This window comes from Triturus cristatus, chromosome 2_2 (genome assembly GCF_964204655.1).
Source record: "Triturus cristatus chromosome 2_2, aTriCri1.1, whole genome shotgun sequence".
NCBI lineage: Eukaryota > Metazoa > Chordata > Amphibia > Caudata > Salamandridae > Triturus > Triturus cristatus.
Window position 1 is genome coordinate 98,588,485 of NC_140582.1, and position 1,153,433 is coordinate 99,741,917.

Below are 1,153,433 nucleotides of genomic sequence, written 5' to 3' on the forward strand. Positions count from 1 at the left end.
AAACGGTGACCCGTGACCTGTCGAACTTTCGCCAGATGGTCAGAAATGGAATTTTTTTTATATTACATTTTTTTACCTGTAAATGAGTATTGCATGTGAAGTATCACTTTTGGAACTGAAATAAGTGTGTTTAGAGTCATTTTAATGCCTGAAATTGGTTGAAATATAAGCTTCTGAGTAGGAGAAAAAGTCTGTAAATTGGCAATTTTGGTCACATGACGATTTAAAAAGTAGTTATTCAACATGAGGCACAATCCACATGACATTTTGAATCAATTTTTCTACAGTCCAAAAAATCAATTTTCTGTTGAAAAACGATGACCCGTGGCCTGTCGAACTTTCTCCAGATGGTCAAAAATGGTAAGTTTTTTAATGTTTAATGTTTTGACTGTAAATGACTATTGCATGTGAATTATCACTTTTGGAACTAAAATAAGTGTGTTTAGAGTCATTTTAATGCCTGAAATTGTTCGAAATAGAAGCTTCTGAGTAGGAGAAAAAGTCTGTAAATTGGCAATTTTGGTCACATTGAGGCTTTAAAAAGTAGTTATTCAACATGAGGCACAATCCACATGACATTTTGAATCAATATTTCCACAGTCCAAAAAATCAATTTTCTGATGAAAAACGATGACCCGTGACCTGTCGAACTTTCGCCAGATGGTCAGAAGTGGAAATTTTTTATTATTTAATTTTTTGACTGTAAATGACTATTGCATGTGAATTATTACTTTTGGATCTAAAATAACTGTGTATAGAGTCATTTTAATGCCTGAAATTGGTCAAAATAGAAGCTTCTGAGTAGGAGAAAAAGTCTGTAAATTGGCAATTTTGTTCACATTGAGGATTTAAAAAGTAGTTATTAAACATGAGGCACAATCCAAATGACATTTTGAATCAATTTTTCTACAGTCCAAAAAACTCAATTTTCTGTTGAAAAACGATGACCCGTGACATGTCGAACTTTCTCCAGAAGGTCAGAAATGGTAATTTTTTAATGTTTAATTTTGTGACTGTAAATGACTATTGCATGTGAATTATCACTTTTGGAACTAAAATAAGTGTGTTTAGAGTCATTTTAATGCCTGAAATTGGTCGAAATAGAAGCTTCTGAGTAGGAGAAAAAGTCTGTAAATTGGCAATTTTGGTCACATTGAGGATTCAAAAAGTAGTTATTAAACATGAGGCACAATCCAAATGACATTTTGAATCAATTTTTCTACAGTCCAAAAAATCAATTTTCTGATGAAAAGCGATGTTCTGTGACCTGTCGAACTTCCTCCAGATGGTCAGAAATGGTAAGTTTTTTTATATTTAATTTTTTGACTGTAAATGACTATTGCATGTGAAGTATCACTTTTGGAACTGAAATACGTGTGTTTAGAGTCATTTTAATGCCTGAAATTGGGTGAAATAGAAGCTTCTGAGTTGGAGAAAAAGTCTATAAAAATGGCAATTTTGGTCACATTGAGGCTTTAAACAGAAGTTACTCAACATGAGGCACAATCCAAATGACATTTTAAATACATTTTTCTACAGTCCAAAAAATCAATTTTCTGATGAAAAACGATGGCCCGTGACCTGTCGAACTTTCGCCAGATGGTCAGAAATGGAAATTTTTTTATATTGAATTTTTTGACTGTAAATGACTATTGCATGTGAATTAGAACTCTTGGAACTGAAATAAATGTGTTTAGAGTCATTTTAATGCCTGAAATTGGTCGAAATAGAAGCTTCTGAGTAGGAGAAAAAGTCTATAAAAATGGCAATTTTGGTCACATTGAGGCTTTAAACAGTAGTTATTCAACATGAGGCACAATCCAAATGACATTTTAAATCAATTTTTCTAAACTCCAAAAAATCAATTTTCTGATGAAAAACGATGACCCGTGACCTGTCGAACTTTCGCCAGATGGTCGGAAATGGAATTTTTTTTATATTACACTTTTTTACCTGTAAATGAGTATTGCATGTGAAGTATCACTTATGGAACTGAAATAAGTGTGTTTAGAGTCATTTTAATGCCTGAAATTGGTTGAAATAGAAGCTTCTGAGTAGGAGAAAAAGTCTGTAAATTGGCAATTTTGGTCACATTGAGGGTTTAAAAAGTAGTTATTCAACATGAGGCACAATCCACATGACATTTTGAATCAATATTTCCACAGTCCAAAAAATCAATTTTCTGATGAAAAACGATGACCCGTGACCTGTCGAACTTTCGCCAGATGGTCAGAAGTGGAAATTTTTTATTATTTAATTTTTTGACTGTAAATGACTATTGCATGTGAATTATTACTTTTGGATCTAAAATAACTGTGTATAGAGTCATATTAATGCCTGAAATTGGTCGAAATAGAAGCTTCTGAGTAGGAGATAAAGTCTGTAAATTGGCAATTTTGGTCACATTGACGATTTAAAAAGTAGTTATTCAACATGAGGCACAATCCACATGACATTTTGAATCAATTTTTCTACAGTCCAAAAAATCAATTTTCTGATGAAAAACGATGTTCCGTGACCTGTCGAACTTCCTCCAGATGGTCAGAAATGGTAATTTTTTAAAAATATTTTAAGTTTTTTGACTGTAAATGTATATTGCATGTGAATTATCACTTTTGGAACTAAAATAGGTGTGTTTAGAGTCATTTTAATGCCTGAAATTGGTTGAAATAGAAGCTTCTGAGTTGGAGAAAAAGTATGTAAATTGGCAATTGACCTGTCGAACTTCCTCCAGATGGTCAGAAATGGTAATTTTTTTAATATTTTAAGTTTTTTGACTGTAAATGACTATTGCATGTGAAGTATCAATTTTGGAACTGAAATGAGTGTGTTTAGAGTCATTTTAATGCCTGAAATTGGTTGAAATAGGAGCTTCTGAGTAGGAGAAAAAGTCTGTAAATTGGCAATTTTGGTCACATTGACGATTTAAAAAGTAGTTTTTCAACATGAGGCACAATCCACATGACATTTTGAATCAATTTTTCTACAGTCCAAAAAATCAATTTTCTGATGAAAAACGATGTTCCGTGACCTGTCGAACTTCCTCCAGATGGTCAGAAATGGTAATTTTTTTAATATTTTAAGTTTTTTGACTGTAAATGTCTATTGCATGTGAAGTATCAATTTTGGAACTAAAATAAGTGTGTTTAGAGTCATTTTAATGCCTGAAATTGGTCGAAATAGATGCTTCTGAGTAGGAGAAAAAGTCTGTAAATTGGCAATTTTGTTCACATTGAGGATTTAAAAAGTAGTTATTAAACATGAGGCACAATCCAAATGACATTTTGAATCAATTTTTCTACAGTCCAAAAAACTCAATTTTCTGTTGAAAAACGATGACCCGTGACATGTCAAACTTTCTCCAGAAGGTCAGAAATGGTAATTTTTTAATGTTTAATTTTGTGACTGTAAATGACTATTGCATGTGAATTATCACTTTTGGAACTGAAATAAGTGTGTTTAGAGTCATTTTAATGCCTGAAATTGGTCGAAATAGAAGCTTCTGAGTAGGAGAAAAAGTCTGTAAATTGGAAATTTTGGTCACATTGAGGATTCAAAAAGTAGTTATTAAACATGAGGCACAGCCCAAATGACATTTTGAATCAATTTTTCTACAGTCCAAAAAATCAATTTTCTGATGAAAAGCGATGTTCCGTGACCTGTCGAACTTCCTCCAGATGGTCAGAAATTGTAATTTTTTTATATTTAATTTTTTGACTGTAAATGACTATTGCATGTGAAGTATCACTTTTGGAACTGAAATATGTGTGTTTAGAGTCATTTTAATGCCTGAAATTGGTTGAAATAGAAGCTTCTGAGTTGGAGAAAAAGTCTATAAAAATGGCAATTATGGTCACATTGAGGATTTAAAAAGTAGTTATTAAACATGAGGCACAATCCAAATGACATTTTGAATCAATTTTTCTACAGTCCAAAAAACTCAATTTTCTGTTGAAAAACGATGACCCGTGACATGTCGAACTTTCTCCAGAAGGTCAGAAATGGTAATTTTTTAATGTCTAATTTTGTGACTGTAAATGATTATTGCATGTGAATTATCACTTTTGGAACTAAAATAAGTGTGTTTAGAGTCCTTTTAATGCCTGAAATTGGTTGAAATAGAAGCTTCTGAGTAGGAGAAAAAGTCTGTAAATTGGCAATTTTGGTCACATTGACGATCTAAAAAGTAGTTATTCAACATGAGGCACAATCCACATGACATTTTGAATCAATTTTTCTACAGTCAAAAAAATCAATTTTCTGTTGAAAAACGATGACCCGTGGCCTGTCGAACTTTCTCCAGATGGTCAGAAATGGTAAGTTTTTTAATGTTTAATTTTTTGACTGTAAATGACTATTGCATGTGAATTATTACTTTTGGATCTAAAATAACTGTGTATAGTGTCATTTTAATGCCTGAAATTGGTCGAAATAGAAGCTTCTGAGTAGGAGAAAACGTCTGTAAATTGGCAATTTTGTTCACATTGAGGATTTAAAAAGTAGTTATTAAACATGAGGCACAATCCAAATGACATTTTGAATCAATTTTTCTACAGTCCAAAAAACTTAATTTTCTGATGAAAAGCGATGTTCCGTGACCTGTCGAACTTCCTCCAGATGGTCAGAAATGGTAATTTTTTTATATTTAATTTTTTGAGTGTAAATGACTATTGCATGTGAAGTATCACTTTTGGAACTGAAATACGTGTGTTTAGAGTCATTTTAATGCCTGAAATTGGGTGAAATAGAAGCTTCTGAGTTGGAGAAAAAGTCTATAAAAATGGCAATTTTGGTCACATTGAGGCTTTAAACAGAAGTTACTCAACATGAGGCACAATCCAAATGACATTTTAAATACATTTTTCTACAGTCCAAAAAATCAATTTTCTGATGAAAAACGATGGCCCGTGACCTGTCGAACTTTCGCCAGATGGTCAGAAATGGAAATGTTTTGATATTGAATTTTTTGACTGTAAATGACTATTGCATGTGAATTAGAACTCTTGGAACTGAAATAAGTGTGTTTAGAGTCATTTTAATGCCTGAAATTGGTCGAAATAGAAGCTTCTGAGTAGGAGAAAAAGTCTATAGAAATGGCAATTTTGGTCACTTTGAGGCTTTAAACAGTAGTTATTCAACATGAGGCACAATCCAAATGACATTTTAAATCAATTTTTCCACACTCCAAAATATCAATTTTCTGATGAAAAACGGTGACCCGTGACCTGTCGAACTTTCGCCAGATGGTCAGAAATGGAATTTTTTTTATATTACATTTTTTTACCTGTAAATGAGTATTGCATGTGAAGTATCACTTTTGGAACTGAAATAAGTGTGTTTAGAGTCATTTTAATGCCTGAAATTGGTTGAAATATAAGCTTCTGAGTAGGAGAAAAAGTCTGTAAATTGGCAATTTTGGTCACATGACGATTTAAAAAGTAGTTATTCAACATGAGGCACAATCCACATGACATTTTGAATCAATTTTTCTACAGTCCAAAAAATCAATTTTCTGTTGAAAAATGATGACCCGTGGCCTGTCGAACTTTCTCCAGATGGTCAAAAATGGTAAGTTTTTTAATGTTTAAAGTTTTGACTGTAAATGACTATTGCATGTGAATTATCACTTTTGGAACTAAAATAAGTGTGTTTAGAGTCATTTTAATGCCTGAAATTGTTCGAAATAGAAGCTTCTGAGTAGGAGAAAAAGTCTGTAAATTGGCAATTTTGGTCACATTGAGGCTTTAAAAAGTAGTTATTCAACATGAGGCACAATCCACATGACATTTTGAATCAATATTTCCACAGTCCAAAAAATCAATTTTCTGATGAAAAACGATGACCCGTGACCTGTCGAACTTTCGCCAGATGGTCAGAAGTGGAAATTTTTTATTATTTAATTTTTTGACTGTAAATGACTATTGCATGTGAATTATTACTTTTGGATCTAAAATAACTGTGTATAGAGTCATTTTAATGCCTGAAATTGGTCAAAATAGAAGCTTCTGAGTAGGAGAAAAAGTCTGTAAATTGGCAATTTTGTTCACATTGAGGATTTAAAAAGTAGTTATTAAACATGAGGCACAATCCAAATGACATTTTGAATCAATTTTTCTACAGTCCAAAAAACTCAATTTTCTGTTGAAAAACGATGACCCGTGACATGTCGAACTTTCTCCAGAAGGTCAGAAATGGTAATTTTTTAATGTTTAATTTTGTGACTGTAAATGACTATTACATGTGAATTATCACTTTTGGAACTAAAATAAGTGTGTTTAGAGTCATTTTAATGCCTGAAATTGGTCGAAATAGAAGCTTCTGAGTAGGAGAAAAAGTCTGTAAATTGGCAATTTTGGTCACATTGAGGATTCAAAAAGTAGTTATTAAACATGAGGCACAATCCAAATGACATTTTGAATCAATTTTTCTACAGTCCAAAAAATCAATTTTCTGATGAAAAGCGATGTTCTGTGACCTGTCGAACTTCCTCCAGATGGTCAGAAATGGTAAGTTTTTTTATATTTAATTTTTTGACTGTAAATGACTATTGCATGTGAAGTATCACTTTTGGAACTGAAATACGTGTGTTTAGAGTCATTTTAATGCCTGAAATTGGGTGAAATAGAAGCTTCTGAGTTGGAGAAAAAGTCTATAAAAATGGCAATTTTGGTCACATTGAGGCTTTAAACAGAAGTTACTCAACATGAGGCACAATCCAAATGACATTTTAAATACATTTTTCTACAGTCCAAAAAATCAATTTTCTGATGAAAAACGATGGCCCGTGACCTGTCGAACTTTCGCCAGATGGTCAGAAATGGAAATTTTTTTATATTGAATTTTTTGACTGTAAATGACTATTGCATGTGAATTAGAACTCTTGGAACTGAAATAAATGTGTTTAGAGTCATTTTAATGCCTGAAATTGGTCGAAATAGAAGCTTCTGAGTAGGAGAAAAAGTCTATAAAAATGGCAATTTTGGTCACATTGAGGCTTTAAACAGTAGTTATTCAACATGAGGCACAATCCAAATGACATTTTAAATCAATTTTTCTAAACTCCAAAAAATCAATTTTCTGATGAAAAACGATGACCCGTGACCTGTCGAACTTTCGCCAGATGGTCGGAAATGGAATTTTTTTTATATTACACTTTTTTACCTGTAAATGAGTATTGCATGTGAAGTATCACTTTTGGAACTGAAATAAGTGTGTTTAGAGTCATTTTAATGCCTGAAATTGGTTGAAATAGAAGCTTCTGAGTAGGAGAAAAAGTCTGTAAATTGGCAATTTTGGTCACATTGAGGGTTTAAAAAGTAGTTATTCAACATGAGGCACAATCCACATGACATTTTGAATCAATATTTCCACAGTCCAAAAAATCAATTTTCTGATGAAAAACGATGACCCGTGACCTGTCGAACTTTCGCCAGATGGTCAGAAGTGGAAATTTTTTATTATTTAATTTTTTGACTGTAAATGACTATTGCATGTGAATTATTACTTTTGGATCTAAAATAACTGTGTATAGAGTCATTTTAATGCCTGAAATTGGTCAAAATAGAAGCTTCTGAGTAGGAGAAAAAGTCTGTAAATTGGCAATTTTGGTCACATTGACGATTTAAAAAGTAGTTATTCAACATGAGGCACAATCCACATGACATTTTGAATCAACTTTTCTACAGTCCAAAAAATCAATTTTCTGATGAAAAACGATGTTCCGTGACCTGTCGAACTTCCTCCAGATGGTTAGAAATGGTAATTTTTTAAAATATTTTAAGTTTTTTGACTGTAAATGTCTATTGCATGTGAATTATCACTTTTGGAACTAAAATAGGTGTGTTTAGAGTCATTTTAATGCCTGAAATTGGTTGAAATAGAAGCTTCTGAGTTGGAGAAAAAGTCTGTAAATTGGCAATTGACCTGTCGAACTTCCTCCAGATGGTCAGAAATGGTAATTTTTTTAATATTTTAAGTTTTTTGACTGTAAATGACTATTGCATGTGAAGTATCAATTTTGGAACTGAAATGAGTGTGTTTAGAGTCATTTTAATGCCTGAAATTGGTTGAAATAGGAGCTTCTGAGTAGGAGAAAAAGTCTGTAAATTGGCAATTTTGGTCACATTGACGATTTAAAAAGTAGTTTTTCAACATGAGGCACAATCCACATGACATTTTGAATCAATTTTTCTACAGTCCAAAAAATCAATTTTCTGATGAAAAACGATGTTCCGTGACCTGTCGAACTTCCTCCAGATGGTCAGAAATGGTAATTTTTTTAATATTTTAAGTTTTTTGACTGTAAATGTCTATTGCATGTGAAGTATCAATTTTGGAACTAAAATAAGTGTGTTTAGAGTCATTTTAATGCCTGAAATTGGTCGAAATAGATGCTTCTGAGTAGGAGAAAAAGTCTGTAAATTGGCAATTTTGTTCACATTGAGGATTTAAAAAGTAGTTATTAAACATGAGGCACAATCCAAATGACATTTTGAATCAATTTTTCTACAGTCCAAAAAACTCAATTTTCTGTTGAAAAACGATGACCCGTGACATGTCAAACTTTCTCCGGAAGGTCAGAAATGGTAATTTTTTAATGTTTAATTTTGTGACTGTAAATGACTATTGCATGTGAATTATCACTTTTGGAACTGAAATAAGTGTGTTTAGAGTCATTTTAATGCCTGAAATTGGTCGAAATAGAAGCTTCTGAGTAGGAGAAAAAGTCTGTAAATTGGAAATTTTGGTCACATTGAGGATTCAAAAAGTAGTTATTAAACATGAGGCACAGCCCAAATGACATTTTGAATCAATTTTTCTACAGCCCAAAAAATCAATTTTCTGATGAAAAGCGATGTTCGGTGACCTGTCGAACTTCCTCCAGATGGTCAGAAATTGTAATTTTTTTATATTTAATTTTTTGACTGTAAATGACTATTGCATGTGAAGTATCACTTTTGGAACTGAAATATGTGTGTTTAGAGTCATTTTAATGCCTGAAATTGGTTGAAATAGAAGCTTCTGAGTTGGAGAAAAAGTCTATAAAAATGGCAATTTTGGTCACATTGAGGATTTAAAAAGTAGTTATTAAACATGAGGCACAATCCAAATGACATTTTGAATCAATTTTTCTACAGTCCAAAAAACTCAATTTTCTGTTGAAAAACGATGACCCGTGACATGTCGAACTTTCTCCAGAAGGTCAGAAATGGTAATTTTTTAATGTTTAATTTTGTGACTGTAAATGACTATTGCATGTGAATTATTACTTTTGGATCTAAAATAACTGTGTATAGTGTAATTTTAATGCCTGAAATTGGTCGAAATAGAAGCTTCTGAGTAGGAGAAAACGTCTGTAAATTGGCAATTTTGTTCACATTGAGGATTTAAAAAGTAGTTAATAAACATGAGGCACAATCCAAATAACATTTTGAATCAATTTTTCTACAGTCCAAAAAACCTAATTTTCTGATGAAAGGCGATGTTCCGTGACCTGTCGAACTTCCTCCAGATGGTCGGAAATGGTAATTTTTTTATATTTAATTTTTTGAGTGTAAATGACTATTGCATGTGAAGTATCACTTTTGGAACTGAAATACGTGTGTTTAGAGTCATTTTAATGCCTGAAATTGGGTGAAATAGAAGCTTCTGAGTTGGAGAAAAAGTCTATAAAAATGGCAATTTTGGTCACATTGAGGCTTTAAACAGAAGTTACTCAACATGAGGCACAATCCAAATGACATTTTAAATACATTTTTCTACAGTCCAAAAAATCAATTTTCTGATGAAAAACGATGGCCCGTGACCTGTCGAACTTTCGCCAGATGGTCAGAAATGGAAATGTTTTGATATTGAATTTTTTGACTGTAAATGACTATTGCATGTGAATTAGAACTCTTGGAACTGAAATAAGTGTGTTTAGAGTCATTTTAATGCCTGAAATTGGTCGAAATAGAAGCTTCTGAGTAGGAGAAAAAGTCTATAGAAATGGCAATTTTGGTCACTTTGAGGCTGTAAACAGTAGTTATTCAACATGAGGCACAATCCAAATGACATTTTAAATAAATTTTTCTACACTCCAAAATATCAATTTTCTGATGAAAAACGATGACCCGTGACCTGTCGAACTTTCGCCAGATGGTCAGAAATGGAATTTTTTTTATATTACATTTTTTACCTGTAAATGAGTATTGCATGTGAAGTATCACTTTTGGAACTGAAATAAGTGTGTTTAGAGTCATTTTAATGCCTGAAATTTGTTGAAATAGAAGCTTCTGAGTAGGAGAAAAAGTCTGTAAATTGGCAATTTTGGTCACATGACAATTTAAAAAGTAGTTATTCAACATGAGGCACAATCCACATGACATTTTGAATCAATTTTTCTACAGTCCAAAAAATCAATTTTCTGTTGAAAAACGATGACCCGTGGCCTGTCGAACTTTCTCCAGATGGTCAAAAATGGTAAGTTTTTTAATGTTTAATGTTTTGACTGTAAATGACTATTGCATGTGAATTATCACTTTTGGAACTAAAATAAGTGTGTTTAGAGTCATTTTAATGCCTGAAATTGTTCGAAATAGAAGCTTCTGAGTAGGAGAAAAAGTCTGTAAATTGGCAATTTTGGTCACATTGAGGCTTTAAAAAGTAGTTATTCAACATGAGGCACAATCCACATGACATTTTGAATCAATATTTCCACAGTCCAAAAAATCAATTTTCTGATGAAAAACGATGACCCGTGACCTGTCGAACTTTCGCCAGATGGTCAGAAGTGGAAATTTTTTATTATTTAATTTTTTGACTGTAAATGACTATTGCATGTGAATTATTACTTTTGGATCTAAAATAACTGTGTATAGAGTCATTTTAATGCCTGAAATTGGTCAAAATAGAAGCTTCTGAGTAGGAGAAAAAGTCTGTAAATTGGCAATTTTGTTCACATTGAGGATTTAAAAAGTAGTTATTAAACATGAGGCACAATCCAAATGACATTTTGAATCAATTTTTCTACAGTCCAAAAAACTCAATTTTCTGTTGAAAAACGATGACCCGTGACATGTCGAACTTTCTCCAGAAGGTCAGAAATGGTAATTTTTTAATGTTTAATTTTGTGACTGTAAATGACTATTGCATGTGAATTATCACTTTTGGAACTAAAATAAGTGTGTTTAGAGTCATTTTAATGCCTGAAATTTGTCGAAATAGAAGCTTCTGAGTAGGAGAAAAAGTCTGTAAATTGGCAATGTTGGTCACATTGAGGATTCAAAAAGTAGTTATTAAACATGAGGCACAATCCAAATGACATTTTGAATCAATTTTTCTACAGTCCAAAAAATCAATTTTCTGATGAAAAGCGATGTTCTGTGACCTGTCGAACTTCCTCCAGATGGTCAGAAATGGTAAGTTTTTTTATATTTAATTTTTTGACTGTAAATGACTATTGCATGTGAAGTATCACTTTTGGAACTGAAATTCGTGTGTTTAGAGTCATTTTAATGCCTGAAATTGGGTGAAATAGAAGCTTCTGAGTTGGAGAAAAAGTCTATAAAAATGGCAATTTTGGTCACATTGAGGCTTTAAACAGAAGTTACTCAACATGAGGCACAATCCAAATGACATTTTAAATACATTTTTCTACAGTCCAAAAAATCAATTTTCTGATGAAAAACGATGGCCCGTGACCTGTCGAACTTTCGCCAGATGGTCAGAAATGGAAATTTTTTTATATTGAATTTTTTGACTGTAAATGACTATTGCATGTGAATTAGAACTCTTGGAACTGAAATAAGTGTGTTTAGAGTCATTTTAATGCCTGAAATTGGTCGAAATAGAAGCTTCTGAGTAGGAGAAAAAGTCTATAAAAATGGCAATTTTGGTCACATTGAGGCTTTAAACAGTAGTTATTCAACATGAGGCACAATCCAAATGACATTTTAAATCAATTTTTCTAAACTCCAAAAAATCAATTTTCTGATGAAAAACGATGACCCGTGACCTGTCGAACTTTCGCCAGATGGTCGGAAATGGAATTTTTTTTATATTACACTTTTTTACCTGTAAATGAGTATTGCATGTGAAGTATCACTTTTGGAACTGAAATAAGTGTGTTTAGAGTCATTTTAATGCCTGAAATTGGTTGAAATAGAAGCTTCTGAGTAGGAGAAAAAGTCTGTAAATTGGCAATTTTGGTCACATTGAGGGTTTAAAAAGTAGTTATTCAACATGAGGCACAATCCACATGACATTTTGAATCAATATTTCCACAGTCCAAAAAATCAATTTTCTGATGAAAAACGATGACCCGTGACCTGTCGAACTTTCGCCAGATGGTCAGAAGTGGAAATGTTTTATTATTTAATTTTTTGACTGTAAATGACTATTGCATGTGAATTATTACTTTTGGATCTAAAATAACTGTGTATAGAGTCATTTTAATGCCTGAAATTGGTCAAAATAGAAGCTTCTGAGTAGGAGAAAAAGTCTGTAAATTGGCAATTTTGGTCACATTGACGATTTAAAAAGTAGTTATTCAACATGAGGCACAATCCACATGACATTTTGAATCAACTTTTCTACAGTCCAAAAAATCAATTTTCTGATGAAAAACGATGTTCCGTGACCTGTCGAACTTCCTCCAGATGGTTAGAAATGGTAATTTTTTAAAATATTTTAAGTTTTTTGACTGTAAATGTCTATTGCATGTGAATTATCACTTTTGGAACTAAAATAGGTGTGTTTAGAGTCATTTTAATGCCTGAAATTGGTTGAAATAGAAGCTTCTGAGTTGGAGAAAAAGTCTGTAAATTGGCAATTGACCTGTCGAACTTCCTCCAGATGGTCAGAAATGGTAATTTTTTTAATATTTTAAGTTTTTTGACTGTAAATGACTATTGCATGTGAAGTATCAATTTTGGAACTGAAATGAGTGTGTTTAGAGTCATTTTAATGCCTGAAATTAGTTGAAATAGGAGCTTCTGAGTAGGAGAAAAAGTCTGTAAATTGGCAATTTTGGTCACATTGACGATTTAAAAAGTAGTTTTTCAACATGAGGCACAATCCACATGACATTTTGAATCAATTTTTCTACAGTCCAAAAAACTCAATTTTCTGTTGAAAAACGATGACCCGTGACATGTCAAACTTTCTCCGGAAGGTCAGAAATGGTAATTTTTTAATGTTTAATTTTGTGACTGTAAATGACTATTGCATGTGAATTATCACTTTTGGAACTGAAATAAGTGTGTTTAGAGTCATTTTAATGCCTGAAATTGGTCGAAATAGAAGCTTCTGAGAAGGAGAAAAAGTCTGTAAATTGGAAATTTTGGTCACATTGAGGATTCAAAAAGTAGTTATTAAACATGAGGCACAGCCCAAATGACATTTTGAATCAATTTTTCTACAGTCCAAAAAATCAATTTTCTGATGAAAAGCGATGTTCCGTGACCTGTCGAGCTTCCTCCAGATGGTCAGAAATTGTAATTTTTTTATATTTAATTTTTTGACTGTAAATGACTATTGCATGTGAAGTATCACTTTTGGAACTGAAATATGTGTGTTTAGAGTCATTTTAATGCCTGAAATTGGTTGAAATAGAAGCTTCTGAGTTGGATAAAAAGTCTATAAAAATGGCAATTTTGGTCACATTGAGGATTTAAAAAGTAGTTATTAAACATGAGGCACAATCCAAATGACATTTTGAATCAATTTTTCTACAGTCCAAAAAACTCAATTTTCTGTTGAAAAACGATGACCCGTGACATGTCGAACTTTCTCCAGAAGGTCTGAAATGGTAGTTTTTTAATGTTTAATTTTGTGACTGTAAATGATTATTGCATGTGAATTATCACTTTTGGAACTAAAATAAGTGTGTTTAGAGTCATTTTAATGCCTGAAATTGGTTGAAATAGAAGCTTCTGAGTAGGAGAAAAAGTCTGTAAATTGGCAATTTTGGTCACATTGACGATTTAAAAAGTAGTTATTCAACATGAGGCACAATCCACATGACATTTTGAATCAACTTTTCTACAGTCCAAAAAATCAATTTTCTGATGAAAAACGATGTTCCGTGACCTGTCGAACTTCCTCCAGATGGTTAGAAATGGTAATTTTTTAAAATATTTTAAGATTTTTGACTGTAAATGTCTATTGCATGTGAATTATCACTTTTGGAACTAAAATAGGTGTGTTTAGAGTCATTTTAATGCCTGAAATTGGTTGAAATAGAAGCTTCTGAGTTGGAGAAAAAGTCTGTAAATTGGCAATTGACCTGTCGAACTTCCTCCAGATGGTCAGAAATGGTAATTTTTTTAATATTTTAAGTTTTTTGACTGTAAATGACTATTGCATGTGAAGTATCAATTTTGGAACTGAAATGAGTGTGTTTAGAGTCATTTTAATGCCTGAAATTGGTTGAAATAGAAGCTTCTGAGTAGGAGAAAAAGTCTGTAAATTGGCAATTTTGGTCACATTGAGGGTTTAAAAAGTAGTTATTCAACATGAGGCACAATCCACATGACATTTTGAATCAATATTTCCACAGTCCAAAAAATCAATTTTCTGATGAAAAACGATGACCCGTGACCTGTCGAACTTTCGCCAGATGGTCAGAAGTGGAAATGTTTTATTATTTAATTTTTTGACTGTAAATGACTATTGCATGTGAATTATTACTTTTGGATCTAAAATAACTGTGTATAGAGTCATTTTAATGCCTGAAATTGGTCAAAATAGAAGCTTCTGAGTAGGAGAAAAAGTCTGTAAATTGGCAATTTTGGTCACATTGACGATTTAAAAAGTAGTTATTCAACATGAGGCACAATCCACATGACATTTTGAATCAACTTTTCTACAGTCCAAAAAATCAATTTTCTGATGAAAAACGATGTTCCGTGACCTGTCGAACTTCCTCCAGATGGTTAGAAATGGTAATTTTTTTAAATATTTTAAGTTTTTTGACTGTAAATGTCTATTGCATGTGAATTATCACTTTTGGAACTAAAATAGGTGTGTTTAGAGTCATTTTAATGCCTGAAATTGGTTGAAATAGAAGCTTCTGAGTTTGAGAAAAAGTCTGTAAATTGGCAATTGACCTGTCGAACTTCCTCCAGATGGTCAGAAATGGTAATTTTTTTAATATTTTAAGTTTTTTGACTGTAAATGACTATTGCATGTGAAGTATCAATTTTGGAACTGAAATGAGTGTGTTTAGAGTCATTTTAATGCCTGAAATTGGTTGAAATAGGAGCTTCTGAGTAGGAGAAAAAGTCTGTAAATTGGCAATTTTGGTCACATTGACGATTTAAAAAGTAGTTTTTCAACATGAGGCACAATCCACATGACATTTTGAATCAATTTTTCTACAGTCCAAAAAACTCAATTTTCTGTTGAAAAACGATGACCCGTGACATGTCAAACTTTCTCCGGAAGGTCAGAAATGGTAATTTTTTAATGTTTAATTTTGTGACTGTAAATGACTATTGCATGTGAATTATCACTTTTGGAACTGAAATAAGTGTGTTTAGAGTCATTTTAATGCCTGAAATTGGTCGAAATAGAAGCTTCTGAGTAGGAGAAAAAGTCTGTAAATTGGAAATTTTGGTCACATTGAGGATTCAAAAAGTAGTTATTAAACATGAGGCACAGCCCAAATGACATTTTGAATCAATTTTTCTACAGTCCAAAAAATCAATTTTCTGATGAAAAGCGATGTTCCGTGACCTGTCGAGCTTCCTCCAGATGGTCAGAAATTGTAATTTTTTTATATTTAATTTTTTGACTGTAAATGACTATTGCATGTGAAGTATCACTTTTGGAACTGAAATATGTGTGTTTAGAGTCATTTTAATGCCTGAAATTGGTTGAAATAGAAGCTTCTGAGTTGGAGAAAAAGTCTATAAAAATGGCAATTTTGGTCACATTGAGGATTTAAAAAGTAGTTATTAAACATGAGGCACAATCCAAATGACATTTTGAATCAATTTTTCTACAGTCCAAAAAACTCAATTTTCTGTTGAAAAACGATGACCCGTGACATGTCGAACTTTCTCCAGAAGGTCTGAAATGGTAATTTTTTAATGTTTAATTTTGTGACTGTAAATGATTATTGCATGTGAATTATCACTTTTGGAACTAAAATAAGTGTGTTTAGAGTCATTTTAATGCCTGAAATTGTTCGAAATAGAAGCTTCTGAGTAGGAGAAAAAGTCTGTAAATTGGCAATTTTGGTCACATTGAGGCTTTAAAAAGTAGTTATTCAACATGAGGCACAATCCACATGACATTTTGAATCAATATTTCCACAGTCCAAAAAATCAATTTTCTGATGAAAAACGATGACCCGTGACCTGTCGAACTTTCGCCAGATGGTCAGAAGTGGAAATTTTTTATTATTTAATTTTTTGACTGTAAATGACTATTGCATGTGAATTATTACTTTTGGATCTAAAATAACTGTGTATAGAGTCATTTTAATGCCTGAAATTGGTCAAAATAGAAGCTTCTGAGTAGGAGAAAAAGTCTGTAAATTGGCAATTTTGTTCACATTGAGGATTTAAAAAGTAGTTATTAAACATGAGGCACAATCCAAATGACATTTTGAATCAATTTTTCTACAGTCCAAAAAACTCAATTTTCTGTTGAAAAACGATGACCCGTGACATGTCGAACTTTCTCCAGAAGGTCAGAAATGGTAATTTTTTAATGTTTAATTTTGTGACTGTAAATGACTATTGCATGTGAATTATCACTTTTGGAACTAAAATAAGTGTGTTTAGAGTCATTTTAATGCCTGAAATTGGTCGAAATAGAAGCTTCTGAGTAGGAGAAAAAGTCTGTAAATTGGCAATTTTGGTCACATTGAGGATTCAAAAAGTAGTTATTAAACATGAGGCACAATCCAAATGACATTTTGAATCAATTTTTCTACAGTCCAAAAAATCAATTTTCTGATGAAAAGCGATGTTCTGTGACCTGTCGAACTTCCTCCAGATGGTCAGAAATGGTAAGTTTTTTTATATTTAATTTTTTGACTGTAAATGACTATTGCATGTGAAGTATCACTTTTGGAACTGAAATACGTGTGTTTAGAGTCATTTTAATGCCTGAAATTGGGTGAAATAGAAGCTTCTGAGTTGGAGAAAAAGTCTATAAAAATGGCAATTTTGGTCACATTGAGGCTTTAAACAGAAGTTACTCAACATGAGGCACAATCCAAATGACATTTTAAATACATTTTTCTACAGTCCAAAAAATCAATTTTCTGATGAAAAACGATGGCCCGTGACCTGTCGAACTTTCGCCAGATGGTCAGAAATGGAAATTTTTTTATATTGAATTTTTTGACTGTAAATGACTATTGCATGTGAATTAGAACTCTTGGAACTGAAATAAATGTGTTTAGAGTCATTTTAATGCCTGAAATTGGTCGAAATAGAAGCTTCTGAGTAGGAGAAAAAGTCTATAAAAATGGCAATTTTGGTCACATTGAGGCTTTAAACAGTAGTTATTCAACATGAGGCACAATCCAAATGACATTTTAAATCAATTTTTCTAAACTCCAAAAAATCAATTTTCTGATGAAAAACGATGACCCGTGACCTGTCGAACTTTCGCCAGATGGTCGGAAATAGAATTTTTTTTATATTACACTTTTTTACCTGTAAATGAGTATTGCATGTGAAGTATCACTTATGGAACTGAAATAAGTGTGTTTAGAGTCATTTTAATGCCTGAAATTGGTTGAAATAGAAGCTTCTGAGTAGGAGAAAAAGTCTGTAAATTGGCAATTTTGGTCACATTGAGGGTTTAAAAAGTAGTTATTCAACATGAGGCACAATCCACATGACATTTTGAATCAATATTTCCACAGTCCAAAAAATCAATTTTCTGATGAAAAACGATGACCCGTGACCTGTCGAACTTTCGCCAGATGGTCAGAAGTGGAAATTTTTTATTATTTAATTTTTTGACTGTAAATGACTATTGCATGTGAATTATTACTTTTGGATCTAAAATAACTGTGTATAGAGTCATATTAATGCCTGAAATTGGTCGAAATAGAAGCTTCTGAGTAGGAGATAAAGTCTGTAAATTGGCAATTTTGGTCACATTGACGATTTAAAAAGTAGTTATTCAACATGAGGCACAATCCACATGACATTTTGAATCAATTTTTCTACAGTCCAAAAAATCAATTTTCTGATGAAAAACGATGTTCCGTGACCTGTCGAACTTCCTCCAGATGGTCAGAAATGGTAATTTTTTTAAATATTTTAAGTTTTTTGACTGTAAATGTATATTGCATGTGAATTATCACTTTTGGAACTAAAATAGGTGTGTTTAGAGTCATTTTAATGCCTGAAATTGGTTGAAATAGAAGCTTCTGAGTTGGAGAAAAAGTATGTAAATTGGCAATTGACCTGTCGAACTTCCTCCAGATGGTCAGAAATGGTAATTTTTTAAATATTTTAAGTTTTTTGACTGTAAATGACTATTGCATGTGAAGTATCAATTTTGGAACTGAAATGAGTGTGTTTAGAGTCATTTTAATGCCTGAAATTGGTTGAAATAGGAGCTTCTGAGTAGGAGAAAAAGTCTGTAAATTGGCAATTTTGGTCACATTGACGATTTAAAAAGTAGTTTTTCAACATGAGGCACAATCCACATGACATTTTGAATCAATTTTTCTACAGTCCAAAAAATCAATTTTCTGATGAAAAACGATGTTCCGTGACCTGTCGAACTTCCTCCAGATGGTCAGAAATGGTAATTTTTTAAATATTTTAAGTTTTTTGACTGTAAATGTCTATTGCATGTGAAGTATCAATTTTGGAACTAAAATAAGTGTGTTTAGAGTCATTTTAATGCCTGAAATTGGTCGAAATAGATGCTTCTGAGTAGGAGAAAAAGTCTGTAAATTGGCAATTTTGTTCACATTGAGGATTTAAAAAGTAGTTATTAAACATGAGGCACAATCCAAATGACATTTTGAATCAATTTTTCTACAGTCCAAAAAACTCAATTTTCTGTTGAAAAACGATGACCCGTGACATGTCAAACTTTCTCCAGAAGGTCAGAAATGGTAATTTTTTAATGTTTAATTTTGTGACTGTAAATGACTATTGCATGTGAATTATCACTTTTGGAACTGAAATAAGTGTGTTTAGAGTCATTTTAATGCCTGAAATTGGTCGAAATAGAAGCTTCTGAGTAGGAGAAAAAGTCTGTAAATTGGAAATTTTGGTCACATTGAGGATTCAAAAAGTAGTTATTAAACATGAGGCACAGCCCAAATGACATTTTGAATCAATTTTTCTACAGTCCAAAAAATCAATTTTCTGATGAAAAGCGATGTTCCGTGACCTGTCGAACTTCCTCCAGATGGTCAGAAATTGTAATTTTTTTATATTTAATTTTTTGACTGTAAATGACTATTGCATGTGAAGTATCACTTTTGGAACTGAAATATGTGTGTTTAGAGTCATTTTAATGCCTGAAATTGGTTGAAATAGAAGCTTCTGAGTTGGAGAAAAAGTCTATAAAAATGGCAATTATGGTCACATTGAGGATTTAAAAAGTAGTTATTAAACATGAGGCACAATCCAAATGACATTTTGAATCAATTTTTCTACAGTCCAAAAAACTCAATTTTCTGTTGAAAAACGATGACCCGTGACATGTCGAACTTTCTCCAGAAGGTCAGAAATGGTAATTTTTTAATGTTTAATTTTGTGACTGTAAATGATTATTGCATGTGAATTATCACTTTTGGAACTAAAATAAGTGTGTTTAGAGTCCTTTTAATGCCTGAAATTGGTTGAAATAGAAGCTTCTGAGTAGGAGAAAAAGTCTGTAAATTGGCAATTTTGGTCACATTGACGATTTAAAAAGTAGTTATTCAACATGAGGCACAATCCACATGACATTTTGAATCAATTTTTCTACAGTCAAAAAAATCAATTTTCTGTCGAAAAACGATGACCCGTGGCCTGTCGAACTTTCTCCAGATGGTCAGAAATGGTAAGTTTTTTAATGTTTAATTTTTTGACTGTAAATGACTATTGCATGTGAATTATTACTTTTGGATCTAAAATAACTGTGTATAGTGTCATTTTAATGCCTGAAATTGGTCGAAATAGAAGCTTCTGAGTAGGAGAAAACGTCTGTAAATTGGCAATTTTGTTCACATTGAGGATTTAAAAAGTAGTTATTAAACATGAGGCACAATCCAAATGACATTTTGAATCAATTTTTCTACAGTCCAAAAAACTTAATTTTCTGATGAAAAGCGATGTTCCGTGACCTGTCGAACTTCCTCCAGATGGTCAGAAATGGTAATTTTTTTATATTTAATTTTTTGAGTGTAAATGACTATTGCATGTGAAGTATCACTTTTGGAACTGAAATACGTGTGTTTAGAGTCATTTTAATGCCTGAAATTGGGTGAAATAGAAGCTTCTGAGTTGGAGAAAAAGTCTATAAAAATGGCAATTTTGGTCACATTGAGGCTTTAAACAGAAGTTACTCAACATGAGGCACAATCCAAATGACATTTTAAATACATTTTTCTACAGTCCAAAAAATCAATTTTCTGATGAAAAACGATGGCCCGTGACCTGTCGAACTTTTGCCAGATGGTCAGAAATGGAAATGTTTTGATATTGAATTTTTTGACTGTAAATGACTATTGCATGTGAATTAGAACTCTTGGAACTGAAATAAGTGTGTTTAGAGTCATTTTAATGCCTGAAATTGGTCGAAATAGAAGCTTCTGAGTAGGAGAAAAAGTCTATAGAAATGGCAATTTTGGTCACTTTGAGGCTTTAAACAGTAGTTATTCAACATGAGGCACAATCCAAATGACATTTTAAATCAATTTTTCTACACTCCAAAATATCAATTTTCTGATGAAAAACGGTGACCCGTGACCTGTCGAACTTTCGCCAGATGGTCAGAAATGGAATTTTTTTTATATTACATTTTTTTACCTGTAAATGAGTATTGCATGTGAAGTATCACTTTTGGAACTGAAATAAGTGTGTTTAGAGTCATTTTAATGCCTGAAATTGGTTGAAATATAAGCTTCTGAGTAGGAGAAAAAGTCTGTAAATTGGCAATTTTGGTCACATGACGATTTAAAAAGTAGTTATTCAACATGAGGCACAATCCACATGACATTTTGAATCAATTTTTCTACAGTCCAAAAAATCAATTTTCTGTTGAAAAACGATGACCCGTGGCCTGTCGAACTTTCTCCAGATGGTCAAAAATGGTAAGTTTTTTAATGTTTAATGTTTTGACTGTAAATGACTATTGCATGTGAATTATCACTTTTGGAACTAAAATAAGTGTGTTTAGAGTCATTTTAATGCCTGAAATTGTTCGAAATAGAAGCTTCTGAGTAGGAGAAAAAGTCTGTAAATTGGCAATTTTGGTCACATTGAGGCTTTAAAAAGTAGTTATTCAACATGAGGCACAATCCACATGACATTTTGAATCAATATTTCCACAGTCCAAAAAATCAATTTTCTGATGAAAAACGATGACCCGTGACCTGTCGAACTTTCGCCAGATGGTCAGAAGTGGAAATTTTTTATTATTTAATTTTTTGACTGTAAATGACTATTGCATGTGAATTATTACTTTTGGATCTAAAATAACTGTGTATAGAGTCATTTTAATGCCTGAAATTGGTCAAAATAGAAGCTTCTGAGTAGGAGAAAAAGTCTGTAAATTGGCAATTTTGTTCACATTGAGGATTTAAAAAGTAGTTATTAAACATGAGGCACAATCCAAATGACATTTTGAATCAATTTTTCTACAGTCCAAAAAACTCAATTTTCTGTTGAAAAACGATGACCCGTGACATGTCGAACTTTCTCCAGAAGGTCAGAAATGGTAATTTTTTAATGTTTAATTTTGTGACTGTAAATGACTATTGCATGTGAATTATCACTTTTGGAACTAAAATAAGTGTGTTTAGAGTCATTTTAATGCCTGAAATTGGTCGAAATAGAAGCTTCTGAGTAGGAGAAAAAGTCTGTAAATTGGCAATTTTGGTCACATTGAGGATTCAAAAAGTAGTTATTAAACATGAGGCACAATCCAAATGACATTTTGAATCAATTTTTCTACAGTCCAAAAAATCAATTTTCTGATGAAAAGCGATGTTCTGTGACCTGTCGAACTTCCTCCAGATGGTCAGAAATGGTAAGTTTTTTTATATTTAATTTTTTGACTGTAAATGACTATTGCATGTGAAGTATCACTTTTGGAACTGAAATACGTGTGTTTAGAGTCATTTTAATGCCTGAAATTGGGTGAAATAGAAGCTTCTGAGTTGGAGAAAAAGTCTATAAAAATGGCAATTTTGGTCACATTGAGGCTTTAAACAGAAGTTACTCAACATGAGGCACAATCCAAATGACATTTTAAATACATTTTTCTACAGTCCAAAAAATCAATTTTCTGATGAAAAACGATGGCCCGTGACCTGTCGAACTTTCGCCAGATGGTCAGAAATGGAAATTTTTTTATATTGAATTTTTTGACTGTAAATGACTATTGCATGTGAATTAGAACTCTTGGAACTGAAATAAATGTGTTTAGAGTCATTTTAATGCCTGAAATTGGTCGAAATAGAAGCTTCTGAGTAGGAGAAAAAGTCTATAAAAATGGCAATTTTGGTCACATTGAGGCTTTAAACAGTAGGTATTCAACATGAGGCACAATCCAAATGACATTTTAAATCAATTTTTCTAAACTCCAAAAAATCAATTTTCTGATGAAAAACGATGACCCGTGACCTGTCGAACTTTCACCAGATGGTCGGAAATGGAATTTTTTTTATATTACACTTTTTTACCTGTAAATGAGTATTGCATGTGAAGTATCACTTATGGAACTGAAATAAGTGTGTTTAGAGTCATTTTAATGCCTGAAATTGGTTGAAATAGAAGCTTCTGAGTAGGAGAAAAAGTCTGTAAATTGGCAATTTTGGTCACATTGAGGGTTTAAAAAGTAGTTATTCAACATGAGGCACAATCCACATGACATTTTGAATCAATATTTCCACAGTCCAAAAAATCAATTTTCTGATGAAAAACGATGACCCGTGACCTGTCGAACTTTCGCCAGATGGTCAGAAGTGGAAATTTTTTATTATTTAATTTTTTGACTGTAAATGACTATTGCATGTGAATTATTACTTTTGGATCTAAAATAACTGTGTATAGAGTCATATTAATGCCTGAAATTGGTCGAAATAGAAGCTTCTGAGTAGGAGATAAAGTCTGTAAATTGGCAATTTTGGTCACATTGACGATTTAAAAAGTAGTTATTCAACATGAGGCACAATCCACATGACATTTTGAATCAATTTTTCTACAGTCCAAAAAATCAATTTTCTGATGAAAAACGATGTTCCGTGACCTGTCGAACTTCCTCCAGATGGTCAGAAATGGTAATTTTTTTAAATATTTTAAGTTTTTTGACTGTAAATGTATATTGCATGTGAATTATCACTTTTGGAACTAAAATAGGTGTGTTTAGAGTCATTTTAATGCCTGAAATTGGTTGAAATAGAAGCTTCTGAGTTGGAGAAAAAGTATGTAAATTGGCAATTGACCTGTCGAACTTCCTCCAGATGGTCAGAAATGGTAATTTTTTTAATATTTTAAGTTTTTTGACTGTAAATGACTATTGCATGTGAAGTATCAATTTTGGAACTGAAATGAGTGTGTTTAGAGTCATTTTAATGCCTGAAATTGGTTGAAATAGGAGCTTCTGAGTAGGAGAAAAAGTCTGTAAATTGGCAATTTTGGTCACATTGACGATTTAAAAAGTAGTTTTTCAACATGAGGCACAATCCACATGACATTTTGAATCAATTTTTCTACAGTCCAAAAAATCAATTTTCTGATGAAAAACGATGTTCCGTGACCTGTCGAACTTCCTCCAGATGGTCAGAAATGGTAATTTTTTTAATATTTTAAGTTTTTTGACTGTAAATGTCTATTGCATGTGAAGTATCAATTTTGGAACTAAAATAAGTGTGTTTAGAGTCATTTTAATGCCTGAAATTGGTCGAAATAGATGCTTCTGAGTAGGAGAAAAAGTCTGTAAATTGGCAATTTTGTTCACATTGAGGATTTAAAAAGTAGTTATTAAACATGAGGCACAATCCAAATGACATTTTGAATCAATTTTTCTACAGTCCAAAAAACTCAATTTTCTGTTGAAAAACGATGACCCGTGACATGTCAAACTTTCTCCAGAAGGTCAGAAATGGTAATTTTTTAATGTTTAATTTTGTGACTGTAAATGACTATTGCATGTGAATTATCACTTTTGGACCTGAAATAAGTGTGTTTAGAGTCATTTTAATGCCTGAAATTGGTCGAAATAGAAGCTTCTGAGTAGGAGAAAAAGTCTGTAAATTGGAAATTTTGGTCACATTGAGGATTCAAAAAGTAGTTATTAAACATGAGGCACAGCCCAAATGACATTTTGAATCAATTTTTCTACAGTCCAAAAAATCAATTTTCTGATGAAAAGCGATGTTCCGTGACCTGTCGAACTTCCTCCAGATGGTCAGAAATTGTAATTTTTTTATATTTAATTTTTTGACTGTAAATGACTATTGCATGTGAAGTATCACTTTTGGAACTGAAATATGTGTGTTTAGAGTCATTTTAATGCCTGAAATTGGTTGAAATAGAAGCTTCTGAGTTGGAGAAAAAGTCTATAAAAATGGCAATTATGGTCACATTGAGGATTTAAAAAGTAGTTATTAAACATGAGGCACAATCCAAATGACATTTTGAATCAATTTTTCTACAGTCCAAAAAACTCAATTTTCTGTTGAAAAACGATGACCCGTGACATGTCGAACTTTCTCCAGAAGGTCAGAAATGGTAATTTTTTAATGTTTAATTTTGTGACTGTAAATGATTATTGCATGTGAATTATCACTTTTGGAACTAAAATAAGTGTGTTTAGAGTCCTTTTAATGCCTGAAATTGGTTGAAATAGAAGCTTCTGAGTAGGAGAAAAAGTCTGTAAATTGGCAATTTTGGTCACATTGACGATTTAAAAAGTAGTTATTCAACATGAGGCACAATCCACATGACATTTTGAATCAATTTTTCTACAGTCAAAAAAATCAATTTTCTGTTGAAAAACGATGACCCGTGGCCTGTCGAACTTTCTCCAGATGGTCAGAAATGGTAAGTTTTTTAATGTTTAATTTTTTGACTGTAAATGACTATTGCATGTGAATTATTACTTTTGGATCTAAAATAACTGTGTATAGTGTCATTTTAATGCCTGAAATTGGTCGAAATAGAAGCTTCTGAGTAGGAGAAAACGTCTGTAAATTGGCAATTTTGTTCACATTGAGGATTTAAAAAGTAGTTATTAAACATGAGGCACAATCCAAATGACATTTTGAATCAATTTTTCTACAGTCCAAAAAACTTAATTTTCTGATGAAAAGCGATGTTCCGTGACCTGTCGAACTTCCTCTAGATGGTCAGAAATGGTAATTTTTTTATATTTAATTTTTTGAGTGTAAATGACTATTGCATGTGAAGTATCACTTTTGGAACTGAAATACGTGTGTTTAGAGTCATTTTAATGCCTGAAATTGGGTGAAATAGAAGCTTCTGAGTTGGAGAAAAAGTCTATAAAAATGGCAATTTTGGTCACATTGAGGCTTTAAACAGAAGTTACTCAACATGAGGCACAATCCAAATGACATTTTAAATACATTTTTCTACAGTCCAAAAAATCAATTTTCTGATGAAAAACGATGGCCCGTGACCTGTCGAACTTTCGCCAGATGGTCAGAAATGGAAATGTTTTGATATTGAATTTTTTGACTGTAAATGACTATTGCATGTGAATTAGAACTCTTGGAACTGAAATAAGTGTGTTTAGAGTCATTTTAATGCCTGAAATTGGTCGAAATAGAAGCTTCTGAGTAGGAGAAAAAGTCTATAGAAATGGCAATTTTGGTCACTTTGAGGCTTTAAACAATAGTTATTCAACATGAGGCACAATCCAAATGACATTTTAAATCAATTTTTCCACACTCCAAAATATCAATTTTCTGATGAAAAACGGTGACCCGTGACCTGTCGAACTTTCGCCAGATGGTCAGAAATGGAATTTTTTTTATATTACATTTTTTTACCTGCAAATGAGTATTGCATGTGAAGTATCACTTTTGGAACTGAAATAAGTGTGTTTAGAGTCATTTTAATGCCTGAAATTGGTTGAAATATAAGCTTCTGAGTAGGAGAAAAAGTCTGTAAATTGGCAATTTTGGTCACATGACGATTTAAAAAGTAGTTATTCAACATGAGGCACAATCCACATGACATTTTGAATCAATTTTTCTACAGTCCAAAAAATCAATTTTCTGTTGAAAAACTATGACCCGTGGCCTGTCGAACTTTCTCCAGATGGTCAAAAATGGTAAGTTTTTTAATGTTTAATGTTTTGACTGTAAATGACTATTGCATGTGAATTATCACTTTTGGAACTAAAATAAGTGTGTTTAGAGTCATTTTAATGCCTGAAATTGTTCGAAATAGAAGCTTCTGAGTAGGAGAAAAAGTCTGTAAATTGGCAATTTTGGTCACATTGAGGCTTTAAAAAGTAGTTATTCAACATGAGGCACAATCCACATGACATTTTGAATCAATATTTCCACAGTCCAAAAAATCAATTTTCTGATGAAAAACGATGACCCGTGACCTGTCGAACTTTCGCCAGATGGTCAGAAGTGGAAATTTTTTATTATTTAATTTTTTGACTGTAAATGACTATTGCATGTGAATTATTACTTTTGGATCTAAAATAACTGTGTATAGAGTCATTTTAATGCCTGAAATTGGTCAAAATAGAAGCTTCTGAGTAGGAGAAAAAGTCTGTAAATTGGCAATTTTGTTCACATTGAGGATTTAAAAAGTAGTTATTAAACATGAGGCACAATCCAAATGACATTTTGAATCAATTTTTCTACAGTCCAAAAAACTCAATTTTCTGTTGAAAAACGATGACCCGTGACATGTCGAACTTTCTCCAGAAGGTCAGAAATGGTAATTTTTTAATGTTTAATTTTGTGACTGTAAATGACTATTGCATGTGAATTATCACTTTTGGAACTAAAATAAGTGTGTTTAGAGTCATTTTAATGCCTGAAATTGGTCGAAATAGAAGCTTCTGAGTAGGAGAAAAAGTCTGTAAATTGGCAATTTTGGTCACATTGAGGATTCAAAAAGTAGTTATTAAACATGAGGCACAATCCAAATGACATTTTGAATCAATTTTTCTACAGTCCAAAAAATCAATTTTCTGATGAAAAGCGATGTTCTGTGACCTGTCGAACTTCCTCCAGATGGTCAGAAATGGTAAGTTTTTTTATATTTAATTTTTTGACTGTAAATGACTATTGCATGTGAAGTATCACTTTTGGAACTGAAATACGTGTGTTTAGAGTCATTTTAATGCCTGAAATTGGGTGAAATAGAAGCTTCTGAGTTGGAGAAAAAGTCTATAAAAATGGCAATTTTGGTCACATTGAGGCTTTAAACAGAAGTTACTCAACATGAGGCACAATCCAAATGACATTTTAAATACATTTTTCTACAGTCCAAAAAATCAATTTTCTGATGAAAAACGATGGCCCGTGACCTGTCGAACTTTCGCCAGATGGTCAGAAATGGAAATTTTTTTATATTGAATTTTTTGACTGTAAATGACTATTGCATGTGAATTAGAACTCTTGGAACTGAAATAAGTGTGTTTAGAGTCATTTTAATGCCTGAAATTGGTCGAAATAGAAGCTTCTGAGTAGGAGAAAAAGTCTATAAAAATGGCAATTTTGGTCACATTGAGGCTTTAAACAGTAGTTATTCAACATGAGGCACAATCCAAATGACATTTTAAATCAATTTTTCTAAACTCCAAAAAATCAATTTTCTGATGAAAAACGATGACCCGTGACCTGTCGAACTTTCGCCAGATGGTCGGAAATGGAATTTTTTTTATATTACACTTTTTTACCTGTAAATGAGTATTGCATGTGAAGTATCACTTTTGGAACTGAAATAAGTGTGTTTAGAGTCATTTTAATGCCTGAAATTGGTTGAAATAGAAGCTTCTGAGTAGGAGAAAAAGTCTGTAAATTGGCAATTTTGGTCACATTGAGGGTTTAAAAAGTAGTTATTCAACATGAGGCACAATCCACATGACATTTTGAATCAATATTTCCACAGTCCAAAAAATCAATTTTCTGATGAAAAACGATGACCCGTGACCTGTCGAACTTTCGCCAGATGGTCAGAAGTGGAAATTTTTTATTATTTAATTTTTTGACTGTAAATGACTATTGCATGTGAATTATTACTTTTGGATCTCAAATAACTGTGTATAGAGTCATTTTAATGCCTGAAATTGGTCAAAATAGAAGCTTCTGAGTAGGAGAAAAAGTCTGTAAATTGGCAATTTTGGTCACATTGACGATTTAAAAAGTAGTTATTCAACATGAGGCACAATCCACATGACATTTTGAATCAACTTTTCTACAGTCCAAAAAATCAATTTTCTGATGAAAAACGATGTTCCGTGACCTGTCGAACTTCCTCCAGATGGTTAGAAATGGTAATTTTTTTAAATATTTTAAGTTTTTTGACTGTAAATGTCTATTGCATGTGAATTATCACTTTTGGAACTAAAATAGGTGTGTTTAGAGTCATTTTAATGCCTGAAATTGGTTGAAATAGAAGCTTCTGAGTTGGAGAAAAAGTCTGTAAATTGGCAATTGACCTGTCGAACTTCCTCCAGATGGTCAGAAATGGTAATTTTTTAAATATTTTAAGTTTTTTGACTGTAAATGACTATTGCATGTGAAGTATCAATTTTGGAACTGAAATGAGTGTGTTTAGAGTCATTTTAATGCCTGAAATTGGTTGAAATAGGAGCTTCTGAGTAGGAGAAAAAGTCTGTAAATTGGCAATTTTGGTCACATTGACGATTTAAAAAGTAGTTTTTCAACATGAGGCACAATCCACATGACATTTTGAATCAATTTTTCTACAGTCCAAAAAATCAATTTTCTGATGAAAAACGATGTTCCGTGACCTGTCGAACTTCCTCCAGATGGTCAGAAATGGTAATTTTTTTAATATTTTAAGTTTTTTGACTGTAAATGTCTATTGCATGTGAAATATCAATTTTGGAACTAAAATAAGTGTGTTTAGAGACATTTTAATGCCTGAAATTGGTCGAAATAGATGCTTCTGAGTAGGAGAAAAAGTCTGTAAATTGGCAATTTTGTTCACATTGAGGATTTAAAAAGTAGTTATTAAACATGAGGCACAATCCAAATGACATTTTGAATCAATTTTTCTACAGTCCAAAAAACTCAATTTTCTGTTGAAAAACGATGACCCGTGACATGTCAAACTTTCTCCGGAAGGTCAGAAATGGTAATTTTTTAATGTTTAATTTTGTGACTGTAAATGACTATTGCATGTGAATTATCACTTTTGGAACTGAAATAAGTGTGTTTAGAGTCATTTTAATGCCTGAAATTGGTCGAAATAGAAGCTTCTGAGTAGGAGAAAAAGTCTGTAAATTGGAAATTTTGGTCACATTGAGGATTCAAAAATTAGTTATTAAACATGAGGCACAGCCCAAATGACATTTTGAATCAATTTTTCTACAGTCCAAAAAATCAATTTTCTGATGAAAAGCGATGTTCCGTGACCTGTCGAACTTCCTCCAGATGGTCAGAAATTGTAATTTTTTTATATTTAATTTTTTGACTGTAAATGACTATTGCATGTGAAGTATCACTTTTGGAACTGAAATATGTGTGTTTAGAGTCATTTTAATGCCTGAAATTGGTTGAAATAGAAGCTTCTGAGTTGGAGAAAAAGTCTATAAAAATGGCAATTTTGGTCACATTGAGGATTTAAAAAGTAGTTATTAAACATGAGGCACAATCCAAATGACATTTTGAATCAATTTTTCTACAGTCCAAAAAACTCAATTTTCTGTTGAAAAACGATGACCCGTGACATGTCGAACTTTCTCCAGAAGGTCTGAAATGGCAATTTTTTAATGTTTAATTTTGTGACTGTAAATGATTATTGCATGTGAATTATCACTTTTGGAACTAAAATAAGTGTGTTTAGAGTCATTTTAATGCCTGAAATTGGTTGAAATAGAAGCTTCTGAGTAGGAGAAAAAGTCTGTAAATTGGCAATTTTGGTCACATTGACGATTTAAAAAGTAGTTATTCAACATGAGGCACAATCCACATGACATTTTGAATCAATTTTTCTACAGTCAAAAAAATCAATTTTCTGTTGAAAAACGATGACCCGTGACCTGTCGAACTTCCTCCAGATGGTCAGAAATGGTAATTTTTTTATATTTAATTTTTTGAGTGTAAATGACTATTGCATGTGAAGTATCACTTTTGGAACTGAAATACGTGTGTTTAGAGTCATTTTAATGCCTGAAATTGGGTGAAATAGAAGCTTCTGAGTTGGAGAAAAAGTCTATAAAAATGGCAATTTTGGTCACATTGAGGCTTTAAACAGAAGTTACTCAACATGAGGCACAATCCAAATGACATTTTAAATACATTTTTCTACAGTCCAAAAAATCAATTTTCTGATGAAAAACGATGGCCCGTGACCTGTCGAACTTTCGCCAGATGGTCAGAAATGGAAATGTTTTGATATTGAATTTTTTGACTGTTAATGACTATTGCATGTGAATTAGAACTCTTGGAACTGAAATAAGTGTGTTTAGAGTCATTTTAATGCCTGAAATTGGTCGAAATAGAAGCTTCTGAGTAGGAGAAAAAGTCTATAGAAATGGCAATTTTGGTCACTTTGAGGCTTTAAACAGTAGTTATTCAACATGAGGCACAATCCAAATGACATTTTAAATCAATTTTTCTACACTCCAAAATATCAATTTTCTGATGAAAAACGGTGACCCGTGACCTGTCGAACTTTCGCCAGATGGTCAGAAATGGAATTTTTTTTATATTACATTTTTTTACCTGTAAATGAGTATTGCATGTGAAGTATCACTTTTGGAACTGAAATAAGTGTGTTTAGAGTCATTTTAATGCCTGAAATTGGTTGAAATAGAAGCTTCTGAGTAGGAGAAAAAGTCTGTAAATTGGCAATTTTGGTCACATGACGATTTAAAAAGTAGTTATTCAACATGAGGCACAATCCACATGACATTTTGAATCAATTTTTCTACAGTCCAAAAAATCAATTTTCTGTTGAAAAACGATGACCTGTGGCCTGTCGAACTTTCTCCAGATGGTCAGAAATGGTAAGTTTTTTGATGTTTAATTTTTTGACTGTAAATGACTATTGCATGTGAATTATCACTTTTGGAACTAAAATAAGTGTGTTTAGAGTCATTTTAATGCCTGAAATTCGTCGAAATAGAAGCTTCTGAGTAGGAGAAAAAGTCTGTAAATTGGCAATTTTGGTCACATTGACGATTTAAAAAGTAGTTATTCAACATGAGGCACAATCCACATGACATTTTGAATCAATTTTTCTACAGTCCAAAAAATCAATTTTCTGTTGAAAAACGATGACCCAGGACCTGTCGAACTTTCTCCAGATGGTCAGAAATGGTAATTTTTTTATGTTAAAGTTTTTTGACGGTAAATGACTATTGCATGTGAATTAGAACTCTTGGAACTGAAATAAGTGTGTTTAGAGTCATTTTAATGCCTGAAATTGGTCGAAATAGAAGCTTCTGAGTAGGAGAAAAAGTCTATAAAAATTGCAATTTTGGTCACATTGAGGCGTTAAACAGTAGTTATTCAACATGAGGCACAATACAAATGACATTTTAAATCAATTTTTCTACAGTCCAAAAAATCTATTTTCTGATGAAAAACGATGACCCGTGACCTGTCGAACTTTCGCCAGATGGTCAGAAGTGAAAATTTTTTAATATTTAATTTTTTGACTGTAAATGACTATTGCATGTGAAGTATCACTTTTGGAACTAAAATAAGTGTGTTTAGAGTCATTTTAATGCCTGAAATTGGGTGAAATAGAAGCTTCTGAGTTGGAGTAAAAGTCTATAAAAATGGCAATTTTGGTCACATTGAGGCTTTAAACAGAAGTTACTCAACATGAGGCACAATCCAAATGACATTTTAAATACATTTTTCTACAGTCCAAAAAATCAATTTTCTGATGAAAAACGATGGCCCGTGACCTGTCGAACTTTCGCCAGATGGTCAGAAATGGAAATTTTTTGATATTGAATTTTTTGACTGTAAATGACTATTGCATGTGAATTAGAACTCTTGGAACTGAAATAAGTGTGTTTAGAGTCATTTTAATGCCTGAAATTGGTCGAAATAGAAGCTTCTGAGTAGGAGAAAAAGTCTATAAAAATGGCAATTTTGGTCACATTGAGGCTTTAAACAGTAGTTATTCAACATGAGGCACAATCCAAATGACATTTTGAATCAATTTTTCTACACTCCAAAAAATCAATTTTCTGATGAAAAACGATGACCCGTGACCTGTCGAACTTTCGCCAGATGGTCAGAAATGGAATTTTTTTTATATTACATCTTTTTTACCTGTAAATGAGTATTGCATGTGAAGTATCACTTTTGGAACTGAAATAAGTGTGTTTAGAGTCATTTTAATGCCTGAAATTGGTTGAAATAGAAGCTTCTGAGTAACCCCGGGCGTAGCACTACGCTTCGCCCACGTAGTGTACGTAGCGCTGCCTGCTTCGCACTTTCCGAAGTAGGCGAAGCAGGGCAGCGCTACGCACACGCCGAGGGCGAAGCGTAGCTGCTTGCCACCCGCCACCCACCTCCCGCCCGCCCTTCTTTTAAATATATGAGCAATGAAAAATAAAGTAAAGTAAGTCGACTTACCCGTAAGCGCGGCGTCTCCGGGGCTCCCTCTTTCAGTTTCTAATTTCTTCTGGCAAATGCGCATGCGCGGACACCCGCGCATGCGCATTTCTCGCGAGAAATGCGCATGCGCGGGCGTCCGCGCATGCGCATTTGCCAGAAGAAATTAGAAACTGAAAGAGGGAGCCCCGGAGACGCCGCGCTTACGGGTAAGTCGACTTACTTTACTTTATTTTTCATTGCTTATAATATTTAAAAGAATGGCGGGTGGGAGGTGGGTGGCACGTAGTGGGGCTACGCGAAGCGCGTAGTGTGCGTAGATTTGGGCACACTACGTGCTGCTTCACATAGCCCCACTACGCCCACTACGCCCACCCTTACTTCTGAGTAGGAGAAAAAGTCTGTAAATTGGCAATTTTGGTCACATTGATGAATTAAAAAGTAGTTATTCAACATGAGGCACAATCCACATGACATTTTGAATCAATTTTTCTACAGTCCAAAAAATCAATTTTCTGTTGAAAAACGATGTTCCTTGACCTGTCGAACTTCCTCCAGATGGTCAGAAATGGTAATTTTTTTAATATTTTAAGTTTTTTGACTGTAAATGTCTATTGCATGTGAATTATCACTTTTGGAACTAAAATAGGTGTGTTTAGAGTCATTTTAATGCCTGAAATTGGTTGAAATAGAAGCTTCTGAGTTGGAGAAAAAGTCTGTAAATTGGTAATTTTGGTCACATTGAGGATTTAAAAAGTAGTTATTAAACATGAGGCACAATCCAAATGACACTTTGAATCAATTTCTCTACAGTCCAAAAAATCAATTTTCTGATTAAAAACGATGTTCCGTGACCTGTCGAACTTCCTCCAGATGGTCAGAAATGGTAATTTTTTAAATATTTTAAGTTTTTTGACTGTAAATGACTATTGCATGTGAAGTATCAATTTTGGAACTGAAATGAGTGTGTTTAGAGTCATTTTAATGCCTGAAATTGGTTAAAATAGGAGCTTCTGAGTAGGAGAAAAAGTCTGTAAATTGGCAATTTTGGTCACATTGACGATTTAAAAAGTAGTTATTCAACATGAGGCACAATCCAAATGACATTTTGAATCAATTTTTCTACAGTCCAAAAAATCAATTTTCTGATGAAAATCGATGTTCCTTGACCTGTCGAACTTCCTCCAGATGGTCAGAAATGGTAATTTTTTTAATATTTTAAGTTTTTTGACTGTAAATGTCTATTGCATGTGAATTATCACTTTTGGAACTAAAATAGGTGTGTTTAGAGTCATTTTAATGCCTTAAATTGGTCAAAATAGAAGCTTCTGAGTAGGAGAAAAAGTCTATAAATTGGCAATTTTGGTCACATTGAGGATTTAAAAAGTAGTTATTAAACATGAGGCACAATCCAAATAACATATTGTGATACAATTTTTCTACAGTCCAAAAAATCAATTTTCTGATGAAAAACGATGACCCGTGACCTGTCGAACTTTCGCCAGATGGTCAGAAATGGAAATTTTTTAATATTTAATTTTTTGACTGTAAATAACTATTGCATGTGAAGTATCAATTTTGGAACTAAAATAAGTGTGTTTAGAGTCATTTTAATGCCTGAAATTGGTCGAAATAGATGCTTCTGAGTAGGAGAAAAAGTCTGTAAATTGGCAATTTTGTTCACATTGAGGATTTAAAAAGTAGTTATTAAACATGAGGCACAATCCAAATGACATTTTGAATCAATTTTTCTACAGTCCAAAAAATTAATTTTCTGATGAAAAGCGATGTTCCGTGACCTGTCGAACTTCCTCCAGATGGTCAGAAATTGTAATTTTTTTATTTTTAATTTTTTGACTGTAAATGACTATTGCATGTGAAGTATCACTTTTGGAACTGAAATACGTGTGTTTAGAGTCATTTTAATGCCTGAAATTGGTTGAAATAGAAGCTTCTGAGTTGGAGAAAAAGTCTATAAAAATGGCAATTTTGGTCACATTGAGGCTTTAAATAGAAGTTACTCAACATGAGGCACAATCCAAATGACATTTTAAATACATTTTTCTACAGTCCAAAAAATCAATTTTCTGATGAAAAACGATGGCCCGTGACATGTCGAACTTTCGCCGGATGGTCAGAAATGGAAATGTTTTAATATTTAATTTTTTGACTGTAAATAACTATTGCATGTGAAGTATCAATTTTGGAACTAAAATAAGTGTGTTTAGAGTCATTTTAATGCCTGAAATTGGTCGAAATAGAAGCTTCTGAGTAGGAGAAAAAGTCTATAAAAATGGCAATTTTGGTCACTTTGAGGCTTTAAACAGTAGTTATTCAACATGAGGCACAATCCAAATGACATTTTAAATCAATTTTTCTACACTCCAAAATATCAATTTTCTGATGAAAAACGATGACCTGTGACCTGTCGAACTTTCGCCAGATGGTCAGAAATTGAATTTTTTTTATATTACATTTTTTTACCTGTAAATGAGTATTGCATGTGAAGTATCACTTTTGGAACTGAAATAAGTGTGTTTAGAGTCATTTTAATGCCTGAAATTGGTTGAAATAGAAGCTTCTGAGTAGAAGAAAAAGTCTGTAAATTGGCAATTTTGGTCACATTGAGGATTTAAAAAGTAGTTATTAAACATGAGGCACAATCCAAATGACATTTTGAATCAATTTTTCTACAGTCCAAAAAATCAATTTTCTGATGAAAAACGATGTTCCGTGACCTGTCAAACTTCCTCCAGATGGTCAAAAATTGTAATTTTTTTAATATTTAATTTTTTGACTGTAAATGACTATTGTATGTGAAGTATCAATTTTGGAACTGAAATAAGTGTGTTTAGAGTCATTTTAATGCCTGAAATTGGTTGAAATAGAAGCTTCTGAGTAGGAGAAAAAGTCTGTAAATTGGCAATTTTGGTCACATTGACGATTTAAAAAGTAGTTATTCAACATGAGGCACAATCCACATGACATTTTGAATCAATTTTTCTACAGTCAAAAAAATCAATTTTCTGTTGAAAAACGATGACCCGTGGCCTGTCGAACTTTCGCCAGATGGTCAGAAATGGACATTATTTAATGTTAAATTTTTTGACGGTAAATGACTATTGCATGTGAATTAGAACTCTTGGAACTGAAATAAGTGTGTTTAGAGTCATTTTAATGCCTGAAATTGGTCGAAATAGAAGCTTCTGAGTAGGAGAAAAAGTCTATAAAAATGGCAATTTTGGTCACATTGGGGCTTTAAACAGTAGTTATTCAACATGAGGCACAATCCAAATGACATTTTAAATCAATTTTTCTACAGTCCACAAAATCAATTTTCTGATGAAAAACGATGGCCCATGACCTGTCGAACTTTCGCCAGATGGTCAGAAATGGAAATTTTTTGATATTGAATTTTTTGACTGTAAATGACTATTGCATGTGAATTAGAACTCTTGGAACTGAAATAAGTGTGTTTAGAGTCATTTTAATGCCTGAAATTGGTCGAAATAGAAGCTTCTGAGTAGGAGAAAAAGTCTATAAAAATGGCAATTTTGGTCACATTGAGGCTTTAAACAGTAGTTATTCAACATGAGGCACAATCCAAATGACATTTTAAATCAATTTTTCTACACTCCAAAATATCAATTTTCTGATGAAAAACGATGACCCGTGACCTGTCGAACTTTCGCCAGATGGTCAGAAATGGAATTTTTTTATATTACATTTTTTTACATGTAAATGAGTATTGCATGTGAAGTATCACTTTTGGAACTGAAATAAGTGTGTTTAGAGTCATTTTAATGCCTGAAATTGGTTGAAATAGAAGCTTCTGAGTAGGAGAAAAAGTATGTAAATTGGCAATTTTGGTCACATTGACGATTTAAAAAGTAGTTATTCAACATGAGGCACAATCCACATGACATTTTGAATCAATTTTTCTACAGTCCAAAAAATCAATTTTCTGATGAAAAACGATGTTCCGTGACCTGTCGAACTTCCTCCAGATGGTCAGAAATGGTAATTTTTTAAATATTTAAAGTTTTTTGACTGTAAATGTCTATTGCATGTGAATTATCACTTTTGGAACTAAAATAGGTGTGTTTAGAGTCATTTTCATGCCTGAAATTGGTTGAAATAGAAGCTTCTGAGTTGGAGAAAAAGTCTGTAAATTGGCAATTTTGGTCACATTGAGGATTTAAAAAGTAGTTATTAAACATGAGGCAAAATCCAAATGACATTTTGAATCAATTTTTCTACAGTCCAAAAAATCAATTTTCTGATTAAAAACGATGTTCCGTGACCTGTCGAACTTCCTCCAGATGGTCAGAAATGGTAATTTTTTTAATATTTTAAGTTTTTTGACTGTAAATGACTATTGCATGTGAATTAGAACTCTTGGAACTGAAATAAGTGTGTTTAGAGTCATTTTAATGCCTGAAATTGGTCGAAATAGAAGCTTCTGAGTAGGAGAAAAAGTCTATAAAAATGGCAATTTTGGTCACATTGAGGCTTTAAACAGTAGTTATTCAACATGAGGCACAATCCAAATGACATTTTAAATCAATTTTTCTACACTCCAAAATATCAATTTTCTGATGAAAAACGATGACCCGTGACCTGTCGAACTTTCGCCAGATGGTCAGAAATGGAATTTTTTTATATTACATTTTTTTACATGTAAATGAGTATTGCATGTGAAGTATCACTTTTGGAACTGAAATAAGTGTGTTTAGAGTCATTTTAATGCCTGAAATTGGTTGAAATAGAAGCTTCTGAGTAGGAGAAAAAGTATGTAAATTGGCAATTTTGGTCACATTGACGATTTAAAAAGTAGTTATTCAACATGAGGCACAATCCACATGACATTTTGAATCAATTTTTCTACAGTCCAAAAAATCAATTTTCTGATGAAAAACGATGTTCCGTGACCTGTCGAACTTCCTCCAGATGGTCAGAAATGGTAATTTTTTAAATATTTAAAGTTTTTTGACTGTAAATGTCTATTGCATGTGAATTATCACTTTTGGAACTAAAATAGGTGTGTTTAGAGTCATTTTAATGCCTGAAATTGGTTGAAATAGAAGCTTCTGAGTTGGAGAAAAAGTCTGTAAATTGGCAATTTTGGTCACATTGAGGATTTAAAAAGTAGTTATTAAACATGAGGCAAAATCCAAATGACATTTTGAATCAATTTTTCTACAGTCCAAAAAATCAATTTTCTGATTAAAAACGATGTTCCGTGACCTGTCGAACTTCCTCCAGATGGTCAGAAATGGTAATTTTTTTAATATTTTAAGTTTTTTGACTGTAAATGACTATTGCATGTGAATTAGAACTCTTGGAACTGAAATAAGTGTGTTTAGAGTCATTTTAATGCCTGAAATTGGTCGAAATAGAAGCTTCTGAGTAGGAGAAAAAGTCTATAAAAATGGCAATTTTGGTCACATTGAGGCTTTAAACAGTAGTTATTCAACATGAGGCACAATCCAAATGACATTTTAAATCAATTTTTCTACACTCCAAAATATCAATTTTCTGATGAAAAACGATGACCCGTGACCTGTCGAACTTTCGCCAGATGGTCAGAAATGGAATTTTTTTATATTACATTTTTTTACATGTAAATGAGTATTGCATGTGAAGTATCACTTTTGGAACTGAAATAAGTGTGTTTAGAGTCATTTTAATGCCTGAAATTGGTTGAAATAGAAGCTTCTGAGTAGGAGAAAAAGTATGTAAATTGGCAATTTTGGTCACATTGACGATTTAAAAAGTAGTTATTCAACATGAGGCACAATCCACATGACATTTTGAATCAATTTTTCTACAGTCCAAAAAATCAATTTTCTGATGAAAAACGATGTTCCGTGACCTGTCGAACTTCCTCCAGATGGTCAGAAATGGTAATTTTTTAAATATTTAAAGTTTTTTGACTGTAAATGTCTATTGCATGTGAATTATCACTTTTGGAACTAAAATAGGTGTGTTTAGAGTCATTTTAATGCCTGAAATTGGTTGAAATAGAAGCTTCTGAGTTGGAGAAAAAGTCTGTAAATTGGCAATTTTGGTCACATTGAGGATTTAAAAAGTAGTTATTAAACATGAGGCAAAATCCAAATGACATTTTGAATCAATTTTTCTACAGTCCAAAAAATCAATTTTCTGATTAAAAACGATGTTCCGTGACCTGTCGAACTTCCTCCAGATGGTCAGAAATGGTAATTTTTTTAATATTTTAAGTTTTTTGACTGTAAATGACTATTGCATGTGAATTAGAACTCTTGGAACTGAAATAAGTGTGTTTAGAGTCATTTTAATGCCTGAAATTGGTCGAAATAGAAGCTTCTGAGTAGGAGAAAAAGTCTATAAAAATGGCAATTTTGGTCACATTGAGGCTTTAAACAGTAGTTATTCAACATGAGGCACAATCCAAATGACATTTTAAATCAATTTTTCTACACTCCAAAATATCAATTTTCTGATGAAAAACGATGACCCGTGACCTGTCGAACTTTCGCCAGATGGTCAGAAATGGAATTTTTTTATATTACATTTTTTTACATGTAAATGAGTATTGCATGTGAAGTATCACTTTTGGAACTGAAATAAGTGTGTTTAGAGTCATTTTAATGCCTGAAATTGGTTGAAATAGAAGCTTCTGAGTAGGAGAAAAAGTATGTAAATTGGCAATTTTGGTCACATTGACGATTTAAAAAGTAGTTATTCAACATGAGGCACAATCCACATGACATTTTGAATCAATTTTTCTACAGTCCAAAAAATCAATTTTCTGATGAAAAACGATGTTCCGTGACCTGTCGAACTTCCTCCAGATGGTCAGAAATGGTAATTTTTTTAATATTTAAAGTTTTTTGACTGTAAATGTCTATTGCATGTGAATTATCACTTTTGGAACTAAAATAGGTGTGTTTAGAGTCATTTTAATGCCTGAAATTGGTTGAAATAGAAGTTTCTGAGTTGGAGAAAAAGTCTGTAAATTGGCAATTTTGGTCACATTGAGGATTTAAAAAGTAGTTATTAAACATGAGGCAAAATCCAAATGACATTTTGAATCAATTTTTCTACAGTCCAAAAAATCAATTTTCTGATTAAAAACGATGTTCCGTGACCTGTCGAACTTCCTCCAGATGGTCAGAAATGGTAATTTTTTTAATATTTTAAGTTTTTTGACTGTAAATGACTATTGCATGTGAATTAGAACTCTTGGAACTGAAATAAGTGTGTTTAGAGTCATTTTAATGCCTGAAATTGGTCGAAATAGAAGCTTCTGAGTAGGAGAAAAAGTCTATAAAAATGGCAATTTTGGTCACATTGAGGCTTTAAACAGTAGTTATTCAACATGAGGCACAATCCAAATGACATTTTAAATCAATTTTTCTACACTCCAAAATATCAATTTTCTGATGAAAAACGATGACCCGTGACCTGTCGAACTTTCGCCAGATGGTCAGAAATGGAATTTTTTTATATTACATTTTTTTACATGTAAATGAGTATTGCATGTGAAGTATCACTTTTGGAACTGAAATAAGTGTGTTTAGAGTCATTTTAATGCCTGAAATTGGTCGAAATAGAAGCTTCTGAGTAGGAGAAAAAGTCTATAAAAATGGCAATTTTGGTCACTTTGAGGCTTTAAACAGTAGTTATTCAACATGAGGCACAATCCAAATGACATTTTAAATCAATTTTTCTACACTCCAAAATATCAATTTTCTGATGAAAAACGATGACCTGTGACCTGTCGAACTTTCGCCAGATGGTCAGAAATTGAATTTTTTTTATATTACATTTTTTTACCTGTAAATGAGTATTGCATGTGAAGTATCACTTTTGGAACTGAAATAAGTGTGTTTAGAGTCATTTTAATGCCTGAAATTGGTTGAAATAGAAGCTTCTGAGTAGAAGAAAAAGTCTGTAAATTGGCAATTTTGGTCACATTGAGGATTTAAAAAGTAGTTATTAAACATGAGGCACAATCCAAATGACATTTTGAATCAATTTTTCTACAGTCCAAAAAATCAATTTTCTGATGAAAAACGATGTTCCGTGACCTGTCAAACTTCCTCCAGATGGTCAAAAATTGTAATTTTTTTAATATTTAATTTTTTGACTGTAAATGACTATTGTATGTGAAGTATCAATTTTGGAACTGAAATAAGTGTGTTTAGAGTCATTTTAATGCCTGAAATTGGTTGAAATAGAAGCTTCTGAGTAGGAGAAAAAGTCTGTAAATTGGCAATTTTGGTCACATTGACGATTTAAAAAGTAGTTATTCAACATGAGGCACAATCCACATGACATTTTGAATCAATTTTTCTACAGTCAAAAAAATCAATTTTCTGTTGAAAAACGATGACCCGTGGCCTGTCGAACTTTCGCCAGATGGTCAGAAATGGACATTATTTAATGTTAAATTTTTTGACGGTAAATGACTATTGCATGTGAATTAGAACTCTTGGAACTGAAATAAGTGTGTTTAGAGTCATTTTAATGCCTGAAATTGGTCGAAATAGAAGCTTCTGAGTAGGAGAAAAAGTCTATAAAAATGGCAATTTTGGTCACATTGGGGCTTTAAACAGTAGTTATTCAACATGAGGCACAATCCAAATGACATTTTAAATCAATTTTTCTACAGTCCACAAAATCAATTTTCTGATGAAAAACGATGTTCCGTGACCTGTCGAACTTCCTCCAGATGGTCAGAAATGGTAATTTTTTAAATATTTAAAGTTTTTTGACTGTAAATGTCTATTGCATGTGAATTATCACTTTTGGAACTAAAATAGGTGTGTTTAGAGTCATTTTAATGCCTGAAATTGGTTGAAATAGAAGCTTCTGAGTTGGAGAAAAAGTCTGTAAATTGGCAATTTTGGTCACATTGAGGATTTAAAAAGTAGTTATTAAACATGAGGCAAAATCCAAATGACATTTTGAATCAATTTTTCTACAGTCCAAAAAATCAATTTTCTGATGAAAAACGATGTTCCGTGACCTGTCGAACTTCCTCCAGATGGTCAGAAATGGTAATTTTTTAAATATTTAAAGTTTTTTGACTGTAAATGTCTATTGCATGTGAATTATCACTTTTGGAACTAAAATAGGTGTGTTTAGAGTCATTTTAATGCCTGAAATTGGTTGAAATAGAAGCTTCTGAGTTGGAGAAAAAGTCTGTAAATTGGCAATTTTGGTCACATTGACGATTTAAAAAGTAGTTATTCAACATGAGGCACAATCCACATGACATTTTGAATCAATTTTTCTACAGTCAAAAAAATCAATTTTCTGTTGAAAAACGATGACCCGTGGCCTGTCGAACTTTCGCCAGATGGTCAGAAATGGACATTATTTAATGTTAAATTTTTTGACGGTAAATGACTATTGCATGTGAATTAGAACTCTTGGAACTGAAATAAGTGTGTTTAGAGTCATTTTAATGCCTGAAATTGGTCGAAATAGAAGCTTCTGAGTTGGAGAAAAAGTCTGTAAATTGGCAATTTTGGTCACATTGACGATTTAAAAAGTAGTTATTCAACATGAGGCACAATCCACATGACATTTTGAATCAATTTTTCTACAGTCCAAAAAATCAATTTTCTGATGAAAAACGATGTTCCGTGACCTGTCGAACTTCCTCCAGATGGTCAGAAATGGTAATTTTTTAAATATTTAAAGTTTTTTGACTGTAAATGTCTATTGCATGTGAATTATCACTTTTGGAACTAAAATAGGTGTGTTTAGAGTCATTTTAATGCCTGAAATTGGTTGAAATAGAAGCTTCTGAGTTGGAGAAAAAGTCTGTAAATTGGCAATTTTGGTCACATTGAGGATTTAAAAAGTAGTTATTAAACATGAGGCAAAATCCAAATGACATTTTGAATCAATTTTTCTACAGTCCAAAAAATCAATTTTCTGATTAAAAACGATGTTCCGTGACCTGTCGAACTTCCTCCAGATGGTCAGAAATGGTAATTTTTTTAATATTTTAAGTTTTTTGACTGTAAATGACTATTGCATGTGAATTAGAACTCTTGGAACTGAAATAAGTGTGTTTAGAGTCATTTTAATGCCTGAAATTGGTCGAAATAGAAGCTTCTGAGTAGGAGAAAAAGTCTATAAAAATGGCAATTTTGGTCACATTGAGGCTTTAAACAGTAGTTATTCAACATGAGGCACAATCCAAATGACATTTTAAATCAATTTTTCTACACTCCAAAATATCAATTTTCTGATGAAAAACGATGACCCGTGACCTGTCGAACTTTCGCCAGATGGTCAGAAATGGAATTTTTTTATATTACATTTTTTTACATGTAAATGAGTATTGCATGTGAAGTATCACTTTTGGAACTGAAATAAGTGTGTTTAGAGTCATTTTAATGCCTGAAATTGGTTGAAATAGAAGCTTCTGAGTAGGAGAAAAAGTATGTAAATTGGCAATTTTGGTCACATTGACGATTTAAAAAGTAGTTATTCAACATGAGGCACAATCCACATGACATTTTGAATCAATTTTTCTACAGTCCAAAAAATCAATTTTCTGATGAAAAACGATGTTCCGTGACCTGTCGAACTTCCTCCAGATGGTCAGAAATGGTAATTTTTTAAATATTTAAAGTTTTTTGACTGTAAATGTCTATTGCATGTGAATTATCACTTTTGGAACTAAAATAGGTGTGTTTAGAGTCATTTTAATGCCTGAAATTGGTTGAAATAGAAGCTTCTGAGTTGGAGAAAAAGTCTGTAAATTGGCAATTTTGGTCACATTGAGGATTTAAAAAGTAGTTATTAAACATGAGGCAAAATCCAAATGACATTTTGAATCAATTTTTCTACAGTCCAAAAAATCAATTTTCTGATTAAAAACGATGTTCCGTGACCTGTCGAACTTCCTCCAGATGGTCAGAAATGGTAATTTTTTTAATATTTTAAGTTTTTTGACTGTAAATGACTATTGCATGTGAATTAGAACTCTTGGAACTTAAATAAGTGTGTTTAGAGTCATTTTAATGCCTGAAATTGGTCGAAATAGAAGCTTCTGAGTAGGAGAAAAAGTCTATAAAAATGGCAATTTTGGTCACATTGAGGCTTTAAACAGTAGTTATTCAACATGAGGCACAATCCAAATGACATTTTAAATCAATTTTTCTACACTCCAAAATATCAATTTTCTGATGAAAAACGATGACCCGTGACCTGTCGAACTTTCGCCAGATGGTCAGAAATGGAATTTTTTTATATTACATTTTTTTACATGTAAATGAGTATTGCATGTGAAGTATCACTTTTGGAACTGAAATAAGTGTGTTTAGAGTCATTTTAATGCCTGAAATTGGTCGAAATAGAAGCTTCTGAGTAGGAGAAAAAGTCTATAAAAATGGCAATTTTGGTCACTTTGAGGCTTTAAACAGTAGTTATTCAACATGAGGCACAATCCAAATGACATTTTAAATCAATTTTTCTACACTCCAAAATATCAATTTTCTGATGAAAAACGATGACCTGTGACCTGTCGAACTTTCGCCAGATGGTCAGAAATTGAATTTTTTTTATATTACATTTTTTTACCTGTAAATGAGTATTGCATGTGAAGTATCACTTTTGGAACTGAAATAAGTGTGTTTAGAGTCATTTTAATGCCTGAAATTGGTTGAAATAGAAGCTTCTGAGTAGAAGAAAAAGTCTGTAAATTGGCAATTTTGGTCACATTGAGGATTTAAAAAGTAGTTATTAAACATGAGGCACAATCCAAATGACATTTTGAATCAATTTTTCTACAGTCCAAAAAATCAATTTTCTGATGAAAAACGATGTTCCGTGACCTGTCAAACTTCCTCCAGATGGTCAAAAATTGTAATTTTTTTAATATTTAATTTTTTGACTGTAAATGACTATTGTATGTGAAGTATCAATTTTGGAACTGAAATAAGTGTGTTTAGAGTCATTTTAATGCCTGAAATTGGTTGAAATAGAAGCTTCTGAGTAGGAGAAAAAGTCTGTAAATTGGCAATTTTGGTCACATTGACGATTTAAAAAGTAGTTATTCAACATGAGGCACAATCCACATGACATTTTGAATCAATTTTTCTACAGTCAAAAAAATCAATTTTCTGTTGAAAAACGATGACCCGTGGCCTGTCGAACTTTCGCCAGATGGTCAGAAATGGACATTATTTAATGTTAAATTTTTTGACGGTAAATGACTATTGCATGTGAATTAGAACTCTTGGAACTGAAATAAGTGTGTTTAGAGTCATTTTAATGCCTGAAATTGGTCGAAATAGAAGCTTCTGAGTAGGAGAAAAAGTCTATAAAAATGGCAATTTTGGTCACATTGGGGCTTTAAACAGTAGTTATTCAACATGAGGCACAATCCAAATGACATTTTAAATCAATTTTTCTACAGTCCACAAAATCAATTTTCTGATGAAAAACGATGGCCCATGACCTGTCGAACTTTCGCCAGATGGTCAGAAATGGAAATTTTTTGATATTGAATTTTTTGACTGTAAATGACTATTGCATGTGAATTAGAACTCTTGGAACTGAAATAAGTGTGTTTAGAGTCATTTTAATGCCTGAAATTGGTCGAAATAGAAGCTTCTGAGTAGGAGAAAAAGTCTATAAAAATGGCAATTTTGGTCACATTGGGGCTTTAAACAGTAGTTATTCAACATGAGGCACAATCCAAATGACATTTTAAATCAATTTTTCTACACTCCAAAATATCAATTTTCTGATGAAAAACGATGACCCGTGACCTGTCGAACTTTCGCCAGATGGTCAGAAATGGAATTTTTTTATATTACATTTTTTTACATGTAAATGAGTATTGCATGTGAAGTATCACTTTTGGAACTGAAATAAGTGTGTTTAGAGTCGTTTTAATGCCTGAAATTGGTTGAAATAGAAGCTTCTGAGTAGGAGAAAAAGTATGTAAATTGGCAATTTTGGTCACATTGACGATTTAAAAAGTAGTTATTCAACATGAGGCACAATCCACATGACATTTTGAATCAATTTTTCTACAGTCCAAAAAATCAATTTTCTGATGAAAAACGATGTTCCGTGACCTGTCGAACTTCCTCCAGATGGTCAGAAATGGTAATTTTTTAAATATTTAAAGTTTTTTGACTGTAAATGTCTATTGCATGTGAATTATCACTTTTGGAACTAAAATAGGTGTGTTTAGAGTCATTTTAATGCCTGAAATTGGTTGAAATAGAAGCTTCTGAGTTGGAGAAAAAGTCTGTAAATTGGCAATTTTGGTCACATTGAGGATTTAAAAAGTAGTTATTAAACATGAGGCAAAATCCAAATGACATTTTGAATCAATTTTTCTACAGTCCAAAAAATCAATTTTCTGATTAAAAACGATGTTCCGTGACCTGTCGAACTTCCTCCAGATGGTCAGAAATGGTAATTTTTTTAATATTTTAAGTTTTTTGACTGTAAATGACTATTGCATGTGAATTAGAACTCTTGGAACTGAAATAAGTGTGTTTAGAGTCATTTTAATGCCTGAAATTGGTCGAAATAGAAGCTTCTGAGTAGGAGAAAAAGTCTATAAAAATGGCAATTTTGGTCACATTGAGGCTTTAAACAGTAGTTATTCAACATGAGGCACAATCCAAATGACATTTTAAATCAATTTTTCTACACTCCAAAATATCAATTTTCTGATGAAAAACGATGACCCGTGACCTGTCGAACTTTCGCCAGATGGTCAGAAATGGAATTTTTTTATATTACATTTTTTTACATGTAAATGAGTATTGCATGTGAAGTATCACTTTTGGAACTGAAATAAGTGTGTTTAGAGTCATTTTAATGCCTGAAATTGGTTGAAATAGAAGCTTCTGAGTAGGAGAAAAAGTATGTAAATTGGCAATTTTGGTCACATTGACGATTTAAAAAGTAGTTATTCAACATGAGGCACAATCCACATGACATTTTGAATCAATTTTTCTACAGTCCAAAAAATCAATTTTCTGATGAAAAACGATGTTCCGTGACCTGTCGAACTTCCTCCAGATGGTCAGAAATGGTAATTTTTTAAATATTTAAAGTTTTTTGACTGTAAATGTCTATTGCATGTGAATTATCACTTTTGGAACTAAAATAGGTGTGTTTAGAGTCATTTTAATGCCTGAAATTGGTTGAAATAGAAGCTTCTGAGTTGGAGAAAAAGTCTGTAAATTGGCAATTTTGGTCACATTGAGGATTTAAAAAGTAGTTATTAAACATGAGGCAAAATCCAAATGACATTTTGAATCAATTTTTCTACAGTCCAAAAAATCAATTTTCTGATTAAAAACGATGTTCCGTGACCTGTCGAACTTCCTCCAGATGGTCAGAAATGGTAATTTTTTTAATATTTTAAGTTTTTTGACTGTAAATGACTATTGCATGTGAATTAGAACTCTTGGAACTGAAATAAGTGTGTTTAGAGTCATTTTAATGCCTGAAATTGGTCGAAATAGAAGCTTCTGAGTAGGAGAAAAAGTCTATAAAAATGGCAATTTTGGTCACATTGAGGCTTTAAACAGTAGTTATTCAACATGAGGCACAATCCAAATGACATTTTAAATCAATTTTTCTACACTCCAAAATATCAATTTTCTGATGAAAAACGATGACCCGTGACCTGTCGAACTTTCGCCAGATGATCAGAAATGGAATTTTTTTATATTACATTTTTTTACATGTAAATGAGTATTGCATGTGAAGTATCACTTTTGGAACTGAAACAAGTGTGTTTAGAGTCATTTTAATGCCTGAAATTGGTTGAAATAGAAGCTTCTGAGTAGGAGAAAAAGTATGTAAATTGGCAATTTTGGTCACATTGACGATTTAAAAAGTAGTTATTCAACATGAGGCACAATCCACATGACATTTTGAATCAATTTTTCTACAGTCCAAAAAATCAATTTTCTGATGAAAAACGATGTTCCGTGACCTGTCGAACTTCCTCCAGATGGTCAGAAATGGTAATTTTTTAAATATTTAAAGTTTTTTGACTGTAAATGTCTATTGCATGTGAATTATCACTTTTGGAACTAAAATAGGTGTGTTTAGAGTCATTTTAATGCCTGAAATTGGTTGAAATAGAAGCTTCTGAGTTGGAGAAAAAGTCTGTAAATTGGCAATTTTGGTCACATTGAGGATTTAAAAAGTAGTTATTAAACATGAGGCAAAATCCAAATGACATTTTGAATCAATTTTTCTACAGTCCAAAAAATCAATTTTCTGATTAAAAACGATGTTCCGTGACCTGTCGAACTTCCTCCAGATGGTCAGAAATGGTAATTTTTTTAATATTTTAAGTTTTTTGACTGTAAATGTCTATTGCATGTGAATTATCACTTTTGGAACTAAAATAGGTGTGTTTAGAGTCATTTTAATGCCTGAAATTGGTTGAAATAGAAGCTTCTGAGTAGGAGAAAAAGTCTGTAAATTGGCAATTGTGGTCACATTGACGATTTAAAAAGTAGTTATTCAACATGAGGCACAATCCACATGACATTTTGAATCAATTTTTCTACAGTCCAAAAAATCAATTTTCTGATGAAAAACGATGTTCCGTGACCTGTCGAACTTCCTCCAGATGGTCAGAAATGGTAATTTTTAAAATATTTTAAGTTTTTTGACTGTAAATGTCTATTGCATGTGAATTATCACTTTTGGAACTAAAATAGGTGTGTTTAGAGTCATTTTAATGCCTGAAATTGGTCAAAATAGAAGCTTCTGAGTAGGAGAAAAAGTCTGTAAATTGGCAATTTTGGTCACATTGAGGATTTAAAAAGTAGTTATTAAACATGAGGCACAATCCAAATGACATTTTGAATCAATTTTTCTACAGTCCAAAAAATCAATTTTCTGATGAAAAACGATGTTCCGTGACCTGTCGAACTTCCTCCAGATGGTCAGAAATGGTAATTTTTTAAATATTTTAAGATTTTTGACTGTAAATGTCTATTGCATGTGAATTATCACTTTTGGAACTAAAATAGGTGTGTTTAGAGTCATTTTAATGCCTGAAATTGGTTGAAATAGAAGCTTCTGAGTTGGAGAAAAAGTCTGTAAATTGGCAATTTTGGTCACATTGAGGCTTTAAAAAGTAGTTATTAAACATGAGGCAAAATCCAAATGACATTTTGAATCAATTTTTCTACAGTCCAAAAAAATCAATTTTCTGATTAAAAATGATGTTCCGTGACCTGTCGAACTTCCTCCATATGGTCAGAAATGGTAATTTTTTTAATATTTTAAGTTTTTTGACTGTAAATGTCTATTGCATGTGAATTATCACTTTTGGAACTAAAATAGGTGTGTTTAGAGTCATTTTAATGCCTGAAATTGGTTGAAATAGAAGCTTCTGAGTAGGAGAAAAAGTCTGTAAATTGGCAATTGTGGTCACATTGACGATTTAAAAAGTAGTTATTCAACATGAGGCACAATCCACATGACATTTTGAATCAATTTTTCTACAGTCCAAAAAATCAATTTTCTGATGAAAAACGATGTTCCGTGACCTGTCGAACTTCCTCCAGATGGTCAGAAATGGTAATTTTTAAAATATTTTAAGTTATTTGACTGTAAATGTCTATTGCATGTGAATTATCACTTTTGGAACTAAAATAGGTGTGTTTAGAGTCATTTTAATGCCTGAAATTGGTCAAAATAGAAGCTTCTGAGTAGGAGAAAAAGTCTGTAAATTGGCAATTTTGGTCACATTGAGGATTTAAAAAGTAGTTATTAAACATGAGGCAAAATCCAAATGACATTTTGAATCAATTTTTCTACAGTCCAAAAAAATCAATTTTCTGATTAAAAATGATGTTCCGTGACCTGTCGAACTTCCTCCATATGGTCAGAAATGGTAATTTTTTTAATATTTTAAGTTTTTGGACTGTAAATGACTATTGCATGTGAAGTATCAATTTTGGAACTGAAATGAGTGTGTTTAGAGACATTTTAATGCCTGAAATTGGTTGAAATAGAAGCTTCTGAGTAGGAGAAAAAGTCTGTAAATTGGCAATTTTGGTCACATTGACGATTTAAAAAGTAGTTATTCAACATGAGGCACAATCCACATGACATTTTGAATCAATTTTTCTACAGTCCAAAAAATCAATTTTCTGATGAAAAACGATGTTCCGTGACCTGTCGAACTTCCTCCAGATGGTCAGAAATGGTAATTTTTTAAATATTTTAAGTTTTTTGACTGTAAATGTCTATTGCATGTGAATTATCACTTTTGGAACTAAAATAGGTGTGTTTAGAGTCATTTTAATGCCTGAAATTGGTCAAAATAGAAGCTTCTGAGTAGGAGAAAAAGTCTGTAAATTGGCAATTTTGGTCACATTGAGGATTTAAAAAGTAGTTATTAAACATGAGGCACAATCCAAATGACATTTTGAATCAATTTTTCTACAGTCCAAAAAACTCAATTTTCTGTTGAAAAACGATGACCCGTGACATGTCGAACTTTCTCCAGAAGGTCAGAAATGGTAATTTTTTAATGTTTAATTTTGTGACTGTAAATGACTATTGCATGTGAATTATCACTTTTGGAACTAAAATAAGTGTGTTTAGAGTCATTTTAATGCCTGAAATTGGTCGAAATAGAAGCTTCTGAGTAGGAGAAAAAGTCTGTAAATTGGAAATTTTGGTCACATTGAGGATTCAAAAAGTAGTTATTAAACATGAGGCACAATCCAAATGACATTTTGAATCAATTTTTCTACAGTCCAAAAAATAAATTTTCTGATGAAAAGCGATGTTCCGTGACCTGTCGAACTTCCTCCAGATGGTCAGAAATTGTAATTTTTTTATATTTAATTTTTTGACTGTAAATGACTATTGCATGTGAAGTATCACTTTTGGAACTGAAATACGTGTGTTTAGAGTCATTTTAATGCCTGAAATTGGTTGAAATAGAAGCTTCTGAGTTGGAGAAAAAGTCTATAAAAATGGCAATTTTGGTCACATTGGGGCTTTAAAAAGTAGTTATTCAACATGAGGCACAATCCAAATGACATTTTGAATCAATTTTTCTACAGTCCAAAAAACTCAATTTTCTGCTGAAAAACGATGACCCGTGACATGTCGAACTTTCTCCAGAAGGTCAGAAATGGTAATTTTTTAATGTTTAATTTTGTGACTGTAAATGATTATTGCATGTGAATTATCACTTTTGGAACTAAAATAAGTGTGTTTAGAGTCATTTTAATGCCTGAAATTGGTTGAAATATAAGCTTCTGAGTAGGAGAAAAAGTCTGTAAATTGGCAATTTTGGTCACATGACGATTTAAAAAGTAGTTATTCAACATGAGGCACAATCCACATGACATTTTGAATCAATTTTTCTACAGTCAAAAAAATCAATTTTCTGTTGAAAAACGATGACCCGTGGCCTGTCAAACTTTCTCCAGATGGTCAGAAATGGTAAGTTTTTTAATGTTTAATTTTTTGACTGTAACTGACTATTGCATGTGAATTATCATTTTTGGAACTAAAATAAGTGTGTTTAGAGTCATTTTAATGCCTGAAATTGGTCGAAATAGAAGCTTCTGAGTAGGAGAAAAAGTCTGTAAGTTGGCAATTTTGGTTACATTGAGGCTTTAAAAATTAGTTATTCAACATGAGGCACAATCCAAATGACATTTTGAATCAATATTTCTACAGTCCAAAAAATCAATTTTCTGATGAAAAACGATGACCCGTGACCTGTCGAACTTCCTCCAGATGGTCAGAAATTGTAATTTTTTTATATTTAATTTTTTGACTGTAAATGACTATTGCATGTGAAGTATCACTTTTGGAACTGAAATACGTGTGTTTAGAGTCATTTTAATGCCTGAAATTGGGTGAAATAGAAGCTTCTGAGTTGGAGAAAAAGTCTATAAAAATGGCAATTTTGGTCACATTGAGGCTTTAAACAGAAGTTACTCAACATGAGGCACAATCCAAATGACATTTTAAATACATTTTTCTACAGTCCAAAAAATCAATTTTCTGATGAAAAACGATGGCCCGTGACCTGTCGAACTTTCGCCAGATGGTCAGAAATGGAAATTTTTTTATATTGAATTTTTTGACTGTAAATGTCTATTGCATGTGGATTAGAACTCTTGGAACTGAAATAAGTGTGTTTAGAGTCATTTTAATGCCTGAAATTGGTCGAAATAAAAGCTTCTGAGTAGGAGAAAAAGTCTATAAAAATGGCAATTTTGGTCACATTGGGGCTTTAAACAGTAGTTATTAAACATGAGGCACAATCCAAATGACATTTTGAATCAATTTTTCTACAGTCCAAAAAATCAATTTTCTGATGAAAAACGATGTTCCGTGACCTGTCGAACTTCCTCCAGATGGTCAGAAAGGGTAATTTTTTTAATATTTTAAGATTTTTGACTGTAAACGTCTATTGCATGTGAATTATCACTTTTGGAACTAAAATAGGTGTGTTTAGAGTCATTTTAATGCCTGAAATTGGTTGAAATAGAAGCTTCTGAGTTGGAGAAAAAGTCTGTAAATTGGCAATTTTGGTCACATTGAGGATTTAAAAAGTAGTTATTAAACATGAGGCAAAATCCAAATGACATTTTGAATCAATTTTTCTACAGTCCAAAAAATAAATTTTCTGATTAAAAATGATGTTCCGTGACCTGTCGAACTTCCTCCATATGGTCAGAAATGGTAATTTTTTTAATATTTTAAGTTTTTTGACTGTAAATGACTATTGCATGTGAAGTATCAATTTTGGAACTGAAATGAGTGTGTTTAGAGTCATTTTAATGCCTGAAATTGGTTGAAATAGAAGCTTCTGAGTAGGAGAAAAAGTCTGTAAATTGGCAATTTTGGTCACATTGACGATTTAAAAAGTAGTTATTCAACATGAGGCACAATCCACATGACATTTTGAATCAATTTTTCTACAGTCCAAAAAATCAATTTTCTGATGAAAAACGATGTTCCTTGACCTGTCGAACTTCCTCCAGATGGTCAGAAATGGTAATTTTTTTAATATTTTAAGTTTTTTTACTGTAAATGTCTATTGCATGTGAATTATCACTTTTGGAACTAAAATAGGTGTGTTTAGAGTCATTTTAATGCCTGAAATTGGTCAAAATAGAAGCTTCTGAGTAGGAGAAAAAGTCTGTAAATTGGCAATTTTGGTCACATTGAGGATTTAAAAAGTAGTTATTAAACATGAGGCACAATCCAAATGACATTTTGAATCAATTTTTCTACAGTCCAAAAAACTCAATTTTCTGTTGAAAAACGATGACCCGTGACATGTCGAACTTTCTCCAGAAGGTCAGAAGTGGTAATTTTTTAATGTTTAATTTTGTGACTGTAAATGACTATTGCATGTGAATTATCACTTTTGGAACTAAAATAAGTGTGTTTAGAGTCATTTTAATGCCTGAAATTGGTCGAAATAGAAGCTTCTGAGTAGGAGAAAAAGTCTGTAAATTGGAAATTTTGGTCACATTGAGGATTCAAAAAGTAGTTATTAAACATGAGGCACAATCCAAATGACATTTTGAATCAATTTTTCTACAGTCCAAAAAATCAATTTTCTGATGAAAAGCGATGTTCCGTGACCTGTCGAACTTCCTCCAGATGGTCAGAAATTGTAATTTTTTTATATTTAATTTTTTGACTGTAAATGACTATTGCATGTGAAGTATCACTTTTGGAACTGAAATACGTGTGTTTAGAGTCATTTTAATGCCTGAAATTGGTTGAAATAGAAGCTTCTGAGTTGGAGAAAAAGTCTATAAAAATGGCAATTTTGGTCACATTGAGGCTTTAAATAGAAGTTACTCAACATGAGGCACAATCCAAATGACATTTTAAATACATTTTTCTACAGTCCAAAAAATCAATTTTCTGATGAAAAACGATGGCCCGTGACATGTCGAACTTTCGCCAGATGGTCAGAAATGGAAAATTTTTTATATTTAAGTTTTTGGAATGTAAATAACTATTGCATGTGAAGTATCAATTTTGGAACTAAAATAAGTGTGTTTAGAGTCATTTTAATGCCTGAAATTGGTCGAAATAGAAGCTTCTGAGTAGGAGAAAAAGTCTGTAAATTGGCAATTTTGTTCACATTGAGGATTTAAAAAGTAGTTATTAAACATGAGGCACAATCCAAATGACATTTTGAATCAATTTTTCTACAGTCCAAAAAACTCAATTTTCTGTTGAAAAACGATGACCCGTGACATGTCGAACTTTCTCCAGAAGGTCAGAAATGGTAATTTTTTAATGTTTAATTTTGTGACTGTAAATGATTATTGCATGTGAATTATCACTTTTGGAACTAAAATAAGTGTGTTTAGAGTCATTTTAATGCCTGAAATTGGTTGAAATAGAAGCTTCTGAGTAGGAGAAAAAGTCTGTAAATTGGCAATTTTGGTCACATTGACGATTTAAAAAGTAGTTATTCAACATGAGGCACAATCCACATGACATTTTGAATCAATTTTTCTACAGTCAAAAAAATCAATTTTCTGTTGAAAAACGATGACCCGTGGCCTGTCGAACTTTCTCCAGATGGTCAGAAATGGTAAGTTTTTTAATGTTTAATTTTTTGACTGTAACTGACTATTGCATGTGAATTATCATTTTTGGAACTAAAATAAGTGTGTTTAGAGTCATTTTAATGCCTGAAATTGGTCGAAATAGAAGCTTCTGAGTATGAGAAAAAGTCTGTAAGTTGGCAATTTTGGTTACATTGAGGCTTTAAAAATTAGTTATTCAACATGAGGCACAATCCAAATGACATTTTGAATCAATATTTCTACAGTCCAAAAAATCAATTTTCTGATGAAAAACGATGACCCGTGACCTGTCGAACTTTCGCCAGATGGTCAGAAATGGAAATTTTTTAATGTTAAATTTTTTGACGGTAAATGACTATTGCATGTGAATTAGAACTCTTGGAACTGAAATAAGTGTGTTTAGAGTCATTTTAATGCCTGAAATTGGTCGAAATAAAAGCTTCTGAGTATGAGAAAAAGTCTATAAAAATGGCAATTTTGGTCACATTGGGGCTTTAAACAGTAGTTATTCAACATGAGGCACAATTCAAATGACATTTTAAATCAATTTTTCTACAGTCCAAAAAATCAATTTTCTGTTGAAAAACGATGACCCATGACATGTCGAACTTTCGCCAGATGGTCAGAAGTGAAAAATGTTTAATATTTAATTTTTTGACTGTAAATGACTATTGCATGTGAAGTATCACTTTTGGAACTAAAATAAGTGTGTTTAGAGTCATTTTAATGCCTGAAATTGGTCAAAATAGAAGCTTCTGAGTAGGAGAAAAAGTCTGTAAATTGGCAATTTTGTTCACATTGAGGATTTAAAAGGTACTTATTAAACATGAAGCACAATCCAAATGACATTTTGAATCAATTTTTCTACAGTCCAAAAAATCTATTTTCTGATGAAAAACGATGACCCGTGACCTGTTGAATTTTCGCCAGATGGTCAGAAATTGAATTTTTTTTATATTACATTTTTTACCTGTAAATGAGTATTGCATGTGAAGTATCACTTTTGGAACTGAAATAAGTGTGTTTAGAGTCATTTTAATGCCTGAAATTGGTTGAAATAGAAGCTTCTGAGTAGGAGAAAAAGTCTGTAAATTGGCAATTTTGGTCACATGACGATTTAAAAAGTAGTTATTCAACATGAGGCACAATCCACATGACATTTTGAATCAATTTTTCTACAGTCCAAAAAATCAATTTTCTGTTGAAAAACGATGACCCGTGGCCTGTCGAACTTTCTCCAGATGGTCAGAAATGGAAAGTTTTTTAATGTTTAATGTTTTGACTGTAAATGACTATTGCATGTGAATTATCACTTTTGGAACTAAAATAAGTGTGTTTAGAGTCATTTTAATGCCTGAAATTGTTCGAAATAGAAGCTTCTGAGTAGGAGAAAAAGTCTGTAAATTGGCAATTTTGGTCACATTGAGGCTTTAAAAAGTAGTTATTCAACATGAGGCACAATCCACATGACATTTTGAATCAATTTTTCTACAGTCCAAAAAATCAATTTTCTGTTGAAAAACGATGACCCGTGACATGTCGAACTTTCGCCAGATGGTCAGAAATTGAATTTTTTTTATATTACATTTTTTACCTGTAAATGAGTATTGCATGTGAAGTATCACTTTTGGAACTGAAATAAGTGTGTTTAGAGTCATTTTAATGCCTGAAATTGGTTGAAATAGAAGCTTCTGAGTAGGAGAAAAAGTCTGTAAATTGGCAATTTTGGTCACATGACGATTTAAAAAGTAGTTATTCAACATGAGGCACAATCCACATGACATTTTGAATCAATTTTTCTACAGTCCAAAAAATCAATTTTCTGTTGAAAAACGATGACCCGTGGCCTGTCGAACTTTCTCCAGATGGTCAGAAATGGTAAGTTTTTTAATGTTTAATGTTTTGACTGTAAATGACTATTGCATGTGAATTATCACTTTTGGAACTAAAATAAGTGTGTTTAGAGTCATTTTAATGCCTGAAATTGTTCGAAATAGAAGCTTCTGAGTAGGAGAAAAAAGGTGCCGATCACGATCCTGCAAAAACCGGGTACGAACCGTCGGACGGAGCATAATCTCCGCCCGACGCGTACCCGGTCGTCAAATTTTACAAACAAGGAATTACGATTCGCACGGGTACACCATTACCGTACGAATCGTAAAAAAGCCCGACCGAACAAAAAACACCTACCAATGCGATCCGGGAAAGCGCCGACCTGACGTCGGGACGCACGCAGCCAGCCATTCACGACCCAGGAATCACGATTCGCACCGACGTCACCCCGCACGGTCAATATTTTGCGGCAGCCAAAAACTGCCGGGAAATCAGGACGACGCGAACAAGGACCACCAGTACGCGACGGACAGACGACGCCGCGAACAAGGAGGACCAGTACGTGACGGACAGACATGGACCCGAACCTACGAGTCATCCCTGCCCTCATAGCAGTCCACCTCCTCTACAGGTTACGACGCAGACGCCGCAGAAGGTCAGAATAACTAAGGGAGGGGGGAAAGTGGGGTGGGGTGGGGGTGGCACGACCAGGGCAGGCCACAAAACAACCACATGAGTGACACACTACACATGGCCTGGACATACCTGACTCCCATGCCCTGGTCACCACGAGGGGGTGGGGGCGTGTCCTGATAAGCCAGCGACCGCCACAACGGAAGTCCGTCACCACGCGAACCGGCAACACAACCAGACAGGTACGTCCCGTACCCACGCCTGAAGAGCGTGGGTACGAGTCGGACCACGCCCACACACGTCACCCCAACAATGGCGGGACGGGTCGCACCCACGTGGCAAAGGCCTGGGTACGGGCCGCACAAACATCACATAGCATGGGGACGGATATGTACGGACCCTACCCCCACCCTGTATGCAAGGAGCGTACCCCCCACCCCAACAGTGCAAGTACGACAAGTACCCCCACCCGCATATGCAAGGAGCGTACCCCCCATGCCAACAGTGTAAGAACGACCCGTACCCCCACCCGCGGACGTACGGAGCGTACCCCCCATGCCAACAGTGTAAGTACGACTCGAACCCCCACCCACGAATGCAAGGAGCGTACCCCCCAGCCCAACAGTGTAAGTACGACCCGTACCCCCACCCGCGTATGCATGGAGCGTACCCCCCATGCCAACAGTGTAAGTACGACTCGAACCCCCACCCACGAATGCAAGGAGCGTACCCCCCAGCCCAACAGTGTAAGTACGACCCGTACCCCCACCCGCGAATGCAAGGAGCGTACCCCCCATGCCAACAGTGTAAGAACGACCCGTACCCCCACCCGCGGACGTACGGAGCGTACCCCCCATGCCAACAGTGTAAGTACGACTCGAACCCCCACCCACTAATGCAAGGAGCGTACCCCCCAGCCCAACAGTGTAAGTACGACCCGTACCCCCACCCGCGAATGCAAGGAGCGTACCCCCCATGCCAACAGTGTAAGAACGACCCGTACCCCCACCCGCGGACGTACGGAGCGTACCCCCCATGCCAACAGTGTAAGTACGACTCGAACCCCCACCCACGAATGCAAGGAGCGTACCCCCCAGCCCAACAGTGTAAGTACGACCCGTACCCCCACACGCGTATGCATGGAGCGTACCCCCCATGCCAACAGTGTAAGAACGACCCGTACCCCCACCCGCGGACGGACGGAGCGTACCCCCCATGCCAACAGTGTAAGTACGACTCGAACCCCCACCCACTAATGCAAGGAGCGTACCCCCCAGCCCAACAGTGTAAGTACGACCCGTACCCCCACCCGCGAATGCAAGGAGCGTACCCCCCTGCCCAACAGTGTAAGTACGACCCGTACCCCCACCCGCGAATGCAAGGAGCGTACCCCCCATGCCAACAGTGTAAGAACGACCCGTACCCCCACCCGTGGACGTACGGAGCGTACCCCCAGCCCAACAGTGTAAGTACGACCCGTACCCCCACCCGCGAATGCAAGGAGCGTACCCCCCTGCCCAACAGTGTAAGTACGACCCGTACCCACACCCGCGGACGTACGGAGCGTACCCCCACCACACCAGTGTCAGTAGACTCGTACCCTCACCTCGAATGCATTGTGCGTACCCCCACCGTGTATGTGCCAAGCGCACACATCCAGAAATCGGAGGTGTGTGTGCAGAGTCCACCCAGCAGTGCCCTGAGACAGGAGTGGTGGGTGTGGAGTCCTCCCAGCAGTGCCCTAAGACAGGAGGGGTGGGTGCAGAGTCCTCCCAGCAGTGCCCTGAGACAGGAGGGGTGGGTGCCTATCACTCCCAGCAGTGCCCAGAGACAGGAGGGGTGTGTGCAGAGTCCTCCCAGCAGTGCCCTGAGACAGGAGGGGTGGGTGTGGAGTCCTCCCAGCAGTGCCCTGACACAGGAGGGGTGGGTGCAGAGTCCTCCCAGCAGTGCCCAGACACAGGAGGGGTGGGTGCAGAGTCCTCCCAGCAGTGCCCAGACACAGGAGGAGTGGGTGCAGAGTCCTCCCAGCAGTGCCCAGACACAGGAGGGGTGGGTGCAGAGTCCTCCCAGCAGTGCCCAGACACAGGAGGGGTGGGTGCAGAGTCCTCCCAGCAGTGCCCAGACACAGGAGGGGTGGGTGTGGAGTCCTCCCAGCAGTGCCCTGAGACTGGAGGGGTGTAACACATGTGTGTGAGGCCAGAATTATCCACATGCATACTGGCTACAAGGGAACATGTCCCCATGAACTCATGTCAACAGACTCCACACACAAGTACAGTGATCACCAAGGATGCCACGATTGTCGCAGGTGGAGACATGGCCCTGCATGCATGGCCAAAGTAGAAGGGCTCCGTCACACACACAGCTCATGTAGACACAGCTCTGCGCTAAACATTGGGAACACCCTGCAGGGAAGAAAGCTGGGTACACAGAGGAAGGAATACACCCTTGGACAAGTGCACCATGCAGTAACTGCCTACATGAACAAAGAAAGTTAGCCAACACCTTGTGATGGCACACAGATCACAGGGTCCCACCAATGAGCAGTACACTACTACATATCCCACACACCCAAACCCTTACACACCACCCAAAACCATGTAGCAGCCCCACCAACACCAATACCAGCATAGCAGTAGTGTGATAATGAAAACAAAATTAAGCTTTATTCAGCAGGAGCACAATGTCCGTGGATGGCAGGCAGTTCAATCTTCACAAAGCCCATAGGGCAGTCAATGATTCTCAGCTGGATGGGGGACACAGTGGGATGCGTGTCCCCTACCTTGCCTGCACAGTCAAATGGCATCGTCTTCCACACTGGTGAGGGCATCAGGGGGGGGGGGAGCAACAGGCACCGCAGGGACATCAGGGCAAAGGGGCGGCGTTGTGGGTGCAGGGATGGAGGAGTCCACCACAGGGGGTGGGTCAGTGCCAAAGGCGGAGGCCAGGATGGCACTACACACCTTTGCAAGGTCCTCCAGGGAGTCCCCTGCACCCGAAGGGACCTCAGGCCCCAAGGAGAGGGGGGGTCAGAGGGATGGGTCGCAGCGCCACCGGGGGAGGGTGGAGACAGGGGGGGAGACTCAACCACCCTGACCGGGGACCTCCGTGACCGCTTGCGTGGTGGTGTAACTGTGGGGCTCAGGGACAGAGCGGCCATGAAGGAGTCCTTGGGGGAGATGTGGCCAGGAGAGCTGAGGGGAGGGGATTTGGAGGGAGTGGACTGGGTGGAATGCGGACTCCCACTATGGCTGCGTGTCACACGTTTGCCCCCCGACACAGTGGGTGTGCCTACCTCACCCTGTGTGTGCGTGTCAGGAGGAGTGCGGTGGACCTTCCCTGCTGGTGTGGTGCCCGTGTCCGTTGATGTGGGTGCATGCCGACGTCTGGGTGTACGTGTGACAGGCATGGGAGTGGGAAGTGTGGATGGGGCAGGGGTAGGTGGGGGGAGGTCGCGCTGCAGGAGACCCACTGCTGCAGTCAGTGTGGAGTCGATGGACCTCAGCAAGTTGCGTTGGTCAGCCTGCGATGAATGAATGCCCTCCAAGAAAGCCTCGATGTTGGTGAGGGTTTTGCCGTGGGCATGGAGGACATTAAGGATCGCAGCCTGACCAACCTGCAGTTGCCGCTGGATGTCCACAGACTCTGCATTGGCGGCAGCAGTGGAGACAGGGGCAGGGGGCGCGGTGCCTGGCAGGAAGGAGACATGCTGTGACCGGGCACGCTGGGAAGGGACACGAGCAAGTGGGAGGCGGCTGGTGGAAACTGAGGGGGCGGTGCGAGGTGTTGTTCCGCTGTCAGCTGCTGGTGCAGCCTCCGCCCACTCGGCGACATCGTCCCCGGACCTGTCAGCTTCGTAGTCTGATGTGCCAGTCGACAGGTCCTCGGCCACACTCTCCTCCGCCTCTGTCCCACTCGATGTGCCAGACCCGATGTCACGGCTGGCACTGGTGCTCGGTCCCTCCGCCTGGTCTGTGTCCATGTCTCCCTCTGTGTCCCCCGACGATGCTGTGGGCAGGGTGGAGAGACAGAAATTATTCAGACACCTGTACACATCTGTCACATGAGTCCAATCTACATAGGTAACATTGCATGGCCTGAAAAGGAAGATCCCTAACATCTACTGAACAGGGTACCGATGTAGGGCATGAAACACACAGTTGGTTGAGCCACCATGCCACTGAAATACCATGGAGAGCATGAGACAATAGCTAAACACAGGAACAGGAGTCTGACATAGCACCCAGGTCCTGGGGACAATCCAGCACTGCATCTGCACCACACAGCGTTGGCGAAAATACCGATGACCAGGGACCATATCCATGAACTTGAGACACATGCTGCATAGGTAATGCTGAAAACATGCACAACATGACTCGGTCACTGCACATTGCGTGTGTGTCCAGGCACATCACACACTGCCCAGACCCAGCAAGTGGTAATCAGGATTTAACACATAGGCATTGCCCGCCCCAACAAGACCCTACACGAGGCAAATTGTGGAGACACAGGTGGCACCAACATCTCATGGTCTGGGTGATACACACAGGGGCAGGCAAAAAGCAAGATTGGACGCCAAACAGCCAAGGTGCGCCTGTACAAATAATGAGGTACCAGTGCCCATCCTCAGATGAGTATAACAAGACACACAGGCACTGGCAACTGTGAGTATGAAGAAGGACAATCAGGTCAGGCTGCACAGTGGACACCTGTACAAATTAGCACGTCTATATACATGGTGACAGGGGACAATGGCACAGAGCACAACTTACGCTGTAGACACTGACAGTGGCCACGTTCATGATGACACATACACCACTGAGGAAAAGGTGCCCCAGGGGACAGTAGTGGGCACGCAACTACATGCTACTGAATGGTAATGACAGCAACACACGTCACCATCCCTGCACTATGTGTATCGCACAGTCATGCACATCATGTCACAGGCCACTACATAGGACATGCGCGCTGTAAGGCATGACACATGAGAGACCAACTCCCATGTCTGGAGTCAGCATCAGTGTCAACTGACATGGAACCCACATGCAGTGAACTTGACAGTGCACAGGCAAGGTCCCACAACCTGTTACACACCACCCCCACACATGATGCTACAGACATTGTTCCCGTGGACAAAGCGCCAGCCTACATTACCCTGTGAAGGAGTGACTACACACAGACCAGGGAACACATTGCAAGGAGGGGAAGGGTAGCAGGGGCACAGCGCTATACTGGGGCAAACAGGATCTGCACAGCACCTTTAAACCCTGCCAGTGGATTCATGCTACTGTGCCCTTACAAATGCCGGTGACACACAACAAACACACATGTACCTACCCCCTTCCGGCTGCTGCATCGCCTGTAAGCGCCTCTCAAGGTCTGGAAAGACCACCGGCAGCACACGCCTGTGGAGGTGGCTCAGACGGCGGCGGCCGCGGTTCTTGTGGCTCTCAGGTGAGTCCCCCAGCAGGAGCCGTGCAATCCTCCCCGTCCAGCACCGGATATCCTGCCAGCGTTTCCTCACCTGGGCCAGGCGCCGCCTCCGACCATCCACACCCCTCACGGCACTGACGGCGGTCAGCCAGATCTGCTCCTTGGCAGTGGCGCCTACCTGTGAGGAGGAACAAGTGACACCACATCAATACACCAGCCACATGTCACAGAGAGACATATGGGTACAAATTAGCTGGTAACAACAAGGCATGTCATGCAGCCAACGCATTGCACCTTTGTCATAGGGACATCATCCCCTGGTGAGGGGAAAAGCACTACGTGCCACAGTGGGTACACAGGTGGAATGATGGCAATGTCACAATCAATGATCTAGGCTCACACTGTGCATCACACCCACCCCTCCTGGCTCAGGGCACTGCTGTGAGGACTCCACACCCACCCCTCCTGTCTCAGGGCAATGCTGGGAGGACTCTGCACACACCCCTCCTGTCTCAGGGCACTGCTGGGAGGACTCTGCACCCACCCCTCCTGTCTCAGGGCACTGCTGGGAGTGATGGGCACCCACCCCACCTGTCTCAGGGCACTGCTGTGAGGACTCCACACCCACCCCTCCTGGCTCAGGGCACTGCTGTGAGGACTCCACACCCACCCCTCCTGTCTCAGGGCAATGCTGGGAGGACTCTGCACACACCCCTCCTGTCTCAGGGCACTGCTGGGAGGACTCTGCACCCACCCCTCCTGTCTCAGGGCACTGCTGGGAGACATCAGGCACCCCCCCCCTGGGACCCCCCCGACAGTACATGGCATGTGTGTTACACCTGGACGCAATGGCAGAAGTCACAGTCACCACATAGGGACAGTCTGTGGCAGTGGCCTATGCACTCACCTGATAACCTGGTCGCCCATACAGCATGGAGTACTGTGGGAGGATCACATCCAGCAGAGCCATGTTCTCCTCCAGGGTGAATGGCTGTGTCCTCTCCACAGCCCTTGACATGGTTCCAGGGAATCAGTAGCAGCAGCTGGGTCGACGAATGCAAAGATGTGCAGGCAAGTGCTCCCTCATGGGACCTGGCTGCCTTATATGTGCCCTTCTGCCCAGTCTCATGCACAGGAGTACAGAGAGATTGGTCACTCACATTTGCATCCTATGTTTCCACCAATCCCTTCAAACCTAGCAGTCTGTGGGTTCTCTATCGGTTTCATTCTCCTGCATGATGTCAGCCCCACAAACACATTGCAACAAAGTAGACAAATCCCAACTGACTTCTGCTGTGCACCTTCCAGAACAATTTCGAATTTTGAACTTGGTCTCCATGACAACCAGCATGCATGTAGGCCTTAATACTTGTCCCCTATGTAATTTGGAGCATCACACACAGGTACGGTGCGTGTGGGGGCCCTAGGGCACCCCAAATGCATGGCAACGGCCCGTACATGCATGCCTACGCTCTCCATCACTTTTGGTCTGCACGCGTATGCGTACCCGTAGTGGTACGGACCGAACACTCGCATCTATGCTCACTATCACTACGGGTCTGCACGCGTATGCGTACCCGTAGTGATAGTGAGCGTAGATGCGAGTGTACGGTCCGTACCACTACGAGTACGCATACGCGTGCAGACCCATAGTGATAGAGAGCGTAGATGCGAGTGTACGGCCCTATCACTATGGGTCTGCACGCGTATGCGTACCCGTAGTGGTACGGACCGAACACTCGCATCTACGCTCACTATCACTACGGGTACGCATACGCGTGCAGACCCATAGTGATAGTGAGCGTAGATGCGAGTGTACGGTCCGTACCACTACGGGTACGCATACGCGTGCAGACCCATAGTGATAGTGAGCGTAGATGCGAGTGTACGGTCCGTAACACTACGGGTACGCATACGCGTGCAGAGCCATAGTGATAGTGAGCGTAGATGCGAGTGTACGGTCCGTACCACTACGGGTACGCATACGCGTGCAGACCCATAGTGATAGTGAGCGTAGATGCGAGTGTACGGTCCGTACCACTACGGGTACGCATACGCGTGCAGACCCATAGTGATAGTGAGCGTAGATGCGAGTGTACGGTCCGTACCACTACGGGTACGCATACGCGTGCAGACCCATAGTGATAGGGCCGTACACTCGCATCTACGCTCTCTATCACTATGGGTCTGCACGCGTATGCGTACTCGTAGTGGTACGGACCGTACACTCGCATCTACGCTCGCCATCACGATGGGTACACATACGGCAGCACTCCCACAGTGATTTGGGAACATGCACAGGCCCTCTCAGCAGCAGTACGGCGGATTTTACACATCACTGTGGTGATAGGCGACACACATGTCGGAATAGGGCGGACATACTTGTCCATGGATGGACATACTTGTCCAGGAATGGACACCAAGGCATCGTCTGTGCATTACCACATGTGTGGGGCACAGGTGTCACAGGCTGTGATGTGGAACATGCCTCCTGAGTGGAGAAGGCACCAGATGTATGATGAGATGTGTACATGTGTACTGTGTGAGGGTGCAATGTGTGCCAGGCATGCCCTTGACTCCTTTGACATGTGTGCATGTGGGACTGCGCACTTGGGGTGAGCGTCACTGGCATGGCACGGACACCAACACACGGAAGTGTCCCATGATGCCCGGTACAGGGGTCATGACACATGACTCATCACTACCCACAGTGCACAATGTGACTATGCCATATATGTGTCCGGGATTTACATCGGGTTGATGTTGTAGCACCCTCAAAAGCTGCAGCCGTTGCAGCAACCAACATGTGGCTGTGTGTAGATTGTCATTGCACACTGTTCCCAACACCATGCCACATGTGTTACCGGATGTGAGGTGCACATGTATGCAAGGGACACGGAGTAGCGTGACAAGGCCATGTCAGCAAACTCACAAGGAATGTGTGGGGAGTCATGACATGTGCACCTTCATGGCAAGGTGTTTGGGCTGGACTAGTGTAATGTCATGTGACCTGTGGCTCAAGTGTTCCGCTGCCAGTCTCTGCAATCAGCATCACACTTCTGCTGATGTGTGGGTGTATGTCACTCCTGTCTTGCGTCGGGCAGTGCACTTGCACTGGGACACAGCTATTTTCATGGCGTGGCATGGGGAGGTTCTCAATCACCGTGTGTAGCTGGGTCTTGGAAGGAGTGTCACCTTGCATCCATACGTGTCCTGGGCATGTAGCACATGCCTGACTCCCTATGTGGCATGTGTGTATTGCCAGATTTACATGTGCTCAGTAGACATGAGTTGTTCTCGTAGTGCACTCACTCTTCCTTGTCACTTCCAAATTACTGCAGAGCGCCTCCTGTTGCCCGAAGAATTCCAGACTTGGCCACCATGCAGGAGAATGACACGATCCGGCTCTACCGCTTCACCCAACCGTTGATTCTGGAGCTGACGGCGAGACTGGCACCACACCTGCAACCGCAGCACAGGTATCCTACGGCACTGACACCCCAGCTGAAGGTAATGGCTGCCCTACATTTCCTTGCCACGGGTACCTTCCAATATACCATAGCTCATGTTGGTGGCATGTCCCAGAGCATGTTCAGCGGTGTGCTGCATGATTTCTTGGAGGCCATGTTGATTCACCTGGATGACTTCATCAAGTTCCCAACCCCTGAACAGATGACTGAGGTCAAGCGTGGTTTCTATGCCCTGGGAGGGATGCCCCATGTCATTGGGTCCATAGATGGGACACATGTAGGTTTGGTACCACCACACGCACGGGAGGTGGCGTACCGCAATCGGAAGCACTACCACTCCATCAATGCCCTTGTGGTGTGTCTGTCCAACATGGTGATTTCACATGTCTGTGCTCGTTTTCCAGGATCAGCACACGATGCCTACATCATGAGGCGTAGCGGGATGCCTGATATGATGATGCAGCTGCGCAACGAACGGGCATGTGTTGTTGGTGGGTACAGTCTGTCTGTCCTGTATTCTGTTTGGCCGAGCAGCACTACCGCTTCGCCAGTTCTAACGATATCCATGTGCTTTCCATTTAGGGGACGCTGGCTATCCCAACATGCCTTGGCTGCTGACACCTCTCCGCAACCCCATCACGCCGGCCCAGCTCCGCTACAACACCGCCCATGGCCGGACAAGGCGAGTGATAGAGAGGACGTTTGGCATGCTGAAGAGCCGATTCAGGTGCCTCCACAAGACCGGAGGCGCACTCCCATATGCCCCGGCGAAGGTCTGCAAGATCTTCATGGTCTGCTGCATGCTGCACAACATGGCAGTTGAAAGAGCTGTGCCCCTCATCCTGGATCAAGATGACGAGGACCATCCACCCGTGGAGGACGAAGGGCTTGGCAATGGGGCTAGTGATGTGGAGGATGTGGAGCCGCAAGAGGACATCCGGACTCGGCTCATACGCGACTTCTTTGCTTAGTGGTGAGTACCAGGGTCTGAGTGTGCACGCATTGGTCCCCGTGTGGCATGCGTTGTGATGTGTGTCTCCACCTGCATGTATGGCACGTGGGTCAGAGGTGTGTGTGGGTGTGTCACTGGAGTGATGGTGGCAGTGATGGTAGTATTTCCCCAGGCATAATTGTGACCTAGCATGTTGTCATACATACATGTGTCGAGTAAATGCACATGCAAGTGGCTGTGCTTTTTGTGGCTGACTTCTTGTGTGTCTCTCTTCCCCAGGTACCTGTGCATGCCGTCTTCTGGTTGCATTGTTGTGGCACTGCTATTCATCATGGACATGGCATCGTGGGCTGACTCAGCGTTACAGGCACGGACACGTTTGGAAGTCTCCATGGGGTAAGGGATGCATCTGGGGTGTATTGGGTGTGGCAGTTGTTCACGATGTGTGCACACTGCCCCGGTCGGGGTTTTGGTCCTCTGCAGACATGTGGCATCCCCATGGGACACGACATGCAGCTGGGTACACCTGAATAGATGGGCTGCCTGGTTGTCAGTCATCAGTGATGGGATAGTGGATTGTGATGAAGGCATCAATGTGTGTGACACTGCCCTCGGACACATACGGTTAACATTGTCTTGACATGGCGTGGGACTTCCACATCAGCGGATGTATGGTGTATGGCAGTCTCTCCGTGAGCAGCTGTGGGTATTTAGCTGTTATCCGACACTTGTGTGCCAGTTCCATGGCTATCACGCATTTGTGCTGCAGAAGGGGGGTGCCAGTGTTGGAGCCACATGTTACTCCACATGATGTGTTCATGTGTACTTCAAGTTGCCTCTGCAATCCCAAACACATGACTATTAAAGGTGTCCCTATGCCTCCAAGGTGCCTCTTCTCAGTCAATGCTGGTGTGTTGGCACGGTGCATCCTGCATGTCTGGCATGGTATTCCCTGATTGTGGCTATGTGTCAATGTGTCGAGTGGCAAGATGCAAGCTGTGTGTGTGTGCTGAGACTGTGTAATGGGCATGATGTCCATGACTGTGTGGGTATTGTGACATGTGCCATCCCCATGCATCCAACGTTGTCCATGACCCCATTCTCTGCATCCACCGGACTCAGGCTTGCAGGACATGGTTCTGCCACCTGTCTACACGTACCTGGGTGCCCCCCAGGACACGGGCCAGGATCCCTGACCTCTGCGCATGACTGTTGCTGTACTCAATGTGTCTGTCAGCACGGTTGTTCGGCCACCCCCTCAGCTGGTTCTGACCATCACGGGTGTGTATGGTGCTCCATGTCTGTCTTGCCTAGAAAACTGTGACCCATGTGTCCTGTGCCAGACTCAGGCCCCAGGGTGTGGATGGTTGAAGTGAACAGATGACTCAGGCATGTTTAGACTGTACAAGACACATGTTAGGTAATAATGCTACCAGCAGGCATCTACTCTTAATAGTGTGATTTATTATTGGGGGGGGGGGGGCAAGTGAGGGCCTTTCCGGGATTAGGGAATCCAAAGTTCTGTAGGGGAGTTGGTGTCCTTGCCATTGGAAATCCTCAGAGTCCATGCCACAGTCTTTGTCAACATTGGTCAGCCAGTGACCAGCAGGGCCATGTGGCAGAGAATGTCTCTTGATGCTGTGATGCTGTTGCTCCAGTGGGCCAGGTGCCAGGCCAGGTGTCCTGGGAGATGGTGATGTAGCAGCCACCCTCACGGTCCTTTCCGTGGACGACCCGGCTTCCTGCGGGGAACCTCAGCAGCAGGCCGTGACGACGTCTGGGATGCTCCGTCGGATGTTTCCTCCTCCTCCTCATGATCCCTCCCTGTGGGTGGTGATGTTCTCCGCCTTCTGGCACAGGGAGGGTCGGCCATGGTGTCGGCCATCCGACGGAGTTCAGCGTGAATCCCCTGGGACGCCGTCACTTGCTGAGCCTGTCTGTCCTCCATCCTCCGTTGGTGTAGCTGTAGACAGGCTATTAGCTCCGCATGTTGCTGGGCCTGCTGGACCTTGATCCCCTCGAGGACGGACACAACCTGGGCCATGCCCGTGGTGTCCTGCCGGTATGAGTCCAGGATGTTACGGACATGGGAAAATACCGGATCCCCAGCCAACTGGTCAGGCTCGCGCCTCCGCCGTCCTCCACTCCCACCACCCCTGCCCACTTGCGTCTGGCCTGCACTTGTGGGCACATGGGGTCTCCGGGACCCCTGAGGGGTGGCATTGGCGTTGTCGCCTGCCTCCTCCTGGGTGCCCGGGACACCGTGTCCCTCCTGGCGAGCCTGGCTGCATTGTGGTGTTGGGGCAGGGATCCTGGGTGTCTCCTGGGATGTGGCAGGAGTGGGGGTGGTGGTTGGCACGGTTGTACCTGACGCAGGTGCTGCAGGTGGTTGGACACCAGAGGGGCCAGGTCGGTCGGGGTCGTCCGCAGAGTGGTGAGAGTGGTCGCTGCCGGTGGGATCGGTCTCCTGCAGATCCGGGTCCTGTGAGTGTTCCCCCCCAGTGTTGGGGGGTGCAGCACGACGTTGACCTGTGTGTGAGAGAGACAATGTTAATTTTGATCCATGCAACATCCATGTTTCATCCGTTACAAAGTTGGCACATTTCCTCTTGGAATTAGGATCTGTCTTGCATTCCACTCACAGTGCACTTGTGCATGTGTGTGTCCCTTGGGCACCAATTTGGCCCCTTTAACTATGTGTGGCACAGTCTTACTTGCTGCGTCAAGTGTGACTGCAGTCAGCAGTGGAGTGTGCATGTGTGCCGAGCTATGCATTTGCGCCTTCCTTGTAGCACTGTACATGTGCACATGGAGTGGATCCACACACTCATATGATGCAGGTGGCTGTCCTTGTGCTCGTGTACAGGTTGTAACATGGCCCTGCGTTTTGCCATGATGAAGAGGGGGGGTTCTGGCACTGGCCACCCTTGTCTACATGCACGCAGTCCACCTGCTGACGAGCAGACATTCCCACACACCAAAGGACTGATTTGCTCTCCCTGTGTCTCCCTCCTTCTCTGTCCCCCTCTCCCTCCCTCTCTGTCCCCCTCTCCCTCCCTCTGTGTGTCAGCCTCCTCCCTGTGTCCATCTTCCTGTGTCTCCCTCTCTCTCTGTCCCCCTCTCCCTCCCTCTCTGTCCCCCTCTCCCTCCCTCTGTGTCCCCCTCTCCCTCCCTCCGTGTGTCACCCTCTGTCACCTTGGCCCAGCTTCCTGGGCACACACTGTTAGCAGATCTTTGAGTGGCCCTTGGCCTGTTGATGTGAGTTTGTTTCTGATCTCCAGGCACCCATTTTGTCTGCTGTGTGTCTGTGCGCTGCTGCTGTGGTGGTGTGTGCTGCCACTCTTTCACACTGTTGGCTGTTCATTGGCTGCTGGCATGTGCAAAACAGTGCCTTCACCCCCATGTGTTGATGCAAGGCGTCCGCCATTTGCTGGCAAGTCATTCCTGTGTTGGGACACAGTGTTTGTCTGGCTGTGACCTAGGCCATATGGGCAGAGGGCATTGTTGTCTGCTTTGGAGTCGCACTATGTGATTCTTGGTGCCCAGCCTCCCGCCATCCGGGTTACCGTGTCATGTGTTGTTGTCTTCTGTGGCCTGTGACTTGACATTGTCCAGCTGGGTGCATGGGGCATGGTGGCAGCAGTGGCATGTGCCTGCTCATGGAGTGTGGTTGAGTAATGCGATGGCTTGTGGTGGTTGCGTGCCTGTTATTAATTTTGGTTGTGGTTGCAGTTCCCCCCATGTGAGGTGCGTTGTTTGTGTACTCACCCGGGTCTCGGAGTCCTTCTACTCCTTCAACTGCCTCCACCGGCAGTATGGCCATCACCCTCTCCTCCCAGGGATGGTACTGTACGGCTCTGCGGGAGGGCCCTCCTCCGGTGGCGTTGGCCTGGTCGTGTTCCTCCTGCCTCTTGGCTCTGACCCTCCTCCGCAGATCGTACCACCTGTTCTGGCAATCCTGCTTGGTCCTCCTGGTGTCCGCAACAGCATTCACAGCATCGACGATGGTCTGCCACATGGCTGTTTTGGCTGCCTGGCTGGTGCTTCTGACCAATGTTCCAAAGATCTGTGGCTCGACTCTGAGGATTTGATCAACAAGGACCTCCAACTCTCGGTGACTGAACTTTGGATTCTTGGTAGTGGGCATGGTGAGGGGTGTGGGTGGGGATGGTGTGGGTGTGGGGGGGGTGTGGATGTTGGGGGGGGGTGTGGATGGTTGTGTGTGTGTGTGAATGTGATGAGAGGGTGTTTGTGAGGGTGGTCGTGTGAAGGTGTGCAAGTGTAAGGTGTGGTGTAGCTTGTAGTCTGGTTCTGTGGTGTCTGGCAGCAGTGAGTCTGTTGCAAAGGCTCATGGTTTGTGTGTGTGGGCCCTTTTTATTGGTCCATGGGTGGGTGTGGCAGTTTTTGAATTTTGGGTGGGTGTGTTATAAGGAGTGGTGGTGTATTGGGCCTCTGTTTGTTTTTGGCAGTTGCAGGTCAGTGATTGTGTTATTTAAGTGGTTGTTGGCCATGTTTAGTGGCTGTGTGCCTTTCGAATGGTGTATTCTTGTGTTGTTTTATTTTGTCCTGGTTGTGTACGTGCGTTTTGAGCGTGTGTACGGTGTGTACATGGGCCATTTGGTTGTACGATTTTGTCCTTGTGTGTGGCTTTGTAAGACTCGTACATGCGGTTGTGATGTTGGGGCATGGGGTGTGCTCCGTACTTAGGAGGTTGTGTTGGGGGTGCGCCAGGAACGTACTGGGGTGGGGGTACGACTGGAACGTACTGGGGTGTGGGTAGACGGGGCTATGACACGTCCTGGGGTGGGGGTACGACTCGAACGTACTGGGGTGTAGGTTCACGGTGGTACGACACGTCCAGGGGTGGGGGGTGTACATTGACGGTGGTACGACACGTCCAGGGGTGGGGGTACGACTGGAACGTACTGGGGTGTAGGTACACGGGGGGTACGACACGTCCAGGGGTGGGGGGTGTACATTGACGGTGGTACGACACGTACTGGGGTGGGGGGGTGTACATTGACGGTGGTACGACACGTACTGGGGTGGGGGTACGACTGGAACGTACTGGGGTGTAGGTTCACGGTGGTACGACACGTCCAGGGGTGGGGGTACGACTGGAACGTACTGGGGTGTAGGTACACGGGGGGTACGACACGTCCAGGGGTGGGGGGTGTACATTGACGGTGGTACGACACGTACTGGGGTGGGGGGGTGTACATTGACGGTGGTACGACACGTACTGGGGTGGGGGTACGACTGGAACGTACTGGGGTGTAGGTTCACGGTGGTACGACACGTCCAGGGGTGGGGGTACGACTGGAACGTACTGGGGTGTGGGTACACGGGGGGTACGACACGTCCAGGGGTGGGGGGTGTACATTGACGGTGGTACGACACGTACTGGGGTGGGGGGGTGTACATTGACGGTGGTACGACACGTACTGGGGTGGGGGTACGACTGGAACGTACTGGGGTGTAGGTTCACGGTGGTACGACACGTCCAGGGGTGGGGGTACGACTGGAACGTACTGGGGTGTGGGTACACGGGGGGTACGACACGTCCAGGGGTGGGGGGTGTACATTGACGGTGGTACGACACGTACTGGGGTGGGGGGGTGTACATTGACGGTGGTACGACACGTACTGGGGTGGGGGTACGACTGGAACGTACTGGGGTGTAGGTTCACGGTGGTACGACACGTCCAGGGGTGGGGGTACGACTGGAACGTACTGGGGTGTGGGTACACGGGGGTACGACACGTCCAGGGGTGGGGGGTGTACATTGACGGTGGTACGACACGTACTGGGGTGGGGGGGTGTACATTGACGGTGGTACGACACGTACTGGGGTGGGGGTACGACTGGAACGTACTGGGGTGTAGGTTCACGGTGGTACGACACGTCCAGGGGTGGGGGTACGACTGGAACGTACTGGGGTGTGGGTACACGGGGGGTACGACACGTCCAGGGGTGGGGGGTGTACATTGACGGTGGTACGACACGTACTGGGGTGGGGGGGTGTACATTGACGGTGGTACGACACGTACTGGGGTGGGGGTACGACTGGAACGTACTGGGGTGTAGGTTCACGGTGGTACGACACGTCCAGGGGTGGGGGTACGACTGGAACGTACTGGGGTGTGGGTACACGGGGGGTACGACACGTACAGGGGTGGGGGTGTACATTGACGGTGGTACGACACGTACTGGGGTGGGGGGGTGTACATTGACGGTGGTACGACACGTACTGGGGTGGGGGTACGACTGGAACGTACTGGGGTGTAGGTTCACGGTGGTACGACACGTCCAGGGGTGGGGGTACGACTGGAACGTACTGGGGTGTGGGTACACAGGGGTACGACACGTACAGGGGTGGGGGGTGTACATTGACGGTGGTACGACACGTACTGGGGTGGGGGTACGACTCGAACGTACTGGGGTGTACCTAGACGGGTGGGGGTATACATACACGGGGGGTACGTGTCGGACGTACGGGGGCTGGGGGGAGTGTTGGGCGCGTATGCGGGCACATGTCTCCATGGTTGCTATAGGTGTTCGGTGCGGACGGTGTTTTTTCCATACGGTTGTACGCTCGGACGCACGGGATGGATCGTGATTCCTCGGTCGGACTTGGATTTTCACGTTTGTAAGGTAAATCGTCCGAGGACGTGTCGGACACATTTTCCGACCCGAGGACGTGTGGGGAATGATTCCCAGTGCGGTTCGTATGGACTTTTTACCATGCGAATCGTGATTGCCAGTTCATACGGCACTTGTACGATTCGTACGGTAAAAAGTCCCGATACGAGTCGCACGGGGGAATTTTTTACCGGATTGTGATCGGCACCAAAGTCTGTAAATTGGCAATTTTGGTCACATTGAGGCTTTAAAAAGTAGTTATTCAACATGAGGCACAATCCACATGACATTTTGAATCAATATTTCCACAGTCCAAAAAATCAATTTTCTGATGAAAAACGATGACCCGTGACCTGTCGAACTTTCGCCAGATGGTCAGAAGTGGAAATTTTTTATTATTTAATTTTTTGACTGTAAATGACTATTGGATGTGAATTATTACTTTTGGATCTAAAAAAACTGTGTATAGACTCATTTTAATGCCTGAAATTGGTCGAAATAGAAGCTTCTGAGTAGGAGAAAAAGTCTGTAAATTGGCAATTTTGGTCACATTGACGATTTAAAATGTAGTTATTCGACATGAGGCACAATCCACATGACATTTTGAATCAATTTTTCTACAGTCAAAAAAATCAATTTTCTGTTGAAAAACGATGACCCGTGGCCTGTCGAACTTTCTCCAGATGGTCAGAAATGGTAAGTTTTTTAATGTTTAATTTTTTGACTGTAACTGACTATTGCATGTGAATTATCATTTTTGGAACTAAAATAAGTGTGTTTAGAGTCATTTTAATGCCTGAAATTGGTCGAAATAGAAGCTTCTGAGTAGGAGAAAAAGTCTGTAAGTTGGCAATTTTGGTTACACTGAGGCTTTAAAAATTAGTTATTCAACATGAGGCACAATCCAAATGACATTTTGAATCAATATTTCTACAGTCCAAAAAATCAATTTTCTGATGAAAAACGATGACCCGTGACCTGTCGAACTTCCTCCAGATGGTCAGAAATTGTAATTTTTTTATATTTAATTTTTTGACTGTAAATGACTATTGCATGTGAAGTATCACTTTTGGAACTGAAATACGTGTGTTTAGAGTCATTTTAATGCCTGAAATTGGGTGAAATAGAAGCTTCTGAGTTGGAGAAAAAGTCTATAAAAATGGCAATTTTGGTCACATTGAGGCTTTAAACAGAAGTTACTCAACATGAGGCACAATCCAAATGACATTTTAAATACATTTTTCTACAGTCCAAAAAATAAATTTTCTGATGAAAAACGATGGCCCGTGACCTGTCGAACTTTCGCCAGATGGTCAGAAATGGAAATTTTTTTATATTGAATTTTTTGACTGTAAATGACTATTGCATGTGAATTAGAACTCTTGGAACTGAAATAAGTGTGTTTAGAGTCATTTTAATACCTGAAATTGGTCGAAATAAAAGCTTCTGAGTAGGAGAAAAAGTCTATAAAAATGGCAATTTTGGTCACATTGGGGCTTTAAACAGTAGTTATTAAACATGAGGCACAATCCAAATGACATTTTGAATCAATTTTTCTACAGTCCAAAAAATCAATTTTCTGATGAAAAACGATGTTCCGTGACCTGTCGAACTTCCTCCAGATGGTCAGAAAGGGTAATTTTTTTAATATTTTAAGATTTTTGACTGTAAACGTCTATTGCATGTGAATTATCACTTTTGGAACTAAAATAGGTGTGTTTAGAGTCATTTTAATGCCTGAAATTGGTTGAAATAGAAGCTTCTGAGTTGGAGAAAAAGTCTGTAAATTGGCAATTTTGGTCACATTGAGGATTTAAAAAGTAGTTATTAAACATGAGGCAAAATCCAAATGACATTTTGAATCAATTTTTCTACAGTCCAAAAAATAAATTTTCTGATTAAAAATGATGTTCCGTGACCTGTCGAACTTCCTCCATATGGTCAGAAATGGTAATTTTTTTAATATTTTAAGTTTTTTGACTGTAAATGACTATTGCATGTGAAGTATCAATTTTGGAACTGAAATGAGTGTGTTTAGAGTCATTTTAATGCCTGAAATTGGTTGAAATAGAAGCTTCTGAGTAGGAGAAAAAGTCTGTAAATTGGCAATTTTGGTCACATTGACGATTTAAAAAGTAGTTATTCAACATGAGGCACAATCCACATGACATTTTGAATCAATTTTTCTACAGTCCAAAAAATCAATTTTCTGATGAAAAACGATGTTCCTTGACCTGTCGAACTTCCTCCAGATGGTCAGAAATGGTAATTTTTTTAATATTTTAAGTTTTTTTACTGTAAATGTCTATTGCATGTGAATTATCACTTTTGGAACTAAAATAGGTGTGTTTAGAGTCATTTTAATGCCTGAAATTGGTCAAAATAGAAGCTTCTGAGTAGGAGAAAAAGTCTGTAAATTGGCAATTTTGGTCACATTGAGGATTTAAAAAGTAGTTATTAAACATGAGGCACAATCCAAATGACATTTTGAATCAATTTTTCTACAGTCCAAAAAACTCAATTTTCTGTTGAAAAACGATGACCCGTGACATGTCGAACTTTCTCCAGAAGGTCAGAAATGGTAATTTTTTAATGTTTAATTTTGTGACTGTAAATGACTATTGCATGTGAATTATCACTTTTGGAACTAAAATAAGTGTGTTTAGAGTCATTTTAATGCCTGAAATTGGTCGAAATAGAAGCTTCTGAGTAGGAGAAAAAGTCTGTAAATTGGAAATTTTGGTCACATTGAGGATTCAAAAAGTAGTTATTAAACATGAGGCACAATCCAAATGACATTTTGAATCAATTTTTCTACAGTCCAAAAAATCAATTTTCTGATGAAAAGCGATGTTCCGTGACCTGTCGAACTTCCTCCAGATGGTCAGAAATTGTAATTTTTTTATATTTAATTTTTTGACTGTAAATGACTATTGCATGTGAAGTATCACTTTTGGAACTGAAATACGTGTGTTTAGAGTCATTTTAATGCCTGAAATTGGTTGAAATAGAAGCTTCTGAGTTGGAGAAAAAGTCTATAAAAATGGCAATTTTGGTCACATTGAGGCTTTAAATAGAAGTTACTCAACATGAGGCACAATCCAAATGACATTTTAAATACATTTTTCTACAGTCCAAAAAATCAATTTTCTGATGAAAAACGATGGCCCGTGACATGTCGAACTTTCGCCAGATGGTCAGAAATGGAAATTTTTTTATATTTAAGTTTTTGACTGTAAATGACTATTGCATGTGAATTAGAACTCTTGGAACTGAAATAAGTGTGTTTAGAGTCATTTTAATACCTGAAATTCGTCGAAATAAAAGCTTCTGAGTAGGAGAAAAAGTCTATAAAAATGGCAATTTTGGTCACATTGGGGCTTTAAACAGTAGTTATTAAACATGAGGCACAATCCAAATGACATTTTGAATCAATTTTTCTACAGTCCAAAAAATCAATTTTCTGATGAAAAACGATGTTCCGTGACCTGTCGAACTTCCTCCAGATGGTCAGAAAGGGTAATTTTTTAAATATTTTAAGATTTTTGACTGTAAACGTCTATTGCATGTGAATTATCACTTTTGGAACTAAAATAGGTGTGTTTAGAGTCATTTTAATGCCTGAAATTGGTTGAAATAGAAGCTTCTGAGTTGGAGAAAAAGTCTGTAAATTGGCAATTTTGGTCACATTGAGGATTTAAAAAGTAGTTATTAAACATGAGGCAAAATCCAAATGACATTTTGAATCAATTTTTCTACAGTCCAAAAAATAAATTTTCTGATTAAAAATGACGTTCCGTGACCTGTCGAACTTCCTCCATATGGTCAGAAATGGTAATTTTTTTAATATTTTAAGTTTTTTGACTGTAAATGACTATTGCATGTGAAGTATCAATTTTGGAACTGAAATGAGTGTGTTTAGAGTCATTTTAATGCCTGAAATTGGTTGAAATAGAAGCTTCTGAGTAGGAGAAAAAGTCTGTAAATTGGCAATTTTGGTCACATTGACGATTTAAAAAGTAGTTATTCAACATGAGGCACAATCCACATGACATTTTGAATCAATTTTTCTACAGTCAAAAAAATCAATTTTCTGTTGAAAAACGATGACCCGTGGCCTGTCGAACTTTCTCCAGATGGTCAGAAATGGTAAGTTTTTTAATGTTTAATTTTTTGACTGTAACTGACTATTGCATGTGAATTATCATTTTTGGAACTAAAATAAGTGTGTTTAGAGTCATTTTAATGCCTGAAATTGGTCAAAATAGAAGCTTCTGAGTATGAGAAAAAGTCTGTAAGTTGGCAATTTTGGTTACATTGAGGCTTTAAAAATTAGTTATTCAACATGAGGCACAATCCAAATGACATTTTGAATCAATATTTCTACAGTCCAAAAAATCAATTTTCTGATGAAAAACGATGACCCGTGACCTGTCGAACTTTCGCCAGATGGTCAGAAATGGAAATTTTTTAATGTTAAATTTTTTGACGGTAAATGACTATTGCATGTGAATTAGAACTCTTGGAACTGAAATAAGTGTGTTTAGAGTGATTTTAATGCCTGAAATTGGTCGAAATAAAAGCTTCTGAGTAGGAGAAAAAGTCTATAAAAATGGCAATTTTGGTCACATTGGGGCTTTAAACAGTAGTTATTCAACATGAGGCACAATCCAAATGACATTTTAAATCAATTTTTCTATAGTCCAAAAAATCAATTTTCTGTTGAAAAACGATGACCCATGACATGTCGAACTTTCGCCAGATGGTCAGAAGTGAAAATTTTTTAATATTTAAGTTTTTTGACTGTAAATGACTATTGCATGTGAAGTATCACTTTTGGAACTAAAATAAGTGTGTTTAGAGTCATTTTAATGCCTGAAATTGGTCAAAATAGAAGCTTCTGAGTAGGAGAAAAAGTCTGTAAATTGGCAATTTTGTTCACATTGAGGATTTAAAAGGTACTTATTAAACATGAAGCACAATCCAAATGACATTTTGAATCAATTTTTCTACAGTCCAAAAAATCTATTTTCTGATGAAAAACGATGACCCGTGACCTGTTGAATTTTCGCCAGATGGTCAGAAATTGAATTTTTTTTATATTACATTTTTTACCTGTAAATGAGTATTGCATGTGAAGTATCACTTTTGGAACTGAAATAAGTGTGTTTAGAGTCATTTTAATGCCTGAAATTGGTTGAAATAGAAGCTTCTGAGTAGGAGAAAAAGTCTGTAAATTGGCAATTTTGGTCACATGACGATTTAAAAAGTAGTTATTCAACATGAGGCACAATCCACTTGACATTTTGAATCAATTTTTCTACAGTCCAAAAAATCAATTTTCTGTTGAAAAACGATGACCCGTGGCCTGTCGAACTTTCTCCAGATGGTCAGAAATGGAAAGTTTTTTAATGTTTAATGTTTTGACTATAAATGACTATTGCATGTGAATTATCACTTTTGGAACTAAAATAAGTGTGTTTAGAGTCATTTTAATGCCTGAAATTGTTCGAAATAGAAGCTTCTGAGTAGGAGAAAAAGTCTGTAAATTGGCAATTTTGGTCACATTGAGGCTTTAAAAAGTAGTTATTCAACATGAGGCACAATCCACATGACATTTTGAATCAATATTTCCACAGTCCAAAAAATCAATTTTCTGATGAAAAACGATGACCCGTGACCTGTCGAACTTTCGCCAGATGGTCAGAAGTGGAAATTTTTTATTATTTAATTTTTTGACTGTAAATGACTATTGGATGTGAATTATTACTTTTAGATCTAAAAAAACTGTGTATAGAGTCATTTTAATGCCTGAAATTGGTCGAAATAGAAGCTTCTGAGTAGGAGAAAAAGTCTGTAAATTGGCAATTTTGGTCACATTGACGATTTAAAAAGTAGTTATTCAACATGAGGCACAATCCACATGACATTTTGAATCAATTTTTCTACAGTCAAAAAAATCAATTTTCTGTTGAAAAACGATGACCCGTGGCCTGTCGAACTTTCTCCAGATGGTCAGAAATGGTAAGTTTTTTAATGTTTAATTTTTTGACTGTAACTGACTATTGCATGTGAATTATCATTTTTGGAACTAAAATAAGTGTGTTTAGAGTCATTTTAATGCCTGAAATTGGTCGAAATAGAAGCTTCTGAGTAGGAGAAAAAGTCTGTAAGTTGGCAATTTTGGTTACATTGAGGCTTTAAAAATTAGTTATTCAACATGAGGCACAATCCAAATGACATTTTGAATCAATATTTCTACAGTCCAAAAAATCAATTTTCTGATGAAAAACGATGAACCGTGACCTGTCGAACTTTTGCCAGATGGTCAGAAATGGAAATTTTTTAATGTTACATTTTTTGACGGTAAATGACTATTGCATGTGAATTAGAACTCTTGGAACTGAAATAAGTGTGTTTAGAGTCATTTTAATGCCTGAAATTGGTCGAAATAAAAGCTTCTGAGTAGGAGAAAAAGTCTATAAAAATGGCAATTTTGGTCACATTGGGGCTTTAAACAGTAGTTATTAAACATGAGGCACAATCCAAATGACATTTTGAATCAATTTTTCTACTGTCCAAAAAATCAATTTTCTGATGAAAAACGATGTTCCGTGACCTGTCGAACTTCCTCCAGATGGTCAGAAAGGGTAATTTTTTAAATATTTTAAGATTTTTGACTGTAAACGTCTATTGCATGTGAATTATCACTTTTGGAACTAAAATAGGTGTGTTTAGAGTCATTTTAATGCCTGAAATTGGTTGAAATAGAAGCTTCTGAGTTGGAGAAAAAGTCTGTAAATTGGCAATTTTGGTCACATTGAGGATTTAAAAAGTAGTTATTAAACATGAGGCAAAATCCAAATGACATTTTGAATCAATTTTTCTACAGTCCAAAAAATAAATTTTCTGATTAAAAATGATGTTCCGTGACCTGTCGAACTTCCTCCATATGGTCAGAAATGGTAATTTTTTTAATATTTTAAGTTTTTTGACTGTAAATGACTATTGCATGTGAAGTATCAATTTTGGAACTGAAATGAGTGTGTTTAGAGTCATTTTAATGCCTGAAATTGGTTGAAATAGAAGCTTCTGAGTAGGAGAAAAAGTCTGTAAATTGGCAATTTTGGTCACATTGACGATTTAAAAAGTAGTTATTCAACATGAGGCACAATCCACATGACATTTTGAATCAATTTTTCTACAGTCCAAAAAATCAATTTTCTGATGAAAAACGATGTTCCTTGACCTGTCGAACTTCCTCCAGATGGTCAGAAATGGTAATTTTTTAAATATTTTAAGTTTTTTGACTGTAAATGTCTATTGCATGTGAATTATCACTTTTGGAACTAAAATAGGTGTGTTTAGAGTCATTTTAATGCCTGAAATTGGTCAAAATAGAAGCTTCTGAGTAGGAGAAAAAGTCTGTAAATTAGCAATTTTGGTCACATTGAGGATTTAAAAAGTAGTTATTAAACATGAGGCACAATCCAAATGACATTTTGAATCAATTTTTCTACAGTCCAAAAAACTCAATTTTCTGTTGAAAAACGATGACCCGTGACATGTCGAACTTTCTCCAGAAGGTCAGAAATGGTAATTTTTTAATGTTTAATTTTGTGACTGTAAATGACTATTGCATGTGAATTATCACTTTTGGAACTAAAATAAGTGTGTTTAGAGTCATTTTAATGCCTGAAATTGGTCGAAATAGAAGCTTCTGAGTAGGAGAAAAAGTCTGTAAATTGGAAATTTTGGTCACATTGAGGATTCAAAAAGTAGTTATTAAACATGAGGCACAATCCAAATGACATTTTGAATCAATTTTTCTACAGTCCAAAAAATCAATTTTCTGATGAAAAGCGATGTTCCGTGACCTGTCGAACTTCCTCCAGATGGTCAGAAATTGTAATTTTTTTATATTTAATTTTTTGACTGTAAATGACTATTGCATGTGAAGTATCACTTTTGGAACTAAAATAGGTGTGTTTAGAGTCATTTTAATGCCTGAAATTGGTTGAAATAGAAGCTTCTGAGTTGGAGAAAAAGTCTGTAAATTGGCAATTTTGGTCACATTGAGGATTTAAAAAGTAGTTATTAAACATGAGGCAAAATCCAAATGACATTTTGAATCAATTTTTCTACAGTCCAAAAAATAAATTTTCTGATTAAAAATGACGTTCCGTGACCTGTCGAACTTCCTCCATATGGTCAGAAATGGTAATTTTTTTAATATTTTAAGTTTTTTGACTGTAAATGACTATTGCATGTGAAGTATCAATTTTGGAACTGAAATGAGTGTGTTTAGAGTCATTTTAATGCCTGAAATTGGTTGAAATAGAAGCTTCTGAGTAGGAGAAAAAGTCTGTAAATTGGCAATTTTGGTCACATTGACGATTTAAAAAGTAGTTATTCAACATGAGGCACAATCCACATGACATTTTGAATCAATTTTTCTACAGTCAAAAAAATCAATTTTCTGTTGAAAAACGATGACCCGTGGCCTGTCGAACTTTCTCCAGATGGTCAGAAATGGTAAGTTTTTTAATGTTTAATTTTTTGACTGTAACTGACTATTGCATGTGAATTATCATTTTTGGAACTAAAATAAGTGTGTTTAGAGTCATTTTAATGCCTGAAATTGGTCAAAATAGAAGCTTCTGAGTATGAGAAAAAGTCTGTAAGTTGGCAATTTTGGTTACATTGAGGCTTTAAAAATTAGTTATTCAACATGAGGCACAATCCAAATGACATTTTGAATCAATATTTCTACAGTCCAAAAAATCAATTTTCTGATGAAAAACGATGACCCGTGACCTGTCGAACTTTCGCCAGATGGTCAGAAATGGAAATTTTTTAATGTTAAATTTTTTGACGGTAAATGACTATTGCATGTGAATTAGAACTCTTGGAACTGAAATAAGTGTGTTTAGAGTGATTTTAATGCCTGAAATTGGTCGAAATAAAAGCTTCTGAGTAGGAGAAAAAGTCTATAAAAATGGCAATTTTGGTCACATTGGGGCTTTAAACAGTAGTTATTCAACATGAGGCACAATCCAAATGACATTTTAAATCAATTTTTCTATAGTCCAAAAAATCAATTTTCTGTTGAAAAACGATGACCCATGACATGTCGAACTTTCGCCAGATGGTCAGAAGTGAAAATTTTTTAATATTTAAGTTTTTTGACTGTAAATGACTATTGCATGTGAAGTATCACTTTTGGAACTAAAATAAGTGTGTTTAGAGTCATTTTAATGCCTGAAATTGGTCAAAATAGAAGCTTCTGAGTAGGAGAAAAAGTCTGTAAATTGGCAATTTTGTTCACATTGAGGATTTAAAAGGTACTTATTAAACATGAAGCACAATCCAAATGACATTTTGAATCAATTTTTCTACAGTCCAAAAAATCTATTTTCTGATGAAAAACGATGACCCGTGACCTGTTGAATTTTCGCCAGATGGTCAGAAATTGAATTTTTTTTATATTACATTTTTTACCTGTAAATGAGTATTGCATGTGAAGTATCACTTTTGGAACTGAAATAAGTGTGTTTAGAGTCATTTTAATGCCTGAAATTGGTTGAAATAGAAGCTTCTGAGTAGGAGAAAAAGTCTGTAAATTGGCAATTTTGGTCACATGACGATTTAAAAAGTAGTTATTCAACATGAGGCACAATCCACTTGACATTTTGAATCAATTTTTCTACAGTCCAAAAAATCAATTTTCTGTTGAAAAACGATGACCCGTGGCCTGTCGAACTTTCTCCAGATGGTCAGAAATGGAAAGTTTTTTAATGTTTAATGTTTTGACTATAAATGACTATTGCATGTGAATTATCACTTTTGGAACTAAAATAAGTGTGTTAAGAGTCATTTTAATGCCTGAAATTGTTCGAAATAGAAGCTTCTGAGTAGGAGAAAAAGTCTGTAAATTGGCAATTTTGGTCACATTGAGGCTTTAAAAAGTAGTTATTCAACATGAGGCACAATCCACATGACATTTTGAATCAATATTTCCACAGTCCAAAAAATCAATTTTCTGATGAAAAACGATGACCCGTGACCTGTCGAACTTTCGCCAGATGGTCAGAAGTGGAAATTTTTTATTATTTAATTTTTTGACTGTAAATGACTATTGGATGTGAATTATTACTTTTGGATCTAAAAAAACTGTGTATAGAGTCATTTTAATGCCTGAAATTGGTCGAAATAGAAGCTTCTGAGTAGGAGAAAAAGTCTGTAAATTGGCAATTTTGGTCACATTGACGATTTAAAAAGTAGTTATTCAACATGAGGCACAATCCACATGACATTTTGAATCAATTTTTCTACAGTCAAAAAAATCAATTTTCTGTTGAAAAACGATGACCCGTGGCCTGTCGAACTTTCTCCAGATGGTCAGAAATGGTAAGTTTTTTAATGTTTAATTTTTTGACTGTAACTGACTATTGCATGTGAATTATCATTTTTGGAACTAAAATAAGTGTGTTTAGAGTCATTTTAATGCCTGAAATTGGTCGAAATAGAAGCTTCTGAGTAGGAGAAAAAGTCTGTAAGTTGGCAATTTTGGTTACATTGAGGCTTTAAAAATTAGTTATTCAACATGAGGCACAATCCAAATGACATTTTGAATCAATATTTCTACAGTCCAAAAAATCAATTTTCTGATGAAAAACGATGAACCGTGACCTGTCGAACTTTTGCCAGATGGTCAGAAATGGAAATTTTTTAATGTTACATTTTTTGACGGTAAATGACTATTGCATGTGAATTAGAACTCTTGGAACTGAAATAAGTGTGTTTAGAGTCATTTTAATGCCTGAAATTGGTCGAAATAAAAGCTTCTGAGTAGGAGAAAAAGTCTATAAAAATGGCAATTTTGGTCACATTGGGGCTTTTAACAGTAGTTATTAAACATGAGGCACAATCCAAATGACATTTTGAATCAATTTTTCTACAGTCCAAAAAATCAATTTTCTGATGAAAAACGATGTTCCGTGACCTGTCGAACTTCCTCCAGATGGTCAGAAAGGGTAATTTTTTAAATATTTTAAGATTTTTGACTGTAAACGTCTATTGCATGTGAATTATCACTTTTGGAACTAAAATAGGTGTGTTTAGAGTCATTTTAATGCCTGAAATTGGTTGAAATAGAAGCTTCTGAGTTGGAGAAAAAGTCTGTAAATTGGCAATTTTGGTCACATTGAGGATTTAAAAAGTAGTTATTAAACATGAGGCAAAATCCAAATGACATTTTGAATCAATTTTTCTACAGTCCAAAAAATAAATTTTCTGATTAAAAATGATGTTCCGTGACCTGTCGAACTTCCTCCATATGGTCAGAAATGGTAATTTTTTTAATATTTTAAGTTTTTTGACTGTAAATGACTATTGCATGTGAAGTATCAATTTTGGAACTGAAATGAGTGTGTTTAGAGTCATTTTAATGCCTGAAATTGGTTGAAATAGAAGCTTCTGAGTAGGAGAAAAAGTCTGTAAATTGGCAATTTTGGTCACATTGACGATTTAAAAAGTAGTTATTCAACATGAGGCACAATCCACATGACATTTTGAATCAATTTTTCTACAGTCCAAAAAATCAATTTTCTGATGAAAAACGATGTTCCTTGACCTGTCGAACTTCCTCCAGATGGTCAGAAATGGTAATTTTTTAAATATTTTAAGTTTTTTGACTGTAAATGTCTATTGCATGTGAATTATCACTTTTGGAACTAAAATAGGTGTGTTTAGAGTCATTTTAATGCCTGAAATTGGTCAAAATAGAAGCTTCTGAGTAGGAGAAAAAGTCTGTAAATTGGCAATTTTGGTCACATTGAGGATTTAAAAAGTAGTTATTAAACATGAGGCACAATCCAAATGACATTTTGAATCAATTTTTCTACAGTCCAAAAAACTCAATTTTCTGTTGAAAAACGATGACCCGTGACATGTCGAACTTTCTCCAGAAGGTCAGAAATGGTAATTTTTTAATGTTTAATTTTGTGACTGTAAATGACTATTGCATGTGAATTATCACTTTTGGAACTAAAATAAGTGTGTTTAGAGTCATTTTAATGCCTGAAATTGGTCGAAATAGAAGCTTCTGAGTAGGAGAAAAAGTCTGTAAATTGGAAATTTTGGTCACATTGAGGATTCAAAAAGTAGTTATTAAACATGAGGCACAATCCAAATGACATTTTGAATCAATTTTTCTACAGTCCAAAAAATCAATTTTCTGATGAAAAGCGATGTTCCGTGACCTGTCGAACTTCCTCCAGATGGTCAGAAATTGTAATTTTTTTATATTTAATTTTTTGACTGTAAATGACTATTGCATGTGAAGTATCACTTTTGGAACTGAAATACGTGTGTTTAGAGTCATTTTAATGCCTGAAATTGGTTGAAATAGAAGCTTCTGAGTTGGAGAAAAAGTCTATAAAAATGGCAATTTTGGTCACATTGAGGCTTTAAATAGAAGTTACTCAACATGAGGCACAATCCAAATGACATTTTAAATACATTTTTCTACAGTCCAAAAAATCAATTTTCTGATGAAAAACGATGGCCCGTGACATGTCGAACTTTCGCCAGATGGTCAGAAATGGAAATTTTTTTATATTTAATTTTTTGACTGTAAATAACTATTGCATGTGAAGTATCAATTTTGGAACTAAAATAAGTGTGTTTAGAGTCATTTTAATGCCTGAAATTGGTTGAAATAGAAGCTTCTGAGTAGGAGAAAAAGTCTGTAAATTGGCAATTTTGGTCACATTGACGATTTAAAAAGTAGTTATTCAACATGAGGCACAATCCAAATGACATTTTGAATCAATTTTTCTACAGTCCAAAAAACTCAATTTTCTGCTGAAAAACGATGACCCGTGACATGTCGAACTTTCTCCAGAAGGTCAGAAATGGTAATTTTTTAATGTTTAATTTTTTGACTGTAAATGATTATTGCATGTGAATTATCACTTTTGGAACTAAAATAAGTGTGTTTAGAGTCATTTTAATGGCTGAAATTGGTTGAAATAGAAGCTTCTGAGTAGGAGAAAAAGTCTGTAAATTGGCAATTTTGGTCACATTGACGATTTAAAAAGTAGTTATTCAACATGAGGCACAATCCACATGACATTTTGAATCAATTTTTCTACAGTCGAAAAAATCAATTTTCTGTTGAAAAACGATGACCCGTGGCCTGTCGAACTTTCTCCAGATGGTCAGAAATGGTAAGTTTTTTAATGTTTCATTTTTTGACTGTGACTGACTATTGCATGTGAATTATCATTTTTGGAACTAAAATAAGTGTGTTTAGAGTCATTTTAATGCCTGAAATTGGTCGAAATAGAAGCTTCTGAGTATGAGAAAAAGTCTGTAAGTTGGCAATTTTGGTTACATTAAGGCTTTAAAAATTAGTTATTCAACATGAGGCACAATCCAAATGACATTTTGAATCAATATTTCTACAGTCCAAAAAATCAATTTTCTGATGAAAAACGATGACCCGTGACCTGTCGAACTTTCGCCAGATGGTCAGAAATGGAAATTTTTTAATGTTAAATTTTTTGACGGTAAATGACTATTGCATGTGAATTAGAACTCTTGGAACTGAAATAAGTGTGTTTAGAGTCATTTTAATGCCTGAAATTGGTCGAAATAAAAGCTTCTGAGTAGGAGAAAAAGTCTATAAAAATGGCAATTTTGGTCACATTGGGGCTTTAAACAGTAGTTATTCAACATGAGGCACAATCCAAATGACATTTTAAATCAATTTTTCTACAGTCCAAAAAATCAATTTTCTGTTGAAAAACGATGACCCGTGACATGTCGAACTTTCGCCAGATGGTCAGAAATTGAATTTTTTTTATATTACATTTTTTACCCGTAAATGAGTATTGCATGTGAAGTATCACTTTTGGAACTGAAATAAGTGTGTTTAGAGTCATTTTAATGCCTGAAATTGGTTGAAATAGAAGCTTCTGAGTAGGAGAAAAAGTCTGTAAATTGGCAATTTTGGTCTCATGACGATTTAAAAAGTAGTTATTCAACATGAGGCACAATCCACATGACATTTTGAATCAATTTTTCTACAGTCCAAAAAATCAATTTTCTGTTGAAAAACGATGACCCGTGGCCTGTCGAACTTTCTCCAGATGGTCAGAAATGGTAAGTTTTTTAATGTTTAATGTTTTGACTGTAAATGACTATTGCATGTGAATTATCACTTTTGGAACTAAAATAAGTGTGTTTAGAGTCATTTTAATGCCTGAAATTGTTCGAAATAGAAGCTTCTGAGTAGGAGAAAAAGTCTGTAAATTGGCAATTTTGGTCACATTGAGGCTTTAAAAAGTAGTTATTCAACATGAGGCACAATCCACATGACATTTTGAATCAATATTTCCACAGTCCAAAAAATCAATTTTCTGATGAAAAACGATGACCCGTGACCTGTCGAACTTTCGCCAGATGGTCAGAAGTGGAAATTTTTTATTATTTAATTTTTTGACTGTAGATGACTATTGGATGTGAATTATTACTTTTGGATCTAAAAAAACTGTGTATAGACTCATTTTAATGCCTGAAATTGGTCGAAATAGAAGCTTCTGAGTAGGAGAAAAAGTCTGTAAATTGGCAATTTTGGTCACATTGACGATTTAAAAAGTAGTTATTCGACATGAGGCACAATCCACATGACATTTTGAATCAATTTTTCTACAGTCAAAAAAATCAATTTTCTGTTGAAAAACGATGACCCGTGGCCTGTCGAACTTTCTCCAGATGGTCAGAAATGGTAAGTTTTTTAATGTTTAATTTTTTGACTGTAACTGACTATTGCATGTGAATTATCATTTTTGGAACTAAAATAAGTGTGTTTAGAGTCATTTTAATGCCTGAAATTGGTCGAAATAGAAGCTTCTGAGTAGGAGAAAAAGTCTGTAAGTTGGCAATTTTGGTTACATTGAGGCTTTAAAAATTAGTTATTCAACATGAGGCACAATCCAAATGACATTTTGAATCAATATTTCTACAGTCCCAAAAATCAATTTTCTGATGAAAAACGATGACCCGTGACCTGTCGAACTTTCGCCAGATGGTCAGAAATGGAAATTTTTTAATGTTAAATTTTTTGACGGTAAATGACTATTGCATGTGAATTAGAACTCTTGGAACTGAAATAAGTGTGTTTAGAGTCATTTTAATGCCTGAAATTGGTCGAAATAAAAGCTTCTGAGTAGGAGAAAAAGTCTATAAAAATGGCAATTTTGGTCACATTGGGGCTTTAAATAGTAGTAGTTATTAAACATGAGGCACAATCCAAATGACATTTTGAATCAATTTTTCTACAGTCCAAAAAATCAATTTTCTGATGAAAAACGATGTTCTGTGACCTGTCGAACTTCCTCCAGATGGTCAGAAAGGGTAATTTTTTTAATATTTTAAGATTTTTGACTGTAAACGTCTATTGCATGTGAATTATCACTTTTGGAACTAAAATAGGTGTGTTTAGAGTCATTTTAATGCCTGAAATTGGTTGAAATAGAAGCTTCTGAGTTGGAGAAAAAGTCTGTAAATTGGCAATTTTGGTCACATTGAGGATTTAAAAAGTAGTTATTAAACATGAGGCAAAATCCAAATGACATTTTGAATCAATTTTTCTACAGTCCAAAAAATAAATTTTCTGATTAAAAATGATGTTCCGTGACCTGTCGAACTTCCTCCATATGGTCAGAAATGGTAATTTTTTTAATATTTTAAGTTTTTTGACTGTAAATGACTATTGCATGTGAAGTATCAATTTTGGAACTGAAATGAGTGTGTTTAGAGTCATTTTAATGCCTGAAATTGGTTGAAATAGAAGCTTCTGAGTAGGAGAAAAAGTCTGTAAATTGGCAATTTTGGTCACATTGACGATTTAAAAAGTAGTTATTCAACATGAGGCACAATCCACATGACATTTTGAATCAATTTTTCTACAGTCCAAAAAATCAATTTTCTGATGAAAAACGATGTTCCTTGACCTGTCGAACTTCCTCCAGATGGTCAGAAATGGTAATTTTTTTAATATTTTAAGTTTTTTTACTGTAAATGTCTATTGCATGTGAATTATCACTTTTGGAACTAAAATAGGTGTGTTTAGAGTCATTTTAATGCCTGAAATTGGTCAAAATAGAAGCTTCTGAGTAGGAGAAAAAGTCTGTAAATTGGCAATTTTGGTCACATTGAGGATTTAAAAAGTAGTTATTAAACATGAGGCACAATCCAAATGACATTTTGAATCAATTTTTCTACAGTCCAAAAAACTCAATTTTCTGTTGAAAAACGATGACCCGTGACATGTCGAACTTTCTCCAGAAGGTCAGAAATGGTAATTTTTTAATGTTTAATTTTGTGACTGTAAATGACTATTGCATGTGAATTATCACTTTTGGAACTAAAATAAGTGTGTTTAGAGTCATTTTAATGCCTGAAATTGGTCGAAATAGAAGCTTCTGAGTAGGAGAAAAAGTCTGTAAATTGGAAATTTTGGTCACATTGAGGATTCAAAAAGTAGTTATTAAACATGAGGCACAATCCAAATGACATTTTGAATCAATTTTCTACAGTCCAAAAAATCAAATTTCTGATGAAAAGCGATGTTCCGTGACCTGTCGAACTTCCTCCAGATGGTCAGAAATTGTAATTTTTTTATATTTAATTTTTTGACTGTAAATGACTATTGCATGTGAAGTATCACTTTTGGAACTGAAATACGTGTGTTTAGAGTCATTTTAATGCCTGAAATTGGTTGAAATAGAAGCTTCTGAGTTGGAGAAAAAGTCTATAAAAATGGCAATTTTGGTCACATTGAGGCTTTAAATAGAAGTTACTCAACATGAGGCACAATCCAAATGACATTTTAAATACATTTTTCTACAGTCCAAAAAATCAATTTTCTGATGAAAAACGATGGCCCGTGACATGTCGAACTTTCGCCAGATGGTCAGAAATGGAATTTTTTTTATATTTAAGTTTTTGGAATGTAAATAACTATTGCATGTGAAGTATCAATTTTGGAACTAAAATAAGTGTGTTTAGAGTCATTTTAATGCCTGAAATTGGTCGAAATAGAAGCTTCTGAGTAGGAGAAAAAGTCTGTAAATTGGCAATTTTGTTCACATTGAGGATTTAAAAAGTAGTTATTAAACATGAGGCACAATCCAAATGACATTTTGAATCAATTTTTCTACAGTCCAAAAAACTCAATTTTCTGTTGAAAAACGATGACCCGTGACATGTCGAACTTTCTCCAGAAGGTCAGAAATGGTAATTTTTTAATGTTTAATTTTGTGACTGTAAATGATTATTGCATGTGAATTATCACTTTTGGAACTAAAATAAGTGTGTTTAGAGTCATTTTAATGCCTGAAATTGGTTGAAATAGAAGCTTCTGAGTAGGAGAAAAAGTCTGTAAATTGGCAATTTTGGTCACATTGACGATTTAAAAAGTAGTTATTCAACATGAGGCACAATCCACATGACATTTTGAATCAATTTTTCTACAGTCAAAAAAATCAATTTTCTGTTGAAAAACGATGACCCGTGGCCTGTCGAACTTTCTCCAGATGGTCAGAAATGGTAAGTTTTTTAATGTTTAATTTTTTGACTGTAACTGACTATTGCATGTGAATTATCATTTTTGGAACTAAAATAAGTGTGTTTAGAGTCATTTTAATGCCTGAAATTGGTCGAAATAGAAGCTTCTGAGTATGAGAAAAAGTCTGTAAGTTGGCAATTTTGGTTACATTGAGGCTTTAAAAATTAGTTATTCAACATGAGGCACAATCCAAATGACATTTTAAATCAATTTTTCTACAGTCCAAAAAATCAATTTTCTGTTGAAAAACGATGACCCGTGACATGTCGAACTTTCGCCAGATGGTCAGAAGTGAAAAATTTTTAATATTTAATTTTTTGACTGTAAATGACTATTGCATGTGAAGTATCACTTTTGGAACTAAAATAAGTGTGTTTAGAGTCATTTTAATGCCTGAAATTGGTCAAAATAGAAGCTTCTGAGTAGGAGAACAAGTCTGTAAATTGGCAATTTTGTTCACATTGAGGATTTAAAAGGTACTTATTAAACATGAAGCACAATCCAAATGACATTTTGAATCAATTTTTCTACAGTCCAAAAAATCTATTTTCTGATGAAAAACGATGACCCGTGACCTGTTGAATTTTCGCCAGATGGTCAGAAATTGAATTTTTTTTATATTACATTTTTTACCTGTAAATGAGTATTGCATGTGAAGTATCACTTTTGGAACTGAAATAAGTGTGTTTAGAGTCATTTTAATGCCTGAAATTGGTTGAAATAGAAGCTTCTGAGTAGGAGAAAAAGTCTGTAAATTGGCAATTTTGGTCACATGACGATTTAAAAAGTAGTTATTCAACATGAGGCACAATCCACATGACATTTTGAATCAATTTTTCTACAGTCCAAAAAATCAATTTTCTGTTGAAAAACGATGACCCGTGGCCTGTCGAACTTTCTCCAGATGGTCAGAAATGGAAAGTTTTTTAATGTTTAATGTTTTGACTGTAAATGACTATTGCATGTGAATTATCACTTTTGGAACTAAAATAAGTGTGTTTAGAGTCATTTTAATGCCTGAAATTGTTCGAAATAGAAGCTTCTGAGTAGGAGAAAAAGTCTGTAAATTGGCAATTTTGGTCACATTGAGGCTTTAAAAAGTAGTTATTCAACATGAGGCACAATCCACATGACATTTTGAATCAATATTTCCACAGTCCAAAAAATCAATTTTCTGATGAAAAACGATGACCCGTGACCTGTCGAACTTTCGCCAGATGGTCAGAAGTGGAAATTTTTTATTATTTAATTTTTTGACTGTAAATGACTATTGGATGTGAATTATTACTTTTGGATCTAAAAAAACTGTGTATAGAGTCATTTTAATGCCTGAAATTGGTCGAAATAGAAGCTTCTGAGTAGGAGAAAAAGTCTGTAAATTGGCAATTTTGGTCACATTGACGATTTAAAAAGTAGTTATTCAACATGAGGCACAATCCACATGACATTTTGAATCAATTTTTCTACAGTCAAAAAAATCAATTTTCTGTTGAAAAACGATGACCCGTGGCCTGTCGAACTTTCTCCAGATGGTCAGAAATGGTAAGTTTTTTAATGTTTAATTTTTTGACTGTAACTGACTATTGCATGTGAATTATCATTTTTGGAACTAAAATTAGTGTGTTTAGAGTCATTTTAATGCCTGAAATTGGTCGAAATAGAAGCTTCTGAGTAGGAGAAAAAGTCTGTAAGTTGGCAATTTTGGTTACATTGAGGCTTTAAAAATTAGTTATTCAACATGAGGCACAATCCAAATGACATTTTGAATCAATATTTCTACAGTCCAAAAAATCAATTTTCTGATGAAAAACGATGACCCGTGACCTGTCGAACTTTCGCCAGATGGTCAGAAATGGAAATTTTTTAATGTTAAATTTTTTGACGGTAAATGACTATTGCATGTGAATTAGAACTCTTGGAACTGAAATAAGTGTGTTTAGAGTCATTTTAATGCCTGAAATTGGTCGAAATAAAAGCTTCTGAGTAGGAGAAAAAGTCTATAAAAATGGCAATTTTGGTCACATTGGGGCTTTAAACAGTAGTTATTAAACATGAGGCACAATCCAAATGACATTTTGAATCAATTTTTCTACAGTCCAAAAAATCAATTTTCTGATGAAAAACGATGTTCCGTGACCTGTCGAACTTCCTCCAGATGGTCAGAAAGGGTAATTATTTAAATATTTTAAGATTTTTGACTGTAAATGTCTATTGCATGTGAATTATCACTTTTGGAACTAAAATAGTTGTGTTTAGAGTCATTTTAATGCCTGAAATTGGTTGAAATAGAAGCTTCTGAGTTGGAGAAAAAGTCTGTAAATTGGCAATTTTGGTCACATTGAGGATTTAAAAAGTAGTTATTAAACATGAGGCAAAATCCAAATGACATTTTGAATCAATTTTTCTACAGTCCAAAAAATCAATTTTCTGATTAAAAATGATGTTCCGTGACCTGTCGAACTTCCTCCATATGGTCAGAAATGGTAATTTTTTAAATATTTTAAGTTTTTTGACTGCAAATGACTATTGCATGTGAAGTATCAATTTTGGAACTGAAATGAGTGTGTTTAGAGTCATTTTAATGCCTGAAATTGGTTGAAATAGAAGCTTCTGAGTAGGAGAAAAAGTCTGTAAATTGGCAATTTTGGTCACATTGACGATTTAAAAAGTAGTTATTCAACATGAGGCACAATCCACATGACATTTTGAATCAATTTTTCTACAGTCCAAAAAATCAATTTTCTGATGAAAAACGATGTTCCTTGACCTGTCGAACTTCCTCCAGATGGTCAGAAATGGTAATTTTTAAAATATTTTAAGTTTTTTGACTGTAAATGTCTATTGCATATGAATTATCACTTTTGGAACTAAAATAGGTGTGTTTAGAGTCATTTTAATGCCTGAAATTGGTCAAAATAGAAGCTTCTGAGTAGGAGAAAAAGTCTGTAAATTGGCCATTTTGGTCACATTGAGGATTTAAAAAGTAGTTATTAAACATGAGGCACAATCCAAATGACATTTTGAATCAATTTTTCTACAGTCCAAAAAACTCAATTTTCTGTTGAAAAACGATGACCCGTGACATGTCGAACTTTCTCCAGAAGGTCAGAAATGGTAATTTTTTAATGTTTAATTTTGTGACTGTAAATGACTATTGCATGTGAATTATCACTTTTGGAACTAAAATAAGTGTGTTTAGAGTCATTTTAATGCCTGAAATTGGTCGAAATAGAAGCTTCTGAGTAGGAGAAAAAGTCTGTAAATTGGAAATTTTGGTCACATTGAGGATTCAAAAAGTAGTTATTAAACATGAGGCACAATCCAAATGACATTTTGAATCAATTTTTCTACAGTCCAAAAAATCAATTTTCTGATGAAAAGCGATGACCCGTGACCTGTTGAATTTTCGCCAGATGGTCAGAAATTGAATTTTTTTTATATTACATTTTTTACCTGTAAATGAGTATTGCATGTGAAGTATCACTTTTGGAACTGAAATAAGTGTGTTTAGAGTCATTTTAATGCCTGAAATTGGTCAAAATAGAAGCTTCTGAGTAGGAGAACAAGTCTGTAAATTGGCAATTTTGTTCACATTGAGGATTTAAAAGGTACTTATTAAACATGAAGCACAATCCAAATGACATTTTGAATCAATTTTTCTACAGTCCAAAAAATCTATTTTCTGATGAAAAACGATGACCCGTGACCTGTTGAATTTTCGCCAGATGGTCAGAAATTGAATTTTTTTTATATTACATTTTTTACCTGTAAATGAGTATTGCATGTGAAGTATCACTTTTGGAACTGAAATAAGTGTGTTTAGAGTCATTTTAATGCCTGAAATTGGTTGAAATAGAAGCTTCTGAGTAGGAGAAAAAGTCTGTAAATTGGCAATTTTGGTCACATGACGATTTAAAAAGTAGTTATTCAACATGAGGCACAATCCACATGACATTTTGAATCAATTTTTCTACAGTCCAAAAAATCAATTTTCTGTTGAAAAACGATGACCCGTGGCCTGTCGAACTTTCTCCAGATGGTCAGAAATGGAAAGTTTTTTAATGTTTAATGTTTTGACTGTAAATGACTATTGCATGTGAATTATCACTTTTGGAACTAAAATAAGTGTGTTTAGAGTCATTTTAATGCCTGAAATTGTTCGAAATAGAAGCTTCTGAGTAGGAGAAAAAGTCTGTAAATTGGCAATTTTGGTCACATTGAGGCTTTAAAAAGTAGTTATTCAACATGAGGCACAATCCACATGACATTTTGAATCAATATTTCCACAGTCCAAAAAATCAATTTTCTGATGAAAAACGATGACCCGTGACCTGTCGAACTTTCGCCAGATGGTCAGAAGTGGAAATTTTTTATTATTTAATTTTTTGACTGTAAATGACTATTGGATGTGAATTATTACTTTTGGATCTAAAAAAACTGTGTATAGAGTCATTTTAATGCCTGAAATTGGTCGAAATAGAAGCTTCTGAGTAGGAGAAAAAGTCTGTAAATTGGCAATTTTGGTCACATTGACGATTTAAAAAGTAGTTATTCAACATGAGGCACAATCCACATGACATTTTGAATCAATTTTTCTACAGTCAAAAAAATCAATTTTCTGTTGAAAAACGATGACCCGTGGCCTGTCGAACTTTCTCCAGATGGTCAGAAATGGTAAGTTTTTTAATGTTTAATTTTTTGACTGTAACTGACTATTGCATGTGAATTATCATTTTTGGAACTAAAATTAGTGTGTTTAGAGTCATTTTAATGCCTGAAATTGGTCGAAATAGAAGCTTCTGAGTAGGAGAAAAAGTCTGTAAGTTGGCAATTTTGGTTACATTGAGGCTTTAAAAATTAGTTATTCAACATGAGGCACAATCCAAATGACATTTTGAATCAATATTTCTACAGTCCAAAAAATCAATTTTCTGATGAAAAACGATGACCCGTGACCTGTCGAACTTTCGCCAGATGGTCAGAAATGGAAATTTTTTAATGTTAAATTTTTTGACGGTAAATGACTATTGCATGTGAATTAGAACTCTTGGAACTGAAATAAGTGTGTTTAGAGTCATTTTAATGCCTGAAATTGGTCGAAATAAAAGCTTCTGAGTAGGAGAAAAAGTCTATAAAAATGGCAATTTTGGTCACATTGGGGCTTTAAACAGTAGTTATTAAACATGAGGCACAATCCAAATGACATTTTGAATCAATTTTTCTACAGTCCAAAAAATCAATTTTCTGATGAAAAACGATGTTCCGTGACCTGTCGAACTTCCTCCAGATGGTCAGAAAGGGTAATTATTTAAATATTTTAAGATTTTTGACTGTAAATGTCTATTGCATGTGAATTATCACTTTTGGAACTAAAATAGTTGTGTTTAGAGTCATTTTAATGCCTGAAATTGGTTGAAATAGAAGCTTCTGAGTTGGAGAAAAAGTCTGTAAATTGGCAATTTTGGTCACATTGAGGATTTAAAAAGTAGTTATTAAACATGAGGCAAAATCCAAATGACATTTTGAATCAATTTTTCTACAGTCCAAAAAATCAATTTTCTGATTAAAAATGATGTTCCGTGACCTGTCGAACTTCCTCCATATGGTCAGAAATGGTAATTTTTTAAATATTTTAAGTTTTTTGACTGCAAATGACTATTGCATGTGAAGTATCAATTTTGGAACTGAAATGAGTGTGTTTAGAGTCATTTTAATGCCTGAAATTGGTTGAAATAGAAGCTTCTGAGTAGGAGAAAAAGTCTGTAAATTGGCAATTTTGGTCACATTGACGATTTAAAAAGTAGTTATTCAACATGAGGCACAATCCACATGACATTTTGAATCAATTTTTCTACAGTCCAAAAAATCAATTTTCTGATGAAAAACGATGTTCCTTGACCTGTCGAACTTCCTCCAGATGGTCAGAAATGGTAATTTTTAAAATATTTTAAGTTTTTTGACTGTAAATGTCTATTGCATATGAATTATCACTTTTGGAACTAAAATAGGTGTGTTTAGAGTCATTTTAATGCCTGAAATTGGTCAAAATAGAAGCTTCTGAGTAGGAGAAAAAGTCTGTAAATTGGCCATTTTGGTCACATTGAGGATTTAAAAAGTAGTTATTAAACATGAGGCACAATCCAAATGACATTTTGAATCAATTTTTCTACAGTCCAAAAAACTCAATTTTCTGTTGAAAAACGATGACCCGTGACATGTCGAACTTTCTCCAGAAGGTCAGAAATGGTAATTTTTTAATGTTTAATTTTGTGACTGTAAATGACTATTGCATGTGAATTATCACTTTTGGAACTAAAATAAGTGTGTTTAGAGTCATTTTAATGCCTGAAATTGGTCGAAATAGAAGCTTCTGAGTAGGAGAAAAAGTCTGTAAATTGGAAATTTTGGTCACATTGAGGATTCAAAAAGTAGTTATTAAACATGAGGCACAATCCAAATGACATTTTGAATCAATTTTTCTACAGTCCAAAAAATCAATTTTCTGATGAAAAGCGATGTTCCGTGACCTGTCGAACTTCCTCCAGATGGTCAGAAATTGTAATTTTTTTATATTTAATTTTTTGACTGTAAATGACTATTGCATGTGAAGTATCACTTTTGGAACTGAAATACGTGTGTTTAGAGTCATTTTAATGCCTGAAATTGGTTGAAATAGAAGCTTCTGAGTTGGAGAAAAAGTCTATAAAAATGGCAATTTTGGTCACATTGAGGCTTTAAATAGAAGTTACTCAACATGAGGCACAATCCAAATGACATTTTAAATACATTTTTCTACAGTCCAAAAAATCAATTTTCTGATGAAAAACGATGGCCCGTGACATGTCGAACTTTCGCCAGATGGTCAGAAATGGAAATTTTTTTATATTTAAGTTTTTTGACTGTAAATAACTATTGCATGTGAAGTATCAATTTTGGAACTAAAATAAGTGTGTTTAGAGTCATTTTAATGCCTGAAATTGGTCGAAATAGAAGCTTCTGAGTAGGAGAAAAAGTCTGTAAATTGGCAATTTTGTTCACATTGAGGATTTAAAAAGTAGTTATTAAACATGAGGCACAATCCAAATGACATTTTGAATCAATTTTTCTACAGTCCAAAAAACTCAATTTTCTGTTGAAAAACGATGACCCGTGACATGTCGAACTTTCTCCAGAAGGTCAGAAATGGTAATTTTTTAATGTTTAATTTTGTGACTGTAAATGATTATTGCATGTGAATTATCACTTTTGGAACTAAAATAAGTGTGTTTAGAGTCATTTTAATGCCTGAAATTGGTTGAAATAGAAGCTTCTGAGTAGGAGAAAAAGTCTGTAAATTGGCAATTTTGGTCACATTGACGATTTAAAAAGTAGTTATTCAACATGAGGCAAAATCCACATGACATTTTGAATCAATTTTTCCACAGTCAAAAAAATCAATTTTCTGTTGAAAAACGATGACCCGTGGCCTGTCGAACTTTCTCCAGATGGTCAGAAATGGTAAGTTTTTTAATGTTTAATTTTTTGACTGTAACTGACTATTGCATGTGAATTATCATTTTTGGAACTAAAATAAGTGTGTTTAGAGTCATTTTAATGCCTGAAATTGGTCGAAATAGAAGCTTCTGAGTAGGAGAAAAAGTCTGTAAGTTGGCAATTTTGGTTACATTGAGGCTTTAAAAATTCGTTATTCAATATGAGGCACAATCCAAATGACATTTTGAATCAATATTTCTACAGTCCAAAAAATCAATTTTCTGATGAAAAACGATGACCCGTGACCTGTCGAACTTTCGCCAGATGGTCAGAAATGGAAATTTTTTAATGTTAAATTTTTTGACGGTAAATGACTATTGCATGTGAATTAGAACTCTTGGAACTGAAATAGGTGTGTTTAGAGTCATTTTAATGCCTGAAATTGGTCGAAATAAAAGCTTCTCAGTAGGAGAAAAAGTCTATAAAAATGGCAATTTTGGTCACATTGGGGCTTTAAACAGTAGTTATTCAACATGAGGCACAATCCAAATGACGTTTTAAATCAATTTTTCTACAGTCCAAAAAATCAATTTTCTGTTGAAAAACGATGACCCGTGACATGTCGAACTTTTGCCAGATGGTCAGAAGTGAAAAATTTTTAATATTTAATTTTTTGACTGTAAATGACTATTGCATGTGAAGTATCACTTTTGGAACTAAAATAAGTGTGTTTAGAGTCATTTTAATGCCTGAAATTGGTCAAAATAGAAGCTTCTGAGTAGGAGAAAAAGTCTGTAAATTGGCAATTTTGTTCACATTGAGGATTTAAAAGGTACTTATTAAACATGAGGCACAATCCAAATGACATTTTGAATCAATTTTTCTACAGTCCAAAAAATCTATTTTCTGATGAAAAACGATGACCCGTGACCTGTTGAATTTTCGCCAGATGGTCAGAAATTGAATTTTTTTTATATTACATTTTTTACCTGTAAATGAGTATTGCATGTGAAGTATCACTTTTGGAACTGAAATAAGTGTGTTTAGAGTCATTTTAATGCCTGAAATTGGTTGAAATAGAAGCTTCTGAGTAGGAGAAAAAGTCTGTAAATTGGCAATTTTGGTCACATGACGATTTAAAAAGTAGTTATTCAACATAAGGCACAATCCACATGACATTTTGAATCAATTTTTCTACAGTCCAAAAAATCAATTTTCTGTTGAAAAACGATGACCCGTGGCCTGTCGAACTTTCTCCAGATGGTCAGAAATGGTAAGTTTTTTAATGTTTAATGTTTTGACTGTAAATGACTATTGCATGTGAATTATCACTTTTGGACCTAAAATAAGTGTGTTTAGAGTCATTTTAATGCCTGAAATTGTTCGAAATAGAAGCTTCTGAGTAGGAGAAAAAGTCTGTAAATTGGCAATTTTGGTCACATTGAGGCTTTAAAAAGTAGTTATTCAACATGAGGCACAATCCACATGACATTTTGAATCAATATTTCCACAGTCCAAAAAATCAATTTTCTGATGAAAAACGATGACCCGTGACCTGTCGAACTTTCGCCAGATGGTCAGAAGTGGACATTTTTTATTATTTAATTTTTTGACTGTAAATGACGATTGCATGTGAATTATTACTTTTGGATCTAAAATAACTGTGTATAGAGTCATTTTAATGCCTGAAATTGGTCGAAATAGAAGCTTCTGAGTAGGAGAAAAAGTCTGTAAATTGGCAATTTTGGTCACATTGAGGATTTAAAAAGTAGTTATTAAACATGAGGCACAATCCAAATGACATTTTGAATCAATTTTTCTACAGTCCAAAAAACTCAATTTTCTGTTGAAAAACGATGACCCGTGACATGTCGAACTTTCTCCAGAAGGTCAGAAATGGTAATATTTTAATGTTTAATTTTGTGACTGTAAATGACTATTGCATGTGAATTATCACTTTTGGAACTAAAATAAGTGTGTTTAGAGTCATTTTAATGCCTGAAATTGGTCGAAATAGAAGCTTCTGAGTAGGAGAAAAAGTCTGTAAATTGGCAATTTTGGTCACATTGACGATTTAAAAAGTAGTTATTCAACATGAGGCACAATCCACATGACATTTTGAATCAATTTTTCTACAGTCAAAAAAATCAATTTTCTGTTGAAAAACGATGACCCGTGGCCTGTCGAACTTTCTCCAGATGGTCAGAAATGATAAGTTTTTTAATGTTTAATTTTTTGACTGTAACTGACTATTGCATGTGAATTATCATTTTTGGAACTAAAATAAGTGTGTTTAGAGTCATTTTAATGCCTGAAATTGGTCGAAATAGAAGCTTCTGAGTAGGAGAAAAAGTCTGTAAGTTGGCAATTTTGGTTACATTGAGGCTTTAAAAATTAGTTATTCAACATGAGGCACAATCCAAATGACATTTTGAATCAATATTTCTACAGTCCAAAAAATCAATTTTCTGATGAAAAACGATGACCCGTGACCTGTCGAACTTTCGCCAGATGGTCAGAAATGGAAATTTTTTAATGTTAAATTTTTTGACGGTAAATGACTATTGCATGTGAATTAGAACTCTTGGAACTGAAATAAGTGTGTTTAGAGTCATTTTAATGCCTGAAATTGGTCGAAATAAAAGCTTCTGAGTAGGAGAAAAAGTCTATAAAAATGGCAATTTTGGTCACATTGGGGCTTTAAACAGTAGTTATTAAACATGAGGCACAATCCAAATGACATTTTGAATCAATTTTTCTACAGTCCAAAAAATCAATTTTCTGATGAAAAACGATGTTCCGTGACCTGTCGAACTTCCTCCAGATGGTCAGAAAGGGTAATTATTTAAATATTTTAAGATTTTTGACTGTAAATGTCTATTGCATGTGAATTATCACTTTTGGAACTAAAATAGTTGTGTTTAGAGTCATTTTAATGCCTGAAATTGGTTGAAATAGAAGCTTCTGAGTTGGAGAAAAAGTCTGTAAATTGGCAATTTTGGTCACATTGAGGATTTAAAAAGTAGTTATTAAACATGAGGCAAAATCCAAATGACATTTTGAATCAATTTTTCTACAGTCCAAAAAATCAATTTTCTGATTAAAAATGATGTTCCGTGACCTGTCGAACTTCCTCCATATGGTCAGAAATGGTAATTTTTTTAATATTTTAAGTTTTTTGACTGCAAATGACTATTGCATGTGAAGTATCAATTTTGGAACTGAAATGAGTGTGTTTAGAGTCATTTTAATGCCTGAAATTGGTTGAAATAGAAGCTTCTGAGTAGGAGAAAAAGTCTGTAAATTGGCAATTTTGGTCACATTGACGATTTAAAAAGTAGTTATTCAACATGAGGCACAATCCACATGACATTTTGAATCAATTTTTCTACAGTCCAAAAAATCAATTTTCTGATGAAAAACGATGTTCCTTGACCTGTCGAACTTCCTCCAGATGGTCAGAAATGGTAATTTTTAAAATATTTTAAGTTTTTTGACTGTAAATGTCTATTGCATATGAATTATCACTTTTGGAACTAAAATAGGTGTGTTTAGAGTCATTTTAATGCCTGAAATTGGTCAAAATAGAAGCTTCTGAGTAGGAGAAAAAGTCTGTAAATTGGCCATTTTGGTCACATTGAGGATTTAAAAAGTAGTTATTAAACATGAGGCACAATCCAAATGACATTTTGAATCAATTTTTCTACAGTCCAAAAAACTCAATTTTCTGTTGAAAAACGATGACCCGTGACATGTCGAACTTTCTCCAGAAGGTCAGAAATGGTAATTTTTTAATGTTTAATTTTGTGACTGTAAATGACTATTGCATGTGAATTATCACTTTTGGAACTAAAATAAGTGTGTTTAGAGTCATTTTAATGCCTGAAATTGGTCGAAATAGAAGCTTCTGAGTAGGAGAAAAAGTCTGTAAATTGGAAATTTTGGTCACATTGAGGATTCAAAAAGTAGTTATTAAACATGAGGCACAATCCAAATGACATTTTGAATCAATTTTTCTACAGTCCAAAAAAATCAATTTTCTGATGAAAAGCGATGTTCCGTGACCTGTCGAACTTCCTCCAGATGGTCAGAAATTGTAATTTTTTTATGTTTAATTTTTTGACTGTAAATGACTATTGCATGTGAAGTATCACTTTTGGAACTGAAATACGTGTGTTTAGAGTCATTTTAATGCCTGAAATTGGTTGAAATAGAAGCTTCTGAGTTGGAGAAAAAGTCTATAAAAATGGCAATTTTGGTCACATTGAGGCTTTAAATAGAAGTTACTCAACATGAGGCACAATCCAAATGACATTTTAAATACATTTTTCTACAGTCCAAAAAATCAATTTTCTGATGAAAAACGATGGCCCGTGACATGTCGAACTTTCGCCAGATGGTCAGAAATGGAAATTTTTTTATATTTAAGTTTTTTGACTGTAAATAACTATTGCATGTGAAGTATCAATTTTGGAACTAAAATAAGTGTGTTTAGAGTCATTTTAATGCCTGAAATTGGTCGAAATAGAAGCTTCTGAGTAGGACAAAAAGTCTGTAAATTGGCAATTTTGTTCACATTGAGGATTTAAAAAGTAGTTATTAAACATGAGGCACAATCCAAATGACATTTTGAATCAATTTTTCTACAGTCCAAAAAACTCAATTTTCTGTTGAAAAACGATGACCCGTGACATGTCGAACTTTCTCCAGAAGGTCAGAAATGGTAATTTTTTAATGTTTAATTTTGTGACTGTAAATGATTATTGCATGTGAATTATCACTTTTGGAACTAAAATAAGTGTGTTTAGAGTCATTTTAATGCCTGAAATTGGTTGAAATAGAAGCTTCTGAGTAGGAGAAAAAGTCTGTAAATTGGCAATTTTGGTCACATTGACGATTTAAAAAGTAGTTATTCAACATGAGGCAAAATCCACATGACATTTTGAATCAATTTTTCCACAGTCAAAAAAATCAATTTTCTGTTGAAAAACGATGACCCGTGGCCTGTCGAACTTTCTCCAGATGGTCAGAAATGGTAAGTTTTTTAATGTTTAATTTTTTGACTGTAACTGACTATTGCATGTGAATTATCATTTTTGGAACTAAAATAAGTGTGTTTAGAGTCATTTTAATGCCTGAAATTGGTCGAAATAGAAGCTTCTGAGTAGGAGAAAAAGTCTGTAAGTTGGCAATTTTGGTTACATTGAGGCTTTAAAAATTCGTTATTCAACATGAGGCACAATCCAAATGACATTTTGAATCAATATTTCTACAGTCCAAAAAATCAATTTTCTGATGAAAAACGATGACCCGTGACCTGTCGAACTTTCGCCAGATGGTCAGAAATGGAAATTTTTTAATGTTAAATTTTTTGACGGTAAATGACTATTGCATGTGAATTAGAACTCTTGGAACTGAAATAGGTGTGTTTAGAGTCATTTTAATGCCTGAAATTGGTCGAAATAAAAGCTTCTCAGTAGGAGAAAAAGTCTATAAAAATGGCAATTTTGGTCACATTGGGGCTTTAAACAGTAGTTATTCAACATGAGGCACAATCCAAATGAAGTTTTAAATCAATTTTTCTACAGTCCAAAAAATCAATTTTCTGTTGAAAAACGATGACCCGTGACATGTCGAACTTTTGCCAGATGGTCAGAAGTGAAAATTTTTTAATATTTAATTTTTTGACTGTAAATGACTATTGCATGTGAAGTATCACTTTTGGAACTAAAATAAGTGTGTTTAGAGTCATTTTAATGCCTGAAATTGGTCAAAATAGAAGCTTCTGAGTAGGAGAAAAAGTCTGTAAATTGGCAATTTTGTTCACATTGAGGATTTAAAAGGTACTTATTAAACATGAGGCACAATCCAAATGACATTTTGAATCAATTTTTCTACAGTCCAAAAAATCTATTTTCTGATGAAAAACGATGACCCGTGACCTGTTGAATTTTCGCCAGATGGTCAGAAATTGAATTTTTTTTATATTACATTTTTTACCTGTAAATGAGTATTGCATGTGAAGTATCACTTTTGGAACTGAAATAAGTGTGTTTAGAGTCATTTTAATGCCTGAAATTGGTTGAAATAGAAGCTTCTGAGTAGGAGAAAAAGTCTGTAAATTGGCAATTTTGGTCACATGACGATTTAAAAAGTAGTTATTCAACATAAGGCACAATCCACATGACATTTTGAATCAATTTTTCTACAGTCCAAAAAATCAATTTTCTGTTGAAAAACGATGACCCGTGGCCTGTCGAACTTTCTCCAGATGGTCAGAAATGGTAAGTTTTTTAATGTTTAATGTTTTGACTGTAAATGACTATTGCATGTGAATTATCACTTTTGGACCTAAAATAAGTGTGTTTAGAGTAGGGGTGGGCGGAATTTGCGTAATTGCGTTACGCAAATCTCCGCGAAACGGTAAAAAATCTCCGCGAACACGCAGAAATTCCGCGAACACGCGGAATTGCTTGTTCGCGATGCTTTTTTCCTGTTCACAATCGCTGTTTGCGTGCTCGGGGAGAAATATCTCGCGAACACGCATTGTGAGAACGCGAACAAGCAAAAATTTCGCGAAATCGCGGAAAGCAGACTTTTGAGCAATTTCGCGTTCTCCGCGGAACGCGAAATTACGCGAATTCCGCAAATTCCGCGAGCGGAATGGAATTTACCGCCCAGGCCTAGTTTAGAGTCATTTTAATGCCTGAAATTGTTCGAAATAGAAGCTTCTGAGTAGGAGAAAAAGTCTGTAAATTGGCAATTTTGGTCACATTGAGGCTTTAAAAAGTAGTTATTCAACATGAGGCACAATCCACATGACATTTTGAATCAATATTTCCACAGTCCAAAAAATCAATTTTCTGATGAAAAACGATGACCCGTGACCTGTCGAACTTTCGCCAGATGGTCAGAAGTGGACATTTTTTATTATTTAATTTTTTGACTGTAAATGACGATTGCATGTGAATTATTACTTTTGGATCTAAAATAACTGTGTATAGAGTCATTTTAATGCCTGAAATTGGTCGAAATAGAAGCTTCTGAGTAGGAGAAAAAGTCTGTAAATTGGCAATTTTGGTCACATTGAGGATTTAAAAAGTAGTTATTAAACATGAGGCACAATCCAAATCACATTTTGAATCAATTTTTCTACAGTCCAAAAAACTCAATTTTCTGTTGAAAAACGATGACCCGTGACATGTCGAACTTTCTCCAGAAGGTCAGAAATGGTAATATTTTAATGTTTAATTTTGTGACTGTAAATGACTATTGCATGTGAATTATCACTTTTGGAACTAAAATAAGTGTGTTTAGAGTCATTTTAATGCCTGAAATTGGTCGAAATAGAAGCTTCTGAGTAGGAGAAAAAGTCTGTAAATTGGCAATTTTGGTCACATTGAGGATTCAAAAAGTAGTTATTAAACATGAGGCACAATCCAAATGACATTTTGAATCAATTTTTCTACAGTCCAAAAAATCAATTTTCTGATGAAAAGCGATGTTCCGTGACCTGTCGAACTTCCTCCAGATGGTCAGAAATGGTAATTTTTTTATATTTAATTTTTTGACTGTAAATGACTATTGCATGTGAAGTATCACTTTTGGAACTGAAATACGTGTGTTTAGAGTCATTTTAATGCCTGAAATTGGGTGAAATAGAAGCTTCTGAGTTGGAGAAAAAGTCTATAAAAATGGCAATTTTGGTCACATTGAGGCTTTAAACAGAAGTTACTCAACATGAGGCACAATCCAAATGACATTTTAAATACATTTTTCTACAGTCCAAAAAATCAATTTTCTGATGAAAAACGATGACCCGTGACCTGTCGAACTTTCGCCAGATGGTCAGAAATGGAAATTATTTGATATTGAATTTTTTGACTGTAAATGACTATTGCATGTGAATTAGAACTCTTGGAACTGAAATAAGTGTGTTTAGAGTCATTTTAATGCCTGAAATTGGTCGAAATAGAAGCTTCTGAGTAGGAGAAAAAGTCTATAAAAATGGCAATTTTGGTCACATTGAGGCTTTAAACAGTAGTTATTCAACATGAGGCACAATCCAAATGACATTTTAAATCAATTTTTCTACACTCCAAAAAATCAATTTTCTGATGAAAAACGATGACCCGTGACCTGTCGAACTTTCGCCAGATGGTCAGAAATGGATTTTTTTTTATATTACATTTTTTTACCTGTAAATGAGTATTGCATGTGAAGTATCACTTTTGGAACTGAAATAAGTGTGTTTCGAGTCATTTTAATGCCTGTAATTTGTTGAAATAGAAGCTTCCGAGTAGGAGAAAAAGTCTGTAAATTGGCAATTTTGGTCACATTGACGATTTAAAAAGTAGTTATTCAACATGAGGCACAATCCACATGACATTTTGAGTCAATTTTTCTACAGTCCAAAAAATCAATTTTCTGATGAAAAACGATGTTCCGTGAACTGTCGAACTTCCTCCAGATGGTCAGAAATGGTAATTTTTAAAATATTTCAAGTTTTTTGACTGTAAATGTCTATTGCATGTGAATTATCACTTTTGGAACTAAAATAGGTGTGTTTAGAGTCATTTTAATGCCTGAAATTGGTCAAAATAGAAGCTTCTGAGTAGGAGAAAAAGTCTGTAAATTGGCAATTTTGGTCACATTGAGGATTTAAAAAGTAGTTATTAAACATGAGGCACAATCCAAATGACATTTTGAATCAATTTTTCTACAGTCCAAAAAATCAATTTTCTGATGAAAAGCGATGTTCCGTGACCTGTCGAACTTCCTCCAGATGGTCAGAAATGGTAATTTTTTTATATTTAATTTTTTGACTGTAAATGACTATTGCATGTGAAGTATCACTTTTGGAACTGAAATACGTGTGTTTAGAGTCATTTTAATGCCTGAAATTGGGTGAAATAGAAGCTTCTGAGTTGGAGAAAAAGTCTATAAAAATGGCAATTTTGGTCACATTGAGGCTTTAAACAGAAGTTACTCAACATGAGGCACAATCCAAATGACATTTTAAATACATTTTTCTACAGTCCAAAAAATCAATTTTCTGATGAAAAACGATGACCCGTGACCTGTCGAACTTTCGCCAGATGGTCAGAAATGGAAATTATTTGATATTGAATTTTTTGACTGTAAATGACTATTGCATGTGAATTAGAACTCTTGGAACTGAAATAAGTGTGTTTAGAGTCATTTTAATGCCTGAAATTGGTCGAAATAGAAGCTTCTGAGTAGGAGAAAAAGTCTATAAAAATGGCAATTTTGGTCACATTGAGGCTTTAAACAGTAGTTATTCAACATGAGGCACAATCCAAATGACATTTTAAATCAATTTTTCTACACTCCAAAAAATCAATTTTCTGATGAAAACCGATGACCCGTGACCTGTCGAACTTTCGCCAGATGGTCAGAAATGGAATTTTTTTTATATTACATTTTTTTACCTGTAAATGAGTATTGCATGTGAAGTATCACTTTTGGAACTGAAATAAGTGTGTTTCGAGTCATTTTAATGCCTGTAATTTGTTGAAATAGAAGCTTCCGAGTAGGAGAAAAAGTCTGTAAATTGGCAATTTTGGTCACATTGACGATTTAAAAAGTAGTTATTCAACATGAGGCACAATCCACATGACATTTTGAGTCAATTTTTCTACAGTCCAAAAAATCAATTTTCTGTTGAAAAACGATGACCCGTGGCCTGTCGAACTTTCTCCAGATGGTCAGAAATGGTAAGTTTTTTAATGTTTAATGTTTTGACTGTAAATGACTATTGCATGTGAATTATCACTTTTGGACCTAAAATAAGTGTGTTTAGAGTCATTTTAATGCCTGAAATTGTTCGAAATAGAAGCTTCTGAGTAGGAGAAAAAGTCTGTAAATTGGCAATTTTGGTCACATTGAGGCTTTAAAAAGTAGTTATTCAACATGAGGCACAATCCACATGACATTTTGAATCAATATTTCCACAGTCCAAAAAATCAATTTTCTGATGAAAAACGATGACCCGTGACCTGTCGAACTTTCGCCAGATGGTTAGAAGTGGACATTTTTTATTATTTAATTTTTTGACTGTAAATGACGATTGCATGTGAATTATTACTTTTGGATCTAAAATAACTGTGTATAGAGTCATTTTAATGCCTGAAATTGGTCGAAATAGAAGCTTCTGAGTAGGAGAAAAAGTCTGTAAATTGGCAATTTTGGTCACATTGAGGATTTAAAAAGTAGTTATTAAACATGAGGCACAATCCAAATGACATTTTGAATCAATTTTTCTACAGTCCAAAAAACTCAATTTTCTGTTGAAAAACGATGACCCGTGACATGTCGAACTTTCTCCAGAAGGTCAGAAATGGTAATATTTTAATGTTTAATTTTGTGACTGTAAATGACTATTGCATGTGAATTATCACTTTTGGAACTAAAATAAGTGTGTTTAGAGTCATTTTAATGCCTGAAATTGGTCGAAATAGAAGCTTCTGAGTAGGAGAAAAAGTCTGTAAATTGGCAATTTTGGTCACATTGAGGATTCAAAAAGTAGTTATTAAACATGAGGCACAATCCAAATGACATTTTGAATCAATTTTTCTACAGTCCAAAAAATCAATTTTCTGATGAAAGGCGATGTTCCGTGACCTGTCGAACTTCCTCCAGATGGTCAGAAATGGTAATTTTTTTATATTTAATTTTTTGACTGTAAATGACTATTGCATGTGAAGTATCACTTTTGGAACTGAAATACGTGTGTTTAGAGTCATTTTAATGCCTGAAATTGGGTGAAATAGAAGCTTCTGAGTTGGAGAAAAAGTCTATAAAAATGGCAATTTTGGTCACATTGAGGCTTTAAACAGAAGTTACTCAACATGAGGCACAATCCAAATGACATTTTAAATACATTTTTCTACAGTCCAAAAAATCAATTTTCTGATGAAAAACGATGACCCGTGACCTGTCGAACTTTCGCCAGATATTCAGAAATGGAAATTATTTGATATTGAATTTTTTGACTGTAAATGACTATTGCATGTGAATTAGAACTCTTGGAACTGAAATAAGTGTGTTTAGAGTCATTTTAATGCCTGAAATTGGTCGAAATAGAAGCTTCTGAGTAGGAGAAAAAGTCTATAAAAATGGCAATTTTGGTCACATTGAGGCTTTAAACAGTAGTTATTCAACATGAGGCACAATCCAAATGACATTTTAAATCAATTTTTCTACACTCCAAAAAATCAATTTTCTGATGAAAAACGATGACCCGTGACCTGTCGAACTTTCGCCAGATGGTCAGAAATGGAATTTTTTTTATATTACATTTTTTTACCTGTAAATGAGTATTGCATGTGAAGTATCACTTTTGGAACTGAAATAAGTGTGTTTCGAGTCATTTTAATGCCTGTAATTTGTTGAAATAGAAGCTTCCGAGTAGGAGAAAAAGTCTGTAAATTGGCAATTTTGGTCACATTGACGATTTAAAAAGTAGTTATTCAACATGAGGCACAATCCACATGACATTTTGAGTCAATTTTTCTACAGTCCAAAAAATCAATTTTCTGATGAAAAACGATGTTCCGTGAACTGTCGAACTTCCTCCAGATGGTCAGAAATGGTAATTTTTAAAATATTTCAAGTTTTTTGACTGTAAATGTCTATTGCATGTGAATTATCACTTTTGGAACTAAAATAGGTGTGTTTAGAGTCATTTTAATGCCTGAAATTGGTCAAAATAGAAGCTTCTGAGTAGGAGAAAAAGTCTGTAAATTGGCAATTTTGGTCACATTGAGGATTTAAAAAGTAGTTATTAAACATGAGGCACAATCCAAATGACATATTGAATCAATTTTTCTACAGTCCAAAAAATCAATTTTCTGATGAAAAACGATGTTCCGTGACCTGTCGAACTTCCTCCAGATGGTCAGAAATGGTAATTTTTTTAATATTTTAAGTTTTTGGACTGTAAATGTCTATTGCATGTGAATTATCACTTTTGGAACTAAAATAGGTGTGTTTAGAGTCATTTTAATGCCTGAAATTGGTTGAAATAGAAGCTTCTGAGTAGGAGAAAAAGTCTGTAAATTGGCAATTTTGGTCACATTGACGATTTAAAAAGTAGTTATTCAACATGAGGCACAATCCACATGACATTTTGAATCAATTTTTCTACAGTCCAAAAAATCAATTTTCTGATGAAAAACGATGACCCGTGACCTGTCGAACTTTCGCCAGATGGTCAGAAATGGAAATTTTTTAAAATTTAATTTTTTGACAGTAAATAACTATTGCATGTGAAGTATCAATTTTGGAACTAAAATAAGTGTGTTTAGAGTCATTTTAATGCCTGAAATTGGTCGAAATAGAAGCTTCTGAGGAGAAAAAGTCTGTAAATTGGCAATTTTGTTCACATTGAGGATTTAAAAAGTAGTTATTAAACATGAGGCACAATCCAAATGACATTTTGAATTTATTTTTCTACAGTCCAAAAAACTCAATTTTCTGTTGAAAAACGATGACCCGTGACATGTCGAATTTTCTCCAGACGGTCAGAAATGGTAATTTTTTAATGTTTAATTTTGTGACTGTAAATGATTATTGCATGTGAATTATCACTTTTGGAACTAAAATAAGTGTGTTTAGAGTCATTTTAATGCCTGAAATTGGTCGAAATAGAAGCTTCTGAGTAGGAGAAAAAGTCTGTAAATTGGCAATTTTGGTCACATTGAGGATTTAAAAAGTAGTTATTAAACATGAGGCACAATCCAAATGACATTTTGAATCAATTTTTTTGCAGTCCAAAAAACTCAATTTTCTGTTGAAAAACGATGACCCGTGACATGTCGAACTTTCTCCAGACGGTCAGAAATGGTAATTTTTTAATGTTTAATTTTGTGACTGTAAATGATTATTGCATGTGAATTATCACTTTTGGAACTAAAATAAGTGTGTTTAGAGTAGGACTGGGCGGCAAATTCCGTTCCGCTCGCGGAATTTGCGGAATTTGCGTAATTTCGCGTTCCGCGGAGAACGCGAAATTGCTCAAAAGTCTGCTTTCCGCGATTTCGCGAAATTTTTGCTTGTTCGCCTTCTCAAATTGCATGTTTGCGAGATAATTCTCCTCGAGCACGCAAACAGCAATTGCGAACAGGAAAAAAGCATCGCGAACAAGCAATTCCGCGTGTTCGCGGAATTTCTGCGTGTTCGCGGAGATTTTTTACCGTTTCGCGGAGATTTGCGTAACGCGATTACGCAAATTCCGCCCACCCCTAGTTTAGAGTCATTTTAATGCCTGAAATTGGTCGAAATAGAAGCTTCTGAGTAGGAGAAAAAGTCTGTGAATTGGCAATTTTGGTCACATTGAGGATTCAAAAAGTAGTTATTAAACATGAGGCACAATCCAAATGACATTTTGAATCAATTTTTCTACAGTCAAAAAAATCAATTTTCTGTTGGAAAACGATGACCCGTGGCCTGTCGAACTTTCTCCAGATGGTCAGAAATGGTAATTTTTTAATGTTTAATTTTGTGACTGTAAATGATTATTGCATGTGAATTATCACTTTTGGAACTAAAATAAGTGTGTTTAGAGTCATTTTAATGCCTGAAATTGGTCGAAATAGAAGCTTCTGAGTAGGAGAAAAAGTCTGTAAATTGGCAATTTTGGTCACATTGAGGATTCAAAAAGTAGTTATTAAACATGAGGCACAATCCAAATGACATTTTGAATCAATTTTTCTACAGTCAAAAAAATCAATTTTCTGTTGGAAAACGATGACCCGTGGCCTGTCGAACTTTCTCCAGATGGTCAGAAATGGTAAGTTTTTTAATGTTTAATTTTTTGACTGTAACTGACTATTGCATGTGAATTATCATTTTTGGAACTAAAATAAGTGTGTTTAGAGTCATTTCAATGCCTGAAATTGGTCGAAATAGAAGCTTCTGAGTAGGAGAAAAAGTCTGTAAGTTGGCAATTTTGGTTACATTGAGGCTTTAAAAATTAGTTATTCAACATGAGGCACAATCCACATGACATTTTGAATCAATATTTCTACAGTCCAAACAATCAATTTTCTGATGAAAAACGATGACCCGTGACCTGTCGAACTTTCGCCAGATGGTCAGAAATGGAAGTTTTTTAATGTTAAATTTTTTGACGGTAAATGACTATTGCATGTGAATTAGAACTCTTGGAACTGAAATAAGTGTGTTTAGAGTCATTTTAATGCCTGAAATTGGTCGAAATAGAAGCTTCTGAGTAGGAGAAAAAGTCTATAAAAATGGCAATTTTGGTCACATTGGGGCTTTAAACAGTAGTTATTCAACATGAGGCACAATCCAAATGACATTTTAAATCAATTTTTCTACAGTCCAAAAAATCTATTTTCTGTTGAAAAACGATGACCCATGACATGTCGAACTTTCTCCAGATGGTCAGAAATTGTAATTTTTTAATGTTTAATTTTTTGACTGTAAATGACTATTGCATGTGAATTATCACTTTTGGAACTAAAATAAGTGTGTTTAGAGTCATTTTAATGCCTGAAAAGTGTCGAAATAGAAGCTTCTGAGTAGGAGAAAAGGTCTGTAAATTGGCAATTTTGGTCACATTGAGGATTCAAAAAGTAGTTATTAAACATGAGGCACAATCCAAATGACATTTTGAATCAATTTTTCTACAGTCCAAAAAATCAATTTTCTGATGAAAAGCGATGTTCCGTGACCTGTCGAACTTCCTCCAGATGGTCAGAAATTGTAATTTTTTTATATTTAATTTTTTGACTGTAAATGACTATTGCATGTGAAGTATCACTTTTGGAACTGAAATACGTGTGTTTAGAGTCATTTTAATGCCTGAAATTGGTTGAAATAGAAGCTTCTGAGTTGGAGAAAAAGGCTATAAAAATGGCAATTTTGGTCACATTGAGGCTTTAAATAGAAGTTACTCAACATGAGGCACAATCCAAATGACATTTTAAATACATTTTTCTACAGTCCAAAAAATCAATTTTCTGATGAAAAACGATGGCCCGTGACATGTCGAACTTTCGCCAGATGGTCAGAAATGGAAATTTTTTAATATTTAATTTTTGGACTGTAAATAACTATTGCATGTGAAGTATCAATTTTGAAACTAAAATAAGTGTGTTTAGAGTCATTTTAATGCCTGAAATTGGTCGAAATAGAAGCTTCTGAGTAGGAGAACAAGTCTGTAAATTGGCAATTTTGTTCACATTGAGGATTTAAAAAGTAGTTATTAAACATGAGGCACAATCCAAATGACATTTTGAATCAATTTTTTTACAGTCCAAAAAACTCAATTTTCTGTTGAAAAACGATGACCCGTGACATGTCGAACTTTCTCCAGACGGTCAGAAATGGTAATTTTTTAATGTTTAATTTTGTGACTGTAAATGATTATTGCATGTGAATTATCACTTTTGGAACTAAAATAAGTGTGTTTAGAGTCATTTTAATGCCTGAAATTGGTCGAAATAGAAGCTTCTGAGTAGGAGAAAAAGTCTGTAAATTGGCAATTTTGGTCACATTGAGGATTCAAAAAGTAGTTATTAAACATGAGGCACAATCCAAATGACATTTTGAATCAATTTTTCTATAGTCAAAAAAATCAATTTTCTGTTGGAAAACGATGACCCGTGGCCTGTCGAACTTTCTCCAGATGGTCAGAAATGGTAAGTTTTTTAATGTTTAATTTTTTGACTGTAACTGACTATTGCATGTGAATTATCATTTTTGGAACTAAAATAAGTGTGTTTAGAGTCATTTTAATGCCTGAAATTGGTCGAAATAGAAGCTTCTGAGTAGGAGAAAAAGTCTGTAAGTTGGCAATTTTGGTTACATTGAGGCTTTAAAAATTAGTTATTCAACATGAGGCACAATCCACATGACATTTTGAATCAATATTTCTACAGTCCAAACAATCAATTTTCTGATGAAAAACGATGACCCGTGACCTGTCGAACTTTCGCCAGATGGTCAGAAATGGAAGTTTTTTAATGTTAAATTTTTTGACGGTAAATGACTATTGCATGTGAATTAGAACTCTTGGAACTGAAATAAGTGTGTTTAGAGTCATTTTAATGCCTGAAATTGGTCGAAATAGAAGCTTCTGAGTAGGAGAAAAAGTCTATAAAAATGGCAATTTTGGTCACATTGGGGCTTTAAACAGTAGTTATTCAACATGAGGCACAATCCAAATGACATTTTAAATCAATTTTTCTACAGTCCAAAAAATCAATTTTCTGTTGAAAAACGATGACCCGTGACATGTCGAACTTTCTCCAGATGGTCAGAAATTGTAATTTTTTAAGGTGTAATTTTTTGACTGTAAATGACTATTGCATGTGAATTATCACTTTTGGAACTAAAATAAGTGTGTTTAGAGTCATTTTAATGCCTGAAATTTGTCGAAATAGAAGCTTCTGAGTAGGAGAAAAAGTCTGTAAATTGGCAATTTTGGTCACATTGAGGATTCAAAAAGTAGTTATTAAACATGAGGCACAATCCAAATGACATTTTGAATCAATTTTTCTACAGTCCAAAAAATCAATTTTCTGATGAAAAGCGATGTTCCGTGACCTGTCGAACTTCCTCCAGATGGTCAGAAATTGTAATTTTTTTATATTTAATTTTTTGACTGTAAATGACTATTGCATGTGAAGTATCACTTTTGGAACTGAAATACGTGTGTTTAGAGTCATTTTAATGCCTGAAATTGGTTGAAATAGAAGCTTCTGAGTTGGAGAAAAAGGCTATAAAAATGGCAATTTTGGTCACATTGAGGCTTTAAATAGAAGTTACTCAACATGAGGCACAATCCAAATGACATTTTGAATAAATTTTTCTACAGTCCAAAAAATCAATTTTCTGTTGAAAAACGATGACCCGTGGCCTGTTGAACTTTCTCCAGATGGTCAGAAATGGTAAGTTTTTTAATGTTTAATGTTTTGACTGTAAATGACTATTGCATGTGAAGTATCAATTTTGAAACTAAAATAAGTTTGTTTAGAGTCATTTTAATGCCTGAAATTGGTCGAAATAGAAGCTTCTGAGTAGGAGAACAAGTCTGTAAATTGGCAATTTTGTTCACATTGAGGATTTAAAAAGTAGTTATTAAACATGAGGCACAATCCAAATGACATTTTGAATCAATTTTTTTACAGTCCAAAAAACTCAATTTTCTGTTGAAAAACGATGACCCGTGACATGTCGAACTTTCTCCAGATGGTCAGAAATGGTAATTTTTTAATGTTTAATTTTGTGACTGTAAATGATTATTGCATGTGAATTATCACTTTTGGAACTAAAATAAGTGTGTTTAGAGTCATTTTAATGCCTGAAATTGGTCGAAATAGAAGCTTCTGAGTAGGAGAAAAAGTCTGTAAATTGGCAATTTTGGTCACATTGAGGATTCAAAAAGTAGTTATTAAACATGAGGCACAATCCAAATGACATTTTGAATCAATTTTTCTACAGTCAAAAAAATCAATTTTCTGTTGGAAAACGATGACCCGTGGCCTTTCGAACTTTCTCCAGATGGTCAGAAATGGTAAGTTTTTTAATGTTTAATTTTTTGACTGTAACTGACTATTGCATGTGAATTATCATTTTTGGAACTAAAATAAGTGTGTTTAGAGTCATTTTAATGCCTGAAATTGGTTGAAATAGAAGCTTCTGAGTAGGAGAAAAAGTCTGTAAGTTGGCAATTTTGGTTACATTGAGGCTTTAAAAATTAGTTATTCAACATGAGGCACAATCCACATGACATTTTGAATCAATATTTCTACAGTCCAAAAAATCAATTTTCTGATGAAAAACGATGACCCGTGACCTGTCGAACTTTCGCCAGATGGTCAGAAATGGAAGTTTTTTAATGTTAAATTTTTTGACGGTAAATGACTATTGCATGTGAATTAGAACTCTTGGAACTGAAATAAGTGTGTTTAGAGTCATTTTAATGCCTGAAATTGGTCGAAATAGAAGCTTCTGAGTAGGAGAAAAAGTCTATAAAAATGGCAATTTTGGTCACATTGGGGCTTTAAACAGTAGTTATTCAACATGAGGCACAATCCAAATGACATTTTAAATCAATTTTTCTACAGTCCAAAAAATCAATTTTCTGTTGAAAAACGATGACCCGTGACATGTCGAACTTTCTCCAGATGGTCAGAAATTGTAATTTTTTAATGTTTAATTTGATGACTGTAAATGACTATTGCATGTGAATTATCACTTTTGGAACTAAAATAAGTGTGTTTAGAGTCATTTTAATGCCTGAAATTGGTTGAAATAGAAGCTTCTGAGTAGGAGAAAAAGTCTGTAAATTGGCAATTTTGGTCACATTGAGGATTCAAAAAGTAGTTATTAAACATGAGGCACAATCCAAATGACATTTTGAATCAATTTTTCTACAGTCCAAAAAATCAATTTTCTGATGAAAAGCGATGTTCCGTGACCTGTCGAACTTCCTCCAGATGGTCAGAAATTGTAATTTTTTTATATTTAATTTTTTGACTGTAAATGACTATTGCATGTGAAGTATCACTTTTGGAACTGAAATACGTGTGTTTAGAGTCATTTTAATGCCTGAAATTGGTTGAAATAGAAGCTTCTGAGTTGGAGAAAAAGTCTATAAAAATGGCAATTTTGGTCACATTGCGGCTTTAAATAGAAGTTACTCAACATGAGGCACAATCCAAATGACATTTTAAATACATTTTTCTACAGTCCAAAAAATCAATTTTCTGATGAAAAACGATGGCCCGTGACATGTCGAACTTTCGCCAGATGGTCAGAAATGGAAATTTTTTAATATTTAATTTTTTGACTGTAAATAACTATTGCATGTGAAGTATAAATTTTGAAACTAAAATAAGTGTGTTTAGAGTCATTTTAATGCCTGAAATTGGTCGAAATAGAAGCTTCTGAGTAGGAGAACAAGTCTGTAAATTGGCAATTTTGTTCACATTGAGGATTTAAAAAGTAGTTATTAAACATGAGGCACAATCCAAATGACATTTTGAATCAAGTTTTTTTACAGTCCAAAAAACTCAATTTTCTGTTGAAAAACGATGACCCGTGACATGTCGAACTTTCTCCAGATGGTCAGAAATGGTAATTTTTTAATGTTTAATTTTGTGACTGTAAATGATTATTGCATGTGAATTATCACTTTTGGAACTAAAATAAGTGTGTTTAGAGTCATTTTAATGCCTGAAATTGGTCGAAATAGAAGCTTCTGAGTAGGAGAAAAAGTCTGTAAATTGGCAATTTTGGTCACATTGACGATTTAAAAAGTAGTTTTTCAACATGAGGCACAATCCACATGACATTTTGAATCAATTTTTCTACAGTCCAAAAAATCAATTTTCTGATGAAAAACGATGTTCCGTGACCTGTCGAACTTCCTCCAGATGGTCAGAAATGGTAATTTTTTTAATATTTTAAGTTTTATGACTGTAAATGTCTATTGCATGTGAAGTATCAATTTTGGAACTAAAATAAGTGTGTTTAGAGTCATTTTAATGCCTGAAATTGGTCGAAATAGAAGCTTCTGAGTAAGAGAAAAAGTCTGTAAATTGGCAATTTTGGTCACATTGAGGATTCAAAAAGTAGTTATTAAACATGAGGCACAATCCAAATGACATTTTGAATCAATTTTTCTATAGTCAAAAAAATCAATTTTCTGTTGGAAAACGATGACCCGTGGCCTGTCGAACTTTCTCCAGATGGTCAGAAATGGTAAGTTTTTTAATGTTTAATTTTTTGACTGTAACTGACTATTGCATGTGAATTATCATTTTTGGAACTAAAATAAGTGTGTTTAGAGTCATTTTAATGCCTGAAATTGGTCGAAATAGAAGCTTCTGAGTAGGAGAAAAAGTCTGTAAGTTGGCAATTTTGGTTACATTGAGGCTTTAAAAATTAGTTATTCAACATGAGGCACAATCCACATGACATTTTGAATCAATATTTCTACAGTCCAAACAATCAATTTTCTGATGAAAAACGATGACCCGTGACCTGTCGAACTTTCGCCAGATGGTCAGAAATGGAAGTTTTTTAATGTTAAATTTTTTGACAGTAAATGACTATTGCATGTGAATTAGAACTCTTGGAACTGAAATAAGTGTGTTTAGAGTCATTTTAAAGCCTGAAATTGGTCGAAATAGAAGCTTCTGAGTAGGAGAAAAAGTCTATAAAAATGGCAATTTTGGTCACATTGGGGCTTTAAACAGTAGTTATTCAACATGAGGCACAATCCAAATGACATTTTAAATCAATTTTTCTACAGTCCAAAAAATCAATTTTCTGTTGAAAAACGATGACCCGTGACATGTCGAACTTTCTCCAGATGGTCAGAAATTGTAATTTTTTAATGTTTAATTTTTTGACTGTAAATGACTATTGCATGTGAATTATCACTTTTGGAACTAAAATAAGTGTGTTTAGAGTCATTTTAATGCCTGAAATTTGTCGAAATAGAAGCTTCTGAGTAGGAGAAAAAGTCTGTAAATTGGCAATTTTGGTCACATTGAGGATTCAAAAAGTAGTTATTAAACATGAGGCACAATCCAAATGACATTTTGAATCAATTTTTCTACAGTCCAAAAAATCAATTTTCTGATGAAAAGCGATGTTCCGTGACCTGTCGAACTTCCTCCAGATGGTCAGAAATTGTAATTTTTTTATATTTAATTTTTTGACTGTAAATGACTATTGCATGTGAAGTATCACTTTTGGAACTGAAATGCGTGTGTTTAGAGTCATTTTAATGCCTGAAATTGGTTGAAATAGAAGCTTCTGAGTTGGAGAAAAAGGCTATAAAAATGGCAATTTTGGTCACATTGAGGCTTTAAATAGAAGTTACTCAACATGAGGCACAATCCAAATGACATTTTAAATACATTTTTCTACAGTCCAAAAAATCAATTTTCTGATGAAAAACGATGGCCCGTGACAAGTCGAACTTTCGCCAGATGGTCAGAAATGGAAATTTTTTAATATTTAATTTTTGGACTGTAAATAACTATTGCATGTGAAGTATCAATTTTGAAACTAAAATAAGTGTGTTTAGAGTCATTTTAATGCCTGAAATTGGTCGAAATAGAAGCTTCTGAGTAGGAGAACAAGTCTGTAAATTGGCAATTTTGTTCACATTGAGGATTTAAAAAGTAGTTATTAAACATGAGGCACAATCCAAATGACATTTTGAATCAATTTTTTTACAGTCCAAAAAACTCAATTTTCTGTTGAAAAACGATGACCCGTGACATGTCGAACTTTCTCCAGATGGTCAGAAATGGTAATTTTTTAATGTTTAATTTTGTGACTGTAAATGATTATTGCATGTGAATTATCACTTTTGGAACTAAAATAAGTGTGTTTAGAGTCATTTTAATGCCTGAAATTGGTCGAAATAGAAGCTTCTGAGTAGGAGAAAAAGTCTGTAAATTGGCAATTTTGGTCACATTGAGGAGTCAAAAAGTAGTTATTAAACATGAGGCACAATCCAAATGACATTTTGAATCAATTTTTCTATAGTCAAAAAAATCAATTTTCTGTTGGAAAACGATGACCCGTGGCCTGTCGAACTTTCTCCAGATGGTCAGAAATGGTAAGTTTTTTAATGTTTAATTTTTTGACTGTAACTGACTATTGCATGTGAATTATCATTTTTGGAACTAAAATAAGTGTGTTTAGAGTCATTTTAATGCCTGAAATTGGTCGAAATAGAAGCTTCTGAGTAGGAGAAAAAGTCTGTAAGTTGGCAATTTTGGTTACATTGAGGCTTTAAAAATTAGTTATTCAACATGAGGCACAATCCACATGACATTTTGAATCAATATTTCTACAGTCCAAACAATCAATTTTCTGATGAAAAACGATGACCCGTGACCTGTCGAACTTTCGCCAGATGGTCAGAAATGGAAGTTTTTTAATGTTAAATTTTTTGACGGTAAATGACTATTGCATGTGAATTAGAACTCTTGGAACTGAAATAAGTGTGTTTAGAGTCATTTTAATGCCTGAAATTGGTCGAAATAGAAGCTTCTGAGTAGGAGAAAAAGTCTATAAAAATGGCAATTTTGGTCACATTGGGGCTTTAAACAGTAGTTATTCAACATGAGGCACAATCCAAATGACATTTTAAATCAATTTTTCTACAGTCCAAAAAATCAATTTTCTGTTGAAAAACGATGACCCGTGACATGTCGAACTTTCTCCAGATGGTCAGAAATTGTAATTTTTTAAGGTGTAATTTTTTGACTGTAAATGACTATTGCATGTGAATTATCACTTTTGGAACTAAAATAAGTGTGTTTAGAGTCATTTTAATGCCTGAAATTTGTCGAAATAGAAGCTTCTGAGTAGGAGAAAAAGTCTGTAAATTGGCAATTTTGGTCACATTGAGGATTCAAAAAGTAGTTATTAAACATGAGGCACAATCCAAATGACATTTTGAATCAATTTTTCTACAGTCCAAAAAATCAATTTTCTGATGAAAAGCGATGTTCCGTGACCTGTCGAACTTCCTCCAGATGGTCAGAAATTGTAATTTTTTTATATTTAATTTTTTGACTGTAAATGACTATTGCATGTGAAGTATCACTTTTGGAACTGAAATACGTGTGTTTAGAGTCATTTTAATGCCTGAAATTGGTTGAAATAGAAGCTTCTGAGTTGGAGAAAAAGGCTATAAAAATGGCAATTTTGGTCACATTGAGGCTTTAAATAGAAGTTACTCAACATGAGGCACAATCCAAATGACATTTTGAATCAATTTTTCTACAGTCCAAAAAATCAATTTTCTGTTGAAAAACGATGACCCGTGGCCTGTTGAACTTTCTCCAGATGGTCAGAAATGGTAAGTTTTTTAATGTTTAATGTTTTGACTGTAAATGACTATTGCATGTGAAGTATCAATTTTGAAACTAAAATAAGTTTGTTTAGAGTCATTTTAATGCCTGAAATTGGTCGAAATAGAAGCTTCTGAGTAGGAGAACAAGTCTGTAAATTGGCAATTTTGTTCACATTGAGGATTTAAAAAGTAGTTATTAAACATGAGGCACAATCCAAATGACATTTTGAATCAATTTTTTTACAGTCCAAAAAACTCAATTTTCTGTTGAAAAACGATGACCCGTGACATGTCGAACTTTCTCCAGATGGTCAGAAATGGTAATTTTTTAATGTTTAATTTTGTGACTGTAAATGATTATTGCATGTGAATTATCACTTTTGGAACTAAAATAAGTGTGTTTAGAGTCATTTTAATGCCTGAAATTGGTCGAAATAGAAGCTTCTGAGTAGGAGAAAAAGTCTGTAAATTGGCAATTTTGGTCACATTGAGGATTCAAAAAGTAGTTATTAAACATGAGGCACAATCCAAATGACATTTTGAATCAATTTTTCTACAGTCAAAAAAATCAATTTTCTGTTGGAAAACGATGACCCGTGGCCTTTCGAACTTTCTCCAGATGGTCAGAAATGGTAAGTTTTTTAATGTTTAATTTTTTGACTGTAACTGACTATTGCATGTGAATTATCATTTTTGGAACTAAAATAAGTGTGTTTAGAGTCATTTTAATGCCTGAAATTGGTTGAAATAGAAGCTTCTGAGTAGGAGAAAAAGTCTGTAAGTTGGCAATTTTGGTTACATTGAGGCTTTAAAAATTAGTTATTCAACATGAGGCACAATCCACATGACATTTTGAATCAATATTTCTACAGTCCAAAAAATCAATTTTCTGATGAAAAACGATGACCCGTGACCTGTCGAACTTTCGCCAGATGGTCAGAAATGGAAGTTTTTTAATGTTAAATTTTTTGACGGTAAATGACTATTGCATGTGAATTAGAACTCTTGGAACTGAAATAAGTGTGTTTAGAGTCATTTTAATGCCTGAAATTGGTCGAAATAGAAGCTTCTGAGTAGGAGAAAAAGTCTATAAAAATGGCAATTTTGGTCACATTGGGGCTTTAAACAGTAGTTATTCAACATGAGGCACAATCCAAATGACATTTTAAATCAATTTTTCTACAGTCCAAAAAATCAATTTTCTGTTGAAAAACGATGACCCGTGACATGTCGAACTTTCTCCAGATGGTCAGAAATTGTAATTTTTTAATGTTTAATTTGATGACTGTAAATGACTATTGCATGTGAATTATCACTTTTGGAACTAAAATAAGTGTGTTTAGAGTCATTTTAATGCCTGAAATTGGTTGAAATAGAAGCTTCTGAGTAGGAGAAAAAGTCTGTAAATTGGCAATTTTGGTCACATTGAGGATTCAAAAAGTAGTTATTAAACATGAGGCACAATCCAAATGACATTTTGAATCAATTTTTCTACAGTCCAAAAAATCAATTTTCTGATGAAAAGCGATGTTCCGTGACCTGTCGAACTTCCTCCAGATGGTCAGAAATTGTAATTTTTTTATATTTAATTTTTTGACTGTAAATGACTATTGCATGTGAAGTATCACTTTTGGAACTGAAATACGTGTGTTTAGAGTCATTTTAATGCCTGAAATTGGTTGAAATAGAAGCTTCTGAGTTGGAGAAAAAGTCTATAAAAATGGCAATTTTGGTCACATTGCGGCTTTAAATAGAAGTTACTCAACATGAGGCACAATCCAAATGACATTTTAAATACATTTTTCTACAGTCCAAAAAATCAATTTTCTGATGAAAAACGATGGCCCGTGACATGTCGAACTTTCGCCAGATGGTCAGAAATGGAAATTTTTTAATATTTAATTTTTTGACTGTAAATAACTATTGCATGTGAAGTATAAATTTTGAAACTAAAATAAGTGTGTTTAGAGTCATTTTAATGCCTGAAATTGGTCGAAATAGAAGCTTCTGAGTAGGAGAACAAGTCTGTAAATTGGCAATTTTGTTCACATTGAGGATTTAAAAAGTAGTTATTAAACATGAGGCACAATCCAAATGACATTTTGAATCAAGTTTTTTTACAGTCCAAAAAACTCAATTTTCTGTTGAAAAACGATGACCCGTGACATGTCGAACTTTCTCCAGATGGTCAGAAATGGTAATTTTTTAATGTTTAATTTTGTGACTGTAAATGATTATTGCATGTGAATTATCACTTTTGGAACTAAAATAAGTGTGTTTAGAGTCATTTTAATGCCTGAAATTGGTCGAAATAGAAGCTTCTGAGTAGGAGAAAAAGTCTGTAAATTGGCAATTTTGGTCACATTGACGATTTAAAAAGTAGTTTTTCAACATGAGGCACAATCCACATGACATTTTGAATCAATTTTTCTACAGTCCAAAAAATCAATTTTCTGATGAAAAACGATGTTCCGTGACCTGTCGAACTTCCTCCAGATGGTCAGAAATGGTAATTTTTTTAATATTTTAAGTTTTATGACTGTAAATGTCTATTGCATGTGAAGTATCAATTTTGGAACTAAAATAAGTGTGTTTAGAGTCATTTTAATGCCTGAAATTGGTCGAAATAGAAGCTTCTGAGTAAGAGAAAAAGTCTGTAAATTGGCAATTTTGGTCACATTGAGGATTCAAAAAGTAGTTATTAAACATGAGGCACAATCCAAATGACATTTTGAATCAATTTTTCTATAGTCAAAAAAATCAATTTTCTGTTGGAAAACGATGACCCGTGGCCTGTCGAACTTTCTCCAGATGGTCAGAAATGGTAAGTTTTTTAATGTTTAATTTTTTGACTGTAACTGACTATTGCATGTGAATTATCATTTTTGGAACTAAAATAAGTGTGTTTAGAGTCATTTTAATGCCTGAAATTGGTCGAAATAGAAGCTTCTGAGTAGGAGAAAAAGTCTGTAAGTTGGCAATTTTGGTTACATTGAGGCTTTAAAAATTAGTTATTCAACATGAGGCACAATCCACATGACATTTTGAATCAATATTTCTACAGTCCAAACAATCAATTTTCTGATGAAAAACGATGACCCGTGACCTGTCGAACTTTCGCCAGATGGTCAGAAATGGAAATTTTTTAATGTTAAATTTTTTGACGGTAAATGACTATTGCATGTGAATTAGAACTCTTGGAACTGAAATAAGTGTGTTTAGAGTCATTTTAATGCCTGAAATTGGTCGAAATAGAAGCTTCTGAGTAGGAGAAAAAGTCTATAAAAATGGCAATTTTGGTCACATTGGGGCTTTAAACAGTAGTTATTCAACATGAGGTACAATCCACATGACATTTTGAATCAATATTTCTACAGTCCAAAAAATCAATTTTCTGATGAAAAACGATGACCCGTGACTTGTCGAACTTTCGCCAGATGGTCAGAAATGGAAGTTTTTTAATGTTAAATTTTTTGATGGTAAATGACTATTGCATGTGAATTAGAACTCTTGGAACTGAAATAAGTGTGTTTAGAGTCATTTTAATGCCTGAAATTGGTCGAAATAGAAGCTTCTGAGTAGGAGAAAAAGTCTGTAAAGGGGCAATTTTGTTCACATTGAGGATTTAAAAAGTAGTTATTAAACATGAGGCACAATCCACATGACATTTTGAATCAATTTTTCTACAGTCCAATTAATCAATTTTCTGATGAAAAACGATGTTCCGTGACCTGTCGAACTTCCTCCAGATGGTCAGAAATTGTAATTTTTTTATATTTAATTTTTTGACTGTAAATGACTATTGCATGTGAAGTATCACTTTTGGAACTGAAATGCGTGTGTTTAGAGTCATTTTAATGCCTGAAATTGGTCGAAATAGAAGCTTCTGAGTAGGAGAAAAAGTCTGTAAATTGGCAATTTTGGTCACATCGAGGATTCAAAAAGTAGTTATTAAACATGAGGCACAATCCAAATGACATTTTGAATCAATTTTTCTACAGTCCAAAAAATCAATTTTCTGATGAAAAGCGATGTTCCGTGACCTGTCGAACTTCCTCCAGATGGTCAGAAATTGTAATTTTTTTATATTTAATTTTTTGACTGTAAATGACTATTGCATGTGAAGTATCACTTTTGGAACTGAAATACGTGTGTTTAGAGTCATTTTAATGCCTGAAATTGGTTGAAATAGAAGCTTCTGAGTTGGAGAAAAAGTCTATAAAAATGGCAATTTTGGTCACATTGAGGCTTTAAATAGAAGTTACTCAACATGAGGCACAATCCAAATGACATTTTAAATACATTTTTCTACAGTCCAAAAAATCAATTTTCTGATGAAAAACGATGGCCCGTGACATGTCGAACTTTCGCCAGATGGTCAGAAATGGAAATTTTTTAATATTTAATTTTTTGACTGTAAATAACTATTGCATGTGAAGTATCAATTTTGAAACTAAAATAAGTGTGTTTAGAGTCATTTTAATGCCTGAAATTGGTCGAAATAGAAGCTTCTGAGTAGGAGAACAAGTCTGTAAATTGGCAATTTTGTTCACATTGAGGATTTAAAAAGTAGTTATTAAACATGAGGCACAATCCAAATGACATTTTGAATCAATTTTTTTACAGTCCCAAAAACTCAATTTTCTGTTGAAAAACGATGACCCGTGAAATGTCGAACTTTCTCCAGATGGTCAGAAATGGTAATTTTTTAATGTTTAATTTTGTGACTGTAAATGATTATTGCATGTGAATTATCACTTTTGGAACTAAAATAAGTGTGTTTAGAGTCATTTTAATGCCTGAAATTGGTCGAAATAGAAGCTTCTGAGTAGGAGAAAAAGTCTGTAAATTGGCAATTTTGGTCACATTGAGGATTCAAAAAGTAGTTATTAAACATGAGGCACAATCCACATGACATTTTGAATCAATATTTCTACAGTCCAAAAAATCAATTTTCTGATGAAAAACGATGACCCGTGACCTGTCGAACTTTCGCCAGATGGTCAGAAATGGAAGTTTTTTAATGTTAAATTTTTTGACGGTAAATGACTATTGCATGTGAATTAGAACTCTTGGAACTGAAATAAGTGTGTTTAGAGTCATTTTAATGCCTGAAATTGGTCGAAATAGAAGCTTCTGAGTAGGAGAAAAAGTCTATAAAAATGGCAATTTTGGTCACATTGGGGCTTTAAACAGTAGTTATTCAACATGAGGCACAATCCAAATGACATTTTAAATCAATTTTTCTACAGTCCAAAAAATCAATTTTCTGTTGAAAAACGATGACCCGTGACATGTCGAACTTTCTCCAGATGGTCAGAAATTTTAATTTTTTAATGTTTAATTTTTTGACTGTAAATGACTATTGCATGTGAATTATCACTTTTGGAACTAAAATAAGTGTGTTTAGAGTCATTTTAATGCCTGAAATTGGTCGAAATAGAAGCTTCTGAGTAGGAGAAAAAGTCTGTAAATTGGCAATTTTGGTCACATTGAGGATTCAAAAAGTAGTTATTAAACATGAGGCACAATCCAAATGACATTTTGAATCAATTTTTCTACAGTCCAAAAAATCAATTTTCTGATGAAAAGCGATGTTCCGTGACCTGTCGAACTTCCTCCAGATGGTCAGAAATTGTAATTTTTTTATATTTAATTTTTTGACTGTAAATGACTATTGCATGTGAAGTATCACTTTTGGAACTGAAATACGTGTGTTTAGAGTCATTTTAATGCCTGAAATTGGTTGAAATAGAAGCTTCTGAGTTGGAGCAAAAGTCTATAAAAATGGCAATTTTGGTCACATTGAGGCTTTAAATAGAAGTTACTCAACATGAGGCACAATCCAAATGACATTTTAAATACATTTTTCTACAGTCCAAAAAATCAATTTTCTGATGAAAAACGATGGCCCGTGACATGTTGAACTTTCGCCAGATGGTCAGAAATGGAAATTTTTTAATATTTAATTTTTTGACTGTAAATAACTATTGCATGTGAAGTATCAATTTTGAAACTAAAATAAGTGTTTTTAGAGTCATTTTAATGCCTGAAATTGGTCGAAATAGAAGCTTCTGAGTAGGAGAACAAGTCTGTAAATTGGCAATTTTGTTCACATTGAGGATTTAAAAAGTAGTTATTAAACATGAGGCACAATCCAAATGACATTTTGAATCAATTTTTTTACAGTCCAAAAAACTCAATTTTCTGTTGAAAAACGATGACCCGTGACATGGCGAACTTTCTCCAGACGGTCAGAAATGGTAATTTTTTAATGTTTAATTTTGTGACTGTAAATGAATATTGCATGTGAATTATCACTTTTGGAACTAAAATAAGTGTGTTTAGAGTCATTTTAATGCCTGAAATTGGTCGAAATAGAAGCTTCTGAGTAGGAGAAAAAGTCTGTAAATTGGCAATTTTGGTCACATTGAGGATTCAAAAAGTAGTTATTAAACATGAGGCACAATCCAAATGACATTTTGAATCAATTTTTCTACAGTCAAAAAAATCAATTTTCTGTTGGAAAACGATGACCCGTGGCCTGTCGAACTTTCTCCAGATGGTCAGAAATGGTAAGTTTTTTAATGTTTAATTTTTTGACTGTAACTGACTATTGCATGTGAATTATCATTTTTGGAACTAAAATAAGTGTGTTTAGAGTCATTTTAATGCCTGAAATTGGTCGAAATAGAAGCTTCTGAGTAGAAGAAAAAGTCTGTAAGTTGGCAATTTTGGTTACATTGAAGCTTTAAAAATTAGTTATTCAACATGAGGCACAATCCACATGACATTTTGAATCAATATTTCTACAGTCCAAAAAATCAATTTTCTGATGAAAAACGATGACCCGTGACCTGTCGAACTTTCGCCAGATGGTCAGAAATGGAAGTTTTTTAATGTTAAATTTTTTGACGGTAAATGACTATTGCATGTGAATTAGAACTCTTGGAACTGAAATAAGTGTGTTTAGAGTAATTTTAATGCCTGAAATTGGTCGAAATAGAAGCTTCTGAGTAGGAGAAAAAGTCTATAAAAATGGCAATTTTGGTCACATTGGGGCTTTAAACAGTAGTTATTCAACATGAGGCACAATCCAAATGACATTTTAAATCAATTTTTCTACAGTCCAAAAAATCAATTTTCTGTTGAAAAACGATGACCCGTGACATGTCGAACTTTCTCCAGATGGTCAGAAATTGTAATTTTTTAATGTTTAATTAATTTTTTGACTGTAAATGACTATTGCATGTGAATTATCACTTTTGGAACTAAAATAACTGTGTTTAGAGTCATTTTAATGCCTGAAATTGGTCGAAATAGAAGCTTCTGAGTAGGAGAAAAAGTCTGTAAATTGGCAATTTTGGTCACATTGAGGATTTAAAAAGTATCTATTAATCATGAGGCACAATCCAAATGACATTTTAAATAAATTTTGCTACAGTCCAAAAAATCAATTTTCTGATGAAAAACGATGACCCGTGACCTGTTGAATTTTCGCCAGATGGTCAGAAATTGAATTTTTTTTATATTACAGTTTTTACCTGTAAATGAGTATTGCATGTGAAGTATCACTTTTGGAACTGAAATAAGTGTGTTTAGAGTCATTTTAATGCCTGAAATTGGTTGAAATAGAAGCTTCTGAGTAGGAGAAAAAGTCTGTAAATTGGCAATTTTGGTCACATGACGATTTAAAAAGTAGTTATTCAACATGAGGCACAATCCACATGACATTTTGAATCAATTTTTCTACAGTCCAAAAAATCAATTTTCTGTTGAAAAACGAGGACCCGTGGCCTGTCGAACTTTCTCCAGATGGTCAGAAATGGTAAGTTTTTTAATGTTTAATTTTTTGACTGTAAATGACTATTGCATGTGAATTCTCACTTTTGGAACTAAAATAAGTGTGTTTAGAGTCATTTTAATGCCTGAAATTGGTCGAAATAGAAGCTTCTGAGTAGGAGAAAAAGTCTATAAATTTGCAATTTTGGTCACATTGACGATTTAAAAAGTAGTTATTCAACATGAGGCACAATCCACATGACATTTTGAATCAATTTTTCTACAGTCCAAAAAATCAATTTTCTGTTGAAAAACGATGACCCATGACCTGTCGAACTTTCTCCAGATGGTCAGAAATGGTAATTTTTTAATGTTTAAGTTTTCTTACTATAAATTACTATTGCATGTGAATTGTCACTTTTGGAACTAAAATAAGTGTGTTTAGAGTCATTTTAATGCCTGAAATTGGTCGAAATAGAAGCTTCTGAGTAGGAGAAAAAGTCTGTAAATTGGCAATTTTGGTTACATTCAGGCTTTAAAAAGTAGTTATTCAACATGAGGCACAATCCACATGACATTCTGAATCAATATTTCCACAGTCCAAAAAATCAATTTTCTGATGAAAAACGATGACCCGTGACCTGTCGAACTTTCGCCAGATGGTCAGAAATGGTAAGTTTTTTAATGTTTAATTTTTTGACTGTAAATGACTATTGCATGTGAATTATCACTTTTGGAACTAAAATAAGTGTGTTTAAAGTCATTTTAATGCCTGAAATTGGTCGAAATAGAAGCTTCTGAGTAGGAGAAAAAGTCTATAAAAATTGCAATTTTGGTCACATTGACGATTTAAAAAGTAGTTATTCAACATGAGGCACAATCCACATGACATTTTGAATCAATTTTTCTACAGTCCAAAAAATCAATTTTCTGATGAAAAACGATGACCCGTGACCTGTCGAACTTTCTCCAGATGGTCAGAAATGGTAATTTTTTAATGTTTAAGTTTTTTTACTATAAATTACTATTGCATGTGAATTGTCACTTTTGGAACTAAAATAAGTGTGTTTAGAGTCATTTTAATGCCTGAAATTGGTCGAAATAGAAGCTTCTGAGTAGGAGAAAAAGTCTGTAAATTGGCAATTTTTGTTACATTCAGGCTTTAAAAAGTAGTTATTCAACATGAGGCACAATCCACATGACATTCTGAATCAATATTTCCACAGTCCAAAAAATCAATTTTCTGATGAAAAACGATGACCCGTGACCTGTCGAACTTTCGCCAGAAGGTCAGAAATGGAAATTTTTTAATGTTAAATTTTTTGACAGTAAATGACTATTGCATGTGAATTAGAACTCTTGGAACTGAAATAAGTGTGTTTAGAGTCATTTTAATGCCTGAAATTGGTCGAAATAGAAGCTTCTGAGTAGGAGAAAAAGTCTATAAAAATTGCAATTTTGGTCACATTGAGGCTTTAAACAGTAGTTATTCAACATGAGGCACAATCCAAATGACATTTTAAATCAGTTTTTCTACAGTCCAAAAAATCAATTTTCTGATGAAAAACGATGACCTGTGACCTGTCGAACTTTCGCCAGATGGTCAGAAATGGAAATTTTTTAATACTTACTTTTTGACTGTAAATAACTATTGCATGTGAAGTATCAATTTTGGAACTAAAATAAGTGTGTTTAGAGTCATTTTAATGCCTGAAATTGGTCGAAATAGAAGCTTCTGAGGAGAAATAGTCTGTAAATTGGCAATTTTGTTCACATTGAGGATTTAAAAAGTAGTTATTAAACATGAGGCACAATCCAAATGACATTTTGAATTTATTTTTCTACAGTCCAAAAAACTCAATTTTCTGTTGAAAAACGATGACCCGTGACATGTCGAACTTTCTCCAGAAGGTCACAAATGGTAATTTTTTAATGTTTAATTTTGTGACTGTAAATGACTATTGCATGTGAATTATCACTTTTGGAACTAAAATAAGTGTGTTTAGAGTCATTTTAATGCCTGAAATTGGTCGAAATAGAAGCTTCTGAGTAGGAGAAAAAGTCTGTAATTTGGCAATTTTGTTCACATTGAGGATTTAAAAAGTAGTTATTAAACATGAGGCACAATCCAAATGACATTTTGAATCAATTTTTCTACAGTCCAAAAAACTCAATTTTCTGTTGAAAAACGATGACCCGTGACATGTCGAACTTCCTCCAGATGGTCAGAAATTGTAATTTCTTTATATTTAATTTTTTGACTGTAAATGACTATTGCATGTGAAGTATCACTTTTGGAACTGAAATACGTGTGTTTAGAGTCATTTTAATGCCTGAAATTGGTTGAAATAGAAGCTTCTGAGTTGGAGAAAAAGTCTATAAAAATGGCAATTTTGGTCACATTGAGGCTTTAAATAGAAGTTACTCAACATGAGGCACAATCCAAATGACATTTTAAATACATTTTTCTACAGTCCAAAAAATCAATTTTCCGATGAAAAACGATGGCCCGTGACATGTCGAACTTTCGCCAGATGGTCAGAAATGGAAATTTTTTAATATTTAATTTTTTGACTGTAAATAACTATTGCATGTGAAGTATCAATTTTGAAACTAAAATAAGTGTGTTTAGAGTCATTTTAATGCCTGAAATTGGTCGAAATAGAAGCTTCTGAGTAGGAGAAAAAGTCTGTAAATTGGCAATTTTGGTCACATTGAGGATTCCAAAAGTAGTTATTAAACATGAGGCACAATCCACATGACATTTTGAATCAATTTTTCTACAGTCAAAAAAATCAATTTTCTGTTGGAAAACGATGACCCGTGGCCTGTCGAACTTTCTCCAGATGGTCAGAAATGGTAAGTTTTTTAATGTTTAATTTTTTGACTGTAACTGACTATTGCATGTGAATTATCATTTTTGGAACTAAAATAAGTGTGTTTAGAGTCATTTTAATGCCTGAAATTGGTCGAAATAGAAGCTTCTGAGTAGGAGAAAAAGTCTGTAAGTTGGCAATTTTGGTTTAATTGAGGCTTTAAAAATTAGTTATTCAACATGAGGCACAATCCACATGACATTTTGAATCAATATTTCTACAGTCCAAAAAATCAATTTTCTGATGAAAAACGATGACCCGTGACCTGTCGAACTTTCGCCAGATGGTCAGAAATGGAAGTTTTTTAATGTTAAATTTTTTGACGGTAAATTACTATTGCATGTGAATTAGAACTCTTGGAACTGAAATAAGTGTGTTTAGAGTCATTTTAATGCCTGAAATTGGTCGAAATAGAAGCTTCTGAGTAGGAGAAAAAGTCTATAAAAATGGCAATTTTGGTCACATTGGGGCTTTAAACAGTAGTTATTCAACATGAGGCACAATCCAAATGACATTTTAAATCAATTTTTCTACAGTCCAAAAAATCAATTTTCTGTTAAAAAACGATGACCCGTGACATGTCGAACTTTCTCCAGATGGTCAGAAATTGTAATTTTTTAATGTTTAATTTTTTGACTGTAAATGACTATTGCATGTGAATTATCACTTTTGGAACTAAAATAACTGTGTTTAGAGTCATTTTAATGCCTGAAATTGGTCGAAATAGAAGCTTCTGAGTAGGAGAAAAAGTCTGTAAATTGGCAATTTTGGTCACATTGAGGATTTAAAAAGTATCTATTTATCATGAGGCACAATCCAAATGACATTTTAAATAAATTTTGCTACAGTCCAAAAAATCAATTTTCTGATGAAAAACGATGACCCGTGACCTGGAATGGAATTTTTTTTATATTACAGTTTTTACCTGTAAATGAGTATTGCATGTGAAGTATCACTTTTGGAACTGAAATAAGTGTGTTTAGAGTCATTTTAATGCCTGAAATTGGTTGAAATAGAAGCTTCTGAGTAGGTGAAAAAGTCTGTAAATTTGCAATTTTGGTCACATGACGATTTAAAAAGTAGTTATTCAACATGAGGCACAATCCACATGACATTTTTAATCAATTTTTCTACAGTCCAAAAAATCAATTTTCTGTTGAAAAACGAGGACCCGTGGCCTGTCGAACTTTCTCCAGATGGTCAGAAATGGTAAGTTTTTTAATGTTTAATTTTTTGACTGTAAATGACTATTGCATGTGAATTATCACTTTTGGAACTAAAATAAGTGTGTTTAGAGTCATTTTAATGCCTGAAATTGGTCGAAATAGAAGCTTCTGAGTAGGTGAAAAAGTCTGTAAATTTGCAATTTTGGTCACATTGACGATTTAAAAAGTAGTTATTCAACATGAGGCACAATCCACATGACATTTTGAATCAATTTTTCTACAGTCCAAAAAATCAATTTTCTGTTGAAAAACGATGACCCATGACCTGTCGAACTTTCTCCAGATGGTCAGAAATGGTAATTTTTTAATGTTTAAGTTTTTTTACTATAAATTACTATTGCATGTGAATTGTCACTTTTGGAACTAAAATAAGTGTGTTTAGAGTCATTTTAATGCCTGAAATTGGTCGAAATAGAAGCTTCTGAGTAGGAGAAAAAGTCTGTAAATTGGCAATTTTGGTTACATTGAGGCTTTAAAAAGTAGTTATTCAACATGAGGCACAATCCACATGACATTCTGAATCAATATTTCCACAGTCCAAAAAATCAATTTTCTGATGAAAAACGATGACCCGTGACCTGTCGAACTTTCGCCAGAAGGTCAGAAATGGAAATTTTTTAATGTTAAATTTTTTGACAGTAAATGACTATTGCATGTGAATTAGAACTCTTGGAACTGAAATAAGTGTGTTTAGAGTCATTTTAATGCCTGAAATTGGTCGAAATAGAAGCTTCTGAGTAGGAGAAAAAGTCTATAAAAATTGCAATTTTGGTCACATTGAGGCTTTAAACAGTAGTTATTCAACATGAGGCACAATCCAAATGACATTTTAAATCAGTTTTTCTACAGTCCAAAAAATCAATTTTCTGATGAAAAACGATGACCCGTGACCTGTCGAACTTTCGCCAGATGGTCAGAAGTGAACATTTTTTATTATTTAATTTTTTGACTGTAAATGACTATTGCATCTGAAGTATCACTTTTGGAACTAAAATAAGTGTGTTTAGAGTCATTTTAATGCCTGAAATTGGTCATAATAGAAGCTTCTGAGTAGGAGAAAAAGTCTGTAAATTGGCAATTTTGTTCACATTGAGGATTTAAAAGGTACTTATTAAACATGAGGCACAATCCAAATGACATTTTGAATCAATTTTTCTACAGTCCAAAAAATCTATTTTCTGATGAAAAACGATGACCCGTGACCTGTTGAATTTTCTCCAGATGGTCAGAAATTGAATTTTTTTTATATTACATTTTTTACCTGTAAATGAGTATTGCATGTGAAGTATCACTTTTGGAACTGAAATAAGTGTGTTTAGAGTCATTTTAATGCCTGAAATTGGTTGAAATAGAAGCTTCTGAGTAGGAGAAAAAGTCTATAAATTGGCAATTTTGGTCACATGACGATTTAAAAAGTAGTTATTCAACATGAGGCACAATCCACATGACATTTTGAATCAATTTTTATACAGTCCAAAAAATCAATTTTCTGTTGAAAAACGATGACCCGTGGCCTGTCGAACTTTCGCCAGATGGTCAGAAGTGGAAATTTTTTATTATTTAATTTTTTGACTGTAAATGACTATTGCATGTGAATTATTACTTTTGGATCTAAAATAACTGTGTATAGAGTCATTTTAATGCCTGAAATTGGTCAAAATAGAAGCTTCTGAGTAGGAGAAAAAGTCTGTAAATTGGCAATTTTGGTCACATTGAGGATTTAAAAAGTAGTTATTAAACATGAGGCACAATCCAAATGACATTTTGAATCAATTTTTCTACTGTCCAAAAAATCAATTTTCTGATGAAAAACGATGACCCGTGACCTGTCGAACTTTCGCCAGATGGTCAGAAATGGAAAGTTTTTAATACTTAATTTTTGACTGTAAATAACTATTGCATGTGAAGTATCAATTTTGGAACTAAAATAAGTGTGTTTAGAGTCATTTTAATGCCTGAAATTGGTCGAAATAGAAGCTTCTGAGTAGGAGAAAAAGTCTGTAAATTGGCAATTTTGGTCACATTGAGGATTCAAAAAGTAGTTATTAAACATGAGGGACAATCCAAATGACATTTTGAATCAATTTTTCTACAGTCCAAAAAACTCAATTTTCTGTTGAAAAACGATGACCCGTGACATGTCGAACTTTCTCCAGAAGGTCAGAAATGGTAATTTTTTAATGTTTAATTTTGTGACTGTAAATAACTATTGCATGTGAATTATCACTTGTGGAACTAAAATAAGTGTGTTTAGAGTCATTTTAATGCCTGAAATTGGTCGAAATAGAAGCTTCTGAGTAGGAGAAAAAGTCTGTAAATTGGCAATTTTGGTCACATTGAGGATTCAAAAAGTAGTTATTAAACATGAGGCACAATCCAAATGACATTTTGAATCAATTTTTCTACAGTCCAAAAAATCAATTTTCTGATGAAAAGCGATGTTCCGTGACCTGTCGAACTTCCTCTAGATGGTCAGAAATGGTAATTTTTTTATATTTAATTTTTTGACTGTAAATGACTATTGCATGTGAATTAGAACTCTTGGAACTGAAATAAGTGTGTTTAGAGTCATTTTAATGCCTGAAATTGGTCGAAATAGAAGCTTCTGAGTAGGAGAAAAAGTCTATAAAAATTGCAATTTTGGTCACATTGAGGCTTTAAACAGTAGTTATTCAACATGAGGCACAATCCAAATGACATTTTAAATCAGTTTTTCTACAGTCCAAAAAATCAATTTTCTGATGAAAAACGATGACCCGTGACCTGTCGAACTTTCGCCAGATGGTCAGAAGTGAACATTTTTTATTATTTAATTTTTTGACTGTAAATGACTATTGCATCTGAAGTATCACTTTTGGAACTAAAATAAGTGTGTTTAGAGTCATTTTAATGCCTGAAATTGGTCATAATAGAAGCTTCTGAGTAGGAGAAAAAGTCTGTAAATTGGCAATTTTGTTCACATTGAGGATTTAAAAGGTACTTATTAAACATGAGGCACAATCCAAATGACATTTTGAATCAATTTTTCTACAGTCCAAAAAATCTATTTTCTGATGAAAAACGATGACCCGTGACCTGTTGAATTTTCTCCAGATGGTCAGAAATTGAATTTTTTTTATATTACATTTTTTACCTGTAAATGAGTATTGCATGTGAAGTATCACTTTTGGAACTGAAATAAGTGTGTTTAGAGTCATTTTAATGCCTGAAATTGGTTGAAATAGAAGCTTCTGAGTAGGAGAAAAAGTCTATAAATTGGCAATTTTGGTCACATGACGATTTAAAAAGTAGTTATTCAACATGAGGCACAATCCACATGACATTTTGAATCAATTTTTATACAGTCCAAAAAATCAATTTTCTGTTGAAAAACGATGACCCGTGGCCTGTCGAACTTTCGCCAGATGGTCAGAAGTGGAAATTTTTTATTATTTAATTTTTTGACTGTAAATGACTATTGCATGTGAATTATTACTTTTGGATCTAAAATAACTGTGTATAGAGTCATTTTAATGCCTGAAATTGGTCAAAATAGAAGCTTCTGAGTAGGAGAAAAAGTCTGTAAATTGGCAATTTTGGTCACATTGAGGATTTAAAAAGTAGTTATTAAACATGAGGCACAATCCAAATGACATTTTGAATCAATTTTTCTACTGTCCAAAAAATCAATTTTCTGATGAAAAACGATGACCCGTGACCTGTCGAACTTTCGCCAGATGGTCAGAAATGGAAAGTTTTTAATACTTAATTTTTGACTGTAAATAACTATTGCATGTGAAGTATCAATTTTGGAACTAAAATAAGTGTGTTTAGAGTCATTTTAATGCCTGAAATTGGTCGAAATAGAAGCTTCTGAGTAGGAGAAAAAGTCTGTAAATTGGCAATTTTGGTCACATTGAGGATTCAAAAAGTAGTTATTAAACATGAGGGACAATCCAAATGACATTTTGAATCAATTTTTCTACAGTCCAAAAAACTCAATTTTCTGTTGAAAAACGATGACCCGTGACATGTCGAACTTTCTCCAGAAGGTCAGAAATGGTAATTTTTTAATGTTTAATTTTGTGACTGTAAATAACTATTGCATGTGAATTATCACTTGTGGAACTAAAATAAGTGTGTTTAGAGTCATTTTAATGCCTGAAATTGGTCGAAATAGAAGCTTCTGAGTAGGAGAAAAAGTCTGTAAATTGGCAATTTTGGTCACATTGAGGATTCAAAAAGTAGTTATTAAACATGAGGCACAATCCAAATGACATTTTGAATCAATTTTTCTACAGTCCAAAAAATCAATTTTCTGATGAAAAGCGATGTTCCGTGACCTGTCGAACTTCCTCTAGATGGTCAGAAATGGTAATTTTTTTATATTTAATTTTTTGACTGTAAATGACTATTGCATGTGAATTAGAACTCTTGGAACTGAAATAAGTGTGTTTAGAGTCATTTTAATGCCTGAAATTGGTCGAAATAGAAGCTTCTGAGTAGGAGAAAAAGTCTATAAAAATGGCAATTTTGGTCACATTGAGGCTTTAAACAGTAGTTATTCAACATGAGGCACAATCCAAATGACATTTTAAATCAATTTTTCTACACTCCAAAAAATCAATTTTCTGATGAGAAACGATGACCCGTGACCTGTCGAACTTTCGCCAGATGGTCAGAAATTGAATTTTTTTTATATTACATTTTTTTACCTGTAAATGAGTATTGCATGTGAAGTATCACTTTTGGAACTGAAATAAGTGTGTTTAGAGTCATTTTAATGCCTGAAATTGTTTGAAATAGAAGCTTCTGAGTAGGAGAAAAAGTCTGTAAATTGGCAATTTTTTTCACATTGAGGATTTAAAAAGTAGTTATTAAACATGAGGCACAATCCAAATGACATTTTGAATCAATTTTTCTACAGTCGAAAAAACTCCATTTTCTGTTGAAAAACGATGACCCGTGACATGTCGAACTTTCTCCAGAAGGTCAGAAATGGTAATTTTTTAATGTTTAATTTTGTGAATGTAAATGACTATTGCATGTGAATTATCACTTTTGGAACTAAAATAAGTGTGTTTAGAGTCATTTTAATGCCTGAAATTGGTCGAAATAGAAGCTTCTGAGTAGGAGAAAAAGTCTGTAAATTGGCAATTTTGGTCACATGACAATTTAAAAAGTAGTTATTCAACATGAGGCACAATCCACATGACATTTTGAATCAATTTTTCTACAGTCCAAAAAATCAATTTTCTGTTGAAAAACGATGACCCGTGGCCTGTCGAACTTTCTCCAGATGGTCAGAAATGGTAAGTTTTTTAATGTTTAATGTTTTGACTGTAAATGACTATTGCATGTGAATTATCACTTTTGGAAGTAAAATAAGTGTGTTTAGAGTCATTTTAATGCCTGAAATTGGTCGAAATAGAAGCTTCTGAGTAGGAGAAAAAGTCTGTAAATTGGCAATTTTGGTCACATTGAGGCTTTAAAAAGTAGTTATTCAACATGAGGCACAATCCACATGACATTTTGAATCAATATTTGCACAGTCCAAAAAATCAATTTTCTGTTGAAAAACGAGGACCCGTGGCCTGTCGAACTTTCTCCAGATGGTCAGAAATGGTAAGTTTTTTAATGTTTAATTTTTTGACTGTAAATGACTATTGCATGTGAATTATCACTATTGGAACTAAAATACGTGTGTTTAGAGTCATTTTAATGCTTGAAATTGGTCGAAATAGAAGCTTCTGAGTAGGAGAAAAAGTCTGTAAATTGGCAATTTTGGTCACATTGAGGATTCAAAAAGTAGTTATTAAACATGAGGCACAATCCAAATGACATTTTGAATCAATTTTTTTACAGTCCAAAAAATCAATTTTCTGATGAAAAGCGATGTTCCGTGACCTGTCGAACTTCCTCCAGATGGTCAGAAATGGTAATTTTTTTATATTTAAGTTTTTTGACTGTAAATGACTATTGCATGTGAAGTAGCACTTTTGGAACTGAAATACGTGTGTTTAGAGTCATTTTTATGCCTGAAATTGGTTGAAATAGAAGCTTTTGAGTTGGAGAAAAAGTCTATAAAAATGGCAATTTTGGTCACATTGAGGCTTTAAACAGAAGTTACTCAACATGAGGCACAATCCTAATGACATTTTAAATACATTTTTCTACAGTCCAAAAAGTCAATTTTCTGATGAAAAGCGATGACCCGTGACCTGTCGAACTTTCGCCAGATGGTCAGAAATGGAAATTTTTTGATATTGAATTTTTTGACTGTAAATGACTATTGCATCTGAATTAGAACTCTTGGAACTGAAATAAGTGTGTTTAGAGTCATTTTAATGCCTGAAATTGGTCGAAATAGAAGCTTCTGAGTAGGAGAAAAAGTCTATAAAAATGGCAATTTTGGTCACATTGAGGCTTTAAACAGTAGTTATTCAACATGAGGCACAATCCAAATGACATTTTAAATCAATTTTTCTACACTCCAAAAAATCAATTTTCTGATGAAAAACGATGACCCGTGACCTGTCGAACTTTCGCCAGATGGTCAGAAATGGATTTTTTTTTATATTACATTTTTTTACCTGTAAATGAGTATTGCATGTGAAGTATCACTTTTGGAACTGAAATAAGTGTGTTTAGAGCCATTTTAATGCCTGAAATTGGTTGAAATAGAAGCTTCTGAGTTGGAGAAAAAGTCTGTAAATTGGCAATTTTGGTCACATTGAGGATTTAAAAAGTAGTTATTCAACATAAGGCACAATCCACATGACATTTTGAATCAATTTTTCTACAGTCCAAAAAATCAATTTTCTGTTGAAAAACGATGACCCGTGACCTGTCGAACTTTCTCCAGATGGTCAAAAATTGTAATTTTTTTAATATTTAATTTTTTGACTGTAAATGACTATTGCATGTGAAGTATCAATTTTGGAACTGAAATAAGTGTGTTTAGAGTCATTTTAATGCCTGAAATTGGTTGAAATAGAAGCTTCTGAGTTGGAGAAAAAGTCTATAAAAATTGCAATTTTTTGTCACATTGAGGCTTTAAACAGAAGTTACTCAACATGAGGCACAATCCAAATGACATTTTAAATACATTTTTCTACAGTCCAAAAAATCTATTTTCTGATGAAAAACGATGGCCCGTGACCTGTCAAACTTTCGCCAGATGGTCAGAAATGGAAATTTTTTGATATTGAATTTTATGACTGTAAATGACTATTGCATGTGAATTAGAACTCTTGGAACCGAAATAAGTGTGTTTAGAGTCATTTTAATGCCTGAAATTGGTCGAAATTAAGCTTCTGAGTAGGAGAAAAAGTCTATAAATTGGCAATTTTGGTCACATGACGATTTAAAAAGTAGTTATTCAACATGAGGCACAATCCACATGACATTTTGAATCAATTTTTCTACAGTCAAAAAAATCAATTTTCTGTTGAAAAACGATGACCCGTGGCCTGTCGAACTTTCTCTAGATGGTCAGAAATGGTAAGTTTTTTAATGTTAAATTTTTTGACGGTAAATGACTATTGCATGTGAATTAGAACTCTTGGAACGGAAATAAGTGTGTCTAGAGTCATTTTAATGCCTGAAATTGGTCGAAATAGAAGCTTCTGAGTAGAAGAAAAAGTCTATAAAAATGGCAATTTTGGTCACATTGGGGCTTTAAACAGTAGTTATTCAACATGAGGCACAATCCAAATGACATTTTAAATCAATTTTTCTACAGTCCAAAAAATCAATTTTCTGTTGAAAAACGATGACCCGTGACATGTCGAACTTTCTCCAGATGGTCAGAAATGGTAATTTTTTAATGTTTAATTTTTTGACTGTAAATGACTATTGCATGTGAATTATCACTTTTGGAACTAAAATAACTGTGTTTAGAGTCATTTTAATGCCTGAAATTGGTCGAAATAGAAGCTTCTGAGTAGGAGAAAAAGTCTGTAAATTGGCAATTTTGGTCACATTGAGGATTTAAAAAGTAGTTATTAATCATGAGGCACAATCCAAATGACATTTTAAATAAATTTTTCTACAGTCCAAAAAATAAATTTTCTGATGAAAAACGATGACCCGTGACCTGTTGAATTTTTGCCAGATGGTCAGAAATGGATTTTTTTTTTTATATTACAGTTTTTACCTGTAAATGAGTATTGTATGTGAAGTATCACTTTTGGAACTGAAATAAGTGTGTTTAGAGTCATTTTAATGCCTGAAATTGGTTGAAATATAAGCTTCTGAGTAGGAGAAAAAGTCTGTAAATTGGCAATTTTGGTCACATTGAGGCTTTAAACAGAAGTTACTCAACATGAGGCACAATCCAAATGACATTTTAAATACATTTTTCTACAGTCCAAAAAATCAATTTTCTGATGAAAAACGATGGCCCGTGACCTGTCGAACTTTCGCCAGATGGTCAGAAATGGAAATTTTTTGATATTGAATTTTTTGACTGTAAATGACTATTGCATCTGAATTAGAACTCTTGGAACTGAAATAAGTGTGTTTAGAGTCATTTTAATGCCTGAAATTGGTCGAAATAGAAGCTTCTGAGTAGGAGAAAAAGTCTATAAAAATGGCAATTTTGGTCACATTGAGGCTTTAAACAGTAGTTATTCAACATGAGGCACAATCCAAATGACATTTTAAATCAATTTTTCTACAGTCCAAAAAATCAATTTTCTGATGAAAAACGATGACCCGTGACATGTCGAACTTTCTCCAGATGGTCAGAAATGGTAATTTTTTAATGTTTACGTTTTTTGACTGTAAATGACTATTGCATGTGAATTATCACTTTTGGAACTAAAATAACTGTGTTTAGAGTCATTTTAATGCCTGAAATTGGTTGAAATAGAAGCTTCTGAGTAGGAGAAAAAGTCTGTAAATTGGCAATTTTGGTCACATTGAGGATTTAAAAAGTAGTTATTCAACATGAGGCACAATCCACATGACATTTTGAATCAATTTTTCTACAGTCCAAAAAATCAATTTTCTGATGAAAAACGATGACCTGTGACCTGTTGAACTTTCGCCAGATGGTCAGAAATTGATTTTTTTTTATATTACATTTTTTTACCTGTAAATGAGTATTGCATGTGAAGTATCACTTTTGGAACTGAAATAAGTGTGTTTAGAGTCATTTTAATGCCTGAAATTGGTTGAAATAGAAGCTTCTGAGTAGGAGAAAAAGTCTGTAAATTGGCAATTTTGGTCACATTGAGGATTTAAAAAGTAGTTATTCAACATGAGGCACAATCCACGTCACATTTTGAATCAATTTTTCTACAGTCAAAAAAATCAATTGTCTGTTGAAAAACGATGACCCGTGGCCTTTCGAACTTTCTCCAGATGGTCAGAAATGGTAAGTTTTTTAATGTTTAATTTTTTGACTGTAACTGACTATTGCATGTGAATTATCATTTTTGGAACTAAAATAAGTGTGTTTAGAGTCATTTTAATGCCTGAAATTGGTCGAAATAGAAGCTTCTGAGTAAGAGAAAAAGTCTGTAAGTTGGCAATTTTGGTTACATTGAGGCTTTAAATATTAGTTATTCAACATGAGGCACAATCCACATGACATTTTGAATCAATATTTCTACAGTCCAAAAAATCAATTTTCTGATGAAAAACGATAACCCGTGACCTGTCGAACTTTTGCCAGATGGTCAGAAATAAAAAATTTTTAATGTTACCTTTTTTGACGGTAAATGACTATTGCATGTGAATTAGAACTCTTGGAACTGAAAAAGTGTGTTTAGAGTCATTTTAATGCCTGAAATTGGTCGAAATAGAAGCTTCTGAGTAGGAGAAAAAGTCTATAAAAATGGCAATTTTGGTCACATTGGGGCTTTAAACAGTAGTTATTCAACATGAGGCACAATCCAAATGACATTTTAAATCAATTTTTCTACAGTCCAAAAAATCAATTTTCTGTTGAAAAACGATGACCCGTGACATGTCGAACTTTCTCCAGATGGTCAGAAATGGTAATTTTTTAATGTTTAAGTTTTTTGACTGTAAATGACTATTGCATGTGAATTATCACTTTTGGAACTAAAATAACTGTGTTTAGAGTCATTTTAATGCCTGAAATTGGTCGAAATAGAAGCTTCTGAGTAGGAGAAAAAGTCTGTAAATTGGCAATTTTGGTCACATTGAGGATTTAAAAAGTAGTTATTAAACATGAGGCACAATCCAAATGACATTTTAAAGAAATTTTTCTACAGTCCAAAAAATCAATTTTCTGATGAAAAACGATGACCCGTGACCTGTTGAATTTTTGCCACATGGTCAGAAATGGAATTTTTTTTATATTACAGTTTTTACCTGTAAATGAGTATTGCATGTGAAGTATCACTTTTGGAACTGAAATAAGTGTGTTTAGAGTAATTTTAATGCCTGAAATTGGTTGAAATAGAAGCTTCTGAGTAGGAGAAAAAGTCTGCAAATTGGCAATTTTGGTCACATGACGATTTAAAAAGTAGTTATTCAACATGAGGCACAATCCACATGACATTTTGAATCAATTTTTCTATAGTCCAAAAAATCAATTTTCTGTTGAAAAACGATGACCCGTGGCCTGTCGAATTTTCTCCAGATGGTCAGAAATGATAAGTTTTTTTATGTTAAATTTTTTGACGGTAAATGACTATTGCATGTGAATTAGAACTCTTGGAACGGAAATAAGTGTGTCTAGAGTCATTTTAATGCCTGAAATTGGTCGAAATAGAAGCTTCTGAGTAGAAGAAAAAGTCTATAAAAATGGCAATTTTGGTCACATTGGGGCTTTAAACAGTAGTTATTCAACATGAGGCACAATCCAAATGACATTTTAAATCAATTTTTCTACAGCCCAAAAAATCAATTTTCTGTTGAAAAACGATGACCCGTGACATGTCGAACTTTCTCCAGATGGTCAGAAATGGTAATTTTTTAATGTTTAATTTTTTGACTGTAAATGACTATTGCATGTGAATTATCACTTTTGGAACTAAAATAACTGTGTTTAGAGTCATTTTAATGCCTGAAATTGGTCGAAATAGAAGCTTCTGAGTAGGAGAAAAAGTCTGTAAATTGGCAATTTTGGTCACATTGAGGATTTAAAAAGTAGTTATTAATCATGAGGCACAATCCAAATGACATTTTAAATAAATTTTTCTACAGTCCAAAAAATAAATTTTCTGATGAAAAACGATGACCCGTGACCTGTTGAATTTTTGCCAGATGGTCAGAAATGGATTTTTTTTTTTATATTACAGTTTTTACCTGTAAATGAGTATTGTATGTGAAGTATCACTTTTGGAACTGAAATAAGTGTGTTTAGAGTCATTTTAATGCCTGAAATTGGTTGAAATATAAGCTTCTGAGTAGGAGAAAAAGTCTGTAAATTGGCAATTTTGGTCACATTGAGGCTTTAAACAGAAGTTACTCAACATGAGGCACAATCCAAATGACATTTTAAATACATTTTTCTACAGTCCAAAAAATCAATTTTCTGATGAAAAACGATGGCCCGTGACCTGTCGAACTTTCGCCAGATGGTCAGAAATGGAAATTTTTTGATATTGAATTTTTTGACTGTAAATGACTATTGCATCTGAATTAGAACTCTTGGAACTGAAATAAGTGTGTTTAGAGTCATTTTAATGCCTGAAATTGGTCGAAATAGAAGCTTCTGAGTAGGAGAAAAAGTCTATAAAAATGGCAATTTTGGTCACATTGAGGCTTTAAACAGTAGTTATTCAACATGAGGCACAATCCAAATGACATTTTAAATCAATTTTTCTACAGTCCAAAAAATCAATTTTCTGATGAAAAACGATGACCCGTGACATGTCGAACTTTCTCCAGATGGTCAGAAATGGTAATTTTTTAATGTTTACGTTTTTTGACTGTAAATGACTATTGCATGTGAATTATCACTTTTGGAACTAAAATAACTGTGTTTAGAGTCATTTTAATGCCTGAAATTGGTTGAAATAGAAGCTTCTGAGTAGGAGAAAAAGTCTGTAAATTGGCAATTTTGGTCACATTGAGGATTTAAAAAGTAGTTATTCAACATGAGGCACAATCCACATGACATTTTGAATCAATTTTTCTACAGTCCAAAAAATCAATTTTCTGATGAAAAACGATGACCTGTGACCTGTTGAACTTTCGCCAGATGGTCAGAAATTGATTTTTTTTTATATTACATTTTTTTACCTGTAAATGAGTATTGCATGTGAAGTATCACTTTTGGAACTGAAATAAGTGTGTTTAGAGTCATTTTAATGCCTGAAATTGGTTGAAATAGAAGCTTCTGAGTAGGAGAAAAAGTCTGTAAATTGGCAATTTTGGTCACATTGAGGATTTAAAAAGTAGTTATTCAACATGAGGCACAATCCACGTCACATTTTGAATCAATTTTTCTACAGTCAAAAAAATCAATTGTCTGTTGAAAAACGATGACCCGTGGCCTTTCGAACTTTCTCCAGATGGTCAGAAATGGTAAGTTTTTTAATGTTTAATTTTTTGACTGTAACTGACTATTGCATGTGAATTATCATTTTTGGAACTAAAATAAGTGTGTTTAGAGTCATTTTAATGCCTGAAATTGGTCGAAATAGAAGCTTCTGAGTAAGAGAAAAAGTCTGTAAGTTGGCAATTTTGGTTACATTGAGGCTTTAAATATTAGTTATTCAACATGAGGCACAATCCACATGACATTTTGAATCAATATTTCTACAGTCCAAAAAATCAATTTTCTGATGAAAAACGATAACCCGTGACCTGTCGAACTTTTGCCAGATGGTCAGAAATAAAAAATTTTTAATGTTACCTTTTTTGACGGTAAATGACTATTGCATGTGAATTAGAACTCTTGGAACTGAAAAAGTGTGTTTAGAGTCATTTTAATGCCTGAAATTGGTCGAAATAGAAGCTTCTGAGTAGGAGAAAAAGTCTATAAAAATGGCAATTTTGGTCACATTGGGGCTTTAAACAGTAGTTATTCAACATGAGGCACAATCCAAATGACATTTTAAATCAATTTTTCTACAGTCCAAAAAATCAATTTTCTGTTGAAAAACGATGACCCGTGACATGTCGAACTTTCTCCAGATGGTCAGAAATGGTAATTTTTTAATGTTTAAGTTTTTTGACTGTAAATGACTATTGCATGTGAATTATCACTTTTGGAACTAAAATAACTGTGTTTAGAGTCATTTTAATGCCTGAAATTGGTCGAAATAGAAGCTTCTGAGTAGGAGAAAAAGTCTGTAAATTGGCAATTTTGGTCACATTGAGGATTTAAAAAGTAGTTATTAAACATGAGGCACAATCCAAATGACATTTTAAAGAAATTTTTCTACAGTCCAAAAAATCAATTTTCTGATGAAAAACGATGACCCGTGACCTGTTGAATTTTTGCCACATGGTCAGAAATGGAATTTTTTTTATATTACAGTTTTTACCTGTAAATGAGTATTGCATGTGAAGTATCACTTTTGGAACTGAAATAAGTGTGTTTAGAGTAATTTTAATGCCTGAAATTGGTTGAAATAGAAGCTTCTGAGTAGGAGAAAAAGTCTGCAAATTGGCAATTTTGGTCACATGACGATTTAAAAAGTAGTTATTCAACATGAGGCACAATCCACATGACATTTTGAATCAATTTTTCTATAGTCCAAAAAATCAATTTTCTGTTGAAAAACGATGACCCGTGGCCTGTCGAATTTTCTCCAGATGGTCAGAAATGATAAGTTTTTTTATGTTAAATTTTTTGACGGTAAATGACTATTGCATGTGAATTAGAACTCTTGGAACGGAAATAAGTGTGTCTAGAGTCATTTTAATGCCTGAAATTGGTCGAAATAGAAGCTTCTGAGTAGAAGAAAAAGTCTATAAAAATGGCAATTTTGGTCACATTGGGGCTTTAAACAGTAGTTATTCAACATGAGGCACAATCCAAATGACATTTTAAATCAATTTTTCTACAGCCCAAAAAATCAATTTTCTGTTGAAAAACGATGACCCGTGACATGTCGAACTTTCTCCAGATGGTCAGAAATGGTAATTTTTTAATGTTTAATTTTTTGACTGTAAATGACTATTGCATGTGAATTATCACTTTTGGAACTAAAATAACTGTGTTTAGAGTCATTTTAATGCCTGAAATTGGTCGAAATAGAAGCTTCTGAGTAGGAGAAAAAGTCTGTAAATTGGCAATTTTGGTCACATTGAGGATTTAAAAAGTAGTTATTAATCATGAGGCACAATCCAAATGACATTTTAAATAAATTTTTCTACAGTCCAAAAAATAAATTTTCTGATGAAAAACGATGACCCGTGACCTGTTGAATTTTTGCCAGATGGTCAGAAATGGATTTTTTTTTTTATATTACAGTTTTTACCTGTAAATGAGTATTGTATGTGAAGTATCACTTTTGGAACTGAAATAAGTGTGTTTAGAGTCATTTTAATGCCTGAAATTGGTTGAAATATAAGCTTCTGAGTAGGAGAAAAAGTCTGTAAATTGGCAATTTTGGTCACATTGAGGCTTTAAACAGAAGTTACTCAACATGAGGCACAATCCAAATGACATTTTAAATACATTTTTCTACAGTCCAAAAAATCAATTTTCTGATGAAAAACGATGGCCCGTGACCTGTCGAACTTTCGCCAGATGGTCAGAAATGGAAATTTTTTGATATTGAATTTTTTGACTGTAAATGACTATTGCATCTGAATTAGAACTCTTGGAACTGAAATAAGTGTGTTTAGAGTCATTTTAATGCCTGAAATTGGTCGAAATAGAAGCTTCTGAGTAGGAGAAAAAGTCTATAAAAATGGCAATTTTGGTCACATTGAGGCTTTAAACAGTAGTTATTCAACATGAGGCACAATCCAAATGACATTTTAAATCAATTTTTCTACAGTCCAAAAAATCAATTTTCTGATGAAAAACGATGACCCGTGACATGTCGAACTTTCTCCAGATGGTCAGAAATGGTAATTTTTTAATGTTTACGTTTTTTGACTGTAAATGACTATTGCATGTGAATTATCACTTTTGGAACTAAAATAACTGTGTTTAGAGTCATTTTAATGCCTGAAATTGGTTGAAATAGAAGCTTCTGAGTAGGAGAAAAAGTCTGTAAATTGGCAATTTTGGTCACATTGAGGATTTAAAAAGTAGTTATTCAACATGAGGCACAATCCACATGACATTTTGAATCAATTTTTCTACAGTCCAAAAAATCAATTTTCTGATGAAAAACGATGACCTGTGACCTGTTGAACTTTCGCCAGATGGTCAGAAATTGATTTTTTTTTATATTACATTTTTTTACCTGTAAATGAGTATTGCATGTGAAGTATCACTTTTGGAACTGAAATAAGTGTGTTTAGAGTCATTTTAATGCCTGAAATTGGTTGAAATAGAAGCTTCTGAGTAGGAGAAAAAGTCTGTAAATTGGCAATTTTGGTCACATTGAGGATTTAAAAAGTAGTTATTCAACATGAGGCACAATCCACGTCACATTTTGAATCAATTTTTCTACAGTCAAAAAAATCAATTGTCTGTTGAAAAACGATGACCCGTGGCCTTTCGAACTTTCTCCAGATGGTCAGAAATGGTAAGTTTTTTAATGTTTAATTTTTTGACTGTAACTGACTATTGCATGTGAATTATCATTTTTGGAACTAAAATAAGTGTGTTTAGAGTCATTTTAATGCCTGAAATTGGTCGAAATAGAAGCTTCTGAGTAAGAGAAAAAGTCTGTAAGTTGGCAATTTTGGTTACATTGAGGCTTTAAATATTAGTTATTCAACATGAGGCACAATCCACATGACATTTTGAATCAATATTTCTACAGTCCAAAAAATCAATTTTCTGATGAAAAACGATAACCCGTGACCTGTCGAACTTTTGCCAGATGGTCAGAAATAAAAAATTTTTAATGTTACCTTTTTTGACGGTAAATGACTATTGCATGTGAATTAGAACTCTTGGAACTGAAAAAGTGTGTTTAGAGTCATTTTAATGCCTGAAATTGGTCGAAATAGAAGCTTCTGAGTAGGAGAAAAAGTCTATAAAAATGGCAATTTTGGTCACATTGGGGCTTTAAACAGTAGTTATTCAACATGAGGCACAATCCAAATGACATTTTAAATCAATTTTTCTACAGTCCAAAAAATCAATTTTCTGTTGAAAAACGATGACCCGTGACATGTCGAACTTTCTCCAGATGGTCAGAAATGGTAATTTTTTAATGTTTAAGTTTTTTGACTGTAAATGACTATTGCATGTGAATTATCACTTTTGGAACTAAAATAACTGTGTTTAGAGTCATTTTAATGCCTGAAATTGGTCGAAATAGAAGCTTCTGAGTAGGAGAAAAAGTCTGTAAATTGGCAATTTTGGTCACATTGAGGATTTAAAAAGTAGTTATTAAACATGAGGCACAATCCAAATGACATTTTAAAGAAATTTTTCTACAGTCCAAAAAATCAATTTTCTGATGAAAAACGATGACCCGTGACCTGTTGAATTTTTGCCACATGGTCAGAAATGGAATTTTTTTTATATTACAGTTTTTACCTGTAAATGAGTATTGCATGTGAAGTATTTCTTTTGGAACTGAAATAAGTGTGTTTAGAGTAATTTTAATGCCTGAAATTGGTTGAAATAGAAGCTTCTGAGTAGGAGAAAAAGTCTGCAAATTGGCAATTTTGGTCACATGACGATTTAAAAAGTAGTTATTCAACATGAGGCACAATCCACATGACATTTTGAATCAATTTTTCTATAGTCCAAAAAATCAATTTTCTGTTGAAAAACGATGACCCGTGGCCTGTCGAATTTTCTCCAGATGGTCAGAAATGATAAGTTTTTTTATGTTAAATTTTTTGACGGTAAATGACTATTGCATGTGAATTAGAACTCTTGGAACGGAAATAAGTGTGTCTAGAGTCATTTTAATGCCTGAAATTGGTCGAAATAGAAGCTTCTGAGTAGAAGAAAAAGTCTATAAAAATGGCAATTTTGGTCACATTGGGGCTTTAAACAGTAGTTATTCAACATGAGGCACAATCCAAATGACATTTTAAATCAATTTTTCTACAGCCCAAAAAATCAATTTTCTGTTGAAAAACGATGACCCGTGACATGTCGAACTTTCTCCAGATGGTCAGAAATGGTAATTTTTTAATGTTTAATTTTTTGACTGTAAATGACTATTGCATGTGAATTATCACTTTTGGAACTAAAATAACTGTGTTTAGAGTCATTTTAATGCCTGAAATTGGTCGAAATAGAAGCTTCTGAGTAGGAGAAAAAGTCTGTAAATTGGCAATTTTGGTCACATTGAGGATTTAAAAAGTAGTTATTAATCATGAGGCACAATCCAAATGACATTTTAAATAAATTTTTCTACAGTCCAAAAAATAAATTTTCTGATGAAAAACGATGACACGTGACCTGTTGAATTTTTGCCAGATGGTCAGAAATGGATTTTTTTTTTTATATTACAGTTTTTACCTGTAAATGAGTATTGTATGTGAAGTATCACTTTTGGAACTGAAATAAGTGTGTTTAGAGTCATTTTAATGCCTGAAATTGGTTGAAATATAAGCTTCTGAGTAGGAGAAAAAGTCTGTAAATTGGCAATTTTGGTCACATTGAGGCTTTAAACAGAAGTTACTCAACATGAGGCACAATCCAAATGACATTTTAAATGCATTTTTCTACAGTCCAAAAAATCAATTTTCTGATGAAAAACGATGGCCCGTGACCTGTCGAACTTTCGCCAGATGGTCAGAAATGGAAATTTTTTGATATTGAATTTTTTGACTGTAAATGACTATTGCATCTGAATTAGAACTCTTGGAACTGAAATAAGTGTGTTTAGAGTCATTTTAATGCCTGAAATTGGTCGAAATAGAAGCTTCTGAGTAGGAGAAAAAGTCTATAAAAATGGCAATTTTGGTCACATTGAGGCTTTAAACAGTAGTTATTCAACATGAGGCACAATCCAAATGACATTTTAAATCAATTTTTCTACAGTCCAAAAAATCAATTTTCTGATGAAAAACGATGACCCGTGACATGTCGAACTTTCTCCAGATGGTCAGAAATGGTAATTTTTTAATGTTTACGTTTTTTGACTGTAAATGACTATTGCATGTGAATTATCACTTTTGGAACTAAAATAACTGTGTTTAGAGTCATTTTAATGCCTGAAATTGGTTGAAATAGAAGCTTCTGAGTAGGAGAAAAAGTCTGTAAATTGGCAATTTTGGTCACATTGAGGATTTAAAAAGTAGTTATTCAACATGAGGCACAATCCACATGACATTTTGAATCAATTTTTCTACAGTCCAAAAAATCAATTTTCTGATGAAAAACGATGACCTGTGACCTGTTGAACTTTCGCCAGATGGTCAGAAATTGATTTTTTTTTATATTACATTTTTTTACCTGTAAATGAGTATTGCATGTGAAGTATCACTTTTGGAACTGAAATAAGTGTGTTTAGAGTCATTTTAATGCCTGAAATTGGTTGAAATAGAAGCTTCTGAGTAGGAGAAAAAGTCTGTAAATTGGCAATTTTGGTCACATTGAGGATTTAAAAAGTAGTTATTCAACATGAGGCACAATCCACGTCACATTTTGAATCAATTTTTCTACAGTCAAAAAAATCAATTGTCTGTTGAAAAACGATGACCCGTGGCCTTTCGAACTTTCTCCAGATGGTCAGAAATGGTAAGTTTTTTAATGTTTAATTTTTTGACTGTAACTGACTATTGCATGTGAATTATCATTTTTGGAACTAAAATAAGTGTGTTTAGAGTCATTTTAATGCCTGAAATTGGTCGAAATAGAAGCTTCTGAGTAAGAGAAAAAGTCTGTAAGTTGGCAATTTTGGTTACATTGAGGCTTTAAATATTAGTTATTCAACATGAGGCACAATCCACATGACATTTTGAATCAATATTTCTACAGTCCAAAAAATCAATTTTCTGATGAAAAACGATAACCCGTGACCTGTCGAACTTTTGCCAGATGGTCAGAAATAAAAAATTTTTAATGTTACCTTTTTTGACGGTAAATGACTATTGCATGTGAATTAGAACTCTTGGAACTGAAAAAGTGTGTTTAGAGTCATTTTAATGCCTGAAATTGGTCGAAATAGAAGCTTCTGAGTAGGAGAAAAAGTCTATAAAAATGGCAATTTTGGTCACATTGGGGCTTTAAACAGTAGTTATTCAACATGAGGCACAATCCAAATGACATTTTAAATCAATTTTTCTACAGTCCAAAAAATCAATTTTCTGTTGAAAAACGATGACCCGTGACATGTCGAACTTTCTCCAGATGGTCAGAAATGGTAATTTTTTAATGTTTAAGTTTTTTGACTGTAAATGACTATTGCATGTGAATTATCACTTTTGGAACTAAAATAACTGTGTTTAGAGTCATTTTAATGCCTGAAATTGGTCGAAATAGAAGCTTCTGAGTAGGAGAAAAAGTCTGTAAATTGGCAATTTTGGTCACATTGAGGATTTAAAAAGTAGTTATTAAACATGAGGCACAATCCAAATGACATTTTAAAGAAATTTTTCTACAGTCCAAAAAATCAATTTTCTGATGAAAAACGATGACCCGTGACCTGTTGAATTTTTGCCACATGGTCAGAAATGGAATTTTTTTTATATTACAGTTTTTACCTGTAAATGAGTATTGCATTTGAAGTATCACTTTTGGAACTGAAATAAGTGTGTTTAGAGTAATTTTAATGCCTGAAATTGGTTGAAATAGAAGCTTCTGAGTAGGAGAAAAAGTCTGCAAATTGGCAATTTTGGTCACATGACGATTTAAAAAGTAGTTATTCAACATGAGGCACAATCCACATGACATTTTGAATCAATTTTTCTATAGTCCAAAAAATCAATTTTCTGTTGAAAAACGATGACCCGTGGCCTGTCGAATTTTCTCCAGATGGTCAGAAATGATAAGTTTTTTTATGTTAAATTTTTTGACGGTAAATGACTATTGCATGTGAATTAGAACTCTTGGAACTGAAATAAGTGTGTTTAGAGTCATTTTAATGCCTGAAATTGGTCGAAATAGAAGCTTCTGAGTAGGAGAAAAAGTCTATAAAAATTGCAATTTTGGTCACATTGAGGCTTTAAACAGTAGTTATTCAACATGAGGCACAATCCAAATGACATTTTAAATCAGTTTTTCTACAGTCCAAAAAATCAATTTTCTGATGAAAAACGATGACCCGTGACCTGTCGAACTTTCGCCAGATGGTCAGAAGTGAAAATTTTTTATTATTTAATTTTTTGACTGTAAATGACTATTGCATCTGAAGTATCACTTTTGGAACTAAAATAAGTGTGTTTAGAGTCATTTTAATGCCTGAAATTGGTCAAAATAGAAGCTTCTGAGTAGGAGAAAAAGTCTGTAAATTGGCAATTTTGTTCACATTGAGGATTTAAAAGGTACTTATTAAACATGAGGCACAATCCAAATGACATTTTGAATCAATTTTTCTACAGTCCAAAAAATCTATTTTCTGATGAAAAACGATGACCCGTGACCTGTTGAATTTTCTCCAGATGGTCAGAAATTGAATTTTTTTTATATTACATTTTTTACCTGTAAATGAGTATTGCATGTGAAGTATCACTTTTGGAACTGAAATAAGTGTGTTTAGAGTCATTTTAATGCCTGAAATTGGTCGAAATAGAAGCTTCTGAGTAGGAGAAAAAGTCTATAAAAATTGCAATTTTGGTCACATTGAGGCTTTAAACAGTAGTTATTCAACATGAGGCACAATCCAAATGACATTTTAAATCAGTTTTTCTACAGTCCAAAAAATCAATTTTCTGATGAAAAACGATGACCCGTGACCTGTCGAACTTTCGCCAGATGGTCAGAAGTGAAAATTTTTTATTATTTAATTTTTTGACTGTAAATGACTATTGCATCTGAAGTATCACTTTTGGAACTAAAATAAGTGTGTTTAGAGTCATTTTAATGCCTGAAATTGGTCAAAATAGAAGCTTCTGAGTAGGAGAAAAAGTCTGTAAATTGGCAATTTTGGTCACATTGAGGATTTAAAAAGTAGTTATTAAACATGAGGCACAATCCAAATGACATTTTGAATCAATTTTTCTACTGTCCAAAAAATCAATTTTCTGATGAAAAACGATGACCCGTGACCTGTCGAACTTTCGCCAGATGGTCAGAAATGGAAATTTTTTAATACTTAATTTTTGACTGTAAATAACTATTGCATGTGAAGTATCAATTTTGGAACTAAAATAAGTGTGTTTAGAGTCATTTTAATGCCTGAAATTGGTCGAAATAGAAGCTTCTGAGTAGGAGAAAAAGTCTGTAAATTGGCAATTTTGGTCACATTGAGGATTCAAAAAGTAGTTATTAAACATGAGGGACAATCCAAATGACATTTTGAATCAATTTTTCTACAGTCCAAAAAACTCAATTTTCTGTTGAAAAACGATGACCCGTGACATGTCGAACTTTCTCCAGAAGGTCAGAAATGGTAATTTTTTAATGTTTAATTTTGTGACTGTAAATAACTATTGCATGTGAATTATCACTTGTGGAACTAAAATAAGTGTGTTTAGAGTCATTTTAATGCCTGAAATTGGTCGAAATAGAAGCTTCTGAGTAGGAGAAAAAGTCTGTAAATTGGCAATTTTGGTCACATTGAGGATTCAAAAAGTAGTTATTAAACATGAGGCACAATCCAAATGACATTTTGAATCAATTTTTCTACAGTCCAAAAAATCAATTTTCTGATGAAAAGCGATGTTCCGTGACCTGTCGAACTTCCTCTAGATGGTCAGAAATGGTAATTTTTTTATATTTAATTTTTTGACTGTAAATGACTATTGCATGTGAATTAGAACTCTTGGAACTGAAATAAGTGTGTTTAGAGTCATTTTAATGCCTGAAATTGGTCGAAATAGAAGCTTCTGAGTAGGAGAAAAAGTCTATAAAAATGGCAATTTTGGTCACATTGAGGCTTTAAACAGTAGTTATTCAACATGAGGCACAATCCAAATGACATTTTAAATCAATTTTTCTACACTCCAAAAAATCAATTTTCTGATGAGAAACGATGACCCGTGACCTGTCGAACTTTCGCCAGATGGTCAGAAATTGAATTTTTTTTATATTACATTTTTTTACCTGTAAATGAGTATTGCATGTGAAGTATCACTTTTGGAACTGAAATAAGTGTGTTTAGAGTCATTTTAATGCCTGAAATTGTTTGAAATAGAAGCTTCTGAGTAGGAGAAAAAGTCTGTAAATTGGCAATTTTTTTCACATTGAGGATTTAAAAAGTAGTTATTAAACATGAGGCACAATCCAAATGACATTTTGAATCAATTTTTCTACAGTCGAAAAAACTCCATTTTCTGTTGAAAAACGATGACCCGTGACATGTCGAACTTTCTCCAGAAGGTCAGAAATGGTAATTTTTTAATGTTTAATTTTGTGACTGTAAATGACTATTGCATGTGAATTATCACTTTTGGAACTAAAATAAGTGTGTTTAGAGTCATTTTAATGCCTGAAATTGGTCGAAATAGAAGCTTCTGAGTAGGAGAAAAAGTCTGTAAATTGGCAATTTTGGTCACATTGAGGCTTTAAAAAGTAGTTATTCAACATGAGGCACAATCCACATGACATTTTGAATCAATATTTGCACAGTCCAAAAAATCAATTTTCTGTTGAAAAACGAGGACCCGTGGCCTGCCGAACTTTCTCCAGATGGTCAGAAATGGTAAGTTTTTTAATGTTTAATTTTTTGACTGTAAATGACTATTGCATGTGAATTATCACTATTGGAACTAAAATACGTGTGTTTAGAGTCATTTTAATGCTTGAAATTGGTCGAAATAGAAGCTTCTGAGTAGGAGAAAAAGTCTGTAAATTGGCAATTTTGGTCACATTGAGGATTCAAAAAGTAGTTATTAAACATGAGGCACAATCCAAATGACATTTTGAATCAATTTTTTTACAGTCCAAAAAATCAATTTTCTGATGAAAAGCGATGTTCCGTGACCTGTCGAACTTCCTCCAGATGGTCAGAAATGGTAATTTTTTTATATTTAAGTTTTTTGACTGTAAATGACTATTGCATGTGAAGTAGCACTTTTGGAACTGAAATACGTGTGTTTAGAGTCATTTTTATGCCTGAAATTGGTTGAAATAGAAGCTTTTGAGTTGGAGAAAAAGTCTATAAAAATGGCAATTTTGGTCACATTGAGGCTTTAAACAGAAGTTACTCAACATGAGGCACAATCCAAATGACATTTTAAATACATTTTTCTACAGTCCAAAAAGTCAATTTTCTGATGAAAAGCGATGACCCGTGACCTGTCGAACTTTCGCCAGATGGTCAGAAATGGAAATTTTTTGATATTGAATTTTTTGACTGTAAATGACTATTGCATCTGAATTAGAACTCTTGGAACTGAAATAAGTGTGTTTAGAGTCATTTTAATGCCTGAAATTGGTCGAAATAGAAGCTTTTGAGTTGGAGAAAAAGTCTATAAAAATGGCAATTTTTTTCACATTGAGGATTTAAAAAGTAGTTATTAAACATGAGGAACAATCCAAATGACATTTTGAATCAATTTTTCTACAGTCCAAAAAACTCAATTTTCTGTTGAAAAACGATGACCCGTGACCTGTCGAACTTTCGCCAGATGGTCAGAAATGGATTTTTTTTTATATTACATTTTTTTACCTGTAAATGAGTATTGCATGTGAAGTATCACTTTTGGAACTGAAATAAGTGTGTTTAGAGCCATTTTAATGCCTGAAATTGGTTGAAATAGAAGCTTCTGAGTTGGAGAAAAAGTCTGTGAATTGGCAATTTTGGTCACATTGAGGATTTAAAAAGTAGTTATTCAACATAAGGCACAATCCACATGACATTTTGAATCAATTTTTCTACAGTCCAAAAAATCAATTTTCTGTTGAAAAACGATGACCCGTGACCTGTCGAACTTTCTCCAGATGGTCAAAAATTGTAATTTTTTTAATATTTAATTTTTTGACTGTAAATGACTATTGCATGTGAAGTATCAATTTTGGAACTGAAATAAGTGTGTTTAGAGTCATTTTAATGCCTGAAATTGGTTGAAATAGAAGCTTCTGAGTTGGAGAAAAAGTCTATAAAAATTGCAATTTTTTGTCACATTGAGGCTTTAAACAGAAGTTACTCAACATGAGGCACAATCCAAATGACATTTTAAATACATTTTTCTACAGTCCAAAAAATCTATTTTCTGATGAAAAACGATGGCCCGTGACCTGTCAAACTTTCGCCAGGTGGTCAGAAATGGAAATTTTTTGATATTGAATTTTATGACTGTAAATGACTATTGCATGTGAATTAGAACTCTTGGAACCGAAATAAGTGTGTTTAGAGTCATTTTAATGCCTGAAATTGGTCGAAATTAAGCTTCTGAGTAGGAGAAAAAGTCTATAAATTGGCAATTTTGGTCACATGACGATTTAAAAAGTAGTTATTCAACATGAGGCACAATCCACATGACATTTTGAATCAATTTTTCTACAGTCAAAAAAATCAATTTTCTGTTGAAAAACGATGACCCGTGGCCTGTCGAACTTTCTCTAGATGGTCAGAAATGGTAAGTTTTTTAATGTTAAATTTTTTGACGGTAAATGACTATTGCATGTGAATTAGAACTCTTGGAACGGAAATAAGTGTGTCTAGAGTCATTTTAATGCCTGAAATTGGTCGAAATAGAAGCTTCTGAGTAGAAGAAAAAGTCTATAAAAATGGCAATTTTGGTCACATTGGGGCTTTAAACAGTAGTTATTCAACATGAGGCACAATCCAAATGACATTTTAAATCAATTTTTCTACAGTCCAAAAAATCAATTTTCTGTTGAAAAACGATGACCCGTGACATGTCGAACTTTCTCCAGATGGTCAGAAATGGTAATTTTTTAATGTTTAATTTTTTGACTGTAAATGACTATTGCATGTGAATTATCACTTTTGGAACTAAAATATCTGTGTTTAGAGTCATTTTAATGCCTTAAATTGGTCGAAATAGAAGCTTCTGAGTAGGAGAAAAAGTCTGTAAATTGGCAATTTTGGTCACATTGAGGATTTAAAAAGTAGTTATTAATCATGAGGCACAATCCAAATGACATTTTAAATAAATTTTTCTACAGTCCAAAAAATAAATTTTCTGATGAAAAACGATGACCCGTGACCTGTTGAATTTTTGCCAGATGGTCAGAAATGGATTTTTTTTTTATATTACAGTTTTTACCTGTAAATGAGTATTGTATGTGAAGTATCACTTTTGGAACTGAAATAAGTGTGTTTAGAGTCATTTTAATGCCTGAAATTGGTTGAAATATAAGCTTCTGAGTAGGAGAAAAAGTCTGTAAATTGGCAATTTTGGTCACATTGAGGCTTTAAACAGAAGTTACTCAACATGAGGCACAATCCAAATGACATTTTAAATACATTTTTCTACAGTCCAAAAAATCAATTTTCTGATGAAAAACGATGGCCCGTGACCTGTCGAACTTTCGCCAGATGGTCAGAAATGGAAATTTTTTGATATTGAATTTTTTGACTGTAAATGACTATTGCATCTGAATTAGAACTCTTGGAACTGAAATAAGTGTGTTTAGAGTCATTTTAATGCCTGAAATTGGTCGAAATAGAAGCTTCTGAGTAGGAGAAAAAGTCTATAAAAATGGCAATTTTGGTCACATTGAGGCTTTAAACAGTAGTTATTCAACATGAGGCACAATCCAAATGACATTTTAAATCAATTTTTCTACAGTCCAAAAAATCAATTTTCTGATGAAAAACGATGACCCGTGACATGTCGAACTTTCTCCAGATGGTCAGAAATGGTAATTTTTTAATGTTTACGTTTTTTGACTGTAAATGACTATTGCATGTGAATTATCACTTTTGGAACTAAAATAACTGTGTTTAGAGTCATTTTAATGCCTGAAATTGGTCGAAATAGAAGCTTCTGAGTAGGAGAAAAAGTCTATAAAAATGGCAATTTTGGTCACATTGAGGCTTTAAACAGTAGTTATTCAACATGAGGCACAATCCAAATGACATTTTAAATCAATTTTTCTACACTCCAAAAAATCAATTTTCTGATGAAAAACGATGACCCGTGACCTGTCGAACTTTCGCCAGATGGTCAGAAATTGATTTTTTTTTATATTACATTTTTTTACCTGTAAATGAGTATTGCATGTGAAGTATCACTTTTGGAACTGAAATAAGTGTGTTTAGAGTCATTTTAATGCCTGAAATTGGTTGAAATAGAAGCTTCTGAGTAGGAGAAAAAGTCTGTAAATTGGCAATTTTGGTCACATTGAGGATTTAAAAAGTAGTTATTCAACATGAGGCACAATCCACATGACATTTTGAATCAATTTTTCTACAGTCCAAAAAATCAATTTTCTGATGAAAAACGATGACCTGTGACCTGTTGAACTTTCGCCAGATGGTCAGAAATTGATTTTTTTTTATATTACATTTTTTTACCTGTAAATGAGTATTGCATGTGAAGTATCACTTTTGGAACTGAAATAAGTGTGTTTAGAGTCATTTTAATGCCTGAAATTGGTTGAAATAGAAGCTTCTGAGTAGGAGAAAAAGTCTGTAAATTGGCAATTTTGGTCACATTGAGGATTTAAAAAGTAGTTATTCAACATGAGGCACAATCCACGTCACATTTTGAATCAATTTTTCTACAGTCAAAAAAATCAATTGTCTGTTGAAAAACGATGACCCGTGGCCTTTCGAACTTTCTCCAGATGGTCAGAAATGGTAAGTTTTTTAATGTTTAATTTTTTGACTGTAACTGACTATTGCATGTGAATTATCATTTTTGGAACTAAAATAAGTGTGTTTAGAGTCATTTTAATGCCTGAAATTGGTCGAAATAGAAGCTTCTGAGTAAGAGAAAAAGTCTGTAAGTTGGCAATTTTGGTTACATTGAGGCTTTAAATATTAGTTATTCAACATGAGGCACAATCCACATGACATTTTGAATCAATATTTCTACAGTCCAAAAAATCAATTTTCTGATGAAAAACGATAACCCGTGACCTGTCGAACTTTTGCCAGATGGTCAGAAATAAAAAATTTTTAATGTTACCTTTTTTGACGGTAAATGACTATTGCATGTGAATTAGAACTCTTGGAACTGAAAAAGTGTGTTTAGAGTCATTTTAATGCCTGAAATTGGTCGAAATAGAAGCTTCTGAGTAGGAGAAAAAGTCTATAAAAATGGCAATTTTGGTCACATTGGGGCTTTAAACAGTAGTTATTCAACATGAGGCACAATCCAAATGACATTTTAAATCAATTTTTCTACAGTCCAAAAAATCAATTTTCTGTTAAAAAACGATGACCCGTGACATGTCGAACTTTCTCCAGATGGTCAGAAATGGTAATTTTTTAATGTTTAAGTTTTTTGACTGTAAATGACTATTGCATGTGAATTATCACTTTTGGAACTAAAATAACTGTGTTTAGAGTCATTTTAATGCCTGAAATTGGTCGAAATAGAAGCTTCTGAGTAGGAGAAAAAGTCTGTAAATTGGCAATTTTGGTCACATTGAGGATTTAAAAAGTAGTTATTAAACATGAGGCACAATCCAAATGACATTTTAAAGAAATTTTTCTACAGTCCAAAAAATCAATTTTCTGATGAAAAACGATGACCCGTGACCTGTTGAATTTTTGCCACATGGTGAGAAATGGAATTTTTTTTATATTACAGTTTTTACCTGTAAATGAGTATTGCATGTGAAGTATCACTTTTGGAACTGAAATAAGTGTGTTTAGAGTAATTTTAATGCCTAAAATTGGTTGAAATAGAAGCTTCTGAGTAGGAGAAAAAGTCTGCAAATTGGCAATTTTGGTCACATGACGATTTAAAAAGTAGTTATTCAACATGAGGCACAATCCACATGACATTTTGAATCAATTTTTCTATAGTCCAAAAAATCAATTTTCTGTTGAAAAACGATGACCCGTGGCCTGTCGAATTTTCTCCAGATGGTCAGAAATGATAAGTTTTTTAATGTTAAATTTTTTGACGGTAAATGACTATTGCATGTGAATTAGAACTCTTGGAACTGAAATAAGTGTGTTTAGAGTCATTTTAATGCCTGAAATTGGTCGAAATAGAAGCTTCTGAGTAGGAGAAAAAGTCTATAAAAATTGCAATTTTGGTCACATTGAGGCTTTAAACAGTAGTTATTCAACATGAGGCACAATCCAAATGACATTTTAAATCAGTTTTTCTACAGTCCAAAAAATCAATTTTCTGATGAAAAACGATGACCCGTGACCTGTCGAACTTTCGCCAGATGGTCAGAAGTGAAATTTTTTTATTATTTAATTTTTTGACTGTAAATGACTATTGCATCTGAAGTATCACTTTTGGAACTAAAATAAGTGTGTTTAGAGTCATTTTAATGCCTGAAATTGGTCAAAATAGAAGCTTCTGAGTAGGAGAAAAAGTCTGTAAATTGGCAATTTTGTTCACATTGAGGATTTAAAAGGTCCTTATTAAACATGAGGCACAATCCAAATGACATTTTGAATCAATTTTTCTACAGTCCAAAAAATCTATTTTCTGATGAAAAACGATGACCCGTGACCTGTTGAATTTTCTCCAGATGGTCAGAAATTGAATTTTTTTTATATTACATTTTTTACCTGTAAATGAGTATTGCATGTGAAGTATCACTTTTGGATCTGAAATAAGTGTGTTTAGAGTCATTTTAATGCCTGAAATTGGTTGAAATAGAAGCTTCTGAGTAGGAGAAAAAGTCTATAAATTGGCAATTTTGGTCACATGACGATTTAAAAAGTAGTTATTCAACATGAGGCACAATCCACATGACATTTTGAATCAATTTTTCTACAGTCCAAAAAATCAATTTTCTGTTGAAAAACGATGACCCGTGGCCTGTCGAACTTTCACCAGATGGTCAGCAGTGGAAATTTTTTATTATTTAATTTTTTGACTGTAAATGACAATTGCATGTGAATTATTACTTTTGGATCTAAAATAACTGTGTATAGAGTCATTTTAATGCCTGAAATTGGTCAAAATAGAAGCTTCTGAGTAGGAGAAAAAGTCTGTAAATTGGCAATTTTGGTCACATTGAGGATTTAAAAAGTAGTTATTAAACATGCGGCACAATCCAAATGACATTTTGAATCAATTTTTCTACTGTCCAAAAAATCAATTTTCTGATGAAAAACGATGACCCGTGACCTGTCGAACTTTCGCCAGATGGTCAGAAATGGAAATTTTTTAATACTTACTTTTTGACTGTAAATAACTATTGCATGTGAAGTATCAATTTTGGAACTAAAATAAGTGTGTTTAGAGTCATTTTAATGCCTGAAATTGGTCGAAATAGAAGCTTCTGAGTAGGAGAAAAAGTCTGTAAATTGGCAATTTTGGTCACATTGAGGATTCAAAAAGTAGTTATTAAACATGAGGCACAATCCAAATGACATTTTGAATCGATTTTTCTACAGTCCAAAAAACTCAATTTTCTGTTGAAAAACGATGACCCGTGACATGTCGAACTTTCTCCAGAAGGTCAGATATTGTAATTTTTTAATGTTTAATTTTGTGACTGTAAATGACTATTGCATGTGAATTATCACTTTTGGAACTAAAATAAGTGTGTTTAGAGTCATTTTAATGCCTGAAATTGGTCGAAATAGAAGCTTCTGAGTAGGAGAAAAAGTCTGTAAATTGGCAATTTTGGTCACATTGAGGATTCAAAAAGTAGTTATTAAACATGAGGCACAATCCAAATGACATTTTGAATCAATTTTTCTACAGTCCAAAAAATAAATTTTCTGATGAAAAGCGATGTTCCGTGACCTGTCGATCTTCCTCTAGATGGTCAGAAATGGTAATTTTTTTATATTTAATTTTTTGACTGTAAATGACTATTGCATGTGAAGTATCACTTTTGGAACTGAAATCCGTGTGTTTAGAGTCATTTTAATGCCTGAAATTGGTTGAAATAGAAGCTTCTGAGTTGGAGAAAAAGTCTATAAAAATGGCAATTTTGGTCACATTGAGGCTTTAAACAGAAGTTACTCAACATGAGGCACAATCCAAATGACATTTTAAATACATTTTTCTACAGTCCAAAAAATCAATTTTCTGATGAAAAACGATGGCCCGTGACCTGTCGAACTTTCGCCAGATGGTCAGAATTGGAAATTTTTTGATATTGAATTTTTTGACTGTAAATGACTATTGCATGTGAATTAGAACTCTTGGAACTGAAATAAGTGTGTTTAGAGTCATTTTAATGCCTGAAATTGGTCGAAATAGAAGCTTCTGAGTAGGAGAAAAAGTCTATAAAAATGGCAATTTTGGTCACATTGAGGCTTTAAACAGAAGTTACTCAACATGAGGCACAATCCAAATGACATTTTAAATACATTTTTCTACAGTCCAAAAAATCAATTTTCTGATGAAAAACGATGGCCCGTGACCTGTCGAACTTTCGCCAGATGGTCAGAAATGGAAATTTTTTGATATTGAATTTTTTGACTGTAAATGACTATTGCATGTGAATTAGAACTCTTGGAACTGAAATAAGTGTGTTTAGAGTCATTTTAATGCCTGAAATTGGTCGAAATAGAAGCTTCTGAGTAGGAGAAAAAGTCTATAAAAATGGCAATTTTGGTCACATTGAGGCTTTAAACAGTAGGTTTTCAACATGAGGCACAATCCAAATGACATTTTAAATCAATTTTTCTACACTCCAAAAAATCAATTTTCTGATGAGAAACGATGACCCGTGACCTGTCGAACTTTCGCCAGATGGTCAGAAATTGAATTTTTTTTATATTACATTTTTTTACCTGTAAATGAGTATTGCATGTGAAGTATCACTTTTGGAACTGAAATAAGTGTGTTTAGAGTCATTTTAATGCCTGAAATTGTTTGAAATAGAAGCTTCTGAGTAGGAGAAAAAGTCTGTAAATTGGCAATTTTTTTCACATTGAGGATTTAAAAAGTAGTTATTAAACATGAGGAACAATCCAAATGACATTTTGAATCAATTTTTCTACAGTCCAAAAAACTCCATTTTCTGTTGAAAAACGATGACCCGTGACCTGTCGAACTTTCGCCAGATGGTCAGAAATTGAATTTTTTTTATATTACATTTTTTTACCTGTAAATGAGTATTGCATGTGAAGTATCACTTTTGGAACTGAAATAAGTGTGTTTAGAGTCATTTTAATGCCTGAAATTGGTCAAAATAGAAGCTTCTGAGTAGGAGAAAAAGTCTGTAAATTGGCAATTTTGGTCACATGACAATTTAAAAAGTAGTTATTCAACATGAGGCACAATCCACATGACATTTTGAATCAATTTTTCTACAGTCCAAAAAATCAATTTTCTGTTGAAAAACGATGACCCGTGGCCTGTCGAACTTTCTCCAGATGGTCAGAAATGGTAAGTTTTTTAATGTTTAATGTTTTGACTGTAAATGACTATTGCATGTGAATTATCACTTTTGGAAGTAAAATAAGTGTGTTTAGAGTCATTTTAATGCCTGAAATTGGTCGAAATAGAAGCTTCTGAGTAGAAGAAAAAGTCTATAAAAATGGCAATTTTGGTCACATTGGGGCTTTAAACAGTAGTTATTCAACATGAGGCACAATCCAAATGACATTTTAAATCAATTTTTCTACAGTCCAAAAAATCAATTTTCTGTTGAAAAACGATGACCCGTGACATGTCGAACTTTCTCCAGATGGTCAGAAATGGTAATTTTTTAATGTTTAATTTTTTGACTGTAAATGACTATTGCATGTGAATTATCACTTTTGGAACTAAAATAACTGTGTTTAGAGTCATTTTAATGCCTGAAATTGGTCGAAATAGAAGCTTCTGAGTAGGAGAAAAAGTCTGTAAATTGGCAATTTTGGTCACATTGAGGATTTAAAAAGTAGTTATTAATCATGAGGCACAATCCAAATGACATTTTAAATAAATTTTTCTACAGTCCAAAAAATAAATTTTCTGATGAAAAACGATGACCCGTGACCTGTTGAATTTTTGCTAGATGGTCAGAAATGGATTTTTTTTTTATATTACAGTTTTTACCTGTAAATGAGTATTGTATGTGAAGTATCACTTTTGGAACTGAAATAAGTGTGTTTAGAGTCATTTTAATGCCTGAAATTGGTTGAAATATAAGCTTCTGAGTAGGAGAAAAAGTCTGTAAATTGGCAATTTTGGTCACATTGAGGCTTTAAACAGAAGTTACTCAACATGAGGCACAATCCAAATGACATTTTAAATACATTTTTCTACAGTCCAAAAAATCAATTTTCTGATGAAAAACGATGGCCCGTGACCTGTCGAACTTTCGCCAGATGGTCAGAAATGGAAATTTTTTGATATTGAATTTTTTGACTGTAAATGACTATTGCATCTGAATTAGAACTCTTGGAACTGAAATAAGTGTGTTTAGAGTCATTTTAATGCCTGAAATTGGTCGAAATAGAAGCTTCTGAGTAGGAGAAAAAGTCTATAAAAATGGCAATTTTGGTCACATTGAGGCTTTAAACAGTAGTTATTCAACATGAGGCACAATCCAAATGACATTTTAAATCAATTTTTCTACAGTCCAAAAAATCAATTTTCTGATGAAAAACGATGACCCGTGACATGTCGAACTTTCTCCAGATGGTCAGAAATGGTAATTTTTTAATGTTTACGTTTTTTGACTGTAAATGACTATTGCATGTGAATTATCACTTTTGGAACTAAAATAACTGTGTTTAGAGTCATTTTAATGCCTGAAATTGGTCGAAATAGAAGCTTCTGAGTAGGAGAAAAAGTCTATAAAAATGGCAATTTTGGTCACATTGAGGCTTTAAACAGTAGTTATTCAACATGAGGCACAATCCAAATGACATTTTAAAGAAATTTTTCTACAGTCCAAAAAATCAATTTTCTGATGAAAAACGATGACCCGTGACCTGTCGAACTTTCGCCAGATGGTCAGAAATTGATTTTTTTTTATATTACATTTTTTTACCTGTAAATGAGTATTGCATGTGAAGTATCACTTTTGGAACTGAAATAAGTGTGTTTAGAGTCATTTTAATGCCTGAAATTGGTTGAAATAGAAGCTTCTGAGTAGGAGAAAAAGTCTGTAAATTGGCAATTTTGGTCACATTGAGGATTTAAAAAGTAGTTATTCAACATGAGGCACAATCCACATGACATTTTGAATCAATTTTTCTACAGTCCAAAAAATCAATTTTCTGATGAAAAACGATGACCTGTGACCTGTTGAACTTTCGCCAGATGGTCAGAAATTGATTTTTTTTTATATTACATTTTTTTACCTGTAAATGAGTATTGCATGTGAAGTATCACTTTTGGAACTGAAATAAGTGTGTTTAGAGTCATTTTAATGCCTGAAATTGGTTGAAATAGAAGCTTCTGAGTAGGAGAAAAAGTCTGTAAATTGGCAATTTTGGTCACATTGAGGATTTAAAAAGTAGTTATTCAACATGAGGCACAATCCACGTCACATTTTGAATCAATTTTTCTACAGTCAAAAAAATCAATTGTCTGTTGAAAAACGATGACCCGTGGCCTTTCGAACTTTCTCCAGATGGTCAGAAATGGTAAGTTTTTTAATGTTTAATTTTTTGACTGTAACTGACTATTGCATGTGAATTATCATTTTTGGAACTAAAATAAGTGTGTTTAGAGTCATTTTAATGCCTGAAATTGGTCGAAATAGAAGCTTCTGAGTAAGAGAAAAAGTCTGTAAGTTGGCAATTTTGGTTACATTGAGGCTTTAAATATTAGTTATTCAACATGAGGCACAATCCACATGACATTTTGAATCAATATTTCTACAGTCCAAAAAATCAATTTTCTGATGAAAAACGATAACCCGTGACCTGTCGAACTTTTGCCAGATGGTCAGAAATAAAAATTTTTTAATGTTACCTTTTTTGACGGTAAATGACTATTGCATGTGAATTAGAACTCTTGGAACTGAAAAAGTGTGTTTAGAGTCATTTTAATGCCTGAAATTGGTCGAAATAGAAGCTTCTGAGTAGGAGAAAAAGTCTATAAAAATGGCAATTTTGGTCACATTGGGGCTTTAAACAGTAGTTATTCAACATGAGGCACAATCCAAATGACATTTTAAATCAATTTTTCTACAGTCCAAAAAATCAATTTTCTGTTGAAAAACGATGACCCGTGACATGTCGAACTTTCTCCAGATGGTCAGAAATGGTAATTTTTTAATGTTTAAGTTTTTTGACTGTAAATGACTATTGCATGTGAATTATCACTTTTGGAACTGAAATAACTGTGTTTAGAGTCATTTTAATGCCTGAAATTGGTCGAAATAGAAGCTTCTGAGTAGGAGAAAAAGTCTGTAAATTGGCAATTTTGGTCACATTGAGGATTTAAAAAGTAGTTATTCAACATGAGGCACAATCCACATGACATTTTGAATCAATTTTTCTACAGTCCAAAAAATCAATTTTCTGATGAAAAACGATGACCTGTGACCTGTCGAACTTTCGCCAGATGGTCAGAAATTGATTTTTTTTTATATTACATTTTTTTACCTGTAAATGAGTATTGCATGTGAAGTATCACTTTTGGAACTGAAATAAGTGTGTTTAGAGTCATTTTAATGCCTGAAATTGGTTGAAATAGAAGCTTCTGAGTAGGAGAAAAAGTCTGTAAATTGGCAATTTTGGTCACATTGAGGATTTAAAAAGTAGTTATTCAACATGAGGCACAATCCACGTCACATTTTGAATCAATTTTTCTACAGTCAAAAAAATCAATTGTCTGTTGAAAAACGATGACCCGTGGCCTTTCGAACTTTCTCCAGATGGTCAGAAATGGTAAGTTTTTTAATGTTTAATTTTTTGACTGTAACTGACTATTGCATGTGAATTATCATTTTTGGAACTAAAATAAGTGTGTTTAGAGTCATTTTAATGCCTGAAATTGGTCGAAATAGAAGCTTCTGAGTAAGAGAAAAAGTCTGTAAGTTGGCAATTTTGGTTACATTGAGGCTTTAAATATTAGTTATTCAACATGAGGCACAATCCACATGACATTTTGAATCAATATTTCTACAGTCCAAAAAATCAATTTTCTGATGAAAAACGATAACCCGTGACCTGTCGAACTTTTGCCAGATGGTCAGAAATAAATTTTTTTTAATGTTACCTTTTTTGACGGTAAATGACTATTGCATGTGAATTAGAACTCTTGGAACTGAAAAAGTGTGTTTAGAGTCATTTTAATGCCTGAAATTGGTCGAAATAGAAGCTTCTGAGTAGGAGAAAAAGTCTATAAAAATGGCAATTTTGGTCACATTGGGGCTTTAAACAGTAGTTATTCAACATGAGGCACAATCCAAATGACATTTTAAATCAATTTTTCTACAGTCCAAAAAATCAATTTTCTGTTGAAAAACGATGACCCGTGACATGTCGAACTTTCTCCAGATGGTCAGAAATGGTAATTTTTTAATGTTTAAGTTTTTTGACTGTAAATGACTATTGCATGTGAATTATCACTTTTGGAACTAAAATAACTGTGTTTAGAGTCATTTTAATGCCTGAAATTGGTCGAAATAGAAGCTTCTGAGTAGGAGAAAAAGTCTGTAAATTGGCAATTTTGGTCACATTGAGGATTTAAAAAGTAGTTATTAAACATGAGGCACAATCCAAATGACATTTTAAAGAAATTTTTCTACAGTCCAAAAAATCAATTTTCTGATGAAAAACGATGACCCGTGACCTGTTGAATTTTTGCCACATGGTCAGAAATGGAATTTTTTTTATATTACAGTTTTTACCTGTAAATGAGTATTGCATGTGAAGTATCACTTTTGGAACTGAAATAAGTGTGTTTAGAGTAATTTTAATGCCTGAAATTGGTTGAAATAGAAGCTTCTGAGTAGGAGAAAAAGTCTGCAAATTGGCAATTTTGGTCACATGACGATTTAAAAAGTAGTTATTCAACATGAGGCACAATCCACATGACATTTTGAATCAATTTTTCTATAGTCCAAAAAATCAATTTTCTGTTGAAAAACGATGACCCGTGGCCTGTCGAATTTTCTCCAGATGGTCAGAAATGATAAGTTTTTTAATGTTAAATTTTTTGACGGTAAATGACTATTGCATGTGAATTAGAACTCTTGGAACTGAAATAAGTGTGTTTAGAGTCATTTTAATGCCTGAAATTGGTCGAAATAGAAGCTTCTGAGTAGGAGAAAAAGTCTATAAAAATTGCAATTTTGGTCACATTGAGGCTTTAAACAGTAGTTATTCAACATGAGGCACAATCCAAATGACATTTTAAATCAGTTTTTCTACAGTCCAAAAAATCAATTTTCTGATGAAAAACGATGACCCGTGACCTGTCGAACTTTCGCCAGATGGTCAGAAGTGAAAATTTTTTATTATTTAATTTTTTGACTGTAAATGACTATTGCATCTGAAGTATCACTTTTGGAACTAAAATAAGTGTGTTTAGAGTCATTTTAATGCCTGAAATTGGTCAAAATAGAAGCTTCTGAGTAGGAGAAAAAGTCTGTAAATTGGCAATTTTGTTCACATTGAGGATTTAAAAGGTACTTATTAAACATGAGGCACAATCCAAATGACATTTTGAATCAATTTTTCTACAGTCCAAAAAATCTATTTTCTGATGAAAAACGATGACCCGTGACCTGTTGAATTTTCTCCAGATGGTCAGAAATTGAATTTTTTTTATATTACATTTTTTACCTGTAAATGAGTATTGCATGTATAGTATCACTTTTGGAACTGAAATAAGTGTGTTTAGAGTCATTTTAATGCCTGAAATTGGTTGAAATAGAAGCTTCTGAGTAGGAGAAAAAGTCTATAAATTGGCAATTTTGGTCACATGACGATTTAAAAAGTAGTTATTCAACATGAGGCACAATCCACATGACATTTTGAATCAATTTTTCTACAGTCCAAAAAATCAATTTTCTGTTGAAAAACGATGACCCGTGGCCTGTCGAACTTTCACCAGATGGTCAGAAGTGGAAATTTTTTATTATTTAATTTTTTGACTGTAAATGACAATTGCATGTGAATTATTACTTTTGGATCTAAAATAACTGTGTATAGAGTCATTTTAATGCCTGAAATTGGTCAAAATAGAAGCTTCTGAGTATGAGAAAAAGTCTGTAAATTGGCAATTTTGGTCACATTGAGGATTTAAAAAGTAGTTATTAAACATGAGGCACAATCCAAATGACATTTTGAATCAATTTTTCTACTGTCCAAAAAATCAATTTTCTGATGAAAAACGATGACCCGTGACCTGTCGAACTTTCGCCAGATGGTCAGAAATGGAAATTTTTTAATACTTACTTTTTGACTGTAAATAACTATTGCATGTGAAGTATCAATTTTGGAACTAAAATAAGTGTGTTTAGAGTCATTTTAATGCCTGAAATTGGTCGAAATAGAAGCTTCTGAGTAGGAGAAAAAGTCTGTAAATTGGCAATTTTGGTCACATTGAGGATTCAAAAAGTAGTTATTAAACATGAGGCACAATCCAAATGACATTTTGAATCGATTTTTCTACAGTCCAAAAAACTCAATTTTCTGTTGAAAAACGATGACCCGTGACATGTCGAACTTTCTCCAGAAGGTCAGATATTGTAATTTTTTAATGTTTAATTTTGTGACTGTAAATGACTATTGCATGTGAATTATCACTTTTGGAACTAAAATAAGTGTGTTTAGAGTCATTTTAATGCCTGAAATTGGTCGAAATAGAAGCTTCTGAGTAGGAGAAAAAGTCTGTAAATTGGCAATTTTGGTCACATTGAGGATTCAAAAATTAGTTATTAAACATGAGGCACAATCCAAATGACATTTTGAATCAATTTTTCTACAGTCCAAAAAATAAATTTTCTGATGAAAAGCGATGTTCCGTGACCTGTCGATCTTCCTCTAGATGGTCAGAAATGGTAATTTTTTTATATTTAATTTTTTGACTGTAAATGACTATTGCATGTGAAGTATCACTTTTGGAACTGAAATCCGTGTGTTTAGAGTCATTTTAATGCCTGAAATTGGTTGAAATAGAAGCTTCTGAGTTGGAGAAAAAGTCTATAAAAATGGCAATTTTGGTCACATTGAGGCTTTAAACAGAAGTTACTCAACATGAGGCACAATCCAAATGACATTTTAAATACATTTTTCTACAGTCCAAAAAATCAATTTTCTGATGAAAAACGATGGCCCGTGACCTGTCGAACTTTTGCCAGATGGTCAGAAATGGAAATTTTTTGATATTGAATTTTTTGACTGTAAATGACTATTGCATGTGAATTAGAACTCTTGGAACTGAAATAAGTGTGTTTAGAGTCATTTTAATGCCTGAAATTGGTCGAAATAGAAGCTTCTGAGTAGGAGAAAAAGTCTATAAAAATGGCAATTTTGGTCACATTGAGGCTTTAAACAGTAGGTTTTCAACATGAGGCACAATCCAAATGACATTTTAAATCAATTTTTCTACACTCCAAAAAATCAATTTTCTGATGAGAAACGATGACCCGTGACCTGTCGAACTTTCGCCAGATGGTCAGAAATTGAATTTTTTTTATATTACATTTTTTTACCTGTAAATGAGTATTGCATGTGAAGTATCACTTTTGGAACTGAAATAAGTGTGTTTAGAGTCATTTTAATGCCTGAAATTGTTTGAAATAGAAGCTTCTGAGTAGGAGAAAAAGTCTGTAAATTGGCAATTTTTTTCACATTGAGGATTTAAAAAGTAGTTATTAAACATGAGGAACAATCCAAATGACATTTTGAATCAATTTTTTTACAGTCCAAAAAACTCCATTTTCTGTTGAAAAACGATGACCCGTGACCTGTCGAACTTTCGCCAGATGGTCAGAAATTGAATTTTTTTTATATTACATTTTTTTACCTGTAAATGAGTATTGCATGTGAAGTATCACTTTTGGAACTGAAATAAGTGTGTTTAGAGTCATTTTAATGCCTGAAATTGGTCGAAATAGAAGCTTCTGAGTAGGAGAAAAAGTCTGTAAATTGGCAATTTTGGTCACATGACAATTTAAAAAGTAGTTATTCAACATGAGGCACAATCCACATGACATTTTGAATCAATTTTTCTACAGTCCAAAAAATCAATTTTCTGTTGAAAAACGATGACCCGTGGCCTGTCGAACTTTCTCCAGATGGTCAAAAATGGTAAGTTTTTTAATGTTTAATGTTTTGACTGTAAATGACTATTGCATGTGAATTATCACTTTTGGAAGTAAAATAAGTGTGTTTAGAGTCATTTTAATGCCTGAAATTGGTCGAAATAGAAGCTTCTGAGTAGGAGAAAAAGTCTGTAAATTGGCAATTTTGGTCACATTGAGGCTTTAAAATGTAGTTATTCGACATGAGGCACAATCCACATGACATTTTGAATCAATTTTTCTACAGTCAAAAAAATCAATTTTCTGTTGAAAAACGATGACCCGTGGCCTGTCGAACTTTCTCCAGATGGTCAGAAATGGTAAGTTTTTTAATGTTTAATTTTTTGACTGTAACTGACTATTGCATGTGAATTATCATTTTTGGAACTAAAATAAGTGTGTTTAGAGTCATTTTAATGCCTGAAATTGGTCGAAATAGAAGCTTCTGAGTAGGAGAAAAAGTCTGTAAGTTGGCAATTTTGGTTACATTGAGGCTTTAAAAATTAGTTATTCAACATGAGGCACAATCCAAATGACATTTTGAATCAATATTTGCACAGTCCAAAAAATCAATTTTCTGTTGAAAAACGAGGACCCGTGGCCTGTCGAACTTTCTCCAGATGGTCAGAAATGGTAAGTTTTTTAATGTTTAATTTTTTGACTGTAAATGACTATTGCATGTGAATTATCACTTTTGGAACTAAAATAAGTGTGTTTAGAGTCATTTTAATGCTTGAAATTGGTCGAAATAGAAGCTTCTGAGTAGGAGAAAAAGTCTGTAAATTGGCAATTTTGGTCACATTGAGGATTCAAAAAGTAGTTATTAAACATGAGGCACAATCCAAATGACATTTTGAATCAATTTTTCTACAGTCCAAAAAATCAGTTTTCTGATGAAAAGCGATGTTCCGTGACCTGTCGAACTTCCTCCAGATGGTCAGAAATGGTAATTTTTTTATATTTAAGTTTTTTGACTGTAAATGACTATTGCATGTGAAGTAGCACTTTTGGAACTGAAATACGTGTGTTTAGAGTCATTTTTATGCCTGAAATTGGTTGAAATAGAAGCTTCTGAGTTGGAGAAAAAGTCTATAAAAATGGCAATTTTGGTCACATTGAGGCTTTAAACAGAAGTTACTCAACATGAGGCACAATCCAAATGACATTTTAAATACATTTTTCTACAGTCCAAAAAATCAATTTTCTGATGAAAAGCGATGACCCGTGACCTGTCGAACTTTCGCCAGATGGTCAGAAATGGAAATTTTTTGATATTGAATTTTTTGACTGTAAATGACTATTGCATCTGAATTAGAACTCTTGGAACAGAAATAAGTGTGTTTAGAGTCATTTTAATGCCTGAAATTGGTCGAAATAGAAGCTTCTGAGTAGGAGAAAAAGTCTATAAAAATGGCAATTTTGGTCACATTGAGGCTTTAAACAGTAGTTATTCAACATGAGGCACAATCCAAATGACATTTTAAATCAATTTTTCTACACTCCAAAAAATCAATTTTCTGATGAAAAAGGATGACCCGTGACCTGTCGAACTTTCGCCAGATGGTCAGAAATGGAATTTTTTTTATATTACATTTTTTTACCTGTAAATGAGTATTGCATGTGATGTATCACTTTTGGAACTGAAATAAGTGTGTTTAGAGTCATTTTAATGCCTGAAATTGGTTGAAATAGAAGCTTCTGAGTTGGAGAAAAAGTCTGTAAATTGGCAATTTTGGTCACATTGAGGATTTAAAAAGTAGTTATTCAACATGAGGCACAATCCACTTGACATTTTGAATCAATTTTTCTACAGTCCAAAAAATCAATTTTCTGTTGAAAAACGATGACCCGTGACCTGTCGAACTTTCTCCAGATGGTCAAAAATTGTAATTTTTTTAATATTTAATTTTTTGACTGTAAATGACTATTGCATGTGAAGTATCAATTTTGGAACTGAAATAAGTGTGTTTAGAGTCATTTTAATGCCTGAAATTGGTTGAAATAGAAGCTTCTGAGTTGGAGAAAAAGTGTATAAAAATGGCAATTTTGGTCACATTGAGGCTTTAAACAGAAGTTACTCAACATGAGGCACAATCCAAATGACATTTTAAATACATTTTTCTACAGTCCAAAAAATCTATTTTCTGATGAAAAACGATGGCCCGTGACCTGTCGAACTTTCGCCAGATGGTCAGAAATGGAAATTTTTTGATATTGAATTTTTTGACTGTAAATGACTATTGCATGTGAATTAGAACTCTTGGAACCGAAATAAGTGTGTTTAGAGTCATTTTAATGCCTGAAATTGGTCGAAATAGAAGCTTCTGAGTAGGAGAAAAAGTCTATAAATTGGCAATTTTGGTCACATGACGATTTAAAAAGTAGTTATTCAACATGAGGCACAATCCACATGACATTTTGAATCAATTTTTCTACAGTCAAAAAAATCAATTTTCTGTTGAAAAACGATGACCCGTGGCCTGTCGAACTTTCTCTAGATGGTCAGAAATGGTAAGTTTTTTAATGTTAAATTTTTTGACGGTAAATGACTATTGCATGTGAATTAGAACTCTTGGAACGGAAATAAGTGTGTTTAGAGTCATTTTAATGCCTGAAATTGGTCGAAATAGAAGCTTCTGAGTAGAAGAAAAAGTCTATAAAAATGGCAATTTTGGTCACATTGGGGCTTTAAACAGTAGTTATTCAACATGAGGCACAATCCAAATGACATTTTAAATCAATTTTTCTACAGTCCAAAAAATCAATTTTCTGTTGAAAAACGATGACCCGTGACATGTCTAACTTTCTCCAGATGGTCAGAAATGGTAATTTTTTAATGTTTAATTTTTTGACTGTAAATGACTATTGCATGTGAATTATCACTTTTGGAACTAAAATAACTGTGTTTAGAGTCATTTTAATGCCTGAAATTGGTCGAAATAGAAGCTTCTGAGTAGGAGAAAAAGTCTGTAAATTGGCAATTTTGGTCACATTGAGGATTTAAAAAGTAGTTATTAATCATGAGGCACAATCCAAATGACATTTTAAATAAATTTTTCTACAGTCCAAAAAATCAATTTTCTGATGAAAAACGATGACCCGTGACCTGTTGAATTTTTGCCAGATGGTCAGAAATGGATTTTTTCTTTATATTACAGTTTTTACCTGTAAATGAGTATTGCATGTGAAGTATCACTTTTGGAACTGAAATAAGTGTGTTTAGAGTCATTTTAATGCCTGAAATTGGTTGAAATAGAAGCTTCTGAGTAGGAGAAAAAGTCTGTAAATTGGCAATTTTGGTCACATGACGATTTAAAAAGTAGTTATTCAACATGAGGCACAATCCACATGACATTTTGAATCAATTTTTCTACAGTCCAAAAAATCAATTTTCTGTTGAAAAACGATGACCCGTGGCCTGTCGAACTTTCTCCAGATGGTCAGAAATGGTAAGTTTTTAATGTTAAATTTTTTGACGGTAAATGACTATTGCATGTGAATTAGAACTCTTGGAACTGAAATAAGTGTGTTTATAGTCATTTTAATGCCTGAAATTGGTCGAAATAGAAGCTTCTGAGTAGGAGAAAAGTTCTATAAATTGGCAATTTTGGTCACATGACGATTTAAAAAGTAGTTATTCAACATGAGGCACAATCCACATGACATTTTGAATCAATTTTTCTACAGTCCAAAAAATCAATTTTCTGTTGAAAAACAATGAGCCGTGGCCTGTCGAACTTTCGCCAGATGGTCAGAAGTGGAAATTTTTTAATATTTATTTTTTTGACTGTAAATGACTATTACATGTGAATTATTACTTTTGGATCTAAAATACCTGTGTATAGAGTCATTTTAATGCCTGAAATTGTTCAAAATAGAAGCTTCTGTGTTGGAGAAAAAGTCTGTAAATTGGCAATTTTGGTCACATTGAGGATTTAAAAAGTAGTTATTAATCATGAGGCACAATCCAAACGACATTTTAAATAAATTTTTCTACAGTCCAAAAAATCTATTTTCTGATGAAAAATGATGACCCGTGACCTGTTGAATTTTTGCCAGATGGTCAGAAATGGAATTTTTTTTATATAACAGTTTTTACCTGTAAATGAGTATTGCATGTGAAGTATCACTTTTGGAACTGAAATAAGTGTGTTTAGAGTCATTTTAATGCCTGAAATTGGTTGAAATAGAAGCTTCTGAGTAGGAGAAAAAGTCTGTAAATTGGCAATTTTGGTCACATGACGATTTAAAAAGTAGTTATTCAACATGAGGCACAATCCACATGACATTTTGAATCAATTTTTCTACAGTCCAAAAAATCAATTTTCTGTTGAAAAACGATGACCCGTGGCCTGTCGAACTTTCTCCAGATGGTCAGAAATGGTAAGTTTTTTAATGTTAAATTTTTTGATGGTAAATGACTATTGCATGTGAATTAGAACTCTTGGAACTGAAATAAGTGTGTTTAGAGTCATTTTAATGCCTGAAATTGGTCGAAATAGAAGCTTCTGAGTAGGAGAAAAAGTCTATAAATTGGCAATTTTGGCCACATGACGATTTAAAAAGTAGTTATTCAACATGAGGCACAATCCACATGACATTTTGAATCAATTTTTCTACAGTCCAAAAAATCAATTTTCTGTTGAAAAACGATGACCCGTGGCCTGTCGAACTTTCGCCAGATGGTCAGAAGTGGAAATTTTTTATTATTCATTTTTTTGACTGTAAATGACTATTGCATGTGAATTATTACTTTTGGATCTAAAATAACTGTGTATAGAGTCATTTTAATGCCTGAAATTGGTCAAAATAGAAGCTTCCGAGTAGGAGAAAAAGTCTGTAAATTGGCAATTTTGGTCACATTGAGAATTTAAAAAGTAATTATTAAACATGAGGCACAATCCAAATGACATTTTGAATCAATTTTTCTACAGTCCAAAAAATCAATTTTCTGATGAAAAACGATGACCCGTGACCTGTCGAACTTTCGCCAGATGGTCAGAAATGGAAAATTTTTAATATTTAATTTTTTGACTGTAAATGACTATTGCATGTGAAGTATCAATATTGGAACTGAAATAAGTGTGTTTAGAGTCATTTTAATGCCTGAAATTGGTTGAAATAGAAGCTTCTGAGTAGGAGAAAAAGTCTATAAAAATGGCAATTTTGGTCACATTGAGGCTTTAAACAGAAGTTACTCAACATGAGGCACAATCCAAATGACATTTTAAATACATTTTTCTACAGTCCAAAAAATCAATTTTCTGATGAAAAACGATGGCCCGTGACCTGTCGAACTTTCGCCAGATGGTCAGAAATGGAAATTTTTTGATATTGAATTTTTTGACTGTAAATGACTATTGCATCTGAATTAGAACTCTTGGAACTGAAATAAGTGTGTTTAGAGTCATTTTAATGCCTGAAATTGGTCGAAATAGAAGCTTCTGAGTAGGAGAAAAAGTCTATAAAAATGGCAATTTTGGTCACATTGAGGCTTTAAACAGTAGTTATTCAACATGAGGCACAATCCAAATGACATTTGAAATCAATTTTTCTACACTCCAAAAAATCAATTTTCTGATGAAAAACGATGACCCGTGACCTGTTGAACTTTCGCCAGATGGTCAGAAATTGATTTTTTTTTATATTACATTTTTTTACCTGTAAATGAGTATTGCATGTGAAGTATCACTTTTGGAACTGAAATAAGTGTGTTTAGAGTCATTTTAATGCCTGAAATTGGTTGAAATAGAAGCTTCTGAGTAGGAGAAAAAGTCTGTAAATTGGCAATTTTGGTCACATTGAGGATTTAAAAAGTAGTTATTCAACATAAGGCACAATCCACATGACATTTTGAATCAATTTTTCTATAGTCCAAAAAATCAATTTTCTGTTGAAAAACGATGACCCGTGGCCTGTCGAATTTTCTCCAGATGGTCAGAAATGATATGTTTTTTAATGTTAAATTTTTTGACGGTAAATGACTATTGCATGTGAATTAGAACTCTTGGAACTGAAATAAGTGTGTTTAGAGTCATTTTAATGCCTGAAATTGGTCGAAATAGAAGCTTCTGAGTAGGAGAAAAAGTCTATAAAAATTGCAATTTTGGTCACATTGAGGCTTTAAACAGTAGTTATTCAACATGAGGCACAATCCAAATGACATTTTAAATCAGTTTTTCTACAGTCCAAAAAATCAATTTTCTGATGAAAAACGATGACCCGTGACCTGTCGAACTTTCGCCAGATGGTCAGAAGTGAAAATTTTTTATTATTTAATTTTTTGACTGTAAATGACTATTGCATCTGAAGTATCACTTTTGGAACTAAAATAAGTGTGTTTAGAGTCATTTTAATGCCTGAAATTGGTCAAAATAGAAGCTTCTGAGTGGGAGAAAAAGTCTGTAAATTGGCAATTTTGTTCACATTGAGGATTTAAAAGGTACTTATTAAACATTAGGCACAATCCAAATGACATTTTGAATCAATTTTTCTACAGTCCAAAAAATCTATTTTCTGATGAAAAACGATGACCCGTGACCTGTTGAATTTTCTCCAGATGGTCAGAAATTGAATTTTTTTTATATTACATTTTTTACCTGTAAATGAGTATTGCATGTGAAGTATCACTTTTGGAACTGAAATAAGTGTGTTTAGAGTCATTTTAATGCCTGAAATTGGTTGAAATAGAAGCTTCTGAGTAGGAGAAAAAGTCTATAAATTGGCAATTTTGGTCACATGACGATTTAAAAAGTAGTTATTCAACATGAGGCACAATCCACATGACATTTTGAATCAATTTTTCTACAGTCCAAAAAATCAATTTTCTGTTGAAAAACGATGACCCGTGGCCTGTCGAACTTTCACCAGATGGTCAGAAGTGGAAATTTTTTATTATTTAATTTTTTGACTGTAAATGACAATTGCATGTGAATTATTACTTTTGGATCTAAAATAACTGTGTATAGAGTCATTTTAATGCCTGAAATTGGTCAAAATAGAAGCTTCTGAGTAGGAGAAAAAGTCTGTAAATTGGCAATTTTGGTCACATTGAGGATTTAAAAAGTAGTTATTAAACATGAGGCACAATCCAAATGACATTTTGAATCAATTTTTCTACTGTCCAAAAAATCAATTTTCTGATGAAAAACGATGACCCGTGACCTGTCGAACTTTCGCCAGATGGTCAGAAATGGAAATTTTTTAATACTTACTTTTTGACTGTAAATAACTATTGCATGTGAAGTATCAATTTTGGAACTAAAATAAGTGTGTTTAGAGTCATTTTAATGCCTGAAATTGGTGGAAATAGAAGCTTCTGAGTAGGAGAAAAAGTCTGTAAATTGGCAATTTTGGTCACATTGAGGATTCAAAAAGTAGTTATTAAACATGAGGCACAATCCAAATGACATTTTGAATCGATTTTTCTACAGTCCAAAAAACTCAATTTTCTGTTGAAAAACGATGACCCGTGACATGTCGAACTTTCTCCAGAAGGTCAGATATTGTAATTTTTTAATGTTTAATTTTGTGACTGTAAATGACTATTGCATGTGAATTATCACTTTTGGAACTAAAATAAGTGTGTTTAGAGTCATTTTAATGCCTGAAATTGGTCGAAATAGAAGCTTCTGAGTAGGAGAAAAAGTCTGTAAATTGGCAATTTTGGTCACATTGAGGATTCAAAAAGTAGTTATTAAACATGAGGCACAATCCAAATGACATTTTGAATCAATTTTTCTACAGTCCAAAAAATAAATTTTCTGATGAAAAGCGATGTTCCGTGACCTGTCGATCTTCCTCTAGATGGTCAGAAATGGTAATTTTTTTATATTTAATTTTTTGACTGTAAATGACTATTGCATGTGAAGTATCACTTTTGGAACTGAAATCCGTGTGTTTAGAGTCATTTTAATGCCTGAAATTGGTTGAAATAGAAGCTTCTGAGTTGGAGAAAAAGTCTATAAAAATGGCAATTTTGGTCACATTGAGGCTTTAAACAGAAGTTACTCAACATGAGGCACAATCCAAATGACATTTTAAATACATTTTTCTACAGTCCAAAAAATCAATTTTCTGATGAAAAACGATGGCCCGTGACCTGTCGAACTTTCGCCAGATGGTCAGAAATGGAAATTTTTTGATATTGAATTTTTTGACTGTAAATGACTATTGCATGTGAATTAGAACTCTTGGAACTGAAATAAGTGTGTTTAGAGTCATTTTAATGCCTGAAATTGGTCGAAATAGAAGCTTCTGAGTAGGAGAAAAAGTCTATAAAAATGGCAATTTTGGTCACATTGAGGCTTTAAACAGAAGTTACTCAACATGAGGCACAATCCAAATGACATTTTAAATACATTTTTCTACAGTCCAAAAAATCAATTTTCTGATGAAAAACGATGGCCCGTGACCTGTCGAACTTTCGCCAGATGGTCAGAAATGGAAATTTTTTGATATTGAATTTTTTGACTGTAAATGACTATTGCATGTGAATTAGAACTCTTGGAACTGAAATAAGTGTGTTTAGAGTCATTTTAATGCCTGAAATTGGTCGAAATAGAAGCTTCTGAGTAGGAGAAAAAGTCTATAAAAATGGCAATTTTGGTCACATTGAGGCTTTAAACAGTAGGTTTTCAACATGAGGCACAATCCAAATGACATTTTAAATCAATTTTTCTACACTCCAAAAAATCAATTTTCTGATGAGAAACGATGACCCGTGACCTGTCGAACTTTCGCCAGATGGTCAGAAATTGAATTTTTTTTATATTATATTTTTTTACCTGTAAATGAGTATTGCATGTGAAGTATCACTTTTGGAACTGAAATAAGTGTGTTTAGAGTCATTTTAATGCCTGAAATTGTTTGAAATAGAAGCTTCTGAGTAGGAGAAAAAGTCTGTAAATTGGCAATTTTTTTCACATTGAGGATTTAAAAAGTAGTTATTAAGCATGAGGAACAATCCAAATGACATTTTGAATCAATTTTTCTACAGTCCAAAAAACTCAATTTTCTGTTGAAAAACGATGACCCGTGACCTGTCGAACTTTCGCCAGATGGTCAGAAATTGAATTTTTTTTATATTACATTTTTTTACCTGTAAATGAGTATTGCATGTGAAGTATCACTTTTGGAACTGAAATAAGTGTGTTTAGAGTCATTTTAATGCCTGAAATTGGTCGAAATAGAAGCTTCTGAGTAGGAGAAAAAGTCTGTAAATTGGCAATTTTGGTCACATGACAATTTAAAAAGTAGTTATTCAACATGAGGCACAATCCACATGACATTTTGAATCAATTTTTCTACAGTCCAAAAAATCAATTTTCTGTTGAAAAACGATGACCCGTGGCCTGTCGAACTTTCTCCAGATGGTCAGAAATGGTAAGTTTTTTAATGTTTAATGTTTTGACTGTAAATGACTATTGCATGTGAATTATCACTTTTGGAAGTAAAATAAGTGTGTTTAGAGTCATTTTAATGCCTGAAATTGGTCGAAATAGAAGCTTCTGAGTAGAAGAAAAAGTCTATAAAAATGGCAATTTTGGTCACATTGGGGCTTTAAACAGTAGTTATTCAACATGAGGCACAATCCAAATGACATTTTAAATCAATTTTTCTACAGTCCAAAAAATCAATTTTCTGTTGAAAAACGATGACCCGTGACATGTCGAACTTTCTCCAGATGGTCAGAAATGGTAATTTTTTAATGTTTAATTTTTTGACTGTAAATGACTATTGCATGTGAATTATCACTTTTGGAACTAAAATAACTGTGTTTAGAGTCATTTTAATGCCTGAAATTGGTCGAAATAGAAGCTTCTGAGTAGGAGAAAAAGTCTGTAAATTGGCAATTTTGGTCACATTGAGGATTTAAAAAGTAGTTATTAATCATGAGGCACAATCCAAATGACATTTTAAATAAATTTTTCTACAGTCCAAAAAATAAATTTTCTGATGAAAAACGATGACCCGTGACCTGTTGAATTTTTGCCAGATGGTCAGAAATGGATTTTTTTTTTATATTACAGTTTTTACCTGTAAATGAGTATTGTATGTGAAGTATCACTTTTGGAACTGAAATAAGTGTGTTTAGAGTCATTTTAATGCCTGAAATTGGTTGAAATATAAGCTTCTGAGTAGGAGAAAAAGTCTGTAAATTGGCAATTTTGGTCACATTGAGGCTTTAAACAGAAGTTACTCAACATGAGGCACAATCCAAATGACATTTTAAATACATTTTTCTACAGTCCAAAAAATCAATTTTCTGATGAAAAACGATGGCCCGTGACCTGTCGAACTTTCGCCAGATGGTCAGAAATGGAAATTTTTTGATATTGAATTTTTTGACTGTAAATGACTATTGCATCTGAATTAGAACTCTTGGAACTGAAATAAGTGTGTTTAGAGTCATTTTAATGCCTGAAATTGGTCGAAATAGAAGCTTCTGAGTAGGAGAAAAAGTCTATAAAAATGGCAATTTTGGTCACATTGAGGCTTTAAACAGTAGTTATTCAACATGAGGCACAATCCAAATGACATTTTAAATCAATTTTTCTACAGTCCAAAAAATCAATTTTCTGATGAAAAACGATGACCCGTGACATGTCGAACTTTCTCCAGATGGTCAGAAATGGTAATTTTTTAATGTTTACGTTTTTTGACTGTAAATGACTATTGCATGTGAATTATCACTTTTGGAACTAAAATAACTGTGTTTAGAGTCATTTTAATGCCTGAAATTGGTCGAAATAGAAGCTTCTGAGTAGGAGAAAAAGTCTATAAAAATGGCAATTTTGGTCACATTGAGGCTTTAAACAGTAGTTATTCAACATGAGGCACAATCCAAATGACATTTTAAATCAATTTTTCTACACTCCAAAAAATCAATTTTCTGATGAAAAACGATGACCCGTGACCTGTCGAACTTTCGCCAGATGGTCAGAAATTGATTTTTTTTATATTACATTTTTTTACCTGTAAATGAGTATTGCATGTGAAGTATCACTTTTGGAACTGAAATAAGTGTGTTTAGAGTCATTTTAATGCCTGAAATTGGTTGAAATAGAAGCTTCTGAGTAGGAGAAAAAGTCTGTAAATTGGCAATTTTGGTCACATTGAGGATTTAAAAAGTAGTTATTCAACATGAGGCACAATCCACATGACATTTTGAATCAATTTTTCTACAGTCCAAAAAATCAATTTTCTGATGAAAAACGATGACCTGTGACCTGTTGAACTTTCGCCAGATGGTCAGAAATTGATTTTTTTTTATATTACATTTTTTTACGTGTAAATGAGTATTGCATGTGAAGTATCACTTTTGGAACTGAAATAAGTGTGTTTAGAGTCATTTTAATGCCTGAAATTGGTTGAAATAGAAGCTTCTGAGTAGGAGAAAAAGTCTGTAAATTGGCAATTTTGGTCACATTGAGGATTTAAAAAGTAGTTATTCAACATGAGGCACAATCCACGTCACATTTTGAATCAATTTTTCTACAGTCAAAAAAATCAATTGTCTGTTGAAAAACGATGACCCGTGGCCTTTCGAACTTTCTCCAGATGGTCAGAAATGGTAAGTTTTTTAATGTTTAATTTTTTGACTGTAACTGACTATTGCATGTGAATTATCATTTTTGGAACTAAAATAAGTGTGTTTAGAGTCATTTTAATGCCTGAAATTGGTCGAAATAGAAGCTTCTGAGTAAGAGAAAAAGTCTGTAAATTGGCAATTTTGGTCACATTGAGGATTTAAATATTAGTTATTCAACATGAGGCACAATCCACATGACATTTTGAATCAATATTTCTACAGTCCAAAAAATCAATTTTCTGATGAAAAACGATAACCCGTGACCTGTCGAACTTTTGCCAGATGGTCAGAAATAAAAAAATTTTAATGTTACCTTTTTTGACGGTAAATGACTATTGCATGTGAATTAGAACTCTTGGAACTGAAAAAGTGTGTTTAGAGTCATTTTAATGCCTGAAATTGGTCGAAATAGAAGCTTCTGAGTAGGAGAAAAAGTCTATAAAAATGGCAATTTTGGTCACATTGGGGCTTTAAACAGTAGTTATTCAACATGAGGCACAATCCAAATGACATTTTAAATCAATTTTTCTACAGTCCAAAAAATCAATTTTCTGTTGAAAAACGATGACCCGTGACATGTCGAACTTTCTCCAGATGGTCAGAAATGGTAATTTTTTAATGTTTAAGTTTTTTGACTGTAAATGACTATTGCATGTGAATTATCACTTTTGGAACTAAAATAACTGTGTTTAGAGTCATTTTAATGCCTGAAATTGGTCGAAATAGAAGCTTCTGAGTAGGAGAAAAAGTCTGTAAATTGGCAATTTTGGTCACATTGAGGATTTAAAAAGTAGTTATTAAACATGAGGCACAATCCAAATGACATTTTAAAGAAATTTTTCTACAGTCCAAAAAATCAATTTTCTGATGAAAAACGATGACCCGTGACCTGTTGAATTTTTGCCACATGGTCAGAAATGGAATTTTTTTTATATTACAGTTTTTACCTGTAAATGAGTATTGCATGTGAAGTATCACTTTTGGAACTGAAATAAGTGTGTTTAGAGTAATTTTAATGCCTGAAATTGGTTGAAATAGAAGCTTCTGAGTAGGAGAAAAAGTCTGCAAATTGGCAATTTTGGTCACATGACGATTTAAAAAGTAGTTATTCAACATGAGGCACAATCCACATGACATTTTGAATCAATTTTTCTATAGTCCAAAAAATCAATTTTCTGTTGAAAAACGATGACCCGTGGCCTGTCGAATTTTCTCCAGATGGTCAGAAATGATAAGTTTTTTAATGTTAAATTTTTTGACGGTAAATGACTATTGCATGTGAATTAGAACTCTTGGAACTGAAATAAGTGTGTTTAGAGTCATTTTAATGCCTGAAATTGGTCGAAATAGAAGCTTCTGAGTAGGAGAAAAAGTCTATAAAAATTGCAATTTTGGTCACATTGAGGCTTTAAACAGTAGTTATTCAACATGAGGCACAATCCAAATGACATTTTAAATCAGTTTTTCTACAGTCCAAAAAATCAATTTTCTGATGAAAAACGATGACCCGTGACCTGTCGAACTTTCGCCAGATGGTCAGAAGTGAAAATTTTTTATTATTTAATTTTTTGACTGTAAATGACTATTGCATCTGAAGTATCACTTTTGGAACTAAAATAAGTGTGTTTAGAGTCATTTTAATGCCTGAAATTGGTCAAAATAGAAGCTTCTGAGTAGGAGAAAAAGTCTGTAAATTGGCAATTTTGTTCACATTGAGGATTTAAAAGGTACTTATTAAACATGAGGCACAATCCAAATGACATTTTGAATCAATTTTTCTACAGTCCAAAAAATCTATTTTCTGATGAAAAACGATGACCCGTGACCTGTTGAATTTTCTCCAGATGGTCAGAAATTGAATTTTTTTTATATTACATTTTTTACCTGTAAATGAGTATTGCATGTGAAGTATCACTTTTGGAACTGAAATAAGTGTGTTTAGAGTCATTTTAATGCCTGAAATTGGTTGAAATAGAAGCTTCTGAGTAGGAGAAAAAGTCTATAAATTGGCAATTTTGGTCACATGACGATTTAAAAAGTAGTTATTCAACATGAGGCACAATCCACATGACATTTTGAATCAATTTTTCTACAGTCCAAAAAATCAATTTTCTGTTGAAAAACGATGACCCGTGGCCTGTCGAACTTTCACCAGATGGTCAGAAGTGGAAATTTTTTATTATTTAATTTTTTGACTGTAAATAACAATTGCATGTGAATTATTACTTTTGGATCTAAAATAACTGTGTATAGAGTCATTTTAATGCCTGAAATTGGTCAAAATAGAAGCTTCTGAGTAGGAGAAAAAGTCTGTAAATTGGCAATTTTGGTCACATTGAGGATTTAAAAAGTAGTTATTAAACATGAGGCACAATCCAAATGACATTTTGAATCAATTTTTCTACTGTCCAAAAAATCAATTTTCTGATGAAAAACGATGACCCGTGACCTGTCGAACTTTCGCCAGATGGTCAGAAATGGAAATTTTTTAATACTTACTTTTTGACTGTAAATAACTATTGCATGTGAAGTATCAATTTTGGAACTAAAATAAGTGTGTTTAGAGTCATTTTAATGCCTGAAATTGGTCGAAATAGAAGCTTCTGAGTAGGAGAAAAAGTCTGTAAATTGGCAATTTTGGTCACATTGAGGATTCAAAAAGTAGTTATTAAACATGAGGCACAATCCAAATGACATTTTGAATCGATTTTTCTACAGTCCAAAAAACTCAATTTTCTGTTGAAAAACGATGACCCGTGACATGTCGAACTTTCTCCAGAAGGTCAGATATTGTAATTTTTTAATGTTTAATTTTGTGACTGTAAATGACTATTGCATGTGAATTATCACTTTTGGAACTAAAATAAGTGTGTTTAGAGTCATTTTAATGCCTGAAATTGGTCGAAATAGAAGCTTCTGAGTAGGAGAAAAAGTCTGTAAATTGGCAATTTTGGTCACATTGAGGATTCAAAAAGTAGTTATTAAACATGAGGCACAATCCAAATGACATTTTGAATCAATTTTTCTACAGTCCAAAAAATAAATTTTCTGATGAAAAGCGATGTTCCGTGACCTGTCGATCTTCCTCTAGATGGTCAGAAATGGTAATTTTTTTATATTTAATTTTTTGACTGTAAATGACTATTGCATGTGAAGTATCACTTTTGGAACTGAAATCCGTGTGTTTAGAGTCATTTTAATGCCTGAAATTGGTTGAAATAGAAGCTTCTGAGTTGGAGAAAAAGTCTATAAAAATGGCAATTTTGGTCACATTGAGGCTTTAAACAGAAGTTACTCAACATGAGGCACAATCCAAATGACATTTTAAATACATTTTTCTACAGTCCAAAAAATCAATTTTCTGATGAAAAACGATGGCCCGTGACCTGTCGAACTTTCGCCAGATGGTCAGAAATGGAAATTTTTTGATATTGAATTTTTTGACTGTAAATGACTATTGCATGTGAATTAGAACTCTTGGAACTGAAATAAGTGTGTTTAGAGTCATTTTAATGCCTGAAATTGGTCGAAATAGAAGCTTCTGAGTAGGAGAAAAAGTCTATAAAAATGGCAATTTTGGTCACATTGAGGCTTTAAACAGAAGTTACTCAACATGAGGCACAATCCAAATGACATTTTAAATACATTTTTCTACAGTCCAAAAAATCAATTTTCTGATGAAAAACGATGGCCCGTGACCTGTCGAACTTTCGCCAGATGGTCAGAAATGGAAATTTTTTGATATTGAATTTTTTGACTGTAAATGACTATTGCATGTGAATTAGAACTCTTGGAACTGAAATAAGTGTGTTTAGAGTCATTTTAATGCCTGAAATTGGTTGAAATAGAAGCTTCTGAGTAGGAGAAAAAGTCTATAAAAATGGCAATTTTGGTCACATTGAGGCTTTAAACAGTAGGTTTTCAACATGAGGCACAATCCAAATGACATTTTAAATCAATTTTTCTACACTCCAAAAAATCAATTTTCTGATGAGAAACGATGACCCGTGACCTGTCGAACTTTCGCCAGATGGTCAGAAATTGAATTTTTTTTATATTACATTTTTTTACCTGTAAATGAGTATTGCATGTGAAGTATCACTTTTGGAACTGAAATAAGTGTGTTTAGAGTCATTTTAATGCCTGAAATTGTTTGAAATAGAAGCTTCTGAGTAGGAGAAAAAGTCTGTAAATTGGCAATTTTTTTCACATTGAGGATTTAAAAAGTAGTTATTAAACATGAGGAACAATCCAAATGACATTTTGAATCAATTTTTCTACAGTCCAAAAAACTCGATTTTCTGTTGAAAAACGATGACCCGTGACCTGTTGAACTTTCGCCAGATGGTCAGAAATTGAATTTTTTTTATATTACATTTTTTTACCTGTAAATGAGTATTGCATGTGAAGTATCACTTTTGGAACTGAAATAAGTGTGTTTAGAGTCATTTTAATGCCTGAAATTGGTCGAAATAGAAGCTTCTGAGTAGGAGAAAAAGTCTGTAAATTGGCAATTTTGGTCACATGACAATTTAAAAAGTAGTTATTCAACATGAGGCACAATCCACATGACATTTTGAATCAATTTTTCTACAGTCCAAAAAATCAATTTTCTGTTGAAAAACGATGACCCGTGGCCTGTCGAACTTTCTCCAGATGGTCAGAAATGGTAAGTTTTTTAATGTTTAATGTTTTGACTGTAAATGACTATTGCATGTGAATTATCACTTTTGGAAGTAAAATAAGTGTGTTTAGAGTCATTTTAATGCCTGAAATTGGTCGAAATAGAAGCTTCTGAGTAGGAGAAAAAGTCTGTAAATTGGCAATTTTGGTCACATTGAGGCTTTAAAATGTAGTTATTCGACATGAGGCACAATCCACATGACATTTTGAATCAATTTTTCTACAGTCAAAAAAATCAATTTTCTGTTGAAAAACGATGACCCGTGGCCTGTCGAACTTTCTCCAGATGGTCAGAAATGGTAAGTTTTTTAATGTTTAATTTTTTGACTGTAACTGACTATTGCATGTGAATTATCATTTTTGGAACTAAAATAAGTGTGTTTAGAGTCATTTTAATGCCTGAAATTGGTCGAAATAGAAGCTTCTGAGTAGGAGAAAAAGTCTGTAAGTTGGCAATTTTGGTTACATTGAGGCTTTAAAAATTAGTTATTCAACATGAGGCACAATCCAAATGACATTTTGAATCAATATTTGCACAGTCCAAAAAATCAATTTTCTGTTGAAAAACGAGGACCCGTGGCCTGTCGAACTTTCTCCAGATGGTCAGAAATGGTAAGTTTTTTAATGTTTAATTTTTTGACTGTAAATGACTATTGCATGTGAATTATCACTTTTGGAACTAAAATAAGTGTGTTTAGAGTCATTTTAATGCTTGAAATTGGTCGAAATAGAAGCTTCTGAGTAGGAGAAAAAGTCTGTAAATTGGCAATTTTGGTCACATTGAGGATTCAAAAAGTAGTTATTAAACATGAGGCACAATCCAAATGACATTTTGAATCAATTTTTCTACAGTCCAAAAAATCAGTTTTCTGATGAAAAGCGATGTTCCGTGACCTGTCGAACTTCCTCCAGATGGTCAGAAATGGTAATTTTTTTATATTTAAGTTTTTTGACTGTAAATGACTATTGCATGTGAAGTAGCACTTTTGGAACTGAAATACGTGTGTTTAGAGTCATTTTTATGCCTGAAATTGGTTGAAATAGAAGCTTCTGAGTTGGAGAAAAAGTCTATAAAAATGGCAATTTTGGTCACATTGAGGCTTTAAACAGAAGTTACTCAACATGAGGCACAATCCAAATGACATTTTAAATACATTTTTCTACAGTCCAAAAAATCAATTTTCTGATGAAAAGCGATGACCCGTGACCTGTCGAACTTTCGCCAGATGGTCAGAAATGGAAATTTTTTGATATTGAATTTTTTGACTGTAAATGACTATTGCATCTGAATTAGAACTCTTGGAACAGAAATAAGTGTGTTTAGAGTCATTTTAATGCCTGAAATTGGTCGAAATAGAAGCTTCTGAGTAGGAGAAAAAGTCTATAAAAATGGCAATTTTGGTCACATTGAGGCTTTAAACAGTAGTTATTCAACATGAGGCACAATCCAAATGACATTTTAAATCAATTTTTCTACACTCCAAAAAATCAATTTTCTGATGAAAAAGGATGACCCGTGACCTGTCGAACTTTCGCCAGATGGTCAGAAATGGAATTTTTTTTATATTACATTTTTTTACCTGTAAATGAGTATTGCATGTGATGTATCACTTTTGGAACTGAAATAAGTGTGTTTAGAGTCATTTTAATGCCTGAAATTGGTTGAAATAGAAGCTTCTGAGTTGGAGAAAAAGTCTGTAAATTGGCAATTTTGGTCACATTGAGGATTTAAAAAGTAGTTATTCAACATGAGGCACAATCCACTTGACATTTTGAATCAATTTTTCTACAGTCCAAAAAATCAATTTTCTGTTGAAAAACGATGACCCGTGACCTGTCGAACTTTCTCCAGATGGTCAAAAATTGTAATTTTTTTAATATTTAATTTTTTGACTGTAAATGACTATTGCATGTGAAGTATCAATTTTGGAACTGAAATAAGTGTGTTTAGAGTCATTTTAATGCCTGAAATTGGTTGAAATAGAAGCTTCTGAGTTGGAGAAAAAGTGTATAAAAATGGCAATTTTGGTCACATTGAGGCTTTAAACAGAAGTTACTCAACATGAGGCACAATCCAAATGACATTTTAAATACATTTTTCTACAGTCCAAAAAATCAATTTTCTGATGAAAAACGATGGCCCGTGACCTGTCGAACTTTCGCCAGATGGTCAGAAATGGAAATTTTTTGATATTGAATTTTTTGACTGTAAATGACTATTGCATGTGAATTAGAACTCTTGGAACCGAAATAAGTGTGTTTAGAGTCATTTTAATGCCTGAAATTGGTCGAAATAGAAGCTTCTGAGTAGGAGAAAAAGTCTATAAATTGGCAATTTTGGTCACATGACGATTTAAAAAGTAGTTATTCAACATGAGGCACAATCCACATGACATTTTGAATCAATTTTTCTACAGTCAAAAAAATCAATTTTCTGTTGAAAAACGATGACCCGTGGCCTGTCGAACTTTCTCTAGATGGTCAGAAATGGTAAGTTTTTTAATGTTAAATTTTTTGACGGTAAATGACTATTGCATGTGAATTAGAACTCTTGGAACGGAAATAAGTGTGTTTAGAGTCATTTTAATGCCTGAAATTGGTCGAAATAGAAGCTTCTGAGTAGAAGAAAAAGTCTATAAAAATGGCAATTTTGGTCACATTGGGGCTTTAAACAGTAGTTATTCAACATGAGGCACAATCCAAATGACATTTTAAATCAATTTTTCTACAGTCCAAAAAATCAATTTTCTGTTGAAAAACGATGACCCGTGACATGTCTAACTTTCTCCAGATGGTCAGAAATGGTAATTTTTTAATGTTTAATTTTTTGACTGTAAATGACTATTGCATGTGAATTATCACTTTTGGAACTAAAATAACTGTGTTTAGAGTCATTTTAATGCCTGAAATTGGTCGAAATAGAAGCTTCTGAGTAGGAGAAAAAGTCTGTAAATTGGCAATTTTGGTCACATTGAGGATTTAAAAAGTAGTTATTAATCATGAGGCACAATCCAAATGACATTTTAAATAAATTTTTCTACAGTCCAAAAAATCAATTTTCTGATGAAAAACGATGACCCGTGACCTGTTGAATTTTTGCCAGATGGTCAGAAATGGATTTTTTTTTTATATTACAGTTTTTACCTGTAAATGAGTATTGCATGTGAAGTATCACTTTTGGAACTGAAATAAGTGTGTTTAGAGTCATTTTAATGCCTGAAATTGGTTGAAATAGAAGCTTCTGAGTAGGAGAAAAAGTCTGTAAATTGGCAATTTTGGTCACATGACGATTTAAAAAGTAGTTATTCAACATGAGGCACAATCCACATGACATTTTGAATCAATTTTTCTACAGTCCAAAAAATAAATTTTCTGTTGAAAAACGATGACCCGTGGCCTGTCGAACTTTCTCCAGATGGTCAGAAATGGTAAGTTTTTAATGTTAAATTTTTTGACGGTAAATGACTATTGCATGTGAATTAGAACTCTTGGAACTGAAATAAGTGTGTTTAGAGTCATTTTAATGCCTGAAATTAGTCGAAATAGAAGCTTCTGAGTAGGAGAAAAGTTCTATAAATTGGCAATTTTGGTCACATGACGATTTAAAAAGTAGTTATTCAACATGAGGCACAATCCACATGACATTTTGAATCAATTTTTCTACAGTCCAAAAAATCAATTTTCTGTTGAAAAACAATGACCCGTGGCCTGTCGAACTTTCGCCAGATGGTCAGAAGTGGAAATTTTTTAATATTTATTTTTTTGACTGTAAATGACTATTACATGTGAATTATTACTTTTGGATCTAAAATAACTGTGTATAGAGTCATTTTAATGCCTGAAATTGTTCAAAATAGAAGCTTCTGTGTTGGAGAAAAAGTCTGTAAATTGGCAATTTTGGTCACATTGAGGATTTAAAAAGTAGTTATTAATCATGAGGCACAATCCAAACGACATTTTAAATAAATTTTTCTACAGTCCAAAAAATCTATTTTCTGATGAAAAATGATGACCCGTGACCTGTTGAATTTTTGCCAGATGGTCAGAAATGGAATTTTTTTTATATAACAGTTTTTACCTGTAAATGAGTATTGCATGTGAAGTATCACTTTTGGAACTGAAATAAGTGTGTTTAGAGTCATTTTAATGCCTGAAATTGGTTGAAATAGAAGCTTCTGAGTAGGAGAAAAAGTCTGTAAATTGGCAATTTTGGTCACATGACGATTTAAAAAGTAGTTATTCAACATGAGGCACAATCCACATGACATTTTGAATCAATTTTTCTACAGTCCAAAAAATCAATTTTCTGTTGAAAAACGATGACCCGTGGCCTGTCGAACTTTCTCCAGATGGTCAGAAATGGTAAGTTTTTTAATGTTACATTTTTTGATGGTAAATGACTATTGCATGTGAATTAGAACTCTTGGAACTGAAATAAGTGTGTTTAGAGTCATTTTAATGCCTGAAATTGGTCGAAATAGAAGCTTCTGAGTAGGAGAAAAAGTCTATAAATTGGCAATTTTGGCCACATGACGATTTAAAAAGTAGTTATTCAACATGAGGCACAATCCACATGACATTTTGAATCAATTTTTCTACAGTCCAAAAAATCAATTTTCTGTTGAAAAACGATGACCCGTGGCCTGTCGAACTTTCGCCAGATGGTCAGAAGTGGAAATTTTTTATTATTCATTTTTTTGACTGTAAATGACTATTGCATGTGAATTATTACTTTTGGATCTAAAATAACTGTGTATAGAGTCATTTTAATGCCTGAAATTGGTCAAAATAGAAGCTTCCGAGTAGGAGAAAAAGTCTGTAAATTGGCAATTTTGGTCACATTGAGAATTTAAAAAGTAATTATTAAACATGAGGCACAATCCAAATGACATTTTGAATCAATTTTTCTACAGTCCAAAAAATCAATTTTCTGATGAAAAACGATGACCCGTGACCTGTCGAACTTTCGCCAGATGGTCAGAAATGGAAAATTTTTAATATTTAATTTTTTGACTGTAAATGACTATTGCATGTGAAGTATCAATATTGGAACTGAAATAAGTGTGTTTAGAGTCATTTTAATGCCTGAAATTGGTTGAAATAGAAGCTTCTGAGTAGGAGAAAAAGTCTATAAAAATGGCAATTTTGGTCACATTGAGGCTTTAAACAGAAGTTACTCAACATGAGGCACAATCCAAATGACATTTTAAATACATTTTTCTACAGTCCAAAAAATCAATTTTCTGATGAAAAACGATGGCCCGTGACCTGTCGAACTTTCGCCAGATGGTCAGAAATGGAAATTTTTTGATATTGAATTTTTTGACTGTAAATGACTATTGCATCTGAATTAGAACTCTTGGAACTGAAATAAGTGTGTTTAGAGTCATTTTAATGCCTGAAATTGGTCGAAATAGAAGCTTCTGAGTAGGAGAAAAAGTCTATAAAAATGGCAATTTTGGTCACATTGAGGCTTTAAACAGTAGTTATTCAACATGAGGCACAATCCAAATGACATTTGAAATCAATTTTTCTACACTCCAAAAAATCAATTTTCTGATGAAAAACGATGACCCGTGACCTGTTGAACTTTCGCCAGATGGTCAGAAATTGATTTTTTTTTATATTACATTTTTTTACCTGTAAATGAGTATTGCATGTGAAGTATCACTTTTGGAACTGAAATAAGTGTGTTTAGAGTCATTTTAATGCCTGAAATTGGTTGAAATAGAAGCTTCTGAGTAGGAGAAAAAGTCTGTAAATTGGCAATTTTGGTCACATTGAGGATTTAAAAAGTAGTTATTCAACATGAGGCACAATCCACATGACATTTTGAATCAATTTTTCTACAGTCCAAAAAATCAATTTTCTGTTGAAAAACGATGACCCGTGACCTGTCGAACTTTCTCCAGATGGTCAAAAATTGTAATTTTTTTAATATTTAATTTTTTGACTGTAAATGACTATTGCATGTGAAGTATCAATTTTGGAACTGAAATAAGTGTGTTTAGAGTCATTTTAATGCCTGAAATTGGTTGAAATAGAAGCTTCTGAGTAGGAGAAAAAGTCTGTAAATTGGCAATTTTGGTCACATTGACGATTTAAAAAGTAGTTATTCAACATGAGGCACAATCCACGTCACATTTTGAATCAATTTTTCTACAGTCAAAAAAATAAATTTTCTGTTGAAAAACGATGACCCGTGGCCTTTCGAACTTTCTCCAGATGGTCAGAAATGGTAAGTTTTTTAATGTTTAATTTTTTGACTGTAACTGACTATTGCATGTGAATTATCATTTTTGGAACTAAAATAAGTGTGTTTAGAGTCATTTTAATGCCTGAAATTGGTCGAAATAGAAGCTTCTGAGTATGAGAAAAAGTCTGTAAGTTGGCAATTTTGGTTACATTGAGGCTTTAAATATTAGTTATTCAACATGAGGCACAATCCACATGACATTTTGAATCAATATTTCTACAGTCCAAAAAATCAATTTTCTGATGAAAAACGATGACCCGTGACCTGTCGAACTTTTGCCAGATGGTCAGAAATGGAAATTTTTTAATGTTACCTTTTTTGACGGTAAATGACTATTGCATGTGAATTAGAACTCTTGGAACTGAAAAAGTGTGTTTAGAGTCATTTTAATGCCTGAAATTGGTCGAAATAGAAGCTTCTGAGTAGGAGAAAAAGTCTATAAAAATGGCAATTTTGGTCACATTGGGGCTTTAAACAGTAGTTATTCAACATGAGGCACAATCCAAATGACATTTTAAATCAATTTTTCTACAGTCCAAAAAATCAATTTTCTGTTGAAAAACGATGACCCGTGACATGTCGAACTTTCTCCAGATGGTCAGAAATGGTAATTTTTTAATGTTTAAGTTTTTTGACTGTAAATGACTATTGCATGTGAATTATCACTTTTGGAACTAAAATAACTGTGTTTAGAGTCATTTTAATGCCTGAAATTGGTCGAAATAGAAGCTTCTGAGTAGGAGAAAAAGTCTATAAAAATGGCAATTTTGGTCACATTGAGGCTTTAAACAGTAGTTATTCAACATGAGGCACAATCCAAATGACATTTTAAATCAATTTTTCTACACTCCAAAAAATCAATTTTCTGATGAAAAACGATGACCCGTGACCTGTCGAACTTTTGCCAGATGGTCAGAAATGGAATTTTTTTTATATTACATTTTTTTACCTGTAAATGAGTATTGCATGTGAAGTATCACTTTTGGAACTGAAATAAGTGTGTTTAGAGCCATTTTAATGCCTGAAATTGGTTGAAATAGAAGCTTCTGAGTTGGAGAAAAAGTCTGTAAATTGGCAATTTTGGTCACATTGAGGATTTAAAAAGTAGTTATTCAACATAAGGCACAATCCACATGACATTTTGAATCAATTTTTCTACAGTCCAAAAAATCAATTTTCCTTTGAAAAATGATGACCCGTGACCTGTCGAACTTTCTCCAGATGGTCAAAAATTGTAATTTTTTTAATATTTAATTTTTTGACTGTAAATGACTATTGCATGTGAAGTATCAATTTTGGAACTGAAATAAGTGTGTTTAGAGTCATTTTAATGCCTGAAATTGGTTGAAATAGAAGCTTCTGAGTTGGAGAAAAAGTCTATAAAAATGGCAATTTTTTGTCACATTGAGGCTTTAAACAGAAGTTACTCAACATGAGGCACAATCCAAATGACATTTTAAATACATTTTTCTACAGTCCAAAAAATCTATTTTCTGATGAAAAACGATGGCCCGTGACCTGTCAAACTTTCGCCATATGGTCAGAAATGGAAATTTTTTGATATTGAATTTTTTGACTGTAAATGACTATTGCATGTGAATTAGAACTCTTAGAACCGAAATAAGTGTGTTTAGAGTCATTTTAATGCCTGAAATTGGTCGAAATTAAGCTTCTGAGTAGGAGAAAAAGTCTATAAATTGGCAATTTTGGTCACATGACGATTTAAAAAGTAGTTATTCAACATGAGGCACAATCCACATGACATTTTGAATCAATTTTTCTACAGTCAAAAAAATCTATTTTCTGTTGAAAAACGATGACCCGTGGCCTGTCGAACTTTCTCTAGATGGTCAGAAATGGTAAGTTTTTTAATGGTAAATTTTTTGACGGTAAATGACTATTGCATGTGAATTAGAACTCTTGGAACGGAAATAAGTGTGTCTAGAGTCATTTTAATGCCTGAAATTGGTCGAAATAGAAGCTTCTGAGTAGAAGAAAAAGTCTATAAAAATGGCAATTTTGGTCACATTGGGGCTTTAAACAGTAGTTATTCAACATGAGGCACAATCCAAATGACATTTTAAATCAATTTTTCTACAGTCCAAAAAATCTATTTTCTGTTGAAAAACGATGACCCGTGACATGTCGAACTTTCTCCAGATGGTCAGAAATGGTAATTTTTTAATGTTTAATTTTTTGACTGTAAATGACTATTGCATGTGAATTATCACTTTTGGAACTAAAATAACTGTGTTTATAGAGTCATTTTAATGCCTGAAATTGGTCGAAATAGAAGCATCTGAGTAGGAGAAAAAGTCTGTAAATTGGCAATTTTGGTCACATTGAGGATTTAAAAAGTAGTTATTAATCATGAGGCACAATCCAAATGACATTTTAAATAAATTTTTCTACAGTCCAAAAAATAAATTTTCTGATGAAAAACGATGACCCGTGACCTGTTGAATTTTTGCCAGATGGTCAGAAATGGATTTTTTTTTTATATTACAGTTTTTACCTGTAAATGAGTATTGCATGTGAAGTATCACTTTTGGAACTGAAATAAGTGTGTTTAGAGTCATTTTAATGCCTGAAATTGGTTGAAATATAAGCTTCTGAGTAGGAGAAAAAGTCTGTAAATTGGCAATTTTGGTCACATTGAGGCTTTAAACAGAAGTTACTCAACATGAGGCACAATCCAAATGACATTTTAAATACATTTTTCTACAGTCCAAAAAATCAATTTTCTGATGAAAAACGATGGCCCGTGACCTGTCGAACTTTCGCCAGATGGTCAGAAATGGAAATTTTTTGATATTGAATTTTTTGACTGTAAATGACTATTGCATCTGAATTAGAACTCTTGGAACTGAAATAAGTGTGTTTAGAGTCATTTTAATGCCTGAAATTAGTCGAAATAGAAGCTTCTGAGTAGGAGAAAAAGTCTATAAAAATGGCAATTTTGGTCACATTGGGGCTTTAAACAGTAGTTATTCAACATGAGGCACAATCCAAATGACATTTTAAACCAATTTTTCTACAGTCCAAAAAATCAATTTTCTGTTGAAAAACGATGACCCGTGACATGTCGAACTTTCTCCAGATGGTCAGAAATGGTAATTTTTTAATGTTTAATTTTTTGACTGTAAATGACTATTGCATGTGAATTATCACTTTTGGAACTAAAATAACTGTGTTTAGAGTCATTTTAATGCCTGAAATTGGTCGAAATAGAAGCTTCTGAGTAGGAGAAAAAGTCTGTAAATTGGCAATTTTGTTCACATTGAGGATTTAAAAAGTAGTTATTAATCATGAGGCACAATCCAAATGACATTTTAAATAAATTTTTCTACAGTCCAAAAAATCAATTTTCTGATGAAAAACGATGACCCGTGACCTGTTGAATTTTTGCCAGATGGTCAGAAATGGATTTTTTTTTATATTACAGTTTTTACCTGTAAATGAGTATTGCATGTGAAGTATCACTTTTGGAACTGAAATAAGTGTGTTTAGAGTCATTTTAATGCCTGAAATTGGTTGAAATAGAAGCTTCTGAGTAGGAGAAAAAGTCTGTAAATTGGCAATTTTGGTCACATGACGATTTAAAAAGTAGTTATTCAACATGAGGCACAATCCACATGACATTTTGAATCAATTTTTCTATAGTCCAAAAAATCAATTTTCTGTTGAAAAACGATGACCCGTGGCCTGTCGAACTTTCTCCAGATGGTCAGAAATGGTAAGTTTTTTAATGTTAAATTTTTTGACGGTAAATGACTATTGCATGTGAATTAGAACTCTTGGAACTGAAATAGGTGTGTTTAGAGTCATTTTAATGCCTGAAATTGGTCGAAATAGAAGCTTCTGAGTAGGAGAAAAAGTCTGTAAATTGGCAATTTTGGTCACATTGAGGATTTAAAAAGTAGTTATTAATCATGAGGCACAATCCAAATGACATTTTGAATCAATTTTTCTACAGTCCAAAAAATCTATTTTCTGATGAAAAACGATGACCCGTGACCTGTCGAACTTTCGCCAGATGGTCAGAAATGGAAAATTTTTAATATTTAATTTTTTGACTGTAAATGACTATTGCATGTGAAGTATCAATATTGGAACTGAAATAAGTGTGTTTAGAGTCATTTTAATGCCTGAAATTGGTTGAAATAGAAGCTTCTGAGTAGGAGAAAAAGTCTATAAAAATGGCAATTTTGGTCACATTGAGGCTTTAAACAGAAGTTACTCAACATGAGGCACAATCCAAATGACATTTTAAATACATTTTTCTACAGTCCAAAAAATCAATTTTCTGATGAAAAACGATGGCCCGTGACCTGTCGAACTTTCGCCAGATGGTCAGAAATGGAAATTTTTTGATATTGAATTTTTTGACTGTAAATGACTATTGCATCTGAATTAGAACTCTTGGAACTGAAATAAGTGTGTTTAGAGTCATTTTAATGCCTGAAATTAGTCGAAATAGAAGCTTCTGAGTAGGAGAAAAAGTCTATAAAAATGGCAATTTTGGTCACATTGGGGCTTTAAACAGTAGTTATTCAACATGAGGCACAATCCAAATGACATTTTAAATCAATTTTTCTACAGTCCAAAAAATCAATTTTCTGTTGAAAAACGATGACCCGTGACATGTCGAACTTTCTCCAGATGGTCAGAAATGGTAATTTTTTAATGTTTAATTTTTTGACTGTAAATGACTATTGCATGTGAATTATCACTTTTGGAACTAAAATAACTGTGTTTAGAGTCATTTTAATGCCTGAAATTGGTCGAAATAGAAGCTTCTGAGTAGGAGAAAAAGTCTGTAAATTGGCAATTTTGTTCACATTGAGGATTTAAAAAGTAGTTATTAATCATGAGGCACAATCCAAATGACATTTTAAATAAATTTTTCTACAGTCCAAAAAATCAATTTTCTGATGAAAAACGATGACCCGTGACCTGTTGAATTTTTGCCAGATGGTCAGAAATGGATTTTTTTTTATATTACAGTTTTTACCTGTAAATGAGTATTGCATGTGAAGTATCACTTTTGGAACTGAAATAAGTGTGTTAGAGTCATTTTAATGCCTGAAATTGGTTGAAATAGAAGCTTCTGAGTAGGAGAAAAAGTCTGTAAATTGGCAATTTTGGTCACATGACGATTTAAAAAGTAGTTATTCAACATGAGGCACAATCCACATGACATTTTGAATCAATTTTTCTATAGTCCAAAAAATCAATTTTCTGTTGAAAAACGATGACCCGTGGCCTGTCGAACTTTCTCCAGATGGTCAGAAATGGTAAGTTTTTTAATGTTAAATTTTTTGACGGTAAATGACTATTGCATGTGAATTAGAACTCTTGGAACTGAAATAGGTGTGTTTAGAGTCATTTTAATGCCTGAAATTGGTCGAAATAGAAGCTTCTGAGTAGGAGAAAAAGTCTGTAAATTGGCAATTTTGGTCACATTGAGGATTTAAAAAGTAGTTATTAATCATGAGGCACAATCCAAATGACATTTTGAATCAATTTTTCTACAGTCCAAAAAATCTATTTTCTGATGAAAAACGATGACCCGTGACCTGTCGAACTTTCGCCAGATGGTCAGAAATGGAAAATTTTTAATATTTAATTTTTTGACTGTAAATGACTATTGCATGTGAAGTATCAATATTGGAACTGAAATAAGTGTGTTTAGAGTCATTTTAATGCCTGAAATTGGTTGAAATAGAAGCTTCTGAGTAGGAGAAAAAGTCTAGAAAAATGGCAATTTTGGTCACATTGAGGCTTTAAACAGAAGTTACTCAACATGAGGCACAATCCAAATGACATTTTAAATACATTTTTCTACAGTCCAAAAAATCAATTTTCTGATGAAAAACGATGGCCCGTGACCTGTTGAACTTTCGCCAGATGGTCAGAAATGGAAATTTTTTGATATTACATTTTTTTACCTGTAAATGAGTATTGCATGTGAAGTATCACTTTTGGAACTGAAATACGTGTGTTTAGAGTCATTTTAATGCCTGAAATTGGTTGAAATAGAAGCTTCTGAGTAGGAGAAAAAGTCTGTAAATTGGCAATTTTGGTCACATTGAGGATTTAAAAAGTAGTTATTCAACATGAGGCACAATCCACATGACATTTTGAATCAATTTTTCTACAGTCCAAAAAATCAATTTTCTGTTGAAAAACGATGACCCGTGACCTGTCGAACTTTCTCCAGATGGTCAAAAATTGTAATTTTTTTAATATTTAATTTTTTGACTGTAAATGACTATTGCATGTGAAGTATCAATTTTGGAACTGAAATAAGTGTGTTTAGAGTCATTTTAATGCCTGAAATTGGTTGAAATAGAAGCTTCTGAGTAGGAGAAAAAGTCTGTAAATTGGCAATTTTGGTCACATTGACGATTTAAAAAGTAGTTATTCAACATGAGGCACAATCCACGTCACATTTTGAATCAATTTTTCTACAGTCAAAAAAATAAATTTTCTGTTGAAAAACGATGACCCGTGGCCTTTCGAACTTTCTCCAGATGGTCAGAAATGGTAAGTTTTTTAATGTTTAATTTTTTGACTGTAACTGACTATTGCATGTGAATTATCATTTTTGGAACTAAAATAAGTGTGTTTAGAGTCATTTTAATGCCTGAAATTGGTCGAAATAGAAGCTTCTGAGTATGAGAAAAAGTCTGTAAGTTGGCAATTTTGGTTACATTGAGGCTTTAAATATTAGTTATTCAACATGAGGCACAATCCACATGACATTTTGAATCAATATTTCTACAGTCCAAAAAATCAATTTTCTGATGAAAAACGATGACCCGTGACCTGTCGAACTTTTGCCAGATGGTCAGAAATGGAAATTTTTTAATGTTACCTTTTTTGACGGTAAATGACTATTGCATGTGAATTAGAACTCTTGGAACTGAAAAAGTGTGTTTAGAGTCATTTTAATGCCTGAAATTGGTCGAAATAGAAGCTTCTGAGTAGGAGAAAAAGTCTATAAAAATGGCAATTTTGGTCACATTGGGGCTTTAAACAGTAGTTATTCAACATGAGGCACAATCCAAATGACATTTTAAATCAATTTTTCTACAGTCCAAAAAATCAATTTTCTGTTGAAAAACGATGACCCGTGGCCTGTCGAACTTTCTCCAGATGGTCAGAAATGGTAAGTTTTTTAATGTTAAATTTTTTGACGGTAAATGACTATTGCATGTGAATTAGAACTCTTGGAACTGAAATAGGTGTGTTTAGAGTCATTTTAATGCCTGAAATTGGTCGAAATAGAAGCTTCTGAGTAGGAGAAAAAGTCTGTAAATTGGCAATTTTGGTCACATTGAGGATTTAAAAAGTAGTTATTAATCATGAGGCACAATCCAAATGACATTTTGAATCAATTTTTCTACAGTCCAAAAAATCTATTTTCTGATGAAAAACGATGACCCGTGACCTGTCGAACTTTCGCCAGATGGTCAGAAATGGAAAATTTTTAATATTTAATTTTTTGACTGTAAATGACTATTGCATGTGAAGTATCAATATTGGAACTGAAATAAGTGTGTTTAGAGTCATTTTAATGCCTGAAATTGGTTGAAATAGAAGCTTCTGAGTAGGAGAAAAAGTCTATAAAAATGGCAATTTTGGTCACATTGAGGCTTTAAACAGAAGTTACTCAACATGAGGCACAATCCAAATGACATTTTAAATACATTTTTCTACAGTCCAAAAAATCAATTTTCTGATGAAAAACGATGGCCCGTGACCTGTCGAACTTTCGCCAGATGGTCAGAAATGGAAATTTTTTGATATTTAATTTTTTGACTGTAAATGACTATTGCATCTGAAATCGAACTCTTGGAACTGAAATAAGTGTGTTTAGAGTCATTTTAATGCCTGAAATTGGTCGAAATAGAAGCTTCTGAGTAGGAGAAAAAGTCTATAAAAATGGCAATTTTGGTCACATTGAGGCTTTAAACAGTAGTTATTCAACATGAGGCACAATCCAAATGACATTTGAAATCAATTTTTCTACACTCCAAAAAATCAATTTTCTGATGAAAAACGATGACCCGTGACCTGTTGAACTTTCGCCAGATGGTCAGAAATTGATTTTTTTTTATATTACATTTTTTTACCTGTAAATGAGTATTGCATGTGAAGTATCACTTTTGGAACTGAAATAAGTGTGTTTAGAGTCATTTTAATGCCTGAAATTGGTTGAAATAGAAGCTTCTGAGTAGGAGAAAAAGACTGTAAATTGGCAATTTTGGTCACATTGAGGATTTAAAAAGTAGTTATTCAACATGAGGCACAATCCACATGACATTTTGAATCAATTTTTCTACAGTCCAAAAAATCAATTTTCTGTTGAAAAACGATGACCCGTGACCTGTCGAACTTTCTCCAGATGGTCAAAAATTGTAATTTTTTTAATATTTAATTTTTTGGCTGTAAATGACTATTGCATGTGAAGTATCAATTTTGGAACTGAAATAAGTGTGTTTAGAGTCATTTTAATGCCTGAAATTGGTTGAAATAGAAGCTTCTGAGTAGGAGAAAAAGTCTGTAAATTGGCAATTTTGGTCACATTGACGATTTAAAAAGTAGTTATTCAACATGAGGCACAATCCACGTCACATTTTGAATCAATTTTTCTACAGTCAAAAAAATAAATTTTCTGTTGAAAAACGATGACCCGTGGCCTTTCGAACTTTCTCCAGATGGTCAGAAATGGTAAGTTTTTTAATGTTTAATTTTTTGACTGTAACTGACTATTGCATGTGAATTATCATTTTTGGAACTAAAATAAGTGTGTTTAGAGTCATTTTAATGCCTGAAATTGGTCGAAATAGAAGCTTCTGAGTATGAGAAAAAGTCTGTAAGTTGGCAATTTTGGTTACATTGAGGCTTTAAATATTAGTTATTCAACATGAGGCACAATCCACATGACATTTTGAATCAATATTTCTACAGTCCAAAAAATCAATTTTCTGATGAAAAACGATGACCCGTGACCTGTCGAACTTTTGCCAGATGGTCAGAAATGGAAATTTTTTAATGTTACCTTTTTTGACGGTAAATGACTATTGCATGTGAATTATCACTTTTGGAACTAAAATAACTGTGTTTAGAGTCATTTTAATGCCTGAAATTGGTCGAAATAGAAGCTTCTGAGTAGGAGAAAAAGTCTATAAAAATGGCAATTTTGGTCACATTGAGGCTTTAAACAGTAGTTATTCAACATGAGGCACAATCCAAATGACATTTTAAATCAATTTTTCTACACTCCAAAAAATCAATTTTCTGATGAAAAACGATGACCCGTGACCTGTCGAACTTTCGCCAGATGGTCAGAAATGGAATTTTTTTTATATTACATTTTTTTACCTGTAAATGAGTATTGCATGTGAAGTATCACTTTTGGAACTGAAATAAGTGTGTTTAGAGCCATTTTAATGCCTGATATTGGTTGAAATAGAAGCTTCTGAGTTGGAGAAAAAGTCTGTAAATTGGCAATTTTGGTCACATTGAGGATTTAAAAAGTAGTTATTCAACATAAGGCACAATCCACATGACATTTTGAATCAATTTTTCTACAGTCCAAAAAATCAATTTTCCTTTGAAAAATGATGACCCGTGACCTGTCGAACTTTCTCCAGATGGTCAAAAATTGTAATTTTTTTAATATTTAAGTTTTTTGACTGTAAATGACTATTGCATGTGAAGTATCAATTTTGGAACTGAAATAAGTGTGTTTAGAGTCATTTTAATGCCTGAAATTGGTTGAAATAGAAGCTTCTGAGTTGGAGAAAAAGTCTATAAAAATGGCAATTTTTTGTCACATTGAGGCTTTAAACAGAAGTTACTCAACATGAGGCACAATCCAAATGACATTTTAAATACATTTTTCTACAGTCCAAAAAATCTATTTACTGATGAAAAACGATGGCCCGTGACCTGTCAAACTTTCGCCAGATGGTCAGAAATGGAAATTTTTTGATATTGAATTTTTTGACTGTAAATGACTATTGCATCTGAATTAGAACTCTTGGAACTGAAATAAGTGTGTTTAGAGTCATTTTAATGCCTGAAATTAGTCGAAATAGAAGCTTCTGAGTAGGAGAAAAAGTCTATAAAAATGGCAATTTTGGTCACATTGGGGCTTTAAACAGTAGTTATTCAACATGAGGAACAATCCAAATGACATTTTAAATCAATTTTTCTACAGTCCAAAAAATCAATTTTCTGTTGAAAAACGATGACCCGTGACATGTCGAACTTTCTCCAGATGGTCAGAAATGGTAATTTTTTAATGTTTAATTTTTTGACTGTAAATGACTATTGCATGTGAATTATCACTTTTGGAACTAAAATAACTGTGTTTAGAGTCATTTTAATGCCTGAAATTGGTCGAAATAGAAGCTTCTGAGTAGGAGAAAAAGTCTGTAAATTGGCAATTTTGTTCACATTGAGGATTTAAAAAGTAGTTATTAATCATGAGGCACAATCCAAATGACATTTTAAATAAATTTTTCTACAGTCCAAAAAATCAATTTTCTGATGAAAAACGATGACCCGTGACCTGTTGAATTTTTGCCAGATGGTCAGAAATGGAATTTTTTTTATATTACAGTTTTTACCTGTAAATGAGTTTAGCATGTGAAGTATCACTTTTGGAACTGAAATAAGTGTGTTTAGAGTCATTTTAATGCCTGAAATTGGTTGAAATAGAAGCTTCTGAGTAGGAGAAAAAGTCTGTAAATTGGCAATTTTGGTCACATGACGATTTAAAAAGTAGTTATTCAACATGAGGCACAATCCACATGACATTTTGAATCAATTTTTCTATAGTCCAAAAAATCAATTTTCTGTTGAAAAACGATGACCCGTGGCCTGTCGAACTTTCTCCAGATGGTCAGAAATGGTAAGTTTTTTAATGTTAAATTTTTTGACGGTAAATGACTATTGCATGTGAATTAGAACTCTTGGAACTGAAATAAGTGTGTTTAGAGTCATTTTAATGCCTGAAATTGGTCGAAATAGAAGCTTCTGAGTAGGAGAAAAAGTCTGTAAATTGGCAATTTTGGTCACATTGAGGATTTAAAAAGTAGTTATTAATCATGAGGCACAATCCAAATGACATTTTGAATCAATTTTTCTACAGTCCAAAAAATCTATTTTCTGATGAAAAACGATGACCCGTGACCTGTCGAACTTTCGCCAGATGGTCAGAAATGGAAAAATTTTAATATTTAATTTTTTGACTGTAAATGACTATTGCATGTGAAGTATCAATATTGGAACTGAAATAAGTGTGTTTAGAGTCATTTTAATGCCTGAAATTGGTTGAAATAGAAGCTTCTGAGTAGGAGAAAAAGTCTATAAAAATGGCAATTTTGGTCACATTGAGGCTTTAAACAGAAGTTACTCAACATGAGGCACAATCCAAATGACATTTTAAATACATTTTTCTACAGTCCAAAAAATCAATTTTCTGATGAAAAACGATGACCCGTGACCTGTTGAATTTTTGCCAGATGGTCAGAAATGGATTTTTTTTTTATATTACAGTTTTTACCTGTAAATGAGTATTGCATGTGAAGTATCACTTTTGGAACTGAAATAAGTGTGTTTAGAGTCATTTTAATGCCTGAAATTGGTTGAAATATAAGCTTCTGAGTAGGAGAAAAAGTCTGTAAATTGGCAATTTTGGTCACATTGAGGCTTTAAACAGAAGTTACTCAACATGAGGCACAATCCAAATGACATTTTAAATACATTTTTCTACAGTCCAAAAAATCAATTTTCTGATGAAAAACGATGGCCCGTGACCTGTCGAACTTTCGCCAGATGGTCAGAAATGGAAATTTTTTGATATTGAATTTTTTGACTGTAAATGACTATTGCATCTGAATTAGAACTCTTGGAACTGAAATAAGTGTGTTTAGAGTCATTTTAATGCCTGAAATTAGTCGAAATAGAAGCTTCTGAGTAGGAGAAAAAGTCTATAAAAATGGCAATTTTGGTCACATTGGGGCTTTAAACAGTAGTTATTCAACATGAGGCACAATCCAAATGACATTTTAAATCAATTTTTCTACAGTCCAAAAAATCAATTTTCTGTTGAAAAACGATGACCCGTGACATGTCAAACTTTCTCCAGATGGTCAGAAATGGTAATTTTTTAATGTTTAATTTTTTGACTGTAAATGACTATTGCATGTGAATTATCACTTTTGGAACTAAAATAACTGTGTTTAGAGTCATTTTAATGCCTGAAATTGGTCGAAATAGAAGCTTCTGAGTAGGAGAAAAAGTCTGTAAATTGGCAATTTTGTTCACATTGAGGATTTAAAAAGTAGTTATTAATCATGAGGCACAATCCAAATGACATTTTAAATAAATTTTTCTACAGTCCAAAAAATCAATTTTCTGATGAAAAACGATGACCCGTGACCTGTTGAATTTTTGCCAGATGGTCAGAAATGGAATTTTTTTTATATTACAGTTTTTACCTGTAAATGAGTATTGCATGTGAAGTATCACTTTTGGAACTGAAATAAGTGTGTTTAGAGTCATTTTAATGCCTGAAATTGGTTGAAATAGAAGCTTCTGAGTAGGAGAAAAAGTCTGTAAATTGGCAATTTTGGTCACATGACGATTTAAAAAGTAGTTATTCAACATGAGGCACAATCCACATGACATTTTGAATCAATTTTTCTATAGTCCAAAAAATCTATTTTCTGATGAAAAACGATGACCCGTGACCTGTCGAACTTTCTCCAGATGGTCAGAAATGGTAAGTTTTTTAATGTTAAATTTTTTGACGGTAAATGACTATTGCATGTGAATTAGAACTCTTGGAACTGAAATAAGTGTGTTTAGAGTCATTTTAATGCCTGAAATTGGTCGAAATAGAAGCTTCTGAGTAGGAGAAAAAGTCTGTAAATTGGCAATTTTGGTCACATTGAGGATTTAAAAAGTAGTTATTCAACATGAGGCACAATCCAAATGACATTTTGAATCATTTTTTCTACAGTCCAAAAAATCTATTTTCTGATGAAAAACGATGACCCGTGACCTGTCGAACTTTCGCCAGATGGTCAGAAATGGAAATTTTTTAATATTTAATTTTTTGACTGCAAATAACTATTGCATGTGAAGTATCAATTTTGGAACTAAAATAAGTGTGTTTAGAGTCATTTTAATGCCTGAAATTGGTCGAAATAGAAGCTTCTGAGTAGGAGAAAAAGTCTGTAAATTGGCAATTTTGGTCACATTGAGGATTTAAAAAGTAGTTATTCAACATGAGGCACAATCCAAATGACATTTTGAATCATTTTTTCTACAGTCCAAAAAATCTATTTTCTGTTGAAAAACAATGACCCGTGACATGTCGAACTTTCTCCAGAAGGTCAGAAATGGTAATTTTTTAATGTTTAATTTTGTGACTGTAAATGACTATTGCATGTGAATTATCACTTTTGGAACTAAAATAAGTGTGTTTAGAGTCATTTTAATGCCTGAAATTGGTCGAACTAGAAGCTTCTGAGTAGGAGAAAAAGTCCGTAAATTGGCAATTTTGGTCACATTGAGGCTTTAAACAGAAGTTACTCAACATGAGGCACAATCCAAATGACATTTTAAATACATTTTTCTACAGTCCAAAAAATCAATTTTCTGATGAAAAACGATGGCCCGTGACCTGTCGAACTTTCGCCAGATGGTCAGAATTGGAAATTTTTTGATATTGAATTTTTTGACTGTAAATGACTATTGCATGTGAATTAGAACTCTTGGAACTGAAATAAGTGTGTTTAGAGTCATTTTAATGCCTGAAATTGTTTGAAATAGAAGCTTCTGAGTAGGAGAAAAAGTCTGTAAATTGGCAATTTTGGTCACATTGAGGCTTTAAAAAGTAGTTATTCAACATGAGGCACAATCCACATGACATTTTGAATCAATATTTGCACAGTCCAAAAAATCAATTTTCTGTTGAAAAACGAGGACCCGTGGCCTGTCGAACTTTCTCCAGATGGTCAGAAATGGTAAGTTTTTTAATGTTTAATTTTTTGACTGTAAATGACTATTGCATGTGAATTATCACTTTTGGAACTAAAATAAGTGTGTTTAGAGTCATTTTAATGCCTGAAATTGGTCGAAATAGAAGCTTCTGAGTAGGAGAAAAAGTCTGTAAATTGGCAATTTTGGTCACATTGAGGCTTTAAAAAGTAGTTATTCAACATGAGGCACAATCCACATGACATTTTGAATCAATATTTGCACAGTCCAAAAAATCAATTTTCTGTTGAAAAACGAGGACCCGTGGCCTGTCGAACTTTCTCCAGATGGTCAGAAATGGTAAGTTTTTTAATGTTTAATTTTTTGACTGTAAATGACTATTGCATGTGAATTATCACTTTTGGAACTAAAATAAGTGTGTTTAGAGTCATTTTAATGCCTGAAATTGGTCGAAATAGAAGCTTCTGAGTAGGAGAAAAAGTCTGTAAATTGGCAATTTTGGTCACATTGAGGATTTAAAAAGTAGTTATTCAACATGAGGCACAATCCAAATGACATTTTGAATCATTTTTTCTACAGTCCAAAAAATCTATTTTCTGATGAAAAACGATGACCCGTGACCTGTCGAACTTTCGCCAGATGGTCAGAAATGGAAATTTTTTAATATTTAATTTTTTGACTGCAAATAACTATTGCATGTGAAGTATCAATTTTGGAACTAAAATAAGTGTGTTTAGAGTCATTTTAATGCCTGAAATTGGTCGAAATAGAAGCTTCTGAGTAGGAGAAAAAGTCTGTAAATTGGCAGTTTTGTTCACATTGAGGATTTAAAAAGTAGTTATTAAACATGAGGCACAATCCAAATGACATTTTGAATCAATTTTTCTACAGTCCAAAAAACTCAATTTTCTGTTGAAAAACAATGACCCGTGACATGTCGAACTTTCTCCAGAAGGTCAGAAATGGTAATTTTTTAATGTTTAATTTTGTGACTGTAAATGACTATTGCATGTGAATTATCACTTTTGGAACTAAAATAAGTGTGTTTAGAGTCATTTTAATGCCTGAAATTGGTCGAACTAGAAGCTTCTGAGTAGGAGAAAAAGTCCGTAAATTGGCAATTTTGGTCACATTGAGGCTTTAAACAGAAGTTACTCAACATGAGGCACAATCCAAATGACATTTTAAATACATTTTTCTACAGTCCAAAAAATCAATTTTCTGATGAAAAACGATGGCCCGTGACCTGTCGAACTTTCGCCAGATGGTCAGAATTGGAAATTTTTTGATATTGAATTTTTTGACTGTAAATGACTATTGCATGTGAATTAGAACTCTTGGAACTGAAATAAGTGTGTTTAGAGTCATTTTAATGCCTGAAATTGTTTGAAATAGAAGCTTCTGAGTAGGAGAAAAAGTCTGTAAATTGGCAATTTTGGTCACATTGAGGCTTTAAAAAGTAGTTATTCAACATGAGGCACAATCCACATGACATTTTGAATCAATATTTGCACAGTCCAAAAAATCAATTTTCTGTTGAAAAACGAGGACCCGTGGCCTGTCGAACTTTCTCCAGATGGTCAGAAATGGTAAGTTTTTTAATGTTTAATTTTTTGACTGTAAATGACTATTGCATGTGAATTATCACTTTTGGAACTAAAATAAGTGTGTTTAGAGTCATTTTAATGCCTGAAATTGGTCGAAATAGAAGCTTCTGAGTAGGAGAAAAAGTCTGTAAATTGGCAATTTTGGTCACATTGAGGATTCAAAAAGTAGTTATTAAACATGAGGCACAATCCAAATGACATTTTGAATAAATTTTTCTACAGTCCAAAAAATCTATTTTCTGATTAAAAGCGATGTTCCGTGACCTGTCGAACTTCCTCCAGATGGTCAGAAATGGTAATTTTTTTATATTTAATTTTTTGACTGTAAATGACTATTGCATGTGAAGTAGCACTTTTGGAACTGAAATACGTGTGTTTAGAGTCATTTTTATGCCTGAAATTGGTTGAAATAGAAGCTTCTGAGTTGGAGAAAAAGTCTATAAAAATGGCAATTTTGGTCACATTGAGGCTTTAAACAGAAGTTACTCAACATGAGGCACAATCCAAATGACATTTTAAATACATTTTTCTACAGTCCAAAAAATCAATTTTGTGATGAAAAACGATGGCCCATGACCTGTCGAACTTTCGCCAGATGGTCAGAAATGGAAATTTTTTGATATTGAATTTTTTGACTGTAAATGACTATTGCATCTGAATTAGAACTCTTGGAACTGAAATAAGTGTGTTTAGAGTCATTTTAATGCCTGAAATTGGTCGAAATATAAGCTTCTGAGTAGGAGAAAAAGTCTATAAAAATGGCAATTTTGGTCACATTGAGGCTTTAAACAGTAGTTATTCAACATGAGGCACAATCCAAATGACATTTTAAATCAATTTTTCTACACTCCAAAAAATCAATTTTCTGATGAAAAACGATGACCCGTGACCTGTCGAACTTTCGCCAGATGGTCAGAAATTGAATTTTTTTAATATTTAATTTTTTAACTGTAAATGACTATTGCATGTGAAGTATCAATTTTGGAACTGAAATAAGTGTGTTTAGAGTCATTTTAATGCCTGAAATTGGTTGAAATAGAAGCTTCTGAGTTGGAGAAAAAGTCTGTAAATTAGCAATTTTGGTCACATTGAGGATTTAAAAAGTAGTTATTCAACATGAGGCACAATCCACATGGCATTTTGAATCAATTTTTCTACAGTCCAAAAAATCAATTTTCTGTTGAAAAACGATGACCCGTGACCTGTCGAACTTTCTCCAGATGGTCAAAAATTGTAATTTTTTTAATATTTAATTTTTTGACTGTAAATGACTATTGCATGTGAAGTATCAATTTTGGAACTGAACTAAGTGTGTTTAGAGTCATTGTAATGCCTGAAATTGGTTGAAATAGAAGCTTCTGAGTAGGAGAAAAAGTCTGTAAATTGGCAATTTGGGTCACATTGACGATTTAAAAAGTAGTTATTCAACATGAGGCACAATCCACATGACATTTTGAATCAATTTTTCTACAGTCAAAAAAATCTATTTTCTGTTGAAAAACGATGACCCGTGGCCTTTCGAACTTTCTCCAGATGGTCAGAAGTGGAAATTTTTTAATATTTATTTTTTTGACTGTAAATGACTATTACATGTGAATTATTACTTTTGGATCTAAAATAACTGTGTATAGAGTCATTTTAATGCCTGAAATTGTTCAAAATAGAAGCTTCTGTGTTGGAGAAAAAGTCTGTAAATTGGCAATTTTGGTCACATTGAGGATTTAAAAAGTAGTTATTAATCATGAGGCACAATCCAAACGACATTTTAAATAAATTTTTCTACAGTCCAAAAAATCTATTTTCTGATGAAAAATGATGACCTGTGACCTGTTGAATTTTTGCCAGATGGTCAGAAATGGAATTTTTTTTATATAACAGTTTTTACCTGTAAATGAGTATTGCATGTGAAGTATCACTTTTGGAACTGAAATAAGTGTGTTTAGAGTCATTTTAATGCCTGAAATTGGTTGAAATAGAAGCTTCTGAGTAGGAGAAAAAGTCTGTAAATTGGCAATTTTGGTCACATGACGATTTAAAAAGTAGTTATTCAACATGAGGCACAATCCACATGACATTTTGAATCAATTTTTCTACAGTCCAAAAAATCAATTTTCTGTTGAAAAACGATGACCCGTGGCCTGTCGAACTTTCTCCAGATGGTCAGAAATGGTAAGTTTTTTAATGTTAAATTTTTTGATGGTAAATGACTATTGCATGTGAATTAGAACTCTTGGAACTGAAATAAGTGTGTTTAGAGTCATTTTAATGCCTGAAATTGGTCGAAATAGAAGCTTCTGAGTAGGAGAAAAAGTCTATAAATTGGCAATTTTGGCCACATGACGATTTAAAACGTAGTTATTCAACATGAGGCACAATCCACATGACATTTTGAATCAATTTTTCTACAGTCCAAAAAATCAATTTTCTGTTGAAAAACGATGACCCGTGGCCTGTCGAACTTTCGCCAGATGGTCAGAAGTGGAAATTTTTTATTATTCATTTTTTTGACTGTAAATGACTATTGCATGTGAATTATTACTTTTGGATCTAAAATAACTGTGTATAGAGTCATTTTAATGCCTGAAATTGGTCAAAATAGAAGCTTCCGAGTAGGAGAAAAAGTCTGTAAATTGGCAATTTTGGTCACATTGAGAATTTAAAAAGTAATTATTAAACATGAGGCACAATCCAAATGACATTTTGAATCAATTTTTCTACAGTCCAAAAAATCAATTTTCTGATGAAAAACGATGACCCGTGACCTGTCGAACTTTCTCCAGATGGTCAAAAATTGTAATTTTTTTAATATTTAATTTTTTGACTGTAAATGACTATTGCATGTGAAGTATCAATTTTGGAACTGAAATAAGTGTGTTTAGAGTCATTTTAATGCCTGAAATTGGTTGAAATAGAAGCTTCTGAGTTGGAGAAAAAGTCTATAAAAATGGCAATTTTTTGTCACATTGAGGCTTTAAACAGAAGTTACTCAACATGAGGCACAATCCAAATGACATTTTAAATACATTTTTCTACAGTCCAAAAAATCTATTTTCTGATGAAAAACGATGGCCCGTGACCTGTCAAACTTTCGCCAGATGGTCAGAAATGGAAATTTTTTGATATTGAATTTTTTGACTGTAAATGACTATTGCATGTGAATTAGAACTCTTGGAACCGAAATAAGTGTGTTTAGAGTCATTTTAATGCCTGAAATTGGTCGAAATTAAGCTTCTGAGTAGGAGAAAAAGTCTATAAATTGGCAATTTTGGTCACATGACGATTTAAAAAGTAGTTATTCAACATGAGGCACAATCCACATGACATTTTGAATCAATTTTTCTACAGTCAAAAAAATCAATTTTCTGTTGAAAAACGATGACCCGTGGCCTGTCGAACTTTCTCTAGATGGTCAGAAATGGTAAGTTTTTTAATGTTAAATTTTTTGACGGTAAATGACTATTGCATGTGAATTAGAACTCTTGGAACGGAAATAAGTGTGTCTAGAGTCATTTTAATGCCTGAAATTGGTCGAAATAGAAGCTTCTGAGTAGGAGAAAAAGTCTGTAAATTGGCAATTTTGGTCACATTGAGGATTTAAAAAGTAGTTATTAATCATGAGGCACAATCCAAATGACATTTTAAATAAATTTTTCTACAGTCCAAAAAATAAATTTTCTGATGAAAAACGATGACCCGTGACCTGTTGAATTTTTGCCAGACGGTCAGAAATGGATTTTTTTTTTATATTACAGTTTTTACCTGTAAATGAGTATTGCATGTGAAGTATCACTTTTGGAACTGAAATAAGTGTGTTTAGAGTCATTTTAATGCCTGAAATTGGTTGAAATATAAGCTTCTGAGTAGGAGAAAAAGTCTGTAAATTGGCAATTTTGGTCACATTGAGGCTTTAAACAGAAGTTACTCAACATGAGGCACAATCCAAATGACATTTTAAATACATTTTTCTACAGTCCAAAAAATCAATTTTCTGATGAAAAACGATGGCCCGTGACCTGTCGAACTTTCGCCAGATGGTCAGAAATGGAAATTTTTTGATATTGAATTTTTTGACTGTAAATGACTATTGCATCTGAATTAGAACTCTTGGAACTGAAATAAGTGTGTTTAGAGTCATTTTAATGCCTGAAATTGGTCGAAATAGAAGCTTCTGAGTAGGAGAAAAAGTCTGTAAATTGGCAATTTTGTTCACATTGAGGATTTAAAAAGTAGTTATTAATCATGAGGCACAATCCAAATGACATTTTAAATAAATTTTTCTACAGTCCAAAAAATCAATTTTCTGATGAAAAACGATGACCCGTGACCTGTTGAATTTTTGCCAGATGGTCAGAAATGGAATTTTTTTTATATTACAGTTTTTACCTGTAAATGAGTATTGCATGTGAAGTATCACTTTTGGAACTGAAATAAGTGTGTTTAGAGTCATTTTAATGCCTGAAATTGGTTGAAATAGAAGCTTCTGAGTAGGAGAAAAAGTCTGTAAATTGGCAATTTTGGTCACATGACGATTTAAAAAGTAGTTATTCAACATGAGGCACAATCCACATGACATTTTGAATCAATTTTTCTATAGTCCAAAAAATCAATTTTCTGTTGAAAAACGATGACCCGTGGCCTGTCGAACTTTCTCCAGATGGTCAGAAATGGTAAGTTTTTTAATGTTAAATTTTTTGACTGTAAATGACTATTGCATGTGAAGTATCAATTTTGGAACTGAAATAAGTGTTTTTAGAGTCATTTTAATGCCTGAAATTGGTTGAAATAGAAGCTTCTGAGTTGGAGAAAAAGTCTATAAAAATGGCAATTTTTTGTCACATTGAGGCTTTAAACAGAAGTTACTCAACATGAGGCACAATCCAAATGACATTTTAAATACATTTTTCTACAGTCCAAAAAATCTATTTTCTGATGAAAAACGATGGCCCGTGACCTGTCAAACTTTCGCCAGATGGTCAGAAATGGAAATTTTTTGATATTGAATTTTTTGACTGTAAATGACTATTGCATGTGAATTAGAACTCTTGGAACCGAAATAAGTGTGTTTAGAGTCATTTTAATGCCTGAAATTGGTCGAAATTAAGCTTCTGAGTAGGAGAAAAAGTCTATAAATTGGCAATTTTGGTCACATGACGATTTAAAAAGTAGTTATTCAACATGAGGCACAATCCACATGACATTTTGAATCAATTTTTCTACAGTCAAAAAAATCAATTTTCTGTTGAAAAACGATGACCCGTGGCCTGTCGAACTTTCTCTAGATGGTCAGAAATGGTAAGTTTTTTAATGTTAAATTTTTTGACGGTAAATGACTATTGCATGTGAATTAGAACTCTTGGAACGGAAATAAGTGTGTCTAGAGTCATTTTAATGCCTGAAATTGGTCGAAATAGAAGCTTCTGAGTAGAAGAAAAAGTCTATAAAAATGGCAATTTTGGTCACATTGGGGCTTTAAACAGTAGTTATTCAAGATGAGGCACAATCCAAATGACATTTTAAATCAATTTTTCTACAGTCCAAAAAATCTATTTTCTGTTGAAAAACGATGACCCGTGACATGTCGAACTTTCTCCAGATGGTCAGAAATGGTAATTTTTGAATGTTTAATTTTTTGACTGTAAATGACTATTGCATGTGAATTATCACTTTTGGAACTAAAATAACTGTGTTTAGAGTCATTTTAATGCCTGAAATTGGTCGAAATAGAAGCTTCTGAGTAGGAGAAAAAGTCTGTAAATTGGCAATTTTGGTCACATTGAGGATTTAAAAAGTAGTTATTAATCATGAGGCACAATCCAAATGACATTTTAAATAAATTTTTCTACAGTCCAAAAAATAAATTTTCTGATGAAAAACGATGACCCGTGACCTGTTGAATTTTTGCCAGATGGTCAGAAATGGATTTTTTTTTTATATTACAGTTTTTACCTGTAAATGAGTATTGCATGTGAAGTATCACTTTTGGAACTGAAATAAGTGTGTTTAGAGTCATTTTAATGCCTGAAATTGGTTGAAATATAAGCTTCTGAGTAGGAGAAAAAGTCTGTAAATTGGCAATTTTGGTCACATTGAGGCTTTAAACAGAAGTTACTCAACATGAGGCACAATCCAAATGACATTTTAAATACATTTTTCTACAGTCCAAAAAATCAATTTTCTGATGAAAAACGATGGCCCGTGACCTGTCGAACTTTCGCCAGATGGTCAGAAATGGAAATTTTTTGATATTGAATTTTTTGACTGTAAATGACTATTGCATCTGAATTAGAACTCTTGGAACTGAAATAAGTGTGTTTAGAGTCATTTTAATGCCTGAAATTGGTCGAAATAGAAGCTTCTGAGTAGGAGAAAAAGTCTGTAAATTGGCAATTTTGTTCACATTGAGGATTTAAAAAGTAGTTATTAATCATGAGGCACAATCCAAATGACATTTTAAATAAATTTTTCTACAGTCCAAAAAATCAATTTTCTGATGAAAAACGATGACCCGTGACCTGTTGAATTTTTGCCAGATGGTCAGAAATGGAATTTTTTTTATATTACAGTTTTTACCTGTAAATGAGTATTGCATGTGAAGTATCACTTTTGGAACTGAAATAAGTGTGTTTAGAGTCATTTTAATGCCTGAAATTGGTTGAAATAGAAGCTTCTGAGTAGGAGAAAAAGTCTGTAAATTGGCAATTTTGGTCACATGACGATTTAAAAAGTAGTTATTCAACATGAGGCACAATCCACATGACATTTTGAATCAATTTTTCTATAGTCCAAAAAATCAATTTTCTGTTGAAAAACGATGACCCGTGGCCTGTCGAACTTTCTCCAGATGGTCAGAAATGGTAAGTTTTTTAATGTTAAATTTTTTGACGGTAAATGACTATTGCATGTGAATTAGAACTCTTGGAACTGAAATAAGTGTGTTTAGAGTCATTTTAATGCCTGAAATTGGTCGAAATAGAAGCTTCTGAGTAGGAGAAAAAGTCTATAAAAATTGCAATTTTGGTCACATTGAGGCTTTAAACAGTAGTTATTCAACATGAGGCACAATCCAAATGACATTTGAAATCAATTTTTCTACACTCCAAAAAATCAATTTTCTGATGAAAAACGATGACCCGTGACCTGTTGAACTTTCGCCAGATGGTCAGAAATTGATTTTTTTTTATATTACATTTTTTTACCTGTAAATGAGTATTGCATGTGAAGTATCACTTTTGGAACTGAAATAAGTGTGTTTAGAGTCATTTTAATGCCTGAAATTGGTTGAAATAGAAGCTTCTGAGTAGGAGAAAAAGTCTGTAAATTGGCAATTTTGGTCACATTGAGGATTTAAAAAGTAGTTATTCAACATGAGGCACAATCCACATGACATTTTGAATCAATTTTTCTACAGTCCAAAAAATCAATTTTCTGTTGAAAAACGATGACCCGTGACCTGTCAAACTTTCTCCAGATGGTCAAAAATTGTAATTTTTTTAATATTTAATTTTTTGACTGTAAATGACTATTGCATGTGAAGTATCAATTTTGGAACTGAAATAAGTGTGTTTAGAGTCATTTTAATGCCTGAAATTGGTTGAAATAGAAGCTTCTGAGTAGGAGAAAAAGTCTGTAAATTGGCAATTTTGGTCACATTGACGATTTAAAAAGTAGTTATTCAACATGAGGCACAATCCACGTCACATTTTGAATCAATTTTTCTACAGTCAAAAAAATAAATTTTCTGTTGAAAAACGATGACCCGTGGCCTTTCGAACTTTCTCCAGATGGTCAGAAATGGTAAGTTTTTTAATGTTTAATTTTTTGACTGTAACTGACTATTGCATGTGAATTATCATTTTTGGAACTAAAATAAGTGTGTTTAGAGTCATTTTAATGCCTGAAATTGGTCGAAATAGAAGCTTCTGAGTAGGAGAAACAGTCTGTAAGTTGGCAATTTTGGTTACATTGAGGCTTTAAATATTAGTTATTCAACATGAGGCACAATCCACATGACATTTTGAATCAATATTTCTACAGTCCAAAAAATCAATTTTCTGATGAAAAACGATGACCCGTGACCTGTCGAACTTTTGCCAGATGGTCAGAAATGGAAATTTTTTAATGTTACCTTTTTTGACGGTAAATGACTATTGCATGTGAATTAGAACTCTTGGAACTGAAAAAGTGTGTTTAGAGTCATTTTAATGCCTGAAATTGGTCGAAATAGAAGCTTCTGAGTAGGAGAAAAAGTCTATAAAAATGGCAATTTTGGTCACATTGGGGCTTTAAACAGTAGTTATTCAACATGAGGCACAATCCAAATGACATTTTAAATCAATTTTTCTACAGTCCAAAAAATCAATTTTCTGTTGAAAAACGATGACCCGTGACATGTCGAACTTTCTCCAGATGGTCAGAAATGGTAATTTTTTAATGTTTAAGTTTTTTGACTGTAAATGACTATTGCATGTGAATTATCACTTTTGGAACTAAAATAACTGTGTTTAGAGTCATTTTAATGCCTGAAATTGGTCGAAATAGAAGCTTCTGAGTAGGAGAAAAAGTCTATAAAAATGGCAATTTTGGTCACATTGAGGCTTTAAACAGTAGTTATTCAACATGAGGCACAATCCAAATGACATTTTAAATCAATTTTTCTACACTCCAAAAAATCAATTTTCTGATGAAAAACGATGACCCGTGACCTGTCGAACTTTCGCCAGATGGTCAGAAATGGAATTTTTTTTATATTACATTTTTTTACCTGTAAATGAGTATTGCATGTGAAGTATCACTTTTGGAACTGAAATAAGTGTGTTTAGAGCCATTTTAATGCCTGAAATTGGTTGAAATAGAAGCTTCTGAGTTGGAGAAAAAGTCTGTAAATTGGCAATTTTGGTCACATTGAGGATTTAAAAAGTAGTTATTCAACATAAGGCACAATCCACATGACATTTTGAATCAATTTTTCTACAGTCCAAAAAATCAATTTTCTGTTGAAAAATGATGACCCGTGACCTGTCGAACTTTCTCCAGATGGTCAAAAATTGTAATTTTTTTAATATTTAATTTTTTGACTGTAAATGACTATTGCATGTGAAGTATTAATTTTGGAACTGAAATAAGTGTGTTTAGAGTCATTTTAATGCCTGAAATTGGTTGAAATAGAAGCTTCTGAGTTGGAGAAAAAGTCTATAAAAATGGCAATTTTTTGTCACATTGAGGCTTTAAACAGAAGTTACTCAACATGAGGCACAATCCAAATGACATTTTAAATACATTTTTCTACAGTCCAAAAAATCTATTTTCTGATGAAAAACGATGGCCCGTGACCTGTCAAACTTTCGCCAGATGGTCAGAAATGGAAATTTTTTGATATTGAATTTTTTGACTGTAAATGACTATTGCATGTGAATTAGAACTCTTGGAACCGAAATAAGTGTGTTTAGAGTCATTTTAATGCCTGAAATTGGTCGAAATTAAGCTTCTGAGTAGGAGAAAAAGTCTATAAATTGGCAATTTTGGTCACATGACGATTTAAAAAGTAGTTATTCAACATGAGGCACAATCCACATGACATTTTGAATCAATTTTTCTACAGTCAAAAAAATCAATTTTCTGTTGAAAAACGATGACCCGTGGCCTGTCGAACTTTCTCTAGATGGTCAGAAATGGTAAGTTTTTTAATGTTAAATTTTTTGACGGTAAATGACTATTGCATGTGAATTAGAACTCTTGGAACGGAAATAAGTGTGTCTAGAGTCATTTTAATGCCTGAAATTGGTCGAAATAGAAGCTTCTGAGTAGAAGAAAAAGTCTATAAAAATGGCAATTTTGGTCACATTGGGGCTTTAAACAGTAGTTATTCAACATGAGGCACAATCCAAATGACATTTTAAATCAATTTTTCTACAGTCCAAAAAATCTATTTTCTGTTGAAAAACGATGACCCGCGTGACATGTCGAACTTTCTCCAGATGGTCAGAAATGGTAATTTTTTAATGTTTAATTTTTTGACTGTAAATGACTATTGCATGTGAATTATCACTTTTGGAACTAAAATAACTGTGTTTAGAGTCATTTTAATGCCTGAAATTGGTCGAAATAGAAGCTTCTGAGTAGGAGAAAAAGTCTGTAAATTGGCAATTTTGGTCACATTGAGGATTTAAAAAGTAGTTATTAATCATGAGGCACAATCCAAATGACATTTTAAATAAATTTTTCTACAGTCCAAAAAATAAATTTTCTGATGAAAAACGATGACCCGTGACCTGTTGAATTTTTGCCAGATGGTCAGAAATGGATTTTTTTTTATATTACAGTTTTTACCTGTAAATGAGTATTGCATGTGAAGTATCACTTTTGGAACTGAAATAAGTGTGTTTAGAGTCATTTTAATGCCTGAAATTGGTTGAAATATAAGCTTCTGAGTAGGAGAAAAAGTCTGTAAATTGGCAATTTTGGTCACATTGAGGCTTTAAACAGAAGTTACTCAACATGAGGCACAATCCAAATGACATTTTAAATACATTTTTCTACAGTCCAAAAAATCAATTTTCTGATGAAAAACGATGGCCCGTGACCTGTCAAACTTTCGCCAGATGGTCAGAAATGGAAATTTTTTGATATTGAATTTTTTGACTGTAAATGACTATTGCATCTGAATTAGAACTCTTGGAACTGAAATAAGTGTGTTTAGAGTCATTTTAATGCCTGAAATTGGTCGAAATAGAAGCTTCTGAGTAGGAGAAAAAGTCTGTAAATTGGCAATTTTGTTCACATTGAGGATTTAAAAAGTAGTTATTAATCATGAGGCACAATCCAAATGACATTTTAAATAAATTTTTCTACAGTCCAAAAAATCAATTTTCTGATGAAAAACGATGACCCGTGACCTGTTGAATTTTTGCCAGATGGTCAGAAATGGAATTTTTTTTATATTACAGTTTTTACCTGTAAATGAGTATTGCATGTGAAGTATCACTTTTGGAACTGAAATAAGTGTGTTTAGAGTCATTTTAATGCCTGAAATTGGTTGAAATAGAAGCTTCTGAGTAGGAGAAAAAGTCTGTAAATTGGCAATTTTGGTCACATGACGATTTAAAAAGTAGTTATTCAACATGAGGCACAATCCACATGACATTTTGAATCAATTTTTCTATAGTCCAAAAAATCAATTTTCTGTTGAAAAACGATGACCCGTGGCCTGTCGAACTTTCTCCAGATGGTCAGAAATGGTAAGTTTTTTAATGTTAAATTTTTTGACGGTAAATGACTATTGCATGTGAATTAGAACTCTTGGAACTGAAATAAGTGTGTTTAGAGTCATTTTAATGCCTGAAATTGGTCGAAATAGTAGCTTCTGAGTAGGAGAAAAAGTCTGTAAATTGGCAATTTTGGTCACATTGAGGATTTAAAAAGTAGTTATTAATCATGAGGCACAATCCAAATGACATTTTGAATCATTTTTTCTACAGTCCAAAAAATCTATTTTCTGATGAAAAACGATGACCCGTGACCTGTCGAACTTTCGCCAGATGGTCAGAAATGGAAATTTTTTAATATTTAATTTTTTGACTGCAAATAACTATTGCATGTGAAGTATCAATTTTGGAACTAAAATAAGTGTGTTTAGAGTCATTTTAATGCCTGAAATTGGTCGAAATAGAAGCTTCTGAGTAGGAGAAAAAGTCTGTAAATTGGCAGTTTTGTTCACATTGAGGATTTAAAAAGTAGTTATTAAACATGAGGCACAATCCAAATGACATTTTGAATCAATTTTTCTACAGTCCAAAAAACTCAATTTTCTGTTGAAAAACAATGACCCGTGACATGTCGAACTTTCTCCAGAAGGTCAGAAATGGTAATTTTTTAATGTTTAATTTTGTGACTGTAAATGACTATTGCATGTGAATTATCACTTTTGGAACTAAAATAAGTGTGTTTAGAGTCATTTTAATGCCTGAAATTGGTCGAACTAGAAGCTTCTGAGTAGGAGAAAAAGTCCGTAAATTGGCAATTTTGGTCACATTGAGGCTTTAAACAGAAGTTACTCAACATGAGGCACAATCCAAATGACATTTTAAATACATTTTTCTACAGTCCAAAAAATCAATTTTCTGATGAAAAACGATGGCCCGTGACCTGTCGAACTTTCGCCAGATGGTCAGAATTGGAAATTTTTTGATATTGAATTTTTTGACTGTAAATGACTATTGCATGTGAATTAGAACTCTTGGAACTGAAATAAGTGTGTTTAGAGTCATTTTAATGCCTGAAATTGTTTGAAATAGAAGCTTCTGAGTAGGAGAAAAAGTCTGTAAATTGGCAATTTTGGTCACATTGAGGCTTTAAAAAGTAGTTATTCAACATGAGGCACAATCCACATGACATTTTGAATCAATATTTGCACAGTCCAAAAAATCAATTTTCTGTTGAAAAACGAGGACCCGTGGCCTGTCGAACTTTCTCCAGATGGTCAGAAATGGTAAGTTTTTTAATGTTTAATTTTTTGACTGTAAATGACTATTGCATGTGAATTATCACTTTTGGAACTAAAATAAGTGTGTTTAGAGTCATTTTAATGCCTGAAATTGGTCGAAATAGAAGCTTCTGAGTAGGAGAAAAAGTCTGTAAATTGGCAATTTTGGTCACATTGAGGATTCAAAAAGTAGTTATTAAACATGAGGCACAATCCAAATGACATTTTGAATAAATTTTTCTACAGTCCAAAAAATCAATTTTCTGATGAAAAGCGATGTTCCGTGACCTGTCGAACTTCCTCCAGATGGTCAGAAATGGTAATTTTTTTATATTTAATTTTTTGACTGTAAATGACTATTGCATGTGAAGTAGCACTTTTGGAACTGAAATACGTGTGTTTAGAGTCATTTTTATGCCTGAAATTGGTTGAAATAGAAGCTTCTGAGTTGGAGAAAAAGTCTATAAAAATGGCAATTTTGGTCACATTGAGGCTTTAAACAGAAGTTACTCAACATGAGGCACAATCCAAATGACATTTTAAATACATTTTTCTACAGTCCAAAAAATCAATTTTCTGATGAAAAACGATGGCCCATGACCTGTCGAACTTTCGCCAGATGGTCAGAAATGGAAATTTTTTGATATTGAATTTTTTGACTGTAAATGACTATTGCATCTGAATTAGAACTCTTGGAACTGAAATAAGTGTGTTTAGAGTCATTTTAATGCCTGAAATTGGTCGAAATATAAGCTTCTGAGTAGGAGAAAAAGTCTATAAAAATGGCAATTTTGGTCACATTGAGGCTTTAAACAGTAGTTTTTCAACATGAGGCACAATCCAAATGACATTTTAAATCAATTTTTCTACACTCCAAAAAATCAATTTTCTGATGAAAAACGATGACCCGTGACCTGTCGAACTTTCGCCAGATGGTCAGAAATTGAATTTTTTTAATATTTAATTTTTTAACTGTAAATGACTATTGCATGTGAAGTATCAATTTTGGAACTGAAATAAGTGTGTTTAGAGTCATTTTAATGCCTGAAATTGGTTGAAATAGAAGCTTCTGAGTTGGAGAAAAAGTCTGTAAATTAGCAATTTTGGTCACATTGAGGATTTAAAAAGTAGTTATTCAACATGAGGCACAATCCACATGGCATTTTGAATCAATTTTTCTACAGTCCAAAAAATCAATTTTCTGTTGAAAAACGATGACCCGTGGCCTTTCGAACTTTCTCCAGATGGTCAGAAGTGGAAATTTTTTAATATTTATTTTTTTGACTGTAAATGACTATTACATGTGAATTATTACTTTTGGATCTAAAATAACTGTGTATAGAGTCATTTTAATGCCTGAAATTGTTCAAAATAGAAGCTTCTGTGTTGGAGAAAAAGTCTGTAAATTGGCAATTTTGGTCACATTGAGGATTTAAAAAGTAGTTATTAATCATGAGGCACAATCCAAACGACATTTTAAATAAATTTTTCTACAGTCCAAAAAATCTATTTTCTGATGAAAAATGATGACCTGTGACCTGTTGAATTTTTGCCAGATGGTCAGAAATGGAATTTTTTTTATATAACAGTTTTTACCTGTAAATGAGTATTGCATGTGAAGTATCACTTTTGGAACTGAAATAAGTGTGTTTAGAGTCATTTTAATGCCTGAAATTGGTTGAAATAGAAGCTTCTGAGTAGGAGAAAAAGTCTGTAAATTGGCAATTTTGGTCACATGACGATTTAAAAAGTAGTTATTCAACATGAGGCACAATCCACATGACATTTTGAATCAATTTTTCTACAGTCCAAAAAATCAATTTTCTGTTGAAAAACGATGACCCGTGGCCTGTCGAACTTTCTCCAGATGGTCAGAAATGGTAAGTTTTTTAATGTTAAATTTTTTGATGGTAAATGACTATTGCATGTGAATTAGAACTCTTGGAACTGAAATAAGTGTGTTTAGAGTCATTTTAATGCCTGAAATTGGTCGAAATAGAAGCTTCTGAGTAGGAGAAAAAGTCTATAAATTGGCAATTTTGGCCACATGACGATTTAAAACGTAGTTATTCAACATGAGGCACAATCCACATGACATTTTGAATCAATTTTTCTACAGTCCAAAAAATCAATTTTCTGTTGAAAAACGATGACCCGTGGCCTGTCGAACTTTCGCCAGATGGTCAGAAGTGGAAATTTTTTATTATTCATTTTTTTGACTGTAAATGACTATTGCATGTGAATTATTACTTTTGGATCTAAAATAACTGTGTATAGAGTCATTTTAATGCCTGAAATTGGTCAAAATAGAAGCTTCCGAGTAGGAGAAAAAGTCTGTAAATTGGCAATTTTGGTCACATTGAGAATTTAAAAAGTAATTATTAAACATGAGGCACAATCCAAATGACATTTTGAATCAATTTTTCTACAGTCCAAAAAATCAATTTTCTGATGAAAAACGATGACCCGTGACCTGTCGAACTTTCGCCAGATGGTCAGAAATGGAAAATTTTTAATATTTAATTTTTTGACTGTAAATGACTATTGCATGTGAAGTATCAATATTGGAACTGAAATAAGTGTGTTTAGAGTCATTTTAATGCCTGAAATTGGTTGAAATAGAAGCTTCTGAGTAGGAGAAAAAGTCTATAAAAATGGCAATTTTGGTCACATTGAGGCTTTAAACAGAAGTTACTCAACATGAGGCACAATCCAAATGACATTTTAAATACATTTTTCTACAGTCCAAAAAATCAATTTTCTGATGAAAAACGATGGCCCGTGACCTGTCGAACTTTCGCCAGATGGTCAGAAATGGAAATTTTTTGATATTGAATTTTTTGACTGTAAATGACTATTGCATCTGAATTAGAACTCTTGGAACTGAAATAAGTGTGTTTAGAGTCATTTTAATGCCTGAAATTGGTCGAAATAGAAGCTTCTGAGTAGGAGAAAAAGTCTATAAAAATGGCAATTTTGGTCACATTGAGGCTTTAAACAGTAGTTATTCAACATGAGGCACAATCCAAATGACATTTGAAATCAATTTTTCTACACTCCAAAAAATCAATTTTCTGATGAAAAACGATGACCCGTGACCTGTTGAACTTTCGCCAGATGGTCAGAAATTGATTTTTTTTTATATTACATTTTTTTACCTGTAAATGAGTATTGCATGTGAAGTATCACTTTTGGAACTGAAATAAGTGTGTTTAGAGTCATTTTAATGCCTGAAATTGGTTGAAATAGAAGCTTCTGAGTAGGAGAAAAAGTCTGTAAATTGGCAATTTTGGTCACATTGAGGATTTAAAAAGTAGTTATTCAACATGAGGCACAATCCACATGACATTTTGAATCAATTTTTCTACAGTCCAAAAAATCAATTTTCTGTTGAAAAACGATGACCCGTGACCTGTCGAACTTTCTCCAGATGGTCAAAAATTGTAATTTTTTTAATATTTAATTTTTTGACTGTAAATGACTATTGCATGTGAAGTATCAATTTTGGAACTGAAATAAGTGTGTTTAGAGTCATTTTAATGCCTGAAATTGGTTGAAATAGAAGCTTCTGAGTAGGAGAAAAAGTCTGTAAATTGGCAATTTTGGTCACATTGACGATTTAAAAAGTAGTTATTCAACATGAGGCACAATCCACGTCACATTTTGAATCAATTTTTCTACAGTCAAAAAAATAAATTTTCTGTTGAAAAACGATGACCCGTGGCCTTTCGAACTTTCTCCAGATGGTCAGAAATGGTAAGTTATTTAATGTTTAATTTTTTGACTGTAACTGACTATTGCATGTGAATTATCATTTTTGGAACTAAAATAAGTGTGTTTAGAGTCATTTTAATGCCTGAAATTGGTCGAAATAGAAGCTTCTGAGTAGGAGAAAAAGTCTGTAAGTTGGCAATTTTGGTTACATTGAGGCTTTAAATATTAGTTATTCAACATGAGGCACAATCCACATGACATTTTGAATCAATATTTCTACAGTCCAAAAAATCAATTTTCTGATGAAAAACGATGACCCGTGACCTGTCGAACTTTTGCCAGATGGTCAGAAATGGAAATTTTTTAATGTTACCTTTTTTGACGGTAAATGACTATTGCATGTGAATTAGAACTCTTGGAACTGAAAAAGTGTGTTTAGAGTCATTTTAATGCCTGAAATTGGTCGAAATAGAAGCTTCTGAGTAGGAGAAAAAGTCTATAAAAATGGCAATTTTGGTCACATTGGGGCTTTAAACAGTAGTTATTCAACATGAGGCACAATCCAAATGACATTTTAAATCAATTTTTCTACAGTCCAAAAAAATCAATTTTCTGTTGAAAAACGATGACCCGTGACATGTCGAACTTTCTCCAGATGGTCAGAAATGGTAATTTTTTAATGTTTAAGTTTTTTGACTGTAAATGACTATTGCATGTGAATTATCACTTTTGGAACTAAAATAACTGTGTTTAGAGTCATTTTAATGCCTGAAATTGGTCGAAATAGAAGCTTCTGAGTAGGAGAAAAAGTCTATAAAAATGGCAATTTTGGTCACATTGAGGCTTTAAACAGTAGTTATTCAACATGAGGCACAATCCAAATGACATTTTAAATCAATTTTTCTACACTCCAAAAAATCAATTTTCTGATGAAAAACGATGACCCGTGACCTGTCGAACTTTCGCCAGATGGTCAGAAATGGATTTTTTTTTATATTACATTTTTTTACCTGTAAATGAGTATTGCATGTGAAGTATCACTTTTGGAACTGAAATAGGTGTGTTTAGAGCCATTTTAATGCCTGAAATTGGTTGAAATAGAAGCTTCTGAGTTGGAGAAAAAGTCTGTAAATTGGCAATTTTGGTCACATTGAGGATTTAAAAAGTAGTTATTCAACATAAGGCACAATCCACATGACATTTTGAATCAATTTTTCTACAGTCCAAAAAATCAATTTTCTGTTGAAAAATGATGACCCGTGACCTGTCGAACTTTCTCCAGATGGTCAAAAATTGTAATTTTTTTAATATTTAATTTTTTGACTGTAAATGACTATTGCATGTGAAGTATCAATTTTGGAACTGAAATAAGTGTGTTTAGAGTCATTTTAATGCCTGAAATTGGTTGAAATAGAAGCTTCTGAGTTGGAGAAAAAGTCTATAAAAATGGCAATTTTTTGTCACATTGAGGCTTTAAACAGAAGTTACTCAACATGAGGCACAATCCAAATGACATTTTAAATACATTTTTCTACAGTCCAAAAAATCTATTTTCTGATGAAAAACGATGGCCCGTGACCTGTCAAACTTTCGCCAGATGGTCAGAAATGGAAATTTTTTGATATTGAATTTTTTGACTGTAAATGACTATTGCATGTGAATTAGAACTCTTGGAACCGAAATAAGTGTGTTTAGAGTCATTTTAATGCCTGAAATTGGTCGAAATTAAGCTTCTGAGTAGGAGAAAAAGTCTATAAATTGGCAATTTTGGTCACATGACGATTTAAAAAGTAGTTATTCAACATGAGGCACAATCCACATGACATTTTGAATCAATTTTTCTACAGTCAAAAAAATCAATTTTCTGTTGAAAAACGATGACCCGTGGCCTGTCGAACTTTCTCTAGATGGTCAGAAATGGTAAGTTTTTTAATGTTAAATTTTTTGACGGTAAATGACTATTGCATGTGAATTAGAACTCTTGGAACGGAAATAAGTGTGTCTAGAGTCATTTTAATGCCTGAAATTGGTCGAAATAGAAGCTTCTGAGTAGAAGAAAAAGTCTATAAAAATGGCAATTTTGGTCACATTGGGGCTTTAAACAGTAGTTATTCAACATGAGGCACAATCCAAATGACATTTTAAATCAATTTTTCTACAGTCCAAAAAATCTATTTTCTGTTGAAAAACGATGACCCGTGACATGTCGAACTTTCTCCAGATGGTCAGAAATGGTAATTTTTTAATGTTTAAGTTTTTTGACTGTAAATGACTATTGCATGTGAATTATCACTTTTGGAACTAAAATAACTGTGTTTAGAGTCATTTTAATGCCTGAAATTGGTCGAAATAGAAGCTTCTGAGTAGGAGAAAAAATCTATAAAAATGGCAATTTTGGTCACATTGAGGCTTTAAACAGTAGTTATTCAACATGAGGCACAATCCAAATGACATTTTAAATCAATTTTTCTACACTCCAAAAAATCAATTTTCTGATGAAAAACGATGACCCGTGACCTGTCGAACTTTCGCCAGATGGTCAGAAATGGAATTTTTTTTATATTACATTTTTTTACCTGTAAATGAGTATTGCATGTGAAGTATCACTTTTGGAACTGAAATAAGTGTGTTTAGAGCCATTTTAATGCCTGAAATTGGTTGAAATAGAAGCTTCTGAGTTGGAGAAAAAGTCTGTAAATTGGCAATTTTGGTCACATTGAGGATTTAAAAAGTAGTTATTCAACATAAGGCACAATCCACATGACATTTTGAATCAATTTTTCTACAGTCCAAAAAATCAATTTTCTGTTGAAAAATGATGACCCGTGACCTGTCGAACTTTCTCCAGATGGTCAAAAATTGTAATTTTTTTAATATTTAATTTTTTGACTGTAAATGACTATTGCATGTGAAGTATCAATTTTGGAACTGAAATAAGTGTGTTTAGAGTCATTTTAATGCCTGAAATTGGTTGAAATAGAAGCTTCTGAGTTGGAGAAAAAGTCTATAAAAATGGCAATTTTTTGTCACATTGAGGCTTTAAACAGAAGTTACTCAACATGAGGCACAATCCAAATGACATTTTAAATACATTTTTCTACAGTCCAAAAAATCTATTTTCTGATGAAAAACGATGGCCCGTGACCTGTCAAACTTTCGCCAGATGGTCAGAAATGGAAATTTTTTGATATTGAATTTTTTGACTGTAAATGACTATTGCATGTGAATTAGAACTCTTGGAACCGAAATAAGTGTGTTTAGAGTCATTTTAATGCCTGAAATTGGTCGAAATTAAGCTTCTGAGTAGGAGAAAAAGTCTATAAATTGGCAATTTTGGTCACATGACGATTTAAAAAGTAGTTATTCAACATGAGGCACAATCCACATGACATTTTGAATCAATTTTTCTACAGTCAAAAAAATCAATTTTCTGTTGAAAAACGATGACCCGTGGCCTGTCGAACTTTCTCTAGATGGTCAGAAATGGTAAGTTTTTTAATGTTAAATTTTTTGACGGTAAATGACTATTGCATGTGAATTAGAACTCTTGGAACTGAAATAAGTGTGTTTAGAGTCATTTTAATGCCTGAAATTGGTCGAAATAGAAGCTTCTGAGTAGGAGAAAAAGTCTATAAAAATGGCAATTTTGGTCACATTGGGGCTTTAAACAGTAGTTATTCAACATGAGGTACAATCCAAATGACATTTTAAATCAATTTTTCTACAGTCCAAAAAATCAATTTTCTGTTGAAAAACGATGACCCGTGACATGTCGAACTTTCTCCAGATGGTCAGAAATGGTAATTTTTTAATGTTTAATTTTTTGACTGTAAATGACTATTGCATGTGAAGTATCAATTTTGGAACTGAAATAAGTGTGTTTAGAGTCATTTTAATGCCTGAAATTGGTTGAAATAGAAGCTTCTGAGTAGGAGAAAAAGTCTGTAAATTGGCAATTTTGGTCACATTGAGGATTTAAAAAGTAGTTATTAATCATGAGGCACAATCCAAATGACATTTTAAATAAATTTTTCTACAGTCCAAAAAATCAATTTTCTGATGAAAAACGATGGCCCGTGACCTGTCAAACTTTCGCCAGATGGTCAGAAATGGAAATTTTTTGATATTGAATTTTTTGACTGTAAATGACTATTGCATCTGAATTAGAACTCTTGGAACTGAAATAAGTGTGTTTAGAGTCATTTTAATGCCTGAAATTGGTCGAAATAGAAGCTTCTGAGTAGGAGAAAAAGTCTGTAAATTGGCAATTTTGTTCACATTGAGGATTTAAAAAGTAGTTATTAATCATGAGGCACAATCCAAATGACATTTTAAATAAATTTTTCTACAGTCCAAAAAATCAATTTTCTGATGAAAAACGATGACCCGTGACCTGTTGAATTTTTGCCAGATGGTCAGAAATGGAATTTTTTTTATATTACAGTTTTTACCTGTAAATGAGTATTGCATGTGAAGTATCACTTTTGGAACTGAAATAAGTGTGTTTAGAGTCATTTTAATGCCTGAAATTGGTTGAAATAGAAGCTTCTGAGTAGGAGAAAAAGTCTGTAAATTGGCAATTTTGGTCACATGACGATTTAAAAAGTAGTTATTCAACATGAGGCACAATCCACATGACATTTTGAATCAATTTTTCTATAGTCCAAAAAATCAATTTTCTGTTGAAAAACGATGACCCGTGGCCTGTCGAACTTTCTCCAGATGGTCAGAAATGGTAAGTTTTTTAATGTTAAATTTGCTGACGGTAAATGACTATTGCATGTGAATTAGAACTCTTGGAACTGAAATAAGTGTGTTTAGAGTCATTTTAATGCCTGAAATTGGTCGAAATAGTAGCTTCTGAGTAGGAGAAAAAGTCTGTAAATTGGCAATTTTGGTCACATTGAGGATTTAAAAAGTAGTTATTAATCATGAGGCACAATCCAAATGACATTTTGAATCAATTTTTCTACAGTCCAAAAAATCTATGTTGTGATGAAAAACGATGACCCGTGACCTGTCGAACTTTCGCCAGATGGTCAGAAATGGAAATTTTTTAATATTTAATTTTTTGACTGCAAATAACTATTGCATGTGAAGTATCAATTTTGGAACTAAAATAAGTGTGTTTAGAGTCATTTTAATGCCTGAAATTGGTCGAAATAGAAGCTTCTGAGTAGGAGAAAAAGTCTGTAAATTGGCAGTTTTGTTCACATTGAGGATTTAAAAAGTAGTTATTAAACATGAGGCACAATCCAAATGACATTTTGAATCAATTTTTCTACAGTCCAAAAAACTCAATTTTCTGTTGAAAAACAATGACCCGTGACATGTCGAACTTTCTCCAGAAGGTCAGAAATGGTAATTTTTTAATGTTTAATTTTGTGACTCTAAATGACTATTGCATGTGAATTATCACTTTTGGAACTAAAATAAGTGTGTTTAGAGTCATTTTAATGCCTGAAATTGGTCAAACTAGAAGCTTCTGAGTAGGAGAAAAAGTCCGTAAATTGGCAATTTTGGTCACATTGAGGCTTTAAACAGAAGTTACTCAACATGAGGCACAATCCAAATGACATTTTAAATACATTTTTCTACAGTCCAAAAAATCAATTTTCTGATGAAAAACGATGGCCCGTGACCTGTCGAACTTTCGCCAGATGGTCAGAATTGGAAATTTTTTGATATTGAATTTTTTGACTGTAAATGACTATTGCATGTGAATTAGAACTCTTGGAACTGAAATAAGTGTGTTTAGAGTCATTTTAATGCCTGAAATTGTTTGAAATAGAAGCTTCTGAGTAGGAGAAAAAGTCTGTAAATTGGCAATTTTGGTCACATTGAGGCTTTAAAAAGTAGTTATTCAACATGAGGCACAATTCACATGACATTTTGAATCAATATTTGCACAGTCCAAAAAATCAATTTTCTGTTGAAAAACGAGGACCCGTGGCCTGTCGAACTTTCTCCAGATAGTCAGAAATGGTAAGTTTTTTAATGTTTAATTTTTTGACTGTAAATGACTATTGCATGTGAATTATCACTTTTGGAACTAAAATAAGTGTGTTTAGAGTCATTTTAATGCCTGAAATTGGTCGAAATAGAAGCTTCTGAGTAGGAGAAAAAGTCTGTAAATTGGCAATTTTGGTCACATTGAGGATTCAAAAAGTAGTTATTAAACATGAGGCACAATCCAAATGACATTTTGAATAAATTTTTCTACAGTCCAAAAAATCAATTTTCTGATGAAAAGCGATGTTCCGTGACCTGTCGAACTTCCTCCAGATGGTCAGAAATGGTAATTTTTTTATATTTAATTTTTTGACTGTAAATGACTATTGCATGTGAAGTAGCACTTTTGGAACTGAAATACGTGTGTTTAGAGTCATTTTTATGCCTGAAATTGGTTGAAATAGAAGCTTCTGAGTTGGAGAAAAAGTCTATAAAAATGGCAATTTTGGTCACATTGAGGCTTTAAACAGAAGTTACTCAACATGAGGCACAATCCAAATGACATTTTAAATACATTTTTCTACAGTCCAAAAAATCAATTTTCTGATGAAAAACGATGGCCCATGACCTGTCGAACTTTCGCCAGATGGTCAGAAATGGAAATTTTTTGATATTGAATTTTTTGACTGTAAATGACTATTGCATCTGAATTAGAACTCTTGGAACTGAAATAAGTGTGTTTAGAGTCATTTTAATGCCTGAAATTGGTCGAAATATAAGCTTCTGAGTAGGAGAAAAAGTCTATAAAAATGGCAATTTTGGTCACATTGAGGCTTTAAACAGTAGTTATTCAACATGAGGCACAATCCAAATGACATTTTAAATCAATTTTTCTACACTCCAAAAAATCAATTTTCTGATGAAAAACGATGACCCGTGACCTGTCGAACTTTCGCCAGATGGTCAGAAATTGAAGTTTTTTTAATATTTAATTTTTTAACTGTAAATGACTATTGCATGTGAAGTATCAATTTTGGAACTGAAATAAGTGTGTTTAGAGTCATTGTAATGCCTGAAATTGGTTGAAATAGAAGCTTCTGAGTAGGAGAAAAAGTCTGTAAATTGGCAATTTTGGTCACATTGACGATTTAAAAAGTAGTTATTCAACATGAGGCACAATCCACATGACATTTTGAATCAATTTTTCTACAGTCAAAAAAATCTATTTTCTGTTGAAAAACGATGACCCGTGGCCTTTCGAACTTTCTCCAGATGGTCAGAAGTGGAAATTTTTTAATATTTATTTTTTTGACTGTAAATGACTATTACATGTGAATTATTACTTTTGGATCTAAAATAACTGTGTATAGAGTCATTTTAATGCCTGAAATTGTTCAAAATAGAAGCTTCTGTGTTGGAGAAAAAGTCTGTAAATTGGCAATTTTGGTCACATTGAGGATTTAAAAAGTAGTTATTAATCATGAGGCACAATCCAAACGACATTTTAAATAAATTTTTCTACAGTCCAAAAAATCTATTTTCTGATGAAAAATGATGACCTGTGACCTGTTGAATTTTTGCCAGATGGTCAGAAATGGAATTTTTTTTATATAACAGTTTTTACCTGTAAATGAGTATTGCATGTGAAGTATCACTTTTGGAACTGAAATAAGTGTGTTTAGAGTCATTTTAATGCCTGAAATTGGTTGAAATAGAAGCTTCTGAGTAGGAGAAAAAGTCTGTAAATTGGCAATTTTGGTCACATGACGATTTAAAAAGTAGTTATTCAACATGAGGCACAATCCACATGACATTTTGAATCAATTTTTCTACAGTCCAAAAAATCAATTTTCTGTTGAAAAACGATGACCCGTGGCCTGTCGAACTTTCTCCAGATGGTCAGAAATGGTAAGTTTTTTAATGTTAAATTTTTTGATGGTAAATGACTATTGCATGTGAATTAGAACTCTTGGAACTGAAATAAGTGTGTTTAGAGTCATTTTAATGCCTGAAATTGGTCGAAATAGAAGCTTCTGAGTAGGAGAAAAAGTCTATAAATTGGCAATTTTGGCCACATGACGATTTAAAACGTAGTTATTCAACATGAGGCACAATCCACATGACATTTTGAATCAATTTTTCTACAGTCCAAAAAATCAATTTTCTGTTGAAAAACGATGACCCGTGGCCTGTCGAACTTTCGCCAGATGGTCAGAAGTGGAAATTTTTTATTATTCATTTTTTTGACTGTAAATGACTATTGCATGTGAATTATTACTTTTGGATCTAAAATAACTGTGTATAGAGTCATTTTAATGCCTGAAATTGGTCAAAATAGAAGCTTCCGAGTAGGAGAAAAAGTCTGTAAATTGGCAATTTTGGTCACATTGAGAATTTAAAAAGTAATTATTAAACATGAGGCACAATCCAAATGACATTTTGAATCAATTTTTCTACAGTCCAAAAAATCAATTTTCTGATGAAAAACGATGACCCGTGACCTGTCGAACTTTCGCCAGATGGTCAGAAATGGAAAATTTTTAATATTTAATTTTTTGACTGTAAATGACTATTGCATGTGAAGTATCAATATTGGAACTGAAATAAGTGTGTTTAGAGTCATTTTAATGCCTGAAATTGGTTGAAATAGAAGCTTCTGAGTAGGAGAAAAAGTCTATAAAAATGGCAATTTTGGTCACATTGAGGCTTTAAACAGAAGTTACTCAACATGAGGCACAATCCAAATGACATTTTAAATACATTTTTCTACAGTCCAAAAAATCAATTTTCTGATGAAAAACGATGGCCCGTGACCTGTCGAACTTTCGCCAGATGGTCAGAAATGGAAATTTTTTGATATTGAATTTTTTGACTGTAAATGACTATTGCATCTGAATTAGAACTCTTGGAACTGAAATAAGTGTGTTTAGAGTCATTTTAATGCCTGAAATTGGTCGAAATAGAAGCTTCTGAGTAGGAGAAAAAGTCTATAAAAATGGCAATTTTGGTCACATTGAGGCTTTAAACAGTAGTTATTCAACATGAGGCACAATCCAAATGACATTTGAAATCAATTTTTCTACACTCCAAAAAATCAATTTTCTGATGAAAAACGATGACCCGTGACCTGTTGAACTTTCGCCAGATGGTCAGAAATTGATTTTTTTTTATATTACATTTTTTTACCTGTAAATGAGTATTGCATGTGAAGTATCACTTTTGGAACTGAAATAAGTGTGTTTAGAGTCATTTTAATGCCTGAAATTGGTTGAAATAAAAGCTTCTGTGTAGGAGAAAAAGTCTGTAAATTGGCAATTTTGGTCACATTGAGGATTTAAAAAGTAGTTATTCAACATGAGGCACAATCCACATGACATTTTGAATCAATTTTTCTACAGTCCAAAAAATCAATTTTCTGTTGAAAAACGATGACCCGTGACCTGTCGAACTTTCTCCAGATGGTCAAAAATTGTAATTTTTTTAATATTTAATTTTTTGACTGTAAATGACTATTGCATGTGAAGTATCAATTTTGGAACTGAAATAAGTGTGTTTAGAGTCATTTTAATGCCTGAAATTGGTTGAAATAGAAGCTTCTGAGTAGGAGAAAAAGTCTGTAAATTGGCAATTTTGGTCACATTGACGATTTAAAAAGTAGTTATTCAACATGAGGCACAATCCACGTCACATTTTGAATCAATTTTTCTACAGTCAAAAAAAAAAAATTTCTGTTGAAAAACGATGACCCGTGGCCTTTCGAACTTTCTCCAGATTGTCAGAAATGGTAAGTTTTTTAATGTTTAATTTTTTGACTGTAACTGACTATTGCATGTGAATTATCATTTTTGGAACTAAAATAAGTGTGTTTAGAGTCATTTTAATGCCTGAAATTGGTCGAAATAGAAGCTTCTGAGTAGGAGAAAAAGTCTGTAAGTTGGCAATTTTGGTTACATTGAGGCTTTAAATATTAGTTATTCAACATGAGGCACAATCCACATGACATTTTGAATCAATATTTCTACAGTCCAAAAAATCAATTTTCTGATGAAAAACGATGACCCGTGACCTGTCGAACTTTTGCCAGATGGTCAGAAATGGAAATTTTTTAATGTTACCTTTTTTGACGGTAAATGACTATTGCATGTGAATTAGAACTCTTGGAACTGAAAAAGTGTGTTTAGAGTCATTTTAATGCCTGAAATTGGTCGAAATAGAAGCTTCTGAGTAGGAGAAAAAGTCTATAAAAATGGCAATTTTGGTCACATTGGGGCTTTAAACAGTAGTTATTCAACATGAGGCACAATCCAAATGACAATTTAAATCAATTTTTCTACAGTCCAAAAAATCAATTTTCTGTTGAAAAACGATGACCCGTGACATGTCGAACTTTCTCCAGATGGTCAGAAATGGTAATTTTTTAATGTTTAAGTTTTTTGACTGTAAATGACTATTGCATGTGAATTATCACTTTTGGAACTAAAATAACTGTGTTTAGAGTCATTTTAATGCCTGAAATTGGTCGAAATAGAAGCTTCTGAGTAGGAGAAAAAGTCTATAAAAATGGCAATTTTGGTCACGTTGAGGCTTTAAACAGTAGTTATTCAACATGAGGCACAATCCAAATGACATTTTAAATCAATTTTTCTACACTCCAAAAAATCAATTTTCTGATGAAAAACGATGACCCGTGACCTGTCGAACTTTCGCCAGATGGTCAGAAATGGAATTTTTTTTATATTACATTTTTTTACCTGTAAATGAGTATTGCATGTGAAGTATCACTTTTGGAACTGAAATAAGTGTGTTTAGAGCCATTTTAATGCCTGAAATTGGTTGAAATAGAAGCTTCTGAGTTGGAGAAAAAGTCTGTAAATTGGCAATTTTGGTCACATTGAGGATTTAAAAAGTAGTTATTCAACATAAGGCACAATCCACATGACATTTTGAATCAATTTTTCTACAGTCCAAAAAATCAATTTTCTGTTGAAAAATGATGACCCGTGACCTGTCGAACTTTCTCCAGATGGTCAAAAATTGTAATTTTTTTAATATTTAATTTTTTGACTGTAAATGACTATTGCATGTGAAGTATCAATTTTGGAACTGAAATAAGTGTGTTTAGAGTCATTTTAATGCCTGAAATTGGTTGAAATAGAAGCTTCTGAGTTGGAGAAAAAGTCTATAAAAATGGCAATTTTTTGTCACATTGAGGCTTTAAACAGAAGTTACTCAACATGAGGCACAATCCAAATGACATTTTAAATACATTTTTCTACAGTCCAAAAAATCTATTTTCTGATGAAAAACGATGGCCCGTGACCTGTCAAACTTTCGCCAGATGGTCAGAAATGGAAATTTTTTGATATTGAATTTTTTGACTGTAAATGACTATTGCATGTGAATTAGAACTCTTGGAACCGAAATAAGTGTGTTTAGAGTCATTTTAATGCCTGAAATTGGTCGAAATTAAGCTTCTGAGTAGGAGAAAAAGTCTATAAATTGGCAATTTTGGTCACATGACGATTTAAAAAGTAGTTATTCAACATGAGGCACAATCCACATGACATTTTGAATCAATTTTTCTACAGTCAAAAAAATCAATTTTCTGTTGAAAAACGATGACCCGTGGCCTGTCGAACTTTCTCTAGATGGTCAGAAATGGTAAGTTTTTTAATGTTAAATTTTTTGACGGTAAATGACTATTGCATGTGAATTAGAACTCTTGGAACGGAAATAAGTGTGTCTAGAGTCATTTTAATGCCTGAAATTGGTCGAAATAGAAGCTTCTGAGTAGAAGAAAAAGTCTATAAAAATGGCAATTTTGGTCACATTGGGGCTTTAAACAGTAGTTATTCAAGATGAGGCACAATCCAAATGACATTTTAAATCAATTTTTCTACAGTCCAAAAAATCTATTTTCTGTTGAAAAACGATGACCCGTGACATGTCGAACTTTCTCCAGATGGTCAGAAATGGTAATTTTTTAATGTTTAATTTTTTGACTGTAAATGACTATTGCATGTGAATTATCACTTTTGGAACTAAAATAACTGTGTTTAGAGTCATTTTAATGCCTGAAATTGGTCGAAATAGAAGCTTCTGAGTAGGAGAAAAAGTCTGTAAATTGGCAATTTTGGTCACATTGAGGATTTAAAAAGTAGTTATTAATCATGAGGCACAATCCAAATGACATTTTAAATAAATTTTTCTACAGTCCAAAAAATAAATTTTCTGATGAAAAACGATGACCCGTGACCTGTTGAATTTTTGCCAGATGGTCAGAAATGGATTTTTTTTTTATATTACAGTTTTTACCTGTAAATGAGTATTGCATGTGAAGTATCACTTTTGGAACTGAAATAAGTGTGTTTAGAGTCATTTTAATGCCTGAAATTGGTTGAAATATAAGCTTCTGAGTAGGAGAAAAAGTCTGTAAATTGGCAATTTTGGTCACATTGAGGCTTTAAACAGAAGTTACTCAACATGAGGCACAATCCAAATGACATTTTAAATACATTTTTCTACAGTCCAAAAAATCAATTTTCTGATGAAAAACGATGGCCCGTGACCTGTCGAACTTTCGCCAGATGGTCAGAAATGGAAATTTTTTGATATTGAATTTTTTGACTGTAAATGACTATTGCATCTGAATTAGAACTCTTGGAACTGAAATAAGTGTGTTTAGAGTCATTTTAATGCCTGAAATTGGTCGAAATAGAAGCTTCTGAGTAGGAGAAAAAGTCTGTAAATTGGCAATTTTGTTCACATTGAGGATTTAAAAAGTAGTTATTAATCATGAGGCACAATCCAAATGACATTTTAAATACATTTTTCTACAGTCCAAAAAATCAATTTTCTGATGAAAAACGATGACCCGTGACCTGTTGAATTTTTGCCAGATGGTCAGAAATGGAATTTTTTTTATATTACAGTTTTTACCTGTAAATGAGTATTGCATGTGAAGTATCACTTTTGGAACTGAAATAAGTGTGTTTAGAGTCATTTTAATGCCTGAAATTGGTTGAAATAGAAGCTTCTGAGTAGGAGAAAAAGTCTGTAAATTGGCAATTTTGGTCACATGACGATTTAAAAAGTAGTTATTCAACATGAGGCACAATCCACATGACATTTTGAATCAATTTTTCTATAGTCCAAAAAATCAATTTTCTGTTGAAAAACGATGACCCGTGGCCTGTCGAACTTTCTCCAGATGTTCAGAAATGGTAAGTTTTTTAATGTTAAATTTTTTGACGGTAAATGACTATTGCATGTGAATTAGAACTCTTGGAACTGAAATAAGTGTGTTTAGAGTCATTTTAATGCCTGAAATTGGTCGAAATAGAAGCTTCTGAGTAGGAGAAAAAGTCTATAAAAATTGCAATTTTGGTCACATTGAGGCTTTAAACAGTAGTTATTCAACATGAGGCACAATCAAAATGACATTTGAAATCAATTTTTCTACACTCCAAAAAATCAATTTTCTGATGAAAAACGATGACCCGTGACCTGTTGAACTTTCGCCAGATGGTCAGAAATTGATTTTTTTTTATATTACATTTTTTTACCTGTAAATGAGTATTGCATGTGAAGTATCACTTTTGGAACTGAAATAAGTGTGTTTAGAGTCATTTTAATGCCTGAAATTGGTTGAAATAGAAGCTTCTGAGTAGGAGAAAAAGTCTGTAAATTGGCAATTTTGGTCACATTGAGGATTTAAAAAGTAGTTATTCAACATGAGGCACAATCCACATGACATTTTGAATCAATTTTTCTACAGTCCAAAAAATCAATTTTCTGTTGAAAAACGATGACCCGTGACCTGTCGAACTTTCTCCAGATGGTCAAAAATTGTAATTTTTTTAATATTTAATTTTTTGACTGTAAATGACTATTGCATGTGAAGTATCAATTTTGGAACTGAAATAAGTGTGTTTAGAGTCATTTTAATGCCTGAAATTGGTTGAAATAGAAGCTTCTGAGTAGGAGAAAAAGTCTGTAAATTGGCAATTTTGGTCACATTGACGATTTAAAAAGTAGTTATTCAACATGAGGCACAATCCACGTCACATTTTGAATCAATTTTTCTACAGTCAAAAAAATAAATTTTCTGTTGAAAAACGATGACCCGTGGCCTTTCGAACTTTCTCCAGATGGTCAGAAATGGTAAGTTTTTTAATGTTTAATTTTTTGACTGTAACTGACTATTGCATGTGAATTATCATTTTTGGAACTAAAATAAGTGTGTTTAGAGTCATTTTAATGCCTGAAATTGGTCGAAATAGAAGCTTCTGAGTAGGAGAAAAAGTCTATAAGTTGGCAATTTTGGTTACATTGAGGCTTTAAATATTAGTTATTCAACATGAGGCACAATCCACATGACATTTTGAATCAATATTTCTACAGTCCAAAAAATCAATTTTCTGATGAAAAACGATGACCCGTGACCTGTCGAACTTTTGCCAGATGGTCAGAAATGGAAATTTTTTAATGTTACCTTTTTTGACGGTAAATGACTATTGCATGTGAATTAGAACTCTTGGAACTGAAAAAGTGTGTTTAGAGTCATTTTAATGCCTGAAATTGGTCGAAATAGAAGCTTCTGAGTAGGAGAAAAAGTCTATAAAAATGGCAATTTTGGTCACATTGGGGCTTTAAACAGTAGTTATTCAACATGAGGCACAATCCAAATGACATTTTAAATCAATTTTTCTACAGTCCAAAAAATCAATTTTCTGTTGAAAAACGATGACCCGTGACATGTCGAACTTTCTCCAGATGGTCAGAAATGGTAATTTTTTAATGTTTAAGTTTTTTGACTGTAAATGACTATTGCATGTGAATTATCACTTTTGGAACTAAAATAACTGTGTTTAGAGTCATTTTAATGCCTGAAATTGGTCGAAATAGAAGCTTCTGAGTAGGAGAAAAAGTCTATAAAAATGGCAATTTTGGTCACATTGAGGCTTTAAACAGTAGTTATTCAACATGAGGCACAATCCAAATGACATTTTAAATCAATTTTTCTACACTCCAAAAAATCAATTTTCTGATGAAAAACGATGACCCGTGACCTGTCGAACTTTCGCCAGATGGTCAGAAATGGAATTTTTTTTATATTACATTTTTTTACCTGTAAATGAGTATTGCATGTGAAGTATCACTTTTGGAACTGAAATAAGTGTGTTTAGAGCCATTTTAATGCCTGAAATTGGTTGAAATAGAAGCTTCTGAGTTGGAGAAAAAGTCTGTAAATTGGCAATTTTGGTCACATTGAGGATTTAAAAAGTAGTTATTCAACATAAGGCACAATCCACATGACATTTTGAATCAATTTTTCTACAGTCCAAAAAATCAATTTTCCTTTGAAAAATGATGACCCGTGACCTGTCGAACTTTCTCCAGATGGTCAAAAATTGTAATTTTTTTAATATTTAATTTTTTGACTGTAAATGACTATTGCATGTGAAGTATCAATTTTGGAACTGAAATAAGTGTGTTTAGAGTCATTTTAATGCCTGAAATTGGTTGAAATAGAAGCTTCTGAGTTGGAGAAAAAGTCTATAAAAATGGCAATTTTTTGTCACATTGAGGCTTTAAACAGAAGTTACTCAACATGAGGCACAATCCAAATGACATTTTAAATACATTTTTCTACAGTCCAAAAAATCTATTTTCTGATGAAAAACGATGGCCCGTGACCTGTCAAACTTTCGCCAGATGGTCAGAAATGGAAATTTTTTGATATTGAATTTTTTGACTGTAAATGACTATTGCATGTGAATTAGAACTCTTGGAACCGAAATAAGTGTGTTTAGAGTCATTTTAATGCCTGAAATTGGTCGAAATTAAGCTTCTGAGTAGGAGAAAAAGTCTATAAATTGGCAATTTTGGTCACATGACAATTTAAAAAGTAGTTATTCAACATGAGGCACAATCCACATGACATTTTGAATCAATTTTTCTACTGTCAAAAAAATCAATTTTCTGTTGAAAAACGATGACCCGTGGCCTGTCGAACTTTCTCTAGATGGTCAGAAATGGTAAGTTTTTTAATGTTAAATTTTTTGACGGTAAATGACTATTGCATGTGAATTAGAACTCTTGGAACGGAAATAAGTGTGTCTAGAGTCATTTTAATGCCTGAAATTGGTCGAAATAGAAGCTTCTGAGTAGAAGAAAAAGTCTATAAAAATGGCAATTTTGGTCACATTGGGGCTTTAAACAGTAGTTATTCAACATGAGGCACAATCCAAATGACATTTTAAATCAATTTTTCTACAGTCCAAAAAATCTATTTTCTGTTGAAAAACGATGACCCGTGACATGTCGAACTTTCTCCAGATGGTCAGAAATGGTAATTTTTTAATGTTTAATTTTTTGACTGTAAATGACTATTGCATGTGAATTATCACTTTTGGAACTAAAATAACTGTGTTTAGAGTCATTTTAATGCCTGAAATTGGTCGAAATAGAAGCTTCTGAGTAGGAGAAAAAGTCTGTAAATTGGCAATTTTGGTCACATTGAGGATTTAAAAAGTAGTTATTAATCATGAGGCACAATCCAAATGACATTTTAAATAAATTTTTCTACAGTCCAAAAAATAAATTTTCTGATGAAAAACGATGACCCGTGACCTGTTGAATTTTTGCCAGATGGTCAGAAATGGATTTTTTTTTTATATTACAGTTTTTACCTGTAAATGAGTATTGCATGTGAAGTATCACTTTTGGAACTGAAATAAGTGTGTTTAGAGTCATTTTAATGCCTGAAATTGGTTGAAATATAAGCTTCTGAGTAGGAGAAAAAGTCTGTAAATTGGCAATTTTGGTCACATTGAGGCTTTAAACAGAAGTTACTCAACATGAGGCACAATCCAAATGACATTTTAAATACATTTTTCTACAGTCCAAAAAATCAATTTTCTGATGAAAAACGATGGCCCGTGACCTGTCAAACTTTCGCCAGATGGTCAGAAATGGAAATTTTTTGATATTGAATTTTTTGACTGTAAATGACTATTGCATCTGAATTAGAACTCTTGGAACTGAAATAAGTGTGTTTAGAGTCATTTTAATGCCTGAAATTGGTCGAAATAGAAGCTTCTGAGTAGGAGAAAAAGTCTGTAAATTGGCAATTTTGTTCACATTGAGGATTTAAAAAGTAGTTATTAATCATGAGGCACAATCCAAATGACATTTTAAATAAATTTTTCTACAGTCCAAAAAATCAATTTTCTGATGAAAAACGATGACCCGTGACCTGTTGAATTTTTGCCAGATGGTCAGAAATGGAATTTTTTTTATATTACAGTTTTTACCTGTAAATGAGTATTGCATGTGAAGTATCACTTTTGGAACTGAAATAAGTGTGTTTAGAGTCATTTTAATGCCTGAAATTGGTTGAAATAGAAGCTTCTGAGTAGGAGAAAAAGTCTGTAAATTGGCAATTTTGGTCACATGACGATTTAAAAAGTAGTTATTCAACATGAGGCACAATCCACATGACATTTTGAATCAATTTTTCTATAGTCCAAAAAATAAATTTTCTGATGAAAAACGATGACCCGTGACCTGTTGAATTTTTGCCAGATGGTCAGAAATGGATTTTTTTTTTATATTACAGTTTTTACCTGTAAATGAGTATTGCATGTGAAGTATCACTTTTGGAACTGAAATAAGTGTGTTTAGAGTCATTTTAATGCCTGAAATTGGTTGAAATATAAGCTTCTGAGTAGGAGAAAAAGTCTGTAAATTGGCAATTTTGGTCACATTGAGGCTTTAAACAGAAGTTACTCAACATGAGGCACAATCCAAATGACATTTTAAATACATTTTTCTACAGTCCAAAAAATCAATTTTCTGATGAAAAACGATGGCCCGTGACCTGTCAAACTTTCGCCAGATGGTCAGAAATGGAAATTTTTTGATATTGAATTTTTTGACTGTAAATGACTATTGCATCTGAATTAGAACTCTTGGAACTGAAATAAGTGTGTTTAGAGTCATTTTAATGCCTGAAATTGGTCGAAATAGAAGCTTCTGAGTAGGAGAAAAAGTCTGTAAATTGGCAATTTTGTTCACATTGAGGATTTAAAAAGTAGTTATTAATCATGAGGCACAATCCAAATGACATTTTAAATAAATTTTTCTACAGTCCAAAAAATCAATTTTCTGATGAAAAACGATGACCCGTGACCTGTTGAATTTTTGCCAGATGGTCAGAAATGGAATTTTTTTTATATTACAGTTTTTACCTGTAAATGAGTATTGCATGTGAAGTATCACTTTTGGAACTGAAATAAGTGTGTTTAGAGTCATTTTAATGCCTGAAATTGGTTGAAATAGAAGCTTCTGAGTAGGAGAAAAAGTCTGTAAATTGGCAATTTTGGTCACATGACGATTTAAAAAGTAGTTATTCAACATGAGGCACAATCCACATGACATTTTGAATCAATTTTTCTATAGTCCAAAAAATCAATTTTCTGTTGAAAAACGATGACCCGTGGCCTGTCGAACTTTCTCCAGATGGTCAGAAATGGTAAGTTTTTTAATGTTAAATTTTTTGACGGTAAATGACTATTGCATGTGAATTAGAACTCTTGGAACTGAAATAAGTGTGTTTAGAGTCATTTTAATGCCTGAAATTGGTCGAAATAGTAGCTTCTGAGTAGGAGAAAAAGTCTGTAAATTGGCAATTTTGGTCACATTGAGGATTTAAAAAGTAGTTATTAATCATGAGGCACAATCCAAATGACATTTTGAATCAATTTTTCTACAGTCCAAAAAATCTATTTTCTGATGAAAAACGATGACCCGTGACCTGTCGAACTTTCGCCAGATGGTCAGAAATGGAAATTTTTTAATATTTAATTTTTTGACTGCAAATAACTATTGCATGTGAAGTATCAATTTTGGAACTAAAATAAGTGTGTTTAGAGTCATTTTAATGCCTGAAATTGGTCGAAATAGAAGCTTCTGAGTAGGAGAAAAAGTCTGTAAATTGGCAGTTTTGTTCACATTGAGGATTTAAAAAGTAGTTATTAAACATGAGGCACAATCCAAATGACATTTTGAATCAATTTTTCTACAGTCCAAAAAACTCAATTTTCTGTTGAAAAACAATGACCCGTGACATGTCGAACTTTCTCCAGAAGGTCAGAAATGGTAATTTTTTAATGTTTAATTTTGTGACTCTAAATGACTATTGCATGTGAATTATCACTTTTGGAACTAAAATAAGTGTGTTTAGAGTCATTTTAATGCCTGAAATTGGTCGAACTAGAAGCTTCTGAGTAGGAGAAAAAGTCCGTAAATTGGCAATTTTGGTCACATTGAGGCTTTAAACAGAAGTTACTCAACATGAGGCACAATCCAAATGACATTTTAAATACATTTTTCTACAGTCCAAAAAATCAATTTTCTGATGAAAAACGATGGCCCGTGACCTGTCGAACTTTCGCCAGATGGTCAGAATTGGAAATTTTTTGATATTGAATTTTTTGACTGTAAATGACTATTGCATGTGAATTAGAACTCTTGGAACTGAAATAAGTGTGTTTAGAGTCATTTTAATGCCTGAAATTGTTTGAAATAGAAGCTTCTGAGTAGGAGAAAAAGTCTGTAAATTGGCAATTTTGGTCACATTGAGGCTTTAAAAAGTAGTTATTCAACATGAGGCACAATCCACATGACATTTTGAATCAATATTTGCACAGTCCAAAAAATCAATTTTCTGTTGAAAAACGAGGACCCGTGGCCTGTCGAACTTTCTCCAGATAGTCAGAAATGGTAAGTTTTTTAATGTTTAATTTTTTGACTGTAAATGACTATTGCATGTGAATTATCACTTTTGGAACTAAAATAAGTGTGTTTAGAGTCATTTTAATGCCTGAAATTGGTCGAAATAGAAGCTTCTGAGTAGGAGAAAAAGTCTGTAAATTGGCAATTTTGGTCACATTGAGGATTCAAAAAGTAGTTATTAAACATGAGGCACAATCCAAATGACATTTTGAATAAATTTTTCTACAGTCCAAAAAATCAATTTTCTGATGAAAAGCGATGTTCCGTGACCTGTCGAACTTCCTCCAGATGGTCAGAAATGGTAATTTTTTTATATTTAATTTTTTGACTGTAAATGACTATTGCATGTGAAGTAGCACTTTTGGAACTGAAATACGTGTGTTTAGAGTCATTTTTATGCCTGAAATTGGTTGAAATAGAAGCTTCTGAGTTGGAGAAAAAGTCTATAAAAATGGCAATTTTGGTCACATTGAGGCTTTAAACAGAAGTTACTCAACATGAGGCACAATCCAAATGACATTTTAAATACATTTTTCTACAGTCCAAAAAATCAATTTTCTGATGAAAAACGATGGCCCATGACCTGTCGAACTTTCGCCAGATGGTCAGAAATGGAAATTTTTTGATATTGAATTTTTTGACTGTAAATGACTATTGCATCTGAATTAGAACTCTTGGAACTGAAATAAGTGTGTTTAGAGTCATTTTAATGCCTGAAATTGGTCGAAATATAAGCTTCTGAGTAGGAGAAAAAGTCTATAAAAATGGCAATTTTGGTCACATTGAGGCTTTAAACAGTAGTTATTCAACATGAGGCACAATCCAAATGACATTTTAAATCAATTTTTCTACACTCCAAAAAATCAATTTTCTGATGAAAAACGATGACCCGTGACCTGTCGAACTTTCGCCAGATGGTCAGAAATTGAATTTTTTTAATATTTAATTTTTTAACTGTAAATGACTATTGCATGTGAAGTATCAATTTTGGAACTGAAATAAGTGTGTTTAGAGTCATTTTAATGCCTGAAATTGGTTGAAATAGAAGCTTCTGAGTTGGAGAAAAAGTCTGTAAATTGGCAATTTTGGTCACATTGAGGATTTAAAAAGTAGTTATTCAACATGAGGCACAATCCACATGGCATTTTGAATCAATTTTTCTACAGTCCAAAAAATCAATTTTCTGTTGAAAAACGATGACCCGTGACCTGTCGAACTTTCTCCAGATGGTCAAAAATTGTAATTTTTTTAATATTTATTTTTTTGACTGTAAATGACTATTGCATGTGAAGTATCAATTTTGGAACTGAAATAAGTGTGTTTAGAGTCATTGTAATGCCTGAAATTGGTTGAAATAGAAGCTTCTGAGTAGGAGAAAAAGTCTGTAAATTGGCAATTTTGGTCACATTGACGATTTAAAAAGTAGTTATTCAACATGAGGCACAATCCACATGACATTTTGAATCAATTTTTCTACAGTCAAAAAAATCTATTTTCTGTTGAAAAACGATGACCCGTGGCCTTTCGAACTTTCTCCAGATGGTCAGAAGTGGAAATTTTTTAATATTTATTTTTTTGACTGTAAATGACTATTACATGTGAATTATTACTTTTGGATCTAAAATAACTGTGTATAGAGTCATTTTAATGCCTGAAATTGTTCAAAATAGAAGCTTCTGTGTTGGAGAAAAAGTCTGTAAATTGGCAATTTTGGTCACATTGAGGATTTAAAAAGTAGTTATTAATCATGAGGCACAATCCAAACGACATTTTAAATAAATTTTTCTACAGTCCAAAAAATCTATTTTCTGATGAAAAATGATGACCTGTGACCTGTTGAATTTTTGCCAGATGGTCAGAAATGGAATTTTTTTTATATAACAGTTTTTACCTGTAAATGAGTATTGCATGTGAAGTATCACTTTTGGAACTGAAATAAGTGTGTTTAGAGTCATTTTAATGCCTGAAATTGGTTGAAATAGAAGCTTCTGAGTAGGAGAAAAAGTCTGTAAATTGGCAATTTTGGTCACATGACGATTTAAAAAGTAGTTATTCAACATGAGGCACAATCCACATGACATTTTGAATCAATTTTTCTACAGTCCAAAAAATCAATTTTCTGTTGAAAAACGATGACCCGTGGCCTGTCGAACTTTCTCCAGATGGTCAGAAATGGTAAGTTTTTTAATGTTAAATTTTTTGATGGTAAATGACTATTGCATGTGAATTAGAACTCTTGGAACTGAAATAAGTGTGTTTAGAGTCATTTTAATGCCTGAAATTGGTCGAAATAGAAGCTTCTGAGTAGGAGAAAAAGTCTATAAATTGGCAATTTTGGCCACATGACGATTTAAAACGTAGTTATTCAACATGAGGCACAATCCACATGACATTTTGAATCAATTTTTCTACAGTCCAAAAAATCAATTTTCTGTTGAAAAACGATGACCCGTGGCCTGTCGAACTTTCGCCAGATGGTCAGAAGTGGAAATTTTTTATTATTCATTTTTTTGACTGTAAATGACTATTGCATGTGAATTATTACTTTTGGATCTAAAATAACTGTGTATAGAGTCATTTTAATGCCTGAAATTGGTCAAAATAGAAGCTTCCGAGTAGGAGAAAAAGTCTGTAAATTGGCAATTTTGGTCACATTGAGAATTTAAAAAGTAATTATTAAACATGAGGCACAATCCAAATGACATTTTGAATCAATTTTTCTACAGTCCAAAAAATCAATTTTCTGATGAAAAACGATGACCCGTGACCTGTCGAACTTTCGCCAGATGGTCAGAAATGGAAAATTTTTAATATTTAATTTTTTGACTGTAAATGACTATTGCATGTGAAGTATCAATATTGGAACTGAAATAAGTGTGTTTAGAGTCATTTTAATGCCTGAAATTGGTTGAAATAGAAGCTTCTGAGTAGGAGAAAAAGTCTATAAAAATGGCAATTTTGGTCACATTGAGGCTTTAAACAGAAGTTACTCAACATGAGGCACAATCCAAATGACATTTTAAATACATTTTTCTACAGTCCAAAAAATCAATTTTCTGATGAAAAACGATGGCCCGTGACCTGTCGAACTTTCGCCAGATGGTCAGAAATGGAAATTTTTTGATATTGAATTTTTTGACTGTAAATGACTATTGCATCTGAATTAGAACTCTTGGAACTGAAATAAGTGTGTTTAGAGTCATTTTAATGCCTGAAATTGGTCGAAATAGAAGCTTCTGAGTAGGAGAAAAAGTCTATAAAAATGGCAATTTTGGTCACATTGAGGCTTTAAACAGTAGTTATTCAACATGAGGCACAATCCAAATGACATTTGAAATCAATTTTTCTACACTCCAAAAAATCAATTTTCTGATGAAAAACGATGACCCGTGACCTGTTGAACTTTCGCCAGATGGTCAGAAATTGATTTTTTTTTATATTACATTTTTTTACCTGTAAATGAGTATTGCATGTGAAGTATCACTTTTGGAACTGAAATAAGTGTGTTTAGAGTCATTTTAATGCCTGAAATTGGTTGAAATAGAAGCTTCTGAGTAGGAGAAAAAGTCTGTAAATTGGCAATTTTGGTCACATTGAGGATTTAAAAAGTAGTTATTCAACATGAGGCACAATCCACATGACATTTTGAATCAATTTTTCTACAGTCCAAAAAATCAATTTTCTGTTGAAAAACGATGACCCGTGACCTGTCGAACTTTCTCCAGATGGTCAAAAATTGTAATTTTTTTAATATTTAATTTTTTGACTGTAAATGACTATTGCATGTGAAGTATCAATTTTGGAACTGAAATAAGTGTGTTTAGAGTCATTTTAATGCCTGAAATTGGTTGAAATAGAAGCTTCTGAGTAGGAGAAAAAGTCTGTAAATTGGCAATTTTGGTCACATTGACGATTTAAAAAGTAGTTATTCAACATGAGGCACAATCCACGTCACATTTTGAATCAATTTTTCTACAGTCAAAAAAATAAATTTTCTGTTGAAAAACGATGACCCGTGGCCTTTCGAACTTTCTCCAGATGGTCAGAAATGGTAAGTTTTTTAATGTTTAATTTTTTGACTGTAACTGACTATTGCATGTGAATTATCATTTTTGGAACTAAAATAAGTGTGTTTAGAGTCATTTTAATGCCTGAAATTGGTCGAAATAGAAGCTTCTGAGTAGGAGAAAAAGTCTGTAAGTTGGCAATTTTGGTTACATTGAGGCTTTAAATATTAGTTATTCAACATGAGGCACAATCCACATGACATTTTGAATCAATATTTCTACAGTCCAAAAAATCAATTTTCTGATGAAAAACGATGACCCGTGACCTGTCGAACTTTTGCCAGATGGTCAGAAATGGAAATTTTTTAATGTTACCTTTTTTGACGGTAAATGACTATTGCATGTGAATTAGAACTCTTGGAACTGAAAAAGTGTGTTTAGAGTCATTTTAATGCCTGAAATTGGTCGAAATAGAAGCTTCTGAGTAGGAGAAAAAGTCTATAAAAATGGCAATTTTGGTCACATTGGGGCTTTAAACAGTAGTTATTCAACATGAGGCACAATCCAAATGACATTTTAAATCAATTTTTCTACAGTCCAAAAAATCAATTTTCTGTTGAAAAACGATGACCCGTGACATGTCGAACTTTCTCCAGATGGTCAGAAATGGTAATTTTTTAATGTTTAAGTTTTTTGACTGTAAATGACTATTGCATGTGAATTATCACTTTTGGAACTAAAATAACTGTGTTTAGAGTCATTTTAATGCCTGAAATTGGTCGAAATAGAAGCTTCTGAGTAGGAGAAAAAGTCTATAAAAATGGCAATTTTGGTCACATTGAGGCTTTAAACAGTAGTTATTCAACATGAGGCACAATCCAAATGACATTTTAAATCAATTTTTCTACACTCCAAAAAATCAATTTTCTGATGAAAAACGATGACCCGTGACCTGTCGAACTTTCGCCAGATGGTCAGAAATGGAATTTTTTTTATATTACATTTTTTTACCTGTAAATGAGTATTGCATGTGAAGTATCACTTTTGGAACTGAAATAAGTGTGTTTAGAGCCATTTTAATGCCTGAAATTGGTTGAAATAGAAGCTTCTGAGTTGGAGAAAAAGTCTGTAAATTGGCAATTTTGGTCACATTGAGGATTTAAAAAGTAGTTATTCAACATAAGGCACAATCCACATGACATTTTGAATCAATTTTTCTACAGTCCAAAAAATCAATTTTCTGTTGAAAAATGATGACCCGTGACCTGTCGAACTTTCTCCAGATGGTCAAAAATTGTAATTTTTTTAATATTTAATTTTTTGACTGTAAATGACTATTGCATGTGAAGTATCAATTTTGGAACTGAAATAAGTGTGTTTAGAGTCATTTTAATGCCTGAAATTGGTTGAAATAGAAGCTTCTGAGTTGGAGAAAAAGTCTATAAAAATGGCAATTTTTTGTCACATTGAGGCTTTAAACAGAAGTTACTCAACATGAGGCACAATCCAAATGACATTTTAAATACATTTTTCTACAGTCCAAAAAATCTATTTTCTGATGAAAAACGATGGCCCGTGACCTGTCAAACTTTCGCCAGATGGTCAGAAATGGAAATTTTTTGATATTGAATTTTTTGACTGTAAATGACTATTGCATGTGAATTAGAACTCTTGGAACCGAAATAAGTGTGTTTAGAGTCATTTTAATGCCTGAAATTGGTCGAAATTAAGCTTCTGAGTAGGAGAAAAAGTCTATAAATTGGCAATTTTGGTCACATGACGATTTAAAAAGTAGTTATTCAACATGAGGCACAATCCACATGACATTTTGAATCAATTTTTCTACAGTCAAAAAAATCAATTTTCTGTTGAAAAACGATGACCCGTGGCCTGTCGAACTTTCTCTAGATGGTCAGAAATGGTAAGTTTTTTAATGTTACATTTTTTGACGGTAAATGACTATTGCATGTGAATTAGAACTCTTGGAACGGAAATAAGTGTGTCTAGAGTCATTTTAATGCCTGAAATTGGTCGAAATAGAAGCTTCTGAGTAGAAGAAAAAGTCTATAAAAATGGCAATTTTGGTCACATTGGGGCTTTAAACAGTAGTTATTCAAGATGAGGCACAATCCAAATGACATTTTAAATCAATTTTTCTACAGTCCAAAAAATCTATTTTCTGTTGAAAAACGATGACCCGTGACATGTCAAACTTTCTCCAGATGGTCAGAAATGGTAATTTTTTAATGTTTAATTTTTTGACTGTAAATGACTATTGCATGTGAATTATCACTTTTGGAACTAAAATAACTGTGTTTAGAGTCATTTTAATGCCTGAAATTGGTCGAAATAGAAGCTTCTGAGTAGGAGAAAAAGTCTGTAAATTGGCAATTTTGGTCACATTGAGGATTTAAAAAGTAGTTATTAATCATGAGGCACAATCCAAATGACATTTTAAATAAATTTTTCTACAGTCCAAAAAATAAATTTTCTGATGAAAAACGATGACCCGTGACCTGTTGAATTTTTGCCAGATGGTCAGAAATGGATTTTTTTTTATATTACAGTTTTTACCTGTAAATGAGTATTGCATGTGAAGTATCACTTTTGGAACTGAAATAAGTGTGTTTAGAGTCATTTTAATGCCTGAAATTGGTTGAAATATAAGCTTCTGAGTAGGAGAAAAAGTCTGTAAATTGGCAATTTTGGTCACATTGAGGCTTTAAACAGAAGTTACTCAACATGAGGCACAATCCAAATGACATTTTAAATACATTTTTCTACAGTCCAAAAAATCAATTTTCTGATGAAAAACGATGGCCCGTGACCTGTCGAACTTTCGCCAGATGGTCAGAAATGGAAATTTTTTGATATTGAATTTTTTGACTGTAAATGACTATTGCATCTGAATTAGAACTCTTGGAACTGAAATAAGTGTGTTTAGAGTCATTTTAATGCCTGAAATTGGTCGAAATAGAAGCTTCTGAGTAGGAGAAAAAGTCTGTAAATTGGCAATTTTGTTCACATTGAGGATTTAAAAAGTAGTTATTAATCATGAGGCACAATCCAAATGACATTTTAAATAAATTTTTCTACAGTCCAAAAAATCAATTTTCTGATGAAAAACGATGACCCGTGACCTGTTGAATTTTTGCCAGATGGTCAGAAATGGAATTTTTTTTATATTACAGTTTTTACCTGTAAATGAGTATTGCATGTGAAGTATCACTTTTGGAACTGAAATAAGTGTGTTTACAGTCATTTTAATGCCCGAAATTGGTTGAAATAGAAGCTTCTGAGTAGGAGAAAAAGTCTGTAAATTGGCAATTTTGGTCACATGACGATTTAAAAAGTAGTTATTCAACATGAGGCACAATCCACATGACATTTTGAATCAATTTTTCTATAGTCCAAAAAATCAATTTTCTGTTGAAAAACGATGACCCGTGGCCTGTCGAACTTTCTCCAGATGGTCAGAAATGGTAAGTTTTTTAATGTTAAATTTTTTGACGGTAAATGACTATTGCATGTGAATTAGAACTCTTGGAACTGAAATAAGTGTGTTTAGAGTCATTTTAATGCCTGAAATTGGTCGAAATAGAAGCTTCTGAGTAGGAGAAAAAGTCTATAAAAATGGCAATTTTGGTCACATTGGGGCTTTAAACAGTAGTTATTCAACATGAGGCACAATCCAAATGACATTTTAAATCAATTTTTCTACAGTCCAAAAAATCAATTTTTTGTTGAAAAACGATGACCCGTGGCCTGTCGAACTTTCTCCAGATGGTCAGAAATGGTAAGTTTTTTAATGTTTAATTTTTTGACTGTAAATGACTATTGCATGTGAAGTATCAATTTTGGAACTGAAATAAGTGTGTTTAGAGTCATTTTAATGCCTGAAATTGGTTGAAATAGAAGCTTCTGAGTTGGAGAAAAAGTCTGTAAATTGGCAATTTTGGTCACATTGAGGATTTCAAAAGTAGTTATTCAACATGAGGCAAAATCCACATGACATTTTGAATCAATTTTTCTACAGTCCAAAAAATCAATTTTCTGTTGAAAAACGATGACCCGTGACCTGTCGAACTTTCTCCAGATGGTCAAAAATTGTAATTTTTTTAATATTTAATTTTTTGACTGTAAATGACTATTGCATGTGAAGTATCAATTTTGGAACTGAAATAAGTGTTTTTAGAGTCATTTTAATGCCTGAAATTGGTTGAAATAGAAGTTTCTGAGTAGGAGAAAAAGTCTGTAAATTGGCAATTTTGGTCACATTGACGATTTAAAAAGTAGTTATTCAACATGAGGCACAATCCACGTCACATTTTGAATCAATTTTTCTACAGTCAAAAAAATAAATTTTCTGTTGAAAAACGATGACCCGTGGCCTTTCGAACTTTCTCCAGATGGTCAGAAATGGTAAGTTTTTTAATGTTTAATTTTTTGACTGTAACTGACTATTGCATGTGAATTATCATTTTTGGAACTAAAATAAGTGTGTTTAGAGTCATTTTAATGCCTGAAATTGGTCGAAATAGAAGCTTCTGAGTAGGAGAAAAAGTCTATAAGTTGGCAATTTTGGTTACATTGAGGCTTTAAATATTAGTTATTCAACATGAGGCACAATCCACATGACATTTTGAATCAATATTTCTACAGTCCAAAAAATCAATTTTCTGATGAAAAACGATGACCCGTGACCTGTCGAACTTTTGCCAGATGGTCAGAAATGGAAATTTTTTAATGTTACCTTTTTTGACGGTAAATGACTATTGCATGTGAATTAGAACTCTTGGAACTGAAAAAGTGTGTTTAGAGTCATTTTAATGCCTGAAATTGGTCGAAATAGAAGCTTCTGAGTAGGAGAAAAAGTCTATAAAAATGGCAATTTTGGTCACATTGGGGCTTTAAACAGTAGTTATTCAACATGAGGCACAATCCAAATGACATTTTAAATCAATTTTTCTACAGTCGAAAAAATCAATTTTCTGTTGAAAAACGATGACCCGTGACATGTCGAACTTTCTCCAGATGGTCAGAAATGGTAATTTTTTAATGTTTAAGTTTTTTGACTGTAAATGACTATTGCATGTGAATTATCACTTTTGGAACTAAAATAACTGTGTTTAGAGTCATTTTAATGCCTGAAATTGGTCAAAATAGAAGCTTCTGAGTAGGAGAAAAAGTCTATAAAAATGGCAATTTTGGTCACATTGAGGCTTTAAACAGTAGTTATTCAACATGAGGCACAATCCAAATGACATTTTAAATCAATTTTTCTACACTCCAAAAAATCAATTTTCTGATGAAAAACGATGACCCGTGACCTGTCGAACTTTCGCCAGATGGTCAGAAATGGAATTTTTTTTATATTACATTTTTTTACCTGTAAATGAGTATTGCATGTGAAGTATCACTTTTGGAACTGAAATAAGTGTGTTTAGAGCCATTTTAATGCCTGAAATTGGTTGAAATAGAAGCTTCTGAGTTGGAGAAAAAGTCTGTAAATTGGCAATTTTGGTCACATTGAGGATTTAAAAAGTAGTTTTTCAACATAAGGCACAATCCACATGACATTTTGAATCAATTTTTCTACAGTCCAAAAAATCAATTTTCTGTTGAAAAATGATGACCCGTGACCTGTCGAACTTTCTCCAGATGGTCAAAAATTGTAATTTTTTTAATATTTAATTTTTTGACTGTAAATGACTATTGCATGTGAAGTATCAATTTTGGAACTGAAATAAGTGTGTTTAGAGTCATTTTAATGCCTGAAATTGGTTGAAATAGAAGCTTCTGAGTTGGAGAAAAAGTCTATAAAAATGGCAATTTTTTGTCACATTGAGGCTTTAAACAGAAGTTACTCAACATGAGGCACAATCCAAATGACATTTTAAATACATTTTTCTACAGTCCAAAAAATCTATTTTCTGATGAAAAACGATGGCCCGTGACCTGTCAAACTTTCGCCAGATGGTCAGAAATGGAAATTTTTTGATATTGAATTTTTTGACTGTAAATGACTATTGCATGTGAATTAGAACTCTTGGAACCGAAATAAGTGTGTTAAGAGTCATTTTAATGCCTGAAATTGGTCGAAATTAAGCTTCTGAGTAGGAGAAAAAGTCTATAAATTGGCAATTTTGGTCACATGACGATTTAAAAAGTAGTTATTCAACATGAGGCACAATCCACATGACATTTTGAATCAATTTTTCTACAGTCAAAAAAATCAATTTTCTGTTGAAAAACGATGACCCGTGGCCTGTCGAACTTTCTCTAGATGGTCAGAAATGGTAAGTTTTTTAATGTTAAATTTTTTGACGGTAAATGACTATTGCATGTGAATTAGAACTCTTGGAACGGAAATAAGTGTGTCTAGAGTCATTTTAATGCCTGAAATTGGTCGAAATAGAAGCTTCTGAGTAGAAGAAAAAGTCTATAAAAATGGCAATTTTGGTCACATTGGGGCTTTAAACAGTAGTTATTCAACATGAGGCACAATCCAAATGACATTTTAAATCAATTTTTCTACAGTCCAAAAAATCTATTTTCTGTTGAAAAACGATGACCCGTGACATGTCGAACTTTCTCCAGATGGTCAGAAATGGTAATTTTTTAATGTTTAATTTTTTGACTGTAAATGACTATTGCATGTGAATTATCACTTTTGGAACTAAAATAACTGTGTTTAGAGTCATTTTAATGCCTGAAATTGGTCGAAATAGAAGCTTCTGAGTAGGAGAAAAAGTCTGTAAATTGGCAATTTTGGTCACATTGAGGATTTAAAAAGTAGTTATTAATCATGAGGCACAATCCAAATGACATTTTAAATAAATTTTTCTACAGTCCAAAAAATAAATTTTCTGATGAAAAACGATGACCCGTGACCTGTTGAATTTTTGCCAGATGGTCAGAAATGGATTTTTTTTTTATATTACAGTTTTTACCTGTAAATGAGTATTGCATGTGAAGTATCACTTTTGGAACTGAAATAAGTGTGTTTAGAGTCATTTTAATGCCTGAAATTGGTTGAAATATAAGCTTCTGAGTAGGAGAAAAAGTCTGTAAATTGGCAATTTTGGTCACATTGAGGCTTTAAACAGAAGTTACTCAACATGAGGCACAATCCAAATGACATTTTAAATACATTTTTCTACAGTCCAAAAAATCAATTTTCTGATGAAAAACGATGGCCCGTGACCTGTCAAACTTTCGCCAGATGGTCAGAAATGGAAATTTTTTGATATTGAATTTTTTGACTGTAAATGACTATTGCATCTGAATTAGAACTCTTGGAACTGAAATAAGTGTGTTTAGAGTCATTTTAATGCCTGAAATTGGTCGAAATAGAAGCTTCTGAGTAGGAGAAAAAGTCTGTAAATTGGCAATTTTGGTCACATGACGATTTAAAAAGTAGTTATTCAACATGAGGCACAATCCACATGACATTTTGAATCAATTTTTCTATAGTCCAAAAAATCAATTTTCTGTTGAAAAACGATGACCCGTGGCCTGTCGAACTTTCTCCAGATGGTCAGAATTGGAATTTTTTTTATATTACAGTTTTTACCTGTAAATGAGTATTGCATGTGAAGTATCACTTTTGGAACTGAAATAAGTGTGTTTAGAGTCATTTTAATGCCTGAAATTGGTTGAAATAGAAGCTTCTGAGTAGGAGAAAAAGTCTGTAAATTGGCAATTTTGGTCACATGACGATTTAAAAAGTAGTTATTCAACATGAGGCACAATCCACATGACATTTTGAATCAATTTTTCTATAGTCCAAAAAATCAATTTTCTGTTGAAAAACGATGACCCGTGACCTGTCGAACTTTCGCCAGATGGTCAGAAATGGAAATTTTTTAATATTTAATTTTTTGACTGCAAATAACTATTGCATGTGAAGTATCAATTTTGGAACTAAAATAAGTGTGTTTAGAGTCATTTTAATGCCTGAAATTGGTCGAAATAGAAGCTTCTGAGTAGGAGAAAAAGTCTGTAAATTGGCAGTTTTGTTCACATTGAGGATTTAAAAAGTAGTTATTAAACATGAGGCACAATCCAAATGACATTTTGAATCAATTTTTCTACAGTCAAAAAACTCAATTTTCTGTTGAAAAACAATGACCCGTGACATGTCGAACTTTCTCCAGAAGGTCAGAAATGGTAATTTTTTAATGTTTAATTTTGTGACTCTAAATGACTATTGCATGTGAATTATCACTTTTGGAACTAAAATAAGTGTGTTTAGAGTCATTTTAATGCCTGAAATTGGTCGAACTAGAAGCTTCTGAGTAGGAGAAAAAGTCCGTAAATTGGCAATTTTGGTCACATTGAGGCTTTAAACAGAAGTTACTCAACATGAGGCACAATCCAAATGACATTTTAAATACATTTTTCTACAGTCCAAAAAATCAATTTTCTGATGAAAAACGATGGCCCGTGACCTGTCGAACTTTCGCCAGATGGTCAGAATTGGAAATTTTTTGATATTGAATTTTTTGACTGTAAATGACTATTGCATGTGAATTAGAACTCTTGGAACTGAAATAAGTGTGTTTAGAGTCATTTTAATGCCTGAAATTGTTTGAAATAGAAGCTTCTGAGTAGGAGAAAAAGTCTGTAAATTGGCAATTTTGGTCACATTGAGGCTTTAAAAAGTAGTTATTCAACATGAGGCACAATCCACATGACATTTTGAATCAATATTTGCACAGTCCAAAAAATCAATTTTCTGTTGAAAAACGAGGACCCGTGGCCTGTCGAACTTTCTCCAGATAGTCAGAAATGGTAAGTTTTTTAATGTTTAATTTTTTGACTGTAAATGACTATTGCATGTGAATTTTCACTTTTGGAACTAAAATAAGTGTGTTTAGAGTCATTTTAATGCCTGAAATTGGTCGAAATAGAAGCTTCTGAGTAGGAGAAAAAGTCTGTAAATTGGCAATTTTGGTCACATTGAGGATTCAAAAAGTAGTTATTAAACATGAGGCACAATCCAAATGACATTTTGAATAAATTTTTCTACAGTCCAAAAAATCAATTTTCTGATGAAAAGCGATGTTCCGTGACCTGTCGAACTTCCTCCAGATGGTCAGAAATGGTAATTTTTTTATATTTAATTTTTTGACTGTAAATGACTATTGCATGTGAAGTAGCACTTTTGGAACTGAAATACGTGTGTTTAGAGTCATTTTTATGCCTGAAATTGGTTGAAATAGAAGCTTCTGAGTTGGAGAAAAAGTCTATAAAAATGGCAATTTTGGTCACATTGAGGCTTTAAACAGAAGTTACTCAACATGAGGCACAATGCAAATGACATTTTAAATACATTTTTCTACAGTCCAAAAAATCAATTTTCTGATGAAAAACGATGGCCCATGACCTGTCGAACTTTCGCCAGATGGTCAGAAATGGAAATTTTTTGATATTGAATTTTTTGACTGTAAATGACTATTGCATCTGAATTAGAACTCTTGGAACTGAAATAAGTGTGTTTAGAGTCATTTTAATGCCTGAAATTGGTCGAAATATAAGCTTCTGAGTAGGAGAAAAAGTCTATAAAAATGGCAATTTTGGTCACATTGAGGTTTTAAACAGTTGTTATTCAACATGAGGCACAATCCAAATGACATTTTAAATCAATTTTTCTACACTCCAAAAAATCAATTTTCTGATGAAAAACGATGACCCGTGACCTGTCGAACTTTCGCCAGATGGTCAGAAATTGAATTTTTTTAATATTTAATTTTTTAACTGTAAATGACTATTGCATGTGAAGTATCAATTTTGGAACTGAAATAAGTGTGTTTAGAGTCATTTTAATGCCTGAAATTGGTTGAAATAGAAGCTTCTGAGTTGGAGAAAAAGTCTGTAAATTGGCAATTTTGGTCACATTGAGGATTTAAAAAGTAGTTATTCAACATGAGGCACAATCCACATGGCATTTTGAATCAATTTTTCTACAGTCCAAGAAATCAATTTTCTGTTGAAAAACGATGACCCGTGACCTGTCGAACTTTCTCCAGATGGTCAAAAATTGTAATTTTTTTAATATTTAATTTTTTGACTGTAAATGACTATTGCATGTGAAGTATCAATTTTGGAACTGAAATAAGTGTGTTTAGAGTCATTGTAATGCCTGAAATTGGTTGAAATAGAAGCTTCTGAGTAGGAGAAAAAGTCTGTAAATTGGCAATTTTGTTCACATTGACGATTTAAAAAGTAGTTATTCAACATGAGGCACAATCCACATGACATTTTGAATCAATTTTTCTACAGTCAAAAAAATCTATTTTCTGTTGAAAAACGATGACCCGTGGCCTTTCGAACTTTCTCCAGATGGTCAGAAGTGGAAATTTTTTAATATTTATTTTTTTGACTGTAAATGACTATTACATGTGAATTATTACTTTTGGATCTAAAATAACTGTGTATAGAGTCATTTTAATGCCTGAAATTGTTCAAAATAGAAGCTTCTGTGTTGGAGAAAAAGTCTGTAAATTGGCAATTTTGGTCACATTGAGGATTTAAAAAGTAGTTATTAATCATGAGGCACAATCCAAACGACATTTTAAATAAATTTTTCTACAGTCCAAAAAATCTATTTTCTGATGAAAAATGATGACCTGTGACCTGTTGAATTTTTGCCAGATGGTCAGAAATGGAATTTTTTTTATATAACAGTTTTTACCTGTAAATGAGTATTGCATGTGAAGTATCACTTTTGGAACTGAAATAAGTGTGTTTAGAGTCATTTTAATGCCTGAAATTGGTTGAAATAGAAGCTTCTGAGTAGGAGAAAAAGTCTGTAAATTGGCAATTTTGGTCACATGACGATTTAAAAAGTAGTTATTCAACATGAGGCACAATCCACATGACATTTTGAATCAATTTTTCTACAGTCCAAAAAATCAATTTTCTGTTGAAAAACGATGACCCGTGGCCTGTCGAACTTTCTCCAGATGGTCAGAAATGGTAAGTTATTTAATGTTAAATTTTTTGATGGTAAATGACTATTGCATGTGAATTAGAACTCTTGGAACTGAAATAAGTGTGTTTAGAGTCATTTTAATGCCTGAAATTGGTCGAAATAGAAGCTTCTGAGTAGGAGAAAAAGTCTATAAATTGGCAATTTTGGCCACATGACGATTTAAAACGTAGTTATTCAACATGAGGCACAATCCACATGACATTTTGAATCAATTTTTCTACAGTCCAAAAAATCAATTTTCTGTTGAAAAACGATGACCCGTGGCCTGTCGAACTTTCGCCAGATGGTCAGAAGTGGAAATTTTTTATTATTCATTTTTTTGACTGTAAATGACTATTGCATGTGAATTATTACTTTTGGATCTAAAATAACTGTGTATAGAGTCATTTTAATGCCTGAAATTGGTCAAAATAGAAGCTTCCGAGTAGGAGAAAAAGTCTGTAAATTGGCAATTTTGGTCACATTGAGAATTTAAAAAGTAATTATTAAACATGAGGCACAATCCAAATGACATTTTGAATCAATTTTTCTACAGTCCAAAAAATCAATTTTCTGATGAAAAACGATGACCCGTGACCTGTCGAACTTTCGCCAGATGGTCAGAAATGGAAAATTTTGTAATATTTAATTTTTCGACTGTAAATGACTATTGCATGTGAAGTATCAATATTGGAACTGAAATAAGTGTGTTTAGAGTCATTTTAATGCCTGAAATTGGTTGAAATAGAAGCTTCTGAGTAGGAGAAAAAGTCTATAAAAATGGCAATTTTGGTCACATTGAGGCTTTAAACAGAAGTTACTCAACATGAGGCACAATCCAAATGACATTTTAAATACATTTTTCTACAGTCCAAAAAATCAATTTTCTGATGAAAAACGATGGCCCGTGACCTGTCGAACTTTCGCCAGATGGTCAGAAATGGAAATTTTTTGATATTGAATTTTTTTACTGTAAATGACTATTGCATCTGAATTAAACTCTTGGAACTGAAATAAGTGTGTTTAGAGTCATTTTAATGCCTGAAATTGGTCGAAATAGAAGCTTCTGAGTAGGAGAAAAAGTCTATAAAAATGGCAATTTTGGTCACTTTGAGGCTTTAAACAGTAGTTATTCAACATGAGGCACAATCCAAATGACATTTGAAATCAATTTTTCTACACTCCAAAAAATCAATTTTCTGATGAAAAACGATGACCCGTGACCTGTTGAACTTTCGCCAGATGGTCAGAAATTGATTTTTTTTTATATTACATTTTTTTACCTGTAAATGAGTATTGCATGTGAAGTATCACTTTTGGAACTGAAATAAGTGTGTTTAGAGTCATTTTAATGCCTGAAATTGGTTGAAATAGAAGCTTCTGAGTAGGAGAAAAAGTCTGTAAATTGGCAATTTTGGTCACATTGAGGATTTAAAAAGTAGTTATTCAACATGAGGCACAATCCACATGACATTTTGAATCAATTTTTCTACAGTCCAAAAAATCAATTTTCTGTTGAAAAACGATGACCCGTGACCTGTCGAACTTTCTCCAGATGGTCAAAAATTGTAATTTTTTTAATATTTAATTTTTTGACTGTAAATGACTATTGCATGTGAAGTATCAATTTTGGAACTGAAATAAGTGTGTTTAGAGTCATTTTAATGCCTGAAATTGGTTGAAATAGAAGCTTCTGAGTAGGAGAAAAAGTCTGTAAATTGGCAATTTTGGTCACATTGACGATTTAAAAAGTAGTTATTCAACATGAGGCACAATCCACGTCACATTTTGAATCAATTTTTCTACAGTCCAAAAAATCAATTTTCTGTTGAAAAACGATGACCCGTGGCCTGTCGAACTTTCTAAAGATGGTCAGAAATGGTAAGTTTTTTAATGTTTAATTTTTTGACTGTAACTGACTATTGCATGTGAATTATCATTTTTGGAACTAAAATAAGTGTGTTTAGAGTCATTTTAATGCCTGAAGTTGGTCGAAATAGAAGCTTCTGAGTAGGAGAAAAAGTCTGTAAGTTGGCAATTTTGGTTACATTGAGGCTTTAAAAATTAGTTATTCAACATGAGGCACAATCCACATGACATTTTGAATCAATATTTCTACAGTCCAAAAAATCAATTTTCTGATGAAAAACGATGACCCGTGACCTGTCGAACTTTCGCCAGATGGGCAGAAATGGAAATTTTTTAATGTTACATTTTTTGACGGTAAATGACTATTGCATGTGAATTAGAACTCTTGGAACTGAAATAAGTGTGTTTAGAGTCATTTTAATGCCTGAAATTGGTCGAAATAGAAGCTTCTGAGTAGGAGAAAAAGTCTATAAAAATGGCAATTTTGGTCACATTGGGGCTTTAAACAGTAGTTATTCAACATGAGGCACAATCCAAATGACATTTTAAATCAATTTTTCTACAGTCCAAAAAATCAATTTTCTGTTGAAAAACGATGACCCGTGGCCTGTCGAACTTTCTCCAGATGGTCAGAAATGGTAAGTTCTTTAATGTTTAATGTTTTGACTGTAAATGACTATTGCATGTGAATTATCACTTTTGGAACTAAAATAAGTGTGTTTAGAGTCATTTTAATGCCTGAAATTGGTCGAAATAGAAGCTTCTGAGTAGGAGAAAAAGTCTGTAAATTGGCAATTTTGGTCACATTGACGATTTAAAAAGTAGTTATTCAACATGAGGCACAATCCACATGACATTTTAAATCAATTTTTCTACAGTCAAAAAAATCAATTTTCTGTTGAAAAACGAGGACCCGTGGCCTGTCGAACTTTCTCCAGATGGTCAGATATGGTAAGTTTTTTAATGTTTAATTTTTTGACTGTAAATGACTATTGCATGTGAATGATCACTTTTGGAACTAAAATAAGTGTGTTTAGAGTCATTTTAATGCCTGAAATTGGTCGAAATAGAAGCTTCTGAGTAGGAGAAAAAGTCTGTAAATTGGCAATTTTGGTCACATTGAGGATTCAAAAAGTAGTTATTAAACATGAGGCACAATCCAAATGACATTTTGAATAAATTTTTCTACAGTCCAAATAATCAATTTTCTGATGAAAAGCGATGTTCCATGACCTGTCGAACTTCCTCCAGATGGTCAGAAATGGTAATTTTTTTATATTTAATTTTTTGACTGTAAATGACTATTGCATGTGAAGTAGCACTTTTGGAACTGAAATACGTGTGTTTAGATTCATTTTTATGCCTGAAATTGGTTGAAATAGAAGCTTCTGAGTTGGAGAAAAAGTCTATAAAAATGGCAATTTTGGTCACATTGAGGCTTTAAACAGAAGTTACTCAACATGAGGCACAATCCAAATGACATTTTAAATACATTTTTCTACAGTCCAAAAAATCTATTTTCTGATGTAAAACGATGGCCCGTGACCTGTCGAACTTTCGCCAGATGGTCAGAAATGGAAATTTTTTGATATTGAATTTTTTTATTGTAAATGACTATTGCATCTGAATTAGAACTCTTGGAACTGAAATAAGTGTGTTTAGAGTCATTTTAATGCCTGAAATTGGTCGAAATAGAAGCTTCTGAGTAGGAGAAAAAGTCTATAAAAATGGCAATTTTGGTCACATTGAGGCTTTAAACAGTAGTTATTCAACATGAGGCACAATCCAAATGACATTTTAAATCAATTTTTCTACACTCCAAAAAATCAATTTTCTGATGAAAAACGATGACCCGTGACCTGTCGAACTTTCGCCAGATGGGCAGAAATGGAAATTTTTTAATGTTACATTTTTTGACGGTAAATGACTATTGCATGTGAATTAGAACTCTTGGAACTGAAATAAGTGTGTTTAGAGTCATTTTAATGCCTGAAATTGGTCGAAATAGAAGCTTCTGAGTAGGAGAAAAAGTCTATAAAAATGGCAATTTTGGTCACATTGGGGCTTTAAACAGTAGTTATTCAACATGAGGCACAATCCAAATGACATTTTAAATCAATTTTTCTACAGTCCAAAAAATCAATTTTTTGTTGAAAAACGATGACCCGTGGCCTGTCGAACTTTCTCCAGATGGTCAGAAATGGTAAGTTTTTTAATGTTTAATTTTTTGACTGTAAATGACTATTGCATGTGAAGTATCAATTTTGGAACTGAAATAAGTGTGTTTAGAGTCATTTTAATGCCTGAAATTGGTTGAAATAGAAGCTTCTGAGTTGGAGAAAAAGTCTGTAAATTGGCAATTTTGGTCACATTGAGGATTTCAAAAGTAGTTATTCAACATGAGGCAAAATCCACATGACATTTTGAATCAATTTTTCTACAGTCCAAAAAATCAATTTTCTGTTGAAAAACGATGACCCGTGACCTGTCGAACTTTCTCCAGATGGTCAAAAATTGTAATTTTTTTAATATTTAATTTTTTGACTGTAAATGACTATTGCATGTGAAGTATCAATTTTGGAACTGAAATAAGTGTGTTTAGAGTCATTTTAATGCCTGCAATTGGTTGAAATAGAAGCTTCTGAGTAGGAGAAAAAGTCTGTAAATTGGCAATTTTGGTCACATTGACGATTTAAAAAGTAGTTATTCAACATGAGGCACAATCCACATGACATTTTGAATCAATTTTTCTACAGTCAAAAAAATCAATTTTCTGTTGAAAAACGATGACCCGTGGCCTGTCGAACTTTCTCCAGATGGTCAGGAATGGTAAGTTTTTTAATGTTTAATTTTTTGACTGTAACTGACTATTGCATGTGAATTATCATTTTTGGAACTAATATAAGTGTGTTTAGAGTCATTTTAATGCCTGAAGTTGGTCGAAATAGAAGCTTCTGAGTAGGAGAAAAAGTCTGTAAGTTGGCAATTTTGGTTACATTGAGTCTTTAAAAATTAGTTATTCAACATGAGGCACAATCCACATGACATTTTGAATCAATTTTTCTACAGTCAAAAAAATCAATTTTCTTTTGAAAAACGATGACCCGTGGCCTGTCCAACTTTCTCCAGATGGTCAGAAATGGTAAGTTTTTTAATGTTAAATTTTTTGACGGTAAATGACTATTGCATGTGAATTAGAACTCTTGGAACTGAAATAAGTGTGTTTAGAGTCCTTTTAATGCCTGAAATTGGTCGAAGTAGAAGCTTCTGAGTAGGAGAAAAAGTCTATAAAAATGGCAATTTTGGTCACATTGGGGCTTTAAACAGTAGTTATTCAACATGAGGCACAATCCAAATGACATTTTAAATCAATTTTTCTACAGTCCAAAAAATTAATTTTCTGTTGAAAAACGATGACCCGTGGCCTGTCGAACTTTCTCCAGATGGTCAGAAATGGTAAGTTTTTTAATGTTAAATTTTTTGACGGTAAATGATTATTGCATGTGAATTAGAACTCTTGGAACTGAAATAAGTGTGTTTAGAGTCATTTTAATGCCTGAAATTGTTCGAAATAGAAGCTTCTGAGTAGGAGAAAAAGTCTGTAAATTGGCAATTTTGGTCACATTGACGATTTAAAAAGTAGTTATTCAACATGAGGCACAATCCACATGACATTTTGAATCAATTTTTCTACAGTCAAAAAAATCAATTTTCTGTTGAAAAACGATGACCCGTGGCCTGTCGAACTTTCTCCAGATGGTCAGAAATGGTAAGTTTTTTAATGTTTAATTTTTTGACTGTAACTGACTATTGCATGTGAATTATCATTTTTGGAACTAAAATAAGTGTGTTTAGAGTCATTTTAATGCCTGAAGTTGGTCGAAATAGAAGCTTCTGAGTAGGAGAAAAAGTCTGTAAGTTGGCAATTTTGGTTACATTGAGGCTTTAAAAATTAGTTATTCAACATGAGGCACAATCCACATGACATTTTGAATCAATATTTCTACAGTCCAAAAAATCAATTTTCTGATGAAAAACGATGACCCGTGACCTGTCGAACTTTCGCCAGATGGGCAGAAATGGAAATTTTTTAATGTTACATTTTTTGACGGTAAATGACTATTGCATGTGAATTAGAACTCTTGGAACTGAAATAAGTGTGTTTAGAGTCATTTTAATGCCTGAAATTGGTCGAAATAGAAGCTTCTGAGTAGGAGAAAAAGTCTATAAAAATGGCAATTTTGGTCACATTGGGGCTTTAAACAGTAGTTATTCAACATGAGGCACAATCCAAATGACATTTTAAATCAATTTTTCTACAGTCCAAAAAATCAATTTTCTGTTGAAAAACGATGACCCGTGGCCTGTCGAACTTTCTAAAGATGGTCAGAAATGGTAAGTTTTTTAATGTTTAATTTTTTGACTGTAACTGACTATTGCATGTGAATTATCATTTTTGGAACTAAAATAAGTGTGTTTAGAGTCATTTTAATGCCTGAAGTTGGTCGAAATAGAAGCTTCTGAGTAGGAGAAAAAGTCTGTAAGTTGGCAATTTTGGTTACATTGAGGCTTTAAAAATTAGTTATTCAACATGAGGCACAATCCACATGACATTTTAAATCAATATTTCTACAGTCCAAAAAATCAATTTTCTGTTGAAAAACGAGGACCCGTGGCCTGTCGAACTTTCTCCAGATGGTCAGATATGGTAAGTTTTTTAATGTTTAATTTTTTGACTGTAAATGACTATTGCATGTGAATGATCACTTTTGGAACTAAAATAAGTGTGTTTAGAGTCATTTTAATGCCTGAAATTGGTCGAAATAGAAGCTTCTGAGTAGGAGAAAAAGTCTGTAAATTGGCAATTTTGGTCACATTGAGGATTCAAAAAGTAGTTATTAAACATGAGGCACAATCCAAATGACATTTTGAATAAATTTTTCTACAGTCCAAATAATCAATTTTCTGATGAAAAGCGATGTTCCATGACCTGTCGAACTTCCTCCAGATGGTCAGAAATGGTAATTTTTTTATATTTAATTTTTTGACTGTAAATGACTATTGCATGTGAAGTAGCACTTTTGGAACTGAAATACGTGTGTTTAGATTCATTTTTATGCCTGAAATTGGTTGAAATAGAAGCTTCTGAGTTGGAGAAAAAGTCTATAAAAATGGCAATTTTGGTCACATTGAGGCTTTAAACAGAAGTTACTCAACATGAGGCACAATCCAAATGACATTTTAAATACATTTTTCTACAGTCCAAAAAATCAATTTTCTGATGTAAAACGATGGCCCGTGACCTGTCGAACTTTCGCCAGATGGTCAGAAATGGAAATTTTTTGATATTGAATTTTTTTACTGTAAATGACTATTGCATCTGAATTAGAACTCTTGGAACTGAAATAAGTGTGTTTAGAGTCATTTTAATGCCTGAAATTGGTCGAAATAGAAGCTTCTGAGTAGGAGAAAAAGTCTATAAAAATGGCAATTTTGGTCACATTGAGGCTTTAAACAGTAGTTATTCAACATGAGGCACAATCCAAATGGCATTTTAAATCAATTTTTCTACACTCCAAAAAATCAATTTTCTGATGAAAAACGATGACCCGTGACCTGTCGAACTTTCGCCAGATGGTCAGAAATGGAATTTTTTTAATATTTAATTTTTTGAATGTAAATGACTATTGCATGTGAAGTATCAATTTTGGAACTGAAATAAGTGTGTTTAGAGTCATTTTAATGCCTGAAATTGGTTGAAATAGAAGCTTCTGAGTTGGAGAAAAAGTCTGTAAATTGGCAATTTTGGTCACATTGAGGATTTAAAAAGTAGTTATTCAACATGAGGCACAATCCACATGACATTTTGAATCAATTTTTCTACAGTCCAAAAAATCAATTTTCTGTTGAAAAACGATGACCCGTGACCTGTCGAACTTTCTCCAGATGGTCAAAAATTGTAATTTTTTTAATATTTAATTTTTTGACTGTAAATGACTATTGCATGTGAAGTATCAATTTTGGAACTGAAATAAGTGTGTTTAGAGTCATTTTAATGCCTGAAATTGGTTGAAATAGAAGCTTCTGAGTAGGAGAAAAAGTCTGTAAATTGGCAATTTTGGTCACATTGACGATTTAAAAAGTAGTTATTCAACATGAGGCACAATCCACATGACATTTTGAATCAATTTTTCTACAGTCAAAAAAAATCAATTTTCTGTTGAAAAACGAGGACCCGTGGCCTGTCGAACTTTCTCCAGATGGTCAGATATGGTAAGTTTTTTAATGTTTAATTTTTTGACTGTAAATGACTATTGCATGTGAATGATCACTTTTGGAACTAAAATAAGTGTGTTTAGAGTCATTTTAATGCCTGAAATTGGTCGAAATAGAAGCTTCTGAGTAGGAGAAAAAGTCTGTAAATTGGCAATTTTGGTCACATTGAGGATTCAAAAAGTAGTTATTAAACATGAGGCACAATCCAAATGACATTTTGAATAAATTTTTCTACAGTCCAAATAATCAATTTTCTGATGAAAAGCGATGTTCCATGACCTGTCGAACTTCCTCCAGATGGTCAGAAATGGTAATTTTTTTATATTTAATTTTTTGACTGTAAATGACTATTGCATGTGAAGTAGCACTTTTGGAACTGAAATACGTGTGTTTAGATTCATTTTTATGCCTGAAATTGGTTGAAATAGAAGCTTCTGAGTTGGAGAAAAAGTCTATAAAAATGGCAATTTTGGTCACATTGAGGCTTTAAACAGAAGTTACTCAACATGAGGCACAATCCAAATGACATTTTAAATACATTTTTCTACAGTCCAAAAAATCAATTTTCTGATGTAAAACGATGGCCCGTGACCTGTCGAACTTTCGCCAGATGGTCAGAAATGGAAATTTTTTGATATTGAATTTTTTTACTGTAAATGACTATTGCATCTGAATTAGAACTCTTGGAACTGAAATAAGTGTGTTTAGAGTCATTTTAATGCCTGAAATTGGTCGAAATAGAAGCTTCTGAGTAGGAGAAAAAGTCTATAAAAATGGCAATTTTGGTCACATTGAGGCTTTAAACAGTAGTTATTCAACATGAGGCACAATCCAAATGACATTTTAAATCAATTTTTCTACACTCCAAAAAATCAATTTTCTGATGAAAAACGATGACCCGTGACCTGTCGAACTTTCGCCAGATGGTCAGAAATGGAATTTTTTTAATATTTAATTTTTTGAATGTAAATGACTATTGCATGTGAAGTATCAATTTTGGAACTGAAATAAGTGTGTTTAGAGTCATTTTAATGCCTGAAATTGGTTGAAATAGAAGCTTCTGAGTTGGAGAAAAAGTCTGTAAATTGGCAATTTTGGTCACATTGAGGATTTAAAAAGTAGTTATTCAACATGAGGCACAATCCACATGACATTTTGAATCAATTTTTCTACAGTCCAAAAAATCAATTTTCTGTTGAAAAACGATGACCCGTGACCTGTCGAACTTTCTCCAGATGGTCAAAAATTGTAATTTTTTTAATATTTAATTTTTTGACTGTAAATGACTATTGCATGTGAAGTATCAATTTTGGAACTGAAATAAGTGTGTTTAGAGTCATTTTAATGCCTGAAATTGGTTGAAATAGAAGCTTCTGAGTAGGAGAAAAAGTCTGTAAATTGGCAATTTTGGTCACATTGACGATTTAAAAAGTAGTTATTCAACATGAGGCACAATCCACATGACATTTTGAATCAATTTTTCTACAGTCAAAAAAATCAATTTTCTGTTGAAAAACGATGACCCGTGGCCTGTCGAACTTTCTCCAGATGGTCAGAAATGGTAAGTTTTTTAATGTTTAATTTTTTGACTGTAACTGACTATTGCATGTGAATTATCATTTTTGGAACTAAAATAAGTGTGTTTAGAGTCATTTTAATGCCTGAAGTTGGTCGAAATAGAAGCTTCTGAGTAGGAGAGAAAGTCTGTAAGTTGGCAATTTTGGTTACATTGAGGCTTTAAAAATTAGTTATTCAACATGAGGCACAATCCACATGACATTTTGAATCAATTTTTCTACAGTCAAAAAAATCAATTTTCTTTTGAAAAACGATGACCCGTGGCCTGTCGAACTTTCTCCAGATGGTCAGAAATGGTAAGTTTTTTAATGTTAAATTTTTTGACGGTAAATGACTATTGCATGTGAATTAGAACTCTTGGAACTGAAATAAGTGTGTTTAGAGTCCTTTTAATGCCTGAAATTGGTCGAAGTAGAAGCTTCTGAGTAGGAGAAAAAGTCTATAAAAATGGCAATTTTGGTCACATTGGGGCTTTAAACAGTAGTTATTCAACATGAGGCACAATCCAAATGACATTTTAAATCAATTTTTCTACAGTCCAAAAATTCAATTTTCTGTTGAAAAACGATGACCCGTGACATGTCGAACTTTCTCCAGATGGTCAGAAATGGTAATTTTTTAATGTTTAATTTTTTGACTGTAAATGACTATTGCATGTGAATTATCACTTTTGGAACTACAATAACTGTGTTTAGAGTCATTTTAATGCCTGAAATTGGTCGAAATAGAAGCTTCTGAGTAGGAGAAAAAGTCTGTAAATTGGCAATTTTGGTCACATTGAGGATTTAAAAAGTAGTTATTAATCATGAGGCACAATCCAAATGACATTTTAAATAAATTTTTCTACAGTCCAAAAAATCAATTTTCTGATGAAAAACGATGACCCGTGACCTGTTGAATTTTTGCCAGATGGTCAGAAATGGATTTTTTTTTTATATTACAGTTTTTACCTGTAAATGAGTATTGCATGTGAAGTATCACTTTTGGAACTGAAATAAGTGTGTTTAGAGTCATTTTAATGCCTGAAATTGGTTGAAATAGAAGCTTCTGAGTAGGAGAAAAAGTCTGTAAATTGGCAATTTTGGTCACATGACGATTTAAAAAGTAGTTATTCAACATGAGGCACAATCCACATGACATTTTGAATCAATTTTTCTACAGTCCAAAAAATCAATTTTCTGTTGAAAAACGATGACCCGTGGCCTGTCGAACTTTCTCCAGATGGTCAGAAATGGTAAGTTTTTTAATGTTAAATTTTTTGACGGTAAATGACTATTGCATGTGAATTAGAACTCTTGGAACTGAAATAAGTGTGTTTAGAGTCATTTTAATGCCTGAAATTGGTCGAAATAGAAGCTTCTGAGTAGGAGAAAAAGTCTGTAAATTGGCAATTTTGGTCACATTGACGATTTAAAAAGTAGTTATTCAACATGAGGCACAATCCACATGACATTTTGAATCAATTTTTCTACAGTGAAAAAAATCAATTTTCTGTTGAAAAACGATGAACCGTGGCCTGTCGAACTTTCTCCAGATGGTCAGAAATGGTAAGTTTTTTAATGTTTAATTTTTTGACTGTAACTGGCTATTGCATGTGAATTATCATTTTTGGAACTAAAATAAGTGTGTTTAGAGTCATTTTAATGCCTGAAGTTGGTCGAAATAGAAGCTTCTGAGTAGGCGAAAAAGTCTGTAAGTTGGCAATTTTGGTTACATTGAGGCTTTAAAAATTAGTTATTCAACATGAGGCACAATCCACATGACATTTTGAATCAATATTTCTACAGTCCAAAAAATCAATTTTCTGATGAAAAACGATGACCCGTGACCTGTCGAACTTTCGCCAGATGGGCAGAAATGGAAATTTTTTAATGTTACATTTTTTGACGGTAAATGACTATTGCATGTGAATTAGAACTCTTGGAACTGAAATAAGTGTGTTTAGAGTCATTTTAATGCCTGAAATTGGTCGAAATAGAAGCTTCTGAGTAGGAGAAAAAGTCTATAAAAATGGCAATTTTGGTCACATTGGGGCTTTAAACAGTAGTTATTCAACATGAGGCACAATCCAAATGACATTTTAAATCAATTTTTCTACTGTCCAAAAAATCAATTTTTTGTTGAAAAACGATGACCCGTGGCCTGTCGAACTTTCTCCAGATGGTCAGAAATGGTAAGTTTTTTAATGTTTAATTTTTTGACTGTAAATGACTATTGCATGTGAAGTATCAATTTTGGAACTGAAATAAGTGTGTTTAGAGTCATTTTAATGCCTGAAATTGGTTGAAATAGAAGCTTCTGAGTTGGAGAAAAAGTCTGTAAATTGGCAATTTTGGTCACATTGAGGATTTAAAAAGTAGTTATTCAACATGAGGCAAAATCCACATGACATTTTGAATCAATTTTTCTACAGTCCAAAAAATCAATTTTCTGTTGAAAAACGATGACCCGTGACCTGTCGAACTTTCTCCAGATGGTCAAAAATTGTAATTTTTTTAATATTTAATTTTTTGACTGTAAATGACTATTGCATGTGAAGTATCAATTTTGGAACTGAAATAAGTGTGTTTAGAGTCATTTTAATGCCTGCAATTGGTTGAAATAGAAGCTTCTGAGTAGGAGAAAAAGTCTGTAAATTGGCAATTTTGGTCACATTGACGATTTAAAAAGTAGTTATTCAACATGAGGCACAATCCACATGACATTTTGAATCAATTTTTCTACAGTCAAAAAAATCAATTTTCTGTTGAAAAACGATGACCCGTGGCCTGTCGAACTTTCTCCAGATGGTCAGGAATGGTAAGTTTTTTAATGTTTAATTTTTTGACTGTAACTGACTATTGCATGTGAATTATCATTTTTGGAACTAATATAAGTGTGTTTAGAGTCATTTTAATGCCTGAAGTTGGTCGAAATAGAAGCTTCTGAGTAGGAGAAAAAGTCTATAAAAATGGCAATTTTGGTCACATTGGGGCTTTAAACAGTAGTTATTCAACATGAGGCACAATCCAAATGACATTTTAAATCAATTTTTCTACAGTCCAAAAAATCAATTTTCTGTTGAAAAACGATGACCCGTGGCCTGTCGAACTTTCTCCAGATGGTCAGAAATGGTAAGTTCTTTAATGTTTAATGTTTTGACTGTAAATGACTATTGCATGTGAATTATCACTTTTGGAACTAAAATAAGTGTGTTTAGAGTCATTTTAATGCCTGAAATTGGTTGAAATAGAAGCTTCTGAGTTGGAGAAAAAGTCTGTAAATTGGCAATTTTGGTCACATTGAGGATTTAAAAAGTAGTTATTCAACATGAGGCAAAATCCACATGACATTTTGAATCAATTTTTCTACAGTCCAAAAAATCAATTTTCTGTTGAAAAACGATGACCCGTGACCTGTCGAACTTTCTCCAGATGGTCAAAAATTGTAATTTTTTTAATATTTAATTTTTTGACTGTAAATGACTATTGCATGTGAAGTATCAATTTTGGAACTGAAATAAGTGTGTTTAGAGTCATTTTAATGCCTGCAATTGGTTGAAATAAAAGCTTCTGAGTAGGAGAAAAAGTCTGTAAATTGGCAATTTTGGTCACATTGACGATTTAAAAAGTAGTTATTCAACATGAGGCACAATCCACATGACATTTTGAATCAATTTTTCTACAGTCAAAAAAATCAATTTTCTGTTGAAAAACGATGACCCGTGGCCTGTCGAACTTTCTCCAGATGGTCAGGAATGGTAAGTTTTTTAATGTTTAATTTTTTGACTGTAACTGACTATTGCATGTGAATTATCATTTTTGGAACTAATATAAGTGTGTTTAGAGTCATTTTAATGCCTGAAGTTGGTCGAAATAGAAGCTTCTGAGTAGGAGAAAAAGTCTGTAAGTTGGCAATTTTGGTTACATTGAGGCTTTAAAAATTAGTTATTCAACATGAGGCACAATCCACATGACATTTTGAATCAATTTTTCTACAGTCAAAAAAATCAATTTTCTTTTGAAAAACGATGACCCGTGGCCTGTTGAACTTTCTCCAGATGGTCAGAAATGGTAAGTTTTTTAATGTTAAATTTTTTGACGGTAAATGACTATTGCATGTGAATTAGAACTCTTGGAACTGAAATAAGTGTGTTTAGAGTCCTTTTAATGCCTGAAATTGGTCGAAGTAGAAGCTTCTGAGTAGGAGAAAAAGTCTATAAAAATGGCAATTTTGGTCACATTGGGGCTTTAAACAGTAGTTATTCAACATGAGGCACAATCCAAATGACATTTTAAATCAATTTTTCTACAGTCCAAAAAATTAATTTTCTGTTGAAAAACGATGACCCGTGGCCTGTCGAACTTTCTCCAGATGGTCAGAAATGGTAAGTTTTTTAATGTTAAATTTTTTTGACGGTAAATGATTATTGCATGTGAATTAGAACTCTTGGAACTGAAATAAGTGTGTTTAGAGTCATTTTAATGCCTGAAATTGTTCGAAATAGAAGCTTCTGAGTAGGAGAAAAAGTCTGTAAATTGGCAATTTTGGTCACATTGACGATTTAAAAAGTAGTTATTCAACATGAGGCACAATCCACATGACATTTTGAATCAATTTTTCTACAGTCAAAAAAATCAATTTTCTGTTGAAAAACGATGACCCGTGGCCTGTCGAACTTTCTCCAGATGGTCAGAAATGGTAAGTTTTTTAATGTTTAATTTTTTGACTGTAACTGACTATTGCATGTGAATTATCATTTTTGGAACTAAAATAAGTGTGTTTAGAGTCATTTTAATGCCTGAAGTTGGTCGAAATAGAAGCTTCTGAGTAGGAGAAAAAGTCTGTAAGTTGGCAATTTTGGTTACATTGAGGCTTTAAAAATTAGTTATTCAACATGAGGCACAATCCACATGACATTTTGAATCAATATTTCTACAGTCCAAAAAATCAATTTTCTGATGAAAAACGATGACCCGTGACCTGTCGAACTTTCGCCAGATGGGCAGAAATGGAAATTTTTTAATGTTAAATTTTTTGACGGTAAATGACTATTGCATGTGAATTAGAACTCTTGGAACTGAAATAAGTGTGTTTAGAGTCATTTTAATGCCTGAAATTGGTCGAAATAGAAGCTTCTGAGTATGAGAAAAAGTCTATAAAAATGGCAATTTTGGTCACATTGGGGCTTTAAACAGTAGTTATTCAACATGAGGCACAATCCAAATGACATTTTAAATCAATTTTTCTACAGTCCAAAAAATCAATTTTCTGTTGAAAAACGATGACCCGTGGCCTGTCGAACTTTCTCCAGATGGTCAGAAATGGTAAGTTCTTTAATGTTTAATGTTTTGACTGTAAATGACTATTGCATGTGAATTATCACTTTTGGAACTAAAATAAGTGTGTTTAGAGTCATTTTAATGCCTGAAATTGGTTGAAATAGAAGCTTCTGAGTTGGAGAAAAAGTCTGTAAATTGGCAATTTTGGTCACATTGAGGATTTAAAAAGTAGTTATTCAACATGAGGCAAAATCCACATGACATTTTGAATCAATTTTTCTACAGTCCAAAAAATCAATTTTCTGTTGAAAAACGATGACCCGTGACCTGTCGAACTTTCTCCAGATGGTCAAAAATTGTAATTTTTTTAATATTTAATTTTTTGACTGTAAATGACTATTGCATGTGAAGTATCAATTTTGGAACTGAAATAAGTGTGTTTAGAGTCATTTTAATGCCTGCAATTGGTTGAAATAGAAGCATCTGAGTAGGAGAAAAAGTCTGTAAATTGGCAATTTTGGTCACATTGACGATTTAAAAAGTAGTTATTCAACATGAGGCACAATCCACATAACATTTTGAATCAATTTTTCTACAGTCAAAAAAATCAATTTTCTGTTGAAAAACGATGACCCGTGGTCTGTCGAACTTTCTCCAGATGGTCAGGAATGGTAAGTTTTTTAATGTTTAATTTTTTGACTGTAACTGACTATTGCATGTGAATTATCATTTTTGGAACTAATATAAGTGTGTTTAGAGTCATTTTAATGCCTGAAGTTGGTCGAAATAGAAGCTTCTGAGTAGGAGAAAAAGTCTGTAAGTTGGCAATTTTGGTTACATTGAGGCTTTAAAAATTAGTTATTCAACATGAGGCACAATCCACATGACATTTTGAATCAATTTTTCTACAGTCAAAAAAATCAATTTTCTTTTGAAAAACGATGACCCGTGGCCTGTCGAACTTTCTCCAGATGGTCAGAAATGGTAAGTTTTTTAATGTTAAATTTTTTGACGGTAAATGACTATTGCATGTGAATTAGAACTCTTGGAACTGAAATAAGTGTGTTTAGAGTCCTTTTAATGCCTGAAATTGGTCGAAGTAGAAGCTTCTGAGTAGGAGAAAAAGTCTATAAAAATGGCAATTTTGGTCACATTGGGGCTTTAAACAGTAGTTATTCAACATGAGGCACAATCCAAATGACATTTTAAATCAATTTTTCTACAGTCCAAAAAATTAATTTTCTGTTGAAAAACGATGACCCGTGGCCTGTCGAACTTTCTCCAGATGGTCAGAAATGGTAAGTTTTTTAATGTTAAATTTTTTGACGGTAAATGATTATTGCATGTGAATTAGAACTCTTGGAACTGAAATAAGTGTGTTTAGAGTCATTTTAATGCCTGAAATTGTTCGAAATAGAAGCTTCTGAGTAGGAGAAAAAGTCTGTAAATTGGCAATTTTGGTCACATTGACGATTTAAAAAGTAGTTATTCAACATGAGGCACAATCCACATGACATTTTGAATCAATTTTTCTACAGTCAAAAAAATCAATTTTCTGTTGAAAAACGATGACCCGTGGCCTGTTGAACTTTCTCCAGATGGTCAGAAATGGTAAGTTTTTTAATGTTTAATTTTTTGACTGTAACTGACTATTGCATGTGAATTATCATTTTTGGAACTAAAATAAGTGTGTTTAGAGTCATTTTAATGCCTGAAGTTGGTCGAAATAGAAGCTTCTGAGTAGGAGAAAAAGTCTGTAAATTGGCAATTTTGGTCACATTGAGGCTTTAAAAATTAGTTATTCAACATGAGGCACAATCCACATGACATTTTGAATCAATATTTCTACAGTCCAAAAAATCAATTTTCTGATGAAAAACGATGACCCGTGACCTGTCGAACTTTCGCCAGATGGGCAGAAATGGAAATTTTTTAATGTTAAATTTTTTGACGGTAAATGACTATTGCATGTGAATTAGAACTCTTGGAACTGAAATAAGTGTGTTTAGAGTCATTTTAATGCCTGAAATTGGTCGAAATAGAAGCTTCTGAGTAGGAGAAAAAGTCTATAAAAATGGCAATTTTGGTCACATTGGGGCTTTAAACAGTAGTTATTCAACATGAGGCACAATCCAAATGACATTTTAAATCAATTTTTCTACAGTCCAAAAAATCAATTTTCTGTTGAAAAACGATGACCCGTGGCCTGTCGAACTTTCTAAAGATGGTCAGAAATGGTAAGTTTTTTAATGTTAAATTTTTTGACGGTAAATGATTATTGCATGTGAATTAGAACTCTTGGAACTGAAATAAGTGTGTTTAGAGTCATTTTAATGCCTGAAATTGTTCGAAATAGAAGCTTCTGAGTAGGAGAAAAAGTCTGTAAATTGGCAATTTTGGTCACATTGACGATTTAAAAAGTAGTTATTCAACATGAGGCACAATCCACATGACATTTTGAATCAATTTTTCTACAGTCAAAAAAATCAATTTTCTGTTGAAAAACGATGACCCGTGGCCTGTTGAACTTTCTCCAGATGGTCAGAAATGGTAAGTTTTTTAATGTTTAATTTTTTGACTGTAACTGACTATTGCATGTGAATTATCATTTTTGGAACTAAAATAAGTGTGTTTAGAGTCATTTTAATGCCTGAAGTTGGTCGAAATAGAAGCTTCTGAGTAGGAGAAAAAGTCTGTAAATTGGCAATTTTGGTCACATTGAGGCTTTAAAAATTAGTTATTCAACATGAGGCACAATCCACATGACATTTTGAATCAATATTTCTACAGTCCAAAAAATCAATTTTCTGATGAAAAACGATGACCCGTGACCTGTCGAACTTTCGCCAGATGGGCAGAAATGGAAATTTTTTAATGTTAAATTTTTTGACGGTAAATGACTATTGCATGTGAATTAGAACTCTTGGAACTGAAATAAGTGTGTTTAGAGTCATTTTAATGCCTGAAATTGGTCGAAATAGAAGCTTCTGAGTAGGAGAAAAAGTCTATAAAAATGGCAATTTTGGTCACATTGGGGCTTTAAACAGTAGTTATTCAACATGAGGCACAATCCAAATGACATTTTAAATCAATTTTTCTACAGTCCAAAAAATCAATTTTCTGTTGAAAAACGATGACCCGTGGCCTGTCGAACTTTCTAAAGATGGTCAGAAATGGTAAGTTTTTTAATGTTTAATTTTTTGACTGTAACTGACTATTGCATGTGAATTATCATTTTTGGAACTAAAATAAGTGTGTTTAGAGTCATTTTAATGCCTGAAGTTGGTCGAAATAGAAGCTTCTGAGTAGGAGAAAAAGTCTGTAAGTTGGCAATTTTGGTTACATTGAGGCTTTAAAAATTAGTTATTCAACATGAGGCACAATCCACATGACATTTTGAATCAATATTTCTACAGTCCAAAAAATCAATTTTCTGATGAAAAACGATGACCCGTGACCTGTCGAACTTTCGCCAGATGGGCAGAAATGGAAATTTTTTAATGTTAAATTTTTTGACGGTAAATGACTATTGCATGTGAATTAGAACTCTTGGAACTGAAATAAGTGTGTTTAGAGTCATTTTAATGCCTGAAATTGGTCGAAATAGAAGCTTCTGAGTAGGAGAAAAAGTCTATAAAAATGGCAATTTTGGTCACATTGGGGCTTTAAACAGTAGTTATTCAACATGAGGCACAATCCAAATGACATTTTAAATCAATTTTTCTACAGTCCAAAAAATCAATTTTCTGTTGAAAAACGATGACCCGTGGCCTGTCGAACTTTCTCCAGATGGTCAGAAATGGTAAGTTCTTTAATGTTTAATGTTTTGACTGTAAATGTGAATTATCACTTTTGGAACTAAAATAAGTGTGTTTAGAGTCATTTTAATGCCTGAAATTGGTCGAAATAGAAGCTTCTGAGTAGGAGAAAAGTCTGTAAATTGGCAATTTTGGTCACATTGACGATTTAAAAAGTAGTTATTCAACATGAGGCACAATCCACATGACATTTTGAATCAATTTTTCTACAGTCAAAAAAATCAATTTTCTGTTGAAAAACGAGGACCCGTGGCCTGTCGAACTTTCTCCAGATGGTCAGAAATGGTAAGTTTTTTAATGTTTAATTTTTTGACTGTAAATGACTATTGCATGTGAATGATCACTTTTGGAACTAAAATAAGTGTGTTTAGAGTCATTTTAATGCCTGAAATTGGTCGAAATAGAAGCTTCTGAGTAGGAGAAAAAGTCTGTAAATTGGAAATTTTGGTCACATTGAGGATTCAAAACGTAGTTATTAAACATGAGGCACAATCCAAATGACATTTTGAATAAATTTTTCTACAGTCCAAATAATCAATTTTCTGATGAAAAGCGATGTTCCGTGACCTGTCGAACTTCCTCCAGATGGTCAGAAATGGTAATTTTTTTATATTTAATTTTTTGACTGTAAATGACTATTGCATGTGAAGTAGCACTTTTGGAACTGAAATACGTGTGTTTAGATTCATTTTTATGCCTGAAATTGGTTGAAATAGAAGCTTCTGAGTTGGAGAAAAAGTCTATAAAAATGGCAATTTTGGTCACATTGAGGCTTTAAACAGAAGTTACTCAACATGAGGCACAATCCAAATGACATTTTAAATACATTTTTCTACAGTCCAAAAAATCAATTTTCTGATGAAAAACGATGGCCCGTGACCTGTCGAACTTTCGCCAGATGGTCAGAAATGGAATTTTTTTAATATTTAATTTTTTGACTGTAAATGACTATTGCATGTGAAGTATCAATTTTGGAACTGAAATAAGTGTGTTTAGAGTCATTTTAATGCCTGAAATTGGTTGAAATAGAAGCTTCTGAGTTGGAGAAAAAGTCTGTAAATTGGCAATTTTGGTCACATTGAGGATTTAAAAAGTAGTTATTCAACATGAGGCACAATCCACATGACATTTTGAATCAATTTTTCTACAGTCCAAAAAATCAATTTTCTGTTGAAAAACGATGACCCGTGACCTGTCGAACTTTCTCCAGATGGTCAAAAATTGTAATTTTTTTAATATTTAATTTTTTGACTGTAAATGACTATTGCATGTGAAGTATCAATTTTGGAACTGAAATAAGTGTGTTTAGAGTCATTTTAATGCCTGAAATTGGTTGAAATAGAAGCTTCTGAGTAGGAGAAAAAGTCTGTAAATTGGCAATTTTGGTCACATTGAGGATTTAAAAAGTAGTTATTCAACATGAGGCACAATCCACATGACATTTTGAATCAATGTTTCTACAGTCAAAAAAATCAATTTTCTGTTGAAAAACGATGACCCGTGGCCTGTCGAACTTTCTCCAGATGGTCAGAAATGGTAAGTTTTTTAATGTTTAATTTTTTGACTGTAACTGACTATTGCATGTGAATTATCGTTTTTGGAACTAAAATAAGTGTGTTTAGAGTCATTTTAATGCCTGAAGTTGGTCGAAATAGAAGCTTCTGAGTAGGAGAAAAAGTCTGTAAGTTGGCAATTTTGGTTACATTGAGGCTTTAAAAATTAGTTATTCAACATGAGGCACAATCCACATGACATTTTGAATCAATATTTCTACAGTCCAAAAAATAAATTTTCTGATGAAAAACGATGACCCGTGACCTGTCGATTTTTCGCCAGATGGTCAGAAATGGAAATGTTTTTAATGTTAAATTTTTTGACGGTAAATGACTATTGCATGTGAATTAGAAATCTTGGAACTGAAATAAGTGTGTTTAGAGTCATTTTAATGCCTGAAATTAGTCGAAATAGAAGCTTCTGAGTAGGAGAAAAAGTCTATAAAAATGGCAATTTTGGTCACATTGGGGCTTTAAACAGTAGTTATTCAACATGAGGCACAATCCAAATGACATTTTAAATCAATTTTTCTACAGTCCAAAAAATCAATTTTCTGTTGAAAAACGATGACCCGTGACATGTCAAACTTTCTCCAGATGGTCAGAAATGGTAATTTTTTAATGTTTAATTTTTTGACTGTAAATGACTATTGCATGTGAATTATCACTTTTGGAACTAAAATAACCGTGTTTAGAGTCATTTTAATGCCTGAAATTGGTCGAAATAGAAGCTTCTGAGTAGGAGAAAAAGTCTGTAAATTGGCAATTTTGTTCACATTGAGGATTTAAAAAGTAGTTATTAATCATGAGGCACAATCCAAATGACATTTTAAATAAATTTTTCTACAGTCCAAAAAATCAATTTTCTGATGAAAAACGATGACCCGTGACCTGTTGAATTTTTGCCAGATGGTCAGAAATGGATTTTTTTTTATATTACAGTTTTTACCTGTAAATGAGTATTGCATGTGAATTATCATTTTTGGAACTAATATAAGTGTGTTTAGAGTCATTTTAATGCCTGAAGTTGGTCGAAATAGAAGCTTCTGAGTAGGAGAAAAAGTCTGTAAGTTGGCAATTTTGGTTACATTGAGGCTTTAAAAATTAGTTATTCAACATGAGGCACAATCCACATGACATTTTGAATCAATTTTTCTACAGTCAAAAAAATCAATTTTCTTTTGAAAAACGATGACCCGTGGCCTGTCGAACTTTCTCCAGATGGTCAGAAATGGTAAGTTTTTTAATGTTAAATTTTTTGACGGTAAATGACTATTGCATGTGAATTAGAACTCTTGGAACTGAAATAAGTGTGTTTAGAGTCCTTTTAATGCCTGAAATTGGTCGAAGTAGAAGCTTCTGAGTAGGAGAAAAAGTCTATAAAAATGGCAATTTTGGTCACATTGGGGCTTTAAACAGTAGTTATTCAACATGAGGCACAATCCAAATGACATTTTAAATCAATTTTTCTACAGTCCAAAAAATTAATTTTCTGTTGAAAAACGATGACCCGTGGCCTGTCGAACTTTCTCCAGATGGTCAGAAATGGTAAGTTTTTTAATGTTAAATTTTTTGACGGTAAATGACTATTGCATGTGTATTAAAACTCTTGGAACTGAAATAAGTGTGTTTAGAGTCATTTTAATGCCTGAAATTGTTCGAAATAGAAGCTTCTGAGTAGGAGAAAAAGTCTGTAAATTGGCAATTTTGGTCACATTGACGATTTAAAAAGTAGTTATTCAACATGAGGCACAATCCACATGACATTTTGAATCAATTTTTCTACAGTCAAAAAAATCAATTTTCTGTTGAAAAACGATGACCCGTGGCCTGTCGAACTTTCTCCAGATGGTCAGAAATGGTAAGATTTTTAATGTTTAATTTTTTGACTGTAACTGACTATTGCATGTGAATTATCATTTTTGGAACTAAAATAAGTGTGTTTAGAGTCATTTTAATGCCTGAAGTTGGTCGAAATAGAAGCTTCTGAGTAGGAGAAAAAGTCTGTAAGTTGGCAATTTTGGTTACATTGAGGCTTTAAAAATTAGTTATTCAACATGAGGCACAATCCACATGACATTTTGAATCAATATTTCTACAGTCCAAAAAATCAATTTTCTGATGAAAAACGATGACCCGTGACCTGTCGAACTTTCGCCAGATGGGCAGAAATGGAAATTTTTTAATGTTAAATTTTTTGACGGTAAATGACTATTGCATGTGAATTAGAACTCTTGGAACTGAAATAAGTGTGTTTAGAGTCATTTTAATGCCTGAAATTGGTCGAAATAGAAGCTTCTGAGTAGGAGAAAAAGTCTATAAAAATGGCAATTTTGGTCACATTGGGGCTTTAAACAGTAGTTATTCAACATGAGGCACAATCCAAATGACATTTTAAATCAATTTTTCTACAGTCCAAAAAATCAATTTTCTGTTGAAAAACGATGACCCGTGGCCTGTCGAACTTTCTAAAGATGGTCAGAAATGGTAAGTTTTTTAATGTTTAATTTTTTGACTGTAACTGACTATTGCATGTGAATTATCATTTTTGGAACTAAAATAAGTGTGTTTAGAGTCATTTTAATGCCTGAAGTTGGTCGAAATAGAAGCTTCTGAGTAGGAGAAAAAGTCTGTAAGTTGGCAATTTTGGTTACATTGAGGCTTTAAAAATTAGTTATTCAACATGAGGCACAATCCACATGACATTTTGAATCAATATTTCTACAGTCCAAAAAATCAATTTTCTGATGAAAAACGATGACCCGTGACCTGTCGAACTTTCGCCAGATGGGCAGAAATGCAAATTTTTTAATGTTAAATTTTTTGACGGTAAATGACTATTGCATGTGAATTAGAACTCTTGGAACTGAAATAAGTGTGTTTAGAGTCATTTTAATGCCTGAAATTGGTCGAAATAGAAGCTTCTGAGTAGGAGAAAAAGTCTATAAAAATGTCAATTTTGGTCACATTGGGGCTTTAAACAGTAGTTATTCAACATGAGGCACAATCCAAATGACATTTTAAATCAATTTTTCTACAGTCCAAAAAATCAATTTTCTGTTGAAAAACGATGACCCGTGGCCTGTCGAACTTTCTCCAGATGGTCAGAAATGGTAAGTTCTTTAATGTTTAATGTTTTGACTGTAAATGACTATTGCATGTGAATTATCACTTTTGGAACTAAAATAAGTGTGTTTAGAGTCATTTTAATGCCTGAAATTGGTCGAAATAGAAGCTTCTGAGTAGGAGAAAAGTCTGTAAATTGGCAATTTTGGTCACATTGACGATTTAAAAAGTAGTTATTCAACATGAGGCACAATCCACATGACATTTTGAATCAATTTTTCTACAGTCAAAAAAATCAATTTTCTGTTGAAAAACGAGGACCCGTGGCCTGTCGAACTTTCTCCAGATGGTCAGAAATGGTAAGTTTTTTAATGTTTAATTTTTTGACTGTAAATGACTATTGCATGTGAATGATCACTTTTGGAACTAAAATAAGTGTGTTTAGAGTCATTTTAATGCCTGAAATTGGTCGAAATAGAAGCTTCTGTGTAGGAGAAAAAGTCTGTAAATTGGCAATTTTGGTCACATTGAGGATTCAAAAAGTAGTTATTAAACATGAGGCACAATCCAAATGACATTTTGAATACATTTTTCTACAGTCCAAATAATCAATTTTCTGATGAAAAGCGATGTTCCGTGACCTGTCGAACTTCCTCCATATGGTCAGAAATGGTAATTTTTTTATATTTAATTTTTTGACTGTAAATGACTATTGCATGTGAAGTAGCACTTTTGGAACTGAAATACGTGTGTTTAGATTCATTTTTATGCCTGAAATTGGTTGAAATAGAAGCTTCTGAGTTGGAGAAAAAGTCTATAAAAATGGCAATTTTGGTCACATTGAGGCTTTAAACAGAAGTTACTCAACATGAGGCACAATCCAAATGACATTTTAAATACATTTTTCTACAGTCCAAAAAATCAATTTTCTGATGAAAAACGATGGCCCGTGACCTGTCGAACTTTCGCCAGATGGTCAGAAATGGAATTTTTTTAATATTTAATTTTTTGACTGTAAATGACTATTGCATGTGAAGTATCAATTTTGGAACTGAAATAAGTGTGTTTAGAGTCATTTTAATGCCTGAAATTGGTTGAAATAGAAGCTTCTGAGTTGGAGAAAAAGTCTGTAAATTGGCAATTTTGGTCACATTGAGGATTTAAAAAGTAGTTATTCAACATGAGGCACAATCCACATGACATTTTGAATCAATTTTTCTACAGTCCAAAAAATCAATTTTCTGTTGAAAAACGATGACCCGTGACCTGTCGAACTTTCTCCAGATGGTCAAAAATTTTAATTTTTTTAATATTTAATTTTTTGACTGTAAATGACTATTGCATGTGAAGTATCAATTTTGGAACTGAAATAAGTGTGTTTAGAGTCATTTTAATGCCTGAAATTGGTCGAAATAGAAGCTTCTGAGTAGGAGAAAAAGTCTATAAAAATGGCAATTTTGGTCACATTGGGGCTTTAAACAGTAGTTATTCAACATGAGGCACAATCCAAATGACATTTTAAATCAATTTTTCTACAGTCCAAAAAATCAATTTTCTGTTGAAAAACGATGACCCGTGGCCTGTCGAACTTTCTAAAGATGGTCAGAAATGGTAAGTTTTTTAATGTTTAATTTTTTGACTGTAACTGACTATTGCATGTGAATTATCATTTTTGGAACTAAAATAAGTGTGTTTAGAGTCATTTTAATGCCTGAAGTTGGTCGAAATAGAAGCTTCTGAGTAGGAGAAAAAGTCTGTAAGTTGGCAATTTTGGTTACATTGAGGCTTTAAAAATTAGTTATTCAACATGAGGCACAATCCACATGACATTTTGAATCAATATTTCTACAGTCCAAAAAATCAATTTTCTGATGAAAAACGATGACCCGTGACCTGTCGAACTTTCGCCAGATGGGCAGAAATGGAAATTTTTTAATGTTAAATTTTTTGACGGTAAATGACTATTGCATGTGAATTAGAACTCTTGGAACTGAAATAAGTGTGTTTAGAGTCATTTTAATGCCTGAAATTGGTCGAAATAGAAGCTTCTGAGTAGGAGAAAAAGTCTATAAAAATGGCAATTTTGGTCACATTGGGGCTTTAAACAGTAGTTATTCAACATGAGGCACAATCCAAATGACATTTTAAATCAATTTTTCTACAGTCCAAAAAATCAATTTTCTGTTGAAAAACGATGACCCGTGGCCTGTCGAACTTTCTCCAGATGGTCAGAAATGGTAAGTTCTTTAATGTTTAATGTTTTGACTGTAAATGTGAATTATCACTTTTGGAACTAAAATAAGTGTGTTTAGAGTCATTTTAATGCCTGAAATTGGTCGAAATAGAAGCTTCTGAGTAGGAGAAAAGTCTGTAAATTGGCAATTTTGGTCACATTGACGATTTAAAAAGTAGTTATTCAACATGAGGCACAATCCACATGACATTTTGAATCAATTTTTCTACAGTCAAAAAAATCAATTTTCTGTTGAAAAACGAGGACCCGTGGCCTGTCGAACTTTCTCCAGATGGTCAGAAATGGTAAGTTTTTTAATGTTTAATTTTTTGACTGTAAATGACTATTGCATGTGAATGATCACTTTTGGAACTAAAATAAGTGTGTTTAGAGTCATTTTAATGCCTGAAATTGGTCGAAATAGAAGCTTCTGAGTAGGAGAAAAAGTCTGTAAATTGGAAATTTTGGTCACATTGAGGATTCAAAACGTAGTTATTAAACATGAGGCACAATCCAAATGACATTTTGAATAAATTTTTCTACAGTCCAAATAATCAATTTTCTGATGAAAAGCGATGTTCCGTGACCTGTCGAACTTCCTCCAGATGGTCAGAAATGGTAATTTTTTTATATTTAATTTTTTGACTGTAAATGACTATTGCATGTGAAGTAGCACTTTTGGAACTGAAATACGTGTGTTTAGATTCATTTTTATGCCTGAAATTGGTTGAAATAGAAGCTTCTGAGTTGGAGAAAAAGTCTATAAAAATGGCAATTTTGGTCACATTGAGGCTTTAAACAGAAGTTACTCAACATGAGGCACAATCCAAATGACATTTTAAATACATTTTTCTACAGTCCAAAAAATCAATTTTCTGATGAAAAACGATGGCCCGTGACCTGTCGAACTTTCGCCAGATGGTCAGAAATGGAATTTTTTTAATATTTAATTTTTTGACTGTAAATGACTATTGCATGTGAAGTATCAATTTTGGAACTGAAATAAGTGTGTTTAGAGTCATTTTAATGCCTGAAATTGGTTGAAATAGAAGCTTCTGAGTTGGAGAAAAAGTCTGTAAATTGGCAATTTTGGTCACATTGAGGATTTAAAAAGTAGTTATTCAACATGAGGCACAATCCACATGACATTTTGAATCAATTTTTCTACAGTCCAAAAAATCAATTTTCTGTTGAAAAACGATGACCCGTGACCTGTCGAACTTTCTCCAGATGGTCAAAAATTGTAATTTTTTTAATATTTAATTTTTTGACTGTAAATGACTATTGCATGTGAAGTATCAATTTTGGAACTGAAATAAGTGTGTTTAGAGTCATTTTAATGCCTGAAATTGGTTGAAATAGAAGCTTCTGAGTAGGAGAAAAAGTCTGTAAATTGGCAATTTTGGTCACATTGAGGATTTAAAAAGTAGTTATTCAACATGAGGCACAATCCACATGACATTTTGAATCAATGTTTCTACAGTCAAAAAAATCAATTTTCTGTTGAAAAACGATGACCCGTGGCCTGTCGAACTTTCTCCAGATGGTCAGAAATGGTAAGTTTTTTAATGTTTAATTTTTTGACTGTAACTGACTATTGCATGTGAATTATCGTTTTTGGAACTAAAATAAGTGTGTTTAGAGTCATTTTAATGCCTGAAGTTGGTCGAAATAGAAGCTTCTGAGTAGGAGAAAAAGTCTGTAAGTTGGCAATTTTGGTTACATTGAGGCTTTAAAAATTAGTTATTCAACATGAGGCACAATCCACATGACATTTTGAATCAATATTTCTACAGTCCAAAAAATAAATTTTCTGATGAAAAACGATGACCCGTGACCTGTCGATTTTTCGCCAGATGGTCAGAAATGGAAATGTTTTTAATGTTAAATTTTTTGACGGTAAATGACTATTGCATGTGAATTAGAAATCTTGGAACTGAAATAAGTGTGTTTAGAGTCATTTTAATGCCTGAAATTAGTCGAAATAGAAGCTTCTGAGTAGGAGAAAAAGTCTATAAAAATGGCAATTTTGGTCACATTGGGGCTTTAAACAGTAGTTATTCAACATGAGGCACAATCCAAATGACATTTTAAATCAATTTTTCTACAGTCCAAAAAATCAATTTTCTGTTGAAAAACGATGACCCGTGACATGTCAAACTTTCTCCAGATGGTCAGAAATGGTAATTTTTTAATGTTTAATTTTTTGACTGTAAATGACTATTGCATGTGAATTATCACTTTTGGAACTAAAATAACCGTGTTTAGAGTCATTTTAATGCCTGAAATTGGTCGAAATAGAAGCTTCTGAGTAGGAGAAAAAGTCTGTAAATTGGCAATTTTGTTCACATTGAGGATTTAAAAAGTAGTTATTAATCATGAGGCACAATCCAAATGACATTTTAAATAAATTTTTCTACAGTCCAAAAAATCAATTTTCTGATGAAAAACGATGACCCGTGACCTGTTGAATTTTTGCCAGATGGTCAGAAATGGATTTTTTTTTATATTACAGTTTTTACCTGTAAATGAGTATTGCATGTGAATTATCATTTTTGGAACTAATATAAGTGTGTTTAGAGTCATTTTAATGCCTGAAGTTGGTCGAAATAGAAGCTTCTGAGTAGGAGAAAAAGTCTGTAAGTTGGCAATTTTGGTTACATTGAGGCTTTAAAAATTAGTTATTCAACATGAGGCACAATCCACATGACATTTTGAATCAATTTTTCTACAGTCAAAAAAATCAATTTTCTTTTGAAAAACGATGACCCGTGGCCTGTCGAACTTTCTCCAGATGGTCAGAAATGGTAAGTTTTTTAATGTTAAATTTTTTGACGGTAAATGACTATTGCATGTGAATTAGAACTCTTGGAACTGAAATAAGTGTGTTTAGAGTCCTTTTAATGCCTGAAATTGGTCGAAGTAGAAGCTTCTGAGTAGGAGAAAAAGTCTATAAAAATGGCAATTTTGGTCACATTGGGGCTTTAAACAGTAGTTATTCAACATGAGGCACAATCCAAATGACATTTTAAATCAATTTTTCTACAGTCCAAAAAATTAATTTTCTGTTGAAAAACGATGACCCGTGGCCTGTCGAACTTTCTCCAGATGGTCAGAAATGGTAAGTTTTTTAATGTTAAATTTTTTGACGGTAAATGACTATTGCATGTGTATTAAAACTCTTGGAACTGAAATAAGTGTGTTTAGAGTCATTTTAATGCCTGAAATTGTTCGAAATAGAAGCTTCTGAGTAGGAGAAAAAGTCTGTAAATTGGCAATTTTGGTCACATTGACGATTTAAAAAGTAGTTATTCAACATGAGGCACAATCCACATGACATTTTGAATCAATTTTTCTACAGTCAAAAAAATCAATTTTCTGTTGAAAAACGATGACCCGTGGCCTGTCGAACTTTCTCCAGATGGTCAGAAATGGTAAGATTTTTAATGTTTAATTTTTTGACTGTAACTGACTATTGCATGTGAATTATCATTTTTGGAACTAAAATAAGTGTGTTTAGAGTCATTTTAATGCCTGAAGTTGGTCGAAATAGAAGCTTCTGAGTAGGAGAAAAAGTCTGTAAGTTGGCAATTTTGGTTACATTGAGGCTTTAAAAATTAGTTATTCAACATGAGGCACAATCCACATGACATTTTGAATCAATATTTCTACAGTCCAAAAAATCAATTTTCTGATGAAAAACGATGACCCGTGACCTGTCGAACTTTCGCCAGATGGGCAGAAATGGAAATTTTTTAATGTTAAATTTTTTGACGGTAAATGACTATTGCATGTGAATTAGAACTCTTGGAACTGAAATAAGTGTGTTTAGAGTCATTTTAATGCCTGAAATTGGTCGAAATAGAAGCTTCTGAGTAGGAGAAAAAGTCTATAAAAATGGCAATTTTGGTCACATTGGGGCTTTAAACAGTAGTTATTCAACATGAGGCACAATCCAAATGACATTTTAAATCAATTTTTCTACAGTCCAAAAAATCAATTTTCTGTTGAAAAACGATGACCCGTGGCCTGTCGAACTTTCTAAAGATGGTCAGAAATGGTAAGTTTTTTAATGTTTAATTTTTTGACTGTAACTGACTATTGCATGTGAATTATCATTTTTGGAACTAAAATAAGTGTGTTTAGAGTCATTTTAATGCCTGAAGTTGGTCGAAATAGAAGCTTCTGAGTAGGAGAAAAAGTCTGTAAGTTGGCAATTTTGGTTACATTGAGGCTTTAAAAATTAGTTATTCAACATGAGGCACAATCCACATGACATTTTGAATCAATATTTCTACAGTCCAAAAAATCAATTTTCTGATGAAAAACGATGACCCGTGACCTGTCGAACTTTCGCCAGATGGGCAGAAATGCAAATTTTTTAATGTTAAATTTTTTGACGGTAAATGACTATTGCATGTGAATTAGAACTCTTGGAACTGAAATAAGTGTGTTTAGAGTCATTTTAATGCCTGAAATTGGTCGAAATAGAAGCTTCTGAGTAGGAGAAAAAGTCTATAAAAATGTCAATTTTGGTCACATTGGGGCTTTAAACAGTAGTTATTCAACATGAGGCACAATCCAAATGACATTTTAAATCAATTTTTCTACAGTCCAAAAAATCAATTTTCTGTTGAAAAACGATGACCCGTGGCCTGTCGAACTTTCTCCAGATGGTCAGAAATGGTAAGTTCTTTAATGTTTAATGTTTTGACTGTAAATGACTATTGCATGTGAATTATCACTTTTGGAACTAAAATAAGTGTGTTTAGAGTCATTTTAATGCCTGAAATTGGTCGAAATAGAAGCTTCTGAGTAGGAGAAAAGTCTGTAAATTGGCAATTTTGGTCACATTGACGATTTAAAAAGTAGTTATTCAACATGAGGCACAATCCACATGACATTTTGAATCAATTTTTCTACAGTCAAAAAAATCAATTTTCTGTTGAAAAACGAGGACCCGTGGCCTGTCGAACTTTCTCCAGATGGTCAGAAATGGTAAGTTTTTTAATGTTTAATTTTTTGACTGTAAATGACTATTGCATGTGAATGATCACTTTTGGAACTAAAATAAGTGTGTTTAGAGTCATTTTAATGCCTGAAATTGGTCGAAATAGAAGCTTCTGTGTAGGAGAAAAAGTCTGTAAATTGGCAATTTTGGTCACATTGAGGATTCAAAAAGTAGTTATTAAACATGAGGCACAATCCAAATGACATTTTGAATACATTTTTCTACAGTCCAAATAATCAATTTTCTGATGAAAAGCGATGTTCCGTGACCTGTCGAACTTCCTCCATATGGTCAGAAATGGTAATTTTTTTATATTTAATTTTTTGACTGTAAATGACTATTGCATGTGAAGTAGCACTTTTGGAACTGAAATACGTGTGTTTAGATTCATTTTTATGCCTGAAATTGGTTGAAATAGAAGCTTCTGAGTTGGAGAAAAAGTCTATAAAAATGGCAATTTTGGTCACATTGAGGCTTTAAACAGAAGTTACTCAACATGAGGCACAATCCAAATGACATTTTAAATACATTTTTCTACAGTCCAAAAAATCAATTTTCTGATGAAAAACGATGGCCCGTGACCTGTCGAACTTTCGCCAGATGGTCAGAAATGGAATTTTTTTAATATTTAATTTTTTGACTGTAAATGACTATTGCATGTGAAGTATCAATTTTGGAACTGAAATAAGTGTGTTTAGAGTCATTTTAATGCCTGAAATTGGTTGAAATAGAAGCTTCTGAGTTGGAGAAAAAGTCTGTAAATTGGCAATTTTGGTCACATTGAGGATTTAAAAAGTAGTTATTCAACATGAGGCACAATCCACATGACATTTTGAATCAATTTTTCTACAGTCCAAAAAATCAATTTTCTGTTGAAAAACGATGACCCGTGACCTGTCGAACTTTCTCCAGATGGTCAAAAATTTTAATTTTTTTAATATTTAATTTTTTGACTGTAAATGACTATTGCATGTGAAGTATCAATTTTGGAACTGAAATAAGTGTGTTTAGAGTCATTTTAATGCCTGAAATTGGTTGAAATAGAAGCTTCTGAGTAGGAGAAAAAGTCTGTAAATTGGCAATTTTGGTCACATTGAGGATTTAAAAAGTAGTTATTCAACATGAGGCACAATCCACATGACATTTTGAATCAATTTTTCTACAATCAAAAAAATCAATTTTCTGTTGAAAAACGATGACCCGTGGCCTGTTGAACTTTCTCCAGATGGTCAGAAATGGTAAGTTTTTTAATGTTTAATTTTTTGACTGTAAATGACTATTGCATGTGAATGATCACTTTTGGAACTAAAATAAGTGTGTTTAGAGTCATTTTAATGCCTGAAATTGGTCGAAATAGAAGCTTCTGTGTAGGAGAAAAAGTCTGTAAATTGGCAATTTTGGTCACATTGAGGATTCAAAAAGTAGTTATTAAACATGAGGCACAATCCAAATGACATTTTGAATACATTTTTCTACAGTCCAAATAATCAATTTTCTGATGAAAAGCGATGTTCCGTGACCTGTCGAACTTCCTCCAGATGGTCAGAAATGGTAATTTTTTTATATTTAATTTTTTGACTGTAAATGACTATTGCATGTGAAGTAGCACTTTTGGAACTGAAATACGTGTGTTTAGATTCATTTTTATGCCTGAAATTGGTTGAAATAGAAGCTTCTGAGTTGGAGAAAAAGTCTATAAAAATGGCAATTTTGGTCACATTGAGGCTTTAAACAGAAGTTACTCAACATGAGGCACAATCCAAATGACATTTTAAATACATTTTTCTACAGTCCAAAAAATCAATTTTCTGATGAAAAACGATGGCCCGTGACCTGTCGAACTTTCGCCAGATGGTCAGAAATGGAATTTTTTTAATATTTAATTTTTTGACTGTAAATGACTATTGCATGTGAAGTATCAATTTTGGAACTGAAATAAGTGTGTTTAGAGTCATTTTAATGCCTGAAATTGGTTGAAATAGAAGCTTCTGAGTTGGAGAAAAAGTCTGTAAATTGGCAATTTTGGTCACATTGAGGATTTAAAAAGTAGTTATTCAACATGAGGCACAATCCACATGACATTTTGAATCAATTTTTCTACAGTCCAAAAAATCAATTTTCTGTTGAAAAACGATGACCCGTGACCTGTCGAACTTTCTCCAGATGGTCAAAAATTGTAATTTTTTTAATATTTAATTTTTTGACTGTAAATGACTATTGCATGTGAAGTATCAATTTTGGAACTGAAATAAGTGTGTTTAGAGTCATTTTAATGCCTGAAATTGGTTGAAATAGAAGCTTCTGAGTAGGAGAAAAAGTCTGTAAATTGGCAATTTTGGTCACATTGAGGATTTAAAAAGTAGTTATTCAACATGAGGCACAATCCACATGACATTTTGAATCAATGTTTCTACAGTCAAAAAAATCAATTTTCTGTTGAAAAACGATGACCCGTGGCCTGTCGAACTTTCTCCAGATGGTCAGAAATGGTAAGTTTTTTAATGTTTAATTTTTTGACTGTAACTGACTATTGCATGTGAATTATCGTTTTTGGAACTAAAATAAGTGTGTTTAGAGTCATTTTAATGCCTGAAGTTGGTCGAAATAGAAGCTTCTGAGTAGGAGAAAAAGTCTGTAAGTTGGCAATTTTGGTTACATTGAGGCTTTAAAAATTAGTTATTCAACATGAGGCACAATCCACATGACATTTTGAATCAATATTTCTACAGTCCAAAAAATCAATTTTCTGATGAAAAACGATGACCCGTGACCTGTCGATTTTTCGCCAGATGGTCAGAAATGGAAACTTTTTAATGTTAAATTTTTTGACGGTAAATGACTATTGCATGTGAATTAGAAATCTTGGAACTGAAATAAGTGTGTTTAGAGTCATTTTAATGCCTGAAATTAGTCGAAATAGAAGCTTCTGAGTAGGAGAAAAAGTCTATAAAAATGGCAATTTTGGTCACATTGGGGCTTTAAACAGTAGTTATTCAACATGAGGCACAATCCAAATGACATTTTAAATCAATTTTTCTACAGTCCAAAAAATCAATTTTCTGTTGAAAAACGATGACCCGTGACATGTCAAACTTTCTCCAGATGGTCAGAAATGGTAATTTTTTAATGTTTAATTTTTTGACTGTAAATGACTATTGCATGTGAATTATCACTTTTGGAACTAAAATAACCGTGTTTAGAGTCATTTTAATGCCTGAAATTGGTCGAAATAGAAGCTTCTGAGTAGGAGAAAAAGTCTGTAAATTGGCAATTTTGTTCACATTGAGGATTTAAAAAGTAGTTATTAATCATGAGGCACAATCCAAATGACATTTTAAATACATTTTTCTACAGTCCAAAAAATCAATTTTCTGATGAAAAACGATGACCCGTGACCTGTTGAATTTTTGCCAGATGGTCAGAAATGGATTTTTTTTTATATTACAGTTTTTACCTGTAAATGAGTATTGCATGTGAATTATCATTTTTGGAACTAATATAAGTGTGTTTAGAGTCATTTTAATGCCTGAAGTTGGTCGAAATAGAAGCTTCTGAGTAGGAGAAAAAGTCTGTAAGTTGGCAATTTTGGTTACATTGAGGCTTTAAAAATTAGTTATTCAACATGAGGCACAATCCACATGACATTTTGAATCAATTTTTCTACAGTCAAAAAAATCAATTTTCTTTTGAAAAACGATGACCCGTGGCCTGTCGAACTTTCTCCAGATGGTCAGAAATGGTAAGTTTTTTAATGTTAAATTTTTTGACGGTAAATGACTATTGCATGTGAATTAGAACTCTTGGAACTAAAATAAGTGTGTTTAGAGTCCTTTTAATGCCTGAAATTGGTCGAAGTAGAAGCTTCTGAGTAGGAGAAAAAGTCTATAAAAATGGCAATTTTGGTCACATTGGGGCTTTAAACAGTAGTTATTCAACATGAGGCACAATCCAAATGACATTTTAAATCAATTTTTCTACAGTCCAAAAAATTAATTTTCTGTTGAAAAACGATGACCCGTGGCCTGTCGAACTTTCTCCAGATGGTCAGAAATGGTAAGTTTTTTAATGTTAAATTTTTTGACGGTAAATGACTATTGCATGTGAATTATCATTTTTGGAACTAAAATAAGTGTGTTTAGAGTCATTTTAATGCCTGAAGTTGGTCGAAATAGAAGCTTCTGAGTAGGAGAAAAAGTCTGTAAGTTGGCAATTTTGGTTACATTGAGGCTTTAAAAATTAGTTATTCAACATGAGGCACAATCCACATGACATTTTGAATCAATATTTCTACAGTCCAAAAAATCAATTTTCTGATGAAAAACGATGACCCGTGACCTGTCGAACTTTCGCCAGATGGGCAGAAATGGAAATTTTTTAATGTTAAATTTTTTGACGGTAAATGACTATTGCATGTGAATTAGAACTCTTGGAACTGAAATAAGTGTGTTTAGAGTCATTTTAATGCCTGAAATTGGTCGAAATAGAAGCTTCTGAGTAGGAGAAAAAGTCTATAAAAATGGCAATTTTGGTCACATTGGGGCTTTAAACAGTAGTTATTCAACATGAGGCACAATCCAAATGACATTTTAAATCAATTTTTCTACAGTCCAAAAAATCAATTTTCTGTTGAAAAACGATGACCCGTGGCCTGTCGAACTTTCTCCAGATGGTCAGAAATGGTAAGTTCTTTAATGTTTAATGTTTTGACTGTAAATGACTATTGCATGTGAATTATCACTTTTGGAACTAAAATAAGTGTGTTTAGAGTCATTTTAATGCCTGAAATTGGTCGAAATAGAAGCTTCTGAGTAGGAGAAAAGTCTGTAAATTGGCAATTTTGGTCACATTGACGATTTAAAAAGTAGTTATTCAACATGAGGCACAATCCACATGACATTTTGAATCAATTTTTCTACAGTCAAAAAAATCAATTTTCTGTTGAAAAACGAGGACCCGTGGCCTGTCGAACTTTCTCCAGATGGTCAGAAATGGTAAGTTTTTTAATGTTTAATTTTTTGACTGTAAATGACTATTGCATGTGAATGATCACTTTTGGAACTAAAATAAGTGTGTTTAGAGTCATTTTAATGCCTGAAATTGGTCGAAATAGAAGCTTCTGTGTAGGAGAAAAAGTCTGTAAATTGGCAATTTTGGTCACATTGAGGATTCAAAAAGTAGTTATTAAACATGAGGCACAATCCAAATGACATTTTGTTTTTTTTTTTTTTTTTTTTTTTTTTTTTTTGAAACCGTTTATTGCATCCATAAAAAGGTTACAGGTATGGGCCTACAACCGCACGGCCGGCCGCTAAAGCATCACAAATATAGTACATACAGACAGTAAAGGTCTCTCAGCGGTGTACAGTAGAAACACAGGAGTAATCAACGGTGGAGGCCTCACGGCGTCCTGCCACAGAGTACGGTTTCATTTTAAGGACTAACAACATCAACAAAAAACCACAACCGCAAGGCAACCCGAGATTCAAGATGACAACACTTGCTCCATAGTGGGGGATCCAGACTGGCAGGAAAGATCTGAAGAGGGGGATGGGAGGAGATCAAGGACTGGGGGGCCGCGTGCCCGCGGCCGAGCAAGAGGGTCCAGCTAGGGAGACGGAGCAGGCGAGGCAGCCGGCAGCTGTGGTGGCTCACAAATGCCCCCACGGTAGGCGTTCCAGGGGCCCCAGATTTTCACCCACGCCCCAGGCTTACCCCTCGCCACATACACCACCCTTTCACGGAACATACACCAATCCATGTGCTCTTTCCAGGCCGACACCGCGGGGGGCCTCTGGGATCCCCACAATTGAGCAATATCACGTTTCGCTATCATGTATCCCAGAGTCACCCACCGCGTCTGCGGAACCGAGTAGTCATTCGGTTCCCATACATTCAACAAGCACCTCCTCGCTTCGGGCAGCAGCGCTACACGCGTGACCACACGCAGGACCTCATGCACACCACGCCAGAATCGCTCCACCTTCGGGCACTCCCACAGTATATGCATAAAAGTCGCCAACGCACCACAGCCACGCTTACACAGGCCGTCCACGGCAAAACCCATACGTAGAAGCCTCGGCCCCGTCACGTAGACCCGGTGAAGAATCTTGAGCTGGACGAAACGAAGGCGAGCCGGGATGGCCACCTCTTTCGGAGAGGCCACCGCGGACATCCAATCCTCGTCGTCCAGCTCCAGCCCGTCGGCCACCCAAGCCTCGCGTAGACTAGTTAACAGGCACGATCTATCATTAATCAGCTTCTTGTATATGAGGGAGATCGTGCTGTCCGGGACATGGCCATCCAGCACTCTGTCCTCCAGGGGGGAAGACTCCGGAATGGATGCAACATCCGGGAAGACGGAGCCCAGCGCATGGCGTACCTGCAGGTACCGAAAGTACTCACTGCCCTGCAGCTGGAACTCCGCCTGCAGCGTCTCAAAAGTTTTGAATCCCCCCCTCGTCCAGAGATCCCCCACTGTGCTGATTCCGATCGTGTCCCACTTCTCGAAGCCCTTCGATGTCCACAGGGAGCCCAGTCTCTCAGAGGCATACAGTGGAGACGCCCGGGTCAAACGGTCCTTCCACCCCATAGCTGCATTAGCCGCGTGCCAAACCCGCACCATTACACGCGTCGGTCCCGTCAGACGGGAGTCAGGCGCGCCAGAGTACAGCGCTCGATTGTAATCGCCACCGGGCAGGAGCATCTTGTCCATCTCGAATGCCGGGTTCAGGGCGGGCCCGTACAGGCCATGATTAATTGCAGCTAGCTGGGAGGCCCAGTAATACCGTTTAATGTCCGGGAGGGCGACCCCTCCATCGTACCACGGGAGCGTCAGTTTAGCCAGAGCAATACGCGGCCTCCCGTCCCAGAACAGGCGCCGCTGAAGGCCCTCCACCTCACGAAAGTAGCGTGCCGGGACCATATCCATAGTGTTCTGGAGGGCGTAGAGGAAGCGCGGCAAGGACATCATTTTAAACAAGGCCGCTCGACCGAGCGGCGAGAGCGGGAGACGCCGCCAGCGCACCACATCCGCCTTCAAACGCTGGAGAGGGGGCAGCAGATTCCGCTCATAGCGGGCCTCCGGGTCAAGAGTGATATATATACCCAAGTACCGGAAACCCTGGGAGGCAATCTGGATCGGGCAGTCCCGCGGCAGGACCGGAGCCTCCCCGGAAAGCACGTAGACGCAGGATTTCGCCCAGTTAATGACTAGGCCTGAGTTGCGACCGAAGGAGCGCAAAACATCAACTAGGACGATCAGGGACTTGCGCGGGGAGGCGAGATACAAAAGGATATCGTCCGCGTAGAGGGACACGCGGTCCTCGTGCTCGGGGGTCCAGCGGAGACCACGGATGGAAGGGTGCCACCGCAGCCACTCCGCCAGGGGCTCCAGGGCCAGGGCGAACAGAAGAGGCGACAGGGGACAACCCTGTCGCGTGCCCCGCCCCAGCGCGAACGGGGTCGACACACGCCCGTTCACCACCACCTGCGCCATCGGGCCCGAATATAGTAATTTGACCCAGCTAATGAAACCCGGGCCGAACCCAAACTTCGCGAGCATCGCCCAGAGATATGGCCATTCGAGCGTATCAAACGCCATGGTGGCGTCCAAGGACGCCAAGATGGCTGGCTCCCGCACAAATGGGACACGCGCAAGCACGCCGTGCAAGCGCCGTAAATTAAGAGCCGTGTTGCGGTGTGGGATAAAGCCCGATTGGTCTTGATGGACCAAATCGCCCACCACGCCAACCAACCGGTTAGCCAACACCTTGGCGAGGATTTTGGGCTCCGCGTTCAAAAGCGAAATCGGCCGATAGGATGTGACCCGTTCACGGGGCTTCCCCTCCTTGTGGATTACCACAATTGTGGCCAGACGCTGGTCCGGCGGGAGGGAGCCCTGCGAGTGGGCCGCGAGGAACATCGCACGCAGGTGGGGTGCCAGCACATCCGGGCGTAACTTATATAGCTCAATGGGAATGCCATTGGGGCCCATGGCCTTGCCGGATGAAATCGAGCGAATAGCCGAGGCAATTTCGTCCGAGGTGGGAGGGACGTCCAGCGAATCTCTGTCTTCCGCCGTAAGGGAGGGGAGTGCAATATCCCGAAGCAGGGCACGGGAGTCCGCCTCCGAACAGGGAGAAGCAGGGGAGTAGACTCCGCGGAAATAATCCGCGAAACAGGAGACAATGGCTTCCGGCTCCGTGGCACACGCACCATCCACACTCTCAATCAAAGGCACCACTCGGCTCGCTCTCTCTCTCTTATCCAACCACGCAATCAATTTACCGGCCTTATCACCCACATCATACAAGCGCCCCTGCTGCTCTCTACCAAGGCCCCTGGCCGCCTCCGTGACAAGGGCCCGGTAGGCCGCCTGCTTTAACTGCAGAACATGTAACTTGGCGTCTGTTACCCCGTTCCCCAGGTCACCCTCCAATTCCGCAATCTCGGCCTCCACCCGGGTCACCTCCTCCCGCTCACGCCGCCGGGCACTGGCAATAAAGGAGAGGGCCTCCCCTCTAAGAACCACTTTGAAAGCCTCCCATAGGGAGATGGCAGATGGGACCGACCCCACATTCTCCTCAAAATAGCGCTGCAAGGATGTGATCAAGTCGGCACGAATGGTGGGGTCGCGCAGATACCAGGCGTTAATCGGGGCCACCCTGCCATCCCCCCTCGGGAAGACATCGAAATGCAACAACAATGGGGAGTGGTCTGAAATACCCCGTGCCAGATGGCGCACCTCTCCCACCCTCCCCGCATGGGCCGCTGGGACAAGGATGTAATCGAGCCGCGAAAGACTACCATGGGCCCCCGAGTGGAAGGTGTATTGTTGCAATACGGGATGCTTTAGGCGCCAACAGTCCACCAGGCCCAGTGTGTCTAAAAGGCCAGGCAGCCACGCCTGTGCCCGGGGGAGGTCCCTAGGGGGATGGCGATCCATAGATCCAGAAACAACCGCATTAAAGTCCCCTCCAACCACCAATAGGCCACTCGGAAGTTCCAGAAGGAGGCGCCCCAGGTCCGCAAATGTAGTGGCCTGTAGCCCAGGCGGGACGTACACCGACACAAAACTGAACACTCTACCCTCCATACGTCCCGCCAGAGCAGTGTAACGTCCCCTCTCATCGTGGTGCACCTCATCAATCTCCAACGGGAGCGAGTTCCTAACCATAATACCCACCCCCCGCGAGCCTGAGGTGAAGCCAGAGTGGGCCGCCAAACGATATCCCCTCCGATTCATTGCATGAAAGGTGTTACCTATAAGGTGCGTCTCTTGCAGAAAGACAACATCTGGGGAAATACGTTTTAAATACTGCAGGACCACACCACGCTTAATCCTATCCCCCAGGCCGTTAACATTCCATGACAACACAGTCAAGTCCCTACCCCCCATCATACGTCGAAACAATCGGTCGTCCCCCACCGAGCAGTCTAAAGACAACAAAACAGTTGCAGGATTGCCTTGCGGTACGAACAAACAACACACCCCCCCCACCCCCCGGTCCCAACAAAACTCCCCCCTCCCTGCACCCCTGCATGAGCCCAGACAGCCCCCCCAAAGTGCAGTGTGCCTGTCGCCCCATAGCTAAATACTAACTAGTCCCCCAGAGGAGGAGGGAAGCCCCCAGCAGACCCCACATGACCTCCATGGGAGGGGAACCTACAGAAGCAGTATGTGGTGAAGGAACAATGTCCCGAGTAAGGCAATACAGTCACCCCTCAATTCTGATCCAGCGGGCCCTCCTCGCCAGCTGCGTTCCCCCCACCCCCCCGGCCCCGATCCCCAGGCAAGGTGTCCAACCAGTCCCCAGCCGCCTCGGGCCGGTCGAAGAAGTGCGTGCGACCATCCACCTCCACCCGCAGCTTAGCCGGGAAGAGCATTGAGTACTTAAGATTTAGGTCCCTTAAACGACGTTTGATGCCAATAAAGCTCTGCCGCTGCTTCTGGACCGCCGGGGTAAAGTCTGGGTAGAAGTTTACGTCCATGTTGTCCAACCTGACCGGTCCCTGTTGCCTGGAGGTCTGGAGGATGGCATCTCGGTCCCGAAAATTAAAGATTCGGGCAATAAGGGGCCGCGGCGGGGCACCGGTCTTAGGGCGGCCCCCGGGGACCCGGTGGGCACGTTCCACCGCAAAAAACTTACTCAGCCCCCGGGGCTGGAGATGGGTCAGGATCAAGTCTTCCACGAAGAGATCCGCCGCCTCCGCCTCACGTCCCTCCGGCACACCAATAATGCGGATATTATTCCTCCGGGCGCGACCCTCGGAATCCTCCAGTCGCCGGTCCATCAGGGCGCTCGCCTGGCCAAGCCGGCGCACCTCCTTCTGGAGGGCCACCACGTCAGTCGTGAGGCTCGTTGTGGTGTGGGTCAGGGAATCGACTCGGTCGTTCGTCTTTGACAAGTCCGCCCTCACCAGGCCCACATCCACCAGGACCGAGTCAATTTTTTGCGACAAGGTATCAAAACGCTGGTCCACTGAGGCCTTCAGTTCAGCGATGGCGCCCATGACGTCCCGGAGGGTTAGATCCACTGGATGGGCAGGTGTCTCCGTCGGTCCCACCGGGGATGACCGCGTTGTCTCCGGAGAACCCTTTTGGAGCGTGTAGCGATCCATACTATTGGCCTGGTGCGCCGTGCCACGGCGGGTCGTCTTCACCTTCGCCCGGTCGCCATCTTGTTTGGTGGCCATGCTGGCCCTTCCACCGTCGTGCCAAGATCTCCAAACGGGCCGTCACACCAGATCACGGGTGTCAAGGGGGCGACCACAGAGCCGCGGGTCGACCCACCGCCGGTGGGCCAGCTGGGCACCTGGACAAGGCCACACCACCGCACCCCGCTCCGCAGCCCGACCTCGCCAGAGAGCAAGGAGGGCGCAAAGGCGAAAGTGAAAGTGCGGGGTGCGCGAGTCGCCCAGCCCCGCTCGCCGCTGTTATTCACCTTGTCCCCGGATCGCGCCACTACTCCAATCCGGGGGGCCGGCGAGGAGAAGGCCGCAACCTTCAGTCGATGTTCCCACCGGTGTTCGGGGTCCGATTCGAGCCCAAAAAACGGGTAGTGCCTCAGCTCGGGTTCCCCGACACAGTCCCCTTAACAAGGACAGGATATTTCCAGGATTTATTCAGGAGGTCGCGGAGGTCCTCGGGAGCCTCGCACCTACGCGGCCATCTTGGTTGCGCGCTAGGCTCCTCCCCCCAAATGACATTTTGAATACATTTTTCTACAGTCCAAATAATCAATTTTCTGATGAAAAGCGATGTTCCGTGACCTGTCGAACTTCCTCCAGATGGTCAGAAATGGTAATTTTTTTATATTTAATTTTTTGACTGTAAATGACTATTGCATGTGAAGTAGCACTTTTGGAACTGAAATACGTGTGTTTAGATTCATTTTTATGCCTGAAATTGGTTGAAATAGAAGCTTCTGAGTTGGAGAAAAAGTCTATAAAAATGGCAATTTTGGTCACATTGAGGCTTTAAACAGAAGTTACTCAACATGAGGCACAATCCAAATGACATTTTAAATACATTTTTCTACAGTCCAAAAAATCAATTTTCTGATGAAAAACGATGGCCCGTGACCTGTCGAACTTTCACCAGATGGTCAGAAATGGAAATTTTTTAATATTTAATTTTTTGACTGTAAATGACTATTGCATGTGAAGTATCAATTTTGGAACTGAAATAAGTGTGTTTAGAGTCATTTTAATGCCTGAAATTGGTTGAAATAGAAGCTTCTGAGTTGGAGAAAAAGTCTGTAAATTGGCAATTTTGGTCACATTGAGGATTTAAAAAGTAGTTATTCAACATGAGGCACAATCCACATGACATTTTGAATCAATTTTTCTACAGTCCAAAAAATCAATTTTCTGTTGAAAAACGATGACCCGTGACCTGTCGAACTTTCTCCAGATGGTCAAAAATTGTAATTTTTTTAATATTTAATTTTTTGACTGTAAATGACTATTGCATGTGAAGTATCAATTTTGGAACTGAAATAAGTGTGTTTAGAGTCATTTTAATGCCTGAAATTGGTTGAAATAGAAGCTTCTGAGTAGGAGAAAAAGTCTGTAAATTGGCAATTTTGGTCACATTGAGGATTTAAAAAGTAGTTATTCAACATGAGGCACAATCCACATGACATTTTGAATCAATTTTTCTACAATCAAAAAAATCAATTTTCTGTTGAAAAACGATGACCCGTGGCCTGTTGAACTTTCTCCAGATGGTCAGAAATGGTAAGTTTTTTAATGTTTAATTTTTTGACTGTAACTGACTATTGCATGTGAATTATCATTTTTGGAACTAAAATAAGTGTGTTTAGAGTCATTTTAATGCCTGAAGTTGGTCGAAATAGAAGCTTCTGAGTAGGAGAAAAAGTCTGTAAGTTGGCAATTTTGGTTACATTGAGGCTTTAAAAATTAGTTATTCAACATGAGGCACAATCCACATGACATTTTGAATCAATATTTCTACAGTCCAAAAAATCAATTTTCTGATGAAAAACGATGACCCGTGACCTGTCGAACTTTCGCCAGATGGTCAGAAATGGAAATTTTTTAATGTTAAATTTTTTGACGGTAAATGACTATTGCATGTGAATTAGAAATCTTGGAACTGAAATAAGTGTGTTTAGAGTCATTTTAATGCCTGAAATTAGTCGAAATAGAAGCTTCTGAGTAGGAGAAAAAGTCTATAAAAATGGCAATTTTGGTCACATTGGGGCTTTAAACAGTAGTTACTCAACATGAGGCACAATCCAAATGACATTTTAAATCAATTTTTCTACAGTCCAAAAAATCAATTTTCTGTTGAAAAACGATGACCCGTGACATGTCGAACTTTCTCCAGATGGTCAGAAATGGTAATTTTTTAATGTTTAATTTTTTGACTGTAAATGACTATTGCATGTGAATTATCACTTTTGGAACTAAAATAACTGTGTTTAGAGTCATTTTAATGCCTGAAATTGGTCGAAATAGAAGCTTCTGAGTAGGAGAAAAAGTCTGTAAATTGGCAATTTTGTTCACATTGAGGATTTAAAAATTAGTTATTAATCATGAGGCACAATCCAAATGACATTTTAAATAAATTTTTCTACAGTCCAAAAAATCAATTTTCTGATGAAAAACGATGACCCGTGACCTGTTGAATTTTTGCCAGATGGTCAGAAATGGATTTTTTTTTATATTACAGTTTTTACCTGTAAATGAGTATTGCATGTGAAGTATCACTTTTGGAACTGAAATAAGTGTGTTTAGAGTCATTTTAATGCCTGAAATTGGTTGAAATAGAAGCTTCTGAGTAGGAGAAAAAGTCTGTAAATTGGCAATTTTGGTCACATGACGATTTAAAAAGTAGTTATTCAACATGAGGCACAATCCACATGACATTTTGAATCAATTTTTCTACAGTCCAAAAAATCAATTTTCTGTTGAAAAACGATGACCCGTGGCCTGTCGAACTTTCTCCAGATGGTCAGAAATGGTAAGTTTTTTAATGTTAAATTTTTTGACGGTAAATGACTATTGCATGTGAATTAGAACTCTTGGAACTGAAATAAGTGTGTTTAGAGTTATTTTAATGCCTGAAATTGGTCGAAATAGAAGCTTCTGAGTAGTAGAAAAAGTCTATAAAAATGGCAATTTTGGTCATATTGGGGCTTTAAACAGTAGTTATTCAACATGAGGCACAATCCAAATGACATTTTAAATCAATTTTTCTACAGTCCAAAAAATCAATTTTCTGTTGAAAAACGATGACCCGTGACATGTCGAACTTTCTCCAGATGGTCAGAAATTGTAATTTTTTAATGTGTAATTTTTTGACTGTAAATTACTATTGCATGTGAATTATCACTTTTGGAACTAAAATAACTGTGTTTAGAGTCATTTTAATGCCTGAAATTGGTCAAAATAGAAGCTTCTGAGTAGGAGAAAAAGTCTGTAAATTGGCAATTTTGGTCACATTGAGGATTTAAAAAGTAGTTATTAATCATGATGCACAATCCAAATGACATTTTAAATAAATTTTTCTACAGTCCAAAAAATCAATTTTCTGATGAAAAACGATGACCCGTGACCTGTTGAATTTTTGCCAGATGGTCAGAAATGGATTTTTTTTTATATTACAGTTTTTACCTGTAAATGAGTATTGCATGTGAAGTATCACTTTTGGAACTGAAATAAGTGTGTTTAGAGTCATTTTAATGCCTGAAATTGGTTGAAATAGAAGCTTCTGAGTAGGAGAAAAAGTCTGTAAATTGGCAATTTTGGTCACATGACGATTTAAAAAGTAGTTATTCAACATGAGGCACAATCCAAATGACATTTTGAATCAATTTTTCTACAGTCCAAAAAATCAATTTTCTGTTGAAAAACGATGACCCGTGGCCTGTCGAACTTTCTCCAGATGGTCAGAAATGGTAAGTTTTTTAATGTTAAATTTTTTGACGGTAAATGACTATTGCATGTGAATTAGAACTCTTGGAACTGAAATAAGTGTGTTTAGAGTCATTTTAATGCCTGAAATTGGTCGAAATAGAAGCTTCTGAGTAGGAGAAAAAGTCTGTAAATTGGCAATTTTGGTCACATTGACGATTTAAAAAGTAGTTATTCAACATGAGGCACAATCCACATGATATTTTGAATCAATTTTTCTACAGTCAAAAAAATCAATTTTCTGTTGAAAAACGATGACCCGTGGCCTGTCGAACTTTCTCCCGATGGTCAGAAATGGTAAGTTTTTTAATGTTTAATTTTTTGACTGTATCTGACTATTGCATGTGAATTATCATTTTTGGAACTAAAATAAGTGTGTTTAGAGTCATTTTAATGCCTGAAGTTGGTCGAAATAGAAGCTTCTGAGTAGGAGAAAAAGTCTGTAAGTTGGCAATTTTGGTTACATTGAGGCTTTAAAAATTAGTTATTCAACATGAGGCACAATCCACATGACATTTTGAATCAATATTTCTACAGTCCAAAAAATCAATTTTCTGATGAAAAACTATGACCCGTGACCTGTCGAACGTTCGCCAGATGGTCAGAAATGGAAATCTTTTAATGTTAAATTTTTTGACGGTAAATGACTATTGCATGTGAATTAGAACTCTTGGAACTGAAATAAGTGTGTTTAGAGTCATTTTAATGCCTGAAATTGGTCGAAATAGAAGCTTCTGAGTAGGAGAAAAAGTCTATAAAAATGGCAATTTTGGTCACATTGGGGCTTTAAACAGTAGTTATTCAACATGAGGCACAATCCAAATGACATTTTAAATCAATTTTTCTACAGTCCAAAAAATCAATTTTCTGTTGAAAAACGATGACCCGTGACATGTCGAACTTTCTCCAGATGGTCAGAAATGGTAATTTTTTAATGTTTAATTTTTTGACTGTAAATGACTATTGCATGTGAATTATCACTTTTGGAACTAAATAACTGTGTTTAGAGTCATTTTAATGCCTGAAATTGGTCGAAATAGAAGCTTCTGAGTAGGAGAAAAAGTCTGTAAATTGGCAATTTTGGTCACATTGAGGATTTAAAAAGTAGTTATTAATCATGAGGCACAATCTTAATGACATTTTAAATAAATTTTTCTACAGTCCAAAAAATCAATTTTCTGATGAAAAACGATGACCCGTGACGTGTTGAATTTTTGCCAGATGGTCAGAAATGGAATTTTTTTTATATTACAGTTTTTACCTGTAAATGAGTATTGCATGTGAAGTATCACTTTTGGAAGTGAAATAAGTGTGTTTAGAGTCATTTTAATGCCTGAAATTGGTTGAAATAGAAGCTTCTGAGTAGGAGAAAAAGTCTGTAAATTGGCAATTTTGGTCACATGACGATTTAAAAAGTAGTTATTCAACATGAGGCACAATCCACATGACATTTTGAATCAATTTTTCTACAGTCCAAAAAATCAATTTTCTGTTGAAAAACGATGACCCGTGGCCTGTCGAACTTTCTCCAGATGGTCAGAAATGGTAAGTTTTTTAATGTTAAATTTTTTGACGGTAAATGACTATTGCATGTGAATTAGAATTCTTGGAACTGAAATAAGTGTGTTTAGAGTCATTTTAATGCCTGAAATTGGTCGAAATAGAAGCTTCTGAGTAGGAGAAAAAGTCTATAAAAATGGCAATTTTGGTCACATTGGGGCTTTAAACAGTAGTTATTCAACATGAGGCACAATCCAAATTACATTTTAAATCAATTTTTCTACGGTCCAAAAAATCAATTTTCTGTTGAAAAACGATGACCCGTGACCTGTCGAACTTTCGCCAGATGGACAGAAGTGAAAAATGTTTAATATTAAATTTTTTGACTGTAAATGACTATTGCATGTGAAGTATCACTTTTGGAACTAAAATAAGTGTGTTTAGAGTCATTTTAATGCCTGAAATTGGTCAAAATAGAAGCTTCTGAGTAGGAGAAAAAGTCTGTAAATTGGCAATTTTGTTCACATTGAGGATTTAAAAGGTACTTATTAAACATGAGGCACAATCTAAATGACATTTTGAATCAATTTTTCTACAGTCCAAAACATCTATTTTCTGATGAAAAACGATGACCCGTGACCTGTTGAATTTTCTCCAGATAGTCAGAAATTGAAATTTTTTTTATATTACATTTTTTACCTGTAAATGAGTATTGCATGTGAAGTATCACTTTTGGAACTGAAATAAGTGTGTTTAGAGTCATTTTAATGCCTAAAATTGGTTGAAATAGAAGCTTCTGAGTAGGAGAAAAAGTCTGTAAATTGGCAATTTTGGTCACATGACGATTTAAAAAGTAGTTATTCAACATGAGGCACAATCCACATGACATTTTGAATCAAATTTTCTACAGTCCAAAAAATCAATTTTCTGATGAAAAACGGTGACCCGTGACCTGTCGAACTTTCTCCAGATGGTCAGAAATGGTAAGTTTTTTAATGTTTAATGTTTTGACTGTAAATGACTATTGCATGTGAATTATCACTTTTGGAACTAAAATAAGTGTGTTTAGAGTCATTTTAATGCCTGAAATTGTTCGAAATAGAAGCTTCTGAGTAGGAGAAAAAGTCTGTAAATTGGCAATTTTGGTCACATTGAGGCTTTAAAAAGTAGTTATTCAACATGAGGCACAATCCACATGACATTTTGAATCAATATTTCCACAGTCCAAAAAATCAATTTTCTGTTGAAAAACGATGACCCGTGACCTGTCGAACTTTCGCCAGATGGTCAGAAATGGAAATTTTTTAATGTTTAAGTTTTTTGACTGTAACTGACTATTGCATGTGAATTATCACTTTTGGAACTAAAATAACTGTGTTTAGAGTCATTTTAATGCCTGAAATTGGTCGAAATAGAAGCTTCTGAGTAGGAGAAAAAGTCTGTAAATTGGAAATTTTGTTCACATTGAGGATTTAAAAAGTAGTTATTAATCATGAGGCACAATCCAAATGACATTTTAAATAAATTTTTCTACAGTCCAAAAAATCAATTTTCTAATGAAAAACGATGACCCGTGACCTGTTGAATTTTTGCCAGATGGTCAGAAATGGATTTTTTTTTATATTACAGTTTTTACCTGTAAATGAGTATTGCATGTGAAGTATCACTTTTGGAACTGAAATAAGTGTGTTTAGAGTCATTTTAATGCCTGAAATTGGTTGAAATAGAAGCTTCTGAGTAGGAGAAAAAGTCTGTAAATTGGCAATTTTGGTCACATGACGATTTAAAAAGTAGTTATTCAACATGAGGCACAATCCACATGACATTTTGAATCAATTTTTCTACAGTCCAAAAAATCAATTTTCTGTTGAAAAACGATGACCCGTGGCCTGTCGAACTTTCTCCAGATGGTCAGAAATGGTAAGTTTTTTAATGTTAAATTTTTTGACTGTAAATGACTATTGCATGTGAATTAGAACTCTTGGAACTGAAATAAGTGTGTTTAGAGTTATTTTAATGCCTGAAATTGGTCGAAATAGAAGCTTCTGAGTAGTAGAAAAAGTCTATAAAAATGGCAATTTTGGTCATATTGGGGCTTTAAACAGTAGTTATTCAACATGAGGCACAATCCAAATGACATTTTAAATCAATTTTTCTACAGTCCAAAAAATCAATTTTCTGTTGAAAAACGATGACCCGTGACATGTCGAACTTTCTCCAGATGGTCAGAAATGGTAATTTTTTAATGTTTAATTTTTTGACTGTAAATGACTATTGCATGTGAATTATCACTTTTGGAACTAAAATAACTGTGTTTAGAGTCATTTTAATGCCTGAAATTGGTCGAAATAGAAGCTTCTGAGTAGGAGAAAAAGTCCGTAAATTGGCAATTTTGGTCACATTGAGGATTTAAAAAGTAGTTATTAATCATGAGGCACAATCTTAATGACATTTTAAATACATTTTTCTACAGTCCAAAAAATCAATTTTCTGATGAAAAACGATGACCCGTGACGTGTTGAATTTTTGCCAGATGGTCAGAAATTGAATTTTTTTTATATTACAGTTTTTACCTGTAAATGAGTATTGCATGTGAAGTATCACTTTTGGAAGTGAAATAAGTGTGTTTAGAGTCATTTTAATGCCTGAAATTGGTTGAAATAGAAGCTTCTGAGTAGGAGAAAAAGTCTGTAAATTGGCAATTTTGGTCACATGACGATTTAAAAAGTAGTTATTCAACATGAGGCACAATCCACATGACATTTTGAATCAATTTTTCTACAGTCCAAAAAATCAATTTTCTGTTGAAAAACGATGACCCGTGGCCTGTCGAACTTTCTCCCGATGGTCAGAAATGGTAAGTTTTTTAATGTTAAATTTTTTGACGGTAAATGACTATTGCATGTGAATTAGAAATCTTGGAACTGAAATAAGTGTGTTTAGAGTCATTTTAATGCCTGAAATTGGTCGAAATAGAAGCTTCTGAGTAGGAGAAAAAGTCTATAAAAATGGCAATTTTGGTCACATTGGGGATTTAAAAAGTAGTTATTCATCATGAGGCACAATCCAAATGGCATTTTAAATAAATTTTGCTACAGTCCAAAAAATCAATTTTCTGATGAAAAACGATGACCCGTGACCTGTTGAATTTTTGCCAGATGGTCAGAAATGGATTTTTTTTTATATTACAGTTTTTACCTGTAAATGAGTATTGCATGTGAAGTATCACTTTTGGAACTGAAATAAGTGTGTTTAGAGTCATTTTAATGCCTGAAATTGGTTGAAATAGAAGCTTCTGAGTAGGAGAAAAAGTCTGTAAATTGGCAATTTTGGTCACATGACGATTTAAAAAGTAGTTATTCAACATGAGGCACAATCCACATGACATTTTGAATCAATTTTTCTACATTCCAAAAAATCAATTTTCTGTTGAAAAACGATGACCCGTGGCCTGTCGAACTTTCTCCAGATGGTCAGAAATGGTAAGTTTTTTAATGTTAAATTTTTTGACGGTAAATGACTATTGCATGTGAATTAGAACTCTTGGAACTGAAATAAGTGTGTTTAGAGTTATTTTAATGCCTGAAATTGGTCGAAATAGAAGCTTCTGAGTAGTAGAAAAAGTCTATAAAAATGGCAATTTTGGTCATATTGGGGCTTTAAACAGTAGTTATTCAACATGAGGCACAATCCAAATGACATTTTAAATCAATTTTTCTACAGTCCAAAAAATCAATTTTCTGTTGAAAAACGATGACCCGTGACATGTCGAACTTTCTCCAGATGGTCAGAAATTGTAATTTTTTAATGTTTAATTTTTTGACTGTAAATTACTATTGCATGTGAATTATCACTTTTGGAACTAAAATAACTGTGTTTAGAGTCATTTTAATGCCTGAAATTGGTCGAAATAGAAGCTTCTGAGTAGGAGAAAAAGTCTGTAAATTGGCAAATTTGGTCACATTGAGGATTTAAAAAGTAGTTATTAATCATGAGGCACAATCCAAATGACATTTTAAATAAATTTTTCTACAGTCCAAAAAATCAATTTTCTGATGAAAAACGATGACCCGTGACCTGTTGAATTTTTGCCAGATGGTCAGAAATGGAATTTTTTTTTAATTTACAGTTTTTACCTGTAAATGAGTATTGCATGTGAAGTATCACTTTTGGAAGTGAAATAAGTGTGTTTAGAGTCATTTTAATGCCTGAAATTGGTTGAAATAGAAGCTTCTGAGTAGGAGAAAAAGTCTGTAAATTGGCAATTTTGGTCACATGACGATTTAAAAAGTAGTTATTCAACATGAGGCACAATCCACATGACATTTTGAATCAATTTTTCTACAGTCCAAAAAATCAATTTTCTGTTGAAAAACGATGACCCGTGGCCTGTCGAACTTTCTCCAGATGGTCAGAAATGGTAAGTTTTTTAATGTTAAATTTTTTGACGGTAAATGACTATTGCATGTGAATTAGAACTCTTGGAACTGAAATAAGTGTGTTTAGAGTCATTTTAATGCCTGAAATTGGTCGAAATAGAAGCTTCTGAGTAGGAGAAAAAGTCTGTAAATTGGCAATTTTGGTCACATTGACGATTTAAAAAGTAGTTATTCAACATGAGGCACAATCCACATGCTATTTTGAATCAATTTTTCTACAGTCAAAAAAATCAATTTTCTATTGAAAAACGATGACCCGTGGCCTGTCGAACTTTCTCCCGATGGTCAGAAATGGTAAGTTTTTTAATGTTTAATTTTTTGACTGTAACTGACTATTGCATGTGAATTATCATTTTTGGAACTAAAATAAGTGTGTTTAGAGTCATTTTAATGCCTGAAGTTGGTCGAAATAGAAGCTTCTGAGTAGGAGAAAAAGTCTGTAAGTTGGCAATTTTGGTTACATTGAGGCTTTAAAAATTAGTTATTCAACATGAGGCACAATCCACATGACATTTTGAATCAATATTTCTACAGTCCAAAAAATCAATTTTCTGATGAAAAACGATGACCCGTGACCTGTCGAACGTTCGCCAGATGGTCAGAAATGGTAAGTTTTTTAATGTTTAATTTTTTGACTGTAAATGACTATTGCATGTGAATTATCACTTTTGGAACTAAAATAAGTGTGTTTAGAGTCATTTTAATGCCTGAAATTGGTCAAAATAGAAGCTTCTGAGTAGGAGAAAAAGTCTATAAAAATGGCAATTTTGGTCACATTGGGGCTTTAAACAGTAGTTATTCAACATGAGGCACAATCCAAATGACATTTTAAATCAATTTTTCTACAGTCCAAAAAATCAATTTTCTGTTGAAAAACGATGACCCGTGACATGTGGAACTTTCTCCAGATGGTCAAAAATGGTAATTTTTTAATGTTTAATTTTTTGACTGTAAATGACTATTGCATGTGAATTATCACTTTTGGAACTAAAATAACTGTGTTTAGAGTCATTTTAATGCCTGAAATTGGTCGAAATAGAAGCCTCTGAGTAGGAGAAAAAGTCTGTAAATTGGCAATTTTGTTCACATTGAGGATTTAAAAAGTAGTTATTAATCATGAGGCACAATCTAAATGACATTTTAAATAAATTTTTCTACAGTCCAAAAAATCAATTTTCTGATGAAAAACGATGACCCGTGACCTATTGAATTTTTGCCAGATGGTCAGAAATGGAATTTTTTTTATATTACAGTTTTTACCTGTAAATGAGTATTGCATGTGAAGTATCACTTTTGGAAGTGAAATAAGTGTGTTTAGAGTCATTTTAATGCCTGAAATTGGTTGAAATAGAAGCTTCTGAGTAGGAGAAAAAGTCTGTAAATTGGTAATTTTGGTCACATGACGATTTAAAAAGTAGTTATTCAACATGAGGCACAATCCACATGACATTTTGAATCAATTTTTCTACAGTCCAAAAAATCAATTTTCTGTTGAAAAACGATGACCCGTGGCCTGTCGAACTTTCTCCAGATGGTCAGAAATGGTAAGTTTTTTAATGTTAAATTTTTTGACGGTAAATGACTATTGCATGTGAATTAGAACTCTTGGAACTGAAATAAGTGTGTTTAGAGTCATTTTAATGCCTGAAATTGTTCGAAATAGAAGCTTCTGAGTAGGAGAAAAAGTCTATAAAAATGGCAATTTTGGTCACATTGGGGCTTTAAACAGTAGTTATTCAACATGAGGCACAATCCAAATTACATTTTAAATCAATTTTTCTACGGTCCAAAAAATCAATTTTCTGTTGAAAAACGATGACCCGTGGCATGTCGAACTTTCTCCAGATGGTCAGAAATTGTAATTTTTTAATGTTTAATTTTTTGACTGTAAATGACTATTGCATGTGAATTATCACTTTTGGAACTAACTGTGTTTAGAGTCATTTTAATGCCTGAAATTGGTCGAAATAGAAGCTTCTGAGTAGGAGAAAAAGTCTATAGAAATTGCAATTTTGGTCACATTGAGGCTTTAAACAGTAGTTATTCAACATGAGGCACAATCCAAATGACATTTTAAATCAATTTTTCTACAGTCCAAAAAATCAATTTTCTGATGAAAAACGATGACCCGTGACCTGTCGAACTTTCGCCAGATGGACAGAAGTGAAAAATGTTTAATATTAAATTTTTTGACTGTAAATGACTATTGCATGTGAAGTATCACTTTTGGAACTAAAATAAGTGTGTTTAGAGTCATTTTAATGCCTGAAATTGGTCAAAATAGAAGCTTCTGAGTAGGAGAAAAAGTCTGTAAATTGGCAATTTTGTTCACATTGAGGATTTAAAAGGTACTTATTAAACATGAGGCACAATCTAAATGACATTTTGAATCAATTTTTCTACAGTCCAAAAAATCTATTTTCTGATGAAAAACGATGACCCGTGACCTGTTGAATTTTCTCCAGATAGTCAGAAATTGAAATTTTTTTTATATTACATTTTTTACCTGTAAATGAGTATTGCATGTGAAGTATCACTTTTGGAACAGAAATAAGTGTGTTTAGAGTCATTTTAATGCCTAAAATTGGTTGAAATAGAAGCTTCTGAGTAGGAGAAAAAGTCTGTAAATTGGCAATTTTGGTCACATGACGATTTAAAAAGTAGTTATTCAACATGAGGCACAATCCACATGACATTTTGAATCAAATTTTCTACAGTCCAAAAAATCAATTTTCTGATGAAAAACGGTGACCCGTGACCTGTCGAACTTTCTCCAGATGGTCAGAAATGGTAAGTTTTTTAATGTTTAATGTTTTGACTGTAAATGACTATTGCATGTGAATTATCACTTTTGGAACTAAAATAAGTGTGTTTAGAGTCATTTTAATGCCTGAAATTGTTCGAAATAGAAGCTCCTGAGTAGGAGAAAAAGTCTGTAAATTGGCAATTTTGGTCACATTGAGGCTTTAAAAAGTAGTTATATTCAACATGAGGCACAATCCACATGACATTTTGAATCAAATTTTCTACAGTCCAAAAAATCAATTTTCTGATGAAAAACGATGACCCGTGACCTGTCGAACTTTCGCCAGATGGTCAGAAATGGAAATTTTTTAATATTTAATTTTTTGACTGTAAATAACTATTGCATGTGAAGTATCAATTTTGGAACTAAAATAAGTGTGTTTAGAGTCATTTTAATGCCTGAAATTGGTTGAAATAGAAGCTTCTGAGTAAGAGAAAAAGTCTGTAAATTGGCAATTTTGGTCACATTGACGATTTAAAAAGTAGTTATTCAACATGAGGCACAATCCACATGACATTTTGAATCAATTTTTCTACAGTCAAAAAAATCAATTTTCTGTTGAAAAACGATGACCCGTGGCCTGTCGAACTTTCTCCAGATGGTCAGAAATGGTAAGTTTTTTAATGTTTAATTTTTTGACTGTAACTGACTATTGCATGTGAATTATCATTTTTGGAACTAAAATAAGTGTGTTTAGAGTCATTTTAATGCCTGAAGTTGGTCGAAATAGAAGCTTCTGAGTAGGAGAAAAAGTCTGTAAGTTGGCAATTTTGGTTACATTGAGGCTTTAAAAATTAGTTATTCAACATGAGGCACAATCCACATGACATTTTGAATCAATATTTCTACAGTCCAAAAAATCAATTTTCTGATGAAAAACGATGACCCGTGACCTGTCGAACTTTCGCCAGATGGTCAGAAATGGAAATTTTTTAATGTTTAATTTTTTGACTGTAAATGACTATTGCATGTGAATTATCACTTTTGGAACTAAAATAACTGTGTTTAGAGTCATTTTAATGCCTGAAATTGGTCGAAATAGAAGCTTCTGAGTAGGAGAAAAAGTCTGTAAATTGGCAATTTTGTTCACATTGAGGATTTAAAAAGTAGTTATTAATCATGAGGCACAATCCAAATGACATTTTAAAAAAATTTTTCTACAGTCCAAAAAATCAATTTTCTGATGAAAAACGATGACCCGTGACCTGTTGAATTTTTGCCAGATGGTCAGAAATGGATTTTTTTTTATATTACAGTTTTTACCTGTAAATGAGTATTGCATGTGAAGTATCACTTTTGGAACTGAAATAAGTGTGTTTAGAGTCATTTTAATGCCTGAAATTGGTTGAAATAGAAGCTTCTGAGTAGGAGAAAAAGTCTGTAAATTGGCAATTTTGGTCACATGACGATTTAAAAAGTAGTTATTCAACATGAGGCACAATCCACATGACATTTTGAATCAATTTTTCTACAGTCCAAAAAATCAATTTTCTGTTGAAAAACGATGACCCGTGGCCTGTCGAACTTTCTCCAGATGGTCAGAAATGGTAAGTTTTTTAATGTTAAATTTTTTGACGGTAAATGACTATTGCATGTGAATTAGAACTCTTGGAACTGAAATAAGTGTGTTTAGAGTTATTTTAATGCCTGAAATTGGTCGAAATAGAAGCTTCTGAGTAGTAGAAAAAGTCTATAAAAATGGCAATTTTGGTCATATTGGGGCTTTAAACAGTAGTTATTCAACATGAGGCACAATCCAAATGACATTTTAAATCAATTTTTCTACAGTCCAAAAAATCAATTTTCTGTTGAAAAACGATGACCCGTGACATGTCGAACTTTCTCCAGATGGTCAGAAATGGTAATTTTTTAATGTTTAATTTTTTGACTGTAAATGACTATTGCATGTGAATTATCACTTTTGGAACTAAAATAACTGTGTTTAGAGTCATTTTAATGCCTGAAATTGGTCGAAATAGAAGCTTCTGAGTAGGAGAAAAAGTCTGTAAATTGGCAATTTTGGTCACATTGAGGATTTAAAAAGTAGTTATTAATCATGAGGCACAATCTTAATGACATTTTAAATAAATTTTTCTACAGTCCAAAAAATCAATTTTCTGATGAAAAACGATGACCCGTGACGTGTTGAATTTTTGCCAGATGGTCAGAAATTGAATTTTTTTTATATTACAGTTTTTACCTGTAAATGAGTACTGCATGTGAAGTATCACTTTTGGAAGTGAAATAAGTGTGTTTAGAGTCATTTTAATGCCTGAAATTGGTTGAAATAGAAGCTTCTGAGTAGGAGAAAAAGTCTGTAAATTGGCAATTTTGGTCACATGACGATTTAAAAAGTAGTTATTCAACATGAGGCACAATCCACATGACATTTTGAATCAATTTTTCTACAGTCCAAAATATCAATTTTCTGTTGAAAAACGATGACCCGTGGCCTGTCGAACTTTCTCCAGATGGTCAGAAATGGTAAGTTTTTTAATGTTAAATTTTTTGACAGTAAATGACTATTGCATGTGAATTAGAACTCTTGGAACTGAAATAAGTGTGTTTAGAGTTATTTTAATGCCTGAAATTGGTCGAAATAGACGCTTCTGAGTAGTAGAAAAAGTCTATAAAAATGGCAATTTTGGTCATATTGGGGCTTTAAACAGTTGTTATTCAACATGAGGCACAATCCAAATGACATTTTAAATCAATTTTTCTACAGTCCAAAAAATCAATTTTCTGTTGAAAAACGATGACCCGTGATATGTCGAACTTTCTCCAGATGGTCAGAAATTGTAATTTTTTAATGTTTAATTTTTTGACTGTAAATTACTATTGCATGTGAATTATCACTTTTGGAACTAAAATAACTGTGTTTAGAGTCATTTTAATGCCTGAAATTGGTCGAAATAGAAGCTTCTGAGTAGGAGAAAAAGTCTGTAAATTGGCAATTTTGGTCACATTGAGGATTTAAAAAGTAGTTATTAATCATGAGGCACAATCTTAATGACATTTTAAATAAATTTTTCTACAGTCCAAAAAATCAATTTTCTGATGAAAAACGATGACCCGTGACCTGTTGAATTTTTGCCAGATGGTCAGAAATTGAATTTTTTTTATATTACAGTTTTTACCTGTAAATGAGTATTGCATGTGAAGTATCACTTTTGGAAGTGAAATAAGTGTGTTTAGAGTCATTTTAATGCCTGAAATTGGTTGAAATAGAAGCTTCTGAGTAGGAGAAAAAGTCTGTAAATTGGCAATTTTGGTCACATGACGATTTAAAAAGTAGTTATTCAACATGAGGCACAATCCACATGACATTTTGAATCAATTTTTCTACAGTCCAAAAAATCAATTTTCTGTTGAAAAACGATGACCCGTGGCCTGTCGAACTTTCTCCAGATGGTCAGAAATGGTAAGTTTTTTAATGTTAAATTTTTTGACGGTAAATGACTATTGCATGTGAATTAGAACTCTTGGAACTGAAATAAGTGTGTTTAGATTCATTTTAATGCCTGAAATTGGTCGAAATAGAAGCTTCTGAGTAGGAGAAAAAGTCTGTAAGTTGGCAATTTTGGTTACATTGAGGCTTTAAAAATTAGTTATTCAACATGAGGCACAATCCACATGACATTTTGAATCAATATTTCTACAGTCCAAAAAATCAATTTTCTGATGAAAAACGATGACCCGTGACCTGTCGAACTTTCGCCAGATGGTCAGAAATGGAAATTTTTTAATGTTTAATTTTTTGACTGTAAATGACTATTGCATGTGAATTATCACTTTTGGAACTAAAATAACTGTGTTTAGAGTCATTTTAATGCCTGAAATTGGTCGAAATAGAAGCTTCTGAGTAGGAGAAAAAGTCTGTAAATTGGCAATTTTGTTCACATTGAGGATTTAAAAAGTAGTTATTAATCATGAGGCACAATCCAAATGACATTTTAAATAAATTTTTCTACAGTCCAAAAAATCAATTTTCTGATGAAAAACGATGACCCGTGACCTGTTGAATTTTTGCCAGATGGTCAGAAATGGATTTTTTTTTATATTACAGTTTTTACCTGTAAATGAGTATTGCATGTGAAGTATCACTTTTGGAACTGAAATAAGTGTGTTTAGAGTCATTTTAATGCCTGAAATTGGTTGAAATAGAAGCTTCTGAGTAGGAGAAAAAGTCTGTAAATTGGCAATTTTGGTCACATGACGATTTAAAAAGTAGTTATTCAACATGAGGCACAATCCACATGACATTTTGAATCAATTTTTCTACAGTCCAAAAAATCAATTTTCTGTTGAAAAACGATGACCCGTGGCCTGTCGAACTTTCTCCAGATGGTCAGAAATGGTAAGTTTTTTAATGTTAAATTTTTTGACGGTAAATGACTATTGCATGTGAATTAGAACTCTTGGAACTGAAATAAGTGTGTTTAGAGTTATTTTAATGCCTGAAATTGGTCGAAATAGAAGCTTCTGAGTAGTAGAAAAAGTCTATAAAAATGGCAATTTTGGTCATATTGGGGCTTTAAACAGTAGTTATTCAACATGAGGCACAATCCAAATGACATTTTAAATCAATTTTTCTACAGTCCAAAAAATCAATTTTCTGTTGAAAAACGATGACCCGTGACATGTCGAACTTTCTCCAGATGGTCAGAAATGGTAATTTTTTAATGTTTAATTTTTTGACTGTAAATGACTATTGCATGTGAATTATCACTTTTGGAACTAAAATAACTGTGTTTAGAGTCATTTTAATGCCTGAAATTGGTCGAAATAGAAGCTTCTGAGTAGGAGAAAAAGTCTGTAAATTGGCAATTTTGGTCACATTGAGGATTTAAAAAGTAGTTATTAATCATGAGGCACAATCTTAATGACATTTTAAATAAATTTTTCTACAGTCCAAAAAATCAATTTTCTGATGAAAAACGATGACCCGTGACGTGTTGAATTTTTGCCAGATGGTCAGAAATTGAATTTTTTTTATATTACAGTTTTTACCTGTAAATGAGTACTGCATGTGAAGTATCACTTTTGGAAGTGAAATAAGTGTGTTTAGAGTCATTTTAATGCCTGAAATTGGTTGAAATAGAAGCTTCTGAGTAGGAGAAAAAGTCTGTAAATTGGCAATTTTGGTCACATGACGATTTAAAAAGTAGTTATTCAACATGAGGCACAATCCACATGACATTTTGAATCAATTTTTCTACAGTCCAAAATATCAATTTTCTGTTGAAAAACGATGACCCGTGGCCTGTCGAACTTTCTCCAGATGGTCAGAAATGGTAAGTTTTTTAATGTTAAATTTTTTGACAGTAAATGACTATTGCATGTGAATTAGAACTCTTGGAACTGAAATAAGTGTGTTTAGAGTTATTTTAATGCCTGAAATTGGTCGAAATAGAAGCTTCTGAGTAGTAGAAAAAGTCTATAAAAATGGCAATTTTGGTCATATTGGGGCTTTAAACAGTTGTTATTCAACATGAGGCACAATCCAAATGACATTTTAAATCAATTTTTCTACAGTCCAAAAAATCAATTTTCTGTTGAAAAACGATGACCCGTGATATGTCGAACTTTCTCCAGATGGTCAGAAATTGTAATTTTTTAATGTTTAATTTTTTGACTGTAAATTACTATTGCATGTGAATTATCACTTTTGGAACTAAAATAACTGTGTTTAGAGTCATTTTAATGCCTGAAATTGGTCGAAATAGAAGCTTCTGAGTAGGAGAAAAAGTCTGTAAATTGGCAATTTTGGTCACATTGAGGATTTAAAAAGTAGTTATTAATCATGAGGCACAATCTTAATGACATTTTAAATAAATTTTTCTACAGTCCAAAAAATCAATTTTCTGATGAAAAACGATGACCCGTGACCTGTTGAATTTTTGCCAGATGGTCAGAAATTGAATTTTTTTTATATTACAGTTTTTACCTGTAAATGAGTATTGCATGTGAAGTATCACTTTTGGAAGTGAAATAAGTGTGTTTAGAGTCATTTTAATGCCTGAAATTGGTTGAAATAGAAGCTTCTGAGTAGGAGAAAAAGTCTGTAAATTGGCAATTTTGGTCACATGACGATTTAAAAAGTAGTTATTCAACATGAGGCACAATCCACATGACATTTTGAATCAATTTTTCTACAGTCCAAAAAATCAATTTTCTGTTGAAAAACGATGACCCGTGGCCTGTCGAACTTTCTCCAGATGGTCAGAAATGGTAAGTTTTTTAATGTTAAATTTTTTGACGGTAAATGACTATTGCATGTGAATTAGAACTCTTGGAACTGAAATAAGTGTGTTTAGATTCATTTTAATGCCTGAAATTGGTCGAAATAGAAGCTTCTGAGTAGGAGAAAAAGTCTGTAAATTGGCAATTTTGGTCACATTGACGATTTAAAAAGTAATTATTCAACATGAGGCACAATCCACATGATATTTTGAATCAATTTTTCTACAGTCCAAAAAATCAATTTTCTGTTGAAAAACGATGACCCGTGGCCTGTCGAACTTTCTCCCGATGGTCAGAAATGGTAAGTTTTTTAATGTTTAATTTTTTGACTGTAACTGACTATTGCATGTGAATTATCATTTTTGGAACTAAAATAAGTGTGTTTAGAGTCATTTTAATGCCTGAAGTTGGTCGAAATAGAAGCTTCTGAGTAGGAGAAAAAGTCTGTAAGTTGGCAATTTTGGTTACATTGAGGCTTTAAAAATTATTTATTCAACATGAGGCACAATCCACATGACATTTTGAATCAATATTTCTACAGTCCAAAAAATCAATTTTCTGATGAAAAACGATGACCCGTGACCTGTCGAACGTTCGCCAGATGGTCAGAAATGGAAATTTTTTAATGTTAAATTTTTTGACGGTAAATGACTATTGCATGTGAATTATCACTTTTGGAACTAAAATAACTGTGTTTAGAGTCATTTTAATGCCTGAAATTGGTCGAAATAGAAGCTTCTGAGTAGGAGAAAAAGTCTGTAAATTGGCAATTTTGGTCACATTGAGGATTTAAAAAGTAGTTATTAATCATGAGGCACAATCTTAATGACATTTTAAATAAATTTTTCTACAGTCCAAAAAATCAATTTTCTGATGAAAAACGATGACCCGTGACCTGTTGAATTTTTGCCAGATGGTCAGAAATTGAATTTTTTTTATATTACAGTTTTTACCTGTAAATGAGTATTGCATGTGAAGTATCACTTTTGGAAGTGAAATAAGTGTGTTTAGAGTCATTTTAATGCCTGAAATTGGTTGAAATAGAAGCTTCTGAGTAGGAGAAAAAGTCTGTAAATTGGCAATTTTGGTCACATGACGATTTAAAAAGTAGTTATTCAACATGAGGCACAATCCACATGACATTTTGAATCAATTTTTCTACAGTCCAAAAAATCAATTTTCTGTTGAAAAACGATGACCCGTGGCCTGTCGAACTTTCTCCAGATGGTCAGAAATGGTAAGTTTTTTAATGTTAAATTTTTTGACGGTAAATGACTATTGCATGTGAATTAGAACTCTTGGAACTGAAATAAGTGTGTTTAGATTCATTTTAATGCCTGAAATTGGTCGAAATAGAAGCTTCTGAGTAGGAGAAAAAGTCTGTAAATTGGCAATTTTGGTCACATTGACGATTTAAAAAGTAATTATTCAACATGAGGCACAATCCACATGATATTTTGAATCAATTTTTCTACAGTCCAAAAAATCAATTTTCTGTTGAAAAACGATGACCCGTGGCCTGTCGAACTTTCTCCCGATGGTCAGAAATGGTAAGTTTTTTAATGTTTAATTTTTTGACTGTAACTGACTATTGCATGTGAATTATCATTTTTGGAACTAAAATAAGTGTGTTTAGAGTCATTTTAATGCCTGAAGTTGGTCGAAATAGAAGCTTCTGAGTAGGAGAAAAAGTCTGTAAGTTGGCAATTTTGGTTACATTGAGGCTTTAAAAATTAGTTATTCAACATGAGGCACAATCCACATGACATTTTGAATCAATATTTCTACAGTCCAAAAAATCAATTTTCTGATGAAAAACGATGACCCGTGACCTGTCGAACGTTCGCCAGATGGTCAGAAATGGAAATTTTTTAATGTTAAATTTTTTGACGGTAAATGACTATTGCATGTGAATTATCACTTTTGGAACTAAAATAACTGTGTTTAGAGTCATTTTAATGCCTGAAATTGGTCAAAATAGAAGCTTCTGAGTAGGAAAAAAAGTCTATAAAAATGGCAATTTTGGTCACATTGGGGCTTTAAACAGTAGTTATTCAACATGAGGCACAATCCAAATGACATTTTAAATCAATTTTTCTACAGTCCAAAAAATCAATTTTCTGTTGAAAAACGATGACCCGTGACATGTCGAACTTTCTCCAGATGGTCAGAAATGGTAATTTTTTAATGTTTAATTTTTTGACTGTAAATGACTATTGAATGTGAATTATCACTTTTGGAACTAAAATAACTGTGTTTAGAGTCATTTTAATGCCTGAAATTGGTCGAAATAGAAGCTTCTGAGTAGGAGAAAAAGTCTGTAAATTGGCAATTTTGGTCACATTGAGGATTTAAAAAGTAGTTATTATTCATGAGGCACAATCTTAATGACATTTTAAATAAATTTTTCTACAGTCCAAAAAATCAATTTTCTGATGAAAAACGATGACCCGTGACGTGTTGAATTTTTGCCAGATGGTCAGAAATGGAATTTTTTTTATATTACAGTTTTTACCTGTAAATGAGTATTGCATGTGAAGTATCACTTTTGGAAGTGAAATAAGTGTGTTTAGAGTCATTTTAATGCCTGAAATTGGTTGAAATAGAAGCTTCTGAGTAGGAGAAAAAGTCTGTAAATTGGCAATTTTGGTCACATGACGATTTAAAAAGTAGTTATTCAACATGAGGCACAATCCACATGACATTTTGAATCAATATTTCTACAGTCCAAAAAATCAATTTTCTGTTGAAAAACGATGACCCGTGGCCTGTCGAACTTTCTCCAGATGGTCAGAAATGGTAAGTTTTTTAATGTTACATTTTTTGACGGTAAATGACTATTGCATGTGAATTAGAACTCTTGGAACTGAAATAAGTGTGTTTAGAGTCATTTTAATGCCTGAAATTGTTCGAAATAGAAGCTTCTGAGTAGGAGAAAAAGTCTATAAAAATGGCAATTTTGGTCACATTGGGGCTTTAAACAGTAGTTATTCAACATGAGGCACAATCCAAATTACATTTTCAATCAATTTTTCTACAGTCCAAAAAATCAATTTTCTGATGAAAAACGATGACCCGTGACCTGTTGAATTTTCGCCAGATGGTCAGAAATGGAATTTTTTTTATATTACAGTTTTTACCTGTAAATGAGTATTGCATGTGAAGTATCACTTTTGGAACTGAAATAAGTGTGTTTAGAGTCATTTTAATGCCTGAAATTGGTTGAAATAGAAGCTTCTGAGTAGGAGAAAAAGTCTGTAAATTGGCAATTTTGGTCACATTGACGATTTAAAAAGTAGTTATTCAACATGAGGCACAATCCACATGACATTTTGAATCAATTTTTCTACAGTCAAAAAAATCAATTTTCTGTTGAAAAACGATGACCCGTGGCCTGCCGAACTTTCTCCAGATGGTCAGAAATGATAAGTTTTTTAATGTTTAATTTTTTGACTGTAACTGACTATTGCATGTGAATTATCATTTTTTGAACTAAAATAAGTGTGTTTAGAGTCATTTTAATGCCTGAAATTGGTCGAAATAGAAGCTTCTGAGTAGGAGAAAAAGTCTGTAAGTTGGCAATTTTGGTTACATTGAGGCTTTAAAAATTAGTTATTCAACATGAAGCACAATCCACATGACATTTTGAATCAATATTTCTACAGTCCAATAAATCAATTTTCTGATGAAAAACGATGACCCGTGACCTGTCGAACTTTCGCCAGATGGTCAGAAATGGAAATTTTTTAATGTTAAATTTTTTGACGGTAAATGACTATTGCATGTGAATTAGAACTCTTAGAACTGAAATAAGTGTGTTTAGAGTCATTTTAATGCCTGAAATTGGTCGAAATAGAAGCTTCTGAGTAGGAGAAAAAGTCTATAAAAATGGCAATTTTGGTCACATTGGGGCTTTAAACAGTAGTTATTCAACATGAGGTACAATCCAAATGACATTTTAAATCAATTTTTCTACAGTCCAAAAAATCAATTTTCTGTTGAAAAACGATGACCCGTGACATGTCGAACTTTCTCCAGATGGTCAGAAATGGTAATTTTTTAATGTTTAATTTTTTGACTGTAAATGACTATTGCATGTGAAGTATCAATTTTGGAACTGAAATAAGTGTGTTTAGAGTCATTTTAATGCCTGAAATTGGTTGAAATAGAAGCTTCTGAGTAGGAGAAAAAGTCTGTAAATTGGCAATTTTGGTCACATTGAGGATTTAAAAAGTAGTTATTAATCATGAGGCACAATCCAAATGACATTTTAAATAAATTTTTCTACAGTCCAAAAAATCAATTTTCTGATGAAAAACGATGACCCGTGACCTGTTGAATTTTCGCCAGATGGTCAGAAATGGAATTTTTTTTATATTACAGTTTTTACCTGTAAATGAGTATTGCATGTGAAGTATCACTTTTGGAACTGAAATAAGTGTGTTTAGAGTCATTTTAATGCCTGAAATTGGTTGAAATAGAAGCTTCTGAGTTGGAGAAAAAGTCTGTAAATTGGCAATTTTGGTCACATTGAGGATTTAAAAAGTAGTTATTCAACATGAGGCACAATCCACATGACATTTTGAATCAATTTTTCTACAGTCCAAAAAATCAATTTTCTGTTGAAAAACGATGACCCGTGACCTGTCGAACTTTCTCCAGATGGTCAGAAATGGTAATTTTTTAATGTTTAATTTTTTTACTGTAAATTACTATTGCATGTGAATTATCACTTTTGGAACTAAAATAAGTGTGTTTAGAGTCATTTTAATGCCTGATATTGTTCGAAATAGAAGCTTCTGAGTAGGAGAAAAAGTCTGTAAATTGGCAATTTTGGTCACATTGAGGATTTAAAAAGTAGTTATTAAACATGAGGCACAATCCAAATGACATTTTGAATACATTTTTCTACAGTCCAAAAAATCAATTTTCTGATGAAAAACGATGTTCCGTGACCTGTCAAACTTCCTCCAGATGGTCAAAAATTGTAATTTTTTTAATATTTAATTTTTTGACTGTAAATGACTATTGCATGTGAAGTATCAATTTTGGAACTGAAATAAGTGTGTTTAGAGTCATTTTAATGCCTGAAATTGGTTGTAATAGAAGCTTCTGAGTAGGAGAAAAAGTCTGTAAATTGGCAATTTTGGTCACATTGACGATTTAAAAAGTAGTTATTCAACATGAGGCACAATCCACATGACATTTTGAATCAATTTTTCTACAGTCCAAAAAATCAATTTTCTGTTGAAAAACGATGACTCGTGGCCTGTCGAACTTTCTCCAGATGGTCAGAAATGGTAAGTTTTTTAATGTTTAATTTTTTGACTGTAAATGACTATTGCATGTGAAATATCACTTTTGGAACTAAAATAAGTGTGTTTAGAGTCATTTTAATGCCTGAAATTGGTCGAAATAGAAGCTTCTGAGTAGGAGAAAAAGTCTGTAAATTGGCAATTTTGGTCACATTGACGATTTAAAAAGTAGTTATTCAACATGAGGCACAATCCACATGACATTTTGAATCAATTTTTCTACAGTCCAAAAAATCAATTTTCTTTTGAAAAATGATGACTCGTGGCCTGTCGAACTTTCTCCAGATGGTCAGAAATGGTAAGTTTTTTAATGTTTAATTTTTTGACTGTAAATGACTATTGCATGTGAATTATCACTTTTGGAACTAAAATAAGTGTGTTTAGAGTCATTTTAATGCCTGAAATTGGTCGAAATAGAAGCTTCTGAGTAGGAGAAAAAGTCTATAAAAATTGCAATTTTGGTCACATTGAGGCTTTAAACAGTAGTTATTCAACATGAGGCACAATCCAAATGACATTTTAAATCAATTTTTCTACAGTCCAAAAAATCAATTTTCTGATGAAAAACGATGACCCGTGACCTGTCGAACTTTCGCCAGATGGACAGAAGTGAAAAATGTTTAATAATAAATTTTTTGACTGTAAATGACTATTGCATGTGAAGTATCACTTTTGGAACTAAAATAAGTGTGTTTAGAGTCATTGTAATGCCTGAAATCGGTCAAAATAGAAGCTTCTGAGTAGGAGAAAAAGTCTGTAAATTGGCAATTTTGTTCACCTTGAGGATTTAAAAGGTACTTATTAAACATGAGGCACAATCTAAATGACATTTTGAATCAATTTTTCTACAGTCCAAAAAATCTATTTTCTGATGAAAAACGATGACCCGTGACCTGTTGAATTTTCTCCAGATAGTCAGAAATTGAAATTTTTTTTATATTACATTTTTTACCTGTAAATGAGTATTGCATGTGAAGTATCACTTTTGGAACTGAAATAAGTGTGTTTAGAGTCATTTTAATGCCTAAAATTGGTTGAAATAGAAGCTTCTGAGTAGGAGAAAAAGTCTGTAAATTGGCAATTTTGGTCACATGACGATTTAAAAAGTAGTTATTCAACATGAGGCACAATCCACATGACATTTTGAATCAAATTTTCTACAGTCCAAAAAATCAATTTTCTGATGAAAAACGGTGACCCGTGACCTGTCGAACTTTCTCCAGATGGTCAGAAATGGTAAGTTTTTTAATGTTTAATGTTTTGACTGTAAATGACTATTGCATGTGAATTATCACTTTTGGAACTAAAATAAGTGTGTTTAGAGTCATTTTAATGCCTGAAATTGTTCGAAATAGAAGCTTCTGAGTAGGAGAAAAAGTCTGTAAATTGGCAATTTTGGTCACATTGAGGCTTTAAAAAGTAGTTATTCAACATGAGGCACAATCCACATGACATTTTGAATCAATATTTCCACAGTCCAAAAAATCAATTTTTTGATGAAAAACGATGACCTGTGACCTGTCGAACTTTCACCAGATGGTCAGAAATGGAAATTTTTTAATATTTAATTTTTTGACTGTAAATAACTATTGCATGTGAAGTATCAATTTTGGAACTAAAATAAGTGTGTTTAGAGTCATTTTAATGCCTGAAATTGGTTGAAATAGAAGCTTCTGAGTAGGAGAAAAAGTCTGTAAATTGGCAATTTTGGTCACATTGACGATTTAAAAAGTAGTTATTCAACATGAGGCACAATCCACATGACATTTTGAATCAATTTTTCTACAGTCAAAAAAATCAATTTTCTGTTGAAAAATGATGACCCGTGGCCTGGTGAACTTTCTCCAGATGGTCAGAAATGGTAAGTTTTTTAATGTTTAATTTTTTGACTGTAACTGACTATTGCATGTGAATTATCATTTTTGGAACTAAAATAAGTGTGTTTAGAGTCATTTTAATGCCTGAAGTTGGTCGAAATAGAAGCTTCTGAGTAGGAGAAAAAGTCTGTAAGTTGGCAATTTTGGTTACATTGAGGCTTTAAAAATTAGTTATTCAACATGAGGCACAATCCACATGACATTTTGAATCAATATTTCTACAGTCCAAAAAATCAATTTTCTGATGAAAAACGATGACCCGTGACCTGTCGAACTTTCGCCAGATGGTCAGAAATGGAAATTTTTTAATGTTTAATTTTTTGACTGTAAATGACTATTGCATGTGAATTATCACTTTTGGAACTAAAATAACTGTGTTTAGAGTCATTTTAATGCCTGAAATTGGTCGAAATAGAAGCTTCTGAGTAGGAGACAAAAGTCTGTAAATTGGCAATTTTGTTCACATTGAGGATTTAAAAAGTAGTTATTAATCATGAGGCACAATCCAAATGACATTTTAAATAAATTTTTCTACAGTCCAAAAAATCAATTTTCTGATGAAAAACGATGACCCGTGACCTGTTGAATTTTTGCCAGATGGTCAGAAATGGATTTTTTTTTATATTACAGTTTTTACCTGTAAATGAGTATTGCATGTGAAGTATCACTTTTGGAACTGAAATAAGTGTGTTTAGAGTCATTTTAATGCCTGAAATTGGTTGAAATAGAAGCTTCTGAGTAGGAGAAAAAGTCTGTAAATTGGCAATTTTGGTCACATGACGATTTAAAAAGTAGTTATTCAACATGAGGCACAATCCACATGACATTTTGAATCAATTTTTCTACAGTCCAAAAAATCAATTTTCTGTTGAAAAACGATGACCCGTGGCCTGTCGAACTTTCTCCAGATGGTCAGAAATGGTAAGTTTTTTAATGTTAAATTTTTTGACGGTAAATGACTATTGCATGTGAATTAGAACTCTTGGAACTGAAATAAGTGTGTTTAGAGTTATTTTAATGCCTGAAATTGGTCGAAATAGAAGCTTCTGAGTAGTAGAAAAAGTCTATAAAAATGGCAATTTTGGTCATATTGGGGCTTTAAACAGTAGTTATTCAACATGAGGCACAATCCAAATGACATTTTAAATCAATTTTTCTACAGTCCAAAAAATCAATTTTCTGTTGAAAAACGATGACCCGTGACATGTCGAACTTTCTCCAGATGGTCAGAAATGGTAATTTTTTAATGTTTAATTTTTTGACTGTAAATGACTATTGCATGTGAATTATCACTTTTGGAACTAAAATAACTGTGTTTAGAGTCATTTTAATGCCTGAAATTGGTCGAAATAGAAGCTTCTGAGTAGGAGAAAAAGTCTGTAAATTGGCAATTTTGGTCACATTGAGGATTTAAAAAGTAGTTATTAATCATGAGGCACAATCTTAATGACATTTTAAATAAATTTTTCTACAGTCCAAAAAATCAATTTTCTGATGAAAAACGATGACCCGTGACGTGTTGAATTTTTGCCAGATGGTCAGAAATTGAATTTTTTTTATATTACAGTTTTTACCTGTAAATGAGTACTGCATGTGAAGTATCACTTTTGGAAGTGAAATAAGTGTGTTTAGAGTCATTTTAATGCCTGAAATTGGTTGAAATAGAAGCTTCTGAGTAGGAGAAAAAGTCTGTAAATTGGCAATTTTGGTCACATGACGATTTAAAAAGTAGTTATTCAACATGAGGCACAATCCACATGACATTTTGAATCAATTTTTCTACAGTCCAAAATATCAATTTTCTGTTGAAAAACGATGACCCGTGGCCTGTCGAACTTTCTCCAGATGGTCAGAAATGGTAAGTTTTTTAATGTTAAATTTTTTGACAGTAAATGACTATTGCATGTGAATTAGAACTCTTGGAACTGAAATAAGTGTGTTTAGAGTTATTTTAATGCCTGAAATTGGTCGAAATAGAAGCTTCTGAGTAGTAGAAAAAGTCTATAAAAATGGCAATTTTGGTCATATTGGGGCTTTAAACAGTTGTTATTCAACATGAGGCACAATCCAAATGACATTTTAAATCAATTTTTCTACAGTCCAAAAAATCAATTTTCTGTTGAAAAACGATGACCCGTGATATGTCGAACTTTCTCCAGATGGTCAGAAATTGTAATTTTTTAATGTTTAATTTTTTGACTGTAAATTACTATTGCATGTGAATTATCACTTTTGGAACTAAAATAACTGTGTTTAGAGTCATTTTAATGCCTGAAATTGGTCGAAATAGAAGCTTCTGAGTAGGAGAAAAAGTCTGTAAATTGGCAATTTTGGTCACATTGAGGATTTAAAAAGTAGTTATTAATCATGAGGCACAATCTTAATGACATTTTAAATAAATTTTTCTACAGTCCAAAAAATCAATTTTCTGATGAAAAACGATGACCCGTGACCTGTTGAATTTTTGCCAGATGGTCAGAAATTGAATTTTTTTTATATTACAGTTTTTACCTGTAAATGAGTATTGCATGTGAAGTATCACTTTTGGAAGTGAAATAAGTGTGTTTAGAGTCATTTTAATGCCTGAAATTGGTTGAAATAGAAGCTTCTGAGTAGGAGAAAAAGTCTGTAAATTGGCAATTTTGGTCACATGACGATTTAAAAAGTAGTTATTCAACATGAGGCACAATCCACATGACATTTTGAATCAATTTTTCTACAGTCCAAAAAATCAATTTTCTGTTGAAAAACGATGACCCGTGGCCTGTCGAACTTTCTCCAGATGGTCAGAAATGGTAAGTTTTTTAATGTTAAATTTTTTGACGGTAAATGACTATTGCATGTGAATTAGAACTCTTGGAACTGAAATAAGTGTGTTTAGATTCATTTTAATGCCTGAAATTGGTCGAAATAGAAGCTTCTGAGTAGGAGAAAAAGTCTGTAAATTGGCAATTTTGGTCACATTGACGATTTAAAAAGTAATTATTCAACATGAGGCACAATCCACATGATATTTTGAATCAATTTTTCTACAGTCCAAAAAATCAATTTTCTGTTGAAAAACGATGACCCGTGGCCTGTCGAACTTTCTCCCGATGGTCAGAAATGGTAAGTTTTTTAATGTTTAATTTTTTGACTGTAACTGACTATTGCATGTGAATTATCATTTTTGGAACTAAAATAAGTGTGTTTAGAGTCATTTTAATGCCTGAAGTTGGTCGAAATAGAAGCTTCTGAGTAGGAGAAAAAGTCTGTAAGTTGGCAATTTTGGTTACATTGAGGCTTTAAAAATTAGTTATTCAACATGAGGCACAATCCACATGACATTTTGAATCAATATTTCTACAGTCCAAAAAATCAATTTTCTGATGAAAAACGATGACCCGTGACCTGTCGAACGTTCGCCAGATGGTCAGAAATGGAAATTTTTTAATGTTAAATTTTTTGACGGTAAATGACTATTGCATGTGAATTATCACTTTTGGAACTAAAATAACTGTGTTTAGAGTCATTTTAATGCCTGAAATTGGTCGAAATAGAAGCTTCTGAGTAGGAGAAAAAGTCTGTAAATTGGCAATTTTGGTCACATTGAGGATTTAAAAAGTAGTTATTAATCATGAGGCACAATCTTAATGACATTTTAAATAAATTTTTCTACAGTCCAAAAAATCAATTTTCTGATGAAAAACGATGACCCGTGACCTGTTGAATTTTTGCCAGATGGTCAGAAATTGAATTTTTTTTATATTACAGTTTTTACCTGTAAATGAGTATTGCATGTGAAGTATCACTTTTGGAAGTGAAATAAGTGTGTTTAGAGTCATTTTAATGCCTGAAATTGGTTGAAATAGAAGCTTCTGAGTAGGAGAAAAAGTCTGTAAATTGGCAATTTTGGTCACATGACGATTTAAAAAGTAGTTATTCAACATGAGGCACAATCCACATGACATTTTGAATCAATTTTTCTACAGTCCAAAAAATCAATTTTCTGTTGAAAAACGATGACCCGTGGCCTGTCGAACTTTCTCCAGATGGTCAGAAATGGTAAGTTTTTTAATGTTAAATTTTTTGACGGTAAATGACTATTGCATGTGAATTAGAACTCTTGGAACTGAAATAAGTGTGTTTAGATTCATTTTAATGCCTGAAATTGGTCGAAATAGAAGCTTCTGAGTAGGAGAAAAAGTCTGTAAATTGGCAATTTTGGTCACATTGACGATTTAAAAAGTAATTATTCAACATGAGGCACAATCCACATGATATTTTGAATCAATTTTTCTACAGTCCAAAAAATCAATTTTCTGTTGAAAAACGATGACCCGTGGCCTGTCGAACTTTCTCCCGATGGTCAGAAATGGTAAGTTTTTTAATGTTTAATTTTTTGACTGTAACTGACTATTGCATGTGAATTATCATTTTTGGAACTAAAATAAGTGTGTTTAGAGTCATTTTAATGCCTGAAGTTGGTCGAAATAGAAGCTTCTGAGTAGGAGAAAAAGTCTGTAAGTTGGCAATTTTGGTTACATTGAGGCTTTAAAAATTAGTTATTCAACATGAGGCACAATCCACATGACATTTTGAATCAATATTTCTACAGTCCAAAAAATCAATTTTCTGATGAAAAACGATGACCCGTGACCTGTCGAACGTTCGCCAGATGGTCAGAAATGGAAATTTTTTAATGTTAAATTTTTTGACGGTAAATGACTATTGCATGTGAATTATCACTTTTGGAACTAAAATAACTGTGTTTAGAGTCATTTTAATGCCTGAAATTGGTCAAAATAGAAGCTTCTGAGTAGGAAAAAAAGTCTATAAAAATGGCAATTTTGGTCACATTGGGGCTTTAAACAGTAGTTATTCAACATGAGGCACAATCCAAATGACATTTTAAATCAATTTTTCTACAGTCCAAAAAATCAATTTTCTGTTGAAAAACGATGACCCGTGACATGTCGAACTTTCTCCAGATGGTCAGAAATGGTAATTTTTTAATGTTTAATTTTTTGACTGTAAATGACTATTGAATGTGAATTATCACTTTTGGAACTAAAATAACTGTGTTTAGAGTCATTTTAATGCCTGAAATTGGTCGAAATAGAAGCTTCTGAGTAGGAGAAAAAGTCTGTAAATTGGCAATTTTGGTCACATTGAGGATTTAAAAAGTAGTTATTATTCATGAGGCACAATCTTAATGACATTTTAAATAAATTTTTCTACAGTCCAAAAAATCAATTTTCTGATGAAAAACGATGACCCGTGACGTGTTGAATTTTTGCCAGATGGTCAGAAATGGAATTTTTTTTATATTACAGTTTTTACCTGTAAATGAGTATTGCATGTGAAGTATCACTTTTGGAAGTGAAATAAGTGTGTTTAGAGTCATTTTAATGCCTGAAATTGGTTGAAATAGAAGCTTCTGAGTAGGAGAAAAAGTCTGTAAATTGGCAATTTTGGTCACATGACGATTTAAAAAGTAGTTATTCAACATGAGGCACAATCCACATGACATTTTGAATCAATATTTCTACAGTCCAAAAAATCAATTTTCTGTTGAAAAACGATGACCCGTGGCCTGTCGAACTTTCTCCAGATGGTCAGAAATGGTAAGTTTTTTAATGTTACATTTTTTGACGGTAAATGACTATTGCATGTGAATTAGAACTCTTGGAACTGAAATAAGTGTGTTTAGAGTCATTTTAATGCCTGAAATTGTTCGAAATAGAAGCTTCTGAGTAGGAGAAAAAGTCTATAAAAATGGCAATTTTGGTCACATTGGGGCTTTAAACAGTAGTTATTCAACATGAGGCACAATCCAAATTACATTTTCAATCAATTTTTCTACAGTCCAAAAAATCAATTTTCTGATGAAAAACGATGACCCGTGACCTGTTGAATTTTCGCCAGATGGTCAGAAATGGAATTTTTTTTATATTACAGTTTTTACCTGTAAATGAGTATTGCATGTGAAGTATCACTTTTGGAACTGAAATAAGTGTGTTTAGAGTCATTTTAATGCCTGAAATTGGTTGAAATAGAAGCTTCTGAGTAGGAGAAAAAGTCTGTAAATTGGCAATTTTGGTCACATTGACGATTTAAAAAGTAGTTATTCAACATGAGGCACAATCCACATGACATTTTGAATCAATTTTTCTACAGTCAAAAAAATCAATTTTCTGTTGAAAAACGATGACCCGTGGCCTGCCGAACTTTCTCCAGATGGTCAGAAATGATAAGTTTTTTAATGTTTAATTTTTTGACTGTAACTGACTATTGCATGTGAATTATCATTTTTTGAACTAAAATAAGTGTGTTTAGAGTCATTTTAATGCCTGAAATTGGTCGAAATAGAAGCTTCTGAGTAGGAGAAAAAGTCTGTAAGTTGGCAATTTTGGTTACATTGAGGCTTTAAAAATTAGTTATTCAACATGAAGCACAATCCACATGACATTTTTAATCAATATTTCTACAGTCCAATAAATCAATTTTCTGATGAAAAACGATGACCCGTGACCTGTCGAACTTTCGCCAGATGGTCAGAAATGGAAATTTTTTAATGTTAAATTTTTTGACGGTAAATGACTATTGCATGTGAATTAGAACTCTTAGAACTGAAATAAGTGTGTTTAGAGTCATTTTAATGCCTGAAATTGGTCGAAATAGAAGCTTCTGAGTAGGAGAAAAAGTCTATAAAAATGGCAATTTTGGTCACATTGGGGCTTTAAACAGTAGTTATTCAACATGAGGTACAATCCAAATGACATTTTAAATCAATTTTTCTACAGTCCAAAAAATCAATTTTCTGTTGAAAAACGATGACCCGTGACATGTCGAACTTTCTCCAGATGGTCAGAAATGGTAATTTTTTAATGTTTAATTTTTTGACTGTAAATGACTATTGCATGTGAAGTATCAATTTTGGAACTGAAATAAGTGTGTTTAGAGTCATTTTAATGCCTGAAATTGGTTGAAATAGAAGCTTCTGAGTAGGAGAAAAAGTCTGTAAATTGGCAATTTTGGTCACATTGAGGATTTAAAAAGTAGTTATTAATCATGAGGCACAATCCAAATGACATTTTAAATAAATTTTTCTACAGTCCAAAAAATCAATTTTCTGATGAAAAACGATGACCCGTGACCTGTTGAATTTTCGCCAGATGGTCAGAAATGGAATTTTTTTTATATTACAGTTTTTACCTGTAAATGAGTATTGCATGTGAAGTATCACTTTTGGAACTGAAATAAGTGTGTTTAGAGTCATTTTAATGCCTGAAATTGGTTGAAATAGAAGCTTCTGAGTTGGAGAAAAAGTCTGTAAATTGGCAATTTTGGTCACATTGAGGATTTAAAAAGTAGTTATTAAACATGAGGCACAATCCAAATGACATTTTGAATACATTTTTCTACAGTCCAAAAAATCAATTTTCTGATGAAAAACGATGTTCCGTGACCTGTCAAACTTCCTCCAGATGGTCAAAAATTGTAATTTTTTTAATATTTAATTTTTTGACTGTAAATGACTATTGCATGTGAAGTATCAATTTTGGAACTGAAATAAGTGTGTTTAGAGTCATTTTAATGCCTGAAATTGGTTGTAATAGAAGCTTCTGAGTAGGAGAAAAAGTCTGTAAATTGGCAATTTTGGTCACATTGACGATTTAAAAAGTAGTTATTCAACATGAGGCACAATCCACATGACATTTTGAATCAATTTTTCTACAGTCCAAAAAATCAATTTTCTGTTGAAAAACGATGACTCGTGGCCTGTCGAACTTTCTCCAGATGGTCAGAAATGGTAAGTTTTTTAATGTTTAATTTTTTGACTGTAAATGACTATTGCATGTGAAATATCACTTTTGGAACTAAAATAAGTGTGTTTAGAGTCATTTTAATGCCTGAAATTGGTCGAAATAGAAGCTTCTGAGTAGGAGAAAAAGTCTGTAAATTGGCAATTTTGGTCACATTGACGATTTAAAAAGTAGTTATTCAACATGAGGCACAATCCACATGACATTTTGAATCAATTTTTCTACAGTCCAAAAAATCAATTTTCTGTTGAAAAACGATGACTCGTGGCCTGTCGAACTTTCTCCAGATGGTCAGAAATGGTAAGTTTTTTAATGTTTAATTTTTTGACTGTAAATGACTATTGCATGTGAATTATCACTTTTGGAACTAAAATAAGTGTGTTTAGAGTCATTTTAATGCCTGAAATTGGTCGAAATAGAAGCTTCTGAGTAGGAGAAAAAGTCTGTAAATTGGCAATTTTGGTTACATTGAGGCTTTAAAAAGTAGTTATTCAACATGAGGCACAATCCACATGACATTTTGAATCAATATTTCCACAGTCCAAAAAATCAATTTTCTGATGAAAAACGATGACCCGTGACCTGTCGAACTTTCGCCAGAAGGTCAGAAATGGAAATTTTTTAATGTTAAATTTTTTGACGGTAAATGACTATTGCATGTGAATTAGAACTATTGGAACTGAAATAAGTGTGTTTAGAGTCATTTTAATGCCTGAAATTGGTCGAAATAGAAGCTTCTGAGTAGGAGAAAAAGTCTATAAAAATTGCAATTTTGGTCACATTGAGCCTTTAAACAGAAGTTATTCAACATGAGGCACAATCCAAATTACATTTTAAATCAATTTTTCTACAGTCCAAAAAATCAATTTTCTGTTGAAAAACGATGACCCGTGACATGTCGAACTTTCTCCAGATGGTCAGAAATGGTAATTTTTTAATGTTTAATTTTTTGACTGTAAATGACTATTGAATGTGAATTATCACTTTTGGAACTAAAATAACTGTGTTTAGAGTCATTTTAATGCCTGAAATTGGTCGAAATAGAAGCTTCTGAGTAGGAGAAAAAGTCTGTAAATTGGCAATTTTGGTCACATTGAGGATTTAAAAAGTAGTTATTAATCATGAGGCACAATCCAAATGACATTTTAAATAAATTTTTCTACAATCCAAAAAATCAATTTTCTGATGAAAAACGATGACCCGTGACCTGTTGAATTTTCGCCAGATGGTCAGAAATTGAATTTTTTTTATATTACAGTTTTTACCTGTAAATGAGTATTGCATGTGAAGTATCACTTTTGGAACTGAAATAAGTGTGTTTAGAGTCATTTTAATGCCTGAAATTGGTTGAAATAGAAGCTTCTGAGTAGGAGAAAAAGTCTGTAAATTGGCAATTTTGGTCACATTGACGATTTAAAAAGTAGTTATTCAACATGAGGCACAATCCACATGACATTTTGAATCAATTTTTCTACAGTCAAAAAAATCAATTTTCTGTTGAAAAACAATGACCCGCAGCCTGTCGAACTTTCTCCAGATGGTCAGAAATGATAAGTTTTTTAATGTTTAATTTTTTGACTGTAACTGACTATTGCATGTGAATTATCATTTTTGGAACTAAAATAAGTTTGTTTAGAGTCATTTTAATGCCTGAAATTGGTCGAAATAGAAGCTTCTGAGTAGGAGAAAAAGTCTGTAAGTTGGCAATTTTGGTTACATTGAGGCTTTAAAAATTAGTTATTCAACATGAAGCACAATCCACATGACATTTTGAATCAATATTTCTACAGTCCAATAAATCAATTTTCTGATGAAAAACGATGACCCGTGACCTGTCGAACTTTCGCCAGATGGTCAGAAATGGAAATCTTTTAATGTTAAATTTTTTGACGGTAAATGACTATTGCATGTGAATTAGAACTCTTGGAACTGAAATAAGTGTGTTTAGAGTCATTTTAATGCCTGAAATTGGTCGAAATAGAAGCTTCTGAGTAGGAGAAAAAGTCTATAAAAATGGCAATTTTGGTCACATTGGGGCTTTAAACAGTAGTTATTCAACATGAGGTACAATCCAAATGACATTTTAAATCAATTTTTCTACAGTCCAAAAAATCAATTTTCTGTTGAAAAACGATGACCCGTGACATGTCGAACTTTCTCCAGATGGTCAGAAATGGTAATTTTTTAATGTTTAATTTTTTGACTGTAAATGACTATTGCATGTGAAGTATCAATTTTGGAACTGAAATAAGTGTGTTTAGAGTCATTTTAATGCCTGAAATTGGTTGAAATAGAAGCTTCTGAGTAGGAGAAAAAGTCTGTAAATTGGCAATTTTGGTCACATTGAGGATTTAAAAAGTAGTTATTAATCATGAGGCACAATCCAAATGACATTTTAAATAAATTTTTCTACAGTCCAAAAAATCAATTTTCTGATGAAAAACGATGACCCGTGACCTGTTGAATTTTCGCCAGATGGTCAGAAATTGAATTTTTTTTATATTACAGTTTTTACCTGTAAATGAGTATTGCATGTGAAGTATCAATTTTGGAACTGAAATAAGTGTGTTTAGAGTCATTTTAATGCCTCAAATTGGTTGAAATAGAAGCTTCTGAGTTGGAGAAAAAGTCTGTAAATTGGCAATTTTGGTCACATTGAGGATTTAAAAAGTAGTTATTCAACATGAGGCACAATCCACATGACATTTTGAATCAATTTTTCTACAGTCAAAAAATCAATTTTCTGTTGAAAAACGATGACCCGTGACCTGTCGAACTTTTTCCAAATGGTCAGAAATGGTAATTTTTTAATGTTTAAGTTTTTTTACTGTAAATTACTATTGCATGTGAATTATCACTTTTGGAACTAAAATAAGTGTGTTTAGAGTCATTTTAATGCCTGATATTGTTCGAAATAGAAGCTTCTGAGTAGGAGAAAAAGTCTGTAAATTGGCAATTTTGGTCACATTGAGGATTTAAAAAGTAGTTATTAAACATGAGGCACAATCCAAATGACATTTTGAATAAATTTTTCTACAGTCCAAAAAATCAATTTTCTGATGAAAAACGATGTTCCGTGACCTGTCAAACTTCCTCCAGATGGTCAAAAATTGTAATTTTTTTAATATTTAATTTTTTGACTGTAAATGACTATTGCATGTGAAGTATAAATTTTGGAACTGAAATAAGTGTGTTTAGAGTCATTTTAATGCCTGAAATTGGTTGAAATAGAAGCTTCTGAGTAGGAGAAAAAGTCTGTAAATTGGCAATTTTGGTCACATTGACGATTTAAAAAGTAGTTATTCAACATGAGGCACAATCCACATGACATTTTGAATCAATTTTTCTACAGTCCAAAAAATCAATTTTCTGTTGAAAAACGATGACCCGTGACCTGTCGAACTTTCTCCAGATGGTCAGAAATGGTAATTTTTTAATGTTTAAGTTTTTTTACTATAAATTACTATTGCATGTGAATTGTCACTTTTGGAACTAAAATAAGTGTGTTTAGAGTCATTTTAATGCCTGAAATTGGTCGAAATAGAAGCTTCTGAGTAGGAGAAAAAGTCTGTAAATTGGCAATTTTGGTCACATTGAGGATTTAAAAAGTAGTTATTAATCATGAGGCACAATCCAAATGACATTTTAAATAAATTTTTCTACAATCCAAAAAATCAATTTTCTGATGAAAAACGATGACCCGTGACCTGTTGAATTTTCGCCAGATGGTCAGAAATTGAATTTTTTTTATATTACAGTTTTTACCTGTAAATGAGTATTGCATGTGAAGTATCACTTTTGGAACTGAAATAAGTGTGTTTAGAGTCATTTTAATGCCTGAAATTGGTTGAAATAGAAGCTTCTGAGTAGGAGAAAAAGTCTGTAAATTGGCAATTTTGGTCACATTGACGATTTAAAAAGTAGTTATTCAACATGAGGCACAATCCACATGACATTTTGAATCAATTTTTCTACAGTCAAAAAAATCAATTTTCTGTTGAAAAACAATGACCCGCGGCCTGTCGAACTTTCTCCAGATGGTCAGAAATGATAAGTTTTTTAATGTTTAATTTTTTGACTGTAACTGACTATTGCATGTGAATTATCATTTTTGGAACTAAAATAAGTTTGTTTAGAGTCATTTTAATGCCTGAAATTGGTCGAAATAGAAGCTTCTGAGTAGGAGAAAAAGTCTGTAAGTTGGCAATTTTGGTTACATTGAGGCTTTAAAAATTAGTTATTCAACATGAAGCACAATCCACATGACATTTTGAATCAATATTTCTACAGTCCAATAAATCAATTTTCTGATGAAAAACGATGACCCGTGACCTGTCGAACTTTCGCCAGATGGTCAGAAATGGAAATCTTTTAATGTTAAATTTTTTGACGGTAAATGACTATTGCATGTGAATTAGAACTCTTGGAACTGAAATAAGTGTGTTTAGAGTCATTTTAATGCCTGAAATTGGTCGAAATAGAAGCTTCTGAGTAGGAGAAAAAGTCTATAAAAATGGCAATTTTGGTCACATTGGGGCTTTAAACAGTAGTTATTCAACATGAGGTACAATCCAAATGACATTTTAAATCAATTTTTCTACAGTCCAAAAAATCAATTTTCTGTTGAAAAACGATGACCCGTGACATGTCGAACTTTCTCCAGATGGTCAGAAATGGTAATTTTTTAATGTTTAATTTTTTGACTGTAAATGACTATTGCATGTGAAGTATCAATTTTGGAACTGAAATAAGTGTGTTTAGAGTCATTTTAATGCCTGAAATTGGTTGAAATAGAAGCTTCTGAGTAGGAGAAAAAGTCTGTAAATTGGCAATTTTGGTCACATTGAGGATTTAAAAAGTAGTTATTAATCATGAGGCACAATCCAAATGACATTTTAAATAAATTTTTCTACAGTCCAAAAAATCAATTTTCTGATGAAAAACGATGACCCGTGACCTGTTGAATTTTCGCCAGATGGTCAGAAATTGAATTTTTTTTATATTACAGTTTTTACCTGTAAATGAGTATTGCATGTGAAGTATCAATTTTGGAACTGAAATAAGTGTGTTTAGAGTCATTTTAATGCCTCAAATTGGTTGAAATAGAAGCTTCTGAGTTGGAGAAAAAGTCTGTAAATTGGCAATTTTGGTCACATTGAGGATTTAAAAAGTAGTTATTCAACATGAGGCACAATCCACATGACATTTTGAATCAATTTTTCTACAGTCAAAAAATCAATTTTCTGTTGAAAAACGATGACCCGTGACCTGTCGAACTTTTTCCAAATGGTCAGAAATGGTAATTTTTTAATGTTTAAGTTTTTTTACTGTAAATTACTATTGCATGTGAATTATCACTTTTGGAACTAAAATAAGTGTGTTTAGAGTCATTTTAATGCCTGATATTGTTCGAAATAGAAGCTTCTGAGTAGGAGAAAAAGTCTGTAAATTGGCAATTTTGGTCACATTGAGGATTTACAAAGTAGTTATTAAACATGAGGCACAATCCAAATGACATTTTGAATAAATTTTTCTACAGTCCAAAAAATCAATTTTCTGATGAAAAACGATGTTCCGTGACCTGTCAAACTTCCTCCAGATGGTCAAAAATTGTAATTTTTTTAATATTTAATTTTTTGACTGTAAATGACTATTGCATGTGAAGTATAAATTTTGGAACTGAAATAAGTGTGTTTAGAGTCATTTTAATGCCTGAAATTGGTTGAAATAGAAGCTTCTGAGTAGGAGAAAAAGTCTGTAAATTGGCAATTTTGGTCACATTGACGATTTAAAAAGTAGTTATTCAACATGAGGCACAATCCACATGACATTTTGAATCAATTTTTCTACAGTCCAAAAAATCAATTTTCTGTTGAAAAACGATGACCCGTGACCTGTCGAACTTTCTCCAGATGGTCAGAAATGGTAATTTTTTAATGTTTAAGTTTTTTTACTATAAATTACTATTGCATGTGAATTGTCACTTTTGGAACTAAAATAAGTGTGTTTAGAGTCATTTTAATGCCTGAAATTGGTCGAAATAGAAGCTTCTGAGTAGGAGAAAAAGTCTGTAAATTGGCAATTTTGGTTACATTGAGGCTTTAAAAAGTAGTTATTCAACATGAGGCACAATCCACATGACATTTTGAATCAATATTTCCACAGTCCAAAAAATCAATTTTCTGATGAAAAACGATGACCCGTGACCTGTCGAACTTTCGCCAGAAGGTCAGAAATGGAAATTTTTTAATGTTACATTTTTTGACGGTAAATGACTATTGCATGCGAATTAGAACTCTTGGAACTGAAATAAGTGTGTTTAGAGTCATTTTAATGCCTGATATTGGTCGAAATAGAAGCTTCTGAGTAGGAGAAAAAGTCTATAAAAATTGCAATTTTGGTCACATTGAGGCTTTAAACAGAAGTTATTCAACATGAGGCACAATCCAAATGACATTTTAAATCAATTTTTCTACAGTCCAAAAAATCAATTTTCTGTTGAAAAACGATGACCCGTGACATGTCGAACTTTCTCCAGATGGTCAGAAATGGTAATTTTTTAATGTTTAATTTTTTGACTGTAAATGACTATTGCATGTGAATTATCACTTTTGGAACTAAAATAACTGTGTTTAGAGTCATTTTAATGCCTGAAATTGGTCGAAATAGAAGCTTCTGAGTAGGAGAAAAAGTCTGTAAATTGGCAATTTTGGTCACATTGAGGATTTAAAAAGTAGTTATTAATCATGAGGCACAATCCAAATGACATTTTAAATAAATTTTTCTACAATCCAAAAAATCAATTTTCTGATGAAAAACGATGACCCGTGACCTGTTGAATTTTCGCCAGATGGTCAGAAATGGAATTTTTTTTATATTACAGTTTTTACCTGTAAATGAGTATTGCATGTGAAGTATCACTTTTGGAACTGAAATAAGTGTGTTTAGAGTCATTTTAATGCCTGAAATTGGTTGAAATAGAAGCTTCTGAGTAGGAGAAAAAGTCTGTAAATTGGCAATTTTGGTCACATTGACGATTTAAAAAGCAGTTATTCAACATGAGGCACAATCCACATGACATTTTGAATCAATTTTTCTACAGTCCAAAAAATCTATTTTCTGTTGAAAAACGATGACCCGTGGCCTGTCGAACTTTCTCCAGATGGTCAGAAATGATAAGTTTTTTAATGTTTAATTTTTTGACTGTAACTGACTATTGCATGTGAATTATCATTTTTGGAACTAAAATAAGTGTGTTTAGAGTCATTTTAATGCCTGAAATTGGTCGAAATAGAAGCTTCTGAGTAGGAGAAAAAGTCTGTAAGTTGGCAATTTTGGTTACATTGAGGCTTTAAAAATTAGTTATTCAACATGAAGCACAATCCACATGACATTTTGAATCAATATTTTTACAGTCCAATAAATCAATTTTCTGATGAAAAACGATGACCCGTGACCTGTCGAACTTTCGCCAGATGGTCAGAAATGGAAATCTTTTAATGTTAAATTTTTTGACGGTAAATGACTATTGCATGTGAATTAGAACTCTTGGAACTGAAATAAGTGTGTTTAGAGTCATTTTAATGCCTGAAATTGGTCGAAATAGAAGCTTCTGAGTAGGAGAAAAAGTCTATAAAAATGGCAATTTTGGTCACATTGGGGCTTTAAACAGTAGTTATTCAACATGAGGTACAATCCAAATGACATTTTAAATCAATTTTTCTACAGTCCAAAAAATCAATTTTCTGTTGAAAAACGATGACCCGTGACATGTCGAACTTTCTCCAGATGGTCAGAAATGGTAATTTTTTAATGTTTAATTTTTTGACTGTAAATGACTATTGCATGTGAAGTATCAATTTTGGAACTGAAATAAGTGTGTTTAGAGTCATTTTAATGCCTGAAATTGGTTGAAATAGAAGCTTCTGAGTAGGAGAAAAAGTCTGTAAATTGTCAATTTTGGTCACATTGAGGATTTAAAAAGTAGTTATTAATCATGAGGCACAATCCAAATGACATTTTAAATAAATTTTTCTACAGTCCAAAAAATCAATTTTCTGATGAAAAACGATGACCCGTGACCTGTTGAATTTTCGCCAGATGGTCAGAAATTGAATTTTTTTTATATTACAGTTTTTACCTGTAAATGAGTATTGCATGTGAAGTATCAATTTTGGAACTGAAATAAGTGTGTTTAGAGTCATTTTAATGCCTCAAATTGGTTGAAATAGAAGCTTCTGAGTTGGAGAAAAAGTCTGTAAATTGGCAATTTTGGTCACATTGAGGATTTAAAAAGTAGTTATTCAACATGAGGCACAATCCACATGACATTTTGAATCAATTTTTCTACAGTCAAAAAATCAATTTTCTGTTGAAAAACGATGACCCGTGACCTGTCGAACTTTTTCCAAATGGTCAGAAATGGTAATTTTTTAATGTTTAAGTTTTTTTACTGTAAATTACTATTGCATGTGAATTATCACTTTTGGAACTAAAATAAGTGTGTTTAGAGTCATTTTAATGCCTGATATTGTTCGAAATAGAAGCTTCTGAGTAGGAGAAAAAGTCTGTAAATTGGCAATTTTGGTCACATTGAGGATTTACAAAGTAGTTATTAAACATGAGGCACAATCCAAATGACATTTTGAATAAATTTTTCTACAGTCCAAAAAATCAATTTTCTGATGAAAAACGATGTTCCGTGACCTGTCAAACTTCCTCCAGATGGTCAAAAATTGTAATTTTTTTAATATTTAATTTTTTGACTGTAAATGACTATTGCATGTGAAGTATAAATTTTGGAACTGAAATAAGTGTGTTTAGAGTCATTTTAATGCCTGAAATTGGTTGAAATAGAAGCTTCTGAGTAGGAGAAAAAGTCTGTAAATTGGCAATTTTGGTCACATTGACGATTTAAAAAGTAGTTATTCAACATGAGGCACAATCCACATGACATTTTGAATCAATTTTTCTACAGTCCAAAAAATCAATTTTCTGTTGAAAAACGATGACCCGTGACCTGTCGAACTTTCTCCAGATGGTCAGAAATGGTAATTTTTTAATGTTTAAGTTTTTTTACTATAAATTACTATTGCATGTGAATTGTCACTTTTGGAACTAAAATAAGTGTGTTTAGAGTCATTTTAATGCCTGAAATTGGTCGAAATAGAAGCTTCTGAGTAGGAGAAAAAGTCTGTAAATTGGCAATTTTGGTTACATTGAGGCTTTAAAAAGTAGTTATTCAACATGAGGCACAATCCACATGACATTTTGAATCAATATTTCCACAGTCCAAAAAATCAATTTTCTGATGAAAAACGATGACCCGTGACCTGTCGAACTTTCGCCAGAAGGTCAGAAATGGAAATTTTTTAATGTTACATTTTTTGACGGTAAATGACTATTGCATGCGAATTAGAACTCTTGGAACTGAAATAAGTGTGTTTAGAGTCATTTTAATGCCTGATATTGGTCGAAATAGAAGCTTCTGAGTAGGAGAAAAAGTCTATAAAAATTGCAATTTTGGTCACATTGAGGCTTTAAACAGAACTTATTCAACATGAGGCACAATCCAAATGACATTTTAAATCAATTTTTCTACAGTCCAAAAAATCAATTTTCTGTTGAAAAACGATGACCCGTGACATGTCGAACTTTCTCCAGATGGTCAGAAATGGTAATTTTTTAATGTTTAATTTTTTGACTGTAAATGACTATTGCATGTGAATTATCACTTTTGGAACTAAAATAACTGTGTTTAGAGTCATTTTAATGCCTGAAATTGGTCGAAATAGAAGCTTCTGAGTAGGAGAAAAAGTCTGTAAATTGGCAATTTTGGTCACATTGAGGATTTAAAAAGTAGTTATTAATCATGAGGCACAATCCAAATGACATTTTAAATAAATTTTTCTACAATCCAAAAAATCAATTTTCTGATGAAAAACGATGACCCGTGACCTGTTGAATTTTCGCCAGATGGTCAGAAATGGAATTTTTTTTATATTACAGTTTTTACCTGTAAATGAGTATTGCATGTGAAGTATCACTTTTGGAACTGAAATAAGTGTGTTTAGAGTCATTTTAATGCCTGAAATTGGTTGAAATAGAAGCTTCTGAGTAGGAGAAAAAGTCTGTAAATTGGCAATTTTGGTCACATTGACGATTTAAAAAGCAGTTATTCAACATGAGGCACAATCCACATGACATTTTGAATCAATTTTTCTACAGTCCAAAAAATCTATTTTCTGTTGAAAAACGATGACCCGTGGCCTGTCGAACTTTCTCCAGATGGTCAGAAATGATAAGTTTTTTAATGTTTAATTTTTTGACTGTAACTGACTATTGCATGTGAATTATCATTTTTGGAACTAAAATAAGTGTGTTTAGAGTCATTTTAATGCCTGAAATTGGTCGAAATAGAAGCTTCTGAGTAGGAGAAAAAGTCTGTAAGTTGGCAATTTTGGTTACATTGAGGCTTTAAAAATTAGTTATTCAACATGAAGCACAATCCACATGACATTTTGAATCAATATTTTTACAGTCCAATAAATCAATTTTCTGATGAAAAACGATGACCCGTGACCTGTCGAACTTTCGCCAGATGGTCAGAAATGGAAATCTTTTAATGTTAAATTTTTTGACGGTAAATGACTATTGCATGTGAATTAGAACTCTTGGAACTGAAATAAGTGTGTTTAGAGTCATTTTAATGCCTGAAATTGGTCGAAATAGAAGCTTCTGAGTAGGAGAAAAAGTCTATAAAAATGGCAATTTTGGTCACATTGGGGCTTTAAACAGTAGTTATTCAACATGAGGTACAATCCAAATGACATTTTAAATCAATTTTTCTACAGTCCAAAAAATCAATTTTCTGTTGAAAAACGATGACCCGTGACATGTCGAACTTTCTCCAGATGGTCAGAAATGGTAATTTTTTAATGTTTAATTTTTTGACTGTAAATGACTATTGCATGTGAAGTATCAATTTTGGAACTGAAATAAGTGTGTTTAGAGTCATTTTAATGCCTGAAATTGGTTGAAATAGAAGCTTCTGAGTAGGAGAAAAAGTCTGTAAATTGTCAATTTTGGTCACATTGAGGATTTAAAAAGTAGTTATTAATCATGAGGCACAATCCAAATGACATTTTAAATAAATTTTTCTACAGTCCAAAAAATCAATTTTCTGATGAAAAACGATGACCCGTGACCTGTTGAATTTTCGCCAGATGGTCAGAAATTGAATTTTTTTTATATTACAGTTTTTACCTGTAAATGAGTATTGCATGTGAAGTATCAATTTTGGAACTGAAATAAGTGTGTTTAGAGTCATTTTAATGCCTCAAATTGGTTGAAATAGAAGCTTCTGAGTAGGAGAAAAAGTCTATAAAAATTGCAATTTTGGTCACATTGAGGCTTTAAACAGAAGTTATTCAACATGAGGCACAATCCAAATGACATTTTAAATCAATTTTTCTACAGTCCAAAAAATCAATTTTCTGTTGAAAAACGATGACCCGTGACATGTCGAACTTTCTCCAGATGGTCAGAAATGGTAATTTTTTAATGTTTAATTTTTTGACTGTAAATGACTATTGCATGTGAAGTATCAATTTTGGAACTGAAATACGTGTGTTTACAGTCATTTTAATGCCTGAAATTGGTTGAAATAGAAGCTTCTGAGTAGGAGAAAAAGTCTGTAAATTGGCAATTTTGTTCACATTGAGGATTTAAAAAGTAGTTTTTAATCATGAGGCACAATCCAAATGACATTTTAAATACATTTTCTACAGTCCAAAAAATCAATTTTCTGATGAAAAACGATGACCCGTGACCTGTTGAATTTTCGCCAGATGGTCAGAAATGGAATTTTTTTATATTACAGTTTTTACCTGTAAATGAGTATTGCATGTGAAGTATCACTTTTGGAACTGAAATAAGTGTGTTTAGAGTCATTTTAATGCCTGAAATTGGTTGAAATAGAAGCTTCTGAGTAGGAGAAAAAGTCTGTAAATTGGCAATTTTGGTCAAATGACGATTTAAAAAGTAGTTATTCAACATGAGGCACAATCCACATGACATTTTGAATCAATTTTTCTACAGTCCAAAAAATCAATTTTCTGTTGAAAAACGATGACCTGTGGCCTGTCGAACTTTCTCCAGATGGTCAGAAATGGTAAGTTTTATAATGTTTAATTTTTTGACTGTAAATGACTATTGCATGTGAATTATCACTTTTGGAACTAAAATAAGTGTGTTTAGAGTCATTTTAATGCCTGAAATTGGTCGAAATAAAAGCTTCTGAGTAGGAGAAAAAGTCTGTAAATTGGCAATTTTGGTCACATTGACGATTTAAAAAGTAGTTATTCAACATGAGGCACAATCCACATGACATTTTGAATCAATTTTTCTACAGTCCAAAAAATCAATTTTCTGTTGAAGAACGATGACCCATGACCTGTCGAACTTTCTCCAGATGGTCAGAAATGGTAATTTTTTAATGTTTAAGTTTTTTTACAATAAATTACTATTGCATGTGAATTGTCACTTTTGGAACTAAAATAAGTGTGTTTAGAGTCATTTTAATGCCTGAAATTGGTCGAAATAGAAGCTTCTGAGTAGGAGAAAAAATCTGTAAATTGGCAATTTTGGTTACATTGAGGCTTTAAAAAGTAGTTATTCAACATGAGGCACAATCCACGTGACATTTTGAATCAATATTTCCACAGTCCAAAAAATCAATTTTCTGATGAAAAACGATGACCCGTGACCTGTTGAATTTTCGCCAGATGGTCAGAAATGGAATTTTTTTTATATTACAGTTTTTACCTGTAAATGAGTATTGCATGTGAAGTATCACTTTTGGAACTGAAATAATTGTGTTTAGAGTCATTTTAATGCCTGAAATTGGTTGAAATAGAAGCTTCTGAGTAGGAGAAAAAGTCTGTAAATTGGCAATTTTGGTCACATTGACGATTTAAAAAGTAGTTATTCAACATGAGGCACAATCCACATGACATTTTGAATCAATTTTTCTACAGTCCAAAAAATCTATTTTCTGTTGAAAAACGATGACCCGTGGCCTGTCGAACTTTCTCCAGATGGTCAGAAATGATAAGTTTTTTAATGTTTAATTTTTTGACTGTAACTGACTATTGCATGTGAATTATCATTTTTGGAACTAAAATAAGTTTGTTTAGAGTCATTTTAATGCCTGAAATTGGTCGAAATAGAAGCTTCTGAGTAGGAGAAAAAGTCTGTAAGTTGGCAATTTTGGTTACATTGAGGCTTTAAAAATTAGTTATTCAACATGAAGCACAATCCACATGACATTTTGAATCAATATTTCTACAGTCCAATAAATCAATTTTCTGATGAAAAACGATGACCCGTGACCTGTCGAACTTTCGCCAGATGGTCAGAAATGGAAATTTTTTAATGTTAAATTTTTTGACGGTAAATGACTATTGCATGTGAATTAGAACTCTTGGAACTGAAATAAGTGTGTTTAGAGTCATTTTAATGCCTGAAATTGGTCGAAATAGAAGCTTCTGAGTAGGAGAAAAAGTCTATAAAAATGGCAATTTTGGTCACATTGGGGCTTTAAACAGTAGTTATTCAACATGAGGTACAATCCAAATGACATTTTAAATCAATTTTTCTACAGTCCAAAAAATCAATTTTCTGTTGAAAAACAATGACCCGTGACATGTCGAACTTTCTCCAGATGGTCAGAAATGGTAATTTTTTAATGTTTAATTTTTTGACTGTAAATGACTATTGCATGTGAAGTATCAATTTTGGAACTGAAATAAGTGTGTTTAGAGTCATTTTATTGCCTGAAATTGGTTGAAATAGAAGCTTCTGAGTAGGAGAAAAAGTCTGTAAATTGGCAATTTTGGTCACATTGAGGATTTAAAAAGTAGTTATTAATCATGAGGCACAATCCAAATGACATTTTAAATAAATTTTTCTACAGTCCAAAAAATCAATTTTCTGATGAAAAACGATGACCCGTGACCTGTCGAACTTTCTCCAGATGGTCAGAAATGGTGATTTTTTAATTTTTAAGTTTTTTTACTGTAAATTACTATTGCATGTGAATTATCACTTTTGGAACTAAAATAAGTGTGTTTAGAGTCATTTTAATGCCTGATATTGTTCGAAATAGAAGCTTCTGAGTAGGAGAAAAAGTCTGTAAATTGGCAATTTTGGTCACATTGAGGATTTAAAAAGTAGGTATTAAACATGAGGCACAATCCAAATGACATTTTGAATAAATTTTTCTACAGTCCAAAAAATCAATTTTCTGATGAAAAACGATGTTCCGTGACCTGTCAAACTTCCTCCAGATGGTCAAAAATTGTAATTTTTTTAATATTTAATTTTTTGACTGTAAATGACTATTGCATGTGAAGTATAAATTTTGGAACTGAAATAAGTGTGTTTAGAGTCATTTTAATGCCTGAAATTGGTTGAAATAGAAGCTTCTGAGTAGGAGAAAAAGTCTGTAAATTGGCAATTTTGGTCACATTGACGATTTAAAAAGTAGTTATTCAACATGAGGCACAATCCACATGACATTTTGAATCAATTTTTCTACAGTCCAAAAAATCAATTTTCTGTTGAAAAACGATGACCCGTGACCTGTCGAACTTTCTCCAGATGGTCAGAAATGGTAATTTTTTAATGTTTAAGTTTTTTTACTATAAATTACTATTGCATGTGAATTGTCACTTTTGGAACTAAAATAAGTGTGTTTAGAGTCATTTTAATGCCTGAAATTGGTCGAAATAGAAGCTTCTGAGTAGGAGAAAAAGTCTGTAAATTGGCAATTTTGGTTACATTGAGGCTTTAAAAAGTAGTTATTCAACATGAGGCACAATCCACATGACATTTTGAATCAATATTTCCACAGTCCAAAAAATCAATTTTCTGATGAAAAACGATGACCCGTGACCTGTCGAACTTTCGCCAGAAGGTCAGAAATGGAAATTTTTTAATGTTACATTTTTTGACGGTAAATGACTATTGCATGTGAATTAGAACTCTTGGAACTGAAATAAGTGTGTTTAGAGTCATTTTAAAGCCTGATATTGGTCGAAATAGAAGCTTCTGAGTAGGAGAAAAAGTCTATAAAAATTGCAATTTTGGTCACATTGAGGCTTTAAACAGAAGTTATTCAACATGAGGCACAATCCAAATGACATTTTAAATCAATTTTTCTACAGTCCAAAAAATCAATTTTCTGTTGAAAAACGATGACCCGTGACATGTCGAACTTTCTCCAGATGGTCAGAAATGGTAATTTTTTAATGTTTAATTTTTTGACTGTAAATGACTATTGCATGTGAATTATCACTTTTGGAACTAAAATAACTGTGTTTAGAGTCATTTTAATGCCTGAAATTGGTCGAAATAGAAGCTTCTGAGTAGGAGAAAAAGTCTGTAAATTGGCAATTTTGGTCACATTGAGGATTTAAAAAGTAGTTATTAATCATGAGGCACAATCCAAATGACATTTTAAATAAATTTTTCTACAGTCCAAAAAATCAATTTTCTGATGAAAAACCATGACCCGTGACCTGTTGAATTTTCGCCAGATGGTCAGAAATGGATTTTTTTTTATATTACAGTTTTTACCTGTAAATGAGTATTGCATGTGAAGTATCACTTTTGGAACTGAAATAAGTGTGTTTAGAGTCATTTTAATGCCTGGAATTGGTTGAAATAGAAGCTTCTGAGTAGGAGAAAAAGTCTGTAAATTGGCAATTTTGGTCACATTGACGATTTAAAAAGCAGTTATTCAACATGAGGCACAATCCACATGACATTTTGAATCAATTTTTCTACAGTCCAAAAAATCAATTTTCTGTTGAAAAACGATGACCCGTGGCCTGTCGAACTTTCTCCAGATGGTCAGAAATGATAAGTTTTTTAATGTTTAATTTTTTGACTGTAACTGACTATTGCATGTGAATTATCATTTTTGGAACTAAAATAAGTGTGTTTAGAGTCATTTTAATGCCTGAAATTGGTCGAAATAGAAGCTTCTGAGTAGGAGAAAAAGTCTGTAAGTTGGCAATTTTGGTTACATTGAGGCTTTAAAAATTAGTTATTCAACATGAAGCACAATCCACATGACATTTTGAATCAATATTTCTACAGTCCAATAAATCAATTTTCTGATGAAAAACGATGACCCGTGACCTGTCGAACTTTCGCCAGATGGTCAGAAATGGAAATTTTTTAATGTTAAATTTTTTGACGGTAAATGACTATTGCATGTGAATTAGAACTCTTGGAACTGAAATAAGTGTGTTTAGAGTCATTTTAATGCCTGAAATTGGTCGAAATAGAAGCTTCTGAGTAGGAGAAAAAGTCTATAAAAATGGCAATTTTGGTCACATTGGGGCTTTAAACAGTAGTTATTCAACATGAGGTACAATCCAAATGACATTTTAAATCAATTTTTCTACAGTCCAAAAAATCAATTTTCTGTTGAAAAACGATGACCCGTGACATGTCGAACTTTCTCCAGATGGTCAGAAATGGTAATTTTTTAATGTTTAATTTTTTGACTGTAAATGACTATTGCATGTGAAGTATCAATTTTGGAACTGAAATAAGTGTGTTTAGAGTCATTTTATTGCCTGAAATTGGTTGAAATAGAAGCTTCTGAGTAGGAGAAAAAGTCTGTAAATTGGCAATTTTGTTCACATTGAGGATTTAAAAAGTAGTTTTTAATCATGAGGCACAATCCAAATGACATTTTAAATAAATTTTTCTACAGTCCAAAAAATCAACTTTCTGATGAAAAACGATGACCCGTGACCTGTTGAATTTTCGCCAGATGGTCAGAAATGGAATTTTTTTATATTACAGTTTTTACCTGTAAATGAGTATTGCATGTGAAGTATCACTTTTGGAACTGAAATAAGTGTGTTTAGAGTCATTTTAATGCCTGAAATTGGTTGAAATAGAAGCTTCTGAGTAGGAGAAAAAGTCTGTAAATTGGCAATTTTGGTCAAATGACGATTTAAAAAGTAGTTATTCAACATGAGGCACAATCCACATGACATTTTGAATCAATTTTTCTACAGTCCAAAAAATCAATTTTCTGTTGAAAAACGATGATCTGTGGCCTGTCGAACTTTCTCCAGATGGTCAGAAATGGTAAGTTTTATAATGTTTAATTTTTTGACTGTAAATGACTATTGCATGTGAATTATCACTTTTGGAACTAAAATAAGTGTGTTTAGAGTCATTTTAATGCCTGAAATTGGTCGAAATAGAAGCTTCTGAGTAGGAGAAAAAGTCTGTAAATTGGCAATTTTGGTCACATTGACGATTTAAAAAGTAGTTATTCAACATGAGGCACAATCCACATGACATTTTGAATCAATTTTTCTAAAGTCCAAAAAATCAATTTTCTGTTGAAGAACGATGACCCATGACCTGTCGAACTTTCTCCAGATGGTCAGAAATGGTAATTTTTTAATGTTTAAGTTTTTTTACAATAAATTACTATTGCATGTGAATTGTCACTTTTGGAACTAAAATAAGTGTGTTTAGAGTCATTTTAATGCCTGAAATTGGTCGAAATAGAAGCTTCTGAGTAGGAGAAAAAGTCTGTAAATTGGCAATTTTGGTTACATTGAGGCTTTAAAAAGTAGTTATTCAAAATGAGGCACAATCCACGTGACATTTTGAATCAATATTTCCACAGTCCAAAAAATCAATTTTCTGATGAAAAACGATGACCCGTGACCTGTTGAACTTTCGCCAGAAGGTCAGAAATGGTAATTTTTTAATGTTACATTTTTTGACGGTAAATGACTATTGCATGTGAATTAGAACTCTTGGAACTGAAATAAGTGTGTTTAGAGTCATTTTAATGCCTGAAATTGGTTGAAATAGAAGCTTCTGAGTAGGAGAAAAAGTCTGTAAATTGGCAATTTTGGTCACATGACGATTTAAAAAGTAGTTATTCAACATGAGGCACAATCCACATGACATTTTGAATCAATTTTTCTACAGTCCAAAAAATCAATTTTCTGTTGAAAAACGATGACCCGTGGCCTGTCGAACTTTCTCCAGATGGTCAGAAATGGTAAGTTTTTTAATGTTTAATTTTTTGACTGTAAATGACTATTGCATGTGAATTATCACTTTTGGAACTAAAATATGTGTGTTTAGAGTCATTTTAATGCCTGAAATTGGTCGAAATAGAAGCTTCTGAGTAGGAGAAAAAGTCTGTAAATTGGCAATTTTGTTCACATTGAGGATTTAAAAGGTACTTATTAAACATGAGGCACAATCCAAATGACATTTTGAATCAATTTTTCTACAGTCCAAAAAATCTATTTTCTGATGAAAAACGATGACCCGTGACCTGTTGAATTTTCGCCAGATGGTCAGAAATTGAATTTTTTATATATTACATTTTTTACCTGTAAATGAGTATTGCATGTGAAGTATCACTTTTGGAACTGAAATAAGTGTGTTTAGAGTCATTTTAATGCCTGAAATTGGTTGAAATAGAAGCTTCTGAGTAGGAGAAAAAGTCTGTAAATTGGCAATTTGGTCACATGACGATCTAAAAAGTAGTTATTCAACATGAGGCACAATCCACATGACATTTTGAATCAATTTTTCTACAGTCCAAAAAATCAATTTACTGTTGAAAAACGATGACCCGTGGCCTGTCGAACTTTCTCCAGATGGTCAGAAATGGTAAGTTTTTTAATGTTTAATGTTTTGACTGTAAATGACTATTGCATGTGAATTATCACTTTTGGAACTAAAATAGGTGTGTTTAGAGTCATTTTAATGCCTGAAATTGGTCGAAATAGAAGCTTCTGAGTAGGAGAAAAAGTCTGTAAATTGGCAATTTTGATCACATTGAGGATTCAAAAAGTAGTTATTAAACATGAGGCACAATCCAAATGACATTTTGAATCAATTTTTCTACAGTCCAAAAAATCAATTTTCTGATGAAAAGCGATGTTCCGTGACCTGTCGAACTTCCTCCAGATGGTCAGAAATGGTAATTTTTTTATATTTAATTTTTTGACTGTAAATGACTATTGCATGTGAAGTATCAATTTTGGAATTGAAATAAGTGTGTTTAGAGTCATTTTAATGCCTGAAATTGGTTGAAATAGAAGCTTCTGAGTAGGAGAAAAAGTCTGTAAATTGGCAATTTTGGTCACATTGACGATTTAAAAAGTAGTTATTCAACATGAGGCACAATCCACATGACATTTTGAAGCAATTTTTCTACAGTCCAAAAAATCAATTTTCTGTTGAAAAACGATGACCCGTGGCCTGTCGAACTTTCTCCAGATGGTCAGAAATGGTAAGTTTTTTAATGTTTAATTTTTTGACTGTAAATGACTATTGCATGTGAATTATCACTTTTGGAACCAAAATAAGTGTGTTTAGAGTCATTTTAATGCCTGAAATTGGTCGAAATAGAAGCTTCTGAGTAGGAGAAAAAGTCTGTAAATTGGCAATTTTGGTCACATTGACGATTTAAAAAGTAGTTATTCAACATGAGGCACAATCCACATGACATTTTGAATCAATTTTTCTACAGTCCAAAAAATCAATTTTCTGTTGAAAAACGATGACCCATGACCTGTCGAACTTTCTCCAGATGGTCAGAAATGGTAATTTTTTAATGTTTAAGTTTTTTTACTATAAATTACTATTGCATGTGAATTGTCACTTTTGGAACTAAAATAAGTGTGTTTAGAGTCATTTTAATGCCTGAAATTGGTCGAAATAGAAGCTTCTGAGTAGGAGAAAAAGTCTGTAAATTGGCAATTTTGGTTACATTGAGGCTTTAAAAAGTAGTTATTCAACATGAGGCACAATCCACATGACATTTTGAATCAATATTTACACAGTCCAAAAAATCAATTTTCTGATGAAAAACGATGACCCGTGACCTGTCGAACTTTCGCCAGAAGGTCAGAAATGGAAATTTTTTAATGTTACATTTTTTGACGGTAAATGACTATTGCATGTGAATTAGAACTCTTGGAACTGAAATAAATGTGTTTAGAGTCATTTTAATGCCTGAAATTGGTCGAAATAGAAGCTTCTGAGTAGGAGAAAAAGTCTATAAAAATTGCAATTTTGGTCACATTGAGGCTTTAAACAGAAGTTATTCAACATGAGGCACAATCCAAATGACATTTTAAATCAATTTTTCTACAGTCCAAAAAATCAATTTTCTGTTGAAAAACGATGACCCGTGACATGTCGAACTTTCTCCAGATGGTCAGAAATGGTAATTTTTTAATGTTTAATTTTTTGACTGTAAATGACTATTGCATGTGAATTATCACTTTTGGAACTAAAATAACTGTGTTTAGAGTCATTTTAATGCCTGAAATTGGTCGAAATAGAAGCTTCTGAGTAGGAGAAAAAGTCTGTAAATTGGCAATTTTGGTCACATTGAGGATTTAAAAAGTAGTTATTAATCATGAGGCACAATCCAAATGACATTTTAAATAAATTTTTCTACAGTCCAAAAAATCAATTTTCTGATGAAAAACGATGACCCGTGACCTGTTGAATTTTCGCCAGATGGTCAGAAATGGAATTTTTTTTATATTACAGTTTTTACCTGTAAATGAGTATTGCATGTGAAGTATCACTTTTGGAACTGAAATAAGTGTGTTTAGAGTCATTTTAATGCCTGAAATTGGTTGAAATAGAAGCTTCTGAGTATGAGAAAAAGTCTGTAAATTGGCAATTTTGGTCACATGACGATTTAAAAAGTAGTTATTCAACATGAGGCACAATCCACATGACATTTTGAATCAATTTTTCTACAGTCCAAAAAATCAATTTTCTGTTGAAAAACGATGACCCGTGGCCTGTCGAACTTTCTCCAGATGGTCAGAAATGGTAAGTTTTTTAATGTTTAATTTTTTGACTGTAAATGACTATTGCATGTGAATTATCACTTTTGGAACTAAAATAAGTGTGTTTAGAGTCATTTTAATGCCTGATATTGTTCGAAATAGAAGCTTCTGAGTAGGAGAAAAAGTCTGTAAATTGGCAATTTTGGTCACATTGAGGATTCAAAAAGTAGTTATTAAACATGAGGCACAATCCAAATGACATTTTGAATCAATTTTTCTACAGTCCAAAAAATCAATTTTCTGATGAAAAGCGATGTTCCGTGACCTGTCGAACTTTCGCCAGATGGTCAGAAATGGAAATTTATTAATGTTACATTTTTTGACGGTAAATGACTATTGCATGTGAATTAGAACTCTTGGAACTGAAATAAATGTGTTTAGAGTCATTTTAATGCCTGAAATTGGTCGAAATAGAAGCTACTGAGTAGGAGAAAAAGTCTATAAAAATTGCAATTTTGGTCACATTGAGGCTTTAAACAGAAGTTATTCAACATGAGGCACAATCCAAATGACATTTTAAATCAATTTTTCTACAGTCCAAAAAATCAATTTACTGTTGAAAAACGATGACCCGTGGCCTGTCGAACTTTCTCCAGATGGTCAGAAATGGTAAGTTTTTTAATGTTTAATGTTTTGACTGTAAATGACTATTGCATGTGAATTATCACTTTTGGAACTAAAATAAGTGTGTTTAGAGTCATTTTAATGCCTGAAATTGGTCGAAATAGAAGCTTCTGAGTAGGAGAAAAAGTCTGTAAATTGGCAATTTTGGTCACATTGAGGATTCAAAAAGTAGTTATTAAACATGAGGCACAATCCAAATGACATTTTGAATCAATTTTTCTACAGTCCAAAAAATCAATTTTCTGATGAAAAGCGATGTTCCGTGACCTGTCGAACTTTCGCCAGAAGGTCAGAAATGGAAATTTTTTAATGTTAAATTTTTTGACGGTAAATGACTATTGCATGTGAATTAGAACTCTTGGAACTGAAATAAGTGTGTTTAGAGTCATTTTAATGCCTGAAATTGGTCGAAATAGAAGCTTCTGAGTAGGAGAAAAAGTCTATAAAAATGGCAATTTTGGTCACATTGGGGCTTTAAACAGTAGTTATTCAACATGAGGTACAATCCAAATGACATTTTAAATCAATTTTTCTACAGTCCAAAAAATCAATTTTCTGTTAAAAAACGATGACCCGTGACATGTCGAACTTTCTCCAGATGGTCAGAAATGGTAATTTTTTAATGTTTAATTTTTTGACTGTAAATGACTATTGCATGTGAAGTATCAATTTTGGAACTGAAATAATTGTGTTTAGAGTCATTTTAATGCCTGAAATTGGTTGAAATAGAAGCTTCTGAGTAGGAGAAAAAGTCTGTAAATTGGCAATTTTGGTCACATTGAGGATTTAAAAAGTAGTTATTAATCATGAGGCACAATCCAAATGACATTTTAAATAAATTTTTCTACAGTCCAAAAAATCAATTTTCTGATGAAAAACGATGACCTGTTGAATTTTCGCCAGATGGTCAGAAATGGAATTTTTTTTATATTACAGTTTTTACCTGTAAATGAGTATTGCATGTGAAGTATCACTTTTGGAACTGAAATAAGTGTGTTTAGAGTCATTTTAATGCCTGAAATTGGTTGAAATAGAAGCTTCTGAGTAGGAGAAAAAGTCTGTAAATTGGCATTTTGGTCAAATGACGATTTAAAAAGTAGTTATTCAACATGAGGCACAATCCACATGACATTTTGAATCAATTTTTCTACAGTCCAAAAAATCTATTTTCTGTTGAAAAACGATTACCCGTGACATGTCGAACTTTCTCCAGAAGGTCAGAAATGGTAATTTTTTAATGTTTAATTTTGTGACTGTAAATGACCATTGCATGTGAAGTATCACTTTTGGAACTGAAACACGTGTGTTTAGAGTCATTTTAATGCCTGAAATTGGTCGAAATAGAAGCTTCTGAGTAGGAGAAAAAGTCTATAAAAATGGCAATTTTGGTCACGTTGAGGCTTTAAACAGTAGTTATTCAACATGAGGCACAATCCAAATGACATTTTGAATCAATTTTTCTACAGTCCAAAAAACTCAATTTTCTTTTGAAAAACGATGACCCGTGACATGTCGAACTTTCTCCAGAAGGTCAGAAATGGTAATTTTTTAATGTTTAATTTTGTGACTGTAAATGACCATTGCATGTGAAGTATCACTTTTGGAACTGAAACACGTGTGTTTAGAGTCATTTTAATGCCTGAAATTGGTCGAAATAGAAGCTTCTGAGTAGGAGAAAAAGTCTATAAAAATGGCAATTTTGGTCACGTTGAGGCTTTAAACAGTAGTTATTCAACATGAGGCACAATCCAAATGACATTTTAAATCAATTTTTCTACACTCCAAAAAATCAATTTTCTGATGAAAAACGATGACCCGTGACCTGTCGAACTTTCGCCAGATGGTCAGAAATGGAATTTTTTTTATATTACATTTTTTTACCTGTAAATGAGTTTTGCATGTGAAGTATCACTTTTGGAACTGAAATAAGTGTGTTTTGAGTCATTTTAATGCCTGAAATTGGTTGAACTAGAAGCTTCTGAGTAGGAGAAAAAGTCTGTAAATTGGCAATTTTGGTCACATTGAGGATTTAAAAAGTAGTTATTAAACATGAGGCACAATCCAAATAACATTTTGAATCAATTTTTCTACAGTCCAAAAAATCAATTTTCTGATGAAAAACGATGACCCGTGACCTGTCGAACTTTCTCCAGATGGTCAGAAATGGTAAGTTTTTAATGTTAAATTTTTTGACGGTAAATGACTATTGCATGTGAATTAGAACTCTTGGAACTGAAATAAGTGTGTTTAGAGTCATTTTAATGCCTGAAATTGGTCAAAATAGAAGCTTCTGAGTAGGAGAAAAAGTCTATAAAAATGGCAATTTTGGTCACATTGGGGCTTTAAACAGTAGTTATTCAACATGAGGTACAATCCAAATGACATTTTAAATCAATTTTTCTACAGTCCAAAAAATCAATTTTCTGTTAAAAAACGATGACCCGTGACATGTCGAACTTTCTCCAGATGGTCAGAAATGGTAATTTTTTAATGTTTAATTTTTTGACTGTAAATTACTATTGCATGTGAAGTATCAATTTTGGAACTGAAATAATTGTGTTTAGAGTCATTTTAATGCCTGAAATTGGTTGAAATAGAAGCTTCTGAGTAGGAGAAAAAGTCTGTAAATTGGCAATTTTGGTCACATTGAGGATTTAAAAAGTAGTTATTAATCATGAGGCACAATCCAAATGACATTTTAAATAAATTTTTCTACAGTCCAAAAAATCAATTTTCTGATGAAAAACGATGACCTGTTGAATTTTCGCCAGATGGTCAGAAATGGAATTTTTTTTATATTACAGTTTTTACCTGTAAATGAGTATTGCATGTGAAGTATCACTTTTGGAACTGAAATACGTGTGTTTAGAGTCATTTTAATGCCTGAAATTGGTTGAAATAGAAGCTTCTGAGTAGGAGAAAAAGTCTGTAAATTGGCATTTTGGTCAAATGACGATTTAAAAAGTAGTTATTCAACATGAGGCACAATCCACATGACATTTTGAATCAATTTTTCTACAGTCCAAAAAATCTATTTTCTGTTGAAAAACGATTACCCGTGACCTGTCGAACTTTCGCCAGAAGGTCAGAAATGGTAATTTTTTAATGTTACATTTTTTGACGGTAAATGACTATTGCATGTGAATTAGAACTCTTGGAACTGAAATAAGTGTGTTTAGAGTCATTTTAATGCCTGAAATTGGTTGAAATAGAAGCTTCTGAGTAGGAGAAAAAGTCTGTAAATTGGCAATTTTGGTCACATGACGATTTAAAAAGTAGTTATTCAACATGAGGCACAATCCACATGACATTTTGAATCAATTTTTCTACAGTCCAAAAAATCAATTTTCTGTTGAAAAACGATGACCCGTGGCCTGTCGAACTTTCTCCAGATGGTCAGAAATGGTACGTTTTTTAATGTTTAATTTTTTGACTGTAAATGACTATTGCATGTGAATTATCACTTTTGGAACTAAAATATGTGTGTTTAGAGTCATTTTAATGCCTGAAATTGGTCGAAATAGAAGCTTCTGAGTAGGAGAAAAAGTCTGTAAATTGGCAATTTTGGTCACATTGAGGATTCAAAAAGTAGTTATTAAACATGAGGCACAATCCAAATGACATTTTGAATCAATTTTTCTACAGTCCAAAAAATCAATTTTCTGATGAAAAGCGATGTTCCGTGACCTGTCGAACTTTCGCCAGATGGTCAGAAATGGAAATTTATTAATGTTACATTTTTTGACGGTAAATGACTATTGCATGTGAATTAGAACTCTTGGAACTGAAATAAATGTGTTTAGAGTCATTTTAATGCCTGAAATTGGTCGAAATAGAAGCTACTGAGTAGGAGAAAAAGTCTATAAAAATTGCAATTTTGGTCACATTGAGGCTTTAAACAGAAGTTATTCAACATGAGGCACAATCCAAATGACATTTTAAATCAATTTTTCTACAGTCCAAAAAATCAATTTACTGTTGAAAAACGATGACCCGTGGCCTGTCGAACTTTCTCCAGATGGTCAGAAATGGTAAGTTTTTTAATGTTTAATGTTTTGACTGTAAATGACTATTGCATGTGAATTATCACTTTTGGAACTAAAATAAGTGTGTTTAGAGTCATTTTAATGCCTGAAATTGGTCGAAATAGAAGCTTCTGAGTAGGAGAAAAAGTCTGTAAATTGGCAATTTTGGTCACATTGAGGATTCAAAAAGTAGTTATTAAACATGAGGCACAATCCAAATGACATTTTGAATCAATTTTTCTACAGTCCAAAAAATCAATTTTCTGATGAAAAGCGATGTTCCGTGACCTGTCGAACTTTCGCCAGAAGGTCAGAAATGGAAATTTTTTAATGTTAAATTTTTTGACGGTAAATGACTATTGCATGTGAATTAGAACTCTTGGAACTGAAATAAGTGTGTTTAGAGTCATTTTAATGCCTGAAATTGGTCGAAATAGAAGCTTCTGAGTAGGAGAAAAAGTCTATAAAAATGGCAATTTTGGTCACATTGGGGCTTTAAACAGTAGTTATTCAACATGAGGTACAATCCAAATGACATTTTAAATCAATTTTTCTACAGTCCAAAAAATCAATTTTCTGTTAAAAAACGATGACCCGTGACATGTCGAACTTTCTCCAGATGGTCAGAAATGGTAATTTTTTAATGTTTAATTTTTTGACTGTAAATGACTATTGCATGTGAAGTATCAATTTTGGAACTGAAATAATTGTGTTTAGAGTCATTTTAATGCCTGAAATTGGTTGAAATAGAAGCTTCTGAGTAGGAGAAAAAGTCTGTAAATTGGCAATTTTGGTCACATTGAGGATTTAAAAAGTAGTTATTAATCATGAGGCACAATCCAAATGACATTTTAAATAAATTTTTCTACAGTCCAAAAAATCAATTTTCTGATGAAAAACGATGACCTGTTGAATTTTCGCCAGATGGTCAGAAATGGATTTTTTTTTATATTACAGTTTTTACCTGTAAATGAGTATTGCATGTGAAGTATCACTTTTGGAACTGAAATAAGTGTGTTTAGAGTCATTTTAATGCCTGAAATTGGTTGAAATAGAAGCTTCTGAGTAGGAGAAAAAGTCTGTAAATTGGCATTTTGGTCAAATGACGATTTAAAAAGTAGTTATTCAACATGAGGCACAATCCACATGACATTTTGAATCAATTTTTCTACAGTCCAAAAAATCTATTTTCTGTTGAAAAACGATTACCCGTGACCTGTCGAACTTTCGCCAGAAGGTCAGAAATGGTAATTTTTTAATGTTACATTTTTTGACGGTAAATGACTATTGCATGTGAATTAGAACTCTTGGAACTGAAATAAGTGTGTTTAGAGTCATTTTAATGCCTGAAATTGGTTGAAATAGAAGCTTCTGAGTAGGAGAAAAAGTCTGTAAATTGGCAATTTTGGTCACATGACGATTTAAAAAGTAGTTATTCAACATGAGGCACAATCCACATGACATTTTGAATCAATTTTTCTACAGTCCAAAAAATCAATTTTCTGTTGAAAAACGATGACACGTGGCCTGTCGAACTTTCTCCAGATGGTCAGAAATGGTAAGTTTTTTAATGTTTAATGTTTTGACTGTAAATGACTATTGCATGTGAATTATCACTTTTGGAACTAAAATAAGTGTGTTTAGAGTCATTTTAATGCCTGAAATTGGTCGAAATAGAAGCTTCTGAGTAGGAGAAAAAGTCTGTAAATTGGCAATTTTGGTCACATTGAGGATTCAAAAAGTAGTTATTAAACATGAGGCACAATCCAAATGACATTTTGAATCAATTTTTCTACAGTCCAAAAAATCAATTTTCTGATGAAAAGCGATGTTCCGTGACCTGTCGAACTTCCTCCAGATGGTCAGAAATGGTAATTTTTTTATATTTAATTTTTTGACTGTAAATGACTATTGCATGTGAAGTATCACTTTTGGAACTGAATTACGTGTGTTTAGAGTCATTTTAATGCCTGAAATTGGTTGAAATAGAAGCTACTGAGTTGGAGAAAAAGTCTATAAAAATGGCAATTTTGGTCACATTGAGGCTTTAAACAGAAGTTACTCAACATGAGGCACAATCCAAATGACATTTTAAATACATTTTTCTACAGTCCAAAAAATCAATTTTCTGATGAAAAACGATGGCCCGTGACCTGTCGAACTTTCGCCAGATGGTCAGAAATGGAAATTTTTTTATATTGAATTTTTTGACTATAAATGACTATTGCATGTGAATTAGAACTCTTGGAACTGAAATAAGTGTGTTTAGAGTCATTTTAATGCCTGAAATCGGTCGAAATAGAAGCTTCTGAGTAGGAGAAAAAGTCTATAAAAATGGCAATTTTGGTCACGTTGAGGCTTTAAACAGTAGTTATTCAACATGAGGCACAATCCAAATGACATTTTAAATCAATTTTTCTACACTCCAAAAAATCAATTTTCTGTTGAAAAACGATGATCCGTGACATGTCGAACTTTCTCCAGATGGTCAGAAATGGTAATTTTTTAATGTTTAAGTTTTTTGACTGTAAATGACTATTGCATGTGAATTATCACTTTTGGAACTAAAATAACTGTGTTTAGAGTCATTTTAATGCCTGAAATTGGTCGAAATAGAAGCTTCTGAGTAGGAGAAAAAGTCTGTAAATTGGCAATTTTGGTCACATTGAGGATTTAAAAAGTAGTTATTAATCATGAGGCACAATCCAAATGACATTTTAAATAAATTTTTCTACACTCCAAAAAATCAATTTTCTGATGAAAAACGATGACCCGTGACCTGTCGAACTTTCGCCAGATGGTCAGAAATGGAATTTTTTTTATATTACATTTTTTTACCTGTAAATGAGTTTTGCATGTGAAGTATCACTTTTGGAACTGAAATAAGTGTGTTTTGAGTCATTTTAATGCCTGAAATTGGTTGAACTAGAAGCTTCTGAGTAGGAGAAAAAGTCTGTAAATTGGCAATTTTGGTCACATTGAGGATTTAAAAAGTAGTTATTAAACATGAGGCACAATCCAAATAACATTTTGAATCAATTTTTCTACAGTCCAAAAAATCAATTTTCTGATGAAAAACGATGACCCGTGACCTGTCGAACTTTCTCCAGATGGTCAGAAATGGTAAGTTTTTAATGTTAAATTTTTTGACGGTAAATGACTATTGCATGTGAATTAGAACTCTTGGAACTGAAATAAGTGTGTTTAGAGTCATTTTAATGCCTGAAATTGGTCAAAATAGAAGCTTCTGAGTAGGAGAAAAAGTCTATAAAAATGGCAATTTTGGTCACATTGGGGCTTTAAACAGTAGTTATTCAACATGAGGTACAATCCAAATGACATTTTAAATCAATTTTTCTACAGTCCAAAAAATCAATTTTCTGTTAAAAAACGATGACCCGTGACATGTCGAACTTTCTCCAGATGGTCAGAAATGGTAATTTTTTAATGTTTAATTTTTTGACTGTAAATTACTATTGCATGTGAAGTATCAATTTTGGAACTGAAATAATTGTGTTTAGAGTCATTTTAATGCCTGAAATTGGTTGAAATAGAAGCTTCTGAGTAGGAGAAAAAGTCTGTAAATTGGCAATTTTGGTCACATTGAGGATTTAAAAAGTAGTTATTAATCATGAGGCACAATCCAAATGACATTTTAAATAAATTTTTCTACAGTCCAAAAAATCAATTTTCTGATGAAAAACGATGACCTGTTGAATTTTCGCCAGATGGTCAGAAATGGAATTTTTTTTATATTACAGTTTTTACCTGTAAATGAGTATTGCATGTGAAGTATCACTTTTGGAACTGAAATAAGTGTGTTTAGAGTCATTTTAATGCCTGAAATTGGTTGAAATAGAAGCTTCTGAGTAGGAGAAAAAGTCTGTAAATTGGCATTTTGGTCAAATGACGATTTAAAAAGTAGTTATTCAACATGAGGCACAATCCACATGACATTTTGAATCAATTTTTCTACAGTCCAAAAAATCTATTTTCTGTTGAAAAACGATTACCCGTGACCTGTCGAACTTTCGCCAGAAGGTCAGAAATGGTAATTTTTTAATGTTACATTTTTTGACGGTAAATGACTATTGCATGTGAATTAGAACTCTTGGAACTGAAATAAGTGTGTTTAGAGTCATTTTAATGCCTGAAATTGGTTGAAATAGAAGCTTCTGAGTAGGAGAAAAAGTCTGTAAATTGGCAATTTTGGTCACATGACGATTTAAAAAGTAGTTATTCAACATGAGGCACAATCCACATGACATTTTGAATCAATTTTTCTACAGTCCAAAAAATCAATTTTCTGTTGAAAAACGATGACCCGTGGCCTGTCGAACTTTCTCCAGATGGTCAGAAATGGTACGTTTTTTAATGTTTAATTTTTTGACTGTAAATGACTATTGCATGTGAATTATCACTTTTGGAACTAAAATATGTGTGTTTAGAGTCATTTTAATGCCTGAAATTGGTCGAAATAGAAGCTTCTGAGTAGGAGAAAAAGTCTGTAAATTGGCAATTTTGGTCACATTGAGGATTCAAAAAGTAGTTATTAAACATGAGGCACAATCCAAATGACATTTTGAATCAATTTTTCTACAGTCCAAAAAATCAATTTTCTGATGAAAAGCGATGTTCCGTGACCTGTCGAACTTTCGCCAGATGGTCAGAAATGGAAATTTATTAATGTTACATTTTTTGACGGTAAATGACTATTGCATGTGAATTAGAACTCTTGGAACTGAAATAAATGTGTTTAGAGTCATTTTAATGCCTGAAATTGGTCGAAATAGAAGCTACTGAGTAGGAGAAAAAGTCTATAAAAATTGCAATTTTGGTCACATTGAGGCTTTAAACAGAAGTTATTCAACATGAGGCACAATCCAAATGACATTTTAAATCAATTTTTCTACAGTCCAAAAAATCAATTTACTGTTGAAAAACGATGACCCGTGGCCTGTCGAACTTTCTCCAGATGGTCAGAAATGGTAAGTTTTTTAATGTTTAATGTTTTGACTGTAAATGACTATTGCATGTGAATTATCACTTTTGGAACTAAAATAAGTGTGTTTAGAGTCATTTTAATGCCTGAAATTGGTCGAAATAGAAGCTTCTGAGTAGGAGAAAAAGTCTGTAAATTGGCAATTTTGGTCACATTGAGGATTCAAAAAGTAGTTATTAAACATGAGGCACAATCCAAATGACATTTTGAATCAATTTTTCTACAGTCCAAAAAATCAATTTTCTGATGAAAAGCGATGTTCCGTGACCTGTCGAACTTTCGCCAGAAGGTCAGAAATGGAAATTTTTTAATGTTAAATTTTTTGACGGTAAATGACTATTGCATGTGAATTAGAACTCTTGGAACTGAAATAAGTGTGTTTAGAGTCATTTTAATGCCTGAAATTGGTCGAAATAGAAGCTTCTGAGTAGGAGAAAAAGTCTATAAAAATGGCAATTTTGGTCACATTGGGGCTTTAAACAGTAGTTATTCAACATGAGGTACAATCCAAATGACATTTTAAATCAATTTTTCTACAGTCCAAAAAATCAATTTTCTGTTAAAAAACGATGACCCGTGACATGTCGAACTTTCTCCAGATGGTCAGAAATGGTAATTTTTTAATGTTTAATTTTTTGACTGTAAATGACTATTGCATGTGAAGTATCAATTTTGGAACTGAAATAATTGTGTTTAGAGTCATTTTAATGCCTGAAATTGGTTGAAATAGAAGCTTCTGAGTAGGAGAAAAAGTCTGTAAATTGGCAATTTTGGTCACATTGAGGATTTAAAAAGTAGTTATTAATCATGAGGCACAATCCAAATGACATTTTAAATAAATTTTTCTACAGTCCAAAAAATCAATTTTCTGATGAAAAACGATGACCTGTTGAATTTTCGCCAGATGGTCAGAAATTGAATTTTTTTTATATTACAGTTTTTACCTGTAAATGAGTATTGCATGTGAAGTATCACTTTTGGAACTGAAATAAGTGTGTTTAGAGTCATTTTAATGCCTGAAATTGGTTGAAATAGAAGCTTCTGAGTAGGAGAAAAAGTCTGTAAATTGGCATTTTGGTCAAATGACGATTTAAAAAGTAGTTATTCAACATGAGGCACAATCCACATGACATTTTGAATCAATTTTTCTACAGTCCAAAAAATCTATTTTCTGTTGAAAAACGATTACCCGTGACCTGTCGAACTTTCGCCAGAAGGTCAGAAATGGTAATTTTTTAATGTTACATTTTTTGACGGTAAATGACTATTGCATGTGAATTAGAACTCTTGGAACTGAAATAAGTGTGTTTAGAGTCATTTTAATGCCTGAAATTGGTTGAAATAGAAGCTTCTGAGTAGGAGAAAAAGTCTGTAAATTGGCAATTTTGGTCACATGACGATTTAAAAAGTAGTTATTCAACATGAGGCACAATCCACATGACATTTTGAATCAATTTTTCTACAGTCCAAAAAATCAATTTTCTGTTGAAAAACGATGACACGTGGCCTGTCGAACTTTCTCCAGATGGTCAGAAATGGTAAGTTTTTTAATGTTTAATGTTTTGACTGTAAATGACTATTGCATGTGAATTATCACTTTTGGAACTAAAATAAGTGTGTTTAGAGTCATTTTAATGCCTGAAATTGGTCGAAATAGAAGCTTCTGAGTAGGAGAAAAAGTCTGTAAATTGGCAATTTTGGTCACATTGAGGATTCAAAAAGTAGTTATTAAACATGAGGCACAATCCAAATGACATTTTGAATCAATTTTTCTACAGTCCAAAAAATCAATTTTCTGATGAAAAGCGATGTTCCGTGACCTGTCGAACTTCCTCCAGATGGTCAGAAATGGTAATTTTTTTATATTTAATTTTTTGACTGTAAATGACTATTGCATGTGAAGTATCACTTTTGGAACTGAATTACGTGTGTTTAGAGTCATTTTAATGCCTGAAATTGGTTGAAATAGAAGCTACTGAGTTGGAGAAAAAGTCTATAAAAATGGCAATTTTGGTCACATTGAGGCTTTAAACAGAAGTTACTCAACATGAGGCACAATCCAAATGACATTTTAAATACATTTTTCTACAGTCCAAAAAATCAATTTTCTGATGAAAAACGATGGCCCGTGACCTGTCGAACTTTCGCCAGATGGTCAGAAATGGAAATTTTTTTATATTGAATTTTTTGACTATAAATGACTATTGCATGTGAATTAGAACTCTTGGAACTGAAATAAGTGTGTTTAGAGTCATTTTAATGCCTGAAATCGGTCGAAATAGAAGCTTCTGAGTAGGAGAAAAAGTCTATAAAAATGGCAATTTTGGTCACGTTGAGGCTTTAAACAGTAGTTATTCAACATGAGGCACAATCCAAATGACATTTTAAATCAATTTTTCTACACTCCAAAAAATCAATTTTCTGTTGAAAAACGATGATCCGTGACATGTCGAACTTTCTCCAGATGGTCAGAAATGGTAATTTTTTAATGTTTAAGTTTTTTGACTGTAAATGACTATTGCATGTGAATTATCACTTTTGGAACTAAAATAACTGTGTTTAGAGTCATTTTAATGCCTGAAATTGGTCGAAATAGAAGCTTCTGAGTAGGAGAAAAAGTCTGTAAATTGGCAATTTTGGTCACATTGAGGATTTAAAAAGTAGTTATTAATCATGAGGCACAATCCAAATGACATTTTAAATAAATTTTTCTACAGTCCAAAAAATCAATTTTCTGATGAAAAACGATGACCCGTGACCTGTTGAATTTTCGCCAGATGGTCAGAAATTGAATTTTTTTTATATTACAGTTTTTACCTGTAAATGAGTATTGCATGTGAAGTATCAATTTTGGAACTGAAATAAGTGTGTTTAGAGTCATTTTAATGCCTGAAATTGGTTGAAATAGAAGCTTCTGAGTTGGAGAAAAAGTCTGTAAATTGGCAATTTTGGTCACATTGAGGATTTAAAAAGTAGTTATTCAACATGAGGCACAATCCACATGACATTTTGAATCAATTTTTCTACAGTCAAAAAATCAATTTTCTGTTGAAAAACGATGACCCGTGACCTGTCGAACTTTCTCCAGATGGTCAGAAATGGTAATTTTTTAATGTTTAAGTTTTTTTACTGTAAATTACTATTGCATGTGAATTATCACTTTTGGAACTAAAATAAGTGTGTTTAGAGTCATTTTAATGCCTGATATTGTTCGAAATAGAAGCTTCTGAGTAGGAGAAAAAGTCTGTAAATTGGCAATTTTGGTCACATTGAGGATTTAAAAAGTAGTTATTAAACATGAGGCACAATCCAAATGACATTTTGAATAAATTTTTCTACAGTCCAAAAAATCAATTTTCTGATGAAAAACGATGTTCCGTGACCTGTCAAACTTCCTCCAGATGGTCAAAAATTTTAATTTTTTTAATATTTAATTTTTTGACTGTAAATGACTATTGCATGTGAAGTATCACTTTTGGAACTGAAATAAGTGTGTTTAGAGTCATTTTAATGCCTGAAATTGGTTGAAATAGAAGCTTCTGAGTAGGAGAAAAAGTCTGTAAATTGGCAATTTTGGTCACATTGAGGATTTAAAAAGTAGTTATTAATCATGAGGCACAATCCAAATGACATTTTAAATAAATTTTTCTACAGTCCAAAAAATCAATTTTCTGATGAAAAACGATGACCCGTGACCTGTTGAATTTTCGCCAGATGGTCAGAAATTGAATTTTTTTTATATTACAGTTTTTACCTGTAAATGAGTATTGCATGTGAAGTATCACTTTTGGAACTGAAATAAGTGTGTTTAGAGTCATTTTAATGCCTGAAATTGGTTGAAATAGAAGCTTCTGAGTAGGAGAAAAAGTCTGTAAATTGGCTATTTTGGTCACATGACGATTTAAAAAGTAGTTATTCAACATGAGGCACAATCCACATGACATTTTGAATCAATTTTTCTACAGTCCAAAAAATCAATTTTCTGTTGAAAAACGATGACCCGTGGCCTGTCGAACTTTCTCCAGATGGTCAGAAATGGTAAGTTTTTTAATGTTTCATTTTTTGACTGTAAATGACTATTGCATGTGAATTATCACTTTTGGAACTAAAATATGTGTGTTTAGAGTCATTTTAATGCCTGAAATTGGTCGAAATAGAAGCTTCTGAGTAGGAGAAAAAGTCTGTAAATTGGCAATTTTGGTCACATTGACGATTTAAAAAGTAGTTATTCAACATGAGGCACAATCCACATGACATTTTGAATCAATTTTTCTACAGTCCAAAAAATCAATTTTCTGTTGAAAAACAATGACCCATGACCTGTCGAACTTTCTCCAGATGGTCAGAAATGGTAATTTTTTAATGTTTAAGTTTTTTTACTATAAATTACTATTGCATGTGAATTGTCACTTTTGGAACTAAAATAAGTGTGTTTAGAGTCATTTTAATGCCTGAAATTGGTCGAAATAGAAGCTTCTGAGTAGGAGAAAAAGTCTGTAAATTGGCAATTTTGGTTACATTGAGGCTTTAAAAAGTAGTTATTCAACATGAGGCACAATCCACATGACATTTTGAATCAATATTTCCACAGTCCAAAAAATCAATTTTCTGATGAAAAACGATGACCCGTGACCTGTCGAACTTTCGCCAGAAGGTCAGAAATGGAAATTTTTTAATGTTACATTTTTTGACGGTAAATGACTATTGCATGTGAATTGGAACTCTTGGAACTGAAATAAGTGTGTTTAGAGTCATTTTAATGCCTGAAATTTGTCGAAATAGAAGCTTCTGAGTAGGAGAAAAAGTCTATAAAAATTGCAATTTTGGTCACATTGAGGCTTTAAACAGTAGTTATTCAACATTAGGCACAATCCAAATGACATTTTGAATCAATTTTTCTACAGTCCAAAAAATCAATTTACTGTTGAAAAACGATGACCCGTGGCCTGTCGAACTTTCTCCAGATGGTCACAAATGGTAAGTTTTTTAATGTTTAATGTTTTGACTATAAATGACTATTGCATGTGAATTAGAACTCTTGGAACTGAAATAAGTGTGTTTAGAGTCATTTTAATGCCTGAAATTGGTCGAAATAGAAGCTTCTGAATAGGAGAAAAAGTCTATAAAAATGGCAATTTTGGTCACGTTGAGGCTTTAAACAGTAGTTATTCAACATGAGGCACAATCCAAATGACATTTTAAATCAATTTTTCTACACTCCAAAAAATCAATTTTCTGATGAAAAACGATGACCCGTGACCTGTCGAACTTTCGCCAGATGGTCAGAAATGGAATTTTTTTTATATTACATTTTTTACCTGTAAATGAGTTTTGCATGTGAAGTATCACTTTTGGAACTGAAATAAGTGTGTTTTGAGTCATTTTAATGCCTGAAATTGGTTGAACTAGAAGCTTCTGAGTAGGAGAAAAAGTCTGTAAATTGGCAATTTTGGTCACATTGAGGATTTAGAAAGTAGTTATTAAACATGAGGCACAATCCAAATAACATTTTGAATCAATTTTTCTACAGTCCAAAAAATCAATTTTCTGATGAAAAACGATGACCCGTGACCTGTCGAACTTTCGCCAGATGGTCAGAAATGGAAATTTTTTAATATTTAATTTTTTGACTGTAAATAACTATTGCATGTGAAGTATCAATTTTGGAACTAAAATACGTGTGTTTAGAGTCATTTTAATGCCTGAAATTGGTCGAAATAGAAGCTTCTGAGTAGGAGAAAAAGTCTGTAAATTGGCAATTTTGTTCACATTGAGGATTTAAAAAGTAGTTATTAAACATGAGGCACAATCCAAATGACATTTTGAATCAATTTTTCTACAGTCCAAAAAACTCAATTTTCTGTTGAAAAACGATGACCCGTGACATGTCGAACTTTCTCCAGAAGGTCAGAAATGGTAATTTTTTAATGTTTAATTTTGTGACTGTAAATGACTATTGCATGTGAATTAGAACTCTTGGAACTGAAATAAGTGTGTTTAGAGTCATTTTAATGCCTGAAATTTGTCAAAATAGAAGCTTCTGAGTAGGAGAAAAAGTCTATAAAAATTGCAATTTTGGTCACATTGAGGCTTTAAACAGTAGTTATTCAACATGAGGCACAATCCAAATGACATTTTGAATCAATTTTTCTACAGTCCAAAAAATCAATTTACTGTTGAAAAACGATGACCCGTGGCCTGTCGAACTTTCGCCAGATGGTCAGAAATGGAATTTTTTTTATATTACATTTTTTTACCTGTAAATGAGTTTTGCATGTGAAGTATCACTTTTGGAACTGAAATAAGTGTGTTTAGAGTCATTTTAATGCCTGAAATTGGTTGAAATAGAAGCTTCTGAGTAGGAGAAAAAGTCTGTAAATTGGCAATTTTGGTCACATTGAGGATTTAAAAAGTAGTTATTAAACATGAGGCACAATCCAAATGACATTTTGAATCAATTTTTCTACAGTCCAAAAAATCAATTTTCTGATGAAAAACGATGACCCGTGACCTGTCGAACTTTCGCCAGATGGTCAGAAATGGATTTTTTTTAATATTTAATTTTTTGACTGTAAATAACTATTGCATGTGAAGTATCAATTTTGGAACTAAAATACATACGTGTGTTTAGAGTCATTTTAATGCCTGAAATTGGTCGAAATAGAAGCTTCTGAGTAGGAGAAAAAGTCTGTAAATTGGCAATTTTGTTCACATTGAGGATTTAAAAAGTAGTTATTAAACATGAGGCACAATCCAAATGACATTTTGAATCAATTTTTCTACAGTCCAAAAAACTCAATTTTCTTTTGAAAAACGATGACCCGTGACATGTCGAACTTTCTCCAGAAGGTCAGAAATGGTAATTTTTTAATGTTTAATTTTGTGACTGTAAATTACTATTGCATGTGAATTATCACTTTTGGAACTAAAATAAGTGTGTTTAGAGTCATTTTAATGCCTGAAATTGGTCGAAATAGAAGCTTCTGAGTAGGAGAAAAAGTCTGTAAATTGGCAATTTTGGTCACATTGAGGATTCAAAAAGTAGTTATTAAACATGAGGCACAATCCAAATGACATTTTGAATCAATTTTTCTACAGTCCAAAAAATCTATTTTCTGATCAAAAGCGATGTTCCGAGGAGCCAAGATGGCGACCGGGACGGCAGCGTAGATTCCCGGCTCCGTGAACCTCCGCATCCCGCACGGATATCCTGCATGAGATCCTTATTCTGCGCTACGCGATCGTGTTTGTAAACGAAAGTGGCAACCGATCGTGTGATCCTGAGGTTTCTGCCAGCAGTACCGCCGGAGAAATCAGCGATTGAACTTTGCGGCCCGTGCGGTCCCGAAGCCGGGACCTCGAGTGGACGCCTTGGCCGGGCGGCAGTTTAACAACAGCGGCCTGTGGTGACTGGGTGGAGTCGGTCCGCCGGAGTGTTGCTCCCCTCGGCCTGCATTTTGCTGTGGTCGCTCCCCCCCTGCTGAGCGCTGCGGACCGAGGACCTGCCCGGGTGTGCGATTCTCGGATTCTGTGGTGTTTGCCCCTGCCTTTGACTGTGAGCTGGCCGGACGCCGTCCCTGGTTCGCCCTGATCCTTGCGGGCTGCTCCCGGCTTTTTGCGGGAGCGGGTCCGTGGCGGAGACGACTATTGCCCGTGACCGCGCAACGGTTGCATCTGTTCCTCCCCCAGGATCCTTGTCTTCAGCGACGTGGACCTTGAGGCGTTGGTCCCGGGGTCCTGGCCCCAATACGAGTCGGGCCTTCCCAGCGGCCATTTTTTCACTATGCAGCCTACCATCCTGTCCGCTGGGACGCAGCGGGACTGGGGGGGTGTGACGGTCGGGAGTGTGGCAGAGCGATCGGAGAGAGCTGCCCTGGGGTACGGCGACCTCCTGGAGGCCCTTGGTGCCCTTCATTACTCCTTGGCTCATGGCGCCGGGGTCCTGGGGAGGAAGCTAGATGGTGTGGTATCAGCGTTGGGACAGTGGCGGCATGCTGGTCCACCAGTACACAGTGGCTTTCCACACTGCACACAGGAGGAAGATGTTGCGGCCCCCCCCGCGATTAGTGTACAGCCGGACACTCCGGACAGTATGCTACCGTGTGGTCGGCTAACTGTGGGCTTGATCTGCTCCGGAGGTATTGGACCTGAGCGGAAGATGGAGGCCTTGTCCCGTGCGCGGTCTCTGGCGGCCCAGGGACGATTCTGGCAGCGTGTGTCTCATTCGACTGCTTCAGCCTGTCTGGACCTTGTGTGCAGTGTAAATCCTGGGGCAGCACTGGAAAAGACGCCCCCCCATGAAGCGGTCCGTGCTGATGCTCAGGGACTTCCACCCCACCTGTGTGCGTCGCTTCCCGACTGTTTTTGGACACTCCTGTACCTTGGGACATCGGACATGGTGTTGGGTCGAGGGGCAGGCATGGGCAGAATTGCAAAGAGCGGTCAAGGCTGAGGCTGATCCTTCGGGAGTGGTCACCTAGTAGACAGGCGGACTCATGGTTGCGTGCTCTCATGGTTATTCGCATAGTTGGTGCATAATGCTCCCCACTCCCTCCCTCCTTTTTTTGATATGATCAACTTGGTGCTGCTAATTGTTTGCCGTGGGGAGACTTCACCGTGCGGGAGGGAGAAGCCGGGGGTATGTTTTGAAGGCCCTCCTCCAGTTTTATTACATTTCTTCCGCCCCCCCGTCTGGGGGGGGCTCTTTCTTACTCCTTTTTTCCCTGTCTCTTCTATATTTCGGGTCTAGTTCCAGGGCGACAGGCACACTGCTGGGGGGTGGGGCCATACTCATTCGCAGAGGTGCAGGGTGGGGGGATGGGGGAGGGGACTCTTTAGTCTTTATCTCTTTTTCCATGGCCTCCTTTTTCTTCTCTGTTTCTTTTTGCTTGTTTTTCTGGGATCAGCGCGGTACACCTCTCTTATCGTGAATCGCTTGCTCTTAATGTGTGCCACAGTTTCCGGGGGGCTCGCTGGGCTTTAGGTACGGGGACCTGTAGGCGCAACTATCTTTGATATTTCTCCCTATCCGTACTTTCCCGTGTCTGCGCCATTGATTCAATGTATTGCTGCTTGCTGCTTGCGTCTCTTATCCTGGCCCTTATCGCTGTTGGGAAACTGTTTGGCACCTGATCCTACTGTTTTGTTTTATCATAAAATGAAAAACCTTTTCTCTCCTGGTGTCCTACCTGAGCGGCTCCTTGGCCGGACTATACTGTATTGTAGACTTTGCTCTCCGAGGTGCCGCCTGTGTTTACACGTGCTTTTATTGTTCTGATTGCTTAGCGGCCGGCCCCGGGGGGTTGTAGGCCCATACGTGTAAATGATTGAAACGTCAATAAAGGTTTTTCAAAAAAAAAAAAAAAAAAGCGATGTTCCGTGACCTGTCGAACTTCCTCCAGATGGTCAGAAATAGTAATTTTTTTATATTTAATTTTTTGACTGTAAATGACCATTGCATGTGAAGTATCACTTTTGGAACTGAAACACGTGTGTTTAGAGTCATTTTAATGCCTGAAATTGGTCGAAATAGAAGCTTCTGAGTAGGAGAAAAAGTCTATAAAAATGGCAATTTTGGTCACGTTGAGGCTTTAAACAGTAGTTATTCAACATGAGGCACAATCCAAATGACATTTTAAATCAATTTTTCTACACTCCAAAAAATCAATTTTCTGATGAAAAACTTTCGCCAGATGGTCAGAAATGGAATTTTTTTTATATTACATTTTTTTACCTGTAAATGAGTTTTGCATGTGAAGTATCACTTTTGGAACTGAAATAAGTGTGTTTTGAGTCATTTTAATGCCTGAAATTGGTTGAACTAGAAGCTTCTGAGTAGGAGAAAAAGTCTGTAAATTGGCAATTTTGGTCACATTGAGGATTTAAAAAGTAGTTATTAAACATGAGGCACAATCCAAATAACATTTTGAATCAATTTTTCTACAGTCCAAAAAATCAATTTTCTGATGAAAAACGATGACCCGTGACCTGTCGAACTTTCGCCAGATGGTCAGAAATGGAAATTTTTTAATATTTAATTTTTTGACTGTAAATAACTATTGCATGTGAAGTATCAATTTTGGAACTAAAATACGTGTGTTTAGAGTCATTTTAATGCCTGAAATTGGTCGAAATAGAAGCTTCTGAGTAGGAGAAAAAGTCTGTAAATTGGCAATTTTGTTCACATTGAGGATTTAAAAAGTAGTTATTAAACATGAGGCACAATCCAAATGACATTTTGAATCAATTTTTCTACAGTCCAAAAAACTCAATTTTCTGTTGAAAAACGATGACCCGTGACATGTCGAATTTTCTCCAGAAGGTCAGAAATGGTAATTTTTTAATGTTTAATTTTGTGACTGTAAATGACTATTGCATGTGAATTAGAACTCTTGGAACTGAAATAAGTGTGTTTAGAGTCATTTTAATGCCTGAAATTTGTCGAAATAGAAGCTTCTGAGTAGGAGAAAAAGTCTATAAAAATTGCAATTTTGGTCACATTGAGGCTTTAAACAGTAGTTATTCAACATGAGGCACAATCCAAATGACATTTTGAATCAATTTTTCTACAGTCCAAAAAATCAATTTACTGTTGAAAAACGATGACCCGTGGCCTGTCGAACTTTCGCCAGATGGTCAGAAATGGAATTTTTTTTATATTACATTTTTTTACCTGTAAATGAGTTTTGCATGTGAAGTATCACTTTTGGAACTGAAATAAGTGTGTTTAGAGTCATTTTAATGCCTGAAATTACTTCGAAATAGAAGCTTCTGAGTAGGAGAAAAAGTCTGTAAATTGGCAATTTTGGTCACATTGAGGATTTAAAAAGTAGTTATTAAACATGAGGCACAATCCAAATGACATTTTGAATCAATTTTTCTACAGTCCAAAAAATCAATTTTCTGATGAAAAACGATGACCCGTGACCTGTCGAACTTTCGCCAGATGGTCAGAAATGGAATTTTTTTAATATTTAATTTTTTGACTGTAAATAACTATTGCATGTGAAGTATCAATTTTGGAACTAAAATACATACGTGTGTTTAGAGTCATTTTAATGCCTGAAATTGGTCGAAATAGAAGCTTCTGAGTAGGAGAAAAAGTCTGTAAATTGGCAATTTTGTTCACATTGAGGATTTAAAAAGTAGTTATTCAACATGAGGCACAATCCACATGACATTTTGAATCAATTTTTCTACAGTCCAAAAAATCAATTTTCTGTTGAAAAACGATGACCCGTGGCCTGTCGAACTTTCTCCAGATGGTCAGAAATGGTAAGTTTTTAATGTTAAATTTTTTGACGGTAAATGACTATTGCATGTGAATTAGAACTCTTGGAACTGAAATAAGTGTGTTTAGAGTCATTTTAATGCCTGAAATTGGTCGAAATAGAAGCTTCTGAGTAGGAGAAAAAGTCTATAAAAATGGCAATTTTGGTCACATTGGGGCTTTAAACAGTACTTATTCAACATGAGGTACAATCCAAATGACATTTTAAATCAATTTTTCTACAGTCCAAAAAATCAATTTTCTGTTAAAAAACGATGACCCGTGACATGTCGAACTTTCTCCAGATGGTCAGAAATGGTAATTTTTTAATGTTTAATTTTTTGACTGTAAATGACTATTGCATGTGAAGTATCAATTTTGGAACTGAAATAATTGTGTTTAGAGTCATTTTAATGCCTGAAATTGGTTGAAATAGAAGCTTCTGAGTAGGAGAAAAAGTCTGTAAATTGGCAATTTTGGTCACATTGAGGATTTAAAAAGTAGTTATTAATCATGAGGCACAATCCAAATGACATTTTAAATAAATTTTTCTACAGTCCAAAAAATCAATTTTCTGATGAAAAACGATGACCTGTTGAATTTTCGCCAGATGGTCAGAAATGGAATTTTTTTTATATTACAGTTTTTACCTGTAAATGAGTATTGCATGTGAAGTATCACTTTTGGAACTGAAATAAGTGTGTTTAGAGTCATTTTAATGCCTGAAATTGGTTGAAATAGAAGCTTCTGAGTAGGAGAAAAAGTCTGTAAATTGGCATTTTGGTCAAATGACAATTTAAAAAGTAGTTATTCAACATGAGGCACAATCCACATGACATTTTGAATCAATTTTTCTACAGTCCAAAAAATCTATTTTCTGTTGAAAAACGATTACCCGTGACCTGTCGAACTTTCGCCAGAAGGTCAGAAATGGTAATTTTTTAATGTTACATTTTTTGACGGTAAATGACTATTGCATGTGAATTAGAACTCTTGGAACTGAAATAAGTGTGTTTAGAGTCATTTTAATGCCTGAAATTGGTTGAAATAGAAGCTTCTGAGTAGGAGAAATAGTCTGTAAATTGGCAATTTTGGTCACATGACGATTTAAAAAGTAGTTATTCAACATGAGGCACAATCCACATGACATTTTGAATCAATTTTTCTACAGTCCAAAAAATCAATTTTCTGTTGAAAAACGATGACACGTGGCCTGTCGAACTTTCTCCAGATGGTCAGAAATGGTAAGTTTTTTAATGTTTAATGTTTTGACTGTAAATGACTATTGCATGTGAATTATCACTTTTGGAACTAAAATAAGTGTGTTTAGAGTCATTTTAATGCCTGAAATTGGTCGAAATAGAAGCTTCTGAGTAGGAGAAAAAGTCTGTAAATTGGCAATTTTGGTCACATTGAGGATTCAAAAAGTAGTTATTAAACATGAGGCACAATCCAAATGACATTTTGAATCAATTTTTCTACAGTCCAAAAAATCAATTTTCTGATGAAAAGCGATGTTCCGTGACCTGTCGAACTTCCTCCAGATGGTCAGAAATGGTAATTTTTTTATATTTAATTTTTTGACTGTAAATGACTATTGCATGTGAAGTATCACTTTTGGAACTGAATTACGTGTGTTTAGAGTCATTTTAATGCCTGACATTGGTTGAAATAGAAGCTACTGAGTTGGAGAAAAAGTCTATAAAAATGGCAATTTTGGTCACATTGAGGCTTTAAACAGAAGTTACTCAACATGAGGCACAATCCAAATGACATTTTAAATACATTTTTCTACAGTCCAAAAAATCAATTTTCTGATGAAAAACGATGGCCCGTGACCTGTCGAACTTTCGCCAGATGGTCAGAAATGGAAATTTTTTTATATTGAATTTTTTGACTATAAATGACTATTGCATGTGAATTAGAACTCTTGGAACTGAAATAAGTGTGTTTAGAGTCATTTTAATGCCTGAAATCGGTCGAAATAGAAGCTTCTGAGTAGGAGAAAAAGTCTATAAAAATGGCAATTTTGGTCACGTTGAGGCTTTAAACAGTAGTTATTCAACATGAGGCACAATCCAAATGACATTTTAAATCAATTTTTCTACACTCCAAAAAATCAATTTTCTGTTGAAAAACGATGATCCGTGACATGTCGAACTTTCTCCAGATGGTCAGAAATGGTAATTTTTTAATGTTTAAGTTTTTTGACTGTAAATGACTATTGCATGTGAATTATCACTTTTGGAACTAAAATAACTGTGTTTAGAGTCATTTTAATGCCTGAAATTGGTCGAAATAGAAGCTTCTGAGTAGGAGAAAAAGTCTGTAAATTGGCAATTTTGGTCACATTGAGGATTTAAAAAGTAGTTATTAATCATGAGGCACAATCCAAATGACATTTTAAATAAATTTTTCTACAGTCCAAAAAATCAATTTTCTGATGAAAAACGATGACCCGTGACCTGTTGAATTTTCGCCAGATGGTCAGAAATTGAATTTTTTTTATATTACAGTTTTTACCTGTAAATGAGTATTGCATGTGAAGTATCAATTTTGGAACTGAAATAAGTGTGTTTAGAGTCATTTTAATGCCTGAAATTGGTTGAAATAGAAGCTTCTGAGTTGGAGAAAAAGTCTGTAAATTGGCAATTTTGGTCACATTGAGGATTTAAAAAGTAGTTATTCAACATGAGGCACAATCCACATGACATTTTGAATCAATTTTTCTACAGTCAAAAAATCAATTTTCTGTTGAAAAACGATGACCCGTGACCTGTCGAACTTTCTCCAGATGGTCAGAAATGGTAATTTTTTAATGTTTAAGTTTTTTTACTGTAAATTACTATTGCATGTGAATTATCACTTTTGGAACTAAAATAAGTGTGTTTAGAGTCATTTTAATGCCTGATATTGTTCGAAATAGAAGCTTCTGAGTAGGAGAAAAAGTCTGTAAATTGGCAATTTTGGTCACATTGAGGATTTAAAAAGTAGTTATTAAACATGAGGCACAATCCAAATGACATTTTGAATAAATTTTTCTACAGTCCAAAAAATCAATTTTCTGATGAAAAACGATGTTCCGTGACCTGTCAAACTTCCTCCAGATGGTCAAAAATTGTAATTTTTTTAATATTTAATTTTTTGACTGTAAATGACTATTGCATGTGAAGTATCACTTTTGGAACTGAAATAAGTGTGTTTAGAGTCATTTTAATGCCTGAAATTGGTTGAAATAGAAGCTTCTGAGTAGGAGAAAAAGTCTGTAAATTGGCAATTTTGGTCACATTGAGGATTTAAAAAGTAGTTATTAATCATGAGGCACAATCCAAATGACATTTTAAATACATTTTTCTACAGTCCAAAAAATCAATTTTCTGATGAAAAACGATGACCCGTGACCTGTTGAATTTTCGCCAGATGGTCAGAAATTGAATTTTTTTTATATTACAGTTTTTACCTGTAAATGAGTATTGCATGTGAAGTATCACTTTTGGAACTGAAATAAGTGTGTTTAGAGTCATTTTAATGCCTGAAATTGGTTGAAATAGAAGCTTCTGAGTAGGAGAAAAAGTCTGTAAATTGGCAATTTTGGTCACATGACGATTTAAAAAGTAGTTATTCAACATGAGGCACAATCCACATGACATTTTGAATCAATTTTTCTACAGTCCAAAAAATCAATTTTCTGTTGAAAAACGATGACCCGTGGCCTGTCGAACTTTCTCCAGATGGTCAGAAATGGTAAGTTTTTTAATGTTTCATTTTTTGACTGTAAATGACTATTGCATGTGAATTATCACTTTTGGAACTAAAATATGTGTGTTTAGAGTCATTTTAATGCCTGAAATTGGTCGAAATAGAAGCTTCTGAGTAGGAGAAAAAGTCTGTAAATTGGCAATTTTGGTCACATTGACGATTTAAAAAGTAGTTATTCAACATGAGGCACAATCCACATGACATCTTGAATCAATTTTTCTACAGTCCAAAAAATCAATTTTCTGTTGAAAAACAATGACCCATGACCTGTCGAACTTTCTCCAGATGGTCAGAAATGGTAATTTTTTAATGTTTAAGTTTTTTTACTATAAATTACTATTGCATGTGAATTGTCACTTTTGGAACTAAAATAAGTGTGTTTAGAGTCATTTTAATGCCTGAAATTGGTCGAAATAGAAGCTTCTGAGTAGGAGAAAAAGTCTGTAAATTGGCAATTTTGGTTACATTGAGGCTTTAAAAAGTAGTTATTCAACATGAGGCACAATCCACATGACATTTTGAATCAATATTTCCACAGTCCAAAAAATCAATTTTCTGATGAAAAACGATGACCCGTGACCTGTCGAACTTTCGCCAGAAGGTCAGAAATGGAAATTTTTTAATGTTACATTTTTTGACGGTAAATGACTATTGCATGTGAATTGGAACTCTTGGAACTGAAATAAGTGTGTTTAGAGTCATTTTAATGCCTGAAATTTGTCGAAATAGAAGCTTCTGAGTAGGAGAAAAAGTCTATAAAAATTGCAATTTTGGTCACATTGAGGCTTTAAACAGTAGTTATTCAACATGAGGCACAATCCAAATGACATTTTGAATCAATTTTTCTACAGTCCAAAAAATCAATTTACTGTTGAAAAACGATGACCCGTGGCCTGTCGAACTTTCTCCAGATGGTCACAAATGGTAAGTTTTTTAATGTTTAATGTTTTGACTATAAATGACTATTGCATGTGAATTAGAACTCTTGGAACTGAAATAAGTGTGTTTAGAGTCATTTTAATGCCTGAAATTGGTCGAAATAGAAGCTTCTGAGTAGGAGAAAAAGTCTATAAAAATGGCAATTTTGGTCACGTTGAGGCTTTAAACAGTAGTTATTCAACATGAGGCACAATCCAAATGACATTTTAAATCAATTTTTCTACACTCCAAAAAATCAATTTTCTGATGAAAAACGATGACCCGTGACCTGTCGAACTTTCGCCAGATGGTCAGAAATGGAATTTTTTTTATATTACATTTTTTACCTGTAAATGAGTTTTGCATGTGAAGTATCACTTTTGGAACTGAAATAAGTGTGTTTTGAGTCATTTTAATGCCTGAAATTGGTTGAACTAGAAGCTTCTGAGTAGGAGAAAAAGTCTGTAAATTGGCAATTTTGGTCACATTGAGGATTTAAAAAGTAGTTATTAAACATGAGGCACAATCCAAATAACATTTTGAATCAATTTTTCTACAGTCCAAAAAATCAATTTTCTGATGAAAAACGATGACCCGTGACCTGTCGAACTTTCGCCAGATGGTCAGAAATGGAAATTTTTTAATATTTAATTTTTTGACTGTAAATAACTATTGCATGTGAAGTATCAATTTTGGAACTAAAATACGTGTGTTTAGAGTCATTTTAATGCCTGAAATTGGTCGAAATAGAAGCTTCTGAGTAGGAGAAAAAGTCTGTAAATTGGCAATTTTGTTCACATTGAGGATTTAAAAAGTAGTTATTAAACATGAGGCACAATCCAAATGACATTTTGAATCAATTTTTCTACAGTCCAAAAAACTCAATTTTCTGTTGAAAAACGATGACCCGTGACATGTCGAACTTTCTCCAGAAGGTCAGAAATGGTAATTTTTTAATGTTTAATTTTGTGACTGTAAATGACTATTGCATGTGAATTAGAACTCTTGGAACTGAAATAAGTGTGTTTAGAGTCATTTTAATGCCTGAAATTTGTCAAAATAGAAGCTTCTGAGTAGGAGAAAAAGTCTATAAAAATTGCAATTTTGGTCACATTGAGGCTTTAAACAGTAGTTATTCAACATGAGGCACAATCCAAATGACATTTTGAATCAATTTTTCTACAGTCCAAAAAATCAATTTACTGTTGAAAAACGATGACCCGTGGCCTGTCGAACTTTCGCCAGATGGTCAGAAATGGAATTTTTTTTATATTACATTTTTTTACCTGTAAATGAGTTTTGCATGTGAAGTATCACTTTTGGAACTGAAATAAGTGTGTTTAGAGTCATTTTAATGCCTGAAATTGGTTGAAATAGAAGCTTCTGAGTAGGAGAAAAAGTCTGTAAATTGGCAATTTTGGTCACATTGAGGATTTAAAAAGTAGTTATTAAACATGAGGCACAATCCAAATGACATTTTGAATCAATTTTTCTACAGTCCAAAAAATCAATTTTCTGATGAAAAACGATGACCCGTGACCTGTCGAACTTTCGCCAGATGGTCAGAAATGGATTTTTTTTAATATTTAATTTTTTGACTGTAAATAACTATTGCATGTGAAGTATCAATTTTGGAACTAAAATACATACGTGTGTTTAGAGTCATTTTAATGCCTGAAATTGGTCGAAATAGAAGCTTCTGAGTAGGAGAAAAAGTCTGTAAATTGGCAATTTTGTTCACATTGAGGATTTAAAAAGTAGTTATTAAACATGAGGCACAATCCAAATGACATTTTGAATCAATTTTTCTACAGTCCAAAAAACTCAATTTTCTTTTGAAAAACGATGACCCGTGACATGTCGAACTTTCTCCAGAAGGTCAGAAATGGTAATTTTTTAATGTTTAATTTTGTGACTGTAAATGACCATTGCATGTGAAGTATCACTTTTGGAACTGAAACACGTGTGTTTAGAGTCATTTTAATGCCTGAAATTGGTCGAAATAGAAGCTTCTGAGTAGGAGAAAAAGTCTATAAAAATGGCAATTTTGGTCACGTTGAGGCTTTAAACAGTAGTTATTCAACATGAGGCACAATCCAAATGACATTTTAAATCAATTTTTCTACACTCCAAAAAATCAATTTTCTGATGAAAAACGATGACCCGTGACCTGTCGAACTTTCGCCAGATGGTCAGAAATGGAATTTTTTTTATATTACATTTTTTTACCTGTAAATGAGTTTTGCATGTGAAGTATCACTTTTGGAACTGAAATAAGTGTGTTTTGAGTCATTTTAATGCCTGAAATTGGTTGAACTAGAAGCTTCTGAGTAGGAGAAAAAGTCTGTAAATTGGCAATTTTGGTCACATTGAGGATTTAAAAAGTAGTTATTAAACATGAGGCACAATCCAAATAACATTTTGAATCAATTTTTCTACAGTCCAAAAAATCAATTTTCTGATGAAAAACGATGACCCGTGACCTGTCGAACTTTCTCCAGATGGTCAGAAATGGTAAGTTTTTAATGTTAAATTTTTTGACGGTAAATGACTATTGCATGTGAATTAGAACTCTTGGAACTGAAATAAGTGTGTTTAGAGTCATTTTAATGCCTGAAATTGGTCAAAATAGAAGCTTCTGAGTAGGAGAAAAAGTCTATAAAAATGGCAATTTTGGTCACATTGGGGCTTTAAACAGTAGTTATTCAACATGAGGTACAATCCAAATGACATTTTAAATCAATTTTTCTACAGTCCAAAAAATCAATTTTCTGTTAAAAAACGATGACCCGTGACATGTCGAACTTTCTCCAGATGGTCAGAAATGGTAATTTTTTAATGTTTAATTTTTTGACTGTAAATTACTATTGCATGTGAAGTATCAATTTTGGAACTGAAATAATTGTGTTTAGAGTCATTTTAATGCCTGAAATTGGTTGAAATAGAAGCTTCTGAGTAGGAGAAAAAGTCTGTAAATTGGCAATTTTGGTCACATTGAGGATTTAAAAAGTAGTTATTAATCATGAGGCACAATCCAAATGACATTTTAAATAAATTTTTCTACAGTCCAAAAAATCAATTTTCTGATGAAAAACGATGACCTGTTGAATTTTCGCCAGATGGTCAGAAATGGAATTTTTTTTATATTACAGTTTTTACCTGTAAATGAGTATTGCATGTGAAGTATCACTTTTGGAACTGAAATAAGTGTGTTTAGAGTCATTTTAATGCCTGAAATTGGTTGAAATAGAAGCTTCTGAGTAGGAGAAAAAGTCTGTAAATTGGCATTTTGGTCAAATGACGATTTAAAAAGTAGTTATTCAACATGAGGCACAATCCACATGACATTTTGAATCAATTTTTCTACAGTCCAAAAAATCTATTTTCTGTTGAAAAACGATTACCCGTGACCTGTCGAACTTTCGCCAGAAGGTCAGAAATGGTAATTTTTTAATGTTACATTTTTTGACGGTAAATGACTATTGCATGTGAATTAGAACTCTTGGAACTGAAATAAGTGTGTTTAGAGTCATTTTAATGCCTGAAATTGGTTGAAATAGAAGCTTCTGAGTAGGAGAAAAAGTCTGTAAATTGGCAATTTTGGTCACATGACGATTTAAAAAGTAGTTATTCAACATGAGGCACAATCCACATGACATTTTGAATCAATTTTTCTACAGTCCAAAAAATCAATTTTCTGTTGAAAAACGATGACACGTGGCCTGTCGAACTTTCTCCAGATGGTCAGAAATGGTAAGTTTTTTAATGTTTAATGTTTTGACTGTAAATGACTATTGCATGTGAATTATCACTTTTGGAACTAAAATAAGTGTGTTTAGAGTCATTTTAATGCCTGAAATTGGTCGAAATAGAAGCTTCTGAGTAGGAGAAAAAGTCTGTAAATTGGCAATTTTGGTCACATTGAGGATTCAAAAAGTAGTTATTAAACATGAGGCACAATCCAAATGACATTTTGAATCAATTTTTCTACAGTCCAAAAAATCAATTTTCTGATGAAAAGCGATGTTCCGTGACCTGTCGAACTTCCTCCAGATGGTCAGAAATGGTAATTTTTTTATATTTAATTTTTTGACTGTAAATGACTATTGCATGTGAAGTATCACTTTTGGAACTGAATTACGTGTGTTTAGAGTCATTTTAATGCCTGAAATTGGTTGAAATAGAAGCTACTGAGTTGGAGAAAAAGTCTATAAAAATGGCAATTTTGGTCACATTGAGGCTTTAAACAGAAGTTACTCAACATGAGGCACAATCCAAATGACATTTTAAATACATTTTTCTACAGTCCAAAAAATCAATTTTCTGAGGAAAAACGATGGCCCGTGACCTGTCGAACTTTCGCCAGATGGTCAGAAATGGAAATTTTTTTATATTGAATTTTTTGACTATAAATGACTATTGCATGTGAATTAGAACTCTTGGAACTGAAATAAGTGTGTTTAGAGTCATTTTAATGCCTGAAATCGGTCGCAATAGAAGCTTCTGAGTAGGAGAAAAAGTCTATAAAAATGGCAATTTTGGTCACGTTGAGGCTTTAAACAGTAGTTATTCAACATGAGGCACAATCCAAATGACATTTTAAATCAATTTTTCTACACTCCAAAAAATCAATTTTCTGTTGAAAAACGATGATCCGTGACATGTCGAACTTTCTCCAGATGGTCAGAAATGGTAATTTTTTAATGTTTAAGTTTTTTGACTGTAAATGACTATTGCATGTGAATTATCACTTTTGGAACTAAAATAACTGTGTTTAGAGTCATTTTAATGCCTGAAATTGGTCGAAATAGAAGCTTCTGAGTAGGAGAAAAAGTCTGTAAATTGGCAATTTTGGTCACATTGAGGATTTAAAAAGTAGTTATTAATCATGAGGCACAATCCAAATGACATTTTAAATAAATTTTTCTACAGTCCAAAAAATCAATTTTCTGATGAAAAACGATGACCCGTGACCTGTTGAATTTTCGCCAGATGGTCAGAAATTGAATTTTTTTTATATTACAGTTTTTACCTGTAAATGAGTATTGCATGTGAAGTATCAATTTTGGAACTGAAATAAGTGTGTTTAGAGTCATTTTAATGCCTGAAATTGGTTGAAATAGAAGCTTCTGAGTTGGAGAAAAAGTCTGTAAATTGGCAATTTTGGTCACATTGAGGATTTAAAAAGTAGTTATTCTACATGAGGCACAATCCACATGACATTTTAAATCAATTTTTCTACAGTCCAAAAATCAATTTTCTGATGAAAAACGATGACCCGTGACCTGTCGAACTTTCTCCAGATGGTCAGAAATGGTAAGTTTTTAATGTTAAATTTTTTGACGGTAAATGACTATTGCATGTGAATTAGAACTCTTGGAACTGAAATAAGTGTGTTTAGAGTCATTTTAATGCCTGAAATTGGTTGAAATAGAAGCTTCTGAGTAGGAGAAAAAGTCTGTAAATTGGCAATTTTGGTCACATGACGATTTAAAAATTAGTTATTCAACATGAGGCACAATCCACATGACATTTCGAATCAATTTTTCTACAGTCCAAAAAATCAATTTTCTGTTGAAAAACGATGACCCGTGGCCTGTCGGACTTTCTCCAGATGGTCAGAAATGGTAAGTTTTTTAATGTTTCATTTTTTGACTGTAAATGACTATTGCATGTGAATTATCACTTTTGGAACTAAAATATGTGTGTTTAGAGTCATTTTAATGCCTGAAATTGGTCGAAATAGAAGCTTCTGAGTAGGAGAAAAAGTCTGTAAATTGGCAATTTTGGTCACATTGACGATTTAAAAAGTAGTTATTCAACATGAGGCACAATCCACATGACATTTTGAATCAATTTTTCTACAGTCCAAAAAATCAATTTTCTGTTGAAAAACAATGACCCATGACCTGTCGAACTTTCTCCAGATGGTCAGAAATGGTAATTTTTTAATGTTTAAGTTTTTTTACTATAAATTACTATTGCATGTGAATTGTCACTTTTGGAACTAAAATAAGTGTGTTTAGAGTCATTTTAATGCCTGAAATTGGTCGAAATAGAAGCTTCTGAGTAGGAGAAAAAGTCTGTAAATTGGCAATTTTGGTTACATTGAGGCTTTAAAAAGTAGTTATTCAACATGAGGCACAATCCACATGACATTTTGAATCAATATTTCCACAGTCCAAAAAATCAATTTTCTGATGAAAAACGATGACCCGTGACCTGTCGAACTTTCGCCAGAAGGTCAGAAATGGAAATTTTTTAATGTTACATTTTTTGACGGTAAATGACTATTGCATGTGAATTGGAACTCTTGGAACTGAAATAAGTGTGTTTAGAGTCATTTTAATGCCTGAAATTTGTCGAAATAGAAGCTTCTGAGTAGGAGAAAAAGTCTATAAAAATTGCAATTTTGGTCACATTGAGGCTTTAAACAGTAGTTATTCAACATGAGGCACAATCCAAATGACATTTTGAATCAATTTTTCTACAGTCCAAAAAATCAATTTACTGTTGAAAAACGATGACCCGTGGCCTGTCGAACTTTCTCCAGATGGTCACAAATGGTAAGTTTTTTAATGTTTAATGTTTTGACTATAAATGACTATTGCATGTGAATTAGAACTCTTGGAACTGAAATAAGTGTGTTTAGAGTCATTTTAATGCCTGAAATTGGTCGAAATAGAAGCTTCTGAGTAGGAGAAAAAGTCTATAAAAATGGCAATTTTGGTCACGTTGAGGCTTTAAACAGTAGTTATTCAACATGAGGCACAATCCAAATGACATTTTAAATCAATTTTTCTACACTCCAAAAAATCAATTTTCTGATGAAAAACGATGACCCGTGACCTGTCGAACTTTCGCCAGATGGTCAGAAATGGAATTTTTTTTATATTACATTTTTTACCTGTAAATGAGTTTTGCATGTGAAGTATCACTTTTGGAACTGAAATAAGTGTGTTTTGAGTCATTTTAATGCCTGAAATTGGTTGAACTAGAAGCTTCTGAGTAGGAGAAAAAGTCTGTAAATTGGCAATTTTGGTCACATTGAGGATTTAAAAAGTAGTTATTAAACATGAGGCACAATCCAAATAACATTTTGAATCAATTTTTCTACAGTCCAAAAAATCAATTTTCTGATGAAAAACGATGACCCGTGACCTGTCGAACTTTCGCCAGATGGTCAGAAATGGAAATTTTTTAATATTTAATTTTTTGACTGTAAATAACTATTGCATGTGAAGTATCAATTTTGGAACTAAAATACGTGTGTTTAGAGTCATTTTAATGCCTGAAATTGGTCGAAATAGAAGCTTCTGAGTAGGAGAAAAAGTCTGTAAATTGGCAATTTTGTTCACATTGAGGATTTAAAAAGTAGTTATTAAACATGAGGCACAATCCAAATGACATTTTGAATCAATTTTTCTACAGTCCAAAAAACTCAATTTTCTGTTGAAAAACGATGACCCGTGACATGTCGAACTTTCTCCAGAAGGTCAGAAATGGTAATTTTTTAATGTTTAATTTTGTGACTGTAAATGACTATTGCATGTGAATTAGAACTCTTGGAACTGAAATAAGTGTGTTTAGAGTCATTTTAATGCCTGAAATTTGTCAAAATAGAAGCTTCTGAGTAGGAGAAAAAGTCTATAAAAATTGCAATTTTGGTCACATTGAGGCTTTAAACAGTAGTTATTCAACATGAGGCACAATCCAAATGACATTTTGAATCAATGTTTCTACAGTCCAAAAAATCAATTTACTGTTGAAAAACGATGACCCGTGGCCTGTCGAACTTTCGCCAGATGGTCAGAAATGGAATTTTTTTTATATTACATTTTTTTACCTGTAAATGAGTTTTGCATGTGAAGTATCACTTTTGGAACTGAAATAAGTGTGTTTAGAGTCATTTTAATGCCTGAAATTGGTTGAAATAGAAGCTTCTGAGTAGGAGAAAAAGTCTGTAAATTGGCAATTTTGGTCACATTGAGGATTTAAAAAGTAGTTATTAAACATGAGGCACAATCCAAATGACATTTTGAATCAATTTTTCTACAGTCCAAAAAATCAATTTTCTGATGAAAAACGATGACCCGTGACCTGTCGAACTTTCGCCAGATGGTCAGAAATGGATTTTTTTTAATATTTAATTTTTTGACTGTAAATAACTATTGCATGTGAAGTATCAATTTTGGAACTAAAATACATACGTGTGTTTAGAGTCATTTTAATGCCTGAAATTGGTCGAAATAGAAGCTTCTGAGTAGGAGAAAAAGTCTGTAAATTGGCAATTTTGTTCACATTGAGGATTTAAAAAGTAGTTATTAAACATGAGGCACAATCCAAATGACATTTTGAATCAATTTTTCTACAGTCCAAAAAACTCAATTTTCTTTTGAAAAACGATGACCCGTGACATGTCGAACTTTCTCCAGAAGGTCAGAAATGGTAATTTTTTAATGTTTAATTTTGTGACTGTAAATTACTATTGCATGTGAATTATCACTTTTGGAACTAAAATAAGTGTGTTTAGAGTCATTTTAATGCCTGAAATTGGTCGAAATAGAAGCTTCTGAGTAGGAGAAAAAGTCTGTAAATTGGCAATTTTGGTCACATTGAGGATTCAAAAAGTAATTATTAAACATGAGGCACAATCCAAATGACATTTTGAATCAATTTTTCTACAGTCCAAAAAATCTATTTTCTGATCAAAAGCGATGTTCCGTGACCTGTCGAACTTCCTCCAGATGGTCAGAAATAGTAATTTTTTTATATTTAATTTTTTGACTGTAAATGACCATTGCATGTGAAGTATCACTTTTGGAACTGAAACACGTGTGTTTAGAGTCATTTTAATGCCTGAAATTGGTCGAAATAGAAGCTTCTGAGTAGGAGAAAAAGTCTATAAAAATGGCAATTTTGGTCACGTTGAGGCTTTAAACAGTAGTTATTCAACATGAGGCACAATCCAAATGACATTTTAAATCAATTTTTCTACACTCCAAAAAATCAATTTTCTGATGAAAAACGATGACCCGTGACCTGTCGAACTTTCGCCAGATGGTCAGAAATGGAATTTTTTTTATATTACATTTTTTTACCTGTAAATGAGTTTTGCATGTGAAGTATCACTTTTGGAACTGAAATAAGTGTGTTTTGACTCATTTTAATGCCTGAAATTGGTTGAACTAGAAGCTTCTGAGTAGGAGAAAAAGTCTGTAAATTGGCAATTTTGGTCACATTGAGGATTTAAAAAGTAGTTATTAAACATGAGGCACAATCCAAATAACATTTTGAATCAATTTTTCTACAGTCCAAAAAATCAATTTTCTGATGAAAAACGATGACCCGTGACCTGTCGAACTTTCGCCAGATGGTCAGAAATGGAAATTTTTTAATATTTAATTTTTTGACTGTAAATAACTATTGCATGTGAAGTATCAATTTTGGAACTAAAATACGTGTGTTTAGAGTCATTTTAATGCCTGAAATTGGTCGAAATAGAAGCTTCTGAGTAGGAGAAAAAGTCTGTAAATTGGCAATTTTGTTCACATTGAGGATTTAAAAAGTAGTTATTAAACATGAGGCACAATCCAAATGACATTTTGAATCAATTTTTCTACAGTCCAAAAAACTCAATTTTCTGTTGAAAAACGATGACCCGTGACATGTCGAATTTTCTCCAGAAGGTCAGAAATGGTAATTTTTTAATGTTTAATTTTGTGACTGTAAATGACTATTGCATGTGAATTAGAACTCTTGGAACTGAAATAAGTGTGTTTAGAGTCATTTTAATGCCTGAAATTTGTCGAAATAGAAGCTTCTGAGTAGGAGAAAAAGTCTATAAAAATTGCAATTTTGGTCACATTGAGGCTTTAAACAGTAGTTATTCAACATGAGGCACAATCCAAATGACATTTTGAATCAATTTTTCTACAGTCCAAAAAATCAATTTACTGTTGAAAAACGATGACCCGTGGCCTGTCGAACTTTCGCCAGATGGTCAGAAATGGAATTTTTTTTATATTACATTTTTTTACCTGTAAATGAGTTTTGCATGTGAAGTATCACTTTTGGAACTGAAATAAGTGTGTTTAGAGTCATTTTAATGCCTGAAATTGGTTGAAATAGAAGCTTCTGAGTAGGAGAAAAAGTCTGTAAATTGGCAATTTTGGTCACATTGAGGATTTAAAAAGTAGTTATTAAACATGAGGCACAATCCAAATGACATTTTGAATCAATTTTTCTACAGTCCAAAAAATCAATTTTCTGATGAAAAACGATGACCCGTGACCTGTCGAACTTTCGCCAGATGGTCAGAAATGGAATTTTTTTAATATTTAATTTTTTGACTGTAAATAACTATTGCATGTGAAGTATCAATTTTGGAACTAAAATACATACGTGTGTTTAGAGTCATTTTAATGCCTGAAATTGGTCGAAATAGAAGCTTCTGAGTAGGAGAAAAAGTCTGTAAATTGGCAATTTTGTTCACATTGAGGATTTAAAAAGTAGTTATTAAACATGAGGCACAATCCAAATGACATTTTGAATCAATTTTTCTACAGTCCAAAAAACTCAATTTTCTGTTGAAAAATGATGACCCGTGACATGTCGAACTTTCTCCATCAGGTCAGAAATGGTAATTTTTTAATGATTAATTTTGTGACTGTAAATTACTATTGCATGTGAATTATCACTTTTGGAACTAAAATAAGTGTGTTTAGAGTCATTTTAATGCCTGAAATTGGTCGAAATAGAAGCTTCTGAGTAGGAGAAAAAGTCTGTAAAGTGGCAATTTTGGTCACATTGAGGATTCAAAAAGTAGTTATTAAACATGAGGCACAATCCAAATGACATTTTGAATCAATTTTTCTACAGTCCAAAAAATCAATTTTCTGATCAAAAGCGATGTTCCGTGACCTGTCGAACTTCCTCCAGATGGTCAGAAATAGTAATTTTTTTATATTTAATTTTGTGACTGTAAATGACTATTGCATGTGAAGTATCACTTTTGGAACTGAAACACGTGTGTTTAGAGGCATTTTAATGCCTGAAATTGGTTGAAATAGAAGCTTCTGAGTTGGAGAAAAAGTCTATAAAAATGGCAATTTTGGTCACATTGAGGCTTTAAACAGAAGTTACTCAACATGAGGCACAATCCAAATGACATTTTAAATACATTTTTCTACAGTCCAAAAAATCAATTTTCTGATGAAAAACGATGGCCTGTGACCTGTCGAACTTTCGCCAGATGGTCAGAAATGGAATTTTTTTTATATTACAGTTTTTACCTGTAAATGAGTATTGCATGTGAAGTATCACTTTTGGAACTGAAATAAGTGTGTTTAGAGTCATTTTAATGCCTGAAATTGGTTGAAATAGAAGCTTCTGAGTAGGAGAAAAAGTCTGTAAATTGGCAATTTTGGTCACATGACGATTTAAAAAGTAGTTATTCAACATGAGGCACAATCCACATGACATTTTGAATCAATTTTTCTACAGTCCAAAAAATCAATTTTCTGTTGAAAAACGATGACCCGTGGCCTGTCGAACTTTCTCCAGATGGTCAGAAATGGTTTAATGTTTAATTTTTTGACTGTAAATGACTATTGCATGTGAATTATCACTTTTGGAACTAAAATATGTGTGTTTAGAGTCATTTTAATGCCTGAAATTGGTCGAAATAGAAGCTTCTGAGTAGGAGAAAAAGTCTGTAAATTGGCAATTTTGTTCACATTGAGGATTTAAAAGGTACTTATTAAACATGAGGCACAATCCAAATGACATTTTGAATCAATTTTTCTACAGTCCAAAAAATCTATTTTCTGATGAAAAACGATGACCCGTGACCTGTTGAATTTTCGCCAGATGGTCAGAAATTGAATTTTTTATATATTACATTTTTTACCTGTAAATGAGTATTGCATGTGAAGTATCACTTTTGGAACTGAAATAAGTGTGTTTAGAGTCATTTTAATGCCTGAAATTGGTTGAAATAGAAGCTTCTGAGTAGGAGAAAAAGTCTGTAAATTGGCAATTTTGGTCACATGTTGATTTAAAAAGGAGTTATTCAACATGAGGCACAATCCACATGACATTTTGAATCAATTTTTCTACAGTCAAAAAATCAATTTTCTGTTGAAAAACGATGACCCGTGACCTGTCGAACTTTCTCCAGATGGTCAGAAATGGTAAGTTTTTTAATGTTTAATGTTTTGACTGTAAATGACTATAGCATGTGAAGTATCAATTTTGGAACTGAAATAAGTGTGTTTAGAGACATTTTAATGCCTGAAATTGGTTGAAATAGAAGCTTCTGAGTTGGAGAAAAAGTCTGTAAATTGGCAATTTTGGTCACATTGAGGATTTAAAAAGTAGTTATTCAACATGAGGCACAATCCACATGACATTTTGAATCAATTTTTCTACAGTCAAAAAATCAATTTTCTGTTGAAAAACGATGACCCGTGACCTGTCGAACTTTCTCCAGATGGTCAGAAATGGTAATTTTTTAATGTTTAAGTTTTTTTACTGTAAATTACTATTGCATGTGAATTATCACTTTTGGAACTAAAATAAGTGTGTTTAGAGTCATTTTAATGCCTGATATTGTTCGAAATAGAAGCTTCTGAGTAGGAGAAAAAGTCTGTAAATTGGCAATTTTAGTCACATTGAAGATTTAAAAAGTAGTTATTAAACATGAGGCACAATCCAAATGACATTTTGAATAAATTTTTCTACAGTCCAAAAAATCAATTTTCTGATGAAAAACGATGTTCCGTGACCTGTCAAACTTCCTCCAGATGGTCAAAAATTGTAATTTTTTTAATATTTAATTTTTTGACTGTAAATGACTATTGCATGTGAAGTATCACTTTTGGAACTGAAATAAGTGTGTTTAGAGTCATTTTAATGCCTGAAATTGGTTGAAATAGAAGCTTCTGAGTAGGAGAAAAAGTCTGTAAATTGGCAATTTTGGTCACATTGAGGATTTAAAAAGTAGTTATTAATCATGAGGCACAATCCAAATGACATTTTAAATAAATTTTTCTACAGTCCAAAAAATCAATTTTCTGATGAAAAACGATGACCCGTGACCTGTTGAATTTTCGCCAGATGGTCAGAAATTGAATTTTTTTTATATTACAGTTTTTACCTGTAAATGAGTATTGCATGTGAAGTATCACTTTTGGAACTGAAATAAGTGTGTTTAGAGTCATTTTAATGCCTGAAATTGGTTGAAATAGAAGCTTCTGAGTAGGAGAAAAAGTCTGTAAATTGGCAATTTTGGTCACATGACGATTTAAAAAGTAGTTATTCAACATGAGGCACAATCCACATGACATTTTGAATCAATTTTTCTACAGTCCAAAAAATCAATTTTCTGTTGAAAAACGATGACCCGTGGCCTGTCGAACTTTCTCCAGATGGTCAGAAATTGTAAGTTTTTTAATGTTTAATTTTTTGACTGTAAATGACTATTGCATGTGAATTATCACTTTTGGAACTAAAATATGTGTGTTTAGAGTCATTTTAATGCCTGAAATTGGTCGAAATAGAAGCTTCTGAGTAGGAGAAAAAGTCTGTAAATTGGCAATTTTGGTCACATTGACGATTTAAAAAGTAGTTATTCAACATGAGGCACAATCCACATGACATTTTGAATCAATTTTTCTACAGTCCAAAAAATCAATTTTCTGTTGAAAAACAATGACCCGTGACCTGTCGAACTTTCGCCAGAAGGTCAGAAATGGAAATGTTTTAATGTTACATTTTTTGACGGTAAATGACTATTGCATGTGAATTGGAACTCTTGGAACTGAAATAAGTGTGTTTAGAGTCATTTTAATGCCTGAAATTGGTCGAAATAGAAGCTTCTGAGTAGGAGAAAAAGTCTATAAAAATGGCAATTTTGGTCACGTTGAGGCTTTAAACAGTAGTTATTCAACATGAGGCACAATCCAAATGACATTTTAAATCAATTTTTCTACACTCCAAAAAATCAATTTTCTGATGAAAAACGATGACCCGTGACCTGTCGAACTTTCGCCAGATGGTCAGAAATGGAATTTTTTTTATATTACATTTTTTTACCTGTAAATGAGTTTTGCATGTGAAGTATCACTTTTGGAACTGAAATAAGTGTGTTTTGAGTCATTTTAATGCCTGAAATTGGTTGAACTAGAAGCTTCTGAGTAGGAGAAAAAGTCTGTAAATTGGCAATTTTGGTCACATTGAGGATTTAAAAAGTAGTTATTAAACATGAGGCACAATCCAAATAACATTTTGAATCAATTTTTCTACAGTCCAAAAAATCAATTTTCTGATGAAAAACGATGACCCGTGACCTGTCGAACTTTCGCCAGATGGTCAGAAATGGAAATTTTTTAATATTTAATTTTTTGACTGTAAATAACTATTGCATGTGAAGTATCAATTTTGGAACTAAAATACGTGTGTTTAGAGTCATTTTAATGCCTGAAATTGGTCGAAATAGAAGCTTCTGAGTAGGAGAAAAAGTCTGTAAATTGGCAATTTTGTTCACATTGAGGATTTAAAAAGTAGTTATTAAACATGAGGCACAATCCAAATGACATTTTGAATCAATTTTTCTACAGTCCAAAAAACTCAATTTTCTGTTGAAAAACGATGACCCGTGACATGTCGAACTTTCTCCAGAAGGTCAGAAATGGTAATTTTTTAATGTTTAATTTTGTGACTGTAAATGACTATTGCATGTGAATTAGAACTCTTGGAACTGAAATAAGTGTGTTTAGAGTCATTTCAATGCCTGAAATTTGTCAAAATAGAAGCTTCTGAGTAGGAGAAAAAGTCTATAAAAATTGCAATTTTGGTCACATTGAGGCTTTAAACAGTAGTTATTCAACATGAGGCACAATCCAAATGACATTTTGAATCAATTTTTCTACAGTCCAAAAAATCAATTTACTGTTGAAAAACGATGACCCGTGGCCTGTCGAACTTTCTCCAGATGGTCACAAATAGTAAGTTTTTTAATGTTTAATGTTTTGACTATAAATGACTATTGCATGTGAATTAGAACTCTTGGAACTGAAATAAGTGTGTTTAGAGTCATTTTAATGCCTGAAATTGGTCGAAATAGAAGCTTCTGAGTAGGAGAAAAAGTCTATAAAAATGGCAATTTTGGTCACGTTGAGGCTTTAAACAGTAGTTATTCAACATGAGGCACAATCCAAATGACATTTTAAATCAATTTTTCTACACTCCAAAAAATCAATTTTCTGATGAAAAACGATGACCCGTGACCTGTCGAACTTTCGCCAGATGGTCAGAAATGGAATTTTTTTTATATTACATTTTTTTACCTGTAAATGAGTTTTGCATGTGAAGTATCACTTTTGGAACTGAAATAAGTGTGTTTTGAGTCATTTTAATGCCTGAAATTGGTTGAACTAGAAGCTTCTGAGTAGGAGAAAAAGTCTGTAAATTGGCAATTTTGGTCACATTGAGGATTTAAAAAGTAGTTATTAAACATGAGGCACAATCCAAATAACATTTTGAATCAATTTTTCTACAGTCCAAAAAATCAATTTTCTGATGAAAAACGATGACCCGTGACCTGTCGAACTTTCGCCAGATGGTCAGAAATGGAAATTTTTTAATATTTAATTTTTTGACTGTAAATAACTATTGCATGTGAAGTATCAATTTTGGAACTAAAATACGTGTGTTTAGAGTCATTTTAATGCCTGAAATTGGTCGAAATAGAAGCTTCTGAGTAGGAGAAAAAGTCTGTAAATTGGCAATTTTGTTCACATTGAGGATTTAAAAAGTAGTTATTAAACATGAGGCACAATCCAAATGACATTTTGAATCAATTTTTCTACAGTCCAAAAAACTCAATTTTCTGTTGAAAAACGATGACCCGTGACATGTCGAACTTTCTCCAGAAGGTCAGAAATGGTAATTTTTTAATGTTTAATTTTGTGACTGTAAATGACTATTGCATGTGAATTAGAACTCTTGGAACTGAAATAAGTGTGTTTAGAGTCATTTTAATGCCTGAAATTTGTCAAAATAGAAGCTTCTGAGTAGGAGAAAAAGTCTATAAAAATTGCAATTTTGGTCACATTGAGGCTTTAAACAGTAGTTATTCAACATGAGGCACAATCCAAATGACATTTTGAATCAATTTTTCTACAGTCCAAAAAATCAATTTACTGTTGAAAAACGATGACCCGTGGCCTGTCGAACTTTCGCCAGATGGTCAGAAATGGAATTTTTTTTATATTACATTTTTTTACCTGTAAATGAGTTTTGCATGTGAAGTATCACTTTTGGAACTGAAATAAGTGTGTTTAGAGTCATTTTAATGCCTGAAATTGGTTGAAATAGAAGCTTCTGAGTAGGAGAAAAAGTCTGTAAATTGGCAATTTTGGTCACATTGAGGATTTAAAAAGTAGTTATTAAACATGAGGCACAATCCAAATGACATTTTGAATCAATTTTTCTACAGTCCAAAAAATCAATTTTCTGATGAAAAACGATGACCCGTGACCTGTCGAACTTTCGCCAGATGGTCAGAAATGGATTTTTTTTAATATTTAATTTTTTGACTGTAAATAACTATTGCATGTGAAGTATCAATTTTGGAACTAAAATACATACGTGTGTTTAGAGTCATTTTAATGCCTGAAATTGGTCGAAATAGAAGCTTCTGAGTAGGAGAAAAAGTCTGTAAATTGGCAATTTTGTTCACATTGAGGATTTAAAAAGTAGTTATTAAACATGAGGCACAATCCAAATGACATTTTGAATCAATTTTTCTACAGTCCAAAAAACTCAATTTTCTTTTGAAAAACGATGACCCGTGACATGTCGAACTTTCTCCAGAAGGTCAGAAATGGTAATTTTTTAATGTTTAATTTTGTGACTGTAAATTACTATTGCATGTGAATTATCACTTTTGGAACTAAAATAAGTGTGTTTAGAGTCATTTTAATGCCTGAAATTGGTCGAAATAGAAGCTTCTGAGTAGGAGAAAAAGTCTGTAAATTGGCAATTTTGGTCACATTGAGGATTCAAAAAGTAGTTATTAAACATGAGGCACAATCCAAATGACATTTTGAATCAATTTTTCTACAGTCCAAAAAATCAATTTTCTGATCAAAAGCGATGTTCCGTGACCTGTCGAACTTCCTCCAGATGGTCAGAAATAGTAATTTTTTTATATTTAATTTTTTGACTGTAAATGACTATTGCATGTGAAGTATCACTTTTGGAACTGAAACACGTGTGTTTAGAGTCATTTTAATGCCTGAAATTGGTCGAAATAGAAGCTTCTGAGTAGGAGAAAAAGTCTATAAAAATGGCAATTTTGGTCACGTTGAGGCTTTAAACAGTAGTTATTCAACATGAGGCACAATCCAAATGACATTTTAAATCAATTTTTCTACACTCCAAAAAATCAATTTTCTGATGAAAAACGATGACCCGTGACCTGTCGAACTTTCGCCAGATGGTCAGAAATGGAATTTTTTTTATATTACATTTTTTTACCTGTAAATGAGTTTTGCATGTGAAGTATCACTTTTGGAACTGAAATAAGTGTGTTTTGAGTCATTTTAATGCCTGAAATTGGTTGAACTAGAAGCTTCTGAGTAGGAGAAAAAGTCTGTAAATTGGCAATTTTGGTCACATTGAGGATTTAAAAAGTAGTTATTAAACATGAGGCACAATCCAAATAACATTTTGAATCAATTTTTCTACAGTCCAAAAAATCAATTTTCTGATGAAAAACGATGACCCGTGACCTGTCGAACTTTCGCCAGATGGTCAGAAATGGAATTTTTTTAATGTTTAATTTTGTGACTGTAAATGACTATTGCATGTGAATTAGAACTCTTGGAACTGAAATAAGTGTGTTTAGAGTCATTTTAATGCCTGAAATTTGTCGAAATAGAAGCTTCTGAGTAGGAGAAAAAGTCTATAAAAATTGCAATTTTGGTCACATTGAGGCTTTAAACAGTAGTTATTCAACATGAGGCACAATCCAAATGACATTTTGAATCAATTTTTCTACAGTCCAAAAAATCAATTTACTGTTGAAAAACGATGACCCGTGGCCTGTCGAACTTTCGCCAGATGGTCAGAAATGGAATTTTTTTTATATTACATTTTTTTACCTGTAAATGAGTTTTGCATGTGAAGTATCACTTTTGGAACTGAAATAAGTGTGTTTAGAGTCATTTTAATGCCTGAAATTGGTTGAAATAGAAGCTTCTGAGTAGGAGAAAAAGTCTGTAAATTGGCAATTTTGGTCACATTGAGGATTTAAAAAGTAGTTATTAAACATGAGGCACAATCCAAATGACATTTTGAATCAATTTTTCTACAGTCCAAAAAATCAATTTTCTGATGAAAAACGATGACCCGTGACCTGTCGAACTTTCGCCAGATGGTCAGAAATGGATTTTTTTTAATATTTAATTTTTTGACTGTAAATAACTATTGCATGTGAAGTATCAATTTTGGAACTAAAATACATACGTGTGTTTAGAGTCATTTTAATGCCTGAAATTGGTCGAAATAGAAGCTTCTGAGTAGGAGAAAAAGTCTGTAAATTGGCAATTTTGTTCACATTGAGGATTTAAAAAGTAGTTATTAAACATGAGGCACAATCCAAATGACATTTTGAATCAATTTTTCTACAGTCCAAAAAACTCAATTTTCTTTTGAAAAACGATGACCCGTGACATGTCGAACTTTCTCCAGAAGGTCAGAAATGGTAATTTTTTAATGTTTAATTTTGTGACTGTAAATTACTATTGCATGTGAATTATCACTTTTGGAACTAAAATAAGTGTGTTTAGAGTCATTTTAATGCCTGAAATTGGTCGAAATAGAAGCTTCTGAGTAGGAGAAAAAGTCTGTAAATTGGCAATTTTGGTCACATTGAGGATTCAAAAAGTAGTTATTAAACATGAGGCACAATCCAAATGACATTTTGAATCAATTTTTCTACAGTCCAAAAAATCAATTTTCTGATCAAAAGCGATGTTCCGTGACCTGTCGAACTTCCTCCAGATGGTCAGAAATAGTAATTTTTTTATATTTAATTTTTTGACTGTAAATGACTATTGCATGTGAAGTATCACTTTTGGAACTGAAACACGTGTGTTTAGAGTCATTTTAATGCCTGAAATTGGTCGAAATAGAAGCTTCTGAGTAGGAGAAAAAGTCTATAAAAATGGCAATTTTGGTCACGTTGAGGCTTTAAACAGTAGTTATTCAACATGAGGCACAATCCAAATGACATTTTAAATCAATTTTTCTACACTCCAAAAAATCAATTTTCTGATGAAAAACGATGACCCGTGACCTGTCGAACTTTCGCCAGATGGTCAGAAATGGAATTTTTTTTATATTACATTTTTTTACCTGTAAATGAGTTTTGCATGTGAAGTATCACTTTTGGAACTGAAATAAGTGTGTTTTGAGTCATTTTAATGCCTGAAATTGGTTGAACTAGAAGCTTCTGAGTAGGAGAAAAAGTCTGTAAATTGGCAATTTTGGTCACATTGAGGATTTAAAAAGTAGTTATTAAACATGAGGCACAATCCAAATAACATTTTGAATCAATTTTTCTACAGTCCAAAAAATCAATTTTCTGATGAAAAACGATGACCCGTGACCTGTCGAACTTTCGCCAGATGGTCAGAAATGGAATTTTTTTAATGTTTAATTTTGTGACTGTAAATGACTATTGCATGTGAATTAGAACTCTTGGAACTGAAATAAGTGTGTTTAGAGTCATTTTAATGCCTGAAATTTGTCGAAATAGAAGCTTCTGAGTAGGAGAAAAAGTCTATAAAAATTGCAATTTTGGTCACATTGAGGCTTTAAACAGTAGTTATTCAACATGAGGCACAATCCAAATGACATTTTGAATCAATTTTTCTACAGTCCAAAAAATCAATTTACTGTTGAAAAACGATGACCCGTGGCCTGTCGAACTTTCGCCAGATGGTCAGAAATGGAATTTTTTTTATATTACATTTTTTTACCTGTAAATGAGTTTTGCATGTGAAGTATCACTTTTGGAACTGAAATAAGTGTGTTTAGAGTCATTTTAATGCCTGAAATTGGTTGAAATAGAAGCTTCTGAGTAGGAGAAAAAGTCTGTAAATTGGCAATTTTGGTCACATTGAGGATTTAAAAAGTAGGTATTAAACATGAGGCACAATCCAAATGACATTTTGAATCAATTTTTCTACAGTCCAAAAAATCAATTTTCTGATGAAAAACGATGACCCGTGACCTGTCGAACTTTCGCCAGATGGTCAGAAATGGAATTTTTTTAATATTTAATTTTTTGACTGTAAATAACTATTGCATGTGAAGTATCAATTTTGGAACTAAAATACATACGTGTGTTTAGAGTCATTTTAATGCCTGAAATTGGTCGAAATAGAAGCTTCTGAGTAGGAGAAAAAGTCTGTAAATTGGCAATTTTGTTCACATTGAGGATTTAAAAAGTAGTTATTAAACATGAGGCACAATCCAAAAGACATTTTGAATCAATTTTTCTACAGTCCAAAAAACTCAATTTTCTGTTGAAAAACGATGACCCGTGACATGTCGAACTTTCTCCAGAAGGTCAGAAATGGTAATTTTTTAATGATTAATTTTGTGACTGTAAATTACTATTGCATGTGAATTATCACTTTTGGAACTAAAATAAGTGTGTTTAGAGTCATTTTAATGCCTGAAATTGGTCGAAATAGAAGCTTCTGAGTAGGAGAAAAAGTCTGTAAATTGGCAATTTTGGTCACATTGAGGATTCAAAAAGTAGTTATTAAACATGAGGCACAATCCAAATGACATTTTGAATCAATTTTTCTACAGTCCAAAAAATCAATTTTCTGATCAAAAGCGATGTTCCGTGACCTGTCGAACTTCCTCCAGATGGTCAGAAATAGTAATTTTTTTATATTTAATTTTTTGACTGTAAATGACTATTGCATGTGAAGTATCACTTTTGGAACTGAAACACGTGTGTTTAGAGGCATTTTAATGCCTGAAATTGGTTGAAATAGAAGCTTCTGAGTTGGAGAAAAAGTCTATAAAAATGGCAATTTTGGTCACATTGAGGCTTTAAACAGAAGTTACTCAACATGAGGCACAATCCAAATGACATTTTAAATACATTTTTCTACAGTCCAAAAAATCAATTTTCTGATGAAAAACGATGGCCTGTGACCTGTCGAACTTTCGCCAGATGGTCAGAAATGGAAATTTTTTGATATTGAATTTTTTGACTGTAAATGACTATTGCATGTGAATTAGAACTCTTGGAACTGAAATAATTGTGTTTAGAGTCATTTTAATGCCTGAAATTGGTCGAAATAGAAGCTTCTGAGTAGGAGAAAAAGTCTATAAAAATGGCAATTTTGGTCACATTGAGGCTTTAAACAGTAGTTATTCAACATGAGGCAAAATCCAAATGACATTTTAAATCAGTTTTTCTACACTCCAAAAAATCAATTTTCTGATGAAAAACGATGACCCGTGACCTGTCGAACTTTCGCCAGATGGTCAGAAATGGAATTTTTTTTATATTACATTTTTTGACCTGTAAATGAGTATTGCATGTGAAGTATCACTTTTGGAACTGAAATAAGTGTGTTTAGAGTCATTTTAATGCCTGAAATTGGTCAAAATAGAAGCTTCTGAGTAGGAGAAAAAGTCTGTAAATTGGCAATTTTGGTCACATTGACAATTTAAAAAGTAGTTATTCAACATGAGGCACAATCCACATGACATTTTGAATCAATTTTTCTACAGTCCAAAAAATCAATTTTCTGATGAAAAACGATGTTCCGTGACCTGTTGAACTTTCTCCAGATGGTCAGAAATGGTAATTTTTTAATGTTTAATTTTTTGACTGTAAATGACTATTGCATGTGAATTATCACTTTTGGAACTAAAATAACTGTGTTTAGAGTCATTTTAATGCCTGAAATTGGTCGAAATAGAAGCTTCTGAGTAGGAGAAAAAGTCTGTAAATTGGCAATTTTGGTCACATTGAGGATTTAAAAAGTAGTTATTAATCATGAGGCACAATCCAAATGACATTTTAAATAAATTTTTCTACAGTCCAAAAAATCAATTTTCTGATGAAAAACGATGACCCGTGACCTGTTGAATTTTCGCCAGATGGTCAGAAATTGAATTTTTTATATATTACATTTTTTACCTGTAAATGAGTATTGCATGTGAAGTATCACTTTTGGAACTGAAATAAGTGTGTTTAGAGTCATTTTAATGCCTGAAATTGGTTGAAATAGAAGCTTCTGAGTAGGAGAAAAAGTCTGTAAATTGGCAATTTTGGTCACATGTTGATTTAAAAAGGAGTTATTCAACATGAGGCACAATCCACATGACATTTTGAATCAATTTTTCTACAGTCCAAAAAATCAATTTACTGTTGAAAAACGATGGCCCGTGGCCTGTCGAACTTTCTCCAGATGGTCAGAAATGGTAAGTTTTTTAATGTTTAATGTTTTGACTGTAAATGACTATTGCATGTGAATTATCACTTTTGGAACTAAAATAAGTGTGTTTAGAGTCATTTTAATGCCTGAAATTGGTCGAAATAGAAGCTTCTGAGTAGGAGAAAAAGTCTGTAAATTGGCAATTTTGGTCACATTGAGGATTTAAAAAGTAGTTATTAATCATGAGGCACAATCCAAATGACATTTTAAATAAATTTTTCTACAGTCCAAAAAATCAATTTTCTGATGAAAAACGATGACCCGTGACCTGTTGAATTTTCGCCAGATGGTCAGAAATGGAATTTTTTTTATATTACAGTTTTTACCTGTAAATGAGTATTGCATGTGAAGTATCACTTTTGGAACTGAAATAAGTGTGTTTAGAGTCATTTTAATGCCTGAAATTGGTTGAAATAGAAGCTTCTGAGTAGGAGAAAAAGTCTGTAAATTGGCAATTTTGGTCACATTGAGGATTTAAAAAGTAGTTATTAAACATGAGGCACAATCCAAATGACATTTTGAATCAATTTTTCTACAGTCCAAAAAATCAATTTTCTGATGAAAAACGATGACCCGTGACCTGTCGAACTTTCGCCAGATGGTCAGAAATGGAATTTTTTTAATATTTAATTTTTTGACTGTAAATAACTATTGCATGTGAAGTATCAATTTTGGAACTAAAATACATACGTGTGTTTAGAGTCATTTTAATGCCTGAAATTGGTCGAAATAGAAGCTTCTGAGTAGGAGAAAAAGTCTGTAAATTGGCAATTTTGTTCACATTGAGGATTTAAAAAGTAGTTATTAAACATGAGGCACAATCCAAATGACATTTTGAATCAATTTTTCTACAGTCCAAAAAACTCAATTTTCTGTTGAAAAACGATGACCCGTGACATGTCGAACTTTCTCCAGAAGGTCAGAAATGGTAATTTTTTAATGATTAATTTTGTGACTGTAAATTACTATTGCATGTGAATTATCACTTTTGGAACTAAAATAAGTGTGTTTAGAGTCATTTTAATGCCTGAAATTGGTCGAAATAGAAGCTTCTGAGTAGGAGAAAAAGTCTGTAAATTGGCAATTTTGGTCACATTGAGGATTCAAAAAGTAGTTATTAAACATGAGGCACAATCCAAATGACATTTTGAATCAATTTTTCTACAGTCCAAAAAATCAATTTTCTGATCAAAAGCGATGTTCCGTGACCTGTCGAACTTCCTCCAGATGGTCAGAAATAGTAATTTCTTTATATTTAATTTTTTGACTGTAAATGACTATTGCATGTGAAGTATCACTTTTGGAACTGAAACACGTGTGTTTAGAGGCATTTTAATGCCTGAAATTGGTTGAAATAGAAGCTTCTGAGTTGGAGAAAAAGTCTATAAAAATGGCAATTTTGGTCACATTGAGGCTTTAAACAGAAGTTACTCAACATGAGGCACAATCCAAATGACATTTTAAATACATTTTTCTACAGTCCAAAAAATCAATTTTCTGATGAAAAACGATGGCCTGTGACCTGTCGAACTTTCGCCAGATGGTCAGAAATGGAAATTTTTTGATATTGAATTTTTTGACTGTAAATGACAATTGCATGTGAATTAGAACTCTTGGAACTGAAATAATTGTGTTTAGAGTCATTTTAATGCCTGAAATTGGTCGAAATAGAAGCTTCTGAGTAGGAGAAAAAGTCTATAAAAATGGCAATTTTGGTCACATTGAGGCTTTAAACAGTAGTTATTCAACATGAGGCAAAATCCAAATGACATTTTAAATCAGTTTTTCTACACTCCAAAAAATCAATTTTCTGATGAAAAACGATGACCCGTGACCTGTCGAACTTTCGCCAGATGGTCAGAAATGGAATTTTTTTTATATTACATTTTTTGACCTGTAAATGAGTATTGCATGTGAAGTATCACTTTTGGAACTGAAATAAGTGTGTTTAGAGTCATTTTAATGCCTGAAATTGGTCAAAATAGAAGCTTCTGAGTAGGAGAAAAAGTCTGTAAATTGGCAATTTTGGTCACATTGACGATTTAAAAAGTAGTTATTCAACATGAGGCACAATCCACATGACATTTTGAATCAATTTTTCTACAGTCCAAAAAATCAATTTTCTGATGAAAAACGATGTTCCGTGACCTGTCGAACTTTCTCCAGATGGTCAGAAATGGTAATTTTTTAATGTTTAATTTTTTGACTGTAAATGACTATTGCATGTGAATTATCACTTTTGGAACTAAAATAACTGTGTTTAGAGTCATTTTAATGCCTGAAATTGGTCGAAATAGAAGCTTCTGAGTAGGAGAAAAAGTCTGTAAATTGGCAATTTTGGTCACATTGAGGATTTAAAAAGTAGTTATTAATCATGAGGCACAATCCAAATGACATTTTAAATAAATTTTTCTACAGTCCAAAAAATCAATTTTCTGATGAAAAACGATGACCCGTGACCTGTTGAATTTTCGCCAGATGGTCAGAAATGGAATTTTTTTTATATTACAGTTTTTACCTGTAAATGAGTATTGCATGTGAAGTATCACTTTTGGAACTGAAATAAGTGTGTTTAGAGTCATTTTAATGCCTGAAATTGGTTGAAATAGAAGCTTCTGAGTAGGAGAAAAAGTCTGTAAATTGGCAATTTTGGTCACATGACGATTTAAAAAGTAGTTATTCAACATGAGGCACAATCCACATGACATTTTGAATCAATTTTTCTACAGTCCAAAAAATCAATTTTCTGTTGAAAAACGATGACCCGTGGCCTGTCGAACTTTCTCCAGATGGTCAGAAATGGTTTAATGTTTAATTTTTTGACTGTAAATGACTATTGCATGTGAATTATCACTTTTGGAACTAAAATATGTGTGTTTAGAGTCATTTTAATGCCTGAAATTGGTCGAAATAGAAGCTTCTGAGTAGGAGAAAAAGTCTGTAAATTGGCAATTTTGTTCACATTGAGGATTTAAAAGGTACTTATTAAACATGAGGCACAATCCAAATGACATTTTGAATCAATTTTTCTACAGTCCAAAAAATCTATTTTCTGATGAAAAACGATGACCCGTGACCTGTTGAATTTTCGCCAGATGGTCAGAAATGGAATTTTTTATATATTACATTTTTTACCTGTAAATGAGTATTGCATGTGAAGTATCACTTTTGGAACTGAAATAAGTGTGTTTAGAGTCATTTTAATGCCTGAAATTGGTTGAAATAGAAGCTTCTGAGTAGGAGAAAAAGTCTGTAAATTGGCAATTTTGGTCACATGTTGATTTAAAAAGGAGTTATTCAACATGAGGCACAATCCACATGACATTTTGAATCAATTTTTCTACAGTCCAAAAAATCTATTTTCTGTTGAAAAACGATTACCCGTGACCTGTCCAACTTTCGCCAGAAGGTCAGAAATGGTAATTTTTTAATGTTACATTTTTTGACGGTAAATGACTATTGCATGTGAATTAGAACTCTTGGAACTGAAATAAGTGTGTTTAGAGTCATTTTAATGCCTGAAATTGGTTGAAATAGAAGCTTCTGAGTAGGAGAAAAAGTCTGTAAATTGGCAATTTTGGTCACATGACGATTTAAAAAGTAGTTATTCAACATGAGGCACAATCCACATGACATTTTGAATCAATTTTTCTACAGTCCAAAAAATCAATTTTCTGTTGAAAAACGATGACACGTGGCCTGTCGAACTTTCTCCAGATGGTCAGAAATGGTAAGTTTTTTAATGTTTAATGTTTTGACTGTAAATGACTATTGCATGTGAATTATCACTTTTGGAACTAAAATAAGTGTGTTTAGAGTCATTTTAATGCCTGAAATTGGTCGAAATAGAAGCTTCTGAGTAGGAGAAAAAGTCTGTAAATTGGCAATTTTGGTCACATTGAGGATTCAAAAAGTAGTTATTAAACATGAGGCACAATCCAAATGACATTTTGAATCAATTTTTCTACAGTCCAAAAAATCAATTTTCTGATGAAAAGCGATGTTCCGTGACCTGTCGAACTTTCGCCAGATGGTCAGAAATGGAAATTTTTTAATGTTACATTTTTTTACGGTAAATGACTATTGCATGTGAATTAGAACTCTTGGAACTGAAATGAATGTGTTTAGAGTCATTTTAATGCCTGAAATTGGTCGAAATAGAAGCTACTGAGTAGGAGAAAAAGTCTATAAAAATGGCAATTTTGGTCACATTGAGGCTTTAAACAGAAGTTATTCAACATGAGGCACAATCCAAATGACATTTTAAATCAATTTTTCTACAGTCCAAAAAATCAATTTACTGTTGAAAAACGATGACCCGTGGCCTGTCGAACTTTCTCCAGATGGTCAGAAATGGTAAGTTTTTTAATGTTTAATGTTTTGACTGTAAATGACTATAGCATGTGAAGTATCAATTTTGGAACTGAAATAAGTGTGTTTAGAGACATTTTAATGCCTGAAATTGGTCGAAATAGAAGCTTCTGAGTAGGAGAAAAAGTCTGTAAATTGGCAATTTTATTCACATTGAGGATTTAAAAAGTAGTTATTAAACATGAGGCACAATCCAAATGACATTTTGAATCAATTTTTCTACAGTCCAAAAAACTCAATTTTCTGTTGAAAAACGATGACCCGTGACATGTCGAATTTTCTCCAGAAGGTCAGAAATGGTAATTTTTTAATGTTTAATTTTGTGACTGTAAATGACTATTGCATGTGAATTAGAACTCTTGGAACTGAAATAAGTGTGTTTAGAGTCATTTTAATGCCTGAAATTTGTCGAAATAGAAGCTTCTGAGTAGGAGAAAAAGTCTATAAAAATTGCAATTTTGGTCACATTGAGGCTTTAAACAGTAGTTATTCAACATGAGGCACAATCCAAATGACATTTTGAATCAATTTTTCTACAGTCCAAAAAATCAATTTACTGTTGAAAAACGATGACCCGTGGCCTGTCGAACTTTCGCCAGATGGTCAGAAATGGAATTTTTTTTATATTACATTTTTTTACCTGTAAATGAGTTTTGCATGTGAAGTATCACTTTTGGAACTGAAATAAGTGTGTTTAGAGTCATTTTAATGCCTGAAATTGGTTGAAATAGAAGCTTCTGAGTAGGAGAAAAAGTCTGTAAATTGGCAATTTTGGTCACATTGAGGATTTAAAAAGTAGTTATTAAACATGAGGCACAATCCAAATGACATTTTGAATCAATTTTTCTACAGTCCAAAAAATCAATTTTCTGATGAAAAACGATGACCCGTGACCTGTCGAACTTTCGCCAGATGGTCAGAAATGGAATTTTTTTAATGTTTAATTTTGTGACTGTAAATGACTATTGCATGTGAATTAGAACTCTTGGAACTGAAATAAGTGTGTTTAGAGTCATTTTAATGCCTGAAATTTGTCGAAATAGAAGCTTCTGAGTAGGAGAAAAAGTCTATAAAAATTGCAATTTTGGTCACATTGAGGCTTTAAACAGTAGTTATTCAACATGAGGCACAATCCAAATGACATTTTGAATCAATTTTTCTACAGTCCAAAAAATCAATTTACTGTTGAAAAACGATGACCCGTGGCCTGTCGAACTTTCGCCAGATGGTCAGAAATGGAATTTTTTTTATATTACATTTTTTTACCTGTAAATGAGTTTTGCATGTGAAGTATCACTTTTGGAACTGAAATAAGTGTGTTTAGAGTCATTTTAATGCCTGAAATTGGTTGAAATAGAAGCTTCTGAGTAGGAGAAAAAGTCTGTAAATTGGCAATTTTGGTCACATTGAGGATTTAAAAAGTAGTTATTAAACATGAGGCACAATCCAAATGACATTTTGAATCAATTTTTCTACAGTCCAAAAAATCAATTTTCTGATGAAAAACGATGACCCGTGACCTGTCGAACTTTCGCCAGATGGTCAGAAATGGAATTTTTTTAATATTTAATTTTTTTACTGTAAATAACTATTGCATGTGAAGTATCAATTTTGGAACTAAAATACATACGTGTGTTTAGAGTCATTTTAATGCCTGAAATTGGTCGAAATAGAAGCTTCTGAGTAGGAGAAAAAGTCTGTAAATTGGCAATTTTGTTCACATTGAGGATTTAAAAAGTAGTTATTAAACATGAGGCACAATCCAAATGACATTTTGAATCAATTTTTCTACAGTCCAAAAAACTCAATTTTCTGTTGAAAAACGATGACCCGTGACATGTCGAACTTTCTCCAGAAGGTCAGAAATGGTAATTTTTTAATGATTAATTTTGTGACTGTAAATTACTATTGCATGTGAATTATCACTTTTGGAACTAAAATAAGTGTGTTTAGAGTCATTTTAATGCCTGAAATTGGTCGAAATAGAAGCTTCTGAGTAGGAGAAAAAGTCTGTAAATTGGCAATTTTGGTCACATTGAGGATTCAAAAAGTAGTTATTAAACATGAGGCACAATCCAAATGACATTTTGAATCAATTTTTCTACAGTCCAAAAAATCAATTTTCTGATCAAAAGCGATGTTCCGTGACCTGTCGAACTTCCTCCAGATGGTCAGAAATAGTAATTTTTTTATATTTAATTTTTTGACTGTAAATGACTATTGCATGTGAAGTATCACTTTTGGAACTGAAACACGTGTGTTTAGAGGCATTTTAATGCCTGAAATTGGTTGAAATAGAAGCTTCTGAGTTGGAGAAAAAGTCTATAAAAATGGCAATTTTGGTCACATTGAGGCTTTAAACAGAAGTTACTCAACATGAGGCACAATCCAAATGACATTTTAAATACATTTTTCTACAGTCCAAAAAATCAATTTTCTGATGAAAAACGATGGCCTGTGACCTGTCGAACTTTCGCCAGATGGTCAGAAATGGAAATTTTTTTATATTGAATTTTTTGACTGTAAATGACTATTGCATGTGAATTAGAACTCTTGGAACTGAAATAATTGTGTTTAGAGTCATTTTAATGCCTGAAATTGGTCGAAATAGAAGCTTCTGAGTAGGAGAAAAAGTCTATAAAAATGGCAATTTTGGTCACATTGAGGCTTTAAACAGTAGTTATTCAACATGAGGCAAAATCCAAATGACATTTTAAATCAGTTTTTCTACACTCCAAAAAATCAATTTTCTGATGAAAAACGATGACCCGTGACCTGTCGAACTTTCGCCAGATGGTCAGAAATGGAATTTTTTTTATATTACATTTTTTGACCTGTAAATGAGTATTGCATGTGAAGTATCACTTTTGGAACTGAAATAAGTGTGTTTAGAGTCATTTTAATGCCTGAAATTGGTCAAAATAGAAGCTTCTGAGTAGGAGAAAAAGTCTGTAAATTGGCAATTTTGGTCACATTGACGATTTAAAAAGTAGTTATTCAACATGAGGCACAATCCACATGACATTTTGAATCAATTTTTCTACAGTCCAAAAAATCAATTTTCTGATGAAAAACGATGTTCCGTGACCTGTCGAACTTTCTCCAGATGGTCAGAAATGGTAATTTTTTAATGTTTAATTTTTTGACTGTAAATGACTATTGCATGTGAATTATCACTTTTGGAACTAAAATAACTGTGTTTAGAGTCATTTTAATGCCTTAAATTGGTCGAAATAGAAGCTTCTGAGTAGGAGAAAAAGTCTGTAAATTGGCAATTTTGGTCACATTGAGGATTTAAAAAGTAGTTATTAATCATGAGGCACAATCCAAATGACATTTTAAATAAATTTTTCTACAGTCCAAAAAATCAATTTTCTGATGAAAAACGATGACCCGTGACCTGTTGAATTTTCGCCAGATGGTCAGAAATGGAATTTTTTTTATATTACAGTTTTTACCTGTAAATGAGTATTGCATGTGAAGTATCACTTTTGGAACTGAAATAAGTGTGTTTAGAGTCATTTTAATGCCTGAAATTGGTTGAAATAGAAGCTTCTGAGTAGGAGAAAAAGTCTGTAAATTGGCAATTTTGGTCACATGACGATTTAAAAAGTAGTTATTAAACATGAGGCACAATCCAAATGACATTTTGAATCAATTTTTCTACAGTTCAAAAAACTCAATTTTCTGTTGAAAAACGATGACCCGTGACATGTCGAACTTTCTCCAGAAGGTCAGAAATGGTAATTTTTTAATGTTTAATTTTGTGACTGTAAATGACTATTGCATGTGAATTAGAACTCTTGGAACTGAAATAAGTGTGTTTAGAGTCATTTTAATGCCTGAAATTTGTCAAAATAGAAGCTTCTGAGTAGGAGAAAAAGTCTATAAAAATTGCAATTTTGGTCACATTGAGGCTTTAAACAGTAGTTATTCAACATGAGGCACAATCCAAATGACATTTTGAATCAATTTTTCTACAGTCCAAAAAATCAATTTACTGTTGAAAAACGATGACCCGTGGCCTGTCGAACTTTCGCCAGATGGTCAGAAATGGAATTTTTTTTATATTACATTTTTTTACCTGTAAATGAGTTTTGCATGTGAAGTATCACTTTTGGAACTGAAATAAGTGTGTTTAGAGTCATTTTAATGCCTGAAATTGGTTGAAATAGAAGCTTCTGAGAAGGAGAAAAAGTCTGTAAATTGGCAATTTTGGTCACATTGAGGATTTAAAAAGTAGTTATTAAACATGAGGCACAATCCAAATGACATTTTGAATCAATTTTTCTACAGTCCAAAAAATCAATTTTCTGATGAAAAACGATGACCCGTGACCTGTCGAACTTTCGCCAGATGGTCAGAAATGGATTTTTTTTAATATTTAATTTTTTGACTGTAAATAACTATTGCATGTGAAGTATCAATTTTGGAACTAAAATACATACGTGTGTTTAGAGTCATTTTAATGCCTGAAATTGGTCGAAATAGAAGCTTCTGAGTAGGAGAAAAAGTCTGTAAATTGGCAATTTTGTTCACATTGAGGATTTAAAAAGTAGTTATTAAACATGAGGCACAATCCAAATGACATTTTGAATCAATTTTTCTACAGTCCAAAAAACTCAATTTTCTTTTGAAAAACGATGACCCGTGACATGTCGAACTTTCTCCAGAAGGTCAGAAATGGTAATTTTTTAATGTTTAATTTTGTGACTGTAAATTACTATTGCATGTGAATTATCACTTTTGGAACTAAAATAAGTGTGTTTAGAGTCATTTTAATGCCTGAAATTGGTCGAAATAGAAGCTTCTGAGTAGGAGAAAAAGTCTGTAAATTGGCAATTTTGGTCACATTGAGGATTCAAAAAGTAGTTATTAAACATGAGGCACAATCCAAATGACATTTTGAATCAATTTTTCTACAGTCCAAAAAATCAATTTTCTGATCAAAAGCGATGTTCCGTGACCTGTCGAACTTCCTCCAGATGGTCAGAAATAGTAATTTTTTTATATTTAATTTTTTGACTGTAAATGACTATTGCATGTGAAGTATCACTTTTGGAACTGAAACACGTGTGTTTAGAGTCATTTTAATGCCTGAAATTGGTCGAAATAGAAGCTTCTGAGTAGGAGAAAAAGTCTGTAAATTGGCAATTTTGTTCACATTGAGGATTTAAAAAGTAGTTATTAAACATGAGGCACAATCCAAATGACATTTTGAATCAATTTTTCTACAGTCCAAAAAACTCAATTTTCTGTTGAAAAACGATGACCACATGTCGAATTTTCTCCAGAAGGTCAGAAATGGTAATTTTTTAATGTTTAATTTTGTGACTGTAAATGACTATTGCATGTGAATTAGAACTCTTGGAAGTGAAATAAGTGTGTTTAGAGTCATTTTAATGCCTGAAATTTGTCGAAATAGAAGCTTCTGAGTAGGAGAAAAAGTCTATAAAAATTGCAATTTTGGTCACATTGAGGCTTTAAACAGTAGTTATTCAACATGAGGCACAATCCAAATGACATTTTGAATCAATTTTTCTACAGTCCAAAAAATCAATTTACTGTTGAAAAACGATGACCCGTGGCCTGTCGAACTTTCGCCAGATGGTCAGAAATGGAATTTTTTTTATATTACATTTTTTTACCTGTAAATGAGTTTTGCATGTGAAGTATCACTTTTGGAACTGAAATAAGTGTGTTTAGAGTCATTTTAATGCCTGAAATTGGTCAAAATAGAAGCTTCTGAGTAGGAGAAAAAGTCTGTAAATTGGCAATTTTGGTCACATTGACGATTTAAAAAGTAGTTATTCAACATGAGGCACAATCCACATGACATTTTGAATCAATTTTTCTACAGTCCAAAAAATCAATTTTCTGATGAAAAACGATGTTCCGTGACCTGTCGAACTTTCTCCAGATGGTCAGAAATGGTAATTTTTTAATGTTTAATTTTTTGACTGTAAATGACTATTGCATGTGAATTATCACTTTTGGAACTAAAATAACTGTGTTTAGAGTCATTTTAATGCCTGAAATTGGTCGAAATAGAAGCTTCTGAGTAGGAGAAAAAGTCTGTAAATTGGCAATTTTGGTCACATTGAGGATTTAAAAAGTAGTTATTAATCATGAGGCACAATCCAAATGACATTTTAAATAAATTTTTCTACAGTCCAAAAAATCAATTTTCTGATGAAAAACGATGACCCGTGACCTGTTGAATTTTCGCCAGATGGTCAGAAATGGAATTTTTTTTATATTACAGTTTTTACCTGTAAATGAGTATTGCATGTGAAGTATCACTTTTGGAACTGAAATAAGTGTGTTTAGAGTCATTTTAATGCCTGAAATTGGTTGAAATAGAAGCTTCTGAGTAGGAGAAAAAGTCTGTAAATTGGCAATTTTGGTCACATGACGATTTAAAAAGTAGTTATTCAACATGAGGCACAATCCACATGACATTTTGAATCAATTTTTCTACAGTCCAAAAAATCAATTTTCTGTTGAAAAACGATGACCCGTGGCCTGTCGAACTTTCTCCAGATGGTCAGAAATGGTTTAATGTTTAATTTTTTGACTGTAAATGACTATTGCATGTGAATTATCACTTTTGGAACTAAAATATGTGTGTTTAGAGTCATTTTAATGCCTGAAATTGGTCGAAATAGAAGCTTCTGAGTAGGAGAAAAAGTCTGTAAATTGGCAATTTTGTTCACATTGAGGATTTAAAAGGTACTTATTAAACATGAGGCACAATCCAAATGACATTTTGAATCAATTTTTCTACAGTCCAAAAAATCTATTTTCTGATGAAAAACGATGACCCGTGACCTGTTGAATTTTCGCCAGATGGTCAGAAATGGAATTTTTTATATATTACATTTTTTACCTGTAAATGAGTATTGCATGTGAAGTATCACTTTTGGAACTGAAATAAGTGTGTTTAGAGTCATTTTAATGCCTGAAATTGGTTGAAATAGAAGCTTCTGAGTAGGAGAAAAAGTCTGTAAATTGGCAATTTTGGTCACATGTTGATTTAAAAAGGAGTTATTCAACATGAGGCACAATCCACATGACATTTTGAATCAATTTTTCTACAGTCCAAAAAATCTATTTTCTGTTGAAAAACGATTACCCGTGACCTGTCCAACTTTCGCCAGAAGGTCAGAAATGGTAATTTTTTAATGTTACATTTTTTGACGGTAAATGACTATTGCATGTGAATTAGAACTCTTGGAACTGAAATAAGTGTGTTTAGAGTCATTTTAATGCCTGAAATTGGTTGAAATAGAAGCTTCTGAGTAGGAGAAAAAGTCTGTAAATTGGCAATTTTGGTCACATGACGATTTAAAAAGTAGTTATTCAACATGAGGCACAATCCACATGACATTTTGAATCAATTTTTCTACAGTCCAAAAAATCAATTTTCTGTTGAAAAACGATGACACGTGGCCTGTCGAACTTTCTCCAGATGGTCAGAAATGGTAAGTTTTTTAATGTTTAATGTTTTGACTGTAAATGACTATTGCATGTGAATTATCACTTTTGGAACTAAAATAAGTGTGTTTAGAGTCATTTTAATGCCTGAAATTGGTCGAAATAGAAGCTTCTGAGTAGGAGAAAAAGTCTGTAAATTGGCAATTTTGGTCACATTGAGGATTCAAAAAGTAGTTATTAAACATGAGGCACAATCCAAATGACATTTTGAATCAATTTTTCTACAGTCCAAAAAATCAATTTTCTGATGAAAAGCGATGTTCCGTGACCTGTCGAACTTTCGCCAGATGGTCAGAAATGGAAATTTTTTAATGTTACATTTTTTTACGGTAAATGACTATTGCATGTGAATTAGAACTCTTGGAACTGAAATGAATGTGTTTAGAGTCATTTTAATGCCTGAAATTGGTCGAAATAGAAGCTACTGAGTAGGAGAAAAAGTCTATAAAAATGGCAATTTTGGTCACATTGAGGCTTTAAACAGAAGTTATTCAACATGAGGCACAATCCAAATGACATTTTAAATCAATTTTTCTACAGTCCAAAAAATCAATTTACTGTTGAAAAACGATGACCCGTGGCCTGTCGAACTTTCTCCAGATGGTCAGAAATGGTAAGTTTTTTAATGTTTAATGTTTTGACTGTAAATGACTATAGCATGTGAAGTATCAATTTTGGAACTGAAATAAGTGTGTTTAGAGACATTTTAATGCCTGAAATTGGTCGAAATAGAAGCTTCTGAGTAGGAGAAAAAGTCTGTAAATTGGCAATTTTATTCACATTGAGGATTTAAAAAGTAGTTATTAAACATGAGGCACAATCCAAATGACATTTTGAATCAATTTTTCTACAGTCCAAAAAACTCAATTTTCTGTTGAAAAACGATGACCCGTGACATGTCGAATTTTCTCCAGAAGGTCAGAAATGGTAATTTTTTAATGTTTAATTTTGTGACTGTAAATGACTATTGCATGTGAATTAGAACTCTTGGAACTGAAATAAGTGTGTTTAGAGTCATTTTAATGCCTGAAATTTGTCGAAATAGAAGCTTCTGAGTAGGAGAAAAAGTCTATAAAAATTGCAATTTTGGTCACATTGAGGCTTTAAACAGTAGTTATTCAACATGAGGCACAATCCAAATGACATTTTGAATCAATTTTTCTACAGTCCAAAAAATCAATTTACTGTTGAAAAACGATGACCCGTGGCCTGTCGAACTTTCGCCAGATGGTCAGAAATGGAATTTTTTTTATATTACATTTTTTTACCTGTAAATGAGTTTTGCATGTGAAGTATCACTTTTGGAACTGAAATAAGTGTGTTTAGAGTCATTTTAATGCCTGAAATTGGTTGAAATAGAAGCTTCTGAGTAGGAGAAAAAGTCTGTAAATTGGCAATTTTGGTCACATTGAGGATTTAAAAAGTAGTTATTAAACATGAGGCACAATCCAAATGACATTTTGAATCAATTTTTCTACAGTCCAAAAAATCAATTTTCTGATGAAAAACGATGACCCGTGACCTGTCGAACTTTCGCCAGATGGTCAGAAATGGAATTTTTTTAATGTTTAATTTTGTGACTGTAAATGACTATTGCATGTGAATTAGAACTCTTGGAACTGAAATAAGTGTGTTTAGAGTCATTTTAATGCCTGAAATTTGTCGAAATAGAAGCTTCTGAGTAGGAGAAAAAGTCTATAAAAATTGCAATTTTGGTCACATTGAGGCTTTAAACAGTAGTTATTCAACATGAGGCACAATCCAAATGACATTTTGAATCAATTTTTCTACAGTCCAAAAAATCAATTTACTGTTGAAAAACGATGACCCGTGGCCTGTCGAACTTTCGCCAGATGGTCAGAAATGGAATTTTTTTTATATTACATTTTTTTACCTGTAAATGAGTTTTGCATGTGAAGTATCACTTTTGGAACTGAAATAAGTGTGTTTAGAGTCATTTTAATGCCTGAAATTGGTTGAAATAGAAGCTTCTGAGTAGGAGAAAAAGTCTGTAAATTGGCAATTTTGGTCACATTGAGGATTTAAAAAGTAGTTATTAAACATGAGGCACAATCCAAATGACATTTTGAATCAATTTTTCTACAGTCCAAAAAATCAATTTTCTGATGAAAAACGATGACCCGTGACCTGTCGAACTTTCGCCAGATGGTCAGAAATGGAATTTTTTTAATATTTAATTTTTTTACTGTAAATAACTATTGCATGTGAAGTATCAATTTTGGAACTAAAATACATACGTGTGTTTAGAGTCATTTTAATGCCTGAAATTGGTCGAAATAGAAGCTTCTGAGTAGGAGAAAAAGTCTGTAAATTGGCAATTTTGTTCACATTGAGGATTTAAAAAGTAGTTATTAAACATGAGGCACAATCCAAATGACATTTTGAATCAATTTTTCTACAGTCCAAAAAACTCAATTTTCTGTTGAAAAACGATGACCCGTGACATGTCGAACTTTCTCCAGAAGGTCAGAAATGGTAATTTTTTAATGATTAATTTTGTGACTGTAAATTACTATTGCATGTGAATTATCACTTTTGGAACTAAAATAAGTGTGTTTAGAGTCATTTTAATGCCTGAAATTGGTCGAAATAGAAGCTTCTGAGTAGGAGAAAAAGTCTGTAAATTGGCAATTTTGGTCACATTGAGGATTCAAAAAGTAGTTATTAAACATGAGGCACAATCCAAATGACATTTTGAATCAATTTTTCTACAGTCCAAAAAATCAATTTTCTGATCAAAAGCGATGTTCCGTGACCTGTCGAACTTCCTCCAGATGGTCAGAAATAGTAATTTTTTTATATTTAATTTTTTGACTGTAAATGACTATTGCATGTGAAGTATCACTTTTGGAACTGAAACACGTGTGTTTAGAGGCATTTTAATGCCTGAAATTGGTTGAAATAGAAGCTTCTGAGTTGGAGAAAAAGTCTATAAAAATGGCAATTTTGGTCACATTGAGGCTTTAAACAGAAGTTACTCAACATGAGGCACAATCCAAATGACATTTTAAATACATTTTTCTACAGTCCAAAAAATCAATTTTCTGATGAAAAACGATGGCCTGTGACCTGTCGAACTTTCGCCAGATGGTCAGAAATGGAAATTTTTTTATATTGAATTTTTTGACTGTAAATGACTATTGCATGTGAATTAGAACTCTTGGAACTGAAATAATTGTGTTTAGAGTCATTTTAATGCCTGAAATTGGTCGAAATAGAAGCTTCTGAGTAGGAGAAAAAGTCTATAAAAATGGCAATTTTGGTCACATTGAGGCTTTAAACAGTAGTTATTCAACATGAGGCAAAATCCAAATGACATTTTAAATCAGTTTTTCTACACTCCAAAAAATCAATTTTCTGATGAAAAACGATGACCCGTGACCTGTCGAACTTTCGCCAGATGGTCAGAAATGGAATTTTTTTTATATTACATTTTTTGACCTGTAAATGAGTATTGCATGTGAAGTATCACTTTTGGAACTGAAATAAGTGTGTTTAGAGTCATTTTAATGCCTGAAATTGGTCAAAATAGAAGCTTCTGAGTAGGAGAAAAAGTCTGTAAATTGGCAATTTTGGTCACATTGACGATTTAAAAAGTAGTTATTCAACATGAGGCACAATCCACATGACATTTTGAATCAATTTTTCTACAGTCCAAAAAATCAATTTTCTGATGAAAAACGATGTTCCGTGACCTGTCGAACTTTCTCCAGATGGTCAGAAATGGTAATTTTTTAATGTTTAATTTTTTGACTGTAAATGACTATTGCATGTGAATTATCACTTTTGGAACTAAAATAACTGTGTTTAGAGTCATTTTAATGCCTTAAATTGGTCGAAATAGAAGCTTCTGAGTAGGAGAAAAAGTCTGTAAATTGGCAATTTTGGTCACATTGAGGATTTAAAAAGTAGTTATTAATCATGAGGCACAATCCAAATGACATTTTAAATAAATTTTTCTACAGTCCAAAAAATCAATTTTCTGATGAAAAACGATGACCCGTGACCTGTTGAATTTTCGCCAGATGGTCAGAAATGGAATTTTTTTTATATTACAGTTTTTACCTGTAAATGAGTATTGCATGTGAAGTATCACTTTTGGAACTGAAATAAGTGTGTTTAGAGTCATTTTAATGCCTGAAATTGGTTGAAATAGAAGCTTCTGAGTAGGAGAAAAAGTCTGTAAATTGGCAATTTTGGTCACATGACGATTTAAAAAGTAGTTATTAAACATGAGGCACAATCCAAATGACATTTTGAATCAATTTTTCTACAGTTCAAAAAACTCAATTTTCTGTTGAAAAACGATGACCCGTGACATGTCGAACTTTCTCCAGAAGGTCAGAAATGGTAATTTTTTAATGTTTAATTTTGTGACTGTAAATGACTATTGCATGTGAATTAGAACTCTTGGAACTGAAATAAGTGTGTTTAGAGTCATTTTAATGCCTGAAATTTGTCAAAATAGAAGCTTCTGAGTAGGAGAAAAAGTCTATAAAAATTGCAATTTTGGTCACATTGAGGCTTTAAACAGTAGTTATTCAACATGAGGCACAATCCAAATGACATTTTGAATCAATTTTTCTACAGTCCAAAAAATCAATTTACTGTTGAAAAACGATGACCCGTGGCCTGTCGAACTTTCGCCAGATGGTCAGAAATGGAATTTTTTTTATATTACATTTTTTTACCTGTAAATGAGTTTTGCATGTGAAGTATCACTTTTGGAACTGAAATAAGTGTGTTTAGAGTCATTTTAATGCCTGAAATTGGTTGAAATAGAAGCTTCTGAGAAGGAGAAAAAGTCTGTAAATTGGCAATTTTGGTCACATTGAGGATTTAAAAAGTAGTTATTAAACATGAGGCACAATCCAAATGACATTTTGAATCAATTTTTCTACAGTCCAAAAAATCAATTTTCTGATGAAAAACGATGACCCGTGACCTGTCGAACTTTCGCCAGATGGTCAGAAATGGATTTTTTTTAATATTTAATTTTTTGACTGTAAATAACTATTGCATGTGAAGTATCAATTTTGGAACTAAAATACATACGTGTGTTTAGAGTCATTTTAATGCCTGAAATTGGTCGAAATAGAAGCTTCTGAGTAGGAGAAAAAGTCTGTAAATTGGCAATTTTGTTCACATTGAGGATTTAAAAAGTAGTTATTAAACATGAGGCACAATCCAAATGACATTTTGAATCAATTTTTCTACAGTCCAAAAAACTCAATTTTCTTTTGAAAAACGATGACCCGTGACATGTCGAACTTTCTCCAGAAGGTCAGAAATGGTAATTTTTTAATGTTTAATTTTGTGACTGTAAATTACTATTGCATGTGAATTATCACTTTTGGAACTAAAATAAGTGTGTTTAGAGTCATTTTAATGCCTGAAATTGGTCGAAATAGAAGCTTCTGAGTAGGAGAAAAAGTCTGTAAATTGGCAATTTTGGTCACATTGAGGATTCAAAAAGTAGTTATTAAACATGAGGCACAATCCAAATGACATTTTGAATCAATTTTTCTACAGTCCAAAAAATCAATTTTCTGATCAAAAGCGATGTTCCGTGACCTGTCGAACTTCCTCCAGATGGTCAGAAATAGTAATTTTTTTATATTTAATTTTTTGACTGTAAATGACTATTGCATGTGAAGTATCACTTTTGGAACTGAAACACGTGTGTTTAGAGTCATTTTAATGCCTGAAATTGGTCGAAATAGAAGCTTCTGAGTAGGAGAAAAAGTCTGTAAATTGGCAATTTTGTTCACATTGAGGATTTAAAAAGTAGTTATTAAACATGAGGCACAATCCAAATGACATTTTGAATCAATTTTTCTACAGTCCAAAAAACTCAATTTTCTGTTGAAAAACGATGACCACATGTCGAATTTTCTCCAGAAGGTCAGAAATGGTAATTTTTTAATGTTTAATTTTGTGACTGTAAATGACTATTGCATGTGAATTAGAACTCTTGGAAGTGAAATAAGTGTGTTTAGAGTCATTTTAATGCCTGAAATTTGTCGAAATAGAAGCTTCTGAGTAGGAGAAAAAGTCTATAAAAATTGCAATTTTGGTCACATTGAGGCTTTAAACAGTAGTTATTCAACATGAGGCACAATCCAAATGACATTTTGAATCAATTTTTCTACAGTCCAAAAAATCAATTTACTGTTGAAAAACGATGACCCGTGGCCTGTCGAACTTTCGCCAGATGGTCAGAAATGGAATTTTTTTTATATTACATTTTTTTACCTGTAAATGAGTTTTGCATGTGAAGTATCACTTTTGGAACTGAAATAAGTGTGTTTAGAGTCATTTTAATGCCTGAAATTGGTTGAAATAGAAGCTTCTGAGTAGGAGAAAAAGTCTGTAAATTGGCAATTTTGGTCACATTGAGGATTTAAAAAGTAGGTATTAAACATGAGGCACAATCCAAATGACATTTTGAATCAATTTTTCTACAGTCCAAAAAATCAATTTTCTGATGAAAAACGATGACCCGTGACCTGTCGAACTTTCGCCAGATGGTCAGAAATGGAATTTTTTTAATATTTAATTTTTTGACTGTAAATAACTATTGCATGTGAAGTATCAATTTTGGAACTAAAATACATACGTGTGTTTAGAGTCATTTTAATGCCTGAAATTGGTCGAAATAGAAGCTTCTGAGTAGGAGAAAAAGTCTGTAAATTGGCAATTTTGTTCACATTGAGGATTTAAAAAGTAGTTATTAAACATGAGGCACAATCCAAAAGACATTTTGAATCAATTTTTCTACAGTCCAAAAAACTCAATTTTCTGTTGAAAAACGATGACCCGTGACATGTCGAACTTTCTCCAGAAGGTCAGAAATGGTAATTTTTTAATGATTAATTTTGTGACTGTAAATTACTATTGCATGTGAATTATCACTTTTGGAACTAAAATAAGTGTGTTTAGAGTCATTTTAATGCCTGAAATTGGTCGAAATAGAAGCTTCTGAGTAGGAGAAAAAGTCTGTAAATTGGCAATTTTGGTCACATTGAGGATTCAAAAAGTAGTTATTAAACATGAGGCACAATCCAAATGACATTTTGAATCAATTTTTCTACAGTCCAAAAAATCAATTTTCTGATCAAAAGCGATGTTCCGTGACCTGTCGAACTTCCTCCAGATGGTCAGAAATAGTAATTTTTTTATATTTAATTTTTTGACTGTAAATGACTATTGCATGTGAAGTATCACTTTTGGAACTGAAACACGTGTGTTTAGAGGCATTTTAATGCCTGAAATTGGTTGAAATAGAAGCTTCTGAGTTGGAGAAAAAGTCTATAAAAATGGCAATTTTGGTCACATTGAGGCTTTAAACAGAAGTTACTCAACATGAGGCACAATCCAAATGACATTTTAAATACATTTTTCTACAGTCCAAAAAATCAATTTTCTGATGAAAAACGATGGCCTGTGACCTGTCGAACTTTCGCCAGATGGTCAGAAATGGAAATTTTTTGATATTGAATTTTTTGACTGTAAATGACTATTGCATGTGAATTAGAACTCTTGGAACTGAAATAATTGTGTTTAGAGTCATTTTAATGCCTGAAATAGGTCGAAATAGAAGCTTCTGAGTAGGAGAAAAAGTCTATAAAAATGGCAATTTTGGTCACATGACGATTTAAAAAGTAGTTATTCAACATGAGGCACAATCCACATGACATTTTGAATCAATTTTTCTACAGTCCAAAAAATCAATTTTCTGATGAAAAACGATGTTCCGTGACCTGTCGAACTTTCTCCAGATGGTCAGAAATGGTAATTTTTTAATGTTTAATTTTTTGACTGTAAATGACTATTGCATGTGAATTATCACTTTTGGAACTAAAATAACTGTGTTTAGAGTCATTTTAATGCCTGAAATTGGTCGAAATAGAAGCTTCTGAGTAGGAGAAAAAGTCTGTAAATTGGCAATTTTGGTCACATTGAGGATTTAAAAAGTAGTTATTAATCATGAGGCACAATCCAAATGACATTTTAAATAAATTTTTCTACAGTCCAAAAAATCAATTTTCTGATGAAAAACGATGACCCGTGACCTGTTGAATTTTCGCCAGATGGTCAGAAATGGAATTTTTTTTATATTACAGTTTTTACCTGTAAATGACTATTGCATGTGAATTATCACTTTTGGAACTAAAATAAGTGTGTTTAGAGTCATTTTAATGCCTGAAATTGGTCGAAATAGAAGCTTCTGAGTAGGAGAAAAAGTCTGTAAATTGGCAATTTTGGTCACATTGAGGATTCAAAAAGTAGTTATTAAACATGAGGCACAATCCAAATGACATTTTGAATCAATTTTTCTACAGTCCAAAAAATCAATTTTCTGATGAAAAGCGATGTTCCGTGACCTGTCGAACTTTCGCCAGATGGTCAGAAATGGAAATTTTTTAATGTTACATTTTTTGACGGTAAATGACTATTGCATGTGAATTAGAACTCTTGGAACTGAAATGAATGTGTTTAGAGTCATTTTAATGCCTGAAATTGGTCGAAATAGAAGCTACTGAGTAGGAGAAAAAGTCTATAAAAATTGCAATTTTGGTCACATTGAGGCTTTAAACAGAAGTTATTCAACATGAGGCACAATCCAAATGACATTTTAAATCAATTTTTCTACAGTCCAAAAAATCAATTTACTGTTGTAAAACGATGACCCGTGGCCTGTCGAACTTTCTCCAGATGGTCAGAAATGGTAAGTTTTTTAATGTTTAATGTTTTGACTGTAAATGACTATTGCATGTGAATTATCACTTTTGGAACTAAAATAAGTGTGTTTAGAGTCATTTTAATGCCTGAAATTGGTCGAAATAGAAGCTTCTGAGTAGGAGAAAAAGGCTGTAAATTGGCAATTTTGGTCACATTGAGGATTCAAAAAGTAGTTATTAAACATGAGGCACAATCCAAATGACATTTTGAATCAATTTTTCTACAGTCCAAAAAATCAATTTTCTGAGGAAAAGCGATGTTCCGTGACCTGTCGAACTTTCGCCAGATGGTCAGAAATGGAAATTTTTTAATGTTAAATTTTTTGACGGTAAATGACTATTGCATGTGAATTAGAACTCTTGGAACTGAAATAAGTGTGTTTAGAGTCATTTTAATGCCTGAAATTGGTCGAAATAGAAGCTTCTGAGTAGGAGAAAAAGTCTATAAAAATGGCAATTTTGGTCACATTGGGGCTTTAAACAGTAGTTATTCAACATGAGGTACAATCCAAATGACATTTTAAATCAATTTTTCTACAGTCCAAAAAATCAATTTTCTGTTAAAAAACGATGACCCGTGACATGTCGAACTTTCTCCAGATGGTCAGAAATGGTAATTTTTTAATGTTTAATTTTTTGACTGTAAATGACTATTGCATGTGAAGTGTCAATTTTGGAACTGAAACACGTGTGTTTAGAGTCATTTTAATGCCTGAAATTGGTCGAAATAGAAGCTTCTGAGTAGGAGAAAAAGTCTGTAAAATGGCAATTGTGGTCCCATTGAGGATTTAAAAAGTAGTTATTAATCATGAGGCACAATCCAAATGACATTTTAAATAAATTTTTCTACAGTCCAAAAAATCAATTTTCTGATGAAAAACGATGACCCGTGACATGTCGAACTTTCTCCAGATGGTCAGAAATGGTAATTTTTTAATGTTTAAGTTTTTTGACTGTAAATGACTATTGCATGTGAATTATCACTTTTGGAACTAAAATAACTGTGTTTAGAGTCATTTTAATGCCTGAAATTGGTCGAAATAGAAGCTTCTGAGTAGGAGAAAAAGTCTGTAAATTGGCAATTTTGGTCACATTGAGGATTTAAAAAGTAGTTATTAATCATGAGGCACAATCCAAATGACATTTTAAATAAATTTTTCTACAGTCCAAAAAATCAATTTTCTGATGAAAAACAATGACCCGTGACCTGTTGAATTTTCGCCAGATGGTCAGAAATTGAATTTTTTTTATATTACAGTTTTTACCTGTAAATGAGTATTGCATGTGAAGTATCACTTTTGGAACTGAAATAAGTGTGTTTAGAGTCATTTTAATGCCTGAAATTGGTTGAAATAGAAGCTTCTGAGTAGGAGAAAAAGTCTGTAAATTGGCAATTTTGGTCACATGACGATTTAAAAAGTAGTTATTCAACATGAGGCACAATCCACATGACATTTTGAATCAATTTTTCTACAGTCCAAAAAATCAATTTTCTGTTGAAAAACGATGACCCGTGGCCTGTCGAACTTTCTCCAGATGGTCAGAAATGGTAAGTTTTTTAATGTTTAATTTTTTGACTGTAAATGACTATTGCATGTGAATTATCACTTTTGAAACTAAAATATGTGTGTTTAGAGTCATTTTAATGCCTGAAATTGGTCGAAATAGAAGCTTCTGAGTAGGAGAAAAAGTCTGTAAATTGGCAATTTTGGTCACATTGACGATTTAAAAAGTAGTTATTCAACATGAGGCACAATCCACATGACATTTTGAATCAATTTTTCTACAGTCCAAAAAATCAATTTTCTGTTGAAAAACAATGACCCATGACCTGTCGAACTTTCTCCAGATGGTCAGAAATGGTAATTTTTTAATGTTTAAGTTTTTTTACTATAAATTACTATTGCATGTGAATTGTCACTTTTGGAACTAAAATAAGTGTGTTTAGAGTCATTTTAATGCCTGAAATTGGTCGAAATAGAAGCTTCTGAGTAGGAGAAAAAGTCTGTAAATTGGCAATTTTGGTTACATTGAGGCTTTAAAAAGTAGTTATTCAACATGAGGCACAATCCACATGACATTTTGAATCAATATTTCCACAGTCCAAAAAATCAATTTTCTGATGAAAAACGATGACCCGTGACCTGTCGAACTTTCGCCAGAAGGTCAGAAATGGAAATTTTTTAATGTTACATTTTTTGACGGTAAATGACTATTGCATGTGAATTGGAACTCTTGGAACTGAAATAAGTGTGTTTATAGTCATTTTAATGCCTGAAATTTGTCGAAATAGAAGCTTCTGAGTAGGAGAAAAAGTCTATAAAAATTGCAATTTTGGTCACATTGAGGCTTTAAACAGTAGTTATTCAACATGAGGCACAATCCAAATGACATTTTGAATCAATTTTTCTACAGTCCAAAAAATCAATTTACTGTTGAAAAACGATGACCCGTGGCCTGTCGAACTTTCTCCAGATGGTCAGAAATGGTAAGTTTTTTAATGTTTAATGTTTTGACTATAAATGACTATTGCATGTGAATTAGAACTCTTGGAACTGAAATAAGTGTGTTTAGAGTCATTTTAATGCCTGAAATTGGTCGAAATAGAAGCTTCTGAGTAGGAGAAAAAGTCTATAAAAATGGCAATTTTGGTCACGTTGAGGCTTTAAACAGTAGTTATTCAACATGAGGCACAATCCAAATGACATTTTAAATCAATTTTTCTACACTCCAAAAAATCAATTTTCTGATGAAAAACGATGACCCGTGACCTGTCGAACTTTCGCCAGATGGCCAGAAATGGAATTTTTTTTATATTACATTTTTTTACCTGTAAATGAGTTTTGCATGTGAAGTATCACTTTTGGAACTGAAATAAGTGTGTTTTGAGTCATTTTAATGCTTGAAATTGGTTGAACTAGAAGCTTCTGAGTAGGAGAAAAAGTCTGTAAATTGGCAATTTTGGTCACATTGAGGATTTAAAAAGTAGTTATTAAACATGAGGCACAATCCAAATAACATTTTGAATCAATTTTTCTACAGTCCAAAAAATCAATTTTCTGATGAAAAACGATGACCCGTGACATGTCGAACTTTCTCCAGAAGGTCAGAAATGGTAATTTTTTAATGTTTAATTTTGTGACTGTAAATTACTATTGCATGTGAATTATCACTTTTGGAACTAAAATAAGTGTGTTTAGAGTCATTTTAATGCCTGAAATTGGTCGAAATAGAAGCTTCTGAGTAGGAGAAAAAGTCTATAAATTGGCAATTTTGGTCACATTGAGGATTCAAAAAGTAGTTATTAAACATGAGGCACAATCCAAATGACATTTTGAATCAATTTTTCTACAGTCCAAAAAATCAATTTTCTGATCAAAAGCGATGTTCCGTGACCTGTCGAACTTCCTCCAGATGGTCAGAAATAGTAATTTTTTTATATTTAATTTTTTGACTGTAAATGACTATTGCATGTGAAGTATCACTTTTGGAACTGAAACACGTGTGTTTAGAGTCATTTTAATGCCTGAAATTGGTCGAAATAGAAGCTTCTGAGTAGGAGAAAAAGTCTATAAAAATGGCAATTTTGGTCACGTTGAGGCTTTAAACAGTAGTTATTCAACATGAGGCACAATCCAAATGACATTTTAAATCAATTTTTCTACACTCCAAAAAATCAATTTTCTGATGAAAAACGATGACCCGTGACATGTCGAACTTTCTCCAGATGGTCAGAAATGGTAATTTTTTAATGTTTAAGTTTTTTGACTGTAAATGACTATTGCATGTGAATTATCACTTTTGGAACTAAAATAACTGTGTTTAGAGTCATTTTAATGCCTGAAATTGGTCGAAATAGAAGCTTCTGAGTAGGAGAAAAAGTCTGTAAATTGGCAATTTTGGTCACATTGAGGATTTAAAAAGTAGTTATTAATCATGAGGCACAATCCAAATGACATTTTAAATAAATTTTTCTACAGTCCAAAAAATCAATTTTCTGATGAAAAACGATGACCCGTGACCTGTTGAATTTTCGCCAGATGGTCAGAAATTGAATTTTTTTTATATTACAGTTTTTACCTGTAAATGAGTATTGCATGTGAAGTATCACTTTTGGAACTGAAATAAGTGTGTTTAGAGTCATTTTAATGCCTGAAATTGGTTGAAATAGAAGCTTCTGAGTAGGAGAAAAAGTCTGTAAATTGGCAATTTTGGTCACATGACGATTTAAAAAGTAGTTATTCAACATGAGGCATAATCCACATAACATTTTGAATCAATTTTTCTACAGTCCAAAAAATCAATTTTCTGTTGAAAAACGATGACCCGTGGCCTGTCGAACTTTCTCCAGATGGTCAGAAATGGTAAGTTTTTTAATGTTTAATTTTTTGACTGTAAATGACTATTGCATGTGAATTATCACTTTTGGAACTAAAATATGTGTGTTTAGGGTCATTTTAATGCCTGAAATTGGTCGAAATAGAAGCTTCTGAGTAGGAGAAAAAGTCTGTAAATTGGCAATTTTGGTCACATTGACGATTTAAAAAGTAGTTATTCAACATGAGGCACAATCCACATGACATTTTGAATCAATTTTTCTACAGTCCAAAAAATCAATTTTCTGTTGAAAAACAATGACCCATGACCTGTCGAACTTTCTCCAGATGGTCAGAAATGGTAATTTTTTAATGTTTAAGTTTTTTTACTATAAATTACTATTGCATGTGAATTGTCACTTTTGGAACTAAAATAAGTGTGTTTAGAGTCATTTTAATGCCTGAAATTGGTCGAAATAGAAGCTTCTGAGTAGGAGAAAAAGTCTGTAAATTGGCAATTTTGGTTACATTGAGGCTTTAAAAAGTAGTTATTCAACATGAGGCACAATCCAAATGACATTTTTTTTTTTTTTTTTTTTTTTAAAAACCTTTATTTGTGCATATTACAAGAACAAATACGGGCCTACAACCACCAGGCCGGCCACAATACGGTTAAGCACTGAGACAAACATTACATCCCCTGTACATCAATGGTTAAGATTAGCAACGATTCAGGAGTTATAGACTGGAGAGACCCTCGACACCAGGGGAAGGAGAAGTGAAGGTTAATTTTAAGGTTTTCAAAATAATTTTATCAAGGAAAAAGTCAGTAGAGGATAGAACCAAGGAGATTCGAGTCCGCAAGATGGCTTCACCACACGGGAGAGCAGCAGCATCATTAAAACGGCCATAGAAAATCGCAGACAGTGAGGCGATGCAGTTATATAACAGGATAGTCACATGAGTAAATACGCACCCCTCCAAAGCCGCCCCCACTCAATCCACCCCACACCCGGACCCCGAATCGAAACAAGTATAGCGCAGAGACATAAAAGAAAAAGGCCCATAGAACTAAAGAAACAGTAAATTACCCCCCCACCCTACACCAATGCGGAGGCTACGGCCTGCCCCCCCCCAGCATAGTGCCTGTCGCCCAATGAACCCGAAATATAGACAAGAGAGAAAGTAGGACTAGAGTAAAGAAAATAATGTTTAATGTTTTGACTATAAATGACTATTGCATGTGAATTAGAACTCTTGGAACTGAAATAAGTGTGTTTAGAGTCATTTTAATGCCTGAAATTGGTCGAAATAGAAGCTTCTGAGTAGGAGAAAAAGTCTATAAAAATGGCAATTTTGGTCACGTTGAGGCTTTAAACAGTAGTTATTCAACATGAGGCACAATCCAAATGACATTTTAAATCAATTTTTCTACACTCCAAAAAATCAATTTTCTGATGAAAAACGATGACCCGTGACCTGTCGAACTTTCGCCAGATGGTCAGAAATGGAATTTTTTTTATATTACATTTTTTTACCTGTAAATGAGTTTTGCATGTGAAGTATCACTTTTGGAACTGAAATAAGTGTGTTTTGAGTCATTTTAATGCTTGAAATTGGTTGAACTAGAAGCTTCTGAGTAGGAGAAAAAGTCTGTAAATTGGCAATTTTGGTCACATTGAGGATTTAAAAAGTAGTTATTAAACATGAGGCACAATCCAAATAACATTTTGAATCAATTTTTCTACAGTCCAAAAAATCAATTTTCTGATGAAAAACGATGACCCGTGACATGTCGAACTTTCTCCAGAAGGTCAGAAATGGTAATTTTTTAATGTTTAATTTTGTGACTGTAAATTACTATTGCATGTGAATTATCACTTTTGGAACTAAAATAAGTGTGTTTAGAGTCATTTTAATGCCTGAAATTGGTCGAAATAGAAGCTTCTGAGTAGGAGAAAAAGTCTATAAATTGGCAATTTTGGTCACATTGAGGATTCAAAAAGTAGTTATTAAACATGAGGCACAATCCAAATGACATTTTGAATCAATTTTTCTACAGTCCAAAAAATCAATTTTCTGATCAAAAGCGATGTTCCGTGACCTGTCGAACTTCCTCCAGATGGTCAGAAATAGTAATTTTTTTATATTTAATTTTTTGACTGTAAATGACTATTGCATGTGAAGTATCACTTTTGGAACTGAAACACGTGTGTTTAGAGTCATTTTAATGCCTGAAATTGGTCGAAATAGAAGCTTCTGAGTAGGAGAAAAAGTCTATAAAAATGGCAATTTTGGTCACGTTGAGGCTTTAAACAGTAGTTATTCAACATGAGGCACAATCCAAATGACATTTTAAATCAATTTTTCTACACTCCAAAAAATCAATTTTCTGATGAAAAACGATGACCCGTGACATGTCGAACTTTCTCCAGATGGTCAGAAATGGTAATTTTTTAATGTTTAAGTTTTTTGACTGTAAATGACTATTGCATGTGAATTATCACTTTTGGAACTAAAATAACTGTGTTTAGAGTCATTTTAATGCCTGAAATTGGTCGAAATAGAAGCTTCTGAGTAGGAGAAAAAGTCTGTAAATTGGCAATTTTCGTCACATTGAGGATTTAAAAAGTAGTTATTAATCATGAGGCACAATCCAAATGACATTTTAAATACATTTTTCTACAGTCCAAAAAATCAATTTTCTGATGAAAAACGATGACCCGTGACCTGTTGAATTTTCGCCAGATGGTCAGAAATTGAATTTTTTTTATATTACAGTTTTTACCTGTAAATGAGTATTGCATGTGAAGTATCACTTTTGGAACTGAAATAAGTGTGTTTAGAGTCATTTTAATGCCTGAAATTGGTTGAAATAGAAGCTTCTGAGTAGGAGAAAAAGTCTGTAAATTGGCAATTTTGGTCACATGACGATTTAAAAAGTAGTTATTCAACATGAGGCACAATCCACATAACATTTTGAATCAATTTTTCTACAGTCCAAAAAATCAATTTTCTGTTGAAAAACGATGACCCGTGGCCTGTCGAACTTTCTCCAGATGGTCAGAAATGGTAAGTTTTTTAATGTTTAATTTTTTGACTGTAAATGACTATTGCATGTGAATTATCACTTTTGGAACTAAAATATGTGTGTTTAGGGTCATTTTAATGCCTGAAATTGGTCGAAATAGAAGCTTCTGAGTAGGAGAAAAAGTCTGTAAATTGGCAATTTTGGTCACATTGACGATTTAAAAAGTAGTTATTCAACATGAGGCACAATCCACATGACATTTTGAATCAATTTTTCTACAGTCCAAAAAATCAATTTTCTGTTGAAAAACAATGACCCATGACCTGTCGAACTTTCTCCAGATGGTCAGAAATGGTAATTTTTTAATGTTTAAGTTTTTTTACTATAAATTACTATTGCATGTGAATTGTCACTTTTGGAACTAAAATAAGTGTGTTTAGAGTCATTTTAATGCCTGAAATTGGTCGAAATAGAAGCTTCTGAGTAGGAGAAAAAGTCTGTAAATTGGCAATTTTGGTTACATTGAGGCTTTAAAAAGTAGTTATTCAACATGAGGCACAATCCACATGACATTTTGAATCAATATTTCCACAGTCCAAAAAATCAATTTTCTGATGAAAAACGATGACCCGTGACCTGTCGAACTTTCGCCAGAAGGTCAGAAATGGAAATTTTTTAATGTTACATTTTTTGACGGTAAATGACTATTGCATGTGAATTGGAACTCTTGGAACTGAAATAAGTGTGTTTAGAGTCATTTTAATGCCTGAAATTTGTCGAAATAGAAGCTTCTGAGTAGGAGAAAAAGTCTATAAAAATTGCAATTTTGGTCACATTGAGGCTTTAAACAGTAGTTATTCAACATGAGGCACAATCCAAATGACATTTTTTTTTTTTTTTTTTTTTTTAAAAACCTTTATTTGTGCATATTACAAGAACAAATACGGGCCTACAACCACCAGGCCGGCCACAATACGGTTAAGCACTGAGACAAACATTACATCCCCTGTGCATCAATGGTTAAGATTAGCAACGATTCAGGAGTTATAGACTGGAGAGACCCTCGACACCAGGGGAAGGAGAAGTGAAGGTTAATTTTAAGGTTTTCAAAATAATTTTATCAAGGAAAAAGTCAGTAGAGGATAGAACCAAGGAGATTCGAGTCCGCAAGATGGCTTCACCACACGGGAGAGCAGCAGCATCATTAAAACGGCCATAGAAAATCGCAGACAGTGAGGCGATGCAGTTATATAACAGGATAGTCACATGAGTAAATACGCACCCCTCCAAAGCCGCCCCCACTCAATCCACCCCACACCCGGACCCCGAATCAAAACAAGTATAGCGCAGAGACATAAAAGAAAAAGGCCCATAGAACTAAAGAAACAGTAAATTACCCCCCCACCCTACACCAATGCGGAGGCTACGGCCTGCCCCCCCCCAGCATAGTGCCTGTCGCCCAATGAACCCGAAATATAGACAAGAGAGAAAGTAGGACTAGAGTAAAGAAAATAGGAAAACAAAGAAGAAGGCGGGGAGGAGCCCACGTAACCTCGGAGCGCCCGAAACCACCGGCCAGCTACGCCGCCACACACTGAGAGCCCACTACACCCAAAAGAGGTCGTGTGGAGATAACGTGTCATAACAATTTAAATGAAGGCAGACAAATCGCGACGAGTGCGCACAACAGATGCAAACAGTTCCAGTCCCAGTTCAGCCCATCCGTGAAACCATGGTGATAGAAATCAATCTAGCCCTGGCCCGATCGCGGGCTTAAGATTAGACCAGCCCCCACATGAAGGCCCCGCATCCCGTGCAGACAAAGACAATATGGCCGCTTGGGAGAAGATGGAGAAGTATAGTCACAAAATGGCCGCCGATCATCTGTTGAGGTCCCCTTGTGCACCATATAAAATCCAGACCTGGCATGTAAAGTACAGGAGTTCCACATAAAAGAGGCCGTAGGCCACCGTGAACGGTTCCTCGAGGACGTCAGGTGTCGCTCAGCTGGATACTCTTGCGGACGCGATGAGGCAGGCAACAACAAAGCAGGCAGCAATGGACAGGGAAACAAAGTATCCGCAATTGAGCAGGAGATCGATTGATCCTGGGTGCCGGGAAAGCCAGATGCAGACACCAGTGTAGCACGGTTATACACAGTCGTTGCGTCCCCGCAAGAGGACAGAAGCACTGGCAGACCCACGTCTTGTTGATAACAACCGGGGCGCTCACGACCCGCAGCCGACAGTATGGAGTCAAACCGCTCACTCAGCGTTTGCAAGCCAACACACAATTGCAGACGAAGGTCCCGCAGGGCAGCCAGAACGGAGCCGCATGTCGGCGGAAGCTGCGCCCCCACATCGGCAGCAATCCGGGACGGCACTGTGGAGCTGGAGTCTGGTAGAGGGAGGGCGAAGCGGGCAGCGGGCGAGACCGGAGCATCACCCCCCAGCAGCGAGCAGGCAATCAACGCCATGTTTTACCGCTGAACGGTACAGTGGCCAGGGGGGGGTCGTAACAAGGAGGCAATTCCCCTCAGGTCTGCGCCGCAACAGGTGAAAGCCAACAGTCGCTTCCCCTCCCTCGGACTCTCTTTGCAGCCGACTAGGCAATAGAAGAAGGGGGTCTGCAGCCTTCCACAGCGCGGTCCACAGAGCGGGGCAGGAGACCCGCCACACCGGGGCTTACCCTATAGCTCCAGCCCGTCAGGTGCAAGGTGCAGGAGGTGTCCGGGCATCTCTCCCCCGGCTCATCCGGCGACAGTCCGTGGTGTGAGGCGGGATCGGGGCCGCGGGGCTCAGGTTTGCGCCGGCGGGTCCAGTAACTGCGGAGCTTCCAGGGGGCCGGCCAAGGCCACAGTAGAGCAGGGGTCCAGTGCGGAGAACAAAGGCACCAAGAACTCCGGCATCCGGGCGGGCTCAGACTCTGGGAAAGCGGCGGCGCGGTCAGCGCGTCTTCGCAAACGTTGCACCTCGAGAATCAGCGAGGATAGGAATCAGGATGATAGTCCGAGGCCAAGGGCCGACGGAGCCGGGCGCCCAGGCGTCTGCTCCGGTCGCCATCTTGGCTCCTCCCCCCCAATGACATTTTGAATCAATTTTTCTACAGTCCAAAAAATCAATTTACTGTTGAAAAACGATGACCCGTGGCCTGTCGAACTTTCTCCAGATGGTCAGAAATGGTAAGTTTTTTAATGTTTAATGTTTTGACTATAAATGACTATTGCATGTGAATTAGAACTCTTGGAACTGAAATAAGTGTGTTTAGAGTCATTTTAATGCCTGAAATTGGTCGAAATAGAAGCTTCTGAGTAGGAGAAAAAGTCTATAAAAATGGCAATTTTGGTCACGTTGAGGCTTTAAACAGTAGTTATTCAACATGAGGCACAATCCAAATGACATTTTAAATCAATTTTTCTACACTCCAAAAAATCAATTTTCTGATGAAAAACGATGACCCGTGACCTGTCGAACTTTCGCCAGATGGTCAGAAATGGAATTTTTTTTATATTACATTTTTTTACCTGTAAATGAGTTTTGCATGTGAAGTATCACTTTTGGAACTGAAATAAGTGTGTTTTGAGTCATTTTAATGCCTGAAATTGGTTGAACTAGAAGCTTCTGAGTAGGAGAAAAAGTCTGTAAATTGGCAATTTTGGTCACATTGAGGATTTAAAAAGTAGTTATTAAACATGAGGCACTATCCAAATAACATTTTGAATCAATTTTTCTACAGTCCAAAAAATCAATTTTCTGATGAAAAACGATGACCCGTGACCTGTCGAACTTTCGCCAGATGGTCAGAAATGGAAATTTTTTAATATTTAATTTTTTGACTGTAAATAACTATTGCATGTGAAGTATCAATTTTGGAACTAAAATACGTGTGTTTAGAGTCATTTTAATGCCTGAAATTGGTCGAAATAGAAGCTTCTGAGTAGGAGAAAAAGTCTGTAAATTGGCAATTTTGTTCACATTGAGGATTTAAAAAGTAGTTATTAGACATGAGGCACAATCCAAATGACATTTTGAATCAATTTTTCTACAGTCCAAAAAACTCAATTTTCTGTTGAAAAACGATGACCCGTGACATGTCGAACTTTCTCCAGAAGGTCAGAAATGGTAATTTTTTAATGTTTAATTTTGTGACTGTAAATGACTATTGCATGTGAATTAGAACTCTTGGAACTGAAATAAGTGTGTTTAGAGTCATTTCAATGCCTGAAATTTGTCAAAATAGAAGCTTCTGAGTAGGAGAAAAAGTCTATAAAAATTGCAATTTTGGTCACATTGAGGCTTTAAACAGTAGTTATTCAACATGAGGCACAATCCAAATGACATTTTGAATCAATTTTTCTACAGTCCAAAAAATCAATTTACTGTTGAAAAACGATGACCCGTGGCCTGTCGAACTTTCGCCAGATGGTCAGAAATGGAATTTTTTTTATATTACATTTTTTTACCTGTAAATGAGTTTTGCATGTGAAGTATCACTTTTGGAACTGAAATAAGTGTGTTTAGAGTCATTTTAATGCCTGAAATTGGTTGAAATAGAAGCTTCTGAGTAGGAGAAAAAGTCTGTAAATTGGCAATTTTGGTCACATTGAGGATTTAAAAAGTAGTTATTAAACATGAGGCACAATCCAAATGACATTTTGAATCAATTTTTCTACAGTCCAAAAAATCAATTTTCTGATGAAAAACGATGACCCGTGACCTGTCGAACTTTCGCCAGATGGTCAGAAATGGAATTTTTTTAATATTTAATTTTTTGACTGTACATAACTATTGCATGTGAAGTATCAATTTTGGAACTAAAATACATACGTGTGTTTAGAGTCATTTTAATGCCTGAAATTGGTCGAAATAGAAGCTTCTGAGTAGGAGAAAAAGTCTGTAAATTGACAATTTTGTTCACATTGAGGATTTAAAAAGTAGTTATTAAACATGAGGCACAATCCAAATGACATTTTGAATCAATTTTTCTACAGTCCAAAAAACTCAATTTTCTGTTGAAAAACGATGACCCGTGACATGTCGAACTTTCTCCAGAAGGTCAGAAATGGTAATTTTTTAATGTTTAATTTTGTGACTGTAAATTACTATTGCATGTGAATTATCACTTTTGGAACTAAAATAAGTGTGTTTAGAGTCATTTTAATGCCTGAAATTGGTCGAAATAGAAGCTTCTGAGTAGGAGAAAAAGTCTGTAAATTGGCAATTTTGGTCACATTGAGGATTCAAAAAGTAGTTATTAAACATGAGGCACAATCCAAATGACATTTTGAATCAATTTTTCTACAGTCCAAAAAATCAATTTTCTGATCAAAAGCGATGTTCCGTGACCTGTCGAACTTCCTCCAGATGGTCAGAAATAGTAATTTTTTTATATTTAATTTTTTGACTGTAAATGACTATTGCATGTGAAGTATCACTTTTGGAACTGAAACACGTGTGTTTAGAGTCATTTTAATGCCTGAAATTGGTCGAAATAGAAGCTTCTGAGTAGGAGAAAAAGTCTATAAAAATGGCAATTTTGGTCACGTTGAGGCTTTAAACAGTAGTTATTCAACATGAGGCACAATCCAAATGACATTTTAAATCAATTTTTCTACACTCCAAAAAATCAATTTTCTGATGAAAAACGATGACCCGTGACCTGTCGAACTTTCGCCAGATGGTCAGAAATGGAATTTTTTTTATATTACATTTTTTTTCCTGTAAATGAGTTTTGCATGTGAAGTATCACTTTTGGAACTGAAATAAGTGTGTTTAGAGTCATTTTAATGCCTGAAATTGGTTGAAATAGAAGCTTCTGAGTAGGAGAAAAAGTCTGTAAATTGGCAATTTTGGTCACATTGAGGATTTAAAAAGTAGTTATTAAACATGAGGCACAATCCAAATGACATTTTGAATTAATTTTTCTACAGTCCAAAAAATCAATTTTCTGATGAAAAACGATGACCCGTGACCTGTCGAACTTTCGCCAGATGGTCAGAAATGGAATTTTTTTTATATTACATTTTTTTACCTGTAAATGAGTTTTGCATGTGAAGTATCACTTTTGGAACTGAAATAAGTGTGTTTAGAGTCATTTTAATGCCTGAAATTGGTTGAAATAGAAGCTTCTGAGAAGGAGAAAAAGTCTGTAAATTGGCAATTTTGGTCACATTGAGGATTTAAAAAGTAGTTATTAAACATGAGGCACAATCCAAATGACATTTTGAATCAATTTTTCTACAGTCCAAAAAATCAATTTTCTGATGAAAAACGATGACCCGTGACCTGTCGAACTTTCGCCAGATGGTCAGAAATGGATTTTTTTTAATATTTAATTTTTTGACTGTAAATAACTATTGCATGTGAAGTATCAATTTTGGAACTAAAATACATACGTGTGTTTAGAGTCATTTTAATGCCTGAAATTGGTCGAAATAGAAGCTTCTGAGTAGGAGAAAAAGTCTGTAAATTGGCAATTTTGTTCACATTGAGGATTTAAAAAGTAGTTATTAAACATGAGGCACAATCCAAATGACATTTTGAATCAATTTTTCTACAGTCCAAAAAACTCAATTTTCTTTTGAAAAACGATGACCCGTGACATGTCGAACTTTCTCCAGAAGGTCAGAAATGGTAATTTTTTAATGTTTAATTTTGTGACTGTAAATTACTATTGCATGTGAATTATCACTTTTGGAACTAAAATAAGTGTGTTTAGAGTCATTTTAATGCCTGAAATTGGTCGAAATAGAAGCTTCTGAGTAGGAGAAAAAGTCTGTAAATTGGCAATTTTGGTCACATTGAGGATTCAAAAAGTAGTTATTAAACATGAGGCACAATCCAAATGACATTTTGAATCAATTTTTCTACAGTCCAAAAAATCAATTTTCTGATCAAAAGCGATGTTCCGTGACCTGTCGAACTTCCTCCAGATGGTCAGAAATAGTAATTTTTTTATATTTAATTTTTTGACTGTAAATGACTATTGCATGTGAAGTATCACTTTTGGAACTGAAACACGTGTGTTTAGAGTCATTTTAATGCCTGAAATTGGTCGAAATAGAAGCTTCTGAGTAGGAGAAAAAGTCTGTAAATTGGCAATTTTGTTCACATTGAGGATTTAAAAAGTAGTTATTAAACATGAGGCACAATCCAAATGACATTTTGAATCAATTTTTCTACAGTCCAAAAAACTCAATTTTCTGTTGAAAAACGATGACCCGTGACATGTCGAACTTTCTCCAGAAGGTCAGAAATGGTAATTTTTTAATGTTTAATTTTGTGACTGTAAATGACTATTGCATGTGAATTAGAACTCTTGGAACTGAAATAAGTGTGTTTAGAGTCATTTCAATGCCTGAAATTTGTCAAAATAGAAGCTTCTGAGTAGGAGAAAAAGTCTATAAAAATTGCAATTTTGGTCACATTGAGGCTTTAAACAGTAGTTATTCAACATGAGGCACAATCCAAATGACATTTTGAATCAATTTTTCTACAGTCCAAAAAATCAATTTACTGTTGAAAAACGATGACCCGTGGCCTGTCGAACTTTCGCCAGATGGTCAGAAATGGAATTTTTTTTATATTACATTTTTTTACCTGTAAATGAGTTTTGCATGTGAAGTATCACTTTTGGAACTGAAATAAGTGTGTTTAGAGTCATTTTAATGCCTGAAATTGGTTGAAATAGAAGCTTCTGAGTAGGAGAAAAAGTCTGTAAATTGGCAATTTTGGTCACATTGAGGATTTAAAAAGTAGTTATTAAACATGAGGCACAATCCAAATGACATTTTGAATCAATTTTTCTACAGTCCAAAAAATCAATTTTCTGATGAAAAACGATGACCCGTGACCTGTCGAACTTTCGCCAGATGGTCAGAAATGGAATTTTTTTAATATTTAATTTTTTGACTGTACATAACTATTGCATGTGAAGTATCAATTTTGGAACTAAAATACATACGTGTGTTTAGAGTCATTTTAATGCCTGAAATTGGTCGAAATAGAAGCTTCTGAGTAGGAGAAAAAGTCTGTAAATTGACAATTTTGTTCACATTGAGGATTTAAAAAGTAGTTATTAAACATGAGGCACAATCCAAATGACATTTTGAATCAATTTTTCTACAGTCCAAAAAACTCAATTTTCTGTTGAAAAACGATGACCCGTGACATGTCGAACTTTCTCCAGAAGGTCAGAAATGGTAATTTTTTAATGTTTAATTTTGTGACTGTAAATTACTATTGCATGTGAATTATCACTTTTGGAACTAAAATAAGTGTGTTTAGAGTCATTTTAATGCCTGAAATTGGTCGAAATAGAAGCTTCTGAGTAGGAGAAAAAGTCTGTAAATTGGCAATTTTGGTCACATTGAGGATTCAAAAAGTAGTTATTAAACATGAGGCACAATCCAAATGACATTTTGAATCAATTTTTCTACAGTCCAAAAAATCAATTTTCTGATCAAAAGCGATGTTCCGTGACCTGTCGAACTTCCTCCAGATGGTCAGAAATAGTAATTTTTTTATATTTAATTTTTTGACTGTAAATGACTATTGCATGTGAAGTATCACTTTTGGAACTGAAACACGTGTGTTTAGAGTCATTTTAATGCCTGAAATTGGTCGAAATAGAAGCTTCTGAGTAGGAGAAAAAGTCTATAAAAATGGCAATTTTGGTCACGTTGAGGCTTTAAACAGTAGTTATTCAACATGAGGCACAATCCAAATGACATTTTAAATCAATTTTTCTACACTCCAAAAAATCAATTTTCTGATGAAAAACGATGACCCGTGACCTGTCGAACTTTCGCCAGATGGTCAGAAATGGAATTTTTTTTATATTACATTTTTTTTCCTGTAAATGAGTTTTGCATGTGAAGTATCACTTTTGGAACTGAAATAAGTGTGTTTAGAGTCATTTTAATGCCTGAAATTGGTTGAAATAGAAGCTTATGAGTAGGAGAAAAAGTCTGTAAATTGGCAATTTTGGTCACATTGAGGATTTAAAAAGTAGTTATTAAACATGAGGCACAATCCAAATGACATTTTGAATTAATTTTTCTACAGTCCAAAAAATCAATTTTCTGATGAAAAACGATGACCCGTGACCTGTCGAACTTTCGCCAGATGGTCAGAAATGGAATTTTTTTTATATTACATTTTTTTACCTGTAAATGAGTTTTGCATGTGAAGTATCACTTTTGGAACTGAAATAAGTGTGTTTAGAGTCATTTTAATGCCTGAAATTGGTTGAAATAGAAGCTTCTGAGTAGGAGAAAAAGTCTGTAAATTGGCAATTTTGGTCACATTGAGGATTTAAAAAGTAGTTATTAAACATGAGGCACAATCCAAATGACATTTTGAATCAATTTTTCTACAGTCCAAAAAATCAATTTTCTGATGAAAAACGATGACCCGTGACCTGTCGAACTTTCGCCAGATGGTCAGAAATGGAATTTTTTTAATATTTAATTTTTTGACTGTAAATAACTATTGCATGTGAAGTATCAATTTTGGAACTAAAATACATACGTGTGTTTAGAGTCATTTTAATGCCTGAAATTGGTCGAAATAGAAGCTTCTGAGTAGGAGAAAAAGTCTGTAAATTGGCAATTTTGTTCACATTGAGGATTTAAAAAGTAGTTATTAAACATGAGGCACAATCCAAATGACATTTTGAATCAATTTTTCTACAGTCCAAAAAACTCAATTTTCTGTTGAAAAACGATGACCCGTGACATGTCGAACTTTCTCCAGAAGGTCAGAAATGGTAATTTTTTAATGTTTAATTTTGTGACTGTAAATTACTATTGCATGTGAATTATCACTTTTGGAACTAAAATAAGTGTGTTTAGAGTAATTTTAATGCCTGAAATTGGTCGAAATAGAAGCTTCTGAGTAGGAGAAAAAGTCTGTAAATTGGCAATTTTGGTCACATTGAGGATTCAAAAAGTAGTTATTAAACATGAGGCACAATCCAAATGACATTTTGAATCAATTTTTCTACAGTCCAAAAAATCAATTTTCTGATGAAAAACGATGACCCGTGACCTGTCGAACTTTCGCCAGATGGTCAGAAATGGAATTTTTTTAATATTTAATTTTTTGACTGTAAATAACTATTGCATGTGAAGTATCAATTTTGGAACTAAAATACATACGTGTGTTTAGAGTCATTTTAATGCCTGAAATTGGTCGAAATAGAAGCTTCTGAGTAGGAGAAAAAGTCTGTAAATTGGCAATTTTGTTCACATTGAGGATTTAAAAAGTAGTTATTAAACATGAGGCACAATCCAAATGACATTTTGAATCAATTTTTCTACAGTCCAAAAAACTCAATTTTCTGTTGAAAAACGATGACCCGTGACATGTCGAACTTTCTCCAGAAGGTCAGAAATGGTAATTTTTTAATGTTTAATTTTGTGACTGTAAATTACTATTGCATGTGAATTATCACTTTTGGAACTAAAATAAGTGTGTTTAGAGTAATTTTAATGCCTGAAATTGGTCGAAATAGAAGCTTCTGAGTAGGAGAAAAAGTCTGTAAATTGGCAATTTTGGTCACATTGAGGATTCAAAAAGTAGTTATTAAACATGAGGCACAATCCAAATGACATTTTGAATCAATTTTTCTACAGTCCAAAAAATCAATTTTCTGATCAAAAGCGATGTTCCGTGACCTGTCGAACTTCCTCCAGATGGTCAGAAATAGTAATTTTTTTATATTTAATTTTTTGACTGTAAATGACTATTGCATGTGAAGTATCACTTTTGGAACTGAAACACGTGTGTTTAGAGGCATTTTAATGCCTGAAATTGGTTGAAATAGAAGCTTCTGAGTTGGAGAAAAAGTCTATAAAAATGGCAATTTTGGTCACATTGAGGCTTTAAACAGAAGTTACTCAACATGAGGCACAATCCAAATGACATTTTAAATACATTTTTCTACAGTCCAAAAAATCAATTTTCTGATGAAAAACGATGGCCTGTGACCTGTCGAACTTTCGCCAGATGGTCAGAAATGGAAATTTTTTGATATTGAATTTTTTGACTGTAAATGACTATTGCATGTGAATTAGAACTCTTGGAACTGAAATAATTGTGTTTAGAGTCATTTTAATGCCTGAAATTGGTCGAAATAGAAGCTTCTGAGTAGGAGAAAAAGTCTATAAAAATGGCAATTTTGGTCACATTGAGGCTTTAAACAGTAGTTATTCAACATGAGGCAAAATCCAAATGACATTTTAAATCAGTTTTTCTACACTCCCAAAAATTAATTTTCTGATGAAAAACGATGACCCGTGACCTGTCGAACTTTCGCCAGATGGTCAGAAATGGAATTTTTTTTATAATACATTTTTTTACCTGTAAATGAGTATTGCATGTGAAGTATCACTTTTGGAACTGAAATAAGTGTGTTTAGAGTCATTTTAATGCCTGAAATTGATTGAAATAGAAGCTTCTGAGTAGGAGAAAAAGTCTGTAAATTGGCAATTTTGGTCACATTGACGATTTAAAAAGTAGTTATTCAACATGAGGCACAATCCACATGACATTTTGAATCAATTTTTCTACAGTCCAAAAAATCAATTTTCTGATGAAAAACGATGTTCCGTGACCTGTCGAACTTCCTCCAGATGGTCAGAAATGGTAATTTTTTTAATATTTTAAGTTTTTTGACTGTAAATGTCTATTGCATGTGAAGTATCACTTTTGGAACTGAAATACGTGTGTTTAGAGTCATTTTAATGCCTGAAATTGGTTGAAATAGAAGCTTCTGAGTAGGAGAAAAAGTCTGTAAAGTGGCAATTTTGGTCACATTGAGGATTTAAAAAGTAGTTATTAAACATGAGGCACAATCCAAATGACATTTTGAATCAATTTTTCTACAGTCCAAAAAATCAATTTTCCGATGAAAAACGATGACCCGTGACCTGTCGAACTTTCGCCAGATGGTCAGAAATGGAAATTTTTTAATATTTAATTTTTTGACTGTAAATAACTATTGCTTGTGAAGTATCAATTTTGGAAATAAAATACGTGTGTTTAGAGTCATTTTAATGCCTGAAATTGGTAGAAATAGAAGCTTCTGAGTAGGAGAAAAAGTCTGTAAATTGGCAATTTTGTTCACATTGAGGATTTAAAAAGTAGTTATTAAACATGAGGCACAATCCAAATGACATTTTGAATCAATTTTTCTACAGTCCAAAAAACTCAATTTTCTGTTGAAAAACGATGACCCGTGACATGTCGAACTTTCTCCAGAAGGTCAGAAATGGTAATTTTTTAATGTTTAATTTTGTGACTGTAAATTACTATTGCATGTGAATTATCACTTTTGGAACTAAAATAAGTGTGTTTAGAGTCATTTTAATGCCTGAAATTGGTCGAAATAGAAGCTTCTGAGTAGGAGAAAAAGTCTGTAAATTGGCAATTTTGGTCACATTGAGGATTCAAAAAGTAGTTATTAAACATGAGGCACAATCCAAATGACATTTTGAATCAATTTTTCTACAGTCCAAAAAATCAATTTTCTGATGAAAAGCGATGTTCCGTGACCTGTCGAACTTCCTCCAGATGGTCAGAAATGGTAATTTTTTTATATATAATTTTTTGACTGTAAATGACTATTGCATGTGAAGTATCACTTTTGGAACTGAAATACGTGGGTTTAGAGGCATTTTAATGCCTGAAATTGGTTGAAATAGAAGCTTCTGAGTTGGAGAAAAAGTCTATAAAAATGGCAATTTTGGTCACATTGAGGCTTTAAACAGAAGTTACTCAACATGAGGCACAATCCAAATGACATTTTAAATACATTTTTCTACAGTCCAAAAAATCAATTTTCTGATGAAAAACGATGGCCTGTGACCTGTCGAACTTTCGCCAGATGGTCAGAAATGGACATTTTTTGATATTGAATTTTTTGACTGTAAATGACTATTGCATGTGAATTAGAACTCTTGGAACTGAAATAATTGTGTTTAGAGTCATTTTAATGCCTGAAATTGGTCGAAATAGAAGCTTCTGAGTAGGAGAAAAAGTCTGTAAATTGGCAATTTTGTTCACATTGAGGATTTAAAAAGTAGTTATTAAACATGAGGCACAATCCAAATGACATTTTGAATCAATTTTTCTACAGTCCAAAAAACTCAATTTTCTGTTGAAAAACGATGACCCGTGACATGTCGAACTTTCTCCAGAAGGTCAGAAATGGTAATTTTTTAATGTTTAATTTTGTGACTGTAAATTACTATTGCATGTGAATTATCACTTTTGGAACTAAAATAAGTGTGTTTAGAGTCATTTTAATGCCTGAAATTGGTCGAAATAGAAGCTTCTGAGTAGGAGAAAAAGTCTGTAAATTGGCAATTTTGGTCACATTGAGGATTCAAAAAGTAGTTATTAAACATGAGGCACAATCCAAATGACATTTTGAATCAATTTTTCTACAGTCCAAAAAATCAATTTTCTGATGAAAAGCGATGTTCCGTGACCTGTCGAACTTCCTCCAGATGGTCAGAAATGGTAATTTTTTTATATATAATTTTTTGACTGTAAATGACTATTGCATGTGAAGTATCACTTTTGGAACTGAAATACGTGTGTTTAGAGGCATTTTAATGCCTGAAATTGGTTGAAATAGAAGCTTCTGAGTTGGAGAAAAAGTCTATAAAAATGGCAATTTTGGTCACATTGAGGCTTTAAACAGTAGTTATTCAACATGAGGCAAAATCCAAATGACATTTTAAATCAATTTTTCTACACTCCAAAAAATTAATTTTCTGATGAAAAACGATGACCCGTGACCTGTCGAACTTTCGCCAGATGGTCAGAAATGGAATTTTTTTTATATTACATTTTTTTACCTGTAAATGAGTATTGCATGTGAAGTATCACTTTTGGAACTGAAATAAGTGTGTTTAGAGTCATTTTAATGCCTAAAATTGATTGAAATAGAAGCTTCTGAGTAGGAGAAAAAGTCTGTAAATTGGCAATTTTGGTCACATTGACGATTTAAAAAGTAGTTATTCAACATGAGGCACAATCCACATGACATTTTGAATCAATTTTTCTACAGTCCAAAAAATCAATTTTCTGATGAAAAACGATGTTCCGTGACCTGTCGAACTTCCTCCAGATGGTCAGAAATGGTAATTTTTTTAATATTTTAAGTTTTTTGACTGTAAATGTCTATTGCATGTGAAGTATCACTTTTGGAACTGAAATACGTGTGTTTAGAGTCATTTTAATGCCTGAAATTGGTTGAAATAGAAGCTTCTGAGTAGGAGAAAAAGTCTGTAAAGTGGCAATTTTGGTCACATTGAGGATTTAAAAAGTAGTTATTAAACATGAGGCACAATCCAAATGACATTTTGAATCAATTTTTCTACAGTCCAAAAAACTCAATTTTCTGTTGAAAAACGATGACCCGTGACATGTCGAACTTTCTCCAGAAGGTCAGAAATGGTAATTTTTTAATGTTTAATTTTGTGACTGTAAATTACTATTGCATGTGAATTATCACTTTTGGAACTAAAATAAGTGTGTTTAGAGTCATTTTAATGCCTGAAATTGGTCGAAATAGAAGCTTCTGAGTAGGAGAAAAAGTCTGTAAATTGGCAATTTTGGTCACATTGAGGATTCAAAAAGTAGTTATTAAACATGAGGCACAATCCAAATGACATTTTGAATCAATTTTTCTACAGTCCAAAAAATCAATTTTCTGATGAAAAGCGATGTTCCGTGACCTGTCGAACTTCCTCCAGATGGTCAGAAATGGTAATTTTTTTATATATAATTTTTTGACTGTAAATGACTATTGCATGTGAAGTATCACTTTTGGAACTGAAATACGTGTGTTTAGAGGCATTTTAATGCCTGAAATTGGTTGAAATAGAAGCTTCTGAGTTGGAGAAAAAGTCTATAAAAATGGCAATTTTGGTCACATTGAGGCTTTAAACAGAAGTTACTCAACATGAGGCACAATCCAAATGACATTTTAAATACATTTTTCTACAGTCCAAAAAATCAATTTTCTGATGAAAAACGATGGCCTGTGACCTGTCGAACTTTCGCCAGATGGTCAGAAATGGACATTTTTTGATATTGAATTTTTTGACTGTAAATGACTATTGCATGTGAATTAGAACTCTTGGAACTGAAATAATTGTGTTTAGAGTCATTTTAATGCCTGAAATTGGTCGAAATAGAAGCTTCTGAGTAGGAGAAAAAGTCTGTAAATTGGCAATTTTGTTCACATTGAGGATTTAAAAAGTAGTTATTAAACATGAGGCACAATCCAAATGACATTTTGAATCAATTTTTCTACAGTCCAAAAAACTCAATTTTCTGTTGAAAAACGATGACCCGTGACATGTCGAACTTTCTCCAGAAGGTCAGAAATGGTAATTTTTTAATGTTTAATTTTGTGACTGTAAATTACTATTGCATGTGAATTATCACTTTTGGAACTAAAATAAGTGTGTTTAGAGTCATTTTAATGCCTGAAATTGGTCGAAATAGAAGCTTCTGAGTAGGAGAAAAAGTCTGTAAATTGGCAATTTTGGTCACATTGAGGATTCAAAAAGTAGTTATTAAACATGAGGCACAATCCAAATGACATTTTGAATCAATTTTTCTACAGTCCAAAAAATCAATTTTCTGATGAAAAGCGATGTTCCGTGACCTGTCGAACTTCCTCCAGATGGTCAGAAATGGTAATTTTTTTATATATAATTTTTTGACTGTAAATGACTATTGCATGTGAAGTATCACTTTTGGAACTGAAATACGTGTGTTTAGAGGCATTTTAATGCCTGAAATTGGTTGAAATAGAAGCTTCTGAGTTGGAGAAAAAGTCTATAAAAATGGCAATTTTGGTCACATTGAGGCTTTAAACAGTAGTTATTCAACATGAGGCAAAATCCAAATGACATTTTAAATCAATTTTTCTACACTGCAAAAAATCAATTTTCTGATGAAAAACGATGACCCGTGACCTGTCGAACTTTCGCCAGATGGTCAGAAATGGAATTTTTTTTATATTACATTTTTTTACCTGTAAATGAGTATTGCATGTGAAGTATCACTTTTGGAACTGAAATACGTGTGTTTAGAGTCATTTTAATGCCTGAAATTGATTGAAATAGAAGCTTCTGAGTAGGAGAAAAAGTCTGTAAATTGGCAATTTTGGTCACATTGACGATTTAAAAAGTAGTTATTCAACATGAGGCACAATCCACATGACATTTTGAATCAATTTTTCTACAGTCCAAAAAATCAATTTTCTGATGAAAAACGATGTTCCGTGACCTGTCGAAATTCCTCCAGATGGTCAGAAATGGTAATTTTTTAAATATTTTAAGTTTTTTGACTGTAAATGTCTATTGCATGTGAATTATCACTTTTGGGACTAAAATAGGTGTGTTTAGAGTCATTTTAATGCCTGAAATTGGTCAAAATAGAAGCTTCTGAGTAGGAGAAAAAGTCTATAAAAATGGCAATTTTGGTCACGTTGAGGCTTTAAACAGTAGTTATTCAACATGAGGCACAATCCAAATGACATTTTAAATCAATTTTTATACACTCCAAAAAATCAATTTTCTGATGAAAAACGATGACCCGTGACCTGTCGAACTTTCGCCAGATGGTCAGAAATGGAATTTTTTTTATATTACATTTTTTTCCTGTAAATGAGTTTTGCATGTGAAGTATCACTTTTGGAACTGAAATAAGTGTGTTTAGAGTCATTTTAATGCCTGAAATTGGTTGAAATAGAAGCTTCTGAGTAGGAGAAAAAGTCTGTAAATTGGCAATTTTGTTCACATTGAGGATTTAAAAAGTAGTTATTAAACATGAGGCACAATCCAAATGACATTTTGAATCAATTTTTCTACAGTCCAAAATACTCAATTTTCTGTTGAAAAACGATGACCCGTGACATGTCGAACTTTCTCCAGAAGGTCAGAAATGGTAATTTTTTAGTGTTTAATTTTGTGACTGTAAATTACTATTGCATGTGAATTATCACTTTTGGAACTAAAATAAGTGTGTTTAGAGTCATTTTAATGCCTGAAATTGGTCGAAATAGAAGCTTCTGAGTAGGAGAAAAAGTCTGTAAATTGGCAATTTTGGTCACATTGAGGATTCAAAAAGTAGTTATTAAACATGAGGCACAATCCAAATGACATTTTGAATCAATTTTTCTACAGTCCAAAAAATCAATTTTCTGATGAAAAGCGATGTTCCGTGACCTGTCGAACTTCCTCCAGATGGTCAGAAATAGTAATTTTTTTATATTTAAATTTTTGACTATAAATGACTATTGCATGTGAAGTATCACTTTTGGAACTGAAATACGTGTGTTTAGAGGCATTTTAATGCCTGAAATTGGTTGAAATAGAAGCTTCTGAGTTGGAGAAAAAGTCTATAAAAATGGCAATTTTGGTCACATTGAGGCTTTAAACAGAAGTTACTCAACATGAGGCACAATCCAAATGACATTTTAAATACATTTTTCTACAGTCCAAAAAATCAATTTTCTGATGAAAAACGATGGCCTGTGACCTGTCGAACTTTCGCCAGATGGTCAGAAATGGAAATTTTTTGATATTGAATTTTTTGACTGTAAATGACTATTGCATGTGAATTAGAACTCTTGGAACTGAAATAATTGTGTTTAGAGTCATTTTAATGCCTGAAATTGGTCGAAATAGAAGCTTCTGAGTAGGAGAAAAAGTCTATAAAAATGGCAATTTTGGTCACATTGAGGCTTTAAACAGTAGTTATTCAACATGAGGCAAAATCCAAATGACATTTGAAATCAATTTTTCTACACTCCAAAAAATCAATTTTCTGATGAAAAACGATGACCCGTGACCTGTCGAACTTTCGCCAGATGGTCAGAAATGGAATTTTTTTTATATTACATTTTTTTACCTGTAAATGAGTATTGCATGTGAAGTATCACTTTTGGAACTGAAATAAGTGTGTTTAGAGTCATTTTAATGCCTGAAATTGGTTGAAATAGAAGCTTCTGAGTAGGAGAAAAAGTCTGTAAATTGGCAATTTTGGTCACATTGACGATTTAAAAAGTAGTTATTCAACATGAGGCACAATCCACATGACATTTTGAATCAATTTTTCTACAGTCCAAAAAATCAATTTTCTGATGAAAAACGATGTTCCGTGACCTGTCGAACTTCCTCCAGATGGTCAGAAATGGTAATTTTTTAAATATTTTAAGTTTTTTGACTGTAAATGTCTATTGCATGTGAATTATCACTTTTGGAACTAAAATAGGTGTGTTTAGAGTCATTTTAATGCCTGAAATTGGTCAAAATAGAAGCTTCTGAGTAGGAGAAAAAGTCTGTAAATTGGCAATTTTGGTCACATTGAGGCTTTAAAAAGTAGTTATTCAACATGAGGCACAATCCACATGACATTTTGAATCAATATTTCCACATTCCAAAAAATCAATTTTCTGATGAAAAACGATGACCCGTGACCTGTCGAACTTTCGACAGATGGTCAGAAGTGGAAATTTTTTATTATTTAATTTTTTGACTGTAAATGACTATTGCATGTGAATTATTACTTTTGGATCTAAAATAACTGTGTATAGAGTCATATTAATGCCTGAAATTGGTCAAAATAGAAGCTTCTGAGTAGGAGAAAAAGTCTGTGAATTGGCAATTTTGGTCACATTGAGGATTTAAAAAGTAGTTATTAAACATGAGGCACAATCCAAATGACATTTTGAATCAATTTTTCTACAGTCCAAAAAATCAATTTTCTGATGAAAAACGATGACCCGTGACCTGTCAAACTTTCGCCAGATGGTCAGAAATGGAAATTTTTTAATATCTAATTTTTTGACTGTAAATAACTATTGCATGTGAAGTATCAATTTTGGAACTAAAATAAGTGTGTTTAGAGTCATTTTAATGCCTGAAATTGGTCGAAATAGAAGCTTCTGAGTAGGAGAAAAAGTCTGTAAATTGGCAACTTTGGTCACATTGAGGATTCAAAAAGTAGTTATTAAACATGAGGCACAATCCAAATGACATTTTGAATCAATTTTTCTACAGTCCAAAAAATCAATTTTCTGATGAAAAGCGATGTTCCGTGACCTGTCGAACTTCCTCCAGATGGTCAGAAATGGTAATTTTTTTATATTTAATTTTTTGACTGTACATGACTATTGCATGTGAAGTATCACTTTTGGAACTGAAATACGTGTGTTTAGAGTCATTTTAATGCCTGAAATTGGTTGAAATAGAAGCTTCTGAGTTGGAGAAAAAGTCTATAAAAATGGCAATTTTGGTCACATTGAGGCTTTAAACAGAAGTTACTCAACATGAGGCACAATCCAAATGACATTTTAAATACATTTTTCTACAGTCCAAAAAATCAATTTTCTGATGAAAAACGATGGCCCGTGACCTGTCGAACTTTCGCCAGATGGTCAGAAATGGAAATTTTTTGATATTGAATTTTTTGACTGTAAATGACTATTGCATGTGAATTAGAACTCTTGGAACTGAAATAAGTGTGTTTAGAGTCATTTTAATGCCTGAAATTGGTCGAAATAGAAGCTTCTGAGTAGGAGAAAAAGTCTATAAAAATGGCAATTTTGGTCACATTGAGGCTTTAAACAGTAGTTATTCAACATGAGGCACAATCCAAATGACATTTTAAATCAATTTTTCTACACTCCAAAAAATCAATTTTCTGATGAAAAACGATGCGTAACCTGTCGAACTTTCGCCAGATGGTCAGAAAAGGATTTTTTTTTATATTACATTTTTTTACCTGTAAATGAGTATTGCATGTGAAGTATCACTTTTGGAACTGAAATACGTGTGTTTAGAGTCACTTTAATGCCTGAAATTGGTTGAAATAGAAGCTTCTGAGTAGGAGAAAAAGTCTGTAAAGTGGCAATTTTGGTCACATTGAGAATTTAAAAAGTAGTTGTTAAACATGAGGCACAATCCAAATGACATTTTGAATCAATTTTTCTACAGTCCAAAAAATCAATTTTCCGATGAAAAACGATGACCCATGACCTGTCGAACTTTCGCCAGATGGTCAGAAATGGAAATTTTTTAATATTTCATTTTTTGACTGTAAATAACTATTGCATGTGAAGTATCAATTTTGGAACTAAAATACGTGTGTTTAGAGTCATTTTAATGCCTGAAATTTGTCGAAATAGAAGCTTCTGAGTAGGAGAAAAAGTCTGTAAATTGGCAATTTTGTTCACATTGAGGATTTAAAAAGTAGTTATTAAACATGAGGCACAATCCAAATGACATTTTGAATCAATTTTTCTACAGTCCAAAAAACTCAATTTTCTGTTGAAAAACGATGACCCGTGACATGTCGAACTTTCTCCAGAAGGTCAGAAATGGTAATTTTTTAATGTTTAATTTTGTGACTGTAAATTACTATTGCATGTGAATTATCACTTTTGGAACTAAAATAAGTGTGTTTAGAGTCATTTTAATGCCTGAAATTGGTCGAAATAGAAGCTTCTGAGTAGGAGAAAAAGTCTGTAAATTGGCAATTTTGGTCACATTGAGGATTCAAAAAGTAGTTATTAAACATGAGGCACAATCCAAATGACATTTTGAATCAATTTTTCTACAGTCCAAAAAATCAAATTTCTGATGAAAAGCGATGTTCCGTGACCTGTCGAACTTCCTCCAGATGGTCAGAAATGGTAATTTTTTTATATATAATTTTTTGACTGTAAATGACTATTGCATGTGAAGTATCACTTTTGGAACTGAAATACGTGTGTTTAGAGGCATTTTAATGCCTGAAATTGGTTAAAATAGAAGCTTCTGAGTTGGAGAAAAAGTCTATAAAAATGGCAATTTTGGTCACATTGAGGCTTTAAACAGTAGTTATTCAACATGAGGCAAAATCCAAATGACATTTTAAATCAATTTTTCTACACTCCAAAAAATTAATTTTCTGATGAAAAACGATGACCCGTGACCTGTCGAACTTTCGCCAGATGGTCAGAAATGGAATTTTTTTTATATTACATTTTTTTACCTGTAAATGAGTATTGCATGTGAAGTATCACTTTTGGAACTGAAATAAGTGTGTTTAGAGTCATTTTAATGCCTAAAATTGATTGAAATAGAAGCTTCTGAGTAGGAGAAAAAGTCTGTAAATTGGCAATTTTGGTCACATTGACGATTTAAAAAGTAGTTATTCAACATGAGGCACAATCCACATGACATTTTGAATCAATTTTTCTACAGTCCAAAAAATCAATTTTCTGATGAAAAACGATGTTCCGTGACCTGTCGAACTTCCTCCAGATGGTCAGAAATGGTAATTTTTTTAATATTTTAACTTTTTTGACTGTAAATGTCTATTGCATGTGAAGTATCACTTTTGGAACTGAAATACGTGTGTTTAGAGTCATTTTAATGCCTGAAATTGGTTGAAATAGAAGCTTCTGAGTAGGAGAAAAAGTCTGTAAAGTGGCAATTTTGGTCACATTGAGGATTTAAAAAGTAGTTATTAAACATGAGGCACAATCCAAATGACATTTTGAATCAATTTTTCTACAGTCCAAAAAACTCAATTTTCTGTTGAAAAACGATGACCCGTGACATGTCGAACTTTCTCCAGAAGGTCAGAAATGGTAATTTTTTAATGTTTAATTTTGTGACTGTAAATTACTATTGCATGTGAATTATCACTTTTGGAACTAAAATAAGTGTGTTTAGAGTCATTTTAATGCCTGAAATTGGTCGAAATAGAAGCTTCTGAGTAGGAGAAAAAGTCTGTAAATTGGCAATTTTGGTCACATTGAGGATTCAAAAAGTAGTTATTAAACATGAGGCACAATCCAAATGACATTTTGAATCAATTTTTCTACAGTCCAAAAAATCAATTTTCTGATGAAAAGCGATGTTCCGTGACCTGTCGAACTTCCTCCAGATGGTCAGAAATGGTAATTTTTTTATATATAATTTTTTGACTGTAAATGACTATTGCATGTGAAGTATCACTTTTGGAACTGAAATACGTGTGTTTAGAGGCATTTTAATGCCTGAAATTGGTTGAAATAGAAGCTTCTGAGTTGGAGAAAAAGTCTATAAAAATGGCAATTTTGGTCACATTGAGGCTTTAAACAGAAGTTACTCAACATGAGGCACAATCCAAATGACATTTTAAATACATTTTTCTACAGTCCAAAAAATCAATTTTCTGATGAAAAACGATGGCCTGTGACCTGTCGAACTTTCGCCAGATGGTCAGAAATGGACATTTTTTGATATTGAATTTTTTGACTGTAAATGACTATTGCATGTGAATTAGAACTCTTGGAACTGAAATAATTGTGTTTAGAGTCATTTTAATGCCTGAAATTGGTCGAAATAGAAGCTTCTGAGTAGGAGAAAAAGTCTGTAAATTGGCAATTTTGTTCACATTGAGGATTTAAAAAGTAGTTATTAAACATGAGGCACAATCCAAATGACATTTTGAATCAATTTTTCTACAGTCCAAAAAACTCAATTTTCTGTTGAAAAACGATGACCCGTGACATGTCGAACTTTCTCCAGAAGGTCAGAAATGGTAATTTTTTAATGTTTAATTTTGTGACTGTAAATTACTATTGCATGTGAATTATCACTTTTGGAACTAAAATAAGTGTGTTTAGAGTCATTTTAATGCCTGAAATTGGTCGAAATAGAAGCTTCTGAGTAGGAGAAAAAGTCTGTAAATTGGCAATTTTGGTCACATTGAGGATTCAAAAAGTAGTTATTAAACATGAGGCACAATCCAAATGACATTTTGAATCAATTTTTCTACAGTCCAAAAAATCAATTTTCTGATGAAAAGCGATGTTCCGTGACCTGTCGAACTTCCTCCAGATGGTCAGAAATGGTAATTTTTTTATATATAATTTTTTGACTGTAAATGACTATTGCATGTGAAGTATCACTTTTGGAACTGAAATACGTGTGTTTAGAGGCATTTTAATGCCTGAAATTGGTTGAAATATAAGCTTCTGAGTTGGAGAAAAAGTCTATAAAAATGGCAATTTTGGTCACATTGAGGCTTTAAACAGTAGTTATTCAACATGAGGCAAAATCCAAATGACATTTTAAATCAATTTTTCTACACTGCAAAAAATCAATTTTCTGATGAAAAACGATGACCCGTGACCTGTCGAACTTTCGCCAGATGGTCAGAAATGGAATTTTTTTTATATTACATTTTTTTACCTGTAAATGAGTATTGCATGTGAAGTATCACTTTTGGAACTGAAATAAGTGTGTTTAGAGTCATTTTAATGCCTGAAATTGATTGAAATAGAAGCTTCTGAGTAGGAGAAAAAGTCTGTAAATTGGCAATTTTGGTCACATTGACGATTTAAAAAGTAGTTATTCAACATGAGGCACAATCCACATGACATTTTGAATCAATTTTTCTACAGTCCAAAAAATCAATTTTCTGATGAAAAACGATGTTCCGTGACCTGTCGAAATTCCTCCAGATGGTCAGAAATGGTAATTTTTTAAATATTTTAAGTTTTTTGACTGTAAATGTCTATTGCATGTGAATTATCACTTTTGGGACTAAAATAGGTGTGTTTAGAGTCATTTTAATGCCTGAAATTGGTCAAAATAGAAGCTTCTGAGTAGGAGAAAAAGTCTATAAAAATGGCAATTTTGGTCACGTTGAGGCTTTAAACAGTAGTTATTCAACATGAGGCACAATCCAAATGACATTTTAAATCAATTTTTATACACTCCAAAAAATCAATTTTCTGATGAAAAACGATGACCCGTGACCTGTCGAACTTTCGCCAGATGGTCAGAAATGGAATTTTTTTTATATTACATTTTTTTCCTGTAAATGAGTTTTGCATGTGAAGTATCACTTTTGGAACTGAAATAAGTGTGTTTAGAGTCATTTTAATGCCTGAAATTGGTTGAAATAGAAGCTTCTGAGTAGGAGAAAAAGTCTGTAAATTGGCAATTTTGTTCACATTGAGGATTTAAAAAGTAGTTATTAAACATGAGGCACAATCCAAATGACATTTTGAATCAATTTTTCTACAGTCCAAAATACTCAATTTTCTGTTGAAAAACGATGACCCGTGACATGTCGAACTTTCTCCAGAAGGTCAGAAATGGTAATTTTTTAGTGTTTAATTTTGTGACTGTAAATTACTATTGCATGTGAATTATCACTTTTGGAACTAAAATAAGTGTGTTTAGAGTCATTTTAATGCCTGAAATTGGTCGAAATAGAAGCTTCTGAGTAGGAGAAAAAGTCTGTAAATTGGCAATTTTGGTCACATTGAGGATTCAAAAAGTAGTTATTAAACATGAGGCACAATCCAAATGACATTTTGAATCAATTTTTCTACAGTCCAAAAAATCAATTTTCTGATGAAAAGCGATGTTCCGTGACCTGTCGAACTTCCTCCAGATGGTCAGAAATAGTAATTTTTTTATATTTAAATTTTTGACTATAAATGACTATTGCATGTGAAGTATCACTTTTGGAACTGAAATACGTGTGTTTAGAGGCATTTTAATGCCTGAAATTGGTTGAAATAGAAGCTTCTGAGTTGGAGAAAAAGTCTATAAAAATGGCAATTTTGGTCACATTGAGGCTTTAAACAGAAGTTACTCAACATGAGGCACAATCCAAATGACATTTTAAATACATTTTTCTACAGTCCAAAAAATCAATTTTCTGATGAAAAACAATGGCCTGTGACCTGTCGAACTTTCGCCAGATGGTCAGAAATGGAAATTTTTTGATATTGAATTTTTTGACTGTAAATGACTATTGCATGTGAATTAGAACTCTTGGAACTGAAATAATTGTGTTTAGAGTCATTTTAATGCCTGAAATTGGTCGAAATAGAAGCTTCTGAGTAGGAGAAAAAGTCTATAAAAATGGCAATTTTGGTCACATTGAGGCTTTAAACAGTAGTTATTCAACATGAGGCAAAATCCAAATGACATTTGAAATCAATTTTTCTACACTCCAAAAAATCAATTTTCTGATGAAAAACGATGACCCGTGACCTGTCGAACTTTCGCCAGATGGTCAGAAATGGAATTTTTTTTATATTACATTTTTTTACCTGTAAATGAGTATTGCATGTGAAGTATCACTTTTGGAACTGAAATAAGTGTGTTTAGAGTCATTTTAATGCCTGAAATTGGTTGAAATAGAAGCTTCTGAGTAGGAGAAAAAGTCTGTAAATTGGCAATTTTGGTCACATTGACGATTTAAAAAGTAGTTATTCAACATGAGGCACAATCCACATGACATTTTGAATCAATTTTTCTACAGTCCAAAAAATCAATTTTCTGATGAAAAACGATGTTCCGTGACCTGTCGAACTTCCTCCAGATGGTCAGAAATGGTAATTTTTTAAATATTTTAAGTTTTTTGACTGTAAATGTCTATTGCATGTGAATTATCACTTTTGGAACTAAAATAGGTGTGTTTAGAGTCATTTTAATGCCTGAAATTGGTCAAAATAGAAGCTTCTGAGTAGGAGAAAAAGTCTGTAAATTGGCAATTTTGGTCACATTGAGGCTTTAAAAAGTAGTTATTCAACATGAGGCACAATCCACATGACATTTTGAATCAATATTTCCACATTCCAAAAAATCAATTTTCTGATGAAAAACGATGACCCGTGACCTGTCGAACTTTCGACAGATGGTCAGAAGTGGAAATTTTTTATTATTTAATTTTTTGACTGTAAATGACTATTGCATGTGAATTATTACTTTTGGATCTAAAATAACTGTGTATAGAGTCATATTAATGCCTGAAATTGGTCAAAATAGAAGCTTCTGAGTAGGAGAAAAAGTCTGTGAATTGGCAATTTTGGTCACATTGAGGATTTAAAAAGTAGTTATTAAACATGAGGCACAATCCAAATGACATTTTGAATCAATTTTTCTACAGTCCAAAAAATCAATTTTCTGATGAAAAACGATGACCCGTGACCTGTCAAACTTTCGCCAGATGGTCAGAAATGAAAATTTTTTAATATCAAATTTTTTGACTGTAAATAACTATTGCATGTGAAGTATCAATTTTGGAACTAAAATAAGTGTGTTTAGAGTCATTTTAATGCCTGAAATTGGTCGAAATAGAAGCTTCTGAGTAGGAGAAAAAGTCTGTAAATTGGCAACTTTGGTCACATTGAGGATTCAAAAAGTAGTTATTAAACATGAGGCACAATCCAAATGACATTTTGAATCAATTTTTCTACAGTCCAAAAAATCAATTTTCTGATGAAAAGCGATGTTCCGTGACCTGTCGAACTTCCTCCAGATGGTCAGAAATGGTAATTTTTTTATATTTAATTTTTTGACTGTACATGACTATTGCATGTGAAGTATCACTTTTGGAACTGAAATACGTGTGTTTAGAGTCATTTTAATGCCTGAAATTGGTTGAAATAGAAGCTTCTGAGTTGGAGAAAAAGTCTATAAAAATGGCAATTTTGGTCACATTGAGGCTTTAAACAGAAGTTACTCAACATGAGGCACAATCCAAATGACATTTTAAATACATTTTTCTACAGTCCAAAAAATCAATTTTCTGATGAAAAACGATGGCCCGTGACCTGTCGAACTTTCGCCAGATGGTCAGAAATGGAAATTTTTTGATATTGAATTTTTTGACTGTAAATGACTATTGCATGTGAATTAGAACTCTTGGAACTGAAATAAGTGTGTTTAGAGTCATTTTAATGCCTGAAATTGGTCGAAATAGAAGCTTCTGAGTAGGAGAAAAAGTCTATAAAAATGGCAATTTTGGTCACATTGAGGCTTTAAACAGTAGTTATTCAACATGAGGCACAATCCAAATGACATTTTAAATCAATTTTTCTACACTCCAAAAAATCAATTTTCTGATGAAAAACGATGCGTAACCTGTCGAACTTTCGCCAGATGGTCAGAAAAGGATTTTTTTTTATATTACATTTTTTTACCTGTAAATGAGTATTGCATGTGAAGTATCACTTTTGGAACTGAAATACGTGTGTTTAGAGTCACTTTAATGCCTGAAATTGGTTGAAATAGAAGCTTCTGAGTAGGAGAAAAAGTCTGTAAAGTGGCAATTTTGGTCACATTGAGGATTTAAAAAGTAGTTGTTAAACATGAGGCACAATCCAAATGACATTTTGAATCAATTTTTCTACAGTCCAAAAAATCAATTTTCCGATGAAAAACGATGACCCATGACCTGTCGAACTTTCGCCAGATGGTCAGAAATGGAAATTTTTTAATATTTCATTTTTTGACTGTAAATAACTATTGCATGTGAAGTATCAATTTTGGAACTAAAATACGTGTGTTTAGAGTCATTTTAATGCCTGAAATTGGTCGAAATAGAAGCTTCTGAGTAGGAGAAAAAGTCTGTAAATTGGCAATTTTGTTCACATTGAGGATTTAAAAAGTAGTTATTAAACACGAGGCACAATCCAAATGACATTTTGAATCAATTTTTCTACAGTCCAAAAAACTCAATTTTCTGTTGAAAAACGATGACCCGTGACATGTCGAACTTTCTCCAGAAGGTCAGAAATGGTAATTTTTTAATGTTTAATTTTGTGACTGTAAATTACTATTGCATGTGAATTATCACTTTTGGAACTAAAATAAGTGTGTTTAGAGTCATTTTAATGCCTGAAATTGGTCGAAATAGAAGCTTCTGAGTAGGAGAAAAAGTCTGTAAATTGGCAATTTTGGTCACATTGAGGATTCAAAAAGTAGTTATTAAACATGAGGCACAATCCAAATGACATTTTGAATCAATTTTTCTACAGTCCAAAAAATCAATTTTCTGATGAAAAGCGATGTTCCGTGACCTGTCGAACTTCCTCCAGATGGTCAGAAATGGTAATTTTTTTATATATAATTTTTTGACTGTAAATGACTATTGCATGTGAAGTATCACTTTTGGAACTGAAATACGTGTGTTTAGAGGCATTTTAATGCCTGAAATTGGTTGAAATAGAAGCTTCTGAGTTGGAGAAAAAGTCTATAAAAATGGCAATTTTGGTCACATTGAGGCTTTAAACAGAAGTTACTCAACATGAGGCACAATCCAAATGACATTTTAAATACATTTTTCTACAGTCCAAAAAATCAATTTTCTGATGAAAAACGATGGCCTGTGACCTGTCGAACTTTCGCCAGATGGTCAGAAATGGACATTTTTTGATATTGAATTTTTTGACTGTAAATGACTATTGCATGTGAATTAGAACTCTTGGAACTGAAATGATTGTGTTTAGAGTCATTTTAATGCCTGAAATTGGTCGAAATAGAAGCTTCTGAGTAGGAGAAAAAGTCTGTAAATTGGCAATTTTGTTCACATTGAGGATTTAAAAAGTAGTTATTAAACATGAGGCACAATCCAAATGACATTTTGAATCAATTTTTCTACAGTCCAAAAAACTCAATTTTCTGTTGAAAAACGATGACCCGTGACATGTCGAACTTTCTCCAGAAGGTCAGAAATGGTAATTTTTTAATGTTTAATTTTGTGACTGTAAATTACTATTGCATGTGAATTATCACTTTTGGAACTAAAATAAGTGTGTTTAGAGTCATTTTAATGCCTGAAATTGGTCGAAATAGAAGCTTCTGAGTAGGAGAAAAAGTCTGTAAATTGGCAATTTTGGTCACATTGAGGATTCAAAAAGTAGTTATTAAACATGAGGCACAATCCAAATGACATTTTGAATCAATTTTTCTACAGTCCAAAAAATCAATTTTCTGATGAAAAGCGATGTTCCGTGACCTGTCGAACTTCCTCCAGATGGTCAGAAATGGTAATTTTTTTATATATATTTTTTGACTGTAAATGACTATTGCATGTGAAGTATCACTTTTGGAACTGAAATACGTGTGTTTAGAGGCATTTTAATGCCTGAAATTGGTTGAAATATAAGCTTCTGAGTTGGAGAAAAAGTCTATAAAAATGTCAATTTTGGTCACATTGAGGCTTTAAACAGTAGTTATTCAACATGAGGCAAAATCCAAATGACATTTTAAATCAATTTTTCTACACTCCAAAAAATCAATTTTCTGATGAAAAACGATGACCCGTTACCTGTCGAACTTTCGCCAGATGGTCAGAAATGGAATTTTTTTTATATTACATTTTTTTACCTGGAAATGAGTATTGCATGTGAAGTATCACTTTTGGAACTGAAATAAGTGTGTTTAGAGTCATTTTAATGCCTGAAATTGATTGAAATAGAAGCTTCTGAGTAGGAGAAAAAGTCTGTAAATTGGCAATTTTGGTCACATTGACGATTTAAAAAGTAGTTATTCAACATGAGGCACAATCCACATGACATTTTGAATCAATTTTTCTACAGTCCAAAAAATCAATTTTCTGATGAAAAACGATGTTCCGTGACCTGTCGAAATTCCTCCAGATGGTCAGAAATGGTAATTTTTTTAATATTTTAAGTTTTTTGACTGTAAATGTCTATTGCATGTGAATTATCACTTTTGGGACTAAAATAGGTGTGTTTAGAGTCATTTTAATGCCTGAAATTGGTCAAAATAGAAGCTTCTGAGTAGGAGAAAAAGTCTATAAAAATGGCAATTTTGGTCACGTTGAGGCTTTAAACAGTAGTTATTCAACATGAGGCACAATCCAAATGACATTTTAAATCAATTTTTATACACTCCAAAAAATCAATTTTCTGATGAAAAACGATGACCCGTGACCTGTCGAACTTTCGCCAGATGGTCAGAAATGGAATTTTTTTTATATTACATTTTTTTCCTGTAAATGAGTTTTGCATGTGAAGTATCACTTTTGGAACTGAAATAAGTGTGTTTAGAGTCATTTTAATGCCTGAAATTGGTTGAAATAGAAGCTTCTGAGTAGGAGAAAAAGTCTGTAAATTGGCAATTTTGTTCACATTGAGGATTTAAAAAGTAGTTATTAAACATGAGGCACAATCCAAATGACATTTTGAATCAATTTTTCTACAGTCCAAAATACTCAATTTTCTGTTGAAAAACGATGACCCGTGACATGTCGAACTTTCTCCAGAAGGTCAGAAATGGTAATTTTTTAGTGTTTAATTTTGTGACTGTAAATTACTATTGCATGTGAATTATCACTTTTGGAACTAAAATAAGTGTGTTTAGAGTCATTTTAATGCCTGAAATTGGTCGAAATAGAAGCTTCTGAGTAGGAGAAAAAGTCTGTAAATTGGCAATTTTGGTCACATTGAGGATTCAAAAAGTAGTTATTAAACATGAGGCACAATCCAAATGACATTTTGAATCAATTTTTCTACAGTCCAAAAAATCAATTTTCTGATGAAAAGCGATGTTCCGTGACCTGTCGAACTTCCTCCAGATGGTCAGAAATAGTAATTTTTTTATATTTAAATTTTTGACTATAAATGACTATTGCATGTGAAGTATCACTTTTGGAACTGAAATACGTGTGTTTAGAGGCATTTTAATGCCTGAAATTGGTTGAAATAGAAGCTTCTGAGTTGGAGAAAAAGTCTATAAAAATGGCAATTTTGGTCACATTGAGGCTTTAAACAGAAGTTACTCAACATGAGGCACAATCCAAATGACATTTTAAATACATTTTTCTACAGTCCAAAAAATCAATTTTCTGATGAAAAACGATGGCCTGTGACCTGTCGAACTTTCGCCAGATGGTCAGAAATGGAAATTTTTTGATATTGAATTTTTTGACTGTAAATGACTATTGCATGTGAATTAGAACTCTTGGAACTGAAATAATTGTGTTTAGAGTCATTTTAATGCCTGAAATTGGTCGAAATAGAAGCTTCTGGGTAGGAGAAAAAGTCTATAAAAATGGCAATTTTGGTCACATTGAGGCTTTAAACAGTAGTTATTCAACATGAGGCAAAATCCAAATGACATTTGAAATCAATTTTTCTACACTCCAATAAATCAATTTTCTGATGAAAAACGATGACCCGTGACCTGTCGAACTTTCGCCAGATGGTCAGAAATGGAATTTTTTTTATATTACATTTTTTTACCTGTAAATGAGTATTGCATGTGAAGTATCACTTTTGGAACTGAAATAAGTGTGTTTAGAGTCATTTTAATGCCTGAAATTGGTTGAAATAGAAGCTTCTGAGTAGGAGAAAAAGTCTGTAAATTGGCAATTTTGGTCACATTGACGATTTAAAAAGTAGTTATTCAACATGAGGCACAATCCACATGACATTTTGAATCAATTTTTCTACAGTCCAAAAAATCAATTTTCTGATGAAAAACGATGTTCCGTGACCTGTCGAACTTCCTCCAGATGGTCAGAAATGGTAATTTTTTAAATATTTTAAGTTTTTTGACTGTAAATGTCTATTGCATGTGAATTATCACTTTTGGAACTAAAATAGGTGTGTTTAGAGTCATTTTAATGCCTGAAATTGGTCAAAATAGAAGCTTCTGAGTAGGAGAAAAAGTCTGTAAATTGGCAATTTTGGTCACATTGAGGCTTTAAAAAGTAGTTATTCAACATGAGGCACAATCCACATGACATTTTGAATCAATATTTCCACATTCCAAAAAATCAATTTTCTGATGAAAAACGATGACCCGTGACCTGTCGAACTTTCGACAGATGGTCAGAAGTGGAAATTTTTTATTATTTAATTTTTTGACTGTAAATGACTATTGCATGTGAATTATTACTTTTGGATCTAAAATAACTGTGTATAGAGTCATATTAATGCCTGAAATTGGTCGAAATAGAAGCTTCTGAGTAGGAGAAAAAGTCTGTAAATTGGCAACTTTGGTCACATTGAGGATTCAAAAAGTAGTTATTAAACATGAGGCACAATCCAAATGACATTTTGAATCAATTTTTCTACAGTCCAAAAAATCAATTTTCTGATGAAAAGCGATGTTCCGTGACCTGTCGAACTTCCTCCAGATGGTCAGAAATGGTAATTTTTTTATATTTAATTTTTTGACTGTAAATGACTATTGCATGTGAAGTATCACTTTTGGAACTGAAATATGTGTGTTTAGAGTCATTTTAATGCCTGAAATTGATTGAAATAGAAGCTTCTGAGTTGGAGAAAAAGTCTATAAAAATGGCAATTTTGGTCACATTGAGGCTTTAAACAGAAGTTACTCAACATGAGGCACAATCCAAATGACATTTTAAATACATTTTTCTACAGTCCAAAAAATCAATTTTCTGATGAAAAATGATGGCCCGTGACCTGCCGAACTTTCGCCAGATGGTCAGAAATGGAAATTTTTTGATATTGAATTTCTTGACTGTAAATGACTATTGCATGTGAATTAGAACTCTTGGAACTGAAATAAGTGTGTTTAGAGTCATTTTAATGCCTGAAATTGGTCGAAATAGAAGCTTCTGAGTAGGAGAAAAAGTCTATAAAAATGGCAATTTTGGTCACATTGAGGCTTTAAACAGTAGTTATTCAACATGAGGCACAATCCAAATGACATTTTAAATCAATTTTTCTACACTCCAAAAAATCAATTTTCTGATGAAAAACGATGCGTAACCTGTCGAACTTTCGCCAGATGGTCAGAAAAGGATTTTTTTTTATATTACATTTTTTTACCTGTAAATGAGTATTGCATGTGAAGTATCACTTTTGGAACTGAAATACGTGTGTTTAGAGTCATTTTAATGCCTGAAATTGGTTGAAATAGAAGCTTCTGAGTAGGAGAAAAAGTCTGTAAGTGGCAATTTTGGTCACATTGAGGATTTAAAAAGTAGTTGTTAAACATGAGGCACAATCCAAATGACATTTTGAATCAATTTTTCTACAGTCCAAAAAATCAATTTTCCGATGAAAAACGATGACCCGTGACCTGTCGAACTTTCGCCAGATGGTCAGAAATGGAAATTTTTTAATATTTCATTTTTTGACTGTAAATAACTATTGCATGTGAAGTATCAATTTTGGAACTAAAATACGTGTGTTTAGAGTCATTTTAATACCTGAAATTGGTCGAAATAGAAGCTTCTGAGTAGGAGAAAAAGTCTGTAAATTGGCAATTTTGTTCACATTGAGGATTTAAAAAGTAGTTATTAAACATGAGGCACAATCCAAATGACATTTTGAATCAATTTTTCTACAGTCCAAAAAACTCAATTTTCTGTTGAAAAACGATGACCCGTGACATGTCGAACTTTCTCCAGAAGGTCAGAAATGGTAATTTTTTAATGTTTAATTTTGTGACTGTAAATTACTAGTGCATGTGAATTATCACTTTTGGAACTAAAATAAGTGTGTTTAGAGTCATTTTAATGCCTGAAATTGGTCGAAATAGAAGCTTCTGAGTAGGAGAAAAAGTCTGTAAATTGGCAATTTTGGTCACATTGAGGATTCAAAAAGTAGTTATTAAACATGAGGCACAATCCAAATGACATTTTGAATCAATTTTTCTACAGTCCAAAAAATCAATTTTCTGATGAAAAGCGATGTTCCGTGACCTGTCGAACTTCCTCCAGATGGTCAGAAATGGTAATTTTTTTATATATAATTTTTTGACTGTAAATGACTATTGCATGTGAAGTATCACTTTTGGAACTGAAATACGTGTTTTTAGAGGCATTTTAATGCCTGAAATTGGTTGAAATAGAAGCTTCTGAGTTGGAGAAAAAGTCTATAAAAATGGCAATTTTGGTCACATTGAGGCTTTAAACAGAAGTTACTCAACATGAGGCACAATCCAAATGACATTTTAAATACATTTTTCTACAGTCCAAAAAATCAATTTTCTGATGAAAAACGATGGCCTGTGACCTGTCGAACTTTCGCCAGATGGTCAGAAATGGACATTTTTTTATATTGAATTTTTTGACTGTAAATGACTATTGCATGTGAATTAGAACTCTTGGAACTGAAATAATTGTGTTTAGAGTCATTTTAATGCCTGAAATTGGTCGAAATAGAAGCTTCTGAGTAGGAGAAAAAGTCTGTAAATTGGCAATTTTGTTCACATTGAGGATTTAAAAAGTAGTTATTAAACATGAGGCACAATCCAAATGACATTTAGAATCAATTTTTCTACAGTCCAAAAAACTCAATTTTCTGTTGAAAAACGATGACCCGTGACATGTCGAACTTTCTCCAGAAGGTCAGAAATGGTAATTTTTTAATGTTTAATTTTGTGACTGTAAATTACTATTGCATGTGAATTATCACTTTTGGAACTAAAATAAGTGTGTTTAGAGTCATTTTAATGCCTGAAATTGGTCGAAATAGAAGCTTCTGAGTAGGAGAAAAAGTCTGTAAATTGGCAATTTTGGTCACATTGAGGATTCAAAAAGTAGTTATTAAACATGAGGCACAATCCAAATGACATTTTGAATCAATTTTTCTACAGTCCAAAAAATCAATTTTCTGATGAAAAGCGATGTTCCGTGACCTGTCGAACTTCCTCCAGATGGTCAGAAATGGTAATTTTTTTATATATAATTTTTTGACTGTAAATGACTATTGCATGTGAAGTATCACTTTTGGAACTGAAATACGTGTGTTTAGAGGCATTTTAATGCCTGAAATTGGTTGAAATAGAAGCTTCTGAGTTGGAGAAAAAGTCTATAAAAATGGCAATTTTGGTCACATTGAGGCTTTAAACAGTAGTTATTCAACATGAGGCAAAATCCAAATGACATTTTAAATCAATTTTTCTACACTCTAAAAAATTAATTTTCTGATGAAAAACGATGACCCGTGACCTGTCGAACTTTCGCCAGATGGTCAGAAATGGAATTTTTTTTATATTACATTTTTTTACCTGTAAATGAGTATTGCATGTGAAGTATCACTTTTGGAACTGAAATAAGTGTGTTTAGAGTCATTTTAATGCCTGAAATTGATTGAAATAGAAGCTTCTGAGTAGGAGAAAAAGTCTGTAAATTGGCAATTTTGGTCACATTGACGATTTAAAAAGTAGTTATTCAACATGAGGCACAATCCACATGACATTTTGAATCAATTTTTCTACAGTCCAAAAAATCAATTTTCTGATGAAAAACGATGTTCCGTGACCTGTCGAACTTCCTCCAGATGGTCAGAAATGGTAATTTTTTAAATATTTTAAGTTTTTTTACTGTAAATGTCTATTGCATGTGAAGTATCACTTTTGGAACTGAAATACGTGTGTTTAGAGTCATTTTAATGCCTGAAATTGGTTGAAATAGAAGCTTCTGAGTAGGAGAAAAAGTCTGTAAAGTGGCAATTTTGGTCACATTGAGGATTTAAAAAGTAGTTATTAAACATGAGGCACAATCCAAATGACATTTTGAATCAATTTTTCTACAGTCCAAAAAATCAATTTTCCGATGAAAAACGATGACCCGTGACCTGTCGAACTTTCGCCAGATGGTCAGAAATGGAAATTTTTTAATATTTAATTTTTTGACTGTAAATAACTATTGCTTTTGAAGTATCAATTTTGGAAATAAAATACGTGTGTTTAGAGTCATTTTAATGCCTGAAATTGGTAGAAATAGAAGCTTCTGAGTAGGAGAAAAAGTCTGTAAATTGGCAATTTTGTTCACATTGAGGATTTAAAAAGTAGTTATTAAACATGAGGCACAATCCAAATGACATTTTGAATCAATTTTTCTACAGTCCAAAAAACTCAATTTTCTGTTGAAAAACGATGACCCGTGACATGTCGAACTTTCTCCAGAAGGTCAGAAATGGTAATTTTTTAATGTTTAATTTTGTGACTGTAAATTACTATTGCATGTGAATTATCACTTTTGGAACTAAAATAAGTGTGTTTAGAGTCATTTTAATGCCTGAAATTGGTCGAAATAGAAGCTTCTGAGTAGGAGAAAAAGTCTGTAAATTGGCAATTTTGGTCACATTGATGATTCAAAAAGTAGTTATTAAACATGAGGCACAATCCAAATGACATTTTGAATCAATTTTTCTACAGTCCAAAAAATCAATTTTCTGATGAAAAGCGATGTTCCGTGACCTGTCGAACTTCCTCCAGATGGTCAGAAATGGTAATTTTTTTATATATAATTTTTTGACTGTAAATGACTATTGCATGTGAAGTATCACTTTTGGAACTGAAATACGTGTGTTTAGAGGCATTTTAATGCCTGAAATTGGTTGAAATAGAAGCTTCTGAGTTGGAGAAAAAGTCTATAAAAATGGCAATTTTGGTCACATTGAGGCTTTAAACAGAAGTTACTCAACATGAGGCACAATCCAAATGACATTTTAAATACATTTTTCTACAGTCCAAAAAATCAATTTTCTGATGAAAAACGATGGCCTGTGACCTGTCGAACTTTCGCCAGATGGTCAGAAATGGACATTTTTTGATATTGAATTTTTTGACTGTAAATGACTATTGCATGTGAATTAGAACTCTTGGAACTGAAATAATTGTGTTTAGAGTCATTTTAATGCCTGAAATTGGTCGAAATAGAAGCTTCTGAGTAGGAGAAAAAGTCTGTAAATTGGCAATTTTGTTCACATTGAGGATTTAAAAAGTAGGTATTAAACATGAGGCACAATCCAAATGACATTTTGAATCAATTTTTCTACAGTCCAAAAAACTCAATTTTCTGTTGAAAAACGATGACCCGTGACATGTCGAACTTTCTCCAGAAGGTCAGAAATGGTAATTTTTTTAATGTTTAATTTTGTGACTGTAAATTACTATTGCATGTGAATTATCACTTTTGGAACTAAAATAAGTGTGTTTAGAGTCATTTTAATGCCTGAAATTGGTCGAAATAGAAGCTTCTGAGTAGGAGAAAAAGTCTGTAAATTGGCAATTTTGGTCACATTGATGATTCAAAAAGTAGTTATTAAACATGAGGCACAATCCAAATGACATTTTGAATCAATTTTTCTACAGTCCAAAAAATCAATTTTCTGATGAAAAGCGATGTTCCGTGACCTGTCGAACTTCCTCCAGATGGTCAGAAATGGTAATTTTTTTATATATAATTTTTTGACTGTAAATGACTATTGCATGTGAAGTATCACTTTTGGAACTGAAATACGTGTGTTTAGAGGCATTTTAATGCCTGAAATTGGTTGAAATAGAAGCTTCTGAGTTGGAGAAAAAGTCTATAAAAATGGCAATTTTGGTCACATTGAGGCTTTAAACAGAAGTTACTCAACATGAGGCACAATCCAAATGACATTTTAAATACATTTTTCTACAGTCCAAAAAATCAATTTTCTGATGAAAAACGATGACCCGTGACATGTCGAACTTTCTCCAGAAGGTCAGAAATGGTAATTTTTTTAATGTTTAATTTTGTGACTGTAAATGACTATTGCATGTGAAGTATCACTTTTGGAACTGAAATACGTGTGTTTAGAGGCATTTTAATGCCTGAAATTGGTTGAAATAGAAGCTTCTGAGTTGGAGAAAAAGTCTATAAAAATGGCAATTTTGGTCACATTGAGGCTTTAAACAGTAGTTATTCAACATGAGGCAAAATCCAAATGACATTTTAAATCAATTTTTCTACACTCCAAAAAATAAATTTTCTGATGAAAAACGATGACCCGTGACCTGTCGAACTTTCGCCAGATGGTCAGAAATGGAATTTTTTTTATATTACATGTTTTTTACCTGTAAATGAGTATTGCATGTGAAGTATCACTTTTGGAACTGAAATAAGTGTGTTTAGAGTCATTTTAATGCCTGAAATTGATTGAAATAGAAGCTTCTGAGTAGGAGAAAAAGTCTGTAAATTGGCAATTTTGGTCACATTGACGATTTAAAAAGTAGTTATTCAACATGAGGCACAATCCACATGACATTTTGAATCAATTTTTCTACAGTCCAAAAAATCAATTTTCTGATGAAAAACGATGTTCCGTGACCTGTCGAACTTCCTCCAGATGGTCAGAAATGGTAATTTTTTAAATATTTTAAGTTTTTTGACTGTAAATGTCTATTGCATGTGAATTATCACTTTTGGAACTAAAATAGGTGTGTTTAGAGTCATTTTAATGCCTGAAATTGGTCAAAATAGAAGCTTCTGAGTAGGAGAAAAAGTCTGTAAATTGGCAATTTTGGTCACATTGAGGATTTAAAAAGTAGTTATTAAGCATGAGGCACAATCCAAATGACATTTTGAATCAATTTTTTTACAGTCCAAAAACTCAATTTTCTGGTGAAAAACGATGTTCCGTGACCTGTCGAACTTCCTCCAGATGGTCAGAAATGGTAATTTTTTAAATATTTTAAGTTTTTTGACTGTAAATGTCTATTGCATGTGAATTATCACTTTTGGAACTAAAATAGGTGTGTTTAGAGTCATTTTAATGCCTGAAATTGGTCAAAATAGAAGCTTCTGAGTAGGAGAAAAAGTCTGTAAATTGGCAATTTTGGTCACATTGAGGCTTTAAAAAGTAGTTATTCAACATGAGGCACAATCCACATGACATTTTGAATCAATATTTCCACAGTCCAAAAAATCAATTTTCTGATGAAAAACGATGACCCGTGACCTGTCGAACTTTCGACAGATGGTCAGAAGTGGAAATTTTTTGATATTGAATTTTTTGACTGTAAATGACTATTGCATGTGAATTAGAACTCTTGGAACTGAAATAAGTGTGTTTAGAGTCATTTTAATGCCTGAAATTGGTCGAAATAGAAGCTTCTGAGTAGGAGAAAAAGTCTATAAAAATGGCAATTTTGGTCACATTGAGGCTTTAAACAGTAGTTATTCAACATGAGGCACAATCCAAATGACATTTTGAATCAATTTTTCTACAGTCCAAAAAATCAATTTTCTGATGAAAAACGATGACCCGTGACCTGTCGAACTTTCGCCAGATGGTCAGAAATGGAAATTTTTTAATATTTAATTTTTTGACTGTAAATAACTATTGCATGTGAAGTATCAATTTTGGAACTGAAATACGTGTGTTTAGTGTCATTTTAATGCCTGAAATTGGTTGAAATAGAAGCTTCTGAGTAGGAGAAAAAGTCTGTAAAGGGGCAATTTTGTTCACATTGAGGATTTAAAAAGTAGTTATTAAACATGAGGCACAATCCACATGACATTTTGAATCAATTTTTCTACAGTCCAATTAATCAATTTTCTGATGAAAAACGATGTTCCGTGACCTGTCGAACTTCCTCCAGATGGTCAGAAATGGTAATTTTTTAAATATTTTAAGTTTTTTGACTGTAAATGTCTATTGCATGTGAATTATCACTTTTGGAACTAAAATAGGTGTGTTTAGAGTCATTTTAATGCCTGAAATTGGTCAAAATAGAAGCTTCTGAGTAGGAGAAAAAGTCTGTAAATTGGCAATTTTGGTCACATTGAGTATTTAAAAAGTAGTTATTAAACATGAGGTACAATCGAAATGACATTTTGAATCAATTTTTCTTCAGTCCAAAAAATCAATTTTCTGATGAAAATCGATGTTCCGTAACCTGTCGAACTTCCTCCAGATGGTCAGAAATGGTAATTTTTTTAATATTTTAAGTTTTTTGACTGTAAATGACTATTGCATGTGAAGTATCAATTTTGGAACTGAAATGAGTGTGTTTAGAGTCATTTTAATGCCTGAAATTGGTTGAAATAGAAGCTTCTGAGTAGGAGAAAAAGTCTGTAAATTGGCAATTTTGGTCACATTGACGATTTAAAAAGTAGTTATTCAACATGAGGCACAATCCACATGACATTTTGAATCAATTTTTCTACAGTCCAAAAAATTAATTTTCTGATGAAAAACGATGTTCCGTGACCTGTCGAACTTCCTCCAGATGGTCAGAAATGGTAATTTTTTTAATATTTTAAGTTTTTTGACTGTAAATGTCTATTGCATGTGAATTATCACTTTTGGAACTAAAATAGGTGTGTTTAGAGTCATTTTAATGCCTGAAATTGGTCAAAATAGAAGCTTCTGAGTAGGAGAAAAAGTCTGTAAATTGGCAATTTTGGTCACATTGAGGATTTAAAAAGTAGTTATTAAACATGAGGCACACTCCAAATGACATTTTGAATCAATTTTTCTACAGTCCAAAAAACTCAATTTTCTGGTGAAAAACGATGACCCGTGACATGTCGAACTTTCTCCAGAAGGTCAGAAATGGTAATTTTTTTATGTTTAATTTTGTGACTGTAAATGACTATTGCATGTGAATTATCACTTTTGGAACTAAAATAAGTGTGTTTAGAGTCATTTTAATGCCTGAAATTGGTCGAAATAGAAGCTTCTGAGTAGGAGAAAAAGTCTGTAAATTGGCAATTTTGGTCACATTGAGGATTCAAAAAGTAGTTATTAAACATGAGGCACAATCCAAATGACATTTTGAATCAATTTTTCTACAGTCCAAAAAATCAATTTTCTGATGAAAAGCGATGTTCCGTGACCTGTCGAACTTCCTCCAGATGGTCAGAAATTGTAATTTTTTTATATTTAATTTTTTGACTGTAAATGACTATTGCATGTGAAGTATAACTTTTGAAACTGAAATACGTGTGTTTAGAGTCATTTTAATGCCTGAAATTAGTTGAAATAGAAGCTTCTGAGTTGGAGAAAAAGTCTATAAAAATGGCAATTTTGGTCACATTGAGGCTTTAAATAGAAGTTACTCAACATGAGGCACAATCCAAATGACATTTTAAATACATTTTTCTACAGTCCAAAAAATCAATTTTCTGATGAAAAACGATGGCCCGTGACATGTTGAACTTTCGCCAGATGGTCAGAAATGGAAATTTTTTAATATTTAATTTTTTGACTGTAAATAACTATTGCATGTGAAGTATCAATTTTGGAACTAAAATAAGTGTGTTGAGAGTCATTTTAATGCCTGAAATTGGTCAAAATAGAAGCTTCTGAGTAGGAGAAAAAGTCTGTAAATTGGCAATTTTGTTCACATTGAGGATTTAAAAAGTAGTTATTCAACATGAGGCACAATCCAAATGACATTTTGAATCAATTTTTCTAAAGTCAAAAAAACTCAATTTTCTGTTGAAAAACGATGACCCGTGACATGTTGAACTTTCTCCAGAAGGTCAGAAATGGTAATTTTTTAATGTTTAATTTTGTGACTGTAAATGATTATTGCATGTGAATTATCACTTTTGGAACTAAAATAAGTGTGTTTAGAGTCATTTTAATGCCTGAAATTGGTCGAAATAGAAGCTTCTGAGTAGGAGAAAAAGTCTGTAAATTGGCAATTTTGTTCACATGACGATTTAAAAAGTAGTTATTCAACATGAGGCACAATCCACATGACATTTTGAATCAATTTTTCTACAGTCCAAAAAATCAATTTTCTGATGAAAAGCGATGTTCCGTGACCTGTGGAACTTCCTCCAGATGGTCAGAAATGGTAATTTTTTTATATTTAATTTTATGACTGTAAGTGACTATTGCATGTGAAGTATCACTTTTGGAACTGAAATACGTGTGTTTAGAGTCATTTTAATGCCTGAAATTGGTTAAAATAGAAGCTTCTGAGTTGAAGAAAAAGTCTATAAAAATGGCAATTTTGGTCACATTGAGGCTTTAAACAGAAGTTACTCAACATGAGGCACAATCCAAATGACATTTTAAATCAATTTTTCTACACTCCAAAAAATCAATTTTCTGATGAAAAACGATGACCCGTGACCTGTCGAACTTTCGCCAGATGGTCAGAAATGGAAGTTTTTTTTATATTACATTTTTTTACCTGTAAATGAGTATTGCATGTGAAGTATCACTTTTGGAACTGAAATAAGTGTGTTTACTTTAGAGTCATTTTAATGCCTGAAATTGGTTGAAATAGAAGCTTCTGAGTTGGAGAAAAAGTCTGTACATTGGCAATTTTGGCCACATTGAGGATTTAAAAAGTAGTTATTAAACATGAGGCACAATCCAAATGACATTTTGAATCAATTTTTCTACAGTCCAAAAAATCAATTTTCTGATTAAAAACGATGTTCCGTGACCTGTCGAACTTCCTCCAGATGGTCAGAAATGGTAATTTTTTAAATATTTTAAGTTTTTTGACTGTAAATGTCTATTGCATGTGAATTATCACTTTTGGAACTAAAATAGGTGTGTTTAGAGTCATTTTAATACCTGAAATTGGTCAAAATAGAAGCTTCTGAGTAGGAGAAAAAGTCTGTAAATTGGCAATTTTGTTCACATTGAGGATTTAAAAGGTAGTTATTAAACATGAGGCACAATCCAAATGACATTTTGAATCAATTTTTCTTCAGTCCAAAAAATCAATTTTCTGATGAAAAGCGATGTTCCGTGACCTGTCGAACTTTCTCCAGATGGTCAGAAATGGTAATTTTTTTATATTTAATTTTTTGACTGTAAATGACTATTGCATGTGAAGTATCACTTTTGGAACTGAAATAAGTGTGTTTAGAGTCATTTTATTGCCTGAGATTGGTCAAAATAGAAGCTTCTGAGAAGGAGAAAAAGTCTATAAAAATGGCAATTTTGGTCACATTGAGGCTTTAAACAGTAGTTATTCAACATGAGGCACAATCCAAATGACATTTTAAATCAATTTTTCTACACTCCAAAAAATCAATTTTCTGATGAAAAACGATGACCCGTGACCTGTCGAACTTTCGCCAGATGGTCAGAAATGGAAGTTTTTTTTATATTACATTTTTTTACCTGTAAATGAGTATTGCATGTGAAGTATCACTTTTGGAACTGAAATAAGTGTGTTTAGAGTCATTTTCTAAGCTTCTGAGTTGGAGAAAAAGTCTGTAAATTGGCAATTTTGGTCACATTGAGGATTTAAAAAGTAGTTATTAACCACGAGGCACAATCCAAATGACATTTTGAATCAATTTTTCTACAGTCCAAAAAATCAATTTTCTGATTAAAAACGATGTTCCGTGACTTGTCGAACTTCCTCCAGATGGTCAGAAATGGTAATTTTTTTAATATTTTAAGTTTTTTGACTGTAAATGACTATTGCATGTGAAGTATCAATTTTGGAACTGAAATAACTGTGTTTAGAGTCATTTTAATGCCTGAAATTGGTTGAAATAGAAGCTTCTGAGTAGGAGAAAAAGTCTGTAAATTGGCAATTTTGGTCACATTGACGATTTAAAAAGTAGTTATTCAACATGAGGCACAATCCACATGACATTTTGAATCAATTTTTCTACAGTCCAAAAAATCAATTTTCTGATGAAAAACGATGTTCCGTGACCTGTCGAACTTCCTCCAGATGGTCAGAAATGGTAATTTTTTAAATATTTTAAGTTTTTTGACTGTAAATGTCTATTGCATGTGAATTATCACTTTTGGAACTAAAATAGGTGTGTTTAGAGTCATTTTAATGCCTGAAATTGGTCAAAATAGAAGCTTCTGAGTAGGAGAAAAAGTCTGTAAATTGGCAATTTTGTTCACATTGAGGATTTAACAGGTAGTTATTAAACATGAGGCACAATCCAAATGACATTTTGAATCAATTTTTCTACAGTCCAAAAAATCAATTTTCTGTTGAAAAACGATGACCCGTGGCCTGTCGAACTTTCTCCAGATGGTCAGAAATGGTAAGTTTTTTAATGTTTAATGTTTTGACTGTAAATGACTATTGCATGTGAATTATCACTTTTGGAACTAAAATAAGTGTGTTTAGAGTCATTTTAATGCCTGAAATTGGTCGAAATAGAAGCTTCTGAGTAGGAGAAAAAGTCTGTAAATTGGCAATTTTGGTCACATTTAGGCTTTAAAAAGTAGTTATTCAACATGAGGCACAATCGACATAACATTTTGAATCAATATTTCCACAGTCCAAAAAATCAATTTTCTGATGAAAAACGATGACCCGTGACCTGTCGAACTTCCTCCAGATGGTCAGAAATGGTAATTTTTTTTATATTTTAAGTTTTTTGACTGTAAATGACTATTGCATGTGAAGTATCAATTTTGGAACTGAAATAAGTGTGTTTAGAGTCATTTTAATGCCTGAAATTGGTTGAAATAGAAGCTTCTGAGTAGGAGAAAAAGTCTGTAAATTGGCAATTTTGGTCACATTGACAATTTAAAAAGTAGTTATTCAACATGAGGCACAATCCACATGACATTTTGAATCAATTTTTCTACAGTCCAAAAAATCAATTTTCTGATGAAAAACGATGTTCCGTGACATGTCGAACTTCCTCCAGATGGTCAGAAATGGTAATTTTTTAAATATTTTAAGTTTTTTGAATGTAAATGTCTATTGCATGTGAATTATCACTTTTGGAACTAAAATAGGTGTGTTTAGAGTCATTTTAATGCCTGAAATTGGTCAAAATAGAAGCTTCTGAGTAGGAGAAAAAGTCTGTAAATTGGCAATTTTGTTCACATTGAGGATTTAAAAGGTAGTTATAAAACATGAGGCACAATCCAAATGACATTTTGAATCAATTTTTCTACAGTCCAAAAAATCAATTTTCTGATGAAAAACGATGACCCGTGACCTGTTGAATTTTCGCCAGATGGTCAGAAATTGAATTTTTTTTATATTACATTTTTTACCTGTAAATGAGTATTGCATGTGAAGTATCACTTTTGGAACTGAAATAAGTGTGTTTACAGTCATTTTAATGCCTGAAATTGGTTGAAATAGAAGCTTCTGAGTAGGAGAAAAAGTCTGTAAATTGGCAATTTTGGTCCCATGACGATTTAAAAAGTAGTTATTCAACATGAGGCACAATCCACATGACATTTTGAATCAATTTTTCTACAGTCCAAAAAATCAATTTTCTGTTGAAAAACGATGACCCGTGGCCTGTCGAACTTTCTCCAGATGGTCAGAAATGGTAAGTTTTTTAATGTTTAATGTTTTGACTGTAAATGACTATTGCATGTGAATTATCACTTTTGGAACTAAAATAAGTGTGTTTAGAGTCATTTTAATGCCTGAAATTGGTCGAAATAGAAGCTTCTGAGTAGGAGAAAAAGTCTGTAAATTGGCAATTTTGGTCACATTGAGGCTTTAAAAAGTAGTTATTCAACATGAGGCACAATCGACATGACATTTTGAATCAATTTTTCTACAGTCCAAAAAACTCAATTTTCTGATGAAAAACGATGACCCGTGACATGTTGAACTTTCTCCAGAAGGTCAGAAATGGTAATTTTTTAATGTTTAATTTTGTGACTGTAAATGACTATTGCATGTGAATTATCACTTTTGGAACTAAAATAAGTGTGTTTAGAGTCATTTTAATGCCTGAAATTGGTCGAAATAGAAGCTTCTGAGTAGGAGAAAAAGTCTGTAAATTGGCAATTTTGGTCACATTGAGGATTCAAAAAGTAGTTATTAAACATGAGGCACAATCCAAATGACATTTTGAATCAATTTTTCTACAGTCCAAAAAATCAATTTTCTGATGAAAAGCGATGTTCCGTGACCTGTCGAACTTCCTCCAGATGGTCAGAAATGGTAATTTTTTTATATTTAATTTTTTGACTGTAAATGACTATTGCATGTGAAGTATCACTTTTGGAACTGAAATACGTGTGTTTAGAGTCATTTTAATGCCTGAAATTAGTTGAAATAGAAGCTTCTGAGTTGGAGAAAAAGTCTATAAAAATGGCAATTTTGGTCACATTGAGGCTTTAAACAGAAGTTACTCAACATGAGGCACAATCCAAATGACATTTTAAATACATTTTTCTACAGTCCAAAAAATAAATTTTCTGATGAAAAACGATGGCCCGTGACCTGTCGAACTTTCGCCAGATGGTCAGAAATGGAAATTTTTTGATATTGAATTTTTTGACTGTAAATGACTATTGCATGTGAATTAGAACTCTTGGAACTGAAATAAGTGTGTTTAGAGTCATTTTAATGCCTGAAATTGGTCGAAATAGAAGCTTCTGAGTAGGAGAAAAAGTCGATAAAAATGGCAATTTTGGTCACATTGAGTCTTTAAACAGTAGTTATTCAACATGAGGCACAATCCAAATGACATTTTAAATCAATTTTTCTACACTCCAAAAAATCAATTTTCTGATGAAAAACGATGACCCGTGACCTGTCGAACTTTCGCCAGATGGTCAGAAATGGAATTTTTTTTATATTACATTTTTTTACCTGTAAATGAGTATTGCATGTGAAGTATCACTTTTGGAACTGAAATAAGTGTGTTTACAGTCATTTTAATGCCTGAAATTGGTTGAAATAGAAGCTTCTGAGTAGGAGAAAAAGTCTGTAAATTGGCAATTTTGGTCCCATGACGATTTAAAAAGTAGTTATTCAACATGAGGCACAATCCACATGACATTTTGAATCAATTTTTCTACAGTCCAAAAAATCAATTTTCTGATGAAAAGCGATGTTCCGTGACCTGTCGAACTTCCTCCAGATGGTCAGAAATGGTAATTTTTTTATATTTAATTTTTTGACTGTAAATGACTATTGCATGTGAAGTATCACTTTTGGAACTGAAATACGTGTGTTTAGAGTCATTTTAATGCCTGAAATTGGTCGAAATAGAAGCTTCTGAGTAGGAGAAAAAGTCGATAAAAATGGCAATTTTGGTCACATTGAGTCTTTAAACAGTAGTTATTCAACATGAGGCACAATCCAAATGACATTTTAAATCAATTTTTCTACACTCCAAAAAATCAATTTTCTGATGAAAAACGATGACCCGTGACCTGTCGAACTTTCGCCAGATGGTCAGAAATGGAATTTTTTTTATATTACATTTTTTTACCTGTAAATGAGTATTGCATGTGAAGTATCACTTTTGGAACTGAAATACGTGTGTTTAGAGTCATTTTAATGCCTGAAATTGGTTGAAATAGAAGCTTCTGAGTTGGAGAAAAAGTCTGTAAATTGGCAATTTTGGTCACATTGAGGATTTAAAAAGTAGTTATTAAACATGAGGCACAATCCAAATGACATTTTGAATCAATTTTTCTACAGTCCAAAAAATCAATTTTCTGTTGAAAAACGATGTTCCGTGACCTGTCGAACTTCCTCCAGATGGTCAGAAATGGTAATTTTTTTAATTTTTCAAGTTTTTTGACTGTAAATGACTATTGCATGTGAAGTATCAATTTTGGAACTAAAATAAGTGTGTTTAGAGTCATTTTAATGCCTGAAATTGGTCGAAATAGAAGCTTCTGAGTAGGAGAAAAATTCAGTAAATTGGCAATTTTGGTCACATTGAGGATTTAAAAAGTAGTTATTAAACATGAGGCACAATCCAAATGACATTTTGAATCAATTTTTCTACAGTCCAAAAAATCAATTTTCTGATGAAAAACGATGTTCCGTGACCTGTCGAACTTCCTCCAGATGGTCAGAAATGGTAATTTTTTAATATTTAATTTTTTGACTGTAAATGACTATTGCATGTGAAGTATCACTTTTGGAACTGAGAACGTGTGTTCTACTACTCTTCAAAACTACGTCAAACACATAGAAACACTAAACTACCAAAACAACATCTAACTACACAAGAAACAAACATAGAGGGGCCGATTCCGATCTCGCTCGGAAGGGCACCGAACACTATCCGGTTGGAAAAAGTACAAGCCGTCCGCGTGTTTTCCACCTGACTCGTACAGCCATACGAGCGAGCAAGTACGATGCGAGCAACGTGAAATTCACCGACCAAGTCGTTTCTGGGTCCGAACAGTGCTGTACGTCTCGTCCGTAAGTGAACTGTGCCGTGTAATGGATGCGATTTATGACCAAGCCAGAACGATGCACGCGTTGGACAGCCGGTGCGACCTGAAGTTTCCGGCTCGCAAAATGTCCGGGAAGTTGCCTTTGGGGGTCCGCGTCGGACCCCCTGTCACCCGCAGCCTTACGACTCAGACACAGGGGTAGATCCAAGGGTCTCCCCAACACAGGCATGTACAGTGCGGATGGCACCGATGCGTACCCACTGTAGGGGGCACCCATGTGTGAGACGTACCAATTCAGTCAATGGGAGCCCATGTACGTGTCGTACGACCGGCTCCCATTGACTTCTATGGGAGTCCGACCGAACCGAGTCCGGCAGCATTCGGCCGCATCGTACTCGCTCGGTCGGACTGCAGGACTCTGGCTCGGTTGGAAAACACTCCGGATCCGGTTCGGTCAGAGAGCTTTCCGAGCAAGATCGGAATCGGCCCCTTAATGCCCTAACAAATCTACCTACACTACTACTACCTCGCTTCTACCCTAAAACTACCTTAAAAGTAAATTAAATCAAACTTACTTTAACCGAACAAAACACAGCTACCAACTGCAAGGTTCCATCTTCCAAAATGAGCTAGAAACAAAACAGATAGACAGAAAAGTGAGGAAATGAAAAAATGGCTGCGCAATAAAAATGAAAAAAGACTGACTCCCTATAGACAACAATAGAGAAATAATTAACAAATCAAAAAAATTCAATGTATATTTGAATAAACTAATGGAAAATGCTAAATAATGTAAAGATTTTAAATATATAAAAATGTAAACAATTTCAAAACTATGAAAAAAAAACAATTTATAAAAATGTACCATTTTGTTGCAAAATTAATTTACCTCAGACATTTTCAAGAATTTGTCAAAAAACAGAAAAAAGAAAAAGAAAAAAATATTATAAATGACAATATTTTTTTCTCTATCAAGAACAAAGGGAGAGCTAGGGACAACAAGGGGGGGGTTGTGTCCGTATCCCCTGGAATTAGATAAGCTTTGTCAAAAGAGGACACGCCCAGTGTGGTATGGTACGGTCAAATGAAACAAATGTTTGGGAACCCACCAAGTGGGTTAAAAGACCCCTCACACACCAACCTGGTTGGTGTCATGCTTCATCATCGGGGCCCCAACTGGGTGGCCGAGTGCCTCCCGGTTGTGCTGCGACGCCTGGCTACAGCGGAGCTGGTGTAGTGCAAAAGTGTGATGTGGTGAAAATTTAAAAAATACCGCTGAGAATCCTTACCATTGCAAAATTTATTATTGGCGGCTCAGGGTATTGGTTAAAAGGATATGTGGTGCAACTAAATGGAGAAGTAATTATCTATTAGTTGACTAAGTGGTGGGTCTACATGTTTCAGCTCTCTAGTAAAAGTAATGAGGAGCTTTCATCAGGACCAGTGAGAAGTGAGTGGCAAAAGGTGTAGTGCCACGTGGTGAAAAAAATAAAAATGGGGTTACCTACACACTCGCTAAGGTGTGTGGAACGCGGTGTCAACACATTAGCGGACACTTGGCGCAAACCTGTGGAAGGAAAAACAAGACAGCACACAATACACATTTGACATTGGTGCACTGGATGGCAGGCGACATACAGGTAGTGTTTATTGTGCCGTGAAATATCAAACCTGTCTTCAATGAGCGTACCGTAAGTGACACACATACCTATGAAGTGTATCATGCTGCGATGCCGAGGAGCGGAGGCAAGACCATTAGGAGTGCTAGATGATGCGTAAAACCGTTCTGTGGACGAAGGGTGGGCGTGTCCTCTTTTGACTAATATTTTTTTCTCCTCATAAATATTGAATTCTAAATTTCTGTTAAATTTATTACAATATCAAAACTTTACATTTTCAAAATGAAAGGAATAAATGTACTAATACTTAAAACATTTTAAAAACAAAAACAATAAAAAATAAGATATAAATAAATATAAAAATAATTTTCCTATCATATTTTCATTTAAATATTTTTTTTAATTAAAAAAAATATTTATAATATATTTTATACAATTTGCATTAAAATATTTACACCCAAAAAACCCTTCAAAATATAAAAAAAATTACATTTCCAATTTCAAAATATTTTTTTTTTAGCTCTTTCAATAATTCTTTTTAATAAAATTTATTGTAAATCAACATTCATAAACTACTCCCCACTCTTATCCCTTATAAACCCAACACCCCGCTCCTAAAAATAAATGAAAATACTATAAAAACAATAATTTTAACATTAAAAAATAAATATAAACATATAAAATAACTACTACCAAAATAATAAAAAAATTAAACAAAAACAAAAAAATTACTCAGTCGATATTATTTAAAACAATATTTTTGCCATCGATATTTTCAAAATTGATATTTCTACATTAAAAAAAATCTATTTTTAACAACGAAAAAACGTACCTCGATATTTTACACCATCGATATTCTTGACTCAATATTCATGCAACTCAATATTTCCACATTGATATTCTGTCTCTACACCATCAAAACCAACTGCCTGAATACCTTGACATTCATTTTTAAAGTTTTAAAGATATTTTATTGAACTCAAGCAAGGGGTGCATTAATTGAAATACATCTGAATACAACATTAGAAAAAGAAGAAAAGAAAAAGAAAAAAGCAAGATCAATAAAATAGGAATAACGAGCAGGGGAGAGGGTTGCAGGACTTAAGTACAAATTAAATAACATTACATATTTGTCTGATTGCAAGTGTCAAAAAAGCAGGAAAATATGAATCAAAGAGCAATAGTTAGATAAGAAGAACATTGCAATTAAAAATTTAATCAGGGGGTTTAAGAACTTCTTGAGTTACAGGGGAAAGTGCAGAAGATCGTTTGGCAGAGTCATCTAAAACTGAGTAATTGGTGTCCAGAGTTGTTGCCGTTTTAAAATAAGACACAGGATGCATATAGGCGGTATGTAATCTATGATTGTAACAGACTGCTTAGTGATTTCTTGAAAAGCAACTGCCAACAAAAGGTTTGATATTTGCACATCAAATGAAACATCTGCCCACACATTAGAAACGCTTCCTAAGAAAACATTTGAAATAGAATAAGGAGAATTTCAAGAAAATGTGAGAGCGATTTGATCCCAAACTTGCTGCCAGAAAGTACAGACATAGGGACAGGTAAAGTGGAAAGTTTACAGTCACCATGTTGGGCAGAGCATGTCCAGCATGTGTCTGCAGTGTCTGAGTGGAACCTATGGAGAAGAACAGGTGTTGTTACAAGTCTATTATAAACAAAAAAAAGTGTTTGTGTAGTATTAGCTGCTCGATTTTGATCCAAAGCTGTTTCCATGTAGAAATATCAATAAACAATGAAAGAGTGATTCCGAATGATTGGTTTGAACAAGGCAAAAGGAGTGAAATATGTGTTTCCAAAGAATCCTCACTCACCAACCTAGTTGGTGACATGCTTCATCACAGGGTTCCCACCCGACGGGCCGGATGCCTCTTGGGTGTGCTACGATGCCTGATTACAGCGGAGCAGTTTTTTTTTGAATGAGTGAAAGTGAGTGAACAGTAACACTGTGAATATTAAAATTGCCTGTACTTACCCAGAATAATTGTAATATTGGAAAAGTAAGGCAAGATTAAAAAAGGTGATGGATGTCTTAACTGGCTTAATTGACTAATGGCATCCCATGTGTGAATCAGTGGTTGTGGCGGGTCAACATGTTTCAGCCTCAATACGCAAATTTGCGAGGCTTTCGTCAGGACCAGGAATGCCACGGAGGGTATGCACACTCTAAGGTGCACCCTTTCCTGTGACAGTTAATACCGCAAACTTACAATTATGTACCCGCAGCATAATGTGAAAGAAAATGAACTATTGGCTGTAGCATGATCCTACCCCATGGATCCAAACGGGGGGTGTTGACCTATAGTCACACATAATCCAAGACCACACACCCTCTCAGCACCTAGTTTAGACCCAATGAAGGACCCTGTGGATCAATCCATGTAGAAATAGGCAAGGAACTTGAAGATCATTCTACAGATGACTTAGGACGATCACTCAGGGGCCGATTCTGATTTCGGCCGCAAAACGTACCGACCGACACGGATCTGGAACGGAGACCGACCGACATGGACTGGCGCTGTACGACCCATGCAGTACTATGCAACGCATGTGAATTCCAACCGACACATACGGAATACAAGCCGTACGACCGAGCCATAGGGAAAATAGTGAACCGGCTGGAAAACCGACGCGATTTTCACCGACCGACACGAACCCGGAATAAACCCGACCGACCCGTACCCCCGATGTACGATTAGCGCAGCACGATGCAATGCGTGTAAAACCAGACCGACTTGCACGGAGACCAAGAAGCACGACTGTCACACACAGACAACCCGGCACACAAGCAATAGAGACTGCCGCGAACGACGCGTATGCGAAACTCATCGAAAAAGATCACGCCCTGAGTCAGTGCACCGGCAGTGGCCCTCCTGCCAAACCAGTGTACTTCAGGACCTGGGAGGAAAAGGTGCGGGACATCCTACCACCAGAGAGCATCCATGGCCTAACACACATCCCAAAGCCTGGCGAGTACACAAACAACATACCCAAGATTGTGTGGCAAGGGGACAGTGAAACCATGCACCCCAAGCAAAGCTACAGTAACCAAAGATGTGTATGCCAGTCAGACACACACAATACCTGCCATCTCATAGTGACTGGGACTGTGTCATGACATGCACCAACCTACAAACAAATAGATCATGCCAGTGGCACTAAGCCAAATAGACCCTGCCGGACAGTTTGCCACCACAAACACACCACCTCACAGTGCAGCTGACTGTCAGGAAGGAATAGTGGGGATGCAGGTGAAGTGAGTGTAGCCAAATGCATGATGGGGCCTGTAGTCACAGATAATGCACACCCTCCTGATTGGCCCATCAAGACCTCTCTGAAACATGCCCACATCACAGGAAGTGGAAAATGACTGACAAGATAGCTGACACTGGGTCCTGCTGTGGGGAGCACACGGCCCTGCTAGGGCTTGTGTGCAAATCAGAAGCAGGACACCACTGACTGACATCCTGAAAGACAACTTGCACGCCCTACAATGGAAGCACGTTTCATGATGGGAAGGAGGACTGACAGCCCTGACCATGCTACTCAGCATGGGGAGACACCCCCCAACACAAACTCCACACAACTCACCGAGTACAATGCATTGACACACACCTCATTGAAATATCAGCAAAAGATACCCCGTACTGGGAGCTGCTGTGTGAAGCACAGGGGCTCACTTGGGACTTGTAGCCAAACAAACACCAGGATGTCACAGTCAGCTATCTAGCCAAGAGTATGATGGGAGTGGCAGTCACAGACAACCTAAACCCACCCACATGGCCCAGCAAGACCAAACTGAACCATACTTGCCTCACAGGGAGTGGCAAGGGACTGACAAGATGTCTGACACTGGGCTCTGTTGTGGGGAGCACAAGGCCATGCTGGGAAATGGCCAAAAACAATATCAAACTCTGTCTGTGACAAGCTGGGAAAAAGCAATGTACAGGCAGGCATCTGTTTGAAAAGTAGAAAATGTCATATTTGTGAACCAACGATGCATGTAGAAACATAAATCACATTGTGTCTCTCTTCCAAACACAGGTGGTGCTGGGCACCCAGCACCAAATGACGAGGATACCCAGTCCCAGACTCTGGTGGACACTGAGCTCTCTGGTCTGACTCTCTCACTGTCCTCTTCGGATGACGACGACCAACCTGGCCCCTCCGGTGTGAGCCATCATGCAGCACCAGCAGCATCAACATCTGCCCCCCTTTGTGCCCACGCCTCCAGCATCTGGACACCGACAGGGCACCCCCGCCAACACAGACAGACCAAGGACAATCAACACCCATAGCACAGGGACACAGGACCCCCCGGAAGCTACAGCCAACACCACCGGCAACACCACCCAAGGGGTCCCAGTGTCACCTGTGCGTACCGCTGCTGGTCCTGCCCGCGTGGAGAGGGGTGCTGGGAGGGGTGGGAGGCACAGGGCACGCCTTGCAGAGGGGTCTGGACTGCATGATGACCCCCAACTGGCACGCATCTTAGATGCGTACCAGGATAGCACCGGAGGATTTGGCCAGGTAGTGGGGATCCTCAAGGACATGCAACACGAGCAGGTCGCCCACCATGCCCGCATAGAGGCCAAGTGGGATGACATCACTGAGGTGCATCGTGACATACTACAATACCTCCGCCAGATCAACACCAACCTGTCCTCAGATGTGGGAAGACAGACAACGCACATAACAAAGCGTAGCACAGGTTCATTACACATCAGCAACACGCTTATTCCACACTAGTTGCACGGTAGTTCTACGTAACAGTGGACACACGCTCACAATGTGTTGGAGAATGGAAGTCCAGGGATGGGTGGTACATCAGTTGATGGGAATTGTCAACTTCCACACTGGTACTGGCTTCTGGGTGTTGGGGGTCAGAGTTGACCACACAACAGGCAAAGTACCCTGGGAAGGACAGACAAGATACAGTCAAAAGCACAGAAGAACAGGAGAGAAATGCAATACACATGCACAAAACATGTTGCAAAACACCTACACAAACACTAGTTAGCAGTACTACCCTATTGTGGAGTACACACCACCTGAATGGACACATCACAGCACACATCCAGTCAAGTGGCACACAGACACACTCAGACTGCAACAGAGCTGGCTCAACACATTCCAGACTACCTCCATACATTCACATAGCAACCCTGGAAACTCACGTTCAGGTGAAGAAGTTGTTGATGAACTGGGAGCAGACGTCACCATCATCTTCATCATCACTGGCATCTTGGCCCAGGCCGGGATCCTCCACAGGTGCCGGACGTTGGTCGTCGTCATCGTCATCCTGGATGAGAGGCACCTCCTTCCGCACCGCCATGTTGTGTAGCATGCAGCAGACAAGGATTATTTTGCACACCTTTGCAGGCTCATATGGGAGGGCACCTCCGGTCTTCTCCAGGCAGCGAAAGCGGCTTTTCAGGAGGCTGAATGTCCGCTCAATCACCCTCCTGCTCCGACCATGTGCCTCATTGTAGCGCAGCTCGGCTGGTGTCACAGAGTTCCTGAGGGGTGTCAGCAACCATGGCATGTTGGGGTATCCAGAGTCACCTACACACTCAAAAACGAATAAGTAGCTGAGTTTTGTAGGAGTGCGGAATACAACAGTGACAAACACACACAATGAGAAACAGTCAGTCCACACCGACAAGCCAGGCACGCTGAGCTGGCATCTGTGACATCAGCGTTGCGTTGCGACTACTCCTCATAATGTAGGCATCGTGCGCCGAACCAGGGAACCGTGCACACACATGTGTGATCGACATGTCAGCAAGACAGACCACCAGAGCATTGACTGAATGATAGTGCTTCCTGTTCTGGTATGCCCGCTCATGTGCCTGTGGTGGTATCAGGGCAACATGTGTCCCATCAATAGATCCGATGACGTTCGGCATCCTCCCCAGTGTATAAAAGGCATCCTTAATTTCAGGGAGTTCATCTGGGCTTGAAAACTTGATATACAGGTCAAGGAATTGCAACATCCCCTCCAAGACATCGCGTAGCACCCGACTAAACATCGTTTGCGACATACCACCAGCAGTAGCCATAGTGTACTGAAAGGTACCGGTAGCAAAGAAGTGCAGGGCTGCCATCACCTTCACCTCTGGGGTCAGTGTTGTAGGGTATGTCCGGCCAGGTAGCAGATGTGGCGCCAACTGCTCCGCCAACTCCTCAATCAGTGGCCTTGTGAAGCGGTACCGTCTGATGCAGTCGCGTTCCTGCATGGTTGCAAGGTCTGGGAACGGACGATGGACAGCTGGTGCCCTGCAGTACAGAGATGCACAAAGGAAGATTGTCAGTACATCCACCCATGTTGCCATGACCACGATCACTATCACATGCTAGTTCATGACATTACACAATGTACTGAGGTGTGTGCTGTTGAGCATGGACACATATGTCACCTACAAGACCACCACCTCACATCTCAATTCTACATGTCCAGATGAGTCCCATGTAGTGCAATGGCCAATCATCTGGCTGTGTCACCCAACCTATGTGCTGCTGCAACATTAAAAAAACACACCCCAGTGACAATTGAGGCCTCATGTCTCCCATTGACTGAATGATAGTGCTTCCTGTTCTGGTATGCCCGCTCATGTGCCTGTGGTGGTATCAGGGCAACATGTGTCCCATCAATAGATCCGATGACGTTCGGCATCCTCCCCAGTGTATAAAAGGCATCCTTAATTTCAGGGAGTTCATCTGGGCTTGAAAACTTGATATACAGGTCAAGGAATTGCAACATCCCCTCCAAGACATCGCGTAGCACCCGACTAAACATCGTTTGCGACATACCACCAGCAGTAGCCATAGTGTACTGAAAGGTACCGGTAGCAAAGAAGTGCAGGGCTGCCATCACCTTCACCTCTGTGGTCAGTGTTGTAGGGTATGTCCGGCCAGGTAGCAGATGTGGCGCCAACTGCTCCGCCAACTCCTCAATCAGTGGCCTTGTGAAGCGGTACCGTCTGATGCAGTCGCGTTCCTGCATGGTTGCAAGGTCTGGGAACGGACGATGGACAGCTGGTGCCCTGCAGTACAGAGATGCACAAAGGAAGATTGTCAGTACATCCACCCATGTTGCCATGACCACGATCACTATCACATGCTAGTTCATGACATTACACAATGTACTGAGGTGTGTGCTGTTGAGCATGGACACATATGTCACCTACAAGACCACCACCTCACATCTCAATTCTACATGTCCAGATGAGTCCCATGTAGTGCAATGGCCAATCATCTGGCTGTGTCACCCAACCTATGTGCTGCTGCAACATTAAAAAAACACACCCCAGTGACAATTGAGGCCTCATGTCTCCCAGGCATCACAGATCTTTGCCATACAAAAACCCAGGCTCCCTGTATTGCCACATCAACACAGCAATGGACATGGCGTAGCAGGTACACACCACAAGGCAAGCGTAAGTCCCACAGGTAGTGGTCACTGTTGTTCCTGCCGGCCCTACATGTACTTCTCTTAGACACACACCCCATCAAGGTTGATGCATATACCACATGGATGTGGAGACTGTCACCCATTGGTAACATGTGATCAGACACATCTGAGACACAACATGCACACAGACTGTGGATGCACATCAGTATTGTGGCTACAGGTCTCACTGTGACGTACATGCCATCACCCCCAGGACTCAGGGTGTATGTGACATGTCCTAAACATATCCAACCAGACACAGTGGCCTTGACTCATGCCCATTACTGTACAATTGCACATCACAGTGGTAATGTGCACAACACACAAAGGATTCTGCCCCCATGTACACGTGCACAGCCTGGGAGTGGCTGCACAAAGTGCCAGCCAAAAAAACTGCTGTGGCCCCCCCAAACACCCAGGGAATGCAGCCTTACATGCCATGGGACACTGTGTGGCCAATGCTATAGTGTGGCAGGTGTGCGCAGGTGTCCATGGCCAGTATATGTGTGCTGCATCCGTATAATAGTCACACTAATGAGGTCCGGAGCGGGTGACAATGCGTACGCATTGCACGGGTCATGTCCGAGCCGTGCGTACGCTTTGGCATTGAATGCAATGAGGTCCGACGCTGGTGACAATGCGTATGCATTGCATGGGTCATGTCCGAGCCGTGCGTACACTTTGGCATTGAATGCAATGAGGTCCGACGCGGGTGACAATGCGTACGCATTGCACAGGTCATGTCCGAGCCGTGCGTACGCTTTGACATTGAATGCAATGAGGTCCAACGCGGGTGACAATGCATATGCATTGCATGGGTCATGTCCGAGCCGTGCATACACTTTGGCATTGAATGCAATGAGGTCCGACGCGGGTGACAATGCGTACGCATTGCACGGGTCATGTCCGAGCCGTGCGTACGCTTTGACATTGAATGCAATGAGGTCCAACGCGGGTGACAATGCATATGCATTGCATGGGTCATGTCCGAGCCGTGCGTACACTTTGGCATTGAATGCAATGAGGTCCGACGCGGGTGACAATGCGTACACATTGCACGGGTCATGTCCGAGCCGTGCGTACGCTTTGGCATTGAATGCAATGAGGTCTGACGCGGGTGACTATCATGCATACGCATTGCACGGGTCATGTCTGAGCCGTGCGTATGCTTTGGCATTGAATGCAATGAGGTCCGACGCAGGTGACAATGTGTACGCATTGCATGGGTCATGTCCGAGCCGTGCGTACGCTTTGGCATTGAATGCAATGAGGTTCGACGCGGGTGACTATCATGCATACGTGTCGGACAGGCATGGTCCGAGACAGGTGTACACCTTGGCCATTGAATCGTATGGAGACGGGTGCATGTGTACATTCAAAATACGCGTTGTACAGTCAGTTGAACGAGCCATGTGCACCCATTGACTCTGGACTGTCATGGAGACGGATGCGGATTCAAAAGCTGTACGAGTTGTGCACTGGAAATTCAGTTGGATGCCTACAACAATGTTGCAATTTCAAGTGTTCCATGAAGGTGAAGATTTGAACGATGCGGAAGGCGTGTATGAGTCGTACTTTTAAATGGATTGGCCAGGTTCATAGATTGCAACCATGTTGGACCTATCACTTGGGACACATGGCACAGAGTCTGCCTCTGCAGCACAGATACAAGGCTGGCTAGCCCCCATGGAGCTCACTTGCCTGCACCACATGCTACTGGACCACATCCCTGCTACCACTGCTGCTGTCTATGCATCCTCTGGCTCCTGCTATGGCACGTACTCTGGAGAGGGCCCCAGCCTTCACTGAGGAGGAGAACCAGGCCCTGCTGGACGGGCTCCTTCCAGAGTAAAGAAAGCTCTATGGGAAGCCAGGGGAGCAGGTGAGTGTGCAGTCCACTGCCTTCCTAATTATGCATGTTGTCTGACAAGCACTACTAGCAGTGTGTACACCAGTGGCAAGCAGTCTCAATGACTGCTTTCATCCCCCAAAGTGTGTAGGTCCATGCAATGAATAGTTTACCTGCTGCTAAAGTGCGTTATTGCAAGCTCAAACTATCCAGGCATTGTTAACATGCCAGACATGCATGTGCTTTTGCAATCCCCATGGTTGCACTACCTGTGTAATTTATTTCCCTATGTGATGATGACATGTCTATCCAAATGTGTGCTGCAGCAATCTGGGGCATGTGTGTTAATGTACTTTTCACTTTGTCCTCCTCACAGGTTGATGCCCACCAGAAGCAGGAGATCTGGCTGACCATCGCCCGGGCTGTTCGTTCTGTGGTGGTCTACAAGCGCCGGATCTGCAACTTCCAGAAGAGGTGGCAGGACCTTCAGGGCTGGACCCGGAGGATAGCTAGAGTCCAGCTGAAGCTGTCACCTCCACGCAGGAGGGGTGGACACCGGACCCTGACTCCCCACATGCTCCGTATCCTGGCGGTGGTCTTCCCGGACCTGGATAGGCAGCTGAAGGCCAGACAGCAGCAGGGAGAGTGTGAGTCCATGTCTGATCTGTGTACTATGTCTGACATGCAAATAGAAGTATTTTGTCCTGCTCACACTTCCACGTTACGTAGCTCTTGTAGTCCCAAACTCAGGTCCCTCATTTGTGTGATGCACCTTCCTCATCTGTTCCACAGGTGTGGCCCCTCCAATCTGTTGCTAATGTCACTAGGGCACTGTGTCCCTGCAGTCAGCTATGTTTCAGGTACCGGTCAGCATCAGTTCCCGTGATTCTGTTGTGTGCTTCATGGGTGGGTCAATTGTTTACACAATGCCTGAGATCTGACATGTGATCTGTGTGTGCCCTTGAGATGTGTCCCAATTGCTGGTCTGACTCGCAACATGTGGCTGGGGTATTCAAAACAAACCCATGCAGCAGGGGACTCCAATTTAGGAGTCTCAGGAGTATGTATAGCAAGTATGTCTCACTTGCTTAGCCACCTGACTACTATCCAGGGCCAAACACTGTTCCACTTAGTCCTGGCCAGTCATGCCCCCTCAAGGGCATTTACAAACACTCTGTAATCCCACTCCTGTGTATGAAATTGCAGGTTGTGCTCAGTGACATGTGCCCTCAGGTGTCTGCCTCTGTGTCATCAGGGTGTGGCTTGTTGCTACGTACAACTGGGGTGTCCATGATTCAGAGGGTCAGCATGACATCTGCGATGTGACTGTGAGAGACAAGACCTGTGTGACATATAGGTGTGTGATCATCTGACAACGCACAATGGTGTATGCAACTGTGTCCTTCATGCAGCTGGGTTACATGCATGGCAGACTGTGATGTGTTAATGTACAGGGATTTGTATTTGCTGACACTCATATGTCTGATTTGCATGATGGTCTTCTGGGTCCTGGATATGTTGTTTGCATGGGATGGGCAAGTGCGACGGTCATCTGCTGAGTTTGTTTTACCCAAGAGCTAGGATTGTGAGTCAGTGCATATTGTTGTTGTCTGGATGCCCTGCCCCTGTGACAGAAGACAGTGTTGAAAGACTTTCAGGGCGTACCAGTGCCATGGCATTTAACTTGCTATGAGTGAGCCTGCATTGTGTTCAAGTGTGCACCATGCACCACATTGTGGCATTGACCATCAGGAAAGGAGTACATCATAGTGTGAGTTGCTGGCATGCATCACAAGCATGTGGAATATGTCTTCTGCTCATCCCTTCACCCGGACACCTGTACTGAGTCAGTAGCAAGAGATGTGCTGTGTGTATAGTGACATACTCCTACATGTTCACTTGCATGTACAACTGATGTGTGGGTGGTGCATGTTGGCACATTGGGGTGTTAGCATCCAACATGCAATGGACATATGTGTGAAAGTCAAGGAGAGATATGTGTGCCATGGTTGATGTTGAGAATGACAATTGTCTTATCCTAAACAGTGTTGGCACTTTGAGCTGTGTTCAGCTGATAATGCCAGGGCTTGCCGTGTGATGTGATGTACTCACTGTAGTGTGTGCAGTCGGTGCAGGTGACTGATGTAGTTCTCTTACTTCCTATTCCTATCCAGATACATCCACGGCCACAGGAGGGGACTGCTCCACGGACCAGGAGGAGTCACAGAGCCTTACAGGGACAGAAGGAGAGGAGTCGGGTGGACCCAGTGGCACGGAGGGTGAGTTGAGCCTCACAGAGGAGTCGTCAGCACCATCTCCCCCAGCTGAGGGCCACAGCAGCACTGAGGATGACTCCCTTGTGGAGGCGGGTGTCAGCAGCCGTCAAACCCCAGCTAGTGAGGCTGTCCCCACCCCTCCACCGCCACCACCACCACCACCACCCCCCTCCCATCAGCTCCCATCCCAGAGGTCCCTGTGGGCTCCCGTGTTTGTGAGCATGTCTCCTTCGTGCCAGGCACTGCACCCCCTGCCCCTGTGTCCCCTGCTGCCCTGAGTGAGGAGTCTGTGAACTTACTTCGATAGATCCATGTAGGGCAGACGTCGATGCTGAAGGTCCTCCATGCACACACAGGTCTTTTGACACAACTGGTGTCATTCATGGAGGGCATTTCCTCAGGCATGTCTGCCCTACAGAGTACCAATCAGTCCGTGGCCTCCTCCCTGATGGCAGCAGTGTCCCTCCTCCAACAGTCCCGCACCCCTCCTACCCCTAGCACCCTACCTGTCCCAAGCACAGAAACCCCAAAACCAAGGTCTAGACGTGCACACAAGCAAGCGCAGGGGACTGATTCCACACTCACAGGGGCTGGTTTGCTGACACACACACAGTCATCTACAACCACTCCACAGTCCTCCAAGACCTCTCCCTCCCAGCCCCCTTCCCTTGCCTCACCTGCAACCCCATCCCCCCAGAAGGTCTTCCTCTGTGACCTTGGCCTCTTCCCCACCGACCCTGCAGATCCAGATTACAAGGGGAAGAGGAAGTCCCCACACACAGAAGGGAGTGCCCCTCACACACGGACACCCTCCCCCAGGTGCAGTCAGACCGAGACGCCCACCCGCAAGTCCCCCCGGCACCAGAAGAGCAAGACCCCCCGCCACCACGCAGATCCAAGGCAAAGTCTCCGTCCTCCATCCCCCAGGCCACCACTCCAAAGGTTCCCCCGCCACTCCCTGCCCAGGGTTCACCCACACACAGATACACCATCCCCAAAATGCTAAGGCCATCCCCCTAGCACTTGCTCCTCCACACCTGGTCAGACAGTTGTTGCTACTGATGTGGGGACCGTGTCCCCCCCTGCCCTGCCGACCTCACCTGTCCCCATTCCACTCCCATGGATGTAGGCACTGCTTTGGAGTCCATGACCACCCCGTCTGACTTGGGCACTGCAGTGGTGAGCCAATCCACTCCATCCGACCTGCCCACTGGAGTTGTGCCAGCACCCACCCCATCTGACTTGTGCCCCACAGTTGTGACAGCACCCACCACTTCAGTCAGCACCACTGTGGTTGCAAGTGTCTCGCCTACATCCACCACCTCTTCACTGCCTCCTTCTGCTGCGCCCTGATCCTGTCCCTGCGGTGCCTGGCCTGCCCTCATGTATGCCCCTCTGAGGGGATGACCCCGGTCCTTAGCAGTGCAGGCAAGCAAGGTGTGACAGTTGTCACTCTAGTTCACTCCTTGGCATTTGGACATAGACTGGCCATTGGCCTTTTGTTTGCACAGACGTTTAGATTTTCATATACTGAATTTGTCACTCTAGTTCACTTCTTGGCATTTGGACATTTGGACATGGACTGGCCATTGGCCTTTTCTTAGAACAGACGTTTCACTTTTAATATGCTGAATAAAGCTTTTTACTTTATCCCTGTGAACTTGATTTAGCTGTACATTATGTTGATGTTGTTTTACATGCCCTTGCACCAGTAATGCTTGGTTTACAATGTTGAATACTGATGTGTTGATGTGAGGTACTCCCTGTGGTCCATGAGATATGTGTCCTATTCTGGTGGGTATCCATGTCATCCTTTGCAGCTACCTGAGTGTGTCAGGATCAACTATGTGTGTACATCTCTCTGTGAGCATTTCATTGGCATGGTCACATCTGTGGCTTCCACCCCTGCACATATGATGTGCTTCCCATTGTCCAATTTGTCACTTCCACATACTTTGTGCTCATCAACACTGGACCTACAGGTGTGGGCATCATTGTAATAGGAGCAACTGGGGCCTCTGTGCAACTTGCTAGACATATGTTTTGGGTATGTGCAGATGACTTAGGGGAGACTCCCGTACCCAGGCTGTTGTGACCAGAGCCTTCATTGTGATGGCTGACTGACCAAGTGTTCTGCAGACATGAGTGGGACTTGCGGTGAATATGTTTGGCACAGCTGGGCTCCCACAGGAGTTGTGTCCCCTCAAGTAAGTGTGTTGTCCAACGACATGGCCTGGGCCCATGGTGTGTGTTGTATGAGTATGTGTGTGTGCCACATCCCTGTTCATACACAGAGAGTGTTCCCTTGATATGTTCCTGTTGTTGATGCTTGCTGAGTGGTACTGGGTTCATCCCACTACTTTTCCAATGGGCTATCAGATGTGTGGGTGCATGACACACTACTGTTAATTGGTGTATCATCATTGGCATTTGTCAGTTCTGAGTGGTGATGATGTTGTGAGACACAGATGGGACACAGTCAGGGTTCCTCAGGGCACTTGTTTGTTCGCAATATCATGTAGTTGTTCCTAGGTGGTAGTTTTCAGTGATTGATACATTTGTATGTGTGTGTTACTGATCCCACTTGTCGGGTTCACGGCTGCGATGCTGGCAGGTGTCAACATGTGTGCCTTGTGTTTCTCCTTGGCCTCCGCATTGTCCTGGGACTGTGGCAGGGATTCTGAAGGTTACCTGAGCTCTGAGGTCATGGCCATGTCCCGCACACTGTGCAGTATGTCTGGCATTACTCAGGGTTGTAAACTGTCCTTGTGTGATGTGTCTGTGCACCTTAGTTCATCCCAACATTCCTGTGTTTGTCATGGGTGCATGTGCAATGTCACCTGTCCATGTGGGCTTCACAGATACACATTGTTGCAGTTCAGGGTGTGTGGTGTTGAGGGTGGACTGATGTGAATGTTTGCATGGATGGTCCCCTAGCTCCTGTTAGTCCATGGATGAGGGGCCATGGTGAGTGATTTGTGTTTGTGTATGTGTGATGTACGTTTGTGGCACAGGACACATGTCTGGGTTTCCCAGTTTGTACAACATTTGCCTTTGTCATCACAGTGGAGGTGTCATGCATGCTTGTGTCACCCCACTGTCTGGTCCCTGGGGGTAGTGGTGTTGTGTGTCAGTCTCTTGCTGCGTTAGTTGGTGTTCATTCCAGCTTGTTTCACATGTGTCTGTTGTGCTCCCTCTCATCTCCCAATGGCTGATTGCCCACTGAGGGTGTCCCAATGACGGTTTACTTTTGTATGGCACTCTGTCCGCATCTGTGTCACTGTGGTTCAGCCCCCCTCATGTGTTGTGTAGTTGCCTGGGGATACTGTGACACACACACACATGTTGTGTCCGATGTGCAGTGTGAGTTTGCCTGTTTGTGTTTGTGCATCTGCACCAGTGCATTGGTATTGCTGTTGTGGGCCTTTGTCTGGATGCTATTTCTGTGATTTTGCATGCTGTCCCTGTGAGTCATTTCACATCATTGTGCACATTCATCCTGGTTGTTGGGTGCCATTGCTGGCATGGAATGTGAGTTTGTGAGCTGACACCTACAGTCTACACATGGTGTTTTGATTGGTGTGTCTATTTTTGAGATGTGTGCATGCTTGGTGATGGTCACTTTTGCTGTTGTGTCATTGTACGCTGTATGCATTGTCAGCCCCCATGTGTGGTGCTTGTCTGCACATGGCCGAGAGTGTGTTATGTTTTCACAGCACTGTTAGCCTCATCACATCTCTGTGTGTATGGGACACAACCACTAGTTTGCCCCAGACTTGTTTGATGTGTTGGGAGCAGGGATCATACATGCTGTTTGTTATTTGCAGATTTGACCATGTTGACACCTACCTTTTGGTCACTGTGATGAGGGGGTTTCGTCCCCATCACCACAATGCTCCACATTTGCTACATTTAGTGAGCCCCCACTTAACTTCTGTTCTACACAGTGAGGGGGTGTTCTTTTTACATTGCCACAGTGCTATGGTGATGCTTGCCTTGTGTATGTCACACTCATGTGTTGGTCGCACATGTGCTGTTACTTACATTGTATGCTCGTATCCATAATCACTGTTGTGGCATTTGTCACAGACTACACACTGTTGACATGATGTTAGGGAGGATGTATTTTGCGGACATACCTGATGTTGGAGTATGCTGGATGTGTTGCGCTTCACCCATCCTATGGCTGGGGGTGGCAGGGGTGATGGGCAACAGGTCCCCTATGACTGGGGGTGGCAGGGATGATGGGCAACAGGTCCCCTGTGAGTGGGGGTGGCAGGGGTGATGGGCAACATAAGCCCTATGGCTGGGGGTGGCAGGGGTGATGGGCAACAGGTCCCCTGTGAGTGGGAGTGGCAGGGGTGATGGGCAACATAAGCCCTATGGCTGGGGGTGGCAGGGGTGATGGGCAACATCAGCCCTATGGCTGGGGGTGGCAGGGGTGATGGGCAACAGGTCAGGGGTGATGGGCAGCAGGTCCCCTGTGAGTGGGGGTGGCAGGGGTGATGGGCAACATCAGCCCTATGGCTGGGGGTGGCAGGGGTGATGGGCAACAGGTCCCCTGTGAGTGGGGGTGGCAGGGGTGATGGGCAACAGGTCCCCTGTGAGTGGGGGTGGCAGGGGTGATGGGCAACATAAGCCCTATGGCTGGGGGTGGCAGGGGTGGTGGGCAACATAAGCCCTATGGCTGGGGGTGGCAGGGGTGATGGACAACAGGTCCCCTGTGAGTGGAGGTGGCAGGGGTGATGGGCAAAATCAGCCCTATGGCTGGGGGTGGCAGGGGTGATGGGCAACATCAGCCCTATGGCTGGGGGTGTCAGGGGTGATGGGCAACAGGTCCACTGTGAGTGGGGGTGGCAGGGGTGATGGGCAACATAAGCCCTATGGCTGGGGGTGGCAGGGGTGGTGGGCAACATAAGCCCTATGGCTGGGGGTGGCAGGGGTGATGGGCAACAGGTCCACTGTGAGTGGGTGTGGCAGGGGTGATGGGCAACATCAGCCCTATGGCTGGGGATGGCAGGGGTGATGGGCAACAGGTCCCCTGTGAGTGGGGGTGGCAGGGGTGATGGGCAACATCAGCCCTATGGCTGGGGGTGGCAGGGGTGATGGGCAACAGGTCCCCTGTGAGTGGCAGTGGCAGTAGTGATGGGCAACAGATCCACTATGGGTGGGGGTGTTTGTGGTGCTGGCCATGCAACCCCTATGGTGGGCTGTTGTTAGTGGCCAGGATGTGGATCCCCTGTGTGTGTGTGCCAGTTTGCAGGTACGTGTCATTTGTTTGTGTTGTAGGTGTCTAACTTACCGCCTGCGCTGTCGGCGTCGGTCCCTGATCCGGTCATAGATGTAGAGTACTGGTATGACCTGTGCGATGGGATTCATGATGTGTTCGTGCCGTACACGCTGATTGTTGCTCCGTCTCGTACCCGCTGCAAGCTGGTCCGTCTCGTAGCCGTGTATTGATTTGTGGCGCGAATTGTAGCTGATATGCTTGTTTTCCGGATGCTGTGACGTCCCGTGCTTGACGACCCGTCCGGCGCGTAGGAAGTACGCATCGTACTTGTCATGCCGGAAACTGCTATGGATACTGCTTCTGGGCGACTCGGTTCATCTTTAGAAGTTACGGCTCGGACGGAGAATGGGGCTTGATTTGGCAGTTATGTGCATCGTACTTCCTCTACAGGACGGACCGGCTCCCGGTATGTGTCAGTCGCACGTAAGGCTACGGACAGATGTCCGACCGACCATCGGAATTGGCCCCTCAATGTACATTGGAGGAATGAATAAATGGAGGAGGCTTTTGGATTTGTGTATAACAGGTTGGTCAGATTAATGGGGGATGGTGAGATGGGGGGCAATGAACTGAAAAAAGTGAATGATTGAGAAATTATATTTAGGAGAAGCATACATTTATGAGGAGAAGTAGATGATAAACCAAACATTGTTGAAGCTACTGAGAAAGAAAGAAAATATTCATTTTTGTATAATTGTTTGAGCGAAAGTAGCCCTTTAACTCTCCAAGATGGCCAATAGAGAGGTATATTATTTAGTTCTATAAAACGATTGTGCCAGACTTCAGACTTCAAAAAAAGTGTCCAAATTCATAGGGTGGCCTGGGATAACAATTTTCCTGGAGTGCCTCATGTTTATACTTTTATGGAGATTTATTATTCAAGGGTTGGTCCACCATTGATGCCGGCACCAACTGTGCAAAGAGCACACTACTACTATGGGACTAATTTGTTGGTGAACACACACACATTCCAAATTCCTCAATATGAAACCGACACAATCAGTGGCCTTGTGAAGCGGTACCGTCTGATGCAGTCGGGTTCCTGCATGGTTGCAAGGTCTGGGAACGGACGATGGACAGCTGGTGCCCTGCAGTACAGAGATGCACAAAGGAAGATTGTCAGTACATCCACCCATGTTGCCATGACCACGATCACTATCACATGCTAGTTCATGACATTACACAATGTATTGAGGTGTGTGCTGTTGAGCATGGACACATATGTCACCTACAAGACCACCACCTCACATCCCAATTCTACATGTCCAGATGAGTCCCATGTAGTGCAATGGCCAATCATCTGGCTGTGTCACCCAACCTATGTGCTGCTGCAACATTAAAAAAACACACCCCAGTGACAATTGAGGCCTCATGTCTCCCAGGCATCACAGATCTTTGCCATACAAAAACCCAGGCTCCCTGTATTGCCACATCAACACAGCAATGGACATGGCGTAGCAGGTACACACCACAAGGCAAGCGTAAGTCCCACAGGTAGTGGCCACTGTTGTTCCTGCCGGCCCTACATGTACTTCTCTTAGACACACACCCCATCAAGGTTGATGCATATACCACATGGATGTGGAGACTGTCACCCATTGGTAACATGTGATCAGACACATCTGAGACACAACATGCACACAGACTGTGGATGCACATCAGTATTGTGGCTACAGGTCTCACTGTGACGTACATGCCATCACCCCCAGGACTCAGGGTGTATGTGACATGTCCTAAACATATCCAACCTGACACAGTGGCCTTGACTCATGCCCATTACTGTACAATTGCACATCACAGTGGTAATGTGCACAACACACAAAGGATTCTGCCCCCATGTACACGTGCACAGCCTGGGAGTGGCTGCACAAAGTGCCAGCCAAAAAAACTGCTGTGGCCCCCCCAAGCACCCAGGGAATGCAGCCTTACATGCCATGGGACACTGTGTGGCCAATGCTATAGTGTGGCAGGTGTGCGCAGGTGTCCATGGCCAGTATATGTGTGCTGCATCCGTATAATAGTCACACTAATGAGGTCCGGAGCGGGTGACAATGCGTACGCATTGCACGGGTCATGTCCGAGCCGTGCGTACGCTTTGGCATTGAATGCAATGAGGTCCGACGCTGGTGACAATGCGTATGCATTGCATGGGTCATGTCCGAGCCGTGCGTACACTTTGGCATTGAATGCAATGAGGTCCGACGCGGGTGACAATGCGTACGCATTGCACGGGTCATGTCCAAGCCGTGCGTACGCTTTGACATTGAATGCAATGAGGTCCAACGCGGGTGACAATGCATATGCATTGCATGGGTCATGTCCGAGCCGTGCGTACACTTTGGCATTGAATGCAATGAGGTCCGACGCGGGTGACAATGCGTACGCATTGCACGGGTCATGTCCGAGCCGTGCGTACGCTTTGACATTGAATGCAATGAGGTCCAACGCGGGTGACAATGCATATGCATTGCATGGGTCATGTCCGAGCCGTGCGTACACTTTGGCATTGAATGCAATGAGGTCCGACGCGGGTGACAATGCGTACACATTGCACGGGTCATGTCCGAGCCGTGCGTACGCTTTGGGATTGAATGCAATGAGGTCTGACGCGGGTGACTATCATGCATACGCATTGCACGGGTCATGTCTGAGCCGTGCGTATGCTTTGGCATTGAATGCAATGAGGTCCGACGCAGGTGACAATGTGTACGCATTGCATGGGTAATGTCCGAGCCGTGTGTACGCTTTGGCATTGAATGCAATGAGGTTCGACGCGGGTGACTATCATGCATACGTGTCGGACAGGCATGGTCCGAGACAGGTGTACACCTTGACCATTGAATCGTATGGAGACGGGTGCATGTGTACATTCAAAATACGCGTTGTACAGTCAGTTGAACGAGCCATGTGCACCCATTGACTCTGGACTGTCATGGAGACGGATGCGGATTCAAAAGCTGTACGAGTTGTGCACTGGAAATTCAGTTGGATGCCTACAACAATGTTGCAATTTCAAGTGTTCCATGAAGGTGAAGATTTGAACGATGCGGAAGGCGTGTATGAGTCGTACTTTTAAATGGATTGGCCAGATTCATAGATTGCAACCATGTTGGACCTATCACTTGGGACACATGGCACAGAGTCTGCCTCTGCAGCACAGATACAAGGCTGGCTAGCCCCCATGGAGCTCACTTGCCTGCACCACATGCTACTGGACCACATCCCTGCTACCACTGCTGCTGTCTATGCATCCTCTGGCTCCTGCTATGGCACGTACTCTGGAAAGGGCCCCAGCCTTCACTGAGGAGGAGAACCAGGCCCTGCTGGACGGGCTCCTTCCAGAGTAAAGAAAGCTCTATGGGAAGCCAGGGGAGCAGGTGAGTGTGCAGTCCACTGCCTTCCTAATTATGCATGTTGTCTGACAAGCACTACTAGCAGTGTGTACACCAGTGGCAAGCAGTCTCAATGACTGCTTTCATCCCCCAAAGTGTGTAGGTACATGCAATGAATAGTTTACCTGCTGCTAAAGTGCGTTATTGCAAGCTCAAACTATCCAGGCATTGTTAACATGCCAGACATGCATGTGCTTTTGCAATCCCCATGGTTGCACTACCTGTGTAATTTATTTCCCTATGTGATGATGACATGTCTATCCAAATGTGTGCTGCAGCAATCTGGGGCATGTGTGTTAATGTACTTTTCACTTTGTCCTCCTCACAGGTTGATGCCCACCAGAAGCAGGAGATCTGGCTGACCATCGCCCGGGCTGTTCGTTCTGTGGTGGTCTACAAGCGCCGGATCTGCAACTTCCAGAAGAGGTGGCAGGACCTTCAGGGCTGGACCCGGAGGATAGCTAGAGTCCAGCTGAAGCTGTCACCTCCACGCAGGAGGGGTGGACACCGGACTCTGACTCCCCACATGCTCCGTATCCTGGCGGTGGTCTTCCCGGACCTGGATAGGCAGCTGAAGGCCAGACAGCAGCAGGGAGAGGGTGAGTCCATGTCTGATCTGTGTACTATGTCTGACATGCAAATAGAAGTATATTGTCCTGCTCACACTTCCACGTTACGTAGCTCTTGTAGTCCCAAACTCAGGTCCCTCATTTGTGTGATGCACCTTCCTCATCTGTTCCACAGGTGTGGCCCCTCCAATCTGTTGCTTATGTCACTAGGGCAATGTGTCCCTGCAGTCAGCTATGCTTCAGGTACCGGTCAGCATCAGTTCCCGTGATTCTGTTGTGTGCTTCATGGGTGGGTCAATTGTTTACACAATGCCTGAGATCTGACATGTGATCTGTGTGTGCCCTTGAGATGTGTCCCAATTGCTGGTCTGACTCGCAACATGTGGCTGGGGTATTCAAAACAAACCCATGCAGCAGGGGACTCCAATTTAGGAGTCTCAGGAGTATGTATAGCAAGTATGTCTCACTTGCTTAGCCACCTGACTACTATCCAGGGCCAAACACTGTTCCACTTAGTCCTGGCCAGTCATGTCCCCTCAAGGGCATTTACAAACACTCTGTAATCCCACTCCTGTGTATGAAATTGCAGGTTGTGCTCAGTGACATGTGCCCTCAGGTGTCTGCCTCTGTGTCATCAGGGTGTGGCTTGTTGCTACGTACAACTGGGGTGTCCATGATTCAGAGGGTCAGCATGACATCTGCGATGTGACTGTGAGAGACAAGACCTGTGTGACATATAGGTGTGTGATCATCTGACAGCGCACAATGGTGTATGCAACTGTGTCCTTCATGCAGCTGGGTTACATGCATGGCAGACTGTGATGTGTTAATGTACAGGGATTTGTATTTGCTGACACTCATATGTCTGATTTGCATGATGGTCTTCTGGGTCCTGGATATGTTGTTTGCATGGGATGGGCAAGTGCGACGGTCATCTGCTGAGTTTGTTTTACCCAAGAGCTAGGATTGTGAGTCAGTGCATATTGTTGTTGTCTGGATGCCCTGCCCCTGTGACAGAAGACAGTGTTGAAAGACTTTCAGGGCATACCAGTGCCATGGCATTTAACTTGCTATGAGTGAGCCTGCATTGTGTTCAAGTGTGCACCATGCACCACATTGTGGCATTGACCATCAGGAAAGGAGTACATCATAGTGTGAGTTGCTGGCATGCATCACAAGCATGTGGAATATGTCTTCTGCTCATCCCTTCACCCGGACACCTGTACTGAGTCAGTAGCAAGAGATGTGCTGTGTGTATAGTGACATACTCCTACATGTTCACTTGCATGTACAACTGATGTGTGGGTGGTGCATGTTGGCACATTGGGGTGTTAGCATCCAACATGCAATGGACATATGTGTGAAAGTCAAGGAGAGATATGTGTGCCATGGTTGATGTTGAGAATGACAATTGTCTTATCCTAAACAGTGTTGGCACTTTGAGCTGTGTTCAGCTGATAATGCCAGGGCTTGCCCTGTGATGTGATGTACTCACTGTAGTGTGTGCAGTCGGTGCAGGTGACTGATGTAGTTCTCTTACTTCCTATTCCTATCCAGATACATCCACGGCCACAGGAGGGGACTGCTCCACGGACCAGGAGGAGTCACAGAGCCTTACAGGGACAGAAGGAGAGGAGTCGGGTGGACCCAGTGGCACGGAGGGCGAGTTGAGCCTCACAGAGGAGTCGTCAGCACCATCTCCCCCAGCTGAGGGCCACAGCAGCACTGAGGATGACTCCCTTGTGGAGGCGGGTGTCAGCAGCCGTCAAACCCCAGCTAGTGAGGCTGTCTCCACCCCTCCACCGCCACCACCACCACCACCACCCCCCTCCCATCAGCTCCCATCCCAGAGGTCCCTGTGGGCTCCCGTGTTTGTGAGCATGTCTCCTTCGTGCCAGGCACTGCACCCCCTGCCCCTGTGTCCCCTGCTGCCCTGAGTGAGGAGTCTGTGAACTTACTTCGATAGATCCATGTAGGGCAGACGTCGATGCTGAAGGTCCTCCATGCACACACAGGTCTTTTGACACAACTGGTGTCATTCATGGAGGGCATTTCCTCAGGCATGTCTGCCCTACAGAGTACCAATCAGTCCGTGGCCTCCTCCCTGATGGCAGCAGTGTCCCTCCTCCAACAGTCCCGCACCCCTCCTACCCCTAGCACCCTACCTGTCCCAAGCACAGAAACCCCAAAACCAAGGTCTAGACGTGCACACAAGCAAGCGCAGGGGACTGATTCCACACTCACAGGGGCTGGTTTGCTGACACACACACAGTCATCCACAACCACTCCACAGTCCTCCAAGACCTCTCCCTCCCAGCCCCTTCCCTTGCCTCACCTGCAACCCCATCCCCCCAGAAGGTCTTCCTCTGTGACCTTGGCCTCTTCCCCACCGACCCTGCAGATCCAGATTACAAGGGGAAGAGGAAGTCCCCACACACAGAAGGGAGTGCCCCTCACACCCGGACACCCTCCCCCAGGTGCAGTCAGACCGAGACGCCCACCCGCAAGTCCCCCCGGCACCAGAAGAGCAAGACCCCCCGCCACCACGCAGATCCAAGGCAAAGTCTCCGTCCTCCATCCCCCAGGCCACCACTCCAAAGGTTCCCCCGCCACTCCCTGCCCAGGGTTCACCCACACACAGATACACCATCCCCAAAATGCTAAGGCCATCCCCCCTAGCACTTGCTCCTCCACACCTGGTCAGACAGTTGATGCTACTGATGTGGGGACCGTGTCCCCCCTGCCCTGCCGACCTCACCTGTCCCCATTCCACTCCCATGGATGTAGGCACTGCTTTGGAGTCCATGACCACCCCGTCTGACTTGGGCACTGCAGTGGTGAGCCAATCCACTCCATCCGACCTGCCCACTGGAGTTGTGCCAGCACCCACCCCATCTGACTTGTGCCCCACAGTTGTGACAGCACCCACCACTTCAGTCAGCACCACTGTGGTTGCAAGTGTCTTGCCTACATCCACCACCTCTTCACTGCCTCCTTCTGCTGCGCCCTGATCCTGTCCCTGCGGTGCCTGGCCTGCCCTCATGTATGCCCCTCTGAGGGGATGACCCCGGTCCTTAGCAGTGCAGGCAAGCAAGGTGTGACAGTTGTCACTCTAGTTCACTCCTTGGCATTTGGACATAGACTGGCCATTGGCCTTTTGTTTGCACAGACGTTTAGATTTTCATATACTGAATTTGTCACTCTAGTTCACTTCTTGGCATTTGGACATTTGGACATGGACTGGCCATTGGCCTTTTCTTAGAACAGACGTTTCACTTTTAATATGCTGAATAAAGCTTTTTACTTTATCCCTGTGAACTTGATTTAGCTGTACATTATGTTGATGTTGTTTTACATGCCCTTGCACCAGTAATGCTTGGTTTACAATGTTGAATACTGATGTGTTGATGTGAGGTACTCCCTGTGGTCCATGAGATATGTGTCCTATTCTGGTGGGTATCCATGTCATCCTTTGCAGCTACCTGAGTGTGTCAGGATCAACTATGTGTGTACATCTCTCTGTGAGCATTTCATTGGCATGGTCACATCTGTGGCTTCCACCCCTGCACATATGATGTGCTTCCCATTGTCCAATTTGTCACTTCCACATACTTTGTGCTCATCAACACTGGACCTACAGGTGTGGGCATCATTGTAATAGGAGCAACTGGGGCCTCTGTGCAACTTGCTAGACATATGTTTTGGGTATGTGCAGATGACTTAGGGGAGACTCCCGTACCCAGGCTGTTGTGACCAGAGCCTTCATTGTGATGGCTGACTGACCAAGTGTTCTGCAGACATGAGTGGGACTTGCGGTGAATATGTTTGGCACAGCTGGGCTCCCACAGGAGTTGTGTCCCCTCAAGTAAGTGTGTTGTCCAACGACATGGCCTGGGCCCATGGTGTGTGTTGTATGAGTATGTGTGTGTGCCACATCCCTGTTCATACACAGAGAGTGTTCCCTTGATATGTTCCTGTTGTTGATGCTTGCTGAGTGGTACTGGGTTCATCCCACTACTTTTCCAATGGGCTATCAGATGTGTGGGTGCATGACACACTACTGTTAATTGGTGTATCATCATTGGCATTTGTCAGTTCTGAGTGGTGATGATGTTGTGAGACACAGATGGGACACAGTCAGGGTTCCTCAAGGCACTTGTTTGTTCGCAATATCATGTAGTTGTTCCTAGGTGGTAGTTTTCAGTGATTGAGACATTTGTATGTGTGTGTTACTGATCCCACTTGTCGGGTTCACGGCTGCGATGCTGGCAGGTGTCAACATGTGTGCCTTGTGTTTCTCCTTGGCCTCCGCATTGTCCTGGGACTGTGGCAGGGATTCTGAAGGTTACCTGAGCTCTGAGGTCATGGCCATGTCCCGCACACTGTGCAGTATGTCTGGCATTACTCAGGGTTGTAAACTGTCCTTGTGTGATGTGTCTGTGCACCTTAGTTCATCCCAACATTCCTGTGTTTGTCATGGGTGCATGTGCAATGTCACCTGTCCATGTGGGCTTCACAGATACACATTGTTGCAGTTCAGGGTGTGTGGTGTTGAGGGTGGACTGATGTGAATGTTTGCATGGATGGTCCCCTAGCTCCTGTTAGTCCATGGATGAGGGCCCATGGTGAGTGATTTGTGTTTGTGTATGTGTGATGTACGTTTTTGGCACAGGACACATGTCTGGGTTTCCCAGTTTGTACGACATTTGCCTTTGTCATCACAGTGGAGGTGTCATGCATGCTTGTGTCACCCCACTGTCTGGTCCCTGGGGGTAGTGGTGTTGTGTGTCAGTCTCTTGCTGCGTTAGTTGGTGTTCATTCCAGCTTGTTTCACATGTGTCTGTTGTGCTCCCTCTCATCTCCCAATGCCTGATTGCCCACTGAGGGTGTCCCAATGACGGTTTACTTTTGTATGGCACTCTGTCCGCATCTGTGTCACTGTGGTTCAGCCCCCCTCATGTGTTGTGTAGTTGCCTGGGGATACTGTGACACACACACACATGTTGTGTCCGATGTGCAGTGTGAGTTTGCCTGTTTGTGTTTGTGCATCTGCACCAGTGCATTGGTATTGCTGTTGTGGGCCTTTGTCTGGATGCTGTTTCTGTGATTTTGCATGCTGTCCCTGTGAGTCATTTCACATCATTGTGCACATTCATCCTGGTTGTTGGGTGCCATTGCTGGCATGGAATGTGAGTTTGTGAGCTGACACCTACAGTCTACACATGGTGTTTTGATTGGTGTGTCTATTTTTGAGATGTGTGCATGCTTGGTGATGGTCACTTTTGCTGTTGTGTCATTGTACGCTGTATGCATTGTCAGCCCCCACGTGTGGTGCTTGTCTGCACATGGCCGAGAGTGTGTTATGTTTTCACAGCACTGTTAGCCTCACCACATCTCTGTGTGTATGGGACACAACCACTAGTTTGCCCCAGACTTGTTTGATGTGTTGGGAGCAGGGATCATACATGCTGTTTGTTATTTGCAGATTTGACCATGTTGACACCTACCTTTTGGTCACTGTGATGAGGGGGTTTCGTCCCCATCACCACAATGCTCCACATTTGCTACATTTAGTGAGCCCCCACTTAACTTCTGTTCTACACAGTGAGGGGGTGTTCTTTTTACATTGCCACAGTGCTATGGTGATGCTTGCCTTGTGTATGTCACACTCATGTGTTGGTCGCACATGTGCTGTTACTTACATTGTATGCTCGTATCCATAATCACTGTTGTGGCATTTGTCACAGACTACACACTGTTGACATGATGTTAGGGAGGATGTATTTTGCGGACATACCTGATGTTGGAGTATGCTGGATGTGTTGCGCTTCACCCATCCTATGGCTGGGGGTGGCAGGGGTGATGGGCAACAGGTCCCCTATGACTGGGGGTGGCAGGGATGATGGGCAACAGGTCCCCTGTGAGTGGGGGTGGCAGGGGTGATGGGCAACATAAGCCCTATGGCTGGGGGTGGCAGGGGTGATGGGCAACAGGTCCCCTGTGAGTGGGAGTGGCAGGGGTGATGGGCAACATAAGCCCTATGGCTGGGGGTGGCAGGGGTGATGGGCAACATCAGCCCTATGGCTGGGGGTGGCAGGGGTGATGGGCAACAGGTCAGGGGTGATGGGCAGCAGGTCCCCTGTGAGTGGGGGTGGCAGGGGTGATGGGCAACATCAGCCCTATGGCTGGGGGTGGCAGGGGTGATGGGCAACAGGTCCCCTGTGAGTGGGGTTGGCAGGGGTGATGGGCAACAGGTCCCCTGTGAGTGGGGGTGGCAGGGGTGATGGGCAACATAAGCCCTATGGCTGGGGGTGGCAGGGGTGGTGGGCAACATAAGCCCTATGGCTGGGGGTGGCAGGGGTGATGGGCAACAGGTCCACTGTGAGTGGGGGTGGCAGGGGTGATGGGCAACATCAGCCCTATGGCTGGGGGTGGCAGGGGTGGTGGGCAACATAAACCCTATGGCTGGGGGTGGCAGGGGTGATGGGCAACAGGTCCACTGTGAGTGGGGGTGGCAGGGGTGATGGGCAACAGGTCCCCTGTGAGTGGAGGTGGCAGGGGTGATGGGCAAAATCAGCCCTATGGCTGGGGGTGGCAGGGGTGATGGGCAACATCAGCCCTATGGCTGGGGGTGTCAGGGGTGATGGGCAACAGGTCCACTGTGAGTGGGGGTGGCAGGGGTGATGGGCAACATAAGCCCTATGGCTGGGGGTGGCAGGGGTGGTGGGCAACATAAGCCCTATGGCTGGGGGTGGGAGGGGTGATGGGCAACAGGTCCACTGTGAGTGGGTGTGGCAGGGGTGATGGGCAACATCAGCCCTATGGCTGGGGATGGCAGGGGTGATGGGCAACAGGTCCCCTGTGAGTGGGGGTGGCAGGGGTGATGGGCAACATCAGCCCAATGGCTGGGGGTGGCAGGGGTGATGGTCAACAGGTCCCCTGTGAGTGGCAGTGGCAGTAGTGATGGGCAAAAGATCCACTATGGGTGGGGGTGTTTGTGGTGCTGGCCATGCAACACCTATGGTGGGCTGTTGTTAGTGGCCAGGATGTGGATCCCCTGTGTGTGTGTGCCAGTTTGCAGGTACGTGTCATTTGTTTGTGTTGTAGGTGTCTAACTTACCGCCTGCGCTGTCGGCGTCGGTCCCTGATCCGGTCATAGATGTAGAGTACTGGTATGACCTGTGCGATGGGATTCATGATGTGTTCGTGCCGTACACGCTGATTGTTGCTCCGTCTCGTACCCGCTGCAAGCTGGTCCGTCTCGTAGCCGTGTATTGATTTGTGGCGCGAATTGTAGCTGATATGCTTGTTTTCCGGATGCTGTGACGTCCCGTGCTTGACGACCCGTCCGGCGCGTAGGAAGTACGCATCGTACTTGTCATGCCGGAAACTGCTATGGATACTGCTTCTGGGCGACTCGGTTCATCTTTAGGAGTTACGGCTCGGACGGAGAATGGGGCTTGATTCACAGCCTACATGTCGGTTGTGTTTTTGGCAGTTATGCGCATCGTACTTCCTCTACAGGACGGACCGGCTCCCGGTATGTGTCAGTCGCACGTAAGGCTACAGACAGATGTCCGACCGACCATCGGAATTGGCCCCTCAATGTGCATTGGAGGAATGAATAAATGGAGGAGGCTTTTGGATTTGTGTATAACAGGTTGGTCAGATTAATGGGGGATGGTGAGATGGGGGGCAATGAACTGAAAAAAGTGAATGATTGAGAAATTATATTTAGGAGAAGCATACATTTATGAGGAGAAGTAGATGATAAACCAAACATTGTTGAAGCTACTGAGAAAGAAAGAAAATAATCATTTTTGTATAATTGTTTGAGCGAAAGTAGCCCTTTAACTCTCCAAGATGGCCAATAGAGAGGTATATTATTTAGTTCTATAAAACGATTGTGCCAGACTTCAGACTTCAAAAAAAGTGTCCAAATTCATAGGGTGGCCTGGGATAACAATTTTCCTGGAGTGCCTCGTGTTTATACTTTTATGGAGATTTATTATTCAAGGGTTGGTCCACCATTGATGCCGGCACCAACTGTGCAAAGAGCACACTACTACTATGGGACTAATTTGTTGGTGAACACACACACACACACACACATTCCAAATTCCTCAATATGAAACCCACACAGATGCTGGATTTTCAATTCGTTCTGTGTTTATTTTTCCGCTGTTACGCATTTTCGCATTTCTGCCTTGCTCACACAGCAAGCGTCTTTCGCATTGTCCCATTAAAATATCAGAACAACAGGTCACATGATTTTATCATTTCACAACCATGGAAAACAGACTCACCCCCCATCCCTCGTGTTGAGAGACCTTTACAATTTACAAATTCATCAAAACATTTGTAGTATTAGTCACAATGGTGACATTTTCAGGTGCTTGTTTTCCACTGATAATTAATCAAACAGGATTATATCATAAATTGTTTACTGATCTCATGACATCTTCAAAAAGGGGGAATCAGAGTTAGATTTAGTGTTGTGTCAGTGCCTCACTTGGCAAATAAAGTGCATGTGCTTAATCATAAATATTATCAAGTGCAAGTTCTCTCAGGTTTATCACCTATAAGTAAAAACCATGCGGATGTGTGCTTACAATGATTGTTTCTTTCCGAGTTAATTTGTAGGGGATTAAAGTGCCGGTGCAATTATTTACAATTACTCCCTTTCTTCAAGTGACAAAATGTTGGTTATTATATCTTCGCTATACCACTAACAAATGCAAATCTCCATCTCTTTGAGTCATTATGCAGTAGTTTGCACATTTGATCATTGTTAGAAATGGGGGTCTCTAGTTGGCAAGGGCTTGCACCTTTGTCCAAGTAGGGACCCTTCTTCCTAGTCAAGATAAGGAAGTTACACTCCTAAAATAACCCCTGCTCACCCCCTTGGTAGCTTGGCATGAGCAGTCAGGCTTATCTTAGAGGCAGTGTGTAAAGCATTTGCACATAACCAACAGTATTACAGTGTAAGCACTACAAAAGGACACCACACCAGTTTAGAAAAATCCAATATTTTTATATACTTAAGACAAGAACAAAAATGATAAAAATCCACAATACAGTATTAAGAAATCTTCAGTTATCACACTAACCTTGAAAAGCAGTTCCTTGAAGTCGACAGCTCTCTCTGAGGCTATCATGGCATCGTGAACAAACAAATCCAAACAGTTCCTGCTGACTGCGGCATCATGGGCCAGCTACGGTGTTAGGAAGACCCGCAAAACAGTACCTTTAGCAATGCAGGGCGTCGGCGACCTCTCGTTGTGCTTCCGAAAGCACAGCGTCTGCAGGCATCAGTTCCGGAGGTCGGTGCAGGAGTCGTCAGGCCCTTGAAGTCACACGCATTGCAGATCAAACTCCTCGCGGTTGAACTCAAGAGCGCTGGCATCGGCAGGCGTCGGGTGCTGCGGTGCGAAGTGAAGCAGTGCAGCGTGCAATGCCCTCAGGTCATGGTGCGAGCAGCGGCTCGGTGGCGGCGTCAGATGGTGTCGTCGGTGAGACGAGGGTCGTGGTGGGAAGTGATGCGGTGTTCATCACGGTGCTGGCAGGTCACGGTACAAGCAGCGGCGTCGTTGTTGCTGAAGCGTTATCGTCGGCTGATGAACTGGAGTCTATGGCGCCGGCATCGGTTGGCCAAGGCTGTGGTGCGGGATGTGGGCGGTGCGTTGTGTAACCTTACGAGCAGTGCCCTCGAACCATGTTGCAAGCAGCGGCATCGATTTCGGCATGGAGCGTCGTCATCGGGGATACCAAGGCGGCGTCATGAAGCGAGGCGATGTGGAGTGCGGTGCCCTCAGGTCACGGTGCGAGCAGCGGCTGGGTGGCAGCGTCAGCAAGCGTCGTCGGTGAGACCAGGGTCGCGGTGCGGTGTTGCAGCCGTGCCCTCTGCGGTGCTTTCAGGACATGGAGTCTACAGCGGCGTCGTAGATGGCATCGGGTTGCTTTTTCTTCTGTTGCAGCACAAAACAAACAGTTCCCAGTGCTGAGGGCAGGAGAGCTTGAAGTCTTTGCTGTTCCTGAGACTTCTTGAACAGGGGGCAAGCTCTACCTCAAGCCTTTGGAGAAACTCACAAAAGTAGATTAGAGAAAGTTCAGTCCAGTCCTTTCACTGCCCAAGACAGAAGCAGCCACTGCCGGCCAACACAGCAAAGCACACAGCAAAGTGGTAGTTCATCCGCACAGCTTCTTCAGCTCTTCTTCTTGGCAGTCTTCTTGGTCCAAATGAGTTCTAAATTTCAGGGGTCTGGGCGCCAATATGTATACCACACAATCCTTTGTCCTCTCAGGAAGATAGTGTCTGTGACCAGCCATAACCAGTTCTGCCCTCTCTGGTGTGGCTCCCTGGCAGGAGGTGGAGACGGCATTGTCAGGCAGACCAGGCCCATTCAGGTGAAAGGAAATCTCCTCCCCATACTCTAAATGCAGCCCAGGTCTATTCAGCCCTTTCCTGACCCACCTAGACTATCTGGAGCCTCTGCTGCTCCCCAGCCCGTCATCCAAAACCCAGAGAGTCAATCCACAACCCAGCAGAGGCCTGCTGGATGGCTGAGCAAGTAAATACCTCCTAAAGTGGTATTTTCAAACACAGAATGTAAAAATCACCTTCACTAAAAGATGTAGATTCTGAGTTCAGGCATACTAAACTTTATTTTCCTACCCAGTTCCCAGGGCCAGTTATGTTTATAAGATATTATAAACAAACTCCCCATTCTGTCCTATGGGGAACAGGTAGCCTTGCAATAGTGAAAAACGAAATTGGCAGTAATTCACTATCAGGACATGCCACACACACCAAGGCATGTCATACCTTTCACATACACTGCACCCTGCCCACCGGGTTACTTTGGGCCTACCTTAGCAGTTCTGAAATGTGAGGAAAGGGAATGGTTAGGCCTGGTAAGTGGGTACACTTGACAAGTCAACATGCCTGTCCCAGACTGCACTCAGGATCTGCTGTGGCAGGCCAGAGGTACATTTAAGGGTTGTTTGTGTGGGTGGCAAAATCCAGTGCTACAGCCGACTAACAGCATTTGATTTACAGGCCCTGGCACATTCAGTGCACTTTACTAAGGACTGACTCATAAATCAAATACGCCAATCACGGGAACTCCAAACCATAACACATTTTACCACAGGAGTAATTGCACTTTACCACTGATTAGCAGAGAAAAGTGTGCATAAACACTAAGCCAGCAAAAACAGAGTCAAAACCAGGAGGTCAGAAAGCATAAACTCAGGGGAAACACGCCTAAAGATGCCAAGTCTAACAATCATACTTAATAAACAACTTGCTAGGTTCTCTCATACACTCGGTTCTCTCATACACTCGTGAGAGAAACAGACGAATGATGAAATCGTATAAATACGGGTTGCATTTACTCCAATGCCTCATATTCTTATATCATCCCTGGCATTATACATAAACACAATATGAAAAAATGTGCATACATAAAATTACAAAGTTAAAATTAAATACTTCTGTAGCAAACAATGATTCCCAAAAGGCTTGATTTTCAAACTCATCGTATCTTCTTATAACCTGTAATTCCTTACTGTCATTAAAAACTCTAAGGGGGTCATTAGTAAAAGTCCGCCCACCCGCCATACTCCCGGGAAATGGGACCGCTCGCAATGCTTGCGGCGGTCCTGCACCCACAATTAGGATGCCCCTGCCACACTGGCGGGCGCATCCCGCATTTGTAACATTGCGGCGGGCGGTGCTGAAAGCACCGCCCGCCGCAATGCCACACAAACAAGTTGTGCCTTTCAATACACAACGTGACAGGCACCGCGCGGTGCCTGCAACGTTGTACATTGAAATGCAGGGGGGTACCATAGGTACCCCCATGTGCACCCCCCAACCCCCAGAATCCCTGGGGGCCCGCTACGGGCCCCCAATGTCGAAGACCGCATGCCTTTCCGTGGCGGCGTTGCGGAAAGGCATGTCCCAGCCTGCATACTAATATGGATGGCGGTGTCTACCAGACACCGCCAGCATATTAACAGCTTTTCTGCCCGGTAGGCAATCGGGCGGATTGCCTACCGGAGGACGGTCTTTCCGTGCGCCGGGGTCCCCCCGCCATAGTAACATGGCAGGGGGACCCCGGCATGTGGGCGGGCACAAATTTCGGGCAGATCGCCAACGCCATGCGGGCGGTGGCGATCTGCCCGACATGCTAATGAGCCCCTTAGTATGGATACCTCTAGGATCCTAATTGTACATGTAGGTCCTCTTCTGAATTCAGACCTGATGGAATTTTAGTTTTGAACAGCAGTACTTATCTGGACTCTAACTGTTGTAGTTTGTGCTCACGATTGCCTCCCCTTCTCATTTTTGCTACTTGATCTATTGCAAAATACATTAGATCATTTACACTTCCCTTATGTACTTCATTAATGTGTCTGGCAACAGGGTCGTTTTTATCATTATTCTTGACCGCCCTCAAGTACTGTGATATTCCTACATGCACCATGTGAATAGTGCTACCCACATACATTTTGGGACATGTACATTGCAAAATGCGTACCTCAAATTCACTTCTACAGTTCAAGAAACTTCTGATGTTCAATCTTGCAGGCCTTACATTTTAGGCATTTCTAAAAACGGGGACTTGCTTTCAGCCATCCCTCAGTTTTTCCAATCTCTGAACTGCTATTCACCAAATCCTGTCTCATTGACCTTGCTTTTTTAAAAGTGATTAGTGGTCTGCGGGGAATCACAGTGTTTAATATGGGGTCTCATTTCACAAGTGCTTACTCTCACAGTCTCTCACCCTGGTATTGTAAGCACTGTACCCAGTGATCATATGTATTTCCGCATTGTTTCTCCTGCTGTCTGCTCCTTTTGACTCATTGGGTTGGAGTACCACCTTCCTCCTGATCCCATTCACTTTACACAGTGCTTGATCTAGTACTCGTGTGTTATAGCCTCTCTGGGCGAATCTCTCTGTAAAGCTTTCCTGGGCTTCTGTCACTCTGTCATCTCACTGCAATTTATTTTCATTCTGAGGTGCTCAGCGCAAGGGATGCTGTTTTTTCATTTCTGAGGGTGAAATCTTCGGGCATGCATGATGGCGTTGCCTGCCGTAGGCTGTCAGTATGTACAAGTATGTAGTATGTTATATTTTACATATACTTCTAGGTCAAGGAAGGAGACTCTTGTCCTACTTATTGTGTCAGTAAATCTAAGGTTCAATGAGTTGTTATTCAATTTCAGAACAAACTGTTTAGCTGATTCCCTCATCCCTTCCCATACCAGAAAGAGATCATCGATAAATCACATACAAGGCACTGTACCAGTCCACTACCTCAAACTTGTCTCCGCAACTCCCCTCAAGGACACCGACATCTCTTTGACTTACGCATACCCGAACTTGCTCCTACTGCTCTGTACAAACCATCTCTATTACTGTTTCTGCTACCTGATGAAACTTGTTAAAAATGTCTGAATACTCTATCTGCTCTGTTTTATTGATAGTATTATTCTTACTCTGCCACCTGCCTAAACCTGTTAAAAATGTTTGATACAACATGCTTTGATACGTTCTTTGATCCACTTTTTAAAAATGTGTATTCTTACTCTGCTTGTTTGTAAAGCGCTCCGATACCCCATTTTGGGTCTTGTTCTCGCTATAGAAAACTCTAAACATGAATAAATAAATAAAATCCATACGAAAACATTCTCTTTCCACTCCCTGGCATGTGTGACTCTGAGCACTTGCTTCTCCCACCAGCCCATATGCAAATGATATATATATATATATATATATATATTCACTTAAAAAACCATAGGTTTCACACACGTTATAGTTAGGAATTAGCATTTAAAAAACCTTGCAAATTCACTGAAAAAACCATAGGTTTCACACACGTTATAGTTAGAAATTAGCATTTAAAAAACCTTGTAAATTCACTGAAAAAACCATAGGTTTCACACATGTTATAGTTAGCTGGACATTTCACTCGTACAAAACCATTGAAATTCCCCCGTTATAGTTAGTTCAGCTAACTATAACTCGCGCGCCCGCAATCCACTGCTGATGACGTCACATATTACATCACTCATGACATGGTCAGTGACATCACTCATGACATCACTGATGACATCTCAAATGACATCACTGGTGACATCACTGATGACATCATCCTTGTGTAAGAGTGGCAGACCTCCTCTTATCCTAAAATAAACTCTGATACACACATTGAAAAATACAAACTACAGTTTTGAAATCTATAGAGATACAAATACCAGTTAGAACAACCTATTCAGTAATTCCAAAATCTACATACGCATCCACTCATTCATCAACACTGTTAGATCTGGGGGTCTCTAGTTGGCAGGGTAGGTACCACTGTCCAAGTAGGGACCCTTGCTTCTAGTCAGGGAAAGGGGGATACACTGTTAAGATAACCCCTGCTCACCCTCTAGGTAGCTTGGCCTGAGCAGTCTAGGCTATCAAAGGCAATGTGTAAAGTATTTGTACCAACACTCACAGTAACACAGTGAAAACACCACAGATTTACTCCACACCAGTTTTAGAAAAATAAGGTATCTTTACTAAAAACTTCACAAGACCAAATACTACAGACAAACCAACATATAATTCAAAAGGTTACTTTAAAGATAGTTCAAGAGTTTGCAGAAAGTACTCCAGGATGTAAAAGTCAGTGTCCTGCAAAATGCGACTCTCAATGCACAGAATGCGACACTCTCGTGCCCAACAGTACCTGTAGTTGCGATAAGGTTCCCAAAAGCTATAACAAGGAAGATGGCAAAGGCGATGCGATACTCCTGAGATCCTGGGGAGGCTTTGCAGCAGCCCTGCTTCACGCAGCAGAGGAGGATGCGCCGGCTCCGATCTGTAAGGGGAGGATGCGATGACTTTGGCTTTCGTTGCGTAGGTTTCTTAGGGGGAAGCTTCACGCACAGGTTCGATGTGACACGCTTCAATGTGGCACGATGCGCGGCGCAGCATTGTCTTCTGGCGCCGCAACTCTCGATGCGCCACGGAACGGGACTCTGCGTCGACGCACACGATGACTGGAGACTTTCACGCACCGGCAGTGGTGCGGCTCGCAAACTGGTTCTGCGACGACCCTTGCAATGTCAGGAATCTTCACGCTTCGGGACGATGCTCGACGCACTCGGCGATGCAGGGACCCTGCGTGTTGCGATGGTGCCGCGATGAAATTTTCCACACACTCTCGTTCTTGCGACACGCAATCGGATGATGCGTTGGGTACCAGTTACTCTTTTCACGCTTCTGCTTCCCAGCTCCCAAAACACAGCAAAACGACCTCCTGAGGCCCCAAGACTGGGCAAGCACTCCAAGGCAGGTCAGAACTCCCTCAGCAGAGTTCCAGGGGAACTGGTGGTGAAGTCCTTTTGTTCCTGGGACTTCTTAACAGGGAGCCAGCTCTTCTCAGGCCCTTGGAGATCAGAATCAAAAGAAGGGGACACAGCAAAGTCCTTCTCCTCTCCTTGGCAGCAAAGCAAAACAGCAAGCAGGCAGTCTTCTCCTCTTCAGTCCTTTTCAGCTTTCTCCTTGGCAGAGGTTTCTTCTTAGTTCCAAAGTGATCTAAAGTTTAGGTGTCTGGGGTCCTCTTCTTATACCCCTCCAAGTCTTTGTCTCTCTTTGTTCCAGTGGGGGGATTCCCCTGCTCAAACCGGTTCCTGGGTGTGCTCTGCTCTGGAGCACCTGGTTCCTTTCAGAGTGAGGGGCACGGTCGTTAGACGCTCAGCAGGAGGTGGAGCCTTCTTTGTGCCAGCAGAGGCAGAGTCCTCAGCCTGGCCAGCAGGGGGTGGAGCCAGCTTTGTGTTTGGCAGGGACAGCCCTATTCAAACCCAGGGACTACTCCTCCCACCCATCTAAAGCAGATCTCCCTATTCACCCTGCTGCTGACTCATCCAGGCTCCTGGAGCCACCTGGCCCATCACATGACACCCTTCAGCCAACCAGCACACAGGCACACAGGAAGGTTAAACAGGAGAATAGCTACTTTCTAAAAAGTGCTATTCTCACACAGTGAATTTAAAAACCATCTTGCTAAAAAGATGTATAATTAAATTCTGAACACAGAGATACCAAACTTGGATTTTCTATCTTGCCCTTATGGGAAAATAGGCATGTAAACAGCCTTCCCCATTCTATCCTATGGGCAAGATAGCCTCTCAGCAGTGAAAAACGAAAATGGCTGTAATTCACTACCAGGGCATGTTACACACCTCAGTACATGCCCTACCTTTCAGATACACTGCACCCAGCCCAGGGGGGTACCTAGGGCCACCATAGGGATGCCTTACATGTACAGAAAGGGAAGGATAAGGCCTGGTCAGTGGGTGCACTGGCCAGGTCGACATGGCAGTCCTGGACTGCACATAGGCACTGCAAGCAGGCCTAAGACATCATTTTAGCGCTACTCCTGTGGGTGGCACAATCAGTGCTGCAGCCCACTAGTAGCATTTGAATCACCAGCCCTGGCACACGCAGTGCACTTTACTAGGGTCTAACAGGTGAAACAAATATACCAATCATGGATAACCAATCAATACAACAATTTACCAAGGGAGCACTTGCACTTTGACACTGATCAGCAGTGGCAAAGTGCCCAAAGCATCTAAACCAGCAAAATCGAAATCCAGCATAGCATCAAAAATACAGGAGGTAGAGGCAAACAGTCAGGGGTAACCACGCCAAAGATGCCAGGTTTAACACGTGTCCCCTCCAGCTGAAAGTGGGGAGAACTACCCACCCTCTTGGGAGTTCTCATCGCTAAGGCGGAAAAACCTGGACAGACCATCAGCGTTGGCGTGTTCTGTACCGGGGCGGTGTTCCACCGTAAAGTCCATCCCCTGTAGGGAAATGGACCACCTCAACAGCTTAGGATTCTCACCCCTCATCTGCATCAACCATCTGAGGGGCCTGTGGTCCGTCTGAACCCGGAAGTGAGTCCCAAACAAGTAGGGCCTCAGCTTCTTCAGCGCCCAGACCACTCCATGCTCAGAAGCGTCTGTCTGCACTATGAACTCCTTGGAGAAGTCAGGCGCCTTGAGTACAGGTGCTGTACACATGGCCTCCTTCAGGGCATCAAAAGCTTCTTGGCAGGCACTGGTCCAAATCACTTTCTTCGGTAACTTCTTGGAAGTTAGTTCTGTCAAGGGAGCAACAATGGTGCCATACCCCTTGACAAAACGGCGATAGTACCCCGTGAGTCCTAAGAAGGCTCTCACCGCTGTCTGGGTTTTGGGGGGTTCCCAAGCCCGGATGGTATCTATCTTGGCTTGTAGGGGCGCCACCTGGCCGCTTCCTACCTGGTGTCCCAAATACACCACCGAACCCTGCCCTATCTGGCACTTACTGGCCTTGATAGTGAGGCCTGCACTATGCAGAGCCTTCAACACTGCGCAGAGGTGTTGCAAGTGTTCTTCCCAAGTGGAACTGAACACAGCAATGTCATCCAGATATGCGGCGCTGAATTGCTCCAGCCCAGACAGTACCTGGTTGACCAGTCTCTGGAATGTGGCAGGGGCGTTCTTCAACCCAAAGGGCATGACACGGAACTGGAAGTGCCCCTCTGGAGTTGAAAACGCAGACCTCTCCTTGGCCCCATCAGTTAAGGCAATCTGCCAGTACCCAGAAGTTAAATCAAACGTACTGAGGTAGTTGGCAGCTCCCAACCGATCCACGAGCTCATCAGCTCTGGGGATGGGGTGTGCGTCAGTATTCGTGACAGCATTGAGCCCACGGTAGTCCACACAAAACCTAAGTTCTGGAGTGGCACCTGGCGCAGCAGCTTTCGGTACAAGTACCACTGGGCTAGCCCAGGGGCTGCTGGAGGGCTCAATCACCCCTAGCTCCAACATCTTAGAAACCTCCTTCTTGATGCTGGCCCTGACCTTGTCAGCCACCCGGTAAAACTTCTGTTTCACAGGCATGCTATCTCCCGTGTCCACGTCATGGACACACCAGTTGGTGATACCGGGGGTCAGGGAGAACAGAGATGCAAACTGACCCAGCACATGGCGACAGTCCCTCTGCTGTTCTGGGGTCAGGGTGGGCGAGAGGACCACTCCATCCACTGACCCATCTTGCTCCTTAGCTGCCAGGAGGTCAGGAAGAGGATCGCTATCCTCCTCCATCCCTGCATCTGTAGCCAGTAGCATTGTTATTTCAGACCTCTCAAAATGGGGTTTGAGGCGGTTCACGTGTAGGACCCTCATGGGGTTCCTGGGAGATCGCAAGTTGACCAGGTAGGTCACCTCACTCTTGCGCTCCACCACCTCATATGGCCCAGTCCACTTGTCCTTTAGCGCGCAAGGCTCTACTGGCGCCATCACCCACACCATCTGCCCAGGTTGAAATTCCATCAGAGTGGTATGCTGGTCATACCACCTCTTCATCTCATCCTGGCTGGCTTCCAGGTTCGCCTGAGCGAGGGCCCGGAAGCGCTGTGTCTGGTTGCGGATGGCCAGCACATAGCTGAACACATCCTGAGGGGTTTTCCCCGGGGATTTCTCCCAACCCCCTTCACTAGACTGAGAGGTCCTCTAACAGGGTGCCCGTACAAAAGCTCAAAGGGACTGAACCCTAGAGACTTTTGTGGTACCTCCCTGTAGGCAAATAATAGGCATGGCAAAAAGACGTCCCACTTCCGTCTCATGGGCTCTGTCAGCCCCATGATCATGCCTTTCAGGGTCCGGTTGAACCTTTCAACCACCCCATTTCCTTGAGGGTGGTAAGGAGTGGTGAACTTATAAGTTACCCCACACTCCTCCCACAGAGACTTCATATACCTGGAGATGAAGTTGGTACCCCGGTCAGATACCACCTCTTTGGGGAAACCCACACGGGAAAAGATCCCCATCAACGCACGGCCCACCACCGTGGCTGTGGTTGTCCTGAGAGGGATAGCCTCTGGGTACCGGGTGGCATGATCCACCAGGACCAGGATGAACCTGTTGCCTAAGGCGGTCCTGGGGTCCAGTGGCCCCACAATATCTATCCCCACCCGCTCGAAAGGGGTGCTCACTACAGGAAAAGGCTGGAGAGGGCCTTTGCATTTTCCTCCAGCCTTGCCACTTGCCTGGCAAGTCTGGCATGATTTACAAAAGGAAGCGACGTCCGTCTTCATCCCGGGCCAGTAAAAGTGGGTGGCAAGCCTTTGTCGGGTCTTGTCCTGCCCGAGATGTCCTGCAAGCGGCACATCGTGAGCCAGACCCAGTAGGAAGTCTCTGAACCCTGCGGGTACCACCAGGGTACGTGATCCACTGGGCTCAGCAAACCTAGGCTCACTGTACAACAAGTCATTCTCCCAGTAGAGAAAAAAGTTCTTCGGATCAGCACCTGCTGCCTGGTCTGCAGCCTGGTGCCGCAGACCTTCAAGAGTAGGGCATGTCTTCTGCGCACGGCAGAACTCCTCTCTGGAGGGACCACCCTCTTGCTGCCAATGGGTCAGCTCAGGTATGTCTCCCAGCTCAGCGACCTGTTCCCCTGTAGGCTCCAGGGCATCCCCCGTAGGTTCTGCTCCTTCCTGGACCGTGGGAACAGCGGGGGTGGACGCACCATGCCCCTTGCCCTTCCTCTTTCTGGCAGGGACCTGGGCCACTGTTTCAGGCTCCAGGTCTGCTTCACAACCCTGTCTGGCTGCCATGGACCGGGCGGTCACACAGACCCACTCAGGCAAACCCAACATCTCCAAATGAGCCTGGCGTTCCACCTCCTTCCACGTGGAACTCTCCAGGTCATTACCTAGCAGACAGTCTACTGGCATGGATGGACTCACAACAACTTTGAGAGGACCTGAGACCCCCTCCCACTCAAAGGGAACATGTGCTACCTTGCAAAGGCGCACAGAGTTGTCAGCTGACACTACTGGGTGAAGTACGTCTGGAATGATCAGCTCCTCAGGGACCCACTGACACCTGACCATAGTCACACTGGCTCCAGTGTCCCTGAGAGCCTCCACCGTCCTCCCATTGATGGTCACCCACTGCCTGTACTTCTTAGTGTTATCAGGGACAGGGGTTTCCTGGACCATCTCTGTGTCTCCTAAAGAGACAAGGGACATAACTGCTAAACCCTCCAAATCACTAGAAATTAAATCCCCCCCAAAAGCTACACTAGCTATACCCGGTGTTGGAGCACCAGTGGGTGCCTGGGATTTCTTGGGACACACAGGAAACTTGTGACCCAATTCCTGACAGTGATAACACTTAATGGGACCCTTGTTATCCGACCTGCCCTTAGGGGGCCAGGTTGGTTTGGGTTTTGACTTGGGGGGCTGGGACTGGTTACCCTGGGAACTATTTTGGGGCCCTTGTGAGAACTCCTTTTGGTTACCCTTGTCCCCCCCACTCTTCTGCTGGGGACCCTGCCCACCTTTGGCAATGGTACCCACAATTCCTCTGTGGACCCTGGTACTGGTCCAGCGGTCCGCCTCCTTAGCAAGCTCAATGGGGTCCGTCAACTTGCTATCTAAAAGATGCTGGCGCAGCTCTGGAACACATAGACTACTCAAGTGCTCCCAACTAATTAAATGTAACAACCCCTTATAATCAGTTACCTTGCTGCCCTTCATCCAACCTTCCAGTGCCCGTGAGTACAGATTCACACACTCCATCCAAGTCTCAGACTCTTTCTTCTTGGAATTTCTAAACTGCAGTCTATACTGCTCTGGAGTAAGTCCATACCTGAGACATAGGGCCTCCTTCATATTGGGATAGGTCATGGCACCTGCTAATTCTAAGGGCTCTAGAGCACTCCTCCCAGAAGCCTCAAAATGTTTCCACAGGCCCGCCCCCCAATGCTGTTCAGGCACACCATTCATTCTTAATGCTATCTCATACGATGTAAACCAGGCATAGATATCTTCACTCCTATTGTAATTCTGTACTAAATCTTTGGGGATATATACTTTACCCCCCTGCACTGGCTGTGCGCTGCCACCATTTGAACCGGACTCCACCTGCTTGGCCTTGATGTCCAGTTCTCTCATGCTCACTTCATGAGCCAGAAGCAATTTCTTCTCCTCCAAGGCACGGGCATTCTTGCTCTCCTCCGCCGCCTTGTCTACTTCTGATTGCTTCATTTTCATTTTCATAATTTCCAATTCATGGTTTCTCACCCTTTGATTCTCCTCCAACTCCTCTGGAGTGAGCCCCCTACTGGAATGGGAGCTGCCAGCCCTTGAGACTGGTCTGCCCACAGGCAGATCTTGGGGAACAAAACCATCCTCTTCATTTGCATCACTTTCCTCTTGGGCCTCCCACCAGGCCTTCAGGACTCTTTGTAGCACATCCTTTCTAGCTCCGCTTTTAAAAGAGCAACCACGGTCTTTGCAGAATTGCTTGAGATCTTCAACTTTGTATGAATATAAATCCGCAATGGAAAACTCCAATTCTGCCCTCTCACTTGTTGCCACCTGAGACATGATGCTCTTGAAGAGTTACTCAAAAATAGAATCAAAAATAATACAGTATGTGGTTGTCTATTGGTCTGCACTCCTAGTGATGTACACCAATTACTGTGGGTCAAGTACAAATACAAGTTCAATCCTCACCGCTGACCACCAATGTTAGATCTGGGGGTCTCTAGTTGGCAGGGTAGGTACCACTGTCCAAGTAGGGACCCTTGCTTCTAGTCAGGGAAAGGGGGATACACTGTTAAGATAACCCCTGCTCACCCTCTAGGTAGCTTGGCCTGAGCAGTCTAGGCTATCAAAGGCAATGTGTAAAGTATTTGTACCAACACTCACAGTAACACAGTGAAAACACCACAGATTTACTCCACACCAGTTTTAGAAAAATAAGGTATCTTTACTAAAAACTTCACAAGACCAAATACTACAGACAAACCAACATATAATTCAAAAGGTTACTTTAAAGATAGTTCAAGAGTTTGCAGAAAGTACTCCAGGATGTAAAAGTCAGTGTCCTGCAAAATGCGACTCTCAATGCACAGAATGCGACACTCTCGTGCCCAACAGTACCTGTAGTTGCGATAAGGTTCCCAAAAGCTATAACAAGGAAGATGGCAAAGGCGATGCGATACTCCTGAGATCCTGGGGAGGCTTTGCAGCAGCCCTGCTTCACGCAGCAGAGGTGGATGCGCCGGCTCCGATCTGTAAGGGGAGGATGAGATAACTTTGGCTTTCGTTGCGTAGGTTTCTTAGGGGGAAGCTTCACGCACAGGTTCGATGCGACACGCTTCAATGTGGCACGATGCGCGGCGCAGCGTTGTCTTCCGGCGCCGCAACTCTCGATGCGCCACGGAACGGGACTCTGCGTCGACGCACACGATGACTGGAGACTTTCACGCAGCGGCAGTGGTGCGGCTCGCAAACTGGTTCTGCGACAACCCTTGCAATGTCAGGAATCTTCACGCTTCGGGACGATGCTCGACGCACTCGCCGATGCAGGGACCCTGCGTGTTGCGATGGTGCCGCGATGAAATTTTCCACACACTCTTGTTCTTGCGACACGCAATCGGATGATGCGTTGGGTACCAGTTACTCTTTTCACGCTTCTGCTTCCCAGCTCCCAAAACACAGCAAAACGACCTCCTGAGGCCCCAAGACTGGTCAAGCACTCCAAGGCAGGTCAGAACTCCCTCAGCAGAGTTCCAGGGGAGCTGGTGGTGAAGTCCTTTTGTTCCTGGGACTTCTTAACAGGGAGCCAGCTCTTCTCAGGCCCTTGGAGATCAGAATCAAAAGAAGGGGACACAGCAAAGTCCTTCTCCTCTCCTTGGCAGCAAAGCAAAACAGCAAGCAGGCAGTCTTCTCCTCTTCAGTCCTTTTCAGCTTTCTCCTTGGCAGAGGTTTCTTCTTAGTTCCAAAGTGATCTAAAGTTTAGGTGTCTGGGGTCCTCTTCTTATACCCCTCCAAGTCTTTGTCTCTCTTTGTTCCAGTGGGGGGATTCCCCTGCTCAAACCGGTTCCTGGGTGTGCTCTGCTCTGGAGCACCTGGTTCCTTTCAGAGTGAGGGGCACGGTCGTTAGACGCTCAGCAGGAGGTGGAGCCTTCTTTGTGCCAGCAGAGGCAGAGTCCTCAGCCTGGCCAGCAGGGGGTGGAGCCAGCTTTGTGTTTGGCAGGGACAGCCCTATTGAAACCCAGGGACTACTCCTCCCACCCATCTAAAGCAGATCTCCCTATTCACCCTGCTGCTGACTCATCCAGGCTCCTGGAGCCACCTGGCCCATCACATGACACCCTTCAGCCAACCAGCACACAGGCACACAGGAAGGTTAAACAGGAGAATAGCTACTTTCTAAAAAGTGCTATTCTCACACAGTGAATTTAAAAACCATCTTGCTAAAAAGATGTATAATTAAATTCTGAAAACAGAGATACCAAACTTGGATTTTCTATCTTGCCCTTATGGGAAGATAGGCATGTAAACAGCCTTCCCCATTCTATCCTATGGGCAAGATAGCCTCTCAGCAGTGAAAAACGAAAATGGCTGTAATTCACTACCAGGGCATGTTACACACCTCAGTACATGCCCTACCTTTCAGATACACTGCACCCAGCCCAGGGGGGTACCTAGGGCCACCATAGGGATGCCTTACATGTACAGAAAGGGAAGGATAAGGCCTGGTCAGTGGGTGCACTGGCCAGGTCGACATGGCAGTCCTGGACTGCACATAGGCACTGCAAGCAGGCCTAAGACATCATTTTAGCGCTACTCCTGTGGGTGGCACAATCAGTGCTGCAGCCCACTAGTAGCATTTGAATCACCAGCCCTGGCACACGCAGTGCACTTTACTAGGGGCTAACAGGTGAAACAAATATACCAATCATGGATAACCAATCAATACAACAATTTACCAAGGGAGCACTTGCACTTTGACACTGATCAGCAGTGGCAAAGTGCCCAAAGCATCTAAACCAGCAAAATCGAAATCCAGCATAGCATCAAAAATACAGGAGGTAGAGGCAAACAGTCAGGGGTAACCACGCCAAAGATGCCAGGTCTAACAAACACTTATATATAGTCACTCATACATGTACTCAGTCATCATATCTACTCATACACCTATACATCCTGTTACACACCTACACTCATACATAGAGTTACTCACACACATACTCACACATGCAAATAAACATCCATTTATAATAATATTCCACTTAACAATCTAGAAAGCCAGATCGATAAACTTATGCAGAGTGTTAACACCTTTAAGACCCAGAAAAAAGATGAACTGGTTCTGATCTGGTTGGGCGATTTCAATTGTACTGTCTGCCCACACGGTTCTAAAGGCATTTGCGGCCTTGGCAAACATAAGGATGATAACCCAACCCACTTCGTCCACTCTAAACTGGGAAACACTCTCAACAATATGCTTTTTCATTTTAATCTGTCTTATATTAATGAATTATGCATCCCAAATGTTCCTTTTCAGCCAACTTTTCATGGGCGGGGATGCAACTCAATTATTGATTTTACCCTTATATCTTCAATCAATGAAGGGTTAGTATTATATATCGGGGGAATTTCAATGGTTTTGTACGAGTGAAATGTCCAGCTAACTATAACATGTGTGAAACCTATGGTTTTTTCAGTGAATTTGCAAGGTTTTTTAAATGCTAATTCCTAACTATAACGAGTGAAACCTATGGTTTTTTCAGTGAATTTGCAAGGTTTTTTAAAAGCTAATTCCTAACTATAACGTTTGTGAAACCTATGGTTTTTTTGAGTGAATTTGCAAGGTTTTTTAAATGCTAATTTATGAATGTATTATTATATTTTTTAAATATTTATTTTACAGTAAGCTACCTATGTATATAGTTATAGATTGACTGTAACCTGTAATATGGAATGGCTCTGCTCTTTTTTTTGTTTTTTTTTGGATATAGTTGAACAGCATAGTTAATTTCTTCTATAAATTTTTAAACATTTTTTTTTGGGGGGTTTTTGACCATGCGTGCACCATGCTTGCACCGTGCTTGCATGGTGCTTGCACCGTCACCGTGCGCGAACGGTACGCGCACGGATCCGTACGTGCTCCGTGTGCGCATGCGTACGTGCTTCGTACGCAGGTGCTCAGTACGCGCATGCGCGCGTGCTCCATATGCGCATGCGCGCGTTCTCTGTACGTGCGTGCTCCGTACGCACATGTGCGCGTGCTTCGTACGCGCGTGCTCCATACGCGTATGTACGCATTCTCCGTACGCGCATGTGCGCGTGCTCAGTACGCGCATGCGCGTGTGCTTTGTCCGTGCGTGCTCCGTACGCGCATGCGCGCGTGCTTACTGTGCGCGTAAGGTGCGCGCACGGAGCACGCACGGCGAGTCATGTGATTTAAAAACGACACTTTTTATTGGTTCATAGTAGTTTCAGTTTCAGAATCTTCCAACACCACACCCAGGCAAGTCATGTGATTAAGAAATACCACTTTTCATTGGTTCATAGTAGTTTCAGTTCCAGAATCTTCCAACACCGCACCCAGGCAAGTCATGTGATTAAAAAACAACACTTTTCATGGGTTCATAGTAGTTTCAGTTCCAGATTTTTCCAACACCACACCCACTCCCCTCATTATTTCTTCTGATTCCCTGGGAGAAGGAGCTGAACTGTTTTTGTGATACAATGGCAGAGCAGCAGTCTACTTCTGGGAGTGAGCAGGATACCCTTGTGAGGCAGAGACAGAGGAAACAGAAAGATTCTTTTATTTGGCAATATTTTACATTTCCAGAGGGACAGAAGAAGGTGAATGCACCAAAAGTCACCTGCAAACTTTGTCAACATGTCTTATCAAGAGGGGATCCTAAAAAGAAGTACTCTTTTAGTATCCACACTATGATCAGGCACGTTAGGGATGTTCATCCTGTGACTTTTGCTCGAGCTACTAGAGAAAATGCTCCAGCAGCTCAGCCGAGCACATCCGCAGCAGCTCAGCCGAGCACATCATTGGCAGCTCAGCCGAGCACTTCTTCTGCTGTGGTAGCTTCACCTGCTTCAGTTCCTCTGGATACACAACCTCTGTTTGAGAATGTGCATATAAGGTGCAAGTCGTGTCATGCTTTCATTGCTTATGGGCACACCAGCCTTTCCCTAATAAATGGCAGGATAGAGCATCACACGTGTGGCAGCTTTTAAATATTGTCATCGTTTTTTTCCTCTGTCCCTCCATTAACACAACGGCTCTTTTTAGAGCCACCTAATATCCAAAAACTTTCATTTTTTTAAATTCTATTTTACGTTTTTTTTCCACCGTGCGCGCATCCGTGCGCGCACCGTGCGCGCACCCGGCGATTTTTTGAAAAAAAATTAAATGTTTTTTTCACCCTTCGAGCTCCTTCATGGACCCCCTGGCGAAGGCTAGGGGGTCAGGAACTCTCTACCCTGTCCCCTTTTCACGTTCTCCTTTCTTTTACATATTTCAACCCTTTCCAAATGATTCCTACCCCCAACATGATTTCTGCCTGCTAGCATAGCAACAGATCATGGAACACTGGTGTGAGCAGACAGATCAGAAGTTCAGCACACTATTTTTTTCATCCAAAGAGCAAGAGTGCTTGACTTTTCAAACCTAACAGCAAATGCAAAGTAATGTTCTGTGTAAACACATTTTTCTGAACCAATACAAAACATGCTTTTAATAATGTAAACATACAGCCTAGTTTTTAGTGTTGAGTGCTCTTAAACAGTCAATGAGTTCTTTTTATTTAAAAAAAGTATATAAGCCTCCATTTTACAACTATCTTTCATTTTATATTGCCATTCTACTGAAAGACACCTTCTGAGTGCATCCAGGTCTCCTCCTCACTCCCTAAAGTACACTGCTGTTCTGCGATTTTCAAGTAAAATTGATAGCTGTTCAGCTCCTTGTCCCAGGAAATAAGAAGAAATAGTGAGGGGAGTGGCTGTGGTGTTTGAAGATTCTGGAAGAGAAACTACTATGAACCAATGCTTCTGAGTGCATCCAGGTCTCCTCCTCACTCCCTGAAGTAGACAGGTGTTCTGCCATTTTCAACTAAAATTGATACCTGTTCAGCTCCTTGTCCCACGAAATAAGAAGAAATAGTGAGGGGAGTGGCAAGGCATTTATAGAGGAGACGGTGTGCATTTCACAGATGAAGGGAACAGAGTCTTCCTCTTGAACTTTAGACTCTCCATCGGTACTTACTTATAGGTACCAATAAACACTCAATTAACACAACGGCTCTTTTTACAGCCAACCAACATCCAAACACTTAAACTTGATTTTTATTTATATTTTTTTAATGATTTTTTTGTCGCATCTCTATGCTTTCTCTGCGCTGGTGCACAAACTGCAGCCATGCGCCGGCGCAGGCTCCCTTGCACCATGGTGCAAGGATGCCTGCGTGGTGGGGAGATTGTTCTTGTGCAGGAAGGGACACCTTCCTGCACAAAAACAATCACAAGAGGCTTTTTCCTGTTTCAATGCGTGCTGTAGCATGCAGCACGCACTGAAAGAAGAAAAAAAGAGGAGAAATTAAAACATTTCTCCTCGTTGTGCCTCGCTACGCCACCTCTAGGGTGGCGTAGCATTCACACGCATCTCCAGAGTTATGATTTCTCGTAAATCTGGAGATGTGTCTAGTTCTATGGGTGTTGCATGGCAACACCCACAACAACACCAATGGAACGCCCCTTCAACGCACAGTGCTGCGTGTGAAGTGGCTGTATTTACGAAGAGAGGAAAAGTCACGCAGGGTGGCTTTTCTTCTCCTTGTAAATATGGAGGAGCCCCCTGCGCCATCAATACGTCATCAAAATTGACGTAGTGGTGGCGCAGGGGGCTTAAAAATCTGCCCCAGAGATGTTAAGGAAATTAAGGGTAAGACAGAGAAAGGGAGAGACAGAAACAGAGACAGAGCAAGGAACTGAGAAGGAGTAAGGCAGGTAGAATGACTGACACATATGGAGTCAGGGAGAGAAACATGGTTGAAAAAATAGTGATGGAGGCAGTAAACTTAGGGGAGTAGTAGAGAAGGAGTGAGAGAGCTACGAAAGAGCAGTAAAGCAAGAAGAGAGAGGGAAGAGGAATGAGAAAAGCAGAGTGAGGAGAAGTGAAGAAAAGGGAACTTGAAAGTGAAGGGGTGAGAAATACAGATATTTTAAACTTACCTGACCAACAAAATAACTTAATTAGAAATAAATGGTTGTTTTTAATTGCAAGAAAAATAGATTCAATTTCCTAAATTTTCTTTCTAGATCTGAAAAAAAAGAAAAAAGTATTAATAATCAACAATACATTTTAGAAAACAATATATATATTTTCATATTTTACAAAGTAATTTTTTGCCCTTTTTTTGCTGTTTTCAGAATATATTGAATTTCACTGAAAATTGTGATATCAATTGTATTCATCACTTAACAGCGGGCAAAAAAATAAACAATCTGAAAGATTGTTTAAAAAAGCCCTGAATCTATCCTTAGTAAAACATACCTTGATAGAAATGTAACATATATATTAAAAATACCTTCTAAGGACAATAACTATTTGCAATAAATAACGTCTGTAAATCTTGTTGCTTAAGCACATACACCAAAATAATATCTGTCAAAGAAGTCCACAATTGTTACATTTACCTTTCCATGAGGCCAGATGGTAATTTTTAAATCCTTTTTAAGTGAAATATCCAATCTTAATCCTTTAAAATTGAAATAATGGTTTCTTCAGATGCTGGAATTTGTATCTAAAATTTTGGTTTTAGAAAAATTAAGTAACAATTTGTTAAATCATAAGGCAAACGTTGCTTGAAAATCAATTGAGAATCATTACACAGTGTCTATCCTTTTTCACATTTTAGATAAACTGTGTAATGACCAGAAGTTATAGAAGGTCCATCATGGAAAATTATTGCAACTGCAACAAAAGTCTTTCCTGATATTGATAATTGATTTCCTACAAACTTCTTTATTAAAGTGTCCAATTTTGTTCCATCAGCTCTACAACGTTGCATCATTAAAATTACATACCGTCCATATTTCTTTAAAAATAACGTTGATAACATTTCTGATTTACATTGAGAACATTCCATGTTGTGATTTGCATCTTTAACTAATTTACTAAAAGTCACTGATTTACTCTCTGGTAATGTTAAATATATGAACCTTTCAGAATCAACATTACTGCTGCATGTGTTCAGACAGTTTTCACAAGAATGTTCCCATTTATAAGAGACACCAAACATATTTTCTATGTCTACCCCTTCATCTTCCAGTACCTTAAGCATATACATTAAGAATTCCTGTGCATCTTGCTGGACATTTTGTGTAAACTGTGTACATCCAGAACATACATCTAAAAGATTTCTAACATCAGAAGCACTTTCTATTTTAGTTTTATCATTACTCAGCTTCTCATAAAGGAAACTCAGCAGAGAACAGAATCTTTTTTCATGATTTAGTATTATCTGCTCTTGCAAACTTTCAAGGTAAAATACAACATTCAGCACTACATTAGCGTAGCAGTTGACACCAGAGCTATTTTCAAAATGACAACCAACAACCTCTTCAACATTGTCCTTTTTCTTTTTGCTTGGAATCACATCACTCTCTGTTTGTTTTCTCTTCTGTACATCCTCATTACAGATATTCTCAATTCTCCTTTTCCGACAAACAACACGTTTTTCAAACACAGGATACTGACCTAAATGAGGAGCATAGCTTCTTCTTAATCTATTATACTCCTTTACACAGTTTGCATCAGCACTAACTTTTGAGTCATCAAAGTCTATCATGAATAAACCAGATATTTTTTTCACGCGTGACAAAGCAACATAAGCCATACCTTCTTTAAACACACTAGATCCACTGTTTACAAAAGCACTATCTACAGTTAATCCTTGACATTTGTGAATAGTTACAGCATATGCTAGAGAAAACGGAAACTGCTTCCTACGTACATATAAGTCTTTCACAAGCAAAAAACGAACTGAACAACGACTAATGTCTTTAACCTCTTCAATCTGATCAAATTTTATTTTTAAAAATTCAATTCCATCTTTTTTCTGGTATTTAACAAAACCCACAACTTTACCCATAGCTCCATTCACTAAACCTTTTTCTACATCCAAATTACGTCTTAAAATTACTCGACAGTTCATACATACATAAAGATTCTTTTCTAAACCAGCTGTTTTCGAAATGTTTTTCTCAAGAGAATCCAATTTAGTTGTCAATTTGCTTGTCAATATAATAGTTATTCCTTCATGCTGTATTTTATCCACAGCTTTCAGTTTTATAATCTCTTCATTTTCCAATTTCAAAAGTTCTTGATTGAATATAGAGCATTCATGTAGTGTTGGCATTAAGCAGATTACTGTATTTTTTTCAGCAATTTTCTTGTATATTTTCTCTGGAACTATTTGTTCTGTTGGAAACAAATTACATAGCAATCGACTATGTAAAGATTTTCTGCCATGTTCTGTGAGTAGTCCAATTCTGATATCTTTGAGTATACTTGCATAATCCTCATCATCTGCTTGCCTCATATTGGTAATGAGTTCTTTGTACTCAAAGTATGTCCAAATATTCACATTACCTATACTTCCTAACAACTTTTTCGTGTCTTCATGTGTAAGAGTATGGAATACTGGTTTTCCTTTAACTGGAGTGAGCTGCAAAAGATCCCCAAAAACTATAACATGTTTTCCACCAAATAACACGTCATAGTCTGTCTTTAGAATTTGCTGCATTCTTAAATGCACAAAGGCAAGCATTAAGTTTGATACCATGCTCACCTCCTCAATAATGAGTACTTTCATTTTCTTCAATACTCATGAAACTTCGAAACATGCTTCTCCTGTTAGCTTGTGGTATTGTATTTTGTTTTCATGCTCTACTGGTAACATTAGCAAATGATGTAAGGTAACTCCTTTTATGTTATACGCTGCTAACCCAGTTGGAGCAGTAACAACACAAGTCAAAGTTGAATCCGTTTTGTTCTGTAGGTAGCTTCTAATAACTTTAATTAAGAAACGTTTTCCAGTTCCAGCTTGTCCACTCACATACATTCTGATTGGTTCAAATTATGTGCATGAGCACTCTTTATTTACATGTAGTAATCCGTGTTCAATTTTTTTTCTGACTTCCTCATAAATTTGTTGTTGTTCATCATTCAGTTGTTGTTCCAAATTTGGTAACTTTATTAAATCTTCCTGAGCTTGATTCATAGCTGTTTCCACTTCAGTCATGGCTATTGCAGCTTCATTTTCTACGATTGGTTGTCCTAGAGGATCTTGACTGAACGTCCCAGAACTTTGACTTTATTGAGAACAGTCTCTTGCTACTTCAGCTGCAATTGTCGCTTCTTGTTCAATTTCTTCATTTAACATTTGTACATAAGTTGTGAAAGTACTGCATTCTATGCTATCTTTGCATGCATTAAAGGAATCTTCATAGCTTTGAAAATCTCCAAGTAATTCATCCTCTGAACGCCATGGTTTAAACAGCTGTAAAAGTGCTAAGTAGTAAAATTCCTTTTTGTCAGTAGTGTCGCAACTCAGCTTCCTATGATTAATCAAACTTCCTTTTGTTTGTTTCACCAAACATCCTTCCTCACCAATGACTTTATATTTTCCATTGTTGATGTCTTCTGTGGCATTCCGTTTAAAAATGTAGTTCTGCAGCACTTCATAGAGACACATGTTCTCAAGATGATGACTTCTTTGTGGGTAATATGTGTCCAACATGTTTGTTCTTAAAATGTCTGTACTTTCTGGTTCGTACTCAGCTAAATATTCAATTTCTCGAATAGATTTCAGTACCCGATTTTGCATTCCTGCAAGGCCTAAACTTACCCAAATTATTCTTCTGGATTTCGAGTACAGACTTGCAGATAATAACCTATCTGAGCATTCGTATGACCCAATTTCTCGATGCGATAACATCTTTAAACTGAAACTGTATAGCTTTTTACTGACAGTCTTCTCGTGAGAAATCTCTTCCCACATTTCTTTCAATTCCGTTTTCTCAGATTTAGTGATGTAAGATGTGACATACCGAGCAACAGCAATAGAATTGTCAGCTACATATTGAATATCCATGTTAGCATTCCACATGGATAAAATGACTGGGTTGTAGTCATTTATGTATTTCGACTCTTCTTTTCTTCTTAGGTTGTAGGTATTTTTCGGCGATTTTCTTGTAATAGTATGTCGCAAAGCTGACATAAAACTGTTTACTCTTCCTTTTGAAAGAACAGGTCGTGGAAATCCAAAACGACATTTTGTGTAGAATTTATCATTACTCTTGTACTTTCGTCAACAGTATTTTCTACACCAATGACTTTGGAAACGTAAAACTTGCTCTTTTAAGTTTTTTTCTTCTGTGCTTTTAGGTATAGCACATGTTGCATATTCTTCAATGAAAGATAAAACTGCTTCATCAGCATCTGTTCCAAATTTTGGGGCATCTTTGATCCACAACAGCATATGAATATGAGGAGCACCTCTTGCTTGGTACTCTTTTCTCCAAAAGAAATCCACAACTTCTCCAAGAGGTGGATTTTTTTTATTGCAGATGAAGGACATCATAGCCTCAAATCTATGATTGAAATATCTGCAAACATTACCGGATGCAATTAGCACAATTCTCCTGCTGTCTTGTATTGGATGTTTTCAATGTTTGAATTTGTGTCTCGAAGAAAATCCAGTAAATCATCCCAAGCGTACTCAGCACAGCTTAGGGTAAGGAACCATGTAGGAGTTCCTATATTTTGTAACATACATTTCAATTCTCCATGGCGTCGGTACCAATATTCATTAGTCCCACGCTGACAAGCCATGAGATTAATCAATTGAGATTCCAAATGATCATCTCGCTGTTGCACTTTGTTCATAAAATCCTTTGCAGACACATTATGTAGGTGTACTCCAGTTTTTAAAATGTGATTTACTGCATAAGATAGTGCAGACAAGTCACTTTCAAATAAAAGATGGAACAAATAAGGAATACTTTGACGAAATCTTGGATCTTCTGCATATAATCTTGTAGTACGATACTCAGAAGCAGGAATCTGTACTGGACGTTCATCGTATCGTCCACCTTTTCCTGTAGGAAACAGCGGGGGAAAACAACGAGCTTCCAAGCTCTCCTCCCATACACTCACGGGAGTTCCTTTTGCTTTTTTCATCTGAAAGAGATCAATAGTGTTTCCCATAACTTCTTTAGAATGAAGAGGATGTATGCTGAAATGTTCATACATTTCTTCTTCTTTGGACTTATCCACTTTTTCAATTTGCCCAGTTGGTATTCCTGTGTCTGCTAGTAATTCTTCTTCATCTTCATCCATATAAATTGATTCATACCATTTATTATTTCTTTTCAAATATAAATTTGCTCTTTGTACTTTTCGTACATCTACCAGCTCCTGCCAAATTTTCTTATTCTTTGTAGGTACACCATTAACCAGAATAACTAATGGTTCAGTTTCCAAACTATCTGCATCAATTGTTTCAATATTCTTTTTCAAATCCAATGGCAAATAGACAACTCTTCCTTTTAAACCTCTTTGTAAATCTGAAGGAGGTAATTTTCCTGTTTTGGGCTCCATACGTACTATAGTCTGAAATGGATGGACACATTGAATGAGTATAGACTCATACGTATTTAAATCAGAAAGTTCTGCAGGAATATCAACCAGTTCTAAATTATTATGTACAGCTCTAGCTGGCATTCTATTTTCTTCTAACTTGTTATAACAGTATTTACAAATACGCTGATCTTCACCCAAATCAAAATAATTTTCCAGAAATATATCTGTAGCAAAATCCTTCCACTTATAATTATCTTCGTTTTGACTTTTTTTTATAGAGATCAACATTCCTAGTTTGAATTTTATAATGGCTTCTCCGGCAACAAATACAAGTAATATTTGGTCTTTCATTAGAGATGATAGTAAATGTTGTCATTTCATCTTCAAAATTTTTACTAATAGTGAGTTCTACATTCTCTTCCACATTTTTCTCAATAACTGTGTCAATTCCTGCACTTTCTTGTTCTGGACCAAAGTAACAAAACTGAATATCATCAGTAACCTTCACTACATCTGATACAGATCCACGGAACAGAGCATTATTCAACTCATTTAACTTTAGTGCTGGACTTTTAGCAAAATACAATCTTCTCACAAACTTTCTCATTTCAGTATGATGTACTGCCAGCATCCTAAAATGGTGAAAAACACTTTGACAAACTTTCCTAGAAAGACAAGCCAGAGAACGTCCTTGCAAACCAGTATTCTTTCTCACTCTGCATGGATCTAGTCTTTGAAGCATCTTAATCTTCTGTTTAACGCTTTTTTTACTATATTCTCTTAGAAAGTCACGTAATTTATCAATAGATTCCTGTCGCACAGTACAAATACTACTACAATTCCAAGTGTACCCTGGAGCTTTAGGACATCTCCCCATAACCTCATCAGCTAACACTTCTTCTTCATTTCTTGGAACCATTTTCTCCTTTTCCATTACACAACCATCTTTAACTTCATAAGCTCGACCATTGGTGTCAACTGCATGCAGCAAACTATTACTTTGAAGATAACTCTCTTCATTAAAAAATGGTTCAGTACTTGAACTATGCTTCCATTCTCCTAAGAACACTTTACAAAAGTTATTTTTTTCACTACTCTTTTCCTTTTGCTTTGTGACTTCATTGCATTTACTAATTTATCTAATGTACGCATCCTGTTCAAAGTTAAAATGAATAGTTTTCTTTTTAATTCCAAAGCCTTTTCAACCATTGATTCAATATGTTTCTTTTTCTTATAAAATTTGGCTTTCTTCTTATATTTTTTCAAATCCTTTAGCAAATTTAACATCACTCTTCTCTGAAACATTTTTCTACGAATGTTTTTAAAATCTATTTTTCGTTTTAAGTCATTCTTTCTTACTTCTGATTCTACATTAGCATTTAGTATTTTCTGTCGACTGTGTTGTTGTTTTGTACTTGAAACACTATTTGCAGTGGATATATTTTTAACATTTTTTCTTTGTTTGAGGATATTCTTTAAAAAATTCTTAGTCTGCTTACCAGAAGACTTTTTCTTTTTTCCAACATGAGGTTCTTCAACTAATTTTTTTTGTCCAGTTGTCTTCAAATATAGATGTTGTTGCTGTTCTTTTCTCTTGCTTGACTTTATAGGCATCTTTAATTTATTTCAGTGTTGTTCAGCAATACCTGAAAGAAACTAAAAAAAAAATACCTTTATGTAATTTAAATATATTTTTTTTGAGCTTTTCAAATCCTATCATTTGAGCTGTCCCTTTCCTACGACTGCAAGTCTTACAGAACAACAGCAACACAAATTAAATCTCTGACATCAATTCCTGTGTGCACACAGACTCATGGTGTGATTCTAGGCAGAAAACGATATATGATTGGCAATTTCAAAACACATTTACTACTGTGGTACAGTAAGTGATAATTACTGTAACAGCCTGACACATTTTCCTTATAGTTTAGAGAGGCAGAAAAGACCACATGTCCTAACAGCTACTTGAGACCATCAGCATGTGGAACCTGTGTGAGTGATTAGACTAGAGCAAAATAAATAAGCCTTGGTGACGTTGAATGTGTTAGCGTTACACACTGCTATCTTCAATAGCACACAGTGCTGAATAGAAAGCATGGGAGTGCAGGAGAAGCAGCTGCCTGTGTGCTAAGAGTGTATTTCAGAAGAGTGTGTATTGTCAGGTGCAATAGAGATCTGCATGGACGCTTGCACAACTGCATGAAGACTGCAGAGATGTATGTAAGAGTACATGTGTGGTAAGGGTTAATTGGAGTTTTGAACATGTAAAAACTACCTCACCCATTGCAGGAGTGGAAGGAAAATCTACCATGTTGATTTCAAATGTGTTCGCATTTGCCTCTCATTTGTGAGATGGTGATTTCTACTGAATGCCAACCATCACAGTTGAAGAAAACCAGCTGCCCCTTTCCTGCAAGTGCAAGTCTTACAGAAAAACAGCAACACAAATGAAATCTCTGACAACAATTCCTGTGTGCACACAGACTCATGGTGTGATTCGAGGCAGAAAACGATATATGATTGGCAATTTCAAAACACATTTACTACTGTGGTACAGTAAGTGATAATTACTGTAACAGCCTGACACATTTTCCTTGTAGTTTAGAGAGGCAGAAAAGAGCACATGTCCTAACAGCTACTTGACACCATCAGCATGTGTTACCTGGGTGAGTGATTAGACTAGAGCAAAGGAAATTAGCCTTGGTGACGTTGAATGTGTTAGCGTTACACACTGCTATCTGAAATACCACACAGTGCTGAATAGTAAGCATGGGAGTGTAGGAGAAGCTACTGCCTGTGTGCTAAGAGTGTGTCTCTGGAGACTGTGTATTGTCAGGTGCAAGAGAGATCTGCATGGACGCTTGCACAACTGCATGAAGTCTGCAGAGATGTATGTAAAAGTACATGTGTGGTAAGGGTTAATTGGAGTTTTGAACATGTAAAAACTACCTCACCCGTTGCAGGAGTGGAAGAAAAATCTACCATGTTGATTTCAAATGTGTTAGCATTTGCCTCTCATTTGTGAGATAGTGATTTCTACTGAATGCTAACCATCACAGTTGAAGAAAACCAGCTGCCCCTTTCCTGCAAGTGCACGTCTTACAGAAAAACAGCAACTCAAATGAAATCTCTGAGATCAATTCCTGTGAGCACACAGACTCATGGTGTGATTCTAGGCAGAAAACGATATATGATTGGCAATTTCAAAACACATTTACTACTGTGGTACAGTAAGTGATAATTACTTTAACAGCCTGACACATTTTCCTTATAGTTTAGAGAGGCAGAAAAGAGCACATGTCCTAACAGCTACTTGAGACCATCAGCATGTGCAACCTGGGTGAGTGATTAGACTAGAGCAAAATAAATAAGCCTTGGTGATGTTGAATGTGTTAGCGTTACACACTGCTATCTTCAATAGCACACAGTGCTGAATAGAAAGCATGGGAGTGCAGGAGAAACAGCTGCCTGTGTGCTAAGAGTGTATTTCAGGAGACTGTGTATTGTCAGGTGCAAGAGAGATCTGCATGAACGCTTGCACAACTGCATGAAGTCTGCAGTGATGTATGTATCAGTACATGTGTGGTAAGGGTTAATTTGAGTTTTGAACATGTAAAAACGACCTCACCCATTGCAGGAGTGGAAGTAAAATCTACCATGTTGATTTCAAATGTGTTAGCATTTGCCTCTCATTTGTGAGATAGTGATTTCTACTGAATGCTAACCATCACAGTTGAAGAAAACCAGCTGCCCCTTTCCTGCAAGTGCAAGTCTTACAGAAAAACAGCAACACAAATTAAATCTCTGAGAACAATTCCTGTGTGCAGACAGACTCTGTGTGTGATTCTAGGCACAAAACAGTATTCCTGGGTAATACCATAACACCTTAAATTATAGTGAAGACATACTCCATAATATCTTACAAGTTCAAGGCAGTTAAATATCTTCCTTAACATAAAATGTAAAACACGACTTTAAAAGTGGAAGGAAAATGTACCATGCAAATTTCAAATGTGTTAGCATTTGCCTCTCATTTGTGAGATAGTGATTTCTACTGGATGCTAACCATCACAGTTCAAGAAAACAAGCTGCCCCTTTCCTGCGAGTGCAAGTCTTACAGAAAAACAGCAACTCAAATTAAATCTCTGAGATCAATTCCTGTGAGCACACAGACTCATGGTGTGATTCTATGCAGAAAACGATATATGATTGGCAATTTCAAAACACATTTACTACTGTGATACAGTAAGTGATAATTACTGTAACAGCCTGACACATTTCCCTTATAGTTTAGAGAGGCAGAAAAGACCACATGTCCTAACAGCTACTTGAGACCATCAGCATGTAGAACCTGTGTGAGTGATTAGACTAGAGCAAAATAAATAAGCCTTGGTGACGTTGAATGTGTTAGCGTTACACACTGCTATCTGAAATACCACACAGTGCTGAATAGTAAGCATGGGAGTGTAGGAGAAGCTACTGCCTGTGTGCTAAGAGTGTGTCTCTGGAGACTGTGTATTGTCAGGTGCAAGAGAGATCTGCATGAACGCTTGCACAACTGCATGAAGTCTGCAGAAATGTATGTAAGTGTACATGTATGGTAAGGGTTAATTGGAGTTTTGAACATGTAAAAACTACCTCACCCATTGCACGAGTGGAAGGAAAATCTACTGTGTTGATTTCAAATGTGTTAGCATTTGCCTCTCATTTGTGAGATAGTGATTTCTACTGAATGCTAACCATCACAGTTGAAGAAAACCAGCTGCCCCTTTCCTGCAAGTGCACGTCTTACAGAAAAACAGCAACTCAAATGAAATCTCTGAGATCAATTCCTGTGAGCACACAGACTCATGGTGTGATTCTAGGCAGAAAACGATATATGATTGGCAATTTCAAAACACATTTACTACTGTGGTACAGTAAGTGATAATTACTGTAACAGCCTGACACATTTTCCTTATAGTTTAGAGAGGCAGAAAAGAGCACATGTCCTAACAGCTACTTGAGACCATCAGCATGTGCAACCTGGGTGAGTGATTAGACTAGAGCAAAATAAATAAGCCTTGGTGATGTTGAATGTGTTAGCGTTACACACTGCTATCTTCAATAGCACACAGTGCTGAATAGAAAGCATGGGAGTGCAGGAGAAACAGCTGCCTGTGTGCTAAGAGTGTATTTCAGGAGACTGTGTATTGTCAGGTGCAAGAGAGATCTGCATGAACGCTTGCACAACTGCATGAAGTCTGCAGTGATGTATGTATCAGTACATGTGTGGTAAGGGTTAATTTGAGTTTTGAACATGTAAAAACGACCTCACCCATTGCAGGAGTGGAAGTAAAATCTACCATGTTGATTTCAAATGGGTTAGCATTTGCCTCTCATTTGTGAGATAGTGATTTCTACTGAATGCTAACCATCACAGTTGAAGAAAACCAGCTGCCCCTTTCCTGCAAGTGCAAGTCTTACAGAAAAACAGCAACACAAATTAAATCTCTGAGAACAATTCCTGTGTGCAGACAGACTCTGTGTGTGATTCTAGGCACAAAACAGTATTCCTGGGTAATACCATAACACCTTAAATTATAGTGAAGACATACTCCATAATATCTTACAAGTTCAAGGTAGTTAAATATCTTCCTTAACATATAATGTAAAACACGACTTTAAAAGTGGAAGGAAAATGTACCATGCAAATTTCAAATGTGTTAGCATTTGCCTCTCATTTGTGAGTTAGTGATTTCTACTGGATGCTAACCATCACAGTTCAAGAAAACAAGCTGCCCCTTTCCTGCGAGTGCAAGTCTTACAGAAAAACAGCAACTCAAATTAAATCTCTGAGATCAATTCCTGTGAGCACACAGACTCATGGTGTGATTCTATGCAGAAAACGATATATGATTGGCAATTTCAAAACACATTTACTACTGTGATACAGTAAGTGATAATTACTGTAACAGCCTGACACATACCCCTTATAGTTTAGAGAGACAGAAAAGACCACATGTCCTAACAGCTACTTGAGACCATCAGCATGTGGAACCTGTGTGAGTGATTAGACTAGAGCAAAGGAAATGAGCCTTGGTGACGTTGAATGTGTTAGCGTTACACACTGCTATCTTCAATAGCACACAGTGCTGAATAGAAAGCATGGGAGTGCAGGAGAAACAGCTGCCTGTGTGCTAAGAGTGTATTTCAGGAGACTGTGTATTGTCAGGTGCAAGAGAGATCTGCATGGACGCTTGCACAACTGCATGAAGTCTGCAGAGATGTATGTAAGAGTACATGTGTGGTAAGGGTTAATTGGAGTTTTGAACATGTAAAAACTACCTCACCCATTGCAGGAGTGGAAGGAAAATCTACCATGTTGATTTCAAATGTGTTAGCAATTGCCTCTCCTTTGTGAGATAGTGATTTCTACTGAATGCTAACCATCACAGTTGAAGAAAACCAGCTGCCCCTTTCCTGCAAGTGGAAGTCTTACAGAAAAACAGCAACACAAATTAAATCTCTGAGAACAATTCCTGTGTGCAGACAGACTCATGGTGTGATTCTAGGCACAAACCAGTATTCCTGGGTAATACCATAACACCTTAAATTATGGTGAAGACATACTCCATAATATCTTACAAGTTCAAGGCAGTTAAATATCTTCCTTAACATAAAATGTAAAACACAACTTTAAAAGTGGAAGGAAAATGTACCATGCAAATTTCAAATGTGTTAGCATTTGCCTCTCATTTGTGAGATAGTGATTTCTGCTGAATGCTAACCATCACAGTTCAAGAAAACAAGCTTCCCCTTTCCTGCGAGTGCAAGTCTTACAGAACAAGACCAACACTTATTAACCCCTTCAGTGCCCGCCCCTTTCCCCGCCCTGTGCCGGCCGTTGTATTAGCGGGCGGGGTCTATGACGAGCTGGACTCGTCATGGGCACAGCGCCACCGCGGCCCATGACGAGTCCAGCTCGTCATGGGCACTGAAGGGGTTAAATCTCTGACAACAATTCCTGTGTGCAGACAGACTCATGGTGTGATTCTAGGCACAAAACAGTATTCCTGGGAAATACCACAACACCTTAAATTATGGTGAAGACATACTCCATAATATCTTACAAGTTCAAGGCAGTTAAACATCTTCCTTAACATAAAATGTAAAACACAACTTTAAAAGTGGAAGGAAAATGTGCCATGCTAATTTCAAATGTGTTAGCATTTGCCTCTCATTTGTGAGATAGTGATTTCTGCTGAATGCTAACCATCACAGTTCAAGAAAATAAGCTGCCCCTTTCCTGCGACTGCAAGTCTTACAGAACAACAGCAACACAAATTAAAGCTCTGGCAACAAATCCTGTGTGCAGACAGACTCATGGTGTGATTCTAGGCACAAAACAGTATTCCTGGGTGATACCAGTACACCTTAACTTATGGTGAAGACATACTCCATAATATCTAACAAGTTCAAGGCAGTTAAATATCTTCAAAAACATAAAATGTAAAACACAACTTTCAAAGAAGAATCAAATTTCTATTATTTATATCAAAATACACCACATACATCCCCTCTCAAATTCATAACTCACCTTTAAAATTAGTTAGTTGAGAAAGAAATGTGGCACTCACACAGCAGATTAGCAGAGCCAGAATCTCTGAGCTGTACTCCTCTCACCAGAACCAGTAAATGGCAACGTTTCCCTCTCTTTTTTCACACATATACATGTTAACTTCAAATCACATTGCTTCCCACATTTTTTCAAATGGAAACACACATTTCAACACGACTTCTACCTCCTAGCATAGCAACAGGTCATGGAACACTGGTGTGAGCAGAGAGGTCAGAAGTTCAGCACACAATGTTTCGAATACAAAGAGCAAGAGTGCTTGACTTTTCAAACGTAACAGCAAATCCAAAGTAATGTTCTGTGGGTACACATTTTTCTGAACCAATACAAAACATGCTTTTAAAAATGTAAACATACAGCCTAGTTTTTAGTGTAGAATGGTTTGAAACAGCCAATGAGTTCTTTTTATTTAAAAAAAAGTATGTAAGCCTCCATTTTACAACTATCTTTCATTTCATATTACCATTCTACTGAAAGACACCTTCTGAGTGCATTCAGATCTCCTTGGAAGATGTTCACAGTGTGGATTGTAGGTCATAGCGATGTCTTCTTGAGTGAAAATTATACAGAACAAAGAGGTATTGTGAAAGACCTTGCTTTGCCAAATGTAGACATTAAATGGATTGGTCAGAGAGGGTTAAAGTGGCACCAATTAATGCCTTATAATTGTCTTTTCAAAACTAATGGGGCGCTCCGCTCAGCTCCTACCCTGAAAGTCTCGGGGTGATTCGTCAAGCAGGGGCTGAGAAAAAAGGGGGGTCCCAAAACGCGTTTTCCCCATGCATTTTCCCATAGGACCTTTAGTCGAAGGTACAGCCCGAACGGCTGAACAGAATTACTTGAAATTTGGCAAAGAGGGAGTCCTCAGGTCAGGCATGTTCCTTTTGCATATATGGTGTCAATCTGTTCAGTAGTTCCTGAGAAAATCAAAAGTAAAATCACATATATATCTGGACGGAGCCTAACCACACATCTCATCGTGAGATCTGATTGGCTGTCAGCACTTCATCCAAGAAGTGTTGGCAGCCATCTTGGGACCAATATACATGATAGCACCTCATTACAAAGCATTGCAGTTAATAGAAGGTTTTAAGACTTTATTTACATTAAAAATCATTTGTTGATGGTGCCATACCCATTTTAGGAATTGTGGTGTGTTGTAAGGTGATTTTACCATGTGAAAAAGCCTTCTGCTGTGATATCATGAATCATGTTTGAGAGAAAACTATTTTCTCATGCTTTTCCCACAGAGGTTTGGAAGGTGATCTATAAGCTAAACTGAGAGCATATTTTCTGTAAATTCACATTATCTTTCTCAGTCATGTGAGAATGAAGTCTGACATTCTCAGTAAACCATGTACATCCAACAAGGGCAGAGACTGTCAGTTGATTCCTTTGTGTTCTACTGCAGCTTCCCAGAGTGTTCTAAAGAACAACTAGAGCGCTAACAGTCCTACTTATGACAAACGTATGGCACACCTGAAGCCATCTTGGTTGGAATAAAGTGGTAACTCTTAAAACATTTAATTTAAAAAGGAACAAAATGAGGGGGTTCATTTTGCCATAGAAAGTATGATTAGTGCTGCAGAAAGAATAATTAGGGCACATTTTGAGTGACTTCTCAAATCCTCTTCTATTTCATTAAACAATTCTGACATGCAGACTGAAACATGCACATTCAATACCAGCAGCAGACTTCCCTGGTGAGCAGTAGCTTTACTACAGTGATCTAATAAGCAACTAGAGTGCTAACATTCTGAATTTATGGCAAATGTGTGACACATCTGAATGCCTTCTCGATGGAATCAAAGTAAAAAACTGAAAGTATTTCCTACTGAGGAGACTGTAGTAAATGAGGAAATTAGGAAACATCATAACAAATAAGTCTCCTAAAATGGCCACCAGAGACAAAAGAGCCCAAATGTAGCCCAAATATCACCCAGATGTAGCCCAAGTATAGCCCGATGACAGAATGTCCCAGAGTGTTCTAACGAACAACTAGAGCGCTAACAGTCTTACTTATAACAAAAGTATGGCACACCTGAAGCCATCTTGATTGGAATAAAGTGGTAACACTTAAAACATTTAATTTACAAAGGAACAAAATGAGGGGGTTCATTTTGCCATAGAAATTATAATTAGTGCTGCAGAAAGAAAAATTAGGGCACATTTTGACTTCTCAAATCCTCTTCTATTTCATAAAATAATTCTGACATGCAGACTGAAACATACACTTTGAATACCAGCAGCAGACTTCCCTGGTGAGCAGTAGCTTTACTACAGTGATCTAATGAGCAACTAGAGTGCTAACTAGGGGTGGGCGGAATTTGCGGAATTAACCTTCGCAAATTATCACGAGAATGTTTAAAATTATCGCAAACAAGCAGAAATATCGCAAAGATGCGGAAGTTTTTTTCCGGCATGTTCGCGAGATTTTCTGCATGGTTGCGGGTCGCCAACTTACCCATGTGGTTGCTTGCGGGCGCGGCCATCTTGTTTTGAGTTGTTCTCGCGGTGCATGATCGCGAGAAGAAAGACGTGATCGCGCGACGCATGACGTCACTGCGGGCGCGAACTGTCGCGAGACAGCGCAAATGGCTAAAAACAATACAACATCTCATGGAGAACGCGACCGGATCAAGAAAACTTGTCGGCGAACGCAGGGATTCAGGTAAGGCGATCGCGCGCGCGCGAGAATGTATCATTTTACAGCGCGAGCAAGAAACAAATTATCGCCAAGCTGCGGAAACCGGAATTTTTGACATTTTCGCGCTCTCCGCGGAACGCAAAAATGTCAAATTATCGCAATTTCCGCGAACGGAACGAAATTTTTGCCCAGGCCTAGTGCTAACATTCAGAGTTTATGGCAAATGTGTGACATATCTGAATGCCTTCTTGATGGAACCAAAGTAAAAAACTGAAAGTATTTCCTACTGAGGAGACTGCAGTAAATGAGGAAATTAGGAAACTTCATAACAAATAAATCTCCCAAGATGGCCACCAGAGACAAAAGAGCCCAAATGTAGCCCAAATATCACCCAGATGTAGCCCAAGTATAGCCCAATGACAGAATGTCCCAGAGTGTTCTAAGGAATAACTAGAGCGCTAACAGTCTTACTTATGACAAACGTATGGCACACCTGAAGCCATCTTGATTGGAATAAAGTGGTAACACTTAAAACATTTAATTTACAAAGGAACAAAATGAGGGGGTTCATTTTGCCATAGAAATTATAATTAGTGCTGCAGAAAGAAAACTTAGGGCACATTTTGACTTCTCAAATCCTCTTCTATTTCATAAAAATATTCTGACATGCAGACTGAAACATGCACCTTGAATACCAGCAGCAGACTTCCCTGGTGAGCAGTAGCTTTACTACAGTGATCTAATGAGCAACTAGAGTGCTAACATTCAGAATTTATGGCAAATGTGTGACACATCTGAATGCCTTCTTGATGGAACCAAAGTAAAAAACTGAAAGTATTTCCTACTGAGGAGACTGCAGTAAATGAGGAAATTAGGAAACTTCATAACAAATAAATCTCCCAAGATGGCCACCAGAGACAAAAGAGCCCCAAATGTAGCATAAATATCACCCAGATGTAGCCCAAGTATAGGAGACTGCAGTAAATGAGGATATTAGGAAACTTCATAACAAATAAATCTCCCAAGATGGCCACCAGAGACAAAAGAGCCCCAAATGTAGCATAAATATCACCCAGATGTAGCCCAAGTATAGCCCAATGACAGAATGTCCCAGAGTGTTCTAACGAACAACTAGAGCGCTAACAGTCTTACTTATAACAAAAGTATGGCACACCTGAAGCCATCTTGATTGGAATAAAGTGGTAACACTTAAAACATTTAATTTACAAAGGAACAAAATGAGGAGGTCATTTTTCCATAGATATTATGATTAGTTCTGCAGAAAGAAAAATGAGGGCACATTTTGACTTCGCAAATCCTCTTCTATTTCATAAAAAAATTCTGACATGCAGACTGAAACATGCACTTTGAATACCAGCAGCAGACTTCCCTGGTGAGCAGTAGTTTTACTACAGTGATCTAATGAGCAACTAGAGTGCTAACATTCAGAATTTATGGCAAATGTGTGACACATCTGAATGCCTTCTTGATGAAACCAAAATAAAAAACTGAAAGTATTCCCAATGAGGAGACTGCAGTAAATGAGGAAATTAGGAAAATTCATAACAAATAAATCTCCCAAGATGGCCACCAGAGACAAAAGAGCCCAAAAGTAGCCCAAATATCACCCAGATGTAGCCCAAGTATAGCCCAATGACAGAAGTGTGCAAAACACTTATTTTTTGTGTATTTGCAGTTTTATATAGTGCAGACTTGTCAGGTATTGGAGTGCTTTACATGAGCATTGGTTACATCACACAACATCAAATTCATTTTGGTTGTAGACATGGGGAGATTAAGTGATTTGACCAGAATCACAGAATGTTGAGCTGAAGCAGAAACTCCAACCTGGTTCCCCAGTTGCAAAGCCTGCAGCTCTGGAAGTAACACCACATCCTCTCCCCTAGGTGCAACATTTAATCAAGTGGTCAACTGGATAAAAAAACATAAAGATTACAAATAATTTAAAAGTTCTTTGTCGCTATTTGAAAACTCAGAAAATATGTCCTCATTTTAGTTTTTGAGAGCACTAACCATAATTCTCGGGTAGGTATTACAGTTTTGATTACATCAAGATGACGTCAGGCGTTCCACACTTTTGTAATAAATATAGAATGTTAGCAATCTAGTTGTTCATTGGGATACTGTTGAGAGGCAGAGGCCAGGGGCACGGACTCTGAAAATTGAAGGCAGGTAGGAGAGTGCAGATGCAACAATTTGACCACACTGGGCAGGCAGGAAGGGCAGTGGCAGCACAACAGACTATGAAGGGCAGTGGAAAGGGAGGCTGTGGCAATATAATAGACCATTGTGGGCAGAAGGAAGAGGCAGTGGTAGTACAACCATACATGCCAACAGACCAGTTTCAGCCAGGAAACGTCCAATGTTTTTAAGCTCAAATGGGCTTTATTTGATCTGTCTCCTATCTACAATCTCCTCTTTTTCAATGTAACTCAAAGGGGAAAATCAATACCCCAGTTTTATTTCAAAATCTCCCTCTTACCAAGTTCAAAATGTTCGCAAGTATGGTACATTGGATCATGGTAGGCAGGAGGAATTGGGGTAGGGACATGGACTCGGATAACAGAGGACAGGAGGGACATGAAGAAGTGCACCAAACTGACCCCACAGGGCAGGCATCAGGGTTTGCAGCAGCACAATACACCACACAGCGCATGCAGCACAACAATCCATAGAAAGCAATAGGGAGGGGACAGGACCATGCACATGGACAACAGAGAACAGAGGGGAAAGAGGCAATGGTAGCTAGCTGACCATAATGGACAGACAGGAGAGAAAGCTGCAGCATAATAGACCATAAAGGGCAGGAGGGATGGATCAGGGGCATTACAATGGAACAGACAAGCCAGGAGGGAGGAAATAGGGGTCTGCACATGGAAACAGAGGGCTGGGGGCAAGGGGGCAGGGCAGGAGCAGCAAGATGACCATGGAGGTCAGGCAGGATGGGCACTAGAAACAAGACACACCATCGAGAGCAACAATGAGACTATGATGGCATACACACAGACCATGGAGAGAAGGTGGGAGGGGGTCAGGGGCAGCTAGCTGACCACACAGGGAAGGTGGGAGGGGCCATGGCAGCACAGAAGACAATGCATGGCAAGCAGGAGGGTTAGTGGCAGCACAATGGCTATGATGGGCAAGAAGGAGGGTGCAGGGGCATGCACAAAGGACCATGGAGGATAGAAGGGAGGGTCAGGACCTGGGCACAGACAAGAGAGTTCAGGGGAAGGGGCCTCACAACAGACCGCGCGGGGCAGGCAGGAGGAGCAGTTGCAGCACAACAGACCAGGGAGGGCAGAAGGGTGTGGCAGTAAAATGGACCATGGAGGACAGGAGGAAGGGGATAGGGGCATGGCATGTGGACAGGCAGTGTGGAGGTGGCAGGGACAGGTTACAGTCATCTGACAATGCTAGGCAGGTGGGAGGGGAGTGGCAGCTCAACAGAACACTCAGAGTAGATAGGAGTGGCAGGTCCATGGAACATGGTGGGCAAAAAGGATGGAGCAGGGGCATGCACAAAGACATCGGAGAGCAGGGGAAAGGAGAATAGGGGCAGCAAGCTAAGCACAGAGGCTAAGCAGGAGGTCAATGATGGGCCATAGAATTGGGCAATGGAGGGCAGGAGGAGTGGACTGGTACATCATGCTAAATGGAGGGCAGTGGCAGCACATCAGACCATGCATGGCAGGAGGGAGGAGGCTAGTCCATGGATTCAGACAACAGAGGATAGGGAGGAGGTGGATGGGGCAGCAGGCTAACTGTTCAGAGAAGGTGGGTATTAGGAACTTTATTGTTTTTAAAATGTGTGTCTGTGCGAACTACTTAAAATATGAACAAGTATGCAGCATAATCTCACTTTTATTCAGGAAGAAGAGGACGTTTGTGACTGTGACTCCGGGCTCACTTGGCAGAAACACCCCCTGACCCTCCACCCCCCATCGCAAAATGTAATGCCCGTGAAAAGGGTAGGTGGATGCAGTGTTATATAGAACATAGCCCTGAGAGCACGATTGAAAATGAAAACTAGATATAGTATATGGTATAAACTATGCACCAAAAAGTGTGATATAAGATGAACCAGGGCGTGAAATATAATATGCAATACATTGTGCGCAATGACAGATTCATTGGAGAGCGCGAGATAGCACAGGCACTAGTGCGTGCTATGCGATATGCGCCTTGGAGTGTAATATGCACAGGGCAGTGTTGTGTAACCTAACTAGTCTCTAAAGTTGTAATATAAAATATGTGCTGGGGAGTGTAACGTTGCATATGCACTGTGACAAAGATATGGATCCCAGATTGTAATATGTATGGCATAGCGCTGTGCGTTATAACATAGGCATCGAGGAAGGCACGTTAGATGGGGCAATATAACCCGTGCGAAGGCAAGTGTGGCATGACATATTCACGGCGTGGTGTTACAGTGCACATGGGCTAGAGAGTGTCATAGCATACGCACTAGCTGGTGGAATACAACACAGAGGTGTCAGGCACTCGGCGGGCACTGGTGGGTGTAACACAGCATTGGGCTCAGCCAGGAGCACGCTGTGACTCTCAAGTGAGGTTTGTCTCCTTTCCAGAGAGTAAAATAAAAAGTATTACACATCCGGCGGTGGATGTGTGTTTTATTAAGCGTGCGGGGGGGTTTCTTGCATAGTTTGGTCGAATTTTTGTAGAATCCCCTTTGAATGGCTTGGTGTGCGTGTATATTAAATGTGCCCGTCAATAGCTACCCATGTTTGTATAAATAAACAACAAGGGTGTCTACTTGGAGAGTACCCACCGGCGGGGGCGCCGGGATTAGGCACGGTAGGGCGTCAGACACGTCAGAGCTTCACTAGCGGTGTAAATACATTCCATGTGGATTCATTCTATGCATAGTCGCCTTTTAATGAATATCACGCAAATCGTCATGGTGATAGGTACATACGGTTTGTCCAGCATGTCCTAGGTTTTTCTATAAATATATATTTTTTTAAATAATAAAAAACAAAGGCCAGCCCCGGGGGATGGGGTCCCCGGGGCCATAAGTGGCCTGAGGAGGGGGGCAACGCAGCCCCCTCCTAAAGAATTAAAAAAAAAACAAAGGCCATGACCCGGGGGTTGGGGTCCCTGGGGCCGATTAATGCCTTGGGAGGGCCAAATTTATTTTTTTCACCAAAAAAAATAGGGTGCAGGCCCTGGGGGATGGGGTCCCCAGGGCCAGTAAATTAGAAAAAGAAGGGGGGCCACACAGCCCTCCTTCTTAAAAAAATAAAATAAATAAAAGACCGGCATCGGGCTGGAGGCCACGCCCCCTCCTTGCAGCACTCTGCAAACGCGCCCCCTGGCCAGTTGTAAGTTGGGGAATTAATTCCCCTTCAATACTGAGGGTCCCTGAGGGCCAACTAGCCCAACAGGTATCTCCAGTATGCGCCAGTGAACTGCGTTGCAGACAGGTGTTCTGAGGCCATGCCCCTTTTTACACCTCTATGCAACGCAGCTCTGTGGCGCTTCCTGGAGGTACCTAGTGGGCCAGTTTGACCCTAGGGACCCTTAGGATTCAAGGGAACTTAATCCCTCAACTTAGAACGGCCACAGGGCGCGTTTACACAGTGGTGAAGGGAGGGGATGGGGCCTGAGGTGACGTGTGCAAACACGCCCTGTGGCGCGTTTTAAGTTGGGGAAATAATTCCCTTTCAATCCTGAGGGACCCTGGGGGCCAACTAGCCCACCAGGTGCTTCCAGTAAGCGCCACTGCTCTGCGTTGCAGAGAGGTGGTGCAGGCCGTGCCCCTTTTCACACCTCTCTGCAATGGCGCTTACTGGAGGTACCTAGTGGGCTAGTTGGACCCTAGGGACCCTCAGGATTCAAATTAACTTAATCTCCCAACTTAAAACGGCCACAGGGCGTGTTTACACAGTGGTGAAGGGAGGGGACGGGGCCTGAGTTAAAGAGTGCAAACAAGCCCTGTGGCGCATTTTAAGTTGGGGAAATAATTCCCCTTCAATCCGGAGGGACCCTGGGGGCCAACTAGCCCACCAGGTGCTTCCAGTAAGCACCACTGCGCTGCGTTGCAGAGAGGTGGTCTAGGCCGTGCCCCTTTTTACTTCTCTCTGCAACGCAGCTCTGTGGCATTTACTGGAGGTACCTAGTGGTCTAGTTGGACCCTAGGGACCCTCAGGATTCAAGGGGACTTAATCTCCCAACTTAAAACGGCCACAGGGCGTGTTTACACAGTGGGGAAGTGAGGGGACGGGGCCTGTTGTGCGTTTTAAGAGGTAGTTTTATTCCCCTGCCCTATTATATAATAGGGGCTTACAGAGGAGGTCATGCTGATCACAGGGGGACCCCAACGCATAGTGTTCCCTAGTGTATGTAGGCATTTTCACTGTATTCTGAGTGTCTTTTAGCATAGCACTGGCTCTAGGACTGGTTAGTCAGACTCAGTTACCACCAGTATCCGTCTGAAAAAGTTGAGGGTACAGGATTATTTTTGCAACAAGGCTTCTTTCTGCTCTTCTGTTTGTTCTTTCTGCACGTTATCCTTCATCCTGCACTTTTATTCGTCTTTGAGGACTTCTGTTTCTTCTTTCTGCATTTCATTTTTTTCTTTCAGTGCGTTTTTTCTTCTTTCTTCACATGTCCTATCTCTGTAGGCATAGTTAGAAATTAGCATTTAAAAAACCTTTGAAATTCACTGAAAAAACCATAGGTTTCAGGCACGTTATAGTTAGGAATTAGCATTTAAAAAACCTTAGAAATTCACTGAAAAAAACCATAGGTTTCAGGGGCGTTATAGTTAGCTGGACTTTTCACTCGTACAAAACCATTGAAATTCCCCCGTTATAGTTAGTTCAGCTGACTAGAACTTGCGCGCCCGCAATGCACTGCTGATGACGTCACATATTACATCACTCATGACATGGTCAGTGACATCACTCATGACATCACTGATGACATCTCAAATGACATCACTGATGACATCATCCTTGTGATAGAGTGGCAGACCTCCTCTCCCCCTAATATAACCTTTGATACGCACATTCAAAAATAGAAACTAAAATTTTCAAAACAATGGACATACCAATATCAGTTACAACAACCTATTCAGTAATTCTAAGATCCACATACACATCCACTCATTCACCATTAGTCCTATACAGTCACTCATACATGTACTCACTCATCATATGTACTCATACACCTATACATCTTGTTACACAACGCCATTCATCAATAGAGTTACTCACACACATAGTCACTCATGCTAATAAAGAATCAAACATCCATTTACTTGCATATACAGTCATACACACACCGCCACACTTACTTCTACAGAAACTTACACATACTTAGTCTTTTAAACAATCACTTATAGAAACACATACTTATTCATACAGGAACTCTTTCAATCTCTCACTCTCACATATACTCACTTATATACACCAATAGTCACATATACTAGTTTAAAATATATGTAGTTACTCATAAAGACACTATTGAGACAGCCATTCACTCACTAACACACCCATGCACACACTCATCCACCCATACAGTCCTGCACACATGCTGTCTTCAAAACATACAAACAGTGAGTCAATCTTTCATGCACCTATGCACTACGTAATACCCACCACCGAACCATACAGACACTCAGACACTCATACTGATACTCAAAAAAACAACTAATAACCTATATAGACACTCATGTAGCTACTCACCAACCCATGCAGCCACTTATACACAAAGTGAGAGACTGATACAGATATTTACATATTTAAACATTACTCACTAAGCCATGTATTCACTAAGATACACTTAATCAGTCAGTTATACAATCAATTTTTCAAAAACAAATCATCCATTTAGACACTTATATACCCATTTATTCTTCCATCGACCTTGAGATATACATATATAAAACATATGTAATTTTCAGAAAAACACACATTCACTGGATGATGTCATCAGTGATGTCATCAGTGATGTCATTTGAGATGTCATCAGTGATGTCATGAGTGATGTCACTGACCATGTCATAAGTGATTGCGGGCGCGCGAGTTATAGTTAGCTGAACTAACTATAACGGGAGAATTTCAATGGTTTTGTACGAGTGAAAAGTCCAGCTAACTATAACGCCCCTGAAACCTATGGTTTTTTGAGTGAATGTATATATATATTGGATAGATACATAGATAAATACTTCTGTAATGCATGGCAATATATGATTAGGCTTTCACATCTTCAAAGCACACAAAACTAATGTATAGACTATTGTGAACATGTATTGGTAAATGCATTAGGTTTCACCTATGTTATTATTTATAAGCTGCTTTTTGTTGAAAGACATGTTTGTACCTCTTGAGGGAGCAACAGAGGAGTCGCCAGGGACATAGTCAACAAGGAGCTACTTTATGCCCACTCTAAGGGGTTAACGTGAGTATTAAAGCTGCTGTAGCAATAATACAGGACACTAAAGTAAGAAGCAGCAGCGGGTGCATTGATTTGTCCCACTGGGTGCATATCTGAGTCCCTGGTGGAGCCTGCAGTGATTTGTACTACATAACAAGATATTTTACCATACTAGGTCTTGAGGTTTAACAATAATTTTAAAAGACCTGTCTATTGTCGCCTGAGGGGCAATTTTCAGCCTCAGTCAATCTATCAAGGTTTGTCCTAAGTACATAGGAGTTGCTCGATTGCTTCTCTAAATATCATATAGTTGGGAATAAAAAAACATTTTACTTAAACTTTTTCACACTCTCATGATGTCCATGATTGCCACTATCATCTCAGGCAATTTTCAGTAATGCATAGCGGCTACCCAAGTGTACAAATGCAGTCTGCCCACAATAGATCAACCCACTGATAAACAATTCAAGAGCCAATTCAGAACAAACAGAAAACAAAGTCTCTGGTAATGGAAGAGGGTAAACGAGATGAAGGCTTCTGGGAGCGAAAAGGAAGGTGGACGGAAGGGACGTAATAGAGGAAAGAAAGGGATGCAAAATAAGGCAATTGATGGGAGTTTAGTTTGATGTATGGATCAGTAAAGGAGGCTGGAAAAGTAAGGACAATGGGAAGTAAGGCTGCTGGAGTGAAACTAAGGAGCAAGGTAGTAAAAGACTAGGACAGGGGTCCATGAAAACAGACGGGCTCGAGGAAGACGATGGCTGTACGGGAATGGTAGGCTATGGAGGAAGGTGAAAATAGATGGGTTTGAACGAAGGGTGGTGATATGTGAAGAAAGGGATAGTGGAGAGGAGCGGGGACTATACTTGTTGTGGGAATTAAGCATTGTACTCACCTTGGTTCCTGAAGAAGGCCATAACTCAGCTGAACAGCTGCCCATGCCTCCTTTCTTTGCCATCCTCACACAGCTCTTAGCTCCCTGATGTAACATTTAGAGCTGCACCCTGACACTTCCAAGGCACACGGTTTAAAGGAGCAACCCCACTGTGCTTGGAAAAGTGCTACAGGCAATGCCCGCTTATACAGTGACAGCTAAAGGTGGAAGCGCTGGGTTAAAAGAAGAATAAAATGTTGCCCCATAAAAGAAGGATAAGTAACTGCCCCATGCCTCCTTTCTTCCCCACCTTTACACAGCTGTTAGCTCCCTGATGTAATGTGTAGAGCTGCACCCATGGCACTTCCAAGGCACACGGTTTAAAGGAGTGACCCTGCCATGTTTGGAAAAGTGTGGCAGGCCACGCCCACTTATACAGAGATGGCTAAAGGCGGAGGGGGGGATAAGAAAAGAATAAAATTTGCCCCATAAAAGAAGGATAAAAAGCTGCCCCATGCCTCCTTTCTTCGCCACATTAATGCAACTGTTAGCTCCCTGATGTAACATTTAGAGCTGCATGCCCGGCGCCTTCAAGGCACACGGTTTAAAGGAGGGACCCCGCTGTGCTTGGAAAAGTGTGGCAGGCCACGCCCACTTATGCAGAAATGGCTAAAGGCAGAAGCATGGGGACAAAAGAAGGATACAAATGTGTTTAGACACTCAGCCAAACAGCGCATGTATAAACAAAGAACAGCCATGCACAAAGGAAGAGCGAACACTCGGCTCATTGTTGCTTGGATTCTACAGCACTGCATATCAGAATAAACATAAAAAATGTTAGCTGATTATCATGAGCAGAGTAGCATCTTTGTTTAGCAAGCATATCGCAGGTGCTGTGCAGGCAAGAAAAGCATAAAAAAGTTTCACAAGTGGATGAAAATAGCACTTGGGCCTCAGGAGACTGATAAGAGAAGCACATGTGGAGCAACAGGCTACAGTCAATTCAAAATGGAGGAAAAGTAAGGGACAAACATGCACCTCAATGAAAAGTGAGAAGTGATACAAGTCCCTCCTAAGACTTAAATTGAAGCAATAGATTTCACAAGCACAGCGCACGCACTCTGCAGGTGAAACCTAAAAACCAAACAAACAGTAAAGAGGACGTCCTGCAGAAGGGAACATTGACTGCTGGAAGAATACATGTGCTGCTGGAAGAGATTGCACACTGCTGGAAGAGAGTGCACCCTACTAGGAGAGTGCGCACTGCTGGAAAAGAAAAGCACAGTCCTGCAGGAGAGCACACACTGCTAGAAGAGAGTACACTGCTAGAAGAAAGTGCACACAGCTAGAATAGAAAAGAGTGGTGCTGCAAAAAAGCACAACCTGCTAGAAGAGAGAAAGCGCTGCTAGAAAAGGAGTGTGCACTGCCAGAAAAGCGCAGTGCTGGACAAGAGGACACACTGCTAGAAGAGAGCACACTGCTAGAAGAGAGTATGCACAGCCAGAACAGAAAAGACAGGAGCTGCAAAAGAGCACTTACTGCTAGAAGGGGGAAAGCACTGCGAGAAAAGAAGTGCATATTGCCAGATAAGCACAGTGCTGGAAGAGAGCACGCACTGCGAGAAGAGAGTATACTGCTAAAAGACAGTTTGCACAGCTTAAACAGAAAAGAGAGGGGCTACAAAATAGTTCACAGTGCTAGAAGAGAGTGCGCACAGATATAAAAGAAGTGCACAAAGCTAGGATAGTGCACGCTGCCAGAAAAGAATAGTGCTGCAAGAGAGCGCACACTGCTAGAAAAGAGTACACTGCTAGAAGAGAGTGTGCACAGCTAGAACAGAAAAGATAGGTGCTGCAAAAGAGCACTCACTGCTAGAAGAAAGTAAGCACTGCAAGAAAAGAAGTGCGCACTGCCAGGAAAGCCCAGTGCTCCAAGAGAGCTTGCACTGCTACAAGAGAGTGTGAACAGCTAGAACAGCAAAGAAGTGCTGAAAAAAAGCAAATACTGCTAGAAAAGAGTGAGCACAGCTAGAAAAAAGTGAACACTGCTAGGGGAGTGCGCACTGCCAGAAAAGCATAGTGCTGCAAGAGAGCATGCACTGCTAGAAGAGATTAGATACAGCTAACACAGAAAAGAGGTGCTGCAAGAGAGCACACACTGCTAGAAGAGAGTGCCCACAGCTAGAAAAGAAAAGCACAGTGCTGCAAGTGAGAACGCACCACTGGAAGAGAGTTCACACTGGTGGAAGATAGTACTTACTGGTGTAAGAGATAATACACCACTGGAAGAGAATGCACTCTGAAAGAAGAGAGAATGCACTGCTTGAAGAAAGGACACAGCACTAGAAGAGAGGATGGTCTATTAAAAGGCAAGGCACTGTGCTGCTAGAAGGCTACACTGCTAGAAGGGAGCATACGCTGCTTTAATGGAATGCACACTGCTAGAAGGGAGCACACTGTTCAAAGAGAGGATGAACTGCTTGAAGGGAGCGCACACTGCTATAAGGGAGGATGCACTGCTGGCAGGGAGGACACACTGCTCGACTAGAGAGCGGACCACTGGAAGAGAGAACTTACAGCTGGAAGAGAGTGTTCACAGCTGGAAGAGAGAACACACAGCTGGGCGTGAGCTCCTTGAACAGGCTGCACACTTTGCTGCACAGATCACTTTCCTGGAGATGAAAGGTATATTTAACTGACATATTTAGGCCTATTAATTTCTAGTGCATTCCAATGCCTAATCGTCTCCCATGAGTGGCTGCAGAGTGCCATGGGTCTCCAAGCGGGAGAGAGCCTGGGTCTGGGTGGAAGACAGAAAAACTGTAGAGAGGTAAGCACATGATATGCGCTTGACAAATGTACAGCCCAGGTGGTGCAGCAGAAGATCTTAACCAAGCCAAAGCCTGCCCACGTAAGCTTACTCACCAGCACGGGTACCATTAGTAGCAATTTCAACTGGCCTCTACACTGGGCTCCAACTCCCTTGTACAGACTCTCCGGGCCCGAAATGTGTGTAACTCAGAGTCGCTCAGTCAACAAGTACTGAAGTGGTCGCCTGCTTGTGGCCTGGTGGCGAGGATGGGGTGAAATTGATGATGAAAGCACTCAGGTGGGTCCCTGCTTGAGCCCTGGTGGCACTAGATAGTGTGTGCTTCATCCGGAATGCGGAGAAGGAATAAAAGGCACGTTGAAGGATCTCCACGGAGATAATAATAGGTCAATGAGCCCACGGCACCTGAATAGTATTCTACAGCCATTAGAAACCAATGAAAATTAAGTGGCAAGCACAGGAACCAATGAAAAACAAGGGGCCAGGATGTAAACTCCTTTTAAGATGTATACTGACTATGATAGATTTCACATGCACAGGCGAAACCTAAAAAGGACTAATCGGTGTGCGCCCAGAAAGTAACCCTTATGTACAGCTAAAGACCCAGAAAATTTTGAAGCTTTACATGTCACATACAGATGTCGCTGTTGTGTAAATGGACAGAGGCTCGAACACACCTGTGTACTGCACCACTATTTTTAGGAAGATTTATCGGTTAGTCTCTTTTTTTCCTTTAATTGTCAACTGAAGGATGGGCCATTTCTGCATCCTGGGCTCTCATCCTGTGGCCTGTGCTCGCAAGTTTACCTGGAGGATTGTTTATTTCATGCAATTATGTCAACATTATTCATGTTTTGTCAACAGTTTCTTCGTATATTTGCTGCCACTTTGTAGCTTGAAATTCAGGCTGTATAATTTGAGGACATATGTGATGCTTGGCAAGAAATGCTATTTGTAGTAAAATCACATTGCCTGATGGCACTTTGCCTCCATTTTAATTTGGCAAACCCAAGATATTGTTTTGGTCAAACAAACACACAAAATAAACTAATAAGTGCTTCTATTCATTTCATGTCCCACAGCTTCTCTGAGTCAGTCATCATTTCTTTCACCAAGGATACAGTGGAGAATGTTGAGCGTTGTATTATGCATTACATCATGGAACACTGAGGGTGGAATGTGTAATGTGTTCTAGGACAGTTAGTTACTGGCTGGTGGTCTTGTAGGGTTGATGCAGCGGTAATTTCACGGTAATTTCTGAATGCAAAACCTCATTACCTCCAAATTACCGCTGTAAAGGTGCTGGACCCTTGCCACTATATATTACCTTCAGGAGACTTTACATAAACATGAAAAATCAAAAATGCATTTAATATTTAAGCCAATAAAGAGAGTTGTGAGTATTTTAAAGGGTTTTATTTTCTTAGTTAAAAGTGAAGTTTTTCTGACCCTTTATTCATTAGTCAAATATCAATCAGGTTACAGAATTTGGAAATTAGGAAAAATAGCATTAATACAGAACATATTACAGTCTGTATATAAGCATCACATTTAGAAAAGAAAATGTGGTGCAAAATGTCAGTCAAAACTCTTAAAGAGTTTCTAGTTTCTAAGAAAAGAGTGAGTCTTGCAAGGCTAATCAATAATTAATAATGGCAAAAATCTCCCATAAAGAGAAATAAATGCATAGGACAAATACATTTTTTCAAAAGCTGTTAGTCAAAGCATGAAATTTAAAGTTTAGCACCTAAAATCTAAACCTGTTCTGATCCTCTCAGCTCTCTCTGTGCTGTTCATCTGTCTCTCTGTCTCAGGAGCTCAAAAATAGCCCCCACAGACGCAGCCCCTCCTTCTCAAAGGCTTCCAGTTATTTGACTACTGTCCTGCCTGGCGTTCATGAAAAAATGAGCAAAAAGCCACCCCTCCCACTTTTAAGCCATATTTCAAGCAAAGGTCCACGTGCTTGGTCCTCATAGCTGGTCCAATCAGAACTTCAAGACACATCGTCTCCCCATGGGCTGACTGGATACGTCATTAATCAGGCGTGTTCCTCATTAAATGACTTCACATCCTTTTACATTTTAAAACAATTACATTTTCTGTAACAAAAAGTATTGTTTATGATGAAACAGAAAAATACATTTTATAAGAAAAATGTGTGCTCTGCAGTTTCTCTTCACTCCACTGTTTAAACAGGCTACAAAAAAACAAAAACAAATATGCAACATAGTGAAGGTCAAAGAGATGGAAACAGGAGTCCGTGATTTATTAACAAAGCCCTTTCATTGAAAGGTGGTAGGGAAGAGGAGCACATTCCATTCTAATCTTCAAGGGCAAAAACTGCAGTAAGCTGAGTCCACTAAAGCAAACTGAAATCACGTGGTTTTTTACAGTGCAAAAACACATTTCAGTACATTTCCACTCTTGCAAAAATACATGTTAATTCAGTACAATTATATGCTATTTTGAAAGTACAAATATATGTTCTAATTTAATGTTCATTCTATAGTGAGATTACATATTGATTAATCACATTTAAACATGGCTGTTAAGCATGTTTTTTTTTTTTACATGAAAGCACTTTTAAACTGAAAGCATTCTGACCAGGCCTTATTTCATATTTTCACTTGTAGATACCAAAAGTGTTACCCTTTAAAAGAATCTGATTCATGTTTTCACTTTTCATGCACCCAAATCTGCCACTTAAAAAGAATACATTTGACCAGGCCTTATGTCATGTGTCTGAAGCACAAAAATAAAGCAATGCCTGACTCCAGATGAAGTCTGAGCTACATCAATCCTCCCTTTTGATGATATCAAATCATGATACCTCAAATGATTTGTAAATCATCACACTTATTTAATTTCACAGGTTACATTTTATTGCAAAAGCTGAGCATATAACAATGTTACTTCTATTTCTAAGGCAAACACAAATCTGTAATCAGATCATATATAGCCAAGCTCAAGTTTAGTGCAGAGTTCTGTAAGTAGCTTCTTGGAAAAGTTAGTCTTTTCTAAAAAAAAAAAGTAACTAAAATAATAAAAGGAGAATTCAACAGGACAGTTTCTGCATTCCTTTGCTCTTTGTCATCAGATGGCCATCACTATGGCTCATACAGTGTGGCATTCTGTACTTTTCCCATGCAAATTTGACCACTTAGGTGCTGAGAGACTCTGACAGAGCACCATCAATTCTTTGCACTTTTCTTTTTCAACCCCAGCCTTTCACTTTTATTTTCACTTTGATCAGATTCAGATGTTTCACCACAGCATCACTCAGATCAAAGTCGTTGCACCATCCATTATGCATATTTTGTGTAGCAGCTGCAATTTGGTGAGAAACTGCACGCTCTACATCAAACAGACCTACACAGCAATGGCTTGTGTTTTCATCAGTACTTTTCACAAGTGCATTTGCATGTAAATACTCAAGCCACATTGGTGGTGCTGAAACACAGTCTTTTGCAAAGTGTAACTCTGTACTGTCTTTGTGTTGCTTTATTATGCTTGAAACTTCAGGCAGATAGCTACAATCCAATCCTTGTTCAATCTGTGGTTCTGCACACATCATCCTTGAGACCTCATTATGATCTGATTTCAGAGAAACTGGCAATCTATCCCTGGGCATCAGCTTTTGCAATAACACATTTGAGACTAACAGGATACAATATTTTGCACCTGAATTAGCATTTCTCTTTCCCAGGACAACAGTGACTACCAAATGAGAAATTATATTGCATGTTATGGTAAGAGCAATCAATTTCGAATTTTGGGCTGAGGTAACTACTGAAAGCCATGAAGCCTTGACAACATAATGTACAGGAAGCACAGCATGTGCTGCTTTTAATGTGTCATTGTTACCTTTCAAATATGGGCCATCTGCAAAATGGTTGGGCTGAATCAGACGTTCATCATTAAAGTCTAACTTTGGTTTCAGGCAGAAATTCAAGACATTTAAACATTTAGGTTTTGTTTGATCACAATGGAAAAAGAAGACTAGAGGAGCACTCCTAATTTTATTACCTAATCAATGTTTTTAATAATTAAAGTTAACAAATTTTATCCTAGCGTGCTGCAGGGGCTGGCACGCTGTCTGGTCATACCAGTACTAAAACGAAATATTGCAAGTTGTTGAAAACTTGACCTCTGCGCACCATAGCTGTAAGGCTGTTGCTACTAACTATTGTTAATTCTACACCAAATTCCCATTAACCTGATGGATCATCAAAAAAACACATCAAAAAGTTGTTTCACTTTTAATCCACCATTGAATCTGTGCCCTCTTCTATATTGGAGACGGATTATGGTAACCCCAGAATTAAGCCATTATGCGGCGGCACTGACGGACGTTATTAAATTCGACCGTTTCCATACTATCCCATGGCTAAGGGAGCTCCGGGGACTCCTTATAAAATTGAACTTGAATCATCTATGGGACACCAAAGACGTAACCTGCTTTCCTACGAAGGCAAAGCTGAAAGATCTATATTGGGAAATGGTATATCTTACAATGTTTAGTGACGGCACAAGCACAAGCCTAACATCTCGCTTCTTAGACATAAAAATGTACCCTTCTTGCGAAATTTTTTGGGATATTATTGAAAAACCCTATGATAGAAAACTTTATTTTCAATTTCGCATAGGTACACTCCCGGTGAATGCGTTTAAGAAGCACTGGTCCCCAGCATGGGATGAACATTGCCACCACTGTAATGAACAAATTGAGCACATTTCCCATCTTTTGTTCTGTTGCCCATTGTACTCGTCCCCCAGACGTAAATGGTTAAAACCTGTGTGCTCTAGTTTGGGAACCCGCAGCCAATCCGTAGCCCTAAGGATACTTGAAACAGATTGTTCCATATTGCTTGTGGTTGGGGTAGCAAAATTTCTGGCTTGGTCATGGTTAATTCGTACTCGTTCACTTATGGCAATTGCATCGTAATGAAATTATGTATATTCCTAATCTTGCACTTTGCCATATGGATTATTGTATTTTATTTATAGAAAAATCTATATTTTAAGAAATCTGATAAATTGAAGTACTTGTATTCTTATTATGTATTTATTCGACATTTCATGTTTAATATGTATTTTTAGAAGTATTTTTTATATGTAGTATTTATTGTATTAGGGATAGGGGAATGCTTTTATGACAAATGTCGAATAAAGCTTTAAAACCGAAAACTGTGCAAAATCATACAAAATACAAAATGCATTCATATATATTTGTTCATATATTGAAGAGATCTTGTTGTTGCTCTTGAAGAAAACTTTCTTCTCTACTTTGATTATGCCCAATGCATTTCGGGACAATGTGGCCCTTCTTCAGGGGCTTGATTCTCTAAAAAAACATACATATGATATTTACACTCTAATATGCACGGAAGCAATTAAAAAATTACTAACAGACATAGATACCAGTGATACATAACTGTGACCAAAAAATGAATACACATATTTTATTGATGTTACACTGACCCCACAGCTTGTTAAACATTGTTGTTACATTCTGAATCAAGCGCAAAAACGCAAGAAAAGGTGTTCTCAGGGATACTGCCACCAAAAACAAACACAAACCCAAGTGAGGATTAAACACCAGAAAACGAAACATACAAACCACTCACGAGGACAGTCTCATTTGGCGAGCTACCACACATAAGTTCCGATAAAAAGAATTTAAATGAGTCCTAAACACTGTGCTGATATTAAATCATGACACCGTAAAACAAGCCCACAACCATGCTTGTGCTCAAAACTGACCTTACAAAATGCTGCCGTCAAACTGGAGATTAATTCGCTTTACTCAAAACCAAATACCTGCAAAAGTAATACCAAAAAGTTGTTCGCCCCATATAGAAATCACAACGATTCGCTCCTCCAAATCCAAACGCCATCTCAATCCTAATATTCTTACCTTTTCAAAACTTTACACCGCCCAAGTATATCTGCGTCTCAAACGATCTCATCAACTTCTCAAACAATCTCATCGATACCATCCTACGTCGGAAACCATTATACCGCAAGTTCCGTAACGTCTCCTAATACGTAACTAACATGGAAATCGACATAGGACTACGACAGTTTGATCACAACCAATTTCATTTGCTGGCAGTAAGCTAAATACATTTGAATTTAGACATTTCTTGGTCACAGTATTTTACCAAAACAACTCCACAAAGGAAGCAACCATTACAATAATTGGAAATTCCATTATTATAAACTCACTCTTTTTATGACTGACATCTACCACAGCTACTAAATTAAGTCAGCTGGGCATTTCTGTGACGTTGGGGTCAAGGGTCATTGGGAAATACGTCACGGACCTTTGAACACATTCATGTTTTTGAACAGGCACTGAGAGAGCCCTCCCTCTCACTGCAATTTGGTGTATTTTCTTTTAAATAAACTTTCATTCTTAGTGCTTGGGCGCGACACTTTTTCTCTCTCAACTATAGGAATGCTTTTGTGTTATTGTTGTCCAATGGAAGCGGATCAGACACATCCTTGTGTGTCAGCCTCAGTAAAGGCTTAGCCACTAGGGAAAGGTTTGATAACCGCTCTCTACAGCAGCTAACCATTCCCAAAAACATCTTGACTTCTTTCTGAATTTGAGGTGGATTCATCTGGTGAATTATTTCCACTCTCTCTGGTGACACCTTTCTAGCTCCCTTTCCAATTATGGGGCCGATTCCGATCCTGTAAAACCCGGGTACGAATGGTCGTACGGAGCGTATTCTCCATGCGACTCGTACCCGGGGAATGCACCTTACAAACCAGCAAGTACGATTCGTACAGAAATACCATTTCCGTACGAATCGTACAAAACACCGTACGGCTAACAATTACCTACTATTCTGATCCTGGACAGCGCGTACGCGACGTCCGGATGGAGTCAGGCAGCGTTCTACGGACCAGCAAGTACGATTCGTGCCTACGTCACTCCGCACGGCTTATTTTTTACGACTGCCAAAAACTGCCGGGATATCAAGGACGACGCGAAGAAGGAGCACCGGTACGCGACGGAGAGCCATGGACCCCATCCTATGTGTCATCCCGGCCCTCCTAGCCTACGACCTGGTGCACAGAGTCACACGCAGACGCCGCAGAAGGTCAGACCAACACCCAGGGGCAAGGGGGGGGGCAGGAAACATAACCCCCACCCAAGTAAAAATGTAAATATGTCCTGTACATACATTACCTCCAGGGTCTGGTCACTTCGGGGGGGGCGTGTCCACCAATCCCTACGTACCGTCACAACGGAAGTGGACGTGGACGCTTACCCATCACCACGACAATGGTGGTACAGGCCGTACCCACACTGTGGGGGCGTGGGTACGGCCCATACCACCATTGTAGTGGTGATGTAGGGGTACGCACCGTACCCACGCCCCCAGAGTGTGGGTACGGGTCGTACCAACATTGGGGTGCTGATGTAGGGGTACGCGCCGTACCCACGCCCCCAGAGCGTGGGTACGGGCCGTACCACAATTGGAGTGCTGATGGAGGGGTACACACCGTACCCACGCCCTCAGAGTGTGGGTATGGTTCGTATCATCATTGGAGTGCTGATGGAGGGGTACGCGCCGTACCCACGCCCTCAGAGCGTGGGTACGGCCCGTACCACCATTGGAGTAGTGATGGAGGGGTACACGCCGTACCCACGCCCTCAGAGCATGGGTACGGCCCGTACCACCATTGAAGTGTTGATGGAGGGGTGAGCGTGGTACGGACCGTAGACACGCCCCCACAGCATGGGCACGGCTCGTACACCCTATGAATGTGGGGGTACGGTCCGTCCCACCCGTACCCCTACGGCACCAGTACAGAATGGATACAAGGCGTACACATGCCACAAATGTAGGCTTAGGGCCTGGTGCAGCATATAACCAGTATATTGGGGTGTGTGTATGCACAGGACAGCACTGTACTGCACCAAGGGGGCGGGTGGGTGGGTGGCTGCAGAGGACTCCCAGCAGTGGACAGAGACATGGGGGTGGGTGCAGAGGACTCCCAGCAGTGGACAGAGACATGGGGGTGGGTGCCCAGGACTCCCAGCAGTGGACAGAGACATGGGGGTGGGTGCAGAGGAATACCAGCAGTGGACAGAGGCATGGGGGTGGGTGCCCAGGACTCCCAGCAGTGGACAGAGACATGTGAGGGATGGGTGCAGAGGACTCCCAGCAGTGGACAGAGACATGGGGGTGGGTGCAGAGGACTCCCAGCAGTGGACAGAGACATGTGAGGGGTGGGTGCCTATCACTCCCAGCAGTGCCCAGACATATGAGGGGTGGGTGCCTATCACTCCCAGCAGTGCCCAGACATATGAGGGGTGGGTGCATATCACTCCCAGCAGGGCCCAGACATATGAGGGGTGGGTGCCTATCACTCCCAGCAGTGCCCAGACATATGAGGGGTGGGTGCATATCACTCCCAGCAGTGGACAGACATATGAGGGGTGGGTGCCTATCACTCCCAGCAGTGCCCAGACATATGAGGGGTGGGTGCCTATCACTCCCAGCAGTGCCCAGACATATGAGGGGTGGGCGCCTATCACTCCCAGCAGTGCCCAGACACATGAGGGGTGGGTGCATATCACTCCCAGCAGTGCCCAGACATATGAGGGGTGGGTGCCTATCACTCCCAGCAGTGCCCAGACATATGAGGGGTGGGTGCATATCACTCCCAGCAGTGGACAGACATATGAGGTGTGGGTGCATATCACTCCCAGCAGTGCCCAGACATATGAGGGGTGGGTGCCTATCACTCCCAGCAGTGCCCAGACATATGAGGGGTGGGTGCCTATCACTCCCAGCAGTGCCCAGACATATGAGGGGTGGGTGCCTATCACTCCCAGCAGTGCCCAGACATATGTGGGGTAGGTGCCTATCACTCCCAGCAGTGCCCAGACATATGAGGGGTGGGTGCATATCACTCCCAGCAGTGCCCAGACATATGAGGGGTGGGTGCCCAGGACTCCCAGCAGTGGACAGACATATGAGGGGTGGGTGCCCAGGACTCCCAGCAGTGGACAGAGACATGGGGGTGGGTGCAGAGGAATACCAGCAGTGGACAGAGACATGGGGGTGGGTGCCCCGGACTCCCAGCAATGGACAGAGACATGGGGGTGGGTGCAGAGGACTCCCAGCAGTGTACAGAGACATGGGGGTGGGTGCAGAGGACTCCCAGCAGTGGACAGAGGCATGGGGGTGGGTGCATATCACTCCCAGCAGTGGACAGAGACATATGAGGGGTGGGTGCATCATCCTCAGATGACCACAACTCCATGGGTTCATGAACGCATCCCCAATGTGCGACTATGTTGAGAGTGCCATATCAACACATCACTGACAGCAGTGTCCCACACCCATGAGGATGGATGTCTTTCCCCCACTGCATGACACACCACATGTGGGTGTGAGAACAAATGACACATGCATACCCATCCCTGGCGGATGCAGCACAATACACACACTGAGATCATGTCACAAGACTGTATCGTTATGTGAAAGCCCACTAAACCAAGAGAGCCAAAGGGAACACACACTGTCACGCACATTCCAGGACAGATAGGAATGTACAGGTGCTGGCACAGCCACCAAGTTGTTGTCTCCCATGGAAGGAATAGGGTGGACTTCCCACAGATACAATGCCCACAATTGTCAGTCAGGTGACCAAATACCCTGCAGAACAAGTACCATATGTGTACTAGGCTGGGAGTACACACATGCATAGTGCGGAAAAGGGACAATTTCCACATGGAGGCATGGCAACATACTCCATACACAAGTACAGTGACTACCAAGGATGGCACAGACGATGCAGCCGGAGACATTGCTGAGCAGGCATGGAGATAGTTGAAGGGATCCGTCAGCCACCAAGGAAATGTAGACACAGGTCAGCACAACAATTGTGCAACTCCCTGCAGGGACAGGGAAGATGTCAGGTGCCACAGAGGAAGGAACACTCCTTGGGACAATGTCTCCAAACACAAAGAGCATACACGACCAAAGAATCTTTGCAGAGACCTTGTGATGGCACGCAGATACCAGGCTCCACCCCATGAGCACCAGACTACAACATTTCCCAGACACCTAACACATGATCACCACCACAACTCATGGAGCATCAGCACCAACATCAATACCTGAAAAGCAATCGTGTTCAAAGGAAAAACAAAATGCTTTATTCAGCATGAAAATAAAAGGTATGAAAGGCTACTATTTACAAAGGCCATAGGCCAGTCCTGAAGCAAAGTCCGGGGGGGGACACATGTCCACACGTCTCCCCTAGCTTGCCTGCACATTCGAAACCTCTGGTTCATCGACTGGGGTGGGGGCATCCTGTGGGGAAGGACCAGGCACCGCAGGGACAGGAGGGGGAAGGGTAGGTGTTGTGGGTGCAGGGACGGACGACTCCACCACAGGGGGTGGGGCAGCGGCAAAGGTGGTGGTTTGGATGGCGCTGCACACGGTTGCAAGTTCTTCCAGCGTCTCCCCTGCACCCGAAGGAACCACAGGCCCCAAGGAGGGGGGGGTTGGAGGGATGGGTTGCAGCGCTACTGGGGGAGGTGGTGGACAGGGGGGGGACTCAACTCCCCTACCCGTGGAGTGCCTTGCCCGTTTGTGCGATGGTGAACCAGTGGGCTGAGGCCCAGCACAGCCAAGTAGGTCTCCTTCCCTGACTGTGGGGCAGGGGAGCTGAGGGGAGTGACATTGGAGGGACTGGGGAGTGAGGCATGCGGACTCCGACTGTGGCTGCGTGTCTGCCTGTGTGCCCTAGACCCAGTGGGTGTGCCTACTTCCCCCTGAGTGTACGTGACAGGAGGTGTGAGCTTGCCCTTCCCTGTTGGTGTGCTGGCTGTGTCTGGTGTGGTGCCTGCCTGGGAATGTGTGTGTGTGCTTGGGACAGGCATGGGAGTGGGAAGTGTAAATGGTGCAGGGGTAGGTGGGGGGACGCAGCGCTGCAGGAGACTCACTGCTGCCGTAAGTGACGAGTCCATGGACCTCAACAACGTCCGTTGGTCAGACATCGCTGATGACATGCCCTCCATGTACGACACCACCTGTGTCAGCAGTCTGGTGTGGCCATGGAGGACAGTCAGGATCCATGTCTGCCCAACCTGCAACTGCCGCTGAATGTCCACAGACTCGGCAGTGAGGGCAGCAGGGTGGACAGGGGCAGGGGGTGCGGTGCCTGGCACGAAGAAGACACGTTGTTGCCCTACACGGACAGAAGGGACCGGAGCAACTGGGAGGGTGGTGATGGGAATGGAGGGGGCGGTGACAGTTGTAGTGCTGCTGCCAGCTGTTGGAGCAGCCTTCGCCCCCTCAGGGAGTTCAGCCTCGTACCCGTCAGCGTCGTAGTTGGCGTTGGTACCACCCAGGTCCTCCGCCGCACTCCCCTCGCCCTCCGTGCCACTTGATGCTGCCGACTCGCCAGGAGTGGTGGCACTGGTGCTGGATCCCTCCTCCACGTCCGTGCAGGTGTCTCCCTCGGTGTTCCCCGATGATGCTGTGGGCAAGGTGAAAAGACAGGAAATAATCAGTCACCTGTGTACATCTGACACATGAGTCCAAACAAAATAGGTCACAGTGCATATCATGAAATGCATCATGAGTAACATCTATATTACTCCGCACATATGTAAGCCCTGCACTCCCCAGTTGGTTCACCCACCATGCCACCTTAAATAATGACAATCAGGACACAACAGCAAATAACTGGATATCCATTTATACAGAGAAGCTAGTGTCTGTGAACAGTGGAGCACAGCCAGACTATGAAGGCATGCCACCTCTTGGTCACTGTGAATGAAACAGTATTTGTGCACCCAATGACAAATGACATACGCCAATGCTGAAGGGGTCCCCACACTCATAGACCTGTGAGTACTTTAGAAAACACCAAAGAAATACTTTCTGATCCATTGAGAATCACAAAACTTTACACAATTGACATGTTTGGAATGTGTGAATGTGCCACTTGTGGAACAGAACACACATGTGCATGAATATCAGAAGTCACACAAGGAGGTGCACACAAAACTACATTTACACAGTCATTGAATGAGCTGCCAGCCTAATGCCAAGAAGCCATTGTTAAGAAGAAATGTGGAATCAGGAAGAACATATACATGGCACCACGGTGGTCCGGATGACTTGACACCGGTAAGTTGGCATCAGCAACAACCAAGGACTAACCCAAATGCCAACACACTGTGGGAACATGGATATGTATAATTCAAAAACAAATTTATGACAGGACTGTGCCTTTGTTTGAAATGTGCCAGCGTGTTCCCCCAAAGTGTAAGGGTGGTTTCTTGTGCACTTCCTTGGGAGACATCTGTCATGCAGGCACATTATTGTCCTTCACAAAAATTAAAGGGAAGCATATAAACTATTGGGACATGTTGACAAGTGTAGTGAGTGCCAAGGTACAAGACTACCTGCATAACAACTTAAAACATGCCACCTGTCACATGGCCATCCGTACCATGATGGCACAGTTGGCAACAAATCTGACACACTACCTGTCATGTGGATTGGCACACATGTCCAGACAGAGGAAAATGCATTAGTTAATTGCCCTGAAATAGTGTTGGAATAAGGAGCACCTGCACTGAGGAGACACCCTGATGGGAACGAAGAATGTCCACACAGATGTCAGCACACACAGACCAAACTACATAGCATCTGGAGCACACACCGGTGCCAATAATGGATGAGAAGGAAACATGTCTTTTAAATTTTGACACATGCTGCAAAGCACAAACATGACACCCTGCACAACATGCCTGGGTCACTGCATGTTGAGTGTCTGTCCAGACAATTATCACACACAGGTCAGACCTGGCAAGGAGACATAAGGTTTGGACATGTATGCCTTTCCTGCACAAAACCCCCATACATGAGACAATGTGATTGAGACAGAGCAAGTAGTTACACCTCTTAATCTATGTTTACTAAAAGGGGAATCAAGAACTCCTAAATGTACTCAACATCACCTTGTGAGGCTGACCACACATATTTATGACAAACAACCATCAACTGATAGTTGTACATAGACACACAGGCACTGCCCAGTGTGAGTAGGCACAAGCCTAATGGGGTCACCCTGTACAGTGGACACATGTTGCACACTTTACGTAAATACAAATTAGGGCAGGGAACAATGCCACAGAGGCCAAACTATGCTGAACACACAGAGACTGGCCACAGTGTGTGATGCCACACATGAGTCCTAGGATAAGGTGTCTCAGGGGACAGTAGTGGGCACACTGCTCCATGGTCCTGGAATGATCTGACTGTAACAGGAGCAACCGTCCCGGCCCTATGCATATCTCCCACTCATGCACAAGTCTGAGGCCACTACATTGGTCATGCATGCTGAAAGTGTGTGTATTTTAAACCTCCCACTCCTATGTGGACCCTCAGGACAGTGCCAACAATTATGGACCCCCAAATGAGTGGACAGGACAGGGAACAGGCAAGGTACCAACACATGTCACAGACCACCCCCACACATGATGCAGAAAGCATTGTGCACCTTGATGACCTTGCAGCCTAGATGACCATGTGCAATAGTGATTACACACAGACCAGGGAACACATGTCAAGGAGGGGAAGGGAGGAAGAACAGCAACGGTGAACAGGATATGCACTGCACATATAAACCCTGGCAGTGTATCCATGCGACTGAGCACTTCCAAAAGCTGGTGACACACAACAAACACACATGTACCTACCCCCTTACTGCTGCTACTTCTCCTGTAACCGCCTATCCATGTCAGGGAAGACCACCGCCAGGACACGCTTCATTTGGTGGGTCAGGCGCCGGCGCCCGCCGTGTTTGCGTGCAGGTGAGTCCCCCAGCAGGACCCGGGCGATCCTCCTGGTCCAGCACCGGATGTCCTGCCAGCGTTTCCTCACCTGGGCCAGGCGCCGACTGCGACCCTCCACGGAGATCACGGCCCTGACGGCCCGCTTCCATATCTTCCCCTTCTCGTAGGCGGTTACCTGTGAGGATGACAAAGTGAGAATAGATCACTACACCTGCTCCATGTCACAGAGACACACATTAGAACATCTTTGATTTGTTGAACAGGGCATAGTATGCTGCAAACTAATATCACCTTTGTCATAGGGACATTGGCCTCTGTGTAAGCCCCAATGCACTACATGGCATTGAAAGTACACAGGTGCCATGAGGGGTGTGACACACTCCCTGATCATGGCACACACTCTACATCACTAGCAACACAAGGCTGATGGACAGCACCTCCAAGCAGTCACATGCCCCAGGCCACTGACCCAACCTCAGCAGAGTACACAGACACACACAGGCAGAGATCATTCACCTGCCAGTGGCAACAGCGGATAAAAACCTCACTCTGCACATGTGCCACTTGCCTGGGGGTGTCACAGGCGTGGGGCTAGCCCACCAAGTCAGACACACAGCACGGCTTCCTTCTCACATCAGATGGGTAGAGCAGTTGCCTCCTCCATGCATCTGTGGTGCAACACTCCACATAGACACTCACCCACATGACAAGGAACATTCACACACATCAATGTCCAGGGGGCGTACACATCATTTGGACACTCTCACCACAGCTCCACTCAACTCACACACATCTGTGGGTACAGTCACCTGTCACACCGGGGTGAACACAGAATCACCTCAGGACTATAGAACAAGAATGCCCAAGAGGGGTAGCCATGCTGAATGTGCCATGCACCATGCAGTGAATGTCACAGTAAGCACAATGCAAGTGAGGAGTGCACACATGAACCACATCATGCTCTGCATGACAGACATAAGCCATTCCCCCCACCCTGGGACCCACTCTAAACAACATTGCATGTCTGTCACACCTGGACACAATGCCAAAAGTGACAGTCACAAAAAAGGGGCACTGTCAAAGCTAGTGGAGTCAGCACTCACCTGCTCCCCTGGTCTCCCATACAGGCTGGGGTACTGTGGGAGGATGACGTCCAGCAACGCCTCATTCTCCTCCTGGGTGAAAGGCTGGGCCCTCTCCACAGTCCGCGACATGGTGCCAGAGGAATCACAAGCAGCAGCAGTGGTGTTGAATCAAAGGTTGTGCAGGCAAGTGCCCTCTCATGGGTTCTGGCTGACTTATATCTACCTTGCTGGGCTATTTCATTTACAGGAGTACAGAGTGATTGGTCAGACTCATTTGCATCCTACGTTTCCTCCAATCCCTTTGAACATACACCAGTGACAGCATTAGCATTTTTTCAAATTAGCTGCATCATGTCAAGTCAACAACCACTTTGCAACAATGTATAATGTGGCCAACTGCTTTTTCCAGGCCACATGATGGAAAAATTTGATCTTGGAACTGGGTATTCATGACAACCAGCATGCATTTAGGCCCTAATATTTGTCCCTTATGTGTCCCCATTGTAATTTTCAAATCCCCACACAGGTACGGTGCGTTTCACACGTACCCCTAGGGCACCACTACTCTAGTGATACGGGCCGTACACGCGTGTGTAGGGGTCATATCGCTATGGTAGTGTTGCCGTAGGCATACGCCATAGTGATACGGGCCGTACACGCGTGTGTAGGGGTCATATCCCTATGGTAGTGTAGCCGTAGGCGTACGCCATAGTGATATGACCCCTACACACGCGTGTACGACCCGTATCACTATGGCATACGCCTACGGCAACACTACCATAGTGATACGACCCCAACACACGCGTGTACGGCCCGTATCACTATGGCGTACGCCTACAGCTACACTACCATATGGATACGACCCCTACACAGGTGTGTACGGCCCGTATCACTATGGCGTACGCCTACGGCTACACTACCATAGGGATACGACCCCTAAACACGCGTGTACGGCCCGTATCACTATGGCGTACGCCTACGGCTACACTACCATAGGGATACGACCCCTACACACGCGTGTACGGCTCGTATCACTATGGCGTACGCCTACGGCTACACTACCATAGGGATACGACCCCTACACACGCGTGTACGGCTCGTATCACTATGGCGTACGCCTACGGCTACACTACCATAGGGATACGACCCCTAAACACGCGTGTACGGCTCGTATCACTATGGCGTACGCCTACGGCTACACTACCATAGGGATACGACCCCTACACACGCGTGTATGGCTCATATCACTATGGCGTATGCCTACGGCTACACTACCATAGGGATATGACCCCTACACACGCGTGTACGGCTCGTATCACTATGGCGTATGCCTACGGCTACACTACCATAGGGATACGACCCCTACACACGCGTGTACGGCTCGTATCACTATGGCGTACGCCTACGGCTACACTACCATATGGATACGACCCCTACACACGCGTGTACGGCTCGTATCACTATGGCGTACGCCTACGGCTACACTACCATAGGGATACGACCCCTAAACACGCGTGTGCGGCTCGTATCACTATGGCGTACGCCTACGGCTACACTACCATAGGGATACGACCCCTACACATGCGTGTACGGCTCGTATCACTATGGCATATGCCTAGGCTACACTACCATAGGGATACGACCCCTACACACGCGTGTACGGCCCGTATCACTATGGCGTACGCCTACGGCAACACTACCATAGGGATAGGACCAGTGTGTACACGTACGTGTACTATGGTAGTACACGTACGTGTACACACTGCTCGTACACCTACGTGTGTACGGTCCGTACACACACGCGTACTCCTACCCAACCCCAATATAGTGATACGACCGCACACATGCCCTCAGAGCGTGTGTACGGTGCGTTTCACAGCTTGCACTGGTGATAGGAGGCGCACAGGAAAGGAATGGAGGTGTCATACTCACACAAGGCTGGACATCAAGTCATTGTCAGTGCAGTCCTACATGTTTAGGGCCTAGGTGTGTCAGGCAGTGATGTGGCACATGTCTCCTCATGTTTTAACCCAATAGATGTGTGATGACCTGTGTACACATGTCATGTGTGATGGGGCACTATGTGGCACACTTCCCCTTCACACCTTTTACATGTGTGCATGTAGTACAAACTTGTCAAGCACTGCATCACTGGCATGGCACAGTCACCAACACCCGCAACTGTCCCCTGATGCCAGGTACACGGCTAATGACACCTGACATCTAACTACCAGCGTGCCACGATGTGACTATGTCATGTGTGTGTCATGTGTTCACACGTAAGGTGTGTCTGTATGCATCGAACATGGACTTGCGAGCTGAGGACATATCTGCGTAGTCTCAATGTATGTGTGATCAGTTTTGACATGTACCCCTTCATGGCAAGGTGTGTGGTCTGTCCTTTTTCAATGACATGTGACCTGTGCGTCTAGCTTGCCGCCAGCTGTCTGTATGAGATAACATCCTTCTAATGCACATATGTGGATGTATGTCACTCCTGTAATGTGTCTGGCTGTTCACTTACACTGGCCCACAGCCAGTTTCATGGCATGTCATGTGGACCTTGAGAATCCCCGTTTGTAGCTGGCTCTTGGTAGGAGCATCACCTGGCTGGCATACGTGTCCAGGATGTATTGCACAGACCAGACTCTGTATGTAGCATATGTGTATTAGCTGTTGAACATGTGCTCAGTTCATTGACATTGGTGTTGTAATGTACTCACTCTTCGTTATCCCTTCCAAATTTCTGCAGGGCACCGCCTCTCCCCCGACCAATGCCAGACTTGGGTGCTCTGAGGGAACGTGACTGCATAAGACACTACCGCATCTCACAACAGTTGATTGAGAACTTGACCGCAAAGCTGGCATCACACCTCCAACCGCTACACAGGTATCCTACTGCGCTGACCCCCAAGATGAAGGTGATGGCAGCCCTACATTTTTTTGCCACCGGTACGTTTCAATTCACCATAGCTGATGTAGGTGGCATGTCCCAGACCATGTTCAGCCGTGTCCTGCATGATGTTTTAGAAGCCATGTTGGTTCACCTGGATGAATTCATACATTTTCCAACTCGTGAGCAGTTGACAGGTGTCAAGGGTGAGTTCTATGCCCTGGGAGGGATGCCCCATGTAATTGGGTCTATTGATGGGACACATGTGGCTTTGGTACCACCACAGGCACAGGAGGTAGCCTATCAAAACCGAAAACATTATCACTCCATTAATGCCCTTGTGGTGTGTCTACCTAACATGCTGATTTCCCATGTCTGTGCACGTTTTCCAGGGTCAGCACACGATGCCTACATCATGAGGCATAGCAGGGTGCCAGAAAGGACCGAGCATGTCTTGTTGGTGGGTATACTTTGTTTGTCCTGTATTTAGTGGTATCTTTGTATACTACGGCATCTCCTGACCCACTTATTTGCATGTTGTTTCCATGTAGGGGACTCTGGGTATCCCAACATGCCATGGCTGATGACGCCTCTCCGCAACCCCAGAACAGCTGCAGATCACCGTTACAACAATGCCCATGGGCAGACCAGGCGAGTGATTGAGAGGACATTTGGCCTCCTGAAGAGCTGATTTCGGTGCCTCCACAAGACAGGCGGCTCCCTCCCATATGCACCGGTGAAGGTCTGCAAAATCTTCCTTGTGTGCTGCATGCTGCACAACATGGCAGTGGAGAAAGCTGTGCCACTCATCCTGGATCCGGATGAGCAGGAACATCCACCCGTGGAGGATGAAGGGCTTGGTCACGAGGCAAGTGATGAGGAGGAGGAGGAGGACATCCGGAGTCAGCTCATACACAATTTCTTCTCATGATGGTGAGTCCCTGGGTCTGAGTGTGCACGCTTGGAGCCTTGTGTGGCATGTGTTGCAATTTGTGTGTCCAGCTGCATGTATGCTAAGTGACTTAGAGGTGTGTTCTGATGTGTCACTCGAGTGATGATGTAATTCCACTAATTTTAGCAGAGACACTCAAATTTTCAACTAGCATGGTGACAACCTTATACATGTAGAGTAACTGACCATGCATGCGGATGACCATCTTGTAGCTGACTTCTTGTGTGTCTCTCATCTCCTGGTAGTTGCGCATGCTGTCTGCTCGTGGCATCGTTGGGCTCCTGCTATTCCTCATGAGTATTGCAACGTGTGCTGAATCAGCGTTACATGCACAGACATGGTGAAAAGTCTCCTTTGGGTAAGGATTGCAGCACAGCATTTTGGGTGTGGTAGTTGTTTTGAATGTGTGTGCACTGGTCCTGTGCATGTTTTGTTACTATGCATACATGTCGACTCACCATGGGGCGCATGACATGTAGCATGACTCACATGAATTGATAGTCACACTTGGTGACAGTCATCTGTAATGGGATTGTGGATTGTGATGAAGGCATCAATGTGTGTGAAACTTCCCTCGGACACATACGGGATGCTACGGGTTGACATAGTGTGGCACATCCCCATAAGAGGCTCAATGGGGAATAGCAGCCTCTCCGTGTGCAGCAGGGGGTGTTTGGCTCACCCCGTCACTTGTGTGCCAGTTCAATGGATTTACAGCATCTGTGGTGCTAAGGGGGGGCCAGTGTAGGTCCCACATGTTAATCCACATGACCTGTGCATCTGTTCATATTGATGCATTTGCCTAGGTGTGAGCCTGAATAATAAAGGTGTTCCTCACCATCCAAGGTGCCTCATCTCTGTCGATGCAGGTCTCTTGCCACTGTGCATGCGGCATCTCTGGCATAGTTGTCAGAGATTGTGCATATGAGTGTATGTGTAGATTAGCAACATGCATGCTATTCTCCACGGATTGGATTCTCTATTGTGCATGAAGTCCATGGCTGTGAATGTATTTTGGCATCTCTGTCTCCACAACAGGCACTCAACACCTGCTGAGGGTGTGTTTCCTGTGCGCAGCTCGGCCTTCATTTTCCTGATTCGGTGTCAGTCATCTTTGGTGATTGTGCATCCACTGTCTCTGTGTGTGCCATGGTAAACCGGACACTCCTTCCTTTACATACACCTGTTGCAGTTGTCCTTTCTGACATCCTTGTCTTTGTGTGCAACTTGTGGCATGGTTTCAAGGACATGCCGCCTGCTGCTGCAGGCCCTGCAGCAAGGGCACACAAAGTTTCCGGATTTGGCAACACACACGCCTCTAAGATGCTCCTCCCTTCCTCCCTCCACCCATTCATTTGGGTGTCAACAGCTTGTCTGTGACACAGTTGCGGCCACGCGGTGCCAAAGGCTGGACGGTCTGCACATACAACGTACACATTGCACGACCCTCATGTCCTTGCATGACCCACATCACATTACAGCATGATGTTGCAGCCACCCTCCAAGCAATGTCCATTCGAAAAATCTACAGCCTGCACTCAGGCATACACTAAGCACACACACAACACCTTTGCATGATGAGTGTGCAACTCCAACTGCCTACACAGCGCTACCACGCCTACCAGGCCCTGTCACACCAACCAGGTCAAGTCCCTCCTACTCTCCACCGGCTCTGTACCCCAGCAAGGCCATAGGAGTGGGACTCAAGGCCTCTGCATGTAGTATGGTGTCGTTGTCTGGCACATGGCACAGGTATCATCTCTGAAGCGTGTCAATCTACAATGTGTCCATGATCCCCCTCTACACCATCACATGTGCACAGCACCTCATCATCATCTTGTGTGCCATTGACACCCAGGTGCTCCTCACCCTCACCAAAGACGCAGACCTTGCCAGTTCTCATATTCAATAATGCATGAGATCCATTGGTGGATGGCTGAACATCAGCCACCTGAGGCTGGACTTGTACAGTACTGAGGTCATCATCTGCGGATTGTCCCCTTACAGCTGGCTCAACTGCTTGTGTCCCACCCGCAAGAGCCCTGCACAAGCACCCAGTGGCCACGCACACAAGCTGGTGTGCATCTTGGATTGCTCGCTCACATTTGCCATGCTAATCACCAGCATCTGTGCCTCAGGCTGCAACAACCTCTGCATTATGCACATGATCCCCAGATCGATCCACTCCAAGGCAAGACAGACCATCCCCCAGGTCCACGACGACATCAATGTCAAATACTGCCCTTCCCTTTACGGAGCAAGTACATTAAAACTCCCAGGAAACTTGTCCACATCCAGGGTGCATCTGCACAGCTCAGCTTCAACATCCGGCGCCCCAGCCACATCACCGTCCAGCAGAGATGGCTGCAATGGATCACTGTCTGCTGCAGGATGACCTTCACACTCCACACCCACACTCAGGAGGCAGGCCACGACCCCGACCCCAAACCAACCTTGTACCACTGTCATCCAAGACCCCATTAGGCCATCTCCGTGCATCCAACCTTGCCCTGGCCACCATTCTTCACATCCACCTTACTCCAGCATGCAGGACATAGTTCTCCCACCTGGCCAAACATACCTGGGACTCCCTCCCCGGGAAACTCCACATGAGCCCTGACCTCTGCGCCTTAATGATACTCTTCCAAATAGGTCTGTCCGCACAGTATTGCAAGCCCCCCCTCAGCAGGTTGAGCCCATCACGGGTGAGTATTGTGCTCCATGTCTGTATTGAATGATACATTGTGACCCATCTGTGTCCTGTGCCAGACTCAGATCCCAGGGTATGGATGGGTGGAGTTAGTTCAACACTCAGGCATAGTTTGACATTTACACACACAGGTGTTGTGGACTAATGCAAAATCACTGCAACATCTCATGACTTAAATAAAATTTTATTTGCGGTGGGGTACGTGTTTTGGTAGATAAAATGAGGTGATCGCCGGGTGCCTAGAATCCAAAGTTCACAGGGGAAGATGGGATCCTTTGCATTGGAAGTCATCAGAGTCCAGACCACAGTGTTGGTCATCATTGGTCAGACTGTGACCAGCAAGTCCATGTGGCAGAGAATGTCATTGAATGAGGTGCTGCTGTTGCGCCAGAGGGCCAGGTGCCAGGCCAGGTGACCTGGGAGATGTGGATGGTCCGCTGACTCTCACGGTCTTTTCCGTGGACGACCCACCTTCCTGGGGGGACCCTCAGATGCAGGCCTTGACGATGCTTGTGATGCTCCGTCGGACGAATCCTCCTCCTCCTCCCTCCCTGTGGCTGGTGGTGGTCTTCGCCTGATGGCACAGGGAGGGTTGCCCATGTTGTCGGCGATCCGACGGAGTGAACGGCTCATGTCTGTTTGCACCGCCAGGAGCTCAGCCAGTCTTGCCTCCATCCGTCCTTGGTGTTGTTGTTGACTGGCATGTTGCTCGGCCTGCAGGTTCTTCATCTCGTCGAGGGTCCCCTTGATGTCTGTGAGGGTGTCCACTACCTGGCTGATGCTCCTGGTGTCACGCCGGTGTGTGTCCAGGATGTGGTGTATGTGTGACATACCGGTTCCCTCAGCTGGCTGGTCAGTTTCTCGCCTCTGCCTGCCTCCACTCCCACCACCCCTGCCCACACGAGCCGGGCCTGCCGTTGTGGGCACATCTGGTCTACGGGACCCCTGAGGGATGGCATTTGCGGTGTTGTCTGCCTCCTCCTGGGTGCCCGGAGAACCTTGTCCCTCCTGGTCAGACAGGGTCTGTTGTTCAGTGCGAGCAGGGTTCCTGGGTGTTTCCTGGGATGTGGCAGGAATGGGGGTGGTGGTTAGCACAGAAGTACCTGAAGCAGGTGCTGCAGGGGCTTGGGCACCAGAGGGGCCAGGTTGGTCGGGGTCATCCACGGAGTGGTGAGAGTCGTCGCTGCCGGTGGGATCATCTTCACGCCGAGCCTGGGCCTGTGATTGTTCCCCCCCAGTGTTGGGGGGAGATCCATGACATTGCCCTGTGTGTGAGAGAGAGACAATGTTAATGGTGTTTCATGCGACATCCATGTTTCATACATATTCAAGTTGCCACAGTTCCTCCAGGTAGTTGGATTTCCTAGCATTCCTCTCAATGTCCACTTGTGGATGGGTATGTTGTGGGGGACAGATTGATATGTTCTCCTGAGTCTTTGACCTGTCTAATTTATGCTAGGATGCTTATTTGGCTATGGATTGGTCTTGTTGTGTCACATGTCCATTGTGGGAGTGGCTTAATCTGTTGCCTGCCCCGGGGGGGGTGCTTGTGTAAGGGGTGGGGGTGTGTGACCGGGCATGCTGTTGGGTGTAGTGTGATTTGGCATTGGGTCTCCCAGGTGATGTGTCTGTCCCCTCATGGTGCATGCTGGCATGACAGTGAGTGTGAGTTCCTGTGCTAGGTATGTGAGCATGTGGAGTTGGTGTTTGAGTGTACAGTGGTCACAGGAGGGCCTTGTGCTGTCTACAGCAGGGCCAAGTGTCAGCTACCTTGTCAGTACTTGGCCAGTCCCTGTGCATTGAACATGGTGCATGGGTATGTCCCTAGGCCATATGGGCTGAGGGCATTGGTGTCTGCTTCTGAGTTGCACAATGTGTTTTGTGAGGCTCACCCTCCCAGCATCGCGGACATCCAGTCTTGGGTTTGTGTTTCGTGTAGCCTGTGACTTGGCATGGCCTTGCTTTGTGAATGTGGCATGGACCCGTTATTGGCATGTGCGTGGTTTTTGAGTGTGGTTGTGTCCGGTGAGGGCTTTGGGGTAGTTGCATGCATTAGTTGTAGTTGGGGTGTGGATGCGGTTCCCCCCATGATACGTCAGTTGTTTGTGTACTCACCAGGCTCTGCGACTCCTTAAAGTCCTTGTACTCCCAACGGCGGAAGCGTGGCCATCACCTTCTCCTCCCAGGGATGGTAATGTACCGGTCTGCGGGGCAGCCCACCTCCAGTGATGTTACTCTGGGCATGTTCTTCGTTCATTTTGCGCTTGACTGCCCTGCGCAGATCGTACCACCTGGCTTGGCATTCATGCCTGGTCCTTCTGATGGGCGCAACAGCATTGACCCGATCGACGATCCTCTGCCACATGGCTGATTTCTCAGCTATGCTGGTCTGTCTGACCAATGTTCCAAAGAGCTGTGGCTCGACTCTGATGACTTTGTTGACAAGGATGTCCAGCTCCTCCCTTGTGAAATTTGGATTCTTGTCTGTGGGCATGGTGTGGGGTGTGGGTGTGGATGGTTGTGGGTGTGTGGGTGTGGATGTGATGGTGTGGGTGTGAATGTGATGAGGGGGTGTTTGTGAAGGTGGTTGTGTGAAGGTGTGTAAGTTTAAGGTGTAGTTGAGGTGTTAGTAAGGTGCAGTTGTTTGTCTGTGGGGTCTGGCAGCACTGGGTCTGTTGCAAAAGCTCATGGTTTGTGAGTGTGGGCCCTTTTTATTGGTCCATTTGTGGGTGTGGCTGGGTTTGAAATTTTGGTGGGTGTGTTATAAGAGGTGGTTGTGAGTTTGGGCCTCTGTTTGCCTTTTTGGATGTGCCAGGTCAGTGTTTTCGTATTTTATCCTGTAGACGTGTTTTGTGGTGTTGTGCAAGTCGAATTGACCCTCCTTGTGCTGTTTTACAGTGTCCTGGTTCTGTACGAGTCGTTTTAGCATATGTAAGGTGCGTACATACGCGATGTTGTTGTACAGTGCTCACATATGCAATGTTGTTGTACGGTTCGTACGTACGCGATGCTGGGGTACGGTGGTGGGGTACGGTGCGTCCAAGTACGGGGCTGGGGTACGGTGTTGGGGTACGGTGCGTACAAGTACGGTGCTTTTGTACTGGCCTGGGGTACGGTGCGTACGGGCACTGGCATGGTGTACGGGCCTGGGGTACGGTGCGTACAGGCACAGGGCAGGGGTACGGTGTTGGGGTACGGTGCGTACAGGCACGGGCATGGTGTACGGGCCTGGGGTACGGTGTGTACAGGCATGGGGCTGGGGTACGGTGTTGAGGTACAGTGTGTACAGGCACGGGCATGGTGTACCGGCCTGGGGTATGGTGCGTACAGGCACAACCATGGTGTACGGGCCTGGGGTACGGTGTGTACAGGCATGGGCATGGTGTATGGGCCTGGGGTACGGTACGTACAGGCACGGGAATGGTGTACGGGCCTGGGGTACGGTGCATACAGGCACGGGGCTGGGGTACGGTGCTGGGGTACGGTGCGTACAGGCACGGGCATGGTGTACGGGCCTGGGGTACGGTGCGTACAGGCACGGGCATGGTGTACGGGCCTGGGGTACGGTGCGTACAGGCACGGGGCTGGGGTACGGTGCTGGGGTACAGTGCGTACAGGCACGGGGCTGGTGTACAGGCCTGGGGTACGGTGTGTACAGGTACGGGGTTGTGGTACGGAGGTGGGGTACGGCACGTACACGTAGGGGGCTGGGCTACAGTGTGGACATGGGGGATACGGTGCTGACATACGGGGGTACGGTGCTGACATATGCGCGGGGGAGGGGGGGCTGTGCGACTCGTATGCGGGCACAAGTATAGCCGTGTACATGAGTGGTTCAGCGTTCGCTCCGTACGGACCATTTTACATGAGGTTGTATATTCGGACGGACGGTACAGATTGTATTTGTGCGCTCGGACTTCTGTTTTACGATTTGCACGTGAAACTGTCCGGATCCCTCTCGTAACATTTTCCCGACGCGACTCGTAATATTTTTTAACATCCGAATCGTACTTTGCCGGTTGTAGGGCACTTGTACGACTCGTACGTAAAAAAATACGGATACGAGTCGTACGCATAATTTTTTTAACTGATCGAAATCGGCACCTATGTGTCCCAGACGTTCATTTTCTTTTTGACAGTACTCCTGACTATTCTCATGCAATGGCACTGTGACATGAACTTGACAAAAATCAATAACAGTAAGCCATTCTTCGGCACATAGAATGTGAAAAAATATATGGGCTGGATTGGTACCACAGGACAACATGGAAAAGTTATGCTATTAATCTCATGCACTAATCCGTTCTTTTCATTTAGTGTCTGTGAACCTATGTTCAGAAAGTTACATAAACTTCCAATCAATTCCATGAAAAATCTTTTACCCAGTTTATCTCTAATTACTGGTAACATTTCTGCAAATGATGGTGTTCTTGAATACATGTCATCTGATTCTAATTTGAATAAGACATGCTCTGCACATTTTATTAATCTAACATCTTTCTCTGTGAACTCCCTTACTTCTGTGTTTATTATTTCTTTCAAATCAGAAGGTAATTTTTCAACTGTCTTTTCTGAAAACAATGCTACAGCTGTGTCTTGTTGGACCATTTTAAAATGTACATCCTCATCAGGAATCTGAAAATTAACATTATCTGGTGTACAGTAATCTGTGCTGTTAGATTTGCAAAACAATTGTTTTCCTGTCAGGCCTGAGTCACAAACAATAAATTGGTAACTTTCCTCAAATGGGCCTATTTGTGGTGCAAATTCTTCTAAAATTGGGTTTGTAATTTCCTTGTTTAAAATTCCTACAACTAGGGGTCCGATACCGATCCGGGTCGGAAGGGCACCGAACGCGATCCGGCCGGAAAAACTACGAGCCGTACGTGTGTTTTCCGGCCGACTCGTACAGCTGTACGAGTGAGCAAGTACGATGTGAGCTACATGAAATTCACCGACCGAGTCGTTTCCGGGTCCGAACCGCTCTGTACGTTTCGGTCGTAAGCTAACCGTGGCGTGCAATGGATGCGATTCACGACCGAGCCAGTACGATGCACGCGTCAGACAGCCTGTGCGAGCTGGAGTGTCCGGCTCGCAAATCGTCCGGGTGGTTGCCTTTGAGGGTCCGCATCGGACCCCCTGTCACCCACAGCCCTATGACTCAGACACAGGGGTCTCCCCAACACAGGCATGTACGGTACGGATGGCACCGACGCGTACCCACTGTAGGGGGCGCACTTGTCCACGATGTACCCATTCAGTCAATGGGAGCCCATGTACGCGTCGTACGACCGGCTCCCATTGACTTCAATGGGAGACCGACCGAACCGAGACCGGCAGCATACGTCCGCATCGTACTCGCTCCGTCGGACTGCAGGACTCCGGCTCGGTCGGAAAACACTCCGAATCCGGCTCGGTCGGAGTGCTTTCCGACCCGAATCGGAATCGGCCCCTAAGTGTCGACCTTCCACTGCTTTCACAATGGATTTGGTAAATTCAGAATTGTTAGGGTTAAAACTCTCAATTTCCAATACAGCAACCTGTTGAACTGGGTTCTGATTTTGTTTCTGGAAATAACTCACATTTGTTCTGGACAACTTATTTAAATTCATTTTAGCATTTTCCATATTTTGTGGGACCATTTGGGCTTGAAAAGCTCCTGCCATTGGTACCTGTTTCTGAAATGACATTTGCATATGCTTGGCTGACACATCTTGCACCTGCATTTCTCTCTGTATTTGCACATTTCCAACTGCTACATAACGTTTAAATTTAAATTTCTTCTTCCAATGCTCAAATCTGTTATAAAGATGGCAAAAGAATACTTTTTCCAGCAGTGCAACATCCATACCCGAATTTGCACAAAGCAAAACACCTTTACTTCCATCCTGTGTTCTTTTAATCTGTACCCAATCAACATCCTTTGCTGGCACTCTGCCCTTCAAGAAAGTAATCACTGCTACGTTTTTCTCCATAACAACAGAAAATAATGGTACATTCATGCAAACCCTTTTCATTGTCTCCTCACCTGGCCTTTGCACAACAACTTTAGATTCAAACCACAATTCAGTCTGCATTGCAATGTCAAAGAACATTTCCAAAGTAATGCACAACTCCTTTAAAATTTCAATAAATCCATCAATTTCTGGGTACCACAGCATTAGTTTGTCTCTCAATTGTGGGAATGTGTTCAGAAATGCTGCAAGTTCACCTTTATTCCGTGGCACATGCACTTCTCCCACCTTTTCTCTCAATGAGTAAGAAAAAGCTTCTCCCTCATTCTGTTTATTATTTTCCTCAAATAGATCTGGTAGTTTCTGTTTCTTATCCATTTTCCTTGCTAGGTCTGGTGGTTTCTTTTTCTTCTCATGTTTTCTTGCTCACTTGTTTCCTAATTTCTCAAACCCATTGCATTTAAAAATATATTTCATTTCTGCAATGTGCAATTGCATTATTGAAGAACACATTGTCTCATTTGCCTCATCATTCATATGTACCCTAAAACTTTTCTGAAATGGAAAGCTTCCTGAAACATCAATTTCATATTTTTGAGCCAAATCTATCAGTATATCATGTGTAGTTACTGCACATGTAGCTGATCCTTACTCAGGGAAATTAATTATTTTTCCTGTCACTGGTTCACATTTTCATGATTTAAACTACAGGGACTGTTAATTTCTTCATGTTCAAATGTTGAATTTAAAACACTAAGCTGTTTCTCTTTTTCAGGGTCTGGGTTAATTTGATCCCCCATGCTTTCTATCTTTTTAATTACTGCTGCTTCCTCAAAGCAGGTCTGAAAAATCCCATCTTCAAATATATTCATTTTACTCTCGGCTGCAGATGTTGTAAATACCATTTTCCCCCACCTTCCAGTGCTTGTACTGTCTGGGATAATTTCTGTTCAATAATCTGTGAATTCTGAGTTTCTGAAATAAACCCTGCCATAATCACTCCTTCTGCAGCTATTTGAACCTTTTGAGTAGGGACCATATTAATTGGGACAGTCACAATTTTTCTAGGCACGGCCTGTGCATCTGCAGTTTGTGATATTTTGACTGAATCAGTCAGTCAGTCAGTCAACAATAGCTTTATTCGGTTAATAATTAAAACCATCAAAGCATACAGAAAATTTCATTTGCAAAAAGTTACATATAAAGATAATTAACAAGGAAAATTCAGACAATGCAAAATACACAAATATACATAAAAATATGTTTACACAAATAATTGGCGAAAGTGTTAAAAGGTATAAAACAGGCCAGAATTTAAAAGACTATTTCATGATTTCAAAAGAAAGAAGATAAAAAAAGGCCTGGTCTCGGACTCTCAAACATTATAAAAAGAATCAAGCTAAAATATATTAAACTACATTCGGTTTCTACTTCTAATCGCCCCTGAAAGATAACTGGCAACTCCAAAACAAACAAAGGGAGAGCCAAGCATTTGCAGAAATACCAAGGCGGGCCTTACTTGGTCAAAGTGACAGTTCTTAAAAATTGGGCAAATAAATTTCTTACGTAACAGAGTGTAAAATTTGCAGCAAAAAATCATATGCAGTGTATTTTGTACGGAGGCGTTATCACATGGACAGGGGCCCAAAGTGCCCTCTTTAAAAAAGCCCTTCGGGTGTGCTAGGAGCCAGGGTAACATGTCATGTTTAAACCTAATCAGTAAAAACAAATGAAAAGGGTTATTAATATAAGTCAGGTATGGCTGCATCTCACTGCCCATACTTAACATGACAAATCTCCTAACAGACGGTTTACACACTTCCTCGCCTTCTCTCTGCAACTTGCCCTGCACATGAACTGAGACTTCAAGTCTTTTATTTTCGATTTGGACAGCTCACAAGGTCTCTCAAATAATTCTAGGCAGCCAAGAGTCTCCATCTTAGATTTAATATATCGTAGCCAGGGAATGCACATGGCTTTGTCAAGGACCAGACAATCTTGTATAATGAGCTGGTTTAGGGTTGGTGGGTGCTGCGCCCAAACCCTTAGCCAACCCATTAAAGGGGCAACGGCAATCTGGTCCACTAGGTATTCAGCCCCCAGATCTTCATGAATGTTAAAAATTGAAGTAGAAACAGGCAATGACAAAAGTTTCCGGAAAAAGGCATTCTCAATTGGTTGAATCTCCACTGCGGATGCATAGCCCCAGACCTCACTACCGTACAGGGCCATAGGCACGCACTTAGCGTTGTATATTTTCAAAATCGCGGGCAAGGGCTTGCATCCCAACCGTTTTGCAAAACCCAACAACGCTCCAGTTGCCCTGGCGAGGATATTCTGTTTCAGCGCGCGTTGCGCGACCCATGAACCTCGGTCATCAAAAGTGACCCCCAAATATGGAAAGGTCTGGACTTTTGTTAGCACCTGCTTGTTGCAGAAGAATTTAACCTTTTTTGCAGCACCATCTCCTATAGTCATAGAATGAGATTTCTTAAAATTTATTACTAAGTCCAAAGAGACCATAAAATCATTAAAACCATTTAAAAGGGCTTGAAGGCCTTTAGCAGTTCTAGCCAATAAGACCGTGTCATCCGCATACAGCAACGCGGGAATCAACTTAGTACCTACTCTTGGGATGTCTTTACAAGAAGAAGACTGAATCAGTCATATTTGAAGCAGTAACACCTGGAGGTATCACTGTCAGTGCTGAATCAACAGGTAGGGGGTCAATCTGAAATGTCTGCACAGTTCTCTCAATCTGTGTTTCTCTCTGTTCAACAGAAGCAGTAGCCACTGTAGTACTTACTGGTACACTATTTTCAGTATTTTTAATGGGAACCACATAAAGTGGCGGACACTCAATTAACAATGCATCCATTATTTCATCCCCTGAATTATTATTTATTTGAAGCTTTTTATTATCATTAATTCCCTTCTCCTGCATCTGGTGCTTTCCTTTTCATCCTCACTCACTTTGTCTCTTGCTGTCTTTTCCCATATGCTTAAGGCCTCAAATTGTGCAGCTCTAGATGGTGTCTTTATTTCACATAACACTTCCCCTAATTTGTCAATAACTTGCAATTCAAAAGTGCCATCTTTTGGAAACCTCAAAGGACCCTCTTTTTCAGTAATCTTGCACCATTGGTGAACCCACATATATGAATTTTGTACCATATTGGTAAACATAAAATGCACAGGTGTTCCTTCAGGAGCATCACCAATTAAAAGCACATTTTTCACTTTACCTCCCAATAGTTTCTTTAAACCTTCAAACATTTTGATTCCTGCAATAGTTCAATGCAATTTCTTTTCTTCAAGGCAGTCAGTTTCAATTTCAGTCAGTTTAACTCCTACTTCTGACCCTCTCAACTGCAATATTTTTCTGAGTTTTTTTAAATCAAAATTCTGTTATTAACAACATAAAAACATTTGCTACTCTGTCTGTTCCACTAAACAAAGGATCCGGCAATCTCCTTCTTGCATCACCTTCCAGTACTGCTTTGCCAGTCCTCAGGTTCTGAGAATTGGAATCAGGAATCAGGACTTGGACATTTATCTAACTTGGGCAATCATTTTACTTCCCTCCTAAGGTCAATGATCCATTAGTTGAATAGTTGATGGTGATATTAATAATCCTTAATCACCATACTAATCTACAATGACCATCCTCTTGCTACCAGAAACTGATGCAGCGGTAATTTCATGGTAATTTCTGAATGCAAAACCTCATTACCTCCAATTTACCGCTGTAAAGGTACTGGACCCTTGCCACTGTATATTACCTTCAGGAGACTTTACATAAACATAAAAAATCAAAAATGCATTTAATATTTAAGCCAATAAAGAGAGTTGTGAGTATTTTAAAGGGTTTAATTTTCTTAGTTAAAAGTGAAGTTTTTCTGACCCTTTTTTCATTAGTCAAATATCAATCAGGTTACAGAATTTGGAAATTAGGGAAAATAGCATTAATACAAAACATATTACAGTCTGCATATAAGCATCACATGCAGAAAAGAAAATGTGGCGCAAAATGTCAGTCAAAACTCTTAAAGAGTTTCTTAGAAAAGAGTGAGCCTTGCAAGGCTAATCAATAATTAATAATGGCAAAAATCTCCCATAAAGAGAAATAAATGCATAGGACAAATACCTCTTTTCAAAAGCAGTTAGTCAAAGCATGAAATTTAAAGTTTAGCACCTAAAATCTTAACCTGTTCTGATCCTCTCAGCTCTCTATGTGCTGTTCATCTGTCTCTCTGTCTCAGGAGCTGCAAAAGTAGCCCCTCCTTCTCTCTCTATGGCTTCTGGTTACTTGACTACTGTCCTGCCTGGCGTTCATGAAAAAATTAGCAAAAAGCCACCCCTCCCACTCGTAACCATATTTCAAGCAAAAGTCCACGTGCTTGGTCCTCATAGCTGGTCCAATCAGAACTTCAAGAATCATCGTCTCCCCATGGGCTGACTGGATACGTCATTAATCAGGCGTGTTCCTCATTACATGACTTCACATCCTTTTACATTTTAAAACAATTACATTTTTTGAAACAAAAAGTATTATTTATGAGGAAACAGAAAAATACATTTTATAAGAAAAATGTGTGCTCTGCAGTTTCTCTTCACTCCACTGTTTAAACAGGCTACAAAAAAATAAATATATATGCAACATAGTGAAGGTCGAAGAGATGGAAACAGGAGGGCGTGATTTATTAACAAAGTCCTTTCATTGAAGGTTGGTAGGGAATTGGAGCACATTCCATTCTAATCTTCAAGGGCAAAAACTGCAGTAAGCTGAGTCCACTAAAGCAAACTGAAATCACATGGTTTTCTACAGTGCAAAAACACATTTCAGCACATTTCTACTCTTGCAAAAATACATGTTAATTCAGTACAATTATGTGCTATTTTGAAAATACAAATATATTTTCTAAATTAATGTGCATTCTATAGTGAGATTACATATTGATTAATCACATTTAAACATGGCTGTTTAGCATGTTTCTTTTTACATAAAAGCACTTTTAAACTGAAAGCATTCTGACCAGGCCCTATTTCATATTTTCACTTGTAGGTACCAACAGTGTTACCCTTTAAAAGCACCTGGTTCATGTTTTCACTTTTCATGCACCAAAATCTGCCACTTAAAAAGAATACATTTGACCAGGCCTTATGTCATGTTTTCATTTTACTTGCGCAAAAATCTGCGGCATTTTAAATGCAGTCTGTCTAAAGCACAAAAATAAAGCAATACCTGACTCCAGATGAAATCTGAGCTACATCAGGGTTGACTGCTTGTGTTCATGAACACATTCTTCAAACCAACATGCTTGTATCAGGACTCTTATTGACAGGAGTCTCATCCGATACATTGACAAAAAACTCCAGACTTATTTGGTGGGTTTCGCATGGCTCCCAATGAAAGGTCAGACTTTTCTCCTGCAGCCTCTGTAAATTGGAACAAAGTCATGCATGGTGTTGTAACTCTATTCAGGAATACCTTTAAATTTTATCTATAAGACTGAGGATAATGAGGAGGTTTACCAGGACTTCACAGATGCCTCTGAAACGCATCAGCCACTGATCAAACGCCAAGAACCTAAATAGAATGCACCTACATAGCCCAACTGGGGAGGCAAATGGGGCGAGGTATCTGGGTTATCACTAAGTACCTTCATATACCAACAGCGTATTGGAGCACTCCCTATATCAGCTAAAGTTGTGATTCCACTGTGGCAGATTGTTTCGCTTCCAGTTGCCAGAACTGAAAGGGGGGATTATAGTGTGCAAAATGTGCAAATATTTAACCTTAGACTACATGGTTTCTGGACCTTCGATAGTCATAAAACGTATCATGCATTTTAGAAGGAAATGGGTACTTCAAACCAGTATGTAACGGCATCCATATTTGTTTATAAAATATCTCCATAAATATATCAGTGCATCCTTTGTCACACATATGTGAAAAATGATACAATGCCATATATATGAATACATGGTTATGTTTACATAGAATGACAAGAAGAATGAAAGGAACAAGACAATATTAAAAGAATTAGAAAAAGGAAGGAAAGTTGGAAAGCTAATGAAAGAAAAAAAAGATACAGGAGCAGTTTTGGGCCAAATTCCTTTCATGCTGTAACTGTCAATGTTTTTGCAAACTTTTGTCAGGGGAGCAATTGTTGCTGACTTTTATTTGAAGGATGGGATTGCTCATTTTGCTCCATTACTTGGCGCCATTTTACAGCAAAATGGCTATAAGTGATTGGCATTTTATTTTCCTGGCTACTCCCTTGCCCTTACGTGGCAGGGACTATTGAGGCAAATGGTGCTTTTTGGGACCAAAAAATAGTTTTGCTTTTAGGCAATGTGTGTTTTAGATTAAGGAGAGTCCATCAGCTTCCATAACAATACAGTTTAGCAAAATCCATGACAAAATGTACAAAAAATATTGATGAGGCCATAAGGCTGGTGATCAACGTCTGACCTATTGGAGTTGCCAGTGTTTGTTCTGTACTTGAATACGTTCAAAAGACAGGAAGCTAGTATAAAACCTTTTGTGAATATGGCTAGTGTTTTAATACGTTTTCAATTGATGACCAACAGGCCGTCAAGTACCCTTACGCCCTCTTAATTTATCAGAACATTTTGGCATATTACGTTATAGACAGATTGCATTGCAGCACAGATTCTCGTGCTCACCTTCAAATTGCACCATTATTTTGAGAAAGAGTTTATGATAATTTGTTTTTAGTTTGTTACACAAAGGATGTGGCTTTACTGCATCCTGCTCATTCATCCTGTGATCTTCCCTCACAGTTCACCCTTGAGGATTGTTTTTTGGGCATATGCCAGCATCATTCATGTATTGCCAACAGTCTCTTCTTGTATGTGTTTGCCACGTTTGCAGCTTGAAATTCAAGGCTAGACGGCTATTTGTGCACCAGTGCAGTGTAAGAGGACAGAAATGCGCCATATATTTTAGATACAGTGCATTCCTGCCCTTTTCTTTTGATGCAGGGCAGCGCGGCAAATTGACGTGCTGTGCTGTCCTGCATCAAATTGTTGTTAATAAGGCCCGAGTATTTTATTTTCACTGCATTAATCAGAATCACTACCAGCTCTGTTTTATTTAGTCAACCTGTAACTCCATGTTTTGTGTACAAGAAGGGTCTGGTCTTTTCACACCACAGTCACTCAGACCTCTGCTTCAGCAAATCGTACGGTTTTTCAGTTCTCATTATTAGGTTTACTATGATTGACCAGTGGTAGTGGACTATGTCGATAAACCCGTGACACTGCACTAGGCCTTAGCGGTGAACCCCTCTACATTCGCGGGGTATGTGGAATTTTCTGCACTCCACGCAACTTGCAGAGTGCAGAAAACTCTGCTTCGCGTAGCGCAGTAGAGTATTTTCCCCGCTCGCGGTCGCAAACTGTAAGTTCGCGAGCGCGAGCTACCGCTTGGGTAGAATTTCTACCCGAGCAGCAGGAGACCTGCTACCAGTGCTAATGAAAGTTCACACTGCACTCCACCATTTGCAGAGCTCCGCGTACTTTTTTTGTCACTTCGCGGAGTCCCGCGTAGCATAACTCTGCGAACTAAGACCAGGCCTGCACTACACCGTGTTTTGAGGCACTTGTACTGATTCTATGTCCTTCGACTCTGGAGGTCAATCATTACTTCTTCCACCAAGGAATCTGTGGAGACTGTGGAGTGTTCTGGGGTGCATTGCACAATGGAACATTGAGGGTGGGCGTGTGGTTTATTTTAGGTTTGTCAGTTACTGGCTGTCTGGCTCGTAGGAAGGTCTGCTTGTGTTTATCAATAAATTCTTCAGACCGGCCTGCTTGTGTCAAAAGTCTCACCCGATCCACCTGACCCGATCCACAGGAAAGAACCCTAGACTTGTGTGGTCGGCCTTTTTCCCTGTGGTCTCTGTAATGTCATGCATGATATTGTATTTCTGTTCAAGAATACAATAAAATGCAGTCTCTACCATCGAGAATGGTGAGGAGATTTACCAGGATCTCACAGGTGCACGATTAAAACACCTCGATCACTGATCAGACTCTGAAAACCTCCATAGGTTGCAAGTACATAGACCAGCTGGGCAGGCAAATAGTGTGAGGTGTCTGGATTCTTTATAGAAATCCAGCTGGCAATAGCTGGCATTCAGGTCTCGCTTAAAGAGCTCTAACTTTCCTTCCACCTTCCCTGCCAGTCCAGTTCATTACTTCCCTGCTTCTCTCCAGCTCATTCCTTTTTTTAAAACTTTCCCTCCACCTCATTCCTCCTTTGCTTGGTGCACCCCTGTGCTTGGCCTATTGGCTTTGCAAGTGTTTATGTTCTAATCTTATGTAATAGTTTTATTTTTCATTTTCCTCCAATGTTTTAGCTTATTAACCTAGCCTGAGTTTCCTGATGCTCAAAGAGAAACCAATAGCTGGCGTAAGCTTAATGTTGACGCTTCGTCAGTGATTCTCTCAATTGTTTTCTTCACTTGCTGCTGCAATTAATAAACAAATTTAAACCTAAAGAAGACCAAACATTTAGGGGGATATGTACAATGAAGCGGCAGAGTGTCTCGTTAACCCCAGGGGATTAACGACATACCCCGCCACTTCGGAAAAGCAAGGCTGCACCACATTTACGAGAATGTGGTACAGCCTTGGGTTCCCCCCTGCGATGGCACTAAGTTTCACAACTTAGCGCCAATTCAGGCACCCTTGCACCAGAGTGCAAGGGTGTCTGTGTGCAGGGGAGGATTGGTTATGTGTAGGAAGGTGACCCTTCCTGCACATAAACAATCCTAAAATGCCATTTTGTAACTTTCATGTGTGCTGCTTCAAGCAGCACACATGAAAGTTACAAAATGGCATTTTTTAAAAAGGTTTGTTTATGTAAAGGAAGGGACACCTTCCTGTATGTAAACAATCCATGGCATTTTGCTTTTTCCATATGTGCTGCACAACGGAGCACACATGTTAAAAACCAATGGTGAGGAGAAATAATGGATTTCCCCTCGTTTTGCCAACTTAAGACCAGGATTTTCCTGGTCTTAATTTTGGCGCTGCCTCCTATGAACGCCACCCTTGTACATAGGGGGCAGCGTCAAATACAATGGGTGTTGCGGTGGAACGCCCACCACAACACCCACTGCACGGCCCTTTCACGCTAAACATAGCGTGAAAGGGAGCCTTATGGACAAGGCAGCGTTAAGCCACGTTAAGTGGCGTAATGCTGCCTTGTACATAAAGCAAGGCCCCTATCGCCACAGGAACGTCACAAAAAGTGACATTCCCGGTGCGATAGGGGCTTGTACATATGCCCCTCAGTTTGTCAGTCGCAAGCACGACCTCCATGGGTGCGGTTAAAAGCAAATGTGCCACAGGGGAGCCACCACCTATTGGTGCATTAAAGAGTTTGGTAACACACCAAACATGTCTTCCACTCATCGCCACTCCTATGAGGAAGCCGTTTATCATTGTGCATGGCCACCGGGATGCAGAGAGCCACGCGCTCAGTGAGACACCCACACTCGCTTACAACTGTAACAGCTGTTATCTGAATGTGTCTTGCCTCGCTCCGCAATCACATGATGTGTCATTGAACGGCATCTGGACCGTATGCCAGGCATGTGGAGTAGGGTGGAGGTAGGTCAGCAGCGGCAATTCATATCAAGATATGATTCTGACGTGAAATGACGAAAGCAGCTAATCAATCTCTGCTGGTAAGATGCCATTGACTGACCTGGGGGATAAGATGTTGTAGATATGAAAATGCCCTGTTTGTGAAATGAACTTACGCTGCTGTGTGGACACAAAACCTTGCTGAAGAGCTCTAACTCTGCTTGGAGCCTGGTGCAAATCGCATGATAGCAAGTGATGCGCTGAGAGTGCCTAGCTTGTCATGTCATATCAAATCGTAGTGTAATCAGAAGACATGTTTATTAGCAGGATCTTCAATTATGGAGAGAGTCAGATCTGAGAAGCATTTGATGAAGGGCTGTCAGACGAATTGCCTGTCACATGATATGGCCATTACAAAAAATGGGGTAACCCTAAATTGGTCATGGACCTGGGTACAGTATAATACCAAAAACAGTGGTCCTAGACCCTTTTTAGAAGACATAAATCAACTCCCTGTTGGGATGTATTTAGTAACAATTTTTATGAGCATACTCAGGCGCAACGCACCTGCTCATAGTATTGAATACCTTATTCAAAAATGGAAAAGACGTGCAATGACCCATAACTCAATTCACCATGCATTTTATTCTTATGTCATTGGTGTGCGGTTCAAGAGCATTTTTTAAAAATAATGTACATTTATCATTAAATATAGAAGGTTGCTCCAGGTGGAACGTGCATAAAGAGTGGTGCTCAAGTGTAGAGAGATGTGAAAAGAACTTCAGAGTAGTGACATAGGAAAACAGAACATTAATAATTTTAGATACATGGACCGGTTGTAATTCATCGTGGAGTTGCCTGAGGTGGAATGTGATGTGGGTTCTTCGGGGAAGGCCAAGGATGAATATGCGGCGTTATGTATCACCTGAAGTCTCTGTAGGAGGTGTACAGTAGGGGTGGGCGGAATTTGCGTAATCGCGTTATGCAAATCTCCGCGAAACGGTAAAAAATCTCCGCGAACATGCAGAAATTCCGCGAACACGCGGAATTGCATGTTCGCGATGCTTTTTTCCTGTTCACAGTTGCTGTTTGCGTGCTCGGGAGAAATAGCTCGCGAACACGCATTTTGAGAATGCGAACAAGAAAACATTTTGCGAAGTCGCGGAAAGCAGAATTTTGGGCAATTTTGCGTTCTCCGCGGAACGAGAAATTACCGAAATTCCGCAAATTCCGCGAGCGGAACGGAATTTGCTGCCCAGGCCTAGTGTACAGAAATTCCTATGTAGAGGGTGTTGCCGTTGTCCATTTGGGTGGTTATGAGGTCCTGTGTTATGGTGCATCTCATGTGTAGGGGTAGCCACTTACAGATTTTACGTAGCATGGGCAGAGTGAGGAAGCAGAGAGACGAGACGGCGTTGATCTGTGATTTCATGGTGTGCTTGTTTTCAATGATGATTCCACGGTTTCTGGCATGGTCGTATGTTGTGGGTGCGGGACCTAGGTCTGATGACCACCAAGAGTTGCACCACATGTTGCTGCTGTTGCAGAAGATCAGTACTTCCATCTTGCCTGTGTTCGGCTGTAGGCAGTTGCTCTTCATCCAGTCGGCGACGCTTGTCATACATCTATAAAAAATGGTTGTGATGGTGGTGGGGTTTTCAGTGAGTGAGAGGATGAGTTGAATGTCATCTGAGGTATGAAATTATGTTGGGACTGTGGGAACTGACGATGTTGGCCTGCAGGGTCCTATATGCATTGAAAAGCGTGGGGCTGGGGGCTGAGGAATGAGCCCTAGGGTGCACCAAAGGTGATCTCCTTGGGTTTTGGAGTTGAAAGGTGGGAGGTGCATCCTCCGGGTTCTTCCAGTGAGGAAGGAGGTGATCCATCTGAGTGTGTCCCCTTGGATGTGATTGCGGTGGAGTTTTTTGAACAGCGTGTGGTAGGATATGGTGTTGAAGGCTGCCAAGAGGTTCAGGAGGATCATAGCTGCTGTTTGTCCTTGTTCAAGGAGGGTTTGGATGTCGTTGGTGGCTGTGATCAGGGTGGCGTTTGTAATGTGATTGCTGCTGAAGCCTGATTGGGAGGCATCGAGTAGCTGGTTTTTCTCCAAGTGTGTAATGAGTTGCTTGTTGATGATCTTTTCTAGTGCCTTTGTTGGTAATGGGAGCAGGGACATTGGCGGGCAGTTTCAAATTTTTTAGGGTGAGGGTTTTTTGAGTAGTGGTCTGAATTCGGTGTGTTTCCAGGCATCTGGAAATGTTGCAGTGGTGATAGAGGTGTTGAGCAGGGTGGTGAGTTTGTGGCTGAATCTTAGGTTTCTGAGGTTGAAGATGTTGTATGGGCATGGGTCTGTGGGAGCTCCCGAGTGGATTGATTTCATGGTGGAGGTGGTGTCCTGGATGGACAGGAGGTTCCAGGTGGTCAGTCTGTCGTTCTTGTCAGTTGCGGTGGTGGTGTAGAGGAAGTCCGTAGTGTGGGTTGGGGTTCAAAGTTTCTGTGTGGGTTGGGGTCTGAAATTTCTGTATATGGTTGAGATCTTGTCATAGAAGAAGTTAGGGAGTTTTTCGCACAGCTCCTGTGAGGGTGCGATATTGTTTTCGCTGGCAGCCGGGTTGGAGAATTCCTTAACGCTGTTGAAAAGCTCCTTGGTGTTGTTGGTGCTGGTTTTGTTGCCCTCAGCAGGTGCTGGTAGAGGTTGAGGGAGTTCTTAAAGGCTGCCCTGTCACAGGTGTCTTTGCTGGTGTGCCATTTCCTCTCCAGCTGTTTGCTGTCTTGTTTCACTGTTCAGAATTCTTAGGTATATCAGCTTGCCTTTTTGAGGTATGTTCTCTGGAAGTTGCTCTTGATGGGGAAAATGCTGTCGGTGCAACTGGTGATCAATGCATTTAAGTTCTTCACTTCCTGTTGGAGGTTGGTGGCGGTGGCAGGGTTGGAGATGTTGAGGACATCCATCCAGCTGTTCTCTGACATCTTGTTCCACCTCCGGTAGGGGGCACTGGTTGTCGTAGGGTGGTGGTGAGGGGGCTAGAGATGCTGAAGTGGATGATGGAGTGATTTGACCATGTGAGTTCTGTGACGTGGCTGTATTTGACGTGGTTGCTGTAGGTAAAATTTGGGTCCAGTGTGTGTCCTAATGTGTGTGTAGGGTCGTGGATGATCAGGATTAATCCAAGGCTGCCATACTGTTGAGGCGGTGTGGAGTGTTGTTGTCGTTGGGGTAGTTGATGTGGAAATTTAAATAGCCGACAAAGATGTAGTCCTTGGAGTCTAAGGCTAGGGGTGGAGCTAATTCTGCAATGGTGTTACAGAAGCTTGATCGTGTGCCTGGGGGATTGGTATATGAAGTGCCTCTGATGGTTGTCTTGTCATCCATGTGAAGCTTGAAGTTGAGATGATTCATGGTGGTGTTGTAGGTGGTGATGATGCTCTGTATGGTCTCTTTGTGGATGATGGCTGTTCCTCCTCCCGACTTGTTGGTGTGGTCCTGGTGACAGATTTTATATCCATCGGGGATTGATGTGGCAGTGTCTGGGGTGGCTGTGGATTTGAGGCAGGTGTAGGTGAGGAAGACATTGACGAGTGCAAGGGTGGCGATGAGTTCTCATAATTCGGTGGAATGCATGCATAGTGAGCTTGTGTTGAGAAGGGTACATGTAAGTTGAAATTGAAGATATGCAGAAACTTAGAAACTTAGAAACTGGCATGCATGATGGTTTGGGTACAATTAGAAGACGTGTCCTGGCATGGTAAGCATTGCAGGCTCTCCCAAAGCCAGAAAAAAGTAAGATGAGCCTGGGGACATAGCCTGGCTGAAGCCTAAAGCAACGTTACTGGCAATTGTTTCCTGTCTGTGTTATCAGTCCAGTGTTACCACAACCGTAAAAAACAGGTGGAGATACCCATGATTGGGCAGAGCTAAATTTCGTGCAGTAATTACTCGTAATGAGGTACTCGGGGTTTGTCAAGGCAGGTATTGTAGTGCTGTTGGTACAGGATTTATTACACAGTTATTCAACCTGGTGTCCTTCCTGAAAATCTGATTTAAAGCTTTGGTCAATTGGGGTAGTTACTTCAGTGAGTAAGCATAGGAAAAACACGTCACACTGGGATGCCATCACTATTTGGGACTTCTTATGATCTCAAGTCCCACTGAAAGCAATTACTGAGGCAGGGGGTGAAGTCAATTTTTATGCTGGCCATGAGTCTCCTATGCGTTGACCCATTTGGAAATCATAAACCTGGTTTTGAAAGTCTAGCATTTAGAGCATTGATGCGGTTAAGTTTACGTTTGTTAAGCCCAAAAATACATTCTTTGGGACAGCATATATTTCAGAGTTAATGCTATGTTTATAATCAAATACCTGTAATTCCCAGTATTTAGGTGAGAAATCCCCATAGGGTTACATAGGTGGAGAAATAAAGGAAGTGTCTAATACTTCCTCATATGTTCTCCTCTCTCCAGCCCTTACTGTGCGAGACAGCCCCACCCCAGACAGACAGATATCACACTATTTATTTTTTGCTTCTACAACTATTATGGCGCACAAAAGGGCTCCTTCTCTTCCCAACTCCTTGTCACTTTCTGCCTCAGATGAGGTAGGATCGTTGCTATTGTTTACTATAAAATGTTGTTTTTTATCTATAATGGACAGCACCGAGGACCCACTCGGACATCCTGCCTGGACCGCTACCTGGAGCAAGGAGCCGAGATTCGCTCGGACTGCCCTAATATGGAGATCACGCACGCGGCTCCGCTCTGATTCCTGTCCACTTGACCTAGAAGGCTTCAACTCAATAATTACCGGTCCCAGCAGCCATTGTGTTTACTACAGCTGTCTTTGACACGTATCAGGCCCTCTAGAAGCTACTCTAATGACTGACGCAATTCGCCTTGGACCCTCCGGTTCACCGGTTTTTGCTTTATGTATACAGGCATGTCACCATAATGTCCTGAAGATGATCCCACTATTTATTTTAGGGATCGAAACGTTGTTGACAAAATGTACACCATATACATTGACTATAATGCAATGTTGAACTTGTAATGATGTATCCACAGTATTCTGTCTTTTGTATTTATATCAAACCTAAATGCAGACACGTTTTCCTTGCCTGAACCCTTCACTTAATGTTGTTTGTTTATGTTAGTAGGACGCAGGCTGTGTCCCACTTGGAATCTTTTTCCTTTCTTTGTGTTATAAGTTCATTGTGTATTAAAAACCTGTCCGGCTGGACAGAGAATGTAGGTTTGGGTCTATATTAATTTGTACCTTATCTGACTGTCTAGGGACCATTGTCTTTAGAAATATTAACGCACCCAAAGTCCCTGACCAATTGCATATTGGGTTTCCTTGTGTTTTGTAACAATAGGTTACATCATAGCAAATGGATGGATGGAGTCAAACGTAGAGTCAAGGGCATAAGAGAATGCCCCTCCCCCCAGGTTTCTGTGTCTTGGAGGCAGCCACCTCAGCCCATACATAACACGTTTTAATGAGTGCTGAAGGTATGCAGCGGTATGGAATGAGAAACAGTTAAACACTCGGGACAGTAGCTCTGTTTTCCAGAGCAGGCAGAAACAGAATTGCAATACTGTGAAATAACTGTTTCTGGTAGGCAGAGGTCCAGCAAAATAGTGCCCCATGTCTCTAACTGTCTATGACGGTGAGATAGTAGAGCAGAGCCGGGGGCTAACAACACCCCAGTGTGAGGCAGCGCACCCCCCCCTTCTTCACTGGGACCCTCACCGGCAAAGGTTTACAGCTATTGCTTAGCGGGGCTGATAAAATAGGCAGACCTGGAAAGAACCTATTAATTGCTTCTTGCAGCCTATCCTGAGAAGTGAAAGGTAAAGATGTGTCCAGTAAATCTCCAAAAGGACAAAATGTGTGTCATCAGCAGAGCAGATTTACTTTCAGTTTCATTGATTATACTCATGTATAAGTACCCATGCAGGTCCCGTGGCCTGAACAGTGAAGACAACAGGTACATCTAATGGTAGTGCGTGTCACCTGGCCTAATCCATGTTATGGAGCTGACACTAAGTGCTAGTGAACCTAGAATATTCTACTGTATTGTTTAGTCATCAATTATAGTTAGTCATTATGTTGAATAGTGACTGACCTCAGCATGTTATTGATAAAAAGAACAGAACAGGTAAAAAGTAGGAAACACAACACAATACAAATGCCACTTTAATTTATAAACATGGTGAAAAGTTTATTGAGCCAAATCGACAAAAATCTGAGGTGGTGAACTGAAGATAGCACAAAGCGCCAACTGCAGGTATCTGGTCATGCTAGACTAGGTCACTTTCATAGTCAAAAGATAAGCCATTCACACCTCCCAGCTGGCTGCCAGGTGACAGTTGGGAATTAACTCTGAAAGGCCTACGAGGCTTTAGGCAAGAAAATGCAAACTTTCTAAAAGTTGCATTTTAAGAATAGTAATTTAAAATTCGACTTCAGCATTAAATTGGATTTTGAATTCCTATTATTTTGAGTCTTTGGATCATGTTTCTAACTATTCCTAAACTGAAGTTATGCATTACAAAGTGTTATAATACAATCCAGTGCTTTTCTATGGGAATGCCAGCCTGGCCATAGTGAAAAAAACGACTTTGGAATTTATTCACTGCCAGAGCATGTAAAACTGTGCACCCCGCGCTATTGGTATGAAGGGCATACCTTAGGTGTGACCTATAAGTATTAAAAGTGTGATTTTTATCTGGTCGAAATGACAGTGCTAAAGCGGCCAAGCTATTCTGCTGTGGAAGGTCCAGCGTTAAGTTTTTAATGGTCACTTTAATGTTTGCACAATAAGTGCTGCAGTCCACTAGTGACATTTAACAGTCAGTCCAAGGCTACACAATGTACCATGTATTAGAGGCTTACAGGTAGGTTAACTATGCCATTAAGGGAATAGCCAATTGTATACATAATTTAGGGGATAGAACACATGCCTGGGGACTGGTTAGCAGGGCCCCGGTAAAACAGAAACATAAAAATGAAAAACGGGCAGCAACAGTCCAAATATATATATATAGTCACTGAAAAAAAAATAGGTTTCAGAGATGTTATAGTTAGAAATTAGCATTTAAAAAACCTTAGAAATTCACAGAAAAAAACATAGGTTTCAGGGGTGTTAGAGTTAGCTGGCCATTTCACTCGTACAAAACCATAGAAATTCCTCCGTTATAGTTAGTTCTGCTAACTATAACTCGCGCGCCCGCAATGCACTGCTGATGATGTCACATATTGCATCATTCATGACATGGTCAGTGACATCACTGATGACATCACTAATTACATCTCAAATTACATCACTGATTACATCATCCAGTGAATGTGGTTTAGTTTGAAATTTAAATACGTATTATATATATACCAATCTGTATTGAAGATTGAGCGGATATATAACTGTCTGGATGGAGGATTTAGTAGCTGTCTGACTGTCTGTTTAAGTGAGTAATTAAAAGTGTCTCACTTAATACATGAATTAGTAACTAAACTATGTGAATGTGTGCAGCACTGTCTCTGTTGTTCTATAACATGATGCATCAGTTGGTCACTAACTACATGAGTGCGTATATTAGTTATTGATTAGTTGGGTGAGTATTTGTATGGGACACTGAGTTTGTGTGTGGTTGGATGGGGTGTGTCTAACTCTATGCATAGATGTGTGAATGATTGATTGACTAGGTGTATAGGTTTAAGAGTGCATGTGGAAACAGTTGTTTGGGTGACTGAGTGTATGTATTTGTGTGTTGGTGAGCAAATATATGTTTTAGTTGTAAATCTTCAACAAAGTAAAAAAATAAAAGGCATTGTATGTGAGAGTTGGTGTATATAAATAAGTATGTGTAAGAGTCAGTGATTGTGAGACTAACTATATGAATGAGTGTATAATTGTAATGGTGATTGTTTAACATATTAACTATGAGTTACTATGTGTTTGAATAAATGAGGTGTTGTTGGATAATTGTGTAAGTGAGTAAATGTAGGTGTGATTAATTTTTATCATGAGTGAGTAGGATGAATGCATAACCGACTAAGATGACTGCTGATGTGTCAATGTCTATATATGTGTATAAGTGCATTTGATAGTGTTCTATTAATTAGTGACTTCATGTATAAATGATTCTGTTGTTGAATGGGTAGTTGTGTGTGTAGACTTAGGAATCAGTGAGTGGGTATGTAGTAACTGGTATTGGTATGTCAATGGTCTCAAATATGGTACTATGTATTTTACAGTGAGTTATGAAAGGTTATACTAGTGTATGATGAGGTGTATCAGATTGTCACGTGGATGATGTCATCAGTGATGTAATTTGAGATGTCATCAGTGATGTCATCAGTGATGTCACTAACCATGTCATGAATGATGCAATATGTGACATCATCAGCAGTGCATTGCGGGCGCGTGAGTTATAGTTAGCAGAACTAACTATAACGGAGGAATTTCTATGGTTTTGTATGAGTGAAATGTCCAGCTAACTATAACACCCCTGAAACCTATGTTTTTTTCTGTGTATTTCTAAGGTTTTTTAAATGCTAATTTCTAACTATAACATCTCTGAAATCTATGGTTTTTCTGTGAATTTCAAAGCTTTTTTAAATGCTAATTTCTAACTATAACTTCTCTGAAACCTATGTTTTTTTCAGTGAATTTCAAAGGTTTTTTAAATGCAAATTTTTCAGTGTGATAGTAGTTATACCTATTTTTGTACTGATTTTCTACAGTTTTTTAACTGTTTATTTATAAATATTTTATTCATTAAATAACATTATATATTTTTCTGAAAATTGCACAGAAAAAATCAAAACAAAAATCAAACTGAAATATTGATTAATGTTCTTGTTTCATTTTTTATTTTAGTACATTTATATTATTTTCTTTAAAAAAAAAAGAAATTCCAATTTTTTTTCGGAGTCGCGCACTCAAAGCGTACTCATCACGGTGGGTGCGCGCATTCTAGCTGCCATTTTAGAAAAGTCGTGAAGGATCAGCGTACGGTGTGCGACGGCTGCATGTTTTTCAGTTACATCATATACATTTAATATTACGTGATGTGCGCGATTGGTATGCGACCAGTCCGCGATTCCTGCTCCCACGCATTCGCGACACATGCACATTACAGTACGAGATGCTTGCGCGGTTGCGGGTCCCACGTGACGTCATATACTGGGGCGCGCTGGGTGAGCGGCTCCCGCAAAAAAAAATTATGTTCCAAAATGATATGTATGTGTCTTTAATATACATATTAGGGCAAGATATTATCTAAGATATTCATAAAAATAATATATTTCTACTTATAATAAACTTATATTATTTTAAAATATATTTGCGCCAAGTCGGGTGCATGCATCGTGAGTGCAGAGAACGAGGTCAGCAGAGCTGCTTTAGAGGGAGAGAACCAGGTCAGCAGAACTGCTTTAGAGCCATAGAACCAGGTCAGCAGAGCTGCTCTAGAGGCCGAGAACCAGGTCAGCAGAGCTGCTGTAGAGCCAGAGAAACCAGGTCAGCAGAACCGCTTTAGAGGGAGAGAACCAGGTCAGCAGAACTGCTTTAGAGCCAGAGAACCAGGTCAGCAGAGCTGCTCTAGAGCCTGAGAACCAGGTCAGCAGAGCTGCTTTAGAGCCATAGAACCAGGTCAGCAGAGCTGCTCTAGAGGCAGAGAACCAGGTCAGCAGAACTGCTTTAGAGCCAGAGAACCAGGTAAGCAGAGCTCTTTAGAGGAAGAGAACCAGGTCAGCAGAGCTGCTTTAGAGCCAGAGAACAAGGTCAGCAGAACTGCTCTAGAGCCAGAGAACCAGGTCAGCAGATATGCTTTAGAGCCAAAGAACCAGGTCAGCAGAGCTGCTCTAGAGACAGAGACCCAGGTCAGCAGAGCTGCTCTAGAGGCCGAGAACCAGGTCAGCAGAGCTGCTGTAGAGCCAGAGAGCCAGGTCAGCAGAACTGCTTTAGAGCCAGAGAGCCAGGTCAGCAGAGCTGCTCTAGAGCCAGAGAACCAGGTCAGCAGAGCTGTTGTAGAGCCAGACACCCAGGTCAGCAGAGCTGCCCTAGAGCCTAAGAACTAGGTCAGCAGAGCTGCTCTAGAGCCAGAGCACCAGGTCAGCAGAGCTGCTGTAGAGCCAGAGAAACCAGGTCAGCAGAGCTGCTTTAGAGCCAGAGAACCAGGTCAGCAGAGCTGCTCTAGAGCCAGAGAACCAAGTCAGCAGAGCTGCTTTAGAGCCATAGAACCAGGCCAGCAGAGCTGTTTTAGAGCCAGAGAACCAGGTCAGCAGAGCTGCTCTAGAGCCTAAGAACCAGGTCAGCAGAGCTGCTCTAGAGCCAGAGAACCAGGTCAGCAGAGCTGCTGTAGAGCCAGTGAAACCAGGTCAGTAGAGCTGCTTTAGAGGGGGAGAACCAGGTCAGAAGAGCTGCTCTAGAGCCTGAGAACCATGTCAGCAGAACTGCTTTAGAGCCATAGGATCAGGTCAGCAGAGCTGCTTTAGAGCCAGAGAACCAGGTCAGCAGAGCTGTTGTAGAGCCAGAGAACCAGATCAGCAGAGCTGCTCTGTAGCCTAAGAACTAGGTCAGCAGAGCTGCTCTAGAGCCAGAGAACCAGGTCAGCAGACCTGCTGTAGAGCCAGAGAAACCAGGTCAGCAGAGCTGCTTTAAAGGGAGAGAACCAGGTCAGCAGAGCTGCTTTAGAGCCAGAGAACCAGGTCAGCAGAGCTTCTCTAGCTGACACTTACTGACACTGACTGATTTCTTTCGGCTTTTTTCTTTTTTTGAAATCTTACCGCCATTTTTTGGCTTCTCTGCACGAATGTGCGGCGGTGTCCGCGGAAGGTGCGGAGGGAGCTTCTGACCCCTGGGTGTGCCTGTTAACCGACGCGAGGGATTTTGTGGGTTTCTTTTTTACATTTGGCGGCTCGGAGTGCCTTGTGGCCGGGATTGCGCTTGGGATCGGGTGAGCCATGTCGGCTTCTACGCTCGGCTTTCGGTGCTCGGCGTCTCGGCACTCGGCAGCTAGGATTGTGGAAGCGGTGGTGGCGGTTGGAGGAGAGGTGGTTCCTAGCAGATGGCCAGAGGCCGCTGCAGGCATTGCCCTGAGAAGAGGTTGTGCAGCAAGGGTCGGCGAGCGAAAAGGATTAGCGCCAGCCCATTTTTTGCTTGTTTCCCTAAATTTTTCCAGGAACAAAGGGCCACACGAGGCAAGGAAGGACGAAAACTGAAGTGCACAGAGGAGCTTGAATTAAATGTATGGCCAACTTCAATGACTCCGCTAAGGAGAAGGGGGAGAGACTGGGGGCGAAAATTGAACTGTGAGCGTGGTGTGGAAAGTAAGGAGAAACAGGACGGGGGTTTATACACTAAAGAGAAAATTAATAGGTACACTCTTAGAAGTAGGGATATTTGGGGAGCAAACAAACTTTCCCCTGAATTACTTGAACCCCCGGAAAGAGAGCTGCCACAGTTAGAGGTCACAGAGGCACAGCAGAAACTGGAAACAGTAAAATCTTTTAATACTGCATTAAAATCAAAGTCAAAAGTCAATTCAATAAACACCCCACCTGAAAAAGAACGTAAAAAAATTGCAAAAAATAAATCCGGAAGCCTCCGAATTACTCCATCACTAAGGTCATATTTTAAAGTTCAGGCTACTCAGTCGCCTATAAACGAACTAAATCAGACACCTGAACAGATTTTAGATCTAGTAGTGTCTGAGAATAGCACTTTGAGTACATTTTCACTACAACCTCTAAATAAAAACAATAGAGGGATAAGATTGGAAATGGATTCAATACCCTTACAAAACAGATATGAAGTACTGACACAAGAGCTGAATGTTATTACGAACGATGGATTACCCTCCGCTTCTTTACTATCTTCAGAAGATATTGATTCAGTAGGAAAGGGGGCTTTATCTAAAGAATCAAATTCTTTAGGTACTTTAAAACCAACATGTGATAAGGAATCTATTTCTTCTACGGAGGGATTACTAGCAACGCTGCTTACAGAGATAAGGGACAAGTTTGCAGTCACTGAAAATAATCAACTAAAAATACATACAGTTTGTGAGGCTCTCGAACTCAAAATTAATGCAATATCTGACAGAGTCGGAGCAATGGAATTGGCGTTTGATGATCTATTAAAACGGGTAGATAAAAACACCCAGGAAATTTGGGCTCTGAAGGGGGATGATAAAATCCTAAAAGAGAAACTGGAAAGCTTGGAAAATGCCGCAAGAAGGAACAATATTAGACTCTTAAATGTGCCGGAAAATTAATAGGTACACTCTTAGAAGTAGGGATATTTGGGGAGCAAACAAACTTTCCCCTGAATTACTTGAACCCCCGGAAAGAGAGCTGCCACAGTTAGAGGTCACAGAGGCACAGCAGAAACTGGAAACAGTAAAATCTTTTAATACTGCATTAAAATCAAAGTCAAAAGTCAATTCAATAAACACCCCACCTGAAAAAGAACGTAAAAAAATTGCAAAAAATAAATCCGGAAGCCTCCGAATTACTCCATCACTAAGGTCATATTTTAAAGTTCAGGCCACTCAGTCGCCTATAAACGAACTAAATCAGACACCTGAACAGATTTTAGATCTAGTAGTGTCTGAGAATAGCACTTTGAGTACATTTTCACTACAACCTCTAAATAAAAACAATAGAGGGATAAAAGCGGAAATGGATTCAATACCCTTACAAAACAGATATGAAGTACTGACACAAGAGCTGAATGTTATTACGAACGATGGATTACCCTCCGCTTCTTTACTATCTTCAGAAGATATTGATTCAGTAGGAAAGGGGGCTTTATCTAAAGAATCAAATTCTTTAGGTACTTTAAAACCAACATGTGATAAGGAATCTATTTCTTCTACGGAGGGATTACTAGCAACACTGCTTACAGAGATAAGGGACAAGTTTGCAGTCACTGAAAATAATCAACTAAAAATACATACAGTTTGTGAGGCTCTCGAACTCAAAATTAATGCAATATCTGACAGAGTCGGAGCAATGGAATTGGCGTTTGATGATCTATTAAAACGGGTAGATAAAAACACCCAGGAAATTTGGGCTCTGAAGGCGGATGATAAAATCCTAAAAGAGAAACTGGAAAGCTTGGAAAATGCCGCAAGAAGGAACAATATTAGACTCTTAAATGTGCCGGAAAATTAATAGGTACACTCTTAGAAGTAGGGATATTTGGGGAGCAAACAAACTTTCCCCTGAATTACTTGAACCCCCGGAAAGAGAGCTGCCACAGTTAGAGGTCACAGAGGCACAGCAGAAACTGGAAACAGTAAAATCTTTTAATACTGCATTAAAATCAAAGTCAAAAGTCAATTCAATAAACACCCCACCTGAAAAAGAACGTAAAAAAATTGCAAAAAATAAATCCGGAAGCCTCCGAATTACTCCATCACTAAGGTCATATTTTAAAGTTCAGGCCACTCAGTCGCCTATAAACGAACTAAATCAGACACCTGAACAGATTTTAGATCTAGTAGTGTCTGAGAATAGCACTTTGAGTACATTTTCACTACAACCTCTAAATAAAAACAATAGAGGGATAAGATTGGAAATGGATTCAATACCCTTACAAAACAGATATGAAGTACTGACACAAGAGCTGAATGTTATTACGAACGATGGATTACCCTCCGCTTCTTTACTATCTTCAGAAGATATTGATTCAGTAGGAAAGGGGGCTTTATCTAAAGAATCAAATTCTTTAGGTACTTTAAAACCAACATGTGATAAGGAATCTATTTCTTCTACGGAGGGATTACTAGCAACGCTGCTTACAGAGATAAGGGACAAGTTTGCAGTCACTGAAAATAATCAACTAAAAATACATACAGTTTGTGAGGCTCTCGAACTCAAAATTAATGCAATATCTGACAGAGTCGGAGCAATGGAATTGGCGTTTGATGATCTATTAAAACGGGTAGATAAAAACACCCAGGAAATTTGGGCTCTGAAGGGGGATGATAAAATCCTAAAAGAGAAACTGGAAAGCTTGGAAAATGCCGCAAGAAGGAACAATATTAGACTCTTAAATGTGCCGGAAAATTAATAGGTACACTCTTAGAAGTAGGGATATTTGGGGAGCAAACAAACTTTCCCCTGAATTACTTGAACCCCCGGAAAGAGAGCTGCCACAGTTAGAGGTCACAGAGGCACAGCAGAAACTGGAAACAGTAAAATCTTTTAATACTGCATTAAAATCAAAGTCAAAAGTCAATTCAATAAACACCCCACCTGAAAAAGAACGTAAAAAAATTGCAAAAAATAAATCCGGAAGCCTCCGAATTACTCCATCACTAAGGTCATATTTTAAAGTTCAGGCCACTCAGTCGCCTATAAACGAACTAAATCAGACACCTGAACAGATTTTAGATCTAGTAGTGTCTGAGAATAGCACTTTGAGTACATTTTCACTACAACCTCTAAATAAAAACAATAGAGGGATAAAAGCGGAAATGGATTCAATACCCTTACAAAACAGATATGAAGTACTGACACAAGAGCTGAATGTTATTACGAACGATGGATTACCCTCCGCTTCTTTACTATCTTCAGAAGATATTGATTCAGTAGGAAAGGGGGCTTTATCTAAAGAATCAAATTCTTTAGGTACTTTAAAACCAACATGTGATAAGGAATCTATTTCTTCTACGGAGGGATTACTAGCAACACTGCTTACAGAGATAAGGGACAAGTTTGCAGTCACTGAAAATAATCAACTAAAAATACATACAGTTTGTGAGGCTCTCGAACTCAAAATTAATGCAATATCTGACAGAGTCGGAGCAATGGAATTGGCGTTTGATGATCTATTAAAACGGGTAGATAAAAACACCCAGGAAATTTGGGCTCTGAAGGCGGATGATAAAATCCTAAAAGAGAAACTGGAAAGCTTGGAAAATGCCGCAAGAAGGAACAATATTAGACTCTTAAATGTGCCGGAAAATTAATAGGTACACTCTTAGAAGTAGGGATATTTGGGGAGCAAACAAACTTTCCCCTGAATTACTTGAACCCCCGGAAAGAGAGCTGCCACAGTTAGAGGTCACAGAGGCACAGCAGAAACTGGAAACAGTAAAATCTTTTAATACTGCATTAAAATCAAAGTCAAAAGTCAATTCAATAAACACCCCACCTGAAAAAGAACGTAAAAAAATTGCAAAAAATAAATCCGGAAGCCTCCGAATTACTCCATCACTAAGGTCATATTTTAAAGTTCAGGCCACTCAGTCGCCTATAAACGAACTAAATCAGACACCTGAACAGATTTTAGATCTAGTAGTGTCTGAGAATAGCACTTTGAGTACATTTTCACTACAACCTCTAAATAAAAACAATAGAGGGATAAGATTGGAAATGGATTCAATACCCTTACAAAACAGATATGAAGTACTGACACAAGAGCTGAATGTTATTACGAACGATGGATTACCCTCCGCTTCTTTACTATCTTCAGAAGATATTGATTCAGTAGGAAAGGGGGCTTTATCTAAAGAATCAAATTCTTTAGGTACTTTAAAACCAACATGTGATAAGGAATCTATTTCTTCTACGGAGGGATTACTAGCAACGCTGCTTACAGAGATAAGGGACAAGTTTGCAGTCACTGAAAATAATCAACTAAAAATACATACAGTTTGTGAGGCTCTCGAACTCAAAATTAATGCAATATCTGACAGAGTCGGAGCAATGGAATTGGCGTTTGATGATCTATTAAAACGGGTAGATAAAAACACCCAGGAAATTTGGGCTCTGAAGGGGGATGATAAAATCCTAAAAGAGAAACTGGAAAGCTTGGAAAATGCCGCAAGAAGGAACAATATTAGACTCTTAAATGTGCCGGAAAATTAATAGGTACACTCTTAGAAGTAGGGATATTTGGGGAGCAAACAAACTTTCCCCTGAATTACTTGAACCCCCGGAAAGAGAGCTGCCACAGTTAGAGGTCACAGAGGCACAGCAGAAACTGGAAACAGTAAAATCTTTTAATACTGCATTAAAATCAAAGTCAAAAGTCAATTCAATAAACACCCCACCTGAAAAAGAACGTAAAAAAATTGCAAAAAATAAATCCGGAAGCCTCCGAATTACTCCATCACTAAGGTCATATTTTAAAGTTCAGGCCACTCAGTCGCCTATAAACGAACTAAATCAGACACCTGAACAGATTTTAGATCTAGTAGTGTCTGAGAATAGCACTTTGAGTACATTTTCACTACAACCTCTAAATAAAAACAATAGAGGGATAAAAGCGGAAATGGATTCAATACCCTTACAAAACAGATATGAAGTACTGACACAAGAGCTGAATGTTATTACGAACGATGGATTACCCTCCGCTTCTTTACTATCTTCAGAAGATATTGATTCAGTAGGAAAGGGGGCTTTATCTAAAGAATCAAATTCTTTAGGTACTTTAAAACCAACATGTGATAAGGAATCTATTTCTTCTACGGAGGGATTACTAGCAACACTGCTTACAGAGATAAGGGACAAGTTTGCAGTCACTGAAAATAATCAACTAAAAATACATACAGTTTGTGAGGCTCTCGAACTCAAAATTAATGCAATATCTGACAGAGTCGGAGCAATGGAATTGGCGTTTGATGATCTATTAAAACGGGTAGATAAAAACACCCAGGAAATTTGGGCTCTGAAGGCGGATGATAAAATCCTAAAAGAGAAACTGGAAAGCTTGGAAAATGCCGCAAGAAGGAACAATATTAGACTCTTAAATGTGCCGGAAAATTAATAGGTACACTCTTAGAAGTAGGGATATTTGGGGAGCAAACAAACTTTCCCCTGAATTACTTGAACCCCCGGAAAGAGAGCTGCCACAGTTAGAGGTCACAGAGGCACAGCAGAAACTGGAAACAGTAAAATCTTTTAATACTGCATTAAAATCAAAGTCAAAAGTCAATTCAATAAACACCCCACCTGAAAAAGAACGTAAAAAAATTGCAAAAAATAAATCCGGAAGCCTCCGAATTACTCCATCACTAAGGTCATATTTTAAAGTTCAGGCCACTCAGTCGCCTATAAACGAACTAAATCAGACACCTGAACAGATTTTAGATCTAGTAGTGTCTGAGAATAGCACTTTGAGTACATTTTCACTACAACCTCTAAATAAAAACAATAGAGGGATAAGATTGGAAATGGATTCAATACCCTTACAAAACAGATATGAAGTACTGACACAAGAGCTGAATGTTATTACGAACGATGGATTACCCTCCGCTTCTTTACTATCTTCAGAAGATATTGATTCAGTAGGAAAGGGGGCTTTATCTAAAGAATCAAATTCTTTAGGTACTTTAAAACCAACATGTGATAAGGAATCTATTTCTTCTACGGAGGGATTACTAGCAACGCTGCTTACAGAGATAAGGGACAAGTTTGCAGTCACTGAAAATAATCAACTAAAAATACATACAGTTTGTGAGGCTCTCGAACTCAAAATTAATGCAATATCTGACAGAGTCGGAGCAATGGAATTGGCGTTTGATGATCTATTAAAACGGGTAGATAAAAACACCCAGGAAATTTGGGCTCTGAAGGGGGATGATAAAATCCTAAAAGAGAAACTGGAAAGCTTGGAAAATGCCGCAAGAAGGAACAATATTAGACTCTTAAATGTGCCGGAAAATTAATAGGTACACTCTTAGAAGTAGGGATATTTGGGGAGCAAACAAACTTTCCCCTGAATTACTTGAACCCCCGGAAAGAGAGCTGCCACAGTTAGAGGTCACAGAGGCACAGCAGAAACTGGAAACAGTAAAATCTTTTAATACTGCATTAAAATCAAAGTCAAAAGTCAATTCAATAAACACCCCACCTGAAAAAGAACGTAAAAAAATTGCAAAAAATAAATCCGGAAGCCTCCGAATTACTCCATCACTAAGGTCATATTTTAAAGTTCAGGCCACTCAGTCGCCTATAAACGAACTAAATCAGACACCTGAACAGATTTTAGATCTAGTAGTGTCTGAGAATAGCACTTTGAGTACATTTTCACTACAACCTCTAAATAAAAACAATAGAGGGATAAGATTGGAAATGGATTCAATACCCTTACAAAACAGATATGAAGTACTGACACAAGAGCTGAATGTTATTACGAACGATGGATTACCCTCCGCTTCTTTACTATCTTCAGAAGATATTGATTCAGTAGGAAAGGGGGCTTTATCTAAAGAATCAAATTCTTTAGGTACTTTAAAACCAACATGTGATAAGGAATCTATTTCTTCTACGGAGGGATTACTAGCAACGCTGCTTACAGAGATAAGGGACAAGTTTGCAGTCACTGAAAATAATCAACTAAAAATACATACAGTTTGTGAGGCTCTCGAACTCAAAATTAATGCAATATCTGACAGAGTCGGAGCAATGGAATTGGCGTTTGATGATCTATTAAAACGGGTAGATAAAAACACCCAGGAAATTTGGGCTCTGAAGGGGGATGATAAAATCCTAAAAGAGAAACTGGAAAGCTTGGAAAATGCCGCAAGAAGGAACAATATTAGACTCTTAAATGTGCCGGAAGATGTAGAAGGGGATGATTTAAAGTCATTTAATATTAATCTCCTGATAGAAACCTATACAGACATTGATAAAAAAGACACTAGAAGACGACATACAGAGAGTTCATCGAGATCCGTTTCTCAAAAAAACGGGGAAGAAAAACCCTAGAAAGATCCTGGTTAGCTTTAAATCATATACTTTAAAGGAAAAGATCTTTGCTGGAGGTTTAAAAGCGGGGGTCTATAAAAAGGCCGATTGGACTTTTCGTATTAGATCTGATATATCTCACTATACTCAGGAAAAGCAGTGGGAATTGGGGAAAGTAATGCAAGAACTAAAAAGCTTAGGCGCTACAGCCAAGTTACGCTTTCCTGCCTCGCTTAAAGTAATGTGGGATAACAAAATGTTTAACTTTAAAGACCCAGAAGAAGCGAACGCCCTGGTAAATCAAATAAAGAGCTCAGCATCCAAATACAATTTCCAAGATATAGCCTGGTCAGAGACAGAGCCTAAAAAGTTTAGAGGAATACCTCTAATAGTAGTAAAGGAGGTTTCCCCAGGGGGTGGGGGGATGGGTTTCACCTGAAATGTAGTAAAGAAGTATTTTTATCACAACACTGGGTGAGGGAAGTTCTCATTTAACAAAGTTATCCTAAAACATTTTGGGCCTTTTTCCTTACACAACATTTACAATTATTTCAACAATATATGGCTGAAAATGAAAGAGAAAAAGACCTGGAAATCATGTCATGGAACGTGAATGGATTGAGGGTCTCTCCAAGAAGAAAAAGGGTATTAGAATATTTAAGACTATCCAAATGTAAGATTTTCCTTATTCAAGAATTTCATCTACTCAAAGAAGAATGGTTAACGATTTTAAAACATCAGAAATGGATTGAATATTGTATTTGCACAACCCAATCTTGTACTACAAAGGGAGTAGCCATTTTGATAAAAAAAATGCATTTGCCATGTTGGGTGAGTGCATAGTTGATCCATTGGGGAGGTGGGCAATTGCTAAATTGAAAATCAATGGAGTCTGGATGATGTTTGTAAGTTATTACGGACCAAATCTGGACAATCCAGCCTCATTATATACTCTACTTCTTCACCTAACGGATGTTAATGGTTCCATAGTGCTAGGAGGTGACTTTAATTTGGTTTTGGACCCTAGTCAGGATTCTACTTCACGTAGAGTAGCCTGTAACACACAAACAATGAGAGCAGCCATAAGACAACTAATGTCAGATATAGGGCTAATAGATATCTGGAGAGAGATGGCTAGTAAGTTCAAAATAACTGGTGGGAAATTTACGTTTCATAATAAAAAATGTGGACATCGCTCAAGAATTGATTTTTTTTTAGTGAGTGCAGTGATGAGTAGAAACTCTATCCAAGTTAGGTCATGTCCCTGAACATATGTCAGACCACTCGGCTGTCATCTTAAAAATAGCTATGTATAATGCAGAAACATCACGGAGGTGGACGATTAATCGAGCATTATTACTGGAAGGCAATATAATCGAAAAATTAAAAATAGAAATTCAAGAGTTTTTCAACATCAACATTAAATCTGCCACAATTGAAATAGTGTGGGACACTTTTAAGGCCTTCCTGAGGGGTTCATTAATAGCTATTTCATGTTCACAGGCGAGGAAAACACATGAAGAGACAAAAAAGCTAGAAAATTAGATATGTAGATTGCAGGAAAGTCTTGAAAGGGAACAAGGAAATTTAAATATCCTAGGAAGTTTAACTACCGCAAAACATAAACTCACTGATTATTTAGAAACCATAATAAAAAAAAATGGGATGCCAGTAAATTGGCACACCATGAATACGGGGAGGGGTGTGGCAAGCTTCTCGCTTGGAAGAAAAAAACCGATCAAACGAGAAATTGGATAATGGATCTTAGATGTGTATATACCGTAAAGATAATTTCAGATGAAATCGAAATTGAGGAAGCTTTTGTACAATTTAAAAAAAAATTATATACAGAAGAGAAGATAATCGATGAATATCTCATGGATGAGTTTCTATCAGATGTGGCCCTTCCCTCGCTTCAATCAAAAGAAAAAGAACAAATAAATTGCCCTATCACTATGGAAGGAATAACTCAGGCTATTAGTTCTTTAGAAAAGGGAAAAGCAGCAGGTCCCGATTCCATCCCGAATGAAATTTATAGTATATTTAAAGAAGAATTGACACCTATTCTTCTGCAACTATTTAATTCTTCTTTTGTAGAAGACCACCCCCCCCCCTGCATCATGGGAAGAAGCAACTATTTCAATTCTTTTAAAACCAAAAAAAAATCCTCGACAATGCGAGTCATATAGGCCTATCTCTCTATTAAATTGCGATCACAAGATTTATCCACAGATCATCACTAAACGTTTGGATAAAGTGATGGGGCCGCTTATACACCCAGATCAAAAAGGGTTCATGAAAGGGAGACAGCTTAATTAATTAATTCAAGACATCATTGGAGCTATAGACATGGCCCAGATATATAAGACCCCCTTGGCAGTGATGACATTCGATGCAGCCAAGGCTTTTGACCGGGTTAATTGGGTATTCCTGTTCAAAGTTATACAAAGTTTTGATTTGGGGGAAACATGTCTGGCAGCAATAAAAGCTATTTATAATAACCCCTCAGCAAGAATTCTGGTCAACGGGAAATTAACTAGATCGATACAAATTAGAAGAGGGACTAGACAAGGCTGCCCCCTTTCCCCGTTGCTCTTTAATATTCATATCGAACCGTTGGTCTGTAGATTAAGAGCTAGTCAGAATAATATTCCCTTTGAGTGTAATGGATGGGAAAAAAAATCGGGCTATATGCAGATGATCTTGTCATCTTCTCTGGTGATCTGGAAACATCAGATACAGGAATTTGGTCAGAGATAGAACATTTTGGAAAAGTCTCAGGATACCTTCTTAATCAACAAAAGACAGAGCTAATGATATGGAATACAGAATTTGAAAGTATCTATACAAAAAAAGAAATTAGATACTTGGGGATTCAGATAGTCCAAAATATCGATAAAATAGCACAGGTTAATTTTGAGAAGGTAACAAAGGAAGTGAGATCTCAACTACAAACATGGGGAGCATTGTTGCTCTCCTTTTTGGGTAACTCCAATTTAATAAAAATGTCAATTCTTCCTAAATTTACCTTTTTATTTAATACCATCCCTCTAGAGTTCCCAAACGTTTGGTTTAAGAAAGTGCAGGGCCTTTTTTCGAGTTTTATATGGGGAAATAGGAGCCCGAGAATAGCTCTAAATAAACTCAGAAAAAGAAAAGAATATGGAGGAATTGGAACTCCTGATTTGTATTTGTATTTGTGTGCATTCCAATTAAAAAACTTCCGGCAATTAATGATGGAAAGTTCCAAGTTTTCTCCCCTTTATAAAGCTCTGATCTTTGACTTTTCCAATCAAGCCGGGCACTTTCTTCTAAAATTTGGTCACCCAAAATTTTTTCAAAAGGTCAACCTGAAGATTTTGTTATCAGCAATAAAACTTTGGTCCCAGGTAAGACGACTTTTAAAAATCCCATATTATAATGAGATCACACCAATATGGGACTCTCCTGGGATACCATTGTGCCTACAAGATGCCCTTGCAGCTCCTCTGAAGAGCTGCGGTATCATTGTATGGGGACAACTTCTAATAGAGGCAGAATTGATTACCTGGCCTCATCTATTGGCGATCTGTGGAAATCAGGTCTCAAAGTTTAAATATTATCAACTGCTGAGCTGGAAAAAATCTTCGGGAAATGAGCTGAAAGGGAACTCTAACTTAGCACTAAGGATAGTTTCTCGGCAAACAAAAACGAAAGAAGTGGCAGAGTGGTACTGGTTACTTGTCCAAAATGGGGAAGAAGAACAGGCCTCATGCATGGAGACATGGAAGAAGGATCTGCCGGATGAAGATCTTGAAAATATTGCGCAAGTATCGATGTCTTCACTATGGTCTTGTGTAAATGCTGCCCCTTTAAAAAAGAATCACCTTTTTACAGTTCACAAGGCCTATTGGATCCCCCAGAAATTATCAAAAATGGGAAACCGAGAAATCAAGAAGTGCCCTTAATGTGGAGAAGATAGAGCAAATGAGGTCCACATGTTTTGGAGTTGTCCGGTAATACATGTATACTGGAAAAATGTGGGTAAGACCATATCAAATATTATGGGGGTGGATATAAATTTGACAACTTTGTCGGTAATTTTTGGGCTACCACCTAGGGAGATTGATGGGTGGATATTAAATTAAAGTTATAAAGCTCTGTTTTTTACTTTGATATTACTAGCCCGAAGGGAGCTTTGTATTAAATGGATTTTGCCATGCCCACCCACAGAAGAAGATTGGATTCACTCCATTCAGAGGATATCCTCTTTAGATCAATCCGGTAAATCCACTGGAAAGTCAAAATATTGGGAAATTTGGGATAAGTGGGTGCAGTTAGGCTCGAGTCATATATAGTCATATATAGTGTTTTATGAAATAAGCTCTTGCTCCTCCACTATGCCTTTTAGAACTTGATGAGTGGAGGATAAAAAGGTTATGGTGTTATTTGTTATTATTTATATATATATAAGTATATTTTAGATTGTTGGGTCCAATGATTAAAAATATGCCTTGGATAGAGTCCCAGGATGGGATTGTCTCTCCCCACTAAAAAGAGAGAAACAGTGATCTCTCAAGATTTCAAGATTAAGGTTTGGGACCAATTCAGGTAGTAGAAGGAGCGGCTCTGGAGATACGTGGTAACCCCCTCTCCTTTGGGAGTGTGACCAGGCCGGTAACAATTTGCCTTTGAAAGCCTGAAAGGGTCAGAGAAATCTTTTCTTGATTTCAGAGCATATTTTTGTTAAATGAGGAAAAAAGAAAAAAAAAGATTGTTAGCGCTCTAGTTGTGCTTTAGAACACTCTGGGACATTCTGTCATTGGGCTATACTAGGCCTACATCTGGGTGATATTTGTGCTACATTTGGGCTCTTTTGTCTCTGGTGGCCATCTTGGGAGACTTATTTGTTATGAAGTTTCCTAATTTCCTCATTTACTACAGTCTCCTCAGTAGGAATACTTTCAGTTTTTTACTTTGATTCCATCAAGAAGGCATTCAGATGTGTCACACATTTGCCATAAATTCAGAATTTTAGCACTCTAGTTGCTCATTAGATCACTGTAATAAAGCTACTGCTCATCAGGGTATGTCTGCTGCTGGTATTGAAAGTGCATGTTTCAGTCTGCATGTCAGAATCTTTTAATGAAATAGAAGAGGATTTGGGAAGTCACTCAAAATGTGCCCTAATTTTTCTTTCTGCAGCAATAATCATACTTTCTATGGCAAAATGAACCCCCTCATTTTGTTCCTTTTTAAATTAAATGTTTTAAGAGTTACCACTTTATTCCAATCAAGATGGCTTCAGGTGTGCCATACGTTTGTCATAAGTAGGACTGTTAGGCTCTAGTTGTTCTTTGGAACACTCTGGGAAGCTGCAGTAGAACACAAAGGAATCAACTGACTGTCTCTGCCCTTGTTGGATGTACATGTTTTACTGAGAATGTCAGGCTTCATTGTCACAGGACTGAGAAAGATATTGTGAATTTACAGAAAATATGCTCTCAGTTTAGCTTATAGATCACCTTTCAAACCTCTGTGGGAAAAGCATGAGAAAATAGTTTTCTCTCAAACATGATTCATGATATCCCAGCAGAAGGCTTTTTCATATGGTAAAATCACCTTAGAACATACCACAATTCCTTAAATGAGTATGGCACCATCAACAAATGATTTATAATGTAACTAAAGTCTTAAAACTTTCCATTAACTGCAATGCTTTTTAATGAGGTGCTATCATGTATATTGGTCCCAAGATGGCTGCCAACACTTCTTGGATGAAGTGCTGACAGCCAATCAGATCTCACAATGAGATGTGTGGTTAGGCTCCGCCCAGATATATATGTGATTTTACTTTTGATTTTCTCAGGAACTACTGAACAGATTGAAACCATTTAAGCAAAAGGCACGAGTCTAAACAGAGGACTACCTCTTTGCCAAATTTGGCGTAATTCTATTCAGCAGTTCGGGCTGTAGCTGCGGCAAAAGGTCCTATGGGAAAGTGCATGGGGGAAACACGTTTTGGGACCCCCCTTTTTTCTCAGGCCCCGCTACACGAATCATCCCAAAACTTTCAGGATAGGAGCGGAACGGAGTTGGCCAAAAGTTTTGAAAAGTTCGCGAAGATTTGTCAACGGGCGCCAAAGTTATTCCAAATAGAATGGTGCGGATTTCCTATGGAAAATAGGTCCTAACTATAACTACCTACTGGTGACTGAAACATGCATTTTAATACCAGCAGCAGACTTCCGTGTTGAGCAGTAGCTTTACTACAGTGATCTAGTCAACAACTAGAGTGCTAACATTCAGAATTTATGGCAAATGTGTGACATATCTGAATACCTTCTTGATGGAATCAAAGTAAAAAACTGAAAGCATTTCCTACTGAGGAGACTGCAGTAAATGAGAAAATTAGGAAACTTCATAACAAATAAATCTCCCAAGATATCCACCAGAGACAAAAGTGCCCAAATGCAGCACAAATATCACCCAGATGTAGCCCACATGTAGCCCAATGACAGAAGTGTGCAAAACACTTATTTTTTGTGTTTTTGCAATTTTATATAGTGCAGACTTGTCAGGTATTAGAGTGCTTTACATGAGCATTGGTTACATCACACAAGATCAAATCCATTTTGGTTATATTTGTATTTGAGATGTCATCAGTGATGTCATCAGTGATGTCACTGACCATGTCATGAGTGATGTAATATGTGACGTCATCAGCAGTGCATTGCGGGCGCGCGAATTATAGTTAGCTGAACTAACTATAACGGGGGAATTTCAATGGTTTTGCACGAATGAAAAGTCCAGCTAACTATAACGCCCCTGAAACCTATGGTTTTTTCAGTGAGTTTTTAAGGTTTTTTAAATGCTAATTCCTAACTATAACGTGCCTGAAACTTATGGTTTTTTCAGTGAATATATATATATATATATAGAGAGAGAGAGAGAGAGAGAGATAGAGAGAGAGAGAGAGTGCATGTGTGTGTGTGTGTGTGTTTTTTGGTTGGTGATGATGCAAAAAGAGGTCTTTCCTTACACCCATTATTGAATCACCACTTCCCAGTTTCAGCTCTGTGTGTTCTTGCCCTCTGGTGAGTTTGTGCACACCTGTGCTAGGCTAGGTCTGGGTGTGGCTTGCGACCAGGGCAGCTGTCCTCCTCCTCTTCTGCAGAACTGCTCCAGGAACACGCAGTGCCCAGCGTGCTTGTGCCCCTTGTTGCAACACATGAGGAAGCAAGTGGCTCTCAGAGGGTGGTGAGGTGACACCCATGGTGTGGTCATGTTCCCTCCCTGTTGCAACACACAACAAACCAAGAAGTAAGTGACATTTGGGTTGAGGCGGCGCTTTGGGAGCAGGAGCCTGGTGCTTGCAATTCAACTTTTCTCCAATTAGTTGCCATCAAGCCAGTAAGACAGCTGCAAGTCTGCACCCTAAGCCTCCTCAGGCCACCAGACAGCCTTCAGTGCAACCAGGTTGCAGTTGTAAATATCTGTATGTATCAACTGCACAGAGATGCAAGAGTGAGTTGTCAGAGACACTCTCGAGAGACGCACCGACCTTTGCTCCTGATGCTGCTCTTATCTAATCTCTCGCCCTAACATTTTTTTTCTTGCAGATATATATAGCGTGAACTTGACCCGAAGGTATTGGAGCGCTTTACATGAGCACCAGTTACATACACAATGACACATTCAATTTTTTTTTTTTTTTGGTAGGCCCTGGGAGATGAAGTGATTTGCCCAGAATCACAGGATGTGGACGATACCCCGAGGCTCGAACCTTGGTTTCCAACACCAAAGGCGGCAGCTCTAGCTATCAATCCACTTTCTCTCCATTCAACAATACGCCTCATTAACTTTTGAACCCAGTAACTACGTTCACCACAACTCTGTGTGCAACAACTAATATGTGGTCAGGAAGAAAAAATTGCAACCTCATCTAGTAGCAAAGGGCAGTAAGGCAAAAACCCTTTGCGAGACCCAGTCTTTAATTTCACTAATTGCACGAAAAATCTAGAAACATTCAACAGTTTGACTTTCTAAAAGACACAGTTAGTGCTATTTTTACCATCACAGAGGACTGAAACATCCTCCCAGCCTTCATCTCTCCGACCATTAACACTAATAGCTTTAACAAGGAATTAAGTACCAATATTGGGCCTAGTAACGAGGTCATGGATGCAGCAACGAAACCAGGTTTGGTAGATAGTAATGAGCCCTCCTGGGGGCCGATATCCAACCTCTAGTTACTTTAATTAAAGTCCCTGTCATCTCAACTTGCTCCCAGCCAGTGGCAATGCAGCGCGCGCAGGGTAAATTGTTTTATTTATTTAATTACTTACCTTACTCCAGTCCGTCGTATGTCAGACTCTACTACCCCCCACCCTGCCCCTCCCCCACCACTCCTCACCGCCCCGCAGCACTCCCTCGCTGAGCCGTCACTACTTCCAGCCCACCAATGCTGCATTCATTGCCTAGTCTATGCCTACAAAACGGCAGCAAGTAAGAGCCCAGGAACAAACAGCAGTGAGAAACACCACAACTATGGCAAAGCTTTTCTTCAGAAGCTCTCAATTGACACTGGGAGCCCAGACACACCAGTCTAATAAAAAGGACATCCAAATGGACTTACTTAATGTCATGGCAAAGTCGGTTGCAGGTATCAACCAAAAGTTATCTGATTTAAGCAACCTTATAACTGGGCGCAACATTATGCAGCTGCAACTTATATAGACTACACTTGTGCGCCCCCCTCCCCCGATTAACAAATTTGAAACAATCCAGAATGTCCTGTCCACTTAAATAGTAGATGTAAAATCAAACAGGGAGGTTTCCTGCCATAAAAATCTCTAAAGCCCATTAGGAGAACCATTCCAAGAGCAAGGCAGCACCAGAGTCCCAAGTAACCCAACTAAGGTGAAACTAGGGGTAGAGGATCACTGCCAACCTTCAATGACACCAGAAGTGGCACGCACCCTCATTACAAACAGAAGTAAAAACAGCACATGGGAGGGCACCACTTGCACCTTTCAACTCTTTCCCCCATGACAACCAGTAAAACTCATGACAAAAAAACAGGAAAAAGCTACAAAACGCCAGAAATAAATCAAGAAACTGTCTAGTAACTATCACCTGCAGCAGCAATAGCAACATGATTGATAAGGCAAAAAAGCTAAAATAAATTCCATGCAAGTGCAAAATCAAAGCAGCAGGGCACGGTATCAAAAAGGGATTTTTATCCGGTTTTCGAAAATCATTCAGGCACTCCAACTGAAAGTAACATCCCTTTGAGGTGCGTGAGACCTCCATTCTAGACCAGATACTGGGTCTTTTAACTAAAAGCCCCTGCCCAGGCCCTAGCAACCTGGTCATTTCTAAAAGAGATCACCCCCCCCCCCCCATGACCCCACTGTTACCAGTAGGGACAGACAAGAAGCCTGTCGATCTGAACAGATTATACAATTACCTCAAAAGACAACGAAACTCAAGACTAGAGAACCCTCACTGTTAGAGCAGCACACTTCAACTGCAATGAATCCTCTAGAATGATCACTTGACTCTCCCCAACCCAGAGAGGACCTTGCGAGTCCTGTTCTGGACAGTCTTGGTCAAGCGTGTGTCTGCGCCAACAAAAAACAACTGATCTTCACCCCAGAATTTCAGTCCAGAGGAAGATACGACACTCTTAATTGCGGTAACAACATGAAACTTTTGCAAGCAATTTCATCTCTAAATATGACCTCGGTAGACATTGAATCAATCAGATTCCTTCCACCCAGGGACAACAACTGGAAAGAGTCCACCTTCATGATATAATGCCAGCCAGGGAAGTCCTTCAGGAGAAAAGAGTACTTTGCTGGCTGGGGAACTAAGATAAGCAAACCCCTTTCAACAGCCAACCCAACACTGTTCGTCTGTCAGCGGGAGCCCTCCCGGAAGTGGGATTCGGAAATCAACAAACAAACACACTCTGTCCTCAGAAAACCTAGTGGTAGAACTGCACCACCCTTGCCTTCCCTTCTGCTGGGGCAAAAAATATCCTCACCAAAGGGCAAGTTTAGTTCCATTAAACTAAACTGAGGTTGGCTGGCAGGCATAACATTCGAGTAGATTTCATAAGTTCCAACATTTTTCTAACGTTTGTTGCTACAGTGCATGGTGCCAAAACTGAATGATTCTTTCACTTTGCTTCTAGCAAAGGGGATCAGCAGTTATGAAAATTGCTTCACACAGTGTCCAGCACAACTCCAAACACGTGGAAAAATATAACTTTTTAATTAGGAAGCTGCGACCAACAACCTGCAGTAGTAGGAGAAAAAACTTCTAGGTAGGGTTGGGGCTTAAGGATTTTACATTCACCTAGAATTATCCATGCATGGGATCTGGGTAAAAGGATCTCTTTGGGTATATTCACAAGAACGTGTGCTAAACATCTCCACAAAATGTTAACGCAACTTTACACATCGTAGCCTATCGCGGGTAAATAATCCCATGTTAACGTGGAATTCACAACATGGCGGTAGCATGCGATAGTCTGCCGAAAACGCGGCCAATGTCCGCGATACAACCACCCCGACGGAGATAAAAACACAAACCACAACACCAGAAAACGTGCGATGAGCCCATTCGCGATAAGCACCGCCAGGCCCGCGAAACACATGGCAGGCGGGAATAAGCACAACAAAAGCCTGAAAACGAAAGACAAACTAAACAGAAAACAACAGCCAACCACAATGGAGGCAACACGAGCCAGCAGACAACCCCACCAGCCCCATTGGCAACAAAACATTGTACATGGCAGGCCATCTTGGACAAGGTGAATGCAGCCTGAGAGCGGAGGAAGATAATGGCAGAAAACCAGAACTTCCGGAATGATGCGAAAGGCACAAACAAGCAGAAACACCCCAACAACAAGAAGGTAGCAATGCACACCGGAGGTGGGAGTCCAGCGCCACACCAGGAGCTGGATGACATGAAAGAAATGGTGTCCACCACATCAGTCTGGAGATGGTGGCAGGACTCGGGACTGGAAACTGCACAAAACAACACACAACGGCAACAGGGAGAGGAACCAGCAGGTACTGGGGGGACGGCGGGAGATGGGCACAATGGCACACATGCACAATGAAGCACAGCACAACTGCAGGCAAACCATGCCCAAGAGTAACAACACCAACCAGGAGCACAAGTCACACAACCCGGCAATATCACACCACTGAACAAGCACAGATGTAAAAGCCACACCGCCTGAAAGGGTGGGCCAAATCAGAGCTGAAGGGACATCTCACACACAATGCAGCACACACACAGAGGAATCAGAGCACCCAAACATCAAACACAATGTGGTACAAACACCAACTTGTGCACAACCAAACACAGGACACAAGTGCACGCGCCTTTGGCCGGCAAACGGCCATATGCATTTGGCAAAGCACAAAACAAGGACATGATAATGCACAAGTACAAACACACAGTCCTGATGGGGTAGCAATGCACATATGGCAGGGAGTCAGAGAGTGTGTGACACACATATTGGCATGCAAATCAAGACACTGCACAGTTGGAGACAAGTGAAAGTGCGGAAACTTTATCAACAAGTGCGTGTCAGTACGGCCAAGAGAAGTGCCACGATATGCAGATAAATGCAGCATCATGTCTGAATGAGGAACGTAGTAAAGCGCCCATGTCCACCTCGGGGGAGTCCCTCACCAACACAAGTCATTGCCAACCCGCGTTGGTTGTCTGCGCTTGGGTCATGAGTCCTGGCCAATGCAGCCATGTCCACTGTCGTCTTGGGACATGTGACCAGATTCATAACATGCAACCATGTGTCGGGACACGTGCAATGGGTCACATCCAGTTGTGGCTGCAGGTACCTTGTCACTCATCCATGAACGCGAGTGCAGCTGCGTAGGCCAACATCTCTAATGAGCGATCGTCATCCACCAGATCTGACATGTCGTCGATGTAATCCATCAGCTGACCCGGACAGATGTGCTGACTCTAACCACTGGACCCAATGTGCACCAAAGCCCAATCGGGTAGTGGCTCAATGTGCTCACTGCACACGATGACTCGTGCAATCTCCCAGGTCCAGTTTCCAGCCTGCATGCCAAACATCCATGCATGCTATAAATGGGCATCCCGGTGACACTCCTGGTCGTGGGCCAACAGGGGCGCACACACACGTCGTAATCCAGGTCAGCTACCGTTATGTTGGAGAGGCAGACATCCATGGACCACTCGAATATGCACGAGCGACAATGCAACACAGGCTGCACGCAGGTGACGTTCGCAAGGCGGAAGCTCAGCCGGTAACTAATCCGCAGCACTGCCAATGGCAGTGCCCCCAGTACATGCAGCAGACGTGCACGGTACAGGTCCACGTGACTGGAGGCGAGCATGTGTGTGGGATAGTCTGCCATTGCATCAGTGGCTCTGCTTGAAGCGCACTGGCTTGCCCTGCGCCAGTCCTGTGGATGAAATGGCACAGCTCTGTGCAATGAGCAGTGTCTGTGTGCAACGGGTGCAGGCCTGGGGTGGGGTGGGAGTACGTGTGAAGGCCATTTCATGCACCCCAACTACGACCAAGGACTTCTGCGTGTGGGATGTGTACACATTGGTCTAACGTCGGGCAGTGCGTAGTGTGGGAGTCGCAAGCAAATGCTATCGTATCTGTCAGGGGGTGCTGGCCACATGCAAGTTCCTGCTCGGAGCTGCAGATGTGCTACCGCCTGATAGTTCAGACAAAGGACCTTTCATTCCTACAGTAACTTCACCAGCTGCAAGCATACAAGAGATGTACAGAGGCTGGTCGAGGATGTGGTGGGACGTCTGCTACCCTGGGTACCATGGATGATATGCCCAGCACATGGCAAATGAGCGGACTCACTGTGTGTCACATTGCCACACAGCTGCTCTTCCCTGCCACGAGCCCCCACACTTGTGTGCGCTGCACGGTTGCATTACGTGCACTCCTACGGGACACCATTCTAATGCCTGTACGCGCATGTCCAGCGCCATGCAAACAACACCGTGACGCTGGCCTGCGAAGGTGTGCGCCCACTTGGGTGTAGGCCAATGGCCTGGACAGGGCAGACACAGGTGTACAGCCCATGGCTGGCTGTGATCGCGCTGCAAATGAGGCCAGGCAACTGATTCATGCATCCACAGGACTGATACACATAACACTTGGCATGCATGTGCCAAGACCCCGAGCGGTCTTGCGCTGCTACATGTCCCCGTACCTGGAGGCCCGCTCTCCTGGTGCATGCCACATTGCAACATCGAGTACTGTGGCCCTGGTGGCGACAACACCCCAAAACAGAGACACACTTACCGCACTTCCTGCCCAGGGCCAGGTCCGAGCCACGTCCTGCTGCCCCTGCCGAACCAGCACACGCAGCTTGTGCATGCAGGGGGGTAGGTGCGGGGTTACATGTCCAGGGTCACTGCCAACGCTGAGGTGACATGGCAACGCTCGCTGAAGACAGCACACTGTGATGTTGCAGGGCCCGTGCCCATCATGCTGACACAATGAACACACAGACACACTTGCTCAGATGGTGTGAATGGCTACGGGCACGTGCGCACGGCCACATTTATTAGCAGGCACACTTACCGAGTGACACATGTGTGTGGGGTGTGTGCATACCAGCCGGCAAGGGCTGCCTGGTGCTGTCAGAAATCGACAACAGTGTACATTATAAAGGACACAACCATTCAACCATAAAGGCCCCATGACTTGTGCGGCACAGAGTTAGTAGCCCCGGATGCACAGCATCCTGCACGGTCCTGCCGCCACGGGCCGCTGACTTGCGGGGCACTGGGGCAGGGTCACGAGTGCAGAGCAGGTTCCCGAGATGACAAGGGGCCTTGTCTCGGAGTGTCTCAGTGGACAGTGTAAGGTGTACCCCCAGGGCAGGATGCAGAGGGCAGGCCCACGCTGAAACAGTCACTATGGTGGAGATGAATGGAACAGATACATGTCGGATACCAAGTCCGGTCCAGCCAGATGAAGATGCAGAAAACCACCAGGCCATGGGTTGACGCCACCAAGGTCCAACCAGATGGTGCCCATGATTCATTGTGCACAGAGTTAGTGGCACCAGTGCTGGCAGGGGATGCCGCCTGCGATGAGGCATGTGCAATGGTGTGGATTCCTCCACATCTTACCCAAGACACAGTTCCACATGTGTGACCTACTGGACCGCAGTGTAGGCCTGAGGCAGCGTCAGCACGGACCATTCACCGAGTGTCACCAGCATAGGTTGGGTGGCCCTACCGGCCTGCCTAGTTCAGGTTCAGTGGCACCACGAGACGCGTACTTGCAATGAACAGGGTTGATGGCACCAGGCCAGTTGTTGATAGTGTTCGGTCACCTCCGTGACTCTGATCCGGCTTTCATCCGGACTGAGCTGCATCTTCCTTTTACTCCTCTCCGTTCGTTCACTGGTGTTGATTCTGCCATTTGTGATACATGACTAGGTGCTGGATGTAAGACCTACTGGTCCGCAGGGTAGTTCTGGTCCCTCATCCACATGTCGCTGGCTTGTGTTGAACAGGGTTAGTGGCACCACGTGTTGCCGGCTTGCGTTGAAGAGGGTTAGTGGCACCACGTGTCGCAGGCCTACCATATGGAACTATGCCTCACTGATCGAAGGGAGTCTGGTGCTGTGGCCGCTGCCCCGGCTGTGGGGTCACTGCCATTCAGGACTAACGACACAGTTTCACATGTGGGACCTACTGGGCCGAAGAGGACGCCGGTGGAGTATGTAAATGAGGAAGGAGTAATGTGGGCCAGCGGCGGGGGCCAGCGATGGTCTGCGGAGGCTGCAGTGGTTGCAGGACTGGTGCTTGGAGCTTGCACCGGCACGTGGTGGGCCCTTTTTGACACACGCCGGTGTAGGCAGGTGAGCGGAGCCTCGTTGGTGTGCTGGGGCAGGCATGACGGGTCCGGAACCAGCGTCCCGGGGTTCAGCAGGCGCACATTGACGCAGGCCCCGCCACGCTCGGCGCAGGGCTCGTGGCAGGCTGAGAGGCGCCATCCTGGCAGATGGGTTGTCCATTCCCAATAAGGACCACTACCAGTGTGACGGGCTTTTTGCTCACACCCCTACGAAGGCCAGGCGTACGCAGGTCCAAGTCACTACACACGCGCATGCAGGGGGGGACGTAACATGCAATATTTCCGCGTTCTACCCCACAGCCTGTGGGGATATGGTAGCGTCCACTGGCCAATACACTCCGTGCACCAGCAGTTGATCTCCACATGGCCATTTCTGTGGTTTGCACACTGTGGTCTGTCCGGCACCACCACGCCACACCTGGTATTGGGTAGGTTCACATTCCTTAGTCACTTTCTGCTCTCGCACATGCCTGCTCCATGGCTCTCCTCACATCCTGCTATTGTGTGTCTGTGGTGCCATGTCATGGCTGGGTTGTGGGCATGGCAAGGCCGGATCCAAATGGAGTCTTGTTGTGTCGGTTGGCATGTTGTGCGTCATGTTGAATGTAGTTGTGCTGCGTGCCCATTGGCAGTGTCATGAGTTGCATGACTGTGGGTCTTCCGGTGTGGCTCTTGGCTGGGCTCCCTTTTATGCTGCAGGTAGCCATCCTGCTTAACACCAGCAAAAGGCAGGTGTTAATTCCCTGCTGCTACCGTGGCTTATCGCCTGTTTTTGATTCGCATCGCAGATCTGGCAGTTCGTTGTGAAAGTGGTGTTGTGATTTTTCCGTGTTTTTTGCACGGGAGTGCCTACTCTGCATCTCCTTAGGGTTAGTTGGTGGTGTCCACCGTGGAGATAAATTGTGGGGCAGTTATCACGGGAATACTAGCGTAGTCTGCAGTTTGCACCAGCTTGTGAATGGGGTGTTAAATCTATCTCCACTTTTGATGTGTTAAGGTGGTGATAAATCGGAGATAAGTCCATTTGAATATCCCCCTTTGCGGCATATCAGCAAGGACCGGCGATAATTATCACGAAGCGCACTTAGAGCGAGGATAATTATCGCCGGCCAACTCTGAATTTTATCGCTGAGATAGCGTGCTATCAGCAACGCTTATCTCCAAAACGATAAAATTCAGAGCGCAAGCTGCCAACTGTGCGATTATCGCTCGAAATCCAGCGATAATCGCACAACTTTTGGTGATAGCTTGCTGATAGGGCTACACATACTTAGCCATGATATCCACCTTCTATAGGATATCATGGCTAAGTCAGTTTCAAAGCAGGCGTAAGGAAAGTAGCGATAGCAGAGGTTATCGCTACTTTTCTTGTCGCTATGCTGCTTTGCGTGAGGCTTGATAATGAAGAGAAATGTTGCTTAGGGACATTTCTCCCGTTATTCTGGGGAGGAACACCCACTTTGCATTTCATTAGAGATGCAAAGCTGGTCGTTAAGAGAAAGTGTGAAGAAGCATGTATTCACGCGTTAGCGTGTCCTTGCTAATAGGGCGTTAAAATTATCGCCGTTTTTCATCCGAAAACGGACGCAAAAGCGGCGATAATTTTTTATCGCCTCGTTGATAATATGCCCCTTTGTCTTTTAGCATAGAGGTTTTTTCAAGACACCTTCAATTGCTTTTTTGAATGATTGTGGGGGCAGAGAGCTTTCCCACAACGGACGGATGCCTGGCCTAAGTAATGCCAAGTGGGTGAATTTTTATTTGTGTGTACTTCATTCTTCCTGGCATAGTTGGTCATCTGTCAGTGACTTAATTCTCTTCCATACTTTGATGTAGGCCCCTTTTCTCTCAGTTGTTTGGTTTAATAACCCAAACTCTAGTCTTATCTGAGCCAGTGAGGTATTGTGCGGTAGTCAGAAGAGAGACCTAAATATATTTGTAATGGTCGTATTTGTTGTGGCCGCGTCCCTGTCTCGTAGGGACTCGCATCCGTATGAGATACACATTGGAAGTTTACTGCTATCACCTTTAGGATGGGTAAGTAATTCTGGCCTCCTAAGGATCTCTGTAAGATGTGAAATGCGAGGAGAAGGTTGTTTTCTTTCCTCTGCTGGTCCTGCTTAAGTTGCATAAAAGAGCCCTTGTCATCAAATAACAAGCTAAGTTATCTGTAGGTTTTAAGCAACCCCAATTTGAGTCCTTGCAGGTACCAATTATGATGTTCCTGCTTTCTATTTCTCACTTCTATCACTTAGTTTTTTTCCCTTTTATTGACATCCTGTTGGCATAGGAATAGTGGAACGACTTATCGATGAGTCGCTGCAGGCCGATCTTTGTTTGGCTCAGTAATATTGATGGAGCGGGTAGTACAACATTTTGTATACCCCCCCCAATTTGCATGTGAATACTAATAAGAATAATTAATTAATTATAACCATATTAATGTTGGATGTGAAGTATTAGCCAACCCTATTAATAAATGAATTACACGTGGGATTTGCATTTGCATGGCCAATAAAATTTGTGAACTAAAATATGTACGCATACTAATATTAGAAAATTAGAATATTGCATGTTATATGTTGCTTTTGTGACGTAAATTGTAAGTTGCATTAAATAGTGAGTATAAACGCTTTGAATGTTGCTATTATGCTAGATAATTACATACACATAGGGGAATTAGTGAGGGTTTAACATTTTATTAGCCATTTCCATGTTTTAATTACGTTTTGTGTTTTTTTTGCTTAAGTGGACCATTCTGGCCTGCACAAGATGGCCACCCCGTTGATACGACGATACTCCACGAGGTTCTGGGTGAAGAGCGCCTGCACAAGAAAAGACAGCAGTGGCCTTCTTTTGACCTTAGCCAAACTGTACCCACCAAGGAAGTACCGGGAAAGATGCCAACCCGGCAGACAAAGGACATTCTTTAAAACCGGAACCAGCAAGTGTGATGACTTAATGGACTAGACTATGTGAGAACTTTACCGGACGACCCCAGATCAGCCAATCAGAACAGTCTAAAATTCATTCTTGTTACATTTTGACATTGAAATCACTATAAATTATGGTAGAATAGTGAGTTGAGTGCTTTTTGGGGCTTGCTCGCTCGCTCTTTTGTTTTCCTGACATTATGCTGTCGAAGAGGACGGTGACGCTGCTGGACAGCTGTTTTCCTGAATCTTTGACAGACTGAATGGCGACTTGACTTTGACGAATTAGAGATCTTCAACGATTTGACTGACTTAGAGGACGACAATTAGCCAGATTAGGTAAATATGATGATCTGTGACTTGACTAATGATTTATTAAAGGTTTGCATTAATTAGATAAAATGTATTAATGATTACATACAAATGAGTTGAGTTGTTTATTCATAGGGGAAAGTTTAAATTTTAAATGTGAGTTAGAGAATTGTATCACCTCACCCATTCCAACTAAATTAGATCCATCGTTAAGTGGAAGGAATATTTAGGAGTTCAGGTATAAGATGTGTTGAATTGAAAATACTTGAGATATATTTTCCGTTATTTCAGAAGATATTCCTTTCACTTCAGCGTTTGGAACATTCTTCTCTCAGAAAGGGCAGACCAATGATGTGTGAATGTTGGTGTTATGGGCCCCACCAGTGAATGTAGTGATTGAATGTGTTAGTGAAGTACTTGGTCTGTGACGAAGAGAGAAATTTGGATTCCAAGTTGCATCAGTTTTTCTGGTAGCAAGATGATGGTTTTATTGTTTTGGTTTGGTGATTATTGCTTGTACATTGGTTATTGATTATTGGTTATTGATTGGTATTGATTTATGTACTAACACTCTATGTTGAGTCGCGTCGAGTTCTATGTTGTTTGCACGGCTTCTGGGATGTAGGAAGTCAGAAGTTTGTGGCAGTTCCGTAGTAGAGCAGAGGTAAGCGCTGCTCTCAGGAAAGACGGAATTGTTGTTGCCCTGTAGGTACACAGGGTAAACGTGTAACGATTGGAATTGCACAACCCATTGTCTGGGTTCGATTCGGTAGCATCGTCGCGTGTTGCCATTAGAGAGACATTTTCTGTGTGAGAGAAGTGTGTATGATAGCAAAGGTTACCTGTGAAATTTTGGTCTTAGGTACCAGGAGGCCAGAAGGTACTCTGACAACGCTTATCACTGGAAAGGTAGCAGGTATACTCTGAGCTCGCTAGAAGGACAGAGTAGAGGGAAGTGCTACTTTGTTAACGAGTGTCATAATTCTGTAGTAGGACAGACTGTTCGCTGTTCTCGGGAAAGACAAAATTCTGTGGGAATGAACTACATTTTTCTGTGTGGAAGTGTGTGTATGAAAAGGCATTCCAATTAATTGCGAAACTCTGGTTTTATTTCTCAGGAGCATTGGGTCTCCAACTAGGTGTCTTAATTCTAGAGAAACGGTTAGTTGATGCTTGTTAGAAGGGTAAAGTAGAGGGATGTGCTACTTTATCAACGGAAGTAACGATTCTGTAGTAGGGCAGAGGTAAGCGCTGCTCTCGGGAAAGACAGAATTCTTGTGGGAAAGGTCTTTTGCTATTCTTTGGTTAGCGAAGTGGACAATGATGGTGTTTTTGTGTTGTTACTAACTGATTTGTAAATTTGAAACAAAACTTACAGAGTGAAGTTTGTAAAGGAGGGGTAGACAGGAGCAGGAGCTGCAGCAGCGGTTGCTGATGTCAGAAGGACCGCGCTGGGATTGGCCAGTTAGCCAGAGACGTAGACGCTCTGGATTGGTGCGTTAGTGTACGCCGCACTAGGAGTGGAGAATTACAGAGTGACGTAGACACTCCCGATTGGTGCGTTAGTGTAAGTCGCGCTGGGATTGGAGAACTACAGAGGTGACGTAAACGCTCCGGATTGGTGCGTTAGTGTGAGTCACGCTACGATTGGATAGAATAGCAGTACAGTTGTAAGGAGAGACTAGCGATACACAGAAGACAAGAAAATGTATTACGATCCCCCAGAAAAGGAGAAAAAGTAATGGTTTGGAAAAATCAAGAAGTGGTTTAAAAAGGACAAACCGATTCTGACAAGGGAAGGACAGTTACTTCCTCCACCGAAAACCCCTGCATCCTTTATGGTGGCGAAATATGGGTATCATACATGTATTTGGTTAGAAAATTGGGTAAAATACACGAGGGATGACGGAGTCTTGGCTTTCCCAGAACATAGTTCATTTAATTTGGCAGTTCTGAGAAACTTGAGAGAGAAAATGATGAATTTAGAACCAAGACCTAGACCGACACAATTTGAGGCATTGACAGAATGGGAAGATGAGATGCATGATCGAGAAAGACAGAGGAGTGGCGGAAGATATAGGTATATGTTTGGTCGACAGTATGGACATGAAAATCATGATGATTGGATGAGAAGGTGGTGGAATGCTAGTATGACTGAAGGATTGTTTCCTGTAAGAACTGCAGAGGATAATGGAGGACGAAAATGTACAGAGAAAAGACATAACGTAGGGTCAAGAGGATATGGAGTGAATGAATCAGAGGATGATGTTCTTGATGATATGTTTTATCAAAACCACCACCGTATCGACCAGAACCAGAAATATTAACACCAAGTGTCCCAATGAAAGAAGCATTACGAATTATTAAGACAGAACCAATGTCGCAAGATTTAGAAAAGAGTAACTCCATTAGAGAGGTAGAAAAGAAGTCAGAGAGTAGAGTAAATGGTGAAAATTCAGCAGAATTAGCAAAGACAACCTTAGAACTAACAGAGAAAATAAGGGAATTGACTAAAAATTTGGAAGCTGTAACTGTTCCAGTGACGATAGGTCCAGTAATGCCTATTTTCGATAAACAAAAAGATAGCGACCATTGTTTGACAGTTCCTTATATAAGCCATAAACAGGTTGAACAGCCAAAACTGAGCCAAAATGAAAATCCTTGGAGACAGACAATAAGTGTGATTGAACCAAGTGTTTCGAGCAATCCGTTTATAAGCCAGAATTTCACTGAGAAGAGTATAACGACAGTGGAGTCAAATTTAGAGACCCAAAAGACTCCAGAATAAGGTAATGTAGAGAAGCCAGTAGGCCCATCTACAGAAGAATTAAGTGAATGGTTGAGAAGCTTGCAGAGAAAAGACAAACAATCCCAATCAATAGATGTGGCCAAGTTACGAATGGTACTGGAAGAACTAATAGTAGGAACTATCCCCACAGAGAAATTAAAAACTTACCAAGATGAAGAATTACTATTCTTGTGCAAAGGTGTGACATGGAGAGCAAAAAACCTACATGAACGACTAGAAGAAGTAGCGAATGAAATGGGAATAGATATTAAAAAGGTAAAGGCTTTGCAAAAACCCTATAGAATTGATTTCACTGAAAAAGATATTGAAAATCTGAATACCACAGGACGGATAGGTCAGATTAAGGAAATAATTATCTTATTGAGAAAATGGGGAGATGTGGATAAATGGAGAAGCAGGTGGTATAGGAAACAAGATGATGCCTCAGAAAAGACCTTTGCAGCATTCCTTGTAAGAGAAAAAGAAAAGGTAGTGACAGAATGCCCTATGAGAGAGATTCCAGGAGGAGGATACGTACATGTCCCATGGACAAGACAGGATATTTTGTCTTTTACAAATGATTTCCCTCGACTGCGCGAAAAGCCTGTCGAGTGGTACAGGCAGGTGGATAGATTTGTAAAATTGTCAAAAGTATTATGGATTGATCTGAATAGTCTATTTGACATAATAGTACCAGCAGATTTATGGACAGACTGCAAACTTATGATAAACTGGCCAACTCAAGAATACCCTAGGGACCCTAAAACAGGGGAGCTCCAGACCCCGAAGTAATGAAGAAATATGAGCAGGTTATGGCATTTCTGAAAAACAAGGTACCTCCTAAAGAAACAGATTGGGTGAAAATTGACCGAACACACCAAGAAAGTAAAGAGTTGGTGCATGCATATTATGAAAGTCTAATATTAGCTTTTAAACAGTTCAGTGGAGATGAAAATCTGAGCGAAAAGGATTTGAGTCATTTTGTATACAGATTTGTATATGGTCTACGTCCGGAGATTAGTGAAATGATAAAACAACATACTGTAGATTGGCAAAATAATAAAATAGATGAAGTATTGAGACATGCCAAATATTTCAGTGATGAGATTGAAGCAAAACAGCGAAAATTGAAAGAAAAGGCTATGTGGGCACAAGTAAAGGTAGCAGAAAGACAGGAAGCCCAATTGGCAAATAACGCAGGGACAAGACAGAAATTTGGTCCTGGAAAAGGGAAAGGAAACTTTAATATAGAGGAAGCTAAAAAGAAATTCCCATCTCATAATTGCGGTAGAATAGGGCATTGGAAATCCGAGTGTAAATTTCCCCCAAGTACTAACAGTCATTGAATCCACAGATGCAGAATGAGGTGAGTGGTCAACCGCAGCGGCAGCAGCAGGTTGTTACACAGCAGAATCAGGTGCCAAAACCGCCTTTTCCACAGAGCAGGAACTCTCAGAAGTATAGTAGCGAAACAGGATTCTACGATGAAGAACAGGTAAATAAGCAACCTCGCGCTAGCGCTGTCTTGCAGTATTGGCTACAACGCGATGAAAGTGACTCAGAAGAAAGCTATTGACGGTGCCGAAGGGAGGAAGAAGAGTGCGTACTTGGCGCAACTCTAGAAGTAGACCAGACAGGCCCATTTGTAGATGGGCAGGTTAATAATGAAAATATTACTTTCCTAGTCGATACTGGTGCTACTCGATCAACTGTTAGATCAGCTGATGTTAAGAATCTTCCTCTCTCGGATGAAACAATCCAAGTAGTTGGTGTATCCAACAGACAGATTAAAACTTACCTAACAGAACTAGTAAAGGTGAACATAGGGAAATTTTCGGAAATGCACCGCTTTGTCGTGTGCGATACCAGTCCTGTGAATTTATTAGGTAGGGATTTGTTGTGCAAGATGAATTGCACTATATTTTGTACGCCAGATGGAATAGCATTTGAAACCCCAGATGATGATGTGTTGTATAAAATGACAATGGCAAACAGGGAGAACGAGGTTACTGAAACCTATGCTGTATTTAACCCTGATGAATTACCCAAAGAATTAAAACAGCCTGTAAAAGCGGAAGTTTGGGACTTCACTGGAGAAGATGTGGGATTAATGAGAAATGTAGATCCAGTAAAAATAACAGTAAAGGAAGGAGTAAGCTATCCAAATGTCCCTCAATATAAATTGACACCTGAAATAATTGAAGGAGTAACTCCTGTGAATGAGAAAATGATTAGACAAGGAATTTTGAGAGAAATAATGAGTAGTCCATGTAACTCACCAACAATGGGACTGAAAAAGCCTAATGGGAAGTTCAGGATTGTTCAAGATTTGAGAACGATAAACAAAATTGTTGTGTCATGTTGTCCCATTGTACCAAATCCATCTGTGATTTTATATCAGATTCCCCATGATGCAGAATGGTATACAGTAATTGATTTATGCCATGCTTTCTTTTCCATCCCATTGCACCATGACAGTCAGCAAATTTTTGCATTTCATTTCGGCGAGACTATTTTGGCTTGGTGCCGAATTCCACAGGGGTATACAGAAAGCCCCTCAATATTTAATCAGCTATTGAAAAAGTCTTTGGAAAGTCTAGAAATGCCTGAAAATTCAGTGTTAGTTCAATACATCGACGACCTTCTTGTGGCGTCGAAAACCCGTGAAGCTTGTGAGGTAGACACCATAGCACTACTGAATCATTTGGCAGATGGAGGACTGAAGGTGTCAACATCAAAATTACAGTTTTTTAAGAAGTAAGTACAGTATTTAGGACATAACTTTGAGAAGGGAATGAGAAAAATAGTGATAGACAGAATCAGAATCATAAAAGGAATGAGAACACCCATGACCCAAAGAGAGGTGAGAATGTTTCTGGGAATGGTTGGATATTGTCGTCAGTGGATCAGTAATTTTTCTTTGATTGCAAAAACTTTGGTGCAACTGACGAGAAGTGATGTGAAAGATCCCATCAAATTGAACAAGGAAGAATTGGCAGCATTTAAACGATTGAGAGATGGATTGTGTGAAGCACCTGCATTAGGTATGACTGATTATGAGAAAGAATTTGAGTTGTATTGCAGTGAGAGAAATGGATGTGCACTCTCTGTGTTGATACAGAAGCATGGAAAACTGAGGAGACCAATTGCATATTTTTCATCAATGCTGGACCCAGTAGCTGTAGCCCTACCTGGGTGTTTGAAAGCAGTAGCTGCTACATGCCGAAGTTTGGAGCAGAGTGAAGGGATTGTGATGGGATATCCTGTGAAAGTGTTTGTACCTCATTACGTGGCGATCCTTTTAACAAGGAGTCGTACTCAGTATATGACACATAGTCGGCTGACTAAGTATGAAAAGGTCATATTAGGTGCAACCAATGTAAGTCTTGTGAGATGTTTGAATGTGAATCCTTCAACATTGTTGCCTGACGCTGAGAATGTGGAAGTCAGAGATGAAGCAGATCATGACTGTCTGGATGTACTTGATTTTTGCACAAAACCACGACCAGATATTAAAGATGTACCTTTGCCAGAAAGTGATTTTGTGATGTTTGTTGCTGGATCTTGTTTGAGAACAGAAGGAGTGTTGAGTGCAGCATATACAGTATGTACGGTTGCAGCAGTGATGGAAGCATCCTATCTGAAAGGAGTAAAATCGGCCCAAGTAGCAGAGCTTGTGGCTCTGACTAGAGCGTGCAAGATTGGGAAAAGTGTGAGAGTAACTGTGATAACCGACAGCCAGTACGGCTTTGGAGTCGTCCACGACTTCGGCCAGTTATGGCTGCAGAGAGGATTCTTAACCTCAAGTGGAACTCCCATTAAGAATGCTTAAGTGGTTGGAAAGTTGCTTGAGGCGATACAGCTGCCTAGGCAATTGACTGTTGTTAAGTGTGCTGCTCACAGTCATAGTGGTGATTATATCGCTACAGGAAACCAGTATGCAAATGACATGGCACAATACTGTGCACAAAATCAGAATTCTATTAATCGGGCTAAGGAACGGGAAATAATTTCTTGCTCTTTGATGTTTACTAACACTGTGGGAACATGGGAAGAAGTAAGACAGTTGCAGGAAGAAGCAGGAGATGAGGAAAAGAAACAGTGGGTAAAAGCAGGATGTGCACCAAGAGAGAAAGATCATGTGTGGGTTTATCGAAATGGAAGACCAGTTATGCCTGATAGCATGATGTCTACCATGGCACGGATGTATCATGGCCAGGGACACATAGGGAGAGACGCTATGATCAGGTCATTTAAGCAGACCTGGTACAATGCAAAGTTCAGACTTGTAGCAGAAAGTCTTTGTCAAAGATGCCTAATATGTCAGCAATACAATCCTGGGAGAAAGACAGTAGTGAGTCTAGGAACAATAGGCAGAGAAGGAGGGCCTTTTAACAGAATGCAGGTGGATTTTATTGAGATGCCTCCCTGTAACAGACTGAGTTATGTTTTGGTTATGGTCTGTCTATTCTCCAGATGGGTGGAAGCATTTCCAACCAGGAGAAATGATGGGATGACAGTGGCAAAGTTACTTTTGAGAGAATTTATCCCTAGATTTGGGTTTCCAGTGACAATTGAATCAGACCGTGGAGGACACTTTCATAATGAGATCATAAAATTGATTTGTGAAGCATTGAATGTACAACAGAAACTACATTGTGCCTACCGACCAGAGGCTTCTGGTGTGGTGGAACAGATGAATGGTACTATCAAAAACAGGATAGGGAAAATGTTTTTAGCCACAGGTATGAAATGGCCTGATGTCTTGCCTCTGGTACTCATGACTATTAGATCAATTCCAGACAGAATTACAGTGTTAAGCCCCCATCAAATCATCATGGGGCGCGCCATGAGACATGTGTTTATACCAGTCAACAAGCTGATGACTATAACTGATGACATGGTGTTGGAATACTGTAAAAACCTGGCTGACGCAGTTCATTCTGTGTTTCATCAGGTTGGAGCGGATGCCACCACCCTTGAAAAGAAGCCAGCCCATGATCTGAGCCCAGGGGACTGGGTAAGGATAAAGGTCCACAGAAGAAGAAACTGTCTGGTTCCAAGGTGGGGCAAACCCAGACAAGTCATTCTAACCATGACAACAGCTGTAAAGTGTGCTGGATTGAAAAACTGGATCCATGCAAGTCATACATTGAGAATTCCAAATCCAGTGGACAGCACAGAAAAATAATATTTTGATGAATCAGAATCAAGTACTGAGTCAGATGACGGAGAGTCAAAAACAAGAGAAAACTCCGAAAGGGGGGAAACAGAACCAAGCCTAACATTAGTCCCCAGGAGTGGCTCTCTGAGAAGAAGATTGCAGATTTCTGATACCAGTTCAGATTCCGGAAACGAACAGGGAACGCAATGTTCCAGGAAAGAACAAGGGAAGAACAAAGAGAAAAACAGTGAAGGGACACTTAAAGAAATTAGTGAAAAGGAAGTGCCAAGTGAAAGACTGAGAGAAATTCCACCTGAAATAACCAATTTAATACAACAAGGGACAGGTACAGAGAGAGATGGACAGATGTTTGCGGAAGACCCCAAGGAGGCGTAGGGAATAGCAACATCCAGTTAGTTGAAGGGACAAGTAGTCAGCAGGAAGATTGCGTGTCGGAGATTCGAGGAGGGATAGAAGTAGAGAAAACAAAACAAGTGGTGGAAAAAGGAATTGTCGAGAGTAAAAAGCAAGTTGAAATAGAATCTGAGGAAAGTGAAGATGAAATACCTGAAGGGCGAGTTCTAAGAAAAAGAGCTTGGAGAACTGAAAAGAACAACAAAGGAAGTAAATTGAAAAGAGTTGCAAGGGACGACGTTTGGCCGAAGAAAATAAAGAAATTGAGATATTGATTTACACGAGTGAATTCACCGAGGGCTGAGCAGGTGAATGAAGTAACTAGTCAGGAAAAATCAAAAGAAGGAGAAATAGTCGTGATTGAAGAAAACAAGAGAACAAGGAAACCTAACCAGAAGTACATATCGCCAGAATGGATGTATGTGGCCCTGCCTGAAGTGAAAGAAGAGGCAGATAGCCAAGGAAATCCAGAGGTGGCTGTACCAGAAGTGGTTGAGGAAGACAAGGAAGCGGAAATCCTGAGAGTTATCTTGTCCGATATTGGAGAAGAAACGGATGTTCAGGACATTCTGTATACAGATCGGGAAAGAAAAGTGAAGAATGATGAAATGTCAAACTGAATGAGTCAAGAAAATTATTGAAAAAGACAAAACAAACACAAAAACTGGTAGAACCAAATAGGTGCTTAGAGCCTTGGGTTAGAAAACTAGTTGTGAAGTAGAAGAGGCTAAGTCAAAAGACACGGTCCATTTTAGCAAAGATAGCTAACATAGATAGTAGCAAAGGTAGATGTACATTCATGAAGAGGTGGTGTAAAATGTGTTGCTGTTGTACAGGATTATTAATGCTTTTGTGGAGCATACTTGCTCTTCTGATTTCTTATAAGGTTACTGTAGATACACTAGAAGGTCATGGTGAGAACAAAACTAATGTAGGAAAGATTCCAAAGGTAGTACCGACTGTAATAGATAAAAATTATATACATAAAGATCGATCTATAACTGATTTTTCTAACAATGTGTTTTCAAAATTATTGTATGAATATGTAAAGACAATGGACGTAAGGGACTGCTACGTTTTCATGCAGTTACCTGCCTCTGTTTCAGAAGGAGTGACTTATCATCACCTTCCAGTAACATATGGAATAACATGTAGTGTACTAGCTAGTTTATTTTATCAAACAGGAAAATTAGAATATTATTTTTCAGATGTAGATAGCATTTTTGCGCAAGTGCCTGCCATTAATAAACTAAACAAGGTAAAACCTGCTAAGGTATTAGGGGAATTTTTCTTAGAAACTGAAGAACTAACATTAGAATATATATTTAAGAAAAATTTGACATGCAGTTTAAAGAAAGAGGAAAAGACATTTTTAGATATGGTTGAAGAAAGGAGACTGAAAATGCAAAGAAAGGCATCTGAAGGAAAGGTGGAGAAAACAGTCTGGGATGTAGGAATGGAAAAACATTTGAAAGGTGAAGCTAGTCCAACTATGGCTTTAGATTGGCCCCAGAAAGGGAAATTGTGTATTAGAAGGAATCAAACTGCATATGATAATTATTTTGTAGGTAATAGTGAGTGCCATGATACATACCGAATCATGGGTGGATGGGGATTTAAAGGTGGAAAGGATCCAGTCTTCCATGGATTATATTTTATTTGTGGGAACAGGGCATATTACCGTTTGCCAAACCATTGGCATGGCACATGTTACGTAGGCCTGGTTTTTCCGAAGATGTTTCATATGGATAGAGGAGAAGATGGTGTACATAGTTTAAGCAATCATTTAGTACGTAGTAAGAGAGAATCTTGGACAGAACTTGTGGGTGATATTTTTGGAGCATTGATACCAGCAGTGGGAATATCTCTGAATGCAAACAAAATCAGAAAATTATCAACAGTAGTGGATCGCTTGCCAACAAGCACCGCTGGAGGATTCTTATTAGTTAATACTGAAATGGTTGCCATGCGTGCTATGGTAATGCAAAATCGGCTTGCCCTTGATATATTATTGGCAAAAGAGGGTGGAGTCTGTGGAATGTTGAAAGTTCAACATTGTTGTACTTACATTCCGGACGAAAGTAAAGATCTGAAAATTTATATTAGAAATATTACAGAATTGCATGACGAAATTGCACAACTGGAGGTTGAAGGTGTTTGGGAAAGGATTGGAAAGAAAATATCAGCTATCAAAGATTTCATAGTAAAGCTAGGTAGTACATTTTTAGGTAAAATGAGGGATAAAAATTAGATTTCCCGTGCACAAGTGGTATTGAACCTATGTTATGTTAGCATGATGCATCTATATGTATACTTTCATGTCTTTTGCTAGGAAGAAACCCTCCTTTCCCTCCATGTAAATCTGCCTCCAGACGAATAGGCCAAGAACCATACCAACACCATTTTCTTAACATGTGCTGATCACGTGCTGATCACATGCTGTTTTCAAGCTTCCTGTTCATCTGAGTTATTGGTAGCAGCTGAAGGTATCCTGTTTACTTTACTGTTTTAGACTCAAGGTTGCATCTGGCTTTGGGAGTGATTAGAGCACAAAAGGTAATTGAAAGGGGTGTAGCTAGGAAAAGAGCACCCCCTGTGACTTGATGATACCCTTGATGTACAAAAAGTACTAATGAAAAGTAAATATGGACAGATCAAAAGTTCAGTTTAAGAAAAAAAATGTGTGCATTTGGAATTTGCATGTTGTTCCCATCTGGGGTTGTTTTTTATTTGGTGGCTCAGTGAGCCAACGTGCCTGGTGCAGAGGTTTGTGTTTAACATCATGGTTGTAGGTCCAAATTTTAGCTGGACCTGCTGAGACTTTCATCCATTTGAGGTTGATAAAATGAGTACCATTGCGTGGGGTAGTAACAAACATCTGTTCTATGCTGGTATGTTATGTTATTATGTTCTGTGAATTATTCACAGTAAGTGTTTTCATAATTTGAGGATAGAAATAAGTTGCGGCCCCTAAAAGGAGACAGTATATAAAAATAAAGTAAGAAAAAGTGTATTTTTAAATAGGGTTAATTATTGAAGGTTAGAAAGAATTATGAAGGCTTTTTGTCTTTGACAGCTTCAGAGTGAGGAGAAGGTGGGGGCTAAAGAGCGCAGAATGCGATGCAGAAATTGAAGGCAGATTTTGACCTTGTAGTCTGTAAGGTGGGGGCTAGAAATAGGAGCGAGTAAACCAGGAGGTGAAATCATTGCTTAGAAAGCTTCTCAGACATTGAAATGTGTAATGCTTGCAGCAGGAGAGCCTTGGAAAGAGGTGGGGGCCAGGAGTGCTTGCAGTGGCTGGCTAAAAGCCCAGAAAGTTCCGTGCTGAGGTGCTATTTTTAGCTTTTCTGATAAGATAGGACAGCAGAGAATCGAAACTTACGGAGCCCTGTCTGTTCCCATATTTTTCAAGACAAATTAAAAAAGGGTGCTGAGAAGGAAAAGATACATTCGTATTTCTGTTTTTGAAAAATAATGTCCACGTAGTTGCCTTCATTTAACAAATGTGGCATTATCCTTAGACAAAAAGTAAGATGAAGCTCTTTCTTATAATTTTGTGGGCTACATGCCTAGGTAAAAACGATTAGCAAATTAAGATTCATTTTTCACAGGAGGAATTGTGGTGCAAGGGAACACAGAGTGTCTGTAAAAATGTTTTCCTTTTAGACAGTCAAAATTAAGGTGGCTTAACATGCTTACATGTTTTAGTCATTGCAAAATTAACAAGATGGTTGCAGTTAAGTACCACTATTTTCTATTTTTGTGCTTTGTTAATGTGTGTTATGTGTGTCTTCTGATTAAAAGTTACAGTTGATATTTTTGGTGTGTTATGTGAAGTGTTTTTCTTTTGTGTGTTGTGTTTTTTTCTTTTCTTTGCTTCTGCCCTCAGATCCTTCATGGATTGTTCTGGGTGGTTCTAGGGCTGGCAAGACTACAGTTGGACACGTGAGTTGGTTTGATGAAGACGTCATAGTTGTGAAAGGATAATGGTGAAATGAGCGCTCTGAATGGCTATAGGCAGGAAATCAGGGTGAGAGAAGTCTAGAACAAACTGAGAATGTTACAGTAGGTGCAGAGGAGTAGTGAAAAAGCAGGTGTCAACAGCAAACGCAACAGCGATGGTCCATATCACGAGGCGGTGGAACGAGTGTTCCATATGTACCTGTGGGACCTAATCAATGTGCCAATTGCAACAAGGAGGGTGCTGTCAGCTGTGTGTTGAAACAGATGTGTTTTTGCATAACTTCCTTGGAAAGAAATGTTTGTGTTTATTTTTGTGCATTGTGTCTTTCTATGAATTGTTCCTGCTGGTCCTGTGTGTCAGAAGCGACACAGTAAGTTATGTTGACAGCCGGTTGACAGCCGGTCACCACTTTGGTGACCTGCTGTCAAAGAGGGGAATAAGGAAATGGAATATTATTTTTGAGCCTGACAAATTAAGCAGACAAGAATATTAGTTGTTGGGTTGCAGGTTCATTGTGCATGAGGTGCATGCCATAGTGTTGTGCGTCACCGCTCATTTACATATTATATTGAAATTTGTCTCTGCTTTCTGTGCTTGGTATACAGCAAGTATACCTGATGGCTTAGCATGTGTGTTTTTATTTTATGCACGTTTTTGTTTTTGCGTTGTTTTTACGCTTTTGCTTTTAATACTATTACAAGCTCCCCTGTGCTGTGAGGGGATGGTCATGACGATGCCCATCGCTACGCAACTGTTGGTTGGACTTGTTCTGGTTACTAAATTTCACAGATATGATATTTCATGCTGTGAACATGACAGACAACACTTCACCAGTGCATGTCTATTTGGCCATAATGGTATTGAAAAATAAACAAAAGAGATATACAGGATTAAAGGTGTGTCACCTGCAGTTAGTCATGTTACTGCTCCTTCCTTTAAGGGACGAGCAGCCTGGATTGATGTTCCCTGATTGGACCCTAAGGATGAACTATAAATCTGTGGCTCTTGCTAAAGGTGACCTAACTTTCCTTATGATATTGCACTTCTACATGTATTCATAAGAGACACCAAGAGTTTCTTATTTGCTGTCCTGAGTAGCAGGACTGTGATTTTAAGTGGGTATAGTGGCCCCTCCGGACAGGTAACTAGGGAAAGGATAAATTGTAGATCAGACACCAGAGACCTGAGAATTATTAGACTAGGGTGACAGGTATTCTCAGTGATCACGAGGAGACATTGTTTAGCCTGTGTATTGCATAGTGCACTTGATGCACAATTATTAAAGGGAGGTATCTGCATGCCCTGATAATTTGTATCATGCGTTTCCCCTTTTGAGGTGTTCTGGATAAAGAATGTAGAGACACACAGATGTAGTAATTTAAGAGATGTTTATCCCATTAGATAATGTTGCTATGTGTGTGAGGTACAGTCAGGATACAGCCCCTGGGGAAGACCCGCCTGCAGGGGATATAAATTACCCTCATTTCACCAGGGTCTCCCCCAGTGGGCTTGTACCCGATATCATCCCAGCCTGCCTTTTCACAGATGAATGTTCTCTGTGCCCATCAGAAAATCATGAAAAGAATATATGTAAATCTATAAGGGACTGGTCTATCTGTAAAACTGGTGGATTCCCCTCCTTTATATCTGTCCGACCTCATGAGCACTTTCCTTTTTCACACTCCCCTTGGAGCAACCTTTTTCTCTGTTTGGAAGCATTTAATATGGTGATCTGTTCCAAAAGTCTCTTAATTTTCTCTGGTCTGTATCATACCCTGTTCTCCTCAGACTTTGAGCTTTCTTTAATAGGCACCTACTCTGAAATTGATTCTGTGCTTGACTTCACCTCAGAGTGCTACTTTGAAGATAAGGCCGAGCTACCAGTGGCTCCCGAGCTACTCGTTGGAGACCCCTGGACTAGAAGTACTGCCTTTGCCCTTGCATCCTATGAGAGTGACTGTGCATTCTAAACCAGAGTTGTCCCATGGCTTCTGGCCACTCCCTTGAAGATTGCAGGCCACCTGCCTGCAGTCCTATTGTTAAATACAATGAATTATTTTTGTACTAATTTAAAGGAAACTAACAACTGTGTCACGTTCTTATATCACCAGGTTCTGCAGGATCTTCCAGAGTAAAAGGAAGAGTCATAATAACCTGCAGAACGATGATTAAGATGAGTCCTAATTCCCATCAGTGTCAGCTACATATGAAGGGCGGATGTCTTGGACCTACAGTCCCAGCACCCAGAAAGTAGCAAGGCTGGACAGCGATCGCCAGTGCACCAGCAATGGCATCTCCAAAGCATCGTGCTTGCTCCACCAGACGGCATTGGACATCAGAGAAGAAGAAGGGGCTGGCTCCCTGTTTGCCACAGAACCAGAATTTCAATGCAAAAGAGCGGAAGAGAAGGATCCCTGTTGTTGACGGCAGGGCTGGTTGGAGGATCTTCAGTTTTTCTATCTGTCATGTGCTGGTAACCTCTGACAGAGCGTAGTACGTTGAGTCCCTTGGCCTAGGTTTGGCCACCCCCCCCCCCCCCTTTTTCCTTTGCTCCAATGGGAAGGCAGTGCACTGGAGGATCCGAGATTGGCAAAAGGCACTACATTGTGGTACCCATGTTGAAAGGAACAATAAAATAAAAGAGCAGCCCGAGTGTCCTCTGACACTGAACAACGAGTGTTGGAGTCTGAGGGTGTAGCTGAACCTGAAACTTTATTGCTTTTTCCTGTTTAAGCAGTACTTGGGTCTGCACGATATGATCTGTGCCCAGGACCAACGAAAAGCACATCTGTAGTGCCTGCCACAAGAGGAGAGATACTGGTGCACTGCATTGAGACATTGAGACTTTCGAGTGAGCTGTGAGTGTTTGCCAGGAGGGCACTCCAACAGTTATTAAGAAGCACTATTTTCATGGAAAGGCCTGGATCGAGAGGCCCAGCGTGGAAGAAGACAATGGAAGCAGATTTGATGGACGATAGAAGCCTACCAAAGAGGCTTAGAACGGACTTTGGGCAAAGTTGCACAAGTGATTCCAGTGCAATTGTATAAAATAGGTGTTAAAGATGTTCTCATTCGACTGAATTGCCATGGAAGAGGAATGGCCTCTAGTAGCTCCGCCCCTAGCATCCAAAATGATCCCCCAGAAGTGAATTTGTGTGACCGTTCTTACTGTTCTGCTGGCACTGTTTTAGAGTAGTGTTCTGTTTAGTAGGAATGCATCAAGTCCGTACTATGATAAAGAGTATCTCCATTTCACCTGAGAGCATTGATAAGGATCGCCACTGTTTTACCTGAGTATATCTATGACACGTTTGATTCCGCACAAGGACGGACACAGATGGAGTGATGATAGTATCTACTAGCTGTAGGGCCCATGGATTGCTACCCATTCTGATTAGCAAAAGATGATCTGGTTTTGTCCCTATTCTTGCTATATGTGAGTAGGTTAAGAGGCCTAGTTATGGTGGTATGTATTTATTACACTCTAAGTTAAGTAATTTAGGTTATAAAGATGTCCTGGAGTACAGTGCATTTCATTAGAGTTAGATCCTGAAAGAAGGACGGAGAAAAGGGTATCGTGCATCTAAGTGCTTGCCTGAATGTAATGAGGGAAGCATGAATGTTTCCTGGCTAGATAAGAAAATGAAGTGTAGGGTTTCCAGTGGTTCAACATCACTCAGTACTTCAGGTCTTTACATGAGCAGAGTGTTTCCCATGAGAAAAGTCATACCCATCCTAGTAGTGGATACAGCAACCCTGTTCTGTGCAGAAGGGGTTGGGAGTATTTCTGTAGGAAGAAGTCATGATAAATAGCCCATCCTTGTTCATACACCCTGAATGCATATTGTCTGAAATGCCCATGTTGATGTCACGTTTTCAGTAGATTGTTCAGGTTGTGCTATGTTTAATTCCTCCTACCCTCAGTTTATTTAGCCTCATCCAAGTATCATACTTGTCAATTCTTCTGTTGGGAGTCATCATGCATGTAAATGGCGAAGAGCCAGACATCAAGAAAATGTCTTAAAGAAACGAGAATAGAAAATGGAAAGACTACAGAACAGTCATTACCAGCATCTGAAAGGGTTAGAGAGATTTAGACAGGGACAGCAAGCTACATCCTCTGTTTAGGTCGGTCAGCTCTACAGAGAGAAGTACACTAAAGTAAAAGAGTGTTGGTGTTATGACACAAGTCATTAGGGGGGGAACTGATAGAGCGCGTTCCACACTCTATTTGTATAGGTGCCTCATATTCATGATCTTCAGGCATCTACCTTTAATCATAACAGGTATGCAGTGTTTTTGTGTAATAGCGTGTGTATTCAGTTGAATCAATTAGACATATATAATGCGAAATGTCATTATTTGAATATGTATCCGGATATCTGCATATAATCAAGCAGAACAATATTATTTCATACATGTCATCCAACAGTATAAGTTGACCTAGGCCTTCGGCCTCAATTAGTATTTTCCTCATGAAATCTCCTTGGTTTTCAGTGAAATAATTAATTAAATGAATAATGATTTTGTGCAAGGTAATTGTGATCTCACCCCTCTGCAGGCAATGAAACTGATAGCGAGATATTTGAAGACTGAACTGCTTTAGTTAGCTACATCATGCTAAAAGGGCCCATCTGAGGGATAAAAATTAGATTTCCCGTGCACAAGTGGTATTGAACCTATGTTATGTTAGTATGATGCATCTATATGTATACTTTCATGTCTTTTGCTAGGAAGAAACCCTCCTTTCCCTCCATGTAAATCTGCCTCCAGACGAATAGGCCAAGAACCATACCAACGCCATTTTCTTAACATGTGATGATCACGTGCTGATCACGTGCTGTTTTCAAGCTCCCTGTTCATCTGAGTTATTGGTAGCAGCTGAAGGTATCCTGTTTACTTTACTGTTTTAGACTCAAGGTTGCATCTGGCTTTGGGAGTGATTAGAGCATTCCTGAAGGCGCCGCCTCTTCTTTCCCAAGCACAGAGACGAAAGGGAGTCACCCCTCCTGCCCTCCCCAGTAATAGATAGCTGTGCCTTCGTTCTTATCCAAGCTGTGCCATATATGGTCCTTTCCTGGAGCTCCAGGGCCAACTGGTGTTTTTCCATTCACTGTATTATATGTGTCGAACTGAAAAGTATATAACCTCATGTTTGAATATGAGCCAGCAGTCTTCTTTGCGCACCTGATGGGTGAGGTTCAGAGAGGCTCCTCTATAGAGTATTTTGCTTAATAAATGAATGAACCTTCTTCACTGCCAGCTGACTGATTATTGGTAATGGTATTGGGACTATTAGTAAGTATAGTCCTTTAGTTTATTTTTTTTGGTACTTCAAAAATATTATTTCCTTTAACCCCTTCGCTGCTAGGCCTTTTCCCCTCCTGTGCTAAGCCTTTTTTGGGCTATTTTGGTTAGTGCGCGCTTAGGCCTCTGTAACTTTTTGACCACATTAGGTATCCACGCCAAATTTGCATCCTTTTCTTCCAACATCTTGGGGATTCTAAAGGTACCCAGGGTTTGTGGATTCTCCTAGAGGGTTCCCAGAAATTAGTCAAAATACAGCAATTTCTTTTTTTTTTGTGAAAAATGGGAAAAACGGGCTGCAAATGAAAGCTTCTGGGTTTTTCTCTGCAAATGGTATCAAAAAAGGGTTTGTGGGGCTGAAATCCCCATTTCTCCAGCTTTTAGGGAATGACAGAATTTTGACCAACATTTTTTACACAGTTTTGGCATTTTTCTGGGACATACCCTATTTTTGCTATTTTTTGTGCTTTCAACCTCCTTCCAGTTAACGGTAGAAATGGGCACAAAAACAATAATGGATCCTGGAAAGCTATACATTTTTAAAAAGTAGACAAAATTCTGAATTCAGCAAGGGGTCATTTGTGTAGATCCATCAAGGTTTCTTTATAGAAATTTACAGGTAAATATAGAAAAAATTAAAAATTTGTTGAAAAAAGCAGCCTTTTGAGTCAACGTTTTCACCTGTAACTTCTTCGAATTATGACATCTCTTTGAAAGCAATGTACCGTTACATCCGGTAGACCTTCCTGGTTGTGGGGACATATAGGACTTGTAGGTTCACCAAGAGCCCAACGAACCCAGAGTAGAAAACTGAGCAGCATTTTGTAATGTGTTTTTTTTTTGGTCCGGGTATATAGCAATTATTGTGGGAAAATGTATACATGGAAAAATCGGTATGAAAGTCACCTATGTATTTCTGAAATGGGAACAAATTACAGAGTTTAGAAACAGTGCATATTTGCACATTTTCGAAATTGGGAATACTCATATTTGCATGACAATTATTGGTCATTTTTCAAAATGACTTTTTTTTTACACAATGTCTTTCATTTGGAAGGGAGAAATGCATCAAAAATCAATAGGTAATAACAGTTGCTTTACAAATTTGAACTACCCTAAGTCTCCCGATAAAAATGGTACCTCACTTGTGTGGGTAGGCATAGTGCCCACGACAGGAAGTGGCTCAAAACCTAAGGTGAACGCACCACATTTTCACACTGAAAATTTACACTTTATTTGCGAAGAGTCTAGCTGTAGTTTTTGAACCCTAGCCCTGCCGGCACCTAGGGAAACCTAGCAAACCTATACATTTTTGAAAACTAGACACCCAGGGGAATCCAGGATGGGGTGACTTGCCTGCCTCCCACCATGGTCTGTTACCCAGAATCCCTTGCAAACGTAAAAAATGGACAAAAAAACACATTTTCCCCACATTTCTGTGATGGAAAGTTCTGGAATCTGCGTGGATCCACAAATTTCCACCCACCCCGCGTTCCCCAAAGTCCTACGAGAAAAATGGTACCTCACTTGTGCGGGTCGGCCTAGTGCCCGCAACAGGAAACGGCGCAAAACGCAACGTGGTTTTGCAGTGAAAAATGACCCTTTTTTTGGCAAAGTGACTAGCTGTAGATTTTGAACCCTAGCCCTGCCAGCACCTAGGGAAAACTAGCAAACCTATACATTTTTGAAAACTAGACACCCAGGGGAATCCAGGATGGGGTGACTTGACTGCCTCCCACCATGGTCTGTTACCCAGAATCCCTTGCAAACGTAACAAATTGACAAAAAAAACACATTTTCCCCACATTTCTGTGATGCAAAGTTCTGGAATCTGCGTGGATCCACAAATTTCCACCCACCCCGCGTTCCCCAAAGTCCTACGAGAAAAATGGTACCTCACTTGTGCGGGTCGGCATAGTGCCCGCGACAGGAAACGGTGCAAAACGCAACGTGGTTTTGCAGTGAAAAATGACCCTTTTTTTGGCAAAGTGACTAGCTGTAGATTTTGAACCCTAGCCCTGCCGGCACCTAGGGAAGCCTAGCAAACCTATACATTTTTGAAAACTAGACACCCAGGGGAATCCAGGATGGGGTGACTTGACTGCCTCCCACCATGGTCTGTTACCCAGAATCCCTTGCAAACGTTAAAAATTGACAAAAAAAACACATTTTCCCCACATTTCTGTGATGGAAAGTTCTGGAATCTGCGTGGATCCACAAATTTCTACCCACCCCGCGTTCCCCAAAGTCCTACGAGAAAAATGGTACCTCACTTGTGCGGGTCGGCCTAGTGCCCGCGACAGGAAACGGCGCAAAACGCAACGTGGTTTTGCAGTGAAAAATGACCCTTTTTTTGGCAAAGTGACTAGCTGTAGATTTTGAACCCTAGCCCTGCCGGCACCTAGGGAAACCTAGCAAACCTATACATTTTTGAAAACTAGACACCCAGGGGAATCCAGGATGGGGTGACTTGACTGCCTCCCACCATGGTCTGTTACCCAGAATCCCTTGCAAACGTAAAAAATTGACAAAAAAAACACATTTTCCCCACATTTCTGTGATGGAAAGTTCTGGATTCTGCGTGGATCCACAAATTTCCACCCACCCCGCGTTCCCCAAAGTCCTACGAGAAAAATGGTACCTCACTTGTGCGGGTCGGCCTAGTGCCCGCGACAGGAAACGGCGCAAAACGCAACGTGGTTTTGCAGTGAAAAATGACCCTTTTTTTGGCAAAGTGACTAGCTGTAGATTTTGAACCCTAGCCCTGCCGGCACCTAGGGAAACCTAGCAAACCTATACATTTTTGAAAACTAGACACCCAGGGGAATCCAGGATGGGGTGACTTGACTGCCTCCCACCATGGTCTGTTACCCAGAATCCCTTGCAAACGTAAAAAATTGACAAAAAAACACATTTTCCCCACATTTCTGTGAAGGAAAGTTCTGGAATCTGCGTGGATCCACAAATTTCCACCCACCCCGCGTTCCCCAAAGTCCTACGAGAAAAATGGTACCTCACTTGTGCGGGTCGGCTTAGTGCCCGCGACAGGAAACGGCGCAAAACGCAACGTGGTTTTGCAGCGAAAAATGACCCTTTTTTTGGCAAAGTGACTAGCTGTAGATTTTGAACCCTAGCCCTGCCGGCACCTAGGGAAACCTAGCAAACCTATACATTTTTGAAAACTAGACACCCAGGGGAATCCAGGATGGGGTGACTTGACTGCCTCCCACCATGGTCTGTTACCCAGAATCCCTTGCAAACGTAAAAAATTGACAAAAAAAACACATTTTCCCCACATTTCTGTGATGGAAAGTTCTGGACTCTGCGTGGATCCACAAATTTCCACCCACCCCGCGTTCCCCAAAGTCCTACGAGAAAAATGGTACCTCACTTGTGCGGGTCGGCCTAGTGCCCGCGACAGGAAACGGCGCAAAACGCAACGTGGTTTTGCAGCGAAAAATGACCCTTTTTTTGGCAAAGTGACTAGCTGTAGATTTTGAACCCTAGCCCTGCCGGCACCTAGGGAAACCTAGCAAACCTATACATTTTTGAAAACTAGGCACCCAGGGGAATCCAGGATGGGGTGACTTGACTGTCTCCCACCATGGTCTGTTACCCAGAATCCCTTGCAAACGTAAAAAATTGACAAAAAAAACACATTTTCCCCACATTTCTGTGAAGGAAAGTTCTGGAATCTGCGTGGATCCACAGATTTCCACCCACCCCGCGTTCCCCAAAGTCCTAAGAGAAAAATGGTACCTCACTTGTGCGGGTCGGCCTAGTGCCCGCAACAGGAAACGGCGCAAAACGCAACGTGGTTTTGCAGTGAAAAATGACCCTTTTTTTGGCAAAGTGACTAGCTGTAGATTTTGTACCCTAGCCCTGCCGGCACCTAGGGAAACCTAGCAAACCTATACATTTTTGAAAACTAGACACCCAGGGGAATCCAGGATGGGGTGACTTGACTGCCTCCCACCATGGTCTGTTACCCAGAATCCCTTGCAAACGTAAAAAATTGACAAAAAAAACACATTTTCCCCACATTTCTGTGATGGAAAGTTCTGGAATCTGCGTGGATCCACAAATATCCACCCACCCCGCGTTCCCCAAAGTCCTACGAGAAAAATGGTACCTCACTTGTGCGGGTCGGCCTAGTGCCCGCGACAGGAAACGGCGCAAAACGCAACGTGGTTTTGCAGTGAAAAATGACCCTTTTTTTGGCAAAGTGACTAGCTGTAGATTTTGAACCCTAGCCCTGCCGGCACCTAGGGAAACCTAGCAAACCTATACATTTTTGAAAACTAGACACCCAGGGGAATCTAGGATGGGGTGACTTGACTGCCTCCCACCATGGTCTGTTACCCAAAATCCCTTGCAAACGTAAAAAATTGACAAAAAAAACACATTTTCCCCACATTTCTGTGATGGAAAGTTCTGGAATCTGCGTGGATCCACAAATTTCCACCCACCCCGCGTTCCCCAAAGTCCTACGAGAAAAATGGTACCTCACTTGTGCGGGTCGGCCTAGTGCCCGCGACAGGAAACGGCGCAAAACGCAACGTGGTTTTGCAGCGAAAAATGACCCTTTTTTTGGCAAAGTGACTAGCTGTAGATTTTGAACCCTAGCCCTGCCGGCACCTAGGGAAACCTAGCAAACCTATACATTTTTGAAAACTAGACACCCAGGGGAATCCAGGATGGGGTGACTTGACTGCCTCCCACCATGGTCTGTTACCCAGAATCCCTTGCAAACGTAAAAAATTGACAAAAAAAACACATTTTCCCCACATTTCTGTGATGGAAAGTTCTGGAATCTGCGTGGATCCACAAATTTCCACCCACCCCGCGTTCCCCAAAGTCCTACGAGAAAAATGGTACCTCACTTGTGCGGGTCGGCCTAGTGCCCGCGACAGGAAACGGCGCAAAACGCAACGTGGTTTTGCAGCGAAAAATGACCCTTTTTTTGGCAAAGTGACTAGCTGTAGATTTTGAACCCTAGCCCTGCCGGCACCTAGGGAAACCTAGCAAACCTATACATTTTTGAAAACTAGACACCCAGGGGAATCCAGGATGGGGTGACTTGACTGCCTCCCACCATGGTCTGTTACCCAGAATCCCTTGCAAACGTAAAAAATTGACAAAAAAAACACATTTTCCCCACATTTCTGTGATGGAAAGTTCTGGAATCTGCGTGGATCCACAACTTTCCACCCACCCCGCGTTCCCCAAAGTCCTACGAGAAAAATGGTACCTCACTTGTGCGGGTCGGCCTAGTGCCCGCGACAGGAAACGGCGCAAAACGCAACGTGGTTTTGCAGTGAAAAATGACCCTTTTTTTGGCAAAGTGACTAGCTGTAGATTTTGAACCCTAGCCCTGCCGGCACCTAGGGAAACCTAGCAAACCTATACATTTTTGAAAACTAGACACCCAGGGGAATCCAGGATGGGGTGACTTGACTGCCTCCCACCATGGTCTGTTACCCAGAATCCCTTGCAAACGTAAAAAATTGACAAAAAAAACACATTTTCCCCACATTTCTGTGATGGAAAGTTCTGGACTCTGCGTGGATCCACAAATTTCCACCCACCCCGCGTTCCCCAAAGTCCTACGAGAAAAATGGTACCTCACTTGTGCGGGTCGGCCTAGTGCCCGCGACAGGAAACGGCGCAAAACGCAACGTGGTTTTGCAGCGAAAAATGACCCTTTTTTTGGCAAAGTGACTAGCTGTAGATTTTGAACCCTAGCCCTGCCGGCACCTAGGGAAACCTAGCAAACCTATACATTTTTGAAAACTAGGCACCCAGGGGAATCCAGGATGGGGTGACTTGACTGCCTCCCACCATGGTCTGTTACCCAGAATCCCTTGCAAACGTAAAAAATTGACAAAAAAAACACATTTTCCCCACATTTCTGTGATGGAAAGTTCTGGAATCTGCGTGGATCCACAAATTTCCACCCACCCCGCGTTCCCCAAAGTCCTACGAGAAAAATGGTACCTCACTTGTGCGGGTCGGCCTAGTGCCCGCGACAGGAAACGGCGCAAAACGCAACGTGGTTTTGCAGTGAAAAATGACCCTTTTTTTGGCAAAGTGACTAGCTGTAGATTTTGAACCCTAGCCCTGCCGGCACCTAGGGAAACCTAGCAAACCTATACATTTTTGAAAACTAGACACCCAGGGGAATCCAGGATGGGGTGACTTGACTGCCTCCCACCATGGTCTGTTACCCAGAATCCCTTGCAAACGTAAAAAATTGACAAACAAAACACATTTTACCCACATTTCTGTGATGGAAAGTTCTGGAATCTGCGTGGATCCACAAATTTCCACCCACCCCGCGTTCCCCAAAGTCCTACGAGAAAAATGGTACCTCACTTGTGCGGGTCGGCCTAGTGCCCGCGACAGGAAACGGCGCAAAACGCAACGTGGTTTTGCAGTGAAAAATGACCCTTTTTTTGGCAAAGTGACTAGCTGTAGATTTTGAACCCTAGCCCTGCCGGCACCTAGGGAAACCTAGCAAACCTATACATTTTTGAAAACTAGACACCCAGGGGAATCTAGGATGGGGTGACTTGACTGCCTCCCACCATGGTCTGTTACCCAGAATCCCTTGCAAACGTAAAAAATTGACAAAAAAAACACATTTTCCCCACATTTCTGTGATGGAAAGTTCTGGAATCTGCGTGGATCCACAAATTTCCACCCACCCCGCGTTCCCCAAAGTCCTACGAGAAAAATGGTACCTCACTTGTGCGGGTCGGCCTAGTGCCCGCAACAGGAAACGGCGCAAAACGCAACGTGGTTTTGCAGTGAAAAATGACCCTTTTTTTGGCAAAGTGACTAGCTGTAGATTTTGTACCCTAGCCCTGCCGGCACCTAGGGAAACCTAGCAAACCTATACATTTTTGAAAACTAGACACCCAAGGGAATCCAGGATGGGGTGACTTGACTGCCTCCCACCATGGTCTGTTACCCAGAATCCCTTGCAAACGTAAAAAATTGACAAAAAAAACACATTTTCCCCACATTTCTGTGATGGAAAGTTCTGGAATCTGCGTGGATCCACAAATATCCACCCACCCCGCGTTCCCCAAAGTCCTACGAGAAAAATGGTACCTCACTTGTGCGGGTCGGCCTAGTGCCCGCGACAGGAAACGGCGCAAAACGCAACGTGGTTTTGCAGTGAAAAATGACCCTTTTTTTGGCAAAGTGACTAGCTGTAGATTTTGAACCCTAGCCCTGCCGGCACCTAGGGAAACCTAGCAAACCTATACATTTTTGAAAACTAGACACCCAGGGGAATCTAGGATGGGGTGACTTGACTGCCTCCCACCATGGTCTGTTACCCAGAATCCCTTGCAAACGTAAAAAATTGACAAAAAAAACACATTTTCCCCACATTTCTGTGATGGAAAGTTCTGGAATCTGCGTGGATCCACAAATTTCCACCCACCCCGCGTTCCCCAAAGTCCTACGAGAAAAATGGTACCTCACTTGTGCGGGTCGGCCTAGTGCCCGCAACAGGAAACGGCGCAAAACGCAACGTGGTTTTGCAGTGAAAAATGACCCTTTTTTTGGCAAAGTGACTAGCTGTAGATTTTGTACCCTAGCCCTGCCGGCACCTAGGGAAACCTAGCAAACCTATACATTTTTGAAAACTAGACACCCAAGGGAATCCAGGATGGGGTGACTTGACTGCCTCCCACCATGGTCTGTTACCCAGAATCCCTTGCAAACGTAAAAAATTGACAAAAAAAACACATTTTCCCCACATTTCTGTGATGGAAAGTTCTGGAATCTGCGTGGATCCACAAATATCCACCCACCCCGCGTTCCCCAAAGTCCTACGAGAAAAATGGTACCTCACTTGTGCGGGTCGGCCTAGTGCCCGCGACAGGAAACGGCGCAAAACGCAACGTGGTTTTGCAGTGAAAAATGACCCTTTTTTTGGCAAAGTGACTAGCTGTAGATTTTGAACCCTAGCCCTGCCGGCACCTAGGGAAACCTAGCAAACCTATACATTTTTGAAAACTAGACACCCAGGGGAATCTAGGATGGGGTGACTTGACTGCCTCCCACCATGGTCTGTTACCCAGAATCCCTTGCAAACGTAAAAAATTGACAACAAAAACACATTTTCCCCACATTTCTGTGATGGAAAGTTCTGGAATCTGCGTGGATCCACAAATTTCCACCCACCCCGCGTTCCCCAAAGTCCTACGAGAAAAATGGTACCTCACTTGTGCGGGTCGGCCTAGTGCCCGCGACAGGAAACGGCGCAAAACGCAACGTGGTTTTGCAGCGAAAAATGACCCTTTTTTTGGCAAAGTGACTAGCTGTAGATTTTGAACCCTAGCCCTGCCGGCACCTAGGGAAACCTAGCAAACCTATACATTTTTGAAAACTAGACACCCAGGGGAATCCACGATGGGGTGACTTGACTGCCTCCCACCATGGTCTGTTACCCAGAATCCCTTGCAAACGTAAAAAATTGACAAAAAAACACATTTTCCCCACATTTCTGTGATGGAAAGTTCTGGAATCTGCGTGGATCCACAAATTTCGACCCACCCCGTGTTCCCCAAAGTCCTACGAGAAAAATGGTACCTCACTTGTGCGGGTCGGCCTAGTGCCCGCGACAGGAAACGGCGCAAAACGCAACGTGGTTTTGCAGTGAAAAATGACCCTTTTTTTGGCAAAGTGACTAGCTGTAGATTTTGTACCCTAGCCCTGCCGGCACCTAGGGAAACCTAGCAAACCTATACATTTTTGAAAACTAGACACCCAAGGGAATCCAGGATGGGGTGACTTGACTGCCTCCCACCATGGTCTGTTACCCAGAATCCCTTGCAAACGTAAAAAATTGACAAAAAAATCACATTTTCCCCACATTTCTGTGATGGAAAGTTCTGGAATCTGCGTGGATCCACAAATTTCCACCCACCCCGCGTTCCCCAAAGTCCTACGAGAAAAATGGTACCTCACTTGTGCGGGTCGGCCTAGTGCCCGCGACAGGAAACGGCGCAAAACGCAACGTGGTTTTGCAGTGAAAAATGACCCTTTTTTTGGCAAAGTGACTAGCTGTAGATTTTGTACCCTAGCCCTGCCGGCACCTAGGGAAACCTAGCAAACCTATACATTTTTGAAAACTAGACACCCAAGGGAATCCAGGATGGGGTGACTTGACTGCCTCCCACCATGGTCTGTTACCCAGAATCCCTTGCAAACGTAAAAAATTGACAAAAAAAACACATTTTCCCCACATTTCTGTGATGGAAAGTTCTGGAATCTGCGTGGATGCACAAATTTCCACCCACCCCGCGTTCCCCAAAGTCCTACGAGAAAAATGGTACCTCACTTGTGCGGGTCGGCCTAGTGCCCGCGACAGGAAACGGCGCAAAACGCAACGTGGTTTTGCAGTGAAAAATGACCCTTTTTTTGGCAAAGTGACTAGCTGTAGATTTTGAACCCTAGCCCTGCCGGCACCTAGGGAAACCTAGCAAACCTATACATTTTTGAAAACTAGACACCCAGGGGAATCCAGGATGGGGTGACTTGACTGCCTCCCACCATGGTCTGTTACCCAGAATCCCTTGCAAACGTAAAAAATTGACAAAAAAAACACATTTTCCCCACATTTCTGTGAAGGAAAGTTCTGGAATCTGCGTGGATCCACAAATTTCCACCCACCCCGCGTTCCCCAAAGTCCTACGAGAAAAATGGTACCTCACTTGTGCGGGTCGGCTTAGTGCCCGCGACAGGAAACGGCGCAAAACGCAACGTGGTTTTGCAGCGAAAAATGACCCTTTTTTTGGCAAAGTGACTAGCTGTAGATTTTGAACCCTAGCCCTGCCGGCACCTAGGGAAACCTAGCAAACCTATACCTTTTTGAAAACTAGACACCCAGGGGAATCCAGGATGGGGTGACTTGACTGCCTCCCACCATGGTCTGTTACCCAGAATCCCTTGCACACATAAAAAATTGACTAAAAAAACACATTTTCCCCACATTTCTGTGATGGAAAGTTCTGGAATCTGCGTGGATCCACAAATTTCCACCCACCCGCGTTCCCCAAAGTCCTACGAGAAAAATGGTACCTCACTTGTGCGGGTCGGCCTAGTGCCCGCGACAGGAAACGGCGCAAAACGCAACGTGGTTTTGCAGCGAAAAATGACCCTTTTTTTGGCAAAGTGACTAGCTGTAGATTTTGAACCCTAGCCCTGCCGGCACCTAGGGAAACCTAGCAAACCTATACATTTTTGAAAACTAGACACCCAGGGGAATCCAGGATGGGGTGACTTGACTGCCTCCCACCATGGTCTGTTACCCAGAATCCCTTGCAAACGTAAAAAATTGACAAAAAAAACACATTTTCCCCACATTTCTGTGATGGAAAGTTCTGGAATCTGCGTGGATCCACAACTTTCCACCCACCCCGCGTTCCCCAAAGTCCTACGAGAAAAATGGTACCTCACTTGTGCGGGTCGGCCTAGTGCCCGCGACAGGAAACGGCGCAAAACGCAACGTGGTTTTGCAGCGAAAAATGACCCTTTTTTTGGCAAAGTGACTAGCTGTAGATTTTGAACCCTAGCCCTGCCGGCACCTAGGGAAACCTAGCAAACCTATACATTTTTGAAAACTAGACACCCAGGGGAATCCAGGATGGGGTGACTTGACTGCCTCCCACCATGGTCTGTTACCCAGAATCCCTTGCAAACGTAAAAAATTGACAAAAAAAACACATTTTCCCCACATTTCTGTGATGGAAAGTTCTGGACTCTGCGTGGAACCACAAATTTCCACCCACCCCGCGTTCCCCAAAGTCCTACGAGAAAAATGGTACCTCACTTGTGCGGGTCGGCCTAGTGCCCGCGACAGGAAACGGCGCAAAACGCAACGTGGTTTTGCAGCGAAAAATGACCCTTTTTTTGGCAAAGTGACTAGCTGTAGATTTTGAACCCTAGCCCTGCCGGCACCTAGGGAAACCTAGCAAACCTATACATTTTTGAAAACTAGGCACCCAGGGAAATCCAGGATGGGGTGACTTGACTGCCTCCCACCATGTTCTGTTACCCAGAATCCCTTGCAAACGTAAAAAATTGACAAAAAAAACACATTTTCCCCATATTTCTGTGATGGAAAGTTCTGGAATCTGCGTGGATCCACAAATTTCCACCCACCCCGCGTTCCCCAAAGTCCTACGAGAAAAATGGTACCTCACTTGTGCGGGTCGGCCTAGTGCCCGCGACAGGAAACGGCGCAAAACGCAACGTGGTTTTGCAGTGAAAAATGACCCTTTTTTTGGCAAAGTGACTAGCTGTAGATTTTGTACCCTAGCCCTGCCGGCACCTAGGGAAACCTAGCAAACCTATACATTTTTGAAAACTAGACACCCAGGGGAATCCAGGATGGGGTGACTTGACTGCCTCCCACCATGGTCTGTTACCCAGAATCCCTTGCAAACGTAAAAAATTGACAAAAAAAACACATTTTACCCACATTTCTGTGATGGAAAGTTCTGGAATCTGCGTGGATCCACAAATTTCCACCCACCCCGCGTTCCCCAAAGTCCTACGAGAAAAATGGTACCTCACTTGTGCGGGTCGGCCTAGTGCCCGCGACAGGAAACGGCGCAAAACGCAACGTGGTTTTGCAGTGAAAAATGACCCTTTTTTTGGCAAAGTGACTAGCTGTAGATTTTGAACCCTAGCCCTGCGGGCACCTAGGGAAACCTAGCAAACCTATACATTTTTGAAAACTAGACACCCAGGGGAATCTAGGATGGGGTGACTTGACTGCCTCCCACCATGGTCTGTTACCCAGAATCCCTTGCAAACGTAAAAAATTGACAAAAAAAACACATTTTCCCCACATTTCTGTGATGGAAAGTTCTGGAATCTGCGTGGATCCACAAATTTCCACCCACCCCGCGTTCCCCAAAGTCCTACGAGAAAAATGGTACCTCACTTGTGCGGGTCGGCCTAGTGCCCGCGACAGGAAACGGCGCAAAACGCAACGTGGTTTTGCAGCGAAAAATGACCCTTTTTTTGGCAAAGTGACTAGCTGTAGATTTTGAACCCTAGCCCTGCCGGCACCTAGGGAAACCTAGCAAACCTATACATTTTTGAAAACTAGACACCCAGGGGAATCCAGGATGGGGTGACTTGACTGCCTCCCACCATGGTCTGTTACCCAGAATCCCTTGCAAACGTAAAAAATTGACAAAAAAAACACATTTTCCCCACATTTCTGTGATGGAAAGTTCTGGAATCTGCGTGGATCCACAAATTTCCACCCACCCCGCGTTCCCCAAAGTCTTACGAGAAAAATGGTACCTCACTTGTGCGGGTCGGCCTAGTGCCCGCGACAGGAAACGGCGCAAAACGCAACGTGGTTTTGCAGTGAAAAATGACCCTTTTTTTGGCAAAGTGACTAGCTGTAGATTTTGTACCCTAGCCCTGCCGGCACCTAGGGAAACCTAGCAAACCTATACATTTTTGAAAACTAGACACCCAAGGGAATCCAGGATGGGGTGACTTGACTGCCTCCCACCATGGTCTGTTACCCAGAATCCCTTGCAAACGTTAAAAATTGACCAAAAAAACACATTTTCCCCACATTTCTGTGATGGAAAGTTCTGGAATCTGCGTGGATCCACAAATTTCCACCCAGCCCGCGTTCCCCAAAGTCCTACGAGAAAAATGGTACCTCACTTGTGCGGGTCGGCCTAGTGCCCGCGACAGGAAACGGCGCAAAACGCAACGTGGTTTTGCAGTGAAAAATGACCCTTTTTTTGGCAAAGTGACTAGCTGTAGATTTTGAACCCTAGCCCTGCCGGCACCTAGGGAAACCTAGCAAACCTATACATTTTTGAAAACTAGACACCCAGGGGAATCTAGGATGGGGTGACTTGACTGCCTCCCACCATGGTCTGTTACCCAGAATCCCTTGCAAACATAAAAAATTGACAAAAAAAACACATTTTCCCCACATTTCTGTGATGGAAAGTTCTGGAATCTGCGTGGATCCACGAATTTCCACCCACCCCGCGTTCCCCAAAGTCCTACGAGAAAAATGGTACCTCACTTGTGCGGGTCGGCATAGTGCCCGCGACAGGAAACGGCGCAAAACACAACGTGGTTTTGCAGTGAAAAATGACCCTTTTTTTGGCAAAGTGACTAGCTGTAGATTTTGTACCCTAGCCCTGCCGGCACCTAGGGAAACCTAGCAAACCTATACATTTTTGAAAACTAGACACCCAGGGGAATCCAGGATGGGGTGACTTGACTGCCTCCCACCATGGTCTGTTACCCAGAATCCCTTGCAAACGTAAAAAATTGACAAAAAAAACACATTTTCCCCACATTTCTGTGATGGAAAGTTCTGGAATCTGCGTGCATCCACAAATTTCAAACCCACCCCGCGTTCCCCAAAGTCCTACGAGAAAAATGGTACCTCACTTGTGCGGGTCGGCCTAGTGCCCGCGACAGGAAACGGCGCAAAACGCAACGTGGTGTTGCAGCGAAAAATTACCCTTTTTTTGGCAAACTGACTAGTTGTAGATTTTGAACCCTAGCCCTGCCGGCACCTAGGGAAACCTAGCAAACCTATACATTTTTGAAAACTAGACACCCAGGGGAATCCAGGATGGGGTGACTTGACTGCCTCCCACCATGGTCTGTTACCCAGAATCCCTTGCAAACGTAAAAAATTGACAAAAAAAACAAATTTTCCCCACATTTCTGTGATGGAAAGTTCTGGAATCTGCGTGGATCCACAAATTTCCACCCACCCCGCGTTCCCCAAAGTCATACGAGAAAAATGGTACCTCACTTGTGCGGGTCGGCCTAGTGCCCGCGACAGGAAACGGCGCAAAACGCAACGTGCTTTTGCAGCGAAAAATGACCCTTTTTTTGGCAAAGTGACTAGCTGTAGATTTTGAACCCTAGCCCTGCCGGCACCTAGGGAAACCTACCAAACCCACGCATTTCTGAAAACTAGACACCCGGCGGCTTCCAGGGAGGTATGGCTTGCGTGGATCCCCCAACGTTTCCTTACCCAGAATCCCCTGCAAACCTCAGTTTTTGCTCAAAAAATCACTTTTTTCACACATTTTGGGGTGGGAAAGTAGTGGCATCACCGGGCTCACACAAATTTACCACCACCCAGCATTCCCCCAGGTCTCCCGGTAAAAATGGTGCCTCACTTGTGTGGGAGGCCCAAGTACCCGCGGCAGGCAAGGGCCCAAAACGTAGTGAGGTGACATCAAAATGGCCTATCGCAAAACCACCTGGTTTTGCAAGGGGGGTCACTTTGGTTTTTGGCCCGGTGCTCGGCGGCCATCTAGGGAAACCTACCAAACACACACATTTCTGAAAACTAGACACCCGGCGGCTTCCAGGGAGGTATGGCTTGCGTGGATCCCCCAACGTTTCCTTACCCAGAATCCCCTGCAAACCTCAGTTTTAGCTCAAAAAATCACTTTTTTCACACATTTTGGGGTGGGAAAGTAGTGGCATCACCGGGCTCACACAAATTTACCACCACCCAGCGTTCCCCCAGGTCTCCTGGTAAAAATGGTGCCTCACTTGTGTGGGAGGCCCAAGTACCCGCGGCAGGCAAGGGCCCAAAACGTAGTGAGGTGACATCAAAATGGCCTATCGCCAAACCACCTGGTTTTGCAAGGGGGGTCACTTTGGTTTTTGGCCCGGTGCGCGGCGGCCATCTAGGGAAACCTACCAAACCCACGCATTTCTGAAAACTAGACACCCGGCGGCTTCCAGCGAGGTATGGCTTGCGTGGATCCCCCAACGTTTCCTTACCCAGAATCCCCTGCAAACCTCAGTTTTTGCTCAAAAAATCACTTTTTTCACACATTTTGGGGTGGGAAAGTAGTGGCATCACCGGGCTCACACAAATTTACCACCACCCAGCGTTCTCCCAGGTCTCCCGGTAAAAATGGTGCCTCACTTGTGTGGGAGGCCCAAGTACCCGCGGCAGGCAAGGGCCCAAAACGTAGTGAGGCGACATCAAAATGGCCTATCGCCAAACCACCTGGTTTTGCAAGGGGGGTCACTTTGGTTTTTGGCCCGGTGCGCGGCGGCCATCTAGGGAAACCTACCAAACCCACACATTTCTGAAAACTAGACACCCGGCGGCTTCCAGGGAGGTATGGCTTGCGTGGATCCCCCAACGTTTCCTTACCCAGAATCCCCTGCAAACCTCAATTTTTGCTCAAAAAATCACTTTTTTCACACATTTTGGGGTGGGAAAGTAGTGGCATCACCGGGCTCACACAAATTTACCACCACCCAGCGTTCCCCCAGGTCTCCCGGTAAAAATGGTGCCTCACTTGTGTGGGAGGCCCAAGTACCAGCGGCAGGCAAGGGCCCAAAACGTAGTGAGGCGACATCAAAATGGCCTATCGCCAAACCACCTGGTTTTGCAAGGGGGGTCACTTTGGTTTTTGGCCCGGTGCGCGGCGGCCATCTAGGGAAACCTACCAAACCCATGCATTTCTGAAAACTAGACACCCGGCAGCTTCCAGGAAGGTATGGCTTGCGTGGATCCCCCAACGTTTCCTTACCCAGAATCCCCTGCAAACCTCAATTTTTGCTCAAAAAATCACTTTTTTCACACATTTTGGGGTGGGAAAGTAGTGGCATCACCGGGCTCACACAAATTTACCACCACCCAGCGTTCCCCCAGGTCTCCCGGTAAAAATGGTGCCTCACTTGTGTGGGAGGCCCAAGTACCCGCGGCAGGCAAGGGCCCAAAACGTAGTGAGGCGACATCAAAATGGCCTATCGCCAAACCACCTGGTTTTGCAAGGGGGGTCACTTTGGTTTTTGGCCCGGTGCGCGGCGACCATCTAGGGAAACCTACCAAACCCATGCATTTCTGAAAACTAGACACCCGGCGGCTTCCAGGGAGGTATGGCTTGCGTGGATCCCCCAACGTTTCCTTACCCAGAATCCCCTGCAAACCTCAATTTTTGCTCAAAAAATCACTTTTTTCACACATTTTGGGGTGGGAAAGTAGTGGCATCACCGTGCTCACACAAATTTACCACCACCCAGCGTTCCCCCAGGTCTCCCGGTAAAAATGGTGCCTCACTTGTGTGGGAGGCCCAAGTACCCGCGGCAGGCAAGGGCCCAAAACGTAGTGAGGCGACATCAAAATGGCCTATCGCCAAACCACCTGGTTTTGCAAGGGGGGTCACTTTGGTTTTTGGCCCGGTGTGCGGCGGCCATCTAGGGAAACCTACCAAACCCACGCATTTCTGAAAACTAGACACCCGGCGGCTTCCAGGGAGGTATGGCTTGCGTGGATCCCCCAACGTTTCCTTACCCAGAATCCCCTGCAAACCTCAATTTTTGCTCAAAAAATCACTTTTTTCACACATTTTGGGGTGGGAAAGTAGTGGCATCACCGGGCTCACACAAATTTACCACCACCCAGCATTCCCCCAGGTCTCCCGGTAAAAATGGTGCCTCACTTGTGTGGGAGGCCCAAGTACCCGCGGCAGGCAAGGACAACAAACGTAGTGAGGCGACATCAAAATGGCCTATCGCCAAACCACCTGGTTTTGCAAGGGGGGTCACTTTGGTTTTTGGCCCGGTGCGCGGCGGCCATCTAGGGAAACCTACCAAACCCATGCATTTCTGAAAACTAGACACCCAGCGGCTTCCAGGGAGGTATGGCTTGCGTGGATCCCCCAACGTTTCCTTACCCAGAATCCCCTGCAAACCTCAATGTTTGCTCAAAAAATCACTTTTTTCACACATTTTGGGGTGGGAAAGTAGTGGCATCACCGGGCTCACACAAATTTACCACCACCCAGCGTTCCCCCAGGTCTCCCGGTAAAAATGGTGCCTCACTTGTGTGGGAGGCCCAAGTACCCGCGGCAGGCAAGGACAACAAACGTAGTGAGGCGACATCAAAATGGCCTATCGCCAAACCACCTGGTTTTGCAAGGGGGGTCACTTTGGTTTTTGGCCCGGTGCGCGGCGGCCATCTAGGGAAACCTAGCAAACCCACGCATTTCTGAAAACTAGACACCCGGCGGCTTCCAGGGAGGTATGGCTTGCGTGGATCCCCCAACGTTTCCTTACCCAGAATCCCCTGCAAACCTCAATTTTTGCTCAAAAAATCACTTTTTTCACACATTTTGGGGTGGGAAAGTAGTGGCATCACCGGGCTCACACAAATTTACCACCACCCAGCGTTCCCCCAGGTCTCCCGGTAAAAATGGTGCCTCACTTGTGTGGGAGGCCCAAGTACCCGTGGCAGGCAAGGACAACAAACGTAGTGAGGCGACATCAACATTGCCTATCCCAAATGTCGCCTCACTACGTTTGTTGTCCTTGCCTGCCGCGGGTACTTGGGCCTCCCACACAAGTGAGGCACCATTTTTACCGGGAGACCTGGGGGAACGCTGGGTGGTGGTAAATTTGTGTGAGCCCGGTGATGCCACCACTTTCCCACCCCAAAATGTGTGAAAAAAGTGATTTTTTGGGCAAAAATTGAGGTTTGCAGGGTATTCTGGGTAAGGAAACGTTGGGGGATCCACGCAAGCCATACCTCCCTGGAAGCCGCCGGGTGTCTAGTTTTCAGAAATGCGTGGGTTTGCTAGGTTTCCCTAGATGGCCGCCGTGCACCGGGCCAAAAACCAAAGTGACCCCCCTTGCAAAACCAGGTGGTTTGGCGATAGGCCATTTTGATGTCGCCTCACTACGTTTGTTGTCCTTGCCTGCCGCGGGTACTTGGGCCTCCCACACAAGTGAGGCACCATTTTTACCGGGAGACCTGGGGGAATGCTGGGTGGTGGTAAATTTGTGTGAGCCCGGTGATGCCACTACTTTCCCACCCCAAAATGTGTGAAAAAAGTGATTTTTTGGGCAAAAATTGAGGTTTGCAGGGGATTCTGGGTAAGGAAACGTTGGGGGATCCACGCAAGCCATACCTCCCTGGAAGCCGACGGGTGTCTAGTTTTCAGAAATGCGTGGGTTTGCTAGGTTTCCCTAGATGGCCGCCACGCACCGGGCCAAAAACCAAAGTGACCCCCCTTGCAAAACCAGGTGGTTTGGCGATAGGCCATTTTGATGTCGCCTCACTACGTTTTGGGCCCTTGCCTGCCGCGGGTACTTGGGCCTCCCACACAAGTGAGGCCCCATTTTTACCGGGAGACCTGGGGGAACGCTGGGTGGTGGTAAATTTGTGTGAGCCCGGTGATGCCACTACTTTCCCACCCCAAAATGTGTGAAAAAAGTGATTTTTTGGGCAAAAATTGAGGTTTGCAGGGGATTCTGGGTAAGGAAACGTTGGGGGATCCACGCAAGCCATACCTCCCTGGAAGCCGCCGGGTGTCTAATTTTCAGAAATGCATGGGTTTGCTAGGTTTCCCTAGATTGCCGCCGCACACCGGGCCAAAAACCAAAGTGACCCCCCTTGCAAAACCAGGTGGTTTGGCGATAGGCCATTTTGATGTCGCCTCACTAAGTTTGTGGTCCTTGCCTGCCGCGGGTACTTGGGCCTCCCACACAAGTGAGGCACCATTTTTACCGGGAGACCTGGGGGAACGCTGGGTGGTGGTAAATTTGTGTGAGCCCGGTGATGCCACTACTTTCCCACCCCAAAATGTGTGAAAAAAGTGATTTTTTGGGCAAAAATTAAGGTTTGCAGGGGATTCTGGGTAAGGAAACGTTGGGGGATCCACGCAAGCCATACCTCCCTGGAAGCCGCCGGGTGTCTAGTTTTCAGAAATGCATGGGTTTGCTAGGTTTCCCTAGATGGCCGCCGCGCACCGGGCCAAAAACCAAAGTTACCCCCCTTGCAAAACCAGGTGGTTTGGCGATAGGCCATTTTGATGTCGCCTCACTACGTTTGTTGTCCTTGCCTGCCGCGGGTACTTGGGCCTCCCACACAATTGAGGTACCATTTTTACCGGGAGACCTGGGGGAACGCTGGGTGGTGGTAAATTTGTGTGAGCCCGGTGATGCCACTACTTTCCCACCCCAAAATGTGTTAAAAAAGTGATTTTTTGAGCAAACATTGAGGTTTGCAGGGGATTCTGGGTAAGGAAACGTTGGGGGATCCACGCAAGCCATACCTCCCTGGAAGTCGCCGGGTGTCTAGTTTTCAGAAATGCGTGGGTTTGCTAGGTTTCCCTAGATGGCCGCCGCGCACCGGGCCAAAAACCAAAGTGACCCCCCTTGCAAAACCAGGTGGTTTGGCGATAGGCCATTTTGATGTCGCCTCACTACGTTTGTTGTCCTTGCCTGCCGCGGGTACTTGGGCCTCCCACACAAGTGAGGTACCATTTTTACCGGGAGACCTGGGGGAACGCTGGGTGGTGGTAAATTTGTGTGAGCCTGGTGATGCCACTACTTTCCCACCCCAAAATGTGTTAAAAAAGTGATTTTTTGAGCAAACATTGAGGTTTGCAGGGGATTCTGGGTAAGGAAACGTTGGGGGATCCACGCAAGCCATACCTCCCTCGAAGCCGCCGGGTGTCTAGTTTTCAGAAATGCGTGGGTTTGGTAGGTTTCCCTAGATGGCCGCCGCGCACCGGGCCAAAAACCAAAGTGACCCCCCTTGCAAAACCAGGTGGTTTGGCGATAGGCCATTTTGATGTCGCCTCACTACGTTTGTTGTCCTTGCCTGCCGCGGGTACTTGGGCCTCCCACACAAGTGAGGCACCATTTTTACCGGGAGACCTGGGGAACGCTGGGTGGTGGTAAATTTGTGTGAGCCCGGTGATGCCACTACTTTCCCACCCCAAAATGTGTGAAAAAAGTGATTTTTTGAGCAAAAATTGAGGTTTGCAGGGGATTCTGGGTAAGGAAACGTTGGGGGATCCACGCAAGCCATACCTCCCTGGAAGCCGCCGGGTGTCTAGTTTTCAGAAATGCGTTGGTTTGCTAGGTTTCCCTAGATGGACGCCGCGCACCGGGCCAAAAACCAAAGTGACCCCCCTTGCAAAACCAGGTGGTTTGGCGATAGGCCATTTTGATGTCGCCTCACTACGTTTGTTGTCCTTGCCTGCCGCGGGTACTTGGGCCTCCCACACAAGTGAGGCACCCTTTTTACCGGGAGACCTGGGGGAACGCTGGGTGGTGGTAAATTTGTGTGAGCCCGGTGATGCCACTACTTTCCCACCCCAAAATGTGTGAAAAAAGTGATTTTTTGAGCAAAAATTGAGGTTTGCAGGGGATTCTGGGTAAGGAAACGTTGGGGGATCCACGCAAGCCATACCTCCATGGAAGCCGCCGGGTGTCTAGTTTTCAGAAATGTATGGGTTTGCTAGGTTTCCCTAGATGGCCGCCGCGCACCGGGCCAAAAACCAAAGTGACCCCCCTTGCAAAACCAGGTGGTTTGGCGATAGGCCATTTTGATGTCGCCTCACTACGTTTGTTGTCCTTGCCTGCCGCGGGTACTTGGGCCTCCCACACAAGTGAGGCACCATTTTTACCGGGAGACCTGGGGGAACGCTGGGTGGTGGTAAATTTGTGTGAGCCCGGTGATGCCACTACTTTCCCACCCCAAAATGTGTGAAAAAAGTGATTTTTTGAGCAAAAATTGAGGTTTGCATGGGATTCTGGGTAAGGAAACGTTGGGGGATCCACGCAAGCCATACCTCCCTGGAAGCCTCCGCGTGTCTAGTTTTCAGAAATGCGTGGGTTTGGTAGGTTTCCCTAGATGGCCGCCACGCACCGGGCCAAAAACCAAAGTGACCCCCCTTGCAAAACCAGGTGGTTTGGCGATAGGCCATTTTGATGTCGCCTCACTACGTTTTGGGCCCTTGCCTGCCGCGGGTACTTGGACCTCCCACACAAGTGAGGCACCATTTTTACCAGGAGACCTGGGGGAACGCTGGGTGGTGGTAAATTTGTGTGAGCCCGGTGATGCCACTACTTTCCCACCCCAAAATGTGTGAAAAAAGTGATTTTTTGAGCAAAAATTGAGGTTTACAGGGGATTCTGGGTAAGGAAACGTTGGGGGATCCACGCAAGCCATACCTCCCTGGAACACGCCGGGTGTCTAGTTTTCAGAAATGCGTGGGTTTGGTAGGTTTCCCTAGATGGCCGCCACGCACCGGGCCAAAAACCAAAGTGACCCCCCTTGCAAAACCAGGTGGTTTGGCGATAGGCCATTTTGATGTCGCCTCACTACGTTTTGGGCCCTTGCCTGCCGCGGGTACTTGGGCCTCCCACACAAGTGAGGCATCATTTTTACCAGGAGACCTGGGGGAACGCTGGGTGGTGGTAAATTTGTGTGAGCCCGGTGATGCCACTACTTTCCCACCCCAAAATGTGTGAAAAAAGTGATTTTTTGAGCAAAAATTGAGGTTTGCAGGGGATTCTGGGTAAGGAAACGTTGGGGGATCCACGCAAGCCATACCTCCCTGGAAGCCGCCGGGTGTCTAGTTTTCAGAAATGCATGGGTTTGCTAGGTTTCCCTAGATGGCCGCCGCGCACCGGGCCAAAAACCAAAGTGACCCCCCTTGCAAAACCAGGTGGTTTGGCGATAGGCCATTTTGATGTCGCCTCACTACGTTTGTTGTCCTTGCCTGCCGCGGGTACTTGGGCCTCCCACACAAGTGAGGCACCATTTTTACCGGGAAACCTGGGGGAACGCTGGGTGGTGGTAAATTTGTGTGAGCCCGGTGATGCCACTACTTTCCCACCCCAAAATGTGTGAAAAAAGTGATTTTTTGGGCAAAAATTGAGGTTTGCAGGGGATTCTGGGTAAGGAAACGTTGGGGGATCCACGCAAGCCATACCTCCCTGGAAGCCGCCGGGTGTCTAGTTTTCAGAAATGCGTGGGTTTGGAAGGTTTCCCTAGATGGCCGCCGAGCCCTGGGCAAAAAACCAAAGTAACCCCCTTGCAAAACCAGATTAACTATTGTTACTACAGCGTGAGAATTTAGGAATAATACTGTAAAGAAAATGTGGCAGACAGTTTGAGGTTTACAGGACAATGGGGATAAAAAATATTTTTCAATTCACTAGAGAGACATCACCATGAACTCCCAAGGGTTTTCGACAATATCTACAGTTGGTGGGTTATTCTTACATGGAAAGTGTACCTTGGCAGAGAAACTAAAGACAAAGATTCCTGCACAACCATCTATTCCTCAAACACACACACATACTGGTTGGATTTGGCATGAGGGCGAGTCATGGTTCAGTGTATTAAATTTTATTAACAAGAGATTTCACAAAAATGAAATGCACTGTCAATAATTAAATTCACAAAAAACCAAACCAATGACTCGCAGCTCGTGAGCTGTAAAGCCACGTCAAGGCACCAACCACTTTACAGGCCATTCACACACCTTTCATACGTGATACAAACAAGAACATTCGCACCACCAGGTACAAAAGCAACACAGTACAAAAATCACCAAAAAGGGACAAGGTACACCCTGCTTCAGAAAGACAAATATTACTGCACAGCCATCTAACCAGCAAGCACACACACATACTGGTTGGATTTGGCACGAGGGTGAGTGATGGTTCAGTAGATAAAATTGTATTAGCAAGTGATTTCACAAAACATGAAATGCACTGGTAATAATTGAAAGGGTGAGAAACTGAACCATTGACTCACAGCTCGTGAGCTGTAAAGCCACGACAAGGCACCAACCTCTTTACAGGCCATTCATACACCTTTCATACGTGTGAGACATACAAAACCATTCACACCGCCAGCCACAGGCCCATCACATAACAAAACTCACACCAGCACACAGCGCCATTCAAGGGCCCATCACTTTCACACGCCCACAATCCAGACACAGCAACTACACAGGCTGAAGGATTGCGTGGAGTGGCACTCAGCTAGCATTATGTGTAGTGACCATCAGAAAGTCACTACTCACACACAGCCAGCCAAGCACCAGTCGACACACACCGCTAGCCAAACGCCAGTCCACGCACACCGCTAGCCAAGCGCCAGTCCAGGCACACCGCCATCCAATCGCCAGTCCAGGCACACCGGCAGCCAATCGCCAATCCACCTACACCGCCAGCCAAGCTCCAGTCCACGGACACCACCAGCCAAGCACCAGTCCGCACACACCACCAGTCCACGCACACCGCCAGCCAAGTACCAGTCCATGCACACCGCCAGCCAAGCACCATTCCACGCACACCGCCAGCCAAGCTCCAGTCCACGCACACCACCAGACAAGCTCCAGTCCACGGACACCACCAGCCAAGCTCCAGTCCACGGACACCACCAGCCAAACACCAGTCCGCACACACCACCAGTCCACACACACCGCCAGCCAAGTACCAATCCACGCACACCGCCAGCCAAGCACCATTCCACGCACACTGCCAGCAAAGCACCATTCCACGCACACCGTCAGCCAAGCACCATTCCACGCACACCACCAGCCACGCACCAGTCCACGCACACCGCCAGTCCATGCACACCGCCAGTCCACGCACACCGTCAGCCAAGCACCATTCCACGCACACCACCAACCAAGTGCCAGTCCACACACACCAACAGCCAAGCGCAAGCCTACACACACCGCCATCACATTTTGGATTTTTTTAGAAAAAAAAAAAACACAAACAAATTGCAAATAGATACAGATCTTCTAACAGAAAATCAGCAACTAAATACATTGCACTAACACCAACCTTGAAACAGAATCATATTTTCCAAAGAATACAGACCAGGCAGTTCACTTTACCACTCATGAATGTTCCCAGAAATTTTTACGCGTGTGGTACGCTCTGAAACAAGCAGGGAGACACAGTGCAGGATGAGAGGGACAATCGGGGCAGTACATACGACTCTCCTTCCGCAAACCTCTTCGCCAACAGACTCTACATCTCCTACTGGGAAAATCTTTTGCGGGTGTGGGAGGAATGTGATCTGGAAAGTGGCGTTCTTTCAATCTAGCAACATCCTCCACCAGTCCAACTCTAGGAACACTTGCCTGTTCCACTACAACAAGGCTGCCTATTACAGACTCCTGAAACTTAGCAAAAGTCATCTTTGACTCAGGGCAAGAATCCTGGAACACAACAAAAGCATTAAACATTGCCAAGTGGAAAAGATGGATAGCCAACTTCTTGTACCAAATGTAAGCCTTACGAAGAGCAGCGTAAGGTTCCAACCTCTGATCTACTCTGTCAACACCACCCATGTGCCTAGTATAGTCTAAAATGCACACAGGTTTGCGTACTTCAGCGACCTGACCCCAAACAGTCACAGGTGCAGTGCTTTCATCATGGATGGAAGTCAGCATGTAGACATCTCTCCTGTCTGTAAACTTCACAGCAAGAAGCTCCTGGCAACGCAACTCACTGCACTGTCCCCGCACAAGCTTTTGACAAACAAGTTCTTTCGGAAAACCTTTACGGTTACAGCGGATTGTGCCACAAGCAAAAGTGTCCACTTTGGCCAATTCCCTGAACAACCGCACACCAGTGTAGAAGTTATCTACATATAAATGGTGGCCTTTGTTAAAAAATCCTCTACCAAGTTCCCAAACAATTTTCTCAGTCACTCCAAAAGTGGACGGACAACCAGGGAGGTTAAACCTAGATTCCTTACCGGTGTACACCCTGAAATTAGAGACATATCCAGTCCTACTGTCACACAGCATATACAGCTTTATTCCATAGCGTGCCCTCTTACTAGGAATGTATTGCCTAAAAACCAAGCGGCCCTTGAACAACACCAAAGACTCATCCACTGCAATTTCTCTACCAGGGGCATAAATCTCAGAAAATCGATCAACAAAGTGATCAAGGACAGGCCTAATCTTAAAAAGACGGTCACAATCAGGGTGATCTCGTGGCAACGCTAAACCATTATCAACAAAGTGCATCATCCGAAGCAGAAGCAAATACCTGTCACGACTCATGACTGCCGGAAAAATAGACGTTGCCATCAAGGGACTGCTAGACCAATATGAAGCCAATGATGGCTTCCTTAGCAAGCCCATCAAAAAAGTTAAACCCAAGAACTTCTTCATCTCTTCAACATTTGTGGGAGTCCACCGGGTAGCTCTAGAGTGTGGCTTAAGACTGGCACTGTTGGCCCTCAAAAACTGTTCGGCATACAAATTAGTCTGCTCAACAATCTCTGCCAAAAACACATCGTCCATAAACAACTGAAAAAAATTTACAGGCAAAAAGTTCTCAGTATTCACTCTAGACCCTGGAACACCAGTAAACTCTGGAAATTCTGGCTGCACCATGCCAGGGGCAACCCAGAGGTCATCACTTTCAACGGGAAGACTTGCAGCCCCAACCTGCAGCCCAGATGCCTCTTGCCGCACTACACCAACGGGAAGGCTTGCAGCCCCAGCCTGCAGCCCAGATGCCTCTTGCCGCACTACACCAACGGGAAGCCTTGCAGCCCCAGCCTGCAGCCCAGATGTCTCTTGCCGCACTACACCAACGGGAAGCCTTGCATCCGCAGGCTGCAGCCCAGATGCCTCTTGCCGCACTATCGGCACATCAGTCTCCTCCTCTAACACAGGCACTTCATCCGCACTAAGAGTAGCTTCATCATCCGATGACCCCATACGGAGAGAAAACTCACTGCCAGAATCGTCCCCTGCCTCCTCTCCCTCAGAAGCAGAGTCAGTCTCTGACCCAATATCAGAGGAAGACTCAAACAGCAAACCAACAACCTGCTGAGCAGTCATCCTGCGGCTAGCCATTATACTTACTAAGATAGAAGACTGCACAAACAAGTCAACAACAACCAACAATGTGCAAACCAAGTAAGTAAAGAAATGTGTACCTTTTATCACAAAGATCAATGTACTCAAAAACTATACAATCCAATTACAAGAGACAGCTGCACTCACCAGAAACAAACTCTGCAGTGACACAGCAAAGACCAACGATATCAAACTAGAAAGAAGAAAAAAAAACAAATTACTCACAAGACAACAAAATACACATCGAGCACCAATGCAAAAAGTTTTTGACACTCAAAAACCAAACATACTGCTATTATTACACCATTTGCAAAAAAAAAACAGGCAGAGAAATCAAACACATTTACATTGTACAAAAAAACAGTCTCTTACCAAACTACACAAACAGCAGAACCACCAGTACCAAAACGTCAACGTGAAAAGAAGAAAAGCCTTCACCTAGAACAAAAAAGTAAACAAAAAAAAAACATTACAATTGGAAATCACAAAAAATATAACAATAAACATTATAACATGCCATGTCACTACCCAAATGGTCAATCGGGTTGTGTGCCAGGTGGGGCAGAAAACAGCAGGAAAAAAAAGGCTACTCAGTCCCGGGGCGGGTGAGCCAAATACATATAACAAATTGCACCCTGGAAGCGAGGGGTCACTTCTATTTCTAATTGAACTAATTCCCTGGTGTCTAGTGGGCTTTTCTGCCCCCAATGGGAGCAGAAACGGCAAAAAAATAAAACCGGTCTGCCCCCAGAGGGGGCAGAAAAGTCTTCAAAAAATGTAGGGGCCCAAGGAAGCGACCCTTGCCCAAGGGGTCGCTTCCTACAATAATATTTATATCCCTGGTGTCTAGTGGGCTTTTCTGCCCCCCCCCTAGGAGCAGAAACGGACAGAAAGACGACCAATCTGCCCCCAGGGGGGGGAGAAAAGTCTTCTAAATAATTAGGCCGCAAAGGAAGCGACCCTTGCCCAAGGGGTCGCTTCCTACATAAAGAAAAAGACATCCCTGGTGTCTAGTGGGCTTTTCTGCCCCCCCTGGGGGCAGAAACGGGCAGAAAGACGACCGATCTGCCCCCAGGGGGGGCAGAAAAGTCTTCTAATTATTTTGCCACCCTAGGAAGTGACCCTTGCCCAAGGGGTCACTTCCTACATAACATAAAAGACATCCCTGGTGTCTAGTGGGCTTTTCTGCCCCCCCTGGGGGCATAAACGGGCAGAAAGAAGACCGATATGCCCCCAGAGGGGGCAGAAAAGTCTTTGAATTATTTTGCCCCCCAAGGAAGCGACCCTTGCCCAAGGGTTCGCTTCCTACATAACGAAATAGACATCCCTGGTGTCTAGTGGGCTTTTCTGCCCCCCCTGGGGGCATAAACGGGCAGAAAGAAGACCGATCTGCCCCCAGGGGGGGCAGAAAAGACTTCGAAAAATTTTGCCCCCAAGGAAGCGACCCTTGCCTAAGGGGTCGCTTCCCAAATTCAAAAAAACAAATCCCTGGTGTCTAGTGGGGCATCCCTTCTCCACGATCGCGACGCTGTGCGCGATCGTGGAGCAGGAATGCCCTGTATTGAGACATCGGGGGAGAGGAAATACTCTTTCCTCTCCCCCGATGCCTCAATACAAAAGAAATCACCCCCGCGGCCCCCACCGGACAAGGGAACCTACCTGTTGCTGCCTTGGACGCGCTGGAAGAAATGGATTCCAGCGCGTCCAACGCTTCCTGATGATGCCGGCGCGCGCTGTGCGCGCTGACGTCATCAGAAAGCGTGGGGGGGCTCGGGGGTGGCAGCGGAAGCTCTTCCGCTGCCACCCCCGTAAAGGGGGGCAAGATCGATGCGCACGGGGGGGAGCGCCAGCGCTTCCCCCAGGGGCTGTCCTCATGACGGGACGGTTCCGTCATGAGCACAGCCCAACCGATGCTCATGACGGAACCGTTCCGTCATGAGCATCGAAGGGGTTAACATGTGTAATTTTCATAGTACTAGCAATTAGATTAGGATGTATTTGTTGTAAAAAGAATAAAAATAAGTAAATGTTAAAAGGAGAAAATTTAAGGAGAAGAGGTAAGAAACAAGAAAGAGAATTTGATGAGATAGAATTGGAAGAGTTCAAAGAGAGTATGTATGAATCAGCAAAAAGAGAAGAAACAGGGGAAACTGAATTATGAGTAAAAGCAAGAAATTATTTTGAAGTTCCGTAAAGAAATACAAAATTTTGATGTTGTGGTGATATAATCACGAAAGGGGGGATTGATGGAGCAGGTAGTAAAAATTTTTGTATACCCCCCCCCAATTTGCATGTGCATACTAATAAGAATAATTAAGTAATTATAACCATATTAATGTTTGATGTAAAGTATTAACCAACCCTATTAATAAATGAATTACACGTGGGATTTGCATTTGCATGACCAATAAAATTTGTGAACTAAAATATGTATGCATACTAATATTAGAAAATTTGAATATTGCATGTTATATGTTGCTTTTGTGACGTAAATTGTAAGTTGCATTAAATAGTGAGTATAAACGCTTTGAATGTTGCTATTATGCTAGATAATTACATACACATAGGGGAATTAGTGAGGGTTTAACATTTTATTAGCCATTTCAATGTTTTAATTACTTTTTGTGTTTGTTTTGCTTAAGTTGACCATTCTGGCCTGCACAAGATGGCCACCCCGTTGACACGACGATACTCCACGAGGTTCTGGGTGAAGTGCGCCTGCGCAAGAAAAGACAGCAGTGGCCTTCTTTTGACCCTAGCCAAACTGTACCCACCAAGGACGTACCGGGGAAGATGCCAACCCGGCAGACAAAGGAGTTTCTTTAAACTCGGAACCAGCAAGTGTGATGACTTAATGGACTATATGTGAGAACTTTACCGGACGACCCCAGATCAGCCAATCAGAACAGTCTAAAACTCGTTCTTGTTACATTTTGACATTGAAATCACTATAAATTATGGTAGAATAGTGAGTTGAGTGCTTTTTGGGGCTTGCTCGCTCGCTCTTTTGTTTTCATGACGTTATACTGATGGAGAGGACGGTGACGCTGCTGGACAGCTGTTTTCCTGAATCTTTGACAGACTGAATGGCGACTTGACTTTGGCGAATTAGAGATCTTCTACGATTTGACTGACTTAGAGGACGACAATTAGCCAGATTAGGTAAATATGATGATCTGTGACTTGACTAATGATTTATTAAAGGTTTGCATTAATTAGATAACATTTATTAATGATTACATACAAATGAGTTGAGTTGTTTATTCATAGGGGAATGTTTAAATTTTAAATGTCAGTTAGAGAATTGTATCACCTCACCCATTCCAACTAAATTAGATCCATCATTAAGTAGAAGGAATATTTAGGAGTTCAGGTATAAGATGTGTTGAATTGCAAATACTTGAGATATATTTTCTGTTAGTTCAGAAGATATTCCTTTCACGTCAGCGTTTGGAACATTCTTCTCTCAGAAAGGGCAGACCAATGATGTGTGAATGTTGGTGTTATGGGCCCCACCAGTGAATGTATTGATTGAATGTGTTAGTGAAGTATTTGGTCTGTGACGAAGAGAGAAATTTGGATTCCACGCTGCATCAATATCACATCATCTACTTATAAGAGGTTCAAGATGTGCATACCACATAGTCTTGAAGGGTATGCATTTACTTTGTACAAGGCCGTGGTTAAGTCGGCCAGGAAAAGATTTAACAAGTATGGTGCCAACACATCCTTGTTTTAAGCCCTGGGTGATATCAATTTTCCTAGACAGGCAGGAGCCATCACCTATTCCACAATTGCCCAAGTGTCCGAGTATGGCACCTGTATTGCATTCTGGAGGTGAACAGGGATACCTCAGTGGGCCAGTTTTTGCCAGAGGAGATTACGCTGCACACAATTGAAAGCAGATTTAAAATCTACGAAGCAGAGGTAAATTGGTAGCTTGTTCAGCTTCTGTTAGTCTATAATGACAGACAATGATAGGGGGTTAGTTGCCATGCCTGCTCCGTGTACAAACTCAGATTGATTAGGGGGGACAATTTGTTTTACTTCTACCCAGAGCTGTAATTCATTTAGAAGAAGACCTGCGAAGTGCTTAGCCTCGATGTTTAACAGTGTAATAAGACTGTAGTTTTCTGGGCAGTGGAGATTGCCCCTTTTAACAAGCATTTGCAATGCAAATTGGTCTCACATTTGCTTGAGTTTGAGCTACTAGAGTTATAAATGAAAATGTATTTTATTGAGCTTGTGACATGCTGGCTTGTCTCGGATTTTGTGTGAGGCATGTGCTGTGGCATTGCTGCTCTGGAAGACACCGTCTGACAACTTGGAAATAACTTGTATATCAAGCACCAGAAATAAATAATCTGTCAAATAAATACGGCATTATATGGAGGTGGCAGGTGTGTTCTTGGGTAGGGGGAGGTTGCAATGAAAGACAAGGAGGGGTTGCACGATGGGTCTGGGTATATTAGCGGAGGGGTTGTGGAATGTGGGAGCAGGTGAGTAAATTGTAAGGATCAGTGGGCAGGGGGGACCAAAGGGGCAGGAGGTTATCTGGAAGGGGAGGGGCAAGATGTGCAGTCAGTGTTCAAACTGTGTCTATTCAAGGCTCAATGTGATTGCTCTGGAGACGTAATCTGCCACTGGAACGCTTAGGATCAAAATGAATATGCGCAGTGACAGTGCAAGACTATGGTGCCGATCACGATCCAGTAAAAAATCCCCCCGTGCGACTCGTATCGGGTCTTTTTACCGTACGAATCGTACAAGTGCCGTACGAACTGGCAATCACGATTCGCATGGTAAAAAGTCCATACGAACCGCACTGGGAATCATTCCCCACACGTCCTCGGGTCGGAAAATGTGTCCGACACGTCCTCGGACGATTTACCGTACAAACGTGAAAATCCAAGTCCGACCGAGGAATCACGATCCATCCCGTGCGTCCGAGGTTACAACCGTATGGGAAAAACACCGTCCGCACCGAACTCCTACAGCAACCATGGAGACATGTGCCCGCATACGCGCCCAACACTCCCCCCAGCCCCCGTACGTCCGACACGTACCCCCCGTATATGTATACCCCCACCCGTCTAGGTACACCCCAGTACGTTCCAGTCGAACCCCCACCCCAGTACGTGTCATAGCCCCGTGTACCTACACCCCAGTACGTTCCAGTCGTACCCCCACCCCAGTACGTGTCGTACCACCGTCAATGTACACCCCCCCACCCCAGTACGTGTCGTACCACCGTCAATGTACACCCCCCCACCCCAGTACGTGTTGTACCACCGTCCATGGACACCCCCCCCCCCTGTACGTGTCGTACCCCCCGTGTACCTACACCCCAGTACGTGCGAGCCACACCCCCACCCCAGGACGTGTCATAGCCCCGTCCACCCACACCCCAGTACGTTCCAGTCGTACCCCCACCCCAGTACGTGTCGTACCACCGTCAATGTACACCCCCCCACCCCTGTACGTGTCGTACCACCGTCTATGTACACCCCAGTACGTTCCAGTCGTACCCCCACCCCAGTACGTTCGAGCCCCACCCCCACCCCAGTACGTGTCATACCCCCGTGTACCTACACCCCAGTACGTTCCAGTCGTACCCCCACCCCAGTACGTTCGAGCCCCACCCCCACACCAGTACGTGTCATACCCCCGTGTACCTACACCCCAGTACGTTCCAGTCGTACCCCCACCCCAGTACGTTCGAGCCCCACCCCCACCCCAGTACGTGTCATACCCCCGTGTACCTACACCCCAGTACGTTCCAGTCGTACCCCCACCCCTGGACGTGTCGTACCACCGTGAACCTACACCCCAGTACGTTCGAGCCACACCCCCACCCCAGTACGTGTCATAGCCCCGTCCACCCACACCCCAGTACGTTCCAGTCGTACCCCCACCCCAGTACGTGTCGTACCACCGTCAATGTACACCCCCCCACCCCAGTACGTGTCGTACCCCCCCGTGTACCTACACCCCAGTACGTTCGAGCCCCACCCCCACCCCAGGACGTGTCATAGCCCCGTCCACCCACACCCCAGTACGTTCCAGTCGTACCCCCACCCCAGTACGTGTCGTACCACCGTCAATGTACACCCCCCCACCCCAGTACGTGTCGTACCCCCCGTGTACCTACACCCCAGTACGTTCGAGTCGTACCCCCACCCCAGTACGTGTCGTACCACCGTCAATGTACACCCTCCCACCCCAGTACGTGTCGTACCACCGTCAATGTACACCCCCCACCCCTGTACGTGTCGTACCACCGTCCATGTACACCCCAGTACGTTCCAGTCGTACCCCCACCCCAGTACGTGTCGTACCACCGTCAATGTACACCCCCCCACCCCAGTACGTGTCGTACCCCCCGTGTACCTACACCCCAGTACGTGCGAGCCACACCCCCACCCCAGGACGTGTCATAGCCCCGTCCACCCACACCCCAGTACGTTCCAGTCGTACCCCCACCCCAGTACGTGTCGTACCACCGTCAATGTACACCCCCCCACCCCAGTACGTGTCGTACCACCGTCAATGTACACCCCCCCACCCCAGTACGTGTTGTACCACCGTCCATGGACACCCCCCCCCTGTACGTGTCGTACCCCCCGTGTACCTACACCCCAGTACGTGCGAGCCACACCCCCACCCCAGGACGTGTCATAGCCCCGTCCACCCACACCCCAGTACGTTCCAGTCGTACCCCCACCCCAGTACGTGTCGTACCCCCCCGTGTACCTACACCCCAGTACGTGCGAGCCACACCACCACCCCAGGACGTGTCATAGCCCCGTCTACCCACACCCCAGTACGTTCCTGTTGTACCCCCACCCCAGTACGTTCCTGGCGCACCCCCAACACAACCGCCTAAGTACGGAGCGCACCCCATGCCCCAACATCACAACCGCATGTACGAGTCGTACAAAGCCACACACAAGGACCAAATCGTACAACCAAATGGCCCATGTACACACCGTACACACGCTCAAAACGCACGTACACAACAAGGACAAAACAAAACAACTCAACAATACACCATTCGAAAGGCACACAGCCACTAAACATGGCCAACAACCACTAAAATAACACAATCACTGACCTGCAACTGTCAAAAACAAACAGAGGCCCAATACACCACCACTCCTTATAACACACCCACCCAAAATTCAAACACTGCCACACCCACCCATGGACCAATGAAAAGGGCCCACACACACAAACCATGAGCCTTTGCAACAGACCCACTGCTGCCAGACACCACAGAACCAGACTACAAGCGACACCACATCTTACACTTGCACACCTTCACACGACCACCCTCACAAACACCCTCTCATCACATTCACACACACACAACCATCCACACCCCCCCCCAACATCCACACACCCCCCACACCCACACCATCCCCACCCACACCCCTCACCATGCCCACTACCAAGAATCCAAAGTTCAGTCACCGAGAGTTGGAGGTCCTTGTTGATCAAATCCTCAGAGTCGAGCCACAGATCTTTGGAACATTGGTCAGAAGCACCAGCCAGGCAGCCAAAACAGCCATGTGGCAGACCATCGTCGATGCTGTGAATGCTGTTGCGGACACCAGGAGGACCAAGCAGGATTGCCAGAACAGGTGGTACGATCTGCGGAGGAGGGTCAGAGCCAAGAGACAGGAGGAACACGACCAGGCCAACGCCACCGGAGGAGGGCCCTCCCGCAGAGCCGTACAGTACCATCCCTGGGAGGAGAGGGTGATGGCCATACTGCCGGTGGAGGCAGTTGAAGGAGTAGAAGGACTCCGAGACCCGGGTGAGTACACAAACAACGCACCTCACATGGGGGGAACTGCAACCACAACCAAAATTAATAACAGGCACGCAACCACCACAAGCCATCGCATTACTCAACCACACTCCATGAGCAGGCACATGCCACTGCTGCCACCATGCCCCATGCACCCAGCTGGACAATGTCAAGTCACAGGCCACAGAAGACAACAACACATGACACGGTAACCCGGATGGCGGGAGGCTGGGCACCAAGAATCACATAGTGCGACTCCAAAGCAGACAACAATGCCCTCTGCCCATATGGCCTAGGTCACAGCCAGACAAACACTGTGTCCCAACACAGGAATGACTTGCCAGCAAATGGCGGACGCCTTGCATCAACACATGGGGGTGAAGGCACTGTTTTGCACATGCCAGCAGCTAATGAACAGCCAACAGTGTGAAAGAGTGGCAGCACACACCACCACAGCAGCAGCGCACAGACACACAGCAGACAAAATGGGTGCCTGGAGATCAGAAACAAACTCACATCAACAGGCCAAGGGCCACTCAAAGATCTGCTAACAGTGTGTGCCCAGGAAGCTGGGCCAAGGTGACAGAGGGTGACACACGGAGGGAGGGAGAGGGGGACAGAGAGGGAGGGAGAGGGGGACAGAGAGGGAGGGAGACACAGGAAGATGGACAGAGGGAGGAGGCTGACACACAGAGGGAGGGAGAGGGGGACAGAGAGGGAGGGAGAGGGGGACACAGAGGGAGGGAGAGGGGGACTGAGAGGGAGGGAGACGGACAGAGGGAGGAGGCTGACACACAGAGGGAGGGAGAGGGGGACAGAGAGGGAGGGAGAGGGGGACACAGAGGGAGGGAGAGGGGGACTGAGAGGGAGGGAGATGGACAGAGGGAGGAGGCTGACACACAGAGGGAGGGAGAGGGGGACAGAGAGGGAGGGAGAGGGGGACACAGAGGGAGGGAGAGGGGGACAGAGAGGGAGAGAGACACAGGAAGATGGACACAGGGAGGAGGCTGACACACAGAGGGAGGGAGAGGGGGACAGAGAGGGAGGGAGAGGGGGACAGAGAGGGAGGGAGACACAGGAAGATGGACAGAGGGAGGAGGCTGACACACAGAGGGAGGGAGAGGGGGACAGAGAGGGAGGGAGAGGGGGACACAGAGGGAGGGAGAGGGGGACTGAGAGGGAGGGAGAGGGGGACACAGAGGGAGGGAGAGGGGGACTGAGAGGGAGGGAGACGGACAGAGGGAGGAGGCTGACACACAGAGGGAGGGAGAGGGGGACAGAGAGGGAGGGAGAGGGGGACACAGAGGGAGGGAGAGGGGGACAGAGAGGGAGGGAGACACAGGAAGATGGACACAGGGAGGAGGCTGACACACAGAGGGAGGGAGAGGGGGACAGAGAGGGAGGGAGAGGGGGACAGAGAAGGAGGGAGACACAGGGAGAGCAAATCAGTCCTGTGGTGTGTGGGAATGTCTGCTCGTCAGCAGGTGGACTGCGTGCATGTAGACAAGGGTGGCCAGTGCCAGAACCCCCCCTCTTCATCATGGCAAAACGCAGGGCCATGTTACAACCTGTACACGAGCACAAGGACAGCCACCTGCATCATATAAGTGTGTGGATCCACTCCATGTGCACATGTACAGTGCTACAAGGAAGGCGCAAATGCATAGCTCGGCACACATGCACACTCCACTGCTGACTGCAGTCACACTTGACGCAGCAAGTAAGACTGTGCCACACATAGTTAAAGGGGCCAAATTGGTGCCCAAGGGACACACACATGCACAAGTGCACTGTGAGTGGAATGCAAGACAGATCCTAATTCCAAGAGGAAATGTGCCAACTTTGTAACGGATGAAACATGGATATTGCATGGATCAAAATTAACATTGTCTCTCTCACACACAGGTCAACGTCGTGCTGCACCCCCCAACACTGGGGGGGAACACTCACAGGACCCGGATCTGCAGGAGACCGATCCCACCGGCAGCGACCACTCTCACCACTCTGCGGACGAGCCCGACCGACCTGGCCCCTCTGGTGTCCAACCACCTGCAGCACCTGCGTCAGGTACAACCGTGCCAACCACCACCCCCACTCCTGCCACATCCCAGGAGACACCCAGGATCCCTGCCCCAACACCACAATGCAGCCAGGCTCGCCAGGAGGGACACGGTGTCCCGGGCACCCAGGAGGAGGCAGGCGACAACGCCAATGCCACCCCTCAGGGGTCCCGGAGACCCGATGTGCCCACAAGTGCAGGCCAGACGCAAGTGGGCAGGGGTGGTGGGAGTGGAGGACGGCGGAGGCGCGAGCCTGACCAGTTGGCTGGGGATCCGGTATTTTCCCATGTCCGTAACATCCTGGACTCATACCGGCAGGACACCACGGGCATGGCCCAGGTTGTGTCCGTCCTCGAGGGGATCAAGGTCCAGCAGGCCCAGCAACATGCGGAGCTAATAGCCTGTCTACAGCTACACCAACGGAGGATGGAGGACAGACAGGCTCAGCAAGTGACGGCGTCCCAGGGGATTCACGCTGAACTCCGTCGGATGGCCGACACCATGGCCGACCCTCCCTGTGCCAGAAGGCGGAGAACATCACCACCCACAGGGAGGGATCATGAGGAGGAGGAGGAAACATCCGACGGAGCATCCCAGACGTCGTCACGGCCTGCTGCTGAGGTTCCCCGCAGGAAGCCGGGTCGTCCACGGAAAGGACCGTGAGGGTGGCTGCTACATCACCATCTCCCAGGACACCTGGCCTGGCACCTGGCCCACTGGAGCAACAGCATCACAGCATCAAGAGACATTCTCTGCCACATGGCCCTGCTGGTCACTGGCTGACCAATGTTGACAAAGACTGTGGCATGGACTCTGAGGATTTCCAATGGCAAGGACACCAACTCCCCTACTGAACTTTGGATTCCCTAATCCCGGAAAGCCCCTCACTTTGCCCCCCCCCCCCCCCCCAATAATAAATCACACTGTTAAGAGTAGATGCCTGCTGGTAGCATTATTACCTAACATGTGTCTTGTACAGTCTAAACATGCCTGAGTCATCTGTTCACTTCAACCATCCACACCCTGGGGCCTGAGTCTGGCACAGGACACATGGGTCACAGTTTTCTAGGCAAGACAGACATGGAGCACCATACACACCCGTGATGGTCAGAACCAGCTGAGGGGGTGGCCGAACAACCGTGCTGACAGACACATTGAGTACAGCAACAGTCATGCGCAGAGGTCAGGGATCCTGGCCCGTGTCCTGGGGGGCACCCAGGTACGTGTAGACAGGTGGCAGAACCATGTCCTGCAAGCTTGAGTCCGGTGGATGCAGAGAATGGGGTCATGGACAACGTTGGATGCATGGGGATGGCACATGTCACAATACCCACACAGTCATGGACATCATGCCCAATACACAGTCTCAGCACACACACACAGCTTGCATCTTGCTCTCGACACATTGACACATAGCCACAATCAGGGAATACCATGCCAGACATGCAGGATGCACCGTGCCAACACACCAGCATTGACTGAGAAGAGGCACCTTGGAGGCATAGGGACACCTTTAATAGTCATGTTTTTGGGATTGCAGAGGCAACTTGAAGTACACATGAACACATCATGTGGAGTAACATGTGGCTCCAACACTGGCACCCCCCTTCTGCAGCACAAATGCGTGATAGCCATGGAACTGGTACACAAGTGTCGGCTAACAGCTAAATACCCACAGCTGCTCACGGAGAGACTGCCATACACCATACATCCGCTGATGTGGAAGTCCCACGCCATGTCAAGACAATGTTAACCGTATGTGTCCGAGGGCAGTGTCACACACATTGATGCCTTCATCACAATCCACTATCCCATCACTGATGACTGACAACCAGGCAGCCCATCTATTCAGGTGTACCCAGCTGCATGTCGTGTCCCATGGGGATGCCACATGTCTGCAGAGGAACCAAACCCCGACCGGGGCAGTGTGCACACATCGTGAACAACTGCCACACCCAATACACCCCAGATGCATCCCTTACCCCATGGAGACTTCCAAACGTGTCCGTGCCTGTAACGCTGAGTCAGCCCACTATGCCATGTCCATGAGGAATAGCAGTGCCACAACAATGCAACCAGAAGACGGCATGCGCAGGTACCTGGGGAAGAGAGACACACAAGAAGTCAGCCACAAAAAGCACAGCCACTTGCATGTGCATTGACTCGACACATGTATGGATGACAACATGCTAGGTCACAATTATGAGTGGGGAAATACTACCATCACTGCCACCATCACTCCAGTGACACACCCACACACACCTCTGACTCACGTGCCATACATGCAGGTGGAGACACGCATCACAACACATGCCACACGGGGACCAAGGCGTGCACACTCAGACACTGGTACTCACCACTAAGCAAAGAAGTCGCGTATGAGCCGAGTCCGGATGTCCTCTTGCGGCTCCGCATCCTCCACATCACTAGCCCCATTGCCAAGCCCTTCGTCCTCCACGGGTGGATGGTCCTCGTCATGTTGATTCAGGATGAGTGGCACAGCTCTTTCAACTGCCATGTTGTGCAGCATGCAGCAGACCATGAAGATCTTGCAGACCTTCGCCGGGGCATAAGGGAGTGCACCGCCGGTCTTGTGGAGGCACCTGAATCGGCTCTTCAGCATGCCAAACGTCCTCTCTATCACTCGCCTTGTCCGGCCATGGGCGGTGTTGTAGCGGAGCTGGGCCGGCGTGATGGGGTTGCGGAGAGGTGTCAGCAGCCAAGGCATGTTGGGATAGCCAGCGTCCCCTAAATGGAAAGCACATGGATATCGTTAGAACTGGCGAAGCGGTAGTGCTGCTCGGCCAAACAGAATACAGGACAGACAGACTGTACCCACCAACAACACATGCCCGTTCGTTGCGCAGCTGCATCATCATATCAGGCATCCCGCTACGCCTCATGATGTAGGCATCGTGTGCTGATCCTGGAAAACGAGCACAGACATGTGAAATCACCATGTTGGACAGACACACCACAAGGGCATTGATGGAGTGGTAGTGCTTCCGATTGCGGTACGCCACCTCCCGTGCGTGTGGTGGTACCAAACCTACATGTGTCCCATCTATGGACCCAATGACATGGGGCATCCCTCCCAGGGCATAGAAACCACGCTTGACCTCAGTCATCTGTTCAGGGGTTGGGAACTTGATGAAGTCATCCAGGTGATTCAACATGGCCTCCAAGAAATCATGCAGCACACCGCTGAACATGCTCTGGGACATGCCACCAACATGAGCTATGGTATTTTGGAAGGTACCCGTGGCAAGGAAATGTAGGGCAGCCATTACCTTCAGCTGGGGTGTCAGTGCCGTAGGATACCTGTGCTGCGGTTGCAGGTGTGGTGCCAGTCTCGCCGTCAGCTCCAGAATCAACGGTTGGGTGAAGCGGTAGAGCCGGATCCTGTCATTCTCCTGCATGGTGGCCAAGTCTGGAATTCTTCGGGCAACAGGAGGCGCTCTGCAGTAATTTGGAAGTGACAAGGAAGAGTGAGTGCACTACGAGAACAACTCATGTCTACTGAGCACATGTAAATCTGGCAATACACACATGCCACATAGGGAGTCAGGCATGTGCTACATGCCCAGGACACGTATGGATGCAAGGTGACACTCCTTCCAAGACCCAGCTACACACGGTGATTGAGAACCTCCCCATGCCACGCCATGGAAATAGCTGTGTCCCAGTGCAAGTGCACTGCCCGACGCAAGACAGGAGTGACATACACCCACACATCAGCAGAAGTGTGATGCCGATTGCAGAGACTGGCAGCGGAACACTTGAGCCACAGGTCACATGACATTACACTAGTCCAGCCCACACACCTTGCCATGAAGGTGCACATGTCATGACTCCCCACACATTCCTTGTGAGTTTGCTGACATGGCCTTGTCACGCTACTCCGTGTCCCTTGCATACATGTGCACCTCACATCCGATGACACATGTGGCATGGTGTTGGGAACAGTGTGCAATGACAATCTACACACAGCCACATGTTGGTTGCTGCAACGGCTGCAGCTTTTGAGGGTGCTACAACATCAACCTGATGTAAATCCCGGACACATATATGGCATAGTCACATTGTGCACTGTGGGTAGTGATAAGTCATGTGTCATGACCCCTGTACCGGGCATCATGGGACACTTCCGTGTGTTGGTGTCCGTGCCATGCCAGTGACGCTCACCCCAAGTGCGCAGTCCCACATGCACACATGTCAAAGGAGTCAAGGGCATGCCTGGCACACATTGCACCCTCACACAGTACACATGTACACATCTCATCATACATCTGGTGCCTTCTCCACTCAGGAGGCATGTTCCACATCACAGCCTGTGACACCTGTGCCCCACACATGTGGTAATGCACAGACGATGCCTTGATGTCCATTCCTGGACAAGTATGTCCATCCATGGACAAGTATGTCCGCCCTATTCCTACATGTGTGTCGCCTATCACCACAGTGATGTGTAAAATCCGCCGTACTGCTGCTGAGAGGGCCTGTGCATGTTCCCAAATCACTGTGGGAGTGCTGCCGTATGTGTACCCATCGTGATGGCGAGCGTAGATGCGAGTGTACGGTCCGTACCACTACGAGTACGCATACGCGTGCAGACCCATAGTGATAGAGAGCGTAGATGCGAGTGTACGGTCCGTACCACTACGGGTACGCATACGCGTGCAGACCCATAGTGGTAGAGAGCGTAGATGCGAGTGTACGGTCCGTACCACTACGGGTACGCATACGCGTGCAGACCAAAAGTGATGGAGAGCGTAGGCATGCATGTACGGGCCGTTGCCATGCATTTGGGGTGCCCTAGGGCCCCCACACGCACCGTACCTGTGTGTGATGCTCCAAATTACATAGGGGACAAGTATTAAGGCCTACATGCATGCTGGTTGTCATGGAGACCAAGTTCAAAATTCGAAATAGTTCTGGAAGGTGCACAGCAGAAGTCAGTTGGGATTTGTCTACTTTGTTGCAATGTGTTTGTGGGGCTGACATCATGCAGGAGAATGAAACCGATCGAGAACCCACAGACTGTGAGTGACCAATCTCTCTGTACTCCTGTGCATGAGACTGGGCAGAAGGGCACATATAAGGCAGCCAGGTCCCATGAGGGAGCACTTGCCTGCACATCTTTGCATTTGTCGACCCAGCTGCTGCTACTGATTCCCTGGAACCATGTCAAGGGCTGTGGAGAGGACACAGCCATTCACCCTGGAGGAGAACATGGCTCTGCTGGATGTGATCCTCCCACAGTACTCCATGCTGTATGGGCGACCAGGTTATCAGGTGAGTGCATAGGCCACTGCCACAGACTGTCCCTATGTGGTGACTGTGACTTCTGCCATTGCGTCCATGTGTAACACACATGCCATGTACTGTCGGGGGGGTCCCAGGGGGGGGGGTGCCTGATGTCTCCCAGCAGTGCCCTGAGACAGGAGGGGTGGGGGCCTATCACTCACAGCAGTGCCCTGAGCCAGGAGGGGTGTGTGCAGAGTCCTCCCAGCATTGCCCTGAGACAGGAGGGGTGGGTGCAGAGTCCTCCCAGCAGTGCCCTGAGACAGGAGGGGTGGGTGCAGAGTCCTCCCAGCAGTGCTCTGAGACAGGTGGGGTGGGTGCCCATCACTCCCAGCAGTGCCCTGAGACAGGAGGGGTGGGTGCAGAGTCTTCCCAGCAGTGCCCTGAGCCAGGAGGGGTGGGTGTGGAGTCCTCCCAGCAGTGCCCTGAGACAGGAGGGGTGTGTGCAGAGTCCTCCCAGCAGTGCCCTGAGACAGGAGGGGTGGGTGTGGAGTCCTCCCAGCAGTGCCCTGAGCCAGGAGGGGTGGGTGTGATGCACAGTGTGAGCCTTGATCATTGATTGTGACATTGCCATCATTCCACCTGTGTACCCACTGTGGCACGTAGTGCTTTTTCCCTCACCAGGGGATGATGTCCCTATGACAAAGGTGCAATGCGTTGGCTGCATGACATGCCTTGTTGTAACCAGCTAATTTGTACCCATATGTCACTCTGTGACATGTGGCTGGTGTATTGATGTGGTGTCACTTGTTCCTCCTCACAGGTAGGCGCCACTGCCAAGGAGCAGATCTGGCTGACCGCCGTCAGTGCCGTGAGGGGTGTGGATGGTCGGAGGCGGAGCCTGCCCCAGGTGAGGAAACGCTGGCAGGATATCCGGTGCTGGACGCGGAGGATTGCACGGCTCCTGCTGGGGGACTCACCTGAGAGCCACAAGAACCGCGGCCGCCGCCGTCTGAGCCACCTCCACAGGCGTGTGCTGCCGGTGGTCTTTCCAGACCTGGAGAGGCGCTTACAGGCGATGCAGCAGCCGAAAGGGGGTAGGTACATGTGTGTTTGGTGTGTGTCACCGCCATTTGTAAGGGCACAGTAGCATGAATCCACTGGCAGGGTTTAAAGGTGCTGTGCAGATCCTGTTTGCCCCAGTATAGCGCTGTGCCCCTGCCACCCTTCCCCTCCTTGCAATGTGTTCCCTGGTCTGTGTGTAGTCACTCCTTCACAGGGTAATGTAGGCTGGCGCTTTGTCCACAGAAACAATGTCTGTAGCATCATGTGTGGGGGTGGTGTGTAACAGGTTGTGGGACCTTGCCTGTGCACTGTCAAGTTCACTGCATGTGGGTTCCATGTCAGTTGGCACTGATGCTGACTCCAGACATGGGAGTTGGTCTCTCATGTGTCATGCCTTACAGCGCGCATGTCCTATGTAGTGGCCTGTGACATGATGTGCATGAGTGTGCGATACACATAGTGCAGGGATGGTGACGTGTGTTGCAGTCATTACCATTCAGTAGCATGTAGTTGCGTGCCCACTACTGTCCCCTGGGGCACCTTTTCCTCAGTGGTGTATGTGTCATCATAAACGTGGCCACTGTCAGTGTCTACAGCGTAAGTTGTGCTCTGTGCCATTGTCCCCTGTCACCATGTATATAGACGTGCTAATTTGTACAGGTGTCCACTGTGCAGCCTGACCTGATTGTCCTTCTTCATACTCACAGTTGCCAGTGCCTGTGTGTCTTGTTATACTCATCTGAGGATGGGCACTGGTACCTCATTATTTGTACAGGCGCACCTTGGCTGTTTGGCGTCCAATCTTGCTTTTTGCCTGCCCCTGTGTGTATCACCCAGACTATGAGATGTTGGTGCCACCTGTGTCTCAACAATTTGCCTCGTGTAGGGTCTTGTTGGGGCGGGCAATGCCTATGTGTTAAATCCTGATTACCACTTGCTGGGTCTGGGCAGTGTGTGATGTGCCTGGACACACACGCAATGTGCAGTGACCGAGTCATGTTGTGCATGTTTTCAGCATTACCTATGCAGCATGTGTCTCAAGTTCATGGATATGGTCCCTGGTCATCGGTATTTTCGCCAACGCTGTGTGGTGCAGATGCAGTGCTGGATTGTCCCCAGGGCCTGGGTGCTATGTCAGACTCCTTTTCCTGTGTTTAGCTATTGTCTCATGCTCTCCATGGTATTTCAGTGGCATGGTGGCTCAACCAACTGTGTGTTTCATGCCCTACATCGGTACCCTGTTCAGTAGATGTTAGGGATCTTCCTTTTCAGGCCATGCAATGTTACCTATCTAGATTGGACTCATGTGACAGATGTGTACGGGTGTCTGAATAATTTCTGTCTCTCCACCCTGCCCACAGCATCATCGGGGGACACAGAGGGAGACATGGACACAGACCAGGCGGAGGGACCGAGCACCAGTGCCAGCCGTGACATCGGGTCTGGCACATCGAGTGGGACAGAGGCGGAGGAGAGTGTGGCCGAGGACCTGTCGACTGGCACATCAGACTACGAAGCTGACAGGTCCGGGGACGATGTCTCCGAGTGGGCGGAGGCTGCACCAGCAGCTGACAGCGGAACAACACCTCGCACCGCCCCCTCAGTTTCCACCAGCCGCCTCCCACTTGCTCGTGTCCCTTCCCAGCGTGCCCGGTCACAGCATGTCTCCTTCCTGCCAGGCACCGCACCCCCTGCCCCTGTCTCCACTGCTGCCGCCAATGCAGAGTCTGTGGACATCCAGCGGCAACTGCAGGTTGGTCAGGCTGCGATCCTTAATGTCCTCCATGCCCACGGCAAAACCCTCACCAACATCGAGGCTTTCTTGGAGGGCATTCATTCATCGCAGGCTGACCAACGCAACTTGCTGAGGTCCATCGACTCCACACTGACTGCAGCAGTGGGTCTCCTGCAGCGCGACCTCCCCCCACCTACCCCTGCCCCATCCACACTTCCCACTCCCATGCCTGTCACACGTACACCCAGACGTCGGCATGCACCCACATCAACGGACACGGGCACCACACCAGCAGGGAAGGTCCACCGCACTCCTCCTGACACGCACACACAGGGTGAGGTAGGCACACCCACTGGGTCGGGGGGCAAACGTGTGACACGCAGCCATAGTGGGAGTCCGCATTCCACCCAGTCCACTCCCTCCAAATCCCCTCCCCTCAGCTCTCCTGGCCACATCTCCCCCAAGGACTCCTTCATGGCCGCTCTGTCCCTGAGCCCCACAGTTACACCACCACGCAAGCGGTCAAGGAGGTCCCCGGTCAGGGTGGTTGAGTCTCCCCCCCTGTCTCCACCCTCCCCCGGTGGCGCTGCGACCCATCCCTCTGACCCCCCCCCCTCCTTGGGGCCTGAGGTCCCTTCGGGTGCAGGGGACTCCCTGGAGGACCTTGCAAAGGTGTGTAGTGCCATCCTGGCCTCCGCCTTTGGCACTGACCCACCCCCTGTGGTGGAGTCCTCCATCCCTGCACCCACAACGCCGCCCCTTTGCCCTGATGTCCCTGCGGTGCCTGTTGCTCCCCCCCCCCTGATGCCCTCACCAGTGTGGAAGACGATGCCATTTGACTGTGCAGGCAAGGTAGGGGACACGCATCCCACTGTGTCCCCATCCAGCTGAGAATCATTGACTGCCCTATGGGCTTTGTGAAGATTGAACTGCCTGCGATCCACGGACATTGTGCTCCTGCTGAATAAAGCTTAATTTTGTTTTCATTATCACACTACTGCTATGCTGGTATTGGTGTTGGTGGGGCTGCTACATGGTTTTGGGTGGTGTGTAAGGGTTTGGGTGTGTGGGATATGTAGTAGTGTACTGCTCATTGGTGGGACCCTGTGATCTGTGTGCCATCACAAGGTGTTGGCTAACTTTCTTTGTTCATGTAGGCAGTTACTGCATGGTGCACTTGTCCCAGGGTGTATTCCTTCCTCTGTGTACCCAGCTTTCTTCCCTGCAGGGTGTTCCCAATGTTTAGCGCAGAGCTGTGTCTACATGAGCTGTGTGTGTGACGGAGCCCTTCTACTTTGGCCATGCATGCAGGGCCATGTCTCCACCTGCGACAATCGTGGCATCCTTGGTGATCACTGTACTTGTGTGTGGAGTCTGTTGACATGAGTTCATGGGGACTTGTTCCCTTGTAGCCAGTATGCATGTGGATAATTCTGGCCTCACACACATGTGTTACACCCCTCCAGTCTCAGGGCACTGCTGGGAGTGATGGGCACCCACCCCTCCTGTCTCAGGGCACTGCTGGGAGGACTCTGCACACACCCCTCCTGTCTCTGGGCACTGCTGGGAGTGATAGGCACCCACCCTTCCTGTCTCAGGGCACTGCTGGGAGGACTCTGCACCCACCCCTCCTGTCTCAGGGCACTGCTGGGAGGACTCCACACCCACCCCTCCTGTGTCAGGGCACTGCTGGGAGGACTCCACACCCACCCCTCCTGTCTCCGGGCACTGCTGGGAGTGATAGGCACCCACCCCTCCTGTGTCAGGGCACTGCTGGGAGGACTCTGCACCCACCCCTCCTGTCTCAGGGCACTGCTGGGAGGACTCCACACCCACCCCTCCTGTCTCAGGGCACTGCTGGGAGGACTCTGCACACACCCCTCCTGTCTCTGGGCACTGCTGGGAGTGATAGGCACCCACCCCTCCTGTCTCAGGGCACTGCTGGGAGGACTCTGCACCCACCCCTCCTGTCTCAGGGCACTGCTGGGAGGACTCCACACCCACCCCTCCTGTGTCAGGGCACTGCTGGGTGGACTCTGCACACACACCTCCGATTTCTGGATATGTGCGCTTGGCACATACACGGTGGGGGTACGCACAATGCATTCGAGGTGAGGGTACGAGTCTACTGACACTGGTGTGGTGGGGGTACGCTCCGTACGTCCGCGGGTGGGGGTACGGGTCGTACTTACACTGTTGGGGTGGGGGTACGCTCCTTGCATTCGCGGGTGGGGGTACGGGTCGTACTGACACTGTTGGCATGGGGGGTACGCTCCTTGCATACGCGGGTGAGGGTACGGGTCGTACTGACACTGTTGGGGTGGGGGTACGCTCCGTACGTCCGCGGGTGGGGGTACGGGTCGTTCTTACACTGTTGGCATGGGGGGTACGCTCCGTACGTCCGCGGGTGGGGGTACGGGTCGTTCTTACACTGTTGGCATGGGGGGTACGCTCCTTGCATACGCGGGTGGGGGTACGGGTCGTACTTGCACTGTTGGGCTGGGGGGTACGCTCCTTGCATTCGCGGGTGGGGGTACGGGTCGTACTTACACTGTTGGGCTGGGGGGTACGCTCCTTGCATTCGTGGGTGGGGGTTCGAGTCGTACTTACACTGTTGGCATGGGGGTACGCTCCATGCATACGCGGGTGAGGGTACGGGTCGAACTTACACTGTTGGGCTGGGGGTATGCTCCGTACGTCCGCGGGTGGGGGTACGGGTCGTACTGACACTGTTGGCATGGGGGGTACGCTCCTTGCATACGCGGGTGAGGGTACGGGTCGTACTGACACTGTTGGGGTGGGGGTACGCTCCTTGCATGCGCGGGTGGGGGTACGGGTCGTACTTACACTGTTGGGCTGGGGGGTACGCTCCTTGCATTCGCGGGTGGGGGTACGGGTCGTACTTACACTGTTGGGCTGGGGGGTACGCTCCTTGCATTCGTGGGTGGGGGTTCGAGTCGTACTTACACTGTTGGCATGGGGGGTACGCTGCATGCATACGCGGGTGAGGGTACGGGTCGAACTTACACTGTTGGGGTGGGGGTACGCTCCATGCATACGCGGGTGGGGGTACGGGTCGTACTTTCACTGTTGGGGTGGGGGTACGCTCCATGCATACGCGGGTGGGGGTTCGAGTCGTACTTACACTGTTGGCATGGGGGGTACGCTCCTTGCATTCGTGGGTGGGGGTTCGAGTCGTACTTACACTGTTGGCATGGGGGGTACGCTCCATGCATACGCGGGTGGGGGTACGGGTCGTACTTACACTGTTGGGCTGGGGGGTACGCTCCTTGCATTCGTGGGTGGGGGTTCGAGTCGTACTTACACTGTTGGCATGGGGGGTACGCTCCATGCATACGCGGGTGAGGGTACGGGTCGAACTTACACTGTTGGGGTGGGGGTACGCTCCATGCATACGCGGGTGGGGGTACGGGTCGTACTTTCACTGTTGGGGTGGGGGTACGCTCCATGCATACGCGGGTGGGGGTTCGAGTCGTACTTACACTGTTGGCATGGGGGGTACGCTCCTTGCATTCGTGGGTGGGGGTTCGAGTCGTACTTACACTGTTGGCATGGGGGTACGCTCCATGCATACGCGGGTGGGGTACGGGTCGTACTTACACTGTTGGGCTGAGGGGTACGCTCCTTGCATTCGTGGGTGGGGGTTCGAGTCGTACTTACACTGTTGGCATGGGGGGTACGCTCCATGCATACGCGGGTGGGGGTACGGGTCGTACTTTCACTGTTGGGGTGGGGGTACGCTCCATGCATACGCGGGTGGGGGTTCGAGTCGTACTTACACTGTTGGCATGGGGGGTACGCTCCTTGCATTCGTGGGTGGGGGTTCGAGTCGTACTTACACTGTTGGCATGGGGGGTACGCTCCATGCATACGCGGGTGGGGGTACGGGTCGTACTTACACTGTTGGGCTGGGGGGTACGCTCCTTGCATTCGTGGGTGGGGGTTCGAGTCGTACTTACACTGTTGGCATGGGGGGTACGCTCCATGCATACGCGGGTGAGGGTACGGGTCGAACTTACACTGTTGGGGTGGGGGTACGCTCCATGCATACGCGGGTGGGGGTACGGGTCGTACTTTCACTGTTGGGGCGGGGGTACGCTCCATGCATACGCGGGTGGGGGTTCGAGTCGTACTTACACTGTTGGCATGGGGGGTACGCTCCTTGCATTCGTGGGTGGGGGTTCAAGTCGTACTTACACTGTTGGCATGGGGGGTACGCTCCATGCATACGCGGGTGGGGGTACGGGTCGTACTTACACTGTTGGGCTGGGGGGTACGCTCCTTGCATTCGTGGGTGGGGGTTCGAGTCGTACTTACACTGTTGGCATGGGGGGTACGCTCCATGCATACGCGGGTGAGGGTACGGGTCGAACTTACACTGTTGGGCTGGGGGTACGCTCCGTACGTCCGCGGGTGGGGGTACGGGTCGTACTGACACTGTTGGCATGGGGGGTACGCTCCTTGCATACGCGGGTGAGGGTACGGGTCGTACTGACACTGTTGGGGTGGGGGTACGCTCCTTGCATGTGCGGGTGGGGGTACGGGTCGTACTTACACTGTTGGGCTGGGGGGTACGCTCCTTGCATTCGCGGGTGGGGGTACGGGTCGTACTTACACTGTTGGGCTTGGGGGTACGCTCCTTGCATTCGTGGGTGGGGGTTCGAGTCGTACTTACACTGTTGGCATGGGGGGTACGCTCCTTGCATTCGTGGGTGGGGGTTCGAGTCGAACTTACACTGTTGGCATGGGGGGTACGCTCCATGCATACGCGGGTGGGGGTACGGGTCGTACTTACACTGTTGGGCTGGGGGGTATGCTCCTTGCATTCGTGGGTGGGGGTTCGAGTTGTACTTACACTGTTGGCATGGGGGGTACGCTGCATGCATACGCGGGTGAGGGTACAGGTCGAACTTACACTGTTGGGGTGGGGGGTACACTCCTTGCATACGGGGTGGGGGTAGGGTCCATACATATCCGTCCCCACGCTATGTGATGTTTGTGCGGCCCGTACCCAGGCCTTTGCCACGTGGGTGCGATCCGTCCCGCCATTGTTGGGGTGACGTGGCGAACTCCTACAGCAACCATGGAGACATGTGCCCGCATACGCGCCCAACCCTCCCCCCAGCCCCCGTACGTCCGACACGTACCCCCCGTATATGTATACCCCCACCCGTCTAGGTACACCCCAGTACGTTCCAGTCGAACCCCCACCCCAGTACGTGTCATAGCCCCGTGTACCTACACCCCAGTACGTTCCAGTCGTACCCCCACCCCAGTACGTGTCGTACCACCGTCAATGTACACCCCCCCACCCCAGTACATGTCGTACCACCGTCAATGTACACCCCCCCACCCCAGTACGTGTTGTACCACCGTCCATGGACACCCCCCCCCTGTACGTGTCGTACCCCCCGTGTACCTACACCCCAGTACGTGCGAGCCACACCCCCACCCCAGGACGTGTCATAGCCCCGTCCACCCACACCCCAGTACGTTCCAGTCGTACCCCCACCCCAGTACGTGTCGTACCACCGTCAATGTACACCCCCCCACCCCTGTACGTGTCGTACCACCGTCTATGTACACCCCAGTACGTTCCAGTCGTACCCCCACCCCAGTACGTTCGAGCCCCACCCCCACCCCAGTACGTGTCATACCCCCGTGTACCTACACCCCAGTACGTTCCAGTCGTACCCCCACCCCAGTACGTTCGAGCCCCACCCCCACCCCAGTACGTGTCATACCCCCGTGTACCTACACCCCAGTACGTTCCAGTCGTACCCCCACCCCAGTACGTTCGAGCCCCACCCCCACCCCAGTACGTGTCATACCCCCGTGTACCTACACCCCAGTACGTTCCAGTTGTACCCCCACCCCTGGACGTGTCGTACCACCGTGAACCTACACCCCAGTACGTTCGAGCCACACCCCCACCCCAGTACGTGTCATAGCCCCGTCCACCCACACCCCAGTACGTTCCAGTCGTACCCCCACCCCAGTACGTGTCGTACCACCGTCAATGTACACCCCCCCACCCCAGTACGTGTCGTACCCCCCCGTGTACCTACACCCCAGTACGTTCGAGCCCCACCCCCACCCCAGGACGTGTCATAGCCCCGTCCACCCACACCCCAGTACGTTCCAGTCGTACCCCCACCCCAGTACGTGTCGTACCACCGTCAATGTACACCCCCCCACCCCAGTACGTGTCGTACCCCCCGTGTACCTACACCCCAGTACGTTCGAGTCGTACCCCCACCCCAGTACGTGTCGTACCACCGTCAATGTACACCCCCCCACCCCAGTACGTGTCGTACCACCGTCAATGTACACCCCCCACCCCTGTACGTGTCGTACCACCGTCCATGTACACCCCAGTACGTTCCAGTCGTACCCCCACCCCAGTACGTGTCGTACCACCGTCAATGTACACCCCCCCACCCCAGTACGTGTCGTACCCCCCGTGTACCTACACCCCAGTACGTGCGAGCCACACCCCCACCCCAGGACGTGTCATAGCCCCGTCCACCCACACCCCAGTACGTTCCAGTCGTACCCCCACCCCAGTACGTGTCGTACCACCGTCAATGTACACCCCCCCACCCCAGTACGTGTCGTACCACCGTCAATGTACACCCCCCCACCCCAGTACGTGTTGTACCACCGTCCATGGACACCCCCCCCCTGTACGTGTCGTACCCCCCGTGTACCTACACCCCAGTACGTGCGAGCCACACCCCCACCCCAGGACGTGTCATAGCCCCGTCCACCCACACCCCAGTACGTTCCAGTCGTACCCCCACCCCAGTACGTGTCGTACCCCCCCGTGTACCTACACCCCAGTACGTGCGAGCCACACCACCACCCCAGGACGTGTCATAGCCCCGTCTACCCACACCCCAGTACGTTCCTGTTGTACCCCCACCCCAGTACGTTCCTGGCGCACCCCCAACACAACCGCCTAAGTACGGAGCGCACCCCATGCCCCAACATCACAACCGCATGTACGAGTCGTACAAAGCCACACACAAGGACCAAATCGTACAACCAAATGGCCCATGTACACACCGTACACACGCTCAAAACGCACGTACACAACAAGGACAAAACAAAACAACTCAACAATACACCATTCGAAAGGCACACAGCCACTAAACATGGCCAACAACCACTAAAATAACACAATCACTGACCTGCAACTGTCAAAAACAAACAGAGGCCCAATACACCACCACTCCTTATAACACACCCACCCAAAATTCAAACACTGCCACACCCACCCATGGACCAATGAAAAGGGCCCACACACACAAACCATGAGCCTTTGCAACAGACCCACTGCTGCCAGACACCACAGAACCAGACTACAAGCGACACCACATCTTACACTTGCACACCTTCACACGACCACCCTCACAAACACCCTCTCATCACATTCACACACACACAACCATCCACACCCCCCCCCCAACATCCACACACCCCCCACACCCACACCATCCCCACCCACACCCCTCACCATGCCCACTACCAAGAATCCAAAGTTCAGTCACCGAGAGTTGGAGGTCCTTGTTGATCAAATCCTCAGAGTCGAGCCACAGATCTTTGGAACATTGGTCAGAAGCACCAGCCAGGCAGCCAAAACAGCCATGTGGCAGACCATCGTCGATGCTGTGAATGCTGTTGCGGACACCAGGAGGACCAAGCAGGATTGCCAGAACAGGTGGTACGATCTGCGGAGGAGGGTCAGAGCCAAGAGACAGGAGGAACACGACCAGGCCAACGCCACCGGAGGAGGGCCCTCCCGCAGAGCCGTACAGTACCATCCCTGGGAGGAGAGGGTGATGGCCATACTGCCGGTGGAGGCAGTTGAAGGAGTAGAAGGACTCCGAGACCCGGGTGAGTACACAAACAACGCACCTCACATGGGGGGAACTGCAACCACAACCAAAATTAATAACAGGCACGCAACCACCACAAGCCATCGCATTACTCAACCACACTCCATGAGCAGGCACATGCCACTGCTGCCACCATGCCCCATGCACCCAGCTGGACAATGTCAAGTCACAGGCCACAGAAGACAACAACACATGACACGGTAACCCGGATGGCGGGAGGCTGGGCACCAAGAATCACATAGTGCGACTCCAAAGCAGACAACAATGCCCTCTGCCCATATGGCCTAGGTCACAGCCAGACAAACACTGTGTCCCAACACAGGAATGACTTGCCAGCAAATGGCGGACGCCTTGCATCAACACATGGGGGTGAAGGCACTGTTTTGCACATGCCAGCAGCTAATGAACAGCCAACAGTGTGAAAGAGTGGCAGCACACACCACCACAGCAGCAGCGCACAGACACACAGCAGACAAAATGGGTGCCTGGAGATCAGAAACAAACTCACATCAACAGGCCAAGGGCCACTCAAAGATCTGCTAACAGTGTGTGCCCAGGAAGCTGGGCCAAGGTGACAGAGGGTGACACACGGAGGGAGGGAGAGGGGGACAGAGAGGGAGGGAGAGGGGGACAGAGAGGGAGGGAGACACAGGAAGATGGACAGAGGGAGGAGGCTGACACACAGAGGGAGGGAGAGGGGGACAGAGAGGGAGGGAGAGGGGGACACAGAGGGAGGGAGAGGGGGACTGAGAGGGAGGGAGACGGACAGAGGGAGGAGGCTGACACACAGAGGGAGGGAGAGGGGGACAGAGAGGGAGGGAGAGGGGGACACAGAGGGAGGGAGAGGGGGACTGAGAGGGAGGGAGACGGACAGAGGGAGGAGGCTGACACACAGAGGGAGGGAGAGGGGGACAGAGAGGGAGGGAGAGGGGGACACAGAGGGAGGGAGAGGGGGACAGAGAGGGAGGGAGACACAGGAAGATGGACACAGGGAGGAGGCTGACACACAGAGGGAGGGAGAGGGGGACAGAGAGGGAGGGAGAGGGGGACAGAGAGGGAGGGAGACACAGGAAGATGGACAGAGGGAGGAGGCTGACACACAGAGGGAGGGAGAGGGGGACAGAGAGGGAGGGAGAGGGGGACACAGAGGGAGGGAGAGGGGGACTGAGAGGGAGGGAGAGGGGGACACAGAGGGAGGGAGAGGGGGACTGAGAGGGAGGGAGACGGACAGAGGGAGGAGGCTGACACACAGAGGGAGGGAGAGGGGGACAGAGAGGGAGGGAGAGGGGGACACAGAGGGAGGGAGAGGGGGACAGAGAGGGAGGGAGACACAGGAAGATGGACACAGGGAGGAGGCTGACACACAGAGGGAGGGAGAGGGGGACAGAGAGGGAGGGAGAGGGGGACAGAGAAGGAGGGAGACACAGGGAGAGCAAATCAGTCCTGTGGTGTGTGGGAATGTCTGCTCGTCAGCAGGTGGACTGCGTGCATGTAGACAAGGGTGGCCAGTGCCAGAACCCCCCCTCTTCATCATGGCAAAACGCAGGGCCATGTTACAACCTGTACACGAGCACAAGGACAGCCACCTGCATCATATAAGTGTGTGGATCCACTCCATGTGCACATGTACAGTGCTACAAGGAAGGCGCAAATGCATAGCTCGGCACACATGCACACTCCACTGCTGACTGCAGTCACACTTGACGCAGCAAGTAAGACTGTGCCACACATAGTTAAAGGGGCCAAATTGGTGCCCAAGGGACACACACATGCACAAGTGCACTGTGAGTGGAATGCAAGACAGATCCTAATTCCAAGAGGAAATGTGCCAACTTTGTAACGGATGAAACATGGATGTTGCATGGATCAAAATTAACATTGTCTCTCTCACACACAGGTCAACGTCGTGCTGCACCCCCCAACACTGGGGGGGAACACTCACAGGACCCGGATCTGCAGGAGACCGATCCCACCGGCAGCGACCACTCTCACCACTCTGCGGACGAGCCCGACCGACCTGGCCCCTCTGGTGTCCAACCACCTGCAGCACCTGCGTCAGGTACAACCGTGCCAACCACCACCCCCACTCCTGCCACATCCCAGGAGACACCCAGGATCCCTGCCCCAACACCACAATGCAGCCTGGCTCGCCAGGAGGGACACGGTGTCCCGGGCACCCAGGAGGAGGCAGGCGACAACGCCAATGCCACCCCTCAGGGGTCCCGGAGACCCGATGTGCCCACAAGTGCAGGCCAGACGCAAGTGGGCAGGGGTGGTGGGAGTGGAGGACGGCGGAGGCGCGAGCCTGACCAGTTGGCTGGGGATCCGGTATTTTCCCATGTCCGTAACATCCTGGACTCATACCGGCAGGACACCACGGGCATGGCCCAGGTTGTGTCCGTCCTCGAGGGGATCAAGGTCCAGCAGGCCCAGCAACATGCGGAGCTAATAGCCTGTCTACAGCTACACCAACGGAGGATGGAGGACAGACAGGCTCAGCAAGTGACGGCGTCCCAGTGGATTCACGCTGAACTCCGTCGGATGGCCGACACCATGGCCGACCCTCCCTGTGCCAGAAGGCGGAGAACATCACCACCCACAGGGAGGGATCATGAGGAGGAGGAGGAAACATCCGACGGAGCATCCCAGACGTCGTCACGGCCTGCTGCTGAGGTTCCCCGCAGGAAGCCGGGTCGTCCACGGAAAGGACCGTGAGGGTGGCTGCTACATCACCATCTCCCAGGACACCTGGCCTGGCACCTGGCCCACTGGAGCAACAGCATCACAGCATCAAGAGACATTCTCTGCCACATGGCCCTGCTGGTCACTGGCTGACCAATGTTGACAAAGACTGTGGCATGGACTCTGAGGATTTCCAATGGCAAGGACACCAACTCCCCTACTGAACTTTGGATTCCCTAATCCCGGAAAGCCCCTCACTTTGCCCCCCCCCCCCCCCAATAATAAATCACACTATTAAGAGTAGATGCCTGCTGGTAGCATTATTACCTAACATGTGTCTTGTACAGTCTAAACATGCCTGAGTCATCTGTTCACTTCAACCATCCACACCCTGGGGCCTGAGTCTGGCACAGGACACATGGGTCACAGTTTTCTAGGCAAGACAGACATGGAGCACCATACACACCCGTGATGGTCAGGACCAGCTGAGGGGGTGGCCGAACAACCGTGCTGACAGACACATTGAGTACAGCAACAGTCATGCGCAGAGGTCAGGGATCCTGGCCCGTGTCCTGGGGGGCACCCAGGTACGTGTAGACAGGTGGCAGAACCATGTCCTGCAAGCTTGAGTCCGGTGGATGCAGAGAATGGGGTCATGGACAACGTTGGATGCATGGGGATGGCACATGTCACAATACCAACACAGTCATGGACATCATGCCCAATACACAGTCTCAGCACACACACACAGCTTGCATCTTGCCACTCGACACATTGACACATAGCCACAATCAGGGAATACCATGCCAGACATGCAGGATGCACCGTGCCAACACACCAGCATTGACTGCGAAGAGGCACCTTGGAGGCATAGGGACACCTTTAATAGTCATGTTTTTGGGATTGCAGAGGCAACTTGAAGTACACATGAACACATCATGTGGAGTAACATGTGGCTCCAACACTGGCACCCCCCTTCTGCAGCACAAATGCGTGATAGCCATGGAACTGGCACACAAGTGTCGGCTAACAGCTAAATACCCACAGCTGCTCACGGAGAGACTGCCATACACCATACATCCGCTGATGTGGAAGTCCCACGCCATGTCAAGACAATGTTAACCGTATGTGTCCGAGGGCAGTGTCACACACATTGATGCCTTCATCACAATCCACTATCCCATCACTGATGACTGACAAACAGGCAGCCCATCTATTCAGGTGTACCCAGCTGCATGTCGTGTCCCATGGGGATGCCACATGTCTGCAGAGGAACCAAACCCCGACCGGGCAGTGTGCACACATCGTGAACAACTGCCACACCCAATACACCCCAGATGCATCCCTTACCCCATGGAGACTTCCAAACGTGTCCGTGCCTGTAACGCTGAGTCAGCCCACTATGCCATGTCCATGAGGAATAGCAGTGCCACAACAATGCAACCAGAAGACGGCATGCGCAGGTACCTGGGGAAGAGAGACACACAAGAAGTCAGCCACAAAAAGCACAGCCACTTGCATGTGCATTGACTCGACACATGTATGGATGACAACATGCTAGGTCACAATTATGAGTGGGGAAATACTACCATCACTGCCACCATCACTCCAGTGACACACCCACACACACCTCTGACTCACGTGCCATACATGCAGGTGGAGACACGCATCACAACACATGCCACACGGGGACCAAGGCGTGCACACTCAGACACTGGTACTCACCACTAAGCAAAGAAGTCGCGTATGAGCCGAGTCCGGATGTCCTCTTGCGGCTCCGCATCCTCCACATCACTAGCCCCATTGCCAAGCCCTTCGTCCTCCACGGGTGGATGGTCCTCGTCATGTTGATTCAGGATGAGTGGCACAGCTCTTTCAACTGCCATGTTGTGCAGCATGCAGCAGACCATGAAGATCTTGCAGACCTTCGCCGGGGCATAAGGGAGTGCACCGCCGGTCTTGTGGAGGCACCTGAATCGGCTCTTCAGCATGCCAAACGTCCTCTCTATCACTCGCCTTGTCCGGCCATGGGCGGTGTTGTAGCGGAGCTGGGCCGGCGTGATGGGGTTGCGGAGAGGTGTCAGCAGCCAAGGCATGTTGGGATAGCCAGCGTCCCCTAAATGGAAAGCACATGGATATCGTTAGAACTGGCGAAGCGGTAGTGCTGCTCGGCCAAACAGAATACAGGACAGACAGACTGTACCCACCAACAACACATGCCCGTTCGTTGCGCAGCTGCATCATCATATCAGGCATCCCGCTACGCCTCATGATGTAGGCATCGTGTGCTGATCCTGGAAAACGAGCACAGACATGTGAAATCACCATGTTGGACAGACACACCACAAGGGCATTGATGGAGTGGTAATGCTTCCGATTGCGGTACGCCACCTCCCGTGCGTGTGGTGGTACCAAACCTACATGTGTCCCATCTATGGACCCAATGACATGGGGCATCCCTCCCAGGGCATAGAAACCACGCTTGACCTCAGTCATCTGTTCAGGGGTTGGGAACTTGATGAAGTCATCCAGGTGATTCAACATGGCCTCCAAGAAATCATGCAGCACACCGCTGAACATGCTCTGGGACATGCCACCAACATGAGCTATGGTATTTTGGAAGGTACCCGTGGCAAGGAAATGTAGGGCAGCCATTACCTTCAGCTGGGGTGTCAGTGCCGTAGGATACCTGTGCTGCGGTTGCAGGTGTGGTGCCAGTCTCGCCGTCAGCTCCAGAATCAACGGTTGGGTGAAGCGGTAGAGCCGGATCCTGTCATTCTCCTGCATGGTGGCCAAGTCTGGAATTCTTCGGGCAACAGGAGGCGCTCTGCAGTAATTTGGAAGTGACAAGGAAGAGTGAGTGCACTACGAGAACAACTCATGTCTACTGAGCACATGTAAATCTGGCAATACACACATGCCACATAGGGAGTCAGGCATGTGCTACATGCCCAGGACACGTATGGATGCAAGGTGACACTCCTTCCAAGACCCAGCTACACACGGTGATTGAGAACCTCCCCATGCCACGCCATGGAAATAGCTGTGTCCCAGTGCAAATGCACTGCCCGACGCAAGACAGGAGTGACATACACCCACACATCAGCAGAAGTGTGATGCCGATTGCAGAGACTGGCAGCGGAACACTTGAGCCACAGGTCACATGACATTACACTAGTCCAGCCCACACACCTTGCCATGAAGGTGCACATGTCATGACTCCCCACACATTCCTTGTGAGTTTGCTGACATGGCCTTGTCACGCTACTCCGTGTCCCTTGCATACATGTGCACCTCACATCCGATGACACATGTGGCATGGTGTTGGGAACAGTGTGCAATGACAATCTACACACAGCCACATGTTGGTTGCTGCAACGGCTGCAGCTTTTGAGGGTGCTACAACATCAACCTGATGTAAATCCCGGACACATATATGGCATAGTCACATTGTGCACTGTGGGTAGTGATAAGTCATGTGTCATGACCCCTGTACCGGGCATCATGGGACACTTCCGTGTGTTGGTGTCCGTGCCATGCCAGTGACGCTCACCCCAAGTGCGCAGTCCCACATGCACACATGTCAAAGGAGTCAAGGGCATGCCTGGCACACATTGCACCCTCACACAGTACACATGTACACATCTCATCATACATCTGGTGCCTTCTCCACTCAGGAGGCATGTTCCACATCACAGCCTGTGACACCTGTGCCCCACACATGTGGTAATGCACAGACGATGCCTTGATGTCCATTCCTGGACAAGTATGTCCATCCATGGACAAGTATGTCCGCCCTATTCCTACATGTGTGTCGCCTATCACCACAGTGATGTGTAAAATCCGCCGTACTGCTGCTGAGAGGGCCTGTGCATGTTCCCAAATCACTGTGGGAGTGCTGCCGTATGTGTACCCATCGTGATGGCGAGCGTAGATGCGAGTGTACGGTCCGTACCACTACGAGTACGCATACGCGTGCAGACCCATAGTGATAGAGAGCGTAGATGCGAGTGTACGGCCCTATCACTATGGGTCTGCACGCGTATGCGTACCCGTAGTGGTACGGACCGTACACTCGCATCTACGCTCTCTATCACTATGGGTCTGCACGCGTATGCGTACCAGTAGTGGTACGGACCGTACACTCGCATCTACGCTCTCTATCACTATGGGTCTGCACGCGTATGCGTACCAGTAGTGGTACGGACCGTACACTCGCATCTACGCTCTCTATCACTATGGGTCTGCACGCGTATGCGTACCAGTAGTGGTACGGACCGTACACTCGCATCTACGCTCACTATCACTATGGGTCTGCACGCGTATGCGTACCTGTAGTGGTACGGACCGTACACTCGCATCTACGCTCTCTATCACTATGGGTCTGCACGCGTATGCGTACCCGTAGTGGTACGGACCGTACACTCGCATCTACGCTCTCTATCACTATGGGTCTGCACGCGTATGCGTACCCGTAGTGGTACGGACCGTACACTCGCATCTACGCTCTCTATCACTATGGGTCTGCACGCGTATGCGTACCCGTAGTGGTACGGACCGTACACTCGCATCTACGCTCTCCATCACTATGGGTCTGCACGCGTATGCGTACTCGTAGTGATAGTGAGCGTAGATGCGAGTGTTCGGTCCGTACCACTACGGGTACGCATACGCGTGCAGACCCATAGTGATAGAGAGCGTAGATGCGAGTGTACGGTCCGTACCACTACGGGTACGCATACGCGTGCAGACCCATAGTGATAGAGAGCGTAGATGCGAGTGTACGGTCCGTACCACTACGGGTACGCATACGCGTGCAGACCCATAGTGGTAGAGAGCGTAGATGCGAGTGTACGGTCCGTACCACTACGGGTACGCATACGCGTGCAGACCAAAAGTGATGGAGAGCGTAGGCATGCATGTACGGGCCGTTGCCATGCATTTGGGGTGCCCTAGGGCCCCCACACGCACCGTACCTGTGTGTGATGCTCCAAATTACATAGGGGACAAGTATCAAGGCCTACATGCATGCTGGTTGTCATGGAGACCAAGTTCAAAATTCGAAATAGTTCTGGAAGGTGCACAGCAGAAGTCAGTTGGGATTTGTCTACTTTGTTGCAATGTGTTTGTGGGGCTGACATCATGCAGGAGAATGAAACCGATCGAGAACCCACAGACTGCTAGGTTTGAAGGGATTGGTGGAAACATAGGATGCAAATGTGAGTGACCAATCTCTCTGTACTCCTGTGCATGAGACTGGGCAGAAGGGCACATATAAGGCAGCCAGGTCCCATGAGGGAGCACTTGCCTGCACATCTTTGCATTTGTCGACCCAGCTGCTGCTACTGATTCCCTGGAACCATGTCAAGGGCTGTGGAGAGGACACAGCCATTCACCCTGGAGGAGAACATGGCTCTGCTGGATGTGATCCTCCCACAGTACTCCATGCTGTATGGGCGACCAGGTTATCAGGTGAGTGCATAGGCCACTGCCACAGACTGTCCCTATGTGGTGACTGTGACTTCTGCCATTGCGTCCATGTGTAACACACATGCCATGTACTGTCGGGGGGGTCCCAGGGGGGGGGTGCCTGATGTCTCCCAGCAGTGCCCTGAGACAGGAGGGGTGGGGGCCTATCACTCACAGCAGTGCCCTGAGCCAGGAGGGGTGTGTGCAGAGTCCTCCCAGCATTGCCCTGAGACAGGAGGGGTGGGTGCAGATTCCTCCCAGCAGTGCCCTGAGACAGGAGGGGTGGGTGCAGAGTCCTCCCAGCAGTGCCCTGAGACAGGTGGGGTGGGTGCCCATCACTCCCAGCAGTGCCCTGAGACAGGAGGGGTGGGTGCAGAGTCCTCCCAGCAGTGCCCTGAGCCAGGAGGGGTGGGTGTGGAGTCCTCCCAGCAGTGCCCTGAGACAGGAGGGGTGTGTGCAGAGTCCTCCCAGCAGTGCCCTGAGACAGGAGGGGTGGGTGTGGAGTCCTCCCAGCAGTGCCCTGAGCCAGGAGGGGTGGGTGTGATGCACAGTGTGAGCCTTGATCATTGATTGTGACATTGCCATCATTCCACCTGTGTACCCACTGTGGCACGTAGTGCTTTTTCCCTCACCAGGGGATGATGTCCCTATGACAAAGGTGCAATGCGTTGGCTGCATGACATGCCTTGTTGTAACCAGCTAATTTGTACCCATATGTCACTCTGTGACATGTGGCTGGTGTATTGATGTGGTGTCACTTGTTCCTCCTCACAGGTAGGCGCCACTGCCAAGGAGCAGATCTGGCTGACCGCCGTCAGTGCCGTGAGGGGTGTGGATGGTCGGAGGCGGAGCCTGCCCCAGGTGAGGAAACGCTGGCAGGATATCCGGTGCTGGACGCGGAGGATTGCACGGCTCCTGCTGGGGGACTCACCTGAGAGCCACAAGAACCGCGGCCGCCGCCGTCTGAGCCACCTCCACAGGCGTGTGCTGCCGGTGGTCTTTCCAGACCTGGAGAGGCGCTTACAGGCGATGCAGCAGCCGGAAGGGGGTAGGTACATGTGTGTTTGGTGTGTGTCACCGCCATTTGTAAGGGCACAGTAGCATGAATCCACTGGCAGGGTTTAAAGGTGCTGTGCAGATCCTGTTTGCCCCAGTATAGCGCTGTGCCCCTGCCACCCTTCCCCTCCTTGCAATGTGTTCCCTGGTCTGTGTGTAGTCACTCCTTCACAGGGTAATGTAGGCTGGCGCTTTGTCCACGGGAACAATGTCTGTAGCATCATGTGTGGGGGTGGTGTGTAACAGGTTGTGGGACCTTGCCTGTGCACTGTCAAGTTCACTGCATGTGGGTTCCATGTCAGTTGGCACTGATGCTGACTCCAGACATGGGAGTTGGTCTCTCATGTGTCATGCCTTACAGCGCGCATGTCCTATGTAGTGGCCTGTGACATGATGTGCATGAGTGTGCGATACACATAGTGCAGGGATGGTGACGTGTGTTGCAGTCATTACCATTCAGTAGCATGTAGTTGCGTGCCCACTACTGTCCCCTGGGGCACCTTTTCCTCAGTGGTGTATGTGTCATCATAAACGTGGCCACTGTCAGTGTCTACAGCGTAAGTTGTGCTCTGTGCCATTGTCCCCTGTCACCATGTATATAGACGTGCTAATTTGTACAGGTGTCCACTGTGCAGCCTGACCTGATTGTCCTTCTTCATACTCATAGTTGCCAGTGCCTGTGTGTCTTGTTATACTCATCTGAGGATGGGCACTGGTACCTCATTATTTGTACAGGCGCACCTTGGCTGTTTGGCGTCCAATCTTGCTTTTTGCCTGCCCCTGTGTGTATCACCCAGACTATGAGATGTTGGTGCCACCTGTGTCTCAACAATTTGCCTCGTGTAGGGTCTTGTTGGGGCGGGCAATGCCTATGTGTTAAATCCTGATTACCACTTGCTGGGTCTGGGCAGTGTGTGATGTGCCTGGACACACACGCAATGTGCAGTGACCGAGTCATGTTGTGCATGTTTTCAGCATTACCTATGCAGCATGTGTCTCAAGTTCATGGATATGGTCCCTGGTCATCGGTATTTTCGCCAACGCTGTGTGGTGCAGATGCAGTGCTGGATTGTCCCCAGGGCCTGGGTGCTATGTCAGACTCCTTTTCCTGTGTTTAGCTATTGTCTCATGCTCTCCATGGTATTTCAGTGGCATGGTGGCTCAACCAACTGGGTGTTTCATGCCCTACATCGGTACCCTGTTCAGTAGATGTTAGGGATCTTCCTTTTCAGGCCATGCAATGTTACCTATCTAGATTGGACTCATGTGACAGATGTGTACGGGTGTCTGAATAATTTCTGTCTCTCCACCCTGCCCACAGCATCATCGGGGGACACAGAGGGAGACATGGACACAGACCAGGCGGAGGGACCGAGCACCAGTGCCAGCCGTGACATCGGGTCTGGCACATCGAGTGGGACAGAGGCGGAGGAGAGTGTGGCCGAGGACCTGTCGACTGGCACATCAGACTACGAAGCTGACAGGTCCGGGGACGATGTCTCCGAGTGGGCGGAGGCTGCACCAGCAGCTGACAGCGGAACAACACCTCGCACCGCCCCCTCAGTTTCCACCAGCCGCCTCCCACTTGCTCGTGTCCCTTCCCAGCGTGCCCGGTCACAGCATGTCTCCTTCCTGCCAGGCACCGCACCCCCTGCCCCTGTCTCCACTGCTGCCGCCAATGTAGAGTCTGTGGACATCCAGCGGCAACTGCAGGTTGGTCAGGCTGCGATCCTTAATGTCCTCCATGCCCACGGCAAAACCCTCACCAACATCGAGGCTTTCTTGGAGGGCATTCATTCATCGCAGGCTGACCAACGCAACTTGCTGAGGTCCATCGACTCCACACTGACTGCAGCAGTGGGTCTCCTGCAGCGCGACCTCCCCCCACCTACCCCTGCCCCATCCACACTTCCCACTCCCATGCCTGTCACACGTACACCCAGACGTCGGCATGCACCCACATCAACGGACACGGGCACCACACCAGCAGGGAAGGTCCACCGCACTCCTCCTGACACGCACACACAGGGTGAGGTAGGCACACCCACTGGGTCGGGGGGCAAACGTGTAACATGCAGCCATAGTGGGAGTCCGCATTCCACCCAGTCCACTCCCTCCAAATCCCCTCCCCTCAGCTCTCCTGGCCACATCTCCCCCAAGGACTCCTTCATGGCCGCTCTGTCCCTGAGCCCCACAGTTACACCACCACGCAAGCGGTCAAGGAGGTCCCCGGTCAGGGTGGTTGAGTCTCCCCCCCTGTCTCCACCCTCCCCCGGTGGCGCTGCGACCCATCCCTCTGACCCCCCCCCCTCCTTGGGGCCTGAGGTCCCTTCGGGTGCAGGGGACTCCCTGGAGGACCTTGCAAAGGTGTGTAGTGCCATCCTGGCCTCCGCCTTTGGCACTGACCCACCCCCTGTGGTGGAGTCCTCCATCCCTGCACCCACAACGCCGCCCCTTTGCCCTGATGTCCCTGCGGTGCCTGTTGCTCCCCCCCCCCCTGATGCCCTCACCAGTGTGGAAGACGATGCCATTTGACTGTGCAGGCAAGGTAGGGGACACGCATCCCACTGTGTCCCCCATCCAGCTGAGAATCATTGACTGCCCTATGGGCTTTGTGAAGATTGAACTGCCTGCGATCCACGGACATTGTGCTCCTGCTGAATAAAGCTTAATTTTGTTTTCATTATCACACTACTGCTATGCTGGTATTGGTGTTGGTGGGGCTGCTACATGGTTTTGGGTGGTGTGTAAGGGTTTGGGTGTGTGGGATATGTAGTAGTGTACTGCTCATTGGTGGGACCCTGTGATCTGTGTGCCATCACAAGGTGTTGGCTAACTTTCTTTGTTCATGTAGGCAGTTACTGCATGGTGCACTTGTCCCAGGGTGTATTCCTTCCTCTGTGTACCCAGCTTTCTTCCCTGCAGGGTGTTCCCAATGTTTAGCGCAGAGCTGTGTCTACATGAGCTGTGTGTGTGACGGAGCCCTTCTACTTTGGCCATGCATGCAGGGCCATGTCTCCACCTGCGACAATCGTGGCATCCTTGGTGATCACTGTACTTGTGTGTGGAGTCTGTTGACATGAGTTCATGGGGACTTGTTCCCTTGTAGCCAGTATGCATGTGGATAATTCTGGCCTCACACACATGTGTTACACCCCTCCAGTCTCAGGGCACTGCTGGGAGTGATGGGCACCCACCCCTCCTGTCTCAGGGCACTGCTGGGAGGACTCTGCACACACCCCTCCTGTCTCTGGGCACTGCTGGGAGTGATAGGCACCCACCCCTCCTGTCTCAGGGCACTGCTGGGAGGACTCTGCACCCACCCCTCCTGTCTCAGGGCACTGCTGGGAGGACTCCACACCCACCCCTCCTGTGTCAGGGCACTGCTGGGAGGACTCCACACCCACCCCTCCTGTCTCCGGGCACTGCTGGGAGTGATAGGCACCCACCCCTCCTGTGTCAGGGCACTGCTGGGAGGACTCTGCACCCACCCCTCCTGTCTCAGGGCACTGCTGGGAGGACTCCACACCCACCCCTCCTGTCTCAGGGCACTGCTGGGAGGACTCTGCACACACCCCTCCTGTCTCTGGGCACTGCTGGGAGTGATAGGCACCCACCCCTCCTGTCTCAGGGCACTGCTGGGAGGACTCTGCACCCACCCCTCCTGTCTCAGGGCACTGCTGGGAGGACTCCACACCCACCCCTCCTGTGTCAGGGCACTGCTGGGTGGACTCTGCACACACACCTCCGATTTCTGGATATGTGCGCTTGGCACATACACGGTGGGGATACGCACAATGCATTCGAGGTGAGGGTACGAGTCTACTGACACTGGTGTGGTGGGGGTACGCTCCGTACGTCCGCGGGTGGGGGTACGGGTCGTACTTACACTGTTGGGGTGGGGGTACGCTCCTTGCATTCGCGGGTGGGGGTACGGGTCGTACTGACACTGTTGGCATGGGGGGTACGCTCCTTGCATACGCGGGTGAGGGTACGGGTCGTACTGACACTGTTGGGGTGGGGGTACGCTCCGTACGTCCGCGGGTGGGGGTACGGGTCGTTCTTACACTGTTGGCATGGGGGGTACGCTCCGTACGTCCGCGGGTGGGGGTACGGGTCGTTCTTACACTGTTGGCATGGGGGGTACGCTCCTTGCATACGCGGGTGGGGGTACGGGTCGTACTTGCACTGTTGGGCTGGGGGGTACGCTCCTTGCATTCGCGGGTGGGGGTACGGGTCGTACTTACACTGTTGGGCTGGGGGGTACGCTCCTTGCATTCGTGGGTGGGGGTTCGAGTCGTACTTACACTGTTGGCATGGGGGGTACGCTCCATGCATACGCGGGTGAGGGTACGGGTCGAACTTACACTGTTGGGCTGGGGGTACGCTCCGTACGTCCGCGGGTGGGGGTACGGGTCGTACTGACACTGTTGGCATGGGGGGTACGCTCCTTGCATACGCGGGTGAGGGTACGGGTCGTACTGACACTGTTGGGGTGGGGGTACGCTCCTTGCATGCGCGGGTGGGGGTACGGGTCGTACTTACACTGTTGGGCTGGGGGGTACGCTCCTTGCATTCGCGGGTGGGGGTACGGGTCGTACTTACACTGTTGGGCTGGGGGGTACGCTCCTTGCATTCGTGGGTGGGGGTTCGAGTCGTACTTACACTGTTGGCATGGGGGGTACGCTGCATGCATACGCGGGTGAGGGTACGGGTCGAACTTACACTGTTGGGGTGGGGGTACGCTCCATGCATACGCGGGTGGGGGTACGGGTCGTACTTTCACTGTTGGGGTGGGGGTACGCTCCATGCATACGCGGGTGGGGGTTCGAGTCGTACTTACACTGTTGGCATGGGGGGTACGCTCCTTGCATTCGTGGGTGGGGGTTCGAGTCGTACTTACACTGTTGGCATGGGGGGTACGCTCCATGCATACGCGGGTGGGGGTACGGGTCGTACTTACACTGTTGGGCTGGGGGGTACGCTCCTTGCATTCGTGGGTGGGGGTTCGAGTCGTACTTACACTGTTGGCATGGGGGGTACGCTCCATGCATACGCGGGTGAGGGTACGGGTCGAACTTACACTGTTGGGGTGGGGGTACGCTCCATGCATACGCGGGTGGGGGTACGGGTCGTACTTTCACTGTTGGGGTGGGGGTACGCTCCATGCATACGCGGGTGGGGGTTCGAGTCGTACTTACACTGTTGGCATGGGGGGTACGCTCCTTGCATTCGTGGGTGGGGGTTCGAGTCGTACTTACACTGTTGGCATGGGGGGTACGCTCCATGCATACGCGGGTGGGGGTACGGGTCGTACTTACACTGTTGGGCTGGGGGGTACGCTCCTTGCATTCGTGGGTGGGGGTTCGAGTCGTACTTACACTGTTGGCATGGGGGGTACGCTCCATGCATACGCGGGTGAGGGTACGGGTCGAACTTACACTTTTGGGCTGGGGGTACGCTCCGTACGTCCGCGGGTGGGGGTACGGGTCGTACTGACACTGTTGGCATGGGGGGTACGCTCCTTGCATACGCGGGTGAGGGTACGGGTCGTACTGACACTGTTGGGGTGGGGGTACGCTCCTTGCATGCGCGGGTGGGGGTACGGGTCGTACTTACACTGTTGGGCTGGGGGGTACGCTCCTTGCATTTGCGGGTGGGGGTACGGGTCGTACTTACACTGTTGGGCTGGGGGGTACGCTCCTTGCATTCGTGGGTGGGGGTTCGAGTCGTACTTACACTGTTGGCATGGGGGGTACGCTCCTTGCATTCGTGGGTGGGGGTTCGAGTCGAAATTACACTGTTGGCATGGGGGGTACGCTCCATGCATACGCGGGTGGGGGTACGGGTCGTACTTACTCTGTTGGGCTGGGGGGTACGCTCCTTGCATTCGTGGGTGGGGGTTCGAGTCGTACTTACACTGTTGGCATGGGGGGTACGCTGCATGCATACGCGGGTGAGGGTACGGGTCGAACTTACACTGTTGGGGTGGGGGGTACACTCCTTGCATACGGGGTGGGGGTAGGGTCCATACATATCCGTCCCCACGCTATGTGATGTTTGTGCGGCCCGTACCCAGGCCTTTGCCACGTGGGTGCGATCCGTCCCGCCATTGTTGGGGTGACGTGTGTGGGCGTGGTCCGACTCGTACCCACGCTCTTCAGGCGTGGGTACGGGACGTACCTGTCTGGTTGTGTTGCCGGTTCGCGTGGTGACGGACTTCCGTTGTGGCGGTCGCTGGCTTATCAGGACACGCCCCCACCCCCTCGTGGTGACCAGGGCATGGGAGTCAGGTATGTCCAGGCCATGTGTGGTGTGTGACTTATGTGGTTGTTTTGTGGCCTGCCCTGGTCGTGCCACCCCCACCCCACCCCACTTTCCCCCCTCCCTTAGTTATTCTGACCTTCTGCGGCGTCTGCGTCGTAACCTGTAGAGGAGGTGGACTGCTATGAGGGCAGGGATGACTCGTAGGTTCGGGTCCATGTCTGTCCGTCGCGTACTGGTCCTCCTTGTTCGCGGCGTCGTCTGTCCGTCGCGTACTGGTGGTCCTTGTTCGCGTCGTCCTGATTTCCCGGCAGTTTTTGGCTGCCGCAAAATATTCACCGTGCGGGGTGACGTCGGTGCGAATCGTGATTCCTGGGTCGTGAATGGCTGGCTGCGTGCGTCCCGACGTCAGGTCGGCGCTTTCCCGGATCGCATTGGTAAGTGTTTTTTGTTCGGTCGGGCTTTTTTACGAATCGTACGGTAATGGTGTACCCGTGCGAATCGTAATTCCTTGTTTGTAAAAATTGACGACCGGGTACGCGTCGGGCGGAGATTATGCTCCGTCCGACGGTTCGTACCCGGTTTTTGCCGGATCGTGATCGGCACCTATATGTTTCCCCGAATATCAAGTGACAATTTATCGCCACAAATAAAGAACAAAAACAAACAATTACGAGCACGTTAAGGTCGCTTAGATAATGTTTGAATTCTATGAAGTTAAACGTGAGTAATACAGAAACTGATTCTAGGCGTGTGCTCACGAGATAGTACAGAAGACACAACAGAAGTGCCACACCATGTGCATAGCGCCTAGAAGATATAGCTGTGCCCACCAGGCGCAATGCATAATGGTTAACACAGGACTATGCTCTGTGCCCAATACCACTCCCCATTCTTAGATCTTGTGGAAAAATAAGCTCAGCCGGGAGCCACGCTTTCAAGTTAGGTGCAATGTACTCATTCTCGCAGAGCAACATATTGAAACAATGTTGAAAACATGCAGTGAGAGGGTTGTAAGGGCCACACTTTGAAAAAGAGATCAACGGAAACGCACTCGCTTTACCGTGTTTTCTACTGCCATGATGATTCGGATAACATAAACGACGCTTTATAGATAATCAATAAGTGGAGAGTATATTTAAACACCGCCGTCTCCGATCACATATTTTCTCCTCTTCAAGCTTCCGCTTTGCTTTTTCGATTGCGACTCAATTTGACTTCAAAACACTGAGCTGTGGACATTCCCTCGCATCTCCTGGAGGGGGCGCTCGTGCTCAGCAGCAGAGCCCTACTTTTGGAATTTCTGAACGCCATTGTACTCGCAGTGCAGGGTCGCATCGTGTTCTGCACTGCTTTGAGATGCTATGATGAGTGTCAAGAATTCGTATTCCTTTAGCTGGGTCAGCTGCGAAGAAGAACCTGGGGGAGTATGAAGTCACTGTAGCAACAAAACAGGAACACAAATCAGCGTGTCGACAAACTTCCTACTGGCGTTTAAGATGGAAGTGTGTGATCAAAAATACAGTGCCACGCATCTCAAGCATGGGTATGAAGACGTGCACGATGGAGATGCAATGCCCAGCTGGCTGGCGATTTGAAGAAGCTTTTTACCGTACTTGTGGATTACCACTATATTATCTGTTGCACTGGTATTTTCCCGGCTTCTCGACTTTCTTGGAACATTCTCAAGAGAAAGGGGGTGCATTTAGCTGCTGTAAGTTGGTATAGTTCAAAAGGTGGGCATTGGGGCTTTCAGCCTTTCCCAAGTTCAGTGCGGTTCTGATGAAGGAGGTCCCTCTTAGTCGGCATAAGATGCAGCATACAGAGTTCTGGCAACAGCTCCCTCGCCTCCTCAATCGTGGTCTTGGAGGATGAGGTGTATAGTAGTGCGTAGTAGGCCACAAAGGCCTCCGCTATGCCCTGTCTGTCTCTGATACAGACCCCCTCCTCATTCAGCACTTCAAACACCCATCACGACGCGGCTTCTCTTCTATCTAGCCATGCCTGGAGCTTGCCCGCTCTCTCACCCACCTCATAGAGGCAGTGTTGAGTTGCGCGGCATCTGGCCCTGGCTGCTTCGGCCGTGACATCTTTGTATTCTTTTTCTCTAAAAGTCTAAGCCCTGTCGCAGCGTGTCAAAATCACCTGATGCCAATTGGGCTTTCAATTCCTGGATTTCCCATTCCAGGGTTTCTAACCTGGCCTATTTTGTATTCTTGTATCTTGCAATCAAGGAGATACCTTGGGCCCGTACAACAATTTTATACATCTCCCATGGTACCTGCGCCGAGTCTACCGTCCCCTCATTATCTGCAAAATAGTGGTCAGTGACCACCTGTAGGCCTATGTGAAATGCGAATATGGGGTACCTTGAAATACCAGGCATTAGGAGCCACCAAGCGTCCCTGGTTTCGCCAGTCCAGTCCATATGTTGCACACACTGGGGAGTGATCAGCAATACCCCTAGCAAGGTGATGGACATCACTAAAGTGAGGAGGTTGATGGGCCAAAGCAAATATAAAATCTATACAGGACAAACTACTGTGAGCACCCAAATGAAAGGTGTATTGCCGGGCAGTGGGGTTGAGGGCTCCAAGCGGGGCACATTACAAATGGTCTCCCAATAACAATTCCCTCTCAGGGAGCCGAAGTAGTAGTGCTCCCAGATCCGAAAACATTAGGGTGTGAAGCATTGGGAGTATGTAGAGTGAGATTTTGTTAAATAGTTGGCCCTCCCAATATCCTGTGACTGCTACCTATCGCCCATGAATGTCATGTGTGATGTGTTGTATGATGATGGGAAATGATTTACAAAGGAGAATGCCCACCCCTCTAGAGCCCCGCTTGTAGCCTGCATTAGCCACCATCTTGTAACCCCACTTATCCATTGGGCAGTAAATCGTCCCCTGGAGGTGCATCTCCTGTAGGAACACTACATCAGGACAGTGTCATTTCAGATACTGCAGGACCAACCGTCTCTTAATTTTATCCTCACCGATTCACATTGCAGGAGAGGATTTTAAAGCTTGGCGTCAGTAGTGTTGCAGTCATATGGTATTAACAAGCATGCCTTGGCGGAACTATGACATCCAACCAGCTACACACTCTTGTTTCTTATCAGGAACTATAAAAACAGGACCCAGATCGGATTGGGGGTCCCCACCCCCCCTTGATGTTGGCCCATTTTTGTGTCCATGCGGGCCTGATTGTCTACCAACTGATTGCCATAGTGCTGAACCTCACTGTTTTGGACTTTTACTGTTGCATTGCGTGCAATTGGTGGTTAACCATCCTAAATGTTTGTGCTGCAGACGCTGAACCTGCAGCATTGATGCCTCAAGTCCACCAAGGTCCGCCTGTTGTTCGGCAGTCACCTAAGTCCCAGAAGCCTGCAATGTGTGACGGCGCGTATGGACATGCAGAGTGCAGCGATGCTTTCGGGACCTAATGACAGGCTGTAGGGTTGGAATGGGTGGCTGTATGGCCTCCTCTCTCTCTACTGATGGTGGCTGTGGGAAGAACGACCCAGTGCTGGAGTGGCCATGAGATGTAGTGGGTACACTCTCAAACACTACAGTTTCAGTTTCTACTTCCTCCAGCCTTGAGTGTTCTTCACCCTCATCATGTCTTTCCCATGTGCATCTAATTGGATAATGGAGATACCATTAATATTTTAAGTGTGAAATGCATGCTCTCATTAGTTGTACAAAACATATTCTACAAATTTCTGACACTGATTACACTGTTTCTGTCTATGACTACAATTCCAATAATGCACCATGTGGGATATTTTGGACATGGAATAATCTCATCCAGGTATGTCTGTTTAAGTTTGTTTTACATGCATGTGGACACCAGGAACAAGCCCAGAAATGTTGCCATAATTAAAGTTTTGCACTTACTTCGTAAGGATACATACACAAACATGTCCAGGTTGGCAAATCCTATGATAGCCTCTGGCTCCAGGGTGGCCTCCACCATTGCCTACAGTATCGTGGGTGGTGGTACAGTGGAGGTTCCGTCTCCTGTGGCACAGGACTCGCTCAGGCATGTTGCGACCTTTTCCTTTGTGTGGGAATGGAGGTCGTACCCCCTCCTGCGAATCTCTCTTTGACAGAGCGCTGTGCCCCCTCCCCCAGCATTAACCTTCTGCTGCATCCCCTTGCACATCTTGTGCTTCAGTCACTCAGGAAAGTTCATGGATGCCAGGCCAAACAGGAGGTCTTGGTTGTAAGAATCTCCAGGTCGTGCTCTGAAAACTTCAGTTTTCACTTACTACCCCCGCCTCCTACTCCTGCTCCTAGCTGGCCATTCCCAGGGGCCGATTCACAGAACAAAATGACAAAATTCTAAACTTACTACCTTTGGTATTCACAGAAGGCATTTAGTAGTAGTAAAGTTAGGATTTTGTCTTAAGTTTGACTTAAGACAAACTTAGGACAGGCTTAAGACAGACTTAAGACAGATTTAAGACAAAATCCTAACTTGACTACTACTAAATGCCTTCTGTGAATACCAAAAGTAGTAAGTTTAGGATTTTGTTTCAGATTAGTTCTGTGAATCGGGCCCCTAGTGTTGAGTGACTGGTGTTTCGGGTCCTCCATTCACGGCCTGTGCTCTGCAGATCTCATGCCTCTCTTCACCTCCGTTCCTGGCTGCTGAGATCCTGAACTTCCTGTTCCAGGGGTTATCTCCCTGATCCAGGAAGCAGATTCACTATTTTTTTATGCAGGTGCTATTTGTGACCACATTCGCAATTTGTTGACCGAATAAGTAGTTGCAAATTGCGATTTCCTATTGAGTGATGCAAATTGTTTCTGAATCACAAATTCTGGACGGCCAGCAACCGAAATCTCTTAGCAATTTAGAGATTTGCTAATTGCGAATCGCTAAAATTCACAATTAGAAAAGCGCTAAATGGATTTTTCGTATATCTGGCCCTGAGTCCTGGAAATCCAGATACAGACCTCACTGTCACAGGATGTTATAGCCCCCAAGAGGTATTTCACTTGCAGTTGGGCACTGAGGTCTATTAACCAGTGAGGGAACATTCCTGTCCCAACAATCATATAACTCTCCATACCTCTTAATGTGTAAAGTCAATGCTAAGAAGGAGAAACGGCTTAATATCCACCCATTCCCACTACATAGAAGAATCTAAAATCTTTGACGAAGACTGCTGTTTCTTTTGGCTATTTGTATTGTCACTGCCTTTGGTAGAAACAGCTTTCAGTGTGGGCAGCATTGTATCCGGAGCGTGATGCAGAGGGTGTGGCACTCAGAATGGGGCTTCCCTGCTCTTTCTTTTTGCGTTCCCCATGGCAGCAGAGAGTATGCACAGACTGCCTGTCTGCCAGGGCCTTGCTGCAATTTCCAGCTGATTTGGTTCTACAGAAGACATGCAGGTGTGCAAGGCTAGTCTGGTCTGTTATCAGCAGCGTTTTCAACTAGCAGTGATTGCTCTTTTGTTACTTTACTTCCCTTTGGTTGTGTTGTTTGGACTTTTACAAAATACATGTTATGTTTTTGTGACTGCCAAGAGGGAATGGATTATCTTGGTCCCAGCAGTTGCTCTCTCTGCCTCAGGCTTTAAGGTCTCTTTAGTTGGGAATGTTATGGCCACCAGTCCCCAAAACAGATTCTTCAAAAAGTGTCATTTGTGCTCACTGGACAGAAGCCTTTCATTTGGTAAGAAAAGGAGAGTGAATAAGGCCAAGCTCTACTACAGGCATGATTACTCTAGTATGTTCAACAGGAAGGTAGCAGTCATTCCTCCAGAGTCTGTTCCTTCTGTGCCTGTTCACTCCCTACTGTTCCTGTTCCTATTGCCCTCAATGCAAAGGTCTTTAAACTGGTGACACAATTAATTTAGTTTTTATAAGCATTTTCCTAGCCTGCTCCAACCTTTACCCAGATGTCTACTTGTGGAACGTGTTCCTGACTTCGAACAGTGTGCATGGGATGAGGATGACACCCTCATGGCGATGCCCACTGATGATAAACTTTCCATTGAATCACAGACCTAAAGTTTGTTTTTGTGTGTTCAGTACATTTTATTGATTTTATAATGAAAGCAGTATAGAGAAAGTGAGGAGGGAGAAGAAAAAGATTCAATATCCAATATCTGACAGTTGCCCAGGGAATGCAATAATGTGGCCTTTACAGCTAGAGATGATAAAGGCATGAAATAACAATAGGCATGAGTCCAGTACACAAGAAGGAACAGAAGCAGTTGGTACCTGGTTATGTAGATCAAATACGACTGGGTGAAATGAACACAGGCCTAAAGCTTTAACAGGAGATACTTGATGAGGCGATGGTGCATTTGAGAGAAAGCACTGGAATATACAGTTCTGTCCGTTCTATCTACACCAGAGTACTTTGGACAGATTAAAATGATTGGCTACAACAACTCCATTGTGAACATGGAACTTCCTTTCCAACGGGATTCCAAAAATAGATCGACAAAATACTCATGCAGGAATGGAGTCTTCGAAAGCTTTTTGCATTGCTGCTAGGCTAAGATGTACTTTTCTAGCATGTTGATTGGGAATTCACAGCTGGTATTATGATGGACTGTCCTCTAGCCTCTCACAGATGTGGTGTCCTTATCTGATGCTGTGAACAAAATGGTTGATTATTTCCTGAAGAGGGACCATGATGTTGCTACCTTTTATCCACCTCCACCTATTCTTGATGAAGACAAGAACTGTATTGCCATCATGAATCATATTCTTTTAGTGTCAGTCATTGTTGTAAATGCCCTAAACTCTCTTCTCCAGAGTCAGATTCCATGTACATTTCTGTGATTCCTGTTCAGTGGTCCATGCTCAAAGAATTTTGTGAAACAGTCTGCAAAGGATTTAAAATGATAATTCCATTTCATCTCAGGCTGCCCTAAAGCATGGTGATGTCCACTCCTAAGTATCTGCCTCTTTGACCAGTCTTGCCTAGGATCTATTTTGTCGGAGACAGGGAAAGGGTTTGTGGCTCAGGATGCTCATTCTGGGGCTTTAGCCATCCCATCATCACAATATGACTATTCCTTAATATTTGCGGCTTTGGCTTCTCCCTTTCTATTTCCTCGCCCTGTAGTAGTGGGCCGATTGTAGTTTTCAACAGCTCCTAGGAGCAAGGTGCCATGATGAAGGTCTTTCTATCCTGGCTTTGCTGAAGCACCCTCCTCTATTGTTTTGCCTAACTCCTTACCCAAAGTGCACCTTGAAGCTCAATGTCCTGCATAAGGGCATTCAAGATTTGTTACACAAGGTGGAGGTCATTGTTCCGGTTCCAGACGTGAAACAGGGACCTTGGAGAAACTTGATTTTGTATCTCATCCTGTAGCCATGTATCGACTTCCAGCCAATCATCAACCATATGGGGGCAAATGTGTTTGTCAGGTCACTCCTTTAGAGGATGGACCTGTTTTGGGGTATAATTTCTCAAGAGTTTGCCTGGGGACTTTATGACTTTTATTGCCATGAGGAAAGTGTATATCCACATTCCCATTTTGTCTGTGTACCAACCGCTTCTGAGCCTGCTGTCACAGTTGACCATTACCAGTTCCACAACCACGCTTTTGACCCCAAGTCTGCTGCACAGGCTTCCACAAAGGTAGTGATTTTTCATGGGGAAGGCATTTATGTCCAGGCATACTTAGACAACTGGTTAGCTTTTCACTCTCACAACAGGTATCTCAGGACATTCCCTTCTTCAGAGACATTGGTGGCTCCAAGAAGTAGAATCCAATCTGTGCCATCAAGGTTATTGGTGGCTTCTTCAACGCGTTCATTGAATTGGGTGCATGGCGGGCTGCTCATCAAGTGGACATATTTCTGTGTAGCTCTGCTACTGACTACACAGTTTTTTTGCTATCACCCATTTAGACTCATCTCTGTGTGCCACTGCACTGTGAAGCTGTGAGTAATGTCTTAATTAAAAGATAGCCTATTATTATGACTCAATTCCTGCATAGGTATGCTGAGTGTAGCAGAGAGCTGCACTACAGACAAGTGACGTGAGACAATAGTGACTATTCAAAAGTGCAAATTCCTAAGGAGGGATGCTTCTCACACATGAGTGATTAAGCACTAGACTACTTGCACAGGCAGACAAAACTGAGAGCAAGTTGGACCTGCTACACCCCTAAATAAGACTCTTACAACAAGGTGAAAACACTTGGACAAATAATGTAGCTTGGTGGACTATGGTATAAAAAAGTCACAGTATTTAGACCTGGGTACAATGAACATGTGTAAACATTTGCTAATACCAACATCATATCTATCTAGCACAGCCAGCTAGTCTCAAAGGAAACTCGTGAGTCTCTAGAGGTCAAAATCAGCAAAGTAGATCTGGGCCTTCTCATGGCAGATCAAGAGATTGGAGGAAGCTGGCAAAATTGGTGAAGCTCAGTTAAAGTTGATTGCACTGACACTGATATTACAGACCTGCAGTTGTAGAAAAGAGAAAGAAAGAGTCTGATTTTTTGAATGCAGAACAGAACGCACAGGGGTCAGTCCATAAGAAACAACATCCACATAGGGGGACTACCTAAACAAATTAAAGGGCCAAGTATAGAACTACACCTAGAGAACGTTGTCTGTGAAAATGTTGCCCCAAATGTGCACCACATTTTTCACAGTGGAGCGAGCAAATATAATCACAATGATCGCCCTGTAGTTCGGATTTATCCACCAGCCTGTCTTGGCCCAATTGCTCAACAACTGAATCAGAGCTTTTCTATTCCAGAAGGTCAGACAATGTTGCCCATTGAATTAGGAGAACAGTAAGGTCCTAAGGTTCCCAAACCACACACTTTTGGTTCAGACCAGCCAACCAATACAACTCCTACCTGGAAGGGAAAAGGGATATTTGGTTGTATGGTTTCAAATAAATGATGTTGTGTCTGGGCGGTCTATGAGCTCAACATTTTAAGAGCTTTATATAAGGAAGTCAGGAAGCCGGTAAGATGTCTTCAAGATACTTTTATTTAGTAGTCAACAGGACAGAGGATAAGCGATCCGACGATCAAACGAACACCTGGCAACTGACCTAGAACCCCCGCTCCACAATGTTCGTTCCATTCTCTTGATGTACAGGGGTTCCAGACGTCCAGAGATTGGAGGGGAAACCCAACACATCTTTCCCCTTAACAATGAAAAATGCAGATAAAAACAAAGAACAATTATGTACAGAAAGTAAGGACAGAATGAACATTGTAGATAAATCATAAAAGTTATTACAAAATATAATCATGAAACTTGGAAGGTTACTAGACGGTCACATTGTAGACATTTCTTTTGGACACAGCAATCTTCCCTTTGTTCCAACCTCTACCATCATCCATTTTGACAGCGCCTTTATTAACCTTTACTACCTTCTTAAGAACAGAAAATTTGGAATTCCCCTTGGGTAAAATCCTAGAACACTTCACCCCCACCATGTCCCCCACACAAACATTCAATTGGTTTGGAACAGGACTGGACTGTGTCTGATCATATTTGTTTTGTGCAACAACACGTTTCCTGCTAACATCATCAATCTTGTCCTTGGATACAACAAACTCTTTATCACCCATCCACCTTCTCAAAAGTTTAGAGGAAGGTATGCGACCTCTCAACAAAACAAATGGAGACACACTAGTGTCAGAATTGGGAATAGTGCGAACAGCCCATAGGAGTTTTTCAATTTCTGCTTTCCAATTCAATCCGCTAGCTTTAGCTAATTGGACATTCTGTTTAATGACCCTGTTAAAACGTTCCACAAGGCCATTGCTTCTTGGATGATAAAGTGAGGTTTTAACATGTTTAATACCAACAGAACATAGGAATTCTTGAAATTGAATTGAAACAAATTAGGGGCCTTTATCAGTGAGGAGTTCCTCCGGAACACCCTCTCTACTGAAAAGTGACTTGAGAAATGTAATGATAGAGGAGGATTCAGCAGTTCTTACCCACTTGATTTCTGGCCAACGACTATGAAAATCCATAGGAACAATGCCATACTCGGGTAAATTGGCAGACAAATTCAAAGGGCCAATAATGTCAACAGCAACCTTAAACCAAGGTTTGTCAGGAACTTCTATGGCTTCAATAGGAGAAGGACAGGTTACTTGCGATTTGTCAATAATAGCACATTCCATGCAATCCATAACAAAATGCTCCACCTGTCTGTCTAAAGCCGGCCACCTTGTACCTCATGGCTTCAGGAACAACTAATAATGATGATCTATATAAAAGACCGTTAACTGTGGATAACTCATCAAAAACATGCTTGTACTTGTAGGTACAATTATGTTTGTCAATGTTGTGAGACCATCCTTGACATAAAAAATTAAAAATTTCCTTAAACTCTAGATCACATTCAGAAGCTTCTCTCCACTCCCTCTCTGAAATAACATTCTTAGATTGATCAATAACACAACACACTAATTCAAAATCATCATGAGCATCCTTGGTTTCAGCAAACATGTTGTTGTCATGAGGAAATAAAAATTATGAGGCCTATGTGTCCCCGTGTGTTCCCCGTCGCTCATGTGCACATGCATGTAACCTATGCATTTCCCCTCCATGGCCTGTCTATCATGATGCTTATGCTATAACGTGGCCTGCCATCATCCAGTCTCCCATGAGAGAAACGACAAATCTGCACCGAGGCCTACACGTTTTGCATCATGTTTTCTCGCATTTTCATGAAAACCCATGTTTGTGGCTCAGCCAGAGCCGAAAAGAGGTTTCAGGCCTCAGACGCTGAAAACTGCAGCTGCGTATCCTTGGCCTCGCACACTTGGGCCTCAGCCAAAGGGGCCCTGTCCGAGGTGCCGAGACAGTATTGAGCACGGTTATCTGCTTACTCCTACTGAGCCACATTCCTGCCTGGAGAAGGAGGAATAAACACGACCCGTCTGCAAGAAGAGAGCCTAGCCTTTCTGTCTCTTTTCGTGTGATTGCAAAGCTCACGTCAGTGGAAAGCCCATAGCCCCCATGTAAGGCCTACGCAGTAAATGAAGAAATAGATGCCACATTGGCTCTTGGTGATGGGCAACCTATGTCACAGATCAGTCCCTGCCCCAGACTTCAGATATCAGATAATACAAGATGTGCTGGTCGTCCTGACACTGAAGGCCTCACTTCCAGACTCCCCGGTTGCACAGCAACCCTTCCCCACGTCAGTTACACGTCATGCTCGAGTTGAGCACAAGTAAGGCAAAGTTCCAGTAAAGTTCCAGCTGATCACGCAACCCCCTCCAGGCATCCACCCACCTATGACACTCACCTATTATCATCAAGTGGACGCCCACCTTCACGCCTACCTACACACCCACATGCTCTTATCTCATTCTCTCTTGCTCCGCCTGAAGCACTCCTGCTTACGTATATTATTACAATGTATATATACTGTACTCTGTGAATAAAGTTTGAGAATATTTGAGAATTCTGATCCCTTGTGGTGATGGAACTATTCTCCCTATAACTCGAGTTATTGGAATAAAGCCCTTTTGAACCTGATACCACGGACTCTGCCTCTTGCTTTATGCATGATCATATTGATATTATAGAAATTCTGAGTGCGTAATACTTTATTTACGACATTAATGGCGCCCGAATAGGGACAAATCTCCTTCCCCACACGCCGGAGATGAAGGTCCAGTTTTGCCCCCTTCCACAGCCGTGACGGACTTCAAGTGTACACGTCGCGGGTTTTCCCGCCAACTCCCTCAGGCCAACGAAGGAGACGGACTGCGACCAGGCATCCATACGAGGCGGTGAGGATTGCGGATCGTCCCGACCCAGAGCCCACCCTGCGAGAGAGCTGTGTCCGAGGTTTCTAGAGATCCACCTAAGATACGCCATTCCCTGCGCAGCGTCAAGTGTCCGAGGCCTTCAAGTTCAAGTTCAAGTTCTGCTTCCCGGTGAGTTTTTCATGGGGGTTGCAATAAAGACGGGTTCATTTAATGAACACGGTAAAGACGTGTCTCACTCGTGAGACCGGTATGTTCAAGAGCATGCATCAAGTATTAAAGTATTAAAGAATTAAAGTAATCCAAGTATTCAGGTGCACCGATATAACTGTATGAATGTTATTGTCTTAGTCAGGTTCAGTTAGGTTTGAATGTGTCAGGTTTTTATGTAAGTTTGTTTCATTGTGATTTTTGTTTTTTTGAGTCATTGTGATTTTTGTTTTTCGGTTACATTCCAACATGCCGTTATTTTCGAAACTGCGTAAGATATGTACCAGAAAAGGTGTACTAGAGGAACCAGTTAACATTCCGCCTAGAGACACACCTGGACATTTCATGTACTGTAAGCATGGTTTAGATGCCGTGTTGTTTTTAGAACTATGGGTGGATTACACGAAGGATTTAGAGACAAAGTATAGATGGCCCATCACGGGAACGTGGGATGCGGAATGCATTATGAAGGTAGAGGAAGAGATATGGAAGAGAAAATCTAGACCTGCTCAGAAGGATGCCATTGAGTTATGGCGCAAGGAGTCACATAGAAGAACAGAAAAAGAGTTCCACAAAGCAGAGAGAAGTAGACAGGAGTCCGAAAAAGCCAAAGAAGAGAAATTACAGGAGGAAGGGGAACGGGTAAAAAGAGAGCAGACTGAAAGAAAAAGAGATACTGTCGTTGCTGGTATTTATCCCGTCCTTTCAGAGGAACTAGCAAAAGTGGCCCCAGTAGAAAGACCCATTAGAGTGCCACCGCAAGTACCCCGAAAAATAAAACAAACAGCATCCGACACGTTCATTAACACCTACCTAGAGGAATCCCCACCAGCATACGTGGACGGATTTTTCCCTGCACCCCCAACGCAAGAACAGCTCCAGGAGCTCGAGGACGGCGGGGAGGGAGGATCCGGGGCAACATCAGGAGGGGGGCCGACAGTAAAAGTAGACATCTCCGAATGTATATATGACCCAGATCCAGGAAAGGGCAGAATGCTCGTGTTTTCACTAAGGCTTAGACGAGCAGTCGCAGATTTGGAGAAATTACCAGATATGGATAAACATCTAAAGAAAATGTACACATTCATAAGAACAGGGGAAGGTTCTGAGTGCATAGCAGAAGCTGTACAAAATAGAAAAGTAATTATTAAGAACTATATCCTTCGCTTCCTAATTAACTGTCTGATCAGGGAAAAAGACGAAGGTGACGGGGACGTAGACCGTTGTTATATTGGTTGGAGTGATCGCATAGATGCCAGTCAGCATGATAAATCAGGACAGACAGACAACATGTTGACCAAAATCCGAAAGGCAATAATAGCGTCACACGAAGGAGGCCCAAACGAAAAGGCTGAGTTATCATCTGATGATGAAGCAGGGGACAAAGACAGAATACATTATGTGGGCCATGCCCGGCGATTCGAAAGGCCCAAGGGCCTCAATCACCGTAAACAGGGAACGGCTATAAAAGAAAGATATTCCCTTGAAAGTTTGTTCCAAATCACCGAAAAAGCGGTGAATAAATGGTTAGGTAACGATCAGCCCCTCACCCCGACCGAAAATGAATTAGCACGGTCAGCCACCCTGTGGGTATCCCAATATGATATATATAATAATGATATCGTAGCACAGACGTTCTTGAGCCTCCCACCAAACGAACAGCGCATAGCTGGTGTTTACATGGTCCAACATTTGATCACGTTGTATGAGAGTCAATATTCTGGTCCTGGTCTATTGTATAAGTTGCTGGACGACATAATACTAGACAGGTGGATCAACATGGGTACTGAATTGATTAATGTCATCCTGGATCAGCGACACAAATATATAATATACATGACTAGGTCCCTGCTTCTCGCTCCACCACAGGTTAAGGGACAGTCATACGACAAGCTGAACCCCCTACGAGAGGTTCATCCTGTAAAGGATGCAAACAATGAGCTGCAACGGGTGTATGTCTACACCCCCTTGTCAAAATTAGAGATACTGGAAATGAAAAAAATGTTGCCCTCCCATGATAAAGACCCGGGGGGTTTTCACCGAGAACTAAAAGACATTCTTCGCTTAGGAGAATATACATATGCTGACATTCTAAAGTTATTAAAAGTACTATTGCCTGGTGGTATTTACGAGAAGCTTAAAGGACAGGACTGGGAGGTGGGAGAGAAAAAGATCAGCTGGGATCTGTTGGAAAGAGAGGAAGAAGCAAGAGGCCCGGGGGTTGGTCTGGGTCCCCGAGCTAAAGACTTACCTGAACTCCTTGTACAAGTTTTGCCCAGATTATTAATTACCAAGAAGGAAGACTGGGATGCTATTTCAGCCTGTAAACAGAAACCAGACGAGGACACTAGCGATTTTTACTCTAGGTTTGAGAAGTGTTTCACTATCAATAGTGGTCTTAAGCCCGGTAGCGATTCATATCCCCATCTTTTCATGAGCAAACTAGTAGAAAATTCCCTACCAGAGGTGAAGTATAGGGTACTGAAGGTTGAGAGTACTTGGCAAGCAAACAGCCCGTCCCAAATGTTACAGATGTTACAATACCACCAGAACAGAATTAGAGAAGAACACGACCAGGAAAAGAGATGCATGAAAGACACAAAGATGAAGATGCTGGTGGCCCAATCGACACCGGCAAACACAAACACGAACAAGAATAGCACGAAACAAACTAATGGGACCTGTAATTATTGCAAGAAGCCAGGCCACTTCGTAAATGAATGTGCAGTCCTGAAACACAATATAGCTATAGGTAAAACAAAGCCACGTCCTTATCCTCCCAAAGAAAATAACACACATCAGACATCAGATACGTTTCCACCGCCGCCGCCACCTGTCCATGCACCTGCACCAGCCCACGCCACAACACAAATGTATGAGCACGCTCAAACTAACTATCCAGAATACCAAGCATATTCATGAAGCTGCCCAGAGAGGGAATTCGACTTGCCCCTTATTCCAGTTCCTGTGGACCAAGCGGGTCCCTATGTACATGCACGTTTACTAGGACAAGATAAAAAGTTTTTGATTGACACTGGGGCGAGTAGAACTACCATCAGTCATTCCGAGGTTCCAGGGGCACCCCTCTCGGGCTCAAAGAGTATATCCCTGGGCTTTTCAGGAAAGCCTATTATTAATGAGGTTTCAGAACCAGTCTCTTTAGGAGTTGGTCCATTAATACATACAACAGACTTACTGCTTACTAAATCATGTCCAGAAAACTTACTTGGTATAAAAACATTAAAAGAACTGGGAGCAATTATTTGTTGCTCGCCAGAAGGAGTGTGACTGTATTTACGTGATTTCAAGGGTCATTTTGTAATGAAAGATATTGACATCAGGCTCCAAAATGTACCACAGCACCTATGGGCACAAGGCCCGACTGACGTAGGGTTCATGAACATTACACCACACCAGGTCACCCTCAAGGAAGGAGTAGTGCTGCCACGGATTAGACAATACAAAATCCCACCTGAGGCTGAAGTAGGGTTACTGAAAATAATCGATGAACTCATCGCACAAGGGGTGGTGATAGAGACAGATTCAAACATATGCAATTCACCTGTTCTTCCTATTCTTAAAAGAACTGATCCCAATACATCACCTGTCTATAGATTAGTTGTGGACCTGCGAGAATTAAACAAATGTGTGGTGCCACAGTACCCTGTGGTCCCGGACATTTCTTCATTATTGACTGCCATTGATGCGAAGGCTACGTTCTTTACAGTTATCGATCTAAAGAACGCATTTTTCAGTATCCCAATACATCCGGACAGCCAATATCTTTTCGGTTTCAGTTTAAAAGGCCGCAGCTTCAGATTCACAAGAGCACCAAAGGGCTTCACGGAGAGTCCTAGCATCTACAGTCAGGCACTCAAACGACAACTAGACAGTATTCATATGCCTACCACTACAGCGCTGATACAGTATGTAGATGACATTCTCATCACTGCAAGATCGGAAACTGACTGTGAAAATGCATCACTCAAGGTTTTACACTTCCTGGCTGACAAGGGGCACAAAGTGTCCCCTTCGAAGCTACAATTCTGTGAACAGCAAGTGGCGTACCTTGGGCACTTGCTATCCAAGGAGGGTAGGCGACTGACACCAGAACGTATTCAATTGATTTCTGGCCTTTCACAGCCCAAGACACAAAAGGAAGTACGTGCATTCATTGGCCTCACTTCATATTGCAGGCAGTGGATTCCCCAGTATGCTTACATAGCCAAGCCCCTAATACAGTTGACGACACAGGAGGCAGCTTCTACTAAAGTCCTCCCTTGGACACAAGAACACACTGTGGCATTTGAGGAATTAAAAAGAGCTTTATGTCAAGCACCAGTGTTAGCGATCCCTGATTACAACAAATCTTTTATGCTTTTTGTGACAGAGCGAGATGGAACAGCACTATCTGTCCTAACACAAGATCATGCAGGAAAACACAAGCCCTGTGCTTATTTTTCTAGTACATTGGACCCAGTAGCACAGGCTTTGCCTGCGTGCCTAAAATCTGTTGCAGCAACAGCCTTAGCCATAAGACAAAGTGACTCGATAGTGCTGGGCCACCCCCTGACAGTACAAGTACCGCACGCAGTGGAGGTTCTCTTGAACCGGACACAAACCCAACACCTGACTGTAGCGAGACTGACAGGTTATGAGCTGACGTTATTTCAACCACACATAGAGATCAGACGATGCAACATACTGAATCCTGCTACTCTTTTGCCCTCCAGTACAGAAAACATTCCACCACATGACTGTGTTGAAGTAATACATACCGTGACTAAACCAAGACAAGACTTGACAGATGTTGCACTCCCAGACCCTGACCTAACACTCTATGTTGACGGCTCATGCATGAGGACGGGGGCGGGAGACTTAGTAGCAGCATATGCAGTGACCACTGCTACTGAAATCATAGAGACTAAAAGAATAGACATACTGTCAGCACAAGCAGCAGAGCTCATCGCTCTGACACAAGCATGCATAAGAGCTAAGCACTTGAGAGTAAACATTTACACCGATTCACAATACGCATTCGGGGTAGTTCATGACTTCGGAGTACTGTGGAGAGAAAGAGGTTTCTTGACCTCTCATGGGGCCAAGATACAGCATGGCCCCCTTATACAAGCCCTTCTGGAAGCAATACATTTGCCGACAGCCATAGCTATCATGAAATGCAAAGCACATACTAAAGCCACAGATACCATTTCTCAAGGCAATGATCTGGCAGACCGAACAGCTAAACAGACAGCTCAGACCCCACTAGACATGACAAACTCACAGGTACCATCAATGACCAAAGCCATGACAGTCAGGGATCCTTCCAGGGATGTACAAGACATACAGACACATGCTACTCTAGATGAATTAAAGAAATGGTCGGAACAAGGAGGGGTACTGACTGATCAGGGTTGGATGACTAAGGGCAAAGCAACATGGTTTCTTCCTGATTGAATGGTACAAGTGATCATAAATACCGCACATAGTCCTGCACACTTAGGAGAGAAAGCAATGCTAGACAGCTTACAGAATATATGGTTCAACAAGCACCTGCGTGCAGCAGCGAAAGAAAAGGTCAGAACATGTATGATCTGTTGCCAATTCAATCCAGGTAAAGGCATTCCGATGGAACAAGGTGGATTCCATCCACCTGACCATCCTTTTGAAGTCCTCCAAATGGATTATATCCAAATGGACAGATGTAGAGGTTACAAATATGTCCTGGTAGTAGTATGTTCACTGTCAAGGTGGACCGAAGCTTATCCAGTCCCTGATTATACTGCTGTAACTACCGCCAGACAATTGGTGCGAGAGTTTTTCCCACGTTATGGATTACCGCGTGTCGTATATTCCGACAACGGTCAGCCTTTCTCCTCTGAACTCATGAAACAGGTGTCCCTTCTGTTAGGGTATACCTGGAAGTTCCATTGTGTACGACATCCTGAGGCAGCAGGCCTTGTAGAAAGACACAATCAGACCTTAAAGATAAAACTAGCAAAGATTTGTGCAGACAAAGGTGTAGATTGGATGGTAGCCCTGCCGGTTGCCCTCTTTTACATGCGAATGGTAGCCCATTCTAGAACAGGCTTATCGCCCTATGAAGTGGTCTTTGGTAGACCACCGAATATGTGGGGCACTCCAATGCCTAAAAAGATTACTGATGTTGATAGTAACATGCTGACAGATTACCTGGCTTCCTTGATGTCTGCACTACTCTCTTGTCGTTCGCAGGTTGCTTCCTCCTTCCCTGACAACACCCAGGTCAAGGAACATTCCCTCGCTCCTGGGGATTATGTTTTAATAAGGAACTTTGATAGAACGAGCCCTCTTGAGCCGAGGTGGAAGACGCCAAAGTTGGTATTATTAACCACGAGGACCGCTGTTAAAGTCGAAGGACGGAAAGGATGGGTTCATCTTCATCATTGTAAACGCTACTTCGGGAATAACGATTCTTTTAAAAAGGACACGAACTTTTCAGACTTTGAGCCCCCTTAACTAGAGGAGACTCCCCAGCAGGAGTACAAAGCTAAACTTAGATCTAAAAAGTCAGAACCCATTTGATCAATTAAGTCCACTAGGTGGTGAAGCGGTTGAACATGTATTCTGACTTGCATAAGATCTTGGACACTAGTAATGATAAAAAGAGCAAGATGAAAAGCAAATACTGTAAAATATTGCGTGGTAGATGTATAGTGACTTTGATTTTTCTATTTCTTCTGTGTATCACGATAATATGTATCAGCTTAATACTACATGCTATTTTTCCTCCTATTGCCTCACTCTTACACTCCTCCACTAATGATACCATAATGCACACATTTAGTGATCTGCCATCCCATGAGCTATCATATCGACTTGCCTTACGCAACAATACCTTTATTCAGATGCTGCACCGTTCACATCAGACTAGCAATGCTGCAGACTGCTGGGTCTGTGGCCGACTTCCCCCGTATCAGAAGGTGAAGGGAGTGTTGCCTCTTTTCCCTTTTCCATTCTCCCATAATGGTTCTTGCGGAGCATGGTTTGCCTTAATGACATCCATCAACGGTGATGCCAAAGAATGTCAAGACAAGGAGTGTAGAGGCGACTGGGTATGGGGTAACTTGAATAAAGTCATGAATGAAGCATGTTTCCCAGATGAAGAAGGTCTTCCCCAAAGGAAAGGTACAGATCTAGAAAATGAAGAGTATCTGCAAGGAAACGCGACCCTCGACTTTATAGTGTTGAATGTCAAGCCCATACACAATTTAGGTCCATCCTCAATTACAGTCCTGCCAGTAAAAGGGAACTTGTGTGTCAGAAAAGAAGGCTCAGTACCTTTGGGGCACAGCGAGTGTAATACTATAATAGTGTTTAAAGACAAAGGAAAGTCTTATTTCAGAGCATCACAACACACCTATTTTATTTGTGGCCAGACAGCCTATGTGCAACTGCCCTTAGACTGGGGTGGGACGTGCTACATATCATTTCTTTTACCACCCGTTTTCTTGGCCCCATCGAACTATCATCAAGATCTCCAACTAGCACTTATCAGACACAGACGAGGGCTCGATGCCTCTGGCATTGACCAGACTGAAACAGCTTGGGAGCAATATACAGATTTCAACAAAGGATTCTTTTTCTTCATAGGTCCCGTCCAGAATAGTAAACTTATCCGCAGGCTAACAAGGATTCTAGAAACAGTTGCTAATGAGACTGCATCAGCCCTGGGGAACTTGACCCAGGAACAGTCTGCTATGAGAATGGTCGTTCTTCAGAATCGTCTTGTTCTTGACGTCATCCTGGCGGATAGGGGCGGGGCTTGTAGGGTCATCGGCTCCAGCTGTTGCGTTTTCATCCCTAATAACGCACCGTCTGTATACAAAGCAATAACAAGGCTCCACAAGATTGCCCAAAGCATACTCCAAGACCCAGGCACGTGGACTTGGTCCAGTTGGCTCTGGGGAGTAATATCGGCATGGGGATGGAAAGTGTTGACCGTCTGTGGGTTAATACTACTGATGATATTCAGTTGTTGCCTATGTCTGCAGTGTGGCCCGGCCATTTGCGGCCTGTGTGCTACTGCATGTGTTCCACATCCCCATTTACAAAGCATTGAAAATGGAAAAATAATGCTGCAAGAACAGATCGATTGTCTCATGAGAATAGATGTGACATGAAGGGCCCACTAGGGGACAAGGAGGGAATGATGAAATAAAAATTATGAGGCCTATGTGTCCCCGTGTGTTCCCCGTCGCTCATGTGCACATGCATGTAACCTATGCATTTCCCCTCCATGGCCTGTCTATCATGATGCTTATGCTATAACGTGGCCTGCCATCATCCAGTCTCCCATGAGAGAAACGACAAATCTGCACCAAGGCCTACACGTTTTGCATCATGTTTTCCCGCATTTTCATGAAAACCCATGTTTGTGGCTCAGCCAGAGCCGAAAAGAGGTTTCAGGCCTCAGACGCTGAAAACTGCAGCTGCGTATCCTTGGCCTTGCACACTTGGGCCTCAGCCAAAGGGGCCCTGTCCGAGGTGCCGAGACAGTATTGAGCACGGTTATCTGCTTACTCCTACTGAGCCACATTCCTGCCTGGAGAAGGAGGAATAAACACGACCCGTCTGCAAGAAGAGAGCCTAGCCTTTCTGTCTCTTTTCGTGTGATTGCAAAGCTCACGTCAGTGGAAAGCCCATAGCCCCCATGTAAGGCCTACGCAGTAAATGAAGAAATAGATGCCACATTGGCTCTTGGTGATGGGCAACCTATGTCACAGATCAGTCCCTGCCCCAGACTTCAGATATCAGATAATACAAGATGTGCTGGTCGTCCTGACACTGAAGGCCTCACTTCCAGACTCCCCGGTTGCACAGCAACCCTTCCCCACGTCAGTTACACGTCATGCTCGAGTTGAGCACAAGTAAGGCAAAGTTCCAGTAAAGTTCCAGCTGATCACGCAACCCCCTCCAGGCATGCACCCACCTATGACACTCACCTATTATCATCAAGTGGACGCCCACCTTCACGCCTACCTACACACCCACATGCTCTTATCTCATTCTCTCTTGCTCCGCCTGAAGCACTCCTGCTTACGTATATTATTACAATGTATATATACTGTACTCTGTGAATAAAGTTTGAGAATATTTGAGAATTCTGATCCTGATCCCTTGTGGTGATGGAACTATTCTCCCTATAACTCGAGTTATTGGAATAAAGCCCTTTTGAACCTGATACCACGGACTCTGCCTCTTGCTTTATGCATGATCATATTGATATTATAGAAATTCTGAGTGCGTAATACTTTATTTACGACAGTCAGACGGTAACCTAGATAGACAATCAGCAAGTAGATTCCTTTTCCCTGGTACATGTTCAATGCTAAAGTTGTGTTTCAAAAGTCTGAATTGCCATCTTGCAATTCTAGGGGTGGCTTTCCCTCCCCCTTTAGTAGTGAACAGATCGATAAGTGGTTTATGGTCGACCCGTACCACGAAATTTGAAACATACAAATAATGCTTGAAATGAGTGATGCTCCACCAACAAGCAAGGGTTTCACGCTCAATCACAGAATAAGAAGGTTCAGCTTCATGCAGACTCCTCGAAGCAAATGCAATCTCTTCATCTTTGCCATCTCTATTCTGCAAAATAACGGCACCTAAACCTTTTTGGCTGGCATCAGTCATAATTATGGTTTTGTCACAAGGATCAAATGCTTTAAGGGGAATAGCATGAGCTACTTCATGTTCAATTAAATTAAATTCCTTAGTGCATGCATCACTCCAAGAGAAACTAACATTTTTCTTGAGGAGAGATCTAATGTTGAAAGTTTTAGATGCACAATTAGGAATAAAACGGGAACAAAATTCAATGAGGCCCATAAAAGACCTTAATTGTTCCTTGTCACTTGGAATTCTGAAATCTTCAATGGCCTCAACCAGGCTGTGCTTGGGTTGCACACCATCAGCAGATAACTTGTACCCTAAGTAGTCCACAGTAGTGCAATTAAGTTTACATTTGTCAATGCCAAGGGTGACACCCTTTAATTTTAACAAAGATGAAACCTGGCACAATCTGTTATTGTTCTGATTCTGGTCTTCGCCATACACCAATACGTCATCTTGAAAGGCCATGGCTCTGGGCATGCCTTTAAACATACTTTCAACCACTCTCTGAAAGACGGCAGACGCAGAGGCCAGAACAAAGGGCATGCGCTTAAATTAGAAAAGGCCCTCAGGAGTGATGAAAGCAGTAAGGTGCCTTGATTCAGCATGTAATTCGATCTGATGATATGTAGATGACTTATCTAATCAACTGAAGAACTTGGCACCTTTGAGAGTAGATGTCATCTGCGTGATGTTAGGTAGAGGGTGCTGATCAATCCATATATTCTTATTTAGATCATGTAAATCCACACACATGGGTAGATTGCCATTGGCCTTTTCAGCCAGAACCACAGGGGACACCCAATCAGAGGATTCAATAGGTTTGGTTACATCACATGAACACAATCTATTTAATTCCTTCTTTAAGTCAGATTGTAGAGCTAGAGGCACCTTTCTTACCTTGTGTAAAACAGGTTGAGCATCACTTGATAATTTAATCATGTGTTTGAAACCCTTGAAAAGACCCAAGACTTTTGTAAACACTTCTGGATATAATACCTCCCAAGAACTTGGTTGGACAGTTTGAACCTGAAAGAAATCTTTCTTCAACATTACTTGTTGTGCAGTTTTTGGATCAAGTATGATACCAAGATTACCTTGGTCTGCCGACCCGAGGAGCCATGCTTTGTCCCTTGCCACATATACAATGCCTTTGGACTTACTATCCCTGAATACAAAATCACCATTAAAGTCGCCAATTACATCAATAATTTTTCCACCATAACCAGTGGGATGTACAGAAGACAAATTGAGAGTTTGCTCTGGAAAAGATTTTTTCCAGAGTGATTCACTTATTAAAGTGAATGGAGACCCAGAATCTGCCAACATTTGTACATTTACACCATTTACCGTAATTGTACACAGAGGTCTCTTCAGACCTAGGGGATTAACACCCCAAATACCATTGGAACAGTCCATGTCCACAATAGTGAGAATTTCCTCTTCTTCGCTAGATGAACAATTTTCTTCTGCTAAAGATTCAACATTGTGTACTTTCTTGAATGGTGTGTTCCTTTTAGAGTGACAAACAGCAGCAACATGTCCTTTCTTGAGCATTTGACACTTATTTTATCAATGGCTGGGCACGATATAACATTAGCAAGGTGCTGGAGCAGGGTTTTCTATTGAAACTTGAACTTCAGTTTATGTTTTATTTGTCATAATTAAAATTATTAATAATTCATTACTAGATATTAATTGCTGTTGAGTTTCTGACTAATCAACCTTACTAATGAAAGAATTACACGCGGGATTGCAATTGCATGGCTTGATTAATAAGTGAACTAAGTTGGTGAGTAGATTAATTAAATACGTGTGGCTAAAGTGTTATTTGTTATGTGTTTGCGCTTTAAAATAATACGCTTTAATGCTTCTTTATGTTGCAGATGGCTAGATAATTACATACACATAAGGGTATTAGTGGGGATTAACACTGTATAATCATTATGATGTAGTAACGTTGTTTTGTGTTTCTTTTAATTAAGATTGTCCATTTTGGCCTACTGAAAGATGGCCGATATTTACAGCCTACATTTGAGTAGATGAAATACGAAGAGAGGCCTCGCTGAATGTGGTTGAAAACCTGACCTCGGCCTCTGATGACTGTATTAAAAGTTTCCGTGAGGACAGCAGCTCTGGGCTCGACTCCAGCTATCCTTGGGGAGGAACAGTAGCCACAATGAACATTTGATAATCTTGCAGTGGCTTCATTATAGTTCCGGAGAAGAGCATCCATGAATGTTGCATTTTTAAGTTTGTGCTTCCTTCTTCCGTGTTTTTATTTTTGTGATATTCGAGAGCGGAGGGTTTTTCTAAAATGTTGCGAACCAACATCCTTTCCTGCTCGCTCTGCTCAACGGACGTTTGGAGCTTGTTTGTAACTTTTAATGTGTAAGTTTTAGTATAAATACTGTTAGACTAGAGAGGGTCTAAGGCCACTTCTTCCTGAACCTATGCTCGAGAGGATCGATGCTGATTGAGAGGATGGTAGCGAAGGTTATCTATGAAACTCTGGTCTTAAGTCCCAGGGATCCGTAAGGTTTGCCGTTAAAGCTTACTGCTGGAGAAGTAATAGGTATTCTCTGAGCTTGGGTGAAGGACTGGGCAGAGGTAAGCGCTGCTTGGTTAACGTGTGTTATAATTCTGTAGTGGGACAGACTGTTCGCTGTTCTCGGGAAAAGCAGGATTCTGTGTAAATGTGCTATATTTTCTGGTGTGAAAGTGTGTGAATGTATGAGCATTTGGTTGATTGTAAGACTCTTTGGAGCATTCCAGGAGGAAGCAGTTAATGGATGCATGTTAGAAGGACAGAGTAGAGGGATGTGCTACTGTGTCAACGAAAGTAATAATTCCGTAGTGGAGCAGAGGTAAGCGCTGTTCTAGCAAGAAGTGGGATTCTCGTGAGAAAGGTTCTTTACTATTCTGTGGTTAGCGAAGCAGACAATGGAGATGTTTATATGTTGTAACTAATAGATTTTGTAGAATTTGAACCAGAGTCTACTGAGAAGGTTTTGTAAAGGAGGGGTAGACGAGTGACAGGAGACAAGAGTAGAAGCGACTGCAGCGACTGCTGACGTCAGAAAGACCGCGCTGTGATTGGACAGTGGATTAGAACAGTGCTCGCGCTGTGATTGGTGCGTTGGTGTGAGCTGCGCAGGGATTGGAAGGAGTGGAGGGTGACGTAGACGCTCCAGGATTGGTGCGTTAGTGTGAGTCGCGCTGTTATTGGACAAAAGATCGTACAGTTGCGGAAGGGACTAGAGGATAGTGGTAAACGCGAAAATGTATTACCAAATGGAGGAAAAGAAGAAAAAATCCTTATTCGGTAAAATTAAAAAGTGGTTCGACAAGGATAAGAACATTATAACTAGAGAAGGTGAATTGCTACCTCCGACAAGAACTCCGGCATCCTTTATGGTTGCGAAATATGGGTATTATGCTTGTATTTGGTTAGACAATTGGGCTAAGTACACTAAGGAAGATGGTGTTCTAGCTTTCCCGGAACATGGTTCATTTAATCTGGCCGTGTTGAGAAATTTACGGGAAAAGATGATGTGTCTAGAGCCTAGACCAAGGCCGACACAGTTTGAGGCGTTGGTAGAATGGGAAGATGAAGTACATGAGCGAGAAAAGCAGAGGAGTGGAGGTAATTATAGGTATATTTTTGGGAGGAAATATGACCGTGAAACTCATCATGATCGAATGAGGAGATGGCGAGATGCTAGTATGTCAGAGGGACTATATCCTATGACAACTGTTGAAGAGACGGAAGGGAGGAAGGGTACGGAAAAGGTACCTAATGCAGAATTGAGAAGGTATGGGGCTAATGATTATGAGGATGAAGTCTTGGATGACATGATTTACAAGAGACCACCTCCATATAGACCAGAACCAGAAAGAGAACGCCAGTTACTACTCCCATAAGAGATACTTTGCGAATTGTTAAAACCGAAATTGCGACACCTGATCTGAAAAGTGGTAGCTCTTTCACGGAAAGGGAGAGAGAGAGAGAGCGAGAGAGAGAATCAAATGGGGGATGAAAAAACAAGAGAATTAGCAAGAACGACTTCTGAGTTGACTGAGAAAATTAGAGAGCTAACAAAGAATCTAGAAGCTGTTACAGTGCCTGTAACCATAGGTCCGGTTATGCCTATTTTTGATAAGCAAAGAATGGGTGAAAATGGTTTGACAGTTCCCTATGTAGGAAATGGTTTGGTTGGTTCTTGTTCTTTGAGAGAGTCAGGAATGAGGACAGAGGAGAATAATTTGAGACAATTGAGACATGATACATGTGGTGGAGGGTCAGATGTACAGCCTAATTCAGGATTGAATACTGGTTGTTTAGGAGGAACAATTTTAGAACCACAGAGGATGGCAGAACAAGTGGGTGCAGTGAAAAGGTCTACAGAAATAACAGCTGAGGATTTGAATGATTGGTTGAAAGTTCTTCAAAAGAAGGATAAAGATTCACAGGCAATTGACGTAGCCAGGTTGCGCATAGAATTGGAGGAGCTTATTGCGGGAACAATTCCTACAGAAATGTTGAAAAATCATCATGATGGAGAGTTGTTATTCATGTGCAAGAGTATTACCTGGAGGGCTAAGAGTACACATGACAGGTTAAAAGGAATAGCGAGTGAACTGGGAGTTGACATGGATAAGATGAAAGCTTTGCAGAAGCCTTACAGGGTGGATTTTTCTGATAAGGATATCGAGAATCTAAATGATGTTGGTAGAACAGGGCAGATTAAGGAAATGATTTCCTTATTGCGAAAATGGGGTGATGTGGAAAAATGGAAGGATAGGTGGTACAAGAAAAGAGAAGATTCAGTGGACAGGACTTACTCAGCATTTCCCATGAGAGAAAAAGAAAAAACAGTGGATGCTTATCCTATGAGAGAGATTCCTGGAGGAGGATATGTAAATGTTCCATGGACTAGACAGGATATTTTGTCATTTACGAATGATTTCCCTCGACTGAGAGAAAAGCCCGTCGAGTGGTATAGGCAGGTAGACAGGTTTGTGAAATTGTCAAAGGTGTTGTGGATTGACCTGAATAGTCTGTTTGATATAATTGTTCCAGCAGACTTGTGGGCAGAGTGTAAAATAGTTGTAGATTGGCCTCCTAAGGAATACCCAAGAGATCAGAAAACAGGAGCTCCAGACCCGGAGGTAATGAAGAAGTATGAACAGGTTATTGTGTTCCTGAAAAATAAAGTACCCCCTAAAGAGACAGACTGGGTTAAAATAGATCGAACACATCAGGAAGCAAAAGAATCAGTTCATGCTTTTTATGTATAAAGGTTGATACTGGCTTTTAAACAGTTCAGTGGAGATGAACACCTAGGTGATAAGGATTTGAGTCATTTTGTATACAGATTTGTATATGGCTTGAGACCTGAAATCAGTGAAATGATTCGAGAGCACACAGTCGATTGGCAGAGTAAAAAGATTGATGAAATCTTGAGACATGCGAAATATTTCAGTGATGAAATTGAGGCAAAACAAAGAAAGCTAAAAGAGAAAGCAATGTGGGCACAGGTGAAAGTTGCAGAAAGACAAGAAGCACAGTTGGTGGAACAAGCAAATAATCCAGGAAATAGGCCCAGATATGGCACAGGAAAAGGAAAGGGGAATCTGGAAGAGGCCAAAAAGAAGTTCCCATGTCACAACTGTGGACAATTGGGGCATTGGAGATCCGAGTGTACGAATCCACCATTAGTGAGTAATGAGAATAAATCATTGAATCAACAGGTGCAGAACGAGGGGTGTAATCATCAGCAGCAACAGCAGAAGGTTGTCGGACAGCAGAGTCAAGAGCCAAAACCGCCCTTGCCGCAGAATAGAGGGTCCCAGAAATATAACCAGGACTCAGGATTCTACAATGATGAGCAGGTAAATAAACCGAGACGTACTAACCCGGTACAGCAATACTGGTTAAAGAATGAGGGAAGTGAGTCCGAAGGGGACTATTGACGGTGCCGAAGAGAGGAGGAAGAGTGCCTACTTGGAGCAACTCTAGAAATAGACCAGGCAGGACCATTTGTAGATGGGAAAATAAATGGGGAGAGTGTTACTTTTTTGGTAGACACAGGAGAGACGAGATCAACTGTCAGGTCAGCAGATATAAGAAATCTTCCTCTCTCGGACGAAGCAATCCAAGTGGTTGGTGTAGCTAATACACAGATTAAGACTCGTCTTACTGAACCAGTAAGGGTAAGAATAGGGAAATTTTCAGATATGCACAGATTTGTAGTCTGTGACACCAGTCCAGTGAATTTGTTAGGTAGGGACTTATTGTGTAAGATGAATTGCACAATTTTTTGTACTCCGGATGGAATAGCTTTTGAGACACCAGATGTTTTGTACAGGATGACTCTAGATAATAGAGAAAGTGAGATTGTTGGAACATATGCTGTATTTAATCCAGATGACTTGCCTCAAGAGTTGAGGAATACAGTAAAAGCGGCAGTTTGGGATTTTACTGGAGAAGATGTGGGATTGATGAATAATGTAGATCCAGTAAAGATTACAGTGAAAGAGGGAATCAATTACCCTAATATCCCACAGTACAGATTGACACCAGAAATAATTGAAGGGATAACACCTATCATAGATAAGATGATTCAGCAAGGTGTTTTGAGAGAGTTACTGAGTAGCCCATGTAATTCACCGATAATGGGGCTAAAGAAACCCAATGGGAAGTTCAGGATTGTACAAGATTTGAGAAAAGTTAACAAGATTGTGGTATCATGTTGTCCCATTGTGCCAAATCCATCAGTGATTTTGTATCAGATTCCTCATGATGCTGAATGGTACACAGTAATTGATTTGTGTCATGCTTTCTTTTCAATTCCATTGCATCATGACAGCCAGCCGATTTTTGCATTTCGGTTTGGACAGCGTATTTTGGCATGGTGCCGTATTCCACAGGGGTATACAGAGAGTCCTTCAATATTTAATCAGTTGCTGAAGAAATCATTGGAGAGTTTGATCATGCCTGAAAGCTCAGTACTAGTACAGTATATCGATGACCTACTTGTGGCATCGAAGACACGTGAAGCTTGTGAAGTAGATACCATAGCTTTACTGAATCATCTGGCAGATGGAGGGTTAAAGGTATCTCCGGCCAAATTGCAGTTTTGCAAGAAAGAAGTACATTATCTTGGACACAATATTGAAAAAGGTCTGAGAAAAGTGACCAATGACAGAATCAAAATAATCAGAGGAATGAGAGCCCCAATGACCCAGAGAGAGGTGAGGATGTTTCTGGGGATGGTGGGTTATTGTCGTCAGTGGATAAGTAATTTCTCCCTGATAGCAAAACCACTGATTAAATTGACCAAAAGTGAGGTGAGAGACCCATTGGAACTGAATGCAGAACAAATGGCAGCATTTTAAGAATTGAAAAGCAGAATGTGTGAAGCTCCTGCTTTGGGAATGCCAGACTATGAGAAGGAGTTTGAATTGTACTGTAGTGAGAGAAATGGATGTGCACTTTCAGTGTTAATCCAGAAACATGGACGACTGAGAAGGCCGATTGCGTACTTCTCATCAACACTTGACCCCGTAGCTGTGGGTTTACCAGGTTGCCTGAAAGCGGTAGCTGCTACATGCAGAAGCTTGGAACAGAGTGAGGGTATAATAATGGGATATCCTGTAAGGGTGTTCATACCTCATGATGTGGCAATTCTTTTGACAAGAAGCAGGACCCAATATATGTCACATAGTCGGCTGACTAAATATGAGAAAATCATTCTGGGAGCATCAAATGTGACTCTTGAGAGATGTGTGAATGTGAATCCAGCAACGCTTTTGCCAGATGCTGAAAATGTGAATGTGGGAGATGATGTTGATCATGATTGTTTGGACGTGCTTGACTACTGCACAAAACCCAGACCAGACATAAGAGATCTGCCACAACCTGAGAGTGATCATGTGTTGTTTGTGGATGGATCATGTTTGAGAACTGAAGATGGTGTGCTGAGTGCAGCATATGCAGTGTGCAAGGTTTCAGAAGTTATGGAAGCTTCGCCTTTGAAAGGAGTTAGATCTGCTCAAGTAGCTGAATTGGTGGCATTGACAAAAGCTTGCAAGATTGGGAAGAATTTGAGAGTGACTGTGATGACTGATAGTCAGTACGGATTTGGAGTGGTTCATGATTTTGGCCAACTTTGGCTGCAGAGAGGCTTCTTGACGTCGAGTGGGACTCCTATAAAGAATGCTGAAGTGATTGGGAAGTTGCTTGAGGCGATACAGCTGCCTAAAGAATTAGCAGTTGTAAAGTGTGCTGCTCATGGACAAGGAGATGATTTTGTTACCCTTGGTAATCGCTTTGCAAATGACATAGCACAGTATTGTGCAAAGAACAATCATTCGATTAACCAGGGAAGAGAAAGGGAAATGTCTTTTTGTTCTGTGATGTTTACTAATGTCCTGGAAACATGGGATGAAGTGAAACAGTTGCAGGATGAAGCAGGAGATGAGGAAATGAGAGATTGGATCAAGGCAGGTTGTGCCCCAAGAGAGAAAGATCATGTATGGATCTATAGGGATGGAAGACCAGTCATGCCAAATTCAATGCTATCAACAATGGCAAGAATGTATCATGGCCAGGGACACCTGGGGAGGGACGCTATGATTAGGTCCTTTAAACAAACCTGGTACAATGCAAAGTTCAGGCTAATTGCAGAGAGCATCTGTCAAAGATGTTTGATTTGTCAGCAATTTAATACTGAAAAGAAAACAGTGGTGAGCCTAGGAACAATAGGCAGAGAAGGAGGTCCTTTTACCAGAATGCAAATAGATTTCATTGAAATGCCCCAAGTGAATAGATTGAGGTATGTTTTAGTGGTAGTCTGTTTGTTCTCAAGGTGGGTGGAAGCCTATCCGACTAGGAGAAATGATGGAATAACAGTGGCAAAGTTACTGTTAAGAGAGTTGATTCCTAGGTACGGGTTCCCAGTGACAATTGAGTCAGACAGAGGTGGACACTTCTACAATGAGCTCATGGGTTTAATTTGTGAAGCATTGAGCATACAGCAGAAGCTACATTGTGCATACAGACCAGAGGCTTCTGGTGTTGTTGAGCAGATGAACGGCACAATCAAAAATAGAATTGGTAAGATGTGTTTAGCCACTGGAATGAAATGGCCTGATGTCTTGCCTCTAGTGCTAATGACTATTAGGTCTACACCAGATAGAACCACAGGTTTGAGTCCACATGAAATATTGAGGGGACGAGCAATGAGACATGCATTCGTGCCTGTCAACAAATTGATAACAATAACTGATGACATGATTTTGGATTACTGTAAAGGCCTGGCTGACGCAGTTCATTCTGTGTTTCACCAGGTTGGAGAAGATGCCACCACACTTGAAAAGAAGCAAGCCCATGATCTAAGTCCAGGGCACTTGGTGAGAATAAAAGTGCACAGAAGAAGAAATTGCTTGGTTCCAAGGTGGGGAAGGCCAAGACAAGTCATTCTGACTACAACGACTGCTGTGAAGTCTGCTGGAGTAAAAAACTGGGTGCATGCAAGTCATACTCTGAGAGTTCCGAATCCAAAAGAAGGGACTGGTAAAGAGTATTTTTAAGAGCCAGATTCCAGTGATGATGCAGACATTGAACCAGTGAGAAGAAAAAAGAATCCTGAAAGGGGGGAAGGAGAAAGAGAGTCAGGTGATTCTTTTTTCTTACCAAGAGAGGCTTCAAGAGGAACATTGAGGACCTCAGGAGAAAGTTCAGATTCTGGAAAAGTGCCTGAAGTTTCAACAAGCGGTGAAAAAGAAAGAGAAGAAAAAAGCAATTCCACAGAGACTACACCTGAGTCAGATGAAGAGATTGAGAATCCACTTGGGATTACTCCTGAAGAAGTAGGGTCAGAAGAAGATAGAGAGGGACAGATTGCGGAAGACCCCCGAGGAGGTGTAGGGAATATTCCTGATAAGCTAGGTGAAGGGACAAGCAGACAGCAAGAAGATTGCGTGTCGGAGACCCGAGGAGGGACAGAAGTAGGGAAATCTCAATCAGTGGAGAAGAAGTCTGTGGAGCAAAAGAAGATTGTTGATGAACCAGAGGCAAATGAGACAGAATCGGATGAGAGTGAGAATGAGAAACCCGAGGGTCGAGTTCTGAGAAAGAGAACTTGGATCGGAGAAAGAAATAATAAAGAAGTGAGATCAAAAAGGAGTGTAAAAGGAGATCTTTGGCCTAACAAGATAAAGAGGCTGAGGTACAGACTGACACGAGCGAATTCATCGAAAGCTGAACAGGTGAACGAGGTATCGAGCCAGAATCAAGCAAAGGGTGAAAAACAAAAGGAATCAAAAGAGCCAGAGGAGATCAAGAGAATCAGAAAGCCCAACCAGAAGTATAGGTCACCGGAATGGACGTACGTGGCACTGTCTGAAGAAGAAGAGGCAGAAAGTCAAGGAAATCCAGAGGGGACCTTATGGGAAGTGATTGAGGAGGAGAAAACTGTTGGAATCTTGAAAGTTATCTTGACTGACATTGGAGAAGAGTCAGATGCTCAGGATATTGAAGATCTGATACAATTTGATGTTGCTGAAGAAGAAGTGAAAAGTGATGAAAATCCAAATTGAGTGAGCTAAAGGAGTCACTTGGAGAAGAGTGATAAAGAATTCCGAAATTAGCAGATTGAAATAATTTAGTGTTCTAGAAATTCAGTAGTGGTGTAGTAGAGGCTAAGTCAAAAGACACTGCCAGAGTAATAAGATGGCTAACACAGAAAATAATCAAAGTAGATGTACCTTCTTGAAAAGATGGTGTAGAATGTGCTGCTGCTGTACAGGATTATTAATGCTGCAATGGAGTGTACTTGCTTTACTAGTTACTTTTAGAGTTACAATAGACACTTTTGGAATACATACTGAGAATATGACTAATATAGAGAAGAGTTCACAGAAAGTAGTTCCTACTAGAATTAGTAACATATACATACATAAGGATAGGTCAATTAATGATTTTTCTAGTAATGTTTTTTCAAAATTGTTGTACGAATACGTAAAGACAATGGAAGTAAGGGATTGCTACGTCTGTATGCAATTGCCTGCATCCGTTTCAAAGGGAGTTACTTATCATCATCTTCCGGCTACGTATGGAATTTCATGTAGTGTGTTAAGTAGTGTTTTTTATTTGTTAGGGAAAATAGATTATGAGATGTCTAATAAAGATAACATTTTTGTGCAATTGCCTATGAATAAGAAACTGAATCCTGCTAAAGAAGCTAACATTTTTGGTGAGATTTTTATTGAAACAGAAGAATTAACATTAGATTACATTTTTAGAAACAATTTAACTTGCAGTTTGAAAGAAGAAGAAAAAGCTTTCCAAGACATGGTAGAGAAAAGAAGAGTGAGCATGCATGAAAAGGCAGGAGAATATAAAATGAGTGAGACAGTGTGGGACATTGAGATGGGAAAGGAGTTGAAGAGAGGGGCCAGTCCAACGTTGGCTTTAGATGCACCACAGAAGGGTAAACTATGCATTACCAGAAAGAAATCCCAATATGATAGTTCTTTCGTTGGGACTAGTGAGTGTCATGATACATACTTTATTGCAACCGGATGGGGATTCAAGGGAGGAGAAGATCCAGTTTTCCCAGGAGTGTATTATATTTGTGGGAATAAGGCTTATTACAGGTTGCCTGACCATTGGTATGGCACATGTTATGTTGGCCTGGTCTTCCCTAAGATTTTTCATATAGATAAGATAGAAGATGCAGAACAGATGAATCTACTAACACGCTTTAAAAGAGAAACTTGGTCAGAAATTGTAGGAGATATTTTTGGAGCTTTAATTCCAGCAGTGGGAATTTCATTAAATGCATATGGAATTCGTAACTGTCAACAGTGGTGGATCGCTTATCGACAAGCACCGCTGGAGGGTTTCTTTTGGTTAATACGGAGATGGTTGCCTTACGCACCATGTCTATGCAAAATCGACTTGCCCTTGATATTCTATTGGCCAAAGAGGGTGGAGTCTGTGGAATGCTGAAAGTTCAATATTGTTGCACTTACATTCCTGACGAAAGCAGAGATCTAAAGGTCTATATCAAAAATATTACTGATTTGCATGAAGAATTAGTACCACTGGAAGCTGAAAGTATCTGGACTAAAATGGCTAATAAGTTGATTGCTGTTAAGAACTTTATTGCTAAGATAGGTAGTACCATATTTGGTAAGATATTGTTTCCATTGACATGCGTGATTGTTGCTTTATTGATACTGAGATTAGGGTGTTTGTGTTGTAAAAACAGGAGAGGGAAAAAGAAAATAATAAAAGAAAATACTGAAAAGAAACAAAAGAGGTCAAAGAGAGACCCACAAGAAATAGAATTAGAAAAATTTAGGGAGAGTGTGTACCTGGAATCGAGAAGAGATGATGAAAGAGAGACTGGTGTGTAATGTTGTTCAAAAAGACATTTGAAATTTCTCCTAAGAAATGGGGACTACATTTTTTGGGTTGGTTTTTGTGGTGATAATATATCACCAAAGGGGGGATTGCTGGAGCAGGGTTTTCTATTGAAACTTGAACTTCAGTTTATGTTTTATTTGTCATAATTAAAATTATTAATAATTAATTACTAGATATTAATTGCTGTTGAGTTTCTGACTAATCAACCTTACTAATGAAAGAATTACACGCGGGATTGCAATTGCACAGCTTGATTAATAAGTGAACTAAGTTGGTGAGTAGATTAATTAAATACGTGTGGCTAAAGTGTTATTTGTTATGTGTTTGCGCTTTAAAATAATACGCTTTAATGCTTCTTTATTTTGCAGATGGCTAGATAATTACATACACATAAGGGTATTAGTGGGGATTAACACTGTATAATCATTATGATGTAGTAACGTTGTTTTGTGTTTCTTTTAATTAAGATTGTCCATTTTGGCCTACTGAAAGATGGCCGATATTTACAGCCTACATTTGAGTAGATGAAATACGAAGAGAGGCCTCGCTGAATGTGGTTGAAAACCTGACCTCGGCCTCTGATGACTGTATTAAAAGTTTCCGTGAGGACAGCAGGTCTGGGCTCGACTCCAGCTATCCTTGGGGAGGAACAGTAGCCACAAAGAACATTTGATAATCTTGCAGTGGCTTCATTATAATTCCGGAGAAGAGCATCCATGAATGTTGCATTTTTAAGTTTGTGCTTCCTTCTTCCGTGTTTTTATTTTTGTGATATTCGAGAGCGGAGGGTTTTTCTAAAATGTTGCGAACCAACATCCTTTCCTGCTCGCTCTGCTCAATGGACGTTTGGAGCTTGTTTGTAACTTTTAATGTGTAAGTTTTAGTATAAATACTGTTAGACTAGAGAGGGTCAAAGGCCACTTCTTCCCGAATTTATGCTCGAGAGGATCGATGCTGATTGAGAGGACGGCGACTCTGGAGACTTTACTGAGAGACCTGTCCCGACCCAATTACGATATTTAGCTAGAATAGGTAATTATGAGAATAATGATTTTGCTATTTGATGACTTTCATTTGAACTAATTTAGATAAAGTAACCTATGTTTGAATTCCAGTGTCGGGTGGTTATTTCTTTGTCATTTATTGAGATCTCAAATGTGTTCTTTATGTTTATATTTTGACTCAAGACATATCAATTAGGTCGCATTGACCTCAGTTTAGATGCAGATTGATTTAGGAGTTCTCTCGTATATTCAGTGTGGATAGAGTAATAGAATGAATGTTGGTGTGATGGGCCCTAGCGTATGAAGTGTGTATGTGGGTGTAACTGTGGAATTACTCTGTCCATGGAAGTAGGGAGAATTTATATGCTCCGATCTGCAGCAGTACTACCATATCTGTAACACATCAGTGGTTTGCTTGACGTGGTGTTGGTACTCTTTTTATCTGGTTTAACTTTTATATCCTTAGACTTCTTATATTTTGATTTAACTGCACACACTTTTTGGTTATTGCTGTCGGTTAAAGACATTTGCTCCATGTACGAAGAAGTGCTTTCGATCCTTGTTGCGATCTCTAAAGCCTTTTGTAAATTCAGGTCAGATTTGGATAGAAGTGCCTCTAGAACCTTTTTGTTGTTGGTCTTTTCAACTAACTGGTCTTTGATCATATCCTCTTCGAAAGCTTGGTATCCACAAGAAGAAGCAAGAATGTGCAAAGCACCAATGTATGTTGAAGCAGATTCCCCTTGTAATTGAACCCTCTTATAGAACTTATGTCTTTCCAAGGTAATATTTTTACAAGCTTTGAAACGATTATCCAATGCTCTAATGGCAGTAGCATATTCATCCACCATATTTTCGCCTTCCCCATTACCAACGATGACCGTCTCCTTAGGAATGTGTTTTAATATATTGCGGCCTTCAGTGCCTAAACAATGTCTTAACACAGCATATTTCTTTTTACAAGTAAAAGATTCTCCATCAAGAGCTTCAAGATACACTTCAAACTCTTCTTTCCATTTTTCCCAGTCAATTTCTGGAGAAGCAGGATCAGGTATAAAAGGTGCTGGTGGAGAAATAGATTGTAACATTGAAAATGAATTAAAATGATGTTCTGCAAAATAGTAAAATTGCGTGCGCTTCTTTAGTTTGATATAACATTTTTAGATGAAAGGGAGGAATTAGAATGAATGGTGTGCGGATCACCGAGATCAGCACTTATTATACTTAAATAAAGAAATGGTATGCAGATCACTGAAATCGGCACTACAAGTGTGGCCGAATTACTGTAAAGTTGTTGCAGGCAAAGAAATAATGCCTGTAAATGATTAATTTCGAAAAGGTGTGCGGATCACCGTGAACCGCACAGAGGGGAATGGAGAAAGAACGCTCCTATGAGAAGAGGAGCGCTCGCGCACAGCAGCGATGGCGGTTAGAAGGCAAAATAAATCCAGGCGGAATGGCACAGAAATAGTGATTCTCGGAGTGCCGTACCGCCAATGCGTAGGAATGTAGTCCAAAATCAGCTGTAAAGAAATTGGAAGTTCCCAGCACCTACTGGATAAAGCGTGGACAGACGAATCGTCGGCAGCTATGCGCGTGTGGAGGTCCTGTTGACTGGCAGCCCGCCGCCAGTGTAAGGAAGTCAGAAAGCCGGTAAGATGTCTTCAAGATACTTTTATTTAGTAGTCAACAGGACAGAGGATAAGCGATCCAACGATCAAACGAATACCTTGCAACTGACCCACAACCCCCGCTCCACAATGTTCCTTCCATTCTCTTGACGTACAGGGGTTCCAGACGTCCAGAGAATGTAAGGAAAACCCAACACATTACTCTAGTGAAGAGGTCCGTAGCCAAGATGTAGTTTTATGTAGATTTATTAGGTTCAGTTACAAGTAGATGAGTTGTAGAGATACAGCCCCACCAGGAGCAGTCTGCCTGCTGTTCAGCCCATACTCCAATTGTCACACTCAAGCATCCAGGCCCCAAACATTCCATTTAAGACCATCACACTGATATTCCATGCATCACATTCACACTGGCTGAGCAGCTAGGGAGAAAGTAACAGAGAGTAACCAGATAAATATAATACAGGTTACAACATACCTTCCATTCTTCCACAAAACAAAATAGAAACCGCAAAGAAGAAAAGGGTTCAAACAAGGAGAACCCCAAGAAATAGAAAAATGGAAAAGTAGAGAAATAGCAAGAAGAAAGTGGACACAAATGTGAAGGGATCATAGCAAAGATACCAAGAAAATCAAGCATGGGCAAGAAAGAAAAAGCACCAGAGATATGCAAGAGTAAGTACAAGAGAAAATGAAATAAAAGGTTAAGACTGAAGTGCAAGAGAAATGTAAAGACAATTCAGAGAAAATATAAAAGAGATGTACAAGAAATACCTGTAAGATGAATACACAATGTAGAGGAGATGCATAGACAAATATACATAATATGTATATCACCCACCCATCATCCTGCTATAAAATTGTTAAAGAAACTTTAGAAATGGGTGACAGACAACCGAACTGACTTTCCTCAAACCACAGATGAATAAATGGACCAGAAACATGGAGCATACGCCCTGGACAAATCCATTTCCCTAGATGAGCTGCAGACGGAGTTATACAATACCCACCCGGGACGTGCACCAGGCCCAAACGGGTTCCTGTGCGACTTCCTGCGCCCCCACATGGGGACTCTCGGACCTCACCTGCTTAAAGCGCTACACGAGGCCTCAGAGCAGTGCATTCTTCCCCCACATTGGCGACACGCCAAAATTGTAGTCTTCCTCAAGCCAGGCCACCCTCCTGAAGACCCAGGTTTGTATTGCCCCATCTCCTTGTTGAATTTTGGGCCTAAATTGCTGGGGAAGGTCCTGGCCGACCGCTTTCGCACGTGTATCCAGGATCTTGTACATCCAGATCAGTCTGGTTTCATGCCACAACGCTCCATCAGACACAACATACGACAGGCCCTCAATGCAGTGGCGGAGGCTCACCGTCTGGGTCGCCCCGTGGCGGTCTTGTTGGCAGACATAGATAAGTCATTTGATTTGCTGCGCTGGACCTATCTTTTTAAGCTCTTAGAGGCTGTCAACCTGGGACCTCGCTTTAGGGCCTATGTGAAATTATTTTATACAGATCTCACAGCATCGGTTCGTGCGGCCGGCTTTTGCTCGGCTCCCTTCCCCGTTCGCAGGGGCACAAGACAGGGGTGCCCCCTTTCCCTCTTCTATTTGCCTTAGCGATAGAGCCATTAGCCGTGTGGGTACGTCTGGGCTCTATCTTCCAGGGACTGGACTGGTCACCGGAGTGCTCGGACAGGATCAAGCTATATGCTGATGAGGCCCTGATCTTCATATCAGATCCGTGGGCCTCTGGGACACGTGTGCTCTAAATCCTGCAGATTTTTGGGGAGACTTCCGGTCTATGCGCTAACCGGTCCAAATCTATCCTGTTCACCATTTGCGGCAAGCAGAGGAGTCAGGCTTGGACCTCGCAACTGATCGTTGCTGACGCTAGCTTCAAGTACCTCGGGGTATATATCACGCGGTGTCCTAACGAAGCTTGGTCACGCAATATCGCTCTGCTGCTCCCTGCTTTCCGTGACAAAATGACGGTATGGTCCCACCTGCCCTTCGCTATACGGCAGGTCCGCCATTTTCAAAATGGTTTCTTTGCCACGCGTGCTGTATCGGCTGCAGAATTATCCGTATCCTATACCCTGTCGTGGTTTCTGCGAATAAATGCACTCCTGAATAGGTTCCTCTGGCAGGTGGGTGCGGTCCGGGTGGCGCTTGCAATGTGTATCCAGTCTACGTACTGCGGTGGGATTGCGGCGGCCGACGTTCAGGCATATTACTGGGCTTTGCGTCTCCTGGTGATCAGTGAATGGTGGTATGGCTCTCAGGCAGACCCGGCCTAAGCCGTGGAAAGGATCTTCATGGCGGATACCCCGCTGCTCCACCTCTTGTACAGCTGCTCATCCTTGGAGGCATTTCACCCGGCCTGCCGGACAGTTATTCAGATATGGATGTGGGCGGTCCGGTCTATAGGTTGGTGGGGTATGCTGACCAGTGCTACTCCCCTCTGGCAGGGATCACACCTCCGGCCTGTCTCAACACTAGTGGGGCTCCGTAGGTGGGACGATATTGGGATATCCACTCTCGGAGATATTATGCAGGGGTACACGCGTCAGTCCTTCCAGAGGTTGCAGGAGGATTTCGACCTTCACAAATAGTTCCATAGATACTTACAGCTCCGTCATGCCTTGTTTCTCCTGATACGGCATCTCACGTCTTTACTTGATTTTCACCCGTTGGAGGGTCGGTTGTTGATGGGGAATCTGTGGGCCCACAAAATCCGGCAAATTTATCAAACCCTCACTCACACTCAAAAACCACTATACATCAGACCCTAGCGGCATTGGAGGCGGACTTGCCCACCCTGACAGACAACGATTGGGCCGAGGCACTGGCTAGCCCCAGGTATTCCACTGTTTCCACTAGATACAGGCTGATCCAATTTAAATATCTCCACAGAATATATTGCACACGCCTCCGCCTCTGGAGGATGGAGACTATCCAGTCCCCCGCATGTCTCCGCTATGACTCGGAGGAGGGGTTGTTTCTCCATATGGTGTGGAGCTGCGGGGCACTGCAACACTTCTAGTCGGGCGTTCTGTCTTGCATGAGGCGGGTATTGGCATGGGACATTCCAGAAGACCCCAGATTGGCACTCCTACACAGCACAGAAGGCATTGGGGGGAACAGATATAAAAGACACCTTCTGTTCTTGGGCCTCACATTGGCAAAGCAAGACATTGCACAGCACTGGAAGGCTATGTTCCCACCATGTGTAGCAAATTGGAAAAAGGCCATGGATAGGTGCATGTCTGCGGAGATTGCGGTGTTTCAGGCGAGGCGCTGTCCACAGAAGCATGGGAAGATCTGGGCCAGGTGGGCCAAATATCGAGGTATTGACTTGTCCTTAATAATGCAGCCAGTAAACCGAGACCCTCATAAATGGCTAGTGGTAAATGACTTGCCAGTTTAATGTGATAGAGTTACACAGATGTAGACGAAAACTCATTTGATGTGTTTATACTATGTTTTTTTATGGTATGTATGGTGCGTGGCTGGGGGAGGGGGAGTTTTCCTGGTCTGATGTTCCACAGCCCTTTAGGGTGGAAAATTCTCAGTACCTAGAGTTTTTACAATATGCCCTTCAAATGTACGTTGCTTGCCAGGCTTGGCCCATCTGGTACTATGGAAAATCAATAAAATCTGTTGTTAAAAAAGAAACATGGTGCATCTACACTCAACATCAACCGAAGAAAGTAGTTAAGGGGAAAAAAGAAAAGAACGTTGACTGCCAGCCATACAGCCACAGTGGCCTAGGGGCAGACAACCACAAGTGTGCACAATAGTGTGCTCTAGCAATGATACACATGGTACTCTTACTCATTAGAACACCTATATAATAGTTAGTAGCATGAAGAGACAGCAGAATACAAGGGACTCGTACCCCTTAGAACCTCTTTGTGAAGGTTAGAAACGTGAATAGAACAAAAGTAGACATGGGTCTCGTACCCATTAGAACCCCTGTGTGGAGGTTAGAAAAGTGCACAGAACAAAAGAACACATGGGACTTGTACCCATTAGAACCTCAATGAGAAGGTTAGAAACGTGTACAGAACAAAAACACATGGGACTCGTACCCAATGGAAACCTTGTGTGGAGGATAGAAATGTGCACAGAGCAGAAGCACACGTGTGACTCATACCCATTAGAAACTGTGTAAATGGGACTGACACCCATTACGTAGTGTATAGATGGGACTAAAACCCATTACAAACTGTGAAGATGGGACTAGAGCCCAAAACCCATTAACTGAGAAAGCTGTGTTGAATGGGACTGATACCCATTAACTGTGTTGAATGGGACTACAACACCCAACAACAATCCCATCTAGAATAAACAAGAACATGTAAATACTGTACGTATAGCATCAAAACAAACATAAAGAACTAGAGGCAGGATTACAATAGAGAACATGGCAGAATGAAGACAAAATGTCCATAAACAACAAAATCCTGTGGCGGTGAGCGACATCTCACCCGTGTCATACCATAGTGGTCATACAAATATAAACAAACAGTAAACTTACATAGTGTAGCATACCAAAATGTTGAATATTTGTCGATTGGCCGTATCTCCATAAACATTGACCCAATACCCATGTCATACCTTTACATCACTAAAGCAACATAAAAGTGATTAACATTACTAAAACCTCAACACAAAATCAGGCAAACACTTTGTCTCGGACACTTGTTTTTAACTAAAACAGTAACTAATGCAGACCCAGCAAGACCTCCTGTGAGTGATATCTCACACAAATTTGCCAACAAAGTCAATTTTTACTTTTTACACCACAACTTTACTCAAGTGTTCATCCGTGAACTATGGTGAAAATAAATTTTAGATAGGATTGACATGTAAAAACCATTATGCGGTGATAAATATTTGTGGAAATTTGACGTGCAATTTGTTGAGACTTGGAAAACATCATGTTGATGCTGACACAACACACTGTGAGCCAGTCATAGGCCCCACTAGTCACAGTTTCAGTCACCCCAATGCAAATACCTTGAGCAAAGGCATCGTTTCCTGAGCTGTGCATGTCACCGTCACCAAGCGTCTCCAGGAGAAATTTGTGGCTACCCAGTCAGAAAACTTTATTCGGTAAACATAGAAAGTTGACCATAAAAGTACAGTAAACATTCCAGCAAGTACATAATCTTAATATAATATACAGATACGACTCTCTTATTTACACTATGATGGTTTTACGATATTTAAAAATATTTTTTTTAAAAGCTGTCACAGAAGCAATTTTGAATTCATCACCTAAGATTTGTAACGCTAAAAATGCAGTTCGGCATTGTCTCAAACCAAATTTTCTCAGTACCAGAATAATCCATTTCCTTCTCGGCATGATATAAAATGTACAAAAAAACAATATATGTATAGTCGACTGTGCCGATCTATCATCACAAGGGCAGTTACATAAAGTTTTCTTGCTGTTCGGGAAAGTTTAGAGATCGAAATAAAATATTCCGTCTAAAACGTGATAGCAAAAATCTATCATAATCTTCAGTAGCTAGCCAAATATATGGTTGTATTGTTGGAGTTGCCATAATGGTATAATGGGTTTGAACCATTGATTTAGTCCTTTCTGTGGTGGTTCTGCATTCGACCCAAAAATGCAAACAACTAGCATTAAGTTCTTTTTACATACCCTAGCCATCTTATGCATTTGACCTCATCTATCCCCAGGGCGTCCTTCAAGATGTTGCGATTAAAGACAGTTTCATCGGCAGACCATACTCTATGCCAAAGTAAAATTGGCTGGATCTTGATGATGTCCTCTAAATAGGGCATGCCTAATTCCAAGTGGCATACATGTGTAGAGGTGCTATCTGGCACTGCCAAAAGAAACGTGAAAAACGTATTTTCTACCACTTGTAATGAGCCTACATTGGCATACCCCCATATTCCTAAGCCATAAGTGGCAATAGCTACACACTTGGCTCTATAAATCTGAAGCAGTTCAACTGGGGGACGTTTTCCCAATTTCCTACTGAAATTAGATAAAGCCATCAAAGATTTAATAAAAAGAAGCTTTCTTGCTTTCACTGCCTGAACCCATGATCCCGTTTGCTCAAATAAAATTTCTAAATAGGAAAAAGTTTTTATAGGCTCGATCGCCTTTGATTCTATAAAAAGAGTGTTAATTTTCTTATTGCTTCCAACCCCACAGTTCATATTAAATGTTTTCGAACAATTTATAGTGAGGCCCAAATTTGAAATAAAGTTAGCAAACAAATTAACCACCCTTTGGAGAGCTAACGGTGTACGGGCCATTAAAACAGCGTCCTACACGTACAACAAAGCAGAGACTAGACCGTTCGCTACTGTAGGCAGATCCTTGCACTCCTGGATCAGATTTGTTTCTAAACCATTTATATAAAGTGTAAAAAGGAAAGGAGCAAGGATACATCCTTGTCTTACACCTTTCATCACTCTAAAGTGCTTAGTACATTCTCCATCCAGCCCGTAGCGTACCCTTGTCTGTGCTTTTGAGTAAAGCTGTTTTAAAAAAGCAACTATTAAAACGTCCATCCCTTACCCCTCTAAAATATGCCACAGCTTATCATGAATCACACAATTGAATACTGCAGTCAGATCAACAAAGGTTAAAAATAACTTTTCTCTTTTTGCTTTAATGTATGTATCTAAAAGAATATGTAGATTAAGACCCTGTTCATTTGTTCTAAGGCCTTTACGGAAACCATATTGTAGGTCACTTATTATTAAACGCTCCTCTGCCCACACCTGTGGCCTATCCAATATAATTCTTCCGACAATCTTAACTGTGGAGTCCAACATCGAGATTGGACGAAAACAGGCTGGGTTGGCCCTATCCCCTTTTTTAAAAATAGGAACAATTATTGAATCACACCATGTCGATATGAGACTCTGTGTACCACATGCATTAAAAACCTGTTTTAAAAATGGACCCCAGAGTTCTAAATTAGACTTAAAAAGGTCCACTGGGATTCTAACGTCTAACCCCGGGGCCTTTCCCCCCCGGCTTAAGTTAATTGCCTTATTAACTTCGCCTAAGGTAAATTGCAATGGCAGATCCATTAGAGGTGATAAAGGCTCAGGTGCCCCCACATTCACACTCAAATCCGTCTCAGTCGACATAGTATTGTTGTACAATTTAGAAAAATGCAATATCCACTCTGATTGGGTGATTGCTATCTCTAAACATGCTTTATCTCACTCCCCCAGGAAGGGCGCATTTACCGCCTTCCAAAAGGCAGAAGAATCATGGTTCTTTGAGGCCTCACGTAATGTGAGCCATGCTTCCTCTTTCATTGCCACCCTTCTATCTTTTAAAGCTTTATTATAATCTCTTCTGGCTTTTCTTATATTTTCCTGGTTTCTTTCTACCACGTGAAGGGAGTGTTTAAGCCTCGAGTAAGCAGTAGTACAATTAGTATCAAACCAGCCTTTTTTTTTGTTTCACTTTCTTGTAAGTTTTTATAAGCAATGTTTCTTTAATGTGGCTAGAAATTACAGAGAAACTGTCCAAAATTTCTTGAGGTGAAGCCCTCTCGTCCAAACAGGATAAGAATTTATCTTTACATTTTGACAGAATTGTACTGGTAAATACTTCAGTATCCACCATCGCCCATCGAAGCACATAGCCGTTCTGTCTCTGCAGAGTTACATTATCCACAAAATCTGGTGTACCATCTTTCGTGTTAAAGTCCTGATTATGCACCGACACGTCAATACTAATGGGAAAATGACCGCTTAGGGAAATATCATGTACTCTAAAGTCTCTAATGCGTGATGCACATCTGTTTGATGTTATTATGAAATCTACAGTAGAAAAAGTGCCTCGGCCATTGAAAGTAGGGCCGAATGGGACCATAGGCGAGCATAGAGTATTTGTAAAACCTAGGTCATGTGTAAACAATATGTTGTTTAAACAATCCCCAGGACATGTTTGTTGGAAATGGGCAAGACCACTACCTTTCTCGTACTGAATACCACAGACTCCTTTATCCATATATTGTCAGCTGAATAAACTGCGCCTCAGTACCACCGACACTTGAACTTTGAACACCCCCCATGTCAAATTCTGCATACGCTGCTACTAAACGGACTGTTTTTAGTTACTGTATAGTATTCTTGCATTTCAAACATGCTGTCTTAATCAGATTTTATGTTTTAATTCACACTTCTGCTGCTTTTGTAAAAGATTTTAAATAATCATACAATAAAGTTATTATTATTATCATATATTGGCAGAGGGGGGAATTAAAGTCCCCTCCCCAAATAATAAAAACATCATTAATTGAATTTGACTGTAAGTCATGCAGATCGTTACCGAGATGTTTCAATGTATCTTCGAGCATCTCTGGGGGAGCATTATTTTAGAAGTTCAGCAGAATTAAATGTGACGCCTGGTTTATATGCAAGCTAATAATCTCATAATATCGATCCTTGACCCTTGACTCTATTTTCCTTACATTCAAATAATTTTTAATATATATGCAGAGACCCCCTTTTGCTCTGCCATGTGAGGAAGCCATTGCAGGACAATGAAAAGTTTTACACCCACTAATGTGGATGGGATCTATCGCCCAGGTTTCCTGCAGCATAAGGATCTCAAATTTGCCCACAAAATCAGACCACACTTTGTTAACCACCTTGATTTTTAAGCCTGCCACATTCCAATATAAGATCATGCACTTATCTTTTCCGCTTCCTCTACCTCTACAGTCCCCTTGTTCTCCCTTAGACTTCCGTAATATATGGTTAGCCTGTAAGATGGACTGTGCTGTACCTACGACCGTATTATGTAAAATGATTTTGCTCGTAGACCCGTCAGCATTCATCATAACATCCAGGTACACCAGGTTTTTTGTACACCTTTCTCATGCATTCATCGCTCTCTCAGTGATAGGGCCCCTCACACTTCTTAATACAGCTGGCTGAGTATGATGCGAGGTTTGTGGTCAATCCACTGATTCGAGGTTGACAAGTGGGTTGAAACAATTACAAATGGGGAGATTGAATTGAAGTCTGTTACTCGGGTTAGGTGCTTCCCTGTTTGACTGGACTGTATTGTAGGAGGACTGATAGAAAAAGCCTAATGGGACTAAATTAATGCCCTGCTCTAAAGAGGTATGCTTTCCTACTCTACTTAAAGTTAGATGAACTAACTGAGGGGTTTTAAGGGTCAGCACCACACAATCTCCCATCAAATTCTTCCTTCCCCTGCCTACCCAGTTTACTCTCCTAATCATCTTAAATTCTTTGAATAGCCTCTCAGTTAGGCCTGTCCTTAAGCCAAGCCAGTGTATTGTCTTATTCCTTAAGATCTCCCACGTTTCGGCCATCCCTTCTTGTATTTTCGGAACATTCACTAGTACCACTACATACAGGGTAGCCGCTGGCGGTAAATCCAGAGTTATTGAAGGCCTCTCTATTACATTTTAGTTCTGGCACCTAGAGATGTTATTTTTCCCACTTGTAGAAGGGGGATAATTAAATCTGCTCGGAGTCAAGGGGATATCGGGGGGTGGGTCACTTGATTAACTAACTGAATATTTTGCGCTGACTCATATGTTACTTGTTGGGCTCCCTCACTGGGTACTGGGGCATGATGATCAATATGGCACCTCCCAAGATTAAATTTGTTAGTCTGATTGCCCACATAGGCAATTGATAAGTCTTGCACGAGGGGCCATTCGGAACACTGTACTTTATCTAAACATTTAAGTGACACTTCCTCAATCGTGGCAACTTTACGCGATAAGCCGCCTAAGCTGTATCCTAGGAAAGTGTCTAAAGCTTCCACCCTCTTTTTTAAGTTTTCCACCTCGTTCTGGATACAGGTATTAATACTGACACTAGCTTTCAGTTTGTCTGGTTTACATATCACCTTAGATTTACCCTTTTTATAGACCGTATTGCTAATTAACGGGAGGGCCCCTCTTGATTTTGTAACACTATCTCCTGTTCTAGAGTGGGCAATATCTGGGTTTCTCGCTCGCTAGGGGGGTGGTTGTGTGTCATAATCATAATCTTGCTCACTCCTCGATATATTATTTGTGAGGTTTATCACGTATCCATTTGTATTTGACGTAGTCCTAACAACTTCTTCATATGGAGAATGTCCCTCTTGTGTAAGTGCAGCCGATTGTGTCTTCCCCCTCTAAGCCAATATTTCCAGGATTTAATGCCTCTTCCACTGTGATGATTTGTTGCTCGATTACGCCTACAGCCCCCGTTAGGTAACTAAGCAGGGTCTGACGTGAACGCGCCCCTGCCGCTTTTCTTTTCCCCATAATAGCTCTCCACACGAGTGTACTACAGGCTTTAGAGTAAAAGAACAATAGTAACAATCTCTAAGTTAATTTCAGAAATACTGAAGTAGATAGTTATGATGACAACCACTAATAAAAAGGCACAGTCTATATGAGGAAAATACAAGTATTTGTCCTTAAGCTATTCTGCTTTTACATTACAGTCTGAGTCCAAATATCAGTACCTTAAAAGCAAAATCAAAAGGCCTGGCCGTGCCCGGACTCTTTCGGTCTATGATGGGTTAAGATGGGCCTGTATTGGCCCGGTCTTCGCCCAATCGTCGCCCGCGCACGTTCCGCATTGCGGGACCGCCGCAAGGTCTTTCAAGTCCCTCTAGGGACTAGGGCTAAAGTGCAGGGTGCAGATTGGTCCAGGGGCCAGCCACAAAGCTTCATTTCTCCTTTCTCGATCTCCCACGTTGCGGGACCGCCGCAAGGTCTTTCAAGCCCCTCCAGGGACTAGGGCTAAAGTGCAGGGTGCAGATTGGTCCAGGGGCCAGCCACAAAGGTCCAGTTCTCCTTTCTCGGTCTCCCGCGTTGCGGGACCGCCGCGAGGTCTTTCAAGCCCCTCCTGGGACTAGGGCTAAAGTGCAGGGTGCAGATTGGTCCAGGGGCCAGCCACAAAGGTCCAGTTCTCCTTTCTCAGCTACCCCTCGACTATGCCCTTGCGGTTTGACGAAAGCATGCAAACGATTATGGTGACTGTCGTAGTTTCCATGACAACCACACGGATGATAGGGGCAGATTCACAGAACTAATCTGAGACAAAATCCTAAGCTTACTACTTTTAGTATTCACAGAAGGCATTTAGTAGTAGTAAAGTTAGGATTTTGTCTTAAGTTTGACTTAAAACAGACTTAAGACAGACTTAAGACAGACTTAAGACAGACTTAAGTCAGATTTAAGACAGACTTTAGACAAACTTAAGACAAACTTAGGACAGACTTAAGACAGACTTAAGACAAAATCCTAACTCTGTGAATCGGCCCGTATCTTCCGTGTGGTTGTCATGGAATCGGGCCCGAAGATTACAGCATGTACATTGAGCTGCACCAGATGGCCAATACAGGGCAAACCAAGCCCGCTACTTCTGTGGAGTAACTAATTTCAAGATGGCGGCACGCTGACACGCCTGCTCTGGGTTACTCACAATGTGTGAGTGCGCCAAGCGCTTCTGCGCAGCAGAATGGACGCAGTGAAAGGCTGGATCGTCACAGATTAAGAAACCGGGATCTTCGTGGGAGAACATTGCTCAAAAGAATTTGCGTGACCCACGAACAGAAGGTAAGTGTGCGCGTGAGATACTTGACTAGTGCCACACTTTGAAAAATGACCGCAGCGTTTGAACTGCCATAGAAGCCTCAGATGCAGTTCAAAAGCCATAGTGTAACAAAGTAAATGCCTTCAAAATATTTTTATGCACAAAAGTACTGCACATGCTGTTGGCACCGCAATCAAGCTCCACATGAACCACTGCGCATTCCCCAGCAACGTGCTCCACATGAACCACTGTGCATTCCCCAGCAGCGGTAACACACGGAGAGTAGGTAGAATAGCGCAGCATGCCACAATACCATGCAGCAGAAGACATGTCGAAAAGCACAACGTAGCTCTGATCCAAAGCTGCGAAGGGCAAATGAAAAGGCACAAAAACACAGTGTGAAGCAATATGTAGTCCAAGTTGTTGCACAGAGAGACCAGGCGTAATAAGATGTCAATTAAAGTAAATGCTTTAAACTGTAGAGTTTGTTACCGCTAACTCAGGGCAATTACTCCACAAAAGATCTTGTGTTGAGGGAAGATGATTGTCAGCACTCCACGCTTGTGTTGTGATCGGCCAGTGTGAGGAAAACTGGTGAAGACCAGAGAAAGTGCTCAGTATCACACAAGCTTTCACAGTAGCAGAAATTCCGATTGTTTAACCCAAGAAGTACAAGCAGGTTGGGGCTGTCTGATGAAAAGGACACTGGTGGGGCTGGTGCGCCTTGTACTTCAAGCTAGGTTTCTTGTTTCAGAGTCCTTTTTAAAACACGCGTAGTTTAGTTTCAAGAATTGTCGCCAAAAATCTGTAGTGATGATGTCGGCAGCCAAGATGTAGTTTTATATAGATTTATTAAGTTCAGTTACAAGTAGATTAGTTGCAGGGATACAGCCGCACCAGGAGCAGTCTGCCTGCTGTTCAGCCCATACTCCAACTGTCACACTCAAGCACCCAGGCACCCAAACATTCCATTCAAGACCATCACACCAACATTCCATGCATCACATTCACGCTGGCTGAGCAGCTAGGGAGAAAGTAACAGAGAGTAACCAGTTAAATATAATACAGGGTACAACAATTACCTTCCTTCTTTCACAGATTTGGAAGATTCACAATCCATGTTTTTTCCTGTTGGCCGACCTGAGATGCTTGACTGCCTAACTTTGAAAATGTAGGTCGCGTATTGCAGCAATTTCTATTTGTGGCGCTAAAGGAAAGTTTCCACTTGAAACCTCTGGTAAGGCATGCCCTATTTACCAAGAGGCCATCCTCAATAGTGTCTAATGCCCTAGACCTTTTTGCAGACCAATCTCATAGTCTCTCCAGTGGGGAGTGCAGAATGTGAACCTTTCCAAAAGGGTGGACATGACTTCTGCTCTAATGCTGGTGATGACAACTGACACCAGCATGAAGGACTGAGGTGTGACTCTAGGTCATACCAGCTTACAGGGAGTTATTGCAGAATGGAATGTGCTGGGCCCTCAAAATTGAAGATGATATTGCACATTAGCTAAGCTTTACTGTCCTCTGTGGCTGACCTCCTTTTCTGGGCCATGTAGCGCTAAAGACAGACAACCACATACATGTAGAAACCATGAGCAGGTTTGTGGTGGTGGTACATCACATTTGTTCTTGTTCAGATGTCAGTCTAGTCTATTTGTCTGCCAGTTACTTCCTGAGGTGACAAATGAGAAGGGTTGACACCTGTAACACGATCTTACATTCCTCAAGTGAGTTTACTCTGAGGTGAGGCTGTACTAAAACGTATACCATTACTTCAGGCGACTTCAAATCAACGTTATCAAAGACAGGAAAATGTTTTATTTTCTGTTAATCATTTCCAAGGGCAGGGATCTTCAGACAGCAAGGATAAATGCTCTTCCTCACCTTGCCCTCCTCTTATTCTCTATGCCTTCCTTCCTTTCCACTCAGGAGCAGGAGAGAGGGGTACAAGAATATATAGATCTTGTGACGATGTTTGCTTTCTGCATTTTGTGTTGCTTTGCTTTTGCTCCGATCCTGATGTGTTCATCTCACAACATCCCACTTGTTTTGGGCCTTCTAAGATACTTTCTTAAAACCCACTGAGGAGACCTGTCCTAAGATTTCAGCCAAAAAACTGGGGGAACTTGGGTCCATTCTTTCTTCCTTTCATGTTTAGATGTTCCTCCTAGAGGATATTGTTCTGTATACCGCCTCAGATTTGCTATCATAGATTCTGTTTCATTTTCACCTTCACCAAGACATTGTCCTGCCTCTGTGTGTCGCTGGATTCTGAAGAGATATACTGTGGTATTTTTATAGCAGGACAGCAGGTTACAATTGACTTTGATAGTTTCAGGTAGGCGATTTCAAAGTCTTGGAAAAAGGCTGGAGAAAGTCTGTTTGAGGGCTGTCAAATACATCTAAAATGATTCCTTGGTGCATTGCCACAACTAGAACCTCCTGAGAGCCCAACCAACCTGAGAAGGCCACAAGTAATGGAACCAAAGAGAGTCAGCAGCTCTTCAGCACCAGCTACTCCCTGCACCCATATTCACAGTTCCTCTCCTGCAAGCTATTGGGTTCCTGTGAAGGATGAATAACCAGCACATGCTAGCCTTCCCAACAGGAGAGCTGACCCCTTCAATCCTGGCTTGCGGACAACTCCAAGCACTCCGTGAAGCTTGGCCATGGACTGGGATTCCGTGTCCTGGGGTAGAAGGGAATGCATGAGGAGCTTGTAAAGACTACTACACTGAGCACAAGCTTTGTTTGGGATTGCAGCTATAGACTTGCTATCAGGTTTGGTGGAGGATTTGATTTGAAGCTAGAATTGAGAATCTAGTTCTTGTAAAGATTACCTTTTAGGAGTGAATATCTTGCAATAGGTTTGTGTAGCATAAGATTTCCCTTAGAGGACCTTGTGAATTGTTTACATCTTCAGAAGAAATTTGCAACAATTTTTGCAGTTCTATCCGATCTTCAGATTTTAGATTGTTGGTTAGGGATAGCAGTGTCTGATGTTTTGTAATAGACGTTTCGCGAGGGGTATCACCTTATTCATCTCATTTTTTTTCAAATAGTATGCCTTTGTGACCAGTGTCGGTCTTGAATTTTTTACTTTTTTTTCCAAACTTACTGTATTTCTTGAGGTTGAAACTTTCTCTAAATTCCTTTTAGTGTTTTTGTTGTTCTTTTGCTGCAGTGAGAGCTGTAATGTACAGGACAGGTTTTTCTGTGAAGGGAGCCAGGTTTCTTATTATGTTTGGAGCTGAATTAATTTTTGTATGAAGATAGCCTGTTAACTTAAGGTAGACTTTGAGGTCTTTATTCAGAATATTTTGGGAAATGGTTATGACTTTAAATACTTGAAAGAAGTATTGAGTGAATATATATTTTAATATTCCTTTTCAGATTTTCAGTGGTTTAGATTGGCTTTCAATCTGAATTTCTAGTCAATTGGTGTTCTATGAAATTTTAAGATTATTCATCTAAACTACAGTGAAGTGTTTATCAGATTTTATGAGGTTTTAGGGAGAAATTAGCAGATCAAGGGTATTGCTCTTTTCGTGGTTCGGGAAGGACGTGCATATTTCTTTTACGTTTGCTGATAAGGTTATTTTTGGACATGTTCTTTGAGATTTTAAAGTCTCCTAAGAAGATGTCGATGGAATAGCATGTCGTTCATTAACATGTTAAAAACAATGTGTTTTAGCTTAAAGGACAGCAGATGATCTGTACTGACTTGGCCTTCTATTATTTCTGTTTAATTGCTGTAGATAGGAGTTCAACAGAGGCAAATGAGGGAGAGTCACAATCTCAGATTTCTAAATGCTTTTGTGAACAGCCACCTCTGTTCTTTTTCAATCTGCCTTTGTGTAGGAAGCTATACCTACGTGGTGCTAACATGTTGTATGTTGGGTGGAAGTAGGTAAGATACAGCTGTTAGTTATAAAACATAGATGTAATTCGTCACAAGGTAAGCACATTTACAGATGTGCCCTTGTCTGAATCTCAGATGTATGAGGATGCATTTTAAGTTATTGGTTCCAGGTGGAGTTCCGCGTGGGATGGGTGCAGTCTTACTTTGGATTCTTGTCAATTTTGTCTTTGAAATTTGTGTCTTTTGTGTAATTGAGGTTGGAAATCTGGGCTCATTAAATTTTGGAAAGGCACATTTTACATGAAGATAGTGGTGAGAAACGTCTGCTGTAAATAAATAGCAAAACATGCCAGAATGGTGGACACAAGACAAATGTTGGCAAGTTTAGCTATGTTGACAGTTGAATTAAAGCCGTCCTGATTACTTGGACTGGACTGGAAAATAGGTCCATCCTGCAGTGTAGTCCTTTCCTAATACCAGCAGAATCTTCTATCTGGTAAACTATGGTCTGAGGTCCTAGCACCAGGGCCAGACTGGCCATAGCAGGCACCAGGTGTTTCCCCGGTGGGCCACCAGGGAGGGGGCGGGTTTTAGGCCCCTGGGGGGCAGTTTTTGTTAGCGGGTCCAGCAATACTGGCCCCTCAGTAACAAAATCGGCCAATAGCGGCCGTAGCAAACAGCTCGGCCGCAACCCCCCCTTCCCCGGGGGGGGGGGGGGAGTGGGCGTCCGAGCAGTTTGCAAGGGCCTGTTTTGGTTCCCAGTCCGGCCCTGCCTAGCACAATAAATCCAGGTGTAGGGACAAGAGCCTACTCATGATTGAGTTGAGCGGATTCCAAACAAGAAATCTGCTACACTAAACCCATAATGAGGGCCTTTTAGTGGCAATTAATCACTCAGGTGTGAGAAGTTGCAAGGAGGTACTAAAAACTTTGTTTTTAAAACTGTGACAGCTTCATGAATTGAAAAGTTGGTAAGATTTTTTTCTAATGAAGGGGGAAGAAAAACAGAACCTTCACAACATGGGGGACTTTCCTGTGGCCCACATGGCAGCCTGCAGTCTTCAGCCACCATGAACTCCTTAACGAGTTAGTCAAATATTTATATAGCGTGAAATGTATGCCTTAAGGCTTCAAGATGCCAAAACAATGTTCCTGTTCTTCCGCAACTGGAAATCCTACCCTTGTGGGACAGGTCTTTTGGTGACCGTGAATGCCAATTGAGCTACTTTTGAGCAGGATTTCCTTTAACCGTATAAGGGTTGATTGAATTTTTAGCACTTAATTGGAAGTTCAAAAGAGAGATGTTAAAGCAGCATGGGAGACAACTTTGAGGTCAGGAAGACTTTTCATAGATGTCCTTAAAGGTACCCTTGCGAACGCTGGCACGCTCACTGTAAACCCTGAGATGCAAAAGTAGTTCTGTTAACTTTCCCTTGCCACACCCAAACTGGAACATTTCAGTTTATTAGACTGTCCAACAAACTTAAAAAATTATTTCTTTGTGAAATAGACATTCTGAAATGCAGTACACACACTAATGAATTAATATGATGATTTTGTGCAAAGGTGTAACACACATCTCCACAGCTGCCCCCTAGGTGATGGTTACCATTGTTTATTGTTGCCCTTTTACAGCAAAAGTACAGGACACTTTCAAAAGTAGAAGACAGGGAGGGCTGGCTAGACCCCCATGCTGCACATGTCCTTACAAGGGCGATTTAGAGACTATATGAAGTGTACCAATAACCCATTTGCATGGACAGTGCATGATCGCTTTCTTGCTGCCTGAAGATGAACAAAATTCCAGCAAGAAAATTTTCTCAGGGCCTCATTGCAAGCCCCATGGTAATCATTATGGGGCCAGTAGCAGCAGTAACTGGCATATTTGGGATTAGAAGATCTGTGGTAACTCCACGGAGCCAATGCATTTGACTCCAAAATTTTAGCCACTGATAATACCTGAAATTGAAGGGTCAAATTTTGCATAGAAATAGAGAATTACATGGGGAATCGGGTGTGATATTCCTGATTACCTGGGTAATTCCTCATTTCTGAAGGTATCCTCAGTCTACACCTCGTAATACCCAGTAATTACACCCACCCCACCTCTGTACACAGTATCTGTAATTCTGAGGTGCAGGGAGCATAATGCCCTGAATCTGTGGTCTGTCTTTGATATGTGTGGGTGTGCATGAAGTGCAACAAACCCAGATCATTCAGCAGGGTGTTCATAAGAGGGTGAGGCATCCTTGCTGACATCTTTCCCCAGACCACAGTGTCTTCTACCGATGTCAAGCTTTTCATTTCCTATAGTAGTGTGAGATGAAACAGGAGCAAGAGTGATCTCAGATGAAAACTAGGAAAAGAGGAGGTAAGAGGGGAGTTATTGACAAAGCAGCCTGACAGAGGAAGACTTGCCGGTCCCATGTTTTTTTTGTTTTTGTTTTTGGGGAAGAGGGTCACCTACCCCCCCCCCCCTCCTCACCCTGGGCCAATTGTGGCCACGGGACCCCATCCCCTGGGGGCCCAGCCCCTTTTTTTAAAAAAACGTTTAATTAGAGGGAGGGGGGCCAACTGTCCCCCCGGGCCAATTTCAGTCGCGGGTCTGGCCTTTTACAGATGGGGAGGGGGGGCTCTGTAGCCCCCCTCATTGGGCCAGATAGAGCCCCGGGGACCCTAGTCCCCTGGGACTGCCCATTTAAAGTGGGTGCCTCCAGGACACCCACTAACCACTGGGACCGCGGGGAGAGACCTAAGGCCCTTGCGGTCCCTGATGACTTCCTGTGTCCTGCGGAAGCCGGCATTACATTTGGACTGAGGGAGCTGCTAACATGCAGCTCCTTCTGTCCAAAAGCAATTCTGCTCTGCTTCGAGTAAGCAAGAACATTTTACATGTCTGCATTGCGGGCGCGCGAGTTATAGTTAGCAGAACTAACTATAACAGTGGAATTTCTATGGTTTTGTACGAGTGAAATGGCCAGCTAAGTATAACACCCCTGAAACCTATGTTTTTTTCTGTGAATTTCTAAGGTTTTTTAAATGCTAATTTCTAACTATAACGTCTTTGAAACCTATGGTTTTTTCAGTGAATTTCAAAGCTTTTTTAAATGCTAATTTTTAACTATAACGTCTCTGAAACCTATGGTTTTTTTCAGTGAATTTCAAAGGTTTTTTAAATGAAAAATTTTAAGTGTGATAGATGTTATACCTACTCCTGCTCCCGTGCATTCGCGACACATGCGCATTACGGTACGAGATGCTTGTGCGGTGGCGGGTCCCGCGCAATGTCATATACGTGCTGGGGTGTGCGGGTGCGTGACTCCCGCAAAAAAAAATGTATGTTCCAAAATGATATGTATGTGTCTTTAATATACATATTAGGGCAAGAGATTATCTAAGATGTTCATAAAAATAGTATATTTGTACTTATAATAAACTTATATTATTTTTAAATATATTTTCGCAAAGTCGGGTGCGTGCATCGTGAGTGCAGAGAACCAGGTCAGCAGAGCTGCTGTAGAGCCAGAGAAACCAGGTCAGCAGAGCTGTTGTAGAGCCAGAGAACCAGGTCAGCAGAGCTGCTCTACAGCCTAAGAAGCAGGTCAGCAGAGCTGCTCTAGAGGCCGAGAACCAGGTCAGCAGAACTACTTTAGAGCCAGAGAACCAGGTCAGCAGAGATGCTCTAGAGCCAGAGAACCAGGGCAGCAGAGCTGTTTTAGGGCCATAGAACCAGTTCAGTAGAGCTGCTCTAGAGGAGGAGAACCAGGTCAGCAGAACTGCTTTAGAGCCAGAGAACCAGGTCAGCAGAGCTCTTTAGAGGGAGAGAACCAGGTCAGCAGAGCTGCTTTAGAATCAGAGAACCAGGTCAGCAGGGCTGCTCTAGAGCCAGAGAACCAGGTCAGCAGAGCTGCTTTAGAGCCATAGAGCCAGGTCAGCAGAGCTGCTTTAGAGGCAGAGAACCAGGTCAGCAGAGCTGCTTTAGAGGCAGAGAACCAGGTCAGCAGAGCTGCTTTTGAGGGAGAAAACCAGGTCAGCAGAGCTGCTGTAGAGCCAGAGAACCAGGTCAGCAGAGCTGCTCTAGAGCCAGAGAAACCAGGTCAGTGGGGCTGCTTTAGAGGGAGAGAAACAGGTCAGCAGAGCTGCTTTAGAGCCAGAGAAACAGGTCAGCAGAGCTGCTCTAAAACCAGAGAACCAGGTCAGCAGAGCTGCTTTAGAGCCATGGAACCAGGTCAGCAGAGCAGCTCTAGAGGCAGAGAACCAGGTCAGCAGAGCTGATTTGGAGGGAGAGAACCAGGTCGGCAGAACTGCTTTAAAGCCAGAGAACCAGGTCAGCAGAGCTACTCTAGAGCCAGAGAACCAGGTCAGCAGAGCTGCTTTAGAGCCATAGAACCAGGTCAGCAGAGCTGCTTTAGAGCCAGAGAACCAGGTCAGCAGAGCTGCTCTAGAATCTAAGAACCAGGGCAGCAGAGCTGCTCTAGAGCCAGAGAACCAGGTCAGCAGAGCTGCTGTAGAGCCAGAGAAACCAGGTCAGTAGAGCTGCTTTAGAGCGAGAGAACCAAGTCAGCAGAGCTGCTTTAGAGGGAGAGAATCAGGTCAGCAGAGGTGCTTTAGAGCCAAGGGACCAGGTCAGAAGAGCTGCTCTAGAGCCAGAGAACCAGGTCAGCAGAGCTGCTTTAGAGCCATATAACCGGGTCAGCAGAGCTGCTTTAGAGCCAGAGAACCAGGTCAGCAGGGCTGCTTTAGAGGCAGAGAACCAGGTCAGCAGAGCTGCTTCCGAGGGAGAGAACGAGGTCAGCAGAGCTGCTACAGAGCCAGAGAACCAGGTCAGCAGAGGTGCTTTAGAGCCAGAGAACCAGGTCAGCAGAGCTGCTTTAGAGGGAGAGAAACAGGTCGGCAGAGCTGCTTTAGAGCCAGAGAAACAGGTCAGCAGAGCTGCTCTAGAGCCAGAGAACCAGGCCTGCAGAGCTGCTTTAGAGCCATAGAACCAGGTCAGCAGAGCTGCTCTAGAGGCAGAGAACCAGGTCAGCAGAGCTGATTTGGAGGGAGAGAACCAGGTCAGCAGGGCTGCTTTAAAGCCAGAGAACCAGGTCAGCAGAGCTACTCTAGAGCCAGAGAACCAGGTCAGCAGAGCTGCTTTAGAGCCATAGATCCAGGTCAGCAGAGCTGCTTTAGAGCCAGAGAACCAGGTCAGCAGAGCTGCTCTAGTGCCTAAGAACCAGGGCAGCAGAGCTGCTCTAGTGCCAGAGAACCAGGTCAGCAGAGCTGCTGTAGAGCCAGAGAAACCAGGTCAGTAGAGCTGCTTTAGAGCGAGAAAATAAGTCAGCAGAGCTGCTTTAGAGGGAGAGAATCAGGTCAGCAGAGTTGCTTTAGAGCCAAGGGACCAGGTCAGCAGAGCTGCTCTAGAGCCAGAGAACCAGGTCAGCAGAACTGCTTTAGAGCCATAGAACCGGGTCATCAGAGCTGCTTTAGAGCCAGAGAACCAGGTCAGCAGAGCTGTTGTAGAGCTAGAGAACCAGGTCAGCAGATCTGCTCTAGAGCCTAAGAACTAGGCCAGCAGAGCTGCTCTAGAGCCAGAGAACCAGGTCAGCAGAGTTGATGTAGACCCAGAGAACCAGGTCAGCAGAGCTGCTGTAGAGCCAGAGAAACCAGGTCAGCAGAGCTGTTGTAGAGCCAGAGAACCAGGTCAGCAGAGCTGCTCTACAGCCTAAGAAGCAGGTCAGCAGAGCCGCTCTAGAACTGCTCTAGAGGCCGAGAACCAGGTCAGCAGAACTACTTTAGAGCCAGAGAACCAGGTCAGCAGAGATGCTCTAGAGCCAGAGAACCAGGGCAGCAGAGCTGTTTTAGGGCCATAGAACCAGTTCAGTAGAGCTGCTCTAGAGGAGGAGAACCAGGTCAGCAGAACTGCTTTAGAGCCAGAGAACCAGGTCAGCAGAGCTCTTTAGAGGGAGAGAACCAGGTCAGCAGAGCTGCTTTAGAATCAGAGAACCAGGTCAGCAGGGCTGCTCTAGAGCCAGAGAACCAGGTCAGCAGAGCTGCTTTAGAGCCATAGAGCCAGGTCAGCAGAGCTGCTTTAGAGGCAGAGAACCAGGTCAGCAGAGCTGCTTTAGAGGCAGAGAACCAGGTCAGCAGAGCTGCTTTCGAGGGAGAAAACCAGGTCAGCAGAGCTGCTGTAGAGCCAGAGAACCAGGTCAGCAGAGCTGCTCTAGAGCCAGAGAAACCAGGTCAGTGGGGCTGCTTTAGAGGGAGCGAAACAGGTCAGCAGAGCTGCTTTAGAGCCAGAGAAACAGGTCAGCAGAGCTGCTCTAAAACCAGAGAACCAGGTCAGCAGAGCTGCTTTAGAGCCATAGAACCAGGTCAGCAGAGCAGCTCTAGAGGCAGAGAACCAGGTCAGCAGAGCTGATTTGGAGGCAGAGAACCAGGTCAGCAGAACTGCTTTAAAGCCAGAGAACCAGGTCAGCAGAGCTACTCTAGAGCCAGAGAACCAGGTCAGCAGAGCTGCTTTAGAGCCATAGAACCAGGTCAGCAGAGCTGCTTTAGAGCCAGAGAACCAGGTCAGCAGAGCTGCTCTAGAATCTAAGAACCAGGGCAGCAGAGCTGCTCTAGAGCCAGAGAACCAGGTCAGCAGAGCTGCTGTAGAGCCAGAGAAACCAGGTCAGTAGAGCTGCTTTAGAGCGAGAGAACCAAGTCAGCAGAGCTGCTTTAGAGGGAGAGAATCAGGTCAGCAGAGTTGCTTTAGAGCCAAGAAACCAGGTCAGAAGAGCTGCTCTAGAGCCAGAGAACCAGGTCAGCAGAGCTGCTTTAGAGCCATATAACCGGGTCAGCAGAGCTGCTTTAGAGCCAGAGAACCAGGTCAGCAGGGCTGCTTTAGAGGCAGAGAACCAGGTCAGCAGAGCTGCTTTCGAGGGAGAGAACGAGGTCAGCAGAGCTGCTACAGAGCCAGAGAACCAGGTCAGCAGAGGTGCTTTAGAGCCAGAGAACCAGGTCAGCAGAGCTGCTTTAGAGGGAGAGAAACAGGTCGGCAGAGCTGCTTTAGAGCCAGAGAAACAGGTCAGCAGAGCTGCTCTAGAGCCAGAGAACCAGGCCTGCAGAGCTGCTTTAGAGCCATAGAACCAGGTCAGCAGAGCTGCTCTAGAGGCAGAGAACCAGGTCAGCAGAGCTGATTTGGAGGGAGAGAACCAGGTCAGCAGGGCTGCTTTAAAGCCATAGATCCAGGTCAGCAGAGCTGCTTTAGAGCCAAAGAACCAGGTCAGCAGAGCTGCTCTAGTGCCTAAGAACCAGGGCAGCAGAGCTGCTCTAGTGCCAGAGAACCAGGTCAGCAGAGCTGCTGTAGAGCCAGAGAAACCAGGTCAGTAGAGCTGCTTTAGAGCGAGAAAATAAGTCAGCAGAGCTGCTTTAGAGGGAGAGAATCAGGTCAGCAGAGTTGCTTTAGAGCCAAGGGACCAGGTCAGCAGAGCTGCTCTAGAGCCAGAGAACCAGGTCAGCAGAACTGCTTTAGAGCCATAGAACCGGGTCATCAGAGCTGCTTTAGAGCCAGAGAACCAGGTCAGCAGAGCTGTTGTAGAGCTAGAGAACCAGGTCAGCAGATCTGCTCTAGAGCCTAAGAACTAGGCCAACAGAGCTGCTCTAGAGCCAGAGAACCAGGTCAGCAGAGTTGATGTAGACCCAGAGGTACCAGGTCAGCCGAGCTACTTTAGAAGGAGAGAACCAGGTCAGCAGAGCTGCTTTAGAGCCATAGAACCAGGTCAGCAGAGCTGCTTTAGAGCCAGAGAACCAGAGAACCATATCAGCAGAGCTGCTCTAGAGCCTAAGAACCAGGTCAGCAGAGCTGCTCTAGAGCCAGAGAACCAGGTCAGCAAAGCTGCTGTAGAGCCATAGAAACCAGGTCAGTAGAGCTGCTTTAGAAGGAGAGAACCAGGTCAGCAGAGCTGCTCTAGAGACAAGGAACCATGTCAGCAGACCTGCTTTAGAGCCATAGAACCGGGTCAGCAGAGCTGCTTTAGAGCCAGAGAACCAGGTCAGCAGAGTCGTTGTAGAGCCAGAGAACCAGATCAGCAGAGCTGCTCTGTAGCCTAAGAACTAGGTCAGCATATCTACTCCAGAGCCAGAGAACCAGGTCAGCAGGGCTGCTTTAGAGGCAGAGAACCAGGTCAGCAGAGCTGCTTTCGAGGGAGAGAACCAGGTCAGCAGAGCTGCTTTAGAGCCAGAGAACCAGGTCAGCAGAGGTGCTTTAGAGCCAGAGAACCAGGTCAGCAGAGCTGCTTTAGAGGGAGAGAAACAGGTCGGCAGAGCTGCTTTAGAGCCAGAGAAACAGGCCAGCAGAGCTGCTCTAGAGCCAGAGAACCAGGCCTGCAGAGCTGCTTTAGAGCCATAGAACCAGGTCAGCAGAGCTGCTCTAGAGGCAGAGAACCAGGTCAGCAGAGCTGATTTGGAGGGAGAGAACTAGGTCAGCAGGGCTGCTTTAAAGCCAGAGAACCAGGTCAGCAGAGCTACTCTAGAGCCAGAGAACCAGGTCAGCAGAGCTGCTTTAGAGCCATAGAACCAGGTCAGCAGAGCTGCTTTAGAGCCAGAGAACCAGGTCAGCAGAGCTGCTCTAGAGCCTAAGAACCAGGGCAGCAGAGCTGCTCTAGAGCCAGAAAACCAGGTCAGCAGAGCTGCTGTAGAGCCAAAGAAACGAGGTCAGTAGAACTGCTTTAGAGCGAGAAAACTAAGTCAGCAGAGCTGCTTTAGAGGGAGAGAATCAGGTCAGCAGAGTTGCTTTAGAGCCAAGGGACCAGGTCAGCAGAGCTGCTCTAGAGCCAGAGAACCAGGTCAGTAGAACTGCTTTAGAGCCATAGAACCGGGTCAGCAGAGCTGCTTTAGAGCCAGAGAACCAGGTCAGCAGAGCTGTTGTAGAGCTAGAGAACCAGGTCAGCAGATCTGCTCTAGAGCCAAAGAACTAGGCCAGCAGAGCTGCTCTAGAGCCAGAGAACCAGGTCAGCAGAGTTGATGTAGACACAGAGAAACCAGGTCAGCCGAGCTACTTTAGAGGGAGAGAACCAGGCCAGCAGAGCTGCTTTAGAGCCATAGAACCAGGTCAGCAGAGCTGCTTTAGAGCCAGAGAACCAGAGAACCATACCAGCAGAGCTGCTCTAGAGCCTAAGAACCAGGTCAGCAGAGCTGCTCTAGAGCCAGAGAACCAGGTCAGCAGAGCTGCTGTAGAGCCAGAGAAACCAGGTCAGTAGAGCTGCTTTAGAGGGAGAGAACCAGGTCAGCAGAGCTGCTCTAGAGACAAGGAACCATGTCAGCAGACCTGCTTTAGAGCCATAGAACCGGGTCAGCAGAGCTGCTTTAGAGCCAGAGAACCAGGTCAGCAGAGCTGTTGTAGAGCCAGAGAACCAGATCAGCAGAGCTGCTCTGTAGCCTAAGAACTAGGTCAGCATATCTGCTCCAGAGCCAGAGAACCAGGTCAGCAGACCTGCTGTAGAGCGAGATAACCAGGTCAGCAGAGCTGCTTTAGAGGGAGAGAACCAGGTCAGCAGAGCTGCTTTATAACCAGAGAAACAGGTCATCAGAGCTGCACTAGAGGCAGAGAACCAGGTCAGCAGAACTGCTTTACAGCCAGAGAACCAGGTCAGCAGAGCTCTTTAGAGGGAGAGAACCAAATCAGCAGAGCTGCTTTAGTGCCAGAGAAACCAGGCCAGTAGAGCACTTTAGAGGGAGAGAACCAGGTCAACAGAGCTGCTTTAGAGCCAGAGAACCAGGTCAGCAGAGCTGTTCTGTAGCCTAAGAACCAGGTCAGCAGAGCTGCTCTAGAGCCAGAGAACCAGGTCAGCAGAGCTGCTTTAGAGCCATAGAACCAGGTCAGCAGAGCTGCTCTAGAGCCAGAGAACCAGGTCAGCAGACCTGCTCTAGAGGCTAGGAACCAGGTCAGCAGAGCTGCTTTCGAGGGAGAGAACCAGGTCAGCAGCGCTGCTTTAGAGCCAGAGAACCAGGTCAGCAGAGCTGCTCTAGAGCCAGAGAAACCAGGCCAGTAGAGCATTTTAGAGGGAGAGAACCAGGTCAACAGAGCTGCTTTAGAGGGAGAGAACCAGGTCAGCAGAGCTGCTTTATAGCCAGAGAACCAGGTCAGCAGAGCTGCTCTAGAGGCAGAGAACCAGGTCAGCAGAACTGCTTTAGAGCCAGAGAACCAGGTCAGCAGAGCTCTTTAGAGGGAGAGAAGCAGTTCAGCAGAGCTGCTTTAGTGCCAGAGAACCAGGTCAGCAGAGCTGCTCTAGAGCCATAGAACCAGGTCAGCAGAGCTGCTCTAGAGCCAGAGAACCAGGTCAGCAGACCTGCTCTAGGGGCTAGGAACCAGGTCAGCAGAGCTGCTTTCGAGGGAGAGAACCATGTCAGCAGCGATGCTTTAGAGCCAGCGAACCAGGTCAGCAGAGCTGCTCTAGAGCCAGAGAAACCAGGCAAGTAGAGCACTTTAGAGGGAGAGAACCAGGTCAGCAGAGCTGCTTTAGAGCCAGAGAACCAGGTCAGCAGAACTGCTCTAGAGGCAGAGAACCAGGTCAGCAGAGCTGATTTAGAGGGAGAGAACCAGGTCAGCAGAGCTGCTTTAGAGCCAGAGAACCAGGTCAGCAGAGCTACTCTAGAGCCAGAGAACCAGGTCAGCAGAGCTGCTCTAGAGCCAGAGAACCAGGTCAGCATAGCTGCTGTAGAGCCAGAGAAACCAGGTCAGTAGAGCTGCTTTAGAGGGAGAGAACCAGGTCAGCAGAGCTGCTGAAGAGACAAGGAACCATGTCAGCAGACCTGCTTTAGAGCCATAGAACCGGGTCAGCAGAGCTGCTTTAGAGCCAGAGAACCAGGTCAGCAGAGCTGTTGTAGAGCCAGAGAACCAGATCAGCAGAGCTGCTCTGTAGCCTAAGAACTAGGTCAGCATATCTGCTCCAGAGCCAGAGAACCAGGTCAGCAGACCTGCTGTAGAGCGAGATAACCAGGTCAGCAGAGCTGCTTTAGAGGGAGAGAACCAGGTCAGCAGAGCTGCTTTATAACCAGAGAAACAGGTCAGCAGAGCTGCACTAGAGGCAGAGAACCAGGTCAGCAGAACTGCTTTAGAGCCAGAGAACCAGGTCAGCAGAGCTCTTTAGAGGGAGAGAACCAAATCAGCAGAGCTGCTTTAGTGCCAGAGAAACCAGGCCAGTAGAGCACTTTAGAGGGAGAGAACCAGGTCAACAGAGCTGGTTTAGAGCCAGAGAACCAGGTCAGCAGAGCTGCTCTGTAGCCTAAGAACCAGGTCAGCAGAGCTGCTCTAGAGCCAGAGAACCAGGTCAGCAGAGCTGCTTTAGAGCCATAGAACCAGGTCAGCAGAGCTGCTCTAGAGCCAGAGAACCAGGTCAGCAGACCTGCTCTAGAGGCTAGGAACCAGGTCAGCAGAGCTGCTTTCGAGGGAGAGAACCAGGTCAGCAGCGCTGCTTTAGAGCCAGAGAACCAGGTCAGCAGAGCTGCTTTAGAGCCAGAGAACCAGGTCAGCAGAGCTGCTTTAGAGGGAGAGAACCAGGTCAGCAGAGCTCTTTAGAGGGAGAGAACCAGTTCAGCAGAGCTGCTTTATAGCCAGAGAACCAGGTCAGCAGAGCTGCTCTAGAGGCAGAGAACCAGGTCAGCAGAACTGCTTTAGAGCCAGAGAACCAGGTCAGCAGAACTGCTTTAGAGCCAGAGAACCAGGTCAGCAGAGCTCTTTAGAGGGAGAGAACCAGTTCAGCAGAGCTGCTTTAGAGCCAGAGAACCAGGTCAGCAGAGCTGCTTTATAGCCAGAGAGCCAGGTCAGCAGAGCTGCTCTAGAGGCAGAGAACCAGGTCAGCAGAACTGCTTTAGAGCCAGAGAACCAGGTCAGCAGAACTGCTTTAGAGCCAGAGAACCAGGTCAGCAGAGCTGTTGTAGAGCCAGAGAACCAGATCAGCAGAGCTGCTCTGTAGCCTAAGAACTAGGTCAGCATATCTGCTCCAGAGCCAGAGAACCAGGTCAGCAGACCTGCTGTAGAGCGAGATAACCAGGTCAGCAGAGCTGCTTTAGAGGGAGAGAACCAGGTCAGCAGAGCTGCTTTATAACCAGAGAAACAGGTCAGCAGAGCTGCACTAGAGGCAGAGAACCAGGTCAGCAGAACTGCTTTAGAGCCAGAGAACCAGGTCAGCAGAGCTCTTTAGAGGGAGAGAACCAAATCAGCAGAGCTGCTTTAGTGCCAGAGAAACCAGGCCAGTAGAGCACTTTAGAGGGAGAGAACCAGGTCAACAGAGCTGCTTTAGAGCCAGAGAACCAGGTCAGCAGAGCTGCTCTGTAGCCTAAGAACCAGGTCAGCAGAGCTGCTCTAGAGCCAGAGAACCAGGTCAGCAGAGCTGCTTTAGAGCCATAGAACCAGGTCAGCAGAGCTGCTCTAGAGCCAGAGAACCAGGTCAGCAGACCTGCTCTAGAGGCTAGGAACCAGGTCAGCAGAGCTGCTTTCGAGGGAGAGAACCAGGTCAGCAGCGCTGCTTTAGAGCCAGAGAACCAGGTCAGCAGAGCTGCTTTAGAGCCAGAGAACCAGGTCAGCAGAGCTGCTTTAGAGGGAGAGAACCAGGTCAGCAGAGCTCTTTAGAGGGAGAGAACCAGTTCAGCAGAGCTGCTTTATAGCCAGAGAACCAGGTCAGCAGAGCTGCTCTAGAGGCAGAGAACCAGGTCAGCAGAACTGCTTTAGAGCCAGAGAACCAGGTCAGCAGAACTGCTTTAGAGCCAGAGAACCAGGTCAGCAGTGCTCTTTAGAGGGAGAGAACCAGTTCAGCAGAGCTGCTTTAGAGCCAGAGAACCAGGTCAGCAGAGCTGCTTTATAGCCAGAGAGCCAGGTCAGCAGAGCTGCTCTAGAGGCAGAGAACCAGGTCAGCAGAACTGCTTTAGAGCCAGAGAACCAGGTCAGCAGAACTGCTTTAGAGCCAGAGAACCAGGTCAGCAGAGCTCTTTAGAGGGAGAGAACCAGGTCAGCAGAACTGCTTTAGAGCCAGAGAACCAGGTCAGCAGAGCTGCTTTATAGCCAGAGAACCAGGTCAGCAGAGCTGCTCTAGAGGCAGAGAACCAGGTCAGCAGATCCGCTTTAGAGCCAGAGAACCAGGTCAGCAGAACTGCTTTAGAGCCAGAGAACCAGGTCAGCAGAGCTCTTTAGAGGGAGAGAACCAGTTCAGCAGAGCTGCTTTAGTGCCAGAGAACCAGCTCAGCAGAGCTGTTCTAGAGCCAGAGAACCAGGTCAGCAGAGCTGCTTTAGAGCCATAGAACCAGGTCAGCAGAGCTGCTCTAGAGCCAGAGAACCAGGTCAGCAGACCTGCTCTAGGGGCTAGGAACCAGGTCAGCAGAGCTGCTTTCGAGGGAGAGAACCATGTCAGCAGCGCTGCTTTAGAGCCAGAGAACCAGGTCAGCAGAACTGCTCTAGAGGCAGAGAACCAGGTCAGCAGAGCTGATTTAGAGGGAGAGAACCAGGTCAGCAGAGCTTCTTTAGAGCCAGAGAATCAGGTCAGCAGAGCTACTCTAGAGCCAGAGAGCCAGGTCAGCAGAGCTGCTTTAGAGCCATAGAACCAGGTCAGCAGAGCTGCTTTAGAGGCAGAGAACCAGGTCAGCAGAGCTGCTCTAGAGCCTAAGAACCAGGTCAGCAGAGCTGCTCTAGAGCCAGACAATCAGGTCAGCAGAGCTGCTATAGAGCCAGAGAAACCAGGTCAGTAGAGCTGCTTTAGAGCGAGAGAACCAGGTCAGCAGAGCTGCTCTGTAGCCTAAGAACTAGGTCAGCAGAGCTGCTCTAGAGCCATAGAACCAAGTCTGCAGACCTGCTTTAGAGCCAGAGAACCAGGTCAGCAGAGCTCTTTAGAGGGAGAGAACCAAATCAGCAGAGCTGCTTTAGTGCCAGAGAAACCAGGCCAGTAGAGCACTTTAGAGGGAGAGAACCAGGTCAACAGAGCTGCCTTAGAGCCAGAGAACCAGGTCAGCAGAGCTGCTCTGTAGCCAAAGAACCAGGTCAGCAGAGCTGCTCTAGAGCCAGAGAACCAGGTCAGCAGAGCTGCTTTAGAGCCATAGAACCAGGTCAGCAGAGCTGCTCTAGAGCCAGAGAACCAGGTCAGCAGACCTGCTCTAGAGGCTAGGAACCAGGTCAGCAGAGCTGCTTTCGAGGGAGAGAACCAGGTCAGCAGCGCTGCTTTAGAGCCAGAGAACCAGGTCAGCAGAGCTGCTTTAGAGCCAGAGAACCAGGTCAGCAGAGCTGCTTTAGAGCCAGAGAACCAGGTCAGCAGAGCTCTTTAGAGGGAGAGAACCAGTTCAGCAGAGCTGCTTTAGAGCCAGAGAACCAGGTCAGCAGAGCTGCTTTATAGCCAGAGAGCCAGGTCAGCAGAGCTGCTCTAGAGGCAGAGAACCAGGTCAGCAGAACTGCTTTAGAGCCAGAGAACCAGGTCAGCAGAACTGCTTTAGAGCCAGAGAACCAGGTCAGCAGAGCTCTTTAGAGGGAGAGAACCAGGTCAGCAGAACTGCTTTAGAGCCAGAGAACCAGGTCAGCAGAGCTGCTTTATAGCCAGAGAACCAGGTCAGCAGAGCTGCTCTAGAGGCAGAGAACCAGGTCAGCAGAACCGCTTTAGAGCCAGAGAACCAGGTCAGCAGAACTGCTTTAGTGCCAGAGAACCAGCTCAGCAGAGCTGCTCTAGAGCCAGAGAACCAGGTCAGCAGAGCTGCTTTAGAGCCATAGAACCAGGTCAGCAGAGCTGCTCTAGAGCCAGAGAACCAGGTCAGCAGACCTGCTCTAGGGGCTAGGAACCAGGTCAGCAGAGCTGCTTTCGAGGGAGAGAACCATGTCAGCAGCGCTGCTTTAGAGCCAGAGAACCAGGTCAGCAGAACTGCTCTAGAGGCAGAGAACCAGGTCAGCAGAGCTGATTTAGAGGGAGAGAACCAGGTCAGCAGAGCTTCTTTAGAGCCAGAGAATCAGGTCAGCAGAGCTACTCTAGAGCCAGAGAGCCAGGTCAGCAGAGCTGCTTTAGAGCCATAGAACCAGGTCAGCAGAGCTGCTTTAGAGCCAGAGAACCAGGTCAGCAGAGCTGCTCTAGAGCCTAAGAACCAGGTCAGCAGAGCTGCTCTAGAGCCAGACAATCAGGTCAGCAGAGCTGCTATAGAGCCAGAGAAACCAGGTCAGTAGAGCTGCTTTAGAGCGAGAGAACCAGGTCAGCAGAGCTGCTCTGTAGCCTAAGAACTAGGTCAGCAGAGCTGCTCTAGAGCCAGAGAACCAGGTCTGCAGACCTGCTTTAGAGCCAGAGAACCAGGTCAGCAGAGCTCTTTAGAGGGAGAGAACCAAATCAGCAGAGCTGCTTTAGTGCCAGAGAAACCAGGCCAGTAGAGCACTTTAGAGGGAGAGAACCAGGTCAACAGAGCTGCCTTAGAGCCAGAGAACCAGGTCAGCAGAGCTGCTCTGTAGCCAAAGAACCAGGTCAGCAGAGCTGCTCTAGAGCCAGAGAACCAGGTCAGCAGACCTGCTCTAGAGGCTAGGAACCAGGTCAGCAGAGCTGCTTTCGAGGGAGAGAACCCGGCCAGCAGCGCTGCTTTAGAGCCAGAGAACCAGGTCAGCAGAGCTGCTCCAGAGTCAGAGAAACCAGGCCAGTAGAGCACTTTAGAGGGAGAGAACCAGGTCAACAGAGCTGCTTTAGAGCCAGAGAACCAGGTCAGCAGAGCTGCTTTAGAGGGAGAGAACCAGGTCAGCAGATCTGCTTTATAGCCAGAGAACCAGGTCAGCAGAGCTGCTCTAGAGGCAGAGAACCAGGTCAGCAGAACTGCTTTAGAGCCAGAGAACCAGGTCAGCAGAGCTCTTTAGAGGGAGAGAACCAGTTCAGCAGAACTGCTTTAGTGCCAGAGAACCAGGTCAGCAGAGCTGCTCTAGAGCCAGAGAACCAGGTCAGCAGAGCTGCTTTAGAGCCACAGAACCAGGTCAGCAGAGCTGCTCTAGAGCCAGAGAACCATGTCAGCAGACCTGCTCTAGGGGCTAGGAACCAGGTCAGCAGAGCTGCTTTCGAGGGAGAGAACCATGTCAGCAACGCTGCTTTAGAGCCAGAGAACCAGGTCAGCAGAGCTGCTCTAGAGCCAGAGAAACCAGGCCAGTAGAGCACTTTAGAGGGAGAGAACCAGGTCAGCAGAGCTGCTTTAGAGCCAGAGAACCAGGTCAGCAGAACAGCTCTAGAGGCAGAGAACCAGGTCAGCAGAGCTGATTTAGAGGGAGAGAACCAGGTCAGCAGAGCTGCTTTAGAGCCAGAGAACCAGGTCAGCAGAGCTACTCTAGAGCCAGAGAACCAGGTCAGCAGAGCTGCTTTAGAGCCATAGAACCAGGTCAGCAGAGCTGCTTTAGAGCCAGAGTACCAGGTCAGCAGAGCTGCTCTAGAGCCTAAGAACCAGGTCAGCAGAGCTGCTCTAGAGCCAGACAATCAGGTCAGCAGAGCTGCTATAGAGCCAGAGAAACCAGGTCAGTAGAGCTGCTTTAGAGCGAGAGAACCAGGTCAGCAGAGCTGCTCTGTAGCCTAAGAACTAGGTCAGCAGAGCTGCTCTAGAGCCAGAGAACCAGGTCTGAAGACCTGCTTTAGAGCCAGAGAACCAGGTCAGCAGAGCTGTTGTAGAGCCAGAGAACCAGATCAGCAGAGCTGCTCTGTAGCCTAAGAACTAGGTCAGCAGAGCTGCTTTAGAGCCAGAGAACCAGTTCAGCAGACCTGCTCTAGCTGACTCTGAATGACTGACACTGACTGACTGACACTGACTGATTGACACTGACTGACACTGATTGACTGACACTGACAGACACTGACACTGACTGACACTGATTCACTGACAGTGACTTACTGACAATGACTGACACTGATTGACTGACACTGACTGACACTGACTGACACTGATTTACTGACACTGACTGACTGACACTGACTGACACTGATTGACTGACACTAATTGACTGACACTGACTGACACTGACACTGACACTGACTGACACTGACACTCACTGACTGACGTTGACTGACACTGACTGACTACTCTCTACTACTCTACTACTCACTCTCTATTACTCTTTCTCTACTAATCACTTTCTACTATTCACTCTCTACGACTCACTCTCTACTACTCTACTACTCTCTACTACCCACTCTCTACTACTCTACTACTCTCTACTACTCACTCTCTACCACTCTCTACTATTCATTCTCTACTACTCACTCTACTACTCTCTACTACTCTCTCTCTACTACTCACTCTCTACTACTCACTCCCTACTACTCTACTCCTCACTTCTACTACTCACCCTTTACTACTCTCTACTACTCTCTACTACTACTCTCTACTACTCACTCTCTACTACTCACTCCCTACTATCAATCAATCAATCAATCATAGCATTTGTATAGCGTGCTGCTCACCCGGAGGGTCTCAAGGCGCCTGGGGAGAGGGGTCCGCTACTGCTCCAAGAGCCAGGTCTTGAGTTGCTTCCTGAAGGAGAGATGGTCCTGGGTCAGCCGAAGGTGGATGGGGAGGGAGTTCCACGTCTTGGCTGCCAGGTAGGAGAAGGATCTTCCTCCGGCGGTGGCTCTGCGGATGCGTGGTACGGTGGCGAGGGCGAGGCTGGTTGATCGTAGCTGGCGGGTGGGCGTGTAGAAGGTCAGGCGGTTGTTGAGGTACATGGGGCCCAGGTCGTGGAGAGCGTTGAGTGCGTGGGTGAGGAGCCTGAACGTGATCCTCTTGCTGACTGGGAGCCAGTGCAGGTCTCTCAGGTGGCCGGAGATGTGGCTGTGACGGGGGATGTCCAGGATGAGTCATGCGGAGGCGTTCTCGATGCGTTGGAGTCTCTTCTGATGTTTGGCTGTGGTTCCGGCATAGAGGGTGTTCCCATAGTCCAGTCGGCTGGTGACGAGTGCCTGAGTGACCGTCCTCCTGGTTTCGATGGGGATCCATCGGAAGATCTTGCGGAGCATGCGCAGGGTGTTGAAGCATGATGATGAGACGGTGTTGACTGGTCATCGAGAGGGAGGAGTCCAGGATGAAGCCCAGGTTGCGTGCGTGGTCCGTTGGCTCGGGAGTGGTGCCTAGAGCAGGGGGCCACCAGGAGTCGTCCCAGGTGGAGGGCGATGATCCCAGGATGAGGACTTCCGTCTTGTCTGAGTTCAGTTTCAGGCGGCTGTTTTTCATCCATTCGGCAACGTCTTTCATCCCCTCCTGGAGGCTGGTTCTGGCGGTGGCAGGGTCGTTGGTGAGGGAGAGGATCAGCTGGGTGTCGTCAGCGTAGGAGATGATGTTGAGGTTGTGTTGGCGTGCGATGGCTGCGAGGGGGCTCATGTAGATGTTGAAGAGGGTGGGGCACCGCAGATGACTTCGGTGGCGTCGGATCTGAACGGGGGGAGGCGAACTCTCTGAGTTCTTCCGGCGAGGAACGAGATGATCCACTTCAGTGCCTTCTCTTGGATCCCGATGTTGCTGAGGCGCTGTACTAGGGTGCGGTAGCAGACAGTGTCGAACGCTGCAGAGAGGTCCAGGAGGAGGAGGGCCGCTGTTTCGCCGTTGTCGAGCAGGGATCTGATGTCATCGGTGGCTGCGATCAGTGCGGTCTCGGTGCTGTGATTTGCTCGAAAGCCGGACTGTGAGGGGTCGAGGGATCCGTTCGTCTCGAGGAAGGCGGCGAGCTGTCTGTTGACAGTCTTCTCGATGACTTTGGCAGGAAACGGGAGGAGCAAGATGGGGCAGAAGTTTTTGAGGTCGGTGGGGTCTGCTGTTGGTTTCTTCAGGAGGGCGCTGAGCTCGGCGTGCTTCCAGCTCTCCGGGAAGGTGGCGGTGTGGAAGGAGGTGTTGATGATGTCCCGGAGTTGGGGTGCGATGATGGAGTCGGCCTTTTTGAAGACGTGGTGGGTGCAGGGGTCGGTTGGAAATCCGGAGTGGATGGTGTTCATCGTGCGGGTGGTGTCTTCGGTGCTGACCGGGGTCCAGGCGCAGAGGGTGGTGGTGGGGGGCGTTGGTTCGGTGGTTGGGTGCGTGGTTGGAGCGCCGAAGCTGTTGTGTATGTCGGCGATCTTGCGGTGGAAGAATGAGGCGAGTGAGTCGCAGAGGTCTTGTGAAGGAGTGATGTTGTTTCCGGCGCTGGGGTTGGAGAGCTCTTTGATGATGCTGAAGAGTTCCTTGCTGTTGTGGGCGTTGTTGTCCAGTCTTTCTTTGAATGCTGTCTTCTTGGTGGTGTGGATCAGCTGGTGATGCTTGCGGGTGGCGTGCTTGAGGGCGGTCACGTTGTCTGTGGTCTGGTTGTGGCGCCAGGCTTGCTCGAGGGTGCGGCAGTTCTTTCTGGAGTCCTTGAGTTCGTTGGTGAACCAGGGGGCTTTCTTGCTGCCGGGTCTGCTGGGAGGGTTCTTCAGTGGTGCGAGGTCGTTGGCACAGGCTGTCAGCCTCTGTGTGAGGTTGCTAGCTGCTTCATTGGGGTCCGTTGTGCTGGCGGGAGGGTTCTGGCTGAGGGACGTGGTGAGCTGCTCGGTGGTGATCTTGCTCCAGCTCCTGTGAGGAGCCTGTTGCGGGTGGTGGTGGGTCGTGGTTTTTCTGAAGTTGAAGTGGACGCAGCTTTGGTCAGTCCAGTGGAGTTCGGTGGAGTGGCTGAAGGAGCCGTGCTTGCTGGCAGAGAAGAAGGGGTCAAGTGTGTGGCCGGCGGAGTGGGTGAGGGTGTTCACCAGTTGCTTGAGTCCGAGGTTGGCGGGGTTGTCCAGCAGGGTGGTGGTGTTGCAGTCCTTGTTGTTCTCCAGGTGGAAGTTGAGGTCCCCTAGGAAGATGTAGTCAGCGGAGGGGAGGGTGTGTGGGCTGATGAAGTCTGCGATGTCTTCGCCGAATTGTGTGCATGGTCCCAGGGGTCTGTAGATGAGGGTGCCTCTGAGGGTGGTCTTTGGGTCGGTGTGTATCTGGAAGTGGAGGTGCTCGGCGGCGGTGAAGGTGTCGTCGGAGTTGGTCGTGATGTGGATGGTGTTTTTGTGTACGATAGCAATGCCTCCTCCGGTCTGGTTGACGCGGTCCCTCCGGGTGATCTTATATCCGTCTGGGATGGCTATGGCGATGTCGGGGGCTGAGGAGGCGTTCATCCAGGTTTCTGTGAGGAAGGCGACGTCTGGCGATGTTGTGTCGAGGAGGTTCCAGAGTTCGACGGTGTGTCTGTGGACGGAGCGGGTGTTGAGCAGGATGCACTTGAGGTGGTTGATGCTGGGGTTCGGCTTGGCAGGTGCGGTGCAGGTCCGGAGGCAGGAGAACTTGCAGGTTTGGCAGGTGAAGGGTCCGTAGGCACGTTTCGGGGTGGCTCGGTAGCAGGCAGGCTCCTGTCCGGCGTTGAGAGCGTTGAGGGTGGCGGTGTCGTATATCCGTCCTGTGGGCTGGCATCCTCGGGGGCTAGGGGTCCTGATGCTGGGCGCGGTCCAGGCGTGGATGGGCGCAAACGGGCTTGCCTTTGGCGCGCCTTCGGCGCACATTTGGCGCTCGCTGCACGTGAACGCTGCGCGTCCGCGCGTGCTCCATATGAGGCGAAGTGGGAGGGCGGAGCAGCTGGGAGGCGGGAGCGGGGCAGCCAATCGGGTACAGAAGATAAAAATGGGGCGGGCCGCGATGGAGCAGCGGCGGGAAGCAGGGAGCGGGTGGGGGCACCAGAGGGATTAGCGAGGCACGCTAACCCAAAAACAAGCACAAGTCAATACAATGCGGCCAAAAACACAGGTACAGGACAGAGAAGCAGTGGGCACGACAAATGGGCAAACAAGGGAGCAGGTACAGAAAAGAAGTAGGGAGCAAGAAACGGGCTACAACGGAGCTGGGACAACGAGCAGCAGCGAGGGGGCACTGCTGGCGAGCCGTGCGGCGTGGGGGGTGTCCTGAGGTCAGGTCACTACTCTACTCTCTACTACTCACTCTACTACTCTCTACTACTCTCTACCACTCACTCTCTACAACTCTACTACTCACTCACTACTACTCTCTACTATTCTCTCTCTACTACTCTCTACTACTCACTCTTCTACTCTCTACTACTCACTCTCTACTACCCTCTCTCTAATACTCACTCTCTACTATTCACTCTCTACTACTCACTCTACTACTCACTCTCTACTACTCGCTCTCTACTACTCTCTACTACTCACTTTCTACTACTCACTCTCTACTACTCACTCTCTACTGCTCTACTACTCTCTACTACTCTCTCTACTACTCACTCTCTACTACTCTCTACTACTCACTCTACTACTCTCTACCACTCACTCTCTACTAATCTACTACTCACTTTCTACTACTCTCTCTCTACTACTCACTCTCTACTACTCACTCTACTACTCTCTACTACTCACTCTCACTACTCTCTCTCTACTACTCACTCTCTACTACTCTCTACTACTCAGTCTCTACTACTCACTATCTACTACTCGCTCTCTACTACTCTCTACTGCTCACTCTCCACTACTCACTCTCTACTACTCGCTCTCAACTACTCTCTACAACTCACTCTACTACTCACTCTCTACTACTTTACTACTCTCTCTACTTCTCACTCTCTACTACTCTCTCTACTATTCACTCTCTACTACTCTACTACTCACTCTCTACTACACACTCTCTACTACTTGCTCTCTACTACTCACTCTCTACTACTCTCTACTACTCACTCTATTACTCACTCTCTACTACTCTCTACTACTCACTCGCTACTACTCCACTACTCTCTACTACTCACTCTCTACTACTCAATCTCTACTACTCTACTACTCTCTACTGCTCACTCTCTACTACTCACGCTCTATTACTCACTTTCTACTACTCTCTTCTACTCACTCTCTACTACTCTCTCTCTACTACTCACTCTCTACTTCTCTCTACTACTCACTCTCTAATACTCTCTCTCTACTAATCTCTAGTACTCACTCTCTACTACTCACTCTAATACTCACTCTCTACTACTCTCTACTACTCACTATCAACTACTCTCTCACAACTACTCTCTATTACTCACTCTACTACTCACTCTCTACTACTCTCTAGTACTCTCTCTCTGCTGCTCACTCTCTACTACTCACTCTCTACTACTCTCTACTACTCACTCTCTACTACTCACTCTCTACTACTCACTCTCTACTACTCACTCTCTACTACTCACTCTTCTACCCTCTACTCTCTGCTACTCTGTCTACTACTCTCTACTACTCTCTACTACTCACCCTCTACTCTCTATTACTCACTCTCCACTCTCTACCTCTCCACCTCTCTCTACCTCTCTCTCTACTACTCTCTACCTCTCTACCTCTACCTCTTGACCTCTACCTCTCTACCTCTACACCTCTACCTCTACACCTCTACCTCTCTACCTCTCTCTACCTTTCTCTACACGCACACATATGCACATATATATGCATATATATGCATATGCATTTATATATATGTATGTATATATATACATACATAAATAAACATATATATAATCTGCATATCGTAATAAATACAAATATAAATGCATGCATACATATACATATATGCATACATATGCATGTTATGTACATGAAAGTTTGAAAAACACTAATACAAGCAAAGCTAAAAAGCCACCTAATTAACAAAAAGAATTGCTTTAACTTAAACGAGGGCGAGACCTATTGCATTTTCAATGCTTCTTTACTTTGGTTCCATCAAGCAGGCATTCAGATGTGTTACACTTTTCCCATAAATTCTGAATGGTAGCACTAGTTCCTCATTAGATCACTGTAGTAAAGCTACTGCTCACCAAGGAAGTCTGCTGCTGGTATTCAAAGTGCATGTTTCAGTCTGCATGTCAGAATTTTTTAATGAAATAGAAGAGGATTTGAGAAGTCAAACTGTGCCCTAATTTTTCTTTCTGCAGCACTAATCATAATTTCTATGGCAAAATGAACCCCCTCATTTTTTTCCTTTGCAAATTAAATGTTTTAAGTGTTACCACTTTATTCCAATCAAGATGGCTTCAGGTGTGCCATACTTTTGTCATAAGTAAGACTGTTAGCGCTCTAGTTGTTCTTTAGAACACTCTGGGACATTCTGTCATTGGGCTATACTTGGGCTACATCTGGGTGATATTTGTGGTACATTTGGGCTCTTTTGTCTCTGGTGGCCATCTTGGGAGACTTATTTGTTATGAAGTTTCCTAATTTCCTCATTTACTACAGACTCCTCAGTAGGAATACTTTCAGTTTTTTACTTTCATTCCATCAAGAAGGCATTCAGTTATGTCACGCATTTGCCATAAATTCAGAATGTTAGCACTCTAGTTGCTCATTAGATCACTGCAGCAAAGCTACTGCTCACCAAGGAAGTCTGCTGCTGGTATTGAAAGTGCATTTTTCAGTCTGCATGTCAGATTTTTTTAATGAAATAGAAGAGGATTTGAGAAGTCACTCAAAATGTGCCCTAATGTTTCTTTCTGCAGCACTAATCATACTTTCTATGGCAAAATGAACCCCCTCATTTTGTTCCTTTTTAAATTAAATGTTTTAAGAGTTACTGCTTTATTCCAATCAAGATGGCTTCCGGTGTGCCATACGTTTGTTATAAGCAGGACTGTTAGCACTCTAGTTGCTCTTTAGAACACTCTGGGAAGCTGCAGTAGAACACAAAGGAATCAACTGACAGTCTCTGCCCTTGTTGGATGTACATGTTTTACTGAGAATGTCAGACTTCATTCTCACATGACTGAGAAAGATAATGTGAATTTACAGAAAATATGCTCTCAGTTTAGCTTATAGATCACCTTCCAAACCACCGTGGGAAAAGCATGAGAAAATAGATTTCTATCAAACGTGATTCATGATATCCCAGCAGAAGGCTTTTTCACATGGTAAAATCACCTTAGAACACACCACAATTCCTAAAATGAGTATGGTACCAGATTTATAATGTAACTAAAGTCTTAAAACCTTCTAGTAACTGCAATGCTTTTTAATGAGGTGCTATCATGTATGTTGGTCCCTAGATGGCTGCCAACACTTCTTGGATGAAGTGCTGACAGCCAATCAGATCTCACGATGAGATGTGTGATTAGGCTCCGCCCAGATATATATGTGATTTTACTTTTGATTTTCTCAGGAACTACTGAATGGATTTACACCATTTACCCAAAAGTCGTGACTCTGAACCAAGGGCTACCTGGGAAATTTGGGATAAGTGGGTGCAGTTAGGCTCGAGTCACATATAGTCATATATAGTGTTTTATGAAATAAGCTCTTGCTCCTCCACTATGTCTTTTAGAACTTGATGAGTGGAGGATAAAAAGGTTATGGTGTTATTTGTTATTATTTATATATATATAAGTATATTTTAGATTTTTGGGTCCAATGATTAAAAATATGCCTTGGATAGAGTCCCAGGATGGGATTGTCTCTCCCCTCTAAAAAGAGAGAAACAGTGATCTCTCAAGATTTCAAGATTAAGGTTTGGGACCAATTCAGGTAGTAGAAGGAGCGGCTCTGGAGATACGTGGTAACCCCCTCTCCTTTGGGAGTGTGACCAGGCCGGTAACAATTTGCCTTTGAAAGCCTGAAAGGGTCAGAGAAATCTTTTCTTGATTTCAGAGCATATTTTTGTTAAATGAGGAAAAAAGAAAAAAAAAGATTGTTAGCGCTCTAGTTGTGCTTTAGAACACTCTGGGACATTCTGTCATTGGGCTATACTTGGGCTACATCTGGGTGATATTTGTGCTACATTTGGGCTCTTTTGTCTCTGGTGGCCATCTTGGGAGACTTATTTGTTATGAAGTTTCCTAATTTCCTCATTTACTACAGTCTCCTCAGTAGGAATACTTTCAGTTTTTTACTTTGATTCCATCAAGAAGGCATTCAGATGTGTCACACATTTGCCATAAATTCAGAATTTTAGCACTCTAGTTGCTCATTAGATCACTGTAATAAAGCTACTGCTCATCAGGGTATGTCTGCTGCTGGTATTGAAAGTGCATGTTTCAGTCTGCATGTCAGAATCTTTTAATGAAATAGAAGAGGATTTGGGAAGTCACTCAAAATGTGCCCTAATTTTTCTTTCTGCAGCAATAATCATACTTTCTATGGCAAAATGAACCCCCTCATTTTGTTCCTTTTTAAATTAAATGTTTTAAGAGTTACCACTTTATTCCAATCAAGATGGCTTCAGGTGTGCCATACGTTTGTCATAAGTAGGACTGTTAGGCTCTAGTTGTTCTTTGGAACACTCTGGGAAGCTGCAGTAGAACACAAAGGAATCAACTGACAGTCTCTGCCCTTGTTGGATGTACATGTTTTACTGAGAATGTCAGACTTCATTCTCACATGACTGAGAAAGATAATGTGAATTTACAGAAAATATGCTCTCAGTTTAGCTTATAGATCACCTTCCAAACCACCGTGGGAAAAGCATGAGAAAATAGATTTCTATCAAACGTGATTCATGATATCCCAGCAGAAGGCTTTTTCACATGGTAAAATCACCTTAGAACACACCACAATTCCTAAAATGAGTATGGTACCAGATTTATAATGTAACTAAAGTCTTAAAACCTTCTAGTAACTGCAATGCTTTTTAATGAGGTGCTATCATGTATGTTGGTCCCTAGATGGCTGCCAACACTTCTTGGATGAAGTGCTGACAGCCAATCAGATCTCACGATGAGATGTGTGATTAGGCTCTGCCCAGATATATATGTGATTTTACTTTTGATTTTCTCAGGAACTACTGAATGGATTTACACCATTTACCCAAAAGTCGTGACTCTGAACCAAGGGCTACCTTTTTGCCAAATTTGGTGTAATTCGGTTCGCCAGTTCAGGCTGTAGCTGCGATTTAAGGTTCCTATGGAAAATTGCATGGAGAAAACACGTTTTGGTACCCCCCTTTTTTTCCGGCCCCCGTTTGATGAATTACCCCGAGATTTTCAGGATAGGAGCGGACCGGAGCGCGCCACCAGTTTTGTAAATTTTGCGAAGAGTTGTCAACCGGCACCAAAGTTATTCCAAATAGAATGTTGCAGATTTCCTATGGATAATAGGTCCTAACTATAACTACCTACTGGCGACCGCCAGTAGGTAATATATAGGGATTTCACTTACCTTATATATGAAAAAGTCTTGCATTGTAAAGGCAATGTGTGGTAATAGCATTTCATGGTAATGGATCCATGGTAAAGATATGTCGCAAACACATGCCTTGTTAAGTCATATAACCATCTGAGAATGTTTGAGGTAGGTGGTATAGCAGACGATTAGAGAGACGGCGAATCAAGAGATAGCTACAATTAGTAGTCGAAGATAATGGTGAAGATTTTCTGGGAGTGAACTGAGAGAACTCAAGACAGGTGATCTAAAAGTGCTAGGTATGGTGGTGAGAATGGGAGAGGTGGAGTTGGGAGAGAAAATGGCATAGATGTAGGTGAACGTACAATTTGGAGTGAGAAATCTGAGCAAATTAGAGAGATGAAGTTGGAAGTAAGAGCCAAATTCTGAACCCAAATTAGAGCGAAGGTTGTGCAGAGAAAGGAGAGAACCATGGTATACGGAGGTGAGAGAATAAGAGGGAGATATGAGGGGAAATATGTGAACAATAGTAATGAGAATTGGTAGTGGGAGGGAACAGGTAAGAGAACTGTGAGAATGAGAGTGAGAAAGTTGTTTATAAAACTGTGGTTAAGAGGTGATCTGGGAGAGGACAACACATCACAGGGTGATGTAGAAAAACTGTAAAAGTGATGAGTATGACATAAAAAGGTGAAGGTTAGAGGATGATGGGGAAGGAAGGTGATAAGAAGATATCAGATATGGAGGTGAGAGGGATCCTGAGTCAGAGCTGTGAAAGGTAGAGATGGGTAATGGAAGAGACAGGGAATCATATGATAGTGGTATGAATGGTATATCTATTTTATTCATGTTGCACTAATCGTAGAATGTATACATTTATTAATACACTTCCTGTGACATCACCAGAGTCAAAGGTCACATGGCATCACTGACAGAAAGACATCAAAAATCATATGATGTCACTTCCTGTGATGTCACCGGGGGGTCAAAGGGCATGTGATGTCACTTCCGCTATCGCTGGCATTTCAGTAAATCAACGTCCATGGTGCTTTGGTGAAGAAAGAGTAAGTGGTAATACCCCAATTACTTACCAGAAATGTTCATTACCCTGAGTTCAACCTTTCCCAGTCATAGACCTGCTTCCTGCCCTCCTTCTGTGAGAGTTGGGGGCATTGATGTCTTGAAGTATTTCCTGTGTGCACATATACAGAATGTAATAAGGGATGGCAACTCTCTTATACCGTCTTCAAGCAGGGTAATTAAAATAAATGTATTGGGCCCTCTCAGCATCTTTCCATGGGGATGGGTCAGCTCCAAGATATAAACTGTGACAGGGACGACAAGGAGGGCCTGACTTAGACTAAGGCACCACATTTTGAGCGATTATCATGACGCCTCCTCTGAAGACACTAAATGTTTACTGAGCTATTCTCATGCTTCAAGCTTTTTGGTTTTCCAAAAGCAAACTCAAATTTGTTTTTGAAAAACAAAATATAAATGACCCTGACACCATAGGAGTTTTCACTGAGGTTGTGGTGGTCATTTCTCTATTTTTCCCATTCGGGACGGCCAGGGCTTCTTTGGCCCTCCAGAACTGAAAATAAACATATTGGACCATATTATTCTCCTACATGGATGGTTCCAATTCTGTCGGGCCATCATAACATTCCATCAGACTCAAAACAGAGTGGACGGGCCATGGGTTTGGGGGCTAGAGAACTCAGCCACGTTTGTGGTGGAGGACTCTGCCCACCAAATTCAAAACCAGACCCTGAGTCAGAGGTAAAAGGGCTGGGCCCATTAGTTCTGGACCTATTCTAGAATCACAATTTGATGGCTCTTTTTAGCAGCATGTAAGCTTAGAGGGAAGAAAGTTGTTATTATTGCCAATCAATTCAACAGGAATCTCTCTGGACACATAGTAACCAAAAACAACTTCTTAAGGTTAGTTAATTTATTACAAGGGCAAAAATAACTGGCCATAAAGACATCTCAAGAAGAGAGTGTAGAAATAAATTGGAATCAGCATTAAGCCAAACCTGCGCATCCTAATTTGAACGGTGCAGCAGTAACAAAACAATTACTTCAAGAAGCAGAATGCAGTGGATCATAAAGCCTGATTCCAAGTTTCCCTACATAGAGGGTTGATGAATATAAAGCATTAATCTATCCCGACTCTAACGCTAAAATGACATCCTTACTTGTGCATCTTCAGAGACAAGAAATAAAAGGTGTCAGTATGTGGAGTCTTCCTAAGAAGCCTCTCCACCATCAATGGGTCAGATAACATAAGCTATTGAGACAGAGATTGTTCTAAGGTGCTCTCTCTCCAAAGGCTGATGGAGAAGTGGGAGGTTTCCCTACTGCCAAGAGGATAGTATTGAAGAAACTTTCCCAAGATCCTTTGCAGGTCACGCATCCGCTCTGGGTACTGTCCCAAAGGTAGTTTTCCATGGGACAACTGTGTTCTTCTTCTCCCCATATTTGTCTTTGGCTCCCAAGCCTTCTCCTGTGCGAAGGACAATGGCCTTTCTTTATCGATTCAGACCGAACAATGTAACTTTGTCTCTCCTTGCCATACTAATAAAACAAAGACATTATTCAAGCTAACAAGAGCGCTTCTTTCACCTGCAAAACAAAATGTGAGAAACAACAAATTCCACAGCACACATGAAATTCAACTGTTAATTCTAAAGTGAGAGTTTGCCGGCAAATGTATTTCAGGCCTACAAAATTCAGCTAATATAAGAAGCCAGCATATTAACTTTACAAATTTGCATAGGAAAAACAAGGCATATTCAGTTAATATATATTTACCTACATATAAAACAACAGGATTAAAAAACATGTTTAATACATGAATAAGTGTCAGTTTCAAAACACAAGCTCTTCAAGTTAAATATTTCCTGCTACTTACATTCACTTTCTACTTTAACTCTGCACGTCACTTTTAAATAGCCTAACCACATCACATTTCATGTTATTAAATTTCGAAATTCTAACACTTCACGTTAATACGACAAAGGATTATATGCGGGTGCGCTCTACAGGTGTGATTATAATGCACCCCTACAAATAAATTGCGGTTTCCGCTATATCTGAGGCATGGGCTATGTAAGTACTGATTCGAATCATATACGTACAAGTGAATATGGTAAAAATCACTCAAGAGGAACTTCCACCAGAGAGTGAGAGTTCTGGAAATACAGGAATTGGTACATATTATTCCTCAAATCATAGACAAAAAATATCTAAATCATTAACCGGTCTTTCTGGTAACATAAGCACAAGCATGAAGTTCATGAACAAGCTACGTAGAGGGAAAGTTTAAATATGAGACGGTTAAGTTGATTTAACTGATGTAATAAGATGATTAATACAAGTGACTACGCACCTGGCCCTTACTCGGAAATATGCTTCACGCGTCTGCACGTACCCTGCTGCGATACATAAACTCTGCCTTTGTATCTCTGAGTAAATATTGTGTTAGTAACTAAAAACCGTTTCTGGGCAACACTATTTTTGGACAGCAGTCTGACGGGCTCTGACCCTCACATTTAACGTGTGTACAGTTATCCGTGCAGGTGTTTGCTTACTTAGCGTCACAAATGTTTAAAGTCACACCGCAGCAACAAACTCCAAGCTATACTGAGGGGAAAGACAGAAGTGAAGCGTTTTAGTTTCGGGGTACACCCACGCTCCGGCTTATGTTTTTATGTCCAGGACTCCTTTTTTGGCTTGCGGATCTTTTTTTAAAATATCTGGTGATCTACTAAGTATGGAGAAAATGGCATCTGATTGTAGTTGTCGCTTGACACTGTTTAGGGGTGTCCAATGGCATTCATTGGTTCTAGGTGTTTATTTTGTTAAGTAGCAGATTCGCCCTTGCAGCTGTGCTTCTATGTCTAAGGCGATCACATGTTCAGTGTTTTTCGGATGGTAATGTTAACAGGTGACATATTTTTTGAGGCGGGGATTCCCGTTGGCTATTAGCTTCTTGTGAGCAAGTCCCGTGCCTGCTGTTGGCTACTGGCTTGTCAGGCGGTATGCTGAGTCCTTGTTGCGTGGCTTTTTCAAACTAGTGCAGGATTCCCGGAGGCCCACTGTGTGCTCCAATGGGCTGGGGCATAAGCCCTGACTGTCTGACTGTACAGTGATTAGTCCAGGCTGTCAGTACCATCCCAACTTCGTCCAGTGCTTAATTTGTAAATGAAAGAGTGCCGGTGCCCGAAGCTCTGCTTTGAATGTTGTGACCAGTGTAATTAAATGTGCGCGCACTAAATACCAAAGTTGCATAGACATTGCCTCTTTAATCCACAGACACACCCTTCGTCTTTACGTTAGTCCTGCGGGTTTCTACTTTCTCCTTTGCGACACTTTTTCAGTCTTTCTCTTCCTCCATCTTTCCGCTTTAAAAAAAAAAAAAATCCCTCTATAAACGTCTTATTCAGAAATAAAGTGCCGGTCCCCCCAAAAAAGTGCGGGTGCCCCCCACCGGCAACCACTGGCTCAAATTAAGCACTGTCCATGTCCCACCACAGCAGACACCTACCAAGTGATAAAACGCCACACTGTGCCTCAAGCCTCAGTACCACACAGTGCGACTTTAACTAATGAGTGAGCAGTGTCCTATTAAACCCAGCACTCAAACAAGTGCCCCTATCTGTACATTATCCCCTGTATGGCCGTGTGTCCCTGCTGCCAAACTAGACCTGTGCGTTCACAATGTGAGTAGCAGTGCCGTCCCTCACTGTATGTGCATGTGCAGTGACTGTATGGGGTACCTGTTCTCTGCTTTGTAAAATGTTGGTGCTTTTTGGTGCTTGCATGAGCTGACTGTTTTACAGAAAAGAAATGTCTACAGAAATGAAACGTAAGCAGTAAGTTTGAACCTGTGGGGTTCGTCATCGAATTCCATAAGGTTTGATCCACAAAAATGAACAAGCTTTTTGAAAGGTACAGAAATGGTTTCCATGAAGCTGGTGTTGTATTGACTAATTGTGCCATGTGCATCAGCTCGTGCCTGTGGATTCTGGTCCCATGGTGATGTCTCGGCTGAGACAGTTGGAGACTGGAGTACTGACAGGCTGGCAGAGAAAGTTTGTGTTGCGACTTGAAGTCAAAAAACTTCTTCAAATTTCATCCAGTGTCCGCCTCTTTAACAGCTGGGCTTCCAATACATGACATGAGAGTGTGTATCAAAAAGGCCTATCAGCCATGAAAGCAGGGCGACTGCCATGAGTGGCCTTGATTATCAAATGGAGGGTTTTTAATAATAGTTGATGGCCTACTGGCAGCCAGTGAAAGTGACCGAAACAAGTGAAGCAGCGCCTTTTCCCTATTTTCAACATGAAGCTCTACTTATGAAGCGGGACCGGTGTTAACCCCGCTAATGATTTTGTAGCTTTATAACTGGGCTTGATCCACATGGAGATCAAATAACATTTCAGAATTGAATGAAAAGCACATTAGGCTTCACAACTTTTTTTTAAAGAAAACCATGAAAAATGTGAGGCATTATAGAAAGAAAATAAATGTCAAAGATTCAGTCAGTCATTTGTTAAACAAAAGCTTGAAGCTCAGAATAAAATGCAAATCATGAAATAGCAGAACAGAGTATAATTCAGCAAAGTAAATAAGTCAAAACGCGGAGATCAGACTGACAGTGTGTCCCTTCTAAATATCAGGCGACAGTAAGCCCTACACCCTCTGGGTAAGGGTTATTTTATAGGGTGAAATACTATAAGGTTCATACATTTGGTGTGAATTTGCCAAAGTCTAGAAATCCCACCCAATCATGTTTAAGAAAGAACAATACATTTTGAAATCACATTTGCTAACACTAACCCACATATTCATATAATTCAGTTCCCATCCCAGGTGCTCCTGAGACATCTTATATTTACTACAATTGTAGTGACAATCAAGCTTTAGTTCTCATGAGAATCATATTGTGGTCCCCATAGGGTAGACCTTGACAAAGCATCCACTATGCTAACACACCATGAAAAGAAAATGATGAGAACAAAGCATCTTATTGTACATGAGAGAATCCCATTGTTTTCAAAACATTGTCTACCAAATATCTATCATACCCTGAATTCACAGTGTGAAAAGGACATAAAGATGATTGTCTGCACTCATAAGATGGCTGCAGACAGCAACCGCCATTTTGAAATTGAGGCCTACATTAATCATGTTAAAAAACACAACTTCTCTGCAAAATATTGCAAATTCATTTACACATTAAACACATCGTGTTAAACCAATTATGCATTTTCATAAAAATTGCTATACCAATCTATACCACAATCAATGGCAATGCCAATAGGTCTCAGCTTTAAAAGGACAACGTGTTGGCTTTGCCTGTACTTGCTGGCAAGGTCCGAAGAATGCATGCATCAGACACATTTCCGGCAGTCCGGAAATGAGTTTCAACTGGTCCAATCACCATCTGATTCCAGCAAATCTTTTATGATCTGTTTTAATTCGAATAATTGTAAATCTATGGACTGCTCTACTGACTGACTATCAAAAAATTGATGAAATTCTGCCTTAAAACATTCCACAGCAGATATCGTAATGGACTATTGAGTTACTAAAGGTGATGACCAATACGTGACATCCCCAATTACCTAAACACCACTTTGGATTCTGGAGTAGTAAACTCATCTGGCCGCAGAAAAAATGCATATACATTGCTCCAGTCTTTTACGGTCTCCAGGAAAACATTCAGGAGCTGCTAATGGATTTTCAGTTGGATAAGACATTGTTGAGGTAACTGCGGTAGTCACAGGAAAAACTTGCAATGCATTAATGAATAATGAGTCCGCGATTTCCGACTGCGACTCAGATGACTAGTTAAAGTGACCTCCTCATCTGGCAATGGATTTTTAACTGCCTCTAATCGATCGACTAGATAACTGCTGGCATAATATTTGATTTTAAATTCGAGCCTCTGTCATATCTTTTTGCAGGGCATTAATGGCTAACTCTTTTTCACAAAAAATGAGGAAACATTTGGATCCATGACACCTGGGCAGTGAGTCAACCTGGGCTTCTAATCTGTCAGACACAGGGTTCCACTGCAGGGGATGTCTGGACTTCAGTGCTGCTTGGTGTCGCCCACCTTGTACTCCAATGAACCTAAAACCAACCCCGGTGACCACAGGAGGAATGAGAATTGGGAAAAACACATATCACTGCCTAGCACACTCTCTTGTACCTAGTATGGATTTGTCTCGTGTTCAAGTCCTGAAGTGTGCAAACAAACAAGATTACTAGTTAGTGTCCTGAACTGAACAATCTAACATAATGTGTAGAACATAGCTTTTAGTGCTGGGTACCACTCTGCAGCTATGTGGGTCTGTGAATACAAATGGTTCGCCTGCAACATATAGTGTGAAATATTACGCAAAGTTCTAACTCCCTTTAGGGGGGCGCTAGGTGGCGCACAGCGGAATGGCTGCCTTCGGGTGAAGCTCCCGCAGCCCAGCGAAGAAATCCCTAATAATCCTTCCTGAAAGTCGCATTTGATAGCCCACGCGGGCCTGTGTGGGTGGACCAACATCCCCACCGCAGTTGGAGCGCTGTCTCATCCCTGGCGACCCGGAGATATCGGACTGCGAAGCCGCCACAAGTTGTGCCGGCTGTGGAGGACGTCTTGCTGGAGCTGTGTCCGGGAGGCTGCTGCGACGCGAGTCCGGTGCGTCTCACGTGGGTGACAGGCCCCACCTCCGGATCCACGGCTGCGGGCGGCGGCCCTGCGACGTGTCAGCTGGGGGCTCGCTGGGACCCGCGTTAGATCCCCCCGGCCGGGGGCAAGAGGACGGACTGGACTACGGCGTGATGCACAACAGGCGCGGGCGTTGGTGAGTGGCGCGCCCGGCTGAATCCCCGGCTGGGGTCGCCGCCTTCCCTGCCCGCGCCGGATCCTTACTGCGGCGCGGTGCCGTCCCGCTCGTACCGGCCTGCGCGGACCCCCCCCCCGGCTGCTGCCCTACTGCTAGCCCACTGGGGGCGATTACACGACCGCCGGAGGGACAGATCGGAAGAGGTGCGAGGCCCGGAGAGACTGTTACCTGCTGCGCTGACCGCTGACCCTCCTGCGCTGGGGCCTTCGAGGTGGTGCCTACGCTGGGGCCCCGACTTGGATCCTCTTTGCCCCCATATACCGGACTCTCTTCTGCTGACGCTCCGCGCGGAGCTCATCCCATTCACTCACGGAGAGTCGCTACTGGCCGTGGAGGTGAGCGGTGTGCTTGTGGGGTCGCGGTTGGCCCCGGGGAGGGCGGCTGGTCCCCAGCGAGATCCTGCGTGGCAGGTGGAGGGGGTTGCACGAGGTGCTGGTGGTTGAGCCAGTGACCTGCTACACGATCTGGCCGATCTCCCTCTTCCCTAGGCTGCCACTCCCCCCCTCCTTGGCCGCTTGCCCCCGGGGCCCACCCGGGCGTCCCCCCTGATCCCGCCGCGGGTGGCCTGGTGGCGCCGCCATGGGGAAGCCGGACAGCCGACAGCCTCGCCTTACTTTTGAGTCCAAAAAGCAGACCAGGCCGCAGACGGAGGTTACTGCGGCGGGGTCGGAGCCAGTGGAGGCCCCGCCGGGGGATGATGTCAAGTCCATCTTGCTGGACATGCGACAAAGTCTTGCGACCATAGTCGACAAAATGGATTCCATGCAATCCCGCATGGACTCGATCGTACATAAGGTTGACAGCCATGGCGAACGCATCACGGAAACGGAGAGACGTATCTCAGACACCGAGGATCGCACAACGGAACTGTCCGCCGCTATGGCGCGCATGGACAAAATCCTCCATGTAATAGCAGCCAAAAACGAAGACTTGGAAGCGCGTAGTCGGAGGAACAATATCCGTATAATTGGCATACCAGAATCGACCCACACGGGGAAGATGGAGGACTATGTGGAGGGTCTCCTGCGCGAGGTGGTGGGCACGGACTCCCTATCCCCCCAGTTCATAGTGGAAAGGGCGCACAGATCTCTGGCCCTGAGGCCACCGCCGGGGGCTCCCCCTCGCCCTATTATAGCACGCCTGTTGAACTTCCGTGACCGAGATGTCGCGCTTCGGACGGCGAGGGAGAAGAAGAGCCTATCCTATGGCGGCAACGCCTTCACCATTTTTCCGGACTTCACCCCGGTGGTTCAGGAGGAGCGAAAGAAATTTGTCCAGGTCAAGCATAAACTACGCGCTGCACAAGTTGACTATGCGCTTCTTTACCCTGCCCGCCTGCGCATCACGCATCAAGGAAAACAAATCTTTTGCACTAAACCCCAACAGGTGGAGGAGTTTTTGAAACGACTCAAGAAACGTGACCAGGACTGCTCCTCACCGCTGGCATCAGACTGATGGGCCTGGAGTGTTGACCTGTCGATTTTGAGACTGAGGCCTGTCGGCTGGTAAGGCGGTGCGAATATCTGCTATCAAGGGACTTGATATAGTGACCCATGGGCCCGGCTTTACTCACTGTGAGGGGCTGATAGCGGGGTGTAGAAACTCTTTTTCTTGCACTAGACTCTCAGGAAATTATCGCCTCGCTGGGCACCCTCTTTGATCATGGGGTGAGCCCGGCCCAAGGGCGGGAAACTCTCTCCTGGATCGAGGGGTTTATTGTGTATTCACCTAGACTGTCCTCCCAAGGGTATTACCCAATTGACTTTAAGTTTTCATGTTGCTCCACTGTGGCCTTTGCTATGGACGGAGTTCGTTAGGGGGGGGGGGGGGAGGGGGGCCGTCCAGATAGCATGTTTGGGATGCTGCTGTGGGAGGGGGGAGGGGGGGGGGCGTTGGGGATTTGTACTGTTTGTTAAGTTTGTATGGGATGTGGCGCTGTTGGCATGGTCTACTACATACGGGTCGGGGGGTGGCGTTTGTACTATATTGCTGGGTGTGAGTCTTTTGGTCTTCCATGAGTGATCCGCAAACACACAGGGTCTCTACTGGGCAGCTTAACTTTTTATCCTGGAATGTGAGGGGCTTGGGGGACCACAGGAAACGCAGGCACGTCCTAGCATACCTGGACAGGCATCACGTGGGTGTGGCCTTTCTTCAGGAGACGCACTTAGATCCCTCCAGGCCGGTGCTATTTGCCTCGCGCTGGGCGGTGCACCGTACCTTCTCCTCCTACTCCACCTACTCACGTGGGGTGGCCATCCTCATTAGGAAACATACCCCGTTTGTGCACATGGGCGAGCGTATAGACCGGGAGGGCAGGTATTGTATTGTTTGGGGGCGCATGGGCACGGATACGCTCACTTTAGCGTGCTATTATGGTCCTAACACTGATGATCCGTCTTGTCTTCAGGCGCTGTGGGGAGAGATTCTGCGTATCGGTTCCACCCACCTAGTGTGGGGGGGTGATTTTAACATAGCTGTTGACCCCGGGAGTGATAGGTCGAAACCGAACCCACACCACTACTCCCGCTCGCAAGCATATGTGCATGACCTTCTTACTGAGCGTCATCTATTAGACACGTGGCGCTCTAGGCACCCGGTGACAAGGGAGGGCACGCACTGGACTGCCGCGCACTCCACGTGGGCGAGACTGGACTATATCCTGGTTTCACCGGGGCTTGCCCCCGCGATAGGCTGGGTAAAACACCTCGCTCGCACGTACTCCGATCACGCCCCGGTCCTGCTGAACTTTGTCATGACTGACCTCGCCGGGTCTCCAATGGCGTGGAGATTGCAACCCACTGCCCTGCTGGATGACGTCTTCAGATCAGAAATAGCGCAGGAAATTGAGAGCTTCTTCCAACGCAACGGTGGCACGGTGGATAGTGTTGCCGTGGTGTGGGAGGCCTTTAAAGTCACGATTAGAGGACTGTGCATCTCTAAGGGGGTGGGGGTCCTCAAGGTTTTACGTAGCACCCTTTGTAAACTTGAAACTGACTTGAAAGACTTGGAGAGTGCCCCCACGTTTCATACTGATGCTGGGGCTCAAGCCCGCTTTCGGGAACTGCTGACAGAATATAAAGACACAGCGGACAGAGAGGTCCGATTCAGGGGGAAACACTTTCAAGCTCGTAGATACGGGGAGGGGGAGCGCCCGGGTAAATACCTCGCTTGGGCAATCCGACCGCCCCGCTTTAACAACCAAATCCTCGAGATTCAGGATGGATCGGGGGAGCTCCACAGAGACACCCGGTCTATTATGCAAACATTCGTCACTCATTATACTGACCTGTACTCCTCCGCTCACACGGCACCGCCGGAGCTGGCTCCCTATTTAGGGGAGACCACATTGGGATGGCTATCTGATAAGCAGAGGAAGTTCCTCATGGCACCGCTCGGGATTGACGAAATTCGTGAGGCCATCATGCAAATGGCCTCGGGGAAAGCCCCTGGCCTCGACGGGCTCCCGATCGAGTTTTATAAGTCATACATAGATATCCTTGCCCCGATCTTGAAAGAGGTGTTTGAGGAGGCCCACACGCTGGGAAAGCTCCCCCCTACCATGAGAGAGGCATTGATTACTTCCCTTTTGAAGCCGGGTAAACCGGCGGCCTCCCCTGACTCCTACCGGCCTCTGTCCCTCCTTAACTGTGACGTAAAGATCCTCTCTAAAACTCTGGCTAACCGGCTGTCGCTCCTTATGCAGGGGCTAGTACTCCCGGATCAGTCGGGTTTCATACCGGGCAGGGCGACGTCGCACAACCTGCGCACGCTATTCGCCACTCTGCAGAACGTTGACCCCAGCCTCCAGATGGTGGCCGTCTTTTTGGACGCGACGAAAGCGTTCGACTCCCTGGAGTGGGATTGCCTTGTGGCGGTGCTGACTAGTATGGGCTTCCCCCTAGTTTTCCTGGGCTGGATAGCTATCCTTTACGGTGGCCCCCGTGCCAGGGTATTGATCAACGGTAGGACGTCGGAGCCCTTTGGAATCGCCCGGGGGACCAGGCAGGGGTGCCCCTTATCCCCTCTCTTGTTCGCACTGGCGGTGGAGCCCCTTGCTTCGCGGTTGCGACAGCGTCATCAACATAGGGCGCTGATCTGCGAGCAGAGGCAGCTTCTGCTGTCGCTCTATGCAGATGACATAACTTTGTATGTGCGAGACCCCCAAAACAACCTGAACCCGCTACTCAGGGAATTCATCACGTATGGGGAAATGTCAGGCGTGCGAATCAATTGGGCCAAGTCTCAGATCCTCCATTTGACGGATGGGTGTCGGAGGTTCTCACTTGACTATCCCATAGAATGGTGTGAGTCTGACGTAAAATATCTAGGCGTCAGGATATCTCGCGACAGGGACGAACTGATGCGCTCTAACTATGGTACGGCACTGACACAGGTCTCCTCCTGCGTAGACCGCTGGATAGCGCTCCCCCTCTCGATGGCTGGACGTGCTGCCTTGATTAAGATGGTGGTGCTCCCCCGACTTTTGTATCTGTTCATGAACATTCCCTTCCCACCGGGTCGGCACTTTTTCAATCGACTGCGCTCGGAATTGATTCGGCTAGTTTGGGGCGGGAAGAGACCTCGGCTGAAGTGGGAGGTGATGACCTCCCCCTACTCCCGGGGGGGTTTGGACATACCGGACCTGGAGTTGTACTACTATTGCGCTCAAGCACACTATGCATATTACTGGTTCCACCCCATTGCATTTATGCCCCAACTCGCTGCGGAGGACTGGCTGGCGGCTCCCCTGCCTCTGCACGGTCTGCTGCATAGTACTCTCCCTTATAATACCTCGGACTATAATGCGTTGCAGGGAACGGTACGGGCATGGCTGGAGATATCTAAGCGAGTTGCGAGCTCGTTCTTGTACTCGCCCCTTCTCCCCATTGCCTACCACCCGCAGCTGCCTCTTCTACAGGAAAGACTGTTTCAAGACTTGATCCACAAACTGGGGATTCAAAGGTGGGGTGATCTATTCTCGGCTGGGCGCTTTCGAGATCGGGAACACTTCTTTGATGGGTACGCGCCTACCCCCTTGGAGCTATTCACCTACATGAGACTGAGGCACGGCATGCGGTCCATATTACAGACATTCCCGGAGGAACCCGAAATCACTGACCCATTGCACAGAGTCTTACAGGCGTCCTCGCCCTCCCACCTGGTCTCCATACTATACCACACAATCCGATCTGACACTGCACTTGACGCCTCACGGGCTCGTGGGGAGTGGGAGCGGGAGTTGGGGCTAGAGCTGGGAGATGACAGGTGGTCATACTGTTGCATACAGACAGAGCAAATCTCTGCAAGCAGCAGACATCGTATCATACACTTTAAGTTCCTAAATCGTCTGTACTGCACACCGGTCACCAAACACAAATTCAAACTGCAAAACTCGGATAATTGCGAGAGATGTCATGCCCCACATGCGGACTTCCTGCACTTGTCCTGGGGTTGCCCCGCAATTCAGACCTACTGGACCCAAGTGTTCTCCGCTGTCTCACAGATGGTGGACTTACTCCTTGAGCCCGACCCGGTGCAGGCCCTATTGGGGTATACCAAACACATTCCGCGGGCAAGCCGCAGGTTTGTCACGGCGGCGCTGTTGTTGGCGAAGCGGAGGATAGCGTGCCGTTGGGGGCGGGGGAGGGCTCCGAAATTTAAGGAATGGCTTAAAGACCTTGTCTACTGCCAAGAACAGATCCTGGCATACTCCGACCTGCTCCCGGCTCGATCCCGCCCCGCCGATATATGGGGCCCACTACAATGTTACCTACTGCAATATCCAGAGGCCCTGACCGGGGATGCCCCTCCCCCGGCCCTTGATGGCGTTGCTTCTGCTGCTCATGATTCACAAACTACGCAAGGGATCGGTTGAGCTGTTGCGGTGCTGTGGGGGCGGGAGTTCTTCCACGATTGCCAGGCTGGGATGATCGGGTTGCATATCTGTTACACGTGTCTTAAGGATTGCAGTCATGCCCTGGGAGAGGTATACTGTATGGGGAAGGTCCGCTGAAGAACCCCTCAGGACTACACTGTTCGCTTTTCTTGTGTGTGGCTCTGTTGCCGGTTTTTCCTGCCCAGGGTCCCTGTGCTAAGACTCATGATAATGTCTATTTTGCTGTTCCCGCCCCCCCCGGACATGCATTGGATATACTGATGTAATGATTCAGACCTTGAAATGCCACCGAAGTTTGATTATGATAACTGTGTGATTGTATTGTTTTGATGCAAAATCCAATAAATAAAGTTTAAAAAAAAAAAAAAAAAAAAGTTCTAACTCCTTTGAGTGTCATGATAACTGCATTCATAAACTATTCCTTCAACTACCTTGAATAATATCAAATTCAGTTTACAATAGGTTCAGCAAGTCAAATAAAATGCACCGTTCAAAGTCTTTAGAAGGAATGGGAAACAGTCACTCCACAAACGGGAATGTAACTGTAGTTTAGTAAAGTCAATAATTAAACAGTACATCCTTTGAAGAAGGTTTTCAAGTCCATAAAAACACCGATGGTGCTACTCAAACAACAAGAGGAATTCCAATAATTATGGTAGCACAATTCAATCTTCAAACTGAATGAGCTGCAGGCAGAAAAAATGCTCTCATTGAGAAGTGAGTTCCTTTAGGGCTATGCCTTGATATACTGGAGTTCAAAGATAGCCATCAACTCCTAGATCATGTTTGTTCTCGTTTGACATGAGTTCCTCATTATGCGAGTGATCTCTTGATTTCGAAAGAATAAACCACACACTCACCATTTCGGCTTTCATCTTAAAAGTATAGAACATTAGTTCTGCATTTGATATTAATTACAATAAATTAATATTCAAGGTATAATGGTATAAATAGCTAAATGTAAGAAACCATAAATGCACTTAAGGTCTATGGACGCCTACCTTGATTGCAGGGGTGGCTCTTCCGTTGGAGCAAAGGAGCATCGCCCCACTTAAATGCCCCCAAGGCCCAGATGAAAAATAGAAAGGTAATTCATTACCATTTTATTTTTCAGCATCCCGTCCCGAACCTAGAGTCGGGACGGGGTGGGGTTTAGTGAGAGAAGCAGCAGAGAGGAGGGTGGGCTGTATGTGCACTTTTCAAAGTGTGCATGTCCCTTTGGCCAGCCATCATTCGACAGCCAACCAGACATGCGCACTTTGAAACCTCTAACCCAGCTATCTTAGGACAGCTGGATAAGAGCAAGTGCAGGCCTCCCGAGTGCTCTGGGGGCGCCAAGACAGCCTGTTCCCTCCAATCAGGGCACTGTTATCATGCTGGTGAGAGCAGTGCCAGGATTGGTCAAGGGTGTTGCTGGGGCCTGCACTGAAGTAGCGACGTGGTCGGGAACGAGGAGGTCCTGAAGTGAGGGAAGTGTTTTTTATATTTTTTAATTTTATTAGCGCACATGCAGCTGTTTATTTTTATATATTTTTTTAAACATTTGCATGCACAAACCCCTCTCTACCTGTAGATGCGAGATGACACTGCTTGATTGTCCCCTGTGGCAAGTGCTCATTTATTCTGACCCCAACTGATGCATACAGCGCTGATTTTACTGACAGAATCAGACTGGCAGTAGATGCAGGAGATAAGTTGCACTATTGATGTGAGCTAAGACATAGCTCATGTATTGCTCAAAATGATTGGACAACCTGGGAGGGAAGACGGAGGATGGGGCTTGTGACATTCTCCCCTGAGATTCTTTGGGTGAGCAGCTCAGTCCACAAGGGGCTAGGGCAAAAGATGCATTCAAAAACCTTTGAAAACCCTTTACCAATCTCACCAATCCATGAACTAACTGTTCCCCAATCACCCATCAAGAATTTTTTCTCATGCGTGGTGTTAGCAATATTAACAACATGTCTGGTGATCTGTTACAGTTATCAGGCACATACATGCAGCATTGCTGAAAATTCATCATGCTGAAGACTCCATCTCTTTCACTAATAATGTATCTAAAGCCAGCCTATTTTGCATACCCGTAGCTCTCATACCCTTCAACTCCTGATAAATGCTTGTTAAAGCACCCGCCTTGTTAGTAGCCTACCAGTCCACTAGCGTAGACAATCTTCACATCTTTAAAAGCAATACCACTTGTAGAAATGATAGCAGGAACAATATCCCCTAGTACTTACCCAGAACTACATTTCACTCACTTTAGCCATGTGATAAACACCAGGAAACACTAAGGACCTTATTATGAGTTTGGCTGTTCGACCGCTGTAGGACTATGTCTGCCCCTGCCAGCAGCCCACAGTGCTGGCGGTCAGAAGACCACCATATTACAAGTTGACCACAGGGCTGGCGGTGTGGAGGCAAGGACTTTGCAGAGGTGGGGAGTATTTTTCACAAGGATATCAATGCCTATGTGTGCATTTCAACTGCATATGTGTTGGATGGACACATATGCATGATATGGGTGGAAAAATACCAGATACCCATTATCGGGGTTCAGACTATATGTGGGCAATCCTGGTAATGAGTATATGGTACGAAAAAGACTCACCTGTATATTGTTGCACAGAGGGTAGTAATCCCCAGGGTGAAGATCCTGCTGTGAAGGGGACCCGGAGAAAGGAATCCACATCGGAATCTGCCTGAAAGAAGAAAGGGGTGAGTATTCACCCCAAATCCTTCATCAACTCCACCCTGAAGCAGGCGGCTGGACTGCCGCAGTCTGCTCAGGGATCAGGCAACTTGTAATACCGACAGCGGTGCAGCTCCCCTGTACTGCCCTACGGCGGCTGCCTTTCCCTGACCGAACCCGGCGGTTGGAGATCTTCTGTTAGTCTCGGCGGTCCAGCAGTGGTCTTCACAAGGTCTATCCACCTAACTCATAATATAGCAGTAGGACCGCCGAGCTCACCACGCTCGGACTGCCACCGCCAATACGGTGGACCATGGGACCGTCAAACTAGTAATAAGGCCCTAAGCCTACATAGATGCTACCCACCCAGTTACAGCAGAGTTTAAAATAGGCAGTTTTCACACGTCCATAATATTTCCCCTTAATAATTGTCTCTCGTCCAGTCAAAATCATGTTGTTAGCCACATAACTTTCTTTGCATTTACTCCAACCTACTACTTCTGATGGTTAATTTTTTTCTCTTATCCTGCACCATAAAAATGTTTCCCTTCTTTGCCTTATAAAGATTAAGGATCCAATTTATATCTTGTTGAACGGCCCATTTGTCAGTCAGGGTGACTGTGTAAATTACTCCGTTGCCCTGAGGGAGATGCCACTCACCAAATTTAGAAATATCTGCTGGCCCAGTGGACACTTCTATCATTGGCAGGAACTGCCGTCATGGGGGTTCCTGCCACATGTATTTTAAGTTTGATGGACAACTCCACCAACATAGGATTTTCTTTTGAAAAAAAAATCCAAAAAACAAAGCCCTCTTAAGGGGAGGCATTGAGCACCTTTCAATGCCCTTTACTGCCAGGTTTTTCCTGGCAGTGATAGGCAATGAAAATCGACTGTATGTCTACTCATCTAAATTAGGTGGGCAGACATACAGGCAATTCTCCGATGACCTTTACTGCGCCGTTGTCAAACCTATGGTCCGCCCAAATCTAAATCAAGTGAGAAGAATATAATATTGGTGGAGAGGGAACTCTGTTGCCGTTGAGATGAAGTTCCCTCTCTTTCAACAGTTAAATCAGACCCTCAGTGGTGGATGCACCATTGAATCTCCAACCTCCTCTTCTTATTTTTCTAACTCCGTCTTCTTCCCTGCCTCAAACTTTACTCTCCTTCTCACCTTTATTTAATCCACATGTAAATGTATTAACACCATTGTTAGTTTGGTTAATTTGTGTAATGTGTGCAATGTATCTAGGCTTAGCACTCAGGCTTTTGCTTAAATAGTAAGTATATGAGGCCCCAACAAGAGACATGCCTTCAAGACAGACATCAACATTCAAAAGATACAGTTCAAGAAAATCCTGTGGATAAAATAAGTTTATAAAAACAGAAGAGGACAGGGGATAGGTTAATATTATGATGAGTCACTCCCTCAGCGGCAGACACAGGCAGAAAGATGCAGCAATAGCAATCATATACTTGCATAAGTTTTGAATGTTCATCTAGTAACCTGAAAAAACCAAAATTCTCAAAAACTTCCTACAGAGTTATCTCTATGCAATAACTTAATATCCAATTTCTCTCTAGCATCTTCTAAGATCTGGCTAGTTTTTATTTTAGGTGAAGTATATCTCACTGAAGTGCTATATCGCGCTAGGATACCAATTATTATTATTAATACCACAATCTCTGAGACTAAATGTAAACTTTTAGAGCAAATTTCCTTTCCACTTGCCATGTTTTTTTGTACAAAAATGCTAGGAAAACTAAGAATTCTAAACATTAAATTTTATGATACAAAATCAAAAAACAAGCAAATATCAAATTTCAAATAAACTTGCTATCTTCGATGGGAAACGTAAAAGGGAAATCCTAAATCTTCTGCTGGCTACCTAGGTAAACTTATTGTCTTCCATGGGATGCCTAAGGTATAAAACAAACAGACTTTAACTCCAAGAACTTGGTTTGAATCTCAGTTCAATATTTCATCAAAAATTATCAGGAATTATTTTCTCGGCTTTTAATCAGTTCATATTCATTGAGGCTATGCAAAAATGTATTTGCAGTCTGCCAAGTCAATGACTTCTGTACACAATTGCTGTGTTCGTTGGACATCAACTAGATAGTTTTAGATTTAGGACCTGTATACTTTCTGTTTGGCACCTTCAATCTTGTGACCGTTGGTTGTTCATCACCACCTTGCTCCTCTTGCTCTGTTTCTCCTTGTGGTACTCATTTCAATATTCTTTTTCTTTTTCTTGCACCATTTGTCCAACTTTCTTCATACCGATTCATAGGGCTCACTCTCGTCTTCAAATCTGTTTTCAACCACTGCTGATGTCCTCACTTTATTTGACACAGGTTGACACAGGTTGAGAACCATTTTCGCCTCGATCATCTTTGTTTCTTACAGCAATCCAAGATTCACCAGGAACTCGGGTAATGTGGAACTTGAATTTCTATCTTTGTCTCCTTTCCTGGATGCGAGACCCTTGAGTATCCTCCCCTTGATCTTGTCCTTGTAGCCAAAGGGCCTGATCATACTGGAGCTGCTGGTACCTGTCTTGCAGAGATTCATCTTGTGGTTCTCCTCCTACAGGTTACACACATCTGATTGGGTTGTGACACAATAAATTGGTGGCTGCCACCTTTCCTTCATCAGCTTTTTCACCCTCTTTGTGTGTGACTGCTGAATCCAATGCGGCAATCCTGCACATTTTACAGCAGTGTTGATCACAAGGATTACCTGGTGAGGGCCCTTGTAAGGATATTCCAGACACCTCTTGTGCACAGGATCCAGTCTCTGGGATTGAGGTTGTGGAGCTGTCTCTGCTCTGGGGATCGGGTTTCCAAATTGTCTCAAGAAAGATAGCGCACACCACATCAGCCAATCCTCTGCAATACTCTAGAACTATGTCATCTGTTATGTTCACAAGCGCAGTTGAGGGAACAGAAGGGATTATCATGACAATCCTGATCACCACCTAACGGCGGTAGAGTCCTGTTCTTTTGTTTTGCATGCATCTAAGACCCATCACGACAAGTGGAAGAGCATTGGGCCATTTCAGTTAGGTGGAGGCCCATGCATTGGCAATTCTGGATTTCAACGTACCATTCTCCTGTTCCACCACTCATAATGCTTCTGGTCTGTGTAGGAAAGTAGGCTCTGCTTCTGATGGTTACCCCCACTTTTTGCTTGATGTGATGCCGTTTTTGACTAGTCTGACTGGGATCCTGCTAATCAGGACCCCAGTCTATCTGCTTTCTCCCTAAATTGGTGTGTTCAGTACTTAGGTACATCCCAGATTGGATACTGGGGTACCCTTGTCAGTCCCTGGTATATGGCACCCATGTACCTAGGGCATAGGTACCCCAGAGGTCTCCCATGGGCTGAAGCATGATTTATGCCGCCCATGAGAGACCATTCTAAATTGAACTACAGGCCAGCCATTGCAGCCTGTGAAAGTTGGTGCATGCACCACTTACTAAAGATATAGGTTTACTATATCTAAGGGTCACTGCACTTAAAACCTATAAGTCATCCCTATAGCAGGCCTTTGCAATCCAGAAGTTAGGGCGCTTGGTTCTAAGTGAGAGGGTGTCCGTGCATGAGCAGGACACCCCTGCAGCCTACGGAGTCCATTGTCCCGGGTTGTCAGTGAAGCAGCAATATACTATATAGAGGGGCACTGTGTAATTACACAATGACCATCTCGAAAATGGCTACAAAGAATCCTATCATGTTTGAAATCAAACATGTTGGAATCATACCCCCACACCTCAAAAGGTGTGGGAGTATGATTCCAAGCACTAGAAGAACCCTCGATTAGGCTCTCAGTGTTCCCGATCCCAACCTTCTATTCCCGGACAGCACAGAATGGTTGCTGCTGACCAGAGGCACATTTATGTCCTCCTGCCACTGAGTCAAGCTCGAGCAGTGGAAGGTGGAACAATAGGCATCCTGTCACAGGAAGGTGTGACCACCTCCCAGACAGGATTTAGAGTATTGGGACCGGGTGGGTGCGCTTGCCAGCGCCTGAAAGTCTGCATGAGGGGCACATTTGGTGTCCCTGTGCATAGTCCTGATCAAACCAGTTCTGGGAACCATTGGCTCCCGCTCTGAAGAGAAACTGGACAAAGGATATGCGAGTAACCTGCCCCTGTCTAGACCCTCCCCTGGGAGGGTCCCCTGAGTCTTCCCAATCCTTTTTCTAGGGTACTTAGGGCTTACCTGGGTGTAGGTCCCTAGATTTGTCATGGGATAAGATTCAGAACTGACACCAATGCACTTCTACTGTCTGGACACGCTGGACTTCGCTGGACTTCGTTTGGGCCTGACTTCGTCTCCCTTTCAGTCTGCTACATCATTTGTGCCTGTGCACCATACAGGATCCGTGCAGGACCTGTGGAGCATCCAGGACACCTGAAGGAATCTCCCTTGAAGTGAAGGTGTAACTCGCCTGCATTGGCATGCACCTCAACACTGCTGACCAGTCTGCTGATCCCAAGCTCCCTCAGACTCTGAAGGGTTCAACAACACAAGTGGTGATTTTCTAAGTCCCTTGAGGCCTGTGCTGTCCTCTCACCGAGTTTGAGGCCAGTGTCCCTCCTGGGGGCTGCATTAACCGAACTCCTGTGCACCACATTCTTTTGCAAGTGCAAATGCTTGTTGGCAATTTTGCAACAAGTGCATTGGGCTCTAAGTAGCTCCAACCTCCGGCAACTTATTCCACAAAGATCTTCAGCCACACCACCTTGTGGGCACCGTGGCCTGCTCCTTTGGTGAGCTGCTTGAGGTACTCTTGCGACTTCTGTGCCTTCAGCCTCTGGGCCCATTTGAGGGTCACCTTTATGTTCTATGGCCTTCCCTGATTGCTTGGGGCCTGCCCTGATGCCCCTGCTTGTGGTGAGTCTCCTGGACCTTGCTGGTCCCAACCATGCACCTTCTTGACTTCCTGTTTGGGTAACATTTGCCAAGGCTTGTTGGTGCCCCAGCCGGACACCGACCCCTCAGCACTCAACATCCTTTGTGGGACAGCTCGTATCAGGTTCCTGGTCTTCCTCAGCATCGTTTGGTCATCACAGCTGCAAAGTCAAGACCACCGCCTAGAAGACTGGTACCGGGAGCACTGAGGGCCTCCCTAAGGGGCCCCACCATTTACGGTGTTGGGGTATAATTCCAACATGTTTGATACCAAATAGGGATCGTTACAGCCAGTTTGGAGATAGTCATCGCATAATGATGAATGGCCACTCTATATACCGTAATGGCTGATGCACTTATAACCCGGGAGAATGGACTCCGAGGGTCATAGGGGTGCCCTGCTCATGCAGAGTTACCCTTACACCTATGACCGAGCACCCTGCCTTCAGTATTGAAAGGCCTGTCTTAGGGGTGACTTCTAGGTTTTAAGTGCAGTGACCTCAGATGTAAGGAAATTTATATCTGTCGTAAGTGGTGCTAGCACCAGCTTACACCAGCTGCAATTGCAGGCCTATAGTCACAATTTGAGGTGCCTCCCATGGGTGGTATAATATATGCTGTAGCCCTTGGTCGACCCCTGGTGTAGCTATGCCCTAGGTACCTTAGTACCATATACTAGGGACTTATACGGATATATCAGTAGCCAATCTGGGGTGTACCTAAGTACTCACCATGTCCAATTTAGGGAGGAAGCACAGAGACTGGGGTCCTGAATAGCAGGATCCCAGTGAGACTAGTCAGTAAAACATAATGACACCAGCAAAAAGTGGGGCCGACCATGAAAGCAGATCCTTCTTTCCTATCATTAGGAATCTTGCCTATACCACACATGTGCTTACCTATTTTGATGGCTTTAACTCAATTTTGGCAAATAAAAAAAACAGCGTGGACAATGCCAGCTTGCCAACATACAATAGTGAATCTCCATTTTGACGAAATATCAAAATGAAAAAAAAAATACAAAAATCTGATCAGATTTGTGGAAAAAAAGGCAGGCCCAGTATTTGGTCATGACAAAAAAAAAGTTGGCAAAACGTCTAGCTATTTGCAAGTAGTTTGGATTTCAAAGTGCATTGCTTTCACATTTTATTTAGAAAATGGCAGAAAAGGTTTTAGAGCAATGTTGAATAAACAAAGTTGAAAAAGGTGCTTAAAAAAGGAAAAACTAAGGTTAGAGAAGGCAAAAGGAGAAGGATGCTGGCCAATGAGATAGAAGTGTGTTGAAGACAGTGATGTGGGATGAAGTAGAGTGTTGTAATGGCTTTCTTTTCCTGTACATTTGTCTATGTTCTTCACTCTGATGATGCTTAGTGTTCTGGAATGTCAGGACTAAGCCAGCTGTGGAATGTTAGTGAGCAGTGAGATCATTATCTTACTGACAGTTGGGTGGATGAGTTGTTTATACCTACTACTGGAAATAAACCTAAGACACCCTGCTTCAAGCCTCAGCATCTTTCTTCATCTGAAAGGATTATCTTTTTAACACTGGCGACGACTGGGAACTCAACTCAACTCCAACTCTCATCTCATCTCTGGCGAAACCTACAAACTTTCATCTCTTCTCTTCAAGAGGATTTTTATATCAAGTAAGAACGTTCCTTACTTAATAAATTTCGCTAAGAGACATTTATTATTATTCCTGCCTCTGCTCGGCATTGCGCGACTTCTCTAAAACTCTTCCTGATATTTTATTAACATCTAATGACTCTGCTTTCGAGAAATAACGAGGTAGCTGTGGTAATTTGAACTAAGAGTGCTCAAATCACACACTTTTCCTCATTAACTGTGACAATTTGGAAAAAATCAAATTACTCACGTTAGCCCTCGCGCTTCTACACGCGCTCCGGTCGTTATCGGCTGCGCGTTCTCCTGCTTAAAGTAGCCATGACGCTTTGAAGTTCTGGATACCCCTCGTCACTGATTTGGAATGCATGGTGGCTGGAATGAGGCATGAAACGCGTTATACACAATTTTCAGTACTTCTCCTGGATTGGTTGTTAAAGAAGCTGGATCCTGATTGGCTGCTAGGTGGATTAACAAAATCTGATTCGCTGGAAAACACGGTGGACGCTACAACGATGGGTTGCTAAGCAAACATCGTCATAAACAGTTCACGTTTTTTTAAAAGAGAGTCTACGCTGTACTTGATAACTTTATTACTTAACACACATAACGTGGACAAACTTGCAAACTCTTTTCAAGTGTTCACATTCATTTTTGCACTGACACGCACAGCACTTTCATTGTAACCTCTAGCGTGTCAATTGCCTTGTTTAATAGCGCTGACACACGCAGCCCAACGTGTCAATTGTCTTTGTTTAATAGCGCTGACACGCGCAGCCTAACGCCGTCATTTACAGTCTTCATTTTCAACTTCTGGTGTGTCAATCGTCCTTATCCTAACAGCACTGACACGCACAGCCTAACACCGAACAGCGCTGACACGCACAGCCTAACTTCTTGACTTTTGGCGTGTCAATCATCTTTATTTTAACTGCGCTGACACGCTCAGCCTAACGGCGTTATTCACAGCCTTCATCTTAACATTTGGTGTGTCAATTGTCCTGAGTGAACAGCGCTGACACGCACAGCTCTTTGCTACTGTGCACTTGGTTATTGGGCCAGTTTTACACAACATAACAGGTTTTGTTTAAGCTAGTGGTACTTGCTAAAGTACTTAAGGGTAATTTCCTGGTTTGCTTATTCTTTTCAATCAACACAAGTTGTTTAGGTAGGTTGTGCAGTATTTTCTTCTATATTTTATATCATGGCAACTACCTCTACTGGTTTTTAAGGTTTATCTAGTTTTGCACATCTCTTCTATATTTCCTTCTTAACATGCAAAACGTCACTGCAGCCCCATTTTTTCTACAATCCCCGGGTGACCCTCCCATTAAATGGTCCAAGTGGAAGAAGGTCTTCGAGCGCTATGCTCGTGTCTGTGGTACCTCTTTAAGTGTGGAGAGGAAGACAGCTTTATTGATGCATTGTCTTGGGTCTGAGGGACAAGACGTCTTTGACCATTTACCTGATGTCCCTAGTAGTTCCAGTTCGGGTCTCAATGAGTATGAGCAATGTATTTATAAACTTGATGCTCACTACTTGCCAAAAGTCAGCACTATCTTAGAAAGATATCATTTTGGCAAGCGTATGCAAAAGGATGAAGAAAACATAGAGAATTATATAACAGAACTTAGACGCCTAGCTTCCAGTTTTAAGTTTGAGGCACTAACGGATGAAAGAATACGAGACCAGTTTATGCTTGGTTGTGTATCTGAGAAAGTACGTGATGAACTCTGGATGAAAGATGAACCTTCTTTGGATGAAGTTCTAGTAGTCGCTAAGAGAATAGAACACTCTCTACAATGTGTAAAGGTGATCAAGAAGGATCTTAACAAAGAAGTGTCGGTGATTAATACAAGTTCGGCGTCTAGGAAAGAAGCAGACAAGGGTGACTCTCACGTAAAGACACGAGTTAAAGATATGAGTGCAAATAAATCTAGTGAGAATCCTAACAGGGGTGGGAAGTGTTACAGATGCAATAGCACTTCACATTGGGCAAATGATAAGTCATGTCCTGCACTAAATGTTACATGTTCTCATTGTAAGAAGAAGGGTCACTTTGTAAGTGCCTGCAGGTTCAAAAATTTAAAGAAAAAAGTTAGCGAAGTCTCTGATGGCAACACATCAGATCAACATGATTTTGAGTGTGGACAAATTGTGGTCCAGGTTGGGGCTGAGGGGCCTCTTGATTTCATTTTGGTGGAGGGTCACAGAACTAAGGTTTTGTTTGACTCAGGAGCCAAGATTACTATAATTTCTAGCAAATTCTTTGAAGATAATTTGTGCAAGAAAGTTAAACTATTAAAGCCAGACATCCGTCCAACTGCATATGGAGGCGATCCCATTGAGTTAAGGGGTTACTTTAATGGTCTAATTGAATACGGTGAACGTTTTGCTAGTGGGAAAGTTTATGTTTCAAAAAAAGGTGATAGCATCATCAGCTGGTGGCACCAAAAAGATCTTGGTGTCATGTTAGACCCGAACAGCAGTCCTCCTATCATTCTGAGAGAAAAAAGAAGTGTTGAGTCGGTGGTGGACAGTTCTTCACTACAAACTCTTTTGATAAGCCAATATCCACTGGTTTTTGGTGACAAACTAGGTTGCCTTAAGGGTTACTGTCATAAGATTAAATTTTTTCCTGGCTCAGCTCCTGTTTCCTGTAAAGTCAGAAATGTTCCGTTCACTGTCAAGGAAGACATGATTAAGGAGTTAAATAAACTGAAGTCCCAGGGTATAATTGAGGAGGTTGAGGGTACATCTTGGCTTGCTCCGGTGGTGGCCGCAAGGAAACCTGACAACTCTTTGAGGCTCTGTGTTGACCTCAGACAGCTCAATAAATGTGTTCAGGTAGATAAATGTCCCTTACCTAACATATCTGAGCTGTTGAGCATGGTGGGTGGGGCAAAGATATTTAGTACAATTGACCTAACATCGGCGTACCATCAAATCTTACTTGATGAGTCCTCCAGAGATCTAACTGCCTTTATCACTCCGTTTGGGACATTTAGATTTATTAGACTCCCATTTGGGCAGGTGTCTGCTGCCTCAGTTTTTCAACGTGTCATGGAGAAAGTCTTAGTTAACATCCCTGGAGTTTGTGTGTACCAAGACGACATTTTGGTATATGGATCTACTGTTGCTGAACATGAAAGAAGGGTTAGACAAGTGCTGGACAAGCTTACCTCTCACAATTTGACTGTAAAGAAGGAAAAGTGTAGGTTTGGTCTCAGCAAAATTGACTATCTGGGACACACTATTAGTGCGAAAGGTGTAGTTCCAAAAGCTGATCTTGTAAATACCATTAGAGACCTTGTGGTTCCTTCTTCCAAGGAAGAACTCATGAGATTTTTAGGTATGGCCGAATACTATAATAAATTCATAAGGAATTTTGCTGAGGTCACGTTCAATATGAGAAATTTGGTAAGGAAAGGAGAGAAATTTAGTTGGAATAGTTTGTGTGACAAGGAATTTAATGACATAAAAATGAAATCACAGAATGCTCCTAATTTAAAGAATTTTGCCCCAGCAAGAGCTCTATTATATCTACTGATGCAAGTCTGAAAGGTATTGGTGCAGTCCTGTATCAAGGGGGTGTCCTGCCTGAGAGTACCATCATGTTTATATCTAGGTGTTTGAAAGGGGCTGAATGCCGCTATTCTGTAATTGAACGTGAAGCCCTTGCGGTACACTGGGCTATTAAGAAATTAAAAAAGTTTTTGTGGGGCACCTCATTTGTTGTAAGAACTGATCACAAGCCCCTTTGTGAGGTACTAACTAAAAAAGGAATTGACTCGATATCTCCCAGAATTTCAAAATGGGTGGTTGGATTACAGGGGTTCAACTTCATTGTTAAACATGTTCCGGGGTCAGAGAATGTTGTTGCAGATACTCTTTCAAGGTTAGTTCCTGACGAGCAACAAGACAAATTGGATCAGAATTCAGATCCATCTTTTAGTCTTCCACAGGACTTTGTCTGTGGAGTGGATTATAAGGTTATTTCTCGTGAGAGGTGGTTGGATGCTTGTAAGTGTGACAACACTATTCAAGAAGTCTCCAAATTAATCTGTGAGGGATGGCACCATAAAGATCAAGGCAGTGACTCAGTGAGAGATTTCTGGTTGGTTAAAGATCAACTTTCAAGTTGTGAGGGTTTGTTGTTGAGAGGTCACAAATTAGTACCCCCAGCTTCTTTAAGGAAAGAGGTCTTGGATTTGGCACATGAGGCACATTTAGGTATTTCTAAAACTAAGGAGAGGGTGCGTTCTAGCTATTGGTGGCCAGGTTTAGACACACAGATTGAACATTTAGTCAGGGAATGTGTCCAATGTGCTCTCAGCGAAAAGGTTTTGAAAACCAGGACACAGCCCATGGAAAAAAGAGTTCGTCCGTGTGGCCCCTGGAAGGATATTGCTCTTGATATTTTAGGGCCTATTCATGGGGATGGTTCTGACACGTTTGTTATAGTAGTCATGGATTTGTTTTCAAGGTGGCCAGAAGTAATTTTTGTGAAGAATATTAATTCTGGTACGGTTATTCGATGTTTAAAAGACATTATTGCCAGGGAAGGAATTCCTGAGACTTTGCTTACAGACAATGGTGTGCAACTTGTTTCGAGTGAAATGGAGAGTTTTCTTGGTGATTGTGGCATTATTCACAAGAAATGTTCTTTGTATCACCCAGAATCCAATGGAACAGTGGAAAGATTCAACAGAGTTTTGAAGGAAACGGTGTCTTTAGCAAAGTCCAATGGTCTTAATTGGCAGGAGGAAGTTTTGAAAAGAGTGTGTGTGTATCGGTTTACCCCACATACCACTACAGGGAAGTCTCCTTTTCTTTTGTTTCGTGGAAGGGACCCTGTTACTTTTTTAGATCCACCATGGGTAAATAAATTTCTTACTAGCAGATCTCGTGAGGTTGATTCTACATCATGGCAAGAACAGGAAGATTTGAAATGTTCTAAGAGTAAAGAAAACTATGATGTTCGTCATGCTGTTAAGTCTACAAAGGTTAAGGTGGGTGATTGGGTTCGGATCAAGAGACCAGGCTTTGCTGTGTCTGGATCTAAATTCACCAAACCGTTAAAGGTTGTCAAAGTGTTCAAGAATGCTATAAGAACTAGTGATCACAGGGTTTGGAATCTAGGTCGTGTTGCTGTATGCAATACTGATGTAACATCAAGCTTTCCTCACTCTGCCACGGAAGGGGAAGGAGCTCCGGAGGTAAATATAAGGCCCAAGAGGAATTCTTGTCTTCCCTCCCATTTAAAGGACTATGTCACTTAATTAATGCCACATGATGTTAATGTGTTCATTGTTATGTGTTTTCTGTTTAGGTGTAAAGGAGGGAGATATGTTGTAATGGCTTTCTTTTCCTGTAATTACATTTGTCTATGTTCTTCACTCTGATGATGCTTAGTGTTCTGGAATGTCAGGACTAAGCCAGCTGTGGAATGTTAGTGAGCAGTGAGATCATTATCTTACTGACAGTTGGGTGGATGAGTTGTTTATACCTACTACTGGAAATAAACCTAAGACACCCTGCTTCAAACCTCAGCATCTTTCTTCATCTGAAAGGATTATCTTTTTAACATAGAGAAATCCCCTTCCACTCAAAATGGAAGGACAAAGATAGGGTTAAATATATAGCGTTAGCCCCCAACACCAAATAGCAACCAAAGAATCTATTTGAAATCTGAAAAAAATACTGAAGGCATTTTTTATTCAAAATGAAAAGCAAAATAAATTTATAAAAATAGTAGACAATGGATAAATCATTATTTTCCGCAGAAACATATGAGACACAGATTCTGACTTTACCTGGTTATGTATTTCAAATTAAGAAAGATCAGCCGGATGCAAGTCACCTTGAGGATATCAATCTTCTGGCTTTCTTTACAGGCCTGTGTCTCTTTCAACAAAACACACAGCAATGCAAGTCCCCTTAAATGGATCCTTTGGCTCCTATGCAATCTAATTAGTTGCCCATTCATATCTAGTTTGGAGCGGACAGAGTTGTAGTTAAGGAGTATATCCCTTCATACATCCCTCTGCACTGGCAATAATTCAAAGACAGAAGTAGCCTTAGCACTACATGGTTAATGAGGGTCAGTGGGAATGTACCCCACACACGGAAGACATAGAAAAAGCACTCAGCGGACATTATGTTTTCATTATCTCGTCAGGATTTAAAAATAACATATGTCACATATACACACAATGTACAGATAAAGTTGTGTGGGGTTGAGTACAGATTACAGAAACTAGGATTTGAAAATATGTGGCACGTATAATTAGAACAACCGACAGTCACATTAAGCATATTTGCAGTTTGAGGCACATGAAGATAGAGATTGTGATTTTCTCCGAATAACATGGTTTGTGGTCAATAAATCAAGCAAGATTTAGATTCCATTTTTCAAAGTCTGAAAACTGTGGGATAAACACTACAGCACTTCCTCTGCCCAGGTATAAAAATAATCTAAGGTTTTAGCAGCTCAGTCGAAGTCAAAGTGAAAAATCTTTATTACCAAGAAATGAATTCTTACAGAAATATTCCACATTTCCTAATGTATTAACATTTGCAAAAAATACATCAAATCAGCAATACATAGCACTTAAATGAATCAATTCCACCAGCACGTCATCGACCTAATGAATACAAAATCGATGTAGAATTTCTTCTCACTCAGTAAAAGGTCAACAGCCCACTACTATCATATACCTATTAAAAAATTTGAAAAAAGGGGTCAAATTGACCAGCATCATGCAGCTCATTATACCGACTAGAACATTATAAAGTGCAATGTGCATGGCCAAACTATCACAATCCCAAGGGTCTCGTTCGGCAAACCCTCCATAAGAGTGACAAATTTCCTATGTCAAGACCGGTGCCCGTAAACAGGGAAGCCCCTAATATGATCGACATCAGCCTACCTGTAAGGAACAAATCACTACCAACCTGGGGGGTCTAAAACACTAGTGGTGAAGACCCAAGCTTAAGATGCTAGATTTTACACAGGAATTGACCAATGGTGATGGCTACATCCTGGAATCCTAGGCCACATATCAAATTTAGGCTCATTTCTCACAACCGTATGCCATTTTTTTGAAAATCCGATGGGAGAATCTTCCTTTCCTTGAAGTAGAATACACAGTCCATCAATAGGTGGGTCGCTGAGTATTTTCTACCCTACTTACAGGGACACTGGTCTAGGCCCTCAGCCATTTCTACTTTTAGTGATTGGCATCCACCCTCCAGGTTCGATCCCAACCCTTAGCCGTAGGATTTCGTTTAGCAAAAAACGTACCCGGGATTTTGTATAGGTACAGAAAAAGGTCTATACTCTCCCGAGAGGTGAGACGCTCTTGTTCATGAGATATTGAATATCCTTTCTTCAGCTAGATTCGAAGCACATTGCCTGAGGATCTACTCTATTAAATTGATTTGAATTGCTTTGCCTACCTCTAGGCGCATATCAGGGACTCAGCAGCTGAGTCAATTTATATATATAATCAAACTGGGTTTATCTCAGGTCATAAAATCAGCATCTGCAGACATTTACACTTGGAGATGGAAATTAGCACCACAGAAAAACCTCTGATGTGTTAAGTGTAGGAGTAGTGGTATGAACATGAGTAGTCCTAGATAAGATATTCGGACAACTGCATGGTAACATACCCACATAAAGTCATCAGTTTTGGAATATTCACACACCATTTAAAAGTTTGTTTAATACCATTTATACACAAAACTCTTGCCCAAAATGAAGTTATTGTAAGTGGGTAACTGTGGTTGAAAGATACACAAACTCTCCCATTTTACTAGGGAATATTACAGAAGCATTTTTTTTGTAGGAATTTTTTTTTGGGGAAATGAAGCAAAGAAAGCTTAAAGAGTTATGGTGCCCTGTTGAAGCTGTCACCCTTAAAATGGTATGCTCTTTGGACTATCCTCAGGACTAAGACAAGAGGAGGAGGGGAGTAAGGAGTCCCTGAGGAGTGGCACTGAGATTGGCTTTCAAAGTAGGTAGCCTCTGTTAACCTTATCAGTTCCTTCTGCCAACACTATTCTCACAGGTCCATGGTTTCCGCATTAACATAAGAAAACCATAGTCCAGCGTCTAGGTCATTCTTGCTCCCATGTAGTTCAGGGAGGCTGAGAACAATGCCTCCTGCAGATTTACCCATGCTATTACTGCCTGCAAGGGACAAAGGAGACCAGAGGTCAACAGAAACACTGGTGAGAGACAGTCTGAGCTATGGTGCAGTGCCACTTAGCATACACAGAGGATCAGACCCAGTTCCTTTCAGGTTTCCTGGATGAGTTAGACAAATACCTGGATTCAGAAGCCCGGCCTCCAGGGTTTTAGCTGTCATCAATAATAGACACTAATGGGCAAAGATGTATTTATATAAATACTTGTAGTCCAACTCTCTTTCTATTCCTGTACATCATAACCAGCCAGTTGGTTTTTTTCACACACTAAATTGGGATCGCACTAATGCCAAATTACAAGGGTTGGCTTTATGTACCAAGTGAGACATAGATAATTTTCTTATGTTTTCTTTGGTTTCAGTCATGCTAAACAACTGCACATGTGGACAGGTTGTCTGCCCCAAATACCTGCATATACCTCATGCTTCCTGGCCTTGGTTTGGGAAACGCCTAAAGATAGGGGCTTACAGGTGGGACCCATGGTTTCTAATGTTACGTATCCTATGGCAAATGACTAAACATCCAGAACACTTAATCAAAGTGTAGGGAATTCCCTGAGGCAAGTATCACTCTAACTGGATTTAAAAGCCCAGCTCTCCATGTACTAGCTGTCATTACTGGCAGTCACCCTGGGGGCAAGAACTGTTGATGTAGATATTTGCAGCCAGGTGCTGCCTTTATTCCAGTGCATCAAGGGATATTCAAATCTTCAAATTGGGTGAGAAAAATTGGGAATTTTATTTTATTTTTGGGCACTATCTGCCTGTTTGCGACCCTTCTACATCCTCCCATGGGTCAACAGATGTTCTCCTACCCCCTTAAATCCCGTCTGTCCCATTTTTTTCAGAATACAGGCTACAATGGCTGGCATCCTGAATTAGTGTTTGCAACAAAAATGTTCATGCCTTGGCAGCTAGTCAGATCACCTATATCCTCAAACCCTCCAAAAATCACACCCTATATGAAGAAGAAAAATGCTCCTTTCCAATAAAATTATTATATTTTTTATATTGGTTATCCATAGAGGACTTGAAGATATGGATCCACAAAGAATTACAAAGTAATGGTCCAGATAGCACTAACTTTGCTCTTTTAAGCCCATCTAACATCTTTTTGTAAAGCACATTTTAAAAAAACTACTTAATGGACTTGCACCAAACCAAGAAAAGGCATCCCTGTGAGGAATAGTGGTGAGAGGGGGTGCTCAATAAACTTGAAATAGTTAAATAGCAGGCCAATCACAATACCCATCCGCATAATTTCATAAAAACCTGTTTATTGTATTCCCAATTGTAGTTTAATCTACTATTGGAGCTTGAGTGCTATGAAAGTGATTCCTGTTTTTGAGGATGGCTGAATGCACAAATGCATTGTAACGGAAATCTTCTCAACTAGGTTTGCTGAGATACAATCCCATTTGCATGGCAGTCATTTATATGATGAGGGATGTTCCAGGAGTATCTAGATGAGCCAAAAGAAGCCTATGTGGATCAAAACCCATTGATGTACTGATATGGGAAGATGTGCCAATGGCCAGAGCTCAGCAGGCTGGCAATAAAGTAGCTGGCTTGTCCTGTAGCCAACGTGTCTGCTGAGTGGTGTTCAGTGCAGCTGGTGCGGTTGTTACAGTAAGAAAGATTAGTCTCTTGCCTCAAAACGTGTAGAAATTGACTGTGATCAAAATAAACCAACATTTTATACCACACAATTACACTGTTCCTGATACAGCACAGGAGGGGGATGATTGCTCAGAAATTGAACCACTGCTTCCTGGACTAAGAATATCAGTGCTCCTATAGAACTTTTTAATTATTCCTCGTTGAACTTCTATCTGTGCAACAACAAAAAATAGCCAGTGGAAAATTATTATTTTTGTGTTAGATTTATGCTGCCCCAACATTTTATTGTGAGAACCAGTGTGCATTGAAGAAGCCTCCACAATTCCTTTATGACATTGGAGGCAATGCCTGCCCCCCCCTCGCATGCCTATTGCCTATCTCTTTTTCCATCACTTAGCACTAGTAGGTCTGCCCCAGAAGATCGTTGATTCACAAGAGTGCCTGCCAATACCAAATTCAAATGTGTTGCCTGCATCAAAGATCAGTACCTAATACCTAAGCTACCCATGCTTGGATTGAAAGAGGCAACTACAACTATTGTAACAGTGAGTGATTGATTATGTGAGTGATAATGACTGATGATTCATCATGTTGTGGCTGACAGTGAGGGAGGGTGTGTGTTGAACTGCAATGCGGGAACTTTCTTGAGATTATTGTTTTTCAATGTATGGGTCCTGAGTGATGGGTTATTATTTTTTTCCCTGGAGGTGATTGGCCCTTTAACCCGTAGCCAGATTTAATTGTAGGGTCCTTCCTTTTTTCGGATTCTTCAGAGACCAAAACAGTAATTTTAGATAACAAACATAAACCTATGCAAAATACTGCAATTCTATGTCTCTACTTGTACTTCAACCGTAGTGTACTACACGTCTATCTTGCTCATGTCATTATGCCTGGTCTGGGACGGAATTACTCGGAGTCAGGAAGAGGATGGAAGAGCTCAGGGCGGGAGCTGCAGGACAAACTCATCAACAGCTAGAGCAAAATGCTATCAACTTCAGTTCAATGGTAAACTAAAAGTCTGAGGTCTAGGACTCAGCTATGTGAATTGGAGAAAGGTGTGTTCATTTGTGAAATGCTGCTGTGCATATGTGTGTGTCTGTGTGTGGACTTGTGGCAAAAGTGAAACTCTGAGTCCCCCTCTTTCTTTAGCTCTGCCAAAAGTCTTCTTGATACACACATAATAAAGCTCATTCTCCTTCTGTCCTTCTCCTTGACTCTAAAATACAGTTTCTCTTTTACAATCCACAGGACTTCTACGCTCCTGCATGAAAGAAAGGCGAAAGATGAGCTCAATACTCCTGCTTACCTACTGGACCAGTCCAGACAGGCACCCAAGAGTGATGGACATGCCAGAGGATATGCACCACCTAATTTTGCAATACAGTATTAATTTTCTTTCAACAATCATATTTGGAGAACTGGTAGGGTGGGTTCACTCCCAACCTAGAAGACAGAACATTTAGATATCTGATAACTTGGGTCATGGGCAGAAGGTCTGTTTGCAATGCATTTAACTGTACTCTGTCATACTCATTCCTTGTTTCTTTCCACAATAGATTGATGAGGGATGATGTGCTGCTCATTGCCCAGATGAACGTTGACCTTGCGTAGTGTTTGTCTTTGTCAAACCTTTTCCCAAATCCCCTTTCCCATCCATTCATCAAACCTCTAACCCTCTTCCAGCGGGCTGAGTGATGCTTTATACAATGCACTGGGGTATCCACATGGGGACTTTACTCCTGTGTCTTTGTCTACTTCCGCGAACACTCGCACTAGCAAGAGGAGTGCACCTACTACTCCAACAGTTTTATGAAACTAAGCATCCAATTTCCATATAGCGGTTGCGTCAGCAATTGGGTCCGAAGCCGGTCTAAAAGGTACCCTTGAAGTAATTGCTGTGCCTTTGACTTGGGAGTTGTTTTTTGCTACACGTATTGTTACGGAGTGGTTTTTCCGCCCGACTGGGCGGTGTTCCGGTACCAGCGCTGTCATGCTAATTTTTTTGCGTACTAGTTGCTCATGTCTTGATGAGGGCGGATTGAGTTGGCCGAAACGTGGCAACTTCATGAATTGGAGGAGTCTGACTGATTTCAAGTTACATACAAGATACTTGGATACATACTTTTCTGGACTGTGTGGAGGTTAAAAGTTATCCTCCTATGTGTGTATGAGACTACCTTCCACACAGATTGCGTACGAATTGGTGTTGTTTCTCAACCGTAATTAGACTGTATGGTCAGGAAGAAATATTGATGATCATTGTTTCACAGTTATTGTTATGTGTTTTATGTATGTGAAATACATAAACTGAGGTTTATGATCAATCAGGGGCAGAATCGTGAATTATTAATTAAGTAAGTAATAGGCCTGGGGCCAGAGCTCCCCTATGTAGAGACTAATTTATTTGTTTTCTCGCTTGTGAAGTTGTGATGCCTTCCCTGTTATTGCTTCATTTATATTCAGATAAGACAACTATGGAGTGAAGGGAACTATTTAACTAACTGCTACTATCATTTATCTAGGTTGTTGTAGACAATATAGGTTCTGTCAGCATCCCCCTAATGGTCAAGATAGTTAGAGTGGTATAACCCTATAACTAAGTACTACACACTCTTACAAGCACATAAATAGGCTGCATAAAAGTTGAATGCACTAGTGCAGAGTAAATGTAAAACAAACTACAACAGGCATATATTTTCCCCTTTGTTTTTTTTACAAAGAAACCAACCCTCTGCACCCACACAACATGCCCACCCCCTCCCCAAACAAATTGTCCTTAGCCCCATTGTCCCAAAATTCAAAATCTCTAAAAGAAAGTCAAACCCGTCCCAAATCCCTTCCCGCCCTCTCCACCCAGCCACAAAAAACAAGTCCCTACCACCAAAACAAACATTTTTAAAAAGAACTAGAAGAGCGCATTCTGGATGTCAATCCGGAGCTGGTCAAGGATCTGCTCCATCGTGGTGAGCTGGCTCTCGATGGTGTTCAGCCCCTGCAGAATGCAGCGCAGCAATGGGCAGGTGTTTTCAGTGTGGGAGGGGGTGGCAGCAGTTGATGTAAGCTGATGCCAGCACCAGCAATGTAATGGCCGGGAGGCTGAAGGCTGAGGAGGACCAGCTACAATAGGGCCCAGCTGAGAGGCGTTTACTTCCTCCTCTTCCAGGGCCACCAGCTGCCAGTATTCTTGTTGGATACTGTTGTGTAGTTCCTTTAAACCTGTATAGGATCTGCGCGTTTAGACAACATACACTACAGGCTTGGTGTTAGACTGATTCTAGACACCCCTATCGGGTATGTTAGCCTGTATACCAGCTAGCTCACAGTGCCTCTAGAAACCTCTCTTACCAAGGAGAGAATAGTTCTTGGCAACTATCGAACATGACAACCCTGATCCCTCAGGATTATGGAAACAATGGGCTACTTTTCTCTCAGTCACTCGTGCTCACTTCGTCTCAGAGAGATACACAGAATAAACGGTGGGGATGTTTTTCAATAAGCATTTATTGAACCAGCGTCATTCTAGTGAAAAATAGGTGTGCTGAAACAACCACTAGACAGTAACAGATATAAATGATTATAAGCGCTAACAGAGTAAAAGGATGGTAGATTTCAGTCATCGTGCTAAAAAAATGAATACAGGCAAGTATATAAAATACATGACTGTAGAATGCGTACTCCTATGATGCATCCCTAACTAGATCTACCTAAGTGTACCTAGCATGTGTATGGGTGTGAAAGCCAAGAATTCCACAAGGACAAAATCAACCCCACTACCTAAAGTGAGAGACTGTGAGACCCCGTCTTGGTCTCGAGATGGACACCCCACCAGGGATGTCAGACCACTGCGAGCTGGAGTGTCTGGGTGAAGGAGCCTCAGCGTGTCGCGTCAGTGTGTCGGCATGGAAGTCCTTTTCTCCTCTGACTCTCTCAGCAAGATATGGTGTATATATACTCAAAGTCGTACCCCCTGTGGATATACCTTGCTGTGTCATGTCGGACTAGGATGACGGAAGGAATGACCCTTATACATAGTTATTATGCAGGAGATGGTAGGCCTGCTGTGATTACAAGAATCCTCATGCATAATGAATGAGGCTTAAGCTTATGTCATCTGTAGACATTACCAAACTAGGTAAAAGGTCAGTACTAAGAACCGTTATGCAGAGTAATGGTAGGGGAGAATATGGGTGAAAGGTTAGGTGACTACCTGAGCCTATATTGGGGTACCTATATGGAACATAACAATACACTCCAACCTCTGGTACCACAGATGGGCTTCAATCTCCTGCCTGTTGGGTTCTACGGATGAAGCGGCAGGAGCAGCTATATTGAGAAAAACAAAAAGAAAAAAGCTAATTGTAAATAATTCTCTGTGCAAACAATTGTTTTAAATTACTGGGTGGCACCGTAGCAGTACATTGCTGGTCTCCGAGGGCTATTGGAATGTGATGTGATATGATTAGAAGAGTCACAAGGCCAATTTATGTTTTACCCACACACACCTTGCATAAAAAGCACTGACTGTGTGGCAAAAAGGTATTAAAGCAGAATAACACCGGATTAAAAAACAGTGATTTGACTTTTTTTCTTGGAAACTCTTTTAAAGTAACTATAAACAGACACTTTGAGTGGAAAAATAAATTACCTCTTATTCATGAGTACGGCATTATGTACTATGGAGTACAAGTTGTTTGTTGTGCTAAAATAATGGAGCTATGCTCATTGCTAGCCAGCACGTCGAGTATTTTGCCAACATCTGCAGCTGCGGAAGCTGTGGTTGACAATTATCAATGTATAATTCCGATGGCCCTGCTTTTCTCCATATGCATTTCTCTTTCTTCCCTGACTCCAAAGAGGCAGATGATTAATGACCTCACATATGAAATGCGGATATTATTTTATCTGCCGTAAGCAGACGTTAGGTAAAATTATGGATTGCACTACAGGGAAAGTAATGAGCTATACAGATTGTATTTGTCATGTTTGTCACATTGTATCCCATACACCAAACTTGACATCAAATCATGTACTTATTCCCACTTTACTCACTGGCCTTGTCCACCACCACATATTATTTCCAACAGATTCATTCACTGGTCAGTAAGCAAGGAAAGGAAACTTGACTTACTTTGCTGCAGGGGAAGGTAGAGGGATTAGATGGGTAGAGTAGAGCTTTTTTGATATAGAATAGAGGGGGGCCACTACTGCTCATCAATTCGTCATCTTTGGCTTATTCAGTCACTGTACTAGTCTGGGAAGAATCCGAACAGGTGTAAAATAAATCTGTTATGGGAAACCATGAAATATATTCTGAAATCACTTCACTTCACATGGTTATAAAATCAAATCTGGCACATGCCAAGAATAGATTTTACATTTTTTTTGTAGGCTGGGACGGGATAACTTAGGGAAAAAATGAAGGAATGAGTTACTAAGAGGTGACTGAGTTATGAAGGGAAACAACACCATGCCTTGTGTGTTTGGTTTGCAATGCATTGAAAACATCGTAAATGCTGCGTTAACTGAAGCAGATGCATATTGCACAGCCAACACTGCAGTCAATAAATCAATCAACTTTATTCGATCTTAAACATTATGATCATAAAGGTACAATAATTCATGAAATACATATTTAGTACAATCTTACATTGCCATCATATTTAAGTAAGGTACAAAATAAAAACACAGATAGGAACCATATATAAAAAAACTTTAGATAAAAACGAAAGAGCTCTATGTTAAAACATAGCGAGTTCATTCAATATATAATAAAAAATGCAAGACAGTATCGATACTGGTTGGGTTTACAAGCATCAGATCAGTCAATCTACTAACTGCTGGACCAGCTAAATGGAAATAAAACCAAGTAAATATCGAGATAAGGGGGGATCTACTAATCCTTGAATCATCCTATAAATAATATAAAGTGCAGAACAGTGCCACAATTAATTACAGTTCGAATCATAAACTTATCAATCTCCTTTTTGATAAAAGTAGGCATAAATAAGATGCAAGAGAAAAATTTATATAAGGATTAGGGGACGTTTGGAGGAAGAACAGAGCTGGGCGACATTGTACAAAGTTATATTTCAAGAACAATCAGTGAATAAACTTTTTCCTTGCACAGATATAAAACTTACAAAAAAAGATGTAATGGAGATTTGATTGAGTAGAGACACCGTCAAAGGGGCAAACTAGGAGTTCTTTGACTGAATACATTCCTGGTGGGAAAGCCAGCATGCAAGGGATAAGATTTAATCTGAATCTCAGCAGAACATATCGGTGGCGGATATTTGTTATGGAGATCAGATATAAATTCACTTTCCCAGGGGCAGGAGGAAGGCCCAGATATAATCCCACTGTAGTTTTATTACAATTTAATGCATGCCTTTCATTATCCCTATAATCTTTCGAGCGAGATTTGATTTTGGCTTTTGAGATGTTCAGACAAGAAAGTGAGTCATGAAATAGAATCTCTAAGCCCAGTGCTAACAAGGTGTGTTTTACATACCGCAGCCATGGAACTTGATACGCCTTCTCAAGGGATTAACAATCTCTATTAATGTTTTGAGTCAATACCAAAGTAGGACCGGGGCTATGAATATTAAATCAGAAGTAAATGCGACATTCAGCTCTTGATGCATGATGTAATTAGAGCAGCCTTTCAGGAGTGACAGCAATTTTTTTAAGAAACCATCTTCTTTCTGTTGTAATACATCAACTTTTGTTATGCTCCAAATCCCTGCTCCATATACAGCTGATACGATGATGAATACATCTTTTTAATTGGTTCCAAGGGTTTTGTGCCCAACGTTTTCGTGAACGAACAAATAGCCATAACGCTCTTCTCTAATACATTACATCTGTTCTCCACAATGTTTCTCTAGGACACTGAATCATTAAAAAGTACATCCAGATAAAAGTCTTAGTTACTTCAATTCTCCGGGTATCAATAGTGAATGACCGTAATATTCTAGGCTGCTTCCCCACTATTAGGACATCCGTTTTTGATACGTTAACCTTGAGATCTAGTGCCGCCATATATGACACATAATTATTTATTAGTTTTTGCAAAGCTAATCCAGTCCTAGCTAACAGAACCACATTGTCCGCGTATAGCAGGATGGGAATCCATTTCTTGTTTACCACGGGTACATCAGTAACCTTATGACTCACAGCTGATTCCAGACCATCGGTGTAGAGTGAAAACAGAAAGGGAGCTAAAATGCATCCCTGGAGAATGGGGAAAGATCTTGTACACTCACCCTGGCTGCCGTACCTAACACATGTAGAAGACTGGTAGTATAGTTGGTGAATGAAGAGTATTATATTTTCATCTACACCCTTGTCTTTCAAAGTATTCCATAATTTATTATATGAAACAGAATCAAAAGCAGAGGAGAGATCCATGAACGCCATACAAACACTCCTTTAATATTGGAATACTTTGCTGCATTAAATTTAGGTTTAAGCACTGCTCCAGTGTCACCATCCCTTTTTTTTTAAAACTGTATTGCTCCGAAATAAAAAAATAAATTCAGAAGCCCATTCCTCAAGTCTATTTAGCAACAAATGGCCCATTAGTTTAACTTTTCCATCTAATAGGGAGATTGGTCTATTGTTTTTGGGTAAAGCTTTGTCTCCTTTCTTATTTATAGGCACGATAACTGTTGTTGTCCATGAGGCAGGAGGGCCTACGATAGGAATTGCGTTGAAAACATTAATCAAAAATGGGGTCCAGAGATCTGGGTAATCAAGAAAGAAGTAAATCGGGCCCTATGTGGACCTGGAGCCTTTGCACTACTGCATTGCTTAAGGCCAGTTTTTACTTTTGCCATTGAAATAATTAGGGGAGTACCCATAGTCACAAATTGAATTGAACCATACTGCACTTTGGTCATAGGTGGCAAAATGTCAAGGGAGCGGAAGGGGGTGACGAATGATGGGTGGGATATATCTGGCTCACTTAACAAATATAGCGAGTCAAGGGAGTAGATCAAAAAATAAAAATTACCCCCACTTTGAGCCATAGCTTTGATAACCCTACAAAAACAAAGGAAGCAAAGTAGGTGAGCAGCATGCCCCTCTCCATGAATAGAACTGCCTTGATTATTCATTCAAAGAATCAAAATATTCATTCGTCCTTTCATTCTAATTCACCCATAGCCACCATGATTAAGCTTTCCTTTCACTCATCCAGTCTTTCACCAATATTTCCAATCCATTATCCATCCATTCAATACCCACCTTTTCTTCGAATCATCCTTTTGCCCAACCATCCATTTACCCACCCACATACTCTTTCACCCACCAACTCTTTCACTCATATAGCATTATCTTTTCTTTAAACTTTCTGTTCTATCATTTTTCCCTCAAGCCATAAATGCTCATTATGTGAGCTTTTGTGAGTTACAAATAGAAGAGGCCATGATAACTCAACCACTGCTGCGGCTGGTAAAGCTGGGGGGTTCACAATCATGTGTTGACAACACCCTGCTATTAGCCTGTGAGTAAAATAGTAATTGCAAGAAATTATGTGACTTACCTATGCCCGTCCCTGCCACCACTCCTCCCCCTCTAACTGACTCTCCTCCTCCTGCAGTGGCACTGGAACCGGCATCACTGGTGGTCTGTGTGGCTAGAATAAAACATTATACATATTTTAGACACCAGATATGCAACCCCTTAAATACAACTACAATACATCAATATAGTTCAGTTAGCACTGCAGTATCTTCTAACAAAAACATCACTCTAGGAATTTGATTGGTTCACAAAGATAGACAAGCCAGGAATGGAATAAATGCCAATGAAATATATATGGTGTTGATTGGCAAATGTAATGGGAGTGGGACCTCATACATTGTGTTCCAGCCATGCTGCACTTTTGGGAAACTGCTGATATACTGTATACATGAATGAGACAGCAGCACACAACATTGGTGGCGTCCATGATGACTATTGCTACTCTCTTGTGAAAACAACAGTTAGAGCATGAGCAGGAAAAAGAAAGCCTTTTCAACAAACATACATGGTGAATATTTTTTATAATACTAGCTTACTTGGGCCTGCAATCTTCAAGGTAGACAGTAGAAAACCAAAATGTGTTATTCTTAGTCTTACTCTTACAGTACCACAAGATATATAGGGCAGAGGGAAAGATTACCAACAAAGCAGAAAATAAGTGAACTATAGACTAGAGTAGAGACCAGAAAAAGTCAGCTACCAAAAAAGAAAACCATGTAATAAAAAAGATAAGGCAGGGATAACAGGAATGAAACAAATATTGAATCCATTGTTCTTGATTTGCACGAGTGAGTTCATATCTCATCCTCATCACTGTGTGGAAGGAAGACGGCAGGTAAGGATGTCAGAGAAACTTTATTTCTCACCAACAACGCCAGCCTCCATGCAGAAACTCCTATCCTGGAACCAAGCACCAACATTCCAATACCCCAAGATTCTACCCTAAGCCCACAGGAATCATAATATACAACTTTAGGGAAATAATATATAATAAAAGGACTTACTAGGCTGAGCAAAGCCCTCATCAGCGGTGCTGGTGGTCAGCACCTCCTGCTGACCAGCTTCTCCCAGACCCTCCACGTCCCTCTTTTTGCCCTTGGGTGCTGATGTAAGAAATTAAGAAGATAAAAAAAACTGATTAGTGACTCAGTTAATAATCTCCACAAAATTATAATGACAAGCAAATACAGTCACATAATTGTACTTCTCTAAAACAGGTCACCTATAGTACTAGTTTCAACTCAAGTCTATCGACTATCATTGAGTTGCCCATGCTAATCCTAAAATCCCTATTCCCAGTTTCCTGGACAAAAACTAAATTTGGAACTAATGCATTGCAGTAAATGATCTTTGATTCTATTCTCATTTCTCAATCCCCCTGATGGACCAACTCAGTCTCCCTTTTTTGCAATGCTTAGATACATACTACACATCACTGTGAAATAGCTTGGAAGTGTACTAGCTAAACAAAGTCACAAAGACAATGCACTACTCACTAATATCACTGTTTCACTATAGTGACAGGAAGACAATCTGCAATGGCTTCTTAATTAATCAGCCAAAGCGAGAGCCAATGATATGTATGAGTATGATTAGGTATCGCTGAGCACCTGCTTAGCAGAATCTAGAAACTGGATCACATAATAATATTTGAACGTAAACTAAATGAACTTATACCTGAGTGTGAGCAGCATGCTATTCATTTTTTTTTTTAGCATTGTAGAATACAAACACAATAAATAATTAATACTCACTGTGCCCCAAAATCTCAACACGTAGCAGGTCGAGCAGGTTCTCTTCCCGGTCCAAGATATCTGCTTCAGTGGTGCTCAGCTGCAGAACAGTGCGCCGAACCTGGCTGGTGCACCGCATGCCCGACACACCCTGTCCCAGCACAGCTGATGCTCCAGCAGGGGATATCTGCTGCCGGGCCGGCTGCCTGCTACAAGCATGGAGGGGAGGTGGCATTGCACAAAAAACAAGTGCTGCCACCTACTGCTCACCGAAGATTTCCTGGGGCTGCACACCTGGGCGGAGGTGCAGCCCACATGGAAGCCGTCCCTCTTCCATGGCACTGGGTGGGGTGGAAAATAAATAAAAGGAAGGGAAAGGAAAGGAAAGAAGAATTTAGGAAGTAAGGGGAAACAAACAAAACACAAACAGTCACGAAAAACACCAATTTGTCTTCAAAAAACGTAAAATACACAAACATAAAGACACACTAACATAATAAATAAAAATGAGGGGTAGATAAGTTTTAAATAGGGAGGATTAAAGAGGTTAAGAAGGATTCTTAAAATAGGCCCAACACCATAACAAACAGTAGAAAAACAAGATGGCCGTGCCCATGCAAACCGCATGGTGCCGTTTGTGCATGATTTGCAACATGAGGACGCACTCTGCATTGCACGTGGCAATGCGAAAAGGCCTCTGGCAAACTCTGCCCGCACAGGGAACTCTGTGTAGCGTGGAGGAGTTTTTTAGCCACTTCACAGGGTTCCGCATAGCAGAACTCCGCCAACTCCACCCGGACCTAGGCAATATGGCTCCAGCTGTTGACATCCAGCCAATATTTGTTGCCTATTGTGTGTGATTTTGACAGATGTATCCCCCCTGACATGTAGTTAAACTCTGCAGGTGAATATGTGTTCACTGACCCTGATTAACAGAGTAATGATTTATTTGCTATGTGCGTGACATCTTGGCAGCCTTTGATTCGTACAATGGAATAAAGATGGTGTCAGGCCAGACACTTGAATGTATGTGTTTATGTGACATGGTAGTGGTTCAGGTTTGAACTTTGTATACATAACACATATCCATACATCAAGGAGTCACTATTGACAAGATTGCTAACTTCCCATGATAATACCATTGAATACTTGAGAATCACAACAGGAGACATTGCTTTGGTGACATGTGTATTTAATTACGTGAACTATGCAAAAAAAACAAAATAAATTAAACAAAGTATAGTGAAGACATTAATGTGCAGTCTTCAGTCATGGTTGGTGAAACCATTGTGGGTGGAGTACCAAATTTCTAGAGTTCAAAGTCCAACATACTCCTCAAATCAGATAGGGAAACGTGGGCAGTAGCAGTCAACAAAGGGAATGTGTACCATACACAGAAATACATTAGGTGTCAGGGGTTTTACATGAATGTCCCCTTTTTCTGCCAGAGGTGGGATCAGGAGCTGCTGAGCCAGGGGTGCCTGCAGACGTATCTTCCTCTTTCAGGGCCTCCCTTCCTGCAGATGTTGATGCTCTGTATGTACTAGAACCACAGGAAGAGTCAGATACAGGTGGAAGTGCCCTGCAGAGGGTGGTGTTTATGTACCGCAGCACCCCTACCAGAGATGCCTCCTTGGTGCAGAGGCTGGCCACCTTGGTGTGGACCCCAGCCATCTCAGTGCGTAGTCCCGCAACCTCCGTGTAGATGCCGGCCACCTCGATCTGAATTCAGGCAACCTCCTGGTATATGGCATTGTGCAGCTCCTTCATCTCCCGCACTTCTGTGATGACATAACCCAACACACTGTGGGTGTCCTGGTAGAGTCCCAGGACTTGTGTGATGGCAGCCTGGGTGTCCGTAGCCTCAGTGGGCTCACTATGGGGGCCTACATTTACCCTCCCACTACAGCTACCCCCATGGCCTAGTGCCCTTGGCACAGACTGCACCCTCTCACTGGATCCTGCCTCCTCACTGACTGGGGTGGTGGTGGCCATCTGAGAGTCCAGGACTGGGGGGGGGGCAGTTGATGGAACTGCTGGTGCTAGGTGCACTGGTTGTGGGGATTGCAGTTAGCTGGGTTGTTGCCACTGTGGTGGGAGTTGTAGTTGTGGGCACAGTGAGTAAAACTGTTGGCTTCTCAGATGCAGTGGTGGATTGACCTGTTGTTGAGAGATGAAGAACATAGTCAATAGTAGAATTGAGGTATGTACAACCACCCTAGAAGGGTAAAAACATAGGGGCAGATTTACAAGCCACTTGCGCCTCTTTTTCGTCAATTTTAACATGGGAAAAGTGATGCAAAAGTGGCGCAAGGGGCTTGTAAATAAGCCCCATAGGGATTACTTCAGTAAGCGATTTGAATGAAGTTGTATTCGGTTAAGAGGCATTAGGTGCCATTCAATCCATGCATCTGATTCAATCTGCTCATTGGATGTGACGCTATATGTTCTTTTGGGTTTAGAGATAGAAGTGACATCTCCAACACTCTATCTAGTCATATGATGTGTATTTGTCCATTCCAAAGCCAATTTATGTAGAATTCTGGCAAACAGGTGTATAAGTGGCATTGTTCATCCTGTTATGAGTCCATACTCAAGGGGTCACCTGGCATTGCAAATGAGCTGTGTGTCATTCATGGCTGCCATATATTAGGGGTACTCAGTTGTTATGCCATAACTCTGGCCGGCAATAATTTGAGTTGATGTGTCCAGGATATTATCAAGCAAAATGTTCAGACGTGTAATTGGGAGGAACATTGTCTGTACTTTACAGAATCCCTGAGGAGTTTAGCTCAGTAGTAAGATGGGCGACAGGTGAGAAGGGGGCAAAGGAGTGTAGATCCTTGTTTGGAGTTTGAGTAATAAGGCTTCATGGTAGTTTAGTCGGTTCTATGTCACTTTTGCAACACCTGAGAAAAGATGCGTTACCTGAATAGTGTAGATCAGTAGCAAGATGGCAGACACGTGACAAGGGTCAAAAGCAGTCTAGCATCTTGGTCAGAGTTTGAATGAGAAGGCCTGCCAAAGGACTGCCAAAGCCATGGTCACACCATCCGCCAGATTCAGAGTTGCATCCTTGGCAGGTGGGCGGGTCTGCACTGATGTTACGGCAGTATCTGTCTAAGACCCATAGGAGAGCCTTAGACAGGCACTGCTGTGATACTGCCACAGCACATTCCTGCGTAGTGTGGCATGCAGGAACTGGGGTGGAAGTTTAATCGGGGACACAACATGTTCCCACCTGCAAGCACCCGCAGGCCCTGGAGCGGCAGGGGGCCCTGTTAAGGACATCTTTGTTGCCTCTCCACCACCCTTTTCATGGCGGGCTCACTGCGTTGGAAAAGGTGGTGAACAGGCAACTTATAATATGCTCTGTGGTACTGCAGCAGCACCGCCAGCATATTACTATGCCTGAGTGCTGTGCCACCACCGTTGGATCTTTGAACCCCAGTGGTCACAGCGGTGCTGTGGAGGTCTGACTGCAACATGCATGATACTGCGGGTGAGGCGGGGAACATGGCTGCGGGTTAGTTTGCACCGCGAACTTCTCTCCACCTTCCGGAACCACTGGAAAAGATTCCTGAGCACTATGGTACAGGGGATACGTTTAATTTACTCACAGAAAGCGGTTGTTCACTGAGGGCTGCCCGGTTGTTTACGGTGGAGAAAGGTTATTCCAGGCAGCGTCTGCGATCTGTTTAGACAGGCGTGCAGACACAAGGATTTCGCTGTGAGGAACGCCAGGTAGGATCTCTACATGTCAAAAGTTAACTACTAGTGGATGTGGATGTGCTAGCGAGGACAAGACAGAGCTTGGATTTAATAAACCAAGCAAGAGTTTTTCTCTGGGCAAATTATTGACGGATTTACAATGTTCACAACACTCACAATATTTACAAGGACATAGAATTGTCTTTCAAACATTCCCGACTTTCAGCAATTTCCAGTGCAGGCATACGGAATCATGGGGGTGTTTTAGCTTGATTCAGCCTATGACCCCCAGACGAGCCAAAAATTCAAATAAAGGGGACTGTAATGTGATCTCTCCCTCAAATCTGCCACCTAAGAGAGGAAGGAAAGTAAAACCTAGGTTACCAGCCCAGATACCCCCCAAGTACACAGAGCAGACAGGGTAAACAAAGGGGGTTTATCAGAAGATGCTAACCCGCTTAAGCCCTCTGAATCCTCTGAATCGCCAGAGAGCCAGCATTCTCAATCGGTTGTAGAGGAGAGAGGTACAACCTCAGTGCACCATAATAGATACACTTTACACAATAACATTTATAATCAGCTGGAGCACTTGGAAGTGTCCCCTACTCCCCCCCTTCTGGTCCCTACAGCAGGGAATCTCCCTATTAAAACACCTATTAAAAAATCAGGCAAGAACTTAAAAGGGAACCAGCAAAGTATCTTGTCTCTGGCTTCACGACATCTAAAAGAAACCTCTACACTTAAGATTATGCCGTCTTTAAGATCTTAATTTAAAGTACATGAAAAATATGCAACTAATCCCCCCTCTGCCACTGGAGGAGCCCCAGTCTTCCATAAGCAAGGGCAAGGGGAAGATATCACCAACTAAGTTACTAAAGGTACCAGAGGCTAAAATGGATACAAGGAAAACTATCCCGGTTCCTGGTGGGGTGGAATTTGCCAACATTACAACAGATAATATGTTTGAAGTATTAGGTGAAAACAGCCTGGGATTTGCCTCTGGCTCCGACACCTCAAACTCCACATCAGCCTCTCTGGTTATACCATCAATGTCAACTACTCCCGACCAGCCAAATTTGGCACAGATGTTAGATGCCCTTTCGTCAGAAATTCGGAGTAAGTTCGCCATCTCAGAGACAAATCAGGCCAAAATACAAGACCAATGTGAATCTCTAGAAGCCAAAATGACGGCAATTACAGAAAGAATATGCGTAATGGATGCCTCAATAGAAGCCTTGAATAAACAAGTGGAGCTTTACTGTACTGAGATTCAGGCATTAAAAAAAGGGAGAAAAAGACATGCTAGACAAACTGGAGACCCTAGAAAACAATGCTAGGCGCAACAACATTAAAATTATGAACATTCCGGAGGGTTCAGAGGGGGAGGTCATCAAAACCTATGTCATAAATCTGTTAAAAGACTTTATCCCCGTGGTAGATGTTAAGGAACTAGAAATAGACATCCAGAGAATTCAAAGAGATCCTTTTCTCAAAAACCCAAACAGAAAAAATCCTCTGCAAATTCTGGTCAATTTTAAAACGTATGGTCTAAAAGAGCGTGTACTATCGGCAGCCCTAAAAGCTGGTACTTTCACGAAAGGGGACTGGGCTCTCCGGATAAGGTTGGATCTTTCAAGAATTACGCAGGACAGACAATGGGAATTGGGAAAATTCATGCCAATTCTAAGATGACTGGATGCCACTGTATAGTTGAGGTTCCCTGCCTTACTTAGGGTGATGTGGGAAAGCAAAATGTCTAATTTTAGGGACCCTAAGGAAATAGGGACCTTTATTGATCAAATTAAATCTCAGGGATAATCTTGCATAGAAGCTGTATTATGAGTATTGGTTGCCGGGTGGATGGGCAGTGAGTTCATAGGGGTTATTCTACATCATACCCTATGTGGTTTAGGAGGGTTCCCCGGGGAGCAGGGGTGGGCACACACAAGAAGAAAGCAATGTTAGTTTTTCACTGGGTGGGGAGCAAAGTAGGGAAAAAAAGAAAAAGTACACATCTATATAATTTTGTTAAGGAAGTTGCTAACCAGGCAGGAATAGCCTGTAACCCGGACGCGTTCTCCTGGTACCACTCACTTTATTTCTTTAATGAGGAAAAAATAAAAAAGTCCCGCATTCCGGCAGCGAGTCACTTACGAACTGGACCCGCCTGCACCAGGCTCCACTGATACACGGACGCACCCGCCCGTGTGACTCTTTCATTCTTGAATTATCATTTCAACACCCGATTTCTACCCTTCGAATCCTTTCGGAATTTTCACCGACATCTCGATGCTCAACCTTATCGCTTCCAGCTGCCCTGAAGAGTCACGGGTAACTACCTGTTGATGAAACATGTGTCGGCTGGCGTCTTTGCTTTGACAATTTCAACTTGCATTAAAACAACATTTACAGAACTACCAATGTTGACCTTCTCTTGATTCCCTAACTGTAAATGTTTCTTAAACCTTAAACGTGTGTCCAGGACTTGTTTGTAATTGTTTTTGGTATGGTTTCTAGCCCACACCTTACACAGGGGTTTTGGGTCTTCCCCTTACCTGGTTGCACCGCAAAGCTATTGTTCTTTATTTTCTTTCGCTATACCTTACTGTTTACCTGCCTGAGCGCCAATTTTCCTGTTCTTCAAAACCCTTCGCAGAGAATATACATTTTTGGTAAGGTGTTTGACACTTAAGTGGTTACTTTTACTATTAACAATCCACTCTAAATCCTTTTGGGGAAGGTGTTGGACACTAAAGGGTTTTATGTACAATGTCCACTCCAATCCAAACCATTTTGGGAAAGGTGTTGGACAATAAAGGGGTTACATTTACTGTTCCCACTCCAGTCAATACCAAGTTAGGAACGGTGTTGGGCGCTAAAGGGTTACACTTACTATTCCCACCACTATCTAAATCATTTTAGAGAAAGCTTTGGAAACAAAAGGGATTCAATTTACTATTCCCACTCCAATGTAAACCATGTTGGGTAACTTGTTGGACACTAAGGGGCCAATAACGAGTTGGATGTTGGGACAGCGGGACCGCCCTGCCACAGCACCGCCAAACCCGCGTTAGAATTGCCTGCCATATAATGACTTTTTTAGTAATTGACGGCAATTTCTTTGGCGTTCCCACAGCGGTGCCTATAAAATAGGCACTGCAATGGGAATGTCAAAGGAAGTTCCAGCATGGCATGGACTGTGAAGTCCATGCCGTGCTGGAACTGGGTTTGCATGCACACAGGGGGTGCACAACGTCCACATGAAGTGAGGCACTAGGGGGATCTGTGGTTCCCCCTTTCTTTCCTTACAGCCACTGTTTTAATGGTGGAAAAACCGCCATACAATCAGTGACAGTGAGGAAAGTCGTAATATGCTTGGCGGGACCATAGCGGTCCTGCCAAGCATGTTAATGTCTCTTGACCACCGCGTCACTGCCAGGTAGAGGGGGTTCCCTGGCGGAGTCGTCGGTCCCAGGGTGGAACGACCACCAAAGTCATAATGTGGCAGTCACAAGACCGCCACCGCTGCTCACCACGAGTCTGGCAGTCTGAGGATCGCCAGTATCGCAATAAGGCCCGAAAGGGGTGACATTTACTATTAGTACTCCTAGATGATCCATTTTTAAGAATGTGTTAGACACTAAAGGGGTGGCATTTACTATTAGTACTCCAATGTAATCCACTTTGAGGAAGGGGTTGGACACTACAGGGGTTGCATTTATCATTCCCTCTCCAATCAAAAACATTTTGGGGAAGGTGTTGGACGCGAAAGGGGTGACAGACACTATTCCCACTCCAATCTAAACCTTTTTTAGGAATGGGTTGGACACTAAATGGGTGACAATTACTATTCGCACTCCATTCTAAAGCATTTTCAGGAAGGTGTTGGACACTAAAGGGTTACATTTACTACCCCCACTCCATAGTAAGTCATCTTACATACGTTTATTAACAGTAAAGAATTCAAATAACTTATAACCCACTCTCACCTAATAAATATTTGTAATAGAATTAGCAGTACAAACTATCTAAGGAAAATATTATTTTTCATTGATAACATCAAATAAATTGTACATTAAATTTAATATTATTAATACATTATTTAGATATACTATATGTACTACATATTATCACACATTAACAGTGAGTAAACAAATGACCAAATTACAGACATTATTTCATATTATATATTGAAAATACAGTGTATTGATTACAATACATATACTGGGCCCGATTCACAGAACTAACTAAAGACAAAATCCTAAACTTGCTACCATTTTGGTATTCACAGAAGGCACTTACTCATTTTGGTATTCTCAGAAGGCACTTACTTACACATTTTGAGTAACTTACTCATTTTGAGTAACTTACTCATTTTGGTATTCACAGAAGGCACCTACTCATTGATAACTAAGTGCCTTCTGTGAATACCAAAATGAGTAACTAAGGGGTTGATTAGGATGGCGGGCGGATGACCGCCGCCGGGTAGGCGGTGGTAACCGCCGGTCCGGCAGCGGCCATCCGCCCGCCGTCGAAAGCCAGGAAACCGCTGGTTCGATTAGCATTGCGGTTGTGACCGCTGCGGTGTGATTTTCCGCCCGCCACATTTCCGCCGGTTGCAGACTGCCTGCTTGCCTTGCGGGCGGAGCTGGACTGCTACAATTGTTGCGGATCAGAACCAAGCACCGCCGGCGCGATTAGTATGCCGGCAGTAGCCAGCCATTCCGCTGCGGTGGGACCGCCATTGAAAGGCTGGCGGAGACTGGTTCCAGGGGCCCAATGTGGGCCCCCAATGTGTTTGGGGGGTGTGGGTGCACGGGGGGGTACCCATGGTATCCCCCTACATTTCCCTGTACCAGGTGGCAGGCACTGTCCAGTGCCTGCCACGCAGTGCAGGGAATTGCAGGACATGCTCCTTTTCACATCGCGGCGGTGCTGCTGGCAGCAACAACCGCCGCAATGTTATCTGCCGGAATCCAAATGCCGCGGTCTGATTTCGACTGCGGAGCATCCTAATTGGACCGGCGGTTATGCTGCGGTCCTAGCGGACGGTTTTTTCCCGCTACCATTGCGGTCGGAGTTATTTTCCGACCGCCATCCTAATGGGCCCCTTACTCATTTTGAGTAACTTACTCATTTTGAGTAACTTACTCATTTTGGTATTCACAGAAAGCACTTACTCTTCAATGAGTAAGTGCCTTCTGTGAGTACCAAAATAAGTAAGTTACTCAAAATGAGTAGGTTACTCAAAATGAGTAAGTAAGGGCCTTCTCTGAATACCAAAATGAGTAAGTGCCTTCTGTGAATATCAAAATGGTAGTAAGTTTAGGATTTTGTCTTAAGTTAGTACTGTGAATCGGGCCAACAATATATAATCTTTTCCTATTATACTCATTAATATTTCAATTAACTTTACAATTACCTAATTTATCATTATTTAAATTAATTTTCCCCAAAATAATAACAATTACAAACAAATTATAAAACTTGACATAATTTTTTAGGTTTACACATAAGTTCATTTTAATGCAGAATAATGACATGCAAAATATAAATTATTCATATGAAAATATTAAAATAAATTACAAAAAATAATTGTATATTTTAATATTTACTTGTTTTATACATAAAATAATAAGTAAAACAATACATTTATTATTCATCCCTAAATCTAATTATTTATTGTGATTAAATTAAAACAAAGTTACAAATGTGAAATATAAATGTTAAAAATACTAAATAATTACACCATAATGACAAATTATTTTTTTAAACATAAAAAAAATAAAGATACAAGTTTCTAACTAAAATTATTACTGTACAAAACATGTAAAAAATTACAAATTGTTTAAAAAACTTCCCCAAAATAATTACATTCATACACACTAATGTACATGTAATAAAAAAGTTTGAAAGATAATTTACAAAACTGATATTTAAATATTAATTAAATGAAAAAGTATAGAATTGAAAAATAAATGTTTAAACATAAATACATTTAAATATATTAAATAAAATGTCATGTACAAAACAAATTAATATTCACATACCCTAGTAATCTCCCCATTATTTTCCCCTACATAACATAATAACATTTACATTAATTAAAAACATGAATCAAATTAATAATAAAATATTTATTTGAACTTTTTAAAATTATTAAAAAATATAGAAAATATATTAACACAAAGATTAACATGCAACTAAAATGAAACATTACAAAAAACGATTATAAATTAACCCATAAAAATGAAATAACATACAATGATTTAAAAAAAATATTTGTTTTTTACAATGATATTAAAAATTACATTCTTACCTTTGATATTCCTGTCCACGATATTTATGACTTCACAATATTCGCAGAGCAGGTGGAAAAAAAATACTAGTCATAAAAATCACCATAAAGAAACAATGTATTCTTGTAAAATCAGCAATACCAAAATAAAACGACAGCCGAGATCGATGATTTCTTTATACAAAACTTCAAAGTTTAAAGCATAATGTCAAACTTAAACACAGACCATTACTAGAAAGGCACAACAGGTAACACCTTAACCAAAGGAGAATGGAATTACAAACAAGGCCTGGAAACCCAGTACACCCCCCTCGACCCCCACTTGCAGCAGCATAAGTGAACAAGCACACATCAACCATCGCCCCAGGCTACATGAACCTCAAAATGGATCCAGCAAGTACAGCATGAGGATGAAGCCAAGCTCCAAAGCTATTTCTAGCCCTTAGGAGCAGGAGAAGAGCCATGATCATTAGGAGATACATTAACCCACTGCAAATGCAAAAAGCCTTTATTAATATCAGCTAAATAGGAATACCATTCTCAGCACCTCCTCAATGTCACTGTGGATGCAACTGAGGCATAAACAAATATAGGTATGTGGTGCAAAACTACTTATTGTGCAGCAGTTCTCTGCCAGTAGTGGATAGCATTTAGGATTTTGCATGCCATGTTGCAGCTGAGTTTCTACAAGTTTTTTTTTGTGTATATATATATTTTATGGTTTCCACTTGAAACGGTGCCAAAACATTAAGCATAAAGAATGACAAAAACATAGTGGAATCCACACCTGGCAACATTACAAGCAGTCGATAGAAATGTAAAAGCACAAAATGAAACATAATTAGCAGTATACAAGAAACAGATGTAAGTGTGGAGTCATCCTATGGTGACAGTAAATCACGGCGTAGCAGAACATCTACGAAATGTGCAGCAATTCTGTAATATGGCGAGCACATGTATGGGGGTCAGGTAGAGCATAGTTGTGCTCCATCCCCCCATTAGAAAGTGGATTCCTTCCCCCAAATAATATATCCATCCCAAGTCATGAATGCCACGTGCGGCAAACAAGCCAGCCACCTGTCAGGGGGCTGCCAACATGGCCGTCAATTCACGAAAATGCAAGGGGTAGCGCAAGTGACTTCGCACACCCCTTGTCCTTCACTTTCACTCACTCATACGCATGCTTACACATACACACACATACACACACACATATACACACACACTCGCACATACACACATTCACACATACACTCACTCTTACATAAACACACTCGAAACTGCAAGCACACACTCAACATATATACACTTAAAAGCATTTTTTTACTTACCTCAGCTGCGAGGGAAAGTCATTCCAGCTATTTGTACTCCATTTATTTTAAACTGAAATGAAATAATGTAATATTATTCACTATTAGTTTAATAAAAAATTGCCAACAAGTGACAAAAAACCAAAGAGAGTAAAACCCCCACCGATGTCCATAAGGATGAGCTGCTTCTGTTCCTGTCACTGATTTTGCTTCTGCTGACACTAGGGGTCGCAAAGGCAGTACCGGGGGTCATAACTGACTAATATCCACCACTTAAATTACTTTGATATTTCACTATACTAATTCACCACTAATCCTATATGGGTTCCAGAGTAGCATATATATTTTACCTACTGGCTGTCGCCAGTAGGGAGTTATAGTTAGGACCTAGTTTCCATAGGAAAAGCGTTTTTTGTTTTCCCACTAACTTTGGTGCTGGATGACGAATCTTCGCAAAATGTTCAAAACTAGTGCTCAGCTCCGGTCAGCTCCTGTCTTTAAAGTCTCGGGGTGATCCACCAAGCGGGGGCCGAGAAAAAAGGGGGGTCCCAAAATGCGTTTTCCCCATGTTATTTTCCATAGGAAACTTTAGACAAAGATACAGCCCGAACTGCTGAATGGAATTACAGCAAATTTGGCAAAAAGGTAGCCCTTGGTTCAGAAAGAGTCCTTTTTGTTAAATGGTGTAAATCCGTTCAGTAGTTCCTGAGAAATTAGAAAAAAGAAAACTTTCGATATCTGGGCGGAGCCTAACCCCCGAGCACGAGCTTGGCTCTAATTGGCTGCCAACACTTCAAACCAGGAAGTGTCGGCAGCCATCTTGTGCCTCGCATCGAGTCAAAATCAATATAACTGCCACCAACAGCAGCAGTTCAGGTTAGTTTGCAAAGTTAGTAATGAAGATATTATTTACATATATATATATATTCACTGAAAAAACAATAGGTTTCAGGCACATTATAGTTAGAAATTAGCAGTTAAAAAACCTTTGAAATTCACTGAAAAAACCATAGGTTTCAGGTATGTTATAGTTAGAAATTAGCATAAAAAACCAAAGAAATTCACTGAAAAAAACATTTTTTCAGGGACGTTGTAGTTAGTTGGACATTTGACTCATATAAAACCAGAGAAATTCACCTGTTATAGTTAGTTGAGCTAACTATAACTCGCGCCCCCGCAATGCACTGCTGATGACGTCACATATTACATCACTCCTGACATGGTCAGTGACATCCGGCTCCTGGTTGTCCTCGACATCTCCAGGTCTCTGTGGCTGCAGAGTCAAGAACCCCCTCAACCCCCCTCAACGCACCTGAAGCACCCGACATTCATCTACCATGCCCCTGGTCACTCCTGAGTGACCCAGACTCTGTCCCCTCTGCTTTCATGTACTCTTCAACAGGAATCCACCTTTGGTTTCCAACTGACACTTTTCCTCCTTCCAGCAGCGGCTCTTCTTCAAAGTCCTCCATTGGGTTTGACAGTGGTTTCCGAAGCCACTTCAGACCTATGCACCCGGGCTCCCTGGGATAGATAACTCTGGTACTATGGTATCCACGGGTGGGGTGGCTCTCCAACCTCCTAAGTTCCATGGGGTTTCTTCAAAGTCCACTGGGAAGGGCCCTTTAACGTTAAAACTTCAAACACGACTTCCCAGTAGAATTGTACGGAGCACACGTTTGTGTTCCCACACTTCACCCGTCCTACTTACTCATCTTGGGTGGTTCATTGGGGTCCCAGCGATTCTACATCCTCTAGACACTGTCATGACTCGATTTGTGGTTCTTATACCACTATTTTAGTATATGGTTTGGTCTCCCCCTAGAGCCCACTGTATATTAATGCTATTTACTATTGTTTCTATGCTACAGTATTGTGTGCTTTGTGATTATCTGAGTGTAGCAGATATTGTGTCGTACTAGAGAGTGTTAGATTAATAAATACATATTTTTATAACCACTGTGTGGTTCTCCTTTCATTTAACCAATACTATAAGGGTGCATTCTGGTAAAACAAGCTGCTTAACATTCCTTCAAGACTAAGCCTGAAGGCTGCTCTCCACAGCTACCACTTGGATAGCTTTCTAAGGTTATCTTTGACCTCTTACATCACCATAAAGGTTGTTTGGACTGGTGCAAGGTGCCCACTTTAATTAGTGGACAGCATATACCAGGCCAACTTCTCACACTTGCGAGTTCAGTACGATGTCTTGACTTGCTTGTGTCTGTGACGACGATTCATTGAGTCATCTACACCGAAGACTGTGCTACACTGTTCCCTTGTTGTCTAGCTCCTTTGGGAGCTGCAGCCATGGCCTGTACCTGGTGGATGGTGGAAGGAGTCAAGATGTCAGTGCCATCCCCACCATTTTGGAATAGGACCGTCTATTCCTCCATTCTGCCCTCAAATTCAGTAAGAGTAACTCATGCATCCTCTTGAGCAGTAGCAGGGGAGCTGGCATCAGTTGCTGACAGCTCTTTTGCTGTGAAGGCCAGTCTGGCCTGGAATGCCATTCCCCTTGACTTACGCTTCATTCAGGACCCTGTATTGTTTAAACGGAAACTGAACACTTATCTGTTTGCTTAAAACTCTTTTTTCTTTCCCCTTTGTGGCGTCGCGCCTGGACACTCATGAGTAGCTGTGCACGTTATAAGTGGATGTAACATACCATAACAATGAGAGAACACATGGCGCAGATGCAGCGGAAGTGCTGCCAATGAATGCTGTAGGTGATGTGGTACAGGCTGTGGCAGTAGGGAAGCAGTTACACTGGTGGTGGCAGTTGGGACAGCTGGAACGCTAGTGATGGTAGTTGATGGTGCAGACAGCCTGCTTCTGAGACTTCTTTTAGGTGATGATTTATTGCTGATCGGGGAGCACATACCCCTCTTCTGCATGTTGTGACCATGTAGGGGAGTAGCGGTATACACAATCTATCAAATGGGAATGTGAACTCCTGGAAATGCTGACCTTATGTAATCACCAACAAATAATAAATGCCCTGTGGTGTTTCTGCATTTTTCGACACATGTTGAGCATATAATGTGTATCATATACAGATTCTATAGCATCCATCGCCGAAATATGCTGCTGCAGAGGTGCTCAAAGTATGGGTCTTCTCCAACTTTACTGTCCCCTGCTTAGGTATCTGCTCTCACCGTATAATGCAGGAAGCAAAATTGTCACATTTCCATACCTCCAGGCTGCAGGAACCATGCCACACAAGCCTTCCTGAGCATTTAATGTACTATTCTCAATCCTGCCTGCCAGCTTGCTACGTATAATGTGTACCCTCACCAGCATTTTGGGATAACTTGAGACACATACATTGATTACATTGGAAATGCCTGCATCCTGTCCAAACAGAAGTGGTCAGATTTACCCAGTTTGACTTGTCACTTACTGCACTATGCGTTATCAGTAGTGCAGTATGCAATACAATGGTAGTATTTACAATATCATTGAGACATGTATATACATTTTGATAGCATATACTGTCAATACATTCATCTGTGTCTTCAGCCCCTACAGTTTCAGCTCCTCCATCAATCACGTCCAGGCTGGTGAGGTCTATTATGCACCTCACACCTTCTTCCAATGGTTCAGGGGTGGGTTCTGGTGCTGTTCCACCCCCATAGCCAGGCTCAACTGCTGGTTTTTGGAAAGGAGATTTCAGATTATTACATCTCTTTTTGCAAACCTTAGCATCTCAAGGATACATGGCTTTGACCTTGTCTGTGGCCTCCCAACTTATCTTGGACTTACCTTGAGTGGGAGGTGGCCATGAGTCTAGGCCCCTCCTTCACAAGCTACCCCAGTATCACCTCAACTTCCATTTCTGTACATTTCAGTCATTTACAGAGCCTTGCAGAGTGATTTCGATGCGTGGAGGTTCCGATTACAAATTGTAACTAAGGGTGGGGATGGATTGAACAATCCAAAATGGCTACCAAAAGAAGGGCAAATTGCCTGAAATGGGAAGGACGAAATGGCAGCCTTGTGGCTGTGCTGTCTTCAGGCAAGAATGATCACGACAGAACTGTACAGACTGTCCTTCTGTCGGTAGGCATGGGAGTGCCAATGGAAGCCATCCTGAGGTCAAATGCCTCTCAAAATATTGGGTGAGGTTTTATCACAATCAATTCCAGAAAACTTGTAAGTTTGAAAAAATGTTGGGGCACTTGGATACTCCACCACTAGAAGTCAGCAGCAATATTCCTCTAAATCGTTCTCAGCTGTGGAGGTTTGTTGTAATTTGTAAAGAACTTTGGGGCAGATTTATTATTTTTTACACCAGCCCAGCAACCAAAGTTGCTGCACTGCACTGCATTGCATAAGGGGGAGAAAGCAACGCAGAGCCAGAGTTATTAACAAACATAGTCTGGTTTTGTGAAGCGTGCAAAGGTTTTTAATTTTTTTGTTGTTGCAAATATATGTAATCTGCAAAAATATGGATGCCAGTGATTGGCCATAGTACAGTGCTCATTTAAGTTACTACAAAAGTGCAGTTTGGGAATACCAAAAAGTAGCAAACGTGCTCAAAAGTGTAAACTTACTCAAAAGTGTAAGTTACCTTTGTGAATTATGCTCTATATGTCAGGCAGTGTGTTGCAAAAGGCAGATTAATGTCCTACATAATTAAAACTTTCTTGGGACGAGAACCACCTCAGGTCACCATTTAGATGGTCCAGTCACTTGCCACACCTGCTTGTGTGGCACTATATGGGGGCTGGCACTACAAAATGTGCCAAAGCTGCTTTTGGTTTCCACTCCACTACTGCTCACTCAGACATCTTCACGAGTCAGAAACGTACAAGCATTTTGACTGTTCCAATAAAAATAGAGTGTTGCCAACTGGAGAGTGCCTCTGTCACAAAAAAAGACAATTTTAGGTGTTTTTCAGTTACTCAGGGCTTGATATAGATCTTGGCGGACGGGTTACTACGTCACAGCGGTGACGGATATCCCGCCTGCCAAAATATAAATCCCATAGGATATAATGGGATTTATATTTCAGCAGAGGGGATATCCCAACCCATCAGCAAAGATCTAAATCAGGCCCTTATACTCCCACTTGGTTCAACGCTAAAGCTGCTGCCTCATATTAAAGATGGGCTGGTGCCGAACACTACAAACCTGTCCATCAGTGCTTAAGTTGAGCCAGTGGTTTCCGGTGCTTGGCACCGGCACATATGACAGTCTGCCACATAGTGAGCTGCTTGTCTAATTTAGAGTGAGCACAACAGCAGTTGTTACTAATTCAATATACTTAATGACTATTACCTGCTGCTCATGTTAATCTTATAGCTTTGGGGGCCTGGAATAGCCTAAATTGTCACACTTGTAGGGTTTCATGGTTCGTAGATGGTTTGGTACTGTCATCGGCAGCGCTGGCAGTGGCAATGGGTGGTGCACGCTGCAGTGGCCTCCAGATAAGGGCCCGGGCACTTCATTTTTCACAAATTCAATCAATCAAGCAATCAAAGCATTTGTATAGCGCGCTACTCACCCGGAAGGTCTCAAGGCGCTTGGGGAAGGGGGGGTCCGCTACTGCTCGAACAGCCAGGTCTTGAGTTGCTTCCTGAAGGCGAGGTGGTCTTGGGTCAGCAACTTAAGCACTGCTGTCCACCCTATGCCTGGTTGTCTCTTTCCATGGCAGAAGCACCGAGCCCAACAGCTGTTATTTGGCCTCTCTGAAGGGACCATGATCAGCACACAATTTCAACTAAGTGCCAACAGACCAGGACATTATAAAGCAGGTAATGCCACTCGCCATATATTGGAGCCTCCTCGAAATGTGTGAACTGAATTTTTTTTTGCTTTTTAGCGACTTGCACGTGCACCAGAGAAGAGCCCGCATGACTTTGGTGAACTGGGCCCTACAGGCCTGGTAGAATCCTAACAAAAAATTCCTTTGGGCCCTTGCAATTTTTTTTTCTTCTTTTACAAATAAGGTACCACTCCTGCTTCGGACCTATCCCATAAACATTACAGCAGAGGAAAAGTTCACCGTTTACGTCAAGCACTCATTATCTGAAAAAAGATTTACTGTTCTCAGACACCGTAAAAACAACATAAAAATGAATTGGGCTGCTGGTGCACGCCTTCTGTTCTAATATTTTGATTTGATCCTCGTATTTACAAAAGGAAGGGTAAGGCCGAAAGAACCTAGCGTCCCTTGTTAGGCCCTGGAACAACTGCGCAGCGGCTCTACCTAGGTTAATGATCGGCGCTCAGGCCTCCCGAAAGTCAAACATCCTCCAAACTCTGGCAGGATTCACATCCGGAATGCACTGCTCAAGACGTGTACACGCTGGGCGATGATTATGCTTTAATTGATAGAGCTAACAGCTGTTGAAATGCTTCCAGAAAGCCAACATGAGTTTGCCAAGATAGTAAATAAAAAACGAATGGATTACAAAGCATTAGAACTTTAATCATTAGTGTCATGGACTTGAGGGCACAGTAAAATGACACCTCATTTTACAATTAGTATGCGGTAAATTCGCCCTGGTACTGTAATAAATCCCATGGCATCGGGAATTACTATAGAGTACTGTTTTTTTCTCCAGTTGTAATGATACACGGAATTGCCATTTCCGTGACGTTTAACACATATATTTACCATCTGCTCTGAAGAGATGCTAAATGGATGCTACGACCGCTGGTGGGAAAGTAGTGTGAGGTAGGGGGTGTGAAAGTAAGGAAGGGGAAAGGCGTTTTCAAGGCTCACCCATCAAAACAAGCATTTGCAATGCAATAGGTCTCGCTTTTATGAGAGTTTCAGCTATTGGCATTGTAAACGACAATGCCTTTTATTTATGTGTTGTTTTTAAAACAGATAAATAAAAGGCATTGTCATTTACAATGCCAATAGCTTAAACTCTTGCAAATGTGCGACCTATTGCATTGCAAATATGTGCTATAACATTTTTAAAAAGCATTAGGAGAGAGCGTGTCCTGCCTGCAACAGAAGGCAGGACAAAGCTATTTGAGAAAATAGTGCTAGGAGGCTGTAATTGAAGCCTACAGAGAAACAACACACTTAACAGGGGGGCCGTCATTGGAGGTTAAAAAATGAGACAAGGTGGTACTAAGGAGGGACTACTTAGCCTTTTCACCATTGAACAGCCGGTATTTAGACAGTATATCGAGTTGGAAATATCGACTTGCAGAAATATCGAGTTGGAAATATTGTGATACAGAAATATCGACAGCAAGAATATCATGGTCAAGAATATCGAATTTAAGGTATGAAATACCGTTTTAAGAAATATAGAAGTCATTAATATCGTTTGCTAAAATATAGCTGTTTAAAATATCGATGTTTTAATTATTGCTATGTATTTTAGTTTATATTTTACATTTATGTGATGTATGTTTTTTGTTTAAGTATTGTTTATGTTTTTTAATATATGTGTTAAATTTTTAGTAGTTATCAATTTTATTTTAATTACATTTTGCGTATTTTATTTCCGTAGTAATTTGTGAGTTAAGAGGGGAATAGGGTGGAAGTAATTTATTTATAATAAATTAATGATTCTTTTTTGTTTATTTATATTTATTTAGTTGAGCTATTATAGTGGTAATTTTAGGAAGTAATTTATTTGTAATTAATTAATAATTAGTTGTTAATTTCTATTAATTATTGTTTGAAAATTAATCATGAAAATAGTTAATAATTCATTTTTAGGTATGGGTTGTGGGGTTTATAGGGGTAAAGGGTGGGAAGTAATTTATGTTTAATTAATTAATAATTAGTTGCTCATTTATATGAATTAATTTATTGTAAATTAATTATGAAATCATGTAACTAATTTTAAATGCGGGCTGTGGGGTTTTATAGGGGTAAAGGGTGGGAAGTAATTTATGTTTAATTAATTAATAATTAGTTGTTAATTAATATCAATTAATTAATTGAAAATTAAATATGGAAATGTTGTGATTAATTTTAGATGTGGGTTGTGGGGTATATAGTGGTAAAGGATGGGAAGTAATTTATGTTTAATTCTTTTTTTATTAAAAAACAAAACACAACATTACAGAATAGATAAAAAGCTGAGAATAGCAGACATCAAATGTCAAATGACATAAAATACATTATACAACGTAGCGTAAAAAGATCAGAGTTATCGTCCATTGTTGAGTAATTAATAACAAAGCCAGTTCCTAAATGTAAGAAAAATAGCATATATAAAATATGTTCATCACTACCCTACATTAATCCGTAGTCACATAATCTACCAGGCATTTCCTTCCCTTTGATATTTTTCCAGGAAACCCTATAAATATATTCACTAGTAGCCATTAATGTCTGTTTAATATTCAGAAATCAATACAGAGACTGCTTCTCTCTGTCATACTGTAATAAAAAAAGTTTTAAAGTGCCTGTAAAACTAGTAGCAATTATTTTAGTAAGGAGCATAAATGCAATTCCTATAGGAAGTGCTATACAATTGGAATATGATCTTCTATGTTATACAATAAGAGGAGAAATTCACCCAGATAGATCTAAATCTTCAGTAGCTCCTACACGCTTAGCATAGTCCTGCACATTTTATTAACCCAATGGTCAATCCTTGGTTGTTTATTTGTAGCATGAGTGATCTTGCAACTGCAATAGATATTACTATAAAATACTTCTGGCATTTCTTTGCGCATTTTACCTCCCCTGATGAATCAAATAAAACCAACATACAGGATGGGACAATTGTTATAGACAGGCAGCGAGTGATCAAGATAAAAACATCCTTCCAATATTGCTGTAAGTTAATACAGTCAAAAAATATGTACACAACCCCCTCTGTCCTGTTTTTTACATCTAAAACTTTGGTTCTGATTCATTGAAAACATCTTATGCAGTCCCAAAGGAGTGTCATATGCCATCCATCTGGACTGAAAATTCATTCTTTTGAAATTAGCACCTTGCAGCGCTTTATTAGTTATCTCACTAAGCTGCTGCCATTCTTTAATGTTGAATATACACCCTGTCTCAGAATGAATATAATGAAGCTCTTTTATAATAATCTCTTCTCTATTAGCCTTCTGATGTAATAAAGGATACCAAATTCCAACACCCACTATTTTGTTCGACATCTGCCTGGTGATCTGAAGTGTAGCCTTGCTCAGCATAGTATAATTGTTTTTGAGGAAATTCACAACCTGATGGAAACTCATATAAAAGGCAGTTTTTGGGTTATTGAATTGCAATCGTTTCCCATGTAATTAATCTATCATGATTGTAAAAATCCCCAAGCCGAAAAAAACCTAATCCTTGCCATAGTTGGTAGAGTCCTTTGGACAGCATGAAACCTCCTGCAGCACAATCTTGAATGGGAGTATAAGCATGGTATTTTGGAATATCTCAAGATTTAAAAAACAGCTGAGTTCTCGCTGCTAACGCCAGTAACACCTTATATCTGGTTCTGATCATAAAAAAGCTGGGAGTTTAATGGCACTTTCCTTCAGCATATGAATTAAAAGGAAGTTATCGAAAACTGAATCTTCCTTTCCTAATTGTGATACCAAGTTAATCAGAGAGGCCTGGTAGTATGTTGCAAAATGTGGGAGTGCCAGACCCACACATACTACATCTAATTGTAATGTGGCTAGTTTAACCCGGCGCTGCTTATTATTCCAAACAAACTTCCGGATCGTTTCATCCAATACTTTAAAATAGGAACTGGGAATTTAAGGGGAGATTACTAAAAAGAACTAAACCAGTGGGGGCACTAACATTTTGACCATCGAAATCCGTCGTATCAGTGATAGATGCAGCAGAGTCTATTTATCTAGTAATCTTTTCACTTTCGAAAGCATATTGCTATAGTTCAGTGAAAACAGTTGGTCATAATAATTTGTAACGAAAATACCCAGGTATCTAATTGGGTGGTGGTGATCGGTGTTACAAACAAACCAGGATCTCAGAAAACTCCAAATTAAATGTGGGGGTTTCCATTTTTGCTTGGTTCACTTTGTATCCCCCTACATGCGTAAAGTTCTGGATTTCGTCCAACCCATCCTGTATATTAGAACCTCCGGCTTTGAGATATAAAATTATATCTTTGGCATATAATTACATTTTTGCCATCCCCTCAATGAGAGGTAAGATCGATAAATTTTTGCGCATATTTGCAGCTAATAGTTCAATAAACAGGGAAAACAAAAGGGGTAATAACGGACATCCCTGTTGGGTTCTGGGATTAATAGTTACCATCCCAGCTTCTGCCCCATTAGTAATAATTTTGGCCTCTGCCTGGCTATATACTTCTTTTAGCATATGTATCAACTGATGTGGAAAACCAAACTGATCCAAAATAAAAAATAAGGCACGCCAATCTACCAAATCAAAAGCCCTTTCGACATCCATTATCAGAATTACTGCTTAGATCTTATTAGCCGAAAAATAGTCAATAGCTTGCATTAAAAAATTTGGCCATTAGTCGTCCTGGAAGAAAACCATTTTGATCTATATGAACCACCTGTTGGGCACATGGAGCAATTCTCATTGCCCAGGTTTTCATAAATAATTTATAATCTGTGTTTAACAGCCTAATAGGGCGGTAAGAATTAGGATCCTGTGGATCTTTATCTTTTTTAAGGAAAACTACCACCACTGATTCTTTAAAACTTTTGGGGATATCTATTCCATCCTTCATTCGAATAAACAACTTAGTTAAAAAAGGAAGTCCTTCTTCTTGAAATATTTTATACACTTCTACCAGGATCCCATCAGAACCACTGGCATTAGCATTTGCAATACTTTTCGATACTGTCAACATTCCTGAAACTTCTATAGAACTATTAAGCTTCTCAGTGAACTGCTAAGACAACTGAGGCAGGTCCAATATTTCAAAGTATGATGTAAATTCTAACTCTTCTATACCTGTAATTCCGTGTAAAGTGTATTTAAATGAGAGAGAAAGACATCTGCAATCACATGTTTGCCTTCTTCTAATTGGCCAGTAGTTGGATTTTTAACTTGACTTATTATTTGTCCAGCTTTCTGACTTTTCATGGTCCAGGCCAAGAATCTGCCAATATGCTGACTCTCTTCATAAAGTTTTTGTTGGTATGCCTTACTTCCCAAAATCTCCTCCAACAGAAAAAAATCCTTCAATTGATCCTTAGCTTTTAATAATTCTTGCTGTTGTACCTTAAAAGTATATTCATCTGTCGTTGTTAAATTTACATCTTGTCTGGCTTTATCAACAGCGGCCTGTAACCCCAGAATCTTTTGCTTATGCTGTTTGCTCAGCCTAAATGTATAGGAAATCGTTTGCCCTCTGAAAGCAGCTTTAAATGCTTCCCAAACCGTAAAGATTGGGGCAGTATTTTCATTAAATTGGAAAAACTCCCTAATAGAAATTCTAGTTTCCCACAGCCAAGTAATATCTTCTAATTAAGACTTATCCAACTGCCACCTTGGTTTCTTTTTCGAGTCATCCCTAAGATTAGAGTAAAAGAAACTACGGAGTGGTCAGAAAAAGAGTTGGTCAGTATCTCTGTCTTGCCATTCCAGTAACTTATCTACCAAAAAAAATCCAATTGAGATGCTGTTCTATATCTGGAGGAGTAACAGGTAAATTGAGAGAACCCTGGGTGCCCTTGCCTCAATGGATCTGTCAAGGCGAAATCCATTGTCATATTTTTTATTATCGTTTTGTTTCTGAATGTAATTAAAATCACCACCCATAATCAGTATACCTTCCATACTCACCGATGTTTGATAGATTTGTTCAAATGCTATGGTTTCATCATCAATGGGACCGTAGTAATTCGCTAAATTTATCACTGTCTCCTCAACCTTTACCTTAACCCATTGCCATCTACTCTTACTATCTCGTAGAACCTCCTTGACCTGCCAGTCAATTGCATTTGAAAATAAAATCCCAAACTCTCGACCCGCTAAATTAGGTAGGGATAACTTGGGAGTATCAGTCCTAAAATGGGTTTCCTGTAATAATATTATCTCAGGGATGAGGAATACTAGCCAATTTAAGAATGCACCGCTTTTACGTGGATTCAGTAATTCGTTCCCATTACATTTAACTACTTTTATATTTTGTGTCATTTTGATCTATCTTTGGAAACAAATCTCAACCTCGACATCTCCTGGAATTTTTTCTCCCTTTTTAACCTTTTTTCCATCATCTCCCACACAATATATTCTGCCCAGTATCTCGATAGCTCGAAATCATATGCTATAGAATTCGCTCTTATCCTGATCATTTTTTCCTTACTTACCCCATCCCTAACCCTCACCAACTCCCCATGCCCCCTCCAACCCCTGGACAGATGATGGCTACAGCAAATCCCACCTAGCGTAGCCACAGGTGACCGCATTGCCCCTCCCCCTGTTTCAGAACGGATTCCGATGCCGGCGGCCATGTGAGGAGACGCTGAGACGCCAAGACACGGAGCCAATATTGAGGAGGCTTCTTCTGCTCTTTCTGCTTTTTTACCTGAATGGACCCCATGCTTGGAAGGGGGTCAGTGGAAAGGAGAGTCAAAGCGGTCTGCAGAGGATGGTCTGCAAAGGGATAGAGCCGCTTTCTCATGGACAATTCAGGTGAGCGGGCTCTCTAGGACCCAGAGACATTTTGTTTCCCGGGCTTTCTTTTTTTTTGTTGCTGCTGCTTTGGAGGCCCCAAGTGGGCACTATTTTGGATGCTTTGGAGTACTGTCATGCTGGGTCTGTGCAAAGGAAAGAAAAAAGGCAGAAAAATCAAAAGGAGTATTAACTGATGACAGCTGCTATGGAGCTGGGAAGGCACTCTCTGCAGCAGTAAACGCTACCTCGCAGGCGCTGTTATAGTACTCAAATCTACTTAGCGGAGAAAACGGTAAAAAGAAGCAGGCATAGAATTTGGCATCTAACTGTGCGTATCTGGATGCTATTGGGGCAGCTATCTCCCTTAAAAGAGGAAAAAAAAAGAATTGCGGTTTGGCTTTCTGGCCATTGGTATGATGGGGAAACATTTAAAGATTCCCAACGTAATGGCTCATGTCGACTCAAATACGGGTTTTAAATCAAAAAATCAAACAGCTCAGATGTAGACAGCCTCAGCAACAGCCGAACGGTCACAAAGAGCTCGTCAAGGGTCAGCCCCAATATCCATCCCTCTGAGCTCAGGAGATGATGTGGTGGAGCACGGTGTGAAGGGCTAAAGGTGATCAAGCTCTGGAAATTCCGGAAACTCCCCAGCAGGGAAGGCTGACTGAGGATCTAGGTGCTGAGGTACAGCGGAAGGGGGTCTTAATGAACGGTCAGCCTCTACCCTCCATGTTGGGTAAAATTGCAGAGGCAGGCAGGACAGCAAGATCAGACTCGGCTAACATCGGAAGAACCCTTAGGAAAACAGATATTGGAGGTAGGGACCATCATCCAATATGACATTAAAACCATGTTAAATCTTATTTTGGATGAGATACGTGAGCAGAAAGCAACGCAAGCAAACGAGATAGCAGCACTACATATTCGCTTGTCAAAAATTGAAGACGCAGTTGGCAGCTATCTGGCAAGAATACAAGAAGCCGAATCCAGGATATCCCAGCTTGAAGATCAGATGACCTCGATGCAGCACCAGGCTACTGTGGATAAAAAACAGAAGGATTTACTTGAAAGTAAGCTGGAAGAGCTAGAAAATCACTCTTGACATTCTAACCTGTGGCTGGTCGGGGTTCCAGAAAGTTGTGAGGGATCACAAAAGCATCAATGTGTCGAGACATTTATTAAGGACAATGGGTTGCCCGAATTCTCAGGAGATCTTACTATCATGAGGGCACACAGGGGCCCAGCCATATCCGAACTCAAAGTTGCTGCGAACAATCCTAGTGAACTTCGCAGATTTCCAGGTCAAAGAACAGCAACTGACCAGGGCCATCCAAAAGAAGCAATTTTCAACTTGCGAAGTTCCTAGCTGCCACATTTTCTCTGATATGTCTTCAGCAGCGGCTCGACGTAGGAAAGAATTTGTTAAACATCTGTACTTGTTCAAGGCTCAGGGGGCTCAGGCGGCTATAGCTCAGCAATCTAAGCTACGAGTCTTAGTGCAAGGGAAATTTCATATTTCCACAATTCTTGATGAGTCTCAGGAACTGCTACAGAAAATTACTATGGAAACGTAGATAAGGAAAGAGATTCGGAAATGATTGCTGTTTATTTTATGTTGGATTGATTGTTTTTCTCTGATTTGATGAGATAAGGGGGAAACAGGTCTCTTCAGGGTTCAATACCATGGCACCTAGCTTAAGGGCAATTCAGGGCGGGGAGGCAAAGGGTATGGCGGGCTATGTTTAATTAATTAATAATTAGTTGATCATATTAATTAATTAATTCATATTTAATTAGGGTAATTGTTTTTGTGTGTTGGTTTTACTTTTATAGGGGTGAAGGGTGGGGAATAAATACATTTTACTTACTATATAATTAGGGCTCCCAGTTTTATGGTATTTATTTTTACATTTCCGTCTGTATTTATCCATATTTATTTTTTGTAAACTTTATCTGCATTTATCCATATTTATTATGTGTTTTGTGAAAAAAATAAAGCTGAAACTGGTATATTTCTACATTTATTTAACCATTAAATATGCAGTCATGCTTGAATGCCTGCCAGGTTTCACTGATATGAACACACACAAAAGATAAATCTATGCACTTATATGAAAATATGCACATTTCAACATCAGCCTTGTGCATATCTACTGTTGTTTAATCCTCTTTATTAACATTCCTTAGTTTTTTAACCCCCTTACCTATCAATTCACACATCTATTGGTCTGGCAGGCATGGCAAAGCGTATTTAGAATCACTCAAAAAGCACCCAATTTCCGTTTTTATCCACATTTAAAAATAATTACAAACAAGAAAATAAATGGTTTTCTGTCTGTATTTATCTGTAAAAATCAGTAAAAACGGGAGCCTTACTTATAATTAGTTGTTGAATACTATTAGTTTTTTCATTAAAAATAAGTTTTAATTGTGTAATTAATTTGTTTACAGTTTAATTTTAGCTTTGGGTTGTGGGGATTATAGGGGTACAGTGTGGAAAGTTGATTAAGTTTTATGAGTTTAATTTGTTTTTTAATTAAAAATATTTCTCTTTTTGGTAATCAATTATGTTAATTATGGAGGTACATTTTTTAAATGTAGATGTGGGATGTGAATTGTGTGGTGTTATAGAGTAGGAAATATAAAAATGTTAATTTATGTAATAATTAATGTTTTTGTTTCAAAATAATTTCTAATTAAAAATATGTATTTGTTTCAAAATAATTTTTTATTTTACATAAAATATTGTTTAGGTATTTGCCATATGTATTTAACATTATAATATGTTTAATTTGTATTATTAAATATATTTCTATTTACTTTTTAATATATTTATATATCTTTTTATTTATTTTGCTTTTTAAATATTTTTGTTGTTAATATTTTGTTTGTTTTTAATTTTGAAACTGACTGGAGTGAGAATATTTATTGTTACCCCTCCGTAATCCAAACATTTTCCTACTGTTGCACTGATTGGAGTAGGAATATTAAATTTTATTTCATCACTATCCAACACTTTTCCTACTGTTGCACTCACTGGAGTGGAAATAGTAATTTTTACCCCTCCACTATCCAACACTTTCCCTATTGTTGCACTCACTGGAGTGGGAATAATAATTTTTACCCCTCCGATATCCAACACTTTTCATACTGTTGCACTGTCTGGAATGGTAAATTTAAGTTTAAAGATTTTAAAATAGTGTAATGTTTTCATTTATAATATAATGGTTTTTTAATAGAGTTTATGTTATTGGTATATATATATATATATATATGTCATGTGATCAAGTCCCCTGTGAGGGACGAAACGCGTCATAGCTGCTGCACCTCTTTGGGAGTTTGAATAAAACTGCAGTTGACGAACCACGGTGGTCCGCGCTCTTTCTTGTCGCCCTGTGAAGACTGGCTGAGTGAGAAGAAGTCTACTTGGATATATATATATATATATATCCAAAATACATCCGCTCCTTCTGGACAGCCAGCCCCATGGAAAGTGGCGTACACGCCGGCGAAGCAACCGGCAAATTATCTCCAAAATAACCAAAGTTCAGTACGCTCTCAGGCAGGTAAATAACACGACCAAAGAGTAGAAGTGATCAGGTTTATTTCATGACGCGTTTCGACTGCGTCCGCAGCCTTGCTCACATGAAGATAGTGCAACATAGGGCAGCTCGCGACTAAATACAGCGGACACATAACCGTGACAGTCACAATAGAAACAGGACTGGAAATGGCCGCCATCTTACAAAGGTCAACGATAAGAGTATAATGCACATGACAAAATACAAAAGTAAACATGCCAAATGGAACGAAAATAAGGAGGCTATGAGGCAACATATCATATGTGCTCAGCGTACACAACAAGCTATTACATGAGTTACACCATCGTAATGCTCACGAGTTACTCAGGCAATTGTCAATAAAGTATGTATACAAAAAGTTAGTGAGCCGAAGTTAAATACTATTATACATCATTTCTGTGTGAAAAGACATAATTATCAAGGCTCGCAGCATAAGAAAATCCTATGTGCAGTAAACATATTTAAACTGAAATATAATCCCATAATGTAAGTCACAGTTAATCGTTTTTTCAAAGGCAATTGTCAATAAAGTGTATACAAAAATAAGTGCGCCTCGAAGTCGTTTATGTATACAAGGACATAATAGTCGAAGCCTGCAACCTATGGGAATGCTGTGTACAGTGAACAAAATGAATCAAAATGAAACCACTCAGTGTATGTGTACAGCCCAGTGTGTCGTATTGTCCCATCTGTATGTAATGTGGCGTGAGGACATCTGCAATTCCCTCCCTCAGCGTGCATACGCTCAAATGTAGAGCTGGTCCGTGTCAGACGGTAATTATAACATAACGTTCCAAAATTATATAGGCATAGTGCTTGTTACCGAAATAACCTCCCTGAATTACCAAACCCCCAGTATGTACTGAGCATGAGAATTTGCCAACAGTACTTGAATAGTAGGTCTAAGCATAGTGCCTGTAGACATGTACTGAAAGAACAAACTCCGGTGTTACTGGAGAGTATGTGTCAAAGCATAGTGCTCTTGAGGGAACTATGCCTCTAAAGCGATCAGTCTTGGCCTGGGGCTGGATATGACGCTACGGAACTTAGTATACAAAATTCAGAAAAGGTGCACTGAGAGGGAATGTAAGGTCAATGAAGATAAAAGTACAATATCAAGCCCAAAAACCACTTATCCTGTTGTAGAATCGTGCCCATCCTAGGAGTCTTCAGTCGCAATGCAGTGCCCAATACTGACGTGATGGTGATAAAGTGACATTGAAGAAAAGGTTAGGTAACCAGTGAAGTGGGTAGGTACCTTCCTTCTCTCCTGTAAAAAATCATGATATGCATGGATTAGAAAACGAAAGTTTACAGAATTATCAATGCATTAGGTTAAAATTAAACAATGAAATTACTTTAGAAGTTTAAGTAAAATAGCAGAGATTAGAAGAGAGACTATAAAAACATGGAATGAAAATCACATTATATTGTAGTAAAAACTGCAAGTATCAGAGCCCGATAGTCCAAAGTGAAAAAGGTCCACTATGAACTGAAACATCCACATAGATGTAGTAATATTATACTTTAAGTCTTTTTTTAAGTGGATCGACATTTCCTCGTCCTGATTCATACCCCATGGGGCTTTAGTTTGTAGATCAATGATATATCTGGACTCTTTCTGTCTGAGTTTCAATGTTCTATTCCCACCTCTGTGATCAATGAGAACTTGTTCCAGAATGAAATACTTCAGAAGAGAAGAATCTGAGTAATGTCTCTCCTGAAAATGGCGCGCTACAGGATATTTGGGGTCTTTGTTGTTAATCGCCCGCTTATGTTCTAATATCCTTTTCTTAGCCATAAGGGTAGTACTGCCTATATAGTATAGGTTACAGGGACATTCGATGACATATATAACAAAAGTAGTGCTACATGTAAGGAATTGGGTTATCTCTCTGCGATTAAGTCCTTGTGTGTAATCCCTGCGAAAGGGACTGGCCGAGCAGGCCTTACAGTGACCGCACGGAAAAAATCCATTCAGATTTTGAATCCCCCTTTCCGGTGTTAAAGTGATGTCATTGTGTACCAATATGTCCCTCAGATTCCTACCTCGTCTGTATGTGATGTTAGGTCTATTCTTAAATGTGTGACCTATGCTGTTGTCATTTTTGAGGGTATTCCAATTCTTGGACAGAATGCGTTTGATGTTATCTGATTCAGCATTGTAGGTGAGAACCACTCTAGTCTCTATCTCACTGGTATCTTCCACTCTGGTTGTGTCTTCTCTAAGTGTTTCTTGTCTGTCCACCCGTTCTACTCTGCTGATAGCTTTCTTAAGTACCCAAGTAGGGTAACCGCGGAGTTTGAATCTTTCGATCATCTCTGCGCTTTCCTTATTGAAAGTTTCCGTACTACTGCAGTTCCTTTTCGCGCTCAGCAGTTCGCCAAAAGGAATACTCCATTTGAGGGTGTCTGGATGACTGCTGAGGGCATGTAAGATACTGTTGCCTGCAGTGATTTTGCGGAAAAGGGAGGTCTGTAGTGTGTTTTCCTTAACCATTACTTTGACATCAAGGTATTCGACCATCTCAGCACTGATGTTACCTGTAAGACGTATATTGCGATCATTGCAATTAAGTTCTTCAATAAATGCCTGTGCCTCTGAGTGACTACCTTTCCATATAATGAAAAGGTCGTCGATATACCTGAGCCAAAGTACAACCTTGTGAAGTTCTTTGATGGTGATTTTCTTAGAGAATATCTCTTCCTCCCAAAGACCCATGAACAGGTTCGCAAAAATTCTGTAAACTTTCGTTTTCTAATCCATGCATATCATGATTTTTTACAGGAGAGAAGGAAGGTACCTACCCACTTCACTGGTTACCTAACCTTTTCTTCAATGTCACTTTATCACCATCACGTCAGTATTGGGCACTGCATTGCGACTGAAGACTCCTAGGATGGGCACGATTCTACTACAGGATAAGTGGTTTTTGGGCTTGATATTGTACTTTTATCTTCATTGACCTTACATTCCCTCTCAGTGCACCTTTTCTGAATTTTGTATACTAAGTTCCGTAGCGTCATATCCAGCCCCAGGCCAAGACTGATCGCTTTAGAGGCATAGTTCCCTCAAGAGCACTATGCTTTGACACATACTCTCCAGTAACACCGGAGTTTGTTCTTTCAGTACATGTCTACAGGGACTATGCTTAGACCTACTATTCAAGTACTGTTGGCAAATTCTCATGCTCAGTACATACTGGGGGTTTGGTAATTCAGGGAGGTTATTTCGGTAACAAGCACTATGCCTATATAATTTTGGAACGTTATGTTATAATTACCGTCTGACACGGACCAGCTCTACATTTGAGCGTACGCACGCTGAGGGAGGGAATTGCAGATGTCCTCATGCCACATTACATACAGATGGGACAATACGACACACTGGGCTGTACACATACACTGAGTGGTTTTATTTTGATTCATTTTGTTCATTGTACACAGCATTCCCATAGGTTGCAGGCTTCGACTATTATGTCCTTGTATACATAAACGACTTCGAGGCGCACTTATTTTTGTATACACTTTATTGACAATTGCCTTTGAAAAAACGATTAACTGTGACTTACATTATGGGATTATATTTCAGTTTAAATATGTTTACTGCACATAGGATTTTCTTATGCTGCGAGCCTTGATAATTATGTCTTTTCACACAGAAATGATGTATAATAGTAGTTAACTTCGGCTCACTAACTTTTTGTATACATACTTTATTGACAATTGCCTGAGTAACTCGTGAGCATTACGATGGTGTAACTCATGTAATAGCTTGTTGTGTACGCTGAGCACATATGATATGTTGCCTCATAGCCTCCTTATTTTCGTTCCATTTGGCATGTTTACTTTTGTATTTTGTCATGTGCATTATACTCTTATCGTTGACCTTTGTAAGATGGCGGCCATTTCCAGTCCTGTTTCTATTGTGACTGTCACGGTTATGTGTCCGCTGTATTTAGTCGCGAGCTGCCCTATGTTGCACTATCTTCATGTGAGCAAGGCTGCGGACGCAGTCGAAACGCGTCATGAAATAAACCTGATCACTTCTACTCTTTGGTCGTGTTATTTACCTGCCTGAGAGCGTACTGAACTTTGGTTATTTTGGATATATATATATATATATATATATATTACCTACTGGCGGTCGCCAGTAGGTAGTTATAGTTAGGACCACGTTTCCATAGGAAAACCTCAACATTCTATTTTGAATAACTTTGGCGCCGGTCAACGAATCCTCGCGAATTTCTCAAAATAGGTGGGGCGCTACGCTCCGCTCCTACCCTGAAAGTCTCGGGGGGATCCGTCAAGCGGGGGCTGAGATAAAAGGGGGGTCCCAAAACGCGTTTTTCCCATGCATTTTTCCATAGGACCTTTAGAACGAGCTACAGCCCGAACGGCTGAACAGAATTACTCAAAATTTGGCAGAGAGGTAGTCCCTAGGTCAAGGAAGTGCCTTTTGTAGGTTTGGTGTAAATCTGTTCAGTAGATTCTGTGAAAATAGCCTTTAAATCAATATATATATCTGAGCCCGCTTACGGTACGCTTACCGTACGCTTACGGTAAGCGTACGGTGGCGTGCGCGAGCGCGATTCTGATTGGCTCTTAGATCTTAGTAAACATTCGAATCGGCCGAAACCAGGAAGCGTCGGCCGCCATTTTCTGTGTTTCACTCTGAAAAAAAAAGAGTGAAAACAAGAAAAGGGGGTAATGAGGAGAGTTACAGACCCCCTTACATTTGTGAGGGGGTCAAAGAAGGACTGTAAAGTACAAAACAAACATTTATTGATTTTTAAAAAAAATCACGGGGTACGCGTACGGTAAGCTTACGGTAAGCGTACGGAAGAAACATGGCGTGCACGAAGGAGATTCTGATTGGCCCATAGATCTTAGTAAACATTCGAATCGGCCGAAACCAGGAAGCGGCGGCCGCCATTTTGTGTGTTTCACTCAGAAAAAAAACAGAGAAAACAAGGAAAGGGAGCAATGAGGAGAGTTACAGACCCCCTAACATTTGTAAGGGGGTCAAAGAAGGACAGAAAAGTACAAAAAAAACATTTATTGATTTTTAAAAAAATCACGGGGTACGCGTACGGTAAGCTTACGGTAAGCGTACGGTAAAAAAAATAAAAATAAATAAATGAAAAGCAGATTTAAGAGTTTAGAAATTAGGGAGCTCTAAAAAGAGCTGTTGTGTTTATGAAGTCATTTTTTTAGTGGTACCTACAAGTAAGTACCGATGCAGAGTCTAAGGTTCAAGAGGAAGACTCTGTTCCCTTCATCATTGAAGTGCACACCATCTCCTCTATAAATGTCTTGCATGTCATAACGCAAGTTGTTGTGGTAAATGGCACCCATACCATAGTCACGGAGGAAAGCAGAAACAGATTTGTTGACGTGCTTTCTTGCTTTGTCAATCTGCGGACAGAAATGATTGGACCAGTTCCATTTTTGCCTTTGGCATATGTTGGAAAACACAAAGGCAGTTTTAGGGAAAAGTGTAAACAGTTGTGCAAAGGTGTCCTTCATAAGCATTTCCAGACCTACCCCAGTCAAAGTGCCTAGGTCATTGCCACCACAGTGCACTATTATGAGGTCAGGGTGTTGGATTTGAATGAAGGATTTCACCAATGGCATCAATTGGTGCCACTTTAACCCTCTCTGACCAATCCATTTAATGTCTACATTTGGCAAAGCAAGGTCTCTCTCCATACCTGTTTTCTCTGCAAACTGTTCACTCCAGAAGACATAGCTGTGCCCTACAATCCACACTGTGAACATCTTCAAAGGAGAACTGGATGCACTCAGGAGGTGTCTTTCAGTAGAATGGCAATATGAAAAGAAAGACAGTTTGGAAATGGAGGCATACATATTTTTTTCAAAACAAAAAGAACTGATTGGCTGTTTCATACCATTCTAGAATAAAAACTAGGCTGTATGTGTAAATTAATAGAAGCATGTTTTGTATTGGTACAAAAAAATGTGTAACCAAAGAACAGTACTATGGATTTGCTGTAAGGTTTGAAAAGTCAAGCACTCTTGCTCTGTGGAATTGAAACATTGTGTGTCGAACTTCTGACCTAACTCTACACAGCAGTGTTCCATGAGCTGTTGCTATGGTAGCAGGCAGAAGTCAAGTTGGGGGAAGGGTACTAGGCAGAAGTCAAGTTGGGGGAAGGGTACTTTTGGAAAAGGGTTGGTTTTCAACCAATAGAAATGTGTGATTACATTTGAAAAAAAGGGGGAAGCACTGAGATTTGAAACTTACATGTATATGTGTGGAAAAATAGAGGGAAAGTTTGCCATTATCTGGTTCTGCTGAGAGGAGAGAGGTGAACACAACAGAGATCCTGGCTCTGATAATCTGCTGTTTGAGTGTCACATTTCTTTCACAACTAACTAATTTTAAAGGTGAGTTTACAGTTTGAGAGGAATGTATGTGGTAACTTAAGAAATGAATAATAGAAATGGGAATTGTTTTTGTTGTAGTTACACATGGTGGTTTCATAATGTGTCAGTCTGTAAAAGTGATTTACACTTGCCCCGAAAAAAAAAAGAGCAGTAAGTGTGCTTTCAAATTGGCAAAGAAATTTCGTTTTGGGACTAATGTGAAAACATGACTCTGTGTGCATAGAAGAATTATAGGCAGAGATTTATTGCGTCTTGCTCTGGTGATTTCACAGTTGCATTAGATGGAAAGGGGGAGCGAATTTTTGGGGGAAGAAGCAGAGTCTTAGCACACACCCATGTGCTTGCCATTTATAGTCATGCACAGTATTTAGAAGCGAGTGGGGTTTTCAGGTTTAAGTCTGTAATGCAAATACATTCAGCATCACTAAGGCTGGTTGCCCTTGCTGGAGTGTAGGCAGTCACAGAGAATACACATGGTGGTGGTCTGAAAAAACAGCTTGGACATGTGCATTTAAATAAATCAAAAAAAGTGGTTTCATAATGTGTCAGTCTGTAAAAGTGATTTCCAATTGTAAAAAGTGATTTTCACTTGGCCCGAAAAAAAAAGAGCAGTAAGTGTGCTTTCAAAATGGCAAAGAAATTTCGTTTTGGGACTAATGTGAAAACATGACTCTGTGTGCATAGAGGAATTATAGGCAGAGATTTATTGCGTCTTGCTCTGGTGATTTCACAGTTGCATTAGATGGAAAGGGGGGCGAATTTTTGGGGGAAGAAGCAGAGTCTTAGCACACACCCATGTGCTTGCCATGTATAGTCATGCACAGTATTTAGAAGCGAGTGGGGTTTTCAGGTTTAAGTCTGTAATGCAAATACATTCAGCATCACTAAGGCTGGTTGCCCTTGCTGGAGTGTAGGCAGTCACAGAGAATACACATGGTGGTGGTCTGAAAAAACAGCTTGGACATGTGCAATTAAATAAATTAAAAAAAAAGGTTTCATAATGTGTCAGTCTGTAAAAGTGATTTTCACTTGCCCCGAAAAAAAAAGAGCAGTAAGTGTGCTTTAAAAATGGCAAAGAAATTTCGTTTTGGGACTAATGTGAAAACATGACTCTGTGTGCATAGAGGAATTATAGGCAGAGATTTATTGCGTCTTGCTCTGGTGATTTCACAGTTGCATTAGATGGAAAGGGGGGGCGAATTTTTGGGGGAAGAAGCAGAGTCTTAGCACACACCCATGTGCTTGCCATGTATAGTCATGCACAGTATTTACAAGCGAGTGGGGTTTTCAGGTTTAAGTCTGTAATGCAAATACATTCAGCATCACTAAGGCTGGTTGCCCTTGCTGGAGTGTAGGCAGTCACAGAGAATACACATGGTGGTGGTCTGAAAAAACAGCTTGGACATGTGCATTTAAATAAATCAAAAAAAGTGGTTTCATAATGTGTCAGTCTGTAAAAGTGATTTCCAATTGTAAAAAGTGATTTTCACTTGGCCCGAAAAAAAAAGAGCAGTAAGTGTGCTTTCAAAATGGCAAAGAAATTTCGTTTTGGGACTAATGTGAAAACATGACTCTGTGTGCATAGAGGAATTATAGGCAGAGATTTATTGCGTCTTGCTCTGGTGATTTCACAGTTGCATTAGATTGAAAGGGGGGCGAATTTTTGGGGGAAGAAGCAGAGTCTTAGCACACACCCATGTGCTTGCCATGTATAGTCATGCACAGTATTTAGAAGCGAGTGGGGTTTTCAGGTTTAAGTCTGTAATGCAAATACATTCAGCATCACTAAGGCTGGTTGCCCTTGCTGGAGTGTAGGCAGTCACAGAGAATACACATGGTGGAGGTCTGAAAAAACAGCTTGGACATGTGCAATTAAATAAATTAAAAAAAAAGGTTTCATAATGTGTCAGTCTGTAAAAGTGATTTTCACTTGCCCCGAAAAAAAAAGAGCAGTAAGTGTGCTTTAAAAATGGCAAAGAAATTTCGTTTTGGGACTAATGTGAAAACATGACTCTGTGTGCATAGAGGAATTATAGGCAGAGATTTATTGCGTCTTGCTCTGGTGATTTCACAGTTGCATTAGATGGAAAGGGGGAGCGAATTTTTGGGGGAAGAAGCAGAGTCTTAGCACACACCCATGTGCTTGCCATGTATAGTCATGCACAGTATTTAGAAGCGAGTGGGGTTTTCATGTTTAAGTCTGTAATGCAAATACATTCAGCATCACTAAGGCTGGTTGCCCTTGCTGGAGTGTAGGCAGTCACAGAGAATACACATGGTGGTGGTCTGAAAAAACAGCTTGGACATGTGCATTTAAATAAATCAAAAAAAGTGGTTTTATAATGTGTCAGTCTGTAAAAGTGATTTCCAATTGTAAAAAGTGATTTTCACTTGGCCCGAAAAAAAAAGAGCAGTAAGTGTGCTTTCAAAATGGCAAAGAAATTTCGTTTTGGGACTAATGTGAAAAAATGACTCTGTGTGCATAGAGGAATTATAGGCAGAGATTTATTGCGTCTTGCTCTGGTGATTTCACAGTTGCATTAGATGGAAAGGGGGAGCGAATTTTTGGGGGAAGAAGCAGAGTCTTAGCACACACCCATGTGCTTGCCATGTATAGTCATGCACAGTATTTACAAGCGAGTGGGGTTTTCAGGTTTAAGTCTGTAATGCAAATACATTCAGCATCACTAAGGCTGGTTGCCCTTGCTGGAGTGTAGGCAGTCACCGCGAATACACATGGTGGTGGTCTGAAAAAAACAGCTTGGACAAGTGCAATTAAATAAATTAAAAAAAAAGGTTTCATAATGTGTCAGTCTGTAAAAGTGATTTTCACTTGCCCCGAAAAAAAAAAGAGCAGTAAGTGTGCTTTAAAAATGGCAAAGAAATTTCGTTTTGGGACTAATGTGAAAACATGACTCTGTGTGCATAGAGGAATTATAGGCAGAGATTTATTGCGTCTTGCTCTGGTGATTTCACAGTTGCATTAGATGGAAAGGGGGAGTGAATTTTTGGGGGAAGAAGCAGAGTCTTAGCACACACCCATGTGCTTGCCGTGTATAGTCATGCACAGTATTTAGAAGCGAGTGGGGTTTTCAGGTTTAAGTCTGTAATGCAAATACATTGAGCTTCACTAAGGCTGGTTGCCCTTGCTGGAGTGTAGCACTCTGGACATGGGCTTTTTAAAAAATCTGAAAAGTGGTTTCAGAATGTGACAGTTTGTAAAAGAGATTTTCACTTGCCCAAAAAAAAGAGCAGTTTGTGTGCATTCAAATTGGCAAAGAAATTTTGTTTTGTGACTATTGTGAAAAGAAATGTAGTAATATATTTAAATACAATAAAGGATTTTTTTTTAGTTTTTTTCAGGTATTGCTGAAGAACAGTGAACAAAATTTAAGATGCCTACAAAATCTCGAGTTCAAAAAGCGCTAAAAAAAAAACTATATTTGAAGACAACTGGAGGACCAAAGTTAGTAGAAGATGCTCATGTTGGGAAAAAGAAAAAATCTTCTGGTAAGCAGAAAAAACAATTTCTTAAAAAAATATTCAAAACAAAGAAAAATGTACAAAATGTCTGTCCTGGGAAGAATGTAACAAAACGAAGAGAACAGCAAAAAATTGAGAATTTAGTTAATGCAAATATACCTTCTGCAACTGAAAAGTTTTACATAAACAGAAAAACAGCGTTTAAAGAGATACGTAGAAAAATGTTTCAGAGAAGAGTTATGTCCAATTTGATAAAGGATGTGAAGAAATATAAGCAAAAGGCAAAATATTACAAGAGAAAAAAAGAAATTGAAGCCATTGCAGCAAAAGCATTAGAATTAAAAAGGAAACTATTCATATTAATTTTGAATAGGATGCGTACATTAGATAAAATGGTTAATGTACTGAAATCACAAAGCAAAAGCAAAAGAGTAGTGACAGAACAAACTTTTGTAAAGTGTTTTTAGGAAAGTGGATGCATAGTTCAAGTAGTGAACCTTTTTTTAATGAAGAGAGCTATTTTCAAAGTAATAGTTTGCTGCATGCAGTTGACACCAGAGGTCGTTCATACGAAGTAAAAAATGGTTGCATAATGGAGAAGGAGATAATGGTTCCAAGAGATGAGGTACAAGTGATGGCAGATGAGGCAATGGGGAGACGTCCTAAAGCCCCAGTGTACACTTGGAATTGTAGTAGTATTTGCACTGTGCGTCAGGAATCTATTGACAGATTTCGAGAGTTTCTAAGAGAATATAGTAAAAAAAGTGTAAAACAGAAGATTAAGGTGCTTCAAAGTCTGGATCCATGCAGAGTGAGAGAGAATACTGGTTTGCAGGGTCATTCTCTGGCTTGTCTATCTAGAAAAGTGTGCAATAGTGTTTTCCATCATTTTAGGATGCTGGCTGTTCATCATACTGAAATGAGAAAGTTTGTGAGACGGTTGTATTTTGCCAAAAGTCCAGCAATAAAGTTAAATGAATTGAATAGGGCTCTGTTCCGAGGAACGGTATCAGATGTAGAGAAGGTTGTTGATGAAATTCAGTTTTGTTACTTTGGTCCTGAACAAAACAGTGCAGAGAAGGACACAGTAAATGAGGAAGAAGTGGAAGAGAATGTAGAACCTTCTGTAAGTAAGACATTTAATGATCACATAACAAAATTTGCAATAGTCTCTAATGAAAGACCAAATGTTACTTGTATTTGTTGCCGCAGAACTCATTATAGAAAACAAACTAGGAATGTTGATCTCTACAGAAAGAGTGAAAATGAAGATAATTATAAGTGGATGAATTTTGCCACATATATATTTCTTGAAAATTGTTTTGAATTGGGTGAAGATCAGCGTATTTGTAAATACTGTTACAACAAGTTAGAGGAAAATAGAATGCCGACCAGAGCTGTACATAATAATTTAGAATTGGATGCTATTCCTGCTGAACTTTCTGAATTAAATACATATGAGTCTATACTCATTCAATGTGTTCATCCGTTCCAGACCATAGTACGTATGGAGCCCAAAACTGGTAAATTACCTCCTTCAGATTTACTGAGAGGTTTAAAAGGTAGAGTGGTGTATTTGCCCTTGGATTTGAAAAAAAATATGGAAACTATTGATGCGGATACTTTGGAAACTGAACCATTAATTATTCTGGTTAATGGTGTACCTACAAAGAATAAGAAGATTTGGCAGGAGCTGGTAGATGTGCGGAAAGTACAAAGAGCAAATTTGTATTTGAAAAAAAATAACAAATGGTATGAATCAATTTATATAGAAGAAGAAGAAGAAGACGAAGATTTTCAAGAAGACACAGAAACACCAACTGGACAAATTGAAAAAGTGGACAAGACAAAGGAAGAAGAAATTTATGAACATTTTAGCATACATCCTCTTCATTCGAAAGAAGTTATGGGAGACAATATTGATCTCTTTCAGATGAAGAAAGCAAAAGGAACTCCCGTGAGTGTATGGGAGGAGAGCTTGGAAGCTCGATGTTTTCCCCAGCTGTTTCCTACGGGAAAAGGAGGACGATACGATGAACGTCCAGAACAGATTCCAGCTTCAGAGTATCGGACTACAAGACTATATGCTGAAGATCCCAGATTTCGACAAAGTATTCCTTATTTGTTCCATCTTTTATTTGAAAGCGACTTGTCTGCACTGTCTTATGCAGTAAATCACATTTTAAAAAGTGGAGTACATTTACAAAATGTGTCTGCTAAGGATTTTATGGAGAAAGTGCAGCACCGAGATGATCATTTGGAAACACAACTGATCAATCTGATGGCTTGTCAGCGTGGGACAAATGAATATTGGTACCGACGCCATGGTGAACTAAAATGCATGTTACGCAATTTAGGAACACCAACATGGTTCCTTACCCTAAGCTGTGCCGAGTACGCTTGGGATGATTTACTGGATTTTCTACGAGAGGCCAATTCAAACATTAAAAACATCGAATACAAGACAGCAGGAGAACTGTGCTCATTGGATCCGGTTAATGTTTGCAGATATTTCAATCATAGATTTGAGGCTATGATGTCCTTCATCTGCAATAAAAAAAATCCACCCCTTGGAGAAGTAGTGGATTTCTTTTGGAGAAAAGAGTACCAGGCAAGAGGTGCTCCTCATATTCATATGCTGTTGTGGATCAAGGATGCCCCAAAGTTTGGAACAGATACTGATGAAGCAGTGTTATCTTACATTGAAGAATATGCAACATGTGGTATACCAAAAAGCACAGAAGAGAACAAGTTAAAGGAACAAGTTTTACGTTTCCAAAGTCATCGGTGTGGAAAATACTGTCGACGGAAATACAAGAGCAAAGAAAAATACTACACTAAATGTCGATTTGGATTTCCTAGACCTGTTCTTTCAAATGGAAGAATAAACAGTTTTATGTCAGCTGTGAGACATACTATCACAAGAAAATCACCTAAGAATACCTACAACCTTAAAAGAAAAGAAGAATCAAAAAATATAAATGACTACAACCCAGTCATTTTATCCATGTGGAACGCTAACATGGATATACAGTATGTAGCTGACAATTCCATTGCTGTTGCACGATATGTAACGTCTTACATTACGAAATCAGAAAAAACAGAATTGAAGGAAATGTGGGAAGAGATTTCTCACGAGAAGACTGTCAGTAAGAAGCTGTACAGTTTCAGTTTGAAGATGTTATCGCATCGAGAAATTGGATCCTACGAATGTTCAGATAGGTTATCTTCTGCAAGTCTCTACTCGAAGTCAAGAAGAATAATTTGGGCAAGTTTAGGCCTTGCAGCAATGAGAAATCGGGTACTGAAATCTGTTGGAGAAATTGAATATTTGGCCGAGAATGACCCAGAAAGTACAGATATATTGAAAACAAACATGTTGGACACATATTATCCCAAGAGAAGTCATCATCTGGAGAACATGTGTCTCTATGAAGTGTTGCAGAACTACATTTATTCACGGAAAGCTGCAGAAGACATTAATAATGGAAAATATAAAGTTGTTGGTGAAGAAGGATGTTTGGTGAAGCAAACCAAAGGAAGTTTGATAAATCACCGGAAGCTGAGTTGCGACACTACCGACAAGAAAGAATTTTACTACTTGGCTCTTTTACAGTTGTTTAAACCATGGCGTACAGAGGATGAACTACTGGGAGAATTTCAAAGCTATGAGGATTCATTTAATGCTTGCAAAGACAGCATACAATGCAATACATTCACAACTTATCTGCAAATGTTAAATGAAGAAATTGAACAGGAAACTACAATTGCAGCAGAAATAGCTAGAGACAGTTCTCAGGACAGCCAAAGTTCAGGAACACACAGTCAAGATCCCCTAGGACAACCAATCGTTGAAAATGAAGCATCAATAGCCATGAATGAAGTGGAAACAGCTATGAATCAAGCTCAAGAAGAATTTATAGACTTAGAAAATTTGGAAAGACAACTGAATCAAGAGCAGCAACAAATTTATGAAGAGATCAAAAACAAAATTGATCACGGATTTCTACATGTAAAAAAAGAGTGCTCATGCACATCATTTCATCCAATCAGGATGTATGTAAGCGGACAAGCTGGCACTGGAAAAAGTTTCCTAATTAAAGTCATCAGAAGCTACCTAAAGCAAAAAACGGATTCTACTTTGTCTTGTGTGGTTACTGCTCCAACTGGGTTAGCAGCATATAACATAAAAGGAATCACCTTACATCGTTTGCTAATGTTACCAGTGGAGCATGAGAACAAAATACAATTCAACAAGCTAACTGGAGAAGCATCCTTGGAAGTTTCACGAGTATTGAAGAAGATGCAAGTTCTCATTATTGATGAGGTGAGCATGGTATCAAACTTAATGCTTGCCTTTGTGCATTTAAGAATGCAGCAAATTTTGAAGACAGACTATGACGTGTTATTTGGTGGAAAACACGTCATAGTTTTTGGAGATCTTTTGCAACTTACTCCAGTTAAAGGACAACCAGTGTTTAATACTGTGAAACATGAAGACACGAAGAAGTCATTGGGAAGCATCGGTAATACAAATATTTGGTCCTTCTTTGAGTACAAGGAACTTACAACTAATATGAGGCAAGCAAACGATGAAGAATATGGAAGTATTCTGAAAGATATCAGGATTGGACTACTCACAGAAGCTGGCAAAAAAGCATTACAGACTCGGCTGCTACATAATTTATTTCCAAAGGAAGAAATAGTTGCAGAGAAGATACACAAGAACATTGCAGAAAACAAAAGTGTCATCTGCTTAATGCCTACTCTACGTGAATGCTCAATATTCAATGAGGAGCTTTTGAAATTGGAAAAGGAAGAGATCAGGAAATTGGAAGCAGTGGACAAAATTGAGGATGGAAGAATTACTGTCACAGTAACAGGCAAACTGAAAAATAAATTGGACTCACTAGAGAAGAACATCTCCAAAACAGCTGGATTAGAAAAAAATCTATATGTTTGCATGAACTGTAGAGTGTTTTTAAGGAGAAATTTGGATGTTGAGAAAGGTTTAGTTAATGGAGCGATGGGAAGAGTTGTGGGTTTTATTAATTATCAGAAAAAAGAAGGAATTGAATGTTTAAAAATAAAATTTGATCAGATAGATGAAGTTAAAGATATTTGTCGTTGTACAGTTCGTTTTATGCTTGTGAAAGACTTATATGTACGTAGGAAGCAGTTTCCGTTTTCTCTAGCATATGCTGTAACTATTCACAAGTCTCAAGGATTGACTGTAGATTGTGCATTTGTGAACATTGGTTCAACTGTGTTCAAAGAAGGTATGGCATATGTTGCTTTGTCACGAGTCAAAACATTATCAGGTTTATTCATGATAGACTTTGAAGAATCAAAAGTTAGTGCTGATACAAATTGTGTAAAGGAGTATAATAGATTAAGAAGAAGCTATGCTCCTCATTTAGGTCAGTATCCTGTGTTGGAGAAACGTGTAGTTTCTCGTAAAAGAAAAAATGAGAATATCTGTAGTGAAGATGTAGAGAAGAGGAAAAAAAAGAGGAGTGATGTAATTGCAAGCAAAAAGAAAAAGGAAAATGAAGAACAGGTTGTAGGATGTCATTTTGAAAATAACTCTGGTGTCAACTGCTACGCAAATGTAGTGCTGAATGTTGCATTTTATCTGGAAAGTTTGCAAGAGCAGATAATAGTAAATCAGGGAAAAAGATTCTGTTCAGAGCTGAGTCTCCTTTTTCAAAAGCTGAGTAAAGATAAAACTCAAATAGAAAGTGCTACTGACATTAGAAAACTTTTAGATGTATGTTCAGGACGAACACAGTTTTCTCAAAATGAACAGCAAGATGCACATGAATTTTTGATGTATTTTCTTCAGGTAGTGGAAGAAGAAGGAGTTCCCATTGACATTTTTTTTGGTCTCTCTTATAAATGGGAACATAGTTGTGATAATTGTTATAATATATGTGGCTCTATTGTTGATAATGAAAGGTTTATTTATTTGACATTGCCAGAGAGTAAAACAGTCACTTTTGCAAAATTTGTTAAAGATGCTAATCATAGCATGAAATGTGGTGAGTGTAATTCTGACATGTTTTCAACATTAATTTTAAAGGAATACGGACAGTATGTAATTTTAATGATGCAACGATGTAGAGCTGATGGTTCAAAATTGGATACTTTAATAAAGAAGTTTACAGGACAGCAATTATCAATTTCAGGAAAAACTTTTGTAACTGTTGCAATAATTTTCCATGATGGACCTACTGTTACTTCTGGACATTACACAGTTTATCTAAAATGTGAAAAAGGCTGGACACTGTGTAATGATTCCCAATTGATTTTCAAACAACGTTTGCCTTTTGATTTAGCAAATTCCTATCTAATCTTCCTGAAACCTAAATTTTAGAGAGACTTGGCAAGATCTGGACAAAATAATTTTACCATTTTACTGGATTACCATTGCAATTTTGTAAAAAAAAGATTTTTAAAATTATCATTTGGCCTAATGGAAAGATAACCAATTGTAATGTGGACTTTTTAAATTTTTAATGCAATTTTGAAAAACCAATAATTTAGAGATTATCGGTAACTTCTGCACATTTTAAATTTTGGAATGTTATTGGACTGCCATTGGAAATTTTTTCAAAAATGATTTAAAAAATTACTATTTGGCCATGTGGAAAAGTAACCAATTCTATTGTGGACTAAATAAATTATTCAAAAAATTTTCGTGAACCAAAATGTTACAGAGAATCGGTGAGATCTGGACAAATTAAACTTTAGAATTTTATTGGATTTCCGTTGGAAATTTATTCCAAATAAAAAATTAAAATTACTGTTTGGCCTAAAGGAAATGAAATCAGATGTATTTTGGAGTAATTTGAGATATAATATTGTGATTATAGTTCTGAAACAAACATATCAGACGGTATTTTAAAGAAATAAGTATTGGTATTAGATGATATTTTTTTACAATATTATGCATTTCTATAATGTTAAGTTTAAGTAAAAAAAGAATCAGGGCTTTTTTAATACAATCTTTGTGATTGGTATTTTTTTTTGCCCGCTGTAAAATGATGAATGCAATTGCTTTCACAATTTATAGTGAAATGCAATATATTCTGAAAACAGCAAAAATAAGGCAAAAAGATTTTTTGGTAAAAAATGTAAATATGTGTACTGTATTATAAAATGTTTAAAAAATATTAATACTTTTTTCTTTTTTTCCAGATAGATATAGAAAATTTTCGAAAACTACAAACATTTTTAAAACTATTTTTTAAAAAAAGAAATGAATAAATATTTTTTCAGTGAGTATGGTAAGTCAATAATAATAATTGTAGTCTCTCAAGGACAATGTAATGTGATAAATGATTTTTAGTGTTTTTTTAAAAAAATAAAAAAAAAGTACGCGCACCGTACGCGTACAGTAAAAAAAAATAAAAAAAAGTTTTTAAAAACATATGTAAAAAAAAGATGAAAGATAAGGTTGGCTCTTAAAAGAACCGTTGTGTTCATGCAGGGACAGAGAAAAGGAAGCATGGGAAAATTATTCAAAGCGACAAATGTGCTGATCTATTTTGTTGTTCACTAGGGAAACACTGGTCTCCCTATGGCAAATTAGATCTTTACAAAATGTGCAATGAATATCAACCTTCCGAAATCGAGGGTTCATTTCCAGAGGGCCAGCAAAAGGAGATTCTCCCCCCACAGATGAAGGGCTCACCTGACCTGCAGAAGAAGGAGTAAGCCCTGCAGATGATGGTCCAGGCTGAGCTGCTGTGGATGTACTGGCTCGTCTTTCTGAAGAGTTACCTCCAAAAAGATGACCATGTGTCCTTCTGTGTACATCCTGGAGGTGTCTCTTCATGGTGTGATTCCCAAAGGAATACTTCCTGTCAGGATTACCTCTAGAAAGTACACGCTTACACAGCCTGCAAGTAACTAAGGGTGCATTCACCTTTTGCTGGCCTTCTGGAAAAGTAAAATAATCCCAAACATAAGAAGGCTTTTGTTTCCTCGATCTCTGCCTCAAGACAGTGCTGCTAGTGCTAGCCTCACTCTCAGAAGAGCTCTGCTGTTCTGCCATCGTATCCCAAAGACAAACCAGCTCCTTCTCCCAAGGGATCACAAGCAGAAATGAGGGGAATGGGTGTGGTGTAGGAGAGTTCTAGAACTGAAAGTAGTTTCAACCAATCAAAAGTTGTGTTTCAAGATCACATGACCTACCGTACGCTTACGGTACGCTTACGGTACGCTTACGGCAAAAAGTACGCGTGCGCGTAAAAAAGACACGCGCTTGCGCGCATGCGCATAACAGTCACTCCCCGGCACTTCCGCGTAACGTGCGCGTGTGGCGTAAGCGCGCACGCGTCCCACGCGCAGTACGCGCGGCTACGCAAAGTGCGTAACTATACGCAAGCAGCGTAGATAGATTACGGACGTTGCGTAAACCGTACGCTTACCGTGAGCTTACGGTACGCGTACTAAAAAAAAAAGAAAAAAAAAAAAAAAGAACTGGAAATAAATTTTACATGTTTATTTTAAAAAATATATTAAAAAAAAATATTTAAGGATTTTAAAAATTTAAGCATAGTCTTTATAAAAGGTAAGAAAATTAAATTAAAAATATGTTTGAAAAAATTGAAGAATAAAAAAAAAATTAGCATTTAAAAAACCTTGCAAATTCACTGAAAAAACCATGGGTTTCACACACGTTATAGTTAGGAATTAGCATTTAAAAAACCTTTGAAATTCAGTGAAAAAACCATAGGTTTCACACACGTTATAGTTAGGAATTAGCATTTAAAAAACCTTAGAAATTCAGTGAAAAAACCATAGGTTTCACACATGTTATAGTTAGCTGGACATTTTACTCGTAAAAAACCAATGAAATTGCCCCGTTATAGTTAGTTCAGCTAACTATAACTCGCGCGCCCGCAATGCACTGCTGATGACGTCACATATTACATCACTCATGACATGGTCAGTGACATCACTCATGACATTGTGGTAAATAATTTAATTACCGGGACTTAATTTGATACAGAAACATAATAAAAATAGCTCAGTAAATAAGAGGCAGAATCCGTGGTATTAGAGGTTCGGAACGGGCTTTATTCCAATGGATGATTCGAATCGGTGACTCCAAGTTCCATCACCACGGAGGTTCAGGAAGTGAAGTACATACTTTATTGATAAGTAAACACTTTTATACAATAGGCATTACAGTGAAGCAAATGCAAGAGGCGTAACAATTGATAGTGTAGATAAAAGATACATACGTAGCAAAAATAGGCGTAACTGGGTGTGACTAAAGAACGTCATCAGATGTGATGTCATAATAGGGTGGTTCCATGAAAGAATTTCGCAATGTCAGCAGAAATACTTGGCAGAAATGCGCGCGCAGCAGCATGACGTGTGATTGACGTGCAACTAGGGGGTGAAGGGGACTTGACATTTAGCTCTACATGTGGCGACAGAAGTCTGGAGGGTCAAGTCAACCTAATCCCAAATCATATCTAACATCCTATGTTTAAAGAACTATGTTATCCAAAAGAGAGGTCTTCTTAGAGTAGAATCTTATTCTATACTGACTATACTGACTGTTAGTGCGTGTACAAGCGTCTAAGTGTCTACACTAGATGCGAGGGCAGAAGTCTTCCATTATAATAGGGCTATGAATTACATGCATAAAGACAGAGAAGCCGGGCCTTTGCTCGGTAGCTGGAAGAATGTTTACTTAAACTACTAGACAGGAATGCATTGGGCAGGGAGCGGAGCAGATAATTTCGAAGGTGAAATACAGTTTTTGGCAGGCAACAGGCTGATGTCAGGCTTCGTGAGCCGCGCAGGGAATGAGACAAAGTTCATGGTCACAGATGCAGGCTCAGACTGGAGCTTTCAGAGGCAGAAGGCAAGAGAAGCTTGATGACAGAATCAGGGCCTACTTGCCTGGACTGTAAATGGCATAAGTGAACCATATAAAGCCGGTGGCCTTTCATACTTAGGAATGGAATATCCGGCCTATTCATGGCGGATCTGAAAGAGGACATGTTGACGGTGGACGCACATGTGTTTGCGTCTTCATAACTGGAACTGGAGGGAACATACATGTACTTGTGATTCATACATGAAACCGTTGGGGTCCAAGATAGGGGACATAACTGATCGGAAAAATCCATATTTCCACATTCCCTCCTTGTCCCCTACTTGCCCGTTAAGAGATATCAATCTTCATCAATCCGTTGATCTGTTCATATAGCATCATTTGTTCTTCTTTTTTCTTCTGGGATGAATGAAGTCTTGGTGTTGGAATACACGATGTGGCACACAGACCACAGATCGCTGGTCCACATTGTAGACATAGACAGCAACTGAATAGTATGAGAAGGCCAATACCTAGGAAGGATAGGACCTTCCATCCAAAGGTAGATAATACACTCCAAAACCAACCGGACCAAGTCCAGGTGCCTGGATTCTGGTGTATCTGGCTTACAATCTTATGAAGGCGAGTTATGGCTTTGTATACAGAGGGCGAATTTTCTGGTATGAAAATGCAACAACTTGATCCGATGACCCTACAAGCTCCGCCCCTATCGGCCAGGATGACGTCAAGGACAAGACGATTTTGAAGCACAACAATCCGCATAGCAGACTGCTCTTCTGTTAAATTGCCTAAGGCGGAAATAGTTTCGTTCACTACTGCTTCAAGGGTTCTAGTTAATCTACGTATCAGTTTACTATTAGTAACGGTACCTATATAGGGAAAGAGACCTTTATTGAAATCTGTGTATTTTTCCCATGCTGTTTCAGTGTAATCGACTATTGGGAGATCTCTCCTTTCTCTATTGTGTACTAAATGAGTATTTCTGTGATAATCAGGAGGAGCTAGGAAAACAGGTGGCAAAAGGAATCCAATGTAGCAGGTACCATCCCAGTCTAGAGGCAAACGTACATATGCCGTCTGACCACATATGAAATAGGAATGGCGGGAAGCTCTAAATGTAGACTTGCCTTGATCACTAAATTCTACTACAGTGGTGCATCTACTATGGCCCATATGTATGGAACCATTCTTTCTTACACATAATTCACCTTTTACTGGAAATATTGGCATAGCGGGCAAAATTGGAGTAGCTTCGGATTCGACATTTATGATCATAAGATTAAGCGTAAAATTACCTAATCCATACACTTCATTTTCTAGATCAGTTCCTGTTCTTTTGGGAAGTCCCTCCTTGTTAGGGTAGCAGACTTTAAGCAAAACTAAGTTCAGGTTTCCCCATACCCAGTTGTCTTGATAAACTGCGAAATTCGAATCTAGGGAATTAATTAAACTAAACCATGCTCCACAGGAGCCGTTGTGTGTGAATGGGTATGGAAAGAGAGGTAGAATTCCTTTATAATTCTGATAGGGAGGGAGTCGGCCACATATCCAACAATTTGTAGCATTGCTAACCTGATGGGAATGATGTAACATACTAATAAACGTGTTATTGCGCAGCGCAAATCTATAAGACAACTCAAGCGGAGGTAATTCACTAAAAGAATGTTCAGCAGTAACATTATAAACATGTCTAGAAATAGGATAATATATGTGCAACAATATACTTGCAGTAATTATTAAAAGACTTAAGAAAAACAAAATTAATAACGTCACTGTGCAATGACTACGCAGTGATTTACAGTACGCATGTCGTTTCAACATTTTTCGGGTTTTTTCTCTATTCAGGTCTAAGGGATACATGTCAGAGACAAATTCAACCGCTTCACCTTGGAGAGGACTTAAACAATCAAATTGCCTGACTGGTTAGATCTGAGTTTTAGTTTATATTGTTCGTGATTACTCATTTCAACCAAAGGAAGTTTTGAGTCAATGGGTGAAGACACACAAGGTGTGGTATTTACATCCGATGGTAGTCCATGAAATTTCTTGATATGACTTGAATGTATCCAGCCTTTTCTGCCCTCGATCTTCACGGCTGTCCTTGTGGTGAGCAAGACAAGTTGCGGCGACTTCCACCTAGGATCCAGCTGAGTCTTCCGATCAAAGTTCCTCACTAAGACCAGGTCCCCCGGAACTACGTCATGGGGTTTCACCTCAGTGTTGTCAGGAAAAGCTGCAGCTACCTGTGAACGACAAGATTGTAGTGCAGACATCAAGGAAGCCAAGTAATCTGTCAGCATATTACAGTCAATATCAGTTATTTTGCGTGGTATAGGCGTCCCCCACATATTTGGTGGTCTGCCAAAGATCACCTCATACGGGGATAGCCCTGTTCGAGAGTGTGCTACCATTCTCATGTAAAAGAGTGCAACTGGTAATGCTACTACCCAGTCGACACCTTTCTCTCTGCTTATTTTGGACAATCTGATTTTCAGGATCTGATTATGTCTTTCTACGAGACCTGCTGCCTCGGGGTGTCGGACACAGTGGAATTTCCACTGATAGCCTAACAAAAGTGAAACGTGTTTCATTAATTCGGATGAGAACGGCTGGCCGTTATCTGAATAGACAACACGTGGTAAACCGTATCGTGGGAAGAATTCTCGAACCAACTGTTTGGCAGTAGTCGGGGCAGTGTAATCTGAAACCGGGTATGCCTCTGTCCAACGGGAAAGAGCACAGACAACTACGAGAACATATTTGAATCCTCGACATCGTTCCATCTGGATATAATCCATCTGGAGGACTTCGAAAGGGTGATCAGGAGGCTGAAATCCACCCTGTTCTACGGGAACGCTTTTTCCTGGGTTGAACTGACAACAGATCATACAGGTACGAACTTTTTGTTTAGCTGCTGCTCGTAAATGTTTATTAAACCAAATGTGTTGAATGCTGTCTAGCATAGCTTTTTCTCCTAGATGCGCTGGACTATGTATAGTGTTAATAATGACTTGGACCATTGAATCAGGAAGGAACCACACAGATTTTTCCTTCGTCATCCATCCTTGATCCGTTTGAATCCCTCCTAATTCAGTCCATTTCTTTATTTCGTCTGGTGTAGCATGTGTCTGTATGTCAATTACGACAAGAGTAGGATCTTTAATCGTCATACAATGTGTTGGCGTCGGGACTATTGTCTTTGTCATGTCGGATGTTTGAGTTTGAGCAGTCTGTTTAGCTGTTCTGTCAGCTAGATCATTGCCTTGAGAAATTATATCAGTAACTTTCGTATGAGCTTTACATTTCATAATTGATATTGCAGTGGGTAGATGTATTGCATCTAATAAGGCATGAATGAGGGGTCCGTGCTGAATGTGGGCACCGTGAGAAGTTAAATAACCTCTCTCTCGCCACAGCACGCCGAAGTCATGTACAACTCCGAATGCATAACGTGAATCAGTATATATGTTGACTTTTTTATTTGTGGCTTGAATACAGGCTTGTGTCAGAGCGATGAGCTCTGCGGCTTGGGCTGACAAGGTATTTATGCAATTTGTTTCGATGACTTCAGTATCTGTTGTGACTGCGTAAGCGGCCACTAACTCTCCTGTATTTGTTCTCATACATGAACCATCTACATACAACGTCAGGTCTGGTTCTGACAATGGGACATCTGTCAAGTCTTGTCTGGGTTTCGTCGTGATTGTAATAACTTCAATACAATCATGAGCTAGTGGGTCTGTTCCGATTACAGGTAAAAGTGTGGCAGGATTCAATGTGTTACAACGTCTGATTTCTATATGTGGCTGGAACAATGTTAATTCATACCCTGTAAGTCGCGCTATAGTCAAGTGTTGTGTTTGCGTTCGATTCACAAGAACCTCTACTGCATGTGGTACTTGAACTGTCAATGGATGTCCTAACACTATGGCATCGCTTTGTCTGATTGCTAAAGCTGTTGCTGCCACTGATTTTAGGCATGCAGGCAAAGCCTGAGCTACGGGATCTAATGTACTAGAAAAATAAGCACATGGTTTGTGTGATCCTGCTTGTTCCTGTGTGAGTACTGACAAGGCAGTACCTTCGCGTTCTGTAACAAAGAGTGTAAACTGTTTATTGTAACATGGTGTTGCTAAAACGGGTGCTTGGCATAAGGCTTTCTTTAGGCTTTCAAAAGCTTGTGTATGTTCCTGAGTCCAAGGGAGAACAGTCGATGTGGCTGCCTCCTGTGTTGTCAATTGAATGAGTGGTTTTGCTAGAAACGCATACTGAGGGATCCACTGCCTACAATATGAAGTGAGGCCTATGAAAGCCCGCACCTCCTTTTGTGTCTTGGGTATTGGCATGTTAGCTATTGACTGAATGCGGTCGGGTGTAAGCTGCCTTCCCTCCTTGGACAGCGAGTGTCCAAGATAAACAACTCGCTGGACACAGAATTGCAGCTTAGAAGGGGACACCTTGTGCCCCTTTTCGGCTAGAAATTGTAAAACTGTCAGTGATGCTTTCTCACATTCACGTTCGCTTCTAGCGGTGATCAGCAGATCATCGACATATTGAAGCAGAGCAGTGTTAACTGGCATGTGGATACTGTCGAGTTCTCGTTTCAGTGCTTGGCTATAGATGCTGGGGCTTTCTGTAAATCCTTGAGGTGCGCGTGTGAATTTAAAGCTACGTCCATTTAAACTAAATCCGAACAAGTATTGGCTTTCCGGATCTATTGGGACGCTGAAAAAAGCATTCTTGAGATCAATTACAGTAAAGAATGTTGCTTCGGAATCAATAGCTGTCAGTAATGACGAGATATCTGGGACCACAGGGAATTGTGGCACAATGCATTTGTTCAATTCGCGTAGATCAATAACCAATCGATATACTGGCGGGGCCTTCGGATCTGTTCGTTTAAGAATCGGAATTATCGGTGAATTACATACATTGGAGTCTGTTTCCACAACCACTCCTTGGGCAATGAGCTCGTCAATGATTTGCAGTAAAGCCACTACAGCATCTGGTGGTAACTTGTATTGTCGCATTCGTGGTAGTACCACTCCTGCCTTTAGTGTAACTCGATATGGTGTAATATTCATGCAACCAACATCAGTAGGGCCTTGTGCCCATAGATGTGTAGGTAAAGTCTGCAGTCGGGGATCCATGTCTCGAGACACATAGTGACCTTTGAAATCACGTAAAAACAATCTTACTCCTTCCGGAGAACAACATATTATAGCTCCTAGAGCTTTCAGTGTTTTTATACCTAACAAGTTTTCTGGACATGATTTAGTAAGCAATAAATCTGTAGTTCGGGTCAAAGGTCCTATCGTAAGTGGAAGAGGCTGTGATACTTCATTAACAATAGGTTTTCCTGAAAAACCAAGGGAAATATTCTGTGAGCCTGAGAGGGGTGCCCCTGGAACTTCACTACGTTTTATGGTTGTTCGACTTGCCCCTGTATCAAGTAAAAATTTTCTATCTTGGCCTAATAATTCACTATGTACATAAGGTCCTTCTTGGTCTACTGGGACCTCGATAAGGGGTAAGTCAACTTCCCTCTCTAGGCTGGTTCATGCGTATCGTTGATAATCAGGATAGTCGTACTGTGCGGTCTGGTACAGCTGTCGTGTCGTGGTTTGTGTGGCAGCAACAGGCAGCGCTGGTGCAGCTGGCACAAACTGTATAGACTGTTGTGGAGCTGGCATGGACTGTGCATGCTGCGGGGCTCCTTGTTCATTCTGATCCTGTCTAGGTGGCCGTGGTCTTTCTTTTGTAATACCTGTGGCGATATTACGCTTCAGGACTGGGAAATCGTGTATATAATGACCTGGTTGTTTACAATAGTTGCATGTCCCTTTTACAGGTCCTGCTGAATCACCGGAATGTGTCGTACCCTTTTTATGTCCTTCAGCTGGAACTGTCTGGGAGACTAGCATTTTCATTTTTGTGTCTTTCATGCGTCTTTGTTCATGTTCTTGTTCCTCTCTAATTCTATTGTGATGATACTGTAACATTTGTAACATTTGTGATGGGGTGTTACCTTGCCAGGTACTCTCGAATTTTAATACTCTATTCTTCACTTGGGGCAAGGAATTTTCAACTAATTTTGTCACAAACAGATGTGGGTATGATTCGCTACTTGCTTTTATGCCACTATTTATACCAAAACATTTTTCAAATCGGGCATAGAAATCACTAGTGTCTTCATCTTGCTTTTGTTTACAGGCTGAAATTGTACCCCAATCTTCCTTTTTCGTAGTTAATAAACGTGGCAGTACCTGTACTAGTAAACCTGGTAGTGCTTTAGTTTCATCCCCAAGCCCTGCTCCTGCAGTTCGGGCCTTTTCTTCTGCTTCTAATGCTGACCAGTCTATCTTTTGGTCTCCCACCTCCCACTCTTTTTCCTTGAGTTTTTCATAAATGCCAGCAGGCATTAATACCTTTAATATTGTCATAATGTCGGGATAGGTATACTCTCCCATGAGTAACATGTCTTTAATTTCTCGGTGGAAACCCGCTGGGTCTTTGTCATGACTGGGTACCACTTTCTTCATTTGTAACAATTCTATTTTCGATATGGGCGTATATACAAATACACGTTTAAACTCATTGTCCTCGCCTTTTATTGGGTGTACTTCTCGTAAGGGATTCTGTCTGTCCATATAATACGTGGTTCTTTCCTTGATGGGCAGTGAGACATGTTCTGGGCATACAAAAAGAATGTACTGCTTTCTTGATTCTAGTATTTCTCTAATTAACTTAGTACCTGAACCTCTCCATCTATTCGTGAGTAGTTCAGTCAATATATCAGGTAAGGGACCAGGATCTGAATGTTGGCTTTTATATAGTATAAGGAGTTGTTGAATCATATAAATCCCAGCTAAACGCTGTTCATCTGGGGTGAGGTTCAAAAATGTGTGTGCTACTGTATCATCACCATACTTTCCGGGACTGTCAACCCAATGAACGGCTGACCTGACTAATTCTTGTTCATCCATAGAATCGAGGAAATGATAACCCCTTCGTTCTCGGAGTAATTTGTCAGCGGCTTGGAACGAATGCTCGGGGGACCTTATATTTATTATAGGTGTTTGGAAATTCCTGTTATTATCTGGACATATCGGACGTATCGGGTCAGAAAAACATCTAGTACTATTACAAGACCTTCCTCTACCTACATAGGCTATGGTGTCTGACTGTCCCGTGGGCAGTCCTGATCCTTCCTCCTCGCTTTGTTCGAACTGGTCTACCGCTAATCTCTCTTCGTGTAGGCGTTCTATTTCTTTACGGATCTTTCGGCACATGGCTATTATACAATTTTGCTTATCATGTCTCCCTTCTGATATATTCTGGCTCCATCTGGTAAGAGTTTGCATTGCTTCCGGGTCTACCCCCGGTCGGTCTTGATTTCTGATCACACAATTTATGAGGAAACGTAACAGTTCCCCCTGTATCTCCACTTTCTGGTATTCCATAGCTCTGTTAATACATTCAGAATCTCGCCCTGTTTGGACAAAATGGTATATATTATCTAGATGCACAGTCATTCCTGGTAACTTCCCTAAATACACCGCGGCTCGTCTGATACGTAATGATGCCATGATCATTTCGTCCTCTTTGCCGGGCACAGGGTCATATCTACAATCTATAAGAAGTTCCTTAAGCGTGCAGGCATTTATGAGTTTGGGGGTACGTGGATGTGCTGATTCTTGAAAGGTAAGTTTATTTACTCTGGGTGGCGTAGAAAAAACATTGGTAGCACCTCCGGTAGCCCCGTCTGGGGTATCGGGCGTGAAAGGATTCGTTGAACGCGATACAGCAACTATAGGTGTGGACACAGCTATAGAAGTAGCTGTAGGAACAGATGTGGAAACAGATGTGCTTGCCGGAACTTGTGTCAGGATTTGTTGCTGTAGAGATACAGATACAGGATCTTGGCGTTGAACCTCCCTGGCAGGCGGTCTATGTTGGGCGGGGTTAGCATACTCGGGAGCTGCGTCATCTAAGTATGAGGAAAGAAAAACATCTTCTGTTGTTCTAGGATGCCCCTTAGGATGCATTTTTATTGGAAACAATGGGGGTGGCAAGTCTTTTGGTATCTCCGGAGTAGCCTTAGGTAATCCCTCGGCCAGGAGGGGATACATACCATTCATAAGGGCATTTCTTTGTCTGTCTACTTGTTCTGATTTCACTCGTGTACCTTCTTCAATTAATAGATTTTCTCGGACTTTATTTGAATTCTCCTTATTTTTCTCTTCCTGTCGGAGTGCTTTTTCTGTACGTCTATGAGATTCTTTACGCCATAACTCAACGGCGTCTTTCTGTGACTGTCTGACTTTCCTTTTCCATAACTCTTCCTCTACTTTCATGATGCACTCTGCATCCCAGGTCCCAGCTGCGGGCCACCTCTGACTTTCTGGTAATTCCTTGGTGTAGTCTACCCATAAATCAAGAAATAATATAGCGTCTAAGCCGTGTTTATGATACATGAAGTACCCTGGAGTGTCCCTAGGAGGAATAGGAACAGCTTCTTCGAGTACCCCTTTTCTCGTTGTGATCTGTCTTAATTTCGAAAAGAGCGGCATATTGAGAACTGATCTGATACTTGATCTTGAACAAACTTAATACAATAAACACAATAATGAACAGTCATTCACACCACAATATGCAGAACGTATTTAAAACATTTAACATTTAACATTTAACTGAGCAACAATGATGATGACGATCTAAGGAAAACTTAATCACTAAACATAATACTCGGCATTAACTGAATTATTCTGAATTTATATACTTGATATACTAGATATACTGCTAAACAGTACAGATACACTGCTGAAACAGTGCAGACCGGATTTGTGTACCCAAACCCGTCTTGACCGGCACAACCTATGTGCACGTCAGAACGCCTCCCCCTTAATGGTACTCACCGGGTAGCTCGGAACGGAAGGCCTCGGAACGGAACTGAACTGGACCGGACTGGACTCGACTCGAAAACTTCGGACACTTCGGAACTTCGGAAACCTGGTGGGCCTCTGTATACCTCGGATCTTGCTCTCTCAGCTAGGCTCTGGTCGGGATACTTCGCACTTCTCACCGCCTCGTCTGGGTGTTGATCGCAGCCTCAGTCGCCCCCGCTTGACCGGAGGGAGATACAGGAAATCCTGCTGGTACGCGTTGTTGTCCGTCCAGCTGTGGCAGGAGACCGGGCCTGCAACGCACCGCCGGCGCGTGAGATGAGAAAGTGTCCCTATTCGGGCGCCATTCATGTGGTAAATAATTTAATTACCGGGACTTAATTTGATACAGAAACATAATAAAAATAGCTCAGTAAATAAGAGGCAGAATCCGTGGTATTAGAGGTTCGGATCGGGCTTTATTCCAATGGATGATTCGAATCGGTGACTCCAAGTTCCATCACCACGGAGGTTCAGGAAGTGAAGTACATACTTTATTGATAAGTAAACACTTTTATACAATAGGCATTACAGTGAAGCAAATGCAAGAGGCGTAACAATTGATAGTGTAGATAAAAGATACATACGTAGCAAAAATAGGCGTAACTGGGTGTGACTAAAGAACGTCATCAGATGTGATGTCATAATAGGGTGGTTCCATGAAAGAATTTCGCAATGTCAGCAGAAATACTTGGCAGAAATGCGCGCGCAGCAGCATGACGTGTGATTGACGTGCAACTAGGGGGTGAAGGGGACTTGACATTTAGCTCTACATGTGGCGACAGAAGTCTGGAGGGTCAAGTCAACCTAATCCCAAATCATATCTAACATCCTATCTTTAAAGAACTATGTTATCCAAAAGAGAGGTCTTCTTAGAGTAGAATCTTATTCTATACTGACTATACTGACTGTTAGTGCGTGTACAAGCGTCTAAGTGTCTACACTAGATGCGAGGGCAGAAGTCTTCCATTATAATAGGGCTATGAATTACATGCATAAAGACAGAGAAGCCCGGCCTTTGCTCGGTAGCTGGAAGAATGTTTACTTAAACTACTAGACAGGAATGCATTGGGCAGGGAGCGGAGCAGATAATTTCGAAGGTGAAATACAGTTTTTGGCAGGCAACAGGCTGATGTCAGGCTTCGTGAGCCGCGCAGGGAATGAGACAAAGTTCATGGTCACAGATGCAGGCTCAGACTGGAGCTTTCAGAGGCAGAAGGCAAGAGAAGCTTGATGACAGAATCAGGGCCTACTTGCCTGGACTGTAAATGGCATAAGTGAACCATATAAAGCCGGTGGCCTTTCATACTTAGGAATGGAATATCCGGCCTATTCATGGCGGATCTGAAAGAGGACATGTTGACGGTGGACGCACATGTGTTTGCGTCTTCATAACTGGAACTGGAGGGAACATACATGTACTTGTGATTCATACATGAAACCGTTGGGGTCCAAGATAGGGGACATAACTGATCGGAAAAATCCATATTTCCACAACATCACTGATGACATCTCAAATGACATCACTGATGACATCACTGATGACATCATCCTTGTGATAGAGTGGCAGACCTCCTCTTCCCCTAATATAACCTTTGACACACACATTCAAAAATAGAAACTACAATGTTCAAAACAATGGACATACCAATACCAGTTAAAACAACCTATTCAGTAATTCTAAGATCCACATACACATCCACTCATTCACCAACAGTCCAATTCAGTCACTCATACATGTACTCACTCATCATATGTACTCATACACCTATACATCCTGTTACACAATGCCACTCATCCATAGAGTTACTCACACACATAGTCACTCATGCTAACAAAGAATCAAACATACATTTACTTGCATATACAGTTATACACACACCACCACACTTACTTCTACGGAAACTTACACATACTTAGTCTTTTAAACAATCACTTATAGAAACACATACTTATTCATACAAGAACTCTTTCAATCTCTCACTCTCACATATACTCACATATATACACCAATAGTCACATATACTAGTTTAAAACATATGTAGTTACTCATAAAGACACTATTGAGACAGTCATTCACTCAATAACACATCCATGCACACACTCATCCACCCATACAGTCCTGCACACATGCTGTGTTCAACACATACAAACAGTGAGTCACTCATTCATACACCTATGCACTACGTAATACCCCCCACCGAACCATGCAGACACTCAGACTGATACTCAAAAAACCAACTAATAACCTATATAGACACCCATGTAGCTACTCACCAACCCATGCAGCCACTTATACACAAAGTGAGAGACTGATACAGATATATACATATTTAAACATTACTCACTAAAACATGTATTCACTATGATACACTTAATCAGTCAGTTAAACAATCAATTTTTCAAAAACAAATCATCCATTTAGACACTTATATACCCATTTATTCTTCCATCGACCTTGAGATATACATATATAAAACATATTTAATTTTCAGAAAAACACACATTCACTGGATGATGTCATCAGTGATGTCATTTGAGATGTCATCAGTGATGTCATGAGTGATGTCACTGACCATGTCATGAGTGATGTAATATGTGACGTCATCAGCAGTGCATTGCGGGCGCGCGAGTTATAGTTAGCTGAACTAACTATAACGGGGCAATTTCATTGGTTTTTTACGAGTAAAATGTCCAGCTAACTATAACATGTGTGAAACCTATGGTTTTTTCACTGAATTTCTAAGGTTTTTTAAATGCTAATTCCTAACTATAACGTGTGTGAAACCTATGGTTTTTTCACTGAATTTCAAAGGTTTTTTAAATGCTAATTCCTAACTATAACGTGTGTGAAACCCATGGTTTTTTCAGTGAATATATATATATATATGTATATATATATATTCACTGAAAAAACCATAGGTTTCACACATGTTATAGTTAGCGGAAATTTTACTGATAAAAAACCAATGAAATTCCCCCGTTATAGTTAGTGCAGGAAACTATAACTCACGCGACCGCAATCCTCTGCTGATGCTAATACTGTATTTAGACACTTATTTGCCCATGTCTTCTTCCATAAATTTTTAGCTATACATATATTACAAATATTTTTTTTTCATAAAGACACATATGTCATCAGCAGAAGATTGCGGTCGCGTGAGTTATAGTTTCCTGCACTAACTATAACGGGGGAATTTCATTGGTTTTTTATCAGTAAAATTTCCGCTAACTATAACATGTGTGAAACCTATGGTTTTTTCAGTGAATTTGCAAGGTTTTTTAAATGCTAATTCCTAACTATAACGTGTGTGAAACCTATGGTTTTTTCAGTGAATTTGTACGGTTTTTTAAATGCTAAGTTACTTTACGCCATTCGTGGCATGCGCGCCCACTTAACGCAGTTCGTTCCGTGCGCGCACGGTGAGCACGCGGTGCGCTTCGCGCACCGCGCGCCCACTTTACGCAGTTAGTGCCGTGCACGCACGGTGGGCACGCGGTGCGCTACGCGCACCGCGTGCCCACGTTACGCTAGATGGGCCATGTACGCACGATGCGCTTCGCGCACCGTGCGCACATGGAGGACATATTATGCGCTTCCTTGTGATAGGTAATCTGTTGAAATTTTTGGGGGAAATGCTGTGCTCTTATATGCCAAGCACAAAGGGTGGCCTTCGGCCACCATTTGCACACGGGGTGGAGAGAGTGGGGTTTTTTTTTTAATAATTATTTACCGTACGCGTACGGTAAGCGTACGGTAAGCGTAATCGGCGAAATTTTCGAAAAATAAAATATTACCGTTTTTTGCCTTGGGGGATCTTTGAAGACTCAACTAACATGGTTATGTGCATGGGCGCTGTCTAAACAGCCCCTTTATATGTTTTTGGCATTTGTTTATCAGCTCCCCCCTCAGAGTGCGAGAGAGAAAATGGCGGCCGCCGCTTCCTGGTTTCAACCGATTCGAATGTTTACTAAGATCTAAGGGCCAATCAGAATCGCGCTCGCGCACGCCACCGTACGCGTACGTTAAGCGCACCGTAAGCGCACCGTAAGCTGGCTCAGATATATATATTGATTTAAAGGCTATTTTCTCAGAATCTACTGAACAGATTTACACCAAACCTACAAAAGGCACTTCCTTGACCTGAGGACTACCTCTCTGCCAAATTTCAAGTAATTCTGTTCAGCCGTTCGGGCTGTAGCTGTGTCTAAAGGTCCTATGGAAAAATGCATGGGAAAAACGCGTTTTGGGACCCCCCTTTTATCTCAGCCCCCGCTTGACGAATCCCCCCGAGACTTTCAGGGTAGGAGCAGAGCGTAGCGCCCCACCTATTTTGAAAAATTCGCAAGGATTCGTCGACCGGCGCAAAAGTTATTCAAAATAGAATGTTGCGGATTTCCTATGGAAACGTGGTCCTAACTATAACTACCTACTGGCGACCGCCAGTAGGTAATATATATATATATATATATATATATATATATATATATATATATATATATATATATATATACATATATATATATATATACATATATATAATATATATAATATATATCCAGCTCCTTGTTGCACCGAGAATCAAGGCACTCAGAGGCGGGTGCTCGTCGTGGCAGTGCTCCACGTAAAATCAATGCTCCCAGACTTGTATACCTTTTCAGTAAAGTCCAGCACTCGGGGGGTCGCTTTACAGTTCTTTATTCAGCCACACAAGAAAACAGACGCGTTTCGGAAATTCCTTCGTCAGTGTACATTTATCGCTGTGTTGCGGCATTTTTAAAGTTACGTGCACGTGATTGGATCAACGTCATCGACGGTCAAAATTCTTCACTTATTTACATGCAAATATGGCGGCCATCTTAGTGTGGTACTTTGTATATACATTTATGCATAGATGCCTTTGTTCTGAACCCTCCGTCTTTCCCAACATAAATACTGTTCAGGAAAAAGTATGGGTATGTCAGTGCTGCTTATAAGTTTTACACTTATACATTCTTAACTTTTTATATAAATTTACATTTAGATCCAGGTTACACAGCCAGCCCCGAAGGGTCGGTAGTCTAAAACTTCACACCGTGTATCAGTCAAATCAATGCGCAATAATCATCCTCAAATATAAGATCCAATATGGATTAATCTTAGTTGATGACTATGACCTGTAAATCAAACCGTGGATCGGTAATAGCAGCAACAATTTACCCTTATAGGGGAATTTGCTTTCCCACACGCCTAAGAGACAACCATGATAATACCATCTGTCGATGATGTCTAAAAAATGAGTTTCGGAGAAATGAAAGCAACATAGGAATCAAATTGGATCAACTTCCTAGGTGAACTGTGAGTTCCTCCCCACTATTGAGTCCTTTTGGAGCCTTAGTCTGCAAATCTATAATGTAACGGGATTCTAATCTACGCAATTTAAGAACCCTGTCTCCACCTCTTGAGCTTATAGGTACATGGTCCAACCCAAAATATTTCAACAGCTCCCTGTTGCTCTGATGTTTAAATGCAAAATGCCTGGCCACAGGATAATTAGCATCCTTATTGGCTATGGCCCGTTGATGTTCAAGAATGCGTAGCTTAACACTGTGGATGGTGCTCCCTATGTATCTCAGCCCGCAAGGGCAGACTAAACAATACACCACGTGTGATGTTGAACACGTAATGAATTTTTTAATCACTTTATGTTGTGTGACACCTGGGATGTTGTAATTAAGGACTCTTTTGCTATTAGTACAGGCCCTACATTTACCACAGGGGAAGAAACCTTTCATCTCTTTTAGGGTTCCTGTCTTTGACGTAATAGGTGACAAATGACTCTGGACTAATTTGTCCTTCAACGACCTTGCTTTACGGAAAGTAATTAATGGTCCAGAAGGGATATCTTTACCTATTACTAAATCCGTTTGGAGGATATGCCAGTTCTTTTATCAGCATTTTTCTTAAAGTGTTAGCATCCTCTGAGTATGTAGTTATCATACGGAAGGTGCCATTCTCTAAATCTGTATTGCCCTTTCTTTTTGCTTTGTTTTGTTCCGCCTTGGTTTTAAGGAGCTCTTTGCGGGGAATTCTCTGAACTTTATTATATGTAGCCTGTAGTAAGTCTGAATCATAACCTCTTGTTATAAATCTGGCCATACAACTCACAGCTGCCGCCTCAAAGTCCTTATCACAGGAGCAGTTGCGTTTCAAACGGAGGAGTTCACCATAAGGTATGCTATTGATCAATTTGGGAGGATGGCAACTGTCAGCATGCAAGATCGAATTGCCCGCAGTGGGTTTTCTAAACAGTTCGGTCTCTAATGTCCCATCCTTAGCATACACTCTGAGATCTAAGTAGTTCACTGCCACTGAACTGATGTCATGTATAAATCTCAGATTTAGGTTGTTATTATTTAATTCATGAATGAACTCCTCCGCTTGTTCGACTGACCCTCTCCATACCAGGAAGAGGTTGTCGATATATCGATGCCAGACAACCACATATTTCGCCCATTTGGCCCTGCTCCCGGCTAGGGCCACCTGCTCCTCCCACCAGCCTACGAATAAGTTTGCATAGCTGGGGGCGAAGCAGGTGCCCATCCCCAGCCCAGTAATCTGTCTAAACAGCTCATCTTGAAACAGGAAAATATTATTCAATAGGCAGAATTCGATGAACTCGATCAGCATGAGACTGTGTGTCAAAAACTTCAATGGTCTTTTGTTTAAGAAGTATTTCACAGCTTCGATTCCCTGCCTATGATCTATGCATGTATACAGACTGGTTATGTCTAAAGTAATCAGTACAAAAGATGATTCCCATTGCACCTTCTCAATTTGAATAATAAAATCCTTAGTGTCTTTCACATAAGAAGAGAGCTGCAGGACAGACTGAAAAAGAAAAGAGTCAATATATCTCGACAGGTTCTCTGTAAGGCCTCCCTTGGACGACACAATCGGCCTTCCCGGTGGATCAATCTGGTTTTTGTGGATTTTCGGGAGCTGATAAAAGGTCGGCAACACAGGGTCATTGTTCCTTAGAAATAGAAATTCATCGGTGTCCAACATAGATTGGTCACACCACTTGTTGATAAGTTTATGAAACTTTGAGATACTCTCCTGATATTGTTCTTTCGTTGTCCTTTCATAAGATTTTTCTTCATTCAATTGTCGTAGGGCTTCACAGCAGTATTGTTCTCTTGTTAGCAGCACGATATTGCCGCCTTTATCAGATGGCTTACAAATTATTCCTTCCTCCTTACTCAGATTCAAAAGGATTTCGTTTTGTTCCTTAGTCAAGTTCTTACATCTGTTCTTATTGTACTTGTTGTTATTCCTAAATCTCACAAGATCTCCTAGAACTGCGTCAGAAAAGGAATCAATTGCGTAATAAGGCATTAGTGGATTAAATTGGGACAGAGGTTTAAATGTTGTCACTGGTGCCACCTGCTCAATGCCTACCTGTCTAGTTCTTGACACTAAATCAATGCTTTCTTTATCAGTGTCTCCTAGTTCTAGACGTAATTCTTCCAGCATTTCGAGCATATTTAAATCTTGTATTGTAAGAAGGTCAGCATCTTTGTTTGTTGGTTTCAATTTCAACCGTCGTGCTTCAGTGATAGAAGGTTTTAATTTGAAAAATTTATGCAGTTTTAATTTTCAGATAAATTTAAAAAGATCTATCCTGGTCTGCGTGAATTCCATTCTTTCATTAGGACAAAATGTCAATCCGAGTTGCAAGGCAGATTCTTCTGACGGTGAAAGTATTCGCTGTGTTAAATTCACGATGGTGAGGTTGTTTTTGACCTCTACCATCTGTTGCCCCTCCTGCTGCGTTGACCTCGTCCTGTAATTCTTTCTCTGCCTCTGCCCCTTCCTCTTCCAGCCACCTCGCCTGGTTGTTCGTCTTTTCTGGTGGCTGGCTTTTCCCGTCTCTGAGCCACGTTTGGCGGATCAAATTTAACCTCAAGTGAAAAGGAGTTTTCACTTGGTCGCTGGTTGGGGTCACTGCATCATCTCCTGACTGCTCATTTTCGGTGAGGTCTGATTCTGAGGTTTCAATTCTCTGAGGGGGAGAGGTGGTCTTAGTCTTATTCAGTTCCTTTCGGGGTCCGTCGAATTTTTTAGCGAATGTCAGAATTCTGCCTTGTAAATAGTCTCGCTCATCTCTCTCAAATTTTTCTTGTTTTCTTTGTCGTATTTTGAGTTCATATTTCTGTAGCCGTTTTTTCATTTGCTCTTTTGATTCCATTTGTTTGTCTTTGTCATGAATGATGTAACATGTGACATCTTCAGCAGTGCATTGCGGGCGCGCAAGTTATAGTTAGCAGAACTAACTATAACGGAGGAATTTCTATGGTTTTGTACGAGTGAAATGTCCAGCTAACTAGAACACCCCTGAAACCTATGGTTTTTTCTGTGAATTTCTAAGGTTTTTTTAATGCTAATTTCTAACTATAACGTCTCTGAAACCTATGGTTTTTTCAGTGAATTTCATAGCTTTTTTAAATGCTAATTTCTAACTATAACGTCTCTGAAACCTATGGTTTTTTCAGTGAATTTCAAAGGTTTTTTAAATGGTCATTTTTAAGTGTAATAGTAGTTATACCTATTTTTTGTACTGATTTTCTACAGTTTTTTAACTGTTTATTTATAAATATTTTATTCATTGAATAACATTAGATATTTTTCTGAAAATTGCAAAAAAATGTAAAAAAATTATACATCACGGTAGGTGCGCGGATTCTAGCCGCCATTTTAGAAACGTCGTGAAGGATCCGCGTACAGTGTGCGACGGCTGCGTGTTTTTCAGTTACATCATATACATTTAATATTACGTGATGTGCGCGATTGGTATGCGACCAGTCAGCGATTCCTGCTCCCGCGCATTTGCGACACATGTGCATTATGGTACGCGACGCTTGTGCGGTGGCGGGTCCCGCGTGATGTCATATACGTGCTGGGGCGCGCTGGTTGCGCGACTCCCGTGAAATTTTTGTATGTTCTAAAATGATATGTATGTGTGTTTAATATACATATTAGGGCAAGAGACTATCTAAGATATTCCTTAAAATAATCTATTTGTACTTATAATAAACTTATATTATTTTTAAATATATTTTCGCGAAGTCGCGTTCGGTGCGTGCCTCGTGAGAGCAGAGTGAGCAGATCCCATGTGACCTAAAAAAAAAAAAGATTTCATTGGTTCATAACATTTCCCACTGTAACTATTGAAGGACCCCACCCATTTTAATCATTCTTGTTGGAGCATCTTTAGAGAGACATCTCTTTACCTACAAGAACCCTTTTTGATTTTTTTTCTTCGTGTTTTTCAAAAAATATCAAACAAACTGGCATCTGGACAGCAGAAGCAGCAGGAGGAAGTACCTTCTGAAGAAGAATTCTTGCAGGAGGCACCACGTCCACATAGGCCGGAATCTGTTGTGTGGAAATTCTTCACATTTCCACCTGGAGAGAAGAAAGTAAATGTGAGAAAGGTGACGTGCAAAATTTGTGATCGAGTCCTGTCAAGAGGCAGTGAAAAAAAATACTCTTGTGGCACTGCTTCTATGTACAAGCATCTTCAGACCACACATCCTCTCAATCTTGTTCGGGTGGAAATGAGGCGAGCTGCTTTGAACCCCTCACCTGCTGTGGCAAGTACATCTGGAGCGTCCTCAGGAACACCTGCAATGGACATTAGGCCAGAATTCGCCTTTCTCAAGCAACACTGCGTGAAGTGTAAGAAACTTAAATGCTTCGGTGAGCAGTCGGTGGATGCAGTTTGTGCTGCGCAACGCAACCATCGTTGTTAATTTTTTTGTTTTTGGAAGGATAAGTAATTCCAAATGTTTCCTGGTTTATTCGTTCTTTTTTTTGTTCATTTTTTGAAAAAACATCCAAAAAAATACAAAATTGTTCAAAAAAATAAAAAGAAATACAAAAGATAAAAGAAGAAATAAAAAAGTTCTTATCAGAACTACCTTATCTGGTTAAAGAAAGAACTATAATTGCAAGTTAATGTGTGAAAGTTTGGTTGAATATATGTATACAGCATGATTGACTGAAAGAATGCATTAGTAGTGTATGGTGAATTTATAGGTGAAGATTTAGGAGGAAGTACTGCAGCGTGACACTGCAAGCTCTTTAGCTGCTCTGCACTGTGGCACTTCCGAAGCACAGGGATGTGACATATGTACATGAATATGTTGCAACTCTGTGCTTCCCTCTGCACTGCTGCACAATCTGCAGCCATGCGGTGACACAGGCACCCTTGCACCAAGGTGCAAGGATGTCTGTGTCATGTGGTGATAGTTTTTGTGCAGGAAGGGACACCTTCCTGCACAAAAACAATCAGTAAAGGCATTTTCCTCTTTCAATGTATGCTGTGGAATGCAGCATGACACCTTCCTGCACAAAAACAATCAGTAAAGGCATTTTACTCTTTCAATGTATGCTGTGGAATGCAGCATGCATTGAAAGAGGAAAAATGAGGAGAAATGAAAACAATTCTCCTCGTTGCGCCTTGCTACACCAACTCTAGGATGGCGCAGCATTCACACACATCTCCAGATTTACGATTTCTCATAAATCTGGAGATGTGTCTTGTTCTATGGGTGTTGCGTGGGAACACCCACAGCAACACCTATTGGACGTCCCTTCAACACAAAATTCTATGTATGAAGGGGTCGTATTTACAAGGAGAGGAAAAACCACGCAGGGTGGCTTTTCCTCTCCTTGTAAATATGAAGGTGTGCCTTGCGCCATCACTACGTTATAAAAAGTGACGTACTGGTGGTGCAGGGTGCATGTAAATCTGCCCCATAAATGCTTAGGTATTGGCAGACTGATACAATAAGAACATAGTGCTGGATGGGTGATTGAAGAATTGCATGAGAGTGACAGGAGGTACATGGGTACTACTTCAGTATTTAATGGAGTGGACCAATAGTATGTATCTGCTTAGAGATTTGTAGGGATTATGCACAGAATATTTTATGTGTACTTGTGTTGGTGCCTAGGTCATTTTATAAGAATACCACTAGTAACTGGAATGATGACAGTGCTGCAAACAGAGTGACCACTTAATTTAGAAGTGCTTACGTATTGGTGGAGTGATAGGATAAGTAGATAGTGGTAGATAAGTGATTAAAGAAGTGCATGGGACAGACTGGACGATTCCTACACTGCATGAGTACTAACTTGGTATTTAGAAGAGTGTATCAATAGTATGTAGCTAGTTAGAGGTCTGCTTGTATAGTGCACAACATATTATAGATGTACTTGTGTGAGTAGCTAGGCCATTCCATAAGTTCATGACTAGTAACTAGAATAATTACAGTATTACAAACAGAATGTATAGTGAATGTGTACTTGTGTTGGTGCCTAGGTCATTTTATAAGAATACCACTAGTAACTGGAATGATGACAGTGCTGCAAACAGAGTGACCACTTAATTTAGAAGTGCTTACGTACTGGTGGAGTAATAGGATAAGTAGATAATGCTGGATGGGTGAATGGAGAAGTACATGAGACCGACAGATGGATTCCTAGACTGTATAGGTACTAACTGGGTATTTAGAAGAGCGTATCAATAGTATGTAGCTGGTTAGAGGTCTGCATGCATAGTGTACAACATATTGTACCTGCACTTGTGTTAGTGGCTAGGCCATTCCTTAAGTATATGACTAATAACTGGAGTAATTTCAGTGCTGCAAAGAGAGTGCATGCTAAATTTATTAGTGCTTAGGTATTGGCAGAGTGATAGGATACGTAGATAGTGCTGGATGGTTGAATGGAGAAGTGCATGGGACAGACAGAAGGATTCCTTGACTGCATAGGTACTGAGTATTTAAAAGACTGTATCAAAGCTATGTAGCTGATTAGAGGTCTGCATGCATAGTGCACAGAATAGTGTAGCTGTACTAGTATATGGTTTCGAGAATGGTAGTCTGTATTTTAGGGTGTGAGGAGGTGCATCAGATGATCACGTAGATGATGTCATCAGTGATGTCATTTGAGATGTCATCAGTGATGTCATCAGTGATGTCACTGACCATGTCATGAGTGATGTAATATGTGACGTCATCAGCAGTGCATTACTTTAATCCAAAAAGCTGGCGGCCATATTGGCCTGGTCACGATGTGAAAATTCAGGAATTGATACAAAAAAGAAAAGAAAACAAGTGTTAACATGCACACAATGTCATTTCAGCATATCTTGCCCCGTGACTGCCATACCTGTATGTTCGTCAACGTGACTTATTCATAATAATATATTATATTAATATACTTTATTCGATTTCAAAATTCATGAAGTCATAAAAGCAACAAGTTCATTACAAAGACAAAAGTAAACCACAGTAAAAATTGTTAAATAAGACATACAAAGATTTCCTAAAAATTGATTAAACTTTTCCTTTTCCTTAAAATACTTTTTAAAAAGCCCAGCATTATTGACACACAATATTAGTCATTTAGAGAGACTAAAAACAATAAAGCAGGGCGACAATGTCTCCATGAACCATGTTTTTTTAAAAGTGGCTTGATCCATCTTGATCTTTCCAACGAATAAAATTTACAAAAACAAATTACATGCAGAGTTGATTGGGTAGACAGGTTATCACACGGGCAGTTACAAAGATTTCTAGCCCAATCATTAACTGCGGGAAAAGAGACTAAACGAAAAAAGACGTCGAACCTAAGTCTAGTTAGTAAAAAACGGTCAAAACCCACCTGACACCAGATTAAATAAGGCTGGATAGTATAGGAGACCAGAATACGTTGGTGTTGCAGAACAAGATTCTTATTTAATTCAATGCCTAGTCTAAGTGATTCAAACATGAGACCAACATAGCTCCTTCAGGTCCTTTCTAGTTATCCTGCACAATGACTCAGGTTGATGGTAAAACTCGGGTCTTCCAAGATCCCTAGTAAAATTACAAATATACTTCAACCAGGGTATCCTGAGGGCCCTATCCAAGCCCATGCAGTCCTTGATGATATTTCTATTTAGCGTTAGGTCCGGCGAAGTCCATACTCTATACCAGAGCAAAACTGGTTGTATGCTAATCAGGTCACTCACATAACGCACTCCCAACTGAGCATGACAATTAAAAACAGGGGAGCTAACAGGGGTTGTCAGGATAAATCTCAGAAAAGCATTCTCTACCTTTTGTATTGAGGAAGAGTTGTGAATCCCCCAGATACCTGCCCCGTATGTGGCTGTACTGATACACTTCGCTTGATAAATTTTTCACAGAATCGCAGGTGGTCTCTTCCCCAGCTTCTTCGAAAAAAACATAAGTGCAGCAGTAGCTTTCTTGAATGACAATGTCCTGTTTCTGATGGCTGGCCCCCAGGACCCTGTTTCCTCAAGAACTATACCCAGATATGAGAAAATTTTAGTTGAAGCAAGTTTCTCCTTCCCAGCAAACAAGCGACACACTTTTTTCTTAAAACTGCCACAGGACATTACAAATGATTTGGATACATTGAGTTTTAACCCCCTGTTGTCCATAAAATTTAAGTAAGTATCCAGAGCAGTTTGGAGACCTCTTTGAGTCCGGGACATGATCACTGCGTCGTCAGCGTATAAAAGGGACGCGATTTGATGCTGATTGACCTGAGGGGAATCGCGTGCTGCAGCAACTAAAACTTTTTCTAGGTCATTAATATACAGGTTGAACAAAAATGGGGCGAGTACGCACCCTTGTCTCACTCCCCGCTTTACATAAAAAGGCTTGGTGCATTCACCATTGATGCTGTACCTGACTTTCGCCCTGGCACCGGCGTACAACTGTCTTAAAAAGGAGATAAGTACTTCGTCCACCTTCATGTCACTCAGGATCTGCCACAGTCGATTGTGAATGACGCAATCGAAAGCAGCGCTTAGGTCTACAAACACTACAAAGAGTTTACCATCTTTGGCCTGGGTGTATTTACCTGAAAGTAATGTAAAATTAAGGACCTGTTCCAAGGTACCGCAGCCCTTGCGAAAGCCATATTGTACCGGGGATAAGATGTTAGCCTCTGCGGCCCATTGTTGTAGGCGGTTCAAAATAACTCGCCCGGTGACTTTCATAAAAGAATCCAGAAGGGATATAGGACGATAACAAGAGGGTTTATCCCGGTCCCCTTTTTTAAATATTGGTATAATTATAGAGTCTGCCCAGGTGTCAATAAAGCCCCGCACGCAACTAGCCTCCAATGCACGTGTGAGTAGGGGCGACCAGAGCTCAGGCTGATATTTGAATAGATCTATAGGGACGCCATCTGCGCCTGGCGCTTTGTTACCTTTGCTCTGAGGGATTGCGTCTGAGATTTCATTTACGGTAACATCTAGCTTGATCGGAGCGAAATTGCCCACCTTTTGTCCCTGGGTAACAGTCTTCATATCTACCAATTTATCTTTCCCTCCTGGGTTATAAACCTCGGCGAAGAAATCTATCCAAGTATCTTCTGTGATAGCCACTTCCATTCTAGCAATTTCCCCTGAAGTAAAGAAAGGAGCCTTGACAGCTAACCAAAAGGCAGAGCAATCCTTTTCCAAAGACGCATTATATAAACATACCCATGCATCATTCTTAATTTCGCGTTTACGTGACTTTCTAGCCTGATTGTACACATGTCTAAGATGTCTAATTTCAATTTGGTTCCTCGGATTATTCCTTAGAGCATTCTTTAAGACAGTGTGGGCCTTAGTACAAGCTGAGTCGAACCACCCTTTTCTGCCTACTTTCCCCTCTTTAATTGGACGTTGTAAGTCCTCTTTAATAATCTTTGTAATTTTTGCAAAAGAGTCCAGGACGTCTGTTTGTGAGACTTCATCCCGAAGGCAAACATTGATGGAAGTTAACGCTTGTTTAATTATGTTTCTATTCGTAACCTCTTGGTTGCACTTTGACCATCTAAGGGCGTACCCGTTCAATCTACTTAGGGTGCAATTTGTTGTCCAGGCCAATTTCTCAGCCGGAATACAATCTGTTTTACAGGGGAGCTGTATACAAAAGCTTAGTGGGAGATGGTCACTCACCCCAAGTGTGTGTGTAGCAAAATCGGTTAACCAGCATGAGTGGGAGTTGGTGATGGTAATAAAGTCAATCAACGTGCTAAACCCTCTCCCCACATACGTTGAGCTGAACTCCACCGGGGGCCTGCAGAGCAGATTGACAAAGCCCAGATCGAATTCATAATAAACATATTTAGAATTGCAAACATCAACATAAACAATGGACTACACATTACTTTAAAGTGAAAGGCTATAGGCCATATTAATCTGGGCATGTTGCGTATTATAATGGTTCTTACACGAAAGAAAAGGAAAAAAAGGGGTGTTAATATATACACGCTATCCCTAAATAAAGTTCTAGCGATTATAGTTCCATTCCATTCACAGCTCATTGGAGATGTCATGAGTGATGTCATGAGTGATGTAACGGACCATGTCATGAATGATGTAATGTCTGAGGTCATTAGCAGTACATTGCGGGGGCGTAAGTTATAGTTAGCTCAGGTAACTATAACTGCTGAATTTCACTGGTTGTGTATGAGTGCCTTCTGAGTCTAACTATACCGTCCATGTAATCTTTGGGGCAGATTTATGTTAACTGGCGCATCTCTGCATATCAGCAGGGATGCGCCAATTATTATGCGCCACAGCTGCACCACCATGGATGCGCCGCATTTATAATGCGGCGCACCATGGGGCAAAAACGGCACAGATGCGTGACGCATCTGTGCCGTAAAAGTGGCGCATTGCTGGAGTTGCGTCGCAAGCGCGACGCAGCTCCAGCAATGTTCTGGGGGGCCCTATCTGTACAATGCTGCGTCAATCCTTATGCCTGCTTCAAGCAGGCGCAGGGTTTTGACGCAGCATGGGCCTAAAAGTGACTGAGTGAAATCTTGTAGATTTCACTCAGCCACTTTTAGGAGGCGTTCCTGCGCCGGAACGCCCCCACCTGCCCTGGAACGCCTACATGTGGCGCAGGGCTTTACAACGTGATGCATCTCCCAGATGCGTCACGTTGTAAATACCCCGCACCATGGTGCAGGATTTGCGCCGCTGCTGCGTCACAAAAGTGACGCAACGGCGGCGCAAAAGTGGCGCAAGTGCAACATAAATCTGCCCCTTTGTTTTTTTCAGCAAATTTCTAGGTTTTTTTTAACGTTAAGTAAGATGCATAGCACAATAGATGGTGGGGGGTTGGAAGCAGGGCCTGGCATTGTGCTGCTCCTGCATTCCCTCCTCCTAGCCATCCAGTGTTCAAGTCCATGTCCCTGCTCCCTTATTGCAGCCCTGTATGGCCGTTGTTCTGCCACTGGCATTCCCGCCTTCTCTGAACAGTTAGCTTGCTGCCCCATCCACCTCCTCCCTATCCTCTGTTGTCTAAATCCATGGACTAGCCTCCTCCCTCCTGCCATGCATGGTCTGATGTGCTGCCACTGCCCTCCATTTAGCATGATGTACCAGTCCACTCCTCCTGCCCTCCATCGCCCAATTCTATGCCCCATCATTGACCTCCTGCTTAGCCTCTGTGCTTAGCATGCTGCCCCTATTCTCCTTCCCCCTGCCTTGTATAAAGGGCAGGGTTGACAACCCCTTTCTCCCCCTTGATGTGTGTGATTATAGGAGTTCCTGAGCCCTCCCTCTACTGGACCCAGAGAACCCCGATTGAGGGTAAGAGCGTGTGAGCTGGTCTCACAGCATGACACTATTTAGATGCATGTGGTACATGAGTGCAGTGCCACACCTACACCACATGCATTTGATGTCTACATAGAATTGAAGGGTGCTTGGGCCTGAATTATCAGCCTATATGTTTCTGCTTGTTATGTACATTTGTGATTAATATCTTGCTGGTACCTAGGGACCTAGGTACATAGGGTGGTGACAAAGATAAGACTACCAACACAGTGACATATATATGGTATAGATGCTACCAGAGGATCCGATATCCGTCCTGACAAATGCAATGGACTCTGTTGATCCCCTCGGCAGAAACATGTTGACGGTTTAGTGGGGCTCAGGTACTAGCTCCCCTATTCCCCATATTTAGTTTTTAATACCAAGTGGCCTTCCATATAGTATAAACGTCAAACTGAATTATCACATTGGTTTGTAAATGTATATATTTTTTCCCGGATACGTATTCAGTAATAAGTGTCTCCCTGACTTCAGGGCTGAGGCCCGATCCTCATCGAACAGGTTTTTGAAGAGCGTGGGAAGTCCTATGATTAATACCACCAGGAGTCATGACTCCTGGTGGCATGTGAGGACATACTGTCACATTTTTGTGCATGTCTAGGAGCAGGTTGGTATAGCATAAATACATTGCGTAATATTATAGATTAGAAAGCATAATAAATCACTTGTTGGCTTTTTTGTATACACATTCCCAGACATACACACATTGCAGGACAAATGATGTTATTTTTGCCAATCCACAACTAGTCACTTCCAAAAGGATTACTCTAGTCACGTGGTCAGACCACCATCTGGTAGCTTTCCAACACAAGACATCACAACTCTTCACACCTAAGGTCAATTTACCAGCAAGCACATATCAGCCTTGGAACAAACTAAAATGTGAGGACCTAGAAACACAACTAACATCCAAAACATGCTAAACAAGCAACTTGGATGAATACAGAACTAAAAAAAATAAAACTTTGGCTCTCTCCCACTGGATACATTAAGCTAGGAATGTTGTGGGTCTCCCTCTCTCCCAGCATGGAGTCTTGTATTACCAGCTGGCATTCAATTGACGATTTTCAGAAAACATGTAAGAACTTTCTTGAAGCTGAGTTTATGCCAGTAAAGGCACAGATTGCTATTCACTATCACAGTCCACATGGGGAAAGGCCATCCATCATGGTAGGGACCCCAGAACCTGTTTCGAACTGAGTTTGGTCTCCGCGTATGTGAAGTATTTAATGAACCCATAAGGTTTATGAGAAAACACCTGTGGTGTTCTGTACTTTGAATTTCTGTGGTCCCTCATCTTGTATGTTCTATGGTATAGAATGTTAGGTTTGTATTGGTGCTTATACCAGGTGTAATTTTGTATTTGGAATGTTGTTGAACAGTGGATTAGAACACCTTAGTCAGTTGGTGCTGATCCTCTGGGCCCGTTAGACCTACACTCCTGCTTTCAATAAACTATAAGGAAAACTACCCTTGCTGTGGTCTACATCTTTTCAACGCCACTGTTTATATACGTCAATTACAGAATAGTTATTCCTTTGTAAAAAGATAAAGTCTTTGTTTTCACATGCTTTGCATCCAAAATGAAAATAGCAACTAAACATCTGGCTTCACCTTTACAGAAGCCTGAGGAGCTAGAATACAGGCTCGTTGTTCGCCTATCAGATTAGTATACACTAAGGCCTTCCCTCCCCCGCTTGGGGACTGCCAACCATGTTAGAAGATTCCCACCAGGTACAAGTGGGGATCCCTGAGCCACCAGTTGAGCCACTGCAGGGGTGCCTCCAGTGAAAGCACTGATCCTGTGCCAATCTGGCACCATGTTTGATGCACCAGCTCAGCAAAGTGTTTGTTTTCCTGAAAACAAACTCCGAAAGGAGAAGGTTGTTTTAAGAAAACAACAACAATGTTGCTGGCATGCAGGAACGTTTCTCCCTGCTTCTGTGGTCTATTGTATGTTTTGCCTGCTCAAGATGTCCATGCCTCGCTCTGTGTCCCTGGTAGGAAAAACTGAATGTCAGCCGCTCCACAATAAATAGGACCACTGCCGGCCCAGTGGTGAACGGGCTGCCAGGTCAAGGTTTTACACCCTCATAAACCCAGAGCTTCCCAATTCTAAAGTGAGTGGCGGAACTGTGAGCTGGGCAGGGCGTCAGCACCATTGATGTCTCCCACTCTGCCAAACTCCAAATAACCCGTTGAGGTGCCTATTAGGAAATCTGCAGTTATCAAATGTAGAAGTGAATCCTGCCTCATGGCATATAAGACTGCAGACTCTGCCTGGAAGTGCTGGATCTGTTTGCTTTTATCATCTGTTTGCTACCCAGAATTACCGTGTATCCAATGCTAAAGAGCCCTGATCAGACTATTTGAAAAAGTAGTGAGGGAGGTAACAGCGGTGAGTTTGTCTTCCTGTACACTGGAAGGTGTTAATCGCTGGTTTTACATCTATTGTTAACGTAACGTTCTCCGTCATTAAAGGACGATAAAGTTTATCCTCTCTGCCATCACCCTCGAGTCCTCTGATGAAATAAACCCAGTGAAGTGACACAGAATAAAAGTACCAATTGTAAAACAGGATGATGTCCCAAAAAGTTCTCCTGGAGAAAATGTTTGTGAAACTGGAGACAAAAAGGCAGTATAAGAGAGGACAAACACATAATGCTTAATAAAACAAACCCTCTTAGAAATTGATGATCAAAGAAACAACACACACATTTGAAGAAACAGAAAATGAGAAGAAACAAAGCAAAATGATCGTATTAGTACAAGTAACGGAAAGGGGTAAAAAGATGCTTGTGCATGACAGAGACAAAATCCCTGAGTTGATTCAATGGACGTATGAAGGGCTTGACTGACCTGTTATAGAGGTGCTCCAAGAAGCACTGATATTCACTGCTGAGAAGTAAAACACCCCCATCTTAGACTGAGATGGCAAATGATGTGAAGGAAGACTGTCCCCCATATTGGAATGTGAAGGTGAAGAGTCCTCCAGTAGGTAGATGCATCTGTGAGGCATGTTTCTGTAGTGTTTGAGCAACCCCCTACTGCCTAATTTTTCGATCTTTATATACCCTTGGACAAAAGGAATCCTGTTGAATTATCGCATATTTTAACCCCTTGCATGCACACGACGTCTCCCGGCCGTCGTGCATTACGGTGGGCGTGTGCGCACGACGGCCGGGAGACGTCGTGTTCCCGAATGCCGTAAATTTCTCCCGCACATCGGGAGAAATAAACCCGCACGCAAGGGGTTAAGTTAGTGTTGTGTTTGTTGATACTTTGCATAGCAGTGTCATCATTTATAACTGTATTGAGAAAAGTTGTCAGACATTTAGGTATCAGTCGCGGCCGGCATGACTCGCGGGTGGAAAGGTCACGAGGGGGTTTAATTTGAAAAAAATGAAATAAACGTACCTTCCCGGGTCCTGCGCCGTGGCAGCTCCTGGCAGGGTCCTGCTATAAGGAACAGGAAGCAAACAGCCTCTCTCCCCTCCCTAAGCCAATCAAAATGCTGCAATGGCACCGTTGTGATCGGTGGGGACTGCGCCCAACCGGGCGCCTATGGGGAGGCTATTTTCTCTATGTATGCTGCATGCTGCCTACATAGAGTAAAGGGAGCGTGCGCATGACTGGTTTGGTCAGCCCAATAGGGCCAACCAAACAGTCAAGGCCCACAGCATTGGGCAAGCCACTCCTCCTTGTGCTTTCCAGCAGACCTGACCAACCAAACACTTCTGCTTTCTCGCAGTGCGGAAGCTGAAACATAAAATGGTAGTTTTCACATTTTATGTGTCTGCTTTTCGCAAAGCGAGAAAGCAGTGGGGTGACACTCCTCCGCCCAATGGAGGAGCCGCCCCTGCTAGGTATGTTAGAAAACACGATGTATGTATATTTGCACTTGAAAGTGATTTAAAGAAACACTGAATGACCCCATTCTAATTAGAATCGTATTTTATTAAGCTTACCTGCAGAACTCTATCACATCCAAAAACAGGGGAACCCACAGGTACTTGTAACAATTACTCTAAGCATACTAAAGAGAAGAGAGTCACTAAATAGGTTATACTAATGATGTTGTGTTTCCATCACAGGGAGAACAGCAAGTAGATGAATCCCAGGCTGAAGTACAGCGCTCTCCTTCAAGAACATCTTTATGTATTCTCTATCTTCCATCCCCTTTTCTCCTTTGGATGAATTGTGGCTTTGACTTAGTTGGGCCCTTTCGGCAGATAGGGTGATGGGCAATATAGCTTTGTGGACACCTGGTTTGCATCCTTTATGTACGTGCCATTTACCTGAGCAAAATATAAAATCAATGCGGGCCCACGTAAACCCCCCGCAGCCACGGGGACCACCACCTCTCGGACAAAGATTTAAGATGGAGGCCATGGCACCCCCCTCATAAATCTGTTATGGCCCTGAGGACCGCCACCCCCAGGGTCGGCTTCTGCTACCTCCCGCAGTGCCCACCCTCGGCAGGTAACTGTTTGCTATTGCTTGGTGGGTGCTGACAGCTCCCACCAAGTAAAAGCAAACATAGCCCGCTTGCAGAAAGCAGAGTTTTCATCTGTTTCTCTGCATGAAAATATGTGTGCAGAGAAACAGATGAAAATCTTGCTCTGACATACAGGGTGCTGCTTTTCAGGAGCCCCCTGTCTGTCACAGCAATGCCGGCTCCCACAGGAGGCTCCCTCCCGCGGTCCCCAAAACAGGTCTCTGTGTGCACTAGGGGTACCCAGGAAAAGAGGCCAGGCCCCTGGGGATTGAGGTTCTTGGTGACGAAATCAGCCCGGGGAGGGGGCCACGCCGACCCCACAAACCAAAGTGTAATGACCTAGCCCCAGAGGATAGGGTCCCAGGAGCTAAAATAATCATGGGGAGAGGGGGCTGAACTGCAACCCTCCACTAACAAAAAATATATATTTTAAAAAGGCGGAGCCCCATTGCAAAAATAATAAAAACATTTTTTTTTTTAAATGCAGGCCCGGGGGAAGTCACCAGAGGCCCAGCCCGCTTCTCAACCACCCTGCAAAGGGGCCTTCTGGCACGCAACTTGTTGAGGGATGAAGTACCCTTGGTTTGTGAGGGTCAACAACCCCTCTTGTTACCTCCAGTATGTCCCACACAGTGGGATTGCTGAGAGGTCATCCAAGGTCCCACCCCCTTTTTCCAGCACTCTGCATATGCACTGCCTGGTGCAGTACAGGTTAGAAGATTAATTCCCCTTATATGCTGAGGGTCCTTGGGGTCCAACAACCCCTCCTGTTACCTCCAGGAAGTCCCACACTGCGGGATTGCAGAGAGCTTGTGGGAGATCCCACCCCCTTTCTCCACCACTCTGCAAACACACCTCCTGGTGCAATACTGGTTAGGGGATGAATTCCCATTTGGTTGAAGAGGGTCCTTGGAGGCCAACAACCTCTCTTGTTACCTCCAGTAGGTCCCACACAGAAGGATTGCTGAGAGCTGGTGGGAGGCCCCGCCACCTTTTGCCACCACTCTGTATACACACCTCCTGGCGTACTACTCGTTGGGGGAGATGCTGTGGGTCCTTGGGGGCCATGAAGCCCTCCCGTTACCAGCAGTTAGTCCCACACAGTGGGATTGCTGAGAGCTGGGCGAAGGTCTCATCCCCTTTCTGCACCCCTCTGCAAATGTGCCTATTCATTAGAAAACCATAGAAATTCACTTAAAAAAACAAATGAGAGACGTTATAGTTAGGAAATAGATTTGAAAAAACCTTAGAAACTCACTGAAAAAAACAAAGGTTACAGAGACATTATAATTAGGTAATAACATTTAAAAAGCCTTAGAAAGTCAATGAAAAAGACCAAAGGTTACAGGCCTCAGATTTCTCTCGTACAAAACCATACAAATGCAGCTGTTATCGTTACCTGAGCTAACTATAACCCATGCCACCGCAATGCACTGCTAATGACCTTACATATTACATCACTCGTGACATGGTTAGTGACATCACTGATGAAATTGCAGTTGCATTGATATTAACAATAATGTCATAGAAGATGTCATGAGTGACGTGATATGTGGGGTAATTAGCAGTGCATAGCGAGGGATGAGTTATAGTTACCTTAGAAAACAAGTGAGAGATACTTGAGATAACTATAACTGGTGATTTTCAGTGTGTTTTAGAGTTTAAAACATTACAATGTTACTGAACATTTCACCTAACTAGAACGTTATTTTAACCTTTGTTTTTTTCAGTGAATTCCTAATGTTTTTTAATGTAAAGTAATATTTAATTGCTATACATAAATCCAACCCTTGAGGTGCAAGGACTTCAACCATACACAGCAGGTGTCGGCTGCAGTACCTGGCCTGCGGCCAACACCCGCATGCAGACAACCCACTGCAGCGCATGGCCTTTGGACAGGCGTGGTGGGGTGTTGGTCACAAGGCATTGCCTTGTGTCTAACCCCCTTAAGGGCGCCAAACCAACACTACACATGGCCTTCAGCCAGGTGGGCGGCTGTTGGTCATAGGGCCTGGCTCTGTGGACCCCTTTACCCAGGGCCTTTTTGTTTTTTAAAGTGGACGGGACGCATGGCCCTCATCCCCAAAACTATTATGCCCCTGAGGACCCCATCCCCCAGGGCCATATATATTAGAAAGAGAAGAGGGCTGTGTGCATCCCATACCCTAGCCTCATAAAGCCCTCAGGTCCTCTTTCCAAGCCGTAAGCATCCCCTGGGGCCTTTTTTTAATTAAGGGAGAGGGGGCTCCACGTGGCCTCCTCCCCGAGCCTTATTAGAACTTGCGGACACAGGATCTTTTTTATTGAAGGGGAGGAGGGATGCGCAGCCCCTCATCAAGCCTTTTTAGACCCTGGGGACCCCATTTCCCCAGAGCCACTACTTAATATAAAGAGAAGCGGGCCTCTGCCCCCCTCAAGAGCCTTATTAGGCCCTGGGGACCCCATTCCCAAGGCTGTTTTTTTATTAAAGGAGAGGAGGGGTGCACAGCCCCCTCCCCAAGCCTTTGTAGGCCATGAGGACCCCATTCCCACAGGGCCTCTTCTTAAAATAAAGGGGATATGGGCTGTGTGCCCCCTCCTCAAGCCGTTTCTTGCCCCAGAGACCCCATCTCCTGGAGCCCACATTTCTTAAATGTGGGTGCCCTGGTGCCCAACCAGCGCACCCACCTTATACCCATTGAGGACTGTGGGGGAGTCCCAAGACCCCCACAGCCCCTAGCATGCAGCAGGAGCTGGCATTGCTCTTGCCCACAGGGGGCAGCTACTTATGAGGCTACCCACAGGCTAGAGCAATATTTCGATCTCTTTCCATGGCCCAAAAGATCAAACGTCTGCTTCCAGCTAGCAGGAGCATTTTTAAAGCTTTGTGTTTGTCCCCGCTTGGTGGGAGTTATTAAAATGATCCTGCCAAGCGGGAGCAAACACAGTTTTCCTGCCCGCTCTAGTGCAGACAGGGAAACTAATATGTCCCGGGAATGGGCCCCCCAGGGCATAGCTAGCGGGCTGGCCAAGGTGTATGGGCTCCCCAGGACCATTAATGGCTCAGGAAGTGGGGCTGAGCAGCCCCCTCCTCTTTAAAAGTACAGTGAGTCTAGGAGTATGGGGCCCATGGGGCCCACTATGAACTGGCAAGGGGGGCAGCATTCTCCCTTGCTTAAAACAGACTTTGGCCCCCAGGAGATGGAAACCCTGGGGCCACAAATGGCTCAGGGTGGGCCAATTGGGACAGCTTCCTCCCACTAAAAAAGACATCATGCCCTGGGGATGGGGTCCCTGGGGTGAAATCGGCCTGGGGAGGGAAGCCACATGTACACCCTCCCCCCAAAAAATAAATGCCTCATCCCCCAGGGGGTTAATAAACAAGCATAATATTGTTTTTTTTTAATGTTTTGCCACAGATTCACAAATTCTTCACTACAAATGGTAAACACATTTTTGCCACAGGTAGGGTCCCTCTCGGACCCCATGAACAGGCCTTGGGGATTAGGGTGTACCTACCCTGCCCCCTTATATCTGTTTTTTACTTTTTGAGGACTCAGGTCTTAAGATGGCTGCCACCATTTCCTGGTTAAAGTGGCTACAGCAAATCAGTTCTGTTGTATGGTCTTGTGTGTATATATATACATAAAGCACAGGTTTCCAGAACGTTATAGTTAGAAATTAGCATTTAAAAAACCTTAGAAATTCACACAAAAAACACAGGTTTCAGGGACGTTATAGTTAGTTGGACATTTTACTCGTACAAAACCAGTGAAATCCACCCGTTATAGTTAGTTCAGCTAACTATAACTCGCGCCCCCGCAATGCATTGCTGATAACGTCACCTATTACATCACTCATGACATGGTCAGTAACATCACTGATGACATCACTTATGACATCTCAAATGACCAGTGATGACATCACTGATGACGATTTGGGAAAAAGGGGGTGGTGATGGACAGAGTTTCTGAATGATGCAGAATACTCTTACCAAGTCAAGAGATCATGGTTTTAATCCATCACCGTTTTTTCGCTCACTGCACCATCCCAGCTCAGAACCTGGCTACATGCAAATTAGTCTGTACCTGTCCCAGTGAATGATGGGAACAGGGCAAACCAAACTACCAAGCCAATTCTTATACTGGGAAGGAAACAAGCTTCCGGGGACCGGTTTCTGGCATCACAGCCTTCGTCGGCCCGGCTTGCCTGAATCCTGATGGTGCAATGAGCAAGGGACTCACGTCTGAGCATACCCTCCCACACTGAGTGTGGTTAAAAACGATTTGGGAAAAAGGGGGTGGTGATGGACAGAGTTTCTGAATGATGCAGAATACTCTTACCAAGTCAAGAGATCATGGTTTTAATCCATCACCGTTTTTTAGCTCACTGCACCATCCCAGCTCAGAACCTGGCTACATGCAAATTAGTCTGTACCTGTCCCAGTGCATGATGGGAACAGGGCAAACCAAACTACCAAGCCAATTCTTATACTGGGAAGGAAACAAGCTTCCGGGGATCGGTTTCTGGCATCACAGCCTTCGTCGGCCCGGCTTGCCTGAATCCTGATGGTGCAATGAGCAAGGGACTCACATCTGAGCATACCCTCCAACACTGAGTGTAGTTAAAAACGATTTGGAAAAAAGGGGGTGGTGATGGACAGAGTTTCTGAATGATGCAGAATACTCTTACCAAGTCAAGAGATCATGGTTTTAATCCATCACCGTTTTTTAGCTCACTGCACAATCCCAGCTCAGAACCTGGCTACATGCAAATTAGTCTGTACCTGTCCCAGTGCATGATGGTAACAGGGCAAACCAAACTACCAAGCCAATTCTTATACTGGGAAGGAAACAAGCTTCCGGGGACCGGTTTCTGGCATCACAGCCTTCGTCGGCCCGGCTTGCCTGAATCCTGATGGTGCAATGAGCAAGGGACTCACGTCTGAGCATACCCTCCCACATTGAGTGTGGTTAAAAACGATTTGGGAAAAAGGGGGTGGAAATGGACAGAGTTTCTGAATGATGCAGAATACTCTTACCAAGTCAAGAGATCATGGTTTTAATCCATCACCGTTTTTTAGCTCACTGCACCATCCCAGCTCAGAACCTGGCTACATGCAAATTAGTCTGTACCTGTCCCAGTGCATGATGGGAACAGGGCAAACCAAACTACCAAGCCAATTCTTATACTGGGAAGGAAACAAGCTTCCCGGGACCGGTTTCTGGCATCACAGCCTTCGTCAGCCCGGCTTGCCTGAATCCTGATGGTGCAATGAGCAAGGGACTCACGTCTGAGCATACCCTCCCACACTGAGTGTGGTTAAAAACGATTTGGGAAAAAGGGGGTGGTGATGGACAGAGTTTCTGAATGATGCAGAATACTCTTACCAAGTCAAGAGATCATGGTTTTAATCCATCACCGTTTTTTAGCTCACTGCACCATCCCAGCTCAGAACCTGGCTACATGCAAATTAGTCTGTACCTGTCCCAGTGCATGATGGGAAAAGGGCAAACCAAACTACCAAGCCAATTCTTATACTGGGAATGAAACAAGCTTCCGGGGACCGGTTTCTGGCATCACAGCCTTCGTCGGCCCGGCTTGCCTGAATCCTGATGGTGCAATGAGCAAGGGACTCACGTCTGAGCATACCCTCCCACACTGAGTGTAGTTAAAAACGATTTGGGAAAAAGGGGGTGGTGATGGACAGAGTTTCTGAATGATGCAGAATACTCTTACCAAGTCAAGAGATCATGGTTTTAATCCATCACCGTTTTTTAGCTCACTGCACCATCCCACCTCAGAACCTGGCTACATGCAAATTAGTCTGTACCTGTCCCAGTGCATGATGGGAACAGGGCAAACCAAACTACCAAGCCAATTCTTATACTGGGAAGGAAACAAGCTTCCGGGGACCGGTTTCTGGCATCACAGCCTTCGTCAGCCCGGCTTGCCTGAATCCTGATGGTGCAATGAGCAAGGGACTCACGTCTGAGCATACCCTCCCACACTGAGTGTGGTTAAAAACGATTTGGGAAAAAGGGGGTGGTGATGGACAGAGTTTCTGAATGATGCAGAATACTCTTACCAAGTCAAGAGATCATGGTTTTAATCCATCACCGTTTTTTAGCTCACTGCCCCATCCCAGCTCAGAACCTGGCTACATGCAAATTAGTCTGTACCTGTCCCAGTGCATGATGGGAACAGGGCAAACCAAACTACCAAGCCAATTCTTATACTGGGAAGGAAACAAGCTTCCGGGGACCGGTTTCTGGCATCACAGCCTTCGTCGGCCCGGCTTGCCTGAATCCTGATGGTGCAATGAGCAAGGGACTCACGTCTGAGCATACCCTCCCACACTGAGTGTGGTTAAAAACGATTTGGGAAAAAAGGGGTGGTGATGGACAGAGTTTCTGAATGATGCAGAATACTCTTGCCAAGTCAAGAGATCATGGTTTTAATTCATCACCGTTTTTTAGCTCACTGCACCATCCCAGCTCAGAACCTGGCTACATGCAAATTAGTCTGTACCTGTCCCAGTGCATGATGGGAACAGGGCAAACCAAACTACCAAGCCAATTCTTATACTGGGAAGGAAACAAGCTTCCGGGGACCAGTTTCTGGCATCACAGCCTTCGTCGGCCCGGCTTGCCTGAATCCTGATGGTGCAATGAGCAAGGGACTCACGTCTGAGCATACCCTCCCACACTGAGTGTGGTTAAAAACGATTTGGGAAAAAGGGGGTGGTGATGGACAGAGTTTCTGAATGAAGTAGAATACTCTTACCAAGGCAAGAGATCATGGTTTTAATCCATCACCGTTTTTTAGCTCACTGCACCATCCCAGCTCAGAGCCTGGCTACATGCAAATTAGTCTGTACCTGTCCCAGTGCATGATGGGAACAGGGCAAACCAAACTACCAAGCCAATTCTTATACTGGGAAGGAAACAAGCTTCCGGGGACCGGTTTCTGGCATCACAGCCTTCGTCCGCCCGGCTTGCCTGAATCCTGATGGTGCAATGAGCAAGGGACTCACGTCTGAGCATACCCTCCCACACTGAGTGTGGTTAAAAACGATTTAGGAAAAAGGGGGTGGTGATGGACAGAGTTTCTGAATGATGCAGAATACTCTTACCAAGTCAAGAGATCATGGTTTTAATCCATCACCGTTTTTTAGCTCACTGCCCCATCCCAGCTCAGAACCTGGCTACATGCAAATTAGTCTATACCTGTCCCAGTGCATGACGGGAACAGGGCAAACCAAACTACCAAGCCAATTCTTATACTGGGAAGGAAACAAGCTTCCGGGGACCAGTTTCTGGCATCACAGCCTTCGTCGGCCCGGCTTGCCTGAATCCTGATGGTGCAATGAGCAAGGGACTCACGTCTGAGCATACCCTCCCACACTGAGTGTGGTTAAAAACGATTTGGGAAAAAGGGGGTGGTGATGGACAGAGTTTCTGAATGATGCAGAATACTCTTACCAAGTCAAGAGATCATGGTTTTAATCCATCACCGTTTTTTAGCTCACTGCACCATCCCAGCACAGAACCTGGCTACATGCAAATTAGTCTGTACCTGTCCCAGTGCATGATGGGAACAGGGCAAACCAAACTACCAAGCCAATTCTTATACTGGGAAGGAAACAAGCTTCCGGGGACCGGTTTCTGGCATCCCAGCCTTCATCGGCCCGGCTTGCCTGAATCCTGATGGTGCAATGAGCAAGGGACTCACGTCTGAGCATACCCTCCCACACTGAGTGTGGTTAAAAACGATTTGGGAAAAAGGGGATGGTGATGGACAGAGTTTCTGAATGATGCAGAATACTCTTACCAAGTCAAGAGATCATGGTTTTAATCCATCACCGTTTTATAGCTCACTGCACCATCCCAGCTCAGAACCTGGCTACATGCAAATTAGTCTGTACCTGTCCCAGTGCATGATGGGAACAGGGCAAACCAAACTACCAAGCCAATTCTTATACTGGGAAGGAAACAAGCTTCCGGGGACCGGTTTCTGGCATCACAGCCTTCGTCGGCCCGGCTTGCCTGAATCCTGATGGTGCAATGAGCAAGGGACTCACGTCTGAGCATACCCTCCCACACTGAGTGTGGTTAAAAACGATTTGGGAAAAAGGGGGTGGTGATGGACAGAGTTTCTGAATGATGCAGAATACTCTTACCAAGTCAAAGGATCATGGTTTTAATCCATCACCGTTTTTTAGCTCACTGCACCATCCCAGCTCAGAACCTGGCTACATGCAAATTAGTCTGTACCTGTCCCAGTGCATGATGGGAACAGGGCAAACCAAACTACCAAGCCAATTCTTATACTGGGAAGGAAACAAGCTTCCGGGGACCGGTTTCTGGCATCACAACCTTCGTCGGCCTGGCTTGCCTGAATCCTGATGGTGCAATGAGCAAGGGACTCACGTCTGAGCATACCCTCCCACACTGAGTGTGGTTAAAAACGATTTGGGAAAAAGGGGGTGGTGATGGACAGAGTTTCTGAATGATGCAGAATACTCTTACCAAGTCAAGAGATCATGGTTTTAATCCATCACCGTTTTTTAGCTCACTGCACCATCCCAGCTCAGAACCTGGCTACATGCAAATTAGTCTGTACCTGTCCCAGTGCATGATGGGAACAGAGCAAACCAAACTACCAAGCCAATTCTTATACTGGGAAAGAAACAAGCTTCCGGGGACCGGTTTCTGGCATCACAGCCTTCGTCAGCCCGGCTTGCCTAAATCCTGATGGTGCAATGAGCAAGGGACTCACGTCTGAGCATACCCTCCCACACTGAGTGTAGTTAAAAACGATTTGGGAAAAAGGGGGTGGTGATGGACAGAGTTTCTGAATGATGCAGAATACTCTTACCAAGTCAAGAGATCATGGTTTTAATCCATCACCGTTTTTTAGCTCACTGCACCATCCCACCTCAGAACCTGGCTACATGCAAATTAGTATGTACCTGTCCCAGTGCATGATGGGAACAGGGCAAACCAAACTACCAAGCCAATTCTTATACTGGGAAGGAAACAAGCTTCCGGGGACCGGTTTCTGGCATCACAGCCTTCGTCAGCCCGGCTTGCCTGAATCCTGATGGTGCAATGAGCAAGGGACTCACGTCTGAGCATACCCTCCCACACTGAGTGTGGTTAAAAACGATTTGGGAAAAAGGGGGTGGTGATGGACAGAGTTTCTGAATGATGCAGAATACTCTTACCAAATCAAGAGATCATGGTTTTAATCCATCACCGTTTTTTAGCTCACTGCACCATCCCAGCTCAGAACCTGGCTACATGCAAATTAGTCTGTACCTGTCCCAGTGCATGATGGGAACAGGGCAAACCGAACTACCAAGCCAATTCTTATACTGGGAAGGAAACAAGCTTCCGGGGACTGGTTTCTGGCATCACAGCCTTCGTCGGCCCGGCTTGCCTGAATCCTGATGGTGCAATGAGCAAGGGACTCACGTCTGAGCATACCCTCCCACACTGAGTGTGGTTAAAAACGATTTGGGAAAAAGGGGGTGGTGATGGACAGAGTTTCTGAATGATGCAGAATACTCTTACCAAGTCAAGAGATCATGGTTTTAATCTATCACCGTTTTTTAGCTCACTGCACCATCCCAGCTCAGAACCTGGCTATATGCAAATTAGTCTGTACCTGTCCCAGTGCATGATGGGAACAGGGCAAACCAAACTACCAAGCCAATTCTTATACTGGGAAGGAAACAAGCTTCCGGGGACCGGTTTCTGGCATCACAGCCTTCGTCGGCCCGGCTTGCCTGAATCCTTATGGTGCAATGAGCAAGGGACTCACGTCTGAGCATACCCTCCCACACTGAGTGTGGTTAAAAACGATTTGGGAAAAAGGGGGTGGTGATGGACAGAGTTTCTGAATGATGCAGAATACTCTTACCAAGGCAAGAGATCATGGTTTTAATCCATCACCGTTTTTTAGCTCACTGCACCATCCCAGCTCAGAACCTGGCTACATGCAAATTAGTCTGTACCTGTCCCAGTGCATGATGGGAACAGGGCAAACCAAACTACCAAGCCAATTCTTATACTGGGAAGGAAACAAGCTTCCGGGGACCGGTTTCTGGCATCACAGCCTTCGTCTGCCCGGCTTGCCTGAATCCTGATGGTGCAATGAGCAAGGGACTCACGTCTGAGCATACCCTCCCACACTGAGTGTGGTTAAAAACGATTTGGGAAAAAGGGGGTGGTGATGGACAGAGTTTCTGAATGATGCAGAATACTCTTACCAAGTCAAGGGATCATGGTTTTAATCCATCACCGTTTTTTAGCTCACTGCACCATCCCAGCTCAGAACCTGGCTACCTGCAAATTAGTCTGTACCTGTCCTAGTGCATGATGGGAACAGGGCAAACCAAACTACCAAGCCAATTCTTATACTGGGAAGGAAATAAGCTTCCGGGGATCGGTTTCTGGCATCACAGCCTTCGTCGGCCCGGCTTGCCTGAATCCTGATGGTGCAATGAGCAAGGGACTCACGTCTGAGCATACCCTCCCACACTGAGTGTGGTTAAAAGCGATTTGGGAAAAAGGGGGTGGTGATGGACAGAGTTTCTGAATGATGCAGAATACTCTTACCAAGTCAAGAGATCATGGTTTTAATCCATCACCGTTTTTTAGCTCACTGCACCATCCCAGCTCAGAACCTGTCTACATGCAAATTAGTCTGTACCTGTCCCAGTGCATGATGGGAACAGGTCAAACCAAACTACCAAGCCAATTCTTATACTGGGAAGGAAAAAAGCTTCCGGGGACCGGTTTCTGGCATCACAGCCTTCGTTGGCCCGGCTTGCCTGAATCCTGATGGTGCAATGAGCAAGGGACTCACGTCTGAGCATACCCTCCCACACTGAGTGTGGTTAAAAACGATTTGGGAAAAAGGGGATGGTGATGGACAGAGTTTCTGAATGATGCAGAATACTCTTACCAAGTCAAGAGATCATGGTTTTAATCCATCACCGTTTTTTAGCTCACTGCACCATCCCAGCTCAGAACCTGGCTACATGCAAATTAGTCTGTACCTGTCCCAGAGCATGATGGGAACAGGACAAACCAAACTACCAAGCCAATTCTTATACTGGGAAGGAAACAAGCTTCCGGGGACCGGTTTCTGGCATCACAGCCTTCGTCGGCCCGGCTTGCCTGAATCCTGATGGAGCAATGAGCAAGGGACTCACGTCTGAGCATACCCTCCCACACTGAGTGTGGTTAAAAACGATTTGGGAAAAAGGGGGTGGTGATGGACAGAGTTTCTGAATGATGCAGAATACTCTTACCAAGTCAAGAGATCATGGTTTTAATCCATCACCGTTTTTTAGCTCACTGCACCATCCCAGCTCAGAACCTGGCTACATGCAAATTAGTCTGTACCTGTCCCAGTGCATGATGGGAACAGGGCAAACCAAACTACCAAGCCAATTCTTATACTGTGAAGGAAACAAGCTTCCGGGGACCGGTTTCTGGCATCACAGCCTTCGTCGGCACGGCTTGCCTGAATCCTGATGTTGCAATGAGCAAGGGACTCACGTCTGAGCATACCCTCCCACACTGAGTGTGGTTAAAAACGATTTGGGAAAAAGGGGGTGGTGATGGACAGAGTTTCTGAATGATGCAGAATACTCTTACCAAGGCAAGAGATCATGGTTTTAATCCATCACCGTTTTTTAGCTCACTGCACCATCCCAGCTCAGAACCTGGCTACATGCAAATTAGTCTGTACCTGTCCCAGTGCATGATGGGAACAGGGCAAACCAAACTACCAAGCCAATTCTTATACTGGGAAGGAAACAAGCTTCCGGGGACCGGTTTCTGGCATCACAGCCTTCGTCGGCCTGGCTTGCCTGAATCCTGATGGTGCAATGAGCAAGGGACTCACGTCTGAGCATACCCTCCCACACTGAGTGTGGTTAAAAACGATTTGGGAAAAAGGGGGTGGTGATGGACAGAGTTTCTGAATGATGCAGAATACTCTTACCAAGTCAAGAGATCATGGTTTTAATCCATCACCGTTTTTTAGCTCACTGCACCATCCCAGCTCAGAACCTGGCTACATGCAAATTAGTCTGTACCTGTCCCAGTGCATGATGGGAACAGGGCAAACCAAACTACCAAGCCAATTCTTATACTGGGAAGGAAATAAGCTTCCGGGGACCGGTTTCTGGCATCACAGCCTTCGTCGGCCCGGCTTGCCTGAATCCTGATGGTGCAATGAGCAAGGGACTCTTGTCTGAGCATACCCTCCCACACTGAGTGTGGTTAAAAACGATTTGGGAAAAAGGGGGTGGTGATGGACAGAGTTTCTGAATGATGCAGAATACTCTTACCAAGTCAAGAGATCATGGTTTTAATCCATCACCGTTTTTTAGCTCACTGCACCATCCCAGCTCAGAACCTGGCTACATGCAAATTAGTCTGTACCTGTCCCAGTGCATGATGGGAACAGGGCAAACCAAACTACCAAGCCAATTCTTATACTGGGAAGGAAACAAGCTTCCGGGGACCGGTTTCTGGCATCACAGCCTTCGTCGGCCCGGCTTGCCTGAATCCTGATGGTGCAATGAGCAAGGGACTCACGTCTGAGCATACCCTCCCACACTGAGTGTTGTTAAAAACGATTTGGGAAAAAGGGGGTGGTGATGGACAGAGTTTCTGAATGATGCAGAATACTCTTACCAAGTCAAGAGATCATGGTTTTAATCCATCACCGTTTTTTAGCTCACTGCACCATCCCAGCTCAGAACCTGGCTACATGCAAATTAGTCTGTACCTGTCCCAGTGCATGATGGGAACAGGGCAAACCAAACTACCAAGCCAATTCTTATACTGGGAAGGAAACAAGCTTCCGGGGACCGGTTTCTGGCATCACAGCCTTCGTCGGCCCGGCTTGCCTGAATCCTGATGGTGCAATGAGCAAGGGACTCACGTCTGAGCATACCCTCCCACACTGAGTGTGGTTAAAAACGATTTGGGAAAAAGGGGGTGGTGATGGACAGAGTTTCTGAATGATGCAGAATACTCTCACCAAGTCAAGAGATCATGGTTTTAATCCATCACCGTTTTTTAGCTCACTGCACCATCCCAGCTCAGAACCTGGCTACATGCAAATTAGTCTGTACCTGTCCCAGTGCATGATGGGAACAGGGCAAACCAAACTACCAAGCCAATTCTTATACTGGGAAGGAAAATAGCTTCCGGGGACCGGTTTCTGGCATCACAGCCTTCGTCGGCCCAGCTTGCCTGAATCCTGATGGTGCAATGAGCAAGGGACTCACGTCTGAGCATACCCTCCCACACTGAGTGTGGTTAAAAACGATTTGGGAAAAAGGGGATGGTGATGGACAGAGTTTCTGAATGATGCAGAATACTCTTACCAAGTCAAGAGATCATGGTTTTAATCCATCACCGTTTTTTAGCTCACTGCACCATCCCAGCTCAGAACCTGGCTACATGCAAATTAGTCTGTACCTGTCCCAGAGCATGATGGGAACAGGGCAAACCAAACTACCAAGCCAATTCTTATACTGGGAAGGAAACAAGCTTCCGGGGACCGGTTTCTGGCAACACAGCCTTCGTCGGCCCGGCTTGCCTGAATCCTGATGGTGCAATGAGCAAGGGACTCACGTCTGAGCATACCCTCCCACACGGAGTGTGGTTAAAAACGATTTGGGAAAAAGGGGGTGGTGATGGACAGAGTTTCTGAATGATGCAGAATACTCTTACCAAGTCAAGAGATCATGGTTTTAATCCATCACCGTTTTTTAGCTCACTGCACCATCCCAGCTCAGAACCTGGCTACATGCAAATTAGTCTGTACCTGCCCCAGTGCATGATGGGAACAGGGCAAACCAAACTACCAAGCCAATTCTTATACTGGGAAGGAAACAAGCTTCCGGGGACCGGTTTCTGGCATCACAGCCTTCGTCGGCCCGGCTTGCCTGAATCCTGATGGTGCAATGAGCAAGGGACTCACGTCTGAGCATACCCTCCCACACTGAGTGTGGTTAAAAACGATTTGGGAAAAAGGGGGTGGTGATGGACAGAGTTTCTGAATGATGCAGAATACTCTTACCAAGGCAAGAGATCATGGTTTTAATCCATCACCGTTTTTTAGCTCACTGCACCATCCCAGCTCAGAACCTGGCTACATGCAAATTGGTCTGTACCTGTCCCAGTGCATGATGGGAACAGGGCAAACCAAACTACCAAGCCAATTCTTATACTGGGAAGGAAACAAGCTTCCGGGGACCGGTTTCTGGCATCACAGCCTTCGTCGGCCAAGCTTGCCTGAATCCTGATGGTGCAATGAGCAAGGGACTCACGTCTGAGCATATCCTCCCACACTGAGTGTGGTTAAAAACGATTTGGGAAAAAGGGGGTGGTGATGGACAGAGTTTCTGAATGATGCAGAATACTCTTACCAAGTCAAGAGATCATGGTTTTAATCCATCACCGTTTTTTAGCTCACTGCCCCATCCCAGCTCAGAACCTGGCTACATGCAAATTAGTCTGTACCTGTCCCAGTGCATGATGGGAACAGGGCAAACCAAACTACCAAGCCAATTCTTATACTGGGAAGGAAACAAGCTTCCGGGGACCGGTTTCTGGCATCACAGCCTTCGTCGGCCCGGCTTGCCTGAATCCTGATGGTGCAATGAGCAAGGGACTCACGTCTGAGCATACCCTCCCACACTGAGTGTGGTTAAAAACGATTTGGGAAAAAGGGGGTGGTGATGGACAGAGTTTCTGAATGATGTAGAATACTCTTACCAAGTCAAGAGATCATGGTTTTAATCCATTACCGTTTTTTAGCTCACTGCACCATTCCAGCTCAGAACCTGGCTACATGCAAATTAGTCTGTACCTGTCCCAGTGCATGATGGGAACAGGGCAAACCAAACTACCAAGCCAATTCTTATACTGGGAAGGAAACAAGCTTCCGGGGACCGGTTTCTGGCATCACAGCCTTCGTCGGCCCGGCTTGCCTGAATCCTGATGGTGCAATGAGCAAGGGACTCACGTCTGAGCATACCCTCCCACACTGAGTGTGGTTAAAAACGATTTGGGAAAAAGGGGGTGGTGATGGACAGAGTTTCTGAATGATGCAGAATACTCTTACCAAGTCAAGAGATCATGGTTTTAATCCATCACCGTTTTTTAGCTCACTGCGCCATCCCAGCTCAGAACCTGGCTACATGCAAATTAGTCTGTACCTGTCCCAGTGCATGATGGGAACAGGGCAAACCAAACTACCAAGCCAATTCTTATACTGGGAAGGAAACAAGCTTCCGGGGACCGGTTTCTGGCATCACAGCCTTCGTCGGCCTGGCTTGCCTGAATCCTGATGGTGCAATGAGCAAGGGACTCATGTCTGAGCATACCCTCCCACACTGAGTGTGGTTAAAAACGATTTGGGAAAAAGGGGATGGTGATGGACAGAGTTTCTGAATGATGCAGAATACTCTTACCAAGTCAAGAGATCATGGTTTTAATCCATCACCGTTTTATAGCTCACTGCACCATCCCAGCTCAGAACCTGGCTACATGCAAATTAGTCTGTACCTGTCCCAGTGCATGATGGGAACAGGGCAAACCAAACTGCCAAGCCAATTCTTATACTGGGAAGGAAACAAGCTTCCGGGGACCGGTTTCTGGCATCACAGCCTTCGTCGGCCCGGCTTGCCTGAATCCTGATGGTGCAATGAGCAAGGGACTCACGTCTGAGCATACCCTCCCACACTGAGTGTGGTTAAAAACGATTTGGGAAAAAGGGGGTGGTGATGGACAGAGTTTCTGAATGATGCAGAATACTCTTACCAAGTCAAAGGATCATGGTTTTAATCCATCACCGTTTTTTAGCTCACTGCACCATCCCAGCTCAGAACCTGGCTACATGCAAATTAGTCTGTACCTGTCCCAGTGCATGATGGGAACAGGGCAAACCAAACTACCAAGCCAATTCTTATACTGGGAAGGAAACAAGCTTCCGGGGACCGGTTTCTGGCATCACAGCCTTCGTCGGCCTGGCTTGCCTGAATCCTGATGGTGCAATGAGCAAGGGACTCACGTCTGAGCATACCCTCCCACACTGAGTGTGGTTAAAAACGATTTGGGAAAAAGGGGGTGGTGATGGACAGAGTTTCTGAATGATGCAGAATACTCTTACCAAGTCAAGAGATCATGGTTTTAATCCATCACCGTTTTTTAGCTCACTGCACCATCCCAGCTCAGAACCTGGCTACATGCAAATTAGTCTGTACCTGTCCCAGTGCATGATGGGAACAGGGCAAACCAAACTACCAAGCCAATTCTTATACTGGGAAAGAAACAAGCTTCCGGGGACCGGTTTCTGGCATCACAGCCTTCGTCAGCCCGGCTTGCCTAAATCCTGATGGTGCAATGAGCAAGGGACTCACGTCTGAGCATACCCTCCCACACTGAGTGTAGTTAAAAACGATTTGGGAAAAAGGGGGTGGTGATGGACAGAGTTTCTGAATGATGCAGAATACTCTTACCAAGTCAAGAGATCATGGTTTTAATCCATCACCGTTTTTTAGCTCACTGCACCATCCCACCTCAGAACCTGGCTACATGCAAATTAGTATGTACCTGTCCCAGTGCATGATGGGAACAGGGCAAACCAAACTACCAAGCCAATTCTTATACTGGGAAGGAAACAAGCTTCCGGGGACCGGTTTCTGGCATCACAGCCTTCGTCAGCCCGGCTTGCCTGAATCCTGATGGTGCAATGAGCAAGGGACTCACGTCTGAGCATACCCTCCCACACTGAGTGTGGTTAAAAACAATTTGGGAAAAAGGGGGTGGTGATGGACAGAGTTTCTGAATGATGCAGAATACTCTTACCAAATCAAGAGATCATGGTTTTAATCCATCACCGTTTTTTAGCTCACTGCACCATCCCAGCTCAGAACCTGGCTACATGCAAATTAGTCTGTACCTGTCCCAGTGCATGATGGGAACAGGGCAAACCGAACTACCAAGCCAATTCTTATACTGGGAAGGAAACAAGCTTCCGGGGACTGGTTTCTGGCATCACAGCCTTCGTCGGCCCGGCTTGCCTGAATCCTGATGGTGCAATGAGCAAGGGACTCACGTCTGAGCATACCCTCCCACACTGAGTGTGGTTAAAAACGATTTGGGAAAAAGGGGGTGGTGATGGACAGAGTTTCTGAATGATGCAGAATACTCTTACCAAGTCAAGAGATCATGGTTTTAATCCATCACCGTTTTTTAGCTCACTGCACCATCCCAGCTCAGAACCTGGCTATATGCAAATTAGTCTGTACCTGTCCCAGTGCATGATGGGAACAGGGCAAACCAAACTACCAAGCCAATTCTTATACTGGGAAGGAAACAAGCTTCCGGGGACCGGTTTCTGGCATCACAGCCTTCGTCGGCCCGGCTTGCCTGAATCCTGATGGAGCAATGAGCAAGGGACTCACGTCTGAGCATACCCTCCCACACTGAGTGTGGTTAAAAACGATTTGGGAAAAAGGGGGTGGTGATGGACAGAGTTTCTGAATGATGCAGAATACTCTTACCAAGTCAAGAGATCATGGTTTTAATCCATCACCGTTTTTTAGCTCACTGCACCATCCCAGCTCAGAACCTGGCTACATGCAAATTAGTCTGTACCTGTCCCAGTGCATGATGGGAACAGGGCAAACCAAACTACCAAGCCAATTCTTATACTGTGAAGGAAACAAGCTTCCGGGGACCAGTTTCTGGCATCACAGCCTTCGTCGGCACGGCTTGCCTGAATCCTGATGTTGCAATGAGCAAGGGACTCACGTCTGAGCATACCCTCCCACACTGAGTGTGGTTAAAAACGATTTGGGAAAAAGGGGGTGGTGATGGACAGAGTTTCTGAATGATGCAGAATACTCTTACCAAGGCAAGAGATCATGGTTTTAATCCATCACCGTTTTTTAGCTCACTGCACCATCCCAGCTCAGAACCTGGCTACATGCAAATTAGTCTGTACCTGTCCCAGTGCATGATGGGAACAGGGCAAACCAAACTACCAAGCCAATTCTTATACTGGGAAGGAAACAAGCTTCCGGGGACCGGTTTCTGGCATCACAGCCTTCGTCGGCCTGGCTTGCCTGAATCCTGATGGTGCAATGAGCAAGGGACTCACGTCTGAGCATACCCTCCCACACTGAGTGTGGTTAAAAACGATTTGGGAAAAAGGGGGTGGTGATGGACAGAGTTTCTGAATGATGCAGAATACTCTTACCAAGTCAAGAGATCATGGTTTTAATCCATCACCGTTTTTTAGCTCACTGCACCATCCCAGCTCAGAACCTGGCTACATGCAAATTAGTCTGTACCTGTCCCAGTGCATGATGGGAACAGGGCAAACCAAACTACCAAGCCAATTCTTATACTGGGAAGGAAATAAGCTTCCGGGGACCGGTTTCTGGCATCACAGCCTTCGTCGGCCCGGCTTGCCTGAATCCTGATGGTGCAATGAGCAAGGGACTCTTGTCTGAGCATACCCTCCCACACTGAGTGTGGTTAAAAACGATTTGGGAAAAAGGGGGTGGTGATGGACAGAGTTTCTGAATGATGCAGAATACTCTTACCAAGTCAAGAGATCATGGTTTTAATCCATCACCGTTTTTTAGCTCACTGCACCATCCCAGCTCAGAACCTGGCTACATGCAAATTAGTCTGTACCTGTCCCAGTGCATGATGGGAACAGGGCAAACCAAACTACCAAGCCAATTCTTATACTGGGAAGGAAACAAGCTTCCGGGGACCGGTTTCTGGCATCACAGCCTTCGTCGGCCCGGCTTGCCTGAATCCTGATGGTGCAATGAGCAAGGGACTCACGTCTGAGCATACCCTCCCACACTGAGTGTGGTTAAAAACGATATGGGAAAAAGGGGGTGGTGATGGACAGAGTTTCTGAATGATGCAGAATACTCTTACCAAGTCAAGAGATCATGGTTTTAATCCATCACCGTTTTTTAGCTCACTGCACCATCCCAGCTCAGAACCTGGCTACATGCAAATTAGTCTGTACCTGTCCCAGTGCATGATGGGAACAGGGCAAACCAAACTACCAAGCCAATTCTTATACTGGGAAGGAAACAAGCTTCCGGGGACCGGTTTCTGGCATCACAGCCTTCGTCGGCCCGGCTTGCCTGAATCCTGATGGTGCAATGAGCAAGGGACTCACGTCTGAGCATACCCTCCCACACTGAGTGTGGTTAAAAACGATTTGGGAAAAAGGGGGTGGTGATGGACAGAGTTTCTGAATGATGCAGAATACTCTCACCAAGTCAAGAGATCATGGTTTTAATCCATCACCGTTTTTTAGCTCACTGCACCATCCCAGCTCAGAACCTGGCTACATGCAAATTAGTCTGTACCTGTCCCAGTGCATGATGGGAACAGGGCAAACCAAACTACCAAGCCAATTCTTATACTGGGAAGGAAAAAAGCTTCCGGGGACCGGTTTCTGGCATCACAGCCTTCGTCGGCCCAGCTTGCCTGAATCCTGATGGTGCAATGAGCAAGGGACTCACGTCTGAGCATACCCTCCCACACTGAGTGTGGTTAAAAACGATTTGGGAAAAAGGGGATGGTGATGGACAGAGTTTCTGAATGATGCAGAATACTCTTACCAAGTCAAGAGATCATGGTTTTAATCCATCACCGTTTTTTAGCTCACTGCACCATCCCAGCTCAGAACCTGGCTACATGCAAATTAGTCTGTACCTGTCCCAGAGCATGATGGGAACAGGGCAAACCAAACTACCAAGCCAATTCTTATACTGGGAAGGAAACAAGCTTCCGGGGACCGGTTTCTGGCAACACAGCCTTCGTCGGCCCGGCTTGCCTGAATCCTGATGGTGCAATGAGCAAGGGACTCACGTCTGAGCATACCCTCCCACACGGAGTGTGGTTAAAAACGATTTGGGAAAAAGGGGGTGGTGATGGACAGAGTTTCTGAATGATGCAGAATACTCTTACCAAGTCAAGAGATCATGGTTTTAATCCATCACCGTTTTTTAGCTCACTGCACCATCCCAGCTCAGAACCTGGCTACATGCAAATTAGTCTGTACCTGTCCCAGTGCATGATGGGAACAGGGCAAACCAAACTACCAAGCCAATTCTTATACTGGGAAGGAAACAAGCTTCCGGGGACCGGTTTCTGGCATCACAGCCTTCGTCGGCCCGGCTTGCCTGAATCCTGATGGTGCAATGAGCAAGGGACTCACGTCTGAGCATACCCTCCCACACTGAGTGTGGTTAAAAACGATTTGGGAAAAAGGGGGTGGTGATGGACAGAGTTTCTGAATGATGCAGAATACTCTTACCAAGGCAAGAGATCATGGTTTTAATCCATCACCGTTTTTTAGCTCACTGCACCATCCCAGCTCAGAACCTGGCTACATGCAAATTGGTCTGTACCTGTCCCAGTGCATGATGGGAACAGGGCAAACCAAACTACCAAGCCAATTCTTATACTGGGAAGGAAACAAGCTTCCGGGGACCGGTTTCTGGCATCACAGCCTTCGTCGGCCAAGCTTGCCTGAATCCTGATGGTGCAATGAGCAAGGGACTCACGTCTGAGCATATCCTCCCACACTGAGTGTGGTTAAAAACGATTTGGGAAAAAGGGGGTGGTGATGGACAGAGTTTCTGAATGATGCAGAATACTCTTACCAAGTCAAGAGATCATGGTTTTAATCCATCACCGTTTTTTAGCTCACTGCCCCATCCCAGCTCAGAACCTGGCTACATGCAAATTAGTCTGTACCTGTCCCAGTGCATGATGGGAACAGGGCAAACCAAACTACCAAGCCAATTCTTATACTGGGAAGGAAACAAGCTTCCGGGGACCGGTTTCTGGCATCACAGCCTTCGTCGGCCCGGCTTGCCTGAATCCTGATGGTGCAATGAGCAAGGGACTCACGTCTGAGCATACCCTCCCACACTGAGTGTGGTTAAAAACGATATGGGAAAAAGGGGGTGGTGATGGACAGAGTTTCTGAATGATGCAGAATACTCTTACCAAGTCAAGAGATCATGGTTTTAATCCATCACCGTTTTTTAGCTCACTGCACCATCCCAGCTCAGAACCTGGCTACATGCAAATTAGTCTGTACCTGTCCCAGTGCATGATGGGAACAGGGCAAACCAAACTACCAAGCCAATTCTTATACTGGGAAGGAAACAAGCTTCCGGGGACCGGTTTCTGGCATCACAGCCTTCGTCGGCCCGGCTTGCCTGAATCCTGATGGTGCAATGAGCAAGGGACTCACGTCTGAGCATACCCTCCCACACTGAGTGTGGTTAAAAACGATTTGGGAAAAAGGGGGTGGTGATGGACAGAGTTTCTGAATGATGCAGAATACTCTCACCAAGTCAAGAGATCATGGTTTTAATCCATCACCGTTTTTTAGCTCACTGCACCATCCCAGCTCAGAACCTGGCTACATGCAAATTAGTCTGTACCTGTCCCAGTGCATGATGGGAACAGGGCAAACCAAACTACCAAGCCAATTCTTATACTGGGAAGGAAAAAAGCTTCCGGGGACCGGTTTCTGGCATCACAGCCTTCGTCGGCCCAGCTTGCCTGAATCCTGATGGTGCAATGAGCAAGGGACTCACGTCTGAGCATACCCTCCCACACTGAGTGTGGTTAAAAACGATTTGGGAAAAAGGGGATGGTGATGGACAGAGTTTCTGAATGATGCAGAATACTCTTACCAAGTCAAGAGATCATGGTTTTAATCCATCACCGTTTTTTAGCTCACTGCACCATCCCAGCTCAGAACCTGGCTACATGCAAATTAGTCTGTACCTGTCCCAGAGCATGATGGGAACAGGGCAAACCAAACTACCAAGCCAATTCTTATACTGGGAAGGAAACAAGCTTCCGGGGACCGGTTTCTGGCAACACAGCCTTCGTCGGCCCGGCTTGCCTGAATCCTGATGGTGCAATGAGCAAGGGACTCACGTCTGAGCATACCCTCCCACACGGAGTGTGGTTAAAAACGATTTGGGAAAAAGGGGGTGGTGATGGACAGAGTTTCTGAATGATGCAGAATACTCTTACCAAGTCAAGAGATCATGGTTTTAATCCATCACCGTTTTTTAGCTCACTGCACCATCCCAGCTCAGAACCTGGCTACATGCAAATTAGTCTGTACCTGTCCCAGTGCATGATGGGAACAGGGCAAACCAAACTACCAAGCCAATTCTTATACTGGGAAGGAAACAAGCTTCCGGGGACCGGTTTCTGGCATCACAGCCTTCGTCGGCCCGGCTTGCCTGAATCCTGATGGTGCAATGAGCAAGGGACTCACGTCTGAGCATACCCTCCCACACTGAGTGTGGTTAAAAACGATTTGGGAAAAAGGGGGTGGTGATGGACAGAGTTTCTGAATGATGCAGAATACTCTTACCAAGGCAAGAGATCATGGTTTTAATCCATCACCGTTTTTTAGCTCACTGCACCATCCCAGCTCAGAACCTGGCTACATGCAAATTGGTCTGTACCTGTCCCAGTGCATGATGGGAACAGGGCAAACCAAACTACCAAGCCAATTCTTATACTGGGAAGGAAACAAGCTTCCGGGGACCGGTTTCTGGCATCACAGCCTTCGTCGGCCAAGCTTGCCTGAATCCTGATGGTGCAATGAGCAAGGGACTCACGTCTGAGCATATCCTCCCACACTGAGTGTGGTTAAAAACGATTTGGGAAAAAGGGGGTGGTGATGGACAGAGTTTCTGAATGATGCAGAATACTCTTACCAAGTCAAGAGATCATGGTTTTAATCCATCACCGTTTTTTAGCTCACTGCCCCATCCCAGCTCAGAACCTGGCTACATGCAAATTAGTCTGTACCTGTCCCAGTGCATGATGGGAACAGGGCAAACCAAACTACCAAGCCAATTCTTATACTGGGAAGGAAACAAGCTTCCGGGGACCGGTTTCTGGCATCACAGCCTTCGTCGGCCCGGCTTGCCTGAATCCTGATGGTGCAATGAGCAAGGGACTCACGTCTGAGCATACCCTCCCACACTGAGTGTGGTTAAAAACGATTTGGGAAAAAGGGGGTGGTGATGGACAGAGTTTCTGAATGATGCAGAATACTCTTACCAAGTCAAGAGATCATGGTTTTAATCCATCACCGTTTTTTAGCTCACTGCGCCATCCCAGCTCAGAACCTGGCTACATGCAAATTAGTCTGTACCTGTCCCAGTGCATGATGGGAACAGGGCAAACCAAACTACCAAGCCAATTCTTATACTGGGAAGGAAACAAGCTTCCGGGGACCGGTTTCTGGCATCACAGCCTTCGTCGGCCTGGCTTGCCTGAATCCTGATGGTGCAATGAGCAAGGGACTCATGTCTGAGCATACCCTCCCACACTGAGTGTGGTTAAAAACGATTTGGGAAAAAGGGGATGGTGATGGACAGAGTTTCTGAATGATGCAGAATACTCTTACCAAGTCAAGAGATCATGGTTTTAATCCATCACCGTTTTATAGCTCACTGCACCATCCCAGCTCAGAACCTGGCTACATGCAAATTAGTCTGTACCTGTCCCAGTGCATGATGGGAACAGAGCAAACCAAACTACCAAGCCAATTCTTATACTGGGAAGGAAACAAGCTTCCGGGGACCGGTTTCTGGCATCACAGCCTTCGTCGGCCCGGCTTGCCTGAATCCTGATGGTGCAATGAGCAAGGGACTCACGTCTGAGCATACCCTCCCACACTGAGTGTGGTTAAAAACGATTTGGGAAAAAGGGGGTGGTGATGGACAGAGTTTCTGAATGATGCAGAATACTCTTACCAAGTCAAAGGATCATGGTTTTAATCCATCACCGTTTTTTAGCTCACTGCACCATCCCAGCTCAGAACCTGGCTACATGCAAATTAGTCTGTACCTGTCCCAGTGCATGATGGGAACAGGGCAAACCAAACTACCAAGCCAATTCTTATACTGGGAAGTAAACAAGCTTCCGGGGACCGGTTTCTGGCATCACAGCCTTCGTCGGCCTGGCTTGCCTGAATCCTGATGGTGCAATGAGCAAGGGACTCACGTCTGAGCATACCCTCCCACACTGAGTGTGGTTAAAAACGATTTGGGAAAAAGGGGGTGGTGATGGACAGAGTTTCTGAATGATGCAGAATACTCTTACCAAGTCAAGAGATCATGGTTTTAATCCATCAACGTTTTTTAGCTCACTGCACCATCCCAGCTCAGAACCTGGCTACATGCAAATTAGTCTGTACCTGTCCCAGTGCATGATGGGAACAGGGCAAACCAAACTACCAAGCCAATTCTTATACTGGGAAGGAAACAAGCTTCCGGGGACCGGTTTCTGGCATCACAGCCTTCGTCGGCCAAGCTTGCCTGAATCCTGATGGTGCAATGAGCAAGGGACTCCGTCTGAGCATACCCTCCCACACTGAGTGTGGTTAAAAACGATTTGGGAAAAAGGGGGTGGTGATGGACAGAGTTTCTGAATGATGCAGAATACTCTTACCAAGTCAAGAGATCATGGTTTTAATCCATCACCGTTTTTTAGCTCACTGCCCCATCCCAGCTCAGAACCTGGCTACATGCAAATTAGTCTGTACCAGTGCATGATGGGAACAGGGCAAACCAAACTACCAAGCCAATTCTTATACTGGGAAGGAAACAAGCTTCCGGGGACCGGTTTCTGGCATCACAGCCTTCGTCGGCCCGGCTTGCCTGAATCCTGATGGTGCAATGAGCAAGGGACTCACGTCTGAGCATACCCTCCCACACTGAGTGTGGTTAAAAACGATTTGGGAAAAAGGGGGTGGTGATGGACAGAGTTTCTGAATGATGCAGAATACTCTTACCAAGTCAAGAGATCATGGTTTTAATCCATCACCGTTTTTTAGCTCACTGCACCATTCCAGCTCAGAACCTGGCTACATGCAAATTAGTCTGTACCTGTCCCAGTGCATGATGGGAACAGGGCAAACCAAACTACCAAGCCAATTCTTATACTGGGAAGGAAACAAGCTTCCGGGGACCGGTTTCTGGCATCACAGCCTTCGTCGGCCCGGCTTGCCTGAATCCTGATGGTGCAATGAGCAAGGGACTCACGTCTGAGCATACCCTCCCACACTGAGTGTGGTTAAAAACGATTTGGGAAAAAGGGGGTGGTGATGGACAGAGTTTCTGAATGATGCAGAATACTCTTACCAAGTCAAGAGATCATGGTTTTAATCCATCACCGTTTTTTAGCTCACTGCACCATCCCAGCTCAGAACCTGGCTACATGCAAATTAGTCTGTACCTGTCCCATTGCATGATGGGAACAGGGCAAACCAAACTACCAAGCCAATTCTTATACTGGGAAGGAAACAAGCTTCCGGGGACTGGTTTCTGGCATCCCAGCCTTCGTCGGCCCGGCTTGCCTGAATCCTGATGGTGCAATGAGCAAGGGACTCACGTCTGAGCATACCCTCCCACACTGAGTGTGGTTAAAAACGATTTGGGAAAAAGGGGGTGGTGATGGACAGAGTTTCTGAATGATGCAGAATACTCTTACCAAGTCAAGAGATCATGGTTTTAATCCATCACCATTTTTTAGCTCACTGCACCATCCCAGCTCAGAACATGGCTACATGCAAATTAGTCTGTACCTGTCCCAGTGCATGATGGGAACAGGGCAAACCAAACTACCAAGCCAATTCTTATACTGGGAAGGAAACAAGCTTCCGGGGACCGGTTTCTGGCATCACAGCCTTCGTCGGCCCGGCTTGCCTGAATCCTGATGGTGCAATGAGCAAGGGACTCACGTCTGAGCATACCCTCCCACACTGAGTGTGGTTAAAAACGATTTGGGAAAAAGGGGGTGGTGATGGACAGAGTTTCTGAATGATGCAGAATACTCTTACCAAGTCAAGAGATCATGGTTTTAATCCATCACCGTTTTTTAGCTCACTGCACCATCCCAGCTCAGAACCTGGCTACATGCAAATTAGTCTGTACCTGTCCCAGTGCATGATGGGAACAGGGCAAACCAAACTACCAAGCCAATTCTTATACTGGGAAGGAAACAAGCTTCCGGGGACCAGTTTCTGGCATCACAGCCTTCGTCGGCCCGGCTTGCCTGAATCCTGATGGTGCAATGAGCAAGGGACTCACGTCTGAGCATACCCTCCCACACTGAGTGTGGTTAAAAACGATTTGGGAAAAAGGGGGTGGTGATGGACAGAGTTTCTGAATGATGCAGAATACTCTTACCAAGTCAAGGGATCATGGTTTTAATCCATCACCGTTTTTTAGCTCACTGCACCATCCCAGCTCAGAACCTGGCTACATGCAAATTAATCTGTACCTGTCCCAGTGCATGATGGGAACAGGGCAAACCAAACTACCAAGCCAATTCTTATACTGGGAAGGAAACAAGCTTCCGGGGACCGGTTTCTGGCATCACAGCCTTCGTCGGCCTGGCTTGCCTGAATCCTGATGGTGCAATGAGCAAGGGACTCACGTCTGAGCATACCCTCCCACACTGAGTGTAGTTAAAAACGATTTGGGAAAAAGGGGGTGGTGATGGACAGAGTTTCTGAATGATGCAGAATACTCTCACCAAGTCAAGAGATCATGGTTTTAATCCATCACCGTTTTTTAGCTCACTGCACCATCCCAGCTCAGAACCTGGCTACATGCAAATTAGTCTGTACCTGTCCCAGTGCATGATGGGAACAGGGCAAACCAAACTACCAAGCCAATTCTTATACTGGGAAGGAAAAAAGCTTCCGGGGACCGGTTTCTGGCATCACAGCCTTCGTCGGCCCAGCTTGCCTGAATCCTGATGGTGCAATGAGCAAGGGACTCACGTCTGAGCATACCCTCCCACACTGAGTGTGGTTAAAAACGATTTGGGAAAAAGGGGATGGTGATGGACAGAGTTTCTGAATGATGCAGAATACTCTTACCAAGTCAAGAGATCATGGTTTTAATCCATCACCGTTTTTTAGCTCACTGCACCATCCCAGCTCAGAACCTGGCTACATGCAAATTAGTCTGTACCTGTCCCAGAGCATGATGGGAACAGGGCAAACCAAACTACCAAGCCAATTCTTATACTGGGAAGGAAACAAGCTTCCGGGGACCGGTTTCTGGCAACACAGCCTTCGTCGGCCCGGCTTGCCTGAATCCTGATGGTGCAATGAGCAAGGGACTCACGTCTGAGCATACCCTCCCACACGGAGTGTGGTTAAAAACGATTTGGGAAAAAGGGGGTGGTGATGGACAGAGTTTCTGAATGATGCAGAATACTCTTACCAAGTCAAGAGATCATGGTTTTAATCCATCACCGTTTTTTAGCTCACTGCACCATCCCAGCTCAGAACCTGGCTACATGCAAATTAGTCTGTACCTGTCCCAGTGCATGATGGGAACAGGGCAAACCAAACTACCAAGCCAATTCTTATACTGGGAAGGAAACAAGCTTCCGGGGACCGGTTTCTGGCATCACAGCCTTCGTCGGCCCGGCTTGCCTGAATCCTGATGGTGCAATGAGCAAGGGACTCACGTCTGAGCATACCCTCCCACACTGAGTGTGGTTAAAAACGATTTGGGAAAAAGGGGGTGGTGATGGACAGAGTTTCTGAATGATGCAGAATACTCTTACCAAGGCAAGAGATCATGGTTTTAATCCATCACCGTTTTTTAGCTCACTGCACCATCCCAGCTCAGAACCTGGCTACATGCAAATTGGTCTGTACCTGTCCCAGTGCATGATGGGAACAGGGCAAACCAAACTACCAAGCCAATTCTTATACTGGGAAGGAAACAAGCTTCCGGGGACCGGTTTCTGGCATCACAGCCTTCGTCGGCCAAGCTTGCCTGAATCCTGATGGTGCAATGAGCAAGGGACTCACGTCTGAGCATATCCTCCCACACTGAGTGTGGTTAAAAACGATTTGGGAAAAAGGGGGTGGTGATGGACAGAGTTTCTGAATGATGCAGAATACTCTTACCAAGTCAAGAGATCATGGTTTTAATCCATCACCGTTTTTTAGCTCACTGCCCCATCCCAGCTCAGAACCTGGCTACATGCAAATTAGTCTGTACCTGTCCCAGTGCATGATGGGAACAGGGCAAACCAAACTACCAAGCCAATTCTTATACTGGGAAGGAAACAAGCTTCCGGGGACCGGTTTCTGGCATCACAGCCTTCGTCGGCCCGGCTTGCCTGAATCCTGATGGTGCAATGAGCAAGGGACTCACGTCTGAGCATACCCTCCCACACTGAGTGTGGTTAAAAACGATTTGGGAAAAAGGGGGTGGTGATGGACAGAGTTTCTGAATGATGCAGAATACTCTTACCAAGTCAAGAGATCATGGTTTTAATCCATCACCGTTTTTTAGCTCACTGCGCCATCCCAGCTCAGAACCTGGCTACATGCAAATTAGTCTGTACCTGTCCCAGTGCATGATGGGAACAGGGCAAACCAAACTACCAAGCCAATTCTTATACTGGGAAGGAAACAAGCTTCCGGGGACCGGTTTCTGGCATCACAGCCTTCGTCGGCCTGGCTTGCCTGAATCCTGATGGTGCAATGAGCAAGGGACTCATGTCTGAGCATACCCTCCCACACTGAGTGTGGTTAAAAACGATTTGGGAAAAAGGGGATGGTGATGGACAGAGTTTCTGAATGATGCAGAATACTCTTACCAAGTCAAGAGATCATGGTTTTAATCCATCACCGTTTTATAGCTCACTGCACCATCCCAGCTCAGAACCTGGCTACATGCAAATTAGTCTGTACCTGTCCCAGTGCATGATGGGAACAGGGCAAACCAAACTACCAAGCCAATTCTTATACTGGGAAGGAAACAAGCTTCCGGGGACCGGTTTCTGGCATCACAGCCTTCGTCGGCCCGGCTTGCCTGAATCCTGATGGTGCAATGAGCAAGGGACTCACGTCTGAGCATACCCTCCCACACTGAGTGTGGTTAAAAACGATTTGGGAAAAAGGGGGTGGTGATGGACAGAGTTTCTGAATGATGCAGAATACTCTTACCAAGTCAAAGGATCATGGTTTTAATCCATCACCGTTTTTTAGCTCACTGCACCATCCCAGCTCAGAACCTGGCTACATGCAAATTAGTCTGTACCTGTCCCAGTGCATGATGGGAACAGGGCAAACCAAACTACCAAGCCAATTCTTATACTGGGAAGGAAACAAGCTTCCGGGGACCGGTTTCTGGCATCACAGCCTTCGTCGGCCTGGCTTGCCTGAATCCTGATGGTGCAATGAGCAAGGGACTCACGTCTGAGCATACCCTCCCACACTGAGTGTGGTTAAAAACGATTTGGGAAAAAGGGGGTGGTGATGGACAGAGTTTCTGAATGATGCAGAATACTCTTACCAAGTCAAGAGATCATGGTTTTAATCCATCAACGTTTTTTAGCTCACTGCACCATCCCAGCTCAGAACCTGGCTACATGCAAATTAGTCTGTACCTGTCCCAGTGCATGATGGGAACAGGGCAAACCAAACTACCAAGCCAATTCTTATACTGGGAAGGAAACAAGCTTCCGGGGACCGGTTTCTGGCATCACAGCCTTCGTCGGCCAAGCTTGCCTGAATCCTGATGGTGCAATGAGCAAGGGACTCCGTCTGAGCATACCCTCCCACACTGAGTGTGGTTAAAAACGATTTGGGAAAAAGGGGGTGGTGATGGACAGAGTTTCTGAATGATGCAGAATACTCTTACCAAGTCAAGAGATCATGGTTTTAATCCATCACCGTTTTTTAGCTCACTGCCCCATCCCAGCTCAGAACCTGGCTACATGCAAATTAGTCTGTACCAGTGCATGATGGGAACAGGGCAAACCAAACTACCAAGCCAATTCTTATACTGGGAAGGAAACAAGCTTCCGGGGACCGGTTTCTGGCATCACAGCCTTCGTCGGCCCGGCTTGCCTGAATCCTGATGGTGCAATGAGCAAGGGACTCACGTCTGAGCATACCCTCCCACACTGAGTGTGGTTAAAAACGATTTGGGAAAAAGGGGGTGGTGATGGACAGAGTTTCTGAATGATGCAGAATACTCTTACCAAGTCAAGAGATCATGGTTTTAATCCATCACCGTTTTTTAGCTCACTGCACCATTCCAGCTTAGAACCTGGCTACATGCAAATTAGTCTGTACCTGTCCCAGTGCATGATGGGAACAGGGCAAACCAAACTACCAAGCCAATTCTTATACTGGGAAGGAAACAAGCTTCCGGGGACCGGTTTCTGGCATCACAGCCTTCGTCGGCCCGGCTTGCCTGAATCCTGATGGTGCAATGAGCAAGGGACTCACGTCTGAGCATACCCTCCCACACTGAGTGTGGTTAAAAACGATTTGGGAAAAAGGGGGTGGTGATGGACAGAGTTTCTGAATGATGCAGAATACTCTTACCAAGTCAAGAGATCATGGTTTTAATCCATCACCGTTTTTTAGCTCACTGCACCATCCCAGCTCAGAACCTGGCTACATGCAAATTAGTCTGTACCTGTCCCATTGCATGATGGGAACAGGGCAAACCAAACTACCAAGCCAATTCTTATACTGGGAAGGAAACAAGCTTCCGGGGACTGGTTTCTGGCATCCCAGCCTTCGTCGGCCCGGCTTGCCTGAATCCTGATGGTGCAATGAGCAAGGGACTCACGTCTGAGCATACCCTCCCACACTGAGTGTGGTTAAAAACGATTTGGGAAAAAGGGGGTGGTGATGGACAGAGTTTCTGAATGATGCAGAATACTCTTACCAAGTCAAGAGATCATGGTTTTAATCCATCACCATTTTTTAGCTCACTGCACCATCCCAGCTCAGAACATGGCTACATGCAAATTAGTCTGTACCTGTCCCAGTGCATGATGGGAACAGGGCAAACCAAACTACCAAGCCAATTCTTATACTGGGAAGGAAACAAGCTTCCGGGGACCGGTTTCTGGCATCACAGCCTTCGTCGGCCCGGCTTGCCTGAATCCTGATGGTGCAATGAGCAAGGGACTCACGTCTGAGCATACCCTCCCACACTGAGTGTGGTTAAAAACGATTTGGGAAAAAGGGGGTGGTGATGGACAGAGTTTCTGAATGATGCAGAATACTCTTACCAAGTCAAGAGATCATGGTTTTAATCCATCACCGTTTTTTAGCTCACTGCACCATCCCAGCTCAGAACCTGGCTACATGCAAATTAGTCTGTACCTGTCCCAGTGCATGATGGGAACAGGGCAAACCAAACTACCAAGCCAATTCTTATACTGGGAAGGAAACAAGCTTCCGGGGACCAGTTTCTGGCATCACAGCCTTCGTCGGCCCGGCTTGCCTGAATCCTGATGGTGCAATGAGCAAGGGACTCACGTCTGAGCATACCCTCCCACACTGAGTGTGGTTAAAAACGATTTGGGAAAAAGGGGGTGGTGATGGACAGAGTTTCTGAATGATGCAGAATACTCTTACCAAGTCAAGGGATCATGGTTTTAATCCATCACCGTTTTTTAGCTCACTGCACCATCCCAGCTCAGAACCTGGCTACATGCAAATTAATCTGTACCTGTCCCAGTGCATGATGGGAACAGGGCAAACCAAACTACCAAGCCAATTCTTATACTGGGAAGGAAACAAGCTTCCGGGGACCGGTTTCTGGCATCACAGCCTTCGTCGGCCTGGCTTGCCTGAATCCTGATGGTGCAATGAGCAAGGGACTCACGTCTGAGCATACCCTCCCACACTGAGTGTGGTTAAAAACGATTTGGGAAAAAGGGGGTGGTGATGGACAGAGTTTCTGAATGATGCAGAATACTCTTACCAAGTCAAGAGATCATGGTTTTAATCCATCACCGTTTTTTAGCTCACTGCACCATCCCAGCTCAGAACCTGGCTACATGCAAATTAGTCTGTACCTGTCCCAGTGCATGATGGGAACAGGGCAAACCAAACTACCAAGCCAATTCTTATACCGGGAAGGAAATAAGCTTCCGGGGACCGGTTTCTGGCATCACAGCCTTCGTCGGCCCGGCTTGCCTGAATCCTGATGGTGCAATGAGCAAGGGACTCACGTCTGAGCATGCCCTCCCACACTGAGTGTGGTTAAAAACGATTTGGGAAAAAGGGGGTGGTGATGGACAGAGTTTCTGAATGATGCAGAATACTCTTACCAAGTCAAGAGATCATCGTTTTAATCCATCACCGTTTTTTAGCTCACTGCACCATCCCAGCTCAGAACCTGGCTACATGCAAATTAGTCTGTACCTGTCCCAGTGCATGATGGGAACAGGGCAAACCAAACTACCAAGCCAATTCTTATACTGGGAAGGAAACAAGCTTCCGGGGACTGGTTTCTGGCATCACAGCCTTCGTCGGCCCGGCTTGCCTGAATCCTGATGGTGCAATGAGCAAGGGACTCACGTCTGAGCATACCCTCCCACACTGAGTGTGGTTAAAAACGATTTGGGAAAAAGGGGGTGGTGATGGACAGAGTTTCTGAATGATGCAGAATACTCTTACCAAGTCAAGAGATCATGGTTTTAATCCATCACCGTTTTTTAGCTCACTGCACCATCCCAGCTCAGAACCTGGCTACATGCAAATTAGTCTGTACCTGTCCCAGTGCATGATGGGAACAGGGCAAACCAAACTACCAAGCCAATTCTTATACTGGGAAGGAAACAAGCTTCCGGGGACCGGTTTCTGGCATCACAGCCTTCGTCGGCCCGGCTTGCCTGAATCCTGATGGTGCAATGAGCAAGGGACTCACGTCTGAGCATACCCTCCCACACTGAGTGTGGTTAAAAACGATTTGGGAAAAAGGGGGTGGTGATGGACAGAGTTTCTGAATGATGCAGAATACTCTCACCAAGTCAAGAGATCATGGTTTTAATCCATCACCGTTTTTTAGCTCACTGCACCATCCCAGCTCAGAACCTGGCTACATGCAAATTAGTCTGTACCTGTCCCAGTGCATGATGGGAACAGGGCAAACCAAACTACCAAGCCAATTCTTATACTGGGAAGGAAAAAAAGCTTCCGGGGACCGGTTTCTGGCATCACAGCCTTCGTCGGCCCGGCTTGCCTGAATCCTGATGGTGCAATGAGCAAGGGACTCACGTCTGAGCATACCCTCCCACACTGAGTGTGGTTAAAAACGATTTGGGAAAAAGGGGGTGGTGATGGACAGAGTTTCTGAATGATGCAGAATACTCTTACCAAGTCAAGAGATCATGGTTTTAATCCATCACCGTTTTTTAGCTCACTGCACCATCCCAGCTCAGAACCTGGCTACATGCAAATTAGTCTGTACCTGTCCCAGTGCATGATGGGAACAGGGCAAACCAAACTACCAAGCCAATTCTTATACTGGGAAGGAAACAAGCTTCCGGGGACCGGTTTCTGGCATCACAGCCTTAGTCGGCCCGGCTTGCCTGAATCCTGATGGTGCAATGAGCAAGGGACTCACGTCTGAGCATACCCTCCCACACTGAGTGTGGTTAAAAACGATTTGGGAAAAAGGGGGTGGTGATGGACAGAGTTTCTGAATGATGCAGAATACTCTTACCAAGTCAAGAGATCATGGTTTTAATCCATCACCGTTTTTTAGCTCACTGCACCATCCCAGCTCAGAACCTGGCTACATGCAAATTAGTCTGTACCTGTCCCAGTGCATGATGGGAACAGGGCAAACCAAACTACCAAGCCAATTCTTATACTGGGAAGGAAACAAGCTTCCGGGGACCGGTTTCTGGCATCACAGCCTTCGTCGGCCCGGCTTGCCTGAATCCTGATGGTGCAATGAGCAAGGGACTCACGTCTGAGCATACCCTCCCACACTGAGTGTGGTTAAAAACGATTTGGGAAAAAGGGGATGGTGATGGACAGAGTTTCTGAATGATGCAGAATACTCTTACCAAGTCAAGAGATCATGGTTTTAATCCATCACCGTTTTTTAGCTCACTGCACCATCCCAGCTCAGAACCTGGCTACATGCAAATTAGTCTGTACCTGTCCCAGAGCATGATGGGAACAGGGCAAACCAAACTACCAAGCCAATTCTTATACTGGGAAGGAAACAAGCTTCCGGGGACCGGTTTCTGGCATCACAGCCTTCGTCGGCCCGGCTTGCCTGAATCCTGATGGTGCAATGAGCAAGGGACTCACGTCTGAGCATACCCTCCCACACGGAGTGTGGTTAAAAACGATTTGGGAAAAAGGGGGTGGTGATGGACAGAGTTTCTGAATGATGCAGAATACTCTTACCAAGTCAAGAGATCATGGTTTTAATCCATCACCGTTTTTTAGCTCACTGCACCATCCCAGCTCAGAACCTGGCTACATGCAAATTAGTCTGTACCTGTCCCAGTGCATGATGGGAACAGGGCAAACCAAACTACCAAGCCAATTCTTATACTGGGAAGGAAACAAGCTTCCGGGGACCGGTTTCTGGCATCACAGCCTTCGTCGGCCCGGCTTGCCTGAATCCTGATGGTGCAATGAGCAAGGGACTCACGTCTGAGCATACCCTCCCACACTGTGTGTGGTTAAAAACGATTTGGGAAAAAGGGGGTGGTGATGGACAGAGTTTCTGAATGATGCAGAATACTCTTACCAAGGCAAGAGATCATGGTTTTAATCCATCACCGTTTTTTAGCTCACTGCACCATCCCAGCTCAGAACCTGGCTACATGCAAATTAGTCTGTACCTGTCCCAGTGCATGATGGGAACAGGGCAAACCAAACTACCAAGCCAATTCTTATACTGGGAAGGAAACAAGCTTCCGGGGACCGGTTTCTGGCATCACAGCCTTCGTCGGCCAAGCTTGCCTGAATCCTGATGGTGCAATGAGCAAGGGACTCACGTCTGAGCATACCCTCCCACACTGAGTGTGGTTAAAAACCATTTGGGAAAAAGGGGGTGGTGATGGACAGAGTTTCTGAATGATGCAGAATACTCTTACCAAGTCAAGAGATCATGGTTTTAATCCATCACCGTTTTTTAGCTCACTGCCCCATCCCAGCTCAGAACCTGGCTACATGCAAATTAGTCTGTACCTGTCCCAGTGCATGATGGGAACAGGGCAAACCAAACTACCAAGCCAATTCTTATACTGGGAAGGAAACAAGCTTCCGGGGACCGGTTTCTGGCATCACAGCCTTCGTCGGCCCGGCTTGCCTGAATCCTGATGGTGCAATGAGCAAGGGACTCACGTCTGAGCATACCCTCCCACACTGAGTGTGGTTAAAAACGATTTGGGAAAAAGGGGGTGGTGATGGACAGAGTTTCTGAATGATGCAGAATACTCTTACCAAGTCAAGAGATCATGGTTTTAATCCATCACCGTTTTTTAGCTCACTGCACCATCCCAGCTTAGAACCTGGCTACATGCAAATTAGTCTGTACCTGTCCCATTGCATGATGGGAACAGGGCAAACCAAACTACCAAGCCAATTCTTATACTGGGAAGGAAACAAGCTTCCGGGGACTGGTTTCTGGCATCCCAGCCTTCGTCGGCCCGGCTTGCCTGAATCCTGATGGTGCAATGAGCAAGGGACTCACGTCTGAGCATACCCTCCCACACTGAGTGTGGTTAAAAACGATTTGGGAAAAAGGGGGTGGTGATGGACAGAGTTTCTGAATGATGCAGAATACTCTTACCAAGTCAAGAGATCATGGTTTTAATCCATCACCATTTTTTTAGCTCACTGCACCATCCCAGCTCAGAACCTGGCTACATGCAAATTAGTCTGTACCTGTCCCAGTGCATGATGGGAACAGGGCAAACCAAACTACCAAGCCAATTCTTATACTGGGAAGGAAACAAGCTTCCGGGGACCGGTTTCTGGCATCACAGCCTTCGTCGGCCCGGCTTGCCTGAATCCTGATGGTGCAATGAGCAAGGGACTCACGTCTGAGCATACCCTCCCACACTGAGTGTGGTTAAAAACGATTTGGGAAAAAGGGGGTGGTGATGGACAGAGTTTCTGAATGATGCAGAATACTCTTACCAAGTCAAGAGATCATGGTTTTAATCCATCACCGTTTTTTAGCTCACTGCACCATCCCAGCTCAGAACCTGGCTACATGCAAATTAGTCTGTACCTGTCCCAGTGCATGATGGGAACAGGGCAAACCAAACTACCAAGCCAATTCTTATACTGGGAAGGAAACAAGCTTCCGGGGACCGGTTTCTGGCATCACAGCCTTCGTCGGCCCGGCTTGCCTGAATCCTGATGGTGCAATGAGCAAGGGACTCACGTCTGAGCATACCCTCCCACACTGAGTGTGGTTAAAAACGATTTGGGAAAAAGGGGGTGGTGATGGACAGAGTTTCTGAATGATGCAGAATACTCTTACCAAGTCAAGGGATCATGGTTTTAATCCATCACCGTTTTTTAGCTCACTGCACCATCCCAGCTCAGAACCTGGCTACATGCAAATTAGTCTGTACCTGTCCCAGTGCATGATGGGAACAGGGCAAACCAAACTACCAAGCCAATTCTTATACTGGGAAGGAAACAAGCTTCCGGGGACCGGTTTCTGGCATCACAGCCTTCGTCGGCCTGGCTTGCCTGAATCCTGATGGTGCAATGAGCAAGGGACTCACGTCTGAGCATACCCTCCCACACTGAGTGTGGTTAAAAACGATTTGGGAAAAAGGGGGTGGTGATGGACAGTTTCTGAATGATGCAGAATACTCTTACCAAGTCAAGAGATCATGGTTTTAATCCATCACCGTTTTTTAGCTCACTGCACCATCCCAGCTCAGAACCTGGCTACATGCAAATTAGTCTGTACCTGTCCCAGTGCATGATGGGAACAGGGCAAACCAAACTACCAAGCCAATTCTTATACCGGGAAGGAAATAAGCTTCCGGGGACCGGTTTCTGGCATCACAGCCTTTGTCGGCCCGGCTTGCCTGAATCCTGATGATGCAATGAGCAAGGGACTCACGTCTGAGCATACCCTCCCACACTGAGTGTGGTTAAAAACGATTTGGGAAAAAGGGGGTGGTGATGGACAGAGTTTCTGAATGATGCAGAATACTCTTACCAAGTCAAGAGATCATCGTTTTAATCCATCACCGTTTTTTAGCTCACTGCACCATCCCAGCTCAGAACCTGGCTACATGCAAATTAGTCTGTACCGGTCCCAGTGCATGATGGGAACAGGGCAACCCAAACTACCAAGCCAATTCTTATACTGGGAAGGAAACAAGCTTCCGGGGACTGGTTTCTGGCATCACAGCCTTCGTCGGCCCGGCTTGCCTGAATCCTGATGGTGCAATGAGCAAGGGACTCACGTCTGAGCATACCCTCCCACACTGAGTGTGGTTAAAAACGATTTGGGAAAAAGGGGGTGGTGATGGACAGAGTTTCTGAATGATGCAGAATACTCTTACCAAGTCAAGAGATCATGGTTTTAATCCATCACCGTTTTTTAGCTCACTGCACCATCCCAGCTCAGAACCTGGCTACATGCAAATTAGTCTGTACCTGTCCCAGTGCATGATGGGAACAGGGCAAACCAAACTACCAAGCCAATTCTTATACTGGGAAGGAAACAAGCTTCCGGGGACCGGTTTCTGGCATCACAGCCTTCGTCGGCCCGGCTTGCCTGAATCCTGATGGTGCAATGAGCAAGGGACTCACGTCTGAGCATACCCTCCCACACTGAGTGTGGTTAAAAACGATTTGGGAAAAAGGGGGTGGTGATGGACAGAGTTTCTGAATGATGCAGAATACTCTCACCAAGTCAAGAGATCATGGTTTTAATCCATCACCGTTTTTTAGCTCACTGCACCATCCCAGCTCAGAACCTGGCTACATGCAAATTAGTCTGTACCTGTCCCAGTGCATGATGGGAACAGGGCAAACCAAACTACCAAGCCAATTCTTATACTGGGAAGGAAAAAAGCTTCCGGGGACCGGTTTCTGGCATCACAGCCTTCGTCGGCCCGGCTTGCCTGAATCCTGATGGTGCAATGAGCAAGGGACTCACGTCTGAGCATACCCTCCCACACTGAGTGTGGTTAAAAACGATTTGGGAAAAAGGGGATGGTGATGGACAGAGTTTCTGAATGATGCAGAATACTCTTACCAAGTCAAGAGATCATGGTTTTAATCCATCACCGTTTTTTAGCTCACTGCACCATCCCAGCTCAGAACCTGGCTACATGCAAATTAGTCTGTACCTGTCCCAGAGCATGATGGGAACAGGGCAAACAAAACTACCAAGCCAATTCTTATACTGGGAAGGAAACAAGCTTCCGGGGACCGGTTTCTGGCATCACAGCCTTCGTCGGCCCGGCTTGCCTGAATCCTGATGGTGCAATGAGCAAGGGACTCACGTCTGAGCATACCCTCCCACACTGAGTGTGGTTAAAAACGATTTGGGAAAAAGGGGGTGATGATGGACAGAGTTTCTGAATGATGCAGAATACTCTTACCAAGTCAAGAGATCATGGTTTTAATCCATCACCGTTTTTTAGCTCACTGCACCATCCCAGCTTAGAACCTGGCTACATGCAAATTAGTCTGTACCTGTCCCATTGCATGATGGGAACAGGGCAAACCAAACTATCAAGCCAATTCTTATACTGGGAAGGAAACAAGCTTCCGGGGACTGGTTTCTGGCATCACAGCCTTCGTCGGCCCGGCTTGCCTGAATCCTGATGGTGCAATGAGCAAGGGACTCACGTCTGAGCATACCCTCCCACACTGAGTGTGGTTAAAAACGATTTGGGAAAAAGGGGGTGGTGATGGACAGAGTTTCTGAATGATGCAGAATACTCTTACCAAGTCAAGAGATCATGGTTTTAATCCATCACCATTTTTTAGCTCACTGCACCATCCCAGCTCAGAACCTGGCTACATGCAAATTAGTCTGTACCTGTCCCAGTGCATGATGGGAACAGGGCAAACCAAACTACCAAGCCAATTCTTATACTGGGAAGGAAACAAGCTTCCGGGGACCGGTTTCTGGCATCACAGCCTTCGTCGGCCCGGCTTGCCTGAATCCTGATGGTGCAATGAGCAAGGGACTCACGTCTGAGCATACCCTCCCACACTGAGTGTGGTTAAAACCGATTTGGGAAAAAGGGGGTGGTGATGGACAGAGTTTCTGAATGATGCAGAATACTCTTACCAAGTCAAGAGATCATGGTTTTAATCCATCACCGTTTTTTAGCTCACTGCACCATCCCAGCTCAGAACCTGGCTACATGCAAATTAGTCTGTACCTGTCCCAGTGCATGATGGGAACAGGGCAAACCAAACTACCAAGCCAATTCTTATACTGGGAAGGAAACAAGCTTCCGGGGACTGGTTTCTGGCATCACAGCCTTCGTCGGCCCGGCTTGCCTGAATCCTGATGGTGCAATGAGCAAGGGACTCACGTCTGAGCATACCCTCCCACACTGAGTGTGGTTAAAAACGATTTGGGAAAAAGGGGGTGGTGATGGACAGAGTTTCTGAATGATGCAGAATACTCTTACCAAGTCAAGGGATCATGGTTTTAATCCATCACCGTTTTTTAGCTCACTGCACCATCCCAGCTCAGAACCTGGCTACATGCAAATTAGTCTGTACCTGTCCCAGTGCATGATGGGAACAGGGCAAACCAAACTACCAAGCCAATTCTTATACTGGGAAGGAAACAAGCTTCCGGGGACCGGTTTCTGGCATCACAGCCTTCGTCGGCCTGGCTTGCCTGAATCCTGATGGTGCAATGAGCAAGGGACTCACGTTTGAGCATACCCTCCCACACTGAGTGTGGTTAAAAACGATTTGGGAAAAAGGGGGTGGTGATGGACAGAGTTTCTGAATGATGCAGAATACTCTTACCAAGTCAAGAGATCATGGTTTTAATCCATCACCGTTTTTTAGCTCACTGCACCATCCCAGCTCAGAACCTGGCTACATGCAAATTAGTCTGTACCTGTCCCAGTGCATGATGGGAACAGGGCAAACCAAACTACCAAGCCAATTCTTATACCGGGAAGGAAATAAGCTTCCGGGGACCGGTTTCTGGCATCACAGCCTTTGTCGGCCCGGCTTGCCTGAATCCTGATGATGCAATGAGCAAGGGACTCACGTCTGAGCATACCCTCCCACACTGAGTGTGGTTAAAAACGATTTGGGAAAAAGGGGGTGGTGATGGACAGAGTTTCTGAATGATGCAGAATACTCTTACCAAGTCAAGAGATCATCGTTTTAATCCATCACCGTTTTTTAGCTCACTGCACCATCCCAGCTCAGAACCTGGCTACATGCAAATTAGTCTGTACCTGTCCCAGTGCATGATGGGAACAGGGCAAACCAAACTACCAAGCCAATTCTTATACTGGGAAGGAAACAAGCTTCCGGGGACTGGTTTCTGGCATCACAGCCTTCGTCGGCCCGGCTTGCCTGAATCCTGATGGTGCAATGAGCAAGGGACTCACGTCTGAGCATACCCTCCCACACTGAGTGTGGTTAAAAACGATTTGGGAAAAAGGGGGTGGTGATGGACAGAGTTTCTGAATGATGCAGAATACTCTTACCAAGTCAAGAGATCATGGTTTTAAACCATCACCGTTTTTTAGCTCACTGCACCATCCCAGCTCAGAACCTGGCTACATGCAAATTAGTCTGTACCTGTCCCAGTGCATGATGGGAACAGGGCAAACCAAACTACCAAGCCAATTCTTATACTGGGAAGGAAACAAGCTTCCGGGGACCGGTTTCTGGCATCACAGCCTTCGTCGGCCCGGCTTGCCTGAATCCTGATGGTGCAATGAGCAAGGGACTCACGTCTGAGCATACCCTCCCACACTGAGTGTGGTTAAAAACGATTTGGGAAAAAGGGGGTGGTGATGGACAGAGTTTCTGAATGATGCAGAATACTCTCACCAAGTCAAGAGATCATGGTTTTAATCCATCACCGTTTTTTAGCTCACTGCACCATCCCAGCTCAGAACCTGGCTACATGCAAATTAGTCTGTACCTGTCCCAGTGCATGATGGGAACAGGGCAAACCAAACTACCAAGCCAATTCTTATACTGGGAAGGAAAAAAGCTTCCGGGGACCGGTTTCTGGCATCACAGCCTTCGTCGGCCCGGCTTGCCTGAATCCTGATGGTGCAATGAGCAAGGGACTCACGTCTGAGCATACCCTCCCACACTGAGTGTGGTTAAAAACGATTTGGGAAAAAGGGGATGGTGATGGACAGAGTTTCTGAATGATGCAGAATACTCTTACCAAGTCAAGAGATCATGGTTTTAATCCATCACCGTTTTTTAGCTCACTGCACCATCCCAGCTCAGAACCTGGCTACATGCAAATTAGTCTGTACCTGTCCCAGAGCATGATGGGAACAGGGCAAACAAAACTACCAAGCCAATTCTTATACTGGGAAGGAAACAAGCTTCCGGGGACCGGTTTCAGGCATCACAGCCTTCGTCGGCCCGGCTTGCCTGAATCCTGATGGTGCAATGAGCAAGGGACTCACGTCTGAGCATACCCTCCCACACTGAGTGTGGTTAAAAACGATTTGGGAAAAAGGGGGTGGTGATGGACAGAGTTTCTGAATGATGCAGAATACTCTTACCAAGTCAAGAGATCATGGTTTTAATCCATCACCGTTTTTTAGTTCACTGCACCATCCCAGCTCAGAACCTGGCTTCATGCAAATTAGGCTGTACCTGTCCCAGTGCATGATGGGAACAGGGCAAACAAAACTACCAAGCCAATTCTTATACTGGGAAGGAAACAATCTTCCGGGGACCGGTTTCTGGCATCACAGCCTTCATCCGCCCGGCTTGCCTGAATCCTGATGGTGCAATGAGCAAGGGACTCACGTCTGAGCATACCCTCCCACACTGAGTGTGGTTAAAAACGATTTGGGAAAAAGGGGGTGGTGATGGACAGAGTTTCTGAATGATGCAGAATACTCTTAGCAAGTCAAGAGATCATGGTTTTAATCCATCACCGTTTTTTAGCTCACTGCACCATCCCAGCTCAGAACCTGGCTACATGCAAATTAGTCTGTACCTGTCCCAGTGCATGATGGGAACAGGGCAAACCAAACTACCAAGCCAATTCTTATACTGGGAAGGAAACAAGCTTCCGGGGACCGGTTTCTGGCATCACAGCCTTCGTCGGCCCGGCTTGCCTGAATCCTGATGGTGCAACGAGCAAGGGACTCACGTCTGAGCATACCCTCCCACACTGAGTGTGGTTAAAAACGATTTGGGAAAAAGGGGGTGGTGATGGACAGAGTTTCTGAATGATGCAGAATACTCTTACCAAGTCAAGAGATCATGGTTTTAATCCATCACCGTTTTTTAGCTCACTGCACCATCCCAGCTCAGAACCTGGCTACATGCAAATTAGTCTGTACCTGTCCCAGTGCATGATGGGAACAGGACAAACCAAACTACCAAGCCAATTCTTATACTGGGAAGGAAACAAGCTTCCGGGGACCGGTTTCTGGCATCACAGCCTTCGTCCGCCCGGCTTGCCTGAATCCTGATGGTGCAATGAGCAAGGGACTCACGTCTGAGCATACCCTCCCACACTGAGTGTGGTTAAAAACGATTTGGGAAAAAGGGGGTGGTGATGGACAGAGTTTCTGAATGATGCAGAATACTCTTACCAAGTCAAGAGATCATGGTTTTAATCCATCACCGTTTTTTAGCTCACTGCACCATCCCAGCTCAGAACCTGGCTACATGCAAATTAGTATGTACCTGTCCCAGTGCATGATGGGAACAGGGCAAACCAAACTACCAAGCCAATTCTTATACTGGGAAGGAAACAAGCTTCCGGGGACCGGTTTCTGGCATCACAGCCTTCGTCGGCCCGGCTTGCCTGAATCCTGATGGTGCAATGAGCAAGGGACTCACGTCTGAGCATACCCTCCCACACTGAGTGTGGTTAAAAACGATTTGGGAAAAATGATGGACAGAGTTTCTGAATGATGCAGAATACTCTCACCAAGTCAAGAGATCATGGTTTTAATCCATCACCGTTTTTTAGCTCACTGCACCATCCCAACTCAGAACCTGGCTACATGCAAATTAGTCTATACCTGTCCCAGTGCATGATGGGAACAGGGCAAACCAAACTACCAAGCCAATTCTTATACTGGGAAGGAAAAAAGCTTCCGGGGACCAGTTTCTGGGATCACAGCCTTCGTCGGCCCGGCTTGCCTGAATCCGGATGGTGCAATGAGCAAGGGACTCACGTCTGAGCATACCCTCCCACACTGAGTGTGGTTAAAAACGATTTGGGAAAAAGGGGATGGTGATGGACAGAGTTTCTGAATGATGCAGAATACTCTTACCAAGTCAAGAGATCATGGTTTTAATCCATCACCGTTTTTTAGCTCACTGCACCATCCCAGCTCAGAACCTGGCTACATGCAAATTAGTCTGTACCTGTCCCAGAGCATGATGGGAACAGGGCAAACAAAACTACCAAGCCAATTCTTTTACTGGGAAGGAAACTAGCTTCCGGGGAGCGGTTTCTGGCATCACAGCCTTCGTCGGCCCGGCTTGCCTGAATCCTGATGGTGCAATGAGCAAGGGACTCACGTCTGAGCATACCCTCCCACACTGAGTGTGGTTAAAAACGATTTGGGAAAAAGGGGGTGGTGATGGACAGAGTTTCTGAATGATGCAGGATACTCTCACCAAGTCAAGAGATCATGGTTTTAATCCATCACCGTTTTTTAGCTCACTGCACCATCCCAGCTCAGAACCTGGCTACATGCAAATTAGTCTGTACCTGTCCCAGTGCATGATGGGAACAGGGCAAACCAAACTACCAAGCCAATTCTTATACTGGGAAGGAAACAAGCTTCCGGGGACCGGTTTCTGGCATCACAGCCTTCGTCGGCCCGGCTTGCCTGAATCCTGATGGTGCAATGAGCAAGGGACTCACGTCTGAGCATACCCTCCCACACTGAGTGTGGTTAAAAACGATTTGGGAAAAAGGGGGTGGTGATGGACAGAGTTTCTGAATGATGCAGAATACTCTCACCAAGTCAAGAGATCATGGTTTTAATCTATCACCGTTTTTTAGCTCACTGCACCATCCCAGCTCAGAACCTGGCTACATGCAAATTAGTCTGTACCTGTCCCAGTGCATGATGGGAACAGGGCAAACCAAACTACCAAGCCAATTCTTATACTGGGAAGGAAAAAAGCTTCCGGGGACCGGTTTCTGGCATCACAGCCTTCGTCGGCCCGGCTTGCCTGAATCCTGATGGTGCAATGAGCAAGGGACTCACGTCTGAGCATACCCTCCCACACTGAGTGTGGTTAAAAACGATTTGGGAAAAAGGGGATGGTGATGGACAGAGTTTCTGAATGATGCAGAATACTCTTACCAAGTCAAGAGATCATGGTTTTAATCCATCACCGTTTTTTAGCTCACTGCACCATCCCAGCTCAGAACCTGGCTACATGCAAATTAGTCTGTACCTGTCCCAGAGCATGATGGGAACAGGGCAAACAAAACTACCAAGCCAATTCTTATACTGGGAAGGAAACAAGCTTCCGGGGACCGGTTTCTGGCATCACAGCCTTCGTCGGCCCGGCTTGCCTGAATCCTGATGGTGCAATGAGCAAGGGACTCACGTCTGAGCATACCCTCCCACACTGAGTGTGGTTAAAAACGATTTGGGAAAAAGGGGGTGGTGATGGACAGAGTTTCTGAATGATGCAGAATACTCTTACCAAGTCAAGAGATCATGGTTTTAATCCATCACCGTTTTTTAGTTCACTGCACCATCCCAGCTCAGAACCTGGCTTCATGCAAATTAGTCTGTACCTGTCCCAGTGCATGATGGGAACAGGGCAAACAAAACTACCAAGCCAATTCTTATACTGGGAAGGAAACAATATTCCGGGGACCGGTTTCTGGCATCACAGCCTTCATCCGCCCGGCTTGCCTGAATCCTGATGGTGCAATGAGCAAGGGACTCACGTCTGAGCATACCCTCCCACACTGAGTGTGGTTAAAAACGATTTGGGAAAAAGGGGGTGGTGATGGACAGAGTTTCTGAATGATGCAGAATACTCTTAGCAAGTCAAGAGATCATGGTTTTAATCCATCACCGTTTTTTAGCTCACTGCACCATCCCAGCTCAGAACCTGGCTACATGCAAATTAGTCTGTACCTGTCCCAGTGCATGATGGGAACAGGGCAAACCAAACTACCAAGCCAATTCTTATACTGGGAAGGAAACAAGCTTCCGGGGACCGGTTTCTGGCATCAAAGCCTTCGTCGGCCCGGCTTGCCTGAATCCTGATGGTGCAACGAGCAAGGGACTCACGTCTGAGCATACCCTCCCACACTGAGTGTGGTTAAAAACGATTTGGGAAAAAGGGGGTGGTGATGGACAGAGTTTCTGAATGATGCAGAATACTCTTACCAAGTCAAGAGATCATGGTTTTAATCCATCACCGTTTTTTAGCTCACTGCACCATCCCAGCTCAGAACCTGGCTACATGCAAATTAGTCTGTACCTGTCCCAGTGCATGATGGGAACAGGACAAACCAAACTACCAAGCCAATTCTTATACTGGGAAGGAAACAAGCTTCCGGGGACCGGTTTCTGGCATCACAGCCTTCGTCCGCCCGGCTTGCCTGAATCCTGATGGTGCAATGAGCAAGGGACTCACGTCTGAGCATACCCTCCCACACTGAGTGTGGTTAAAAACGATTTGGGAAAAAGGGGGTGGTGATGGACAGAGTTTCTGAATGATGCAGAATACTCTTACCAAGTCAAGAGATCATGGTTTTAATCCATCACCGTTTTTTAGCTCACTGCACCATCCCAGCTCAGAACCTGGCTACATGCAAATTAGTATGTACCTGTCCCAGTGCATGATGGGAACAGGGCAAACCAAACTACCAAGCCAATTCTTATACTGGGAAGGAAACAAGCTTCCGGGGACCGGTTTCTGGCATCACAGCCTTCGTCGGCCCGGCTTGCCTGAATCCTGATGGTGCAATGAGCAAGGGACTCACGTCTGAGCATACCCTCCCACACTGAGTGTGGTTAAAAACGATTTGGGAAAAATGATGGACAGAGTTTCTGAATGATGCAGAATACTCTCACCAAGTCAAGAGATCATGGTTTTAATCCATCACCGTTTTTTAGCTCACTGCACCATCCCAACTCAGAACCTGGCTACATGCAAATTAGTCTATACCTGTCCCAGTGCATGATGGGAACAGGGCAAACCAAACTACCAAGCCAATTCTTATACTGGAAAGGAAAAAAGCTTCCGGGGACCAGTTTCTGGGATCACAGCCTTCGTCGGCCCGGCTTGCCTGAATCCGGATGGTGCAATGAGCAAGGGACTCACGTCTGAGCATACCCTCCCACACTGAGTGTGGTTAAAAACGATTTGGGAAAAAGGGGATGGTGATGGACAGAGTTTCTGAATGATGCAGAATACTCTTACCAAGTCAAGAGATCATGGTTTTAATCCATCACCGTTTTTTATCTCACTGCACCATCCCAGCTCAGAACCTGGCTACATGCAAATTAGTCTGTACCTGTCCCAGAGCATGATGGGAACTGGGCAAACAAAACTACCAAGCCAATTCTTTTACTGGGAAGGAAACAAGCTTCCGGGGAGCGGTTTCTGGCATCACAGCCTTCGTCGGCCCGGCTTGCCTGAATCCTGATGGTGCAATGAGCAAGGGACTCACGTCTGAGCATACCCTCCCACACTGAGTGTGGTTAAAAACGATTTGGGAAAAAGGGGGTGGTGATGGACAGAGTTTCTGAATGATGCAGAATACTCTTACCAAGTCAAGAGATCATGGTTTTAATCCATCACCGTTTTTTAGCTCACTGCCCCCATCCCAGCTCAGAACCTGGCTACATGCAAATTAGTCTGTACCTGTCCCAGTGCATGATGGGAACAGGGCAAACCAAACTACCAAGCCAATTCTTATACTGGGAAGGAAACAAGCTTCCGGGGACCGGTTTCTGGCATCACAGCCTTCGTCGGCCCGGCTTGCCTGAATCCTGATGGTGCAATGAGCAAGGGACTCACGTCTGAGCATACCCTCCCACACTGAGTGTGGTTAAAAACGATTTGGGAAAAAGGGGGTGGTGATGGACAGAGTTTCTGAATGATGCAGAATACTCTTACCAAGTCAAGAGATCATGGTTTTAATCCATCACCGTTTTTTAGCTCACTGCACCATTCCAGCTCAGAACCTGGCTACATGCAAATTAGTCTGTACCTGTCCCAGTGCATGATGGGAACAAGGCAAACCAAACTACCAAGCCAATTCTTATACTGGGAAGGAAACAAGCTTCCGGGGACCGGTTTCTGGCATCACAGCCTTCGTCGGCCCAGCTTGCCTGAATCCTGATGGTGCAATGAGCAAGGGACTCACGTCTGAGCATACCCTCCCACACTGAGTGTGGTTAAAAACGATTTGGGAAAAAGGGGGTGGTGATGGACAGAGTTTCTGAATGATGCAGAATACTCTTACCAAGTCAAGAGATCATGGTTTTAATCCATCACCGTTTTTTAGCTCACTGCACCATCCCAGCTCAGAACCTGGCTACATGCAAATTAGTCTGTACCTGTCCCAGTGCATGATGGGAACAGGGCAAACCAAACTACCAAGCCAATTCTTATACTGGGAAGGAAACAAGCTTCCGGGGTCCGGTTTCTGGCATCCCAGCCTTCGCCGGCCCGGCTTGCCTGAATCCTGATGGTGCAATGAGCAAGGGACTCACGTCTGAGCATACCCTCCCACACTGAGTGTGGTTAAAAACGATTTGGGAAAAAGGGGGTGGTGATGGACAGAGTTTCTGAATGATGCAGAATACTCTTACCAAGTCAAGAGATCATGGTTTTAATCCATCACCATTTTTTAGCTCACTGCACCACCCCAGCTCAGAACCTGGCTACATGCAAATTAGTCTGTACCTGTCCCAGTGCATGATGGGAACAGGGCAAACCAAACTACCAAGCCAATTCTTATACTGGGAAGGAAACAAGCTTCCGGGGACCGGTTTCTAGCATCACAGCCTTCGTCGGCCCGGCTTGCCTGAATCCTGATGGTGCAATGAGCAAGGGACTCACGTCTGAGCATACCCTCCCACACTGAGTGTGGTTAAAAACAATTTGGGAAAAAGGGGGTGGTGATGGACAGAGTTTCTGAATGATGCAGAATACTCTTACCAAGTCAATTGATCATGGTTTTAATCCATCACCGTTTTTTAGCTCACTGCACCATCCCAGCTCAGAACCTGGCTACATGCAAATTAGTCTTTACCTGTCCCAGTGCATGATGGGAACAGGGCAAACCAAACTACCAAGCCAATTCTTATACTGGGAAGGAAACAAGCTTCCGGGGACCGGTTTCTGGCATCACAGCCTTCGTCGGCCCGGCTTGCCTGAATCCTGATGGTGCAATGAGCAAGGGACTCACGTCTGAGCAAACCCTCCCACACTGAGTGTGGTTAAAAACGATTTGGGAAAAAGGGGGTGGTGATGGACAGAGTTTCTGAATGATGCAGAATACTCTTACCAAGTCAAGGGATCATGGTTTTAATCCATCACCGTTTTTTAGCTCACTGCACCATCCCAGCTCAGAACCTGGCTATATGCAAATTAGTCTGTACCTGTCCCAGTGCATGATGGGAACAGGGCAAACCAAACTACCAAGCCAATTCTTATACTGGGAAGGAAACAAGCTTCCGGGGACCGGTTTCTGGCATCACAGCCTTCGTCGGCCTGGCTTGCCTGAATCCTGATGGTGCAATGAGCAAGGGACTCACGTCTGAGCATACCCTCCCACACTGAGTGTGGTTAAAAACGATATGGGAAAAAGGGGGTGGTGATGGACAGAGTTTCTGAATGATGCAGAATACTCTTACCAAGTCAAGAGATCATGGTTTTAATCCATCACCGTTTTTTAGCTCACTGCACCATCCCAGCTCAGAACCTGGCTACATGCAAATTAGTCTGTACCTGTCCCAGTGCATGATGGGAACAGGGCAAACCAAACTACCAAGCCAATTCTTATACTGGGAAGGAAATAAGCTTCCGGGGACCGGTTTCTGGCATCACAGCCTTCGTCGGCCCGGCTTGCCTGAATCCTGATGGTGCAATGAGCAAGGGACTCACGTCTGAGCATACCCTCCCACACTGAGTGTGGTTAAAAACGATTTGGGAAAAAGGGGGTGGTGATGGACAGAGTTTCTGAATGATGCAGAATACTCTTACCAAGTCAAGAGATCATGGTTTTAATCCATCACCGTTTTTTAGCTCACTGCACCATCCCAGCTCAGAACCTGGCTACATGCAAATTAGTCTGTACCTGTCCCAGTGCATGATGGGAACAGGGCAAACCAAACTACCAAGCCAATTCTTATACTGGGAAGGAAACAAGCTTCCGGGGACCGGTTTCTGGCATCACAGCCTTCGTCGGCCCAGCTTGCCTGAATCCTGATGGTGCAATGAGCAAGGGACTCACGTCTGAGCATACCCTCCCACACTGAGTGTGGTTAAAAACGATTTGGGAAAAAGGGGGTGGTGATGGACAGAGTTTCTGAATGATGCAGAATACTCTTACCAAGTCAAGAGATCATGGTTTTAATCCATCACCGTTTTTTAGCTCACTGCACCATCCCAGCTCAGAACCTGGCTACATGCAAATTAGTCTGTACCTGTCCCAGTGCATGATGGGAACAGGGCAAACCAAACTACCAAGCCAATTCTTATACTGGGAAGGAAACAAGCTTCCGGGGACCGGTTTCTGGCATCACAGCCTTCGTCGGCCCGGCTTGCCTGAATCCTGATGGTGCAATGAGCAAGGGACTCACGTCTGAGCATACCCTCCCACACTGAGTGTGGTTAAAAACGATTTGGGAAAAAGGGGGTGGTGATGGACAGAGTTTCTGAATGATGCAGAATACTCTTACCAAGTCAAGAGATCATGGTTTTAATCCATCACCGTTTTTTAGCTCACTGCACCATCCCAGCTCAGAACCTGGCTACATGCAAATTAGTCTGTACCTGTCCCAGTGCATGATGGGAACAGGGCAAACCAAACTACCAAGCCAATTCTTATACTGGGAAGGAAACAAGCTTCCGGGGACCGGTTTCTGGCATCACAGCCTTCGTCGGCCCGGCTTGCCTGAATCCTGATGGTGCAATGAGCAAGGGACTCACGTCTGAGCATACCCTCCCACACTGAGTGTGGTTAAAAACGATCTGGGAAAAAGGGGATGGTGATGGACAGAGTTTCTGAATGATGCAGAATACTCTTACCAAGTCAAGAGATCATGGTTTTAATCCATCACCGTTTTTTAGCTCACTGCACCATCCCAGCTCAGAACCTGGCTACATGCAAATTAGTCTGTACCTGTCCCAGAGCATGATGGGAACAGGGCAAACAAAACTACCAAGCCAATTCTTATACTGGGAAGGAAACAAGCTTCCGGGGACCGGTTTCTGGCATCACAGCCTTCGTCGGCCCGGCTTGCCTGAATCCTGATGGTGCAATGAGCAAGGGACTCACGTCTGAGCATACCCTCCCACACTGAGTGTGGTTAAAAACGATTTGGGAAAAAGGGGGTGGTGATGGACAGAGTTTCTGAATGATGCAGAATACTCTTACCAAGTCAAGAGATCATGGTTTTAATCCATCACCGTTTTTTAGTTCACTGCACCATCCCAGCTCAGAACCTGGCTACATGCAAATAAGTCTGTACCTGTCCCAGTGCATGATGGGAACAGGGCAAACCAAACTACCAAGCCAATTCTTATACTGGGAAGGAAACAAGCTTCCGGGGACCGGTTTCTGGCATCACAGCCTTCGTCGGCCCGGCTTGCCTGAATCCTGATGGTGCAATGAGCAAGGGACTCACGTCTGAGCATACCCTCCCACACTGAGTGTGGTTAAAAACGATTTGGGAAAAAGGGGGTGGTGATGGACAGAGTTTCTGAATGATGCAGAATACTCTTACCAAGTCAAGAGATCATGGTTTTAATCCATCACCGTTTTTTAGCTCACTGCACCACCCCAGCTCAGAACCTGGCTACATGCAAATTAGTCTGTACCTGTCCCAGTGCATGATGGGAACAGGACAAACCAAACTACCAAGCCAATTCTTATACTGGGAAGGAAACAAGCTTCCGGGGACCGGTTTCTGGCATCACAGCCTTCGTCCGCCCGGCTTGCCTGAATCCTGATGGTGCAATGAGCAAGGGACTCACGTCTGAGCATACCCTCCCACACTGAGTGTGGTTAAAAACGATTTGGGAAAAAGGGGGTGGTGATGGACAGAGTTTCTGAATGATGCAGAATACTCTTACCAAGTCAAGAGATCATGGTTTTAATCCATCACCGTTTTTTAGCTCACTGCACCATCCCAGCTCAGAACCTGGCTACATGCAAATTAGTATGTACCTGTCCCAGTGCATGATGGGAACAGGGCAAACCAAACTACCAAGCCAATTCTTATACTGGGAAGGAAACAAGCTTCCGGGGACCGGTTTCTGGCATCACAGCCTTCGTCGGCCCGGCTTGCCTGAATCCTGATGGTGCAATGAGCAAGGGACTCACGTCTGAGCATACCCTCCCACACTGAGTGTGGTTAAAAACGATTTGGGAAAAATGATGGACAGAGTTTCTGAATGATGCAGAATACTCTCACCAAGTCAAGAGATCATGGTTTTAATCCATCACCGTTTTTTAGCTCACTGCACCATCCCAACTCAGAACCTGGCTACATGCAAATTAGTCTATACCTGTCCCAGTGCATGATGGGAACAGGGCAAACCAAACTACCAAGCCAATTCTTATACTGGGAAGGAAAAAAGCTTCCGGGGACCAGTTTCTGGCATCACAGCCTTCGTCGGCACGGCTTGCCTGAATCCTGATGGTGCAATGAGCAAGGGACTCACGTCTGAGCATACCCTCCCACACTGAGGGTGGTTAAAAACGATTTGGGAAAAAGGGGGTGGTGATGGACAGAGTTTCTGAATGATGCAGAATACTCTTACCAAGTCAAGAGATCATGGTTTTAATCCATCACCGTTTTTTAGCTCACTGCACCATCCCAGCTCAGAACCTGGCTACATGCAAATTAGTCTGTACCTGTCCCAGTGCATGATGGGAACAGGGCAAACCAAACTACCAAGCCAATTCTTATACTGGGAAGGAAACAAGCTTCCGGGGACCGGTTTCTGGCATCACAGCCTTCGTCGGCCCGGCTTGCCTGAATCCTGATGGTGCAACGAGCAAGGGACTCACGTCTGAGCATACCCTCCCACACTGAGTGTGGTTAAAAACGATTTGGGAAAAAGGGGGTGGTGATGGACAGAGTTTCTGAACGATGCAGAATACTCTTACCAAGTCAAGAGATCATGGTTTTAATCCATCACCGTTTTTTAGCTCACTGCACCATCCCAACTCAGAACCTGGCTACATGCAAATTAGTCTGTACCTGTCCCAGTGCATGATGGGAACAGGACAAACAAAACTACCAAGCCAATTCTTATACTTGGAAGGAAACAAGCTTCCGGGGACCGGTTTCTGGCATCACAGCCTTCGTCCGCCCGGCTTGCCTGAATTCTGATGGTGCAATGAGCAAGGGACTCACGTCTGAGCATACCCTCCCACACTGAGTGTGGTTAAAAACGATTTGGGAAAAAGGGGGTGGTGATGGACAGAGTTTCTGAATGATGCAGAATTCTCTTAGCAAGTCAAGAGATCATGGTTTTAATCCATCACCGTTTTTTAGCTCACTGCACCATCCCAGCTCAGAACCTGGCTACATGCAAATTAGTCTGTACCTGTCCCAGTGCATGATGGGAACAGGGCAAACCAAACTACCAAGCCAATTTTTATACTGGGAAGGAAACAAGCTTCCGGGGACCGGTTTCTGGCATCACAGCCTTCGTCGGCCCGGCTTGCCTGAATCCTGATGGTGCAACGAGCAAGGGACTCACGTCTGAGCATACCCTCCCACACTGAGTGTGGTTAAAAACGATTTGGGAAAAAGGGGGTGGTGATGGACAGAGTTTCTGAATGATGCAGAATACTCTTACCAAGTCAAGAGATCATGGTTTTAATCCATCACCGTTTTTTAGCTCACTGCACCATCCCAGAACCTAGCTACATGCAAATTAGTCTGTACCTGTCCCAGTGCATGATGGGAACAGGACAAACCAAACTACCAAGCCAATTCTTATACTGGGAAGGAAACAAGCTTCCGGGGACCGGTTTCTGGCATCACAGCCTTCGTCCGCCCGGCTTGCCTGAATCCTGATGGTGCAATGAGCAAGGGACTCACGTCTGAGCATACCCTCCCACACTGAGTGTGGTTAAAAACGATTTGGGAAAAAGGGGGTGGTGATGGACAGAGTTTCTGAATGATGCAGAATACTCTTACCAAGTCAAGAGATCATGGTTTTAATCCATCACCGTTTTTTAGCTCACTGCACCATCCCAGCTCAGAACCTGGCTACATGCAAATTAGTATGTACCTGTCCCAGTGCATGATGGGAACAGGGCAAACCAAACTACCAAGCCAATTCTTATACTGGGAAGGAAACAAGCTTCCGGGGACCGGTTTCTGGCATCACAGCCTTCGTCGGCCCGGCTTGCCTGAATCCTGATGGTGCAATGAGCAAGGGACTCACGTCTGAGCATACCCTCCCACACTGAGTGTGGTTAAAAACGATTTGGGAAAAATGATGGACAGAGTTTCTGAATGATGCAGAATACTCTCACCAAGTCAAGAGATCATGGTTTTAATCCATCACCGTTTTTTAGCTCACTGCACCATCCCAACTCAGAACCTGGCTACATGCAAATTAGTCTATACCTGTCCCAGTGCATGATGGGAACAGGGCAAACCAAACTACCAAGCCAATTCTTATACTGGGAAGGAAAAAAGCTTCCGGGGACCAGTTTCTGGCATCACAGCCTTCGTCGGCACGGCTTGCCTGAATCCTGATGGTGCAATGAGCAAGGGACTCACGTCTGAGCATACCCTCCCACACTGAGTGTGGTTAAAAACGATTTGGGAAAAAGGGGATGGTGATGGACAGAGTTTCTGAATGATGCAGAATACTCTTACCAAGTCAAGAGATCATGGTTTTAATCCATCACCGTTTTATAGCTCACTGCACCATCCCAGCTCAGAACCTGGCTACATGCAAATTAGTCTGTACCTGTCCCAGAGCATGATGGGAACAGGGCAAACAAAACTACCAAGCCAATTCTTTTACTGAGAAGGAAACAAGCTTCCGGGGAGCGGTTTCTGGCATCACAGCCTTCGTCGGCCCGGCTTGCCTGAATCCTGATGGTGCAATGAGCAAGGGACTCACGTCTGAGCATACCCTCCCACACTGAGTGTGGTTAAAAACGATTTGGGAAAAAGGGGGTGGTGATGGACAGAGTTTCTGAATGATGCAGAATACTCTTACCAAGTCAAGAGATCATGGTTTTAATCCATCACCGTTTTTTAGCTCACTGCCCCATCCCAGCTCAGAACCTGGCTACATGCAAATTAGTCTGTACCTGTCCCAGTGCATGATGGGAACAGGGCAAACCAAACTACCAAGCCAATTCTTATACTGGGAAGGAAACAAGCTTCCGGGGACCGGTTTCTGGCATCACAGCCTTCGTCGGCCCGGCTTGCCTGAATCCTGATGGTGCAATGAGCAAGGGACTCACGTCTGAGCATACCCTCCCACACTGAGTGTGGTTAAAAACGATTTGGGAAAAAGGGGGTGGTGATGGACAGAGTTTCTGAATGATGCAGAATACTCTTACCAAGTCAAGAGATCATGGTTTTAATCCATCACCGTTTTTTAGCTCACTGCACCATTCCAGCTCAGAACCTGGCTACATGCAAATTAGTCTGTACCTGTCCCAGTGCATGATGGGAACAGGGCAAACCAAACTACCAAGCCAATTCTTATACTGGGAAGGAAACAAGCTTCCGGGGACCGGTTTCTGGCATCACAGCCTTCGTCGGCCCAGCTTGCCTGAATCCTGATGGTGCAATGAGCAAGGGACTCACGTCTGAGCATACCCTCCCACACTGAGTGTGGTTAAAAACGATTTGGGAAAAAGGGGGTGGTGATAGACAGAGTTTCTGAATGATGCAGAATACTCTTACCAAGTCAAGAGATCATGGTTTTAATCCATCACGGTTTTTTAGCTCACTGCACCATCCCAGCTCAGAACCTGGCTACATGCAAATTAGTCTGTACCTGTCCCAGTGCATGATGGGAACAGGGCAAACCAAACTACCAAGCCAATTCTTATACTGGGAAGGAAACAAGCTTCCGGGGTCCGGTTTCTGGCATCCCAGCCTTCGTTGGCCCGGCTTGCCTGAATCCTGATGGTGCAATGAGCAAGGGACTCACGTCTGAGCATACCCTCCCACACTGAGTGTGGTTAAAAACGATTTGGGAAAAAGGGGGTGGTGATGGACAGAGTTTCTGAATGATGCAGAATACTCTTACCAAGTCAAGAGATCATGGTTTTAATCCATCACCGTTTTTTAGCTCACTGCACCATCCCAGCTCAGAACCTGGCTACATGCAAATTAGTCTGTACCTGTCCCAGTGCATGATGGGAACAGGGCAAACCAAACTACCAAGCCAATTCTTATACTAGGAAGGAAACAAGCTTCCGAGGACCGGTTTCTGGCATCACAGCCTTCGTCGGCCCAGCTTGCCTGAATCCTGATGGTGCAATGAGCAAGGGACTCACGTCTGAGCATACCCTCCCACACTGAGTGTGGTTAAAAACGATTTGGGAAAAAGGGGGTGGTGATGGACAGAGTTTCTGAATGATGCAGAATACTCTTACCAAGTCAAGAGATCATGGTTTTAATCCATCACCGTTTTTTAGCTCACTGCACCATCCCAGCTCAGAACCTGGCTACATGCAAATTAGTCTGTACCTGTCCCAGTGCATGATGGGAACAGGGCAAACCAAACTACCAAGCCAATTCTTATACTGGGAAGGAAACAAGCTTCCGGGGACCGGTTTCTGGCATCACAGCCTCCGTCGGCCCGGCTTGCCTGAATCCTGATGGTGCAATGAGCAAGGGACTCACGTCTGAGCATACCCTCCCACACTGAGTGTAGTTAAAAACGATTTGGGAAAAAGGGGGTGGTGATGGACAGAGTTTCTGAATGATGCAGAATACTCTCACCAAGTCAAGAGATCATGGTTTTAATCCATCACCGTTTTTTAGCTCACTGCACCATCCCAGCTCAGAACCTGGCTACATGCAAATTAGTCTGTACCTGTCCCAGTGCATGATGGGAACAGGGCAAACCAAACTACCAAGCCAATTCTTATACTGGGAAGGAAAAAAGCTTCCGGGGACCGGTTTCTGGCATCACAGCCTTCGTCGGCCCGGCTTGCCTGAATCCTGATGGTGCAATGAGCAAGGGACTCACGTCTGAGCATACCCTCCCACACTGAGTGTGGTTAAAAACGATTTGGGAAAAAGGGGATGGTGATGGACAGAGTTTCTGAATGATGCAGAATACTCTTACCAAGTCAAGAGATCATGGTTTTAATCCATCACCGTTTTTTAGCTCACTGCACCATCCCAGCTCAAAACCTGGCTACATGCAAATTAGTCTGTACCTGTCCCAGAGCATGATGGGAACAGGGCAAACAAAACTACCAAGCCAATTCTTATACTGGGAAGGAAACAAGCTTCCGGTGACCGGTTTCTGGCATCACAGCCTTCGTCGGCCCGGCTTGCCTGAATCCTGATGGTGCAATGAGCAAGGGACTCACGTCTGAGCATACCCTCCCACACTGAGTGTGGTTAAAAACGATTTGGGAAAAAGGGGGTGGTGATGGACAGAGTTTCTGAATGATGCAGAATACTCTTACCAAGTCAAGAGATCATGGTTTTAATCCATCACCGTTTTTTAGTTCACTGCACCATCCGAGCTCAGAACCTGGCTACATGCAAATTAGTCTGTACCTGTCCCAGTGCATGATGGGAACAGGGCAAACCAAACTACCAAGCCAATTCTTATACTGGGAAGGAAACAAGCTTCCGGGGACCGGTTTCTGGCATCACAGCCTTCGTCGGCCCGGCTTGCCTGAATCCTGATGGTGCAATGAGCAAGGGACTCACGTCTGAGCATACCCTCCCACACTGAGTGTGGTTAAAAACGATTTGGGAAAAAGGGGGTGGTGATGGACAGAGTTTCTGAATGATGCAGAATACTCTTACCAAGTCAAGAGATCATGGTTTTAATCCATCACCGTTTTTTAGCTCACTGCACCATCCCAGCTCAGAACCTGGCTACATACAAATTAGTCTGTACCTGTCCCAGTGCATGATGGGAACAGGGCAAACCAAACTACCAAGCCAATTCTTATACTGGGAAGGAAACAAGCTTCCGGGGACCGGTTTCTGGCATCACAGCCTTCGTCGGCCCGGCTTGCCTGAATCCTGATGGTGCAATGAGCAAGGGACTCACGTCTGAGCATACCCTCCCACACTGAGTGTAGTTAAAAACGATTTGGGAAAAAGGGGGTGGTGATGGACAGAGTTTCTGAATGATGCAGAATACTCTCACCAAGTCAAGAGATCATGGTTTTAATCCATCACCGTTTTTTAGCTCACTGCACCATCCCAGCTCAGAACCTGGCTACATGCAAATTAGTCTGTACCTGTCCCAGTGCATGATGGGAACAGGGCAAACCAAACTACCAAGCCAATTCTTATACTGGGAAGGAAAAAAGCTTCCGGGGACCGGTTTCTGGCATCACAGCCTTCGTCGGCCCGGCTTGCCTGAATCCTGATGGTGCAATGAGCAAGGGACTCACGTCTGAGCATACCCTCCCACACTGAGTGTGGTTAAAAACGATTTGGGAAAAAGGGGATGGTGATGGACAGAGTTTCTGAATGATGCAGAATACTCTTACCAAGTCAAGAGATCATGGTTTTAATCCATCACCGTTTTTTAGCTCACTGCACCATCCCAGCTCAGAACCTGGCTACATGCAAATTAGTCTGTACCTGTCCCAGAGCATGATGGGAACAGGGCAAACAAAACTACCAAGCCAATTCTTATACTGGGAAGGAAACAAGCTTCCGGGGACCGGTTTCTGGCATCACAGCCTTCGTCGGCCCGGCTTGCCTGAATCCTGATGGTGCAATGAGCAAGGGACTCACGTCTGAGCATACCCTCCCACACTGAGTGTGGTTAAAAACGATTTGGGAAAAAGGGGGTGGTGATGGACAGAGTTTCTGAATGATGCAGAATACTCTTACCAAGTCAAGAGATCATGGTTTTAATCCATCACCGTTTTTTAGTTCACTGCACCATCCGAGCTCAGAACCTGGCTACATGCAAATTAGTCTGTACCTGTCCCAGTGCATGATGGGAACAGGGCAAACCAAACTACCAAGCCAATTCTTATACTGGGAAGGAAACAAGCTTCCGGGGACCGGTTTCTGGCATCACAGCCTTCGTCGGCCCGGCTTGCCTGAATCCTGATGGTGCAATGAGCAAGGGACTCACGTCTGAGCATACCCTCCCACACTGAGTGTGGTTAAAAACGATTTGGGAAAAAGGGGGTGGTGATGGACAGAGTTTCTGAATGATGCAGAATACTCTTACCAAGTCAAGAGATCATGGTTTTAATCCATCACCGTTTTTTAGCTCACTGCACCATCCCAGCTCAGAACCTGGCTACATGCAAATTAGTCTGTACCTGTCCCAGTGCATGATGGGAACAGGGCAAACCAAACTACCAAGCCAATTCTTATACTGGGAAGGAAACAAGCTTCCGGGGACCGGTTTCTGGCATCACAGCCTTCGTCGGCCCGGCTTGCCTGAATCCTGATGGTGCAACGAGCAAGGGACTCAAGCTGAGCATACCCTCCCACACTGAGTGTGGTTAAAAACGATTTGGGAAAAAGGGGGTGGTGATGGACAGAGTTTCTGAACGATGCAGAATACTCTTACCAAGTCAAGAGATCATGGTTTTAATCCATCACCGTTTTTTAGCTCACTGCACCATCCCAACTCAGAACCTGGCTACATGCAAATTAGTCTGTACCTGTCCCAGTGCATGATGGGAACAGGACAAACCAAACTACCAAGCCAATTCTTATACTGGGAAGGAAACAAGCTTCCGGGGACCGGTTTCTGGCATCACAGCCTTCGTCGGCCCGGCTTGCCTGAATCCTGATGGTGCAATGAGCAAGGGACTCACGTCTGAGCATACCCTCCCACACTGAGTGTGGTTAAAAACGATTTGGGAAAAAGGGGGTGGTGATGGACAGAGTTTCTGAATGATGCAGAATACTCTTACCAAGTCAAGAGATCATGGTTTTAATCCATCACCGTTTTTTAGCTCACTGCACCATCCCAGCTCAGAACCTGGCTACATGCAAATTAGTCTGTACCTGTCCCAGTGCATGATGGGAACAGGGCAAACCAAACTACCAAGCCAATTCTTATACTGGGAAGGAAACAAGCTTCCGGGGACCGGTTTCTGGCATCACAGCCTTCGTCGGCCCGGCTTGCCTAAATCCTGATGGTGCAATGAGCAAGGGACTCACGTCTGAGCATACCCTCCCACACTGAGTGTGGTTAAAAACGATTTGGGAATAAGGGGGTGGTGATGGACAGAGTTTCTGAATGATGCAGAATACTCTCACCAAGTCAAGAGATCATGGTTTTAATCCATCACCGTTTTTTAGCTCACTGCACCATCCCAACTCAGAACCTGGCTACATGCAAATTAGTCTGTACCTGTCCCAGTGCATGATGGGAACAGGGCAAACCAAACTACCAAGCCAATTCTTATACTGGGAAGGAAAAAAGCTTCCGGGGACCGGTTTCTGGCATCACAGCCTTCGTCGGCCCGGCTTGCCTGAATCCTGATGGTGCAATGAGCAAGGGACTCACGTCTGAGCATACCCTCCCACACTGAGTGTGGTTAAAAACGATTTGGGAAAAAGGGGATGGTGATGGACAGAGTTTCTGAATGATGCAGAATACTCTTACCAAGTCAATTGATCATGGTTTTAATCCATCACCGTTTTTTAGCTCACTGCACCATCCCAGCTCAGAACCTGGCTACATGCAAATTAGTCTGTACCTGTCCCAGTGCATGATGGGAACAGGGCAAACCAAACTACCAAGCCAATTCTTATACTGGGAAGGAAAAAAGCTTCCGGGGACCGGTTTCTGGCATCACAGCCTTCGTCGGCCCGGCTTGCCTGAATCCTGATGGTGCAATGAGCAAGGGACTCACGTCTGAGCATACCCTCCCACACTGAGTGTGGTTAAAAACGATTTGGGAAAAAGGGGATGGTGATGGACAGAGTTTCTGAATGATGCAGAATACTCTTACCAAGTCAATTGATCATGGTTTTAATCCATCACCGTTTTTTAGCTCACTGCACCATCCCAGCTCAGAACCTGGCTACATGCAAATTAGTCTGTACCTGTCCCAGTGCATGATGGGAACAGGGCAAACCAAACTACCAAGCCAATTCTTATACTGGGAAGGAAACAAGCTTCCGGGGACCGGTTTCTGGCATCACAGCCTTCGTCGGCCCGGCTTGCCTGAATCCTGATGGTGCAATGAGCAAGGGACTCACGTCTGAGCAAACCCTCCCACACTGAGTGTGGTTAAAAACGATTTGGGAAAAAGGGGGTGGTGATGGACAGAGTTTCTGAATGATGCAGAATACTCTTACCAAGTCAAGGGGTCATGGTTTTAATCCATCACCGTTTTTTAGCTCACTGCACCATCCCAGCTCAGAACCTGGCTACATGCAAATTAGTCTGTACCTGTCCCAGTGCATGATGGGAACAGGGCAAACCAAACTACCAAGCCAATTCTTATACTGGGAAGGAAACAAGCTTCCGGGGACCGGTTTCTGGCATCACAGCCTTCGTCGGCCTGGCTTGCCTGAATCCTGATGGTGCAATGAGCAAGGGACTCACGTCTGAGCATACCCTCCCACACTGAGTGTGGTTAAAAACGATATGGGAAAAAGGGGGTGGTGATGGACAGAGTTTCTGAATGATGCAGAATACTCTTACCAAGTCAAGAGATCATGGTTTTAATCCATCACCGTTTTTTAGCTCACTGCACCATCCCAGCTCAGAACCTGGCTACATGCAAATTAGTCTGTACCTGTTCCAGTGCATGATGGAAACAGTGCAAACCAAACTACCAAGCCAATTCTTATACTGGGAAGGAAATAAGCTTCCGGGGACCGGTTTCTGGCATCACAGCCTTCGTCGGCCCGGCTTGCCTGAATCCTGATGGTGCAATGAGCAAAGGACTCACGTCTGAGCATACCCTCCCACACTGAGTGTGGTTAAAAACGATTTGGGAAAAAGGGGGTGGTGATGGACAGAGTTTCTGAATGATGCAGAATACTCTTACCAAGTCAAGAGATCATGGTTTTAATCCATCACCGTTTTTTAGCTCACTGCACCATCCCAGCTCAGAACCTGGCTACATGCAAATTAGTCTGTACCTGTCCCAGAGCATGATGGGAACAGGACAAACCAAACTACCAAGCCAATTCTTATACTGGGAAGGAAACAAGCTTCCGGGGACCGGTTTCTGGCATCACAGCCTTCGTCGGCCCGGCTTGCCTGAATCCTGATGGAGCAATGAGCAAGGGACTCACGTCTGAGCATACCCTCCCACACTGAGTGTGGTTAAAAACGATTTGGGAAAAAGGGGGTGGTGATGGACAGAGTTTCTGAATGATGCAGAATACTCTTACCAAGTCAAGAGATCATGGTTTTAATCCATCACCGTTTTTTAGCTCACTGCACCATCCCAGCTCAGAACCTGGCTACATGCAAATTAGTCTGTACCTGTCCCAGTGCATGATGGGAACAGGGCAAACCAAACTACCAAGCCAATTCTTATACTGTGAAGGAAACAAGCTTCCGGGGACCGGTTTCTGGCATCACAGCCTTCGTCGGCACGGCTTGCCTGAATCCTGATGTTGCAATGAGCAAGGGACTCACGTCTGAGCATACCCTCCCACACTGAGTGTGGTTAAAAACGATTTGGGAAAAAGGGGGTGGTGATGGACAGAGTTTCTGAATGATGCAGAATACTCTTACCAAGGCAAGAGATCATGGTTTTAATCCATCACCGTTTTTTAGCTCACTGCACCATCCCAGCTCAGAACCTGGCTACATGCAAATTAGTCTGTACCTGTCCCAGTGCATGATGGGAACAGGGCAAACCAAACTACCAAGCCAATTCTTATACTGGGAAGGAAACAAGCTTCCGGGGACCGGTTTCTGGCATCACAGCCTTCGTCGGCCTGGCTTGCCTGAATCCTGATGGTGCAATGAGCAAGGGACTCACGTCTGAGCATACCCTCCCACACTGAGTGTGGTTAAAAACGATTTGGGAAAAAGGGGGTGGTGATGGACAGAGTTTCTGAATGATGCAGAATACTCTTACCAAGTCAAGAGATCATGGTTTTAATCCATCACCGTTTTTTAGCTCACTGCACCATCCCAGCACAGAACCTGGCTACATGCAAATTAGTCTGTACCTGTCCCAGTGCATGATGGGAACAGGGCAAACCAAACTACCAAGCCAATTCTTATACTGGGAAGGAAATAAGCTTCCGGGGACCGGTTTCTGGCATCACAGCCTTCGTCGGCCCGGCTTGCCTGAATCCTGATGGTGCAATGAGCAAGGGACTCTTGTCTGAGCATACCCTCCCACACTGAGTGTGGTTAAAAACGATTTGGGAAAAAGGGGGTGGTGATGGACAGAGTTTCTGAATGATGCAGAATACTCTTACCAAGTCAAGAGATCATGGTTTTAATCCATCACCGTTTTTTAGCTCACTGCACCATCCCAGCTCAGAACCTGGCTACATGCAAATTAGTCTGTACCTGTCCCAGTGCATGATGGGAACAGGGCAAACCAAACTACCAAGCCAATTCTTATACTGGGAAGGAAACAAGCTTCCGGGGACCGGTTTCTGGCATCACAGCCTTCGTCGGCCCGGCTTGCCTGAATCCTGATGGTGCAATGAGCAAGGGACTCACGTCTGAGCATACCCTCCCACACTGAGTGTTGTTAAAAACGATTTGGGAAAAAGGGGGTGGTGATGGACAGAGTTTCTGAATGATGCAGAATACTCTTACCAAGTCAAGAGATCATGGTTTTAATCCATCACCGTTTTTTAGCTCACTGCACCATCCCAGCTCAGAACCTGGCTACATGCAAATTAGTCTGTACCTGTCCCAGTGCATGATGGGAACAGGGCAAACCAAACTACCAAGCCAATTCTTATACTGGGAAGGAAACAAGCTTCCGGGGACCGGTTTCTGGCATCACAGCCTTCGTCGGCCCGGCTTGCCTGAATCCTGATGGTGCAATGAGCAAGGGACTCACGTCTGAGCATACCCTCCCACACTGAGTGTGGTTAAAAACGATTTGGGAAAAAGGGGGTGGTGATGGACAGAGTTTCTGAATGATGCAGAATACTCTCACCAAGTCAAGAGATCATGGTTTTAATCCATCACCGTTTTTTAGCTCACTGCACCATCCCAGCTCAGAACCTGGCTACATGCAAATTAGTCTGTACCTGTCCCAGTGCATGATGGGAACAGGGCAAACCAAACTACCAAGCCAATTCTTATACTGGGAAGGAAAATAGCTTCCGGGGACCGGTTTCTGGCATCACAGCCTTCGTCGGCCCAGCTTGCCTGAATCCTGATGGTGCAATGAGCAAGGGACTCACGTCTGAGCATACCCTCCCACACTGAGTGTGGTTAAAAACGATTTGGGAAAAAGGGGATGGTGATGGACAGAGTTTCTGAATGATGCAGAATACTCTTACCAAGTCAAGAGATCATGGTTTTAATCCATCACCGTTTTTTAGCTCACTGCACCATCCCAGCTCAGAACCTGGCTACATGCAAATTAGTCTGTACCTGTCCCAGAGCATGATGGGAACAGGGCAAACCAAACTACCAAGCCAATTCTTATACTGGGAAGGAAACAAGCTTCCGGGGACCGGTTTCTGGCAACACAGCCTTCGTCGGCCCGGCTTGCCTGAATCCTGATGGTGCAATGAGCAAGGGACTCACGTCTGAGCATACCCTCCCACACGGAGTGTGGTTAAAAACGATTTGGGAAAAAGGGGGTGGTGATGGACAGAGTTTCTGAATGATGCAGAATACTCTTACCAAGTCAAGAGATCATGGTTTTAATCCATCACCGTTTTTTAGCTCACTGCACCATCCCAGCTCAGAACCTGGCTACATGCAAATTAGTCTGTACCTGCCCCAGTGCATGATGGGAACAGGGCAAACCAAACTACCAAGCCAATTCTTATACTGGGAAGGAAACAAGCTTCCGGGGACCGGTTTCTGGCATCACAGCCTTCGTCGGCCCGGCTTGCCTGAATCCTGATGGTGCAATGAGCAAGGGACTCACGTCTGAGCATACCCTCCCACACTGAGTGTGGTTAAAAACGATTTGGGAAAAAGGGGGTGGTGATGGACAGAGTTTCTGAATGATGCAGAATACTCTTACCAAGGCAAGAGATCATGGTTTTAATCCATCACCGTTTTTTAGCTCACTGCACCATCCCAGCTCAGAACCTGGCTACATGCAAATTGGTCTGTACCTGTCCCAGTGCATGATGGGAACAGGGCAAACCAAACTACCAAGCCAATTCTTATACTGGGAAGGAAACAAGCTTCCGGGGACCGGTTTCTGGCATCACAGCCTTCGTCGGCCAAGCTTGCCTGAATCCTGATGGTGCAATGAGCAAGGGACTCACGTCTGAGCATATCCTCCCACACTGAGTGTGGTTAAAAACGATTTGGGAAAAAGGGGGTGGTGATGGACAGAGTTTCTGAATGATGCAGAATACTCTTACCAAGTCAAGAGATCATGGTTTTAATCCATCACCGTTTTTTAGCTCACTGCCCCATCCCAGCTCAGAACCTGGCTACATGCAAATTAGTCTGTACCTGTCCCAGTGCATGATGGGAACAGGGCAAACCAAACTACCAAGCCAATTCTTATACTGGGAAGGAAACAAGCTTCCGGGGACCGGTTTCTGGCATCACAGCCTTCGTCGGCCCGGCTTGCCTGAATCCTGATGGTGCAATGAGCAAGGGACTCACGTCTGAGCATACCCTCCCACACTGAGTGTGGTTAAAAACGATTTGGGAAAAAGGGGGTGGTGATGGACAGAGTTTCTGAATGATGTAGAATACTCTTACCAAGTCAAGAGATCATGGTTTTAATCCATTACCGTTTTTTAGCTCACTGCACCATTCCAGCTCAGAACCTGGCTACATGCAAATTAGTCTGTACCTGTCCCAGTGCATGATGGGAACAGGGCAAACCAAACTACCAAGCCAATTCTTATACTGGGAAGGAAACAAGCTTCCGGGGACCGGTTTCTGGCATCACAGCCTTCGTCGGCCCGGCTTGCCTGAATCCTGATGGTGCAATGAGCAAGGGACTCACGTCTGAGCATACCCTCCCACACTGAGTGTGGTTAAAAACGATTTGGGAAAAAGGGGGTGGTGATGGACAGAGTTTCTGAATGATGCAGAATACTCTTACCAAGTCAAGAGATCATGGTTTTAATCCATCACCGTTTTTTAGCTCACTGCGCCATCCCAGCTCAGAACCTGGCTACATGCAAATTAGTCTGTACCTGTCCCAGTGCATGATGGGAACAGGGCAAACCAAACTACCAAGCCAATTCTTATACTGGGAAGGAAACAAGCTTCCGGGGACCGGTTTCTGGCATCACAGCCTTCGTCGGCCTGGCTTGCCTGAATCCTGATGGTGCAATGAGCAAGGGACTCATGTCTGAGCATACCCTCCCACACTGAGTGTGGTTAAAAACGATTTGGGAAAAAGGGGATGGTGATGGACAGAGTTTCTGAATGATGCAGAATACTCTTACCAAGTCAAGAGATCATGGTTTTAATCCATCACCGTTTTATAGCTCACTGCACCATCCCAGCTCAGAACCTGGCTACATGCAAATTAGTCTGTACCTGTCCCAGTGCATGATGGGAACAGGGCAAACCAAACTGCCAAGCCAATTCTTATACTGGGAAGGAAACAAGCTTCCGGGGACCGGTTTCTGGCATCACAGCCTTCGTCGGCCCGGCTTGCCTGAATCCTGATGGTGCAATGAGCAAGGGACTCACGTCTGAGCATACCCTCCCACACTGAGTGTGGTTAAAAACGATTTGGGAAAAAGGGGGTGGTGATGGACAGAGTTTCTGAATGATGCAGAATACTCTTACCAAGTCAAAGGATCATGGTTTTAATCCATCACCGTTTTTTAGCTCACTGCACCATCCCAGCTCAGAACCTGGCTACATGCAAATTAGTCTGTACCTGTCCCAGTGCATGATGGGAACAGGGCAAACCAAACTACCAAGCCAATTCTTATACTGGGAAGGAAACAAGCTTCCGGGGACCGGTTTCTGGCATCACAGCCTTCGTCGGCCTGGCTTGCCTGAATCCTGATGGTGCAATGAGCAAGGGACTCACGTCTGAGCATACCCTCCCACACTGAGTGTGGTTAAAAACGATTTGGGAAAAAGGGGGTGGTGATGGACAGAGTTTCTGAATGATGCAGAATACTCTTACCAAGTCAAGAGATCATGGTTTTAATCCATCACCGTTTTTTAGCTCACTGCACCATCCCAGCTCAGAACCTGGCTACATGCAAATTAGTCTGTACCTGTCCCAGTGCATGATGGGAACAGGGCAAACCAAACTACCAAGCCAATTCTTATACTGGGAAAGAAACAAGCTTCCGGGGACCGGTTTCTGGCATCACAGCCTTCGTCAGCCCGGCTTGCCTAAATCCTGATGGTGCAATGAGCAAGGGACTCACGTCTGAGCATACCCTCCCACACTGAGTGTAGTTAAAAACGATTTGGGAAAAAGGGGGTGGTGATGGACAGAGTTTCTGAATGATGCAGAATACTCTTACCAAGTCAAGAGATCATGGTTTTAATCCATCACCGTTTTTTAGCTCACTGCACCATCCCACCTCAGAACCTGGCTACATGCAAATTAGTATGTACCTGTCCCAGTGCATGATGGGAACAGGGCAAACCAAACTACCAAGCCAATTCTTATACTGGGAAGGAAACAAGCTTCCGGGGACCGGTTTCTGGCATCACAGCCTTCGTCAGCCCGGCTTGCCTGAATCCTGATGGTGCAATGAGCAAGGGACTCACGTCTGAGCATACCCTCCCACACTGAGTGTGGTTAAAAACAATTTGGGAAAAAGGGGGTGGTGATGGACAGAGTTTCTGAATGATGCAGAATACTCTTACCAAATCAAGAGATCATGGTTTTAATCCATCACCGTTTTTTAGCTCACTGCACCATCCCAGCTCAGAACCTGGCTACATGCAAATTAGTCTGTACCTGTCCCAGTGCATGATGGGAACAGGGCAAACCGAACTACCAAGCCAATTCTTATACTGGGAAAGAAACAAGCTTCCGGGGACTGGTTTCTGGCATCACAGCCTTCGTCGGCCCGGCTTGCCTGAATCCTGATGGTGCAATGAGCAAGGGACTCACGTCTGAGCATACCCTCCCACACTGAGTGTGGTTAAAAACGATTTGGGAAAAAGGGGGTGGTGATGGACAGAGTTTCTGAATGATGCAGAATACTCTTACCAAGTCAAGAGATCATGGTTTTAATCCATCACCGTTTTTTAGCTCACTGCACCATCCCAGCTCAGAACCTGGCTATATGCAAATTAGTCTGTACCTGTCCCAGTGCATGATGGGAACAGGGCAAACCAAACTACCAAGCCAATTCTTATACTGGGAAGGAAACAAGCTTCCGGGGACCGGTTTCTGGCATCACAGCCTTCGTCGGCCCGGCTTGCCTGAATCCTGATGGAGCAATGAGCAAGGGACTCACGTCTGAGCATACCCTCCCACACTGAGTGTGGTTAAAAACGATTTGGGAAAAAGGGGGTGGTGATGGACAGAGTTTCTGAATGATGCAGAATACTCTTACCAAGTCAAGAGATCATGGTTTTAATCCATCACCGTTTTTTAGCTCACTGCACCATCCCAGCTCAGAACCTGGCTACATGCAAATTAGTCTGTACCTGTCCCAGTGCATGATGGGAACAGGGCAAACCAAACTACCAAGCCAATTCTTATACTGTGAAGGAAACAAGCTTCCGGGGACCAGTTTCTGGCATCACAGCCTTCGTCGGCACGGCTTGCCTGAATCCTGATGTTGCAATGAGCAAGGGACTCACGTCTGAGCATACCCTCCCACACTGAGTGTGGTTAAAAACGATTTGGGAAAAAGGGGGTGGTGATGGACAGAGTTTCTGAATGATGCAGAATACTCTTACCAAGTCAAGAGATCATGGTTTTAATCCATCACCGTTTTTTAGCTCACTGCACCATCCCAGCTCAGAACCTGGCTACATGCAAATTAGTCTGTACCTGTCCCAGTGCATGATGGGAACAGGGCAAACCAAACTACCAAGCCAATTCTTATACTGGGAAGGAAATAAGCTTCCGGGGACCGGTTTCTGGCATCACAGCCTTCGTCGGCCCGGCTTGCCTGAATCCTGATGGTGCAATGAGCAAGGGACTCTTGTCTGAGCATACCCTCCCACACTGAGTGTGGTTAAAAACGATTTGGGAAAAAGGGGGTGGTGATGGACAGAGTTTCTGAATGATGCAGAATACTCTTACCAAGTCAAGAGATCATGGTTTTAATCCATCACCGTTTTTTAGCTCACTGCACCATCCCAGCTCAGAACCTGGCTACATGCAAATTAGTCTGTACCTGTCCCAGTGCATGATGGGAACAGGGCAAACCAAACTACCAAGCCAATTCTTATACTGGGAAGGAAACAAGCTTCCGGGGACCGGTTTCTGGCATCACAGCCTTCGTCGGCCCGGCTTGCCTGAATCCTGATGGTGCAATGAGCAAGGGACTCACGTCTGAGCATACCCTCCCACACTGAGTGTGGTTAAAAACGATATGGGAAAAAGGGGGTGGTGATGGACAGAGTTTCTGAATGATGCAGAATACTCTTACCAAGTCAAGAGATCATGGTTTTAATCCATCACCGTTTTTTAGCTCACTGCACCATCCCAGCTCAGAACCTGGCTACATGCAAATTAGTCTGTACCTGTCCCAGTGCATGATGGGAACAGGGCAAACCAAACTACCAAGCCAATTCTTATACTGGGAAGGAAACAAGCTTCCGGGGACCGGTTTCTGGCATCACAGCCTTCGTCGGCCCGGCTTGCCTGAATCCTGATGGTGCAATGAGCAAGGGACTCACGTCTGAGCATACCCTCCCACACTGAGTGTGGTTAAAAACGATTTGGGAAAAAGGGGGTGGTGATGGACAGAGTTTCTGAATGATGCAGAATACTCTCACCAAGTCAAGAGATCATGGTTTTAATCCATCACCGTTTTTTAGCTCACTGCACCATCCCAGCTCAGAACCTGGCTACATGCAAATTAGTCTGTACCTGTCCCAGTGCATGATGGGAACAGGGCAAACCAAACTACCAAGCCAATTCTTATACTGGGAAGGAAAAAAGCTTCCGGGGACCGGTTTCTGGCATCACAGCCTTCGTCGGCCCAGCTTGCCTGAATCCTGATGGTGCAATGAGCAAGGGACTCACGTCTGAGCATACCCTCCCACACTGAGTGTGGTTAAAAACGATTTGGGAAAAAGGGGATGGTGATGGACAGAGTTTCTGAATGATGCAGAATACTCTTACCAAGTCAAGAGATCATGGTTTTAATCCATCACCGTTTTTTAGCTCACTGCACCATCCCAGCTCAGAACCTGGCTACATGCAAATTAGTCTGTACCTGTCCCAGAGCATGATGGGAACAGGGCAAACCAAACTACCAAGCCAATTCTTATACTGGGAAGGAAACAAGCTTCCGGGGACCGGTTTCTGGCAACACAGCCTTCGTCGGCCCGGCTTGCCTGAATCCTGATGGTGCAATGAGCAAGGGACTCACGTCTGAGCATACCCTCCCACACGGAGTGTGGTTAAAAACGATTTGGGAAAAAGGGGGTGGTGATGGACAGAGTTTCTGAATGATGCAGAATACTCTTACCAAGTCAAGAGATCATGGTTTTAATCCATCACCGTTTTTTAGCTCACTGCACCATCCCAGCTCAGAACCTGGCTACATGCAAATTAGTCTGTACCTGTCCCAGTGCATGATGGGAACAGGGCAAACCAAACTACCAAGCCAATTCTTATACTGGGAAGGAAACAAGCTTCCGGGGACCGGTTTCTGGCATCACAGCCTTCGTCGGCCCGGCTTGCCTGAATCCTGATGGTGCAATGAGCAAGGGACTCACGTCTGAGCATACCCTCCCACACTGAGTGTGGTTAAAAACGATTTGGGAAAAAGGGGGTGGTGATGGACAGAGTTTCTGAATGATGCAGAATACTCTTACCAAGGCAAGAGATCATGGTTTTAATCCATCACCGTTTTTTAGCTCACTGCACCATCCCAGCTCAGAACCTGGCTACATGCAAATTGGTCTGTACCTGTCCCAGTGCATGATGGGAACAGGGCAAACCAAACTACCAAGCCAATTCTTATACTGGGAAGGAAACAAGCTTCCGGGGACCGGTTTCTGGCATCACAGCCTTCGTCGGCCAAGCTTGCCTGAATCCTGATGGTGCAATGAGCAAGGGACTCACGTCTGAGCATATCCTCCCACACTGAGTGTGGTTAAAAACGATTTGGGAAAAAGGGGGTGGTGATGGACAGAGTTTCTGAATGATGCAGAATACTCTTACCAAGTCAAGAGATCATGGTTTTAATCCATCACCGTTTTTTAGCTCACTGCCCCATCCCAGCTCAGAACCTGGCTACATGCAAATTAGTCTGTACCTGTCCCAGTGCATGATGGGAACAGGGCAAACCAAACTACCAAGCCAATTCTTATACTGGGAAGGAAACAAGCTTCCAGGGACCGGTTTCTGGCATCACAGCCTTCGTCGGCCCGGCTTGCCTGAATCCTGATGGTGCAATGAGCAAGGGACTCACGTCTGAGCATACCCTCCCACACTGAGTGTGGTTAAAAACGATATGGGAAAAAGGGGGTGGTGATGGACAGAGTTTCTGAATGATGCAGAATACTCTTACCAAGTCAAGAGATCATGGTTTTAATCCATCACCGTTTTTTAGCTCACTGCACCATCCCAGCTCAGAACCTGGCTACATGCAAATTAGTCTGTACCTGTCCCAGTGCATGATGGGAACAGGGCAAACCAAACTACCAAGCCAATTCTTATACTGGGAAGGAAACAAGCTTCCGGGGACCGGTTTCTGGCATCACAGCCTTCGTCGGCCCGGCTTGCCTGAATCCTGATGGTGCAATGAGCAAGGGACTCACGTCTGAGCATACCCTCCCACACTGAGTGTGGTTAAAAACGATTTGGGAAAAAGGGGGTGGTGATGGACAGAGTTTCTGAATGATGCAGAATACTCTCACCAAGTCAAGAGATCATGGTTTTAATCCATCACCGTTTTTTAGCTCACTGCACCATCCCAGCTCAGAACCTGGCTACATGCAAATTAGTCTGTACCTGTCCCAGTGCATGATGGGAACAGGGCAAACCAAACTACCAAGCCAATTCTTATACTGGGAAGGAAAAAAGCTTCCGGGGACCGGTTTCTGGCATCACAGCCTTCGTCGGCCCAGCTTGCCTGAATCCTGATGGTGCAATGAGCAAGGGACTCACGTCTGAGCATACCCTCCCACACTGAGTGTGGTTAAAAACGATTTGGGAAAAAGGGGATGGTGATGGACAGAGTTTCTGAATGATGCAGAATACTCTTACCAAGTCAAGAGATCATGGTTTTAATCCATCACCGTTTTTTAGCTCACTGCACCATCCCAGCTCAGAACCTGGCTACATGCAAATTAGTCTGTACCTGTCCCAGAGCATGATGGGAACAGGGCAAACCAAACTACCAAGCCAATTCTTATACTGGGAAGGAAACAAGCTTCCGGGGACCGGTTTCTGGCAACACAGCCTTCGTCGGCCCGGCTTGCCTGAATCCTGATGGTGCAATGAGCAAGGGACTAACGTCTGAGCATACCCTCCCACACGGAGTGTGGTTAAAAACGATTTGGGAAAAAGGGGGTGGTGATGGACAGAGTTTCTGAATGATGCAGAATACTCTTACCAAGTCAAGAGATCATGGTTTTAATCCATCACCGTTTTTTAGCTCACTGCACCATCCCAGCTCAGAACCTGGCTACATGCAAATTAGTCTGTACCTGTCCCAGTGCATGATGGGAACAGGGCAAACCAAACTACCAAGCCAATTCTTATACTGGGAAGGAAACAAGCTTCCGGGGACCGGTTTCTGGCATCACAGCCTTCGTCGGCCCGGCTTGCCTGAATCCTGATGGTGCAATGAGCAAGGGACTCACGTCTGAGCATACCCTCCCACACTGAGTGTGGTTAAAAACGATTTGGGAAAAAGGGGGTGGTGATGGACAGAGTTTCTGAATGATGCAGAATACTCTTACCAAGGCAAGAGATCATGGTTTTAATCCATCACCGTTTTTTAGCTCACTGCACCATCCCAGCTCAGAACCTGGCTACATGCAAATTGGTCTGTACCTGTCCCAGTGCATGATGGGAACAGGGCAAACCAAACTACCAAGCCAATTCTTATACTGGGAAGGAAACAAGCTTCCGGGGACCGGTTTCTGGCATCACAGCCTTCGTCGGCCAAGCTTGCCTGAATCCTGATGGTGCAATGAGCAAGGGACTCACGTCTGAGCATATCCTCCCACACTGAGTGTGGTTAAAAACGATTTGGGAAAAAGGGGGTGGTGATGGACAGAGTTTCTGAATGATGCAGAATACTCTTACCAAGTCAAGAGATCATGGTTTTAATCCATCACCGTTTTTTAGCTCACTGCCCCATCCCAGCTCAGAACCTGGCTACATGCAAATTAGTCTGTACCTGTCCCAGTGCATGATGGGAACAGGGCAAACCAAACTACCAAGCCAATTCTTATACTGGGAAGGAAACAAGCTTCCGGGGACCGGTTTCTGGCATCACAGCCTTCGTCGGCCCGGCTTGCCTGAATCCTGATGGTGCAATGAGCAAGGGACTCACGTCTGAGCATACCCTCCCACACTGAGTGTGGTTAAAAACGATTTGGGAAAAAGGGGGTGGTGATGGACAGAGTTTCTGAATGATGCAGAATACTCTTACCAAGTCAAGAGATCATGGTTTTAATCCATCACCGTTTTTTAGCTCACTGCGCCATCCCAGCTCAGAACCTGGCTACATGCAAATTAGTCTGTACCTGTCCCAGTGCATGATGGGAACAGGGCAAACCAAACTACCAAGCCAATTCTTATACTGGGAAGGAAACAAGCTTCCGGGGACCGGTTTCTGGCATCACAGCCTTCGTCGGCCTGGCTTGCCTGAATCCTGATGGTGCAATGAGCAAGGGACTCATGTCTGAGCATACCCTCCCACACTGAGTGTGGTTAAAAACGATTTGGGAAAAAGGGGATGGTGATGGACAGAGTTTCTGAATGATGCAGAATACTCTTACCAAGTCAAGAGATCATGGTTTTAATCCATCACCGTTTTATAGCTCACTGCACCATCCCAGCTCAGAACCTGGCTACATGCAAATTAGTCTGTACCTGTCCCAGTGCATGATGGGAACAGGGCAAACCAAACTACCAAACCAATTCTTATACTGGGAAGGAAACAAGCTTCCGGGGACCGGTTTCTGGCATCACAGCCTTCGTCGGCCCGGCTTGCCTGAATCCTGATGGTGCAATGAGCAAGGGACTCACGTCTGAGCATACCCTCCCACACTGAGTGTGGTTAAAAACGATTTGGGAAAAAGGGGGTGGTGATGGACAGAGTTTCTGAATGATGCAGAATACTCTTACCAAGTCAAAGGATCATGGTTTTAATCCATCACCGTTTTTTAGCTCACTGCACCATCCCAGCTCAGAACCTGGCTACATGCAAATTAGTCTGTACCTGTCCCAGTGCATGATGGGAACAGGACAAACCAAACTACCAAGCCAATTCTTATACTGGGAAGGAAACAAGCTTCCGGGGACCGGTTTCTGGCATCACAGCCTTCGTCGGCCTGGCTTGCCTGAATCCTGATGGTGCAATGAGCAAGGGACTCACGTCTGAGCATACCCTCCCACACTGAGTGTGGTTAAAAACGATTTGGGAAAAAGGGGGTGGTGATGGACAGAGTTTCTGAATGATGCAGAATACTCTTACCAAGTCAAGAGATCATGGTTTTAATCCATCAACGTTTTTTAGCTCACTGCACCATCCCAGCTCAGAACCTGGCTACATGCAAATTAGTCTGTACCTGTCCCAGTGCATGATGGGAACAGGGCAAACCAAACTACCAAGCCAATTCTTATACTGGGAAGGAAACAAGCTTCCGGGGACCGGTTTCTGGCATCACAGCCTTCGTCGGCCAAGCTTGCCTGAATCCTGATGGTGCAATGAGCAAGGGACTCCGTCTGAGCATACCCTCCCACACTGAGTGTGGTTAAAAACGATTTGGGAAAAAGGGGGTGGTGATGGACAGAGTTTCTGAATGATGCAGAATACTCTTACCAAGTCAAGAGATCATGGTTTTAATCCATCACCGTTTTTTAGCTCACTGCCCCATCCCAGCTCAGAACCTGGCTACATGCAAATTAGTCTGTACCAGTGCATGATGGGAACAGGGCAAACCAAACTACCAAGCCAATTCTTATACTGGGAAGGAAACAAGCTTCCGGGGACCGGTTTCTGGCATCACAGCCTTCGTCGGCCCGGCTTGCCTGAATCCTGATGGTGCAATGAGCAAGGGACTCACGTCTGAGCATACCCTCCCACACTGAGTGTGGTTAAAAACGATTTGGGAAAAAGGGGGTGGTGATGGACAGAGTTTCTGAATGATGCAGAATACTCTTACCAAGTCAAGAGATCATGGTTTTAATCCATCACCGTTTTTTAGCTCACTGCACCATTCCAGCTCAGAACCTGGCTACATGCAAATTAGTCTGTACCTGTCCCAGTGCATGATGGGAACAGGGCAAACCAAACTACCAAGCCAATTCTTATACTGGGAAGGAAACAAGCTTCCGGGGACCGGTTTCTGGCATCACAGCCTTCGTCGGCCCGGCTTGCCTGAATCCTGATGGTGCAATGAGCAAGGGACTCACGTCTGAGCATACCCTCCCACACTGAGTGTGGTTAAAAACGATTTGGGAAAAAGGGGGTGGTGATGGACAGAGTTTCTGAATGATGCAGAATACTCTTACCAAGTCAAGAGATCATGGTTTTAATCCATCACCGTTTTTTAGCTCACTGCACCATCCCAGCTCAGAACCTGGCTACATGCAAATTAGTCTGTACCTGTCCCATTGCATGATGGGAACAGGGCAAACCAAACTACCAAGCCAATTCTTATACTGGGAAGGAAACAAGCTTCCGGGGACTGGTTTCTGGCATCCCAGCCTTCGTCGGCCCGGCTTGCCTGAATCCTGATGGTGCAATGAGCAAGGGACTCACGTCTGAGCATACCCTCCCACACTGAGTGTGGTTAAAAACGATTTGGGAAAAAGGGGGTGGTGATGGACAGAGTTTCTGAATGATGCAGAATACTCTTACCAAGTCAAGAGATCATGGTTTTAATCCATCACCATTTTTTAGCTCACTGCACCATCCCAGCTCAGAACATGGCTACATGCAAATTAGTCTGTACCTGTCCCAGTGCATGATGGGAACAGGGCAAACCAAACTACCAAGCCAATTCTTATACTGGGAAGGAAACAAGCTTCCGGGGACCGGTTTCTGGCATCACAGCCTTCGTCGGCCCGGCTTGCCTGAATCCTGATGGTGCAATGAGCAAGGGACTCACGTCTGAGCATACCCTCCCACACTGAGTGTGGTTAAAAACGATTTGGGAAAAAGGGGGTGGTGATGGACAGAGTTTCTGAATGATGCAGAATACTCTTACCAAGTCAAGAGATCATGGTTTTAATCCATCACCGTTTTTTAGCTCACTGCACCATCCCAGCTCAGAACCTGGCTACATGCAAATTAGTCTGTACCTGTCCCAGTGCATGATGGGAACAGGGCAAACCAAACTACCAAGCCAATTCTTATACTGGGAAGGAAACAAGCTTCCGGGGACCAGTTTCTGGCATCACAGCCTTCGTCGGCCCGGCTTGCCTGAATCCTGATGGTGCAATGAGCAAGGGACTCACGTCTGAGCATACCCTCCCACACTGAGTGTGGTTAAAAACGATTTGGGAAAAAGGGGGTGGTGATGGACAGAGTTTCTGAATGATGCAGAATACTCTTACCAAGTCAAGGGATCATGGTTTTAATCCATCACCGTTTTTTAGCTCACTGCACCATCCCAGCTCAGAACCTGGCTACATGCAAATTAATCTGTACCTGTCCCAGTGCATGATGGGAACAGGGCAAACCAAACTACCAAGCCAATTCTTATACTGGGAAGGAAACAAGCTTCCGGGGACCGGTTTCTGGCATCACAGCCTTCGTCGGCCTGGCTTGCCTGAATCCTGATGGTGCAATGAGCAAGGGACTCACGTCTGAGCATACCCTCCCACACTGAGTGTAGTTAAAAACGATTTGGGAAAAAGGGGGTGGTGATGGACAGAGTTTCTGAATGATGCAGAATACTCTCACCAAGTCAAGAGATCATGGTTTTAATCCATCACCGTTTTTTAGCTCACTGCACCATCCCAGCTCAGAACCTGGCTACATGCAAATTAGTCTGTACCTGTCCCAGTGCATGATGGGAACAGGGCAAACCAAACTACCAAGCCAATTCTTATACTGGGAAGGAAAAAAGCTTCCGGGGACCGGTTTCTGGCATCACAGCCTTCGTCGGCCCAGCTTGCCTGAATCCTGATGGTGCAATGAGCAAGGGACTCACGTCTGAGCATACCCTCCCACACTGAGTGTGGTTAAAAACGATTTGGGAAAAAGGGGATGGTGATGGACAGAGTTTCTGAATGATGCAGAATACTCTTACCAAGTCAAGAGATCATGGTTTTAATCCATCACCGTTTTTTAGCTCACTGCACCATCCCAGCTCAGAACCTGGCTACATGCAAATTAGTCTGTACCTGTCCCAGAGCATGATGGGAACAGGGCAAACCAAACTACCAAGCCAATTCTTATACTGGGAAGGAAACAAGCTTCCGGGGACCGGTTTCTGGCAACACAGCCTTCGTCGGCCCGGCTTGCCTGAATCCTGATGGTGCAATGAGCAAGGGACTCACGTCTGAGCATACCCTCCCACACGGAGTGTGGTTAAAAACGATTTGGGAAAAAGGGGGTGGTGATGGACAGAGTTTCTGAATGATGCAGAATACTCTTACCAAGTCAAGAGATCATGGTTTTAATCCATCACCGTTTTTTAGCTCACTGCACCATCCCAGCTCAGAACCTGGCTACATGCAAATTAGTCTGTACCTGTCCCAGTGCATGATGGGAACAGGGCAAACCAAACTACCAAGCCAATTCTTATACTGGGAAGGAAACAAGCTTCCGGGGACCGGTTTCTGGCATCACAGCCTTCGTCGGCCCGGCTTGCCTGAATCCTGATGGTGCAATGAGCAAGGGACTCACGTCTGAGCATACCCTCCCACACTGAGTGTGGTTAAAAACGATTTGGGAAAAAGGGGGTGGTGATGGACAGAGTTTCTGAATGATGCAGAATACTCTTACCAAGGCAAGAGATCATGGTTTTAATCCATCACCGTTTTTTAGCTCACTGCACCATCCCAGCTCAGAACCTGGCTACATGCAAATTGGTCTGTACCTGTCCCAGTGTATGATGGGAACAGGGCAAACCAAACTACCAAGCCAATTCTTATACTGGGAAGGAAACAAGCTTCCGGGGACCGGTTTCTGGCATCACAGCCTTCGTCGGCCAAGCTTGCCTGAATCCTGATGGTGCAATGAGCAAGGGACTCACGTCTGAGCATATCCTCCCACACTGAGTGTGGTTAAAAACGATTTGGGAAAAAGGGGGTGGTGATGGACAGAGTTTCTGAATGATGCAGAATACTCTTACCAAGTCAAGAGATCATGGTTTTAATCCATCACCGTTTTTTAGCTCACTGCCCCATCCCAGCTCAGAACCTGGCTACATGCAAATTAGTCTGTACCTGTCCCAGTGCATGATGGGAACAGGGCAAACCAAACTACCAAGCCAATTCTTATACTGGGAAGGAAACAAGCTTCCGGGGACCGGTTTCTGGCATCACAGCCTTCGTCGGCCCGGCTTGCCTGAATCCTGATGGTGCAATGAGCAAGGGACTCACGTCTGAGCATACCCTCCCACACTGAGTGTGGTTAAAAACGATTTGGGAAAAAGGGGGTGGTGATGGACAGAGTTTCTGAATGATGCAGAATACTCTTACCAAGTCAAGAGATCATGGTTTTAATCCATCACCGTTTTTTAGCTCACTGCGCCATCCCAGCTCAGAACCTGGCTACATGCAAATTAGTCTGTACCTGTCCCAGTGCATGATGGGAACAGGGCAAACCAAACTACCAAGCCAATTCTTATACTGGGAAGGAAACAAGCTTCCGGGGACCGGTTTCTGGCATCACAGCCTTCGTCGGCCTGGCTTGCCTGAATCCTGATGGTGCAATGAGCAAGGGACTCATGTCTGAGCATACCCTCCCACACTGAGTGTGGTTAAAAACGATTTGGGAAAAAGGGGATGGTGATGGACAGAGTTTCTGAATGATGCAGAATACTCTTACCAAGTCAAGAGATCATGGTTTTAATCCATCACCGTTTTATAGCTCACTGCACCATCCCAGCTCAGAACCTGGCTACATGCAAATTAGTCTGTACCTGTCCCAGTGCATGATGGGAACAGGGCAAACCAAACTACCAAGCCAATTCTTATACTGGGAAGGAAACAAGCTTCCGGGGACCGGTTTCTGGCATCACAGCCTTCGTCGGCCCGGCTTGCCTGAATCCTGATGGTGCAATGAGCAAGGGACTCACGTCTGAGCATACCCTCCCACACTGAGTGTGGTTAAAAACGATTTGGGAAAAAGGGGGTGGTGATGGACAGAGTTTCTGAATGATGCAGAATACTCTTACCAAGTCAAAGGATCATGGTTTTAATCCATCACCGTTTTTTAGCTCACTGCACCATCCCAGCTCAGAACCTGGCTACATGCAAATTAGTCTGTACCTGTCCCAGTGCATGATGGGAACAGGGCAAACCAAACTACCAAGCCAATTCTTATACTGGGAAGGAAACAAGCTTCCGGGGACCGGTTTCTGGCATCACAGCCTTCGTCGGCCTGGCTTGCCTGAATCCTGATGATGCAATGAGCAAGGGACTCACGTCTGAGCATACCCTCCCACACTGAGTGTGGTTAAAAACGATTTGGGAAAAAGGGGGTGGTGATGGACAGAGTTTCTGAATGATGCAGAATACTCTTACCAAGTCAAGAGATCATGGTTTTAATCCATCAACGTTTTTTTAGCTCACTGCACCATCCCAGCTCAGAACCTGGCTACATGCAAATTAGTCTGTACCTGTCCCAGTGCATGATGGGAACAGGGCAAACCAAACTACCAAGCCAATTCTTATACTGGGAAGGAAACAAGCTTCCGGGGACCGGTTTCTGGCATCACAGCCTTCGTCGGCCAAGCTTGCCTGAATCCTGATGGTGCAATGAGCAAGGGACTCCGTCTGAGCATACCCTCCCACACTGAGTGTGGTTAAAAACGATTTGGGAAAAAGGGGGTGGTGATGGACAGAGTTTCTGAATGATGCAGAATACTCTTACCAAGTCAAGAGATCATGGTTTTAATCCATCACCGTTTTTTAGCTCACTGCCCCATCCCAGCTCAGAACCTGGCTACATGCAAATTAGTCTGTACCAGTGCATGACGGGAACAGGGCAAACCAAACTACCAAGCCAATTCTTATACTGGGAAGGAAACAAGCTTCCGGGGACCGGTTTCTGGCATCACAGCCTTCGTCGGCCCGGCTTGCCTGAATCCTGATGGTGCAATGAGCAAGGGACTCACGTCTGAGCATACCCTCCCACACTGAGTGTGGTTAAAAACGATTTGGGAAAAAGGGGGTGGTGATGGACAGAGTTTCTGAATGATGCAGAATACTCTTACCAAGTCAAGAGATCATGGTTTTAATCCATCACCGTTTTTTAGCTCACTGCACCATTCCAGCTCAGAATCTGGCTACATGCAAATTAGTCTGTACCTGTCCCAGTGCATGATGGGAACAGGGCAAACCAAACTACCAAGCCAATTCTTATACTGGGAAGGAAACAAGCTTCCGGGGACCGGTTTCTGGCATCACAGCCTTCGTCGGCCCGGCTTGCCTGAATCCTGATGGTGCAATGAGCAAGGGACTCACGTCTGAGCATACCCTCCCACACTGAGTGTGGTTAAAAACGATTTGGGAAAAAGGGGGTGGTGATGGACAGAGTTTCTGAATGATGCAGAATACTCTTACCAAGTCAAGAGATCATGGTTTTAATCCATCACCGTTTTTTAGCTCACTGCACCATCCCAGCTCAGAACCTGGCTACATGCAAATTAGTCTGTACCTGTCCCATTGCATGATGGGAACAGGGCAAACCAAACTACCAAGCCAATTCTTATACTGGGAAGGAAACAAGCTTCCGGGGACTGGTTTCTGGCATCCCAGCCTTCGTCGGCCCGGCTTGCCTGAATCCTGATGGTGCAATGAGCAAGGGACTCACGTCTGAGCATACCCTCCCACACTGAGTGTGGTTAAAAACGATTTGGGAAAAAGGGGGTGGTGATGGACAGAGTTTCTGAATGATGCAGAATACTCTTACCAAGTCAAGAGATCATGGTTTTAATCCATCACCATTTTTTAGCTCACTGCACCATCCCAGCTCAGAACATGGCTACATGCAAATTAGTCTGTACCTGTCCCAGTGCATGATGGGAACAGGGCAAACCAAACTACCAAGCCAATTCTTATACTGGGAAGGAAACAAGCTTCCGGGGACCGGTTTCTGGCATCACAGCCTTCGTCGGCCCGGCTTGCCTGAATCCTGATGGTGCAATGAGCAAGGGACTCACGTCTGAGCATACCCTCCCACACTGAGTGTGGTTAAAAACGATTTGGGAAAAAGGGGGTGGTGATGGACAGAGTTTCTGAATGATGCAGAATACTCTTACCAAGTCAAGAGATCATGGTTTTAATCCATCACCGTTTTTTAGCTCACTGCACCATCCCAGCTCAGAACCTGGCTACATGCAAATTAGTCTGTACCTGTCCCAGTGCATGATGGGAACAGGGCAAACCAAACTACCAAGCCAATTCTTATACTGGGAAGGAAACAAGCTTCCGGGGACCAGTTTCTGGCATCACAGCCTTCGTCGGCCCGGCTTGCCTGAATCCTGATGGTGCAATGAGCAAGGGACTCACGTCTGAGCATACCCTCCCACACTGAGTGTGGTTAAAAACGATTTGGGAAAAAGGGGGTGGTGATGGACAGAGTTTCTGAATGATGCAGAATACTCTTACCAAGTCAAGGGATCATGGTTTTAATCCATCACCGTTTTTTAGCTCACTGCACCATCCCAGCTCAGAACCTGGCTACATGCAAATTAATCTGTACCTGTCCCAGTGCATGATGGGAACAGGGCAAACCAAACTACCAAGCCAATTCTTATACTGGGAAGGAAACAAGCTTCCGGGGACCGGTTTCTGGCATCACAGCCTTCGTCGGCCTGGCTTGCCTGAATCCTGATGGTGCAATGAGCAAGGGACTCACGTCTGAGCATACCCTCCCACACTGAGTGTGGTTAAAAACGATTTGGGAAAAAGGGGGTGGTGATGGACAGAGTTTCTGAATGATGCAGAATACTCTTACCAAGTCAAGAGATCATGGTTTTAATCCATCACCGTTTTTTAGCTCACTGCACCATCCCAGCTCAGAACCTGGCTACATGCAAATTAGTCTGTACCTGTCCCAGTGCATGATGGGAACAGGGCAAACCAAACTACCAAGCCAATTCTTATACCGGGAAGGAAATAAGCTTCCGGGGACCGGTTTCTGGCATCACAGCCTTCGTCGGCCCGGCTTGCCTGAATCCTGATGGTGCAATGAGCAAGGGACTCACGTCTGAGCATGCCCTCCCACACTGAGTGTGGTTAAAAACGATTTGGGAAAAAGGGGGTGGTGATGGACAGAGTTTCTGAATGATGCAGAATACTCTTACCAAGTCAAGAGATCATCGTTTTAATCCATCACCGTTTTTTAGCTCACTGCACCATCCCAGCTCAGAACCTGGCTACATGCAAATTAGTCTGTACCTGTCCCAGTGCATGATGGGAACAGGGCAAACCAAACTACCAAGCCAATTCTTATACTGGGAAGGAAACAAGCTTCCGGGGACTGGTTTCTGGCATCACAGCCTTCGTCGGCCCGGCTTGCCTGAATCCTGATGGTGCAATGAGCAAGGGACTCACGTCTGAGCATACCCTCCCACACTGAGTGTGGTTAAAAACGATTTGGGAAAAAGGGGGTGGTGATGGACAGAGTTTCTGAATGATGCAGAATACTCTTACCAAGTCAAGAGATCATGGTTTTAATCCATCACCGTTTTTTAGCTCACTGCACCATCCCAGCTCAGAACCTGGCTACATGCAAATTAGTCTGTACCTGTCCCAGTGCATGATGGGAACAGGGCAAACCAAACTACCAAGCCAATTCTTATACTGGGAAGGAAACAAGCTTCCGGGGACCGGTTTCTGGCATCACAGCCTTCGTCGGCCCGGCTTGCCTGAATCCTGATGGTGCAATGAGCAAGGGACTCACGTCTGAGCATACCCTCCCACACTGAGTGTGGTTAAAAACGATTTGGGAAAAAGGGGGTGGTGATGGACAGAGTTTCTGAATGATGCAGAATACTCTCACCAAGTCAAGAGATCATGGTTTTAATCCATCACCGTTTTTTAGCTCACTGCACCATCCCAGCTCAGAACCTGGCTACATGCAAATTAGTCTGTACCTGTCCCAGTGCATGATGGGAACAGGGCAAACCAAACTACCAAGCCAATTCTTATACTGGGAAGGAAAAAAGCTTCCGGGGACCGGTTTCTGGCATCACAGCCTTCGTCGGCCCGGCTTGCCTGAATCCTGATGGTGCAATGAGCAAGGGACTCACGTCTGAGCATACCCTCCCACACTGAGTGTGGTTAAAAACGATTTGGGAAAAAGGGGGTGGTGATGGACAGAGTTTCTGAATGATGCAGAATACTCTTACCAAGTCAAGAGATCATGGTTTTAATCCATCACCGTTTTTTAGCTCACTGCACCATCCCAGCTCAGAACCTGGCTACATGCAAATTAGTCTGTACCTGTCCCAGTGCATGATGGGAACAGGGCAAACCAAACTACCAAGCCAATTCTTATACTGGGAAGGAAACAAGCTTCCGGGGACCGGTTTCTGGCATCACAGCCTTAGTCGGCCCGGCTTGCCTGAATCCTGATGGTGCAATGAGCAAGGGACTCACGTCTGAGCATACCCTCCCACACTGAGTGTGGTTAACCCCTTCCCTGCTCATGACGGAACCGTTCCGTCATGAGCCACGGTTGTCGTGTGCTCATGACGGAACGGTTCCGTCATGACAATCCTGCCGGCGGCCGCTCCACCTGCGCGGCGCTGTTTCCCCGCCTGTGCGGGGCGACAACGCAAATGGGCGGAGTCATGACGGAACCGTTCCGTCATGAGCACAGCTCAACTGTGGCTCATGACGGAGCGGCTCCGTCATGAGCACAGGCCCGCCGCGCTGCCCCCCTGCCCCCCCCAGCGCTGCAGCGGAATGTCCGCAGCAGCGAAGGGGTTAAAAACGATTTGGGAAAAAGGGGGTGGTGATGGACAGAGTTTCTGAATGATGCAGAATACTCTTACCAAGTCAAGAGATCATGGTTTTAATCCATCACCGTTTTTTAGCTCACTGCACCATCCCAGCTCAGAACCTGGCTACATGCAAATTAGTCTGTACCTGTCCCAGTGCATGATGGGAACAGGGCAAACCAAACTACCAAGCCAATTCTTATACTGGGAAGGAAACAAGCTTCCGGGGACCGGTTTCTGGCATCACAGCCTTCGTCGGCCCGGCTTGCCTGAATCCTGATGGTGCAATGAGCAAGGGACTCACGTCTGAGCATACCCTCCCACACTGAGTGTGGTTAAAAACGATTTGGGAAAAAGGGGATGGTGATGGACAGAGTTTCTGAATGATGCAGAATACTCTTACCAAGTCAAGAGATCATGGTTTTAATCCATCACCGTTTTTTAGCTCACTGCACCATCCCAGCTCAGAACCTGGCTACATGCAAATTAGTCTGTACCTGTCCCAGAGCATGATGGGAACAGGGCAAACCAAACTACCAAGCCAATTCTTATACTGGGAAGGAAACAAGCTTCCGGGGACCGGTTTCTGGCATCACAGCCTTCGTCGGCCCGGCTTGCCTGAATCCTGATGGTGCAATGAGCAAGGGACTCACGTCTGAGCATACCCTCCCACACGGAGTGTGGTTAAAAACGATTTGGGAAAAAGGGGGTGGTGATGGACAGAGTTTCTGAATGATGCAGAATACTCTTACCAAGTCAAGAGATCATGGTTTTAATCCATCACCGTTTTTTAGCTCACTGCACCATCCCAGCTCAGAACCTGGCTACATGCAAATTAGTCTGTACCTGTCCCAGTGCATGATGGGAACAGGGCAAACCAAACTACCAAGCCAATTCTTATACTGGGAAGGAAACAAGCTTCCGGGGACCGGTTTCTGGCATCACAGCCTTCGTCGGCCCGGCTTGCCTGAATCCTGATGGTGCAATGAGCAAGGGACTCACGTCTGAGCATACCCTCCCACACTGTGTGTGGTTAAAAACGATTTGGGAAAAAGGGGGTGGTGATGGACAGAGTTTCTGAATGATGCAGAATACTCTTACCAAGGCAAGAGATCATGGTTTTAATCCATCACCGTTTTTTAGCTCACTGCACCATCCCAGCTCAGAACCTGGCTACATGCAAATTAGTCTGTACCTGTCCCAGTGCATGATGGGAACAGGGCAAACCAAACTACCAAGCCAATTCTTATACTGGGAAGGAAACAAGCTTCCGGGGACCGGTTTCTGGCATCACAGCCTTCGTCGGCCAAGCTTGCCTGAATCCTGATGGTGCAATGAGCAAGGGACTCACGTCTGAGCATACCCTCCCACACTGAGTGTGGTTAAAAACCATTTGGGAAAAAGGGGGTGGTGATGGACAGAGTTTCTGAATGATGCAGAATACTCTTACCAAGTCAAGAGATCATGGTTTTAATCCATCACCGTTTTTTAGCTCACTGCCCCATCCCAGCTCAGAACCTGGCTACATGCAAATTAGTCTGTACCTGTCCCAGTGCATGATGGGAACAGGGCAAACCAAACTACCAAGCCAATTCTTATACTGGGAAGGAAACAAGCTTCCGGGGACCGGTTTCTGGCATCACAGCCTTCGTCGGCCCGGCTTGCCTGAATCCTGATGGTGCAATGAGCAAGGGACTCACGTCTGAGCATACCCTCCCACACTGAGTGTGGTTAAAAACGATTTGGGAAAAAGGGGGTGGTGATGGACAGAGTTTCTGAATGATGCAGAATACTCTTACCAAGTCAAGAGATCATGGTTTTAATCCATCACCGTTTTTTAGCTCACTGCACCATCCCAGCTTAGAACCTGGCTACATGCAAATTAGTCTGTACCTGTCCCATTGCATGATGGGAACAGGGCAAACCAAACTACCAAGCCAATTCTTATACTGGGAAGGAAACAAGCTTCCGGGGACTGGTTTCTGGCATCCCAGCCTTCGTCGGCCCGGCTTGCCTGAATCCTGATGGTGCAATGAGCAAGGGACTCACGTCTGAGCATACCCTCCCACACTGAGTGTGGTTAAAAACGATTTGGGAAAAAGGGGGTGGTGATGGACAGAGTTTCTGAATGATGCAGAATACTCTTACCAAGTCAAGAGATCATGGTTTTAATCCATCACCATTTTTTTAGCTCACTGCACCATCCCAGCTCAGAACCTGGCTACATGCAAATTAGTCTGTACCTGTCCCAGTGCATGATGGGAACAGGGCAAACCAAACTACCAAGCCAATTCTTATACTGGGAAGGAAACAAGCTTCCGGGGACCGGTTTCTGGCATCACAGCCTTCGTCGGCCCGGCTTGCCTGAATCCTGATGGTGCAATGAGCAAGGGACTCACGTCTGAGCATACCCTCCCACACTGAGTGTGGTTAAAAACGATTTGGGAAAAAGGGGGTGGTGATGGACAGAGTTTCTGAATGATGCAGAATACTCTTACCAAGTCAAGAGATCATGGTTTTAATCCATCACCGTTTTTTAGCTCACTGCACCATCCCAGCTCAGAACCTGGCTACATGCAAATTAGTCTGTACCTGTCCCAGTGCATGATGGGAACAGGGCAAACCAAACTACCAAGCCAATTCTTATACTGGGAAGGAAACAAGCTTCCGGGGACCGGTTTCTGGCATCACAGCCTTCGTCGGCCCGGCTTGCCTGAATCCTGATGGTGCAATGAGCAAGGGACTCACGTCTGAGCATACCCTCCCACACTGAGTGTGGTTAAAAACGATTTGGGAAAAAGGGGGTGGTGATGGACAGAGTTTCTGAATGATGCAGAATACTCTTACCAAGTCAAGGGATCATGGTTTTAATCCATCACCGTTTTTTAGCTCACTGCACCATCCCAGCTCAGAACCTGGCTACATGCAAATTAGTCTGTACCTGTCCCAGTGCATGATGGGAACAGGGCAAACCAAACTACCAAGCCAATTCTTATACTGGGAAGGAAACAAGCTTCCGGGGACCGGTTTCTGGCATCACAGCCTTCGTCGGCCTGGCTTGCCTGAATCCTGATGGTGCAATGAGCAAGGGACTCACGTCTGAGCATACCCTCCCACACTGAGTGTGGTTAAAAACGATTTGGGAAAAAGGGGGTGGTGATGGACAGAGTTTCTGAATGATGCAGAATACTCTTACCAAGTCAAGAGATCATGGTTTTAATCCATCACCGTTTTTTAGCTCACTGCACCATCCCAGCTCAGAACCTGGCTACATGCAAATTAGTCTGTACCTGTCCCAGTGCATGATGGGAACAGGGCAAACCAAACTACCAAGCCAATTCTTATACCGGGAAGGAAATAAGCTTCCGGGGACCGGTTTCTGGCATCACAGCCTTTGTCGGCCCGGCTTGCCTGAATCCTGATGATGCAATGAGCAAGGGACTCACGTCTGAGCATACCCTCCCACACTGAGTGTGGTTAAAAACGATTTGGGAAAAAGGGGGTGGTGATGGACAGAGTTTCTGAATGATGCAGAATACTCTTACCAAGTCAAGAGATCATCGTTTTAATCCTTCACCGTTTTTTAGCTCACTGCACCATCCCAGCTCAGAACCTGGCTACATGCAAATTAGTCTGTACCTGTCCCAGTGCATGATGGGAACAGGGCAAACCAAACTACCAAGCCAATTCTTATACTGGGAAGGAAACAAGCTTCCGGGGACTGGTTTCTGGCATCACAGCCTTCGTCGGCCCGGCTTGCCTGAATCCTGATGGTGCAATGAGCAAGGGACTCACGTCTGAGCATACCCTCCCACACTGAGTGTGGTTAAAAACGATTTGGGAAAAAGGGGGCGGTGATGGACAGAGTTTCTGAATATTGCAGAATACTCTTACCAAGTCAAGAGATCATGGTTTTAATCCATCACCGTTTTTTAGCTCACTGCACCATCCCAGCTCAGAACCTGGCTACATGCAAATTAGTCTGTACCTGTCCCAGTGCATGATGGGAACAGGGCAAACCAAACTACCAAGCCAATTCTTATACTGGGAAGGAAACAAGCTTCCGGGGACCGGTTTCTGGCATCACAGCCTTCGTCGGCCCGGCTTGCCTGAATCCTGATGGTGCAATGAGCAAGGGACTCACGTCTGAGCATACCCTCCCACACTGAGTGTGGTTAAAAACGATTTGGGAAAAAGGGGGTGGTGATGGACAGAGTTTCTGAATGATGCAGAATACTCTCACCAAGTCAAGAGATCATGGTTTTAATCCATCACCGTTTTTTAGCTCACTGCACCATCCCAGCTCAGAACCTGGCTACATGCAAATTAGTCTGTACCTGTCCCAGTGCATGATGGGAACAGGGCAAACCAAACTACCAAGCCAATTCTTATACTGGGAAGGAAAAAAGCTTCCGGGGACCGGTTTCTGGCATCACAGCCTTCGTCGGCCCGGCTTGCCTGAATCCTGATGGTGCAATGAGCAAGGGACTCACGTCTGAGCATACCCTCCCACACTGAGTGTGGTTAAAAACGATTTGGGAAAAAGGGGATGGTGATGGACAGAGTTTCTGAATGATGCAGAATACTCTTACCAAGTCAAGAGATCATGGTTTTAATCCATCACCGTTTTTTAGCTCACTGCACCATCCCAGCTCAGAACCTGGCTACATGCAAATTAGTCTGTACCTGTCCCAGAGCATGATGGGAACAGGGCAAACAAAACTACCAAGCCAATTCTTATACTGGGAAGGAAACAAGCTTCCGGGGACCGGTTTCTGGCATCACAGCCTTCGTCGGCCCGGCTTGCCTGAATCCTGATGGTGCAATGAGCAAGGGACTCACGTCTGAGCATACCCTCCCACACTGAGTGTGGTTAAAAACGATTTGGGAAAAAGGGGGTGATGATGGACAGAGTTTCTGAATGATGCAGAATACTCTTACCAAGTCAAGAGATCATGGTTTTAATCCATCACCGTTTTTTAGCTCACTGCACCATCCCAGCTTAGAACCTGGCTACATGCAAATTAGTCTGTACCTGTCCCATTGCATGATGGGAACAGGGCAAACCAAACTATCAAGCCAATTCTTATACTGGGAAGGAAACAAGCTTCCGGGGACTGGTTTCTGGCATCACAGCCTTCGTCGGCCCGGCTTGCCTGAATCCTGATGGTGCAATGAGCAAGGGACTCACGTCTGAGCATACCCTCCCACACTGAGTGTGGTTAAAAACGATTTGGGAAAAAGGGGGTGGTGATGGACAGAGTTTCTGAATGATGCAGAATACTCTTACCAAGTCAAGAGATCATGGTTTTAATCCATCACCATTTTTTAGCTCACTGCACCATCCCAGCTCAGAACCTGGCTACATGCAAATTAGTCTGTACCTGTCCCAGTGCATGATGGGAACAGGGCAAACCAAACTACCAAGCCAATTCTTATACTGGGAAGGAAACAAGCTTCCGGGGACCGGTTTCTGGCATCACAGCCTTCGTCGGCCCGGCTTGCCTGAATCCTGATGGTGCAATGAGCAAGGGACTCACGTCTGAGCATACCCTCCCACACTGAGTGTGGTTAAAACCGATTTGGGAAAAAGGGGGTGGTGATGGACAGAGTTTCTGAATGATGCAGAATACTCTTACCAAGTCAAGAGATCATGGTTTTAATCCATCACCGTTTTTTAGCTCACTGCACCATCCCAGCTCAGAACCTGGCTACATGCAAATTAGTCTGTACCTGTCCCAGTGCATGATGGGAACAGGGCAAACCAAACTACCAAGCCAATTCTTATACTGGGAAGGAAACAAGCTTCCGGGGACTGGTTTCTGGCATCACAGCCTTCGTCGGCCCGGCTTGCCTGAATCCTGATGGTGCAATGAGCAAGGGACTCACGTCTGAGCATACCCTCCCACACTGAGTGTGGTTAAAAACGATTTGGGAAAAAGGGGGTGGTGATGGACAGAGTTTCTGAATGATGCAGAATACTCTTACCAAGTCAAGGGATCATGGTTTTAATCCATCACCGTTTTTTAGCTCACTGCACCATCCCAGCTCAGAACCTGGCTACATGCAAATTAGTCTGTACCTGTCCCAGTGCATGATGGGAACAGGGCAAACCAAACTACCAAGCCAATTCTTATACTGGGAAGGAAACAAGCTTCCGGGGACCGGTTTCTGGCATCACAGCCTTCGTCGGCCTGGCTTGCCTGAATCCTGATGGTGCAATGAGCAAGGGACTCACGTTTGAGCATACCCTCCCACACTGAGTGTGGTTAAAAACGATTTGGGAAAAAGGGGGTGGTGATGGACAGAGTTTCTGAATGATGCAGAATACTCTTACCAAGTCAAGAGATCATGGTTTTAATCCATCACCGTTTTTTAGCTCACTGCACCATCCCAGCTCAGAACCTGGCTACATGCAAATTAGTCTGTACCTGTCCCAGTGCATGATGGGAACAGGGCAAACCAAACTACCAAGCCAATTCTTATACCGGGAAGGAAATAAGCTTCCGGGGACCGGTTTCTGGCATCACAGCCTTTGTCGGCCCGGCTTGCCTGAATCCTGATGATGCAATGAGCAAGGGACTCACGTCTGAGCATACCCTCCCACACTGAGTGTGGTTAAAAACGATTTGGGAAAAAGGGGGTGGTGATGGACAGAGTTTCTGAATGATGCAGAATACTCTTACCAAGTCAAGAGATCATCGTTTTAATCCATCACCGTTTTTTAGCTCACTGCACCATCCCAGCTCAGAACCTGGCTACATGCAAATTAGTCTGTACCTGTCCCAGTGCATGATGGGAACAGGGCAAACCAAACTACCAAGCCAATTCTTATACTGGGAAGGAAACAAGCTTCCGGGGACTGGTTTCTGGCATCACAGCCTTCGTCGGCCCGGCTTGCCTGAATCCTGATGGTGCAATGAGCAAGGGACTCACGTCTGAGCATACCCTCCCACACTGAGTGTGGTTAAAAACGATTTGGGAAAAAGGGGGTGGTGATGGACAGAGTTTCTGAATGATGCAGAATACTCTTACCAAGTCAAGAGATCATGGTTTTAAACCATCACCGTTTTTTAGCTCACTGCACCATCCCAGCTCAGAACCTGGCTACATGCAAATTAGTCTGTACCTGTCCCAGTGCATGATGGGAACAGGGCAAACCAAACTACCAAGCCAATTCTTATACTGGGAAGGAAACAAGCTTCCGGGGACCGGTTTCTGGCATCACAGCCTTCGTCGGCCCGGCTTGCCTGAATCCTGATGGTGCAATGAGCAAGGGACTCACGTCTGAGCATACCCTCCCACACTGAGTGTGGTTAAAAACGATTTGGGAAAAAGGGGGTGGTGATGGACAGAGTTTCTGAATGATGCAGAATACTCTCACCAAGTCAAGAGATCATGGTTTTAATCCATCACCGTTTTTTAGCTCACTGCACCATCCCAGCTCAGAACCTGGCTACATGCAAATTAGTCTGTACCTGTCCCAGTGCATGATGGGAACAGGGCAAACCAAACTACCAAGCCAATTCTTATACTGGGAAGGAAAAAAGCTTCCGGGGACCGGTTTCTGGCATCACAGCCTTCGTCGGCCCGGCTTGCCTGAATCCTGATGGTGCAATGAGCAAGGGACTCACGTCTGAGCATACCCTCCCACACTGAGTGTGGTTAAAAACGATTTGGGAAAAAGGGGATGGTGATGGACAGAGTTTCTGAATGATGCAGAATACTCTTACCAAGTCAAGAGATCATGGTTTTAATCCATCACCGTTTTTTAGCTCACTGCACCATCCCAGCTCAGAACCTGGCTACATGCAAATTAGTCTGTACCTGTCCCAGAGCATGATGGGAACAGGGCAAACAAAACTACCAAGCCAATTCTTATACTGGGAAGGAAACAAGCTTCCGGGGACCGGTTTCAGGCATCACAGCCTTCGTCGGCCCGGCTTGCCTGAATCCTGATGGTGCAATGAGCAAGGGACTCACGTCTGAGCATACCCTCCCACACTGAGTGTGGTTAAAAACGATTTGGGAAAAAGGGGGTGGTGATGGACAGAGTTTCTGAATGATGCAGAATACTCTTACCAAGTCAAGAGATCATGGTTTTAATCCATCACCGTTTTTTAGTTCACTGCACCATCCCAGCTCAGAACCTGGCTTCATGCAAATTAGGCTGTACCTGTCCCAGTGCATGATGGGAACAGGGCAAACAAAACTACCAAGCCAATTCTTATACTGGGAAGGAAACAATCTTCCGGGGACCGGTTTCTGGCATCACAGCCTTCATCCGCCCGGCTTGCCTGAATCCTGATGGTGCAATGAGCAAGGGACTCACGTCTGAGCATACCCTCCCACACTGAGTGTGGTTAAAAACGATTTGGGAAAAAGGGGGTGGTGATGGACAGAGTTTCTGAATGATGCAGAATACTCTTAGCAAGTCAAGAGATCATGGTTTTAATCCATCACCGTTTTTTAGCTCACTGCACCATCCCAGCTCAGAACCTGGCTACATGCAAATTAGTCTGTACCTGTCCCAGTGCATGATGGGAACAGGGCAAACCAAACTACCAAGCCAATTCTTATACTGGGAAGGAAACAAGCTTCCGGGGACCGGTTTCTGGCATCACAGCCTTCGTCGGCCCGGCTTGCCTGAATCCTGATGGTGCAACGAGCAAGGGACTCACGTCTGAGCATACCCTCCCACACTGAGTGTGGTTAAAAACGATTTGGGAAAAAGGGGGTGGTGATGGACAGAGTTTCTGAATGATGCAGAATACTCTTACCAAGTCAAGAGATCATGGTTTTAATCCATCACCGTTTTTTAGCTCACTGCACCATCCCAGCTCAGAACCTGGCTACATGCAAATTAGTCTGTACCTGTCCCAGTGCATGATGGGAACAGGACAAACCAAACTACCAAGCCAATTCTTATACTGGGAAGGAAACAAGCTTCCGGGGACCGGTTTCTGGCATCACAGCCTTCGTCCGCCCGGCTTGCCTGAATCCTGATGGTGCAATGAGCAAGGGACTCACGTCTGAGCATACCCTCCCACACTGAGTGTGGTTAAAAACGATTTGGGAAAAAGGGGGTGGTGATGGACAGAGTTTCTGAATGATGCAGAATACTCTTACCAAGTCAAGAGATCATGGTTTTAATCCATCACCGTTTTTTAGCTCACTGCACCATCCCAGCTCAGAACCTGGCTACATGCAAATTAGTATGTACCTGTCCCAGTGCATGATGGGAACAGGGCAAACCAAACTACCAAGCCAATTCTTATACTGGGAAGGAAACAAGCTTCCGGGGACCGGTTTCTGGCATCACAGCCTTCGTCGGCCCGGCTTGCCTGAATCCTGATGGTGCAATGAGCAAGGGACTCACGTCTGAGCATACCCTCCCACACTGAGTGTGGTTAAAAACGATTTGGGAAAAATGATGGACAGAGTTTCTGAATGATGCAGAATACTCTCACCAAGTCAAGAGATCATGGTTTTAATCCATCACCGTTTTTTAGCTCACTGCACCATCCCAACTCAGAACCTGGCTACATGCAAATTAGTCTATACCTGTCCCAGTGCATGATGGGAACAGGGCAAACCAAACTACCAAGCCAATTCTTATACTGGGAAGGAAAAAAGCTTCCGGGGACCAGTTTCTGGGATCACAGCCTTCGTCGGCCCGGCTTGCCTGAATCCGGATGGTGCAATGAGCAAGGGACTCACGTCTGAGCATACCCTCCCACACTGAGTGTGGTTAAAAACGATTTGGGAAAAAGGGGATGGTGATGGACAGAGTTTCTGAATGATGCAGAATACTCTTACCAAGTCAAGAGATCATGGTTTTAATCCATCACCGTTTTTTAGCTCACTGCACCATCCCAGCTCAGAACCTGGCTACATGCAAATTAGTCTGTACCTGTCCCAGAGCATGATGGGAACAGGGCAAACAAAACTACCAAGCCAATTCTTTTACTGGGAAGGAAACTAGCTTCCGGGGAGCGGTTTCTGGCATCACAGCCTTCGTCGGCCCGGCTTGCCTGAATCCTGATGGTGCAATGAGCAAGGGACTCACGTCTGAGCATACCCTCCCACACTGAGTGTGGTTAAAAACGATTTGGGAAAAAGGGGGTGGTGATGGACAGAGTTTCTGAATGATGCAGGATACTCTCACCAAGTCAAGAGATCATGGTTTTAATCCATCACCGTTTTTTAGCTCACTGCACCATCCCAGCTCAGAACCTGGCTACATGCAAATTAGTCTGTACCTGTCCCAGTGCATGATGGGAACAGGGCAAACCAAACTACCAAGCCAATTCTTATACTGGGAAGGAAACAAGCTTCCGGGGACCGGTTTCTGGCATCACAGCCTTCGTCGGCCCGGCTTGCCTGAATCCTGATGGTGCAATGAGCAAGGGACTCACGTCTGAGCATACCCTCCCACACTGAGTGTGGTTAAAAACGATTTGGGAAAAAGGGGGTGGTGATGGACAGAGTTTCTGAATGATGCAGAATACTCTCACCAAGTCAAGAGATCATGGTTTTAATCCATCACCGTTTTTTAGCTCACTGCACCATCCCAGCTCAGAACCTGGCTACATGCAAATTAGTCTGTACCTGTCCCAGTGCATGATGGGAACAGGGCAAACCAAACTACCAAGCCAATTCTTATACTGGGAAGGAAAAAAGCTTCCGGGGACCGGTTTCTGGCATCACAGCCTTCGTCGGCCCGGCTTGCCTGAATCCTGATGGTGCAATGAGCAAGGGACTCACGTCTGAGCATACCCTCCCACACTGAGTGTGGTTAAAAACGATTTGGGAAAAAGGGGATGGTGATGGACAGAGTTTCTGAATGATGCAGAATACTCTTACCAAGTCAAGAGATCATGGTTTTAATCCATCACCGTTTTTTAGCTCACTGCACCATCCCAGCTCAGAACCTGGCTACATGCAAATTAGTCTGTACCTGTCCCAGAGCATGATGGGAACAGGGCAAACAAAACTACCAAGCCAATTCTTATACTGGGAAGGAAACAAGCTTCCGGGGACCGGTTTCTGGCATCACAGCCTTCGTCGGCCCGGCTTGCCTGAATCCTGATGGTGCAATGAGCAAGGGACTCACGTCTGAGCATACCCTCCCACACTGAGTGTGGTTAAAAACGATTTGGGAAAAAGGGGGTGGTGATGGACAGAGTTTCTGAATGATGCAGAATACTCTTACCAAGTCAAGAGATCATGGTTTTAATCCATCACCGTTTTTTAGTTCACTGCACCATCCCAGCTCAGAACCTGGCTTCATGCAAATTAGTCTGTACCTGTCCCAGTGCATGATGGGAACAGGGCAAACAAAACTACCAAGCCAATTCTTATACTGGGAAGGAAACAATATTCCGGGGACCGGTTTCTGGCATCACAGCCTTCATCCGCCCGGCTTGCCTGAATCCTGATGGTGCAATGAGCAAGGGACTCACGTCTGAGCATACCCTCCCACACTGAGTGTGGTTAAAAACGATTTGGGAAAAAGGGGGTGGTGATGGACAGAGTTTCTGAATGATGCAGAATACTCTTAGCAAGTCAAGAGATCATGGTTTTAATCCATCACCGTTTTTTAGCTCACTGCACCATCCCAGCTCAGAACCTGGCTACATGCAAATTAGTCTGTACCTGTCCCAGTGCATGATGGGAACAGGGCAAACCAAACTACCAAGCCAATTCTTATACTGGGAAGGAAACAAGCTTCCGGGGACCGGTTTCTGGCATCACAGCCTTCGTCGGCCCGGCTTGCCTGAATCCTGATGGTGCAACGAGCAAGGGACTCACGTCTGAGCATACCCTCCCACACTGAGTGTGGTTAAAAACGATTTGGGAAAAAGGGGGTGGTGATGGACAGAGTTTCTGAATGATGCAGAATACTCTTACCAAGTCAAGAGATCATGGTTTTAATCCATCACCGTTTTTTAGCTCACTGCACCATCCCAGCTCAGAACCTGGCTACATGCAAATTAGTCTGTACCTGTCCCAGTGCATGATGGGAACAGGACAAACCAAACTACCAAGCCAATTCTTATACTGGGAAGGAAACAAGCTTCCGGGGACCGGTTTCTGGCATCACAGCCTTCGTCCGCCCGGCTTGCCTGAATCCTGATGGTGCAATGAGCAAGGGACTCACGTCTGAGCATACCCTCCCACACTGAGTGTGGTTAAAAACGATTTGGGAAAAAGGGGGTGGTGATGGACAGAGTTTCTGAATGATGCAGAATACTCTTACCAAGTCAAGAGATCATGGTTTTAATCCATCACCGTTTTTTAGCTCACTGCACCATCCCAGCTCAGAACCTGGCTACATGCAAATTAGTATGTACCTGTCCCAGTGCATGATGGGAACAGGGCAAACCAAACTACCAAGCCAATTCTTATACTGGGAAGGAAACAAGCTTCCGGGGACCGGTTTCTGGCATCACAGCCTTCGTCGGCCCGGCTTGCCTGAATCCTGATGGTGCAATGAGCAAGGGACTCACGTCTGAGCATACCCTCCCACACTGAGTGTGGTTAAAAACGATTTGGGAAAAATGATGGACAGAGTTTCTGAATGATGCAGAATACTCTCACCAAGTCAAGAGATCATGGTTTTAATCCATCACCGTTTTTTAGCTCACTGCACCATCCCAACTCAGAACCTGGCTACATGCAAATTAGTCTATACCTGTCCCAGTGCATGATGGGAACAGGGCAAACCAAACTACCAAGCCAATTCTTATACTGGGAAGGAAAAAAGCTTCCGGGGACCAGTTTCTGGGATCACAGCCTTCGTCGGCCCGGCTTGCCTGAATCCGGATGGTGCAATGAGCAAGGGACTCACGTCTGAGCATACCCTCCCACACTGAGTGTGGTTAAAAACGATTTGGGAAAAAGGGGATGGTGATGGACAGAGTTTCTGAATGATGCAGAATACTCTTACCAAGTCAAGAGATCATGGTTTTAATCCATCACCGTTTTTTATCTCACTGCACCATCCCAGCTCAGAACCTGGCTACATGCAAATTAGTCTGTACCTGTCCCAGAGCATGATGGGAACTGGGCAAACAAAACTACCAAGCCAATTCTTTTACTGGGAAGGAAACAAGCTTCCGGGGAGCGGTTTCTGGCATCACAGCCTTCGTCGGCCCGGCTTGCCTGAATCCTGATGGTGCAATGAGCAAGGGACTCACGTCTGAGCATACCCTCCCACACTGAGTGTGGTTAAAAACGATTTGGGAAAAAGGGGGTGGTGATGGACAGAGTTTCTGAATGATGCAGAATACTCTTACCAAGTCAAGAGATCATGGTTTTAATCCATCACCGTTTTTTAGCTCACTGCCCCCATCCCAGCTCAGAACCTGGCTACATGCAAATTAGTCTGTACCTGTCCCAGTGCATGATGGGAACAGGGCAAACCAAACTACCAAGCCAATTCTTATACTGGGAAGGAAACAAGCTTCCGGGGACCGGTTTCTGGCATCACAGCCTTCGTCGGCCCGGCTTGCCTGAATCCTGATGGTGCAATGAGCAAGGGACTCACGTCTGAGCATACCCTCCCACACTGAGTGTGGTTAAAAACGATTTGGGAAAAAGGGGGTGGTGATGGACAGAGTTTCTGAATGATGCAGAATACTCTTACCAAGTCAAGAGATCATGGTTTTAATCCATCACCGTTTTTTAGCTCACTGCACCATTCCAGCTCAGAACCTGGCTACATGCAAATTAGTCTGTACCTGTCCCAGTGCATGATGGGAACAAGGCAAACCAAACTACCAAGCCAATTCTTATACTGGGAAGGAAACAAGCTTCCGGGGACCGGTTTCTGGCATCACAGCCTTCGTCGGCCCAGCTTGCCTGAATCCTGATGGTGCAATGAGCAAGGGACTCACGTCTGAGCATACCCTCCCACACTGAGTGTGGTTAAAAACGATTTGGGAAAAAGGGGGTGGTGATGGACAGAGTTTCTGAATGATGCAGAATACTCTTACCAAGTCAAGAGATCATGGTTTTAATCCATCACCGTTTTTAGCTCACTGCACCATCCCAGCTCAGAACCTGGCTACATGCAAATTAGTCTGTACCTGTCCCAGTGCATGATGGGAACAGGGCAAACCAAACTACCAAGCCAATTCTTATACTGGGAAGGAAACAAGCTTCCGGGGTCCGGTTTCTGGCATCCCAGCCTTCGTCGGCCCGGCTTGCCTGAATCCTGATGGTGCAATGAGCAAGGGACTCACGTCTGAGCATACCCTCCCACACTGAGTGTGGTTAAAAACGATTTGGGAAAAAGGGGGTGGTGATGGACAGAGTTTCTGAATGATGCAGAATACTCTTACCAAGTCAAGAGATCATGGTTTTAATCCATCACCATTTTTTAGCTCACTGCACCACCCCAGCTCAGAACCTGGCTACATGCAAATTAGTCTGTACCTGTCCCAGTGCATGATGGGAACAGGGCAAACCAAACTACCAAGCCAATTCTTATACTGGGAAGGAAACAAGCTTCCGGGGACCGGTTTCTAGCATCACAGCCTTCGTCGGCCCGGCTTGCCTGAATCCTGATGGTGCAATGAGCAAGGGACTCACGTCTGAGCATACCCTCCCACACTGAGTGTGGTTAAAAACAATTTGGGAAAAAGGGGGTGGTGATGGACAGAGTTTCTGAATGATGCAGAATACTCTTACCAAGTCAATTGATCATGGTTTTAATCCATCACCGTTTTTTAGCTCACTGCACCATCCCAGCTCAGAACCTGGCTACATGCAAATTAGTCTTTACCTGTCCCAGTGCATGATGGGAACAGGGCAAACCAAACTACCAAGCCAATTCTTATACTGGGAAGGAAACAAGCTTCCGGGGACCGGTTTCTGGCATCACAGCCTTCGTCGGCCCGGCTTGCCTGAATCCTGATGGTGCAATGAGCAAGGGACTCACGTCTGAGCAAACCCTCCCACACTGAGTGTGGTTAAAAACGATTTGGGAAAAAGGGGGTGGTGATGGACAGAGTTTCTGAATGATGCAGAATACTCTTACCAAGTCAAGGGATCATGGTTTTAATCCATCACCGTTTTTTAGCTCACTGCACCATCCCAGCTCAGAACCTGGCTATATGCAAATTAGTCTGTACCTGTCCCAGTGCATGATGGGAACAGGGCAAACCAAACTACCAAGCCAATTCTTATACTGGGAAGGAAACAAGCTTCCGGGGACCGGTTTCTGGCATCACAGCCTTCGTCGGCCTGGCTTGCCTGAATCCTGATGGTGCAATGAGCAAGGGACTCACGTCTGAGCATACCCTCCCACACTGAGTGTGGTTAAAAACGATATGGGAAAAAGGGGGTGGTGATGGACAGAGTTTCTGAATGATGCAGAATACTCTTACCAAGTCAAGAGATCATGGTTTTAATCCATCACCGTTTTTTAGCTCACTGCACCATCCCAGCTCAGAACCTGGCTACATGCAAATTAGTCTGTACCTGTCCCAGTGCATGATGGGAACAGGGCAAACCAAACTACCAAGCCAATTCTTATACTGGGAAGGAAATAAGCTTCCGGGGACCGGTTTCTGGCATCACAGCCTTCGTCGGCCCGGCTTGCCTGAATCCTGATGGTGCAATGAGCAAGGGACTCACGTCTGAGCATACCCTCCCACACTGAGTGTGGTTAAAAACGATTTGGGAAAAAGGGGGTGGTGATGGACAGAGTTTCTGAATGATGCAGAATACTCTTACCAAGTCAAGAGATCATGGTTTTAATCCATCACCGTTTTTTAGCTCACTGCACCATCCCAGCTCAGAACCTGGCTACATGCAAATTAGTCTGTACCTGTCCCAGTGCATGATGGGAACAGGGCAAACCAAACTACCAAGCCAATTCTTATACTGGGAAGGAAACAAGCTTCCGGGACCGGTTTCTGGCATCACAGCCTTCGTCGGCCCAGCTTGCCTGAATCCTGATGGTGCAATGAGCAAGGGACTCACGTCTGAGCATACCCTCCCACACTGAGTGTGGTTAAAAACGATTTGGGAAAAAGGGGGTGGTGATGGACAGAGTTTCTGAATGATGCAGAATACTCTTACCAAGTCAAGAGATCATGGTTTTAATCCATCACCGTTTTTTAGCTCACTGCACCATCCCAGCTCAGAACCTGGCTACATGCAAATTAGTCTGTACCTGTCCCAGTGCATGATGGGAACAGGGCAAACCAAACTACCAAGCCAATTCTTATACTGGGAAGGAAACAAGCTTCCGGGGACCGGTTTCTGGCATCACAGCCTTCGTCGGCCCGGCTTGCCTGAATCCTGATGGTGCAATGAGCAAGGGACTCACGTCTGAGCATACCCTCCCACACTGAGTGTGGTTAAAAACGATTTGGGAAAAAGGGGGTGGTGATGGACAGAGTTTCTGAATGATGCAGAATACTCTTACCAAGTCAAGAGATCATGGTTTTAATCCATCACCGTTTTTTAGCTCACTGCACCATCCCAGCTCAGAACCTGGCTACATGCAAATTAGTCTGTACCTGTCCCAGTGCATGATGGGAACAGGGCAAACCAAACTACCAAGCCAATTCTTATACTGGGAAGGAAACAAGCTTCCGGGGACCGGTTTCTGGCATCACAGCCTTCGTCGGCCCGGCTTGCCTGAATCCTGATGGTGCAATGAGCAAGGGACTCACGTCTGAGCATACCCTCCCACACTGAGTGTGGTTAAAAACGATCTGGGAAAAAGGGGATGGTGATGGACAGAGTTTCTGAATGATGCAGAATACTCTTACCAAGTCAAGAGATCATGGTTTTAATCCATCACCGTTTTTTAGCTCACTGCACCATCCCAGCTCAGAACCTGGCTACATGCAAATTAGTCTGTACCTGTCCCAGAGCATGATGGGAACAGGGCAAACAAAACTACCAAGCCAATTCTTATACTGGGAAGGAAACAAGCTTCCGGGGACCGGTTTCTGGCATCACAGCCTTCGTCGGCCCGGCTTGCCTGAATCCTGATGGTGCAATGAGCAAGGGACTCACGTCTGAGCATACCCTCCCACACTGAGTGTGGTTAAAAACGATTTGGGAAAAAGGGGGTGGTGATGGACAGAGTTTCTGAATGATGCAGAATACTCTTACCAAGTCAAGAGATCATGGTTTTAATCCATCACCGTTTTTTAGTTCACTGCACCATCCCAGCTCAGAACCTGGCTACATGCAAATAAGTCTGTACCTGTCCCAGTGCATGATGGGAACAGGGCAAACCAAACTACCAAGCCAATTCTTATACTGGGAAGGAAACAAGCTTCCGGGGACCGGTTTCTGGCATCACAGCCTTCGTCGGCCCGGCTTGCCTGAATCCTGATGGTGCAATGAGCAAGGGACTCACGTCTGAGCATACCCTCCCACACTGAGTGTGGTTAAAAACGATTTGGGAAAAAGGGGGTGGTGATGGACAGAGTTTCTGAATGATGCAGAATACTCTTACCAAGTCAAGAGATCATGGTTTTAATCCATCACCGTTTTTTAGCTCACTGCACCACCCCAGCTCAGAACCTGGCTACATGCAAATTAGTCTGTACCTGTCCCAGTGCATGATGGGAACAGGGCAAACCAAACTACCAAGCCAATTCTTATACTGGGAAGGAAACAAGCTTCCGGGGACCGGTTTCTGGGATCACAGCCTTCGTCGGCCCGGCTTGCCTGAATCCTGATGGTGCAACGAGCAAGGGACTCACGTCTGAGCATACCCTCCCACACTGAGTGTGGCTAAAAACGATTTGGGAAAAAGGGGGTGGTGATGGACAGAGTTTCTGAACGATGCAGAATACTCTTACCAAGTCAAGAGATCATGGTTTTAATCCATCACCGTTTTTTAGCTCACTGCACCATCCCAACTCAGAACCTGGCTACATGCAAATTAGTCTGTACCTGTCCCAGTGCATGATGGGAACAGGACAAACAAAACTACCAAGCCAATTCTTATACTGGGAAGGAAACAAGCTTCCGGGGACCGGTTTCTGGCATCACAGCCTTCGTCCGCCCGGCTTGCCTGAATTCTGATGGTGCAATGAGCAAGGGACTCACGTCTGAGCATACCCTCCCACACTGAGTGTGGTTAAAAACGATTTGGGAAAAAGGGGGTGGTGATGGACAGAGTTTCTGAATGATGCAGAATACTCTTAGCAAGTCAAGAGATCATGGTTTTAATCCATCACCGTTTTTTAGCTCACTGCACCATCCCAGCTCAAAACCTGGCTACATGCAAATTAGTCTGTACCTGTCCCAGTGCATGATGGGAACAGGGCAAACCAAACTACCAAGCCAATTCTTATACTGGGAAGGAAACAAGCTTCCGGGGACCGGTTTCTGGCATCACAGCCTTCGTCGGCCCGGGTTGCCTGAATCCTGATGGTGCAACGAGCAAGGGACTCACGTCTGAGCATACCCTCCCACACTGAGTGTGGTTAAAAACGATTTGGGAAAAAGGGGGTGGTGATGGACAGAGTTTCTGAATGATGCAGAATACTCTTACCAAGTCAAGAGATCATGGTTTTAATCCATCACCGTTTTTTAGCTCACTGCACCATCCCAGCTCAGAACCTGGCTACATGCAAATTAGTCTGTACCTGTCCCAGTGCATGATGGGAACAGGGCAAACCAAACTACCAAGCCAATTCTTATACTGGGAAGGAAACAAGCTTCCGGGGACCGGTTTCTAGCATCACAGCTTTCGTCGGCCCGGCTTGCCTGAATCCTGATGGTGCAATGAGCAAGGGACTCACGTCTGAGCATACCCTCCCACACTGAGTGTGGTTAAAAACGATTTGGGAAAAAGGGGGTGGTGATGGACAGAGTTTCTGAATGATGCAGAATACTCTTACCAAGTCAAGAGAACATGGTTTTAATCCATCACCGTTTTTTAGCTCACTGCACCATCCCAGCTCAGAACCTGGCTACATGCAAATTAGTCTGTACCTGTCCCAGTGCATGATGGGAACAGGGCAAACCAAACTACCAAGCCAATTCTTATACTGGGAAGGAAACAAGCTTCCGGGGACCGGTTTCTGGCATCACAGCCTTCGTCGGCCCGGCTTGCCTGAATCCTGATGGTGCAATGAGCAAGGGACTCACGTCTGAGCATACCCTCCCACACTGAGTGTGGTTAAAAACGATTTGGGAAAAAGGGGGTGGTGATGGACAGAGTTTCTGAATGATGCAGAATACTCTTACCAAGTCAAGAGATCATGGTTTTAATCCATCACCGTTTTTTAGCTCACTGCACCATCCCAGCTCAGAACCTGGCTACATGCAAATTAGTCTGTACCTGTCCCAGTGCATGATGGGAACAGGGCAAACCAAACTACCAAGCCAATTCTTATACTGGGAAGGAAACAAGCTTCCGGGGACCGGTTTCTGGCATCACAGCCTTCGTCGGCCCAGCTTGCCTGAATCCTGATGGTGCAATGAGCAAGGGACTCACGTCTGAGCATACCCTCCCACACTGAGTGTGGTTAAAAACGATTTGGGAAAAAGGGGGTGGTGATGGACAGAGTTTCTGAATGATGCAGAATACTCTTACCAAGTCAAGAGATCATGGTTTTAATCCATCACCGTTTTTTAGCTCACTGCACCATCCCAGCTCAGAACCTGGCTACATGCAAATTAGTCTGTACCTGTCCCAGTGCATGATGGGAACAGGACAAACCAAACTACCAAGCCAATTCTTATACTGGGAAGGAAACAAGCTTCCGGGGACCGGTTTCTGGCATCACAGCCTTCGTCGGCCCGGCTTGCCTGAATCCTGATGGTGCAATGAGCAAGGGACTCACGTCCGAGCATACCCTCCCACACTGAGTGTGGTTAAAAACGATTTGGGAAAAAGGGGGTGGTGATGGACAGAGTTTCTGAATGATGCAGAATACTCTCACCAAGTCAAGAGATCATGGTTTTAATCCATCACCGTTTTTTAGCTCACTGCACCATCCCAGCTCAGAACCTGGCTACATGCAAATTAGTCTGTACCTGTCCCAGTGCATGATGGGAACAGGGCAAACCAAACTACCAAGCCAATTCTTATACTGGGAAGGAAAAAAGCTTCCGGGGACCGGTTTCTGGCATCACAGCCTTCGTCGGCCCGGCTTGCCTGAATCCTGATGGTGCAATGAGCAAGGGACTCACGTCTGAGCATACCCTCCCACACTGAGTGTGGTTAAAAACGATTTGGGAAAAAGGGGATGGTGATGGACAGAGTTTCTGAATGATGCAGAATACTCTTACCAAGTCAAGAGATCATGGTTTTAATCCATCACCATTTTTTAGCTCACTGCACCATCCCAGCTCAGAACCTGGCTACATGCAAATTAGTCTGTACCTGTCCCAGAGCATGATGGGAACAGGGCAAACAAAACTACCAAGCCAATTCTTATACTGGGAAGAAAACAAGCTTCCGGGGACCGGTTTCTGGCATCACAGCCTTCGTCGGCCCGGCTTGCCTGAATCCTGATGGTGCAATGAGCAAGGGACTCACGTCTGAGCATACCCTCCCACACTGAGTGTGGTTAAAAACGATTTGGGAAAAAGGGGGTGGTGATGGACAGAGTTTCTGAATGATGCAGAATACTCTTACCAAGTCAAGAGATCATGGTTTTAATCCATCACCGTTTTTTAGTTCACTGCACCATCCCAGCTCAGAACCTGGCTACATGCAAATTAGTCTGTACCTGTCCCAGTGCATGATGGGAACAGGGCAAACCAAACTACCAAGCCAATTCTTATACTGGGAAGGAAACAAGCTTCCGGGGACCGGTTTCTGGCATCACAGCCTTCGTCGGCCCGGATTGCCTGAATCCTGATGGTGCAATGAGCAAGGGACTCACGTCTGAGCATACCCTCCCACACTGAGGGTGGTTAAAAACGATTTGGGAAAAAGGGGGTGGTGATGGACAGAGTTTCTGAATGATGCAGAATACTCTTACCAAGTCAAGAGATCATGGTTTTAATCCATCACCGTTTTTTAGCTCACTGCACCATCCCAGCTCAGAACCTGGCTACATGCAAATTAGTCTGTACCTGTCCCAGTGCATGATGGGAACAGGGCAAACCAAACTACCAAGCCAATTCTTATACTGGGAAGGAAACAAGCTTCCGGGGACCGGTTTCTGGCATCACAGCCTTCGTCGGCCCGGCTTGCCTGAATCCTGATGGTGCAACGAGCAAGGGACTCACGTCTGAGCATACCCTCCCACACTGAGTGTGGTTAAAAACGATTTGGGAAAAAGGGGGTGGTGATGGACAGAGTTTCTGAACGATGCAGAATACTCTTACCAAGTCAAGAGATCATGGTTTTAATCCATCACCGTTTTTTAGCTCACTGCACCATCCCAACTCAGAACCTGGCTACATGCAAATTAGTCTGTACCTGTCCCAGTGCATGATGGGAACAGGACAAACAAAACTACCAAGCCAATTCTTATACTGGGAAGGAAACAAGCTTCCGGGGACCGGTTTCTGGCATCACAGCCTTCGTCCGCCCGGCTTGCCTGAATTCTGATGGTGCAATGAGCAAGGGACTCACGTCTGAGCATACCCTCCCACACTGAGTGTGGTTAAAAACGATTTGGGAAAAAGGGGGTGGTGATGGACAGAGTTTCTGAATGATGCAGAATTCTCTTAGCAAGTCAAGAGATCATGGTTTTAATCCATCACCGTTTTTTAGCTCACTGCACCATCCCAGCTCAGAACCTGGCTACATGCAAATTAGTCTGTACCTGTCCCAGTGCATGATGGGAACAGGGCAAACCAAACTACCAAGCCAATTCTTATACTGGGAAGGAAACAAGCTTCCGGGGACCGGTTTCTGGCATCACAGCCTTCGTCGGCCCGGCTTGCCTGAATCCTGATGGTGCAACGAGCAAGGGACTCACGTCTGAGCATACCCTCCCACACTGAGTGTGGTTAAAAACGATTTGGGAAAAAGGGGGTGGTGATGGACAGAGTTTCTGAATGATGCAGAATACTCTTACCAAGTCAAGAGATCACCGTTTTTTAGCTCACTGCACCATCCCAGAACCTAGCTACATGCAAATTAGTCTGTACCTGTCCCAGTGCATGATGGGAACAGGACAAACCAAACTACCAAGCCAATTCTTATACTGGGAAGGAAACAAGCTTCCGGGGACCGGTTTCTGGCATCACAGCCTTCGTCCGCCCGGCTTGCCTGAATCCTGATGGTGCAATGAGCAAGGGACTCACGTCTGAGCATACCCTCCCACACTGAGTGTGGTTAAAAACGATTTGGGAAAAAGGGGGTGGTGATGGACAGAGTTTCTGAATGATGCAGAATACTCTTACCAAGTCAAGAGATCATGGTTTTAATCCATCACCGTTTTTTAGCTCACTGCACCATCCCAGCTCAGAACCTGGCTACATGCAAATTAGTATGTACCTGTCCCAGTGCATGATGGGAACAGGGCAAACCAAACTACCAAGCCAATTCTTACACTGGGAAGGAAACAAGCTTCCGGGGACCGGTTTCTGGCATCACAGCCTTCGTCGGCCCGGCTTGCTTGAATCCTGATGGTGCAATGAGCAAGGGACTCACGTCTGAGCATACCCTCCCACACTGAGTGTGGTTAAAAACGATTTGGGAAAAATGATGGACAGAGTTTCTGAATGATGCAGAATACTCTCACCAAGTCAAGAGATCATGGTTTTAATCCATCACCGTTTTTTAGCTCACTGCACCATCCCAACTCAGAACCTGGCTACATGCAAATTAGTCTATACCTGTCCCAGTGCATGATGGGAACAGGGCAAACCAAACTACCAAGCCAATTCTTATACTGGGAAGGAAAAAAGCTTCCGGGGACCAGTTTCTGGCATCACAGCCTTCGTCGGCACGGCTTGCCTGAATCCTGATGGTGCAATGAGCAAGGGACTCACGTCTGAGCATACCCTCCCACACTGAGTGTGGTTAAAAACGATTTGGGAAAAAGGGGATGGTGATGGACAGAGTTTCTGAATGATGCAGAATACTCTTACCAAGTCAAGAGATCATGGTTTTAATCCATCACCGTTTTATAGCTCACTGCACCATCCCAGCTCAGAACCTGGCTACATGCAAATTAGTCTGTACCTGTCCCAGAGCATGATGGGAACAGGGCAAACAAAACTACCAAGCCAATTCTTTTACTGAGAAGGAAACAAGCTTCCGGGGAGCGGTTTCTGGCATCACAGCCTTCGTCGGCCCGGCTTGCCTGAATCCTGATGGTGCAATGAGCAAGGGACTCACGTCTGAGCATACCCTCCCACACTGAGTGTGGTTAAAAACGATTTGGGAAAAAGGGGGTGGTGATGGACAGAGTTTCTGAATGATGCAGAATACTCTTACCAAGTCAAGAGATCATGGTTTTAATCCATCACCGTTTTTTAGCTCACTGCCCCATCCCAGCTCAGAACCTGGCTACATGCAAATTAGTCTGTACCTGTCCCAGTGCATGATGGGAACAGGGCAAACCAAACTACCAAGCCAATTCTTATACTGGGAAGGAAACAAGCTTCCGGGGACCGGTTTCTGGCATCACAGCCTTCGTCGGCCCGGCTTGCCTGAATCCTGATGGTGCAATGAGCAAGGGACTCACGTCTGAGCATACCCTCCCACACTGAGTGTGGTTAAAAACGATTTGGGAAAAAGGGGGTGGTGATGGACAGAGTTTCTGAATGATGCAGAATACTCTTACCAAGTCAAGAGATCATGGTTTTAATCCATCACCGTTTTTTAGCTCACTGCACCATTCCAGCTCAGAACCTGGCTACATGCAAATTAGTCTGTACCTGTCCCAGTGCATGATGGGAACAGGGCAAACCAAACTACCAAGCCAATTCTTATACTGGGAAGGAAACAAGCTTCCGGGGACCGGTTTCTGGCATCACAGCCTTCGTCGGCCCAGCTTGCCTGAATCCTGATGGTGCAATGAGCAAGGGACTCACGTCTGAGCATACCCTCCCACACTGAGTGTGGTTAAAAACGATTTGGGAAAAAGGGGGTGGTGATAGACAGAGTTTCTGAATGATGCAGAATACTCTTACCAAGTCAAGAGATCATGGTTTTAATCCATCACCGTTTTTTAGCTCACTGCACCATCCCAGCTCAGAACCTGGCTACATGCAAATTAGTCTGTACCTGTCCCAGTGCATGATGGGAACAGGGCAAACCAAACTACCAAGCCAATTCTTATACTGGGAAGGAAACAAGCTTCCGGGGTCCGGTTTCTGGCATCCCAGCCTTCGTTGGCCCGGCTTGCCTGAATCCTGATGGTGCAATGAGCAAGGGACTCACGTCTGAGCATACCCTCCCACACTGAGTGTGGTTAAAAACGATTTGGGAAAAAGGGGGTGGTGATGGACAGAGTTTCTGAATGATGCAGAATACTCTTACCAAGTCAAGAGATCATGGTTTTAATCCATCACCGTTTTTTAGCTCACTGCACCATCCCAGCTCAGAACCTGGCTACATGCAAATTAGTCTGTACCTGTCCCAGTGCATGATGGGAACAGGGCAAACCAAACTACCAAGCCAATTCTTATACTAGGAAGGAAACAAGCTTCCGAGGACCGGTTTCTGGCATCACAGCCTTCGTCGGCCCAGCTTGCCTGAATCCTGATGGTGCAATGAGCAAGGGACTCACGTCTGAGCATACCCTCCCACACTGAGTGTGGTTAAAAACGATTTGGGAAAAAGGGGGTGGTGATGGACAGAGTTTCTGAATGATGCAGAATACTCTTACCAAGTCAAGAGATCATGGTTTTAATCCATCACCGTTTTTTAGCTCACTGCACCATCCCAGCTCAGAACCTGGCTACATGCAAATTAGTCTGTACCTGTCCCAGTGCATGATGGGAACAGGGCAAACCAAACTACCAAGCCAATTCTTATACTGGGAAGGAAACAAGCTTCCGGGGACCGGTTTCTGGCATCACAGCCTCCGTCGGCCCGGCTTGCCTGAATCCTGATGGTGCAATGAGCAAGGGACTCACGTCTGAGCATACCCTCCCACACTGAGTGTAGTTAAAAACGATTTGGGAAAAAGGGGGTGGTGATGGACAGAGTTTCTGAATGATGCAGAATACTCTCACCAAGTCAAGAGATCATGGTTTTAATCCATCACCGTTTTTTAGCTCACTGCACCATCCCAGCTCAGAACCTGGCTACATGCAAATTAGTCTGTACCTGTCCCAGTGCATGATGGGAACAGGGCAAACCAAACTACCAAGCCAATTCTTATACTGGGAAGGAAAAAAGCTTCCGGGGACCGGTTTCTGGCATCACAGCCTTCGTCGGCCCGGCTTGCCTGAATCCTGATGGTGCAATGAGCAAGGGACTCACGTCTGAGCATACCCTCCCACACTGAGTGTGGTTAAAAACGATTTGGGAAAAAGGGGATGGTGATGGACAGAGTTTCTGAATGATGCAGAATACTCTTACCAAGTCAAGAGATCATGGTTTTAATCCATCACCGTTTTTTAGCTCACTGCACCCTCCCAGCTCAGAACCTGGCTACATGCAAATTAGTCTGTACCTGTCCCAGAGCATGATGGGAACAGGGCAAACAAAACTACCAAGCCAATTCTTATACTGGGAAGGAAACAAGCTTCCGGGGACCGGTTTCTGGCATCACAGCCTTCGTCGGCCCGGCTTGCCTGAATCCTGATGGTGCAATGAGCAAGGGACTCACGTCTGAGCATACCCTCCCACACTGAGTGTGGTTAAAAACGATTTGGGAAAAAGGGGGTGGTGATGGACAGAGTTTCTGAATGATGCAGAATACTCTTACCAAGTCAAGAGATCATGGTTTTAATCCATCACCGTTTTTTAGTTCACTGCACCATCCGAGCTCAGAACCTGGCTACATGCAAATTAGTCTGTACCTGTCCCAGTGCATGATGGGAACAGGGCAAACCAAACTACCAAGCCAATTCTTATACTGGGAAGGAAACAAGCTTCCGGGGACCGGTTTCTGGCATCACAGCCTTCGTCGGCCCGGCTTGCCTGAATCCTGATGGTGCAATGAGCAAGGGACTCACGTCTGAGCATACCCTCCCACACTGAGTGTGGTTAAAAACGATTTGGGAAAAAGGGGGTGGTGATGGACAGAGTTTCTGAATGATGCAGAATACTCTTACCAAGTCAAGAGATCATGGTTTTAATCCATCACCGTTTTTTAGCTCACTGCACCATCCCAGCTCAGAACCTGGCTACATACAAATTAGTCTGTACCTGTCCCAGTGCATGATGGGAACAGGGCAAACCAAACTACCAAGCCAATTCTTATACTGGGAAGGAAACAAGCTTCCGGGGACCGGTTTCTGGCATCACAGCCTTCGTCGGCCCGGCTTGCCTGAATCCTGATGGTGCAATGAGCAAGGGACTCACGTCTGAGCATACCCTCCCACACTGAGTGTAGTTAAAAACGATTTGGGAAAAAGGGGGTGGTGATGGACAGAGTTTCTGAATGATGCAGAATACTCTCACCAAGTCAAGAGATCATGGTTTTAATCCATCACCGTTTTTTAGCTCACTGCACCATCCCAGCTCAGAACCTGGCTACATGCAAATTAGTCTGTACCTGTCCCAGTGCATGATGGGAACAGGGCAAACCAAACTACCAAGCCACTTATACTGGGAAGGAAAAAAGCTTCCGGGGACCGGTTTCTGGCATCACAGCCTTCGTCGGCCCGGCTTGCCTGAATCCTGATGGTGCAATGAGCAAGGGACTCACGTCTGAGCATACCCTCCCACACTGAGTGTGGTTAAAAACGATTTGGGAAAAAGGGGATGGTGATGGACAGAGTTTCTGAATGATGCAGAATACTCTTACCAAGTCAAGAGATCATGGTTTTAATCCATCACCGTTTTTTAGCTCACTGCACCATCCCAGCTCAGAACCTGGCTACATGCAAATTAGTCTGTACCTGTCCCAGAGCATGATGGGAACAGGGCAAACAAAACTACCAAGCCAATTCTTATACTGGGAAGGAAACAAGCTTCCGGGGACCGGTTTCTGGCATCACAGCCTTCGTCGGCCCGGCTTGCCTGAATCCTGATGGTGCAATGAGCAAGGGACTCACGTCTGAGCATACCCTCCCACACTGAGTGTGGTTAAAAACGATTTGGGAAAAAGGGGGTGGTGATGGACAGAGTTTCTGAATGATGCAGAATACTCTTACCAAGTCAAGAGATCATGGTTTTAATCCATCACCGTTTTTTAGTTCACTGCACCATCCGAGCTCAGAACCTGGCTACATGCAAATTAGTCTGTACCTGTCCCAGTGCATGATGGGAACAGGGCAAACCAAACTACCAAGCCAATTCTTATACTGGGAAGGAAACAAGCTTCCGGGGACCGGTTTCTGGCATCACAGCCTTCGTCGGCCCGGCTTGCCTGAATCCTGATGGTGCAATGAGCAAGGGACTCACGTCTGAGCATACCCTCCCACACTGAGTGTGGTTAAAAACGATTTGGGAAAAAGGGGGTGGTGATGGACAGAGTTTCTGAATGATGCAGAATACTCTTACCAAGTCAAGAGATCATGGTTTTAATCCATCACCGTTTTTTAGCTCACTGCACCATCCCAGCTCAGAACCTGGCTACATGCAAATTAGTCTGTACCTGTCCCAGTGCATGATGGGAACAGGGCAAACCAAACTACCAAGCCAATTCTTATACTGGGAAGGAAACAAGCTTCCGGGGACCGGTTTCTGGCATCACAGCCTTCGTCGGCCCGGCTTGCCTGAATCCTGATGGTGCAACGAGCAAGGGACTCAAGCTGAGCATACCCTCCCACACTGAGTGTGGTTAAAAACGATTTGGGAAAAAGGGGGTGGTGATGGACAGAGTTTCTGAACGATGCAGAATACTCTTACCAAGTCAAGAGATCATGGTTTTAATCCATCACCGTTTTTTAGCTCACTGCACCATCCCAACTCAGAACCTGGCTACATGCAAATTAGTCTGTACCTGTCCCAGTGCATGATGGGAACAGGACAAACCAAACTACCAAGCCAATTCTTATACTGGGAAGGAAACAAGCTTCCGGGGACCGGTTTCTGGCATCACAGCCTTCGTCGGCCCGGCTTGCCTGAATCCTGATGGTGCAATGAGCAAGGGACTCACGTCTGAGCATACCCTCCCACACTGAGTGTGGTTAAAAACGATTTGGGAAAAAGGGGGTGGTGATGGACAGAGTTTCTGAATGATGCAGAATACTCTTACCAAGTCAAGAGATCATGGTTTTAATCCATCACCGTTTTTTAGCTCACTGCACCATCCCAGCTCAGAACCTGGCTACATGCAAATTAGTCTGTACCTGTCCCAGTGCATGATGGGAACAGGGCAAACCAAACTACCAAGCCAATTCTTATACTGGGAAGGAAACAAGCTTCCGGGGACCGGTTTCTGGCATCACAGCCTTCGTCGGCCCGGCTTGCCTGAATCCTGATGGTGCAATGAGCAAGGGACTCACGTCTGAGCATACCCTCCCACACTGAGTGTGGTTAAAAACGATTTGGGAAAAAGGGGGTGGTGATGGACAGAGTTTCTGAATGATGCAGAATACTCTCACCAAGTCAAGAGATCATGGTTTTAATCCATCACCGTTTTTTAGCTCACTGCACCATCCCAACTCAGAACCTGGCTACATGCAAATTAGTCTGTACCTGTCCCAGTGCATGATGGGAACAGGGCAAACCAAACTACCAAGCCAATTCTTATACTGGGAAGGAAAAAAGCTTCCGGGGACCGGTTTCTGGCATCACAGCCTTCGTCGGCCCGGCTTGCCTGAATCCTGATGGTGCAATGAGCAAGGGACTCACGTCTGAGCATACCCTCCCACACTGAGTGTGGTTAAAAACGATTTGGGAAAAAGGGGATGGTGATGGACAGAGTTTCTGAATGATGCAGAATACTCTTACCAAGTCAATTGATCATGGTTTTAATCCATCACCGTTTTTTAGCTCACTGCACCATCCCAGCTCAGAACCTGGCTACATGCAAATTAGTCTGTACCTGTCCCAGTGCATGATGGGAACAGGGCAAACCAAACTACCAAGCCAATTCTTATACTGGGAAGGAAAAAAGCTTCCGGGGACCGGTTTCTGGCATCACAGCCTTCGTCGGCCCGGCTTGCCTGAATCCTGATGGTGCAATGAGCAAGGGACTCACGTCTGAGCATACCCTCCCACACTGAGTGTGGTTAAAAACGATTTGGGAAAAAGGGGATGGTGATGGACAGAGTTTCTGAATGATGCAGAATACTCTTACCAAGTCAATTGATCATGGTTTTAATCCATCACCGTTTTTTAGCTCACTGCACCATCCCAGCTCAGAACCTGGCTACATGCAAATTAGTCTGTACCTGTCCCAGTGCATGATGGGAACAGGGCAAACCAAACTACCAAGCCAATTCTTATACTGGGAAGGAAACAAGCTTCCGGGGACCGGTTTCTGGCATCACAGCCTTCGTCGGCCCGGCTTGCCTGAATCCTGATGGTGCAATGAGCAAGGGACTCACGTCTGAGCAAACCCTCCCACACTGAGTGTGGTTAAAAACGATTTGGGAAAAAGGGGGTGGTGATGGACAGAGTTTCTGAATGATGCAGAATACTCTTACCAAGTCAAGGGGTCATGGTTTTAATCCATCACCGTTTTTTAGCTCACTGCACCATCCCAGCTCAGAACCTGGCTACATGCAAATTAGTCTGTACCTGTCCCAGTGCATGATGGGAACAGGGCAAACCAAACTACCAAGCCAATTCTTATACTGGGAAGGAAACAAGCTTCCGGGGACCGGTTTCTGGCATCACAGCCTTCGTCGGCCTGGCTTGCCTGAATCCTGATGGTGCAATGAGCAAGGGACTCACGTCTGAGCATACCCTCCCACACTGAGTGTGGTTAAAAACGATATGGGAAAAAGGGGGTGGTGATGGACAGAGTTTCTGAATGATGCAGAATACTCTTACCAAGTCAAGAGATCATGGTTTTAATCCATCACCGTTTTTTAGCTCACTGCACCATCCCAGCTCAGAACCTGGCTACATGCAAATTAGTCTGTACCTGTCCCAGTGCATGATGGAAACAGTGCAAACCAAACTACCAAGCCAATTCTTATACTGGGAAGGAAATAAGCTTCCGGGGACCGGTTTCTGGCATCACAGCCTTCGTCGGCCCGGCTTGCCTGAATCCTGATGGTGCAATGAGCAAAGGACTCACGTCTGAGCATACCCTCCCACACTGAGTGTGGTTAAAAACGATTTGGGAAAAAGGGGGTGGTGATGGACAGAGTTTCTGAATGATGCAGAATACTCTTACCAAGTCAAGAGATCATGGTTTTAATCCATCACCGTTTTTTAGCTCACTGCACCATCCCAGCTCAGAACCTGGCTACATGCAAATTAGTCTGTACCTGTCCCAGTGCATGATGGGAACAGGGCAAACCAAACTACCAAGCCAATTCTTATACTAGGAAGGAAACAAGCTTCCGGGGACCGGTTTCTGGCATCACAGCCTTCGTCGGCCCAGCTTGCCTGAATCCTGATGGTGCAATGAGCAAGGGACTCACGTCTGAGCATACCCTCCCACACTGAGTGTGGTTAAAAACGATTTGGGAAAAAGGGGGTGGTGATGGACAGAGTTTCTGAATGATGCAGAATACTCTTACCAAGTCAAGAGATCATGGTTTTAATCCATCACCGTTTTTTAGCTCACTGCACTATCCCAGCTCAGAACCTGGCTACATGCAAATTAGTCTGTACCTGTCCCAGTGCATGATGGGAACAGGGCAAACCAAACTACCAAGCCAATTCTTATACTGGGAAGGAAACAAGCTTCCGGGGACCGGTTTCTGGCATCACAGCCTTCGTCGGCCCGGCTTGCCTGAATCCTGATGGTGCAATGAGCAAGGGACTCACGTCTGAGCATACCCTCCCACACTGAGTGTAGTTAAAAACGATTTGGGAAAAAGGGGGTGGTGATGGACAGAGTTTCTGAATGATGCAGAATACTCTCACCAAGTCAAGAGATCATGGTTTTAATCCATCACCGTTTTTTAGCTCACTGCACCATCCCAGCTCAGAACCTGGCTACATGCAAATTAGTCTGTACCTGTCCCAGTGCATGATGGGAACAGGGCAAACCAAACTACCAAGCCAATTCTTATACTGGGAAGGAAAAAAGCTTCCGGGGACCGGTTTCTGGCATCACAGCCTTCGTCGGCCCGGCTTGCCTGAATCCTGATGGTGCAATGAGCAAAGGACTCACGTCTGAGCATACCCTCCCACACCGAGTGTGGTTAAAAACGATTTGGGAAAAAGGGGGTGGTGATGGACAGAGTTTCTGAATGATGCAGAATACTCTTACCAAGTCAAGAGATCATGGTTTTAATCCATCACCGTTTTTTAGCTCACTGCACCATCCCAGCTCAGAACCTGGCTACATGCAAATTAGTCTGTACCTGTACCAGTGCATGATGGGAACAGGGCAAACCAAACTACCAAGCCAATTCTTATACTAGGAAGGAAACAAGCTTCCGGGGACCGGTTTCTGGCATCACAGCCTTCGTCGGCCCAGCTTGCCTGAATCCTGATGGTGCAATGAGCAAGGGACTCACGTCTGAGCATACCCTCCCACACTGAGTGTGGTTAAAAACGATTTGGGAAAAAGGGGGTGGTGATGGACAGAGTTTCTGAATGATGCAGAATACTCTTACCAAGTCAAGAGATCATGGTTTTAATCCATCACCGTTTTTTAGCTCACTGCACCATCCCAGCTCAGAACCTGGCTACATGCAAATTAGTCTGTACCTGTCCCAGTGCATGATGGGAACAGGGCAAACCAAACTACCAAGCCAATTCTTATACTGGGAAGGAAACAAGCTTCCGGGGACCGGTTTCTGGCATCACAGCCTTCGTCGGCCCGGCTTGCCTGAATCCTGATGGTGCAATGAGCAAGGGACTCACGTCTGAGCATACCCTCCCACACTGAGTGTAGTTAAAAACGATTTGGGAAAAAGGGGGTGGTGATGGACAGAGTTTCTGAATGATGCAGAATACTCTCACCAAGTCAAGAGATCATGGTTTTAATCCATCACCGTTTTTTAGCTCACTGCACCATCCCAGCTCAGAACCTGGCTACATGCAAATTAGTCTGTACCTGTCCCAGTGCATGATGGGAACAGGGCAAACCAAACTACCAAGCCAATTCTTATACTGGGAAGGAAACAAGCTTCCGGGGACCGGTTTCTGGCATCACAGCCTTCGTCGGCCCGGCTTGCCTGAATCCTGATGGTGCAATGAGCAAGGGACTCACGTCTGAGCATACCCTCCCACACTGAGTGTGGTTAAAAACGATTTGGGAAAAAGGGGGTGGTGATGGACAGAGTTTCTGAATGATGCAGAATACTCTTACCAAGTCAAGAGATCATGGTTTTAATCCATCACCGTTTTTTAGTTCACTGCACCATCCGAGCTCAGAACCTGGCTACATGCAAATTAGTCTGTACCTGTCCCAGCGCATGATGGGAACAGGGCAAACCAAACTACCAAGCCAATTCTTATACTGGGAAGGAAACAAGCTTCCGGGGACCGGTTTCTGGCATCACAGCCTTCGTCGGCCCGGCTTGCCTGAATCCTGATGGTGCAATGAGCAAGGGACTCACGTCTGAGCATACCCTCCCACACTGAGTGTGGTTAAAAACGATTTGGGAAAAAGGGGGTGGTGATGGACAGAGTTTCTGAATGATGCAGAATACTCTTACCAAGTCAAGAGATCATGGTTTTAATCCATCACCGTTTTTTAGCTCACTGCACCATCCCAGCTCAGAACCTGGCTACATACAAATTAGTCTGTACCTGTCCCAGTGCATGATGGGAACAGGGCAAACCAAACTACCAAGCCAATTCTTATACTGGGAAGGAAACAAGCTTCCGGGGACCGGTTTCTGGCATCACAGCCTTCGTCGGCCCGGCTTGCCTGAATCCTGATGGTGCAATGAGCAAGGGACTCACGTCTGAGCATACCCTCCCACACTGAGTGTAGTTAAAAACGATTTGGGAAAAAGGGGGTGGTGATGGACAGAGTTTCTGAATGATGCAGAATACTCTCACCAAGTCAAGAGATCATGGTTTTAATCCATCACCGTTTTTTAGCTCACTGCACCATCCCAGCTCAGAACCTGGCTACATGCAAATTAGTCTGTACCTGTCCCAGTGCATGATGGGAACAGGGCAAACCAAACTACCAAGCCAATTCTTATACTGGGAAGGAAAAAAGCTTCCGGGGACCGGTTTCTGGCATCACAGCCTTCGTCGGCCCGGCTTGCCTGAATCCTGATGGTGCAATGAGCAAGGGACTCACGTCTGAGCATACCCTCCCACACTGAGTGTGGTTAAAAACGATTTGGGAAAAAGGGGATGGTGATGGACAGAGTTTCTGAATGATGCAGAATACTCTTACCAAGTCAAGAGATCATGGTTTTAATCCATCACCGTTTTTTAGCTCACTGCACCATCCCAGCTCAGAACCTGGCTACATGCAAATTAGTCTGTACCTGTCCCAGAGCATGATGGGAACAGGGCAAACAAAACTACCAAGCCAATTCTTATACTGGGAAGGAAACAAGCTTCCGGGGACCGGTTTCTGGCATCACAGCCTTCGTCGGCCCAGCTTGCCTGAATCCTGATGGTGCAATGAGCAAGGGACTCACGTCTGAGCATACCCTCCCACACTGAGTGTGGTTAAAAACGATTTGGGAAAAAGGGGGTGGTGATGGACAGAGTTTCTGAATGATGCAGAATACTCTTACCAAGTCAAGAGATCATGGTTTTAATCCATCACCGTTTTTTAGTTCACTGCACCATCCGAGCTCAGAACCTGGCTACATGCAAATTAGTCTGTACCTGTCCCAGTGCATGATGGGAACAGGGCAAACCAAACTACCAAGCCAATTCTTATACTGGGAAGGAAACAAGCTTCCGGGGACCGGTTTCTGGCATCACAGCCTTCGTCGGCCCGGCTTGCCTGAATCCTGATGGTGCAATGAGCAAGGGACTCACGTCTGAGCATACCCTCCCACACTGAGTGTGGTTAAAAACGATTTGGGAAAAAGGGGGTGGTGATGGACAGAGTTTCTGAATGATGCAGAATACTCTTACCAAGTCAAGAGATCATGGTTTTAATCCATCACCGTTTTTTAGCTCACTGCACCATCCCAGCTCAGAACCTGGCTACATGCAAATTAGTCTGTACCTGTCCCAGTGCATGATGGGAACAGGGCAAACCAAACTACCAAGCCAATTCTTATACTGGGAAGGAAACAAGCTTCCGGGGACCGGTTTCTGGCATCACAGCCTTCGTCGGCCCGGCTTGCCTGAATCCTGATGGTGCAACGAGCAAGGGACTCACGTCTGAGCATACCCTCCCACACTGAGTGTGGTTAAAAACGATTTGGGAAAAAGGGGGTGGTGATGGACAGAGTTTCTGAACGATGCAGAATACTCTTACCAAGTCAAGAGATCATGGTTTTAATCCATCACCGTTTTTTAGCTCACTGCACCATCCCAACTCAGAACCTGGCTACATGCAAATTAGTCTGTACCTGTCCCAGTGCATGATGGGAACAGGACAAACCAAACTACCAAGCCAATTCTTATACTGGGAAGGAAACAAGCTTCCGGGGACCGGTTTCTGGCATCACAGCCTTCGTCGGCCCGGCTTGCCTGAATCCTGATGGTGCAATGAGCAAGGGACTCACGTCTGAGCATACCCTCCCACACTGAGTGTGGTTAAAAACGATTTGGGAAAAAGGGGGTGGTGATGGACAGAGTTTCTGAATGATGCAGAATACTCTTACCAAGTCAAGAGATCATGGTTTTAATCCATCACCGTTTTTTAGCTCACTGCACCATCCCAGCTCAGAACCTGGCTACATGCAAATTAGTCTGTACCTGTCCCAGTGCATGATGGGAACAGGGCAAACCAAACTACCAAGCCAATTCTTATACTGGGAAGGAAACAAGCTTCCGGGGACCGGTTTCTGGCATCACAGCCTTCGTCGGCCCGGCTTGCCTGAATCCTGATGGTGCAATGAGCAAGGGACTCACGTCTGAGCATACCCTCCCACACTGAGTGTGGTTAAAAACGATTTGGGAAAAAGGGGGTGGTGATGGACAGAGTTTCTGAATGATGCAGAATACTCTCACCAAGTCAAGAGATCATGGTTTTAATCCATCACCGTTTTTTAGCTCACTGCACCATCCCAGCTCAGAACCTGGCTACACGCAAATTAGTCTGTACCTGTCCCAGTGCATGATGGGAACAGGACAAACAAAACTACCAAGCCAATTCTTATACTGGGAAGGAAACAAGCTTCCGGGGACAGGTTTCTGGCATCACAGCCTTCGTCGGCCCGGCTTGCCTGAATCCTGATGGTGCAATGAGCAAGGGACTCACGTCTGAGCATACCCTCCCACACTGAGTGTGGTTAAAAACGATTTGGGAAAAAGGGGGTGGTGATTGACAGAGTTTCTGAATGATGCAGAATACTCTTACCAAGTCAAGAGATCATGGTTTTAATCCATCACCGTTTTTTAGCTCACTGCACCATCCCAGCTCAGAACCTGGCTACATGCAAATTAGTCTGTACCTGTCCCAGTGCATGATGGGAACTGGGCAAACCAAACTACCAAGCCAATTCTTATACTGGGAAGGAAACAAGCTTCCGGGGACCGGTTTCTGGCATCACAGCCTTCGTCGGCCCGTCTTGCCTGAATCCTGATGGTGCAATGAGCAAGGGACTCACGTCTGAGCATACCCTCCAACACTGAGTGTGGTTAAAAACGATTTGGGAAAAAGGGGGTGGTGATGGACAGAGTTTCTGAATGATGCAGAATACTCTTACCAAGTCAAGAGATCATGGTTTTAATCCATCACCGTTTTTTAGCTCACTGCACCATCCCAGCTCAGAACCTGGCTACATGCAAATTAGTCTGTACCTGTCCCAGTGCATGATGGGAACAGGGCAAACCAAACTACCAAGCCAATTCTTATACTGGGAAGGAAACAAGCTTCCGGGGACCGGTTTCTGGCATCACAGCCTTCGTCGGCCCGGCTTGCCTGAATCCTGATGGTGCAACGAGCAAGGGACTCACGTCTGAGCATACCCTCCCACACTGAGTGTGGTTAAAAACGATTTGGGAAAAAGGGGGTGGTGATGGACAGAGTTTCTGAATGATGCAGAATACTCTTACCAAGTCAAGAGATCATGGTTTTAATCCATCACCGTTTTTTAGCTCACTACACCATCCCAGCTCAAAACCTGGCTACATGCAAATTAGTCTGTACCTGCCCCAGTGCATGATGGGAACAGGGCAAACCAAACTACCAAGCCAATTCTTATACTGGGAAAGAAACAAGCTTCCGGGGACCGGTTTCTGGCATCACAGCCTTCGTCGGCCCGGCTTGCCTGAATCCTGATGGTGCAATGAGCAAGGGACTCACGTCTGAGCATACCCTCCCACACTGAGTGTGGTTAAAAACGATTTGGGAAAAAGGGGGTGGTGATGGACAGAGTTTCTGAATGATGCAGAATACTCTTACCAAGTCAAGAGATCATGGTTTTAATCCATCACCGTTTTTTAGCTCACTGCACCATCCCAGCTCAGAACCTGGCTACATGCAAATTAGTCTGTACCTGTCCCAGTGCATGATGGGAACAGGGCAAACCAAACTACCAAGCCAATTCTTATACTGGGAAGGAAACAAGCTTCCGGGGACCGGTTTCTGGCATCACAGCCTTCGTCGGCCCGGCTTGCCTGAATCCTGATGGTGCAATGAGCAAGGGACTCACGTCTGAGCATACCCTCCCACACTGAGTGTGGTTAAAAACGATTTGGGAAAAAGGGGGTGGTGATGGACAGAGTTTCTGAATGATGCAGTATACTCTTACCAAGTCAAGAGATCATGGTTTTAATCCATCACCGTTTTTTAGCTCACTGCACCATCCCAGCTCAGAACCTGGCTACATGCAAATTAGTCTGTACCTGTCCCAGAGCATGATGGGAACAGGGCAAACAAAACTACCAAGCCAATTCTTATACTGGGAAGGAAACAAGCTTCCGGGGAGCGGTTTCTGGCATCACAGCCTTCGTCGGCCCGGCTTGCCTGAATCCTGATGGTGCAACGAGCAAGGGACTCACGTCTGAGCGTACCCTCCCACACTGAGTGTGGTTAAAAACGATTTGGGAAAAAGGGGGTGGTGATGGACAGAGTTTCTGAATGATGCAGAATACTCTTACCAAGTCAAGAGATCATGGTTTTAATCCATCACCGTTTTTTAGTTCACTGCACCATCCCAGCTCAGAACCTGGCTACATGCAAATTAGTCTGTACCTGTCCCAGTGCATGATGGTAACAGGACAAACCAAACTACCAAGCCAATTCTTATACTGGGAAGGAAACAAGCTTCCGGGGACCGGTTTCTGGCATCACAGCCTTCGTCGGCCCGGCTTGCCTGAATCCTGATGGTGCAATGAGCAAGGGACTCACGTCTGAGCATACCCTCCCACACTGAGTGTGGTTAAAAACGATTTGGGAAAAAGGGGGTGGTGATGGACAGAGTTTCTGAATGATGCAGAATACTCTTACCAAGTCAAGAGATCATGGTTTTAATCCATCACCGTTTTTTAGCTCACTGCACCATCCCAGCTCAGAACCTGGCTACATGCAAATTAGTCTGTACCTGTCCCAGTGCATGATGGGAACAGGGCAAACCAAACTACCAAGCCAATTCTTATACTGGGAAGGAAACAAGCTTCCGGGGACTGGTTTCTGGCATCACAGCCTTCGTCGGCCCGGCTTGCCTGAATCCTGATGGTGCAATGAGCAAGGGACTCACGTCTGAGCATACCCTCCCACACTGAGTGTGGTTAAAAACGATTTGGGAAAAAGGGGGTGGTGATTGACAGAGTTTCTGAATGATGCAGAATACTCTTACCAAGTCAAGAGATCATGGTTTTAATCCATCACCGTTTTTTAGCTCACTGCACCATCCCAGCTCAGAACCTGGCTACATGCAAATTAGTCTGTACCTGTCCCAGTGCATGATGGGAACTGGGCAAACCAAACTACCAAGCCAATTCTTATACTGGGAAGGAAACAAGCTTCCGGGGACCGGTTTCTGGCATCACAGCCTTCGTCGGCCCGTCTTGCCTGAATCCTGATGGTGCAATGAGCAAGGGACTCACGTCTGAGCATACCCTCCAACACTGAGTGTGGTTAAAAACGATTTGGGAAAAAGGGGGTGGTGATGGACAGAGTTTCTGAATGATGCAGAATACTCTTACCAAGTCAAGAGATCATGGTTTTAATCCATCACCGTTTTTTAGCTCACTGCACCATCCCAGCTCAGAACCTGGCTACATGCAAATTAGTCTGTACCTGTCCCAGTGCATGATGGGAACAGGGCAAACCAAACTACCAAGCCAATTCTTATACTGGGAAGGAAACAAGCTTCCGGGGACCCGTTTCTGGCATCACAGCCTTCGTCGGCCCGGCTTGCCTGAATCCTGATGGTGCAACGAGCAAGGGACTCACGTCTGAGCATACCCTCCCACACTGAGTGTGGTTAAAAACGATTTGGGAAAAAGGGGGTGGTGATGGACAGAGTTTCTGAATGATGCAGAATACTCTTACCAAGTCAAGAGATCATGGTTTTAATCCATCACCGTTTTTAAGCTCACTACACCATCCCAGCTCAAAACCTGGCTACATGCAAATTAGTCTGTACCTGTCCCAGTGCATGATGGGAACAGGGCAAACCAAACTACCAAGCCAATTCTTATACTGGGAAGGAAACAAGCTTCCGGGGACCGGTTTCTGGCATCACAGCCTTCGTCGGCCCGGCTTGCCTGAATCCTGATGGTGCAATGAGCAAGGGACTCACGTCTGAGCATACCCTCCCACACTGAGTGTGGTTAAAAACGATTTGGGAAAAAGGGGGTGGTGATGGACAGAGTTTCTGAATGATGCAGAATACTCTTACCAAGTCAAGAGATCATGGTTTTAATCCATCACCGTTTTTTAGCTCACTGCACCATCCCAGCTCAGAACCTGGAAACATGCAAATTAGTCTGTACCTGTCCCAGTGCATGACGGGAACAGGGCAAACCAAACTACCAAGCCAATTCTTATACTGGGAAGGAAACAAGCTTCCGGGGACCGGTTTTTGGCATCACAGCCTTCGTCGGCCCGGCTTGCCTGAATCCTGATGGTGCAATGAGCAAGGGACTCACGTCTGAGCATACCCTCCCACACTGAGTGTGGTTAAAAACGATTTGGGAAAAAGGGGGTGGTGATGGACAGAGTTTCTGAATGATGCAGAATACTCTTACCAAGTCAAGAGATCATGGTTTTAATCCATCACCGTTTTTTAGCTCACTGCACCATCCCAGCTCAGAACCTGGCTACATGCAAATTAGTCTGTACCTGTCCCAGTGCATGATGGGAACAGGGCAAACCAATCTACCAAGCCAATTCTTATACTGGGAAGGAAACAAGCTTCCGGGGACCGGTTTCTGGCATTCCAGCCTTCGTCGGCCCGGCTTGCCTGAATCCTGATGGTGCAATGAGCAAGGGACTCACGTCTGAGCATACCCTCCCACACTGAGTGTGGTTAAAAACGATTTGGGAAAAAGGGGGTGGTGATGGACAGAGTTTCTGAATGATGCAGAATACTCTTACCAAGTCAAGGGATCATGGTTTTAATCCATCACCGTTTTTTAGCTCACTGCACCATCCCAGCTCAGAACCTGGCTACATGCAAATTAGTCTGTACCTGTCCCAGTGCATGATGGGAACAGGGCAAACCAAACTACCAAGCCAATTCTTATACTGGGAAGGAAATAAGCTTCCGGGGACCGGTTTCTGGCATCACAGCCTTCGTCGGCCCGGCTTGCCTGAATCCTGATGGTGCAATGAGCAAGGGACTCACGTCTGAGCATACCCTCCCACACTGAGTTTGGTTAAAAACGATTTGGGAAAAAGGGGGTGGTGATGGACAGAGTTTCTGAATGATGCAGAATACTCTTACCAAGTCAAGAGATCATGGTTTTAATCCATCACCGTTTTTTAGCTCACTGCACCATCCCAGCTCAGAACCTGGCTACATGCAAATTAGTCTGTACCTGTCCCAGTGCATGATGGGAACAGGGCAAACCAAACTACCAAGCCAATTCTTATACTGGGAAGGAAACAAGCTTCCGGGGACCGGTTTCTGGCATCACAGCCTTCGTCGGCCCGGCTTGCCTGAATCCTGATGGTGCAATGAGCAAGGGACTCACGTCTGAGCATACCCTCCCACACTGAGTGTGGTTAAAAACGATTTGGGAAAAAGGGGGCGGTGATGGACAGAGTTTCTGAATGATGCAGAATACTCTTACCAAGTCAAGAGATCATGGTTTTAATCCATCACCGTTTTTTAGCTCACTGCACCATCCCAGCTCAGAACCTGGCTACATGCAAATTAGTCTGTACCTGTCCCAGTGCATGATGGGAACAGGGCAAACCAAACTACCAAGCCAATTCTTATACTGGGAAGGAAACAAGCTTCCGGGGACCGGTTTCTGGCATCACAGCCTTCGTCGGCCCGGCTTGCCTGAATCCTGATGGTGCAATGAGCAAGGGACTCACGTCTGAGCATACCCTCCCACACTGAGTGTGGTTAAAAACGATTTGGGAAAAAGGGGGTGGTGATGGACAGAGTTTCTGAATGATGCAGAATACTCTCACCAAGTCAAGAGATCATGGTTTTAATCCATCACCGTTTTTTAGCTCACTGCACCATCCCAGCTCAGAACCTGGCTACATGCAAATTAGTCTGTACCTGTCCCAGTGCATGATGGGAACAGGGCAAACCAAACTACCAAGCCAATCCTTATACTGGGAAGGAAAAAAGCTTCCGGGGACCGGTTTCTGGCATCACAGCCTTCGTCGGCCCGGCTTGCCTGAATCCTGATGGTGCAATGAGCAAGGGACTCACGTCTGAGCATACCCTCCCACACTGAGTGTGGTTAAAAACGATTTGGGAAAAAGGGGATGGTGATGGACAGAGTTTCTGAATGATGCAGAATACTCTTACCAAGTCAAGAGATCATGGTTTTAATCCATCACCGTTTTTTAGCTCACTGCACCATCCCAGCTCAGAACCTGGCTACATGCAAATTAGTCTGTACCTGTCCCAGAGCATGATGGGAACAGGGCAAACCAAACTACCAAGCCAATTCTTATACTGGAAAGGAAACAAGATTCCGGGGACCGGTTTCTGGCATCACAGCCTTCGTCGGCCCGGCTTGCCTGAATCCTGATGGTGCAATGAGCAAGGGACTCACGTCTGAGCATACCCTCCCACACTGAGTGTGGTTAAAAACGATTTGGGAAAAAGGGGGTGGTGATGGACAGAGTTTCTGAATGATGCAGAATACTCTTACCAAGTCAAGAGATCATGGTTTTAATCCATCACCGTTTTTTAGCTCACTGCACCATCCCAGCTCAGAACCTGGCTACATGCAAATTAGTCTGTACCTGTCCCAGTGCATGATGGGAACAGGGCAAACCAAACTACCAAGCCAATTCTTATACTGGGAAGGAAACAAGCTTCCGGGGACCGGTTTCTGGCATCACAGCCTTCGTCGTCCCGGCTTGCCTGAATCCTGATGGTGCAATGAGCAAGGGACTCACGTCTGAGCATACCCTCCCACACTGAGTGTGGTTAAAAACGATTTGGGAAAAAGGGGGTGGTGATGGACAGAGTTTCTGAATGATGCAGAATACTCTTACCAAGTCAAGAGATCATGGTTTTAATCCATCACCGTTTTTTAGCTCACTGCACCATCCCAGCTCAGAACCTGGCTACATGCAAATTAGTCTGTACCTGTCCCAGTGCATAATGGGAACAGGGCAAACCAAACTACCAAGCCAATTCTTATACTGGGAAGGAAACAAGCTTCCGGGGACCGGTTTCTGGCATCACAGCCTTCGTCGACCCGGCTTGCCTGAATCCTGATGGTGCAACGAGCAAGGGACTCACGTCTGAGCATACCCTCCCACACTGAGTGTGGTTAAAAACGATTTGGGAAAAAGGGGGTGGTGATGGACAGAGTTTCTGAATGATGCAGAATACTCTTACCAAGTCAAGAGATCATGGTTTTAATCCATCACCGTTTTTTAGCTCACTGCACCATCCCAGCTCAGAACCTGGCTACATGCAAATTAGTCTGTACCTGTCCCAGTGCATGATGGGAACAGGGCAAACCAAACTACCAAGCCAATTCTTATACTGGGAAGGAAACAAGCTTCCGGGGACCGGTTTCTGGCATCACAGCCTTCGTCGGCCCGGCTTGCCTGAATCCTGATGGTGCAATGAGCAAGGGACTCACGTCTGAGCATACCCTCCCACACTGAGTGTGGTTAAAAACGATTTGGGAAAAAGGGGGTGGTGATGGACAGAGTTTCTGAATGATGCAGAATACTCTTACCAAGTCAAGAGATCATGGTTTTAATCCATCACCGTTTTTTAGCTCATTGCACCATCCCAGCTCAGAACCTGGCTACATGCAAATTAGTCTGTACCTGTCCCAGTGCATGATGGGAACAGGGCAAACCAAACTACCAAGCCAATTCTTATACTGGGAAGGAAACAAGCTTCCGGGGACCGGTTTCTGGCATCACTGCCTTCGTCGGCCCGGCTTGCCTGAATCCTGATGGTGCAATGAGCAAGGGACTCACGTCTGAGCATACCCTCCCACACTGAGTGTGGTTAAAAACGATTTGGGAAAAAGGGGGTGGTGATGGACAGAGTTTCTGAATGATGCAGAATACTCTTACCAAGTCAAGAGATCATGGTTTTAATCCATCACCGTTTTTTAGCTCACTGCACCATCCCAGCTCAGAACCTGGCTACATGCAAATTAGTCTGTACCTGTCCCAGTGCATGATGGGAACAGGGCAAACCAAACTACCAAGCCAATTCTTATACTGGGAAGGAAACAAGCTTCCGGGGACCAGTTTCTGGCATCACAGCCTTCGTCGGCCCGGCTTGCCTGAATCCTGATGGTGCAATGAGCAAGGGACTCACGTCTGAGCATACCCTCCCACACTGAGTGTGGTTAAAAACGATTTGGGAAAAAGGGGGTGGTGATGGACAGAGTTTCTGAATGATGCAGAATACTCTTACCAAGTCAAGAGATCATGGTTTTATTCCATCACCGTTTTTTAGCTCACTGCACCATCCCAGCTCAGAACCTGGCTACATGCAAATTAGTCTGTACCTGTCCCAGTGCATGATGGGAACAGGGCAAACCAAACTACCAAGCCAATTCTTATACTGGGAAAGAAACAAGCTTCCGGGGACCGGTTTCTGGCATCACAGCCTTCATCGGCCCGGCTTGCCTGAATCCTGATGGTGCAATGAGCAAGGGACTCACGTCTGAGCATACCCTCCCACACTGAGTGTGGTTAAAAACGATTTGGGAAAAAGGGGGCGGTGATGGACAGAGTTTCTGAATGATGCAGAATACTCTTACCAAGTCAAGAGATCATGGTTTTAATCCATCACCGTTTTTTAGCTCACTGCACCATCCCAGCTCAGAACCTGGCAACATGCAAATTAGTCTGTACCTGTCCCAGTGCATGATGGGAACAGGGCAAACCAAACTACCAAGCCAATTCTTATACTGGGAAGGAAACAAGCTTCCGGGGACCGGTTTCTGGCATCACAGCCTTCGTCGGCCCGGCTTGCCTGAATCCTGATGGTGCAATGAGCAAGGGACTCACGTCTGAGCATACCCTCCCACACAGAGTGTGGTTAAAAACGATTTGGGAAAAAGGGGGTGGTGATGGACAGAGTTTCTGAATGATGCATAACACTCTTACCAAGTCAAGAGATCATGGTTTTAATCCATCACCGTTTTTTAGCTCACTGCACCATCCCAGCTCAGAACCTGGCTACATGCAAATTAGTCTGTACCTGTCCCAGTGCATGATGGGAACAGGGCAAACCAAACTACCAAGCCAATTCTTATACTGGGAAGGAAACAAGCTTCCGGGGACCGGTTTCTGGCATCACAGCCTTCGTCGGCCCGGCTTGCCTGAATCCTGATGGTGCAACGAGCAAGGGACTCACGTCTGAGCATACCCTCCCACACTGAGTGTGGTTAAAAACGATTTGGGAAAAAGGGGGTGGTGATGGACAGAGTTTCTGAATGATGCAGAATACTCTTACCAAGTCAAGAGATCTTGGTTTTAATCCATCACCGTTTTTTAGCTCACTGCACCATCCCAGCTCAAAACCTGGCTACATGCAAATTAGTCTGTACCTGTCCCAGTGCATGATGGGAACAGGGCAAACCAAACTACCAAGCCAACTCTTATACTGGGAAGGAAACAAGCTTCCGAGGAACGGTTTCTGGCATCACAGCCTTCGTCGGCCCGGCTTGCCTGAATCCTGATGGTGCAATGAGCAAGGGACTCACGTCTGAGCATACCCTCCCACACTGAGTGTGGTTAAAAACGATTTGGGAAAAAGGGGGTGGTGATGGACAGAGTTTCTGAATGATGCAGAATACTCTTACCAAGTCAAGAGATCATGGTTTTAATCCATCACCGTTTTTTAGCTCACTGCACCATCCCAGCTCAGAACCTGGCTACATGCAAATTAGTCTGTACCTGTCCCAGTGCATGATGGGAACAGGGCAAACCAAACTACCAAGCCAATTCTTATACTGGGAAGGAAACAAGCTTCCGGGGACCGGTTTCTGGCATCACAGCCTTCGTCGGCCCGGCTTGCCTGAATCCTGATGGTGCAATGAGCAAGGGACTCACGTCTGAGCATACCCTCCCACACTGAGTGTGGTTAAAAACGATTTGGGAAAAAGGGGGTGGTGATGGACAGAGTTTCTGAATGATGCAGAATACTCTTACCAAGTCAAGAGATCATGGTTTTAATCCATCACCGTTTTTTAGCTCACTGCACCATCCCAGCTCAGAACCTGGCTACATGCAAATTAGTCTGTACCTGTCCCAGTGCATGATGGGAACAGGGCAAACCAAACTACCAAGCCAATTCTTATACTGGGAAGGAAACAAGCTTCCGGGGACCGGTTTCTGGCATCACTGCCTTCGTCGGCCCGGCTTGCCTGAATCCTGATGGTGCAATGAGCAAGGGACTCACGTCTGAGCATACCCTCCCACACTGAGTGTGGTTAAAAACGATTTGGGAAAAAGGGGGTGGTGATGGACAGAGTTTCTGAATGATGCAGAATACTCTTACCAAGTCAAGAGATCATGGTTTTAATCCATCACCGTTTTTTAGCTCACTGCACCATCCCAGCTCAGAACCTGGCTACATGCAAATTAGTCTGTACCTGTCCCAGTGCATGATGGGAACAGGGCAAACCAAACTACCAAGCCAATTCTTATACTGGGAAGGAAACAAGCTTCCGGGGACCAGTTTCTGGCATCACAGCCTTCGTCGGCCCGGCTTGCCTGAATCCTGATGGTGCAATGAGCAAGGGACTCACGTCTGAGCATACCCTCCCACACTGAGTGTGGTTAAAAACGATTTGGGAAAAAGGGGGTGGTGATGGACAGAGTTTCTGAATGATGCAGAATACTCTTACCAAGTCAAGAGATCATGGTTTTATTCCATCACCGTTTTTTAGCTCACTGCACCATCCCAGCTCAGAACCTGGCTACATGCAAATTAGTCTGTACCTGTCCCAGTGCATGATGGGAACAGGGCAAACAAAACTACCAAGCCAATTCTTATACTGGGAAAGAAACAAGCTTCCGGGGACCGGTTTCTGGCATCACAGCCTTCGTCGGCCCGGCTTGCCTGAATCCTGATGGTGCAATGAGCAAGGGACTGACGTCTGAGCATACCCTCCCACACTGAGTCTGGTTAAAAACGATTTGGGAAAAAGGGGGCGGTGATGGACAGAGTTTCTGAATGATGCAGAATACTCTTACCAAGTCAAGAGATCATGGTTTTAATCCATCACCGTTTTTTAGCTCACTGCACCATCCCAGCTCAGAACCTGGCTACATGCAAATTAGTCTGTACCTGTCCCAGTGCATGATGGGAACAGGGCAAACCAAACTACCAAGCCAATTCTTATACTGGGAAGGAAACAAGCTTCCGGGGACCGGTTTCTGGCATCACAGCCTTCGTCGGCCCGGCTTGCCTGAATCCTGATGGTGCAATGAGCAAGGGACTCACATCTGAGCATACCCTCCCACACTGAATGTGGTTAAAAAACGATTTGGGAAAAAGGGGGTGGTGATGGACAGAGTTTCTGAATGATGCAGAATACTCTTACCAAGTCAAGAGATCATGGTTTTAATCCATCACCGTTTTTTAGCTCACTGCACCATCCCAGCTCAGAACCTGGCTACATGCAAATTAGTCTGTACCTGTCCCAGTGCATGATGGGAACAGGGCAAACCAAACTACCAAGCCAATTCTTATACTGGGAAGGAAACAAGCTTCCGGGGACCGGTTTCTGGCATCACAGCCTTCGTCGGCCCGGCTTGCCTGAATCCTGATGGTGCAATGAGCAAGGGACTCACGTCTGAGCATACCCTCCCACACTGAGTGTGGTTAAAAACGATTTGGGAAAAAGGGGGTGGTGATGGACAGAGTTTCTGAATGATGCAGAATACTCTTACCAAGTCAAGAGATCATGGTTTTAATCCATCACCGTTTTTTAGCTCACTGCACCATCCCAGCTCAGAACCTGGCTACATGCAAATTAGTCTGTACCTGTCCCAGTGCATGATGGGAACAGGGCAAACCAAACTACCAAGCCAATTCTTATACTGGGAAGGAAACAAGCTTCCGGGGACCAGTTTCTGGCATCACAGCCTTCGTCGGCCCGGCTTGCCTGAATCCTGATGGTGCAATGAGCAAGGGACTCACGTCTGAGCATACCCTCCCACACTGAGTGTGGTTAAAAACGATTTGGGAAAAAGGGGGTGGTGATGGACAGAGTTTCTGAATGATGCAGAATACTCTTACCAAGTCAAGAGATCATGGTTTTATTCCATCACCGTTTTTTAGCTCACTGCACCATCCCAGCTCAGAACCTGGCTACATGCAAATTAGTCTGTACCTGTCCCAGTGCATGATGGGAACAGGGCAAACCAAACTACCAAGCCAATTCTTATACTGGGAAAGAAACAAGCTTCCGGGGACCGGTTTCTGGCATCACAGCCTTCGTCGGCCCGGCTTGCCTGAATCCTGATGGTGCAATGAGCAAGGGACTCACGTCTGAGCATACCCTCCCACACTGAGTGTGGTTAAAAACGATTTGGGAAAAAGGGGGCGGTGATGGACAGAGTTTCTGAATGATGCAGAATACTCTTACCAAGTCAAGAGATCATGGTTTTAATCCATCACCGTTTTTTAGCTCACTGCACCATCCCAGTTCAGAACCTGGCTACATGCAAATTAGTCTGTACCTGTCCCAGTGCATGATGGGAACAGGGCAAACCAAACTACCAAGCCAATTCTTATACTGGGAAGGAAACAAGCTTCCGGCGACCGGTTTCTGGCATCACAGCCTTCGTCGGCCCGGCTTGCCTGAATCCTGATGGTGCAATGAGCAAGGGACTCACATCTGAGCATACCCTCCCACACTGAATGTGGTTAAAAAACGATTTGAGAAAAAGGGGGTGGTGATGGACAGAGTTTCTGAATGATGCAGAATACTCTTACCAAGTCAAGAGATCATGGTTTTAATCCATCACCGTTTTTTAGCTCACTGCACCATCCCAGCTCAGAACCTGGCTACATGCAAATTAGTCTGTACCTGTCCCAGTGCATGATGGGAACAGGGCAAACCAAACTACCAAGCCAATTCTTATACTGGGAAGGAAACAAGCTTCCGGGGACCGGTTTCTGGCATCATAGCCTTCGTCGGCCCGGCTTGCCTGAATCCTGATGGTGCAATGAGCAAGGGACTCACGTCTGAGCATACCCTCCCACACTGAGTGTGGTTAAAAACGATTTGGGAAAAAGGGGGTGGTGATGGACAGAGTTTCTGAATGATGCAGAATACTCTTACCAAGTCAAGAGATCATGGTTTTAATCCATCACCGTTTTTTAGCTCACTGCACCATCCCAGCTCAGAACCTGGCTACATGCAAATTAGTCTGTACCTGTCCCAGTGCATGATGGGAACAGGGCAAGCCAAACTACCAAGCCAATTCTTATACTGGGAAGGAAACAAGCTTCCGGGGACCGGTTTCTGGCATCACAGCCTTCGTCGGCCCGGCTTGCCTGAATCCTGATGGTGCAATGAGCAAGGGACTCACGTCTGAGCATACCCTCCCACACTGAGTGTGGTTAAAAACGATTTGGGAAAAAGGGGGTGGTGATGGACAGAGTTTCTGAATGATGCAGAATACTCTTACCAAGTCAAGAGATCATGGTTTTAATCCATCACCGTTTTTTAGCTCACTGCACCATCCCAGCTCAGAACCTGGCTACATGCAAATTAGTCTGTACCTGTCCCAGTGCATGATGGGAACAGGGCAAACCAAACTACCAAGCCAATTCTTATACTGGGAAGGAAACAAGCTTCCGGGGACCGGTTTCTGGCATCACAGCCTTCGTCGGCCCGGTTTGCCTGAATCCTGATGGTGCAATGAGCAAGGGACTCACGTCTGAGCATACCCTCCCACACTGAGCCTGGTTAAAAACGATTTGGGAAAAAGGGGGTGGTGATGGACAGAGTTTCTGAATGATGCAGAATACTCTTACCAAGTCAAGAGATCATGGTTTTAATCCATCACCGTTTTTTAGCTCACTGCACCATCCCAGATCAGAACCTGGCTACATGCAAATTAGTCTGTACCTGTCCCAGTGCATGATGGGAACAGGGCAAACCAAACTACCAAGCCAATTCTTATACTGGGAAGGAAACAAGCTTCCGGGGACCGGTTTCTGGCATCACAGCCTTCGTCGGCCCGGTTTGCCTGAATCCTGATGGTGCAATGAGCAAGGGACTCACGTCTGAGCATACCCTCCCACACTGAGCCTGGTTAAAAACGATTTGGGAAAAAGGGGGTGGTGATGGACAGAGTTTCTGAATGATGCAGAATACTCTTACCAAGTCAAGAGATCATGGTTTTAATCCATCACCGTTTTTTAGCTCACTGCACCATCCCAGCTCAGAACCTGGCTACATGCAAATTAGTCTGTACCTGTCCCAGTGCATGATGGGAACAGGGCAAACCAAACTACCAAGCCAATTCTTATACTGGGAAGGAAACAAGCTTCCGGGGACCGGTTTCTGGCATCACAGCCTTCGTCGGCCCGGCTTGCCTGAATCCTGATGGTGCAACGAGCAAGGGACTCACGTCTGAGCATACCCTCCCACACTGAGTGTGGTTAAAAACGATTTGGGAAAAAGGGGGTGGTGATGGACAGAGTTTCTGAATGATGCAGAATACTCTTACCAAGTCAAGAGATCTTGGTTTTAATCCATCACCGTTTTTTAGCTCACTGCACCATCCCAGCTCAAAACCTGGCTACATGCAAATTAGTCTGTACCTGTCCCAGTGCATGATGGGAACAGGGCAAACCAAACTACCAAGCCAACTCTTATACTGGGAAGGAAACAAGCTGCCGAGGAACGGTTTCTGGCATCACAGCCTTCGTCGGCCCGGCTTGCCTGAATCCTGATGGTGCAATGAGCAAGGGACTCACGTCTGAGCATACCCTCCCACACTGAGTGTGGTTAAAAACGATTTGGGAAAAAGGGGGTGGTGATGGACAGAGTTTCTGAATGATGCAGAATACTCTTACCAAGTCAAGAGATCATGGTTTTAATCCATCACCGTTTTTTAGCTCACTGCACCATCCCAGCTCAGAACCTGGCTACATGCAAATTAGTCTGTACCTGTCCCAGTGCATGATGGGAACAGGGCAAACCAAACTACCAAGCCAATTCTTATACTGGGAAGGAAACAAGCTTCCGGGGACCGGTTTCTGGCATCACAGCCTTCGTCGGCCCGGCTTGCCTGAATCCTGATGGTGCAATGAGCAAGGGACTCACGTCTGAGCATACCCTCCCACACTGAGTGTGGTTAAAAACGATTTGGGAAAAAGGGGGTGGTGATGGACAGAGTTTCTGAATGATGCAGAATACTCTTACCAAGTCAAGAGATCATGGTTTTAATCCATCACCGTTTTTTAGCTCACTGCACCATCCCAGCTCAGAACCTGGCTACATGCAAATTAGTCTGTACCTGTCCCAGTGCATGATGGGAACAGGGCAAACCAAACTACCAAGCCAATTCTTATACTGGGAAGGAAACAAGCTTCCGGGGACCGGTTTCTGGCATCACTGCCTTCGTCGGCCCGGCTTGCCTGAATCCTGATGGTGCAATGAGCAAGGGACTCACGTCTGAGCATACCCTCCCACACTGAGTGTGGTTAAAAACGATTTGGGAAAAAGGGGGTGGTGATGGACAGAGTTTCTGAATGATGCAGAATACTCTTACCAAGTCAAGAGATCATGGTTTTGATCCATCACCGTTTTTTAGCTCACTGCACCATCCCAGCTCAGAACCTGGCTACATGCAAATTAGTCTGTACCTGTCCCAGTGCATGATGGGAACAGGGCAAACCAAACTACCAAGCCAATTCTTATACTGGGAAGGAAACAAGCTTCCGGGGACCAGTTTCTGGCATCACAGCCTTCGTCGGCCCGGCTTGCCTGAATCCTGATGGTGCAATGAGCAAGGGACTCACGTCTGAGCATACCCTCCCACACTGAGTGTGGTTAAAAACGATTTGGGAAAAAGGGGGTGGTGATGGACAGAGTTTCTGAATGATGCAGAATACTCTTACCAAGTCAAGAGATCATGGTTTTATTCCATCACCGTTTTTTAGCTCACTGCACCATCCCAGCTCAGAACCTGGCTACATGCAAATTAGACTGTACCTGTCCCAGTGCATGATGGGAACAGGGCAAACCAAACTACCAAGCCAATTCTTATACTGGGAAAGAAACAAGCTTCCGGGGACCGGTTTCTGGCATCACAGCCTTCGTCGGCCCGGCTTGCCTGAATCCTGATGGTGCAATGAGCAAGGGACTCACGTCTGAGCATACCCTCCCACACTGAGTGTGGTTAAAAACGATTTGGGAAAAAGGGGGCAGTGATGGACAGAGTTTCTGAATGATGCAGAATACTCTTACCAAGTCAAGAGATCATGGTTTTAATCCATCACCGTTTTTTAGCTCACTGCACCATCCCAGCTCAGAACCTGGCTACATGCAAATTAGTCTGTACCTGTCCCAGTGCATGATGGGAACAGGGCAAACCAAACTACCAAGCCAATTCTTATACTGGGAAGGAAACAAGCTTCCGGGGACCGGTTTCTGGCATCACAGCCTTCGTCGGCCCGGCTTGCCTGAATCCTGATGGTGCAATGAGCAAGGGACTCACATCTGAGCATACCCTCCCACACTGAATGTGGTTAAAAAACGATTTGAGAAAAAGGGGGTGGTGATGGACAGAGTTTCTGAATGATGCAGAATACTCTTACCAAGTCAAGAGATCATGGTTTTAATCCATCACCGTTTTTTAGCTCACTGCACCATCCCAGCTCAGAACCTGGCTACATGCAAATTAGTCTGTACCTGTCCCAGTGCATGATGGGAACAGGGCAAACCAAACTACCAAGCCAATTCTTATACTGGGAAGGAAACAAGCTTCCGGGGACCGGTTTCTGGCATCATAGCCTTCGTCGGCCCGGCTTGCCTGAATCCTGATGGTGCAATGAGCAAGGGACTCACGTCTGAGCATACCCTCCCACACTGAGTGTGGTTAAAAACGATTTGGGAAAAAGGGGGTGGTGATGGACAGAGTTTCTGAATGATGCAGAATACTCTTACCAAGTCAAGAGATCATGGTTTTAATCCATCACCGTTTTTTAGCTCACTGCACCATCCCAGCTCAGAACCTGGCTACATGCAAATTAGTCTGTACCTGTCCCAGTGCATGATGGGAACAGGGCAAGCCAAACTACCAAGCCAATTCTTATACTGGGAAGGAAACAAGCTTCCGGGGACCGGTTTCTGGCATCACAGCCTTCGTCGGCCCGGCTTGCCTGAATCCTGATGGTGCAATGAGCAAGGGACTCACGTCTGAGCATACCCTCCCACACTGAGTGTGGTTAAAAACGATTTGGGAAAAAGGGGGTGGTGATGGACAGAGTTTCTGAATGATGCAGAATACTCTTACCAAGTCAAGAGATCATGGTTTTAATCCATCACCGTTTTTTAGCTCACTGCACCATCCCAGCTCAGAACCTGGCTACATGCAAATTAGTCTGTACCTGTCCCAGTGCATGATGGGAACAGGGCAAACCAAACTACCAAGCCAATTCTTATACTGGGAAGGAAACAAGCTTCCGGGGACCGGTTTCTGGCATCACAGCCTTCGTCGGCCCGGTTTGCCTGAATCCTGATGGTGCAATGAGCAAGGGACTCACGTCTGAGCATACCCTCCCACACTGAGTGTGGTTAAAAACGATTTGGGAAAAAGGGGGTGGTGATGGACAGAGTTTCTGAATGATGCAGAATACTCTTACCAAGTCAAGAGATCATGGTTTTAATCCATCACCGTTTTTTAGTTCACTGCACCATCCCAGCTCAGAACCTGGCTACATGTAAATTAGTCTGTACCTGTCCCAGTGCACGATGGGAACAGGACAAACCAAACTACCAAGCCAATTCCTATACTGGGAAGGAAACAAGCTTCCGGGGACCGGTTTCTGGCATCACAGCCTTTGTCGGCCCGGCTTGCCTGAATCCTGATGGTGCAATGAGCAAGGGACTCACGTCTGAGCATACCCTCCCACACTGAGTGTGGTTAAAAACGATTTGGGAAAAAGGGGGTGGTGATGGACAGAGTTTCTGAATGATGCAGAATACTCTTACCAAGTCAAGAGATCATGGTTTTAATCCATCACCGTTTTTTAGCTCACTGCACCATCCCAGCTCAGAACCTGGCTACATGCAAATTAGTCTGTACCTGTCCCAGTGCATGATGGGGACAGGGCAAACCAAACTACCAAGCCAATTCTTATACTGGGAAGGAAACAAGCTTCCGGGGACCGGTTGCTGGCATCACAGCCTTCGTCGGCCCGGCTTGCCTGAATCCTGATGGTGCAATGAGCAAGGGACTCACGTCTGAGCATACCCTCCCACACTGAGTGTGGTTAAAAACGATTTGGGAAAAAGGGGGTGGTGATGGACAGAGTTTCTGAATGATGCAGAATACTCTTACCAAGTCAAGAGATCATGGTTTTAATCCATCACCGTTTTTTAGCTCACTGCACCATCCCAGCTCAGAACCTGGCTACATGCAAATTAGTCTGTACCTGTCCCAGTGCATGATGGGAACCGGGCAAACCAAACTACCAAGCCAATTCTTATACTGGGAAGGAAACAAGCTTCCGGGGACCGGTTTCTGGCATCACAGCCTTCGTCGGCCCGGCTTGCCTGAATCCTGATGGTGCAATGAGCAAGGGACTCACGTCTGAGCATACCCTCCCACACTGAGTGTGGTTAAAAACGATTTGGGAAAAAGGGGGTGGTGATGGACAGAGTTTCTGAATGATGCAGAATACTCTTACCAAGTCAAGAGATCATGGTTTTAATCCATCACCGTTTAATAGCTCACTGCACCATCCCAGCTCAGAACCTGGCTACATGCAAATTAGTCTGTACCTGTCCCAGTGCATGATGGGAACAGGGCAAACCAAACTACCAAGCCAATTCTTATACTGGGAAGGAAACAAGCTTCCGGGGACCGGTTTCTGGCATCACAGCCTTCGTCGGCCCGGCTTGCCTGAATCCTGATGGTGCAATGAGCAAGGGACTCACGTCTGAGCATACCTTCCCACACTGAGTGTGGTTAAAAACGATTTGGGAAAAAGGGGGTGGTGATGGACAGAGTTTCTGAATGATGCAGAATACTCTTACCAAGTCAAGAGATCATGGTTTTAATCCATCACCGTTTTTTAGCTCACTGCACCATCCCAGCTCAGAACCTGGCTACATGCAAATTAGTCAGTACCTGTCCCAGTGCATGATGGGAACAGGGCAAACCAAACTACCAAGCCAATTCTTATACTGGGAAGGAAACAAGCTTCCGGGGACCGGTTTCTGGCATCACAGCCTTCGTCGGCCCGGCTTGCCTGAATCCTGATGGTGCAATGAGCAAGGGACTCACGTCTGAGCATACCCTCCCACACTGAGTGTGGTTAAAAACGATTTGGGAAAAAGGGGGTGGTGATGGACAGAGTTTCTGAATGATGCAGAATACTCTTACCAAGTCAAGAGATCATGGTTTTAATCTATCACCGTTTTTTAGCTCACTGCACCATCCCAGCTCAGAACCTGGCTACATGCAAATTAGTCTGTACCTGTCCCAGTGCATGATGGGAACAGGGCAAACCAAACAACCAAGCCAATTCTTATACTGGGAAGGAAACAAGCTTCCGGGAACCGGTTTCTGGCATCACAGCCTTCGTCGGCCCAGCTTGCCTGAATCCTGATGGTGCAATGAGCAAGGGACTCACGTCTGAGCATACCCTCCCACACTGAGTGTGGTTAAAAACGATTTGGGAAAAAGGGGGTGGTGATGGACAGAGTTTCTGAATGATGCAGAATACTCTTACCAAGTCAAGAGATCATGGTTTTAATCCATCACCGTTTTTTAGCTCACTGCACCATCCCAGCTCAGAACCTGGCTACATGCAAATTAGTCTGTACCTGTCCCAGTGCATGATGGGAACAGGGCAAACCAAACTACCAAGCCAATTCTTATACTGGGAAGGAAACAAGCTTCCGGGGACTGGTTTCTGGCATCACAGCCTTCGTCGGCCCGGCTTGCCTGAATCCTGATGGTGCAATGAGCAACGGACTCACGTCTGAGCATACCCTCCCACACTGAGTGTGGTTAAAAACGATTTGAGAAAAAGGGGGTGGTGATGGACAGAGTTTCTGAATGATGCAGAATACTCTTACCAAGTCAAGAGATCATGGTTTTAATCCATCACCGTTTTTTAGCTCACTGCACCATCCCAGCTCAGAACCTGGCTACATGCAAATTAGTCTGTACCTGTCCCAGTGCATGATGGGAACAGGGCAAACCAAACTACCAAGCCAATTCTTATACTGGGAAGGAAACAAGCTTCCGGGGACCGGTTTCTGGCATCACAGCCTTCGTCGGCCCGGCTTGCCTGAATCCTGATGGTGCAATGAGCAAGGGACTCACGTCTGAGCATACCCTCCCACACTGAGTGTGGATAAAAACGATTTGGGAAAAAGGGGGTGCTGATGGACAGAGTTTCTGAATGATGCAGAATACTCTTACCAAGTCAAGAGATCATGGTTTTAATCCATCACCGTTTTTTAGCTCACTGCACCATCCCAGCTCAGAACCTGGCTACATGCAAATTAGTCTGTACCTGTCCCAGTGCATGATGGCAACAGGGCAAACCAAACTACCAAGCCAATTCTTATACTGGAAAGGAAACAAGCTTCCGGGGACCGGTTTCTGGCATCACAGCCTTCGTCGGCCCGGCTTGCCTGAATCCTGATGGTGCAATGAGCAAGGGACTCACGTCTGAGCATACCCTCCCACACTGAGTGTGGTTAAAAACGATTTGGGAAAAAGGGGGTGGTGATGGACAGAGTTTCTGAATGATGCAGAATACTCTTACAAAGTCAAGAGATCATGGTTTTAATCCATCACCGTTTTATAGCTCACTGCACCATCCCAGCTCAGAACCTGGCTACATGCAAATTAGTCTGTACCTGTCCCAGTGCATGATGGGAACAGGGCAAACCAAACTACCAAGCCAATTCTTATACTGGGAAGGAAACAAGCTTCCGGGGACCGGTTTCTGGCATCACAGCCTTCGTCGGCCCGGCTTGCCTGAATCCTGATGGTGCAATGAGCAAGGGACTCACGTCTGAGCATACCTTCCCACACTGAGTGTGGTTAAAAACGATTTGGGAAAAAGGGGGTGGTGATGGACAGAGTTTCTGAATGATGCAGAATACTCTTACCAAGTCAAGAGATCATGGTTTTAATCCATCACCGTTTTTTAGCTCACTGCACCATCCCAGCTCAGAACCTGGCTACATGCAAATTAGTCAGTACCTGTCCCAGTGCATGATGGGAACAGGGCAAACCAAACTACCAAGCCAATTCTTATACTGGGAAGGAAACAAGCTTCCGGGGACCGGTTTCTGGCATCACAGCCTTCGTCGGCCCGGCTTGCCTGAATCCTGATGGTGCAATGAGCAAGGGACTCACGTCTGAGCATACCCTCCCACACTGAGTGTGGTTAAAAACGATTTGGGAAAAAGGGGGTGGTGATGGACAGAGTTTCTGAATGATGCAGAATACTCTTACCAAGTCAAGAGATCATGGTTTTAATCTATCACCGTTTTTTAGCTCACTGCACCATCCCAGCTCAGAACCTGGCTACATGCAAATTAGTCTGTACCTGTCCCAGTGCATGATGGGAACAGGGCAAACCAAACAACCAAGCCAATTCTTATACTGGGAAGGAAACAAGCTTCCGGGAACCGGTTTCTGGCATCACAGCCTTCGTCGGCCCAGCTTGCCTGAATCCTGATGGTGCAATGAGCAAGGGACTCACGTCTGAGCATACCCTCCCACACTGAGTGTGGTTAAAAACGATTTGGGAAAAAGGGGGTGTTGATGGACAGAGTTTCTGAATGATGCAGAATACTCTTACCAAGTCAAGAGATCATGGTTTTAATCCATCACCGTTTTTTAGCTCACTGCACCATCCCAGCTCAGAACCTGGCTACATGCAAATTAGTCTGTACCTGTCCCAGTGCATGATGGGAACAGGGCAAACCAAACTACCAAGCCAATTCTTATACTGGGAAGGAAACAAGCTTCCGGGGACCGGTTTCTGGCATCACAGCCTTCGTCGGCCCGGCTTGCCTGAATCCTGATGGTGCAATGCGCAACGGACTCACGTCTGAGCATACCCTCCCACACTGAGTGTGGTTAAAAACGATTTGAGAAAAAGGGGGTGGTGATGGACAGAGTTTCTGAATGATGCAGAATACTCTTACCAAGTCAAGAGATCATGGTTTTAATCCATCACCGTTTTTTAGCTCACTGCACCATCCCAGCTCAGAACCTGGCTACATGCAAATTAGTCTGTACCTGTCCCAGTGCATGATGGGAACAGGGCAAACCAAACTACCAAGCCAATTCTTATACTGGGAAGGAAACAAGCTTCCGGGGACCGGTTTCTGGCATCACAGCCTTCGTCGGCCCGGCTTGCCTGAATCCTGATGGTGCAATGAGCAAGGGACTCACGTCTGAGCATACCCTCCCACACTGAGTGTGGATAAAAACGATTTGGGAAAAAGGGGGTGGTGATGGACAGAGTTTCTGAATGATGCAGAATACTCTTACCAAGTCAAGAGATCATGGTTTTAATCCATCACCGTTTTTTAGCTCACTGCACCATCCCAGCTCAGGACCTGGCTACATGCAAATTAGTCTGTACCTGTCCCAGTGCATGATGGGAACAGGGCAAACCAAACTACCAAGCCAATTCTTATACTGGAAAGGAAACAAGCTACCGGGGACCGGTTTCTGGCATCACAGCCTTCGTCGGCCCGGCTTGCCTGAATCCTGATGGTGCAATGAGCAAGGGACTCACGTCTGAGCATACCCTCCCACACTGAGTGTGGTTAAAAACGATTTGGGAAAAAGGGGGTGGTGATGGACAGAGTTTCTGAATGATGCAGAATACTCTTACCAAGTCAAGAGATCATGGTTTTAATCCATCACCGTTTTTTAGCTCACTGCACCATCCCAGCTCAGAACCTGGCTACATGCAAATTAGTCTGTACCTGTCCCAGTGCATGATGGGAACAGGGCAAACCAAACTACCAAGCCAATTCTTATACTGGGAAGGAAACAAGCTTCCGGGGACCGGTTTCTGTTATCACAGCCTTCGTCGGCCCGGCTTGCCTGAATCCTGAGGGTGCAATGAGCAAGGGACTCACGTCTGAGCATACCCTCCCACACTGAGTGTGGTTAAAAACGATTTGGGAAAAAGGGGGTGGTGATGGACAGAGTTTCTGAATGATGCAGAATACTCTTACCAAGTCAAGAGATCATGGTTTTAATCCATCACCGTTTTTTAGCTCACTGCACCATCCCAGCTCAGAACCTGGCTACATGCAAATTAGTCTGTACCTGTCCCAGTGCATGATGGGAACATGGCAAACCAAACTACCAAGCCAATTCTTATACTGGGAAAGAAACAAGCTTCCGGGGACCGGTTTCTGGCATCACAGCCTTCATCGGCCCGGCTTGCCTGAACCCTGATGGTGCAATGAGCAAGGGACTCACGTCTGAGCATACCCTCCCACACTTAGTGTGGTTAAAAACGATTTGGGAAAAAGGGGGTGGTGATGGACAGAGTTTCTGAATGATGCAGAATACTCTTACCAAGTCAAGAGATCATGGTTTTAATCCATCACCGTTTTTTAGCTCACTGCACCATCCCAGCTCAGAACCTGGCTACATGCAAATTAGTCTGTACCTGTCCCAGTGCATGATGGGAACAGAGCAAACCAAACTACCAAGCCAATTCTTATACTGGGAAGGAAACAAGCTTCGGGGGACCGGTTTCTGGCATCACAGCCTTCGTCGGCCCGGCTTGCCTGAATCCTGATGGTGCAATGAGCAAGGGACTCACGTCTGAGCATACCCTCCCACACTGAGTGTGGTTAAAAACGATTTGGGAAAAAGGGGGTGGTGATGGACAGAGTTTCTGAATGATGCAGAATACTCTTACCAAGTCAAGAGATCATGGTTTTAATCCATCACCGTTTTTTAGCTCACTGCACCATCCCAGCTCAGAACCTGGCTACATGCAAATTAGTCTGTACCTGTCCCAGTGCATGATGGGAACAGGGCAAACCAAACTACCAAGCCAATTCTTATACTGGGAAGGAAACAAGCTTCCGGGGACCGGTTTCTGGCATCACAGCCTTCGTCGGCCCGGCTTGCCTGAATCCTGATGGTGCAATGAGCAAGGGACTCACGTCTGAGCATACCCTCCCACACTGAGTGTGGTTAAAAACGATTTGGGAAAAAGGGGGTGGTGATGGACAGAGTTTCTGAATGATGCAGAATACTCTTACCAAGTCAAGAGATCATGGTTTTAATCCATCACCGTTTTTTAGCTCACTGCACCATCCCAGCTCAGAACCTGGCTACATGCAAATTAGTCTGTACCTGTCCCAGTGCATGATGGGAAAAGGGCAAACCAAACTACCAAGCCAATTCTTATACTGGGAAGGAAACAAGCTTCCGGGGACCGGTTTCTGGCATCACAGCCTTCGTCGGCCCGGCTTGCCTGAATCCTGATGGTGCAATGAGCAAGGGACTCACGTCTGAGCATACCCTCCCACACTGAGTGTGGTTAAAAACGATTTGGGAAAAAGGGGGTGGTGATGGACAGAGTTTCTGAATGATGCAGAATACTCTTACCAAGTCAAGAGATCATGGTTTTAATCCATCACCGTTTTTTAGCTCACTGCACCATCCCAGCTCAGAACCTGGCTACATGCAAATTAGTCTGTACCTGTCCCAGTGCATGATGGGAACAGGGCAAACCAAACTACCAAGCCAATTCTTATACTGGGAAGGAAACAAGCTTCTGGGGACTGGTTTCTGGCATCACAGCCTTCGTCGGCCCGGCTTGCCTGAATCCTGATGGTGCAATGAGCAAGGGACTCACGTCTGAGCATACCCTCCCACACTGAGTGTGGTTAAAAACGATTTGGGAAAAAGGGGGTGGTGATTGACAGAGTTTCTGAATGATGCAGAATACTCTTACCAAGTCAAGAGATCATGGTTTTAATCCATCACCGTTTTTTAGCTCACTGCACCATCCCAGCTCAGAACCTGGCTACATGCAAATTAGTCTGTACCTGTCCCAGTGCATGATGGGAACTGGGCAAACCAAACTACCAAGCCAATTCTTATACTGGGAAGGAAACAAGCTTCCGGGGACCGGTTTCTGGCATCACAGCCTTCGTCGGCCCGTCTTGCCTGAATCCTGATGGTGCAATGAGCAAGGGACTCACGTCTGAGCATACCCTCCCACACTGAGTGTGGTTAAAAACGATTTGGGAAAAAGGGGGTGGTGATGGACAGAGTTTCTGAATGATGCAGAATACTCTTACCAAGTCAAGAGATCATGGTTTTAATCCATCACCGTTTTTTAGCTCACTGCACCATCCCAGCTCAGAACCTGGCTACATGCAAATTAGTCTGTACCTGTCCCAGTGCATGATGGGAACAGGGCAAACCAAACTACCAAGCCAATTCTTATACTGGGAAGGAAACAAGCTTCCGGGGACCGGTTTCTGGCATCACAGCCTTCGTCGGCCCGGCTTGTCTGAATCCTGATGGTGTAATGAGCAAGGGACTCACGTCTGAGCATACCCTCCCACACTGAGTGTGGTTAAAAACGATTTGGGAAAAAGGGGGTGGTGATGGACAGAGTTTCTGAATGATGCAGAATACTCTTACCAAGTCAAGAGATCATGGTTTTAATCCATCACCGTTTTTTAGCTCACTGCACCATCCCAGCTCAGAACCTGGCTACATGCAAATAAGTCTGTACCTGTCCCAGTGCATGATGGGAACAGGGCAAACCAAACTACCAAGCCAATTCTTATACTGGGAAGGAAACAAGCTTCCGGGGACCGGTTTCTGGCATCACAGCCTTCGTCGGCCCGGCTTGCCTGAATCCTGATGGTGCAATGAGCAAGGGACTCACGTCTGAGCATACCCTCCCACACTGAGTGTGGTTAAAAACGATTTGGGAAAAAGGGGGTGGTGCTGGACAGAGTTTCTGAATGATGCAGAATACTCTTACCAAGTCAAGAGATCATGGTTTTAATCCATCACCGTTTTTTAGCTCACTGCACCATCCCAGCTCAGAACCTGGCTACATGCAAATTAGTCTGTACCTGTCCCAGTGCATGATGGGAACAGGGCAAACCAAACTACCAAGCCAATTCTTATACTGGGAAGGAAACAAGCTTCCGGGGACCGGTTTCTGGCATCACAGCCTTCGTCGGCCCGGCTTACCTGAATCCTGATGGTGCAATGAGCAAGGGACTCACGTCTGAGCATACCCTCCCACACTGAGTGTGGTTAAAAACGATTTGGGAAAAAGGGGGTGGTGATGGACAGAGTTTCTGAATGATGCAGAATACTCTTACCAAGTCAAGAGATCATGGTTTTAATCCATCACCGTTTTTTAGCTCACTGCACCATCCCAGCTCAGAACCTGGCTACATGCAAATTAGTCTGTACCTGTCCCAGTGCATGATGGGAACAGGGCAAACCAAACTACCAAGCCAATTCTTATACTGGGAAGGAAACAAGCTTCCGGGGACCGGTTTCTGGCATCAGAGCCTTCGTCGGCCCGGCTTGCCTGAATCCTGATGGTGCAATGAGCAAGGGACTCACGTCTGAGCATACCCTCCCACACTGAGTGTGGTTAAAAACGATTTGGGAAAAAGGGGGTGGTGATGGACAGAGTTTCTGAATGATGCAGAATACTCTTACCAAGTCAAGGGATCATGGTTTTAATCCATCACCGTTTTTTAGCTATCTGCACCATCCCAGCTCAGAACCTGGCTACATACAAATTAGTCTGTACCTGTCCCAGTGCATGATGGGAACAGGGCAAACCAAACTACCAAGCCAATTCTTATACTGGGAAGGAAACAAGCTTCCGGGGACCGGTTTCTGGCATCACAGCCTTCGTCGGCCTGGCTTGCCTGAATCCTGATGGTGCAATGAGCAAGGGACTCACGTCTGAGCATACCCTCCCACACTGAGTGTGGTTAAAAACGATTTGGGAAAAAGGGGGTGGTGATGGACAGAGTTTCTTAATGATGCAGAATACTCTTACCAAGTCAAGAGATCATGGTTTTAATCCATCACCGTTTTTTAGCTCACTGCACCATCCCAGCTCAGAACCTGGCTACATGCAAATTAGTCTGTACCTGTCCCAGTGCATGATGGGAACAGGGCAAACCAAACTACCAAGCCAATTCTTATACTGGGAAGGAAATAAGCTTCCGGGGACCGGTTTCTGGCATCACAGCCTTCGTCGGCCCGGCTTGCCTGAATCCTGATGGTGCAATGAGCAAGGGACTCACGTCTGAGCATACCCTCCCACACTGAGTGTGGTTAAAAAGGATTTGGGAAAAAGGGGGTGGTGATGGACAGAGTTTCTGAATGATGCAGAATACTCTTACCAAGTCAAGAGATCATGGTTTTAATCCATCACCGTTTTTTAGTTCACTGCACCATCCCAGCTCAGAACCTGGCTACATGCAAATTAGTCTGTACCTGTCCCAGTGCATGATGGGAACAGGACAAACCAAACTACCAAGCCAATTCTTATACTGGGAAGGAAACAAGCTTCCGGGGACCGGTTTCTGGCATCACAGCCTTCGTCGGCCCGGCTTGCCTGAATCCTGATGGTGCAATGAGCAAGGGACTCACGTCTGAGCATACCCTCCCACACTGAGTGTGGTTAAAAACGATTTGGGAAAAAGGGGGTGGTGATGGACAGAGTTTCTGAATGATGCAGAATACTCTTACCAAGTCAAGAGATCATGGTTTTAATCCATCACCGTTTTTTAGCTCACTGCACCATCCCAGCTCAGAACCTGGCTACATGCAAATTAGTCTGTACCTGTCCCAGTGCATGATGGGAACTGGGCAAACCAAACTACCAAGCCAATTCTTATACTGGGAAGGAAACAAGCTTCCTGGGACCGGTTTCTGGCATCACAGCCTTCGTCGGCCCGTCTTGCCTGAATCCTGATGGTGCAATGAGCAAGGGACTCACGTCTGAGCATACCCTCCCACACTGAGTGTGGTTAAAAACGATTTGGGAAAAAGGGGGTGGTGATGGACAGAGTTTCTGAATGATGCAGAATACTCTTACCAAGTCAAGAGATCATGGTTTTAATCCATCACCGTTTTTTAGCTCACTGCACCATCCCAGCTCAGAACCTGGCAACATGCAAATTAGTCTGTACCTGTCCCAGTGCATGATGGGAACAGGGCAAACCAAACTACCAAGCCAATTCCTATACTGGGAAGGAAACAAGCTTCCGGGGACCGGTTTCTGGCATCACAGCCTTCGTCGGCCCAGCTTGCCTGAATCCTGATGGTGCAATGAGCAAGGGACTCACGTCTGAGCATACCCTCCCACACTGAGTGTGGTTAAAAACGATTTGGGAAAAAGGGGGTGGTGATGGACAGAGTTTCTGAATGATGCAGAATACTCTTACCAAGTCAAGAGATCATGGTTTTAATCCATCACCGTTTTTTAGCTCACTGCACCATCCCAGCTCAGAACCTGGCTACATGCAAATTAGTCTGTACCTGTCCCAGTGCATGATGGGAACAGGGCAAACCAAACTACCAAGCCAATTCTTATACTGGGAAGGAAACAAGCTTCCGGGGACCGGTTTCTGGCATCACAGCCTTCATCGGCCCGGCTTGCCTGAATCCTGATGGTGCAACGAGCAAGGGACTCACGTCTGAGCATACCCTCCCACACTGAGTGTGGTTAAAAACGATTTGGGAAAAAGGGGGTGGTGATGGACAGAGTTTCTGAATGATGCAGAATACTCTTACCAAGTCAAGAGATCATGGTTTTAATCCATCACCGTTTTTTAGCTCACTGCACCATCCCAGCTCAAAACCTGGCTACATGCAAATTAGTCTGTACCTGTCCCAGTGCATGATGGGAACAGGGCAAACCAAACTACCAAGCCAACTCTTATACTGGGAAGGAAACAAGCTTCCGAGGAACGGTTTCTGGCATCACAGCCTTCGTCGGCCCGGCTTGCCTGAATCCTGATGGTGCAATGAGCAAGGGACTCACATCTGAGCATACCCTCCCACACTGAGTGTGGTTAAAAACGATTTGGGAAAAAGGGGGTGGTGATGGACAGAGTTTCTGAATGATGCAGAATACTCTTACCAAGTCAAGAGATCATGGTTTTAATCCATCACCGTTTTTTAGCTCACTGCACCATCCCAGCTCAGAACCTGGCTACATGCAAATTAGTCTGTACCTGTCCCAGTGCATGATGGGAACAGGGCAAACCAAACTACCAAGCCAATTCTCATACTGGGAAGGAAACAAGCTTCCGGGGACCGGTTTCTGGCATCACAGCCTTCGTCGGCCCGGCTTGCCTGAATCCTGATGGTGCAATGAGCAAGGGACTCACATCTGAGCATACCCTCCCACACTGAATGTGGTTAAAAAACGATTTGGGAAAAAGGGGGTGGTGATGGACAGAGTTTCTGAATGATGCAGAATACTCTTACCAAGTCAAGAGATCATGGTTTTAATCCATCACCGTTTTTTAGCTCACTGCACCATCCCAGCTCAGAACCTGACTACATGCAAATTAGTCTGTACCTGTCCCAGTGCATGATGGGAACAGGGCAAACCAAACTATCAAGCCAATTCTTATACTGGGAAGGAAACAAGCTTCCGGGGACTGGTTTCTGGCATCACAGCCTTCGTCGGCCCGGCTTGCCTGAATCCTGATGGTGCAATGAGCAAGGGACTCACGTCTGAGCATACCCTCCCACACTGAGTGTGGTTAAAAACGATTTGGGAAAAAGGGGGTGGTGATGGACAGAGTTTCTGAATGATGCAGAATACTCTTACCAAGTCAAGAGATCATGGTTTTAATCCATCACCGTTTTTTAGCTCACTGCACCATCCCAGCTCAGAACCTGGCTACATGCAAATTAGTCTGTACCTGTCCCAGTGCATGATGGGAACAGGGCAAACCAAACTACCAAGCCAATTCTTATACTGGGAAGGAAACAAGCTTCCGGGGACCGGTTTCTGGCATCACAACCTTCGTCGGCCCGGCTTGCCTGAATCCTGATGGTGCAATGAGCAAGGGACTCACGTCTGAGCATACCCTCCCACACTGAGTGTGGTTAAAAACGATTTGGGAAAAAGGGGGTGGTGATGGACAGAGTTTCTGAATGATGCAGAATTCTCTTACCAAGTCAAGAGATCATGGTTTTAATCCATCACCGTTTTTTAGCTCACTGCACCATCCCAGCTCAGAACCTGGCTACATGCAAATTAGTCTGTTCCTGTCCCAGTGCATGATGGGAACAGGGCAAACCAAACTACCAAGCCAATTCTTATACTGGGAAGGAAACAAGCTTCCGGGGACCGGTTTCTGGCATCACAGCCTTCGTCGGCCCGGCTTGCCTGAATCCTGATGGTGCAATGAGCAAGGGACTCATGTCTGAGCATACCCTCCCACACTGAGTGTGGTTAAAAACGATTTGGGAAAAAGGGGGTGGTGATGGACAGAGTTTCTGAATGATGCAGAATACTCTTACCAAGTCAAGAGATCATGGTTTTAATCCATCACCGTTTTTTAGCTCACTGCACCATCCCAGCTCAGAACCTGGCTACATACAAATTAGTCTGTACCTGTCCCAGTGCATGATGGGAACAGGGCAAACCAAACTACCAAGCCAATTCTTATACTGGGAAGGAAACAAGCTTCCGGGGACCGGTTTCTGGCATCACAGCCTTCGTCGGCCTGGCTTGCCTGAATCCTGATGGTGCAATGAGCAAGGGACTCACGTCTGAGCATACCCTCCCCCACTGAGTGTGGTTAAAAACGATTTGGGAAAAAGGGGGTGGTGATGGACAGAGTTTCTTAATGATGCAGAATACTCTTACCAAGTCAAGAGATCATGGTTTTAATCCATCACCGTTTTTTAGCTCACTGCACCATCCCAGCTCAGAACCTGGCTACATGCAAATTAGTCTGTACCTGTCCCAGTGCATGATGGGAACAGGGCAAACCAAACTACCAAGCCAATTCTTATACTGGGAAGGAAATAAGCTTCCGGGGACCGGTTTCTGGCATCACAGCCTTCGTCGGCCCGGCTTGCCTGAATCCTGATGGTGCAATGAGCAAGGGACTCACGTCTGAGCATACCCTCCCACACTGAGTGTGGTTAAAAAGGATTTGGGAAAAAGGGGGTGGTGATGGACAGAGTTTCTGAATGATGCAGAATACTCTTACCAAGTCAAGAGATCATGGTTTTAATCCATCACCGTTTTTTAGTTCACTGCACCATCCCAGCTCAGAACCTGGCTACATGCAAATTAGTCTGTACCTGTCCCAGTGCATGATGGGAACAGGACAAACCAAACTACCAAGCCAATTCTTATACTGGGAAGGAAACAAGCTTCCGGGGACCGGTTTCTGGCATCACAGCCTTCGTCGGCCCAGCTTGCCTGAATCCTGATGGTGCAATGAGCAAGGGACTCACGTCTGAGCATACCCTCCCACACTGAGTGTGGTTAAAAACGATTTGGGAAAAAGGGGGTGGTGATGGACAGAGTTTCTGAATGATGCAGAATACTCTTACCAAGTCAAGAGATCATGGTTTTAATCCATCACCGTTTTTTAGCTCACTGCACCATCCCAGCTCAGAACCTGGCTACATGCAAATTAGTCTGTACCTGTCCCAGTGCATGATGGGAACTGGGCAAACCAAACTACCAAGCCAATTCTTATACTGGGAAGGAAACAAGCTTCCGGGGACCGGTTTCTGGCATCACAGCCTTCGTCGGCCCGTCTTGCCTGAATCCTGATGGTGCAATGAGCAAGGGACTCACGTCTGAGCATACCCTCCCACACTGAGTGTGGTTAAAAACGATTTGGGAAAAAGGGGGTGGTGATGGACAGAGTTTCTGAATGATGCAGAATACTCTTACCAAGTCAAGAGATCATGGTTTTAATCCATCACCGTTTTTTAGCTCACTGCACCATCCCAGCTCAGAACCTGGCAACATGCAAATTAGTCTGTACCTGTCCCAGTGCATGATGGGAACAGGGCAAACCAAACTACCAAGCCAATTCCTATACTGGGAAGGAAACAAGCTTCCGGGGACCGGTTTCTGGCATCACAGCCTTCGTCGGCCCGGCTTGCCTGAATCCTGATGGTGCAATGAGCAAGGGACTCATGTCTGAGCATACCCTCCCACACTGAGTGTGGTTAAAAACGATTTGGGAAAAAGGGGGTGGTGATGGACAGAGTTTCTGAATGATGCAGAATACTCTTACCAAGTCAAGAGATCATGGTTTTAATCCATCACCGTTTTTTAGCTCACTGCACCATCCCAGCTCAGAACCTGGCTACATGCAAATTAGTCTGTACCTGTCCCAGTGCATGATGGGAACAGGGCAAACCAAACTACCAAGCCAATTCTTATACTGGGAAGGAAACAAGCTTCCGGGGACCGGTTTCTGGCATCACAGCCTTCATCGGCCCGGCTTGCCTGAATCCTGATGGTGCAACGAGCAAGGGACTCACGTCTGAGCATACCCTCCCACACTGAGTGTGGTTAAAAACGATTTGGGAAAAAGGGGGTGGTGATGGACAGAGTTTCTGAATGATGCAGAATACTCTTACCAAGTCAAGAGATCATGGTTTTAATCCATCACCGTTTTTTAGCTCACTGCACCATCCCAGCTCAAAACCTGGCTACATGCAAATTAGTCTGTACCTGTCCCAGTGCATGATGGGAACAGGGCAAACCAAACTACCAAGCCAACTCTTATACTGGGAAGGAAACAAGCTTCCGAGGAACGGTTTCTGGCATCACAGCCTTCGTCGGCCCGGCTTGCCTGAATCCTGATGGTGCAATGAGCAAGGGACTCACATCTGAGCATACCCTCCCACACTGAGTGTGGTTAAAAACGATTTGGGAAAAAGGGGGTGGTGATGGACAGAGTTTCTGAATGATGCAGAATACTCTTACCAAGTCAAGAGATCATGGTTTTAATCCATCACCGTTTTTTAGCTCACTGCACCATCCCAGCTCAGAACCTGGCTACATGCAAATTAGTCTGTACCTGTCCCAGTGCATGATGGGAACAGGGCAAACCAAACTACCAAGCCAATTCTCATACTGGGAAGGAAACAAGCTTCCGGGGACCGGTTTCTGGCATCACAGCCTTCGTCGGCCCGGCTTGCCTGAATCCTGATGGTGCAATGAGCAAGGGACTCACATCTGAGCATACCCTCCCACACTGAATGTGGTTAAAAAACGATTTGGGAAAAAGGGGGTGGTGATGGACAGAGTTTCTGAATGATGCAGAATACTCTTACCAAGTCAAGAGATCATGGTTTTAATCCATCACCGTTTTTTAGCTCACTGCACCATCCCAGCTCAGAACCTGACTACATGCAAATTAGTCTGTACCTGTCCCAGTGCATGATGGGAACAGGGCAAACCAAACTACCAAGCCAATTCTTATACTGGGAAGGAAACAAGCTTCCGGGGACTGGTTTCTGGCATCACAGCCTTCGTCGGCCCGGCTTGCCTGAATCCTGATGGTGCAATGAGCAAGGGACTCACGTCTGAGCATACCCTCCCACACTGAGTGTGGTTAAAAACGATTTGGGAAAAAGGGGGTGGTGATGGACAGAGTTTCTGAATGATGCAGAATACTCTTACCAAGTCAAGAGATCATGGTTTTAATCCATCACCGTTTTTTAGCTCACTGCACCATCCCAGCTCAGAACCTGGCTACATGCAAATTAGTCTGTACCTGTCCCAGTGCATGATGGGAACAGGGCAAACCAAACTACCAAGCCAATTCTTATACTGGGAAGGAAACAAGCTTCCGGGGACCAGTTTCTGGCATCACAACCTTCGTCGGCCCGGCTTGCCTGAATCCTGATGGTGCAATGAGCAAGGGACTCACGTCTGAGCATACCCTCCCACACTGAGTGTGGTTAAAAACGATTTGGGAAAAAGGGGGTGGTGATGGACAGAGTTTCTGAATGATGCAGAATTCTCTTACCAAGTCAAGAGATCATGGTTTTAATCCATCACCGTTTTTTAGCTCACTGCACCATCCCAGCTCAGAACCTGGCTACATGCAAATTAGTCTGTACCTGTCCCAGTGCATGATGGGAACAGGGCAAACCAAACTACCAAGCCAATTCTTATACTGGGAAGGAAACAAGCTTCCGGGGACCGGTTTCTGGCATCACAGCCTTCGTCGGCCCGGCTTGCCTGAATCCTGATGGTGCAATGAGCAAGGGACTCACATCTGAGCATACCCTCCCACACTGAATGTGGTTAAAAAACGATTTGGGAAAAAGGGGGTGGTGATGGACAGAGTTTCTGAATGATGCAGAATACTCTTACCAAGTCAAGAGATCATGGTTTTAATCCATCACCGTTTTTTAGCTCACTGCACCATCCCAGCTCAGAACCTGGCTACATGCAAATTAGTCTGTACCTGTCCCAGTGCATGATGGGAACAGGGCAAACCAAACTACCAAGCCAATTCTTATACTGGGAAGGAAACAAGCTTCCGGGGACCGGTTTCTGGCATCACAGCCTTCGTCGGCCCGGCTTGCCTGAATCCTGATGGTGCAATGAGCAAGGGACTCACGTCTGAGCATACCCTCCCACACTGAGTGTGGTTAAAAACGATTTGGGAAAAAGGGGGTGGTGATGGACAGAGTTTCTGAATGATGCAGAATACTCTTACCAAGTCAAGAGATCATGGTTTTAATCCATCACCGTTTTTTAGCTCACTGCACCATCCCAGCTCAGAACCTGGCTACATGCAAATTAGTCTGTACCTGTCCCAGTGCATGATGGGAACAGGGCAAACCAAACTACCAAGCCAATTCTTATACTGGGAAGGAAACAAGCTTCCGGGGACCGGTTTCTGGCATCACTGCCTTCGTCGGCCCGGCTTGCCTGAATCCTGATGGTGCAATGAGCAAGGGACTCACGTCTGAGCATACCCTCCCACACTGAGTGTGGTTAAAAACGATTTGGGAAAAAGGGGGTGGTGATGGACAGAGTTTCTGAATGATGCAGAATACTCTTACCAAGTCAAGAGATCATGGTTTTAATCCATCACCGTTTTTTAGCTCACTGCACCATCCCAGCTCAGAACCTGGCTACATGCAAATTAGTCTGTACCTGTCCCAGTGCATGATGGGAACAGGGCAAACCAAACTACCAAGCCAATTCTTATACTGGGAAGGAAACAAGCTTCCGGGGACCAGTTTCTGGCATCACAGCCTTCGTCGGCCCGGCTTGCCTGAATCCTGATGGTGCAATGAGCAAGGGACTCACGTCTGAGCATACCCTCCCACACTGAGTGTGGTTAAAAACGATTTGGGAAAAAGGGGGTGGTGATGGACAGAGTTTCTGAATGATGCAGAATACTCTTACCAAGTCAAGAGATCATGGTTTTATTCCATCACCGTTTTTTAGCTCACTGCACCATCCCAGCTCAGAACCTGGCTACATGCAAATTAGTCTGTACCTGTCCCAGTGCATGATGGGAACAGGGCAAACCAAACTACCAAGCCAATTCTTATACTGGGAAAGAAACAAGCTTCCGGGGACCGGTTTCTGGCATCACAGCCTTCGTCGGCCCGGCTTGCCTGAATCCTGATGGTGCAATGAGCAAGGGACTCACGTCTGAGCATACCCTCCCACACTGAGTGTGGTTAAAAACGATTTGGGAAAAAGGGGGCGGTGATGGACAGAGTTTCTGAATGATGCAGAATACTCTTACCAAGTCAAGAGATCATGGTTTTAATCCATCACCGTTTTTTAGCTCACTGCACCATCCCAGCTCAGAACCTGGCAACATGCAAATTAGTCTGTACCTGTCCCAGTGCATGATGGGAACAGGGCAAACCAAACTACCAAGCCAATTCTTATACTGGGAAGGAAACAAGCTTCTGGGGACCGGTTTCTGGCATCACAGCCTTCGTCGGCCCGGCTTGCCTGAATCCTGATGGTGCAATGAGCAAGGGACTCACGTCTGAGCATACCCTCCCACACAGAGTGTGGTTAAAAACGATTTGGGAAAAAGGGGGTGGTGATGGACAGAGTTTCTGAATGATGCATAACACTCTTACCAAGTCAAGAGATCATGGTTTTAATCCATCACCGTTTTTTAGCTCACTGCACCATCCCAGCTCAGAACCTGGCTACATGCAAATTAGTCTGTACCTGTCCCAGTGCATGATGGGAACAGGGCAAACCAAACTACCAAGCCAATTCTTATACTGGGAAGGAAACAAGCTTCCGGGGACCGGTTTCTGGCATCACAGCCTTCGTCGGCCCGGCTTGCCTGAATCCTGATGGTGCAACGAGCAAGGGACTCACGTCTGAGCATACCCTCCCACACTGAGTGTGGTTAAAAACGATTTGGGAAAAAGGGGGTGGTGATGGACAGAGTTTCTGAATGATGCAGAATACTCTTACCAAGTCAAGAGATCTTGGTTTTAATCCATCACCGTTTTTTAGCTCACTGCACCATCCCAGCTCAAAACCTGGCTACATGCAAATTAGTCTGTACCTGTCCCAGTGCATGATGGGAACAGGGCAAACCAAACTACCAAGCCAACTCTTATACTGGGAAGGAAACAAGCTTCCGAGGAACGGTTTCTGGCATCACAGCCTTCGTCGGCCCGGCTTGCCTGAATCCTGATGGTGCAATGAGCAAGGGACTCACGTCTGAGCATACCCTCCCACACTGAGTGTGGTTAAAAACGATTTGGGAAAAAGGGGGTGGTGATGGACAGAGTTTCTGAATGATGCAGAATACTCTTACCAAGTCAAGAGATCATGGTTTTAATCCATCACCGTTTTTTAGCTCACTGCACCATCCCAGCTCAGAACCTGGCTACATGCAAATTAGTCTGTACCTGTCCCAGTGCATGATGGGAACAGGGCAAACCAAACTACCAAGCCAATTCTTATACTGGGAAGGAAACAAGCTTCCGGGGACCGGTTTCTGGCATCACAGCCTTCGTCGGCCCGGCTTGCCTGAATCCTGATGGTGCAATGAGCAAGGGACTCACGTCTGAGCATACCCTCCCACACTGAGTGTGGTTAAAAACGATTTGGGAAAAAGGGGGTGGTGATGGACAGAGTTTCTGAATGATGCAGAATACTCTTACCAAGTCAAGAGATCATGGTTTTAATCCATCACCGTTTTTTAGCTCACTGCACCATCCCAGCTCAGAACCTGGCTACATGCAAATTAGTCTGTACCTGTCCCAGTGCATGATGGGAACAGGGCAAACCAAACTACCAAGCCAATTCTTATACTGGGAAGGAAACAAGCTTCCGGGGACCGGTTTCTGGCATCACTGCCTTCGTCGGCCCGGCTTGCCTGAATCCTGATGGTGCAATGAGCAAGGGACTCACGTCTGAGCATACCCTCCCACACTGAGTGTGGTTAAAAACGATTTGGGAAAAAGGGGGTGGTGATGGACAGAGTTTCTGAATGATGCAGAATACTCTTACCAAGTCAAGAGATCATGGTTTTAATCCATCACCGTTTTTTAGCTCACTGCACCATCCCAGCTCAGAACCTGGCTACATGCAAATTAGTCTGTACCTGTCCCAGTGCATGATGGGAACAGGGCAAACCAAACTACCAAGCCAATTCTTATACTGGGAAGGAAACAAGCTTCCGGGGACCAGTTTCTGGCATCACAGCCTTCGTCGGCCCGGCTTGCCTGAATCCTGATGGTGCAATGAGCAAGGGACTCACGTCTGAGCATACCCTCCCACACTGAGTGTGGTTAAAAACGATTTGGGAAAAAGGGGGTGGTGATGGACAGAGTTTCTGAATGATGCAGAATACTCTTACCAAGTCAAGAGATCATGGTTTTATTCCATCACCGTTTTTTAGCTCACTGCACCATCCCAGCTCAGAACCTGGCTACATGCAAATTAGTCTGTACCTGTCCCAGTGCATGATGGGAACAGGGCAAACAAAACTACCAAGCCAATTCTTATACTGGGAAAGAAACAAGCTTCCGGGGACCGGTTTCTGGCATCACAGCCTTCGTCGGCCCGGCTTGCCTGAATCCTGATGGTGCAATGAGCAAGGGACTCACGTCTGAGCATACCCTCCCACACTGAGTCTGGTTAAAAACGATTTGGGAAAAAGGGGGCGGTGATGGACAGAGTTTCTGAATGATGCAGAATACTCTTACCAAGTCAAGAGATCATGGTTTTAATCCATCACCGTTTTTTAGCTCACTGCACCATCCCAGCTCAGAACCTGGCTACATGCAAATTAGTCTGTACCTGTCCCAGTGCATGATGGGAACAGGGCAAACCAAACTACCAAGCCAATTCTTATACTGGGAAGGAAACAAGCTTCCGGGGACCGGTTTATGGCATCACAGCCTTCGTCGGCCCGGCTTGCCTGAATCCTGATGGTGCAATGAGCAAGGGACTCACATCTGAGCATACCCTCCCACACTGAATGTGGTTAAAAAACGATTTGGGAAAAAGGGGGTGGTGATGGACAGAGTTTCTGAATGATGCAGAATACTCTTACCAAGTCAAGAGATCATGGTTTTAATCCATCACCGTTTTTTAGCTCACTGCACCATCCCAGCTCAGAACCTGGCTACATGCAAATTAGTCTGTACCTGTCCCAGTGCATGATGGGAACAGGGCAAACCAAACTACCAAGCCAATTCTTATACTGGGAAGGAAACAAGCTTCCGGGGACCGGTTTCTGGCATCACAGCCTTCGTCGGCCCGGCTTGCCTGAATCCTGATGGTGCAATGAGCAAGGGACTCACGTCTGAGCATACCCTCCCACACTGAGTGTGGTTAAAAACGATTTGGGAAAAAGGGGGTGGTGATGGACAGAGTTTCTGAATGATGCAGAATACTCTTACCAAGTCAAGAGATCATGGTTTTAATCCATCACCGTTTTTTAGCTCACTGCACCATCCCAGCTCAGAACCTGGCTACATGCAAATTAGTCTGTACCTGTCCCAGTGCATGATGGGAACAGGGCAAACCAAACTACCAAGCCAATTCTTATACTGGGAAGGAAACAAGCTTCCGGGGACCGGTTTCTGGCATGACTGCCTTCGTCGGCCCGGCTTGCCTGAATCCTGATGGTGCAATGAGCAAGGGACTCACGTCTGAGCATACCCTCCCACACTGAGTGTGGTTAAAAACGATTTGGGAAAAAGGGGGTGGTGATGGACAGAGTTTCTGAATGATGCAGAATACTCTTACCAAGTCAAGAGATCATGGTTTTAATCCATCACCGTTTTTTAGCTCACTGCACCATCCCAGCTCAGAACCTGGCTACATGCAAATTAGTCTGTACCTGTCCCAGTGCATGATGGGAACAGGGCAAACCAAACTACCAAGCCAATTCTTATACTGGGAAGGAAACAAGCTTCCGGGGACCAGTTTCTGGCATCACAGCCTTCGTCGGCCCGGCTTGCCTGAATCCTGATGGTGCAATGAGCAAGGGACTCACGTCTGAGCATACCCTCCCACACTGAGTGTGGTTAAAAACAATTTGGGAAAAAGGGGGTGGTGATGGACAGAGTTTCTGAATGATGCAGAATACTCTTACCAAGTCAAGAGATCATGGTTTTATTCCATCACCGTTTTTTAGCTCACTGCACCATCCCAGCTCAGAACCTGGCTACATGCAAATTAGTCTGTACCTGTCCCAGTGCATGATGGGAACAGGGCAAACCAAACTACCAAGCCAATTCTGATACTGGGAAAGAAACAAGCTTCCGGGGACCGGTTTCTGGCATCACAGCCTTCGTCGGCCCGGCTTGCCTGAATCCTGATGGTGCAATGAGCAAGGGACTCACGTCTGAGCATACCCTCCCACACTGAGTGTGGTTAAAAACGATTTGGGAAAAAGGGGGCGGTGATGGACAGAGTTTCTGAATGATGCAGAATACTCTTACCAAGTCAAGAGATCATGGTTTTAATCCATCACCGTTTTTTAGCTCACTGCACCATCCCAGCTCAGAACCTGGCTACATGCAAATTAGTCTGTACCTGTCCCAGTGCATGATGGGAACAGGGCAAACCAAACTACCAAGCCAATTCTTATACTGGGAAGGAAACAAGCTTCCGGGGACCGGTTTCTGGCATCACAGCCTTCGTCGGCCCGGCTTGCCTGAATCCTGATGGTGCAATGAGCAAGGGACTCACATCTGAGCATACCCTCCCACACTGAATGTGGTTAAAAAACGATTTGAGAAAAAGGGGGTGGTGATGGACAGAGTTTCTGAATGATGCAGAATACTCTTACCAAGTCAAGAGATCATGGTTTTAATCCATCACCGTTTTTTAGCTCACTGCACCATCCCAGCTCAGAACCTGGCTACATGCAAATTAGTCTGTACCTGTCCCAGTGCATGATGGGAACAAGGCAAACCAAACTACCAAGCCAATTCTTATACTGGGAAGGAAACAAGCTTCCGGGGACCGGTTTCTGGCATCACAGCCTTCGTCGGCCCGGCTTGCCTGAATCCTGATGGTGCAATGAGCAAGGGACTCACGTCTGAGCATACCCTCCCACACTGAGTGTGGTTAAAAACGATTTGGGAAAAAGGGGGTGGTGATGGACAGAGTTTCTGAATGATGCAGAATACTCTTACCAAGTCAAGAGATCATGGTTTTAATCCATCACCGTTTTTTAGCTCACTGCACCATCCCAGCTCAGAACCTGGCTACATGCAAATTAGTCTGTACCTGTCCCAGTGCATGATGGGAACAGGGCAAGCCAAACTACCAAGCCAATTCTTATACTGGGAAGGAAACAAGCTTCCGGGGACCGGTTTCTGGCATCACAGCCTTCGTCGGCCCGGCTTGCCTGAATCCTGATGGTGCAATGAGCAAGGGACTCACGTCTGAGCATACCCTCCCACACTGAGTGTGGTTAAAAACGATTTGGGAAAAAGGGGGTGGTGATGGACAGAGTTTCTGAATGATGCAGAATACTCTTACCAAGTCAAGAGATCATGGTTTTAATCCATCACCGTTTTTTAGCTCACTGCACCATCCCAGCTCAGAACCTGGCTACATGCAAATTAGTCTGTACCTGTCCCAGTGCATGATGGGAACAGGGCAAACCAAACTACCAAGCCAATTCTTATACTGGGAAGGAAACAAGCTTCCGGGGACCGGTTTCTGGCATCACAGCCTTCGTCGGCCCGGTTTGCCTGAATCCTGATGGTGCAATGAGCAAGGGACTCACGTCTGAGCATACCCTCCCACACTGAGTGTGGTTAAAAACGATTTGGGAAAAAGGGGGTGGTGATGGACAGAGTTTCTGAATGATGCAGAATACTCTTACCAAGTCAAGAGATCATGGTTTTAATCCATCACCGTTTTTTAGCTCACTGCACCATCCCAGCTCAGAACCTGGCTACATGTAAATTAGTCTGTACCTGTCCCAGTGCACGATGGGAACAGGACAAACCAAACTACCAAGCCAATTCTTATACTGGGAAGGAAACAAGCTTCCGGGGACCGGTTTCTGGCATCACAGCCTTTGTCGGCCCGGCTTGCCTGAATCCTGATGGTGCAATGAGCAAGGGACTCACGTCTGAGCATACCCTCCCACACTGAGTGTGGTTAAAAACGATTTGGGAAAAAGGGGGTGGTGATGGACAGAGTTTCTGAATGATGCAGAATACTCTTACCAAGTCAAGAGATCATGGTTTTAATCCATCACCGTTTTTTAGCTCACTGCACCATCCCAGCTCAGAACCTGGCTACATGCAAATTAGTCTGTACCTGTCCCAGTGCATGATGGGGACAGGGCAAACCAAACTACCAAGCCAATTCTTATACTGGAAAGGAAACAAGCTTCCGGGGACCGGTTGCTGGCATCACAGCCTTCGTCGGCCCGGCTTGTCTGAATCCTGATGGTGCAATGAGCAAGGGACTCACGTCTGAGCATACCCTCCCACACTGAGTGTGGTTAAAAACGATTTGGGAAAAAGGGGGTGGTGATGGACAGAGTTTCTGAATGATGCAGAATACTCTTACCAAGTCAAGAGATCATGGTTTTAATCCATCACCGTTTTTTAGCTCACTGCACCATCCCAGCTCAGAACCTGGCTACATGCAAATTAGTCTGTACCTGTCCCAGTGCATGATGGGAACAGGGCAAACCAAACTACCAAGCCAATTCTTATACTGGGAAGGAAACAAGCTTCCGGGGACCGGTTTCTGGCATCACAGCCTTCGTCGGCCCGGCTTGCCTGAATCCTGATGGTGCAATGAGCAAGGGACTCACGTCTGAGCATACCCTCCCACACTGAGTGTGGTTAAAAACGATTTGGGAAAAAGGGGGTGGTGATGGACAGAGTTTCTGAATGATGCAGAATACTCTTACCAAGTCAAGAGATCATGGTTTTAATCCATCACCGTTTTATAGCTCACTGCACCATCCCAGCTCAGAACCTAGCTACATGCAAATTAGTCTGTACCTGTCCCAGTGCATGATGGGAACAGGGCAAACCAAACTACCAAGCCAATTCTTATACTGGGAAGGAAACAAGCTTCCGGGGACCGGTTTCTGGCATCACAGCCTTCGTCGGCCCGGCTTGCCTGAATCCTGATGGTGCAATGAGCAAGGGACTCACGTCTGAGCATACCTTCCCACACTGAGTGTGGTTAAAAACGATTTGGGAAAAAGGGGGTGGTAATGGACAGAGTTTCTGAATGATGCAGAATACTCTTACCAAGTCAAGAGATCATGGTTTTAATCCATCACCGTTTTTTAGCTCACTGCACCATCCCAGCTCAGAACCTGGCTACATGCAAATTAGTCAGTACCTGTCCCAGTGCATGATGGGAACAGGGCAAACCAAACTACCAAGCCAATTCTTATACTGGGAAGGAAACAAGCTTCCGGGGACCGGTTTCTGGCATCACAGCCTTCGTCGGCCCGGCTTGCCTGAATCCTGATGGTGCAATGAGCAAGGGACTCACGTCTGAGCATACCCTCCCACACTGAGTGTGGTTAAAAACGATTTGGGAAAAAGGGGTTGGTGATGGACAGAGTTTCTGAATGATGCAGAATACTCTTACCAAGTCAAGAGATCATGGTTTTAATCTATCACCGTTTTTTAGCTCACTGCACCATCCCAGCTCAGAACCTGGCTACATGCAAATTAGTCTGTACCTGTCCCAGTGCATGATGGGAACAGGGCAAACCAAACAACCAAGCCAATTCTTATACTGGGAAGGAAACAAGCTTCCGGGAACCGGTTTCTGGCATCACAGCCTTCGTCGGCCCAGCTTGCCTGAATCCTGATGGTGCAATGAGCAAGGGACTCACGTCTGAGCATACCCTCCCACACTGAGTGTGGTTAAAAACGATTTGGGAAAAAGGGGGTGGTGATGGACAGAGTTTCTGAATGATGCAGAATACTCTTACCAAGTCAAGAGATCATGGTTTTAATCCATCACCGTTTTTTAGCTCACTGCACCATCCCAGCTCAGAACCTGGCTACATGCAAATTAGTCTGTACCTGTCCCAGTGCATGATGGGAACAGGGCAAACCAAACTACCAAGCCAATTCTTATACTGGGAAGGAAACAAGCTTCCGGGGACCGATTTCTGGCATCACAGCCTTCGTCGGCCCGGCTTGCCTGAATCCTGATGGTGCAATGAGCAACGGACTCACGTCTGAGCATACCCTCCCACACTGAGTGTGGTTAAAAACGATTTGAGAAAAAGGGGGTGGTGATGGACAGAGTTTCTGAATGATGCAGAATACTCTTACCAAGTCAAGAGATCATGGTTTTAATCCATCACCGTTTTTTAGCTCACTGCACCATCCCAGCTCAGAACCTGGCTACATGCAAATTAGTCTGTACCTGTCCCAGTGCATGATGGGAACAGGGCAAACCAAACTACCAAGCCAATTCTTATACTGGGAAGGAAACAAGCTTCCGGGGACCGGTTTCTGGCATCACAGCCTTCGTCGGCCCGGCTTGCCTGAATCCTGATGGTGCAATGAGCAAGGGACTCACGTCTGAGCATACCCTCCCACACTGAGTGTGGATAAAAACGATTTGGGAAAAAGGGGGTGCTGATGGACATTGATGCAGAATACTCTTACCAAGTCAAGAGATCATGGTTTTAATCCATCACCGTTTTTTAGCTCACTGCACCATCCCAGCTCAGAACCTGGCTACATGCAAATTAGTCTGTACCTGTCCCAGTGCATGATGGCAACAGGGCAAACCAAACTACCAAGCCAATTCTTATACTGGAAAGGAAACAAGCTTCCGGGGACCGGTTTCTGGCATCACAGCCTTCGTCGGCCCGGCTTGCCTGAATCCTGATGGTGCAATGAGCAAGGGACTCACGTCTGAGCATACCCTCCCACACTGAGTGTGGTTAAAAACGATTTGGGAAAAAGGGGGTGGTGATGGACAGAGTTTCTGAATGATGCAGAATACTCTTACAAAGTCAAGAGATCATGGTTTTAATCCATCACCGTTTTATAGCTCACTGCACCATCCCAGCTCAGAACCTGTCCCAGTGCATGATGGGAACAGGGCAAACCAAACTACCAAGCCAATTCTTATACTGGGAAGGAAACAAGCTTCCGGGGACCGGTTTCTGGCATCACAGCCTTCGTCGGCCCGGCTTGCCTGAATCCTGATGGTGCAATGAGCAAGGGACTCACGTCTGAGCATACCTTCCCACACTGAGTGTGGTTAAAAACGATTTGGGAAAAAGGGGGTGGTGATGGACAGAGTTTCTGAATGATGCAGAATACTCTTACCAAGTCAAGAGATCATGGTTTTAATCCATCACCGTTTTTTAGCTCACTGCACCATCCCAGCTCAGAACCTGGCTACATGCAAATTAGTCAGTACCTGTCCCAGTGCATGATGGGAACAGGGCAAACCAAACTACCAAGCCAATTCTTATACTGGGAAGGAAACAAGCTTCCGGGGACCGGTTTCTGGCATCACAGCCTTCGTCGGCCCGGCTTGCCTGAATCCTGATGGTGCAATGAGCAAGGGACTCACGTCTGAGCATACCCTCCCACACTGAGTGTGGTTAAAAACGATTTGGGAAAAAGGGGGTGGTGATGGACAGAGTTTCTGAATGATGCAGAATACTCTTACCAAGTCAAGAGATCATGGTTTTAATCTATCACCGTTTTTTAGCTCACTGCACCATCCCAGCTCAGAACCTGGCTACATGCAAATTAGTCTGTACCTGTCCCAGTGCATGATGGGAACAGGGCAAACCAAACAACCAAGCCAATTCTTATACTGGGAAGGAAACAAGCTTCCGGGAACCGGTTTCTGGCATCACAGCCTTCGTCGGCCCAGCTTGCCTGAATCCTGATGGTGCAATGAGCAAGGGACTCACGTCTGAGCATACCCTCCCACACTGAGTGTGGTTAAAAACGATTTGGGAAAAAGGGGGTGGTGATGGACAGAGTTTCTGAATGATGCAGAATACTCTTACCAAGTCAAGAGATCATGGTTTTAATCCATCACCGTTTTTTAGCTCACTGCACCATCCCAGCTCAGAACCTGGCTACATGCAAATTAGTCTGTACCTGTCCCAGTGCATGATGGGAACAGGGCAAACCAAACTACCAAGCCAATTCTTATACTGGGAAGGAAACAAGCTTCCGGGGACCGGTTTCTGGCATCACAGCCTTCGTCGGCCCGGCTTGCCTGAATCCTGATGGTGCAATGCGCAACGGACTCACGTCTGAGCATACCCTCCCACACTGAGTGTGGTTAAAAACGATTTGAGAAAAAGGGGGTGGTGATGGACAGAGTTTCTGAATGATGCAGAATACTCTTACCAAGTCAAGAGATCATGGTTTTAATCCATCACCGTTTTTTAGCTCACTGCACCATCCCAGCTCAGAACCTGGCTACATGCAAATTAGTCTGTACCTGTCCCAGTGCATGATGGGAACAGGGCAAACCAAACTACCAAGCCAATTCTTATACTGGGAAGGAAACAAGCTTCCGGGGACCGGTTTCTGGCATCACAGCCTTCGTCGGCCCGGCTTGCCTGAATCCTGATGGTGCAATGAGCAAGGGACTCACGTCTGAGCATACCCTCCCACACTGAGTGTGGATAAAAACGATTTGGGAAAAAGGGGGTGGTGATGGACAGAGTTTCTGAATGATGCAGAATACTCTTACCAAGTCAAGAGATCATGGTTTTAATCCATCACCGTTTTTTAGCTCACTGCACCATCCCAGCTCAGGACCTGGCTACATGCAAATTAGTCTGTACCTGTCCCAGTGCATGATGGGAACAGGGCAAACCAAACTACCAAGCCAATTCTTATACTGGAAAGGAAACAAGCTTCCGGGGACCGGTTTCTGTTATCACAGCCTTCGTCGGCCCGGCTTGCCTGAATCCTGATGGTGCAATGAGCAAGGGACTCACGTCTGAGCATACCCTCCCACACTGAGTGTGGTTAAAAACGATTTGGGAAAAAGGGGGTGGTGATGGACAGAGTTTCTGAATGATGCAGAATACTCTTACCAAGTCAAGAGATCATGGTTTTAATCCATCACCGTTTTTTAGCTCACTGCACCATCCCAGCTCAGAACCTGGCTACATGCAAATTAGTCTGTACCTGTCCCAGTGCATGATGGGAACATGGCAAACCAAACTACCAAGCCAATTCTTATACTGGGAAAGAAACAAGCTTCCGGGGACCGGTTTCTGGCATCACAGCCTTCATCGGCCCGGCTTGCCTGAACCCTGATGGTGCAATGAGCAAGGGACTCACGTCTGAGCATACCCTCCCACACTTAGTGTGGTTAAAAACGATTTGGGAAAAAGGGGGTGGTGATGGACAGAGTTTCTGAATGATGCAGAATACTCTTACCAAGTCAAGAGATCATGGTTTTAATCCATCACCGTTTTTTAGCTCACTGCACCATCCCAGCTCAGAACCTGGCTACATGCAAATTAGTCTGTACCTGTCCCAGTGCATGATGGGAACAGGGCAAACCAAACTACCAAGCCAATTCTTATACTGGGAAGGAAACAAGCTTCCGGGGACCGGTTTCTGGCATCACAGCCTTCGTCGGCCCGGCTTGCCTGAATCCTGATGGTGCAATGAGCAAGGGACTCACGTCTGAGCATACCCTCCCACACTGAGTGTGGTTAAAAACGATTTGGGAAAAAGGGGGTGGTGATGGACAGAGTTTCTGAATGATGCAGAATACTCTTACCAATTCAAGAGATCATGGTTTTAATCCATCACCGTTTTTTAGCTCACTGCACCATCCCAGCTCAGAACCTGGCTACATGCAAATTAGTCTGTACCTGTCCCAGTGCATGATGGGAACAGGGCAAACCAAACTACCAAGCCAATTCTTATACTGGGAAGGAAACAAGCTTCCGGGGACCGGTTTCTGGCATCACAGCCTTCGTCGGCCCGGCTTGCCTGAATCCTGATGGTGCAATGAGCAAGGGACTCACGTCTGAGCATACCCTCCCACACTGAGTGTGGTTAAAAACGATTTGGGAAAAAGGGGGTGGTGATGGACAGAGTTTCTGAATGATGCAGAATACTCTTACCAAGTCAAGAGATCATGGTTTTAATCCATCACCGTTTTTTAGCTCACTGCACCATCCCAGCTCAGAACCTGGCTACATGCAAATTAGTCTGTACCTGTCCCAGTGCATGATGGGAACAGGGCAAACCAAACTACCAAGCCAATTCTTATACTGGGAAGGAAACAAGCTTCCGGGGACCGGTTTCTGGCATCACAGCCTTCGTCGGCCCGGCTTGCCTGAATCCTGATGGTGCAATGAGCAAGGGACTCACGTCTGAGCATACCCTCCCACACTGAGTGTGGTTAAAAACGATTTGGGAAAAAGGGGGTGGTGATGGACAGAGTTTCTGAATGATGCAGAATACTCTTACCAAGTCAAGAGATCATGGTTTTAATCCATCACCGTTTTTTAGCTCACTGCACCATCCCAGCTCAGAACCTGGCTACATGCAAATTAGTCTGTACCTGTCCCAGTGCATGATGGGAACAGGGCAAACCAAACTACCAAGCCAATTCTTATACTGGGAAGGAAACAAGCTTCCGGGGACTGGTTTCTGGCATCACAGCCTTCGTCGGCCCGGCTTGCCTGAATCCTGATGGTGCAATGAGCAAGGGACTCACGTCTGAGCATACCCTCCCACACTGAGTGGGGTTAAAAACGATTTGGGAAAAAGGGGGTGGTGATTGACAGAGTTTCTGAATGATGCAGAATACTCTTACCAAGTCAAGAGATCATGGTTTTAATCCATCACCGTTTTTTAGCTCACTGCACCATCCCAGCTCAGAACCTGGCTACATGCAAATTAGTCTGTACCTGTCCCAGTGCATGATGGGAACTGGGCAAACCAAACTACCAAGCCAATTCTTATACTGGGAAGGAAACAAGCTTCCGGGGACCGGTTTCTGGCATCACAGCCTTCGTCGGCCCGTCTTGCCTGAATCCTGATGGTGCAATGAGCAAGGGACTCACGTCTGAGCATACCCTCCCACACTGAGTGTGGTTAAAAACGATTTGGGAAAAAGGGGGTGGTGATGGACAGAGTTTCTGAATGATGCAGAATACTCTTACCAAGTCAAGAGATCATGGTTTTAATCCATCACCGTTTTTTAGCTCACTGCACCATCCCAGCTCAGAACCTGGCTACATGCAAATTAGTCTGTACCTGTCCCAGTGCATGATGGGAACAGGGCAAACCAAACTACCAAGCCAATTCTTATACTGGGAAGGAAACAAGCTTCCGGGGACCGGTTTCTGGCATCACAGCCTTCGTCGGCCCGGCTTGCCTGAATCCTGATGGTGTAATGAGCAAGGGACTCACGTCTGAGCATACCCTCCCACACTGAGTGTGGTTAAAAACGATTTGGGAAAAAGGGGGTGGTGATGGACAGAGTTTCTGAATGATGCAGAATACTCTTACCAAGTCAAGAGATCATGGTTTTAATCCATCATCGTTTTTTAGCTCACTGCACCATCCCAGCTCAGAACCTGGCTACATGCAAATAAGTCTGTACCTGTCCCAGTGCATGATGGGAACAGGGCAAACCAAACTACCAAGCCAATTCTTATACTGGGAAGGAAACAAGCTTCCGGGGACCGGTTTCTGGCATCACAGCCTTCGTCGGCCCGGCTTGCCTGAATCCTGATGGTGCAATGAGCAAGGGACTCACGTCTGAGCATACCCTCCCACACTGAGTGTGGTTAAAAACGATTTGGGAAAAAGGGGGTGGTGATGGACAGAGTTTCTGAATGATGCAGAATACTCTTACCAAGTCAAGAGATCATGGTTTTAATCCATCACCGTTTTTTAGCTCACTGCACCATCCCAGCTCAGAACCTGGCTACATGCAAATTAGTCTGTACCTGTCCCAGTGCATGATGGGAACAGGGCAAACCAAACTACCAAGCCAATTCTTATACTGGGAAGGAAACAAGCTTCCGGGGACCGGTTTCTGGCATCCCAGCCTTCGTCGGCCCGGCTTACCTGAATCCTGATGGTGCAATGAGCAAGGGACTCACGTCTGAGCATACCCTCCCACACTGAGTGTGGTTAAAAACGATTTGGGAAAAAGGGGGTGGTGATGGACAGAGTTTCTGAATGATGCAGAATACTCTTACCAAGTCAAGAGATCATGGTTTTAATCCATCACCGTTTTTTAGCTCACTGCACCATCCCAGCTCAGAACCTGGCTACATGCAAATTAGTCTGTACCTGTCCCAGTGCATGATGGGAACAGGGCAAACCAAACTACCAAGCCAATTCTTATACTGGGAAGGAAACAAGCTTCCGGGGACTGGTTTCTGGCATCACAGCCTTCGTCGGCCCGGCTTGCCTGAATCCTGATGGTGCAATGAGCAAGGGACTCACGTCTGAGCATACCCTCCCACACTGAGTGTGGTTAAAAACGATTTGGGAAAAAGGGGGTGGTGATTGACAGAGTTTCTGAATGATGCAGAATACTCTTACCAAGTCAAGAGATCATGGTTTTAATCCATCACCGTTTTTTAGCTCACTGCACCATCCCAGCTCAGAACCTGGCTACATGCAAATTAGTCTGTACCTGTCCCAGTGCATGATGGGAACTGGGCAAACCAAACTACCAAGCCAATTCTTATACTGGGAAGGAAACAAGCTTCCGGGGACCGGTTTCTGGCATCACAGCCTTCGTCGGCCCGTCTTGCCTGAATCCTGATGGTGCAATGAGCAAGGGACTCACGTCTGAGCATACCCTCCCACACTGAGTGTGGTTAAAAACGATTTGGGAAAAAGGGGGTGGTGATGGACAGAGTTTCTGAATGATGCAGAATACTCTTACCAAGTCAAGAGATCATGGTTTTAATCCATCACCGTTTTTTTAGCTCACTGCACCATCCCAGCTCAGAACCTGGCTACATGCAAATTAGTCTGTACCTGTCCCAGTGCATGATGGGAACAGGGCAAACCAAACTACCAAGCCAATTCTTATACTGGGAAGGAAACAAGCTTCCGGGGACCGGTTTCTGGCATCACAGCCTTCGTCGGCCCGGCTTGCCTGAATCCTGATGGTGTAATGAGCAAGGGACTCACGTCTGAGCATACCCTCCCACACTGAGTGTGGTTAAAAACGATTTGGGAAAAAGGGGGTGGTGATGGACAGAGTTTCTGAATGATGCAGAATACTCTTACCAAGTCAAGAGATCATGGTTTTAATCCATCACCGTTTTTTAGCTCACTGCACCATCCCAGCTCACAACCTGGCTACATGCAAATAAGTCTGTACCTGTCCCAGTGCATGATGGGAACAGGGCAAACCAAACTACCAAGTCAATTCTTATACTGGGAAGGAAACAAGCTTCCGGGGACCGGTTTCTGGCATCACAGCCTTCGTCGGCCCGGCTTGCCTGAATCCTGATGGTGCAATGAGCAAGGGACTCACGTCTGAGCATACCCTCCCACACTGAGTGTGGTTAAAAACGATTTGGGAAAAAGGGGGTGGTGATGGACAGAGTTTCTGAATGATGCAGAATACTCTTACCAAGTCAAGAGATCATGGTTTTAATCCATCACCGTTTTTTAGCTCACTGCACCATCCCAGCTCAGAACCTGGCTACATGCAAATTAGTCTGTACCTGTCCCAGTGCATGATGGGAACAGGGCAAACCAAACTACCAAGCCAATTCTTATACTGGGAAGGAAACAAGCTTCCGGGGACCGGTTTCTGGCATCCCAGCCTTCGTCGGCCCGGCTTACCTGAATCCTGATGGTGCAATGAGCAAGGGACTCACGTCTGAGCATACCCTCCCACACTGAGTGTGGTTAAAAACGATTTGGGAAAAAGGGGGTGGTGATGGACAGAGTTTCTGAATGATGCAGAATACTCTTACCAAGTCAAGAGATCATGGTTTTAATCCATCACCGTTTTTTAGCTCACTGCACCATCCCAGCTCAGAACCTGGCTACATGCAAATTAGTCTGTACCTGTCCCAGTGCATGATGGGAACAGGACAAACCAAACTACCAAGCCAATTCTTATACTGGGAAGGAAACAAGCTTCCGGGGACCGGTTTCTGGCATCACAGCCTTCGTCGGCCTGGCTTGCCTGAATCCTGATGGTGCAATGAGCAAGGGACTCACGTCTGAGCATACCCTCCGCAACTGAGAGTGGTTAAAAACGATTTGGGAAAAAGGGGGTGGTGATGGACAGAGTTTCTTAATGATGCAGAATACTCTTACCAAGTCAAGAGATCATGGTTTTAATCCATCACCGTTTTTTAGCTCACTGCACCATCCCAGCTCAGAACCTGGCTACATGCAAATTAGTCTGTACCTGTCCCAGTGCATGATGGGAACAGGGCAAACCAAACTACCAAGCCAATTCTTATACTGGGAAGGAAATAAGCTTCCGGGGACCGGTTTCTGGCATCACAGCCTTCGTCGGCCCGGCTTGCCTGAATCCTGATGGTGCAATGAGCAAGGGACTCACGTCTGAGCATACCCTCCCACACTGAGTGTGGTTAAAAAGGATTTGGGAAAAAGGGGGTGGTGATGGACAGAGTTTCTGAATGATGCAGAATACTCTTACCAAGTCAAGAGATCATGGTTTTAATCCATCACCGTTTTTTAGTTCACTGCACCATCCCAGCTCAGAACCTGGCTACATGCAAATTAGTCTGTACCTGTCCCAGTGCATGATGGGAACAGGACAAACCAAACTACCAAGCCAATTCTTATACTGGGAAGGAAACAAGCTTCCGGGGACCGGTTTCTGGCATCACAGCCTTCGTCGGCCCGGCTTGCCTGAATCCTGATGGTGCAATGAGCAAGGGACTCACGTCTGAGCATACCCTCCCACACTGAGTGTGGTTAAAAACGATTTGGGAAAAAGGGGGTGGTGATGGACAGAGTTTCTGAATGATGCAGAATACTCTTACCAAGTCAAGAGATCATGGTTTTAATCCATCACCGTTTTTTAGCTCACTGCACCATCCCAGCTCAGAACCTGGCTACATGCAAATTAGTCTGTACCTGTCCCAGTGCATGATGGGAACTGGGCAAACCAAACTACCAAGCCAATTCTTATACTGGGAAGGAAACAAGCTTCCGGGGACCGGTTTCTGGCATCACAGCCTTCGTCGGCCCGTCTTGCCTGAATCCTGATGGTGCAATGAGCAAGGGACTCACGTCTGAGCATACCCTCCCACACTGAGTGTGGTTAAAAACGATTTGGGAAAAAGGGGGTGGTGATGGACAGAGTTTCTGAATGATGCAGAATACTCTTAGCAAGTCAAGAGATCATGGTTTTAATCCATCACCGTTTTTTAGCTCACTGCACCATCCCAGCTCAGAACCTGGCAACATGCAAATTAGTCTGTACCTGTCCCAGTGCATGATGGGAACAGGGCAAACCAAACTACCAAGCCAATTCCTATACTGGGAAGGAAACAAGCTTCCGGGGACCGGTTTCTGGCATCACAGCCTTCGTCGGCCCGGCTTGCCTGAATCCTGATGGTGCAATGAGCAAGGGACTCACGTCTGAGCATACCCTCCCACACTGAGTGTGGTTAAAAACGATTTGGGAAAAAGGGGGTGGTGATGGACAGAGTTTCTGAATGATGCAGAATACTCTTACCAAGTCAAGAGATCATGGTTTTAATCCATCACCGTTTTTTAGCTCACTGCACCATCCCAGCTCAGAACCTGGCTACATGCAAATTAGTCTGTACCTGTCCCAGTGCATGATGGGGACAGGGCAAACCAAACTACCAAGCCAATTCTTATACTGGAAAGGAAACAAGCTTCCGGGGACTGGTTGCTGGCATCACAGCCTTCGTCGGCCCGGCTTGCCTGAATCCTGATGGTGCAATGAGCAAGGGACTCACGTCTGAGCATACCCTCCCACACTGAGTGTGGTTAAAAACGATTTGGGAAAAAGGGGGTGGTGATGGACAGAGTTTCTGAATGATGCAGAATACTCTTACCAAGTCAAGAGATCATGGTTTTAATCCATCACCGTTTTTTAGCTCACTGCACCATCCCAGCTCAGAACCTGGCTACATGCAAATTAGTCTGTACCTGTCCCAGTGCATGATGGGAACAGGGCAAACCAAACTACCAAGCCAATTCTTATACTGGGAAGGAAACAAGCTTCCGGGGACCGGTTTCTGGCATCACAGCCTTCGTCGGCCCGGCTTGCCTGAATCCTGATGGTGCAATGAGCAAGGGACTCACGTCTGAGCATACCCTCCCACACTGAGTGTGGTTAAAAACGATTTGGGAAAAAGGGGGTGGTGATGGACAGAGTTTCTGAATGATGCAGAATACTCTTACCAAGTCAAGAGATCATGGTTTTAATCCATCACCGTTTTATAGCTCACTGCACCATCCCAGCTCAGAACCTGGCTACATGCAAATTAGTCTGTACCTGTCCCAGTGCATGATGGGAACAGGGCAAACCATACTACCAAGCCAATTCTTATACTGGGAAGGAAACAAGCTTCCGGGGACCGGTTTCTGGCATCACAGCCTTCGTCGGCCCGGCTTGCCTGAATCCTGATGGTGCAATGAGCAAGGGACTCACGTCTGAGCATACCTTCCCACACTGAGTGTGGTTAAAAACGATTTGGGAAAAAGGGGGTGGTAATGGACAGAGTTTCTGAATGATGCAGAATACTCTTACCAAGTCAAGAGATCATGGTTTTAATCCATCACCGTTTTTTAGCTCACTGCACCATCCCAGCTCAGAACCTGGCTACATGCAAATTAGTCAGTACCTGTCCCAGTGCATGATGGGAACAGGGCAAACCAAACTACCAAGCCAATTCTTATACTGGGAAGGAAACAAGCTTCCGGGGACCGGTTTCTGGCATCACAGCCTTCGTCGGCCCGGCTTGCCTGAATCCTGATGGTGCAATGAGCAAGGGACTCACGTCTGAGCATACCCTCCCACACTGAGTGTGGTTAAAAACGATTTGGGAAAAAGGGGGTGGTGATGGACAGAGTTTCTGAATGATGCAGAATACTCTTACCAAGTCAAGAGATCATGGTTTTAATCTATCACCGTTTTTTAGCTCACTGCACCATCCCAGCTCAGAACCTGGCTACATGCAAATTAGTCTGTACCTGTCCCAGTGCATGATGGGAACAGGGCAAACCAAACAACCAAGCCAATTCTTATACTGGGAAGGAAACAAGCTTCCGGGAACCGGTTTCTGGCATCACAGCCTTCGTCGGCCCAGCTTGCCTGAATCCTGATGGTGCAATGAGCAAGGGACTCACGTCTGAGCATACCCTCCCACACTGAGTGTGGTTAAAAACGATTTGGGAAAAAGGGGGTGGTAATGGACAGAGTTTCTGAATGATGCAGAATACTCTTACCAAGTCAAGAGATCATGGTTTTAATCCATCATCGTTTTTTAGCTCACTGCACCATCCCAGCTCAGAACCTGGCTACATGCAAATTAGTCTGTACCTGTCCCAGTGCATGATGGGAACAGGGCAAACCAAACTACCAAGCCAATTCTTATACTGGGAAGGAAACAAGCTTCCGGGGACCGGTTTCTGGCATCACAGCCTTCGTCGGCCCGGCTTGCCTGAATCCTGATGGTGCAATGAGCAACGGACTCACGTCTGAGCATACCCTCCCACACTGAGTGTGGTTAAAAACGATTTGAGAAAAAGGGGGTGGTGATGGACAGAGTTTCTGAATGATGCAGAATACTCTTACCAAGTCAAGAGATCATGGTTTTAATCCATCACCGTTTTTTAGCTCACTGCACCATCCCAGCTCAGAACCTGGCTACATGCAAATTAGTCTGTACCTGTCCCAGTGCATGATGGGAACAGGGCAAACCAAACTACCAAGCCAATTCTTATACTGGGAAGGAAACAAGCTTCCGGGGACCGGTTTCTGGCATCACAGCCTTCGTCAGCCCGGCTTGCCTGAATCCTGATGGTGCAATGAGCAAGGGACTCACGTCTGAGCATACCCTCCCACACTGAGTGTGGATAAAAACGATTTGGGAAAAAGGGGGTGCTGATGGACAGAGTTTCTGAATGATGCAGAATACTCTTACCAAGTCAAGAGATCATGGTTTTAATCCATCACCGTTTTTTAGCTCACTGCACCATCCCAGCTCAGAACCTGGCTACATGCAAATTAGTCTGTACCTGTCCCAGTGCATGATGGCAACAGGGCAAACCAAACTACCAAGCCAATTCTTATACTGGAAAGGAAACAAGCTTCCGGGGACCGGTTTCTGGCATCACAGCCTTCGTCGGCCCAGCTTGCCTGAATCCTGATGGTGCAATGAGCAAGGGACTCACGTCTGAGCATACCCTCCCACACTGAGTGTGGTTAAAAACGATTTGGGAAAAAGGGGGTGGTGATGGACAGAGTTTCTGAATGATGCAGAATACTCTTACAAAGTCAAGAGATCATGGTTTTAATCCATCACCGTTTTATAGCTCACTGCACCATCCCAGCTCAGAACCTGGCTACATGCAAATTAGTCTGTACCTGTCCCAGTGCATGATGGGAACAGGGCAAACCAAACTACCAAGCCAATTCTTATACTGGGAAGGAAACAAGCTTCCGGGGACCGGTTTCTGGCATCACAGCCTTCGTCGGCCCGGCTTGCCTGAATCCTGATGGTGCAATGAGCAAGGGACTCACGTCTGAGCATACCTTCCCACACTGAGTGTGGTTAAAAACGATCTGGGAAAAAGGGGGTGGTGATGGACAGAGTTTCTGAATGATGCAGAATACTCTTACCAAGTCAAGAGATCATGGTTTTAATCCATCACCGTTTTTTAGCTCACTGCACCATCCCAGCTCAGAACCTGGCTACATGCAAATTAGTCAGTACCTGTCCCAGTGCATGATGGGAACAGGGCAAACCAAACTACCAAGCCAATTCTTATACTGGGAAGGAAACAAGCTTCCGGGGACCGGTTTCTGGCATCACAGCCTTCGTCGGCCCGGCTTGCCTGAATCCTGATGGTGCAATGAGCAAGGGACTCACGTCTGAGCATACCCTCCCACACTGAGTGTGGTTAAAAACGATTTGGGAAAAAGGGGGTGGTGATGGACAGAGTTTCTGAATGATGCAGAATACTCTTACCAAGTCAAGAGATCATGGTTTTAATCTATCACCGTTTTTTAGCTCACTGCACCATCCCAGCTCAGAACCTGGCTACATGCAAATTAGTCTGTACCTGTCCCAGTGCATGATGGGAACAGGGCAAACCAAACAACCAAGCCAATTCTTATACTGGGAAGGAAACAAGCTTCCGGGAACCGGTTTCTGGCATCACAGCCTTCGTCGGCCCAGCTTGCCTGAATCCTGATGGTGCAATGAGCAAGGGACTCACGTCTGAGCATACCCTCCCACACTGAGTGTGGTTAAAAACGATTTGGGAAAAAGGGGGTGGTGATGGACAGAGTTTCTGAATGATGCAGAATACTCTTACCAAGTCAAGAGATCATGGTTTTAATCCATCACCGTTTTTTAGCTCACTGCACCATCCCAGCTCAGAACCTGGCTACATGCAAATTAGTCTGTACCTGTCCCAGTGCATGATGGGAACAGGGCAAACCAAACTACCAAGCCAATTCTTATACTGGGAAGGAAACAAGCTTCCGGGGACCGGTTTCTGGCATCACAGCCTTCGTCGGCCCGGCTTGCCTGAATCCTGATGGTGCAATGAGCAAGGGACTCACGTCTGAGCATACCCTCCCACACTGAGTGTGGATAAAAACGATTTGGGAAAAAGGGGGTGGTGATGGACAGAGTTTCTGAATGATGCAGAATACTCTTACCAAGTCAAGAGATCATGGTTTTAATCCATCACCGTTTTTTAGCTCACTGCACCATCCCAGCTCAGGACCTGGCTACATGCAAATTAGTCTGTACCTGTCCCAGTGCATGATGGGAACAGGGCAAACCAAACTACCAAGCCAATTCTTATACTGGAAAGGAAACAAGCTTCCGGGGACCGGTTTCTGGCATCACAGCCTTCGTCGGCCCGGCTTGCCTGAATCCTGATGGTGCAATGAGCAAGGGACTCACGTCTGAGCATACCCTCCCACACTGAGTGTGGTTAAAAACGATTTGGGAAAAAGGGGGTGGTGATGGACAGAGTTTCTGAATGATGCAGAATACTCTTACCAAGTCAAGAGATCATGGTTTTAATCCATCACCGTTTTTTAGCTCACTGCACCATCCCAGCTCAGAACCTGGCTACATGCAAATTAGTCTGTACCTGTCCCAGTGCATGATGGGAACAGGGCAAACCAAACTACCAAGCCAATTCTTATACTGGGAAGGAAACAAGCTTCCGGGGACCGGTTTCTGTTATCACAGCCTTCGTCGGCCCGGCTTGCCTGAATCCTGATGGTGCAATGAGCAAGGGACTCACGTCTGAGCATACCCTCCCACACTGAGTGTGGTTAAAAACGATTTGGGAAAAAGGGGGTGGTGATGGACAGAGTTTCTGAATGATGCAGAATACTCTTACCAAGTCAAGAGATCATGGTTTTAATCCATCACCGTTTTTTAGCTCACTGCACCATCCCAGCTCAGAACCTGGCTACATGCAAATTAGTCTGTACCTGTCCCAGTGCATGATGGGAACATGGCAAACCAAACTACCAAGCCAATTCTTATACTGGGAAAGAAACAAGCTTCCGGGGACCGGTTTCTGGCATCACAGCCTTCATCGGCCCGGCTTGCCTGAACCCTGATGGTGCAATGAGCAAGGGACTCACGTCTGAGCATACCCTCCCACACTTAGTGTGGTTAAAAACGATTTGGGAAAAAGGGGGTGGTGATGGACAGAGTTTCTGAATGATGCAGAATACTCTTACCAAGTCAAGAGATCATGGTTTTAATCCATCACCGTTTTTTAGCTCACTGCACCATCCCAGCTCAGAACCTGGCTACATGCAAATTAGTCTGTACCTGTCCCAGTGCATGATGGGAACAGGGCAAACCAAACTACCAAGCCAATTCTTATACTGGGAAGGAAACAAGCTTCCGGGGACCGGTTTCTGGCATCACAGCCTTCGTCGGCCCGGCTTGCCTGAATCCTGATGGTGCAATGAGCAAGGGACTCACGTCTGAGCATACCCTCCCACACTGAGTGTGGTTAAAAACGATTTGGGAAAAAGGGGGTGGTGATGGACAGAGTTTCTGAATGATGCAGAATACTCTTACCAAGTCAAGAGATCATGGTTTTAATCCATCACCGTTTTTTAGCTCACTGCACCATCCCAGCTCAGAACCTGGCTACATGCAAATTAGTCTGTACCTGTCCCAGTGCATGATGGGAACAGGGCAAACCAAACTACCAAGCCAATTCTTATACTGGGAAGGAAACAAGCTTCCGGGGACCGGTTTCTGGCATCACAGCCTTCGTCGGCCCGGCTTGCCTGAATCCTGATGGTGCAATGAGCAAGGGACTCACGTCTGAGCATACCCTCCCACACTGAGTGTGGTTAAAAACGATTTGGGAAAAAGGGGGTGGTGATGGACAGAGTTTCTGAATGATGCAGAATACTCTTACCAAGTCAAGAGATCATGGTTTTAATCCATCACCGTTTTTTAGCTCACTGCACCATCCCAGCTCAGAACCTGGCTACATGCAAATTAGTCTGTACCTGTCCCAGTGCATGATGGGAACAGGGCAAACCAAACTACCAAGCCAATTCTTATACTGGGAAGGAAACAAGCTTCCGGGGACCGGTTTCTGGCATCACAGCCTTCGTCGGCCCGGCTTGCCTGAATCCTGATGGTGCAATGAGCAAGGGACTCACGTCTGAGCATACCCTCCCACACTGAGTGTGGTTAAAAACGATTTGGGAAAAAGGGGGTGGTGATGGACAGAGTTTCTGAATGATGCAGAATACTCTTACCAAGTCAAGAGATCATGGTTTTAATCCATCACCGTTTTTTAGCTCACTGCACCATCCCAGCTCAGAACCTGGCTACATGCAAATTAGTCTGTACCTGTCCCAGTGCATGATGGGAACAGGGCAAACCAAACTACCAAGCCAATTCTTATACTGGGAAGGAAACAAGCTTCCGGGGACTGGTTTCTGGCATCACAGCCTTCGTCGGCCCGGCTTGCCTGAATCCTGATGGTGCAATGAGCAAGGGACTCACGTCTGAGCATACCCTCCCACACTGAGTGTGGTTAAAAACGATTTGGGAAAAAGGGGGTGGTGATTGACAGAGTTTCTGAATGATGCAGAATACTCTTACCAAGTCAAGAGATCATGGTTTTAATCCATCACCGTTTTTTAGCTCACTGCACCATCCCAGCTCAGAACCTGGCTACATGCAAATTAGTCTGTACCTGTCCCAGTGCATGATGGGAACTGGGCAAACCAAACTACCAAGCCAATTCTTATACTGGGAAGGAAACAAGCTTCCGGGGACCGGTTTCTGGCATCACAGCCTTCGTCGGCCCGTCTTGCCTGAATCCTGATGGTGCAATGAGCAAGGGACTCACGTCTGAGCATACCCTCCCACACTGAGTGTGGTTAAAAACGATTTGGGAAAAAGGGGGTGGTGATGGACAGAGTTTCTGAATGATGCAGAATACTCTTACCAAGTCAAGAGATCATGGTTTTAATCCATCACCGTTTTTTAGCTCACTGCACCATCCCAGCTCAGAACCTGGCTACATGCAAATTAGTCTGTACCTGTCCCAGTGCATGATGGGAACAGGGCAAACCAAACTACCAAGCCAATTCTTATACTGGGAAGGAAACAAGCTTCCGGGGACCGGTTTCTGGCATCACAGCCTTCGTCGGCCCGGCTTGCCTGAATCCTGATGGTGTAATGAGCAAGGGACTCACGTCTGAGCATACCCTCCCACACTGAGTGTGGTTAAAAACGATTTGGGAAAAAGGGGGTGGTGATGGACAGAGTTTCTGAATGATGCAGAATACTCTTACCAAGTCAAGAGATCATGGTTTTAATCCATCATCGTTTTTTAGCTCACTGCACCATCCCAGCTCAGAACCTGGCTACATGCAAATAAGTCTGTACCTGTCCCAGTGCATGATGGGAACAGGGCAAACCAAACTACCAAGCCAATTCTTATACTGGGAAGGAAACAAGCTTCCGGGGACCGGTTTCTGGCATCACAGCCTTCGTCGGCCCGGCTTGCCTGAATCCTGATGGTGCAATGAGCAAGGGACTCACGTCTGAGCATACCCTCCCACACTGAGTGTGGTTAAAAACGATTTGGGAAAAAGGGGGTGGTGATGGACAGAGTTTCTGAATGATGCAGAATACTCTTACCAAGTCAAGAGATCATGGTTTTAATCCATCACCGTTTTTTAGCTCACTGCACCATCCCAGCTCAGAACCTGGCTACATGCAAATTAGTCTGTACCTGTCCCAGTGCATGATGGGAACAGGGCAAACCAAACTACCAAGCCAATTCTTATACTGGGAAGGAAACAAGCTTCCGGGGACCGGTTTCTGGCATCCCAGCCTTCGTCGGCCCGGCTTACCTGAATCCTGATGGTGCAATGAGCAAGGGACTCACGTCTGAGCATACCCTCCCACACTGAGTGTGGTTAAAAACGATTTGGGAAAAAGGGGGTGGTGATGGACAGAGTTTCTGAATGATGCAGAATACTCTTACCAAGTCAAGAGATCATGGTTTTAATCCATCACCGTTTTTTAGCTCACTGCACCATCCCAGCTCAGAACCTGGCTACATGCAAATTAGTCTGTACCTGTCCCAGTGCATGATGGGAACAGGGCAAACCAAACTACCAAGCCAATTCTTATACTGGGAAGGAAACAAGCTTCCGGGGACTGGTTTCTGGCATCACAGCCTTCGTCGGCCCGGCTTGCCTGAATCCTGATGGTGCAATGAGCAAGGGACTCACGTCTGAGCATACCCTCCCACACTGAGTGTGGTTAAAAACGATTTGGGAAAAAGGGGGTGGTGATTGACAGAGTTTCTGAATGATGCAGAATACTCTTACCAAGTCAAGAGATCATGGTTTTAATCCATCACCGTTTTTTAGCTCACTGCACCATCCCAGCTCAGAACCTGGCTACATGCAAATTAGTCTGTACCTGTCCCAGTGCATGATGGGAACAGGGCAAACCAAACTACCAAGCCAATTCTTATACTGGGAAGGAAACAAGCTTCCGGGGACCGGTTTCTGGCATCACAGCCTTCGTCGGCCCGGCTTGCCTGAATCCTGATGGTGTAATGAGCAAGGGACTCACGTCTGAGCATACCCTCCCACACTGAGTGTGGTTAAAAACGATTTGGGAAAAAGGGGGTGGTGATGGACAGAGTTTCTGAATGATGCAGAATACTCTTACCAAGTCAAGAGATCATGGTTTTAATCCATCACCGTTTTTTAGCTCACTGCACCATCCCAGCTCACAACCTGGCTACATGCAAATAAGTCTGTACCTGTCCCAGTGCATGATGGGAACAGGGCAAACCAAACTACCAAGCCAATTCTTATACTGGGAAGGAAACAAGCTTCCGGGGACTGGTTTCTGGCATCACAGCCTTCGTCGGCCCGGCTTGCCTGAATCCTGATGGTGCAATGAGCAAGGGACTCACGTCTGAGCATACCCTCCCACACTGAGTGTGGTTAAAAACGATTTGGGAAAAAGGGGGTGGTGATGGACAGAGTTTCTGAATGATGCAGAATACTCTTACCAAGTCAAGAGATCATGGTTTTAATCCATCACCGTTTTTTAGCTCACTGCACCATCCCAGCTCAGAACCTGACTACATGCAAATTAGTCTGTACCTGTCCCAGTGCATGATGGGAACTGGGCAAACCAAACTACCAAGCCAATTCTTATACTGGGAAGGAAACAAGCTTCCGGGGACCGGTTTCTGGCATCACAGCCTTCGTCGGCCCGTCTTGCCTGAATCCTGATGGTGCAATGAGCAAGGGACTCACGTCTGAGCATACCCTCCCACACTGAGTGTGGTTAAAAACGATTTGGGAAAAAGGGGGTGGTGATGGACAGAGTTTCTGAATGATGCAGAATACTCTTACCAAGTCAAGAGATCATGGTTTTAATCCATCACCGTTTTTTAGCTCACTGCACCATCCCAGCTCAGAACCTGGCAACATGCAAATTAGTCTGTACCTGTCCCAGTGCATGATGGGAACAGGGCAAACCAAACTACCAAGCCAATTCCTATACTGGGAAGGAAACAAGCTTCCGGGGACCGGTTTCTGGCATCACAGCCTTCGTCGGCCCGGCTTGCCTGAATCCTGATGGTGCAATGAGCAAGGGACTCACGTCTGAGCATACCCTCCCACACTGAGTGTGGTTAAAAACGATTTGGGAAAAAGGGGGTGGTGATGGACAGAGTTTCTGAATGATGCAGAATACTCTTACCAAGTCAAGAGATCATGGTTTTAATCCATCACCGTTTTTTAGCTCACTGCACCATCCCAGCTCAGAACCTGGCTACATGCAAATTAGTCTGTACCTGTCCCAGTGCATGATGGGAACAGGGCAAACCAAACTACCAAGCCAATTCTTATACTGGGAAGGAAACAAGCTTCCGGGGACCGGTTTCTGGCATCACAGCCTTCATCGGCCCGGCTTGCCTGAATCCTGATGGTGCAACGAGCAAGGGACTCACGTCTGAGCATACCCTCCCACACTGAGTGTGGTTAAAAACGATTTGGGAAAAAGGGGGTGGTGATGGACAGAGTTTCTGAATGATGCAGAATACTCTTACCAAGTCAAGAGAGTATGGTTTTAATCCATCACCGTTTTTTAGCTCACTGCACCATCCCAGCTCAAAACCTGGCTACATGCAAATTAGTCTGTACCTGTCCCAGTGCATGATGGGAACAGGGCAAACCAAACTACCAAGCCAACTCTTATACTGGGAAGGAAACAAGCTTCCGAGGAACGGTTTCTGGCATCACAGCCTTCGTCGGCCCGGCTTGCCTGAATCCTGATGGTGCAATGAGCAAGGGACTCACATCTGAGCATACCCTCCCACACTGAGTGTGGTTAAAAACGATTTGGGAAAAAGGGGGTGGTGATGGACAGAGTTTCTGAATGATGCAGAATACTCTTACCAAGTCAAGAGATCATGGTTTTAATCCATCACCGTTTTTTAGCTCACTGCACCATCCCAGCTCAGAACCTGGCTACATGCAAATTAGTCTGTACCTGTCCCAGTGCATGATGGGAACAGGGCAAACCAAACTACCAAGCCAATTCTTATACTGGGAAGGAAACAAGCTTCCGGGGACCGGTTTCTGGCATCACAGCCTTCGTCGGCCTGGCTTGCCTGAATCCTGATGGTGCAATGAGCAAGGGACTCACGTCTGAGCATACCCTCCCACACTGAGTGTGGTTAAAAACGATTTGGGAAAAAGGGGGTGGTGATGGACAGAGTTTCTTAATGATGCAGAATACTCTTACCAAGTCAAGAGATCATGGTTTTAATCCATCACCGTTTTTTAGCTCACTGCACCATCCCAGCTCAGAACCTGGCTACATGCAAATTAGTCTGTACCTGTCCCAGTGCATGATGGGAACAGGGCAAACCAAACTACCAAGCCAATTCTTATACTGGGAAGGAAATAAGCTTCCGGGGACCGGTTTCTGGCATCACAGCCTTCGTCGGCCCGGCTTGCCTGAATCCTGATGGTGCAATGAGCAAGGGACTCACGTCTGAGCATACCCTCCCACACTGAGTGTGGTTAAAAAGGATTTGGGAAAAAGGGGGTGGTGATGGACAGAGTTTCTGAATGATGCAGAATACTCTTACCAAGTCAAGAGATCATGGTTTTAATCCATCACCGTTTTTTAGTTCACTGCACCATCCCAGCTCAGAACCTGGCTACATGCAAATTAGTCTGTACCTGTCCCAGTGCATGATGGGAACAGGACAAACCAAACTACCAAGCCAATTCTTATACTGGGAAGGAAACAAGCTTCCGGGGACCGGTTTCTGGCATCACAGCCTTCGTCGGCCCGGCTTGCCTGAATCCTGATGGTGCAATGAGCAAGGGACTCACGTCTGAGCATACCCTCCCACACTGAGTGTGGTTAAAAACGATTTGGGAAAAAGGGGGTGGTGATGGACAGAGTTTCTGAATGATGCAGAATACTCTTACCAAGTCAAGAGATCATGGTTTTAATCCATCACCGTTTTTTAGCTCACTGCACCATCCCAGCTCAGAACCTGACTACATGCAAATTAGTCTGTACCTGTCCCAGTGCATGATGGGAACTGGGCAAACCAAACTACCAAGCCAATTCTTATACTGGGAAGGAAACAAGCTTCCGGGGACCGGTTTCTGGCATCACAGCCTTCGTCGGCCCGTCTTGCCTGAATCCTGATGGTGCAATGAGCAAGGGACTCACGTCTGAGCATACCCTCCCACACTGAGTGTGGTTAAAAACGATTTGGGAAAAAGGGGGTGGTGATGGACAGAGTTTCTGAATGATGCAGAATACTCTTACCAAGTCAAGAGATCATGGTTTTAATCCATCACCGTTTTTTAGCTCACTGCACCATCCCAGCTCAGAACCTGGCAACATGCAAATTAGTCTGTACCTGTCCCAGTGCATGATGGGAACAGGGCAAACCAAACTACCAAGCCAATTCCTATACTGGGAAGGAAACAAGCTTCCGGGGACCGGTTTCTGGCATCACAGCCTTCGTCGGCCCGGCTTGCCTGAATCCTGATGGTGCAATGAGCAAGGGACTCACGTCTGAGCATACCCTCCCACACTGAGTGTGGTTAAAAACGATTTGGGAAAAAGGGGGTGGTGATGGACAGAGTTTCTGAATGATGCAGAATACTCTTACCAAGTCAAGAGATCATGGTTTTAATCCATCACCGTTTTTTAGCTCACTGCACCATCCCAGCTCAGAACCTGGCTACATGCAAATTAGTCTGTACCTGTCCCAGTGCATGATGGGAACAGGGCAAACCAAACTACCAAGCCAATTCTTATACTGGGAAGGAAACAAGCTTCCGGGGACCGGTTTCTGGCATCACAGCCTTCATCGGCCCGGCTTGCCTGAATCCTGATGGTGCAACGAGCAAGGGACTCACGTCTGAGCATACCCTCCCACACTGAGTGTGGTTAAAAACGATTTGGGAAAAAGGGGGTGGTGATGGACAGAGTTTCTGAATGATGCAGAATACTCTTACCAAGTCAAGAGAGTATGGTTTTAATCCATCACCGTTTTTTAGCTCACTGCACCATCCCAGCTCAAAACCTGGCTACATGCAAATTAGTCTGTACCTGTCCCAGTGCATGATGGGAACAGGGCAAACCAAACTACCAAGCCAACTCTTATACTGGGAAGGAAACAAGCTTCCGAGGAACGGTTTCTGGCATCACAGCCTTCGTCGGCCCGGCTTGCCTGAATCCTGATGGTGCAATGAGCAAGGGACTCACATCTGAGCATACCCTCCCACACTGAGTGTGGTTAAAAACGATTTGGGAAAAAGGGGGTGGTGATGGACAGAGTTTCTGAATGATGCAGAATACTCTTACCAAGTCAAGAGATCATGGTTTTAATCCATCACCGTTTTTTAGCTCACTGCACCATCCCAGCTCAGAACCTGGCTACATGCAAATTAGTCTGTACCTGTCCCAGTGCATGATGGGAACAGGGCAAACCAAACTACCAAGCCAATTCTCATACTGGGAAGGAAACAAGCTTCCGGGGACCGGTTTCTGGCATCACAGCCTTCGTCGGCCCGGCTTGCCTGAATCCTGATGGTGCAATGAGCAAGGGACTCACATCTGAGCATACCCTCCCACACTGAATGTGGTTAAAAAACGATTTGGGAAAAAGGGGGTGGTGATGGACAGAGTTTCTGAATGATGCAGAATACTCTTACCAAGTCAAGAGATTATGGTTTTAATCCATCACCGTTTTTTAGCTCACTGCACCATCCCAGCTCAGAACCTGACTACATGCAAATTAGTCTGTACCTGTCCCAGTGCATGATGGGAACAGGGCAAACCAAACTACCAAGCCAATTCTTATACTGGGAAGGAAACAAGCTTCCGGGGACTGGTTTCTGGCATCACAGCCTTCGTCGGCCCGGCTTGCCTGAATCCTGATGGTGCAATGAGCAAGGGACTCACGTCTGAGCATACCCTCCCACACTGAGTGTGGTTAAAAACGATTTGGGAAAAAGGGGGTGGTGATGGACAGAGTTTCTGAATGATGCAGAATACTCTTACCAAGTCAAGAGATCATGGTTTTAATCCATCACCGTTTTTTAGCTCACTGCACCATCCCAGCTCAGAACCTGGCTACATGCAAATTAGTCTGTACCTGTCCCAGTGCATGATGGGAACAGGGCAAACCAAACTACCAAGCCAATTCTTATACTGGGAAGGAAACAAGCTTCCGGGGACCGGTTTCTGGCATCACAGCCTTCGTCGGCCCGGCTTGCCTGAATCCTGATGGTGCAATGAGCAAGGGACTCACGTCTGAGCATACCCTCCCACACTGAGTGTGGTTAAAAACGATTTGGGAAAAAGGGGGTGGTGATGGACAGAGTTTCTGAATGATGCAGAATACTCTTACCAAGTCAAGAGATCATGGTTTTAATCCATCACCGTTTTTTAGCTCACTGCACCATCCCAGCTCAGAACCTGGCTACATGTAAATTAGTCTGTACCTGTCCCAGTGCACGATGGGAACAGAACAAACCAAACTACCAAGCCAATTCTTATACTGGGAAGGAAACAAGCTTCCGGGGACCGGTTTCTGGCATCACAGCCTTCGTCGGACCGGCTTGCCTGAATCCTGATGGTGCAATGAGCAAGGGACTCACGTCTGAGCATACCCTCCCACACTGAGTGTGGTTAAAAACGATTTGGGAAAAAGGGGGTGGTGATGGACAGAGTTTCTGAATGATGCAGAATACTCTTACCAAGTCAAGAGATCATGGTTTTAATCCATCACCGTTTTTTAGCTCACTGCACCATCCCAGCTCAGAACCTGGCTACATGCAAATTAGTCTGTACCTGTCCCAGTGCGTGATGGGAACAGGGCAAACCAAACTACCAAGCCAATTCTTATACTGGGAAGGAAACAAGCTTCCGGGGACCGGTTGCTGGCATCACAGCCTTCGTCGGCCCGGCTTGCCTGAATCCTGATGGTGCAATGAGCAAGGGACTCACGTCTGAGCATACCCTCCCACACTGAGTGTGGTTAAAAACGATTTGGGAAAAAGGGGGTGGTGATGGACAGAGTTTCTGAATGATGCAGAATACTCTTACCAAGTCAAGAGATCATGGTTTTAATCCATCACCGTTTTTTAGCTCACTGCACCATCCCAGCTCAGAACCTGGCTACATGCAAATTAGTCTGTACCTGTCCCAGTGCATGATGGGAACAGGGCAAACCAAACTACCAAGCCAATTCTTATACTGGGAAGGAAACAAGCTTCCGGGGACCGGTTTCTGGCATCACAGCCTTCGTCGGCCCGGCTTGCCTGAATCCTGATGGTGCAATGAGCAAGGGACTCACGTCTGAGCATACCCTCCCACACTGAGTGTGGTTAAAAACGATTTGGGAAAAAGGGGGTGGTGATGGACAGAGTTTCTGAATGATGCAGAATACTCTTACCAAGTCAAGAGATCATGGTTTTAATCCATCACCGTTTTATAGCTCACTGCACCATCCCAGCTCAGAACCTGGCTACATGCAAATTAGTCTGTACCTGTCCCAGTGCATGATGGGAACAGGGCAAACCAAACTACCAAGCCAATTCTTATACTGGGAAGGAAACAAGCTTCCGGGGACCGGTTTCTGGCATCACAGCCTTCGTCGGCCCGGCTTGCCTGAATCCTGATGGTGCAATGAGCAAGGGACTCACGTCTGAGCATACCCTCCCACACTGAGTGTGGTTAAAAACGATTTGGGAAAAAGGGGGTGGTGATGGACAGAGTTTCTGAATGATGCAGAATACTCTTACCAAGTCAAGAGATCATGGTTTTAATCCATCACCGTTTTTTAGCTCACTGCACCATCCCAGCTCAGAACCTGGCTACATGCAAATTAGTCTGTACCTGTCCCAGTGCATGATGGGAACAGGGCAAACCAAACTACCAAGCCAATTCTTATACTGGGAAGGAAACAAGCTTCCGGGGACCGGTTTCTGGCATCACAGCCTTCGTCGGCCCGGCTTGCCTGAATCCTGATGGTGCAATGAGCAAGGGACTCACGTCTGAGCATACCCTCCCACACTGAGTGTGGTTAAAAACGATTTGGGAAAAAGGGGGTGGTGATGGACAGAGTTTCTGAATGATGCAGAATACTCTTACCAAGTCAAGAGATCATGGTTTTAATCTATCACCGTTTTTTAGCTCACTGCACCATCCCAGCTCAGAACCTGGCTACATGCAAATTAGTCTGTACCTGTCCCAGTGCATGATGGGAACAGGGCAAACCAAACAACCAAGCCAATTCTTATACTGGGAAGGAAACAAGCTTCCGGGAACCGGTTTCTGGCATCACAGCCTTCGTCGGCCCAGCTTGCCTGAATCCTGATGGTGCAATGAGCAAGGGACTCACGTCTGAGCATACCCTCCCACACTGAGTGTGGTTAAAAACGATTTGGGAAAAAGGGGGTGGTGATGGACAGAGTTTCTGAATGATGCAGAATACTCTTACCAAGTCAAGAGATCATGGTTTTAATCCATCACCGTTTTTTAGCTCACTGCACCATCCCAGCTCAGAACCTGGCTACATGCAAATTAGTCTGTACCTGTCCCAGTGCATGATGGGAACAGGGCAAACCAAACTACCAAGCCAATTCTTATACTGGGAAGGAAACAAGCTTCCGGGGACCGGTTTCTGGCATCACAGCCTTCGTTGGCCCGGCTTGCCTGAATCCTGATGGTGCAATGAGCAAGGGACTCACGTCTGAGCATACCCTCCCACACTGAGTGTGGATAAAAACGATTTGGGAAAAAGGGGGTGGTGATGGACAGAGTTTCTGAATGATGCAGAATACTCTTACCAAGTCAAGAGATCATGGTTTTAATCCATCACCGTTTTTTAGCTCACTGCACCATCCCAGCTCAGAACCTGGCTACATGCAAATTAGTCTGAACCTGTCCCAGTGCATGATGGGAACAGAGCAAACCAAACTACCAAGCCAATTCTTATACTGGAAAGGAAACAAGCTTCCGGGGACCGGTTTCTGGCATCACAGCCTTCGTCGGCCCGGCTTGCCTGAATCCTGATGGTGCAATGAGCAAGGGACTCACGTCTGAGCATACCCTCCCACACTGAGTGTGGTTAAAAACGATTTGGGAAAAAGGGGGTGGTGATGGACAGAGTTTCTGAATGATGCAGAATACTCTTACCAAGTCAAGAGATCATGGTTTTAATCCATCACCGTTTTTTAGCTCACTGCACCATCCCAGCTCAGAACCTGGCTACATGCAAATTAGTCTGTACCTGTCCCAGTGCATGATGGGAACAGGGCAAACCAAACTACCAAGCCAATTCTTATACTGGGAAGGAAACAAGCTTCCGGGGACCGGTTTCTGTTATCACAGCCTTCGTCGGCCCGGCTTGCCTGAATCCTGATGGTGCAATGAGCAAGGGACTCACGTCTGAGCATACCCTCCCACACTGAGTGTGGTTAAAAACGATTTGGGAAAAAGGGGGTGGTGATGGACAGAGTTTCTGAATGATGCAGAATACTCTTACCAAGTCAAGAGATCATGGTTTTAATCCATCACCGTTTTTTAGCTCACTGCACCATCCCAGCTCAGAACCTGGCTACATGCAAATTAGTCTGTACCTGTCCCAGTGCATGATGGGAACATGGCAAACCAAACTACCAAGCCAATTCTTATACTGGGAAAGAAACAAGCTTCCGGGGACCAGTTTCTGGCATCACAGCCTTCATCGGCCCGGCTTGCCTGAACCCTGATGGTGCAATGAGCAAGGGACTCACGTCTGAGCATACCCTCCCACACTTAGTGTGGTTAAAAACGATTTGAGAAAAAGGGGGTGGTGATGGACAGAGTTTCTGAATGATGCAGAATACTCTTACCAAGTCAAGAGATCATGGTTTTAATCCATCACCGTTTTTTAGCTCACTGCACCATCCCAGCTCAGAACCTGGCTACATGCAAATTAGTCTGTACCTGTCCCAGTGCATGATGGGAACAGGGCAAACCAAACTACCAAGCCAATTCTTATACTGGGAAGGAAACAAGCTTCCGGGGACCGGTTTCTGGCATCACAGCCTTCGTCGGCCCGGCTTGCCTGAATCCTGATGGTGCAATGAGCAAGGGACTCACGTCTGAGCATACCCTCCCACACTGAGTGTGGTTAAAAACGATTTGGGAAAAAGGGGGTGGTGATGGACAGAGTTTCTGAATGATGCAGAATACTCTTACCAAGTCAAGAGATCATGGTTTTAATCCATCACCGTTTTTTAGCTCACTGCACCATCCCAGCTCAGAACCTGGCTACATGCAAATTAGTCTGTACCTGTCCCAGTGCATGATGGGAACAGGGCAAACCAAACTACCAAGCCAATTCTTATACTGGGAAGGAAACAAGCTTCCGGGGACCGGTTTCTGGCATCACAGCCTTCGTCGGCCCGGCTTGCCTGAATCCTGATGGTGCAATGAGCAAGGGACTCGCGTCTGAGCATACCCTCCCACACTGAGTGTGGTTAAAAACGATTTGGGAAAAAGGGGGTGGTGATGGACAGAGTTTCTGAATGATGCAGAATACTCTTACCAAGTCAAGAGATCATGGTTTTAATCCATCACCGTTTTTTAGCTCACTGCACCATCCCAGCTCAGAACCTGGCTACATGCAAATTAGTCTGTACCTGTCCCAGTGCATGATGGGAACAGGGCAAACCAAACTACCAAGCCAATTCTTATACTGGGAAGGAAACAAGTTTCCGGGGACCGGTTTCTGGCATCACAGCCTTCGTCGGCCCGGCTTGCCTGAATCCTGATGGTGCAATGAGCAAGGGACTCACGTCTGAGCATACCCTCCCACCCTGAGTGTGGTTAAAAACGATTTGGGAAAAAGGGGGTGGTGATGGACAGAGTTTCTGAATGATGCAGAATACTCTTACCAAGTCAAGAGATCATGGTTTTAATCCATCACCGTTTTTTAGCTCACTGCACCATCCCAGCTCAGAACCTGGCTACATGCAAATTAGTCTGTACCTGTCCCAGTGCATGATGGGAACAGGGCAAACCAAACTACCAAGCCAATTCTTATACTGGGAAGGAAACAAGCTTCCGGGGACTGGTTTCTGGCATCACAGCCTTCGTCGGCCCGGCTTGCCTGAATCCTGATGGTGCAATGAGCAAGGGACTCACGTCTGAGCATACCCTCCCACACTGAGTGTGGTTAAAAACGATTTGGGAAAAAGGGGGTGGTGATTGACAGAGTTTCTGAATGATGCAGAATACTCTTACCAAGTCAAGAGATCATGGTTTTAATCCATCACCGTTTTTTAGCTCACTGCACCATCCCAGCTCAGAACCTGGCTACATGCAAATTAGTCTGTACCTGTCCCAGTGCATGATGGGAACTGGGCAAACCAAACTACCAAGCCAATTCTTATACTGGGAAGGAAACAAGCTTCCGGGGACCGGTTTCTGGCATCACAGCCTTCGTCGGCCCGTCTTGCCTGAATCCTGATGGTGCAATGAGCAAGGGACTCACGTCTGAGCATACCCTCCCACACTGAGTGTGGTTAAAAACGATTTGGGAAAAAGGGGGTGGTGATGGACAGAGTTTCTGAATGATGCAGAATACTCTTACCAAGTCAAGAGATCATGGTTTTAATCCATCACCGTTTTTTAGCTCACTGCACCATCCCAGCTCAGAACCTGGCTACATGCAAATTAGTCTGTACCTGTCCCAATGCATGATGGGAACAGGGCAAACCAAACTACCAAGCCAATTCTTATACTGGGAAGGAAACAAGCTTCCGGGGACCGGTTTCTGACATCACAGCCTTCGTCGGCCCGGCTTGCCTGAATCCTGATGGTGCAACGAGCAAGGGACTCACGTCTGAGCATACCCTCCCACACTGAGTGTGGTTAAAAACGATTTGGGAAAAAGGGGGTGGTGATGGACAGAGTTTCTGAATGATGCAGAATACTCTTACCAAGTCAAGAGATCATGGTTTTAATCCATCACCGTTTTTTAGCTCACTACACCATCCCAGCTCAAAACCTGGCTACATGCAAATTAGTCTGTACCTGTCCCAGTGCATGATGGGAACAGGGCAAACCAAACTACCAAGCCAATTCTTATTCTGGGAAGGAAACAAGCTTCCGGGGACCGGTTTCTGGCATCACAGCCTTCGTCGGCCCGGCTTGCCTGAATCCTGATGGTGCAATGAGCAAGGGACTCACGTCTGAGCATACCCTCCCACACTGAGTGTGGTTAAAAACGATTTGGGAAAAAGGGGGTGGTGATGGACAGAGTTTCTGAATGATGCAGAATACTCTTACCAAGTCAAGAGATCATGGTTTTAATCCATCACCGTTTTTTAGCTCACTGCACCATCCCAGCTCAGAACCTGGCTACATGCAAATAAGTCTGTACCTGTCCCAGTGCATGATGGGAACAGGGCAAACCAAACTACCAAGCCAATTCTTATACTGGGAAGGAAACAAGCTTCCGGGGACCGGTTTCTGGCATCACAGCCTTCGTCGGCCCGGCTTGCCTGAATCCTGATGGTGCAACGAGCAAGGGACTCACGTCTGAGCATACCCTCCCACACTGAGTGTGGTTAAAAACGATTTGGGAAAAAGGGGGTGGTGATGGACAGAGTTTCTGAATGATGCAGAATACTCTTACCAAGTCAAGAGATCATGGTTTTAATCCATCACCGTTTTTTAGCTCACTACACCATCCCAGCTCAAAACCTGGCTACATGCAAATTAGTCTGTACCTGTCCCAGTGCATGATGGGAACAGGGCAAACCAAACTACCAAGCCAATTATTATACTGGGAAGGAAACAAGCTTCCGGGGACCGGTTTCTGGCATCACAGCCTTCGTCGGCCCGGCTTGCCTGAATCCTGATGGTGCAATGAGCAAGGGACTCACGTCTGAGCATACCCTCCCACACTGAGTGTGGTTAAAAACGATTTGGGAAAAAGGGGGTGGTGATGGACAGAGTTTCTGAATGATGCAGAATACTCTTACCAAGTCAAGAGATCATGGTTTTAATCCATCACCGTTTTTTAGCTCACTGCACCATCCCAGCTCAGAACCTGGCTACATGCAAATTAGTCTGTACCTGTCCCAGTGCATGATGGGAACAGGGCAAACCAAACTACCAAGCCAATTCTTATACTGGGAAGGAAACAAGCTTCCGGGGACCGGTTTCTGGCATCCCAGCCTTCGTCGGCCCGGCTTACCTGTATCCTGATGATGCAATGAGCAAGGGACTCACGTCTGAGCATACCCTCCCACACTGAGTGTGGTTAAAAACGATTTGGGAAAAAGGGGGTGGTGATGGACAGAGTTTCTGAATGATGCAGAATACTCTTACCAAGTCAAGAGATCATGGTTTTAATCCATCACCGTTTTTTAGCTCACTGCACCATCCCAGCTCAGAACCTGGCTACATGCAAATTAGTCTGTACCTGTCCCAGTGCATGATGGGAACAGGGCAAACCAAACTACCAAGCCAATTCTTATACTGGGAAGGAAACAAGCTTCCGGGGACCGGTTTCTGGCATCACAGCCTTCGTCGGCCCGGCTTGCCTGAATCCTGATGGTGCAATGAGCAAGGGACTCACGTCTGAGCATACCCTCCCACACTGAGTGTGGTTAAAAACGATTTGGGAAAAAGGGGGTGGTGATGGACAGAGTTTCTGAATGATGCAGAATACTCTTACCAAGTCAAGAGATCATGGTTTTAATCCATCACCGTTTTTTAGCTTACTGCACCATCCCAGCTCAGAACCTGGCTACATGCAAATTAGTCTGTACCTGTCCCAGTGCATGATGAGAACAGGGCAAACCAAACTACCAAGCCAATTCTTATACTGGGAAGGAAACAAGCTTCCGGGGACTGGTTTCTGGCATCACAGCCTTCGTCGGCCCGGCTTGCCTGAATCCTGATGGTGCAATGAGCAAGGGACTCACGTCTGAGCATACCCTCCCACACTGAGTGTGGTTAAAAACGATTTGGGAAAAAGGGGGTGGTGATTGACAGAGTTTCTGAATGATGCAGAATACTCTTACCAAGTCAAGAGATCATGGTTTTAATCCATCACCGTTTTTTAGCTCACTGCACCATCCCAGCTCAGAACCTGGCTACATGCAAATTAGTCTGTACCTGTCCCAGTGCATGATGGGAACTGGGCAAACCAAACTACCAAGCCAATTCTTATACTGGGAAGGAAACAAGCTTCTGGGGACCGGTTTCTGGCATCACAGCCTTCGTCGGCCCGTCTTGCCTGAATCCTGATGGTGCAATGAGCAAGGGACTCACGTCTGAGCATACCCTGCCACACTGAGTGTGGTTAAAAACGATTTGGGAAAAAGGGGGTGGTGATGGACAGAGTTTCTGAATGATGCAGAATACTCTTACCAAGTCAAGAGATCATGGTTTTAATCCATCACCGTTTTTTAGCTCACTGCACCATCCCAGCTCAGAACCTGGCTACATGCAAATTAGTCTGTACCTGTCCCAGTGCATGATGGGAACAGGGCAAACCAAACTACCAAGCCAATTCTTATACTGGGAAGGAAACAAGCTTCCGGGGACCGGTTTCTGGCATCACAGCCTTCGTCGGCCCGGCTTGCCTGAATCCTGATGGTGCAACGAGCAAGGGACTCACGTCTGAGCATACCCTCCCACACTGAGTGTGGTTAAAAACGATTTGGGAAAAAGGGGGTGGTGATGGACAGAGTTTCTGAATGATGCAGAATACTCTTACCAAGTCAAGAGATCATGGTTTTAATCCATCACCGTTTTTTAGCTCACTACACCATCCCAGCTCAAAACCTGGCTACATGCAAATTAGTCTGTACCTGTCCCAGTGCATGATGGGAACAGTGCAAACCAAACTACCAAGCCAATTCTTATACTGGGAAGGAAACAAGCTTCCGGGGACCGGTTTCTGGCATCACAGCCTTCGTCGGCCCGGCTTGCCTGAATCCTGATGGTGCAATGAGCAAGGGACTCACGTCTGAGCATACCCTCCCACACTGAGTGTGGTTAAAAACGATTTGGGAAAAAGGGGGTGGTGATGGACAGAGTTTCTGAATGATGCAGAATACTCTTACCAAGTCAAGAGATCATGGTTTTAATCCATCACCGTTTTTTAGCTCACTGCACCATCCCAGCTCAGAACCTGGCTACATGCAAATAAGTCTGTACCTGTCCCAGTGCATGATGGGAACAGGGCAAACCAAACTACCAAGCCAATTCTTATACTGGGAAGGAAACAAGCTTCCGGGGACCGGTTTCTGGCATCACAGCCTTCGTCGGCCCGGCTTGCCTGAATCCTAATGGTGCAACGAGCAAGGGACTCACGTCTGAGCATACCCTCCCACACTGAGTGTGGTTAAAAACGATTTGGGAAAAAGGGGGTGGTGATGGACAGAGTTTCTGAATGATGCAGAATACTCTTACCAAGTCAAGAGATCATGGTTTTAATCCATCACCGTTTTTTAGCTCACTACACCATCCCAGCTCAAAACCTGGCTACATGCAAATTAGTCTGTACCTGTCCCAGTGCATGATGGGAACAGGGCAAACCAAACTACCAAGCCAATTATTATACTGGGAAGGAAACAAGCTTCCGGGGACCGGTTTCTGGCATCACAGCCTTCGTCGGCCCGGCTTGCCTGAATCCTGATGGTGCAATGAGCAAGGGACTCACGTCTGAGCATACCCTCCCACACTGAGTGTGGTTAAAAACGATTTGGGAAAAAGGGGGTGGTGATGGACAGAGTTTCTGAATGATGGAGAATACTCTTACAAAGTCAAGAGATCATGGTTTTAATCCATCACCGTTTTTTAGCTCACTGCACCATCCCAGCTCAGAACCTGGCTACATGCAAATTAGTCTGTACCTGTCCCAGTGCATGATGGGAACAGGGCAAACCAAACTACCAAGCCAATTCTTATACTGGGAAGGAAACAAGCTTCCGGGGACCGGTTTCTGGCATCCCAGCCTTCGTCGGCCCGGCTTACCTTTATCCTGATGATGCAATGAGCAAGGGACTCACGTCTGAGCATACCCTCCCACACTGAGTGTGGTTAAAAACGATTTGGGAAAAAGGGGGTGGTGATGGACAGAGTTTCTGAATGATGCAGAATACTCTTACCAAGTCAAGAGATCATGGTTTTAATCCATCACCGTTTTTTAGCTCACTGCACCATCCCAGCTCAGAACCTGGCTACATGCAAATTAGTCTGTACCTGTCCCAGTGCATGATGGGAACAGGGCAAACCAAACTACCAAGCCAATTCTTATACTGGGAAGGAAACAAGCTTCCGGGGACCGGTTTCTGGCATCACAGCCTTCGTCGGCCCGGCTTGCCTGAATCCTGATGGTGCAATGAGCAAGGGACTCACGTCTGAGCATACCCTCCCACACTGAGTGTGGTTAAAAACGATTTGGGAAAAAGGGGGTGGTGATGGACAGAGTTTCTGAATGATGCAGAATACTCTTACCAAGTCAAGGGATCATGGTTTTAATCCATCACCGTTTTTTAGCTCACTGCACCATCCCAGCTCAGAACCTGGCTACATACAAATTAGTCTGTACCTGTCCCAGTGCATGATGGGAACAGGGCAAACCAAACTACCAAGCCAATTCTTATACTGGTAAGGAAACAAGCTTCCGGGGACCGGTTTCTGGCATCACAGCCTTCGTCGGCCTGGCTTGCCTGAATCCTGATGGTGCAATGAGCGAGGGACTCACGTCTGAGCATACCCTCCCACACTGAGTGTGGTTAAAAACGATTTGGGAAAAAGGGGGTGGTGATGGACAGAGTTTCTGAATGATGCAGAATACTCTTACCAAGTCAAGAGATCATGGTTTTAATCCATCACCGTTTTTTAGCTCACTGCACCATCCCAGCTCAGAACCTGGCTACATGCAAATTAGTCTGTACCTGTCCCAGTGCATGATGGGAACAGGGCAAACCAAACTACCAAGCCAATTCTTATACTGGGAAGGAAATAAGCTTCCGGGGACCGGTTTCTGGCATCACAGCCTTCGTCGGCCCGGCTTGCCTGAATCCTGATGGTGCAATGAGCAAGGGACTCACGTCTGAGCATACCCTCCCACACTGAGTTTGGTTAAAAACGATTTGGGAAAAAGGGGGTGGTGATGGACAGAGTTTCTGAATGATGCAGAATACTCTTACCAAGTCAAGAGATCATGGTTTTAATCCATCACCATTTTTTAGCTCACTGCACCATCCCAGCTCAGAACCTGGCTCCATGCAAATTAGTCTGTACCTGTCCCAGTGCATGATGGGAACAGGGCAAACCAAACTACCAAGCCAATTCTTATACTGGGAAGGAAACAAGCTTCCGGGGACCGGTTTCTGGCATCACAGCCTTCGTCGGCCCGGCTTGCCTGAATCCTGATGGTGCAATGAGCAAGGGACTCACGTCTGAGCATACCCTCCCACACTGAGGGTGGTTAAAAATGATTTGGGAAAAAGGGGGTGGTGATGGACAGAGTTTCTGAATGATGCAGAATACTCTCACCAAGTCAAGAGATCATGGTTTTAATCCATCACCGTTTTTTAGCTCACTGCACCATCCCAGCTCAGAACCTGGCTACATGCAAATTAGTCTGTACCTGTCCCAGTGCATGATGGGAACAGGGCAAACCAAACTACCAAGCCAATCCTTATACTGGGAAGGAAAAAAGCTTCCGGGGACCGGTTTCTGGCATCACAGCCTTCGTCGGCCCGGCTTGCCTGAATCCTGATGGTGCAATGAGCAAGGGACTCACGTCTGAGCATACCCTCCCACACTGAGTGTGGTTAAAAACGATTTGGGAAAAAGGGGATGGTTATGGACAGAGTTTCTGAATGATGCAGAATACTCTTACCAAGTCAAGAGATCATGGTTTTAATCCATCACCGTTTTTTAGCTCACTGCACCATCCCAGCTCAGAACCTGGCTACATGCAAATTAGTCTGTACCTGTCCCAGAGCATGATGGGAACAGGGCAAACCAAACTACCAAGCCAATTCTTATAGTGGGAAGGAAACAAGCTTCCGGGGACCGGTTTCTGGCATCACAGCCTTCGTCGGCCCGGCTTGCCTGAATCCTGATGGTGCAATGAGCAAGGGACTCACATCTGAGCATACCCTCCCACACTGAGTGTGGTTAAAAACGATTTGGGAAAAAGGGGGTGGTGATGGACAGAGTTTCTGAATGATGCAGAATACTCTTACCAAGTCAAGAGATCATGGTTTTAATCCATCACCGTTTTTTAGCTCACTGCACCATCCCAGCTCAGAACCTGGCTACATGCAAATTAGTCTGTACCTGTCCCAGTGCATGATGGGAACAGGGCAAACCAAACTACCAAGCCAATTCTTATACTGGGAAGGAAACAAGCTTCCGGGGACCGGTTTCTGGCATCACAGCCTTCGTCGGCCCGGCTTGCCTGAATCCTGATGGTGCAATGAGCAAGGGACTCACGTCTGAGAATACCCTCCCACACTGAGTGTGGTTAAAAACGATTTGGGAAAAAGGGGGTGGTGATGGACAGAGTTTCTGAATGATGCAGAATACTCTTACCAAGTCAAGAGATCATGGTTTTAATCCATCACCGTTTTTTAGCTCACTGCACCATCCCAGCTCAGAACCTGGCTACATGCAAATTAGTCTGTACCTGTCCCAGTGCATGATGGGAACAGGGCAAACCAAACTACCAAGCCAATTCTTATACTGGGAAGGAAACAAGCTTCCGGGGACCGGTTTCTGGCATCACAGCCTTCGTCGGCCCGGCTTGCCTGAATCCTGATGGTGCAACGAGCAAGGGACTCACGTCTGAGCATACCCTCCCACACTGAGTGTGGTTAAAAACGATTTGGGAAAAAGGGGGTGGTGATGGACAGAGTTTCTGAATGATGCAGAATACTCTTACCAAGTCAAGAGATCATGGTTTTAATCCATCACCGTTTTTTAGCTCACTGCACCATCCCAGCTCAAAACCTGGCTACATGCAAATTAGTCTGTACCTGTCCCAGTGCATGATGGGAACAGGGCAAACCAAACTACCAAGCCAACTCTTATACTGGGAAGGAAACAAGCTTCCGAGGAACGGTTTCTGGCATCACAGCCTTCGTCGGCCCGGCTTGCCTGAATCCTGATGGTGCAATGAGCAAGGGACTCACGTCTGAGCATACCCTCCCACACTGAGTGTGGTTAAAAACGATTTGGGAAAAAGGGGGTGGTGATGGACAGAGTTTCTGAATGATGCAGAATACTCTTACCAAGTCAAGAGATCATCGTTTTAATCCATCACCGTTTTTTAGCTAACTGCACCATCCCAGCTCAGAACCTGGCTACCTGCAAATTAGTCTGTACCTGTCCCAGTGCATGATGGGAACAGGGCAAACCAAACTACCAAGCCAATTTTTATACTGGGAAGGAAACAAGCTTCCGGGGACCGGTTTCTGGCATCACAGCCTTCGTCGGCCCGGCTTGCCTGAATCCTGATGGTGCAATGAGCAAGGGACTCACGTCTGAGCATACCCTCCCACACTGAGTGTGGTTAAAAACGATTTGGGAAAAAGGGGGTGGTGATGGACAGAGTTTCTGAATGATGCAGAATACTCTTACCAAGTCAAGAGATCATGGTTTTAATCCATCACCGTTTTTTAGCTCACTGCACCATCCCAGCTCAGAACCTTGCTACATGCAAATTAGTCTGTACCTGTCCCAGTGCATGATGGGAACAGGGCAAACCAAACTACCAAGCCAATTCTTATACTGGGAAGGAAACAAGCTTCCGGGGACCGGTTTCTGGCATCACAGCCTTCGTCGGCCCGGCTTGCCTGAATCCTGATGGTGCAATGAGCAAGGGACTCACGTCTGAGCATACCCTCCCACACTGAGTGTGGTTAAAAACGATTTGGGAAAAAGGGGGTGGTGATGGACAGAGTTTCTGAATGATGCAGAATACTCTTACCAAGTCAAGAGATCATGGTTTTAATCCATCACCGTTTTTTAGCTCACTGCACCATCCCAGCTCAGAACCTGGCTACATGCAAATTAGTCTGTACCTGTCCCAGTGCATGATGGGAACAGGGCAAACCAAACTACCAAGCCAATTCTTATACTGGGAAGGAAACAAGCTTCCGGGGACCGGTTTCTGGCATCACAGCCTTCGTCGGCCCGGCTTGCCTGAATCCTGATGGTGCAATGAGCAAGGGACTCACGTCTGAGCATACCCTCCCACACTGAGTGTGGTTAAAAACGATTTGGGAAAAAGGGGGTGGTGATGGACAGAGTTTCTGAATGATGCAGAATACTCTTACCAAGTCAAGAGATCATGGTTTTAATCCATCACCGTTTTTTAGCTCACTGCACCATCCCAGCTCAGAACCTGGCTACATGCAAATTAGTCTGTACCTGTCCCAGTGCATGATGGGAACAGGGCAAACCAAACTACCAAGCCAATTCTTATACTGGGAAGGAAACAAGCTTCCGGGGACCGGTTTCTGGCATCACAGCCTTCGTCGGCCCGGCTTGCCTGAATCCTGATGGTGCAATGAGCAAGGGATTCACGTCTGAGCATACCCTCCCACACTGAGTGTGGTTAAAAACGATTTGGGAAAAAGGGGGTGGTGATGGACAGAGTTTCTGAATGATGCAGAATACTCTTACCAAGTCAAGAGATCATGGTTTTAATCCATCACCGTTTTTTAGCTCACTGCACCATCCCAGCTCAGAACCTGGCTACATGCAAATTAGTCTGTACCTGTCCCAATGCATGATGGGAACAGGGCAAACCAAACTACCAAGCCAATTCTTATACTGGGAAGGAAACAAGCTTCCGGGGACCGGTTTCTGGCATCACAGCCTTCGTCGGCCCGGCTTGCCTGAATCCTGATGGTGCAATGAGCAAGGGACTCACGTCTGAGCATACCCTCCCACACTGAGTGTGGTTAAAAACGATTTGGGAAAAAGGGGGTGGTGATGGACAGAGTTTCTGAATGATGCAGAATACTCTTACCAAGTCAAGAGATCATGGTTTTAATCCATCACCGTTTGTTAGCTCACTGCACCATCCCAGCTCAGAACCTGGCTACATGCAAATTAGTCTGTACCTGTCCCAGTGCATGATGGGAACAGGGCAAACCAAACTACCAAGCTGTTAGAAATGGGATTTCTGGTTGGCTGAGGCTTGCGCCAAAGCCAGGCAGAAACCACCACTCTAGTCAGGGCAAGGAAGTTACACGCCAAAGATAACCCCTGCTCACCCCCTTGGTAGCTTGGCACGAGCAGTCAGGCTTATCTCTGAGGCGATGTGTAAAGCGTTTGCGCGCGCACCCAGCAACAACACCCAAGGCCCACAACAAAGGAAACTCCACACAAGGTATTCTATAAAAATAGCCTTTGTATTATACACAACACATTAGATAAAAACACACACTCTACAATGTGCCAACAGGCACGGGCAGAATTTACAAGGGATTATGTACAAGACAGGGCCACCTGGACCACTGTCAGGAATTAGCACTTGGAACATAGCACAAATCACCCATAGTAAATGTAGAACATAACACAAAGTAACTGTAGAACACAACCAGTCTCTACTGGCGCAATAATGACCTCAGCGTCATCACACTAGCATCAGGTATAAAACCTATCCTGCATCTATCACAGGGACATAAATCACATTATGCCATTCTCATTGGTCTAACTCATTAGACCTAACCACCTAGCTATAACTATACCAGGGGCGCACATCGCACAGGGAAGTACATTCTCCCTACCATCAACCTAAGCAGGTAAAACAACCTTCTAGGCAGAAATAACCACATTTATAGGTATCAGACACAGGGTGCGCAAAACATGCTATATACAATACATTTCCTAGCACCCAAAAGCACATTAGCATGAATCGCCATAACACCTCAATCCCATTAGAGTCCAGGACGCACCAGAACCTAAACGTAGCAGCTGCCCACTACTTGCTGGGCAGCTGGGGACAAGCACAGGGCCTAAACGCTGCAGCTGGCACTAAGTGCTGCGCAGCTGGGGGAGGCAAATAAAGCAGGGGCTCTCAATCGCCCCTGAACCAATATCCACAACGTTGGAGCCACCTAGGCTCGACACACACCATGTCCCCAAGTTGGAGCCTCTCTGGGCTCTAGCATAATCATGTTCCCACACGAGGAACTGGCACCCGTCGTTGGAGCGCAGGAGCGCTCTAAAACAAATCAGTCCCCCACGTTGGAGCCTCTCTGGGCTCTAAAAACAATTATGGCCCCATCGTTGCAGTTGCCCACTGTCCAGCGGGGCAACTGTGGAGATAGGAACTGGCCTGGGCACCCCTGGACCCGTCATGGGGACCCTAACACAAGCCACGTGGGAGCGGCCCTCTAGCAAGCGGGGCCGCTCAAGAGACCAAAGCACCGGCACATACTCAGGGGGCGGGCACCGACAATGTGCCCCGCACCACCCCCCCAAACCACCGTCAGACTCAGCCCTCACTTACCGGGCTGCTTCGAGGACTCTGGACCAAAGACTCCGGCTTCCTTCCCACCCGGTTGGCGCAGGGAATCCGCGGGGCACTCGGCGGTCCAGGCTGCATGCGTGCAGCACCGCCACGGTCCCCTCGATGTAGAGGACCGACACCTCTGCTCTACTCGCGGCACCGGGGCTCCCCCTTCACCACGGGAGCCCCGGAGGAGAGGATGGACAGGCGCTGCCTGCACCGGCCGCATTTCTTAACCCGGGCCCCCTCCTGGGACCCGGGACTCTACTATTCCTCCCGGAGCCTGCGAGGCTCCAGACGGCATCCCTTCTGTGCGGCGCGTGGGCTTCCCTTTCCGCATGGAAGCCCCGCCCACAGGGACGCAGTCTCTCCTGCCTTCCGGGTCGCGTTGGGCAGCGGCCCGGAAGTGATTTCATTGCGGCTCGGGCCGCGGCGGCGATCCTTCACCTGGCAAAGTGCGGGGTGGGCACCCGCTCCTAAACACAGCAGTCGGCGGCATTTTCAGCGGGGTGGGCACCCGCCAAGACATAAACTAAGGCCGCAATGCGGGGGGGGGCACCCGCGCATAATTACAACAAGCCGCAGGGCGGCGGGGTAGGCTCCCACACGGTGCAGCCTTTACGGGGGAATCCTCACGCTGGGGGTCCCCTCTGGGGTCAAGGAAGGCCGCTGAGCGCTGCAGAGCATGCACGCTCTTCTTCCTGGCAAAAATAGAGATAAAGCGCTCCCAGGCGCTAGAAGGCTGTCGCAAAGGTCCTGGGGCAAGGAAGCTGGAGCACAGCAGCTCCCAGCAAAGGAAAAGTCCTCCAGTATCCAGGGCATCCAGGGGCTGGGCAGGGCCCAGGGAGGCAAGCCTTCCCCTGGGCCCCAGCAGCAGCACGCCCCTGGTAGATTCAAGTGCAGAACAAGAACATTTTGTAAGGGGACACAGCCCCCTTTTTATACACCAAATCCCTTTGTTCTGGGTTCAGGGTGAGGGGGAAAACCAGTCGCAGCTGGTTGGGGAGCACCCTTGATGTGCTCAGCCCCTCACTCTATTCACTGGCAGGGCTAGGGTCATTAGACGCACCACAGGGGCCGGTGCCAGCATTGTGTGGGGGAGCCCTGTCCTATTCAGGACCCAGGTACACTCCTCCCCAGCCATCTACATGCTAACTCCCCATTCACCACTGGGTGACTCCTCCTGACTCTGGGGAATTCCCTAGTCCGTCACCTGACCTCACCAGCCAATCACCAGACACGCCACACATTTCAGACTGCACACTGAAGTGCCCACTTCTAGAAGTGGCACTTCCACACCAGGTACATGCACGCCGCACACATCAACGCGCAGCATTCACTCCCACGAGTCCGCACATACCAAACACGGGCCTGCCCACCCCACGCATCTGGAACTACCGGGACATCTACATTCCCCCATGCATTCCTATGGGAGGGCAGGCCAACCTCACAACACGCACGCACTTTACCCTGGGACACAGCGGTAAAGTGCGCAGAAACCCAAAATCACTACACCAAGTTACCAATTACAAGCAAAAAGTTTCGGGGGGAACCTGCCAGAAGGGCCAAGTCCAACACAACCCCCTTCCAGCCAAAACGCAGGGCAGACCAATCACCACCGTGATGGTCTTCCCTGCTTGGGGCGATAGAACACGGACGCAGGCCCGCACTGCAGGGACACTCTCCGGTTCTACGCCCTTCTCCATCAACATGGTTCCATCTGAAAAAAAACAACCGAAAAGAACTCAGGCCCAACTAGGCTACCCCACTGGTACTACCTAGTTGTCCACGGCCAGGACCAGGCCCTAGGCCACCCAGATACCACTGGTCCTTGCCAAACCCAGAGTGGGGGGTAGTAACCCCTGGCATACAAGCCCTTCTCCACTCTCCCTCTCAGTGTAGTTCCCAACTACCACTGATCCTTCAACCTAGGGTCCGCACCCTCAGGCTGACCAGAGGTCACGGGCAAGAATGCCCCACCCTACCTCTACTTCTGGGGTTCCGCACCCTCCCAGGGAAGCACCCACCAGAACACAACTCTCCCACCAGTTCAGGACCTCTCTCCACCAACTGGTCTACCACCTGGGATCCAAGGGGTCAGAGGCGAGGACTCCCTCCCTCTGCACCCCCTTCCACTGTAGAGCAGGGTCTCTTCACTTAAGATGAGCCCCACCTGCCCTCAGGACTACAGCTGCCCTTACGTCCAGATCCGGAAACACCGACTACTGGCTCCCCAACCGAGGGACGTACCCTTTGGTCAGATGCCTGGCGAACCAGGACTTAACGAGGGTGACACATAACTAATGGGTCGTGTGACAGTCTGCCTGGCGCTGATCTCACTACCTCCTGTCCATCTGACAGTGCGTGCAGACCCCCCAGGACAGAAGTGGCGACACCACGGTCACTCAGTGGCGACACAGCCCTCCCGGCTGGTCCCTGACCTACTGGTTCCCACTGGGGAATCCCTCCCCCTCTCACCCCTCCCTCTGGACTTCCGCACCCTCCCAACTGGAGCGGTACCGCCAGACACCAGGACTACTGGAGGTCTGATTACAGACGCTCCACGTCCTCTAGACACTGGGAGATCCTCCTCAAGTGACCTATTGGTACAGCCTAGGCCCCCGACCTGATGTTCCCTAAAGAAACCATCCAGGCCCTGACACTGGGTTTCGGGCACCTGGAGACACGCAGTCCCACCCACTCCTTCTCCGCAGAGACAGGCCGTGAGCCCCTACACCGAGACCTAGCTGGGCTACTCTGAACCTCTTCCACCACGCTGGGCTGGAAGACACCTCAGCCACTACTTTTGGAATCACTCCCCAATGCAAGTTCCCTATCCCAGAGAACTCACACCCAATCAACCAGCAAGCTCCTTATTTCAGAGAACTCACATCATTCATCCACATACACACACCCCCCAGACTAGTAAGACAGTTTCTACCGCCCCTGATTTTCTCAACCTGACCACCACGTGACACAGGTACTATTACTCTGGGAACTGGGAGTGGGACATTCACATCCATCCAGCGCATTACACATTCATCCCCAAACCCCTCCCAAGACTGGTAAGACAGTTTCTACCGCCCCTGATTTCTCAACCTGACCACCACGTGACACAGGTACCACTACCCCGGGAACTGGGAATGGGAATACATACACTGGACACACATCTGCTGCCACCACTGGATCCCACCCATCTGGTGAATCCAGAAAACACAATGCACTAAGGGGGATGATCTACCCTCCCGAGCTAGGGACACCTAACTCACAGTGCACAAGAACACATTTCCAAAGAAATGACATTTAAAAGCAACCTTAGAACAATAATCCCTATACCATGTGATTTATCTAAATGCAGAGTTTTGTAGTGCGGCCAGTTGCTGCTGCGGTACAGCGCAAACGCAAGTCCAAATCCCACCGCTGCCACCAATGTTAGAAATGGGATTTCTGGTTGGCTGAGGCTTGCGCCAAAGCCAGGCAGAAACCACCACTCTAGTCAGGGCAAGGAAGTTACACGCCAAAGATAACCCCTGCTCACCCCCTTGGTAGCTTGGCACGAGCAGTCAGGCTTATCTCTGAGGCGATGTGTAAAGCGTTTGCGCGCGCACCCAGCAACAACACCCAAGGCCCACAACAAAGGAAACTCCACACAAGGTATTCTATAAAAATAGCCTTTGTATTATACACAACACATTAGATAAAAACACACACTCTACAATGTGCCAACAGGCACGGGCAGAATTTACAAGGGATTATGTACAAGACAGGGCCACCTGGACCACTGTCAGGAATTAGCACTTGGAACATAGCACAAATCACCCATAGTAAATGTAGAACATAACACAAAGTAACTGTAGAACACAACCAGTCTCTACTGGCGCAATAATGACCTCAGCGTCATCACACTAGCATCAGGTATAAAACCTATCCTGCATCTATCACAGGGACATAAATCACATTATGCCATTCTCATTGGTCTAACTCATTAGACCTAACCACCTAGCTATAACTATACCAGGGGCGCACATCGCACAGGGAAGTACATTCTCCCTACCATCAACCTAAGCAGGTAAAACAACCTTCTAGGCAGAAATAACCACATTTATAGGTATCAGACACAGGGTGCGCAAAACATGCTATATACAATACATTTCCTAGCACCCAAAAGCACATTAGCATGAATCGCCATAACACCTCAATCCCATTAGAGTCCAGGACGCACCAGAACCTAAACGTAGCAGCTGCCCACTACTTGCTGGGCAGCTGGGGACAAGCACAGGGCCTAAACGCTGCAGCTGGCACTAAGTGCTGCGCAGCTGGGGGAGGCAAATAAAGCAGGGGCTCTCAATCGCCCCTGAACCAATATCCACAACGTTGGAGCCACCTAGGCTCGACACACACCATGTCCCCAAGTTGGAGCCTCTCTGGGCTCTAGCATAATCATGTTCCCACACGAGGAACTGGCACCCGTCGTTGGAGCGCAGGAGCGCTCTAAAACAAATCAGTCCCCCACGTTGGAGCCTCTCTGGGCTCTAAAAACAATTATGGCCCCATCGTTGCAGTTGCCCACTGTCCAGCGGGGCAACTGTGGAGATAGGAACTGGCCTGGGCACCCCTGGACCCGTCATGGGGACCCTAACACAAGCCACGTGGGAGCGGCCCTCTAGCAAGCGGGGCCGCTCAAGAGACCAAAGCACCGGCACATACTCAGGGGGCGGGCACCGACAATGTGCCCCGCACCACCCCCCCAAACCACCGTCAGACTCAGCCCTCACTTACCGGGCTGCTTCGAGGACTCTGGACCAAAGACTCCGGCTTCCTTCCCACCCGGTTGGCGCAGGGAATCCGCGGGGCACTCGGCGGTCCAGGCTGCATGCGTGCAGCACCGCCACGGTCCCCTCGATGTAGAGGACCGACACCTCTGCTCTACTCGCGGCACCGGGGCTCCCCCTTCACCACGGGAGCCCCGGAGGAGAGGATGGACAGGCGCTGCCTGCACCGGCCGCATTTCTTAACCCGGGCCCCCTCCTGGGACCCGGGACTCTACTATTCCTCCCGGAGCCTGCGAGGCTCCAGACGGCATCCCTTCTGTGCGGCGCGTGGGCTTCCCTTTCCGCATGGAAGCCCCGCCCACAGGGACGCAGTCTCTCCTGCCTTCCGGGTCGCGTTGGGCAGCGGCCCGGAAGTGATTTCATTGCGGCTCGGGCCGCGGCGGCGATCCTTCACCTGGCAAAGTGCGGGGTGGGCACCCGCTCCTAAACACAGCAGTCGGCGGCATTTTCAGCGGGGTGGGCACCCGCCAAGACATAAACTAAGGCCGCAATGCGGGGGGGGGCACCCGCGCATAATTACAACAAGCCGCAGGGCGGCGGGGTAGGCTCCCACACGGTGCAGCCTTTACGGGGGAATCCTCACGCTGGGGGTCCCCTCTGGGGTCAAGGAAGGCCGCTGAGCGCTGCAGAGCATGCACGCTCTTCTTCCTGGCAAAAATAGAGATAAAGCGCTCCCAGGCGCTAGAAGGCTGTCGCAAAGGTCCTGGGGCAAGGAAGCTGGAGCACAGCAGCTCCCAGCAAAGGAAAAGTCCTCCAGTATCCAGGGCATCCAGGGGCTGGGCAGGGCCCAGGGAGGCAAGCCTTCCCCTGGGCCCCAGCAGCAGCACGCCCCTGGTAGATTCAAGTGCAGAACAAGAACATTTTGTAAGGGGACACAGCCCCCTTTTTATACACCAAATCCCTTTGTTCTGGGTTCAGGGTGAGGGGGAAAACCAGTCGCAGCTGGTTGGGGAGCACCCTTGATGTGCTCAGCCCCTCACTCTATTCACTGGCAGGGCTAGGGTCATTAGACGCACCACAGGGGCCGGTGCCAGCATTGTGTGGGGGAGCCCTGTCCTATTCAGGACCCAGGTACACTCCTCCCCAGCCATCTACATGCTAACTCCCCATTCACCACTGGGTGACTCCTCCTGACTCTGGGGAATTCCCTAGTCCGTCACCTGACCTCACCAGCCAATCACCAGACACGCCACACATTTCAGACTGCACACTGAAGTGCCCACTTCTAGAAGTGGCACTTCCACACCAGGTACATGCACGCCGCACACATCAACGCGCAGCATTCACTCCCACGAGTCCGCACATACCAAACACGGGCCTGCCCACCCCACGCATCTGGAACTACCGGGACATCTACATTCCCCCATGCATTCCTATGGGAGGGCAGGCCAACCTCACAACACGCACGCACTTTACCCTGGGACACAGCGGTAAAGTGCGCAGAAACCCAAAATCACTACACCAAGTTACCAATTACAAGCAAAAAGTTTCGGGGGGAACCTGCCAGAAGGGCCAAGTCCAACACAAGCCAATTCTTATACTGGGAAGGAAACAAGCTTCCGGGGACCGGTTTCTGGCATCACAGCCTTCGTCGGCCCGGCTTGCCTGAATCCTGATGGTGCAATGAGCAAGGGACTCACGTCTGAGCATACCCTCCCACACTGAGTGTGGTTAAAAACGATTTGGAAAAAAGGGGGTGGTGATGGACAGAGTTTCTGAATGATGCAGAATACTCTTACCAAGTCAAGAGATCATGGTTTTAATCCATCACCGTTTTTTAGCTCACTGCACCATCCCAGCTCAGAACCTGGCTACATGCAAATTAGTCTGTACCTGTCCCAGTGCATGATGGGAACAGGGCAAACCAAACTACCAAGCCAATTCTTATACTGGGAAGGAAACAAGCTTCCGGGGACCGGTTTCTGGCATCACAGCCTTCGTCGGCCCGGCTTGCCTGAATCCTGATGGTGCAATGAGCAAGGGACTCACGTCTGAGCATACCCTCCCACACTGAGTGTGGTTAAAAACGATTTGGGAAAAAGGGGGTGGTGATGGACAGAGTTTCTGAATGATGCAGAATACTCTTACCAAGTCAAGAGATCATGGCTTTAATCCATCACCGTTTTTTAGCTCACTGCACCATCCCAGCTCAGAACCTGGCTACATGCAAATTAGTCTGTACCTGTCCCAGTGCATGATGGGAACAGGGCAAACCAAACTACCAAGCCAATTCGTATACTGGGAAGGAAACAAGCTTCCGGGGACCGGTTTCTGGCATCACAGCCTTCGTCAGCCCGGCTTGCCTGAATCCTGATGGTGCAATGAGCAAGGGACTCACGTCTGAGCATACCCTCCCACACTGAGTGTGGTTAAAAACGATTTGGGAAATGGTCTGCTTTCAGGGGTGACTATTAATTGGGAGAAGTCGGTCCTCCTGCCCTTAACGGAGGCGACATCCCGCTTCACGCCGGATTGCCCGCTGAAGTGGGCGGACGGGCCGGTGCGTTACCTGGGCGTATGGGTTAGCACGGACATGCAGGAACTGTGGACGGAGAACTACGGGAGGGCTGTGCAGTGGATAGAGGAAAGGGTAGGCCGATGGAAACACCTGCCCCTGTCCCTGGCGGGTAAGATAGCTGTGACCAAAATGGTCATACTGCCCAAGCTCCTCTACCTCTTTGTTAATATCCCCCTCCCCTTGCCTAAACACTTCTTGAACAAGATACGATCGCTCATGATCGAACTGGTGTGGGGGGGTAGACAGCCGAGGGTAGCATGGGAGACGCTCACCCTCCCACAAAGACAGGGAGGTATGGCGGCGCCAGACTTCGCGCTGTATGCGTATTGTGCGCAGGCGCAATTCCTGCACTATTGGGTACACCCCACGCCGTATCAGCCACATGTGGCGATAGAGGCGGACATGGTTGGCCCGCTCCCGCTCCGCACTGCCCTATATGCGCCACACAAGAGCAGGCGGGACGAAATCGATACGGTGCGTGCGCTTCAGTGGGCCTGGGACGGACTGCGCCGCCGGGCCAAGTTAGATCTTCTCTATACGTCGGCAATCCCTCTGCGCGGGAACCCCATGTGGCCCCCGCTACAGAGCATGAAAACGGGAGAGCGCGCAGCGTCTCGGGGTCTCCATACGGCGGGAGACGTCTTTCCTGATGGTGTCTTCATCACGTTACCGCAGATGTGCGCTGCGGAGGCCCCGACGGCGCTAGACGTCCTGCTTCATCACCAGCTTCGCCACACCTGTGGAGCACTGTTCCCGACCTTCCCGGAGCCGCCGCCCAGTCTGATGGCTCTGGAAAATGTCCTGAAGGTGGCATCGGGGCGCAAGCTGATTTCTCGGCTATATAGCCGCATGCAAAGCGATCATCCAGTGGTGACCCCGGCGGCGCGCGATCTGTGGAGCGCTGCGTTGGGAACTGAAATTCTCGATACCCACTGGGACCTATGCTGCAGAATGCTTGAGACATTATCCCCTAACTACAGACTCCGGCTTATCCATTTCAAGTACATACATATGATATATCGCACCCCACGCAGACTTCATCGTATTGGCTTACGAGACTCGGACAATTGTTGGAAATGCACTGCGCGTGGCGCTGACTTCTTGCATATGGCGTGGGAGTGTCCCATGATCGCCCCCTTTTGGGAATAGGTGCTGCGGCTGGTGTGTCTCATTACGGAGCTTCCGATTCCATGTACCCCTCAGACTGCACTGCTGGGGATCCTACATATGGTCAAGCCTAAACATCGCCGACTGCCGGCCATGCTCCTCCTACTTGCTAAGCGCCAGGTTGCGATACACTGGGGGGCTACCACAACGCCTACTATCAGGGAGTGGCTTAAGAGTGCTGTATACTGCCAGACGCAGCTCACCCTCTTCTGGGAGCTCCTGCCACCACGCACGCGTCCGCGGGACATATGGGGCCCTTTCTCACAGTGGTTGCTTCAAACACCGCTCGATCCGTTGTAGGGCGCTGACCCTCGAGCCGGATGACCGGGGGGAGACAGATGCCGAGATTGCTGTGGGGTTGCAGCGGCTGACGCTGAAGATGTGGGAGATGTTGGGGGTGTATTGGGGGCTGAGACGAGGGGAGATTCTGCTCTTGTGTCTCGCTCTGGCACTATTGTGTGGATACCTATTGGCATTATGGACATCGTTGTATATGGAGGTGACTGTCTCGTCTATACTGGATTCTATACATTCTGCAGTGTATTGTGTTTGTACTGTTGTTGAAATGCAAATAAAAAGAAATTTAAAAAAAAAAAAAAAAAACGATTTGGGAAAAAGGGGGTGGTGATGGACAGAGTTTCTGAATGATGCAGAATACTCTTACCAAGTCAAGAGATCATGGTTTTAATCCATCACCGTTTTTTAGCTCACTGCACCATCCCAGCTCAGAACCTTTCTACATGCAAATTAGTCTGTACCTGTCCCAGTGCATGATGGGAACAGGGCAAACCAAACTACCAAGCCAATTCTTATACTGGGAAGGAAACAAGCTTCCGGGGACCGGTTGCTGGCATCACAGCCTTCGTCGGCCCGGCTTGCCTGAATCCTGATGGTGCAATGAGCAAGGGACTCACGTCTGAGCATACCCTCCCACACTGAGTGTGGTTAAAAACGATTTGGGAAAAAGGGGGTGGTGATGGACAGAGTTTCTGAATGATGCAGAATACTCTTACCAAGTCAAAAGATCATGGTTTTAATCCATCACCGTTTTTTAGCTCACTGCACCATCCCAGCTCAGAACCTGGCTACATGCAAATTAGTCTGTACCTGTCCCAGTGCATGATGGGAACAGGGCAAACCAAACTACCAAGCCAATTCTTATACTGGGAAGGAAACAAGCTTCCGGGGACCGGTTTCTGGCATCACAGCCTTCGTCAGCCCGGCTTGCCTGAATCCTGATGGTGCAATGAGCAAGGGACTCACGTCTGAGCATACCCTCCCACACTGAGTGTGGTTAAAAACGATTTGGGAAAAAGGGGGTGGTGATGGACAGAGTTTCTGAATGATGCAGAATACTCTTACCAAGTCAAGAGATCATGGTTTTAATCCATCACCGTTTTTTAGCTCACTGCACCATCCCAGCTCAGAACCTGGCTACATGCAAATTAGTCTGTACCTGTCCCAGTGCATGATGGGAACAGGGCAAACCAAACTACCAAGCCAATTCTTATACTGGGAAGGAAACAAGCTTCCGGGGACCGGTTTCTGGCATCACAGCCTTCGTCGGCCCGGCTTGCCTGAATCCTGATGGTGCAATGAGCAAGGGACTCACGTCTGAGCATACCCTCCCACACTGAGTGTGGTTAAAAACGATTTGGGAAAAAGGGGGTGGTGATGGACAGAGTTTCTGAATGATGCAGAATACTCTTACCAAGTCAAGAGATCATGGTTTTAATCCATCACCGTTTTTTAGCTCACTGCACCATCCCAGCTCAGAACCTGGCTACATGCAAATTAGTCTGTACCTGTCCCAGTGCATGATGGGAACAGGACAAATCAAACTACCAAGCCAATTCTTATACTGGGAAGGAAACAAGCTTCCGGGGACCGGTTTCTGGCATCACAGCCTTCGTCAGCCCGGCTTGCCTGAATCCTGATGGTGCAATGAGCAAGGGACTCACGTCTGAGCATACCCTCCCACACTGAGTGTGGTTAAAAACGATTTGGGAAAAAGGGGGTGGTGATGGACAGAGTTTCTGAATGATGCAGAATACTCTTACCAAGTCAAGACATCATGGTTTTAATCCATCACCGTTTTTTAGCTCACTGCACCATCCCAGCTCAGAACCTGGCTACATGCAAATTAGTCTGTACCTGTCCCAGTGCATGATGGGAACAGGGCAATCCAAACTACCAAGCCAATTCTTATACTGGGAAGGAAACAAGCTTCCGGGGACCGGTTTCTGGCATCACAGCCTTCGTCGGCCCGGCTTGCCTGAATCCTGATGGTGCAATGAGCAAGGGACTCACGTCTGAGCATACCCTCCCACACTGAGTGTGGTTAAAAACGATTTGGGAAAAAGGGGGTGGTGATGGACAGAGTTTCTGAATGAGGCAGAATACTCTTACCAAGTCAAGAGATCATGGTTTTAATCCATCACCGTTTTTTAGCTCACTGCACCATCGCAGCTCAGAACCTGGCTACATGCAAATTAGTCTGTACCTGTCCCAGTGCATGATGGGAAGAGGGCAAACCAAACTACCAAGCCAATTCTTATACTGGGAAGGAAACAAGCTTCCGGGGACCGGTTTCTGGCATCACAGCCTTCGTCAGCCCGGCTTGCCTGAATCCTGATGGTGCAATGAGCAAGGGACTCACGTCTGAGCATACCCTCCCACACTGAGTGTGGTTAAAAACGATTTGGGAAAAAGGGGGTGGTGATGGACAGAGTTTCTGAATGATGCAGAATACTCTTACCAAGTCAAGAGATCATGGTTTTAATCCATCACCGTTTTTTAGCTCACTGCACCATCCCAGCTCAGAACAAGGCTACATGCAAATTAGTCTGTACCTGTCCCAGTCCATGATGGGAACAGGGCAAACCAAACTACCAAGCCAATTCCTATACTGGGAAGGAAACAAGCTTCCGGGGACCAGTTTCTGGCATCACAGCCTTCGTCGGCCCGGCTTGCCTGAATCCTGATGGTGCAATGAGCAAGGGACTCACGTCTGAGCATACACTCCCACACTGAGTGTGGTTAAAAACGATTTGGGAAAAAGGGGGTGGTGATGGACAGAGTTTCTGAATGATGCAGAATACTCTTACCAAGTCAAGAGATCATGGTTTTAATCGATCACCGTTTTTTAGCTCACTGCACCATCCCAGCTCAGAACCTGGCTACATGCAAATTAGTCTGTACCTGTCCCAGTGCATGATGGGAACAGGGCAAACCAAACTACCAAGCCAATTCTTATACTGGGAAGGAAACAAGCTTCCGGGGACCGGTTTCTGGCATCACAGCCTTCGTCGGCCCGGCTTGCCTGAATCCTGATGGTGCAATGAGCAAGGGACTCACGTCTGAGCATACCCTCCCACACTGAGTGTGGTTAAAAACGATTTGGGAAAAAGGGGGTGGTGATGGATAGAGTTTCCGAATGATGCAGAATACTCTTACCAAGTCAAGAGATCATGGTTTTAATCCATCACCGTTTTTTAGCTCACTGCACCATCCCAGCTCAGAACCTGGCTACATGCAAATTAGTCTGTACCTGTCCCAGTGCATGATGGGAACAGGGCAAACCAAACTACCAAGCCAATTCTTATACTGGGAAGGAAACAAGCTTCCGGGGACCGGTTTCTGGCATCACAGCCTTCGTCGGCCCGGCTTGCCTGAATCCTGATGGTGCAATGAGCAAGGGACTCACGTCTGAGCATACCCTCCCACACTGAGTGTGGTTAAAAACGATTTGGGAAAAAGGGGGTGGTGATGGACAGAGTTTCTGAATGATGCAGAATACTCTTACCAAGTCAAGAGATCATGGTTTTAATCCATCACCGTTTTTTAGCTCACTGCACCATCCCAGCTCAGAACCTGGCTACATGCAAATTAGTCTGTACCTGTCCCAGTGCATGATGGGAACAGGGCAAACCAAACTACCAAGCCAATTCTTATACTGGGAAGGAAACAAGCTTCCGGGGACCGGTTTCTGGCATCACAGCCTTCGTCGGCCCGGCTTGCCTGATTCCTGATGGTGCAATGAGCAAGGGACTCACGTCTGAGCATACCCTCCCACACTGAGTGTGGTTAAAAACGATTTGGGAAAAAGGGGGTGGTGATGGACAGAGTTTCCGAATGATGCAGAATACTCTTTCCAAGTCAAGAGATCATGGTTTTAATCCATCACCGTTTTTTAGCTCACTGCACCATCCCAGCTCAGAACCTGGCTACATGCAAATTAGTCTGTACCTGTCCCAGTGCATGATGGGAACAGGGCAAACCAAACTACCAAGCCAATTCTTATACTGGGAAGGAAACAAGCTTCCGGGGACCGGTTTCTGGCATCACAGCCTTCGTCGGCCCGGCTTGCCTGAATCCTGATGGTGCAATGAGCAAGGGACTCATGTCTGAGCATACCCTCCCACACTGAGTGTGGTTAAAAACGATTTGGGAATTGACAGACTCCCTTACCTGCCGCCGCCGAGGGAACCGCTCACACCATCGCCACGCCAGCGCTGCTGGCGCTGCTGTCCTGGGCACTCTCTGATGTTCGCCTCCCCCGCCGCCGCCATCACCATACTTGCGGCCGAGAACGGGGGGAGACTACAGCTCCGAAGCACCCCTGCGGCCGCTGACGCCGCCAACGCGCCCGGAGGCGCCTTAAAATCACGCGCCTTCCACGGAGGAACGGGGGAATTGACAGACTCCGTTACCTGCCGCCGCCGAGGGAACCGCTCACACCATCGCCACGCCAGCGCTGCTGGCGCTGCTGTCCTGGGCACTCTCTGCTGTTCGCCTCCCCCGCCGCCGCCATCACCATACTTGCGGCCGAGAGCGGGGGGAGACTACAGCTCCCAAGCACCCCTGCGGCCGCTGACGCCGCCAACGCGCCCGGAGGCGCCTTAAAATCACGCGCCTTCCACGGAGGAGCGGGGGAATTGACAGACTCCGTTACCTGCCGCCGCCGAGGGAACCACTCACACCATCGCCACGCCAGCGCTGCTGGCGCTGCTGTCCTGGGCACTCTCTGCTGTTCGCCTCCCCCGCCGTCGCCATCACCATACTTGCGGCCGAGAGCGGGGGGAGACTACAGCTCCCAAGCACCCCTGCGGCCGCTGACGCCGCCAACGCGCCCGGAGGCGCCTTAAAATCACGCGCCTTCCACGGAGGAGCGGGGGAATTGACAGACTCCGTTACCTGCCGCCGCCGAGGGAACCGCTCACACCATCGCCACGCCAGCGCTGCTGGCGCTGCTGTCCTGGGCACTCTCTGCTGTTCGCCTCCCCCGCTGCCGCCATCACCATACTTGCGGCCGAGAGCGGGGGGAGACTACAGCTCCCAAGCACCCCTGCGGCCGCTGACGCCGCCAACACGCCCGGAGGTGCCTTAAAATCACGCGCCTTCCACGGAGGAGCGGGGGAATTGACAGACTCCGTTACCTGCCGCCGCCGAGGGAACCGCTCACACCATCGCCACGCCAGCGCTGCTGGCGCTGCTGTCCTGGGCACTCTCTGCTGTTCGCCTCCCCCGCCCCCGCCATCACCATACTTGCGGCCGAGAGCGGGGGGAGACTACAGCTCCCAAGCACCCCTGCGGCCGCTGACGCCGCCAACGCGCCCGGAGGCGCCTTAAAATCAAGCGCCTTCCACGGAGGAGCGGGGGAATTGACAGACTCCGTTACCTGCCGCCGCCGAGGGAACCGCTCACACCATCGCCACGCCAGCGCTGCTGGCGCTGCTGTCCTGGGCACTCTCTGCTGTTCGCCTCCCCCGCCCCCGCCATCACCATACTTGCGGCCGAGAGCGGGGGGAGACTACAGCTCCCAAGCTCCCCTGCGGCCGCTGACGCCGCCAACGCGCCCGGAGGCGCCTTAAAATCACGCGCCTTCCACGGAGGAGCGGGGGAATTGACAGACTCCGTTACCTGCTGCCGCCGAAGGAACCGCTCACACCATCGCCACGCCAGCGCTGCTGGCGCTGCTGTCCTGGGCACTCTCTGCTGTTCGCCTCCCCCGCCGCCGCCATCACCATACTTGCGGCCGAGAGCGGGGGGAGACTACAGCTCCCAAGCACCCCTGCGGCCGCTGACGCCACCAACGCGCCCGGAGGCGCCTTAAAATCACGCGCCTTCCACGGAGGAGCGGGGGAATTGACAGACTCCGTTACCTGCCGCCGCCGAGGGAACCGCTCACACCATCGCCACGCCAGCGCTGCTGGCGCTGCTGTCCTGGGCACTCTCTGCTGTTCGCCTCCCCCGCCGCCGCCATCACCATACTTGCGGCCGAGAGTGGGGGGAGACTACAGCTCCCAAGCACCCCTGCGGCCGCTGACGCCGCCAACGCGCCCGGAGGCGCCTTAAAATCACGCGCCTTCCACGGAGGAGCGGGGGAATTGACAGACTCCGTTACCTGCCGCCGCCGAGGGAACCGCTCACACCATCGCCACGCCAGCGCTGCTGGCGCTGCTGTCCTGGGCACTCTTTGCTGTTCGCCTCCCCCGCCGCTGCCATCACCATACTTGCGGCCGAGAGCGGGGGGAGACTACAGCTCCCAAGCACCCCTGCGGCCGCTGACGCCGCCAACGCACCCGGAGGCGCCTTAAAATCACGCGCCTTTCACGGAGGAGCGGGGGAATTGACAGACTCCGTTACCTGCCGCCGCCGAGGGAACCGCTCACACCATCGCCACGCCAGCGCTGCTGGCGCTGCTGTCCTGGGCACTCTCTGCTGTTCGCCTCCCCCGCCGCCGCCATCACCATACTTGCGGCCGAGAGCGGGGGGAGACTACAGCTCCCAAGCACCCCTGCGGCCGCTGACGCCGCCAACGCGCCCGGAGGCGCCTTAAAATCACGCGCCTTCCACGGAGGAGCGGGGGAATTGACAGACTCCGTTACCTGCCGCCGCCGAGGGAACCGCTCACACCATCGCCACGCCAGCGCTGCTGGCGCTGCTGTCCTGGGCACTCTCTGATGTTCGCCTCCCCCGCCGCCGCCATCACCATACTTGCGGCCGAGAGCGGGGGGAGACTACAGCTCCCAAGCACCCCTGCGGCCGCTGACGCCGCCAACGCGCCCGGAGGCGCCTTAAAATCACGCGCCTTCCACGGAGGAGCGGGGGAATTGACAGACTCCGTTACCTGACGCCGCCGAGGGAACCGCTCACACCATCGCCACTCCAGCGCTGCTGGCGCTGCTGTCCTGGGCACTCTCTGCTGTTCGCCTCCCCCGCCGCCGCCATCACCATACTTGCGGCCGAGAGCGGGGGGAGACTACAGCTCCCAAGCACCCCTGCGGCCGCTGACGCCGCCAACGCGCCCGGAGGCGCCTTAAAATCACGCGCCTTCCACGGAGGAGCGGGGGAATTGACAGACTCCGTTACCTGCCGCCGCCGAGGGAACCGCTCACACCATCGCCACGCCAGCGCTGCTGGCGCTGCTGTCCTGGGCACTCTCTGCTGTTCGCCTCCCCCGCCGCCGCCATCACCATACTTGCGGCCGAGAGCGGGGGGAGACTACAGCTCCCAAGCACCCCTGCGGCCGCTGACGCCGCCAACGCGCCCGGAGGCGCCTTAAAATCACGCGCCTTCCTCCGCGTCGCGGGACGCCCGCGGGCGGCGCCGGGCTGAGCTCGGGCAGAGGGCGGGCCGTCTGTGGCCGTCCGGGGCAGGAGGAGGCAGGGCAGGGCCACCCCTCTATCATCTGCATTTCGTCTTGGTGAGTCTAAAGAACCTTTAAATATGGAGACTGTAAATGCTGGTATTAATCAGGATGAATTCCCGTTCCCCCCTGCCACATTTGAGTCCCTACTTGAAAATGCACTAAACTTGGTATCAAGTGAAATAGCTGACACTGAAAGAAGAATGTCCATGAGCTGTTCCAACAATATCATTCAGTCAACATCACTGTCAAACAGCCATGGGATTCCTCTATCACCAGCTGTTGTAATTACAAAACCGGCATTAGTACCACCACCACCCGCATCCCTGTTGTCTGAAATAGCTCCTACTATCACAATTGCCTCTCAGGATGATGACATTACTGTGGGACCTACTGACACTAGTAATAAACAGGGAGGGGAAAAACGCAAAAGGGGTACTATCAAACCTAGTGCCAATAAAAGAAAAAGATTCCCAACTAGCAAGAATCAGCCTACGCCTCAGTGCCTGTGGAATAAACAAAAATTCACTGAGGCACAAAATGCTCATGTTGTGGACAAAGACATTGTGGTTGCGGATGAGGATACTCTTACCGCAACCACCGGTGACTCAAGTGGACTTTTTAATACTATATGGACCCAAACAACACTAATGGGAGATAATTACCATCTCACGAAACAGAATGGAAACCTTATAGAAACCATAGTTTCTATAAGGTTCCCATTCTGCACCATCCCAGCTCAGAACCTGGCTACATGCAAATTAGTCTGTACCTGTCCCAGTGCATGATGGGAACAGGGCAAACCAAACTACCAAGCCAATTCTTATACTGGGAAGGAAACAAGCTTCCGGGGACCGGTTTCTGGCATCACAGCCTTCGTCGGCCCGGCTTGCCTGAATCCTGATGGTGCAATGAACAAGGGACTCACGTCTGAGCATACCCTCCCACACTGAGTGTGGTTAAAAACGATTTGGGAAAAAGGGGGTGGTGATGGACAGAGTTTCTGAATGATGCAGAATACTCTTACCAAATCAAGAGATCATGGTTTTAATCCATCACCGTTTTTTAGCTCACTGCACCATCCCAGCTCAGAACCTGGCTACATGCAAATTAGTCTGTACCTGTCCCAGTGCATGATGGGAACAGAGCAAACCAAACTACCAAGCCAATTCTTATACTGGGAAGGAAACAAGCTTCCGGGGAGCGGTTTCTGGCATCACAGCCTTCGTCGGCCCGGCTTGCCTGAATCCTGATGGTGCAATGAGCAAGGGACTCACGTCTGAGCATACCCTCCCACACTGAGTGTGGTTAAAAACGATTTGGGAAAAAGGGGGTGGTGATGGACAGAGTTTCTGAATGATGCAGAATACTCTTACCAAGTCAAGAGATCATGGTTTTAATCCATCACCGTTTTTTAGCTCACTGCACCATCCCAGCTCAGAACCTGGCTACATGCAAATTAGTCTGTACCTGTCCCAGTGCATGATGGGAACAGGGCAAACCAAACTACCAAGCCAATTTTTATACTGGGAAGGAAACAAGCTTCCGGGGACCGGTTTCTGGCATCACAGCCTTCGTTGGCCCGGCTTGCCTGAATCCTGATGGTGCAATGAGCAAGGGACTCACGTCTGAGCATACCCTCCCACACTGAGTGTTGTTAAAAACGATTTGGGAAAAAGGGGGTGGTGATGGACAGAGTTTCTGAATGATGCAGAATACTCTTACCAAGTCAAGAGATCATGGTTTTAATCCATCACCGTTTTTTAGCTCACTGCACCATCCCAGCTCAGAACCTGGCTACATGCAAATTAGTCTGTACCTGTCCCAGTGCATGATAGGAACAGGGCAAACCAAACTACCAAGCCAATTCTTATACTGGGAAGGAAACAAGCTTCCGGGGACCGGTTTCTGGCATCACAGCCTTCGTCGGCCCGGCTTGCCTGAATCCTGATGGTGCAATGAGCAAGGGACTCACGTCTGAGCATACCCTCCCACACTGAGTGTGGTTAAAAACGATTTTTGAAAAAGGGGGTGGTGATGGACAGAGTTTCTGAATGATGCAGAATACTCTTACCAAGTCAAGAGATCATGGTTTTAATCCATCACCGTTTTTTAGCTCACTGCACCATCCCAGCTCAGAACCTGGCTACATGCAAATTAGTCTGTACCTATCCCAGTGCATGATGGGAACAGGGCAAACCAAACTACCAAGCCAATTCTTATACTGGGAAGGAAACAAGCTTCCAGGGACCGGTTTCTGGCATCACAGCCTTCGTCGGCCCGGCTTGCCTGAATCCTGATGGTGCAATGAGCAAGGGACTCACGTCTGAGCATACCCTCCCACACTGAGTGTGGTTAAAAACGATTTGGGAAAAAGGGGGTGGTGATGAACAGAGTTTCTGAATGATGCAGAATACTCTTACCAAGTCAAGAGATCATGGTTTTAATCCATCACCGTTTTTTAGCTCACTGCACCATCCCAGCTCAGAACCTGGCTACATGCAAATTAGTCTGTACCTGTCCCAGTGCATGATGGGAACAGGGCAAACCAAACTACCAAGCCAATTCTTATACTGGAAAGGAAACAAGCTTCCGGGGACCGGTTTCTGGCATCACAGCCTTCGTTGGCCCGGCTTGCCTGAATCCTGATGGTGCAATGAGCAAGGGACTCACGTCTGAGCATACCCTCCCACACTGAGTGTGGTTAAAAACGATTTGGGAAAAAGGGGGTGGTGATGGACAGAGTTTCTGAATGATGCAGAATACTCTTACCAAGTCAAGAGATCATGGTTTTAATCCATCACCGTTTTTTAGCTCACTGCACCATCCCAGCTCAGAACCTGGCTACATGCAAATTAGTCTGTACCTGTCCCAGTGCATGATGGGAACAGGGCAAACCAAACTACCAAGCCAATTCTTATACTGGGAAGGAAACAAGCTTCCGGGGACCGGTTTCTGGCATCACAGCCTTCATTGGCCCGGCTTGCCTGAATCCTGATGGTGCAATGAGCAAGGGACTCACGTCTGAGCATACCCTCCCACACTGAGTGTGGTTAAAAACGATTTGGGAAAAAGGGGGTGGTGATGGACAGAGTTTCTGAATGATGCAGAATACTCTTACCAAGTCAAGAGATCATGGTTTTAATCCATCACCGTTTTTTAGCTCACTGCACCATCCCAGCTCAGAACCTGGCTACATGCAAAATAGTCTGTACCTGTCCCAGTGCATGATGGAAACAGGGCAAACCAAACTACCAAGCCAATTCTTATACTGGGAAGGAGACAAGCTTTCGGGGACCGGTTTCTGGCATCACAGCCTTCGTCGGCCCGGCTTGCCTGAATCCTGATGGTGCAATGAGCAAGGGACTCACGTCTGAGCATACCCTCCCACACTGAGTGTGGTTAAAAACTATTTGGGAAAAAGGGGGTGGTGATGGACAGAGTTTCTGAATGATGCAGAATACAATTACCAAGTCAAGAGATCATGGTTTTAATCCATCACCGTTTTTTAGCTCACTGCACCATCCCAGCTCAGAACCTGGCTACATGCAAATTAGTCTGTACCTGTCCCAGTGCATGATGGGAACAGGGCAAACCAAACTACCAAGCCAATTCTTATACTGGGAAAGAAACAAGCTTCCGGGGACCGGTTTCTGGCATCACAGCCTTCGTCGGCCCGGCTTGCCTGAATCCTGATGGTGCAATGAGCAAGGGACTCACGTCTGAGCATACCCTCCCACACTGAGTGTGGTTAAAAACGATTTGGGAAAAAGGGGGTGGTGATGGACAGAGTTTCTGAATGATGCAGAATACTCTTACCAAGTCAAGAGATCATGGTTTTAATCCATCACCGTTTTTTAGCTCACTGCACCATCCCAGCTCAGAACCTGGCTACATGCAAATTAGTCTGTACCTGTCCCAGTGCATGATGGGAACAGGGCAAACCAAACTACCAAGCCAATTCTTATACTGGGAAGGAAACAAGCTTCCGGGGACCGGTTTCTGGCATCACAGACTTCGTCGGCCCGGCTTGCCTGAATCCTGATGGTGCAATCAGCAAGGGACTCACGTCTGAGCATACCCTCCCACACTGAGTGTGGTTAAAAACGATTTGGGAAAAAGGGGGTGGTGATGGACAGAGTTTCTGAATGATGCAGAATACTCTTACCAAGTCAAGAGATCATGGTTTTAATCCATCACCGTTTTTTAGCTCACTGCACCATCCCAGCTCAGAACCTGGCTACATGCAAATTAGTCTGTACCTGTCCCAGTGCATGATGGGAACAGGGCAAACCAAACTACCAAGCCAATTCTTATACTGGGAAGGAAACAAGCTTCCGGGGACCGGTTTCTGGCATCACAGCCTTCGTCGGCCCGGCTTGCCTGAATCCTGATGGTGCAATCAGCAAGGGACTCACGTCTGAGCATACCCTCCCACACTGAGTGTGGTTAAAAACGATTTGGGAAAAAGGGGGTGGTGATGGACAGAGTTTCTGAATGATGCAGAATACTCTTACCAAGTCAAGAGATCATGGTTTTAATCCATCACCGTTTTTTAGCTCACTGCACCATCCCAGCTCAGAACCTGGCTACATGCAAATTAGTCTGTACCTGTCCCAGTGCATGATGGGAACAGGGCAAACCAAACTACCAAGCCAATTCTTATACTGGGAAGGAAACAAGCTTCCAGGGACCGGTTTCTGGCATCACAGCCTTCGTCGGCCCGGCTTGCCTGAATCCTGATGGTGCAATGAGCAAGGGACTCACGTCTGAGCATACCCTCCCACACTGAGTGTGGTTAAAAACGATTTGGGAAAAAGGGGGTGGTGATGGACAGAGTTTCTGAATGATGCAGAATACTCTTACCAAGTCAAGAGATCATGGTTTTAATCCATCACCGTTTTTTAGCTCACTGCACCATCCCAGCTCAGAACCTGGCTACATGCAACTTAGTCTGTACCTGTCCCAGTGCATGATGGGAACAGGGCAAACCAAACTACCAAGCCAATTCTTATACTGGGAAGGAAACAAGCTTCCGGGGACCGGTTTCTGGTATCACAGCCTTCGTAGGCCCGGCTTGCCTGAATCCTGATGGTGCAATGAGCAAGGGACTCACGTCTGAGCATACCCTCCCACACTGAGTGTGGTTAAAAACGATTTGGAAAAAAGGGGGTGGTGATGGACAGAGTTTCTGAATGATGCAGAATACTCTTACCAAGTCAAGACATCATGGTTTTAATCCATCACCGTTTTTTAGCTCACTGCACCATCCCAGCTCAGAACCTGGCTACATGCAAATTAGTCTGTACCTGTCCCAGTGCATGATGGGAACAGGGCAAACCAAACTACCAAGCCAATTCTTATACTGGGAAGGAAACAAGCTTCCGGGGACCGGTTTCTGGCATCACAGCCTTCGTCGGCCCGGCTTGTCTGAATCCTGATGGTGCAATGAGCAAGGGACTCACGTCTGAGCATACCCTCCCACACTGAGTGTGGTTAAAAACGATTTGGGAAAAAGGGGGTGGTGATGGACAGAGTTTCTGAATGATGCAGAATACTCTTACCAAGTCAAGAGATCATGGTTTTAATCCATCACCGTTTTTTAGCTCACTGCACCATCCCAGCTCAGAACCTGGCTACATGCAAATTAGTCTGTACCTGTCCCAGTGCATGATGGGAACAGGGCAAACCAAACTACCAAGCCAATTCTTATACTGGGAAGGAAACAAGCTTCCGGGGACCGGTTTCTAGCATCACAGCCTTCGTCAACCCGGCTTGCCTGAATCCTGATGGTGCAATGAGCAAGGGACTCACGTCTGAGCATACCCTCCCACCCTGAGTGTGGTTAAAAACGATTTGGGAAAAAGGGGGTGGTGATGGACAGAGTTTCTGAATAATGCAGAATACTCTTACCAAGTCAAGAGATCATGGTTTTAATCCATCACCGTTTTTTAGCTCACTGCACCATCCCAGCTCAGAACCTGGCTACATGCAAATTAGTCTGTACCTGTCCCAGTGCATGATGGGAACAGGGCAAACCAAACTACCAAGCCAATTCTTATACTGGAAAGGAAACAAGCTTCCAAGGACTGGTTTCTGCCATCACAGCCTTCGTCAGCCCGGCTTGCCTGAATGCTGATGGTGCAATGAGCAAGGGACTCACGTCTGAGCATACCCTCCCACACTGAGTGTGGTTAAAAACGATTTGGGAAAAAGGGGGTGGTGATGGACAGAGTTTCTGAATGATGCAGAATACTCTTACCAAGTCAAGAGATCATGGTTTTAATCCATCACCGTTTTTTAGCTCACTGCACCATCCCAGCTCAGAACCTGGCTACATGCAAATTAGTCTGTACCTGTCCCAGTGCATGATGGGAACAGGGCAAACCAAACTACCAAGCCAATTCTTATACTGGGAAGGAAACAAGCTTCCAGGGACCGGTTTCTGGCATCACAGCCTTCGTCGACACGGCTTGCCTGAATCCTGATGGTGCAATGAGCAAGGGACTCACGTCTGAGCATACCCTCCCACACAGAGTGTGGTTAAAAACGATTTGGGAAAAAGGGGGTGGTGATGGACAGAGTTTCTGAATGATGCAAAATACTCTTACCAAGTCAAGAGATCATGGTTTTAATCCATCACCGTTTTTTAGCTCACTGCACCATCCCAGCTCAGAACCTGGCTACATGCAAATTAGTCTGTACCTGTCCCAGTGCATGATGGGAACAGGGCAAACCAAACTACCAAGCCAATTCTTATACTGGGAAGGAAACAAGCTTCCGGGGACCAGTTTCTGGCATCACAGCCTTCGTCGGCCCGGCTTGCCTGAATCCTGATGGTGCAATGAGCAAGGGACTCACGTCTGACAATACCCTCCCACACTGAGTGTGGTTAAAAACGATTTGGGAAAAAGGGGGTGGTGATGGACAGAGTTTCTGAATGATGCAGAATACTCTTACCAAGTCAAGAGATCATGGTTTTAATCCATCACCGTTTTATAGCTCACTGCACCATCCCAGCTCAGAACCTGGCTACATGCAAATTAGTCTGTACCTGTCCCAGTGCATGATGGGAACAGGGCAAACCAAACTACCAAGCCAATTCGTATACTGGGAAACAAACAAGCTTCCGAGGACCGGTTTCTGGCATCACAGCCTTCGTCGGCCCGGCTTGCCTGAATCCTGATGGTGCAATGAGCAAGGGACTCACGTCTGAGCATACCCTCCCACACTGAGTGTGGTTAAAAACGATTTGGGAAAAAGGGGGTGGTGATGGACAGAGTTTCTGAATGATGCAGAATACTCTTACCAAGTCAAGAGATCATGGTTTTAATCCATCACCGTTTTTTAGCTCACTGCACCATCCCAGCTCAGAACCTGGCTACATGCAAATTAGTCTGTACCTGTCCCAGTGCATGATGGGAACAGGGCAAACCAAACTACCAAGCCAATTCTTATACTGGGAAGGAAACAAGCTTCCGGGGACCGGTTTCTGGCATCACAGCCTTCGTCGGCCCGGCTTGCCTGAATCCTGATGGTGCAATGAGCAAGGGACTCACGTCTGAGCATACCCTCCCACACTGAGTGTGGTTAAAAACGATTTGGGAAAAAGGGGGTGGTGATGGACAAAGTTTCTGAATGATGCAGAATACTCTTACCAAGTCAAGAGATCATGGTTTTAATCCATCACCGTTTTTTAGCTCACTGCACCATCCCAGCTCAGAACCTGGCTACATGCAAATTAGTCTGTACCTGTCCCAGTGCATGATGGGAACAGGGCAAACCAACCTACCAAGCCAATTCTTATACTGGGAAGGAAACAAGCTTCCGGGGACCGGTTTCTGGCATCACAGCCTTCGTCGGCCCGGCTTGCCTGAATCCTGATGGTGCGATGAGCAAGGGACTCACGTCTGAGCATACCCTCCCACACTGAGTGTGGTTAAAAACGATTTGGGAAAAAGGGGGTGGTGATGGACAGAGTTTCTGAATGATGCAGAATACTCTTACCAAGTCAAGAGATCATGGTTTTAATCCATCACCGTTTTTTAGCTCACTGCACCATCCCAGCTCAGAACCTGGCTACATGCAAATTAGTCTGTACCTGTCCCAGTGCATGATGGGAAAAGGGCAAACCAAACTACCAAGCCAATTCTTATACTGGGAAGGAAACAAGCTTCCGGGGACCGGTTTCTGTTATCACAGCCTTCGTCGGCCCGGCTTGCCTGAATCCTGATGGTGCAATGAGCAAGGGACTCACGTCTGAGCATACCCTCCCACACTGAGTGTGGTTAAAAACGATTTGGGAAAAAGGGGGTGGTGATGGACAGAGTTTCTGAATGATGCAGAATACTCTTACCAAGTCAAGAGATCATGGTTTTAATCCATCACCGTTTTTTAGCTCACTGCACCATCCCAGCTCAGAACCTGGCTACATGCAAATTAGTCTGTACCTGTCCCAGTGCATGATGGGAACATGGCAAACCAAACTACCAAGCCAATTCTTATACTGGGAAAGAAACAAGCTTCCGGGGACCGGTTTCTGGCATCACAGCCTTCGTCGGCCCGGCTTGCCTGAATCCTGATGGTGCAATGAGCAAGGGACTCACGTCTGAGCATACCCTCCCACACTGAGTGTGGTTAAAAACGATTTGGGAAAAAGGGGGTGGTGATGGACAGAGTTTCCGAATGATGCAGAATACTCTTACCAAGTCAAGAGATCATGGTTTTAATCCATCACCGTTTTTTAGCTCACTGCACCATCCCAGCTCAGAACCTGGCTACATGCAAATTAGTCTGTACCTGTCCCAGTGCATGATGGGAACAGGGCAAACCAAACTACCAAGCCAATTCTTATACTGGGAAGGAAACAAGCTTCCGGGGACCGGTTTCTGGCATCACAGCCTTCGTCGGCCCGGCTTGCCTGAATCCTGATGGTGCAATGAGCAAGGGACTCACGTCTGAGCATACCCTCCCACACTGAGTGTGGTTAAAAACGATTTGGGAAAAAGGGGGTGGTGATGGACAGAGTTTCTGAATGATGCAGAATACTCTTACCAAGTCAAGAGATCATGGTTTTAATCCATCACCGTTTTTTAGCTCACTGCACCATCCCAGCTCAGAACCTGGCTACATGCAAATTAGTCTGTACCTGTCCCAGTGCATGATGGGAACAGGGCAAACCAAACTACCAAGCCAATTCTTATACTGGGAAGGAAACAAGCTTCCGGGGACCGGTTTCTGGCATCACAGCCTTCGTCGGCCCGGCTTGCCTGATTCCTGATGGTGCAATGAGCAAGGGACTCACGTCTGAGCATACCCTCCCACACTGAGTGTGGTTAAAAACGATTTGGGAAAAAGGGGGTGGTGATGGACAGAGTTTCCGAATGATGCAGAATACTCTTTCCAAGTCAAGAGATCATGGTTTTAATCCATCACCGTTTTTTAGCTCACTGCACCATCCCAGCTCAGAACCTGGCTACATGCAAATTAGTCTGTACCTGTCCCAGTGCATGATGGGAACAGGGCAAACCAAACTACCAAGCCAATTCTTATACTGGGAAGGAAACAAGCTTCCGGGGACCGGTTTCTGGCATCACAGCCTTCGTCGGCCCGGCTTGCCTGAATCCTGATGGTGCAATGAGCAAGGGACTCATGTCTGAGCATACCCTCCCACACTGAGTGTGGTTAAAAACGATTTGGGAATTGACAGACTCCCTTACCTGCCGCCGCCGAGGGAACCGCTCACACCATCGCCACGCCAGCGCTGCTGGCGCTGCTGTCCTGGGCACTCTCTGATGTTCGCCTCCCCCGCCGCCGCCATCACCATACTTGCGGCCGAGAACGGGGGGAGACTACAGCTCCAAAGCACCCCTGCGGCCGCTGACGCCGCCAACGCGCCCGGAGGCGCCTTAAAATCACGCGCCTTCCACGGAGGAACGGGGGAATTGACAGACTCCGTTACCTGCCGCCGCCGAGGGAACCGCTCACACCATCGCCACGCCAGCGCTGCTGGCGCTGCTGTCCTGGGCACTCTCTGCTGTTCGCCTCCCCCGCCGCCGCCATCACCATACTTGCGGCCGAGAGCGGGGGGAGACTACAGCTCCCAAGCACCCCTGCGGCCGCTGACGCCGCCAACGCGCCCGGAGGCGCCTTAAAATCACGCGCCTTCCACGGAGGAGCGGGGGAATTGACAGACTCCGTTACCTGCCGCCGCCGAGGGAACCACTCACACCATCGCCACGCCAGCGCTGCTGGCGCTGCTGTCCTGGGCACTCTCTGCTGTTCGCCTCCCCCGCCGTCGCCATCACCATACTTGCGGCCGAGAGCGGGGGGAGACTACAGCTCCCAAGCACCCCTGCGGCCGCTGACGCCGCCAACGCGCCCGGAGGCGCCTTAAAATCACGCGCCTTCCGCGGAGGAGCGGGGGAATTGACAGACTCCGTTACCTGCCGCCGCCGAGGGAACCGCTCACACCATCGCCACGCCAGCGCTGCTGGCGCTGCTGTCCTGGGCACTCTCTGCTGTTCGCCTCCCCCGCTGCCGCCATCACCATACTTGCGGCCGAGAGCGGGGGGAGACTACAGCTCCCAAGCACCCCTGCGGCCGCTGACGCCGCCAACACGCCCGGAGGTGCCTTAAAATCACGCGCCTTCCACGGAGGAGCGGGGGAATTGACAGACTCCGTTACCTGCCGCCGCCGAGGGAACCGCTCACACCATCGCCACGCCAGCGCTGCTGGCGCTGCTGTCCTGGGCACTCTCTGCTGTTCGCCTCCCCCGCCCCCGCCATCACCATACTTGCGGCCGAGAGCGGGGGGAGACTACAGCTCCCAAGCACCCCTGCGGCCGCTGACGCCGCCAACGCGCCCGGAGGCGCCTTAAAATCAAGCGCCTTCCACGGAGGAGCGGGGGAATTGACAGACTCCGTTACCTGCCGCCGCCGAGGGAACCGCTCACACCATCGCCACGCCAGCGCTGCTGGCGCTGCTGTCCTGGGCACTCTCTGCTGTTCGCCTCCCCCGCCCCCGCCATCACCATACTTGCGGCCGAGAGCGGGGGGAGACTACAGCTCCCAAGCTCCCCTGCGGCCGCTGACGCCGCCAACGCGCCCGGAGGCGCCTTAAAATCACGCGCCTTCCACGGAGGAGCGGGGGAATTGACAGACTCCGTTACCTGCTGGCGCCGAGGGAACCGCTCACACCATCGCCACGCCAGCGCTGCTGGCGCTGCTGTCCTGGGCACTCTCTGCTGTTCGCCTCCCCCGCCGCCGCCATCACCATACTTGCGGCCGAGAGCGGGGGGAGACTACAGCTCCCAAGCACCCCTGCGGCCGCTGACGCCGCCAACGCGCCCGGAGGCGCCTTAAAATCACGCGCCTTCCACGGAGGAGCGGGGGAATTGACAGACTCCGTTACCTGCCGCCGCCGAGGGAACCGCTCACACCATCGCCACGCCAGCGCTGCTGGCGCTGCTGTCCTGGGCACTCTCTGCTGTTCGCCTCCCCCGCCGCCGCCATCACCATACTTGCGGCCGAGAGTGGGGGGAGACTACAGCTCCCAAGCACCCCTGCGGCCGCTGACGCCGCCAACGCGCCCGGAGGCGCCTTAAAATCACGCGCCTTCCACGGAGGAGCGGGGGAATTGACAGACTCCGTTACCTGCCGCCGCCGAGGGAACCGCTCACACCATCGCCACGCCAGCGCTGCTGGCGCTGCTGTCCTGGGCACTCTCTGCTGTTCGCCTCCCCCGCCGCCGCCATCACCATACTTGCGGCCGAGAGCGGGGGGAGACTACAGCTCCCAAGCACCCCTGCGGCCGCTGACGCCGCCAACGCACCCGGAGGCGCCTTAAAATCACGCGCCTTTCACGGAGGAGCGGGGGAATTGACAGACTCCGTTACCTGCCGCCGCCGAGGGAACCGCTCACACCATCACCACGCCAGCGCTGCTGGCGCTGCTGTCCTGGGCACTCTCTGCTGTTCGCCTCCCCCGCCGCCGCCATCACCATACTTGCGGCCGAGAGCGGGGGGAGACTACAGCTCCCAAGCACCCCTGCGGCCGCTGACGCCGCCAACGCGCCCGGAGGCGCCTTAAAATCACGCGCCTTCCACGGAGGAGCGGGGGAATTGACAGACTCCGTTACCTGCCGCCGCCGAGGGAACCGCTCACACCATCGCCACGCCAGCGCTGCTGGCGCTGCTGTCCTGGGCACTCTCTGATGTTCGCCTCCCCCGCCGCCGCCATCACCATACTTGCGGCCGAGAGCGGGGGGAGACTACAGCTCCCAAGCACCCCTGCGGCCGCTGACGCCGCCAACGCGCCCGGAGGCGCCTTAAAATCACGCGCCTTCCACGGAGGAGCGGGGGAATTGACAGACTCCGTTACCTGATGCCGCCGAGGGAACCGCTCACACCATCGCCACTCCAGCGCTGCTGGCGCTGCTGTCCTGGGCACTCTCTGCTGTTCGCCTCCCCCGCCGCCGCCATCACCATACTTGCGGCCGAGAGCGGGGGGAGACTACAGCTCCCAAGCACCCCTGCGGCCGCTGACGCCGCCAACGCGCCCGGAGGCGCCTTAAAATCACGCGCCTTCCACGGAGGAGCGGGGGAATTGACAGACTCCGTTACCTGCCGCCGCCGAGGGAACCGCTCACACCATCGCCACGCCAGCGCTGCTGGCGCTGCTGTCCTGGGCACTCTCTGCTGTTCGCCTCCCCCGCCGCCGCCATCACCATACTTGCGGCCGAGAGCGGGGGGAGACTACAGCTCCCAAGCACCCCTGCGGCCGCTGACGCCGCCAACGCGCCCGGAGGCGCCTTAAAATCACGCGCCTTCCTCCGCGTCGCGGGACGCCTGCGGGCGGCGCCGGGCTGAGCTCGGGCAGAGGGCGGGCCGTCTGTGGCCGTCCGGGGCAGGAGGAGGCAGGGCAGGGCCACCCCTCTATCATCTGCATTTCGTCTTGGTGAGTCTAAAGAACCTTTAAATATGGAGACTGTAAATGCTGGTATTAATCAGGATGAATTCCCGTTCCCCCCTGCCACATTTGAGTCCCTACTTGAAAATGCACTAAACTTGGTATCAAGTGAAATAGCTGACACTGAAAGAAGAATGTCCATGAGCTGTTCCAACAATATCATTCAGTCAACATCACTGTCAAACAGCCATGGGATTCCTCTATCACCAGCTGTTGTAATTACAAAACCGGCATTAGTACCACCACCACCCGCATCCCTGTTGTCTGAAATAGCTCCTACTATCACAATTGCCTCTCAGGATGATGACATTACTGTGGGACCTACTGACACTAGTAATAAACAGGGAGGGGAAAAACGCAAAAGGGGTACTATCAAACCTAGTGCCAATAAAAGAAAAAGATTCCCAACTAGCAAGAATCAGCCTACGCCTCAGTGCCTGTGGAATAAACAAAAATTCACTGAGGCACAAAATGCTCATGTTGTGGACAAAGACATTGTGGTTGCGGATGAGGATACTCTTACCGCAACCACCGGTGACTCAAGTGGACTTTTTAATACTATATGGACCCAAACAACACTAATGGGAGATAATTACCATCTCACGAAACAGAATGGAAACCTTATTGAAACCATAGTTTCTATAAGGTTCCCATTCTGCACCATCCCAGCTCAGAACCTGGCTACATGCAAATTAGTCTGTACCTGTCCCAGTGCATGATGGGAACAGGGCAAACCAAACTACCAAGCCAATTCTTATACTGGGAAGGAAACAAGCTTCCGGGGACCGGTTTCTGGCATCACAGCCTTCGTCGGCCCGGCTTGCCTGAATCCTGATGGTGCAATGAACAAGGGACTCACGTCTGAGCATACCCTCCCACACTGAGTGTGGTTAAAAACGATTTGGGAAAAAGGGGGTGGTGATGGACAGAGTTTCTGAATGATGCAGAATACTCTTACCAAATCAAGAGATCATGGTTTTAATCCATCACCGTTTTTTAGCTCACTGCACCATCCCAGCTCAGAACCTGGCTACATGCAAATTAGTCTGTACCTGTCCCAGTGCATGATGGGAACAGAGCAAACCAAACTACCAAGCCAATTCTTATACTGGGAAGGAAACAAGCTTCCGGGGAGCGGTTTCTGGCATCACAGCCTTCGTCGGCCCGGCTTGCCTGAATCCTGATGGTGCAATGAGCAAGGGACTCACGTCTGAGCATACCCTCCCACACTGAGTGTGGTTAAAAACGATTTGGGAAAAAGGGGGTGGTGATGGACAGAGTTTCTGAATGATGCAGAATACTCTTACCAAGTCAAGAGATCATGGTTTTAATCCATCACCGTTTTTTAGCTCACTGCACCATCCCAGCTCAGAACCTGGCTACATGCAAATTAGTCTGTACCTGTCCCAGTGCATGATGGGAACAGGGCAAACCAAACTACCAAGCCAATTTTTATACTGGGAAGGAAACAAGCTTCCGGGGACCGGTTTCTGGCATCACAGCCTTCGTTGGCCCGGCTTGCCTGAATCCTGATGGTGCAATGAGCAAGGGACTCACGTCTGAGCATACCCTCCCACACTGAGTGTTGTTAAAAACGATTTGGGAAAAAGGGGGTGGTGATGGACAGAGTTTCTGAATGATGCAGAATACTCTTACCAAGTCAAGAGATCATGGTTTTAATCCATCACCGTTTTTTAGCTCACTGCACCATCCCAGCTCAGAACCTGGCTACATGCAAATTAGTCTGTACCTGTCCCAGTGCATGATAGGAACAGGGCAAACCAAACTACCAAGCCAATTCTTATACTGGGAAGGAAACAAGCTTCCGGGGACCGGTTTCTGGCATCACAGCCTTCGTCGGCCCGGCTTGCCTGAATCCTGATGGTGCAATGAGCAAGGGACTCACGTCTGAGCATACCCTCCCACACTGAGTGTGGTTAAAAACGATTTTGGAAAAAGGGGGTGGTGATGGACAGAGTTTCTGAATGATGCAGAATACTCTTACCAAGTCAAGAGATCATGGTTTTAATCCATCACCGTTTTTTAGCTCACTGCACCATCCCAGCTCAGAACCTGGCTACATGCAAATTAGTCTGTACCTGTCCCAGTGCATGATGGGAACAGGGCAAACCAAACTACCAAGCCAATTCTTATACTGGGAAGGAAACAAGCTTCCAGGGACCGGTTTCTGGCATCACAGCCTTCGTCGGCCCGGCTTGCCTGAATCCTGATGGTGCAATGAGCAAGGGACTCACGTCTGAGCATACCCTCCCACACTGAGTGTGGTTAAAAACGATTTGGGAAAAAGGGGGTGGTGATGAACAGAGTTTCTGAATGATGCAGAATACTCTTACCAAGTCAAGAGATCATGGTTTTAATCCATCACCGTTTTTTAGCTCACTGCACCATCCCAGCTCAGAACCTGGCTACGTGCAAATTAGTCTGTACCTGTCCCAGTGCATGATGGGAACAGGGCAAACCAAACTACCAAGCCAATTCTTATACTGGAAAGGAAACAAGCTTCCGGGGACCGGTTTCTGGCATCACAGCCTTCGTTGGCCCGGCTTGCCTGAATCCTGATGGTGCAATGAGCAAGGGACTCACGTCTGAGCATACCCTCCCACACTGAGTGTGGTTAAAAACGATTTGGGAAAAAGGGGGTGGTGATGGACAGAGTTTCTGAATGATGCAGAATACTCTTACCAAGTCAAGAGATCATGGTTTTAATCCATCACCGTTTTTTAGCTCACTGCACCATCCCAGCTCAGAACCTGGCTACATGCAAATTAGTCTGTACCTGTCCCAGTGCATGATGGGAACAGGGCAAACCAAACTACCAAGCCAATTCTTATACTGGGAAGGAAACAAGCTTCCGGGGACCGGTTTCTGGCATCACAGCCTTCATTGGCCCGGCTTGCCTGAATCCTGATGGTGCAATGAGCAAGGGACTCACGTCTGAGCATACCCTCCCACACTGAGTGTGGTTAAAAACGATTTGGGAAAAAGGGGGTGGTGATGGACAGAGTTTCTGAATGATGCAGAATACTCTTACCAAGTCAAGAGATCATGGTTTTAATCCATCACCGTTTTTTAGCTCACTGCACCATCCCAGCTCAGAACCTGGCTACATGCAAAATAGTCTGTACCTGTCCCAGTGCATGATGGAAACAGGGCAAACCAAACTACCAAGCCAATTCTTATACTGGGAAGGAAACAAGCTTTCGGGGACCGGTTTCTGGCATCACAGCCTTCGTCGGCCCGGCTTGCCTGAATCCTGATGGTGCAATGAGCAAGGGACTCACGTCTGAGCATACCCTCCCACACTGAGTGTGGTTAAAAACTATTTGGGAAAAAGGGGGTGGTGATGGACAGAGTTTCTGAATGATGCAGAATACAATTACCAAGTCAAGAGATCATGGTTTTAATCCATCACCGTTTTTTAGCTCACTGCACCATCCCAGCTCAGAACCTGGCTACATGCAAATTAGTCTGTACCTGTCCCAGTGCATGATGGGAACAGGGCAAACCAAACTACCAAGCCAATTCTTATACTGGGAAAGAAACAAGCTTCCGGGGACCGGTTTCTGGCATCACAGCCTTCGTCGGCCCGGCTTGCCTGAATCCTGATGGTGCAATGAGCAAGGGACTCACGTCTGAGCATACCCTCCCACACTGAGTGTGGTTAAAAACGATTTGGGAAAAAGGGGGTGGTGATGGACAGAGTTTCTGAATGATGCAGAATACTCTTACCAAGTCAAGAGATCATGGTTTTAATCCATCACCGTTTTTTAGCTCACTGCACCATCCCAGCTCAGAACCTGGCTACATGCAAATTAGTCTGTACCTGTCCCAGTGCATGATGGGAACAGGGCAAACCAAACTACCAAGCCAATTCTTATACTGGGAAGGAAACAAGCTTCCGGGGACCGGTTTCTGGCATCACAGCCTTCGTCGGCCCGGCTTGCCTGAATCCTGATGGTGCAATCAGCAAGGGACTCACGTCTGAGCATACCCTCCCACACTGAGTGTGGTTAAAAACGATTTGGGAAAAAGGGGGTGGTGATGGACAGAGTTTCTGAATGATGCAGAATACTCTTACCAAGTCAAGAGATCATGGTTTTAATCCATCACCGTTTTTTAGCTCACTGCACCATCCCAGCTCAGAACCTGGCTACATGCAAATTAGTCTGTACCTGTCCCAGTGCATGATGGGAACAGGGCAAACCAAACTACCAAGCCAATTCTTATACTGGGAAGGAAACAAGCTTCCGGGGACCGGTTTCTGGCATCACAGCCTTCGTCGGCCCGGCTTGCCTGAATCCTGATGGTGCAATGAGCAAGGGATTCACGTCTGAGCATACCCTCCCACACTGAGTGTGGTTAAAAACGATTTGGGAAAAAGGGGGTGGTGATGGACAGAGTTTCTGAATGATGCAGAATACTCTTACCAAGTCAAGAGATCATGGTTTTAATCCATCACCGTTTTTTAGCTCACTGCACCATCCCAGCTCAGAACCTGGCTACATGCAACTTAGTCTGTACCTGTCCCAGTGCATGATGGGAACAGGGCAAACCAAACTACCAAGCCAATTCTTATACTGGGA